At 45.3% G+C, this 970,298-nt stretch overlaps 42 protein-coding genes, 2 long non-coding RNA genes and 49 other non-coding genes across 178 annotated transcripts; 19 read left to right on the top strand and 74 right to left on the bottom strand.

The window, feature by feature from the left end:
• Positions 1–55,129: 55,129 nt before the first annotated feature.
• On the bottom strand, positions 55,130–57,625 carry LOC114843602 (potassium voltage-gated channel subfamily S member 2-like). The gene is made up of 2 exons (XM_029130297.3): positions 57,202–57,625; positions 55,130–56,960 (listed from the first exon to the last, which is right to left on the bottom strand). The coding sequence occupies exon 2, from the start codon at positions 56,956–56,958 to the stop codon at positions 55,519–55,521; it is 1,440 nt and encodes a 479-aa protein (XP_028986130.1). The 5' UTR covers positions 56,959–56,960; positions 57,202–57,625; the 3' UTR covers positions 55,130–55,518.
• A 6,730-nt stretch (positions 57,626–64,355) lies between these two features.
• On the top strand, positions 64,356–77,176 carry LOC114843477 (NIPA-like protein 2). Of its 2 annotated transcripts, XM_041067753.1 has the most exons (12): positions 64,356–64,583; positions 65,129–65,206; positions 68,816–68,884; positions 69,618–69,786; positions 73,610–73,669; positions 73,899–74,020; positions 75,416–75,512; positions 75,641–75,776; positions 75,997–76,085; positions 76,410–76,473; positions 76,555–76,652; positions 76,839–77,176. In XM_041067753.1, the coding sequence occupies exons 1-12, from the start codon at positions 64,509–64,511 to the stop codon at positions 76,943–76,945; spliced, it is 1,164 nt and encodes a 387-aa protein (XP_040923687.1). In that variant the 5' UTR covers positions 64,356–64,508; the 3' UTR covers positions 76,946–77,176. The 2 variants fall into 2 exon arrangements, with proteins under 2 accessions (XP_040923687.1, XP_028985888.1); XM_029130055.3 differs by lacking the exon at positions 65,129–65,206 and having other exon boundaries at positions 64,360–64,583.
• Positions 77,177–77,704: 528 nt separating this feature from the next.
• Positions 77,705–84,370, bottom strand: pop1 (POP1 homolog, ribonuclease P/MRP subunit). Its single transcript, XM_029129634.2, is given in 17 exon segments — positions 77,705–78,451; positions 78,453–78,894; positions 79,535–79,768; positions 80,187–80,341; positions 80,423–80,614; positions 80,753–80,874; positions 81,447–81,566; positions 81,655–81,763; positions 81,862–81,955; positions 82,080–82,357; positions 82,465–82,643; positions 82,842–82,929; positions 83,034–83,291; positions 83,400–83,575; positions 83,663–83,758; positions 83,931–84,060; positions 84,241–84,370. Coding segments are annotated over 16 exon segments (2,910 nt in total). The 5' UTR covers positions 84,058–84,060; positions 84,241–84,370; the 3' UTR covers positions 77,705–78,211.
• LOC114843259 (2-iminobutanoate/2-iminopropanoate deaminase-like) lies at positions 84,271–86,242 on the top strand. 4 transcript variants are annotated; one of them, XM_029129641.3, is made up of 7 exons: positions 84,271–84,396; positions 84,818–84,937; positions 85,155–85,260; positions 85,486–85,540; positions 85,618–85,686; positions 85,935–85,990; positions 86,092–86,242. In XM_029129641.3, exons 2-7 carry the CDS (start codon positions 84,873–84,875, stop codon positions 86,146–86,148), a joined length of 408 nt encoding a protein of 135 aa, XP_028985474.1. In that variant the 5' UTR covers positions 84,271–84,396; positions 84,818–84,872; the 3' UTR covers positions 86,149–86,242. The 4 variants fall into 4 exon arrangements, with proteins under 4 accessions (XP_028985474.1, XP_028985473.1, XP_028985476.1 ...); XM_029129640.3 differs by having other exon boundaries at positions 85,155–85,320; XM_029129643.3 differs by lacking the exon at positions 84,271–84,396 and having other exon boundaries at positions 84,812–84,937; positions 85,088–85,320.
• A 239-nt stretch (positions 86,243–86,481) lies between these two features.
• On the bottom strand, positions 86,482–91,722 carry LOC114843258 (neurofilament heavy polypeptide-like). 2 transcript variants are annotated; one of them, XM_029129637.3, is made up of 5 exons: positions 91,385–91,722; positions 89,045–89,959; positions 88,637–88,975; positions 87,512–87,574; positions 86,482–87,371 (listed from the first exon to the last, which is right to left on the bottom strand). In XM_029129637.3, the coding sequence occupies exons 1-4, from the start codon at positions 91,470–91,472 to the stop codon at positions 87,516–87,518; spliced, it is 1,401 nt and encodes a 466-aa protein (XP_028985470.1). In that variant the 5' UTR covers positions 91,473–91,722; the 3' UTR covers positions 86,482–87,371; positions 87,512–87,515. The 2 variants fall into 2 exon arrangements, with proteins under 2 accessions (XP_028985470.1, XP_028985469.1); XM_029129636.3 differs by having other exon boundaries at positions 88,637–89,959.
• Positions 91,723–91,865: 143 nt separating this feature from the next.
• Positions 91,866–96,910, bottom strand: LOC114843257 (matrilin-2-like). The gene is made up of 13 exons (XM_029129635.3): positions 96,448–96,910; positions 95,631–95,777; positions 94,968–95,540; positions 94,766–94,882; positions 94,570–94,692; positions 94,359–94,481; positions 93,759–93,881; positions 93,540–93,662; positions 93,104–93,226; positions 92,608–93,018; positions 92,386–92,538; positions 92,184–92,276; positions 91,866–92,100 (listed from the first exon to the last, which is right to left on the bottom strand). Exons 1-13 carry the CDS (start codon positions 96,578–96,580, stop codon positions 92,045–92,047), a joined length of 2,298 nt encoding a protein of 765 aa, XP_028985468.2. The 5' UTR covers positions 96,581–96,910; the 3' UTR covers positions 91,866–92,044.
• Positions 96,911–97,058: 148 nt separating this feature from the next.
• Positions 97,059–101,844, bottom strand: LOC114842591 (lysosomal-associated transmembrane protein 4B-like). Of its 2 annotated transcripts, XM_029128237.3 has the most exons (8): positions 101,578–101,844; positions 100,681–100,792; positions 100,257–100,330; positions 99,929–100,051; positions 99,719–99,817; positions 98,932–99,027; positions 98,714–98,737; positions 97,059–98,134 (listed from the first exon to the last, which is right to left on the bottom strand). In XM_029128237.3, exons 1-8 carry the CDS (start codon positions 101,674–101,676, stop codon positions 98,054–98,056), a joined length of 708 nt encoding a protein of 235 aa, XP_028984070.1. In that variant the 5' UTR covers positions 101,677–101,844; the 3' UTR covers positions 97,059–98,053. The 2 variants fall into 2 exon arrangements, with proteins under 2 accessions (XP_028984070.1, XP_028984071.1); XM_029128238.3 differs by lacking the exon at positions 98,714–98,737.
• A 740-nt stretch (positions 101,845–102,584) lies between these two features.
• Positions 102,585–108,048, bottom strand: LOC114842590 (protein LYRIC-like). Of its 4 annotated transcripts, none has more exons than XM_029128233.3 (13): positions 107,350–108,047; positions 107,016–107,135; positions 106,543–106,624; positions 106,000–106,194; positions 105,829–105,879; positions 105,567–105,707; positions 104,899–104,964; positions 104,750–104,818; positions 104,416–104,561; positions 104,149–104,268; positions 103,924–104,040; positions 103,690–103,816; positions 102,585–103,521 (listed from the first exon to the last, which is right to left on the bottom strand). In XM_029128233.3, exons 1-13 carry the CDS (start codon positions 107,677–107,679, stop codon positions 103,457–103,459), a joined length of 1,629 nt encoding a protein of 542 aa, XP_028984066.1. In that variant the 5' UTR covers positions 107,680–108,047; the 3' UTR covers positions 102,585–103,456. The 4 variants fall into 4 exon arrangements, with proteins under 4 accessions (XP_028984066.1, XP_028984065.1, XP_028984068.1 ...); XM_029128232.3 differs by having other exon boundaries at positions 103,924–104,064; positions 104,158–104,268; XM_029128235.3 differs by having other exon boundaries at positions 104,158–104,268; positions 107,350–108,045.
• Positions 108,049–108,504: 456 nt separating this feature from the next.
• ubr5 (ubiquitin protein ligase E3 component n-recognin 5) lies at positions 108,505–135,673 on the bottom strand. 11 transcript variants are annotated; one of them, XM_055502850.1, is made up of 59 exons: positions 135,436–135,673; positions 133,129–133,173; positions 132,941–133,022; positions 132,756–132,832; positions 131,221–131,340; positions 130,207–130,480; positions 129,884–130,043; positions 129,560–129,709; positions 128,732–128,943; positions 128,427–128,543; positions 128,184–128,294; positions 127,939–128,093; positions 127,628–127,745; positions 127,318–127,502; positions 127,078–127,187; positions 126,539–126,651; positions 126,254–126,400; positions 126,048–126,159; positions 125,629–125,783; positions 125,342–125,539; positions 124,912–125,122; positions 124,709–124,835; positions 123,991–124,142; positions 123,528–123,623; positions 123,295–123,418; positions 123,076–123,173; positions 122,558–122,715; positions 122,132–122,223; positions 121,891–122,037; positions 121,642–121,760; positions 121,359–121,485; positions 121,091–121,220; positions 120,765–120,925; positions 120,429–120,668; positions 120,121–120,244; positions 119,503–119,614; positions 119,267–119,398; positions 118,883–118,915; positions 118,035–118,292; positions 117,646–117,908; positions 117,252–117,463; positions 116,878–117,111; positions 115,904–115,977; positions 115,640–115,812; positions 114,942–115,091; positions 114,392–114,612; positions 114,000–114,120; positions 113,234–113,606; positions 113,009–113,096; positions 112,782–112,926; positions 112,498–112,628; positions 112,329–112,389; positions 111,953–112,134; positions 111,722–111,806; positions 111,471–111,626; positions 111,087–111,200; positions 109,536–109,680; positions 109,368–109,453; positions 108,505–109,252 (listed from the first exon to the last, which is right to left on the bottom strand). In XM_055502850.1, exons 1-59 carry the CDS (start codon positions 135,495–135,497, stop codon positions 109,040–109,042), a joined length of 8,571 nt encoding a protein of 2,856 aa, XP_055358825.1. In that variant the 5' UTR covers positions 135,498–135,673; the 3' UTR covers positions 108,505–109,039. The 11 variants fall into 11 exon arrangements, with proteins under 11 accessions (XP_055358825.1, XP_055358827.1, XP_055358829.1 ...); XM_055502852.1 differs by having other exon boundaries at positions 111,953–112,131; XM_055502854.1 differs by having other exon boundaries at positions 113,261–113,606.
• Positions 135,674–139,720: 4,047 nt separating this feature from the next.
• Positions 139,721–142,675, top strand: LOC114843651 (Krueppel-like factor 10). 2 transcript variants are annotated; one of them, XM_029130442.3, is made up of 4 exons: positions 139,721–139,833; positions 140,288–140,517; positions 140,779–141,682; positions 141,766–142,675. In XM_029130442.3, the coding sequence occupies exons 2-4, from the start codon at positions 140,392–140,394 to the stop codon at positions 142,056–142,058; spliced, it is 1,323 nt and encodes a 440-aa protein (XP_028986275.1). In that variant the 5' UTR covers positions 139,721–139,833; positions 140,288–140,391; the 3' UTR covers positions 142,059–142,675. The 2 variants fall into 2 exon arrangements, with proteins under 2 accessions (XP_028986275.1, XP_028986276.1); XM_029130443.3 differs by having other exon boundaries at positions 139,731–139,837.
• A 431-nt stretch (positions 142,676–143,106) lies between these two features.
• Positions 143,107–149,532, bottom strand: LOC114843454 (antizyme inhibitor 1-like). Of its 2 annotated transcripts, none has more exons than XM_029130017.2 (12): positions 149,302–149,532; positions 148,104–148,225; positions 147,252–147,453; positions 146,921–147,094; positions 146,477–146,649; positions 146,176–146,310; positions 145,938–146,019; positions 145,239–145,313; positions 144,990–145,149; positions 144,722–144,837; positions 144,311–144,528; positions 143,107–144,197 (listed from the first exon to the last, which is right to left on the bottom strand). In XM_029130017.2, the coding sequence occupies exons 3-12, from the start codon at positions 147,351–147,353 to the stop codon at positions 144,083–144,085; spliced, it is 1,350 nt and encodes a 449-aa protein (XP_028985850.1). In that variant the 5' UTR covers positions 147,354–147,453; positions 148,104–148,225; positions 149,302–149,532; the 3' UTR covers positions 143,107–144,082. The 2 variants fall into 2 exon arrangements, with proteins under 2 accessions (XP_028985850.1, XP_028985849.1); XM_029130016.2 differs by lacking the exon at positions 149,302–149,532 and adding an exon at positions 148,790–149,031.
• Positions 149,533–155,862: 6,330 nt separating this feature from the next.
• Positions 155,863–155,956, bottom strand: trnai-uau (transfer RNA isoleucine (anticodon UAU)). The gene is made up of 2 exons: positions 155,919–155,956; positions 155,863–155,898 (listed from the first exon to the last, which is right to left on the bottom strand). It is a non-coding gene; the product is annotated as a tRNA-Ile (tRNA).
• Positions 155,957–157,536: 1,580 nt separating this feature from the next.
• On the bottom strand, positions 157,537–157,630 carry trnai-uau (transfer RNA isoleucine (anticodon UAU)). The gene is made up of 2 exons: positions 157,593–157,630; positions 157,537–157,572 (listed from the first exon to the last, which is right to left on the bottom strand). It is a non-coding gene; the product is annotated as a tRNA-Ile (tRNA).
• A 1,072-nt stretch (positions 157,631–158,702) lies between these two features.
• trnai-uau (transfer RNA isoleucine (anticodon UAU)) lies at positions 158,703–158,796 on the bottom strand. Its single transcript has 2 exons — positions 158,759–158,796; positions 158,703–158,738 (listed from the first exon to the last, which is right to left on the bottom strand). It is a non-coding gene; the product is annotated as a tRNA-Ile (tRNA).
• Positions 158,797–158,993: 197 nt separating this feature from the next.
• Positions 158,994–159,087, bottom strand: trnai-uau (transfer RNA isoleucine (anticodon UAU)). The gene is made up of 2 exons: positions 159,050–159,087; positions 158,994–159,029 (listed from the first exon to the last, which is right to left on the bottom strand). It is a non-coding gene; the product is annotated as a tRNA-Ile (tRNA).
• A 2,267-nt stretch (positions 159,088–161,354) lies between these two features.
• trnai-uau (transfer RNA isoleucine (anticodon UAU)) lies at positions 161,355–161,448 on the bottom strand. Its single transcript has 2 exons — positions 161,411–161,448; positions 161,355–161,390 (listed from the first exon to the last, which is right to left on the bottom strand). It is a non-coding gene; the product is annotated as a tRNA-Ile (tRNA).
• Positions 161,449–164,501: 3,053 nt separating this feature from the next.
• trnai-uau (transfer RNA isoleucine (anticodon UAU)) lies at positions 164,502–164,595 on the bottom strand. The gene is made up of 2 exons: positions 164,558–164,595; positions 164,502–164,537 (listed from the first exon to the last, which is right to left on the bottom strand). It is a non-coding gene; the product is annotated as a tRNA-Ile (tRNA).
• Positions 164,596–166,862: 2,267 nt separating this feature from the next.
• Positions 166,863–166,956, bottom strand: trnai-uau (transfer RNA isoleucine (anticodon UAU)). The gene is made up of 2 exons: positions 166,919–166,956; positions 166,863–166,898 (listed from the first exon to the last, which is right to left on the bottom strand). It is a non-coding gene; the product is annotated as a tRNA-Ile (tRNA).
• Positions 166,957–169,092: 2,136 nt separating this feature from the next.
• On the bottom strand, positions 169,093–169,186 carry trnai-uau (transfer RNA isoleucine (anticodon UAU)). The gene is made up of 2 exons: positions 169,149–169,186; positions 169,093–169,128 (listed from the first exon to the last, which is right to left on the bottom strand). It is a non-coding gene; the product is annotated as a tRNA-Ile (tRNA).
• A 1,214-nt stretch (positions 169,187–170,400) lies between these two features.
• trnai-uau (transfer RNA isoleucine (anticodon UAU)) lies at positions 170,401–170,494 on the bottom strand. Its single transcript has 2 exons — positions 170,457–170,494; positions 170,401–170,436 (listed from the first exon to the last, which is right to left on the bottom strand). It is a non-coding gene; the product is annotated as a tRNA-Ile (tRNA).
• A 3,249-nt stretch (positions 170,495–173,743) lies between these two features.
• trnai-uau (transfer RNA isoleucine (anticodon UAU)) lies at positions 173,744–173,837 on the bottom strand. The gene is made up of 2 exons: positions 173,800–173,837; positions 173,744–173,779 (listed from the first exon to the last, which is right to left on the bottom strand). It is a non-coding gene; the product is annotated as a tRNA-Ile (tRNA).
• A 1,526-nt stretch (positions 173,838–175,363) lies between these two features.
• trnai-uau (transfer RNA isoleucine (anticodon UAU)) lies at positions 175,364–175,457 on the bottom strand. Its single transcript has 2 exons — positions 175,420–175,457; positions 175,364–175,399 (listed from the first exon to the last, which is right to left on the bottom strand). It is a non-coding gene; the product is annotated as a tRNA-Ile (tRNA).
• A 492-nt stretch (positions 175,458–175,949) lies between these two features.
• Positions 175,950–176,043, bottom strand: trnai-uau (transfer RNA isoleucine (anticodon UAU)). The gene is made up of 2 exons: positions 176,006–176,043; positions 175,950–175,985 (listed from the first exon to the last, which is right to left on the bottom strand). It is a non-coding gene; the product is annotated as a tRNA-Ile (tRNA).
• A 3,955-nt stretch (positions 176,044–179,998) lies between these two features.
• On the bottom strand, positions 179,999–180,092 carry trnai-uau (transfer RNA isoleucine (anticodon UAU)). Its single transcript has 2 exons — positions 180,055–180,092; positions 179,999–180,034 (listed from the first exon to the last, which is right to left on the bottom strand). It is a non-coding gene; the product is annotated as a tRNA-Ile (tRNA).
• Positions 180,093–183,437: 3,345 nt separating this feature from the next.
• Positions 183,438–183,531, bottom strand: trnai-uau (transfer RNA isoleucine (anticodon UAU)). Its single transcript has 2 exons — positions 183,494–183,531; positions 183,438–183,473 (listed from the first exon to the last, which is right to left on the bottom strand). It is a non-coding gene; the product is annotated as a tRNA-Ile (tRNA).
• A 583-nt stretch (positions 183,532–184,114) lies between these two features.
• trnai-uau (transfer RNA isoleucine (anticodon UAU)) lies at positions 184,115–184,208 on the bottom strand. Its single transcript has 2 exons — positions 184,171–184,208; positions 184,115–184,150 (listed from the first exon to the last, which is right to left on the bottom strand). It is a non-coding gene; the product is annotated as a tRNA-Ile (tRNA).
• A 492-nt stretch (positions 184,209–184,700) lies between these two features.
• trnai-uau (transfer RNA isoleucine (anticodon UAU)) lies at positions 184,701–184,794 on the bottom strand. The gene is made up of 2 exons: positions 184,757–184,794; positions 184,701–184,736 (listed from the first exon to the last, which is right to left on the bottom strand). It is a non-coding gene; the product is annotated as a tRNA-Ile (tRNA).
• Positions 184,795–187,593: 2,799 nt separating this feature from the next.
• Positions 187,594–187,687, bottom strand: trnai-uau (transfer RNA isoleucine (anticodon UAU)). Its single transcript has 2 exons — positions 187,650–187,687; positions 187,594–187,629 (listed from the first exon to the last, which is right to left on the bottom strand). It is a non-coding gene; the product is annotated as a tRNA-Ile (tRNA).
• A 492-nt stretch (positions 187,688–188,179) lies between these two features.
• On the bottom strand, positions 188,180–188,273 carry trnai-uau (transfer RNA isoleucine (anticodon UAU)). Its single transcript has 2 exons — positions 188,236–188,273; positions 188,180–188,215 (listed from the first exon to the last, which is right to left on the bottom strand). It is a non-coding gene; the product is annotated as a tRNA-Ile (tRNA).
• Positions 188,274–188,468: 195 nt separating this feature from the next.
• trnai-uau (transfer RNA isoleucine (anticodon UAU)) lies at positions 188,469–188,562 on the bottom strand. Its single transcript has 2 exons — positions 188,525–188,562; positions 188,469–188,504 (listed from the first exon to the last, which is right to left on the bottom strand). It is a non-coding gene; the product is annotated as a tRNA-Ile (tRNA).
• A 1,717-nt stretch (positions 188,563–190,279) lies between these two features.
• trnai-uau (transfer RNA isoleucine (anticodon UAU)) lies at positions 190,280–190,373 on the bottom strand. Its single transcript has 2 exons — positions 190,336–190,373; positions 190,280–190,315 (listed from the first exon to the last, which is right to left on the bottom strand). It is a non-coding gene; the product is annotated as a tRNA-Ile (tRNA).
• An 848-nt stretch (positions 190,374–191,221) lies between these two features.
• Positions 191,222–191,315, bottom strand: trnai-uau (transfer RNA isoleucine (anticodon UAU)). Its single transcript has 2 exons — positions 191,278–191,315; positions 191,222–191,257 (listed from the first exon to the last, which is right to left on the bottom strand). It is a non-coding gene; the product is annotated as a tRNA-Ile (tRNA).
• A 3,670-nt stretch (positions 191,316–194,985) lies between these two features.
• On the bottom strand, positions 194,986–195,079 carry trnai-uau (transfer RNA isoleucine (anticodon UAU)). The gene is made up of 2 exons: positions 195,042–195,079; positions 194,986–195,021 (listed from the first exon to the last, which is right to left on the bottom strand). It is a non-coding gene; the product is annotated as a tRNA-Ile (tRNA).
• Positions 195,080–195,926: 847 nt separating this feature from the next.
• Positions 195,927–196,020, bottom strand: trnai-uau (transfer RNA isoleucine (anticodon UAU)). Its single transcript has 2 exons — positions 195,983–196,020; positions 195,927–195,962 (listed from the first exon to the last, which is right to left on the bottom strand). It is a non-coding gene; the product is annotated as a tRNA-Ile (tRNA).
• Positions 196,021–200,150: 4,130 nt separating this feature from the next.
• trnai-uau (transfer RNA isoleucine (anticodon UAU)) lies at positions 200,151–200,301 on the bottom strand. The gene is made up of 2 exons: positions 200,264–200,301; positions 200,151–200,186 (listed from the first exon to the last, which is right to left on the bottom strand). It is a non-coding gene; the product is annotated as a tRNA-Ile (tRNA).
• A 3,367-nt stretch (positions 200,302–203,668) lies between these two features.
• Positions 203,669–203,762, bottom strand: trnai-uau (transfer RNA isoleucine (anticodon UAU)). Its single transcript has 2 exons — positions 203,725–203,762; positions 203,669–203,704 (listed from the first exon to the last, which is right to left on the bottom strand). It is a non-coding gene; the product is annotated as a tRNA-Ile (tRNA).
• Positions 203,763–204,053: 291 nt separating this feature from the next.
• On the bottom strand, positions 204,054–204,147 carry trnai-uau (transfer RNA isoleucine (anticodon UAU)). Its single transcript has 2 exons — positions 204,110–204,147; positions 204,054–204,089 (listed from the first exon to the last, which is right to left on the bottom strand). It is a non-coding gene; the product is annotated as a tRNA-Ile (tRNA).
• Positions 204,148–204,248: 101 nt separating this feature from the next.
• trnai-uau (transfer RNA isoleucine (anticodon UAU)) lies at positions 204,249–204,342 on the bottom strand. Its single transcript has 2 exons — positions 204,305–204,342; positions 204,249–204,284 (listed from the first exon to the last, which is right to left on the bottom strand). It is a non-coding gene; the product is annotated as a tRNA-Ile (tRNA).
• Positions 204,343–205,408: 1,066 nt separating this feature from the next.
• Positions 205,409–205,502, bottom strand: trnai-uau (transfer RNA isoleucine (anticodon UAU)). The gene is made up of 2 exons: positions 205,465–205,502; positions 205,409–205,444 (listed from the first exon to the last, which is right to left on the bottom strand). It is a non-coding gene; the product is annotated as a tRNA-Ile (tRNA).
• A 492-nt stretch (positions 205,503–205,994) lies between these two features.
• trnai-uau (transfer RNA isoleucine (anticodon UAU)) lies at positions 205,995–206,088 on the bottom strand. The gene is made up of 2 exons: positions 206,051–206,088; positions 205,995–206,030 (listed from the first exon to the last, which is right to left on the bottom strand). It is a non-coding gene; the product is annotated as a tRNA-Ile (tRNA).
• A 196-nt stretch (positions 206,089–206,284) lies between these two features.
• trnai-uau (transfer RNA isoleucine (anticodon UAU)) lies at positions 206,285–206,378 on the bottom strand. Its single transcript has 2 exons — positions 206,341–206,378; positions 206,285–206,320 (listed from the first exon to the last, which is right to left on the bottom strand). It is a non-coding gene; the product is annotated as a tRNA-Ile (tRNA).
• Positions 206,379–206,863: 485 nt separating this feature from the next.
• On the bottom strand, positions 206,864–206,957 carry trnai-uau (transfer RNA isoleucine (anticodon UAU)). Its single transcript has 2 exons — positions 206,920–206,957; positions 206,864–206,899 (listed from the first exon to the last, which is right to left on the bottom strand). It is a non-coding gene; the product is annotated as a tRNA-Ile (tRNA).
• A 101-nt stretch (positions 206,958–207,058) lies between these two features.
• Positions 207,059–207,152, bottom strand: trnai-uau (transfer RNA isoleucine (anticodon UAU)). Its single transcript has 2 exons — positions 207,115–207,152; positions 207,059–207,094 (listed from the first exon to the last, which is right to left on the bottom strand). It is a non-coding gene; the product is annotated as a tRNA-Ile (tRNA).
• A 220-nt stretch (positions 207,153–207,372) lies between these two features.
• trnai-uau (transfer RNA isoleucine (anticodon UAU)) lies at positions 207,373–207,466 on the bottom strand. The gene is made up of 2 exons: positions 207,429–207,466; positions 207,373–207,408 (listed from the first exon to the last, which is right to left on the bottom strand). It is a non-coding gene; the product is annotated as a tRNA-Ile (tRNA).
• A 753-nt stretch (positions 207,467–208,219) lies between these two features.
• Positions 208,220–208,313, bottom strand: trnai-uau (transfer RNA isoleucine (anticodon UAU)). The gene is made up of 2 exons: positions 208,276–208,313; positions 208,220–208,255 (listed from the first exon to the last, which is right to left on the bottom strand). It is a non-coding gene; the product is annotated as a tRNA-Ile (tRNA).
• Positions 208,314–208,805: 492 nt separating this feature from the next.
• trnai-uau (transfer RNA isoleucine (anticodon UAU)) lies at positions 208,806–208,899 on the bottom strand. Its single transcript has 2 exons — positions 208,862–208,899; positions 208,806–208,841 (listed from the first exon to the last, which is right to left on the bottom strand). It is a non-coding gene; the product is annotated as a tRNA-Ile (tRNA).
• Positions 208,900–209,384: 485 nt separating this feature from the next.
• trnai-uau (transfer RNA isoleucine (anticodon UAU)) lies at positions 209,385–209,478 on the bottom strand. Its single transcript has 2 exons — positions 209,441–209,478; positions 209,385–209,420 (listed from the first exon to the last, which is right to left on the bottom strand). It is a non-coding gene; the product is annotated as a tRNA-Ile (tRNA).
• Positions 209,479–209,963: 485 nt separating this feature from the next.
• Positions 209,964–210,057, bottom strand: trnai-uau (transfer RNA isoleucine (anticodon UAU)). The gene is made up of 2 exons: positions 210,020–210,057; positions 209,964–209,999 (listed from the first exon to the last, which is right to left on the bottom strand). It is a non-coding gene; the product is annotated as a tRNA-Ile (tRNA).
• Positions 210,058–210,158: 101 nt separating this feature from the next.
• Positions 210,159–210,252, bottom strand: trnai-uau (transfer RNA isoleucine (anticodon UAU)). The gene is made up of 2 exons: positions 210,215–210,252; positions 210,159–210,194 (listed from the first exon to the last, which is right to left on the bottom strand). It is a non-coding gene; the product is annotated as a tRNA-Ile (tRNA).
• Positions 210,253–210,472: 220 nt separating this feature from the next.
• trnai-uau (transfer RNA isoleucine (anticodon UAU)) lies at positions 210,473–210,566 on the bottom strand. Its single transcript has 2 exons — positions 210,529–210,566; positions 210,473–210,508 (listed from the first exon to the last, which is right to left on the bottom strand). It is a non-coding gene; the product is annotated as a tRNA-Ile (tRNA).
• Positions 210,567–211,319: 753 nt separating this feature from the next.
• Positions 211,320–211,413, bottom strand: trnai-uau (transfer RNA isoleucine (anticodon UAU)). The gene is made up of 2 exons: positions 211,376–211,413; positions 211,320–211,355 (listed from the first exon to the last, which is right to left on the bottom strand). It is a non-coding gene; the product is annotated as a tRNA-Ile (tRNA).
• Positions 211,414–211,905: 492 nt separating this feature from the next.
• On the bottom strand, positions 211,906–211,999 carry trnai-uau (transfer RNA isoleucine (anticodon UAU)). The gene is made up of 2 exons: positions 211,962–211,999; positions 211,906–211,941 (listed from the first exon to the last, which is right to left on the bottom strand). It is a non-coding gene; the product is annotated as a tRNA-Ile (tRNA).
• Positions 212,000–212,100: 101 nt separating this feature from the next.
• On the bottom strand, positions 212,101–212,194 carry trnai-uau (transfer RNA isoleucine (anticodon UAU)). Its single transcript has 2 exons — positions 212,157–212,194; positions 212,101–212,136 (listed from the first exon to the last, which is right to left on the bottom strand). It is a non-coding gene; the product is annotated as a tRNA-Ile (tRNA).
• A 220-nt stretch (positions 212,195–212,414) lies between these two features.
• trnai-uau (transfer RNA isoleucine (anticodon UAU)) lies at positions 212,415–212,508 on the bottom strand. Its single transcript has 2 exons — positions 212,471–212,508; positions 212,415–212,450 (listed from the first exon to the last, which is right to left on the bottom strand). It is a non-coding gene; the product is annotated as a tRNA-Ile (tRNA).
• Positions 212,509–213,261: 753 nt separating this feature from the next.
• On the bottom strand, positions 213,262–213,355 carry trnai-uau (transfer RNA isoleucine (anticodon UAU)). Its single transcript has 2 exons — positions 213,318–213,355; positions 213,262–213,297 (listed from the first exon to the last, which is right to left on the bottom strand). It is a non-coding gene; the product is annotated as a tRNA-Ile (tRNA).
• A 492-nt stretch (positions 213,356–213,847) lies between these two features.
• On the bottom strand, positions 213,848–213,941 carry trnai-uau (transfer RNA isoleucine (anticodon UAU)). The gene is made up of 2 exons: positions 213,904–213,941; positions 213,848–213,883 (listed from the first exon to the last, which is right to left on the bottom strand). It is a non-coding gene; the product is annotated as a tRNA-Ile (tRNA).
• Positions 213,942–214,426: 485 nt separating this feature from the next.
• Positions 214,427–214,520, bottom strand: trnai-uau (transfer RNA isoleucine (anticodon UAU)). The gene is made up of 2 exons: positions 214,483–214,520; positions 214,427–214,462 (listed from the first exon to the last, which is right to left on the bottom strand). It is a non-coding gene; the product is annotated as a tRNA-Ile (tRNA).
• Positions 214,521–215,005: 485 nt separating this feature from the next.
• trnai-uau (transfer RNA isoleucine (anticodon UAU)) lies at positions 215,006–215,099 on the bottom strand. Its single transcript has 2 exons — positions 215,062–215,099; positions 215,006–215,041 (listed from the first exon to the last, which is right to left on the bottom strand). It is a non-coding gene; the product is annotated as a tRNA-Ile (tRNA).
• Positions 215,100–215,863: 764 nt separating this feature from the next.
• On the bottom strand, positions 215,864–215,957 carry trnai-uau (transfer RNA isoleucine (anticodon UAU)). Its single transcript has 2 exons — positions 215,920–215,957; positions 215,864–215,899 (listed from the first exon to the last, which is right to left on the bottom strand). It is a non-coding gene; the product is annotated as a tRNA-Ile (tRNA).
• A 196-nt stretch (positions 215,958–216,153) lies between these two features.
• trnai-uau (transfer RNA isoleucine (anticodon UAU)) lies at positions 216,154–216,247 on the bottom strand. The gene is made up of 2 exons: positions 216,210–216,247; positions 216,154–216,189 (listed from the first exon to the last, which is right to left on the bottom strand). It is a non-coding gene; the product is annotated as a tRNA-Ile (tRNA).
• Positions 216,248–218,633: 2,386 nt separating this feature from the next.
• LOC114843456 (V-type proton ATPase subunit C 1-A-like) lies at positions 218,634–224,015 on the top strand. The gene is made up of 13 exons (XM_029130019.3): positions 218,634–218,794; positions 219,278–219,440; positions 219,946–220,013; positions 220,974–221,059; positions 221,275–221,369; positions 221,461–221,552; positions 221,703–221,801; positions 221,907–221,975; positions 222,109–222,201; positions 222,345–222,438; positions 222,691–222,788; positions 223,066–223,192; positions 223,348–224,015. Exons 2-13 carry the CDS (start codon positions 219,309–219,311, stop codon positions 223,444–223,446), a joined length of 1,152 nt encoding a protein of 383 aa, XP_028985852.1. The 5' UTR covers positions 218,634–218,794; positions 219,278–219,308; the 3' UTR covers positions 223,447–224,015.
• A 3,945-nt stretch (positions 224,016–227,960) lies between these two features.
• On the bottom strand, positions 227,961–236,220 carry LOC114843457 (rRNA 2'-O-methyltransferase fibrillarin). Its single transcript, XM_029130020.3, has 9 exons — positions 236,018–236,220; positions 233,299–233,382; positions 232,938–233,072; positions 232,685–232,779; positions 232,410–232,580; positions 232,143–232,275; positions 231,920–232,032; positions 231,549–231,694; positions 227,961–228,044 (listed from the first exon to the last, which is right to left on the bottom strand). Exons 1-9 carry the CDS (start codon positions 236,025–236,027, stop codon positions 228,020–228,022), a joined length of 912 nt encoding a protein of 303 aa, XP_028985853.1. The 5' UTR covers positions 236,028–236,220; the 3' UTR covers positions 227,961–228,019.
• Positions 236,221–240,471: 4,251 nt separating this feature from the next.
• spire1b (spire-type actin nucleation factor 1b) lies at positions 240,472–258,881 on the top strand. 4 transcript variants are annotated; one of them, XM_029129365.3, is made up of 18 exons: positions 240,472–241,076; positions 242,903–242,931; positions 247,352–247,588; positions 248,492–248,617; positions 250,550–250,624; positions 250,862–251,026; positions 251,212–251,298; positions 251,587–251,716; positions 253,489–253,539; positions 254,272–254,435; positions 254,515–254,608; positions 254,764–254,906; positions 255,018–255,197; positions 255,769–255,906; positions 256,000–256,070; positions 256,173–256,200; positions 256,313–256,605; positions 256,798–258,881. In XM_029129365.3, the coding sequence occupies exons 1-18, from the start codon at positions 240,731–240,733 to the stop codon at positions 257,051–257,053; spliced, it is 2,613 nt and encodes an 870-aa protein (XP_028985198.1). In that variant the 5' UTR covers positions 240,472–240,730; the 3' UTR covers positions 257,054–258,881. The 4 variants fall into 4 exon arrangements, with proteins under 4 accessions (XP_028985198.1, XP_028985195.1, XP_028985196.1 ...); XM_029129362.3 differs by lacking the exon at positions 255,018–255,197 and having other exon boundaries at positions 240,475–241,076; XM_029129363.3 differs by lacking the exons at positions 253,489–253,539; positions 255,018–255,197 and adding an exon at positions 252,124–252,165 and having other exon boundaries at positions 240,476–241,076.
• A 280-nt stretch (positions 258,882–259,161) lies between these two features.
• iqcg (IQ motif containing G) lies at positions 259,162–261,454 on the top strand. Of its 3 annotated transcripts, none has more exons than XM_029129369.2 (10): positions 259,162–259,320; positions 259,613–259,742; positions 259,828–259,862; positions 259,932–260,054; positions 260,194–260,278; positions 260,399–260,560; positions 260,697–260,771; positions 260,889–261,020; positions 261,106–261,190; positions 261,281–261,454. In XM_029129369.2, the coding sequence occupies exons 2-10, from the start codon at positions 259,614–259,616 to the stop codon at positions 261,325–261,327; spliced, it is 873 nt and encodes a 290-aa protein (XP_028985202.1). In that variant the 5' UTR covers positions 259,162–259,320; position 259,613; the 3' UTR covers positions 261,328–261,454. The 3 variants fall into 3 exon arrangements, with proteins under 3 accessions (XP_028985202.1, XP_028985199.1, XP_028985201.1); XM_029129366.3 differs by having other exon boundaries at positions 261,101–261,190; XM_029129368.3 differs by lacking the exon at positions 259,162–259,320 and adding an exon at positions 259,350–259,473 and having other exon boundaries at positions 261,101–261,190.
• On the bottom strand, positions 261,397–263,899 carry si:dkey-29h14.10 (uncharacterized). Its single transcript, XM_041067768.2, has 5 exons — positions 263,685–263,899; positions 263,159–263,288; positions 262,938–262,976; positions 262,606–262,752; positions 261,397–262,523 (listed from the first exon to the last, which is right to left on the bottom strand). The coding sequence occupies exons 1-5, from the start codon at positions 263,766–263,768 to the stop codon at positions 262,327–262,329; spliced, it is 597 nt and encodes a 198-aa protein (XP_040923702.1). The 5' UTR covers positions 263,769–263,899; the 3' UTR covers positions 261,397–262,326.
• Positions 263,900–264,646: 747 nt separating this feature from the next.
• Positions 264,647–272,132, top strand: rnf144b (ring finger protein 144B). Its single transcript, XM_029130171.3, has 8 exons — positions 264,647–265,118; positions 266,929–267,177; positions 267,992–268,096; positions 268,494–268,554; positions 269,047–269,260; positions 269,593–269,737; positions 269,873–269,962; positions 271,241–272,132. Exons 2-8 carry the CDS (start codon positions 267,004–267,006, stop codon positions 271,403–271,405), a joined length of 954 nt encoding a protein of 317 aa, XP_028986004.1. The 5' UTR covers positions 264,647–265,118; positions 266,929–267,003; the 3' UTR covers positions 271,406–272,132.
• A 724-nt stretch (positions 272,133–272,856) lies between these two features.
• LOC114843702 (uncharacterized) lies at positions 272,857–276,246 on the top strand. Of its 2 annotated transcripts, none has more exons than XR_008692917.1 (14): positions 272,857–272,978; positions 273,210–273,286; positions 273,390–273,462; positions 273,561–273,673; positions 273,789–273,814; positions 273,951–274,088; positions 274,251–274,360; positions 274,436–274,531; positions 274,633–274,716; positions 274,800–274,926; positions 275,040–275,145; positions 275,389–275,600; positions 275,681–275,755; positions 275,994–276,058. XR_008692917.1 is itself a non-coding variant. In XM_029130516.3 (14 exons), exons 1-14 carry the CDS (start codon positions 272,951–272,953, stop codon positions 276,075–276,077), a joined length of 1,320 nt encoding a protein of 439 aa, XP_028986349.1. In that variant the 5' UTR covers positions 272,860–272,950; the 3' UTR covers positions 276,078–276,246. The 2 variants fall into 2 exon arrangements, 1 of the variants encoding a protein (XP_028986349.1); XM_029130516.3 differs by having other exon boundaries at positions 272,860–272,978; positions 275,389–275,571; positions 275,994–276,246.
• Positions 276,247–277,971: 1,725 nt separating this feature from the next.
• On the top strand, positions 277,972–283,586 carry sqlea (squalene epoxidase a). The gene is made up of 11 exons (XM_029130517.2): positions 277,972–278,437; positions 278,710–278,968; positions 279,703–279,880; positions 280,020–280,116; positions 280,207–280,320; positions 280,623–280,794; positions 281,238–281,333; positions 281,539–281,681; positions 281,876–281,972; positions 282,085–282,172; positions 282,256–283,586. Exons 1-11 carry the CDS (start codon positions 278,159–278,161, stop codon positions 282,446–282,448), a joined length of 1,716 nt encoding a protein of 571 aa, XP_028986350.1. The 5' UTR covers positions 277,972–278,158; the 3' UTR covers positions 282,449–283,586.
• Positions 283,587–284,533: 947 nt separating this feature from the next.
• Positions 284,534–374,402, bottom strand: oxr1a (oxidation resistance 1a). 9 transcript variants are annotated; one of them, XM_029127958.3, is made up of 17 exons: positions 374,264–374,402; positions 365,938–366,024; positions 338,982–339,178; positions 315,555–315,637; positions 307,387–307,494; positions 306,358–306,471; positions 298,401–298,553; positions 297,838–298,022; positions 296,387–297,045; positions 294,441–294,606; positions 292,786–292,951; positions 289,849–289,929; positions 288,483–288,608; positions 287,051–287,203; positions 286,868–286,963; positions 286,712–286,785; positions 284,534–286,611 (listed from the first exon to the last, which is right to left on the bottom strand). In XM_029127958.3, the coding sequence occupies exons 2-17, from the start codon at positions 365,952–365,954 to the stop codon at positions 286,476–286,478; spliced, it is 2,514 nt and encodes an 837-aa protein (XP_028983791.1). In that variant the 5' UTR covers positions 365,955–366,024; positions 374,264–374,402; the 3' UTR covers positions 284,534–286,475. The 9 variants fall into 9 exon arrangements, 7 of the variants coding, with proteins under 7 accessions (XP_028983791.1, XP_028983790.1, XP_028983792.1 ...); XM_029127957.1 differs by lacking the exons at positions 365,938–366,024; positions 374,264–374,402 and adding an exon at positions 348,892–348,932; XM_029127959.1 differs by lacking the exons at positions 365,938–366,024; positions 374,264–374,402 and adding an exon at positions 340,518–340,540.
• Positions 374,403–378,556: 4,154 nt separating this feature from the next.
• On the top strand, positions 378,557–393,440 carry si:dkey-122a22.2 (uncharacterized). 2 transcript variants are annotated; one of them, XM_029130255.3, is made up of 11 exons: positions 378,557–378,666; positions 379,351–379,507; positions 379,663–379,734; positions 379,825–379,901; positions 380,455–380,555; positions 381,850–381,966; positions 382,539–382,613; positions 390,526–390,664; positions 392,110–392,192; positions 392,266–392,362; positions 392,457–393,440. In XM_029130255.3, the coding sequence occupies exons 2-11, from the start codon at positions 379,492–379,494 to the stop codon at positions 392,622–392,624; spliced, it is 945 nt and encodes a 314-aa protein (XP_028986088.1). In that variant the 5' UTR covers positions 378,557–378,666; positions 379,351–379,491; the 3' UTR covers positions 392,625–393,440. The 2 variants fall into 2 exon arrangements, with proteins under 2 accessions (XP_028986088.1, XP_028986087.1); XM_029130254.3 differs by having other exon boundaries at positions 378,620–378,795.
• zfpm2a (zinc finger protein, FOG family member 2a) lies at positions 393,227–520,005 on the bottom strand. 2 transcript variants are annotated; one of them, XM_041067944.2, is made up of 9 exons: positions 519,864–520,005; positions 519,622–519,794; positions 466,901–467,059; positions 460,593–460,694; positions 447,566–447,690; positions 432,527–432,638; positions 398,074–398,280; positions 397,192–397,419; positions 393,227–396,856 (listed from the first exon to the last, which is right to left on the bottom strand). In XM_041067944.2, the coding sequence occupies exons 3-9, from the start codon at positions 466,995–466,997 to the stop codon at positions 394,302–394,304; spliced, it is 3,426 nt and encodes a 1,141-aa protein (XP_040923878.1). In that variant the 5' UTR covers positions 466,998–467,059; positions 519,622–519,794; positions 519,864–520,005; the 3' UTR covers positions 393,227–394,301. The 2 variants fall into 2 exon arrangements, with proteins under 2 accessions (XP_040923878.1, XP_028986086.1); XM_029130253.3 differs by lacking the exons at positions 519,622–519,794; positions 519,864–520,005 and adding an exon at positions 495,881–496,663.
• On the top strand, positions 401,722–404,939 carry LOC114843581 (uncharacterized). Its single transcript, XR_003783605.3, has 2 exons — positions 401,722–402,162; positions 403,185–404,939. It is a non-coding gene; the product is annotated as an uncharacterized LOC114843581 (long non-coding RNA).
• Positions 519,966–549,164, top strand: dpys (dihydropyrimidinase). Of its 3 annotated transcripts, none has more exons than XM_055502996.1 (9): positions 519,966–520,028; positions 543,660–543,818; positions 543,958–544,137; positions 544,654–544,843; positions 545,249–545,405; positions 545,525–545,666; positions 546,078–546,220; positions 547,759–547,966; positions 548,283–549,164. In XM_055502996.1, the coding sequence occupies exons 3-9, from the start codon at positions 543,970–543,972 to the stop codon at positions 548,340–548,342; spliced, it is 1,068 nt and encodes a 355-aa protein (XP_055358971.1). In that variant the 5' UTR covers positions 519,966–520,028; positions 543,660–543,818; positions 543,958–543,969; the 3' UTR covers positions 548,343–549,164. The 3 variants fall into 3 exon arrangements, 2 of the variants coding, with proteins under 2 accessions (XP_055358971.1, XP_028986203.1); XR_008692751.1 differs by lacking the exon at positions 519,966–520,028 and adding an exon at positions 543,104–543,449 and having other exon boundaries at positions 547,718–547,966; XM_029130370.3 differs by lacking the exon at positions 519,966–520,028 and adding an exon at positions 543,106–543,449.
• Positions 540,420–546,957, bottom strand: LOC129603116 (uncharacterized). Its single transcript, XR_008692752.1, has 3 exons — positions 546,886–546,957; positions 542,647–542,733; positions 540,420–541,743 (listed from the first exon to the last, which is right to left on the bottom strand). It is a non-coding gene; the product is annotated as an uncharacterized LOC129603116 (long non-coding RNA).
• A 41-nt stretch (positions 549,165–549,205) lies between the features above and the next one.
• LOC114843154 (dendritic cell-specific transmembrane protein) lies at positions 549,206–551,859 on the bottom strand. Its single transcript, XM_029129410.3, has 3 exons — positions 550,692–551,859; positions 550,276–550,608; positions 549,206–550,165 (listed from the first exon to the last, which is right to left on the bottom strand). The coding sequence occupies exons 1-3, from the start codon at positions 551,718–551,720 to the stop codon at positions 550,094–550,096; spliced, it is 1,434 nt and encodes a 477-aa protein (XP_028985243.1). The 5' UTR covers positions 551,721–551,859; the 3' UTR covers positions 549,206–550,093.
• Positions 551,860–552,470: 611 nt separating this feature from the next.
• Positions 552,471–641,270, bottom strand: rims2a (regulating synaptic membrane exocytosis 2a). Of its 24 annotated transcripts, XM_055502992.1 has the most exons (36): positions 640,923–641,270; positions 640,248–640,445; positions 629,199–629,231; positions 628,342–628,434; positions 624,738–624,948; positions 623,265–623,276; positions 615,931–616,223; positions 598,699–599,642; positions 593,233–593,444; positions 591,816–591,935; positions 590,717–590,816; positions 590,475–590,598; positions 589,981–590,027; positions 589,676–589,788; positions 588,210–588,257; positions 586,307–586,437; positions 585,872–586,064; positions 585,575–585,728; positions 584,177–584,245; positions 582,018–582,156; positions 580,891–580,956; positions 580,192–580,308; positions 578,211–578,396; positions 577,178–577,284; positions 576,797–576,829; positions 575,666–575,716; positions 575,184–575,234; positions 571,996–572,028; positions 570,075–570,175; positions 568,659–568,810; positions 563,065–563,309; positions 555,794–555,935; positions 555,581–555,693; positions 555,385–555,486; positions 555,164–555,303; positions 552,471–555,078 (listed from the first exon to the last, which is right to left on the bottom strand). In XM_055502992.1, the coding sequence occupies exons 2-36, from the start codon at positions 640,427–640,429 to the stop codon at positions 554,875–554,877; spliced, it is 5,061 nt and encodes a 1,686-aa protein (XP_055358967.1). In that variant the 5' UTR covers positions 640,430–640,445; positions 640,923–641,270; the 3' UTR covers positions 552,471–554,874. The 24 variants fall into 24 exon arrangements, with proteins under 24 accessions (XP_055358967.1, XP_055358950.1, XP_055358951.1 ...); XM_055502975.1 differs by lacking the exons at positions 571,996–572,028; positions 575,184–575,234; positions 575,666–575,716; positions 580,891–580,956 and adding an exon at positions 567,913–568,149 and having other exon boundaries at positions 563,065–563,282; positions 568,659–568,813; positions 640,923–641,269; XM_055502976.1 differs by lacking the exons at positions 571,996–572,028; positions 575,184–575,234; positions 575,666–575,716; positions 580,891–580,956 and adding an exon at positions 567,913–568,149 and having other exon boundaries at positions 563,065–563,282; positions 568,659–568,813; positions 576,797–576,826; positions 640,923–641,269.
• A 1,034-nt stretch (positions 641,271–642,304) lies between these two features.
• On the bottom strand, positions 642,305–647,883 carry dcaf13 (ddb1 and cul4 associated factor 13). The gene is made up of 11 exons (XM_029129930.3): positions 647,667–647,883; positions 647,154–647,353; positions 646,964–647,071; positions 646,783–646,872; positions 646,558–646,713; positions 646,364–646,441; positions 646,202–646,284; positions 645,808–645,972; positions 645,088–645,223; positions 643,247–643,410; positions 642,305–642,729 (listed from the first exon to the last, which is right to left on the bottom strand). Exons 1-11 carry the CDS (start codon positions 647,758–647,760, stop codon positions 642,642–642,644), a joined length of 1,362 nt encoding a protein of 453 aa, XP_028985763.1. The 5' UTR covers positions 647,761–647,883; the 3' UTR covers positions 642,305–642,641.
• Positions 647,884–648,039: 156 nt separating this feature from the next.
• On the top strand, positions 648,040–651,136 carry LOC114843409 (mitochondrial folate transporter/carrier-like). The gene is made up of 7 exons (XM_029129932.3): positions 648,040–648,654; positions 648,757–648,907; positions 648,986–649,071; positions 649,290–649,444; positions 650,011–650,124; positions 650,322–650,467; positions 650,542–651,136. Exons 1-7 carry the CDS (start codon positions 648,450–648,452, stop codon positions 650,666–650,668), a joined length of 984 nt encoding a protein of 327 aa, XP_028985765.1. The 5' UTR covers positions 648,040–648,449; the 3' UTR covers positions 650,669–651,136.
• A 58-nt stretch (positions 651,137–651,194) lies between these two features.
• Positions 651,195–655,132, bottom strand: LOC114843410 (collagen triple helix repeat-containing protein 1-like). Of its 2 annotated transcripts, XM_029129933.3 has the most exons (5): positions 654,894–655,132; positions 653,923–653,991; positions 652,429–652,647; positions 652,127–652,343; positions 651,195–651,647 (listed from the first exon to the last, which is right to left on the bottom strand). In XM_029129933.3, the coding sequence occupies exons 1-5, from the start codon at positions 655,002–655,004 to the stop codon at positions 651,505–651,507; spliced, it is 759 nt and encodes a 252-aa protein (XP_028985766.1). In that variant the 5' UTR covers positions 655,005–655,132; the 3' UTR covers positions 651,195–651,504. The 2 variants fall into 2 exon arrangements, with proteins under 2 accessions (XP_028985766.1, XP_028985767.1); XM_029129934.3 differs by lacking the exon at positions 653,923–653,991 and having other exon boundaries at positions 654,894–655,121.
• Positions 655,133–655,273: 141 nt separating this feature from the next.
• Positions 655,274–662,562, bottom strand: LOC114843406 (frizzled-6-like). 2 transcript variants are annotated; one of them, XM_029129924.3, is made up of 8 exons: positions 662,403–662,562; positions 660,991–661,425; positions 658,980–659,176; positions 658,327–658,909; positions 657,824–658,243; positions 657,071–657,219; positions 656,586–656,999; positions 655,274–656,509 (listed from the first exon to the last, which is right to left on the bottom strand). In XM_029129924.3, exons 2-8 carry the CDS (start codon positions 661,186–661,188, stop codon positions 656,341–656,343), a joined length of 2,130 nt encoding a protein of 709 aa, XP_028985757.1. In that variant the 5' UTR covers positions 661,189–661,425; positions 662,403–662,562; the 3' UTR covers positions 655,274–656,340. The 2 variants fall into 2 exon arrangements, with proteins under 2 accessions (XP_028985757.1, XP_028985758.1); XM_029129925.3 differs by having other exon boundaries at positions 660,991–661,404; positions 662,403–662,561.
• Positions 662,563–663,281: 719 nt separating this feature from the next.
• On the top strand, positions 663,282–675,973 carry klhl32 (kelch-like family member 32). 5 transcript variants are annotated; one of them, XM_029129928.3, is made up of 11 exons: positions 663,289–663,492; positions 664,253–664,417; positions 665,179–665,359; positions 667,073–667,180; positions 668,809–668,907; positions 670,057–670,272; positions 672,026–672,752; positions 672,855–672,913; positions 673,951–674,143; positions 674,359–674,453; positions 675,006–675,973. In XM_029129928.3, the coding sequence occupies exons 2-11, from the start codon at positions 664,395–664,397 to the stop codon at positions 675,165–675,167; spliced, it is 1,863 nt and encodes a 620-aa protein (XP_028985761.1). In that variant the 5' UTR covers positions 663,289–663,492; positions 664,253–664,394; the 3' UTR covers positions 675,168–675,973. The 5 variants fall into 5 exon arrangements, 4 of the variants coding, with proteins under 4 accessions (XP_028985761.1, XP_028985762.1, XP_055358968.1 ...); XM_055502993.1 differs by lacking the exon at positions 663,289–663,492 and adding an exon at positions 663,693–664,071; XM_029129929.3 differs by lacking the exon at positions 667,073–667,180.
• Positions 675,974–676,497: 524 nt separating this feature from the next.
• mms22l (MMS22-like, DNA repair protein) lies at positions 676,498–690,243 on the bottom strand. Of its 2 annotated transcripts, none has more exons than XM_029129919.3 (26): positions 690,101–690,243; positions 689,575–689,772; positions 689,215–689,340; positions 689,017–689,069; positions 688,716–688,803; positions 688,412–688,610; positions 688,072–688,165; positions 687,818–687,948; positions 687,503–687,616; positions 687,234–687,410; positions 686,811–686,873; positions 686,578–686,697; positions 686,186–686,421; positions 683,941–684,157; positions 683,504–683,793; positions 680,203–680,384; positions 679,909–680,059; positions 679,204–679,322; positions 678,836–678,978; positions 678,604–678,760; positions 678,319–678,464; positions 677,974–678,185; positions 677,737–677,903; positions 677,407–677,503; positions 677,110–677,277; positions 676,498–676,928 (listed from the first exon to the last, which is right to left on the bottom strand). In XM_029129919.3, exons 2-26 carry the CDS (start codon positions 689,745–689,747, stop codon positions 676,853–676,855), a joined length of 3,699 nt encoding a protein of 1,232 aa, XP_028985752.1. In that variant the 5' UTR covers positions 689,748–689,772; positions 690,101–690,243; the 3' UTR covers positions 676,498–676,852. The 2 variants fall into 2 exon arrangements, with proteins under 2 accessions (XP_028985752.1, XP_028985753.1); XM_029129920.3 differs by having other exon boundaries at positions 688,412–688,589.
• Positions 690,244–690,309: 66 nt separating this feature from the next.
• Positions 690,310–801,945, top strand: LOC114843405 (neuroendocrine convertase 2-like). 2 transcript variants are annotated; one of them, XM_041067646.2, is made up of 20 exons: positions 690,310–690,350; positions 690,983–691,105; positions 694,698–694,873; positions 706,802–706,894; positions 713,622–713,703; positions 716,377–716,480; positions 720,326–720,431; positions 753,094–753,131; positions 753,878–753,957; positions 754,344–754,432; positions 755,847–756,019; positions 756,187–756,402; positions 756,875–756,978; positions 763,697–763,810; positions 781,659–781,769; positions 781,959–782,052; positions 783,869–784,054; positions 790,861–790,929; positions 795,035–795,204; positions 798,688–801,945. In XM_041067646.2, the coding sequence occupies exons 2-20, from the start codon at positions 691,081–691,083 to the stop codon at positions 798,962–798,964; spliced, it is 2,307 nt and encodes a 768-aa protein (XP_040923580.1). In that variant the 5' UTR covers positions 690,310–690,350; positions 690,983–691,080; the 3' UTR covers positions 798,965–801,945. The 2 variants fall into 2 exon arrangements, with proteins under 2 accessions (XP_040923580.1, XP_028985756.1); XM_029129923.3 differs by lacking the exon at positions 690,310–690,350 and having other exon boundaries at positions 690,407–691,105; positions 790,861–790,984.
• Positions 801,946–805,420: 3,475 nt separating this feature from the next.
• pou3f2b (POU class 3 homeobox 2b) lies at positions 805,421–809,093 on the top strand. Its single transcript, XM_029128832.2, has one exon. The coding sequence runs from the start codon at positions 805,421–805,423 to the stop codon at positions 806,705–806,707; it is 1,287 nt and encodes a 428-aa protein (XP_028984665.1). The 3' UTR covers positions 806,708–809,093.
• On the bottom strand, positions 807,625–824,711 carry fbxl4 (F-box and leucine-rich repeat protein 4). Of its 5 annotated transcripts, XR_008692750.1 has the most exons (10): positions 824,462–824,711; positions 822,630–823,265; positions 822,113–822,443; positions 820,736–820,980; positions 820,320–820,533; positions 819,102–819,173; positions 818,511–818,635; positions 818,020–818,207; positions 817,577–817,829; positions 807,625–808,974 (listed from the first exon to the last, which is right to left on the bottom strand). XR_008692750.1 is itself a non-coding variant. In XM_029128830.3 (9 exons), the coding sequence occupies exons 2-9, from the start codon at positions 823,124–823,126 to the stop codon at positions 817,666–817,668; spliced, it is 1,836 nt and encodes a 611-aa protein (XP_028984663.1). In that variant the 5' UTR covers positions 823,127–823,265; positions 824,427–824,711; the 3' UTR covers positions 811,131–817,665. The 5 variants fall into 5 exon arrangements, 4 of the variants coding, with proteins under 4 accessions (XP_028984663.1, XP_028984662.1, XP_028984660.1 ...); XM_029128830.3 differs by lacking the exon at positions 807,625–808,974 and having other exon boundaries at positions 811,131–817,829; positions 824,427–824,711; XM_029128829.3 differs by lacking the exon at positions 807,625–808,974 and having other exon boundaries at positions 811,131–817,829.
• A 12,749-nt stretch (positions 824,712–837,460) lies between these two features.
• faxcb (failed axon connections homolog, metaxin like GST domain containing b) lies at positions 837,461–846,305 on the bottom strand. 5 transcript variants are annotated; one of them, XR_008692720.1, is made up of 8 exons: positions 844,863–845,314; positions 843,067–843,202; positions 842,779–842,975; positions 841,250–841,467; positions 840,310–840,426; positions 838,865–839,888; positions 838,701–838,785; positions 837,461–838,559 (listed from the first exon to the last, which is right to left on the bottom strand). XR_008692720.1 is itself a non-coding variant. In XM_029130174.3 (7 exons), exons 1-7 carry the CDS (start codon positions 846,173–846,175, stop codon positions 839,569–839,571), a joined length of 1,215 nt encoding a protein of 404 aa, XP_028986007.1. In that variant the 5' UTR covers positions 846,176–846,305; the 3' UTR covers positions 837,461–839,568. The 5 variants fall into 5 exon arrangements, 2 of the variants coding, with proteins under 2 accessions (XP_028986007.1, XP_028986005.1); XR_008692718.1 differs by having other exon boundaries at positions 838,701–839,888; XR_008692719.1 differs by having other exon boundaries at positions 837,461–838,785.
• Positions 846,306–846,875: 570 nt separating this feature from the next.
• Positions 846,876–852,357, bottom strand: coq3 (coenzyme Q3 methyltransferase). Of its 2 annotated transcripts, XM_029128216.3 has the most exons (6): positions 851,907–852,357; positions 851,298–851,435; positions 849,772–849,871; positions 848,648–848,905; positions 847,805–847,964; positions 846,876–847,363 (listed from the first exon to the last, which is right to left on the bottom strand). In XM_029128216.3, the coding sequence occupies exons 1-6, from the start codon at positions 852,092–852,094 to the stop codon at positions 847,209–847,211; spliced, it is 999 nt and encodes a 332-aa protein (XP_028984049.1). In that variant the 5' UTR covers positions 852,095–852,357; the 3' UTR covers positions 846,876–847,208. The 2 variants fall into 2 exon arrangements, with proteins under 2 accessions (XP_028984049.1, XP_055358843.1); XM_055502868.1 differs by lacking the exon at positions 847,805–847,964.
• A 138-nt stretch (positions 852,358–852,495) lies between these two features.
• On the bottom strand, positions 852,496–859,227 carry pnisr (PNN-interacting serine/arginine-rich protein). 4 transcript variants are annotated; one of them, XM_029128212.3, is made up of 12 exons: positions 859,081–859,225; positions 858,482–858,580; positions 858,189–858,365; positions 857,849–858,087; positions 857,298–857,463; positions 856,271–856,461; positions 856,018–856,158; positions 855,831–855,930; positions 855,205–855,258; positions 854,604–854,798; positions 853,388–854,489; positions 852,496–852,841 (listed from the first exon to the last, which is right to left on the bottom strand). In XM_029128212.3, the coding sequence occupies exons 2-12, from the start codon at positions 858,570–858,572 to the stop codon at positions 852,808–852,810; spliced, it is 2,490 nt and encodes an 829-aa protein (XP_028984045.1). In that variant the 5' UTR covers positions 858,573–858,580; positions 859,081–859,225; the 3' UTR covers positions 852,496–852,807. The 4 variants fall into 4 exon arrangements, with proteins under 4 accessions (XP_028984045.1, XP_028984042.1, XP_028984043.1 ...); XM_029128209.3 differs by having other exon boundaries at positions 853,388–854,492; positions 859,081–859,224; XM_029128210.3 differs by having other exon boundaries at positions 853,388–854,492; positions 859,065–859,087.
• A 735-nt stretch (positions 859,228–859,962) lies between these two features.
• On the bottom strand, positions 859,963–882,790 carry usp45 (ubiquitin specific peptidase 45). Of its 3 annotated transcripts, none has more exons than XM_029128215.3 (19): positions 882,468–882,789; positions 881,716–881,826; positions 881,408–881,577; positions 880,789–880,889; positions 880,340–880,440; positions 875,213–875,361; positions 873,952–874,047; positions 873,464–873,594; positions 869,083–869,170; positions 866,988–867,069; positions 866,618–866,709; positions 865,925–865,981; positions 865,609–865,737; positions 864,775–865,438; positions 864,535–864,632; positions 864,354–864,440; positions 864,016–864,160; positions 863,252–863,370; positions 859,963–861,459 (listed from the first exon to the last, which is right to left on the bottom strand). In XM_029128215.3, the coding sequence occupies exons 2-19, from the start codon at positions 881,816–881,818 to the stop codon at positions 861,433–861,435; spliced, it is 2,439 nt and encodes an 812-aa protein (XP_028984048.1). In that variant the 5' UTR covers positions 881,819–881,826; positions 882,468–882,789; the 3' UTR covers positions 859,963–861,432. The 3 variants fall into 3 exon arrangements, 2 of the variants coding, with proteins under 2 accessions (XP_028984048.1, XP_028984047.1); XM_029128214.3 differs by having other exon boundaries at positions 864,775–865,441; positions 882,468–882,788; XR_008692717.1 differs by lacking the exons at positions 859,963–861,459; positions 863,252–863,370; positions 864,016–864,160; ... (3 more) ...; positions 865,609–865,737; positions 865,925–865,981 and having other exon boundaries at positions 866,828–867,069; positions 882,468–882,790.
• A 385-nt stretch (positions 882,791–883,175) lies between these two features.
• tstd3 (thiosulfate sulfurtransferase like domain containing 3) lies at positions 883,176–885,288 on the top strand. The gene is made up of 4 exons (XM_029130302.3): positions 883,176–883,423; positions 883,686–883,853; positions 884,178–884,337; positions 884,732–885,288. The coding sequence occupies exons 1-4, from the start codon at positions 883,309–883,311 to the stop codon at positions 884,793–884,795; spliced, it is 507 nt and encodes a 168-aa protein (XP_028986135.1). The 5' UTR covers positions 883,176–883,308; the 3' UTR covers positions 884,796–885,288.
• Positions 885,289–885,428: 140 nt separating this feature from the next.
• Positions 885,429–890,903, top strand: zgc:172323 (uncharacterized protein LOC564165 homolog). 2 transcript variants are annotated; one of them, XM_029130301.3, is made up of 12 exons: positions 885,429–886,792; positions 886,889–887,123; positions 887,200–887,359; positions 887,441–887,590; positions 887,928–888,047; positions 888,132–888,227; positions 888,302–888,436; positions 888,526–888,636; positions 888,727–888,837; positions 888,949–889,073; positions 889,158–890,408; positions 890,546–890,903. In XM_029130301.3, exons 2-12 carry the CDS (start codon positions 886,900–886,902, stop codon positions 890,637–890,639), a joined length of 2,577 nt encoding a protein of 858 aa, XP_028986134.1. In that variant the 5' UTR covers positions 885,429–886,792; positions 886,889–886,899; the 3' UTR covers positions 890,640–890,903. The 2 variants fall into 2 exon arrangements, with proteins under 2 accessions (XP_028986134.1, XP_055358842.1); XM_055502867.1 differs by lacking the exon at positions 885,429–886,792 and having other exon boundaries at positions 886,813–887,123.
• Positions 890,904–896,377: 5,474 nt separating this feature from the next.
• On the top strand, positions 896,378–902,479 carry prdm13 (PR domain containing 13). Its single transcript, XM_029130526.3, has 4 exons — positions 896,378–896,674; positions 897,889–898,020; positions 898,136–898,256; positions 899,725–902,479. Exons 1-4 carry the CDS (start codon positions 896,507–896,509, stop codon positions 901,197–901,199), a joined length of 1,896 nt encoding a protein of 631 aa, XP_028986359.1. The 5' UTR covers positions 896,378–896,506; the 3' UTR covers positions 901,200–902,479.
• Positions 902,480–929,729: 27,250 nt separating this feature from the next.
• me1 (malic enzyme 1, NADP(+)-dependent, cytosolic) lies at positions 929,730–965,553 on the bottom strand. The gene is made up of 14 exons (XM_029130117.3): positions 965,301–965,553; positions 952,033–952,166; positions 950,194–950,343; positions 939,334–939,409; positions 937,919–938,080; positions 934,926–935,029; positions 931,635–931,744; positions 931,471–931,568; positions 931,276–931,389; positions 931,062–931,167; positions 930,795–930,937; positions 930,509–930,682; positions 930,289–930,387; positions 929,730–930,208 (listed from the first exon to the last, which is right to left on the bottom strand). The coding sequence occupies exons 1-14, from the start codon at positions 965,427–965,429 to the stop codon at positions 930,044–930,046; spliced, it is 1,764 nt and encodes a 587-aa protein (XP_028985950.1). The 5' UTR covers positions 965,430–965,553; the 3' UTR covers positions 929,730–930,043.
• Positions 965,554–970,298: the final 4,745 nt, after the last annotated feature.

Below are 970,298 nucleotides of genomic sequence, written 5' to 3'. Positions count from 1 at the left end.
GGTAAATACAACGCAAACACCTACACATGTCTTTGTTTTGCTTTTATTTTTTATTGTATAAATCATGTGAATAAAAAGCTGATGGATGGGTTGCTAGGGGAGGTTCCTTGTTTTTTTAACTATACAGATTGATCTCCACAAAATGATCTTATTTAATTTTATATTTGTTTTCGGAAATAAATTTGCCTGTAAATCTTTACTGTGCGTGTAAAAATCATAACTATTAATTAAAAAAGGACCAAAGCAGCGTCAGGCCCCTTCTTCTACTTGAGCTTTAGACGTCACGAATATTGACAGGTGACTGGAAATTAATCACGCTTGCATACATAATTAAAGTAGTGAAAATGACAATCACAAGTTAAAGTGCGTCCCCGCAGTCACTGACATGAGGCTTTAGGCGGCGGTATCACCTGTTTATTTTGCGCATTTTATCACCCAAACGGACGTTACTAAAATATGTCGAATATTAACGTAAATACATGATGGGGCCGTTTATGAATTATTAGCAGAGACTTCAAATATTCAAATACTGCACTTCTCTTTGGATGGTTGGTTATGATTAGTCGTTTGATCATATTTAACCAACCACCAACTCTGAGCCATAGCAACCGAAGGAAAAGTTTAGTTCTTAACATTAATATGCGTCTAATAAATGTTCGGTGCAGCTGGACTGACAGCAGTGTGTGAACGCTGCAGTAGCTCTCTGCTGCTGGGAGACGGGCCACAGAATGCAAGTCTGCAGCGCCGCCTATTGGGCGTCGAACGAAACGACAAGCGCCTCATCTTGCACCCATGTGTTTGTGGCTTTGACGGGACACGGCTTAACGTCGGCTGAAAAACAGCATCCATTGCGAAAAGATAACGGTATCACAGTGGGCATGCGCGCTTTTAACATTTTGAATACTTGTAAATTGTAAAAAAAAAACTCCGTTTGGACTCCCGCATAACACACTGCGGCGGACAAGACACTGGAGGTTCCGGCCCATTCATGCGGGTTAATAATCAAATGAGAGCAAAGGGCCAAACGTATCTCGTTCGTCACGTGAGCGATAACACCCGCGGCACTAAGACGTTCACGTCTATCCAAGAGCTCGTGGAGCCTAATTTTCGCTTTCTCAGAGCTGCGGAACATTCTCTGCGCACGACATGCTTGTGGTTTTCGTTGGGTTTCGTATCACCCAGGCCTCTAGCTTTACTGTCAAAACACAGAACAATTGCAGAGAGATTAGAAGACACGCAGTCTTCGCGTCTTCAAATGATGGCGACGTTTCATATCATTTTCTCGGGGGAATTTTATATCAAAGTAAATTCTATTTATTTCAACTCCTTGGAAAAAGGCCATCGAGCAGCGTCTTTTAAATTAAATATCTCTGGGGCTTGTGCACAATACAATCACCGACCACAGTTCAATTTACCCGTATTGTCTAAAATCATTACTCTGAAAGCAAAATATTTTCTGCAGAGAAAAAAATCTACTTCCTGTGGAAAACGAGTAAAAATCCACAGCGATGCGTTCAAGTCCTATAAGAAGCCAAAAGTAATTTTTTGAGTCATGATAATGATGTTTTTAATTATTTACTGACGTGGTATTTCTAACAACCATGTGCCCACACATAGTAAGAATATAGTAGAGATAAATCTATAAATGTATAGATATTTTCGTGTGACAGCTCAGTTATTCCGCCAGTTCTCGTGAGGACTCTTTTTTTAATGCCTTTAGAGGTTTTTATCTTTCAGTCACTGTCGTATTACCGTGTTCTCTCTCGCCAGAGTGATGTCAGAGCCGGAGAGTTAGTGCCTTGCCCTTTGGCCTTGCCCTGAGTCCACTGAAGCCGCCATCATTCTCTATGATAATCTGACTCCCACAGAGTATCAGTGTTGTGGCTCAGTGCAGCTGCCAAGCCTGTAATGGCCGACACTCCTCTTCCAATAACACACAGTGACAGCAGAGAAGACTGGCGGATATTATTACTAAAGAACCACAGAGCTCTCACACGTTTGCACCAGAGATTAAAACGCAGAAATAAACCATGGACACGTCAAAGCCTGAATGCATCATGAGTAATATTTCCTGGTAATGATTTTGTGTAATATTACATGTCTTTCGTTTCCCTCTGATGTTGGTTATAAAATACACGCCCTTGATTATGAGTCTTTTTCAGGTTAGAAAAGTCATTTATTTAATTTATCACACACCAATGTGTTTCTCATGATCTGCTTAAACGAAATGAAAATACACCCACAGAGGTTTCTTTCCTTTCCGTTTTAACTGATAAATCCGTTCACATTGTGTCATTTTATTGTGAAAAGCTGCCCCTTACCTCTGCTATACTCACAAACTGCCTGCGTTCGGGTCTGCCTGGGTCTGTGTGTCTGTCTCTGCTGCTGTCTCTCTGTGAATGTTGGCAGACAGGATGTCAGGTCCATACTGTAAGAGAGAGTGTGTGTGTGTGTGGGGGGGGGGAGTTAAACCTGTCACTCTTACCTACCTGTTGTGGTTTCCGAGCCCCCACATCCCCACCTACAGCGTCACTCATCCTGTCCCAGCAGCAGCAGCTCTCAGGATGGCTGGTTTATATTCAAAGACCCTCTAGTCAGAATTTCCCCCACATCACTTCGCTTTTACCTGAAGTTGTGCGTTTCTAGAAAAAGCGACGTCTGCCTTGACTCATGGGCTGTTGACAGAGACATGTCACGTTCCTTTTTTCATGTGAAAACAACTGTACAACTGATTTAAACTAAAAGTTAAAAATTAATTTACAGTTAAGAAAAACAAGGGAAAACATTAAATGTAAATGTAATTGGCTCTGATGTAACTTATTTCTACTATGATTGTGATATGTTTAGATGCATTAGCTGTTCCCTGGTGACTATAATAAGTTTTCCATGCCGGCTTAAGAAGGAATATTCAAGTAATACGCTAAGGAAGCTGAGCAACAAAAAATGAAAACTAAAATAAGGTAGACCTGGGTCACACGTCAGAGAAAAGGTGTGGAAAATGTGAGAGCACTCAAGCTCGTTCATGTTTTTAATCCTGCTTAATGTTTACCAGTGTCATTTGATTGAAAACATCTAATTCCACCAAGTAATGAAATTAATTAGATTATGACGTCAGTGTCACACGGTGACACATCAGGACCCCTCTTTCCTGGACTGGAGCTCACTCATGGCAGCACGTCAACCGTCTGCTCACTTTATTGTGCAACAGCGCCCCCTGTTGGTTAGCATCAGAAAGGCGGCAGCTTTACATGTTGAACTATCATGGGCTTTATCCAGCCACTTATGTGTAACGGTAAAGTGACTGTCTGTGATTATTTTATTATTTATTTATAAGGACCTGCCCTATAATAAACTTTGTGTGCCTACCACTACATCTGCCAGATCATCACTTGTAATTCAAACCGTCTCTTACCCTCATCCAGGTCAGCAGACGTCCCAGCATGAGGTAATGAGGTTAGTGTTTCTCCAGCACCTCAAACAAGGTGTCATGTGCTTGACTTTGGAAGGCAGATGCTACAAGCGGCCTCTTAAACATAGCACCATAACTATAACAGCCTGACTGCTCCACTTGCCGATAGCTTTGAGTCAGTGTACAAACAGACATTGACAACAGACAAACAGGATTCCACGCTGCTTTCTAGTAAAGTCGGCGTAATGTCTGCACATTCCCATGAAATCTTTTATGGAAATGAAAAAACGTGTTGTGAGCCGTAACAGCGAGCAGCGCCGCATTCCTCCGGTCTCCTGCACGATCTCTCCTCCATCTGCTGCCCATTGCCACTCGTTTCACTGCTCTGCTGCCATCTGTTTAACAATGCTCGGCACTTTTGCGTGACCAAACGCTTTCGCTCCCTGCAACGTCTTCCACTTTGCCAGAGAAGAAGAAAACCGCCATCATATTGTGCTCCCTCAACCAATAAAGCCAAACAGTTAATGGTGCTCAAGCCCAGCACTGAATCCCATTTGTCAGCAAATAGCTTCCTGTCAGCTTGTCTGTGCTGGTCACGCGCTTCTGTAGAGCTCCCTGTCATTAACATGACATATTTAGTTACTTCTCGTCTGATCTGATGGAAAGCACAATGAAGAAGCAACGAAGAGAAGGAGCAAACAGAGGGATCTGTGCATGATCATAAATGAGCTTAGAAAAATGTCAGAGACATCTGATCTTTGTTAAATCATCAGCTGCTTCGACTGATGGGATACAAATCAGCATCCTGACAGTTTTTATGTCAACTCAGTTCACTAGAGTTAATCTAACCCTGGGAAAGTGGCAGAACCAACATGAGGACTTAAAAGCTGGCAACAAAAGTCCTTCTCCATCAAAGAAGTAGGAAGGAGCAGTCTGAAAAGAAGTGGAGATAATAAACTCGCTGGAAAGGTTAATGGAAAATGAGCAGCTGGAAAACGAGAAGATAAAGATGAGTATATATATGGAGGGTCATGTGTGTGTGTGTGTGTGTGTGTGTGTGTGTCCACGCACCTGTGTGAGTGTATGTGCGTGCATGTGTGTGTGTGTGTGTGTGTGTATGCACGTGTGTGTGTGTGTGTGTGTTAATGGGGTATCAGTGTGTGTGTGCGTGTGTGTGTGCGTGCGTGCGTGCGTGCGTGTGTGTGTGCATGCTTGTGTGTGTGTGTGTGCGTGTGTGTTTTAATGGGGTATCAGTGTGTGCGTGTGTGTGTTAATGGGGTATCAGTGTGTGTGTGTGCGTGTGTGTGTTAACGGGGTATCAGTGTGTGTGAGGAGGCAGCAGAGCCGGGTGAGCGGCGTCCTGCAGGCTCCAGGCTCCACTTCCTCCTCAGCTCCGCTAAACGGGCAGAGAGGGTCGTCTCAAACTGTCTGGAGCGCGTCCTCTCTCCTATAAGGTCATTTGTGTGCTGTAATCTGATTGTTATTTCCCCTGAACTCCGCGGCAGGCTCAGCTGTGACAGGCGTGAACTTCTCGCTGTGGGCCGGGCGGGGTTGGCCAGTGGGTGGGGGGTCCCTGAAGTCAGCTGTTTTGATGGTGTGAGGGTTGTGGTGCTTCTTAAAAGTGACCTCCACACACGGCTTCACTCCTTGCTCTGACTGGCGTTCACTTCAGCGGCCCAGTTTGAGTCCAAGTGTTTCTACATGTTGGATAATGTGTGAGTCACCGCACAGACTCCAGCAGAGGTCTGAATGATGTGCGGTCCAGCCCGGTCAGGATTCCGAGCTCCGAGTCCTCAGACTGATGTTCACATGCTGCTGCTCCGCGTCCCTGCAGCCTCCTGCAGCTCGTTAGTGTGCGGCCCCCACTCGGCACCAGTCAGCTCCCGCTGCCGAGGTGACGGACAGTCAGACTCTCTCAGCACCTGTTTCCCGGCTGCGCTCGAGTGTTGTTAATAGGCTGATGAGAGACATTAACAGAGTGACTGCGGCGCACGGCGAGGATAAATCATCGGCGTCTCATCCAGTCCGTCTGAAGTCACGTCTTTAAAAGGTCCCACCGCCTGCTGCATCCAGTCGTCCCGTGTGTGTGTGTGTGTGTGTGTGTGTGTGTGTGTGTGTTGGGTGGGTTAACAGCAGACTGGAGGGGGTTTGTTGATCCAGTCCACCGGCCCTGATGTGGGGCAATCCTTGAACATTGCTGCTGGATGAGGGATGAATAATGCAATGGCCCCAGTCATTTTCCCACATCAACAGCAACAACAATAACATTCATCCTGTGTGATTTCATATAATTTCTTTATTCCCCTGCCTTCCCTCTCCCTTTGTGACGTGCCAGACATATGCGCATTACAAAGAGAGAGCCAGGAAATGGCTTTCCACGTTCCAAAAAACCCAGAGCAGATCTTGACACTGTTACAAGAGAGACTTCTGGCTGTGAAGGGCCTTTGGGAGCGCTACTCAGCAGGCAGACGCCTCGCTTCGTACGAGCGCAGAACAATGCAATTACACGCAGCCGCAAAGAGCAATATTATCATTGCTCTGCAAATGAGTCACCGTCATAAACGACGGAGCTGAAGCTGTTTTCTCCACCGCTAAATATATCCGCCCGCTGGCCGGAGTGCAGCCTGTCGCTCTTTGAACCGAAAAACAACATGCTTTCAGCGGATCCTCGCGTTATCGATGGACTTCTTCTCCGTCTGATTTAATGCCTCGGATGCGTTCGGCGTCTGAGAGAGCGCGCGCGCGTGCACGCGGAGTCAATGCGCGCAGGTGCGGCCCTAGGGGACGCCGCCGTCGCGCTCCCATCAGTCACTCGTAATCACTTTCTTTCCAGTCCCCGTAAATCACCGTTTTTTTACTGACGCATTTATAGGATGCGTGTTCACAACTAGTAAAAAAACCCCGCCGTGAACGCGTTACAAGCTCCTGCATCTATACGGTTACACAACCAGCGCAGTCACGCAGCGCAGCCGCAGGCAGGAAATATACGTTTATAAACGTCTACTTAGTTTGTGCAACGTATTTGTACTTTTAATAGGGTTTTAAGCTGTTTACGACGCATGGGTGAGAGTGGAGTTATTGGTGAGGAGCGCGCTCCCGTGGGCGGCTGTGGATGTTGGCAGGTCCGGCTCCACCGGGCCGGTCCCGGGGAGGTCCCAATGACCTGTTTTACACCAACACTGGCGCTTTGTCGTAAAACCTCGGAGAGGAAGTCGACTCACAACTGGAGTATTTGTTTGAAGCGCGTGGAAAAAAAGTCCACGTCGGACGGCTGTGGAGAATAAGAGGCCACTTTGAGACGGTGCATAAAGCCCAGATTGGGTCCCAGGTTCTGGTAAAATGCTCCTGTAAGTGCAAACCCCGGGTCCTGGAAGGACCCGTCTCCTGTCACTGGTGCCTGAACGCTGTAATTGGACATTGAGGGGCTGCGCAGAAAGGTGTGATGCAGTCACTGTGGTTCTGTTGGTTCTGGTTCCCCCGGCCCATGCTGCACCGCCGCTACCTGCTGCTATAGGTTCTGTAACATATGCCATTAAAATGACTTTCTCACTCTGAATGAGACAGGTGGAGGTCAAGCATCAGCGGGGACCCACCTTTCACTGGTTTCCTATAAACCCAGAATATTAGCTGTCATTGTGACAGAGAAGTGACTGCATGTGCAGCGTATGCCGGAGTGATGGATGGTGTAAGTGTGTTCCAGGATTATGGTTTATGAACGTTAAAGGGCCCTTGGGCTGGTCTGCGAAGCACATAATCTCAGTCAAATTGCTAGGCTGGATGAAGCGAGGCGTTATTATTAAACACCTACGAAAGGCCGCGGAGGAGGAGGCCGTCGCACGTCCAACTTCACGCTCTCCGGCGGCTCTCATCACACGTCCTTAGCGTTTGGCCATGAAATTAAAACGCTTCTCAGGAATCCATTTGCCCTGAGCATGAAAGCGACGCTGCATTATTATTCGCAGATCCACTTGGAGACGGTGATCTTTGACACCCTCTAAGCGTGTTGTAATGTCATTCCCTTGTGCTATCTTTACAGTTTTCAGATTCTTTCCATACAGTAACGTTTTATCTTTGAGTGGAGAGCATTAAAAAACTGGAATACTTTTGGCAACGTGCTTCGAATGTGATGGCACAAGTGAGAATTGGCCATAAATTATGCGCTATTGATTTCACATGTGCAGGACTACCATGGCTCAATAAGGAGAAGGGGGGGGGCAGCTTTCAGGATGTTCACGTAGCACTTGTTGGAGCCACTCAGGGCCCAGGAGCTGGTTCTGCGGCTCCAGAAGCTGGTAAAAATAGTATAAAAGGTTCATACCCATAATTATTCCCATGTTTTAGATGTATAAATATCAACTAAAGCTCATGGTGATTGTATCTTATATCACTGCTCTGGGTAAATATAACTCTTAAAGGCCTTTTTAAATAGACGCTGGCTTGTTACATAGTCACCTGTAAAAACCTAAAATGAGCAGGGTTCTAATGAAAACGTTTATAAAAAATACATGAAAAACCTTTGAAGCCCCTGTACACCAGCAAGTCGGCCTAGTGGAACTAGCATGTACATGTTTAAAGGTGGAGGAGCCCAAACCGGAGCTAAAAGGAGACCAGCTCCTTTGGGGCTGATTCCTAATGAATCCTTATGTTGCTCTATAGTTGCTCCACCAACAAACACAGTAATTCTGTGCTCTAGTCATTCACCACCTGCATATGCTGCACATACAGTAGGTGGGCTGACAGCGTGGGGGACTGCTGAGGGTCTCTGCTCAGAGGAGCATGCCGTGGAGCCCCGCTCCCGTACAGTGCAGCTGCAGCTGTCCATGGAGCTGGAAGTGTTTAGCGTGGATGCTCCACATGGCCAATTTGTGTGATTTTATTTAGCTGTTGTGTGCCGGGGTCTGGGGGGACGGGCGAAGGTGCGTGGGGGTCCGGGGGGGGGGGGGGGGGGGGGGGTGGGCAGCAACAGTCAACAGATGCCGTTAAAGCGGCCGCAGGGAGGAAGCAGAGACAAATGCTCCTCATTACGGCGCTGAGTGCAGCCCGGTGGCCCGGTTAGCAGCCGAGGCCGCTCCACGTCCACGGCCGTGCAGCTGGAGCTCAGCTGAGCGGGACCCGCTCACTTGTGCACAGCCTCAGATGAACGAGATGAGCTGTGGCAGCCACGAGTACGGAACACGGACCGGGCTTCCAGCGTGGCAGCTGGTGACCAACACATGAGCAACATGATGGATTCACATGTAAAGTCATGCCTGGACGCAGCGACCGCTGGTTCCAGACACCCCCAGAATGCAAAGCAGAGAGCGAGACCACATCCAAGGTGGAGAGCTTTGTCCGTGCTCTCTGGACAATGTCCAGTCACATTGTTCGACTGAGGAGATATAGAGACGCAGGAAAACACGAGCTAATTCAATTAAGTGCAACCACATGGGGTCCATAACTGACATTTTCAGGGCAAGTGTGGGTAAGCAGCAATTTCCTTGATATCTGAGCTTCTCGATCAAATATCAAAAACATATTAAAATGACAAGTGTAACTGCTGGCTTTGACTGAAATGTCTTCGCCATGAATATGTTTTTCAGTTGTCAGTGGAACGATCCTCTGATCATGAAGATCTGCTCATTATGTACTTTGGAACTTTATACTCCCCCAAAAAACACATCACATTATTAAACACAGCTCAAGCACTGAAGTTCTCATACACTTCGGGTTTTACATTGTATTTTATATAAAGTGGTTGATGATGATGCTGTTATTGATTATTTTGTCATTTGTATGTTCATATCAAAACAAATCAGATTTTGTCATAGTTATCACATGTACCATTATATTATCCTCTCTATCTCTTATGTTGCTCAACAATGACTATGATGAGTTTTAATCATATTTTATAATGAACCCTTACACGTAGTATCATATTTATCATATTTAACATTTGCAATGATTTGTTTTGCTTTTTTTTGGTTTGTTTGCTTAATTTAAAAAAAAGTTAAATATGAAATTTTAATAATTTTAACATGCTGCATGTTTTTTCTTATCAACCAGCTATGAGTTAGTTTAAAGTTTGCATAAAACCTAAATGTAATTGTAACTAGCTGCAGTTTATGATCTAACGCACATTCTAATACTCATGTACTCTGATCTAAAGCACTGGCAGAAAACGCTGCCTGACTGGATTACCAGTACGGAGCAAGCCTGTCCACTGGGGTGGTTTCACTGGGCTTTGAAACCAATGCAAGCCGTGCTCCTGACCCAGGCAGGTGTCAGGCAGCGGTTCCGGGGTCACCAGGGGTCGCGCTGGGCCCCTTTGGATGGACAGGCGGAGAACTGTAAAACTGAAAGACCAGGAGCTCCAGCGCCCTGTGTTTACCTCGCGGCTTTTACGAGTGATGTCACCACGTTGTAAAAGGATACAGTTCTCAGCGGCCTCTCCTTTTGTTACTCTGAGAGGATAAACATGGCCTAAGTACACGGAGGGAACGCTGGGAGCATGGAAAGAAGCGGAGCGCTTCGCGGCTGCAGGCTAGGGGGAAAATGGGCTCCTGTGGTTCATGGCGAGTCCAAGCAGCTGAAGTGGGCTGTGGGGATCCGTAACTGTCCAGGTGCTGTGAACTCGGGCCCAGGCTCCGCCGGCCAAGGCCTGCTCTCTGTTGAAGGGGGAGATCCTGCCTGTAAATGTGCGGCCATGCTGGGTTTTTGTCTCCATTCGTCTCCTAACTCTAACGACGGTGTGGGCTTGGACCGAGTGAATCACGACCGCCGCTTCAGCTTCCTCCGAAAACAATTTCGGATTGTGTGGAATTCCATAAATACTGGGCTTCCGCTTCCATGGCTCACCTTCTACCGCTCCGGTTCTGCCTCTCCACTGGGGCGAACCCTCTCTTTGCATCCTGTAAATGAAAGCTGAAGCGTAGCAGGGAAACGGCTTGTGTTTTAAGCTAGCTCTCCTGGCGCTAGGCTAGCTAGCTCCCAGACGTTTGAAGGCTGCAGCCTCTCAGGGCCTTGTGGAAGATTTACTGTTGGGCCTCGGTTTTAAAGCAGCTGCTCGTGTTGCATTTCTCCGTGATCTTGTCACATACAATGCTCCCTCAGAACAAGCAGCTCGGCCCGTTCCTGACGGGACCGTCGCTGTTCTGCTGCCTCTCTACTCGTACGACTCTTTGGCTCGGACTTTTATTAGCTTTTCCTGAGCCTCAAAGAACTTGGCCCGGCCCGGTTCTCCCCAGCACTTTCCCACTAATGAAGTGCATATTCTGCGGGCGCTTGGCCGGGTCCGGTGCTGGGCCATCCCTTAATGGGAACTTCCCTGCTTCCACGCATCCCTGCCGGCCTCGCTCTCCGCCGCTGCCACTCTGGTGTGAGTGACTCACGTCCTGAGAAGCCAGCCTCCAGCCACGGCTTCTTTGATTCACAGGGCGCAGTTACACGTGTTTGCCACTCTTGGACCGTCGGGCCCACTCTGCGGGCAACTGCCTGACTTGTTAAAGGGCTGACTTATTGCAGGAGTAGGTGGCTTAAAATGGGATAAAGTTTTAGAGGCTGAGACACTGACTGACATTGAGCAGCAGGCTGCGAGTGGGGGGGGGGGGGGGGGGGGGGGGGGCGCAGTCAACTTACTGTGAGGCTTAAATCAAGGAGACATGTTCAAGGCAGTCAGGTACTGACGTTGGAGCCACTGCTTTTTCCAAGCTCCATCTCTGAATCCTGAAAATAAAACAGCCTCGGCGGATGAAATGATTCCAAACATGACGGCTTGCTTCCACATGTTTTACAGCTTCTAAACTGAAGGCAGACCACCAGTGACAGCACCTGTTCCTCCATAACAGCAAAGCAAACACTGCACCAGCCCTGCAATCTCATTTACCCTCGGCGCTGAGATTTCGGAGCGTCTTACTCACTGGAAATGTAATCCCTGCATGTTTTCATTGCAAAGCGCGATGAGGATAAGATGCTCTGCCTCCTCAAGTCAACCTTGAAGGGCCCGCGCTATCTGCACTTTATGAGGAAAACCCATCGGGAGATGAAAGCTGGGAATACACTCATTCGGAGGGGAGGTCGTGCGAAGCGGGCCGGTTCTGGCCGGGCTGGACATCGACGGTAAGCTCTCACTCCACTGGGCCTTCTGCGTTCAAGTCAACATAATAAAACCAGGTCTCCCTGGGAGAATATGGCATACAATAACCATTCCGCTCTGCAGCGGTTGCACCGCTATTAATTCACCCTTCTGATGTTTTGAAGTGTTTATTTCCACACTGACTATACGTTTTGCATCCAAAGAACGTTGCTGGCGTTGTTACAGCGTCGTGTGAGATTTAATCTCCTCGCCATCGAGGGACGTGTGTAGAAAGTGCTCCAGAGCTGCCAGACAGACTTTGTGCAGGGGATGGAAGACAAAAAGCTTGAATCACGTTGTGCAACTCATTCCCATCACGGGCCGCTGCTATGTTTATAGTTTCTAGCTTGTTGCTAACGCTCGACTGTTCCCACACTGCTATGTCTGCGCTGCGCTCGTCCGATTCCTCTCCAAACGCCGTAGTAAACAGTCAGTGCTCCTCTGAGGGGGGTCAGGGGGCAACGCTCGGCTCCCCGTGGGTGGTTTGCTGGTGGAGAACCCTTTGAAGGCCATAAATTGCGCCGAGGGCTGGACATACACAGCCTGTTGGCCCGGCGAGTTCAACAAGGACACACGTGAAGCACAAGCTGCAAAGCGGCAGAATCCAGGCACGCGGAGCCGTGCGTAGCCGGCCATCAGCAGCCGCCCCGGCCCCCGGCTGGCAAGCGTCCACGCTGACCGCGTCCTTGAGCTCCGCTCTGTGGTGCAGCCAGAATTCTGACCTCCCTGTGGAGCAACCTAGAGATAAGGGAATCGGCCCCTAGGGAGCCGTAAAAATAGCAAATTATTAGTTTTAGAATAATAATGAGAGCGAAAATAACAGAGAGAGAGAGAGAGAGAGCACAAAGTAATGATTCCTTATGATAAATACATTCTATCACGTGGGATGTGACCACTGGGGTCTCATCCTCTGACCTACGGCTCAACAACTGTAACTGTCCAGGCCCGACCTTACGTACCTGGCTGCACTTTCACCTTTGTGGCCACGCATTCATTTCTGCTAAGCACTTGATGATTTAAAGAGATCCATAAAAACTGCAGGACCGTGACCCTCAGGAACTCGCGTTGGCTGAGACTGAGCTGGACCGGAGACGTGGGGAACAGGGTGGAGCTAAATGGAGGGTGGTTCCATTTAGAAAGTACAATAAAGCATTTAAATCCCAGGTTTAGCACATAGAACAGAAATAATTTAAAAAAGCAAGTGGGACCTTGATTCTTTTTTTTCTTCTTTGCTCCGTTTCAGCCAGCAAATCTGCAGAATACATCAAGGGCTGACTAATGGGGTAATAGTGATGTGTTTAACAGGGTCATCTGTGCTCTGAGGCCTTGGTGTCTTTCTGAAACACTGAAAGTCCTGTTTTACCTTCTACTATGTCATGTTCCTGCTCCCCTTCCTTAGAGATGCCCCAGAACTCGCTGGCATAGGAAGTGAAAGCTCAAGATCAAGTGGAGGAGGCTGGAGCAGCACCACTGCCTCAGTAGCAGAACCCACAATGTGCTTTCACTACAGAAAGCTGTTTGTGCGTTATGACATCTTCATCCTGAAAGTAATAGTGAGACGTGTGTAAATCCGGGCACGTTAAGTGGTCAGCGAGGATGTGACCTACGCTTTTTACAAGCCGTTATCCTGGAGGAATGCGGCCATGAGCGTGAGCAACCCCAGCGCCGTTGGGCAAGGCACCATGGGAAAGACTCACCGAGGTAGCACGAATGAGCCGACGCGATAAACAAATGATGGCGATGAGTTTAAACGTGGCCCCTCTTCATGTCAGCGAGCCCCCGGCAGTCAGACCGGGGGCTCGCTGTTCCCTCATATTCATATGCAATCACTGAAACACTCTCAGCATGAGATTTTTTTTATTAGATCACGTAAAGTAAACAGTCCCAGTGAGTGTTTTTGATAAATACAATTTGCTGCTATGCTTCTTTCCAGGCTGCATCTTGTGTTCGGCCTGTTGTAAGTTAATTTACCAGATCAAGTGAAAAAAAGGGCTAATGAAAAACACCGCGCTGGCATCGGCGCTGCATACCAGTGGTCGTCTAAAGAATGGGAGCCCTTTAATGTGGTGATTGCATGGTTTCAGTTTAACGTTGAGTTTCCGTAAAAAGAACACACTTTTCCGTTGTGTTTTTTGTTTCGCATTTCGTCCCTATCTCCTTTCATTTGCTGCTCGCGCTATTAGCTTGGCCATTTATCACAACATCATCACTGATGTGATATGAAATCTTCCTCAATTTGCCGTTCAATAGTTCCCTTGGACGACAGTAACTCATAACTCTAGTGGGTGCAGCTGCTTTCATTACACAGTCCGATGATTTGAAGTGCGTGTGTGTGTGTGTGTGTGTGTGTGTGTGTGTGTGTGTGTGTGTGTGTGTGTGTGTGTGTGTGTGTGTGTGTGTGTGTGTGCTGCTAAGGTACCAGCGCTTCCATAAACCCCCCTCCTGAACAGAGGGGGTCGTTTTCGCTGGGCACATGTAAGTAAATCTGGTAAAATCAAAGTCATGTGGCACCTGAGGGAGGTTGAGCCCCAGCTGTCGGTGAGCTGCGGTCGGCTAGCTGTGCTTCAGTGTGTGGCTACTACTTCTGACATGTTTGAAACCTTTTCGTTCCTTCTTTAGGGTTCAGGTGGTTTCACTGCTGTTTTCTCAAACAATGAATATTTAGAATCCTCCTTTACATTGAGGATTCAGTTCAAAGTTAAAGACCTGTCTAATCTCTTACTTGCTCATGGACAATGCTGTCATTTTGCTTGTGTGCTGTTCTTTCTTGTTTCCATGGTAAAGTTGCTGAAACGCTACACAGGGTAAATGTTGATGTGTAAATGTTTTTACCATTTGTATTGTTTAAAACACAGCACAGGCTGTAGGAATGAAACTGACATCCTCTCACCTACACTAACACACGCACGCACGCACGCACACTGGTGAGTCTGAGTTACCTGTCATCACCAGCAGGTGGCCAAGATGCATTACAAAGCCTCAGCAAAGCATCTCCAAAACGTCTCCAAGTAACTTAAAAGCTACTGAACATTAGCCTACGCGTCCCATTGACTATGAAAAATACAGCTATTACCTAATGAGTTGTTTTACATTTGTTTGTTTTGTCACAGTTTCATGTGTCTATAATCAGCCAAAATGGCTTCTGTGTCATGTGGCTCTGATTAGAGACGGGTGTCCTGCTCACAATCATGGGGTGGAAAGCACATTTCCACAATGTCATACTAGCTTATATGTCCACATTTTCACCCTTATAATTACAGTTTAGTTGTATTTACAGCGAGCGTTACTGCAAAGATCACAGCGCAAGGAAGCTATTATTCTAATTATGTCTGTAACCTTGTGCTCAGTTTTACTGTTCTCAAATGATTCTGCCCATTTATGTAAAAGTCAAACCACATCCTCGTATTGTAGTCTTAAAAAAATAACACTCCTGTTGCCAGCCAGTATGATTCCCAGTGGCTGCAGCACTAAAGATACTACAAATGAATGAGTGAGTCTCCCAATAAAATAAAAACTAATTTAACATTCAAAGTGTAATGAAGCCGTTTCACTGTTGCAGATAATATAAAAGTGCTGCTCAACAGATGATTGGAGTCTAAACAGGCAGGACGTTTCACACAGGATCGTAAAAAATATGCAACCAGTAAAATTTTATCCTCTATAAAATTATGAGCATGAGTCATTTTCCAGCCAAAGCCATTAGTCTGCTGCTGCATCCGCTGTCACAGCTTCCCAAAGTGGAGCGCTAGCAGCAACAAGGCAACGCGTGGGGTATTTAATTGAGCAGCAGTCGCAGTATGAGACGTCCTAGTGCTATCATGTTAGCATTCAGTCCCAGCTTTGCAGGGCTCAGAGCCCCCAGCAACATCTGGATCTGAGCTGAGTCTGCATCCTGAGCTAACGGGCTCTCAGTGCGCCTATATTGACACAAAGGCGATTTAATGGAGTTTAATCCTCAACCGGATGCACTATAGGATGAATGTAGCTGTCATTTATGTATCTATAATTATTAATTTAATATTTAATACGTATACATTGAAATATTATATATATATATATAATGAGACATTATTCTGAGTTGAGTCAACTCATATTTAAATCACAAGTTGTCACCGTATTACCAGCTTCTCCCTCTTTCCTGTTCGCGCTGTGAAAGGTGACATGACTGCGGTATTACGCTTTCCTCACCTAATATTAAAGCAGACACGCTGATATTCACAGGCACGCGCGTATAAACAAATGTTCCGTTTCACGGCTCCAATCGACACGGACACACGAAGCAGGCTCCCGTATTTTCTCTGGAGCCGCTCGAGGAGCTGCGGTGCAGGTCCAAGTGCGGGTTATTGTTATTCGAGAGCGCGCGCCGTTGCGCCGTCGCGTATCGATTGCATTCTCCGCCGCAGGTCTTCTTGGCCGCGCCGCAAAAGGCCTCTCTGCGCCAGCGGCTGCTGCGCGCATTTAATGCGACCATTACACCAGGCGGCTCTCTCAAGGTTCCAGAGGGGGAGGAAATAGCGGATTGAATGTAAACAAGACTGGCTTCTCTCTCGCGCGCGTGAGCGCGCGGCCAGCTGCTGATCGGCCGTAAATCTGCTTTTCCGCGCGCTGGAAAAGTGAGACGTTGACGCGGATTCCGTCGCCGCCTGGACGCAGGTCGGGACGAGCCGCGAGCCCTGCGGCGGATCCGCATCAGCGCTCCAGAGGTTGCGTGTTGAAACCTTCATTTGTGCAGCGTTCTAATTTATTGGTGCGATAAGCGTTGGCCGTTATCTCCGCTGGCGTGGACGCAAACACATGGCTTGGATCTCATGCTTTACTTCGTCCTTCCCTCCTCACTGCAGGTCCTGGAGTTTATGACACGGGCCCCGCTTCCGTCTGTTCCATCAGCCATCAAAAACTAAATATAGCAGATTTGTTGCTCTTCCAGAACACAGTCCACCTGCCAAAATACACAGGCCCTGCTTTCTTAACCTTGCCAGTGATCTGTGTATTTGGAGTGGAAACTCTGTGAAAGGAGCAGCCGCCGACTCGTACGCAGCGCAATGACTCCGTCCGCTCGTGTGTAAAAGCCGTGAATCCAACGCGGGGATCTTCCCGGAGCCGCTCCGCGCACGCTCACGTCGCGGCCTTATTGATATTGATTGCCGCTGGAATGCCCGTCCCGCGCCGCGCGCCGTGTTTGCACAAGCCGCCTTTACGCACGGCTCGTGTTCAATCTGCGCTCTCTCATCTGTGATGGAAGCTTCTGGCTCCGCTCAATTGAAGGGGAATTACAGTCAAAATATTTTCTCCCAGAAAGTTAACATCAATAATATAGAAGTGGTATAGTTCACTGAGCTCATAGCCATTTACCCTCATTTGTCTTCACAACACCACCCTATATAATCCATTTATTATAGCATGAGCAATTAAGTCATGTGCACATCAAGGGTAATGGTTTAGTTCATATTTTTTTTTAAATGTGAAGATTTGGGTGAAAAATCCAAACAACATTTTACTGTGGTTAAACATTTTAATTAGTGAAGCGTTGCTCATTTTTCTGCTGCGCAGCGTGTTTCTAGATATTCCAGCACTGGGCTGCGTGACCGCAGACAGAAATCAAGCAGCATCTCCTGCTTGGAGCACAATCAGACGGGAACGTCCGAGGGAATCGTCTTGATATTCTTAAGAAATGACTGCATTGTTTCTCTCCAGATGCAGCAACTTGTTCTGAGAGCTGTAATCAGCCGGCGCTGCGCGTCCTCAGCGAACGAGCACAGGCCTTGCTCGCACTCATCAATGCAGGAATGCGACTGACTTCATGCGGCTTCACCAGAAACCCATCCTCGCTTTTATACTTCAACACTTTAATAACACACAACAGTACTGTCATGGCGACATCTGTTGTTTGTTCTCTGCCCATCGGCCTTCATTTGCTCATCATCAGGACTGGAATGATCCCATTTATGTAACGTTACATTAAAGCTGCACCTGTGGCTTCAGGAGCCGACCCAACGGTACCTGACTCACTGACGTTAGCGTTAGCGCTTTTCAGCTCGGCGTCTGGAATGACTCGTCCTGAAACCTGCAACATCCAAGGCCCCTCAGGAGAAATCAGCACAGTTCTCTAGCATTATCATCATTACAGCCTCAGTCGTACTTCATTAAAGACACTTTATTGAATTCAGCTCTCTTCAGTTTAATGTGACATGTGGCCAAAGTGTCAGATTAACTGATGTCTTTAAACTCCACATGTTGATGAAATCTCTGTATTTACAACCGCTCCGACATTAGATTCGGTCATTTATAAAGCAGAGATCTTTGTGACTTGTGATTGGTTGACAGCAGTGGTACCATCGTATCTAATGAGCACTGGTCCTTGGTTCTAACTCCTGAGCTGGGTTTTAGCATCTGTCATTGGAGCGCGTGAACGGCGTCAGACAAGCAACGCGCCACCATTCGCTACGACATGAAAAGCATCTTCACGAGGACGATGCTTTTCGGGCCAAGGATGCAAGCGCTGCTCCTCATCGCCACCAGCTGATCTCAATAATTTGCTTCTCGTCTTGGGTTCGCTCTAATCAGTGAAATCAGCTGATAATGCCTTTGGTTAGAATGAAATCTTGCATGACAGCTTCGCTGGCACACGTTTGCCTTCCTTGCGCTGCGGTTGCTTAAACACATGTCCTGTGTAACTAAGATGTTCTCTTTCGTGGGAACATTGATTGCAGCGGTTATTGATCGTTGGGCCAGTTTAGGCCGAATCCATCACAACACTGGACTGACGTGGAATGGGGGGGGGGGCTTTAATGCGTCCCTACTGTTTAATGGGATTGAACTGATATGAAAACGAACACCACAATTAACATGGACACAAGTGCAGCATGGTAAGTGTCCCATATTGGTTCAAGATGTAGAGGAAGGCCTGATTATAATTCTTGTAGTAATTAGTCGCACTGGAAATGGAGACACAGGCCAGTGATACCCTGCACAGCCCCCCCCCCCCCCACCCCCTTCCAGTCACCCTCTCTCATTCCCAGGCCCTATGTGGGTGTCCCACCGGGAATTCAAGTAGCACATCGAGTCGGCCACTCAATACCCCCTGTTTAAAGAGATTCATTGCAGACTAATTGGGATAACATGGCTGAAAATGTTGACCTTGGTATTTCTAAACAAGGTTTCAATTAACTTGTAATATGGCCAAGCAGCCAGGGCCTAGACGGATCCTCCACCAGCGGGAGGAAATGTGAAACATGCCCCACTTGATGGTTGGCTTTTCTTAACTTTGATTAATCACTCGGAGAGTAAGCAAGTGGGGCCGGTAAAATAATTAGAAGGGAAAACACACTGTACTCTCCGCGGTAGCGTTTAACAAAGGTTGATTACTGGAAGATGGGACCAAATGTCTTGTGTTCTGCCCTTAAGTCCAAATAAAGGGCTTTCTTTTGTGCTTCCATCCAAACAGATCAAACAACACGCACGCACGCACGCACGCACGCACACACACCAACAGCATCTCGCGCTGCCTCCTTACATCCCTGTTTACTCGGACCCCTGAGGACCACGTCCAACCTCCAGTCCCGCTGACGCTCGTCTACGTGCAGCACAATCAGAGCAAACACAGCTGGTGCCCTCTGTTGTGCAAGGTGCGACTGTAATCGAGCACAATCCAAACAGAGCCGCAGATACGTTTGATCTGCTTTTAATAATGACGTGTCCCTAACAATCTGCCATTAATTTCTCAAACAAAAGCCTCCTTAAACCACATGCTAAACTGGCTCCGACTTACAGAACTGATACTTTAGAGGAAGTTTATTATTTCAAATTATATTGTGTACAGGCTCTTAGATCTCGGTGCCAGTAGCCCTGATCCAGCAGGCCTAGAAACGGGCTGCCAGAGTTCTCGATTTAATGCAGGAACTGAATTGATCCACCTGATTGGAGACAGAGTGGACTTCTGGCTGCGGCGAGGCCCGGTCCCGCTGCTGAGTCAGCACTTCTGCAGCGCGCATCGGGTCATTCGGAGCCGCGAGACACCAGATGACCTGCGTTGAATTAACAGACTCGAGCAGACGCGTATCGCGCGCGCGCGGGGGGGTTGGGGGGTTGGGTGGTCGAGGACGAGGGGACGGAGGAGATGAACCTGGCACGCTGGAATGAAAGCGCACGGCGGCTCCTCCGTCTCTTTCATGTTGCTGCGGTATCTCCGAGTTGACAGTTTTGTGTGTTGCGCTTCCTGTGCGTCTTCGCCGCCTGTCTCCTCCTCAACTTCCTCCCTAATTCTTCTTTCCCGCTATGTCGAATGATCATGAGTCCAAAGAATGCCTTTCTGCAAGTGTTTAACACGCTGGCCTTTGAAGCCCGGTCCAAGTGGCTGCTTTGTCTGTGCTTTGTTGTTCTGAATGTTAGCTGTATTAAATCACCTCCTGGTCCCCGGCCTGTATGTTTCATGTACGTTTCTCCAGGAGGAAGTCCTGTCCTGCTCTGCTGAGGTAGTCGGCGGAGACTTGGCGTATTTACACAGGTTCCCACTGCTGTTCTAACAGCGCCGGGACACTTTTAATGCTCATGTTCTGTTGCTTTTGGAGCCGCTTGTCTAAGGTCGTCACACTGGAGACAGGGGCTGACTGAAAGAATGACTTGCTTCTTTGTCACTTCTAATAACCGCCAACATCCTTTCTTCTTCTATTCTCCTGCTGATTCGAAGGCTCTCCTCCCGTTGCCAAGTTGGAGACGATGCGGATGTGGATGAGCTGCTTGTGTGTAAGAGTAAAACGTTTTGGACCTGACTGGCGTTCGACCCACAAGGGAAACCTGCGATTTGCAGGAGTTTGCAATAGCTCATAGGATGCTACCTCCGTTTAACAGCGCAATTAAATTTGCATTTGTGGAGAGCACGGTGGCTGGTGTTTGCTTTTAATTCCCAAACATTTGCATTCGATCGGTTTTACAGACAGCGTTTTATAAGACGATGGAAGGACTACAGAGGACGGGCAGTAAAGTGGGCAGAGGAAACACACCTTTGTTTTACAGCGGGGGCATAAACAGTAGTTTATGGTTGGAATTTTACTGTCATATTGCATAAGCAGGGCCCCTAGGAAGGAGGTTAGGCTTGGGCCGAGCTGGATGCTCTTGTGAAATGTTTGATTCTTCTCCTCCTACGCATGAATAAATTAAAGTGGGTTACAGGTGTTTGGAAGCGAGGCAACGGCCATTACTTTGTTCCACACGCCCTCATTCGTTTGATTTTTCTCTTCCGCACATATTTTCCAATAGATAACGAAGACAAACGAGTCCAGATCTGGATTCACCAGCCGCCCTGCACACGTTATTTACTCTGCACAGAAAACACCTACACATGACTGTGAGCCTCTAACTGCCAGTGGATCTGGGCAGATGAGCCCCTCCGCCCCCCGCTGTGCAGCCTTCACCTCTGCCTTGTGTGAACCGCTATCGTCCCTTTGCCAAATAGCTCCCCTTCGTTTATGGCTTTACCGCCCTTTGTGTAGGTCTCTTCACCTACGATAGCGTTCAAAGGTGCATCCACCCAAAGATAACAGTTTACAGTAGTTAATTGGTAATTAAACGACTAGATGTCCTTGTAAAAGTCGCTACCTGTTACAAAAGGTTTTTAAAGGTGGAAAGAATTTCATTGGCCTTTATCAAGAACATTAGTTTGTTGTATGTTGTAATCCCCACAGTGATAATGCAAAAACCTGTGAACCTTTTGCTTGACGACGTTGCCTGTTGGAGCCGGGATCACGCTAGGCTGCATCTAACAGCTGTTAGTTGTAGACTTAATATTTATGGGAGCGTAGGAAGACAACGTGTCTGTTGTTCAGGGAGCCTGGACTTTCTTTTCGCCGGCTCTAACGGTGAGCGGTGACACCAGGGTACGTGCTGCTGTCATGTCAGCGGCAGCCGGAGTTTACACCATGAACGCGTCTGCCAGTGTGAGCTTTGCAGCCACCGCGGCCCCGGCCAGATCCCTAAACCCGTGTAATTACATTTTAAGCGGCGTTGGCTGGTTGAAATACCTCCAGTAATTAGTTTTGTTTTTTTTCCACTCTTCCTGTAATCTTCCCTCTTTTTTGTGTGACGGTCCCTGAGGAGGACGGAGAGAACACGTCAGTAGGTGACAGAGAGAGACTAAAAAAGAAGGTCCCGTCGCTGGATGAAAGACCGCACTGACCCCCTTCCGACCCCCCACCACCCACACACACATTCACGGACCACCTGAAATGTGTTTTGGAGGATGTTTCCTTTGATTAGGAGTGTTATGAGAGCGCCATACAAATATAAAAGCCGTCCAGATGGTTTCATAGTGTTTATTTGTGGTACCACTTGTGTTTCCACACAGAAGAATGAGCTCGTGATGAGGAACATAGGGTGTATAGGAAGTGCACTCCGTGCCATGCTGCAAGCTCCACTGGACAGTCCAGAGTGTCTGTAAAGCGCTATTTAATCAGTTCCTGTCTCGTCGAGACCAGCAAATCCTCCGCTCGGACTTTTAATTTGCTGGAAATCTGGAGGGCGCAGTTGTCACCGGGCCTTCAGAGGGTCCCGCCGCCCCTGCCTGTCCTCCTCTCCTGCCTCTTCCTCCTCTTCATCCCGCGCTCCCTCCCTGTTCTGTCAAATATTTATAGCTGGTGGTAGATAAAATTATTTAACATCTCAGCGCCAGCTGCCGCGGACCTTTGCTCACAATAAAGCCCAAGATGAGTTTCAGGCAGCGTTGGGGCCTCCGTGCGGGGGGAAAAGCTGGACGCCTTGGCCCTGCACATTATACACGGACCCTTATCTTAAAATGTTGTGACTTCTCTTCCTCTCGTACTCAAGGTTTTTGTTTGAAGCGCACACACGAGGGCAGGGACCGCGTGTTCCAGCGCTGAGCTGATGATGTTGTCGGGGCGAGAGCATATTTGGGACGTTGCATCATTCCTAAGTGCTGCCAGGCCTCACCTGTTTGCCAGTTCGGGAGACTTGTGCACATTTGACCAAATATTTAGTGAGACATATGTGGGATAATTTGCAGTGTATGTTCAAGCCAACCACAGTACATTTAAAGAGCAATTCAGCTCGGATGCTTTGCATTTTTAGCTGGTTATAGATATTTACAGTGACAGTAAACATCATTAAACCGGACGTCTGTGCTGTAGTCTTAAGTCTTATGAGGCAGAATATTTTATTATGGCCTCAGAGCTGGACACAGTCTGAATATTTTCATTTCATATGTGCACATTTGTCAGAGTGCATCCATGTCAGTGTCTCTTCACGTCAGACATAAGTCTGCATGATGAAATGCCAGGACTAATCCTGCTGAACATACAGCAACCTGTCACGGCCCGGACTGGGAACGGCCTCCGAGCCCGTTAGCTCACGAGTGGAAAATTAATTTGGTTTAATAATAAACTGCAGCACCATCTGGGCTCCGCAGTCAAAATCACTACAATATGTGACCCCCCCCCCCCCCCCCCCCCCCCCCCCCCCACCACACACACACACAAAAAACGTTATATTAACCTCAGGCAACCCCAGAAATTCTGCGGCTACACAAACAGTTTGGAGGCACCAGAAGGAAAACAACAGAGGCATTTTATCACCATCAGCTGTGAACGAATACTGTAAAGAAAAAAAAAAGCACCTTCAGTGTGTCAGCATCATTTTATCACACGTTGGCTCCACTTCTCCACAAGCACAGTTCATCCAGATAACAAGCGTGTGGCCGTCTGCAGGTTCAGGAGCAGCGAGGCGACGCATGTTGTCAGTCTTATCAGCTGTGCGATGGCAACCGCGTGTGCAACGCCTTCATTGTGTTTTGGCAACACGGTTGAAGCAGGACAGACTTTGTCCTCTGGCCTCAGTATTTACTGCTGCATATCTCTCTTTATTGTTGACACCTACTGTAGGTTGCACACAATGCCAGTGGTGCCCTCTAATGGCCAGTACGTAGAGCAAACAAACACCTTATCAGAGCTACTGTCTGTTTACTCCTAGCAATGACTTCCAACCTCCCTTTCCAGCTTCCTGATTAAGAGCCTCTCGCATTAGTCTGTATCTAATGAAGTAGAGTCTTTATCTGCTCCCTCAGTTTATTGCTTTATTAGTGCTGAGTCCTAATTAAGAGGTTTGAAATACTCCCAGATACTGTACGCATGCAGCTCTGCCCTGATACAAGCATTTATCATCATATTTCTTTGATTGTCATTTGATAGTTTGATGAAGCATCCTCTTGATAAAGAATCAAAACGAATCTATTTTTAATTTCATTTGATGAAATTTTCCATGCAAGTTATGACGGTGCTGATGCAGCGTCATCGGAGACATAACATTTAAGCAAGGCTTTGTGTAAACCTTTATGCTGCTGCCGTTTATCACATCCAGTAGCTTCTCCTCAGACTCGCTGTCTGTTGACTCTCCTCCACTCGCCATCGTATACAGACCCTCCGCTCGTCTGCTTATAGAGCGCATGTATACATGTAGATCGGCGGTTCATGTATCATGATTTTCACTGTATATGTGTGAGGAGAATGTGCGCTTCCGCTTCGGGACGAGGGTGCAATGACCTCGTTGGGGCATGGTGGGGCGATGCTTTCAAAGAGCACCGGTCGGAGGTATAAAGATGGACTGATTGTTGGCAGATCAGTGCAGATGCGTGCGATAAGGCAATGATAAGGCCGCTATCTGGCCTGCACATCAGCGTGTGACCATGGCCTCTCCCCCGCCACCTCGCATGCAGCCTCTGCAGCCATATGGCCCCCTGCTGATGACGGAGCCCCAACGGCTCCATTACACATCCATTATGTCTGAGCGAACGGAGTGGTGGGCAAACACGGCCCCGAACGCACAACGCACCTGCTGAACCACGCTGCGATGCTGCTGAAGCTGTATTATGGTGATTGTGGTGCGATAAGAACGGGCTGTCGCGTCACTAAACAGCCGCTCGCTAATCCCTTGAATGTCATTGACTCTTACAACGAGGGTTTTTGCTGCGCTCATCATCATCATCCGTCCTGCGTTTATTAATCTGGAGCCGATCACGAATAAAAACCTGTGCACTTTGAAAATGCTGCTTTCCTGCAGAGTGTGTAAACAGTGCCGTCGGTCATGCGTTCCCCCTCTCATCTCTGTGTCATCAGGGACACTACCACGACTGCCCAGTACAAAGGTGAGGTTTATTGGTGCCATTCTTGGCCTTCTGGAAGCCACAGTCTGCTTCATAATGAGGGCATTAGTTAGGATTTGTTTTTATCGGTCCCAGGGTCGCGATAGCCGGCTTCCAACCTTGTTTGGAAAGCTCTTATTATCTATTTGAGATAAGGGGAAGAGTGCTGTGGGGCTCAAAGGGTACGAGCGGAGCTGTCACTGCCATCCTAAACTAAATGAGTCTGATTGTGTGACTGCGCTCGTGTTGTGACATACGAAGCATGAACCTCAGAAACAGCTTAGTGGCGACTTCTTGTGTTTAGCTCAGCGTTAAAACATTTAAAGACATCACCAAAGTGACGCATGACGGACATCTTTGAGGATGACATCAGTGATGATCAGTTGTTCCACTGGCTGACCTCCAGCATGAACCTCGTGGTGACAGACAGAGAGTCACAGACACAGGGTGAGTCCTAGCGTGGACTCAGTCTCCTGCGGCACAGGGTCGGGTCACCCTGAGTCTTCACTGAGCCTCTGTTTGTGTTCTGGCTAGACATCGTCTATAATGAGCTCTGATTAGTTAACTTGTTTAAACGGCTCTGCTATTTTGGTCTCAAGCATGCAGCCATCTATCCATCCAAGATCCAACATTACCCCCGCCACCCCCCACCCCCACACCCACACCCCCACACACACACGCACACACACACACACACACACACACACACACACACACACACACACACTGATGACTTTCTTTGGAGAAGTTCGAGGCAGAGTTAAAGGCTGCTATTGGGTCAAAGGCAGCCGTCGAGAGATCAAGTTCAATGTGATACATATACTGTATATTGTATTTCATAGATGCTGTCATATATTTTTTTCTTAAATGCCCGGTGCTAGAAGCTTGAGCTAAAACATACAATTCACCCTTGGTGTATTTTTTAAGTGCTCACTTCGTCTCGTCCCCTGCCTTGTCTCCACTTTCTCCCAATTTCCTCTCTGTTCTAACGGTCTGCAGATGTGAGGAGGTGGTGCTGGTGCTCTACAGTTACCGTGCTGCGGAGCCCTCCTGAAGCCTCCACACGGACTGGACCTCACCCTCAGCCTGTTTTTCTTTCCACTAGGCTGGTGTACAAACATTAGAGAGTGCGTGCCTGTGTGTGCGTGCGTGTGTTTGTGTGTGTGTGTGTGTGTGTGTGTGTGTGTGTGTGTGTGTGTGTGTGTGTGTGTGTGTGTGTGTGTGTGTGTGGGCGTGTCTGTGCGTGCGTGTGTGTGTGTGTGTGTGTGTGTGTGTGTGTTTGTGTTTATTTGCCAGTCTTCCTCTCATCGTTCCCCTTCTTACCTTTCTATCCAGCGGAACCAGACATGTTTGTGATGGAGTGGGGCAACTTGGTCTCAGAGCCTCGAGGTGAGAATCTGTTCCTGAAATGAGTGAACTGCTTTTCACCCAGAACCTGAGAAATGGGTCACAGAGAGGCCTGTCTAGACTAAAGTCAAGGTCATGCCCCGTCGACTGACTTCTCTCGCACAGTCCGTGTTCACATGTGCTTCTCTAGCGCTTGTAAGGTGTGTAGTAACACATGCTTGAGGTGTCCATTATCCACAGTATCAGTTTATCTTTTGCTTACTTCCAGCCCCAAACACTGTACACTCTACTGTACATACTTGGTCTATGATATACAGGACACTTCTGTGCCACAGCCCAGTGTTTGTACAGAGGAGCAATCGGCTTTCATCAGACTGCTGTAGGTACATGCTGACTCGAGCGGTGTGTATGTGTGTGTGTGTGGGGGGGCACTTTAAGCAGGCCAAAGATAAAGACTCAGAAGTGATGGGTTTTCTGTGATGCCCCTTTGTGGGAGGAAATTTAATGGAAGTGGCTACATTGGTAGCAGATGGAGCAGTTTCCTGGATCTGAATAGTGGAAATCCAAGACTGCCCCCCCCCCCCACTTAAACACAAACCCCCCGTTAAATTCACTCACCAGATTTACAGTGCGATACAGACAGAGAGATCGAACCGAGAGGTGTTTATTTGCCTGGAACCTCAGACACAGAGGTTTCATTGGTTTCCACAGTCCTCTCTCCTCTCCTCTGTTTCCTGTCTCACCTTTCTTTTCATTTGGCTTTTGGTCCTTTAGCGTATCATCTGTGCACCCTGGCTGCAGGTTGACAAATTTGATAACTTGGAGAGAGAGAGCTTCTGGAATGTGAGCCCTGAGGGGGTGCGAGAGCGTTAGGGATGTGTTTGTGTGTGTGTGTGTGTGTGTGTGTGTGTGTGTGTGTGTGTGTGTGTGTGTGTGTGTGTGTGTGTGTGTGTGTGTGTGTGTGTGTGTGCGTGTGTAGGAGCTGTATGTGGGTGGTGCACATGTGATGACAGTAACAAATACAGTGATGGCATCATCACTCACCTTTATTGATGATGTGCTTGGGCGACACATGGCTAAGTCCTTATTGTTCTTCTGCCTGACACCAGATCACAGAGCAGTGGTCGTCTGTCAAGGAGTGATGCATGTGGGCAGCAAAGCAGCCGGTCACAAGGAGACAGTACCTGAGGCCGAGTCTGAGGATTCAGGGTTACCAGGGATACCAGGAGCTGAAAACCAATGCTCTCATTGGAAAACAGCTGCCTTTTAATAAACCCATGCAAATGAGCGTGCTGATGGGGGCTGCTGTAAGTCAACTACTGTAAAGCCTTTGTTTATACTGTGGGAACGGCTCCGGCAGCACAATCCAGCTCTGAGCGTTTGCTGATGAGGATGATTAAACCGAAAGGAATTAATTGTGGTGTTTTTGATGAATACGAAATAAGGGAACGGATCCAAACAAAAGAGCGAGCGCCGGCGCTGATTGGCTCCGACGGCTCGTGTGATGTTTTGTTGACGTTTGAGTTTCTGCGCCTGACGAGGAATGCGCATTCCGCCGCGCGCGGCGCAGAAACGCAGTTCAGCCCCTGTTGATGTTGGCTAATTAAGCCAGAGCCCTGAATGTTTTGATGTGAGTCTGTGATTAGGGCTTGGAAATGAAAGGCAAACACTTGCCCCCCGACCCCCAAACAGTAGATGCGTGTTGACTTCGAGTCAAGCTCCAGATAAGGTGCAGGTCACCGACCGGCAGAGAAGAATGCCGTTAAAGCAGCACCGCATCCAGAATGTTACAAATGGATCTAATGCTGTTTGTGTTCGTTCTTTGCGGCCTTTTGTTACAGCACCAGAACATTAGCCGCATTTTTTCAGGGGATGAAACAAACTGCACTTGCTGGAGCAGCAAACACCTGCCATGAGCGACTGGAGCGTGCCTCAGCGGTCGGGACGCCGTCGTGACCAGCGTTTTGACGTATGGCCCACACTTAGTGCGGTTTCTTATCACGTTTCTAAGGTGGGCCTCCATTTTATGGACTCCCACTTTCAGGCATTTGACCTCCAGCCATCAGCACTTCTCTCCCACTTCTTATCGCTCCCTCTTCTTTGCGTTGCTTTCTTCTTCCCCACTCCCCCGACCTACAATTCAATGCTTTCCCCTGCCTCCGACCCCCCCCCCCCCATTCCTACCACTTCATCACTGCAGGGAATGCCAAGCGTTTAACCCCGCGGCGACCTCGCGGGGAGGTTATAAATTTAGTGATGCGCAGATGGAGGAAAGAGAAGCGATGAAAGCGTGGTCATATATCAAACCTGAGCTCGCGCTGACACGTCAGAAAAGGTGAGGTATTTGTGGAAGCGCTGGCGGCTTCTGGATGAGTGGGTCTGATTCCTTCCTTCTGTGCGGCAATAAACGTCGTTGCATCTGAGTGAACAGACCGAGAAACTGGTCCGTGTGCATTCTAAAGTGAAGTAAAGTCACCTTGTCCACCGGGCTCGTGCAGACGGAGCCGACGCAGTTAGCCGGGCATTATGGGCGATCAGGCAGCCTCCGCCGTGTTATTTCTATCTTTAGACGGTGCAACAGTCTGGAAATGCAGCCGGGCCCCGTACGTAACACGGTGGTCGGCCCCGCTCCCCATAACCCTCCAACCTTTGCAGCACCTATGCATCACAAGCCGGCGTGTTCCTGGCTACCTCCCCAGATAGCAGTATCAGAGCTGATAACTCCCTGCTGCTCACTTCACCTGCACCCCCCCCCACACACACACGTGATGCTGTCCGCCCTTCATCTGATCCCTGTGTATCCCAGCCTCTAACCCCCCTGTCTGGCCAGACTGAAACGGACAGACCACGCGGCTAAAGCTCATCGCCACCGCACCCTGAATTAATCAGCCACTGTTGGCTGCAGAGAATCCCCCAGGACCCCTAACCCACCCCCCCCCCCCCCCCCCCCCCCCGCGCTCCCGCTCTTGTTTGGATAGCTGCTGATGTCATTCCTCACATTTTTTCACAAATTAGGAGCCTGAAATTATGGGGCCGCCCTGCCTCACCATGTTGTGCCAGCCCGACAGGAGCTTAATCTCTAATATCAAAGTTTGGCTGTTGGCTTGAGCACTATGGGATATAGTGACCTCTGTGTGAACCCACCGCCCAACCCCTCTGCCCTCATCCCCAGCTGGAATTTGATGTGACAGAAAGTTGAGACTGTGTTCCAGCAGCAATGCAAGGCTGTGGGGTCATTACACATCAAATGATAAAAACGGGGTCTGGGGAGGGCGGGTTAAGGACAGCGGAGTCTCAGGGATGTCGGTTCTGCTCAGCTGCTCGGTTTTAGGGGGAAATGGACGGTGATGGGAGATGATATGATTACCAGGGGTTAGTGGTAGCTGCAGTGATGGTGGGGGCCAATAGGAGCAGGAAAGAACGGCGGCGGGGCACTGATGGAAGCCTGGCTGTCGTCACGAGGGAAAGCCCTCAGTTGCCTGGACACCGGTGGGAAACATTTGTAAATATAGCCGCCCTGCATTCTAGATCCTGCTGCTGATAGCACCCTATCTGCGTGAATGGAGCACAGACTACGCACACTACAGAGAGCCGCATGATCAGGGGATGATGACACAGGGTTAAAAAAAAGAGGACATTTTATTTTGATGGGTCCTGATTAAAAAGACTTTCTCAAACGTTGACTTCAAACACACCGATAAACAGCCCGATAAAGAGATACTCGCAGGACAACGCGGGGAAAATGCCGCGACCCTTCGAGGCTCCCAAGGCCGGTAATTGCGGCCATCTTTGATATTGACTTTGTCATTTTTACAGCTCCTCTACATGGTTCTCATGAGCGCCCTGCCAAGATCGCCTCATTGGAAGCAATGCGCCTAATGGTTTCAGACATGTAGTCTCTGTGCCCTGCTGCAAGCCAACGCCAGGGCTGTCTGTGTGTGTTGGAAATGGCCGCCTCGCTTATTATCAGGGTAATCCTGAAATTGGAGACAGTATTAGAGTTGGGCATGTCATTTGAGGGTGGGATTCCGACTGTATTGACTACTGTCGCTTCCAATTAGACAAAACATTTCCTCAAAGCCTCGCGGATCGGGGGGGGCGGGGGGGGGTCGGGGACTAGCGCACTCCTTTTTGCATGTGCACTGCAGACAAACAGGCAGTTAGCGGCTAAATGAGCTCTCGGGGTGATTCCAGGAACACGGCTTCGTCCTCTCTAACCTCCCCGCGCTCCTCGTTCTCCTCCTCCCTCCATTGTCACCTTTGGCCCCGGCTGTTGTTTTCCCATGAATCCTGGCGTAATAGGTGCGGGTATTAGAGCGCTGGGCCGGGTTTCGGGTGACAGCGCGCCGGGCTCTGGGCTGTGCAGGACTGCAGGCCTGTCACCGTGGCCCCTCTAGACGTGGCTGATGGTGTAATTTGTTTTTGCACATTAATTCAATTCTGTCCCCAGACCAGGGTCGGACACCTGCTTTCCATTGCGCCGGAGCCGTGGGAGGAAGAGAGAAGGAACGGGGCGGGTGGAGGCCACCTGCCGATGTTATTACAGTGGAGCAGCACCCAGAAGGAGCACAGCACACAGCTATTCATTGGCACAAGGCTACCAGAGATGACCTTGTTACTGTACGCGCTGGTGTCGGGCCCTCACTGCAGAGCTAATGGGAGATATTCATTAGGTCCTGCGCGACTTCTCCTCCACACTCACGCGTGTTTGCGTAACCTTTCCATTCTTCCCGCAGAGCGTCGCCCCTGTGTAGCGGATGGACTTTTAGTGTCGCGGCCGCTCCACTCAGCACTTTGCCAGTTGCAGAAATTCCGTCGGCGATTTCCGCTGGTGGAGGTGAGAGCCGCGGCGCTGAGGCTGCAACAGTCAGCCTATTGTTGGGTCTCGCTCGCCCGTGTGGAGCGTGACGGAGCGCGTGGGCCGCTCCAGCCCTGCGGCACACTGCCCCCCAGTGCTCAGCGAGACCCTGCGCCAGAACCGGAACCGCATTCACCTGTTGCTCATGAATTCACTGGGTTTTACCAGAAATCTATGCAGCCTCACATTATACCCCCTCACACACACACACACACAAACACACACACACACACACACACACACACACACACACACACACACACACACACACACACACACACACACACACACACACACGCTGTGGGTCACACAGGAGTTACACATTAAGGCCTATTAAACGTGCTCATCACCAGTGGCCTGCAGCTAGAAATCCAATAGCCAGTTATATGATTGAAATCTGGCAGAGTTTATCAGGCTGATCCAAGACTTGTACGTGTGTATTTTTACGTAAAACGCTACCAAGAGCCCCACGCGCATACAGTAAAGTCCGCAGGCAAAGCCGAGCGAGAGGCTGCGATTTGAATCAGGCCTCCAGAAACGCACAGGTCGATTTCAGAGTTAAGATTCACACTGGTGGTGAGGATAAAGCGCTTCCAGGTTCCACCACTCCACTGGTATGCACGGCTCTGTGTACACTACCTGTTGTATATATATCTGTAATCAACAGACACTTAGACAGGGTCGTAAACTGTGGCCAGCCAACTGTTACACATAGTTTTCCCCATTACAAAATATTCCACTGTGTGGAGCTCCTCGGAGGAGACTTTACATTAAGGGGCCCTGGCTCTATAATCAGTAGCATCAGTGCATCGTATAGTTTCACAGTCAAGGACGCTGTAATTGAAATGTATTCAGGCTGTCTGTCTCTTCGTTTATGTCCAAGCTCCTGCTACATATACCTTTCTCTTCCAACATAAGGTAAATAGGAAACTGAAAAAAAAGCTGATGTAACCCGCCCTGCAATCAGACCAACCACTGCTGGGACAAACCCAATCAAAGCCTGCCGACTTCCTCGCCTGCCTCCCAGATGTAGCCTCCGTCTTAAGCCCCTGCTTGTTTAAGTAAGCCTTGTCCTGGAAGTCGGTGTTTTAAAGCGAGGCTTACCCCTGGAAATGACCAATTAGGGGTCAATATGGAGCTGGTTTCCTCCGTGCCAGCTCGAATCGGCACGCTGGCGCTGCAGCGCGATACAATCTGAGAGATACGTGGATGGAAGTGGTTTGGAGTAGCATGAAATGACTCTGTGCCTCTCTACCCACCCCCCAACCACTCACCTCCACCCTGCAGGGGTAAATTGGAGTACATAATTACTACAATACCATGTGAGCCTAATTGATTACTGCTCCCCTTTGGCCATTGGCAGCAGATTGTCTGTCTGAACAAATCTTTAGTGACCACACATCCAGTTTGGGCCGATCTGCGTTGGATGTAATTTCAGTACCTTTGTTTCTACGTCTAGTTTAGGTACCAAGCAGCAGATGCTGCGACCCGGCGTCCAAGTAATGTTCAATCACAATTTGTGCAAACAGTTAAAACCAACAAAGAAAAGACAGATTGAGTTGCACGTTGCACAAGCGAGTCAAAAAGGTACTCTGTTGATTTCTGTGACGAATGGTGTCATAAAAACGTTTTGTTCCTTTCGCAGGTGCGCTGCAGCAGCTCTGCCTTCGCTCTGCCTTCGCTCAACTGTGATGTGTGTGTCTGTGCATGTGAGGGGAAAGGGAAATATGGATTTGTCATCTGCCACCAGTCCTCATGAATGTGTCAGGCATGTGTTCAGACAGCTGTCCAGCCAGGACCTCGACCCCCCCCGGACCCCCAGCACCTGGCCTCCAGCCCAGCTCTGGGGGAATCCGGCTGGTGGCAAAGGTAATGAGCCGAATCTCCTACCTCCACCTCTGTTACACTCACACGCAGTCGTGACACGCACGCTGATGCACGCATGACTTCGCACAGGCACCGGAGTGTTCACGCTGCACACACACACACACACCACAGACGGCTGTGGAGTAGCTCTACCTGCTTTAAAAGTGGGGGTAAATGGGAGGTGTGGGACTTTATCATCCCCCGAGGTGTTTTTAAAAAAGAATTTAGACTTTTGATGGATTGCTGCAGCTTCCTGTAACCAGCACAGGGTTTGATTCTCTAACCTCAAACAGCGCGGTTGCCACGGCGATGACATCATCCAGGCCTGCGCGCTCTCATCCCTGCAGAGGAGGTGAAAAGAGCTGCACTTTGTGAATCCCATCAGCCCCGCCGCACGCGGGCCAGCCGGCATTAGCGACGCCGCTCCATCGGGCCAGAGAGGCTTTGGCTCATCCAGTGCCGCCTTAACTCAGCTCAGCCATTTTGAGTCCCGCTCTGTTCTTCCCTCCTCAGCGCAGGCTCAGCCAGATTATCTCAGCTCGACGCGGCGCAGTCCAAAACAAACACCGGCAGCTTAACTCATCCAATCAAGAAATACCTGTTCGTTAACTAAAGACTGTTTTATCTGAACTTATTCATAATATTTATCATATCTCAGACGATGGTTTACAATCTTAAACTCGAGACTCAGCAGAGCCAGCCAACAGCAGACGTCTCTCACCGACCGCCTCGACCATAAATTATATTTACAAGTGTGATTCTCACAGCTCGCCTGGCTGTCTTTTTCTGCTGCACGGCATTTTCACACCCTGATTGAGTTTCCACTTGAAGTCGGGTCCAAGCCGCCTAATGTCCTTTAAATGTTTTTTCCTAAACACAGCAGCAGTAGTCCTCGTCTCGGAGCAACTTCAAACAGCTGTCGGCAGAACCTTGTTGTCAGCAGTCAGGAGAGAAAAATCCCCCTGCCGAGATGAGACATTGTGATGGAGGCTTCTGGCTGTTTTGACTGCTGAGCGATGTGCAATGCAATGCAAGCGGCTTGAAGTGGAACAGAAGGAGGAGACACGCTGTTAGTTGTTAGAAATAACGGTCAAGACCCACTGTATCTACGCAGGAGACGCAAACTGGATCGATCACATGGCAGCGCTGTTAGTCAGAGCTGGTGTTTGGCCACTGTGGTTAAAAAGGACGAGTCGGGGGGAAAATCGGGCCTTGAGGAATGTTACGAGTCAGCACAGACACATGGAGGAGACATGAGCAGAGCCCAGTCAGAGTCCTCACCGGTGCCGTTCTGCAGCCGCGGGCCTGGAGATGATGTGACTCCAAACAGCAGCTTGCTCCTGATCTAAACAGATGGTTGCTCCTAGCAGCTCAGACAGTGCAGGCACCACAGAGACCGCACAACGGCCGCACGGGTTTTCAGCTGCATTTTGCCTCTTTGCCACTAGATGTAAGTGTTGCATCAGCTGGATCCCTCCTGGCTCTCGTATTTTGGCTGGAGCGGAGGCCTGATGCCAGGGCTGCTAACTTTTCAACAGCTTAGTATGAGATCTTGGAAATAAAGGTTTATTATATGTCTGCGTTGCCCATGCATCTGTTTTATCAAAGTAAAGACCTGTGACAGATGGCTGAGCTTCTGCACATTTTCTTGAGTAAAGCATCTTTATTCCTGTCTGGGCTGCTGACATATGCGTTTGAAATATTTACCTAAACAAACACATTTTATATTCAACCCACCAAACTAACACCACCAGTAACAGTCCTTCACTTAGTTCAGAATGCCACAGCCAAGGTTCTGACTTGAATTCTCAGCACAGATCATATTTCTTCTACATTAACTGGCTCCTCATAAAATATAGGAGTGGCTTCAAACCATCGGTACTGTTTGTGATCCCTGCCTGTTGTTCGATGCTCGCTGGCACTGCAGGTGTTTCCTGTCAGCTGTGTGTTTAGCAGCCTTTATAATACACAATATAATAAGTGAGCCTATCAGGCAATCAGTGTATTCTCTTGAGAATTGGATAACTGAGAAAATGTGATTACTTCTCTCACCACCTCTCATTTCAGAAAACAAAAGTTCCCGCATGTTTCTAAACTGCCACCCACATCTCCACTGTCAAGCACACTGGCCTACGTAACTGTTTGGTTTGGAGGACAATGCTTTAATTGTCCTCAGTTGAGAAAAGAATTAATGTTGGATGATGAGCGGCAGCATGACAAGCTACAGAAGATTTGAAAGGCTCGTGCGAGAGCCTGGGGTGGGTTTAGCCTTGTTGGAGAGAGGAACGGTGGCTTCCCAAAGGTTTGGGCTCTGATGAGAAGGTGCCCTCTGCAGATGCTCTATCAATTTGTGAGAACCGGACAGTGACAAACTGCTGGGGGTTGACAGTATAATTGGGTTTTGCCCAGAACTGCTCTGTCTTTATAGCAAACAAGTGTTTTTTATTCTCCCCAAGCGCTATGTTGTGGCTTTTAAAAGTATAATCAGTACTTTTCAGCTGCACAATAGCTATTCACCTGGGCTGATCAAGGTCAAGAGACACAGATCACGCTACAGAGGGATCATCTGTGTGGGGCTCCGCTGCTGGTATCTTGGCAACCATGCAAAAATTAATCATGTGCTTAGAGCTTTAGGAAAAGAAATGTCAGGGAATCTGATGGAGGAGCCGTTCTACATGTAAGAAGGGATCTGTGGCGACCAGCGAGTGGGGGAGGATGATGCTGATGAAGCGGGACAGGTTCATCGTTGCCGGCCTTCTTCCATCTAAGCCACCGTCAAGCACAGACAATGCCTTGTCTGGTGGGAATAAGCTTTGGGCTAAAGCTTATTCCTTTAGCTCCTCAAGCTAATGGTTCGAGTTCATCTTGAGTGATAAATTAGCTGTTTTACCAAATGTTTCACTGAAAATCAACAGTGTCAACCTTTTTGGCCTTTTGGATATAGAATCTGGAAATTATAAAGTGTAGGCATAAAAGTTTACACCTTAAAGTAGATCAAACATGTAACCTGTTGTTAATGCTATGAAAAGGTTCAAGAAATCACTTTGTAAATTGTCTGCTTTTCACCCATCCATCAGTCCATAAGGTCAAAGTAATGCAATGAGGAAGAGATAGACACCACCTGTAGAACCATCAGGCCCGTTCAGATCAAATAACACAAAGGGCCAAAACTGCTGTTTCACTAAAAGATCTGTGCTGCATTTGACTTTCACTAGAACTACCCTTTGAAAGAGAAGAGGAATCATTCATGAGAAACATCACAGGAGACCGATGTACCTGCAGAGTTCCTCAGTCACTTAAATCAGCCACATCTGCCCAACACATGTCAGCTTGAATCCATCCAGTGTGTCTTTGTGCCTGAGTCCCTCCGTGGGGCCTGGGGGTGTAGTCTCCTGGTTCTGAGGCAATGACGGACTCCCAGGCATCACGGGCCCCGTTAAAGTCACTCGGCTGCACGCTGTGCTGAGTCAAACTAAAGCTGCACCGCTTCTGAGCGGATAAGCAGTTGGACTGTTTATGGTGATGGAGCTGTTTATGGTGAAGGCGCCTAGAAGCAGGAAGATCCAGTTTTACAGCAGATGCTTTGCCTTGTGGCAGAGCTTCAGCATCTGAACCCTATTCCCTATGTTTTATTTGAGGTCTCAGTGCTTATGTTCCAAGAATGTAAAGTGCATTTTTACAGTTTCTTACTTACTGGAAGAGGTTTATTTATAGAGGGTGGAATTAGATCACACCCGACTGAGGGGGAAATGCCTGTCAGGCGTCATGTTGCTGAATACATTCCAAATATGAGCAGCGTTCCTCTGTTACACTGTTACCTGCATCAGTTTGGTATAAATCCAGGAACATGACTCACAGGTACAGAGGGCAATGGAAGTATAAAAAGAAGATCACGGAAGCAGAGGAAGGATCTGAGACAGAGTTTATTTTTACAATTTACACATGGTAGTTTGTGTTTTGTAAAGATGCTCCATTCATTTATGTCTGATTCCTCGTCTCTATAGATTCAGCACAAGCTAGAACGGAAGGTCAGAATTAAAAATAGGGAGAAGTGACTTTTACTCTATTGCTATCGTCCGTTCCACCAAAGAGCATCAGGTCAGCAAACGTGCCAGATGGGCTGAGGGACAAGCACTTTCTGTGCCTGTCCAGCCAACTAAGTGCTATGATCCTTTTAGACAATGGCAAGCGAACAACATAAAAGCACTGAAACGCTCCAATGACCTCTGACCTGGAACAGCATTGTAGAACCCACACAGCATTAACAGGCCGGATCGGTGCTCCCTGCTCATATACATCCTGACTGACCGCGGCCGTGTGTGAAGTCAGCTGTTTGCACCACACGCTGGTGCCACATGGCTGTTCTCCCTCAGCACGCAGCATCAGGTGCAACGCTTCGCTCCAAAGACGCAGCGTTGGCCGAGGAGCGCAGCACGAAGCGCAGCTTGATGGAGTTTCATCAAGTCGCACGCTGAAGGTTACAGCGTAGATGGGAATTCACAGCTCAGACAGCTAGTAGCAGTAACTGCAAGTAGGAAATAAGAAGGTTCGCTTTACTTTTGAGATTCCTGCAGCTTCATGCACACAAACCTCTCCTGTGCATCTCCTTAGAGGCTGAATTTGCCCTTTTATGACCTCAGTGTGAGAAGAAGGCAAGAAGCGCTCCATGCCAACTGTGCAATCGATTATAACACTTTGAAACAATGGCTGTCATGGTTGGGAGGAGTCTGAAAAGGGTGACATTCAGCTCCATTTTACTTCTCAGTCACACAGGAAAATGCTGCATGTATTACCAGAATGTCAGCGTTCCAGAAAGAGACGCTGCTGTGTTTTAAGCCCCACAATCATTCTATGTGTGGCCTCGTCTGCAGGCCACAGCATCATGACATGCTTTACTGTCCACAAAATGGGAAATACAGGGTTTTTTAACCCATCACGTGTCTCTATACACACACACACACACACACACACGCACGCACACACACGCACGCACGCACGCACGCACGCACGCACGCACACACACAAACACACACAAACACACACACAAACACACACAAGCTTCAATCAACATTTCGCCTTGCGTTCCCCCAGGAGCCCGTGTGGCGAGTGAGGCTAAATGTTTCTGACTGGAAGAAAACAGGACTCCAGACAAATCAAGTCCAATAAAGAGAATGCAGCGGAGACGGAGGAGGATGGCGCGAGATTCAGGGCGAGAGGATGCGCAACAAAAGGGAACAATGAGTGAGCGAAGGAGCAGAGGAGCAGGAGAATAGGTGAGGCATAGGAAGCAAAGTGAGGCAGAGTGGTGCAGGGACTGAGGTGTAACCAGGTGAGTCACTGCAGCCTCCTCTGCTCAAAAGTGCACGGTGATGCAGCACAGCTCCGTGCAGAGCAAATTACTGCACGCAAACAAAAACAAATACTCTTTAGAATCAGGTCAAACAGTAGGCAGTTCGTGGGAGGAGGTACTGTAGGAGACTAATATATACTGGATATTTCCTTGAACAGATCTGAACTGCTCCTCGAACGGCTGAGGCACAGTGAGGACATGGTAATGGTCCAGTTAGCACCAAAAGGAAGTGCAGTCTCATGTCTAAGAGCCACTGTTCTCTGCTCATTTTTATTGTAGTAATATACTTTGCTATTAATACAAAAATAATATAATAAAGTTGTTTTTATTTTTTTTCCCAAGAGTTGTTCTATTGTCAAAACAGCTGCGAGCCGTGTGTCATAAGCAGTAGTGCAGATGTGATGTGATTTGAGTCGTGACACCACGCACCCGGTCACACATTCATTCAATAAGTAACACCATGATGTTGCTACATGTGAGAAACCCATAACGTGTTATTTCCAAAGCAGGTGCATCCTTCATCTGCCTTTGTGCTGCAATCAGTCACATGCTGATCATTCCCTGGGTAATAAATGAATAGTTGTTTTAATGATGCTGAACTTGCATGCAGGCACTACAGTCTGGTAGCTTTGTGGAGCAGCCAGCCGTTGTCTCGTCTTGAACGCTCCTCCCCCATCCTCACGCAGTGAGTGGGTGGTGTGCAGCAGGGGGAGTGTGAGTGGGTTGTGCTGATGCTGCCGTTCACCTCCAGCTCTGCTAATGTTGCATCTCATCATGGATGCTTTCATGACAATATGTCCACGCACAGTCTTAATTTCTTCATTTGTGGTGACACACCTTGTCTTGTGTTACAGTATGTTGACATATTTGGGGCAGCTGGAGCTGGAGCAGAGTGGCTTATCTTTAAATATAACAACTTATACCTCTGTTTCAGTTAGTCTGCACCAAACCACATGAACCAACACTTTAGATTTCCAGGAAATGGAACAAACAGTGAAACTTTGTCCTGGTGGGTCTGTTCAGGGGGCAGTGACAGCCAGTGTTACATGACCCTGTCGTTCTGTTGTCATAAGACGGACTCAACAGATGTTTCTGTAGAAAGAGAGAGTTGAAACATGACACGCCGTCAACAGCGCAGCAGCGCTCCACGATGTCTAAGCTCTCGTCTTTCTCCCATTAGCCTCTAACAGAACTAGAACAGAACAGAGCTGATTTGAGATTTATGAACATCGCAGCAGGCGAACTGGAAAAAAGAAGTAGGCTTTAAGTCCCGTTTGTTCAAACAGCTACTGCCAAAACATTTGAGCCTGGGCAGAAACATCACTGCAGCTCTGAATCACGACCGTCCAACTGCTACTGAAAGGATTCTTTGGTCTTTGGTTCTATCAGAATTCCCTTTTAACAAAGATAAGAAAGATTCAAGCGTTCCATTGATTTGACAACATCTGCCTTGTTTTACATCAGGGAAAAGTCAGTGACCAGCATTAGAAACACTGACTAAAACAATTCATTCCACCATGACCTCCATCGCCACCATAGACATACAATAGATTGCTATACATAGTAGAGGTGTGCCTAATAAATTGTCTGCATAGACTCCGAGTCAGGCAGTAATGTGGTTTCTCTCACCATATTCTCCCTGCGTTTCACAGAACAGAATATAATTGGATGGTCACAGGCTTTGACAGCCAAATAAACAAAACAAGCCGATGTGTGACTTTTGTGCTCTGGATGAAAGCTGCTCCATTACTCAGCGAATGAGGAGGAGCAGCAGTGAGACCTCAGAGTGTGAACCGCCGCGTGGCGTCGGTGGAGTGTGTGTCTCCTTATTACAGCGTGCACTCGCTCGCGGCGGCAGCGGAGCGGCCGCCTCATCTCCACCCAGGGGTTCTCCCCCCACTCTTCATTATCCTCGGCCTCGTGGAGCGCACTCGCTCCTTCCTTCGGCCTCGGCCCTCGCACCTCTCACACGCTAATTACAGAGACCATCAGCTCGTCTGAGAGAGAAACCAAGAGGATGAGAAGAGAGTGGCAACAGGGAGAAGAGGAGTCCTGGCTCAGTGAACCCAGGCAATTTTTTCCGCCTCACCTGAGACCTCCCATTAAGCCAGGCATGTAAAATAAGCTAATAGCCCAGGTATAAATAACTCACTACGAGGCCTGAGTCAAAAGCAAGTTCCTCCCACTGATCATTTTGACGGCGGTGTGAAGAAGACTGCAAAGTAAAGAAGAAAACAGCATTTTTATTGAATCGTAAACTTTAGTGAACTCCTGTTTGTGTATCATTATTAATAAATGCATCATCTAATGCATTTTGCCAATTAAACACACAACACTCATTTTAGATTTTATGAGAACTGGACAGTGGACAGAAATACGATTGTTGCTAAAGAGCTAACAGCTACGTCTGCACTCTGACAAGAACAGTTGGAAATGGGTAGTTCTGTAGTTTGTTCAGTTTAAGTCACAAAGACAACATCCGCATGTTATGATCGTCCGCTGATTTTGACGCGTGTGTTAATCTTCCTGACATTGTTCCTTATCTGCATCTTGCTCCTCATGTTCCAGGCCAGACCACTGTTAGCCCCAGGCAGATGTGCTGGCTGCTGTTCTGAGCTCTTCTTTGCTTTGGGACGTTTGTTTGTGCTTTTACATTCACGTACGCTGGTCTGAACCCTCTGGTCAGGCTCTCCTGCCTAACTCCTTCCTGCCTCCAGCATTCCAATCTTCTCTGACCTATAACACTTTCTTCTGAATTTCAGTCTGTAAGTTGTGATGACAGCTCTGTACTTTAAGAGTATGAGAAGCCAGCGGTGCAGTGAACATCACACTTTAAAACGTTCCAGAAACAGTGACTTTTGTCTCTCTCTCTCTCTCAGATGTTTTTTTCTGCTGTGCCCTTTGTGAGTTGGAACTGGAAGCACCTACAGTAAGTAAGAAGTCAAAAGGTGGTTGAGGAATGAGGGGGTTACGGGGAAAAGTGGTACATACTGTACATAAAGGGAAGGAAAAGACTTTACAAAACCCCAAAATACAGTATTATAGAATTATACAGAAACAGTGAGGTTGAAAAAGCCCCTTGAACAGAAGAACCCCGAGCAGAACCAGGCTCAGCGGGTAAATATCTGCCTCCAACAGTTGGGTCCGAGTATAAAGAAGTCATTAGTAAAGTAAAAAAAGTAAAAGAACATTTATCCTGCTTTTGTCACAACGCCAGCGTTGAGCTTCAGGGTTAATTAAGATGTGCTGCCTGTCACTGTTCCTGTCATCGTGGAATCTTTCTTTCTTTCTTTCTTTCTTTCTTTCTTTCTTTCTTTCTTTCTTTCTTTCTTTCTTTCTTTCTTTCTTTCTTTCTTTCTTTCTTTCTTTCTTTCTTTCTTTCTTTCTTTCTTTCTTTCTATCTTTCTTTCTTTCTTTCTTTCTTTCTTTCTTTCTATGCAGCTCAACGCACACAGGGCACTGTCGCTGCGTTCATGGGTCGGCCTGGTGCGAGGGACCCACGGTTCACTGTCAAACAGAGCAGGCAGCACATGCTTCTCATACTGAACCACGCTTAATGTGAGAACATGTTCAACGCTTCAGTTACAGGAAACTAACTGGTGTTTAAGAAATCTGTTGCGTTTCACTGTAGGAAAACAGTAGTTTTTTTAACTGGTCCGTTAGCAGCACAGTGACCAAGCTGTAAGGTTTTACATATTCACATTTGGAACATGAGCCTGATTGGCTCTCCTGCCCTTTTTCTGGATCCAGACCCGCACTCGTCATGCTTCATTTCAGTGTTGAATCATACTAAATTGGAAGTAAATCAACCAAGAGTTCATTGAATGGCGACAAATACTGGAGAGGAATGTGATTTAAATCGTTTTGGATACGGTCCGTGTGCGCGTGAAGCATGAAAAGGCTCGTGTGTGTGTGTGTGTGTGTGTGTGTGTGTGTGTGTGTGTGTGTGTGTGTGTGTGTGTGTGTGAGAGAGAGAGAGAGAGCTGTACGTCAACAGTACTTACTTTATTACAGCGCATACTGGTCATTTACATGGTTGTTTACAGTTTAGCAGGAGGATGAGGAATCTTGTGTTATTGTTATATGTGTGAGTGCAGCGTTGGTCATGTTCTGAAGTCTGACCAGCAACATTTACTAAACTTACTTCATAAGTGATTCATCCATTTTGGATTGGTAAAAGATTCATTGTTTTGCTTTGGTGCTTGTACATCATTGATTAATTTAAATTAAAATTAGTAATAATCACTATTTTAGTGATTATTCTTTGTCCCGCTCTAAACGTTGCCATGAGGACTTCCATGTGTGAGTAAGAGAAGAAGACGTGATCCCTGCTAGCGGTGAAATGGATCCTGAAGGCGTTTCCTAGGGAACACGTCAGGCTGTAACGCCTTGCTGATTGTGGAATCGTGGCATGTGAGTGATATTGTATATGCAGCTGCACCCATGCACTCACTGTGCCTTCTAGATTTGAGCTTTTTCCTCTCACAGTGAAATTGAATTTTTCTGGGGGGTGCAGAGATTGGACATGTCACCGCGTACTGATGGCTAATCCCTGACACAGCTGGATGTCATTGCAGGAGCTGATTTGATTGTCATGAGGTCATGGAGGAGACAGGTGGAACTTCTTAAACCTGGACCGTCCAAAGTATAAGTTTACCATATGTGTGAAAGTCGTGGTGTGTTCACTGGTCATGGTTTCCCAGTCTGAGCCACAGAATCATGAAGGTTCATGTAAATCAACCATCTTTACGATGGTCTAGATGTTTCATCATCATGTGACTGGACGGTGGATCTTTATGCAGTATTCACAAAGACCTGAACAACCTGGGCATGAACGTAATAACATAACAAATAAATGTAAATACACATTTATTTATAGTCATAAATTAACATCAGCAACTTGAACATGTGCCATAATAATTAGTTGTTTGTCTTGCAGTTGCCTTTAGTACCTGACTGCTGGGTATGAGGACAACGCTGGGTTTCTTACTTTATATTATTCTTATTATATCACCTGTCCCTTCAGAGGAAGCATGTTATGACATATCGGCTGCTCAGCTTCGCTTCACCACAGATTTTTCAGCCAGTTTCATCTCGTGTGTTGTCCGTTATTGAACCCATCTCCTCACTGACCCCACCGCCCCGCCGCTCTCCTCTGCTGCTCTGAGTTTACTTTCTGCTTTTATGGTTTCTGGATTTTCTTTGGACTGAAGTGCAAACTCTGGGACTGGCTCTCTACCTTTGGCCTTTTCCATCATTTGGAAATCTTTGGTTGTTCTTCTGCTACTTCTGGACCTGGGTGTGATTATGCTGTTGCTCTCACTCACCTGGCTTGGTGTTAGACTGAAGATCATTTGTGTATTAAATCACCTGCTGTGATTACATTATGAGATATTCCTCCCACAACATCCTCCAGCATCAGTCCAGCCAAGATACTCCATAAGCAACTAGTACTTGGTGGGACTTTCCTTTGGATGCCAAACTCTATTCTTCGCCCACCGGTCGTGTTCAATCCTGACTTCATCTCTCTTTAAAGTCACAACACAGAAGGATTCAGTCCTACCGTTAAATGCATTGAAGTTATGAAGGTTTTATGACAATATATCTCATTATCAGGAGTTTGTCAGTGGGTGGAAATAAAGTTATGAATCTTAATCACCAGGATAGAAGCATGAAGAGCTAATGGATCTGTGTGGAAACAGTAATAATAATGTATAATAAAATAAAAATAATAATGTAATCTGAATAGAAGCCACTTTCACAAATGACGTTTTAGTTTTTACAAGCAATATCAGCACATAAATATTATATGCTTATATATATATATAATTACGCAATATTTATTACATATCTCTAATTCTGATTTCCAGTAGCTCATCATTATCTGCTAATAGTGTTTGATTGCAATCGATTGCTTGAAGATATTTTGTCAGTCAGCTTCCAGCATCTAGTGTAACAACACTGATGGGAATCGCAGGCAGACACGTGTGTCTCAGGGTAAACCATGAATCACAGTGTTATCTGAGCAATCAGTCCAGGACCTACCGTAGGTTGTACCATTCAAAGAGCCAGTCGCCAGGGACATATTATGAAATAATCCTATTTAGTTTGTGCCATGACAGGACTTGAGGAGCAGCAGAGACAGTTCGGCCTTGGGCCCAGGTGTAAGCGGGTCCTACCGGGCGGCGCAGGGTCCAGCAGGGGGCAGTGGACGGAGGGAGACGGGCATAGGCTTTTAATGGCGTATTGATTCCACAGACCTGGTCACGCTGCTCTCCTCTGCTTGTCTTCACACTCATTCGTTTGGAAATGAGGGATCAGAGAGTGACTCATCCAGACACTGGCCTCCATCCTGACGCGCCCTCGTTTCTCTGAAGAATGAAGCTCTGGATGTTCCTGTTAAGATCAATGCTCGTTACTTTGCGCTACACTACTTTCATTTTTCTAGACGTTGATCCAGTATTTGTCATTTCACTCACGCTGGTTCATGAAGCGATCGCTTTGACAAAACAGGTCAATTAACAAGTCCTTTCTGCTGCAGAAGTGACCTTGCATGCTTCACTTCCCATTATCTGCACGCTCCTGTGAAAGCAGAAAGAGGTTTCTCTACCTGGCAATATTAAATCTTCTCAATTATATGGTTGGGCTGCTGCCGGCTGCTCCTCTTGGATGGAGCCTATTGTTCTGGTGAAAAATGTAATCAAGATGCTGTCTCTCACGCTCAGCGGTTGCCTTTTGGCGCATCCCTTTGGAGTAACGGTGAGAGGAGCGAGGTGGCTGATTAACTGCTGCTCTGCCCCTGAGCGACTCCTCCAGCTCAGCACACGTCAACACACACGTCAACACACACACACACACACACACACACACACACACACACACACACACACACACAAACACACACACACACACACACACACGTACGCTGCTACACGACGCAGAATCAAATATATCTATGGCTCCGGAGGCAGTACACCCTATTGCACTCAATTAGACCTATAAATGTGCTGTTTGGACCGGAGCGAGTAGTAAACAGAGAGCAGCCTGGGACTGATTCCATCGATGAGGTAGAAGGATTTCACCTAAATATTATTAAAGCCAAGTAATGATGAATCCAGTTTAGGTTTATTGCATTACTACCACAGCACTTTGTGTTGAGGGGCCCTTTCCTCCGCCCTCCAGCGTTGGCGTGAACACGAAAGGCCTCACTCAGCGCTTTCACCAGGGGCCATTCCAGCGGTGGTAAGGGTGTAAACAGTGAAAGTCCCATTTGCGCGTAGCCAGCGTAGCCTCCAGTCAGAGAGCAGGCTGTCAGTCGTTATTTGTGATGTGTGGTTCTTGAATGTCCTGCCTTTGTGGAGTCTGACAGGTACTTCAACAGGTAGCGGGTTTCAACCCAAAGAAGTGATGCTGATCAAAACACAGCGCATAGATATTCACATTTCACCCACACCTACACTACATGACTGACTCAGACCACCTGATTTGAGTCCTTTCAAAATAATGTTCAAAGTATTTGTGCTAATTTCTTCTTTCACATTATTAATACTTGTTATATTAATAGTTTCACTTTTTCTATTTAAACAAAGGCCTGTTGTAAAAGGCGGTGTCCTTTATGAAGCAGTTTTTAACCCCCTTATTCTTTTTTTATTACTAATCTTGTTTGCATTGTTCCCTTTAGGACTGATTTAAGAACATCTGAGCAGCGCCGTCTCCACCCAGCATTTCCTCCCTTCATACAAATGAGTCACTTCACATTATACTGTAGACCTCAGTGTGTTTTGGCAGCTTGTAAAAGCCTCCGTCACCTGAGGCTTGGTTTTTCTGACTGAAGTCACAACAAATAGATGTTTTTTCATGTTTACTGCCTTTTTCAGTGTTTTTGATTCCAAAGCTCAAAGAAGAAAAAGAAGTATGACACGATGTGAATAGTAATGGGAAAAGACACTGTCTCAACAGGATACAGGCATGACTTTAATGTTTGTCTGTATAAAACATCTTCTTCTATTAAGCACATCATCATTTATGAAATTACAATCCAGGCCTGGTTGTACAACTTGACTACTCATGGTTGCTGATGTTACATATACAGTAGGTTTTCGATCCCACAGCTGCATTTGACACAGTTGACCACAAAGTTCTCCATCTACAATATACCGCTGGTCCTTGTGAGTATGTGAGTATGTGACCGTGGGGGAACTAAATCGTATCACCTGTGGGGTCCCACAGGGGTCTGTTCTTGGGCTGACTCTTTTCAACGTCTATATGCTTTCACTGGGTCACATCATTAGCAAGCACGGAGTATCGTTCCACTTTTATGCTGATGATACACAGCTTAATGTTGGACTGAACCAGACCTCCCTGACACTTTCACCAGCTCTTACCTGCTGCCTGGAGGAGATTAAGGTGTGGATGTCAGGGAACTTTCTCCAACTGAACGAGACTAAAACCGAAGCCCTCCTAATTGGGACTCCCCACCAGCTTCATTCCCTCCACATAGACTGTATCTCCTTTTCTACCAACACCATCACCCTCTCCCACTCTGTTAACAAGCTGGGGGTCAAGCTTGACTTTCACCTGTCATTTTAAACACATGTTCACCTCTTTAAAACTGCATTCTTCCATCTCAGAAATATTGCCAAACTCCGCCCCTCTGTGATGCTGAGAGGCCGGTCCATGGCCTTGTCTCCTCCAGGCTGGACTACTGTAATGCACTCCTCACTGGGATCCCTGGCAACAGCCTTCAACACATTCAAAACAGCACTACCAGGATCCTTATGAGGCTGCGGAAATGTGAGGACATCACTCCCATCCTCCGGACACTTCACTGGCTTCCCATTCACCTTTGCATTGAATACAAACGCTCAAACTGTTTATTTACCCACCAGTGCATCCATGCATTGCTTCACAATAAAAAGAACTCCTCATGCCACATTCTACAGCAACTCGCCTTCTCTATACAAATACTTTCTAATTCCAGCCCCTCCTGGACCAAACTGCATACGATCGAGCTTTTTCAGAAGCCGCTCCATGAATCTAGAATACCTGTGTGACAACCTGAGAGCAGCACAGACCGTGGACTGTTTTAAAAGACAGCTAATTAGGAAAGAATAGGAGTTTAATTTGGTTATAGGTGTCATGTTCATATGGAGTGTGGAAGCCAAAACATTAGAACCACCTCCTAATAACTTGGACTACAATAAACATTCTGTCGAACGCTGTACCAGATTGAATTGTGTATGTGTAGTGGTGCACAATCATAAATGTAAGGAGTATTAAACTATTTCAAAGTCTTTTCTGGTTCTTGTCAAATGTATCTTGCAACGCAGATGGAGTATGTTCACTAATACACACAGACTGGGTTTAATAATCGCTGACTATCATGTAAGACGTATATAAACAAGAGTACTGCTGTTAAAATGATCCCTCTCCTCATTGTTATTTGCACAACAAACAAAAGTTTTTTCCACCAAAAACTAAAACAGTTGGGCCTTAATCCGTCAGCGAAGCCTCGGGGGTGGAGCTCTGCTCAGCGAGGCTTAGCGTGATCGCAGTTTGCAGAGAACAGGTTGGACAACAGGCAGGACTGATCCCACGGCTTCCTCTGATTCCTCCGAGCTGACCAGACGGCAGCTGAAACCGCATATCAATCTCCCCAAAGCCTCGTCTGTGGACGTTAGCGCAGCCAATTAAAGCCGGGGAGCAGACATCCATCCAGCTGCAGACAGTGTGTCGATACCCGTGACAGAGCGGTGACATGCTGGGCCATTTTTAGCTCGATAACTCTTTGGATCTGCGCGGGCTGCCTGTGATCAGCTGCTCCACATTCCTCCCTTAATGAGCCTCGGTGTGTTGTTTGAGGTTGTGTGGCTGCTCCTCTGTCTTTGTGCGAGGGTGTGTGATGTCTACCTCCACACGATCAGCCGTGCGTGTCTAACAGCCCTGCTTATACAAATTCTTGATGATGTAGCCTTCAGGGACCGCCGTAGTTGATAAACCTCTCTGACACGCGACCCCCCACGACCACGTTCACAATCATGTCTAGGCCCCAACAATTAATGAGTTGTCAAGTTGTCTGGCAGATGAGTGGGGGGGGGGGGGGGGGGGGGGGGGGGGGGGGGGGGGGGGGGGGACTGGGTCTTACCCAGTGGTTACCCAGGAAAACGTTCTGTACTTCTGTATTCGTCATAAACATGTATCCATCAAGACGTTACCTCCGTGATCATTCAACAAGAGCTTCTACAGTATAAATCAGGTTGAGGTTTGAAGGAGCACATCCTCCTTCAAACCTCAACGGTGAGAGCTCCCGTTCCGTCTGTCTGACAGACAGTGGCATCGTTATCATTCATGCCGCGCTTTGGCGCTCCGACCCGTTCGACCCTGGCCGACCTGCTGTAGATGTACCATGTTCTTGGCTCTTTCTTCACACGCGCAGAGGGCAGGTGGAGCAACTGACTGCACTGATTACAGAGTGCGGATATTGTTTCCGGCCCGTGTGATAGGAATCCAATTATTCTCAGTGCCCTTCAGCTGATAATAAGCTCTGCCAGTGCTAATGACTCCATTGTCAGGGGAGTCTGTGCAGGTTGTTTATTTATTCAGCTGATAAAAGACTCATTTCTAACAGTGTCCTACACTCATTCACTAACTTAATACGCTGATATCCAAAGAAAACAAGGCACCTCCCCAAATCTGCGTTTGGACTCCATGGAGCAGACCTTCTAGTTGTCTGTGAATCCAGGCTGGCTTTGTGTTCCGTTATTACAAATAGTTAATTTCCTGTTTGATCAGTGTTTGTGGAGACGTCACGCGGCCAGCTTTGACAGGTTTTATGGCCCAAAGCGTTCTTTATCAGTGCAGTCAGAGTTCTAGCGAGCTAGTGTAGTTAAGAACAGCAGTCGGTGAACACTAATCAGCCAGAGTTTTGTGGCAAGAAGCACAGTTTCTCGTGGGATTTTAACAAACTGGGGGATTTCCAGAGACAGTAGTGAACGTTTTCTGTGTTTGAATCTGCCATTATGAGTGTATTTACTGGAAATATTCTACAGCATATTATTTTGAGCATACAGTTTAGTTTGTTGAGCTATCATTAGGAAGTGAGGTTAGGACCAGGGTGTTTCTTATCGTGGCTGCAAGATTTACAGCCTATTTGTGTTTTCCAATTTTAAATGTATCTAAATTTATTACATAAAGTAAAATCATGAAAAATTTGAATGTCCTTAAGATTAAAACTTTCTTCATTTTAGAAAAGTTGGTGAAATCATTTGAAAAAAAGACTTGTAGAGTCTTGTTACTACTATGAATATGATAAGACTAGAATTTGAAGGAGATTGTTTGTTTTGCCTGAAGTGAACGTAACACAGATCACTGCATGTCTACAGGGATTCCCACTCTGCCTGAAATGTGTTTGACTTATTGCTGCCACAACCAGCTCATCAATTTAAAAAAAAAGAAAAAGTGGATGATTAGTTGCTTGGCAGTGTGATTTCCTGAAACAATACATCAATGTTATCCTGAACTGACATGAACTGGTTCTAATAGATTTTTTGGAAATCGTGTCTTTATAGAAGAAGCCTGAAGAAAAACATTTACCAGTGTATTTTACTAAACTTTAGGTTCAGGAGCTTTCACTGAAAGTTTTTTAATACATTCTCACTTATTATTAGACTAAACATCATAAAATGAAACATATTAACAATAATTCATTCTGTCAATTTTAGGATCTGCAAGTACAGTGAAAAGGCAGATTATTCCTCTCTTTCTTTCCCAGGATGTCGTCAACGGCCCTCCTGCTCACGCACCACCTCCTTTGTTGTCTTGAGAACATGCGGCAGATTTGTGCGTCTAGATTAAAAAAATCCGATTCCCAACTGAGCGATGTAGTAAAGCCTTGTCCTGGCATCCACCAGAAATATCAACCATCCATCACCATCTGCACAACTGAGAGAAGCTTAATTAATGATGACCTTTGTGTGTGTGTGTGTGTGTGTGTGTGTGTGTGTGTGTGTGTGTGTGTGTGTGTGTGTGTGTGTGTGTGTGTGTGTGTGTGTGTGTGTGTGTTCAAATGAGGCTCCAGTGCCCGGTGGCTCCAGGAAATACAGGGGAACCCGGCCTGTTACAGAGGACCGTGGGTGTGACATTTCAGCAGAACTCAGTCAGCGTCACCTGCTTCTCAGGCGCCGCTGCATCCTCCTCTGGTCCCGGAGCGAAGGCGACATCGTGGGGGTCCCCCCTGAAGGTCCACAAAGGTCCTGTCGCTCCGCTGCAGCCTGCACAGGCCTCAGCGCAGCGTGTGTGGAATCCGGATGGGTTGTTATGGGAGACACCTCATCGAGAAGCAGAACACGCACGCTCAGATGCGTGCGCGGCAGCGCTGGGATCTCGACGGGACACAATGCCGTCTGGCTTAGGTGTGTTTATGAGATGGGAGCTGACGCGCAGCCCAGACTAATAGATTAGAAGCGTGTGGCGCCTGCTACTTTCTCTTCATCGTGTCAGTTTTCCATATTCTATTTGATGTGACACAGCTTGGAAATTTGGGATTTCAAACTCAGACGTGTTCGTCTCTTGTCTGTCAGGCACCAAATCCAAACACTGATTGTTACTTGAGATTCAGCCGCACACTCTCAGGTTGAGAATGATTTTTGTTATGGCCGACATGATGCTTATGAGCAGCTACAAAGAAACACTTAAGCAACTGTTAGAACCTCGTAAAAATACATGAAGCTCTGTAAAAACACTCGGCACCGTTACACACTGGGAGATATTTGGCCCACAGGAAGCTGTAATGATCCATAATGGGAAACGATCCATCTGTATACTTCAGTTGTCTTCACACCCCTGTTGCCTCGAGTGGGATAATGATGAACAAGAGGCAGCGTCTCCCAGCTGGTCTCGCTTTCATCTCGGGCTGCTGAAATCACCCACCTCTTCAGCAAAACTCCCAGTCAGTGAATCTCAGTGCTTATCCAGAAAAAAGGTGATTTTACCTTCAGTAACTATCAGCAGAATTGGTATTTTACACCTTATCTGCTGTCACCTTGACTTTATGTCCATCCTCTCTATCTTACTGTAATCAAGCATGCTCTATTTACAGTGAATACAGTAAATAGTGCAGCGTGAAAAGTGCTCTCTGTATGTAGACAATGCAGGTTACAGCCCTGAAGAGTTTTACACAACGTGCTGAAGGATTAAGCTGGAGCTGGAGGTGACGTGGACCTGTACTGTGCGCGTTCGTCCCAGTGACATAGCTGAGATTTTAGCTGAGGCACCAAAACTCATTACTCGCACACAGAATACAACACTAACACCTGTCGACAATGGCTGAAGGCTGTAATTTAGTTTTTAAATATTTATTTAATAATAAAACTTTAGCTGAGTAGCACAGTCCTGACTGCTTTAACATCCATGTGTCATGCTGATCTCCAAGCAGTGACGTAGCTGTTCTGTCCTCTTCTCTCTGCTCTCGTCTCACCTGCTCAGTTCTGCCCCACCAACACAATGCTTCCAGTCAGCATTCAGCTCATCTCCTCCCAATAACTACCCGCTGACCCACAAGTGTGTGTCTGTTTCCCACTTGAACCCTCCCTGGTTCTTTGATTGACAGCTTGTCTGCCTCCTCTCAGAGCTGACTGCGTCCTTGTCTTCTCTGGTAAAGAACCTAAACCTAAGTTAACAGTGAGCTCCAGCTTGTGTGCACTAATGAACAAACATGTCCGTGTGACTGTCAAACTGCTCAACTACATAATTCTCTGTCAGTTTGACTGAGCAGCACATACATATGTATGTGTATGTATATGTATATTTTTGCCTATTATGTTTTCCAAATAATGCTTTTCGACTCTCCGCCGTGAGATATCAGGAGTTTGACGTCACCTCTTTGGGCTCAGGTGTGCTGCCACCAAGGCTCTGACACACGTTAAAGCTTTACGCATCAAACCGTCTGCTCTGCTGTCCTTGGCTCATTCTAGAGAAAATTGATTCTGGAGGGAGGCAATGACACACGCGTGCACACGCAAACACATACTGCATATAAATGAAATGCCTATTAAGTGAGCCAAGTGTCTCCCATCTATTTCTCATCTCACTTCAAAGTTAAGGAAAGTCTGACTGCTCCCATTCTCCCGTCTCATCCCCCAGATACTTATCCAGGTGCATTAACGGCACCAGTCAGTGTCTGTCCGACTCCCACCATCTCCAGGTGTTCACATACAGTATATACCCTCACACTCTACTGACACGGGCAACCTGACATCTTGCTTGAGAAAAGCCAGTATCTTTTTTGTCAGCAGCCAGCTCATGAGGGGAACCATTATATTTGCACCACAACCGCACGGCACTGCAGAGCTGCTGAGATTTTGCCAAAGAGAAGGATGACACATAAGTTATAGGGACAAATGATCTCGGAGATGAGAGGTAATTCTTCATGTCTCTCTCTTCACACGTTTATTTAGAAAGGAGGATTTCATGCAGGACAAAGTAGAGGCTGATCTTGCTATGTGCCTCCTTGAAGCCTCTATGAAACACTAAACACCTGACTTTAAACATTCACATTACAAAAACAGGTCGGAGGTGTTTTTTATCTCATGAACATTAGCGTTTTCAACATGCTGATGTTGTCATGTAACCAAACCCCCACTATGTCAGGTTTACTAGCATCATTTAGACTATTAGGATCACTTAAATTTGATGTGATTTAAAGCAATTTCAGTTATGACAGTTCTGCTCAAAAATCAACTTGAATCCAATAATTACCGAAATAAAAGTAAAAACTGGTCAGAATGTTGGATCATTTAAAGGAAAAAACGCAATTGTTGGTTTTCCTAATGACGGCGTACAGTGATGTGATCAGCCGCCCCGTGTTCACCACTACCTGCATCCTGCATTTGCGTCAGATCCGTAGGTGATAATTAGCGGAGCCGTGGTCCGTGTAATGAGAGATTATTTCGGGAGACGTTCGCGGATCAGACGTCGTGGGCAGAGGCAGAAAAGTGGGGGTGAGAGAGAGAAACAAACACGTCAAATCTTCCCACACTGTTTAAAGCAGAGGGATAGTAGCAGATGGTAATGTGCCACAACACGGACTGCCTGCTTGGTAACAGAGATTTCTATCGCCAGCACAAAGCAGACTGCACACGCCGCCGCCGCTGCCAGCTTCAATAAGTTCCTCATTAGACGCGCTGTCTGGTGTGTTTGTGTACGTTTTGACACACACACGCTGTTCGGTTCCCACTCCCCGTTAGCTCCGCATTAACAGACTTGTTAATTTTCACTTTTTTCAATCACAGGAAACGTGAAAGCAGCCAAACGGACCCTGTCCCCTTTTACCGGAGAAGAAGCCAATTAGACGCCGGGGGAACATCTGATCTAAAGGCCGTCTTTTGATTTACAAATTAATTATTCCAAAAAAATAACTGCGTCACCGTTGATTATGTAGCACACCTCTAAAAGCTTTGATGAGCACATGAGGCAAATTAGAGACTAACATCTGAATATGCCTTTTTTTTCTTTCCACGGGATGAGTCACAAATTGATGATGATCAAAGGAAAATGGCTGGACTGGGTCCGTGCTCTGCTGATTACTGGTGAGGAGAGAGCACGCGTTTCTTTATGACCTGAGCCGTGCACCGACCCTGAGCTTTCCTCACATCCACCTCTGCAGTGGTGGTGATGGTAGGAGCCAACCAGCAGAGGGGCGGCATCTGGCTGTTCCTCCTAAACAGTGGCTCTAATCTACAAATGAACCTGACATTTGGGCTTTTTCTTTGCCCACAGTGCTGAGGTACATTTTGATCACATGATCATGTCCTCAATTTTAACCTGTCCAATAAGGAAACTCACTAACGCTGACATTATGCTAAAATGTCACGCGCTGTTGCTTTAAAGTCCTGGACCCATTTTTCCATCCTAGTCTCTCTCTAGTGTGGGATTTTGGATAAGCTGCAGGAAGAAAAGCCTGGAAAGGTTAAGAAGTAAATAAAGGACAGAGACACATTTGGCTCAGAGCGTGGTAAATTTCAAAAGCACTTCATAGATCTAAACCAAAAACAAACAAGCAAATACTGTACATAGAGGCTTCATTTTTCAGCAGCGTGATCCTGATCTTGTTGCTGAAATGACTCAGGTTTTCTCCTTCCATCTCTGAACTGAATCAAAACTCAGTATTCTAGCGCGTCGATTTGGTATTCACAGAGGCATTCAGGTATGTGCATAACAGCTTTAGTTTTGGGGTGAGAGTCTTCAGAGATGCTGTGCCGCAGGTCGCAGCCACACGTGGGTTCACTGCGTGCAGACTAATTAGTTACTGTATGAGTAAACGAGTAGAAGGCTTCTGCTTGTCCTTGACTATTAATTTGCAGACAATCAATTCCAAATTATCCCCTGACTACTGAAGCAGATTGATCGCTGATGTCATTTAAATGTGCACATTCCAGTGAAAGGTGAGATGGCAAAATAATTGCCTTTTTTCGAGGTGGGGCCTGTTTCGACAGCTCTTGGTCCTTTAAACTGAAATCGATGCCACTAAGTGAACGCTCTCCGTTGAGTTCTTGCCTTCACTCAGAGAGAGCTGTTTATTGCCACGCCGGCCGAAAGTAGGGAGACGATGGGGAAAACAAGGGACCTGACGTTCCTCCTGCCACAGACAGACCTCAGTTAAAAAACTAAATGAATACATCACACATAGAGTATATCTGTTTAGACAGCAATAGTTGAGAAACTAAGTGTAAGTATAGCTATGAGTTCTGTGGATTGAATAGCTCTGCATCTCTTTAAGCTACAGCCACGTCTGAGCCTGTCAATTAAATTTGAAACGCCTCTGTTTATTAGACGAGTGTATTTAGGAATAACACGCAACTGTTTTTGTCAAAAACAGAACAACTGCATCCTCTGAGCGTTAATACATTCAACATGTCAGCTGTGAACAGTCGTTGCTAAGTCTGTCAGAGTGTTTTAGATATTGTGTCTGTCACAGATGAAACCTCCTCTCTCCCCCCGCGGGCGTGGACGTCGGCCGAACATCTGTGCATTAAAAACGAGGCCCTGTGTTATGCATTTTGTCCTTTAATGCAGTTTGCTTTAACCACATTGCTGCAACACCACAACTTATACATCAAGAGTCTTTCAAACAGAGCTACTTTCAGATATGTTTGGTCACAACACGGAGCTGGGGAGGTAGACGACACTGTGACACCGACTGGAAACAGCAAGAGCGTATTCTGTCTTTTTTCACGTGACGAGGTCAAATTTAGTTTGGGCGTGTTTGGCGACAAAAACCAATATGAACGCATAGAGATATTATATTCAGGCTGCCCTGTACATTTGCTTACGTTCTCACTGTGACTGACACACATATTAACACGTTATTGCACTGAGCTACGGAGAGGCAGTGGGACGTCAGAGGCTTCAGCACGCTGGACAGCTCCTTGAAGCCGCTTCAGTGTATGGACTCGTTCAGACTGTGCTCACTGGGCGAACTGCGGCTCATGTTGGACAAGCTCGCCATGAGGGATTTGACTTTGTGCGCGTAATAGTTCCTAAGGTTCACCGAGGGCACCTCTTTGATTCCCTCGTCGAAGTCACAGCTTCGCATCGCGATCTCCAGCTGCTTTTGTCTCTTGTAGAACAGGGAAAACTTATTAAAAATGAGCGTGATCGGAAGCACCACCACGAGGATCCCGGCCAGGATGCACGCGGACGCCGTCAGCTTGCCCGCTATGGACCCCGGCACCACGTCTCCGTACCCGACCGTGGTCATGCTGACGGTGGCCCACCACCAGCACGCCGGGATGGTGGAGAGGTCCTCGCTGTCTTCCTTCTCCACCGTATAGGCCATGACGGAGAAAAAGGACACGCCCACGGCCAGGTAGAGAAGAAGGAGCCCCACCTCTTTGTAGCTGTTTCTGAGCGTGGCCCCCAGCGAGCGCAGCCCGGTGGAGTGACGCGCCAGCTTCAGGATGCGGAAAATCCTCATCAGCCGCAGCACTTGCGCAACGCGTCCCAGGTTGGCCAGCGCCGGGCTGCTCTCCACCACCAGGTTTATGAGGAGAGTCAGGTAAAACGGAAGTATGGACACCAGGTCTATGACGTTCAACGGGTGCTCGAAGAAGTGCAGGAGATCGGGCGCCACTGCAAACCTGGCAACCAGCTCCAGAGTGAACCAACCGATGCCAAAGTGCTCCACGGTCTCAAAGCGGGGGTCCTCCATGGGGCGGCCCTCGCTGTCCGTCAGGCTGAACTCACTCATGCTGTTCATGCACATAGTCGCTATGGAGCCCAGCACCACCAGGATAGACAGGATGCTGATGATGCGGCTGGCCACGGAGTAGCCGGGGTTGTCGAGCATCAGCCAAATGCGCCTCCGCGTGCTGCCGAACAGCTGCTTGTCGAACTTGGAGGCGTCGTTATAAAACTCCAGCAGCTCGTCGAACGAGGAGGTGGTGCTCCCTTCGTCGCTGCGCTCGTCCCAGTCCTCCCGCCCCTGGTCCATTTTCCTACAGTGGTAGGCGCTGCTGCAGCAGGAGTCAATGAAGAACTCGTTGATGCCCCAGTACTCGATCTCCTGGCTGAAGGAGAAGATGCACAGTTCGGCCATGACGTGCAGTCGCCCCGTGTTGTAGAAATTCAGCACGTACGGGAAGAGCGTGGGGTTCCTGTCGAAGTAAAACTCTTTCTCCGTGTCGTCGTAGTCGTCGCACAGCTCCAGGATGGACTCTTTGGACCGGCACTGGAGCAGGCGCGCGAGCCTGGTTTCGGGGAACCGGGACAATGTGTCGGACTGGAGACGCTTCTTGAAGCCACCCACGTTGATGCGGATGGCGGCGGCATCGTCCACGCGCGTCCCGCCGCCCGGTTCCCGAAGGACGTGACCCGTCATGTCTGCGGAGAGGGACACAGACGCAGGAGACGAGTGACACAGCGGATCGCGCTGACGCACATGGGGGAGAGATGAGAGCCAGAAAGGGACACGACACTTGTATTATGTGGAAATTTAAAAGTGAAAGACGAAACCTTTCATGTGTTTAAAAAACAACATCTGTCAACCTTCTATAAAACCCCAAGCAGTTAAAATCAGCGCGTTTCCGCCTCCATTGAAACAAAGACGCAACTACGAACTTACTTCAAAGCGCTGCGGGTTCACCGAGTCCTCCAGCAAGAACGCGGGGATGACATGCCGCCGTTCACGCGCAAGTTGCGGCGCCGCCTCGCGGGAGCGACCCCGGGGTCCGGAGGTGCGTCTTCGTGCGGTGGCGTTCGCGGCTCACGGCGGAGAGAAGCCGCGTCTGCCGAAGGGAAGCGGCGCCTCGTCCGCGGCGGTGGGAGACAATGAAACAGGCGTAGCGTCCTCAGATACAGGCGGAGGCTGGCGGGCGGTGTCGGTCCTCACATGATGCGCCCACCGTGCTGGACACTTCCTTCAGCTACAGGTATCGGCTACAGTAACAAAACCAAGCCATGTATACGCCCTGGCTGCCGCTTTGTTTGTGCGAGGGAATTCCTGTCCCTCCTGCGTGCGCTGTCTCTCTCTCTCTCTCTCTCTCTCTCTCTCTCTCTCTCTCTCTCTCTCTCTCTCCCTCTCTCTCCTCTCTATCTGTTGCTGCGCAGCAACACGTAGCTTATCCTCTGCAACGCCCTCCCAAAGTGATCTCAGCATCACGGTGCTCAGAGGGGCGAGGAGGGAGTCACCAACCAGCCAACACACACCGGAGACCTCGCCAAGGGGAGACGAACTGGGATATGTTTCCATTGTGAGTGGTAAAAGTGATAGGAGCCAGCGACCTCACCAGTATACCCACAAACATAAATAAAAACACAATTTAGGAAGGCAGACTCACTACTGTATAACGGATTAAAGCAGTAAAGTCAGTTATTGTGTGTCCATTGAACTAAAGGAGAGACACTTAACACCTATAGGCTTTCAATCCCTATGAGTCGGACTCTATTATACCATGGAACTTCAGAACTTCAGAAGCCCAGGTTGAATAAACCTATTAACAGGGTTGATTTTGTGAAATGTCCCAAATGGCCACCGGAGCAGAACAATGAACTAAACTTGAGGTGTCCTTTGATATCAGCATTTTAAAAACCATGGCTCCTCTGGTAGCAGACGTCTTCATGCGGATGCATAGGTGTGTAAAGCTCAGTCACACTTTCATGTAAATGTCACCATTGATTTTTCGGCCCATGTTTATTGATCACGCAGATGCTCCGTGAAACAGTCTGGATCAATATCAGCGTGACATTCAACCCACCCTGTCTCCTCCGTCCAAATGTTAAATTCACCAAACCTGACTGTGGGATGGAGCGCGTGAGCCAGCGTTCACCGTAGACAACCAGCGCCTGAGCCTCTCTTATCAGTCCATTATCCACCATGTCTGGCTCACACATAAAGATGCAGCCTCGCTCATATTGATTAAGCACTGAAAGCTTTGTTTCAGTAAAACCCCGGAGAGTCTGTTAAAGGCGAGATGCTGAACTGTTAATTCTACCCTGGATCAGTTCACTCTACTCTTGTTTGTGCTGTCTGAGCATTAGTCAGTGGCACTAAACACTTTTAAGCAGCTCCCACCTGTTGAATGCGATGACCCAGAGTCAAGGCTTTAATGGCAGCTATTGCTCCCAGGGGCTGCTCTGATGACTCACTGACAGCGTTTACTGCACCATCCACTGTCACCAAGCTTCATTTCAAACAATGCAACTGGTTTGGCAGCAAATAATTTGACACTAGTTAGCCTGTACAATACCATTTGTTTGGAAACTGACTCACCATTTACTCCTAAATAGGACATGAAGAGCTGGGAAGCAGGCTTTCTCTGCAATACTTTACTCCTTCACATTAATATTTCATCACGTTCCTTTCTCCCAATCAAGCATTTAAGGTCACTGCGCAGCTGCAACGTCTGACTCCTTCCAGCCTCCCGGGCTCAGACTCGTGGCCTTCAGGTAGTCCCACCATGACAGGACTGCAGTTCACCTCCCGAATCTGTGGCTTATGGTCAATGTTGATTTCCAGCTCATTTACCAGACAGCCTGTCTGATTTAGGTGAATTTAATGAGCGTCTCCTGGCTGCGCAGGCTCCATCAGCCCTGAATGGCTTAAGACAGGATCTCATTAGCGTAGATGAAGGAGCTTGATGCTTATGATGGACAGTGTCATCATGACACTGTTGGGGATCACTGAGGCGACGCTTCTCAAATCGTCTGTGCCGACTGGGCTGTCACCTGCAGATTACTCACTGCCCTGATTTAAGACGAACTTGGTTGAGATGCTATTGATTTGTTCGTCTCCCACATGGTTGCGTTTAACGTGGAGGAGGAACTACTCTTCATATATGCTCCCTTATTTTAGGAGCTGCTGTACAGCACCCTACTCTTTCTACACCACTAGCTTAATCTATATGCACTAGTTTGACTCTATGTTACAATCCTCTAACAAGGTTTTCATTGACATAAAATGCTATTACTCACAGCTTGTATACTGAAAAGAACAATTTGTGTTCAGAATGTAGGTCAGTATAACTCTGCATTAAAGAAGCAACCGAGAGTTAAACCAATATTAACATAACATGGTCTGTAAACTCTTTAAGAAGTTTCTTCTGTTTGGCACTGAAAGCTCACACAGTGGGAGAAAGAGAGAGTCTCTGGCCAAGACGCAAATTTAAAAATCTAATTTATGTAAATGAATAGCCAAAGAAACTGCATTAGGCTTAAAGGTCACATACACCTTGGTGGAAACGTGTATACATGTACTTTATTACTTTATTGAACAAAAAGTTTTTGAAAAAGCAAGGAAATTGCTGCATTTAAATTCATGGCTTGGTCAAAATACCTACATTTGCTATTACGTAAATCTATTACCGATGCTGTAATTTGTTACAGTGCAGGAATATGTGACGTCATTAAATAGTTCCTGTCTGAGAAGCATTTTAATGTATTAGTTAATTACGGTAACGTCAGTTTTGACTCATTTAAATATATTTATATAAATAATAAATCTGATGGTTATTGGAATGATTATTAAGACAGTAACAATGAGAAACACTACAGAATTAGTATTCTGTATTTATTCCCTATTACGCAAGATTCAAGATGCAAAACACTTATTAATCCTTAAGGGGATATTGCTTTGCCCACTTGATTGTTTTCACAGATAGGAGGAAAACAAAAAGAGTATGTATCATTGTAGTATGTGTATGGCATGTAATATGCATCTATGCACCATATACCATATACATACATATGTATACACATATAAATGCATATGACACATACACACACATTCTTACTCACATAAATTACTTTCTATGTACATATGTACATATACACATGTACTATACTACACAGATACAGGTGGACTCCTACAGACAGAGGAGGAGTTGTACAGACTGATGGCACCAGTAGGAAGGATCTCCGGTGGCGTTCTGTGAAGCACCTAATACTGATCAACCTATGGCTGAAGGTGCTCCTCTGTCCAGCCACACACTCTGTAGGGGGTGGGACGTGTCTAGGATAGAGAGGAGTTGGAACAGCATCCTCCTCTCAGCTACAGCATGTAGGAGGTCCAGCTCCTGATCGCTTTGTCTATAACCACAGAATTGTATATTTATTTTATTTAAATGTAAAATCTCAGAATGTCCTAATCATTTTTAAACCATCTTGTGCTGGGCTACACTTCATTGTTATGTAGTTCCTGACGTCTCGTATCCTTAGATGTTGACAGAACCTGCCGCAGTATAAGCATAATCATAAAATAACAGACAACTTTTTTATAGCGTCTCAGCCCTGACAGCTGAAGAGTGGATAATAAATGCTGGTATCAGCACTGAAATGTTCTGTGGCATCAATTTTAAGCTCTGACCTCAGAGGAAACAAGCTATCGTGTTTGCCCAGGGAATATAATAAATCATTTCATATCAAATACTGCGACTCGTACACTGACTGCATAGTTCAGAGCTCAGCTGGAAACTAAATCCATATGACCTGTACAGCACATTCCAGTGAAATGGTTTTTAATGAACTTGAGAACAGTTTTTTCGTGTGTTGGGCCGAAAATGTACTGAAATGTATTGTATGGCTTCCAGAAAAACAAACCCATCAGTTTTGAAAAATATTTCATTTCAGTCTGAAATATCTCGTCTATAATCATATCCACACAGACGAGGAGAGACATTCACTTGACTCCTTTATCTCTGTTAAAGAGTCCGGATGACTTTCTGTGGGTGAGAGATAGGGGAAGGCGTAGATAAAGACTGGATGAGAGTAAACGGAGGATGCAAATATCTCTCCTCTCTCCTTCAAACCCTGCGGTGCTCGAGTTGCGTGTGTAGGAGCATTTTGTGCCGACTAAATCTGTTGGTCCTCATTCTCTTCCTGACTCAGTTTATCTCTTAGTCTTCTCATTTTTCTTACTTTCGCACTTTCTCACATCTCTGGATAGACTGGATTTGCATATATTTTTTGTGTATGTTCCACTTTTTTGTATTTCTTTACTATATTTGCTGTGTAAGAATAATTAGCATTAGTTAAAATGCACACATTCACATTGTGTTTAGTTTGAGAATAGCTGGGAGGGACGTCTCATAGACTCTGGTTGTTACAGAGGCAACCTGACGTCTGCCTAAAGCTGTTTCTCAATAAGTGACCGTCCTTCATTTCAGCGGATCAGCTGTTTCGTGTTGGGGACATAGGCCAGTGAGAAATCTGACATCTGTGCATAGCGTCCATGAAAGGAGCGCGGCTTGGTAAGCGGTTCGCCGCTCTGTGCCAAATCTGTGGGAGAATTGTCACTTAGTTGAAAAAGAGCATTCCTCAAATCCAAAGCTCTATTACTGCGTCTCTTAATATTTTATACGCTGCTGTACTGTCTTCTGCACATCTGCTGCCTCTTTTATGCTGCCTCAGTCATCTTCAATCGCCCAGGATCTCTCCCCCCTAGGGGTGAGGGGTCAACGTCTTTCTCCTTGACTGGGAACACGTGTGTGGCACGTGGAGCATCCCTGGTGAGAAAATGCCACAACCCTGAGTCCATGAGCAAAGCTGTCACTCAAAGCGCTCTCCTCAAATGGCTCCCAGCACTGTAGCATAAACCAGCAGCCTTTGAAGAGAGGAAATAAAGCCAATATATTTGTTCGCCATATTCTGACATATGAAATGAAATGGCGTTTCGTTCATCTTCTTTTCCCCCTTAATCACATCAAATGAGCTCTGATTATAAGGGAAGAGGCAGCAGCCGCAGGAACGCGGGCGCAGAGCGGAGACGCCGACTCCCCGAATCCCAGCTGTCACGGCTAAAGCCGGCCGCGGTGCAGTAATAATGCATGCGGCACATTAACACATCCTTCCTCCACTGTCCGTGTGACTGGAATCCGTGCTCGTGGTGATGAGCACTAATTGGCTTTGATGTCAGGCAGCGATGTGTAACAGCAGCAACAGGGTGACCTAAATACAGACGGCTCTGTGACAATAATTAGAACAATCCCGTTCAGTAAAGGTAGAGTCTACCCACACAAAGAAGCTACTGTGGCACTGCATCTGCGAGGCTACAGGTTATTTCTGGGTTTCGTCTTAAAGCTTTGACAGCCAGTAGATAGCTGGACCACTGTTTCCTTCAGCTTCACTAGTTAGTGTGAGTTAGTCTGACTGATTCTGACAGAGGATGCTGTTAATGGATGGATGGATGGATGGATGGATGGATGGATGGATGGATGGATGGATGGATGGATGGATGGATGGATGGATGGATGGATGGATGGATGGATGGGAAACGAGCTAGGGAGTAGAAGCTGACTGCCTTTAGGATTTGTGAACCAGAAGTAATGAATTTTCTCACTTCAGGACTTAAAGCTGCTGCACTTTATTGTCACCACCATGCCTGTGGGCTATCTGGAGCATTAGATCAATAATAGCTAATGGTCCATCGTCCTGAAGGCTGATTGTGTCAGGGGGAGCAATGTTGGAGCTTGTGCCAGCTCATGGACAGGTTAGAGTTACCAGAAGCTTGTCTTTGTCCTGTGGCAGGAAGCCAGTGCTCGTGTCCTTTCAGCCACTAACAGCTGATCAATTATATTTGAAAAATGTATTTCCCATCAGTATTGACGTATCAGTAGATATATGCAGTCAGTCTGACATAGCCGTTCTATAGCTCTGCTGTCATACCAGTGTGTGTGTGTGTGTGTGTGTGTGTGTGTGTGTGTGTGTGTGTGTGTGTGTGTGTGTGTGTGTGTGTGTGTGTGTGTGTGTGTGTGTGTGTGTGTGTGTGTGTGTGTGTGTGTGTGAAAAGGGCTGTTTATATTTGAATGAGAGCAGCGGTCCCATCTGCAGAAGATAATTGAATTCATGTCGAGAACACTAGAACAAATAAGCATTCATGCATTCATCAAAAGAAAAGCTGGATCATGGAGATCCCATAAAAGACAACACACTCATCTATTTTACTTCATGTCTTTGATAAGGGAACAGCTGAGCCCATCCTGAATGGAGATCAGACGCCGTCTTCTGTTCGTGGTCATCTGAGTTTGGCATTGCTTATTAATGACGATCCATCTTTCCTGTGATGAGGTTTCCAGAGGCTAAAACATTGGAGGGGGTGAGAGACATTTACACATTCATTCACATTTAACACCTGTTGCCTGGTGGGAAGCAGCCTAATAAGCGGTCAGCAAGATGTGTGTCATTACCAGCCAGTAGGTGGAATCTGGTTCAACATCTGCAGCAATGGCACCTGAACTTCACTGCGAGTGCACGCACACACACCTCCTCTGTGTTTAGTTATTAAGGTGTCTCACAGCATAGCTTATAGCATGTAGCACGTGAACTAAAGGGCCAAGAGCCTTCATAGTGACGTGGGAAGGGGGTTGGATGTGGTTCTTCAGGAGATTTTTGCCCATTGCTCATCATAGTAATATATGAGCGGCTACATCACCCAGAACCCTTACAAATGTTGGGTCAATGTTATTGGAGTTGTTGGACACACACCGCTACTGGGCGGACTCATGACTGGTTCAATTACTTTTTCTGAGTCATTGCTAAGAGCACAGCTACACCTGTGGCTACCTGTCCCCACGTGCTGTCTTGAAGTGCATCTTGTAATGTCGTGTGTCATAGTAGCTGATGGAGAGAAATTTTATTTCTAGCAATCTCACCAGTGATAGTTTAAACAATTAAATGTAACCCATTCATTAAAATAAACCCACAAACCTCACGCCCCCATGTCTTTATTCGGGAAACTCCGTTTTCCCAGTTTTCCCGGATGCACTTGAAATCCTCACAAACTCCGGTTCCGCTTGACAACAATGAGGAACTTTTCTTCCGAGACGACGGGAGCGTGGGATGCACGGGCTGGGATGAGGTTACGGCGTCGGACGAAGATGTGAACAGAGTTGGAGTTCTGCTCCAGAGGGACTTTTAAATTTCTTGTTGCATAAAAACATGGCGAATTCAAGCTCCCCACAGACGAGCACGGCTCAGGCTCTTCGGGCTGAGATCCTGGAAAACCCATTTCAGGTTAGTTTGTTTAACTTTCACATCAAATGCCCAGTCTGTTTAGAGACAATAGACACGTGTTGAACTGCCTTTATTAAAGTATTTATGTTTTTATGTAAAATGGAGGCAGCATATTCATTTCATGCAGTGTGGAATAGGAATCAAGCTGCGCGTGACAGCTGTCAGCTTTACTACAACTCAGAAGCTTTACTTCCCAAACACCCCAGGAGGAGAGTTAGACTTTAAAAAAAAGCTCAGATAAGACTTGAGTCCGTAAAGCTCTCTGCGTAATGAGCACTCAGTGCAGATGAGGAAGCTCAGGCAGCTCAGAGATCTATCGCTGTTGGCACCTGTCAGAACTGGGATCGTTGTGCTGAACGCGACGTCTTTCGTTGGAGCGTTTGACTCTGTGACGCGGACTCTCTGCGTGGAGCGTGCGTGCGTCCGTTGGACTCATGCAAAGTGTGCCTTAGATGTGCGGTCACTGATGTGCAGCTGTTTGCGTGCCCGTCGCCTGCACTCTTACTCTGCACATTTCCCTCGTGCCCCTCTCCCCATGTCTGCAGTCCTCTCATCATGCCGTGTTTCATCACCAGGAGGATGGAGAGAGAGAGAGAGAGAGTAACAGAAGAGGAATCAGAGGCGTGAGTAATGGCTCACGGGTGGGTTGCGAGAGAATAGTTCTACTGTAAGAGTCCCGAACAACTGGCTGATGGTCCCAGCTCCTCCTCTGTCCTGTTACTCACTGTCCTAGGGAACATCCGTGCTTCCAGGGGACAATATGGGCCTGTCTCACAGTGTGCTGCCTCTCAGAGCGTCTTTGCATTGGTGTGACTGCAAACATGGCTGCTGCAGGAAGTAAGCTGGTCCAATGCGCTCGGGCCAATTTCAATTTGAAGGATTGTTCTTTTAGGGTCAGAATTTATACCCGGAGTCAAACCTGGCAACTAGTTCAATCTAAGACTGTGGCCCTATGATGGTTTAAGAGACACGCCTGGTGCTCATGCCTCATACCAGCCACCACCTACGAGCAGAAACTGAAGGGCTTCTCCCAGAGGTCAGCCCATCAGAGAGGGACAGATCTCCATTGTCCAGGGACACAATGGGCCGTGCTGTGTGTCCGTCCGTCTGTGGGTTAGCGTCCTGGCAGGGAGGATGAGGAGGGTTGGAGCCGTCATCTCCATGGCCCTAAAGTAGTGACTGATCCAACAGGTGCCTTGGAGCAATGAGATCACCAGAAACTCAAATGAACTTGATGAGGCAAATCACTGATGCTACTTTTTTGTGCGCTAGAACCTTTTTGTACTTTTCTCTGTCATATTAGTGTTGCTGCATGTGAATAAGCATTGTGTCTCGTACACAAGCTGACAAACTGCACACGCTCAGAACCCGGGCTGGGTTTGCTAATTAGCTGCCAGTGAAGCCAGCATCTCGTTGCCACAGGCGACCTTAAACGCACCAGGACAGTGCAGCACGGGGAGCATTGTGTTGTGTCCTGCTTTTCCTTCACACAATATTTGTAGTGCGTGATGTTTGCTAAGTAAGCCAACAAACCAAAGGCACTCCCAGCGTAGTGGCCTCTGTTTGCTCTCTCTCTCTCTCTCTCTCTCTCTCTCTCTCTCTCTCTCTCTCCCCCCTCTCTCTCTCTCTCTCTCTCTCTCTCTCTCTCTCTCTCTCTCTCTCTCTCTCTCTCCCCCTCTCCCTCTCTCTCTCTCTCTCTCTCATTTCCTGTCTCAGCCTCCGTGGATTCGTCTCCCTCTGTGAGCATTAGGCTCCTGCCGTCTGAGTGAGCTACTTGACTCCTGCTGCGACAAACGCTCGCGCTCTCCCTCTCTTTTCGCCCGCAATGTCGCAACAAACAAACAAACCAACCAAAAGAACAATTTCCTGTAATTGTGCCGAATTCACTTCCTGGCGTGCTTGGCCTGATGCAAAGCCCCCCAGCGGCAGGTGAGACGAAGCCCCGCCTGTTTCTCTGTCTCTCAGGCGACTGAGGAGCAGCTCGGTGTTAATCAGCAGCCTCTTTGTGGGCTCCGTCGCACCAAAGCAGCACTCTGTCCTGCAAAGCTCCACGAGCTTATTGATCCGGCTTTAGTGAGCAGAGCCCAGCCGGACCGGAGCAAGAAGCAGTCCGTCTGATCATTACTAGCACCAGAGCAGCGGTCCTCTAATACACAGTCAGCCCCACTCAGCCTTTTCTGAGGATGAGCCTATCGCCACGCGCCCACACACATTTACCTCCACATAATATCAGTCCCCTTGGAATCCTGTCAGCGCGCCGCCCATCGGGGCCTAAATGCCCCTTGCCTTTGACAGACCGCCGTCATCGCTCCGAATCCTGTTTACCTCCGGTGCAGCGTCGGGGCGGGTAGGAGAGAGGGGCGATGGTCAGACGCGAGCAGGAGAACGAGGAGCAGAGGGTGAAGGCGAGGTAGAGGCTTAAAGTGTTCACAGGGTAGAGCTGCTCCATCGTCTCGTCTCTGACTGCAGGACGGTGCATCAAACCGCTTGTTTTCAGGGAAACACCAGAAGCAGCTCAGATGTGGGACTGAACTGTAGGACACAGGTTCTATCAGCTCTTCCATTTTCAGGATGCTGAGGTTCTGATGTAACTCAAGGCCCCTCGCTGGAAACGTCACAGTAATTGTTGTCGGTGATGTTCGGCCGTCTTTGCTTTTCGAGGGCTTCTGTTTGCGCTTACACTGATTATCTGGAAGGGAACTGATCTTTTATTGCTGCAGTTTTATCGGGTATTGAGTAACATCCCGGGAGCGAACGTTAATGTGGTTCCATGGAGTGTGGTCATGCTTGGCAGGCGCCAATGAAAGCAGAGGGTTGTTAAACATCATCAAATGACTGTTTGTGTGTGAAGTACAAACAATGCTTATTGTTACCTGATAAAGTCACTAATACGTCAGATGTTTCATGCTCCGTTATCCGTTCACTGATGTTTTCCTCCTCCACACAATGGGCTTCGGGCCCTAACGACTTCAGGAATCACACCTCTACCTTTTTCTCAGAGCAGAGATGCTCTTTGATATTTTCCCTGATGATGTGTAATAATCGCACAGAGCCTCTGCTCTGTGTGATTATTAGCAGAGCAGAGGAATTCATTTACACACGATCGATTTTGGTATCGCGTGTCCACAACGCTGTGAGCTCACTGTTATTGACCCTAATCCAGTGCCTTCCCATCATCCCCCATCTCCCCCCCTCCCCCTTTCCTTACCTCTCATCCCTTTGTTTTGCCTCTCATCAGTCTCACTCTCATAACGTTCTTTCAAGGGATAAGCACTCGCCTTGTGCTCAGCCCTCACTTGTTTTAGTGATTGAGTTTCTTTCTTGAGGGTTTCATCATTCATGTTCCTCCCCCGCTGTGAGCTTTCATTTCTTTGTAAACTTTGTCCGCCCACAGCCACCGGTATGTTTATGGCCTAAAATTAAATTTCTCCTTGGTAATAATTTTCCAGGCTTGTGGGGGATGGGCACATCACAGAAACACATCAGTGAGCGCACTAGATCACATCTCCTTTATCCTTGCGTTGCTTGAACACCCGTGTTTTCTCCTGTGACCTTGTGAAAGCTGTTTCCGAAATTCAAAGGACACAAATCTTATGATATCGGGCGCTACAGTTTGGCCCAGATGAATGTTTTAACAGCTAGCAAGTAGTTTGCCAGTGTTTTATCTGCCACTTGCGTCACTGAACGCTCAAGAACAACTAGAAATAAGCAAGAGCAGTAGAAAAAAAGAAGCCATCTGCAGCACCGTGATGAAACCACACACACACACAAGCTAAACTTATTCTGACTGGGACCTTCATTCCTCCACACAGCTACATACAGACATGCACCAGAGCCACACTCACGTGGATCAAGTGTGTGTTTTGTCCTTAGCACGTGTGTGTGAGTCTTCAAACGTTAATATATTTAGAAACCCCTGTTTCTAAAAACCACACACACACACACACACACACACACACACACACACACACACACACACACACACACACACACACACATACATTGCAACTAAGTCTTAACTACCATTACTTTTAAACTGTCAACAAAACATAAAGATAAAGATAGTCACACACGGAACAATGAACGGAACAATGCCCTCCGTGGTTGTCATGGCAACGGCAGATGTGGCAGCTGTGCGGAATGCATCCAGAGTGCATCATGGGTTGTTTGGAACGGTTGTGTGACAAGTAGAGCGTCGCCTAATCCTCTCGCGTGTCGGCTTGTTTCCACAGACCTATCTCCTGGGAATCGTCATCTCCATATGCGGGAACGTCCTCATCAGCATTTCGCTCAACATCCAGGTGGGGAACGCTGGAATCCAGCTGACGCTCAGCAGCCTCCCGCCCGCCTCGCCGCCTGCACCGCCTCCCCCTGCCTCCTGACAGTCGCCTCTCGTTTTAGCAAACGCTTCCGAGTTCCTGGTGCAAGTGTAGCTGATGAGTGAACGTGTGATGTGCTGACGTGCTCGCGTTGTGCTACACGTTGCAGAACACGCTCTGTTTGGTGACTTGAATAATATTTATTTGATTTATATCTAATTTAAAGTGCTCCAAAGTGTTCACTATGCGCTTCCTGTTGCCCTGAAAGGCAGTTTCAGGTGGAAGCAGTGGTTTGAGCTGCTAGTGCCTGACATTTGGAAGCTACACCACATCATCTGAGTCTGAGAGGCCTCATAGTCACACTGGGGCCACTGGGAGGCGGAGGCTTCCCAGTGTGAGCTCTCATTCCATAGACCTGGTGACTATGAACTACACATTTGCATATCCTTGTACAGCTTCCCACCTCATTGATTTGCCTTAATTGGTGTCATGTTTCTTCTGCGACGTAATGCGAAGCAGCAGCGCGTTATTTTTGGAGTTGCAACAACAGCCAGTGTGATGCTCCATTAGCTCCTATTATAGCGTCTACGCATTGTGAATTTGGCTATGAGTTATTAAAATCTGTGTGAGCGTGCGTGAGTCCAGCAGCTCTTTGGTAATTGGAGCCACTTAATCCGAATGATGCCTCAGGCTCCTGTTTCACTGTGTGTGACAGAAATATGCCCACGTCCGTCAGTCCCAGCGTGGCTCCAGGCCCTACTACACGTCCCTGATGTGGTGGTGCGGTGTGCTGCTCATGGGCATTGGGGAACTGGGGAATTTCGCCGCCTACGGCTTCGCCCCGGCATCCCTCATAGCACCACTGGGCTGCGTGTCTGTCATGGGTAAGTGCACCCCCCCCCCCTTGTACATTAACCATGCATGAAGGCTGGGGGAGAGGTCGGATCCTCAGGGAACGACAGGCAGCGCTGTCATGTGAAGTTTTTTTTTTTTTTTTCATCTGTGCAGTATTTACTTAATACTAAATCATTTTGAGTGTGTGAGAAAGTTAGGAAAATCCATGGGAGCTACAACATTTTAGGTAGGGTTGCATAAAGAGACTGGCGTGTTTGACCACTCCAGTAAATACACAGAGTCATGTTTAAGGCCAGCAGTCTGTTTTCATTTCATTCATAATAATAATCATCATCTCTCTATTTTGGCTGCTTGCATGCGTGAAGCCAGAACCTTCTTCCAACCTTCAGCCAAGACTTCTAACCACTACAACTACAATAGCATCAATAATAGCTGTTAAATGTTATGAAAAAACAATAATTTACCTTAAGAATTAAGTAATTAATTAAAAAAGGAACCAGCGGTAGCCCGCGGCAACCAGCAGCCATCTGTGATGGTATTGTTGATCATTTCTGACCACGCGTCCCGCTCCCCGATTTTCACAGTGCAGAGCGTGAACTAAAGCTGTGAACTGGACTGGATTCATTGTCCAATCAAAGCAGCCCCTGCTCCGGCTGCTCCGCCTGACAGCTGCTGCGCTCTAAACACAGGTTAAATACCGAAGCGGTTCACTTCTTACCTCCCGCTGTGCTGGAGGTGGCGGCCAGTCATGGATGTAATGACAGTTATTGGCCCGACTCCCAGTGTTTTCCTATGGTCACGTCTCGCAGGGGGAGGAATAGTTTGAATAGGCTGTACCCCCTGTTCATGGCAGTTTTACATGTAATCAGCAATTACATTATGAAGTGCTACCACTAAAGCAGATGTGTGTAACTCTATTAACAGTCACTGCTGTCACTGATTGCTGCATCTGCGCTCGGGTTCAGTAAAGGTGAGGTGAAGGAGAGGAAGCCGCTTCCAGCTGTGGACCAGTCTGGCCTTTGCAGAGTGAGTAAGCGGAGCAGAGGGTGCATTGCTGCCTGTTGTCGTGACTCCTCACGCTGACTCGCACGCACGGCCGACACACAGCCGTCCTGCTGGGCCCGTTTTCCAGGCTCGCGGCGGGAGGCGGTGGGTGAGGCAGGCGCCCGGGCAGCCAGAACAGGAGACATGGATGGAATACGACGACAGGCGGCTGCAGTGTAAGAGAAGAGGGGAAGGACAGGAGAGGAGAGGAGAGCTGATGATGCCGCTGTCATCCACTTGTCACTCTGAGGGCCCGTGGAGAGCAATTACCACTGTCCCCATACACGGAGCTCACTGGTCTCCATTAGAAATGACAGTATCATCTCAAATGCTGCTGTATGGAGGAGGGGGGGTCTGAAATCTGATCCTTACGCTGCATCAGCATCTATGTTCCCACAGCTCTTTGGTTGTGATAGAGGAGTGTACGTCAGGTGTCACATCATGGTTGTCGGGGTTCCATTAAGTTTAGTTTGTCTCACGCGTCACCTTCCACAGCCTGAAACCATTCCTCAAATGCTTTCTGATGCTTCTCCGGCAGTGCTCCATTTAAGCGCCGCTGCCGGACTCCCTCTGCTTTCATCCGTCAGAGGCGAGTGATGGAGTGGCGTTTGACGCGACGCGCTTCCCCCCGGGGAGGTCCTCATTACTGCGCTATGTCTGAGAAGCGGCGCGCGGAGGGCGCGGGCCAATCCGACGCCCTCGCGGCCCTCCGTGAGCAGGAGGACCCGCCACGGCCACGGACCCCCGGGGTCTTCGTCACCGCGGACCCCTGGGGTCTCTGTCACCGCGGACCCCCGCGTGTTTCGTTTTTATCCAGCCACCAGAATCTGGCTTTTGTATGGAGTTGCTATGGTTACCCATCGGATCCAGACGGTCCCAGAGGCAACGGCGGAGTCCTAAATGTGTGTGAGAACATGCTCGCAGTATGAAATATTTAACAACTGTCTGTTTCATCAGAACACCAACGAGAGTCTTTAAAAACTTCCCATTTGGAAGCAGTGTCCCCGCGGCACCGTGCACATCCATCCTCCGCTGCCTGAAAGGATCCCACATCCCGGGGTGTAAGTGGCAGAGAAGCTAACTTTGAATGGCTCTGCCCTCTTCCAGGCTGCAGGGCTCTGTCCCCTGTCCCTATGTGTCCCTATTGGGCTGTTCATGCTCTGGAGCTAATCTGTTCCTGACGCTGGCACAGCGTTTTTTCAGTCACCGTGTCTCTGCTTCAGTGCCGTGACCTGTTCTTTCGTCTGACTCCAGAAATACTGTACGTCTATGAGCTCAGAGCATCGCTCCAGAACCGGAAGCAACACTGAACTCCTGAACACTGAACACCCAACAGCCACCGTGTGTCCCGCGTGTTTCTATAAACTTCCCGTCGGACGTTCTACTCCCTGTGTGTGTATGTGTGACACTAAGGACACTAATCTGAGGCCCGGCTCATGTGAAACTGATTTTTCCTCGTCGTCAGAGCTTTTGACAGTGATGCTGATTAATGTGTTCATGAAAAATGTGGCATGGGATACGGTCATGCTGTAATTTCATGCTGGTGTTATGAAGTTCTAATGAGTCCCATTCATCTTGGCATGCAGACAGATTTAATCGCACTGATCAGTAAGGTGTGTGTGTGTGTGTGTGTGTGTGTGTGTGTGTGTGTGTGTGTGTGTGTGTGTGTGTGTGTGTGTGTGTGTGTGTGTGTGTGTGTGTGTGTGTGTGTGTGCAGGTTGCAACTAAACTTTATATGTGTATTGCATCACTGATATTGGACACAGCCTGTGTGTTGTACTATAATACTTACTTATTAGATGTACTCGCATTTCACGCCACCTGGTAAAATCTGATTACCCCTCATCCAACTGCAGTAAACATGTTTATAGCCAGCGGTTCAATGTGTTGGCAACATTGCTGATGTAATTATCTCTTATAAAGTCAATATCTAGTCAAGTATCAGATCCTGCTCTTGATTAAACCAACATGTGCATAAAAAGTAATCGATGCCTAATATGAGGTTGGAGTTAAAGTCACTGTTCATGTTTTTTAATCGTCATGATATCAGACTGGTGACGGACACAGAACAAGTCAGTTCATTCCACAGTTAAACCGTGTCCAACCCATGTTTATCTAACCACATATTAATCCAAGTGCTCACATCAGTAAAATATTCTGTAACCTGTAAAGATGGAGGTGGCTGAAGGTTTGAGCTCTCGCGTTGTTTGATCTAAACACACTTCCTGGCATCAGGCTCACGGCTCTTAAATCAGTGGCCACGAAAGTTATTTCATCTTGTCAAAAAGTGAAGAAATCAGTCAGAAAACGGAAAGTACAGATGTCAACAGGGCTCCTCAGATCTCTGTCTGTCGCTGAACTGGCTTCTTCTGCTGCTGTGGGCGCTCGTCATCGTGGTGGCCTTCATCATCAAAGAAAGGCTCCTGCTCACACAGCGGCACATCAAAGGCCGCACGCCATCGCCAAGAAACAGGACTCTATTGGATAAAGAGATGTAAAGAGGTGTGGCGCCAGGCTGAGTTTGAGCTGCTGCTGGGTTTACTGGACCTTCACCATAGTCGAGTCCTTGTCTGGGGTGCGGGTGGAGTTGGAATGATGGGCTGGAATTCCTATCCTAGTTATAAAGTGCTAGAGGAGGTTTCTGTCAGCATTGAGCCATAATGAAGATGAATAAGTCCTCATCATTTCTGTTTCAGAGCATTTTAGTCAAACTTGGAGGTTTTGTCTGTGTAGCTTTTAGGTGGGTGATGTTTTGGACCATGAACGTGTACAACCTGGAACAAACAGGGCTCTGTCTTGTGTTCCCAGCCAGCGCCATCATATCCGTGCTCTTCCTCAAGGAGACGGTGCGGGCGTCTGACATCGTTGGTAAGTACCGGCTCCGCTGGGACCACAGCATCTAATACGTCCTCTCAGGTTGCTGCTGGGACTTCAGAATCATCAAACCGACTTCACAGCGTCGGCGTGAAGACAAATGGCTGAAATCAGTGTTTCTCCCAAAGCGCAGCCTCAACGACACGACTCTGAACGTTGTCATAAGCAGCTCCATGCTGGAAACCTTCACTGCTCGTGGGCTTGTTGTGTCTTTGTGCAACAGGTGGCAGCCTGGCAATAACAGGAACCTATCTGCTGGTGACCTTCGCCCCGCACACAACCACACACATCACGGCCCATCTGGTGCAGTATTACGCCATGAGCTGGCACTTCCTGCTTTACCTCGTACGTAACTCTTACAAACGCTCCTGTTCGAGCGCCATTCTAATAATAATACTGCACGGTTTACCACTAAAAATACCCAGAGCTGTACATGTAACCATGGAGCCGCTCGGAGGCTTTCAGCAGCGTGCCAGTGAAACGCCAGTCAGCGTGTGCTGGTGGTTAAGTGAGCGCCTTCGTTCCACAGCTCGTCTAGAACGGCGACCTGTGATCTGTGTGTTTTTGCACTCGGCACAATGAAATAAACAAATACTGCCCCCACCTATTGGTCTGCGGGTGCATTAACACTTACCCATGTGCTCTCCTACTCCTTTTTAGCCTCAGGCAGGGACGGCATAAACATCACTGTTGCCATAGCGATGGATTCAGAGCAAAGTGCAGAGCGGCAACAAAGTGATTTTCACGAAAGCTACTTATCGCGAAAAATGTAAATGTTAGTGCGGAGTGTGAAAACACGTCCCAGTGGGGAAAGAACCTACCGTCTACAGTAGACGGACGACAAAGGGGGGAGCGTCGCCTGTGAAAACGCAGTCACGACCCTCAGATGCGCGTCGGCAGCGAACCTCCGTTACAGCTGGTTTGTGCACATCCCAGCAAACGGAGCGGGGCTGAAGGAGCTTGCTGGGCTGCTGGCGAGCGGCGTGATAGAGAACGGGGCCATCATTATTCAGGGCACAGCAACACTCTCATCCACGTCTCCCAGCGCTCTCCTCAGCCTGAGCTCATGCAAATGTGGAAAAAATAAAAGGGCTGTGGCCTCACAGACACTCCGTGGCGATGTTTGCCCAGATGCTAAATACAGTTGAGTCAATAAACAGACAGATCTTGAAGCTGAGGTAGTTTGTGGAGGAACAATGAGCGACTGCTTGTAGGTTGTGATTAATCAGAGGAAAATGAAATATCCATCACTGTCTAGTCATCATTTGCAGAGGTCACGCTGTCATCAAGCGGTTTCATCTGAACACACTCTGCTTCATTCAGCGCGTACTGTTGTGCATCACGGATGACTCAGGTCCTTCTAAATCCACTTGTGAAAAGATTAATGAAACCTTGAAATAAGCGCTCTGCTCGGCGCGTTTAAATAGACGCGGGGGTGATTTAGAGACATTTGGAGGTCACCCCCCTTCTGATGGTCATGCGTTAGAACTCTGCTTTTATATCAGCGATCCCTGAACTCCCAAGGACAGCCCCGGGCCCCTCTCATTAAAGCCCAGAAATTCATTTCATTCTTCTGCCACGGTCATTTGTTTCTATTAAAGTCTGCCGTCTGCGTGCGCCACTGTGTTGTGTGGATAAAACGGCCCAGCGAATCCTGTCAGGACCTTTGGTGCAAAGTTTCAGGACGTGGAGCCTGCGTTAACGACTGGCCTAACTCCACTCCTCCTCCTCCTCCTCCAGTTTGTAGAGGTGGTCGCCTTCTGCATCCTGCTCTATCTGTACAAGAGGAGGAATGTGAAGCACATCGTCGTGGTGATGCTGCTGGTGGCCCTACTCGGTATGAATAAACCTGAGGCCGCCTCGCTGAGGCTGGAGGTTAAGGATTAAGCTGTTTTAGGTGGTCCGAGGTTGCTTGTTGCCTGGTTACCTCTAAAACCAGGGCGTTTCCTTTCTGTGCCGCTGCAGCCTCTTTGACGGTGATCTCAGTCAAAGCTGTGTCAGGGATGATCACAGAAACCATAAAGGGTCAGCTCCAGCTCATCTACCCCATCTTCTACGTCATGGTTGTTGTCATGGTCACCTCCTGCGCCTTCCAGATCAAGTTAGTCAAGGATTTCTCTTTATACACTGCATCTGTTTTCTCCCATTCTGACTCTTATTGGTAGAATTCCTCTCACCACAGGCTACATTTAATTTAGTCCCTCCAGCTCCAGTAACTGTGTGCGTGGTGGGGGCATTGCATCTGTAGCCCCCTGTAGTATCATGATGGAAAAATAGGTATCTCTGTGTGTGTCTCTACACGTTTTTGTGTCTCTTTACAGATTTCTCAATCAGGCAATGAAAATGTTTGATGCAACAGAGGTGGTGCCTATAAACTTTGTGTTTTTCACTGCAAGCGCCATTGTCGCAGGTATGTCAACAGAAAAGCCAGGTCTCGCATTGTAAACGTGTTCTGTGCGTTTAGACCCACACTGACTGGTGAGAACCTAAAATTCTGGTTTCCAGAAAGAACTGTGTATGAAAAGACAGATGATTGTCAACAAACTAATGCAGCATCGTTTGACATGACTATTAGCAGCTCATCGTCAAGCTTATGTATTACATTTGTTACATTAGAATTCGTACTGGTTTAGTTTTTCGGCATTGATTATGTTGATCCAATAAATTGGATCATTTTAATTCTGCATGTGTTAATTTGTGTAACTTTAATCTTTTGTCATTTTCTCATTTGCAGGGATCGTGTTTTACCAGGAATTTGAAGGCTTGGCTCTACTTAACATTTTTATGTTCCTGTTCGGGTCAGTGGTCAAGAACATACATTGACTGCATGTTATTGAAAAGTGACATAAGCTGTAACAGGGTGTTTTATTTCTTCCTAGTTGTCTTCTGTCTTTCCTTGGAGTTTTCCTGATAGCACGAAACAGGCCAAAAATAAAGCAGCAGGACCGCAATTTCATTGCAATGGACAGGATCCCTGGTAAGTTCTCCAACTTTTAATTAGCCTCCCAACAAAGTGGGCTGGTGATGACCCATTTATACTGGGCACAGAGCAGCGACGGCAGGAATCGGCGGCCGATGACCCTGGATGTGTCTGACCGCTAACGTCTGCAGCTCCAGCAGCGGGGTTCTAACGTCTAATGAGCCGTGTTGTCTGTGTTCACAGGGAGAAGGCACACAGACAAAGTGCAGCCTGAGGAAAAGACTCAGACATATGGATCGCTGGCAGCCAAACTCATGTGCAACAGAGCCGGCCAAGCAGACGATTCATAGGACAAGCTCCATCTGTTGGAACTGTGCTTCCAGTGGGTTTGTGTGTGTCTGTGTCTTCCAGGTCCTTCAGTAGTATCTATGTATAGAGCGGAGTGGCAGGCAGCAGTCCAAGCCGGATTTAAAGTTGTTACAAGGATTCTTTAGCACAGGAGGAGAAAGCGTGACTTACTAGCAGTGTTTTGTATAGAAGGCTGTTGTGACGAAGGTCTAATAAAAGATCAATAATGTTAATGTGTTGTCTACATGTGATCACTTGTCAATAAACAAGGGCGAACCCTAGTTGATCTCAGGCTTGTCCCAAACACAAGCGCACTACTGCCATCTACTGTGAAGCTTAAAGATGACATTGTTACGTGTCACGTTAATTAGCGTGATGTGAATTTACCGTGTAAGCCTTTGCGTGTGGCGTCTCAGTTCCAGGCGCTTCCTTTGCTCGTACGTTTGTGTTTCAGGAGGTTTTGGGTGTGTGAAACAACTTGACGCATCACAAACGCTCGGCCTGCCCACCCATCTTTACCTCAAATAAACCTCCGATTAGATGCTGAACTGCTACCAAACTTTAGTGTTGCCAGGCAACGGAACTCTTTATCTGCCACCTACACATTATGGGATGTGTGGGAAACCACTGCTCAATCCAGTGCGACTATAAAAACACTGAATGTTATCGGTTCAGTGCAATTTTACTTTTAAGGGCCAAGACGTGTTTTGAAGCCAGAGATTAAACCATGTGATTGTCATTGACCACACAGGGAGTGTCTGTCGAGTGCAATTAGCATTTTATTAGCTGATGTTCAAACCATTTACTGCTGTGGAATTTAACAGAAGCTCAACTTTCTAAAGTGAAGACCCAGTTATGATCATAACAACATAAATATAAAATGACCTCGGTTACTTCTTTTAGGAAACTGCAACATTCCCAATAATTCTAACTGAAAACAAGGCTTTTATTGATGCCCATCATTTACCTGATCTGTTTTGGGAAAGAAATACAACCAACCCTATTCAACTGAATTAGTGAGCATGTCCCTTCCCAAGATAATTTATACACAACTAAAAGTTTAAAATTCCACACTAATGTCCAGCTCGATTGTATTTAGCATTAAATGACACAATAAAGGCACAGGATCGCCGTCAGTCCATTAATTGAAGAATAATGTGCAATAATTGCATATGGCGTCTCTATCTATGCAGGATTAAAGTTGTATTGCTCTTTCTCCATTACCGCAGAACTTAATCCAAGTCCTTCTGCAGTTCATCTTAGATTTCTCAGACCTCTATGTTGATTTTAACAAAGCGGTAATGAAGGGAGGTGGGGTTGCGCAATAGCAGCACTCCTCTGTGTTCCTTCGGCTGGCTGAGAAGCGTGTGGAGGAGGCCGGCAACACTGACGAACCCCAGAGCCTCCCCGCAGCCTGCAGACAGGGAGAAGTCGCCCTGTGTGACCCAGCCTAGTGTCACACGGGAGCAGTGAGAGGTGATGCTAGGCAGAGGATCCGGCCACAGCCCAAAGGGTGGCATCTGTGGAGGACTCAGGGGATGTTTTCAGGCCTTCAGCTGCAGCAGCGGGGTCTGGTTCAGTAGCGTTGTCTGATCCTTTACCCTCAGTCTTAGAGGATGGAGCTGCTTTCTTGGAGCCCGTCTTCTTGCGCTTTATTAGGCTTTTAACATGGTTTTTGTGTGGCGGCTCCTGGGGGCCCTGGATGTCCACCTTTTTGCCCAGCAGCTTCAGGTCTTCTACAACCGGTGCACAGATCATGCCATGTAGCTCCGGTTTGCCCTTCGACAGCAGTGACAGACGGACCCACACGAGGCTCATGGTGTGCGCCGAGAGAAACGCTGTCACAGCTGAGGAGTCGAGCGGCGCAACATCTCTGACGCGGCACAGTCTCTGTCCTTTAGATGTGGAGGGCCTGCACCAAAGGGAGAGGATCCTCAGAGACTTTTGGTTCCTAGGAACAAAAGAGCCAACAAACATTTATAACTAGGAAATTCTGTATTTTCACTGACCCTATTAGGCGCCCTGTGAGACATTTCGTTTTGTTGAATGTTTCTCTAAACTCTAGAACTGAAAACAAAAGGCAGCCAATGTGCAGTGAAAATTAATCCTTTTTTTTTCTTCTCATAAACTCAGTCATTACTCAAAGCGTGTGTGATGCTTTTATGGAGGACAGATCTAACCCGTCCCAACTGCTAATCTCTGTGATGTATTGCAGCAATTTAAAGCTCACTGTACTTTGGGTATTCTCAGCAGAGACATTATGGCAAAGGGGAGGCTGATGGAGAAAGCCCCATGCATTAAGACTGTCAAAAGCTGTACTGGAGTGTCTTATTAGAAAAATGAGAAAAGACGCAAGTGATGATTGCAGCCCAATTCCTCAAAAAAATTTTTGCTCAGGGGACCTTTAAAAGTCAACAGCATTTAATATTGTTAGGTGTGACTCAGATTTGCAGCGTCTGGCTGGTTGTGCAATTTAAATGTGTTTGTTTTCACAAAACATAGTGGAACAGAATAGAACAGAACAAAAAAACAATAAATCTTCAGTGCAAATCATAAACAAGATTAGAGGAGACGTAAAACAAACCACTTACCTCAGCACAGTGAAGTGGCTCGGAGGTTTTGTTACGCCGATATCTGGAGGTGAAGTCATCTCCTCAGTAATTGTGTCACTGCCCGTTACATTTGGGGTCTGGCTGTCTCCTTTCCTCTCCTCTCTTCCTTCCTTTGTGATAAGCTCCCACTCTTCAACCAGCTGTTGCCATGGGCAACGGAACGGGGCCAGACAGCCATGTTTGATATAATTGGTCCTTTTGGCGGGCGGGCGCCTGCAGAAGGGGTCACAAGGTCAATTCTTTGTCAAACTGCTGGGGCACCTCTGCCAATTTGTGCAACAAATCATGAGCACAGAGCAGCAGATAGAATAGGATGAGTTTTATTACCATCTCATCTGCATAATGAAAATCATCAGGGTCAGAGCTTTGAATTGCTTCCCTGAAACAGAACCTAATTCACAGACAAACTCTCCACTTACTCGGACTATGGGTATAGTACATATTGTCTTTTCATAGATGACTGCACAAAGAACAAGTATCACCTGATGGTGAAGTTTTGACAGATGATATTAATTATGGAAGCTATGTTTCAGTAGACTGACATAAGATAATATACACAAGATACTGTGCCTACATTGTAACGATGCTGGCTTGACTTTTTAAACATTATTGGGGTTTTTTTGCAGCTGACCTTTTGAACTTGTTGAGAAGCTCAGCCTCCTGCTCCTCCTGGAAACGAACGCCTGCTTGGCAGTCTGGGTAATCATGAGGGAAGTGGGGTGCTCCTTTATTCTGAGAGTGTTTCAGACTCATGTTTAGACCACCAATGCGAACGCCTCTGTATACCTGCCAGAGGGAGAAATGAGTCCCCTAAACAGCTACATCCTGTTGAATTTAATCAAGTTCTTAACAGACCATGCTACGTACCAATGGGACCCAGAAGGCCATGCCCCAGCCTTTAGGTAGCAGCAGGTCCCAGCCAGCCCCCCAGGAGCTCATCTCATGTCCCACTTGTTTGCCAGGCTGGTGAACCAGTAGGACGGGGACTCGGCCCTGCAGGGGAGTGGGGCGCAGCCGGGTGCCCGGCACCAGCACCTCGCTCCTCATGCGGTTCAGCTCCTGTAGGCATACATGAAAAATGGGAAGTAAATAAAAGCTGTTGGTATAAGATGAGGAGGTAAGGGAGGACTTCAAAAGCAATAAAAACACTCGTGGAACACATAATTCAACAACTCTGGTAGAACAGAAATATGCTACCTGCTCTGATATCTTGTTTTCAGTGACGTTGTCCCGCACAGACTGTTCCCACAGGAAACTCTGACAGCAGTCCTCTGGTGCGCCACGCAACATCAGCTCCCTCCTCTTTTCTTCATCTACCTCTGGAGAAAGCGCAAAAAAAACACATGGCATGCTATACTACAGTACAAATCCATACCAAGGGAGAGACACTTGCACCAAATAATAACAACATAAAAAAAAAAATTCTTAACTTATTACAACTAAATAAGTGAAATAATTAGCAGTGATAGATCTGACTTCACATTATAATGAAGAACTAAGAGACTATATTTGAAAGTAACCCAGAAGATCTTTGAAACAAAACCTTACAGCCAGTGAATCAGCCAATGCCAGAGACAGAGGGTGTGTATGGAATACAGGGTCCTGCCAGGATTCGAACCTGGAACATCTGCATGGCCAGGCAGAGGCCCCCCCGGAGCACAGAACCAGATGTGTACTCACTCACACAACCCAAGGTCCAGGCAAAACAAAAACAGACTGGTTCCACGTTTATTACTATACAAGTCTATATTACAAAATAAATGATAGTAGCACAACCATTACTTATTGGTTCAAGTCTAGGGTTTAATGACTCATCATTGTTATTGCCTTCAAACAATCTGTACCTGTGGACAAACTACCCCCTCCATCTGTGTGGTAGGTCAGATTTTACCTTGTGCCTTCTTCACACAGGGCAAAGCTTTAACCTTCTTTGTGGGTAAAGTCAGCCTGGGGTCATCTACAGTCAGGCCCAGTACAGTGCCTGAGGGGAGCTCTGCAGATGAATAGATGCCTGGATGAATTCAAAACGTGTGGTTAGAGAAAGTGGTATGTGGCAAAAATGAGTAATGGAAGACACTGAGGAGAAATAAACAACAGACCTTTCAGTGTGTGAAAGATGTCTGTTTGCTGTTGGTGCAGAGTCATCTTGCTCTCGTCTTTGCAGTGCTCAGGCCACCAGAGGGAGGAGGGATGGGATTTGGTGATTTCCTTAAAAGTGATGAGAAAAAAAAACATCTTTGGAATGAAAGGAAAACATATCTGCATGTTTGTTTTTTTACTTTGTGTTGACAACAGTGCAGCCTTACATTGCAGTCTGTAGCAGCATCCAAGGTTTCAGTCAGCACAGAATGGGAATGTGGTCCAATCAGGCGATAGCGCACAATCTCCATGGTGAGATCACTGCAATAGGTCCATGAGTCAAATACACAAATACACACACTGGAAATAAAACAATCACCACCATCCGCACAGAAAATCATCACTTTGGCCCAATGTGTGTCTGAATCACTTGAACTACACTAACTTTATGACTATTCCTGTTGAGCTGGACTTCCAGCTGATGGGGGTAGAGGGGGACCTGGTTCCATCCCCCAGGATCTTCTTAGCGGGAGGTTCAGCAACATCCTTACAGCTGCGCTTTCTTTTAGCCCTGGGTACCTGTGTGGCCTCGGGGGTCTCATCAGCTTTAAGTTCCAGTTCCAGGGTGGAAACAACCTTTGTGGGCGGCAATACCACTGGCACAACTGGTGTGACCACAGCCTCGAAGCACTGGCATACAGTTTGTAATTCAGAGAGAAGTTCCTAAAAGGAGCATAAAAAAACATCACTGACTTGTGTAACTAAAATGGAACTCTACACACACTCACTTTTCCATTATTCAACAACAACCACATTAAACATCTTCATACCTGTTTCATAGTGGGATGAGCCCAGATCCACAGCTGTCTGTGTGTAGAGCCTTGCTTACGGGGTCTCCAGAGAAAGCTGACAGGGCCCAGGGCCTGTGAGGGATAACGTTCGGCTCTGTACATCACCACGCTGCCCTGTCTACGCCCCGATACGCACAGCGCTGCCGAAAATGTGGGACCTGAAACCATAGAAAAACACACAGACCGAGATCAGATTTCAAAATCTAGGAGGTATATTTAACATTTAAGTATGCCAACTGATAGTTTTGCCACTATGAAATATGACATATGATTCAATTAGACTCAACACGCTCAAGTAGATCTACTCTGGAACTTTATGGTATTTTACTTGCTAATAAAAAGACAAACTTCCATACCAGTCTCCTTGCTTGTTAGTTGGGATAGAGATGCCAGTAACCTGTCCTCCTCTCCTTGCAGCTCGATGCAGCAGTAGTACGAGAGATCCTAAGAAAAGCAAAGGAAGGTATGAGCTGCTTTTATTGCTTCAGTACAACCCAAAACTTGTTATGGACATAATAGTATTGTAGACACTTCCATTCTGCAGTTACCTGCAACAAACAGTGGCTGCTCATGGCTCTGTAGCAGGGGCGGTAACATTTACACGTGGGTCTATCCCCAAGGCAGTAACCCCACTTTTTCACCATGTGGAAGCGCTTGGCATGCCAAATGTGCGTCTCCAGCCACTTGTTCTTCCTCTGACGCCGGTTAAACTCCAGCAGCAGGTTGCCGTGCCGACGCCGTGCTTTGCGGCTCTTGCTCTTCGTCTGTTCCTTCTTCTTCGCTCCAGCCTGGAGGCTCTTTTCTCGCTACAAGTGGCAGGAAAAAGAAAGTATTAGTTGCCTGTGAAGGAGAGTTGGTGCCTGAAACAAGACACATACACTGTTGACAGACATGTCACATATGCTGAATTTTACCATTCTACTGGCCACTTCTCTCAGTCTGTGAGGAAGCCGCTTGATGTTGTGGCTCATGGAGCGTCGCCTCATGTGTTTGGGCAGCGCTCCGAACACGTGGCAGCTGCCTGTTGTCTTCTTAACAGCTTTCAACATAGCGCTCACCTCTGCAGCCCTGGCCTTGGCAAAATAACCACCTTGGTAAAAACGGAGGATGAACTTAACTGTTGTTTTTTTGTAATAGTGTGATGCACCACATCAGGAATTTTGCTTGTTGTTGTTACCGGTCAGGTGTCTGGGCATTTCCTTAGCGTAGCCCCCTCTGTCTCTCTGGTGTCCACGCAACCATCCACCCCTGTGATGGGCAGGCCCCTGTCTATCTGTAAATAGACAGCTGTCAGTCAGAACATCATCATCATGGTCATCATAGATATAACGTGTAAAACTGAACAACATAGATGCAAGGTGAAAAACAGCAGTGGCATACAGGATGCAGGCTGACACGCAGTGGAGTCAGCGTCAAAAACAAGAGAGAGGAGAGAAAGTAATTACCAGTGGTCGAGGTGCCCCGTCCATTCTGGGTGCTGCTCCCTGCATCCATAGCAGCAGACGGGTACTGCACACTGAGAGGCTGGTTCCTCATCTTCTTCTCCCGCATCTTCACTTTGGCGCCAGACATTTTCTACAAAACAAACAAAACTAGACTTATAGCGCCGCCAGGGCAGCTGACTGAGGTGCCTACCTGTTAGCTAACGTTAGCTGGCCGACTACGTCACAGAGTTCACGTGTTCACCTTGCGGTAACGAGCAACAATAAAAATCAATCATTAATATAAAGTACAAATCCATATGCATGTATTCACCAGTGTATGTCAGACGATCGTTTTAGCGTCCTCTCCTCTCGCAGTTAGCCAGCATGTGAGTTTACCTCATGTAGGCACAGTCGAAGCATGGCCTAAGTCACGTGGTTTTACGAAGACAGCCGAGTTAACCCGAAGGCTGGTACGGCGACATTCTAGGTTTGTTTCGGTTTAGTGTTCATCTATAATAAATAAGTCACTGGCGATGTGCTGTAAGTTATAGAACGAAAAACATTTTAATAGTGTACAAAACCAAAGATTAAGCCGGGATTTTAGAGATAATACCTGGATATTTATTCTGTGTCGCTGTTATTCTATGTTGTGGTTACTTATTTATCCATGACCCAACGTAACCCAGACTTAACTAAACGAAAGCACATTAAGCTAAATTTAGTGATTATGGAGATTTATCTTTCAAGTTAGCCCGGTCTAGAGCAGTAATTCTCGCTACAAAAACTCAAAAACATCTATAAAAACCGAAAGCAGGAGGGGCCCCGTTTGCGTGTCTACACAGTCATTTACGGCAGGGCAGCTGTGACGTTGTTTGTAATCCTTTGCCCTCTTTCCCTTCTGTCTGCAGCTCGCAGTTATACTATAACAACACCTGTCTTGATTTGCCTGCGTTGTCCTGTGAAATGGCTGCACTGATCAGGAGGATCATCAGCACCGCGAATGCTCCAGCTGCTATTGGCCCGTACAGGTGAGGAGTTCTGGAGTGGGTCCAGATGCAGCTCGGTCCAAATAACGTTCTAACAGCAGATCGTGGCCGAGAGAGTTGGGACAGAGTCCATTGCAAAGTTTACCCGATTATGTCGCAAACTCTTAGTTTGTACCGTGGTGCTGACCCAAGTGTAGAACATTAGCAACGAGCAGAGGACGTGAACCACGCTGTAGTAAACCAGGACCTCGTCTTCCAGCCAGGCAGTGGTGGTGGACCGCACGGTGTACGTCTCAGGACAGCTGGGGATGGACCCCTCCAGTGGACAGCTGGTGCAGGGAGGCGTGCAGGCGCAGACCAGACAGGTGACCCTTCAAAGAACCAACCATGAGCAAGCATCCAAAATGAGGGTTTTACGGCTTATGGTATATTAAGCCTAGATTGTTTTTTATTTTAAAAGTTGGTTTGAGGACTGACAATCAATACATGCTTTAAACATGTCTTTCTTTGTGATGGGTAGAGAAATTGCAATTATTAACAATCCAATTAAAGTAAATGTGACATCTAGTGTATGAACACACTTTTTCCAGGCTCTTGTGAACATGGGTGAAATCCTTAAAGCTGCTGGATGCAGTTATGAAAACGGTGAGCAAACATTAGAACTGATTCTTATTCTTATTGTGTTATTGTGCACGCACTGACCCTGTCGCTGCGTCTTGCAGTTGTGAAAACCACAGTGCTCCTTGCTGACATGAATGACTTCACTAATGTCAACGACGTTTACAAAAAGTGTAAGTGTGATGGAGTTCATTTATTTTCAATGATGTCCTGCTCTGATCAAGATGCACCACCTGTGCAGTCCAGGTTCTGCCACTAGGTGTCAGCAGATTCCTGACAACCTGCAGCATCCAGGATTAGTTTGTGAAACACAAACAATGCCCAATCATTGTCTCTTTATGTATTGCTTTATTTTAACCTTATTTTAACTCAGAGCAACCTGCTTGAAAGCTAAATTTAAAACTCTTCATTCATTCTCCAGTCTTCAGGACCAACTATCCAGCCAGAGCTGCCTATCAAGTCGCTGCTCTTCCCAGAGTGAGTGTGTTTTGAAGAACTGTGCTGCTTTGCTTAGATTCTTGTGGCAAAGCAAAGCAATTTTTTCTATCTCTGACTTTCTGTGACTCTACTTTTTTCAGGGAGGACTTGTGGAGATCGAAGCAGTTGCTGTTTTGGGGCCTTTGAGCAATGCATGACATGTGTTTTAGAGACAATACAGGAATTGGAACCTCCTCTGCTCGTATTTAATATATTTTTATATATATTAAATAAAATAAATAATATATTAAATATATTTTTTAATATATATGATTTAAAATTTCTCTGGAAAATACTTAACTAAGCACAAAAACACACATTTTAATTAAGACGTGTGGTTGTACTTTACCTCATTAAACCTCCTAAAGGCCAGTCCTAAACCACTGTGTGCTGTACACCAAGTGTTTGCCTTACTGTAAGTACACATGTTCTTTGAATTATAGACAAAATATTCAGGTAATGAAAAGGGTGGTTGCCAAAAAAAGCACGCGTTAGTGAGTAAAACTTTATTCTGTACACTAGAAGGTTAGCAGGACCATGAACAAGGCTCAGAGTGAACACAAAGAAGGAAACAAAAGATATCCTAGATCAACACATTTCCTTTGCTCCCACGAAGTTAATCACATCCTAATCTATTAAAAATAAAGACAACGAAGAACAGAGGCCCCAGGTTCAGTGAGTCACACTTCAAAGAAGCAGATGATGAACTAGAGTTAATGTTCTCAGATAAAGAGGGTGAAGCAAAGACATCATCAACGCACTCTTATCTTTGAAGAAGGTATCAGTATAAAACCCACCTATAAGGATCATTCTGAGAGTTTTTGAAGCCCTCATGCTACACACTCTATCGTGATGCCTTCAAATGCAACTGGAAACAGGAAATGTTCAGGAACACGGTTCAGAGCAGCTGCACAACATGGTTCAGAGCAGCCAGGTGGCCTGTCAGCACGTGTTCAGCTGGCAGTGATTCATGACGTCATTACTACTGACTTCTCTGCACGTGAAGCTTTTGTAGATGTTGTTCAGCCACTCGATGTGCAGCTTCTGCCCCTTGACTCTCCTGGCATGATTTTATTCAAAGTTGTGTCACTTTGAATTAGTCACCGATGCTCCCGACACCATGGGGTTAAAAAATATGCGACTGAGGAGTTCCCGGGTTTCAGAGTATTACACCGTCTAATCTCACGTTAGACGAGCACCTCAAGTCATCATAAAGGTTTTATGTACAAAACCCTGACCCTTCCTGTAAGACACACTATTAAGGCACACTGGGTATTAATCATTTGCTTTGGTAAATACTATAAATGCAATGGTTTATTGCTGCGTCGATCTCGTGTTTGTAGTTTAGGAAGTTTATATTATCTTGGTAAATTTCTTTCACCTGAAAGTGGAGGAGAACACACAAGTATTAAACATCTGATATACAGAATATGCAAAGTTCCATATGGTGTTATAGAGTATATAGAGTTAAATGAATCTCCATTAAACCTTAGTAATAACAGGAGACCGGCGTGTTTTTACCGATTCAGTCGTCCTTTTTGGTTTTCTCACGCTCTGGGTCCTGGGAGGCGTCTGCTGTAGACTCTGCACACACACACATGCATAGTTTAGTGACATCCATGTCCTGGACTGTTGTGGTCGGGATGCTTTGAAATCATTTGCCGTATGATTTTACCATCATCGAAAGCGAAGACACAACCGCTGCCACGTGAGCAGCGAGGAGACCAGAGCTACATCACATGTGGCTCAGCGGTGAGTTACCTGCGCCCTAAACCCTTCGCACTGTGTGGTGATTAGGCTGACCGGCGCTCGGCCTCCAGAGGGGAAGACTCGTAAAAAGTTACGCAACCTGGCCAGTAATGTACATGTGCTGCCTGGAGGGAAGTGAAGTCTGCTCTGAGAGTACAGCATGTTCTCTGGGAGTGAGGAGTGGGGTGCAGGCGCTCACGACAGCTCACGCACACATTTAAACAGTTTAGTTAGAAAAATAAGTCCAATTGTAAATAGTAGAGCTAAATACATGTTTGTGTATCTGTAATAAATGAGTACGAGTACAGTGTTAGATCAATTGGATGGTGTGGTATAAATGAATGACGCCCTGAAGGTTTTACAAGCTGACAGGAATCAAGTTGGTCCTGTTGTCTTGTGTGATTCCAAGCCTCAGGCCACGATTGTTCTGCACGCAGCTGACATCAGGGCTCAGAGGGCGACAAGTGCCCTGACTGGAGCCGCTGCGATGACACGTTCCCGCTAGAACCCACACACTGGAGACCAGCTGCTGGGTGAGGATGCACAGGACAGTGAGCGTATCTGAGTTAGGCTGCTGTCCTCCTCTGCTTCATGGCCACTAATGATGAGCGCGTATACGTCCTATCATCCCTGCATCAGGTTCACCTCTTTCTGCTTGCTGGCACATGTTTAGTTCATAATGCGTGCCTGCTTTTGAACAGACCGGCTGCACTGACTGACCTCCGCCCTAAAAGCTGTCAGAGTTTGTCTTTCGTGCCATAATGAGCGTGAAACAAGCTCTGACACCTTATGGAAGCAAGTCTGTGCTCAGCCACATGGGTGAGCGGTGAACTCTTCAACTATCACGTCCGTCGGCACGTGAGGAGCATGTTCCTCATGCAGGGTCACGTTTCGTACCTTTCAGTGATGCTTCCGGCGCTGGGTCAGCTGCTGAGGGCGCTTCACAGGCTCCTGAGGGCGCTTCACAGGCTGCTGAGGGAGCTTCACAGGCTGCTGGGGACGCGGCGTCCACCGCTGGCTCTCTGCTCTGGTGCTCATTTGCTGGTGACGTCTGTGGGCCTTCGTCTGCAGAGGCCTGTGGTGTGGCCGGAGGAGCGTCCACTCGCTGGGTCAGCTCAGGGGCTGGTGCTGGTGGGGCAGGCTCAGCCGGGGCACCGGGGTCCACTGAGGGCTCTTCAGCAGCTGGTTGAGGCTCAGTTTGAAGCTCAGCTGTGACTGGAGTTAATGGTGGCATCTCTGGGATGGTCGACATAGCAATGTCAGGATCTATTACAGGCTCTGCAGACTCTACAGAGGATGCGTCACCTGATGCTGCAGCTTCACTTGATGCAGGGGCTTCACCTGGTCCTAATGCTTCAACTGGTCCTGAAGCTTCACCTGGTCCTGATGCTTCACCTGGTCCTGATGCTTCACCTGGTTCTGGTGCTTCACCTTGTCCAGAAGCTTCTTCTGATCCTGAAGCTTCACCTGGTACCTGGGTTTCACCTGGTACTTGAGCTTCACCAGGTCCTGATGCTTCACCTGGTCCTGAAGTTTCATCTGATCCCGAAGCTTCACCTGGTACTTGAGCTTCACCTGGTCCTGAAGCTTCACCTGGTACCCGTGTTGCACCTGGTATTTGAGATTCACCTGATGCTTTAAAGTCACCAGTTGCTTGTGCTTCCCCTCCTGGAGCTTCACCCCCTGGAGCTTCACCCTGTGCTGCTGTTTCACCTGGTTGAATAGGTTCAGGTGGTGTTGCTAAAGCAGCCCCTGGTGCCACGTTATCAGTTGGCGCCTCCATAGAAGCCGTTACTACTTCAGGCGCCTCTGTGTTCTCTGCTGCCTCTTCCACGACCACTGCAGCCTCTTCTGCTTCCGACACGACGGGTTCAAACGCAGGGGGGAGCTCAACAACAGCGGGGAGCAGCTCATTTTTAACAGGGGCATCATCCTCTGCAGAGCCTGCTGCCTCGTTCTCTTTTAGAGTAGCTTCAGCAGCGTCCTCTGCTGGAGCCTCTGGAGCCACTTCTTTGGAGACAACAGCCTCCAGCTGTGGTTCAGGCTCAGCCAGGAGATCTTCTCCAGAGCCCAGGTCCTCCTGGGCCTCCAGGGCCACTAAAACAGCTTCTGCCTCATCCTCAGGCCCTGGATGAAGGTCCTCTGGTAAGGCCGTCTGCACCGGGAGCTGCAGCTGGTCCTCAATGGTGTGGGAATCTTCTGCAATGATGCCATTTTTGACTATTGTCAATAGAGGGATGAAAAAGTGATACGTGGTTAGGATTAGGAAGACAGGAAGCATGTGGGAATAAGACAGGAAATAATATGAAGGGGCCACGTGGAATTTCATTTCCGTAGTTGGAAATATGACCTTTTGAAGCCTGTGTTTGTCTAAATCCCAGTGGAGATGACAATCACTCAGAGGAAATAGAATACATGTGCCTCCCTTCTTTTTTCCTCAACAGTGTTCTGAATATGGATGTGAACAAGCCTGGTGAGAAACTGTAGTAGATGAGGAACAATAGAGAGGTTGGTTACTTGAACTCAAATGTCAGGATCTCACAGTCACGCCCACAGGAATCACGACAATCTATGAACGTGAATGGATTTTCATTTATTGGCTAAGTGGGTGCAGTGGGATGACTTAGATGCTGAATGCGTGGAAAAACTGGACGCTGCCACGTCCTGGTTTCACTGGTCTGTCAGACGAGGTGAAAGAAGCGAGAGCAATGGGTGGAAGGGAATGCGACGAGCAGAACCAGCAGAACCAGCGGATGGAAAACGTGTTGGATCATAAAAGTTTCGTTTTAGACACTGCTTTTTGCATGACGTCCGTCATGTCTCCCATGCGGCCCCCGCTCCTTTTCCCCACGCTGTGGCAGCTCCCGCACCACAACTGTGCTCTGACAACCGCCTGTGTTTGGGTTCGAGACAGAGACGGCCTTTTCGAGCATGGATGACCTGTGTGTCAACACGCTTTCGCAGCCAAAGATGACAGAGATCCCAGTCAAAACAGTGGCACAAGAGGAGGAGGGGGGGGCGAGAGGCCTGAACAGGGGACGGGACCGGCCGTGGCCTGAATGCGTGGATGCACAGACTGTACACTGTACGACTTCGACCCCCACCCGCTCAGACACATTTAGAGAAGCCTGCTTGACTGAGAAGGACAATCACCACCTCTCTTGTTGGGCTGACGTAAAGGTCTGGAGACGTCTGGCTGGAGAGACAATAATGCATAATAGGGGGACACGTTAAGCTACATCCTGTCCTCAGCGTATAATGAATCAATGAAGTACGGGCAGGAATCATCACAGCAAAATATAAGCAACAACAAAACAAACACGTCACAACGTCAGCTGAGATTTACAGGAAAAGAGGATCGCTCTCATGCAACAAGCAAACAGGTTGGGTCACAACTCAGGCCTGAGGCGGCAGGTCTCTGTGTGGAAGGATCACACGAGGAAGCTCCTTTTAAGAACTAAGAACTAAGAACTAATGCAGAGGACTCCTAGGAGTGCATGGAAAAGGAATCTCCATCTACAGTGTTGTGCGTAGGTGTAAAGCAGGAGAGTAATGCAGGAGAGCACCAGACCGGCCGGTGAACTCCACCCGACTCCTTCACTGCTGTGTGTGAGGCGATGGTAGTGAACCATGGAGGTGACTTACCCAGTGAGGCTCCGCTGCTCTCCTCTGGCTTCGTCCCTGGTCTTTTCTCTTGATCAACCGTCTGAGCGCTGGACGACGAGCAGCCCATGTTTGACAGAAGAGCTGCGATCGACACTATTAACGCAGTGAACACGGGTCCCACGCGTGTGTGTTAGCAGACTGTGATGCTGGCCATTCTCTGTGCTCGTCTGCGTGCGTGCGTGCGTGCGTGCGTGTGTGTCTGTGTGTGTGTGTGTGTGTGTGTGTGTCTGTGTGTGCATGGCCTGCTGCCCTCTCGCCACGGACAACCGTGTGTTGTGAGGCTGCAGGATCTACAGCTTCATGCTCCGCGTCTGCTCTCAGTCACACTATTCATGGAGGAGGAGGAGGCAGTGACGCGTCCTCCCCTTTCGCTCCGCGGGAGGAGGTCCACCACCTTGTGGTGATGTGGAGGCTCGCTCGTGCTCGGCATTTTTCCCCCCAGACAAGGATCAGCCATAGCTCATGAAGGATTTCTGTAGAAACAGACATTTATTTGATGTGGAATTACATAACAAGAGTGTTACACTAGAAAATACGCTGTTTGTATACAAAAGTCCATAAATATTGTCAGTAGAGAGTCGAGCGTTGGACTGTGCTTCAGTGCAGCTTCTTCTCTGAGCGTCGAAGAGTCGCTGCTTTTCATTTGTTCACAATCTGATTCTCCAGCGTCTCCAGCTTCTTTGACATCGCTTCGAGTGGACGCGTTAAGGAAACCCAGTTAAGCATTGGGAAGCTCTAGTACGTGTGCTTTTAATGAATGACTCAGGTGGAAGGATATTTGTCTGCATCAGGATCTTCAGCTTCTCTGTGACCTGAGTTTGAAACATGATCAGGTTCTCACATTTGCACACGTTTCCATCAGCCGGTTCGTCTGTGAGGGAGGAACAAACAAAAACGGGTGGAACCTCCTTGTGTTTGGATGTGTTGCTCTTTTCTCATCTTCTCTCTCTCCCGTCCCGTCTGCAGAGACGTGTGTTTACCTTTACACATCCTGGATTTGAGCTTCTTCGTGATTTCCCCCATCTTTTCGAAGCTCTCGGCGTAGTAGAAGTGCTGCTCTACAGGCTCGGAGGCGATTTCCTTCAGCTCCTGTTCGATGGCTTTGCCCACGCCTAAGGCAAACAGCGTGATGCCTGGAAGCGAGGAGGAGATTAGCAAACCGTCAAGCTGCCGCCGCAGCCCCAGCTTGGGGGGGAAACTACCTGACGTCTTGGCTTTAGTCGCCCACTCTGACACGTCGTCCTGTGATCTCCCGTCCGTGAAGACCACGCCCACGCGCCGGACGTCCGGCCGCGCGCCCTCTCTGGCCGAGAAGCTGGACTCGAACATGTGGCGCAGGGCCGAGCCGGTCATGGAGCCTCGGCCCATGTACTGCACGCGGGCCACGGCCCGCCGGACATCCGGCGCCGCCGTGTGCTGGCCCAGGGGGAACTCCGTGCGGACCTTGGTGGAGAACTGGAGGAGGCCCACGTGCGTGCCCGGCCCGGAGACGTCCAGCGAGTCCACCACGCCGCCGACCAGCTGCTTGACCAGCTCGAAGTTGGCCGGGCCGAGGCTTTTAGAGCCGTCGATGACAAACACCAGGTCCATCACCCCGTGGACGCACTCGGGTTCTGTGGGAAACGCGGTTAATGCGCCTCAGGTCCATGTCTCACCCAGTTACGTGTCACTGGTCTGAAATCTGACGTCTCACTGTACTTTTGCAGCTCTTCAGGTCGTCAGCCAACATAAACCCTTCAAAGCATCTGCAGGCGTAGGAGTCATTGGCGCTGACACACTGGTGCTCGCAGCCGTGGACCGCTGCCTGACACGGGTCCAGACCTGAGGGTCGTCACAGGGAGACAATGATGACGGGTGGAAAATCACATGTTTGAACGTTTTGAACTTTTTAACAACGAGCTGTTGTAAGTCTTCAATAACATCAAGAAACACTGATGCTCTGTGACGGGACGGACAGGATGTTCCCTTAATCCACAGGGAGGCAAAAATAGACAGTTATTGTGTGTTATCGCTGGGATTAACTGTGACCTTCCAGAGAATTTGGCTCCAAATGATGTAACGTGCAAACGCAGGAACAGACTAATCGCTGGCGCGACGAGTGAGATCTGAGTGAATCGCCTGCACCTCTACTCACGCTGACACGTCCTGCCGTCCGGGCGGAGCTCGAATCCGTGTCTGCACTCACACACGCACGAGTCGCCCGCGCTCACGAAGCGCTGCTCACAGCCGTGCGTCCCGTCGGCGCAGGGGTCGACCTCTGCAGGGAACAGTCAGCTCCAGGTCTGATACTGAGATCATCGCCTTTGCTTGAAATGCTCTTAACGAGGCAATGCGAGCAGAGCTCCACACTTACGCTGACACGTTTTCCCGTCAGGTCTGAGTGTGTAGCCTGTCCTGCATTTACACACACAGGCCTCGTCCGTGTTCAGGAACTCCTGCTCGCAGCCGTGGGCGCCGTCAGCGCAGTGATCGGTCTCTGGGTGTAAAAGTAACTGTGATGTCATTTTCATATTCATCCTATTAAGCATTCATCTCTTCTAGCTCCGTCACTGAAGCTTCTATCACCAGCTCTCGTCTTGATTAATTAAACACCAGCAGGTTTTACTCCAAATCCGAAACCGGAGCCTGTGAAGCCACGGCAGGAAAACTCTCCGCAAACTCCTGTGGTGATTGCAAAAGCACACTTCCACCAGGAAGTCTCCCCCGCCTGGTTTGAGGAGAAGCAGAGCCACGGCTTCCAGCTGTGGGTGGAGGTGCATCACCCGAGTGGGAGCTCATCAAGCTGCCACAAGTTGCATAACGCTGCTTCTCTTAAAGGCAGACAGCATCACACAGCTGGTAAACACGTCAAGCCACAGAGCTAAAACAGACGAGACCTGAAGTCCTACATGTGTAATTGATTCAGATGTAGAGGAAGTGGGTCGGTTTTGGAGGAGAAAGAGAGAGGCTTTACTTCTGCAGGTCTTGAGGTCCGGGTTGAGCTGAAACCCCGGACGGCAGCGACACCGGAAGCCGTCGGGCAGGTTGACACAGATGTGTTCACAGCCATGATGGACCGTAGCACAGGCATCCTCAGCTGGAGAGAGACCCCCCCCCCCCTCCTCCAGTCATGTGTCAGGTCCACAGCATCAAGGCTGACAGCGTGTGTTTGGGTCCACACTTACCCTGACACGTTTTCCCGTCAGGTCTGAGTGTGTAGCCTGTCCTGCATTTACACACACAGGCCTCGTCCGTGTTCAGGAACTCCTGCTCGCAGCCGTGGGTGCCGTCAGCGCAGTGATCGGTCTCTGGGTGGAAACAGAAGCTCATGACAGAATTAAAGATGCTTTCCACGCGCTCTGACTGTGTCTGTTCCTCCACCTGTACACGTCTTGCCATCCGGGTTAAGGGTGAAGCCCTTCCTGCACTGGCACCTGTACGAGGCAGGGCTGCTCACGCAGATGTGCTGGCACTGATGCTCCACCGCCTCACACACGTCTGTAACGGTTCCATGCAAACACATTAACGGAGACAGAGGCAGTGAAAAGGAGACTCACTGTGGAACAAACCAGGGATTCGTCACCTCCGCACAGTTTGGACTGGAACCCGAGGAGGAGGCTCTCCATCTGGCTGAAGTCGGCCACCAGGTGCACGTGCTCCGAGTGCGGCTCGCTCCCTATGGCCTTCAGCGTGTTCATGTCCACCCGGCCCACGCCGATGGCGAAGATCTGGATGCCGGCCCCCCGCGCTCGAGCTGCCACCTCCTCCACCGGGTCCTGTGGCCTCCCGTCGGTCACGATCATGGCGACGCGCGGCACGTGCAGGCCAGCCGGCCGGGCGCCCTGCTCCTCGGTGAGGGCAGTGTCCATGGTGTACTGGATGGCCAGGCCCGTCATGGTGCCCGTGGCCAGGTGCTCCATGCTCCGCACCGCCTGCTCCACCTCAGCTTTGTGGCTGTAGGTGTTGAGGGAGAACTCAGGCTGGACCACGCTTCCATACTGGAGGAGACCGACCCGCGTGTTATTGGGTCCAATCGTGAGGAACTGAAGGAGGTTTACGATGAAGGTCTTGACCTTCTCGTAGTCATTGGGGCGGATGCTTCGTGAGCTGTCGATGACAAAGACAAAGTCCAGTGGGATGTCTCTGCAGTGGGTCTCTGCGATCAGCGACATGGATACAGTTTGGAATCAGGCAAAGTTGTGTCCAGCGTCAATGAGCCTTTTCTTGTCACCTCACAATTACGTACCTGCTGTTCTGTTTTGGACAGCGCTCTCCTTTTGCCTCTGGGCTTCGATGGGTCCCGGACGGCGTCGGTCCACTTCAGCTGCACCACAACACAGCAACAGGCAGAGGAGGCCGAGGGCCAAAAACCTCATGGTGACACAAGGCGAACCTCGGCAAAGGGAGGAATACAGCAGAAACAAACCATGTCATTCTCTGTGAAATTTTTTGGAATCTGTGTTAAAACGAACACAAAATGTGTGATGTGCTGCTAGAATTTCTGTTTTTCTAAATGAAGTTCTGAACAGCTTAACTTTGCTCCAGGTGATGACACCAACGCAGACCTCTCTCTGTCTGCAGCTCTACAGGAACCAGCCTGTAGAGCTGCAAACTGACCTGAGACCTGCCAGGATCCCACACTAAGCTGTCCCTATTTCTCTTTGATGTGTCTCCCACAGAACTTAGTGTTTTCACTCCTCAAACGCATGTGCAAGTACCAGCTGCATCACAGCACAACTGACTGCAGGAAGTTCATTCAAAGTCCAAACTTTTGCTTTAGTGAAACATTTTCCATCCTGATAACAAGTCATTCTGTCGGAATTATTTAATTGTTTACTATGAAATGCAGAAACAGTGTGTAGTGGTTTGCAGGAGCTGATCTGCTTTGTGCATTAACGTGATGACTTTTCAGGATGCAGGAGACTGAGCAGCTGCCAAACCCAGAGCTTAGGTAAACACTGAACTGTTCTACGAGACATATGAACATACAGCTACTTTCTAATTAAAGGGAGCCACCAAACAAACAGACTTGTACTGGCACTGAAACAAATCCAGCTACTTACCTGGTGGTTCTAATGGATCTCTGGTGGACGTGGTCAGGTTTGTGAGGAGATCCCAGCGCTGAGTAAAGAACGCTCCAGACTGTAACACGCTCACGTCCCAGCCCCGTCTTTTTGTGTGAGGAGGCGCTGTCATCGCTCGGCCCCTCACTCCATCCTCTCTGTTCCTGTTTACTCCACCTCCTGCTCAGCCCAGTCTGATACTTCTACTCACCAACACTGGGACTGCTTCAACATGGGCTTACTTAAGCAAACAAATGTTTTATTAATTATATTATTCATTTAAGTTACTTAGATAATAAATACAGGACCTTCAGACATAATGTGGTGCAAACAGATCAACCCGTCAGAACTATGAACACACAGAGCAGTAGTTTATGGAAAGACTTGAGCAGACATCACAATCCCACCCACTGCTGACCGCACCGTGAAGGCCTTTAGAAACCTGCTACATAGTTTCCAGGGCAACATCTTACATTTAGTCCAACAATATAGGACAAAGTCTGTGTCAGTAGTAGAAATAATGTGTAATATAAACGAGTAACGGGAGATAAAACTGAAGAACGTGGTACAAACCAGCTCAAGCTTTACCTTCAAAGAACAACACAAACATCTGTCAGTAAAATTAGATTTTATTTTGACAAACGCATATCCCATCTTTATTTTTTATGCAGCAGCAGCCTCGGTTTGACGTCCTTGCAGGGAGCAGCTCCGTGGGGCAGACCCCAGTGTTTACACAGACCCCGGCCCAACGACCACAGCCCGGGTCCGTATTCAGCGAGCTCCTGAAGGTCCCGTCTGGAGTCGCTGCAGCATCTTCCCTCTAGCAAATCATTCAGAGCGACTTCAAAGAGCGAAATGATTCCAGATCAGCGCTGCTTTTGTGCTGTCAAAATGGGTGAATAGCAGCCAAAGACACGTCTCATTGAAACGTTACCCGCGTCGATCATCATGAAACAAGCTGATATGTTCACTATACATTAGGTTGCTGTGTTTATCGTGTCCTTCCTGTCCAGCTGACACTTCACACATGGCTCCATAAGGTAAGCTCCATTAGAAAACATCTGGATTAAAGGCGATCCAACATGTGGTGACTTCACTCACTGCAGTGGGCAACTCCACGGCCGCTCTCGCAGTTGTGCACAGGTTGAATAGATTTATCAGAGCAAGGACTCACAAAACACAGTTACACAAAACACTAGACTTAACACAAATACACCTATATCTATAGGACTCAGACTGTCTAGTGCTTTCAAATTTTACTTCACCCAGATTCAAATAAAATCAATGAATAAAAACTTTCAGGAAATTAAACTAACAGGTGTTAAGAGTTACAGTAAGAATTAACGTGAGAAATACATAACAGGAAGCAATGAGAGGTCACGGCGGTGGTGTGTGTGTGTGTGTTTTGTGTGCGTGCGTGTGTATGTGTTTTGTGTGTGTGCTTGCGGGCGCGTGCGTGTGTGCTATATATGTGTGTGTGTGTGTGTGTGTGTGTGTGTGTGTGTGTGTGTGTGTGTGTGTGTGTGTGTGTGTGTGTGTGTGTGCGTGCGTGTGTGTTAGGCTGTAAACTGGAGAGGCAGGGCGGTGCATTGGCTCTGGGCTGGTTTCAGGCCGTAGCGGTGGTGTAGGGGGGGGGGCCCTGCTTGGGAGGAACACTGACACTGTCATCGTATGGAGGCAGCAGCACCTGCAGGAGAGGAGGAAGGAAGAAGCTTCAGTGTGAGGTGTTCAGATGTAAGTGAAAAGAAAAACATTATTACAGCTTTGCATGATTATGGATGAAGTGATATGGCACAGAAAGCCTTTTCCTTTCAAATGGGCTAAAGCGCAAGCTGTGAGTCAAACACCTTAATGTAACGTAGGACTGCTGAAAGCTGAGCAGACAGATGAGCTCACATTCGTCATGTTTGAAGGGACGAGGACACTGACACTGAATCGATAAGCTGGTCTCTACTGGTAACTAGCTCCTCATACATCGACAAGGATCAATGTTTCCTTGCTCTGTAATGGGCCTAATGTTAACATGCACCAATAAAATCACTGTTAAAGCCAATGACCCAACAAAAATGTCTAGTGAAGCTCATTGGAAATCAATTCAAACGGCAGGTCATCAGATGATTATTACTCCCTGTATGTGGAAATACTGAAAGGTCAGAAAATCAACCCCATGAACAGAGTATTTCTTGGTAGATGAAGATGTGAGTGACTCGCCTGCATGTCACTATGTACAGTATGGTTAAATGATAAATAGTGTTAAACAACCAACCTGACACGAATATTCTGGTTCCAACTGACATAACAAATGACCAGAGGAGGAAACAAAGACGGCTGTTATACGCTCGGCTCTGCTGATGACTCGTGCTTTACACGTGGGTCACAGTACAGATGTTATGGATATTCCATATTTCTCTTTAAATAATATATGACAATTGGCCTAAAGTCTGTGGGAGTGACATGTTATAATAATCCTCAGAGGAGACTTACTGTGGTGTCGTTGGTCGTTACATAGAGCAGGATTTCTGAAGCTCCCTGGCCACTCACGTATCTGTAGCAGTTCCACACGCATGCTATGAGGTAGGCCTGGAGTCAGGGAGGAAGGGGGAGAGCAACAACGCAGTGGGTAAACGGTGAAATCACAGGCTGCACGGCCTTAACCGGACAAACGCTCAGCACCAGGTTATGAGGGTCTGTCTGAGTGGTACGAATCACACACACACACACACACACACACACACACACACACACACACACACACACACACACACACACACACACACACACACACACACCGCCATCTGCTACACTCATCCGCCGGCACACACTAAAGCCGGACTGAGCTCTCTAACCTTCATAGTAACCCAATTAACGAGCTGCTGTAAAGCTCTTATTTTCACTGTCTCCAGGAATGTGCAGTGACATGACGCTGATGCTCTGTAATATTACCTATCCCAATGAGGTCCCAACTGATGTTGCCTGCTGCAGTTTCAAGGGCTAAAGTAAAGAAAACCATCCTTTTAAACACGCCTCAACTAGGACAGGATAAATAGGTGCTAAGTGTTGTCTGTGTCTCTCAGCAAAGAAAAGGCTGAGACGTGACCATCCTCATCCTCAGTTGTTATAGAAACAGTTGTCAAGGTATTTATTTAAGTGGAGGCTCCTCAAGAATCATGTGCAGGAATACAAATGGGAATAATTTTCTAGAGATTTCACAGAAGCTAGACATGACAACCTTCCTCTCATCCTTCCAAGCACTTGACCCTATTCTGCTCACCTTAAAGCCGAGAATACAGCTGATGAAGAGCAGCACGATCAGGACCAAGCACACGTTGCTGAGAGCGGAAATCTCCTCCTTATAGGGGAAGTTATCGGGCTGCACCGTCACAAGAAGCAAAACATTAATTACAATTATTAACACAAGATCAACACAAAATCCCCATACGAGTTGACATCTTGTCAGAGAGTGAGGAACCCAGGTTCCCACCAGCTGCTGCAGGTAGTCCTGGATGGTGTTGGGGTAAACCACGATGCTGACGGCCACCAGGGTGTTGAGAGCAAAGTCAAATATTTGGTAGCTGAAAAACGGGACGATCCAGGCTGCACGCAGCTGAAAAGGAGGAGAGGCTGTTCAATGGACCTCAAACGCATCTCGTTTACACTGTGGAACTGGGTCGCGAGAAGATTAAGACGCATCTTAAATAATAAAGGAGGAGGCGTTACTCTGATTTAGGCTTTCACAGATGCCAGAAATAAATGAAGGGTAGTAGCCTGGCGGGAAATCCTCTAATATATGGAACAGAGAGATCCGTTACCTTGTATGCACCGTATGTCGCCATCCCACAGATGAGAATCATCAGCAGAGAGATGGCTGAGGCGATGCACATGTCTGCAAAGGACAGTCAGATATTAATGGTACTTTGGGTTCTTAATGACATTCGTGCCGACGTTCATGACCTCACGTTCGTCCAAAGCGAACTGTGCCGAGCTGATAAAGCGCACGCTTTAACTCTGTGACGCTGCGATTCGCTCGGCGTCGGGCCTGACCTCCCGTCAACTCCACATAACACAACCGATCATTCTGTTACATACTGTAAGAGCAGCACCGGGCAAATCTAAACACACAGGGAGGACTCCATGTGGTTCTGCGGTCAACACTCAGAAACAAGGACCTCCCCGAAGCCAGAGCTACCGCGCATCTCGAAGCTAATGCTGACAGACAACATGCGGACTACTTACTGGCATCATCCATGACATCCAGGTCATTAGCCAACTCAGCGCTGGTCAGGTGGTACTGCTCAGGATCGCTGAGTGCCGTGAGCAGGATGAGCAACACCACAGCATTGATGAGCTTAGGGACAGAGGACATATGGGCAGATAAAGGAAACAATATGGACACAGACAGTGGAGGAACAGATGTTAAAAGGATTCTGACAAAGAAATCGCTTAAAACTGTCATGGGATGAACAGCGACTGAAGAATTATCCAGAATCCTAACATGTTGAAGACTTATAAATGAACACCGAACTGTGGCCCTGACTGTAGGAAGTTAAAACGAGCCATTTCATCTGAGCTCAGGAGCGTTAAATGACATATCTAAGCATGGCTCTTTGTTGTGATGTGGCTGGCGCAGCTCATTATGCAGGTGACTCATCCACGGCCACTGATCAGGTGAAGGTAATGGAAAATTCTCTGCACTCGACAGGCCCTCGTCCCTGTCGGACACAAAGCTGCTACCTGAAGAGGCCTCATGCTGATTTATTCATATGGATCAGAGGGAGGATTTTTCCACATGGGTGTTTGGTTTAGTTAACCCCCTCCTGTACTGCTGCAATGATGCACAGGTGGTGGTTGAGTCAAAATGCAAAAAAAAGGAAAAGGAAGTTTAAATAACCCTGGAATAAAGTACATATTGAGTGTATTCACAATTCTAATAATGTATAGCTCATAATTTAAATTAGCTCTTCCTTTTCAAGCCAAAGTAGAGCTGCACTAAAAGTAAAATTGCTGAAGTGCATTTAGGGAAATAAATTCGTTTAGTTTCAAACCTGGACTCGATCAAACATTCCTACATACAGGAATCCTCAGTGATGCCTACGCGGATGCGGTGAGTGACAGGCGACAGGCGGTGCTCACCATGTACCAGACCCCCAGGATGATGGTTCCGGTGCGGACATGGCAGCACAGACAGCAGCTGGTGGAGAACCAGCGGTCCCACGCAGAGATCATCATCATGCCGCTCCGTCACGTCCGCAGCATCGGCGTCAGCGAAGAACGACAGGCCGCTCTGCTCCGGTAACGTCCACTGAGCAGGATCCGACTGCCTCTGACTTGTCCGCTACTTATCACCGTGAGCGGCTTAACGGCACGGAGCGACCAGCGTCAGGTCCGCGTACGGTAAAAGAAATCAACTTCCGGTTTCTTAAAGTAAAACCCCGATAATGGTTGAATTTGTGCTTTCAGTGTTCATTTTTAACATACTGTAAGGTTTGCTAATGTTATATAGGAATCAAGTTCAAATACTACCAGCCACTACTGTGTCAAGTACATTGTTTAGCCCTCAATACATGACATAGCGACATAAAACATTAATTCCCAAATGTGTAGGCTGCTTGGTTGCTTCTTAATAAAATAATATTTGGCTGAAACAACTCTTGAAACAGGCAATGCTAAATTTATTCCGCATATGAATGTAAGAATAGTTTAAACAATCAAATGATTTAAAAAAAGTAGAAGATAAAGCTCATAACAGAACCTGACGTAGGGCTTATTTTGCCAGCTAACACATACTTCCGGTGTTGTTGTCATTGACGGGGAACTTGACGACTGGATGAAGACGCATTTAGTCGCTGTGCTGATGATAAACACAGAGTGTGTGTCACACTAGATTGGATCAAATCCGATGATGTAAGCCAACGTTTCCAGAAAGTTAGAGAGGCATCTTAAATTACATACATAACAAATTACAGGTGACATGTTCGTTTACTGCCATTTCAGAAAGCCTGAACTAGATTTGTTGCCTTAAGCAGCTCCTGAGTGTATTTCATAAAGGCTGACTTGCAGGATGGGGCTTTAATGCCATCCTGTTTCACTAATCATTATACTGTAGTAGGATGTTGATCCAGAAACTGTAACAAGCCAAATATAGAAAAACTGGCCTTTATTTAGTCTTTTTACATATGGCTTAAGCTTTTCTTTCATTACAAACAGATTTTACAAAAAGGGTCTGAAGACTTAATGGTTGGAAAATAATAGGTCGATGACACTGCAATGGTACATCTACAATCAGAGGGTCCCACACAGCTCCGGCCACAAAGCAGTCACAGATAGTAAAAACACCCACAGTTGTCTCAACACTCTGCAGTACATTAGACAAGACAAACCAGATGGAGCGAGTCAATCAAGTGGTGTAACCACACACACAAAAACACGGAGCAGACAAGACTCCCTTTTCTTCCACTTACTTATGTTCATGTTACATTTAGTTCACAACATGTTTACGTCTTCTTGAGAAAAAAAAACATTAATTTGATCTCTGCTCTTTTCGTCCAACAGTGCTCGCAAACATCAGAAATAAAAGCGCAACAGCGAAGGCAGGATCAGCATTATGGCTCAGTGTTGTTCGACCTGCGAGTTGACCGTTTCCTTTCTGAACACAGTAGACGCCCGTCATCAACCATTACAACATCAATTTCCTAAACATGATCAGAATTTCTACAGGTCTAATGTCTACAACACAGTTCCTTCAATGGGTTATTCGATTCAGTGGAATTTGAAATAATCATAGTAGCAAATGCATACTTAAAAAAAAAAAAATCATTAACACCGCATTATTTTAAGATTGCACTGTATGAGCCACCATTTGACACCATTTGTATAAAACTTGATTTTGTTTTTCAGACAGGACTTAAGGTAAGTCCTTCATGATGACCTTCAAAGTTCTCGTTACAAAAGGTGTTGCATAAACAAGATATCAAGTCTTTTGCATACAGTGGTTCGTAGCATGGACGCAGTCTCATGTCTCTCTTCTTGCCTTCTTTTTCTTTGCTGGTTTGGGTGCTTGGCTATCCTCGGGTGTTTCTGACGGGGGGGAGAAGAACATAACGTGCCTTGCTGTTTAACAAGCCATTTTATATTAGGAACATCACATCATGAGTACAGTTATTTGTGAATCTGTGAAATGAAACAAGCAGGTTGATAAAAACAAAAGGCAGATGCATCATGGTAATCAAATGCTAATGTGCTTACTTTGTTGTGTTGGAGCAGGGAGGTTGTTCTGCTTGGCAGTGGACTCTGTGTCTGCTGGCTTCTGTGGCACTTGTGTGACAGGGGGTTTCTGGGATGCGTTGTCCTTCACTGGTCGGTCGACTCTCACCTACAGGAAAACCAAATAATAAAAGGAAAACAATGGCATGAAATTAATAGAGCGGAAATAGAAAAGGTGTGTGGGCTGTGTTTGAGTCAGACAGCAGCTCTGCTGACCTCAGCAGCAGCTGCTTTGACAGGCTGGACGGCAGCAGTTTTCTCAGGAGCAGCGGGCTGCTTCTTCACCGGAGCTGCATGAGCTGCAGGCGCCGCCTCTTTCTCCAGGTCCTCGCCCTTCACAGGGTGCAAAGAAACAAGCTGAGGTCCATGTACATGTAAAAGTCACAAATTCAAGGTAAGACTGAAATACATTTCAATAATAGCTAATAGATGTGCACATACAGTACATACCTGACCCGCTCCTCCATCCTCTGCAGCTTTCTTCTTCTTCTTTTTCTTCTTTTTCGCTTTAGTCGCCCCATCAGCACCTGACTCTGCCTTGTCCTTTTCATCCTCCTCCTCCTGAAGACCAAACAAAACGAGGCACAACTGAGTGTGTTTGTACAGGGCCATAATCAAGTAAGCAACTGGAACACACGCTGGGTTCTGAGCCCAGAGAAATTCTCAGTCTCTTGTGATGCTCAGTTTCGACTGTTCGTCTGGGCTTACAGTGGCTGCGATCAGCAGATTAACCTTGGCAGGCTCAGGGAGGGGGCGCTCCTGAGTGGGAATGGGAGCAGGAGTGGGTTCTTCATAGTTGCCCCAGGCTTCGGCAGGGGCGTTCCAATCGGAGCTGGGGTCAGCTGAACCACCGTCTGAAAAACAGTCAGGGAGTAGCAGCATTGAGAAGACCTGTGACATCATCAGTCTGAGACAAAGTAAACAGCGGATACATTAATATATTAACTGCTGTTTCTTTTTCACTTGTGCTTTAATAATAAACCCTGTCAGTTACAATTCTAAGGGGAGCGATTTCCGACTTTTAACCAATATTTTTTCTTACTGGGTCCAGACCACTCATCGTCCACTCTGGGCTGATTGAGCCAAGTCAGCTCACTCACAGGCTGGGGCTCTACAAGAGACGAGTGACAGTCACTAAACCCGACTGCCATCTAGTGGCCCGAGTCGCTTCTCAAGTTTTCACACACTTACCAGTAGCACCGACTCCAGCAAAAGACAGATTTAACTCTGTTCCCTTCTCAATTACAGTCCACGAATCTGAAACATACACACACATTTCTGTCATGCAGCTGTTCCACACTATAAATTATTAATTGACATTAATTTAAAAATATTTCATAAATTAATCTATTCATAATAACCTACAATTAAAGTATCTTCTTAAATATAACTTTACTTTGCTAAAGCGGTAACAAATGTATAACGCATCTACAATATGCAGTTAACCCCATGGCCTGAATTAATCTGCAACTTCGATCATTCCCCAGAAGCAAGACCCAGAGTAAACTCGTCCCTCCAGATATTGATGTGTGTATTTTTGAAGACAGGTTTTCCAGGAAGTCAAATCAACCCCACAGCTGTACTTCCACATGGGAAACAGCAACATCCCAGGTCTCAAGGGGGGGGGGGCATTTATTATGTAGACAATAAATGCCAAATACAGAAATCTACATATCCCCATAGTAACACACTGATACAAGTGTTTGAGAACAAGGTTCAGCTGGTTACTGATCTATTTACTAAATAATCTTGCCATCAATACCATCAAGCACACTTTTTAGGCGGGGACCTCTCTTCCGATTCTTATAAAGCTTTAAATTATAATCTTAGAGTGTTAGAAGTGGAGATAAAACACTGACCATCGAGCTCTGGCCTCCACACTGTGGCTGGTTCTCTACTGGCGGCCCAGGAGCCTGCCTTCTTCACAGCACCATGAGCAGGAACCTTAACGGGCACATTAGTCACAGCTGCAGGCACTGTCGGCATCTCGCGGCTGTTCACTAGAACCAAAAGGGACGACTCAGCCAGAGTAAACACTGATCAGGTGGGCAACATGTCAGGTACTGGAGTTTCTAGCAGAGCATGCAACTACTATATTATTGTTAGGGGTGTGACTGTTACCTTGCGAAACCACAGCTTCCACCTTCTCAGTCTTCACTTTTGTAGATTCTCCTGAAACATAAATTACAAAAAGGTTTGATAGATGACAAGGAAACCACTAGTCAAAGTTAGTTTTTAGAGCATATACAAAGATTTCAGTAAGAAGATTACACCAAACTATAAATTATTCACCTTTTTTCTTCTTCTGGGCTGTGGGTACAGATGCTGGAGGGGCACTAGGTGCCACAGAGGCAGTGGGCTGCTGCTCTGGGGGCGAGCTCACAGGTGTCTCCCCTCCACCCGGACTGGATGAGCCATCACTGGAACCTTTGTCCTTCTTGCGCTGCTCGCGTTTCTCTTTGTTGCTGACCTTGGTCTCCCAAGTGCCTGAAAAGAAAGCAAGTGTATTATGTGGAATTACTTGCATAATGCTGTAAGGGTTCACTGTGGGATTAGAGCGAGAATAGGTTATGGATTAGTCAGGATGAAGGTATCAATGAGGAGACTTGTTCTACAAACCAGTGGAATGTTATACAACAATGAAAGAGGTATAAATCATGTTTACCTCAATATATTTCAAATTAGTATGTTTGTTCCTGCTTTTTGAATGCTTTTACCAGAACAGTGGCTATTAATATATAATATAAAAACAGGCCTATTCAAGTGGCATGGGTCAAACAAAGATATCACTTTGACCAAAACAACTTCATTATAATGCAATTAAAAATATCTCACCTTCTTCTGGCTCTTTGCCATCTGTAGTCACGGACTTGGTCTCCTTTGAAGCTCCTTTGGTCTTCTTCTTGGACTTCTTTGGCTAAAAGAAGAGCAAAGAGTAAAAAAACATATTCAGGGTTTATAGAGAAAACTTGGGCGCAGTTAAACAGGAGAAAATCGACACTAGGGGTCCGACAGCAACTGGGCATGTGTCTGGTGAGTGAACTATGGACAGTCAATCAAAAGGTGCATGCTCCAGCTATTTATAAGTGAAACTCATCCACAGGCCTACACTCCCTAAATCTGTTAAACCTTATTGGAAGTACTATTCCTGTCTTCAGGCATCTGCTCAATGACATAATTCTGACTCCAGCGCCTTCTGGCAGATTGTGCCGTTTTGCACTTTCAGTTACTGTAGCCAAATACTGGTTTTCAGTGGGCTTCAATAAAAAGGTGAATTCCAAGCAGCCAAACTAATATCGCCACAATACCTCTTCAACCTTGTCAGCCTTGACTTCTAGTGGAGGCGGATGATGATGTGGCACCATCTCCTCGGACACCATGGTTTCATCCTGGGGTTCAGCCACTGCTCTTCCATTTGGCTGCGCTTTCTGAAAGGAACGCGTGAAGTTAAAGTGTAGGATGCTGAATATTTTTCCATGGTACCAAGTCTTTATCGATAAATGACACCCGAGTCGGTCAGGTCGGCCACTAGCTTGAGAAATGCCAGTGAGGTGTTAGCATGACAGCCACCGTTAGCCGGGCTAATGGTACGGCGATCAAGCTAGGAATGGGTGGAACGTCCGAATGGTTTCGTTTACGTACCTTTTCTGGTTTCTTCTTTTTTTTCTTCGGCTCCTCTGATTTGGTAGTTTTAACGACTCCTCTCTTTATATCGGCGTCGTCGTCGACTTGACGTACGGCGGGTCGCTTCTTGAAAAGAGCCCGGAACACTGAGGCCCACAGGGCGACCATCAGCACCAACCCGGTACATGCCGCGAAGAGGATCATCCATGGCGGAATGAGCTCGGGCTTCAGTCCCAAATCCACGCCGAGCTCGGAGCGCACCAGCTCCAGGCCTTTGGACAAGAGCTCGTTGAGACGAGTTGTAATAAGCCTGAGCTGCTGAGAGGCCGCGTCCTGCCACTGCTCCATTTGAACCGTTTCAAAGAGACCGATTAGTCACGCTTTGCTTGCCGCTATTAGCTGCGCTAGCCTGCAGTGCTAGCTACAAATACAACGATTTCGGCATGATAGGGAAAAAAATATTTCATAAGCACTTCCTCCAGCAGCATCGACCTATCCGATAGCTAGCTAGTGAATCCCCTAGACCTGCTATTTTAAACTGTTGTAACTAACTAGCCACCGACATCCTGCGATAACGTGCTACCGTTAGCTGTTCATTACAATGAACGTACTGTCTATGACCGCGAGTGAAGCAGGTTCACCTCATATGGCTCAGCCTTCACTGACTGGAGGAGAAATGCTGCCTTCACCGACACTTGTAAACTGGAGATTCCTGGTTGTAAATCTCAACCGCGTGTTTAGCACGTGATGGCAAACGACAAATGATTCGTAGTTGCCCTAAACAATTTATAATCTTTTATTTGTAGTGGGAATTATGCGTATTATTGGAGCGCATGTTATAATATTTATCCTAGAAAAGTTGCTTTTAATCATGTAACAACAAAGTAGAGTGTCTTATTTCTAAAAACTAATCCTTCCAAAAAAATTCAGATTCAGATTATGTAATGAACATAGCACTAAAAGGTTGCAGAGGCGTCTTAATGGGCGGGGCTACAATGTCACTCACACCTATTGGGCAACGTAGATTGAATTGATTGGTTCAAAGAAGCTGGTTAAGGAAATCCAGTATTTTACTATGAAAACTACTCTATATTTTGATAAATGCTTTAATCAATAATTTAGTTTAACCTTCTTTAAACGAACACAAAGCAGTGAAAATAATCACAGAACAACTCTTTTGCATCCAAGTTTATTTTGAAATTCCCTACTCCCCCTGTACAAGAAAAAAGGACTTTCCACAAAGGCAGCAGTGAACTGTCAGTGACTAGTACTTTTCTAGGGAAAGAAAACAAACATAATCACAGTGTGTTTTTTCGTTTAAATACTTCTACTGCTGTCATCTTTGGCTGGGTTACGGCAGACAGCTTTCTGTCAAACCAAAATCCTGGAAAGCAAAATTGAAGCCAATAGAGCAGGGCTGTGGGCTGCAGACATTTTACAGTGCCAATGCAGGAATGTTCCGGACTGTTTATCTCTTCTTCATTAACACAAAAGGAAAAAAAAACACTAAATACTGAAATAAAAATAAGCTGTTTGTGTTTATAACACAAACAAATATTACCGCCTGGGGAGATAGTGACAGTATGTTGAATTTCATAAAATTGTATAGACAAAAAATAAATCTACAAAAATGAAGCTAAGTAAATATTACACAACAGTAAACATGTCTTTTCTTTCTTTTTCTTTTTTTTTTTAAACTCTCGAACCTCTACACAAAACCAAAATTCTTGGTCTTGATGGCTAGCAGGAGTTTTTGTTTGAGTATTTGTTTTGAAGAGTAAAGTGGCACGTAGAGACGTGAAATGCAAGTATTGGCTGTGGGGAGGTGCTGGTCATCTGGAGGTCGGATGGTGATGGAGGGCATCGGCTGAAAACCCTCCTCGCTGGCTGGAAGGGATGGGCTGGAAGTCCAGAAATACACCTGAGGAAGAGAAAAGTGAAAAATGTAAATGAAAGCACTAAGCATGTAACATGATCTATAATAATTATCTATAATTTCTATCATTTTTAAAAAAAAAAAAAAAAAAAAGACTTACCAGATCTTGCCTCTCAGTCATGCTCATCTTCTCCACGATGGACCAGAACCAGCGTTTAAACTGCAGTAGTTTGTCTGCATTCTCCCCTGTTAGATTAAAATCAAGTGTTTACTCATAATTTAAAAACTTAAATCTTCAGTAAGTAAATACAGAAAACAGGAGCCATACCAGATTCATCATTAAAGGAGGTGAAGCTGATGAGCATCTGGACATTAACTTCTCCACAGCCATTGACCAGCAGCCTGAAGTCCTCAGCAGTTAAGTCCTCAAGGGCATTCTTAGGAAGAACATCTAGCAAACCCTTCCTCATTGCCTAACACACACAGAACTCATAATTAGACTGAAGAAGCATTGTGTTTACAAAAAAGCAGACATGTTTTGTATGCCAGTGATTTTCTGTCTTTTTGTTACAGCCAACAAATCCCATTCAATGACAAAAACCATCTGACTGATATTTAGAAGTCATGGGATAAGTTGGGATTGTTGAATGTGATGAAGGGCATCATAACTGAACCATACTTGCAGAGCCCAAGAGTAAATGCATATATAAAGAGTTGCAATATATGGTGAAGATCTAGAGCAAAGCGTTTTTTTAATGTTTCTTTCCACCCTATTTTTGTTTATGTAAATCTACATGGAGTCGTTCGACTAACGGCACAAACTTCATTACTCTTGCACGGTTTTCTTTCAACTTTTTGAGCCGGCCTCTGAGACCCTCAGATCCATTGTTTACATTCGGGACCAGCTGTTGACTCTTAAACGAGTCGAGTTTCTCCATGCTGGGATTCCAGCAGAGAGCTGGAGTTGAGTGCTGGGAGAGGTGTTTGTAAATGACACATGGTGTAACCAAGACCACATAACGGTTAAACAACAGTTTTATAGCAGGGACATTGAGCTGGTGGCAGTCACTGTTCGGCTGCACTACCCCCCACGGGAGTTCTCCCAGGTGCTGGTAGTCAGCGCTTACATCCCTCCGTCGGCCGCTCCATCGGCCGCTTAAGGCCAAAGAATGTTGGCTAAACCAACATCCATCATGGAGAACCCCTCCCATCCCCTGCACCACGCTGTAGCGGATCTGAACAGCTTCTTCAGTGCTAGACTATTACACCCACAGTGCAGGAAGCAGCGCTACTGCAGGTCATTCCTCCCCGCAGACATCAGACTCTACAATATATCTCTGCAGTGACACATAATTGTTACGATCTATTGTTGTGCAGTGTTATAGGTCTTCACCATCAACATGACAATGTTTGCCACTGTAAATATATAGGTTACACAGAGACAACATTGATACCTTTTTCCTGCATAACTTACTGATGTATTTTCAAGTATTCTTGACACAAGTATTTACTAGTATTACTGTCGTTTTTCATATACTATTATTACTGTTTTCCTTTTGCACAATTTTTTACTGCTGTTTTACTTTTCTTTTTGTTCATCATGCTGCTGCTGTAAAAACAAAAATTGGATTAATAAAGTTGTATCCTATCCTATTATGTACCAATGGATTTCACATCTGAAGAATGTGAAAGTGATAGGCACTATTGTCTGTGGAGCTTTTCATGGATAAATGGATAGATCAAACAATTAATTCTAAACATTGACATATTCTTGACATTTCAGGATAAGAATGAGGCTCCATAGCAACGCCAAATAATGTATGACAATACAGAAAATCAACAGTCTTACACAATTTACAGTCCATAGTATTTTACTCACATGGAGAGGCTGCTCAGCCACCACCAACATTCTGTACTCGGCATACTTCCTCACGTATTCATATACATTAAGGGGAGTCACTGGCATGTTGACCCCGCCAGACAGAAGCTCCACCTGAAACAACAAATCACTGCTCAGTATGTTTGTTTAGAGGTGTGCTCAGACAGTCTGAATTCATGGTTTTATCACAATTCTATGAATTTATCAACACATGTATCATGTAAAAGCTCATTGTTCTGTGGAATGACCAGAATCTTTTAATATAACACAACAAGGCAGTCACCGTGATATATTCACATTCTTTTAAATCACAGCGTCTCACCGGTGCCTAACAACATTTGTCACACATTTTGGGTGTGGCACTACTAATGACAGTTCTGTTACCTGTCCGGCGCCCTCCTCTTTGCAGAGGTCAATGGCAAAGGCCAGGTCCATGGCAGCAAAAACTGCATCTGCTTCACCAGCCTGCGAATGGCGGATTAGCTGGCGCAGGCTTTCATACATGACTGGGTCAAAAAATGCAAAGTCGTGCCAGTTCACCTGCGGCAACAAAAATACATTTTACAGTTCCCTTTTTAAAAAAACCCACATCATGAGCAGAGTCTACAAAGATGACATGAGACATGGGTTCATACCTTCCTTCCAAGCAGCACTTTGATGACATGTCTGTTTAACGTAATTGGACAGAGCTCATTCTGCAGAAGACATAACCCCAGTATTCTGCAAAAAAAAACACATTGGTTTTGTTTTCTAGGGAACCTGAGCTTTAGATTTACTACTCTGATACTGCTTAACCTAACATTTTAAAAATTTATTTCAAGAGAATATCACGTGTATTTAACACAACCAACAAAATGACCCATTACCTGCCGATGTTACGGAAACAGTTGAGTCTGGCCTCTGTGTTCTTGCCAGGCCGTGGAGAGTAGAACCCTCGTTTGCCTGGTTGGTAGAAGAGCGGAGCGTTGTCATCGCCATCATCGGGATCGTCCAGCTCCATGTCCACTACGCTGCGGGTTGTACCATGACGCTTGCGGTTCTCCTGCTGCTACAACCACACACAAAGGAAGGAGAGTGATGTTAAATAAGGCAAAGGGCAAACGTGCAGATCCATTTAGTTGTGTTTAAGGTTAAAAAAAAAAAAACTATTACATAATCTTGTCCCTCGCTCAGTCTACCCATTAATGAAAATTAGCCATTATATAGTGGGACAGTAAAAAGGGGAAACAGAAACATGTCTACTTGTGCTTTCTCCGGAGCTTCCAGGAGACCAAGGTCCAGTATGCTGTCAGCACCATTTTCTCTGGCAAGACAAAACAAACACAGTTAATATCTCATTTAAGTTAATTTCAGTTAAACATTGTCTTTTACAGTTCACACCTATGGCCATTTGACTATCTGTATATTTTACCTTCCATGTGCAATAAGGAGCTCCATAGCCTCTTCTACTCTGGCTCTGAGAGAATCTTCACTGGCCAGCAGCAGCAGCAGTTGTGCAGGGGACAACTCCAGCAACATGCCTGTGATTTTACTGGCAAATGCCTGAGGAGACGCAAGGAGAAAAACCAGGGTCAAGAAAAACGAGGTCTGAACAAATCAAGGAAATATGAGAAGTTAATTTTCAAAATATTGGATTTTTCAACAAGCATAGAACTGCATAAAATTGCACTGAAGGAGCTTTTTTTTAAAAATTACCGGTTGCATTGCATGTACACGTGGGTAGAGCCTTTCTCCTAGGGCTTGTCTGTGCGCAGGCAAAGGGTCTGGCTCATCACTAGGGTTACCTTCTGATGAAGGCCTGAAGGGCCTGGTGTCTATCGAGAGCTGCCTCCTCGAGTCCCTGCAGATAATAAACATTTGTTTAAGCCCCCACACAAATAAAACCCCTGTTTATAATGACGAAATATTAAAATGGATTTTACCTGTCTCGATCTCTCCGAGATCCCGCTCGAAGCCCACCACTTCTCCTCTCTCTTTCCCTGTCTCTGTTTCTCAATCGCTGCATTAAATCTACAAAAACAAACACAACATGTTTTTTTAAGTGGTAATCAAACCATGTTTTTTTTAATCTGAAAAAAATTCTTTTGGCATCAGAAACGTACTTTAGAACATAAAATCAACAGTATAGTTTCTATGTATTGTCATACTTGAATTGTAATCGTGATGACACGTACTGCTGGCCTGCATGCCCTTGCTAACACTCTGAACACAGTCCAGGTTGGGCAGCTTGTCGTTGGAGAGGAGGGCCAGGGCGATCGCTGTATAGAAGCTCCGAGCCACACCACTGCCCTCGCCTGGCTCATCCTTAAACGTAACCTTCACTCTGTGCACAGCCATGGGCGTGGTTGTGCAGCGCCTGCCGAAGTGCGTATTGAGCTGGCGCATAGTCTGCTGTATTAGCTGGTCCCGGTCTCTGTCTACTTCAAGGGCTAGGTCACGGGACTGAAGGTTCCTTAGCTTTTCCATCTCTCGCCGGAACTTGGATTCCTTAACCTCAAAGCCACCCAACTCTGTGAGAATCTGCGATGAAAAGCGAAAAAGCAAACAAAGTGAACCTCGTTCCAAAGCCTAGTGTCTACCTAAACTGCCACCAACTACTAAAACATGTTGAAATTTTGTGATAGAATGCTAACATGTTGGTTTTAGCGCGTCATGTTGGCCAATGAAAGAAGCTCACCTAAAATTAAATATTGGTTCAAGTCAATTGCTAGCACTTTGATATAGATGGAACTACCATCACAAAGACTTTTTCTTTTTTGTGAAAAGACTAACATATTAAAAAAAGCATTTAAAAAAGTTTAAAATGGGCCCTACATTACCAATATACTTTTATAAAGGGTGCAAAAGGAACAGTGATATTCAGTGACTTTTTATTTTAATAAAAGACCATTGACTGTTGAGCTGGAAACGCACCGATCCAGGCTCAGCTCCCACATCTTCCATAAAGACACGACCGAAGAGTTCCAATGACAGACGCCAACGGCCGAGTAGCATATCATGTGAGATCATCATGCCCATGAAACTACAGTGAGGTCTGCACAGGGGGAAGACACACAGGATAGATGTTTGAACCCTTTAAATATGACAGTAGTTCATTAAAACATAAGGGATTTTAGGCTTTCAAGGTGATTAAATTAGGATTGTAAATCACTTGTCTATACTGTCAGCAGCCTCTAGGAACACATCCAAAACAAGATTATAAAGTATTCAATGCCTCTACATTTACTCATGTCCAAGAGTAATTTTAACTTAACCAGCTCAAAAAAATCCAGGCATGCTAGTGTTAAAATAGAGTAGGCGCTTACCTAAATGATGGGAGAGGAGGACCATCACTTTCGGTAAGGCCAATCTCAGCAAGAAGGCTACTCTTCAGCTGGGCAGCAAGGTCGTGGGGTGAAGGCCCTGGCTTTGAACCCTCCAGCTCCTGCTCTGATAGCAACTGGTTCTCAGTGCTTCGCTGGCCAGTTTCCATACTCATGACATTTTTTAAATTGGCCGAGTAAGACATCTTAGTGGGCAAGATCTGCTTAAGTAGGGTTCAAAAAGGAGTTGGTCTTTAGTAATATGATCAGTTGTGAATTTTAAAATCATGGCAGTGTGATGATAAAAGGGCATAAATACAGGCTATGGTCTCATATCTAAAACTAAATGAAAGGTGGCAAAAAAAACATTTTGTATATCTACAGTCTATTATTACCAGAGCTTTTAAAATGTGGTGAAAATAATGAATTGTGTATTACGGATAGTATTTACGGGTACTGAGGTAGTCACTTGACATTTTCACTGGTGTTTGTTATATGTAGACAGTAAAACACAGCTGCCAGCACATTAGTCTATTGAAGAGGGGTGGTATACCTGAGAGGAAGAGGGTAGAGAGGAGCCCATGTTTACCTCCAGGCAGTTCCTGTCCATGCTTGCCTCAGCCAGGCCCTTGGTTGCCATGTATGAGGAGGAATACAAGCCCTGGGAGGGACGACCAAACAGATCCTCCTTCCTGGCATTGGGCTGTGATACATAAAGAGTTAATTGAAGTCCAAAGTTTGGCTGTTATTTATCAAAAAGAAAGAGTTTATTTGCTTTGCTCATCCTCCTCAGATCACTTCCACTTATTCTACACAAAGGTAGCTTTATCAGACTAATAACATTGTTGTGTTTTTAATAAGATAACCAACCAACATGAGCAACAATGTGATCTCTCTCTGACATCCATATTACTAATCTTAATCACCAGAGTGCTTTAAACCTTTGATTTGCTTTTCCTCCAACACCAGCAGTAATAATTCACCATTTACTTGCCACTGTCAGGAGTCGAAACGGGTAAAAATTGTGTGTGAAACAATGCAACCAGACCAGTGCTACAGATGAACAGGAGCAATGTGGCTACAGGCTACACTGTCAACTTTCAATGATATCAGTAGTACAACACTAGAGGATATTGCTAAAAATCTAAATTCATTCTCCTGCTGTTTTAGCACTCTTAACAACCATTTTCTCCCCAAAAACAGTTTATAGTTGCTTGGAAACGAATGTGCCCAAATTGTTAAAACTCTGACCTGCAAAAGGTGGGGCTGGTCTGCCAGTGGAATTGCTTCAGCCAAGGGAACATCAAAGGGGTTAGGTGGGATGCAACCCAGAAAGGTCATTGAGTCAGAGCGACGGAAGAAGGGGTGGTTTTGACCCGTTTCTGCTGGAACTGGGTCCTCATCCTTGTCCTGCAGGGTTGAGCCTAAGGTGTAGCAGAAAAAACAGCTGTTGGTGCTCAAACAAACATTATCAGAATATGATAGACTGCTTATGAAAAGACAGTTTAGACTTACTTTGATTGGTATCTTCATCATTCTCATGTTCAGAATCTTCATTGTCCAAACCAAGTTCCAAGATCTCCCGATTCCTACAAATGTGGGGAAAAGTAGTGACTCATTGTATATTTTAAGCAAATTAAAGTGAGAACAATGACTTTTTACTCCCAATCTAAAGGCAGCATTTCCAGCATTGCTGGGCACGTTAACGCCGACAATGCACGTTAATGCAGTTTGTTTTTTTATTATTAATATTTGGAAGGTCTGTTGCTCATTGGCTCTTAATACTGTTACAGACAAATGGAGGGTCACAGGAGGAGCTGGCTGTTGATCAGCAATGGCCTGAGATACGCATCTCAATCAATCAGAGCCTAAGACCACCGCAGCAAAGCTGGTGGGGACAGATAAATTAAGGCAAAGGTGTCTTATATGGACATCATCAATTTAAAGCTCTTCAGAATAGGGGGGTTTGTGGAAACAAGTAATTTGTAGCCAAGGTAAAGCTGATCCTGAATCAGCCAAATCACACCGTAGTACTTTGAGTCTGAGGTTTCACTTAAATGCAATACACACTGTTGATGCCAGCAATTCCCGACCTAAAACAGTGGAGGGAGACTTTGGATGTACATTGGATGTAGCGTGTGGGAGAAGTATAAACAAAAGCAAGGCAAGCTAACAAATGCCATAGCTAAGTGGTTAGCTACAAACTGCAGGCCAAGTCATTGGAATTGCAACAAACGAACGACAGCACTCGTGAGCCTCCCTCGATGCACCATCACAGAAAGAATACACGAGTTGTATGAAAGGAGAGGAGTTACAAGGTGCACCAATTGTTGCTCTCACCGGAGAGTAGTAGTTTTAAAATAAAAATGTGCAATATACTAATTTTGAATTTGTTGATGAATGCTTCTCATATTAATGCGTTAATCGTGATTAATCGCAGAAAATTCATGGTTAGGGTTTTTAATTGTTGCCCAGCAACTTTATGTTACCTTTTTCTATCCATCTGTGGCGTATCCAGTGTGGTCTGCTGGTTCATGGCCTTGATCCAGTAAATCAGAGCCTGAAAGACATAGGCTACGTGCTTCAGTGAGCACACATCCAGCACAGGAAGCACGTCGGAATGCTCATCGTTGTGGGAACGCATCAGCGATAGGGCGTAGTTCAAGAAATCGCCACGTGCAGACATCATGCCCTGGCGAGCTGTCAGCAGGGTGGCTGCCCTCCTGACACAAAGACAAAACAAAAAAAAACATTTTTTTTCCAATGCACACCTCAGTTTTAAACTGGATACGGAATAAAAGTTCTATTTTAAAGTAGTTCCTTCAAATTTACTTGAATCTCAATGTTTAGGTTGTTCCCCTACCTGCGTCCTTCGAGAGTGCGGAGACTAGCTTCCTCCCGGGCAGTCATACGTTCCCTGCGTGCTGAATGCTGAGAGGCGTGGAGGGGATGACTGGGGTGACCAGGGTCTCCTGCAGAGGACAGGGCTGAGCCATATCGCAGCTGGGCTTCAGTGGAATCCATGATGGACACCATCCAGTTCCAGGTGGGAATAAGCTTTTCTTCAACATAGTTCTGGTTCGACAAACAAATATCATCAGTTTTGTCTAAATAAAAATAATGTGATTCTTTTTGTCTAGTACTAAGCAGATGGTCTGTCATTTCATTCAGTCTCTTGACAGAACGCTATTACAATATTAGTAATGAAGGAACTAATGTAGTATAATATCATAACCCATGATGGCACTGCTGCTTACCTGGAGGTTGACAGCATCTTGATAAGTGAGTTTTACGGCAGCAGGGTACTGCGAATACACTAGATGGTTGTACTTGGGAATCAAACTCATGAGGTCTGAAATCTGCCTGATGACAATGCTATAGGCCCGGGCCAGACTGCTGGCAGACGTCAGGTAGCTACTGGAGTTGCTCGCCTCCAGTGCTGCAGCTGCAGCACTTGAACTGATTGCACTGGAACGACGCAGGTTGGTAGGGTCGATGTATATAAGGCCTGTGGAGCTTGCTGTGAAAAAGATCAGGTAATATTACTTTAGGGCTGCAGCTATCAGCTAATATAGTGTTCGATACCTCAATTAATTTAATTATTTCAGCCCTAATATTGTTGTACACATTTTCAAATGTCACTGACCAGCTGGTGTTGAAGAGCTAGAGGCGGCGGTTCCAGTGGCCCGTTGGCTCGGGGTGTTTCTTACAGCCCACTGCATGGAGCGAGGAGCCTGAGCTGCACTGTTGGCCTGGGAAGTGCTAGTTGTCCTTTCCAGGGGCTCATCCAAAAGGAATGTTTCCTGGTCGACGTCATCGCTCTGACTGCTGCTGCTCTCAGAGTCACTGGAGTCATTAGACTGCGAGTCATCCTCTGAAAAGAAGGCGGGGACACTGCTCGCACCTTTAAAAAGAGAAAGAAAACGACAAGTGATAAGGACAAAGACAAAGCAGATGTGCTTAATGGCTTCAGTATCCATCATCTCCTTCTCTTTTGAATTTCACATCAGATTTATCCAAGCAGGAGTGCAGGTTAGTGAATCAAACCACTACAAGGCCAAACAACACTGATATGACGGTGAGAACACTTAAGCGTCAAGTCAAAACAACAGCTGCGCTCTCTGTTGATCAACTTGTGCTAAAATATTTTTATTTTCAGTTTTTGAAATTTAAGTTTAATGGAAACTTTAGAGATCAAACTCAGATCTCAATTGTACTAATTATTCTAAAAAAAAAAATAAAAGCTCAATAATAGTTAAACAAAAAAAAAACAACGAAAAAGCTACAAGTTGATTAGTTTGTTATTTGGGTGAAACAACAACAAGGTTACACTTGTGATGAGGAACTGTATTAGTGGTAAACAAGACAATAATAGTGAAAGGTGAGGAAGGGGACGAACTGAAGGAACTCTCAGCAGTAAACTGTGTATGCACTTTGCAAATTCACTCTTGCCCTAACATCTGTATATGCATTAAAGTAAGGAGGAACTCATACCAAAAATAGGAAATGCCAAGGACACCCTACTGCCTGCAAATGAAATACATTGGGTATTCAGCCAGGGTCAATTTTGTCTGCTCTATTACTTGCTCTCCAAAATAAAATAAAAAAATACCCAAAATGCTGGCTGGTAAAGCACCAGTGATGCTGAAAGGGTTAAATTAGTTGTAACCCAAAAAAAAAAACACCACAGTGCAGCAAGACAATAAAAAAGACAATTTCTATTTAGTAAGAAGTTGGAGCCTTAAGATATTTTGGGAGGAGGTCAACAAGACACAAAAACCAAAAAGAATACTTTGAAGTCCTCATGAAACATTTTCATCCCTTTCAAATGAAAATCTAAAAGTAAACTAAAAGATTACAAACATCTGTTCGACAAACCTGCTTCAGAGCCAGCAGTAGCTGCTGTGACGACGCTCCTTCGGCCGCTAGCATTATCCTGATTGCTGTGGTTACTTTCACTGTCGCTTTCTGTCTCCGCTGCTGCCAGCAGATCAAGTTCCATGTCACTTCCTAGAAGCAAAAACAAAATCAGCAGATGCAACACTCTGTTTAGATGTTTAGATGGGTCACAAACTGACATTTCGTAGACTACATGGACAAATTCTGAGGCTCACCATCCTCATCGTGTTCATCATGTTGCCCTTCTGCTTCAGCATTTTCTTCTCCCTGTTCCTCTTGGTCATCATGATGGTCTTCCTCTCCTGCTACTCCCTCTACAACCTCAACCTGAGTCACAAGAGCAATCAGATCCTAAGAAAGAATTGTTGACAGTAGAATGCAGCACATTCTGTCCAACACTATGATGGAACAACTAAATGTAACCCATTGACTTTACAGTAAATATGCAACGATAAAGGATTTTACTCAGAGAAACCAGGGCTGCACAATTTCATGTAAAGGGTATTTAACACATACACTACAGAATAAATCCAAACACTGAATTTAGGTAGCAGCGTTAAATTGTGTGTTGTCTGTTCCAACATGACGTTTACATTCACTGTGACATGAGTTAATCTGGCAACACTAATTGAACTGTGACTGATTTGCCATGTTTCAGTTAGGGACAGAAAGAAGTTTAAAATTGCACACAAAAACAAAATAGGTAAAGCTGACACGTGCATTTTTTTACAAGCTGACATGGTGATTGTGCAATTAGTTCATCAGTCCCAGTCACCATTCATGCGCTGAAACATTAGTTATGTCCTTCATGGTTTTATAATGAGGTTCCCCACCTCCTCTACATCTGCTGATACAATGTCATCTTGCTCCTCGTCTCTTCCTCTGACAGGCTGAGATTGGCTGCTGCGTCGAGGCTGGGGGTTCCTGATAATATAGGAGGCTGCTGTTTGGCTGGAGCTGGAAGAAAATAATGGCAGTAGTCTTTATATGTAGAGAATGAAAAAGCTCAGGCAGATTATTTACATTTAGGGTGTTGCTATTAATCCTAGTGATTGACAATGATTCAAAAATGGTTAGATCGTTTGCTTTAGCATTTATATTTGCGTATAATTTCTTTCTCCAAAAGGCAAAACGAACCAACCTGTTGGACTGGTCAGGTGAAGGTCTTGGTGGAAGAGGTTCAACAGAGAACAGCTCCTCACTGCCCTGAACGGCATCAATGCTGGTACTGGCCAAAGTGAAAGGAGCTGTTGGTCTTGCAATACCCATACGCACGGGAACAATCAGTGACTCTGCTACATTACAGAGCTCCTCCACAGCGTAGGGCAACAGGGCCTGGAAAACTCGACGACACTTTCCTATAGGCTGAGGGATGAAGTTACTATGGGTAGAAAACCAAAGAGAAGACAGAATGAGATATTGTAACAATTCTAAATTATATTATTTCATACGAATTATCAAAACTTTATGTTCTTACTTTTTCTTTTTGGAGGAAGCCATCTCTACGCTGAGGATAACAAACACTCGGGCAACAGAGCGCAGGAACCTCCTGGTGACATTGACTGCCTCTTCTCTTCGACCAGGAGTGTACTTGTTCTGCAGCTCCTTTACTAGTGTGCCCAGTAAAGTGTCTATGAACTATCAGAGCACAATAATAGAGAATTAATTAATATACTAAGGTGGGTGCATTCATGGTTGTTAAATCACATTTTAATTAAAGCACTGGGCATGCTACTGTCTATTAAGCATGTGTAATTCTGAAAAACTGAAGCACCAAGAAACAGAAAGACCAATCGGACTTACAGTGATGTCAGGAGCACATTTGACAATGAGACAATGAGTAAAACAGTCAAGGCGAATGGTGCCACTCTGCTGATTCAAGTAGACCTGCTCTTCAGGCAGGAGGTGGGCAATTCTACTGCTGGCACTGAGTCTAGGAAATACACCAAAAACACAAAACTCAGCATCTAACCCTGAAGAGTAAATCTGTTTAGCACTTGTGTGGATATTGTTGGGGTTTTCACATTTGAGTTATCATTTCATAGTCATAGTTTCATAGAGTGATACTCACGGGTCTTTATTCTCCTGAGAACCAAACATTATCATAGACTTCAAGGCATTCCAATCCTGCAGTACCCTCTCAAGAGCTAGCTGAGCAAAGCGTGGAGGTTCTAAGTCGTGGTCTGGCATGTCAGAATCTGAGTAAGAGAATATCACTATTATATTAGGTGCATTTCTCAAAAGGTGTTAACCACAGTGCTGAAGATGACAGCAGAACATGTCAAAATTTAAAATGTGTAAATCGTTAGTCTGCGCAGATGGTACAAGTGGATGAAACAAGAAAATAAAGCTACCTTCTGCATTAGCAGCCTTGCGGTTCCTGTCTTCTCTGATGCGCGGTGGTCTGTACTGACAATGCTCAACACTCTGTCTTGCAACAGTCTGCACCAAAAACAGTAATATATGCTCCCCCCTGCAGAAAGAGATAACAGTAAGGAAAGCTCACTTTTAGTAAAATGTGAAATAAGCTCTGTAAACAGCAGCATGCCAATACTAAATAATATACATTGTGTGAAGATATATAGATCGATACAAACATTTACCTGCTGTTAGGTGTAGTGACCAGGTTAGTTGTCGTGAGTAACCTGTACAGCAGGTCGAGACGAGCTGCCTTTTGGCCAGCAATCAGTGTCTTACATTTACATTTTTCCCAACAGTCACAGTATGCTGTGGGAGAGGTCCTCTTCAGCCTGAGATTAAACATGAGGCAAAATGATGATCAGACAACTGGAGATGAAGTGTAGAGGAAAAATAAATAAGGGAGTGACCATATGTAGGACTTACTTGCAGTCGTGTCCTTTGTGACACACCCTTGCACACTCAGTACAGCAGCAGAGTGACTCCAGCAAACCACAAGTGCGGCACTCAAAGATATCCTACATACAAAGTTAAAGTGAAAACAAAGAATAAAAAGGTGTGTAAGTGGTTCAGAAATATTTTAATGAATTGCATCATAAAAGCAAATCTTTAAAATTTTTGGTAGATGGTGGCTAATTACTGCTGTGGTACGCTGGTGTAATTTTTATTTTCTTAACCTGCTATGATACAGCTAATTAAAAGTAACAAAAAAATCTTTGTGTAGTGTGTTTCAGTGTATTGTAAATATCGCGTGTTACAATGTACAGTTGTGCGGCTTATAAATCGGTGCGGACAACAACTTCAAAGCCACTTGTTATAAATTATTAAGTAACCATAACCTTTAGGCCTAACCTGGTTAATGTGCTCTGCTCCAGTCCAAGTAAAGCTGCAGGTGTCATTGCAGCAGAGAACATACAGAGGGGAGTCATCTGGATTGGTCCCCGATGGGCAAATCATTTCCATGAACACAGAATCTGCATCCTCCTTCTCGGCAATGCCTGGGTCTCCCACTGTGTTTAAAACATTTGAGGAAGAAAGGAAAACAAAAGAACAAGGAGGAGAGCATGTTACAAAATAATAGTTTGCTTTTGTAAGCAGAGCAGCAAACTAGGTCATGATTCACATAACTCCTGGATGACCTCAATTGTCCCAACTGTTACCAAAGCAATGAAAATAAAGTCATAATAAACAGGTCACGATAGACACTTTTTATGCAGTGACCACTGTACATATGCAATTTATTTGATTGTAATTAAGCATTTTTTATGACCTATATTGCTTAAACTTATTGTAATTCTTCTTTCGCTATTACCTGTACAGTAACCTGGGGTGACATGAAAGGCACCTATAAATTAAATAACTTGACTGACCCTTGGCCATTTTTTGAGCAGCCTCTAAAACAGTGATGGCTGCTGGGTAGGCTCTCCCGCTGACAGCTAGCATGAATGGGGTCATCCCACGTGCATCCCTGTGAAAAAGCAACAATTTGCATTTGCACTTTAGAAGGAACCTAAGTGAAATAACCACTGAGCAATATGTGCACAGTATGTGTGAATATAGTAATAGTTAAGGAAAAAAACAACTGGTACTTTGCAGAGAGCAGTTCCCGTAAGTGTGGCCTCAGAACAACGCTATCACACATCAGCTTTAGAATCAGATGGGCGTTGGCCTTCCTGTCTTTAGATTCAACCACAGATGGCTCAGTTGATGGCCCTGTGAACAATAACAATCACAGACAACTGTTAATTCCAAAACAAATGTGAGCAGGAAATGTAAAACAATTCCACTAAACAAAAACCATAAAAATTAATAGAGTTTATACCTGGTATAGTGGAGGTGCTGGGTCCTTGACTGGTCCCTGTGGAGGCAGTTGTGAGTGAGCCCACAGCTGGTGCTAGAATAAAGTCAATGTCACCATCTGTGGATATTAAAAAAACAAAACAAAAAAACAATGTATGCTGATGCTGGAAAATTGACCAACTCTGCCAGAACATCACTACAAAAGTCAAATTTTAGGATTCAGGAAGTGGCAAATTTAGGATAAACTCTCTGCGTTGTATTAATTAGTCCGATTTGCCATCCAATCATTACAATCGATACTGTATTTAGGCAGGACTTGCATGGTTTCTGTTCTGTATTTACCTGCCACCCTGTACTCTTGTGTCTATGCACCCATTGAATTTGTACGTTTAAATTACAGACTGATGCTGTTAGTTAACACTGTAAGGCTAAACAGAATGCAGACTTTGCTTATGCATTCTACAGCCTTATGACAATGCACTCACCAGGGTCCATTGGTGGAGGGTCAGGGACCCAGCTTGGTGGGGCAATAGGTGGTGACACTGGATCCTGGTGGTCACTGGATGATGGGCCAGACTCATGACGACCAAGGCCTGCTGCTCGTAGAGACCTTCGCATCATCTCTCTCAGACGAAGACTATGGATGACAAAAGATAAACATGATTTTTGCCATTACAAAATATTGTGGCATACAAGTCTTTTGGTCTTCAGTCTTTTCACTTTTTCAAAAATAGATGTTTTAGAAATGTATAACTATAAAGTTTGAACATAAGTAAAATCAACACACCCTCTTCTAGTCTTCCTCTATGTGCCTGCCTAAACCCAAGTGCTACAGTGCTCCCGCTTATCCTCACTTGCTCCCTTTCTGTATCCTACTGTAGGCTGGCCCTTAGTTCATTTCTGGCCAACCATGCAGCTGAGAGTCCTATTTTTGCCCAGATCCCCTGCTACCACAAGTTCTCTCACACAGAGACCAAAAATTCATTTTCATGCTGATTGCGGGCTGTACCACAGAGTAGAAAATTCAAAGGTTTTGTAGCATGATTAACACAGAATTAAATTGGGTACCATCTATCAGAAAGTAATGCACGTACAAACACATTTTCCTACAGGATGTTACTCAGAATAAAATGCCAAGTAACTCGCCTCTCTCCTAAAGCAAAGCATGTATAGTGAAATATGTAAAATGAGCTGGTCATATACCCTCTACTGCTGGAGGAGCCGGTCCTATTCCCAGAACTATTGCTTGAAACCACAGAGATGGCATTGGCAATTGCCTCCACAGCAGACAGACGCTCCGCAAATGTATTTCTCTCCGACCTCTCTGCTTCTGAAATTCAACGGCATGGTGACTTAGCATGGATCAGACAAAAACAGACAAACCAGGCACCTTAACACCAGCTTACCTTCCTCCTCTTTGGTCTCCTTGTTACTAACAGGAAAGCACACAGAGACAGCAGCATGAAGAATATTGCGGTTTCCATCACAACGGTGGCCCAGAAGTGCTCCAAGAGCCTGACTGCCTTGATCCAACAGAAATGGCTGCTCAAGGTTGACCAAGTACTGGCGACAGGCCTCATAGTCACAACGAAGGACATGCTGCATCAGTGTCTGTTTCTGAAATAAAGAGAGAGAATGATTACTGATGATGACCTCTCAAAGGTTTCAGTTTGAGAAAGACCCAAACCTGGCACAGAGTTTTTTTCTTTGCCTAACAGTAGGAGAAGACTGTTATAGAACCAACTTACATAATACTGCCATTAGTCAAAGAGTAAATTGGAAAAACAAGTGGGTAATGGTCATTTTACACCCCAAGGCATGATATTAGTATTTTACCTCAACAGCCATTATAATAATAGCAGCTTTCTTTTTAATGGTGGAGTTGGAGGGAAGATTAGCCAGAGAGTGCACCCCCATTCCCAGGCTGTTTATTGGTGGCAGGTCCAACCAATCAGGATCCCGGATTCCACCCATGCAGTCTTTAGCCATAGGGTAGATTGTGCCATTTCCATCTCTAAGGATGATAGGAGATTCCTAGAAAACAAAACATGTTTCAAAAATGGTACAAAATCCTGTGCATACCTACGTGCGTTACATGTTGCATTTTATCATATTCATCTTACCTGTCCGGCAGTAAAGATAGCCACATTGCGCTCACTTTGTCCCAAAAAGGCCAGATTACTAGTAGGAAAGTTATTCTCCTGCTCTGCCTTGCCTGTGGCCAGGTCAAAGATACAGTATCTTACCCAGCTACCAGTTTTCAGCACTGCGTGGACTCCTGGAAGATACAGAGATGATTGAGAAAAGAAAAAAAAAAAGTAATAAAATATTATTTATATATTCTCACACTCACACACACACACACACACACACACACACACACACACACACACACACACACACACACACACACACACACACACACACACACACACACACACACACACACACACACACACACACACACACACACACACACACACACACACACACACACACACACACACACACACACACACACACACACACACACACGACTCACCTTTGGAGTCAACATTCACAGCCAGAATCTCTGCCTTTTCTGGGATCCAAAGCTTTTTGGGTGTTCGCTGAAAACAGTCTGGGACTTTAGGAGTCCCACCAGTTTTGACCACCTGTCAGGAACAGATATAAAACAGATTTATTTTGAAAATATTAAGAATTTAAACAATAGTGGATCATCTTAATTATTTCAGCTAATGTCTTTACCTGCAGCTCATCTATTCTAAGAAGTCTACAGTCCTGCAACAGTGATGACGGATCTGAGTCAGTGGGAGCAGCTGTGCTCTGGTTGCTCATGCTGCTTGACGCTCCTGGAAACTTCACAGCAACATATGCACCATCCACTTTAAGCACCTAGGATGGAATATGAAGGACATTTTGAAACAGAACACAACAGTCAGTACACAAAAACAAAGACAACAGGCATTATTTTTTAAAGTTATGCACAACCGCAATTCTTGTGTGTGCTACAGTTATTCAAAAAGAACCCACCTTTCCCACTGGAACATTTTTAACATCTTCCACAAACACCACCTCCCTGAGAGGCCACTGCTCCTCATTCACCTTTTCTTCCTCTTTGGGAGCTGGAGTAGAACGCCTTCGCTCTGCAAGTAATAGAGCATACCTCACAAGTTAGTCCTTTGATAAAGTACTAGTAATAATAATAATAATATTAATAATAGGTTGTCTGATTTGAATATGCCATTACCAGTGTTTAGAGGCATAAAATAAATTGAGCAGGAGTAAAGTGTGTGTATTAGTGAAAAATACTGGCAGCTAACTGCATGCTTCAGATGGAGTCAACCTGAATCACCACACTAACACTGTGTGCTAGCTACATTTCCTTTACAGGAGAGCAGGAGTGGAAATAGTGATAAAAGCCTATGCACCATCTGTTTCAAAGTCAGAGGCCTAATGAGAGCACATAATGAGAAAAAAATTGGTTCTGTGCCTGGAAGATAGAGAAAAGGGGGCTGCTGAGAGAGCCAGATATTGAAGAGGGAGAGACAACAAGAGAAAAGCTGACATACTGTACGGTAGGGAGGCACTGCTAGCAATTGAAGAGGTATCACTGCAGGTAGATGCTGGGGAGGGTGGAGGACCCATCTCTGTCTTCACCAGCTCTGGTTTGCTTTCAGTCCTAGGGGGCAAAACAAAGTAGTAAAATGAATTTTGGGGGTTTTGAGTTTTAGCACAGCTACATCTGTTAAGTGTAAATCTAGCAAAAAAACAGCAGTAGACAGGTTAGTGCTAAATAAAATGATACCGACTTGATTTCCTGGGTTTTAGTTGTCTTCTCCATGTTCTTAAGACTCTCCGGAGAGCGTAGCTGGAACCTGCAGCTATCATTCATGTTCCAGACAGACTCCAGCAGGACACCCACTTTGGGAATCCCAGCACTGACAGAAAAGGCCACAGCACCAGCATGGTAGAGGGGGTTATTTCTTAAGCATACCTGGTGAAATGAAAACGGAACAAGAAAATAAATATTTAAAACAACCATTTTCAGTAACTACAGGAGTTACAAGTCCCCAACATGACAAATCTAACTAGAAAAAAATACAATAGTGCACATCTTACCTGTGTTCCCACAGTGATGTTGGGTATAGAGGAGATGCCAGCACTAGACTTTGGCTTTTTGTTCTTGGCTCTGGCCTTTTCAAGCATCTTTTTTCGTTGACTAAAAGGCACAACACCCCTGCAGACAAAGAAAAAATAAAGTTTTAATGCATGGAGTTCATATTTTCCCCAACAAAGACAGAAAAAACAAACAGCTGATTTAATTTGAAATGTAATTTTCTTAGTAAAATAATGATGTTCTATGATGACATTCATGAGAAAATGTTTTTGTTCTATTTGAAAAAGGTTGATAAAGAAGAAAAAAACCTTACCACCAGTAGAGGCTACTCTCCAGCTGTGCACATGTGTACAGTGCACAACAATGCAGTGACACCATACGTTCACCTTGCAGCTCAGGAAAAGCCTGAGCACTGTGCTCTAGTTTGGATGCCACTGAGCTCAGTGTGTCATCCACCCAGGTTGCCACCTATATCAAACATACATGATCAATACAATGAAAAATGGCAAAGAAGCTATACTGTACATTCATAAGTCAAGGTGAGCAGTCATAATTTACCTTATTGGTCTCTGTAGCTACAGTAGCTCTGATGCTATTGGCAGACAATAAGGTGATTTTCTCATTTGCCAAGCCCAAGAAGGATACACGAGGGTGATGAATGGAAGGATTCTGAGGCAGAAGGAAAATATCATTACCTGTACTAACTATAATAAACCACTAGTGTCTAACCACCATTAAGTAAAACAATATGGCATCCAATACGACAATCCATTTGGTAACTTAATTGATTGAAATCTGCACCTGTGCATTCCTGTAGGGTTCAGGTTCATTCCACTTCCACTGATAAAGCTCTCCTTTGGAGCTGACAGCCACAAGCTCTGAGAACATGGCTCCAATACTCACAAATTTCACTCCATCCTGAAAAGGGATATTTATATTTTGGTTAAAAGATATTTAAATCTAGATGCTGAATTAAATTTTCTTCTAGTGGACCAGTCAGAATTTGATTAAGAGTCATAGAATTCAAGATCATAAACTGCAATGTCACACTAGAGGGTTCAAGTATTTCTATACTTTAGAAGTCAACAAACTGCCTATGCTCCTACCTTTTCAGGCCACCACTGGAGCTCCTCACCCAGGGAGACAGGGCTTTGGACAGGAATGCTCTTCTTGTCCAGGCTAGGCTCACCTTCGCGACTGGTAGAGCCTCGCTCTGTATCAAAAGAGGCTCCATCCAGCCACCGGCGCTCGCGCAACCGCAACACAGACTCACGTTCACGCAACAACTCTGAGTCGCGCTCTAAGGGAAGAAGGAGAACTGGTATGCAATAAGGTCACACCAGTGGGATAGAAGTAAGCCACTCTCTGGGAAAGACCCGTCAACATAATTTTAAGAATAGACAGAGAGATAGTCTTTAGAATTGTTGTTATGCAAATCAAAATTGCAGTTTAAGTTTAAGTGGGAGTAAATTATACTGATGCGTAAGTCAGTTTGCACGCTCATAAATTAAAAACGTAGAAGAGGAAGTGGATAGACAGAAAGAAAGCATGCATATGATCTACAAGAGGACTAGATAGAGTTTCAGAATAGACTGCCTTAAAGGGTCCCTATTAAGAGTCATGAGCCTACCGGGCCTTTCTCAGAGAGCTCACAATATGCACTACACCCATGCACCATATAACATCAAACATGTATAGCCTGTGACACCAAAAATTCCCATTACATAACTGGCTAAGCAGACTAAAGTGAAAATGTCCCAAGGAAACAAGCCATTTAGCATTTAGTGTCCATTTAACTAAAGTCACCTTTTAGAATTATTAACACCAATTAAAGCTTGAGCCCTACAAAAAGGAAAACTTTTACCGGTGATGCCATCAAAGCGTCTTAACAACCTGCCTTCCCTTCACTAGTCAGAGGTGTGTTGTCGAGTTACCTCTGGAGGATCCCAGGCGAGACAGTGATGAGCGTCTAAAAGATGGGTAGCCGAAGTAACTTATGTCCTCAGAGAACATGGCATCAGCATCAATGATCACACTGGGATGGGCTGAGTGAATGTCTGCATCCAACAGGGACATTAAGTCTTCTGCATTAAAGAAATGCACAAAAGGACTCAAAATTTTGGAAGAAAAATCTGTGTTCACAAATCATTTCAATGTTGTACAACTCTTTAAGGCCTATTTGTAATTCAAGCGTTGCATTGCAGGTGAACCTAAATTTTAAATTGTATCTATATCTATAGTTTTATTTTTCCACACACCTCCAGGGAGGTAGGACTCGCTAGCTGTATCATCTCCATCATCTCCATCCTCATCATCTCGGCTCAGCAGATTGTTTACTGCAAGGTTGACGTCGAGGTTGGTCCTCTGGAGCTCCCTAATGATCACACTTCTGGACTTCCCTTGCAGGACTACCTGGGCCTGGGATTAGGTGTCAAGAGCAACATAGATAAATAAGAATATATAGAAAAGGAAAGCAACATAGAACATGAATACATATTCAATATTTTATTGTACCAACTTATTACTACTGTTACTAGTTTAACTGTGCACACAATATGCAAATATGTTCTAAATTTTTTACCTGAGTAATAAGTTCTTCAGGGATGACTGAAGCTGGTATGACTGGCTGTGGCTGGCTACCAAGAAGGCCTGAGCCTCGGTCTCTTCCTGTACGAATCACCCTGGTCTGTCGGCGAGAATCACGAGCTGCTGTTGACGACCTGCCCGATGTTCCTCCACTTCCACCACCTCCCCCTCCGCCTCCACTGCTGCCACCTCCTGCTCCACCTCCGCCTGCTCCTCCTCCACTTCCACCTCCTCCACTGCCTCCATTTACACCAGAACTCCAGCGACTCCTGTTATGTACAGTGCAATGCCATGGTAAGACACAACTGTCAAAACACCAATTCACTAAAAGAGCAGACTCAACACACGTCTGGGGGATTTAGTTTTCGTGATCACACAGTGAGAAGGTTTTGAATCTGCTACATTTAGAGAGATTATTAATATTGCCTAATAATCTTTGTCAAATGTAGGCAGTATGCACAGAAATAATTTAACATGAGTATACCTCTAAATTTACAAATGGTATTAATAAATATGATTGGTGGTGGTTTAAAGTGTCTTTTCATTACAATATCAATGTGAAACTGCACAGGGATATTGTAAGGGAGTTGTGGATATCTCTTGGTTCTGAACAACTTTAATATCAGGACCCATGACAACACACTAACCAACCATAACACTAATACAACCTGGTGGTTTTAGCAGCCAAATGAGGCTGCACAGTCAGACTAGTCACATTATCCACGCTGCTCCCTGTCCACTTCAAACATTATTTTAGAGCCGAGTTGTGTATTTTGGAAAAAAAAAAAAAACGCAGCGGTCACAATGCCTAAAACAATATGAAAGTACTGAAAGGCAAAGAAACAATTGTGTGTGCCATTAACATACACTAATTTTACATTGCACTACAGTTCTATCATCTCACAAGGTAGGACACTGAACCCTGCGGGGAACTGAAACGTCTGTGGTATCAGTACAATGCTGAGAACACTGACTTTCATTGGACTTTGTCAACCCTGCCAGAACTTACCCAAGGGTGTTGCCTGCCAGTCTGCCCAGTGTGTCAGAACCAGACAGGAACCAGGGCGGATCACTAGTCCTGCCTGGCCTGGAGCTCCTTCCTGTCCCTGAACCACTGCTCAACTTTGAACTGGAAACAAAAGATGGGAGATCAGTTACAAAGCTACACAAGTCCAAGAAGGACCAAAATACTTTATTACCTGGGATAACAGACACTAAATTTATTCCAGGTATGTTAGTTCAGATTTTTTTAATAGTACACTGTGAAACAGGACAAGTATTTTGGAGACTAGCATGGCAACACCCTTGGGAATCAGAATTGGCTGCAACTCTTTCCTCCTTCAAGACTTTCCTTTTAAAAGGTTCTTGGGATTTTAGGGCTGCAACTGCTTTCTCCTATTTCAAGATGTATTTTCTTGTAAAGCCTTTTTAACATATAGTACTTTACTACAATGTTGTCAAACTTGACAAAAACAAAATGATTCAGCCACTTGTGTGGATGGTGTTTAGTTGTGGTAACTAACGAATTTTACTAATAATTTGATGCTGACAAAAAATTTAGGTAGTTTCACAATTAGAATTGTGTTAACAGAGCACACAAAGACAACATACAGAAGCAAGCATGCACATTATTACTGCACAGAAAAGGCAAATACATTAGCTTAAAAAATGCCATTCAACTTATCTTATCTAACTTATCTATCTAAAATATAAAGCCGATGACAAACACAAAGTAAAGCTGCCAAACTCAGAAATCCACAAAAGGTGCTGACTGAAAAGCTATGCATTGGAAACATTTCATCATCTTCTGCAATTCTGTGGCACAGAAAAATACTTGTGTTCTGCAGTAAACTTTGGAGCAGGAAACTCTGCAATTTAAAAGCCATTTCACATGCATATTTAACAGCTAGAGGGGCCTTAAACTCTTAAACCACTGTTGGATGTTGTTCTGCTGGCAAAGACATCAACAACCAATCAATGAGCCATTCACAAAAAAAAGGTCTTCCCACTGAGAAAAAAAAAGTAACCACAGAGAAGCACTGAGGATACAGGCTTTCAACTGGCCATGCAATCAATTGGGGGACTGCGTTTGTATTTTGGTTTAAAGATTAATTTCCCCAAAATAAAATGTAATGTTTAAATTGAGAAAAACAGTGACAATGTAGAGCAACTATGAAAATTTCCTTTGAAAGCAATCACTGGAAAAAATACAAAAAAAAGCACAAGGACGCATCTGTCACACATTGAAGGCGCCTAACAAAAGATATTTAGTGCAGTGCATTCAGATGCGTTTCACTCTTGAACGACGGAAATCTTGAGTACAAACTAAAAATATGTAAATGAGTAAATAATAAGTAAAACCATGATTAAATCCCCTTTTTCACAAATACAAAGATGCAATTCAAATCACAACAAATGCCATCAATAAGCCTAAGCATGTTTGAGCATCTTGAACTGGACATCTCCAAAAGCTCTCTGTTTTCCAAGTCTGAGCCAAAGCTAAAGCAGTTTCCGGGACAGATCACGCCAGAGAGTCTCTCTCACCCATCACTGCCATCCGGTTTGCTGAGCTCCAGGCGATCAGGCTGTACAGCAAAGCTGATTCTACACACACGTCCATCCTAGGAAAGAAGAATAGAAGATTTGCATGTCATACAATTCACAAAATGATTAACAGTTAATCTTAATGTATATACGCTCTATAGACAATACTAGTATTACAGCTTTACCTCAAGAAGAAATCCAGCATGATTTGGACCTACAACACACTGTTTCAAGGTTGCCTGCTCAAGCAAACTAAGGTTTGGATGACTGTGGAACAAAAACAAGCAAAAACGCAGGTAAGATAATAACCTGAATGAACAACTGATGTGTTGTTGTGCATAGCAGCCTGAAACAACAATTTTAATGGACTCACCTGTTATAACTGTATTTGTTGAGTTTTTCAGAGACCTCCCGGAGCCTAACGAGAAGACAAACACCACATTAATGCAAATAAAAACAAATAATCAAGTTAACTTGTGTTATTTAAAAATCTCAAGTTCACAGAAAGACTGTAAAACATGAGTCATATCACATTACAGAAATAATCAGCCTAACAAAAAATAAAGTCATGTTAAATAATTTAAAGCATTTTTAGTAAAAACCTTATGTTTGATCTTATCAACATAAACTGTAACCCTTAGAGCATAAAAAATGTGACTATAAATAAGAGTGCATGTCATAGAGTAAGAGAATATTCAGTTCCTGCACAAACCTTAAAATATTCAAAACCCAACAATAATGTGTATTACCACGGTTTGACATTATTCCATGCCCAATTATTTCCAAATTTACATGTTTCAGATGGTGCGCCTAGCACTGAACAGCTTCATAAAACATATGGTCACACCAAAAAAGATAGAATAGTAAACTACTCAAACTGAGCAAATTCAAGTTTTAAATTTCATCTCCAGCTCATCACTAGTGGACCAATAGTTCATCAGTACAACTAGAGTAGACGAGAAAATAACCTACAAAGCATCCAGGTCATTCATGCGGTAACCTAACATAGCACCATCACGTACAGAAAGAAACCTAAATTTATCAGTCAGTCCCTCTAAGGCACAGCAAAAACATAACATTTACATTTCACTGCAGGAAGAGCCATTTACTACTCTGCTGTGCTAACTTAATGTGCCTATGCAGATAGCAGTTAGGTCAAACAACCCACTGGCATTTTGGTTGAGGAAATCTGACTGGATGTTCATGCAAGGCAACCACTTTTAACAAGCCAAGCTGGACAACGCTAAACAGAAACACTTATCTGCTCTGACAACTGCAAGTTCCTACATGGGTAACAGAGGTTTGGGGCCTCTCGACAGCACATGGTGACTACAGCTTGCAATGGTATGCTTGCACAAGGAGGGACAAAACATGCCTCTTATTTGTCCTTAATACAAACAAAATGTTTCAAAAAAAAAAAGCCGGCAGAATTATCTGAGCTACACTTCAATTTAAAGCCACATGGCTGTCCCCATGTTTAGACATTACATCGGCGTCCAGAAAAGTACTATAAGCCTATATGCAGCTCTCGCCCACAAGGTCATTCTAAAAACACACTGACTTCTCAAGCTCTTGTCTTTAAGTAGAACAACTCATTAATCAGTTCGATCTCTATGGGTGATATAAATAGGTTTAGCATAAATCACGTGCTCTGCTAAAATACAGGTCGCACACACATCTACGTGGACATTTCTTAAAAGCACTGACTACGAAACCCCATTAAATGCAATGTGATACATGCAGCACGTCAGGCGACACAAGCAAGTGTGATGTGAAATTTAATTTACTGTGCGCGTATGTAGTATACATGTAAGTGAGAATTCGGGTAAGGCTTGATATTATTTAGATGTTGTGGCGATCATTTTAATCCTGAAAATTCCATATGCATCGTACTTTAAAAGCCCCGGCGAAGCTCGTAATGAAAGTCGATAACAGGATTAATGTGAATGCTACGTAGCTAACTGTGCCTCGCTGCATATTTTAGATATTTATCTCCGCACACAATGTTTAAAGAGAAAAATTGGGCCAAATCTTTACACTTTCAGGTAGATTTTTGCTCAAATAAACATACAACAACACCCTGGCACAAAAACGAATGCAAATATTTGGCTTTGCAAAGAGAGTGGTGGCGACTTAGCATGCTAGCGTTAGCAACTAGCAGCCAGTTAGCTGACGTTAGCTTGGTTACTTCATTGATCGTAATAATCAGCGAGACGCACACAAAACAAACACCGACACACGCCAAGAGACCGTTTAGGAGAAGGTATGCAAAATAACGTTTACATTCACAGCCACGTTACGTTTTATGACCTTTATTTCCCTCTCTTTTACCCATCCCCCAACCCGCATTGTCTATCTCAACTTTGACTGTGAGCCAATCCTTCCAGACAACCGAGGAAACAGCCTGCTAACGATAACGTTAGCTAGACGCGCGATAGCCAGTTAACGGGCTAGCATTTAGAACTGGAGCGAATGTTTAGGTAGCAGAATGCTAACGAGAATTGTTAGAGATGCCGGGCCTCGTTTCAACCCTGGGGGGTCATTTAAATAGTTAAAACTCGACTGTACACAGATGACAATGTCAACATCGTTCACACACAAAACCTTAAATACCGAATACAACGCCCTGTACGTTGGTATTGATTTTAATACTTCTTTTCCACGGCCCGCAACAAAATACCTGTCATTGAGCTGATCCTCGGTCCCGGGCAACGGGTGAACAACGAAGTGTATAGACGTCATGGGGTCAATCCAAAATCACACACAAATGTGCGAAAGACGTGGGAGTTAGTATTCGTTCGACTAGAGAATGTATGGACTCATAGGAATCGTTTAATGGCGAAAAACCTCGAGTTCCGATCCCAGCCTCCTCACCCACATGCCGCCATCTTAACTCTACCAAGCTTCTTCTCCGTGTGTTGATTAGTGCACATGCAACCGATCCGCTGGTTGGACCCGGACTGCAAACAGGAAATGTGTTAAACGGGACGTGATTGGCTGCCAGAAGAAAGACAGGACGAATGTCATCGGAATTACTACACGTTACGCTCCCGAGTCTTTGTTTTCACTACCATATTCTCATTTGCCTTTTCAAGTAAATGCAGTAATTAACCGCTCAGCTACTGTAGTATTTCATAAAAAGGTTAAACATACGCACTGTGGGTTGTTACTAGGACAAAAAAGGATCAAAATACAAGCGCGATTCGTCACCAGTAAACAACCCACGTTATTTTAACAAAATACGCCATTGTCTCATGTTTCTTTATTTATTCCATTTCAGTTATGAATAAGAGTGTATGGCAGCCGCAACCACCAATGTTTGATATAGATAAATTATACTACATGGCAATGCATGATATAAAAGTATGAATCATCAATTTCATACTGCCACAGGAAGTGAGTATAAATCACAGGGACTGAACAAGACTCACTATACCGTAAAATCTGGCATTTGCCATTCAGCACCACTGAGGGAATGAAGAAAAATAATAATATTTAACACTAACCCAACTCAAAGTTGAGCTCTTGTAAGGGAATAGAAGTAGAAGTGTGTTTGTGTTGGGCTTTTTGTCATCAAATAAAACTATGTCCGGGTGTAATGTTTAGGAAGTGATTAAAGAGCAGTGGTGCAAGTTAATGTCGACAAAACATGTGTAGAGTAGCCAAAAGAATGATTTTTAGCTTGTGCGCTCGGGATTATTTGTTTTAGAAGATGAAAAAATACAATAGTAATCTATTAATATTCCAGAATGAATTATGGATAGTTTTTTAAGGAAATCTTGACCTTTATACTTACTACTCACTTACTATAAAAACAAAATGACCAGAGTCTTAGAGGTACAGCGACCATATTTTAGTTGAGATTTTTAATCTACAGACTAATAATAGCTTTTTCATTTTATACCAGCAGATGGCAGGATCAACCTTTCACAATTAAATCAAAATGAGTCCAAGAAGACTCCCATACTAAAATAGAAAGTACGTGTCCTTAATAGCACTGCTCTGCTTATTTACTTAGTAGTTTTATAAACCAATCTGCAGAGTCAATAGAGGTATATACACTAAAACATGTAGCTGCAGCCACAGGCTACTGACCAGGGCCTGTAGACCCAGTGATTTAAAATACATCAAAACCAAATTATTAGAATAATATTTTAATTAATAATTAAAAGACACTTTTTTTCTTTTATCTGCAGATTCATGAAAGCAAAGAACCAAAGTTATTTGAACCTAAAGGATCTTGTTACAAAACAAATCAGCTACAGTTGATGTACATGTAAATTCAGACATTTTACTTGCAAACAGTTTTGCATAGTGCAGATACAGAATATATAGCAAATATTATTTTTCTTAAACTTTTTGATTTTATTGTGTATCATTTGACTGGTTTAATAATGTCGTTTTACACAAAACATTGGTAATCATACGGTGTGTTTAACAATTTTCATATTAAGTTAATATAACAATGTTGCTAATTTTAGTTAAATCCCAGTCTATTTTACATTATACAGTCATGGTTTTTAGTTTTTAACAGATCAACTGATCTTGCTTTCACTCACATATGTCTTTTAATGAGCATTTATAAAAGTTTATCTCTGTTCACAAAGTTCAAAAGAGGAAGCAAGATCCACTTCGTTTTTATGAGTGAAGTCAAACAGAACCCCAGAAATCTCATGAGCTATTTTTAGATAGTTGGGCACAAGTTATCCAGTGACCTCTGGTGATGTTAAATAAGGGTACAAAGTTTCAGTGCCAGGAATCTGCACCATCATCAGAGCAAGGTTAGTAGTGGGTTTAGAATTTAGAATATGAACACTGCTCAGGGTGAAAATAAAAAAGATATTAAAAACAGGTAAAAGACGCAATATAAACCCAAATGACTGACACCAACTCCAAATTCACTGACTCTTCTTTTCAAATATATTCATTGAAAACTTAACCTGCATCAGCTTCTGTAAGTAATACCCTAATTAAAAGTATAAATGTCTTCCCAGTGAGGGAACACGATCACTGACTTGAGAATAAAATCTGCTTAGTACCGGCTGTTCAGATCTTTGGGCAGGGGATTGAGGTAGCATACACAAACCCTTTGTTTCTAACACCCTTCCAACGGCAGTCAATATCAGCTCATTACTTCTCTTTATACTCCAGTGCCTACAGGCCAAAATGATGCCCCTTGATCCCCTTTCCGAACCTGTGTCAGCCCAGTCTGTGTAACTTGTTATTCAACAAAAAAATGCTGTAGCCTTATGGGCAATGCGATGCAATGCAATGCAATCCACATCATAATGACCAGGGTGATATGAAGTCTGGCTCTAAAGGGCACAGAGTGTGGCACTGACCTAAAATCTGGATCTGTTACAAACCCAGGGTTAGCTGCTTTGTGCATTTGGGCCGTGCATGCTCACTTTGCAATGTTTGCTTGATCATCAAATCAATACAGATAAAGGGACTGTGCTGTGCTACATAACAACTATCACTGCAGAGCTCTGCTTTGCATAACATCTGCATCTGCAGGATTGAGAGTGACGTTAGGCTCTAAAATTAGTAAGTCCACATTTTTATAACAGATCACATAACATTGTGTAATATGAAATACATTGGTAGTGAACAGAATGGCTGCTTTGAAGAATTGCTTTGGCATTGCTTCACTAGAAACATAACTAAATAAATATTCTTGTTGCCCTCTGTTTTTAAGAGTTATACACATTTTCCACAGTGCTGCAGTTACACAGATACAGACCTTGATCAAAACCTTGATTGCTAGATCCTTGACAGTGACGAGATCTGCTGGCAATAAAAAGTTTAATACTTACTCTAGCTATAAAAATATTAGACCTACCATGTCTCCCCGGAAATTAGTCTGACTGATTATGATGATGGCTTTAAATAATTAATATGCATAAAAATGAGTGTTTCGCTGTTAGACAACTATTTATATGGTCAAATTTGATTTAAGTTTTGATTTATTATAGGAATGTAAGCAACAATTTTATAAACTATGTGATTTGTACACAGGCTGTCGACCAGTGACAACTGGGACTGGGTGGGAGAGCCTTCAGACCTTAAGCATGATAAAATCAACAGTAATTAGATAAATGGGTGTAAAACATTATAGTGCATAATTTGCCTATACTGAAATAAAATATATCCTTATGAAATTAAAGTAGTTGCAGAGTTGTAGAACTGTGGTGTAGCTGTATGTAAGGTGAAGTGTTTAAAGCTAAATTGAGAAATTAATGTATACTGTACATATATATTATATTATAAATTATAAGAAAACAGCCATAAAAGTAAACCATACAATCATTCAATTCTTCCAGTGTCACGGCATCTGGATTTTATTTTTTACTGTCTCACACTGCATGTGTGTGTTTGTGTGTGTGTGTGTGTGTGTGTGTGTGTGTGTGTGTGTGTGTGTGTGTGTTTTCATTGTGTCTTTCCAACCAGCTCTTTGTTCTCTGCGACGTGCAAAAACGCCTAGACAGCTGAAATGTTCCTAATCCACACGACCACCTGAGGCCACAGACTTGACCTTTTTCCTTAAAAAAGAGGTTCACATGCAACAGACAAGAAAATGCATTTATTAAACAGCGTTGGGTGACTCTGACTGGGAAACTATCGGTAATATAATTTAACAAGGCCAAATTATTTTTTCATTACTGGATCAGAACAAAGGCCTGGTACGACACCTGGTGAGTCTGCAACTTCCTCCTGAGAGAAGATACCAGAATTGCCTCGAGGCACCGTTATTGTCTCACCGGACTCGAAGCGGGCGGTGCTGCCGCGGGTGACTGTGCCATGGACGGACACTCCCCACACGCCCTTGCTGTTGTGTACCACACCGCCACCACGGTACCGTCAGCCCCCGATCACGCACCGAGCTCCGCTCCCATTGGTTTGCGTCCCAGCACACCTTTGCGTCCTATTGGGCGACTGGTTAAGCCACGCCCACCGTCTCCATACCGCGTGGAAAGGATGAATGGGGGGCCGAGGCTCGGGAAACTCATAATTGTTGTTCACACCAGGCGCACGGACGAGTAATCAGCGGTTGAACACTTCTAGACTCACATAGAATGTAGGTAAATGATATATACACATATTCCACCTCACATGACATTTTTTAGATGACTTAATTTTTCTTTATCTAAAACGTGGTGTTGTATGATCATTACACTCCAGTTGCTTTTGATTCATAGCTGGTTGGTGATTGCCAGGACTTTTTGTGTAGCCATTGCAATAATTGACCACCAGCGTAGCCGAACCAAGTTCGGCTACTGTGTGATTGCGGTGCCCCGGGCAGGGAGGGTGTGTTGTGTTGTGGGACTGTTTGTACGAGCAAATAGCCTCCAGGGGAAGACTGTCCTGTGTCTCCTGGAGAAGTAGGTGAAAGGGCCCTGGCGCTGAAGAGCAGCAGCTGATCATGCTCACCTCACATGCTCCCTCTGTAGACAGCAATGGATGTAGTGGGCTTCAATACGTTTTTTACTTCAGAGTGAATTAATAGAACCCGTCTTCACTCCTTTTACCAGATTGACATCATGAACTCAGGAGTTCCACGCAGACGTCTAGAGCCAGTTCCAGCCTGCTCCCTCTGAGCACGGGTGACATTGAGGCATTGAAGGCTCTGGTGTCCATGACTAAGCAGGTGAAAACCATGAGCTTCAGGTCCAAACACCTGAGACCTCTGACCCCGTCCCCGGAATGCTCAGAGGAAGACTCCGGCCCTCGTAGGTTCACCGTGCTGCAGGAGACTCTCTGTGTAAGTCACATGGAATACAAACTGTCATGTTCAGGACTCACCTAAAAAAACACTGCAATCACAGCTTTGGGGATGAGAGTGCTGTCCATCATAAGATTAAACCACCTGCTGCTGTTCATGCTATTTTCTATGTGTTTTTTATTAGTTCTGATGTCCTCTGTATGATTCCAACACTGTAATGGAAACAAAGCCTAACTGAATGAGGTGTGGCCAAGTAAATAGTTTCCTCATTTAAAAAACGCTTACTTTTCTTTATTCCAGCGCTTGACACCTCCGTACAGCCCACCTGTCTGTAAGGCCACGCATCCAACTGCAGCAGAGACCTTGCAGGAACCTGCAGCAGCAGAAAGTCCGAGCTGCCACCGGAACAAAGCGACGCACGCTGCTTCTCAGCGAAGGTTCCAGTGCACCAGCGTGATCCGCCACACTGCCGACAGGCAGCACAGCAACTGTAGCATCTGCCCAGTGTCCAGGCAAGGCACGGTCACCCAAGACCACGAACACGATTCCAAAACAGACCTGAACTTTGATAATGGCCTCCACACTAAAAGCCTGGAGAAGAACATTATTATGCAGTCTGACTCAAAGGCTGCTACATCACAGAAGCCTTTCGCTGTGCCGACCGTGGGTACACATAACCAGACCCTGAAAGGCGGTTCTGGCCTGGGATTCAAACCGGCCACACTACAGGCTGCCTCCAGTGTCCCTGCAGGTGTGTCTGGGGTCTCTATTGTGCCTGTCCTCTGCCAGGTCCTCCCTGTCGTCGACCGGTCTGTCACAGCCTTTGCGAGTCAACAGCAACACCTCATACCCACTCCAAAAAGACATAAAGAGCACCACAAGCAGCAGCATGTACCACCGCCAGCACAAACCCGACCTTTTTCATCCTCCGTCATCCTCCTCGGCGGTCAGATCGCAAAGGGCCCCGTTGCTTTCCTTGTACCTCCGCTGGCTGTTCCTGCTGCTGGTGTTCCGCCACCTCCTATGCCCTCTGCTGGCTCCAGGTTACCAGCCATCGCTCCTGCACCCGGTTGTAGTGTCCTGGGGCAAAGCCAGCTGCAGCCAGCAGTTACCCGTGCACGCAGTCACGTCTGCCCCCACCAGGATTGCGGAAGGACCTACTTCAAGAGCTCCCACCTCAAAGCCCACCTCCGGATGCATACAGGTAACTATGTGAACGCAAATGCGTCAGAAAGGTACGTGGATATGATTTACGCAACTCTCTCAAAAACGTCTGTGTCCCACAAGGTGAGAAGCCCTTCAAGTGTAAGTGGGATGGATGCGAGAGGCGATTTACTCGCTCCGATGAACTGTCGCGCCACAAGCGAACGCACACGGGAGAAAAAAGGTTTGTTTGTCCGATGTGCCTCACACGCTTCATGCGCAGCGACCACCTGGCCAAGCACGCCCGTAGACACCTGACGGCGAGAAAGATGCCCTGCTGGACGTTTTCCGTCACCAAGTCTACGGACCGCCCCCCTTGCATAAAATTCAGTGTCCTGTCAACAAGCTCTATGAAGGTCACCAATAAGCCTAATTAAGAAAATTGGGGTCTATCACTTACCATGGTATTTGCTTCTCTACACAACACGGTGTTTTCAGTTACCTAAATACACTGTACAATGTCTATAGTTTACAGTATACTATATATCTTCTAAGATGCCCTAGGTGAGACTGAGTCTAACAAAGTCTCATTCTCATTATGTGACAAACTCAATCATTCACCTTTGTGGAAGGTTTTATCATTTCATGCAGCTTTGAGTTAGACACTTGCTCAGTCCAAAGACAAGAAGGCTGCAGGTGTGAATCTAAACTAGCTACAGCCAGTGGCTGTTGAGGTTTTATGGTTGTTATGAATAAATGTAATGGTTTCTCGGCATCTGTGATTTGTTCTCCTTGATCTCAGAGATTTGGGATCATAGGTCACATTAGTTAAGCTTCCAAACAGTGATAGTTAAATGAGAACATGGTAACAAGGCTATTTACATTTGCGTTTAAACTATTGTTACCTTAAATCAAGCAATCACACTATTAACTCCTGTAGTAATTTTTTATCAATTACACAAATGTATTTACTGTTATATTTTGACCAAGAATGTTAATGTTACTTTGTGCATATGTGATTCATTTATGTCTTTAAATAAACATGTCAACAGTGTGTCCATTTTCCAACCGATGAGTTAGACTAGAAAGCTGCAATGGAAAGGATTAAACTCTACAGGAGATGGAAAATGATGATCCATGCTGGGCTGAATTGTGTGAGCTACAAGCTGTATAAACACGCTCCAGCTTAATTCTCAGTCTGGGAGCAGGGCAGAATTCTGTTCTAAAAGGAGAAACATTCTGTTGCTGTTTAAATAAAAAGAATGTGTATATTTTGACACATGATATGATCAGCTGTGCACATCATTAACAAGCTGATGAGCTTAGCAGACATTGTACGTTTCAGAAACCCTACATGGGTTTGCCACTGGTAGATTCAGTTTTTCAAACTACATGCTCCACAGCCTGTGAACACATTACTCATTGATACTTCAGGTCATTCAGAAGTGGAATTTTTTTATAAAAAAATAGACAGGTTGGTTTGCAGACAGTTCAATGAGGTCTTTATTACTGTTCAAGTTGCCAAGCGCAGCTACAAGTTAATAAAAGACAGATTCCCAATTATTAATCACAGACTCAGATGTTATAGATATGATAAACACTTTGCACATATGTTTATATGGGACATACCATAACATTTAAACAACTTACAAATGTTGAATACAAGATACATATTAATGGATGGTTGTAGTATTACATATCCCCCAAGCAAAGACCCCCTTTCCATCTTAGCTGAATCATTACCTATTAACACTTTCTCTGCTCCAACTGCAGCACATGCTGTTTTCATAAACCTGATTTGTTATGTTACCTGCTTTTTTTCACTAGTCTGGGGGCAAGTTATTCCAGGAGTGAGATTCATGGTGACCTGCACTTTGATCACACAGGCTTCATTCACTGCATCAAACAGAGAAGCAAACTTTCGTTCAGATGTGCAGCAGTACTGTGCTACAAGCCTCCAGTTTAACATGCAGAGAAGGACTACAGATTTTACAATGTAATACTGGAATTAAACCTTATCACACAAAACTATAAGCATTTAAAATCATAAACACACATCTAGGAGCAAAATACCCTCAAAGATGTCACAACTGTGTTAATGTTGTAATGTTAAATGCACAGCTTCACTTTACAATACTGGCAACAACAATTGGAGTCAGAGATAATGTTACTGTGCAATATCATCACATTTACTGCACAAGCGCAAACCGTAGCGAAATAGGTGGTCTAAAGCAAAGGCAACAATGCAACTCTTTTTGCAGTCATCCATTTTGTTGCATACCAATTAACATCTACTTGGGATCACACATATATTGTACACTGGGGTTTGTGAGATGAATTCATTTTCAGCTATTACTGTTGGTTCAGTTTATCCCAGTGGAATGTACACCAGAGCAAGCAAGCAGCATAAACCAGTGAAGAAGTTAAAAGCCTTCAAAGCCTAATTCAAAGCCTGATCCCACTAAGCTGGGACAGAGAGTGCAGCCTCCGTTTGGCAGGAATTGAGAAAGTAAGGGACCAAGGAAAAGTTCTTCAATTTAGCATCACGGGTGACACCAGTATCCTGCATCTCAAGCCTGATGGGGGAAAATACACCTGGGTTATTTTCACTTGTATGCAAAAAAAGAATGCTTTCCTCAACTACAAACTTTATAATGCACTGCAAACATAAAAATATGTAGCTCCTTACCAGTCCCTAGAGGAGATGACACAGTATACAGGGGGTGGGGATGTATCAGCCAGGGTGCAAAGTGGCTGACCCAGACCGTAGGCCCCAGGTTGTGTGAACACAAGCCAGTCTCCGATGTTGAGCTCAGGTAATAGACAGTGATTCACTACTTGGTCTAGGTCATCTCCAGAGGGACCCCACAGGCTGCTGCTGTACACTGGAGCATCCAGGTATGTGTTCTTAAGAGATTAAGCAGAGACCAACTTAAATATATAGTATTTGCCACGTTGATCATATTTATTTTTGAGGTTTGTCCAATGAGGAAAAAGTGACGAGCATAGGAAGAATACAGGTTGAACAGAAGTTGATGAATAAAAGGTTAATACAGGGATGAGGTACGAGCTACAGTTTCATGTAGTATTTTAGTTTTACCTTGTGAACTGATGGAGCAGCAATTAGTGTTTCACAGAGTTTGCTGGCAAATGATCCATACACCCCCTCATTCATGTAGTACTGGAACTCTGGCTCATCATTAAGAGATGCTTCATCTGGGCATCAATAAAGTGAACAAGATCTTTTAGAGTGACACAATTATTTCTACATTAGAGTTTAAGACACAAACATTAAGGCAGGTAACATGACATCACGACATTTCAGTTTTCAATAAGATAGGGATTTAAAAAAGAATAGTGTCATTTACCATGGTCTGGAGAATCTCGTGCCACCACCTCCTTGGAGATTATATTTACAGCCAGGGTGAAAGCAGAAGATATAAAGTAGCTGCCTGGCTCAGCAATGATGGAGACTCCACTACAAAGAGGGAAGTATAGCTCCACAACAGACATGACTGCCCTGTTGATCTACAAAGGTTAGAGTGGTAAGGAGCAGGGCTCAAAAATAAAAATGCAAGTCAAGTGGTGTGGGATGGTGATGCATGCAGAGCAACAACCTGTTTGAGCTGGGTCTCAGAACCACTGAAGCCACCTCCAATGTCCAGAATATTCATATTAAACCCAGCTTCCTCCTGAAACAGACAAAGGTTTGTTTGAATAAAATACAAGTGACTGAAACTGCTGAGTCTGCTGAATCAGTGGTGTACGATAACATCATGCAGGCTTGCTGTGATAATATAACTTGCTATAAACAAACAAACAAACAAACCTTGAAGTGTGCATATTAGCGGTACAGTTCCTTTTTTGTTTAACAGGTACATGATAGTTATACTGTGACGGTCTTCCAAGAGAGGGCGCTAGTGCCATTCTGAGTCATGTAGATGCTCTCAGCCCCAGTACTCCTTATGTAGCGTTGCAGAAACTGCATTTTGAAAATATGGATGGGGATAAGAATATGTTTTTTTTGTCAGAGTAGTGGCATGTTCCACTACTACTAGAGTGTCAGGGTTTCCAAACTGCAATGTAAGCCCGGAAGTGGCTGTCATTACATTGTGTGTACACTCAGAATTACCTTGCATCGTGTTTAGTACTGTGATTATTGTGCACTGCAATATCACGAGAACAATGAATACGATCTGTTGGTCAGCCCAATTGCTGATACCCAATCACAAATGTCCATCATGTGTGTAACAGAAATGGTAGTCACTGAACTGAATGCAGTACCATGCTAAATACCAATAATTAAAATGACTTACTCCCATATCAAAAACACATCGTGCATCAGAGATGGCATGAACATACACTTGGTCATCCTTACAAGAGCTGGAAATGTGACATCTGTAGAGAGTAGGTATGGCAAAAATGCACTTATTGGTTAATTTGTCCCCTTACTTTCAGGGATCTTTGACAGGTACACAACAATTGCACACATGCACACACTGATTTAGCATTTTGTCAAACTGCTAACAATACACAGATTTCTGCCGACCTCACCTGACCCCCACCACCTGCATGCCCAGTTTCTTAGCAGTCTCTAGCAGATGCCTGCAGTCCTTAAGGGAGCAACCCATTGTCATGCTCATCTCATCTTCAAGTCTGGATGCCTCTGTTGATATCTGCACTAGTAACCTGAATAAATAAACAGGGAATTATGAGCTTTGGTAATCATCTGGCTGAGAAAAAAAGAATTATAGTTATATTAATAAGTGACTGACAAAATATTTGCAGAATTAGGTGCTATGACAATGCATTATTAATTACTCATTACTGATAAATAATAAAACAGTTACTGTACTTTGCATTGGGGTGGCAGCGAGAAATCTTGCGTAGCTCTGCTTCATTATCAAACACCAGGAGGTCAATCCCATTCTTAGCAGCGTATTTAATCTGGGAAACCTGTTTGCAAACACCACTGTAGATGATGTCTTCAGAAGGGATTCCATGACTCTGTACCAGCTCAAGTTCAGACTAAAATACAAGACACAAGATATTTATTAGATAATGCAGCTATTCTTTACTTGGTAGACTTATAATTTGTTTAGAATAGTATTATACAGCTTTTATGGAGAAAGGGATGGTATGCAATGATCAAAATTTAGTATTATGTATAATATGCACTTGGTAACCGATAAATCTGCTGTGCTACTGTAATTTTTATTTGTTATTGTGTTGTTGTGAAAGCTATATCATAAACAACAAACAAAACAACAAACATGATTAAAATGTTTTGAGAGCATACCTTGTTGGTGCAAATGAATCCTGTGCCAAGAGCAGCAAGAAGCTCAATTACAGCTGGACTGTTGTTGCATCTCACAAGATAGTAAGGTCGAATTTGAGCCATATGTGTGCGCCAGCGAATATGCTGCCTCATTACAACCCCTAGGTCTGCTACAAAGAAAGCATTCTTCTCAGACTAAAAAAGAAGAAAATGTGAAGGATGAGTGAGGAAAACCTTCATCAAACCTGTCAATACTTTACATATTATCATGACTAAAATACAATACAGTGTATAAAAGAGTTACAGGACATTAAAGTCCTGATTTAAAAGCAATTACAGTAAGTTTCCTTACCAAGGATTGTTCATAGATGTGACTGTCAATCACATCACAGAGGGCTGTGTCTCCATCCAGCAGCCCAACAGAATACTGTGGTTCGTCAGCGACACCTTTCATCCTTTCATCCGTTTTCTTCTAATCCGACAGGCATAAAGAATGTGGCTAGTCTGATGTGGTCTTGTTGGTTCACTATCGAGCCCCTGGGGTCCTAGACAAACTACACAAAGGGACAAGTCCATACAAGATTACACACTACGCATTTTTGTTGTTTAACTATACGATACTTAAAACATGGATCTTAAATCAAACTACATAATGGAATAGTTTTTTTCAAGAAGTCTATTCTTCTAAAAACTGCAATAAAAACAAAGCGTCTGGGCAAAGGGTTCATTCAATTTACTGTCAATTACTCCCAACAATAACCATTAATCTCCAAGATTGCGATCCGTAAACTCTTTTAGAAAGCAATAACTAAGGTACAATACTGGCAAAGTTGGTACTTTTAGTTAATGTTGTAAGTAATCCAAGTAGATACTGTGAATATGTTGGCTGAAATCATCAAGTTGTCTGCTGACAATGTTAAATTAATAGTAAATCTGCTTTACCCTCTCATCGCTTCAATTATAACCACACAAGAAAATGAACAACCACGTCTTTATGCAAATAAAGCAGCCCAGAACTCAGACTCCAGTTACTAAAATAGATGAACTGAAAATAGCCCTGAAATGACAGATCTAAAAAAAATACAGGCTTGTTTGTAAACTATCTGGGATATGCTGCTGTTATTTATTACTTACAATGCAATGTCAACATTCTTTATCAAGAAATGACCTTAATAAATGAATAAATAGAAATTATGTAACTTACATGGATGAGTCCTGGAATGAACTCCTCCACTATCAGCTAGGATCCCAAGGTGGCTCGGCGTTGAAGTCAAATGGCTCTCGGTAAAGTGCTGCTCCTAAATCCTCTGGGTAGTTATTGTACACCTACAAAATGACACATAAGGACAGGTCACATAGAAACCAGTCACTGGTGGAGAGAAGACCGCCAGGAGGTAGGGAACTCTCATAAACCTAAATAGAACAAAGCATTTATCATTTACATGATGATAAAACCACAATGACATGACAAGGTTTTCTTTATTTTAAGTAAAAGGTCACGTAAAACGTTATGAATGTTACTATTTGGTTTATCCAAAATAAATTCGCATTTTATAAATGACATTTATAAATGATCTACAGTTACTCGTGCTGCAATGGTTTACCAAACTCTCCATTATTAATTCAAAGCCACATGCATACTGCATCATTTAGACCTCTTGGGTGTAGCATACACTAGCTGTGTTGCTACTGTAACACGTCGTCATTGCTAACGTAGAACATGAGCAACCACCTACCAACATAATGTAAATAATCTTTTGCAAAAAAATTTTAAAGCAAAAACACAAAGAACTAATTCTACATATTTAATTTATTACCGTATTGTAATGTACTGTAGGAAAGTGCTAGTTACATTTCAGGCTATTATAGCGGTAAGCTAAGGTTACTTACGTCTGCTGAAAACCCAAAAGAGGGCACAGAACGCTTTTTCTTTTTAGGCGGAATTTTTAAAGAGTGGTGAAGATGCAAAAAGAGAAAAAGACAATTGCCATGAACGTAGCGGATTACGTCGAGGTACTGGTGTCTGGAAATTCGTAGTTATAGGCTAATGCGGACTATTCGTTAAAACTGAGACGAGCAGGGAGCTAACCACGTAGGTCGACGGCGCCGCTAGACGAACTGACAGCGTCACCAAAACAATAGTAAATATTTCCGGTTGACGTGTCAAAATAAAAGAATGGGGCTGTTCATCACTGTAAAATAAACACGAAAATATATTATGTATTTTTTTCTATTATAAGATTTGTCTCGTTTTAGAATGGGTGGCATAAAAAAATAATAACGTATTATAGAAATACAGTATTATCAACCTGCTCAATAAAAAACTATATTTACCATATTACGTGCCCCCAGCAATGAAACTGTTGTCCGACTACAGTTATTCTGATTAATAAGTTTATTACCTGTGTTATGTCTTCACTGAATTTTCCATGGCTCAGTAGTAGGGACAAAATGCTGTCCACTAAGGTTTGCAGAATCTTCTTCTGTTCTGAGGCCAAATCAACATCTGCTGAGCATCAGTTCGTTGAGTAATGCATAAATGGATGCATGTGTTATGCCTTTAGGTTTATGGTCAAATGTCTTTATCCTTCTCCCTTTTCCCCTTTTATTGTTGTGACTTTGCGAAGTTGCACCTCTCTCTGGAAATGCAGGGTCTGGTTCAGTGTTTATTCAAGACAAGAAATTTGCATGTCTCCCTCCTTAATAGCGAAGGAGGAGTGTGCCAAGGAGGGCTTTGCTACTGTTTGTTAAACAGAAGGAAAATGTTTTCCTCTAGACTAATTTAGACTCCATACTATAATCACACTGTGGTAAAGAGGATGCACAGTCACAAACATACAGTAAAGTAATCTAAAAATACAGAGACACTTTTGTAGAGGTATAGATACATGTTAAAACAATTGTTTTGTTGTGTCACGTTACCAATGAGATTTCCCTGCTGTGTGATCCACATCCCATCAAAATCAAAGTGTTGTTTTTTTACTGCAGTATTGAGAAATAGGAGATGATTCAAATAATTTATAATTTTACAGAGTGCTAGATAAGCTTTAAGTAGAAAAACACACTATAGTTGTGTTTGTTTTACCAATGCTCAGAGTCTTTTGTAAAATGCCGGAGAGGCTGCTTCTTTTTTCTTGAACACAAAAGCTGTTCCGTGTTTTGTGCCTGTTTGCTCCAACACTAAATGAGTCCATGTATATATAAGTTTAATCACACATAGCATCTAAAGTGGCTTCCAGTAAAGCACAATGTTTGATTTCCATTGTTTGGCTTATAATAGCCACTGCAGCCACTGGGTATGCAACAGCGAGGCATGTGTACCACCCATTGCAAGGGCAAATACTTCAGTAGCAGCATTGTGCAGCAGGAATTTCTTATTTCCAAACATTGCAAACAGATGACATCAGTGCACAGAAAGATCCAGCATACGCTGACTGACCAAAGGTCTCCAGCCATTGAGAAATGCAATACACAGATACACAAGTTCTACATTACAATAATATTAATAAAACAAATTAATTACACTTTTTTGTTTTTTAACAAGAAAATTATTATGAACAAACCTAGATATAGTTGCTCATAATGTTGACTACTGTATTTGCCTCACTGAAACCACCATGAATAGCAATGCAACATTGAGGTAAGTGCTGTTAAGTTACTTCAGCTGTTTAAGCCAAAGAATGTTGCTAAGTGAAAGGAACTTTGCTGGAAGCAGAGCTGCCTTCACACTGATCTGAATGTTAAGCAGGACAATAAAAAGCAACTGGCTGCAGGATTCAAACCTGAACTGACAATTTGTGTGAAATGATATTCCTTGAATGCAAGACAAAATTAAACACACCCATTAAACCGACTCCAGATATCGCTGGGCTTTCCCACAACATGCCATTTTCAACAATAGTATCAAAACGGAGGAGAGATCCAGTAGGATACCTAATGATGGATACACAATAACGTTGTCTGACAAATGAGGCACATTTCACCCTCACTTCCTTCCTGTAAGGACAGGCTGCAGAATAATTAACGTTAACCACATCATAACAAAAAGCTATGTTAGTTGCTGAAATTGTTACCTGTTGTATGGCTAAATACCGTATAACAGATATGAATGAAGAATGCAGAGTTGGAAATCAATTCAAAGATTTCTGAGCTACTTGTACTTTGTTTATTAGTTACATTTGACAGATTTCATGGAAAATATATGGGACAAAAAATAATGAGATTTGAAAAGCTGTATTTCATTGTAAAACAAATCATTTGTTAATATCAAAGATGCTCAAAGCAAGCCCTGAACTTCCTGAATGGCATTCCTCAGATTGCCAATTATTTTAGTATTATGTGCCAAACATAGTAGATGTGGCTACCAGAGACACTCCTTGGGGCGAGGAGTGTCCAACTATAACTCCTCGAGTTATAATTGGACTTGTTAAAGGTCTCTGCACATGCAAAAATCATGTTAACTTAACTTCTGGAGTGTTCTGGAGCACACTCCCTACTTATTTCACATTTTGCTACTTTGTCCATTTTGGTCTAAGAAGATTCGGTTTCAAATTTACCTAATAGTCTACGTCTACAGTCTTTAGACCACTCACAGAACCAGCTCTGGCCCCGCCCGAACAAACCTGGACACCGAAATTTACCTGTAACATTGAGTTTCAGTCACTCACGGTGACACAAACTGACATGGCGTCATTAGGGTTCCGAAAGTGCTCCGTTGTTGGTTGTTTCAACCAGCATTGCAGCTTTTTCACTTTACCATCTGAGCAAGAATTATATGGATTAATTTTATAGTAAATGCCTAAAAACATTTTTGTCTGTGGACACCACTTCATCTGCGACTGCGTCGAAAATGGGGGTGCATTTAATGCTGGGTTTGAGGTTGAAGAAGGGCTCTGTTCCTACAAGACGTGATCCACTTACTGCTTCCCCAAACGTAAGTACATGCTTGATACTTATTTGATGTATGTACGCCAGAAGTTTCTTTGTTTATAACCTCCTTGCATTTCGGGGCTGTGGACACACAGCTACCTTGTAGAAGAGTTGTTGCTCATCTCAGGAATAAAGGTATGTACATTTAACAGCAGTATGATCATTTGTTGGCCAATAGGCAATTTTATATGACAGAGATTTCGGATTTCACATTTGAGTAAGTGTAGTAGAAGTAATCATAATCTGTTTTATTTCATTGTCTATATTTACTGTGTATGCAGTTCATCAACTTTGATATTTTAGTTCGGTTTATGGCTAATTCTTGTGCTACGGTGCAGATTATGCGGAAAACCTGATGGAGACCATCTTCAATAAAGTCCTGCTGGACCCAGGTCATTTTTTTGGAAGAACTTGTGAACATCCCTGCATCCCTACATAGGAAATACTGGACATACCATTAATCTACTATTCCATTTTCTACACCTTCTAGGGTGGTGTCAAGGAAAACAGCAGCTGCACTGCTTCCGATCAAAATGTCTTCCAAAACGCGGTGAGAACACATCTCACATCTCACCAGCCAACTGCCCATGACTGTACCTGTTCCGCTCCAGAAACTATGCCTTCAACATAACTATGAATCCTACCCATTCATCCCGTGGTCTGTTTACCCTACTTCCTTTCATTAAGCCATCAGGCCACTCCACCTGCACTTTGGACTGTGAAGTTAACTTATGCAGCATTATAGTGCTGATGCATTGGTTGAAAGTAAAGTTGGCTTTGACTATTGCTGTTTCACTGAACTTTTTTGAGGGGAAAAAAAAGACAAATGTTTTATAATATATTAACTTTTATTCAGGTATTTCAACAAAAACAGTAATTTAGTTATTTCACAGGTTGTCTAAGTCCAACATACTGTAGGTGCCTTGTCACTCATGAAACATTGCCCTGATCCACAGGACCAGGAAAGATGGGATGACAACTTGGACTCTTCGCCCCAGAAGTCCCAGCAGCAGCTGACAATACTTCTCTAGGCTAGATACCTGAAACGACTTGAGATAAACAGACATAGTACTGTCAAATATATGAAGACAAAACAATATAACTAAAGTTCTATTACTTATATATTAGAACTTGATATATCATACACATTACTAAAAGCAATTAAAAATATGTTACGTCAATGTATTGCAACCAAAGCTATGTTTGTAAACCAGAGTTCCCAGGTACGTAAATAGTAAAATGTTCTAAAATTATGAAATTCTGAGATACTGATTTACTCCATGCATGTGTAATTGTCCATAATTTGTCTGATATACTGTATATTGAATGCGTTCTGTAATGAATACACATTCAAACATACTGGCTCCAGTCCTGGATCATCAACCATAAATGACAGTAGGTTTGGAAACTGGTTCAGGCGTCTTGAAGTTAGGTTTATCTAAATTTTAATATCAAATACCATGTCACAATAATAAAAGTATTAAACACGTGTAAGACCTTGACAGCAACAGTTGCTGTCACTACATGCCTCTGTAGGCATTCACTGTTCCCACATTGGCACTTAATTACAGACAAATACGGCAAAATATAAGCTGCTGCTCAAGATCCCATGATCCCATTATGGAGAAATTATTTTGACACAGCAGCAGCATGAATGAGCGAAAAATGTGTAGAAATTAGTTTATATTAGTTTATCGAGTTATGCTCCCAAACAAGCTTAAGTCATGTTATGAATATTTTGTTGTATCCATTCAGGCTGCATTGTTAGTTGGCAATCGTTACTGTTAGTGTTAATCCCTAACAGTTAATAAAGTTGCACACTATATAAATTAATATATTGAGAGAAATGTGAAATTGCCATTGAGACATACCTTAACCAAGTCAAAGTGTAACCACTTCAACAGCCTCCCATTTGCCTTCAGAGTCAGATTGTGGATCAAACATATGGTAGAACTCCACTAACAGAAGAGGTAGCCATTTTGCCTTTTACAGTGGATACAGTGAACGTGACTTTTGATCCCCACAGCATATCACGACTATGCGCTTCCTCAAAAGGGTGTGGCAATGAACTTGCGAAATGAGTATGAGAACTTAAAACACACGTTTTCAGACAGGCCGTGTGGGCGATCTACAGAGCTTTTTGGCATGAAAAGTTAAAGACACCTTATTAAGAAGTCAAGGTCCAACTCCTTGCGTTATTTAGCGTGGAAAAAAGCGCGTGCATGGACCTTTAAAGTAGCATCATCTGCAGAGATTTTGTTAAGATGTGTTTTTCGTAAACACGTGCCTTATAAGTGCAGCGTGCTGAACAATTATGCTAGCTATGTCTTACCAATGATTTTACACAAAAAACAACAGATCAAACAGACACAAAGGTCCAGATTGCCAGTCATGGCCACCAAGGAAATTTTTTAGGGCCCCTGGGTTGTATTACAGCAGTGCCATTAGCAGAGATTGTAGCAAATTGTGTTTTCTTGTAGAGCAAATGAAATATTAACAACAAAAATGCTCTAGGTGAGGCTTAAACTCACAACCTCAGCATTGCTCTGCAGTGTACTGCCTCATAAGTACCACGTGCTGACCAATTATACTAGCAGTGTTTTACCGATGGTTTTACACAAATGACAATAGAAAAATCACACACAAATGTCAGATTGGCAGTCATGGCAAACACTGGGATTTTTGGTGGGCCCTGGGTTCTGACTGGATGTATTACAGCAGTAGACAAATAACAATAAAAAAAAACACATAAAAAGGTCAGATTGCCAGTCAAGACTACCAAGGAGATTCTTTGGGGCCCCTGGGTTCTCCCTGGATGTATTAAAGCAGTGCCATCGGCAGAGATTGTGGGAAATTAGGTTTTCTGGTAAAGCAAATGAGATATTAACAAGAAAGATGCTCCAGTTGAGGCTTGAACTCAGAACCTCGGCATTGCTCTGCAGTGTACTGCCTTATAAGTACTGCGCGCTGACCAATTACGCCACGGGAGCCTGTAAACAATGATTTACTCATGCTTTTTAGACAAATATCAATAGATAAAACACATACAAAAAGGTCAGATTGCGAGTCATGACTACCAAGGGGATTCTTTGGGGGCCCCTGGGTTCTCACTGGATGTATTACAGCAGTGCCATCTGCAGAAATTGTGTCGAGTATCTCTGTAAAGCAAATTAGATAATAACAACAAACATACTTCAGGTGAGACTTGAACTCAAACCTCGGGAGTGTACTGCTTTATAAGTACCACATGCTGACCAATTATGCTAGCTGTGTTTTACCGATGGTTTTACAGAAATGACGACAGAAAAATCACACACAAATGTCAGATTGCCAGCCATGGCCACCACTGGGATTTTTGCTGGGCCCTGGGTTCTAACTGGATGTATTACAGCAGTGCCAGAAATTGTGGGAAATTATGCTTTCCGGTAAAGCAAATGAGATATTAACAACAAAGATGCTCCAGGTGAGCCTTGGACTCAACCTCGGCATTGCTCTGCAGTGTACTGCCTTGTAAGTACCGCACGCTGACCAATTACGCTACTGGAGCCAATAACCTGCGCTCTACTCATGCTTTTTACAAATAACAATAGATAAAACACATACAAAGGTGAGATTGCGAGTCATGACTACCAAGGGGATTCTTTGGGGGCCCCTGGGTTCTCACTGGATGTATTACAGCAGTGCCATCGGCAGAAATTGTGACGAGTATCTCTGTAAATCAAACGAGATATTAACAACAAAGATGCTGCAGGTGAGGCTTGAACTCGCAACCTTGGCAATGCTCTGCAGTGTACTGCCTTAAAAGTATCGCATGGTGACCAATTACGCCACTGGAGCCTGTAAACAGTGTTTTACTCGTGCTTTTTAGACAAATATCAATAGATAAAACACATACGAAGGTCGGATTGGCAGTCACGACTACCAAAGAGTTTCTTTGGGGCCCCTGGGATCTAACTGGATTTCTTAAAGCAGTGCCATCGGCAGAAATTGTGTCGAGTATCTCTGTAAAGCAAATGAGATATTAACAAGAAAGATGCTCCAGGTGAGGCTTGAACGCACAACCTCGGCATTGCTCTGCAGTGTACTGCCTTATAAGTACCGCGCACTGACCAATTACGCTACTGGAGCCAATGACCTGCACTCTACTCATGCTTTTTACAAATAACAATAGATAAAACACATACAAAGGTGAGATTGCGAGTCATGACTACCAAGGGGATTCTTTGGGGGCCCCTGGGTTCTCAATGGATGTATTAAAGCAGTGCCATCGGCAGAAATTGTGTCGAGTATCTCTGTAAAGCAAATGAGATATTAACAAGAAAGATGCTCCAGGTGAGGCTTGAACGCACAACCTCGGCATTGCTCTGCAGTGTACTGCCTTATAAGTACCGCGCACTGACCACTACTACTCATGCTTTTTACACAATTAAACAATAGATAAAACACATACAAAGCTGAGATTGCCAGTCACGACTACGAAGGAGACTCTTTGGGGCCCCTGGGTTCTAACTGGATGTATTAAAGCAGTGCCATCGGCAGAAATTGTGTCAAGTATCTCTGTAAAGCAAATCAGATAATAACAACAAACATGCTTCAGGTGAGGCTTGAACTCAACCCTCGGCAGTGTACTGCTTTATAAGTACCACATGCTGACCATATTATGCTAGCTGTGTTTTACCGATGGTTTTACAGAAATGACGACAGAATAATCACACACAAATGTCAGATTGCCAGCCATGGCCACCACTGGGATTTTTGCTGGGCCCTGGGTTCTAACTGGATGTATTACAGCAGTGCCATCGGCAGAGATTGTGGGAAATTATTTTTTCTGGTAAAGCAAATGAGATATTAACAACAAAGATGCTCCAGGTGAGGCTTGAACTCGCAACCTCGGCAATGCTCTGCAGTGTACTGCCTTAAAAGTATCGTGCTGTGTCCAATTACACCACTGGAGCCTGTAAACAATGTTTTACTCATGCTTTTTAGACAAATAACAATAGATAAAACACATACAAAGGTCAGATTGGCAGTGACAACTACCAAGGAGTTTCTTTGGGGCCCCTGGGTTCGGCAGAAATTGTGTCGAGTATCTCTGTTAGGCAAACGAGATATTAACAACAAAGGTGCTAGAGGGTGAGGCTTGAACTCACAACCTCAGCATTGCTCCACAGTGTACTGCCTTAAAAGTATCGCCGGCTGTCCAATCACGCCACTGTAGCCTGTAAATGATGTTTTACTCATGCTTTTTAGACAAATAACAATAGATAAAACACATACAAAGGTAGGATAACCAGTCATCATTACCAAAGGGATTCCTTGAGGCCCCTGGGTTCTCACTGGATTTATTAAAGCAGCGCCATCGGCAGAAATTGTATCGAGTATCTCTCTAAAGCAAATGAGATATTAACAACAAAGACGCTAGAGGGTAAGGCTTGAACTCACAACCTCAGCATTGCTCTGCAGTGTACTGCCTTTTACATATCGCACGCTGTCCAATTACGTCACTGGAGCCTGTAAATGATGTTTTACTCATGCCTTTTAGACAAATAAAAATAGATAAAACACATAGAAAGGTCAGATTGACAGTGACGGCTACCAAGGAGATTCTTTGGGGCCCCTGGGTTCTAACTGGATGTAATAAAGCAGTGCCATCGACAGAAATTGTGTCGAGAATCTCTGTAAAGCAAATGAGATATTAACAAGAAAGATGCTCCAGGTGAGGCTTGAACTCACAACCTCGGCATTGCTCTGCAGTGTACTGCCTTATAAGTACAGCGCGCTGACCAAATACGCTACTGGAGCCAATAACCTGTGATGTACTCATGCTTTTTACACAATTAAACAATAGATAAAACACATACAAAGCTGAGATTGCCAGTCACGACTACGAAGGAGACTCTTTGGGGCCCCTGGGTTCTAACTGGATGTAATAAAGCAGTGCCATCGACAGAAATTGTGTCGAGTATCTCTGTAAAGCAAATGAGATATTAACAACAAAGACGCTAGAGGGTGAGGCTAGAACTCACAACCTCAGCATTGCTCTGCAGTGTACTGCCTTTTAGGTATCGCACGCTGTCCAATTACGTCACTGGAGCCTGTAAATGATGTTTTACTCATGCTTTTTAGACAAATAAAAATAGATAAAACACATAGAAAGGTCAGATTGACAGTGACGACTACCAAGGAGATTCTTTGGGGCCCCTGGGTTCTAACTGGATGTAATAAAGCAGTGCCATCGACAGAAATTGTGTCGAGAATCTCTGTAAAGCAAATGAGATATTAACAAGAAAGATGCTCCAGGTGAGGCTTGAACTCACAACCTCAGCGTTGCTCTGCAGTGTACTGCCTTTTACGTATCGCACGCTGTCCAATTACGTCACTGGAGCCTGTAAATGATGTTTTACTCATGCTTTTTAGACAAATAAAAATAGATAAAACACATAGAAAGGTCAGATTGACAGTGACGACTACCAAGGAGATTCTTTGGGGCCCCTGGGTTCTAACTGGATGTAATAAAGCAGCGCCATCGCCAGAAATTGTGTCGAGTATTTCTCTAAAGCAAATGAGATATTAACAACAAAGATGCTCCAGGTGAGGCTTGAACTCACAACCTCGGCATTGCTCTGAAGTGTACTGCCTTTTACGTATCGTACGCTGTGCAATTACATCACTGGAGCCTGTAAATGATGTTTTACTCATGCTTTTTAGACAAATAAAAATAGATAAAACACATAGAAAGGTCAGATTGACAGTGACGACTACCAAGGAGATTCTTCGGGTCCCCTGGGTTCTAACTGGATGTAATAAAGCAGTGCCATCGACAGAAATTGTGTCGAGTATCTCTGTAAAGCAAATGAGATATTAACAAGAAAGATGCTCCAGGTGAGGCTTGAACTCACAACCTCGGCATCTATCTGCAGTGTACTGCCTTATAAGTACCGCTCGCTGACCAATTACACTACTGGAGCCGATAACCTGCACTGTACTCATGCTTTTTACACAATTAACAATAGATAAAACACATACAAAGGTGGGATAAGCAGTCATGATTACCAAAGGGATTCCTTGAGGCCCCTGGGTTCTCACTGGATTTATTAAAGCAGTGCCATCGCCAGAAATTGTGTCGAGTATCTCTGTAAAGCAAATGAGATATTAACGAGAAAGATGCTCCAGGTGAGGCTTGAACTCACAACCTCGGCATTGCTCTGCAGTGTACTGCCTTATAAGTACCGCGCGCTGACCAATTACGCTACTGGAGCCAATAACCTGTGATGTACTCATGCATTTTACACAATTAAACAATAGATAAAAAAACATGCTTCAGGTGAGGCTTGAACTCAACCCTCGGCAGTGTACTGCTTTATAAGTACCACATGCTGACCATATTATGCTAGCTGTGTTTTACCGATGGTTTTACAGAAATGACGACAGAATAATCACACACAAATGTCAGATTGCCAGCCATGGCCACCACTGGGATTTTTGCTGGGCCCTGGGTTCTAACTGGATGTATTACAGCAGTGCCATCGGCAGAGATTGTGGGAAATTATGCTTTCTGGTAAAGCAAATGAGATATTAACAACAAAGATGCTCCAGGTGAGCCATGGACTCAACCTCGGCATTGCTCTGCAGTGTACTGCCTTGTAAGTACCGCACACTGACCAATAACGCTACTGGAGCCAAAAACCAGCAATGTACTCATGGTTTTTACAAAATTAACAATAGATAAAACACATACAAAGGTCAGATTGACAGTGACGACTACCAAGGAGATTCTTTGGGGCCCCTGGATTCTCACTGGATGTATTACAGCAGTGCCATCGGCAGAAATTGTGACGAGTATCTCTGTAAATCAAATGAGATGTTAACGACAAAGATGCTCCAGGTGAGGCTTGAACTCGCAACCTCGGCAATGCTCTGCAGTGTACTGCCTTAAAAGTATCGTGCTGTGTCCAATTACACCACTGGAGCCTGTAAACAATGTTTTACTCATGCTTTTTAAACAAATAACAATAGATAAAACACATACAAAGGTCAGATTGGCAGTGACAACTACCAAGGAGTTTCTTTGGGGCCCCTGGGTTCGGCAGAAATTGTGTCGAGTATCTCTGTTAAGCAAACGAGATATTAACAACAAAGGTGCTAGAGGGTGAGGCTTTCTATGTGTTTTATCTATTTAAGGCCACTGGAGCCTGTAAACAATGTTTTACTCATGCTTTTTAGACAAATAACAATAGATAAAACACATACAAAGGTAGGATAACCAGTCATAATTACCAAAGGGATTCCTTGAGGCCCCTGGGTTCTCACTGGATTTATTAAAGCAGCGCCATCGGCAGAAATTGTATCGAGTATCTCTCTAAAGCAAATGAGATATTAACAACAAAGACGCTAGAGGGTAAGGCTTGAACTCACAACCTCAGCATTGCTCTGCAGTGTACTGCCTTTTACGTATCGCACGCTGTCCAATTACATCACTGGAGCCTGTAAATGATGTTTTACTCATGCTTTTTAGACAAATAAAAATAGATAAAACACATAGAAAGGTCAGATTGACAGTGACGACTACCAAGGAGATTCTTTGGGGCCCCTGGGTTCTAACTGGATGTAATAAAGCAGTGCCATCGACAGAAATTGTGTCAAGTATCTCTGTAAAGCAAATCAGATAATAACAACAAACATGCTTCAGGTGAGGCTTGAACTCAACCCTCGGCAGTGTACTGCTTTATAAGTACCACATGCTGACCATATTATGCTAGCTGTGATTTACCGATGGTTTTACAGAAATGACGACAGAAAAATCACACACAAATGTCAGATTGCCAGCCATGGCCACCACTGGGATTTTTGCTGGGCCCTGGGTTCTAACTGGATGTATTACAGCAGTGCCAGAAATTGTGGGAAATTATGCTTTCCGGTAAAGCAAATGAGATATTAACAACAAAGATGCTGCAGGTGAGCCTTGGACTCAACCTCGGCATTGCTCTGCAGTGTACTGCCTTGTAAGTACCGCACGCTGACCAATTACGCTACTGGAGCCAATAACCTGCGCTCTACTCATGCTTTTTACAAATAACAATAGATAAAACACATACAAAGGTGAGATTGCGAGTCATGACTACCAAGGGGATTCTTTGGGGGCCCCTGGGTTCTCACTGGATGTATTACAGCAGTGCCATCGGCAGAAATTGTGACGAGTATCTCTGTAAATCAAACGAGATATTAACAACAAAGATGCTGCAGGTGAGGCTTGAACTCGCAACCTTGGCAATGCTCTGCAGTGTACTGCCTTAAAAGTATCGCATGGTGTCCAATTACGCCACTGGAGCCTGTAAACAATGTTTTACTCGTGCTTTTTAGACAAATATCAATAGATAAAACACATACAAAGGTCAGATTGGCAGTCACGACTACCAAAGAGTTTCTTTGGGGCCCCTGGGATCTAACTGGATTTCTTAAAGCAGTGCCATCGGCAGAAATTGTGTCGAGTATCTCTGTAAAGCAAATGAGATATTAACAAGAAAGATGCTCCAGGTGAGGCTTGAACGCACAACCTCGGCATTGCTCTGCAGTGTACTGCCTTATAAGTACCGCGCACTGACCAATTACGCTACTGGAGCCAATAACCTGCACTCTACTCATGCTTTTTACAAATAACAATAGATAAAACACATACAAAGGTGAGATTGCGAGTCATGACTACCAAGGGGATTCTTTGGGGGCCCCTGGGTTCTCAATGGATGTATTACAGCAGTGCCATCGGCAGAAATTGTGTCAAGTATCTCAGTAAAGCAAATCAGATAATATCAACAAACATGCTTCAGGTGAGGCTTGAACTCAACCCTCGGCAGTGTACTGCTTTATAAGTACCGCGCGCTGACCAATTACGCTACTGGAGCCAATAATCTGTGATGTACTCATGCTTTTTACACAATTAAACAATAGATAAAACACATACAAAGCTGAGATTGCCAGTCACGACTACGAAGGAGACTCTTTGGGGCCCCTGGGTTCTAACTGGATGTATTAAAGCAGTGCCATCGGCAGAAATTGTGTCAAGTATCTCTGTAAAGCAAATCAGATAATAACAACAAACATGCTTCAGGTGAGGCTTGAACTCAACCCTCGGCAGTGTACTGCTTTATAAGTACCACATGCTGACCATATTATGCTAGCTGTGTTTTACCGATGGTTTTACAGAAATGACGACAGAATAATCACACACAAATGTCAGATTGCCAGCCATGGCCACCACTGGGATTTTTGCTGGGCCCTGGGTTCTAACTGGATGTATTACAGCAGTGCCATCGGCAGAGATTGTGGGAAATTATGCTTTCTGGTAAAGCAAATGAGATATTAACAACAAAGATGCTCCAGGTGAGGCTTGAACTCGCAACCTCGGCAATGCTTTGCAGTGTACTGCCTTAAAAGTATCGTGCTGTGTCCAATTACACCACTGGAGCCTGTAAACAATGTTTTACTCATGCTTTTTAGACAAATAACAATAGATAAAACACATACAAAGGTCAGATTGGCAGTGACAACTACCAAGGAGTTTCTTTGGGGCCCCTGGGTTCGGCAGAAATTGTGTCGAGTATCTCTGTTAGGCAAACGAGATATTAACAACAAAGGTGCTAGAGGGTGAGGCTTGAACTCACAACCTCAGCATTGCTCCACAGTGTACTGCCTTAAAAGTATCGCCGGCTGTCCAATCACGCCACTGTAGCCTGTAAATGATGTTTTACTCATGCTTTTTAGACAAATAACAATAGATAAAACACATACAAAGGTAGGATAACCAGTCATCATTACCAAAGGGATTCCTTGAGGCCCCTGGGTTCTCACTGGATTTATTAAAGCAGCGCCATCGGCAGAAATTGTATCGAGTATCTCTCTAAAGCAAATGAGATATTAACAACAAAGACGCTAGAGGGTAAGGCTTGAACTCACAACCTCAGCATTGCTCTGCAGTGTACTGCCTTTTACGTATCGCACGCTGTCCAATTACGTCACTGGAGCCTGTAAATGATGTTTTACTCATGCCTTTTAGACAAATAAAAATAGATAAAACACATAGAAAGGTCAGATTGACAGTGACGACTACCAAGGAGATTCTTTGGGGCCCCTGGGTTCTAACTGGATGTAATAAAGCAGTGCCATCGACAGAAATTGTGTCGAAAATCTCTGTAAAGCTAATGAGATATTAACAAGAAAGATGCTCCAGGTGAGGCTTGAACTCACAACCTCGGCATTGCTCTGCAGTGTACTGTCTCATAAGGACTGCGCGCTGACCAAATACGCTACTGGAGCCAATAACCTGTGATGTACTCATGCTTTTTACACAATTAAACAATAGATAAAACACATACAAAGCTGAGATTGCCAGTCACGACTACGAAGGAGACTCTTTGGGGCCCCTGGGTTCTAACTGGATGTAATAAAGCAGTGCCATCGACAGAAATTGTGTCGAGTATCTCTGTAAAGCAAATGAGATATTAACAACAAAGACGCTAGAGGGTGAGGCTAGAACTCACAACCTCAGCATTGCTCTGCAGTGTACTGCCTTTTACGTATCGCACGCTGTCCAATTACGTCACTGGAGCCTGTAAATGATGTTTTACTCATGCTTTTTAGACAAATAAAAATAGATAAAACACATAGAAAGGTCAGATTGACAGTGACGACTACCAAGGAGATTCTTTGGGGCCCCTGGGTTCTAACTGGATGTAATAAAGCAGTGCCATCGACAGAAATTGTGTCGAGAATCTCTGTAAAGCAAATGAGATATTAACAAGAAAGATGCTCCAGGTGAGGCTTGAACTCACAACCTCAGCATTGCTCTGCAGTGTACTGCCTTTTACGTATCGCTCGCTGTCCAATTACGTCACTGGAGCCTGTAAATGATGTTTTACTCATGCTTTTTAGACAAATAAAAATAGATAAAACACATAGAAAGGTCAGATTGACAGTGACGACTACCAAGGAGATTCTTTGGGGCCCCTGGGTTCTAACTGGATGTAATAAAGCAGCGCCATCGCCAGAAATTGTGTCGAGTATTTCTCTAAAGCAAATGAGATATCAACAACAAAGATGCTCCAGGTGAGGCTTGAACTCACAACCTCGGCATTGCTCTGAAGTGTACTGCCTTTTACGTATCGCACGCTGTCCAATTACATCACTGGAGCCTGTAAATGATGTTTTACTCATGCTTTTTAGACAAATAAAAATAGATAAAACACATAGAAAGGTCAGATTGACAGTGACGACTACCAAGGAGATTCTTCGGGGCCCCTGGGTTCTAACTGGATGTAATAAAGCAGTGCCATCGACAGAAATTGTGTCGAGTATCTCTGTAAAGCAAATGAGATATTAACAAGAAAGATGCTCCAGGTGAGGCTTGAACTCACAACCTCGGCATCTCTCTGCAGTGTACTGCCTTATAAGTACCGCTCGCTGACCAATTACACTACTAGAGCCAATAACCTGCACTGTACTCATGCTTTTTACACAATTAACAATAGATAAAACACATACAAAGGTGGGATAAGCAGTCATGATTACCAAAGGGATTCCTTGAGGCCCCTGGGTTCTCACTGGATTTATTAAAGCAGTGCCATCGCCAGAAATTGTGTCGAGTATCTCTGTAAAGCAAATGAGATATTAACGAGAAAGATGCTCCAGGTGAGGCTTGAACTCACAACCTCGGCATTGCTCTGCAGTGTACTGCCTTATAAGTACCGCGCGCTGACCAATTACGCTACTGGAGCCAATAACCTGTGATGTACTCATGCATTTTACACAATTAAACAATAGATTAAAAAACATGCTTCAGGTGAGGCTTGAACTCAACCCTCGGCAGTGTACTGCTTTATAAGTACCACATGCTGACCATATTATGCTAGCTGTGTTTTACCGATGGTTTTACAGAAATGACGACAGAATAATCACACACAAATGTCAGATTGCCAGCCATGGCCACCACTGGGATTTTTGCTGGGCCCTGGGTTCTAACTGGATGTATTACAGCAGTGCCATCGGCAGAGATTGTGGGAAATTATGCTTTCTGGTAAAGCAAATGAGATATTAACAACAAAGATGCTCCAGGTGAGCCATGGACTCAACCTCGGCATTGCTCTGCAGTGTACTGCCTTGTAAGTACCGCACACTGACCAATTACGCTACTGGAGCCAAAAACCAGCAATGTACTCATGGTTTTTACAAAATTAACAATAGATAAAACACATACAAAGGTCAGATTGACAGTGACGACTACCAAGGAGATTCTTTGGGGCCCCTGGATTCTCACTGGATGTATTACAGCAGTGCCATCGGCAGAAATTGTGACGAGTATCTCTGTAAATCAAATGAGATGTTAACGACAAAGATGCTCCAGGTGAGGCTTGAACTCGCAACCTCGGCAATGCTCTGCAGTGTACTGCCTTAAAAGTATCGTGCTGTGTCCAATTACACCACTGGAGCCTGTAAACAATGTTTTACTCATGCTTTTTAAACAAATAACAATAGATAAAACACATACAAAGGTCAGATTGGCAGTGACAACTACCAAGGAGTTTCTTTGGGGCCCCTGGGTTCGGCAGAAATTGTGTCGAGTATCTCTGTTAAGCAAACGAGATATTAACAACAAAGGTGCTAGAGGGTGAGGCTTTCTATGTGTTTTATCTATTTAAGGCCACTGGAGCCTGTAAACAATGTTTTACTCATGCTTTTTAGACAAATAACAATAGATAAAACACATACAAAGGTAGGATAACCAGTCATCATTACCAAAGGGATTCCTTGAGGCCCCTGGGTTCTCACTGGATTTATTAAAGCAGCGCCATCGGCAGAAATTGTATCGAGTATCTCTCTAAAGCAAATGAGATATTAACAACAAAGACGCTAGAGGGTAAGGCTTGAACTCACAACCTCAGCATTGCTCTGCAGTGTACTGCCTTTTACGTATCGCACGCTGTCCAATTACATCACTGGAGCCTGTAAATGATGTTTTACTCATGCTTTTTAGACAAATAAAAATAGATAAAACACATAGAAAGGTCAGATTGACAGTGACGACTACCAAGGAGATTCTTTGGGGCCCCTGGGTTCTAACTGGATGTAATAAAGCAGTGCCATCGACAGAAATTGTGTCAAGTATCTCTGTAAAGCAAATCAGATAATAACAACAAACATGCTTCAGGTGAGGCTTGAACTCAACCCTCGGCAGTGTACTGCTTTATAAGTACCACATGCTGACCATATTATGCTAGCTGTGATTTACCGATGGTTTTACAGAAATGACGACAGAAAAATCACACACAAATGTCAGATTGCCAGCCATGGCCACCACTGGGATTTTTGCTGGGCCCTGGGTTCTAACTGGATGTATTACAGCAGTGCCAGAAATTGTGGGAAATTATGCTTTCCGGTAAAGCAAATGAGATATTAACAACAAAGATGCTGCAGGTGAGCCTTGGACTCAACCTCGGCATTGCTCTGCAGTGTACTGCCTTGTAAGTACCGCACGCTGACCAATTACGCTACTGGAGCCAATAACCTGCGCTCTACTCATGCTTTTTACAAATAACAATAGATAAAACACATACAAAGGTGAGATTGCGAGTCATGACTACCAAGGGGATTCTTTGGGGGCCCCTGGGTTCTCACTGGATGTATTACAGCAGTGCCATCGGCAGAAATTGTGACGAGTATCTCTGTAAATCAAACGAGATATTAACAACAAAGATGCTGCAGGTGAGGCTTGAACTCGCAACCTTGGCAATGCTCTGCAGTGTACTGCCTTAAAAGTATCGCATGGTGTCCAATTACGCCACTGGAGCCTGTAAACAATGTTTTACTCGTGCTTTTTAGACAAATATCAATAGATAAAACACATACAAAGGTCAGATTGGCAGTCACGACTACCAAAGAGTTTCTTTGGGGCCCCTGGGATCTAACTGGATTTCTTAAAGCAGTGCCATCGGCAGAAATTGTGTCGAGTATCTCTGTAAAGCAAATGAGATATTAACAAGAAAGATGCTCCAGGTGAGGCTTGAACGCACAACCTCGGCATTGCTCTGCAGTGTACTGCCTTATAAGTACCGCGCACTGACCAATTACGCTACTGGAGCCAATAACCTGCACTCTACTCATGCTTTTTACAAATAACAATAGATAAAACACATACAAAGGTGAGATTGCGAGTCATGACTACCAAGGGGATTCTTTGGGGGCCCCTGGGTTCTCAATGGATGTATTACAGCAGTGCCATCGGCAGAAATTGTGTCAAGTATCTCAGTAAAGCAAATCAGATAATATCAACAAACATGCTTCAGGTGAGGCTTGAACTCAACCCTCGGCAGTGTACTGCTTTATAAGTACCGCGCACTGACCAATTACGCTACTGGAGCCAATAATCTGTGATGTACTCATGCTTTTTACACAATTAAACAATAGATAAAACACATACAAAGCTGAGATTGCCAGTCACGACTACGAAGGAGACTCTTTGGGGCCCCTGGGTTCTAACTGGATGTATTAAAGCAGTGCCATCGGCAGAAATTGTGTCAAGTATCTCTGTAAAGCAAATCAGATAATAACAACAAACATGCTTCAGGTGAGAATTGAACTCAACCCTCGGCAGTGTACAGCTTTATAAGTACCACATGCTGACCATATTATGCTAGCTGTGTTTTACCGATGGTTTTACAGAAATGACGACAGAATAATCACACACAAATGTCAGATTGCCAGCCATGGCCACCACTGGGATTTTTGCTGGGCCCTGGGTTCTAACTGGATGTATTACAGCAGTGCCATCGGCAGAGATTGTGGGAAATTATGCTTTCTGGTAAAGCAAATGAGATATTAACAACAAAGATGCTCCAGGTGAGGCTTGAACTCGCAACCTCGGCAATGCTTTGCAGTGTACTGCCTTAAAAGTATCGTGCTGTGTCCAATTACACCACTGGAGCCTGTAAACAATGTTTTACTCATGCTTTTTAGACAAATAACAATAGATAAAACACATACAAAGGTCAGATTGGCAGTGACAACTACCAAGGAGTTTCTTTGGGGCCCCTGGGTTCGGCAGAAATTGTGTCGAGTATCTCTGTTAGGCAAACGAGATATTAACAACAAAGGTGCTAGAGGGTGAGGCTTTCTATGTGTTTTATCTATTTAAGGCCACTGGAGCCTGTAAACAATGTTTTACTCATGCTTTTTAGACAAATAACAATAGATAAAACACATAGAAAGGTAGGATAACCAGTCATCATTACCAAAGGGATTCCTTGAGGCCCCTGGGTTCTCACTGGATTTATTAAAGCAGCGCCATCGGCAGAAATTGTATCGAGTATCTCTCTAAAGCAAATGAGATATTAACAACAAAGACGCTAGAGGGTAAGGCTTGAACTCACAACCTCAGCATTGCTCTGCAGTGTACTGCCTTTTACGTATCGCACGCTGTCCAATTACATCACTGGAGCCTGTAAATGATGTTTTACTCATGCTTTTTAGACAAATAAAAATAGATAAAACACATAGAAAGGTCAGATTGACAGTGACGACTACCAAGGAGATTCTTTGGGGCCCCTGGGTTCTAACTGGATGTAATAAAGCAGTGCCATCGACAGAAATTGTGTCGAGTATCTCTGTAAAGCAAATGAGATATTAACAAGAAAGATGCTCCAGGTGAGGCTTGAACTCACAACCTCGGCATTGCTCTGCAGTGTACTGCCTTATAAGTACCGTTCGCTGACCAATTATGCTACTGGAGCCAATAACCTGTGATGTACTCATGCTTTTTACACAATTAAACAATAGATAAAACACATACAAAGCTGAGATTGCCAGTCACGACTACGAAGGAGACTCTTTGGGGCCCCTGGGTTCTAACTGGATATATTAAAGCAGTGCCATCGGCAGAAATTGTGTCGAGTATCTCTGTAAAGCAAATGAGATATTAACAACAAAGACGCTCTAGGTGAGGCTTGAACTCAGAACCTCGGCATTGCTCTGCAACGTACTGCCTTATAAGTACCGCGCACTGACCAATTACGCTACTGGAGCCAATAACCTGCACTGTACTCATGCTTTTTACACAATTAACAATAGATAAAACACATACAAAGGTGGGATAAGCAGTCATGATTACCAAAGGGATTCCTTGAGGCCCCTGGGTTCTCACTGGATTTATTAAAGCAGTGCCATCGCCAGAAATTGTGTCGAGTATCTCTGTAAAGCAAATGAGATATTAACAAGAAAGATGCTCCAGGTGAGGCTTGAACTCACAACCTCGGCATTGCTCTGCAGTGTACTGCCTTATAAGTACCGCACGCTGACCAATTACGCTACTGAAGCCAATAACCTGTGATGTACTCATGCTTTTTACACAATTAAACAATAGATAAAACACATACAAAGCTGAGATTGCCAGTCACGACTACGAAGGAGACTCTTTGTGGCCCCTGGGTTCTAACTGGATGTATTAAAGCAGTGCCATCGGCAGAAATTGTGTCAAGTATCTCTGTAAAGCAAATCAGATAATAACAACAAACATGCTTCAGGTGAGGCTTGAACTCAACCCTCGGCAGTGTACTGCTTTATAAGTACCACATGCTGACCATATTATGTTAGCTGTGTTTTACAGAAATGACGACAGAATAATCACACACAAATGTCAGATTGCCAGCCATGGCCACCACTGGGATTTTTGCTGGGCCCTGGGTTCTAACTGGATGTATTACAGCAGTGCCATCGGCAGAGATTGTGGGAAATTATGCTTTCTGGTAAAGCAAATGAGATATTAACAACAAAGATGCTCCAGGTGAGCCATGGACTCAACCTCGGCATTGCTCTGCAGTGTACTGCCTTGTAAGTACCGCACGCTGACCAATTACGCTACTGGAGCCAATAACCTGTGATGTACTCATGCTTTTTACACAATTAAACAATAGATAAAACACATACAAAGCTGAGATTGCCAGTCACGACTACGAAGGAGACTTTTTGGGGCCCCTGGGTTCTAACTGGATGTATTAAATGACACACACAAATGTCAGATTGCCAGCCATGGCCACCACTGGGATTTTTGCTGAGCCCTGGGTTCTAACTGGATGTATTACAGCAGTGCCATCGGCAGAGATTGTGGGAAATTATGCTTTCTGGTAAAGCAAATGAGATATTAACAACAAAGATGCTCCAGGTGAGCCATGGACTCAACCTCGGCATTGCTCTGCAGTGTACTGCCTTGTAAGTACCGCACGCTGACCAATTACGCTACTGGAGCCAATAACCTGTGATGTACTCATGCTTTTTACACAATTAAACAATAGATAAAACACATACAAAGCTGAGATTGCCAGTCACGACTACGAAGGAGACTTTTTGGGGCCCCTGGGTTCTAACTGGATGTATTAAATGACACACACAAATGTCAGATTGCCAGCCATGGCCACCACTGGGATTTTTGCTGAGCCCTGGGTTCTAACTGGATGTATTACAGCAGTGCCATCGGCAGAGATTGTGGGAAATTATGCTTTCTGGTAAAGCAAATGAGATATTAACAAGAAAGATGCTCCAGGGGAGGCTTGAACTCACAACCTCGGCATTGCTCTGCAGTGTACTGCTTTATAAGTACCGCGCGCTGACCAATTACGCTACTGGAGCCAATAACCTGTGATGTACTCATGCTTTTTACACAATTAAACAATAGATTAAACACATACAAAGCTGAGATTGCCAGTCACGACTACGAAGGTGACTCTTTGGGGCCCCTGGGTTCTAACTGGATGTATTAAAGCAGTGCCATCGGCAGAAATTGTGTCAAGCATCTCTGTAAAGCAAATCAGATAATAACAACAAACATGCTTCAGGTGAGGCTTGAACTCAACCCTCGGCAGTGTACTGCTTTATAAGTACCACATGCTGACCATATTATGCTAGCTGTGTTTTACCGATGGTTTTACAGAAATGACGACAGAATAATCACACACAAATGTCAGATTGCCAGCCATGGCCACCACTGGGATTTTTGCTGGGCCCTGGGTTCTAACTGGATGTATTACAGCAGTGCCATCGGCAGAGATTGTGGGAAATTATGCTTAAGCCAATAACCTGCGCTCTACTCATGCTTTTTACAAATAACAATAGATAAAACACATACAAAGGTCAGATTGACAGTGACGACTACCAAGGAGATTCTTTGGGGCCCCTGGATTCTCACTGGATGTATTACAGCAGTGCCATCGGCAGAAATTGTGACGAGTATGTCTGTAAATCAAATGAGATGTTAACGACAAAGATGCTCCAGGTGAGGCTTGAACTCGCAACCTCGGCAATGCTCTGCAGTGTACTGCCTTAAAAGTATCGTGCTGTGTCCAATTACACCACTGGAGCGTGTAAACAATGTTTTACTCATGCTTTTTAGACAAATAACAATAGATAAAACACATACAAAGGTAGGAACAAATAACAATAGATAAAACTCATACAAAGGTCAGATTGGCAGTGACAACTACCAAGGAGTTTCTTTGGGTCCCTGGGTTCGGCAGAAATTGTGTCGAGTATCTCTGTTAAGCAAACGAGATATTAACAACAAAGGTGCTAGAGGGTGAGGCTTGAACTCACAACCTCCGCATTTCTCTGCAGTGTACTGCCTTATAAGTACTGCGCGCTGACCAATTACGCTACTGGAGCCAATAACCTACAATGTACTCATTTTTTTTACACAATTAAACAATAGATAAAACACATATAAAGGTCAGATTGCCAGTCACGACTACCAAGGAGTTTCTTTGGGGCCCCTGGGTTCTAACTGGATGTAATAAAGCAGCGCCATCGACAGAAATTGTGTCGAGTATCTCTGTAAAGCAAATGAGATATTAACAACAAAGACGCTAGAGGGTGAGGCTAGAACTCACAACCTCAGCATTGCTCTGCAGTGTACTGCCTTTTACGTATCGCACGCTGTCCAATTACATCACTGGAGAATATAAATGATGTTTTACTCATGCTTTTTAGACAAATAACAATAGATAAAACACATACAAAGGTAGGATAACCAGTCATGATTACCAAAGGGATTCCTTGAGGCCCCTGGATTCTCACTGGATTTATTAAAGCAGCGCCATCGGCAGAAATTGTATCGAGTATCTCTCTAAAGCAAATGAGATATTAACAACAAAGATGCTCCAGGTGAGGCTTGAACTCACAACCTCGGCATTGCTCTGCAGTGTACTGCCTTATAAGTACCGCGTGGTGACCAATTACGCTACTGTAGCCAATAACCTGCCATGTACTCATTTTTTTTTACACAATTAAACAATAGATAAAACACATATAAAGGTCAGATTGCCAGTCACGACAACCCAGGAGTTTCCTTGGGGCCCCTGGGTTCTAACTGGATGTAATAAAGCAGTGCCATCGGCAGAAATTGTGTCGAGTATCTCTGTTAAGCAAATGAGATATTAACAACAAAGGTGCTAGAGGGTGAGGCTTGAACTCACAACCTCAGCATTGCTCTGCAGTGTACTGCCTTATAAGTACTGCGCGCTGACCAATTACGCTACTGGAGCCAATAACCTGCAATGTACTCATTTTTTTTTACACAATTAAACAATAGATAAAACACATATAAAGGTCAGATTGCCAGTCACGACTACCAAGGAGTTTCTTTGGGGCCCCTGGGTTCTAACTGGATGTAATAAAGCAGTGCCATCGACAGAAATTGTGTCGAGTATCTCTGTAAAGCAAATGAGATATTAACAACAAAGACGCTAGAGGGTGAGGCTTGAACTCACAACCTCACCATTGCTCTGCAGTGTACTGCCTTATAAGTACCGCTCGCTGACCAATTACGCTACTGGAGCCAATAACCTGCAATGTACTCATGCTTTTTACACATATAACAATAGATAAAACACATACAAAGGTGGGATAACCAGTCATGATTACCAAAATGATTCATTGAGGCCCGTGGGTTCTCACTGGATTTATTACAGCAGTGCCATCGGCAGAAATTGTGTCGAGTATCTTTGTAAAGCAAATGAGATATTAACAACAAAGACGCTAGAGGGTAAGGCTTGAACTCACAACCTCAGCATTGCTCTGCAGTGTACTTACTGCCTTTTACGTATCGCACGCTGTCCAATTACGTCACTGGAGCCTGTAAATGATGTTTTACTCATGCTTTTTAGACAAATAAAAATAGATAAAACACATAGAAAGGTCAGATTGACAGTGACGACTACCAAGGAGATTCTTTGGGGCCCCTGGATTCTCACTGGATGTATTACAGCAGTGCCATCGGCAGAAATTGTGACGAGTATCTCTGTAAATCAAATAAGATGTTAACGACAAAGATGCTCCAGGTGAGGCTTGAACTCGCAACCTCGGCATTGCTCTGCAGTGTACTGCCTTAAAAGTATCGTGCTGTGTCCAATTACACCACTGGAGCCTGAAAACAATGTTTTACTCATGCTTTTTAGACAAATAACAATAGATAAAACACATACAAAGGTCAGATTGGCAGTCACAACTACCAAGGAGTTTCTTTGGGGCCCCTGGGTTCGGCAGAAATTGTGTCGAGTATCTCTGTAAAGCAAATGAGATATTAACAACAAAGACGCTAGAGGGTGAGGCTAGAACTCACAACCTCGGCATTGCTCTGCAGTGTACTGCCTTTTACGTATGGCACGCTGTCCAATTACATCACTGGAGCCTATAAATGATGTTTTACTCATGCTTTTTAGACAAATAACAATAGATAAAACACATACAAAGGTAGGATAACCAGTCATGAGTACCAAAGGGATTCCTTGAGGCCCCTGGGTTCTCACTGGATTTATTATAGCAGCGCCATCGGCAGAAATTGTATCGAGTATCTCTCTAAAGCAAATGAGATATTAACAACAAAGATGCTCCAGGTGAGGCTTGAACTCACAACCTCGGCATTGCTCTGCAGTGTACTGTCTTATAAGTACCGCGCGCTGACCAATTACGCTACTGGAGCCAGTAACCTGTGATGTACTCATGCTTTTTACACAATTAAACAATAGATAAAACACATACAAAGCTGAGATTGCCAGTCACGACTACGAAGGAGACTCTTTGGGGCCCCTGGGTTCTAACTGGATATATTAAAGCAGTGCCATCGGCAGAAAGTGTGGCGAGTATCTTTGTAAAGCAAATGAGATATTACCAACAAAGATGCCAGAGGGTGAAGCTTGAACTCACAACCACGGCATTGCTCTACAGTGTACTGCCTTATAAGTACCGCGCACTGACCAATTACGCTACTGGAACCAATAACCTGCAATGTACTCATTCTTTTTACACATTTAAACAATAGATAAAACAGATACAAAGGTCAGATTGCGAGTCATGACTACCAAGGGGATTCTTTGGGGGCCCCTGGGTTCTCACTGGATCACCATTGCTCTGCAGTGTACTGCCTTATAAGTACCGCTCGCTGACCAATTACGCTACTGGAGCCAATAACCTGCAATGTACTCATGCTTTTTACACATATAACAATAGATAAAACACATACAAAGGTGGGATAACCAGTCATGATTACCAAAATGATTCATTGAGGCCCGTGGGTTCTCACTGGATTTATTACAGCAGTGCCATCGACAGAAATTGTGTCGAGTATCTTTGTAAAGCAAATGAGATATTAACAACAAAGACGCTAGAGGGTAAGGCTTGAACTCACAACCTCAGCATTGCTCTGCAGTGTACTGCCTTTTACGTATCGCACGCTGTCCAATTACGTCACTGGAGCCTGTAAATGATGTTTTACTCATGCTTTTTAGACAAATAAAAATAGATAAAACACATAGAAAGGTCAGATTGACAGTGACGACTACCAAGGAGATTCTTTGGGGCCCCTGGATTCTCACTGGATGTATTACAGCAGTGCCATCGGCAGAAATTGTGACGAGTATCTCTGTAAATCAAATAAGATGTTAACGACAAAGATGCTCCAGGTGAGGCTTGAACTCGCAACCTCGGCATTGCTCTGCAGTGTACTGCCTTAAAAGTATCGTGCTGTGTCCAATTACACCACTGGAGCCTGAAAACAATGTTTTACTCATGCTTTTTAGACAAATAACAATAGATAAAACACATACAAAGGTCAGATTGGCAGTCACAACTACCAAGGAGTTTCTTTGGGGCCCCTGGGTTCGGCAGAAATTGTGTCGAGTATCTCTGTAAAGCAAATGAGATATTAACAACAAAGACGCTAGAGGGTGAGGCTAGAACTCACAACCTCAGCATTGCTCTGCAGTGTACTGCCTTTTACGTATGGCACGCTGTCCAATTACATCACTGGAGCCTATAAATGATGTTTTACTCATGCTTTTTAGACAAATAACAATAGATAAAACACATACAAAGGTAGGATAACCAGTCATGAGTACCAAAGGGATTCCTTGAGGCCCCTGGGTTCTCACTGGATTTATTATAGCAGCGCCATCGGCAGAAATTGTATCGAGTATCTCTCTAAAGCAAATGAGATATTAACAACAAAGATGCTCCAGGTGAGGCTTGAACTCACAACCTCGGCATTGCTCTGCAGTGTACTGCCTTATAAGTACCGCGCGCTGACCAATTACGCTACTGGAGCCAGTAACCTGTGATGTACTCATGCTTTTTACACAATTAAACAATAGATAAAACACATACAAAGCTGAGATTGCCAGTCACGACTACGAAGGAGACTCTTTGGGGCCCCTGGGTTCTAACTGGATATATTAAAGCAGTGCCATCGGCAGAAAGTGTGGCGAGTATCTTTGTAAAGCAAATGAGATATTACCAACAAAGATGCCAGAGGGTGAAGCTTGAACTCACAACCACGGCATTGCTCTACAGTGTACTGCCTTATAAGTACCGCGCACTGACCAATTACGCTACTGGAACCAATAACCTGCAATGTACTCATTCTTTTTACACATTTAAACAATAGATAAAACAGATACAAAGGTCAGATTGCGAGTCATGACTACCAAGGGGATTCTTTGGGGGCCCCTGGGTTCTCACTGGATGTATTACAGCAGTGCCATCGGCAGAATTTGTGACGAGTATCTCTGTAAATCAAATGAGATATTAACAACAAAGACGCTCCAGGTGAGGCTTGAACTCACAACCTCGGCATTGCTCTGCAGTGTACTGCCTTATAAGTACCGCGCGCTGACCAATTACGCTACTGGAGCCAATAACCTGTGATGTACTCATGCTTTTTACATATAACAATATATAAAACACATACAAAGGTGAGATTGCGAGTCATGACTACCAAGGGGATTCTCTGGAGCCCCTGGGTTCTAACTGGATGTATTAAAGCAGTGCCATCGACAGAAATTGTGTCGAGTATCTCTGTAAAGCAAATGAAATATTAACAACAAAGATGCTCCAGGTAACGCTTGAACTCACAACCTCGGCATTGCTCTGCAGTGTACTGCCTTATAAGTACCGCACGCTGACCAATTACGCTACTTGAGCCAAAAACAGCAATGTACTCATGCGTTTTACACAATTAACAATAGATAAAACACACAAAGGTGGGATAAGCAGTTATGATTACCAAAGCGATTCCTTGAGGCCCCTGGGTTCTCACTTGATTTATTAAAGCAGTGCCATCGACAGAAATTGTGTCGAGTATCTTTGTAAAGCAAATGAGATATTAACAACAAAGACGCTAGAGGGTGAGGCTAGGACTCACAACGTCAGCATTGCTCTGCAGTGTACTGCCTTTTACATATCGCACGCTGTCCAATTACATTACTGGAGCCTATAAATGATGTTTTACTCATGCTTTTTAGACAAATAACAATAGATAAAACACATACAAAGGTAGGATAACCAGTCATGATTACCAAAGGGATTCCTTGAGGCCCCTGGGTTCTCACTGGATTTATTAAAGCAGTGCCATCAGCAGAAATTGTGTCGAGTGTCTCTGTAAAGCAAATGAAATATTAACAACAAAAACGCTAGAGGGTGAGGCTAGAACTCACAACCTCAGCATTGCTCTGCAGTGTACTGTCTCATAAGTACCGCGCGCTGACCAAATATGCTACTGGAGCCAATAACCTGTGATGTACTCATGCTTTTTACATATAACAATATATAAAACACATACAAAGGTGAGATTGCGAGTCATGACTACCAAGGGGATTCTCTGGAGCCCCTGGGTTCTAACTGGATGTATTAAAGCAGTGCCATCGACAGAAATTGTGTCGAGTATCTCTGTAAAGCAAATGAAATATTAACAACAAAGATGCTCCAGGTAAGGCTTGAACTCACAACCTCGGCATTGCTCTGCAGTGCACTGCCTTATAAGTACCGCACGCTGACCAATTACGCTACTTGAGCCAAAAACAGCAATGTACTCATGCGTTTTACACAATTAACAATAGATAAAACACACAAAGGTGGGATAAGCAGTTATGATTACCAAAGCGATTCCTTGAGGCCCCTGGGTTCTCACTTGATTTATTAAAGCAGTGCCATCGACAGAAATTGTATCGAGTATCTTTGTAAAGCAAATGAGATATTAACAACAAAGACGCTAGAGGGTGAGGCTAGAACTCACAACCTCAGCATTGCTCTGCAGTGTACTGCCTTTTACATATCGCACGCTGTCCAATTACATTACTGGAGCCTATAAATGATGTTTTACTCATGCTTTTTAGACAAATAACAATAGATAAAACACATACAAAGGTAGGATAACCAGTCATGATTACCAAAGGGATTCCTTGAGGCCCCTGGGTTCTCACTGGATTTATTAAAGCAGTGCCATCAGCAGAAATTGTGTCGAGTGTCTCTGTAAAGCAAATTAAATATTAACAACAAAGACGCTAGAGGGTGAGGCTAGAACTCACAACCTCAGCATTGCTCTGCAGTGTACTGTCTCATAAGGACCGCGCGCTGACCAAATATGCTACTGGAGCCAATAACCTGCAATGTACTCATTTTTTTTACACAATTAAACAATAGATAAAACACATATAAAGGTCAGATTGCCAGTCACGACTACCAAGGAGTTTCTTTGGGGCCCCTGGGTTCTAACTGGATGTAATAAAGCAGTGCCATCGGCAGAAATTGTGTCAAGTATCTCTGTAAAGCAAATGAAATATTAACAACAAAGACGCTAGAGGGTGAGGCCAGAAGTCACAACCTCAGCATTGCTCTGCAGTGTACTGCCTTTTACGTATCGCACGCTGTCCAATTACATCACTGGAGCCTATAAATGATGTTTTACTCATGCTTTTTAGACAAATAACAATAGATAAAACACATACAAAGGTAGGATAACCAGTCATGATTACCAAAGGGATTCCTTGAGGCCCCTGGGTTCTCACTGGATTTATTAAAGCAGCGCCATCGGCAGAAATTGTGTCAAGTATCTCTGTAAAGCAAATGAAATATTAACAACAAATATGCTCCAGGTAAGGCTTGAACTCACAACCTCAGCATTGCTCTGCAGTGTACTGCGCGCTGACCAATTACGCTACTGGAGCCAATAACCTACAATGCACTCATTTTTTTTACACAATTAAACAATAGATAAAACACATATAAAGGTCAGATTGCCAGTCACGACTACCAAGGAGTTTCTTCGGGGCCCCTGGGTTCTAACTGGATGTAATAAAGCAGTGCCATCGACAGAAATTGTGTCGAGTATCTTTGTAAAGCAAATGAGATATTAACAACAAAGACGCTAGAGGGTGAGGCTAGAACTCACAACCTCAGCATTGCTCTGCAGTGTACTGCCTTTTACATATCGCACGCTGTCCAATTACATTACTGGAGCCTATAAATGATGTTTTACTCATGCTTTTTAGACAAATAACAATAGATAAAACACATACAAAGGTAGGATAACCAGTCATGATTACCAAAGGGATTCCTTGAGGCCCCTGGGTTCTCACTGGATTTATTAAAGCAGTGCCATCAGCAGAAATTGTGTCGAGTGTCTCTGTAAAGCAAATTAAATATTAACAACAAAGACGCTAGAGGGTGAGGCTAGAACTCACAACCTCAGCATTGCTCTGCAGTGTACTGTCTCATAAGGACCGCGCGCTGACCAAATATGCTACTGGAGCCAATAACCTGCAATGTACTCATTTTTTTTACACAATTAAACAATAGATAAAACACATATAAAGGTCAGATTGCCAGTCACGACTACCAAGGAGTTTCTTTGGGGCCCCTGGGTTCTAACTGGATGTAATAAAGCAGTGCCATCGGCAGAAATTGTGTCAAGTATCTCTGTAAAGCAAATGAAATATTAACAACAAAGACGCTAGAGGGTGAGGCCAGAAGTCACAACCTCAGCATTGCTCTGCAGTGTACTGCCTTTTACGTATCGCACGCTGTCCAATTACATCACTGGAGCCTATAAATGATGTTTTACTCATGCTTTTTAGACAAATAACAATAGATAAAACACATACAAAGGTAGGATAACCAGTCATGATTACCAAAGGGATTCCTTGAGGCCCCTGGGTTCTCACTGGATTTATTAAAGCAGCGCCATCGGCAGAAATTGTGTCAAGTATCTCTGTAAAGCAAATGAAATATTAACAACAAATATGCTCCAGGTAAGGCTTGAACTCACAACCTCAGCATTGCTCTGCAGTGTACTGCGCGCTGACCAATTACGCTACTGGAGCCAATAACCTACAATGCACTCATTTTTTTTACACAATTAAACAATAGATAAAACACATATAAAGGTCAGATTGCCAGTCACGACTACCAAGGAGTTTCTTCGGGGCCCCTGGGTTCTAACTGGATGTAATAAAGCAGTGCCATCGACAGAAATTGTGTCGAGTATCTCTGTAAAGCAAATGAGATATTAACAACAAAGACGATAGAGGGTGAGGCTAGAACTCACAACCTCAGCATTGCTCTGCAGTGTACTGCCTTTTACGTATCGCACGCTGTCCAATTACATCACTGGAGCCTATAAATGATGTTTTACTCATGCTTTTTAGACAAATAACAATAGATAAAACACATACAAAGGTAGGATAACCAGTCATGATTACCAAAGGGATTCCTTGAGGCCCCTGGATTCTCACTGGATTTATTAAAGCAGCGCCATCGGCAGAAATTGTGTCGAGTATCTCTCTAAAGCAAATGAGATATTAACAACAAAGATGCTCCAGGTGAGGCTTGAACTCACAACCTCGGCATAGGTCTGCAGTGTACTGCCTTATAAGTACCGCGCGCTGACCAATTACGCTACTGGAGCCAATAACCTGTGATGTACTCATGCTTTTTACACAATTAAACAATAGATAAAACACATACAAAGCTGAGATTGCCAGTCACGACTACGAAGGAGACTCTTTGGGGCCCCTGGGTTCTAACTGGATGTATTAAAGCAGTGCCATCGGCAGAAATTCTGTCAAGTATCTCTGTAAAGCAAATCAGATAATAACAACAAACATGCTTCAGGTGAGGCTTGAACTCAACCCTCGGCAGTGTACTGCTTTATAAGTACCACATGCTGACCATATTATGCTAGCTGTGTTTTACCGATGGTTTTACAGAAATGACGACAGAATAATCACACACAAATGTCAGATTGCCAGCCATGGCCACCACTGGGATTTTTGCTGGGCCCTGGGTTCTAACTGGATGTATTACAGCAGTGCCATCGGCAGAGATTGTGGGAAATTATGCTTTCTGGTAAAGCAAATGAGATATTAACAACAAAGATGCTCCAGGTGAGCCATGGACTCAACCTCGGCATTGCTCTGCAGTGTACTGCCTTGTAAGTACCGCACGCTGACCAATTACGCTACTGGAGCCAATAACCTGCGCTCTACTCATGCTTTTTACAAATAACAATAGATAAAACACATACAAAGGTCAGATTGACAGTGACGACTACCAAGGAGATTCTTTGGGGCCCCTGGATTCTCACTGGATGTATTACAGCAGTGCCATCGGCAGAAATTGTGACGAGTATGTCTGTAAATCAAATGAGATGTTAACGACAAAGATGCTCCAGGTGAGGCTTGAACTCGCAACCTCGGCAATGCTCTGCAGTGTACTGCCTTAAAAGTATCGTGCTGTGTCCAATTACACCACTGGAGCGTGTAAACAATGTTTTACTCATGCTTTTTAGACAAATAACAATAGATAAAACACATACAAAGGTAGGAACAAATAACAATAGATAAAACTCATACAAAGGTCAGATTGGCAGTGACAACTACCAAGGAGTTTCTTTGGGTCCCTGGGTTCGGCAGAAATTGTGTCGAGTATCTCTGTTAAGCAAACGAGATATTAACAACAAAGGTGCTAGAGGGTGAGGCTTGAACTCACAACCTCAGCATTGCTCTGCAGTGTACTGCCTTGTAAGTACTGCGCGCTGACCAATTACGCTACTGGAGCCAATAACCTACAATGTACTCATTTTTTTTACACAATTAAACAATAGATAAAACACATATAAAGGTCAGATTGCCAGTCACGACTACCAAGGAGTTTCTTTGGGGCCCCTGGGTTCTAACTGGATGTAATAAAGCAGCGCCATCGACAGAAATTGTGTCGAGTATCTCTGTAAAGCAAATGAGATATTAACAACAAAGACGCTAGAGGGTGAGGCTAGAACTCACAACCTCAGCATTGCTCTGCAGTGTACTGCCTTTTACGTATCGCACGCTGTCCAATTACATCACTGGAGAATATAAATGATGTTTTACTCATGCTTTTTAGACAAATAACAATAGATAAAACACATACAAAGGTAGGATAACCAGTCATGATTGCCAAAAGGAATTCCTTGAGGCCCCTGGATTCTCACTGGATTTATTAAAGCAGCGCCATCGGCAGAAATTGTATCGAGTATCTCTCTAAAGCAAATGAGATATTAACAACAAAGATGCTCCAGGTGAGGCTTGAACTCACAACCTCGGCATTGCTCTGCAGTGTACTGCCTTATAAGTACCGCGCGGTGACCAATTACGCTACTGTAGCCAATAACCTGCCATGTACTCATTTTTTTTACACAATTAAACAATAGATAAAACACATATAAAGGTCAGATTGCCAGTCACGACAACCCAGGAGTTTCCTTGGGGCCCCTGGGTTCTAACTGGATGTAATAAAGCAGTGCCATCGGCAGAAATTGTGTCGAGTATCTCTGTTAAGCAAACGAGATATTAACAACAAAGGTGCTAGAGGGTGAGGCTTGAACTCACAACCTCAGCATTGCTCTGCAGTGTACTGCCTTATAAGTACTGCGCGCTGACCAATTACGCTACTGGAGCTAATAACCTACAATGTACTCATTTTTTTTAATCAATTAAACAATAGATAAAACACATATAAAGGTCAGATTGCCAGTCACGACTACCAAGGAGTTTCTTTGGGGCCCCTGGGTTCTAACTGGATGTAATAAAGCAGTGCCATCAACAGAAATTGTGTCGAGTATCTCTGTAAGGCAAATGAGATACTAACAACAAGTAAATGAAATATTAACAACAAAGATGCTCCAGGTGAGGCTTGAACTCACAACCTCGCCATTGCTCTGCAGTGTACTGTCTTATAAGTACTGCGCGCTGACCAAATACGCTACTGGAGCCAATAACCTGCAATGTACTCATGCTTTTTACACAAATAACAATAGATAAAACACATACAAAGGTGGGATAACCAGTCATGATTACCAAAATGATTCATTGAGGCCCGTGGGTTCTCACTGGATTTATTACAGCAGTGCCATCGGCAGAAACTGTGTCGAGTATCTTTGTAAAGCAAATGAGATATTAACAAAAAAGACGCTAGAGGGTAAGGCTTGAACTCACAACCTCAGCATTGCTCTGCAGTGTACTGCCTTTTACGTATCGCACGCTGTCCAATTACGTCACTGGAGCCTGTAAATGATGTTTTACTCATGCTTTTTAGACAAATAAAAATAGATAAAACACATAGAAAGGTCAGATTGGCAGTCACAACTACCAAGGAGTTTCTTTGGGGCCCCTGGGTTCTCACTGGATGTATTACAGCAGTGCCATCGGCAGAAATTGTGACGAGTATCTCTGTAAATCAAATGAGATGTTAACGACAAAGATGCTCCAGGTGAGGTTTGAACTCGCAACCTCGGCAATGCTCTGCAGTGTACTGCCTTAAAAGTATCGTGCTGTGTCCAATTACACCACTGGAGCCTGTAAACAATGTTTTACTCATGCTTTTTAGACAAATAACAATAGATAAAACACATACAAAGGTCAGATTGGCAGTGACAACTACCAAGGAGTTTCTTTGGGGCCCCTGGGTTCGGCAGAAATTGTGTCGAGTATCTCTGTTAAGCAAACGAGATATTAACAACAAAGGTGCTAGAGGGTGAGGCTTTCTATGTGTTTTATCTATTTAAGGCCACTGGAGCCTGTAAACAATGTTTTACTCATGCTTTTTAGACAAATAACAATAGATAAAACACATAGAAAGGTAGGATAACCAGTCATCATTACCAAAGGGATTCCTTGAGGCCCCTGGGTTCTCACTGGATTTATTAAAGCAGTGCCATCGCCAGAAATTGTGTTCGAGTATCTCTGTAAAGCAAATGAGATATTAACAAGAAAGATGCTCCAGGTGAGGCTTGAACTCACAACCTCGGCATTGCTCTGCAGTGTACTGCCTTATAAGTACCGCGCGCTGACCAATTACGCTACTGAAGCCAATAACCTGTGATGTACTCATGCTTTTTACACAATTAAACAATAGATAAAACACATACAAAGCTGAGATTGCCAGTCACGACTACGAAGGAGTCTCTTTGGGGCCCCTGGGTTCTAACTGGATGTATTAAAGCAGTGCCATCGGCAGAAATTGTGTCAAGTATCTCTGTAAAGCAAATCAGATAATAACAACAAACATGCTTCAGGTAAGGCTTGAACTCAACCCTCGGCAGTGTACTGCTTTATAAGTACGAGTATCTCTGTAAAGCAAATGAGATATTAACAAGAAAGATGCTCCAGGTGAGGCTTGAACTCACAACCTCAGCATTGCTCTGCAGTGTACTGCCTTTTACGTATGGCACGCTGTCCAATTACATCACTGGAGCCTATAAATGATGTTTTACTCATGCTTTTTAGACAAATAACAATAGATAAAACACATACAAAGGTAGGATAACCAGTCATGAGTACCAAAGGGATTCCTTGAGGCTCCTGGGTTCTCACTGGATTTATTATAGCAGCGCCATTGGCAGAAATTGTATCGAGTATCTCTCTAAAGCAAATGACATATTAACAACAAAGATGCTCCAGGTGAGGCTTGAACTCACAACCTCGGCATTGCTCTGCAGTGTACTGCCTTATAAGTACCGCGCGCTGACCAATTACGCTACTGGAGCCAGTAACCTGTGATGTACTCATGCTTTTTACACAATTAAACAATAGATAAAACACATACAAAGCTGAGATTGCCAGTCACGACTACGAAGGAGACTCTTTGGGGCCCCTGGGTTCTAACTGGATATATTAAAGCAGTGCCATCGGCAGAAAGTGTGGCGAGTATCTTTGTAAAGCAAATGAGATATTACCAACAAAGATGCCAGAGGGTGAAGCTTGAACTCACAACCACGGCATTGCTCTACAGTGTACTGCCTTATAAGTACCGCGCACTGACCAATTACGCTACTGGAACCAATAACCTGCAATGTACTCATTCTTTTTACACATTTAAACAATAGATAAAACAGATACAAAGGTCAGATTGCGAGTCATGACTACCAAGGGGATTCTTTGGGGGCCCCTGGGTTCTCACTGGATGTATTACAGCAGTGCCATCGGCAGAATTTGTGACGAGTATCTCTGTAAATCAAATGAGATATTAACAACAAAGATGCTCCAGGTGAGGCTTGAACTCACAACCTCGGCATTGCTCTGCAGTGTACTGCCTTATAAGTACCGCGCGCTGACCAATTACGCTACTGGAGCCAATAACCTGTGATGGACTCATGCTTTTTACATATAACAATATATAAAACACATACAAAGGTGAGATTGCGAGTCATGACTACCAAGGGGATTCTCTGGAGCCCCTGGGTTCTTACTGGATGTATTAAAGCAGTGCCATCGACAGAGATTGTGTCGAGTATCTCTGTAAAGCAAATGAAATATTAACAACAAAAATGCTCCAGGTAAGGCTCGAACTCACAACCTCGGCATTGCTCTGCAGTGTACTGCCTTATAAGTACCGCACGCTGACCAATTACGCTACTTGAGCCAAAAACAGCAATGTACTCATGCGTTTTACACAATTAACAATAGATAAAACACACAAAGGTGGGATAAGCAGTTATGATTACCAAAGCGATTCCTTGAGGCCCCTGGGTTCTCACTTGATTTATTAAAGCAGTGCCATCGACAGAAATTGTGTCGAGTATCTTTGTAAAGCAAATGAGATATTAACAACAAAGACGCTAGAGGGTGAGGCTAGGACTCACAACCTCAGCATTGCTCTGCAGTGTACTGCCTTTTACATATCGCACGCTGTCCAATTACATTACTGGAGCCTATAAATGATGTTTTACTCATGCTTTTTAGACAAATAACAATAGATAAAACACATACAAAGGTAGGATAACCAGTCATGATTACCAAAGGGATTCCTTGAGGCCCCTGGGTTCTCACTGGATTTATTAAAGCAGTGCCATCAGCAGAAATTGTGTCGAGTGTCTCTGTAAAGCAAATGAAATATTAACAACAAAAACGCTAGAGGGTGAGGCTAGAACTCACAACCTCAGCATTGCTCTGCAGTGTACTGTCTCATAAGTACCGCGCGCTGACCAAATATGCTACTGGAGCCAATAACCTGTGATGTACTCATGCTTTTTACATATAACAATATATAAAACACATACAAAGGTGAGATTGCGAGTCATGACTACCAAGGGGATTCTCTGGAGCCCCTGGGTTCTAACTGGATGTATTAAAGCAGTGCCATCGACAGAAATTGTGTCGAGTATCTCTGTAAAGCAAATGAAATATTAACAACAAAGATGCTCCAGGTAAGGCTTGAACTCACAACCTCGGCATTGCTCTGCAGTGCACTGCCTTATAAGTACCGCACGCTGACCAATTACGCTACTTGAGCCAAAAACAGCAATGTACTCATGCGTTTTACACAATTAACAATAGATAAAACACACAAAGGTGGGATAAGCAGTTATGATTACCAAAGCGATTCCTTGAGGCCCCTGGGTTCTCACTTGATTTATTAAAGCAGTGCCATCGGCAGAAATTGTGTCGAGTATCTTTGTAAAGCAAATGAGATATTAACAACAAAGACGCTAGAGGGTGAGGCTAGAACTCACAACCTCAGCATTGCTCTGCAGTGTACTGCCTTTTACATATCGCACGCTGTCCAATTACATTACTGGAGCCTATAAATGATGTTTTACTCATGCTTTTTAGACAAATAACAATAGATAAAACACATACAAAGGTAGGATAACCAGTCATGATTACCAAAGGGATTCCTTGAGGCCCCTGGGTTCTCACTGGATTTATTAAAGCAGTGCCATCAGCAGAAATTGTGTCGAGTGTCTCTGTAAAGCAAATTAAATATTAACAACAAAGACGCTAGAGGGTGAGGCTAGAACTCACAACCTCAGCATTGCTCTGCAGTGTACTGTCTCATAAGGACCGCGCGCTGACCAAATATGCTACTGGAGCCAATAACCTGCAATGTACTCATTTTTTTTACACAATTAAACAATAGATAAAACACATATAAAGGTCAGATTGCCAGTCACGACTACCAAGGAGTTTCTTTGGGCCCCTGGGTTCTAACTGGATGTAATAAAGCAGTGCCATCGGCAGAAATTGTGTCAAGTATCTCTGTAAAGCAAATGAAATATTAACAACAAAGACGCTAGAGGGTGAGGCCAGAAGTCACAACCTCAGCATTGCTCTGCAGTGTACTGCCTTTTACGTATCGCACGCTGTCCAATTACATCACTGGAGCCTATAAATGATGTTTTACTCATGCTTTTTAGACAAATAACAATAGATAAAACACATACAAAGGTAGGATAACCAGTCATGATTACCAAAGGGATTCCTTGAGGCCCCTGGGTTCTCACTGGATTTATTAAAGCAGCGCCATCGGCAGAAATTGTGTCAAGTATCTCTGTAAAGCAAATGAAATATTAACAACAAATATGCTCCAGGTAAGGCTTGAACTCACAACCTCAGCATTGCTCTGCAGTGTACTGCGCGCTGACCAATTACGCTACTGGAGCCAATAACCTACAATGTACTCATTTTTTTTACACAATTAAACAATAGATAAAACACATATAAAGGTCAGATTGCCAGTCACGACTACCAAGGAGTTTCTTCGGGGCCCCTGGGTTCTAACTGGATGTAATAAAGCAGTGCCATCGACAGAAATTGTGTCGAGTATCTCTGTAAAGCAAATGAGATATTAACAACAAAGACGATAGAGGGTGAGGCTAGAACTCACAACCTCAGCATTGCTCTGCAGTGTACTGCCTTTTACGTATCGCACGCTGTCCAATTACATCACTGGAGCCTATAAATGATGTTTTACTCATGCTTTTTAGACAAATAACAATAGATAAAACACATACAAAGGTAGGATAACCAGTCATGATTACCAAAGGGATTCCTTGAGGCCCCTGGATTCTCACTGGATTTATTAAAGCAGCGCCATCGGCAGAAATTGTGTCGAGTATCTCTCTAAAGCAAATGAGATATTAACAACAAAGATGCTCCAGGTAAGGCTTGAACTCACAACCTCGGCATAGGTCTGCAGTGTACTGCCTTATAAGTACCGCGCGCTGACCAATTACGCTACTGGAGCCAGTAACCTGTGATGTACTCATGCTTTTTACACAATTAAACAATAGATAAAACACATACAAAGCTGAGATTGCCAGTCACGACTACGAAGGAGACTCTTTGGGGCCCCTGGGTTCTAACTGGATATATTAAAGCAGTGCCATCGGCAGAAAGTGTGGCGAGTATCTTTGTAAAGCAAATGAGATATTACCAACAAAGATGCCAGAGGGTGAAGCTTGAACTCACAACCACGGCATTGCTCTGCAGTGTACTGCCTTATAAGTACCGCGCACTGACCAATTACGCTACTGGAACCAATAACCTGCAATGTACTCATTCTTTTTACACAATTAAACAATAGATAAAACAGATACAAAGGTCAGATTGCGAGTCATGACTACCAAGGGGATTCTTTGGGGGCCCCTGGGTTCTCACTGGATGTATTACAGCAGTGCCATCGGCAGAATTTGTGACGAGTATCTCTGTAAATCAAATGACATATTAACAACAAAGATGCTCCAGGTGAGGCTTGAACTCACAACCTCGGCATTGCTCTGCAGTGTACTGCCTTATAAGTACCGCGCGCTGACCAATTACGCTACTGGAGCCAATAACCTGTGATGTACTCATGCTTTTTACATATAACAATATATAAAACACATACAAAGGTGAGATTGCGAGTCATGACTACCAAGGGGATTCTCTGGGGCCCCTGGGTTCTAACTGGATGTATTACAGCAGTGCCATCGGCAGAATTTGTGACGAGTATCTCTGTAAATCAAATGAGATATTAACAACAAAGATGCTCCAGGTGAGGCTTGAACTCACAACCTCGGCATTGCTCTGCAGTGTACTGCCTTATAAGTACCGCGCGCTGACCAATTACGCTACTGGAGCCAATAACCTGTGATGTACTCATGCTTTTTACATATAACAATATATAAAACACATACAAAGGTGAGATTGCGAGTCATGACTACCAAGGGGATTCTCTGGGGCCCCTGGGTTCTAACTGGATGTATTAAAGCAGTGCCATCGACAGAAATTGTGTCGAGTATCTCTGTAAAGCAAATGAAATATTAACAACAAAGATGCTCCAGGTAAGGCTTGAACTCACAACCTCGGCATTGCTCTGCAGTGTACTGCCTTATAAGTACCGCACGCTGACCAATTACGCTACTTGAGCCAAAAACAGCAATGTACTCATGCGTTTTACACAATTAACAATAGATAAAACACACAAAGGTGGGATAAGCAGTTATGATTACCAAAGCGATTCCTTGAGGCCCCTGGGTTCTCACTTGATTTATTAAAGCAGTGCCATCGACAGAAATTGTGTCGAGTATCTTTGTAAAGCAAATGAGATATTAACAACAAAGACGCTAGAGGGTGAGGCTAGAACTCACAACCTCAGCATTGCTCTGCAGTGTACTGCCTTTTACATATCGCACGCTGTCCAATTACATTACTGGAGCCTATAAATGATGTTTTACTCATGCTTTTTAGACAAATAACAATAGATAAAACACATACAAAGGTAGGATAACCAGTCATGATTACCAAAGGGATTCCTTGAGGCCCCTGCGTTCTCACTGGATTTATTAAAGCAGTGCCATCAGCAGAAATTGTGTCGAGTGTCTCTGTAAAGCAAATGAAATATTTAAAACAAAGACGCTAGAAGGTGAGGCTTGAACTCACAACCTCGGCATTGCTCTGCAGTGTACTGCCTTATAAGTACCGCGCGCTGACCAATTACGCTACTGAAGCCAATAACCTGTGATGTACTCATGCTTTTTACACAATTAAACAATAGATAAAACACATACAAAGCTGAGATTGCCAGTCACGACTACGAAGGAGACTCTTTGGGGCCCCTGGGTTCTAACTGGATGTATTAAAGCAGTGCCATCGGCAGAAAATGTGTCAAGTATCTCTGTAAAGCAAATCAGATAATAACAACAAACATGCTTCAGGTGAGGCTTGAACTCAACCCTCGGCAGTGTACTGCTTTATAAGTACCACATGCTAACCATATTATGTTAGCTGTGTTTTACCGATGGTTTTACAGAAATGACGACAGAATAATCACACACAAATGTCAGATTGCCAGCCATGGCCACCACTGGGATTTTTGCTGGGCCCTGGGTTCTAACTGGATGTATTACAGCAGTGCCATCGGCAGAGATTGTGGGAAATTATGCTTTCTGGTAAAGCAAATGAGATATTAACAAAAAGATGCTCCAGGTGAGCCATGGACTCAACCTCGGCATTGCTCTGCAGTGTACTGCCTTGTAAGTACCGCACGCTGACCAATTACGCTACTGGAGCCAATAACCTGTGATGTACTCATGCTTTTTACACAATTAAACAATAGATAAAACACATACAAAGCTGAGATTGCCAGTCACGACTACGAAGGAGACTTTTTGGGGCCCCTGGGTTCTAACTGGATGTATTAAATGACACACACAAATGTCAGATTGCCAGCCATGGCCACCACTGGGATTTTTGCTGGGCCCTGGGTTCTAACTGGATGTATTACAGCAGTGCCATCGGCAGAGATTGTGGGAAATTATGCTTTCTGGTAAAGCAAATGAGATATTAACAAGAAAGATGCTCCAGGGGAGGCTTGAACTCACAACCTCGGCATTGCTCTGCAGTGTACTGCCTTATAAGTACCGCGCGCTGACCAATTACGCTACTGGAGCCAATAACCTGTGATGTACTCATGCTTTTTACACAATTAAACAATAGATAAAACACATACAAAGCTGAGATTGCCAGTCACGACTACGAAGGAGACTCTTTGGGGCCCCTGGGTTCTAACTGGATGTATTAAAGCAGTGCCATCGGCAGAAATTGTGTCAAGTATCTCTGTAAAGCAAATCAGATAATAACAACAAACATGCTTCAGTTGAGGCTTGAACTCAACCCTCGGCAGTGTACTGCTTTATAAGTACCACATGCTGACCATATTATGTTAGCTGTGTTTTACCGATGGTTTTACAGAAATGACGACAGAATAATCACACACAAATGTCAGATTGCCAGCCATGGCCACCACTGGGATTTTTGCTGGGCCCTGGGTTCTAACTGGATGTATTACAGTAGTGCCATCGGCAGAGATTGTGGGAAATTATGCTTTCTGGTAAAGCAAATGAGATATTAACAACAAAGATGCTCCAGGTGAGCCATGGACTCAACCTCGGCATTGCTCTGCAGTGTACTGCCTTGTAAGTACCGCACGCTGACCAATTACGCTACTGGAGCCAATAACCTGTGATGTACTCATGCTTTTTACACAATTAAACAATAGATAAAACACATACAAAGCTGAGATTGCCAGTCACGACTACGAAGGAGACTTTTTGGGGCCCCTGGGTTCTAACTGGATGTATTAAATGACACACACAAATGTCAGATTGCCAGCCATGGCCACCACTGGGATTTTTGCTGGGCCCTGGGTTCTAACTGGATGTATTACAGCAGTGCCATCGGCAGAGATTGTGGGAAATTATGCTTTCTGGTAAAGCAAATGAGATATTAACAAGAAAGATGCTCCAGGTGAGGCTTGAACTCACAACCTCGGCATTGCTCTGCAGTGTACTGCCTTATAAGTACCGCGCGCTGACCAATTACGCTACTGGAGCCAATAACCTGTGATGTACTCATGCTTTTTACACAATTAAACAATAGATAAAACACATACAAAGCTGAGATTGCCAGTCACGACTACGAAGGAGACTCTTTGGGGCCCCTGGGTTCTAACTGGATGTATTAAAGCAGTGCCATCGGCAGAAATTCTGTCAAGTATCTCTGTAAAGCAAATCAGATAATAACAACAAACATGCTTCAGGTGAGGCTTGAACTCAACCCTCGGCAGTGTACTGCTTTATAAGTACCACATGCTGACCATATTATGCTAGCTGTGTTTTACCGATGGTTTTACAGAAATGACGACAGAATAATCACACACAAATGTCAGATTGCCAGCCATGGCCACCACTGGGATTTTTGCTGGGCCCTGGGTTCTAACTGGATGTATTACAGCAGTGCCATCGGCAGAGATTGTGGGAAATTATGCTTTCTGGTAAAGCAAATGAGATATTAACAACAAAGATGCTCCAGGTGAGCCATGGACTCAACCTCGGCATTGCTCTGCAGTGTACTGCCTTGTAAGTACCGCACGCTGACCAATTACGCTACTGGAGCCAATAACCTGCGCTCTACTCATGCTTTTTACAAATAACAATAGATAAAACACATACAAAGGTCAGATTGACAGTGACGACTACCAAGGAGATTCTTTGGGGCCCCTGGATTCTCACTGGATGTATTACAGCAGTGCCATCGGCAGAAATTGTGACGAGTATGTCTGTAAATCAAATGAGATGTTAACGACAAAGATGCTCCAGGTGAGGCTTGAACTCGCAACCTCGGCAATGCTCTGCAGTGTACTGCCTTAAAAGTATCGTGCTGTGTCCAATTACACCACTGGAGCGTGTAAACAATGTTTTACTCATGCTTTTTAGACAAATAACAATAGATAAAACACATACAAAGGTAGGAACAAATAACAATAGATAAAACTCATACAAAGGTCAGATTGGCAGTGACAACTACCAAGGAGTTTCTTTGGGTCCCTGGGTTCGGCAGAAATTGTGTCGAGTATCTCTGTTAAGCAAACGAGATATTAACAACAAAGGTGCTAGAGGGTGAGGCTTGAACTCACAACCTCAGCATTGCTCTGCAGTGTACTGCCTTGTAAGTACTGCGCGCTGACCAATTACGCTACTGGAGCCAATAACCTACAATGTACTCATTTTTTTTACACAATTAAACAATAGATAAAACACATATAAAGGTCAGATTGCCAGTCACGACTACCAAGGAGTTTCTTTGGGGCCCCTGGGTTCTAACTGGATGTAATAAAGCAGCGCCATCGACAGAAATTGTGTCGAGTATCTCTGTAAAGCAAATGAGATATTAACAACAAAGACGCTAGAGGGTGAGGCTAGAACTCACAACCTCAGCATTGCTCTGCAGTGTACTGCCTTTTACGTATCGCACGCTGTCCAATTACATCACTGGAGAATATAAATGATGTTTTACTCATGCTTTTTAGACAAATAACAATAGATAAAACACATACAAAGGTAGGATAACCAGTCATGATTGCCAAAGGGATTCCTTGAGGCCCCTGGATTCTCACTGGATTTATTAAAGCAGCGCCATCGGCAGAAATTGTATCGAGTATCTCTCTAAAGCAAATGAGATATTAACAACAAAGATGCTCCAGGTGAGGCTTGAACTCACAACCTCGGCATTGCTCTGCAGTGTACTGCCTTATAAGTACCGCGCGGTGACCAATTACGCTACTGTAGCCAATAACCTGCCATGTACTCATTTTTTTTACACAATTAAACAATAGATAAAACACATATAAAGGTCAGATTGCCAGTCACGACAACCCAGGAGTTTCCTTGGGGCCCCTGGGTTCTAACTGGATGTAATAAAGCAGTGCCATCGGCAGAAATTGTGTCGAGTATCTCTGTTAAGCAAACGAGATATTAACAACAAAGGTGCTAGAGGGTGAGGCTTGAACTCACAACCTCAGCATTGTTCTGCAGTGTACTGCCTTATAAGTACTGCGCGCTGACCAATTACGCTACTGGAGCCAATAACCTACAATGTACTCATTTTTTTTAATCAATTAAACAATAGATAAAACACATATAAAGGTCAGATTGCCAGTCACGACTACCAAGGAGTTTCTTTGGGGCCCCTGGGTTCTAACTGGATGTAATAAAGCAGTGCCATCGACAGAAATTGTGTCGAGTATCTCTGTAAAGCAAATGAGATAATAACAACAAACATGCTTCAGGTGAGGCTTGAACTCAACCCTCGGCAGTGTACTGCTTTATAAGTACCACATGCTGACCATATTATGCTAGCTGTGTTTTACCGATGGTTTTACAGAAATGACGACAGAATAATCACACACAAATGTCAGATTGCCAGCCATGGCCACCACTGGGATTTTTGCTGGGCCCTGGGTTCTAACTGGATGTATTACAGCAGTGCCATCGGCAGAGATTGTGGGAAATTATGCTTTCTGGTAAAGCAAATGAGATATTAACAACAAAGATGCTCCAGGTGAGCCATGGACTCAACCTCGGCATTGCTCTGCAGTGTACTGCCTTGTAAGTACCGCACGCTGACCAATTACGCTACTGGAGCCAATAACCTGCGCTCTACTCATGCTTTTTACAAATAACAATAGATAAAACACATACAAAGGTCAGATTGACAGTGACGACTACCAAGGAGATTCTTTGGGGCCCCTGGATTCTCACTGGATGTATTACAGCAGTGCCATCGGCAGAAATTGTGACGAGTATGTCTGTAAATCAAATGAGATGTTAACGACAAAGATGCTCCAGGTGAGGCTTGAACTCGCAACCTCGGCAATGCTCTGCAGTGTACTGCCTTAAAAGTATCGTGCTGTGTCCAATTACACCACTGGAGCGTGTAAACAATGTTTTACTCATGCTTTTTAGACAAATAACAATAGATAAAACACATACAAAGGTAGGAACAAATAACAATAGATAAAACTCATACAAAGGTCAGATTGGCAGTGACAACTACCAAGGAGTTTCTTTGGGTCCCTGGGTTCGGCAGAAATTGTGTTGAGTATCTCTGTTAAGCAAACGAGATATTAACAACAAAGGTGCTAGAGGGTGAGGCTTGAACTCACAACCTCAGCATTGCTCTGCAGTGTACTGCCTTGTAAGTACTGCGCGCTGACCAATTACGCTACTGGAGCCAATAACCTACAATGTACTCATTTTTTTTACACAATTAAACAATAGATAAAACACATATAAAGGTCAGATTGCCAGTCACGACTACCAAGGAGTTTCTTTGGGGCCCCTGGGTTCTAACTGGATGTAATAAAGCAGCGCCATCGACAGAAATTGTGTCGAGTATCTCTGTAAAGCAAATGAGATATTAACAACAAAGACGCTAGAGGGTGAGGCTAGAACTCACAACCTCAGCATTGCTCTGCAGTGTACTGCCTTTTACGTATCGCACGCTGTCCAATTACATCACTGGAGAATATAAATGATGTTTTACTCATGCTTTTTAGACAAATAACAATAGATAAAACACATACAAAGGTAGGATAACCAGTCATGATTGCCAAAAGGAATTCCTTGAGGCCCCTGGATTCTCACTGGATTTATTAAAGCAGCGCCATCGGCAGAAATTGTGACGAGTATGTCTGTAAATCAAATGAAATATTAACAACAAAGATGCTCCAGGTGAGGCTTGAACTCACAACCTCGGCATTGCTCTGCAGTGTACTGCCTTATAAGTACCGCGCGCTGACCAATTACGCTACTGAAGCCAATAACCTGTGATGTACTCATGCTTTTTACACAATTAAACAATAGATAAAACACATACAAAGCTGAGATTGCCAGTCACGACTACGAAGGAGACTCTTTGGGGCCCCTGGGTTCTAACTGGATGTATTAAAGCAGTGCCATCGGCAGAAATTGTGTCAAGTATCTCTGTAAAGCAAATCAGATAATAACAACAAACATGCTTCAGGTGAGGCTTGAACTCAACCCTCGGCAGTGTACTGCTTTATAAGTACCACATGCTAACCATATTATGTTAGCTGTGTTTTACCGATGGTTTTACAGAAATGACGACAGAATAATCACACACAAATGTCAGATTGCCAGCCATGGCCACCACTGGGATTTTTGCTGGGCCCTGGGTTCTAACTGGATGTATTACAGCAGTGCCATCGGCAGAGATTGTGGGAAATTATGCTTTCTGGTAAAGCAAATGAGATATTAACAAAAAGATGCTCCAGGTGAGCCATGGACTCAACCTCGGCATTGCTCTGCAGTGTACTGCCTTGTAAGTACCGCACGCTGACCAATTACGCTACTGGAGCCAATAACCTGTGATGTACTCATACTTTTTACACAATTAAACAATAGATAAAACACATACAAAGCTGAGATTGCCAGTCACGACTACGAAGGAGACTTTTTGGGGCCCCTGGGTTCTAACTGGATGTATTAAATGACACACACAAATGTCAGATTGCCAGCCATGGCCACCACTGGGATTTTTGCTGGGCCCTGGGTTCTAACTGGATGTATTACAGCAGTGCCATCGGCAGAGATTGTGGGAAATTATGCTTTCTGGTAAAGCAAATGAGATATTAACAAGAAAGATGCTCCAGGGGAGGCTTGAACTCACAACCTCGGCATTGCTCTGCAGTGTACTGCCTTATAAGTACCGCGCGCTGACCAATTACGCTACTGGAGCCAATAACCTGCAATGTACTCATGCTTTTTACACAAATAACAATAGATAAAACACATACAAAGGTGGGATAACCAGTCATGATTACCAAAATGATTCATTGAGGCCCGTGGGTTCTCACTGGATTTATTACAGCAGTGCCATCGGCAGAAATTGTATCGAGTATCTCTGTAAAGCAAATCAGATAATAACAACAAACATGCTTCAGTTGAGGCTTGAACTCAACCCTCGGCAGTGTACTGCTTTATAAGTACCACATGCTGACCATATTATGTTAGCTGTGTTTTACCGATGGTTTTACAGAAATGACGACAGAATAATCACACACAAATGTCAGATTGCCAGCCATGGCCACCACTGGGATTTTTGCTGGGCCCTGGGTTCTAACTGGATGTATTACAGTAGTGCCATCGGCAGAGATTGTGGGAATTTATGCTTTCTGGTAAAGCAAATGAGATATTAACAACAAAGATGCTCCAGGTGAGCCATGGACTCAACCTCGGCATTGCTCTGCAGTGTACTGCCTTGTAAGTACCGCACGCTGACCAATTACGCTACTGGAGCCAATAACCTGTGATGTACTCATGCTTTTTACACAATTAAACAATAGATAAAACACATACAAAGCTGAGATTGCCAGTCACGACTACGAAGGAGACTTTTTGGGGCCCCTGGGTTCTAACTGGATGTATTAAATGACACACACAAATGTCAGATTGCCAGCCATGGCCACCACTGGGATTTTTGCTGGGCCCTGGGTTCTAACTGGATGTATTACAGTAGTGCCATCGGCAGAGATTGTGGGAAATTATGCTTTCTGGTAAAGCAAATGAGATATTAACAACAAAGATGCTCCAGGTGAGCCATGGACTCAACCTCGGCATTGCTCTGCAGTGTACTGCCTTGTAAGTACTGCACGCTGACCAATTACGCTACTGGAGCCAATAACCTGTGATGTACTCATGCTTTTTACACAATTAAACAATAGATAAAACACATACAAAGCTGAGATTGCCAGTCACGACTACGAAGGAGACTTTTTGGGGCCCCTGGGTTCTAACTGGATGTATTAAATGACACACACAAATGTCAGATTGCCAGCCATGGCCACCACTGGGATTTTTGCTGGGCCCTGGGTTCTAACTGGATGTATTACAGCAGTGCCATCGGCAGAGATTGTGGGAAATTATGCTTTCTGGTAAAGCAAATGAGATATTAACAAGAAAGATGCTCCAGGGGAGGCTTGAAGTCACAACCTCGGCATTGCTCTGCAGTGTACTGCCTTATAAGTACCGCGCGCTGACCAATTACGCTACTGGAGCCAATAACCTGTGATGTACTCATGCTTTTTACACAATTAAACAATAGATAAAACACATACAAAGCTGAGATTGCCTGTCACGACTACGAAGGAGACTCTCTGGGGCCCCTGGGTTCTAACTGGATGTATTAAAGCAGTGCCATCGGCAGAAATTCTGTCAAGTATCTCTGTAAAGCAAATCAGATAATAACAACAAACATGCTTCAGGTGAGGCTTGAACTCAACCCTCGGCAGTGTACTGCTTTATAAGTACCACATGCTGACCATATTATGCTAGCTGTGTTTTACCGATGGTTTTACAGAAATGACGACAGAATAATCACACACAAATGTCAGATTGCCAGCCATGGCCACCACTGGGATTTTTGCTGGGCCCTGGGTTCTAACTGGATGTATTACAGCAGTGCCATCGGCAGAGATTGTGGGAAATTATGCTTTCTGGTAAAGCAAATGAGATATTAACAACAAAGATGCTCCAGGTGAGCCATGGACTCAACCTCGGCATTGCTCTGCAGTGTACTGCCTTGTAAGTACCGCACGCTGACCAATTACGCTATTGGAGCCAATAACCTGCGCTCTACTCATGCTTTTTACAAATAACAATAGATAAAACACATACAAAGGTCAGATTGACAGTGACGACTACCAAGGAGATTCTTTGGGGCCCCTGGATTCTCACTGGATGTATTACAGCAGTGCCATCGGCAGAAATTGTGACGAGTATGTCTGTAAATCAAATGAGATGTTAACGACAAAGATGCTCCAGGTGAGGCTTGAACTCGCAACCTCGGCAATGCTCTGCAGTGTACTGCCTTAAAAGTATCGTGCTGTGTCCAATTACACCACTGGAGCGTGTAAACAATGTTTTACTCATGCTTTTTAGACAAATAACAATAGATAAAACACATACAAAGGTAGGAACAAATAACAATAGATAAAACACATACAAAGGTCAGATAGGCAGTGACAACTACCAAGGAGTTTCTTTGGGTCCCTGGGTTCGGCAGAAATTGTGTCGAGTATCTCTGTTAAGCAAACGAGATATTAACAACAAAGGTGCTAGAGGGTGAGGCTTGAACTCACAACCTCAGCATTGCTCTGCAGTGTACTGCCTTATAAGTACTGCGCGCTGACCAATTACGCTACTGGAGCCAATAACCTACAATGTACTCATTTTTTTTACACAATTAAACAATAGATAAAACACATATAAAGGTCAGATTGCCAGTCACGACTACCAAGGAGTTTCTTTGGGGCCCCTGGGTTCTAACTGGATGTAATAAAGCAGCGCCATCGACAGAAATTGTGTCGAGTATCTCTGTAAAGCAAATGAGATATTAACAACAAAGACGCTAGAGGGTGAGGCTAGAACTCACAACCTCAGCATTGCTCTGCAGTGTACTGCCTTTTACGTATCGCACGCTGTCCAATTACATCACTGGAGAAAATAAATGATGTTTTACTCATGCTTTTTAGACAAATAACAATAGATAAAACACATACAAAGGTAGGATAACCAGTCATGATTACCAAAGGGATTCCTTGAGGCCCCTGGATTCTCACTGGATTTATTAAAGCAGCGCCATCGGCAGAAATTGTATCGAGTATCTCTCTAAAGCAAATGAGATATTAACAACAAAGACGCTAGAGTGTGAGGCTAGAACTCACAACCTCAGCATTGCTCTGCAGTGTACTGCCTTATAAGTACTGCGCGCTGACCAATTACGCTACTGGAGCCAATAACCTACAATGTACTCATTTTTTTTAATCAATTAAACAATAGATAAAACACATATAAAGGTCAGATTGCCAGTCACGACTACCAAGGAGTTTCTTTGGGGCCCCTGGGTTCTAACTGGATGTAATAAAGCAGTGCCATCGGCAGAAATTGTGTCAAGTATCTCTGTAAAGCAAATGAAATATTAACAACAAAGACGCTAGAGGGTGAGGCTAGAACTCACAACCTCAGCATTGCTCTGCAGTGTACTGCCTTTTACGTATGGCACGCTGTCCAATTACATCACTGGAGCCTATAAATGATGTTTTACTCATGCTTTTTAGACAAATAACAATAGATAAAACACATACAAAGGTAGGATAACCAGTCATGATTACCAAAGGGATTCCTTGAGGCCCCTGGATTCTCACTGGATTTATTAAAGCAGCGCCATCGGCAAAAATTGTATCGAGTATCTCTCTAAAGCAAATTAGATATTAACAACAAAGATGCTCCAGGTGAGGCTTGAACTCAAAACCTCGGCATTGCTCTGCAGTGTACTGCCTTATAAGTACCGCACGGTGACCAATTACGCTACTGTAGTCAATAACCTGCCATGTACTCATTTTTTTTTACACAATTAAACAATAGATAAAACACATATAAAGGTCAGATTGCCAGTCACGACAACCAAGGAGTTTTCTTGGGGCCCCTGGGTTCTAACTGGATGTAATAAAGCAGTGCCATCGGCAGAAATTGTGTCGAGTATCTCTGTAAAGCAAATGAGATATTAACAACAAAGACGCTAGAGTGTGAGGCTAGAACTCACAACCTCAGCATTGCTCTGCAGTGTACTGCCTTATAAGTACTGCGCACTGACCAATTACGTCACTGGAGCCTGTAAATGATGTTTTACTCATGCTTTTTAGACAAATAAAAATAGATAAAACACATAGAAAGGTCAGATTGGCAGTCACAAGTACCAAGGAGTTTCTTTGGGGCCCCTGGGTTCTCACTGGATGTATTACAGCAGTGCCATCGGCAGAAATTGTGACGAGTATCTCTGTAAATCAAATGAGATGTTAACGACAAAGATGCTCCAGGTGAGGCTTGAACTCGCAACCTCGGCAATGCTCTGCAGTGTACTGCCTTAAAAGTATCGTGCTGTGTCCAATTACACCAGTAGTACACTCTGCAGTGTACTGCCTTATAAGTACCGCGCGCTGACCAATTACGCTACTGGAGCCAATAACCTGTGATGTACTCATGCTTTTTACACATATAATCAATAGATAAAACACATACAAAGCTGAGATTGCCTGTCACGACTACGAAGGAGACTCTTTGGGGCCCCTGGGTTCTAACTGGATGTATTAAAGCAGTGCCATCGGCAGAAATTCTGTCAAGTATCTCTGTAAAGCAAATCAGATAATAACAACAAACATGCTTCAGGTGAGGCTTGAACTCAACCCTCGGCAGTGTACTGCTTTATAAGTACCACATGCTGACCATATTATGCTAGCTGTGTTTTACCGATGGTTTTACAGAAATGACGACAGAATAATCACACACAAATGTCAGATTGCCAGCCATGGCCACCACTGGGATTTTTGCTGGGCCCTGGGTTCTAACTGGATGTATTACAGCAGTGCCATCGGCAGAGATTGTGGGAAATTATGCTTTCTGGTAAAGCAAATGAGATATTAACAACAAAGATGCTCCAGGTGAGCCATGGACTCAACCTCGGCATTGCTCTGCAGTGTACTGCCTTGTAAGTACCGCACGCTGACCAATTACGCTATTGGAGCCAATAACCTGCGCTCTACTCATGCTTTTTACAAATAACAATAGATAAAACACATACAAAGGTCAGATTGACAGTGACGACTACCAAGGAGATTCTTTGGGGCCCCTGGATTCTCACTGGATGTATTACAGCAGTGCCATCGGCAGAAATTGTGACGAGTATGTCTGTAAATCAAATGAGATGTTAACGACAAAGATGCTCCAGGTGAGGCTTGAACTCGCAACCTCGGCAATGCTCTGCAGTGTACTGCCTTAAAAGTATCGTGCTGTGTCCAATTACACCACTGGAGCGTGTAAACAATGTTTTACTCATGCTTTTTAGACAAATAACAATAGATAAAACACATACAAAGGTAGGAACAAATAACAATAGATAAAACACATACAAAGGTCAGATAGGCAGTGACAACTACCAAGGAGTTTCTTTGGGTCCCTGGGTTCGGCAGAAATTGTGTCGAGTATCTCTGTTAAGCAAACGAGATATTAACAACAAAGGTGCTAGAGGGTGAGGCTTGAACTCACAACCTCAGCATTGCTCTGCAGTGTACTGCCTTATAAGTACTGCGCGCTGACCAATTACGCTACTGGAGCCAATAACCTACAATGTACTCATTTTTTTTACACAATTAAACAATAGATAAAACACATATAAAGGTCAGATTGCCAGTCACGACTACCAAGGAGTTTCTTTGGGGCCCCTGGGTTCTAACTGGATGTAATAAAGCAGCGCCATCGACAGAAATTGTGTCGAGTATCTCTGTAAAGCAAATGAGATATTAACAACAAAGACGCTAGAGGGTGAGGCTAGAACTCACAACCTCAGCATTGCTCTGCAGTGTACTGCCTTTTACGTATCGCACGCTGTCCAATTACATCACTGGAGAAAATAAATGATGTTTTACTCATGCTTTTTAGACAAATAACAATAGATAAAACACATACAAAGGTAGGATAACCAGTCATGATTACCAAAGGGATTCCTTGAGGCCCCTGGATTCTCACTGGATTTATTAAAGCAGCGCCATCGGCAGAAATTGTATCGAGTATCTCTCTAAAGCAAATGAGATATTAACAACAAAGACGCTAGAGTGTGAGGCTAGAACTCACAACCTCAGCATTGCTCTGCAGTGTACTGCCTTATAAGTACTGCGCGCTGACCAATTACGCTACTGGAGCCAATAACCTACAATGTACTCATTTTTTTTAATCAATTAAACAATAGATAAAACACATATAAAGGTCAGATTGCCAGTCACGACTACCAAGGAGTTTCTTTGGGGCCCCTGGGTTCTAACTGGATGTAATAAAGCAGTGCCATCGGCAGAAATTGTGTCAAGTATCTCTGTAAAGCAAATGAAATATTAACAACAAAGACGCTAGAGGGTGAGGCTAGAACTCACAACCTCAGCATTGCTCTGCAGTGTACTGCCTTTTACGTATCGCACGCTGTCCAATTACATCACTGGAGCCTATAAATGATGTTTTACTCATGCTTTTTAGACAAATAACAATAGATAAAACACATACAAAGGTAGGATAACCAGTCATGATTACCAAAGGGATTCCTTGAGGCCCCTGGATTCTCACTGGATTTATTAAAGCAGCGCCATCGGCAAAAATTGTATCGAGTATCTCTCTAAAGCAAATGAGATATTAACAACAAAGATGCTCCAGGTGAGGCTTGAACTCAAAACCTCGGCATTGCTCTGCAGTGTACTGCCTTATAAGTACCGCACGGTGACCAATTACGCTACTGTAGTCAATAACCTGCCATGTACTCATTTTTTTTTACACAATTAAACAATAGATAAAACACATATAAAGGTCAGATTGCCAGTCACGACAACCAAGGAGTTTTCTTGGGGCCCCTGGGTTCTAACTGGATGTAATAAAGCAGTGCCATCGGCAGAAATTGTGTCGAGTATCTCTGTAAAGCAAATGAGATATTAACAACAAAGACGCTAGAGTGTGAGGCTAGAACTCACAACCTCAGCATTGCTCTGCAGTGTACTGCCTTATAAGTACTGCGCGCTGACCAATTACGTCACTGGAGCCTGTAAATGATGTTTTACTCATGCTTTTTAGACAAATAAAAATAGATAAAACACATAGAAAGGTCAGATTGGCAGTCACAAGTACCAAGGAGTTTCTTTGGGGCCCCTGGGTTCTCACTGGATGTATTACAGCAGTGCCATCGGCAGAAATTGTGACGAGTATCTCTGTAAATCAAATGAGATGTTAAAGACAAAGATGCTCCAGGTGAGGCTTGAACTCGCAACCTCGGCAATGCTCTGCAGTGTACTGCCTTAAAAGTATCGTGCTGTGTCCAATTACACCACTGGAGCCTGTAAACAATGTTTTACTCATGCTTTTTAGACAAATAACAATAGATAAAACACATACAAAGGTCAGATTGGCAGTCACAACTACCAAGGAGTTTCTTTGGGGCCCCTGGGTTCGGCAGAAATTGTGTCGAGTATCTCTGTGAAGCAAATGAGATATTAACAACAAAGACGCTAGAGGGTGAGGCTAGAACTCACAACCTCAGCATTGCTCTGCAGTGTATTGCCTTTTACGTATGGCACGCTGTCCAATTACATCACTGGAGCCTATAAATGATGTTTTACTCATGCTTTTTAGACAAATAACAATAGATAAAACACATACAAAGGTAAGATAACCAGTCATGATTACCAAAGGGATTCCTTGAGGCCCCTGGGTTCTCACTGGATTTATTAAAGCAGTGCCATCGCCAGAAATTGTGTTCGAGTATCTCTGTAAAGCAAATGAGATATTAACAAGAAAGATGCTCCAGGTGAGGCTTGAACTCACAACCTCGGCATTGCTCTGCAGTGTACTGCCTTATAAGTACCGCGCGCTGACCAATTACGCTACTGAAGCCAATAACCTGTGATGTACTCATGCTTTTTACACAATTAAACAATAGATAAAACACATACAAAGCTGAGATTGCCAGTCACGACTACGAAGGAGACTCTTTGGGGCCCCTGGGTTCTAACTGGATGTATTAAAGCAGTGCCATCGGCAGAAATTGTGTCAAGTATCTCTGTAAAGCAAATCAGATAATAACAACAAACATGCTTCAGGTAAGGCTTGAACTCAACCCTCGGCAGTGTACTGCTTAAGAGTACGAGTATCTCTGTAAAGCAAATGAGATATTAACAAGAAAGATGCTCCAGGTGAGGCTTGAACTCACAACCTCGGCATTGCTCTGCAGTGTACTGCCTTATAAGTACCGCGCGCTGACCAATTACGCTACTGGAGCCAATAACCTGTGATGTACTCATGCTTTTTACACAATTAAACAATAGATAAAACACATACAAAGCTGAGATTGCCAGTCACGACTACGAAGGACAAGAAAGATGCTCCAGGTGAGGCTTGAACTCACAACCTCGGCATTGCTCTGCAGTGTACTGCCTTATAAGTACTGCGCGCTGACCAATTACGCTACTGGAGCCAATAACCTACAATGTACTCATTTTTTTAATCAATTAAACAATAGATAAAACACATATAAAGGTCAGAATGTCAGTCACAACTACCAAGGAGTTTCTTTGTGGCCCCTGGGTTCTAACTGGATGTAATAAAGCAGTGCCATCGACAGAAATTGTGTCGAGTATCTCTGTAAGGCAAATGAGATACTAACAACAAGCAAATGAAATATTAACAACAAAGATGCTCCAGGTGAGGCTTGAAATCACAACCTCGCCATTGCTCTGCAGTGTACTGCCTTATAAGTACCGCGCGGTGACCAATTACGCTACTGGAGCCAATAACCTGCAATGTACTCATGCTTTTTACACAAATAACAATAGATAAAACACATACAAAGGTGGGATAACCAGTCATGATTACCAAAATGATTCATTGAGGCCCGTGGGTTCTCACTGGATTTATTACAGCAGTGCCATCGGCAGAAATTGTGTCGAGTATCTTTGTAAAGCAAATGAGATATTAACAACAAAGACGCTAGAGGGTAAGGGTTGAACTCACAACCTCAGCATTGCTCTGCAGTGTACTGCCTTTTACGTATCGCACGCTGTCCAATTACGTCACTGGAGCCTGTAAATGATGTTTTACTCATGCTTTTTAGACAAATAACAATAGATAAAACACATACAAAGGTCAGATTGGCAGTCACAACTACCAAGGAGTTTCTTTGGGGCCCCTGGGTTCGGCAGAAATTGTGTCGAGTATCTCTGTAAAGCAAATGAGATATTAACAACAAAGACGCTAGAGGGTGAGGCTAGAACTCACAACCTCAGCATTGCTCTGCAGTGTACTGCCTTTTACGTATGGCACGCTGTCCAATTACATCACTGGAGCCTATAAATGATGTTTTACTCATGCTTTTTAGACAAATAACAATAGATAAAACACATACAAAGGTAGGATAACCAGTCATGATTACCAAAGGGATTCCTTGAGGCCCCTCGGTTCTCACTGGATTTATTAAACCAGCGCCATCGGCAGAAATTGTATCGAGTATCTCTCTAAAGCAAATGAGATATTAACAACAAAGATGCTCCAGGTGAGGCTTGAACTCACAACCTCGGCATTGCTCTGCAGTGTACTGCCTTATAAGTACCGCGCGCTGACCAATTACGCTACTGGAGCCAGTAACCTGTGATGTACTCATGCTTTTTACACAATTAAACAATAGATAAAACACATACAAAGCTGAGATTGCCAGTCACGACTACGAAGGAGACTCTTTGGGGCCCCTGGGTTCTAACTGGATATATTAAAGCAGTGCCATCGGCAGAAAGTGTGGCGAGTATCTTTGTAAAGCAAATGAGATATTACCAACAAAGATGCCAGAGGGTGAAGCTTGAACTCACAACCACGGCATTGCTCTGCAGTGTACTGCCTTATAAGTACCGCGCACTGACCAATTACGCTACTGGAACCAATAACCTGCAATGTACTCATTCTTTTTACACAATTAAACAATAGATAAAACAGATACAAAGGTCAGATTGCGAGTCATGACTACCAAGGGGATTCTTTGGGGGCCCCTGGGTTCTCACTGGATGTATTACAGCAGTGCCATCGGCAGAATTTGTGACGAGTATCTCTGTAAATCAAATGAGATATTAACAACAAAGATGCTCCAGGTGAGGCTTGAACTCACAACCTCGGCATTGCTCTGCAGTGTACTGCCTTATAAGTACCGCACGCTGACCAATTACGCTACTTGAGCCAAAAACAGCAATGTACTCATGCGTTTTATACAATTAACAATAGATAAAACACATACAAAGGTGGGATAACCAGTCATGATTACCAAAGGGATTCCTTGAGGCCCCTGGGTTCTCACTGGATTTATTAAAGCAGTGCCATCGCCAGAAATTGTGTCGAGTATCTCTGTAAAGCAAATGAGATATTAACAAGAAAGATGCTCCAGGTGAGGCTTGAACTCACAACCTCGGCATTGCTCTGCAGTGTACTGCCTTATAAGTACCGCGCGCTGACCAATTACGCTACTGGAGCCAATAACCTGCCATGTACTCATGCTTTTTACATATAACAATAGATAAAACACATACAAAGGTGAGATTGCGAGTCATGACTACCAAGGGGATTCTCTGGGGCCCCTGGGTTCTAACTGGATGTATTAAAGCAGTGCCATCGACAGACATTGTGTCGAGTATCTCTGTAAAGCAAATGAAATATTAACAACAAAGATGCTCCAGGTAAGGCTTGAAGTCACAACCTCGGCATTGCTCTGCAGTGTACTGCCTTATAAGTACCGCACGCTGACCAATTACGCTACTTGAGCCAAAAACAGCAATGTACTCATGCGTTTTACACAATTAACAATAGATAAAACACATACAAAGGTGGGATAACCAGTCATGATTACCAAAGGGATTCCTTGAGGCCCCTGGGTTCTCACTGGATTTATTAAAGCAGTGCCATCGCCAGAAATTGTGTCGAGTATCTCTGTAAAGCAAATGAGATATTAACAAGAAAGATGCTCCAGGTGAGGCTTGAACTCACAACCTCGGCATTGCTCTGCATTGTACTGCCTTATAAGTACCGCGCGCTGACCAATTACGCTACTGGAGCCAATAACCTGTGATGTACTCATGCTTTTTACACAATTAAACAATAGATAAAACACATACAAAGCTGAGATTGCCAGTCACGACTACGAAGGACAAGAAAGATGCTCCAGGTGAGGCTTGAACTCACAACCTCGGCATTGCTCTGCAGTGTACTGCCTTATAAGTACTGCGCGCTGACCAATTACGCTACTGGAGCCAATAACCTACAATGTAATCATTTTTTTTAATCAATTAAACAATAGATAAAACACATATAAAGGTCAGAATGTCAGTCACAACTACCAAGGAGTTTCTTTGTGGCCCCTGGGTTCTAACTGGATGTAATAAAGCAGTGCCATCGACAGAAATTGTGTCGAGTATCTCTGTAAGGCAAATGAGATACTAACTACAAGCAAATGAAATATTAACAACAAAGATGCTCCAGGTGAGGCTTGAAATCACAACCTCGCCATTGCTCTGCAGTGTACTGCCTTATAAGTACCGCGCGCTGACCAATTACGCTACTGGAGCCAATAACCTGCAATGTACTCATGCTTTTTACACAAATAACACTAGATAAAACACATACAAAGGTGGGATAACCAGTCATGATTACCAAAATGATTCATTGAGGCCCGTGGGTTCTCACTGGATTTATTACAGCAGTGCCATCGGCAGAAATTGTGTCGAGTATCTTTGTAAAGCAAATGAGATATTAACAACAAAGACGCTAGAGGGTAAGGGTTGAACTCACAACCTCAGCATTGCTCTGCAGTGTACTGCCTTTTACGTATCGCACGCTGTCCAATTACGTCACTGGAGCCTGTAAATGATGTTTTACTCATGCTTTTTAGACAAATAACAATAGATAAAACACATACAAAGGTCAGATTGGCAGTCACAACTACCAAGGAGTTTCTTTGGGGCCCCTGGGTTCGGCAGAAATTGTGTCGAGTATCTCTGTAAAGCAAATGAGATATTAACAACAAAGACGCTAGAGGGTGAGGCTAGAACTCACAACCTCAGCATTGCTCTGCAGTGTACTGCCTTTTACGTATGGCACGCTGTCCAATTACATCACTGGAGCCTATAAATGATGTTTTACTCATGCTTTTTAGACAAATAACAATAGATAAAACACATACAAAGGTAGGATAACCAGTCATGAGTACCAAAGGGATTCCTTGAGGCCCCTGGGTTCTCACTGGATTTATTATAGCAGCGCCATCGGCAGAAATTGTATCGAGTATCTCTCTAAAGCAAATGAGATATTAACAACAAAGATGCTCCAGGTGAGGCTTGAACTCACAACCTCGGCATTGCTCTGCAGTGTACTGCCTTATAAGTACTGCGCGCTGACCAATTACGCTACTGGAGCCAGTAACCTGTGATGTACTCATGCTTTTTACACAATTAATCAATAGATAAAACACATACAAAGCTGAGATTGCCAGTCACGACTACGAAGGAGACTCTTTGGGGCCCCTGGGTTCTAACTGGATATATTAAAGCAGTGCCATCGGCAGAAAGTGTGGCGAGTATCTTTGTAAAGCAAATGAGATATTACCAACAAAGATGCCAGAGGGTGAAGCTTGAACTCACAACCACGGCATTGCTCTGCAGTGTACTGCCTTATAAGTACCGCGCACTGACCAATTACGCTACTGGAACCAATAACCTGCAATGTACTCATTCTTTTTACACAATTAAACAATAGATAAAACAGATACAAAGGTCAGATTGCGAGTCATGACTACCAAGGGGATTCTTTGGGGGCCCCTGGGTTCTCACTGGATGTATTACAGCAGTGCCATCGGCAGAATTTGTGACGAGTATCTCTGTAAATCAAATGAGATATTAACAACAAAGATGCTCCAGGTGAGGCTTGAACTCACAACCTCGGCATTGCTCTGCAGTGTACTGCCTTATAAGTACCGCGCGCTGACCAATTACGCTACTGGAGCCAATAACCTGTGATGTACTCATGCTTTTTACATATAACAATATATAAAACACATACAAAGGTGAGATTGCGAGTCATGACTACCAAGGGGATTCTCTGGGGCCCCTGGGTTCTAACTGGATGTATTAAAGCAGTGCCATCGACAGAAATTGTGTCGAGTATCTCTGTAAAGCAAATGAAATATTAACAACAAAGATGCTCCAGGTAAGGCTTGAACTCACAACCTCGGCATTGCTCTGCAGTGTACTGCCTTATAAGTACCGCACGCTGACCAATTACGCTACTTGAGCCAAAAACAGCAATGTACTCATGCGTTTTACACAATTAACAATAGATAAAACACATACAAAGGTGGGATAACCAGTCATGATTACCAAAGGGATTCCTTGAGGCCCCTGGGTTCTCACTGGATTTATTAAAGCAGTGCCATCGCCAGAAATTGTGTCGAGTATCTCTGTAAAGCAAATGAGATATTAACAAGAAAGATGCTCCAGGTGAGGCTTGAACTCACAACCTCGGCATTGCTCTGCAGTGTACTGCCTTATAAGTACCGCGCGCTGACCAATTACGCTACTGGAGCCAATAACCTGCCATGTACTCATGCTTTTTACATATAACAATAGATAAAACACATACAAAGGTGAGATTGCGAGTCATGACTACCAAGGGGATTCTCTGGGGCCCCTGGGTTCTAACTGGATGTATTAAAGCAGTGCCATCGACAGACATTGTGTCGAGTATCTCTGTAAAGCAAATGAAATATTAACAACAAAGATGCTCCAGGTAAGGCTTGAAGTCACAACCTCGGCATTGCTCTGCAGTGTACTGCCTTATAAGTACCGCACGCTGACCAATTACGCTACTTGAGCCAAAAACAGCAATGTACTCATGCGTTTTACACAATTAACAATAGATAAAACACATACAAAGGTGGGATAACCAGTCATGATTACCAAAGGGATTCCTTGAGGCCCCTGGGTTCTCACTGGATTTATTAAAGCAGTGCCATCGCCAGAAATTGTGTCGAGTATCTCTGTAAAGCAAATGAGATATTAACAAGAAAGATGCTCCAGGTGAGGCTTGAACTCACAACCTCGGCATTGCTCTGCATTGTACTGCCTTATAAGTACCGCGCGCTGACCAATTACGCTACTGGAGCCAATAACCTGTGATGTACTCATGCTTTTTACACAATTAAACAATAGATAAAACACATACAAAGCTGAGATTGCCAGTCACGACTACGAAGGACAAGAAAGATGCTCCAGGTGAGGCTTGAACTCACAACCTCGGCATTGCTCTGCAGTGTACTGCCTTATAAGTACTGCGCGCTGACCAATTACGCTACTGGAGCCAATAACCTACAATGTACTCATTTTTTTTAATCAATTAAACAATAGATAAAACACATATAAAGGTCAGAATGTCAGTCACAACTACCAAGGAGTTTCTTTGTGGCCCCTGGGTTCTAACTGGATGTAATAAAGCAGTGCCATCGACAGAAATTGTGTCGAGTATCTCTGTAAGGCAAATGAGATACTAACAACAAGCAAATGAAATATTAACAACAAAGATGCTCCAGGTGAGGCTTGAAATCACAACCTCGCCATTGCTCTGCAGTGTACTGCCTTATAAGTACCGCGCGCTGACCAATTACGCTACTGGAGCCAATAACCTGCAATGTACTCATGCTTTTTACACAAATAACACTAGATAAAACACATACAAAGGTGGGATAACCAGTCATGATTACCAAAATGATTCATTGAGGCCCGTGGGTTCTCACTGGATTTATTACAGCAGTGCCATCGGCAGAAATTGTGTCGAGTATCTTTGTAAAGCAAATGAGATATTAACAACAAAGACGCTAGAGGGTAAGGGTTGAACTCACAACCTCAGCATTGCTCTGCAGTGTACTGCCTTTTACGTATCGCACGCTGTCCAATTACGTCACTGGAGCCTGTAAATGATGTTTTACTCATGCTTTTTAGACAAATAACAATAGATAAAACACATACAAAGGTCAGATTGGCAGTCACAACTACCAAGGAGTTTCTTTGGGGCCCCTGGGTTCGGCAGAAATTGTGTCGAGTATCTCTGTAAAGCAAATGAGATATTAACAACAAAGACGCTAGAGGGTGAGGCTAGAACTCACAACCTCAGCATTGCTCTGCAGTGTACTGCCTTTTACGTATGGCACGCTGTCCAATTACATCACTGGAGCCTATAAATGATGTTTTACTCATGCTTTTTAGACAAATAACAATAGATAAAACACATACAAAGGTAGGATAACCAGTCATGAGTACCAAAGGGATTCCTTGAGGCCCCTGGGTTCTCACTGGATTTATTATAGCAGCGCCATCGGCAGAAATTGTATCGAGTATCTCTCTAAAGCAAATGAGATATTAACAACAAAGATGCTCCAGGTGAGGCTTGAACTCACAACCTCGGCATTGCTCTGCAGTGTACTGCCTTATAAGTACTGCGCGCTGACCAATTACGCTACTGGAGCCAGTAACCTGTGATGTACTCATGCTTTTTACACAATTAATCAATAGATAAAACACATACAAAGCTGAGATTGCCAGTCACGACTACGAAGGAGACTCTTTGGGGCCCCTGGGTTCTAACTGGATATATTAAAGCAGTGCCATCGGCAGAAAGTGTGGCGAGTATCTTTGTAAAGCAAATGAGATATTACCAACAAAGATGCCAGAGGGTGAAGCTTGAACTCACAACCACGGCATTGCTCTGCAGTGTACTGCCTTATAAGTACCGCGCACTGACCAATTACGCTACTGGAACCAATAACCTGCAATGTACTCATTCTTTTTACACAATTAAACAATAGATAAAACAGATACAAAGGTCAGATTGCGAGTCATGACTACCAAGGGGATTCTTTGGGGGCCCCTGGGTTCTCACTGGATTTATTATAGCAGCGCCATCGGCAGAAATTGTATCGAGTATCTCTCTAAAGCAAATGAGATATTAACAACAAAGATGCTCCAGGTGAGGCTTGAACTCACAACCTCGGCATTGCTCTGCAGTGTACTGCCTTATAAGTACCGCGCGCTGACCAATTACGCTACTGGAGCCAATAACCTGTGATGTACTCATGCTTTTTACACAATTAAACAATAGATAAAACACATACAAAGCTGAGATTGCCAGTCACGACTACGAAGGACAAGAAAGATGCTCCAGGTGAGGCTTGAACTCACAACCTCGGCATTGCTCTGCAGTGTACTGCCTTATAAGTACTGCGCGCTGACCAATTACGCTACTGGAGCCAATAACCTACAATGTACTCATTTTTTTTAATCAATTAAACAATAGATAAAACACATATAAAGGTCAGAATGTCAGTCACAACTACCAAGGAGTTTCTTTGTGGCCCCTGGGTTCTAACTGGATGTAATAAAGCAGTGCCATCGACAGAAATTGTGTCGAGTATCTCTGTAAGGCAAATGAGATACTAACAACAAGCAAATGAAATATTAACAACAAAGATGCTCCAGGTGAGGCTTGAAATCACAACCTCGGCATTGCTCTGCAGTGTACTGCCTTATAAGTACCGCGCGCTGACCAATTACGCTACTGGAGCCAATAACCTGCACTGTACTCATGCTTTTTACACAATTAACAATAGATAAAACACATACAAAGGTGGGATAAGCAGTCATGATTACCAAAATGATTCATTGAGGCCCCTGGGTTCTAACTGGATGTAATAAAGCAGTGCCATCGACAGAAATTGTGTCGAGTATCTCTGTAAAGCAAATGAGATATTAACAACAAAGACGCTAGAGGGTAAGGGTTGAACTCACAACCTCAGCATTGCTCTGCAGTGTACTGCCTTTTACGTATCGCACGCTGTCCAATTACGTCACTGGAGCCTGTAAATGATGTTTTACTCATGCTTTTTAGACAAATAACAATAGATAAAACACATACAAAGGTCAGATTGGCAGTCACAACTACCAAGGAGTTTCTTTGGGGCCCCTGGGTTCGGCAGAAATTGTGTCGAGTATCTCTGTAAAGCAAATGAGATATTAACAACAAAGACGCTAGAGGGTGAGGCTAGAACTCACAACCTCAGCATTGCTCTGCAGTGTACTGCCTTTTACGTATGGCACGCTGTCCAATTACATCACTGGAGCCTATAAATGATGTTTTACTCATGCTTTTTAGACAAATAACAATAGATAAAACACATACAAAGGTAGGATAACCAGTCATGAGTACCAAAGGGATTCCTTGAGGCCCCTGGGTTCTCACTGGATTTATTATAGCAGCGCCATCGGCAGAAATTGTATCGAGTATCTCTCTAAAGCAAATGAGATATTAACAACAAAGATGCTCCAGGTGAGGCTTGAACTCACAACCTCGGCATTGCTCTGCAGTGTACTGCCTTATAAGTACTGCGCGCTGACCAATTACGCTACTGGAGCCAGTAACCTGTGATGTACTCATGCTTTTTACACAATTAATCAATAGATAAAACACATACAAAGCTGAGATTGCCAGTCACGACTACGAAGGAGACTCTTTGGGGCCCCTGGGTTCTAACTGGATATATTAAAGCAGTGCCATCGGCAGAAAGTGTGGCGAGTATCTTTGTAAAGCAAATGAGATATTACCAACAAAGATGCCAGAGGGTGAAGCTTGAACTCACAACCACGGCATTGCTCTGCAGTGTACTGCCTTATAAGTACCGCGCACTGACCAATTACGCTACTGGAACCAATAACCTGCAATGTACTCATTCTTTTTACACAATTAAACAATAGATAAAACAGATACAAAGGTCAGATTGCGAGTCATGACTACCAAGGGGATTCTTTGGGGGCCCCTGGGTTCTCACTGGATGTATTACAGCAGTGCCATCGGCAGAATTTGTGACGAGTATCTCTGTAAATCAAATGAGATATTAACAACAAAGATGCTCCAGGTGAGGCTTGAACTCACAACCTCGGCATTGCTCTGCAGTGTACTGCCTTATAAGTACCGCGCGCTGACCAATTACGCTACTGGAGCCAATAACCTGTGATGTACTCATGCTTTTTACATATAACAATATATAAAACACATACAAAGGTGAGATTGCGAGTCATGACTACCAAGGGGATTCTCTGGGGCCCCTGGGTTCTAACTGGATGTATTAAAGCAGTGCCATCGACAGAAATTGTGTCGAGTATCTCTGTAAAGCAAATGAAATATTAACAACAAAGATGCTCCAGGTAAGGCTTGAACTCACAACCTCGGCATTGCTCTGCAGTGTACTGCCTTATAAGTACCGCACGCTGACCAATTACGCTACTTGAGCCAAAAACAGCAATGTACTCATGCGTTTTACACAATTAACAATAGATAAAACACATACAAAGGTGGGATAACCAGTCATGATTACCAAAGGGATTCCTTGAGGCCCCTGGGTTCTCACTGGATTTATTAAAGCAGTGCCATCGCCAGAAATTGTGTCGAGTATCTCTGTAAAGCAAATGAGATATTAACAAGAAAGATGCTCCAGGTGAGGCTTGAACTCACAACCTCGGCATTGCTCTGCAGTGTACTGCCTTATAAGTACCGCGCGCTGACCAATTACGCTACTGGAGCCAATAACCTGCCATGTACTCATGCTTTTTACATATAACAATAGATAAAACACATACAAAGGTGAGATTGCGAGTCATGACTACCAAGGGGATTCTCTGGGGCCCCTGGGTTCTAACTGGATGTATTAAAGCAGTGCCATCGACAGACATTGTGTCGAGTATCTCTGTAAAGCAAATGAAATATTAACAACAAAGATGCTCCAGGTAAGGCTTGAAGTCACAACCTCGGCATTGCTCTGCAGTGTACTGCCTTATAAGTACCGCACGCTGACCAATTACGCTACTTGAGCCAAAAACAGCAATGTACTCATGCGTTTTACACAATTAACAATAGATAAAACACATACAAAGGTGGGATAACCAGTCATGATTACCAAAGGGATTCCTTGAGGCCCCTGGGTTCTCACTGGATTTATTAAAGCAGTGCCATCGCCAGAAATTGTGTCGAGTATCTCTGTAAAGCAAATGAGATATTAACAAGAAAGATGCTCCAGGTGAGGCTTGAACTCACAACCTCGGCATTGCTCTGCAGTGTACTGCCTTATAAGTACCGCGCGCTGACCAATTACGCTACTGGAGCCAACAACCTGCCATGTACTCATGCTTTTTACATATAACAATAGATAAAACACATACAAAGGTGAGATTGCGAGTCATGACTACCAAGGCGATTCTCTGGGGCCCCTGGGTTCTAACTGGATGTATTAAAGCAGTGCCATCGACAGACATTGTGTCGAGTATCTCTGTAAAGCAAATGAAATATTAACAACAAAGATGCTCCAGGTAAGGCTTGAACTCACAACCTCGGCATTGCTCTGCAGTGTACTGCCTTATAAGTACAGCGCGCTGACCAATTATGCTAGCTGTGTTTTACTGATGGTTTAACAGAAATGACGATAGAAAAATCACACACAAATATCAGTTTGCCAGTCATGGCCACCACTGAGAGTTTTGCTGGGACCTGGGTTCTAACTGGATGTAATAAAGCAGTGCCATCGGCAGAAATTGTGTCGAGTATCTCTGTAAAGCAAATGAGATATTAACAACAAAGACGCTAGAGGGTGAGGCTAGAACTCACAACCTCAGCATTGCTCTGCAGTGTACTGCCTTTTACGTATCGCACGCTGTCCAATTACATCACTGGAGCCTATAAATGATGTTTTACTCATGCTTTTTAGACAAATAACAATAGATAAAACACATACAAAGGTAGGATAACCAGTCATGATTACCAAAGGGATTCCTTGAGGCCCCTGGGTTCTCACTGGATTTATTAAAGCAGCGCCATCGGCAGAAATTGTGTCGAGTATCTCTGTAAAGCAAATGAGATATTAACAACAAAGATGCTCCAGGTGAGGCTTGAACTCACAACCTCGGCATTGCTCTGCAGTGTACTGCCTTATAAGTACCGCGCTCTGACCAATTATGCTACTGGAGCCAATAACCTGCCATGTACTCATGCTTTTTACATATAACAATAGATAAAACACATACAAAGGTGAGATTGCGAGTCATGACTACCAAGGGGATTCTCTGGGGCCCCTGGGTTCTAACTGGATTTATTAAAGCAGTGCCAATCGACAGACATTGTGTCGAGTATCTCTGCAAAGCAAATGAAATATTAACAACAAAGATGCTCCAGGTAAGGCTTGAACTCACAACCTCGGCATTGCTCTGCAGTTTACTGCCTTATAAGTACCGCGCGCTGACCAATTACGCTACTGGAGCCAAAAACCAGCAATGTACTCATGCTTTTTACACAATTAACAATAGATAAAACACACACAAAGGTGGGATAAGCAGTCATGATTACCAAAGGGATTCCTTGAGGCCCCTGGGTTCTCACTCGATGTTTTACAGCAGTGCCATCGGCAGAAATTGTGTCAAGTATCTCTGTAAAGCAAATCAGATAATAACAACAAACATGCTTCAGGTGAGGCTTGAACTCAACCCTCGGCAGTGTACTGCTTTATAAATACCACATGCTGACCAATTATGCTAGCTGTGTTTTACCGATGGTTTTACAGAAATGATGACAGAAAAATCACACACAAATGTCAGATTGCCAGCCATGGCCACCACTGGGATTTTTGCTGGGCCCTGGGTTCTAACTGGATGTATTACAGCAGTGCCATCGGCAGAGATTGTGGAAAATTGTGTTTTCTTGTAAAGCAAATGAAATATTAACAACAATGATTACCAATGATTTTACACAAATAACAACAGCTGTTTTCTTTGTAAAGCAAGTGTGATAATAACAACAATGGTGATGATAATGCTCCTCTAGATGAGGCTTGAACTATCATCTCCAGGGTTGCTCCGGAGCAAAGTGTTATATTTAGCCTGTTATTGGTGTGTTTTTCATATTATATTTGGTGTTATTTAGTTTGCTGCAGTCCCACCCTTTGGAGTTTCCAGTGCTTTTAAAGCCTTTGTTATATGCAATTGTTCTGTAATGACGTTTGGATAAAGATCAAGCACAAATTTTAAATTAAAACGCACTATTCAGGTCCTTTAATTTGAGGAAAATGTATGTTTTTTTTTTTATTTAAGGATGTCTTTAGATAAGTATTTGTATTTCTCTCACTTGTTTTACTTTTGGAAAAATATTGCAAGTCATGTATCTGGATGTCTGTGCGTACAGATATAATTTATAACATCTTTTTTATATTGCATTGCCTCAAAGCCTATGCACTATATTCTGTATAGGCACACATACACACTCTGAGCCCATATTTACTGTAGCTTGTGTGTGTGGATTCGGGTGTATCTAGACTCACTGGCGTCACAGTAAACTGGGTGATATACAGAGAGAAACTGTGTACAAAACATTTGTAGATGTTCATTCCTGTTTGTGGACCCTCACTGCATTAGAACTGAAAGAAAAACAAGGAGTATTCAGAGAACATTAAATACAGTTTGGGAAAAATCAATCTGCTTACACAGACTTATGGGAAATCAGGTACACTGTGTTAAATTATATGCCTTGAAGGAAATAGCACTATTTCCCTAAATAATAGTAAGATATTCACTCCCATATATTGCTAAAACATTTTGACTGATTACGATGTGTGTGTGTGTGTTTGTGCGTGTGTCCTGATAACATCAGCGGCAGACTGGCTTCTAGCCAGCCATGGGCAAGCTCACTCTCCCATTTGATGTCGAGGGTTGGCTCCAGGCAGACCAAGCATTGTGTCCCAAACAATGAACCCCAGACCCACTGAACCATAAACATGTCCCTTTGGAGGCGTTTTCCTCATATTCTGTACAGGAGACACCCAAAGTCAGGAAACCTGTCAGAGTGTATCTAAATTTAGTAACCCTAAGCCTCAAATGCTGCTGACTTGGCATCCAAGACGGTCTGTCTCCTTCTTAAGGGAGGTGATAATGCCTGTGGAATGGTGACCGAGGCTCAGTTCTTTAGCTGAGGTCTTTCATTTCAGGAAATCTGTCGATATTCCGCCTCAACAATTGAAAATCAGCTATTGTTAAACTTGGTTAATATTTCAGTCACTTCAGTTACTGCCCTGTTACATAACAGAAGTTTAATAGTTCCAACAGACTGTGGGCTCAGAGTTGCGTCTTTCATTTGTTGCCCCACTATACATGTCTTTAAATGTGAGCATCATAATCATATCACATAATAATTAGTTAATTAATTCCTATTATCACCTGGTTTTACTGCCCTGTATGTATTATGGCCAGATGTCTTGTCTGGGACATACTTATGCCCCTAAATGTACTAAGGATACCGTTTAGACTGTCATGCCCATTAGTGCACAGTCATCTTTCTTGTACTTTCTTAGTAGAGATCCTATCTACTTGGAAATGTTTGCACATGTACCCAGTATTTATACTTTAGCAAATAATGCACGTTTTTTAAGAAACTATTTACTTTTCGCCTGTGTTTTTATGCATGCCAATCAGGGTGACGCCTGTGTGACCATTGTTGTCGTTGTTATAAAAGCGCTGTCCTAAGTCAGTCTAGGTATTTCCTTAAGCCTTCTCTGGCCGGTGTCGTTTCAATCTGCTACGCTTGACTGTCTATCCTGTAGTACCACCTGTCTACCGGCGGTGGTCGCTGCTGAGTTTCCTCACGGCGAGGACTGTGACAAAGGCCTTCCGGTTCCTCCAATAGATCAGCTGACTCTGATGCCGCTGTCAGGAGACTTCACGTACTGTAGGCGTATTGAATGGCAACTGTGAAAATGATCAAGCTTTAGATACGCACAAATAGATATATTTAAACTATAACCAGATACATTTAATATAGAGGTGAGTAATTAACTTCAGTAACCAGCCTTGGTGTTGTTTTTGTTGTTGTTGTGATTAAAGCTAAGTGGCTAACGTTGGCTAATCCCTGCTGGATGTTGCTTGACCTTAACCATCTTTCTGGCTAGCTTGGTGGGATTCACAGAGTCTCGACCTGTTTTACACTGTAGCATATAGACTTTAGTTAATAATAGCAAATACATGTTACTGCTACAACAAACTTATTATAGGATTATAATGGCCGAATAAGGTCCTGCTGTTGTAGCGTTACTCTCTTAGCTAATTCAGCTTTAACAGCAAGGCTATACTTTGTTATAACGACAGTTTTAGCTAAAAATAGCATCTCCTAACAATGTTGATTCCCAGCAATATAGGTAAAACTTTACAGGGGCTGGAGTAACACCTGTTATTGTCTAAATAATTAAAAAGTAACGTATTTGTATATATATCATATCATATAAAATTAATAATGTACTTTTTTAACAGTCTGTTTGCTGGCTGCACCACTGCTGTAACCATGACAGAGTTTTGGTTGATCTCTGCACCTGGAGAGAAGACCTGTCAGCAAACATGGGACAAAATGACGGCAGCCACTACACGTCCCAACAACCTGTCTGCCAACCATAAGTTCAGCATCCCAGACCTCAAGGTTCGCAAACACATACCGACTAGCTGATTTTTTATGTCGCAAACTTTATTGAGTTCTTTTTTGAAATATATAGTTGTTGATGTAAAAACTGATATCAAAATCACTCACCTTTTATATATGAGCTGTCAAGAACAGGTTGCTGGCGAGTGTGGGGAAACAGCCTCCACACAGATCCATTATATGCGTGTTAAAAACGCTGGTCAGGTGAAGCTTTCATGCACAGAGCGATTTAGTCCAACTTGTTTCCCTCTGCACTCACACTAGAGTAACCTCACTGACCTTGCTGCCACAGGGGCTGCAATGCTCTCTTGGAACTGTTAGAAGTGCATGAGTGATTCTGGACAAAGAGGCGCCATTCTAAGCACATAGGGCCTCTGGATGTCACTTTTAGCTGAATGAACCATAAATGTCACTTTTGAAAAACAAACATTCTCATTGAGATATTAGAATTGAGCAGCCTTTTTGCCTCGTTTATGCTGGACTTGTTATTTGTGTCTAAAAACAGGTCGGGACGCTAGATGTCTTGGTCGGACTTTCTGATGAACTGGCCAAATTAGACTCCTTTGTTGAAAGGTATGCTGCCCCCACTTTTCCTACCAGCCATAACTTTGCTCATAGTCGTTGTCCTGCAGTATTATTGTTTTAGTGCTAACACTGTTATTAAAAAGAGCCTTCCACATTAAACGCTCAATGACAGAAAAGAACCTCTGCAGTGCTTTGATGTTGCCTCTTTACCGCTGCATAATCCCTTGCCTTACCTTGTAACACTGAGGAATTTCACAAGAGAACAGCTAGCGAGCGGTGCAGTCCAAACTTGGCAATTTACAATTTGGTGACACACCAGCAGCCCTTTCTTTAGTCACAGTTATACCAGATGACTTATGTGTCCCAGTATGTTTGACTGTAAATTATAGTCTTTTGGAAATGCTGACGTCTAAAATTCACACGCAGCCATTACTGCCTGAGCCCCGCTCTCTTTGTGGATATTTCCAGGAGTGTGAGAAAGATCAACTTTGCAACATGGTCACACTTGTTTGACTCTAGCATCATTTCAGACCAGCTCTTCTCATTCCAACACACTGTATGTGATAAAAAGAGAACCCCTAAAAAAAAAACTCTGAGTAATTTAATTTGTTTGAATTAGGTTGGTTTGTATTGCCATAATTTGAACAAAGAGAATGTATTACACTATACAGTCAAATTAAAGTGATAGATGTGAGGATTTTCTTGTGAAGCTTTTAGGCATGCTATGTGACTTGGCTCTCTGTCTTTACTTGGCTTCTCTACTGTAGACATGGTTCTGCTTTGAACAGTTTGGTGAAAAACCCTGAACCCTGACAGTCTGCTATATTATAAATTGCCTTGTCAGGAAATCGCCCTAACAGAAACATGTGAAACTTTTTGAAGTGTGCGTCTGTCTGTGTTACTACACGGTGCATGAGGTGACGGTGTGGTTGTGTGATGGTGGAATGTGTGTTTCCCTCTAACTTTGTTGATGCAGTTTGTTTTTTGATGTCTCCCGGCCGTTCACAGTGTGGTGAAGAAGGTGGCTCAGTACATGGCCGATGTGCTGGAGGACAGCCGAGACAAAGTGCAAGAGAACCTGCTGGCAAATGGAGGTTTGCTGATGGTTACAACATAGCATGTGTTGAATGCATTACTGTTGACAGATGCTAAATAGTATAGCTTTTAAATGTAAATGGTTCTGATAGGCAATATTAAAAATGAAATGAATTTTTGGACATCACTTGTACTACATGATCTTTATGTAACATTTGGTTTATTGGAATGACATAAAACTTTGCACTTAATAGAAATATACTTTCTGTTTCAGTTGATCTCGTCACCTATATTACAAGATTTCAGTGGGACATGGCTAAATATCCCATCAAACAGTCTCTTAAAAACATCTCTGAGATAATCTCAAAGGTAGGTCCTTCCCTTTGATTATAGGCTGCACAGAAAATGGGCAAATTCTCACGTTGACCTGAAAAAAATTAGACATTTTGCTCTTTTACAGCAAATAACGCAGATTGACAATGACCTGAAGACCCGAGCATCGGCTTACAACAACCTGAAAGGAAACCTGCAGAACTTGGAGAGGAAAAACGTGTAAGTATCCCGTAAAACATGGCACACGGCTTTGACTATGACCATGTCAGCATGGAAAACTTATGTGACCCTGAAAGGCTTTGTCAACACCAGTGATGTTTATTATGTCGCACTCATGTTATGGAGACACTGTTGTTTTTCTGCCACTAGGGGGAGCCTGCTCACTAGAAGCCTGGGTGACATAGTCAAGAAGGAACACTTTGTGCTGGACTCTGAGTACCTTATCACTCTGCTGGTAGTTGTACCAAAGTGAGTATTATGTTCCTCGTGATGCTAATAACTGTAAAATCACTGAAAAATCTGATAAATGATATGCCAGGTGTTTTTACTCTGTTTTCGATCTTATTTTTCTAGGGCGTCATACAATGACTGGGAGAAGACTTATGAAACACTTGCAGAGATGGTTGTGCCTAGATCATCCAAGTGAGTTAATTAGTAAACACATTACATGCATAACTGAGATGTCAAGTGCATTTTTGTTTATATTTGTGTATGGCAACAACATCATTACAGTAGTACAGTATAGTAATTGCCCATCTGTGCTCTTTTCATCCAGTCTGCTATGTGAAGACCAAGACAGTGGACTGTTTAGTGTCACTCTATTTAGAAAAGCCATTGATGACTTCAAGCACAAAGCCAGAGAAAACAAGTAAGAATGAGTGGACGCATGAACAGAACAGCTGTCTTCACAGGGTTGATGTTCTTCACACACGGTGAAGGGGTTCACACCTAGCTTGTATTATTATGCAAACATTTTGATGAAGCTGATTTCTGTCTTGCTTTTATTTTCAGATTCACAGTGAGAGAGTTTCAGTACAATGAGGAAGAGATGAGGGCAGACAAAGAGGAAATGACACGGCTCTCCACAGATAAGAAGAAACAGTTTGTGAGTGAAATTTATAAGCTTCAAACTTATGTTGACTATTACTTTTTGTATAAAGGGGTCAATTTGTTCATTTATATGGTCTGTATCCACCATGTTTGTTTGTGATTTTGAGTTTATACTTTTAATACTGATAGAAGATCTTTCATTGTCTGAAGCTGTTTCACAATACCTTACTGTAACACTAGCAACTCTATGAAACCATCTGACACAGCTCAACGGACTCTCACTGGCCGGAAATGTTTTTTTTTTCAGGGGCCACTTGTCCGATGGTTAAAAGTGAACTTCAGCGAAGCCTTCATCGCGTGGATCCACATTAAAGCACTGAGGGTTTTTGTGGAATCTGTTTTAAGGTGCAGCAGTTATACATTACAGCACGTCTAACACCCAGATCCTAGCAAATATATTTTATTGAGGCTCTTCACGTCTAAAGCAACACACCATCTATTTTGCATCTCTCCACAATCGCAAAAGTCTGAGCTCCTGTTTATTGTTTGTTTGCTGTGATGCCTGTATTTACTTTTTTCACTTTCTTTTCATGGGACGTGAAATTGGCTGATGGTGCAGAAACTGAAGCATAAACACAACAGTGTATATTTGGTGTAAATGTGTATCATGGTGTTCCTCCAGGTACGGGCTGCCAGTCAATTTTCAGGCCATGCTGCTGCAACCAAACAAGAAGACCATGAAGAAGCTGAGGGAGGTTCTCAATGATCTCTACAAACACCTGGACAGCAGTGCAGCAGCAATCATTGACGTGAGTAGTTAACAGAACATGAAATGAATATGTAGCATCAATGAAACAGTGCCCCTACTTTACCTTAGCTGCCCTGCTTGTACGCAATGACTAATCGTTTGGAGCTGTTCAGTTCACACACACGTTGCATTGTCTCGCCTCGTTTTCTCCCTCAGTCTGCGATGGACATCCCAGGATTGAACCTGAGCCAGCAAGAGTATTATCCCTACGTCTACTACAAGATCGACTGCAACCTGTTGGACTTCAAAGTTTAACCCCTCCCCTGATTTTATGGTTTTGCTGAGTGTTGATTAAGTTGTGTTTTTTTGCCACTCCCCATTCCCCACTTTTTCCTCTCACTGTCTTCGCCCCATGAGCTGCTTAAATCGTAATTTTGCATGTTCATTCCTTGTGGTGAAAAGGCTCAACAACAAGCTTTGTCCCACTTTGACAAACAAGGGACAAAAACAAAAAAGGAGACTTTTAAATATGATATTTGTTTACAGTTTATTGTTCACAACTGTTGCTTTTTTTGATGTAAAACAATGAAAGTGAATGAAAACATGCTGGATAGTTGTACATTCCACGTGAGTTGATTTGTATTGCTGGCTACTGGACATCATCTGTGTCTGCGTTCAGAGATTTCTATTTACATGAAATTAATATTATCCTGGTAACCATGGGAACCAGAGGTGTTTCTCAGATGGCCCCTGCAGAAACATATAAGAGCATATATTGTGGTCCTATGTTGTGTTGTGTGTATATGTGCTGTCAACAGGATATCTATATCAGAGTACTGTGTAAGCCACTGATTGAATAAATATGAGCAGTGTGTGTCAATGTGTATGTTCCGTATGCCTCCTTCTTCTTCTTCCTCTTCTCATTAAATGAAATAGAAAACAAGTTTGAAGAGACATGTATTTAGTACCAGAAGAGGGCAGCAAACAGACACTATGCAAAAGCTCAATAATTTGTGCTGTTGAGTTTTTAATGCAGGTTTCTAGCAGATTCACAGATGTGAGCATTAAACCTGCGTCTTTGACAGTCTGTGTATGTGGCCCTGTGACTGTCCCACCTTTCACCTGATCAACAGCTGACTGGTGTCAGCAGAACATCCTGGTCAACGCAGGGAAAACCAAAGAGATGGTAGAGGATTTCTGTCATCCCCCCGATGCACATCCAGTGGAATGAACATTGAGAGAGTGGACTCTTACAAGTACCTGGGTGTGCATCTGAACAATAAACTGGACTAGACTCATAACACGAATGCACTGTACAGGAGGGGTCAGAGCAGACTCTACCTGCTTAGACTGAGTCTTTTGGAGTGTGGGGCCACTCCTGAAGACCTTCTATGACTGTGGTGGCATCAGTGTGGTCTGCTGGAGCAGCAGCATCACAGTAAGGGTCAGGGTCATCAGAAAGTCCAGCTCTGTCCTGGGCTGCACTCTGGTGCAGGAGGTGGGTGAGAGAAGGGTCCTGGCTAAACTCACATCCATCCTGGACCAGGACTCTCACCCACTGGAGGACTCACTGTCTGCTCTGGAGCAGCTTCAGTGACAGACTGAGCCACCCTGTCTGTGTGAAGGAGAAATATCACAGATCGTTCCTACCTGCTGCTGTCACACTCTACAATCAGAACTCTTAACTGCATTTGCTCTGTCTATGGATGTGTGTTTATATGGTTTCATTGTGTTTTCTGTCCTGTTGCTGTTTTGAAGTGCAATTTCCCCACCGTGGGACTAATAAAGGCATTCTTACTCTTTTTTTTATTCCTCTGTTGTTGAAATACATCCCATCATGAGCATAGCATATAAGGAGTGTTTCTTTCTTAATTACTTAAGTTACTGTGGAGATAATTTACAGCGAGAAAAAGAGAACACCGCTAAGAACACAAGCATGTGGATTATATAATAACTGCTTCTCAGGTCCCTAATACTCTGCTCTGTGGCCCCCTTGAGAATCAGACGCCTCACTATTAGTTTTGACAGATGCCAATTTACATGGTTTGGTCAATGTTTTGCTTTGCGTGACCACTTTCTGCTGTTCGTACATGAGCTTAACAGACACTATCAGTAATCTAAATAATGAGATAAAGACATTTAAATAATGAAACAATCATCTGCTAAAATAGCTTAAACCTCTTCAGAGGCTACGTTTAGATTCTGTTTATCTGGATTCTAGTTTTATGACTCTTCACAGCAGGACACTTTTAAATTTATCCCATAATTAAGTATCATTGAGAAAGCAGTGGTATAAGTCCACTGATGCAAGTTCTGGTCATGAGACGGTCAGTGTCTGACGCACAGTGGCGTTGTGTTGCTGCTTGTGACAGTGTTTGTTGAGAGGCTCATGTGTTAGCGCTGATTCTAACAGGAGCTGGGCTGATGCAGCCTGGAGAAACGTTAAAGTGGGTCATCTGTTTGAAGGGAGCATATTCATGCATCATGACATCCTGGAAGCAGCGTCGTCACAGACAGTCACATGACGTAACCGACAAGGAAACGGAGCTTTCAGTGGAACGCTTCTGGTTTGTGTAACGTGTTTCCTCCTGCATCATTAGTACATTCTGTCTCCATGTTTGCCTTTTTTACTTTTTGTCATTGCTACACTGTGGGACCCATTGGTTGTTTGGGTCACAACAGCACTTCTTGACTTTTGACCTTTCTGAAAGGCCTAGAGAGCATCACCTCTGTACAGTATGTGTGTATGTGTGTACAGGCTCACACCATTGATGTGATTTCCTCTTATTATTTACACTGCTCTCTGTGGTTGGTTACATTAGGAAGCTACAGAAAGATAAGTCACAGCACCCTAGTCAGGATTCAGATGACACAGTATTTGCAGGATTATTCCATGAGCAGCCTCTGCTGCAAGTTTAAACCCGTCATGAGCCAAACGTGTGTGATGTCTTCATCCTTCTTCATTCATTCTTGTTTGGCTAATCCCCTTAACAAATGAAGGTAGTCCGAGCTCACAGAAAGATGAAGTCAGGGGCTTCTTTATATAACGAATAACGAATAATGAAACCACAATTTGCTTAGTGAAAACTATATTTAAGGATATCTATAATTGAATTATGACTAGTAAGAAGTTAGTCTGATATATCCAAAATTGTATTTGAGATACCTGTAAAATGCGGCGAATTATAGATATCTATAATGTAATTGTGACTAGGCAAAAAGGAATCACGGAAGAATGTAGTTGTGGATATCTGACTAGACAGAATGTAATTTTGACTAGGTAGAATGGTATTTTAGATATCTAACACGTAAAAGGGTTTGCCATATGCTCTAGTGTTACATTCCGGTTATAGTTAACTTTGTACACTTGTGTTTATTGGTATTTAAGCCAATATTATTTCTGGCTTGAGTCTTGCATGTTTAGGATTTTGCCCATAGAGTACAGGACCGATTTTTAGTCCATCCATTTGTTTAGAACTTGGACCCTGCGGTGCACGGAATTTGTTTTGTTTCTTACCTGCCTGTGTCTGTTATTTATCCTGTCTTGGCAGCGAGTTTGTTTGTTGTATTCAATCGATTATTTGTTCATTTCAGTTTTTTTGTTCGGGTCGTGTGACTGAGGTCTTTCCCTTTTCACTGAGACCTGGTTTGCGGATGTGACCGGGGAAACCTGTCGGGTTTAGATTTAAAGCATGTTTAGCAGTCGTGTGCACTTGGGCCGTAGCGCCATTGTTGCGTTCAGTAGTGAGCATAGTGTTAAGCTCTGAGAGCGGTTCTCCGCACTCATTCCACTGTATCTCATCTCCGGTCCCTGTGCCGTCAAGCCTCACCGGTGCAGAACTGACCAGGGGAGTTTGTCACAGAACCCACCAGCCACACCAGAACCCAGCCTACCTATAGTTTTAGTTTAGTTTTGTTAGATTAGTTTGCACAAAGTGTTTAGTTTATGTTAGCTCGTCTGTGTCTTTGTGTTCGTGCTTTCTTTTCTGCTCTGCCTTCGTTTTATTTTTGCACCAGAGTTTCACCACAGCTCTGCATGCACCAAAGCAGATCAACCCTCATTTCTGGGGCTTGTTTTTTGATGATGTCTGGGCTGCGCTCACTGCGCATGCACCCTTATGATATTTAACAAGATAAATTTTCTTCAGGACATCTGACTTTCCTTCTACATAAGTGCAGTATGGTCATCAAAGCAGCAGCCTGTTTGAATTGGTTTGCAATACCTCCATGCAATGTTTTATGACTTTTTCAATAATTCAATATTTACTGTGGCTTTAATGGCTCTCAATATCAGGTCAACAAAATTTGTTTTTCATTTTACACATGTCCCCACAGTTTAAGAACAAGGTAAAAGATTACAAATTATAGGTGGTGGATGATGTAACAGAAAAATTGTTCCTTTCTTTTTTGAGTCTTTATTAATACACTTGATGTTTATTTTAATTTTAATGTTAATTTATTATCACTCTGCGCCTTTTATTTTAGCCGAATTTAGCAATTATAAATGGATTGTGTGTTTTTAAGCATTTGTTTATTCCGTGTTTTCATAAAAGCCTCATTTTAATGCAGTTTTCTGTTTAAAAAAAAAAAAAACACAATCATTTCTGTTTAACATTTAAATCACACTTTAGGTCGGCCCTTCTCGTTCACTACAAAGCATTGGCTCTTAGAGCCGGTGCGAATGACACATCACTAGTTTGTGTGCAATTTGATTGGACGAGAGAGACATTCCACCCTGCCCACAGAAAGGGACAAAAGGCAGAAGCAGCTTGAGGATTTTGGGATCTTCTTCCTGTATTATGTACAATAAATTACACAAAAGACAAATGTCCCATCAGTCTCTTTAATTACAAATTTTATACAAAAGTCCCCCATATCATCTTCCACATTATTTCTTCTGTTTGGGTGGAGGTCTGAGGAGATAGAAAAAAGCAGATGATTTTTAGTATTCTTGTTACAAATCACCAGGGGCCTCATGTACAAAGGGTAGTTACACATGAAAACCTGGCGTAAGCACAAATCTACGCCTATGGTCAGATGTATCAATAATGACAAAGTAGAAATTTGTGTAACTCTATGGTAGCTTGCTGGTTTGCGTACGTACTTTTCTATAGCTATTGGTCCATTTGTGACGCTAAGAGGTGAAACTGCGAAACTGTTAATCACGTGAAAACGATCATTACTTACACCAGAGAAAAATGATAAACAATGCAAACATATTGTATAGCTCTGTTAGATGATCTAATAGAGGATCTATTAGAATCTCTTAGAGGTGCCCGTACTTGGAGCGAGATGCGACGAAAAGCCGCACAGCCAGCGCACATCCTGCGGCTGATCAAACATTTTTACTTCATCAACATGCAAATAATGTGTAACGTCCAAATGCAGCTACAGTTAGCAACAGAAGCGAGGTGCCTGGTTTAACAGTGATTAATTCATTTTAACGAACAACATGGTTGGGATCAGATTTGAAGCTGGTACCAGATCGGCCTTAATATTAATTCTTGTTGAGCAAAGAACCTGTGCTCCGTAATATCATCCTTTCTTCAGCGTCAACACTAGTCGCTGGTTTAATGTAGAGACTTCTTATTAGTTGTGAACAGTGTCAGGGGCACAGATCATGTTCTTCACTTCTGCCTGGTATAGTGACGCTTTGGTGGTAAACTTCCTTTCACATCCACCTTCATGTCAGACTACTTTTATTTAATTTCCGCTCCTGTGCGGAACCTGCAGCAATAACACCTGCACACATGGTCTGACTCACTGTACTGTGCAGATGCAGGATGTATTTAAATTAATTAACATATTTATATGTTAATTTATATTTATATGTTGTACATGGTGTGTCATGGGAGGAGTCTGCTACTCAATCACCTGCGCTCAATTCTACGATGATTGGTGAGTACGAAGGAGACATGCATAGATTTGTACTTAGTAACAATGATACATCTGTACTTGCAGTTTTCTGGATTTGAATTTACACCAAGTCTAGTAAAAAAATCTATGCAAGTCTTTGTACATGAGGCCCCAGGTCTTTTAAATATCAACAATAAGAGCGAGAGACATTAAACTTAAGCAGACATTCTAGTGTTCAGTGTTTTAATTGTGAAGAAACTTGGTTTCTAGCTCATATTTCACCTGTTACACAAATTGTATGTGATATGTAATAAATTACAGGGCTATTTTAGGTTTATAATTTTTTTCCAGCATATTTGAAAAATAACAGTCTGATATGCATGAATGTTCATTTGACTTTAAAAGCCAACTCTTGACTGTGTAAGGTCACCAGATAAAGTAGTTTGACAGTTAATGCAGGTGCATGTAGCCACCATGTTTTACTCCAACTGTGCTGTACATCTAACCAATAAAACCACTTAGCTGAAGTGATGTACAAACCTTAAATCTATTAACACAAAAAAGGACATTTAGATCTTCTGGTCTCCTGTTAAAATCTGTCCCCAGAATGGGTCTAGATGTCTAAGTACACTCGGCCCATCGGAAACAACTGGTTTGGAGCTGCTGCGTGATCCATGTGGGCAGAACCAGCCTGCTCACATTACCCCAACATCGCACCACAACTCTTTGGTTATTAGTCATCATCAAACTAAGGTTGCATGGCATACCCGTATTGATTTGGTATTGCGGTACCGAGACACTAAAATCAGTACTATATAGCATTTGTATGGAACCAGTACTTGCAGCCCCGCCGGCAGTGCCCGCAATAGTGCGGCGACTTCGGTGGTGCCCCGTACAATAAAGCGGTGGACAGCTGAGAGTGAGGAGGCTCTCAGGAAGTGTTTCAACACCACTGTGTGGACGGAGCTCTGCGACCCACATGGGGAGGACATTAACGCAACCACAGGCTGTGTAACGGATTATACAACTTCTGCTGTGAAAACACCATTCCCTCCAGCTAGTACGGTGTTTCACCAACAACATGCTGTGGGTCACCCCTGATATCAAAGCTCTGCTAAAGGAGAAAAAGACAGCATTTAGATCAGGGACCATGGAGAAGCTAAGAAGGGTCCAGAAGGAGCTGAGGAGGAAAATCTGTGAGGGGAAGTCCAGTTACAGGAAGAAGATTGAGGAGCAGCTGCAGCAGTACAACGTCAGCGAGGTGTGGAGGAGCCTGAAAACCATCTCTGGCTTCAAAGCACCACACTCAAAAGCTGAGGGGGGCCTGAGCTGGGTCAATGACCTGAACCTACACTTCAATCGTTTCACCACTGACTGAAGTGTAAGTTCACCAGCATCCAGGTGAGAAAAGAGCTCAGGAAGATCAATGCCAGGAAAGCAGCCGGAACCAGATGACATCAAATCAAAAGTCCCGCGCAGGTGAACTGTGTGGAGTCATGAAATATGTCTTCAACCTGAGCCTCAAGTTAAGGGTGGTACCACGGCTCTGGAAGACCTCCTGCGTGGTGCCAGTGCATAAGACACCGCACGCCAAAGACCTCAGTAGCTTCAGACCAGTGTCTCTCACGTCCCATCAGATGAAGACACTGGAGAGGCTGGTCCTGTGTCACCTCAGATCTGCTTATTTATTTTGCATCGATAGTTTGCCTAACTGACTTGCTTGGTTTCAGCAGGTGGTTGCACGTGTGTTAAATGTATATGTTAAATGTGCAAAAGTCTGAATGTAAATGTTAAATTTAAATGTAAATATTAAATATAAATGTTAAATGTTCCCCGAGTGCAAGACTGAATATTCATGAATGTGCAAGTAGACTCCACCTCTATTCAAACCTACTTAACTCCCCATTAATGGTGTTTACGACAGAACAGCAGTTTAAAGCAGAGCCTCAGCCCGCACACCTGCCGTTACAGCCCGTTCAATCTCCGCTAACGGGAGGGAGTCGGAGCTGGCGGCCATGATGGCTTCGACTTCAGGCTTTTCTCCAGTATTTTCGTGTACCGATCCAGATTCAGATGTTGGCGGAGCTATGCGTACTGTTTGAGGTGTTTGAGTCTGCGTCACTGATCTGAGATCAGCATTACAATGTTTGAGGGTAGAGGTGGAGTCTACTTGCAAATTCAGTTTTAAACTCAGCAAACATTTAACATTTAGATTTGACATTTACATTTAGATTTAACATTTACATTTAACATTTACATTTAGACTTTTGCACATTTAATTAAATGTGAGAAAACTAGTTATAGGTGCTCCCTTTACATTCGTCCCCCTCATATCTAAAGACAATTGTAAGTTAGTGTCTTTCATTTAAAATAATTGGTGTTTGGTATCCATGTAGCCAGTGGGTATTAAACTTTACAGTATGTTCTCTGTAAATACTGGAGCCTGCACTATACACAGAGGCCCAAAAAAAACAGTTTCTTCACTGCTATTCCATATGTTGCATGGCCACAGATTAACCATTAGTTAGAAGACAGGATCATATGAACTCATCAGGCTGTACCTGTAGATGCCCACCACCACAGCATGGTCTCTCTCGTAGGGTTCAAGGGTGAGCTGCTCCTGTGGTTTCATGTTCTCAGCACTCATCTTCTTTACTTCAGAGGCAAAAACTGCCTCTGGAGCTGCTGTTGAGTCTATACAGTTAGCCTAAAGAAGAAAAAAAAAGGTCAGTCCACAACTGATAACATTTAGTATTCACACTAGATATCTTTACTACCAGGATGGTGCCTTTTCTTTTCACTAGCTCTACTTTCTTGTTGATTGTATTTCTGTAATGTGTGAGCTTCCATTCCATCTTATTGTGTTTGTCACTACAATACACTGCCAGAATAGACAGAAGAAATGAACTGTGTACGTGTGAGACTGCTATACCTTAATAGAAATAACAAAATGTCCCCCATTCTTCAAAAAGTTGTGAGCATTCAAAGCCACAATTCGTGTCTGATCAGGTTGGGCAACGTCAGCAAAAATGATGTCCACCATGCCTGGAGAGAGACAAAGCATTAACCGTTAGCAAAGCCGTCAACACAGCATCCACAACATTCGGTCCACAGTTCAGAAATGGATTTAGGAGAAATAAATGAGGACAACCTACCAACCAGCATGCGATATTTGTGGGGGTGTCGAGCATCTTCAATGATAGGAATGATGTTTGTGCGTTTCTTGGCCACATTTAGGAGGTCACGACCTGAGCGATGAGAGAACTCCACAGCGTAGACCAAGCCCTCCTGTTATAGTTAATATAAAGCAAACCTATAATTGCCCACCAAGACACAACTAAATGAACACAAAATGTAGCTTATTACATGGGCTTAAACTGTGCTTATGACCGCATAGACCCACAGAATGCATTTATACTCACCGGCCCTACAATGTCAGAAACATGTGACACCGTGGTGCCAGAGGCAGCTCCCAGGTACATAACCTTTGCGCCAGGCTTGATGTGAATCTGGTCAACACCCCCCAAGATGGCTGCTGCCAGCTTAGAACGAAATGGGTTCCAGGCTCTGTATTCAATCTTAGTCTCTCCTTCCTAACAAAGCATTAAGTGTCACAGCATGATTTTAGAGCTCAGGCTGCCTGACATGCATGCATACATGCAACATGAGTAATGTATGTTGTGGATCTAGGTCTCACCTCGACACTGATTCGCTTTTCTCCATACACAGACTCTCCCACTACCATGTTCTTGGTTACCAGGGCGTCCTCCTTTCCTCTGCAAATGAACACACCTGCAAAGAATCCAGTTGTTAGTAGCTTTAAACTCAAACGATGCCTCATGATAACTTATTCCCATGCTTCCCAAAGCCACATTAGAACAAAAAGAAACCCGAGAGAGAAAAGCACACAAAAACCCTTACCCAACTAATAAAAGAGGAGTGATACAAACCTTCATGTCTGTGTGGTTCAACCAAGACTTTTCTCCCTCCTGCAAAGCCTCCCCTCCCCCCTCTGCCTCTTGGGGTACCTCTGCCACCCCCTCTGCCTCGAAATCCAATACCGCCAGATGACTTGAAGCCTCCGCCTGCACAGACACATTGGTTTAATTTAAAATCTCACTTAAATTAAACTTCTGAAAAACACCACCTAAATCAAACGCCTTAATGTTATTATTTCTAGGCTTTAATATACAGTTCAATTAGGATTTAAGTTAATGCGCCCCTCACAGAAAAACAGGAAAGTCTCAATGTTGTTTAAGAAACTCACAATCAACTTGTTTTAAGGCTGCATACAATAACATCTCATCTCACCTCTGCCTCCTCTGAAGCCTCCGCGTCCACCAAACCCACCTCTGCCTCCACCTCGTCCGCCCCGGTCCCCGCGTGGACTAAAGCCTGAAAGGCAGAGGTTTTTTTATCTGGAATGACTCACAAAGACGTTATGTAGAAAAAACTAAAACTCATTTAAAAAAAACAAAGAAACAAAAACACGCATATGTCTTTAAGGACAACAATGGTGGACTGAGCAGTTGCGCTCCAGCCGTCTGGCTCGGCCCCCTCCCATTTTGACCATTGCTGGGGCAGGTACAGAGGAAACCAGGAAGCACTAGTTGTAGTTCTTGAGCCTATGGCAAACCATCTGAGTCAAGTTGTGTTTCTAATTACTACCATGCTTGTCATGTGTATGTCGTAGCCCGAGTAGACCTGTAAATTTGGGTTATGGAAAGTTCTGTCAAAGTCTAACATGTATGATGTTGCTGTCTAGTCAAGTGTTGCTTATCTAGTCAGCTAGATGTAAATGTGACATTATTCTCACCTCAGTAGCAAAGGTATGTAAATTTAACAGTGGTATGATCAATTGTTGGCCAATAGGCAGTTTTATATGACACAGATTTGGGATTTCACATTTGAGTAGTTGTAGTATTCATAATCTGATCCATATTATTGTCTATATTTACTCTGTATGCACTTGGTCAACTTATTTTGATATTTTACTCAATTTATGAAGGCTGTGACCTACATAGGAAATACTGGACATTTCATTAGTCTACTATTCTATTCTTTATACTTTCTAGAGTTGTGTCAAGAAAAACAGCCGCATCCTCCATCTGTACAGCTGCACTGCTTCTGATCAAAATTTCTTCCAAAACGTGGTGAACATAAGATCCTAATATCTCCCCAGGCAACTGCCCATGACTGTACCTGTTCCACTCTAGAAACTATGCCTTCAACATAACTATATGAATCCTACCAATTCATTCCATGGTCTGCCCATTGAACTGTGAGGTAACTTATCCAGCATTAAAGTGCTGGTGCATTGGTTGACTATTGCGGTTTCACTGAATTTTTTTTTATGAGGGAAAAAAAGACAAATGTTTTATATTAACTTTTATTCAGGTATTGCAACAAAACCGTAATTTAGTTATTTTACAGGTGGTCTAAGTCCAACATAGGTGCCTTGCCCCTCAGAAAACACTGCCCTGATCCACAAGACCAGGGAAGGTGGGATGACAACTTGGACTCCTCACCCTAGATGTCCCAGCAGCAGCTGACAAAACCTCGCTAGGCTAGAAACCTGCAACGACTTGAGATACAGACATAGTACTGTCAAATATATGAAGAAAAAACAACTACAGTTCTATTACTTGTATATTAGCACTGACTTATCTTACACATTAGTAAAAGCAATTAAAAATATGTTAGGTCAATGTATTTAGAACCAAAGCTATGTTTGTAAACCAGAGTTCCCAAGGTTTATCAAAATCTTAATATCAAATACCATGTCACATTAATAAAAGTATTAAACACAAGCAAGATCTTGACAGCAACAGTTGCTGTCACACCATGCCTCTGTAGGCATTCACTGTTCCCACACTGGCACTTAAAGACAAATACGGCAAAATATAAGCTGCAGCTGAAGATCCCATTACAGCTATGCTATGCTCCCAAACAAGCTTTAGTCGAGTTATGAATATTCTGTTGTATTGATTCATGCTGCATAGTCAATTGGCAACCGTTATTTTTAGCAGCCGCTAATCAAGTTGCATATTATATAAATCAATATATTGAATGAAATGTGAAATTGCCATTGAGACGTACCTTGCGCTAGTCCAAGTGTAACCACTTTAACAGACTCCCATTCGACTTCAGAGTCAGATTTTGGATCAAACATATGGATGAACTCCACTAACGGACGAGGTAGCCTGTTTCGCTGTTACAGTGGATTCAGTGACCGTGAGTTTTGATTCCCGCTGCGGATCACGGCTATGCGCTTCTTCAAAAGAGGTGTGGCGATCAACTTCCCTTCACTCCGAAAACAGAGCGTTGTGGACGAGAGCTTAAAACACACGTTTTCAGGCGGGCCGTGTGGGCGATCTACAGCGCTTTTTGGCATGAAACGTTATATAGACACCTTACTGAGACATCAAGGTCCAATTCTTTAGCATTATTTAGAGTAGAAAAAGCGTAGGCGATGACCTTTAATATTACTCTAGGTCAATTTGGTCCTATCCAAATATCCTGATTTAAGTGGTGGGGGCGCGGGCCGACCCTGTGCCAGAGACGAGGCTCCACTAACTTCAGACGGAGTTAGTTTACGCATAGTCAAACAGTTACTAGCATTAGCAGAAGCTAACGTTCAATTACTTATCGAAGCTCATCTATTAACCCAGATCGTCCAGGATTTACCTCAAAAGATAAAGACTCACATTCCTTGATGTAACACACTTTAAACTTCGCATCGTAGAAATCGTGCCTGATGTGAGTCTATGCGTAGAAACACGTGTTCAGCGACGTGTTTGATGCGTTTACCATGTCTGAGACGAGGTAACCAAACGGCAAGGCTGGGCTATAGGGTTATAGCTAATGAGAAATACATTCACATGCCTAAGCAGCACATTATCTCGCTGTGAACAGTTTTTCGACCATTTAACTGTTGGCACAGCGACTTAGGTCGAGCAACTGTGACCGGTTTTGTTGTAAATGAAACAATTCTTTCAAAAGTATGAAATAAACATAACATATACCGTACCTGGTCTCATGTTAACTGTTGTACGGTGATCGTTTCTCTCGTCTGCTGCCGCCGCTCGCCGAGACCACGTGTGTAACGGCTGCTGCTGCTTCTTTGTTTTTGTTGGCGGAGGGCGAACACATATCGGCGCATTACCGCCACCACCTGGTAAAGAGTGGACCAGGACAAGGTACAACCCCAACCCCGCAGTCAGTCTACGGTGGTGTCAAAGGTCTTCGAGGGCTGCTGTCCTACTGGTTTTTAAACTCTCCCTGCCCCCCCCCCCCCCCCCCCCCCCGAACCACTGATTACAGTCAGTGAACAGCTGCAAGAGCCAAATTACACCTAATCCAGGTGATCAGCACAGAGAGTTGGAAAATCAGCAGGGACAGTGGCCCTCAAAGACTGGAGCTTGACACCTGTGCATTAGTGATAGGAAAATGATACCAAGCCTTTGGAGCTTGTTTCACTCTTCCTGAAGTGGAGTAATTTTAAACACTATGTTGGAGCTTATATGAAAACACCCCTGTCATGAGACACATTCAAAAGCCCTCTCTGTTTTACTTTGTGCTTTCTTGTTTTAAAATGTTTCAACATTTCGACATTGTTGATTTGCTTCATTTTCTCAATTTCCCTGTTTAAGAGATGCACACCACATCAAATCCATGCCATTTCAGGACAACAACACAATTTTGTGTGAAATAAAACAGAAACCGGCTGACAGATTGACTTGACAACTTCAGTTTAGTTTGTTACTATGCACACTATATAGGACGCATAGAAGTTGCAGTTGTTGTATTGTCAGAAGATTTGGAAAGAAATTTGAAGAGTGATATATTGACAATATCATGACAACTGTAAGCAACAGATGGGCTTTAAATGTTCAGGATCACTTTTTTGCCCTACAATTTCTGTTTTAATTGTTGAATTATTTTTAAGAACAGCAATCATCAGCAACACATCATCAATGCTGAGACCATTCATACTTTTTATTAACTGATTTTAATTCAGACATACATACACATTTCTCCCATACATTGTCCAGAAACCAAAAGCTGGATGAGGCCTTGGTGGACATGACAAGGCAATGATGGAGGCAAGGTACACAGTATTTAAATAGTCTTGGCACTTATTTAAGACGTTTCTGTTGTAAGTGTGACTGCTGACATGTGGACACCAGCCAACATTTTTTTAGCCTGAGAGCACAACTTTGACAAGCAGTATTGGCTTGAACAACCCAGTTTTTTTCCTTGCTGGTTTTGACTTTCCTGCATCCGTTCAAAAATGTTAACTTTTATTAATGTATTAACTTTATTAAAGGAAAACTTCACCTTCCTGTGGTAATATTTAAGAATAAAGAGACACTAAAATTGCTCCATAATTTCTTTACTTAGAAATTGTCGTTTATTTCTCCGGTAAAACGCCTCTTTACCTGCTCCAGCATTGGTCAAACCTAGAGGAGGCGGGGGCAGGGTGAGAGGGGGCGGAGCCAGCCGACTGGAGCCCAACTGCTCAGTCCGCCATTGTTTTTCATGTATACACCTACAGCACTAATATTCAATGGCCGGACGACCTATTCTGGATTATTAAGAAGACAACAAGTTCTAGAGTGTTAGAACAGTCTGATATTCAGGATTTCTTGTATAATCCAGAGCGCAGCCCAGATGAGTTACAGTTTATTTGTTTATTGTTTTATCTTGCGCAGTGAAGTTTGAGTAAAGTTCTGCTTGTGTGCTTTAGACTGTCAGGAGTCACGTTAGTCTATGTTGCTAACGCTAGCTTGTGTGTTAGCTCTGAGTGGCTGGCATGTTTCTACTTCATTGTGTAGGCAATATATTCGACCGTTTATTGTTTTAGCTTGCGCTGTGAAGTTTGAGCACAGTTACGGGCTGGTGCTTCTCGCGTTGTGGACTGTCTGTGATAGCGGTAGCTTACGTTGCTAACGTTAGCCTGTGTGTGTTAGCTTGGCTGGCAGAACCCCTAATACTAATAAAATAATTAATTTCATCCTTTTGTAGGTAATATCAGACGGTCGTCATGATGTGGCAGTTCCTCAAATTGAACTTGCCTACTGTTCTTAGTTATGTTGGGTCTCAAAGCATGAAAAAACGCAGATTGAGATGGCAAAGGTAGTGATAAGTTTATACACTTTGCACTTAGTGTCATGGCTAAGATAGAAACCTGGAACGCCTGAAGCCAGTTAACAAGAATAAATGAAGCACCTTCTGAAAGTCTGCTGGAAGATGTCTATACAGTACTACAAACAATACCAACTATGACCATCACTGACCCCAATCAGCTGGTATATAGCACATCAACCGTGATGCTTGAGGTACTTGGCTATAAGATAAACACAAGCCATAAGATGCAGTATTTCACATGGAAACGGAGGTTGGAGGTTGGAGAAGAGGTCCAACTATCAGAACTACAGAAAGGCATGACAAAGAAGACCACCTACCTAAGAGGTACAGCAACATGACCATCACTGTCAGATAGAAATAGATGCCAGCAGGCATTTGTTGGAAATGTTTTACTTTACAGCTCCTCTGGTTCCCAATCGGCTCCTAATTTATTATCACTCTACGCCTTATATTGCAGCCGAATTTAGCAATTGTAAATGGTTTGTGTCTTTCTAAGCATTTGTTTATTCCGTGTTTTCATGAAAGCCTCATTTTAATGCAGTTTTCTATTTTCAAAAATACCCAGTCATTATTCTTTGACATTTTAATCAAACCTTTAAATTGCCAATTGAACACAACCACACCAGACTAATCAATTAAAGACCAAAGGCTTAACATTATAACACTTTAGATAACAGTGTTTAGTGGAAGTTGAGAGATAGTTTAATTTTACAAAGTCAAAGTCTCCAATACAATTTAAAATACATCCAGATGCTGCTGCTTTTGAAGTTGTCGGTAATTTTTTTACTTTTTTCCTGACACACTTGCTTTTAAATCTGGCTCCCCATCTGTGTACCTAGTTAACAGAACAGGAAATGAATATGTAGCATCAATGAAACAGTGCCCCTACTTTACCTTAGCTGCCCTGCTTGTACGCAATGACTAATTGTTTGGAGCTGTTTGTGTCGGACTGTTTAGTTCACACACACATTGCATCATCAACGCCTAGTTTTCTCCTTCAGTCTGCGATGGACATCCCAGGATTGAACCTGAGCCAGCAAGAGTATTATCCCTACGTCTACTACAAGATCGACTGCAACCTTGGATTTTAACCCCTCATGAGCAGTGTTTGTCAGTGTGTGTGTTCCTTTTGCCTCCCTCTTCTTCTTCTTGCTCTTCTCATTAACTGAAATAGAAAACCAGATTGAAGAGATATGTATTTAGCACCAGTAGAAGGCAGCAAACAGACACTATGCAAAAGCTCAATAATTTTAAAATATTCATAATATTTAAATGTGTTGTTGGGTTTTTAATGCAGGTTTCCAGCAGATGAAAGGCAAAAACACAGATTCACAGCTGTGAGCATTAAACCTGCTTCTAAAGTACTATGTGCTGTAAAGTAATTGGAGATTCTGAATTTGATATACATGGTTATTTGCCTGTGTATGTGGCCCTGTCACTGTCCCGCCTTTCACCTGATTAACAGTTCCTGATTAAAGTTCCTTTTTGCATTAAAAGTGTTCAAGTAGGCCTTTTTGTGTGGTGACCTACCGTACACAACAGATTACAAACAAATGAAATGGTTTTACTTTAGACAGGATTAGGTTTCAGGGAGCTGGAGCTTTCCAGTAATCTGTATTATCAGCTGACCTGTAAAGAATATTTTGGTTTCTTTTATTGAACATTACCTATTGTACATACTGGTTAGTCCCTTGTCTTACACTTGTACAGAGAAATTGTCTTTGTTATCTTCCCAAGAATAATCCTGCTGGGTGCAGTACTCCAACTGAATTTATGTGTCTGTGTTGTAAATTGATGGATAATAATTATGAAATTGTGGAAAATGCTTGAACTGTCCCATGTAACAGTGAGAGTGATTTATGAAAATTTAGGTATTTCTGATAAAAGCAAATGCAGTTGAATTGCATTTTACTGACATGTGGTGTATACTTTTTATTACAGTTATTGGAAGAACTGCAGCAAATTTATTACACTGGAATAAAGGGTTAATTCCAGAGAAGATATACAACAGTAGCATAAAAAATGATATGTTGTACAGTAATACTAATTATGGACTAAAATATAATACTCAGTTCAAGTGTTAAAAACTAAACGTTTCATTGCTGTAAAATATATAGATACTTTTGTAAGGTGTTGTCCAATACATATATGAACCCAGCCATTTAATCTACTCTGAGCCGAGTTAGGAAAAAGAAGCAGAAACAGCCACAACAGTCATTTCTGAAACACTGGTTCTGTTTATTGTGTAATATTCAGGATACTGTGGCGCATGTGTTAGTGCGTCTGCTACCGACCCGGCTTCAATCTAAGGGGGAGAGAGAGGGAGAGATCATGTGATGAAGGAGTGAGTCTGACTGGCTACGTTTGGATGTGAGACGAACACACACACACACACACACACACTAGAGGCCGCACGAACGCACAGTCTTATGATCTCTGGCACGGACCCTGTAAGCGGCGTCAGGCGGCCCGACAAACAAGCACCGGGACCCGTGTGAGGGGAAGCAAAGCATCAATGCCTCCAGCTCCGTCTTCGCCTACCGGTCTGGAGCTGTTCTCGTCGTCGGGCCTCCTGCGCTGAGATAATGAAAGGATGGCGGAGCGGCGACGCGGGGACCACCTAGCGCCGACGGATGCTGCTGCAGCGCTTCGCCGCGACGAGCGGCCGGGTGGCGAACACGTCGCGATGAATTCGGCGGAGGAGCTGCCGCTGGAGGAGATCCTGAGGCTTTACAACCAGCCCATCAACGAGGAGCAGGCGTGGGCCGTGTGCTACCAGTGCTGCAGGAGGCTGGCGAGGGATCACAGGAGCTGGAGGAGCGGCTCCTCGGCCGCTGCCGGAGCGTCAGCCGCGGCGGCTCCGACGACGATCACTGGAGCCGCGGATGTTCGGATACAGAAGGATGGATCGGTGAGGGTGGAGTACCAGGGCTGTGAAGGTAAATATGAAGCTGCTCAAGTGTAGAGTGTGTGAGCCTGAAATCTAAATACATTTAGTCATTTAGAAATATTATATAGGCCCCAGCAAGCGGAACATTGATTTATTATAGTGCATTATACGTAAAATGTGCACGTGAAGGTGTGTTTTTCCTGAATTAAATCTCAGGACTCTGCGTTGTGCAGCATGTTAAACAACACACAGTAGTTGGGGCTCCATTCCTCCCGGAAACAACGCCTGCCTTCCTTTTTCACCATCATGGCTCCTCACGCTGTTGTGTTTTTCGGATCAATTTCACCATTTCCCAACCTCTGCAGCCTCAGCCGTTCAGTTTGGTTCCCTGTCAGAGCAAGTGAGACGGACAGGGGGAGAATGTTCAGGTGGTCCTGAAGCAGCTTTGCTCTATGTATGTTCAGCTGTGTACCTGTGGCATGTCGACTACAGCTGAGCCCAGAATGAATGACGGGCCATAAAAGCTGTTGGGTCATTTCAGTCTCATATAAGATAAATGATAACATCTCAGAACCCATCCTGTATTTGAGTGAGTTAGTGTGGGATGTCTTGACATGTGCTCAAACCAAACACACAGTGTCCTGTCAGACTAGAGCAGCAGGTTTATTGGCTATAATAACACTTGCAGAGCAGACTAACTAAATACCTACCCCTCTGGGTTTAATGAACACACACACACACACACACACACACACACACACACACACACACACACACACACACACACACACACACACACACACACACACACACACACACACACACTGTTGAGTCAGTGCTACAGCTTGATGCCTCGTTTAACCAGGTTTTCTGAGCCAAACCGGAGGGGCCCAGCTGTGATGGTGACGATGCTTGGTTCGTCTTGGTTTGTATAGTCAGAATGAATGGGCTATTTTTAGGATCATGGAGCCAACCATTAGACAGAGATAATCAACAGCGAGAAAGAGGGAACACAGCTAAGAACACAAGCATGTGGATTATACAAAACTGCTTCTCAGGTCCCTAATACTCTGCTCTGCGGCCACTTTGAGAATCAGACGCCTCACTATTAGTTTTGACAGATGCCAATTTACATGGTTTGGTCAATATTTTGCTTTGCGTGACCACTTTCTGCTGTTCGTACATGAGCTTAACAGACACTATCAGTGATCTAAATAATGAGATAAAGACATTTAAATAATGAAACAATCATCTGCTAAAATATCTTAGACCTCTTCAGATTCTAACTTTAGTTTCTGTTCATCTAGATTCTAGTTTTATGACTTGCATAAAAAAGCAGGACACTTTTTAAATTCATCCCATAATTAAGTATCATGAGAAAGCAGTGGTATTCAAGTCCACTGATGCAAGTTCTGGTCATGAGACGGTCAGTGTCTGACGCACAGTGGCGTTGTGTTGCTGCTTGTGACATTGTTTGTTGAGAGGCTCATGTGTTAGCGTTGATTCTAACAGGAGCTGGGCTGATGCAGCCTGGAGAAACATTAAAGTGGGTCATCTGTTTGAGGGGAGCACATTCATGCATCATGACATCCTGGAAGCAGCGTCATCACAGACAGTCACATGACGTAACCGACAAGGAAACGGAGCTTTCAGTGGAACGCTTCTGGTTTGTGTAACGTGTTTCCTCCTGCATCTTTAGTACATTCTGTCTCCATGTTTGCCTTTTGTACTTTTTATGTCATTGCTACCGACACAGCTGTTTGGGTCACAACAGCACTTCTTGACCTTTGACCTTCCTGAACCCTCTGTACAGTATGTGTGTATGTGTGTATGTGTGTACCGGCTCACATCTGCTGTTCTCTCGTTCCCTTACAGGTAAATACAGACCATGCACGACAACACAGGTGAGTCAAGTCAACTGGGACTGTATTTTATTCTACTCATTGTTACATGCAGATGTGTGATCCATATTATGTGGCTTATAATATCAAAATACCTGTAGGTGGAGGAAACAGAGAGATGCATGTATAAAAAGTGAAAAGTTGGACACAACATTTATGGAATGATTCGTTGTGATGCCGTTGCTACCAATCATACAGATACAAAAATTCAGTCCTGCAATAAAATAATGGTCAAGCAAACAGCATAAATGGTGTGATTTCCTCTTATTATTTACAGTGCTCTCCGTGGTTGGTTACATTAGGTAGCTACAGGAAGAGGAAGTCACATCTCAGAATTCCGATGACACAGTATCTGCAGGATTATTCCATGAGCAGCCTGTGTTGCATGTTTAAACCTGTCATGAGCCAAACGTGTGTGATGTCTTCATCCGGTTCCATTCTTTGACTAATCCCCTTAACAAATGAAGGGTGAGTCTGAGGTCACAGAAAGATGCTTCCAAGCAACTAAACAAATTCCAGGAAGTCTCTGCATGGTTAGTTGAACACAGCTTCGTCATCGTTAACACCCGTGGACAAAATATTGATAAATACAAATATAGATAATATAGATATGTGACTTTCAAACACCCCTCTGACATTTTGAAGGACTAGCAGACAGTAGGGAAGTTTTCCATTGTCTTCCAGGGTCATACAACTCATTAAGGCTTCCTTTGGTTGAGAAGCAGCACTACAGCCCCACAGCATTACGTCCCTACTGTTTAACTGTGGGACGGGGTTGGCTCTTTCACCAAACAGCAGATCAGGCCTTGGGACAGACCTCCACAACGCTTCAATATAGCTCATGTTTACTGGTTGACATCCCTGACTTGGCTTTCTAGGACTCCTTGAGCTTCACAATGATGTAATGTACACTGTGAAACTAGCAGCGCCACACTTCAACTCATGATGAAGCACTCATGATAATTTTTTTAAAACAATTTTGTGTTACTGACAGACCATTACTATAGTTATGTGTTGATGAATACAGCAGTACTTCAGCTGAACAAACTCCCAGCTACAGTAGATTTCCTGAGTGACTGGTGGGAGACAGCACGTGGTGAGGCCTTCCTTTGGTTGAGAGCTCTGGGAGAAATGTCAGAATAAATTAAAGACAACGGAAAACTGTCTGTTAGAAAACAAAAGGCTGTGAAACCAAGGGATTAGCTTTTCTGTCTTACTGTGTGTGTGTGTGACGTTGGACAGTGACTGAACTTTTTACTAGTTCCTAGTTCAGTGACTTCTGGAGCTGGATGGCAGATAGCAAATGGGCAGATTGTGAATACCTCAGACACACAAAAAAAGACAAACCCATTTGAGCAGCTTTGCACTAGAAGTGAGTCCTCACTGTCTGACTGGCAGCGTTTTCCTTCTGAGCTGCTCGCTGCTTGACACTGGTAAATCCTGCGATGGAGGCATTCTGCTAACACACTGTGTGGAATTAGCCCAGAGCTGAATGAACTGGAACACGTGTGTGGATGTTGTGCGCACAAGGCTTTAAGCAGCATGCGTTCCTGCTGATGATGAGGCAGTGAATGTCAGATGATGCGAACCGAGCTCTTGGCACGGCCTCCTTCAGCATAAGGCTCTTTGTCTGGACTCAAGATGGATGAAGATCACTGCAGTTTGCTTCTATTTGGTGGTTGTATATGCAGTCATTCAGATATGACATGACGTGCATTGCTTATGTGTTTCTCTTTTGTGAGAAATGTGTTGGTTGACGACTCCTAACCTGATCCCATGATGTGGCCTAACCTCAGCACTTGCCCCCCTCTTCTAACCTCAACTTTTCTCTCTTAATCTCGGGCCTTTGAAGTCTAGGAAGAGATTATATTCAGTGTTTCATATAAATACAGAACTCCCTCACTGGGTGTCTCTACTCAGCTGATATAATGTTCACTTGGTATGTGCACAACACAAGGGTTTAGCTCTTCTCCCAATGTTTTCCATGAAATAGAGGGTCGTAAGTCAGCAAAGCAAAGCGCCAACGCTCAGTCATATGACAATCAGAGGTCACGGCAGCAGAGTCACAAGAGTCTGAGAAAGGAATCTCCTGCCTGGAAAGAAAACGCGAACACACCCTTTCTTTGCTGGCATGAATGCACTTACCCAAGTTTCTTAAGCAGTGTCTGTGTGAGATCTAGATTCTCGCTCCTGCTCATCCTCACAGCTTTTTCCTTGTTGGGGTTGTGCATGCTGGACACTATCCCAGCTGTCAGTCAGAGGCGGCCACACCGGTCCTAGTCCATACAGACACACAGTGCAACCTATGGGCAGCATTCACAATTTATTCATGACTTTTATCTCCAGAGTATTTAAGTGATTGAGCTGCATTTAATGTGGGTTGTGCATAACTGTATGAGGATCACACTGTAGAGACTCATTAGTGTTAAATTCAGAAGTGAGAACCAGGAACCAGATGGTCTGGTATCATTGATATCAGCTCCAAACAATCCTTATTAAAACACACAAACATCCTTACCATTAATTCTTTAATTCCATTATCTACAGAGAACTCCAGGGGATCATTCTAACAGCTAGAGTCCTGTTTGCTTTCACCACTCTGACCTGGTTCCTGTTCCACTAATGAGGAAATATTATTGTTTTAAATCCCCTCATTTTTACGGTAATCCGCTAATCTTAGCCAGTTTGTGCTGATTCTCCATGCTCGGCTCACTGATAGATGGACAACTTGGGCTTTGGTTGGCGCCGACGTCTCGGGGAACTGGGTCTGCATGTTCTCCTCGTGTCTGCACGGGTTCCTTAGCGAGGGAACTGACCTCCTGATGCTGCACCCGCCTCCTTCTGCAGGTGGAAGTTCCACTAGAGGACAGGCCCACACACCTGAGGTGACGGTGTCAGCCTCTGCGAGCGGACGTTTGAGCCCCGACCCCATGTTTTATAACATCCAAGAGGGAACACAGCAGTCTGACGTCTGACCATTGACCCACATAGCCTTATTACATCATTTATGATGTTTCTGCCATGTTGAACGTACCTTCACAGCAATGCTCGTGATAGTATTGTAATGATTATACGCCGTTGTTATCCAGTAAAATAAGTTTTTAGGGTGATTGTGATTTAGTCCTTTTCTCTGGAAATCAAGCCGTTTGATGTTGCTCTCTCCTGTTAGGATCCTAGGTCACCTCGTCTTATGCCCCCCCACCACCACCATCCATTTTTCTCTTTTTCATCCCATCATTGTGCTCAGTCACTCGGAAACCTGGGAACCAGTAAAGCTGCTCTTTAAAGTGGACACGAGGCATGTTAGCCTCTGCTACTTTGATGTTGGGATACCGTAGCTCACAGCCACAGTTCTTATTTCCTGCACACCGTGCAGTGTGTCCAACCTTACACCTAAGTTGGATTATGGATTATGGCTACAATTTAACAGGAAAGCAACAACAAAATGAAAGTACTGTACACATAAACGCACCATGGACTGATCTGTGGACAGAGAGCAATGTGTAGAATGAGGAACAGAAAAACATTGTTATAAATTTTTTTATCATTTTGTATAAAACCAGAGAGAAAATAGGTCAAATAACCCGCATGCATGGCTTGATGTCCAGTACGTATTCCAATTATTCACCTTCTCGGGTAAACAAAAGGCGTAGGTTTACAGAAGTGCAGGGCCAAGTAATATTATTTACCTGTGATCCAAAAAATACTTTTCCAAGGCACGATATCTGAGGTGTGTGTGTGCATCATATAACACATCAGTGTCCCACACATGCACAATGCTGCATAGGATTTACTTTCTTGTCACATGACCAGTCTTTACTTTGACCACTGTGATCCATTCAGTCAGTCTCATTGTCTCACTCAGCTTCCATTTCCATCCATCGCTCTGTTTGTCACAGTGTCCTCCCTCTGTTTTATGGCCCCTCTCTCTCCTTTATAGTCTTTTCTCAGTGCACATGGCTGTGGAACAATGCCCTGTGATTTGTGCTTGCTGAGTGTATAACTAAACAAAACATCTCTTGAATTAGGCACCAGCCTAAAAGTGTAATCAAATAATTTTTCAGTGCTGCAGTCATTGTGAAAGTGTTTGTTTAGGTCCTTGTCTTAGCTGTCAATGATAAAAGGTACAGTATGTATGAAGCAGAAGATCTGGGCATCTGTCAGATGCTAATGAAAGCGTGAGCTTGCGTGTGTGAATAGTGGAGGGAGCTCTCTAGTCAAAGGTCGAGTCATGAGGTCACTGGATTACAGCTGTTAAGCTTAGGATGCCACAGAAAAAAGATGATATAACAAACAAATCTATTTTTACGCCAGGCTGAATAACAACAGAAGGAATGAAAAGGGATGCAATAATCACAATGTAGGTACAAATATAATAACACAGTATGTGATCATGTTTTTGTGGTTTCGTGTTCCCTCTCAGGTGATTGAGTCTCTGGGCATCATGATCTACAAGGCTCTGGACTACGGGCTGAAGGAGAACGAGGAGCGAGAGCTCAGTCCTCCTCTGGAGCAGCTCATCGACCTCATGACCAACATGGTGGAGGTTGAGAAGAACGCCTGCCCAGACGAGGGCTACGAGGCCACAGAGGAGGAGGACGAGGCCGAGGATGAACCCGACAGCATTGCCAGCGTCCACGGCTACAGAGACATCCTTAAAGTGGGTGCACGTTATATCGACGACCACTCGTTTGACCGCTAAAACGCTGAAAAGAGGCGAACGCTTGAGGTTGCAGGAGCCTTGAACTTTGACCTTCGACCACCAAAATTTAAATAAATTTCTCCTTGAGCCAAACTGAACCAGGTCTCAACTCACTGGGCAATGAACTGCTGATATTTTTATGCGGCCTCAGCTGCACATTATCCCGCTTACTCAAAGATGCTGTGAACCATGAGAGCCGCGTAATCGTAACCCTGAGCTGAAGGACGTGGCTCATAAAGAAATGACAAACTGTGGCTTTACTGATGCATGCACATGTCTGTTTAGTAACAGATATTAACATTAAACACAATATGGCCAGCATCAAACTATTCACTTTATATAAAGTTCCACAAAGGTTTATACTGTAAGTTCAGATCCTTGAGACTTGCTGTGGACAGGACAGGGTTAGTGAAACCCCCTCTAACTGGAGTGCAGCCTCAGCAGGCGCTCCTTCTGTCCTTCTGCTCCTCTGAGTCCTTCTGTTCCTGTCGGAGCGACAAGGACGGAGTCTGTCGTGGTTTCGGGGACGACAGCGTGTCTGACCTCAGGCAGCGCTGCTTCGTGTCTCGTGTGCAGCCGGTTGTTTACAACTGTCTGTTGTTTTGTTATACATCTTCAGTGATCCCTGATCATAATCATAATAATAAGATCAATTTATTTATAACTGTCCTGAACTAACATCATGTCCCAAACAACAGCGAGGCATTCAGGGGCTTCTTTACATAACGTGACATGATTGAACATGAGATTATTTGATCAAACAAACACATAGAATGAGTGTTGTTGCACTGAAGTCATATTTACTCTGCGGCTGTGAACCATGCACTGACTGTGCCTTGTCCCCCTCTGTCCTCCCCGTAGCTGTGCACAGCTCATCTACCCAGTGTGTCGGACGCTCCGAGCCACTACCAGGCGGTGTGTCGGGCTCTCTACACAGAAACCAGGGAGCTGCACACCTTCCTGGAGAAGATCAAGAGCGCCAAAGAGGTGGGTCCCTAGAGCCCATCACTTCATCAGGACCGAGGGCCGCTCTTTAACTGACACATGAACTGATGCTTAGGTATATTGAACAGCTGGATGCTTTAGTGCTTTAGTGGCGGTGCAGGGTTTAAAGTGCTGCTACGACCCACGTGTGTGTATATCATATTTAATGAAAGGTTACAAGGTGGCCTTTACACAGCGAGACTTCACATCAGGTGGTTTAGCTTCCTGACCTTACTGTACAGTCACACAGCTAATATACGTGCTCTCACTCTGCACTGGTGAGCACTGATGGGGCAGAGCCCTGTGGGAATAATGGCTCTTAACACTTCACACAGTTTGTGTCTCCTCGTGAATATAATGTAGCATCATTCTTACCTTGTACAGTACACCTTTTAGAGTGCATTGTCACATCATGGAGTATACAGTGTCTCTGCCTTCATCTCTACAGGAATCTAGTAAATATCTTAGATTTATGGTCTGAGGCAGTCGTGCTCTGACACCTCGCTGTCTGACAGGCTGAACACAGGCTGAACTGGGCCACTGGGAAGAAGCAGTGAGTGGTTTGTTGTGCATGTCAGACACAGACGAGCAGATCCAAAGACTTGCTGACTACTGTCTGTGCTGTTTACTGGAGCTTTTAGTGGGTTATTGGGAGTTTGTCACATTATTGCCTCCTTACTTTATTTGCATTTTGTTGTTATGTCATTAGAAAGGTGTCATTAGTAAGTCGCTGAAATATCAAAGCCGCGCTTCAATATGGATAATGAAGGATAAAGTCTGGTCCTGTTTGACCTTTTGAACCATCAGCATCAAAGTAATTAGTCTCTGCCTGATGAAAAGCCTTGAAGATGAACTGGAGAAGATGAGTCTGGAGTGACAAAGTGACTCTTTCATCTCGGATGCATTATCAACACATCTTTACCCTCCCTCAGGTCAATTTGATGAAAAGCCTTTTCATCAAGGAGACGTAGACGTCCAGGCTGCACAAAGCCACCGTCTGTCCTATAAACCCACTACCTGACCAGAGTAGGATCAAGTGCACAACTCAATTCTTTTTGGACTGTGTGTTATCCCAGGAATATTTTTGGGCTCAGATGTGGGTTGAAACATTTCCTGCGAGAAGTGTGTGCCAGTGTGTGTGTGTGTGTGTGTGTGTGTGTGTGTGTGTGTGTGTGTGTGTGTGTGTGTGTGTGTGTGTGTGTGTGTGTGTGTGTGTGTGTGTGTGTGTGCGTGTGCACGCCACCTCAGGGCTCCTTCCTGCTGTGCACTAGTGCTGCTGCCCTTTTACTGTGCACAGTGCATCTGAATGAACAGAGGGATTTTGGATTTGGGTGGTTGCGTAACGCTCCGCTGGGGGAGAGGAGACACTGATTGCAGGGTGAGGAAGGCTGAGAAAGCAGCTGCACACAGATCTTGGAGCTGCAATTAGAGAGCAAAGAACTGATCACGTTTTGTAATACTAAACAATTAGGTCAAATTTGAGTTGACCAGCTACAGTGGATCACTACAGCTTCCACTGGACGGGCTGGATGTGTACTTCTGTAACATGTAAGCGAGCACCGCCGTGATGTGTTATGTAATGCTACAGCCAGAGCACAGTGTAGTCACGGCCATCGCTCCCTGGCAGCACGATGTTGAGTGGTGATTTCCCCCGAGAGGAGGACTTATCTCTCCTGCGACGGCCTTATCACGCTCCCCAGCGCTGCACACATTCTCACACACTCTGCCTTCGATTTTGCTTCTTTCAGCATCTCACCCTCACCCTGAAAACCCTGACACCAGGGCAGTGAAAGCAAGGACAGATGCACATTAGCACCTCACACAGAGACACTCCAATGGTCTCCTGGTTCACGCAGGTGTCAGAGCCACTAGACACTGGATTCTTTATGATTTCTTTCATACAGTATTCTAAAACTATTTTTCATTCATCACCAGAACCTGCGTAAAATGGAGGAAGAGTCGTCAGAGGAGCCTGGCCGAGATCTGAATGAGCTGCAGAACGCTGACTGGGTATGAGTCTAAACTCTAAACCGGACCAGAAGCTCAGGAGAAAGAACATTAAAACAAATCAAATATATTAACATAAAGAAGTATATGTTTAAAATATATAGAAACTACATTCTCACAAACCTCCTCACTCTGTGGACACAGAAGCATTTGAGCAAAGTCGATTGCTACTGTCTGAATCAATTCGTCTTCAAAGGCTGGTGGTATTTTCCTCTCATCTTGGCCTTTGCTTCCCGTCAGGCTCGGTTCTGGGTTCAGGTGATGAGGGACCTGCGTGAGGGAGTCAAGCTGAAGAAGGTGCAGGAGCGTCAGTACAACCCTCTGCCCATCGAGTACCAGCTCACACCTTATGAGATGCTCATGGACGACATCAGGTCCAAACGCTACAAACTGCGCAAAGTCATGGTGAGAAACCAAAGGCCGAAGCAGCTGGAAGGACACTCTGCTTTGTTGAACTCTCTCTCTCTCTTAATGAATTATATGGAACCAAGTCTTTACAATTCATTAAGAGAGGTTTTTCCCATGGGTTGTTTAGTAAATAGTGCAAGTTAGAGTATAAAGCAGTTTCACATTCTGTTGTGTGGTGTCAGGTGAACGGGGACATCCCTCCCAGGTTAAAGAAGAGCGCTCATGAAGTCATCCTGGAGTTCATCAGGTCGCGGCCACCTCTCAACCCTGTGAGTCCAGCTCAAAACGAACCCCTCTACTGAGAATGATAAATTTACTCTATTAAATATAATTTGTCTGTTCTTCCTTTACGTGAATGGTTTACACACAATTACAGGGAGGCAATTTAAAGATATAATGACTTCACTGACGTCTTTTGACCTTTTGTGTCTTTTGCTTTGTGTTAAAGTCCCAGAAGCTGAGTTGGTGTTAAACAGGCCTGCTGTCTGTGCACTTGACTGTGTGTGGCCCATTTTTCTTCATCCTCACATGTTTTCTTGCTCATCATCACCTTCTAGGTGTCGGCTCGCAAGCTGAAGCCACAGACTCAGCCTCCGCCCACGCTGCACGAACGGATCCTGGAGGAGATCAAAGCAGAGAGGAAGCTGCGACCAGTGTCACCTGACGTGGTCCGCAGGGGACGGCTGGGTGAGAGGAAGCTACACAAACACACACACACACACACACACACACACACACACACACACACACACACACACACACACACACATGCAGTAACAAGCTGTGCTATTAGCGCTGGCTTATTTTACATTTATGTTGCAATTGCAATGAATGTGGATAGTGTACATACTGCAGATAACTAATAAGTGTCTGCTATTCTGCTTCTTAAACGCTTATTAATGGCTGTGTCTTATTTCAAATGCTTTTGCCTCCCATCATGAGGACTTTTACCTCAATGATGTAAAGCTAGAAAATAAGCATGTCAGAGCCGTGTATTCATTACTAGACACAAACTGTGACCTCCTCTTCATGTATTATGGCTCTGTTTACCTCTCATCAGGAACAATAACCGCCACGACTGTTTCTCATTGCAGTAATTCGCCCACTTAGCATGTCTTTCAGTTTTGACGCGTCAGGTAAAGTCTCCTTTGCTTCTTACCTGGCTTTTTTTCTGTTTTCCTGCTTGTCGTGGCTGCTCATCTGCTTTCCAAGCTCACAACACACACACACACACACACACACACACACACACACACACACACACACACAGCAGTACACTGTGTACACATTTCATGTCATGCTTCAGTGGTTGCTGATGGTTGGCCGTGTTCAGTGTGGTGACTGAGACACAGGTCAGTGGGAGGACACTGAGGCAGCTCAGAGATCATGGTATCATATGGTCTGTTGTGTTAAAATGGTCATTCTAGCATATATTTCTCTACTATTGTACTGAAATTTCCTGTTTAGGAACTGATTCGAATTCATGATTTAACTGAATAAAGGACATGCCATTAAAAGAGTTTTCCATACAACATTACTATTTCTGCACTGTAGTAAAGTGTAGAACTGAAGCATCACTGAGTGAAGCACCCATAAAATCGGTCTAACAAACTATCTGTCCAACTCAGGGTCACAGAGTTGTGTAACCGAAAAACCGAAAAATGTGCCTGCCTGCTGCACATATAGGAAAAGACATCAGCAAGAAGAGTGTCACTTTTGTTGAGTACATAATCCCTCACATACACAGCTGTGAAGTGAATCTTAAATTGGAGTGTGCAGCCAGCCATCTAATCAAGGCATGAAACGGAGCTGCACAAAGAGCGGGAGCCAGCTCTGTGTCTTCAAGAACCACCAGCTTTGGACTAAGGCCTTTTCAAAAGCCTCCATGACTTTGCAGAACTCACTTAGAGATGCAGATGGAGCAGCGTTCGGCCCAGACACTGACGCTAGAAGATGCACGGACCCTCTCAGCAGCAGCACGTTGCAATAAAAGCTGCACAACAAAGTAATGTGACAGTTTTGAGTGAGGAGACGAGGAGACACTGCTGAGGCGGACAAATCAGAATAATGCTGCGCTCCACTGTTCCTCCTACTACCGGTGTCTCATCACACATCACTCTCATTCATTCATGCTGGCAGGTAACGTGTGTGGGGGTTGGGAGGGTGGTGGAGGGCAGCTGAGGTCAATGGTTGGGACGCACACAGGGTTTAATATAGGAGACTGTTCTATTATACTCAGGTTATTTATGCAGCAGCAAATGCATATAAAAGTCATCGCAAGGCACCTTTAAATGTGGTTTAGACAGTAATAACGAAGCATCTCTGACAGGACACAACAAATAACACTGTCTAGTTAAACAGTTTAGTTCCTAGCACTAAGCATTAAGTTCACCACAGATTCCTGGTCCAGGTGAGTGGTGCCATGCTCTCGTTCTAATGATGCAGGTGTCCCCTTTTAGGTTTTGGCAAAACTCGCAGTATGCCACAGGATTTGTTCCGTACAGGATTAGGTAAAGTATGAGTACTCTTCACCCAGCGGTCCTGTCTTCCTGCCTCCCTGGCTGTGAACTAATATCTGCTCTGTCCAAATAATTCAATATTAAGGCCAAGCCAAATGACATAATGTGTGTGATTAATTCATATCACAGTAGAGAGACTGAGCCAATGAGCTCATTGCTTTTCCTACAATATAAGAAGAGACCTAAAGGATTTCTGTGTCTTTTACAGCACGTGCCTGTCTGAATCGCCCACTTTGCCTCTGGATAATTAGCAGTTTGATTCAGGTAGTTTGGAAAAAGTAGCTGGTTGGTCATGGTGGAGCGTTTTCTATCTTTTGTTAAGTAGGGCCTTTGGTTTCAAGGATTAGCCTCCCTATCTCCCTGGGGGGCTGTCAGGGATGACATTAATTGTAGGAGCTCAGAGTCTAAATGTTTCATGCAGGAGCGACCATGCTCTGTGTATAACACCAGCTTGCTTCTTTGGCTTCCTCAGACCTTAACTACCTGACCTTTCCTGATCCCTTGTCCCTTGTGATGGATCTCAAACCTTACTTTCACTTCATATTTTTAATCTAATTGCTCTTTCATGTAGCGTAATGATGAAGACAACTATTGTTTAATGGACACAACAATCCAAATACAGTATATATCCGAACAGATTGAGGATATGAGGTTTGAAATCCATCCCAAGCGTGTTTCTTCTCCTTTTCTGAATAATAATGACTCCTGTGTGGGTCTGTGCAGATGAGTTCAGTCCACGCATGGGCAGGAGGACGTCCAGCACCCTGTCTCTGAGCAACGGCTCAGCCGCTCCCAGGGCCGAACCCTCCGGGTCTCAGTCTGTGCCCCAGAGGAAGCGGCTCCTGAAGGCTCCCTGCCTGGCGGAGCTGGACAGCTCGGACTCCGACGTCAGTAGGGGCTGGTTGACTCACTCGCGACTTGTGATCTATTCCTCGAATAAGCTTTTTAAATGTTCCATATGTTCAGGATGAGGTTGTTGGGCACAGATCAGCCAGCAGCTCCAGCGTGGCTACGTCTCTGATGGATGACACGTCCCCAGAATCTGCCGTGGGGAAGAAAAGTGAGTGAGGAATCTGTTGGACGTCACAGCATCATTGGTCCAAACGTTTCAGCGCAGCCTCTAATGACTCCTGGGACTTAACCCATCATCAGATGCTCCTGGTTAACCTGCCTTTCTTTCATTCATGTTTTCTGTCCTGTGGCTATGAATACTAGCTCCCCCCATGTTCCTGCCAATCTCCTCTACACCTCAGCCAGAGAGGCGCAAGACCCCCCAGCGGAGACACTCTATCGAGAAGGAGACCCCGACGAACGTCCGACAGTTTCAGCCGCCCTCCAAAAAGAGTTCAAAGTCTCTGGTGAGTCGTGTTCTCCACTTGCTTCTTCCTGGACTATGTTTCCTTCTATGTTCTGTCACCGGCTCCGCTGTGCAAATCCACACATGCACACATTAACCCTTTTCTGTTCAGGTTGACGTCTTAGCTTTAATTTACTCCTGGATCCCCTTCCACCCACCCCTCCACCCCTCTCCCACCCTTCTACACCCATTGCTGACTTCCCACCCTGTCGAGGTGCTGGTTTTGGGGTTGATGGAGTCAGTTTGTGTTCTGTGCAGAGGAATGTACACCAGTGGGAGGCAGTCGGTCCAGGTCTGCTGGTCTCCCTCAGCCTTCACTGATGAAATAACCATAGAGGTTCATTCTATCCTGAGCTTCCTCTACTAGTCACCATGTCTCCAACAGTAGAGCAACTATAGAGACCAGTAACAGTGACTTCAGTGCTTCTGATCCTTAACACTGCATCATATGTAGCTGCAGCTAAACAACAGTAACACAATGTAATAGAATAAAGTAATATAAAGGAAGGAAGGAAAGAAGAAAGGAAAGGAATGGACGCGCTTTGTGTAATTGATATTTTCTAACCAATCATTATTCTAAACTACTTGAACAAAGCAGAACAAGTGCATGAGACGTTCACATGCCTTGCTTACTGCTGTAAATATCGACCCACCCGTTGTTTACACATCGTGACTGAGCTTTCTACATCTCAAATGCTGGCTGGCCCCACACACGCTGCTCTGATAGGTGCAGCACAGAGGGACCAGTGTTTGTGCACTGAATGATGAACACTGAGTCCTGTGTGTGTGTGTGTGTGTGTGTGTGTGTGTGTGTGTGTGTGTGTGTGTGTGTGTGTGTGTGTGTGTGTGTTTGTGTGTTCCAGGAGGAGTTCTGTTTCCCCGTGGAGTGTCTGTCTCTCACGGTGGAGGAGGTGATGCACATCAGACAGGTGCTTGTTAAGGCCGAGCTGGAGAAGTTCCAGCAGTACAAAGACATCTACAATGCCATGAAGAAGGGAAAGGTAACATTGGTATTACAATGAACTACTTATTCCAGCAGTCTGGGTTACACCCTTTATTTTCTAATCTAATGTTTTGTTCATCATTTCTTGCAGCTTTGTTTCTGTTGCCGAACCAAGAGGTTTTCTTTTTTCACGTGGTCCTACATCTGCCAGTTCTGCAAAAAGTAAACAATTTTAAATTATAATCTTTGTCTGTATCTTGTGTGAATTTATAAATATATACGTATAAATTCTTTCATTTACCACTTCCTCTTTGCTACTTACAGACAAGTGTGTTCTCAGTGCTGCAAAAAGGTAAGTCTAGGATGGCCTTTGCAACCACTGTCACAGTGTCATCAGCAGCAGTTAGCTTAATATGGTTTCATTATTCCCCTCATTTAAACTTAAACCCGTCTGTCTCTACCAGATGCGGCTGCCGTCCAAACCTTATTCCAGTTTGCCCATTTACTCAATTGGTTCGACCAAGACTCTGCCCAGGGAGAGGGTAAGTGCCATGCTTGCTGTAGGACAAGGGCTGTCTGTGGATGGCGAGCCAGGGCCTTCAGTGGTGGGAGGGGCCGCGGCGCCCCCCGCGGTGAAAGCGGCAACAACAGAAGCATCTAAAGGAACTGGAAAAGCTTCAGCAGGGGCAACTGGTGCTAAATCGGATAAATCGTCCAGCAGCCCACAGCGCCACGGCGTCCACAAGACCATGTCCAAGTGAGAGCTACTGTTTTATTCCATTATTCAGACACACAATCATCAGCACACCAACACTGACATCTAGTGGATTCAATGCACATTGCATCACTGTAAGTATACTGTACAATACACTATTACAGATCATGACATTTGATTGATTTAGGTCCTGCTGCTTAAAGGCACGGGTTGTGACATTTCTTTTGTTCTTAGGTTTTCAAAGCACGGCTCCTTGAAGTCTCACGAGGAGCTGGAGCTTCCCCCGGAGCTGACGGAGGATTGGGCCAGCATGGAGGTGTGCGTGGACTGCAAGAAGTTCATCTCCGACATTATCGCCTCCAGCAAGCACAGTCTGTCGCTGGCCAACAAGCGAGCTCGCTTAAAACGCAAGACCCAGTCCTTCTACCTGTCCTCCCCCAAAGGGAGGGAGGAGTACCGGCCCTCGGAACGAACAATCAACGAGATCTGACACCGCCTCCGGCTGCTTCCAGCTTCAGTGGCACAAGTCTGAATTGTCTGGATGTCATGGTGCCGTACGTGTGTACCGTCAGAACGCGGGGCTGAGCCGGACCGCGATGCTCGGCTGTTTGTTCTTTCGTGTGCAGATAAAAATCCTCCAGATAACAGCATATTGTGTTTTTTTTAATCATACCATTGAGCATCCCTTAAACTCTGGCCTCAGACTTTTGACCAAGAAGACGAGGACAGGGCCTCAAAGTGGACAGAGCTTCCTCCTCTCTGATGGCACAACAATAGGGTCCACGTTCCACTCAATAAGCACAAAATAGAAGAAGGACAGGTTGTTTTCCTGCAGGAGACGCTTGGAGGCAGAGAAACCATGTTGTAATTCATAAAGCAGGAGCGACACTCAATGAAACAGGAACTTTTTGTATGGGCTAAATTTACTTTTTTACATATATGTATACAGTAAATGATTGTTTGATAATAAGTTGTCCATGGTTTTCATGTGTTGTTTTGCCAAGCTTCAACTACAAACAGCAACAAACTGTTGTTTCCTCATATGTGTTTCATATCACATAGAGAATACATCATTTATGCAGATTTAGTGCCAAATAGGAACTTCTTCCTCATGTTAGTGTCACCCAAAGGAAGAACCCATCAGTGTCTGAACTCAATTCACAACAATTGAAAATGAAACATTTAAATGGGAATATGTGATATGTGATATCAAATCTGTCCTATCTCCAGCGCTCAGGGGCATTAATTAGGTGAATAATTAAAGCTCAGCGCATCTTCTTCACCAGTATAGTTTGGTCGTTTGATTGTCCAGTGATTAAATATTTTTGAGTCCAACAAATACTAATAAATCGGGTTCAGGCCGTCTATAGTACACCCACTCCCATTCTGTGATATCTTATGCGCTATACAGGGTTATGTTATACTGTAACAATGTCTGTCTCAAGTGCAGTTTGAGTTTGAAAATCTCCCTTAAAAGGTGACTTCACTGAGTTTTAGCTTGAAATATATTTTTAGCTTCTTGTTGAAGAGCTCCCCTGGGAAAATCCAACTACCTGCATGTGGAGGTTGAAGTCTTGGTCAACACGTTCCTCCAGGACTTGTTCCCACTCTTTGAAAAGATATCATCAGTTTGCTCCTTTAGCAAAAAACAAGGAAGACAGAGTTTATTTTATTACTGGTCATATGCATGTACTCCTTTAAGTAAAAAGAAGAAGCTGTACATCAGGGAAGTTTCACTTTAAGGACAGAAGACATTACACGTATACTCAACAGCTTCTCACAAATCACACTTAAAGCAGACTGTATACTGTATATGTGGAACGAGCAAAATCTCTTTTCTTGTCATTGGTTTATTTTGGATTCGTTCTTGTTCAGATGTGGATAAAACAGGAATAGAAACATCACCCACAGTAGCATGTGGAATGTTTTTAATCATTTACATAAAACATATTCTTATAGACAAGCAGAAATACGGGTGGTCTGGACAGCTGTTTAATTCTTTGTCACAATCCCCATCATTCCTTTCTGCCTTAAAAATGCCTTTTTATTGTCACAATCATATATTGGACAGTCAACTACTGCTACTGTACATACTTTGTTTGTAATGGTGTGTGTAGATAGCATGTGTGCTGCACTGACGACACCCTGCACAGTGACAGAGCTGCAGGGCCGTGGGAGAGAAGCTCACAGTGGGACTGACGGCATCGTGCATGCAGTACAGTGTAGCTTGTACTTTCAGTCTGTTTTACCTTTGTGCTGTAACTCCCTGCAGAGAGTGCAACAAGTGTTGACTGCAACAATAAACTAATGCAATATCAGATCTGCGTCGTTGTAGATTTTATCGTTAAACAGTTAATGGGTTTAAAACCCACAACAAAGTATTCATCTGCAGAACCCACACATTCTTCTGACCTGGAACATCTAGAAAACCATGCATTTCACACAATGTCAGGAACTGTTAATTTGCAGAAATTAGGTATTAGCAGCTCAAATGGTTGGTTATAAAACCAACCATTCATCAGTGTGAAATGTTATATGTCGAATAATGTGATCAAAAGCGGGTAAAACTGTTAACAAACAGTTTTTTGTCATGTCGCGCTCGTTCAATAAAGCTTGAAAGAAAACCACTGGCTTCAGTCGTTACCATAGTAACAACGCAAACCGTCAACTCGCTGGCTAACAGTACCAAAGATAACTGCAAAGTAAAATCATTATTTTTGAAGGATAAAGTATAATTGACCACCTGGTGTTACATAGGTAAGTCATTGCTTTTATCTGTTGCACCTCATGTCGTCTTTTCCCTAATTAGCTAACAACGTTAGCTTGCTAAGCTAAAAACATCGGCTAGCTCAGTTTACTAGCTTCCCCGCCGCCAGGGGAAAGTTTTTATTATTACAGGGAGCGCTTCAGGTAGCATGTATACTAAACTTTACAGTTAATTCATACAGCTTCATTTATGTAAAGTCGGTTTTAATGAAGGCTTATTAAATAATACATTCACGGAGAAGCTGGTGTCTCGCCTTGCTTTGTAATTTTTCCCTTTCCACAGGATGACTTTATGCCGGATGCAGAGTCTCAGACTCGCAGCTGTACTGGAGGACTGCTCGAACCAGTTGGACATACTGGGGCACACTCTGAGAGTGCAGATCAGCAGCGAGCGAGGCGCAGAGGCAGGACAGGTGGATGTCTTCTCACCACAATCTAAAGTGCCTTCATGAGAAAACTAAACTCGCATTTCACTGCTAACTGTGTGTGTCCGTTTAGGAGAGAGCGAGGCTTGCTAAGCTGAGAAGGGACTGGTGAGTAGTACAGTACAGAAAGAAAATGTTGCACAGAACTTTTCTCTGACCAGGTTTCTCTCTGAGCAGCCAGTACATCTCACAGCAGGTGTATAAGCTGCATTTACAGCTAGAGGAGAGGCACAGTTTCAGCTCTATGTTGGATGTTGTGGAGGAAGAAGAGCAGAAGAAGATGGCTGAGGACATGAAAAGGTTCCCCACAGCATCCTTTGGAAACAGTAACACTAATGTTATTTGTAATAAGATGTGATTTCTGACTCAGCAATACATGTTGTAAGAAGAGCAGAAAAGATGGATGTTGGAGTTGCATTATTAATGTGTCTCCACCTAGAGAGAAAGAAAAAGAGCTGAAACAGAGGAATGACGCTCTGCGCAGACAGCAAGAGGAACTCAGGCAGAAAACTCAGCAAATAAATGTGAGAGCAGACCAAAGTGCACAACTGTCTATATGAATGCTTGGTTAGGGATGAAAGGCAATCTGATTAAACATGTGAGCCCATAACATGCTGTGAATGTCCAATACTGGTCCTCCTCAGGTGTTGAAACAGCAGAGCAGATACTTAAAGGAACAGGTTTGTGCGCAGTCATTAGAAATTGCCAGCAGGCGGAGGACTGCAGAGAATTACATGGAGATGCAACTCCAGCTGGCACAAAAAGAGACCATCAAGGCCGAGAAGGTGCTGGAAGAGCAGCTAGAGGTAGGTCTGACCGTCTGATATCTGTTCCTGTTCTCGCTTAGTCCTGTACTCTACTGATCTACATCATCCTACATCAGAATTTAGAGAGTGACTGACTTCTATGCAGTAAGAGCAGAGTCATTTCCTTTCCTTTCAGCTGCTGCAGAAACAGCTGAAGGAAGAGGTGAGAATTCACGAGGAGTCAGTAAAATTCCTGCAAAATCAGCAAGAGGTAATTTTATGTCAACACAAACAATATTTTCCTCAGATTTCCTCTGTTGTTGTTCAAAAATGTGGCCATTTTTTGCCAGTTAAATATTTCACTGCTACTAATTTCCATCTTAATCAGGTGTTGCAGCAGCAACTGCAGCAATGGCAGCAGCTCACCATCCAAATGCTAGAGGAGAAGGAGCAGCAGCTCAACAGTGTGTCCTGCAAACAAACAGTGAACTGGGACAAACTGTCAGAGATGAGGAGAAAGGTGAGCAGCTCCCAGGGCTGGTCAACAGCTGCTCCCCTCAGATAACCTTTGATTATAGTAGATGCATGATTCATATTAAGTTCAGGGAGATGGAGCAGATCGTGATGGAGGACAGGGAGGAGCAGGAGAAAATGCGCCAACAGCAGGAAGAGGCCGAAGCTGCTACAAAGGTGACAATCACAGCTTATATTCTTAAACCTGCTCCACTCTTGTCTAGTAAACCCAAACCTAATTGCAAGCCCTGTCATTGGACTGTGCAGCTCCAGGCCTGGTGGAGAGGCTGCATGGTCCGCAGAGGCCTCGGTAGTTTTAAAAAAACAGATGATGGCAAAAAAGGCAAGAAGAAGAAAGAAGGAAAGAAGAAAAAGAAATGAAATGCTTCTCATTTCTCTTTATTAAATTATATATTTAATAAACAGCAAGTTCCAGAACAATTTCTTCAATCAATCAGTCTTCATTTTTAAATAAAAATATGTTATAAAGTCATAAAAATATAAGTTAAACATGTTTTGTTATTTCATTTTATGTACACTTCAACCTGAACAGTAGAAATTAAACACTTCTTTAACAAGATGTCAAATATACAAATATAAAAAAATTAACTACTACATAGTTAGTTACTACTGTTAGTGACCATGGGCCAAACATTTTAACATACAGTACGCCAACACCTTGATGTACTGTATGACATGATCAGGATGTAAATATAGGCACAGTCTCTTCACACTTTGTCTTTGCAGTCAGACAATATACAGTTCACAAACTGTACAACAGAATAAGAATAATGTGTCAGACCATGGGACATGCTGCAAAGCACAGTAACTGGGTGTGAGTCATAAGAAAGTCACGCTCATGGGAGGAACAAAGTCCAGCAAACTTTCCCCCTGCTTCCAGCTTTTACATCCACATTTCTGACGTAGGACAGAAGACCCAGCATTGCAAAACAGGAAAATCCTGGGCATATTTCTGGATAAGATGCTGAAACTTTTACATCAATATAAATCATGACTCAAATGTGGGCCTGAGACCAAGTTACATCTAAATTTGTCTCACTGAATTCATTAGATATGAATCATTGTATCTAATTGTTGGCAACCAATAAGATTGAATATTTAGAATACAATGTATTAAAAATAGATCTTGCAATGTCATTGCCACCTTGTTTTATTACTAAATTGATGGATGACTATAAGGTAATAAATGTCATAACTTGAAGTTCCACTCAAAATAAGCGGTCTGGAAAGTAAAATGTATGTTTCAGCTGAACGTAACCTACGTAGTGTCTGTCAGCTCTCAAGTTGAAGCCTCACAGCAGTGGTGCTTCTGCTTCAGCCACGTGTTCGGCGTGCATGTAGTTGTTGTCACCGATGATGACGTAGTTGAGGTGAGAGCCGTGGATGTTGATGCTCGGAGGCTCTTGTGAAGAAACACACGATGAGGCGGAAGTAGGAGACGTCGGTGCTGAACCTTGGTGTCCGTTGCTGCAGCTGCACCTCAACTTATCTGTAATACACAAACGAATTAGATGCCTGTTCTTGCACAGCCAATGACATAATACAGGGAAGGCTAATCTGCAGTTACCCACCGTGCACATGAAGAGCAGGTTCCTGCATCAGAGAATGACTTTCCGCCGCTGCAGATGCGTAAGTGTCAGGCCCAATGACGCAGTCGATCAGAGTGGAGTTGCTGATGTTCAGTATCAAAATGGTGGACGGCGGACTGGTGAGTGCTACTGTGGTGGCAAAGGGGAAAGGGAAGAAAATGTAAGAACGGGAAGTAGGTCCAGAGAAACGTAACAGAAATACGTCACTGCCACCAAGTTCCTGGAAATCTGTTTTTTTCACTGTTTGCCCACAGAAAATGAGCTTCTGATAGAGCACCAAACTAAAATCTGTGACCAGTGAAAGTGAAAGTTACCTTGTGCAGTCTTTGGCGCTGTGGGTTGAGAATCTGAACCTTCAAAGACAAAATCATAGGTGGCATTTTTATTATCTATGTATTTTTTATTAATTAAGGTTATTTGCTGCTGTTTTTCAGTATGATACTAAAATGTCAGCTAGGAATAAATAAGCTGACAGCATAATAAAAGCAGTAGTACTGGGTGTAATAATGAAAATAACGTCATAAAGGCCAATTACCGGGGCAGCACGCCGGCTTCTCACACAGCAGGGCGTCCAGTGGACAGCAGAAGAGCTGGCAGGCTCTTCTGCTGCTCTTCTGCACCAGCTGGACGAGCCTCTGCATGCTGAAGGCTTTTAATGACATCACCTAGAGGAGAGGAACGAACACGCTGTTAGACAGTGACAGCGTCCTTCGACAGGTGTGAGTGGGTCGGTCTGCTTTTCTAGGTCGCTCACAGAACACCGCTCTTGCTGGGGAGGGGAATTTTTTTTCTAGTAGTGGACGGCAAAAACACCGCAGCAAAGAAAACACGGAAATGGGCAAATACTCCAATGTTGCGCTTTATCGCAAAACTAAATTGTAGAGCATGTAGAGCAGATTGTTGAATTTTATCTTTCAAGAATGACTACCATAAAAAAGACATCTGAAGAGATAAATTAGAAAGACGCCACCTTTCCGCGTTTTGTCACGATTATAGATAAATAGAAACATTACACAAAAATGCGATATTACAGAAAATATTAATATAAAGACAAGTCGCACCTGATTCGTCGACGTACTTTCCCTCGTTTTCGTTAAACAGCTGTTATTGACCGGGCTCGGGTTAAAAGGGTCGAAGTTGGCCATTACTAGTGCTGCACAATTGTTACTGTACTGCCACAACCTAACAACTCTGACTAATAAAGGCTACCTTTTAGGACTTCCCCTCCACGCTCTCAAAGGCGCATGTGCGCTTCCGCCTAGCGTTTCCAATCTGCGGGTTACTTTCCTTTTAGCTGATTCTAGGAGTTTAAGACATCCAATGATATAGTAAGTAGTTTGTCAGCTGACGACTCCCAATGTGCTGTCGACATAATAATTTCCTTTTAATACAAGACAAATATGGAGCATATAAACTGGCTGTTGTTTAAAACTATATAATGGCATAATACATACATATTCTGTATTTGTACACTTAATATGGAGAAACAGCCAAAAATAGTAAAGCTGCAAAGAGTTATGATGATATCATAACTCAAAGGCGCATGTGCGCTTCCGCCTAGCGTTTCCAATCTGCGGGTTACTTTCCTTTTAGCTGATTCTAGGAGTTTAAGACACCCAATGATATAGTAAGTAGTTTGTCAGCTGACGACTCCCAATGTGCTGTCGACATAATAATTTCCTTTTAATACAAGACAAATATGGAGCATATAAACTGGCTGTTGTTTAAAACTATATAATGGCATAATACATACATATTCTGTATTTGTACACTTAATATGGAGAAACAGCCAAAAATAGTAAAGCTGCAGAGAGTTATGATGAAATCTTGCTAGGAGGGTCCGTTACGTAGAGTTGTTGTGGTATAGACGTTGGCAATAGCTGGGAGGGGTTAACGAATGGGAGGTCCTTTAGCTGCTATAAAACGAGTAAAGATTAAAAATAAAGACCAAATGTCTGACATTACACACGTCTCAATGCGGCACGCTCGCGTATCACTATACGTAAAGGTAGTGGCAGTTATACTGACATTTTAGATGTTTTTCTCACCACTTGAATGTGATACGCTTGAACAACGTGGAGTATGTTTGGAGCGGAATCGTACAATATTATCTTTAAAATGTCTGAGTGTGTGCGCATGGTAAAACTGAAATACGAATATATCACATGTTGAACGCAGAGGGAACCAACGCAACCCAACGCTCGCACCCGCCGGACACTGTTTTGTCCGACAGGCCGTGAGAGCAGCACGCGCTTAGAGGAATAACCAGCCGTGGGACTTCCTGGTTCGAAACAAAACGCAGTAGCAGGAGCGACACACATTCACGCGCGCGCACACACACACACACACACACACACACACATACATATACACACTGGAGGCAGTCGCGAGCGGTCGTGTAGCATGGTTTTAGTTTCTCTTTAAGGTTTATCGCGTCTGCGTGTGAGCCACTGCGGCTGTGGACGGTCGGGACCCAGCGCTCCACGGGCAACAAGGTAGGAGCCCTTCACTCTCTCTCATCCGTCCGCAGCCCTTCGTGTCTGTGGGAGTTTCCAGCCCCGGGGCGAGAATTCAGCTCGTTGGGTTCTGCATTAAACTGGACGTTGCTCTGTTTGTGTAGAATACACTTCTCACGTCAAACTGTCAGGCTGATCGCCCCTTGGTCGCATTTGTCCCATTATTCTATTGTCCACCGGGCTGTTGCCACCTTGATCCGCTCCTTCCCAGAACACACAGGTTGCTGGGCCCCCGCATCCATAGAGACGGACGGAGGGTGGCTGCAGCTGTGTAAATGATGGCATACAGTATAAACGGAGATCCAGCTGCCTCCTCCCCGTCACAGTGGCTGCCTGTGTGAGAGCAGCAGCTTTCCACCAGGCAGAACTGGTTTTCCGTCTCTGCCTGTTTGGTCAACAGTGAGGCTGTGATCGCCGAGCTCTCTGTGGCTGGATCTGGACGGCTAATCAGTGACCGGTCAGCAAAGGGCGGTGTGATTAATGAATAGCCCTAACAGAGATTCAAGTTCAAACGTGGACTCTTATTCTGGGGCAGCTCAATAATACAGATGGGTTTTTTTAGAGGCCAAGGTTAAAAGTGGTTTCTTTCACGCTGAGCATCCTGTCGTTGGCTTTTCATGAATCCAAACTCTCATTTGAAGGCATCCATTTGCCTTCGCACAGAGCGGATGAAATCCCCAGCGTCTCCAAGCCTCCCGGCTGTCATTAAACTGTGAAGCCGGTGATTTCCCCGCGTGGCACCAGGCGGCGGTGCCGGGGGCGGGCCGGGCGCTCAGAGCTGCTGTGAGACGATGACTGCGGCCTAAAGCGAAGCGTTTTTGGGATCCTACGTGACGGTGCACAAATAGATCCGCTGGCACGCCACCTCCCACCAGCGGCACGTAAACAGGTCACACACTCAAACATGTAGGACACTGGTGCTGGTGCTGGTCACGGCATCGATTGGGCCGCTCCAACGTTTACAGGCCGCTGAAATGGAGACCAGTGCGGTATGGAAGGTGTGATCAGGCTGCACAGTGTGTGACCCTGTTCTGTGTCTACAGGATTAACTTCAAAACCCAGCATTATAGCATCATTATTTCTCATGCTTCGTGAGATTGGACACGATAAATCAATCACGTTACAATAGCAGCTTGTCTCAAATAAGAGAGTGAAACCAGAAAGGATTCCTGTAACAGGTTTGGTGAGACGCTTGTCTTTATCGTTAGTAATTCTGGGGCTGAGACGGTGAACGTGCTGCTCCACATCGCTCCACCTGAGCCCGTGGTCAGCTGTTGGCAAAGGCTGTTTACTGCTGATTGTCCAGTCTCACGTTCACTTGTCAACTCTCTGCATTGACTGGAATCGTCGCCTCCGAAGCCAAACGCCGTCCTCCTTCCTTGACGTGAAACGGGGAAGTATGCGCTGCAGCAGCTCAGCCAGCTAATATTGACCGTGTTCCTAAAATGATTTACAGCCCGTTGGTCCTGTCAGAACGAAGGAGGCACTGGTCAATAAAGTCATGGGTGTTGGACTTTGACAGCCGTTTCTGGAGAGGCAGACGTGATAAGTAAGCAGAATAACTGCAGTAATTATTCCGGATTACGTGTTCCTTCATGCCTCTCAACTTTAAACGGTGACTAATCATCTCAGGTGGGGAAACAATGAGCGTGAGTTGCATCCCGGAGCGGTGAAGTCACCCCACCTGCTTCACCATTTACTAGGAACGGGCCTGTCATGGGAAAACAATGAGGGAAGCGCTGCACCTTTGTTGACAGAACACACAGACGAGCATTATTTGTGCTTTCAGGAGGATGGAGGATCCCCAGCAGAAAGGATAGGAGCAGCCTGACGTGGTCCTACATCCCTCCTACCTGGCTCCACCATGGCCAGCGGCCCCTCTTTGCACCAGGAAGCCGGGTATTTGGCTCCAGGGACCCCCACGGCGCCCACCGACGTCCAGTCGGGGCCCAAGGTCTTCTGCAAGCTGTGTCTTAGCGAGCTGCCGCCCGAGGAAACCAGGGAGCTGCTGAGCTGCAGCTGTCACTTCTGCACAGCAGTGAGTATAGTGGACGCACTCGGCTCACTTCACAATATTTAGATGGTACTTTGAAAAGCCACGGGGAAAAACACACCGCAACACTTTCTGTTGGGAAATTTGGCGAAATCTCCAGCGTTAGGATGATCAGGGATGGGATGCTCCTCTCCTTGTATTCAGTGATGTAAAGCAATGAAGGAATGAATTTCCTTTGTTTTTGTGAACTCTCCCTAGAATTTGGATTGATTAATAAAACGTGTTTTGCCTAATTCTAAAAACTCAACTATTACCATGCTGTTGATGAGCTTATTCATATTCATACAGAATCCCGGGGCTGTGCCGCGCCTAATGAATGCATGCGCAGTGACAGAGGTGTCCACCCATAGCTTGTGAAGCTGGCTGTGCTGTTTAAGCAGCGTTCGCTGGTGGGAAGCGGCTGAGCCGAGCGAACGCTGCTTAGCGGCTGCGTTCTGTGTGGCTGCTCCAGCACAGGCCGCTCTTTGTGCCACTGTGCTTAATTCCAGTTCGGCCCTTTTTCACGCTTAATGTCAAAGCACATGATTAGCACAAGGGCTTGTTTAAGACACCTGTGATCCTGAGGAGCTGACGTTCATGTGTTTTGATTTTCGTTTCCTCAAAACTGTCTCCCTTTGCACAATGTTTGCATAGTTCCTCCTGCTCTTCCACAGTCAATGGCCGAGACACCATGCGACCTCTGACGCGTTTCCAAATCCGCGTGTTTATTTGACATTTACTGTAGTTTGCCCTATTTGCACAACAGCCTGTTTTCTTTTTATTCATTAAATGCTCATCTTTTGTTTCGTTCCGTCCCCAGTGTTTGCAGCAGTACGTCCTGCTGGCCATCATGGAGGGGGGGGGGGCTCCCATCACCTGTCCTGACATGGCCTGCCACCACACGGGAGTGCTGCAGGACTCTGAGGTATGTTTGCAGGTGTTTGTAGGTCACAAGCAAAACCAAAGCAGTGAAGAATTTCAGAGGCTGTGACTGGACAAATCACGTCGATGCACAAACACAATACTTTCAGTGAAAACACTGAAGGACTATCACTTGAAATTCCAGCGTGCCGCAAGGAAACTTCTAAAGAAAGGTGAAGCTGGATTTTCAGTCTGCTGCTTTTAACGCTGCGTGGGCTGGTTTCAGATTGAGGTTGTGAAACGCCAGGGTTCACGAGCTGGTGAGGAAACGTCCAGTCTGTGAATGTGTAGAAAACGTTGGCGGAGAAATGCAGCCTGCCGCCGTGATCTTTGACAATCTCATGTAGTCGCGTGCCTCTGTGAAGTCAGAGTCAGACCCTGGCTGTGCTCTGTGTTTGCAGATTGCCAGCCTGGCTCCAGTGGAGCAAGCAAAGCTGTATCAGCGGCTGAAGTTTGAAAGAGGTAGGTGATGTCACCTTAATGCAAAACGCCTGCAAGTCACTGAAACGCCAGCTGCAGTAGAGCCAAAATTGAGTGCGGGTAGCTTCTGGAGATGTGTGTAGAGTCTGATGAAATACTGTGGATTTCTGATGACATTTACAAATTAATGGAAGAGATGATACCGCTAGAGCTGCATTGGTCTTTTTTTAACTTTTGCTTTTGTTCTGAAGCAAATAACACAGTAGTTATTGTTTTCTCTTACCATAAATCACAAGAGTCATATTTCTGGGAACTTAGGTTATTTGGCAACATTGCTCACATGAGTCACAGAAACGGGATCTGAGTCAGCACGTGAAGGACCCACAGTTGCTGCGAAAAAGAATATACAGTAGGATTAAGAAATTAGCATGTTAGCATCGTCGTCTCCCTGCTGGTGCTGCTCTGCATAAACTCCTATTTGTGAAACTACGTGACAGGTGCAGCATTTAACATCCTTCCTCCTGCTTCCTGCAGACGTGAAGCTGGACCCGGCTAAAGCCTGGTGCCCGGTGCTGGAGTGCCAGGCGGTGTGCAGCGTGCGGCCCAGCAGCGAGGGCCGGCCCGGCGCCGTGCCCTGTCTGGCCTGTCACGTGGTCTTCTGCTCCGGGTGCAGAGGGCCCTGGGAGGAGGGCCACACCTGCGCCCAACACCAGCCCATGATGCCGCACTTAGCCTCGCATGACAGCAGGTCGGTCGGGCTGACTAATTAAAGCGAGAGGATACTTTCCATGATGAATAGAATAAGGAACCTCGGACGTTTTCAGGATTAATGGCCTCGCGCTCTGCTCCCTGTGGTCCAGCTTCATTACTGCACTGCTTGGTGCTGTGGCTTTGTCAGACTCACTGATGTCATTGGGGACTCATTGGGAGTTCTATTGAAATTGTGCCTGTGCCAGAGGGAGCAGCAGGACGGGGTTGATAGAATGCACGTATAACAGCGATTGGCCCCCCTTTATGCTCAACATGTACGCCACGCTTCTCTCACACGCCCCCACCCGGCGTCTTTCTGTTCATCCACAGGGTTCGCTCCCACAGCATCTCCGACACGCCCATCAAGCAGTGCCCGATGTGTGGGATCTACATCGAGAGGAACCAGGGCTGTGCACAGATGCTGTGTAAGAGCTGCAAACACACCTTCTGCTGGTACTGTCTGCAGAGTCTGGATGTGAGTTTCCCCCCGCAGCCAAGTCCAATTCAGCCTGTAGCTATAGAGACACACAGGCTTATAATAGGCCTTTGTTGTACTTTCTCCACTTTGTCTTTGAAGGATTGTCTTTAATATTTGTTCTTTATCATGCAGGGTGACATCTTCCTGAGGCATTACGATAAGGGACCGTGCAGGAACAAGCTGGGACACTCCAGGGCCTCTGTGATGTGGAACAGAACGCAGGTGAGGCCACCTCACAGCAGACGGCAGCAAACTAGACAGGAATCATCTCAGTGTTGAGGTGATGCTGTCGCCCTGTGAATGTGGGCCTGGTGGGTTATTCCACCCACGGGTTTGATTTGTTTAAAGTGTGTCACACACGCCACCAGGGCTGGAAGGTAAATATTTTGGACTCTATCCCATCTGTCAGGTCAATTAGTTACTGCTGGACAGACAAGCCCAAGCAGGACGTACAGTAAGACAGACGGTTGAGCATGTTTCACTTAATGTAAAATCTAAAAACAGTCTGAACTTAAGCCCTCAATTGTTGTATAAGATTTTTTTACAGAGTTTTTATGAGACCTAGAAAGACCTAGAGACCTAGAAAGTTTTTGTAACTTTGTTTTCCGCTAGTTTGGCAAATGTTAAGCTGGGCTAATCCCCAGATTCCAGCCCAGTAATGACATTGTCCATTCAACAAAATGAACTAGCTGCCACCAACCTATTTCTGTCTTAAGTTTCCCCGTTCCAGTTCTGCGGTCACATGATTAGTGTTCCCTGTGTGTGTGATGTGTGGCTGGCTGAAGCTTAACAGAGCGAATGTGTCTTGAAAAACAACACAGCTGCACCCTGGTCTAACAGGCCCAACGAGCTTTACACATACCTGCTGCCACTCATTAGCTGCCTCCATGGAAAGGTGACTCCAACCAAACTCCCCTTCACGCAGTGATTTGATAGTGTGGCTGTTTTCAGAATCAGAAGAGCTTTATTTGCCAGGTCCTGTAGAGTACACTTTACAGAACTGGTCTTGGTGTTGGCGCACCCAGGCAGCCGTCTATGGAGCCCCGTCCCATCTGACAGTGGAAGCAAGTTGCAGAACAAAACAATACAATACAAAAACACACACACAGTGGCACACAGTACAAGTGGAAACCTTGTTGGAGTTTTTTCTTGGATACATTAGGACAGTTAGATAAGGTCGGAGAGCAGACGGTGAGACTGTAAGGTGTGTGTGTGGGTGGGGTATCTGCATCTGTATAGTGAGGTGTTTATAGATGTATGACCGAGGCCAACCTAGATCGTTACAAGCAGAGTGGTTCTCCCGGACATTTCTTTCTATGTGAGAAAATTTTGTCCGATGTGCTGAGTGACCAGTTGATTAGCTCCATGTTAAAATATGATTATTCCAGAAGCAGATCAGCCTGCTCAGAAAAGACAAGAGAAAACCCGTCTGCACGCCTCGAGAGGCGGACGTAGAATTGCAGGGTGCAGCTTTAAAGGTGATGCTCTGATGTCCTCTAGGTGGTGGGCATTCTGGTGGGGGTCAGCATCATCGTGCTGGTGACCTCTCCCCTCCTCCTGCTGGCCTCCCCCTGCATCCTGTGCTGCGTCTGCAAGCCGTGTAGAGGGAAGAAGAAGAAAAGGAGGAAGAAGGACCTCAGCCTGTCGGACGCCTCCACATCATAGCAGCTCCTCCTCCCACCAGCCTACATGAGGATGGCGCCCAAGTAAACCGAGTGATAGTTCTTTGTGGCGGACAAGACTAATCTTGTAGGACTTTTTTTATTATTCGACGGACTAAAGTCTTGTCATAAAAATGGTGGAAGTGTAAATGTAAGGAGGATGAATGTAACTAACTCCCACACTACTAAGAGGGAGACGTGACAAGAACGTTATATTCCTGGATGGGGGGGCTGACGCTTTCACACACACACACGTGCATCTCAAAGGTGCAACGCCGCCTTCATGTGCCAAACGTCACAATGCCAAACCAGAAGTGTTAGGTGCTCAAGTGCCTCGCTCTACAGTGCCTGGTGCTCGGTGGTATTTCATTTGCCTTTCATACCTTTTATCTTATGCAAAAAACGTTAGCGCTAGGAAAATGAACACACAGGGTTGTAAGTCCGTAAAAATGATGCAAAACATCGTGTGAGAACTATGCTCTGCCGATAAGAATCATTACAGGGCTTCAGTGATACACGGGCAACTTATCCTGCAGATGTTTGGTGTTTCCACCTGGTGTATGTTCCCCGACCAAAGGCTCTAAAGGACAATGCGTACTTTTAAAAAAATAATATGTATTTATGGGTTATGTGTGTGCTCTTTTATCATTTCTACTCTTCTGTTGATGTTTCTGCATCAGACACTTTATAAAAGAAACACTGTAACAGAAATAAACAATGTGCTGAACCTGCATCAGATCCTTTATTTGAAATATAAATAAAATATAATTAGTGAGAAAAGGTAATAGCATTGGGTCAATAATTTATCTAATCAATAATAATACTTTTACGCGTAATTGCTATGAAAACATATCTAATGTTGTCAGCAAACAGGTTGGCGATTTAACGCATTTTAGTGCCACCTTGCTTCCAAAGTGGGCATTGCTGGTGTAGTTTTAGCAGAAGGACGTAGACAAACTTCCACAGTATACCAATTAGGAAGCCAGGAAAGGATGCAAGTGATCAGAAAACTATAGGCCAATAGCATTGACTTCAAGTGTGTGTAAACTGATAAGATATTTATAAATGAAATGTTGGTATATAAGCTGGAAAAAGATAATCTGATAACTGAGTTATTAGGTTATTTATTTATTAGTTATTAGGAAAGGAGAAAGTTCCATAGCTCCAGTTGCCCACCTGGAGAATGATATAGGAAACCGCAGGTAGATAGGGAAGCTGTGGTACTGTAGCAGTGTTTTTTGATGTAGAAAAAGCGTATGACATGTTGGGGAGGTGGAGGGAGTGGAGCACGTTATTATTATTATTGTAAGTACAGGAGGGAAAGTGAAGGAATGATGAGGAGTGTGAGGGAGTCAGGATTGAAGATGTGTGTCTGAGGAGTGTGTTGGAAATTGGAGGATCAGGGAGCGGGTGGAAGTCTTGTTTAAGTTTGTAAGTGTCACTGGGTTGGGGAGGGTCAGAGAAACCGACAGGTGGCGGTAGAGCAAGGAAGCAAACCGCCCATTAAACACAGAAGAAGAACAAACTTGCACAGCTGAAGTTGTTGGACATGGCTGCAGCGGAGGAGTTCTTTCCAGGTAAACATGAACATGTCCGTGCTCGGGTGTGATGCGTTCACTTGCCGTCGTCGGCGCGGGGCTGTTACGTGCGCGATGAGCACCTGTGAACATTAAAGTAGCGGTGCATTGATTCTGGTCGTGCTGTCATGTGACATCAGTTATTGTTCTCGCCGCATACTGTATGTGTCACATGTCACCGTTTCCGAAGGTGAGCGTGTTTGATGTAATACTTCATAACATGTGGCGCAGGAATTGCCAGGATCCAGTATGAGCCCAGCGCAGGTCCAGGGGACGTGTTGTGCTTTAAGCACTACAACGCAGACGAAGTACGTGACGCAGACATTCGCGCACATGAGATAATGTGCATGCATCTGTGCAGAGTTGCGCAAAGGCAGACTGGTCAGAGATCAGCGTTGCTGCTCTGTGCAGGTGCTCATGGGGAGGACAATGGAGGACTGGCTGAGGTTCTCCGTCTGCTACTGGCACTCCTTCTGTGGAACAGGTCTGTTCCCTGAGCTTCAGGCTGGGTGTAATTATTATACTGTCGGTTCTTTTTACTATTTGTTTACATTGTAAATGAGGACCATTATTTTTCCATAGGTGCTGATCCTTTTGGCTTTCAGACGCTCCATCGGCCTTGGAATGAAGGAACTCCTATGGAGTCGGCCAAGAAGAGGCTCCATGCTGCTTTTGAGTTTTTCACTAAGCTTGGTGTGAGAGAACTGAGATGATTTTATTAGGAGAAATTACACTTTTACAGTTAAACAGAATGCATATGCGCTTCTTAATATTGTTTAATATCTTTATAATTCTTACTTGTCTCCCCAGGTTAAATATTACACGTTTCATGACAGGTAATTGACCGGAACGTTTGTTTAGGACACATTCTATGTAAAGCATCAGACAACCTGTATGTCAGAGTTGGAAGGCAGCAACGAAGACGCGTGTGCTTTTAGTGGAAAGCCCATAGCTCCTCTCTGTTTTCTGCAGAGACATGGCTCCTGAGGGCTCCACGCTGGAGGAGTCCAACAAGAACCTGGATGAAATAACAGACCTGGCTCTGCAGTTGCAGAATCAGACTGGAGTCAAGGTGCTCTGGGTCACCTGCAACCTCTTTGCCCACCCGAGGTCAATGTTTTATATTTTTATTATTATTATTATTATTATTATTATTATTATTATTATTATTATTATTATTATTATTATTATTATTATTATTATTGTTAGCAATGCATGCATGCTAAAAAAATGCCCCGATGCGTCGGTTCACATGGAAACTTCGTGTAACAGGTACATGAACGGTGCAGCCACTAACCCTGACTGTCACGTCCTGGCCTACGCTGGTGCTCAGGTCAAAAAGGGACTGGATGTCGCCAAGAAGCTGGGTGCAGAAAACTTTGGTACGAGGAACTGCATTTTTTCATTAGATGTAAAATCTTATGTTTTTTGTTTTAAATTACTATTCGTCTCCTTAGTGTTTTGGGGAGGAAGAGAAGGTTTTCTGTCCATTCATAATACTGATGTTGCCGCTGAGCTGAATCACATGGCCGCCTTCTTCAAAATGGCTGTCAGTAAGTGTCATGATGAGTGAATAATGAATTCTGAATCTGGGTTATATTTAGTGTCATGCATTCATAATGTCATAGTTTCATGTCTGTGTATTTGTCACCAGAGTACAAAGAGAAGATTGGGGCAAAGTTTCAGTTTCTCATTGAACCGAAGCCAAAGGAGCCCTGCAGACACCAGTATGATTATGGTAACGATGCTAAAAGCACACACACCAGCAATAAAATGTATTATAACAGCATGAGGGCCTTATGGTGCCGTTTCCTTCAACAGATGCTATGAGTGTTATAGGTTTTCTCAAGCATTATGGTCTGGACAGTCACTTCAAGCTTAACATTGAGCCCAACCACACCACGCTGGCAGGACACTCCTACGAACATGATATTGTCATGGCCTCCGCGTAAGACACAATAATAACCATACAAAATGCTGCATATCCACAGTTTATGTAGTCTGAGGACCGCTTTACCTCCACAAATGCTAAATGCTCCCTGTTGCCCTGCTTCCCTTCAGGTTTGGGATGCTGGGTTCGGTTGACTCAAACACTGGTTCTCCGGACTTGGGCTGGGACACAGATCAATTCCCCATGGACATCAGGAATGTCACCATGGTGATGAAGGTGAGATGATTTAATGTTTAGTTGAATCTTATTGGCCGTGGTGTTTTATAAAACATTTGTAATATGTAATATACATATATAATCTATGTATTATGTAATAATACATTTTTTTGTGCGATACATGGCTAATTGGCAAAAAAAACAAGCCTCAACATTCATTTTGAAAAAACAATTTGAAATTTGTCAAATCATTTCTGTGTTACATATGTTTATGTACATTTTTCGATGTCAAATCTTCTCCAGACCATCATTGAACAAGGTGGTCTGCAGCCAGGAGGCCTAAACTTTGATGCCAAGGTGCGCAGAGAGTCCACTGATCTGGAGGACCTGTTCATCGCCCACGTCGGAGCCATGGACGCCTTTGCAAGAGGACTCAGGAACGCTGTACGAATCATTGAGGATGGGATAGTCAGTGAGATGATGAAGGTGAGCTTTTCAGCTGCGTAATATTCACAGTTAAGTACGCTATTAAATAATAAATCTATAATTAAGAACCATTCTATATTGTTAAGTATCTATAACTGGTTCTTTCCAGAAGCGATACTCAAGCTTCAGTCATGGTTTTGGACTGAAGGTGGTGGAGGGTTCTTCCTCGTTAGAAGACATGGAGGTACAGTGGACGCCACCTCTGTGTGATCAGTTATGAATTAATAAAATATTACATGCTAGTTTATTGTGCTGCAGAGCTTTATGTAAACTATTGTTAGTGTCTCTCAACACAAACACATTATCCAGTGTATAGATAGCTAAATGTTAAAACAATATCTTTAAAGTATCTTTAAATCGTTAATAATAATAATTTAATAGAATTATTTCCAAATGAAAAGGTTGTGTTCTTCTTGTTTCAGGCCTTCATCAAGCAGAATGGGGAACCCAAGATCACTTCAGGAAAGCAAGAAAAATATGAGCTGATCTTTAATCACTACATATAATAAATAATGGTACAAACATTGTGCTTCATTCAAATGAGATGAAAAGTTACCAGGGCACCACAGATTTTGAAATTGTTTCACTAAGAAATAAAGTGTAAAATAATAACAAAAGATACATTCAGTCACTGTAGAAATGTAATTTGGTAATAAAACTAATTTTCACAATAAAGCATTTGAGTTTTATTCTGGTTTCACAGTATACAAATTTGCAGTGTATAATTACAAAATTACATTATTGTTATAGAGTTAATGTGTCCACACTCTTCTGCTTACCAGCTTGATAGCTAGGATGCAAATTATGTTTGATTTCTATTTACCGCTCAGATCATTCCTTCACTTCACTGCTAACATTATCCAGCTAACGCTAAATGTAACTTGAGCAACATCTTATAAAAAGCTACATAGTTTTAACTGGCAACGTTGATTATGTTCATCAAACCACTTTAAAATTCTGTTAGCTAACCTTAAGTACAATACAGTACAGTAATCTTAGCCCACTACATTGTGTATTCATGGAATCAGGAGTCCATGTCACAAATTCTACAAAAAGTACAAGAAATAGAATATTGGTATTGGGTTCTTTGTATACACTGTGAAATCTATAAGTAAAACTGCATAATTTGTGAAGCTCCTCAGTGGCAGAGGAGAGGACTGCAGCATCATGTGTTATAGAGGGTGCACATGGCTGTCTGCTGTCCTACTCCTGCTCCACACCACAGGGAGCAGTGGCTGATGTACTGACCATTATGTCTGTCTGGGGAGGTGAGTACGAGACTGTCATTGGTTGACAATAGTATGTAATTGAAAAACTGAGGAAGCAGATTAGTTTATACAAGGTGCATTATTTACAGTACAACTACATAATGCTCTTAGGATAAATTAATTAAGAGGAGGTTGGAGGCCAAAACAAGCAAGAATGAACTTCTCCTGAATGTAAAGGCTGAGGCTCAGGTTGAATATGGAGAGTTTCACCTCACTGAGCTGGTTTGCACACTCTCTGGGGAGCCTGGAGCTGATGTTTTCAGGGCCTGTTTCCTTCCTGGCCTTGGTCCTCCTTGACTCCTTGAGTTAACTCCCTCCGAACCTGGTTCAGAGCGAGGCAGAGTGGGTTGTGGCTGGTGTTTTGCACACTTTGATCGCTGCCACAGTTAGAGGTTCATACAAGAAGATCGGGAGATTAAAAATAAGAATGCTAACAGGTTCAAACCCCCATCAGAGCACCAAGTGTACAACCTTGAGTAAGAAACTTCACACTAGCTCCCAGGGTGCCTTGCATTACATTGTATGTAAAAGGCTCTTCTTCTCTTCAACAGATCACAACATAATGGTCACATAAGGCAACAATTCATTGAAAATATTTTTAATTTTCATTTATTCGGTTATTTTAAACTGTATCCATGTCCAACTGTAAATAAGGACTGATCTTAGAATCAGCCATGGATATTTCTACGTGTTCTGCATCAGGCAGACTCATATAGTAACTGTGATATATGTCTGATCCGCAGTTGTCAGTGCAGTTGTGTGCAGCATTTCTTGTTATGGCAACATCTTCTCACCAATAATCCAGGCTATAATATGCAGTTCATCAATTTGTCTTGTGACACATAATCGGTCCACGTCGCATGTGTCCCACGCTATGTACAATAAATGAAACACGCTTCTTTCCACTTACATCACATCATACTACCGTCCTGCCGGCACGCTGACCAATCAGAGGCCGACGGGACGCTCCCTGCCGAGAAGGTTGTCCAACCAGCGTATAGCGTGAGCTCTGCTCACCATCACGTCATCTTTGATTGGATGGCTTAACGTTGGAAAAGGCGGGATGCAACTCCAACCAATCGGTAGTAGTTCGCGTTTTTTATTAGCATAAATTATTCAACATCATTTCGCCGACAGTTGTGTTACATTACAAAAGTAACAGCTTGTTTTACGGTTGGCTGACGTTTTTTTGTAGCACTTCTAGATATACAATAATACATGTTACTGCTATTTTTTATATCAACCAAAATAAAATCGTTGTTAGGTGCTCTTGTATCATTGCTGTCAGTTCAACTTTATTTTTTTTTATAAAAAAAAACATGTGGACTTTTTTGGGAATAGCGAGCTTTACGTATCTTTACAAAAAATCGAACACAATTTTGACTGTGGCGTACAAAGAGGTAATCATAGCCTTAACTTTATTTTTGACAGTCGGGCTGCTGCTCGCACATATCAGGTATTTTGATGGCGAGAAGCTCAGACTGTCTCGGGCGTGTAAGTCACTTCTGAGCCTTTTGTCTTTTTTACCTGTCGTCAACAACTTCATTCCTCAAACGTCAACACAGGGAAACAGGGAAGCAGAGAAGAGCAGGAAAAAGGTAAGAGGATCGACATGGATTCATGTTTATTTCCCTATTCGAACGAAGGACGACAAAGAAATGCAGAAAAATAAAATTATGAATGTGTTCCACTCAGCTCTCTTTACCCTGTAAAAAAATAATGTAATCACATTCACAAACTGGCTACATGCAGTTAAGAAGTCTATCACATGTAGCTTTTATAGTGAGGGTGAAGTGAGTTATTATTAAATTAATAAATGAGGTGTTAAATATGCATTTGTCTATTGTTTGGCCTTGTGTATTGTTTTTAGAGTTGGAGACAAAGGAAACAAGTACAGACACAGAACTCTGCTACAGAAGGTGCCACAGCCAGTTCTGCCGTTGTGGCCCCGGAGCCAGATGTGGTCATAGTTGGGGCTGGAGTCCTGGGCTCAGCAATGGCCGTTGTTCTGGCCCGGGACGGAAGGAGGGTCACGCTGGTGGAGAGGGACATGAAGGAGCCGGACAGAATCGTCGGGGAGCTGCTGCAGCCTGGAGGATACAAGGCTCTCAAAGAGCTCGGACTGGAAGGTGAGTGGCAGAAGCTGCCGTGGTCCATCACCTGTGTGCTGCATATGCCTCGGGTTAAAGGTCAAATGTATCCACAGCTTACCGCACTCTGGTGTTTAATTTATACAACCTGTAATTTAGATTTTTTATTCATAATGTCTTCTTAAAGTAATTTCTGGACAAATAAGTGCTGCTTAACAATCTTAACGACAGTCATCACAATCTTTACACGTTTTGTGCATACTGACTAACATTTCAAGTTAGTAGTGATAAGTGATGTTGTCTCGCTCAGTGTGTGTGTGCGTGTGTGTGTGTTGTTGAGTAGACAGTCTCTGCTGCCCCCCTCAGGTCATAACGCTGTAGTTCATGTCATATTTTCTCACCCCTCAAAAAACAAAACCGTTACATTCACAAACACATCTTGAGTTCTTGTTGAGAGTAAGTAAGTAAAACCAGATATTACAGCCTCAAATAAATGTCTAGAGGTTTATCTTTAATGGAAAGGTGCAGCCATTAATCATCAAGCACATGTATGTTTAAATATTCCTTTGAGATAGAATGAAACAGCTGATACTGTTAATTTACTGTGTGACTGTAACAGCAATGTGGTGTATTGCACTCGTTCATCATTTTAGATCATCGCCTTCATCGCCTTCAAGTCAAACATACTGTCCAGTGACCCGTGACTAACTGAGTGGATAGCGACCATGTGCTGTGACACTGAACTGCAACCTGTTGTGTGTGTTTGGCCTCAGGTACAGTGGAGGGCCTGGATGCCCATCTGGTGAAGGGCTATGTGATCCATGACATGGAGAACAGAGCGGAGGTGGAGATCCCCTACCCTCAGGAGGACGGCAGCGTCCAGTGCGGACAGGCTTTCCATCATGGTCGATTCATCATGGGCCTGCGACGAGCCGCGCTGGCTGAGCCAAAGTGAGCATCAGAGCTTCACGTGCCAAATGGCTGATGGGGCGACACCGTAGTTGGTTGGACGCCTTCTGCTTTGTGCTCAGACCTTCGTCAAAGCCAAAGTTCATGTTCATTTCATGTGCTGTCTTATTGTGGCCACCAGTATCACTCTGCTGGAAGGCAGTGTCACCAGTTTGCTGGAGGAGGACGGCTGTGTGACCGGAGTGCAGTACAAGGATAAAGAGACTGGAGACGTCAGGGTAAGAGCGGTGTGAGTGCGGTGAGGAAGATGCTCAATTTACTAGTCTGCAGGACATTTTTAGTTGACATGCGTGAACCGTGTCCTGTAGGAAATCCACGCGGCCTTGACTGTGGTGGCTGACGGCTGTTTCTCCAAGTTCAGGAAGAGCCTGGTCTCCGGGAAAGCTCGCGTCTCCTCACACTTTGTGGGATGCCTCATGAAGGTAGCAGGAACAAAACCACAAGTATAGCAGTAAAACACCACAAACCTGAGAGACAGAGACACAACTGGTGATTTTCACAGTTTGCTGACCCTTCAGAAATAGAACAAGTGTTTACGTCAGACAATGGATTGGATCAACTGTGCAGCACTACAGTTTTCAATCCATAGAAAATGTCACGAGTGATTGATTTGGGAAACAAATATGCCTGTAAACTACAAATGAACCATAATGCTGCCGCCAGTGAAGTGAAAAGCCTCCATATACTCAAGCTACTGTGTGACTTCTCCTCTGCTTCTTCCCAGAACTGTCCCCAGTTTAAAGCCAATCATGCTGAGCTGGTGCTGGCCAACCCAAGCCCGGTGCTCATTTACCAGATCTCGTCCTCGCAGACCCGAGTGCTGGTGGACATCAGAGGAGCGATGCCGCGTGACCTCTCACAGTACATGGCTGAGATCATCCACCCGCAGCTGCCAGGCAAGAGAGAGCGTTTCATTACTCGCAGCTAATAATGACTCGGGCCGGACGGTCGGCGACTTCCTGTAACAGCAGGGTCCTTAGAAGGTGGGCTTTTATAAGAAGCCCTCACTGAGCAGCAGAGACTGGAGCCTGTGCCGGTGTGTGTGTGTGTGTGTGTGTGTGTGTGTGTGTGTGTGTGTGTGTGCGTGCGCAGCGGTTGAGGGGTTTGACATTCATAGTCCGCTCTGCTATTCAGCTGAAATATCAATTCCACGTTATCAAAGCGTCTGGCCTCTGGTCCGGCTGAAATGGCAGGAGTCAAGTCACACTGATAAATTGATAAACGCACATTCAGACGGCAGAAGAAAAGGCCTTTTCTTGTGCGTGTGCCCAGGGAACACCTTTGGATTCTCGCCTGGTGATCGACCTGCCTGTGCTTTCTCTTTCTCTCGTTCCTTCAGAGCATTTAAAGGAGCCTTTCATGGTGGCGCTGCAGAATGATCGACTCAGGTCCATGCCCGCCAGCTTCCTGCCTCCCTCCCCTGTCAACAGGCCAGGTACTGACGGCTTATTGACTGAGGTGCTGCTTCAAATGCACCAAGGGAATGTTTTGAGCTGCTTCCACTGTGTGCATGAGTCAGGCCTGCGATGCAGCACCTAGTCCAATTTGTTGCAAATTGCACATTCTCCAAATGAATCTTTTCTTATAATCACAAATGAATGTGAATAGTCTCGGCACCAACGTGGCTCTGTCGTGTGCAGGTGTGCTCCTCCTGGGCGATGCCTACAACATGAGGCATCCTCTGACGGGAGGAGGGATGAGCGTCGCCCTCAACGACGTCCGCATCTGGAGGAGTCTGCTCGGCAACATCCCGGATCTGTACGACGACCGGGCCGTGCTGCAGGTGAGCACAGGGGCAGCGGGACCCGACTTCTGCCAAACAGACACATATACAAGGAGAATCTGAATCACAGCACGCACGAGTTATATTTGGGCTCTGCACCACGTGAGCATCACCCCGTTCTGCGACTCTGCAGGTGAGAGACTGCAGACCCACGTGTGATATCACGCTCAGCTTGTTTTCCTTCTTCTCGACAGGCAAAGAAAAAATTCCACTGGGAACGCAAGTCATCACATTCTTTTGTGGTGAACGTGTTGGCCCAGGCCCTGTATGAGCTGTTTGCAGCCACAGACTGTGAGTGTGCGCCTGCTGCTGCGCCCAATAACACACACGTACTGTCAGGTTCAAACATTATATAGAGGATGATGATGATGTTCATCTTGAGTCTCATCGTGTCTGTGTCCAGGTTATCTACATGAGCTGAGAAAGGCCTGCTTCCAGTACTTCAAGCTCGGTGGAGAGTGTATTTCCGGACCTGTTGGGCTCCTCTCAGTGTACGTACTAACTAGCACCATTCATTTCTGCACGAGTGGTTAACTCGAAGCGTTTGAATGAATGGAGTTGTGGCTTCCACCAGGCTGACGCCCAAACCCATGACGCTGATCGGACACTTCTTCGCCGTGGCGCTGTACGCTGTCTACTTCAACTTCAAGTCTGAGTCGTGGCTCACCAAACCTCGAGCCTTGTTGAAGAGCGCAGCCATCCTGTACCGAGCCTGCACCGTCATGTTTCCACTCATCTACTCCGAAATGAAGCATCTGTTGTACTGAGGCCTCACACGGGCCGAACCGTGGCAGCACGCTTACACACTAAGGCTTAGTTGAGAGCAAATCCAAACCAGAGCCACTGATAAAGGATTTTAAGGACTGATGAAGATTTTCATGTTGGAGAGTTTTTAAAAAAAACACACTTCTAGTACAAAAGTACTAGAACTTTGGTTTGGTCAAAGACGTGTTCAGAGCTGCAGATATACTGAACTGTCACATGTTTCTGACGTGATGCTCTGCTCAGCAGGTTTTAGTTGAACTTGCAGGATTATTAAATTTGACAAACAGTTGATCTGCAGACGTTGTCTAGTTCACGGTTCTTGGCGTTTCTTGCGATGGAGAGAAACAAGGATGATAGTTTTCATGTTTCCCTCCTAAAAAGGTGACACCAGCCTTGGTCTGACCATGCAGAGGGTTCTAAGGTTTCAAAAAATTCTCATTAGTGCCTTGTTTCAGTTTGGACAGACTATACATCGATGCTCGCATTGCATTTACTGCACAGTTGCCCTCTGTAGTAGAAGTGCCTACAAAACACTGTACAGTAGTTTATAGCATGAATAGTTTCAAAAAGCAACTTGGCATCTGGATTGTTGTTTTGCAATGAGGTCGGTTCCTGCTGTTGTACTGTGGAGGTTGTTGTGTGGCTGTTTTTAATTTGGTGATCAACCTTTGACGGCACAGTGTTTTAATAGAAGAACGTCCTGATGTCCTGACATGACTCAATGTCTAAACTACTGCCTTCACAATGAGTTTTATATAAAATATATAGCTTCTTTTTGTCGAGCTAAAAATCTGCAGAACTTTATTTTTATAACTTCCAGTAATAATTGTCTGCTGCGTTACTGCTGTTTCCCTGTACATGCTGCCATAAGAGACATTTTGTGTCACATTTTGATTTGAAACATGGCGACAGTGCAGTTGAATGTGACAAAACTCTAATCTCAGAACCCCAAGAATAACTCCTGCACCATTATTGCTGCTGGATGTCAGTAAAGAGCTGACACAGCATGTCGCCTGAGGGGAGTTTGACTGGAGCCTGACAAAGAGGCAGCAACGTTCCATGACCAGATGATGAGACCAGGAAGGTCTCTTCATGAATGTTGCTTCATGAAGTGCTGTTAAATAAATTGCATTGTTTGTTCACAGCTTTCATATGAATTTAATTTGTATATTTTAAATAATTATTAAGCACTGATTGGACTATAGGGAAACATAGGCCACCAGATGGCGCTCACTCACAGAAGAAGGACCACTGCTTAAATCTAAACCCTGTTTTTAATCCAGCCCATAATAGTTCAACTCTCAGTCAACTGCATTGAATTGCTGCTGGGCTTTAATGTTCTAATGCTTCAGTAGAATTTATCAACATGCAACATGAAAATGAAACACGAGGATTAGTTGAGTTTGATATTGTTCTTTTACTGCAGCTGCTTTTAATAAATCTTGCTGACGCTGCAGATGCGTTTTCAGCCTTGGTGAGTGAATGACTGTTGCAGACTGGGTTCATTTACCGCACTGATACAAGTCAGGGCTCATCCAGCAAACGCATCTTTTTAACCCCCAAATATTCTCATTCTCATGAAATGATTTTACCCACAATGCAACTGGTACATGCTATCATATGCTATCCTAATGGATTAGTTAAAAGCTCAAATATTCACAGTATGCAATTAATGATTGCTCCTTAAACCTTGAGCAACCTCCTCAGATCGCAGCCTTCTGCCTACAAGTTGTCAAATATCCAGATCAGTTCTGCCTGACAGCATTTGTTTAAGATTCACTCAACCATCAAACTCACAGGGTTTTTTTATTTTAAATGTGTCTCATAATCCTTAACATCCAAATGCGACCCAAGTATGATGAGTAACAGCCTCAATGATTGTATCTAACCCTCTGATCACTGGTGATTGATTGGCTGACTTTGAACAGCATCTTACTTGGCAAAGGGTATAAATATATTATTGGCAAGTTATTATTCCAGACACACAAATCAAGAACATGCCGTGCATGTTAGGCTGCTGTCCATCTCTAGCTGTCATATTTAACAAACCTAAAAGTTAAATGAGACAAGAAGCATCAGAAGCGCTGTCATTTCCCAGGTTAGAACAATTAATTCAGCTTTATTATTATTTTTTTATACATCACTGATACACTGTATTGTGTTGAAATAATTGGAAGAATTATCCATGTTATTCTTTGTGATTCTCCACAAGGACACAAATACTGGAGTGGAAGACAGCTCCTGGACGGGGGAAGGTCGCGTGCTGTACGCGCTTCCCTTGGCCCTCCGTCGCCTGCCTGTCAGCGTCAGTCTGTCTGTCAGCATACCTACCTGGACCTACTGACACTCACCTGAAAGCCACACGAGGGGAGAAACCTGACCCTGCTGCCGTGCTTAACCACGCTCAGCTCCCCCCTTCCACTGCTGAATACTCCTCCTTTTTACACACACACACACACACACACACACAGCATTTGGGCAAACCCTTATTGATAGTGGTAGCAGCAAGCTTTCTACGAACAGCTAACATCTTAATGAGCTAAACCAAAAGGTACTGTACAGCTACTGCTAAGAGAACCTAAGAACCTGGCCTTGACACGTTTAACCAACGACCAGATTAAAGTGCTAGATGCAACCCACCAATCCACACTTTATTTTATATATATATATATATATATATATATTTATATCGCATTATGTATTTGCATTATGTATTCATATTATATGTCTATATATATGAATACATATACATATTATATATATATATGAACAAATCTACTAATTTAACATTAATTTACAGGGTAATATACATTATATTGTAACAGCTGAAATATCAGCACAAAAAGATCACTGTCACACTTAACAGCAAAATATATATGATTATATAAGTCCATATATAATCATATATACCACTATATAATTGTCATATATGCATGTAAAACAGTTAACCACGTCTCAGGCTTTTCAAACAATACCCAGAAAAGCAATAGTGTATCAAGACGTAAAAGCTTTACAAGTTTCTCTCGACAGAGTGGCAGGTGGCGGCGGAGGCGCCGCGACCTGCGGGTATCTGAGGTCACAGGACAGTTATTTGCATATTCCACGAATCTATTGCAACACGTTACTGTCTACGAACCGTACAGCCAGCGTCCTGCGAGAGGAGCCAGTGTCAGCTGGACTCACACGTACACCCACTGAACAGAACATTACAACGATGGGTTATCGCTATGTGCTTTCAGATGGTGTGCTATGACAGTGAACGACAGGAGGACTACATTACACAATACTCTACAAGTTTAGCCTCGGAAAACAACCCCAGACTGTACTGTAGAAAGACCCCCCTCCCTCCCCCAGGGAATTTTCTTTGCTCTGAGTTAGGTGTCATCGTATCCTGCTACGGACGCGTTTTGTATACAGGTGATTTACCACAAATCTGAACTGTAATCTCCACCGTCACCAGGAGGAGTGGAATGTTTTCGCCGTGTCTCCCTTCTTTCCCTCTACCTGGGTCTTTCTCTTCTCCATTGGCTGACAGCACAGTGAGTAACATCCTACCAAACAGAGTTCTTGGGCGGTTGAGGGACTTCTTGAGGTTCAGCGGGGCAGGTTTCTCTCATCGCGGCCGTCCCAAACCTCCGCTGCCATCATCTTCACCACCTCTGATGACAGAGGTGCTTCAATGGTCCTCTCCCTTAAAGGTCCTTATGGTTCCGCCCCCACTTCCCCATCCTCATTCCTCTGATATAATCTCATGGCCACATTTACTGCTTTACACACTCACCCTAATCTGCAAGGACTCTGCACAAGGCTGTAACAAGATACACACAAAGGTAACTTTTCACAAAGAAAAAAAGCTCCGTAATAACTGCAGTAGTAATGCACAATAAGCATCCAATAGCTGGCTTCCAGCGTGGGGAGCCCTGGTGATGTGCAGTAAGGTTTGGGACGTTGCCAGTGTTCTAAAGGAGGCGCGCTCCTCGTCGCCCACCGTGGGACCTCTTGTATTTATCTCCCGTGGGGCAGTTCTTATTATTCAAAAGCCCAGATCTCTATGTCCTGCACGTAGAAGTCCTCTTTTTTTGAGAGCATGGGGTTCCCAAATGTTTTACAGGAGTGACTCCGGCCATGGTAGAGGTCTCCGTCCAGCCACAGTCCGAACTCACCGCTACGGAAATAGAAAATGTGAAGCAGTTAGAATACTGTCTGAAGTTAACAGCACAAGAGCAGAATAAAAACAGCAATAAAAAACAGAAGCCAACGCTCACCTTCCTCCACCGAAAGCTAAGGAATCCATGTCTCCCTTGATGAAGAACATGTTGTCACCTGTCCATTTGTACACCTGTTGCAGACACAACCAGTATCAAAACACTGATGACATAACATTATGTTACAACACTATCAACCCTGTGGCAGACACTCACCTCAAACTCTGGGTTGAAGGTGAAGAGGAAGGTCTCTCCTGTGCCATAAAAGCCATCACTTATTTTAAAGGGCTCAGATGCTAATGCACCAAACACCTAAAGAAACAAGAGCAGCTCATCACACTGGACTGGGGCGTTACCAGCACCTGTCACAATATAAACTGTCTTAAGCCTGGACGTTACCTGGCCGTCGCTGTCCTTAATGACCATGAGCACCGGTGTGTCCTGGCCCTGCATGGCTCTGTACAGTGTCTTAATGCTCATGCCGTGCTTAGCCGTGCCAAAGGCCAGCGTCCATGGGTATCCAATGGTCCGTGGTGGTAGATTCCTGGCAAGCTGCAGCCAGATATATTAATGAAGGAAGAAAAAAAGGACATGAAACGTAGAAAAGGCCACGGCAACCAATGCTCAATTACATCTGTGGTGACCTTTTAACATCATCTGGTGCTTAAAGAAGAGTAACGGGGCTCCAGATGCAGAGAGCGGGCTCTAGGGAAACAAAGGTCCAGTGTTCCCTGAGAGCGCCAGCTGCCCTGCTGCTGACGGACTGAAAGATTAACAGTGGCTGCGGTTCACAAGGGATGTGAAGACGGCAAAGGCGCAATAGGAGCAGTACAGCGTACGCTTCATTTCAGAACAGATGGAATAAAAGACACTGACTAAAACATTTGCTGCTGCTGCACAAAGCCCTTTAAAAAGTGTGTTCACTTGCCAAGCACTAGTCAGTCCCGTTGCCCTTTTATTGTTGATTCCGCACAGCTGAGTAATGAGCAGGCTGGAGATGAAGCCAGGAGCAGATGAGCCCGACCGGGCTCACCTCTGCTCTGCTATGAGCCAGGCCTGAACAGCATCCTGGAGACGACGGAGGAACCTTCTGGTCAATATGCCAACTGAAACTCATTTGGAGTGTGTGTGTGTGTGTGTGTGTGTGCGTGTGTGTGTGTGTGTGTGTGCGCACGCGCGCGCGACACAAGGCAAACCAACTAATGGCTCTGAAGTTTATTCTTCATGTGCTGGTCACAGGTGATGCCTTCCCTTCACTTTAATGCTGTCTTTAAATAAATGACCTAAAGTTCATTTCCATTTTAGTATTTGAGAATAAATCAAATGTTTATGGACTGAACATGTTCTCTGCTGTAATTATCAACTCAATTTCAGCAAAAATTTAAAAAACTATAATAATATAAAAATACATATAATTATTAAAAAAAAGTTGCCTATAACTCAGAGCAGACTGCCTTCGATTCACCAGAGCCATCAGACGTCCCCTAAATGCAGGCATCTATGTAAATACTGTAGAGTATAGAGAATATAGAGTTTGTTGAACCAGCTGAATTGACTATTGATCAGATGTGAGTTTCTTACAGCACTTATTTGAATCCTAAATATTATCAAATGTTCCTGAAGGAGAACTCCAGGAACAAAAGGCTTATTTGTTTTACATGCATGAATCAAAGAGTGAGATGACATCCTTAGTTTAGCCATGGCAAACTCTAACACTGTACAACAACAAATATACTGTAATAAAAACACATATGTGTATAATTTTAATTTAATTGTGCCAATGTAGCTCATCCCTCTGTGCTACACAGTCTTAGATAAACACACTATTTACCTTTTCTATCTGGTCGGCCTCCAGGAGGTCACTGGGTTCTCTGAGATTGGGTTTGAACGTGTCTGGTTCCAGCTCAGTCTTGATGGACATTCCATGTTTGGAGTTCACCTCCTCCTTGGTGGTAATCTGCAAGTAAAAATACAGTCAGTGGCCTTGCACACTCAAAACAAGTGTTTCCTTCCTTCCTTCCTTCCTTCCTTCCTTCCTTCCTTCCTTCCTTCCTTCCTTCCTTCCTTCCTTCCTTCCTTCCTTCCAATGAGCCCTGATAGCTTAAGATAGCTTGTATTTTCAGGTAAGGCTATTGATAAAACTGGCAAAACTGGTCAGGTTGTCTAAACCAACAAGATGAAACCTGTGTCTGACTGAGACGTTTTTTACACTATGTCAGACTAGAAAAGCTTAAAGCCATATATATGGGAATAGTAACTAAGGCAAGTAGAAAGAGTCCAACTGTACACATATGGGATCAGCACTGACAGGGTGAAATAACATTCGACTTCATTCTAATCTAATCAGCTAAATTAGTGTTCTCTAGCAACACAGCTGAATATGGTCCTGACACTCTCCAATGGTTTGGCCGAAGTGGGGGAGCAGGCACACACATTGTCTGGGAGAACTCAAAGTGAACAGAAAATTAGGCCAATGAATAATTTGCACTTTGGCGTTTTCTCTGACCAACGACTGGGTTGTTTATCTTTCTCGATAACAGGAGCCGATTGTGCCACTGCTTCACCACTGGCGACTGGGATGTTCTCGTGTTTCACTTCTCATTCAAATAGGGCCTCCCTGCATTGTCCTCAGCAAACATCATTCGCCCTATCAGGGGAGTCTTACTTCCACCCTCTCACATCACAAGCCGTGCCTTTGTCCTGCAGCACTAAACAATCTCCTGCTGTGTGCTCACACAGATCACCTTCTGTACACTCATCTCATGTGGATAAAAGTTTCTTTTCGAAAAAAGTACTCATTTCTACTGTATCTGTCTATAGTCAGCAAACCTCTGGCTTTAAATGCTAGCTGAATACTAGCACACACGCCACTGGGTTGAAGCCCTAGAAACATCAAGCCATCGTCTAAAAGCCTGCCACGGTGAGATAAGGACGGTTTCAAGTGAGAACCTCATCATCCCAAATGAGGCAACTGCTCTGTAATGAAGTGATAAAAATGTTTTCATTAAAGCTTGTGTACTCATCAAACCTACTAAACTTTTCATTTGAAGTGAAAATGTGTTATTCTATGTTAGTGTGCTACTGCAGGTAAAGCCTCCAGTGTGGCGCCTAAAGGGAGACCGTGCTGATGCAAAAAAGCGGCAGAGAGCGGCTGGGCCGAGCAGAGAGAGGGGGCTCAGGCAGGGCAGGCAGGGCACCTGGAGTCGTTTGCAGAGCGAGCGCAGATCTTCACTGTTTAGCGCGTCAATCCGACGGTGGTACTCTGTCAGAGACACTACCTGGTTGTACAAAGACAGGAACAGGTGGAACATAAAAGTGTTGCTGGCCATATAGAGGACAGGTTACTTTGGAATGAGTTTTGTGATCTAAGTAAACTTAACATTTTCACAAGAAGGGCTAATAACCAAGAATGGACTTGGATAAGAGAGAGGCATGGGGTCTCTCAGAGCACACGGTCGTTTTGCATGTTTGTGTAATTTGTTTAACTCAGTGGAATTAGTGAAGATACTACAGTAACCTGCGTCCGCAGAAAGCAGCTCATCCTGCTTTGGGCAAAAGCAACAGTGCAAAAGACAAACACGTACACAAAACCTCTGTCAAGCCCATGAACATTATAGCACTGTCTGTCCGTAACCATCCACAGAACCAGACCCAGACAGGCCAACGCGATGACCTGCTAACCACGGCTACATTCCAGCAGCGCTGAACCCCACGCTGCTGCAAACAGTCCACCTCTGTCTCTGTCCTGCCACTGAACAACGGCTGGAGTTCAGCTGTCTGACCACAGCCACGATGTTTAAAGCGCAAAAACAAGACAAACATACACGCACACATGCTGTCACATTCTACCTCAACCACTAAAGCACTGGATTTTTATTTTAATATGTTGGCTTACAACCGCCCTGGACTTTTACGCTAGTTTCTGGTTTAAATACCTTTTTCGGCAACAAGCTGCCTCTTTGCAGTTTTTAATAATGAAGCAGAGGCAACTACAGCTCTTATAAAAAATGCATCTGTGTCTCATTTCACCTGCAGCTATGAGGTACTTTGGTCCTGACAGCAGGTAAGCTAGCAGGCACTGTAAGCTAGCCAGCTCCAGGTTCACTTTTAAATGTGATTAAAAGTAGATCACCGTCAAAACAAGATCAACCTCTGGATGCAAACAATGTAATACAGCAGAAGGGCTCCGCACTCTGTATGCCTCAGTTATTAATATATTTACCAAGCCATATTATTTAAAGTGGCAGGTGATAAAACGTTGCGAACTGATATTACTATTTAACTACCATGTCACAATCTAACAACTTTCAGACAGCTTGCACAGCCACAAACCTCGTAGAACACGGCGCTACGAGCAGCGACCGCAGAGCCGAGCACCGTCCTGACTGTTAAACACTGGGCGGACAGTGGCCACTTTGTTGTACAGCAGTCACTGGACCGGACCGGACCGGCTCAGTGGGCTAGCCGGGGAGTTAGCCTTCACGGCGAGCTAGCATGGCTGGCTAACAACAACAACGAGGGAGCGCACTGTACACCAGGGGATGTAAATCTCCGGGAAGTGAAAACCAAAACACAAACAACGTACACATGTGTACTTGGGAGTCAGCCGCTTCTCCTGGTCATTCAGCCTCCTGGTGAACATGATTCGCTTTCTGGGTGAGGTTGAAGCTGGAAAGTCACATCACAGGGCGTTTAAGTTGTCCCCGAAACCAGCAGCCGGAGTTGGTGTAAAGCCCGTCGAGCCTGCGCGACCAGAATAGAAACATATTCCACCGAAGGGGTCTCGACACGGTAGCACTTGTGTGACGTCGGTAAGGTCCAATAACAATGGGGGACGGGAGGAAACGCGGGTCCCTATTGGCTGAAAACTATGACCCCGTCCCTCAAGCGACACAATTTAAAGGTACAGTAACATCAGCGCGGTGGAGGTATACGGGCCACCTCCTATAGCACAGACAGGTTGTACAGTACAGTACAGACTACCAGCACACACACACACACACACACACACACACACACACACACACACACACACACACACACACACACACACACACACACACACCAATTTCGACAAGATAAAAATATAAACAAACAAGAAACCGCATATTTGCTTTCTTACTCTATCCACAGTTTTGTCAGTTTTGACAGTTTCAATTCTGAAATCTCACAAAACCCAGCTTGTGTCCTCAAAGCTTCACTGAGGAGTTGATTACAGTTTACAACAGGTAAAAGCGAAGCAGCAGGTTCCTATTTACTTATTCAAATGTAACAGAGCCTCTGTTTGACACGTGGCCTGGGACAAACAAATCAGTCCACTTTGTTTACTGCAGCATTCATTTACATTAACATTTCAAACCACAGACTCTGTTGTAGAGTGACCTGCAGTTTTATTAACCAGTGACTAAATCTCATCTGACCAAATCTGACCAAAATGATGTACATCATTACAACCTGCGCAAACGGGAAAAGCTACATGGAAACACTCATCTACACTTCCTTGTCTTACTTCCACATTCTGTCAACAGAGGAGGAAAAACGGAACCCACATTAGAGCAGTGGGTCAACCGGCACAAACAATTCGGTTGTTCAGTGGTTACAGTCCTTGCACACGTTGACCAACACATAATGTGCACCATTCAGCAAAAGAAGTTGCCAAATGCACGACTAGTGACAAATCACGCAGCATGTGATGAAAGTAGAATACGATGACTAAGAAAAGTTAACAATTACACAAACATGCAAAACACTTTGGTTGGAAGTTCAGTGTAGCGCATTTCCAAGCCAAGCAAGTGTTAACACAACTAAAGTAAGTTGAATGTGAGAGAAAGTTCACAGAAACAACATGTACCATCAAATTAGGATATATACTGCAGAGACAAAAGTGCAAAATACCAAAGCAAATACAAAACTAAAGGCTGACAGCTAGACAGTAAACATCAACATCAGCACTATACATTTACAATACATATAAATATACACTTGACAATACACCACATAGAAGTCTGGTTCCATAGGGTATGGATTAATCCATGGCGGAGAACGCTGTTAATCCATATCCAAGAGGCTGGAGACAACACAACGGGATCACTGTAAGCACACACAGTGAGCAGGTTGGGCTCTGGAGATCTTACCTCCCACTCCTTGTTGTTGAGGTCGGTGACGGGCTCGTCCTGTGCCGCCTCCGACAACTCGTTCTTTTTGACAACCATAAACCCCGGCTCCTGTCCCATTCCCCTGACCCCCTCACCGTACATGTCGGGGCTCCACTGCTTGAAGAACACGTACAGATGGTCTGACCTGCGGGCAGAAGCATCGAGAAAAGAGGCTCAGTTCCTAAATTTAGACATGTTCTAGCAAATCATTTAAAAAATACCACTGATTGTCTTTGAAGTACTGCAGCGACATGTATTTGCGGGCCGTGGTTTAAGCAGCATTAACTGAAAGTGCTGACTATTTGAGAGCAGTGCAAGCAGTAAACACAGCATTCATTTATTATTATCCTATTAGGCTGCCACGGGGAATGTTTCAGCAAGTGGCCAGACGCTTACATATACATAAAGAGGACATGTCAGTGTTTGCCTTAACACTCTTTAAACCCGCTATTTTTGTATTTAGTTAAGTGAGATGTTGTGTGATATCTTCATCTATTGTTTATTTGATATTGTATTTAAGCATCTTCCTTAAAGACCTTGTAAAGTCAATAAATACGGTGTGATATCTCCTGAAACTAGCTAAAACTATTGGTGTATTGCACTGCTGTGGCTGCTAGACATAGACTAGATAGACTAGACTAGCTGTGGCCAATGCAGTAGGCTGAGCTGCCTTTAGTGTCATCCACAGCTCATTTACCAACCACCTTTTCCTCCCACCCACCAGCCACACAGTAAAATTGTGCATGTGGCCTTTTATACAGCTCAAACTACAGAGACTCTATCATTGTCTGAAGAAAGGGCCAATAAACCACTGCGTTGTCAGTCCAAAAAGCTTATGATCACTCTTCCCACGCACCCCGGCCTTCCCACAAGGCCAAGAAGGAAAGTTAAAAATAACAAGTTGTAACAAGCACAAGCACTGTCTTGTGTTAGTACTTCTAATTCTGCATCCCTGGGCTCTCATCATTGAGAGCATGCATCATGGCAAAGTTGTTTCCTAGGTGAGAAACGCTGCAGCTAAGCGCTAAGCAACATGGGGACGAGAACAACAACAAGACTCCAGAAGTTAATGGCAGGAATGAGGTAAGGAGGATTTCAGCGTCACTGCAGCATTCAGCACATACTCAACGCGATGCATGAACCGAAAGCTATAATGGTACCACACGAAAACAACACTAGACTTGGTTCACGCCTTCTGTTCAGGTCAAATATAGTTCATCCGCGTATTTGTGGGTAATACGTGTTCACAAGTACACAATATGTAGACAACCACAAGCTTTGCAGTGTGTGCGCCCCCCTGTAGAAATAAAATGCATGCCTGCTTCCCCACAGAGTGACTGAATAATAAATCATTTCGCTGTCAGAGACGCGGCACAGAGAGATGGGCACAGGCCGCGGAGGGAGTTGGAGCTGACAAAGAATGCATATTTGATTAGTTTGAAGTATTAAAAGGGCTGGAGGTAAGGCACCTTAGCAACTCAGCTGACTATTGTGGTGTGTCAGGGATTTATTAAGCTCACAGGGGTCACTTTGGGTTTCAGTGGAAGCCCTTTATCTTGGCTCCCCCAGAAAGATCTGCTTGTATGCAAATGCACTGCCCCTGGGTTAAAGGGAGGCAGAGCTGAGTTACTGACCTCTCCTGCGGAACAGCAAACCAGTACTCATGCTTCTTGCCCTGCTGGGCGTACTGCTGCATGGACGCGCTGGCGTTGGAGACAAACGTCTTCTTCATGGGCTTCCCCACCCGCAGACACAAGAACTTGTGAGAGCGGTGCTTTCGCCTCTGACCAGACGCAGTACCTGGCAAAAGAAAAAATTCACATGGTCACTGACTAAAGGCAACGGCACCGGGACAGTTACCAACTAGCTTGGCATTCAGGGAAATATTGTTTTATGGCCCAGATGTAGATGAAAAGATCCGTCCAGCCTCATGACTTGACATGACTCATGACTAAAACTGCAGCTTCATCAGCCAGTCGGCTTAGCTCCGTGTGAAGAGGCGAAACAAATATAAACACGTCTCCAAACTGTCAAGTCATTCCCTTGAAAACAAGCATTTCGTTCTGTATCTGATGTCTGCAACTTCAAAAGATAAAAACACATCCTCTGAACTGATTAACTGTGCTTTCCCTTGTTTTGTCATCTGGCCTACTTTTCCATCATCCATTTATTGACTTCAGCTGGGGTTAGTCATTCAGTTGCAGAACAACCACAGACAAAATAAATGGAGAAGCGCACGATAATTGATTGTGACACCGAGCCCATGGTACATCATCAGTGACTTATTATAAGCACAGCTCCAGGAAGCTGAATGAAATCAGTGTGTGTACGAGGTTACAGCAGCACAGAGTGCTCTGTCAGCTCTTGGTACCCAAACAGGCTTTAATAAATTAATCTGCTTAGACAACACACCTTCATGAAACACATTTTATTTTTGATATGCATTCAATTGGTACTGTATGAGTGCGGTTTGTTTTGGAAGAGGCCATGAGATTTAGAAGAAAGTGAGTGACTCAGTGTAAGTGAGGCCACTGTCAGATAATATATTGTTACATTTATTTTAATTACAATTACAGTAGATGCATCGGCTCGGGTTTTATTTCAGTACATCGACTATCGTCTTGCTAAAGGGATGTAGAAAGTCTTAGCTTCATTATGTTATCATTAAGGGATAATTAATTTGCAAGACTTCTGGCTGGTGCGTCTAAATTGGTACTGATTTAAGTGATTAGAACGTCTACGTCTGCTGTCAGATTCAAAGAATTGCGCTCAAAATTAATGAATTAACAAAATCAAATCTTACAGATAAATCAATATGGATGTGGCTTAACGAACCGATTGGTGTCGTATCACAATTCACTATGACGGATACTAACAACTATAAATAAACACGTGTTTATGCTGGGTCACACAAACTGAGGTGTGCTTTGATGTCTGACACCGTCAGAAGATATTTTATACATGCAATGATGCCAGCTTGCCCACTGCATGTGTAGATGTAAACCTAAGAAGGACAATTAAACCTGTGGGTGAAAGGTTGAAATCATTCAGTGAACACAATCAAAGTTTATTCCAGACAAACTGTTTAAATGCACCTGAAATAAGAACCAGAGGACACTGAATATGATTAACCTCCCACTGAACGCTGCTTCAGAAAGTGTTTTGATGTAGGATTTAATAGTCACTGTTTCTCCCCTTTGCTTGTTAGAGCAGGTGTGTTGTGGCATTGTGGTGTTTGATAGGCTTTAGCTTATCGCCTGGAGGAGGGGCCCAGACCACCAGAGCCCCACATGAAAGAGCCTAAAATCAAGCTCGCTCCACTGAGGTGATAAAAGCAGAGACGCTGCCTTTACATCCCAATTACTAGCACCAAGGCAGAGTGGAAACGAAAAGGTCATCAAGAGTCAACATGAGAGACACGATCCACTGAAGCCACTGAGGAAAAAACACTTTGATACTTTGCAGGTAACTCACTGATAAGATTCATTATCTCAAATAATGATTTGTGCACCTCCAGAGGTTCCGTTTGACATAAGACATATACTGATTGATTTTAACACCATTAAAGACGTGTATTTACCGTCTCCAGAGTTCTGCGTGTCCTCCTTTTGCATCTCTTCAACATTCTCCTTGCCTTGTTGCATAGTGTCCGCTGTGGGGATGTCTGTCCCCTCCTTAGTGTCCCCCTGTGGACCGGCTGATGCGCAGGTGATGTCCGTGGCCCCAGGGTTATTGGCGCTTTGGGACGCTGGTCGGGAGGTGCTGTTGCTGGGACCCTGGGCCTGGCTAGTGCTGCTGCTGCTGGTAGTGGGTGTGCTTGGTGGCTTCTCTACACTGTACTGCTTGGGTACCGTGGGGGACTGGCTGTCATTCTCTGTGGCAGTGTCGGGTGGACTGTCCTTGGCTCCCTCCACCGCGGGCTCGTCTGGCCGGCCCACCGAGCTGTGGGTACCGCCCGGGGTCCGGGAGCTGGTGCCGGCGGCCTCCGCTTGAGTGACAGTTTGCACGGACTCCGTGGAAGCGCCCGAGGACTTGTCCAGGTGGAGGTCCTCGTTAGACGCCTGCTCCTCCTCCCGGATGGGGGACAGCTCGGACTCAGTGAAGACGTCCTCGGAGATGGAGCCCTCGGAGCTCCGTGGGGCCGTGCTGCCACTGTCATTGGCCACTGGCTCCCGTAGCCGGTGCTCTGGGTCCTTCTGCTGGGAGGGATGTCTCTCAGCTGGCAGAGGGTCCAGGTTACTGCAAAGATGAAAAAGACAGGAATAGGTGCATTATTCTACATTTTCCTTACTATGAAGGTTCAAATATAGATGTAAATAGAATCACGTATGGAGGCTTGGACTGGTAAACCTGACTGGTTACACTGGAAATGCAGGATACAGCAATTTGGCGATACTACATGCAGACATATTACTTTTTTGTATAAAACTATTACACTTCACAGGATCAAATCCCGCCCGCATGTTACTTAGCTGTGTGAATAGACAGAAAGAGAAAGCGGGGTCAGCAGGGTGCGAGGGAGAGACAGAGTGGACCAGAACAATGGACCACAGATGAGAAACAGCTGGGCTTGGCATTGAAAACACTTCCATGGGCAACACTGGATCCAGCTCTGACCAGACTCTACAAGCAGCTGAGGAAACAGAAAAGCCACTTTGCAGGGTTCCTACCGGTGCAGCTTGTTTGTTCATGCGTTGGCTTAAACAACAACAACAGCAGTAAAGCAATCAGAGCAAAAAAAAAGAGAGGAAAGCAGAAAGGAAGGAGACGTGAAGCCTCCGATGAAGCTGCCTCCCACTGCATAAAGAGGTGAGCAATCACAACGTAGGAGGGTGAAGGCACACTTCATTAACCTCGCTGTAATTGCCGTTTCCTGTGTGTTTTAGTGCGTGTGTGTTTGTGTGCGGGCTGGAGAAGAGGGATTTCAACCGGCGATCGACTGCTGATGCGATCAGACCACGGGGTGCAGTGGAGAATGACACTGATTACTGGTGGAGTGGGAGTGGGACTAGACGTGTGTCAGGGTCTTACTCAGGTACAGCCTCCCTGATCTTGGGGTCAGTGATCTCCTTGTAAATGGCGGCAGACTGCACCTCCTCCAGCGGACACATGATGCCGTACTCCTCGCACCCGTGGGCCTGAACCAGAGGGTCCATCCGGTGAGGGTCGAACATGATGTTGTTGGGCGTCACCAGCAACACGCCGCTTACCGCCCCCTAGGAGACACAGCATGAGCTCTGTCATCGCTTTAACGCACAGGATACAAATAATAAGTCATCGTCACATAAACAACTGGAGGCTGAATGCACCAGGGGCCACAAACGTCCTAAATCAAGTAAATTTACTGGCAGTGCGGACCACTTGAGCGCCTGGTGCTCATTTGGTACCTCACACACACACACACACACACACACACACACACACACACACACACACACACACACTGATGGACGAACTGGATGGAGATTGTGTTTATTTCAATCCAAGACTCTCTGCTGTCTTCCATCATACCCAATCAACTACCCACAGGCTGACTCTGCCCAGTACCAACTTTTGCTGTTTGTGTTATTTATGTTGTGTTTAGTTCCTCTTACCTTTTCATCTGTGATATACTTGCAGTTGATCTTGAGGAACTTCTCCGTGAGGGCCTCTTCCTCCTCGGAGGTGGATGACACCACCCTGGATGGGCGCAGGGCGGGGAACACTGGGGGGGGGGTACCTTCTGGTCTGGGGGGGCCATCGGAGTCCTGGAGGTGAAGTGGGTGAGCGCTGTAGATTATCATTACTCATAACACAAAATGAAGGCTACACGTTAGCAATGGATTCTAAAGCGTCAGGGCGCCTAAAAATAAACATCCGCGGATGCGTCATGACTGAATGTGCACGCTGCACTCACCCAAACAGACTGAATAATAAGCTCTGTCAAACAGTTTTAGCTCGATTCACTTGGTCACACACGCCGTCGCTAATTTGGACGCTTATTTCATCAAACTAATGCGTCCGTCTCTCCGAACGCATGATCTAAATAGATACAGAAGGTACAGAAGGACGGTTAAAAGACAACCAATGAGAAAAGCCAAATAAATAAATGTGTGTGTCATTCACAAAGGTAATTAGGTAAAAAACATGTCGGCCCATGTTTTTGTGCATCTGAATACCTTGTTAGTTTTTTATTAGAGGCAGGAGCAGTTTTAGAAAACAGGTTGAGGGTCACATCTCTTCAGATGACAACTGAACTGGCTTGAGGATTCATTTGTCAGTGAAAAGGCCCAAGAACATCACAGAGCACAGCAATGAAGGAAGGATATTTATTAAGTATGGGAAAACCCAGAAGAAAGAGAATGAAGTGCTTTTTGATATTTGGAGATGATTACGATTATACCTTCATGGGGTAAAGAAATGAAGTAAATTCCTAACTCAACTCTAACTCAATTTGACACTAAAGGTTGTTGCTTGTTCTGAGAACAGGAGGAAGACTGACTCAAGTCAGTCCTGATGCGTCTGCAGGCGGACGCCTTGCAGTACCGACCTCCTGTGACAGCGAGTAGCTGCTGGAGGAAACGGGTCGGACTGAGACAATCAGGATAACTGATGGACAATATGAAAAAGGGAAGAGACGGAGTGAGGATGAACTGCCACAGTGACCGAGCAGTGGAGAAACAAGGAGACAGATAATGATGATCAAGGGCAAGAGTTGAGAGGGACTGGGGTGAGGACGGGGGAGCAAGGGTGAGTGCGTGGGAGTCGAAATGAGGGGAGGTGTTGACCAGGAGGGCTGATGGAGAGGTGAACGCTGACGGAGATCCAGCGAAGAGGTGAGAGAGGAGAGTCTGGGCCCGCATCAACTGTCTGCCGTCTCCCTGCACCCTCCCCCACACCTCCCCCTCTCCGTCTCCCAGCGCCGTCCACAAACAGCCTGCAGCCACCGACCCACACCGACACAAACAGCTCAGACACCATCCAGCCAGGAAATGCTGAGAGGAGGGGGGCGGTTTGTTGCAGCCAAAAGAAGCCTCGCTAATAAAAAGATAGAGGCCTAAAAATGTGGAACGAAGAGGGATCTGAGCTGAATTTAAAGTTTGGAGAACACCCTTAGAGTGAGGGCGAGCGCTGCCACCGCTCGCGTGTGTGGGAATCCACTCTAACCGAGCGCCGCGGCGTCCACGCTGCTGCACTTCGGCGCCGCTCCCCGGCGACTCACTTCCCGGTGACTCACCGGAGCCGGCCCTCCTGTTTCCAGGGTTAAACACGAGCAGCCAAGCGGCCCCGAAAAATAGAAATTAACTCTGACTGGAGCGCACCTGGGGACGGGGTGCGAGCAGCAAGCGAGCGGCCACGTCGACACACGCAGCCTTTAACCGACAAGGCACAACAAACGCCTTCCTTCCTCTCCACCCAAACAGGAAACCGTCCAAACATCCCTTACTGTTCCACCTGAGCTGTCTGCTGCTCCTCTTCCTCCCTAACTACCCATGCTCGTCCTCGTTTCCGGCCGCACAATCCTATTGGCTGCTGTGCTCCAGACCCCGCCCCCTCCACCTGCTGCATGTCATCTACTACATGACACACTCCAGCCACACTTGACCGTCACTGGTTAGCGAGTGGATTAGGTCTGGAGCTGGTGGTTCAGCTGCTTAGATGCAGGTCTAACTAGCTTTACTTGCTGCCTCCAGTAGAATGGGGAGGCAGAACACACCTGTCGCCTGGGACTGTTCAGCAGGACGCTTAGCCTCGCTGCCAAACTCAGCTTCGCTGTTTGTGTCAGCTGCTGCGCTGCCGAGCAGACGAAGACTCCTTGTAAATTAGCAGAATCCACTGTGTTACTGTCAATATTGGTGTTTATTTTGCATTTGTCGGCGTTCGCCAGCGGTGCTGCCTTTACAGCCACGTTTGGCTTCGTTTGCATTTAGTCCAGTTCTAGCAAACCTCCACTGATCTGAGACCTTTTAATCCTGCATCTTCGAGCACATGCGCTTCTGACCCATTTCGGTTGATGCTGCAAAAACACTTAACAGACACCGTGGCTCATTCTGTTGTTATTGCACTCTGAGCCTTGAAAACACTATTCCTGCTGATGCCTGATGTATTTTTGCTTCTATTGGAGAGTGGGCAAAATGCCACACGGAATCTAAAACTCTAGACTGTGATGAATATCTCATTGTTAAATTGCCTAAATAGGCAACACTTAAAACACATTTAAGCTGCTGTTTAAGTGTTTCTGTTATTACCAGTAACAAAATGCAAACCATCCAAATGATGATAAAGAGAATAATATCACTGGTAGAAAAAGACCACTTACACTGATGTCTGTGTAGCATAAGGCTGTAAAGGTTAAAGCAGCACCGTGCTAACAGGGCCACGTGAATCTTCTTTTACCCCCCACCCCCCGGTTCAGACATGGCCTATGTCCTGAAGTGACCGGATTCCAGCCAAAGTCTTGGAAACGGGATTTTTTTCAGTGTGTGACATCAAACGGAGCGAAGGAGCAGAGCGCGGCGAAGTGGAATGGCCACTGCACTAAAATCCGAAGATGAAAGAGCTGCTGCGCTGGCTTCACATGTGAGTAACTGCCGAGGGAGGGTGGGGGCGAAAGGGGGGGGGGGGTGCTGGTAAAGCCACAATGGAAGAGCGCTGGAAACGGGCATCTGGGATGAGAACGGCCGAAAAAGAAAAAAGACGTGGCCACCAAGGCTTGTCTCTGAGGGGCTTGTGAGGAGCCGGGTGGACAGCATCACAATAACCCACTGTGGGAAAGCTGACACTGATGCTGGGGACAGGAGATGGGTGTAACAGTGTTAGATGATAGCTGTGGTGGGGCTGCAGAAAATCAATATCCGTTTCCAACCAATATTCCTCTCTTCACTTACACTCACTAACAGTAAAAGGGAAATACCATCTACAAAGGTGTGGAGCCTGTTTAATCTGAGTCACTATGAATAAATGTTTAAAGAAAAGCAAAGCAGGATATAAATATGTGAATGCAGAAGCTAAATATTGTATATATTCATTAACAATATACAAAAATGATAGCTTGTACTTTAATAATAATTTAAAATGTGCTGAAATTAGTTGCACTGTTACTCAGTAATAGAGAGTCTACAGCCTGCTCTGACCTTGACAGTGACACACAGTGCAATGAAACATCAATGCACAGCTCCACCTTGTGGGCACGGTCCCGTTCTGCAAGAATGAGCACACAGTGATTGGCATTCATCACGTCTGACGGCAGACATCCTCAAGCACAATATGTAGTGTTTGTATCCCAGGAGCACGATGAGGCAGCGACATGATCCTCACCAAACCGTAGCATGTTGTAAATAGAAAGGAGGCCGCAGATACATGAATACACATCTGAAAAGGGTTCACTTCCTCCACTGCCTTTTTAAAATCATGCTCTGGCAGATGTCAGCAAAAGCGGAAGAGACAGACAAGGTCATAGCCGCTGTTCATGATGCTGAGTAAGTGTGTGTGTGTGTGTGTGTGTGTGTGTGTGTGTGTGTGTGTGTGTGTGTGTGTGTGTGTGTGTGTGTGGGTGGTAAGTGAGGAAGGACACACAGATGACCAGAGACCAGCCATGCCAGGAAGCCAGCGGCTGCCAAACAATCCACTGACCTCTAGCCACAAAGTCAGCCACTCATTCATGTGGACGTAGTGTAGTGAACACACACACACACACACACACACACACACACACACACACACACACACACACACACACACACACACACACACACACACACACACACAGCCAGACAGCGATCCATGCCTGCATGTTGCTCTTTGCTGCCAACACCAGCAGGCCGGCAGGCAGACTGAGAGCATGAAGACGCTTTGGTGCTCCCTCATCCAGCCTTAAGCTTCGGCACAGAAACAAGGAGCAACACAAACCTCACTGAAGCATTGATGGCGTTGTATAACAGGTGCACCACCCCCATTACTGTAAGTCAGATCGTTTCGTTACACAGCACGTTTCATGTTTAATGTTCATCTTTAACCTTCCTCCAAACAATATGAATCATATACAATCAAAAAATACAATGTTACTAAGCTGTACAAAAAAACTGTTACATATATGTTCCAAAAATGGTCCAACCTCGTGGGCACGATCTCGTTGTGCAGGAGTGAGCGCCGTGCAGCTGTGATTCATGGTCAAGTGTACAAACACCTGAGGCCACAGGTTCTGCCGCCTGTGTGCTGCTGATCATATCAGCACAGCGGCGATGACCCTGATGAGCTGGCCTCAAGGTTAAATAGCACAGGCTGCCTGAAAACAGTGATCAGGAATTTGTGTTGTGTTTACCCATGACTCAACTCAGTAATTACTGCAAGAGGGGTTTCTACAAAGTAAGAAAGTCTGAAATTAGGTCCGTACACTTCTGAAAATAATACGTTTTTTTAGCACATTTAGCAAAAATGTTCCTTTGACATTATGGTTATTATTGTAGATTGATGGAAATTGTTTACTATGTGCAAAAAGTCTTATTCTTAAAAATTCACTCCAGATTAAATTATAGGGAAGGACGGTAGTAAAAGACAAAGGAGCAAATGAACTAAAAAACCTAATTAGCAGTTTCAATATGTTTAACATACGAGTAATTTAAGACATAAATAATCCAACCCGGTACTTGGTGATCTTATATTTCGGCAGTTCCCAACAACCAATACACCTAAAAACTTCTTCTAGAATGAAACTAGAGAATATGGGAGCAGACTCATTTGAGAGCATTTCAGCCTAAAGCACAGACCCCCTGGATGCAGCTTCAGTATGTCTTATTGCGTGATTCAAATGTACTGTGTAAAAAAAAATCCACTTGTGAACATCTCCCAGAATTGTCAGGCATCTGCTACTGAAGCAGATCTGCCTCTTCTCTACTCAGAACCAAGAGAAGCTAAAGTAGTGTCTCTTCAGAGCAATAATCTCCACCAGGGTTTTAATAGCTATTTGATGCTTGCATTGCTATTTCCACTACACCTCCCAGAGCCGTTTATTTAGATCGTACTCTCATTGAGACGAGCGTTCCGAGCACCAAAATAGGCTTGTAATTAAAAGATGCTGGGGATTCTGGAGATGTAGAAAAGAAGCAGAGCGAGTTATTAAGGTACTTCCTGTGGTTTTAAAAAAAAACACCACCTGGATGATACTTCCTTCTATATAACATGAGCAAACACACACACACTGGTAGAGAGGGAGAGGCTCGCTAACATGCAGCGTGGATGGACACAGACACACAACGCCTCCACAAACGCATACACTTGGCACATTGGGTGAGGTAATGTTCCCTTCCGTCTGCCTTCAAAGCACACTTCCTTTTGCCTGCAATAATTGCTGCCCGGCTGCTTGTCTGGGAGCGCGAGCGGCGCAGTTCATTAGCTAATCTAAATATCAGACATGGCATCACTTTTAAAGGCTTAATTTCCCGGCAGTGGCAGCCCCCTCTCTCTGATCCTCCCCCGTCAAGAGCCGCAAAATATGCTTCTGTTCTCTCAGGCGTGACCCAAATAGATAAGTCGTGAATGAACGGGGCCTTTTCTGTTGGCATCCGCGGAGAAATTGGCGGACGGAGACGAGAACGCACCAAATGCTTGTGGTGGGAAGGCGCCTGAATTCAAGTGGTGCAGCAGTTGACAGTAAAAGCGATGGGGACAGCGGTATCCATTTTCTTACGAAGGCAGCAAAACGAGACCCCCGTTTCCGTGGAGACCAGCAAACACCCATCCTCCGTAAGGGACCGGTGGGCTTCCTGTCATGCTTAATGATTGGCTCGTCCGGATGCGGCGGATGCAGCACCTGGGACTGACGGCTCAGGCTGTGGGTCTGAAGCCAGAACATGTAGCGCTGAGTGGACCAAGCTACAGCTCGTCTCAGTTTGTCATACTACGCTAATGAACTGTGGGAGCAGTGGATGCTGTCAGTGTGTTGGTGAAGGGTGTAATTCACGCTGTAATAGTCTGAGTTAGTTAAACAGGTACCTTTGTAGGATCATTCATTTAACTAAGGGATACAGTGTATAGTCTAGTTGAGTCAGACCCTTTTTATAATATGACCTGGATGACCTTTGCACTTTTGTTTTTGGCAGATTTCAGTACAGTTAAAGATTATTACTAGTAATATACAGTTTTTTATATTACAAAGGCCATAGGCTGACTGTGCTTTGGAAATGTCAGCACTATTTCCCCAATATTTTCTCATGTGTATAATTTCATCAGGTTCTGCACAAATCTGAATAAATTCTCAAGCAAACGACAGAAGAAACTGCATTTAGCGCCTTTAAAATGAATCTGGGTTTGTACCCAACTGTAAACACGCATGCCTCCTGTTCTGTGCTGGTAAAATAAATGACAGAGTGCCTCCTGTCTCTGCTGCCCTTGACAGCACGGCCCATGACCCTGTTCACCCCATGTTCACCAAACAGGCTGACAGCCAATCTAAGCTCTAAAACGTGGCAGCAGGGGTTGAAGTGGTGTGTGTGTGTGTGCGTGTGTGTGTGTGTGTGTATGTGTGTGTGCGTGCGTGCGTGTGTGTGTGTGTAGACAGCAGTGACTGCAGGTTAGCTTGTGTGTTGCTGCTGTATATGCCGAGCAGGATGTACAGGATTACTCAATGATGACCTTATGTCCCACGGGGCCTTATGCACAGGACCACAAAGTGGCAGATGTGGGCTAAGTTGGTGTTTGATGGTGGTTGATAAATAGAAAGCAGTTAGCAAGCAATTTCATTGTTATCGACATGTCAGCAAATATCCTGATCGATAATCACTGGCCTAGTACAAACAATTGCCTTGGATGGTTAAATTGCATAAAATGATTAAAATCATAGCGTAGTGTAGCACCTAGAGAAACGGCCCCCAACCTATCTTGTGCCATAAACCGGTTTAATGTGACACAGTATTTTCACAGACCGGTCTTCATTGTGTGGTGGAAATATACAACAGAATAAAATGATACGACCAGCATAAGAACTGGTATTTTGGAAATAATAAAGGTGAATCCACTTTATCAGCAGCATCGTTGTAACATTGCGTACTGTAACATGCAGAATGCTTGATCTCCAAGAGGTGAAGCAGTTTGAAGGCTTCATTAGAGCTGGTCGCTGCATATTATACAGAGAGGGTTTGGGGCTGATAACAACCTGTCGTAATAAGTCCATGTTTCAAGTAGGACTCTCAGTATTGTCTGTTAAAAGCAGCTTTCTTTTTCTTTGTAGTCGTAGACCCGTCTTCTGTCTGCACAAAGAAACCTTCCAAAGATGTTTGCTTGCCAGTTCGAAGGTTTCGGTTTAGCAGTAATGTGTTATGTGTTAGCGGCCTGAGCAGCCTGTTTATGAGGGCAGGTGAGACACGTGGCCCAGGCAATGAGTCATAGACGGTAATTTTCCAAAATAAAACATCATTTAGGATCACACAATAGACAAAATAGAAACAAATGAATAAAGTATTCTTTCATGGCCCGGTGAGGATACTGACCCAGAGGAGATTTCCTGTCCATCCACAGAGAATAATACACCCTAACATGTGTGTGAGACATCATGCATCAGCGTAGTGGTCAACATACCGTCACTTTCTCTAAATCAGCTTCTGAGGAGGTGGGAGACAGGGGGCTGATGGGACTGAGGGAGGGGGAGCTTCCAACACTGGAGACGTACTCAGGATCAGGAACGTACAAAACCTGCGAACACAATCACACACAAAGTGTATTTACACAGGAGCTGCCTTTGTGCAAACACATGAACAGCAAACCACAAATGCACACACACACACACACACACACACACACACACACACACACACACACACACACACACACACACACACACACACACACACACACACACACACACACACACACAAACCAAAGGTTTACAAGGCAAATAACATACACTGTACATCATGTGAACAGTCCCATGTTATGGGGGAAAAGTGTCACATTGCTCACATTGTGTCACATGCCGCCTTCTACGTCTACTGTTGTTGTTTTGCTCAACTCCACACTGTTTGGACACTGCTCAACTCAGCTTTGTTTGCTGAGACCTGAGGCGGGGGGGATGCCACTGGGCGCACAGTCTGTCGTTTGTCTAGATTTTCGCTGGATTTCAAAATAAAAAAATATTGTTTTGGATATTTGTCAATTTGTCCAATAAACAGGTCTAAGGCTGAAAAATGAAACTACTGTAGAGATATGAAAGCCAGGGAGGCAGGCAGATAACAATTGACACGCTACAAACGGGTAGCTGGTGCCATGCCGTCGGAACTGAACCGTCTTTAGGGCACTTTAAGGACCCCACATATTAAACCTTTTTATAGGCAAACAGGTCTTTTGCAGTCAAGTGCATCCTGATGGGACAAATGATACAGTAATTAGCAGGCAAATAAACGGGGATACAGACTGTAGAAATGTGGTTAGTGAGTCAGTGAGTCTCGGAAGAAGAATAAACACATGTAGCATGTGATGCTTCCTCAGAAACCTCCATTAGCAGATTTTGTAGGAAATGTTTAGTGAGTTACTGTGGAGACTGATGCCTTGTGCGCTCAGCGTGGGATAGTGATGGAGCAATGTAGCTAGATCAGTAAGGGCGGTTCACACCTGGCCAGGCACCACTGCTCTGGAGAACAGCTTGTTCAGCTGAACCAGCTCGTTGGGCGTGGTGTCAAACTTGAGCGCAATGCTGTTCAACGTGTCCCGCGATTCCACCTGGACCACAAAAACAGAGAGAGAAAGAGAGAGGACACAGAGTCACGAACATGCTTCAGGGGAACTTTGGTGAAGCTGGGCAACAGAAGAACAGAAGATGAGAGAAAGGGGTTGAGGGGGATGCGATGAACAAGGCCGTACAATTATGACCTGATGAGGCTTTTAACGTAGCATGCTGCATTTTGGGTTGCCCTGCAAATGAAAGCTGTTAGCTGGTTGACCAGGGGGAGATTCCCACGGGAAGCAACACTGCCGGCACAAATGTGAACTGACGTGAATGTCAGTCGCTGTCTCGCGTTATGTTTTGAACCGCTCAAACAGCGAGTCGGGCGTTATTTAACATGCTGGGTCCAACCTGAGCGTAGCAACCGCAGCTGAGCACCTCCGGCCACGTCTGAAGAAACACTTGGAAGCAAACAGTTCGTGTTAAGTACAAAAGCTACTGTCCGAGTCCTTTGATGAGTCTGGTGGATGCTACACGGTGGACGTTTGGTGACAGTTAACAAGCGTTAGCAGCGATAACAAGATTAACAGGTATCAACAGCATCGGCTCTAACGACAAACGCAGACAGATGAAGACGGAGAAACCAAAGGATCCTGGAACCAGTGCTCTGCCTAATAACAAGGGATCAGTTCTGACAATTGCAGCTGATACAGATTAATCGAATCATTTATTTCATTGACTTCACCAGTTGTTCCATTTGGCATGCTAACAAACAAGCCGGCTTGTGCCAGTGGCGCTTTCATGCAGGCTGCTGCCGCTGCTGCTGTTGTGGCCGCACCATGTGCTCAGCTGCAGCAGCGTGCAGTGACACAGGTGCGTTTGCTTGTCTCCACCAGTTACAGTCCACACAGCGGAGATGTGCTCCGCGTGTCTGAACTAGTTAAGCGTCTAACATGCCCGCTGGGAGTTTCCACACACCAAATAAGCATGGCGCCCCGTCAGAAAGCGCCTACGTGTGTGAGCAGCGCTGTATGAGTGAAAAAAGTGAGCCCAGGGGAGAGAGCCCCCGAGAACCAGACAGGCAGAGATGACTACGAGCTGCGTATAATTAGCACAGGATAATGGCACTGTGTGTTTTAGTGCAGCAGTCGTGGGACACTCTGATTGTGATTACTCTCCTTATATATATATATGTGTGTGTGTGTGTGTGTGTGTGTGTGTGTGTGTGTGTGTTCCTGCAAAGACAGTCCAAAGACATGAAGGATTGACAGCTTTGCCAAACTCTTGACAGACTGTCTTGGGGAGGATATTCTTGGACAGACACACACGGCAGAGTCGGAGACAGGTTGCTGAAGAAAGGGAACCATGACAGACAAGCTGCAACATTGGTAACACAGAAAAATGAGGCAGTCACACATGACATGATCAAGATCATGTCTGAGGCTGCCTGGTGTGAAACATGGAACGACTCAAAGGGGAAAGACACACACTGACTAACTGGGTAAACAAGAAAACAGGTGGAAACCCATCATGTATTAAATCTTGTCTTGATACAGGTATAACCAGTGAAATAATCCCCACAGAGATGACGTGTGGATGGGCTGAGGTTTCTGGGACATGTTGACTGTGTGTGAGTAGCTATTCAAAAGGAACTGGACCCCAGAAAGAGAAAAGCAAAGAGGGGGATGGATCCACTTTCAGCAAGTGACAAAGTGATTGTTAAGCCATCAACAGTCTTGTCATGGGGGCTTATTTCTTACCCAGTGCTTATTAGCCTGCCAAAGGTTAGACTGAGCGGCGTTGGGAGCCAGTTCCAGATGGAGGCCAACAGCGGGCGTGGAGAGCCTAGTCTCTAATGGAACAAACTAATGAGAGCTGAGGCCAGTCACACTACTGGGACACAGTCTCCCTGACACAGCAATGCGTGCAGCTCCGAGCAGAGCAGTGCAGGGATGCAGCGTGCAGTGTGGATGGGGTGGGGCGCCTGCACTATGCTGAACTGTACTGGATGGGTTACAGTAAATCACCCGCAGCCGGTTCATGATCTTCACATCTACATAGAGGGTAAATGAGAAAGTCAACGAGAGCAAGGGAAGGTTTGGAAGCAGAATGAGACATCTGTGGACAGAAAGGAATACAAAGTGACAGGGAAGTCAGGGTCACCCATGGTTTATGATGAGAGGATATCTGGCTTCATCCTGGCTTCAATCACTGCTGTGACACGAGTGAGTAACTGAGATAATGAGGATCCAAAGAAAACAACTGCATTGATGCAGATGTTGGTAAATCTGGATCCTGCCAGGTGCACAACTAGCTGATTAGCCCCTGTTACACCTGCGTCTGATTTTGTGATTAGTGAGGATTTTAGCTATAAGGTAATCTGCCTTGAGGCCATTTGATGAATTAATATGATAAATGTTGGTGCCTTAAAAGCATAAAGCAATAAACAGAGGAGAGGATGCCAGGTACATTTCCTTCAGTGTCATTAATGGCACGTTATGACACTATCAGGTATCTACATGATCTGTCATCTGTCAACTGTGTGAAGGGAACCTCAGCGTTCATCCAGACAACGGAAGCACGTCAACTTGATAAATATCCCATCGCAAAGGGACTTGGAGGCTCTGCTGCCATCAGAGCCACAGTGACACAGTCTCTGGGAAACAACAGTGACACGCGATCTCACCATGTATTTACAACACATCCATAAAAAAAGCCGGACAATAAAATCTCATTTTACCCGAGACCCTAGTAACGATTACTGCGGTGCGTCATAACCCATCATCAGTCATCGGGCACTTCCAGCTTCCTGTGTTGTCCTTAGTAGACGGCCGACATTCAGCGGATAAACTGAGGATATTTTAGTTGAGGAAATAAAGGGTTAAGGATCAGCCGGGCTCCGATGGCGTCTGAGCCTTTTATCCAGGTGGCTTCAGTACAGAGCACTTATTCTCCCAAGGTGCTGTTTGCTCCATGAACTATTTATTTTTAGTTTTATCGCTGCTTGGTACAAACTGCCCATTAAGACTTTCAGATCCACATACATTCCACTGCTAAAACACTAACAAGGTATGTTTTCATAGGACATAACCCTTTATATCTGCAATAAAAAGACTTGTCTTTGTTTTGTATTGGAGAAATGCCTTCTGTTTGTTTTTGATATTTTAAAGCTGGTCTCAGTCGTCAACTCCCATATCAAGTGGCTGCTCTTGTATCAGGAGCTAAGTCGATCAATATGGGCAAAAATACCTGGTGTTCAATAGAGTAAACATTGGCAGAGCACGGCTGTGGGCTGATTTTGGCACCAAACGTGCTGCACTAAATATATGAATAAAGTTTGCTATGGAAGCATAATTATTCCCTTGATCTAAGTCGATTTTATCATACGTCACAGAAGCAGCAGCGCACCGTTAAAATCCAACATCTGACTCAAACTGCAGTCGCATTGATCATAGCGTAAAAGGAGCTATCTCTAAGTCAATTAAGGGGCAAAGGACAAGAAACATGCAAATGTGAACCACTGATAAAGACCTGGTATTGACACATTGACAGCAGAACGAGCGAGCGAGGGAAAAAGAAAAGAGTAATCACAATCAGGCTCATAACCACTAATGGCAGGTGGGCCCTATCTTCTTATCCTCCAGATCAATAACACCCATTATTCCTGCAGAATTTGGAATGAATAATTAAGCTTCTTCCCGTTAGGGTGACACCCCAAGCTCTAGAGGAGGGGAATAAAAGAAGGCGGTGGCAGCCATCTTTAAAATGACTGATATTCAGCTAATGGTCACCTTGTTGAACAGCAGAGGACGAGCAGATTCAACAAGGACGGCCGGCTGCTCAGTTAAAGACTAATAGCTCCATTAAATGTTGCGCTGACGTCTCGGTGTGCACATTAAGCACAGAACACGGGAGCGCATGTATAAGTGCTACGGCGAAAGGTCAAACACGGAAGTAGGATGCAATATCAGTTAATACCTTCAGGACCCGCGTGTTTAATGGGAATCCTTGACGTCACTGGCTTTTCAATATAAGGTAGCGTTTTGGCACTGACACCACTTTAAGTTATGAAAAATAAAAAAGTAAAAAAAAAACACAGTAACTGGAAGAGATTAAAAGAAACCATTGACAACACAGTAAACTGACATCTGCAGAGTGGAAATAAAGCCCCCAGTGTACAGTTTAATCACCCATAATTCCATATCAGAGAAGCTATCGCTCCTCGTTTCATAGGAGGCGATGAAGCCCAGCCTCAGCGTGACAGTTGCCATGGTGACGCTGTGGCTACTACCCTAATGGCATGTGTATTATGTTCAGCTGCACCCTTGCCGATCGTTTGCAGACCTAAATTTAGGTTCGCTATAAGTGACAGGAGGGAGAGTCACATGACTGGGTCCTGTTGAGGGCGAGGGACTGAGTTCACTGCCTCACTTTTAGGTGGTCATGGCTCCTTCTTGCCTCAGGGTCTGACTTCCTGCTTCAGGCTCTAACAGACAGATCAACCGAGACCAAGACAGCAACCGAACGATTTACCATAAACTGAAAGATCGAAAAGTAAAAGATCTCTTTCTGTTGTTTAATATCTGTAAATATATTCAAATAGGAATGCTGTAGCTCAGAGTAAACAAGTATTATTTTGATTTCTTATTAGTTTGGCCCTTTATCTAGAATATAAGACCAAACATCCCTCCGTCTAACTCATTCTGCATCATTTCCCCTCATCACCTACTGCCTTGTTCTCCTGCTCTCAGACAGAGAGCTGGAAATGAGCTAAAACAATGGGATCCCCTCTCCTCCCCAATGGTGAATAACGCAATCAGAGTGACTGATTGTCAGGAGGAGGGTGTGGAGTTAACAATGTGTGTGTTCTCCACACACACACTGGCTTATAACTCATCTTACGTCTGCAAGTCATTGGGTGATGCTGACTGACCGTGGCTGTCACTATCTTCCTTCACCCTCCTCACATCTGTTGGAAACGAAACGCGTCTCGCGCAGCATGAGTTCAGATGCAAACATTCAGATGCAGCAGGTCATTAGGATGCGTGGCGACATCACATTGGCCACATTCTTTCTCTCATAAGCCACATAAACAAAACAAGACACATATTCTGTTTAATTGTTTCCATGCCCAGTGTTTTTACTAGAACACATAGAACACATGACAGTTCATGCTGTGGGCAAGTATGAAAACATCATGAATGCTGACAGCTTCATTCTTTCAACTGGAATGCAGGCGGCTCTTCCCCTCCAAACCACTCCACAGCGTCACTATAGCAAATGTAAGGGGGTTTGCGGCGCCAGATCCACTCAGAGGAATGAAAGGAACTCAAAGATAATGTGAGGCTGACAAACATGGACTAAACATGACATCTCAGTTTGGCACAAGACGTAGCAGGGGGTGGGGACCAGGACCTCCAGAGCCCCAGCCCCGCTTGCTCCTTGTTTCAGCTTCTGACAGAGCAGACCTAATCCTGGTAACAAGCAGTGGGCAACGCAGGCACAGCTGGCAAACAGGCACGGCTGGGCTTTCTCCAGGACCATGGGGCATTTGTTACTGTATCTGTGTGACAACATTTGCTGAGATCTTGACTGTTGCAGTATGACAGGCCCTCTCTGTGCAGGGCAATGCGCCCTCTTATTAGAATATAAAACCCTCAGCTCTCACGTCTACAGCCGCGCGTCCTTATCAAGACAAAACAGGCTTTCTGCATCACTTCCTGCTGTTTTTCCTGCCCATTGATTGTATGCGATAGGGGTTAAAGGCTCTCTCTCGTGCAAGTTGCACTCTAAACATGTAGGACACGAACATGCATGAAACTCCCAGCGTTTCTCATTCACCACTGCAGAGTAGCAGGAAGGAGGAGGCGGTTTTGAGTTTAGACTTTTGTGCAATACCTTCCAATACATTTTAATCTGTGCCTGTGAATTTTGTCCTCTGTGACATCCCTTGTGAATTCAAAACATTATATGATTGATAACTATGTCTTTAAGTTTCATTTTGACTTTTGCATGCTTTGCCATGGCCAACATTCATTATATTTCAGCGGGACAATGATGTTATATGTTATAAAAAGTGTAAAAGCTGTAACTGTAGAGTAATAGGAGCAGCCAAGGTGTCCTGCCTAGCCCGAAATAGCAGCCCAACTAGAGCATCTATGTCCGTGGTGTGATAAAGCTGCTGCGTGAAGATAAATGTGTAACTGTGTGGCCTGCATTTTGTTTGACTTTGACTATCTGCCCTCTGCCGGGGTTGATGGAAGCCCTGCCCACATGTGGCTCACCTTTGCAGCCACCTTTGACTAAACCCGTCTGCATCTCTCTTTCTATCTCCCCTGTTGTTCCCAGAGACTTCCAACACTTTTTTAATTGGATCCAGGTCAGCCAATAACTGGACCAGGCTGAATGGACCGGCGTTATCAGTGTCTAGGCAGATGGGCTGCAGCTGCTCAGGGTATTTTTCAATTCGGGTGGAAGAAAAAAGCGGCGTGCGAGGTGAAGACGTGAGAGGGGGAGGGACAGGAAGGAGGGGGGAGATCGTATTGATAAGGCCGCAAAAGAGGAAACGCTGCGTTTTCCTGTCGGCGCTTGCCGATCGATTACGAACTTATCAGCTGGAGAGCAAAATGAGGAAACATCTCCATCCACCCCTCCGCTCCCCGAGATGAGTTTAAGATACAGTAAAGGCGCTTCTCAATCACAGAGAGACGCAGGCAGCCATGTGTGACATCCAGCCAGTGAAGCTCCATTATTCCAGCCTATGCACTTATCGCCCCCATGCCTCCCTTCCACATACTGCTGCAGCACGTCCATCATGTTAATAATAAGAGGAAAAGAGTGATGTCTGGCAAGCCTAGCCTATGCTTGCATTTTTTATTACCGCTGGCATTGCGGGTCCATCGGTGACTTTCTGTGACCCTCATCCACATGTCAGCGGCGCGACACAAGGTTCAGCTCTGACAAATATCCTGCTGTAACGCTTTGGCTTGTTGCAGCCCCGGCAAGGTAAACAAGAGCCTTGTCAATCAGCAGGTCGAGGATGACTGGCAGGTGGGAGGGGGGGGGGGGTGATGTCAGCGTTCTTGAGGTGTTAGAAATGGGGGAAGGGAGCCAATCACTGTGAACCCTGCAGGAGCACCTGAAGCCGGGAGCGGCTGCCGAAGAGGATCACAGGCCGGTCGTCAGAGAAGGAGAAATGAAGAGAGAGGAGCTGTGGGAACGACCACATGCCCTTCCCTCCTTGCCTCCTACCTTACCTTCTCTCCTCCCTCCCTTCATCTGCTCTCCCCAACAGACCGTCGGAGCTGATCGGCCACTATCCCGCTCCTCACTGTTGCCACGGCGAAGGAGGCGAGGGGCGGCAGCCTGATTGCAGCTGGATTTGAGGGTCATTTCAAGAACACAATCATGCAAAGCAGACGCGGGCTCCATTTTCACTTCATGCCACGGAGCGAGAGCCTTCTCCTCGCTTTCTTCCCCACTTTCCTTCCTCCTGCTCGTACCCTCCCTGCCTCTCTCGCTCTCCCTCCTCGCCCCCCCCCGGCCCACCCCACTTCTCCTCCACAACAGCTAAATCAATAGGAATGACAAGGCAGTTGGAAGGTCACCTGCGAGCACGGCGGACTCTGTGGTGGAATGTGTGCCGCGGAACAACAGATCCGAGCTCCGGCAGCTCGTGTGCCGCGCTCCGCTCCCGTCGGTGCCGCTACAATGTCCGTCTACCTTCCTATACGTCAACGTGCCAAATATAGCTGAGTGAGGACACGTTGTTGTTATAAGCTGCCTATAAAGCTGCGTATATACACGCCCCCCACCACACGCACACACACACACACACACACACACACACGCTTTATGTAAACAGTTGAGCTACACGTGTTACACTGGCAAAATCCACAAAATGCATCTCCCCTCATTAATAAGCTACGGAGCGCGGTCAGACACCGCGGCTCCGGCGACAGCATCGCTCGAGCTGCTGGGAGCGAACAGACACCAGCAGCATCACACACACATGCATGCACGGCAGCAGCAGCCGCGGCACGGAAGCAGTAAAGCGTCACAACATTTGACATGATCACAGGGCGAGCGGAGTTGCGTGCGTGCGTGCGTTACTCACAGAATATTCAATGGTCCCTTTGGGTCTCTGGAACGACATGCGTCTCCCATCCTTCTTCTCCGGAGTCTTCTTCTGGCCGGTATCTGTAAGCAAGCGAGGCAAGGTACGCATTACATTCATGTTCCTCTCTCCCCAGCTTGTCACAAGCTGCTGTTTCCCAGCCCCGTGGGTAGACGGCTCATTCGTCAACAGTGAGCGAGCCAGCCAGCCAGCCAGCGATGTAAGCTGCGAGCGCCGGACCGCTTTCTCTCTCTCGCTCCCTCTCTCTCCTCCTTCCTTTTCTCCGCGCGTTGCTCGGCTTGTACCCTCCTGCTCTCGCTCTCCCCCGAACGCACTGTCCTCCGCTCTCTCTCTCTCCCTCTCGCTCTCCCTCTTCTTCGTCCTATCTCACTGTACGGCGCAATGACAGCTGTTAAGAGCTGTTCACCTTGCCTTCCTCCCCTGTTGCCTCTCACGGCAGACAAAGACCGAACTGACCTCCATCGGGGCACCGCCGCTCTGGCTGAAAGCCTGAGAGTAGACAAGGAGGATGGATTCAGCATGGAAACGGGGCGCGCTAAAGCGTAAGAGGGGAAAGTGGGGGTTGCACTGAAGGGTGCATGCAGGGGAGGGGAGGGTTTAGTGCTACGTGTTGGTTGGCTGGGTAATGAGGGGATGTTGCATTGGGAAGTAACCGGTGAAGAAGAGAATGGAGCCGATGGAGGACGAGGTAGAGCTACTGATGGGGAATATGGAGGTATATCAAGGCATCATAGGGGCAAGTTTACAAATTATGAGGTAAAGACTGATGCGTTAAAGGCTACAAGGGAACAAAATGAAGAGTGTGAGGAGGCAGAAGGTTGTGTCAAACAATGAAGACTGGGAACAGAGGAGCTCTAGAAAATACATACAGGTCTGTGTCTCCTTATGTTGAAAAGAAAGCTCTTAATTAAATGAGGTCATCCTCAGTTTGCTCACTGACGCTGTGCCAGGATGAGTTATGACTTTGAATTTGGATCTGGTTCCACGTTATTAAAATATTCTGATTTAGAATACCCCACAGGCAACAGCTGTCTATCTGAGGTTTCTCCAAAACATGTCCGGCACCAGGCGGGTTTTCGGCAGATCGACCTTTAAATCCAGCAGGCGACGCAGGAAGTGCTGCCTGTGCTGTTAGCAAAAGTCAGAAAGTGGACAAAGATTCATTCACTCCATGTCCCCTACTACATAAAAACACATTTATGCATTTATGTTTTAAGCCTCCTTTTCACCGAAAATGTCCACCAAATACCTGCTCCAGTCCATTCGTCCACATCTCTTGCTGAGCCAGTACAGTAAGTGGTCGTATTTTGGACATATATACGTTTGTACATGTACAATGTAAATTTGCAGACACAATCTTTATATTAAAATGACCTCATCTCCAATAATGACCTGTTTCAGATGCAGTCGCTCAGGCCTAAGCCGTGACCCTGAACTAGGCTTTATGTGGTTTGAATCATGAGCAGATCCATTTTTCCACACAGTCTTATCCTTAAACAGCTATTAAAATCGTCTTATTATCGTCAGCAGATGCGGCGAGAAAAACAAAATCACAGGGTTTTGTTCATCTAACAAACATATTTTATAGGATTCAAAAAGATGCTCTCAGGCCCATACCACTGCCTTCAGATGGCTCCCGTACACATCGTTCCTTTGTAGGTGTTATATGTATGTGACTAATCAGTCCCTTTATTTGTGTCTTTTTCATCAGGCATCTCACATAGCTTAAAGCATGACTCACACACCGGTGTTGCTATTTCTGGCGCTCAGGACTGTGGAGAAAGTCAGAGGGGAAGGGAAATCAGCGCTTTTTAGCCATAAAGATGTGACTTTGTGTTTGCTACAGTGACTGGAAAACACATGGATGCGATATAATATTGTGGAGCGGTTCGGTTCTATTTGGCTCATGACCATGTGTTTATATTAAAGGGAGATGTCATCCTGCAAGTCAATAATTTAAGGCACTTATGATGTATTTAAATTAATGATCAGCTGTCTCTGTGGTGTTTCATTATTTGCGCTAAGTAGCAAATATTAGCATAATTCCTGTTAGTGAACACGCTTCCATTAATCCTACCTAGCTCCAGCATGCTAGGATTATGGATGTGCACGGCCATGTGACGACTGCACTGGGCTCCAAGCACCGCTGTGTCTCAGGTCAGCTTCACAAAGCTGCGATATTAGTTGCACATGTATTTGGAACAGCTACAGCCCCTTTTGCTTTCAGAGGTGAAAGGCAACACTGTGCGACGCTGCCATTGGTCACGGAACTTATCCTGCATTTACACCATGAGATGATTTCTCATCCTTAATATGTGTTATGACCAACTCCCTCCAGAAAACTGGTACCTAAATTGGAAGTGCTGTATTTGGTCTGGTCCACTCTGCCTCGCTTTATACAAACTTTAGATAAGACACATATTGTGGGTGTGTGCCAAATCAATTACTGGGAATCCAAATGAAAACCTGCGAAGGGTGATTACTTTCAGCTGGAGAATACCAATTGAAGCTGTGGATTTTATGCGAGTCGCTATTTAAAGGCAGAACATCGTCACAGTGACTCCACGTCTTCGTGCTATGAAATATAATCCACTGTGTCTCCGGGGTTGTGCGACTGTCTTGCAGCATGTAAACAGTGGTTTACTGCATGCAGTTAGTAAACAGCGGAGGTGTTGACGTGCTCCGTGAGCTTCACCACGACCAAAACAATAAAGATTTAGCCGTTAATGGCTTCACATGCCTACACACTGTAAACAACAAACGGATGCGAGGTTCAATACAAGGCCGCGCTAAAATGCCTCAGACTGTATCTCTGTGCACACGGGGAGCAGGGATTGGTCTAAAATTAAACCCACCATGGAGAAAGGCGCATTTTATTCACACTCCAGACACACAAAGGAGAACATCAACGGGACTTTCTCCATGACAAAGCCTGCGGTTTCATCCCACTCCACAGGAATCCAGGAGCATCTGTTGTGTCTGAGCGAGCCCTGCCTCTAACGAAGGAAACCAGTTCCTACAGTATGCTCACAGTGACAGCTTGTTTCTCTCACACCATCTACCAGCATCTACTCCTGCACTGTATTTTTAATAATAAGAATATAAAATACTGTATCTATAAGTATAACACACTTAAAATAACAGGATTTAGAGCTGTGGGAGACGCAATGGCTGAATTGGAGAAGACGTGAAGACAGGAGCCTGTGGCCGGCGCCGGTCCAGAGTAAGCAAACACAATTATCTCTGCTTAGCAGCACAACGGCGGAAACCTCAGAGTTAAGACCAGTGTGCTAGAATGACAGTCACCACAGCGTGAGCTACTGTATCGCAGTGTTGGTGTGTCCCATGAAGAAACCGTTCACGTGGCTCCTTAATGAGCTGAACAACACTCGTCGGACTGTGCGAGGGCCGATCCGCGACGCGTTCAGATGTTGAAAGGCGCCGCTGTTGGTGGAGAAAAACAAAGGCAGCCTCTCACCAATCAGGGATGTAAACAGTTGCACATAACGAGTCACAACCAGCTGAGCGACTCCACAAAGAGGCGCGTGCATCGGCGTCACGGCCCACCACTCCGCTCGTGGCGACAGAGCTCCACAGGAAGGAGGACAGCGGGTGAGCGGGGGGAGGTGGGGAGCACAAAACATACTTGCTCCGTTCCCACTGCAGTGTAAAAATGTTTGACTGACTTTTACTTTCACGTATCCAGGGTTATTAACTTAACTATCTCTGACACGAATGCTGATCAACACTCCACATATTTCTATTTGCATCATATCAAAGAAACTATTAGTGGAACTAATTTGAAAATAATTTTCTCTCTTTCATAAAGTGAAAACATAAAATGTTATTTAAAGCTTTTGCATTGTATACATGTCCACAACCATGTCGTCCTTGCTCACATTCAATCCAGCACCTATGAATTACTTCTTAATCAAAAATAGTTGTAACATTACTTTAATAACACGATGAGAAGAAAAAAAAAACAATGAGTTACTGAAAAAACACATACTGCTGAAACACAACAAAGCAAAACAGTGACGCGATCTGAATTATGATCAAGTGCAAAAAGTCGAATGCCAAAGTATTGGGTTCTGAAGCGTGTTGTGCTACAGCACGGAGCGGTGCAATCTGCTGAGCATGAATCACGGCTGCTAAATATACAGTTCACTTTGTACACAGCCATGACAAACTGCAGCAGGCAGAGGATGGGAGAGTCAACAATTATCGGACTAACATTCCCTCACGGTCCCATAGAATACACAAGCAGCCAATTTCCCCCTGCTCCCTTGTTTCCCCTGCCTGCTGGCTATACACATCCATCCCCAGATGTTATTTTTAGAAAGCCCCAAACAGTGAGCGAGGACGGAGCTCTGCACCACAGCCACACTAAACAGGTGTTGTGAACAGCTCAGAGAGCTGGAGACCGGCCTCCAAAGCTACAGGGGAAGCAGGACACGGTAGTGGAAGGCATCGGGCCCACAACACACAACCTGTGTGCGTTTGAAGCTCACAATGGGTTGGTAAAGATAAAACTGCTGAAGGGACTTCACGCACACACTGGAATTCTGTGATAAATATTGACCTATTCAAGGTATAAGGAAGTATCAATTACGCTTCTATGAAAGGCTATGAACAATACTGAAAAGTATGTCAAAAAAAAGTTCTGTTCATTCAACTGGAGTGTTAAAAAAATGGGATCGCATTAAGCAAAAAAATTACACTACATTGTTTCTGTTGATAAACAACAATAACACGCATTTATGAGTTTTGCCGAAAAAGACATATACTTATACGGTCGGTGTGGGTTAGTGCTGTGCAAACCTGTTAAACAAGCCTGTGTTCCTACAACACTCACAGCACTGATGAAACAACAAACATTTTATGTTACAGTATAATGTAATGAGTGTCCAGTCATGTTTTTAGTTTTGGCTAAATGCTAATGACTGAAGTAACATCGCTAATGCTAATGCTAACATGGCTAGTGCTGACAATCCCATCTTCCTACACCAGCTCTATTGTACATCCACCTGCATGTACTGCAGGCGCATGCAGACAAACTAGATGCACTAGCTTAACGACACAAACCTGCTCCTTCTTTTGTTAAGACTGATTGTTGTCTTTAGAATCCAGGCTCAGAACAGAGGATTCAGGATTTCTGTCCCCTGTAATCTCATAAAGGGAGTTGTAACAGAGCGCTTCACAGTTTGGGCCCTTCTTGACATTAACAGGCATAAAATGAGCACATCAGGCAATTAAAAAGCAACAACAACAACAACAACAACATCCTGGCTGTGGCGGCGTTTATGATACCTGCAAGGGACAGAAATGCAAAACAAAATTAGCTGGCTAACTAGCTTGATGACAAATCCAATAGCAATGACAAGTGATTAGATAATTGGCTTGTTTCACAATACAGAACAATATGGCTTTGCCGTTAGCTTCTTTTTGGCCTGTGAGCAAACAGAGGTGCAACACACAACTCTTTCGCTACAACATCCTTCCACTTGAGGTGATAAAGCTTGTTTTAATGTGAGCCTGTGCCCCTTGACTTACAGTATAATGGGTGGTTGGATACAGGCATTCATGTAAATCATTGAGTGACACTAACTGTACATAAATGCCATATAATACAGATGCTTTAACTACATTATTTTTCTAAATGAACATGACGGATATATGACTTACACATACATACAAAGGGATAGATGAAGTTGTGATGTGAATGTGTGAAAAGCTGTGCTGACAATCACACAGTGACAAACCCGGGCACTAATGCTGTTATCTTAATGCCACCTTGCTCAGTGCACATGACAGGTCTACTATGGGAAAAGCATCTATTATGATCTATTATGATACAGTACACCATGTTCTCACATGCAGCATAGAAGGTGTTAATATAGTTGACTTTAAGAAGTGCGGCATAGTTCACTGATGGTGTGAGGAGAGGCCTGCCGGTGCCACGGCCTGTCTGTGTATGCAGACGTCCTACACTTTGTGTTAAATGACGTCCTACACTTTGTGTTAAATGACTACATTATATTCAATAGAGCTGTTCTGGGTGTCTGCTCTTTAATATCTGCTATCAGCAGAAAAAGAATAGCACCGAGTAGAAGAAAAGTGCCAGTACTGCGTGAGGAACAGGCCCAGTGCTACTATAAGCTGCAGTCATTCCATTGTAATGAATATACAGCAGTGGTTCTGGCGCAACTGTCACCTTAAACACAGTGAACACGCTGTGACAGGCTACATCCCTTCGCCAACACTCAGCACCACTCAGCTCCATGTTACACTGCCAGCCTCCATAGATCAGCATATACAGGGTACGGAACCACCGTAGTTCTACTGGAAACCTATCTGAGGAGCATTTTGGATGTGTGTGTGTGTGTGTGTGTGTGTGTGTGTGTGTGTGTGTGTGTGTGTGTGTGTGTGTGTGTGTGTGTCCATGCTATAACAGGAGGCACTGGATCTGCCCTGTCATCTCATTAACACTCTCCCCATGTTGGCTAATCACACTCCCGTCGTGCTGTTGATAATGTGGCTTAAATTCTCTCACCCTACGATGCGACTCTCTTTCCGTGTTAAAACATGGCCTCTGGCCTGCGATGCTACATGACTGTTTCCATAGTGATTAAATACAGAGGGGGAAACAGTGGTTCTCCAGTTCCAGCTTTGGACCATGTTGGAAATGAAGAAGTAGCCGTGTTTCAAATATAGTATAGGAATGCGGAACTGTACTTGAATAACACCTTTCCATTTGGGAAGTTTGATTTATTTCGGTGAACCTCAACAACATCATCAGTCACCAGTCAACAGTGACACTAAAAATACAAAATCATCACGCTGCTTATGCTTCATCCGAAGGGGACAAAGAATATCTGTGTATTTCGTAGCTATTCATGCAATAGTTATCAGGACCCTTATACGATATCAAACAGCCATGACAGGGTCAGTCTGTACCTAAAACAAAGTGAAAGACTTTGACCCAGTAGATTTAAACAGAGGGAAGTTTCTCATGTTCACTGATCACACTGTCCGTCCTCTGAACCTTGATGGTAAATCCAGCTCACTCAACCTTATTTCCAAGTTGAAACTGTGCAGGTAAGTTAGGGGAACCTGATAGATACTACGGCTTAGGTCTAACTCTGCACTGGCTGAATCGATAGGAGCGATAGAGCACATGTGCAGTAGATAATGTTCGTTTGCTGCAGCTTCTACGGAGATGATGTGATTAATCTTTTCTCTGACAGTAATGCAGCGCTGAGACTCCAGTGATGTGGGACAGCGTGCAAAGGAGCACTAATGACCAGCGTCCATTCATTATCATTATATAATCACCCCTAATAAATGAAATTACTTTTAGATTGGCTCCAGACACAATGCACAACCCAACGCAGGGGGCTAAAAGTCGGCCTCGAGCACATGAGCGTCCTCCACCTTTGTGGTCCAAAATCACATCTTTATTGGCTTACGTCGCCCTTCGAGGGCCCAGCACTGTGCATCTCGGCAGCAACGCTAACCTCTCGGGTTACAGCTCCAATCAATAGCAAGAGAAGTGATGAGCTCAGCTATGAGAAACACAAACTCTGCATTATCAGATGTTGTTACCGAGCCAAAGGCCATTTACTCAGTTTTTTAACAGGCCTCTACATTGTCCATATAAGAAGAATGCTACAGAACAGTGTGCTTGTCCTGGATGATGCTGGAGTAACATTTAGAAGAACTCTCCATTTTTATGTAATAAGTCGATTAAAATACAAATTTAATGACAGCACATAGAAATCAAACAAACATTTTAGACGTTTTCATACAATATCAAACTACAATGATAGTGGTTGTTTTTAACTAGAACTCAGTCAAAACAAACTCCTTGGAAGCCAAACAGCCTCAGTGCAGTAAAAGGCTCTTCGGTACCAAAGGCACGCGACGTCATGTTGACACTACTCATTATATAGTGTGCTGCCAGTTTGCTTAGCTTGCAAAAAGCTGCAAACAGCCAGAGTGACTGTCAGCCGTAGTAAAACTCACAAATTGATGCGCTATAATGTACGGTTGGTACATAACTATCTATGTCAAGGTGGAAGAGACTTTGGCCCATAGTCAAACCTACTCAAATATCTCTATATATATGAAATACATTTTATAATACAGCAATTTAAGAAAAAGATCAGTGAGTGGTGGCCAACAGCTCACTGAGAATGTATCATCAGCAAAGACAGCTGACGCTTCACTTAGTCAGACAGACGTGATCTAAAGGAAAAACTGAAGTCACTGTCTCCTGCACAAATCCAAACGCATGAGCAACTTTGACAAAGTGGGAGATTAACCATCAAATATTTAGAGTTGCCGAGCCTGTTTGCCTTTATTCAGTACAGGAGGTGTAGTGAACCCATGCATTACAAGTATCCTCGGATGCCTCACACAATGGCAAACAAAACGTGTACAAATGCAAACGTGTATGTAAACATGCATTTGCCTCAAATCACGCAGGCCACAACTTTAAAATACCAATTTGTATATAAAATCAACACCACCAGGTGTTCCCTCTGTAGAGTAGAAAGTCATAGAGTCAATTGCAGACTTGATTCACATTCATTGACTCCAACCCGGAGTCAATGAATGGAGGAGCAGAAGCTCAGCAAAGTCTAACAAACTATCACTCTTTAGAAAAACTAGGCGCAGGAAGTTGTCATCCCAAACCCTGGCGCTTTAAAGGGTCTCTTCAAAAAACTGTAGCCGAAGCCACATCCGCGCTTTCTATGGTTTCACTTTGATGAATTTTTTACAAGTAGGGAAATTACCACAAACTGTGTGGAATCACTGGGAATAAGAGGTGCCCATTTTCCAAAGACCTTTTCAGATGGAGATGCAAAAGTTGAGTCTCCTGAAGTAGGCCCTGATTACAGTACTGCAACTCAACGCAGATGAAATATCTCACCAGTGACTGTCATGATCTAATCCTTTATAGGTTTCGTCTGCTTAGCAGGAAAGCCTGTCATCATACTGGTGACAAAGTGTCAGCATGGTTATCAATACTGCTGCCAATGAAGGTCGGACCTAGGCCAGGTCCAGTTTCCTGGTCCTTGTTGTCCCACTGGGATGTCTGGCACTTAGGAGACATACAGTAACTGATCCTGAAGGAGTCTCCTAAGTGACACAATGCTCAACCCTTCAAGGACTTTGGGGATATTAAAGTGATTAAGATCCCCTATTACAGTAGTAAGGACATCAGCAGATTGTACTTGTGGTGATTGCCACAGAGTTGGTGTCAGCCTCGGGTGAATGTGAGCAATGACAAATACGCGAAGACCCTGGGGACAGACGGTGCTTAAGAGATGCAGAGGAGAGTTCAATGTCAGGCAGGCTGATTCAGCAGCAGCCTGATATTATGAAGGTGTTATTAAAGTTGTAGTAATACGTTCATACCAAGTCAAGAGCCTACAGTGACTGAATGACTTTCTCAGTAGCTGCTGTGTGTGCTTGATGAACACTTGAAACAATAAACTTCCCAATAAAATGTGAAGCGTGATCATTTCTCAGCGCTTTCCCTGTTGAACAGTGCAGTGGCTTGTTAACTACCTCTGTGCTCACTCTCATCTGTAACACCATCACTTCCACTACCTGATCCCGAGTCTAGTTACTCTCGCTCTGCGCTCCCGTGTGTGGGGCAGTAGCCTGCACACACACACACACACACACACACACACACACACACACACACACACACACACACACACACACACACACACACACACACCCCGGGGTCCACTCTGCTGCTGGACTAGAGAGCTGGAAGGACTGGTAATGAACCCCACACCAGCATCGGTGGTGCGGCAGAACATGCATCTGATTAATCTTCATCCTAATTAGATCCAACAATTAACCTGGCTGCCACCGAGCTCTGGAGCCTGATGACACACTGCAGGAGCCTCCAACACATACATTACAACCAGAGCAGGGTGTGACTGTGCCCCTGCTCTGCCACTTGTGCTGCATTTACTGACAGCTACACATGACAATGTGAGATTAGGTGCAATACGTGAGTGGACTGTGAAGCAGATAATGCAATAATGGCACATTTATTAATTCAAAGTCGAAGAAGGCAGATTGAGCTCATAATGCATTTCGTGTCAGAGGCAAAGAAGTTTAAAAAAAACCCTCCAATCTTTATTAAAACAGAGATGGTCCCTGATGTGAAAAGGCCTTGAGGACATACTTGTTCACTCGTTGCGCTGCCTACTGATCTGAAATATTCTGAATGCCTCAGTTGTTGCAGGCAGCGTGTCCTCTGAGCAAAGTGGACAGGCAGCGAGCAGCCGATTCTCTTTGAGTCAGAGTCCGTTTGAAATCAGGAAATCAGGCAGTGAAGCAACCGTGGAGCCGTCGGTCCTGTGACCGCACTGTGCAGGAAGTCTCCCGCAACATTTGTGCAACAGCTAGTGTTACATAATGCCTCTGCCTCCCATGTTTGCTGGAAGTGGCAAATATGAGGCTAAAGTTGCATGCACCGTACAAACTACGGGTTTGGTGGTTCACGAACAGGCCGCGCGTAATCTGAGCTACTCTCTGCAGAAGAATCCATAATTACGCACTTTTTCAAACAGCCCCTAAACGCAGCGTGAAAACTTCACGCGTTGCATTTTTACAGAGAACCATCGCTCCTCGACACCAGCTGATAACGGCGTCCGCTGGCTGTTTGCAACAGTGTGTTGAAAGTGTCAACAGTCGTTAAACGCCACACGTCCCGGTAGTTGTAATGGCAGCGGGCTGTTGCGGAAACAAAACGAAAACTTCAACGCGCCCTAAAAGTTGCGATTATATTGATGTAAACAAGAGTTAATACAGAGAACCCCGCCGATATTAAAAGAGATCGTGACTCGTTATTTGCAGACTTTAACTTATTTCTGGCACTAGAGTAAAGTCTACAAGCAACGGGGAAACCGTATAGCCGGGTTTACGTGAAGGGGGCTCGGCTCTGGGCGCAGGCGCTGCCTACGTGTCCAGGCAGACACTGACCTGGCTTCGCAGGGGCGCTGTGGTGGTCGTGTCCCGTCCCGTCGTGGTGCCGTTCGCTTAGGACAGTCTGCTGTCCGGCTCCGGGCCACAGTTTCTGAGTTATTGCGTCCTTGACAACTCTGGCGCCCGTGACGGACAGAATGTAATCCATGCCGCCGCTAAAGCCGAGCGGGTCGCAAACGGCGAGGCTTTCAAGAGTTACACGAAGCGCTGCGTCCGTGGAGCCCCGTGGGTTCGTGTAAGCTCCGTCACTCCGCACATTCCGTAACAGGAACTGTCTCACACGCGTCAACAAGTGCGGACTTTTCCTGCTCGTAAGTGCGCAGCGCAGCGCGTCTGAGCCGCAAACACGCAAACGCGCATCAGCTTCAAAAACAGGCCCCGCGTTTCCTACAGTTTCTCACAAACATGCTCTAATTATTAAACCGATTAGACCTGAAAGAAAAGGTTGATCAGTGCCTTTTATTACCGCACGGCATGAACGTTCATATGTTCTGATACTTCTGATCTAAATTACTGACTTACATTGTTACTACTGTGTTACTATGGCTTTTACATTTATTTATACAAGCTTGTTAGATCTTATCTGAAATGAGCTGCAGAATCAGAGGAAGACTTAAAGGGTACAGGAAGACTGTAAAGTAAAGTTCACAAAATGTTAATTGTCATATGCATAAAAGCACACTGGATCAGCTCACATCAGCTTCTGGTGTAGAATGTGCAGTACTTTAGTACTTTACAGTCATGAAGTGCAGGGATTTATGTCCCTCGGGGGAATGACCATGTGAATTCATGAATTAACACTTTCAAGCCCAAATTCTAATTAATGCCTAATAATCCACGTAGGTTCATGAGACTGAACTGAATGTGTAAAAGCAGACTAGGACAGGGGCTAATCATTGGGTAGTGCCCTCAGATATTGAACTAGAAATGCGATGCATTATTCATTTTAGGGGCAGAGCTATGGTGAGACAGGAGTCATTGGTGTGAAGGAGTCCTGCAACGTTCCAGGCAAATTAGAGCAGTGATCAGAACGAGTGAGCCAGCTGTGTTTGTTGACACTGCAACATTCAAGCATCCAAATCACCAAGGTAAATGTTCAAATAGAAACAGCTGTTACATTCCAGCACACTGAACGCTGGGATTAGAACCAGGGCCACGTTCGTAACTGAATGTACGCCATCTGCTGGTGAGACGGGAGAGTGCCGGCTGCCCTTTGCTTCGGTGAGACAGGTTAGAGGTGAACGTCACAGGTGTTTTGATGCACACATTCAGAGGCTGCACGATCATATAATAAGACTAGATTGATTTTTATGGCATGCAAATAAACATGTGTGCAGTTTTTGACACGTGTCACACTTGAATTTATGCTAGTTTACAGGCCCAATTTGTCACACAACTCTGTGGGGGGTCTCCTCAGGTAATCCTTCTGATTACTGATGTAAAATGGTGATGTCCTCTTGTAGTATCTATATTTAAAAAAAAAAAACCCGCAGCGCCAGCAGCCAAAGCCCAGAGAGGCTTTATCACCCACTGGGCGCTGGGGAGCGAGTGTTAATCTCAGCACTTTCCCCATTGAGAGTCAGGTAGGCTGCGGTCTAATCTGACTCCAACAGGAACACTTTCATTACAGAACAACAAAACACAAAGGCCGCCGGGAGCTGCACTTTTTCACCGGCGACGGACAGACGGAAATACAAGCGAGGTTATGTAACGTAAGCGATTCTGTAGCAAAGCACTGGTGTGAGCCCCGAGCACGCACGTGCACGTGCAGCGGAACGGCTGTATGAGCGTGCACACACACACACACACACACACACACACACACACACACACACACACACACACACACACACACGCACGCAGCATCACACAATCCCCAATCTGCTCCATTCTTCCAGACGGCGATCATGAACCAGCCTCTGAGGGCTCACAACTAAAAGACGTGGTTTGAGATGTGTGTGAGGGAGCGCACGTGGCATTTGTGGGAGCATCTCTGGAGCTGCAGCGCTAACACACAATATACACGACGACAGTAAGGACGGTGAGCCTTCACAGGGATGGGCCCGAGGCATCCAGACAATCACAGGTGCTCCACAGCTCGTCAGACAGGTCCACTCGCACGCCGTCAGCGCTGCAGTGGACGAACGGGTTTCCACTGTAACAGCAGAAGCGAAATATTGACAGGAAGGAAACCGTGGGTCAAATGTTGTGTGGTGCCCGTTAACGCAGCGACAAAGCCCAGGCTGAATCACCGGATCATCTGCAGGAATGGGGCTGGTTAATTACTCAGCACTGCGCTTATGTAAGTCTGGCTGCTGTCACTCACACATTGTTTGGTTATTTTGCATGAACGCTGTACATTTCTGCTCTCACTCTCCTCCACTGACGCTTACTGTATGTGGGCTGCAGTTAAATCACTATTATGGAGTTCTTTTACTTTCTGGTCAATCTGCAGCGTTTGTGGTGATAGTAACATTAGTTAGTCTCATAAGATTACTTAGATTATTAAAAATATTATAACTTAAAAGGCTTGGACGACATGTCGCCATGATTTCACCAGATTTAAATCAATATGTATGAAATCTTGTAATAGGAAGCTAAAGCAAGATGTTACTAACCTGTTTCTAGCCGTATAAAGAAAACAGAGGCTGTGTGTGATTCTATTTGCCATATGTTCAGTACTGTATGCATTGGCCATATGGTAGGACGCTCCCTCTCAGTAGGTACAGTATAGTGCTTATGGCTAGTTTCAGGAGAAATGTGCCAGAGGCAGGTTGTATATGTTACCTTTACATTATTAGTGGGAATGTGCCCAGGTAACAATAATTTAATAAAGCAATTAGGAACAATCTACCTATCTGCAATATTGGTAAATCTGCAAATATGGAGCACTCACTCATCCTTCACCAGCACATACGAGGTGAAAGGTCAAATCAAACCTTGGGTCCTAACGAATTAGTGACACCTTTGAGCTGAGCAGAGTCTGCACGAATGAAACCAACAGGAGCAGGTTGACAGCGCATGCATGCAGCTTGGCAAGAATGTAGCTGACACCTCCAGACCTTAATGTGCAGACAATGGGAGCCAATGGCAGCCCAATTAAAAAGGTGCTTCCTTCGTTAGTGGACCGGCCTTTAGGGTCCAGACAGCACTGAAGCATTCACCACAGCAGGATTCTGCCATGACGAGGCAAAAGAAGAAGATAAACCATCCTCATTTTAGAAGATAAGCCGCCTGCCACAGGCACTTCGCTCTCATGCATCTGTGTCTTTTTTCCTTAAACACAGTGAACAGTGGACCAGCTTATGCAGACGCCTCCAAACCGGCTGAGGCCGCGGCTGACATCGACCTAGCGCTGCAACATTTCAACCCGCCGTTATTGCCCGGGCTCCTCTCCCCGGACGGACGCCGGCGGTGATGGACGAGCGGCGGCGGCGGAGCGAGGCATCTTTTACTGCCACTTCCACCGCTCCGGCTCGCGGCCATCCATCCTCCGGGGGCGTCGGCGCTGTCCGAGGCCGCCGTGTGGTCTCAGACAGATGACCGGCGGCCCGGTGGGAGGAACGCATCCGTCTGCCGAGCTCGCTCTGTTTACCTCCCACGTCCATTTCATTATGTTTCCCCGGCAAACGTGTGCTGTTTACGATGACAAGCAGGAGATGCTTCATTTCAGGTAGAGAGGAAGGGAGAGAGAGGAGATGGGGACCGAAAAGGTGCTGGATAATGGAGAATGAAGATGGGGGGGGGGGGGGGGGGGGGGGGGGGCGCATCAGACATGCACCGCTGCTTTCTTTATACAGGGCAATTTATTAAAATAATAGAGGCCAGCCATGCGCTGAAGGTTGAGTCCATAATAAACCCGACAGGGAGACAGGGAGACAGGGAGACGCTTCAGCCAAACAAATGCTGTTAGCGTACGCCGGCGTCCTCTCTATTGTCTACCTGGACTCTTTGGAAGGCGTTAATTGCTTCACTTTGAACGCAGACACGGTCGTATATTTCATCATTACCCTAGAAGCCTCCCACGAGTCACTGAGCTATGGCCGAGGAGCACAAAGGTGCGAACCCCGTTGCCTCAAATGCCGGACTCGGAACGCTAACGGACCCGGCGGCACGCGGACGTCTTCCACTGCATCTGACAAAAAGAGGTTTCGCCCTCTCTTAATTGGATAATGAATCTTTCCCTCCAGGAGATGCGGTGGATGGATAATTTGTTGGATGGATTACAAGTCAGGGGACATATTGCATCATTTAATGCGAGATGTTAATGTGGTTAAATAGACGCAACCTTCCACAGTTCATATGAGTAACATAAATGCAGCAGGAGCCAGTTAGGATCTAATTAACTGGGCAAGAAAAGAGCCATGAGTCAGCCACAGTAGCTGTTTAAGGTGTGATGTGGCCTAAAATCAGCTAATTTAGACACAAACACCCATCAGTCATAACAGTTAGAACGAGTGAGAGGAACCAGCCATCAGGCTTTTGGATCGGACCAAACCGGGCCACTGCTGACCCTGTCACAGCTCCTTTATTGGGCCAGCGTGGCAGAGAATAAGCTGGAGCACAAACAACCACGGCTGACTTTTACTAAATAACCAACTGGAATCTAAGTGAACCACATGAAATCTCCCGGTGACGTGCCATTTGTAAAGCCTGTTTCATAACCAGTTTGTCCTTTCGGGCCCGTGTTCTCCCCCGATGCACCTCCAGCCATATTCAGTGCAGCCGGTGTGGAAGTAAAGCAGGGGGGCATTCAGAGGTGACGCGCCGACCCGCCGTCTGCGCCGCCGCGCTGCTTTGTGACAGTCGGCCGGAGCCTCGCCAGGCGGCCGATGTCCAGAGCAATGACCCGTACGCAAGACAGCGAGCGGCGCCGGCCGAGTAGATCCTGACCCCCGGCTATTCCTCTGCTCCTATGTAATGTGCTGCATAACAAACACCGGTCCCTGAGCATGCATAATACAAAATCCTCCACATTCTCTGACCACGAGGTGGAGATTGATGAGAAGGAAGCACCCGGAGCTTCAGTCACGGCTTATTTGAGGCTCAGCTCTGCAACAGAACGCCACTTAAAATACAACACACAACGTGTGAGCGATGAAGCCAGACATTTTCCTTTTATCAGTACGATTCAAACGATTTTATTAACCCTACCTGGAATATTTCAAGCTTATAACGTGCTTATAACGTTTTGTATTTAAGATATACTGTACACAAAAGCCCCACAAACGTCTCACTATTCATAAACGTTACCATGATACATACTGAGCTCCTTCCCTCTACTTTAACAGATGGACCTAAGCCACTGAGCTACTGTAAATTTGCATTGGCTTCTCACATGCGTCACACGGTCTCCTTCAAAATGACCAAACACTCAAGAGGGAGACAGTGAAATGCGGGTGAAAGATGGCGAAAAGCAAGTTGCAGGTTTTCATGTTTATTGTTTGCATAGCTTCTGTGTAGCGAATCAGGGATAAAGATCTGATAATAATACTGACAATAAATATGAATATAAATATGAATCCTTGTTAACAGGACACTTGTGATGCCGCTATTTCAAATCTACACCACAGCAACTCATCAGCTTCTGACAAGCTTTTGCAAATGTAATTAACCGTTATGTAAATACTGTTCGTAAGTGTGTAATGGTTTATTTATTCCTTAGAGGCGCCGAGTAATTTACTCTGGTTCGAGGAGAAACGCTGCTTTGACGTTACATAAATGGGGTTTAAGTGGGTTTTAGATCAGCACCAGCCCTCGAAGTTAGACACAGGCCAAACAGAGCAGCCTCTGTGATAGCGCAGCATAAATTCATGAGAATAGGGGAGAAATATCAAGGTATATGTAGTGTCAGGTCTTATTTTGGCTACTGTAAAACGAGTCAATAGCAGAGGCTGGAGAAAACTGCTTACTCTTCATTTGAGCGGGCTGTAATCAATCGTAGCCAGAGGAAGGCTGCACTCCGTCCCAAAACTAAGTGGGGAAACAGAGGCATTACCAGCTCTGTGGCATTTATAAATGGAGCCGAATGAGGAGAGGGCCACCAGGAGGCTCCCGGTCAACGTAATTACACCGGCCGCCCAATAAATCTGACCTGCAGATCTATTACAATAGCGCCACAGTAAATCCAGGAGCCGGCCTCGTTCCTGACGCGGCTTCCAAGCGCTGAAGAGGAAAAAGGGAACGCTTGCATCCACGTCAACCGCACAAGAAATGGAAGGAAAAAAAGGCAAAGTGCACTCGAAGTGTGTTTAATATCACACATGAAGGACACCGAGCTGCTTTAAAGCATGTAACTGATTTAAGGTCCACGCGCGTCTGCTCTGGGGACGTCCAGTAATAACAGAGGGACGGTCACGAACGCATGCGTTCATCTCCAGGTTTAGAGGCTGCGTCGGTTCCGTGAGGAACGTTCCTCCAGATACAGCGTGCGACTAATGCAAGCAGAGAGTTTGGTTCTGTCTGAGGGAACAAATAAAGACATGACCTGCATGAATGGACTGAGCCCCGTCTATGACTATCTGAGGTCAAACAAACTGGAGTCGTGCTGTTTTTAATCATCTTCTGCCTCTTATTGTTATTGGTGGTGATATATAAAAATGAAGCAACACAGAGCAATTAGTGACTCAGTAGAGCAGCAACTAGTCAGGTCTAGATAACAACATGCTTAGAGAATAATAAGATGAGAGTAAAAAGTCAAAGCCTGGATAAACAGAGGTGACATTCTGTGCCTGTAACTATGCTGGAGTTGACTAAAGCATATATTAACCTTTGTGTGTGTGTGTGTGTGTGTGTGTGTGTGTGTGTGTGTGTGTGTGTGTGTGTGTGTGTGTGTGTGTGTGTGTGTGTGTGTGTGTGTGTGTGTGTGTGTGTGTGTGTCTGCAGGCTACTGCCCCGCACACGGGAGCGCAGAGCGAGAGTAACTAGACTCGGGATCAGGTAGTGGAAGTGATGGTGTTACAGATGAGAGTGAGCACAGAGGTAGTGTGTGTGTGTCTGGCCATCTTCTGAGGGGGACGCATGTAAGCGCACACAACGGGGATGCTGCTACTGTATCTGTCAGGTACGCGACGCTGCAAACTCCATCACAACCACAACCACAAACATCGTGTGCACATCGGGAGCGCACGGCGCCTGAACAAAACAAATTACTGCTTTGGGTTTACACACAGAGAAACTCTAGATGTATCAATTAGGGCCTGCTAGGAGTGTGCCTCGGCCGCCTCTGGTGCAGTTTAGTGTCAAAGCAGCCCCAGAGGCACATTTGCTGTCAGGTTTTTCTCATCAACGCTCAGTGTGTCGACTGCGGGCTGTAACACTGTGTGTGTGTGTGTGTGTGTGTGTGTGTGTGTGTGTGTGTGTGTGTGTGTGTGTGTGTGCGCGCGCGCGCGTGCGTGCGTGTTTAAATTTTTTAAAATGAAATTGAATGAAATTAAATCAAGTAGAATGAACTGAAACTGCAGAAGTAATTCCTTTTCTCAGTTCTTTGATGTGTTGCACATGGATGAACCTGAACAAAGTTGAGCTAATGCAGCTGGACGCATCATCATGTGATTCAGAAAACGACTACATTAACATTTTAAGATGATCGATAACATACAGCGTTGAAACGAGTTTAGTTAAAGACTTGATAAGATGCGCTTTTTTTAATCCCAACCATCCTCAGTGCAGCAGTGGACCGATGCAGAGCTGCTACTGTAGCTGCTACCTCCTCCTCCAAGCCTCCACCTCCTGCATGTTGTTCACTGGAAGCAGAGGCTACAACTGAGACGGATGCGATGGAGACACAGAAGAAGAGATCAAGAGAGAGACACAGACGGGGGTGAGGAGCAGAGGAAGGCAGGAGCGGTGGGTGAGGGACTCTTTGATGGCCTCTCGTTGCTCGCCTGCCTCCTGGTGCTACGTGAGCTACGCCGCCGATGCAGGAGGCCGGGCTTATCACCGCCGCACAAGCAGCTGGGGGGGGGGCATAAAGGTCTAAACGCAGCGCACAAAAAGGGGGTGATTCATAGTGGACGCAGCATTTGAAACACGGGAGCGGCTCCGCTGTTCTTCACAGGCGCATCCCCACTTTGCAGTAACAGCGGGGAACCGGGTGAACAGGACATTTCCATTAGCCCCCCATCAAAGTCAAGCGTACGCCCAAAAGGTTAAAAGCAGTGGTGGTGTTTTCTAAAATGCTGCTGTTCAACTTTCCCCCAGACCAAAAACAACAAACTTTCAAATTGCTTCTTTCTGAGCTGACATAAAACTCACAACTGCAATGTCTCGTCTCTTTTAATGCCACTAAACTGCAACTGTGTTTGTATCAAATGTAAACATATAGTATGAAAATATAATGGAAAATCGGAGTAGACAGCAAAAAGTAAACACACATTTTGCATTTGCATTTAAACACGCATTTAGTTTGTTTAAAATGAATCAGACTCAATGTTAACCAGCAGATGAGTTGATCCAAAAAATATGTTTTTTTACTCTATCTTATGACAACAGTCACTGATACTGTATGTCCTCTTTCTACAGGAGAACATCAGGCACACGCCTCACGCTGGCTTCTGCATGTTTAAACAAAGCGGACGATCCTCCTGAGACGGAGCGACTGGAGCGACACCGCCCGCAGCACCGTCTGTAACCGCCAACACCCGCGGGAACCAGCTCCTCACTGGAAACACTGCCTACAAGGACGAGCAAGTGATCTAATGAAGAATCAGTCACAAGGAGGCGCCGGCCTCAGGACACGTCCCTGGTGGAGTCGGACCGGAGCAGCAGGGCCTGATTGTGTGTTCTGATGACACTTAGGTGGAATCTGCAGCAGGAGTAAGCGTCCTCGTAAATGTGGAGCCTAATGTGATAAAACGTCTCTCCTCAAGACCGCAGACAAGGTTGCAGCAATCGCTGGTGTCGTCCGTCTGTCCTTGAGACGCATTACCCTTCAGCCCGTATCCCCCGGTCACGGCGCACACTGGGGGATAACACGGAGATAAGGGGGCGAGAGAGAGAGAGAGAGAGAGAGAAAGAGAGAGAGAGAGAGAGGGGAAGAAGGCATCCGAATGGAGATGGAATAGAAGAAAAGGCAGCACATGCAGTGGGAGCTCTTCAGTTCTAGAGTCATGGAAGCTCTGTGTCCCACGTAATGAATGTCTCCTACTTTGTGTTGTGTTACCACGTGGAGGCTGCAGGTTGATAATGGTGAGGGGTCAGACTTGGTGGGAGCCTGGAGGGTGAGATGCCACAGGTCTTTCTCCATCTTCCTCTTCGTTTTCATTAGCGTTCTGTCTTTTCTTTGGATTTCTGTTTGTTTCCTCCCCTCCTGGCCTTTTGGTCTTTTTATATTCTGTCCTTAACCTGGTCCTGGCTTTTCTTCCATTCTCTTCTCCTTTTATCTCCTTTCGTACGTTTTCCTTCGTGTCCACATTTCCACGTTTGTCATATTTACACATCACAACGGCTCTGAGCTGCTCAGATGACTTAAACGCTGGCTCTTCTCCCTCTCGTCGTCCCTGGATTCATCTCGCCCGATGACTAACCCCTCGCTGTAAAGGACACGTACAATAAAAAGAGCATCATCATATCGATGCGTTCCCTCAGAAGTGCGACTGCTGTTGTCCTGGTTGGAGGCTCATTGGGCGCGTTATTAAAATGTCAGCGGTGAATGCGCCGCGCGGCTCTAATGACAGGTCTGTCTGAGGCTGGCAGACAGCGCATCAGGCCGCCCGCTACACTATTACCAGCCCATTAGAATAAATTAGCCTGATCAGCCTGTGCAAGCAGCTCGACCTGGGTTGTATGATGAAGAAAAGAGCGGATGCTATTCAAAGGCAGGAAGTGGAGGGACATGGCGGCCTCTCATCCAACCGCTTCGGATGTTATCAGCCATTACGAATGGGCTGATCAGAACTTATCAGCGCATTCGAATGGGCCAGTAGGTGCCTGCTCTGCCTCCTCGCGAACAGCTAACAGCTAGCTAAGTTGCTATGTTAAGCAGCTTTAGAGGTTATTGTGGTTAGGGTTAGGGCTGGATAACGGGTGGGGGGTTCAGGTTACAGTTAGCTAACACAATACCGCTAGCTACTTGCTAAGTTATGCTCGCTAATAAATCAAAATCAAAAACTTCGGTCCTCCCGTCGGAACAACAACCGCTCAACAGCGCCCCTACTGACTCTGCTGGTTAAATCATCCGAGCCGTGATCAACCTTACGGATCATTGACAACGATCTACCGCACCTATTCACCGCTGCCAGCAGGTAGATGGGCACCTACCGGCTCATACGTATGGGCTGATAACCACTGATAATGACCATTGAATGGCGTGATAACGTCCGAAGCCGCTCTCTCATCACGGTCTCATTAGGAGCTGCAGCCCAAATGACTGACATATGCCGTGTTTCTGCGCTCGGATGGTGAAAAGGCCAGCGTCTGATCCAGACTGTGCTACCGTAGCTGGAGAGCCAATGATTAACTGCTATGACTCACGCTTTAGAGCCTCATGCTGTAGTTAAAAGCCGTAAAGGCACCAGTGACCGTCGCGTTTCATTTAACAGCTGAATAACTGCGACTTCTGACCCCGCGCTGTTAAAAACGGGCCGGCGCCGCCAATAATGGATAATGGATGATAAGAGCGGGCTGGAATATCAACAATCGGTCCACCTGCCTCGCAGAGCTTTTATCCTTTATCGATTATCGCTGGTTGACCCGCGTTGGGCGGCCACGGAGCGTTCTGGGCCCGAGGAGCCCAGTCGATGCGCCGTGACTCCGCGGGACCCTTATCAGTGTGACTCCGGCGCTGCTCTCCACTCTCCTCCTGCGCCTGAGTGACACCGGCCGGCCCTGCGCTGCCCCGCTTCAAAGCGGGCAGTCACTTACATGACTAATAACACATGATGCCCGAGGCCACAAGCAGAGAGAGGGTCAAATCAGAAAAGAGCTGACGGAGCAGCTTACGAAAGATGGAACAATCGAGATTGCATGAGAATCTCTAAGACCCTTCTGGCAATTAGAGGCAATTTCACACTGAGATTAGGTTCATTTTGGTGTCACAGTATGTTGAGTTACAGATGGACAATAACTTCTACTGGACTATTGCAGTGAGGAATATTACCTTTTTCCGGTGGGATCCATATCTTTCATTGTTCTCAAGGACTTGTTAGGTCCAGATTTATTTAACTAGGTTCAGCAAAGTGTGGAATGAGTCGTGGGCAGTCAAAGCGCCAACAGAACCCCCTTCTCCCTCACGCCCCCGCCCCTGAACCCTCTGTCTACGCAACCTGATAGAGCCAGTTCACGACTAACGAGGCTTCGCTGCCATACTGTTGCTCTCAATTGCTACAGACCATTCCCCCTTCGCTGCTCTGCAGAGGGACCGGTATCGACCCATTTAGGAGCGCAGGGAAAAGGCCTTTGACCCACTACAGCAGTGGTTCCTCTGTGGAACGTCACTGTGGAGAGGACGCTGCTGCATCAGCTGCTTGACATCATGGAGAACAGCTTTTCATTCCTACGATCACTCTCCTCCATAATATTAACTATCTTGTAGCCGTTAAGCCTTGCTGTTAAATATTTATTCTTTATTTATACAATTACTCATCGTGTGCTGCATAATAGTTTTAGATTAAATAGTCCTCTGGATGATACGGGGCCCAGATGGTTCTGGTCGGTGCAGATGACTTGCTCTTATATTATCTATCTAAAACAATAGCGATCTTTCTTTTTTCATCCGCATTTACTTGTTCTTGTTTTTCACACGCGTCCGTTTTTGCAGAGTGAATCACATCAGCAAAGCGAACAGACATGCATTACGCTTACGGGTTGGAATTAGTTTAGCTCAAACTCATTTCATCATGTCTGAGAAGTCGGCTCCCCGAAGTGTACTTACACTGGCAGCAGCAGCAGCCCACAATCCCCGACGCTAATGCAGACCCACCGCAGACAGCTGCACCCCCCAACCCCACCCAAAAATAGGACTCATCACAGGAATAAATCTTATCAGAGCCAGGTAATTATAATTTTTTAGGCAGGACGCGAATTGGAAGATGAGAAATTGGGTGGAGGCGCTGGGCGGATGCGACACAGAGGGCTTTGCCAGAGTAAGTTCAACAGTTCAGACAGTGTGTGAACTTCAAATATTTGCCCACTGGAATACACGCGCAGAATAATAAGCAGCGCTTTGTCAGTAGCCCGGAGCAATTGATAATGCAATAACTGGGCATTAAAAGGCACCACAGTAGTTCAGTAAGTACACTTTAAATGCACTAAAAGGCCAGTGTTATGATGGTAAATGTGAAACAGGAAGGCTGCTGATTCGCCCGCCTGCCTTTAACCGCAGTAATGGCGGCCTGGTACCAGTACCAGCACCGCACCAGCAGCTACGCTGCAGAGGTCGGCGCCGCTTACCGATGGTGTAGCCTCGCTTCAGCTCGCCGCACCGAGGGCTGCGGCGCTGGGAGTTGGCGGTGTTGTTCTCCTGCACTGCGAGGACGCTGGTTGTCTTGGCAACAGGCGGTGCAGCCTTGCTGCGGGGCGAGGCTGGCACCAGGGTCGGGGAGAAGCCTTGGCTGGCAATATCCACTGACTGAGACTTCTTCTTCAGTCTGCAGGAGGACAAGCAGAGCGCGTTACGCCGTTAGTTTGTGCGACTGACGGGATCAAACTGGACAGTTGCAGTCATGATGTGGGTGAGTGGGTGCAGAACTGGGCCTGAGCAGCAGACGGCTTATGTAAAGGCATCAGAAGGTACCGCTGGGTCAATTCTGCCCATAACAACAGCAGCTCAAAGCCTATTAGCATTAGCAGGGTCTGGGTCGTGGCTATGCTAATCTACAGGTAATCCCACAGCATCAGCGGTAAAGAACTGTAGGTTTATGAATATTGTAAAACAAGTTAAAACGAATGTCTTCAAAGGTCTGTAGGCCTGAAAAAAGCCCTGAAAAAGCAACGGAAGCCTGCTGACGCTGTGCCCCCTCCTCCAGTCAGTCCAGACCTGCTGAAGAGGAGGCAACAAACACCAGGAGAAAGTCTATTCCGTCAAAGCTGACCTCCACAAACAGACCCACCAAAGCCGGGAAAAGCCCATAATGGACTGCATTCCCTTTTTGTTTCACTTTTATTGATTTTTCTTCTCCTGTTACTCACAGAGTTGCGTGTGGGGAAGCGCTCCACCAATTTTCAACCAAGGCGGACAAAGTTGGCCTTGATAAACCCCCTGAATGTGCTAATGACTGTTGTGAGGATGCCGTTCGTTCGGATGGCACATAATGAGGTTGAAGAGTGAGTGAAAAGCGGAGACCTGCTGCTGCTGCTTAATGGTTGTGGAGCCCGAGCGAGAGCGAGCGAGCGGGCGGGCGAGCGGGAGAGAGAGCGAACATGTCTAAAGCCCTGTGAGGTCTATCTCCACTCCCTGAGGAGTTAGTACTAATTACCGTCTCATAAAGCCCCTCTCATAGCTCTGTTTCATTGCACTACAAGGCCAAGTGCTATTAGAGCACAATGAGTGTGTGTCTGAGTCGGGAGGAGGTGAAATCAATGTTTTTACTTTGAAAAGACAGACAGGATACAAGTAAACAGTATATACATGTCATTGTGTGCGTATTTACCGCAGTTTATAAGTGCTTTTGAATGGAGGACTTCTGCATGTGCACGTTTCAAAAGCACTTACATAGAACAAGGTTCTACTCCCTAACAGACAAACAACGTGAAAGATTCACTATTATAACACATGAACTAGGGATAAATAGTGGCTACGTGGAAACGACAGTGAGAAAACAAACATCCCACTACATCACAGATACAGCATCTCTCCACCCGAGCAGGAAGGCAAACAGTGAAAAGTCAACACGAGGCCCGGTTCACGCCCTCAGTACAGACAGCGTCAGTTTGCTTTCCTTTGCATAGTCATAGAGTAAAATTGATTAAAATTATAACCAAAGTTACCGTTTCATCTGATTTAGGACAAATTATAATCCATTACTGTGACAGGACCCAGTTTTCTTCTGAAAAGTGAAGCACGGTCTGACAGCCTTGCTTCACCAGCAGCTTCTCGTCTGCTTCCTTTACGTCACAAACGTGTCCTCCTCCAACCTCCTCCTCGGAGTCTGAAAAGGCCTGTGGCTGGAAACTGCAGAGAGATTAAAAGGCTTTTTCCCTCTCACCACAGAGGATCTGGGTCCTTGTGACTCCACCGCTTTAAATTTGGGCTGTTTTTTATTTTTCTGGGTAAATAGGCTTCGTCCTGAGCCGTGATCGCACCGATCTCCATTTCCCCTGCAACTGAAGAGCTTATAAGCACCGGAGAGGAATGAGCGGCTCGTGTCAACAAAGCCGCCGGCTCTGACAGATTTCTATCTATGAGCAAACGGACCAAACCCAACGGGGGGGGTGAAGGCAAACCAACGCGGGCCGTTCTGATCTGACCCGGGCCATAGGCGGCTACAGAGCAGCGGTCCTGCCAAACCGGCATCGCCGAGATTATCCCACTCCGCAGGGACCCACGTGGTCTGGCACCGGGCGCGTAAACAACAGGAAAATTGGGGCTAAGTCAAAACATGCTTATCGCTCCCCTGCTAAGGAGGATTAGACGTATAAAAAAAGGAGCTGCTCCACCCCCCACCCCCCCCCTCGCTTTGCTTCCTCTCAGCAACGACGGGAGCGGCAGGAAGTGGTGTTTCCACGCAGCAGCAGCAGCAGCAGCGCGGTGCCATTTAAAGCCGAGGGAGGAGGCCCGGGTCCGACTCTGGTGACCCGTCTGACAGCGGCGCCACTACCAGTGTGGTAATATGACTATTTGCCATGAATGATCAAGTGACAACCACCTGTACTGTACGTATGAAGCTGGACCAGCGGCTTCAACAAATCAAATATGTGTTATTATACTGTAAGAACGAAATAGAGTTTGACGTCCTCATCATGTGAAACCTGGACAAACACATTATGCTGCACACAAGGACACTGCTTGTCTGCTAATAACCTCTGCAGTGTGTGCTGATCATCTCTCCATCCACCGTCCATTGGATGATAATTAGGGGCCGCGGACGAGTGGACTCTCGCGGCCGGCGCCGGACTCGAGCGGAGCTCGTGACACACAGAAGGAGCGCGCGACGGCGGCCTGTGGCCACGCATGCTGATGAGGCCTGTGGACGCGCCCCGCCGCTGTCACACATCTCGGCGTAATGACGCACGACGCCCCGCGCCGCCTCGCGCTCGCTAAATGCCAGGGCGACCGTTCTGTGTCAGAGGGCTGTGACCAACGACGCTCTAAAGTGGGGCCGTTCTCCTGCGGAAGTCGCAGCTAAAGGGCAGCGGCACATCATCCACGGGCGGCCGAGAACCGATTCACTGTTCACTGTTACGAGTTCTGCTGAAATGGAACAGAGCGTTGGAAATGGGATCCTGCCTCACCGTGGGTTGACCCCCCACCTCCACCCGCTCTGACCCTCGGACCAAAGCAGCGCCTGACTGGTCACACGCGCATTCATTCCTCACCAGACAAACAGCCTTCCAGCCGCGTCGGATCATTTCCCACTTAGCGGCGTCCGTCAACAACGCACAACAGCTCTGTTTTATCACGAAATCTCCCAGTTAACGGCAGATATTCATTTTGTAAAATGCATGAAAAGCCGCTGGCTGTTGGTTGAACAGCAGAAGGATGATCACGGCTGACACGAGGAGAAGCAGATAAAACTCCACTGTTGATCGCCCGCCTGTGCCGCTGGGGCTTCTCCTCCCTCACTTTCCGCCGCTCCGTCATTCAAGCAACTAATACAGACACGGAGGGAAGGAAAGCACGTGCCCGCTCCGCTCCGCTCGCTCTGTCCCCGTCACGGTGACAAAACAAACGCACCCCGTCAGACTCGGCTGTTCGATCACACGCAGCCGTCGGCGTTTGATTCAGCGAGTCTCCGCCGGGCCCCGGGACTGCGGTTCCCCGCTGCCCCCCCCCCTCCCCGTTGCTAGCCCCGGTCCTGCTCTTATTTGCCGAGCGCCCGGCGACAGGCGGCGCCGCCATTGGTCGGAGGAGATGCAGCGTCACACCGCCGTGGCTCCGCGGAGCCGCAGAAATCACGAACGGAGCCTCGGCGGCGGCAGAACGTTACAGAAACGCGAGAGATGAAAAGGAATATCATGAATACCATCTGTCAAAGCACCTGAAGTGTTTAGTTTCCCACAGCCACTAACCACTGCAGGTAATGGTAGATCATTTAATTACTGTACATACAGAAATAATAATTAGTGATTTTTCTGGAAAAAATGTCTCTTTCTTTGTAGAAAGGTGACTTTAGTCATCTGAGTGGCTCTGGTTGCTTTGTTTGGCCTATAAGAGATTAGGAGACAAAGAAGACAGTTCATTTCAAGACATTTTTTTTACTATAAATAGCATTTTGTAGCTAATAACCTATTCTTGAAAAGAACATGCTGAAACTGTGTTTATTCTGGTTATGATTTCTGCGTACGCCCCGTGTTCTGTGAAGATCTTTGTTTCCATGTTCACGTTCAACTAATGAGCCTGGTTGTAGTTAGAGCAGCTCTGGGATCAGCGTGTGGGCAGCAGGCTCACTGGTTCACAAGCGATGCCCGGCGTTGGGAGCCAGAAAATCAATTTACGGAGCGGGCCTGAGATGTTGCTGCCGCCGCCTTCTCCTTCGCAGACGGCACGTCTGAAGGGCAGATCGGCACCAGCCTCCCGTCGGACTCGGAGCTCGGACGGATGGTTTGCTCACGTGTTGTGTGTTGGCTCATCAGCACGTAAAAAGAGAACAAATAGGTCCTTTCTACCCGTCCTTGAACCAGCAAAGAGCCTGTGTGTGTCATCACTAGCATTGTGGCCTGAGGCCCTCTGGGATCGACTTCTACTGGCACAGCAGAGGCTTTGGGGCATGTTCGTTGAACCCATCAGTGCACCGCAGGACACAGTCGCCTGAGCCTGAGCGCTGGACGCTCCACAGTCGCACTTTCACGCACTGGCTGCTCGCTTGCACATCTGTCTGTTGCACCGCAGACACAGTGACTGGCCCGAGGCAGCCACATCTGTCACCACTGGTGTCACTGGCAGCAGCCGGTCAGAACACCAGATGCAGGAAAGGGATCAGAATGTGTGTTTGGAGGAGTGATGTGTTAATGTTGTTTTGTTAAAGCAACTGGGTTCAGGTCGTACAATGATGATGAGTGAGTTTTGCGTGGGACTGACCCAATAACAGCTTCAGGACGACCTTTGCTCCTTCGAATGCAGAGGAAACAGAACTGACCTCAACTCGAGCTTCATATCGTCTTTTCTCATGCCCACAGACGTTCTAAGAAAAAAGAACTAAAAATCTGACCGAGCAATGAAGGCGAACATAACACTGATACACACAGGATGTTACATGTGTCATGGACAGAGTCTAGATTTCACAACACAAATCTAAGCGCGTTTGAAGGGCTGGCGAGAGACAGAATAGTTTGCAAATGGGAAGTGACAGTCGAGGCAGTCATGGCAAATGAGGACAGAGCCCCCAGGAGGACTCTGGGCAGCTGTCAATCACAGCCAACGGCCTCTCACACTGGATCACTGCCGAAGAGCAGAAACGCAGGATCTAAACTGCATGTGATGCTTTCCAGTCAAATTAAACAGTGGTAATGAAAAAAGTTGACAAGCTTTTAAAAACTGAAATAAAAAAAGACAGGACAAAGTTCAAATGTGTTTCCTATTTATTATCTGAAGAATCTGTCAGTGTCTGAAAACTAAAGCAGAGGTGAGCCTGAGCCTTTTATCTGATTTCATGCATAACCACTAATAAAGCTCCATAATCAATTCTCTCATCATTCATGTTCATTTAAATATGCATAAATGACGGTGATGGATGGTGCTGCTCTGTGCTCCTCATGGCTAAGAATGCCCAGTATGGGTGAACTGGCTGTAACATGGCTGAGACACCGTTAATGAGTCCACTCGAATCCACAGTAAACACGTTCACGCAAAATGGAGCAAATTTACACAGCAAACGTACCAACGTGTCCAGTAACCCCCCGAGCAGCAGACGTCATCAAACCCGATGCTTAGGTTTGAACCACACTGATGCAGCCGGACCCGGTGTGGATTTTCAGTGAGTGGATTCATTTGCTTTTCTTAAGGTAAAACACTGGAAACAGAGGAAAAAGGGGCCAAAACCTGAGCTGCTAAAGCCAGAATCTATGTGACTGCCTGGTTTCTTATTTATTTATCTACTTTATTTTATATATTTATTTATAATGTATTTCTATAAAAACTACATTATCTAAAGAATATATCCATCCATCCATCCATTTTCTTAACCGCTTACTCCCTAGTGCGGGGTCACGGGGGTGCTGGAGCCTATCCCAGCTGGCTACGGGCTGGACAGGTCGCCAGTCCATCGCAGGGCAACACATAGACAGACAACCATTCACTCACACACTCACACCTACGGGCAATGGAGAGAAGCCAATCAACCTAATGCACGCCTTTGGACTGTGGGAGGAAGCCGGAGAACCCGGAGAGAACCCACGCAAACACGGGGACAACGTGCAACCCACCGCACCACCGTGCCGCCTAAAGAATATATCAGTATCTAAAAACTAAAACGGAGGAGAGTCTGACACTTTTATCTGATTTCATATATAACCACTAATAAAGCTCCATCATCAATTCAACCATCATTCATGTTTAAGTGGCTATAACATGGCTGAACGGTTTATTACATAAACTACTTTATATCACAACTTGGTTTTATAACTTGTACCAGCCCCAGTGCAACATCTGATTGACTTATTGCGTCCGTGGTTGCGGCCCCCACCAGCCCGTCTTCCTGCCACAGCGGCCAGCGCTACGCAGGCAGCTACGCTTGACATTCCCACCGCAGCGTCGCTCAAATGGGACATGTGTTATCTTCCTGCAGCTCGGCCTTGAGGAGCCCACCTCCCTCACAATGAGCGACCGTCATTAGGATTATGAACGAACGGCCCAGCTGCTCCGTATTAATGAGCCTCACAGACTGAGAGACAATATCCTGGTGCAGACGGTGAGAGCGGGCTACGCGGCACATCTGGAGCTTCAGGTGCACGGATGATGGGCTCATTCAGTGCTCTCCATTCCTTCTCCTTCTTCTTTTTCTGCTCTGTGCCTGTTGTCATCACTGATGTCAGGCCACCAGAAGAACACCTGTGCCCACGGAGAGGTCTTAATAAAAGGAATATAAAGCGCTCACATCCAAACAAGACTGTGACTGCTCCGATCAAAGCCCTTCACTCTCGCTGCTCCACTAACTACTCTGCACATCATTTAAACTGCTCAGACAATCTGAACAACTAACCTTATTAACCCTACGTGTGACGTCCAGGCTGTGCTGTACAGTACACAGAGGCTTAAGCTGTTCCACCTCCACCACAGTAAACACTGACAGTCGGGGGGTGACCTTTCAGACTGATTACTCCAGCTCCCAGACGTGGCCCTTTCCTGCATGTCATGGATGAACATACTGTATGCGAGCGTTACATTTGCACATGATCTGCACCGTCTGAACAAGCAGCAAACATCCATGTTACAGCGCAGCATCCCAGCGAGCTGTGTCCAACACGCCGGTGGCCTGTCATTGTGCCGTCCTTGTTGCCACCACGCTGAGCCAGCGCCAGTCTGGCCCAGCACGGCTCTGGCAGGCGGGGAGTCCAGTCCTCTCCGGTCTCTCACGTTCTCCCCCGCCTTCCTCCCCTCAGAGCACCTTCTGCACCGCTGCCCTGCCACCACCAATACATCAGCGCAAACTTCCCACACAAACAAGTGTGTGAAGTGTGGTCCCATACACACACGCGCGCGCGCACACACGCATGCACGCACACACGCATGCACGCGCGGCCCCCGAGTCGCTGTCTGACACGTTCTCTAATTCTGCGCCGTCCAAAAATGGAAGCGCAGATGTGAGTCTGTTTAATGATAAGTTGCTAATAAGTTTATCCACTTCATGATTCTGCTTTGTTTACCTCGCCCCGTTACGGTGAAGGGGCCTCGGGAGGGGGGGGGGTTGTCTAATGCAGCTCCGTCAACGTGAAGCGAGTAAACAAATGCGGTGCTCTCTTACATCAGCAGGACAGACCGCAGTCTGGGAAGCTCCCACTGTTTGCTTGGTGCATTCAAATCCTTCTACAAACATAAGATGAAAGAGAAACCAGAATCCTCTTACGCTAAACTTGAAAAACGTGGGGAAACTTATTACATTAACTGATTAAAGAAGCCTGAGTCAGCAGTTTACTGTAACTCAGAACCTGCCGGCAGGAAAGATATGAGGACCTAATCCTTAAACTTCATCTCTGCAGCTTTCATGACAGTGATGGAGGTGAGTGTCTACAGACTGTGATGGGCTGACAACACACACATGCAGCACGTCGGGCCTCGTGGTGTGATGTTGATCACGAGCGACGAGGCACGTCGCAGCTGCCACACGCGTGACTTTCAGGTGCGGCCTACAGCGCAAACAAGGCGCGATCAACACTTTATTGAGCCGTGCCTGATAATCGACACGACACCACGACGCACGTTGGACCGACAGTCGAGGCCCCGCCCACAGCTGATCCATTACCTCCTCTGGGAGCAGATGGTACCGTTCAGTCAAATGGTGCAGAAGTGAGGGGTGGAAACATTACAGCTAATGCAGCTCTGTGTGTGTGTGTGTGTGTGTGTGTGTGTGTGTGTGTGTGTGTGTGTGTGTGTGTGTGTGTGTATGTGTGTACATATGTTCCTTATTGGACACGTTCATTTAGACAGATTTATTGCAGCAAAGTCAGGCTCTGCTTGGCATTTATCACCTGCAGACTCCACACACGCAGGTGGTGGCATCACAGACCACATTAATGGCAGTAAACTGATCCAGATCCAGCTTGAGTAAGTGATTGCCGATTATACACATATGCTATTATCATCATCGTAGCTTTAGTGGATCTTGCTGTGTTCCTTAAATCAGACACATGACACTGATAGAAGCCTGATAAAGTTATATACATGTTTTTCATGCTTGTGTCAGTTTTACTGTGAAACACGTTGCAGCTGCATGATGTGTGGAGGCAAACGCATGCCCTCGCCCTGTGATCCCACAGCAGCGTGTTTACCGGCCACCAGGTTCCTGCGCACACATAAACACCAAATCCACTTTCTCCGCTCAAAGTGGATTAGCGAGGAGTGGTGAAGATTAGAAATGTGTCCTGCAGTGCTCATTTCCCCTGCTGCGCCTCTTGTTGCCGTGTTCGACACAAGACCAGCTCAGCGGGTCCTGATCAAATCATTAGGACCAGAAACTGTGCCCCGGCTGGTTCCTGGTTAAAAGCGGGGACACAGGATCCAGGGTAAAGATGTTTTATTAGCGCTGCTCAGGTTCACTGCAGCACAGTCCAATGTCTCGCGTGTCTTTGTTCTCCGCTCATAAAAAAAAGAAACAATCTAAAACAATCAGCCATTTCCCCTCTTTTATAGCCATTACGGCTTTAATTGGGCCATATTTCTAACATGCACGTTGCTCCGTACTGGTTGCTGATGGGGCTGCACTCAAGCTTTACGATTACTCGTCCAGACGCTGCCGATTCTGTGTGATCATACAATAGCCGAGAGATGATGGCGCCAATGGACGACGTGTCTGTGAAAAGCTGGTGTGGAAAGTGACACGCGGCCGCTCCGGCGAGCCTGTCACAGCGGCCTAATGGCGGCTCGACCATCTGGTGTCCAAAACCAGGAGCGGTGGTCTAAAGTAGCCTCTTAAGACGCTACAGCCACTGCTGACAACAGGAGGAAAAACAAATGCCTTGGTAAATGCTTTAAAGCCATCTCTGACAAACCCATTGTTTCCTCCACAATCCCACTAAGCCATTCAAATCTCTCCATTCTGCTCCCAGGGGAGGAAACGCCAGTGTTGTTGACTCGGTCTTTTCATTTAGAAATAAACCTAGTTTTTTTTCCCCCTTTCGATGCTCCAGCAGAATCAATAAGTGATGCCTAAACCGCTATCAGACAGCATCTGTTTGAAGACAAGCTAATGCACCCCGGTGCTTAACGCGGGGGCGCTGCCGTCCCACAGTTCAAAAGCTCTGACGCGAAAAGCAAAAACCTCGCCATTAGTTCTCCTTTGGTTCACTTAATAAACAGCCCGAACAGCTCGGCCCGGCGTTTCCCTCTAAGACGCCTCCATTTGCACGGTCCAGTTTGCGATTATGCTCCGGTGTTCTCTCATTACGCCGCCTCTTCCCTCAAAACAAACATCAATTTGAAGCAGAGCCACTTCTCAGGCCCCGTTAGTTGCTTTAGAGCAAATAAAAAAGGGAAAAGCCCGGTACGTACCCAGCAGCTTTCTGAGCAGGTTCCATTGACTCCTGTGCAGAAGAGATAATGGAATCAATCTCTCAAACTGCTTAAGTTAAGCGCAGGAGGAGGCCAGTCATGTGACCGCGTCCTCCTTAGGACAGGTGCTAATTTATTTACTCAATATAAACCAGACGAGCAGAGACGCTCGAACCGTCCCAGCCGTTCTGATCCTGTTACCGGTGCCTGAGCCAAGACCTGGAGCGTGGGAGGAGTGGTGGATGTGTGGGGAAGTACAGTAGATGGGATGGAGAGGAGGAAGGAGGGAGAGGAGGAAGGATGGAGAGGAGGAAGGCAGCGACGGAGGCATCGGGCTGTGTTTACCAGGTGGCCGGGCTCCACGGGCGTGTCACTTGGGTCGGAGCCAGGTGGTAAAGGCATAAGGGCTCCTGGTGGTGGAGACGTGCCACTCGTAGCCATCTGCTGATGAGTCACCGTCTCTGCTTTTGTTCGGCTCCGGCTGGGCACAGGCTCGCACGGCGTCATGGCCCGCGAGCGCGGCCCTTTCGATGCATTAGCACCCAATTTTCGGGGATGGCAAATCGGCCGACGCCAAAAGTCTCTGGGTTCCATCTGTGAGGAGGCGACGAGAGGGGCCCAGACGGCTCATCGCATTCAGCGAGGTTCTGACCCGCCAAAACAAAAGTCCCACGTCCTACGCGGCATTACTTATTCTGCTAATAAGAGGCTGAAAATATGGTAACTGAGATGCTAATTTGGTAATAAATGGGAAGGTCATGGGTGAAAGTGAAAGGCCAGAAATGCATGTATTACACAAATCAGCGTGTATTACACAAATCAGCGTGTATATATAAAAAGCAACACATAGCGACGAGCCGCGGGCCGAGCGCTCAGTAATTACCCTCACAGCCCCACACACGTGCCGCCTCCTGCATGGACGCAGCCGACGACCGGCCTGCATCTGTGTGACAGCTCCCCCCCCGCGGGCCACGGCTGACCCACATCCCAGGCCTCGCTTTGTTTTGCTCCTCCGCTTTACCCACAATGCCACATGCGGGGCTGGGACAGCAGCCGCTCTACATGGAAACCCCGCCGCTCACAGCCATCGTGTTGCTGAGATTCAGCAGCTATACTTTTACTGCCCCCTATCCACCAACATGTAGCTCTACTTCTCTGCACAGACACTTACAGCATCGTTACAGCAGTGCTCTTTGTTGAGGTGCAACCGAATCCCAACAATGTCAGAATGAAAGACATGGGGCAAATGTTAGCAGAATCAGCACACATGAAAGTCACAAACGTAACGTTCACTATAGCTCCACATGCATCTGCTGTTGTCATGGAAACCTAATAGTACCTCTGGCAAGATAGAGATGAGGAGTTTATGCCTGAGGAATCAAAGTCACATTGTAGTTATCAATAATAATACATTTTTGTTGGTATTTGCTCTCTGCACACGCACGCACACACGCACACACACACACACACACACACACACACACACACACACACACACACACACACACACACACACACACACACACACACACACACACACACACAAATTCAAGACTTTCAGCTTTAATTCATTAATTCAAAGGGTCTAAATAAACCGTCTCATTCTCATTCATAGACAGACGAAGCTTCTCAGGGCGGAATAAAATATTCTTTACAGGACACGTCTGTCACCTAAGATCAAAACCCAGCAGACCAGCCTCACTTACTGTAGCCAAAAGTGAAGGAACTGGAAAGCACAGCAGCTCTAGACAGAGACAGCAAAGGTCTAGAAAAGCATTCTGAAGGGAGCAAACTCAACATGTCTTGATGCCCATAGGTTCCAGTTCTCAGGCTGCCATTGTCACATTAAAGACAATTACCTTTTTTCCAATATTAATTGGTTTTACCTAAATGTCAGCAGACCTGAAAGACAGCAAGAGTGACATCTTGTTTTATTATTGCACATAGTTTGCCAGCTGAGACTAATAACTGAGCTTTAGAGGTCAGAGAGGTAGACCACATCAGCCCAACAGCAGCAGATGGCCATCATCACCGATCATCTCCTGATGATGTGATCTGGAAGAGATTGACAACTACAGAACCAGAAATAAGAACTGGTTGAGTTCATTCACAAACTAATAGTTTTACTGTGCATCATGTGTAACGTTGACTTTATCATTATTAGTTACAAACATGCTCATTACTGATTACCACCTGTGAAGGTGAAGGTAAGACAGCTGTTTTTAATACAGAATGTTCACCCAGACTGAGTTTATTGCTGTTCACTTGTGTATCTGGAGGTTACAGTCCATAATAACACAACACCTTCCTGCTGCAGACGCACGCGGGGCAATCAGCGAACGCCAGTCTGCGTAAGATAGTAAACAGCACGCTTCCTCACCCGTCAGCTCTGCTGTCTTCACGGAGGCCGTCTAGCTGGCTGAGGAGTCATCCAGCTCAGCAGTTTTTCTGCCTGACTAAGCCACGGGGCTCTGCAGAGAGCGGGACCAAGAGGCTGGGACCGTCTCAGCTCCCCTCAGTCAGACAGCGCTCTGCAGCCAACAGCGGCCCAGTTGTGTCCTGGGCTCTTCATAGTTGGTCTGTGCATACTGACGGTGTGTTTCTGAGACATGGCAGAGCACTGGAACGCCTTCCTGACAGACGAGCGCCTCGAAATACAGATCCACTAAATGTCTTGGAGGAGTGAGTCTTAAAGGAAGATGCAGAAAAATAGAAAAATGAATGGATAATGTATAAACAGACAATTGGCCCATTTTATTTATTTATTTTATAGAGATGTGCATATTGTTGTTGTATTTGTTTCTTGTTAAAGGCTAATAAACACACATGGGCAATGTTTTGGGAAAAGAAAAATCCAATGTAAAGACTAATCTAAATCCCCTGTTAACGAATGAGACGGCAAAGAGCTTTTCCTCCATCTCCGTGCGTCTCTGTGGTTCTGTGATGTATTGAGTGAAGCTGGTGACAGGGGAGCAGCAGAGAATGGGTTTTTAATCAGAAAAGGCCAAGGCCCGGAGACAGGCAGAGGGGTGGGGCCGATGGTAGCATTACATAAATAGTGTTATGCCGCATCAAAATGCATGATGTGACCGGAGATTATTCCTGTCAGATTTATATTTAGAGAGAGATTACGTCACGATGCATGAACCGCGTTAATACCACGCGGCGGCAGAGACAATGGTCTGTGAAGGGCCACAGCGGCCCCAGTCTCAACCCTGACCCCAGCCCCTCACCCCGCAGCCGCCCAGCTGATTGCATCCTGCTGAAAGCAGCTATAGGAGGAGGCACCTGTCCCAAAGCCGCACCAGAAGGAGACGCGCGGCACGATTGCATCACCGATGATGTAATGTCTCCACAGCTGGTTGACAGCCTCCAGTCAAGATGCCCAGTGACGGTGCAGTCCTGCTCACCGTACACACATACACGTATGAGATTATGCCGCACGTGTCCGCGGGAAACGCAGGGTTGTTCAGACGTTTCTAGCAGAAAGTCAATAGCGAGTTGTCATAAACGTGTCAGGGCTGAAAAGAAGTGCTTTTCTAAAGAGCGTTTTCCTCATTTGTGGAGTAAAGCGCGCCTCTCTCTCTCCCACACACACACACACACACACACACACACACACACCCTCACAGGTACACCGAGATGAATCCTTATTAGCAGGAGAAATCACTGAATAATTTATGGCTAATCAATTTGAAACACACAAATTAGCATCTGTAATGTTTCCTGTTGAGCGTCGGAGCCTGGAGACGAGTTCAGCACGCTATTGATTCTGAAGTCACACAATGAAGCATGAAATTCTGCCATTTGTTTGGATCCAATTAGGTTTATTAATTTCTCAGAGGGCCCCCTGGGGAGACGGTTTGATAAAGGTTTGCCGTCGCTCTCCTACGGCTTCGGTGGCTGCGCTGCAGTCCAACGTATATTTTCCTGGCGTCTGCAGGCAGAGGTCAGTGGTTTAAGTGCTGTGAGAGTCGAGGGATAGAAACCCCTTCACTCCGTGACTCAGACTCTGACTCCGACTGTGCTCCTCGCCTTTGATTCGGGCGATTCCAGCCAACGCCACAGACACAGTTTGCATCGAGCACCGCCGCACATCTTCTCTCCATTACTTAACCAGGAGTTAATTCAATTTATGCCAATAAAGCAGGAAAAACAGGCTTGAACGAGTTGCACTACGTCTGGCTGGCAACGGCGTCTGCTGGAATATATATTCCTCCCCTGAGCTCCGTCTCCTGAATTATGCATGCAACCAAGTGGATGCGCCGTATTCTGCTACACTAAATGACCTTTCACGATAATTGTGCCCCGCTATCCTTGGGCCTTTGTGCCTCAGAGTGGATATTATGCAACTGGGATGACTACACTGGAGTATATGTTACTTTCAAATGTCAGACGTGTCAAGGCCAGATGAAGAGTGTCCCTTCGGCTGCGTGTTCTCGGAAGCGGCCTCGGCGCTCAGAAACCTCGGGCCTTGCGGGACCTCTAAACAAAAACACGCTGATTGCAATTATAGACAAGACGTAGACATTCAAATGAAAGATCAGGAGCTGAAAGCGACGAAGGTTCATCGGCAGGTGATGAAAGTTTCCCCTCCTATAGTTGAGAAACTTAACTTGTGAGAACGCACACGCGCCGCATTTAAATTTGCCAACTTTTGATGTCGTCCCGATGCTTTGAGAAGGCGCTGATGCGGGAGTAATGCTGCAGCATTAGCTTTGATAGCATCTCCTCCCGTCAGGCTGACACGACGGGGTCTGGCTGGCGTTGACTCTGAACTCGACCCTGGGATGAACTGAGGGACGGCTGTCGGTGGCTGAAGCTCCGCTAGCAGCTCCCTCCTCCTGCAGTTCCTCCTTAAGTTCATTATATTCTGATTTTTGTGCCTTCTAAAAGTAACATCGATTTCCAGACAAACTGCAGACCAGGACCTGAAGGAGTGCAGAGAAGGAGTCATGGCGAAAAATAAAGCCTCAGGCAGAGCCAGCTGTGTGTCACGTTTTGTACCTTCTATTCATCCACACCGTAGCTCGAGGTGGATCCTGACCAGCAGGAAACTGGTCATACTGGGAGCAGCAAAGCAACAACTGTTCACCACGAAGTGTTCAAAAACTTTCTTAGGCTGTGGTTGTTCCTTATTTTGCAAACTCTCTTTATCTGTTTGTTGATGTTCTGTTTTTTAATGACGTCAGAGGGATTTAAAAGCACAGGCTGGGCCCGTTGTCCTCTGGATGCGCCCGCTGTCCTGCAGCTGTTACATAACCAGCCACGCTTTGAGGGAAATTGCTCCTTTAACAGCAGGAGTCATAAAAGCCTTGTTGGTCTCGCTGCGCTGCCTTTAGCGCCTGCTTCCTCAGCCTCAGCGGAGGTTAGACAACACGTCATCTATCACGGCTTGTTGTGGGGACTGTCAGCAACAGTGTGTTTGGTGTCTAATCCTATGTGACACTGGTAACATTCACCTTTGGACCCTCACTGCAGCGAGAGGCGACCCTGAACTGCTGCTTTAATCAGCGCATGGGCATCAAACGCACCAGCACCTGCGTACGAGCCAGGTTCCAGCCTTTCTGGAAATCCTTCAGGGGACTGATTCGATAACTTGTAATGAAATGATAGTTGCATTTTCTGTTCATGAGACAACTCCTAAGCACTAGGGAACCAAATGACAAATGATTGCGTGAATGTGATGCGTCATCCGCTGCTGCCGGAGACGAGCCTTCGCTCCGGGCGGCTGACGACCGGTGGAACCAGCCGACGGCCCGCTCTGACCTCTCCGTCCTCCTGGCAACGGTTACAGTTTAGACCATTTCTTCAAAGCTGAGTGAAGCTCATTACATCTGGCCGTCTGTGGATAAATAAAGCCAGAGGAGGCACTTTGCCGCTGTCTGTATCTGAACATTCATTTCCACACCGCACCGAATCCCGCTTGTCGTTCGTTACCTCCTCAGATGTCAAACCTTATTAAGTGACGCTCCATTTAATCCCCGTACAGTTTAATTCTTTACTTTGCAGCTGCTGCTTTACACTACATGCACTTTTAATAGGATTCATAGGTACTTTTGCTACTTGCTAAGCTATGGCTGCACTGTCACTGACACACCGACTTCTCGTTAGAGCTCCATCTAAATCATCATTAGGAGAAGTTCATCATCACCTGTTGAATGTGAAGAAGCTGTGTTATAGTGTTAAAGCTTAATCAGCACTGAAGGACAGACACGTATTAATTTACTGTACATGCAGCTCATGGTTTGTGTAAACTATATGCGGTTCACTCCCAGCAAACACAGCAGTAAAGCAGCACAACCACTAGGGGCAGCAGCAACATCCTTAATCAAAAGCATTATTCTTCATGAGCATATCATGCATATTGATTGCATTAAATAATCTGAATCAACACCAAAAGGAATTTATCTGTTACTTTATCATTTACTGTTAGTAAATCACTGTACAGTTACTGCACAGCGATGTTTCCTCTAAATCAACAAATCATTTTGCTTATGCGCAAATCACATTTTAATGTATTTCATAGAAGCCCTGCCAGTTATAACTAAATCCATTCATATTATACGTTATGATTAACAAATGACAGTGTCAGTACTAACTGACACGTGTATAATTAACCTTTGTGTTACACAGATAGGAAATAAGTGAGAACTATTCTCTGACTTTAACCCTAATTTAAAAGCCATCAGAACGATTAAAGCCTCAATCATTAGCCACGTGGACATCATTTGTCCGTTGTCTCTTTTATGACGGAGCTGATCTCATTTGCAGTCGCACCTTGTCCGGAGCTGTGCGTTATTGTGACTTTGCTTTAATATCACATGTTCCTCAGCGTTCACTGCACCACCACAATATTCAACTCTTGCCTTCATCCACAATGAGTCACAGGCCAAACCTTATGCAGCAGAGCTCAGGAAGGAGGACATCTGAATTCAGTGGAGGGAAAAGGGCAGTTTTAATTGAAGACGCCTTCGATTTGTCAAATACATATTGATATTTTGTGTATGAAATCAAAACAAGCTGTGTTTAACAAGCTGTGAATGCAAAATCTCTCCAATTTAGAACTTTGACGTCTCGTACTTTACCACCTCTTAAGCCTCTGCTATTTTTTCTGTCTTTCTCTGCTAAGAGGAGCGGATGTACCCAAACTGGAGTGCGTCCGTCCGTCTCCACAGCCTCCAAGGCCACTCTCGCTGCACTACTTTAGGACTGAGGCAGCAGGAGAAAAACAGTCTGCACAATAAAGCAAATGGAGTGGGCACGCGGCTCAAAGCGTGGCGCGGGAGGCTGATGGGCCGTGGCGCGTGTCACTGCCACCGCATCCTTCCTGTGAACCCCGTGTAAGATGAGCAGAAGTCACACCTTCGTCCCGCTGTCCCATTGTCTCAGTTCACCAGGAAAATATCTCAACTCTTCTGCCTCCTGTCCTTCTACGTTTTCTACGGACACAATGATGTTAGTAGCGAACGGCTGAGAGTCTGTAATCGATTGTATGTATAATAATAACCTTGTATTGAATGTTGACCTATTTGCTGTACCAAATAGAAACAGCAATCACTACGATTGCTGTTTCTAGTCAGTTGGTCGGTCAGGGACAAACGAATGCTAGTAATGTATTATGTATTATGATTCGTGTTTCAATGCTTTCTGATAGATAAGGATGAGGTCAGAGTTCATGTATTAAAAAAGGCAGTTTTCTTTGTCCAGATTTCTCCCCACAGAATCCGTGTATAACAAACACATCAAGCACCTGGAAGTGCTGCTCTACGTCCCCTCAGAGATAAATAGGAAGGGGTGTAACACAGGCATTACACATAATTGTTAGTCTAAAACACATGGAAGTAATGATTATAAATAATTACTACTTCCAGTAGTGCAGATGCACATTATTATGGTGTGTTATGCCGCTGACGCGCTGGCTGTGGAGCAGTGTTTACCCTCTGGATGACATTGAGAACTGCAGCCGCTGCGGGTGTTTCAGCGCGAGTAATGCAATGAAATGTTAATTTGACTCCTCTCTGGCGTTCACCCCAGGTCATCCGTTGGCTGGGGCGCAGGCCGCCGCATCCAGCAGGGAAACGAGGAGGAGCAGGACATAAAAGAGAGAGCAAACCAGCCTGTGTGGCCATAATGTCAAAGAGGTCATTATGTAGAAGGCATAAGGCCAAAGGCCAAAGGCCCTGAATGCAGCGTGGACATGTGCTACATGCTCCAGTGTGAGTTCATGCACTGCAGACGTGAGGTTTATGATTTAATGTGTTTTGGTCCTTTTACTACATTTATTGTATTTAAAGAGGGAACCTGTGGCTTTCAGGCAGTTTAACTGGCATTCAGCCTTTTATTATGCCTCAAATCAAATTTAACGATTTAAATTGGCTAACCGAGTAAATTTTGTGTGTAAATTGAACTTAAGGGGTTAAAATAATAAAAATGCATGTTTTCAAGCAAACATGATCATTACTGGTAATGGCCAAGATACAGTACTTAATACAATAATACAAGTAAAGGCAACAGTAGGAGCTTTTTAGCGATACTGGTTCCACCGTAGCTGCTACTAAACGCAGGAGACGCCACTGAAGCGGAAAATTGTGTGGTGGTTTGTCCGGACCTGGATGTTTTTGTTGAGAAATGTTTTAGAACAGAAGCAAAGAACAATCTAATCTAAAGTCTCAGGTGGGGGTGACTTTGAATGTCATGGTGGTGTGGATCATCGCTGCCTTTAATTTGGCTGCGGAACGTTTGATGATACACGGTTTCAGTTTTTGTGCAAACTGGGGGTGGATATTTGCTGGAGTTTACTGACTCGCGGCACATCTCGCTCCTAATGAGATCGTCCTCTCGCTGCATTTCAGCCTCGTCTGTCACTCGCTTCAGATTTCTGTACATCGATGCCTGCCACACTCTGCCAATGCATTTAGTCAGAAACCTGTCAAAGTCAGACTGATACAGCGGACATGTGCTGCTGCAACAATGTGATCTCATACTGAGATTATGATCTTAATACTATCAATATAAACTAATGGGAATATGCAACCACTGTGATACATTGTCATCAGCTCATGGATATGAATGCATGAGCAGCAAATATGAAACTAATCAAACATGCAGCATATCAAATGTGTTTTCTGGGCTAAGGCTGTCACCACTCCAACACAATTTACCCAAGTCCCCTGTTACTTTATCGCTCATCCGGCCACAAGTGATGAAAGCGCTGATTTAATCTAATCCAAAGAGCCCCACACAAACGGGCTGCACGGCTCGCTTTGCGGATCGAAAAACCCGGGTCAGAAAAGGATGTGGGGCGATAAGTGATCACTTGAAGGCTGCCTGAGTGATAGGCGACAGAGGTGGAGCGGGCCCAGAGCGCTCGGCAGCGGACCCGCCACCAAGAGCAGTGGTGAAAGCTGGCCTTCAAAGCTGAAACAGAGCCGGGAACGTAATCCTGTAAAATATAGTTCTAAATAAAGCAGCATCAAAGTTTCATTAGCTGGTGCCCAATGCCTGCAAGCTCACTTCCCTCAGTTTTACTAGGTGACACTCAACCACTGTATCGCTGATGTGATAACTAGAGCAATCTAATATGATTAAAGAGAACCTGAGCATCGAGACGGGACAGTGAATGTGTCATTCTCTAAATTCTACATTAAAGACCATACAAACAGAAGTAATGATGATGAGGCCAGATTATATAACTTTTTATGTTTCACCTTGGTAGTTAAAGAGCATTGAATGTCCTTGCTTGAGTGAAGAGGCACTAGTGGCACTTGAAACCCTGAATGTGAGCATCTATTACAAACATTTGGTAAAATAAATAATTTCATTTTGCCAACAAGGCATCAGTTATTACATTAATATTATTATAAATAATGTTAATAATTTTACTTGCTGTTGGGACTTTTGATGACAATGATGACCCAAAGTATACAGTAAATCTAAATGAATCCAAATATTTAGAACAAGACCGAAATTAAGTCTAAAAGCAAAGATCTCAGACTTTAAAGTTTAAAGTTGCAGCAATTATTTGGAAGAATGATCAGTCTAGTTAGAAACTAAAATAGCAGGTTGTCGTCTGTTACAGTAGTGGTGGTTATTAATAAAACATGGATGGTTTTATTCAGTTCAGACACTTGAACAAAACTTTTTTTTTATTTTAGAAACATGTCCATGTCCCTATTCTTTACCTGGGGCGTTGCAGCAGACCAGGATGTACAGCGCTTGCTGTCATTCAGCTGTCAAGCACAGAAAGGTCACAGCCACAACAGGAGGACGCGGAAAAAGAGTGGACAAACTATTCTAAAAAAAAAAAACACTGAACATTTCTGTTAGTTCCTGCAGATTTATACCCTTGAGATACAACTGGACAGCAGACAGCTCATCAAACTGATTGACAAGCGCTGGGGGCGGGAAAGGATGCATGAGGATGAGGGTGGGACAAATAACACATCTGCCTCAAAGAGAAAGCACACGTGTCACATCCGAAAATAAAATGCCGAGTTTTTTAATGCTGTGTTTTATGAGACAAGATGGATCCTGATATTCCTCATCCTCAGCCACTCACTTTGACCCCTGGCTGCTCATGAACTCTGTTATGAAGTAAGACCAACATGACGCATGCACCTAAAGCCAGAGCAGTAATGTGTACTGTATATGATGAGGTGCAGGACTGCAGGCAGCCTTCCTGGAAAGTCGATGTCACAGTGAAGAGATACTGAATACGATGTAAACCACCGGCCCAGAACAACTTCCAACACTGTTAGAGGTGAAGAGGAGAGCAGGAAAGACCGGGGATCCTGTGGTAAAACATGCAATGTGCTGCCCAGTGTCCCACATCCTGGTCCCAGAGGCGTAAGGGAGGGACATAATAGCCGATGATGTAGAAATAATTTATTTATATTTCATATTTTAATTTAGTCAGACTTTGTTTAAAATGTCTGTCATTTAACACTAAATGCTGTACGTGGCTCAATTGGATAAAAAGTCCTCAATAGAAACTGCTGTAATTACGACTGCATCCACATAGAATGTGATTTTATTCATTCCTGATTTCATCTCTGGCCACCGATTACCCACCGACGCGCTGCTCAGCCTCAAACCAATATCACAACGCCTCTATGAATAGCGTTTAAAATCGATGGCGTGGTTGAGTGGAAGAAATCGAGGGCCTTCTATCAATAAGAGAGTTTAATAGGACTTCTCCTCCCGTCGTACACGGACGAGGGGGGTGCAGTTTGAACAGACAGAGCCAGGTGGACGATGAATCAGATAAAACCTAGTGACAATACAATATCACCAAGCGTTCAAGACATAATGGAAATAAAAGCCTGAAACCCACTCAGCATACAGTACACGAGAGCAGGCGCGCTTACTGTACGCAGCCCATCTTATTTTGCTTAGGACCAAGAAAAAACAATAAAAGTAATGTGGCCCTTGACATTCGATACCTCTCTCCTCCTTGAGTCAGCAAAAAGAAAAAGAAAAAAAAAGCTCTCACCTCATCACTTTCCTGCAGAGTTTAGCCGTCCTGAGGCTTTCTTACTGACGCTGTCACTTCCTACATCCAGGACCTCCCGTGCTGAAGGCTGGCTGATGAAAATGCGACAGCCGCTGGCATCGTTACACTGAACTTGGACATCTTATTACATCCCAGTTGTTCCTCCCCATCATGACTCATTGCGTTGTAAACATTTACAGAAGGATGTGTAATTTTATGGTTTCCCCATCGAGCTCTCTGCCATTTCTGAGCATGTATTACATGCATTTCCACTTAAGGTGAATTTGCTGCGACTTAGTAAAAGGACCCCTGAGGCTGGCGTCCGGCTGAAGACCCATTGACTGATCGCTCTCTGTTCGACTGTTAAACATCAGAGTCCACAGAAACACTTTCTGCATCCGCAGTTAGTGATCCCACAAACAGAACATCTACATCTGAGTATAATGGACATCTGGCAGCCACTCAGAAAGCAAACCTTTTCCATTGCCATGCTATGATTAAATGCAAAAGCTCCCTTATTCTCCAACTAGAATCAATTATGCGCAGCCTAACCTGATGGACATCACATTACTGCTCAAAGAGCAGGTCAGATAATGCTTTTGAATGCGCTCTCTCTCACTCTGCTGCCAAGCCTCAAGGTCAGCGCAAAGAGGGAGTGGGTGCGTGGCGTCGGCACGGCAGACTGTTCATCACGATGGGATCAGCTGGCCTTTGCAGGGGGGGCAACGCATCCCAGCATGCACTGCACTCCCCAGACACCGTTCTCCTCCCACCGCATACATAAGTAATCGAGTGCGAGGCCCCTCGATGTCGATCAGACCTGGAGACAGTCACATATCCAGTTACTCCTTATAGGTCATGTGTGTGTGTGTGTGTGTGTGTGTGTGTGTGTTTGTGTGGGGTCAATGACACATCCGATGCTTTAAGGCTGTGATTGCCAGCGTGTCATGATGAGCTTAACTAACATGACGAGGATGTGACCTGCTGATGGCCGTGCGGATGAGGGCCCTGGTCTGTGTCAGCGTGGGACGAGCGCGTGCCAAGGACAAGCTGTGCAGATAATGGGAGCATATGACAGATAATAATAAAGCTGTTTACCTTCTCATTGTTTGCGATGAGTCACCCGGCGAAGCCAACACAGGAAGGCATCACATTAATGTGACATCCCAAACTGGCCCTTATATAGCACTACTTGGCTGCGCTGTCTGGAAAAGGCGTGGGCCGATTTGGAGGAGAACCCTCCTGGATCCGCCGTTTTGCCGCTAATGAGCCCGACTCATATCCGGGTAATTTCATTAGGGCTCCCACTGAAAGCAATTACTGGTCCGGTGGTGACACCTTCATGCTGCTTCTTCAAGATCCCGGTGCGTGAGACAGTGATTTCCCGGAGCTGCTTCCAAAAACAGCTGGGTGGAGCTGGCTTTGAGACACGGCTGACAACAAGGAGGAAACCAGAATTAGCGCTGGTGACAGCGAGGATAATGTGGAGTGACTCTGACTGGAAATCCGAGGTCAGCCTGACACTGGCGTGTCTATTAGTGCTGGAGCTGTGGGAGACCTGCATTGTCTTGGTTTAAAGGAAGAACTCTCTCCATATACTGTATATATGCAGATGGGAGTTATATTAAAATAAAGGAAGGGGCCGGGTTGCACTGAGAGGACAGAGGCAGACAGTCAACAAAATGGAAACAACATTCCACTAGGTGTTGAACCTGACGGCCCACGCTGGTTCCGATCCAAAGCCCGGAGCCTCCAATGGAAGCTTTTGCTTTGAGAGATGAAAAAATGGACCTGTGCAAAAGTTGCAAAAACTGTGTGTGTGTGTGTGTGTGTGTGTGTGTGTGTGTGTGTGTGTGTGTGTGTGTGTGTGTGTGTGTGTGTGTGTGTGTGTGTGTGTGTGTGTGTGTGTGCGTGTGTGCCAGGGCAGTAACTATTGATTGACTGTGTGTCCCTTTGGCTTCTCGGTCGTAAACAACAACAACAACAACAACAACAACACTTTTAGAAATCTCAATGAAAACTAAGCTTTAAAAGGCACAAGCCACAAATCTCTATTCAATTCAAGTTTACAGTGAGGATAAAGTGTCATAGGTGTGTGTCTGGGGGGGGTTCATTCGAGCACAGACAGTTCAGGAATCCCACTTTAACTCAACAAGCACTTTCGTTGGCAAATACTGAAAAACCTCTGCAATAAGAAAGAATTAAGGTCCCATAAAGTCCCCGGACCCGTTCAGCGGGGGCCGGTTTGGGAGTGAGAAAGCAGCCAAATGTAGTCTGCAACGCAAGCAATGGATGAGACAAACGAGGCTGAACAGCTGAGAGCAAATAGCCCTTAAAGTCCATTACGTTTCATCCATGCAAACCAAACATGAAGTGAAGCAGCATGTAGTCAAAACTCGCCCGTTATCTCCCAATTATCAGCGCTCCAGTTACACAGTAATAAGCAGTCGAGCTGTGGTCGCTTATCTATAATCGCAAGTTCATTTCATGAGCAGGAGGCGAACATATAAATGCTTTAGATTTATTATCTGCTCCTCTGGTGCACAGTTAATTCTATTGCACTCAAAGGTTCATTCCTACATTAAAGACGTTTGACTGATTACATCTCAGTGAAAGACAAATTCATGCTCTTGCATTGTGTGAAGTGATGACGTGAGGGACCCCAAGTGTCAGCATCGGCACGCTTACTTCCTGTTTGGACCTTTTATTCTGAAGGGCTCACTTCCTGGTTCCTTTTCGTACTTTTTGTTCAGGGGACTTTCCCACTGTTTTGGAATTTAGGAGGTGTGTTTCCTTTTTTGAGCATGTAATTGAATTGGATCGAATACGATTTGCTTTTCATGGACTTTTGGATCCTGATGCGTGTTTTTGTGAGACTTTATTATGGTTAATATGGTTTTCTGGTTTGGTTGGTTAGCACAGCTGACCCAGGTACTGTCCCACCCACTGTTTAATCTGGTTGCTTATCATACGTTCCATTCTCACCCTGCGCTTTTGTGTTCTCAGAGTCCAGCTTTAGTGGAGACTGATTGATCCTCCGGGTTATCGCTCACCTCCATTTCATTATCAATAAACCTGATTATGTTTCATTTTCAGTTCCATTTGTCCATTCTCTGGAGGTCTTCACTCACCCTGTAGTGTGAGGTTTCTGCGTTCCTTACACCAAAAAACCACACGAAACACCCAGATAAAGACACAACACACACACACTGACACACACCTCCAGCCACTTTGTGATCCCTCAGCAGTTTATAGGGAGGAAAACGCTTTGTTTCACATTCAGCAAAAATTCCAATGAGCTTCAGGACTATTTGAATTTCAAGACGGCGGCCTATTACAGCGATTCCGAGCGTATCGGTGTCATCGGAGGTGCTGACGCAGCTCCCTGAAGATGGAGAGCTGGCTCGGTTTAATCATCTTCTAACCCACAGTATGATGATCGCACGCAATGAGAGCAGACAGCCGGACGGATGCGCCCCCCCCCTCACGTTACAGTCTGCCTTATTCTGAGCGGCACGTCGCGCTGATGCTAGACAAACACCCAATGACTGCATCAGCCTGACGTAAAGCACTGTATCATACATATATGCACAGAGATCAGGCAGCTCCTCTTTGTCAGTACGTGATTCTGCTGCCAAGGACTGTTACAATCCTGAGCTTAGCTGCACATAAACACTGTGTGACACGTCATTTGTTTTGATTCATGCTTTCATATGTGTGCATGAGAAATAGACACGCATACAGTATATAAAAAAGGGGGTTCAATGTTTTAACCCATCATTCATTTGAAATATTTTGCCTAAAGCTTCCACATCTGCCAATACAATAAACAAGTATACTGTAGGTATGAATAAGCAGCTTCCTGACAGCTTCAGAATAACAGCTGAGCTTTTAAGAGTTTGCAAAATTACACAATGTAATGACAGAGCACCTGTAGTTGTACCTAAGAAAGTGGCCACTTTAGTGAGTGTTTGTTTCACCTTTTATGTTGTTAGCGTGATCTAGCAGATTAGTGGCAGACAGCACCTCTCTCAGGTAATGGTCAGATTATTGTTGCCTACTGTACATAGCTTTTTTTTTCGTACACTGTGGAAATTCAACATAAAAGCAAAAAAAAGTCAATATTGTTAAGATAGATGAACTTTAATTAGCACCATGTTAAAGGCCAACTTGCCTCAGTGGACAAGACTTTACAGTCTACTCAACATGAATTAGAAAATAGGAGATTAAAGGAAATCAGCATTACACACACCATCAACTATAAACCATCTTGAGGACTTTGAGTGGAATCAGCAACTAAAAACTCAGTGGGCAGGATTGTGACATACTTTAACAGCAAGCCACATCATGAAGTGTTTTATAAAGCAGCAGTACTGTCTGGGAACTGGGTGCCAGAGCTAAGCGGCTAAACTATGCTCATAGTTTCATATTTTTGCAAAGAAAATGATAAGATCAAAAGTAAACAACAATCAGAAACAGCATCATCTGTGTGCACAGGGGAGAGAAAACATGCCTGTGCTCCAATGCATGACGCATGCGTGACAGCATCCAGACCAGGTTATTATGACCAACAGCACTGCAGCAAATCACCTGCATGAAGGAAGAAGCTCGCTGATAGACTTGTACTTCCGACTTGGAAAATCTCCAAGCACGAGAAAACATCCAGAGCTCCGGCCCGGCTGGTTGTGGCTGCTACCCACAGCACAATGAGACAATGGCTGCATGCGGGCGATTCATTATGTTTGTCACATATGTGGACTCTATGCATAAATCATAACATAAATGTGATTGTTTTTCCTATTATGGCCCGTACACACATAACAAATGACAGAATAGTGATTTGCCGTTGAGAATTTCAGGAAAGCTGCACGAAACCTCCCCATTGGTTACACAGCTCAAGGCTGTGGAAACAGAATTAGATGAAGTCTACACATTATAATTATATTGATTCAGTGTGCTATTAGAATTCACTGAATGAATTATTTAAGAACACCTAATTTGTGGTTCCGCGGGAGAACGAGTGGGCTGCTTGACTCCACCTGGGACCAAAACAACACGGAAGCAACGACCAGCAGCGCCTGGTTGTGATGAAGCTGACCCCACCTCACGCGTCCAGCGCCGGCTAAACAATGTGAGCGCTTCCACATTCAGAAACCAATTAATGATTTATGCACGGCGTACGCTACCACAGGCCGCATTAAAAATAGAGAATGTACACACAAGCGAGGCGCAGAGCAAACCGGGCTTCCTCGGGTTCCTGCGACGTCTCAGTGAGAGTATTTACACCTGCGTTTAAAGGGGTTCCTGTGGCCGAGCTGCAGAGAAATCATCTACATGCAAATCTAGACATTCAACCGTGTGCTGGTGAGCCAATAAGGATGGCCTAGAAATCAACCATCAACTTATTTTCACATCAATGTCTGTTATGTTACGCAGCCGGCCAGAAATGTCAGACGCTATCAGCGGAATGCGTTTTAAACGGCCCTGACTCCTTTGCTTTATTTTTTTTCTGTGAGTGAATGTGAACAGATCACATGCGACACGGTGCTGACCTTTTGGTGCTGAACATCTTGGCGGAGTCCTCGTCCTCCTGCTCTGTGGCTCCGGGAGGGTCGGGGGTTTGACGCTTAGTCTTCAACCTGCATGGCACACACACAAAGAATATTTTCATTATTATTATTATTATAGTTTTTATAGGAGGGACCTCTACATCTGTGTGCAGGTAAACATGTCACATTTACAACCAGCAGGTAGCGTGTACTGTACGACTGTTAGACTCCGCTCCCTTTCATAAAGGTTATCAGAGACCGTGAGGGAGGAGACGCAGAAAAAGAAGATCGGGTTCAATAATTGATGCAGAGGTCTACGAGGGCCTCGCTTCTCTCCCTCCCTGTCTGTAATGAGATGAGTGGAGGGCGGGACGGCCGGGGAGAACGGGTGGTTAAAGCTCTACTTCTGCTTCCACTCCTTCACCTGGACGCGCACACACACACACACACACACACACACACACACACACACACACACACACACACACACACACACACACACACACACACACACACACACACACACACACACACACACACACACACACACACCTCGTCTACACTCCGGCTGAGATCAGAGGGGCAGATGATCAGGTGCAGCCTAAAGGGCAACGTTGGAAACTGTAACGTTACATGAACATGAATGGAAACTAAAGGCATTTAAATCATGTTAACAATGGAACTAAACTCTTTGTTTTGGCAGTGCTTTCATTTCCAGGTATGACGTGTGAGGGATCATCCAGTTATCTGGATTAGGGATTAGCACAGTCTCACCTTCAGCAGCCACACAGATGTGTTTTTGTCCATCTACTAACGTTGGCACACATGCTGTAATGTTTGAACCATACTGTAGTTGACATGCACAGATTTAGCTGAAATAGGCAACATTGCAGTTACATGTAATGCAACACAAAAAGCAGTGATAAAAGTCATGAAATTTTCTAATTTGCAAACATGAAGAGGTTTCTGTCCCGCGCTTTAGCAGGAACAGGGCCCTCTTTTTTGAGGCTGAACATCTGGTCCTTAGCTGCTCCGCAGCAACACATGGATGTAAAACATACGTGCAGCAGCAAACCATCAATTCAGGAGCTGGTGCGTTGATACCGCTCAGTAGCACTAACACCACACCGTCTGTCACATGCAGCTATAGAGGCATGTTCACTTATGCTTCAGGGCTGCAATCAGTCAAACAGCGACACTTGCATAACATGTACAATATAATGACATACAGTCTGCTATTGACAGTTAAAGGTCAGGGTTTAGTTGGACTTCATGCAAATTTAATCTCAGGGCAAAGGTTAAGTCAACACCAACATCATTCAGACTTTGTGTCCTGGAATCTGTACAACTCATGAAAAACTAAAGCTGCTCATCTCAGCTCACTAAGCTCTGTTTCTGCACCTTTCACAGCATCAGAGCATCGAGGACGCAATGAGATGAGAAACGCCTCTGTATTAAAGGATTCATGGACGCGCTCAGTGAAAGCCAATTACTTTTTGAAATATTTCATTTTATTGAGGCAAACTGTTTATCTCCAAAACTCAGAACCCATGAGGTGCAGAGAGATCATTTTCATTTTTCCCTGTTGTTAAAATGTGACTCGTCCTCCTCCGTCAGAGCGAAACAGGAAACGATACACAGAGTGTTTTACCAAAACCACAGCACAGAAAAGAAGAACAGTCCTGGAAAGTTTTCAAGGGTCGTGAAAGAACACTGACATTTTTTGGCAATTTTGGAGATCGACTGAAACTAAAAACAAACTTCCACCCACCCAATACAAAGAAACAAAGAGAATTGTAAAGAGCTGTTGGTTGTTTAATCAGATCTGTGTGAGTGAGCGTCTTGCATCCGACAGAGCTGAGCCGCTGAGCAGCCACATGCTCAGACTGGACTGCGTCACTCATTAGCGGATTTACGCAACTCTGTAAATTCTGTAACTGCGTTCATGTGGTAAAGCTTGAAGAGGGGAAGCCAAGAAAACAAATGAGACAAAAATCACAGACATCACTCTGACACAATGGAACGTGAATGGGGCCTGAGGAGAGGCAGAGGACTTCATCCATGGCGCCTCGACTACAGGAAATGTCCAAAAGGTCAAACCTGACGTTAGTATCTGTCTTCTGACGTCCTTCTGCACCCGCTCGATGTATAAATCTATATCACAGCAGTGCACCATGGGAGCGCTGGAGGCCCAGCTGACACCACCGGACCACTACTAAGGTAGTAGTGGAGTCTGAGGGTGTTTTTGGTGCCGGGCTCCATTAAATCAGCCCCGTGTCTCAGCTCGATTGTCTCCGAGCATGTAGCGCGTCCTGACAAACACCGTCAACGTCCGAGCGTGTGATGGACGGAGGCGGAGTCGTCAGACGGTCGCCGTGGCAGCAGGTGCCGTCGGCGCTGCCCCTCTGCTGGCGTTCAGCAGCGACGCGGGGGGTGACGCCTCGCTCACGGGCGGCTTCAAGCTCAGGGCGGGGGCGGAGACAAGCCGCGGGCGGCGCCGGCTGCAGGTAAATAAATCCAAACGCAATCTCAGTCCGGACAAACACAGCGAACTCCAGAGACCACTTCCAGTTGCCACGGCCTCCGGGGTTCGAGGATGACTGACGAGGAGGAGAAGGTAAATAAAGATACGGGCCGCGCTGGGTTGGTGGATGGAATCCACAGCGCCGGCAGATGAAGTGGCGCATCGATCGGGGGCAGGATTAGCTGCCCAGCGTGGGGCTAAATCAGCAACGCCCACGGAGACGCACAGGGGAGAGAAGCCACAGGACACAGCAGAAAAACCATTCACAGTCACACGCAACGCAGGTCCATGCGGTGTGATACACTGTAAAGAAACATCCAGCGGTCTGGACAAATACGTGTGTGCATCCAGCAGCCGCCGTGTGACTCATCTCCCGTCTGTCCCCGGGTCGTCCCATTGTCTGCCTCTCTCCATTGTTTACGCCTGCCGTCAGACCACCTCCTCGCTTCCGCTCACGTCCTCGCTGCGTCCGCCCGCCCGCCGGCACAAAGCCTGATTGCGGCGCGCTTCCAGAACTAATAGGGGTCACATTAGCCCGGCGGGAAACACAATGGCCTCGTGGAAAAGCTCAGTCAATTACTTGGCAACAAAGACGCACCTTCTCAGTCATTCTGATCCTCCAGTCGAGGCTAATGGTTGAGACGCGTGGGTTTTATCTGGTCTCCGTCTCCCGGAGGAATCGCTTCGGGGTCGGCATCGTCGCTGCCGTAGCAGGAAAACCTTACACCTTCACCTGTAGGTTTGACTAGATTTTTTTTTTCCCCACTAACTGGGTTAATTTAGACAGACAATTTGAAAGTATTAAAGCAAAATAATAACTTTAACGCGTTCAGGGATTCAGCTGAACTAATATATCCAAGGTCTACGGCTCACTCCAGCGTCTAATAGAGCGCCAGGAGGCTCATTCTAATCGGAACCACAGCAGTATAATTTATAGTAAGCGTTCTTTGGGCGGTATTAGAGCTGCAATCTATGCTTATGGGAAATCCACTACTTAGGTTGAAATATGGTAGATTGCAAATGCATCTTAAATGACCGTTTCCTCTAAACACAATGCGAGCTCAAGTTGCCTGGGTTATTTTCATGTGTTCTATGAAACAGAACACAGTCTAATAAGGCATTTAAAACACAAGATAACTAGGTTAAAGACAAATGGATGCCTCTAAAAGCAGCTCTCTGGTCTGAGAACTGACTTTTAAAAAGAAAGATACGAACAGAACAGACGTGGCCACAAATGCCCGATTACCTCAGTGCTCTGTTTGAGAAAAACAGACCTTCAGAGTAATAAATACCATTTACAAATAGAGCTTAAATACGGGTAGGACACATACTGTAAGTGCATGCTGTAGCTTTCCTTAATTGACTAGTTGCTACATGTAATTAATAGCCAGCGTTATTGGTTCAAAATATACTGGAACTGAAGTAGAATTTGAGTTTTAGTTCACAGACTCTCCAACTACTACTAATTCCTTCAATGCATCTTATTAAATAAAATATAAATATCTATTTCCATTCTTGCGCTACGCAAATTAAAATACTGAAAAGTGTCTGAACCAGAACTAAATAGGATGTAGTTTTTTCCATCTAGGTGCAATCAGGACAAGTGACGATGGTTCTAGGAGAAGTCAAGAAAGGAAAGGAAACTTAACCGTCCCACATGCTAATAATGAGCATCACATATGCACCAAAGCCATACAAGAACAAGTAAGTGGACCTTGACCTAAACACAATATTCAATTTGTGGCAGTCCCTTCGTTTCTCAGGCCCACATGCGTCTCACCGCCGCCTGCAACGGCATTAAATTATGACTGCAACTCTATTAAAAGACGACACAGTCAAAGGGAGGGTCGATGGAGAAAAAAGATGAAGCACCTGAAGAAATATTGACTTGGCAACAACAGAGGATGAGTCCAACGTAACATCACAGCCCCGGGAAATCCAGAGTGAATAACCCTGCACAGTTTTCTCAAAATAAGCCGCTGCCTTGTTGAGTTGATCTATTTCTGCCTGTAAGTGTTCCTGAGGTTTCTACGCACGCAGAGGCCGAGCGCGATGAGGATGATGACAACAACACCGGCGTTAAAAAAAAAAAAAAAAAAAAAGAAAAAACCTCAGCTTTCCAGCCGAGCAGCTCACAGCGAGTTATGTACAGGAGCTGGAACACTGTCAGTTCAAGTTAAAGGCTTGTAGGGCGACTGCTGAGTCACTTCCCAGCGTGATATTGGGCTGACGGAAACAAATGCCCACAGAGTGTCAGTCAAAAATGACCACATCCCCCCCCTTGCTTTGATTCAATTGGCCTCCGAGCGTCGTCCCACAGCCGAACCGAAGGGACGGCTCCAAATCAGATTTCAGTTCGCTGACAGAGTTGCCTTCACATTTGCACATACAGTACACACAGGTGAGGACTGGAGAAATCCCTTCAACTGGACCTGGGTCCGCAGTAATCGTCAGTAATCCTCCACCCAGACCCGTCCCCGTGACTGAGTGTGGGTGAAGCGACCACAGGCCCAACGTGACGTCACGTCAGAAACACGCCTGTCCTCTAGCGCTGTTCACCCGTTGTGCTACGGAGGATGCAGAACAAGAGAGTCTCCGGAGATTATCGTCACTAGACGGTGGGAAACGGAGAAGGAGCCACAGTAAGGAGATGAAGAATCACAGAGAGAGGCTGAGAAAACAAATCCTTCCTCGAGGTGTTTGTGCCACAGCGAGGACGGGGGGGGGGGCAGCCGGCTTTACGGCCACCAGGTCTGGCTACAACATCACAGCTTCCCCTTAGGTCCACAGTAAGATCACCACTGCTTTGGAACCTTCAACAACAGCAACGTGGAATAACACAGCACAGATCACGTATAGCTCATATGTAAAATAGATCACGAAAGCTTGGAAGCTAAAATTAATTTTCAGCCGTGTTCCTGGAAGCACATTACAAGCGATGGAAACAAATCACCGTGTCACTGCCACTGTCATTATCTAATTGCTTTCTTGCACATTCCCCATGTTCCTCCCTCAACGCTCTGTCGTCTCCTCCCTTGCCTTAAACCTTTGCTATAATATTCAGCAGAAAAGGCAGCATTACCAATAAATGCACGTGAAAAACTAATAAGTGCCGTAGATTAAAATGAAAGAGGAAAAAAAACAGCAAATCATCGAGCAGGTTTATTCCTGGCACAAGGTCAGGATTTGTGTGCACGCAGCTGGCTGCCAGTATTGGAGGGTAATTAGTTTACTACATAGATTTCAGGAACTTTTCCAAGCAAAGCTTTCTAAATGTTACCGTCTTAAAAACGGAACTGGGTTCGTCATTGAAAGACGACTTCACTAAAGAGTCCAGGAAATATGAAATATGCATTTGTTAGTAATAAATGGGTCTAATACTGCATCATAAGGTCTTAAATGCAGTATTTCTGTACTGTATACACACAAATGTACAGTATTCCATCATACTACATGCTTTACTTGGTTTGTAGCTTCTGGACCAAGTTCTCCACTGATGGCTTTGACTTTGGCCGCAGATCAGAGAGGAGCTGGTTTTGGCTGCAGACAGATTTACTCTTTAAGATTACCATTCCGCCGCTTTATTCCTCTTTTACGGCAGCGCGTTCAGCAGCTTCGGCTGGAGCTGAAGTGAGGGTTTGAGCGTGGATTAGCAGGAGCCAGTTATGAAAGCAGATTTACAGCGGGGCTCTACGTTTCGCCACCAGTGGCTCCCTCGGCCCCTTGATTTACAGTTAGAGCGCTGGAGAACCACGCCTAGAACAAATTACCTTTGCCGTACAGAGTGGAGAAGAACAAATGAGAGCAATTAATGAGTAAAAGGAACATTATTCCACGATTAGTCATTTTTACAATGAACCTCAGCCCGTAGAAAATACAAAGACCCCCAGTTCTACCTGCATTGAGCCGCTCAGAGGGCAACAAACAGCTTAAGTGTTAAATTCATTTCCTACAAAGTATGTTTGTAGGAATCACTGCCTGGCAACAAGTCCGACGTGATGTTCAGTGTTGGTCTGTATTCCTCAGGGAGACGCACAGGTTCCTGCCTCCACCGAGGAGCTGTGTGTCTACTAATGAGGCTGCAGAGACAGTAGCAGCTGCTAAAACCCCACGACTTTCACTGAGACACTGAAATGTGTTCTGGTCATCTTGATAAATATCAACAGGGGAAAAAAAAGACAAAAACACAGTGTTGGATTGAATTAAAATGAAGATAAAGAGACTTGTTTAGAACCAAACTAATTGAATTTCTTCACTTCATTCGTTCCATCTCGACTAAGTGAGTAAAGTTCAGTTTCATCACCATGAATCTCAAAGCACTAATCAATTGGGGATATCACGCATACGCTGATGAGGCCAGAGTGAATGATCGGCAGAGCCTGCAGGACCACGGATAATCTGATCATAAGAGTCATCACTCAAGGTGTGTGTGTGTGTGTGTGTGTGTGTGTGAGTGTGTGTGTGTGTGTGTGTGTGTGTGTGTGTGTGTGTGTGTGTGTGTGTGTGTGTGTGTGTGTGTGTGTGTGTGTGTTGGTGTCAGAGAGAGAGCGCGAGAGCTTCAGCTTCAGTGATCAAATCTGTCAAACATGAGTCAAACATATAGACACTGATTGATAAGCAGCTGATATTTAGACTATAAAACTATAAACTATAAACAGAAGCAAAAAAATTGTATAAAAATGTTGCAAGAAAAATAATAAAACAGCTTAAAAGAAAAATACCCCAGATCATTGGACCAAAAACAATAAATGAGAGGAATTTAATTATTTGCAGTGTTCTAATAAACATAATTACGGCTCCTTCCGAGACAATATTTCTGTAAGAATTATTTTCAACAATGAGGACTACCATCATTCACCAAAATGTAAAATTTAAGGAAAAGTGAAACAACCAAACTTTGTCATAAACCAGACGTATAATGACACATATTCATCAGCACGACTCACATCACCTCCGCCGTGCACTGACCTATGACAGCCTGCACTGACTGCCTCACACATCTGCAGGAAAGCGCTGCGTCTCTGGACAGAACGGCTGCCGTCCCAGAACCCCAACGATCAACGCTCAATAAGAGATTAGAGTCCAGACATGCAGCAGCCTTCCCTCTGTTTTCCATGGAGGCGGCTCATTCTCCACCTTATGGGGCTATACCTTATTCCATTATACAACAGTGTAATAGGCTTAGCGGAATATTCCTCTGCAGGGGGAGTTTTGGGCGCCGTCGGATGATTCACTTCATTAAGTCTCCTTCCTCAGAGTCTTGTAGGTGCTGAGGAGTGAACTTTCCACACCCACACATAAACAATAGCCTCAGATAACATTTGGAGGAGGCTGCAGGACGCAAACTCAATTACAAACTCATAACAAGGCTCCTTTTAGATGTTTATGCTTCTTTTTTCTATTCTGTATTACTCTGCCTTCACATGCTCCTGAAATATTTCACAGCTACTTCTGCCTGAGTTTATTTCTAGACTATTATTGTTTTCTATTTTCAGGGGACTTGACTTAAATAAGTACAAAGGAAAATAACCGTTTGGCGGATATATAGTTGCACGCCATCCAAACACTTGAATTCCAGCGCCCCTTCACCTGCATTTCACCCTTCACCCGTGCGGCAGCATCGTAAGTCAGCATCCTCTCAGCTGTTCCTGGAGCATCCGGGCTCCGGAGCGGCCCAGGCTGCGCGGAAACACAACACTTTGCAAACATCAGCCCCTCGCAAGGAGGACGACCTGTCCGAATATAAGCCGGGTGCATCGTTTCAGGGAAAAGCACACGCACGCTTCGCTGGACGCCCGCACTTACTTTCAGAGGGACGGGACGCGTCGAGCCGCTCCAGACGCTCGCAAACACAGTCAGACGCGCGGCCGGAGCGCTAGAAGTGCTTGTTGGTGAGGCGTGCGCCACAGCGGGAATGTACACACCAGCAGACATGCGGAGTCATTTGACCTTCTCCCAAATAGAAAGTACCATCGGCGCAGCCGAGGACGGGGGAGGAACGGACCGTACCAAGCGGGCGTCCCGGCAACGAGAGGGGCGGAGCGGCGGGAGAGCCGTGATCCTGGGATAACGGAGGGATGAGAGCCACACAGCAGCAGCAGGAAGGGAAGGAGGGAGGGAGGAAGGAGGGAAGGAAGTAGGGAAGGAGGGAGGTAAAGGGAAGGAGGGAGGGAGGAAGGAAGGAAGGAAGGAAGGAAGGAAAGAAGGAAGGAAGGAAGGAAGGAAGGAAGGAAGGAAGGAAGGAAGGAAGGAGGGAAGGAAATAAGGATGGAGGATGTATGGGAGGCTAAGGAAGGAAGGAAGGAAGGAAGGAAGGAAGGAAGGAAGGAAGGAAAGTGGGAAGGAAGGAGGGAAGGAAGGAAGGAAAGTGGGACGGAAGGAAGGAAGGAAGGAAGGAAGGAAGGAAGGAAGGAAGGAAGGAATAGAAGAAACGTTGACACTGTAGCGGTTTGGTTTCTTTAAGGAAGTCATGGTAAATGGTAATGGGCAAAAGCAGTATGTTGCATTTTATATAGTATGAGAAAGTAGATAATTAAATTATTTTTTCAATTTGTTGTGTGTGTGTGTGTTTAACTATCCCCCTTTTGTTTCTGATATATATTATTCATTTTTAGCACGTGTTAGAAGGATACTTTCTACTGCACAGTCACCAGATGTATAAATGATACACAGTATCTAAACAGTGAGCTTTGCATAGAGCTGACTAGTAGCAGCATATTATCCCATTCTAATTAGCTAACAGTGTCACAAAAGAGAACGTGCTGATGAAGTAACTCCCTGTAGCAGCAGGCTGCTATACTGTACACCTGCTGCAGTTCAGCCCATACGCTGCAGGTCGCCCAATGACATCCCGTGTAGGCTTTATGTGCGTTTCTATTTAACATGCTCAGACGCATGTAGTGCCATCAGCTAACAGCTTTTCTTATTACAGGTCTACAGTAACTGCAAGGTCCTGGCAGTGATGAATTGAAAACACCTTGAGCTTTTTGTTTAGCATGAAATGTGTCCTTGTAGGAGCGCGGGCTCTTATGAAGCGCTGCAGCTCTTCAAGTGCACATGCACAATAAACTTGTCAGTGTGGGTAGAAAGAGGAACATGTAATAGAGACATCACGACGACTCCTGCTGGGCTCAGAGGAGCGGCCTCTCTCTCTCCGCGCGCGTGGCTATGCTGCGTATCACAGTAGATGCTGTACGGGCGTAGGAGCAGGTGTCGGGCCGACGGCTCCCGGGCCACACTGGACTGGCAGCACCAGGACTTCGTGTCCACTGGGCTGGAAACTGCATTTCTCAAGCGTAAATGAAGACTTGTTACTGTATTGATCAATGGTGCACTTCAACAGCGAGGGGCTGAAATCGATGCACACCGCATGGAGTCTGAAGAGCGATGCCTGCGTTGCCTGCACTCCTGAACACCCCTGAGCTCGCTCATAAATAAATGAAAGAGACAGACAAGCATTTCCTGAGATATTGCTTGTTTCTGTCAGGGATAGAGCTGCTGTTTACCTTTTCACCTTCCCGTTGACTTCTTACCTTTGAATCCAAAACAAAGCAAAGGCCATTTAGACCTGACAGATTACAAAGTGTACATTATGGTCATAGATTTCTGCCATGAGCTGGTCTGATCCAAGGATCTGCCGCTGATATTTTTGGTATCATGCTGGTTGCAGCTTAAGTTGCTGAGCTCTAGCTGCTGCTGATATTTCAGTATAGAATAAGAATAGCTTCCCAGCAGACAGGCTTTCGTTGCTACATGACCTAAAATCACAGCGAATGTTTAACGCAGCGGTTCGCCTTTGAGCAGGGGCTTTGGAACAGCCCACCAGCATTCAATGCAGTGGATTTAATAAAGAAAAAAACAACATGCTGCGCGATATGAATGCCCCAGCAGTATTTGGCGATGCCCTTTGGCGATAAAGCTAGCCTGGTGCGGAAATGTCACCCAGTTAACCTGTTATACGCGACAAAGCCGATAAGACAAACAGGAAATGGCTTTTTATCCACCTGCCATTGTATCTCAATTGCAATTTGATGTCAGGTAACATCTCCTGTGTGAGTGTGCGCGCATCAGTGTGCATGTTTCCTAAGAAATCCATTTTTTAGCTTTGGAGTCCAAGAGGACAGCAGAAGGGAAAAGCTTTGCTCAAGGAAGAGCTGCACCTGGACGCGGAGGTGTGTAAAAAAATGTCAAAAGAGGCAGGTTGTTATTTGCACCAGGACTCGGCCCTCCTCTTCGTCTCCAGCGGCTGGCCCGGCCGGCACACAGTCCATCTGTTGTTGGGGAAAGGTGCCCTCAAGCAATGCGTTGTTCCATTACCTGCTGAATTTCAAATATTGTATCACAAGGTGACCCGGCGCTGAGAGGATGGCGCTGCGTCTCCCTGCACCAAAAATGTGGAGCTGCTTCGCGTGGATTCAGGGCAGATTTTGTTTGAGCAATATCTAATTAGAACTGCAAAGTGTAAAACGCAATCAACTGTAAAGACCATTGTTTTTCTTTTAGCTGAAGGACAAAAAATACCAACAGTATAAATAATGTCAGTTCCACATTTTAATTCCTAAAGAAATAGAGCTATTGAATGTGAGGAAATATGTGTTTTAAATTACAGCTACTGTATCATATGAAAGACCTCCATATCAGGTCTAATAGTTACAGGGTTCAAACACTGCTGGAATGTGTTTGATTTGTTGTGCGTCAGGCATCAGAGTGTAAAGCCTTGAACCCTGGTTCAGGAATCTAACAGGCTCACTACAAGTAACAGCCTTTAGTCAGGCAGCCAAGGACATCATGCATCATCAGAGTTTTTCTGTGATACTGTGGCAGATCTCTCTCCTGGAATTAGTTGTCTTTCATTTCCCAGAGGGGCCAGACGGCGGAGGACCTGTGTGTTCTGCACACCGCTGTTCAGACTGACAGGCCACATAAAGGTTAAGGACTGAGGGACTTGTTTGAGTGGCATCCGCAAACCGCAGGAGGAAGCTACGGTGGTCGGATCCTTCTCTCAGTCCTAATTATGTGGAGCTGGAACAGAAGCATAAGACTGAGAAGGCCCAGCGTCATTAGCTTTAATCAACCCCCCCGAAACAAAAACAGCACACACGCAGCCTGACAGTGAGTCAGTACCTGACATTCATCACTTTGGTCCAGCCAGCCTTTTTAATTGCTGCAGCAAATTCACTACATGGCTGCAGCCACCAGTCACATCCCAAACAGGGGTTATTGTACAGGTGCTGCTCTGTCTAGACAGTGTTTAATAAATAAATGGTGGAGGAAGTCACTGGCATCACTCTCTCTTTTGAGAGGGAGACATAAAACTCAGAAATATGAATGAAAACGCAATGAAGGCCTTGCGGTCCCTTAATGATGCAGCACAGCACCTCTGATGTCACTGATTGTCTGAAACTTGGATCGGTTCCTAAAATCACTAAGCTGCGTTATCTGATGTCTCTCTGGCGTCTGAAATATGCAGGAAGATTACAGACGTGCAGCACAGCCAAACAGCGAGTCCAATTCATAACAAGTATGTGTGGACGTCTGGGAGGGTGATGTTGAATAACATCAGTATGGGTGTCACATACTCTGAATGACGCAAGCCAGCCCACTTTGGCGTGCGACACAAGTATGACTGCACAAAAACACCAATTTGCATGTATTAGTAGTTCTACAAGCAGCTGTCCCCCCATAAATGTGCTATAATGGGCACAGGCAATCAGGTCCAGTTATATATAAATGTGTGTGTGTGTGTGTGTGTTTGTGTGTGTGTGTGTGTGTGTGAGTGTGTGTGTGTGTGTGTGTGTGTGTGTGTGTGTGTGTGTGTGTGTGTGTGTGTGTGTGCGTGTACAGTACATGTGTGTGATATATTTGCTTTATCATCTCATATCGAATACACATATACATTACTTGTATATACATTTTTATTGAGGAAAGTGAGACCAGAGCCTTGGTTTCAGACTATCATTGTCTATTTGTTTTTATAAATATACTATATTATATTATTTTGTTGATCTTTTTGCTACATTCCTTGGTGAGTGCAATGCATAATGATGTTGAAGACAGGGTGGGTTTGCGGAATACAGTGACTCCTGCAGGCCAGTAGTGGTACTGCTTCATGTCAGAAGGAAACTGCTGCTTTTACATAACACGATAGGATTAATTATGTCCTTGTCGGCTCCTGTATCACCCGGAAGTTGCTCTCACCATTCATTCGGGTGCGTATTTGCATACAGTAAACAACCAAGAAGCTTTATAACTAACGTCTATTAGCCAAGATATTTAAAATGCGTAGAAAACCCGAAGCTCGTACATCAAGTGAGGAGCGCGTCAGTCCTGACAAGCAGGTAAAGAAAGCGTAGCGGTAGCACTTGGTTTTAAGGACACCTGTGTTCGCTGCCACTAATTATTAGTATGAGAGTAACACGTGTTAAGACATTTTATGTAAATATATGTGCTACCTATGTTTTATTGTTGTCATTGTTGGTATTAACGTTAAGGGGTATGATACGTCCCTTTATTTATTAGAACTAACACATACCTGTCTCCAATATGAGACCAAAGATATTTTTATTATTTTAGCGTATTGTTTTGCACAAATCTTCAACCACATCAGTCGTCATCTTCAGTGCGCCACGGTTAATGCAGATGTTTTTATAATAATGCTTTAATACAGCTTTTAGTTGTAATTACGTGTGTTATTGTTATGGTCAAACCTGTTGCTGTTCTTCTCCTTGTCACTGTAACACAAATGCTGTAGGTACAGTATAGGAATCATAAGAGTCATAAGATTAGGAGAGCAGCATCTATTACACACAAATATGTATATGCGTTTTGTGAAACACCTGAGATTAGTTTAATATTTGATATAACATCGTACTTTTTTTTTTTGCATTCACTAGGATCCGAAACTTCTGCGGCGGACTGAAGCTAAAGGCAAAGTAACGTATTGGTCGGTGCTCATAAACATTGGGAAATGTTTGCTTTTAATCGTCATCATCCCTCCGTTTCTCAACTATGCATCGCTCCAGAGAGAAGGACAGATGCTCGTGCCCAAAGGTTCTGTTCTCCAAGTCATTATTCTCTTCATATTGGTGTCATATGTATCTGAGGTTTCAAAAGAGTTTTAAGTGTCTTTAAAACTCCAAGCCAAATGGGAAATATTCTGTGAAGGCTATTTTTTGTTCATTTTTTTCTGTCCTTATTATTTCTAGATGGCCAGATTGTTGATGTTGGCTTGGGTCAGAAGATGCATTTACTGTGTAAAGGAAAAGGGATACCAGTTGGTGATTAAATATTGTCTTTGAATGTGTCATCAACATTTTTGATTGGTCTGTCTCTCGACTGAGCTCTGCCTAAACATGCTTTTCTTTTAGTTGTACTGGATGGACCAGCTGGAATGTCCTCAGACATCTGGTTTTATATCCAAGAAAGTCTGGCCACAATGACAAAGGTGGGAGAATTACTGCGTTAAACAATTTTATGCGTGAAATTATTATTGTTTTTACAAATCAGAACTGAACACTTTAGATAAATAATTTTTCTAATAATACATACTCTAGACGGTGGCTTGCACATCCATTGCTCTGACCAAGCTTCACTCTGTGGTACATATATCACCATGGAGTCTGCTGCTGCTAAAGCAACAGTGTTGTTTGTTGCCAGGGTCACGCAGGGACAGTTCTGTCACATCGTGTCTGATCAACAAGGACTAAGCAAAGCAGAAAGTTGGGTCTGACAGCATGCCCCATGTTGTTTGTCTGAAATGTGGCCCATATGAGATCACAGGACAGAATCCCCAACTAACCTCAGCACAATGAAAGTTCCGGAAACAAAGTGACCTTGTTCTGTTTACATTGGTCATCACTGGATTACATCATTCATATAGCGTTATTTTCTTTAACCATCATACTATTACATATGCAGAAAGAAAAAAACTTGTATACAGAGGCATTTCATATGCATGCAGGAATAAAAACACTGCCATTGTCTGTCCCGCTGCTCAGGTCTGTACCTACGACAGAATGGGACTGGGTTTCAGCAAGCGATCGATGCAGAATGAAACCACAGGAACCGAAAAAGTTTGGGGCATGTCAACAACTGGACGGTAAGTCCAGTCAGGTTGAGAGCTCGTAACATAAACAGCAGCAGAACACTTGTATTAGTCAGTGAGAGTGTCCTGCTGCAGAGACATGTGATCTGTTCAGTCTGTGTCGTTTATGTGATGTAATGTAATGTACAGTATCGGTAAAATACAGGTAAATCTGGCTCCAATAACTGCTAAAAGCCACGATGTGAGGCTGATCATCTTTAATGACACCTTTTTCACCGTCTATTACTGGTTCCTGCAGCAGAAGCCTATAGGAGGGCAAGAGCTTGGAATGATGCCACAGCCTTGTGTGGGATTCACAGTCATAGGTTACATAATGTCTGCCCAAGTTTATACCTACCACTACTGCTCATTTGTGCATCCTTGTTCTTAAATACATAATACAGATACAAAGAGGTGAGAAGCAAATCCTTTTTTTTTTTTTATAAAGCTGTCAGATGTAGTGTTTGAAGGTAAAGGAGGTGATATTTGTCAAACAACCTGCTGTAGTTACATACTTTAGTAGCTATTCTGCTGCAATATGCTACAGTAACATGCAGCTGTTCCACTGTTATTCTAAAGTGGAACAAATAATCATGTAGAATCCATATTTACATGATGAACTGGCTGCCTTCCTCCCCTAAACGCCGTCATGCCTCACACTGGGGAGGAACTGGGCTGCAATCTCTCCGCCTTTGACACCGTGATGTGTTTCGTGGAGCCTTAAATCTGCCTGTGGGACGAGCAGGCAGAGTTCGCTGATGGTCAGCCGTGTAGTTTACCTTGGCATCTGGCCCAGAAAACAGGCGGACGCCCATTTGAGATGCATGCAATCAATTCAGAAGCTCAAGAATTTTTTTTAATAGCTAACCTTGTGTGATGTCTTCATTTCAGTTTGATTTATTAGAACAACAAACACTGAAGAGCAGCTGACTCTCTATATCCATGCGATATAAAGATGAGGCTCAGTGTGTTGATGGTTGTTTTTTTCCTGTGGACAGGAGCCAGCAGTTCCCCCTATTCAGCTTCAGTGGTGCTGTTTGTATGTGGAGGGTCATTTTATATATAGAATGGAAAATACACCAGGTGTTTAATAAAGTTATTTAAATTATTGTTGTGATTTGTAACTGTTCTGTTTTCCACCTCTTCTGTGGGATCATTAGAGACTGATGAGAGTAATGATGTCATATTTATCTTTTAGGTTTAGTCCTGCGTCAACCTGCAGTAGCTGAGCATGTACACCTTCTGACCCAGTTTTCTATGAAGCATCCCTTGGTTTGGGGCAGAAATAAATGACTGTGTTGTCTCCCAGGATGGTGGATGATCTGCACCGTCTCCTGCAGGCAGCGGGCGTAGCCAAGCCCTTCATCCTGGTGGGCTCTGCACTGGGTGCACTCAACGCCAGGTTCTACAGCCACATTCATGATATGTGAGTATAAAGTACTGGAACCAAATAAAGAAGAATTCCTCTTGCAAATGACTGTATATACAGTAAGTCAGAGTAATCAGATTTATAGAATAGAATAGTAACAACACTTGTGTTTAAAAATTGAGACACGTTGAAGATGTTATTAGTGTTTTAACTGGGGAAAACCAAAATAAACTTTAACAGTTTAACAGAAGCATTTTCTAGTGTGCACATCATGGCCTGTAACTCAGCCATTTTAGAGACAACAGTGTGATTAACTCCACCCTCGCCTGTACCGGGAATGAAAGATTTAGTAGTTAATCAGGCACGAGGTTGCTGACGTTAAGGAAGAAGATGAGGCGGTGATGAGTGGATGACACCTATCCAAATGGAAATATTGCCCCTGGGCCTGGCGAACGTGTGGTCGTCTGCCTGCAGGGACACAGGACAGACAGATTTCCAGCAAGACGGACCAGGATGACACCATCCATCTCACAGCCATTATAGCCCAGTCAGGGAGGGGAACACGGGCAACGGTGGTCCATGTGCCTTACCTCATCCCAGTGTGTGGGTTTTTCTCTCTTTGTCTCCAGGCAGGTGTCAGACCTGGTGCTGATTGATCCCATCCCAGAGGACATTTTCGAGGAGGACCAGTGGAAAGAGTACTGGTGAGTGTTAAGGAGGCTTCAGGGTCACGGAGAGGACAGAGGAGGAGATGAGAAAGGAAGAAAGGAGCACAGGAGGAAAAGAGGACATGTAGATAGTAGCATATGAGCAGAATCTAGAGAGTATAACAGCAGAGGTAAAGGAGTTGCAGAAAAGAGAAGCGTGGAAGAAGCCAATAGGAGGAAAAAGGAGTCGTGAAGGGCAGAGAGGAGCAGATAAAGAGCAAAGAGGCAGAAAGGACAAGGCAAAGCATTCAACACGCTGATTGGGTAAGGAGACAGACAAACTACTGCTCCAAACTCCTCAGTTATTGGCTTTGTTGTGAAAGGAGTTGATTATCTTTTCTGGGTGGATCATTAGCATGATTAATTAGCGGTCAAAGAAACTCATTAGCCGATTGCACTCTTTTAGCATGAGAAGTAACCGATAAGGGCTTTTGGTGGTGATCAGCACTAAGTGACAGCATAATAGCTTCGCTTTAATCCTCCAGGTGAGATACGTGTCAGGCTGTAGTCGTTGTCGTGGTTTACATCTCATTAGCCAATAGCTCTCATACAGGGTCATTATTAATGATGAACCAGGGTTGGAAGGTAGTGAGGTTACACACTACATACAGTATTTGACACAAGTGTCAAATACTGTATGCAACTCTCAGAAGATCCCTGATTGTTTACAAGACACTCATTAAAAGGCCCACAATAATTAACGCTGTTCTGAACTCACCACTGAACAGCTACAGAATAAACAAATCACAGAAATATGTTTTTGTCAGTTGCAGCAACGATCAAAATGTCTCCTCTGCCTCAGAACACAGTAGATGTAGACGCAGGAGCAGGAGACCTGTCATTTGAAATGTAGTGTTTTCTGTATTACACAAGCAAGTTCTGATGAAAGTCAAGAAACTCAGCCAGACAATAAAAGAATAACAATTACCAGAGCAAAGAAACTGCCCACGTAGCGCTTCCAAACAACGCAGCGCACTGGAGACCACGAACAAGCACATTCCTCCAAGATCATAAGACTTTTCCTTAATTTAAACAGAATTTAAATTCAGAATTCAGTTTTTGGACCTTTTTGTGCAAATTGTGATGTTCAGAGCTGACTGTTAAGTTCAGAGAGTCGGTTGAGTTTGTGTTGAGTAGTTTTTAATCCACTAAGGGCAGGTTTAATAATTAAACTGAGGTTCTCTTGCATTTAGTGAGCAGCACCTCTCCTCCTGCTGGTTCACAGGCTAAGTTAAGCACCAGTGAAGCACTTGTACCTCCATCACAGCAACGTTTAATTGCTCGCTATGACCTAGTCGACTTGCTGTGATATGACAGAAGCATACTATTAAATCAAGTGATCTTGCGTTCCGACGTGGCTCATCCCCAGCCCTGCCCACCAGGATGAACCTGCAGCTCTCATAAGCACCAGTCTAACCAGATAAGAAATGGATCCTTGAAAATGGCCTAATTTGTACATGACTCAAAGTGGAGCAGCACCATTTGTCAGGGGTATGTGTCCAATTATCCTCTGATTAATAGGCATTCATTTCACTGAGTACATGACAGGGTAGCCACAATCCAATTACTCTGTGGAGAAATGAAATGAACCTAAGACTTAGGTTTACTCTGTGGAAACAGTTTGATCATTGGCGTGCGATTAGAAAATAGAAACAAGATCGGGGCGTATGAGCCACCGTTGGGATCTGAACAACGGAGAAGAGCAGCGTCCGTTCGGCGGTGCTGCATGCAGGCGTGCGTTTTTCTCCCTTTTGATATGGGTTTAGCAGCCACGTGAGGTCTTACAGTATTTGCTACACAAGATAAGCAATGCAGGCGGGAGCGCGGCTGCACCTGAGCAGGATTGTGGGGCGACCGTATCAGCGCCGCGCTGGGACCGGAGGATTTACACATCAAAGGCTTCCTCATTAACGGAGGCTCACTCCCAAAATTAGTTGTGTCACATTCTACAAAACGACCCGCAGCCGTCCTCCCGGAGCGCCTGGTTCGCTCGTGCGCGCGTGGATCTGCTGCATGCGGGTCAAGCGCGCTCCCCTCTGCAGACGCCGCAGCATGTGCCTCGTATCCTCGCTGGCATCGACGGCGCTGCCTGACGAACAATCAAGCGACGAGTCAAGCGCCAGAGATTAGGAGAAGCCCCAGCGTACGTCTGGACAAACTGCACTCAGGACAGGAGCCAGTGAGGCGCTTTATTCCCCAGCAGAGGCAGAGGCAGCTCTGTGGACAGCAGCCTCCACCGTGCGGCTGAATGTGAATCCAAGCACACGGTGGAAACCATTGCATTTTGCAGCTCAGCCTTGTGTTGAATGCTGTGAGATGAAGGTTCCCTTTAGTGGCAGCTGAAGCTGTGTTTGCATCAGCCTTTCTTACTCTGCGTCCGTGGTGCTGAGCTGCACCGGGCCTCCAACACCTTTATTGCAGGAGACGGTGAAACAAGCTGCGCCGTGCTCTAAACGCGTGACAGGGAGGAGGCTTTGATCTCTCTGAGGTTCTTAATTGTCAGCTCTCAGTATGTTTGGAGCTTCTGCTCGTGTGTTCGCAGCCTGTTTTCGCTGCTCGTGTTGCTGCTGCTGCTTCTTTCTCACTGCATTGGTGGTCTGGATGTGGCGCTGTCAATCAAGGTTGTGAACCATGAATTCACTAGCTCCCATCTGGCTGTGAGCCAAGTTTATGGTATTAGTATTATCTAGTATTCATTCATATTCTGAATTTTTTTATTGTGTTAATTTCTATAGATAGACAGTCCTCAGTCTGTAGATACGTCGCTACTCCTGGTCTGACCTACAATGGACATTACCTGTTTACCTTAATGTCTGATGTCAATTAACCAAAAAAGACAGACGAGCAAATGAAGTCACAGATATTAGAATACACTTCAAGAAATGTCTCAACTTTTCTGAAAACAAGGATTGTTCACATGCCATTAAATTCAAATAGTACAAATCTAAAAGGCTACAGATACTGGAGCTTGAGCGTCGTCTTTCTTGTGTGTTCCTCGCTCTTAAAGTAATTTACCCCATGGGGGACGTCTCTGCTCTCGTCTAATGGGAAGGTCCTTATACTTTAATGAATGCTGATTGAACGACAAACCCTGTGTTTTAATGTAGCATCGCTGTGTCTGGTGCAACTCGGCCCTCGCTGGAGAACCACTTCAAAGTCTCGTCATTGCTTCCCTCTGCTTCTCGCTTGTTTTAAGTAATAGTGTTTCTGCCTTTGGTGATTATTTGATCCTTTGGTTTCTCTGTGTAGTTACGAGAACCGTGGCTGATGCTTTAGCGGCTTCTCAGGTTTGTAACGGAGTTTTTGCGCACTTATGTGCCCATGTACTGCATCCGTGCCCTGGTGTGAGAGCCTCTGTGGGCCCAACACTTACTGTATCAGTGCCACAGTGAAAATGACTGTCTGATAGTCCCAGATGAGCCTCGCAGATGGACCTGATTCCGTAGCATCCACACCCGGCATATGCATGTCACACAAACCCACTTACTCGCACAGCTCGCGCTCACCTGGCGCCCGCTCTGTATGACAGACAACATATGCTTGTCACTTTGACTGATGGCCGCTCTGTTACACAACCACTGGATCAGGTTTGATTTATTACCCAGGCCGTGTTTAATATATACAGTAGACGGGGACAGTGGCTCTCTCCCTCATCACAGCACTTTGTTACAGACGCCTCTTCATCCTGTGTCTAGTTGATTGCACTTGCTCTTGGATGCTGCGATACTTAATGGAATGCTTTAAGTGGCATTATGCAATCTGTAAATATTAGATTTTTCCCCGTCTCTTCTGCCCTAATTGGTAAACGGCAGCAGCCAGCGATGACTTGTACAATCTGTACCTTAGTCCATTTGCTGTCACCGTGAACTGTGTTCAATAAACCGCTGGAGCACAGCCCAGCTAAACCCCCCCCCCCCCCCCTCAGGGATCCTCCGCTCAGATTGGCAGGAATCACCCGAGCAACGGGTGGAGGAATGGACAAAGAACAGTGGGAGAAACAAAAGATGGAAAAAAGAGGCTGCAGCGTGATCTGAGGACTGTTGCCTCACTTTAACTAACTTACACAGCTCTTCTATTTTTATCAGTTAATGTCACAGCTCTCTGCTTAGTTTCACTAACTACTGACAATGACCTTATTACTTTGGTCCTTAAAATGTTCTTGAATCCTACTCTGACCCAGTGGTGGTGCAGATGCTGCATGTGCGTTGACTGCTGCTCCAGAGCCAGACCAGCTGAGCTGTAAAACCACAGCCGTATTCCCAGTTGCCAGTGATGTGAATTAAATTTCAATGACCTTCTTACTAAGTCAAGTAACATGCAAATGTGAGCGTGAGATCGTCTTGGCCTCCTGAATAACTGGTCCTGTTGTGCTCAGAACACAAACCTATATCTGGGCTTTTACATCTAGGCTTTGATATACACGAGCCATGTGGTGCTGCAAAGGCCTCTTTCATCAGTTCTTCCCAGACTCAGCTGCCTGCTCCTGATCCTCCCACCTCATCCAGAGACAGGCAGAGTTAAGATGGCGTAATTAGAACCACTGAAAGCTGAACTTTGCTGTGACACTCCATTAACGAAGCAGGGCTGCTGCGACCTCTGTTTGTAATCTGATGTGCTGATGGAGACAGAATGGTGGACTGTGGTGCAAGAGTGACACCTTGTGTTCAAGTTTGGTATCACACATTACAGTTTTTGGACTACAACTTTATATTGGGTGAAATCCAACATTGACCGTCTACTTGTATAATTGGTTTGGCATTTTGAAATTTATTGTCCACACACTGTCCATCATCAAATCAATAAAGTGAATCAAAATAACTAACAAACTATTGGCAATGCTGATATGTTCCTAAATCCAGCTATTGCATGCTTTATTTGCCTTTCTTGGCCGCCATTAGCAGATTCTGGGGAATTTACTGTACTTAAGGTAATAATCAAATAATATATTCATCATTCTAAGGGAAGTAAGCACAAAGCAACTGCATCAGTAAATACATGATAATGACTTATTCCCTTTTAGTGACATATGGCCACATTCTACTGATGCAACATAAAACCTAGACTCCTCTGAGTTCTCAGACGTTTAAGGGGTTCCTCTGTGCTCTGTTTATGTTATTGTAGTTATCACTGTATTGTAGTTATTGTAGTGGTCCAACCATTTGTGTCTATGTCTTCATGCTACGTTAACAGAGTCCGGGTCTGACGGACATCATTTAGCACCTGTGGTGGTCCAGGCATTGCGCTCTGTTCCACTTTAGTTTCATCCTGTTTTAATGTCAGACTCATAGTTGGGAAGATTTTTCACTTTAACTATCAAGCAAAGATTAGACTTGCTCCGCCTGTGATGGAGTGGCCTGCCTGCATGCGAGTCACCAGCTTCAGGGTCTGCAGTCTGCAGAAAGCTACAGAAGCCCTTAAAAAAGGTTGCTTTGGCATAATAGTTGAGCCCCGTGTAATAGTCTGTGTTTAAATGTTCCCTGCTCATTGTAATAGTTGGCAGAAGCTCATGTAATAGTTGGTGTTTTGTGTGTGAGCAGGCTCTCAGGTAACAGAGGCCCCGCATATGAAATGAGATGGTAATGAGGAGGAGGAGGGGAGCCTTATCACTGCAGGGCCAAATTCCGACAGTGAATTGCGCAGTTGTAACAAAAGTAACAGAGCGTCCATTCAGCCTGCACTAATCCAGATGGGAAAGTCAAACAGCAGAAAGTCCACGGCACAAACTCATTTCATCACTTTATTAATTTAGATATTGCCTCCGTGCTCCTGTGGGGAGAAAAAAAAGAGCCCCTCTGAAATGACCAACATCGGTGAGGCGTTTTGCTCTACATGGTTCCCCCACTTCGGCTCCTCCTGTTATCTGTTTAATTCATCCCGCCAATCTTGGCTGTCTTTACCCACTAAATTTCCCTTTGACACGCATGCCTTGCTTCACATAATCCTCACTCCGGGGCAGAATTAAAAATGGAAAAAAAGGAGTGAGAGGAGGGAACAGGACAGGTGGCTGGAGAATCCTTGAAATGGCGTTCAATGGCAGACCTGGGGACGATTTGACCAGATTGGAAGGAGTGGGAGAGCTCCTCTTTATTTATGGAACCGTGGGGTAAGAAAGGGGCGACGAGTGGAAAATGACGTCCCCCGAGAGCCAGGTCAAAGAGTGAACAGCTGCAGGAAAGGGACGATGAAAACGTCCAAATGCCACGATGTGTAGGTCCAGTTTGAAAAGTTCCCCCCGACTTAAAACGCCGCCGATCCGAGGCGACGCCCTGTGTTTTGCCTCCGCCGTTGACCCGTGGGGACTGTTTGCTGCTCCGTGAGTGTGGCACACGCTTTATCTCAGCTATTTGTAGCAGTTGAAAACCCGCGTCCCAGCGTTTCCGTGGCTTTTATCTGGCCAATCAGCGCCGTGCTGCTGTCATGCTTTAGCAGAGCTGAGCTGAGTCGCAGCGCGTCCTATCAACGAGAGGGGGAACGGCTCATTTTACACAGTGCACGTTGGCGATGCGGCCGCGATACCGGCGGAAGAGTGGCAGCGAAGCGGAGCTGAGGCCCTTTGTTAAATGTTTACTGTGGCAGGTTCAACTTGTCGCAGTGCTTTTCAGACGGCGCCGCGTTTGTAGCGGTGACAAGATTAGTTCATTAGGCGGCGAGTCCGAAATTCTGGAGCAGCGAGCAAAATATCCTGAGCAATGGTTGAATTGAATTCATAGCTTCAAAGTTGGGAAAGTATTTGTGCATTTACTGCGTGGAAATGTCAGGACTGTAGGTTTCATCAGCTGTGGTCTGTCCATGGAGAGGCTTCTGCTCACACTCACTCATTTGTCCAAAGAAATAAATCCCTCACTTCCTGATTCTAACATTGTGATTGTGAATTGACTTTTTTCAGTTTGTTTTAGCTTATTGGACACGAGCTGACCTGCTGTAAGCATTTATCAGGATTTAAGGTAAAATAATGATTCCGTTCATTAGAACATGTGTCCACGTTGACGGGCTAAACAGGGACGCGTCTCCGGGCCGAGGTGTCGGCTGCGTGTGGGCGCAGGATCCACGGCGCGGCGGCAGCGGCGGCGGGGCCACTATTGATTGGGCTCCACAGGCTGAGACCAGCCAATTCAGAGCACCAGTGAGCCGAGACCGATTGGGCCTCCTGAGTTACAAAATCCCACCGCTCTTCTTTTCTCATCTGCCAGAAAAAGAGTATTTCTCATTCCCCAGGCAAATGTTTTCGAAGAGAAAGTTTGAGATTTCGGTTGAAAAACACTGGTGGAAGGCAAATATCATGTTTGACTGTGTTACCGTCGTGATCATGAAATTGTCCTTGTTCTAATAGTGATGTTCAGACTTTGTTAAGTACCGTGAACCGAGGGGCGAACACTTACTGACGCTCTGTTGTCATAGAAATATTTGCAAACATTGTTTTAGCAGAACCTGGAAATGAATGTGGATTTGCAGATGATTTTGAATTTCTTGACTCAGAGTGGACCCGTCTTTTATTCCAGTCTCCATATTTACTACAGTAGATGAAATTTTGAGGGCAGATTATTTCACAGTCAAAAAAAGACCATTTCCATGGCAAAAAAAGGAAATTGTCGGGAGGCGCTTTGTCAAAAATGAAGCATCGAGCTTCCAGAACCGGTAAAGACTCTATGGATCCATATGATGAAGGTTACACTGGATGGACCTAACTGATCAGCATCTGTAGGTGGGTCCAGAAAGGTAGAGAGGGGGTGATGATGTTAGCTGATGCTGGAACTTTGTTTCTTTATTCACCAGTTGGTAAATGCAGTTAAAAATGTGTGGGCTCACTTTAAACAAGAGGAAGTCCAAAAATACAGACAGGGTAAAGAAAAAAAGTGTTTGTCCGGTGCTTAACGTTAGTGTGTGCGTGTGTGCGCGCGTGTGTTCTCAGGCTGGGTAAACTGGTGCCTTCCCTCCAGGCCAGGCAGTTCTCCGCAGCGACAGGACTCAGCCGCATGCTCATTATCCTGGGGGCGATTGAGCCAAGTATCAAAGGCGAAGATGTCCCTGAGGAGGTCATCCAGCGCCAGGTCAGACACACACACACACACACGCGCACACACACACTGTAATGAAGCTTTGAAGAAGGCATGAACTGTCACCGTAGAAACTATGACAGTGGATTTAGGCATGAATAAAACAAAGCATAAAAATTGAAATAAAGTAAAACTGTGACATTAATGGGGAAGTTCAAAAGTCACCATTTTACTATTTGGCCCCATTACTCACTGTGTGTGTATTTAGGGATTGTAAATGCACTGCTCCCATCTCTGAGGTGCAGCCACAGGATGGTGCTAGTGTAAGAATAATCTGGTGTCTCCGTGAGCAGGGACCAGCGGGTGATGATTGCAGGAGCTTTTGTCTTCCTACTGTCAGAGAGCATGAATTTGCTATGATATGACACCTCACGTCATTTTTAAATAAATGAAGACCGAACCCGTTGCTGGAGGTGACGTGACGCCGCGGCTGCTGACGGGTCATGCAGGAAGGAGCCTGTTCATATAAGCTACAAGCTTTTCCCTCTGCGTTGCAGATGAGGTTTTGAATTTTGCACCACTCAGATTGGCGTGAATCACACAGAACACACTCCTGCCTGTCGTATGGGCCCATAGTTATTTCGAGACTCGCTGTGGAAAACATCTGAGGCAGAGGATGAGTAATGGATTCTGAGACAAACACCCAATACAGTGCTGACACCTTATTTTAATAGGGACACGCTAACACTTGTGCAGGGGCAGCGAAAGGCTCAATTTGTAGCCGTTCTTCAGAAACAACATAATCCGGCTTCACATTGGACGCTGTTTGTTTAGATGAACAACTTGCACTTTAGCGTCCCTCCCTGAAAGCTCAGTGACATTTTGTACAGCAGCATTAAATAGTTTCCTGCAGCTGCCTGCGCGACGCAATGACGCCCGCTTCGCGATGAATGCGGACGCTTCGTTAAGGCGCCTCGTCCTCCGCTGCCAGCCACCCACGATTTGATGGCAGTTGTGATGAGGGACCCATTTCAGCTTTTCAAGTATTACAGTTGTTGCCAAGGAGATAAGGACATCATTGTGCATGAATTCTCCAAGGACAGAGGAGGGTTTTGTAGAGCGGCGAGTGAAGGTTATAACACGCAGGCACACGTAGCGAGCTCAGCCGAGCGTGCCGTCCGTTTCTCAAGGGCATGTTCTGTAACCACTGCTTAATTGAACTGGAGCACAATTGTTTGCGGCTACTGTACGCTAACGGCGCCGCGGCTCGGTTTGGCGACTCACGTCTGTCCTGTGAGTGTGGGCCAACTTTCCCCACTGAGAGCAGAGGCACATGAGGTCCACTGGGTCAAAACAGACAGCTGAGACCTGAGAGTCTGCTAATATGGAGTCAAGTCAGAGGAGAGATTTAAGTATGAGCGTGTATGCGCTCAGAATAATGTTTAAAGGAAACAGATTCTGTGACTCGTGTATATTTCTCTTCTTTGTGTGTCTCACAGAAGTACCTGCTCAGTAACCCCGCCCATCAGAGCAGTGCTGTGGATGAGCATTATTTTTTGAATGAAAGTGCAGCTCAAGTGAGGTACGGCAACAAATGACATGTACTTGTTGTTTTCTCATTACATACAGTATAAACCCTGTTTTCTGCCTTTAAGGGACATCACCAAGTTCAAACCGCTGTCCAGCAGGATGACGGTGAGCGCGATCACCGCTGACTCCTTTGACGGGCAAATGCCGGAGCACCTGAACCAGGTGAGAACGGCCGAGTCTCTTCTCGCTGCGCGCGAACAATGCGGCGGCAGCCGTCGTCCGGGAGGCTCACCGAGTCGTCTCTTCCTCGCACCAGATGGTAGCTAAGCTTCAAAAGAAGTTTCTGGAGGAGTCCTACCCGTCAGCCAATCACGTCCACATAAAAGGAGCCGACTGGCGAATGATCTACGAGAAGCCATCTGCCATCAGCCAGCACCTGAAGAGGCTCGTCAACCAGCGACAGGCCGAGCAGCAGAGCCAGTGACCTCTGCCGCGGACGAGAATCTCCCAATATGTTTTAAATATTGAAGTTCTCTTTCTACCTTCCCCTGCAGCAATCACCAGAGATGGTCTACACGCCTGCTAAGGTTCATCAGCGATTCCACTCTAGAGCCCGTTTTTGCACCGCTCTGCTCCTTTTGGAGGCTTTTTAATTGAAGATAACTGAAGGGTATTCAGTGGGATGAAATATTTGCAGTCTCAGATTCATAAAATCTTATCTTTCAAGTTGTTCTTCATTCTCTTTACCTGATTGGCCAGTGCAAAAAAAAATTAATGTAGCTCCTTATCAATGGAACAGCCACACACATCACTGCTCAACCTGCTGCTCTGTATCTCATTTAGTTCTGTCCTAATATTCTGCTATGTTACAGTATATACCCACAGGCAGAGGTGAAACGCCGCCGCTGCACCTGCTTCAGTCGCTGCTTCCATGTAATTGAGTTAGATCACAACCAGACACAGACGTCTGCGTCTGGACTCCTGACATCATTTATTTTAGAAACAACAAAGATGTATCTGGTCATTAATTCTGAACATGTGTGTTTATGGACCCAGCGTACTGAAAGAAATCTCACACAGCAACGATTTATCCTGAGGATTTAAGTTTAATTATGACACCACATCAAAATAAAAATTTCCAACAGATCTGGAATTTAATTCCATCCATATACATGCATAGCAACAACGTTTTAAGAAACATTTTCTCCCATAATCAGGACATTGGAATGATCATTTTACATCATTTTCCCCACTGACCTCCCACCCATCGTGTTCACCAGCAATAAACTTGATTCTTGTGTCTTGAACTTTTTTTTTCCCGACGGGGTAACAAATAATTATATGCACAGTCCCCATTTCATAATACTGCTTTCAGTCGTCTCCCCTCATTTACAAAGTATTGCATTGAGAGCAAAATTCAAAAAGGGAGACCAAAGTGTATCATCAAACAGAAATACGAGTACTATACAAGAATGCTGCCATCCTCATGAAAACATCCACATCTGAGTTGAAGAAAAGAGACAGGGACAAACAGCCACATATGTATGCGAAGCCATGTGTATATGCCAAAATGCGAGCTGCAGGCTTGTGCCTGGCTGCCGCCTCCCAACATTGCTCTTTAAGGCCAGCGGGTCATTAGTAGCAATCTGCAAGTGACATTTTGCGCATATACAGAAACTGGTACAGCAAATAAGAATACACAAGTGCCTCAGTAGCTATTTTTGTGTCTAAAATGCATCTCATTTTTGAATTGTCTATTGTTTCATTGAGCCTACATTACAGTGTAAACAATATGTGTGCTACACAAGAATGACTATACAATAACATTACAAACAACTCTGATATAAATTTCATTTTGAATTTAAATTAAAATCACTACTCCTATTAATACTGATTGTAAAATAAATTAATGTGAAAGTGGCACCAATATTATTCTTGATTCCTTTTTCTCTTCTTTTTCTTTTTTAACCAATGGTCTTTGCATGTTTAAGTCTTAAAACGATGAAAGAAGAAGCTTCTCTTGATTGTCCACAAGCAGCGTTTAGCACTGCGTGATGCACTATTCCAGACACAACAGTGTACCAAAACAAAGGAGGAAAAAAGGGCTCAAAGTTTGGGGGGGACGGGAGAGGGGAGAAAAATGTGTCTCATTCTTCTCCATTTATTTTACATGCTCTGCAGCATGTGATGAACAGTAAAACTTCTTATGGGTAATAAAGTTTGATAGGTTGTTGAACTGGATGTCACACAGGCGACAGTACTTGCCGCTTCCAGAGCCGTTGACGCCTTTGTTGGCCGTGGGCGCCGCCTCCTCGCCGGGGGACTTGGAGGCGGGCGACATGTTCTCGTTGGAATCTGCCGGGTTCTCGGTGGCCCACGGGGGCGAGGCGTTGGCGCCCGGGCCGTCGGGCTGCGGCTGGTTCTCCTGCTGGGGCGGAGCCGTGCCCGAGCGCTCGTCGGGCTTGTGTCCCCCGTTGACGATGACCATGCCCCGGTTTTTGGGCAGCAGGGGAAGGGCCTCCTTGCCGGGGTGGGGGCAGCCGTTGGCAGCGGGCTGCTGGGCCGCCTCCCGGGTCGTTCCTGCGTCTCCCGCTCCCCCATTAACGCTCTGCTCCTGTTCGCTAGCCTCTCCCTGCATCGCTGGTCCCCCGGTCACGTAATCGGTGGGCTTTATCCCGAAGTACGGCGATATTTGCTCGGGACCTTTCACCTTCTTTATTGCTCCGGGATAAAGGCAGTGGGGCAGAAACATATTCTTGTTCTCGTCCTTTGATGGGATGAGCTGGGGCTCAGCAAAAGGCTTGAGTCCCGGCACAGGCCCCAGGTGAGGGGGAAACATGCCTCCATTCTGCACCATCACCTTCCCGTTGCCATTCTTCTCACATTTGCTTGGGCTCTTATCGTAGGCGTCATCGAGGTTGTTATTGCCTTCGCTCTTGACGTCTGGGAACATGCTCGACTCCAGGCTCCCAGTCTCATTGTGTTGCTGCTGCTGCGGCTGTTGCTGCTGTTGTTGCTGAGCGGCAGCGGCAGCGGCGGCGGCGGCCGTCGCTGGGCAAAAGTTCTGTTTGTGTGCCAGGTAGTTCTCCACTTTGTTAAAACTTATCTTGCACACTGCACATTCGTGATAGTCCAACAGTCTTTTGGGGGAGCTACATGTCTTGTCGGGGACTGGCGAACACTTTTTGCTGAGATCAATGGGAGCGTCCAGCTCCTGCGGCTCCACAGTATTGCATTTGGGAGCCAGAATAGGTTTAGTGACAGTCAGAGAGGCCTCCAGGTGTTTGGGAACCATACCTGGAAAGATATCACAGCGGGGGTGGAAGCGGTCCGCTAGGCTCTCTACAGCTTCCTGGGATGTGCAAGCGTTCATAGGGGGGACTCCGAGGAACCCGGGCTGCCCCATGGGGGGCCTCTGGTGGTCCTGGTCGGGGAGACACATTTCGTACATCTTCCTGCGTTTGCGGGTCCTCATGGTTCTCTGCATGGAGGGCACCTTGTTGGTGGACATGCGCTTCATGGGGGGGTCGTGGCGCGTGGCGCAGTAGTACTGCTTGTGGACCATGTAGGTCTCGTGGCGGCTGAAGGTGATGTTGCAGGCGTCGCACGTCGTCTTGGTGGGGTCGTTGTCGCTCTCCACCAAACCCGTGCTGGGGCTCTTGCCCTCCACCTGCTTGCCGTTGAGCCGCTCCTCGGCCCCGGTCGGGGTGGACACCTTCTTCGCCTGCGCTGCCAGATCCTTGTCGGGCCCTTTGGCCCCGGCGCTGATCATGTCCAACACGTTGGAGCTCAGACAGGTGGACTGCATGAGGTGGCTGTCGGCCTCCACGGGGTGGCAGCCGGCCAGCATGCTGACCGAACTGTGGCCACTGTTGGGGCTCACCGCCTCCGGGACTTTATCGGAGAGGGCGGAGAAGTCTGGCGATTTGGTCATGTGTTGCCAGCGACTGTTACAGTAGTGCTTTTTGTGGACCAAATAGTTGTCCAGGTTGCTGAAGGTGATGTTGCATTCGAAGCAGGTGGCCCCTTTGGGCATGAGGGGACTGTAGATGACAGGGGGGTAGCTGTTCCCTCCGTGGCGCAGCCTCCGGTGAACTAGCTCTGACATTTTAGCCAGAATCTCGGATGCCTGTGGGACTACGGAAATGTCTTGGGAGAAAGCAAACTGAGACAAGAAGGGGCCCATGGGAAATGTAGGCATGTTATGCTGCACAGGGGAGGAGGCCAGTCGGGGGCTGGAGGGCTCAGACTTGATCCTAGTGTAAGAGAAACTGGCTTTGCTGCCTGGGTGGGCCTCTCCCTTCTGAACTGACAGCATGGGCTTTTTCTCAGCCTTGTCAGCCTCCCCGTCTGTGCTGCTTTCCTTGTTGAGGGCCCCTTTGGGACTTCCCAGCAGAGCGTCCTTCCTGTTGGCCAGCTCAGCGCGGGCCTGCTGCTGCTGCTGCTGCTGCTGGAGGCTTTCCTCGGGCCCCCTGGGGGAATGCTCGGTGCCGTCGCCTTCCCTGTGAAGTTTGCTGCCGTGCCCGTGTAAGTCCTGATGCTGTAAGAGTTCCCTGTGGCTCTGGAAGCTGATATGGCAGTGATTGCATCTGAAGGCCGCCTGTGACAGGTGAGACATGATGTGATGCTGGAATGTAATAAGAGAATCTGCCGTGTAGTTACAGATTGTGCATTTCAAGCTGGTGCCAGGAGGGAGGCTCTCTTCCATTTTGACACCTGTGAAGGAGATAAAAGGGAGAAACGCTCAGAATCTCGCCTCCCACTTCTCCTTTAGAGGTAACTGTAGAAATCATCAAATGCTCCTGCATTATGCCAATCCACAAGATATATATTTTTCTGCTCATGGATAAACTGTCAACTGTGCCGGCTGACAGCAGGATATGTATATTTCAGAAAAAAAAGTCTTATCTGAGACCCCGGTAAAACTCACTTTCTGTCACCCCTTTCTAAAATTAAGCTGTAACAGCCCGTCTGCTTTAAAGATGGATTAAAAGTGGCCATCTCTAGGAAAAATCTACGGCTGCAGTAGCTGCTTAATGCTTGTGGCTCACCGCTGTGCGAGGTGCTCAGGTGCATCTCTAGGGCCCTGGCCCCGGAGAAGCTCTTGCTGCACTGTGGGAAGGGGCAGGTGCTGGGCGTCTGGTGGGCACCGGCGTCGCTGTCCTCCACCACCGTCTCCGGCTCCCTCTGCCGCCCGCTGCAGTAGTACATCAGATGCGCCTGCAGGTTCCTCTCGCTGCGGAACCAGATTCCACACGCCTTGCAAGGGAAGATGTCCTCTGCAGGGACGCGGACAAAGGAGACATGATATCAGGTCACTTATTGTTCTTCTACATTTGCAGCAAGTAGAAAGCGCTCGCACACATACTACGTGTAGGCACAATCTCTTCTTCTGTACTTTTATAGCTCGGACTCTCAAAGCGTGTGTTAAAAAGGCTTTTCCACCAAATCCTCAGCTGCTGCATATCGCTATGTTGCTACCACTGGGTTGGTGCCCTTTCTCAAGGGCAAACAAGAACACTGGACCATCTGCTTACAGAAGCCTCCCTGTTGAGCTGAACCCAGATAGCCCTCGCTAAGTAAACAAACACGCTATTTGCATGAGGCGTGTATTTTGCAATTAACACGTTAGCTCCAGCCTCAGTGTGTTTATGTGAACCCAAAACTTGAAGGTCGATGGCTCTTATCTCCAGCGTGGAGACTCATCTGGGTTAATCTACGCCCGGCGGAGACGACGTTTCTTGTTAAGCAGGTGACTGAGTGCAGGCTGTGTGTGTGTGTGTGTGTGTGTGTGTGTGTGTGTGTGTGTGTGTGTGTGTGTGTGTGTGTGTGAGACAGAATAACAGAGATAGGACACAGGCGGGCGTTTGTGATTGTGCGCGTCTGAACAAAAACGCATCTCATTCCAGGTGCTGTACGTGTGCCTCACTCACTGTTGACGATGGCGGTGGGGAGGATGGAGGCCATGGCGGCCTGCTGCGGCAGCAGCTGGATGCTGTCCAGCAGCCGGGCCGGGTACATGCCCTCGCTCAGAGACATGTGGTTGACCGCCTGCAGACGCGAGTCGAAGTCCACGGCGAACGCCACCAGCTCCTCGCCCTCCATCATGTTCTTGGTGGTGGTGCACCACAACTGGCCACCTGGATGAAACACACACACACGGCAGACCGTCAAGAGACGTGGGAGGTGCTGAGGCCGTCCACACCCAACACGGAGCCCAGGTGGGGTTCACTGAAGCCTACGGTGCTGTTGTCAGCTCCAACACCGAGATTGGTCCTCCATATTATTAGATTGTTGTGTTTTGGGATTAAGGATTCCTCTGAAATCTTCTGAACATATTCATTAAGTCAGAGAAAGGAGGGGGCTGGAGCAGGGGAGGGGGTGGAGGGAGAGAGTGAAGGTTTTAGCTTAGATAATATTTATCTCAGCACATGACAGGCTTTTCAGCTGCACTTCATTTTCCATTGAAGAGATTAAAGTTTTTAATATGACTATTTACAGAAATCTGGCGGAGGAGATAACAACAAACTATGATACGCGCCCGCTAAATGGCAGAATTAGGACATCGTTTCTGAGGAAAGCTGGACAATTAATTAAAGCACGCTGTTAGCTTTCAAAGATGTGCAAACATGCCGACGGAGCGTCAGGCTGAGAGGGGACGTGTGATTGGAGCCCGGGCTGATGTGGAATGAAGAGAGTCCCGAGGAGAGGTGTGAAGGCAGGAGGGTGCGGGAAGACCCCCCCCTCCACACACACACACACACACACACACACACACACACACACACACACACACACACACACACACACACACACACACACACACACACACACACACACGTGTGGAACACTTATTACTCATGTTTCCACCCTGAAAACCAGTGTTCATTAGAAACGAGATGGAAACCGTTTGTCTTTCCACTAAAATGCCAAAACGGTCGTTAAGCTTTTAGGACGAACTGCCTCATTATTTCGACTCAAAATTGAATATTCTCGATTTCGCCCTCCTGTTTTGATGAGCACCTTCCTGTTCGCTGGTGGAGCACTGAAAATGAGACCAGCACAAACGTGTCAAAGGAGCGAAACGGCATTAAAATATGCCACCGCTCGGTCCCATTTGTGCGCCGGCCCCCTCCCCACCGCCGGGTGCGTGCGTGTGTGTGCATGGCGGCGCCACTTTAAAGAGCAGCGCCTATCTGTCGGCCAATCTGCTGTGACGAGACACACACTTCAGGCCGCTCCACTCCATCGTTTTGATTCTGTCATACCACACACTGCCTGGAGAGGCCCTTTGAATTTTTATCTCCTAATTAAAATAACAAAACTCCTCTCCACTGTCTGCCCAACTTACCATCAAGGTAGATACAAACTGCCAGTGACAATGGCGGAGAATATATCGCAGTCACAGCCGCAAAAGTTTTCTCCTCTCTACGCGCGGACGCACTCTGCTACAAAGGGACTTATGAAATAAAAGCAGCCGCTCAGATACAATCAGTGTTTTTTGGATCATTCTAAATCAGGGGGTACTGAATGCTCCCCTCAGTCGAAATGAAGCCGATTATGTGAGTCTGATGAAAACGTTTTAGTGCTTTTTGACAGCGGAATATGAACCCAGCCTCCATCCGCTCAGCCAAGAATGCTACAGATCCATCTGTTGTGTGCGAGAATGCTGGGAGTGAGTTTTAGGACTGCATGTCCCAGTTTTACTGAGATACACAAAACACCAAGGCAGCACTGCTGCTTGTTACAGTCACTCAACCAAGACAAGGCAGCGAGATACACGCGCTCTGGCTGCAGGATTATGCTTCAGACTTCACTTGCATTGTCACCAGAATTAGAAATCACAGCTGCCTCTAGTAGACGGCCACCAGGTTTTAATGCGCGGTGCATCTAGATTTTGAGGTTATTTTAACACGTCACATAAATCGGCCAAGTAACGAACACGGACAGTACAAAGACACGCTGCACACGTTTAAAGACAAATGCATGAAAACGGCTCACGTGTGCGTGCGTGGGGTCAAGAGTTAGAGGCAAAGAGCAAACGTGCAAGTCGGGAAAGTGGGGAAAAGGCTGAGAAAAGTGCAGCTCGTGATTTGCACTTGTTTGCCTGCTAACTGTCTGCAGTGAGCTGCCTTTGTGCAGTGGCCAATGCAGTTAGAATGAAGGCTATTGTCTAAATCCTCCTGCAGAGCACCTGATAAAAGAATAAAGAACTATGACATATTCTAAAAACAATGGAGGAATTAAGGGGAGACAATAGGCCAGCTGCCTCATTAAAACAATCAAAAACGGCATCCTGTACGTAGTCCAGATAATTAAAAACCACTGCGTCCTACAGTCTCTCAATACCACATCCACCGGCTCATTGAGGCCCTAAGACTATGGCTGCGCTGGCTAAATGCCCCCTCTCTTCTCTTTGATTAATGGTTCATTTGAACGTGCAGTTGAAGATGAACATATGAAGGAATTCATGAAACAAACTTATAATGCAAACCCTTTCCCCCTATAAGTACTTAAACTAATCAAACGTCTCAGGATGAATCGCGGGGACTCGGGGCGCGGGTCCCCTCCCCTTTGCCTAAAGCCCCGAGAGATTTCAAAGTGCAGGCATCACAGGGCATTTTTTAATTTTCTCATTTTAAATGACTTTATAGGAAAACTGGTGTGTACAGTATCTGTGTATGTATTGGGGAGGCTGGGAGAATAGAGTATGAGATACTTGAGCAGGAATGGCTACCCCCCCCCCCCCCCCCCCGCTCCCTGCAAACCACTACCAGCACCATATCTTAATGAAGCTGCAAACAAATCTCTCATGCCTCGTGCAAAAGCTGAGAGACAACAAAGCAGCAGAAATAACAGAAGGGCCCGGATAATTAAACTGGCCTGAAGACAGGTATTCAAATGTTGGTGTGTAAACAGCACAACTCTTTAATAGTTTAGCTGTAAAATGCGTAGTTAAGCACATCAGCACTCGCCTCTCCCATCTGTCCAAACACATTACCGTTGCAGAGGCCATTACAGCACTGGAGTACAGTCCCACTGCACCATAGCCCCGTGTTATGGGAGGCGCTGAACGGGGCTTCTGGGAAAACGAGCAGCGGGCGTTTGGTCGGATCCAAATGCAGCGTGGGTTGTGGATTGTAAGGCAAGAAACAAATGGGCAAATATTCAATAGACTGCAGCAACGGAGCTTTTGCTTTGAAGCATCATGTTCACTGTCAACTCCGCACTAACTGCTGGTCTTAATGGTGAAGGGAGGCCAGTGATGCCTGAAGCCACGGAGGAGGTTGTAATTAAAGACCTCTAGTCTTCTTGTCTCCAAATCAGCTCCAGCTCCTGCTGGTCAAACGAGAACAAGCCTCCTCGCACCTACGAATATCAAACAGCTGCACGTTGATTCACCACCGCTTCTTTTAGCGAAGCTTAATCACAGGAGGAACGAATGCACGAACGCAAGCACGCACGCACACACACACGCACACACACCAGACAACCTCTCCAATCAACTTCTCGGCATCGCTGAGAGCATAATTATAAACTGAGGATGAACAATATCTGTATCTGCACCTGACAACAGACGCTGCAGCGACAAACACTAAACAAATCCTCCTCATGAATGGCGACAAATATTTGGACTGTTTCTGGATCGTCAGAGTTGAACACATTAGGATGACTCATGGCTGTCACACCTGCCGTCACCATCCCAAAGCAGCAGCGAGAGCAGCAGCCGAGGGGGAAAACGCTGAGTTAGACTTCATCATCTGCAGGGTCAAACAAGCTCACCATTATTGACGCTACACTAAACTAGAATTAGCTGACTATACTATTATTTCACCGAGCCACTCACTCGCACAGACTGACTGGCTCTCTCTCTGCCTCCCCCGGCCTTGTCGGGCCTCTGCCACTAGGAGGCACTCTTCTCATTCTCAAGCCGACCGGCAGAGGTTTCGCATCCACGACGCAGAGACGTCTCAGACATGGCAGAGCAGCAGAGATGCCAGTCTGCCTATACGTCCTTGCAGGTAGGTGCTAAAGATCTTACTCTCATGAAATATGTATTTAGATCAGCAGACTTTTTTTTCTGACCTCATTTTGACTGGATATTTACCTGGAAATTGTGTTGTCTCCACTCAAATCCACAGGACTAAACCTCTGTCATTTTTGCCTGTTGTTGCTGCATGTGTTTAACGGCAGTAATCATGCATGTCACAATGCTTTTGTCACTTTTTCACATCTTTTTATATTTCATTTGTAAAAAAAAAAATCGGAGCAGGCAAAGAAATCTTCCATTTTTTGAGGAAATAAACAGATTTCAGTAAATATGTTTTTAAGGAGCCCTGACTCGTCTTATCGCGTCTGACACCCCAAACGCCCCAGATTTCCCTCCCGTTGCACTACAGCGTCCAGACTAATTTTAGCATCAAGTGTTTTTGCAGATGTAGCTAGTTCCGAGAGCTCATGGATGGCCTTGAGCGAATGGCACGCAGGTCAAAATCCACAAATTAAAAAGTCCTCCCAGGGGAGCCTCGTGCATGCCGCCGCGCCACAGTATACATTCACAGGCAACAAAGACATAAAAAGCACCACGGCACATGGAACAATGACACGCAGCACACGTTTGTGAACCGTTTGAAGACAAAAAGGAAAAAAAAAAACATGCAGCAATAATGTGATTCAGCAAATGTGTTACAGAGTAAGAATTAAATGTCTCACTTTGAAATGAAAATACTTTTTGTGTGTGGTCTCTGGAGGTTTGTTTAGCTGTTTTAATACAGTGAGGATGATACTGGCAGGGGGATGCTCGCCGGCTAATGGTGCTGTAATAATTTCCAGGAAGAGAAAATAGAAATATTCTGAAATATTTCTGCTCAGTTAGCGTATTTTTTTTTTATTTTCTAAGCATTGAATTTAGCCAAACTGAGCAATAATTAATTCCAAACTTGTAAACAAAAAAATGTTCATCTTTTCTGCTTATCGCAGATAAACAAACTAAATGCACTCTCGTAAACAGTAAGTGGAATTGCTGACATTTTTCACGTTGCAGGTGCCGTTGGAGCTGTGTGCCGTCAGCCTGAGACAATGCCGGCCTCAGATTCCGACAGTGCGGAGCTACTCTCGCTCATTAGCTGCCGCGCACAGTGGGCTCCTCCCTGTCCACTAGAAAGAGGAGTCGACTATTAACGCTGTGACTGGCTGCTCTCCTCTCTGCTTTATTCCTGATTTGGACAGGTTTGTCCCGTTGAGCTCTCTATTAGCTCTCCTTCTCTGTGGGGAGGTGCTGCCTGTGTGCTGCTCGTGGCCAGTGGACATGTGTTTACTGCGGCCCCCGCTGCGGCGGCAGGCTGGTCGGGGGCCCGTCCTGACCGAGCCCCGCTAATGGGCCCGCCGGACCCCTCGTGACAGGACGCCGCTGCGTTGAGCACCGTTGCGGACCCGGCCCCTCCCTCCGCTCCAGCTGTGGCCCCGTGGCAGGCGCTCCCTTACCCATCATGCCTCGGCGGGAGCAGGTGAACGGCGGAGGGCCAACGGCGGCGAGCTCGCTGTTCCTGGGAGAGCGGCGTGCCATCGCCGCGCGCCTCAGTGGCTCCTCCAACATGGCTCCGGCCCTACGCCACATGGGCTGGCCGGCCAGTCTGTGTGTGCGTTTAAGTGTGCGACTGTGTGTGTGTGTGTGTGTGTGTGTGTGTGTGTGCGTGGTGGATGCCAGCCCTAATGCAAATGCTCGCCGTTTAAAAAATGGGAGCCTCTCTGCTACTCTGTCTCTCCTCTTTGGAAAAGTCTATTTTGGCCTTCTGGTGCTGGCACTTATTTTGTCCCTCTCCAGAAGGACGCCAAGCCAGAGAGATGCACCTGTCATCCATTTTGGAATTCCACATTATTGATCTGGTCGGGAGGATTGAAATTTAAGTAGTTATGTGGTTTTCATCAGGAATACTTATTGAATGGTGCTTCAAACCTACATTCGAGCTGCTGTGTCTTATTTATGAGCATGATGCTAACTCCTGGCTAATTCCTGCAACAGCAACACGCAAACCCACGCCGTCTCTGATACACTCCAGCCACTGGAGAGACATCCCAGCATGCCCTCTCTCTCTGCACCCCTGTAATTCTACATATTGCGTAGAGTATGCGCTAATTAAATTTTCTGTCGGTTTGCAAGAGAAATAAATAATCTGCAGCTAAAAGGCCTAATTGCGTTTGTCACATTGTGTCTCGGTGGCTGGTGCAACGGGAGCGCAGCCGCTGCCCTTGCTCATTGCCATTCTGTCGTCCTGGCAAGCCCCCGCGCTGCCCCAGGTATCACCACGCGGCCATCTGGAGCCGACATCTGTCTCTCTATTGATCACAAGGGTTTAGCACTTGATCAAACAGACTGCGACAGGAAATTGCTCTTTTCCCCACAGAAAAGGCCAATCGCCTGCGTGAGGGTAATAGAGTGGAACTGAGATGCAGCAGCAGCGCGGCGGGCAGGCTGCGGCGCCGGCGTCGGGCTCGCAACCTCGCTGCTGACGCCGTACGGCACCAGCCTGCGATTGTGGAGTGCTCCAGTCTGAGCACACGACGACAACAAGATCAGGCTGCTGTCACCTCTAATTAAAAAAAAAAACCTGTCGTCTGTCAAGTCACTCAGGTAACTGTCTGAACCAACAGCTGTCTGAAAGTGCTGTAAATGCTGAATGCAAGGGAAATATGCTGCATGATATGTGCAGCAGATGGTGCGAAAATCTACGTTCGTACTGGAAAAACAAAAAAAAAAACAACACAACATGAAAAAGAGAAAAATGCTGCAGAGCTGCATTCTCACTTATCGGAATAATTAAACTACACGGACGGAGAGAAATTCAAGCAGGGTGCACAAAAAAAAGAAAAAAAAAAGAAAAAAAAAGAAAAAACCTGTGTGTGTTTAATATGGAAGCGAGCAGCCGGGTGTAATGTTTCAAAAGTGGGAAATCCCTGACAAGCCTGCAGTTGTCTCTAGCTCGCTGCTATCCCCAGTGGAGTTCAACACACCATTAGTGCCTGAGGTTAACAGCTCCTGAATGTGTGTTACAGTATGTTAGCTGAGGCTGCGGTCCACATCTAAAGCAGCGGCTCCTCTCTGCTCGGGCATGCTTTCCAGGCACTCACTGTAACATCGTGTTTAGCAAGTATGGACAATTTGATACTGAAGGTGACATTTATTCAGCATTGTGGCAAATATTTAATTGTTCCTGCAGAGAGCGAGATATGTTTCCCCTTGCCTACAGTGCTGGGATTGTCCTTTGGAATATGATGCAAATTTGGGATGAAGCAACTAATTCCTTCCTTGCACCCCCCCCCCCCCCCCTCCCCCCAATCCTCTGCCAGCTTCCATCCTCCCCAGACACGAGGATTCTGATTAATCGTGTGACCGCCCCTCGCTTTGCATTTTACACAATCTCACGGCGCCACGGTGAGATGTGTGAGGTGTTTCGCCACTTTTGGCAAGCAGAAAAGACGTAGCCCAAGGAAGAACAAGTCGAAAGTATGAGGGGGGAAAAATATGACCAGGGGACGTGATAAAAAATTATCAGCCAGTGTGTTTTCCTGTTTGGTTTTAATCTACATTTAATTAAATTCTTATCTGCTGTGTGCTTATGGCTGCATTTGAATGGGGAGGCTGCATTCATTATGAATGGTAAAATTGAACTCAGTACATTGTGTGTGGCCCAATAAAGAAACAAGACTCTTATTGCTGTGCATGCACAAGCTCCGACAGACATGCGGAAAAAATAAGTCAATTAAGATCGGTCTTTAAATTACCGCTGTATCAAAACAAGGGGCGGGAACATGCTCCATAATAGAATCCTGACAGGGGAGAGAGCACAGTTGACTGTTGTTAATATACTTCCCATGTGATACAGCCAATAGTATTAGCCTGTTTATGGAAAGCACTCGGTTGATACCCCTAGATTTACTAGTCTGCCATGATAGTTCTAATCGACAGCACTGGGGGGAAAGTTGACTTCTATTAATATAAATGTAGAGGTCAAATGTAAAACGTCTGCAGAGCTGCAACAAGGGTTCCTCAAAGGTTCTTCCTGTTTGTCTGAATGTTAGAGGTCAAAGGCAAAGGTCACTGACAGACAAGACGCCGATCAGCAGATGCTTAGGAGTTTAATCCAAGTAGGAAAAGTCAGGGATGAAAAGAAGATTGAGCTCCAAAATTCTAATACGACCGACAAAAGACACGCATCTTCTGAAGCGCGGGCGGCGCTTCATAAGCTAAGAACAATATCCCATAGGCAGCATCCCGGAAAATGTTGAGAAAGACCCTGAGCCGATGCTACAAAGTTGGGCCCCGGCAAAATCCCTAAATCTTTCCATTTGCTTATTCGGGGGGAGCGAGGGGGGGGGGGTCTCCCTGCTGCACGTCCGTGTTTACAGAGACGCTCTCATCTCTAGGCCCCGCTCATCCACAGCACTGACACACGGTGTCGACATGATTAGGGGTCGGCCTTTTGCATAGGGCTGCGTGTCCGGGGGGGGGGGCGGCAGATGAATGACTCGGGTGCATCGGAGAGGGATCAGAGCAGATAATCGCTCCGGCCGCTGCTTCTCAGCGTCTCAGATCTGGTCTTTAAAATAATGTTTGGAGTCAAGTTTTTTTTTTTTTCTCAGGTTATCGTCAGCATTTTGTGTTTGCTGTTTAAATCGTGACGGGACACAAGCAGCGAGGGGAGAGCAAATGTGTGTGGAGTTGAAGGAAGCAGAGTGGAAACGTTATTGCGAAGGGTTAAGATTAGCCGGAGCAGGGGCCGAGCAGATGAAACGCCTCTCTGTTCCAACGGCTTTCGTTCCCGGAGAGAAGTCGGAATGCCGCGAATTTAACCTTGGGAGGCCGGATTCCTGCGAGACGCGCGCGGGGGATAATGAATCTGACCCCTTGCGAAAGCTGACATCATTTGAAGGCATCGACTCAAACGCTGGACAAACACCAAATCTACTCAAGTGCATTTAAATACAGACCACCAGCGGCACGCAGACAGCGCAAATCCACCACAACATAAATTCCAATATCATAAATACTTGCTATCACAAAAACAGAAGAGCCATAAAGCACGACTGCCTGTGTCTGGGACTATAAACCTCTGGCGTTACTCATAGGGAACAAACAGGCATGCACAATTTACAGCATTAGATCCCCGCTCTGTTTATCTTTTAAATAAGCCCACTTTATCACGCGTCTGCATAAGCAAATTGCATGCACCGCGCGTTGTTTTAACATTTGATACGCTGTCCAGGAGATTCACTCCTCTCGATGAATTCAATTGTCTTCGCGGTAGCCTGCTGCTGCCACAGGCATCAGGGCCCATCACCTGTTCGTTATCGCTGGCCGTCCTGTTTGGGAGCTCTTGAAATGGTGCCATGGCATTGACTCCCAGTTAACAGCAGGTCTCTGAACTTCTCACGGTCGATGGCGGCGGCTGGGAAATTACGCTAACAACTAATTAACATCATAAAGAGCGCTTAAATGGACGGACGACACCGGCAACCTTCATTTGCACACGCTAACGCGGAATTACCTGTGTTTTTATTTTTGCAGATAACGCGTGCATTTTTTAACACCTTTTAGAATATTCATTTCTCTGCGGCTGACTTTAGAATTGGCATCACTGTCCGTCCTTCTATTTAAACTATGTACTGTAAAAAAAAAAAAAAGAAAAAGCCACAAGGCCAAAATAATAATTGTCAAAACAGAGCGCTGGCAGAATTTCTACAGCTCCTTTTTTATTTATTTCCGCTTGAGTTTCGACGCACCTGCACCGCTATTTCCTGGGACTGAAATAACACATTCCATTTCTAATTTCTATTTGAATATAAAATATTTCCAGGCTGCCGCGGACCTCCGGTTACTGGTCCGAATAACAAAGTGCTGCCTGTCAGTCTGAGACACTTTGCTGGCTGGCTGAGCTAAGCTGGTTTAGACTGACAAGGCTGCGGCGTGCGGCGGCAGCCTCCGCTCCCGCTGGCAGCTCTCCTCCCCTCGATCCCTCTCCAACTCCGGCTCCCGGACCCGGCGTCCGTCGGCGGCGCGGCCGCTTTCCTCGCGGCGGTAGTGAAGCGGGGCCCGACTTCCACAGGACGGCGGTGCACTCCCACCTCATTACAGCGCCACATTACGGACTACAGCAGTAATATGGCTTTAATCTCCCCAAAATCATTAGAAATGTCAAGCTGGGGCCAGGGACTTCCCAGTCTACTGCTCCAGTGGCTTAGCCGCCTATCCCCTCCTTTCTGTATTAGCTATAACCAGAATTACAGTCGGTGCCAGATCCCCTGGAACTTTCAACCCTTTTGTTCCAACACTGAATGCACCATTAACATACCCTTTGAAATTATCTCTCTCGCCCTCCCTCCCCCTCCAAAAAAAGCCCCAAACAGCTAAATATGAAAACAGTTGATACCCCTACCCGCCACATACACCGCCCGTACCTCCCCCTTCTTTTCCTTAGCCTCTCCTAATGAGACGCAACATCCCTGTCTCTCCACTGAAGGATCCAGACTTTCTGTGTGATAGAGAGACTGCGGCTGTTTATTAATAATGAATTTGGATGTTTGCGTGCGGAATGTTATCAGCGCGCACACAATCCCACCAATAGTTTGCCCTGATGGGGTAGCTGGGTTCCTCATTAGCAGAACATATTTAATCCAGAAGTTTCTTATCAAATGTCACACCTGCATCTCTAAATGGCATTTTCACATTCATTCGCCTGTATTTGGGAGATGAGGCTCCAAGGTGCTTTGCAGAGATTAAGAAGGAGAGAGAGTGCGAGCTTATTTTATCATTTAGCGGGTCTGGAAGGAATCCAAGGAGTTTTTGTCTTGTTGTTGTAATTAGAAAGCCTTTTAAGTGATAACGCCTGCATAGGAATATGAATATGTAGCGATCAGGCCAGTTCCCCCATCTCCCTCTCCCTCTCTCAGTCTCTCGCTCGCTCGCTCTGCTTTTTTAAATTGTTGAATGCTGAGTTTTTGTTCTATGTACAGCAAGGATTAACTCAAACGCTTCAGAAGTTTAATGAAAGACTTGAAAGTGCACACTTTCTTGTTTTTCACTGTGACAATGTTTCTCTTCCTTGTGCAGGAGCAGACATGACATGAGTGCATTTTATTTTTTTTATGTCTTATACCTTAAAGCATAAAGGACATTTCCGCAGCAGCAGTTAACAGAATCTCACTTCATGTAACAAAACAATAAATACATTTTTGGCACAGTGTGATGAAGAGAAATAATATTACACAGCGTCAGCGTCAAGAGCAGGAATCCTATTTAAAAACCGGCAAAGACATGAGCCTCTCCTGTAAAACTGTGCAAATATTCAACACAATCCTGTCACAATGCTCTTCAGCAGCGGGCGGAAAATAGAGCAGGCGCGCGGTCTCCCTCTCAGTAGTGGCATTTACTTCCTGTGTATATCCACAGAAGCTGCTGCTAACCATCGGGCTCGAGATAAGTGCAAAACTGAGAAGTATTGATCCGGTAATAGTGGTTCACACTTTGACTCTGACACCTTAACCCTGCAGACATAATGTCATAGCCTCTTATCCTTTCCTCTTAACACAACCTGCCTATCTCCCACAAGCTGTCACCTCTAGTAATACGCTTCTCAAAAGCTCCCCTAAATCACTGAAATCATTGCACTTTCAGACATTATTTATTTTACCAGCTCCTAAAAGTGAAGCGTGATTTACAGTTCGGTAAAAGGTTGCGCCCCCCCCCCCCCCCCCCCCCTTTCTTTCCTCGTCTTCCTCCACTACCTGCTACACCTACTGGCGCTTTCTGTCAAGGTATTTCTACCATTGTAGCAGCTGCTACGTAGCAATTACGATGTAGGGTCTGTGTAATTGTGTTGGCTCACGGCGCATGACAAATACAGTGCAGCTACAGCCTGCACAGCGATCCCAGATGTGTGCTGGTTTAGACGTTTTCATTAATCGAAGGCGTCACTGTGTAACAGCGAAGTATTACACTCTGGCAGGTATGAATGAAGCGTAATGCAGCTTAATTACTCCACAGCTAAATATGTATTGTGAGGGTCCCTTATGTGGGACTTTTATCTGTCTCGAATCATGAGTTTAAGCCACCGGAGGGTAGGAGTTGTATTAATGAGGATTTAAGCGAAACGTGCTTGAATAATAACAAACTCACTCATTCAAAGGTTCTCGGTTCAGAGAGTCGAAAGATCAGGCTTTCTGCCCGAACGTTTCCGATCGACGCGTTTGACGACGGCTGATGTGTGAGCGAGCCGGGCCGTCCTCGAAGGATGCCGAACCTCAGCATTATATGCAAATGGTGTTTATTATCTCGCAGGCGGCACAGATCCCGCCTTGGTTGGGACTGGTGCAGCCCACAGCAACTTCCAAGCAAGGTTTTATGCACGAGGGTTCTAATTAGCTCTCTGAGGGCCGCAGTTAGCGCCGCACTTCTCACAACAGCCGTCGGGAAGTTGAACGCTAACTTGGAGGGCTCCATATGTTGCCCAGGAGGCCTGGGAGAAAGACTGATCCTGTGTGTTTCACCACGCTGCCTTATCATTCTTCTGTGGATTCATGAAAAAGCGGACAAACAAACAAAGTAGCTGGAAATACAGCGACATCTGAATTGCACTTCTAACATTATTCCTACTTATTTCTCTTCACATATACAGCACGTAAATAGAATGCCCTGTGCTGTAAACGATGTCCAGTGGTGCTGTTTCACAAATGTCACTGCAAAAACAAATGGCACTAAAATGATCACATCTCCAAGAAATTAAAAGCAGCCCAATTTGAAATAGCCTGTCATGAAATGCCATCGGCCGGCTCCATGTGACAGAGCAGCTACCTGCGCTGAGGCATCAGCCATATCCATGGCGAGTCCGTCCCCCTCATAGACCTCAGCTCACCCCTATCTCCAGGTACTCAATCAGCTTCCATTACAAAGCTGTGATGATCATCTGTCTTCTTCAAAAGCTGATTTTCACTGAAGAATGCTCCGGTTTACCCTGCCTCTCTGTTCTCTCTGTTCTGAATTGCCGCCTCAGTTTTCCTCCCCTTCGCTCTCAATCAGTGGGTGTTCTGCTTTTGACCCCGGCGGCGTTAAAAAGACGATGTGCCTCATTAACTGAGGCATCACACTGGCTTTTTCAACTTATTGTCTCTCGCACCTTATCCGGCCCTTCATCTTAAACTTGGAATAAATTAGAACGATAACGATCGTGCGTGTGCTATTAGTCACAAATGAAGTGGTTAGCGCAAAAAAAAAGGGGGGGGGGTGTAGATAAGCAGGAGATCTGATGCCGATTCATAAAGGGAAGGCAGATTGTTGTAAAATGGCAGATAGACCGTGCAAATTGGGTGCCGACATTATGAGGCAATGTTATTACCAAATTAGCTGCTGCTTTTTCCCACCCATCGTGATCCCAACCCTGAGAGGAAAAGGCAGAGGAAGGACACTATTGACATTGTTCTTTGAGCAAATAGCTCAGATTATACAGGAGGCACTGATACTGCTTTACCTCTAAGATATATTTGCTTTTAATTTATATGTTCGAATGTGACATTTTAAACTATTTCTCTATTGAGACTCCGGGCATTACGACGCAAATGACATTCCTGAGTAAACAGAGAATGGGATGGAATTTGCTATGAATGATAAGATAATGCAGCATTTGTTCAAGCTGAGTCTGTGGCTGCTGTTGGCTGACGAGGTCTTTTGTTCTAAGGTGAAGATATCTTCGTATATATTGTCTGGTCATGGCTTTACAGGTTAATACTTTAAATATTTGGTGAAATAACTTGGCCTGAAAAGTGATTTTTAGAGGAGAATCTCTCAGCTGAACTCGGAAAAACAGAACGAAGACACTAACCCAGTTCAGTGCAGAGGGGAATTATCACGTGACACACTGCAGGCCGAGGTAGCATCGCTCCGTTCTGAAGAATACAAACTGGTGGATTGAAGGTCTCTTGAATTCGGGCTGTCGCTGGGGGTAGGGGAGCTCTTGTAATTTGCAGAACTGAATCCATGGAGCGGGCATAAGGGAATAAGTTGGAAGGGGAAGAAGACAGAGAACAAACCTGGCAGGCACGTTGAGGCCATGCCAGTCCTGCCTGCGCCACGCGGTGTGGCAGGGGGGCAGTGCCAGGAAATGTGGCAAGAGGAGGAAAGATCAAACAACAAGGGCTGCAGATCTCCACCAATCTGCTCTGTATTAATGTCAGAGCCAAGGAGCAGCTGAACCAGACGTGATCCACAATGTGTGACAGCAAAGAGTGTGTGTGCGTGTGTGCCTGTGCGTGTGTGTCTCTATATGACCACTCGCCGCAAACTGGAACAATTTCATAATGGCCTGGTGGTACAGTATGAGAGACAGCTCAAAACTGTCACAGTGTGCGCAACGTTTTTTTCCAAGTTGTCTTGAGAAACTTGAGCTGAGCTCATAGTCAAGAGTCTGTTCTTAGATTCAACTTTTTCACTGTTGCATTTCTAATACGAGCGGCATCCGAGCTTCCGTTCGGAGGTGTTTCGCCCGCTCTCTGCACGTCGGACCGCCGTCCATGATGGAGTGCTGGGAACCTGGTGCCTGCATCGACACGCCTCTCAGCTCCAGTGGGCCGCAAACCCGGGCCTGCTCCAAAAACTTGTTCTGTATCGCCGCAATAAAGCAAGCAGACGGCAAATGAGCTCCACGCTGCCATCGCTCCCTCCCAGACAGATGGCAAAATTAGACAATATGCTTTCCAAAATTACACTGAAATCACATGGCCGTGCGTCTGCCCGCCTGCCTGCCTGTCTGTCCGTCCGTCCAGCCCGTGTTTGCCGGGGTGTGGCGCCTGGACTGTTGTTTGGGATGATGAGGAAGCCGGAGCCAGCCTCATTGCTGTTGATTGATATCGCAGCGCTGTGCTGGGATGTAAGGCCAGCAGGAGCATCAGTGGAAGATGGGGGAGAGACAGGGGGGTACATGGGTAGGCGGATTTAAAAAGAGGGGGGGGGGCTGCTCTATGACAATGCGTGATGAACAGCCTGCTTCTTGGAGTGCATCTGCAGGGGCCAGTTTGTAGTGCCGGGTCCTCAGAGAGATGTGGGAGGAGAGCAAATGTTTGAGGAGCGGACGCCGCAACTGCTGAGCGTCCCAGTGCTCCGTGTATTTTGGGAGTGACACAGAGGATGTTATGACAATATTAGCCTCTCTCCTTCCGTGTCTTTTTGAATAAAATCGCAAAGTGGAGAGTGGTAGCAGTGTCTCTGGCAGACATGGGAGTCTCTGCTGCAAACTGGGAAAGCTCCACTGTTTTGGTGGAATCACTGTTGAAGATCTTGTCTGAAGGAAATGACGATACTCCTTTGCTACAGGCAACTTACAAGTCCTGACTATCTCGTCATGTAAATGCTTCAGCAGCGGGGCCCCTGCCCTCCAAAGAAAAAACTGTTCACTGTTCAAATCCAGCATCTATGTTATAGCCCCATTTACAAACACAAATGCAATAAAGACTTAATTTGACCCAAACATTGAGATAGAATGACACAAATTATCTTTAAGCTTTTATCCAATACACTTCACATACATCCAAACTCAGCTGCAATGATGAAAGTATCAATTTGAAAGTGAGAAATAGCCTCTAATTAACTAAGTAAACATAAACATGGACATTTCTGGGATGAAAGTGGAGCTGCAGATGGCAGGATAGTCTGCTTCTGGACTCAGTCATGGCTGTAGTAGCCAGACAAAGTGAGTAGAAATTAGGAAGTTACACAGAGTTGGGACTTTTTGAAAAGACTAATGGTATATATTCAGTAGAATGATCACAACCGACAGACTGCTCATTGCCGGCTTTGATTGGCCTCCCAGTTTGTCGCTTGGGAGGAACCGCAGTCCCCTTGGTGATGGCTCTGTCTCCGTCTTTGTGCCCTGTTCAAGCAATTACGCTGAGCTACATGTTTTCATGTGGGAATGGACGAGAAAGGGGAGGGTGGCGGCGGCGGAAAAGGGAGGGAGGGCGTTATGAAAAGTCATTTTGGCGCTGCACTCTTCAGTTCCGGTCATGCTCTGTACCGACGCAAATTAAAACCTCCCCAGTAGCCTATGTAAATATGCTGCCTACTGCGCTGCGCTTTAATGAGCCATGATATGAAAGACATCTAAAACCAATGGAAAAGCACCGGCCACTTAGAGGTGGGGTGCGTCTGACAGGTGACAGGTAGCGCCGGGTTTAAGACGGGGTTGGATGATAGGGAGCTAGGTGTTGGGGTTCACCGGATGATGGGGCAAACCAGCCCTGGCATTCAGGACTCATCTGGAGCTGGAGCTGCAAGCCAGGGGAGAGTAACCAGCTTTTTAGCCTCAGGCTTTTCAACAAATTCTGGGTGGCAGCGGAGAGAGAGAGAGGGAAGGGGGTGCAGATGGAATGGTGTGTGTGTGTGTGTGTGTGTGTGTGTGTGTGTGTGTGTGTGTGTGTGTGTTCATGCATGTGTGTTTGTGTACCTGGTGTCTGCTCATTTTAAAGAAGGTGGTATGTTGTTAGGTGAGAAGTGCAAGGAGACAGTTACTATGTCTCCTGCCTTGAGACACAGCTCATTGTCACCCACTTAAAAAATGTACATAATTTTCCTCCATGCACACACACACACACACACACACACACACACACACACACACACACACACACACACACACACACACACACACACACACACACACACACACAGCCCCCCAATCCTCTAATAACCTGTCTTCTAAAAACCTTACAAGGATTACCTATCGGGAAATCTGCTTTGTATGCAGAATGTGCTGGGGGAATGGAAATGAGCAACTGTTCAAGATGGCGCTTACCAAAAAAAAAAAAAAAAAAAAAGGGGAGCCACATCTGCACAAACCGATTAATCCGAAACATTCAGAAGAATCTCAAGTCATTTACAATATCACAGAATCCATAATCAAGATTCGCTGCCAGAGCCCGAGTCTGCGGCGCAGAGTCAATGCCCAGTTCAAGGAGGGCTGATGGAATGTATAATTTCATGACAGATGCACGCATTCACGAGGGAACGCGGGGTCATTTTAAAATTCACAGGAAACAACTTACCCAAGAAAGGAAATACACACCCAATTATCAACGGGTAAAAGGAGGCGCGAGCAAACGAAATGTGTAAAATGTTTGTTCACTGATAGCACAGCATTCATAAAATGCTAATTTATTATTATTTAGCAAGACGTGCTCTCACTAAGAACATACCGCTCGAATGTCGCTGCTGCAAATCACAGGACTATAGATACAAGTATATCTCTAATTGGACAAATCCCTGTGTATGCATAACAATCATTAGGATGATGATGTTTATTATAAAGATTATGGGGCTTATTTGTTCTAACAGGTGACTCACCGAGAAGACACATTAGAATCGAATCACTGTGGTCTTGGACTCCCAGTGCTCAGAGAAAATTGAATATGTGGCAAGTTGAACGCAGCGCATTTCAAATATGAAAATGGGACAAGCAGATATGTAGATTTTTTTTCAATCTGTGGCATAGTTTGTGGGTTTGAACTGTGCCAAGCCATGCTAAATCCAGTCTTTAAAGCCTCGCAGTGAGCTATAAAGGTGGGAGCTGGCGGATGGGCTGGTGCGATCTATTGTTGTTGGGCCATCTGACAGTGGAACTCCGAGGAAGGGGGAAACAGAGGAACGAGTCAGTGGGGTGCCTTATGAATTTAGACTAAGTTGAGATTCAACATTTGGACAAAACACACTCTCTCCTGTGAACTGTCAGCAAATGCAAACCGAGCCCACTAAGAACTGTATTGGTGCGAAAGCATTTCTCAAAGCCACTTTGTAATCCGTCTGTGTTTTTACAGGGGCTCCACTTCGACAACACACACCACAATTGCCTGTTAATGAGAACAACAATCTACCTGAAAACGAGAAACTGCCACCACGGTGGTACCAATTCATTTATTTTAATAACCAGAACCTCCCATTTAAAGCCACTCCAATCAAACCCAGTTTCACTCCGGTGGCCCAGATTCACAAATCGCAAATTTTCCTCAAGGAACTTAGTTAAAAAACAGAGCAAATATTTGAACCACGGGGCAAAATGAACGCTAATGCTGCTCCGTGTCGGCCGGCTGTGGTAACTGGCTGCTGACAGGTGAGCGTCCACGATTTTCAAGGTGATAATTTAGCTGGTTTGGGGCTCCGCCGCTCCCAGAGTCACCCAGAACCATTCTCATTAACGGATGCGCTGAAAGAGGCCTTTTCTCTCGTCCCAGTCTTGAATTGGCGGCACTGGAGTGAAGAAGTTCACGGTAGGCGTCTATGTGACTAGTTTGGTTCCCTGTGTCCTGCTTCCAGCAGCGCTGATTGCAGAGCGGCTTTACAAGGAGCCATCTCTCGCCCCGGCAACTTTCTGTGACCTTGTGGGGCTGAATAAGACTGTAAAATTGATTCAGCTTGTGTAATAAAAGAGCACCCACATTATCAGCATTCTAATTTTAATTAATACAGGCAGCAGCGGCGGAGACATTATTTACGAGGGTGGCCCATGGTAAGCAAACACAATAATAATCTGCTCCATATTTTTATTGATATGTTGATGAATGGCTCTTTCGCACAAAACACCAATGGAATGTCTCAGTGGCCGATCACACAAGAAAGATTATTTCACTGCCAGTTTCCTTCACACGCCCCCCTCCTCCCGCCTCATCTCTCCCTAGCCTAGCCCTTTGTTTGTATCACCTTAAGTTCCTGACTCCAAACCCTATTACTGAGAGCTGGGTCAGGCGATAGAGTCAACTAACCTCCAGAAGGTGAATTACGGCCACAAATAAATAGTCCTGCAGCGGCAGCATCGCACAAACATCTGGCTGTCTTGCAAACAGTGACTGCGGCCGGCGCGTTGTCTGGAGGCCACAGACATCACAGAGCACGTCACACATTCAGCTCTGAATCGGACTTTAACACCAGCGAGACACCGGCCACTTCCCGGCACAGCGAATGCGGCCCTTCAGTGTCCTTTAGACACAGCTTCTTTACAAATCAGTGTTGTTACACCTTCCTGAAATATAAAAGAGAAAAATAATTCTAATTATATGTGTGTTCTTTTCAAATTATTATGTTTTTAGCTTTATCTCAGACACCAATAATCATCTGGTCCGGCGTTAAAATATGGTTCCAGTGGTGGGGGGAAAGAAAGGCTTTTATGTGAAGTTAAAATCATCCCTTTTCTCAGTGGATTATAGGCTCGTTACAGAATGCCGACTGCTGGCAAAGAATGAGAGAATGCTACTTTATTAAACACTCTCTGAATATTCTCTATCCAATGAATATCTGGTTTAGTGAGCACAAAGACCCCAGCCTCACAGTCAAAGTGTGTAAAATAAAAAGACAGCAACCTTCATATCTAGGTTATCCTTTATAATTAGGTGTCTATGTAGCTCATGCCATTTCCCCTGTTTGATAATTGTAGTCCATCCCTCCTAATTTTGCAGAGAGTCAGAAAAAAATGCTTATTTGTGCCTATCTTCCTTATTAATTCTCCTCACAAATCCTTGATTATTTTCCAATCCTTTCCTCTGATATCTCTGGCTCTGTTTGTCTGTTTCACTCACTCCTCCACTGAGCAGTCTGCCTTCCTTCTCAATCGCCTGTTTTGTTTCCCGTTTTAATGAACAGTTGGATTCTTTTATTTCTCTACAAGTGCTGGATTTGCCTTATCACCCCCCGTCCCTTTGAGGGTTGCCAATTGGTTTTATCCATGGATGTATCATTTCTTAGGCTTCCTCTTTTTTTCTCCACAAAGAGAAAGAACCACTCCGTCAACAAGCCTCTCCGGAGCCAGAGATTAAAAACCTCAACATCACCTACCTTCCAGCGCTACTCCCAACTGGTTTGTGTAAAACTCAATTAAACTTGTCCCCACTGAATTTCACATTACAGTACATTAAAAGGAAATTCTTCAAGCGTGATGACAAAGCTCAAACCTAGCTTCAGAGCCGCTATTTAGGAGCTTTCCTAAACGTTGTAGTCTTCGGGGCTTTAGCCTCATGTTGATGCAAAAGGAGCTAAGCACAAAGACAAAGAAAAGGTTTTCCTTTGACTCGGGAGAAAAACAAACTTTCTGATTTATTTATTTACAGAGACAGGGGAGAATCACAGTGTCTGCCTGATGGGCTGCACACAAACGGCGAGGTCTCAGTCCGTCACCTGGCTTCAGACTAAAGGTAAAACGCAGCCGCTTGATCAACAGAAGTAACCAGGACACAACGATAGTTGTCAACCATGTGACATTAGCCATCTTTGCCAAATACAGATGTTAATCTTCGGGGAGTTTGCTGATTTTTGATCTCAATTTCAGAGCCTCGGTGAGTCGATAAATTATTCCACCGCCTTCGTACAATCTGTCTGGGTGAAAAGGGAGTGTTCAGTCAAGCGTTGCACCGACGCAAGGAAACATAGCAGGTCGATGCGTGTTAACTTCATTCACATGCGATAATGTGCTTTCAACTACACGATCGTAAACCCGAGATCCGAGCGGGGGAGGGGGATCCTTAAGATGTCGTCCCTTTATGAGCGGCGTCTTCTCTTTTGTAGTTTGTGCTCTCCTCCCGAGTGGGAGAGAACAAGCGCCGACTGCAAACGTGGAGGGTTTCCTCCACGAAAGCTGAGCAGGAAGGAGAAAGGGAGGCTTGGCTTGGCTTCAGCCAGGTCAGTTTTACAAGAGGAGAATCAGGAGATCCACTCCTCTCCTCGCCCCCCTTCCTCTTCACTCTCTCTTGTTCTCCCACGTGAAGCCATCCCTCCCCACTGCCCAAGAATTTAAGGGCAGCTTTGAACCTTCTCTCTCAGCGTTCTCTGACACTGTCAAATGTGTGTGTGTGCGTGTGTGTGTGTGTGTGTGTGTGTGTGTGTGTGTGTGCTCATTTTCCCGTCAGCCACCTAAAGGTGTTTTCGTGCTGAGATTAGTGGATGAGGTGCAGTCTGTGTTTTGGGCCAAACATGCCCATCCTTTGACATGAGGGCGGACTCCGACTCCGACTGGGCTACGGACCAAAATCACTCCCTCTCGTCTCCTCTGCTTCCTCCTCAATCCTCTCCAACACATGACATGTGTCACTGCTACAGATCTGCACTGGAAGATACGAGCGGTTCAAGGTCAGGGCAACCCCGCAAAGCAGAGCAACGAGAGGGGGAATCTTTCAGACCCCCTCTTTTTTTTCCCACACTGATGGACTATTTAAAAAGTTCATTTTTCTTAAATGCTTAGCATATTTCATGGGGCTATAATGTGAGCTCCATAATGTGAAATCTCCATTAGCCGAAGATGGGAGTTGCAGTAATGCAATGGATATGTCAATTCTCTTGTTCTGGAAAAGAGAATTTTTGTAGGGATTTAAAACCCATGTAATATTCATATTTTCTATTTCACAGCACAATAGCCAGTGAGGAACTAAAGTGATTATATATAGCCAGAGTCAAACTCTCGGGCTGTTATCTATTATAGTTTAATAAATCAACAGAGAGAGAGCAGGGCGTGCAAATATTCAGGAACCACATTGGGACCCGTCTTGAGCCAAATATGTTTGATGAGATTAAAAAAAAAATATGGTTTAAGAACTATTTAAATAGTAGCTACATGGAATTCGATGAGAGATGAATCAGTCTTGTATTTTCATGCATCAGCTTCTTGCATCTGGACTTGCAGGTCCCCGGCGACAAAAGTTTAATTAACTCCCAAGTTTCACCAGTGACAAAATATTATTGAGCCCAAATGCGTTTCTGTGGCCAGGTTAACTCAGACAGGAGGGGAGCGGGGCCACCATGTAATTATTTGGCACTTACAATGTCCTACACTTCAGATTTGCGAGGATGGCGAGCAGAAAATCTGTTTACTATGGAGCCGAGCTCCTCACTCTCTCTTCTGTGTGTGGATGAAGCCTTTGAATAATTCATAGTGAGAGCCACAGGCATATGCAATGGAAAAGTGTTGGAGAATATCACACCAAAGATGGCATCCTCTATTATGTGCACTGTGCCCAGCGTACCCACAGACCTCATGTAATGTAATTGGATAAAAGTCAGATGCTGCATATTGAGGAGCTGCATAAGGCAGTGATATTCTTCAGTCTCTGGAATGTGCTAATTGACTCAAAAGCAGCTACAGGAACAAAACAGCGCAGCTCATTGTCTTCATATATTTATCTCCAACACCTCATTACTTGTTCGTGCCGTTACACGAAATAAGTGGCATAAATTTACTTACTACAACTTGTGTTCAAAAAGCATGACCTCTGCCAGATAGAACAGAGGTGGAGGGGTGCGAGGCAACGAGAGGGGGGGTTGGGGGTCTAACGAGGCCTAAATTAGAATGTAGTTATTCTGATTTGGGTCCAACAAAGATGTTTTTGTTGTCATTTTACTTTTGTTGACAACTTGTCTCATCGGGATGCCGCTGACTGAAACAATGTGACGTGTTTTACATATCAAAACTGCCAAGCCTTTCATTCGGAGACACTTCATTGTCACTGACAACATCTTTATTGACAGGTAAAGCCACAGAGATTAGACGGCGAGTTCTAATTAGTATCTCCCTCCTTACAGTATCGGCACACGCCAAGCACCGAGAAAGTAGGATGATCAAGACGAAGCCATCTAGCTGTGGAAGAAGTTTTCTGATCATTTATGTGATGAAACTATTACTAGTAAAGTATAGTACAGCAATATGCTGCTGAAATAATGATTTTAATAGCAAACGTCATACAGAACCATTGAACAGCACTGGCAGCAGTGCAGATATTCTAAAGGTTTTGAAGTGAGGCTCGCTGTTCCGGCCAATCAGAGGATTTCAATCCTTTTTGATGTTTAAGTTTTTGGTAATTTCATAAAGAAGCACAGCAGAGCAGGGAAAGAGAAAAGACTGCATGCATATAAAACATCTGTGTTAGCTTGTGTTGTACTATAGAGCAGAGCTACTGTAGTGCCATTAATATATATTTTTATTATTAGTTTATTTCCTGGTCATTTCTTATTTTACAAATTAACTCTAAACTCTCTTAAATTCGTACAAAGCATTGTGTTGTTAAACATTTTACATATGTGCTATCCTATTCCGTAAAGTGCAGCTGACAAAAAAATCCTATTTTCCGTCCGTATGAATATGGCAAGTCATGGAAAGCACCTGAAGGCTGCATTCCAGTGCAGCACTTGTAAGCACACAGCGTAGCAGCGGTGTTGCAATCCACCACTGAAGGAAACACTCCGCAGAGGAAGAGAAGGCGATGATGGATGCGATGGCCGTCTAACTGTAGAAGGCAGTCAGTGGGTAGGCTTGCTTAATTCCTGACATGAAATATTACCTGCGGCTTTCGACAGAGCAGACCTGCTTGGATGGTGGGAGAGATAGCATCCATCCTTTCAGTATAAGAAACAAACAAACAAACAAAAGCTCCAAGACCCCTGACCCGACAAAGGAAGTACAACTGATAAGTTAGTACCAATTTCTCCCCGTTCCTCTCTCTTTTCTTTGAATAGCATTTCTCTGCCTTTGGCCCCAGTTTCACCTTGCTATGCCGGTGCCCTTCTATTAAAGGTGGTAATGGCTGCCAACTTCCCCCAGGCCGTCTTTTTAATATTTGTCACTCATGAAAGAAAGGGAGGGGGGGGGGGGGGGGGTGATAAATCTTACTTTTGCCAGCTAAGGGCTTCTATCTCCCAAACAGAATAAAATCCAGTCCAAAACACTGCTGTGCGCATTAGAAAGCTGTGGGTTTAAGCCTTGTCCGCCATGATCAAACTAGGATTTATGAAGCATCATAACTCCCGACAACATCCAGCGGCTTATTAATTTTATATATTTCTGTCCATTCCCTGATATTCCCAGCCTTGACAGTCACTCAAGATAAGCCAAAAGCGTTCTGACAGGATGGAGTGTGTATATATTTTTCACTGTTCTGCCGCTCCCCCTCCAGTTGAATAGGTTTAGTGGAAACCTTGAGGCTGCTGTGGTGTGATTTATCTCTGGTTTTTGTCTTCACTTGCAACCTTCTCATTTGTAAGGACCCTTAAATCAGCCTTGCACTCTGCTGAGCCATGAGAACGAGGCAGAGAGAGACAGGGAGGCAGTGTGTGTGTGTGTGTGTGTGTGTGTGTGTGTGTGTGTGTGTGTGTGTGTGTGTGTACTGTACGTGTGCTGTATGGCAGCATGTATGTTTACGTGCAGAGGGAGGGAGAAGGAGAAGGAGAGGAGGCGGCTCCAACAAAGTATCACACATGTGGTTGAATTTTAATCAAAACACTCACTAATCACCATTTACAGGCCGACTATATAAAGGCTTGTTCTCTGATATGAGAGGGCAACATGCTGATAGGGTTTAATTTAACTAGAGTCCAGGTCGGAGGCTTGATTTAATGTGGCCCACAGGAAAAGAGAGCGGGCAGGAGAGCGAGAGAGAAATACTTCTTTATGCAGTGATCACATAAGTTCACATCAATAAAGCCCTAACCCATTACCAGAAACACTACATGAGAGGAGGGGCCTTGTGTGAGCACAGGCTGCTTCTCAGCATCAGGACAGAACCGGTGCCACGGTAACGCTCCCGCTGGCTGCTCCACTTCTCCAACACACCAAGCAGAACAGGTTCCTGACATGCGTTCTCCACGGTAACCCCCCCCCTAACCCGCTGAACCCTGAGTTTAGAAGTTAATGCTTATAATAAATAACTATCACTAATGCAAACTAATTCTGTAGATACTTTTCATTCTTGAAGTTCAACAACAGTACGATCTTAGCCTAAAGGCATCCAGTTTCCAGCCTAAACACAATCGAGGCCATGCTTTTTCCACAAACCTTCTTATGGGGTCAGAGCTCCTCCAGTCTGCCCTACTGCAGGTCTCCTGAGAGCACATATGCCGTTTTCACTCTGCACCTACATCTTCTCCCACCTTCACTTCTCTTTCAGCCGCCCGCTCTCTGGCTCTGACCCCGACCACACTAACTAACCATAGTGGCTATCACACCCAGCAGTGGCTGACTAAGACCCTGGCATGCACGAGGCAGACACAGCAGCAAATGACTGAAGCACGCGGCAGCGAGGAGGCAGGCAGGATGTAATCTGCAGGAGCTGTTGATACAGGGAAACACACAGGGTTTGGGTCAAAGGGATTAAAATGGTGGAGGTGCTGGTTGTAAGAAGGAGAAGGGCTGTGAAATAGTGGCGGGAGCAGCGGGCGAGCCACCCCATAACAGAGAGGAGTGGGGAGATTACAGGGGGAATGGTGCAAGGGGGATTCCTGTGAGGAGAGGGGAAGAAGTGACTCCACATGGCATTGGAACATAGCATTAGCAGCCACTATTCAACGGTATACAGGCTTAGCCAGCTCAGGGCATCGGGAGAGGTGGTCAGCAGAAATCCTCTGGCCACGTGATGCCGGCTTCCTATAGGCGGCGGAAGCAGACGGCCTCACCTGAAGCCACTCAGCCTGCATCTTCGCGTCCACGTATCTAATCTTAAACAAATAGGGCCACGTCTGCGGGGTCACATTCAGCCAGGCGGCTTTAACCGAGCTCGTCATGCCTATGCTAACCTCACACGCTTTGGGTATAGAGTCCTATCAACAGAACATGTCAATCACTTCTGCGTGAAAAAAGGGGGCGATACGGCACTAAAACCTATCTCATATGGACCCAAATACAGTACTCACTGGCTTCCATTTCACAGTCTGTGGGAGAGCAGGGTTCAAAAATCTTACATCAATTTTTTTTTTCATTCCAGCTATCCAGGGGCTCAGATTCCAGTTACATTTCACATTGAATAGACTTGTGTCTCCAGCAGCCTAGCCCCCTTCTAGTATGCTGGCTAGTGGAGCGATGACAGATTGGTTTCCACTCACTGCACGGGGGAGCACAATGGAGTGGCTTTGACAGAGTTAAGAGAAACAGTGCATCAATGCCCCCCCCCCTTCTGTACGCACACTTCCCTAGTCCACCTTCTCTCCTTTTCTTTTTTCTCTCCCTCTCTCTCTCTCTTCCCTGGGGCTTAAAGAATGGATGGCCCTGTCTGACCTGGACGACACTGATGTCTAGTCCTCTACACTACTGTACCTACAGCACAGGCTGCCTGCTAGCACACCCCCCTGTTCACTCTTTCTCTCTCTCTCTCAAACGCACGCACGCACGCACACACAAACGCGCGCGCACGTGCATGCGCGCGCACACGCACACGCACACGCACACACACACACACACACACACACACACACACACACACACACACACACACACACACAGAAGCCGGGGCACCCATCTCTGTCACCCACCGCCGACAGGCAGAGGTCAGCAGAGCTCAGGCACTAAGGCAACCTGAGGTACTGTGGGGTTTAGCTCATAAGCAGCCAGTAACAGTGTAATAGTGTGGACAGACAAAAGGCTCGAGCCTTAGCAACCTGAACAATCTAATGCTGAGAGCAACTGCTGCTGGAAATGAATAACTTATGTAATACATTATTGCCGCCCGAAAAAAAATCCTCATTCTCTTAATTTAAACACAAGCCCTAAATTACTGTCATCTTTTTTTATGAGATGATTGATTATGATCGGCTAAGAACTGAATTGGCAGCGTTGGCCAGTAATCAATGCAAGTGATCAAGTGATCATTGATCCAGTCAACTGAATTTCATTTGTACAGTCAGGTTAATGTCTCATTTGTTCAACTAATGTCTCATTACATTAGATTCCCAGCACAGAACGTAAGTATAGGCACCAGGAAGTCAGATACATATTGTAATGTGACTTATAGATATTTTGTATACAGAAATCGTTTTTTTGTTTAACTTCAGGCATAAAAACCTTCATAGATAGGGCTATGGAGGGATCATAGATCAGAGTGATGGCTAGTCAAAGTCAGGACGCAGACCCTGTATGACCATCGGAGCGGGTGGAGCAGATCATACGATAAAGCAACCTCAGAAAAACAAACAAACAAAAAAACATGATCACACCAACACTCTACACACTGTAGCGCTAGAAGTGTGTGATTGTGCGTGTGGTTTTTTCCGCGCAGGTGGATGTACAATCAATAAAATGGATTAGCTGCAAAGGTATGTATAAAGGTTATCACCGAGCTCCCCTGCATGAACACAGCGGCGACCGCATAGAACAAGTTTGTAATGCGTTGAGCTATTTCTACTTGAAAATCTGATTATGTTTCACCTGAGCCACCAATTGATTTGGTGGGGTGTACATTATCAAAAGAAAAATAAACGCCGCTCCGCTGGGAAGCGCCACGGCTTCAATTCAATCGTCCAGACACTATAACGCCAACACGCCAACATGGAGACGAGTGCTCCGCATTTGCAACGCCGCGGCTACCTCTCTCCTTCCGTCTCAGCAGAGTTTCACCCAGCGCCGCTTTGACGCGCTGCGGTCCCTCAACCCTCAGAGACACTTTAACCGTGTGGTTTTCCATCACGCTGACTGACGATCTGAACACCCCTCCACCCCACTGATTCCTCTATCGCCCTCCCTCCATCTCCCTTGCTCCTTTTCTCTCTCAGACCGATCCTCCGCCCCCAGATGCCCCCCGCCCACCCAAGCCAAGCCTGCTAAAAAGCCACCAACCTTTCCCCCCCTTCCAAAAAAAGCTGTGTGGATGTGCAGAAAGGCCCCTCTCTCTCCAGCCCACAGCTTTTGTCTCTGATTATCCCTGCACACACACAGGCACCATCATCTCCCTCTTCTTCTCAACCTGCTCCTAGATCTTGTGTGCATTTGTGTGTGTGTGTGTGTGTGTGTGTGTGTGTGTGTGTGTGTGTGTGTGTGTGTGTGTGTGTGTGTGTGTGTGTGTGTGTGTGTGTGTGTGTGTGAGTCTGTGGAGGGGGTGACTCTGACCAATGGCATCCAGAAGCAGGGCTTTATCCTGAAGAACACTGACAATGCTTTTCACACCTACTTACCACAGCAGAGATGGGGGCGGTGGGCTGGATCATACCCAGGCCTAAAAGCAGGCTAAGGGCTTTGAGAAGACACACAAAGTGGACGCTTTAATTACCGACTCAAGATCCTGCAGTAGATTAAAAAAAAAAACTCAGAGACTTATTTTCATATCTGCAGAATTTTTGAATGAACATAAAACCGGCCATTGATTGTGCCATTAAGGGAGGGGAGCTAGGACAGGGAATATAAAGCACATATAATCACATTAACTTGCAGTGATTACTGTAATAAAATGTGATCTTCTGCGCACATCCAATGCCGAGCGGAAGAATCGCCTTGAATGGGACTGAATCATTTTGTTGTGAGGGGGTTGTACAGCGTGCTTTCGCTGGTCGATGCCTGTATTTTGAGCCAATCGGCGCTACTGCAAGATCAATGCCGGAGCATCTCTCATCATTGATTGTACAATTATGGAGGAGTTAAAGCTGCGGCCCGCTCCCATGTAGCCGTACTAATGTAAAAGCATTAGCAGGCGCAGGAGACGGAGAGGAGTAAAGACGCTTCCTCTTACTCACTGTCCCCCCCCCACCCCCACTTTTTTTTTTTTTTTTTTTTTTTTTTTACAGTGGCGGTGCTTAAAGCGAAAGCTCGGTGTAGTCCAGGTACTTCACTCAGATGATTATAATGCCACAAGGGTGCAATACATCACTCTTATTAGCCACACTGGAGCACAATGGTATCATAATTAATGGTCGCAGCAGGATTGAACGCTGCCCTGACATGGAAAAGTGGGCCTACTTAAGCTCTACAAGGCATTTAAATATGCAGAGTGAATGGCACAACCCAAACCCTCCCGCTCTAAGGACAGCCCACACTCATTAGCCTGACACCCTCCGTGGCATTGATACAAGGACGAATGGCTATCGTCACACATACACACACAACACACAGGAGTCACAAGCGCACACTCAAAGACGTTCACGCAGACCACAGCATTAAAAACATCAAAATCTCCTCCCTCATCAGTGCCCATCACCTCTTTGAAACCTTCTCCCTGTTTTGTGTTTTTTGTGTGTGAAGGCTTAGTCCACGCTGAATGCAGATGGACGCATATGTGTCAGCAGCCATTATGTGAATTTTCGGTCGGCGTGCTAGCAAGTGCGTGTGCGCTTGCTGTGGCGGGGTGTGATGTCTGGTGCCTGCGCTATATTGTCTAGCGCAAGGAAGCTGTGGCGGCGCAGCGGGAGAACAATGCGCATAAAAGGTTGTTGGAGGAAGCGTCTGGAGCCGACGTCTTTCACGCGGCGCTGAATGGAGCGGCAGCAAAATGGCGTGTGTGTGTGTTTGTGTGTGTGTGTGTGTGTGTGTGCGTGTGCATGTAGTTTGCATGTTTACGACACAGAAATTAAAAAACGCCCTCCCGAACATGTTTGTGGAAAATAATAACCCTGGATTCCCGTTCCATAGCATCGCGTGCTCGTGTGCGTGTGTGTGGGTTGGTTAAGTCCTCTCAGATTGCTGTATGATTTGGATTTTGCTTCCCTTAACCCAGTCTCCTCCTCCTCCTCTCCCCGCAAAGCCAGCTTTACAACTTCTCAGTCGCTAATGTGGAAGCCTCAGCCACAAGACAAGCTACTCAACAGCTGCCAAATGCCTAAACCAGCCGATCGTCTCCAGCCCGGCTCACTCCAGCCTGACCGCGTGGATTTATTGCGTGGCTCAGTGCAATCAATTATTGTTGCAGTGCAATCATTAATAATTTCCTAATGAAAACGATTCCGTTGATCTCTGTTGTCTTTTAATTAAACATAATTAGTCAGCGGCTCGGAGCTGTGGTGGGGACTCCTTTAGGGTACAATTCTGTTTTAATACACTGATAATGAAATTTCTACATTGTGTCAGTTGTTTAGTTATTATTCAGTCACACTCTTTCGCTATGTTCCCAGATAACAGATAATAACCCTCGCACCTCCCGTTCACCACAGTCATTTTTAAAGAGGAGGGTTGAAATGAACAATTAAACGGTGAACTGTACCTCTGTGTTTAACGCTGCCTGCTGCCAAAAAAAAAAAAAAAAACCACAGTAACAGTAAAATGAAATAAACAAGTGAAATGCCACCGCATTTGTCCAGCCAGGTCACGCTGCTTCATCTCATGCCTCTGACAGCTCAGCAGCAGTGGAAGGAGCAAATGAAGGCATGAAGAAGGATCTGATCGCGAGGACTTACTGAATATGAAATAACACAAAGACACAGGGAGTTGGTTAATTCTGCACTTCCCGGGCTTATGTAAAACGGCCTAGTTACATTGGTCAATTCCTGCGTGAACAATGGGCTAAGTTGCTCTGGAGACTTATTGGACATGCTGTATCTGAATGTGGTCTGGCTTAAGAGGCTTACAGTTGAAAAGTTTAGGTGACCTCGGAATAAAGCCACATAATGTGCTCACAGCGAGCGCGCATAGTTTCAATGGGCTCCGATATCAGGTAACAATGGGACGAGCACAATGGAAGCTCACGCCGAGGATGTCTTAAGTCACACGGCACTTTTCACCGCACCCGTCATTTCTGCCGCCGCGCACGCAGACAGTCTGCGACTCCTGACTGCAGAGAACACGAGCTCGCCGTCTTGCTGCTAGCACCGTTAGCGCTACAGGGCCGTCAACTCCGTTTATTGGACCCTCTTTCATAGATCTGGGTCATATGAATAAACGGGCTGTGCAGAAATGAACGTGCAAAAACGACTAAAGACTGAAATAACACGTTAGTCGTGCATTCGCTCACACACAAATATAGAACAACACCTGCGGTATGCTTTAACGAACCCCTTTTTCAGCGACGTGTTTGCATGCTCCGTTTCGGCTGAACAGCTAAGATCCTTCCAGTCAGATGGGCCTGCAGTATTTGAACAGAGTCTCAGTTGGTTCCAAATTCAGCTGGGATATGCTAAAAGACGTAAGTCAGAATAAAGCAGATTTTTTGGTAATACTCTCCTACTTTCCAGCTGTTTTGTTTATCAATCTGTTGTTTATCTGTACAGAAAATTCTCCCCTCTCTGTCTCTGGGTGCCTGTCTGTCATCCCCCGCCCTCCCTCCCTCCCTCTCTCTCTCCTGCATTACTGTAACATATAATTACTCTGCAGACTTACTGCCTGTTTCTATAACTTCCGCGCTTCAAAGAAGCTGTCGGAGTGTGGAGAAGAGCATTGTGGGAGTTCCAGGTGGATTTCTCGATAATGAGTTAGCGCTGCAGTAGAGTTGAGAGTTTTAGTAATGGCTGGCTGCTGAGGCTCTTCCTGAGAGTTTAATGTAAAACAAACAGGGCCATGCTGACAGCCTGGGAAAAACAGATATTGCACTTTCCCTGGTTTCACTTTAGGGCCCTTGCTGCCTCTCGTTTTAAGAAAGCAAATTCAAAGAATTTATATTCATGAAATTGCTCTACAAATCCTAATTTGAGACATTTAAACGCCTCAGACATTAAACATGCTCTTTGACTTAAATTTTTTTTTTGTTCCTGTCTGTCACCTCATCTGGATGAAACTATACAGGCACGAAGACAGAATACAACTTGTCAAGAAAGACATAGTTTTGCTGGCAACAGGAAATGCAGAATCCTAAAAATAGACATAAAAATTAAATTAGACTCTAGATGGTTGGCTTGTCTTGGTAGTGATGACCAGAGGCGCCCTGTGGGGGACCTGGCTGCACCACCCTGCTGCTTGTTACACACTCCAGTGCATGTATTATACATAACTCGCTGCAAGAATACAAGTCTCAGAGGAATCATTTTGCTGAATCCGGTCCTCTTTCCATTTCCGCGCACTTTCCCTCGACTTACTGAATGACAAGTTTGTAGGACGGAGGATGAGGAGTAGTACAAAATGTAATGCAGAAATCATAGGCCCAGCAGAAAGCCACAGCCACTCAAACCAATCACCAGTCCTTACTTAGAGATACTCCCCCATAGATTCACGCTGGCACGCGTCCAAAGTGAACTGCTACTATCTTCGCAGGCAGCCATAAAGAAAGCCGAGACTACTGAAACGTGAGCCAAAACATATTCTGCAAGCATACTGTGCATTGAGATATTCACTGTTTTCCATAAGTAACGCATCTCAGGGAGCAATGAAGCAGCCGACAGAGGGGCAGCGGCGCAGGGGTGAAGACATAAACAATCTGGGCCTCGGCTTCCCGAGGTGGGAGGAAAGTTCCCGCGTGGACTCTGAAGTGCGGTTTCCCCTCAGTCGATCCACGCAAGCGTAGACACGATAAACACAACTCAGGAACTACCTCAAAAAAGCAGTCAAATAACTAAATTCAATATTGAATTTAACAAAGATTTAATATTTTCAGCACGCGGACATTTCAATTTCAATGTCACCTCCAGAGGGTGCGCACACACACGCGCACGCGCGCAGATTGGAATATTTAACAGAAGGCGATGGAGAAGAATGAGCACTACAAATCGTGTCCGGACGCAAGAGTCAAACAGCTGAACGGCATCAAACACTTCACCACTTTCTGAACTTAGTCCAAGTCCACCTTGGAAAAAAAAAACGCCAGGAGCAAAGTGTGGAACTATTTTGGTTTGAGAGCAGAGAAAAATGGACACCCAACCAATTTATCCAAAGCTCTGTGGCAAAGTTGCTACAAAGCAGTTCAAGTCAAGTATGGAATTACACAGCCTGGATGGGTTTTTTTGTAACTCGTAGTATCACAGTAGTATCAAAGTTTCCATATTTAATGAAACGTTCATTTCAAAGGCAAAAAGTTTTCGTGATGGAAAAACTCCGGCTGTGGATTTTTTTTTCTCTTTTTTTTTGTGACTTTACAATTTAATGAGTTCAATGGAGTTTTTAAATTGAGTGATTGTCTCTCAGCTACCACCAAGTGACGAGAGATCGCTCCCTCTCAGATTTCAATTAATTCTTTGCGTTCGCCATTCTCTCCGTTATCGGCACTTATCAGTTGGCAAGCGCGCGCCGATCCTCGCCGAGGATTTAGAGTAATGAACTTATACAGTACAACGCAGAACAACTCTCGCAAGGGCACGTCTGGAGATGTTATTGTGTTTAATTTAATAAGGTCAAACCAGAAGAGACAAACAAAGGAACTTGCCGGTGATACACAGCTGAGGTTGCGATGTTGCGCGCGCACGTGATGCTATCTGGAGGATGCATGGATGAAGAGTGGCAGAAGAAATTCTCAGACTTAACAAATAGTGAAAAAAAATCCCGTTATTGCTCCCCTTTTTTGTTTCATATAGTCGGTCTCTGAGCTGAAAGATTAGAAGATTTTTAAAGAAGTGCATAATCTTCTTTAACAGCTTATCAAAACTTTAATGATTTGGTGATAAAGAGCACAAAGTTAAGTAGCCGGTTAAGAGGATAACTCCCCAGTGCAGTCTAGTGATTAGTAGATGAGAATTGGGAGACCGAAAATCCGGGTTGCAAATCCCACTCCTGCCACTTATTCACTTTGAGGGAGAAGAAGCTCCATTTCAGCTTTGGGGGTATTGTCACGGGGTAATCATTTTTTGAAAAGTGATAAATGGAGCCCCTTTCCTTCACCCTTTAGAATCCAAAACACATCCTTATTTACGTATTTATTTTGCTCTGTCTCTGTGGTTAACACCCGTCAAGACCCAATTATAGCTGCGGCAGCCTCGTGCTTTCAGAAGAGGCAAAGCCACAGACTGTGGTGTCAGGGTTGTGTACAGTTTGAGCGTCTTCCCTCGCAGCGAACCGCGTCTCTGCGCATCCATGTTGGGATGCTTTAATGAGGAGCTTTTGTCTGGACACAATGCGGCAGATTGAGGAGTCGTTCGGTGCATTCAGGGTCCAATTTTGAACCAACAACATGGATGTGATGACAGATTAGCCACACGTTTGCCTCACGTATGAACATGAATCTATTTCCAAGCAGCTTTGTATCTCTGATTTAGATGATACGCAGCTAAAGCGCCGCTGACTTAGTGAGAGAACAAATGAAGCAAAATGGCAAACCTATCCCCACTTGCTCTGTATCTACTCTGAGATAGGGATTCACTTAGTATAAAAGAGAAAAAAGGGGCATTAATTACCTTGTGAGATCTAAAGACCATTAACTTTGTGTGTCAAGTGATGTTTCTCAGTTCCTAATCAGAGTTTTAGTGATATAAATTACTCGTCGGATGAGAAAAACAGATACAGCGGGGGAGCGTGCGCGCGCGTGCGTGCACGTCGCCCCGCGTGCCCTTGTAGCGACTCGCACGCAGTCATTTGAGTGCGTTTGTGACTTTGAGGAGCGAGGAGAGGAAACAGACGGGGGGGGGGGGGGGGGACAGTAAAAGAAAGGCGGAGGGCGAGAGACGGGCAGCAGTGGAGTGGATGGAGAATTGTCAGTGCCTTTGCGGCGGCGCCTGGTGTGGTGTGGTGTGCTGCGCCGCGCGGAGATAACGGCATGCCTGCGCTGCTTGCTTACCTTTGCTGTACACCACACAGTTGTTTTTGTTGTCTTCCGCTCCCTGCCAAGTCACATCCAACAGCCACCTGGGGCCAGCGCTCAGCACCACCGGGACCGTGCTCTTCGTCTTCTGGACGGGGACAGATAACAAACACTAATCATTTGCTTATTTTGGTGATTAAAGCAACATTAATAACCACTGAGTTACGCTCCTCTGCTGCACTGAATGGCCCTAAAAAGACAATTTTAGAAACTATACAGCATGCAACTCAAGTCCACCCAGTGCTTTTTTCCCCCTGCTTGAAAATCAGGGCAGGCTTTTGTGTGTTTGTGTGTGTGTGTGGGGGGGGTGTCTGCAGGCTCCAGTAGATGCTTGGAGTGGTGACAAATAGGTGCAAGAGCCCGTATTATGTCATAAAAAGGAACTCAAAACCCAATACTGAACCCAGTGATTCAGAATCAGATCGCTTAGATTAACATGGGCATTTCAGGTGTCCTGCAATTCACAAGGCAAAATGCAAAAAAAAAAAAAAAGTGGGGGGGTGGACGGAAGGCGGTGACTTTGAGAAAGAAGGAAGCAAGTGTTCGTGGGTGAACTTTGGGCACATTGTGCTTCGCTATCGCCGAGATCTCACTATTTCCTGAAACAAGCGGGGAAGAATTTAAAGAATCAGGATCCATTTCAAAAGGCGATTGAGGTTACAGTTTTTATAATATGCTGGAAAATTATTCGGAATGTGTAAGGTCATTTTTCTTCCTGGTCAAAGGTCAAATGTGTGGTTTTATTTCCCAGAAAGAAAAAATAAAAGAAGGTGACAGAGTACAGCATCCAATGTAATAGATTCACACAGTGCAGTGTCACCACATTTGCCTGCTCTGCTTATTCTCATGCGATATTCCATCCTGCGTTACTCCGTTTATATTTCTGCTCCACTCAGATTGCTGTGTTGGTGGTGTTGTGTTTGAAGGGGGGGGGGGGGGGGGGTGGTAGCACCATCTCAGGCACTCGGGAACTCTAGCCTATTCCTCAAAGGCAAAATGTCAGTATTTCAAGGCCATTACTTTTGAACCCCAGGGCCTTCCTTCATTAGGATGTAACAGAAATAGTTTAGCTAAGAGAAAATGGGTTGAGGTGCAATCGCAACGCTTTCTGCGAGGCAGACGGAGGCAGGACACTGTCCGTCCTCCTAATGCAATAGAAAAATCCCGGTCGCCTCCTGTGCTTTTCACTTATGTCTCCCACGCACAAGGCAGCAACCTTCAAGGATAAATGCAAATGTCACTTGAGCATGTTAAAGGTCTGAATTGGCACAGATATGCACAAGAGATGAGCACGGAGCTCGGGCGGTGCACCTGCGTGCCCCCTCCTCCTCCTCCTCCTCCACCTCCACCCGCCTATTTCTCGTTCCATGAACTCTATCTAGTCGGAGGATGGAGGACACAGAACACTTTTTTTTTACAGACACATGATGAAAAAGGCAGATTTCTAAATAGTCTGTCTATATATATGTATATACATATACACATAAATAGTACCACTGCATGCTGGCAAACTAAACTGCCAAACTGATCAAACACAGACAGCAAATTGTGTCTGTTGATGTTCTTATTCCTTCTCCTGGCATCTTCTTATCCCATCCTGGCAGCAGATGAGAGAGGGGGGGACCTCTGTAATTTAAGTCATCCGCGATTTCACATTTCAAATTAGCCTCACAATAAAGTCTTCTATCTGGCTAACCTGAAAATCTCACACCCCTGTCAAAGGAGCAGAGCAGACCGGCCAATTGTTGCTAGGACAACTATCTGAAATGGGAATCAGATTAACCCTTTCTTAGATCTCCAGACTGGAGCCATCTCTTATTCAGCAGCGAGAGGCCTATCTGCCTCCCCTCGGAGCCTCTGGGAATTCATGATATTCCAGCTGCTCTTAATATGGCCTACAGGGACAAAATACCACCTTAACTACAGTAGATGTGTTCCTATTGTTATAAATCTGAATATTAGTAATAATTAACCGCAGTGATCAATACCTATTGCGTCAGAAACTTAACATAAAATTATATGATGCTTTCTCCTTTGCCTCCTCTTTGTGGAGCCGATCGCATGGCACCCTGTCAGCGCACATTTACATAAGAAACCTACGGCGACAATAGTGGCCTATGTGCTTTGTAAGCATGCGGCATGTAGCAGCCGCCACAAAGACAAAGAAACGCCGAAGAGCAAGTGTCTGCACAACATATCTGGGATTAAGGCGCGATGGCGTCACTGCAGGGAGGAGCGTCTGCAAGTGAAAACCCTCCGTAGCACCGGATCAGTTGGCCTAAGTGGCTGAGGCCAGAAGAAATGCAGATTGACAAGCAGAAAATTACAATTTCCCTGGAGCGCGGGAGCATATGATGAACTAGTTTTTTAGAAACAAATTCTCGCCTGGCGTCTACCTAACAATCATTCAGCCGGGGGATGTGACGTATGGAAGCTCTTTCCTGTAAGCAGCAGCCTGAGCGGAGTTGGCAAAATATGCTGACCCCTAATCCATAGATAAATATGTCGGCAGCAAAAGAAATATTGGAATTTGCATGAATGCGAGTGACTAATCAGAACTTTCAATGTCATCTGTGCGATGGGAAAAAAGCTTCGCACTATTCCCAGATTGACTCACTATATTTTCATAGCAGGTATTTGTGTGTATTGTAGAAGGTGACATTTAAAAAAGGAGATGTTTGTTTCCTTTATAGAGACACAGTGTTTAATATCAGTTTACAGTCTATCATCCCTGTCAGAGCCTGTAAAAACCCTCCTGGCCTTCCTGTCTATGTACTGTGTTATGGTTTATCCACCCTCTGCCTTCACTCCAGTGGTTTCAATACTCTCCGGGTATTTATATTTTTATTTTTTTCCCCTCTCTGAGCTCTGTTACCGCTCCTCGTGTAAGAGATACAGTGACCAAAACAGTGTAGTCAGCGAGGAAGTGATTACAAACTGATGCTCCAAATTCGCTGTAAAATGAAAATCAATATTTCCACAAGTTGCTGCAACATAAAAGATAACCTTCATTGATTTTTCTAGACTTAGGCCTCTGTGATAAAATCTAATATAAATTTTCAGCCACACGGATTTGGATCAGAGCAGAGCAGGGGCTGAACGATAAGTTCCGTGCACATCTCTCAGACTTGGATTTTTTCCCCCCTTCCCTTTTCCAAGGAAGAGCTGTACTATTTATAATTGGCCCTGTGTGAGCAAAAGCTTCTATCAGGAATCTGTTCTAATTTTTATTACTGAGAAGCTAAAGCCTGTTCCAGATAATTTGGAAATTTCAGGGGAATTGTGATAGAGCTGATGGCACAGCCGGACTGACTCCAGAAAAGAGCTAACCTGTAATAGCCTCTGTGGCTGCGCTGATTAAATGTTGCCATAGATGAAAGACCTGCCATCACCGCAATAAATTAACCAATCACACAAATCCCAAGTCGCTACTAATCCCTCCTTGATACCATGATCCTCTGATCAGCTGAAGGAGGTGAAGAAGAAAGTGGCTTGTGACACTCAGCCTTCCTCTAACTCTGTGCTTCCCCGTGTAAACAACAAGCTAATGATATCACCGCTGACCATTTCACCACCACTGGCTACTCTTAACCCACTTCATGGTCAGGGCAGGTGAAATCGATACAAACCTTGGTGGGAAAGATTATTTCCCTCATTTTTCCCCCCTTTCCTCCCTCCACCAAGGTCACTGACAGGCACTGTATCTGTCTTGATCCCACAGCTGCAGGATTTAGACAACTGAGAGATCAAAACCACTGAATATCTCAAGACATTCGCCGGCTTCATGCGCTCCGCTTTCAACACCCACTCACTATGAAGTAGTGCCATTTTAAAACAAAGACACCAGTTGAAATATTCCAGCAAATAATGGCACAAAACACGGTTCACGTGTTAACATTTCCCAAATCACTTGCACAGCGCCTTGTCCTTCCCAGACCACTCCAGCCGCAGGAGGAGTATAACAAAAAGTGAGCTTATGTATGGGTTATGTCAAGTTTATATGTTCTCTGTTTCTAACATGGGAGTGAGGATAAAGGATTTGTACCTGTTCTACCAGTCAGTTTACAGCAGACAGCACCACTCACACCTTGATAACGTCCGTTGCAATTAGTTGTTCACCGCGATGAAACAAATTGCATGTGGTCAACTGGAAATTTCATTAAGGGAGATTTTCCTCTAGCCCTCGTTATCGCTCTGCGTATTAATATTTTCTTAGCCTCAAGGATGGATGGGTTGCAAGGCTCGTTTTTTTTTTTCTTTTTGTGGTTGAATAAAATGGCCAAAGCGAACCTCACAGTCTGTGCTCACCCACAACCCTCCACACCGCGAGAAACGTGTACATGCTTAGTTAAATGCTGTATATTTTTCATTATGTTCTGAAATAAGATTCTCCGTCAACATCCCGACAAAGTAGGAAGCGCCTCCATGTCTCAAGTCTGCCTTTGTGTCACTTTCCCCTCCTCTAAATGGCCACGGTTGCATCTGCTGAAATGAAAAGATACCTACAGTACATAGCGCTTTCATTCCGCTCTCTCCCTCACCCTCTGTAAGGCTACAGCATCTGCTATGGGGAGACTAAATAACAGAAATATGCAGGAATTGCACACTAATTCCCTTTAGAGATAGATCTTGGCTGGTGCCCTGTCATAAATCAGAGAATTTCGATATGAAATGAGGCAAGCTGCTCTAATCATTTCTGCATTTCAAATTGGATCACTGGCTCAATCGCTTGGCTTTTAAACTGCTTGCCTAAGAGCAAATGTGAGGTGGGAGATAATTCAGCTGAAATCTCTTGCCTGCTCTGTGCGGCAGTTAGTTTACTGCTTGAGTGCAAGAGAATGCTTTTTTCTTCCCTTAGCCCCATCTTTCTCTTTTCAACTTTGTTAAATTGACTTTTCATTTTAAAATCGATTAAATTGAGAGAGTCACTGCTGTTCCCGGAATCTTTAAAGGGACACCCATCACTGTGCGCATGTGCCTTTATTTGGCTGCCGCTATCATGGCGGCGCTATGGGGAATAAATATTTTCTCATTTAAATCACCTTTTATCCTGCTGACTGGACTGTAAGCATCAAAGCTCATGCGCTGCATTAGCTATTACTTATTTCACCCCATTGAAATGTTCACACCGTTGTATTTATATTGACTATGGGCGGCACTGCAACTGTACGCGGTGCTGCTTTAACACACAACAGGTAAGATGTTACGAAGGGAAACTAATCACTGGATACTCTGGATTTCGAAAATTAGAACCAATGCTGAACGTTTAATTCAAATGAAACTGTAAAATATGTCGCTTCCTCCAATGGGGAAGAGACAAACGAAGAATAGGCACTCTGGGTGTGGGGGGATGGGGCTCTCTCCGTACTCCATTCTTCAGCACCTCCAGGCACATTGGGGTGCTCCAACTCTGAAGCCAAACAGTTTAGTCTAAGCTGCACCTGCCCTGAAGACAAGCAGCCCTCCTTCTCCTCCCCAGCCACCGTTCTTTTTTCTCATGCCTCCTGTCCTTTTCCTTAAATTCCCACTTTCATCTCCTCCATGTCACCTCTCCCTCCCTTTAATATTTACACATCACCTGGCAACACTCTGCACAGATTCAGTCAGAACTTCTACAATAACAACCTCTGCCTGCCTCCCGCCACGTCGAGCCCTTCAGCATTGGACTACAATCCCTACAACTTTCTTTGTACTTCACATGTAATTGCGTGTGTACTGCAGTAACTATGTGTAATGAGTATGTCCTGAGGACCATTTGAAGTTGTAAACAAGAGAAGGTGGAATGTGTAATGCATGTGCTCCGGGACGTAATCGCGTCTTGCAGGTAGAGCACACGTGAACATCTTGTGTCAGGCTTTGGTCAGGGGACAGAACCGCTCTGTCATTTCACTGCTCACACTTTGAATTACTTGAAATTTCCCATTTGAATTCAATTGGGAAGGACTTGTTTGATCTTTTGCATGTAAGTTAGGGCTGACTCCCCGAGCAGAGAGAAGCTGTGTGAGGGAACATAATAGAGAACCTGGAGCCAGTAATGCTCACCTGTATGGATATTACCATGGCCCCTGGGGGTCAAGGTGGCAGGTGGCGTATTCTCCGGACTGATCCATGCTTTCTCTGTTGGGAATAAACATGTGGATGGGGGATTTCTTCAAAGAGGAGGCAAAAGGAACTGAAGTAGTCAATCAGTCAATGGGGGTCATAACAAATCCCTGCTCTCATAACCACACGTGGAAGACTAGGATCAGTCAGAGGCAGTAAATAAAGACAAACAATAAAATACTAGGCATGATGCTTGAATAAAGCCCCTGACTTTAGATAAACCTCTGTGCCCCCCTTTAGGTATTGAATTTTAATATTCTTTTGAACTCCCGTCTCTTTTCTGGTGGAGTTATAAATTTCACGATGCATTAGAGTGGCATCTACTGTACGCGATTTTACATCCCAGGAGACTCTGAATCTGAAAAAGTGAGCAGCATCCCTGTTGCAACAAACACAGTTAAAAGTGCAAGAAATAAAACGGCGCGAAACGAGAACCCAATGAAACCCACCACAAGTGTACCTGTTTTAATGACGACGACCTCACTGACCAAGGGAATCTGCGATTTGCAAAGCGGCTGATCGGCTACGTATTACCTCAGTGTTCCACAGTGTGATCTTTGCATGCACTTCAGAGAAATGGGGTCTCGCTAAAGCCACGGTAAAAGACCAACAATATTTACACCAAGTTAAGTAAATAAGATAAAGATGGTGAACTTGCCCCTTACTAAATGCATTAGCTGTGAACTCTCTTATCAGAGTCTCAGCACACGCACTGTTAAAAGATGGGTTTCCCGAGCTGGAAATGGTCTTTGTTACCCAATTAGTCTGCTGACGACCCTGTGGTATAATATTCCCGCTTTGACAGCCTCATATGCAAGCACCTAATGAGGAACTGCCGGACCACCACGAAGCAAATGGACACTGTCCAGACCATTACGTCCAGCAGCACCTATCATCTTCCTTATCGTCACTGCTAGCGTTTCAAGTCTCCTAATTTGTTGTTTATCCGGCTGAGGATCAGAGGGCTAAGGCCAGGATAAGGGACAGTGAGGACTTATCAAGGTCTACCAGCAGGGGCCTGTCTCCCTGCTGTCCTCCTTTCATTGAAGGAGGTGAAGCAAGCACAGCTTCTGTGCTCCCCTGTCTCCCTCACCCAGAGAGAAAGAGGAGAGAAACACTGGCGTGACAGTGTTCACGAAACAAGGCTGTAAACAATTCATGATTTTACAGATGTCTTTCAATTGAATTTCCCTTTTCTTTCCAGCGAGAGGCTCATCCTCTAAAATGTAGAGGCAACCCATTATTTTTTTGACAATCTGAGGTTTATCAGTCAAATATGACTTCCACCAAACCTGCCTCTGAACTGACTCTGCGCTGAAATACCAAAAAGTTTCATCAGGGTCTCGCAAATGGAAACAATCAGGAATTATCTTCACCCCTCCTTAAAGGAAGCTGTTTTAACATATCATGAGTTACAGCCATGACAGTGACAGATGGCAAAGCAGCCGGCACCACTCAACTTTGTTTTACTTTGCTTTTCGTCTTGCTTCTTCTTCTGCTTGTGTCTTTGCAGCAATAGAGGTCTGCTGAGTATTGAAGTGTTGGAGAAGCGCTCATTTGGGAAGACATATTGCTCACTGTAAAACAAGGCGATATGTGTAGAGCCAGGGACTTCTGAGCTCCAATACTGCCTGCAACTACCATCCAATACAGACAGAACCCAAGCGCTGCCTACAGTATTTATCTATTAAAATAAGGTGAATCACATGTCCCCAAATCTGCTACAAGCACATTTAAATTCATAAAACTCTGAGATAAGTGTGTACGTGATGGTGTGATAGCGACTTGTTTCAGTGTTATGCTTTTCCAAACGGAACAGTTGGTCATGAATGTTAATGGTAATATCAAGCTGCTTGTGTGTATGTGACGTAAAGAAGCCATGAGCGTGCAGTTACTACATCTCTACACGGTGTCACTCCCTGATTGAGCCACTGGCAGACAGCACTCACCCAGAGAGCTGTGAGAGGGACGGACACCCTGCTCACCCTCAGGCCCTGCGGGTGTGAAGTGTGGCCCCGCAGGGCCTTGAACCTCACTGAAACCCACAGGGCTTTAGGCCGTCACCCGTCACCGAACAGACTCGGAGTGAGAAGAGGAAGAAAGGCTGAGGATGTTATGAATATTATTTATTATAGGCCAATTCAGTCATTTTACTAACATTTTTAAAGCAAAATGAATTATTACGCAAACGCGTCCCTCCTTTGCATTGCTTGTTTGATTATATCACTTCATCCTTGGCCTGTTTGAGGAAGCCATGCAGCCATTACAGCAAAGCACAAAGCAAATCAGTGAGTCCTGCTCTGCTTATCAGGAGACCTGCCATATCAGTTTGGGTAGTTGCGTTGTGATGTAAGGACAGAAAATGTCAAATTCACTTGTAGATCAAGTCAACCATGCATTATCTCTCAAAGAGTGGGGCTGGGCTGTGGCTGTGCCGCCGTGGCTCCGGTGCAGCCCAGTGACTGAGGGCTGCGCTGGCTAATGCGTGCAGCTGTGGGCGGCAGCGATTTCCAGCCAAGCACTTTTAAATGCGGGCTTGGAAAACACAAATAACAATAAAAAAAACAATGTCTGTGTGTTTCCTTTGTCACAGCCTAACACTCTCTCTCTCTCTCCATGTGACTCACAAACATACATCAATGTCACACTGATCTGTGTTAAAAAGCCCAGACTTAAAGGCCCACTTCAAGCGACTGAGCTTGGATGTTCCCCCGCTTCTAATGTAGCGACATGAAAACCATCGATAGCGCCATCGATAAATATATGGATGACTCTGGGCAGGGGGAGAAGCAGGCCAGATAATTACCATTCCACCCATCTGAAGAGACCCCGGCCCTGATATTGGTTTAAACCCAAGAAATAATTGATGCATGCAATCACAAATTGGTTCTCCGCCTGAAATTTGGGCCCATTATTTCATTAGATGAAGCCACATTCTTTGTGCCAAAATTATTTGTGTGTCCAACACAGAAATTCAAATCCTGTTAGCGCTGATAATGTCTGGTGTATTTTTTTTTCCGAATCACATCCAAGACAGTGTGACTTTGAGCTAGAAAGCACAGACCACCTTCAGATGCAAGCGTTCGGTTAACGGCGGGCATGGCGTTGTTGCTGCTGTGCTTTTAGGGAGACGGTTTGTTTGTTTGTGTGTATACATATTTGACGCTGTGCGTATGGGTGTGTGTGTCATTTAGCAGCCATGCTACAGAGTCCTATCCTGGGGTGTCTTCTTGCATATGTAATTGGATGTTACTGTAAATAATTGCCTGGGCATATGCCAGTGTGATGATGGCGATGATTCGTGTGTGTGTGTGTGTGTGTGTGTGTGTGTGTGTGTGTGTGTGTGTGTGTGTGTGTGTGTGTGTGTGTCAGCTCATGTGCTGCATGTGTGTAGGACGATTCTGTATGTTTGTGCGGAGCCATACACATGTGTGTGCCTGTGTGTGTGTGCGCGAGCGCATCTGCCCCATCCGTACTCCACTCTCAAGTCCCACTGATTCTCCTTTCCAGCCATGTTGAATCCTCTTTTCCTTATCAGGCGAGCCCAGGCCTGCATCAGGCTCTCCTTGCTATGACAGAGGCTACAACAATAGGCCTGCGATACCGCTGCTTAGCGCTGCGTTTCGGAGGGGAAACCTGCCACGGGCGCAGATTAACTACAACACACACACACACAAAATAGATTGCAGCCTCCAAAACAAAACATTTTTCAGAATGCCTCCTCTTGATTAATGAAGCAATGACAAGAAGAAAAATATAATTTCTGAAACGGAAAAATCCGCCACCACTTGTTAAAGTTTAGGGGTACCTAACAATAAACATATTGGAGGGAGAGGGTGGGCAAAAGGTGGGAGATAAATGGCCTGAGTGATGGGCTGAATAATTTCTGGAGCGTTTTTTGGTTGCACAGGCCCATATTCCTACTGTTGTACTAAATTACACAATAATCACACTCCATCAGTTGACAGTCTCTGCCTCTGTCCCAGGTGGAAAAAAATTAGGACAGTATCTTGACATTTCTGCTCTTCTGTAGTCTACATGGTGAAGCTCTCTGTTCCCAGCTTAAAGGCGTGGACACACACACACACACACACACACACACACACACACACACACACACACACACACACACACACACACACACACACACACACACACACACACAGAGTCTAGCTGTACATGCGTATTATAGCTTTACAGTACCAGCATCAGAATGTTAAACATCAAGACATCATAGAGAAATTCCAACATTTGGAATATTACAGTAGATTGTCTTTACAATAATCTATTTATTTAAGGTAACTTTATGAATAATTCAAGGTTACATTGTCATACTGGTTATTATATTTAATTAGCCTACACACCCATTGTCATGCACTGTATCGTTTCAGAAGTCAAGCCTTTTCATTCTTGTGTGCTGCAGATCACGTTCATAGAGTAGCTTTATCATCAGCTAATACTCCAGAATCAGATAAAAAGATAAAACAGCTTGATAGATCTTAATCCTAATAGGCAAGGCGTGTGCATATTAATTACCATATAATAAGCCCTGAAATGCCCCCAAAACACATAAAGGCCAGAATTCTATTGAATGTGGTCTCATTACAGTGCACCTTGACTAAACCCCAGTAATTAGCATTGGTGAGGCATTGTACAAGAGGCGGCAACACCCTCATCAACACACATTTACAACAGAGCTCTAAATCTGCTGCTCATTAATAGATTGCCTCCCAATCAATTATTAACACCTACAATTGGGGCCAGACTCACCGGGCCAGGCCTCTTTCTCCAGGCAAACCGCGGGCCGCCCTCTCCTCTCGGTTCTGTCCAGCATAGGTAATTACTGCCTTTAAAGACACCTGCTACTCAATAGCTTCGACCCAGACTGTTAATTTAGCCCCCTGATTGCAGACATTTATGTCTGAGTGTCACTATTAATTCGCGTTAATTTGGCGAGCGCGCCGAGGCCGGGGCGGAGGCATTGTCGGCAGCCGCTCGAATCTGCTCGTCGCTCACCTGCGTCAGGGCTGCGGCTGTAATTGGAGTCTAATGGTCTGATTGATCAGCGAGAGAAGTGAGGGATGAGATGGCGCTCTGGCAGCTCCATCAGTCAGACAGAGAGGAGAGGAGAGGAGACGAAACGAGACCAGACGAGGAGGCAAAGGGACAGAGCAGCAACGGTCTGGGTCCAGACGCTTTTCTTCAGTCCACGTTTTTGTTTCTCCCGCTTGTGTGTCGTCTTTGTTACCTCCGCCTCCCTCACCTCTGCCTGACCCAGGCCAGTTGCTTCGACTTCAGTTCAGACTCTGGTCTCTATCTTTTATTATAGCTCAGACCCCAATAAAACCGTAACAACATATGTGGAAATTTGTTCTATATGTGATCTAAGAATGATAAACAACACAGTAGCGCGGCAAAAGCGCGCATATGAGCCGTCCGACCGAGTTCAGCACTATTGTGTTAACAGGTCTGCAACAGCAATAACTATAACTCCAGTCTCTCATGCCAAGCTGAGCCCCTGGGGTCTACAGACCTGCCACAGCCGACCCATCAGCTGTGAAATCTGCTTTCCTCTTTGATAAACGGTGGAGATGTGACCCTATCTCTGTCCAGCAGATGCCCAGATTTCCTGTCATGCTTGTTGTCCTCCGTCTCTCTTCCCTCTCTCGCTCTCTCTTTTTATTCTTTCGTTTTCAAGCTTCACACCTCTCTTTCCAGGCCTGCCCGGACAACCGCGCGGAACGCTCCACTCGCCGCTCTTTCTCAGCGCCATCAATCACTCCGCTGAGCTACTGAGGCCTGTCGCCTGCCGGCAGCCAAACACGCGCCCGGCTACGGCGCACGCACTTAGGCAAACACCAGCTACAGCACAGCGCCCGTTTGCTCCCACCCCTCCACCAGTCCCACCATGACCTCCACACAACCACACAACGACTCCCTGGGCACCTGCCGGACCCTGCATACTTCTCTCTACGCACCTGTGCATGTGCCAAAGTGCTGCTCCTGCCCAGTTCCATGCAAACGCTTTTAAAATTCACCAACTTTTCATTATTACATTTACAGTAAGCCACTTGAAGGAGTCATTACACTTAGTCCCGCTCTGGGCTTAATGCCAAGAATTGAGAAATGAACCTGTGCACCTTATGTAGCAGCCCGACAAAAATAGCTTGACCTCTAAAAAGTCGTATCTTAAATGACGTGTCTGGATGAAGGGATAAAATATGTGTGATTTCAAAGAGGGCATATCAATATCTCACCAGCGGGTCATGTGTTTCGAGCATGAGAGAGGTGTCACTCCTGCCATATACCTGGCTGCCTTCGGGTAATTCATTCCCCTCTATGGTTTCAAAAAATCTGAGAGAGTAAAAGGAGATTTAATAGTCTGTGGAGGTCACACTTCATAAGAATGACTGAGAGTGCCTTCTAGCCGAGGTAGACCCCATGAAGCAATGAGCCTTTATTTCTACCTCAAACGCTTTCTACCGCCTCCCGACCCTGGTCTGCAGCAGCGGCCGCCCTGACATGCATCAAAACTAGACATATTCCCCCCCACCACCCCCCTTCCTCACACACACGTGTTATTTCAACTCCTCCCTCTCCAGGTGAGACATCAGGGTTTGTTCCCCGTCTTGATGTGTCAGGGCAAAAACTCCCTCAACTCCCACTGAAATAACTCAGATAAGTGTAGTAGCGGCGCGTTGGGGGTGTTGCAAACGGCTGCGTGCACGGAACAAGGCAACAGCCTGATGACTGGAGGTTTGATTAGCGGGAAAGAAATAAAGAAATGAAACAATGCTACCGTGAATCGGATGGTCCTCTAACGATGTGCAAAGACGGATAGCTTTGGCTTTATTCCAAGAAACAATGGGAAAAAGTTACGATGAACCCTGAAAGAAGGCTCGATAAAACAAAACATGGCAGCTGGGTTGGCCTAGCCTTTAATGAGAGATAGTGAGAACCTGCTAACAGCCAGTACCCCATTTGAGAGATGAAACTTAGTAGAGAAGGAGGGCAAGCAGCAAAGCATTGAAAGGGCCCCATGAGAGTAGACACACATGAGATCCTTAAAGGCAATATGCCAGAGCTCCTTCCGCCTGCTTTTAATTGCGAGGGAGGTTTGGCATATTCTGTAACCCTTCCACAGTCTATTACAGGTGATGACCAGCACCTGCTCACTTAAACACACAGACACACACACACAGACACACACAGACACACACACGCACAAACACACACACACACACACACACACACACACACACACACACACACACACACACACACACACACACACACACACACACACATACACACACACACACACACACACACAAATGTGGGGAGGGGCTGAAAAAAAAGAAAAACTCAGAAGAGACCTGGATAAAAACCCAAAAAGCAGTTTACAGTCAGTTTACGCATATAGTTCAGCCACTAGTGCTGTGGATGTGTGAAGATTGTACCTTCACTCAGCACTTCAACAACCAGCACAGAAAAATCTTGTATATGACATCATCTTGTGAGGTCTGAGGGTCATTTGAAGGGCAGATGAAGGTTGGTTTTGGATCCCTTTCAGGGAAATTCATGTGGAGATTGCTGGGGAAATATACGGAGTGTGTTACTTTGGAAGGCAACTTGAGGTGTTGCTCTGTCAAATCACTTTTCCGCCCAAGGATAACTGGCTTTACCCTGAGAGAAGCCATATTTCATGGCTATAATATGGCCTGAGTTATTTAAAGCCACTGATGACTTCAAAACCACGAGGGGAGCTTAGAAAACAGTCCAAACGCCTCTGAAATGATTTAATAAAGTTATATGTTTAAAGAATCTAGGAAATGAAGGACCTCTGAGTGCGCACTCCTTACGGACGCTGCCTTGTGTTTCTTAACAGGATGAATGAGGCGGAGTTAGGCATTAAATAGGAATTTCTTAATTAATGGAGACGCAGAATGGAATATCAAATCCATGGAGGACTTTCACCAGAGCACCAGCGTACAACACACATGGAGCTGCTGCGTGCAGAGCAACAGAAGCCATCACACATTGTGACTTCACTCAGTTAAAAGCTGGACTCGGCTCACAATCCACCCATTAAAGTGTTTGGTCATGAAATATGCAGATAAAATACTTTAAATGGACACACTTCAAAGGCTTTTATCGGGGGAGGGTTGGATCTCGGAAGAGTCACCTCCGTAGCTTGCAATGTCACCACAATTACAAATTCTATAGTAACCATGTTGCCATGGCTGCCAAACAATGTGACGTCATAACACAACCAGTTTCAACACCAAATAACAAATGACAACAAACAGTCACTTTGTAGTGTGGCAAGTTTTGAATGATTAGATGATGATGATTAAAATATGTTTCTGGAGCAAAATTCATTTATTAAAAGCTTAACTAGGAACACTTTTATATTAGTATTCAACATTCGGTCACTGACTATCCTGCACTAAATAAAAGCTCATTAGCTTAAATGACTATTGGCTATATTTTTTGGCTAATATCAATCAAACATTCTTCTCATTTCTGTTCAGGTATGATCAAATCCAGGATTCCCCTTAATTAGTACTAGTAAGTAACATGATCTGACTGGATGTTTTATAATGTGAAATATATATTCCTCCGTTTGCACACTGTAAAGAGCAGATCAGTACTAATGTACAACTTATCATTAATTCTGCAATAACGTTCTAAACAAGCTCTGCTGTGCTGAACCTGGATCCTTATTACATGTAAATCACTTCTCGTATCAGTTAGTTTAATTTCCTCTCTTGATTCATTTCCCCATGTGCATAACCGTGTTTTAAATCTGTCCCTTTTCATTTTTTCTGCAATTAAGCTCATATTTGATAATTATTGCAGGCTAACACAAAATGTTCAAAAACGACACAGCCGACCGAAGCGAGGACGTACCAGTGCGCTGCTGTCAGTGCTCATCTCGATCTTCCCCTCGAAAGGTCCCCACGTTGTCCCCACGGGCAGCTGCTGTCGGCTGTGGATCCGACGCTCGCCATCTTTGAGGAAGGCATCCAGCTCTCCTGGAAAACACACACCGGGACCCAAAGCAGTCAGCTAAAGAGCATCAATATAGCAACACGGGCTCCACATCAAATCACAGTGACATTCTATCATTGTCCTACCCTCCTCAGCCGACATGTGCAATCACGTTAATGCCGCAAACCCCGCGGTGAACACAGAAGGTTAAAGCCGAGCAGTATCAAAATGGATAAGCAAATCAAGTGGGCATCCATCTGATGATGCACCTCAGACACATGGCGTGCTAACCTTACTTGAAAGGTGTCTTGTGCGGAGATAATCTCTGTGAGACAGTGCAGGCTCCGCGGCTGCTGAGAGCAGCTAGCAGCAGGCCTCTTTCTGTTGTTCCAGGAAGGCCGGGCCCTTGTTAGTGCTGTGCAATGCTCCAGTTAATTAACAGTGAAACTGGATAGCACTGTTATTACTACTGATGCTCACCTCCCCAACACCCTCCGCTATCTAATCTCCCGCATTCAGTGTACTTTTTCAGGACGGTGATTAATCAAATAGTTATGATAAACCCCAAGGTAGTCTGTGACACAGTTTACTGTGGAGGATGTTTCCCTGTGTACGCGGCTCTCGACTGTACATTGCACATTTCCGACCAGTTGCCTTGACAACCCCAAGTAGTCTTGCTGCAGGAAGTGTGGTGATTCAGACACCCTCAAGTTCAAGTTCTATCTAGTTTCATAAACTCTCTGGACACAGGAATTTCAACAAACTTGGAGAGGAGGGATGTTTTTTTTCATCAAACCTGAACCATGCATTTGATCTTAAATGTTAATGTTAATAGATAGTCAAAGCAGTCTGAATTGAGTAAAGAGGCCAGTGAGTGCTTATGTCTGTCTGGTATCTGCAGAGAGCCATTGTGCTGGATTTGCATAATCATGGTCTAAACATTGGCCTGGTGTTGTCACCTGGTACCAAATGATGATGATCACAAGCTAAATGTCACCCACAATAAAATAAAACACTCATTCAAGCTGCCTGGGTTACCCAGTACTTAGGTGTTAAATTTTTGAAACACCTAGTTAGTTGTATTTTAGACTTTTTTTAGAATTGAGAATGTGTATGACATTATCTCCCTGTTTCTTTTGCTCTGCACCCCCCCCCTTCCATGCTCCTGCTGTTGCATGCTGTCTTCCCAGTGCTGCAGTGGAAGGTGGGTAAGCTCATTACAGGGAAATAATTAAACATTGGTGCACAGCTGGTCGTCATCACTGAGAGCAACAGCCACCGCTTGATGCATTCTGTTTGTCCTCAGATAAGACCCACGGCCTTTAACCGCCTGGATGCGAGTTCCTGTTAAACCCCGCTTGACACACAGCTACAGCCCCTTCCCCAGCCAACCGTTCTGACTCGCTTCCACGTTTCTTCTGCTTGTTTTTCAGGTGGGATGCTTGGGGTAAAACAAAGGTGGGGGGGACAGGTAAGCGTAGGTGCGACAAAGGCAAAGCGGGGGGTGGGTTGGGGTGGGTGCATGATTCAATTTGCGCAGTTTGTGGTCGAGCATGTTTAGATGCCAGTTGTGTGCATCTCGCACCAAATGTTGCCCGAGGACCTTGGCTCACAGATGGCTTGTCACATCTGTTGCAGACACTAGTGGAAGATCTCCACAAAAGCACCGGCGGATGAATAATGAGTTTCCCTTTGTGGACGGTTCTTTGGGAGCATTTACAAGTTGACTAACAGCGTTAAAATACTCATACGGACCTGTTCTATTCTGAACCGTGCGATTAATTATAGCAGCAATCAGTCTAGTACCTTCGGCGTCACAAGGACATTCAGAACAAACACAGGAGCCAACCCGTCAGGCCAAACGTGACAGACAGAGGACAGTTCCACGATGAGCTGTTTGGAGTTTGCTCGTCTTCTGTCTTCAGCGTTCCTCATTATTCAACACCTGACCATGATGTGGCTCAGGACCTGCGCCCCATCCCTCTAATCCCAACCAGCCCCTCTCTCCCTCACATTCACCCTCTGCACCCCCCCACCAACCACCACCCAGCCCTCCCACGATAAGATCGTCATCTGTCGCTAGACTCTAGGGTCTGTTCCTGCACTCCACAGATACTTGGCAGACCAATGAATGCCCCTTTGTGTGGAGAGATCCTCCTCAGATAGCACCCGAGATGCTCCACGCTGGCATCTGTTTGTGTTTTTATGTGTGTGTCCTGTCTTTCTTTTCTGTTATGGTACGGATGAACAGGGAACCTCATCCCTCCCTTCAGTGGCATACGACCGAATGCTAATGAGGTTCTCGGTGGCAGGGTGCCAGCCTAGTGCGATTTAAGGAATAAATGGGTGAGGACCGCTCATGGGAAGACACCCTAAGATGAACCACCATTCTTGAACTGTATGTGTATAATGACGGGCTTCTCAACAAAGCCCTGTAACATGCAATTTTCCTCTGACTGCTGAGGAAAGTTGCAAAAATCATCTCCTTCCATGCTCTCTGACCGCATCACGTATGTACTCGTATGTGGTATATAATATATTCAAATGCGGTACTGCATGTTTTATATAATAAGGAATGCATGTTCAGACAAATATTTTACAAAGCTTAACCTTCACCTTCCATCCTTTTCAATTTGAATTTAAGATGGATACATTACAAATAAAATAGCTAACTCTACATAACTTATGACTGCAGCTAAAGCTCCATTTATTCTTCAAAACATTTAATTCACAGCTCACTCTACATGTTTCTATTATTAAGTGTAAGCCTGAATATTCTTACTAGAATTTCTGGCCTGGAGTCAGATCTGTGCTAGTGCTCAGATATGACAAATGACATCATCAACTCTCTGCCGCACATTAACATTTGTTCAAGACCTGGATCTGCTTGAGCTACATTCAGCATGAATTTAACTTCTGTAACTAGTTCAAAGAAGCAACTTCAATGCACAGAACTAGCCCACGGCACTAAGAGAAATAGTCTGATTACTGAACCGGCTTATGGCCCGGTTCACCTTTTATCAGACATATCTTAAGAGTAAGAGCAAACGTTAAAGGGAAATAAAGACAGACAGAATTGAGAAAAGTCAAAAAATATCCTTGAGCTTCGCACAGCAGACGATCCCCTCTTGATATCAAGCACTACCTTTGGATCCAAGTAAATAAATGAGAGCTGTTCAAAGTTCAATATTCCGTGCACTGCAATTCACAGATGTCCTGCTGAATCCTAGTCATCTTCACTGATAGGTCTTGTTACAGAGCCAGCAAATGGGCTATAAATTAATATACCATGAGAGAGGCATATGGGGTGAAATGAAATTCGCTGTATCGGTTCAACAAAAGGTGCCACATCTTTAAAGCTGATATGTGATATAGAATTTTACAGCTGAAGGAGAAATGTCAGTGCTTTGATAAGAGAGCGATGAACTTTCTGCCCCTCTACCCCAACAGCTATTATCAGGTCCTAGTGAACAAAATGCATCATTTATAACCCAAAGACCACACTATTATCTCAGAGAAGACAGTCGTTTTAAAATAGCGGAGCAACCCCACCTCCAGCAGTAGTGTCTCATCTCCTCCTCAGCCGCCTCCAGCCCCCCTACCGCTACAATACCTCAACCCACCTACGGCGGCTGGATCTAGAGCTGGACAACCAGGAGAAAGTTGACTGTTTGCTAGAGAGCAAGTTTGCAGGGAACCACGTGGGGTCAGCTTCATTGCAGGGTGGGGGGCAGAGGGGCAGTTCAGGTCAGGTTTGTAAAGGAGGGTGATGAGACAGTAGGCAAGACAAATGGATTAGGGTATTCTGAGTGTACTAATTCGACTCCCCCCAAATTCTAAATATACCTGATGATGATCTGCCATGATGTCACTAAATGCTGGTTCTAACTGTGTCCCAGGGTGTGGAAATGTCCATTACATGAACAAGTTCAAGCTACTGCTGCCCTGGCTGTTCACATGTGGATCTAAATGTATCGTTGGATCATTCTGTGCCAATAAATAATAACATTTAATCTGAACTTTGTTATTAGAAAAAAGACTAATGAAAAAGTTTAAAATCATACACTCTTACACACGCACACTTAGTCTAAGCTACATTATCAACACAAACACCGTTGTTTGGTGTCATTGAACAATTGAAATATACCAGCTGTCAAGCCGTCCTTTTCATCAAAAGTCTGGTGAAGTTGCAGACAACAATCTCAGAGACATCCATCTTTGGAGAAGCACTGCAATTTCTATTGATAGCATGTAAAGGGAGACAGCAAAACTTAAAGAATGACTGTCCTCGCGCCGAGATATCGCAGTATCGCCGGCAACATCTAGAGGACACACACCACAACTGCCGGAATCTGATTACTTTAAATGCTTTTCTTTAAAATTTCACAACCATCAAAAGGACATTACTCCTCGGGAGAGTGTCAGGATGAATGAGTAACCGGTGTTGTGTTCAATGGCGATGCACGTGTATGAGAAAGATGGATAAAAAAAACAACTTAAGGTGCAAAAAGAAGCTGATATTAAATATAAAGATTAGTTTTAAATGCATGACTGCACTATGAAATATCTAAACAGGTTATTAGCAAGACACACAAATAAACATCTCTACCTCAGAATCCTGAAAGTCAAGTTAATTCAGCAAGACTATATTTAAAGTACTGCTGAATATCTTCCCAAGTCAATTACCAGGCAGCAACTTCCCCTGGGTAAAGGGGAATTCTGTTTTTTTTTCCTGGGTGACCTAGTTGTCTTTTGTCAGTAGGTTTTAGCTGGAGCAGTTTGACAGTCAACAGATAAGATGGATTAAGCTTTTTTTTATCCAGTTTTGATGTGAACAGCGTAAAAGCGGGTTAAATCATTGAGTTTCAGGAGTATTTTTAAATGCCTGGAGATAGTGCGATAAAGGAGTTAAACCTAAGTCTCGGGTTGAGAAGGTCAAGGTCGTGGCTTCGGAGAGCAGCTACCTGGCGACGGGGGCCAGCTCTCGTCTCTGTCGGAGCGAGCGGAGCGCCGCTGCCGAGCCCACCTCTCATCGCTCCCAGAAAAGATACACGGAGGGAGTGAAACAAAATCCAGCGAGAGCTCGTCGGGCGGCATCAAAGAGCAGTGCACTCCTGCCTTGTGTGGGTGTGTGTAGTGTGTGTGTGTGTGTGTGTTTGTGCGAAAGCTTGTGTGCGAGAGTGAAGGAGGGTTGTTTGGATTGCAGTTGAGCGCACGTGTGAACGAGATGGGAGCGCGCGTGTGCGTGTGTGTGTGTGTGTGTGTGTGCGCACTGTAAAATATCATTCCTCCATGAGCAACTAGCTCCATAATTATGTTTTGATTATTTGCAAGTACTAAAATAAAACAGCAATTAATCTGTTGATGTAAAACAGAAAATAGAAAGGACGTACGTATTAAACGATGCCGTGTACGGAACGGCGCAGCATTAAAAACAAAATCACAATTTGAGAATATAATTTGCGCAACAACCCCCATCACCACCTCCTCAACCAGCCTCCCCCAAACATGATCTGAGGCGTGCCTAACACGGGGGCTGAGAGCCGTGCCGTCACATGACGCCACTCGGCCAATCCCGAATTCATTAGGATCTCTGAGCCGCGATGAAGCCACTTGAGCAAAAGAAAAGGTGAAGAGGCAAGTGAAATAACAAACAAATCAGCGCCATCCCGTGGGTCAGACGCGGCGTGTAACGCGCCTGTTTATCGCGTGTCAGATCTGGAGGTTTTCTTGCTTGGAAAACATTTCGGAGGGGACGTATTTAGACACGTTTTGCGGACGTCTATTCCCCCACTGCTCCTCATGTCGGTGACAGGGGAGAGTAATCCTATACACAGGCTGCTATTGTGAAATGAGAAACTAGCCTCCTTCACTGCCAGAGACCAGATGCACCTCTCTCCCTCTCTCTCTCTCTCTGTCTGTCCTAATCTGTAAACGACTTAAAGGAGCCTTATCTCCGGGCTCTTCTGCTTCATTTCATGCTTGATTTACTTTAATTTGTCTGATAGGGCACAAGGATTTGGAAATGGCCCATCTTTCGGTGGAAAATGTTCTGATTTTTCTCCGGCATTGTTATGTGGAGGTTTTTGACTTTTCTCTCCCCCTCTCACTCTCCTCCTCCTCTTTTTCCATCTCCATCTCTCTCCCACTCTCCCTCGTCCTCTCTCTGTCTGTCTCTCTCTTTCTTTCTCCATCATCTCTGTCTTTTTTTCGCCTCTTGGGGGCCGGTGGTGGTGGTGGTGGTTGCTCCAGTGCAACAGTCTGTTTGAGCGCATTTAGATTCGAGCTAACACAGCAGAAACAACTTTTCCATGAGGTGTGATTTTGTGATGGACGACAGCAACACTGGAGTTGTGTTCGCCTTTCAGATCCACACTGGGCGCAGAGCAGCCGAGTGCTTCAAACCACAAAGATCTTATGTTTAAGTTAAGAGGCGACTGGCCCCTCCAGTTAAGCAAGTGGGTGAGCGGCTGCTGCTGATAAAGTTGCTCCACAATAAGGGACAGGGACAAGCGACATGTCTACAGATGCCTCGAGTTCTTTTTCTGCTGGCGGAACTCAAGTGCTTGCATGGCTGTCTGGCTGCTCCTGTCACCAAGACATTTTCCCCACTTCCATTTAGTGACTGAATGACAGTAGAGGCAGTGAGCTATGATTAGAGAGGAGCCCATATCTTACCAAATCCTGAATAATCTCCATTCCCACCCACCAATGAGCAAGTCACAGGGGCGGCACAAAAAGCCAGAGGAAAAAGAAAAAAAAAACAGGGGAAAGCTGTTCTGTGTGTACAGAGATGTTATAGAATTCCACCAGTCCACCTTCAGTGTGACCACTGGGAGCAAAGGGAAAAATCTAAATTCATTCAACCTCAGTCACTCTGACTAATCGGTACGTTTTTAACATTCACATCTGTGCAGAAGGGGCGGCAACAAAGAGGAAAAACCTGACACATGAATCAGACGTCTGTATTAAACAATTAAGCTCATTCTCAGCTGCCAGTGACACGATGGCCTCCATGAAAAAAGCTTTTCAATTTACCCACACACAACAAGATGAAACGTCACTAACCCCACCTCCACGAAGACTGTGTATAAATAACACACACACACACACACACACACACACACACACACACACACACACACACACACACACACACACACACACACACACACACACACACACACACACACAGGAAGGAACAGGGAGACCATTGAAATTCATCTCACAGCCTGAATTTACTTAACTGCGGGTCTGTGTGCGGTGATAAACGGAGTGATGATCCGGCAACACGTCTTTATCCATGCTTTGCTTTAATTAACGGTGGCTTGTTTGTTGAAAAGATGATTAATATGCCAATGAAAATTGCATAATTGAATACCACAACATGTGCACAATCAGGGAGGAACATGCCATTTTTTATAAACTTTTTATTATCACTATTATTACTACTATTTGGTATTTTAATTCATTTGACAAGCGGGGTCCACCCCCCACCACCCCTGAACAGAAAACACAGAGGAAGGGGGTAGAATTGGCATGACCAGTAAAGCCAAGCTGGTCCGGGCCATTCATCACCATTGAGAGGCCTTCACAGGTGGGGGACACTGTTTTGATATCAATACCTGTCAATGTGAAAAATGTAAATAAATGTAAAAGAGAGTGTCTATTAAAGGAGAAAGGGCGGAGAGAGAGAGAGAGAGAGAGAGAGAGAGAGAGAGAGAGAGAGAGAGAGAGAGAGAGAGAGAGAGAGAGAGAGAGAGAGAGAGAGAGAGAGAGAGAGGGCTGGGGTTAGGGGTTATGTATTCTAATACCCAAGGATTTTTTTTTATTAAATTTAAGCTGAATGTAAAATATAAAGGTGTGCAGAAAAAGCAAACAAAACAAAAGTTACTTAAAAGTCTTATTTTAAAAAAGGCCCAAAAGTAATAAAAAATTCCACACGTGACTAAGTTTCAATAGAGCCATCCAGAGTTTACCTAGTGCTACATCCCCCAGCGCAGTGTCTCCATGTTAACGCTAAACACACACATGAAATATTCAACCAATTACCAGGACTCCTCGTAGAACAAAACACTGCAGCTTCTGTTCTGGGGAGGGTGAAGCGCCGCACGGCAGACGCATCCAGACGCCGAAGCCCCGGGGGCACAGCCAGGTACATTCCCCAGCTTCGCATTTAGCAACAGCTCCGACTTCAAATGAATTTTTTTGGACCGTGCGCGGAAATAATACAGTGAGAAGATGGCATTGTACTGTAAGTGGACGTGGAATCAGCCGAAATGCTGACAAAATGGTTGGAAGTGAATTATCTTATTAGGGGCATTCTCAGTGTGCCACATCCCACATACCCACACCAAACTGGAGCTGAATATAGTGACATCTTCCTTTTATGATAAGAGCAGTGATTGCATTTTGCCCTATTTTAGATTATATAACTAACAACCATGAAGTTCCCTCATAAAGCCTCTTAGTATAGCGGATCAGTGACTAAATTTGCATCACGCCGATGCAGCACAGGAGTACAGTGATTTGTCTAATCTCTTGTTGCATATTTCATCATTATAATCACACATTGTGAATTGGCGAGTGCGTTTGTGGCGTACTGTGGGGGGGGGTTCTCGCTGCACACAGGTGAAGCATACAATGAAAAATCCTTCATCAACGGTAAACGTGCTTTTGAAAAAGGTTGACAATGTTTACACATGGCACTTTGATTGCAATTTAATTTTTTACAGCACGCAGGGCCCGGAAACTCGCCGAGAAGCTGATGATGGACTTTCATCATCAGTATCAGCAATCTCGGTGTCATTCATGTTTTGTGAGACTTGTCAGAGGACTTTGAATAAACCCCTGGAGGAGCAAGATAAAACCTTGCCGTTCGAAAGCAGAATTGCCATGATGCACATCCAAATTTCTTGATTACAAGACGAAGTGGGGTGGGGAGGGAAGGGGGGGGGGATAAAACCTTGAATGAAAGCTTGCGCTGAAAGTTTTTCAGTTTGCTGATATAACAGTCAAGTGTGTCTATAAGTCTACTTAAAACGCTTAGGTATCAGTGGAGACAGCTGCGACACTCCCGTCTTACGATTCTGTCGAGACAGTACACTATCAAACCTTTCATACCGCTCCCAAGCTACATTTCCGGTGACAAAAGCTTTGCGAAAGCCTCCTGAAGGATTCATCTATATCCTAATATTTCCAATCCAATTTAACTGGAGCAGCGGAGTGGCCTGAGCACTAGTTTACCAATCTTTGCTTTCCAAGACTCTGTGTGCTGAAGGCTTGAGGGGTTCAATCAATGGCGCTTTGATCTCGGCTGGAACCATAATTATTTAACATTGTTACAAGGATTTCTCTAATCCATCCTACCATTAAATCCCTTTTACACCCTCATCTTCTGCAGCCTAATCTGCATCTGGGTGCTTCGTTTGTCTCTCTCCCTCATTTCGACTCGCCCCTCCTTCCTTGACGACACCCTGACTTTATAATGGACTTGGGTGCGGAGTTAGAAAATGCCTTGTTTACGCAGATCAACCTGAATAAACGAATCGCATGGACTGTTGGTTTTAAAGTTTGTTCGCACTCGAGTTTTGTCAGATTTGGTCATTGAGGATATGAGGACTTTACAGTTTAAACAACATCTTAATGACATTTTACAACATTTATGTTGCCATCTTCACTGAGGTTCAGGTGAATGATGCCCAAAAAGTTTAATCCCATCTGTCTATGTTTGTGATCGCTGTGACTCCCAACAGAAAGGGTCCACTGTCCTTTTGCAAATATTTGCATGTCTGTGTTCGCTACGATATAAATAGCAGCACAGGCAACCGCAAACATTTGTTGAGGCACCTGCCACGGTATCGTGGCCATCTGGTCCCACAATTCTCCTAGCGTGACATATGTGCATTAAACCTGAGATGTTATTGTGTGGTTTTTTTGGAGACTATAAGAAGACAGATCGGCCGCAGACCCTTCTGGGTTGGCTGGAGTCAAAAACGAGACTCCAGACTTTTTACATCCGAGTGAAGCTGCGTTTGCAGCTCGCACACATCTGATGTCTTGAAAGGGAAAAACGGGGGTGGTTGAACGGGTCAGACGAACCTGTGTGTGTGTGTGTGTGTGTGTGTGTGTGTGTGTGTGCATATTTGTCTGATCTTCAGGTAGATTCTCACATGGCCACTCCTTCAGCTGACCCCTGCTCTGCCCTGGCCAGCGCCCAGCTGGCACCGGGAGCTGAGCAAGCTGGGCCACGCTGGCCGTCAGGGACGGCCAAGGGAAGAGATTTGTGGACAAGGTGATCACATTGCTTCTGTCACACTCATCTCCTCCTCCTCCTCCTGCATCTCTTCGTTTGCCATGTACCTCCTTTAAAGTGTATTTGTAGCAGCATCCTTTTAATGCCACTGTGTGATACAAAGGCAGAAATGCACAATTATTTGGCAGTAGAAGTTAGAGAGTGGAGTTTAACCGCTTACAATGTGGGACTGTTAACACCTAACCAACTGGAAAAAGCATATGTCACTCTCCAGAGTACAGTTGGATTCAAATATGCAAAAGTGTTTTATTGCAGACGCTACTTGCTTAACAATCGCACTTGTTTTCTGCACACGTGACATCAGCTCAGATGATGTCATCCGGAGGCGTTTTGGATGAAACTGAATACTGTACCAACGTTACAGCCTCTGCATCTGACAGCTGATCTTTTGTTCAGCCAAAGGCCTTGGGTGCGTTTTAATATACTGTAGGAAAGGCACACGACGTTCTTCTTGGAGGGGGTGCGGTTTACACGAGCAGCCATTCAGATAATGCAGAGAGAAGGTTCATTAGCAGAGTCAGCTAGCTAACTAACACCGTTCCCAATTAGCCCCCGAGGAGAGCAAGTGGGAGAGAATGAGCGAGTCAGATTCCTATCATCACTAGTTCATAAAAATGAACAGAATAGCATGACACTCTATCTCCAGAATCAGGGGGCTGATTGCGAAACATCCGTGACGAGAAGCGAACACGAGACAAGGAATCGGCGTGCAGATTCGCTTAGGGACATAGTCGTAGAGACGAGGGGAAAGAAAGGGAACTCGCTGGGTGTTCCACATCACAGAACCATCGCTCTGAACAACGAAAAAGAGCCAGCCTTTAGATTAATAGCGAGTCATTTGGTGCAGTCCTCCGCCGTTCCACAGAGAAAGACAATCAGAGAACGGGGGGGGGGGGCAATCGCGGACAGCACTTGACATGAGTTACTAAAGTGGAGATGAAATGCAGGGACCAAAAAAAAAAGTTCAATTACACGATGTAGATTGTAAAGGCTTTTGTTGTTACTCAGCAAAAGGGAAGCGGGTGTGGAGGTGCTTCAATCGAATCACCAAAGCAGGTGGGCATGTTCCGAGTTAGCCCACCTCATTAAAAGGCTTCACTCGCTTTTTATGTAACGGCCATTACACATCCTATTCAGATGCACACGCGCCGTGATTAAAAATTATCTGTTGGTGATCATAATCACACCTGCTTAAACTTAAGCCAAAGAATAACAAAGAACTTTTGAATGCCGAACATTTACAAAGAGATTAAAAGAGAGACAGACTCAAACTAAATAAATTTGCTTTTAATCGCTTTGAACAGGAAGTCATGTCATTTCAAATGTTCATATCTGATTGTCTGATTCCCCTCTTTAGTCAAATTACAACATGCCCATCTGACTTTTCCAGCACAATGGGAAAAATTAAAAAGGGAAATGACCTTTCATGGCAGCCATGATGGGAGACTGAATGGCATTATTATGCTCAAAGATTAATTTCTGCCCACTCTGTGCTGCCCATTGAGAAAACCAAGGCGGGGCACGGACACCTCGGTTTAAGTCGCCCACTAATTGGTTGCTATATCATAGAGATGTTGAGAAACTGGTCACATGATGATTACAAAGATGCTGTTGTTTTAATAATCCTGGCTGCCAACATCAAGATGGAGTGCGCAGATCGAAGCTCGCTTGTGGAAGTTAGATGATAATATCAACATCACTCAGGCTGTGGTTTAGTATAACAAACAGTAATGGGTGAAAAAACTCCAGGACTCTTCCTCTCTCTCCCTCTGCTACCTGTTCAGCCAACTATTTCTGCGCCCCTAATTCTCATTCTGATGGCTTAAGGGGGGGCACAATTACAGTCAGCCGTACATCTAGTCATGCAACATTCATCGCTCCTTTTCAAAGCAGTATTTTGAAGCTCAGCATTTTCTCAGCCCAAAAAGGGCCTTTTTCCTCATGTGACGCCTTCTTTTTTGTCACGGCCCCCATAGTTCTGAGCTGACCCCCTCAGCCCCCGTCTCCTGACTGATCACAGTGATGGTTTATTACTGTCGTCCCAGCGCTCTTATCTTTAGCCAGCAATGCTCATTTCCTTCCCCAGATTTAAATGCAAATGTGAAATTTAATGATAAATGCATTATCTGATAGGTGCGATAACACTGATTCACTGTCAGTATAAAATACACACCCCGGGGGGCTTCGAGCTAGCGAGCGCAACTTGCCCAAATCCACCAGCACCCCCATCACACTTTCTCTCTCGTTCTCTCTTTCTTTTCCTTTTTTTAAATGCAAACTCACATACCTGCAGTAAATTCTTAAGGTCGTTTCACGCATTAAAAGGAATCACATTCTGTGTGTTCAGCACTGTGGATGCAGGCTGCTGAGCTGTAATTGCTGTGCAACTATCTTGTTCAAGGTTTTATCCATTACTTTGATGAAGTAACTTTTACTTAAAGGGCAAAACATTATAAAAAAAAAGAGTAATTGTTGTTATATGAATAGACGCTGATGTCTATATAGTGAGAGTAGCTCATTGTAAGGCATGCACATTCCCACCTCACACCCACTGTACCTGCTGTTACTAGTTCCAGTGACTCTGTCTGATGTTTGCTCTAGGCTACCTAGGACAGGGATAGGATTTCTTACTTGGACCATCCCATTCGTCCGGCACTGCTGATGAATGCCTGGTCTTCTCGCCCTGTCCTTCCATCTCCACGTCTCCTGGTTCTCGGTTGCCATCCTCCTCTCCTGCAAGACAGGAAAAGTTAATCTCTACTGTATAAAGACACGGGACACAAAGCAGTACTCATTGTTCATTTATCCTGAAAGGTAAGTGATGCATTATGAACACACAAACATGTCAGTGAAAATGTTTAAATATAAATATACACACACACACACACACACACACACACACACACATATTCACACACACATATATAGCAAGTCCAGCTGCACAGTTTATGTACAAAGGCCTCCCTTGAGTGCTTGGAGGAACAGGAAGAAGCCCCATGGAACAGGAAGGAAAGCAATGTGTGGGAGAGAGGTGGCTATTTATTACTGTTTGATCTATTGTGGACTGAGCTAGGATGTGTGTTATAGGATGTGGAGCTGATTTACAGTCTCTGGGCTCACACAGAACACGCTAAGGGATATTTGGGTATCTCTCTCCAGGATGTCGGGGCTTTAAGGCCTTGTTAGAGAGACTACACCTCTGAGCAAGCGAACCGACGTGAGCGTTCCTGGATGCACTTGCTGTAAAAAATGAACGCATCTATTTCTGCATGTTAACAGTAAGCACATTTTGTACTCCGACTGTACAGGCACATAAATCTGTGCTTAGTAGGTGCCCCTAGTGTGGTGCTCTAAATAACTCCAACGCGCCTCCACAGAGCGTCTCTCTCTAAAGTCGGGCAAACCAGCTCGGGGCATGTCGTGGCAGCTGAACATTTCTTTTACTTTTTGTCACCGTATCGCTTCCATCCCTTTGATGTTTTGAAGCCCACAGTGAATGGTCAGGGACAGACCTGGATTACTTCACTAGATTACTACACTGCATGCAGAAGGAAAAAAGGATAGATATGGAAATGTATCTAAAAATACTTGGAGATGACAGATGATAAATTTGTACAGGTTATGTCCAGCAGCAGATGATGAGGTGAGCCTACTGTACACTACATGATGCTTCAAAAAAAGCAGCTTCCACATGTCAACCGCCACAGGACACACACACCACTACACTCCATCAACGTCCATCCTCACGTAAGTTAATCTGCAGATCGAGTTCGCACAACACACATGTTTAGTGTCTCACTTCAAAGAAGGCAGCAAACATTGCCAAGAGGATGTCAGCTCTCTACCTCACACTAATAGAGGAGACGTATAGAAAGAGAAAAGTGATGCTGAAGGGAAGTCTGTAGAAATGTCCTACTTACAGTACGTGAGGTCATTATGACCCAGTTTTGCTTATGCAAGTGTCTGCTTAGGCTGGCGATTTCTCCCCCTGCTCCTCCTCTCTCCCAGTACATTATCAGGGAGCCCACTCCACTAAATTCTCCCACTATTTATTGTTGGGGCTGGAGAACCTCTTTAGCATACTAGGCTCGTATTATGACGAGGATAACAAAGGCGTATATCAACAGTTCCTTCCAATAGAGCGGAGTTAAAAAAAAGCTGGCGAGATAACATTAAAGGCACTACCTTGATCTCAGGCGAACATGTTAAGCCCTGTAACGAAACGTATTGGAAGTGTTTAATTACAGCCCGGGAAATGAAGCTACAAGATGATTCCTTAATTAAGCAGTGATTAAGGATTTTCTGCCTTCTATCTAACACAGTTTGCAATGCATTTTAAACACAATCGCCCAGGCAACCTCACAGGGAACAATGTCACAGGGCTTTGATGAAGTTTCCTGCACAAATGTCACGAGGAAGAAGCCGAGTGGAGAAAGAAGTGCTGGAGCAGCACTCCTTTAATTACAGTACAGGCTGATAGAAGACAAGGAATATGTTTTTTTTTATTAAACAAATGTACTGTAGGACTAGATAAATTGAGATGCCCCATTTCATTCATCCCCTCGTAGAGTAACAGAGACCCCTTGTTTCATCATTCTGAATTGAAATCCTCCGCACTGCTATCAAGAGAGACATATTGTCAATGACCATCGTCTACATTATCGCCTGGATCGCAATTTACATCTTTCCTTCTCTCCGCACAATCGACTGGAGATAAGGCTGAGTGAGAGGAGGCAGAAGAGAACAGAAGGGACAGGGAGGGCTGGGGAGGCGCGGCGGCCTGCTGGGCGCAGGGTTGGCGGGCATGCGAGAAGAGCCAGTGAGCTGTTAAAATCAGCCCTATCGCTGCTCTATCAAAGGACAGCTCTCTAGCCAAATCGCAGTCACACGCAGCGCGCCTCACATTCAGGTCAATAAGCTTATAGGCGATTTACACAAACAATTCCTCGAGCAAGGTAGCAACAAAGTCATATTGGCTTTTTCCCCCTCTCCCTTTTAGCATTGTCTCTGCCGAGGAAGCCCTTGAAAATGTCAATCTTTGTGTGTGACTTTAAGAAGCTCACAGCTCTAATCCTGACCAGCGAGCCTAGAGACAGGTCGCAATTTCTGCAAAATGGAGTATAAGTATTTTTAAGTCTTCGTATGGGATTGTACAGTTCTATATTGTACTGACCTCTTGGCCTGATGACTTGAACCCGGTGCCACTCTCTCTCCTAACCCTAAATCATAATCTTGCTGGTGTGGGTTGGTAGCTTTTAGCTTTCCAAGTGTAAGAAGTGTAAGTTAGTGTGGATTAGGGTGGGGGGGTTCCTGCCGCCCCCCCAGCAGTGCTAGCGCTACACAGTCGATATTGCGTATTTGGTTGTTGATGCAAATTATGCTGCGACAGATAAAGTCAATTCCAGGAAGAAACCTTTTTCACCAAAGTCAAGCATAGCTGTGAGACTTCTGTGCTATCTGAAAAATATGTTCGAATTGCATGAAATTTGTGGCAGGCAGAGCACTCCAATGGAGGGAGGCTATTAGTGAAATGCCTTGCCACTGTCTCTTTAAATGCCAATAAATTCCCATCATTACAGAATCTGGCAGTTTTCCTCCCTGTCTGCAGCCTGGGTCTTTATCTCACTCTGCCTCAGTCTCTGAGCATGTAGATCTGGCCCAGTTAGATTGTCATACTTAACAAACATTAATGATTAATTTCCTCCACTGAGTCAAATGGGGCTAAAGGGATGACTCGATTCATCTTATCGCACCGCAAATTAGCATTTCCCCATATTCCTCAGCATCAACTGTGCATTACAATTCAACATTTACAATTCTGGGCACTGGCAGCTGTGGCGAAAGAGCCAAGGAGATCTTCTTCCTCCGTTGCTGGAGAGTCTGATTACTTCTGTGTTACACAAAGAGTGTCATAATTAATTCGGGCACTTTCTGTTTGTTACTGTATGTCTCTGATTGCTGCGAGTCAAATTAAGCACCAAGAGGTTATTTGAAGGGTCAAGGTGTGAATAGAGTCCTGGGCTTTCACTTCCACTGTGATAAAAATGTTTCTCCTTCCGTTTCTATTCCAGTATGAAAACGGCGCAGAAGAGTCGTAAAAAGACTCCCCTGAAAGGAAAGTGCATGAAACGCCATGTAAATTTACTGTCAGAGCAAATTAAGGAAGTCGCTTGTCATCAGACAACACTTGGAACGTAAAAAGGGAACAGCTTGTGGCAACACCCTGCGCTGAACTTCACACATAGCCAACAATAAAAGAGGAGGGGGTGAAACAGCAAGGTGAAATTTCACCATTTCAGTAAAAAGATGCCACTCAGTGTATATAAAAAGATATCTTTCTTACCATTATGGAGCCAGGTGTGTCAGTACAGCATAAATCCTTGCTGTGAAGTCACTGTGTTCATCTGTGAGCTCTTCAGATGAGCTCTATAAACATAGAAACTAACCCGGGCGGCACAAGTCGTCCGAGGCCAGATTCTGTTATAATCACGAGTGAAGGCCAAGGGTATTTCTTCTACAGGTATGTGTGGCTATGCTCTGCTCCATGGGACCAACCAACCCTTTTTTTCACACCCAGTGTTCTGTTTGTGATGGAGCCCTGCATAATGTCTCTTCAATGGCAGAGTAGCTGAGGTCGGCACAACCCAAATCTGAAGGGTAGTGGTGAAGTGGTGAATTTTAATTTGGTGATGCAGATCTACTGTTGAACAAATTCCTTAACAAATATATTCATATCAATCAACATAACTGTGCTTATAATGTAATTACATTTATGGCTAGTGTATGTGAGGCAACCAGAATTGTACAAGCCACATCAGTGGGGAGGCCGGAAAAAATCCCGAGCCCTGACAGCATTAACTAAACAGGTTATGGAGTCAACCATCACGCAATTTAGAGGTTCCTTAGCCTCAGACCAAGATGGGACATCAAGGTGCTCCATGCACTTATCTGGGGACTCCCTTTTCTGCAAGGCTAAGGCAAATGGCTGAGTCTTTGGTGGCATTCAACTTCTTGACCTTTGCGCCTTTAAGCGGCTTTGCTACTTCACCGCACTCTGATCAAAGTTAATAAGTGCTTCATATGTTAATGAAAATTGGTACTCCTCTTTGTGTTCCTACAGCTTTTTAATACCTATTATAGACTGAAACTTTTAATGGAGGTTTTAGGTCCCCCTGACAAGCCCATTTCAGAGAGTGACTACACAGATACAAGGCTAAGCTAAGACCAGAGAGTCACTGCTCAGTGGAGGAACCTTACACGGGAGACCTTATTCTCCGGGAAGCAGCGGCAGATAAAGGCCATGGGATGAGTGGCTTCTTTAAAACCCACGTTCAAGTCCGCACAGGGCTAATTACAGCGCGCCATCACATTTGAGAGGGTTTAGTTAATCAAGGGGGCTCTCTTTTTCCTCCTATAGTCGAGGAATAACACACTTAAACCATTTAATGCCGCTAGGATTGCGTCGTGTTTAATTCATGGCAGTTCCACATAAGTGAGGTAAATTTAAGCCACTCTGACATTAGTTTTAAATAGATCTAATTGAGGAGGGGATCATGGAGAAAAGGCTACACCTGATGATTGCACACAACTTGCCACCAGGAAAAAAGAAATACGGATAGTACATCATGTGGGTCTTAGACTGCAAGGGGAGACTTAACTACTGTAAGCTTTGATAGCAAAGTAATACGGACCCGATTAAAAAAAGGACTATTTGACATTTTGGATTACTATTTAGTGTTGACTTCATTCACAAACATGGGGAAAGAAGATTTAAGTCGCAGTTCCTCCAGTGGTTTTAATCAAGACAATAGAAATATCTAAGACCTGGAACAAGGTTCGAGCAAAGATTTTACAAGAAGTTGTACTTTTTCGCCTCGCTATTACCACAAATGTGTGCAACATCTGCCTCATAGCTACTGGGTTATTGCGAGACCATACATTGTGCTTTGAAGTTGGAGTGAGGACACGCTAAGAGGGAGACAAAGGGTGCAACAAACGAGGCGTCGCTGGTAATTGCAATTTCCGAACAATTGCGCCGTTCAACTTTTTCTGGAGAACAAAAGGAAAGCGTTATTGATACGATTAGCGGGGCATAGCCTACCTGAAACATGAAAGATTTATTTTTCCCCTCAATAATGTAATCCCACGAGGCACATCAGTTTAGAAGTGTGAAGAAATAATTCTAAACAATTTTCTCTTTGAAAGGCAAACGGAGAGGCAGACATTCAAAGCGCCAGTTCTTCATTAAAAAGTCAAATTTATGGCACCCGCGCGCTAGTCGGAGTAGGGACACCTGGGGTAGTGAAAGACACGCGACCGGGGGGTAAGAAGGGTGGGGAGGGACGTGGGGGAGGGGAGGCGGGGCAAGTCTGTCATCTTCACACCGTAACCTGGAGCAGACCACAAATTAGCTCCTGTGATGGCAAGGTGTGACCGAAATGAAACAAACATACAAAGAAGCAATCTAATTGAATTGGAGTTCAAAGAGGACTCGGGCGCATTTGGCGACGCCGGGCCGCTTTATAGTGCTGGACCTCCAAACTGTAGCAGGTGCTGCCGAGCGTCCACAGATCTCTAGCGTGGGCTCAAAGGGAAGTGCTACGTTCTCCAGTGCATTGGTGCACCGGAGCACACCTATCACACAGGGAGAGCCGGTGCTGCTGGTGCCACCCCTCAGATCAAACCACCGCCAGCATCGCCGCGGACGCCGAGGATCAAATATCGGAACGGACAGTTTCAAGTCGAAGCAGTGATGTGGGGGAGATCGTCACGGGAGTACAAGTTCTGCCAGGTTTGATTCGAACACGTCGGGCAATTTTATTAGACGCCATTGGCAGGGGTTTAACTTATTTGCGATGCTTGGCACGCGGCTTGATTATTAACATATTGTCTTTTTAATATCAGGTATTCAAAAGAGCGCTGGGGGAAAGGATGCCTGCCTTTGTTGCAGAAGTACTCCATGTCTTCGCAGCTCATGTTCTCGGCCTCAAACTCGGCGGTGAAGTTCTCCTCCACCGAGAACTCGTCTTTGGCCATGAGCTCGTTCTCCTCGGAGACACACTCCTCCTCCTCTTCCTCCAGGCCATCCTCCAGAGGACCTAAGGGAGCAAACGCACATACGTGTACACACACACAGGAGGGAGATGTTCAGCTGTTTCATCACATCCTTCAGGCTTACATGAAAAAAAATAAAAATTATCTGTATCTCCTTGTGTCTATTATTGCAATCCTAAATGTAGACGCGCAGCTTGGCACCACACTGTCCATACGCCCCACGTTCAGGCAAACATAAAACCGCGCCAACAAAGACGATTGTTTTATCTTAATATTTCAGGTCGTTCCATTATAGCTACTGAAAAAGCCCTTTGAGGCTGTGCGCTTTCTGGAAAACAAGCTGACACGCAGCCAAGGTGAGCGTTGATGTTAATCCCGCTACCTGCAAAACAAAACCTCACACAGATGGAAGGAGAGGGGGGGGAAAGTTCCTTTCCAGACTTTTCATACAGGCATCAGCATGGGAGGGGGAAATAAAATACTTTTATTAATTTGTTAGCCCTTATCACAGGGTACAATGTTGATTTTCCATTTACATTCTGTGCCTCCGGGTAATACACCAGTGCAATCTTAAAGGAGACACTTTTCCGTGTGATTAATTTTTCCCCCCTCTGTGCAATATTATTTCTTTAAATCTAAATGATTTCGGAGTTTTGCTTGTAGCTGTACATCTCTTTTGGTATTTGCATATTACTATTTTGCTTCAATCAAGGGCATTGATGGAATTACTGCACTACTACCTGAATTGTATTAGCTGTGGAAAACATCTCACCCGGCGTTTCAGTGTTATTAAGATAATAAACCGCTCCTTTCCCCCAAAATCTGTACCCGTAGAATTACCAGCAAACCAGTATAGGGGCACTCCAAGTTTATGGTTAGCCTATATGTGAATTATTAAAAGTTAAGTTGTGTTTAAAGTGAACGCACGTATCAAAATTGCTGTCCGTGTTTGCTCCTGTCACACATGAGCTACTGTAGCATGTTGCAGCCTTTCGTGCATCATCCTGAGGCTCAAACAGAGTACACCGATATCCTCCTGACACCTTTCGGCGTGTTTGTTCTATTGTAGTGGGGAGTGAGCCCCTCAGCTTTAATAAAGCAATAATTTCAGTTCAGAAAAGTGGGGCTGGTGGGCCTCTCCTGTTTCTCTTTCTTCCCGCACTGAGCCTCATAAAAGACCCCCCTGATGTCCACAAACTGCTTGCTTCTTTTCATTAGTCTTATAAATGACTCCTTTGTAGAAGTCTACATCTGCAGGAGCCCTGAACATGAAAAGAATTAGCACACCGATCTCTAATAGACACTGTGGCGGCAGAGTGCAGCTTTTAAATTAGGATACAGTTTTATGATCTTATCTGATGCCTTCTGCTGATTCGCCGAGGAGTGAAGTGAGGCGTGAAGTGACTCGATGAGTCTACCGTTGCTTAAGATGATACGGAGAGATAAATATCGCAGTATCAAGGGGAGATTGTATGACTGGCGAGCTCTTGCCAAGGCAATTGAAGACAGTGTGAAAGAAAGTGGGGGGAACTACATTTCTATGTACACACTCTGTGCACCTTCCATTACACAGCTGAATAAGAACTATGCGTGCGAGCGGCAAATACAGCAGCACCGTTGCACCACAGAAAATAGACCTACAGTGTGTGCGATAATAAGGGTGAAGGGAGATTAAAGATAAACTTCATGGTCAATAAGACACAAAGATTAGGCAGATAAGATGAGATAGAATTGAGGTTTAATAGACTCAGAAAAAGGGCATCTCACTTCCCCACTCCAGCAGATAGTAACTAAATGGAGCATTTTCAAACTGATAGAGATCCTGGAAGCTTTCCTGAATATGGAAAAATGAAATCTCCCACCCATTCGGAGATATTTCAGGGGGTCTGATGGCTACTTCTTAGGGACTGCGTAGATGACCAAAGTTTGTTCACATTCTTACATGTTTAGTTTATTATACAGTATTCATTGCATAGAGAGACCTGAAATTATTTCAGAGACAGCAATGATAAGAATAATGACTTTCTAAACGACCAGCACCACACTCCTAACTCATTTTCTGATAGTGGCGTCCCTGCTATATTTAGTTGTGTACTGTTTAAAATCCTGTCACATTCACTGTGTGACCCGCGCTTGTTGGTGCATTTCTATAGGGTCTGCTGACGAATTGGGCCAGAGCAATGTCTGCTGCTTCAACCTCTTATCAGGCCTTCGCTGGGGTTCAGATGGCCAAACAACACTACAGAGAGAGCGTCCGCATTCAACTTCATACGACACGGCGCTGCGTTTCTCACACACAAATCTATAAGTTCTCCACGCTTGTCTTCCCGTGACATCATATCAGATCAAAGCATATACACAGTTTTGGAAATCTTTCAGGAATTGATGTCATGTCTTTGTGTTTGCAGAAGAAACACTGGAACTTTGAAAGTAAACGCTCTGCTCGTAGATCCCACTCCAACAAATATGAACTGCCCATATTTTAAAATTACTAAATTAGGTTGTCCATGAGTAATTCCTTTCCCTATACAAACATTTATACCCAGACTCACCATTCCATGTCTTTAGCCATTTAAAAATAATAATAAATAGTAAACAATAAAACAAATAAATAAATACACAATTTATGCAGAAGGTTTTTTTTTTTATTATGAATAATTATTTTACATACTCAAAAAAAAAAATTTTAGAAATAGTCTGCCCAAAGGTTAAAAAGTGTGATAAGTGATGCTCCATTTCTCCAAGTGTGTCACAAGCCAAAAGGGTTGGAAACCACTTGACTAAAGCATTAATCAGTTCATCAGGAAGCATAATTGTTTCATTAAATAACTCTAGTGTAGTATTAATTCCTGAACTTTACTCTCCAGGGGACGCGTTGGTTTGGTGAAATCTAATGCTTGTTTTTTTCAGGATGTTGTAGGAAGCTGTACCCCGTCTGAGCCTGCTGCGTGCAGGAATCCCTGCGCACCCACAGCCCTGTCACATGCAGCCTTCACCCTGAACTGTATCATCCACATTCATCGCACTCTTCCTCTGACTTGAGAGAGAAATCTCAGCCCTGTTCAAACAGTTGTGCAGCAGGAGCGGCCAATACTAATAGAGACGCTGGTAGCCGAATGCAGGCTTGATCACAGTCACTCTTTTGTTCATGGCACGGCCTCTGTCTGATAGGGATCGGCCATGCGGAGTGAGGGATATGGTAATGCCCCCGCCGAGTCTATAAAATGGGGTGATACTCCGAGGCCATATGATGGACAGAGGATTAATGAGTCACAGCGGAAGGGGAGCGGGGAAAAGAAGAGAGACAGAGGTTGTCGAATAAGCATATCTTTCAGGAAAACACCAGTCTCCCTCCCTGGACTAAGACAGAAATAAAAAATAAAAAAAAACAACAACTCAGAGGCGACTTCTCCCGAGATACTAAACAAATATGTGTAATATGTGTATGTGTATGAGTGGCTGCTAATTTCATGGCGTGCTTTTTTTTTAGGCGTCCGCAATGTGTGGAGCTCATGGCCGCGCTGTGATAGTGATACCTCACATTATCAGCAGGCTCCACAGTGTGATGTGTGGATCACAAACCCAGCCTCCTCTATAGCTCCCTAATTAGAGGTGAGGTAATTGAATCTGACAGAACAAAGAGGCAGATCTCTATAAGCATGGAAATCATTTTTGCTCCCACCTATACAGGTTTTCATCCAAAAGGTCCATTGAAAATGTGTCCAAGCTGGCCTGGGGATAAAACGCAGCACCTGAGACTAAACATGAATGCATAATGCGCCTCTAAAATCCAACAGGGCCACACTGCTCAACCTCTGCCAACTCCGCTTTCTGTGTCTGGCCCTTTATGCCAACAGTGATACTGGGCCTTTCTCACTCGCAGGTGAACGCGCTGCTACTCCGCAGGACTCTTCAAACTTCTGCGGGGGAGTAAGCGTAGAAATGTGGACTTGTCTCAAGTTGCGTATAGCTGCACAATCTGAGGCAGAGATACGCGTTCGTATGTTTACCCCCACAGCTGGAGAAAAGAAATGGGCTAAATACTCGCTCTCAGACAGAAAAATAGAAAGGAAAAAAAATAATTTGTCTCTCATTGCAGGATGAGCTGGTACTGTAAGTGTAGGACAGAATAGAGGGAGGAGAAGGTAGAGGGAGGCGAGAGGAGGGCGGGGGCTACACTCTCCTCAGCTCTAATGACCTTTGGGAAGCAGAGGGCTCCCTCAGTCTTGGAGGAGACTTAGCGTATATGTTACAGGGCTCAAGCCTCTAATTTAATCCTTGATCACTGTAATGAAATAGATACTATTTAACTCTTAATAGCTTAATATGCCAGAGAAACTCTCAAAGGATTTCTTCTATTTCAAACAATACATTTTTTCATAGTGCATAAATGTTACTAAAAAAAAAGAGGCTTTTTCCAAGTTGTACACTGTGATCAAACTAAATGTGTAGCTAATGCGGTAACGAAAGTCGAAAGTAAATTTCCATTTGTGTATTGTCTGCGAGTGGCAGCTTGTGTGTAAGTGCGCGTGTGCTGGGAGGAGGGTGGAACAGCTTCAGTGGAGACTGATGTGTTCTCAGAGCCACAGTCTGTGACCACGAATAAGCAATGGTATTGTTTAACTTGATTTTCCGGTTGCTAAGCAATGTAATTCTCATGATTAGAAATGGCTGCCTTCCTAAATTTGGGCACTTACAATCAACAGTCAACAAACTGCTTGAAAAGTCAGCACCAACGCTCGACTGGAAACTGTGGTTTAAAAAAAGGGGGGGGCGGATAGGGAGGAGAGGGGCGAGTTTGACGTCGGATGAATAAATGAATTCACAGCCTTGGAAAACACACACACACACACACACACACACACACACACACACACACACACACACACACACACACACACACACACACACACACACACACACACACACACACACACGATCTTCTGTGAGGCTGCAGCACCAGACATGACAAGGCATCTAAATCTGATTGGATGACATCATGCATTTAGAGAAGTTTTCAGTACTGTACTGTATGTTTACACTTCATGCAGTAAGATGGAGACACACCCGTTGGCAGGAGGGGGGGTATCGCTGTCGCTATCAGTGTCTGCAGAGCTGTGCTACCCACATGCAGAACAATGATATTATTTGCTTTTGTTCACGATTTTCAACACTGTTTACACAATTTTATAGAGTATCTTACTCCAATCAGACACAGCATGTTTGCAGAGTTGCTAAGTTGTGTGTTGTCGCGCCCAGTGTTTCTGTCTGGACCGTTGAAGGGGAATAACACGCTCTTACTTCTTTATCCAGTGAATTTGAATTGGAATGGCATGAAAACATGCTGGCATTTGACTATGCCATTAAAATGCTGGAGGCACCTCTGAGCGTGCCCGAGGGCTTCAGCAGATGCCAGCCAGTTCCTCTGCGGAGTTAGTGGGGTCCTGCCTCACTCTCCCGCCTTTACTTGTCTCTCTGGAGTTTACAGACACACACACAGTGTCCAAGTGGACAATGGTGCGATGCTTGGTCCATAAAAGTCACAAAGCTTCTCCTCCGACTAATATGGCTTGTGCTCATGCCTGTCCTGCAGGGTAACATTTGCATTGCGGGGGGGGCAGTGAGTACATTAAAATGCTGTTGCATTGGCCTGCGTGCTGCCTAAGTCCTTCCTGTTACACGCTCACTTGTCCCCTCGCTGAATGATTTATTAGCGCCATTCGGTTACTTATAAGGAAATAAAAGTCAACCATGTGCCTGTACACCGGATGTGACAGCTGAAACAAAGCAGGCAAAATATGTGTGGTCTTAATTACTGGTTTATAAGCGAGCTTTTCACTAGAACGTTCACTTTTAATGAAGCCATTGAGTGAGGTTCCTCCAGGGAGCTATCATTGTTAAGTGGGGGCATCCATCTTCAGCCATTGGCTCATCGGCAGACAAGTGGAGGCTCTGTCTACAGCACGCTCACCTCATATTGGCTCACTTTATCTCCACTAAGTAAAGTCTGCTGGAAGGTTGCTAACAGTAGGCAAGAAAAGAGTTTTTCCCCACCAGCTTTGACGAAGTCGTGGGAGTTTTCATCAGCAGGCACTTTACTGTGTCTTTAGTGCTTCATGAGGTGCTGCTGTTTAACCCGAAACGCGTCATACTGTATCCATTTACTTTTTAATGCCTGCAAAAGCATAGGGGAATAGGAAACAGCAGAACTGTGAGTGCTGAAACTGTTAGTCTACAATCAAGAATTAATAGGAAAGCTTCAGAAAAGGAAAATGATTACTGTATCAAATAATGTAGATAAAACAACATTTCCCCATCAAGGAATTTCTATGAAATGGATATATCTAAGATGCCAATTTCATTCCAGTATTATAAAGGATGGGGGGGTTCCTTTTTGCAATGAACTCTTCATTAATTCAATTCTAATTTGCCTCTGGTTCCTATTTCTACTATTGATAGTTCCACTTCTTAATACCTCGGATAAGGGGGGAGAAAAATCATCGCAATAACTCAGTGGAGACTGTGAACATCAGATAGGATCTAAATATTACCAATGCCAAAGAAGTGTGAAGTCTGATGAACATTTCAAAAGAACAATTCTTTATGGATCAGCTAAATCTTTTCCACTTTTTAATTAAAAGTAAAGAAAATAGAAGTTAATTATCCTGTAAAGATTAGCTGGTGGGCATCTTTCTGTAAATTAGTTCTAATTAAAAGGAAATTGTCAAATGACATTCAAAGCACTGTCCTTTAAAACATAGACCAAGATGGGTTTTTTTCCTCCTCCCCCACCCAAGCCTCCCTCCTAATTCCTGATCTGGCCATGTGAAGCTTCTTGCTGGAAGATTACGCTTCTGCCAGTGCTTTAGACACACACACACACACACACACACACACACACACACACACACACACACACACACACACACACACACACGCTCCCTGGAAAGGGAGGCCTCTACATAGCACACTGAAATACTGCTGCATCAATGGGGAACTAGTGGCTGCTGGAGATAAATACTCCTCATTGATAAATGATTTCACTGATTAGCTGCTTAGATTTGGGCTTAACTTTGGCCTAACTTTTTCTATCAGCCTTGATATTTTTATGAATAATATACAAAACTAAGCTGCAATTGACCTCAAATTATGTAATTCTAAAATTATAAAAAATTAAGATGTTTGTCTAAAATGTGTAAATCTGGGTCAAAAATAAAAATGGTGTCATTCAGTGACGCACAGGTTAATAAAAACAATATTTTAGAAGAGGTCTCCATTAAAATCCATTAAATACAGCGTTAAATCTGCAGCTTATAATGACTTCATCATTGAGTAATGAGTTACTTTCTTGCTTAACCATTTAATCACTAGAAAATAGTAAAGAATGGCTTCATTAACCGACCAGTGCAGCAATTCCATACATTTTGTGTTCATTAACTACCTACTTAATCAAGGCATTATCACCAGGCTTTCATTCCGCCAAACAAAAGAACACAAACATACTGTAACCGCACGCAGCGCTGAGCCAGAACTCCACTATTATCGCTCCACAAATAAATGATGAATCAGACGGTCGTCTTGAGCGTGCACTGTAGCTTTCATCTGATTTCACGAGGATTTCATCATTCATTGTCTGGGACTCGGCTGCTGCTCTACAACCACTCGCGTCGTATCAAACTAGATTCCGGCAGCGCGGTCCGACGCGCGCGAGAGAAGGAAGCCGCGCCGAAGCCTCTCCATCTGCTCCGGCTAATGATGATGCTCTCCGTGGCCCGGAGCAGAACTGTGTGAGGGAGATTTGCACCCATAATACCCCTGGGGGGACCGAGAGCTGCACCACACTCCAAAACACCGTCACTCCATCACTTCCTATATGATAGCTGGCAGAGCAGGTAACAATGGAGCAGCAACAATGTCTTTTTGTATTACTGACAAGTGCCTTATTTGGTTGACATAACCTGCCTCGGTGTCTGAGGAGTGGCACAGAGCACATGGGAAAATGGATGACAGCTACACCATTGAGACATTGTGCAGTAGCAACAATCACACCAGACGATGTTTTTAAAAAAATACCCAGTGGTGTGTGATATGAGGCAGGCAACGCACAGCGGTGACTGAGGGAAGGGGAGCTGTCTTCGCGATGCACTAATTGGAATGATGGCAGGAGGGGAAATCGGGCATCACAGTGAGCTAAACTGGAAAAAAGCTGCCTTTTTCCATTTCCTCCATTGTTAAGGTTTATACGACGTAATTGCCCTTCATTTAGGGACCCTCTACGGCGCCGTGCGCGAGACGCGCCCTGACACCCATCTCCTAAAACACACGAGTTAAATAGCGAGAGGCAGACGGGAAAGGTGCGCACGCGAAGGAGGGAGAGCCTCGCGCAGAGAGCTCCACTCCTCAGGGATTGAGTGTTCACACACAGTAAATGGAAGTGGCACAGCTCTGACCTTTGAGCTGCAGCGTACGAGCAAAGTGAAGGCGCTGTCAAAATATTGCTTCAGAAATGACAATCCACCTCGCCAGTCCCAAGTCTTGACATGGCAGGCAAGTGGAGTGCCGTAACCTGCTGATCCCGACATTACAAATGAGGGGATTATCATGACAACAAACTGCAGCTCGACACGCTGCATACCCTAAAGATATTCTGGCACTGCCCCTTATTATCGGCGGCGTCCCACACAGATAGCCGGCGATGACACTCGAGGCGCGCGCCCAAAATCCAAAGAGGAATAGGTGCCGTCGTGTATCAGAATGCCGAGCCGAAATTTCAAATCAGGCCTCACGAAATAACTTCCTGCTATCCACTTTACGGAATTTGGGATTTGGCAGCTCCGCGCGTTCTTCATTTACACCCATGTAATACTCGAGTCCGCAGAGAATAAGTCAATCGTAAAGAATACCAAAATATCACAAGCAAATTACAAGTGCTCTGAGAGGAAGCTTGGGAGGAACAAAGACAGGCAGTCATAATTATATCTTGGCGTGTATAGCATGTCAGTGGGCCACCTTCGTGCTGGAGGGCATTCCCCTGGGCCCCTCAGGCATCAAAATGATGTCCAAATTATTTTGTGCTCTATTGCAGCATGGCGCGATTATCATATTTACCGGTGGTGCATTATGACAACATTGATGTTTACACCTGTCTCTCTGAGAAGGCAAGGTTTACACTCTGTAATTTAGCAAATGTACAGTATGCATATGAGCTCGTTGGCAGGGATTTAAATTAGGTCAGAAATGGAATACATCAATAGCAGCCCATATGTGCATCTTTCTTTTCCTTTTCTCCCCCCCTCCCTCCCCTCCCTACCCTCCCCAGCCTTCTTTGCTCAGAAGCTTGGCGATGAAGCAGCTTGACGACTGCAGAAGTGTGATATGTGCAAATCACATTTGCAGATGAGCTTGAAACTCCCTTTTAATATTCAGATATCAGACATCCCGCGCTGAGAAGCCTCGCTAAGACGCGATTCGGGGGAGAAAAGCAAGATCCGCGTCATTAAGGGAATCGTTAGAGGCTCGGTTTACATTTTACATATTTCACAAAAATGTACAACCAAGTAAAAACATCGCCACTTATCGGCGATAACAATGCAAATTTTTGTCAGAGAGCGCGCAAAGATTCTGTCAAAATCCAAAGTCGCTCAGGTCTTTCTTTTCTCTCTCTCTTTTTTCCTCCCTGGCTTAACACCCTCAGCTTATTGGTGCTTTGATTTCTTTCATATTTTTCCCTGAGAAGTCACACGGGCTTGTGGAGTCAAAGACCGTGGAAGGTATACAGTATTTGCCACGAGGCGCGGGAGACACGTGTCCCTGCAGCCTGCCAACAGCGCATCAAACACACAGGCCCTGTGGATGGATGGATGGATGGATGGACGGACGGACGGACGGACGGACGGACGGACGGACGGACGGACGGACGGGTGGATGGATGGATGGACGGATGGATGTTCGGATGGACGGATGGATGGATGGATGGATGGATGGATGGAGGAATGAAAGGATGGATGCGAGCCCAGGTTTGCATTCGGGACGTCCACCCCAGCCACCCGTCACCCCCTTTCGCTAGGTTGAGTCAGCGCCGGACGGACGCTATTTCCAGAGCATTTTCCACACACAAACGCTTTGCGACGACAACACCGCCCCCACAAGGAGGATGTTCTTTTTGTACAGTAGCGCGCCAACGATAATTTCGCCACTTTACGGCCTCAACTTTTTCACTGGATGACAGAACATAGCCCCTGCAATTTCCCCCTGCCTCTGTTAGCCCTGCACCAAATTTGTCTCTGTGCCATTTTAATTACAGTCAAGGCAATCTTTATGGTGGTATTCTGCGAGAACACCAATCTGCAAAAAAGGTGATAAGTAGGACCGCCACCCAGCTTTGGTATCAGTAATAAACAGACACTTAATTGAATAATTTGACCTAAGAGGCTGATCCTAGGAAATAGCGTGTTGGAAAATTATTTTAAATATTGAAGACAGTTCAGTATATTGCGTGGCGCCTGCAGAAGGGGACACACAGTGGATTTGGCAGGTTGCCCGCCAACTTGCCAATGTGGGCCATGCTGAGTCGTTATGGAGTCGTGTGTGTGAGAGGGGGGAGGGTCGAGTGTGAAGAGTGCCCATTGAATGTCCATCTCCAGTAGCCGCGTGGACACAAGCCCCTACACGACGCTCTAACCTCCACCCACACACGGCGGCTTCAGAGACAATGACTTGCAGCCGCTTCCTGTTTAAGGATAGCTGTCCTAAGATGATGGCTCTGATTCAACACTGCAGCAGGTTTGCACAGAGCCGCCTGATAAAACCGAGAGAAGCTGGAGTCTACCCTCTCGCTCGCTCGCTCGCTCGCCCGCCCGCCCGCCCGCCCGCTAGCTCTCTCCCTCCACAGTTCAACGCTGATTTGACTGCTAGCATAATTTTGCAGAGGAGACTATTTGCAGATGCAGCAGAGTTATCAATCCGAACAGACACACAATCCGGGTCCAATGTCACTTCTCCTCATTATGTTAATGGTTAATACATGCAAATGAAAACATTCCGGCAATTTGATTTCTTTGAAGATAGTTTGCATATTGTCTTAGCCATAATGATGGTACACTTTCTCCCCAGCTTCGATTTATGCAAGGCTAGTTAGTTCATTTTTATCAGCTCCGAGTTCATTTCTAGGGCTACTGGAATGTGTTTTCCCCTTCCCCTCACTATTTAACTAATTAGGATTCAGGTACCATAAGCAGATTTTTCACGCTATTGGTGTTTTTCTTAATTAAGAAACAAATGAATTCTCCCCAGCAAAATAGATGGAACAACGGGATAGGGTGCCAGGGGCCAGATGCGGCGCTTCTTAATTAGAAGTCACTCCATTGTCTGAGGTTTTTTAATGAAGCTCCAATCTAAATGGATATCAAAAAAGCTTCTAGTGAAGAAAAAAATGCACACACACACACCGGCCATTTAAAATAATAAGGAAATAAAGATAATGAAAGACAAAAGATATGTACTGGCAGCCCCAGCTCACACCTCCAGTTCAGTGCACGCATTGCTCCCGTCACCTCTGGCTGAGCCCTATTAAAACGGCTCGATCCCTCGCCTGCCCCCGCCTGCCTGCGAGACATGTCTAATGTTCTGCCAAGCCAACAGTGGAACTCTCTCTTTTCAACTTACCATCGGAAGGTGGAAGTTTATCAACTAGCCATTTCTAAAAAACTGTTGCGGCTGTCATCTTCCTGTCTCTCATCAGACTGGTGTCAGTCATCAGAGGCTGCTGTTTGGTGGGGGAACGGCCAATTAGAAATTACATTCAGTGGTTTCCAGTTGGACCCGAATACCTGGGACGCATACGCTGTGTAGTAAGTGCAGGACAAAAAAAAAAGTTTTAGTGCTAAAGTTAATTTGTAGGGTTTTTTTCATCCTGGTCTGTGATGTCGCTGTGCTGCTGACGGAAAAGCGATAACATCAGGGCTGTTTTTGACTGAAATAAAAAACCCGTCGCATGCCCATATGTGCTGCCAACCCCATCAGTTCTTCTTCAGACGGCATGGCTTAGGAGCTCCCCGAGGACGGGCCAGTGCCCACTGATACGGGCCCAGCAACCATCTTGTCCAGGCCAAGTATCCCTGCGCCCAGGGGCTGTGCCATCAATGCCACGACTTGTGCCAGGCTGGATCCCACCCAGCAATCCATTTCAAAGGCTTTTTTTTATGGATCAGGTATGCAGTGTGATTTTCCTTTCCCTTTGTAATGCGCCGTGTCAAAGGCGAACTAGGCTGACTTTAAAGTCATATACGAGTTTTTTCCACCTTTCATTCGCGAAGGAGACGCAATTGATTTCTGACTTTCCAAATGTCAAGTTGAAAGAGATCATGAAAAAGGAGCAATGTCCTAAAACTCAGTCAGCAACATGGTTGTGTGGATTTGGATGGTATTTACTGCGCACTGCTTTAATTTTGTAACCGTTATTAATCAACAGTAAGCAAACACTGGAGTATTTGCAGTATATACTGTATGATTCCCAGGGGAGTTGAATTTTATATCGCAACACCTTGCTGAGCAACCGACTCAGAAACTGCCAAACACAATATTTGTACTAAATAGGCATCAAAACATTAAAAGATCATCGCTGCATCACGTACTCTGGAGTGAAGCACAGCTTCATGATTAATTTCTCTGAGTTCACCGAGTGAAAAGCAGATAAAAAAAATAGTAACTTTCCTAATAAAAAGTCACATTTCTTAAACACCTCTATTTATCCACAAATTACCATAATCCTCTGGATGTTCACTCATGTGCTCTCTCTCATTTACAGCATTACTTGTTTATTTATATCGGTGAATGAGATTAGAGGGGAAGATTACTTAGCGCAGACACATGAATAGCGATCAAAGACCGGTGGATAATGTAAGTCTTTCAGTGATTGCTCAGCTCTTTTCAAATCTACCAGTGGCGTATTAGAACAATACAAGTGGCTGCGCTCCATATAGTGTGACAACAATAATGCAAAATCCTCAGGGAGTGAACCGCATGTAAACACTCCAGATCGACGCACAGCAAAGTGCCCCCTAATGCAGCAGAAATGAGCATTGATCCTGCCGGGGCCACGGCGCGGCAGCCACGCGCTAAGTGGGAAGGCGTCGACTGCTGGCGCGATGGCGTCTTACCGGTAGCACAGAGTGGACTCGGGCGACGTCAACAAGGGTTAACAAGCAACATTATGTCCTAGGAATATTCTGAACCAAAATGTGGCCACGGGATATGACACCCTCTCATCCAGAGGATTTACGAAGAACGCTACGACAGCTAAATTGGCATTTTCGTCTCTCTCTGTCTGTCTGTGCTGAACACATTTGGATGAAGCACCGATCCGGCCAATTATCAGCGGCAGGACAGAGAAACCTGTCACTCAAATGCACGCGCTTGACAAATTAAGCAAGGAAGGCACAGGAAAAACAGCAACGTACCAATCTCAGAGAAAAAACACACACTCGCACACGAGAGTGCGTCGACAACGGCGACAACAGCGCCAACGGCATCGGCTTGCAGTTTTGACAAACAAACTTCGCAGGGAGAATTTATTTGCAACTGCAAATGAAGGGACGGCTCTTTGGACCAGTTGGCTAATTATTTATCCTGCTGCCTTTATGACTCTCATTAATTTCCCCCTCTCTCTCTTTACCTTCCATTCAAAGTCTGAAGTCAACCTGCATCTGGTGCTGATAACGCCGGGGTCTCAGCAGCCTCCCAGCCTCCCCTCTAACCCACCCACACACACCTCCACCACAGAGAAGGAGCAGCTTTCACACACACCCACTGGATAATGCTATGAGGAACAGAATGCTTTGCTGCAAATGCACACAGATGTGCTCACTCAAGTGGGGGAAACATAAAGGACGTTATATTGGGAAAAGCTTGAGCGGCATCTCTCGGTACAATTTGATAATGTTAACGTTTGATGGCACAAGACAAAAGACCCACAAAGAATCACTGAAGGCTCGGTCTGATTGTTAAGTGCACACCCCCTCCTTGATCTGATGCCTGTTCAAATAAAGCATTTATGTAAGATGTAAAATTTATTCGGTTCACATTCCACAAAATTGGTCCGGGGGACCTTGCAACAGTGTCGTTACCCATCCCTATTGTTTTTAAAGGAAATGAGTTAGGGAAGTGTGGTTTTAAGAATGTCGCATGGCACAGTTTGCACCGTCCCCTTCGTCCTTCCCTCAGCCCCGCTTTCTGATGGCCTCTCTCTCCTCCACCCGCTGTCTGTTTTTTGCTTTGGGGCGCTGACTGAGATTGGCCCACTCTTGATGCTCTGGTGAGATCGCACCACAGCAGGCCTAAGCAGTGGCTATCTGCCACTCCCTAATGGCCCAATCTGGCTGCTCATACACCCTCTTTCTCTCCCCGCGTGCCCTCCTCCTCCGTCCCCTGCTGCCATGTGTCCATCACGCTCACCTCCAGACAAACAATGGACACCAAACGCTCACATGCAAAGAACTCGTCGTCAAACCCCCGACGGTCAATTTGAGCCGCACGCCCCCCCCCCTCGATAGAGACGGCACACTGGTCACACTTTCAAATGCAACAGAGAGACGCAGTGGGTGAGAATTGCTGAAAAGCAAATATTGTCGACTTTTGCCGACTTCAAACAGCAGTCAGATGGCAGAGACTACCTAGGCAGTAAAGAAGCTGCATTACACACAGCACAAGAGAAAGGGCCTAAAGAACTCTTGGTGATTCCTTTCATGTTTGTCTTTACAGAGAACCCAGAGCAGTTATTTTTCTTCTTCAATGCAAAGAAAAATAAACATGACACACTCTGCAGGCTCATGGAATTGGACAGTTCTAACCATAATGGCCAGTCCTTTTTATTTCTTGTGTTTCAGAATTAGATGTGTTTGCTCTACGGCAGCTTTGGCATATTCTCTATATGTTTTTTTTTAAAGTTTCAAACCTGAATTTGCATTTAACTCATGATACATATTTCACACCAAATCTGTCAGCATTCATGTGTCAGTCCAGTGAGCTCTTATTGAAGTGTTTAGACTGAACTTCTGCTCAAATAGTTCAGCGCGGTGACATGAGCACACACACATGCAAAACAAGCATGCAAACCTTATGGGAAAGTGAATTTAAGCCCGGTTCTAGTTTCGCTGCGATCTCCCACAACGCGCCGGTGATGCTCTCTTGCAGCTTTATTGGACTATCAGTGCTCAGGGGTCATGGGCCTGGCCAGTCAAGATAAAAGGAACCCTGATGAAATGAACCATGAGGGAGCAGAGAGGGCTGCTCTCGACTGATGGGACAAACCCAGTCACTTTGAGAGGTGAAACTGGAACACTGTCATATTGACCCGATTGACCCGACGCACAGCTTGAGTTCAGTCTAGAAGGAAGGGGCAGCGGGGTTACAGTCATTCAACCATACAGCCATCACGTGAGTTAATATAGTGTAATCTGTGGATTTCCTACATTTTAAGATCATCTCTTTGAAAATGTACATGTTTATACGTTACCTATTCTGGTTAGACTAGTTTCACTGGTCCCTCTTCGTGTTAATATAGGTTTATAGAGGACTAAAGATAATTCAATTAAAAGGTAAATTGTGTAGTTGTAAAAATAAAGTTTGTAATGTTTATAATGTGTGATGTTTCCAACGCTACTGGTGGTTTTAATATATATGTATCTTAATATTCTGGCCGCCCTTCATTTTATTTTCTTCTCACAGCGAGTAGATTCTGTGATGCAGTCTTTGTTATTTGTAGATGGGTGTCGTTACTGGTTTGAATTAGGCAGCTGGAAAAAAGGCTGACGTCGCACAGTTGTGAATTTGTTTGGTTTCTTGGTCACTCTCACTCAAATGTAATCAAGCCGCACCCAGACAGTGCAGGAGACCGCGTGAGTATTAGGACTCTCGCTAAACATGAGGGTGTCTTGGTCCTGAATCTTAACTCCTGTTGACAGATCATATCGGCTGCACACCACGTGACGCGTCTGCCTGATAGCCGCTCTACAGCTTATATTACCGTAGGTTTGGCTGAAAGGGGTAAACAAACTAAACGATTAGCAGAATAATTCCGTCCTAGCATTCGGCTGCTACTGTACTTGGCATGAAACGAACAACCATCTGCATCTTCACTGTCCCTGGCACCGAGAGAAGTTGGAGACTGACAACAGTAAGAGCACTTTTCAATATTCCAAGGCATTTGATTGAGCCGATGACACAAATCATTATTTACCAGTTTCAGATCAGAGACATGCACAGTGCTACTATCGCCGAGTTGGTCAATATACATCACTTCGCCCCAAAGGATTACACCTCTTATCTGAAATGATATTCAATAAAGTATGACGGCAAAAATACAAAGTGGAGTGCTTGTGCTTGGATCTGGCTTATGCTTTGAGAAAAAAAAAACACTTTATTGGAATTAAGATCCAAGTCAAGATTACCCGAGGAAACAACAGTTAGATTTCTGTTCCAGTGCCACGTCCTACACTTTATTCTCTGCTGCCTGGGGACTAGACCACAGTGTGCTGCTCCACACAAGCCACAGGAGTGTAATAGAATGCCTTTATGAAATATATAGCAACGCCCCAGCACCTTCCACAGATCATAGCATGGGCTAGACATTTGGCGGGCCTAGCATGAGTTTCTGTGTGAGTGGAGAGGGGGAAACTGCAGGTGTGTGTGTGTGTGTGTGTCCTGCCCCAGAAGCCAATAAGTCAGTGAGGCAGCAGCAAAACTTTCCCCACGTCCCTCTGTGATGCTCCACAGCTGTAAGATCATCAAGGTGCGCGGGACGATACCACTCGCTCATTTATGCAGCCTAATTAGCCGCTGCGACTTCCCTCCCGTCGCTGCGCCGTTCATTCAAGTTCCCAGCAAAGCAAAGGGACCGTCATTAGCCGCAGCAGGATGACGTTAACTCCACTGCTGCCACTGCGCTCCGCTTAAGAACCGGGCCCGAGTGGTGTCTTCAAAAACAAAGTCACCGTTTTGTGGTTTGAAAGGCTAAAATACTAAGAAAGTGTTTGGTTTTATTCATTGCTCTTATTGCTCTCATTACCTTACTCCCCCACCCCCTAACACACCCCCTAAATAAACTGCCAACCACCCACCCGAGCCCCAACTCTGCTCTGTAAAGCTTTTCTTTTCTGGTCAGGAATTTGATAAAGCCTTTAGTGAGTGTGGTTAGAGCACTTGGGCTGAGGATCTGATGAGAAGTGTGGGGTCTGTCTCACACACACACACACACACACACACACACACACACACACACACACACACACAAAAACACACGCACGCACTGTAAGTGCATTCTAATTAGCTGATGTATGCAGGACCTCATCCACGTTGGAGGGGTATCAAAAAGCAATCAACGCCCCATCCCTGATGAGCTCAGAGAGACACAGAGATCCACATTGTCTATGGAAAGATGATGCGTGGCTGGACCTCGTCTCGGCTTTCCAAACCGCCATAATGCCGCGCAATCACAAGACATTATGCGCAGATCTGAACCCCAAAGCCACAGGATAGGGGGGAGAAAAAAAGGGAATATTGAGTTCATAATTCAAATCCTGATTATGATGGCTGCTCTTGTAAAAAGCTGCTGTGAAGAGCCAGGAGTGGGAGAATTGGCCCGCAAGTGCCGCAAAGTACGGCTATAAACGCAGGGGGAAACGTGTTTAAAAAACTTGTGATCAAGAGCAATACGGCGCAGATAGCACAGAAATCAGCCGAGTTAAGATGACACCCGTTGCCATGGAAATGTGAAGAAATTAAGTCAGTAGTGAGTCTATGGGGAGAATTTATGGAAGTGATTCTTCTCAGTGGAAGGAAATCAAATAGAAATACAATATCAACCACAGCACAGCTCTGCGTTATCAGCATGAAATGGTGAAAAAAAATATCCTAAACATATGATCTAGGATTTTGTCACCCATTCATAATCTAATTTGACTTCAGGCCATACACCCGATTCGTTTCAGTAAAGACCATAGGTGTTTTAGCCGCAGGCTCCAACGGAGAGAGGCATGTGTGTCACACAAAGACCATCGGTTAGCGACGTACCGAAAGGGACTCTGTATCACCATCTTATCTTCAAAGGACTGGGCAGGGGCTCAGGGGAGCTGTGCCACCGCCTCGCCTCCACACAGACACACACTGAGGGGGGATTTGGACCTGCAAGCAGGAACCAGAGATCTCTCGGCCGGCACCCAGGCCTGGACCCTCCTCCAACTCGCCCGCAGAGAACAGGCAGGGTTCCTGCACACGCGGCACGACATCAGTGAGCTGATTCCCCACCACCACCACCACCCTCCGCCCCATCTCCCTCTCCTCCCCTGCAACCCCCCCCCCCCTTCGCCGACTGCCTGCCCATTTGCTTCCTGGCCTCAGCTTGACGGAGGGGATGGGATCTGAACTCAACTTAGACACAGAGTTTCCACATTTCACAGATGGCTGGGAGAGGCTTTGCATGGAGGTGAGGAAACAGATAGAGAGAAAAAAGAGAGAAAGGGAGCCTCGGCGGTGGCGCAGAAGCGGGGCCGATTTCACACCGCGGTAGAGTGCGCTAAAGCAGGCCGCCGTTAATCCACTCACTGAGGGGAAGGCCTGGAGCTATTCCGCCGCCCGACCGCCATCTCCCTCCACAAAGCCATAAATGGTGCATTATACAACTGGGCTTCAGAGACACTGCTGATATGCTGATAGGTGGCAGACAAAGACCAAAGCAACCACAGGAGCGGAGCCACATGCAGGACTGAGGGCCTTAGCCCAAGAGCAGAACGGCACACATGCACGGAGGCATGATCTGAAATGCTGCAGCCGCCGAGGTGTTGACTGTTAGAGGATTGTATCTGCTCTTCGGATTCAGTGTCGAGACAGAGATGGACACGCGCTGACAGTCGTTCTTCTGCTCTCCAACAAAAAAGAGCTTTTCGCTCCTTCTCCCCACTGTGAATTCCTATCTGTAAAGTTACCAAAAGTCTTGAAGATGAGTCTTTGAACTTATGAAAAGCAATCATTGTGAATGAAAGGAGACAGGAAATGTATAAACATGGGGGAATTTAAATAAATTGCCACAAAGAAAATCATGAAGAGGGCAGTGAATTATGTAATGATAAGACAGCCACCAGCCTAAGCCACAAAATGAGATGTTTTACACGAAGCGAACAGCGGTCTAGATTAGAGAGCCATCCTGTTTAGACATGAAGCCAATTGGGTTGCTATCACATGTAGAGAAAATTTGAAAGATAAGTGGAAACTATGAGAATTGTTATAATCCAACTGTAACAAAAAGCTGAAGTATATTGGCTTTTCCCTACAGAAGCGCAGCGTGATAAACATCTCTGATGAAAGAAGTTCATTACTTGCGCGCTGTGTAATGTAACACGCTGTATTATGGGTCTATGCCAACCTACAGTGAGGCAGCCTCTAAATGAAGCCTCAGGCATTTAATGGACATCATTAGGTGAAAACATATAAGAGATAATTATGGTAATTACAAATCCCTTTTATTCGCCCTGAGTCTTTGACAAGAAGGTTGTCATATCAACCACTTCAAACAAACAAAGAGTTGTTGTCTCTTTGTATAAATGATGTCCAGTTCTATTTGGATGGGAATTGTCTTCGGATTATCCTCTTTTTTAATTGTTTGGTTAGTGGCTTTGAGTGGAGGCTACGTTTCTCTTTTCTCTCGGTGAAAACTTGATTAAAAAGTGACTCACAATAGTAGAATTTGACTTGCATTTGCATAGGCACTTCATCACGAGAGAGACCTTGATCTTGAAAGCAGCCCCATACAAAGCAAACGGACACGTCTGCTATGTCTATTAAAGATCTGGACCCTCAGAAAAGCACAAGGATTTTCTATTTAACATCATCACTATGGGCACATAAGGCCTGACTTATTAAATTTCAGCTCCAAGAAGTCAGAGGAACAAAACGGCAAACACTGGCAATATTAAACAAAAAAAATCCAACAGTTGTTTTGGTTAAATGTAATGTGAGTGTTACTGTTATTTTGCCACTCGGGGTCAAATCCAGAGCAAGTCTCGTCCTTTCCACTCGGTGATCCACGATCTGTGCAGGGGAAACAGATGAAGCACTGTATGGAACGTCTTTATAAAGACTGAGCGGCCAATGGTGAAAGACTTGGGTGTTTATTTACAGTATGCATCCAATCATCCTTTGTCACTGTTCCACATTATTTTCCCCCCCAAACCACAGAGACACTCGCTGGAGATTCCATTTTTGGCTTAAAAATAAGAGAACTTGTCTTATCAGATCCTTTTATAATAACAGATTCACTTAGAGTCAATGCTGCTGTTTTACTTATTCCACCACATGGGAGAATTCAGTTCAAACAAGTCAGGAGACATCTGCCAGTCCGGAGCAACTTGATGATGTCAGTGGGTCCCTGCTGGTACCACATTCCTCCAGGACTCTCAATCATTCCTTGTGAGATTACTGCAATGGGATATTACTGTACAAACTATGACCATGTGTCCTGCTGCCACAAAGCTTAGCAACATATTACAGTTTGTCAAAGCAAGCTATTGCGAAGAAGAGATAGATACAGAGAGGAGGAGAGAAGCCATTGACCTTTGTGTCCTTCATATTTGCCTAGCGTCCCCCTCAACCCCAATCTTAAGAGTGAAATCATCTGATCCCGAACTGACTGTCAACCGGCTTGTGATGGTGGCAAAGCCAGCAGACATCAATCAATCAGATTTTCTCCTCGTCTATCAGAGGGGGCTTTTTTTCCCCCTCCTTTGCCCGGTCTTATCATCTGACCCAGTTGTTATCCTGTTTCTGAAGCTTAAAAAACTTGATTATGGTCAAATGTACGTCTTGGAGATTCACAGACACATCCTAGGCTGCACCAGAATGAATAGGAATAAAAAAACATGATATCAGTATTTGGGCACAGAGATGCGCATGCAGGATGTAATGATTGTAGTTTTCTTCAAAATGAGCCTCTTAATTCTACGCTCACGCTGGAGAGAAGGAGTTCGAGGCAGTTATCTTTGGTTTTCAGGAATGCGTCATTGCGTGAACCTAAGATAAAAATCCAATCTGATATCATAAGACAAAAAGGCATTTTAGTAGGAAACAGCACTTGCTCAATGTCAACAGTTTTTAGTAATTACCAGATAAGCATTCTCTGAAATACACAGAGAGAGAAAATTGGCTGATTCTGAAATAATAGTGGCTGCATCTCTCTCTGGGTGTTTGCTCTGTCACTTCCGGACGCTCCCTTTGAGATAATCGGAAGCAGGAGCCGCTCAACGTCACTCGTTCCCCTCGTCGCGTCGACCCCGCTCTCATTTGAATAACTCGAAGTGCAATCGATCAACACCATCGTCGGACGGTGGCTCCATTACGGCTATTTCTGTGGCGGGGCCGGCTGCTAATCGCGCGCAGGCAGATACGGCCTCTGATCACATGATGTGTAAGCTGCGCTGTCAACAGCTTTACCGGCTTTGCAGTGGTGCAAATCAAAACACAGCCTCTTTAAAGTATTAACGTGTTTTGAAGTTTGCTTTATATTTTCAGCATATTTGACATAAATTGTTTATCTGTTTACAAAGCTTTGTCATTAGCGATTTTCCAGTGAACCCTTAAGATGCTATATGCTTTGTGCAGTTCGTCTGGGGGAAAATGCTGATGTACAAATTGAACTGAAAAGCTTGTTACTTAATCCGCTGTTGCCACCTATCCCTTAACTATACAGCTTGGTATATTTCATCTCAGTGTTAAGTTGTGCATTGCCCCCCCCAAACACATCCTCGGTAATTCCTGCCAAGCCAAAGATTTAGACCGAACAGCTATTAGGGTGTCACTATGTGGCGTGCCAGCTACTATCCTGCTCTGGAAACGGCTCTCACCATCACATTAGTTCCTTTTTTTAAACTCACCATTGCATTTAATTTATGATTACTGAAGCGTTCTTACACTATGTGGGTGAAGTCAAACTCAAAGCGTAGCCAATAATGCTACTGTATAGCACTGACAACATTTTTGTGACAATGCCTGTTGCTAAATATGAGTCATGCTTCCAAGGAGCCTCTTTCCCTTTGTGCCATCCAAGATTCAGTCAAAACCCTAATAGCAATTCTGACATATTCCATGAAAATGTTTTGATTAAGTGTAGCTAATGAAACTGAAATAGACAAAACAAATCTTAACACGGACGTAAAAGTTATTTATGTGCCTGCAGTGAAAAACTGACAGATTTCCACCTCTGGATTTATATTTCTTCAATATGGCAAAAACAAATTCCTGTTGCAGGCACAGTGCTTTCTCTTCTGGGCTGTGAAGATGTCAAAGCATCACACGGATGTGATGAACCCAATATCCATATCCATGATACATCAAAACCTCGGCGTGGCACAAAAATAACTGCAATACCTCAGGAGCAACCTCAGAAATCCCCTTAATTGAGCAATATCTTCATTCCTGATCCATGTGCATCACCAAGGTGAAAAGGGACTGTGCAAGTTAAATGAAAGAAGAATTCATGATGTGTTGTGGCCTCTCTTACTCACCCTGGCTATTTCCCCTCTTGGCAGGGGCCAAATAGAGAATGTTAAATGAGGCAATTGTGTCCCGGAGGCAAAAAGAGGAAGAAAAAAAAATCAGGCAGTGCCCCTGCTCTCCGCTCCAACCCCGAGGAGCATTCTGCAGCACGGTGAGGTACATCCATGCACCCAGCCTTGCCACTACCCAATTGCTCAGCTCCCATCAGAGCACACTACTCCACTCTGCCACACAACACAGAATAACTAGACAGTTCCCAGTTCCTAATCGAGCTAGTTTTGCACAAATAGGACTAATAAGACTTGTCTGTACAAAGCATGTCTGTAGAAATATTAATATAAAGTGAACATTACATTTCATTAGGGGGAGTAATCAAGCAGCATTAAGTAGCGGTTCAAATTTCAGAGAAAACATTTAACTTAACACCAGAACATTTATTTGCCAGTGGTTTTGCACATTTTTATGAATACCTTGAAACCAGCATGTAAAAGCAGAGCCTCAATGTGCTAAACAATTCTTTTACAGCTGGCATTGTTACCAAAATCCAAAACGAACAGTTCATTTCATCATTATAAAAGCTAAGCAAAATCCATTTGAGACAACTCAACAACTGTAATAAATAAATAAGTAGCAGCTAATTAACTTTCAATCACCTTCTCCGCTAATCAGCTCTGCAGAACTTTGCATAATCGCAACATGAACGCGCGAGGACGTGGCGTCGGCAGAGGCCCGGAGAAATACCAGGATGTGGAGAGTGTGCTCTGTTAACATTCTGTGCTGCTGGCTGCAGGAAACTGATCTCCCCTGCAGTCTCACACTGTCAGCTATACAGACATACTCCACGGTGACACCTCTGATAATCAAAGCTTTGTCTGGGTCTTAAAAGGACGTACTTGAACAACAGCGAGACCAGAGGCCCTCTTTGCTGTAATGGCCTTTGGACATCAATATTTAAATCTCACATCTCCGCTGTGATTAGAATGCTGCCTTTTCTCTGTTTTTTTTTCTGCTCTCGTCTCTCCTGAAACAACAAGGTGGGGGTGAGAAAAGGCTTAAATCAATGATCTTTGAGTCTAAACTAGATTCCTAAGCAGTTTGCCACTCTCAGCAGCAAGATTAGATAAACTCTCTTTGACCTAAGAGATGAAGTTGCCATGACGATCAGGGAGTCCACTTTCTCTATTGATATTTTGCTGATGTAACAACAAATGGAACTAGATCCTGCTCTTGATAAGGGTGATTAATTAATACAAATATTGATCCCTACAAGCAAGAGACAAGGCTATTAACTTAAAGCAGGCTGAAAGTCAATTGTTACCTGGGGGCTCAGTCGGCATCACTGATATAAAATCTAAACAAACAGAGAGGAGTACGAGGAGGGAGTGAAATGTAAAATTAGCAAGGAAACACATGTAAATACAGTCAGCAACAGCAGACAGGCTTTGTTTTTGATCCGGGCTCTGTTTCTAAAATTAACCTATCGCTCGCATAGGTGACGCTTCCAGTGCCTAGATCAACACACAATGGTGACAGCTTGAACCAGCGGTTTTTGGAATAATAGCAGTGGAATTCAGGAAAGAGGAAGATAAAGAGGAAACTGCGTGAGGAAGTGACCTCCACCTCTGCAGCAACCCTGCCCACATTTCACACTGCTGTCCAGGCGCTGCAGGCTACAACGAGAGAGAGAGAGAGAGAGAAAGAGAGAGAGAGAGAGAGAGAGAGAGAGGGCTGGATCGGGCACCGTCAGTCCGTCGGCTGCCAACCTCACCACTACCAACACATCACACAACACAGTGTTTAACAAAGGAAACAGCAGCTGCTATAAGTTCCTCTCCCTATAGCAGCAGCGCACGTGACGTAAGCAGCCACAGCAGCACAGTGAGTACAAAGGATTTCTCCACACCAAAACATTTCACTTTAGACTCAATGAGAAACGAAATACAAGACGATGACATTCATCTGCATTGTTGTTTTGTGTCAAAAGTGAGGAGGCAATTGGGGATCCTTCAGCTAAGACGAGGCAACGGCACAAGCTGTTATTGGCAGGGAACAGATGTTTGAGGGAAAGTTGGCATTCAACAACCATTCTTCTTCTGACAGAAATCAACAAGAGAAACACAAGAGACACTGTGTGATTGTCACCGAATGAAAGAGAGACCCTTAAACATACACGCGGGCTGGCATGCAAACATTTTTTTTTTGATTTTACACCCCCAAAACATCTGACTGCCAGAGTCGCCAGCGCTGGCGGGCCAAGGGTGAAACACAGCGTATACGACTTCACGGCATCAGTCCGCTTCCCATATACTGTACGGGGGGGCGAAGCTGGGCTAAGTTGTAGGAAATATGGCAAGAGGGAAAAAAATACATGAAGCTAAGAGCTCCAATCCGTCTGCTGAAACACATAACCACATGCTCGTCGCACATACTGTACATGCACTCGTGTACTGTATACACAAGCAAACACACACAAATTCAGATACAGCATGTTGGCAGTCAATTCAGTAAACACTCCCCTTATCCCTTACTACTCTAATCTGCCTCTGATAAATGCCCCTCAAAGATAGAAATGTCACCTGATATGATAAACAGTATGCTGACGTTACATAAAGTGGCCTTATGCTAAGGAGTTGGAGAGATTAACTGTAGAGCAGAGATGGAAAAAATGGTGGCTGTGATAAAAAGCAGACTTTTAGCTTGAGAGAGAAGCCGCACTGAGCTTTTTATAATAATCGGAGGGTTGTATGCACAATACACTGGCTTTGAGGTAACGTAAGGGTCAGTACATGCTGTAGCAGTAAACAATTACAAGCACATAACAGCCAGACAGTTGCATGAAGTGTTTCTCCCTCAAACGCCCTTATAGTATATGAAATGTATCAGAAAGGCAAAGAAGAAGAAAATAGGATTGGAATAACAATATTTACTTGTAAACTTTAGCTAATGTGGGTTAACTGAAAATAAGATAAAAGCATGACTGTGCACCGCAGCTGGATCGGCTCTTACAGATGTAAGATCTCTATCACCTGAGTAGATTAGGCATTTTGACAGTGGGATGCAGCGGTAATCTCCGAGGACCTGTGCACGTGCCGCTCGGGTGTTAAACTCCCAGTAAGAGAGCCGTGTAATAAGGACAGCGTGGCGCTGGCGTCTGGTTGGACGGTGGCGAGCGAAACGGTCCCACAAAGCAACATGAATTCTCAGACGGTACATATGGCGACAAGCGCGGTAAAAAAAAAAGGAGAACACTAAGTCAGTTTAATAAGCACATTTGACATTAGATGTCCGCGCGTGGCCTCCGAGGGCCGCTTCAATATGTTCCCATAAGCAGTGGTGGAGGCACGCTCCCTACATCATCCAGATTCCCCTTTACACCGTGGAACTTTGGGGGGCAATTTTACAGAAAAATTACTCTGAGGGCCCTGGTTTCAATTCAGCCTGTTCATATCTTTCTTTCCTATTAAGCATCAAAATGTTCTCCTCTCAGTACGAATAGAGGTATGGACACCAGCAGCAGTCGGGGGGGCAAAAAGGAGGGAGGGAGAAGAGAGGATAGAGGGAGCTTGGTGGAATTCACACATCATATTACAGCAGCTAATCGCAATCCGCAGAGCATCAGCGATATTTTCATCACTCCTGTCAAAATCTACTGACCCTCCTTGGAACGGCTAACAATCTGGGCAATTTATTGGCATATTGGCACGGGGGTGATAAGGCTAAAAACAACAGCAGCCAGCAGCTGGCCCTGGGAGATGAGCTGATAACATTGATATGTGCTCCCACACAAAACACCTCCACCACTATCTCCTCTTTCTATCAAACTCTTATTACAATAAAAGTGTGTGCTTTTTTCCACCGTCTTGGGAAAGCAACAAGGGGAGTAGGAGAGATGGGGGGGGGGGGGGTATTTATAAATATATATAAAAATCAGATGTAACATTTCACAGAAAAAAACAAGGGGGGAAAATACATAATTTATCACTGTATTATCGGGATATCCAGGCAGCCTAATCAAGGAGCACTGAGTGACTATTTTTTGCCTTATCATCCAAAGTGGTGGAAACGGAGAAGGAATTATCAGCCAGCTGCAGATTGCTGGGCTGGAATTTTAATGGTAATAATCGGGTTTCTGATGGTATATCTTCTCTGCTTATCTTTCCCATTATCTGGCCTTATCTCCCCAGTCATCGGAGCAAATTAATGGTGCTCTTTCAGCATCGCCTTTTTATCACCGCTGAGAGAGCACCCAAGGGGAAAGAATAAGCAAAATATTAAAATACTGCATAAATCACAATTTTAGATAACGGTCCAATGTATGCAGGGGAAGGGGGGGGTGCTGCGCCCAACAACCTTTTTGTCCTTTAGAATGACTGTCTATGCTGACTTTCTGTGCAGCGCCTTTTTTTCCCAGAGTTCCCAGGGTAGGCGAGAGGATCCAGGCTCCCCATGACCTTTCTGTTTCTAACTAGGGCTCGATTATACAGTGCGGCTGCACACACGCTTCATATTAACAAGATCTTACACATGACACACTAATTCAAACAAGGCCAGGTCACAATGACGAAAGCGCAACACAAAAGCTCTTGGCTTCCTTTTTCCTCGACAACAAAATTTGGATGCTCCATTTTGGATTGGTCCAGAATATGAGTGGGCCTCTCACGTCACATGCTGTCGTGCCTCGTTGGTTGATCAGAAAAGGTTGCAGATTGGCAGCAGACGCAAGCAACAAAACACACATATGAACTAGATACTTTAAATAGAAGAAAGTTGTTTTTTCTACGGTTATGTCCTTTTAAAATGTAAAGCTCCTACAACAAACTTGTTTAAATAAAGAAGGTTAGGTTAAAAAAATACATGTCAAAAAGCCCGCTGTCATCAAAAGTACAATAATAGTAATAATAATAAACTGAGAAAACTAAATAATTTTCAAGAAATGTCAGTATTGTCAAATGTTCACTCCCAAAACAGTATCCAAAACCAAACATAATCGTTTTTATTGTAAAACTAGAAAATGTTTGAAAGAGATCAATTCCGTGTAGAATAAAACCAGGCAGAACGAAACCTCACACTGTTGTCCACAAATATGGCCTCATGAATCCATGCATGTGAGCTGACACACACTCAAACAATGTCGCCTTATTTCTGAGTTTCCTACGCTGACAGGAAATAAACACGGGACCGAGACACCAACAGCTGCCTGGATATTTGTTATTTGAACCCAAACTCAGTGCAGTGAGCTTTTAGCACCTTACAGCACAGTGGACTAACTGAACACACACACACACACACACACACACACACACACACACACACACACACACACACACACACACACAGATGTCAGCTGTATCTGAGAAGTGTGTTTATGTCCATGTGCTTGTGTAAGTGGGTGTGCACGTGACATATTTATGGACATTACACAATCAGTAATATTATGACGTGTTCTATAAATCCTTCTCTTAGAAATAATATTTACTAAGACTAAAATTCAAGAATGTGAAAATGACATTTTTAAATCCATGCAGGCCATTAGACTACACAGCTTTATTGCATTTAAACAAATAATAATTCACTATATTTAAGCACAAGGTCGTTATAGTTTGCATCTATATTTGAAAAGCAAACGTGTGTAAATTGCCAGAGCTTTCCTAAAACGATGACACTGGTCCAAACACAATTTATCCAATATAAAGCAGTTCCCTCTTCATGTAGGATACCACGTGGACTATTTTGTATTTATCAGTATTTATGCTATTATTTTGCTGGACGAAGTTATAAAAAAAGTGTGTGTGTGAGTCTATTTATGTACCTGCAAGTGCGAGTGTATGTGGAGGATGCAAGTTTAAGTGTGTGTGACACACGTGTGCGCCTTCGGAGCGAAAACATCGTTCAGCGGCGACAAAATTTCAAACTAAAACTAATGTTTCTGCCTCGTTATTTATCCACGACCCATAATTTCCCGGGGACTAAACCACATTGGCGGGTGTTAGGAGAAGCCAGCGCGCGTCCAGGCGAACCGACGCGACACCGTTTGGGATGAAAACTAGAAACGCACACCCCAGTTCATTCCAAACTTGGCGGCAGCGGCGAAACTTTTCCGCCAGCAGCACGGTGAGATTTGACGGTAAGGTCCACCTCCGTTGTACGAACGCGCTCGCTCGCGCACGCGTGCGGAGCGTGCGGACCGTGACAGGCGACACGAGTGGCGATAGTTGAGCGCTGCCGAATCGGCTTCAGCGCGGTCACCATCGCTACGACTGTTCTCTAACTCTAATAAGGCTCGACGCGATGTAGCGGATACGGGAGATGGAAGAAAAAAAACTTACGTTTGATCTGCCTGGGGTTGCTCTGCTTCCTTCGGGACATGCCTGCTGTGCGGCTGGTCAGTGAATCCAGGTGTAGTACTGACAGATCGATAGGTTTTGGTTCATCCAAGCAGCCGGTTTTGGGGTTTTTGTCTGATGGAAATTGAGAAAGAAAAAGAAGAAGGGGGCACCGGTACTTTTTACGCACAAGTCTATCGTTCCGTCTGTCTTTCCTTTATCTTTCTGGTCTCTCTGGCTCTGGCTTTCTCTCTCTCTCTCCCTCTCTCTCTCACACACACACACAAACACACCCTCTCTGTCGCTCTCTCTCTCTCTTCCTCAGCACCGTTCTCCGTGACGAGGCTGCGCTTCGCCGCGATCCGCACGGACTGACTGGGGAGGTGAACGCTTTCCGCGCTTTTGTTTGAAGATAAGGTTTGTTCCTCCCCGGGTACCGTAGCCGTGGCTTGGTGAACTTCACTTGATCCACAATTACTTGAACTTCCAGTTATTAATTAGCATCGCCCTTAATTAGCGCCTCTGTGTTTGTGGGCAAATGCGAACGTAGATTGGGGACAAACCGGCTCCGCACACGGTCACAGAGTATTCTTGGTAATAAAGAGTCCTGCTTGAAAATTATCTGTAAGCTAATTTAAACCGTTTTATTATTTTTCCATTGTTGAGAAAAAGGGGCAGGTTAAAGTCTGAGCCCACCACTGAAGTCCAGGTTCATTTAATAGAGCATGCGCTTCCCCTCATATCAGCAACAAATCTGCACTCGCATTGGTTAAACACAGCCGGATTATCCCAGCTGCTGCCTGGCCAGTCGTTCCCTCATGAAGCAGCCTGGAAGATGATCTGGATTGAAATACCATGACCTCAAATAACTTTTGGCCAGAAGCACAAAAGAAGTTGGTGTGGGCTTTGGGGCGCCGTTGTAAAACAAATGCAAAATTCCCAATTAATATTCAAAATGAATATAATAGCAAGCAAATTTATCATTTTTATTAGAATATCTACATTACAACTGACAAACACGGTGCGGCGACTTTTGACGTGAACGACTATTTTCACTCTGTGGTTTGTCTTGCCTACAATTACGCTGCCTGTGTGAGAGACACATATTCCTTAAATTTACTGTAGGGAGTGAGAGAGTAACTGGGCGAGAGAGGGAAGCTTCAAATCATTCAGATTTTGACTGCCATGTTCTGAATAGTTGCCCAAACTGGAAATCACTCTCTTCAATTAGCCAGTTGGACTGCCAAGGAAGACAAGCAAGTGGCCTGTGAAATTATCTCGTAACCCAATTCCACAACTTTGGAATGGAGTCTGAAACTACAGAATAATTTATGTGGCAGACGGGTCAGCGGTGGTTCACCTTGAGGAGAGCATCTGTCTCGCGAGCCATGCTCGGTTAGCGTCGGCCTGCACTCCGTCTCCTTCTCCAGCGGTTCAAGTTTTGTTTTCCTTCCTCCTCGCGTATGGCTTTTGGTCACCGTCCAAGCTCAGTAATGTCATGGGACAGTTGTGCGCATGAACAATGAGTCATTTCAGTATCTCCGCTTCGTCACATTGTGCACACCCCGAGAGTTCCTGCTGAGGAATGAGAGGAGGATGATCTAACGAAGAGAAACTCCTAAATAATTAAACAAATCATGATGAAAAGATCACTGATAAATAAAGCGTACTCGTAAAATGTTCATGTTTTTTCTGCCTTACAAGTTCAACACGCAGATAAACTTTGTTGAAAAATTACAAATCGCACCGAAGCACGTTAGAAGGTTAAAAATGGAGCAGATCTCTAAAATTACCATGCTAAACATCCATAAATAGCGTTTACTGGCCTTATTAGGAACCCAACACCAAAATCAATAATGATTTGTGGTAAGAGCAACAACACAGTGAGAGAGGAGAGTCAAATTGCCAGCTGAAGATTAATTTAACGCCACTCCTAAATCCTCAGAGACTGGAGCGCGGTTCTTCTCTGCTGTTTCTGAGCCCCAGTGGCTTGTTTGAAGCCGACTTTGACTGACAGGTACAAATCTGCGTGAGGAAGAGAAAGCCTTTTTTTCCCCCCACTGCTCAGACCAGATGGTTGTGATAATTAACATGATACTGTTTCCATCGCAAGGGAAATCACTGACACAAGGTTGGTCATATTAATAGGTTAAGGTACACTGTATGCTGCAGAGATGGTGCACAGTACACTGCCATAATCTGATTACAGGGGGAAAAGGTGATTTAATGTGCTAAATCATTTGATTAGAACTGCCAAGTCAGATTTGGGGAGCGCCACTCTGTGTCGGGGTAGCGGAGGTGGGCCGTCTGCTAACAATAGGCGTTTATGCCGCTCTCGTCTTCTGGCTGTGGCCATAACTGATTTTACCTTAAAACAAGACCTCCACACATCAAATAATACCACGTCAGGCTGGTGCTGCACCCTGTTAAATTGGCACAGGGCCCTAGGTGCACGAGCACACACTAGCTTGGATAACTCTTATTAGGGCCTGTATAATATTTGTGTTGAGATAAGCGAGCAGACGTTTATGGATACTGTACAAAAAAAAAAAAGACACTGCAACATTATTGACATTCAGTTTATTAAACTTTTGGCTTGATTTGAAAATGTGATACCTTCTTCTTTTCAGTAGCTAAAAAGGTGACAGGACATTATTAAAGACACACAGTCATCAGTATTAACTTTACAATTTTTTTGTGTTAAATATTTGTTTCTGCAAAATAACGAACAAAATGATGCATCGTGTTTAGCAGATATTTTGTCCACTTCTGCATTGCTTTACTTGATACTGTATATGTTTTAGCATGTTTACCATTGTCGTGTGGTAGTGAAAATAAATAACATACAATAACATTTACAAATTTAGTAAAGTGTACACTGTGACCTGTTGAACACATTTCTGATGAGAATCATAATTTATTCTAATTTTTTATTTCCACAAATCCCACAAAAGATTAAATTGTTTAGGGTTTACATTCAAGTCATAGATACTGTAAAACTATTATTGTTTTAAATAAATAGCACTGTGTTAATTTCATGACCATACTTGACTCAATTATTCCCATAATATCAGTTGTCACCTTCCTCCTGCACTGTTTAAGCGAGCTGCTGTGCCAACTGAGGACTATCACAGGGTGTCTGGCATGACAAATTACTGGCTTGATTTCTTTAAGGGACCACACATGTCCAGTGGCTGTGAGAGTGACAGCCGTCATCTGGACAAGAACTCCATCGTTAAACAGCAGCCTCAGCAACTCGACTTGCTAGGTGTTTGCCTGCTGTGGTGTCCCCCCTCTGGCTGTTGGGGATTGGTTTGTCTCCAGAGGATGTGAGGTCTGTGTGTGTGGTGTAAAATGTTGTGGGGTGCTGGGCAATGGTAGCAAACTGGGGCTCTTTAATATAGAGATATAGCGTTTATAGAGTGTAGAAGACAGAGCAATGGGTCAAAGGGAAAAATTCTGGGCAATAGGTTCAGAAAGAAATTATAGCTAAATAGCTTTTTTTATTGTTTTAGTATAACATCCCATAATTCCTTGCAATTTCTTATTCAAGGATGTTTCTTTGAATGACCTGTATGTGCCATAAAAATTAAAAACATTTCGTTCACCTCGAATGACATGACACACTGTTAACATAACTTTTACAGCTCCAATGTAATGAGCTGTTTTTGTCTTTCCTGGGTAAGATGCTCGTGCTGGATGTGGCTGAACGCTCCAGCTCTACAGCTCCATATACCAGCCCCCACCCCCCCACGGCCCATCCAGCCAGCAGCTCCAGCAGCAGTGAGCAAACAGATGTCTGAGAGAGTGCCCACTCCGCTGTCCGAGTTGCCAAAACCACCCGCGGCCCTGGAGGCCTTGGTGCCAGCTCTTTCCAGGAAGGCTTCACTCTCTGCACCACCACCATCCACTAGCCCCGACTCCCATCTCCTTCCCCAACACAACCTCTCTGTTTTACCAGGGAGATACAGTACAGAGCTACATCCATTCAGCAGCAGCAGACAGTAGAAAGGGAAAAAAAAGAGATCTTCAGAAATAGGAATCAAAATTCACATAACCCCAGAGCATCTTAAAATTACAACACAACATTAAAGTCTGGGAAAAGTGATGAAAACATTACAAGAAGGCGGGATGAACAAACTATGCTCCTCCCAATGGGAGTGTGTAAATCTGTACATACAGGCTTTTTGTAGAGGAGGCAGAGGGAACCATGGGCCAGTACATTCTCACTGCTAATCTCAGTGTCTTTTTATGTGGTCACAAGCTGCGATTGCGACACCTCCAGGGTTTAACCAAAGAGCCTTTTATGGATTAAATATATATATCCCTTTCTGTTCCTAGGAGTTCATTTCTCAAAATAACAGTATTTTGCATTATTAAGAAAGGTGAAAAATGATCTGACAGTGAGAGGTGACACCATGCAGCTTGAACAATGAAGGCTATTCACTTAAAATGACCTTTTATGGTTGGTTTTGCTATCTGGATTTTCCAGTATGAAATTATAATTAATAATGTTGTTACAAATTTATGACGAAGAATCAAATAATCACCATAACACTACTTTTTAGTGTTAAGATTTCCATAAATATCAGTTCTCAAATAATAATACAGATTTAATAATTATTACGATTTTGCAATATTTTTGCATGCCTTGTGACATGCATTCGCTCTGCATGACCATATTCTACTGTATAGCATATTACAGTATACATATTAATTGGAGCAAAAATATATTATACAAATGCATACCAGCATGAAAATCACAAATTAAACCCAACCTAACCTGAACATGTTGAAATTATGAAATCATCAGATCTTCATATAAAAAAATCTTAACAACAGAATCATATAAACCGCTTACTACAAGCATGTAGTAAAAAGAGTAGCAGGTGAGATCTTTGAATTCAAAGCTTGTTGTGCGGTTTTAATGGTTAAGATGTAATCATTTATTAACTTTAACATTTCTCAAAGGGTTTCATACCGTAAAGTAAAAAAATAAAAAATATGAACAAGTCCTTATAAAAGTTTACTAGCTTATTTAAAGGACTGGCAATTCCTCTCATTAATATCAGTACAAATTATGAAAAAGCACATGTTATAAATGCTCTCCTTTTCTGGTTTCTGATGAGTGCACTGTTCTCACTGTAATGGTCACATACATATTCCCATGTCTGCATTTAAGGCAGAGGTTTGTGTCAAACACCCAAATAACATCTTTTCAGCTCTGTAAATATTCCATGTGTTTGGGCATTCTGTGATTTAATAATATTCTTTTTTAAGAGGTCAAGTAAATTATATTTGATATGCGTAACTGACTTCCCCCCTTTTCCAATATGAGCATTATAATACAGTCTGTTGATGTATTTTATAAGTGTGTCTACTGGTTTATTACATATGCAGAGGCATCAGTGCACAGCAAAATGAGAAAAATGCATCAATATATTCACAGAAAGGCAGGCTGTAGACAGCTCACAAAATAAATCTACATCTGCCAGGCTCCATGCAAACAGCAGAGCCATCCTTAATGGTGAAACCATCGATGAAAACAGATAAAAATATTAAATATTCAGACATTCCTTTCACCCAGTATCAAAAGCGTCCAGATGTGGGAAGCTGAAGTTGTTATCATGAATCCAACGACAGGCATTCAAAGAAACTCCTCTGAATTTTCAACCATATAAAAGTATTTTATGGCATGCAAATAAATGGTAATTTTTTACTATGGAGAAAAAAAATATGCCAATAAACCCTATCATTTGGGACTAAAACTCCACAAACAGGAGACACTTTCAATTTGCTTTGCCTGTCTCCCAGCGTTAGATGCTTGCGATTGCCGCGGAATTAATCCATTTAACAATCTGTGGCTTAAATTTGAGGATTTCCAGTTTTTTTTTTAAATATCAATAAGTTCCAATTGAAGAGAGGATTCTTTTGCAATTCAGGCATGTGCAGGCGATAACAGCAGAGTTGGCATGAAGAGAGGCAAAGATGGATTAATTATGCAGAGAACATGGAAATTCTGCTTATCATCGCTTAGCAAAGGAGCCCAGCTCACATAATCAGAAAACGAGGATGAAAAAAAATAACAATGCAATGGCACCTTCCAGCCCATCATCTTACAAGTTAGATTCTTCCTGTAATTAAAAAGTAACATACAATTATATTCATATCTCCTATGCAGACTATGAGTGGGTGTATATTAAATAATTGCATTGGGATATAAGGGTTGAAGTTAAAAAAAAGGACAGAAAAAGAAGTTAAGGGAGTATAGCTCCCTTGGGTTGGATTGAACTACTTAGAAACTGAAAAGTTAAATTATCACTGGAAAGCAAACAAAGACAAAGGCTACAGACGCTACTGTATATTTAGCTACTTGTGTTTTTGAATCATGCTCTCGGTGCACTTTGCAAACAAATATAATAATGTCTAAAGGCAGTTAACAGCGAATCCCCTCTGAGGACGTACGATATGGAAAAATATACAGTATGCTGCATTTTGTTTCTCATTTCATGTCTTTAGATTTTCACCATCACGGTTGTCGAGTTTAGAGCGCTGCAAGTCTTGCCTACATTCCTACATAACTTTTAATGCCCACAACTCTTAATGATGTACTTGGTTAATGGAGAAGATGTTTAAAACCTTTGCTGATGCATGAAGGAAGTTCAGCTGGATTTACAGATTTAGCATATTACTGACTAAAATATAAACATGTTGGTCTGCACATGCTATCATCCTTTAGTCTCGCTAACTACTGCAGTGTTTATTCTTTTATGTTGAATCTATCATCATAGGACACAAGAACTAAAACGTTATATTACATCCCTTAGAAAGCATGTCAATGTTTGCTTCATTTTGCAACTGATTTGCAAATCAGAGCAGCATCAAAAGTTACACGTCAACTCATGACATGACGACAATTTTCCTGTAATGTCCCCATCTAGCATTTTGAACTGACCCTAAAAAGCAAATCCCTAAAAACTTTTCAACCCGCCTCTTTTTTTTTTTGTTAAATCTCAGATAGCTTTCCAGTTCACTTGCAGATCGCGGCAGCCTTTCAGACAGCACACCTGTTGCTTGAGCCTTGATTTCGCTTTTTGATCAGACGGCCTTCCGACAAAGGAGGGGAAAGAAGAGGCTGAAGAAGAGGGAGAGGCAAGAGAAAAGATCCTTATCGAATGCTCTCCACTGGACAATGAATTTTTCCCCACCATTCAAATGTATCTGCAGAATGCTTGAGTGATTCATTACAGCAGATTCTCAAGTGTGACAATGGACCTCAGAAATGAGTGATGGTATCTTTTTGCTGATTTCATTTCCCTGATCCTCCTTATCCCCTGGCCTGTGTACCTCTATTAATTAGAAAGTAGAGATTTCCACTCATCAGCTGATGGGTTTCATGCTCTGCTCCGTCACAAATCTCCTGTCCACGCTATCTCTTCCTCCCAAACCACGGCTGCCTTGAAACGTACAGACTCCAGCTTCAATCTCGGCTGCAAGTCAGGGTGGCTTTAGAGATTCATAAATATTTATAAACCGATTAAGAAAGAATAATAAAGTTATAAGACAGTGGTTGGTTACCCTTGAACAGTGATGTGGATGACTTCCTCAGGAGAGGAAATGTGATCAAATGTGCCAGAATCACTCGGCTGCTTCTTTATAGCTGTTTTATCAGGAAATAATTGTTCTTCCGTAATGCTGTGAGCATAGAAACCATACGTTCAAGTATTCCATTACTCACTTGAGCAACCTCATAAAACAATTAGTATACATCGATAAAATGTATAATGGTTTGCTGCCATATGGTCAGAGGATCCACAAATGTGCAGCCAGAGTACAGCTTATAACAGTAGAATAATACAAGGTAGAATTAAAATAACCTCAGCGCTGTGTTAGTATTGAGCTAATTGCTGCGTCCACAAACCCAGCGGTAAAAATGTTATTTTTTCTGTTTCAGGCCCTACGTGGATGTTGAAAGGTTTTAACCCTTCCCTTGCTAAAGTGAAGAAATAAAAGCATCCATATGTTCTACGAGACATGAATTTCTACACTGTACTTCCAGACAAACAAACTGCCAGCCAGCATTTCTGTACACTACTTCCTGCATATTCTTGCAGCTAACTTTTTTAGACCTCGCATGAGTAACAGAATTCCAAATAGACCTATTCAGGATTTGTAGTGTTGGTACTGCAGTACAAATAGCATTGTTTGTAGCCCCGTGTGAGCCTGAATGGACGTAATGTAAATGCCTGCTGTCTCAGATGCATCATCAGTTTTAAATCAATTCTCTTCAACTGCTTTAATGCAGAGAGCAATAATAAATTAATCCCAATTAATTGGGATTTTCGGGGCAGCAGTTATTCTTACTACGAACCTTAAATCAAATAAAAGATGTTTAGAAGGTAAGTTGAAGCAAAAAGGCTATATTTGCTATCAGAGCCAGTGACACACGGCGTAGCTCCCAGAGCACCTCTTTTTAGGGACAGTCTGACTCTTCAAAGTGCCATTAATTATTAATGATACCCAGCACCGCTGAAATGGCCAATTTCCCTGTTGTCTCTATGACTAGAAGGGTGCTTGAGGGCGAAGACCTGCAATTAGCTGTTATATGTGGGTGGCCATTCTAGACAGCATCAAGTCTTGTTAGTAGCATGACTGCAGAGGAAAGGAGTCTGAACCCCAAGACTAATTATCCTTCCCCACTCCCTTAAATATGAACACATTAAAGTTGATTAGTCTTTCTAATTAAGTTATGCTTTTTGATACCACTTATGTTTTTGCTTCTGGCTTTTATGTATGATAATCTCTTTTTTGCATACTTGCCTACAAAGTTGTTCCATTGTATTCATGCACACTGGCATCATGAAAGTAGTGACAAGCGCATCTGGGAAAGGTCTGTATTTCTACACCATGTGCATGTAATAAATATTGTGTTTGCAGCTTTTTTTTATCTCGCATGTTTGGGATGGCTTCAGCATGTGAAGTCATGTGATGTTTCCCTGGAACACAAAGAACAGCAACTGGCGACTTGTACATGGATTGAGTTTACAGAGAAATGAAACCACAAGAGCCACTTAACCCAAGATGCCGCCTTCAAATAACAGCTAAATCTGATATGCCAACCCTTCTCCCCATTCGCAGCACGGTAACACACAAGGACATGACTGGGCAGAAAAAGGAGAGTCCTCATCTGTAAGATTAGGTTTGGCAACTCTACTCCTGTCCTCTGGATGTCAGATCAGCACAGTAAATTATATTGAGATCCTCTTAGAGATGACAGATGAAATCTGTCTCTTCAGGCCTGACGCGGAGCTGCAGGTGATACATGATATGTGATAAGGCGGTGATGTCATGGCCGCAGGTGGCTCCCCCCTTGTCCTTCCCCTCCCGTTTTCCCCACGCCCCCTCTACTTGTCTGGAAAATGGCAGCTCTGTGAGCAGCTCACAGAGAACTTTTATCTCTCCCCATCTGTGTGGTCTCAGGCGCGATGATATTGGATTGGAGTCATCTCAACCTTCATGCCATTTAAGAAAAAAAACAGGGTGTGGGGTGGGGAGAGGCAAGATGGCAAGAGGATGGGAAGGGAGGGGGTGAAGACTCTGGTACATTTGAAGTAGTTTGACATATTTCTATCACACCTATAGAAGGGTATGAGATGTGACATCACAGGGTAGTCCTGTCACTTATGCCTTCTTTTGTAATTATTATGAATCCAGGCGGCTATCTCAGCTGCCATTGGGCAGGGTTCACCCTGGACAAGTTACCAGTACATTGCAGGGCCACACAAGACTTGACTGTTGGAAGACACCAGAGTACCAGAAGAAACCCCACACAGACACGAGGACAACATGCCAAGGGTTATTACAGGTTACTGCACCACTGAGTCCTGGTCTATATTAGCACCTTAACCAATGGTACAGAACAGTACTAATCCAGACAATGTACTGGCAGAAAAGAAAAACCTTAAATGTCAAAATGTAAGGTTTCATCCGTTTATAGCTTAATAGACTCTAATTAAATATTTAAGTACTGTTGAAGAATCTAATATGTAAACTCGGTCCAAAAGATAAAAGTTTGGGTTATAAAGTACATGAAGTAACTTTTTTTTGCATTAGATGTTTATGTAGAAATGTCTGTGTAAAAGGCTTACTTAATTTTTCTAGTAAATTGCAGTCAATTTTCCAGTAGGTTCAACTTAAATCAAGCATTTCTCTATTGATAGTTTTGTCTGTGCTCTACTTAACTTTGAGAGTTTTGAGAGTTGAGAGTCTTTTTAGTTGAAACCTACTTGAGTTTTAAGTTTACATACTGTATTACTTGGAGTATTACTTGGAGTGGGATCTACTTTATCATTGTAGATGTGCTACTTACATATACATACAAAAACATATACATTTACTTTCATTTACTGAGTAGCGGCTGCAAATTTCTTAATTACACTATTGTACTTAAAATATCTGTAAATATATGTAATTGTGAATGTTGAAATGCAATTTCAGCCAATACACAACCTAAAGTGAGGATGGGGTTTCCCAAGCATAGTCAAAGGGCCCAGTTTACACTACTGGACAATTAGACCAGAATTTACTAGAACAAATAATTAAACTTTATAAGCAAATACTACTTTTAGTATAGCAACATTTATTAAGATAAATCTAAAAATGATGACGTAAAATGATTTCTTGTTTGCGTGTACTTTGGAAGCTTGTCAATGATTACAAAAAATAAAATATGTTTTATATGTAAGGAAATGTCTCGTTTTTCTTGAGTTTTGTCCTGAGTTGTGAACAAGCTCCCATACACTAGTAATTTTAATATTTTTAAGTAGATGTGCAAACTAAATAGGTTGCTAATAGTACAGTTAAAATTATATTACATTTTTATCATCTAAGTTAAATTTTTTTCAGTGTAGTTTCATAGCTTAGCAGTTGTGAAGGAACTTCATTGAGCTGCTTAATATAAATGTTATGAATTTCAAATGCAAGAAATATAGAATTGTAAAAATTAAGAAAATGTATAGAAAGACTGCATTCATATGATATTACCAAGGTGGGTCTTAAATGTGCCAAAGATCTATAGATTTTACATCAATGCAGATGTGGTTAAAATAAATACAATGGTGGTGTAAAAGGGCTCTATCTTCCTAATAATTATAGCAAAAGTAACTGTAATAGCAAATGTAACATAAAGATACTTCACTTAAGTACAGTACATAGAGTGAGCACCTGTACCATAGCTTTATAGTATCTCTGACATTTGGTTCAAACAGTTGATTCCATCTAAGACCTAAAAGATGTCTATTCATTACTACTCCAAACTAATAAAATTTTCAGGTCAGTAAGATATACATGTAAAGAACAAAAAGGAGCAATCAAAAGAGTAGTGTGTTTAAAAACCTCAAGTTAAGTTGCCTAATGGCTTCACCCAGCCCTGGAACAGAAGGTAGGGTGTTTTCTTGCCAAGTCTTCCTGAACAAACAGGTACGTCTGTAGTTTTTGATAGGGACATCTTCACACTGCAGACACTGAGTGCAGTTTGAAGGACTCATCATTTGGAAATGAGAAAAAGTAAATATATGTTGCTTGTCAATAATTAGGAATGCCTTGCCTTTTGTTTCTATGCAGCAACTATGTATGTTGTTGTCAATGTGCCACTTTGGACTCAGCTGCACTTCAGAGATATAGAGGCTGGGCATGTTGTCTTCCCCTTATTGTGATATTACAGCTTGGCACAGGTCTTTCATGTTAATGGATAAACACTGGCTAACAGTATATCAACTCACAGGTTGTGTGTGTTTATACAAAGAATAGCTTTTAATAAGGGCTATAACATCAAACACTGTTTTAAGGTTAGTCCATATAGTAATGCTAAAACTTAATTAATTCCTATGAGACAGAGGGGCGGCACCCTGCTAAATAGTTTTGAAATACAGATAGTTTCCATTAATTAAACTGGATTGCAAGTTGTTTAATCAATTTCAGAGCCCCAACAGTGACAATCAACCTGCAGTGTGTGTGTGTGTGTGGGAGAGAGAGAGTGGTCTCAAAAAAGGGAAGAAAACGAAAGCATTTGTCTGTTTGCAATGTTACGAATGGCGCTGGCGTGTAGGGTCTTACTAATTAACCTCCACTTTGATAATGTGCTTAATTACTTTATATTGTGATTTAGTTTCTTCCTAGAGGTTATTCCCTCTTTCAGATTGCAGAAATAATCTTACATGCCTCGAAGGTGTTGAGCGGAGAATGCGATGCCCCAGTGAAACTGCGGTGCAAGCAGGCATCTGTGGATAGACTTTGTGATTACCACCGCGTTGACATCAATGGAAACCGTTTGACACTTGGCCCGGAGAGAGGGCAGCATCGGAGCGCAACAACTTTGATTAAATGGGAAAAAAAGACAAGCATAGTCGAGGGGAGAAACTTGATGTAATTTTGTCTGATCACCACACTGGCCCTGTGTCCTATCAGGCAGAGGACCTCTCATCACCTTTAAATTTCACTGAGCTCATGAAAAGACCAGACACAGGTTTGATAAAAAAAAAAAATGAAAGAAAGAAAATATGGCAGCACAAAATGGGGTGGAATGAGACTCTGATCTGCTATCTTTTGATATTTGGTGGTGTCAGTTTGCAACAATTTACTTGTAGTACAATTTAAAGTTCTTGGAATTGGAATTAATGCAGTTTTGCAGAGAAGCGGATAAAATAGTCAGGGTGTTGTACTAAAAGGTCTAAACTTGTAAAATACTAAACAAATGACACAACACATTCGTAAAACATAGCATCACCCTAGCACCGAATGTAAAGGACATATTAGTAAATTAGTATGTGGTTTATGTGTGGAACCAGGCATTTTTATACATTACAACAGTCCTGAAAGGGAAGAAAATCACCACCACCTTCACTTAGTACTGACACAGGATTGTTCATAGATAACACACACACACCTGCATCTCCTCTTTCGCCTCACAATGCACACGCACACACATACACACACACTAACCCTCCCTCTCTGCTTGTTTTGTTTTGGGTAGTGAGGATAACACCTGCCTCTTCCCAGTTAATGGTCTTTTTAATTCATGGCTCAAACCCATTTAAAGGCAGACCCTTTCACAATTTGCTTAATTTCTGATGTCATTTCCACCCTATAATTACTGTTCTCCCGCTTGCATTTATCAGTCAATGTACCTGCAATGAAAATATAAAACGGTGACACCACTTTTGCAGAATCAAAATACTATTTAATTTGATGTCTTTGGCCGTCAAACAACATTGTTCGACGGACGTAATTAGGACAAATGTATCTTTTTTTTCATATTTTGGGGATATTGCCAAGACATGTGGGACCTTTATGATAAGAAGGGGGAAGAAAACGTTTGAACGCCGCTGCCCAGTATCTCGTGGTTATTGTGAATGGCTTTCAGTAAAATTAATGGTGTGGGGGAGATTGCAGTGGGGCCTGTAAAACAGGATGCAGATGTGGTTACAGGGCATCCAGGTAAGGAAACAGTCATTTCCTAAACACAGTGCGGATACACGCACTTAAAATGAACACACACGCATGTGATAAATGTGAGATGCAAAATAGGAATAAGGATCATTGTCACTGTGTTCCACAAACTCCCACCATTTCTTTTTTGTGATTCTTCCCCTTTGACCCAACTTTCTTCCCCCCTCAACATGTAGATGTTTTTGTAGTTTTTAAGCCTTGTTTGTTTATCTAATGCTTGAATCTTTTCTCCCTATGAATAAAAGTGAAATGCCCCTGAATACAGAAAAGAATGTGCATATGAACAAAAACATGTAGCAAATAGTCAATGTTACTGTGGAAACTGTGCACCTCTTTACTTCTGCCACTTTATTGCACCGCGCCGATCTATATGCACATGAGAAGGAATATGTGCTAGACAACTGCTCCCAGCAGAGTGAAAAATTACTCTTGGGGGACAAACAGATTTTTGTGAGGTTGTTCTGCTCCTGTGTACAGCCAGATTTTCTGTACACAACCTGCTATATGTTATGTTGTCAAGACTGATTTTTTTTTACGCAGCAAAGGAAAATTAATTGCAAAGAGGGCCGAGAATTTGTTTTCATATTGGCTTTGCGGAGCTGAGTGCCAGGATGGAGGAGGACAGCTGTGGGGGAAGGCTGGCCGACCCGCTGCCTTCTGCCTCTCCCATGCCTAGCTGCACAGAGTCTGTGACAAAACAAGCCTCCAGGAATACTGGGCAAACACTGAGAGCCTCTCAGTGGGAGCCGCACTATTTCCTGAGAGCACCACAGCCAAAAAGCTTCACACTTCCAATACTGTCTCCACTCCGTTCTCTAAATTGAATTGTTGCCTCCATATCACACTGCTATCAAAGATATGGAATAATCATGATCAAAAGGAGGCCTGTTCAGTCAGCGGCCTGTAAATATAAAGCAAGGCATCCCTCGGCGGGGTGTTGAAATTGCAAACAAACATGTTCTTTTCACACGCTTTAACAACTCGCAACAAGAAATAAGGTCAAGGATGTTGTAAGTGATTCCACCTCTTCTCAATCTACATGTGCTTTCACTGTACGAGGCTGTTGAGCCCAAGCAAAAGGAGATGAGCAAGATAGTGGAGGCTGAGGTAGGAACCATTTTCACACTGCCACAATTACAGGAGCCATCATTACATTGCTCACTCTTACTCAAATACAGATAGAAGGCCCCCAAAATTATGCGCAGGCTAGGAGGAGAAAGTGGCTCACTTCTGTTTGCTAAATTAATCGCTTCCTAAATGGCTCCAGGCCAGGCAAAGTTAACATTTGCAGTTTCAAAGGTTTTCAGCGCTTGCAATGAGCCATGAAATTACTGCATGCCGTCGAAAATGGCAGCTGATGAAAAGCCTAAGGAGCAGGTCCCACAGGCAGAGAGAGCTTGGAAGTGAAATCTTAAACACAAAGTCTCATTTCTGATTCGGATCATGGTGAAATTCAGAACCAAACCTCCAGAATGTGCGAGTCCATGTCTGAAAGACAGGGCAGGTTGTGACAAGACAGATGAGGAGAAGCCGTCTGCGGCCTGGCGGATTCGTCCAGGACGCAGAGGAGACGAGCGCAGACTTTGGGCTGAGGGATAATGATGATGTTGAGGTGCTCAGCTGCAGCCAAAATGGACTGACCCAAATTAGGTTTGATTAAATCGCAGGGGTGAAGCTGCAGTTCTGCAGACATCATTAACATCAAAATGATTATGGCCGAGCAGTTTGGCACAGCTGAACCCGGCCAATTCACACCAGTAGTCTGATTCTAAAACGTACCCATATTTGCATATTGACAAGATTAAGCGGCAACTATGTTCATATATACACATCTGCTTTGTAAAAGAATTTACCTTGTATGTACAGTAATGCAGCTTCCTTTGTAAAACGGTTAAGGAGCAACACTGCATGATACATTCTCCTAGCAGAGTTTAAGGATATGTTTTCCCTTTAAAATAATTTGCAAATTTGCAATGTCATCATTAGGACAAATTAAAAGACTAACACTTCCTAAAATCTCCAAGTGCACTTGGGATCTCCAGCTCCTGCCAAGCAAAGAAAAAAAATAGAAATCCCTCCCCAACATATCAATCTGCAATCATAGAGCCTAGCGGACACTTTGGATTGCAGAAACTTTGACCTATTTTCCAACATAGGAGTGACCAACCAATTTAGGAGCCAATTTGATTTTTTTAAAGTGTGCATAACATAAAATGAGATCCTCAGTTAGTTGATATCTGGAAGAGTTGGAAGATAATCATTTGATGTTAAGTGTTTATCTACTAAAGAAGCAAGTCTAGCTTCTCTGAGGCTAAAAATACTCACCGGGAATATTTTTTGAGTCCGGTTAAATTGGTGGCATGCGCTTTGTAAACTGAAGGAAGCTCTTTACGAGAACACCAGCCCTTAATAAAATATTAATGTATGTTTATCTTGCCGTTTGAGGTATTTATGATGTTTAAATATGCTATAGCTCCAATGTAAAACATGAAAAACTGAGGTCAAATACTGTATGTGTGAGAGTGTGGTGGCAGTTTAGAAGGGAGAGCTTAATTAATTAAAGACTGGGTTACGTTTTAACAGCAAATTGTTACCTCCTGCTGTAGCCTCATTAATATATGCCTTATGGGGACTTTAGTGCCACCGTTTCACCAGTAACCTGCTGGCTGTAGGTCCTGTGGCTTTTTTATGGTGCTGGAGATTGATAGTTGACAAAGCAATTAATCACTGGAAGGAACAATCATCTCCACAGAGTGAATAAAACGAGACAGAACGAATGTTGAAGTGTTTAACAGCAAGCCAATAATGTATTTTGAGACAGTTACTGGTGTTTTGTAAAGGCTCAATTAATCCAAATTAAATGAAATATCTTTTTACTTTCAATTTAGTACAATTTAATACGCATTACATATAATACTAGTAGCTTGTGATTACTTGTGCAGTTGACAGCGAAATTAAAAAGAGTTTTAGTTCACTATGAATACTTTGGTGTTGCAGTACTGATACTGAAGGGAGAACCTCACAGCATGTGCAAACATGTTAACACGAACATAACAATGCCATGTTAACTGGCCAAAGGGCATACAAGTCCCTGCGCCACTTGAATAGTGTTGTTTAAAGCTTCTCCCTGAACCCAGTTGCTCTGAAGCTGCCATTTTCTCTCCTTTCACTCCTAATTACCATAGTCTCTCCAGAAAGTCCTCTGTTGCTCCATCTGTCCCCTCAGCCACTGACAGAGATGCTCTAATCACCTCGCGTAGCAGGGCTCGCATGGGAAAAGACTACACAACCACCATACTGTCTCAGATATAGAGCCGCTACTGGATGCCAACACCTCACAGGGGGTAAGCTATAAACACTGGCCGAAGCCTTGTATGGGATATGTTCAGTGGAGTGAGCTGAAATGGAGCCATTTCATGTTACAGATCTCCCACACAGCCTGACAACTCCAATGCCAAATGGGGTTTTGTATGAAGTATATGTGACATATGCCGAGTGCACCGACAGTCCATCAGTGGCTCACATCAAAACGATGCTCAGGCGGATGACGCTCTGTTTTTGGAAAGAAATGGCAGGTTTACATTAAGGTACATACTGTTTATAGACTAAAAGTATCACAGTGGGGAAGCTTGAAAGGTAATATGCATTTTAATGTTCAAGAATATCAGTGAAATAGATCTAATTGAGAGACAGGGAGCGAGAAGAGCAGCTTGTAATTGAATTGAATTGAATTTTAAAAGGCAGCGTGTTCTAAAGCAATGCCTCTGCAGATCTGTGCATTTTTTAATCTTTCTCTGTATGCCCTCTAGCGTGATCTCACCCTCCTTGTACTTGATTCTGTTATTCTCACCCAGGTTGACACCTCCTGACTTCTCATTTTTGCTTTACCCCTTCTCGATGACTTTCATGTGTTCCTTTGTGGGTGCTGCAAGTTTCCTCTAAAACTTTTCCTGATGCAGACAAGGGAAACTTTCCGGTTCTGCCAGAAAGCCTTCTCATCTTGGCGGAGGAGCAGCCGAGGGAACTCTCGAATGATGACAGCCATCGTGAAAGGGCAGATAAGCCCGTGTGGCTTTGCCTCTGATTGTATGTTCATCTCATTCTGATCCGGCCGTGATTCTAAGCCCCTGTCTCACAGTCCTCACTCTCCCAACAGTTGATCTTCTGCATGTCATTGAAATCGTCTTATAGCTGATCCAGGAGACAGTGAGAAAGTGGCTGTTTGTCACCCAACTTCAGTCTTGGCAGGGAGGATGAGTTCTGCTATGTTACTTTTTACAGTGTGACAGAATGACCAGTTAGTTTTTGATGGGTATGGCTTGTTCTATTGAACAAGAGAGTAGGTTATCTGAACACGCAAGCTATAGATTCATTCTGTTATTATACAGATACTAAACAAGATGTCATGTTAGCAGATTTCCAATTTTTAGCATGTGGATACATTAGTTGCCAGTTATATATTTATAGAAAAGTAAGTAAGTAATGTAAAAGGAAACCCTAATTACAGCAGACAATCTAAATAATAATGTGGTTACAAAACACTAAACATGTCCGGGTCCTGACCACAAACTGAAACCATTTTAGGTGATCCAGCCAGAATATTAATACTGTGTATAACTGTTTAACAAACCATTTAGTACACAGTCATCCACCGCACATTTTCTATAAATACTGTACAGTACCTTCATGCATAAACAGAAATCTGCTCGTTAAAATGTGAACCCAGTTTATTGACTCCTAAGTTCACTTCAAATAGACAAATAATAATAAAAACTAAATAATAAGACTTAAAATTGCAGCTGGGGAGGTTTTTATTTATCTTTAATATTTTCATACATTTTGTATAATAAGCTAAATTCCTCAGAAGCCTTGGACATCTCAGTTTCCTATTTCACATGTCCAATAACTTGCAGCTAATTAAACATCTTTGGTTTTCATGTGACTTGTGCCTTTAATTAAATCCTGAATTCACCTGTCGGGCTGACATGGACGAGACCAGGCATTGGTTGACCTCATAAGATTCACTACTGTATGTGCACCGAGGGCATCACATTTGTCTTTCATATGGTATACTTTAATGACGTTCCATGATGTCAATCCCACTCCATAAAAAACAGACACGACCTCTCCAAAGGATCTCTACATACTCAGGTAAACCTTTTATACGTTTGGAGGTTTCAAACCATGAAGGCCTTGATTATAGAGCAAGCATTTTACAGTCCTTGACTTCATAAAGTCCTCCTGCAAGTCTTTGACCATTAATGTAGGCAGCAGAGCTGCACAGTTTATAAAGATCCATATAGGTGTAATTAATTTATAATCTTCATGAAGAATTTCTGTTTTGTAAAAATGCTTATTTCTTAGCTGAGACATTCAAACATCTGGTCCGTCTTGTCCAGGGTGTGGATTCTTTTCTGAAATCCCTCTTTGCTAGGATGTGTCTGCACCACGTCTCTTGGCAGCTAGCACATTACGGATTCTGTGATTTCCTTCCATCTCCGTGAGGACTTGTCATATGGTGTGACACTCACAAACACATCTGTGTTTTGTTTTGTTCAACTTATAGGCTGGCTGTCAGCTGCTTCTTTTCTCTTCGGGACTTTCAACGTTGTACATTCATCACACTTTTCTCTGAGCTGTTGAAAACGCTGATATAAATGTGTAATTTTTCTGTTCCTCTCTGTCTTGCATGGATTGGATCCTATGGAGCATCATTTGACAGAGGTTATGTTTTTTTTTTATTGTGGGTACAAAAACAAGTGTTGGTCCGCTGTATTAAAGTCTCTCTTCACCTGGTCTACCCTCTACACAAAAATTACACAAATGTTGATTAAAAAGAAAATTAATCAGAGAATGAGTGGTCTTTATTGTATGGAAGGAACTTTTTAGCCTAATTTAGGAAACTTGTATTGTTGCTAATTTCATAAATCTACAATATAAACTACATATATTCAGTAGCAGAAAATAATAATTGATTGTCTGCAATCAAAGAGACTAGTGTGACAACCCAAGAGTAAGGTGGATCATTCTGATTCTGCAATTATTGTTTACTTAAAGAAACCACTGAACATCACACACTAATCAGATCAAACAGTGTAAGAGTTACATTTATCTTTAGGGCAAGTGGAGCAAAGAGTCTGGAAGCAACTTGGAGCTCCGGAGTTGGTGTAAAGCGATACAGAATAGAGAAAGCTGAAAGGTTGTTTCCACTCCAGAAGGCACTGCTCTTCCACCATGGTTATCAAAGCTTAATATTTGATTTTAGTTGACCGTTTTCCATTAAAAACATGATAGCGCCTATGAGAGTGACAGACCCAAGCAGAAGGAGCACCACACTCACATGTATCCCCCACCCAGCCCACAGGGAGGTACACACCCTGCTTACTAGAGTGTGCAGGCCGAACAGTTCCCTTCACTTAACTTGACATTTCCAGCTACACTGTCTGCGGCAGGTCCTGTGTGGTGTCACATCTATAGCCCTGGCAGTATGCACTGCTGAACGCTGTGGGTCTTAAATGAGATCCCAAAGGGAAAGCAGAGCTGAAGGTGGGGATACGAGGGGGGCATTATCTTAGCCACTAATGAACAAATGTATAATTTCTATCAAAAGCAGTCATAAGGCCTGCTCAGTCTTACGCTATCTCCTCTAAATACTGTCATGATAAAGGGACTGTTAAAAGAGAAGGGGTGGTGGAGGAGGTGGGGAGGAGGGGCTTCAAGCTGTCAAGAGGGGCCACTGTGGTCAGGAGGAGTGCTAGAAAGGAAAGTCTCTCTGCCTTTATCTGCCATTTCCTGCTCCCTTCCTGGATACATTAATAATCTGTAAGAGCAGACAATCACACACTGCGGTGAGAGATAAAACACGGATGACAAAATATCAACTTCCTGCTACAAAACTCAAAGCCGTTATTAGAATATCAGGCACAGACGGTAATTAATTTCAACTTTAATTACTTCCACTGTTCCTGTAGATTAGATCACAGGTTTGAGATGGGTTATTAAAACAACTGGGGAAATCTGTAATATAAAAAAAGTGCTAATTTCTCCAACCCTGTCTCTTAACCTGCGTGTTGAGTGATGCAATTACATCTTTGTGGTGCAGACAAGGGTTGATACGACGTAGATGAAAAAAAAACACTTTGGGTGAAGGCAGCTTTGACACATTCAAAAACCATGAAGGTATCATGGTGCACAACTGGCTTTTTCACATATTTCCATGTATATCAGAGGCAAACATTAAAACTTACAAATAACAATTTACAAAATAACTGGCACCAACAAATGTTAATTACATGTACTGTACTTTGATAATTACTTCCCTGTGCTGAAGTCCTTCCTCACATCTGACACAAGTGCTTTTAGTTTATCCTTACACAGTTCTTTCTAAGGATAAATATTTCATCAATCCTCATATGTCCTTTATACAGGTTAGAGAGTTTCTGAGGTTTGAGGGAAAGATGCCACTGACTGCATATTTTACCAAGAGAAAGACATGTAACATTATAGGGTTGCAAATAAATCATGGGAGACCATTTCTCACCCATCTGTCTAGTTTATAATTAAATATGTATGTTTATTTTGCCCAACATACTTTAAAGAAAATAATGACACTCTTGTTTTGTACAGTTCAAAAGGGAAATTTTGTGATGGATGGGAAGGGTGCAGAAAATATAATTCTACTTGGTGTTGCTGAATGATTATAACGAGACATTAAATGCAGTTTAGTTATAATAATAGAAAAGAGAAAAGTTGTATTTAAAAGACTTTCTTTAAAGTCTTAAAACAATAGCCACATGTTAATATAAACATTTAAATATAGGCGTTACTTGATGTAATCATTGCCTCTGCTGATACAGGCTTTCTGGAGATTTCTAATGCCTTATTCATGCTTTTTACAAAGGCACAAAACTATGCAATGAAGCTGGAGTGAAAGTGAAACAAGACTTTCACTGTTTTCTTTATTCCCCAAATCTATAGCGAAACATCTTTTATCTTGTACAGTAGTTTCCTGAATGCTACTGTAAATTGGTCCACAGCACCTGCGCTGTGCTACTGTACAGCATCATAGTGCCAGTGGCGGGAAGCTTTTTCTATAAATGTGACGTCATCTTTCTAATGACCTATTATGATCTAAGCTGTATTATGACCAACAAAAGCAAAAATAAACTGCTCCATCTGTATTTACATGTAAATACATGTTTGCACTGAAGAAAAGCGATTTACCTTATTGCTTACGTTGAAAAAGGCTTCAGGAATAAAGGTGTGGCCAGTAGAACCGGGATATATGAACAGCAAAATTAGACAAAATAGTAAAAATAAACAGATTATAAAATGTTGTAGGTGCATGTAAATGAACATTTCTATTTACATCTATCAAAAGTACTTTTTGTTTTGATAAAACTAATCAATGTGTACCTACTGTAGGGTGGAGTATATTGTTGCAATAGAATATGGCAATTCCATTTCTTCATGCATTTCAAGAAGAGGAATAGAGAGACAATAAACAGTGTGCATGCAGCCAAGCAGCCATGGTGCAACAGCTCTACGCTTCCTCACTCTTACTGAATCACAGTCAAAGCAGAATATTAGAGCAACACATTTGGCTTGTTTGTCTTCCTGCCTCGATACTCATGGATGCACTCAGTGATACTTTTAAATGTCCCTCTAATAGAGCATTCGGGCCTTTATAAATGGGCCATTCAGGAGCAATCCTCATCAATCGATGCAAGTGTATGACTTATGTGTATAGCAGATATGAGCATGATGAGGCCTTGATTTCTTTGCAGTAAATAGGCAGCCGCATTCAGTCATGCGCCTTAAATGCCAAGCAGACAGGCAAGGCTTGTTCTAATAGGACGATTCCATATCAGATGATTCAATGCACACTCTTCTTCATCAATCAAAATAACATCAGACATCCCTTTCATACTTTGCAACCTATATGCAAATAATCTGCTGTGAATAGTAATATCATATGAAGCAGGCCGCACATTTGCTGTGGGATTATAAAACGAAAAAATGCATTGCAGATATGCCATTTCAAATTAAACGCACAGCCTTTCACTGCTATCTTTCTTTAGATAGTCTAATTAATTTACTTCAACTAAAAATAAATATTTAGTTCCTTCCTAGCACAGCACACATGCCAGAACTGGTTTTGTGCATCAAGTCTTCATTATACTGTAGTGTTAAGGGGGTATGTGGGAACAGCTAATCTTAAAATCCCTGCCACACAATAAACAGAGTGACAGAAAGGAAGGATGTATGAGATAAGTCGCCAGTAATGAAACTAGATGCCAAAAGAAGAGGACAGTATGTAATGAAGAGAGAGCAGAGGGGAATGTTTAAAATAAGTTCAAGAACAAAGATAAAGCCCAAGGATGATCTTATCAGCAGTATTGAAGAAAGCATTTCAGTAACAGAATGGTCACAATCACTTAATCAGACTCCACCCAGCACTGTCCCTGTCTTCCATCATATCCGATTTCCCCTGCTCCCAACAGTCACTTTTCCCTGTGTGTTTGTGTGTGGGCAAGTATAGGGGTTACAGAAAGCGCTGATGGCTTTCGCAGCGGAGGGTGGCCCTGGCATAACCGAACCACACTGCATCACTTGATTAGGTACAGCTAGTAAGACCTCCTGAAAGAACAATCAACAAAAAACAATCTCAAACTAAGTAGACTTAGCAGGGTCGTAGGGTGGCGAATAAACTATGAATGTTTGTCTGTGGACAACAGTTAATGGCTTTAAAAAGGGAACTTAAACCAAAGCCAGGCCAAACCCAAGCCTGAATCACTCCCGTAGTCCTAGAGTCCTGCTATACTTTGTTCTTGAGCGCAATCGCACGGTGGGGGGCGGGCACGCACGCACGCACGCACGCGCACAAACACGGCGAGTCCAGAGAAATGCAAAGAAGGCCATTGCTTTTACTTTTATTAGCACCTGGACAAAAGAGGAAGCAGCAACTCACACCACCACAGCACCACTATTAAACATCTAAAATTGTTTAGTGGAGCTAATCCGACGAATCCACACAAAGGTAAGACACACTACTGTATGTCAACAGCTTAAAATGAGAAACCAACCAAAAAAACTACAAGCACAAGTCGTTATCTGACACATGACAAGGCGGAAGACGGCACCTGATCAAAACGATCACTTATTGTTTATTCCTAGTGGAGCCACGTGTTATAACCGATACAGATAAGATACAGTAAGGACTGTTTTTGTGTACTCACTCTGTGATCAGCTGAGACATTAGCGACGCTGCTCGGATCCAAGTCGCTGGTTCCGCTCTTCTCTGTTGACGGCAACGTTCCATCCCGTCCACTCATACAGTACTACTCTTTAAGTGCGACTTCATTAACTGCCACTGTAGCTTCGGGCCATGGAGAGCGCACACGGCTTCCTGCTACAGGTCAAGAGCACTAACGTTAGCATTGGCTAGCAAATGGCTATAAATGCTTATCACTACATCTACCTCTTCTGTGTTGTTCCCCTCCTTGTTTCAGCTCTGATTATTGAATATTTTGCTTTAGACTGGTTCTGTGCCTAACAATTGAATGCAAAATTGCGTCTCCTCTTAAGGCTGAACACAGAAAACAACAGGACGTCGAGGCCAAATATCACACACTTCAGGGAGCGCGTGAGTATTTCCCAGCATGCAGCCTAATGGTCTAACGTCTAAGGAGTTAGCTAACAAAGTGCGACATGCTAAATTAAACCAATCTTTACATAAACATTTTATAAAGACAAAACTAACCAAATAGGACAGAACAACCATGTAACTAAAGTAATATACAATATTAGTTATATTTCAAATTGGTTATTATGGCTCTATATTATTTTTCGAAGTTGTTTTCTACTAAAAAGCTCCCAAATAATTCATATATTTGAATTTGAAGAAACCTAACTAAATATATTTCGTTTTAAGAATTAGTTTCTATAGTTATTTATCTAAGGGCTACATTTGTAATAAGTCACTACATTTTCCTCAGTTTCTCCAAATTTATTTGATAGCTTTTAGTAATAATTATATGCATGCAATAATAGTAGACTTTTTCCTCCTATGAACTATTTTTTTTTTGTTGTAGCATCTGTACAGTATCTTCACTTATTAAACTCATTTATCAGCACTTTTACATTTCATTATGTTTCTTTCTGCTAATGTACTTTTATGTGAGAAAAGAGTCTAAATCTTCACATACAAACGAAGCCTGAGGTCAGTTTGACCCAGCTGTCACAGATATATATGATTGAATGTTCTCATATTTTACATGACCAAAGCGAGCTAGGTAAAATATATGGTGCTGGCCTTATCAAAGTGTCATACATGCAGTAACTAAAGCAGATAAAACAGCTACATAGCGGATTCTGTGTCCGGGGCTCCTGCTAACCTTCCCTTCAATTCACTGTGATCCACCGCTGTACTGTGCAGCGTTGTCTCCCCAACAAGCTTATTTGTAAAAGCTGCTGAAGCTCTGCTTAAATCCTCTAGATCCTCGTCCCTGCTGGGGCTGAACCACTGGCCAAACCGAGATCCTCAGACAAAGACTGGCCCAAAACTCTTCTTCACTTGGACGCTGCTGCCGCTGCTGCGCTTTGCAAACACCACAACACCATTTCTGCGCTCATTTGCGAGGCCTTTAGCTGTTCATGAGTTGGCGATTAGCAGCTCTTTGGCTGGATGGCTGCTAACCAGTTGTAAAAGTCGGCCCGGACAGCGGCCCCCCTCTGAGAGCGACTGCTAACTTGGCCTCTAATGCGTCGACCCCACATGCACCAGGCAGGGCCCGACCGTGGCTCCAGTACCCAGCTCAAGTAATGCTTCTCAACAAGCTTTCTGAAAGATAATGACACCACAGGCTGCACAAATGTTGAAAACCCATGTAAATACCGTGCCAGAATGCAAGATAAGGCGACATCTGCGGTCAGCCATCGTTGATACCTGCAATGTTTAATGAAATCAGAATCGAAATCACTTTCAGATGTCGACCACAAACTGTTTTTACAGCTTTTTAAACTATTTCCTTTTGTAGAAACGTTTCTTGTACGAAGTTCACCTTTACTTTGATCCTCCAGCACTGATCAGTGTTTGCTAAATTGCTCTAGAATAGTCATGTAACCGCACCTTTAAGGCTGTGTAGTCTGCAAAAACATCTTTTTTTTTAAGTTGTGTTTCATTTCTTTAAATCCAGTTTTAATTCCAGCATTTTTACACTCGACAGCCTTCTGGCACTAAACTCTCATGAATAATCAAACTACACACCTGTGGTCTGGTACATAAGACATGAATGTGAACAATCATGTAGCGCAGTACAACACAGTTTGTAGTACAGTGATGTTAAAACGTGTGATAACATAAATGTAGAAGCAAAAACAGACAGAGTCACACTATGACTATTAATAGAAAAGAATTTCAACAACTGCAAGTGTATTTGTATCAGTAGCAAAGTTGGCTCGGTTGTCTAGCTTAAACTACATGATAAAAATAATATTAAAAGAACAAACAGTAGAAAGAACAAACAGTGCACAGTTGAAATTGAGTACATGATAATACAATAATGTGGGATACATCTGCCAAAAGTAACTAGCAACTCCAAAAGTATAAATTATATTACCTTCAAAGTTGTAATGGATTCAAATAACGTCACATAAAATATTATTTTTTAGTAACTATAACTTAACAAGCTATACAATTAAAGAGTCAGTGTACCGTATTTATTGTGTCTGTAACTTCTGCACACACACACACAACTGTTTTACATCCTTACATATAATTATCAAAAATTGATCATAGCAGAGAAGAACCGTGGAAGTTCACAGACTGGACAAGCAGCTAAGCAGTGTGGGTCTGAGTGGAGCAGACACAGAAGTCAGTAGATCATGCTGTTTACAGCTAGTTAACGGTCCTGGAACGGAGCTGTCAAGCTCGGTGGAGGGATTGGAGGCCATGGCCGGCCAGCCTGTCTGCCTGAGGCTGGACCAAACGCGAGCACGGCAGAAATACTGTTTGCAATCATGACACTGCTAACTAAGAAAGCATTTCGCTCACTGGGGATGTTTCAAACACCACATATTTGATTGTTCATCAGACATGTTAATGATGTGCTAATACTGTAGCAGCAGAGTTTGACACGTGCTGTTGTTAATGAAGGAAAATTGAGAAATATGTTTTTCCAAATGTACAGTCTCATTTGTTCAGAACCATGTACTGGTGCAGATTTCCCATCTCTTGCCTTCCCATAGTGCTATTAACAATCCAAATGTACTAATTTTTGTACTGCTTGGGAAAAAAGAGGCTGCTGTGTGCACGAGTGCCGCATGACAGATCTTCAGAGCTGGGCCTAGTGGAATGTCTCCACTCTTCTGTTTAAACAAAGCCTGAGATAAGATTTAAGGAGAATCCTTAAGGTGATCCAGCTGCCCTCCTCCGAGCTGAAGCAGGCACAGAGCCATGATGAAGACCCACCTCCAGAAGGCAGGGCTGCAGATGAACACGCTCCCCCTCGCACTTCCTTACAGCTTATTTCCCCTCCAAAGGAAGCGACGGCCAAAATAAGACTATGAGAGGAGGAAAAGCGACTTACTGTGGCTTTCCCGTTTGTTTGAGAGCAGCCATCACTGTTGTCCACTGTTAATCACGGATCCCTGTCAGTTCTCTGGCATGTGAATTACTTGGCGTCCGAATCATTTACATGTCACATCCATTCCTTACAGCACATTTTAATGATTACACTATGTTTGAATTTTCACAATTATTCCATGTCCCCCTCGCGTCACCCCCCAACCCCCAAGGGAACGCAAATGCTTTTTATTTTTTGCCTTTTAATTGCATACAAACATACACTGCTCAATTGCATAAAACGAGCAGAGCCGGCACATAAAGGCTTTTTGTCATATGCATAATGCTGGTACATCAAACGAACGGTTAACATTTTGTCAAATCAAGCTGCAGTTAATGCGAAATATATTTGCGAGAACAACATATTTTAATAAAAAACATGTATTAAATTATCATTCATTCTAATGCTGCGTGTTGCTCAGGATAATCCAGGGAGACGAGGAGAGAGAGAGCGAAAGAGACAGAGAGAGTGAGAGAGAGAGGAAATAATTAGCAGAGAGAAGCGATTGCACTAATGAGAGGAGAATTTGACTAGGATACTTTACTTGACCCCCAGTGTTCCTTGGCTGTCCAAGAAAAAAAGGCTGATTTATAATTATACTCTGCAATGCACCATGAAATTGTTATTGTGGAATACCTTTTTGAAAATGTTATCAAACAATTACTTTAATTTTTCCCCCTGGAAACTGTTGCACATGTCTACTAAAATGAGATGGTGGTGCAGAGTCTCCTGCCTGTCATCCACTGCTGTTCATGCAGATGAGCTTGCCTCTTCTGTTTTTTTTTCCTTCTTCTTCCTTTCCCCCAGAGTCTCTGTTCTGAGGGATGCTGTGGCAAATAAAATAATACTCTGATAAAACTGAAATATTTTATGACAGAATGATAATCATTGCAAGCATACGTGCCACTGATATGGGGCTGCTGCAGTTGGGGGGAGGAGAGGAAATAATCCTTTTTGTGGGCTTTAAAAAATGAATCTCAGTTGAATCACATCAGAGAGGAAAAAAACTCAAAGACAGTTCCAAGATGAGCCAACTCCAGGAGAAAATGACCTCCTCGTTTTGGTGATAAAGTTCTAGCCAAAATATGATATCAGCCTGCGACGTGACTCATTAGAAATGTGTGTATGGCGTGGAGGCAGTTCTCCCTATCTGCCAGTGCCTGGCTTGCCGACTGATAAGAGGCAAATGCAAATGTCCTGATAAGAACTGAATGCAAATATTTATGATATGATATTCCCTGGGAATTATGTGTGGATAAAACAAAGTGTATTATTTCCCTGTAATTCTTTCAGGTTTGCCAAAATGTCCCTTTTTTGCTTTTGGAATTTGCATTTCTTCAAAATTGATTGGGCCTGCGTATTATGTTAAGCTATTTGTTTGCTGAGGATGGTAATTAGTTACTGTAATTACAGCGATGACAGTTGCTAAATTGTTTTTAAAGCATTACTGTGTGTCTGTGCCAGAAGATTGCAGTACTTATTTCAGGATTTAAGCATTTGCTGGAAACACTCCCACTCTAAGGCCAAAGTGGGAATTTTTTGAACTACAAAGCAGCCATTTTCTAAGCAAAGACATTTTTGAAAATGTCTGTTAATTTGCACTAATTGCTGGTTTGACTGTGTTGTGCAGCTCCTTCTCCGATCGGGGACTTGTTACTGATAGGATGTCTTGGGGGATCAAAATGGGCTTGAAATAGTTTAAATGCATGTGTTTGTTAGCTTTGTACGCTCATTTGACTCAGACTTTTAATGTTCTCCGTCACCCAAGAAACGAAATTGTTGTTGAAGGCACATTTGTAATTATGGTTCCCAGTGTAGCCTATACAGGCTTTCAAGTTTAGTAAACATTAATTAGCGTGGACACAGACAGTTGGGTGTTTTAGAGGGCGTTTCATGTACGGTATAAACAGCAAATGTCTGAATCACATGGATCAGGTCTGTCAGAGCTGCTTGTGCATATTTCCAGTGCAGAAATGTACAAAACACATAGCCAACATACTGTACAGCATGGTGATACGTGACAGCTCACGATCTGTTTAGGGTAACCCACAACCTGCTTTAGGATTAAAGCTTTATAAATAGCCATCAGTTGCAATGACAGTGGAACAATTAAGCAGTTGGTCTTCAAAATGATGGAAAAACCATATGACCGTTCATAATATTAAAGCTGACATCGATGCAACAAACACTGACACAGGCGTTGAGCTAATTACTGTGTTTACATGAGGAAGTAGGTCCCACTATTTTGCAACACACTGTAACTGGTCCCATTTCTGCAGGACCCCATGGGCAACAAGCCTAGTTTACTTTTTAAGCATTATGCTATAAGTGCATAATTGGATTTATTATTAACATAATCGGACAGCGTGCATGTTGACTTGAATATTCCCCTGTGAGATTCATTGCTTCTCTAAATCTTACTGGAGAAGATGGTGAACGCACATCCGGGTCCCCTGAGCTGCTCTTTGAGTCTTTAACTTCGGCCCGACTACTGGAAGAGGTTGTATCCTCACAAGGACTTAAAGCGAGGAAGAAGAAAAAGAGATTTTCTAATCAAAAGGAGAATATTTGTTTAAAAAAATCAGCTGCTTTGTAATTTGCAGCCTTGGATGTTTGAAAGCAAAGCCATAACTTTATTGCTTTATTGCACAGGTACACACACACACACACACACACACACACACACACACACACACACACACACACACACACACACACACACACACACACAAAGCATTCAGCCATGAACAAGGGGATTCAGTAACAGCACAAGGAGTCTGTTTCTTGCCGCCTGGAGCAAAATGGAAACTCTACCTCAAAGATCCAGATTTAAGAGGGGCACACAGAATAAAGCTAGATAGAAACATACAACACAAGCAGCATCATAAGTGGACATAGCTCTATCAGTCAGTCAAATGGCTCACTATTGGAGCAGAAATATGGCCTTGCTGTGGGTGAAATGGCCATATTGTGTTTCTGTTGGGTAAATATCCAGCAGCACACCCACCCAGCCTGAATGCAGACACACACACACACACACACACACACACACACACACACACACACACACACACACACACACACACACACATGCATCCACATTAGATGAACTGCTAGTTACTTCTTAATTAACACCTACGGTTGCCATAATAATAGAATCACTTTCCCCCTTTCAGAAATCCCTTTGAAATTACGCAGGATTAAGGAAAGTTGGTTGCTAAATTGGTGTGTGCATCTGTAATTTAATTGCATCTGAGGCCATTAATTAATAAGGTGCCTGCGTTAATAGTTGATGTATAATTGCTATTAATTAACAGCCAGTCTCGATAAAGTGTCACCAAAATCAAACAAAAACAATTAGCTTTTTGAGGTAAGTGTCTTTTAAAAGGCTCATTATTAGTACTTGAGGTAATATAGAGTAGTTAGAATGATAAAGAAGCCAGTGTAGATTTTAATTTGGATGGCGCAAAAGGGAGGGGAAAAAAACCACAGTTGACATCCATAAGGGAATTACCAGGCGGTAATTATGGGATAAGCTCATTGTAACATGATAAATAATGCTGTGAATCTGTCCCCTCCAGTTAGGTTGTCTTCTCTTTTTATTAGGGTGGACTTTAATTCCCCCGTCTTGTGTCGTTCCAGCGCGTTTGGTTGCGTTTAACTTCTGGCTAAATGCAGTCATTTCACAGAGGCTGCTCTGGCTTTTAAGGCAGGTGTGAATGCCTTTAACTTTGGCGTTGGAAGACATGTGTTTCCTCTAAATCACGATGAAAGCGCTCGTGTGAGGCCTCTGTATGTGGCAGCGTCACATGCAGTAAACATAACAAGCAATAACTTAGACAACAGCTATGAGTTTCATGTTCCAACCATATTTGGGGAGAAAACGCCCCAAAACATTATGTTGGCTTTGTTCTAAATCAATAGGTTGTGGTTTTAGTTGAGATTTACTGCTGGCACAAAAGGAATTGTGAGCCAGGCTGAGAATCATATATATACAGTATATGTGGCGCATGGAACTTTATTTGCAGTGTCACATTACAATGAATACAAATGTAGAGTGACCTCAATTTTCTGTAGCAGGAAACTGCTGGTTTAGGTGTTAAAGTGTTTGTTTGGTCTCAGTTTTGCTCCTATCACAGAGTCAACAATCACGCTGTTTAGTATTGAGTCGGTGGTAATATTATTCAGGGTCCGTGTCCACAGGCTGCTATTAAAACAGACCATTTCGCCTCTGTAGCATGGTCTGGCGGTAGAAATCCATCGCCTGCGTTCACACAGTAGTGTGAGCCTGCGCTGGCCTTTATTTAATGAGGCATCAGCCACAGAAATGAACCTGCAGTGTAACAAACACTTAGCCTAAGAAGTCATTTTCACCTCAGTTCACTGTGCAGAGAAGCGCCAATCTACTCGCTAAACAATTACAGCATATTAACTACTTGTCAGTCAGACCTTTTGGAGACGATACATCTCCATTTATTTCCTCCCCGCGCTCGCTCGCCCGCCTCCCCTGCTCTCCTCTCCCCAGACGGGCAGGGGATGTGCGGCGGGTCCACAGGGAGCTGTGGAATATTTCACTCCGCCAGCGAGGCACCCAGTGGGAATAGGGGTTGAAGCTGTGTGAGTATGTATCTCATTAGTTCAGTTATGTAATTTGGAGCGCTGATAATCCTCCAGCACTGCCAAGTTGCGCACCTCCGAAACAAGAGTGTGGATTGTCAACATGTAGCCGAGTACAGACTAAGCTGCTAATTGCTGGGTGTGGTAATGTGACTGGTAATGGGAGCTATAGTCCTCTATGGTATTAAGGGTAAACACGTGGTGCAGCTGGTCAATCACTGTAAATGTGTTGAAGTCACAGGTAATGGGATCTGAGGGTTATAGCAGAGGATGTCCCACATGTGTGGCACAGTTTGCCTGCACTGCTTTATGTGAGGGATTTCTTTTTTTCCCATACTTAAAACTAGACTAATGAATATTTTGGGAGCCCATTAACCAGTGACTTTACCGTGTGAATGGTGTTGCTAACAGCGCTTTTAGTGCTTTTCAGTTGAATCGTCTTGGTTTTACTGCAAGCTGACATCTCTGGATGAGCAGACGCATCAGTCTTTGCTGTAGGCTGAACAGCTGGCAGACACATGAAGTGAATGGCCTATTAACATCTGGATATTTTAGTAGATTCAGGATGTGGATGAGACCAAAAACTGAGCGAAAAGTGAATTTTGAAGTTGCAAACGCTAACCTTCCTTGTCTTTTTTAAACTTTTTTTGTTTTGACCTTATGTGTTTCATTTCTCAGTTTTAAACGTACTGTGGTATCTTACTTTTAAAGCAATTGGTAAATCTCCTTCCAGGTTCCTGGTGCTTAATGTTGTTTCCATCTGCATTTGTGTAACGTCTGTTACTAGCACAAAGGACTTGGTTCAGAAGTAAAGGGGATTAATTGTGATATAATAGATGATTATTTATTAGAGAACCCTTACAATCCTTGCTTCAACCCATGGGCCTCTTCTTGGCATTACAGCAGCACCTCTACCCCACCTGGAGAGGGGAAAGGGGAAGGTGTCAGTATCATGTAGTGTGACGCGCCATGTCCAATAACAACGGAGAACATAACATCATTTAACCTTTACAACACGTGTATTGATCCATCTGGCTGTTATCACGCTGCAATCACAGCTCAGGGCTCAGCTCAGCTCAGCTTCAGGGACTGTTTGAATCCACTCGGCAATATTAGCCAGAGACAAAGAGATCCAGGCCTTCTGTTTTTGTTTTTTTTGACTCCGTCCTTTCCCTAGATCATTCTGGCTGGTGAATGCTGGGAAGATGTGTCACTGGCTGTTTCCTTACACTGGCTAAAATTACAATGGAAGGTATGAGATAGGATCTTTGCACAGTGGAGAATGATTAGGAAAAAAAACGCCCACACAATCCCTTTGATGATATTTCAGCGGTGCAGTGAGAGTCTCCATGCTCATTCTAACATGTAAAGCGTCGGCTTTTTATATCATGAGATATGATTCACACAGACTAATAACTTAATCAAGTGTTTTTGTGTTTATTAAAACATCCCCATAATAGATGCAGCTTCAAAGTGCATATTAATGGACATGCTTGTTGAAATTTATGCTCTTTGAATCAAAAACGGCCTTTTTCTATTTGAAACATTGGATGCTTTGAAGAAGTACGACATCATAAGATAAGCTACTGCTGAGAGAAGTTGACTCCCTCCCTCTGGAGACATGCACCCAGATGGATTCACATACACCCAGATGGCCCGAGTTGTCGGTCTGTTCCATCTAAATCTGCTGTTCAACGCTTCACCTTATTGGATACATCTTTCAGTGCAAAGTCTGTGGTTTGCAACATGAATGGACGCTTTGTTCCTGAAAGAGAAACGATACAACAAATAAAAAAAAATCTCCTGTAATAAAGCTGAGTATAAATTATGACAACAAAAATAATATTATGAGAAGTGACGCTGCCTAAGCCCCTCCTGCTTAAAGGGAAGTGTCCTATCATAGGTTAGTAACCGTAGCTAAGCACCACACGCCTGTCAAGCTGAGAATTTGTACACAACACACTGTATGAGCACAGGCTTCGATAACTTGACCTTAAGACTGACCTTAACCCCTTGTGGATTATATAGGGTGCTGTCCCTTCACTAATCCTCTTTATAAAGCCATGAGAAGGCAAACGTATAAAACATGTGTAACCAGGTAACCAGACAAACCAAACCTATATATATATATATATATATATATATATATATATACACACACACATGGAATACAGAAGCATTGCTTTCATATTTTCTTACATATGCTGCTAAATAGCACAATACATGCAATAGTGATATTACTGTAGATGTTTTGTTATAAATTATAACACAGAAACTAAGAACCACCAACGTTCAACTAAGAATGTCTGAGAATTCTTTTGGGTCATACAGGCTTTAATTAAACATATTATAAAGCTCCAGAATTTTTGTCTGATTGTGTCTGAAAGATGCTTTGAGAGATAAGAACATTTGTACCAGAAACAGGGTGTGGGGATCATGATACAGTAGCTCTGGAGCGATTATTAATGTACACAATGAATAATTTATGCAAAGGTAACTGGTTACAGCTAAAACAGAAATATGTCCAAGCAGCGTTTTGTGGACTATAGTGAAACCTCTTCCAATTAATAAGAGACAAACGCGCATTAAACAAGCACAATGACAGAGCCTGAGCCACAGTTATCAAATTTGCCGTGAACGCTGATAATAGACATGTATGCTAAGGAAAATGCTGCTTTAATAGAGTTTTTAACTGTAGATCTAGAATGGAAAATTGGACGTACATTCTAATTGAATACCTGGTTGAAAATGCGCCCGGCACACCGTTATAAATCATCTGGAATCAGTTTTCCCGAACTCCTCTCTCCCTCTCGCCCACTTTACAAACACGGAGCAAGGCTTTTTCAGCCTCTGATAAGTGTTAATAAATTACCTGAATTTGAAAATTAATGGCCAGCCGCCTGCTTCTGGGAGATATCATTGTGTTTCATGAATATTTTGATTTTGTGATTAGATCAAAATGCTGTGAATTCCTAAACAGCCCCCATGCCCAGGCTCCACTGATCATAAACTCTTCCCTTCTTTAAAAAATCCATTCCATGCAAATGTGCTGATATGGAATAATTAGAATGAGTTTTTGCCTGTATTTTCCCCCGCTGTAACATTTGCATGACTTTAGATCTCGCCCGACTGATCTGCGCCAAGCTGAGGGAAAATGTATGTTTTGTGCAGCTCCCCCCCAAAAAATTTACCTTGCCAGGCGGCGATAATGGCTTATATTGTGATGTTAAAGAGGCTTGTATTTACAAAAAGAAACAAAGGCAGGCGGCTGCCAGTCCTGGACGACATTGATTAGGCTCCTCCTGTCATTGCCCCATTCACGCCGTGTATCAGTGGCATTCCAGCTCTGCGTCTTTTGTGCATGATAGGGATCAAATAGATTTCTAAACACCGTCTGGAGATTTACAAGTGCAGGAATGTGAGGAGGAGGAGGCTGCAAAAGTTTGACTAGTGTTTTCACTCTAGAAGTCCCGTTTCTATACGCATATGATTACTGCTCAGAAGCGGGTAAACAACCGCCTCCCATCAGGCTGAGAAGCGCGCAAACAGAAGGTGTTGGATTCAATTATTTATCTCACATCTCAGCAAAAGTTGAAAAAGGACCTCCACGGTTGTATTATAGTCCTGCGGCAACCAAACCATAATGTGCAGCTTCCGCGTCCTTTTTGTTTTTTTACTGTGGCACTGGAACTTTCACGCTCCCCGGCTGGCACAAGGAGATCTGTGTAGTGCAAGGAAATAAAATACTCCATGTGAAGTCGCATGACTTCAGATCCTAGTTAGCCAAAGTGTGTTTTCAAGCAGAGGGATGCTGGTGGCTGCGTGTGTGTGTGTGTGTGTGTGTGTGTGTGTGTGTGTGTGTGTGTGTGTGTGTGTGTGTGTGTGTGTGTGTGTGTGTGTGTGCCCGGCAGCTGCACGGGGCCCCAGGGACAGGCCTGTGTAGATTGGGTCTCCTCAACCCACAGCTCATTAGCGGAGAGTGAAAGGAATCCACACAGATGGCTGTCAACGTTCAAAAAAGTCGGCTGCGTGAGACATGTCAATTGAGGTTTAAGTTCCTTCTGCTCATTTATGTGACACTGCAGTATTCAAGCGATATTTGTTTATTCTACCCGAAAAAGTACAAAAACACAGAAGCCTGGTGACATCTGAAAATGTGTTTTCTAATGAGCGCTCAGACTACTGAACAGGAGCCTGCACTTGTCATTCATCACCACAAATTACTCGCTCTAACTTGACATGTTTTCAGCACTACAGATGACGGGCTTGTCTGTTCTGCAAACACAGAGGACGCTCGGCGTTTAAACTGGAAATGTGGCACCTAACAGTCCGGCGAGACGCAGCGGAAAATCAATTAGATTGTTTACCTGTCAAAGTTGGAACGGAGGCCGCGCCGCTGCAGCGGTCCGCTCATCATTTTCACTCCGCCGCCGTCACCCGCTCTCCTCCCGCTATTCAATTAATGCAGCCGAACCCCCGGTGGTGATATAGTGTCTCTGACCGCGTTCACTTCCATAATATGCTATACAGACACCTCATAGAAGCCTCACCGCTGCAGAATGGTTTGAAGTGGCAGGATAAAAGCCCGGGAAAACGTGCGCTCTCCTCCTCCTGTACGACCAATAACCCCCAAACGCGCGGGCCTTTAAGAGGAAACCCTGCACCCGCAATTCACAAATCACTTGTGATTCAAATTAACCCCGCGCGTGATTGTCATCCGGTAATTCCGACATGCGACGCGCTGCAAATAAATAGGGTTGAACACATGTTGGGACAGATTGGCGCTCTAATGCACGCGCTGCAGCGGCGCGAGCGGCGTTGTGGGGTTGTGTTGGGAGGAAACACGCAGGAGCTGCAGGAAACTATTCAAATCGCTTCAATAAAATGTGTCTGTCTGACGGGTAGAGCTGCGACGACTCCGCGAATTGAGCAGCTGTTCCCTGACACCAAACTGGTGTCAGGTATACGCCAACAAAACCAACTTGTAGAACAAACGGCGTGTGGATTACGGAAGATTTAAAGGAAGAAGAAAAGTTGGTGAGGAAGAAGTTTACTTCATTCACTGGAGTGTGGATTAAAAGTTGCTGTGGACCAGAGATGCTACTTTTCAGTAATTGTACATAACAGCAATCTGAACACCACTTGAGCTGACCTACTTATGGGGCTCAGAAACTTTTTATCCTGCAGCCAAGTCTAAAAATAACCCCGTGGCCAGTTTTAGATTCATCTCAATGGTGACCCTGGCAGTTTTGCAGAGTGCCAGTGACAGACTCCTGTTAAGCAGCAGCAGCAGTCAGCGAGTCAGCAACAGCTTAAGACGCCGTCCGCCGCATCGCCGGACTCGCCCGACGCCGCTCAGGGAAATCTCTGGGAAATTAGAGCACAATTAAGACGTGGGAACTGCACCCAACATGCATTTTTCGGCGTTAAATCCATTGAGGGCCGACGTTAGAGCGGTCGAGCTCAACAGAAATCACAGGGACGCAGCCGAGGCGTGAGTGTGAAATCTTCGCAGTCCTTGTTTGGCTGCAGATGCTTGTTGAGCTTTGTGCGAGAGATCAATGCGGAGGAGCTCCCCCTTTAATCATTTACAGTGAATGGCAGCAAGACGATTCCGCGAACAAATTGGTTTCATGTCCAGGAGAAAAATCACATGGACTTTTTTTTTGTGTGTGTATTCGCCTTTCTTTTTTTTTCTGCGTGTGTCATTGTGCAGACGCTCTGTCTTGCTATAACGCGCCGCTCCTGTAAGATGATTTGGAATTAGAGGCTTTTCACACAGAACATATTATGTAGCTTGGTGGGGACTCCATTAGCCTGAATCAAAGCGGACAGCAGCCCGCGCAGAGCCACACAATACCGCGGCAGCTTGTGTTTCGGCACATAAATAACAAATCCGCTGCTTACTGTCGCAGCCAATGCAAAGTAACTCATTAAAAGATGAAGAGGGGACGTGGTTTGTGCCGAACGCTAACAGCACCGTGCAGTCCTGCACCCCGGCCGCTAATAATCTACAGCAGGTGCTGCGGCTGCGGCGGCGATTCGGGTGCAGCACCAGGTAGCGCTGGCCCCGATCTGACTCCGGCCGGTGGGAAGCCGTCGCTGGCCTTGTTTCATATTGATCCGCGGGCCTTCTCCCGCCTCCGCTCTTCCAGCGTTTCCTCCCCGCTCCCGGAGCATCTTGGGAGCGTTGAGCTCAGACAGCGGGATTAGTCAAGGATCCATCTTGAGACGCAGATAATGTTTTTGAACGCAGACTCCCCTTGCTCTCCGCCGGCTTCTGCTTCACTGATTAGAACTCCAAACTCCACCAGAAAGGGCTATTTTGTTCTTAAGCTGCCCCCCCCCCTACCCTCCCCTCCCTCCCCCCTTTGTTGAGCTGTTTTTGTCAGCCATCCCTCTAATTCAGCGCAATAACGAAGTCACAAGTAGGTCAAGACAATGCGGCAGCCGGCGGTGTCTCGGCCGCACGGAGGACTGACAGCGACATGGAGGAGCCACAGGGCTGCTTAAATATGCCCTCTGGTCCTCCGCTCCCGCTCTGCTAAATGGCTGGAAGTGGGTGGCGCTGCTACAAGTCCTCTACCTCCACAATGCAGACCAATTTCAGGGTTTGTTTGAGCGGCAGAGCCTGATTTTTTTTTTCTTAGCCATAACACTTAGAGTGGCATAAGTTCAGCGCACTGTTCCCTCATGGCGTTTCAGTGACACACGCCTTAACAGTTGCGCGCTTGTAGCGGATGCGAGGGAGTGTGTGCGTGCTCAGTGCCTCACCTGTCCGTCATCGTGAGTGACAGGGGAAGTGTGCTGGGGGGGAGTGTGTGTGTGTGTGTGTGTGTGGGGTGGGCAGGAGCACAGCAGCTGGCTTCACACCTGCACACGCATGCACGCACCGCACGCACGCACGCACACACACACACACACACACACACACACACACACACACACAGGGGACCACTGCATTCCTTCCCTCCTTTGTTAACATGCTGTGACACTTTGCAAATAATTTATTTGTTTTGCTATTTTCTCCTGGTGGTTTGTCGTATCCAAAACTGCACAAATGTATTTGTAAATGCTACAGTATATATATAAAAAACCCCACACCTACAGCATCGCTAAAGTGGCACACATACATTTAAAGAGCCAGGTTTGGCCCGCGCTGACGCTCCGGTTTAACAATTATTTAAATGGGGCGAGTTGACATTTAAATATTAATAGTTTCCACTTATGCACATGAAACAATTACATGTTTTGTGTGATTGTCAAGAGGGGTGAAAAAGAGCTTCATTTCCTACACACACACACACACACACACACACACACACACACACACACACACACACACACACACACACACACACACACACACACACTCTGCTGAGGCAGGGCCCAAGCAAATTTAATTTAGAGACATTCTCTCCTTCCCTCCACATCCTGGGCTTTTAAGACACTGAAGTGACTGTTCTTCGCCCGTGTAAAAGAACCCCATTATCAAAGCATTAAGATATGATTAAACTGACATTTTCTTAAGAAAACGAAAAGAGTTGGGAATAAAGGGAAGGAGAGAACTACATACTCCAGATCTTATCGGGAGGGAGGTGGGAGGTGGGGGGAGGGGGGGTTACATACTGATCTTTGAAGGAGCTTATTACAGAGCAAGCTAAGAAGACAAGCACAGTGGTGCACTGATCAGAGGTATGCAGCCAAACGCACCTGCTAGATCTCACTATCATCCACGGTGTCAGTCAGTGCGGAGGCCCCACGCTGGCGGGCGCGCTGCTCAGAGGCACGCGCTCCAGCGAGGCTGAAAAATGTTCTGATCTGAGATCTGACAGACGGCAAACAGGAGCGACCCGGGTCAAAGCGAGGGACGCCGCGTTCAGGAGCCAGCTTAACACATCAAACCTCTATCCGGGCTCCGCTGGGCCCGTCTGGTTAAGAGACGGGTCTGATGCTGAGACGTCACTGGGAGTCAAACAGCCAGCGCTCCTACAACGTCCTCCAGTGCATTGTTATTGAGATGTCGCACTCATGGGACGTTTCTGGTGCTGTGACACACAGGCTGCAGCGCACGCACACTGAGTTGCTGATGCGATGCATGTGTCCCCCTCTGTTTTCTTACTGTCTGTGAATGAAGAGTCATGACGCACAGATCTGCAGCGGAACACGACTCACTCTCTCACTTAAACTCTTGTTTCTGATCGATTGTTCACTTTTTTTAAACCAGCTCTCCAAACTCCTCCCGTCTTCACCACCATAAAACCAAGGAAGAACAGACAACCAAACTCATAGAACCTGCATAATGTGTGAGCTATTGCAGGGTTAGTGTCACAGAACAGGGCCGTCCTGTATCGTTGCAGTGGGTTCCTTCTGCTGTGGAAGTGGCGCCCGCTCCGTTTGTCCTCTGCTGTCCCCACAGACAGGGCTGAGCCTGCAGTGGACGCAGCGGCTCGGAGGCGCGAGCACCAGTGGAGGGCTTTTTCTTGCGAGGCTCCCGTCTAATGCCCAGCATGTGATGTGGAATCTGTGTATTTTTTTGAAAGGCATCATATAATCAGGAGGAGTCAAACGCTTTCTGGCAGTAATTGCCTTTTGGCCGCAGACAGAACACAACACTCTGCCGTCTCTCCCCGAGGAGAGATCTAACAAATAAAGCCCAGTAGCAGCTCCTCAACGTGCGCTTGTTTTCCCGCATTTAAACATTAACTCAGCTCAAATGTAAACTAATACATGATCTAGGAAGCGTCCTCGTCCTAACTTGGCTTTGGAGTCCAGTGCAGCTTTAAGTGAAGCTCACCATCTGACGTGAGTTTGAATCTGTATTTACAGTACATCTATCTGCTCATTGTAAAGTGAGATATGACGGAGGCATTTTGATTTAGGGCCCGATCGAATGCAACCGCGTGCGCTGCATGATGCTCCACCCGCCTTCAATTGCCCCGTCTTCCCTGGGTCATTTAATCGTCGCACAACACTTACAGTAGTCAACTTTTGCTTCTGTCGCACACTCTCCACCTCCTCCCGACCCCAGCGGACGCTCCCACCGGGGGTCCACTTTGAGTCCGACCGCCATCTAACCGCGGTGAAGAGCGGGAGGAGGAGCTAAAGGCGACGTCCCATCAAAAAGGAATCAGTGCGCGACATAAAATGAAAGGAGCCCCCCCCCCTCGCCCGGACGGAGGGAGGGGAGATAAAATATGCACCAGCGTGTTGCGTGGCGCCGTGTGAGGCATTGTTACTGATTTCCACAGTTCCCCTCCACACACTCCTGCTGAGTTAATAAATCTGACCTCTGCTTAATTAAAATAACAGACCGTGCTCCGCTGAGGCAAAAAAAGAGAAGCAGTTTGAGAATAATTCCAACTAATCGCTAATTAAGATTTGGCAAAAACAACAAGAAACCTGTTAAGGATGATGTGCTGTATCTATTTTTAGGACGGTGCAGCTGTGTTTGGACCCGGCTCTGATAGGGCCGCGCCGCCAAACCATCAGAAACGTGGTCAAACTAATGCGCATGTTGTTTTAGCCCAATTAGCAGAAGTGAAGTGCAGACGGAAATCTCCCGCAACCACCAAGCCAACAAGGAAATAATCACATTTACAAGAGCCTATTTGGGATCTGAGTGCAGCGCTCTCTGTCTGAGGGAAGAGTCAGCACTGCTCCATTAATTGCTAATTTTGTAGTGTTGCTCTTTTGACCGAGGAAGGTGAGCGAGGCCAGGAACACAGTCACAACATAATGATTGTGCTGTAATAACTGCGTCTTCTGGAGCCCGGCGCGTTGGCCCCCGCTGCTGTGAAGCCTGTAATTCTACAGCAAGGAGCGTTAAGAGGATATCATTATCGTGTGTTTTCCGAGTAAGCTGCAGATTTGGTTAAATATAGTAGCGTTTTTTTTTTTTTTTTTTGTCTCCCCTCCTTTTCAGTTGTGCATTAAAGCTGGGTCAAGCCGACCCCTCCCATGGCGATCCTTTTCAAACGGAGCTGCCAAAGCGCCTCCTCTGCCACGAACGTCGCCAGTATCGATGCCATGTTCCAAAACTGATTGAAAAGAGACTTACATGTTTCAAAGCATGCTGGGAGCTGGGGGCCAGGCGGGAGCCCAAAGTATTACAGCCGAGATACTCACCAGTATGCTATAAAAAGGCAACATATGGCCACGAGTCCGGCAGCGCAGCAGTGTGTGTGTGTGTGTGTGTGTGTGTGTGTGTGTGTGTGTGTGCGCGCGGCGATGAGGACGTTTCTGACGACACTTCTGCTACATCTGCTTAGTTCCAACGCGTTATTATGAAACGTTGGACACGTTCTTGAATAATCTTAAGGTCGACTGCAATGACATGTGTAAAAGTACACGATTCATTTTTTTGTCTTCTTCATATTTTACTCATGAGATAATTTAATAGCCATCATCATCTCCTTTAGCCCCCCCTCACTAAGACTCACAGGTCACAACCCTGACAGCATGTGTGATCACATCCAATGAAACACGGTTTGAAGGAGACGGCGACGCCTGTAGGAGTAAAAGACGCGACACTGTTGAGTTAATGAATGCAATTGAATGCATTTCCTTCCGTGTCATTGTCACAGATCCCTTTCAACGGGGGATCTGTGAAAAGACACTTTTAATTATTGTAACTGCTTCGATTTGCGGATGTATGGAGTTTATCAGTAGATGACGATGAAGAAAGAAACATCAGCTAAAGCCCCAAAGAGCCTCGTTGTTATCGCGATGTACAGTTCGCCTCTAAATCTGAGAGCATAATAGAGATTCTGTGGGAAAAAGAAAAGTGGAGCTGCGCGCCACGTTTGCATATTTATTCAGCTGTCATATCTATCTGAGCAGATCATCAGAGGAGATAAACTAAAGAGATGAGGGAATAATGGCTCTTGCTGAGAAGCTGCCGAATGATACGAGCACATTCCTTGAAAAACACCAGGAGCTGTGTAAACAAAAAAATGTGCTCTACAAAGCCACGCAACTCCAAAACGAACCGCAGTTAATGATGGGGAGGATAATGATGATGAAGATGCTGTGAATAAAAATTCGAATGATGGAAAGTTGTTGGGTTTTTTTTCATTTTCAACTTTTCCACGTTATTGAACGAGGTCCTTCACTGGGGGGATCTTGCACCTGTTTTTTTGGCAGAATCCTCCTCATTATTTCCCGAGTTATTGCGCGGCGACACGACGCAAAACAAGCGCGCGCGCCCGCCCGCGTGCGCACGCGCGGACGGCGCCGCTGGAGTCGATCCCACGCGCGAACGGCTGGATGACGCTCCAAACAGAAGGGGGCCAACCTTTTGCGCGAGACGCTCCCGAAACGAACACAGAGCCTGACATTTAGCGGGGAGAAGCCTCGAAGGTCACGCTGCCGATCCCTCTTGTGAAAAACACAAATGAAACATTTCCTGGTGAGTAAAGGAGACGCGCGGAGGAAAATGTCCTGTGTTGATTCACACTAGATACACGCAAATATCACTTTTTGGACAGGATGCTCCGGTCGTTGCACTTGTTGGAGACGCTGACCTTTTATTTCACTCCTGCAACGCCTCATAGACGTCCAAGGCAGGAGAAGACATCACGGGGACCCTCGTGTCACCTGCTCCTCAATGCACACGCACACCCTCTCAGCGAGGACAGTATAGGACAATTAATTGAACAATATCCAGGCAGAAGAGGACGAGGAGCGGAAACTCTGCTCAATGGTGCCATCTAGTGGCCGGTGTGCGCCATCCACCGAGCTGCAGCACGAGCTCTCCCCTGCTGCTGTTTCTGAGGAAGTTTGGATAACAATTATCTGTTGTGTTTGCATTAATGTGATTGCTTTGTCTGCAGACTCATCTGACTGCAATTATAAAGAGTAGCATTAAAACACTAATTAATTAACTCAATTGTGGATAGATTGATTAATTCTAAACAAACATGAGATCGCAGCAAGCAAATGAGCTCTGGAGTGCAGATGCATCTGGGAGAGCTGCTGCTGCAGAAGACATTTTGATTATCTGCAGACACATGTAGTTGCAAATCTTTTAATTAGCACCAACAGATAGTGGGAGTAAGTCACTTGTGCAACTATCCTACTCGTTACTCGTAATCATAATTTGGTCAGTTTTAAGGAGGAATGAGTGCGGCGTGCAGCGCCGACAGTGATGGAGGCGAAGCTGAATTGTTCCTAAAGTTGCGCCGCAGATCTGTGCGGCCTGTGTGTGTGTGTGTGTGTGTGTGTGTGTGTGTGTGTGTGTGTGTGTGTGTGTGTGTGTGTGTCTGTGTGTGAAAGCTCACAGTGTGTGTCCACGTGTGTGACAGAGACGGGTCCTGACATGGAAAGTCATCACACAGGAAGAGATAATCAAATTATGATCAAAAGGAAACAGATGGTCACATAAATCATCCATTCACACGTTGGACTGGTGCCTCTGTTACAGAACAATGAATCACTGCCTATCAATGCTAGAATCACAACATGAGAGCTGTTATGAATACAGAACGCTCCTAGCTTCAAACCATAGCAACACATACACCCATATATTTATTTCATTTCAAAAATTAAAGGAGACAGTTTTGGCTCTTGGCTGTTTTGGCCTGTTTTAAATGATTCAAAGTCATTATTAATTTCTCGCTGGTTGATGGGGGGAAGATTTTGAGGAGGAACCGTCATTTGTTCCTGCACAACGCAGACATGCGCCACTGTATCCGCCAAAATGCTGAACTCCTGAACTAAATTTGAATAGGAGGAAGTCAGTCAGCGCTGCCTTTCTCAGTGTGCTGTCAGCATCTGCACATGCAGAAAAGCCTAATCAGAGAGATACCAGTAAAGTGCATGTAATACTTTAGAGATTTAATGCAGTTTTTAATTGGATAGAGGCCCATTATTTTTCAATACAGAAGGGGCACTGAGGCACATAAAGCTCTTGAATATTTTTGCAAATCGTGTTCAACAGCATAATGATTAACCATGGCACTAAATTTGCCTCACAAAATGAAAAGCAAACTTCATGCAAGGCGTAATTTAATTGTTTCCCTTCACATTTTCTGCCTCCCATTGTTGGAAGCTTAACATTTTTAGAGTCTGCTTAACAGCTGCCTTGTGATGCTTGAGCTGCAACAATGTGACTGACAAATGTTTTGAAGTAGCTGCAGACTTCCTGGTGTCTTCATCGGCAAAATGTCAGGGAATCTCACACAACGTTTAGACTTTATTACATAAATATTTGATTCATATAAGGCTGAAAAATACCTTGACATACAGTACTTGATTTTGACCCAATATTACATTTAATAATTACAAATATAAGGAATGTAATAGTTTTAATTTTTTAGCTCATAAACATAAACAACTTTAAGTGCAGTTACACAATAACTTTAATGCTTTAAGTACCAGGAATCTTTGTAAAGTGACACATCCTCATGAATGGTTGAATGCTCCAACTGCACGTTACTGAAAGGAAAGAAATATGCAACACATACGTCAAAGAAAAAAAATTCTTATTAAGCCTTACATTATTCTAAAATTAATTTCCACGCTGGCATATCACAGAATATTGTGTGAGCGTTTCCGCTCTCGTGTGAGCAGTCAGAAGGGCTGTTCAGGTTCCCATTTCAACCTGAGGAGAACACTGCCATCTGGCGGCAGCCCCTGGTAATGCAGAACCACCGGTTTGATGAATCTTTATTATTATTATTAGGAATCATTAAATATGCGTGCTGTGCACCTGACATGCAGAGGTCGTACGGGTTTGTCGCCTTCCAGATTGTTGTAGAAACATGAAATGTATGAATCTGTGCTAATGACTTACTGTGCAGCGTTTGTAGGGTGATGACATTCAGTGACCTGCTCGTCAGCGCACGGTGCTGTCTCGCGTCGCGTGCACAGGACCCTGCAGCGCCCGGGGTCACGGGTGTGAGCCACGTTACAGCACCTGGTGTGCAGGGAGACGGACTCTGCTGTGATCCGGTGGCGGTGAGCACGCTAAGGGCACAGCTGCCCCAAAGTTTGGATGTGCTGCCGTTTCAGAATGGGTCCGGCCCCGGTAAAGGAGCAGAGTGATGGATGTCAGTCTGTGGAGGAGATGGTGATGGTGGACAGGTGCACCTCAGGGGTGGTGTCTGTCTGTGAAGGCTAATAGAGAGATCATAAAGAGACTATAGAGACATTCAGCCATAGTCAATCAACTAGAATCTAGAAACACAATCTACAGATGAAACAGGGAACAAGGAGAAACAGGACATTTTAACCTGATGACACAGTAAGAGGAGCGTAATCTGGCTCTCCCACATCTGTGCTGCAGCGCCTCTGAACCCGTTTGCCGGCGCTCCGTAAACAAGTCTCTCCTTGCTGGAGCGGAGAGCGCTGATAATCTGCCTGAGCTCCATCTTATGTCACGTTTCCCTGCCCTTCTAATGCCAGCGCCGGGCGCCGCGCTGGCGCGGCCCCACAGACATCTGCGTTGGTTTGCGTGAGGAAATAAGCAACGATAACAACAGCCTTTCTCTAAATCCAGCAGAATGGCAACTTTCCTCATTCAACAACGCGGGGACTTCTGAGGAGATGCCATTGCTGCTTCATTGGTTTTTTCACTCCCTCTGATTACTCCTCTCATCTTATGTAAATCCTCTTAAGTCACATGTTATTGTTTATTGCAACTGTGAAGGTTAGGTGTTCCTAAGCCCTGTGCGCACGCTTATCTCGCCGCCGCATGCATCTTTGTCTCTCCAATGTGTCTTGTTTTGCTAATACACTAATGGATGGGGAAAGTTGTCTGGACTGATGCGGCACAGACAAACCAATCCACTGCAGTCAAATGCTAATCTCTCCCAGTGGCTAACAACTCTTCATGAAAGAGAGGCAGCTGCATGCTCCAGGGATATCACCGCGTTATCACAGGCCTGCTGCATTTTGGGGGATTTTTTTTTTATTAAAATAGTCAATATCAACAAAGCACTTTCTGGGCTCCAGTTCTGTGGAGTGAGTTTGTGTTTCCAGTGGACGAGGTCACGCTGGAGCGCGTGAGAAGGTACTAACCTGTGTGGAGCAGACGTAGCCCGGTTGCAGTGACCCCGGGTCAGCTGGGAGGGCGGGGGGAGCTAAAGGGGTGAGGCTGACGAGGACCTGAGGAGGAAAATGATGCATGAACGAGATGAGCTGACAGTAATGACGGGGGGCGTGGGAAAGTGATTCCTTACCCATACGCTCCATCCTCCATTTTTGTAGTCCATAAATTTGACAAGACTACAGCCAAAAAGTCAAACTTACCTCAAGTGTTCACACTAGTCTGGCCTGTAAACATGATCGGACATTGGCTTCTTTAGAATCACTGTTTAATTTTTGAATGGTAATAACTCAATCTAGTTTCACCAGGTTTTGGCCCATTTAATGTATGTATGTACAGGTTGTTGAATAATCATGAATGCTCGGCTGCTTTTTTTGTTGACGTTCTTGTGTCACATGAACTTTGGAGCTGACCTGCATTAACAGTGGAGGTTAGTCACAGTTTAGCCACTGCACAGTCAGAGCAGCGCGGGAGCTGCTGCGTTTTGCTAGTGAGAGTAGCTGAGGGTTTGACTCTGAAGTCACAAATGGCCACGGGTGGAATCCTGATCAAAGGAGGTAAAGTGGTCAACGAGGACTGCTCCACGTTCAGCGACGTCTACATAGAAAACGGGAAAATCGCCGAGGTGGGGCCGGACCTGCAGGTCCCGGCGGGGGCGCGGGTCATCGATGCCACCGGCAAACTGGTGATTCCCGGCGGCATCGACACGCACACGCACATGGAGCTGGCGTTCATGGGCACAAAGGCTGTGGACGACTTCCACATCGGCACCAAGGTGAAGCTCCTCCACTCCCACTCCAGAGCTACAGCAAAGTAGGATTTAGTCCAAGCTGCGCGTGTGTGTATACGAGCAAAACGAGTGATTGAAGCCATTTGCCAGGTTTGACCTCTGACCCCTGATCTGCAGCTTTAGAAGCAGAAGCTGTGAGTGCGTCCGTGCTCACGTGTTAATCTTTGACTCACTGGTTAATGTGTGTTTCCCCAGGCCGCTCTGGCTGGAGGCACCACCACCATCCTGGACTTTGTCATCCCCCAGAAAGGCAAGTCCCTCCTGGAGGCCTACGAGCGCTGGCGGAACACGGCCGACCCCAAGGTCTGCTGCGACTACTCGCTGCACGTCGCCGTCACGTGGTGGAGCGAGCAGGTGATCGAGCGCGGCGGCGCCGAGCGCGGCGGCGCCGAACGCGGCGGCGCCGATCCATCGCCATCAGGCCACGCCCGCTTTAGGCGGCGGCTACGTCGGATTCCTGTGTTCATACAGATACAGCTGTTTGCATCTGCAGGTCGGGAGGGAGATGGAGACGCTGGCAAAGGAGAAAGGGGTCAACTCCTTCAAGATGTTCATGGCCTACAAGGACGTGTTCATGCTGGCTGACGCAGAGCTCCTCGCCGCCTTCTCCCGCTGCAGGGAGATCGGAGCCATAGCTCAGGTGCACGCTGAGAACGGGGACCTGATCGCAGAGGTCAGTGCAGCCAATGCCGGGAGGCACCTCCTGCCCTCAGCTGTGGGGCTGATGCTCATGCAAACACACACCCCAGCACGGACTGGATCACGCTGTGTCAGGCCCACGCTGGGTAAATACTGCCTGCGTGGTTATTGTTTAACCCGGAGGGATCAACTGAGGCAGGAAGGTGAAGAGTTTGAATTTCAGAATGGAAAGATCTAAGTGTGCTGATGCTGCTGCTTCTAAGGCTCCAAAAACAGCTGCTTCATTAAACTTTAAAACTGCAGATTTACATGTATTCACCCTACCGGCTTTTATTTAGACGTCATGGCGATAGTTCGCCACTAGGGGGAAGCAAATACTAGAACGGAAGGTCTAAATATGGAAACGTGAGTCTTGCTTTTAGTAGAAAGCGTGTCTCCACTCATCCAGGTCTCGCTATAGATGCAGGGTTCATCCTATTCATATTATTACAGCCCTTTAGCTGCAATCGCTGCGAACGTGCTCCATCCTGCCCTTTGTGCCGCCCACCAGGGGGCCAAGAAGATGCTGTCCATGGGCATCACGGGGCCCGAGGGCCACGAGCTGTGCCGGCCCGAGGAGGTGGAGGCCGAGGCCACGCAGAGGGCCGTCACCATCGCCCACTCGGTCAACTGCCCGCTGTACGTGGTGCACGTGATGAGCAAGTCTGCGGCCAAGGTTGTGGCCGCGGCGCGCAGAGGCGGTGAGTGAGGCCTCTGCTGCCACCTGCTGGCTGAACGCACACATGCACGCAGATGTGGGGCTGGGTTGCATGGCCACAGTGTTTATGCTAGTCATTTTCATTTCCTGTTGATTTACAGGAATTATTGTTAGATTAGATTAGAGCCAAATGTCTCTCTCTCTCTCTCTCTCCCTCTCTCTCTCTCTCTTTCCCTCTATATCTCTCTCTCTCTCTCTCTCCCTCGCTCTCTCTCTCTTCCTCTCTCTCTCTCTCTTGCTCTCTCTCTCTTTCTCTCTCTCTCTCTTTTCCTCTCTCTCTCTCTTTCTTCCTCTCTCTCTCTCTCTTGCTCTCGCTCACTTTCCCTCTCTCTCTCTCTCTCTCTCTCTCTCTCTCTCTCTCTCTCTCTCTCTCCCTCTCCCTCTCCAGGCCGTGTGGTGTTCGGGGAGCCCATTGCAGCTGGGCTGGGCACAGATGGAACCCACTACTGGCACAAGGACTGGGCCCATGCCGCTGGCTTCGTCATGGGCCCCCCCCTGCGGCCCGACCCCAGCACCCCTGGGTATCTTATGGATCTGCTGGCCAAGTAAGAACCTCGGAGCAGGAGGCATTACACAACAGATGTGTACACGCAGACTAGAGTTTACACAAACGCCACTGGAGCTGTGATTCATTCCGGTGTCTCTGTCGCCGTCCGTCCACTAGCGACGACCTCAGCGTGACGGGAACGGACAACTGCACCTTCTCCGTGTGCCAGAAGGCTCTGGGTAAAGACGACTTCACCAAGATCCCCAACGGCGTGAACGGCGTGGAGGACAGGATGTCTGTGATCTGGGAGAAGGGAGTGGTACGACGCTGAAGCAGCCGACTGCCCTCAAAGGCATCACATGAGCACAAGCAGCACTGTTTGCAGAGGCCGGAGGTGGACGCGTCCACTGTGATGCATGAGCCTGACTACTAGTGATTACTCATCTTGCAATGAGGGCATTTTTCCATGAATCATGTGCAAATAGGAGTAAAACTAAAATCCTAGCTTACAGGGCGCCATGTTAAATCAGGAGGGCCCTGCTGGGCCTCTGCACAGTACAGAGAGTGGATGTATGGAAAAAAAACACGCTCTCAGGTTTCCTGACACAGTCGGCGTTGCTTGATGCAACAGCGAGCATCAGCCCCACAGTTACAGTTTGAGCCCAGACCTCACGTCTGCTGATTCTCCACATAACGCTGCTGCGTGCGTTTCGCCCCCCTTTCTCCTTAGCACAGCGGCAAAATGGACGAGAATCGATTTGTGGCCGTCACCAGCAGCAACGCGGCCAAAATCTTCAACTTCTACCCGCAGAAGGGCCGCATCGCCAAGGGCTCGGATGCTGATGTGGTTGTGTGGGACCCCAGATCGACAAGGTGAGGACCCGGCTGGAGCCACTCAGCAAACTGGGGGGGCACACGCGCTTCTAAACGCTGCATTATCTGTGCGCCTTTTTTAGCAGAGCCATCAGCAGTTTGGACTGCAGATGGTGCTGCTGAAACAGCCGAGCCCTCGGTTTAACGCGGTAAACGGACTTTAAGTCTAAAAGGAGAAGCGACGCGTCTTTTATCTCGTGCCACCTCGACGCACGCGCTAATCCCGTTATTTCCCGTTATGAGCGTCGTCGCCCGTCAGCGGCTGCGAATTAAAGCCTGGGAAATAAAAACGGATTCTCTTTAGGAGGGGTGATGATTTCTAGTTCACGTGTGGTGATGTTTTTGACTCACTTATATAAGATGGATGCAAACGGCACCGTAAAGATGACAAACAACTCACGCGGGAGCTGAGCCAGTTTTCGTGGCACAGAGTGTGGAGTCTATTTTCAGGAGCGGGCTCAGGATTGCATCCTCTCCTTATTATCACAGATAAAGGGGGGGGGGGGGGGGGGCGCACGCACAGACACAGAGGACAGTCTGCATTCCAGCAGCGTGTACTGTAGCTTACGTAAGAACCTGGGCCCTTAGGGGAAGTCACTGAGCGCTGATGTGAATTGGAGAAGAACAAATTCCGGCCCAGTGTAATTTGCTGTAAATAAACTCACTGGTGAAACAGGAAGTGCTTCACGCGGAGCAGCGCAACGTTTCCTTCCCTTCCTCCTCGGACGCGACCCGATTGCTTCCTCGTTAGAGCGCGCGCCCGTCTCCCGCGTGCGCGCGCGCGTCTGCAGATGCTACAGCGCCTTTCAAGCGCGAGAGGAGTCTTCACGTCTGACTGCCGCCGCCGCAAAGTCATGTGTGAAACGGCGTGATTAGCCGCCTCCGGCGCAAGTATCGCTCCAAGGCGTCCGGGACCAAGGGGCCACAAACGGTTGCGTAACCGCGGACGCTGCGTTGTGTCCCATTAAAACGAGGACGCGTCTTGGAAGCGCGGAGCTCCACGCGGAAGCAGCTGCTGCGAGAGGCCAGATGTGGAAAAGAGAGTGAGAGAGAGTGAGAGAGAGAGAGAGAGAGAGAGAGAGAAAGAAGCTGGACTGTTTGATTTGGCGTCTTTCAGCTCAACCTTCTGCTTTTCCTGACAGCATTTTTCTCTTTGCCAGATGATTTCCAGCTAATTGAACCCTGAAACATGTTTACTACAAACATACACACAACATTACCACGAGTCAGCGCTGAACACACTCAGAGGTGCAGCATCCTAGAAATGAACGAGTTGCAAGTGTAGTTTCTTGCCTGTATATTCAGACTGTGCGGATCAAGGGCGTAGTTAAAGTTCCAGAGAAGAGAACAGCGTTACATAAATAATACATAGCATCGCTTGTTGCTGCAGTGTGTGAGAACACGCTGGCCTGATTCAATCAGATCCAGATGAGGAGGAGGCACATTAGGCCTCGCTGTGTCTCCAGCTTCAGCGCTGATTAGCTCATCCTCTCACAGCGTGGCTCTAACGCCCACCCCCCCCCCCAAACTCCCGGCAGGACGATTTCAGCCAGAACCCACCACCAGGCCGTGGACTACAACATCTTCGAGGGCATGCAGTGCCACGGCGTGCCCGTGCTCACCGTGTCCAGGGGCGCGGTGGCGTACGAGCGCGGGCTGCTGAGCGCGACGCCAGGCCATGGCCGCTTCATCCACAGGAAGCCGTTCTCCCAGTTCGTTTACAAGAGAATCGAGCAGAGGGAGCAGGTCGGTCCAGTCCCACAGAAAACATGCCACTTTAATACAGTAGCGGTGTCTGTAAGAAATAGATCAGGTGGATGTTTCACTTGACTGCTCAGTTCTTTGATGCATTTAAGCATTTTCCAGCTCGTTGTTTGGAGATACAGAAGCTTTACATTCACCACAGTCTAATTCTAGGGGGTAAAACATTTTTTTAGGTTGACATCAGCTTTTGTTAAATGATCAATCAAACACAAGTGACTGCTTTACAACTAAGCATCTTGAATAAGCAGCCAGATGCTGACGTGCTGCTGTAAACTCACCTCAACCTTTGCGCCTGTAGGTGGGAAAACCTTCAGCTGTGGTCAGAGAGCCGTACACGGGCCAAGTCGTATCCGTGTGAGCGACCAGCACCTCATCAGAGTCCAAAGTCACAACAACGGCCTTCAACACAGTTCACAGCTGGTGACAGTTTAACATACAGTAGTGTGTGTGTGTGTGTGTGTGTGTGTGTGTGTGTGTGTGTGTGTGTGTGTGTGTGTGTGTGTGTGTGTGTGCGTGTGTATGTCAGGCTTCCAGGTCAGCTCTGCTTCTTGCACAGGTCACTGGAACCTCTGCTCGTTGTGACATACATTACGTAATCGCAGCAAGAAAAAAAGGGCTCATGCATGATTTCATGCCGAGAACGACCCATGGGATGATTAGAAAGCCGGATGTTTCATCAGGACATTTAAATGTTGACGACTGTGTAATTAAAGGCACTCGCGACCACATGAAGTGTGAATGCGCCTGATTCTGCGTTCGCTAAATCACAGCCTCTTCTTCTGAGGCGCTTGTTGCCGTGGGTAACAGGGCCGACGTTCTTCACCCAGAGCGTCGGTTCCTTTGATTCAATATTCAGTAAATTGCAGTGACACGCGTGAAGCATTACAGTTTATTTTGCCGACCCAGATTAACTCCGCATTTGCATATTCATTATCACACGGGCTCCAGCCGTGCCCATGTACGGGCGCCAGTCAGCGCTTTCCCGCCGGAGCAGCCGGCATCGCGGGGCTGCTTCCCATTGGGCCGGTGCGCTGGCGTAGTGAAGAGCCGCAGGGTCAGATGAGACACGATGTGAGCTCATTGGGTCGCCACACGGGTCAGCAGCAGTGTGTGCGTCACAGGAGGTCCACTCATCCTGCAACGCCACCACTTCCTCCTCTTCTCATGCCTGGTTTACGGTTGGCAGCTTGGGAGGATTTGTGATGAAATGTGAGTGTAGTATATGTGGATAGATAGACATTTATTAAATACAGGGATCCATGGGATTTAAAACAAACAAACAAACAAACAAACAAACAAGCAAACAAGCAAACAAACAAACAAACAAACAAACAAACAAACAAACAAACAAACAAGCAAACAAACAAACAAACAAACAAACAAACAAACAAACAAACAAACAAACAAACAACACAGTGATGTTTGTACGTGGAATAAATGTCCCGGGCTTCACTCATGTTACTGGAGCGGCTCACTTTAATGTAACCAGCCGTGCACACGTCTGTCATGCTCTGATCATCTTCCCACATGTGTAGCTACACGCTGACACTCAGCAGCAACAAAACACAAACATAACTGAATCTTTGTCCACGAGCTGCCGGTCATCATTTGCAAAGTCATCATTTTACTTTGACTTGGCTGGAAATGAATAATACACTAAGAAAGAACTAGATGAAATGATGCTTTTGATTCCTTTAGAAATAAATTTATAATTTCCTGTTTTCATGTGGGTTGTGCTCAGGCTCATCACGCAATATGTCATCTGCCTTGTTACTGCCTTGTTACGTGATTAAGGTGATGTAATATGTGAGATTCCCAAGCAGTAAAAGGAAACTTGCTGAGTGCTCAGCCACAGTTAAGTAACTATTGTCACACTGACCTGTTATGTCACACGATGTGATTTACTTTAATGAACCACAGCGTACAAAGTGAGGCCAGAGCAGGAGTGAGACATAATATTTTAGCAGCACATTTATTATTAATAAATATTATCTTACAAAAACATTAGACAACATTAAAATAAAAACTTAATAAATAAATAAATATAAAAAACAAAATGACATGTTAATTTCTGAACCCTTCTAATGTCTCTAGTGAGATGTGAACTCTTCAAACGGTACAGGAAATGTTGGATACTGGACTTTCCTTAGGTTGAAAGAGCAGCGGACACCAAAACTCAGGCTGGAAAGAGGAGACAATGAAAATTATTATTATTGTTGTTATTATTGTTATTATTATCAATTATCATCATCATCATCTGTCTGCACCACCAAACAGCTGGGAGCACACACCTTCCTGAGGAGGGCCTTCACGCTGCAGGGCCGTCTCTGCCTCCGCCTGTCTGACCTCCTCTGCAGGATTTCTTCGTGCAGGTGCTCCGCCCTCTTTTCCGCCGCGCCGGGGAAGAAGCGCTCGCACACCCGCAGCCTGAGCTGCGACATCCTGCCGGCGGCGACGGCCATGAGGAGCAGGGCGAGGAGGATGGCGGCCAGCGGGCAGATGGAGCTGTGCAGCAGGAGCTTGGCTTCAGGGAGGCACTGCTTCTCGAACAAGGTCACGGAGTAGGAGAAGTCCTTCTCGCGCCGCTCGCCAGCCAACGGGACTCCGGCGAGAGTGAAAATCTCCTGGAGACAGAGAGGAAGGAAGCGGGGAGTCAGCGGGCGCCTGGAAGAACACACCCCAAGGCCGCGTGGGTGCCGGCACCTACCGTGATGCCCGTGAGCAGCGGGACGTGGAACGGCTCCAGCTCTGACAGCTTCACGGTTACGACGTTCACAAAGTAGTACATCAGGGCGTCCACCATGATGATCACCGCCCAGTGCACGAGATAGGAGGCGACCGGGCGCATGAACCTCAGTACGGCCCGGGCGTCTGTGGCCGTGGCACGGGCGCTGTACAGCCTCTCCTCCTCGGCCGTGAGCGGGAACACGGAGGGCCTTCCTTCAACCCTCTGCCTCTCGTCCAAACGCAGCAGCCGCGTGGTGACGCACCTGTTCTTGTACTTCACGTCGTTGCGGTATCTCTTCATGTGCAGGACTATGAGCACCAGGAGCACCAGGAGGCTGACGGCAGGGAACAGCCGGCTGGTTACCGAGGAGACGGTGGCGGTCAGGGACTGCACGTATTTGACGGTGTCGTTCAGCTTCTGCTCCGCCTCCGCCAGCTTCTCCCTGAACCTCTCCGACTCCAGTCTGGGTGAGACTCTGAGCCGGGAGTCAAGTTTCCCTAGGACCAGGTCTGTCTTCAGCATGTCTCCGATCCACCTCAGCATCTCGACGTAGTTCCTAAAAGGCGCAGCGATGGAGGCTTTCTTTGCCTTCAGGTTGCACACCATGCTCCCGGCCAGGGCCGCGAGGTTCTCCAGAGCGTTGCGGATGTTCTTAAGGATCACCAAGCTGGTCCCAGCGGCGAGCAGCAGGCTGCGGCTCTTCTTTATGAAGACGGAGATCACGAACAGCGTCCCCAAGCACCTCACCCGCTTTGAGAGGAACAGAGCCACGATCAGAAGAGTCCCGAAGCAGCCGGCGACGCCTCCGGCCACGGCCGAGTCGTAGCCCAGCGTGAAGAGCAGGTAGAGGAGGAGCAGGGCGCTGAGCAGGAGGCTGAAGAGGCTGCAGGCCAGCAGGAGGACGGCCGTCGGGCCAGCGCCGTGCCTCCTATCACCGGTAAAGACCTCCACCGTCAGATGAGCAAAGTCCCCAAGGGTCCTCTGGGCTGCAGCCCACGGACGTATCATCCTGGATGTGAGGACTCAACGCTAGAAAGGTCCAAACTGAGAGAAAGGAGGAATGCTAGGACGCCAATATAGGAGAACGTCTGGGTCCAAACTCACGCTAGCTAGAAGCTCTCTGAGCTCTGTTCATTTGGCGAAGGCAAATGTCTAATTCTGTGCATTTAGCTTTGCGCCTCCTTAAATACTGACAAAAACAGGAACCCACAGAACCCAGTGACTTGTCACTTCCCAGTCCCTATTTTTTGAACCAAAAGCAGAAGCAAACGCCGAGTAGAAGGACTGACTGTGACTGATGGCGTGACCCAGTTCTATACATTACATCAGCAAGGCACGCTACACAAAGCTACAGCTGAAGCTGCGTGCGTCTGCTTTTCACAGATGGAGGGAACGACTGCTGTATGACTTCCATTCATAACTATGATGGCCTCAGAAATGTCACAAGTGTTTACCAACGCGTTGTGTGCGTCTCTCCAAAGCTGGTGGAGCAGCCAATACTCCAGCACTTAAATAGCTGAGAAGCTTTCAGAGCGTTTCTCTGGTTCTATTATTTTTTATAATATATAGATATATATTATATATGTATATATACATATATAATAAATATATTATATTTGGTCCACTGTGTTGTTATTTACTGTATGTGGTTTTGAAGGTGATCACGTTTCATTATAGTGTCACCATTACGTCATTGTAAGTCACTGTATTGCACCATGTCTGTGTGCGTGTGCTTGCATTATCACTCGACACCCAGCATCAGTGTAATATCAATTTTTTTATTTTTAATTTGAAAAATAACTTACATAAATCTCTGTACTCAACCATACTTAACCAAGACATGGCCTTGGCATTAACACATTGCACCAAAAAGAGAAAATGAAAAGGCATTCAAAAGGATAAATAACAATGTCTTTGTCATGGTGAGGCATTTTTCCTGCTCCAGAAGAGGCCGTCAGTCTATTCATGGTGTCTTGTTTATTCAAAGTTTGACATCTAAAGGTATGTACAATGAAAATTCAAATGAAAATATATAATGTAGCCTGTTACAGCCACCGTTTTCTCGGACACTGACACATTGTCGTCACCTGGAAGAGAAATAATGCCTCACTTCAATTTCATTCAGACATACTGCAACTATGTGCTTCCCAGAAGTGAGAAGCATTTATAATTACTAAAAATAGAAAATAAAAAATAAACTGGTATTGGCTTTTAAATAAAACTAACAAAAATATAGTAAATTAATTTCATTTTCATTAAAACAAGAAAAAAAACATTTTCTGTGGCAATGTCCCTTACTTGTGATTAGCTCATCTTCACAAACCGTGCCTGTAAGATTGAATCACGGCGACGCACATCCGGTGCGTCTGCTGCCGCTGAATTCGGTGTAGAGCTCTTGCTGTACTAGTACAGATTATTTTTGCATGTTTGTAGACAATACTGAAAGAAAAAAAAATACACTTGCAATCACAACTGTTTCCTCGACCTCCATTAAATATAAAATAGTTTCCTTGTCACTTTTTTTTTTAATTCTCAAAAACCTGAAAGAAAACATGAGCTCGGGAGGGTGTGGAATGTTTTCGTCAAAACGTCAATAAGTGGCCGCGGAACGGCCCAGAACTAATTTGCTGCAGAGTTCAATTAAGGTGAGGGAGAAAAGTAATGGAGTTGACATGCACTGTACAAGAAACTGCAAAAATTCCAAATATCATCTTTATCAAAACATGCTGAGTTACTGTAAGGTGTGCCCAAGCCATGTTGCAGAAAACCCTTTTCAACATGCTTGTTAAACAAATCAAATCCAAAGTAAAAGACCTATTGAAACCATACAGAAGTGTAAAAGAACCGACGGTCCGAAAACCTGGACGACGTCAGGGGACTGAACAAGGAGCGGTGAGTCGTACAATGAGAAGAACCCTGGGACAAGGAAGAGAAAGAGAAACGTACAATTTGCACATAATGTTGATCTTCATAAGGCCTGAGCCTTTTTAAGAGGAAATAAATCTTTACATTTATTTTCATTATCACTTCTTGTCACATAAACATTTTCTGTAGGTTACTCCAAAGGTTTCCTTTAGCTTTTCCTTCTCTGCGAGTCTGCAAAATACCGACTCATGAATCGGTCGAAGGAATGAGAAACAATGCATTTTTTTTTATCGCCGTGTTGCATTCACTCCCCTTGAAAACCATGCACTAGTTTAAAAAAAATACAAATTATTGAAATGGCTGATCTGTTTTGTTTATTTTTAATCTTTTTTTGCATGTTGCAGCCTCAAGAAAATAATTGTCTTTTTTTATTTAGCTAAATTTGTGTCCATGCAAATGAACTGATAAAGGAAAAAAAAGAAACTTTTTTTTCTAATTTAATTTTCATACAATATATCAACAGAGAAAGAATGATGGTAGATTGTACATCTTTTCACGGGGTTTAGATCGTTACTGTATATTCTGCAGTGTTGATGGGAGCCACTTCAGTATTGCCTAAGATTTAGTCTGGCGGGTCACCAGTGTGGTTCAACTGAATGCATAAACATAGAGTATGGGCCGGGTGTGTCAGGGTGGGGGGTGGGGGGTTGGAACGAGCTGGGACACACCTCACCCAAAGTGATGGTCTGCAAAACTCCATCTATTTAGCTAGGTCGGTTGGCGTGGCATGACCAAGCGTCTGGTTAGAAACAAGTTGCCCCCTTTGGAAACAAGTACACTGACATAGAAATAAAAGAAAAAAGAAAAGAAAAAGAAAAAAAATGAAAGCGAAACATTTATTTTTCATTCGAAAAGGGCTTTTGTAGAACGCGAAGTGGTTCCCAGTACTGACCCCCATGGCTTCGAATTGGATGAAAACCTGGAACTGACTGATTCCTCGTGCTAAGAAGTTCAATCCAGGTTCCTCCAAAAAAAAAACAAAAAAACAAAAAAAAAAAAAACAGGAAAAAAAACGCCCGGCATTCCCGGCATTCTCCGGCCACCGGGCGCTCGCGCGCGACAACGTTTTCGCCGTGTGCACACTGTGCGCAACGTTTTTGCTCAAAAGACAGGATCACGTTTGCGCCCCTAGAAACAGGCTCAGAAGACACAACATCAAGCATGCAGTGTAACCGGGGGAGCGTGACCTGCGATCGCAACACTGGCTGCTACAACAAGGCTATCAGTCCGCACGCTGCTATGACCGAGAGAAGCTGTCCAGGGACGATTGGGAAGCTCTTCTTGTCAGCGGGGCCAGCGTAGGGTCCACCAGCGAGGAGGGAGGAAAGAGCTTGAACCAGCCAATCACCATGTTGGACAGGTCCAACTCGTCTAACAGTATCTGAACTGCTCCCATGAACGATTTATGGTCCATGCGTCCATAGTCACCCCACACTATGACCTGCAGGGATGAAATGGAAACAAATCCTTACTTTAGGCACAGGCACTATAGAAACAGATGGCTCTGCACCTCTGTCTCTTCTTACCTGTAAGACCTTCCCTCCTGGACTCTCCTCAAACGGCAGTTGCTGCTGGTAAAGAGGGTCCAAGGTTTTTCTTGCTACTTTTGTTTTCTTTTTGGCTATGCAGGCGCCATTTTCCAAAAGGTAGACCTTTACATATGGTGCTGAGGGGAGAGGCCACGACGCGTTACACAAAGCGTTATGACATTTGACAGTGCGACATGAGAGCTGAGAGCTGACGGTACCTGGCAGTGCCTTGGAACCTGGTTTTCCCACAAGGCCACGGGCTCTGATGACCTCCACCTCCAGTGCTCCCTTCTTCTCCACCATACCGATCTGGATGTCACCTGAAGAACAAATGCCAGATATGAATACGTCCCCTAAGCAAAACTATGGTCATGTGATGATTGATGTCCGACTGTAAGCGCCATTCACACTCACCCATAGATGGTGTAGCCAACGTCTGCCTTCCGACCAGCTGAGCGGGACCCAGACCATCCAGGAAGTCGCTGAACTGAGCGTCTGAGGAGAGCCTCACACCCGGGAAGATAAGACTGAAACACAGAAACACAGGGGTTACGGTGATGACGAAGGGGAGCAGGAGCATCCAATGTATCGCCTGCCGTGGGTCCGTCCTCAGTGTCTGCTGCTTACTTTCCCTCGGAGCTGTAGCTGTTCATGCTGCCGTCCGTGGACTCCCGGCTGGCCTGCCGAGTCATCCGGCTCCTCATCTCCACCGCCAGGCCCGTCTCCGTGCTCCTCTGGATCGTGCTGCGCAACTTCTTACCTCCCGCTTCTGCACACAGCGACGCATGCCAAGGAAAGAGGCACAGGGAGAAAGAGACATAGGCTGTCAGGCCCCGGTGTTGCATCGTCCGCTGACTGAATGAGCGAGGGGGAATTGACTGATCCATTATTACTGACACAGCTGTGCTGTCAGCGGCACACGGAAAGGACAACAGACCCATCACCTGAACGCCACGGCCGCCGCGTGCTGCCGTACAGTTCTCACGCAACCCTCCAAACCGCCGCGGGCCTTATGGGAGTCGTAGCGAGTCCACGCTCCACCTACAAGCATCCGGCGCCTGATCCAAGGTGACAGCTGACTCCCCCATTAGCCCCACCGCTGCTCACCCGCACCCGGCCTCCCTGACAGGCCGTGTGCGGGGCCCACGTGGCTGCGCCTCTGGCCGTCACACGCGTGCCTCCGCACAGACCGTCCGGGCGCCGGCGCCGCGTTCCAGCGCGGACGACATCAGCTCCAGCTCGCAGGTCACGTCTAGGCGACGCCATCAGTGGCGCTTTGTGCTGCTTCCCTGCCTTGAAATCTCTGCTTTTCAGCTGGCGTCCGCCTCCACTTCCTGCTCTTTAGGAGGCGACAATAGGAGCTGCAGCTCAGAGGTCGTCTCTGACGTCAGCAGCACAACACACATCGTGAAGCGATCACTGATCGGCAGCGACGCAGACGCACCGTTCTCAACCTGACAAACATTCACAGTGCTGGTTTTTCCCTGATTGCCCTGCACAAACCTGTACAGCATCTCAGCCCAAAGGCCGTGGCTTCTTTGAACAAACATCAATGCTCCATTTTGCAGGTGAGGTTCATCCGTCAGCGATGACGCCAGAGGGAGAACATCGCAGCCGAGCACTTTCGCAAAGTCCAGTGTCTGGCGGGTCTGAAGCAGCAGAAGCTGAGCCCGAGCCAAGAAGGGTCACGGCCCCGCCAGACGGTAAAAGACGGCGGCGGAGCCAGTGGAGCTGCTCAATCGGCCCCCGTGGACGCGGCGTCAACATAAACATACGCAGCAGGCGTCATCGCTACTGCTTCATTTCACTCTCTGATAAAATATGAATAAAAACCCAACAAACTCATCCACACTACGTGTATATATAATATAATATATTAGCAAACACATCCACATTAACTGGTGGCAGCAGCAGTAAATGAGGCATCGAGTCTAATTCAACTAATCCATCATTTGTGACACGCATGCGAAGAGAATCATTTTCAATTCATAATATTTCAGGAAAACATGCAAAACCCCAATAATATCCTATTCAAACTACGCCGAGATTCTAATGAAACGGATGACATCACAAACGCATCCTCTCCGTCCCTCGCTTCAACCAGCGGCTGCAGGCGTGACATTTCCTCCATCGCCACCTTACCTCCGTCCTCCTCATCGAAGGAGTTCATGCAGGGGAAGTAGACGGCCAGCGCCTCGAAGGATGCCGACAGGCTCATCTTGCTCTGGGAGCGCTGGATGCGCATCCCGGGAGCCGGAGCGGCGCTGTCGTGGCCCTGCCTGCCCATGGCGCAACCAGCGCAGTGCTCCTCGAACCGACCGCTCCTGGAGAGGGCTTCAAACAGCAGCTGGATGCTAGGGCTGTGTGTTCGGGTCTTTGTTGCCACCTAGTCTGTCTCTAGATGCTGCGCAGGCTGCATCCTAAGCGGAGCTTTGGAGAAACGCTGCTTCCGCCGCGGAGCCTTGTGCTGTCTGGCTCTGACGCTCCTGCTGCACCTCTTTCTTGGGTGGGGAGGGGGGGGAGAGAGCTGCATCGCGCTCGGCCAATCACAGCGCAGGGCTGCTCAGGCGCACCTCGCCTGGCTCTGCGGGTGAGCGAGCTCTACCCAGAGATACTGATCCCCCCCTCCCCCCGAGTCTGTTTCTCAGCAATTTTTTACCCTCTTATCTTTTGACTTCGCTCTTTCCTCTCGCTGCTTGCTCTTTTGTTTCTATTACGCTAGTCATCACTGTTATTTCCCTTCCCCTCTTCCTCCCGTGTCCCACAATTATTCACGCTCTTCTTATCCTTATCCACAGGAGCCAATGAAAACAAGCTGTCGTTAGGTCTGCCAGCAGCCCCGCTTCAGCCACATGGCAGCCACCCAGAGCTCACGTGCCAACAGTCTGCTGCTTCACTCTGCTTTCTCCCACTGCTATAATATCCCAGCTGTGTTGCGCTGGGGAATCTTCACTTCTTCATTTCTCATTGGTGCGTGATGGAGAAATCAAATAGAGCATCGCCGTCACGCGCTCATTCTGACGACTTCAGCTCTCATCCATCTATAGCCTCAGATGCTCCACTATACAGTCTTTATGCATTCACACAAGCAGGAATAATAAATATAGCCTGCTCCCCGTGGTGTCGACTCTGAGGCAAAAGTTCCTCTAAGAGACACTGCAACCTACTTCAGGGAGAGAACTGCTTAATGCGCGGCGCCCATTTGCCGCTTTCATCTAGGTCAGCAACACTTCGCATTTACAGCCGGGGGGAAAAGCTCTGATGTTTGTTTTCCACTAGAGCAGGTGAAGCTCGCGAGTCATAACGGCAGCGTGGGTCGTAATGTCCTCTGATGTTCACTGTACATTGCAGCATAATGACTTTGGCCATGCTCTAAATCTGTTGAGATGAACTTTAACATGTAGTTCCTGTAATAGAACCTCACGGCGACATTTAGTCGGTCATATGTGTAGATTTAACCCAGATCCTCTGATTTCGCAGCACCTCCTATGACAGTGAGCACTTCTGGAAATCGCAGCTACCTCACAGGGAAGGAATGAGAGCCCTGCTACAATGCAACCACGTAACATCCCCGAAGTCAGACAGAGGTGCGAGCTGCCGCGTTCTCCGTCTGGCAGGTGGCGGACATCACAGGCGGGAGTTTCCAGAGCCGGGCTCCTTGGGGCCGGGGCACCGACACTGGACCCGGGCTCTGTAAACACAGCTTAATGGAGGCCCATGACCCTCGCACTCGCACACACACTGACACGGAGCAGCATAAGCATAAAGGCACAGGCAGTTTACATTCCACGCTGACTACCTTGATGCAGGCCAGTCCTCCAGGCTGGAAATGCAGCTTCCCTCTTAGTGTGTAGCTATGTTACTGTAGGAAGTATTGGAAACTTAAAGCATGATGAAAGAAAGTGTAAAATGATACTGACGGTCAAATTTTCAAATTCAGCCTGGATTTGGCATTTCCACACATTCTGCTGCTTTCTTCCACTCACACTATAACAGATAGAGAGGTAACTGGAGAGAGAAAGGGGATCCGATCCTGAGCCTTCTATGTGCAGCATGCATGTAATCAGCTGACGTCACTCCAGCTGATCGGTGTCTGTTCTACAGTCACAACAAACCAGCGTGACACGTACAAACTCTTCTCTGGTGTCAAAACTGCAATTCAGACATTTTGTCACAGAATTATTGTTACTCCGGCCTCAAAGAGGAAATAAAGTCTAAAAGGATCACGCTCATGCTTCATGACTAACGTGAACGCAGATGTTTGGGGTTTTTTTGTGCATGTCTCATCATCAGCGTTCGTCTTCGACTGACAGCTACGGCGCTAAGTTTGACAGGTCGAGGAGGAAGTACATAAATATTTTAACAGGAGCAGGGAATCTAAAAATGCACAGTGGAAGTTCAGTTTTAGTCCAGTTCAGATGAAGCACAACAATGTCCAATGCTGAAAAGTAGGAAGCAGCTCTACACACGTCTCCTAGACAAAGTGTAATAAGAATATTATGCAGTTTGCTCCTTAAGATCCTTAATTGGAAGTCAGATAAAAAAAAGGAAAGAGAGTGTAAATGTGTAAAGGGACATAAGCCATGAGCCTCAAACACTGAGGGCAGCATCCAGAGACTTGAGGCTACTCACATACAGAACTGACTGGGTCAGGCTCCGCAGCTTGCTGGGTCTTTGCTGGGACGGTGCCCCTGCATAATGAGTGCAGCACAGGCACAACAAGAACAACGGCTAATTTCTTGGATAATGCAAAGAACACCGTCTGCTGGGAGAGAAGCGCTGTGCTGCTCCCAGTGTGAAAACAATTTATTCAGTCCGCCAACACAGAAAGTCACATCGGAAGGTGTGAATAAACATAAGTCACCAGTGACTAACGCCACACGAACTATTCTGGGTTCTGACTGAGCAAATGTGTGTTTGTGATTTAAATGCCATTTAAGACATAAAATAACAAACACAGTATATAGTTAAAGGGTTTTAAAGAGGTTTTAAACCATTTATCTGTCTCCTAGTCTTAATGTCAGTGTTGCTGCAAGCTTTAGGCTCTTTAAAAACTAAATGAGTGAATGAAACAGTGCTGAGTCACTACAGGAAGGAACTAGTGTTAGATAAGCCCAGTGCACGTAGGCTACTGGTCTCACTGCCGACCATCGTGACCCAGTCGGGCTGTTAATGCAGCGGAGGCAGAAAGAGGGATGAGGCAGTGGTGGGATAGTGTCCATCAGCCCGCCTGGTACCTGTGCAACTGTGTTCCTTTCATGCATCATCCTGAGAGCGGCACGTCTGCTTTGGCCCCCTGAGAGATTAATTAGCGGCCTCAGCGAGTGGAGGAGCTGCTGAGATAGGCACCCAACTCAGCGCAGAAGATAAATGACTCCGGCCCAAAGCTCGGAGTTCAGCTCTTTTACCGCATGCAGAATAGTGCGTCTGAGGACTTTGGGGGTCCGGAGCTGCGGCGCTACCTGCTGTAGGTGGGAGCGGTGAGACACAAGGGGCCACACATTAGCACATCGGCACACGGCAAGTGAGCGGGCAAATATTAGGTCTCTTTTATTGAAACATGTGACGCCTAGCACTTCGTAGAAAACAGAACCAGCGTTAGAGGGCAGCGGCTCAGGCACCAAAAGTCAGTCTAGGAAAAGAGGAGGGACTGAACTACTGCATTTAAACCACCTCTCATGAGTTTCTCTGAGGGTCAGGAGAAGAAAAGTGGGACATACTGTATTAAAAGTCTTACTCAAGGGTGCAATAATGGGAGCAGGAGCCTACATGTTACTGGCCTCCTATTATACCACATACTCAGCTGGTCCCCTTTAATTCCATGCTGTCTTATTTTTGTATAATTGTTTTATGCCCATGCCTGACGATGAGGTCTGTGGATTCTTTGCCAATATGGAGTAAAACTGAAGGAATGGACTGGACTGTTGAAACAAAGAGGTCTTCTCTGCACATCATGGTTGAAGGAGAATCAGTCCTGCTCATCAAACGGCCCTGAATAATTGACATAAAGGAAATGAACACACTCCCACTCTGCGCAGCGCTGGAAAATCTAGCAGTTCAACCCAGGGCTCCCCTTCAGCATCACAACTTCTGTACTTAAACATCAATTTTGTATAAAGTGAAAAATCATCAATCACCAGGACTGCGCCGCGGTTAATACTGCTTCGCAGAAAAACTCAAATCAAAATGTGAAGCGCGGGTCAATACAGAAAAGTGCTGACAAGGTTTCCATCAGCCTCCCTGCTGAGAAACACGCAGCCGATGACGAACACGTGTCAGCGGCGAACGGAGAAATGAGCAGACGAAGGTGGAGAAACAATTCACCCCAAACCCCCACTTCTATTCATTTGTTGTATTTTCTAAAGGGCTTCCGGTCGGCGATGAGACTGCAGCCGGTCAAACAGCGAGCGCAGAGCTGTGTACACGGCGGCGAGGGGGACATCTGGGAACACATCCATTCCATCTGACTAACCTGTGTTTGTCAAAGCCAAAGTCGTGCTGCTCGGCCGATCTGGCCTCCCTCCACCAGCACTTGGCAGCGCACACAAGCTGTCCAGCAGCCTCTTAACACCGGCCGTCCCTTGAAAGCACCCTCGCAGCCGGAGCCGAGCCTCTAAAGTGCACAGCAAAGTAGGGCAGAGGGCGGCTCGCCAGCGCCGACCCAACGCAGAGCCCAGATACCAAAAGGCAGATGTGTGCACGTGCCGGCAAATGATGCACTTAGAGCCGCTGAGTGAAATATTGATAGTTTAAGGCTGCTCAGTTAGTGCTGTGTCTGCAAGGGGAGAGGGTGTGTGCATGTGTGCTGTGACTAACAGATCCCAAAATAAACAGCAAGGCCACAGTACTGGTTAATACTTCAACAAGTCCATTAAAGTCATCCTCACTGATGCACGGTTATGAACAAGGATGATGCTTCATCTTGAATTGAGTTACTGTACTGATGTTCGGAAGCAGTAGAAGTGATTAAGCCGCAGAAACAAGGTAGCGTCCCATGTGCCAGGCACATCACAAGCCGGGGGCCAGTCCAGTGCCACATGAGTCCACAGCCTCGCTCTCGTCTCAGCACACGTCCCGTTCTACGTGTGCCTCCTTCCTCCTCGGACAGTAGGGGCTGATGCATATAAGCCGTTATTACTAGTTTAAGGCTAAAACAGGTGAAAATGGCAGACGCTAAATACGTGGTTGCAGATGAGTGTGTGGAGGGAGTGAGTGACCTTCAACAGCCCAATCTGTCAGCGTGGGACCCCCTGCTGGGCGGACTTCCACATTATCTGGCCTCAGATGAAGCAGCTCAACTGCTCGAAGATGGTTAGTGAAAACAGCATACGGCAGAAAGAAACGCACTGTAGAGAGGAGGGAAGCCAATAGGAAGCTGTTCCTCCTCGAAACCATAAATATTTAACTGACTGGAAACACACTGGAGGAGGCAAACAACACGCCCCTCCCATCGACGTCTCGCACGTGCACACGCTCTCACGTGCACCCAGGAGCAGAGCGAACCGGATGACCACTGCACTGACGCAGCGTCGCACGCTCACAGTGAGACGGAGACAAAGGCGCCACGGCTCCTTTTGCAAAAGGGAAATGATGAATTATTACTGCAGAGGCGCAAGCAATCGTCAGCGTCATGCGGGAAAACACGGCTGCGTAGTAGAAGGAAAAGAGAGAGGGGGGGGGGGTGTGTGGGGTGAAGCAGGCGTCTCCATAAAGGCTGTTACCTAGAAGAAAGAGGACAAGAGAGGAAAAAGTCAAGCTGGTGTCGTCACCTGCAGGAAATCACAGGAAGGAGGATGAGGAAGGAGACAGGAGACAGGAGACAGGAGACAGGACGCAGGACACAGGACACAGGACGCAGGCCCAGGTGAAGCTGCGGGCGCGTGGCGTGGAGGTCCTACCTGTCTGGCTGAGCTGGGAGGTGCTCCGGCTCTTGCGCGACATGCCGACCATGGCCTGCATTTTGGCACCGATGCTGGAGCGCCTCTTCTTGTCGTCGGTGCCTACCGTGCCCACGGCCGTGTCCGACTGGCTGCCGTCCGTCTTCTCCAGGTTGCACATGTCGCCGCTGACGCTCGTGCTCTTGGTCATGTTGACGCCGGCCGACGGGCCCATCTGCCTGTTTTTCATTTTGGATGCAAAGTCACTGTCAGCCATCACCATTGGCGGGGGGTGGGGGGTTTACAGAGACAGGGGGACGGGGCAGAGGATGTGAGAGTAAGGGAGGACAGAGGAGGAGAGGCGGGGGGAGGTGGAGGAGGTGTGGGGCAGAAGGGAAAAAAGGACAGAGTTCAGGAACAGGAGGTCAGCACACAGAAGAGCTGAGTTTAGGATTTAAGGTGGACGGACGTCACGCCAAAAGGTGCTGGAACACAGTTAGTCTAGTGTTTGACTTGTGACACGCCTGTTTTCCACCTAATTTTCAATTTATGGACATACGGACACAATAGCAGCTTTAACCTTGAGTGACCTAATATAAAACGTATTCAAGATCTATTTAGTTTTTGTTTTCAAGTTGACTAGCCTCATTTACTCATGTACAGGCAGGAGGAACACAGTCTGATGATGTGAAGTAATGTGATGTGTTTTTCACAGCCACAGACCCTGACTGATCTGAGGACACTACTAACGCTGAACTCATGCCAGTCAAGTCAGAGGTGAGTCAGACAGGTCACTGAACAGAACTAACGAGCTGAGCCGTCGGCGTCGGGAGCAGGAAGCGCGGATGCCGCTTCCTGTCTCCTCGCGGTCAGTGGGAGGACGCATGTGAGGGGAACGTGGATGCGGTGGAGTCAAATCGCCACATATCCGTTCTACCGCCGATGCTGCTCACCGGCTCCGCTGGCGCCTCCACGCATCATCTGCCTCATCTATAACGACCATATTCATGTTTAAAACGTCACGTACACCTGAGCAGCATCAGCCACCGCACATTCATTACACGTCCACACACACAGAGACAGTTGTCTGTCCGCATCGACATTAATCTCCAGCTCTTCCTCTTTGAAGGGAAATAGGCCAGTGACCAAATGAGGAGCTTTTTATGGATCTGCCAGTAGAATTAGAGACAAATTACACCCTGCACCATGGGCCCTGCATTCTTAATGAGCTGAGTTACATGTGAAGCCCTCAGGCGACGTTTCATTAATGGAAGTGTCTGGCCGTCATTATCTAAGTACCTTGTAGAGATTGCTTATGAGGAGAGACGAGTCTATGCATTTTGACAATTAACTCCATCAATTACTTAACTTGAACACTGGCTTCCGCTCTGTGATGCTATGCTTAATAATCAGGACACCGTATAGAATAGCGGTGCGGCTGATGCTACGCAGACGCTAAAGGTGAGCAATGCTCTTATAATTAGAACATTAACCCTTGAAGGGCCCCAGCTGTGGCCCTGGCAGCCACCGCTTTGTCTGCGTGGGGACGAGACGTGGCTCATTTTCGGCGACTCCTCACGCGCTGACACGAGCGTCATGCGCTGCCGCGTCTGGACGGAACCCGCGTCACATGTTCGTTAGAAGAGGGCGCGCGTCTCGAACCGGAGCCTTATGTTTACGCCAGTGGCCCAGCCCGTGCTGCCAGACATTAATACTGCTTATTTGAAGATTAGCGCCTTTGATCAGTTAATGCAGCCCAGACGCTTTGATGCAGACTTCAAGCGTCTGGACCCCAGCACCACAGGTTGATGTGCTGCAGGTGACCTTCCAAAGCATGCTCTTTGAGCGTCACCACGCTGAGGCTGCACTTCCTCTACTTGACACCGGTTGATGTGTCGATGCCTTCATTAGGCTGAGTAATGTATTAGCACCATCCTGTATGAGACCAGAGACACCTGAGCATCAATGTCTCCACATATTATTACCAGGGATTTCTGTGTTAGCTATTTATTTATGTAATACTTGATTATTGGCTATAGAGTAGATCAATCACGGGTCTAAATGAAGGCTTCAAATGTAAAACTCATGTATCAAACAAATAGACATCAGCTCTCTGGTCCTGTACCACCTCCTGTCACTACACACCATCTACAGTATCCTCTCTAAACAGGTCTTAGCATTCAGGCCACACTCACTGTGTAATTATGCCGGCTTAGAAGAATTGGGACTCTCTGGGGATTTCTGATTTTAAACCACAGCCCAAAGTACATAGTGTCCCTCATCATGCAAACTGCACACCATGCATTTTCATCTAGTCCAAGATGTTCCCAAGGCAAAACAATAGCGAGTGGCCTTGGCCCCGTCAACGCTGTTGTTAACTAATTGAATTACACCACAGATGGGGTCTGTGTGGCTTCATCTACATGCTCTGCTGTAATAAACACACCAGATAAAAGGTAAATAATGAATTTACATGAAATGTGAGGAAGGTCAGGGCTTTTAGCTCCAATTCAAAGGTGTGGCATCAGGAATTATAGCTTCATAAACACACACTGTAAACAATAAAATAAAACTAGTTGCATTGGTCACTCTCAGTGCTTTACTCCGCTGCTCTCAGGTTCATGCAGTCTTGTTAGTTCTAACAATGGTCTCTCTGACTTGCCAGCAAACCTCATGTTGGGAGTTTCAATGAACAGCCACTAAATGCAAATGTAATGCTCGGAAGCACCTCAAGCTCTTTGATCTGCTTGATTAGTCACAGAGTAACTGGGGCCTGAGCCACACCTGTGGTTTAATGCGCAGGTGAACTTCTGCGGCCTACGAATGCCACCTTATCGGTTCTGGCTAAACTCTCAGACGTCCATTTCACTAACTCGGCCGGGAAGAAACAATCATCAATGTTGCATGAAGCTATAAGTCATGCGAGATGCATCTCGTGCTCCCATATTTAACCACTCACTGCCTTCCTCTGAAAGGATCACTGCTTCTCTGTCAGGTGAAGCAGAAAAAGCAGTTTCCATGGCAACTGTGCCCCTAGCTACAGCATTAGCATGCACACGCGCCTGTCGACAGAGCTACAAAGTTTTTCTGCCAGGGACCGAAGTGAGCAAATCTGGAGAAAGTCTGCAAATGTTGGTCTCTGTACCTGGAACGTCTGAAGCTTAAAAGACGTGTTTTTATTAGTGATTAGTCACTTTCCTGCAAAATACTATTACTTTGTATCACACAAATAAGCCTTTAGGTGAGAACAGTGGATATATGAGAGGCATGTGGAGACAAAGAGATGCTGTTGTGTGGAATTTACTGTGACAGTGGTGATGAACAGCTCCCATTTAACACAGAACCCTATACATGAATGTGTACAAATCACACATTCACACTCTGACTTGAGTCAGAATGCATCATAAGGAACGTTTATGTGATATCACGCTGTCTTACTGCTCTCACACGCTAATAATGGCAATAAATCATTTATCACTTGCGGCAGGTTGCATTTTAATTGCCGGCCATCAACCTGAATGACACCTAAACTCATCACTGATTCATTTGAGCCATTACATTTTCATTCTCCAAAGTTTTTCTTTAGTTTAGCTTCATTGTATCGCCTGATCAGTGTGTTGCACACTGTGTAGCTCACATATCAGCCAACTTTTTTCAATACTATTAATGAAGACATAACTTATAAACATTTGAACACTTTTTTATAGTAAATCAATTTTTTATGTATTTCCTGTGTATTGTGGGCAACATGCTTTTTGTCTTCTTTGGGCTGTTTTTAACTCCAGTAAAGCAGAATGTAAACTTATTACTTATAACTGATAAAGGCGTGAGAGTTGAGCTAAGAAGAGCAATGAGCACGTTAAGAGAAAACTTAACCCAGCCCACTTTCAGCAAAGACACTACACTCTAGATTTAATACACTGTTTTAGAATATATCGCTGTAGCTGCTTTAATGACATGACAGGCTGTGGCAGTTACTTCTCTGAAAGCTGAGTTCAGAGCGTTCGGGGGCTGTGGAGTTGGGCAGAAGTCTCTGGTGTCATGAGGATTATCCGGCGGATGCAGGGATTTTGAGTGGAGAGGCTTCAGGTGCAAAGCAAACACAACTGGGCTCATGCAGCATGTCAGGAACACAGAAAACATGCAGATGCATTGCAGCAGTGGCGGCCACACTAATGATCACACTAAGACAGCGTGCAAGTGAGGCAGGGTGTGATTTCCTAATTACCAAAGGCTGTGCATCACATGTAAGATAGTGTGGCTTTTATCTTAATGAATTTCTTCCAGACCAAGCAGCGCTAACATGAATGACAAGCACTAACTTGGTTCCTGCTGTGAATGTGATTAGATAGCAGGGACGTCTTATTAGGAGTGTGCGCTGAGCCCTTATCCTGCTGTGCGACTCCAAACCCATTTGCTCTTGAATTTGCTCTTGACATACTTTCTGTATCTGCTAATTCTACACTCTTCGGCGTCTCCTGTGGCCTCAATGAAGCAGTGTCACGTGAAGTGCAGTTTTAACAACTTACAGTACGAGCATCACGCACACATTTGAGATTAACTTAGCTACATTTACTGTAGCTTTGGTGAAATGATGGCAAATGTCTCACCTGCAGAATGATGTAGACTAAAGTATGTTCAAAATACAAACTGGTTTCTGATTTCTCCCTACACAGACCTCGTATCTACTGTACCCTCTGAGACATGGTGCGTCACTATAGTTAGTTGTTAGAAGTACAGATAATGCTACTTTAGTTCAGTATGGGAGGACGTGATCAAGGATAAAGGACAGAGGACAGTCACCACACTCGCAGATCACTGGATGAGTCTACAGGCAGAGTTGACAGGCTGCCACACACTGGCTGTTACCTGAGGTCAGTGTCTGAGATACTCCTCTGGTACAAGTCCTCTTCTTTCTCCACCACATCCTGCTGATGCTCCTTGTCTGTGTCTACCTTCCCACCCGATCCCTGACCTCCCGTGTGCGATCCCCCCACTTTTGCGGCCCTCCTCCCTCCCTCTCTTTCCCTTTCCACTTCCTCCTCCTCGTGCACCTCTTCTAACTGCTCATCCCCCTCCAGAGACTGGCTTCTCGAACGCAACGGGCTGAAGACGAGCACGAAAGCAAAGACAGCAGCACATGCAAAGCAGAAAAAAAAGCGAGCAAAGCATGAAAACGACAAGAAGAAAGTAAAGCAGAGACAAGTCTGAAATATGGATGTGCAGTGTGGTTCCATGCAAATGGTTCTGTTTTACTTTGACAATAATCTAAAAAGATGCAAAGTGATTCATGTTTCTGTGTGTATAGTATTACCAGATACGGACAAGTTCATCCCACAGCCTCATAGAGCAGAGTTCACCAATTTGGTTCCAGATTTTTCTAAAATGGAGCCAAACCTGAACTCATCACAGTGAGAAAATGACACCAGACTAGAGGCGCATTTTCCACTTCAGGTTCAACCAGGTCCAAACAGTTTCAAAGATGAAAGCGTCTGAACATGGCCACATTTGCAGGACGCAAACACTGTCTGTGGCTGAGTGAGATGCGTCCGTTTCTGATAAGCTGCATTCAAGAACGAGACCAAATGCGGTGCCCGTGGGGGGCCTCGGCCTACCGGATCTTGCGGTTCCCCTGCGGCCGTTCCGACTGGACAGACATGTAGCTCGTGCTGCTGAACCGAGAGGCGCTACTGGTTCTCGACACAGCGGACACGTCGCTCACATCGCTGTCCGAAGACTTGGCTGACAGGTTGTCCCTGCCTGAACGCTGCTGAGAGAGGAACAAACAAGGCACCAAAAGGTCAGTGGTTCCACCGTATGAGGCCTGAACACAGCACACGGCTTCTGAACTCATTTGGTGGCTGCTCATTCTGTACTTGGCAAAAAAATAGGGAAAAGTAGAAGGGACAGATTGAAAACAGATTAAAGATTGTGACCTTTAGCTTAAAATGGTACATTTACTGATACTCAGCTTCATATCATGTTGGGCTTTTATTTTTTCACACTGTGGTATGACTGCTTTCCTTGAATAGAGGTTCTGTGTTCTTCCATCAGTTTAGCACCATAAAGGATAATGACACATATTTGGCTCGTACACAGACTTCTCGCTACACCAACGCTTCCTCAGAACTTGGCACAGATGTACATGTGAGGAAGTAGCCATGGGCATATTGTGTGTGGTTCCCAGTGGCATGTTTACTGTAAAAGAACCTGAACTGAGAGGAGAGTAGCAGTAAACGCAGGCCCTCAGACGTCTTGTATAATAACAGTGAGAGCATTGCTCGGGCCAAGGGCAGTTCCAAGAAGCCTAATGTTCACCAGACAAGGACAAGTCACTATTTAATCTTCTTTTTATAGACTCCTAACAAACACCGTGGTTTCGTAGCACTGACTAAAAAGGAAAGTTGGACAGAAAGTCTTCTCACATCTTGGCGAGACACGAGACTCACAGGGAGCGCGGGGTAGTAAACACATGACTCTGCAGACACTCACTGTCACATACCATGGAGTTATGAGAGAGGATTAAAGGCTCAGCTTACACAAATGACAGTGAGACAACACATTGTATCCCCTCAGTGGCATCCAGTCATGCAGACTCAGGCGGCTTTGTTGATGCGCTACGATTTTAAGATAATCTGCCTCTAAAACCTTTCACAGTGAAGGTAAATAGAATTGTCTCAGTGGCTTTTCAAGATAAACCACTATTTTTTACTACCAAGCTTCCTGTGATTTAGCTTTTTGCAATGTGGCTGAAAGGGCCATTTTGTAAACAACTGAATCTAACTTGTGTAACTCGAAAAGCGAGAGGAAGGAAAACAAGTTACACAAGCTTTTGTTGGGAATGTTGGGCCGTAGCCGCATATGTACACGTACAGTATACGCTGTGCAAACAAGACGCTGATATGTGCACACGCTTGACTGCTCTGAAAAATCTGCCATATGGCCTTTGTACAGTGCAACCATGGAAACAGAGAAGTGTAGGTCCAGTGTGTCTCTATAACAGGCTACATGCAGCATTTGGGGGTCTTTACTTTATGGTAGTCCTGCTCCAGTCTGGAGTCAGAGCCGGCGCCCTGCTTGTATTTGTTCAGCTTCATTTTCATCTGCCTGGTCCTCTCCTCCATGTCCATACCTGAGCACAGAAACAGAGGGCGATTAGACGGCGGCCAGTGCAGAGCCACAGTCCTGATGGGAAAACACACTGTTACGGTGAGAGACGGGCTTCTGCTGAGCTATGAGCCATGAGCTATGACACAGACAGATCTAATGGGGAAAAAAGCTGAATGGTCTGTGTAACCAACGAACAAAAGCACAAACAAAAACATGAAAAATGTTACATTGCTTTTTTTAATTAACCACTGCTTCAGTCCCACGTTTAGATAACTCTATTTGATCGCTATATCGCTTTATTAACACATATACCTGTATTCTGATTTCACCGTTTTAATTAATTTGAATGATAAGCCAAATTGCAGAATTGTCCACCTTAAAGACTGCTGATGTCCCACATTTACATACATCTTAACACATGCAAATGATCTGACTAATGGGTCGACACATCCCTTCCAGCTCGACAGGACTGATCTCTGTTCTATACGGATGAACCAACCATCATCAATAGATTAGCCTGCACACGTGCACATTTTATTGTAACTACAGAGAAAATACAGTACAATAAAATACAAAACTGAGCTAACACCTCGAAACAAATAGTATGCTGAAGTTTCAGGAAACACGTTTTAATCACCACCAAGTGACTTTGCTGATGTACCTGCATCTCGATTCCTCCCACTTGCTCTCTGTCTCTACTTTTGTGTCATGTGATGGCAGTGATGGACTGAAGGTGAGAGCCTTTCGCACATACAGTACAGTACAGTATGCCTGTAGCCACACACAGACGAGGTGCAACGGTGGGAGCTGAGAGTCGATGAATGACTGCATGGGTGAGGCACAGTTTTCTCATTACAATGAGAGTTTATTGGTCTTCTTGGCTTAATGATTGGAAACAACCTACGCGGCAACGTCATGCGTGTGTTGTTGCTGAGGGTCTTTACAGCTAAGGAAACACAGAGGCCTGTTGTTGGGTCAAAATATGGCCCAGACTCACTGAATGGTCCAGTCATGCAGAATTATTTACCTTTTACATTAGGTATTTTTAAGAGGATCATCCTTGGTACCATTCAGAGAACCTAAGTTCATTTAATTAATGTGTTGCTTGACAGGATGGTCAATATGAATGTGGAGTGAGCGGCTTATTATCTTAGCAGAAAGGCAACTGTGAGCCAAGTAAAAACTCTCAAATACCATAACTTGTAACATATATATTATTTTATTTCTTGAAAGTCTTTTCCTGTTGCCTAGCAACCTTCAAGCAATAACTTCACTTAATAATAGTATGACATTATTGTCAATGTTTAATTTAAATGTGAACTGAAGTGTGCTGAAGTGTAACAGACAACCAACAAAACAGTCATCACAATATACAGTACTGTACAGTATATATTTTTGATTGCACTTGATCATAACCTTTTTTTTTACATATTTCAATCAATAATTAATAAAATGTCTCAAAAAGCGAACAAGTAGATGTTATTAATGTGCATTAATGGGTGTTTATACATTAATAGTAAAAGTGGAAAATAACAGTGCCTCACGTCAAGTGTTGCTACAAGGATGTGGCCCTGACATGAGCATGAGCATGCTGCTATGAACTGCAAGCCCACACTGTCTGCAGCAAAGAAACAAGAAGTAGGAAATGACAAATCTGAAAGCGCCGTACACAGAACAATTAGTGTAAAGAACACAAGAGAACTGCAGCAAGCAAAGCAGAAAGGCAGAGACAACTGAGAGAAGGGGAGGTGGGCGAGGGGGCAAGCTTGGAAAGCATTCAGAGTGAATACAAGTAGGAGATGATAAGCTGAGTCAGAAGGGGGAGAAGAAGAAGGGACACACCTGAGTTCGTCCAACTTGGTGCATCCGTGTCTTCTGAGATCACATCACAGAATGGATAGACACAGAGGAGAGGAAGATGGATGTGAGAGGATGCACAAAGGGCAAGGGGAGACGGAGGAAGAGAGGGAGGAAGGAAGGAAGGAAGGAAGGAAGGAAGGAAGGAAGGAAGGAAGGAAGGAAGGAAGGAAGGAAGGAAGGAAGGAAGGAAGGAGGAAGGAGGAAGAAGGAGGGCGACACCATCGCCATAATCACCAAAAGTGCCAGGTGTCGAGGGTCAGAGTGAGGCGGAGTAAGATGGAGGAGGATGGAGGAGGACACAACACAATAACACCACGATACGACAATGACGAAACAACAAGCACAAAACACACAAACAAAATCATAGAGTACACTAAGAACACACAAACACCACCATGGGTACAGGAAGAAGTCAAAACAGAGCAAGAAGGTGCGAGGCCGGGAAAGGCTGACGTAGAGGCTAAGAGTTAAGTTATTAAGAATTAGAAAGTGGGAGTTTGGAAAGGTGAGGTTCTGGTCTTTAAAGGAAAAAAGCTGAAAGAGTAAAGAGATGTTAATGTATCAGGCCAGAAACTGGAGACCTCTGAGACTAGGAAGGGAGACGGGGAAGGAGAGAAGGGAAGGAGAAGTGATGTCACTTGAGTCTGCATAGAGCAACTGTGGGGAGATTGCCTGAAAAAAACAACGTAAAGAAAAGGAAAAAGGAAACAACCAAAACCCAACACAAACTGAAAGCACAGAGCAGCAAGCGCACAAAAGAGAGCCGACTACCTGACTAAGTCTCAGCGAGAAATACCGCAGAGTCGAGTGTGCAGGAGTGTGAATTCATAGGTGCACATAGGAACACATCAGAAATCAGCTACATTCCTTGCACCGCTGTGAGGAAAATCTGAAGTCTTCTCTTCTCTTCATTATTTTTTTACATTCCTATAGACTTTGATCTACTACTGGGCTCACATCGTGAGTTCAATATTAATGAGTGTGTAATCAGTGGCATCCGTGACCTCTTTCACAGTCATGCTGCTTGTCAGAGCTCAAACACTGACTGTACCTGCAGTCTAAAGCCCACATTGACACCTCAGGGCAAAAAAGCCCCTTAGATCAGATTTCATTCCACTGCCCCCAACACAGAATTTGCATTTAACTCAATTAGCCCTCCATTAGGATGAGGACGTGTCACATGAATAAAGAGACAATACGAAAGATCTGCCTCAGCAGCTTCCGTCTGAGCGTGGTGGTTACGCTAACATTACCCTGCCTCATTAAGGAGTCAAGTGATAATCAAGAGAGCAAGCACTTGTCTCTTCTTACATCATGTAGGTCATCACAGGCGACAAGAGAGTAGAGAGAGGGAGGAAGTCTAATGCCAGAATTTAGTCAACATGAATATCATTCAAGTGTATGATGTCATCACTACTTAGGGTTACAGGTTCATATTAGATGTAGAATATTTGGTATTTGGGACGTTGTCATAAATGCAACAGGAAATAGAGCACATTCATCACTAACAAACTATGCGAGTTGAGTCAAAGCTGCTAATGTCAATGAGTCACAGCATGGAAATCAACATGTTTCAGAGTTTGTGAGCAAGCCAACACAGTGAATATGCCCATTACATCAACACTTGCAGGAACTATTTATCCAGTTTCCATCCTTTACAGTATATTTGACAATGCCACTGGCAAGAAGCCCCGCCCCCAACAAATCAGAACCCATGGTTACAACAGATCAGAAAAGAGATCAGATCAGGCAAGAATAAACGAGGACTCGTTTGAGGAGAGGTGATGTGTCCGTGGAAAGACACGCGCAACACATCGGGGCATTGTTACCGGTGCCTTTGTGTATCAGGTGTTCAAAAACACCACACAAAAAAGATGAGCAGACAGGGAAACAGAAGGATGCTGTCCATCAGGCATGTTAATCACAGCTTTAAATACCACTGCTACAACATCTGCTGTAAAGTTTCCAGGTCTCCTATTGGTCAAGTTCTAATCAAAATTAAAATCAATACCCACAAAGAAAACGCCACACATCATGCAGATTATTAGCTGTAACCTTTTATATTGGCTACATGGGTACTATGTTTTCCGACTGCCTGTCAGTAGTGCAGTATTTACAGTAGTAAATGGGTTGTTGATTGTTCATAAACTCCTATTATTGATCACAAATGGTCTCACACTCCATCCTTAACACATCAAAGTGAAATATAGCTTTAAAGGTACAGAAGCAGAAGTCCACGCTCACACCAACCAACCTGGGTCAGTGAGGGAGGGATGTGGCTCTCCATCAGACAACGAGCCATTCAGCCCTCGCTGCTGGTCCTCCCAAGTCACCTCTAAGGCAAAACGCACACACACCCAGACACACACACACACACACACACGTGTTCATACACGTACACACAACCACTCGATCAATCAAGTTGTTTGTAACATAACTTAGGACGTAGCACATGCCTTTATAATTTCTATGTTTCTATGAAAAAATCCTTTTGATTTAGACAGACAGACAGACAGACAGACAGACAGACAGACAGACAGACAGACAGACAGACAGATAGATAGATAGATAGATAGATAGATAGATAGATATTGAGCTGTGATGGTAGTATGATTCGATTCACTTCAGCACTGAAATCAGGGACAGCTCCTCAAAGATAATGAACTTTGCACCATCTACTGGTCAACAGAGGTAACAGTCGAAGATTTCAGTCTAAGATCAAGCAAGGCGATGCAGCATTTCTATAATTCACTCAAATTCATATTAAAAATAAAATTATACTATATTACTATAGTTTCAATAGTTGTTATTCCGAAACATGATCCATGTATGATTGTACCTGTATACTGGACTTATGTCTTTGTTCATTAAAATGAAATGTTACTTAAATTCACAATAAAGACACAGAACTACAAAGACAGCGCATCAAAGTTCCAAGAACAAAGGACATGAATCATTATCAGATGTAGCATAATAGAGTCAAACTTCATCACTCAGAGTTGATTTGTGAACAAATGAAAGTTAGAGGGACTATTTATGTGCTGTGACAAACTAGAAACCAGAAGCATGGAGAGTCAAAGCTACTGGAGAATAACAACAATCAGGAATAAGTGTTGGCCAAGAAAACCCACACAGCAAAGAGATGCTATCACACCATTCAGAGGACTTGCCTTTCCTCCCATTTACTGGTGGGCCTTGGGGTTTGTCCTCACAGTCTGCTGCTAGAGAGACAGATGGAGGCTCATGAAGTGATGGCACTCAGAAATCCACAGTACTGTAAGTGGCATTAATACTGCAGCTCATCCTGTTCATACTAAAGGTTCTGCATACATGTACAAGCACACACCTAGTGTGAGTTGGCATAAAAGAGCAGCTACTGTTCTGTGTTGGGACCTGTTCTATCGATAAATTTTGCAGAACAATGTGCGATTAACCGAACCATGTACTGTACAGCAGCCATGTATTTAGCAGCACAACATGCCACCTTCCCACAGTAACACTTGACCTGTGGAATATAATTCACAGCACACTGACAGTGGGAGATATGGGAAATGTTCTTCCATCAGTCTGGCTGTGGGTGAATGCACAGTACATCACAGTGTACTGTAAATGACAAACTGCTGAAAGGCTGCTCCTGCTGTAATTAACACACCTGGATGATCATTTTGGACTTCAGTCGCCCCCGGCTCCTTTCCTGCTCCCTCTTGAGGAGTTGCCACATACACAGATAACACACAGGACAGTTAGGTATTTGCAAAGGTAGGCCACAGCGTGACTAAGCCTGGAATAGAGAGTCAAAGAGGGAGCGAGGTTTATCAACAGTCCAGCTTTTTTCTATAAGCAGCGTGGGGTCATATGATGGATCCAATCCATAAAGGTTGCATACACACACACTCATGCATTGCATAAACCCGGTGCCATATGGCTCTGTGGAAGATACAGCACAAGGTCAGATCAATACCTCCCCTCACTGCCCACACACTGCCACTATCCTGAGAAGATCAGAAGCTAGAGACAATAAATGGTACAAAAGAAGGAGAGCAACAAACGGAAGAAAGAATCGTCATAAGAAAATAAAAACCTAAGAAGTTACGTAAGGAATGGTGGTAAAAACGAAAAAGAAGAGACTGTGATAAGAAAGAAGAAGAGAGTTGGCTGGAGGTGCTACAGAAGACAGGAACAACCTCACCACAATGATGAAACACTTCTTTGAGAGCTTTGATAAGTTCAGTAAACCTGCCTGAACTTCTCCCCCACCTCTTACTTGTTCCACTCCTTTCCTCCATTCATTGCAAAGGTACAAAAGCCCCGGATCTTGTTCAACCACATTTGAAGAAGCAGCAAAAAAGAGCTTTAAAAGTCCCCCCTGTACTTCTGAAGACGTGCAGGTCCAAATGTGTGCACTTTATTTATTGCTTGAATCCAGATGTTTACCTTCTCATCAAACACATTACAGCAGTCAAAAGAGCGAAGGATCTCCATAAATCCAACACAAATAACAACAGCAAGGACACAAGGAAGCTACTGCACGTTTAACCACATCACTGGTACTGTCAATATCAGACGGAGCTACAGAGCAGCATAGCACGAGGGCACAGGACGTCTCGACTGCATGTCAAACACAACTGCAACAGAAGATGGGTCCAAAGAGTCCTGAATAAGCTCAGCCTTCAATAAACCCAGCAACCCACTGTTGCAGACCGGGTTTTGGCCTTCAGAGCAAGGTGTGTCTGCACCAGCACTCCCAGTCTGAAAGACTAAAACCACACATTGAGGTACAGACCTTCACAAGGCTCTGTTCCTTCGTCCTCAACTTCTGGGAAGGAAATGGAAAAGGAACCGAGCAGAGATGTTATGAGCAGAAAGCAAAGGTACAGAGCAAAGAACAATCCTTATACTCTACTCTATATGTATTCTTTGTCATTTGTAATGAAATATTTTATAAACTTCCTAATTTCACAAATCCCTTTGTGACTCAAATGTGATGCGCAAGGAAAGAGGAAGTGATGTAAAACGCAGTAAAAACTTCAGGACCGAAACGTTTTCCCTCCAAACAACAGAAACTCACTATCAGCTAATAAACAGCGGCCCTCCCTTAAAACATTACTCTGCCTCTGTCAACAGCAACGCTGTCACAAGGAAAAGGATCACCCGGGCGACTTACTTCTGTCCTTCCCAGTAGGTGGAAGCTGCGGTAGCTGCCGTCCTCGTCTACTCGACATAGGAGTACCGGTAGGGCTGGTCTGGACGGATCCGCTCCGAGGGTGTGCCCTACACAACAGGAAGGAGTGGACACATGTGTGAGTCGTTAAACAGGACCCAGAAGCCGCATCACAGGACAAAAAGGGACAATATACTGCATGTTCCCTGCATACATGTACACAACATGAAGGCACACAACAGAAATGGGTCATGAATCTGATTGTGTCAATCTCAAACCACAGGGAAATCAGTGGTAGTATTTGTATTAGTGGATTAAACTAAAATAGGACTGTTGTATTCCTAAAGCAATGCACAGAGCAGTGATGTTTGGCACGTGGCATGGGAGTGGAGGGATACGTCATCTGTAGGGAACAGAGCTGCAATAAAAGATGCCGGGGTGAACTGCATGTACAGTCGACTCAAAGCTGAAAGGAGAGAAAAGGTCAATGTAAAAAAAAAACAAAACAAAACAAAACAAAACGCAAAAAACAAACCAAAACAGCAGACCAGCGCAACCATGCATTCAGACTGTCCCCAGAATGCTTCAAAATAAAAGCCAAACAATGCCGTCGCGGGACCAGACGGCATCGGTGGATGTTAGCGATGAGAGTAAGATGCGGGCCCATCACTGCTATACGCACGCGGTCGTATCAGCAGTGTGTTCCAGATGGAAACCAGTCGGCGCTGCCTGGGACATGTGGAAAGGAAGCCCGGTACCAGTTCTTTTGGAGACGTTAAAAGAACAGGTACAAGTGGGTGGGTGACTGTGGGTGGGGTGGGGGGGGGTGAGGTGGGGTGAGGTGAGGCAGCAGAGCAGGGTGCTGGCAATGACGTGGGGTCTCTGGTTAGTTCTGTTAGTTAAGCTTGGGCTGTGTGCCAGCTCATGATACTCAATACTGATATTATATTTAAACTGAACTTCAGAGCAGCTGCTAAACTAAAACTCCAGTCTGTTCCTGCTCTAGGCGGGTCAGCGTGTCCAATCTGGGTCACACCTCGTCAAGGCAGGTGAGGGGGGGGCAGACCTCCCAGACGGCAGAGACGGCATGGACCTCATGAGCGAAGAGTCGTGGGGACGTTCAGTGGAGCGCGAGCGAGACGTGGGCCGCTCTATAGTGGGCCGCTGATCTGCAGAGCGGGACCTGCTGTGATACTCGTGCCTATCCATGGCTCCGTGGTTCCTACAGAGGTTATTGAGACATGATCAGGTGGGGCCCCAGCAGGGCGGCGGTAGAGGGGCTGCAGGGAGGCTCATATGCAGGGCCTATATACAGTACGGTTCAACAGCTGAATGTCACATTTAAAGGTTAGACTGTGAGAAACCGTTAGTCCAATTCTAATTAAACATATGAAAGTTTTTTTTTAAATTACAACTTTATTGGTCTCAAGGATTAGGTAAATTAAGAGATGGGCGGCTCCTTTTTTTAGCAGAGGAGACGTGCATCTTGAGTGTCGAAGGTAAAAGTGAATGTGAGGTAAAGGTGAAATGTATTTGTCACTGAACACTGAAATATTCCCCCATATTTTTTTTTCTTATGAAGAATATGCCCAACCATTATTTTTGGCACATTGAAGCCGGAGACAGAGGAGCTGGTGAAAGAAAAGGTGAGGCTGATCATAACTTCAGTAAGATTATTGATATCACACAAAGAAATTGTTCAACATTGAAAGGATAAAAGTGAGCAACTTACAAAAGTGAAGGGGGCTATTTAGCTACAGAGCATGCACATTATAGTAGGAAACTGTAGGAGTTCTGTAAAGCCAATATCAAGTCCCACACTTCATGTGATCCTAAGGCACAGGTGATGTGTGTGCACAGCACTAATACAGTATGTGGGCATCACTTCTACCACAGCTCATAGACACCAAAAGACTTGTTTGTGTTGTGGAAAGTGGAGGAAAAACTGTTTTACTGCAGTAATTATCACCAGTTGAATTTGAATGACTTCATCAACGCAGTCTTGTAGCATCTGTAGCCCTTATGCTGAAAAATTGTCCAGTAGAGGAAAAGTCATTTATATTTGAAATACTGTAGCACAAAAAGCAAAAACATAAAACAATGTTAAATCACCCGACTAAAAAAAAGTTTTATGTTGAACAAATATTCTTCTTTTCTGCATCAGCAAAACTAAAGGCTACTCAGTCAGTGACCTGTAGATTATTCAGCCTTTATACAACTTCACACATACTGTACTGTCATATTTATAATGTACCCAACTACAGACAGAAGAGCTTTAATCTGTTCACGTTGTTGTCTTTAGGGACACTTACTGTTCTCTGGATAACAGATGAGAACTTTATTTAATCAAAATAGGATTCAAAAAATCTTAGAACCCATGACATTCTTTTCCTTGTGGCGAGGAATGAAATGGCGCAAAAGACATGTTACTGTACGTCTGCACCAAAACACCTGCGTGAGACCTGGGGGGGGATTAGTGTCAACAGGCCTTTATGTTGATGCTGAGGAGAGTCCAGTAACCAATTCACTCCAAAAGAATCCAAACAGCAAACACACTGTTCATAAAGCTACTGTACAGCTCAGACAAATGCAGAGACGTCACTGCATACAGTACTTTAGCAGTAAGCAACTGCCAATAGCATATAAAATAGGACAAGACCAGTAATCACAGTGTTGCTGTTGGTACAGTATAATGTTCATGGGTACATAAACAAAGACATCAACAACGAAACATAAGGTGCTGGCCAGCACTTCACTCAACGGCCACTTTACACACAGGCAACACACAAAGCTCTGTACCTCCACATACCATACAGTACGAAGGCAGTTGTGTAAATTCACGGTGCATCTACACAACTTTAGAGCCGTGATGACCCCTCAGCAAAAACCGATATCGCCCACGATATCATTTTCTGTCATCACAAACAGTATACGGCCACGGATAAATTAAAGACGGACGAGGGACAGCTTGAGGAGACCACAGGATGCACAGATGCAGCGGCAGTGCATGTCAGTACCTCTCGTACTCATAGCTGGAGGAGTAGGCGCCCTCAGAATAGGCGCGGGCCATCCTAGTGGACCGCAGTAACCTGACTGCCTCCTCTCTGCAGATCGGGTACAAACGGTGGTTGCGGCTGGCAAAGACATACCACAGCTAGTCAGCGCTGCAACGCAAGCTGCACAGGACACTGTTCAAATCCAACTTGACACATCCAGTCATCCAAAAATGATCAAACTCAGGCTGGCATGATAGTAGTATGATATAATGAATAAATCCACATTTTAATGGGAATGAACTCTGCTGGACAAAACTTCAGAGCCACGGAGCACATCCACTTTCAGTATTGCATTAGTCCCGCTTTAGGTAGAAATCTGCTCATCAGGAGTCACACTCGCTCCCGCGGTGAAGCGAAGAATGCTTACTTGATAATGAGATGGTAGAAAGAGAGGGTGAGCAATGCTGATACTGGACAGATGCTGTGTACGTATTTAATTTTTTTCTGCAGAAAAATAAATACAATGATAGCACTGACACTGGCCAATGCATGTCAGCTGACGTTCAAGCTAAGCAAGCTAACCTCGCTAAAGTGAGCTAAACAAGCCATAGTGTCAGTGCTATGTGTTCAGCAGTCAAATCAAAGGCCGGTGAGGGGGCGGTGGGTGGGAGGGAGGAGATGCAGAGACGGGGCTTCATGCAAGCTCAGGTAAAAGTCTACCTGGGGTCCGTCTGAGGCTCGTCGATGGGCTGAGTATATCTGGTTCGAGGTAGAGTGAGAAAATGGCTGCAACCACATGGAGGAAAGAGAGAAGACAGAGATGGGTCTGAACAGGCATTGAGGAAGAAGCAGAGGAATGAAAGGAGATAGAGATAGAGGACTGGAGAGTCATGGAGGGGTGAGGAGACTGAGAAAGACAGAGAGAAAGCTCATCCAAAGTACAGAGGAGGAGCTTTACCACACAGATGGATGAGAGCGGAGCTGGAGACTGACATGGCAGCAGCATTCACGCAGTGAACAATAGAACCTGGGTGTCACGTCCTGACGCGCCTATAACACGTCCACACGACATTTTGAATGTTTACTGTAACATCCTAGCGGCTCTGGGACGAATCCAGCTTCTCCATGACTCATTTCCTGTGTCATTTCCTCCGGTTTTCAATAAATAACTGGACACTTTTAATTAAAGCAAACTGAAATACATTCAAATGAGCGCTGTCCCAGACAATTTAGGTAAGTGCCTTTTCTGCGTCTGACACTAATTTACAGTAGGCCAAGCTTCGGAAATATCAAATAAAGTTAATTGAAGAGGGGAAAGTAGCTGCAGCCTGGCAGTGCCAAGGCTGTGACTGGACTCTTGGAACAACATTAACCAACCCTCACAGAAAATAAGTGCTGATGGAGGATAACTGACCGCATTCCCTTGACCATCTCATATACAAAGACGCAAAGATACTGCCCATGCAAATACTGTCTATTGTAGGCAGTCATTTTGAGCAGCGACTCAGAATCATTGCTGCATTAACTAAAGTCCCCCTGATGTTCAGGACTGCACAAACGAACAATCGTCTGTTGTAAATTGTGAAGAAACACAGTGTCACTGTAAAGGGAACCGACAACACACTGCAGAACAAAAATATTTAGTCACACACTCAGATATAAGTTACTACAGGAAAACATGAACATTGAGAAAGGGAAAGCAGTCACACATCATTTTCTGAACTGTTAAAGTAGACTGGACCAGCTCTTACACATCTGCCCACCACATTCAGCTACAATAATAGCCTAAAAGTCTAGAAGCATCCCTGTGTGAGGGGTCGGTCCAGGCGTGTGCTCAGCTGAGTTACCTGGAGGGTGGGGGGACGCTGGGGGAGCGGGAGCGCGCCCGGTTGATGTCAGCTGACCGAGAGCAGTGGTTAGAAGACATCACCTGCTCGGGGACAGACAGCGTGGAGCTCTGGAAGTCTCTGCCGTTCGGCCGGTAGTCTGTGGAGACGAGAGTGCTGTCCTTTATTAGTATAGTGAGGTCACAGTGTCACATGTGCGTTTCTGAGGCCAAATCTGGTGCTGTTGATGCACGTTTAGGTAAACTAAGATCTATAATAAATAAATGAGCGGAGGAACAGTTATTCCACAGACTGTAGTTTCACGATGCTTGAGTATCTACATTTCAAAAGTGAGACCTAAGTGTAATTCATGTGCCCTGTTAACATTGTGCATTAAACATTAAAATAGCCTTTAAAATCAGAAACATTATAATGAATTTTCTCTGCACAGCTGATTAGTCCAATGAACTTGAAAGAGTTCATTAACCGATAATCAGACATGGCCAGTAGCCACGGTTAAGGCCAGTGCTTAGTGGTATTAAAGCTGATTGATATTTAATAGAGTGTATAGCATATTAAAATTAGTTTTAGCAAAGACACTGAATCAAACGCTGAAAAAGATGGAAAGGTACAACGAGACATGTTGACCTTCACTTGAGGAAGTTGCAATGAGATTTTTTGTTTTAAGTATGTATCTTAGTCTGGTAACTGAATTAAATCCATTGCATTCTGTAATTTATATATAAATTTCTGATCACAAGGAGACGCAGGTCAAATCTTGACCCACATTTGGCACCATTACCATACAGTTTAATAAACTATGATAAATACTAGCTTCATCACGGCAGGTTGGTACTGTAGGTTTAACAGGGAAAATGAAATGTGCTATTTCTAAAAAGTAGATCCAGTGGAGCAGAGCGCTTTGATGCAGGGCCAAATTAAAACTATTCTTCCACCTGACATGTTGCTTCATGCATGAGTACACCCTGCCCGTAAAGCACATATAACAAGGAAAATCCTTTCTCACAGTCACTAGGCTGTAACAAGAAGATTGGTGCAGCACCAGTGTAGAAGGAGGGAACAGAAATGTGGGTCAACGTTAGACTGAACGTTATAAGTATTTCAGTTTGATGCAAAATTTGTGCAGAATGAATCTGACAACAGTATCTATACTTTGAATGACAGTAACACGAGCACAACCTGTGCATTAATAACTAATGCACACTTGACTAATAAACTGCATGGTGCTGCATGTACCAGTCAATTAGAAACCCAGAGGTTAGTGTAGCGTAAAATTAAATGGCTTGAAAACACTGTTTTTCCTCCCTATTCCAAAATAACAGCGTCAGCAGTTTGAAGCAAAAGCTGCAGAATAAACTGAGATATGGTGGAGCCTGGACAAAGAGTGAAGTGGTATTCCCTGCATTGTGAATGAAGCTGAAGACACTGACAGGAGGCGAGGAGGGAAGGGGCTGATGAGAATGTTAAAGAGGCTGGAGGAGGAGTGTCATCAGAAAGCTTAGCCTCAGCCTCCTCCTCTCTGTCTGTGGCCCACTGACCCAATCCATTCTTCTCTTCTCTGATGCAGTTTCTGATATTCCTGCTCCCTCTACCTTGTGGCTTCAATTTGCTAATAGACACGCAGAACATCTTAACACTCAAACAACAGCTGTTTCCAATTGGCTAAATTCACTAAAAGCTTTTGCAGTTGACACAGCTCTTGCGATCTACATATAAAAGAAAATAGAATGGATCATATTTATTAGGAAAGCATTTCTTTTTTGAAGGCTGGTACTTGTTTCTTTTCTGTGGCTGCTAACAGCTCTGCCTCTCACTGATGTGCAGCGTGGGCGTGCAGCCGGAGCCTCAGTGACTACTGCACAACAGCAACTAGCAGTGCAGAGAAAACAGCTCCCTGCTCCCTCACTGCTGCTGCTGCTGCTGGGCTGCAGCACTCTACTGTGCTAATGTGATAGGATGGTATTTGTACACAACTCAGGTCTAGCAAGCATTTGATTGACAGCAAAATGCGCAAGGTTAAATAAAAATGGATGGATTGTGTCTGTGTATTGATCCGTGTCAGTAGGTTTTAAAGAAAAATCTAATTCTAGAAGATTAGGAAATGTCCGTTTTGTTCTTCACAGCATCATTGATGGCATTGGAGACTTTTTATACTGTACCTGTTATTACCCCAACACCATCTTCACAATCGTAGTCTGAGACCTCGCTGTCGCTTATCCTCTGGGATCCTTGGGGATAAAGAAAAAGACAAAGATGGGAAGTCAGAAGAGATAAAAAGAGGGTCCAGAAAGAGGGAAGACACAGACATATTCCCAGTCTCCATCTTAAGTCCCTGCACTTCAGAAACATAGATACTACACAGACCTACAGAAGAGCATTCTGGCTTCTCTATCTGAAAATATGCAGCAGCTACGATAAAGAGTTAAGCTACAGTGGAGCAAAGATAACTGACACGTTTACTCGTTCAGTTTACGAAACGTGATACAGCTTCACAGCTGCCCAGTAGCCTGACCCCTTTCCTGCAGTCTGTCCACCGCCAGTCAACTTAAATCAAGTGGACGTGCATGCTTTTTCACAAATCACAAGTGCTGCACTCTGGCAGCACTGCTCCCAACATTCATCTCAGTTCGCTGGAAACTTTCTACAGCTGTCAGCTCTTTTACCTCGCATTAACACAAACACCCAAAAGATTTTCCTGGTGCGAGAGCAAGTAATCCTTTACTGTTTTGTAAAAGTAGGAGCGTGAAGCAGAAGTACAGTCCTCTACAATATGGTAACTAGTATGTGTTCACAGAAGCAGTAGTGGAATGAGCCAATGTGGGTTTTATTGTATTTCAACTAGTGGTCACCTGATTCTTCTATGACAATTTCAAGAACATGTCAGAATCCAGGAAACACAAAATATGAAACAATGCATTATAAAGAAAAATCAAATTGGGTCATATTGTATTGTATCTGCCAGGACTATTTATCAGCCTCACTTCTTTATTAAACCAATTGAGGATGAGGACTGAGAGCAGGTTTTCAGGATATGGATAGTGTGAATTGCTGGGTGGGATTATTAGATATTTAACAGGTGAACACACAAAGAAGGAAAGACCAACGTGTGCAAAATCTGATTCCTGGAGCGTGCACGTCTGCCGCCGAGCGAATTTCAAGCGTGAGGCACAAAAATGAACACCAGCTCAGCACAATGAAATCCACGCTAGGCAGCAGAATCATGCAAGCTTCATGGAAACGGAGGGGTGGACAGTCAAGGTACAGGGACATATGTATCTTTCACAGGAGAGGAGAACACTCAGCTCCATAGAGCAGCACTGCCTGTGAATGCAGGGGGCGTTACCTGAGTTGTATGAGCCTTTGTCTGTTGATGTGGCACAGATGACAAAGACAAGATGTTTATTAGCTGCAAAGCCTGTTATATGTATTACTAGAATAAATTCCCCAAAATGATATATTCTATTAAGAGGGAGTTTTCTCATTTACTGTTAATAGGCTTCACAATCACTGAGACATTTTGATTTTGATTGTGTCACAATAAGACTGATCTGACGTACTCTGCAGCCGCCTGGTTGGACTCTCGCCGTGAAGCTGCCTGCGCTGTGAGTTTGGGGAGGCACGTGGGAGTGGGATGGAGGACACATCATGTGTTTGTAGCTTGTACCAATGTGGTTCATCATCCAGAAGCGCTGTCTCCAGCTCAATCAGGATCTGTCAGAGGAGAGTCAGTTCTGTTACCTTAAAAAAAACGACAGTAAAAGACCGGGCACACTCCACATGCACCACACACAAGGAGAAGTCTTAGGGGCTGGTGTCAGGCAATGTCTGTGATGGGTGGGACTTGGTTTTCTTACCTCGCCCAGGAATTCGCTCTCCTCCTCCCGCACCCTGGCTTGGTCCCACAATGTGATCTCCAGCATACGCTCCCGAAACTCCCGCCGGTGCACCGGCGAATACATAAAGGTTTGGTTCCATTTGGGTTCTAAGGATTTCTTTACCGTTTTTGTTCTCCTCTTGCTTTTGTCACTGGAGGAACAATAATTCAAACTGTTTTTATTTAGAACCATGATAGAGAGGAGCCACGAATACAACAGAGCAACAGCACGGCACAGCACAGGGCACAGCACTATCACACGCCGATGAAAATGACCTTTTTGCACCACAACAACCAACACTTCTGAACACATCCACAGATGTCAAATCACTTCAGTGGCTACAAAACACTTAGTCAATGCTGCTCACTAATCTATATATATATATATGTATATAGAAACTCTTTCTGCTCTTACCTTCTGTCAGGGAGGAAGTAGATCTTGACGTAAGGGTTCCTGGGCCGGCCGTCTTCCCTGGGTGGAAGGTCTTTGGCGCCCAGGATGGTGACGATTAGCTGATGGCCCACTTTGTCATACCACAGTTTGATCTGTACGGGCAGATAAGAGACCACCTGCTGAGAGACGCCTCAGGACCAACAGAAGGTACAAACAGAGGGAATAATCCAGGAGAAGACAACATACAGTAAGTAGCCTGGTCTTCTCCTGTATGTACCCTTCAGGGGTTGGGGGGTGGGGGAGGCTACTCCATAAGATGGCATAAAGTCACATGCTCAGCAGAGAAATACTCATAGTGTTCATTATAACGTGGAGTTACTGTGGCAGTGTCAACATGGCATGATAATACTAAACATGTCAACGTAAGATCGTAAAATGGGAGTGAGCTTTTGGCCATCATGGTTATTTTACTGTATAAGTTGCTATAAATAGTGCATTGGCATTATTTTGTAGATACTACTTTGTGGCTTGAATGTCAATTCCACTAGTGTATGACTATCACTGGTGCCTCTAATAATGCTCTTTCAGATATTCAATGAACATTGACATGAAGAAATCAATCATGCCGTTGGAAGAGGAACCAAAGTCACTTCACACTATCAGGGAAGTATGGACTCCAACAGAGGACTTAGAAGCAAATGTCCAACTGGAGCCTTTTAAAACGTTGATGAAATGAGATATAGGACTTCTAAGCTCTCGTCCATACTTCTTTCAAAATTATAATCATGGAGAGGGTCTGTGTTGTTATCTGTCAGCTATACATGCAGCAATGCAAGAGAAGGCATTCAAGACAAGTCAGTAGCTCTGATATTAGCAAATGTGGTCAGCAGGGGACTTGTGCAGAAACAAATTGTACCAAATAATCTCTAAGCCTTTGGCCCACAAAGATAAAGCATGTGTCTGTCTGTCTGTGAATTAGCAAGATATAAAAGAAAAGACTTGATTTGATAATACACAGGGTCCAACTTAAACAATGTAAATACATTTCCAGTATTTAACTACTTATACTGTACGCACACACACACACGCACGCACGGACGCACGCACGCACACACACTCACATTCTATCATCAGATTTATCTAAAGTTTGCTGATGTTACTTTTCAAACAACCTAACAGTGTCAGCAATGTAAATGCTCATAGATCTGAGTATGAACCTTGAGGGTAACTGAATCAATGCATGTTATGAAACAAAAACTACAACAAAGATTAAGCAGATTAAAGGAGATCCTGGCAGTGAAGGAAAGCATTTCCTCAGTTTGCAGTTTGCTATAATGAAGGTACAATTTGCTTATTCGTCAACCCATCATCTAGAAGGGAAAATGCAATTCGCGTTCAGAACAGAATGGGGGAACTTGGCATCCTTTCACTGCAACATGACATTCCAGACCCGTTATCCGTTTACTGTTAATTAACATGAGCCCTTCTGTTGGAGTGTGTATAGTTAGAGTTTTCAAGGCCTGAGTTCATGTCACACTGAAGCAGAAAACAAAGTTCAACGTCCAAGAAGGTTTCATAGAGACACTCTTCTGCATTGTCGCCAGTGAGATCCCCAAGCATTGACTGATTCAGTAGAAGATCAACAATCAAACAATGGAAGAGTGTCTCTTAAAATATATTATATGTATTAGCTGAGCATGCACCAACTGTGAACGGGTTAAAATGACCATTAATAACTGTCATCATAACAGTGGTAAAGGAAATCAAACAGAAAAAATGACAATGCACTGCACTGAGAGGGAAACTTGAAGCTGCCATTTTCCCCAGAAATGCATTTTCCAAAGTATGGGAACAGAAAAAGGCCAGTCAACAGTCAATGAGCAAGGACCAAACAGAGATTATGCCCTTCAGTCGGGCCCATTACCTGGACCCTAGGGGCAAAAGGCGTTGTTCTTCTACTAAGGCTTTGGCTCTGCATAAGCAAAATTAAACAGCAAAAAAAGGAAATAAAAATGCAATAAAACCAGAACCCCACAAAGGACAAAAAGCTCACAATAAGCTCTTAATACAACAACAGATGGTACAGTAGCTGTAGATGGAAGATAGATTCCGTGTTGGGCTTTATCAAAGATTACTAGGCCCTTAAGAAACTCCAATATGTTCAACATTAAATAAACAGAATGTTTAGAGAAAAAAGTTTACAGAAAAATAACTGTATAAATCAGTGGGAGTTTTAGAATTATAGAATAATTTTAATTCTGATGGAAAACATTTGTCTATTATTGTCAAATATTGTTTCATGGTAATTATTTTCCTAATACCAGCATCTAGAGAAAGGAGAGGCATAGACATACTGTAGTATTTTTTCTAAATAATCTGACATTTCAGTAAAATGGCTTTCCCTGTCAATCACGGAGGACTGGGCGGAGCCAGTAATGTGACAGGCTGGAATGGGATCGTAACTTACTAGCTGGTACATGACTCAACTTTCAGACATCCCTTCAGCTGAGATTTTAGAAAAACATTTCATAATAATGGCCTTTTATATTTTTAAAAATATTTCAATTCCAAAGTCTGTCTTATTAAGTTGTGCAATTATTATTTTCACAATGTCCTATTTATGAATTTAATTTTGAACATAGTGGAGTCTGATAGTCCCTAAGCTTCTCTGTTCTGTTGCAAAAACCCTTTGAGCAAATTTTCAATGGCTCCCATTTATCTCCGCTCTTTCTTCCCTGGACCCTTTCTCCTCTTCTTTGAGGGCTTGCGTCATTGTGACGTTAACCCAGTTGTTATCCCCAACCAAAAATATCAGACGGACAGTTCTTTACTCTGTAGAATTACTCACCAGTCATTAGCTCTAAAAGAAATGCTGAATAAATATACAAGCTATCTGAGCATGGACAGTGTTTGCAGACTGCAGACCTTGTTCTGACTTATTGTCTTATACATGTTAATACTGTCTAATATTATATTTATGATTTCAACAAAAACAACAACTTTCTTCTGCTTAATACCAATGCTGTGAAAAAAGGATTTCATGGAGCTGCTGCTCAGAAAACCACATCTATTTCCCTTGATACTAAATTTGAGAGTTGATTTATCTTTTCCTCTAATGCAGCCCTCTACCCATTTACCCCAGGAGGGTTTTTCTACTAGATAATGGACAACACACACACAGTAACATGATCTACAATCCTGTTCTACGTTGGTAAAGGGCCAGCTCAATGGGCAGCGTGATAGACCGCAGTTTGTAGCTTATAGCTACATATTAGTCACATAAACACTTCATATACTCATTGATCATTTTTATTCATTTGACCTCAACAGTGCAACCCTCCTCCAAAAGGTTTTAACACGTTGACCTCATGTCTGGCAAAGGTTACTTACTGAGAGCTGTCCTGATAGGTACTGGGGGGCATCCCTCAGCATGCTGGGACTCATGGGGGATGTGACCGAGATGGATGGGCGATCCATTTTCTGAGACTCAAAAGAACTTGAACCTGACATGGCACAAATAAGACCGTCAGATTTATGTAGATGCAAATGAACACACTGGATAAAAGAGAGGAGGAAAGGAAGGAGAAACAAAGAGGATAATACACAGTGACACCATCAACTCTCCAAAACACTTCCAAGACTTGATGTTTGTAGGCTAAATAATACGATTGGTTAAAGATCCCAAAACGACTCACTTGATTCCAGTTGTGCATGTGTGCTGTCTGGTATCCTTGGAATATCTCTGAAATGAGAAGAAAATGAGCGTGAGTGTGTTAAACGGAACAGAAGGTAGGCATAGCAAGGATCAATATGAGCTAATGCTGAGTGCACTGTGCTTTAATGACCGCAAGCAACACATTAGTCTTCATTGGCCTGGCACCTCCTACCGTGGCGCAAATACCACTAAGGTCAGGTATAAGAACTGACAGAGCGAGGCTGGCGTCCCCTTAACCAGTTTCCCCTTTTAAAAACAAATGGGAGCGGGAGTGAAAGGCAGGTGACGGGCTTTGGCTTAGCTGGGTTCGGTCCCATATAAGGCCCGAGCCGACGGAGCCAGACGGAACCAGATGCAGAGGGAGGACTGGATGTTTAATAAACAGACTATCACCAGACAGAACATAAGCTATGTGTCTCTATACAATGACAAAAGCCACGACTTGTGACGTCACTGTGAACGGTGAACTCTCACCCTATAGGCCGTGAGACCACCAGCTCCACCTGTGGCTCAGGCTTGGATTCTAGTATGATATTGTAAACTTCTTTAAATGTGGCTCCTTGTAAAAGCTTCCCGTTCCACTCCAGTACCTGGTCACCTGCAAAAAACACCAGAGACACTGAATGTCACATTTTAATACATAACACTAAAGATGACAGTTAACAAAATCAACTTATTTACTCTCTGTTATTTCATATTTTCAGGTAATTTAATACCTGGTCTGAGGTGTCCGACAGTGTCTGCCAGACTTCCTTTCCTCACTTTAGTGATGAAAGCACAAAGTCTGCCAGATTCTGTCATTTTGCCTCCCACAACCTGTAGAAACAGACAGTGACTGGATTAGGAATGAAATGAATGTAGAAACTACAGTAGTTCATTTGTAGTAAAGGCTGCATGGTTTGGCTCAACTGTATGATATGAATCCGTAAGAAAAACATTACAGGATGCGGGTCAATGGTAAAAGTCCGTCTCCAGCTGCCCACTGTGGTGCTGCTGTGTGGAGGTGTACTGTACAGGCCTGAGCTGCTGTGTTCCACTCTGTGAGGCTTACATTGGCATCATACAAATAAAAATCCCCCTTAATGGCTGCTGAATGCCAACATACAAAGGAGCTTAGGGAAGTCTGCTAAATGTAATGGCTTTATGTAACGGGCAGGATCCAGAGAGGAGGGCCTTGTAAGGGAAAAGGGGTGGAGAGAGATGGACAGCGTGGGTGAGGCTGGCAGCCTGAGTGATGGACTGACTGGCTGGATTGCAGAGCTGGCTGGCTGCTGCTGAGCGGACAGAAACGCACACAGGCACCAGCAGACGCAAGCATGCCAGTTCAGGGGCTTCATCCAGTCAGTAATGATTTTCTCTATCTGGCTGCTGCGCCACTTATCTTCCTCGTGGCTCCTCCGACTTCCTGCGCTTAGCTTTGTGTTTCTGTTTATCGGTGTAAACCGCCCACAAATTTATGCAACAGTGATGAGGAAACAAAAGCGAAATAGAAAATATCATATAAGCAGTGAGGTGACCGCGGTGGAACAACAAAGCGGCTGAAAGGCCGTAATCACACGAGCCGTAAGCTGTAATCAGGGAAACGACCAAAGCAATCAAATATGCTGGTTCCACTGCTCCTGCAGTACAACTGTGCACTGTGAACTGTATATGGGTCATTCAAGAGGGTCCTCACAAACAGAGTTAGGTAACTAATAATGAATCTGTCAGTCATAGCTTGTGAGAGATTATTAGAAAGAGTCATATGTGTAAAATGCTCATAGTTTATGATGTTGATAGAAGTAGAATGATGGTGACTCCAAACAAGAACCTCACCTTCAGACCAAGCAGAGCTCCTGAGTCTCGAGGCACGCTTCCGTCCTTCATGCGCTTGTTGAGAAAAATGCGACCTATTAAACGATCTCCATCTTTGGACGGCTGCCACGTCACCGGGTGCTACAAGGTTCAGAGCAACAACACATCGTTTGTTCAACAACTCGTCCATTTGAAGTTGATCACTTCAGACCAAAGCAGACATAATGGAACGGGGCAATAGGGGGGATATTAATTCACTCAGAAAGAAAGTTCACACAAACTCTGTTGACTTTACACAACAAAATGCTAAAATACTGTAGTTACATAATTGGTGCACTATACTGTTCCTGGAGGAAATCATAGACAAAGCATTGATGGAAATCTTTATGGATTTATAACACAAAATAACTAAATACACAACTTGACAACATTCCCAGAGCTTGTGTGAACCTGCTGGTGTGACGGTGGAGTGAGCTTCATGCAGTGCCCCATGCAGAGAAAAGCCCCAACACTCCTCAAACCAGCTCTTTAAACAGGAGGAAGGAAGACCGGAGGAAGCTTTAGTCCGGTGCTTCACTACACACGTACAACCACCATCAAGTAGAGTGAGGGGAAAGCTGACAATGAAAAAAAGGGGGAGGGGGGTAATCTATGGTTTAAGAACAAACAAAGTAGACCATGAGGTGTAAGAGTAAAGATCAAAAGGATGGAACGACAGCACAGAATAAAGCTATGGGACACACAGTGAAATCACAGATGTGGCAGTGGAAGGGAAAAAAGAAAAACAAATGCTTTTTAAGTTGTTTTGTGCAAAAGTCTTCCCTGTCTGTGTGCTTACAATCGTTTGAGTTTGGTTACAGAAGTGAATGGAAGGTTGGGCGGGGTGGGGGGTTCTGTCTGGACTGGGTGCTGAGGGGTGGGCTGTAGAGTGAGAGGGACGGGCCTCTAGAAAAGGTGTTCCTACCGCTGCAGAGCAAGGACACAACATCAAGATCAAAGGTTCAAGAGAGAGTCAACATACGGAGGAGAACGAGCATGCAACTAGGAGAAACCCACATTCCTACAGGATGTGCCATGACAAACAGAAAGTTTGTGTGTCAGTGTTCTTCTGTTGCAACTACTTTTAAATGTGTAGTTTCTTTTTTTGGGGGGGTGGGTGGGTGGGTTGGGGGTCAGGGGAGCAAAAACAGCAAGTACAGGTAGCAAGCAAAGAGGGTGCCCCCAAAAGACTTTCAGCAACACCGAGCAAGGTGGAGACAAAAGTAATCGATTAAATAAAATTCAAAAGGAACGGAATCGTAGGAGAAAATTTATACGTCAAATGAAAGTCAAAAATAAACATCTAACCTATTTACACTTATTGACAGAGAGCAAACAAAGACTGGATGGGTAGGTCATAAATAATAATAACAAAATGCAGGCTAGATTGTCTCAGTACCTTCTCACTATGGCTATGCTCCTCGTTTAGGGTAGTGCTACTGCACGTATCAACTCCCGAGTCTTTAACCTGTGGTTCACACCATGCCAAGTCCTCTTCAAATGAGTGGCCCCCAAAGCGCACCATTTTCTTTTGCCTCTCAGATAAGGTGTGTGTCGGCTCGGACATAAAAGCCTGCTCAATAGTTTTTCTTTTTCCCCTTTGACTTTCCCCTACAGGTGTGGGATAAAAACAGAAAGAAAAACAGAAAAACAACATGCAAAGGTGTAAATAAAACGAAGGAAACATGAAATGACAAAAGACTCTGGGAGAAGGGGGGATACGAGGGGGGGGAGGAAAGAGACAGACAGAGGGAGAGAGAGAGAGAGATGGGGGTTTGAGGGCAGGAGGGGGGAGGGAGGGGGTCAAGGCAGGGCTCCACATGTCTCACCAAAGACATTGGGGAGGCCTCGCTGCTATGCCAAGACGCATGGTCCCACCAATGGCCATCCAAATCTCCTGTAAGGTGGGAGGGGGGGGGGGGTGAGGGCGTACATACGAGAGAGGACAGCGAGAGGGAACAGTGAGGACACCACAAGCCACGACACACACACACACACGCACACTCGCACCCTGCCTCACACGCAAACACACAACTAAGCAAGGCAGCGAAGCACGTATCCACACGTTCTGATCTGAGCTTCCCTTGACAGGAAGTAGAGCTTGCGCGCTACATGAACTTACACGTGACCGCCATCACACAGTCCAGTAAGCCACGACCCTACAAACGACACTGTCGGCCACAGCCCTCACTTTGCACATGTGCACACTTCCGTTCCAGTGTTGTTCTTTTCCTCCCTGCGTCCGTCCCTCAAACTCTGAACGTCTGCATGTACTGTATGCTGGAGTGGGAAACAACAGCCAGCGAGGTGCTTTGCAACTAACAGGAGGCTGCAGCCATGCTTCTAATGGAAAAACACTTAAATGTACATACAACATCCATGCTCATCCTGGTGTTGTACTGGCTACTTGTACAGTAGTAGGGAATTGCAATGTCATGGTGAGGTTGTTATGGTAACACTCCCAATCTTGAATGTGTTCTGGTATATTCCACAATACGATTACATACAGTAGGTCCTCTAGCTTACAGGTAACACATTAAAATTGATCAGTAAAGTACTTAAGTCCCACAAAATCAAATGGGAACTTGGAAGTTCTTAAAAACAGCAAAACCGAATCACAATCCACGTCACTTAAGGTTCACTTCTGTATCTAGTCAAAGACTTCCCAGACCAGTGCACACAACGTTAAGGCTGCGTCTGTAGGAGGCAGCAGAGCAGATCTCTGATGTGTTTAGCCGGGCATTTGGATTACAGCGCCACACAGCCTTAACTGACCTTAATCTAAAGTACACCAGGGAGAGCTTTTAAAGATGTGGCTCTGATTACAACCTCCCTACTAGCATCAGTGCAGAAACGGCCTGAGCAAACGCAGGTCGGGCAAGTCACCAGAGCGATATCACAGAATGGAGATTTGTACGATTTGATTTGCTGCCATAATTTCATATTTCTGCCTCAGAAAAAGCCAAAAGTTCAACTGGGTCCACTGGGAGCGTCCTGTGTGATGAAAAGTCATTCCTTCAGCGCTAACCTCGCCCTCGTTCAGGACTGCTTCCCCGTGTGGCCTCGCAGAGCAAAGAGAGCGGGCGGATTTTCAATTTGATTAAGAGGCTTAAAAATTCAAGCTAATTAAAAGAGTGAAAAATATTCAATCACAACGTACAGTGGTGGTAGGATTCCCAGCAGGGAGAACTGGGGAGGTAAAGAGGGCTGAAGGGTGGAGCGTGACCTACAAAATGAGAAACACTTGTCGGTGCTGCTGTGTAGGACACTATGCAGAACCAGCGGGCATTAAATGTTATGGACTATTATGAGCAAATCATTTCATAATTCAAAGATGAACAGAATTCATCAGAGGTTCTAATGAATCAGCTCTTGATAAGGACGAGACAGAGTATAACAGGGGAGGCTTACTGTATGCTGACAGGTCCTGCTGCTATTCTTGGAGCCCATGTGAATGTATATACAGTAGCTGTAGACGCCTTAGGGCCAAGGACAGAGGTGAAGTAATCTGAAACTTCTGCACTCGTGCAGCCCCCGGGCCAAACACATCGCATTTCACTTCACTTCCCCTGCACAGAGCTGTGGAACCTAATGGACACAGCCCGGGCCAGGACGGGCTTCCTTCAAGCTTTATCTGTCCGAACATTCAATTTCTAGGGAGGGTTAGGGGAAGAGCATAAAAATAGACTGCAGCGGGCGGCATCTGGCCGCAGAGCGCCAGGTGATATGGACGGAAGCACACGAGGGTAAAGAAACGAGATGCATTAAAAAGAGCGAGAGAGTGGCCGACTGTAAATACACAACAGCCACATAGTGAAAGTCATTCAGGTCCTGCTTCCTTAGACACTTTGTCATCTGCTAATGATTCTCATTATCATCATGTAAAACTGGAAAATCTGTAGAAAAGAAACACAGGAACTATCCTTTACCACAGGCATCTTTAGTAAGAAGATTTAATGTTCTGATATTTTGCTCATGTTTTGTCACAATGACATATAATGTGCTCTCTCCATTAGTTGAGACTAACTCGCAAGGTCAACCTCAGCCAAACAGAGCTCCCTCCTTCTCCATTATCACTGTCATCCACCAGTCCGGACACATGCTCCAACTACTTCCTGTACACAGTTATACACTGCTGAAACATTCTGGATGCCACCCGCCACTGCCCCATTCAGCTCTCTGACTCTCTTTGCCTCCCAGCTGCTTTTCTGTCGGCCGTAGAAACACCAGAGCACAGACCAGTTAAACGGTGCCACAAAGAAAACAAACCTAAAAGACAATTCACCGAAAGGAGCCAAAACCTCTGAATGAACAGCAAGCAGTTAAAACTGTACCAAATGATTTACCTCAAAGTTACATCAGTCACAGCTCTTTGTCCAACTGTGACTCTTCTTCACATCCACCTCCAGCATCCTCCTCAACTGCTCACCATCAAAGTCTGACAAAGAACTTGTAACTAGGCGCCAGCGCGCATCTCTTTTCACTTCTTTCCCCAAAGCTTTATTAACAGTGGCAGATCACAATTGGGCACTGATCCCCAGGAAGGCGCTGGGTGTGTGTTTTTTTTTTCTCAGGAAGCAGGAAACTCATCATGGCCATAAATTTGGAGCATCAGCAGTCTGCGCCCAGCCCCTGCTGTTTCGCCCCACAAAGTGCTGATTCAGGGCAAAAGGAGGAGTGCAGGCGGCAGCGGAGTTCACCACCAGCAGCCTCTCCATCACTTTGACAGCTTAATAAAAACCAGTGTAAACTATTAATTGGATCATTAATTATTGATGCTGTTTTTACTACATTTCAAGGGGTGAGAACAGGAAAAAGGCAGGGGGTGAATCCGCGCGTGTGTTTAAACATGGCCGCCGTGCGAGGAAGGTGATGTACTGTAGTGTCACGGCTGAACATGGGATCCAGAAGCAGCGACGCCGCTTAAAAGATATAAAAAGGTATAAAAGATGAAATTACATTTTTCTGAGAGCAGAGCACAAATGCAGCTGAATGAATCATCCGTCCTAAAAGGCGTTAATGAGGATGTGAGAAAGGCCGTCAGGACACAATGTGCACCTTTCTGCTGTAGTTAGCCCGCCTTTCCTTTTCTGTCTGTTCGGCACTATTGTGGGACTGCATATCAGAAGAATCAATAAAGAGGAAAACATAGGGAGAGACCATTGTGATAAATCAGTCTCCAATGTGCACCGGCACGAGACAGGCCCATTACAGCTGGCAGAGCCTCTTCTCCTCAGTCTCCGTCCTCCCTGGGCTCACCGTCCCTCTTGTGCCATCAAGCCCCTCTCCTTCCTCGGCAGCAACTGCAGGCTGCGGGCCATTCAAAAGCATCACGTGCACTGTGCTGGGCATGCTGTTACACACCAATCTCCCGGCCCGGTCAGGCCCAGTGCACAGACGGCAGGATGGACCGCGTGCGGCCAAAAGGTGCTTTCTGCCCTCGTTTCTGCCTCTCAGCCTCACGTGCAACTACAACTCTGGTTCCTTGCGTAGCTTCTCCTGCTTTTCTCACTGAGCGTTAACATTTCCTGCAGTAGCCGATCGAAACCTTTCGATATACAATACGTTACGGAGGAATAGAACCGATACGGAGCTCATCACAGCAGCTTAATTGTGCCACGAATTTATAGAGCTTTCAAATACGCCAACAGTAAACAAAGCCCAAAAATAGCTGGACGTGACCAGCTGTCCAAGGGTGTTCTGTAGCTCGGGTGCGAAACTAGCACGTTCACTTATTTAGCTGAAATTCTGATTTCCCTTTTTCTCTTTCATGGCCACCTGGAAACCTGGAAACTCCCACATCAATAATGCAGCTCCAGTGCCGGGCAGTTTCCCTCACTGAGCGGAGCCGTTACATAACAGTCGACTAAATGAATTCCTCTGTTCTCCTCTAGATTGAACATTTGAAGCATGTGGCGGGGAAGAGGCCTTGTGCTACTGACACAAGCAAATGAGGAAACTTAAATACCACCATAATAAACTAGAGGTGTGACTCCCACTACACAGTCAGGAAACTCATTTTTATTTGAAAAAATAAATGTCACACAGAACCAACACCTTGTACATACAGTACGTAAATAAGCATCACTTGAGTTATCCAAATTGCAGTAAGCTGGAAGCTGTGTCACACCCCTAGCATCTCCCTGCATCCCCATCCGCCCATTATGTAACAGGACGCATCAGAACTGACAGATCACGTGAACCAGCTGAGTGGGTTACAATAAGACAGCAAACAGCAAAACGACAGGACCTGGAGAACTGTAACATTCCATTCATTTCCATTTACAGCCACACAGCACGGCCACGCATCCACACTGAAACATACAGTATCTGGCACAATTCTCCTCCCGAGAGGCACCGGAGCTGCAAACCCACAGATCATAAACATAGAACACAACAGCAGTTTGCATGTATATAAGGACCATTGTTTTCAGATTTCTACGCTTTTTTTTAACGTTTCCATAAGTGAAGCAAAACAACTTAAGGCAAAATTACTGTACGCTTCTGTTTTCCCGTCTTTCAATGTCTTTTAAAACTGAACAATGAACTGTGTTGTATTTTGTCGAAAATAATGAGCCCTATATACAAAAACACAAATACAGACATACAAAACACTGATAGACTTTGGACTGAGGAATATAAAGGGATCTGAGTCAACAGCTTCATTGAAAATCAATATCAACATGACACAGCAACAACAATTAAATCTGAATTAAAACAAACAGTCATCCTAACACTACTGTGCCAGAAATATGAATAATGTAAATAAGCATAATAAGTTGCAATACTATAAAGATAATGTTTTAACGCTGTCCATACAGTGCACATAGCAGGAAGACAGTCTGGAGGTGCGTGTGGCTCCTACCTTTCTCACTGACTGACTCACTCTCTATCTCCACATCCTCACAGCTGGTGTACTCCGGCGTGGTTGCCAGCTCCTCCTCCGAGCTGCTCAGAGACACCTGCCGCATCTTCCCACCCTTTTTGGTTTTGTGGGGCTTCGGTGGCGGCGGGCGCACCGACTCCGACTGGTCTGAGCTGAGAGAGTCGTTCCTCAGCATGCTCTCCATCTTCTCCCTCTTGGTCTTACGAACGGCCGAACTTGGGTCCAGGTGGTGTTGCTGCCTCCTCATGGGATCCCCTCCCACTCCCAGGTCCCCCCGCCGCAGGTCCCCAGACCGGTCACCCAGCACTGGGCTGCGGTGGGGCGTCGGGGGGCTATGATTTGAGGTTCTGTGGCCTCCAAGGCCAGGACCCATAGGTCCAGGGGAAGAGCGATCAACAGAGTAGGAGCGCTGTCCCACCATGGGCGGCCGGCGCTCGGTGAGATGCTGTCGGGACAAGCGGATGGGACCAGGGTCGTCCTGCTCCGTGTAGGCCAGCGAGACATCGCTGTGGCGGCGCTCGTGCCTCAGGCGGCCCACCTCGGCATGCATCCTCATCTGCTCCTCATAGGGCTGAGGCTTGACCGGATAGCGTGCCAGGTTAGGGTCGCTGCGATACCGCGCCTGGAACTCCTCCTGGCGCTGCCGCTGGAGGTCATAGTCACTGGGTGGTCCGTCTAGCTCTTGGTCCAGTGGGTATTCCTGGGAGTGCCAGCGTCCAGGGCCCCGCCGGTAGCCCATTCGTGCTGAATCCACATCTGGGTACATGTGTGAGCCCCGTGGAGCCCGTCGAGGGTCCCCATCCCCATGGTCGGACGGCGATCTGGGCATGCCGCCGTCTGTCGGGGCATACTGCGAGTGGTCACCCCCCTCCCTTTGGTCGTATTTTTGGTTTGGATCCCTGGATGCTGATGGGCTTCGTTTCCTGTCGGTCAGAGGAACTTGGTTAGTTCACGTTTAACAAACCAACAAATTAGTCATTACTGTGCTTAGGCTAGTGCTTCGCTGTAGCTTCAGCTTGCTTTGCCCTGCTGCATAAGCATCATACCCTGTCTCAACCTGATCAAAGCCTGAAGCCTGAGAAATGAGGCTAAACAGGAGATGCAGCACTTCTGATGCCTTTCTCCCACCTTAAAAGACTATGCTGCTTATAACATGGGTGACTGATGCTTCTCTTTCAGCACATTTTGCATGCACTTAAACTCTGGATTTTAAAGAAAGCATATGTAAATAGCACCATAGTTCAAGAATAATAACTGCAAATCATCAATATGACACAAGACACATTTGTATTCCTACTCCTATTTTTTCTGTTTAAAACACGCACCCAGATTTTGCATCAAATCAGAATTTATAACTTGTGTCGGAGCCTTTGTTTCATTGTCTAAAATCATGAATTCCGGTCACAATAAAGCAGATAAAACTGAAGAGAAGTCAAATATCGCACCGTTAGATTGGGAATTATGTTAAAAGGCTGAGCTGCTGTCAATCTTTATCACTGTCTGACTGTCAGAACAGAAACAGCCAGGAAGTGGATGAAAAGCCTTGTGGAGGCTAACTGTGCGTTAACACGCTTTTTCCTTTGTCCAAATTCAATTATTCATGAACTACTTTTCTCCTACATTTCTCCCACTTTTCACAGAAATTAATTATGACATTTTGAGGAAAAAGCTCTGTGAAGCATCTCCTTCATTTCGTACGTGACGACGACACAATCAATGCATTTCAAAGAGATTTATAAATCACTGCTGCCCACGAAGGGGCAAAGGTAGAGGTCCAATCCTTGCCTACTGATTCACAGGGCATTTGGGTTAGTCTAGGGCATAATGGATAACATTATCAGCACTGAAACATGATGCTTGTGTGGAATTTTAGTCACTGAACTGAGTACGGTACGTACAGTAACAACAACAGTTGAAAGAAGCAGAAGCAGAAACATTCTTGCAAATACAGAATTTATAATGGTTTATTTAATTATTCAGCATTTAGTTATTTCTGCTTCACTGTTTGAATCATGGTCACTGGCTTTACTAGGGTGAACTCCAGCATCAGCATGAGTTTGAAGAGGATGGAAGATGGCTTAAAGAAGAATAATTGCTCTAACTCAATGTTTGTAACAAGTGTGAAGAAGCGTATCCATCACGTCGATGACCCTAAACAGCAGATAATGGATTAAACTACACAGTTTGCATCACGCTATAGATTTTATTTCATATTAAAGCTATTAGTGGGAATTCATCATCATTACTCTAACATCCCAACTGCTGGGAAATGCTTCATTTCAGTCTTGCTGTCTTGTCTGGGCTTCAGGCTGAATCCCCTCTGGGACGTAGTCTTGAAAACCTACACCCCAGACGCACTCACATAACATGCATATAGCAACTACAACAAGCATTAACAAACTGTGCTTTGATGGGGCCTAGCACGTCTTCACACAAGTATCGCATTTCACTCCTCTCCCTCCCGTTTAGCCGAGCGCGTCCTTCCTGTCTAAACAGAGCAATGTTTGTTGCAGCTTAGCATTCGGGCTAACAGCGCACTGCATCAGCATCTGCACGGCGACGCTAACGCTGTCAGCGCTTAACCAGCCTTCTGTAAGTACAACGGAGCGGTGGCGCAGCACTAAATTTACACCGTGCATCATTCCCCCCATTGCTCCAGTTGCAACTGCTACTGTAATGGCCTCTCTGCGGATGCCTCTGAGCTCCCCACAGCACTGTCAAGACACTACTGTTGGTCTTGGATGTGCATTAAATCCTCAGTGACACAAATGGAGGAAGAGGATGGTGGAAAATATAACACGCACACACACAAAGGGGAGGAACGCTGACCACGTACGCGTGTGTGGATGAGAGCAAGCGTAAAGAAGCGAAGCAGGAAAGACGCCAGTTCTCTGTGTCCTGCAGCCAAACTTACAGCTGGTGTGCATGGTGCATTGTGCGATGCCTGTCAGGCCTGACCAGCAGCTAGTTAACCTAAGCAGAGGGACATGTTCACTGTCTGCATGCTGCAGTGTGGGGACACAAGCCTTCAGAACTGCTGCTGTCACTTTCTGAACCGACTATGGAAAACCTCCGCTCTGACAGAGCACGACCCACAAGACCGTATTCAGTTACAAAACAAGGACGGCAACGACAATACAGACTTATTCTGGAAGGATGACATTTTAGCACTACATTATTATATAGTATTATATCCTTGAAACAAATGCTTTTCCCCAAACTTTAAACCATATATTTATAGAACAATAATAAAGAATGGAGTTGACCCGCAGCAGCCAAGACACAAGGGGTGTGTCAGGCATAGCAAACGTATTAAGCAACAATGGGGCATTTTAGGAGAAAAATAAAAAACAATGTACTAACTAATATAATTTTCTGTCCTCAAATGATATTGCATCAGAATGCCTGATTGACATAATTAATGATTAATGATTATTACTAAAATATTAAATAGCTGTGGTCCAAATGTTCTTCCTTTAGGTCGAATGGCTTTCTGATACTTGACCAAAGAAAATTAATTAAATCATCCAAATCCAAAGAAAAGAAATGTTCTAACAATGCGTATCTACTGTGTATTTGCTGCCGGCATAGCCTAACACAGTGCAACTGTGTTAGACTCCAGAGGTATTTCCAATATTATAATCATCATTTTAAAGTAGACTCTATGCCGCAAGCTGTATCAAATCCACGGCTCACAAAAATCAAGGGATTACACTATGGCCCGAAAGATTAAAAAGTGTGACCCCAAAAGATTAGAAATGACCCGACATGCTTGCCACGATAAAACCTTTATGTGCTGTTATTTTTACCAACGCGACACAAAACCAATTGGTGAAAGTCTCCGATACACCGTGTTGTAATGAGAAGCGGGCCTGTCTGTGGTGAGACTGTCCCTCTCTGCCTCATCAGATGGGCTCTGACCTACAGTACCGACGGGATCTGATGAGCTACAGCCCGGTTCCCCGGCTGCAAATGAACTAGGTTGTCTAACTGTGCCATTCTCTCCATCCATGTGTGTGTGTGTGTGTGTGTGTGTGTGTGTGTGTGTGTGTGTGTGTGTGTGTGTGTGTGTGTGTATATACTCGGCTGGATGATGAAAGGCCTGAGATCAACCAGGAAGCCTCTGTGGTCACAAATTATTAACATTAGACGTGGGTTTATGATAATAAAAAAAAGGAAACGTCCAAACCCCCTTGCACAGAACATCTGAAGACCAGGCTGGTGATCGTGGGGCTGTGTAGTGTGAGCACCAAGAGCTGCTCTCAAGTACTGTTAATCCACTTAAACAGTACATTACAGCTGCAGTTTGCTTATGCAACGAGTTGCTGTAAATTCTCTGTAGCTTTGAGCAGCTAATTAAAGTGCAGCTTTGGCACTTGGCATGTTCATGCACATGCACCGATGCATGTATCGACTTTTTAGTGGACAGTGTTGCTGTCTTGATAATGTGGTGGTGCTGCATGCTACATTATCTCTCTGTCCTCCCTTTTCTTCATGTTCCCTCTTCTGAACCTTTCTAATCCTGAGGCAGACGTTACAGGTACAGTATTTATAATGGAGCACATTAAATAATAAATAAACACTGGCCATCAATAAAGATCAATGTATTACACCTCACATACATATTCTAAGTCAAACTGTCAATAAGGCAGTGATCCTAGTTCGTGCTGCATCCTAAGCTGCTGGACAGGACAAAAAAAGGAGCACACAGCAAAAGTCTCTAATTCAGCCTCACTCATTCAGGCTGCACCTCTTCTGAGTTTCAGTGACGACCAAAATATTACGTGGTTTATTAGCAGAACAAAGAAAAATGTAGTTTCTGCAAGAACTCAACAGTTCGAGGGTTAAACCAAGTGGACGTTTGGTTCCACGGGCACCCTGGGGGTTACACCGATGCTCCATTTAAAATCAAACAAATGCCACAAGCACAAAGATCAATAATTGAAAGTCGATGAGGAAGCTTTCAGTGAGTGATGAACCCTTCACGGAGGCTGCCTGTTTCGTGTGCTTAGCTGCACGTGTAGGCACCTTGATGTGTGTGTGTGCATCGACACACATTCACTCTCGATCTGGCTTTAACTTATTTGTGATGCATTAAAAAGCAAATGTCCCATGATGAATCTGTCGCTGTCTAATTCGGCCACAACAATAATCCTGAAGTATAAAGCGCAGCACAGTATTGGAATTAACTACGCACAAATACCCAATCTACTGTATATGCAGGTGTACGACTACAGGAAATACAACACACATGTATTTCAAATAAAATAAATAATTCAAAGACCAGTCTTACTGTTTGTAATGAGCCTGAGATGCAGCGCGATTCAAATCTCTGCCAACATACTCCACGTGAACACATGAGCCTCTGTACATGGAACGACCACAAACGCTGTCCAGCCCAATACAAAACTATCGCGTAGGATCGCAGCCTGCAGCCGGGCCCGTGTTTAGTTCAGGTGCTCTCGCCTCCGGTATAAAAAACGTCCTTGTAGTATTTCCCGAGGGCTGTGGGTGATCTACACACAGCTGAAGCGCGGCTCGGACTAAGCGTGTGACTCCAGCTCTGCCTCTGCTGCTGCCACTGTTAAAGAAACAGGTTAAATAAAAAAGCCAAAAGCAATCAAGGTGAAAATGCAGCGATGCCCCATGGGGATTGTGCCACCTCTACATTACGGATAATGGAGAGAAGTCAGATGAGAACAAATGAGTAGCGGCGTGTTGCGGAGGCTCTCTTACGGAGAATCTGGCCCGCTAATGGCCACAGAACATCCTGGAACGGTCCCTATTGAAATGAGGCAACGAGGAGAGAAGCGGGAACAGTAGGGAAACAAGCTGAATGCGCACGTCTCAACTGAGAGCAATCGGAGGGGGAGAGATGAGGCTGAGCCCGTAACAGTCCATTTACAGAGGCAGCGTCACTCACACGACTGAATCAGCCGGCTGCAATCCAGCACAAACAGTTTGGCTTCTAAGAGGGAAGAAAATAGCATAGCAACTTCACGAAGTTGAGCAAAAAATAACACGCATATACACAGTCTAATATATGACAATACCGCACCAAATGGCAGCCATAGCTTAGACCTGTTGGCTAATTGGCTCCTGTCTGCAGACCCACCAGCCTCCACCAGCGCTGATGCTATGTTTGTACGCTGCACGGTTAACACATCTCCTGTTAGGTCTAAAGAACAGGCACCACTGGTGCTCTATGTAGGCCACATCCCAACAGAATGTGCCATTAAGATTAGCTACGACGACGCTTATACTGCCGGCTTCATCCCTGCCCACAGGAAGACGCTGGAGGAGCAGGGGATGAGTATTTATTTTATATGGTGAAGACCTAAAATGTACAAAAAACCCATAGCTGGTATTTAATGAGCACAGAAACAGCTCCAACCCAGTTTAACCCAGTTCGCTGTCTGTAATTACGCCTCACACCTTCAAGTTGAGTTGAAAAGACCAGAAGCGTCTGGTAGTGTTGGCATGTGCTGTGCTGTACGCTGCCTTCTGGTCACAATCCCACAATGCACTGCTCCCCATCTACAGTACCACTGCACGATCCAAGCAGTTATTAGCAGTATAACATTCATTACAAAGACTCAATTGATGGCTGACCACTGAGTGGAACGAGTGGACACGATAAGGAAGCAGCGGCCTTTAATATACAGGAGCGGGTGATGGCATGCTGTAAAGGGCCTGCAAGCAATCAACACCGTCACAGCGCCGGCGGCTAATTAAGGGTTTTATGATGTGTTTGAACCTATATGACATTACACATGAACGGCACTCAACTGTGACCAGACCTTGCTACATCACCACATGAAAGACACAGTCATCTGAGCCGCCCCCCCCTTCTGAAGAAACCACATGAGATCCTCTGTGATGACAGCTGGCAGAGGAAAGTCAGCCCCACGTTGGTTTCTCTCCACAGCAGACATTTTAAACAGGTTGGAAAAGCACAAGTCAGTCAAGCATCTTTAGAAATGCTTGGTTATGCTGGAGCCTATACCAGAGAGGTGGGGTCCACCCCAGCCCAACATAGACATCCACTCATTTTCATACTACTACCTACAGGGACATAACATAGAACATGTTAATAATAACAATATTTCTGTGAACATAACCAGAGATGTGGTTGGGACCTCTAGTCTGTGCTGTCACAGTCAACCCTCACCCATGCCCTAAAGTCTCCACTACAGTCAAGAACAGCAGCTCTTTGTTTACCTTTGCAACAGTCAGCAAAATGAAACAAGAGCACGCAATTTTCGACAGTCTGCAATCTTCACAGCTCAACATGAGAGAATATCCTTGAAGTCTGAACTGAGCTTGTCAGTCACTGTTCAGTTTCATAAAAGTCTCTGTGTGGGGGGGAAAAGTCAAACTATTCACAGCCCAGCAAATTCCACTGCACGCGCTCAAATTCTCGCGTACATCTCTTCACTAAAGGCCTCACAGGAGGCTGAGGAGCCCAGAGAACGGCCCGGCTGCCTCTGACACAAAAGCAATTGCACACGTACACGCATGCATTTTGTTTTCTGCCAAGTCTGCATTTTCCATTCACATGAGCAAGTAACATTTGAAATTAAAAGCAGCGGCTGTTTGCCTTCACGGGAAGCGTGGACGTAATGAAAACCGCTGAAGGGTGAGTCAGAGGATGCTTTAATAATCCTCGCTGCCAAAAATACCATCTCCAGGGGCAGGGCAGACCGACAACCTTCTTGGGAAACTAACAGACAGACATTTAAGGACACACATCCCAAATTCCAAACTATTATCATCAAGAGGCTGCTGCAGCATGACATGACGCTGCAGAGAGACAGGCCTCTCTCTGGTAAATGTGCGATAAGAGTAAGGAGGGCTGGGGGCATGTGCACACAGGGGCAGGCAAGCCGTGGGAACAAGGAGATCCATTCAACAGGATGGAGAGGAATACGGTCACTTTGCAGGTGAGCAATGTTTCTGTGGTTGTTGTCCAGTCGTGGCTGACAAATGGTGCTGTAGTCCAGTTTAAATAGAGCTTCATGATGGGTTCAAGGGTGACACTCGCTTTCCATGCTTCTCCCTGTCCACGTCTGCGCAGTCCAGTTGTACTGAGCTAAGGAATGCTTTGAGGTCAAGCCCTTCACATACAGTAGCTTAGGGAGCTGGTCTGGAGGAACCGTGTTCATTCATTCATACATTCATTAAACATTTGCTGGGTTTTGGACACACAGTAGGTTTATTTAGGACACGACCTGAAGGAGAAATCACATAATCCATTTAGGATCCCCAGCTCGTATCCTTGCTGGGCTTCTACATAGACTAAGCAAAGCCCCCGCTGTCAATCATAAAGCCACAGTGGATATACTTTAGTTACGTTGCTACGTTGTGACATATAAAAATAAATATATGTTTATTATGTATATTAATATATGAACAGATTATTATGGTAAAATCTAAACTCGCCGCATCTTTAGTGAGGTGGCTGTGACCATTTGCCAAATTGCACTCTTTAGTAAAGTACTGTAGTTCAGGAACTGGAGTCACTGCAGCCTTTGCCTATCATGCTAAATGAATTTGTGATCAACTAGCATCACCTTTCTTGAGTTATGTCTGAAGTTTCAAAGTTTCAAAGTGTAAACTAAAAAACCTGAATAGATTAGCAGATTACACTTGGTAAAAATAAAACATGTTGATATATTTTCCAGTTAGTTACTTCCTGAAAATGTTCTTTGTTTTAAGGCATTTTTCTCATTTCTCAGCTCCCGCATCTTCTCAGTCTCCCTTAAGTTGAACTCCGACAGATCGGCTGCTGGAAGGCTGGCTTCCAGGCAGACGGGAAGCGGCGCATAATGTGGAGACGGTGCCTTCAAAGCTCTCTCATAAAACACTTCTCTTGTCACCGCACGCATTTAAACTCACATTTCAAGATCAAAATAGAAGTATTTTGCAACTAAATAAAACAAGGGCTGAAAAGTTTGGGGAAGCCACCACGGAAACAGATACAAATATGACATTTAATACTGACGCCTTTAGGTTAACAGTGTTTTAATGTATTGAATATTAAACTTACTGTTCATACATATATGTTAAAAATACAGTAAACTATATTAAAACTATAATTAAAAAAACAATTTTAGTTTTTCCACTTCCTGTCATGGGCTCATCCTTATTCCTGGATTAACAAACTAGTGTCTCAATTAATGAACCAATGGTCACGCCTAAACTGCTTTAACAACCAGTATTGTGTACTATCAACTTGTATGTGCAAATAGGGTGTTTTTTTTGTCAGTGAAGTAAGGAGAGATCCACATATAACCTTCTATCAGGATCACGAAAGACATACGAATAAATGCAAGAAGGCCAAATAGGTGAAGAGAAAAAGAAAAAAAGTCAGCTTCTTTCCTCTCGAACCACCCCTGGAGATCAGATCAGCTACTATCTCAAACCTAATAACTGGTAAACACTAGGAATTAAATGAATATTACATGGGGCTTCATTAATGCCAGCCAGAAGACTCCAAAAATAATGGAGGCAAGAAGCAGACGCAGGAGGAGGCAGGTATTGGAGTTCTTCCTCCTCTGTTTACTCAGCATCTGCCAGCTGCAGAAGGAGGCTTTTGATCACTCCTCGGCTGGGTTCTTCTCCTCGCTGCGTGGCGCGAGGAGTCCGGCGAGGCCGCCGAGCACCGCCGGGGCCGGCTCATTTGCAACACAAATGAACTGAGTTAATTGTGCACAAGTGGGGATAAGGGGGGAGGTGGGGGGGCTGCACACACGGTGCAATGTTTGCAAAATATGAAAATAATTAATCTCATTGAGCTTGTGAAATGCCATCAGTGGTGCAAAAGAGGATTTGATCGCGGGCTGGGGATGAGACGGGAGATGATAGCAATGGACTGGATAGACACAGATGTTACGATTAGGCTTTTTCATTATTGCTTTATCACACGGCTTCTTCAAGGGTATTTTTGGTAATTGAATAAATTGGAGCATGAAATAGATTTGGATTTGGGGCACAGCAACAGGATTATGTGTAAAGCAGTCTCTCTTCCATTCATGAAACAATGCACACAGATATTATGTTATTAGGTCAACTGTGTTTAAATAGCAACAAAAGAATGCCTAAACAAGGAACACAGTGAGACACTGGAGTCAGACGCATCTGAATTTATGACATTGCTCCGTTCCATCTCACTGAGTGACAGTATGAAAGGTGTGTCCAGCTCGGTTAAGTGCACTGAATAATACTGTAGGTACTTATCCAAAATAATCCACCTCTGGAGCTTCTAAAGATTTGACTTTAAGCCTCTTCAAATCAATAAATCAAATGTGAAACACGAATGATTATGCTGTGAAGCACCTTTAGGACACTCACCGATGGGATCACACTTCAAGGCATAAAGTAAAACGCAATCCATGCTCAGTATGCAGTTAGCTTTCTCTCACTTGGCTATTTAAAAAAAAAAGATGACATCAGACATATGTTGAGGAGCAAAGAGACAAGGCTTTTAAAGATGAAGTCCTAGTATGTTCATCAAACACATGAACATACTGTACAAGTGCAGCCATATGTACAGTATTGCAGGGACACCAGTGCAAAAGAGCTGAATCTTACATTTACACTAATCGGCAGACATCCGTGAATGGAATGCCAAGAAGTAGAGTTTTAAGTGGTCTCTAGAGCCAAAGTGAACCGTGGTTTTATTGGGAGGACACTAAACCTGCTGCAACTCGGCCATTACTGACATGTTAAGGTTGAGGGTCAGACGTGTGCACGTCCAAATGCGCACGCACACATGCTTATTCAGCCTCTGAGGAAATCAGTCTCGCTCCGTGAGCATGAAAAGAGCCCAGATGTCAGTGCTCTGCATGAAAAGTATAGGCGCTGCCCAGCGACCCTTTATCTGCCTTCCACCTCATGTTTCACTGCAAAGAACAGCCTGGGTGGTCCGACCTATGGACATGTACTGTACATTTTATTGGATGACATCATGGGTGCCACCGGCAGTAACCAAACATGGACAAAGGCGCTCGTACCTTCCTCTCTGGACGGCAGCGGCAGCAGCGGTGCAGCAGGCCTGGGGCCGGGGACATTAGCCTGATGCTTATCTGTCCACGCTGCACAGCCCTGGCAACCGGCTCCGTCTCTGTGTTCTCCTTTTTCCCTCTCTGACTCCACCTGATGCTAAGATATGGTGAGAGCAGAGGGGACCAGAAAAACGTCGAGCGTATCGATTCGGCGTCCACCGCTGTCTCTCACACACTTTTTCCTCCGCACCGCTATCACTCCGACTCTCCCCGCTTTATCTCCTCCTCGATATCCACCACTTTTCTTCCTCTCTCTCCAGTGTGCAATCATAATAACCCTTCTCCTAGACACCCAGGCAATAAACCAGGGCCTCTCTTCTTCCTGTGCACGTCTCCCTTGGCGAGGACAAAACCAATAAAGGGCTGGCTTAATTACAGCTGCTGATTGCCGCAAACACCCATGCACATCACCATGGGCTGGCGGTGGGCTACGCGTGGGCGAGGTGTGACGGGATGTTGGAAAAACTACTGCAGAGAGACGCAAACCTCGTTTTAACTCCTATAACTAAACCATATAACTAAGAGATGAGAACAGAAAGCGTGCAATGATCTGCTGCTGCTCAGAAGACGCCCTAAAGCAAGGCCTTGACCCCTTGTAGCTCAAACGCAGCAGTCTGGTTGACTGTGCATCCTTGAGGTGTTTGTAAAGGGAGAGAAGAAACTCAGTCAGTCAACATAGGGACATTAAATCAGGGAATGAGTACATGCCATGTGCACTACAGGGTGGTCAATGACACATCAAGGGTGGACACATCCTCAATTCAACACAAGAGCCAAGGATTTTGGAGAACCAAGGGAGGTCTGACTGTGAATCCATCCTCCGTCCTTGTCTCTGCTTGTTTTTAGGTTTGCAGTCTCCTCCTCCGACTCCTTCCCTTCATCTTCGTTCCCCCAGTTCTGTCAGATCAACAAGAACATGGGACCCAAGGGGTTCAGAGTCCCACAAGCTGCAGTCTGCTAGGTCTGCCTCAGCTACAGCTCTGTCACCATGGTGACTGATACCTGGGTGTTCTTGGCTCCTGCTGACACTTTTTGTCTTCATTTTCTTGGTTTTATATCTCTTCTGAGTCCATCTTACATCCACCGTTCAATATAGGCTGATACAAGATACTACAATAGTTGAATTCATCAAGAAAATGCTATAATGAATTCATATGGTATGTTAAATGCATGCACAAACAACTGTATTTGTGTTTTTTTTATTTACAGCTGTTTACAGCAAAATGACTTCACTCAAAACAGCACTTGCACTTGTTATTTATGGATGAACAATGAATGCATATACTATTAAAACAAACCTAAATGTTTGTGCATGGCCTAACAAGACAAACTGGGAGTTTTCTGTCACCAGGTTGAAATGAGCAGGGTTTGATGTGAGAACCTACACACTCCATTCTCTTCATCACACCCTATAGCATGTTGTTAGAAAGAATATTGTTCCACGGCCCAAGACGTATGCAGTACATCATCCTCTCAATCGATTAAACGTTCCATCTTATCACCAGGGAAACCCTATCACTGAAGAGGAGAATTAGAAGGGGGCAGGACTTCATATTTAAGCTACAACATGCAGACGTATAGACAAATATGTATATTCTGTGACTGCAAAAGAACAATGAAAGAGACTTTGTGCTGAAACACAGTAAATGGTTGTATGTAAATGGCTCAGATTGCATGTATGCAAAACAAAGGTAGGCGTTATCTTTAAGACATACCACAAACCCAATAACAAGCCTCCTGTGGTGCGACAACAGACGCACTTTGCACTCAATGATTTCAGGAAAAAGGACACAAATAGCTACTGAGAGGGAGGCTGAGGGGTGTGTGTGAGTGTGTGTGTGTGTGTGGTGGGGGGGGGGGGGGGGGGGGGTATAGTATGGTGGCAGTTTAAATGTAGTGACCACTCTATTCGACTATTCAAGACCAATTCAAAATTCAGATCTTCTAAGAACAGATCTCCACACCCCATTAGGACCTCTGCTGACGCACACATGCATAATAGATGGCAGCTGGATCTAAAAGCATACAGGCCCATTAGCAGGACCGGTCTGAGCAAGAAGGGAACAGAGAGAAAGAGGGGGGGTGCTGATCTACTGGATGACCAAGATGGGTGGCTGGGAATCATGGCACAAACCTGTAAGATACATTGTTCTATTTACAGAGAGTAACACAAGCTGCAGCAGAAACAAACTACTTAAATGAAGAATCTACAAAGCAACTGCAAACGTGCTACAGTCATTTTGCATATAGATCATGACCATGCAGTGATGTCATAAGCTCCCACCCAAAGTCAGCTTTCAACGGCTGCTGAGAAAGGAGCAGCGATGGAAAATAAGATCAATTTAATCAGCCAGATGTGATGATTGCTGGATCACAGTTTCCAGGCACTCCTTCCAGTGGCTGAACGTTCTGGCCATGTAATGTGAGGTGGCATAGAGCCTAGGAACGCTGTAAATTATTTCTGACAGTATGGGTGGGGGACAAGAGGGAAAGACTCACAGTCCCCGGAGAGCGGCAGCGCCTGGTGTGGAGATGCCTGTTCCTAAACCAGGAGGCAGGTTCTGTCCAACCTGCCTCCACAGAACCACGGTGTGTTTGTTTACAAGCCTGGGTCTGATGGACACAGGCCTCTTTGTGGGGGAGTGAGGAAGTTAGCAGACTAAGCATGATGTGCTTCACCAATATTTAATTTCTAAATGTAGAGAAGAATAGAGGGCTTTAATATGGTCCATACAGATAGAATGATCAACATCAGCATCCTTTTTAAATCACGTAGCGTGTTAAAGCCTGTGGGCGAGAGTGGACACGACTGTGTTTTCAAACGTGTCCACCCCTGGATCGCGACATTTCCTCCCCCCTCTCCCCCACCGCCCATGTTCTCTCAGGCGCCACACACCAGCGGCGGCACGCAGCGCACGCGCTGCAGCAGCGGTGCGCCGGGGCGTACGCGCGCACGATCGCACGCGAACCCCGGCTACGCGCGCCGCACATTCCGTCCGCCCGGGCCGCTCGCGGACGTTCGAACCGAGCACACGTGCGCGCGCGCGCACACGCCGAACACACCGTTCGACCCCCATCATCCAGCCAGGAAATATCTGCAGTAGCAACAGTACTAGTCTGCTGTTGGCCGTTATTACGCAGGCCGGCCGATCGATAAACGCAATAACCCCACCCCCCACCCCCCCAATAGTCGTTTGACATACCAGCGGGGAAGTCCTTCAGGGCATTTCTTTACAAAGGAATCACTCACCCGATGTTGCTTAGCGCCTGCTCGAACAGCTCCGTCTGTAAGATGTTCTGAGGCGCCGTGAAAGCCCCGTTGAAATGTGATAAAACCGAGCTACAGAACTGACGCAATGTCTCAAACTGCATTTTCCCCCTCTGCTTTCTCTTATGCTCAGTAAAACACCCCTTTCCCTTTCACCAACAATACATCCCGAAGCCTGCGCTCTGTCCGGACGCCCCCCTCCGCACATACAGTATAGCTCCTCAGTATTGTGTTATTATTATCTCCAGGGGCGCATTAAACGCAAAAAGGCGCCGATCAAGTTCCATATTTCTCCTGCCGCTCCTCGTAAAAAGTGTCCTCAAATGAGACGCATTTCGGGAGGGATCCTTCAGTCATAATGTTTGAGACCTGAAGCGAGAAAAGGGAGGTAGTTCTGGTGCCGGTAACGAGCCGTTCTTCGTTTCGGTGTAGCAAAAATCTCCTCTCGGTGTACGGCAGGAGGCAAAGGAGCGCCCGGAGGACAGGAGAAGCGGAGAATCATCCTACGCGGCGCTCGGCGGCGGCGGCGGCAGCGGCGGCAGCATCCCGGATACCGGCGCATCAGCTGCTCCCTCGCATTCAACTCATATTTCCCGTCGCCTATGAGGAGCATCGACTCGCGCGGACGCACGCACGGACGCACACATTCGGAGGGGTAATATGCAATCGTGCGCACTCTTTGCCATATCTCTCTTTCATGCACTCTTTGGGACGTGCGCGGCAGCAGAAAGACCACAGTTCAATACAGCGGAGAGAGCTGATGCTGTCGTCAGGCGTTTTTTTATATATCCCACAATTGGCTCCACAGCATCGGCTCCTCATCAGTAATATAGGAAGACAGTCCTAATACATCTAAAAGAGAGAGTGTCTGTGCTGTGGAGAAAAAAAGCAGGGTTTCCCGAGGATTACTCTCTCTCTATCTCTCTCTCTCTCTCTCTCCCTCTCTCTCTTCCTCTCTCTCTCTTACACACACACATATACTGCATTAAAGCATATGCAAAGGCACCATCAACCTTTACATGACTTGCAGCATCACGTGGACCTTTACCACACTGTGCTTGCAGCTTTTTCCATCCTTGTCAGTTACCATAACATGCTGGTCACACACTAAACAGCCCCGTATACTGTAGCAACGCACATTTTTTTCAAATGTCATATTAGGAAAAACACAGAAAATCTGATTCCACAATGTAGGATTGAGCCAGATCGGTACAGCTATAGGCCAAGCAATGATGGTTATGCTGTTGTACTACATTATGTTGAGCTGTATATTAAAGGGCTGGTGCGATCTGAATGTATCCTTGTCAGGCTGAATGTGTTAAAAAGTGCGAAATATTGAGACATAACACCACCTTATTTTAATCCCAGCATAATCACCCATGTTTTATCAGCCTTACCCAACACTGCAGCTGTCCCAACGTGTTTGTGCATTCAGTCAAATGACACTTTTGAGACCAAGATAAATTAGGAGGCTTCCCGAGTTATTTCTCTTTATAAATAGACTGTCAGCGTTTCCTATCCCTTCTCCAGCAGGACACATCCAGGAGTTAATTTAAACGTTCTTTAAGATTAATGAAAGCAAGTTCGTTTGCTTATGCAGTGGGAGTTCTATTTATGGACTCGCTGCTATCCATCATCAGCATTATCACATAAATATTCACGCATGCAGTTTCCTATGGTTTCCCCGTAGATACAGGCAACGCTGGAGTGAAAATCACGCCCTGCTACAGTCCCATCTCAACCTCTGTGGCCGCGCAGCCAATTAACATCCAGTGTCAGGGCCATCAAGAGGAAGCGACTGACTGGCTGACTCTTTCAGATAATGTCTGAGAACTCAAAGACACAACGATGGAAGATTTATAAGATAGGAAAATCTGACCTGGGGAGAAAAATATGTCTGTTTTGGAATTAAAATGGCTTCTGATTTGTTATAATTTGTCACAGTGGCTTCATTACACTGTTAAAGTACATCCACTTAAAACAACCACTCATTTCTGGTTAGTGGGAAAGTACTGTACGCTGGATATATCCACTGAAACATCAGGCAGTTTGTGTTTGTTGTTTTTTTAAGGTTGCAGTGGGAGCAGCGAGACAGAACAAATGAGCTAGGTCAACAAAAAATAGTATGTGTATATATACAGAATAAATAGCAAAGAGGAGGTAAACTACGTTTGTTGCGACTTGATCTCTCTGTTTACTGTTTAAGGCTGCAGCCATTTCACTTCACAGACCAAAACAAAAGAAACGGTTAACATGTTAACAATAGGATTTTTACTAAAATTGGCTTCCATAGATTCAGATTTTCATAGAGTGCAGATCCTGACTCAACACCCCCCCTTTAGAAGAAAATAGTGGAAGGTGCCCCCATGTGGACACTGAACTTAATGGCTTACTTGATAGCTGTATCTAGAAACAAGCAACCGGATATACAGGACTCGCAGTGCTGTCAGCAGCTGAGAGCTTTCGACTCAGGGGAGGTATTTAGTGCATATGAGAATGGAACAAAGGCTCTGCATCATAATTAAGCCTGCTGTTGCCTTTCTAGCTAAAGAAACCTTTTTTGAGAAGAAATAAAGAGAACAGTTCCTTAAGTTTCTCCCGAAAGCAAGAGCCTTCATACATGTATATATATATATATATATATATATATATATATATATATATATATATATATATATATATATATATATATATATATATATATACAAGACAAGATATGTGGGTGGATGACTCTTGTAGATTTGCTGTGCTGTGTTGTGTCTCCCTCCCCTTCATAGGCCTCAAGAGCACCAGGTTCAGACAGACTGCTGGGAAACACTGCTTTTAATTCTAGGCGTGATTTTACATGACAGCGGAAGCACTTAAATGGTGACTGACCTGTCTATGGGTGAGTCACTGAGCCCAGAGTATCTCAGCCCCGAGCCGTTGTCGAGGGACGCCTGCCTGGGCAGGAGCCCACCGTGAGCTCTGCCTCTGTCCGATGCTGGTGTCAAGGCCCCTGAGGCTCCCTGGTAGGGGTAAAGGGATGGGTCCTGGAGTTTGGCCTTCTTCCCCTGCGGCCCACCCTCGAACACACCCCGCACCTGATCAGGCCCTGAGCCGTAGAACCACGCCCCCGATTTGGTGAGGATTTCTTGTTGTTTTCGGCACAAGTTGCATACCCACATAACCTGCAGGGGAAAGAAGAGCAGACGTTAATGGGCTGGAATGGTGATTGACGAGCAGAGGTGGGCTTATCTGACCGGCGATGGGCCGCAATGGAGTGATTTGTGTGTTTGTATTACACAAAGCTGGAAGGAACCTTCATCGCTGTTACAAGGTGAAAATGTTTTTGTCCAAAAGGTCTGAATTTTTGGTAGTAAATTAGTTTTGCTTCAAATAAAAACCAACAAGATAGAAGCTTAGAATCGCTTTCACCTCACAGCGACAACACTGGCAATAATGTAGATGAGGCGAATGGTGAAATGTTTTACACATGCAGCAGCATTGATATCATTGAAGGCCAAGTATTACTAGAGTCTGTGAGACCACATTTTAGCCACAATAAAGAATCATAGTTTGTCATGATGTGGAACCTTTGTTTCCGGCCAGCCATGACTATTGAATGCAGAAGCTAATCTACTGAGTAAGGCTCAGCATTCTGTCTCAAACCGAGCCCTGGGAGGAAAAAAGCGGGCCCTGTATTTCAATCGCGACTGTTCCAGGTGGCCACGCCTGCCTTGTTAGCAGTAAGCAACTTAAAGTGATATCTAAGTGTTTCTGAAAGGACTGAGGGCTTGCCAAGTGATTGACAGACCAGACTGCAAGTACCCCCCCCACACACACACACACACACACACACTTACTGCCTTTATAGTTTCAGTGCTGAGTCAGTGCATTATCGTTATTAGTGTGAGCATGCCCTGAATGCTGCCTCACCCGCCGTCAGCTGCTCTGTTACTCAGCTTTTATTTCTTCAGTAAACCTCAAATCTAATTAAAACTGGATGACATTTTAAGGCCGGGTTTGAAGCTACTGTAAAGAACAACTGCTTATCTCAGATGCTGGTCGAACTTTAAGCAGCGGCGGCCGCAGCGGAAAAACCGAGAGGGCATCACATACCAGCAAGAATGGCTGTGGAGTGTGAATATCAGTGGGAAAAAGGGGGGAAGCAGTCGCGTCCACACACAACACGAGACTGAGCCTGAACATGTCAGAGAAAATCAGTGAGACATCACGTGCTTGTCACTGAAACGCTGTCTTTGTGGTTCACACAGTACACGGCCACACCATTGGAAACACCAGTTCACAGGCTTCCCATGACGGCAACAAAACTCTAACAGCTGCTGGCGCTCCTGGACCTCCTGCCCTCTCTTCCACGAGTAATATGTGCTGGATATCCTCTCTGTCATGCGAGTTCCACTTTCACATTTCGAACTGTGAACACGTCGCTTCGCTTCGAAGCCACCAGCTCGAAGCCACCAGCTCGAAGCAACGGGTTTTTCGCAACTACATTTCAAACGTGGTGCAAAAAAACTTACCATTCTCACCACGGGCGGCGTGTACTAGATTATGTGATATTGACACGAGACATTTATGACCAGCTATTAACGTTACAGATGGGCTATAACTGTGCTGACACACAATGGGAAAAGCGAAGGCTACAAACTGTTCTTTATGTGTCCCAGAGGAGGGCGGCCAGCGAGGGCCATGACTGCCTCTTTAACAGGGGTCACGCTGGGAGCCCTGCAGTGAACCATGAGCCTTCGCCTAAGACCCAGAAGCCACCAAGGCCAGTTTTTCTGCTGATCAACCACTCATCACTTCCAGCACTGGTAAGTTACGGTTTTCAAAACTCCAAGTGCGGATTCAGACTCCAATTTGATGGACACTGAACCCTAAAACAAAATGTGGCAGGTTTGATGATGGTCATGACATCAAAGTCATTCTAATATATTCTTATAGTTTTTGAGAAAAAATACCCTGTGTATCCTAATAACTTCCTTATGCACCTTAGTATCTGAATTTCTATGCAGTGAAAGCTTCACGTGCAGTGAACTGGTAAAATCCTTCCTTCTCTCACAAACACCCCAGTTTCTTCAGAGGAAATAGCAGCTTCTGACCTACATATTTACCCCTCCACACTGCAATTACCATGAAGTCAGTTGCTGTGCACCTCTCCAGTGTGCCAATAATAATTAACAGCGTTCCCAGCCCTTGTACTGCACGTGTCAAGCTCCTGCATTGCATCACAGAATATTTAATACAAAACAAGAACACATGCATGGGTCTAATAAATGCTCAGCATATTGAACGTTAAACATCAAGACAATGATTTGCACTTCGGAAGAGATTCAGTGTAAAAGTGGATGTTTACCCAATGTAATTGGATAGAATCCTAAAAATAAGGAACTTGTCACAGCCAGGCTGAATTCTTTTCTATACCAATTTATCACATAAAAATAAAACTAAAAGCATAAGTGGCCCTGTATGAAATTTTGCTTCGTACAACAAAAGATTGCGCTATCATCCTGTGACGTGTGAAGAGTAAAGGAAAGGAGATTCACTCTTTCACCGCGTGTTCCCACATGTGTACTGGCAGGGGCATCACACACACCACGAGGCTGTTAACGGTCCGATTTGCCTCATGACTGAGGGGGGTTGGGGCTGGTGGCCCTCCAGAACCGCCATTTCTCTCTCTTGGCACATTTTATACTGACTGAACCCGTAGCTAAATATAGAAAGCTAAAATCCCAGCTCAATCTCCATGAAGATATATACCCTATTAAATATATAGGCTCTTTACTGAGGCACTGAATTAAGGGAAACAAACAACCAGTGCCGTGGGATCAATAAATAATTCCCCTTCTAATACTTTCTCTTCACTTTCTAAGGCTGTTCCCAAATATATTAGAAAATACAATTTTCCAAAGATGTGTTTGTGCTTAAACGGAGTATAGAAATGCATAGCTCACAGATGTCCAAGAATGACGGACTAACAAAAAACCTGTAAATACTCAGGTTCTGAATGGCGAAACAGCAAAGTACACATATATAAAATCATATGTACCCTTAAGCTATGTACTTTTTTAGTAGCTTTGTAGCTGCTCCATTATAAAATCTCCTGAAGGGATCCAAGCACACTTACCACACATAGAATAAGTATAATAACTGTGCTCTCTCTTGTGGCCAGTGAGGTGCACTACATCATTACTTAACGGGCTACGGAGTGAATCAGCACTATCCTTCCAGGCATTTCACAATGTGCTCAAACAGAAAGCACTCATTTCAAATTAAATCAATGGCACATTTGCCTTCATTCATATTTACAATTATATGTAAAGGTATTGGAGAAGCCATTAGAGGAGACTGCCATTGCTTGTGCATCCATTTTAGTTAAAAGTTAGAAGAATCACGGTGAAGATAGGGGGCTTCTGTTCTGAATACTCACTGCTTTGCTCATGGGGAAAATTGATACAACAAATATCTTCAGAAATCCTCTAAAAAAACCTACAGATTTTGCAATATTCATGTGGCGGTAGGTGTAGTGTCATGGGTGTCCTATTGCTCTGGCGTTTCACCCCTTCACCTGAACTAACCACTCATTAAAAACCCATTGTCTGGGGAGTGGAGTGCTCCTCAGAGCATCCTGGTCTGGAGTCCATATTAAGTACACAGGCTTCAGTAAGGATACAGTACCATCTGCTAAAATCCAGAGCAAATTGCTGTGACACTGTAATGAGCTTTAATGACAGAAATTACTATGTACATGACACCGAATAATGTATATGACGACAGGTGACACTCACTGCGTTTTCAATATTTCACATTTCCTAACCATTGGTTTGAGGTGGAGGATAAGTTGGTATTGTATGAAGCTACTGAGGCACAATGTAAAACTCCTAAATGTAATAGATACATTTCTATGCTTTTCTCAGTTAAGTCTTATGGGGATTTGGAGTAATCTTCCCAAAATGAATAGTTTGCAGGGAAATTTGATGTAATTCGTTTAGGCGCCAATAAAAAGAAAGGGGGAGGCTTACATTCACATGCTGCAACGCCAGCTGCATGTTGCGAATTACATTTTAATGAGGTTCTAATTTTAGTGTGCGGGCCAGCAATAATAATAGACTTGATGAATATTTATGTTCCTTGTTTGAAGTTCAGAGGCATGAGGACAAGGAGGGAAATACAGTAGACGGAGAAATGGCTGGTGTGTCAGTCCCACATCAGCCTCAGCCTCACTTACATCACACAGTAAAAACTGTCGCTAAATGTCGGCAAATCACAAGTTAACGAAAAGAAGAATTTTTACGTCCCAATGTGAGGATTAATTTGTTTTTTAATCTGAGTTGCAGAAATTAAATGGTCATATTTTGACCAACAACACGAGCAGTAACAGTCCGCGGCTTGGCCAGCTTACCCATGGTGCCAGTGAGGGGAATCAGCGTCCGTGTGCTGATAGATCGCCGCCTATACGTCCGTTTAATGTGGCGACGACTGTCCGCAGCTATACCGCTCCTGCAAACGGGGAAAGCGCTCCGACCTTCAGCACCGCGGACAGCTCCGACTACAGGCTGCCTGCCGGACAGCGGCTGCTGGGAGGACCGTGAAGGTTATAGCACGGACTCAAGCCATCAAATCCAAGCCCACGTAACCAACGCACTCTCTGTCATCAAAGCCGCTGCAAAATCCAAAATTCTCTCCTTATTCGTTAAAAAATACGATTTCCCGTGCGCCAGAACGCGCAAAAAGCCCGGACTCAATGTCAGTAGGTCTGCGGGGAGAGAAAAAAATGTGAGCCGAGCAATAGCGCGACAAATCACGTTATGTTTGCCACCACCGCTGTATCAGTTCATCTGTGATAGAGTCTGAGCGGCGCGGAGCGGAGTTGACTGGAGCTCATTACATATGCGGCGCGTCTCCGCTCCGCTCGCACAGTCCGATAGACACACATGAGGAGGCGCTTACGCAGAAAAGCAACTGGCACTGCCTGTCTGGCAGCGTCAACTGACACACTTTGAAGGCGCACTGGCTGAATGGGAGAACACGCACAACGCACCCGTGTTAGAAAATGTAGTCATGTTCACGCTGGAAGATTTTTGTCACCAACGGGGAAACAAGGGACGTTTCGTAAGCCGTTTTTATCGCACAGGCACATGGTGAGTCATAGTGACTTGAATGATCAGATCATTTAAAGGACTTCATGAAAATGGTTGCAGCAAACCAAGCTCCTAAATAATCAGTGAGCAACTACCTATTAAGCCTGAGCTCGCCATCTGTCCCACATGACGGATTTGCAGAATTGTGTCTAGCAGCAGAGAAAATACAGCCACCGTGGAGCAATAATGCTCCGCTAAAGCCCTTGTGCAGCCAATTTAAAAATGCAGACCTTTGCATCATTGCAGCTCTGCATACATGCAAATAATGTCCACTAGTGACTACTGCCCCAAAATGTATTTGGTCTCTTCCACTAACGCACTAAACCTTTTTGATGCAATCCAAAATGCATTTTAAAATTAAATTATTACCTTACAAAATGTATTACTAATTTATCCTAATCCTAATCATATAGGATTTATATTGAGGGGCCATGTTGTACATGTAGCACCTTCACAAGCTGCTTTAATCACAAATAACTTCCCCCCTGGAGACAGTTGATTTCTCAGGCCCCTTTGAAGCCACATCAGAGGAAATGGTGGGGAAGCTCCACGGCTACAAGCTGAGATTCACAGGACTCCACAGAACAGAAGCAAAGTTTATCCTCTGTATATCAAAGATATTTTATATTCGAAGTCTGGGCACACCACTCTGTCCATTGTACTTCAAGAATCTTCTGGAGAGGTTAAGCTATGATTAAGCTGTGAGCAGCGATTATTGTTAAGAGATGTATTATCTGTTTTTTATCTTGTATTTATCTTGTTATGCTACAACAAAAGGTTAAATAGAGCCATAGAGTGAGTGATACTCAGGGTTACTGAGCAGAGCTGTGATTCTATCAAAGCTTATGCATTCGTTTATTTTCTACTCTCACGGCTTCTGTATATTCCAGTGAACCTTTGCCCCCCATACAAACATCAACTATACCCAAGATATGCATAAATCCTGAATTTAAAGAAAATGCCTTGCATGAATAAGTATATGATGACCTGTGCTGACATTAGAACAGCTGTGAATTACTTGAAGCTGTTAACTTGATAACCTGCCTCCTCCTCTACATCTACTCAACCTGCCCTCACTGACCCCTGTTGTCATCTCTGAGAACCTGGAATTCGTTACCACGTAAACAGAGGAGACACCGTGTCTATGACAATACACTGTCAACAACACAGCTGTGACCAGTAAGCTAACACATACTGGATTTAAGTGCCAAGAGGGCAGGCCATCATCAGGTACAGCAAGTAGGTGGCACTGCACCAGGGGCACATCCCATGGCCGCCCTGACAATGCGCTGCCACCACACAGTGCCAGACCGCTCACTGTTATTACTCAACGCCATCTGCACAACACGGTAACCGATCTCCTACCTATTCTCTACCAGGGAACAATAACAGCCTGTACAACTGGGCTCCTGGCACTGGACAGAGCAACAGACCAGAGGTCTCCCCCAGGCCTGCTGCCCTGTTGTTTTGGTGGAATATAATGGTATGCTACCCCTACACACTGTTTAGCTAGCATTTGAAAATGCACACACAAATTATACCCAAGATAAATATAATACTTATAAAAATATAAGTTAGAGTTCCACCACATTTGTTTCAGTGCTTATGACACTATTTGAGTTTACCTTTGTGATTTCTATTAATCTACTCATTACATCAAAGCACTGCCTGTTTGCCGAATATGTGAATTCATAGGAGTTTAAGCTTAGTAAAGTCTGATCATCAGCTATTTTAAAATATTACAAAAACACTGATCTGAATCAGCCTACAGCCTGATCAGCCACAGCATTAACACAGACTTTTTAAAGAGCTTGGCATCGACCCTACATGGAGGTTCAGGATACTGTGTGTTTGAAAAGTACCATATTAAAAAATATTTTGCAAACTTCACAGACTCACATTTAGTGCTGTTTCATATCATTATTTGCTGCTGTATATGTAATATATATATATATATATATATATATATATATATATATATATATATATATATATACATAGAAGAGAATTTCATGTGCAATGCTTGTGTTAGGACATAGGTCCAAGAAATGCAGAAAAGGATTTGCTAACCACTTTATCCTCCTGTTGCAATTCCATGAGAGCAGGATTGCAGCAGAGAGAGAGAGAGAGGAAGGAGACAGAGGGGGAAGAGCAGGAAAGAGAGATTGATAGTGGCATTAGTAGGTCCTGGTTGCACTGTCACGTACTCCAGCAGCACAGGATTGGATGGCATCACATCAAAACTCAACTCATGATTCAAATTTAAGCGGCCTAATACTAAAAGCTCTGGCTTAGTCTGTGGGGAGGATTTAACAAAGGTTAGTTAGGCCCTGGAGTGCCACATTGTACAAAAGCACACTCAAAAAAATTATTCTGGCCCCTAATAAAACATATTTATGATTTTTAAGTATTATATACATGAAAAACAGGATTTCAAATGCTTACGTATGTTTTTACATAAACATAATGCTAATATGCTCAAACATATACTGTACACAAAAACATCAAATAACCTTTACTTGAAATCTGAAATTAATGAATGAAACAAGTTGGTCAGTAGACACTGTGCAGAAGAATCATAAGTAAAACCTAAACTTTATATAATTCAATTTGCATATGAACTGTTTTATCGCTTAAGGATTATGTGAAATATCTACTAAAAGATAAGCTAATATCTACTAAGATAAGACATACATCAGAAGGATCAATTGGGCTGGAACTGCAAACCTCTTGCATCACAGGTAACACTACTGTATACTAACTGAGCCACCAGAACAGTCTTAATAGAAATGCTGAAAGAGAGAACAAGTTTGTACTTTAACAATCCCAAAAGTACAAATTGTATAATTTTATAAAAATTCTATTGCAATGGCAGTGGTCATCTGGTGGTGCAGTGGGTGTAGCATTGAACTGGAAAGCAGAAGGTTTCTGGTTCAAGCCCAGTTGATGTCACCAGGTCCTTGAGTAAGTCACTTCACAGTATGCTCTGAGTTTGTCCTCCAAGGTTAAGGTCAGATGTAGAGAATTAATGAAGTATATTTATTATACTTACATCCTAAGTTATGTGATTTAATGGCATAACCCTAACCTGACTGAAACACTTCACATTAAATATCACTTCTTACCTGATATTTATGTGATAAAATTACATGGAAAATTTACATGTAATTAAATTACACGAAATCCAAGTTTTGGGCCTGATGCAGAATGATGCTGAATGCAGCCATCAGGGTCATTTTTTATTGAAAAGAAGAGGGTGAACGGTTCCCCCCGGTGGTCAAATGGAAAAACTGTATGTTACAGTAAATATGAATAGGTGTTTTGAATCAGCACATCACAGTGAACAGAAATAAAACTAAAGGAGACTTAAAGACAGCATTAGTTGCCGTTAGAGATGCTGTTGACTGGATTTCCAGTCTGATAATGATCTCACTGTGATGTTTTGTAATAATAGTGTGGGGAGAAATTGCTGGGAGGGACATCTGTATGTGTGCCTGTCCTTAAAAATAGTAGAAAAGTAGCAAGCATGTGGGCCCGAATTACCTTATTTGACCGCAGAGACACTCGTCCTCCGCACCGAGCACAAAATTTCGTTTGGCAATATGAACAGAGGTGGCCACAGCCATCGGCAAACTTGGTTTTGTGGCATATCCCGCATGTCGGGGCTTCATTCTTCTGGTCCTGAACCTGTTTAGACTCTTCCCCCATCTTCTTAACCTGTTCCTTATAGGACTCAAACTGCTGGTGCAACTTCCTGTGAAGATAAGAAAAGGATAGAGATTAGAAAAAATAGCTTTGATTCGGTGTCTGGTCTATTAAATCACGACTTGTTGCAGCGTGTAGTTCTCACCAAAACACAAACTAAAGGCCCAGCCTGTTTGTGTTACAATGTTTGCCTCCTATTTTGAAATTGCACATAAACTTGTAGGAAGTTGTTGATGTTTAATTTTGCACAATAGCCTTAACATTGATAAGATATATTCATATCAGGATTATGCTGATCATTGTCAAATTTGTGTTTATTCCCTTCATCCAAATACACAAAAAGCTCACTATTAAAATGTCAGACGTTTGCAGGGAGTGAAATTTTGAAAAGGAAAAGCGGACAACATGACCTTAGGACGCTTCAAAGCTAAGCTCCCTTTGATATCGCTTCTAAAACACGGGAGGCAGGTATCAAATTTGCTTTGCAAGTTTAACATCATTTAATTCCACTTTCTCAGGTTCCTGTGCGTTTAATGAATCATCACCTGTGTTTCTATATCAGGACAGTCGTAAGGTGAGACATATAACACCCCGGAGCTAGACCGATAGGAATAGAAAGCCAATGAGAGTGGCTTTCTATTATTTCATAATACAGTAGGAGACGATCGGTGGCCACACACAGCAGAAAGCACCACCTTTTTTGCCCTTCCCAGTGTAGCATCTAGTGACTTTGCCTCGTTCTGATGATCTTATACAGTAGATGGGAGGGGGCTACCCCTGGCTGATAGGACAATACCCCAAGGGACGGTTGGAAAACAAGCAGGACAAGGTTTAGCCACCTCCGCAGTTGATCCTTTACTCCTAACAAGTACTGGGAGAGTACAGAAAAAAACCCTGCATGCACTCTTCACATGCATTTTGTATGACACATGTCAATTGAGCGTCTCCTTGGAAACTAAACACTGGGCTGACTTCATAATATGGCGATTAGAATTGGTTTCGCCCCACATATCCCCTGCAACATTCATTAGCACTTGTGAATTATTGAGCAGCACTATCCTTTTACCACATACAGCTCTGCATTTGAGATAAACCCGTCCTTTGCCCACAACCAGACCTTTAGAGCCCAAATGCGACAGCCACACATCCCCTGAAGGCCGGGTGCACGCAGCGGCAGGTGAGTCTCAGTCTCCAAAACATTAGAGCACCGATGGCATGCACCTCCTCGTGATTGTTAGGGGATTGAAGGGCTAAATGAGTCCCAGCCTGTGTGTGTTGACCAAGCAGAGATTAGTTTGTAGCCTTGTTTAACTGATCCCACCAAATCTCATTTACTGTCAAAAAGCCAGATAACACGACGATGAAGGTTGTAATGGAAAATGCCATATTCGCCAAGGATCAACTACATATATTCATTAAAATCTATGTTTTATTTTCATTTAATTTCCCTTAAAGCATTTCCAAAGAAATGTGCTTAATCCAAAGTCACAACATAAGCTCTGGGCAACTCACTATCGTAATGTTGGAAAGAGCAACTGAAGATACCCAATGATTCTATCTGTCTCTACTATATCAGGTCAGCTATTGTAAGACTTTGTTCCTCCTCTAACACAACCAAGCAGAAAAGCTTCACAAATCTAGGAATACAGCTTCCTAGCGAGATGAAGGAGAAAGAAAAAGAAATAAACATTAGGGTCTAAGAGAAAAGATAAGCATAACGCAGAGTTGTCAATTAAGTCATGATTAATTACAGTGTGAAGAAGAACAAAGAACAAAGAGTGAATAAAGCGTAAAGTGAGAGTAGATTCAAGTTGCACGGTGATCATTCCAAGGGTTCACTTATTCGGTCAAACACGGTCAAATGTAGGCGACACAGCTGACGAGTAATCATACTCTGCCCATTGTCCCGTCTCATGCAAGCGCATCGGAGCCCTCTGGACCACAGCAGCTACACACAGGCTGTAACACGAGCCTCTCGCTTGGATATGAAGGCTCCGCATATCAACACCACGGCTGAACTACAAGCTCTCTACAGGCGTCTGGAGCCACAAACCCAGCTGAACGTTAATAGATCAGGTGTGAAACCAAATCGCAAGTGCAGAGAGAGTATCAAAGTGGTTTATGCATTTATCACATAGGCTTAAATGTGTTAATCCAGACCAGGGGTGTCCAAACAGTGTGGCCCACGGGCCAACTGTGGCCCGTGATCCACTTTTAACTGTCCCGCAGCAAATTCTAAGTAGTAGTTAGTAGTAGTTTCTCTATAAAACAGAATTAAGAAAAGAAAAATTTTCAGCACACTGAAAATGACAACATAGTTGGAGCGCCAGCTATGGCAGGCGCAAAGAAAAGGCCTCTCTGAGATCAGAGGTCGACCAGGTTTTGAAGGAAAAGGATCGACTTCTTCACAAACTTAGTGGCAAACTACCATTTTTAGTTGTAATAATTTAAAAGTGAAGCTGTCATTTCATTATCTAGCACTCGACTTTAAGAACAAGCACAAAACTGATCAACACACAGCCAGACATATGTCTAACGTCTATCTATTTACACACATAACAGACAAAAGCTACATTAGCTCAGGCTGTCCTGGCTAGCTTGGCTAGCTAGTGTCTTAAACGCTCTGCTAGCGCCCAACGCTAGCTAGCTGCCAGCTTTTTTAGTGTCAGTGTATTAGCGGTGATTTATTACTAAAAATGGCAATGTTGCTGTGAACAAGATTGAAAAATGTTATAATAGTGAAACATTAATTAAAATAACAATTACTTTGTTAAGAACTTGTCTTTTGAGTAAATTAAATTTTAACCTACTTTTTTGCTAAATGCCGCTGTAGCCTCAACCTTCCTTTGTGAGCAGGATGTAATAATAACGGCTGCCTTCCAGGTAAAAGTCACACACAAGCAGCAAAAAGCGACACCGGACACCGCGCAAGACAGAAAACTTACTGGAAAACTCCTCAGCTGATCATCGTTTTCAAAGCGTAACTGATCGCCCAGTGATTGATCAGTAGACTGCCTTCAACCTCTATCACTGTCCTACACCTCTCCTTGCTTGTATTGACCTGGTGAATGTGTTATTTTAACAGGCAGTTCCGACATTACATGGTGAATCTGCATTCAGTCCCACGGCGTCTTTCTCACGCGCTTTAAAGATCCCCTTCAGGTCCCTCCATTGAAAGAACAATGAAAGGACTTGAAGTACGCAGATCAATTCTCAGACAGAGGTGAAAGCATCTTGATTGTTAATATTGGCCTGCGAGTAATACTAGAACCTTTTAAATCACACCACTTCTAATCTCCTGGTGCACTAGGATGTGCAAAATAATTTTGCTGTTAATTCCCTCTGGAATTAACAGAGTTTTTGAATCTTGAATCTTGAATCCAGCTGATGTGTATACCTGCTGAGAAGGAAGTAGATCAGAAAAGTCTGCACTATTACTTACGTGTCTGGCTCTGGCTCCTTGTCATTTTGGGACTTTTGCTGGGGCTGAAGAACATTATTTACCAGCTCAGTGATCCCACTAAAGGGAAACCACCTGTTCAAATAAGCAAAGTGTGACTGGATGAGTCATCATGGGAAAAAAACAATCTATCCTGAAACCAGGTTTTAGGAAGCAGGTCGGTTTCTTTAAAGCGGAACAGTAGCAGAGACATACAGTACAACCAGCGGAGAGAGGAGGAGGCCAGGACACAGGCTGAGCGATCGGTGGAACATCCAAACAACCAAACAACTGAGACTGACAGACTGACAGTAGAGTTGGGAGAGAAGAAGCAGAAAAGCTCTACAGCCAATGGGAATGAGATATGCACCAAATGTGACGTAAGTGTCATTTATTCCTGCTTGGTGCTGCAGTAGGGGTTTTCAGACTAGCTACAGGTACATTCAGTCATAATGCAGCTAAAGCACAGTGGTGCAGCACAGTTGCATCCAGTTCACATTGGTGGTTGAAATACGAAGCTGCACAAGCATATCACAGTGCAGATGACAGACTGCATGAGAATGGGGAGCCAGTCAGAGACCAGGAATAAGGAGAAAAGGTTCGGGGCCCGGTTCTAACAAAGCTGATAGAAGGGAAACGCCATTGTCACTGATATCATGGAAGTCAGATGTTTAGTGCCGTCATAGTCTGGTCAATCATTCAAAGTTATAGGAATGAAGTGCAGCGTTCCATGACATTAGTGACATTTCTTCTCGTCGTCCGCCCAGACAAAGAGGAGGAATCCACATGAAGCATACAGCACCGACTGACAGGAAGAAGTGTCAAAGCCTAGAGCACTCTGGGTAATGAAGTTTACTTACTGTGCCGGCTGAGGCTTTGGTTCTTCTTTGATCCTAAAACATTAAAGAAAAAGTGTGCACAGCTCAGTGCATACAGAACACAAAGAGATGAAGGAAACAAAAGACACAAAGTACTGACACAACTGATATTACATGGTAAGATGTGTGTGGCATAACTTGTACTTAAACTACAATTATATCTTATAGATGATTTGATGAAGATGAGAAGAATAATGAAAAAATGAACAGTGAGATGACAAATCTTGACTTGGGCCAACTTAAACTTGGACATGACTGCTTCATGTGAGTAGCCCTCTTTCACACGCTTTACTACGGCAGCATGGGCCATCACCTAAATCCACCTGAGCCCACCGTCCAACCGCAAGTTTCTATTTGGACCCGAGTGACATCAGTAACTGATAGGGGGCCCCGCCACAAACCCACCGGTTCCCAGAAGCGCAGACAAGCAACTAGACGGGTTCAGAGTAACCGGCAGGCAGATCAGCTTAGCCTGAGTGACATCTGAGCGCTGCCTTGAATTGCACACCGAGGTGAAGAGATGGAATCACTAGCTCATTCTGTGTAAACCCCCACAAAGCTGAGTCAGCAACACATGCCTGAAAAGATTACATAATGACTGACATCACAGCCATTTATGCGCTATGGAAGCAAAACAGAAGCAACATTTTTATTTATTTTAAATCCAGGTATTGACTATTTGGACTAAACTATAATATAATATTAATATAAAATAATAACCAATCTTATTACACCATCACCACAGTCACCATCACTAGACAAGTTAGTTAATATTGTGGTCATTTCTGTATTGCTGTACAATGAGCATCAGCTTTACTCTGATAATCTCAGAAGATATTGTCTGAAAATGATATCTCAGTTAATTCTGCGCATTATTAGCAGGCTTGTACAGTCTGCTTCCACACACTGTTGAAATGCACATTAACCTCCACATTACTGTCTGTAAACAGTGCATCTGCTAGTTCATCTGCTCTACTCCTGTTTTAGCAGCAAACGTCACTTTAAGCACAACTCACCCCGTTGTGCTAGAGCTGAGCATCACATTTCAGAACTTCACACACACACGCACAAACACACGGGCGGCCCTTTATAGCTACATGTGAAATGGAACGTGTTAAGTGGATTTTGTGTGATTCTGACTGAGAAGCAGCAAGACTTGCTTAACTCTAAGTGAATTTATGCTATATATTGTGTTTATGTGTCTATTTGTTAGGTTTTGGATTGGTGCTTTTCCCCAGTTCCCCCAAAGAAATTGTAGTATAGCAAACGAATACAAACGCAGCCACTCACACATAATTTGAATGTGAAGCCAATTAACTCTACAACATTAACAACAAAACCCGCTAACTTTAACTAATTTGCAACTCCTCTACAATGACACACAATAAACACCTGCAACAAAGAATTCAGTGGAAAAAAACTTTAGATAGTGAATAAAACAAATCCAGTAAGTCAAAGCCAATGGAGCCTCAAACTACAAACAGTTGACATGCAGAGTATCAGAATACAGCAAGAAAGCCTGACACAGTCTAGAGCACAGCAGAGCAAGAAATCTGCCTGTCCGATCTGTGTCAGACAGGTGAGAGGACACACGAGGGAAGATGCGGTCCTGTGTACCCATCAGTCTCACTGCTCTGTTTCCCGATGAGCCAGTCCATATTTATCCCCTCGCTGTGTTCTCCCGATGACCTGCAGCGCCGTTCTTTATTGATCCCATCAGACTCGTCTCTGTGGTCGCATTATAAGCCTCATATTTATCTGATGGAGCCTGTGCCGCCTGCTGCCGGACACAGCGTTTGTGCATCTGAGCGCGCACACACACACATACACCAATAACCATGCGTGTACTGTACTCATACGTGTGCATATTTGAGTGAGTGCATGTGACAGAGCGGGAGGGAGAGAGAGAGAGAGAGAGAGAGAGAGAGAGAGAGCACAGTGTATTATTTGACATGGGGCTGTAAAATGAGCGAGGGTAAAATGTCACAAGTGACGTATTGTGCGTCGGTGCTGCTGTAGGACAGCTCGCTTTTTCCATCACTATGAGCTGCTTCTGCTTCCCATCATCCATCACTACACACATAATAAAAACACAGACTCCAGCAGTGACACAGCTTGTTTAATTATTTGTAATTCTCTGTTTTTCATGTGACAATGCCAGAATCTTGTTAGGCCACGTGCTGCTTATACAGTAGGTCTGACTGGGATTAATGCTGCACTGCTCTCTAGTGGACATGAGAGCTACAGTTCTGCAATCAGCTCAAGACCTCTTAACCTGACACAGCTGATGAAAGCTGCAGTATTTAAGTCCTACATCTACTGATGGGGTCAGAAATCATCAAGTAGAGCTACACGTTGTTAGCTCACAGAAAATCAGTTGATTTTGATATTCAGCTAAATATATAAAACATATGTAAAAGTTATATTTTCAGAAGTTTACCTTTTTAATGACTTTACTGAGTGTAAATGTTGCCAGGTCTGGTCTTTTACAACTTCCCCCATGTACACCTTTATCTACAGCAGCTCTACCTACATGCAAAGAATCTGTCATATTTTATTTTGAGGCTCATAGTGTAGTACTAAAAAAATGTTTCCACTCCGTCTTATTAAAGACACAGGCCAGTCTGACCAGTAGCAAGGCTCACTGCACACGCTCCACCTCAAGTGATTTTGGAGACACTGCCTGACAACATTGGAATTACAAAAAAAGGATCTCACAGCCACACAGCGTCCCTGCAGGTCCTCTGGGTCCACGACAGACTGACTAATAATTGGATCATAAGCGAGTAATCTGGCAGCAGTGATATACAAAATACATACATCATTAAGAGCGTCCCAGCCGGTCTGCACGGCCCGGAGATGAGGTTAATGTCTGTCTGAAATCACTTAGAGGCAAAGTACCAGCAGGGACAGGAGTGAGATCCAAATGAAGCCTGAGCCACACTTCAGTAAGGAAGATCTCCTTCCTCACATGCTGCCCTGCTCCTTAAAGTGGGCTGCAGATTCCTGTTCAAATCTGATGTCCCACGCTGTCAGATGCCTCCATCATATCTGACCAGTTCGTTCCTCCTCTTCCATACCAGGCCGAAGACGTCTTTAACCCTTCTTCCCCCGCTCAGGGTGGATTGGGGCGGGCGATAGAGTGCTGAGAACCTTCTCTGGCAACAACAGGCAGGTGCGTGTGGGGCGGCGAGGGGCAAGTGCAGGTGGAAGGGTCGTCCAGCTATCACAGCTGGGCCTTAGAGAGCACCGACAGGATGGAACCGGGCCGCGCTCATCAGAACGGGCAATCTAACAGCACACAAGCCAGATCTCCTGACCGAGGACTAATATTCAGATTGTCCAACAGGACTTGGCACTGGCGGATTTCCCCGAGCAACGGGGAAGTGCCTAATCTGCTGCCAAATATAACTAAAATCCATCTGTTTCTTCAGATTACCTGCCAGGATTCAATTGAGCCGCTCCGTATCTCCCTCCCTGAGAGACCTCCAAATGGCAACGTGTCAGCTAATTACCCAGCAGCCCACACGCTCGCGCGGGCGTTTTCTCGCAGCAAACATATGCAGAGTGCGGACGCGGAGGGCGCGGGTTCACGGCCCGGACGGGGCCTGTGCCTCGTCAGTGCTGCACGGGCGGGTTGAAGCGTTTCCTCTAAGATGAGTGAAAGAAGCATCCACATCCACACTAGTGCAATGAATCACACTCGGTGCCACCCTCAAACACACGGAAAGAGCATGAGGTGGAATGTACCGAAACTGCAGTCAGCTGTCTGCGTCTCACCCAGAGGTATAATAATAGCCCGGCCGCGCGCTAACAATGGAGAGGTAATAGATACGCTGCCTATTATTGGCCGGACTTGCTCTACTCCTTCCTGTGTCAACTCATCGCCGCGCCACGTCACTGCTCGCCCGCTTCGCTAAATTGCATCCAGTGTACACAGCCAGACAAGAGCGGGGCCACCTGACCACACACACAGGCTGCGCCCAGCATTGAGCGACAATAGCGCCGCGCACGGCGTCACACGCCCTGGAGCCACGTGCTCCACACGACCAGCATCAGCTGAGATGAACTTCAACTTGCTTGAAAGGGCTCCTAGGCTCCGGCAGCTGGAGGATCCCCAGTGGAAGGATTCCCTGGCTGTGCTGCGATTTGAAGGCAACCAGACCCCCCCCTCCCAATACAACACATCCAGGCCTTCCTAGCATCACCGTGGCGATAGCAGCCGAATCTCAGCCGGATGAGTGATACGGAGGGATTAGTGGGAGATTCTCCATCGGACTGTGGTCGAGGGGCACGATCCCAGGATCACAACAGTCTGTCTCTCCTCTCATTAGTGTGGAATGATGGGGATGAAGCACAGGCCTCGTCAGTGCTGCTCTCATGGTACAGTAGTTACCGTAAAAAACTCAGAGCACTAAACAGAAGCCAGCAGCAACAAACGCAAGCGCTCACACAAAGAAAGTCATGGCATGGTGCATTCAAATGTCGCACACTATGCCGCAGTGTATGTTACAATATAGTGGCTGGTTGTGTGGCGTTCAAGGGCCTTATGTAAGCTCCACCGCTGCTTTAATGACGTCATGATAACAGCGGCTCTTTATCCTCCTCTGTTTATGTCAGCTGACTGATCCACTTCTGCCACACTGCAGCATTTACTGTACAAGTAATGCAATACTACTACAGTATTAACCTTTGATCCCCCGCTGGAGCAGAAGGCATCTGAAAGCGAGACGGTGGCCACAAATCCCAGTGTGTGCATCGCAAACAGGAAGTAAGCTGGAAAACGTGCGTCTCGGTAAACAATCCTCAGGATATTAGCAGGGATTGCGTAAGAAAATGTAAAGTTCCCCCAAAGAGTCACTCCACTAATGATTACATAATATCCCACTGTCTGGTTGGAGGCCTCTGCGGAGCGAATGTGTGAGTGTGCGCGCGCTAAACAATACATGGCCGACACGTGTGTCTGCAGAGCGCCACAACCGGAGCCGCACAGCGACCGTACAGTATTAGAAGGAGCCTTTGGGCCACGCGCATGTGTGTTGAGTCACCAGCCTGCACCTGCTCTGACCAGCTGAATCTTGAATGAGCGGATCACAGTGGTAAACACACACACACACACACACACACACACACACACACACACACACACACACACACACACACACACACACACACACACACACACACACACACACACACACAAAGCCTCTATTAATAAGCCACTTTATTGCTGGTGTTAATTTTATCTTCTCACTTCGCTTAGCAGCGATCTATCATTTAAATGAGCCGAGCTGCTGTAGGCTCACGGTGCATCCAGTGCACAGGCTTTACACACAACAGGAGCAGCTGAGGATTATTACAGCTGGGATCAGGCGACAGAGACATTTCCCTTTTGAACTCTGCACACAAGCTTTTTGGTGAGCTCTGACTTCCTGTTGGTTGGAGTTCCTTTATTTTCCTGGACGACTCAATGACCGCAGGCCTCGCTGCCTGTTCCGAAGCCTGGCTTAAAGCTGGATGTCTCTGCTATTAAGGGTCCAGCTAACAGCATGGGGTGTCATCAGATTGAAGCTGTTTGGTGCCAGGCTCCACCTTTGGTAACTGACCGCTAAGCAGCTTGTTTCCCACTTTCTCTGTCCAGGAATATGTGATGTTAGTCTGTGCTTGTTCACCACAAACATCCAGGGCATGTGAATTGAAACCCAGACGCCACAGAGCGGAGAGATGTCTTTCGTCTGACCTTTTAGGGCACAACAATCATAAAACACGCCCTGGGGGAATGTCAGAGAGGAGGACAAAGGCACCACACCTCGCTAGCTGTAATTATCTGCCGTGACACAGTCCCACAGCCTGCTCTTCACATAGACAGTAGCAGGTACGGTTGCTGTTTTGCTTAATCAGTGTGTGTGTAGTGCTGAGTTTGCTTTAGCGAATCTGACAAAGACACAGCGCATCCTCGCAGCCGGCTTTGCAGTAGCTTGTTTCCCAAAACGTCTGGGGTCAGATGCTGTGTATCTTCCTTTACACTGAACGGTGGTCAGTGAGTGTACATTACATTACAACCTTCCTTGTGCTGAGGCCTCCATGTAATACATGTCCCCAATGCCATGTTCCACCAAGGAAATTTCACATTTCACATTCACAGGGAGGAAAGTCCCTTTGCACCAGTATTTTCAGTATAAAAGCCCAGAGGAGAAGAAAACCTATGCTGACAAATGCAGATGTTGCTTAGAACAAAGTCCTGGGAGACGGAGAACAGCAGGCGACGGGAGATGGGAGGCTGTCATATCAGCAGCCGGACCCGATAGCATCTCAGACGTCAGTGTCTCTCCTCTCATTTTCTCCCTGATGCTCTCTTCTCTTCTCCTTTCCTGTCCTCCCGCCTCCCCCGGTGCCTTCTCATTTCCTCTCCTCCCGCCTAGCCTGCCAACCTTTCCTCTCACCTCGCCCTCTCGTCTCCTCGTCTATCCCTCCTCGGCTCGTTCTCACATAGCCGCCCTTTTCCTGTCTAGTCCACCCTTTGCCTTGTAAGTGACCCAACCGAACATGAAACTAAAGGCAGCATCAAGTCACTCGGCTGAACTGGTTGACATGGGTGAAATGACACGCGTGCTCCCAATGCTAAGCATTAATGTGCACAAATGGCTGAAAACCATCCCAGATTCCTATTCTGACCATCCCATTCTGAATGGTCAGGAACCAGCACGAGACCATAGAGACGACAGGCTAATAGCAGAAGGCCAAGCTAAACCTAACACAGCTTCGCTTTCGCACCAACGCAGCTCACGAGCAACTTCTACGTGGACACGTGAGTTCTCACCAGCCGAGCCAAACTACCTGGCGCCGTGGCAACCCACCCCTAGCCAAAACTCATCGCTATGGTGATTACTACCGTAGCTACGTGGACGGACGACGCACTCGCGGAGTATAGAATCGAGCGTCCACTCTTTCACTTTCTCTCTCTCTCTCTCCCTTGGGGAAAGTGATGGGGGATGGGAGGCCGTGGAACGCGCATAGCAGGATGTGCTCTTTGCACGGGGAGGCGAGTGAGCACGGGTGAGTGAACCAAGGCAACCAGAGAAAAGGCAGAGAGGAAGAAGATTTGTTTATATATGCTGTGTATTATCCAGTGGGAGAACTCAGCGAAAAGATCCTGCTCTGCTTTCATTCATTGGTCTTCAACAGCTGGTTGAGACACTTCAGACTGAGAGGAAGCTGCATCACGTGCTGCCACATTTGCATTTAAAGGTGCTCAAGCGTCGTTTCATTCATTCTCGTCTTATTGGTCACATTGCAGTGTCTCATTCTCTGTAAGGTGCTGTTTTTCTCCTCTACCCTGCTCAGATAACCTGTAAAATGCCCGCTGCTGGTTTCGCCGCTAACTGTGAATACGGGAGTCGCCGCGGCGTCTGTGCGTGTAGCACTCCGCTGCAGCGCTCCATCACTGTGGCTCTCAGAGGGCCAGGGTTCCTGTAGCCTCCAGGGACGCGTGGCCTCTCTGCAGCTCTGACCCCAGCTGGTACACTGAGCTCTCGAGCACAATCAGATAAATGACCAGGACGGAGCGGGGAGGTGTGTGGACGTACGCGCATGTTGGACGATCGGTTGTGGGGGGCGGTGGGTGATTTCAAAACCAGCGGTTTAGAAATGATACGCGCTAGATTTTATACATTATTACCATATTTATGAAATGTCCAGATTATGATCTATTACTTCCTGGTGCTTAGAGCTGTGTAATTAATGCCACAATAATGGGGCAGTGGAGTGTACAGTGTACATAGAAACAACAGGATATTGAAAACAGGGCTGAGCAACATAAGGCTGACATTAAAGGGGCAGTCATTAAAGCTGACATATGAAGATTTACTCAGGGAGCAAATAAACGTTGATCCGTGAGTGATCAGCTCTGTTTCATCTTCCTCAGCTCTGGAGCTCTTATTTCTAGCGGTTGATGCTGATGACAAACTGAGCAAGTTAAGGTGAGGTGTGAACCGCTGACTTACATTATATCTAGAGCTGCAGGTTGGAGACACATTGATCTCAGGGCATCGATGAATCTGATCATTATTTTTTATCTATCTGTACAAAATGGCACAAAGTGAAAGGAAATAATATAATAAATTTTTAATTCATTTCATCTTTGAATTTCAGGGGGAAAAGTCAATATATGGGGCCCTGCAGCCAAACGTTTTTTCTCAACATTCTGATGCTGCCAGAGAGACCAAGTGAAAGCACCGCGTCACGCTTCGCCTTTTACAATTAAAATGGGGGAGCCCAAATAAACGGCAGAGCAGCAGACACCTCAGAATAGCTGCGTCTCAGCGGGAGTCCCTCCTACAAGGCAGCCAGCATAATTAGCACTGTCAGAGGGCGTCCCTGAGCGGATGACACAGTCCCCCCGATCCACGGCTGGAACACTGTCAGAGGCACGAGAAGAAGTGGGCGATTTACTGGTGCGCTGCTTAAAGTAGAAGAACGTAAAGCGATATGACTATCAGCTGGATGCCAGTACTGGGTTCTGTCACAACTACATCTGGTGTGTGCCAAAATAATGGAAACACCTGAGTATAAGAGGAGACATTAGTCCATGCTAGCCAGCATAAAGTGGCCCTGAAGGAGCAGAGGAGTACAGAAAGAGGAGAAGTGAAGCCCCAGGCGTCGTGTGGGTCACCTCATCACAGGCAGCTGATGGCTGCCTATAGGACATGCACTGTCAGGGCCAATGGGGGTGGGTGACCCATAATCATTATTACTGTACCGCTAAGGGCCTCACTGATGCATGGAAAGCCACGCTAGCTGATAGCTGTGGTGTCACTGCAGCGGGAGAACGTAGTGCACGGGACTCTGAACTGTAGGCTGGCCGGACGCGGCTTTGATGGGCTTTCTAGCAAAGAGCCCACGTTTCGGACTCGGGTGCAGCGCATCTTCATCATCCGCACGCGGGCCCGGTGAGAACGAGCGGACTCCGAGAAAGTAGCTAATTACATGCGAGTCAGCGCTCCCGGTAGCACCTCCAGTGAGATGACAGCGAGTTGGCGAGCAGGATCTCTCTCTCTCTCTCTCCCTCTCTCTCTCTCTCTCTCTCCCTCCTCTCCATCCCTCCATCCTCCCAGGATTCCCTCTGCTAGATTACACACTCGAATGTTCAAAACTGCCACTTTCTCAAAAAGCCGAGCTGCTGTGGGCCTGCGACATCCCAGATGCACGGGCTGCATGAGCTGAATTCCTGCTATGAGGCATCCAGTGACGAGTTAATCCGTTGCCGCTGTACCTACGCCAGGACTGAGCATGCTAACAATGCTTCAGGATAGGTTATGCGTGTGTGATTCATGGGTAAAGAAAGTGAGGATTTACTCTTCTGATGACTCACGATGCGTCACGCTGCACGTATAGAGGCCGCATGTTCTAATTAAACCGACACAGCTGTGCTGTAAACCGCTGCGCTAATAATGTCCAAACAAACAACAAAATGGTGGCAGTCTGCCTTTTATGTTTTCACCACATCTTTTGTCAGACATAACGCTGTGGGGCCTTGCTGGTGAGATAAAACCCCAGGTAACCGGCCACGGTGGAAACACGATTCTCATTCAAATGAGGGCACATAACAGGTTGCACGACCGAACGGCGGCCGCTGTGCTTTCAGTTCCTACGGCCCACAATCAGTTACCTAACGTTACGTTGAGACAACCAGTCAGCCGTGTCCTCAGCCTATGGTCAGTCAAAGTAGGAGTGACTAAAAGTGACAATCCCCTTTACCTCAGAGTCAAACAAAGAGCAAAAACCACAAAGCTACTGGGGAGGCGAGGGGAGATGGGGGACGCGAAGGCAGCGGCGGCCGGGGTGAATCACGCCGCACGCATGGCCGCCGCCGAGGTAGCTGTGTCTTGGAGTGCATGAGTCATGTTCCTCATGCAGCACCACTAGGTAGGGATTGCACAACTTCTCTCTCCATTAGGAACGCCGCCTTGGCGCAAACATGCAGCTGATAATGGAAAACAAGTGCCCTAATGCCTCTAAAAGGCTCCCAGCGATCCGAGCCCACAGCTCCTCCACCAGCCACTGGCACCTGCTGTGAGGCCGCAGCGCCACGAGGTCCGGCACTAAATATGCTGGAAACGCAGGAAAACGTCTAACTACAAAAGCCCTGGTTAGTGGGCTTGAAAGCATGTGCATCCTTTTCATTGAAGGAGGAAAAGTGGAGGAAAATCAACAGGATGGGAAGATTTAAGGAGACCAGTCGAAATCCCTCACTCTTTCCCAGCCAGGCTTCCCAGGGAAGGTCAGGCTAAACTGCGTAATAGACACTAGTCCTACAGGGACCAATTGTGTGTTTTTATAACCACAACAAGGCAATAAAGTGAAGTATGTCTCTATAAAGCACAGCTACTACTACTGTGTCGGCGGCGGGAACTCTCCGGTCCACCTTAAAAGCTAAAACCCTACAGTGGACAGCGCCACGGTGCTGAAACAGCTCCGAGCGACATCTGTACGTAAGCGGGAGGGTGAGGAGGGGCTGGTGGTGGAGGAGGAGATGGGTGTAGTGGGGAGGAGGGGGGGGGGCAGGATGTACCGAGACTTTAATGATGGAATCACACACGCGCGCCACAAAGGACACCTTAAATGATCTTTCCAGTGTCACATTGTGTAATCTCGGTGACGCGCGTGGGGAAAGGTTAAGCATTTTAGCGTGCCTTTTACGTAAAAAATGGCGGCCGCTGCCACTAACCCAGCCCATTATAGTACGGCTCGAGCTGCACAAAAGTCAGAGGGAAGAGGTCGCACCGTGTGCCGCATTCTAGAAGACGATCCACTCAGCCAATTCACTGGAGTGTTTTCTAAGTAGGGGGGAGTCACGGGGTGACGGCAGGTGAGGGGAGCGCTCGTCTCACCTTGGTCCATCCTCTAGTAGCCGACTACCGGGGCTTTAGCTTGGATGTCAAGAGGCAACATGACCCCCCAGACATGCTCACTGTAACAACAAACCACCCCCCCCCCCTAACGACGGCAGCCGCCACAGCCTCTGCCCCTTACTTCAACATGGACTGCTCCTGCGCTTCCTCCTTCTTCTGTCGGTCCATGACGCCGAGGATGATCTTCCTCTCCTCCTCGGTGAGGTGGCTGAGGTCCGGCATCTCCGGCATGGCGCCGGCCGCTGAGGAAGCGGAAGCGGCGGCAGGGCCGGGGCCGCCCCGGGGTCCGTGTGGAGCAGACATCTTTTACGCACAGCGGCTAAAAAACGAGAAGAGCACCGTCAACCACCAGCATTCGGGGCCACATTTCTTTCTTACAATTCATGCCGTCAAAACTCAAAAGCGGCGGCCGGATCTGCCGGGGTCACGGCGGCTTACACACGGCATGGCACCTCGCTTAGGGGTATCATGCACACATCGCGCCGTGCGGCAGGAGGAAGCGTCAAAATGTTAATTACAGGCTCCATCCTCCGCTACTAAACGCTCTTGATGGGCGGTTTATCGAACGCGCCGCCCGCGACCGGGCGACTCGCCTGGCGAAGCTGTTGCTGGTCGCAGGGCGAAATTTACGCATGAAAATATACGGGAAAACGGTGGTCACTAGAAATGTCCTTAAACGGAAGCAGCGGCGCAGCGACGGGAAGCTACAACCTTCAAGTATTCCCAACAAAAGCCTCCATCCATCCAGGAATGAAAAGTAGAAAAGAATAGTGGTGACTTAAAGCCCAACTCTTGCCTTTTATTTTGCAGTCATGTTAAATCCTGTCTACCCCATCGCTCGCATCCTTTAGGAATGTTCGGCTCGCATGTTGGGATAAAAGATGCCCCGTCCGTCCTGGCGTGTTTTCCTTCGGAGCGCCTCCTCTGTCACTTGGGTTTAGCTCGCTTTCCTCCAGGTTGGTAAATCTTGGTGATTTCTTAAATGCACAAAAATGGATGCAATGAGAGCGAGCGAGCGAGTGAGAAAGAGAGAGAGAGAGGATGAGAGAGTGAGGAGGAGGATAAAAAAATCCAGATCGGGAGAAGAGGCGGAGCGACGAATACACGTAGAAGAATAAAGCCGAGACTCGCTGGATGTTCATTGACAGCAGGCAGACAGCAGCCGCAAAAACACGGACTGGAGGCGCTGCGCGCAGCTGGAGCGGCACCATGCATATTTCATAACCAGATCATGAGCAGCGTGAGAGAGAGAGAGAGGGGGGGGGGGGCGTGAGGAGGGAAGATAAATACACGTAGGAACGGCAACTGTTGCAGCAGGTGTGGCGGTGGTTCCGGTCAGTGGTGCTTTTACGCACTTTACCGTAGACACAGGCCTTATTGTTAGATGACGGAGGGAGGGGAGGACAGGATTCACTGTGTAAACACATAAAACATGATGAAATGTTTGTGCTCTGAAGCGGTTTTTGCATTAAAGGGCAAAAATCTGCTGGATTCATCTTTGTCTTTATTTGTCAACCCAAAGTTGCATGTTTGAAAATCCATAAAGATATAAAATAAAGCCTTCCACAGTTGCAGTTTTGATAGGATTCAAAGGACAACATTATCTATAACCTACCTCATTAGAGCTGTGAGTAAATGAGCACAAATGTGGTGACGATAAAATGGGTGATAGGATTTAATTCTTCATGTTTCATTATGTGCAATTTTTTACAGAGCAAATCTGTCATTATAATCAAAGTGAACGTTAGTTCAACACTTACAGGCCTATTGGGAAGACAGTGGTGTGGTGGTCAGCATTGTTTACCAGTTTAAATCTACTGGAGAACCACGTGCCTCTGTGTGGAGCACAGCCCATACTCCTGTCAGCCTTAAAAGTGGTTGAGATGATGGACATGTGAAGGTAAAGTATGATTTGTATTTGTTTACCTCCAAGTGCAGCACCGCAAGAAACTGAGTCATGGAGAGGATATTTCAAAAGCAGAAATTGTGTGGCCTCTGCCATCTGTGCCATCACCTTAGAGCTGAATGAGAGCAGCAAAGTGTGCATTCAGGTCTGGCTATTCAGAGCATGAAAGAAACTCCACAGAACATCGTGTACAGAAACCTTACGTCTTGTCTGGTAGTTCGATCTTCAAGAATGTTAACAGTTGTTATAAATATGGACATAGACAGGTGAGATTCTTTGAACAGTTTTTAATTATTTTCTTGAATTGCTTTGGTCGTTAATTCTGTGATGACAAGATCCAGGCTCACATACACAACCAAGAATGAAGGTTATACTACCACCTGTGTAAAAGAACTAAGATCAATATAATAAATTCTGGCGGAGGAGCAGAACATGTCTGTTAAAAGATCTGTGTTACACTTATAACAATGGAACAACTTGCTGTTTGAAAGTCTTTGCCATAATTCACAAGTCACCTTTAATAATAAATGAATTAACTGAAGTCAGTCTGAAAATCCTCCTCCACATCTCTTAAAGGAAGTCCCTGGCCCTTGTATTCTCCAGCTGTGCTTACTGCACCACAGCAACAACAGGTTTGTCCTTCTCAGAAACCGGAGGGACGCTTCCAGGTTTGCTGTGTTTACGGACGTTCCTCTCCCTGGAAAAGAGAGGAGAGAAATCAGCACATAACTCAGCCTGCTACTCACAATATTCAGGAAGGGACGGAGGGAGGAACAGACTGAATATGAGACTGTTGACCTAACGCCTATGTCACTGATGTACCCTGAATAAAATGAATAAAGCATGGCTTCACAGTCCAAACACGCAGCTGACATCACAATGGTGTCAGTAATTAGAAAAAGGAGACACACACACACACACACACACACACACACACACACACACTGGACAACAGGGAAAAGCGGGCAATCATACATGTGGTACATGCGTATGTAAGGCCTATTCAGTGCATGTCACAGGGACAGGCCCATCTGTGAAATTTTCCATTAGGCTGGTGGGAAAGCATAGGTCAGACCAACCCTGGCAGTGGCCCAAGTTACCATCACCTCTATGCAGAAAGGACTTCATGCCAGTCCTACAGATTAATGCAGAGGCTACTTCAAGTGTTAAAATAACATCGAGCAAGGGAAGTAAATGAATGAACAAATACATACTTCCTACGGCGAGCCTCCTTCATTATGTTCAGCTCCTTGGTCTGCCGGTAGATGAGCTTGGGTAGATGGCGATGACGAGCAATGCGTCGGATTTGTGGGAAATGCTGGAACTTCTCCTTCAGCTTCTGATTGTAGTTGACAGCCTGCCTCTCTCTAGGCACCAGCTACAAGAGGAAGACACAAGATCGTACAATTAAATTAAAAAGGAGTTTCAAGCGATTTTGTAATAAAGTGTATGCTACACAAGACCATGCACATTTAGCTTGTAATGACCTCAAATCGCTTTTTTTTTTTTAAGTGATGAAACGTATGAGGCACAGACTTTTGGTTCCATAACCTCTTTATTCAGAACTGAACCAGAGCGTTAAAACATCAAGACAGCAGCTGAGCAACATCCCTCTCTACAATCGCTCATAAAACCCATCAGCAACATCATCGACTTTGGCTGAGTCTTCTCGCTTCTGAGGCTTTCATTCTAATTAAAAGCAATGATTTGTCTCAGATTCAGTTTGTTGCAAAAGAGCTGTAAGTTGCAGATCCTGATGGGTTAAACAGATTCCTCTGGATATACACCCCCTCCATCCCTCACTTTGTTTCTTCTAAACTATTAGACATGAACTTGGACCTTATTCTGCGTAAACACGGTCTCAACTCATAGGCTGAAGAGCCGGCTTTCTCAGTTCCCACGGTTTAAGCAAGTTGTTGATTGCCAAACCACCACCATGCTTAGACAGCAATCTTGCTGCCATGTCATATTAAAAAAAAAAGGCAGTGATGAGTCAATTGTTCCAGAATAATGGAATTACTAAAAATCGAAATAAACTGAGGTTGCTGGATTTAACACATTTAGCATGATGGATTGACACTGAAGTCAGAACTGAGCTATGTGCAGCAGTTGATAGAGGAAGTCCCCCATCATTCCAGTCTGATGCCTTCACACAGACAAAGCCTTGATTCAGCGTTTCAGCATTTCTTGATAATTAAAAGACCCTCCGAGTACAACTTGACTCTTAATACTTCATTATGTTCAGAGCGGCCCACTTTAAGTGATTGGCCGATTTAAACTGCTGATAGGAGCAGCCCTTGTCTGATCTGTTTAAGTGCAAAGCTTGTGAATAAATCTCCTCGTACGCGGTGACAGTAAAACAAGTGCCAAAAGTGGGGCAATTTTCTACTGTGAAGCTGCATCACGAGAATAAGCAAGAGTGAATCCGATTAGGAATGAAAGATGGCAGTTAGAGATGGCACAGAAACGCCATTGATCTTTATTATTCAGCCATAACTGGGATGTGGGGCATTGGCACACTTCCCAGCGTTTTACAGGGTCTTTATTTGACAGTTGAGCAAAACATAACATTAAGGCCATCGTTTCTGCCATCACAGTTGATGTAACCCAATTATAATGCACGCTGCACTCACTAACAGAGACTTTAAGAGTCAGTGGAGTTGTCCGAAAAGAAGTACGGCAATTAAGCATGTGTACTGAAATTCAGAGTTTTTGGGACCTCCCCCTGCCACAAAGGCTACTGTGCTAGTACACTGTACTTATGGAGAGTGATTCCACCCTAAGTCAGCATCCATAAGGGCATTTGGTAACAGCAGCGCTCTAGCTGGCATAGTTGTCAACTCGCTCGCAGTTGAGGTGGGCAGGGAGCCACAGCTGTGTCGAAGAATGCAGCTAACTCAAAACTGAATTTCATAATATATGGGGGAGGGGAGTTTAATGCATGTTTGACAGCAAAGGAAGAGCCAATGACTCACTGCAGAAATTGTTATGAGAAATTCTTAAGAATTAGCAGAGCAAGCGACTTTTAAAAGAGACACGATAGAGCTAGACTCACCACTCCAAGTTTCTCAGAGGCGCTGGCTTTCCACAGTCGAATGTTCATTTCGTCAGACCCACTCAAGATGTACTTGCTGTCTGATGACCACTTTACACAGATGACATGTTGCATGCGTTTGGTGTGATACACCTCCCTGAAATTCAGATAAAGAAATAAAAAACAAAATACACACACGCGCTTTAGCACAAACATTTGCTTTAATTAGTGGTAAAAATCTGATGCCACAGTATATAATGCCCAGGTTATGCAAATGAGGTGTGAGCCTTCTCTCTTTGTGGACTAACATATGACGTAGGGGAGGTCAGTTTACAGTGTCCTTTTTGATGTCTTGGTAATGGCAATTGCCAACATTCGCCAGAGCAATGACAATGATGGGTACAGCCACATGGCACAGCTCATAAAAAAAAATCAAAAGGATGTGGCCACACTCCACAATGCAATGTGGTCAAGTGAGCCTCCATAGTACATTTCAATGGTCTAACCAGCTGTCACTGTAGTTCATGACCTATGCAACGGTTTTCGGTAACAGTAAATGTAAGGCAATGGTGAAAGTCCAGTTCTGGGCCCAGTTTGCTGTGGGCAATGTTTGGTCCAAGCTTAAGATGAGGCTCTTTGACAAAACCTAGTCCACTTCGACTAAGTGAAGAATTCTGAATGGAGTGATCTGGGAAATGACTGGACTAATTAGCAAAACGTGAAATTTGAAATGTTACTGACCTGCTGTTGCTTCCATCCTTGCGGAAGATACGAATTGTCTTGTCAAAACTGGCAGATACAAACTCCTGTCCAGTGGGAGAGTAATCAACATCCAGCACTGCAGACACATGGTCCGTATGCACTACAATTGGCCGATCCAGGAACCTCATGTCATATGTGTAGAGACTGGTGAGAGAAGCATAAAATTTCAATAATTTAAACATCTATTAAACATAACAACACAGTTTGCTTCACCTACAGTGAAAATACATAGTTTAAAAAAAAAAAAAGAATCACTTGAAGGTGCTCAATTAATGTCAGTTTTGCCTAACAACTTGCAGTTATTTTAAATAAATTCCTTTCAAATGTCCCAAATTGGATCATGAAATTACAAATATAGTAACTTCAAACTTACTTGTAGTCTTCATTAGCACAAGTGAAATAATAGGCTTCCATGGGGTTCCAGGATAATGTGTTGGTTCTCATTGTCATTATAACCTAAAGATCATATGAATAAAAATATTTAGACACCTTTTAGAAAACAGTGAGTTTGAGAAAAAGGTGGAACTCCTCCTACCTTTTTAAGTGGTGCTGCTTCCCTCATGTCATACAGCACTATACTTCTATCTGATGCACAGCTCCCAAGAAGTTCGGTCTGTGGAAAGACAAACCAATAACTTATGAAAAAAAAGGTATCAGCAAGGATTTCAATGTGAGGAAATTTGATCAAGGCTAACTGCTCTTCACTGTGGTGAACATAGGATTTTTTACCTGTACAGGGTTAAACCGCACAGAGCTGAAGCTGTCTACACCCCATGTGAAAGAACGAATTGGGCTACTTCTCTGCTCATCCCAGATGTCCACCTGCTGGCCACATGTTGCAAACACACCATCCTTCCAGTGATGGTCTACTCCTGTGAACACAGTCTACAAGAGAAAAACAGGTTTAGCAAAATCTTACATTATTATAGTAAAGAAGAGTCACACTGATCATACCTTGCCCAGGATTGTCTTAAGTGGCTCCTCTTCCTCTCCATAACCTGGCGCCTCCATTTTCCATTGTTTGATTGTTTTATCCTCACCAACCTGCATACCAGCAAAATGACATTAACCAGAAGTTGCATTACAGCTTGCCAATTAGGAGGCTGTTCTGTTGATGTTATGTGGCAGCACTCACTGTGAAAAAAGAAGTTCCACAATAGCGGACAACCATCCCCCGGACAAAACTCTCATGTGCTTGGAGTGTGCGCACACATTCATGCTTGGTCAGATTCCACACTTTCACCTAAGGTTCAAATAAAACATCTTGTCAGTGCTGAATTTACTACTTAACACGAGGCACCTACAGTAAAGATATAGATAGATACCTGTCCATCACAGGAGCCAGAGAGCAGGGTGGAGAGGCTCTTGGTGTGTTTGGCCATGCAGTTTACCCCATCTCTGTGTCCATCAAGGGAGGCCACGAAGGGTTTAGCAAACACCCTTTCCAGCTTAGTGGCATTCAGAGCCCGAGTGTACTCTCTGCTCAGCTCAAATGGATGCAGTGTTGGGTCGTAGTTTCTGGGAACTAAAAACAAAAAGATGTCAGAATACTTTACTTGCATTCAGAATAATAATAATTTATTGTGCACGCCAATATACAGATGTTAGAGCATTAAACATTCACGGTATCGACACATACACCGTAGTTTATTTTTTAGTTTAAGTTGAAATTAGGTTTACACATTAAATGGTACCATAAAACATAAAATATCTCAAACACTGAGTGACAGTAAATTATTTATCATACTGTGTGCTATAGTTAATATCTGTGAAGCAGCGTGGCTAACATAACACTGTACTAGCAAACCGCTGAGGCGAATCTTAAGATTAGCACTTACCGCGCTGAATATCTAGCTTGGTCTCCCGAACGAAATCGTCAGGATTCCTTGACAACACTTTAACTTTCATTGTATCAATGAAGTGAAAAAACATACACGCACTTAAACATGTAGGCACGTTACAAATGCAAGAAAACGTTAGCAGACAATTGCCCAAGCACCCATGTGTTTATAAAGAACTGCGTTTGCGCCGCGTTGCATTGTGGGATTCCCGGTCCTCCTGGTTGCGTATGCGGTTGCGTCAGTAACAACCAGAAAGAAAAATAAAGCTGTAAAATTGAACGTTCAGCTGGAAATACAGTAATGTATTCCTCGAATAGATTGACTAGTACGAAAGAACAAAAATACAACAAATAGCTGAGCTTTCAGTGGCATTATAATAAGATGCTTTTGGGGAGATGCTTTAACATTTAGTTGAGGAAATAAAATAATATAATGACTTACCTAATGACATAATGACCTATCTGATAAAGGCTTTATTTTGAAGGGCAAGACCGGACGGTGCTTAATCACGACGGTGTGACGTTGGTGGCAGCAAGGTCGAGCCGTGGCTGAGCTGCTGAACGGGTTGCATGTCGTTCACAGGAGCAGTGACAGCGCATGTTCGTAACGTGGTTCAGTACCTAACAGGCACTGAACATGATTCTGTCTAAAGAGTTAGGGGCGTCTGTACTTTATAGTCCCACTTTATAACAGTGGCAGCGAGTTAGCATACATAGTACGCGTTTAGCATTAGCAGATAAATACAGCTAGCTACGATAAGCTAGCTAGCTACCTGTAAACATGAACTCCGCTCCGGATCACGGACCTGTTCCCGTCACAGACACTGCACTGTCCAGCAAACCCGTCTCTGCTGTGTCGTTAGCTGGACACGTCCGGCAGGTCTTCAGTCACGTGAGGATAGAAAACCTGGTCGCTGGGCTCAGTGGAGGAGCGGTGTCAACGCTGGTGCTTCACCCCCTGGACCTGGTCAAGATCAGGTTTGCAGGTACCGAGTAAATGTATAGTAATCTGGCATTTACAGTCGATTTTTATTCAATTATATAGTCTGTTGCTGCTTTTAGAACTCACGTGTGTCCTTTCAATGTAGTAAGTGATGGTCTGGAGATAAGACCTAAGTACAACAGCATCATGCACTGCATGAAGAGCGTTTGGCAGCAGGAGGGACTGAGAGGACTCTACCAAGGAGTGACACCCAATGTTTGGGGAGCCGGAGCGTCATGGGGTCTTTACTTCTTTTTGTACGTATGCAACTAAACGTGGTGGAGGGTTGGCAGCGCTTTGCACCTGCCTTATTTCACACACTGTCTTTCCCACAGTTACAATGCCATCAAAGGGTACACGAAGGAAGGCCGTCAGACGGACCTGAGTGCCGCTGAGCACCTGGTGTCTGCAGCTGAAGCAGGTTAGTCCCACGTCTCACGCCACACAACGCTGGTCTGAGCTGCGGTTCATGTTAAAATAAAGGCTGCATGCACTGTCATCATGTTACGTTTACGGTTTGTTTACACGTAAATATTTATTTTCGAACTGAATCTGGTTATGCTTGTCTGATAAAGTTGCCACTATAGTTTCAATAAGTTGTTACAAGCACCGACCCATTTCTCACTCACCCTCATCTAGGCATCCTAACACTGACCCTCACCAACCCAATCTGGGTGACCAAGACCCGCCTGGTGCTGCAGTACAAGTCAGACTCAAACAGCAAACAGTACAAGGGAATGGTGGATGCTCTGGTCAAGATCTACCGTCACGAGGGAGTGCCTGGCCTATACAAGGTAGACATGTGCGTTACACTTCCATATAATGCACAGTAGAAGCAATTTCAATTATTTTTTCACCGAATGGATAGAAGGAGTTGTAGTGTCTCAGACCTCCCTTTGCTTGTTTGGACCAGAGGGACCAACACTGGTTCTTGAACGCCACATTTATGCTTGTTTCCATCTATCCCTGTCCAACCCACTGCTGACTACCTCGATCAAATGTGTTCAGTCAATTCAAAGCTCTAAGGGCCAGGCTAGTTGGGAAAACAGACCAGCCACAAGGGGGCGTTGCAACCTTGGATTGGCTCTAGAAAAACACAGAACTGCTGATTAGGAAATACATTTTACATTTTAAACGTTTAATTCTTTTACCAATAAGCTATAACTTTTTAGAATTTTTAAATTGTTTTACACCTTAACAATTGTTAAGTAAATCATTAATGACAACTTGACTGACTGAATTGGGCAGGTGTCTTTTTGTTAAAAGTAAATTAATTATACATTAACTTATACTGAAGTCATACTGTGTGACTTTGAGGCTGTCAGAACAGATTATTATACGTAATCTATACTTTATTTAGGGCTATGTTCCCGGCCTGTTTGGTACATCCCATGGAGCTCTGCAGTTTATGGCCTATGAAGAGTTCAAGAAAGAATACAACAAATACAAGAAAGTGCCTTCAGATGCAAAGCTGGTGAGTCATTAACTCTGTGAACCACAGGCAGACTGGAAACATGCTCAGTGTTTAATAAAACTCAAGTATGAGTCTCATAAAGGCAAAGCCACAGTTGATGCGTTAATTGAACAAGTGACTCAACAGTTTTCCTACTTTGGTGTGTTTTTTTTGTCACTCCCTTACTCTCCCCTATATTTTTCTGACTCTGTGAACAGAATGCACTGGAATACATCACAATGGCGGCGTTATCCAAAATATTTGCTGTGGCCACAACATACCCGTATCAGGTGGTGCGAGCTCGCTTGCAAGACCAGCACAATAGATATGATGGAGTTATTGATGTCATGAGACGGACATGGAGGTATGGTACCGATGCTCTGGCTTTCTCTAGCCAGCAATGTGGTGTATGGTTCTAATCTATCACCTTCTCTTCAGGAATGAAGGTGTCACTGGTTTCTACAAAGGGATCATCCCCAATGTGATCCGCGTCACTCCAGCTTGCTGCATCACCTTTGTAGTTTATGAAAACGTGTCTAGCTTCCTGCTGCAGCAAAATGAGTGAAGCTGAGGAGACTCTGAGGTCACACGGAGACTGTGGCTCCACATCAAGATACAGGAAATACAGAGAGCAAAGACTGGAACTGAACTCCCTCCTCCCTGTGAACGTCCTGATGTGAGAAGTCTTCAGTCGAACAGAAAACTGAGCCAAGAATCATTTTGTGGACTTTCTGTGAGATGTAATGGATAGACTCGCTATGGGGATGAAGCTTGTAAGTCTGTTTAAGGCTTGTATGATGGGAGATGAATCATGAAAATGTTTCATCCTACTGGAATTATGTTTACGTTTTATGTTTCCTTGGCAGCAGAAAGCTAAAATGGGACAATACATATACAATATGTAACATCAGTTTCTTTCTCTTAAGTTATTTTTGTGAAGATCTTTTAGTCTGAAATCACTTCTTAATAATTTTTTACAACAAATTGTAACCGCTCTGTAAAATTTTGTTATTAAAGTCGATATTTGGTGAGAGTCATTGTAAAGCCACATAAATGCTGCATTGGTTGAAAACAGTAACAACAACTTTAGCTCTTTTACAAACAATTTATTAACAGTAATATTGAATATAAAAAGTTCATGTGGGTACATTTTTACACAATATCTGTTGAAAGCTGCTGTTGTCTAAAAGCAGCTGAAGCTACAGTACGTTCATCTGTGGGACGCAGTAATCCTGTTTATTGGCCTGTCAACTAGTGTAGAATTAAACACGACAAAACAACATTCAAGTTACCATCAGTGATGGTGCTGCGTCCCAGCAGAAACCACACCTGATCATTTTGGACGGCCAGATAACAGACTACTGTGCGACCGGCGCTGGGCCCTCCCTCGCCTCCTTCTTTTCACTTAGACAGTTCCTCGATGATAATCCTGGAGACTGAATTCCACCCTGTGGATGCGTCACCTCTGGGATAGTCTGCGCAGGTCCCCACCCACACGGCCACATCCACCAGGCCAGCTTTGACGCCTTCACACAGCCCTTCAACTGCGGAGAGATGAGAGGCTGCTTGAGGGAATTTCAGGGAACACCCAAAGTGATTCCACAGATGGAAATTGTTAATTGTTTTGTTTTTGAGACAGTGGTGAACTTTTCACGAGCTAATTTGAGATTGTAACGTTGCTTTGAAGATTCTGCGCTGGGCTTTCCCGACTCCGCATTAAGTAAATACTCACTGACCTGTGGTCGACCGAGGCTGGGAGCACAGACCGTGAGGTCAACCAGTGAGGACGAAGTGCATGTAAACCTCTCCCTCCTCACATTCTGTCATTAGATGATGTGCAACTCTCAAACCATTTCCCTCTACAAAACCAAAAACCCAGCGTGCAAACCCAGTTTACACTGTGGTTTGTCAGTTGTGTGCAGGTGAAGCAGCGGTGGGAACCCTTGCGTCAGCTACACACACTGTGTGTGTTCATCTTTGTCTGACTGAAGCCCGTGAACGGGGTCACGCCTTGTGTCCCTACCTGAGGACGTTCTGTGGATGTTGATGGTGGAGTTGAGCTCAGGACTCCCCTGGTCTAAGTAGATGATGGACTCTATGGGCAGCGGTCCGGTGCACTCGGCTCCGTTGAAGGTGAAGTACCACCTCTGGCAGCAGGCGCTCTTGCACTTGAGCCTGAGGGAGCCGCTGAAGAGCACTCGCAGCGCGCTGTCTGAGCGCAGCTTGGTGAAGGTGCAGTCCTGCAACACAGCGGGGGCGCCGAGCCCTTGGTGGGTTCGGTGCTGGCTCTGTGACACTCAGAACGGCGCGCTACCAGTGACTTACCGCTACTTTCCCCAGGTCGATCCCGTAATTCAGAGAGTTCCACGCGCACTGCTTGTAGTTGGGCCTCCAGGGCTCCTCGAAGATCTCGTTCACGCACTCGCCCTTCTCACCTTTGGACCCGTCGCGGCCGGGGATGCCTGGGGTCCCTGGAATGCCGTTGGTCCCTGGATTCCCTTCTCTACCGGGGGCGCCTGCTGGGCCCTGAAGGCAGCTGCCGTACTAAAAACACAGCACAGGGAGGAAGCTGAGAGCCAGAAGCCACACATAGCATCAGCACGGTCCATTGTTATCAGGCTTCCGGTCTCTTCTTGTGGGGGTTTGGGCCGCGTGCTCCACAGACACCTACTGTGAACGCTGCCATTCATCCAACCATCACACAAAAGGCCAGAGTGTAACACGCTTCCCATTTAAAAAAAACACAAACATGCCGCGAAGCCAAACCAAGGAACAGCAGAAGAAGCAGCAGCCGTGAAGCCGGGGAGGAACGAATACAAAGCGGTGCGTTAAGGAGGAAGGGAAGGTTTGCTGACGGCTTAAATTAGCAGCTGTTGTGATTCATTGTTCTTCTGAGTCTTGCGCTGACACAAACGCACAAAGAAAAGACACATTCTGACCCACTGATTGCAGCGTTCCAGGTTCAACCTTTTTTTAGCCCGAGTTGGGTTTTGACTTTGATCTGAATCATATAATCAGAACTGGCCTAAACTGAGACGGAGGAGCGTGTCCTCACCTTTAAGCAAACGGCTGGTGCCGGAGGCCCTTGTGTCTGGGTTTGTGTGGGTCAGTGCAGCCCCTCTTTGCTCAGCATGCAGCTGTGGAGTAGTTACAGGGGGCACAGAGCCAAAAGACCAAACAAAGAGCTTTTACTCCCTTCACTCTCAGGGCAGAGAGAGCGGCAGCCTTTAGTGGTCCTCCAGAACAGATGGTCCAGAGTCTGTTTTAGCCATTAAGGGGCTTTGCTGCTGCGACCTGACATCATCTCTTTAGGAAACTGGGAAGTCTGCAGAAACCAGTGAATTTTGCACTGATATGCGCGTGAGCTAATGTACCTGGAATGTGTCCTGAGAATAAAACGAAGCGGGACTATATCCAAGCACCTCCACAGAAGGTTGGTGCAAAATGGAACTGGGATGAATATTAAACAAACCTGGTTGTTATTCAGTCACTTAGGGTGAATGGGATTTTGTTGGAGGCCTTTCAGACCCGACTGATGAATGGAACCTGTGTTTGCCTACGGCTGACTTTTACATTAGCTTCCAGTGTGCTGCCTCTATAGTGGTGCCCGCTGCCTGCATGAATCCCCCTCCGGCCTCAGCCAATATTATTGCACATATTCCGTTGCTGTAACTGAAGCACAAAGGCTGCATTCGCCCCTGAAAAAGATGAGGAATCAGCAGTTTTTCATGCACTGAAGTCAGAGGTGAAGCTCTCCAGGAGCGTGCAGATCAGACATGGGCTTAGGCAGCGGGATGCAAAATAGTGCTCAGTGATTACCACATAAGTCGATCGTTCTTCCCCAGAGCGACTAGTGCAGTTGAGCTTTTCGGCATCATTTCCTGTGCACTGGATACAGACGGCAACATAGGATGCTGTTCATTATATCCGTCTGCTGTGGTCTCAGCTGTGGTCCTTGCGTTTGGAGGATAATAGAGATCAACTATACTGGTGGTTGTCTAAGTGGGGTATGGAGGCTTTGAGGAGTCTCGGAGCACCCAGGGAAATAAGCACTAGGCTCACTTTCATTTGACTCCCAGGAGATTAAAAGCACACCGTGGCTGTTCCTCCAAACCTACAGCAAAGAGCCTGACGTCATTCGGAACAAACACATGAATTGGATTGGACTGGATTCATGGAAATATCAATTAAAACACTTAGAATAGTCAATGTCAGTCACCACTTTCTCCACAAATGTGCATCAGCCCTTTTTTAAAGCGGTCCCACCGACAGATAACAAAGAAAGGCAGACGCACAGTATGAGCCAGACCCCGGCTTCCTGTTTGCCTGTGTTTTTTCTGTCTATTCAGTCTGCTGGAGAGCGGCCAAGCTTGGAATAATACAGAACCAGCTGACCATACAGAAGATACGGAGCTGCAGCCGCTGCTGGATCCAGGTCGGTCTGGAGACCGTTTGGACCAAGTGTCGACCACACTCAGTCTCACTGCGAGCCCGCATGCGGATGATTCAGCGTGAAGAAAATGAAATGAAGGAATCGTATTTTTTGGGGGGGGGGAATTTCCGTCGTTTTAAAGAACATATGAGAACAACAAGTATGACAGAGCGAAAAGTCAAATTAGAACGAGGTTAAAGATCAAAACATGCGTTAATGTTCTTAAAAATGCGTTAAAGCGGCTAAATGAGGATATTAATTTATTGACAACGTTTTTATATCTAAAACTAATTACTTTCCTCTGTATCAGAAGTGAGATGCTTGTTAGGATGGGATCTTATCGCTTATTGTCGCTTACCTTATCAGCATCGGGATCTTTGCGGTATCCTCTACTTTTCACCTTTTCCACGCAATAAAGCGGCAAAACCAAGCAGGCGAGAAGCAGCAGACGCGCAACGAGGGGAGACATCGTTGGCGAGACAAAGGGCAGCTGTGTGCGCTCCGAGAGCTGAGGCGACAGTCCAGACTCCAGACTCCAGTAGGCTTCAGTCCAGAGGAGGGCAGGACGAGCGAGAGGAGCCAGTCAACTCACAGAAACGTCCTCTGGAGAAAAAAACCCCGAGATCCGTGTGGGCGCAGTGAGCGCCTCCGTGCGCAAAAGCCGCATTTTGTACTCACAATTTACGCACTTAATTAAGCGTCAACACATTCTGTCTTTCATCGTTTCATCAAATGTAATTGTTCATTTCACACAATTTTATTGAAAAGACACGTAAAAGTAGTGAACAGCTCTCAGAACTGTATAAAGCATTTCACGGATTACACTGTATCTGAACACATCATCAGCAACAGGCCTGTTTACATGGCAGCGTGAGAACACAGTGGAAATGGACTGACACGATTCCCTTTCATTAGTGTTACGGACACTTTGCCCTCAAATACAAAAGGTAACAAAACTTAAAGAAAGACGCATAACAGACAGTTCAGTAGGACAGAGGCTCAAACAAATCAAAGAGTTCTGGAAATGCTTGAAGACGATATGTGGTCTGAGAGCCATACAGTATAAATACACCCTGAAGAAATCCCCAAATTATAAAACTAGTTGTGCTTAATAATTAGTGGTTTGTGCTTGTAACAACAAATAGTGCAAAGACTGTTTGATCCGTTTCCTCAATTAGATTCAGAACGTTTTACACTAGTGATGAATGCACCAACACAAATAGACGTACATCTGCAGGTGCTTTGAAGAGGAGGGAAAAGTCAAATGATGGTACGACTTTATCCAAGTCCAACCTCTGCAGCAAAAACAAAAGCACGGGTTTTATGAAAAAACTAAAAAACTATTATAAAAAACAACAAGTATGCATTTTATCAAAAGCATTTCAAAGTAGCAATGTAAGTAATGAAAGCTAGAAAATAAACCACCCCATCCAGGAAGGATATTCACTGTGCTTAGGTTGCACACTTGGCCAAGCCATGATCTTTGTAACATACCCAGTGCAGTGACTGCTACAGTGTAAGAGCATTAACATAAATACATGTTCACTAGTGTCTGTGCACAGTAGCTCAGTACAACTAAAAGACACAATCAACCCCCCAAAACAATCTGTAGTCTGCACAGATTCTGGTCCAGCATCACTTTGGAATAACTAAGGTACAGTTCCTTTAGCTGGTGATTTACATTCACTGACTATAATGTGGAACGTACAATCATAAGCTCATGTATGGAGCTTATACTAATGAATGGGTGCACCAATCAGCACATGACCGCTGTCTCAGTGATGTCCAAGACAGGTTCAAATGTCTCAGCAGCCCATGTCCTTTGTGTCCTTGCTCTCCGTAGGCGCCTCGCGCTCCAGTTGGAAGGTGGAGCCTTGGATGCTGCTGCTGCTGCCTAGTGGAAGGTTTGAAGCCGGAGGTTGCTGTCCACTGGGATTCTGCCTGGCGTCTGACACTTCACTCCTTGGAGTCACCCTAAAGCACAGACACACGTGAGACTGCAGGTGGTTACGACAGACCCTGCTGCAGCTGCTGAGCTACAATTTCTCACCTTCCGTCTGGGACCCTGTGCATGCTTTCTGAGCGGCTGCTGACCTTGCTGGAGCTCCCGCCCTTGCTACGTCTCTCTCCCCCTTCCCTCTCCCTCTCGCGTTCCCTCTCCACCCTCCTGGAGCTTCGGCTGGAGCTGCCCCTCTCCAGATGCTCCCTGGCTGACGCCTCAGACAGGGAGCCCTGCACGTGGGGCTCGTGGTTGTCCAAGGCGGAGGCTCCTTTACTGGTCGAGGCGGCAGCAGGGGAGGCGCCGGGCTGTGCAGCTCCTGTGCTTGTGCCCATGGACTTAGAGATGACCTTGAGCTTACGGGATCTTGGGCTGTAGTGCTTCTTCTTGTGCTGGACCCGGCTGTTGTGCTTGAGGAAGAACTCGCAGGACTCCTGGAGCACACGGCGGCTCTCGCTGATAGGACTGTGGGTTCACGGACACCAAATGTTTAGTGCGTGACAATTTATTGCAAACCATTTCTGAAGGCGACTTACTCTCTCTTGCGGGTCCTGTTGAAGAAATAGGCCCATTCCGAGCACGTCTTTTTGCTGCCAACCCAGAAGACTGCAGATATGCCAACTACTAGAGTCATCAAGTATTTCACCAGGAACAGGGAGAGGTCAGGACGGTCGTGCTCAGTTGTCTGAAACGAAGAAGCACGCAACATCTTAGTAAATCGGAAAATGTGTGTAAATGAATTAACCAGATTCTTACTATAGACAAACCCGAGCTTTATAAACTGCTGCAACAAACAACTGAGTCGAGTTTACTTTATAACTTTTCCTCCCTCTCTGGGTCGATAGATGGAGCACAAGGACACACTTTCGAATTTTAAATCTAATTAGGAAGTCTCTTTTGGGTTGTTACTGCCTTTTTGGACAGTCGTAAGCCTCTTGTGATACATCTGCTTAATTATTTATATGCAGTTGCTTCTAACTGACCTTTGTACAGTGCATTTCATGCACAACGGAGCTGTTTATAGTTAGACGGAGAAGCCTGGTCATTTTTTAAGTCTTTGCTTCACTGAAAACTATCTGAGCTGACACAGAAAAGAAACTTTATTATTATAAACTTTATTATAACTTTAAACTGCAACTATTTAATTTTATAGTATCGTCTTGTGTTTGCTATTGCAAGTTTGGCTTTGTGCTTTCTTCTGTACCCCGCCACACCCACGCTTTGTGTGTCTCATTCAGCTGTGACCAAACCTACATATTCAATCACATGAGCCAACGAAGCACAGCTACCTTGTAGGAGCAGGGGATGCTGTACTCCTGACATCGGTCATTGATCCAGGTGTTTTCCCAGCTGACGCGGTGACTCTGCTCGTAGGTGTAGCAGGCCAACAGCGTGACCAGCGGCACTAGGTAGAGGCAGCTGAACACGCCGATGCGGATCATGAACTTCTTCAGCTTCTCCTGGTTGCGCTCGTCGTGCTGAATCACCTGCCGGACGTGGTTGAGCGAAACGATGCCGGCCAGGATGAGGAAGAGGCCCACCACCACGCCGACGCACAGCGGCGCCAGGACGAAATAGCGCAGGGCGTCCAGGTCGTAGAGTCCCACGAAGCAGACCCCGCTGATGTTGTCCCCTTCGACTTTGTTCAGGGCGAGAAGCATAACCGTCAGAGCCCCGGGGATCCCCCAGGCGGTGGTGTGGAACCATACCTGCAGACGAATCACACAGCAGCCACCATTACCCACAAGACCAGCCGCTACCAGCCATCAGTAATAATGGGAGGAAACCTCACCGCTTTCTTCTCAATAGCCTCACAGCTCCACTTGGGCCCAGCTGCCAGGAACCAGGTGATGGTGAGTATGACCCACCAGACAATACCGGCCATGGAGAAGAAGTAGAGCAGCATGAAGAGCAGGGTGCAGCCTTTGCTCTGCGAGCCCAACACCACCGTGTCCACGCCCGCGGGGTGGGCCGGCGCCGCGCAGGCCGCGGTGTTGCCCAGCAGGAAGCCCACGAAGTACATGAGCGAGACCAGGCTGTAGCACACGGCGTAGAAGATGATGGGGCGCTCGGGGTAGCGGAAGCGCTTGACGTCGATCAGGAAGGTGAGGAAGGTGAAGAGAGTGGCGCCCAGGCAGATGATGGAGCACACGCCGATGAAGCGCTTGGCGAATTCAACGTCGTGGCGTTTGAAGTACATGTTGGAGCAGGGCGGGGCGCAGTCCTGGGCGCCCAGGAAGGACGAGCCCTGACCCGGTTTGGTCTTTAGCTGCAGCGGGCACCAGAAACCCAGCTCCCTCTTAGCAGATGAAGAGATCATGGGGGTCGTAGCTGCTGCTTCCACTGAAGCAGCAGTGGAGCTACACAGGTCCAGTCTAGAAGAGAGAAACAATGTGGTTTATCAGCAATCATCAAGTGTGCTGTGTGTTTTGGTGCTTTTCTTACTTGTCGCACTGGAGCTCAGGAGGCCAGCTGACGCCGAAGACTCGGATGTGCTCCTCGCAGTCGGACAGCACGGCCTCGCACTGCTCCCGGCACGGGCGGATCACGTTGCTCTCCTCGGTGCATTCTGGGACGAAGGCCTGGCACAGGAAGTGGTGGACGGCGGGGGAGCAGCGCAGGTTCACCAGGGGCATGAAAGGCTGCGACGCAGAGAGCAGGGCCGAGTCAGAGTGTTATAAACGGAGCCATTCACTCCTTCAGCAGCCGGGCGACCGGCGCTGGTCAGGCCTGAAGGGGAGGGGGCAGGAAGTGAGCGCGCACAAGGACAGGCCAAGGATGCAGGAATGCAGCGAGCCGCTGACAGACGAGGCTGCCGAGGAGCCGCGGCGGGGCTTGATCAGTGGCCGAGCTCATTCTCCCACAGGGAGAACCACATGGGGCCCGTGTCTTTGGGGCCTGGGCTTCGGCCCCTGACAGTAAGCGCCCTTGTTTCTCTGCTGTGGAGGTCCCGACCTCCTTAGCAATGAGCTCCCCGTTACTCACCACCCCTGACCTTTATTTGCTTTAGAGCAGAGTTATGGTGAAAAGGACACGGCGTTCAGGAAGCTGCCGCCAGCAGACAGTCTGATTTGAAAAAGTCATTACTGCTTCAGTACTTCAAGGATTTATTGATTTGAAAACAAAACTGCTAGCTGCTTACTTTTCCAACTTTGCTCGAGACTGTCGACTGTTTCCTGCTTGTTACTGTACATCAGTGCGTCCTTCCGCTCTCTTTGTACTCTGACACTTCAAAAAAAAATCGTCTGTTCCAAATGCTGGCAAACGCTGGTGGAATATGAGGCCAAGGGCGGAAAAAGGTCAGCCCTCCTGCGGGAAATCCTACCGATACCTTGGCCTGAGCTCAGCACAAAGCAGCGCTCTGCTTGATTACAGCATCTGGGCTTAGTGATAAATGGCTGCGCGCCTTCAAAGACGGCTATGAATAGTAATGTCGAACGTAGGCCGGGAGAGCGAGCCCGTCGCCCGGGAGACGGGGCCGTGGAGGTAGGACCGCGCGCTCGAGGGAAGGAGCGAGCGAGTAACTGGGAGAGAACGCACTGTGGCACGCGGGGTGGGGTCGAACCGGGTGTGTCCGTCCCCTTCCTCCACAAATCAAAGGCCTCGCACAACAAAGTCGAAGTTTGCCCGTGGCCAAAAGCCGCTGTGAAATAAGACGCTCATGCCATCGCTGGGTGCCTCACAAAAGGCTCCTTCAGCGGATCTCTGCTCCTGTTCAACACTCCGACACCGAGCGTGTGTAACCCAAACCCGGAGCTTCAGGAATGTCAGGACAGAGGACACAGGAGCAACAACAGGCCAGTTCGCTGCTGAGCAGAGACTCAGTGTAACGGTGGAGTCGGGGCCATACTATTATTTCAATTATTTGGAGCTAAGATCAGACTGTCGGGTTAAAGCTACATCAACCTCAGCAGCGCGTGTCGTTAAGGTGATGACACTGGTGCAAGGTTTTAAATCACGGATGGACTAAAAGCTCATCACCGGCCGCCAACGACACTCAGGTGTACCTAATAAAGTGACCACTGAGTGCGTCCCCTCCTTTAATCATCACAATCACAATCCAAACAACACAATGTACGTTACCTCGACATAACAGTATAACGACCACTTCTTACTAACAGAGCTTTAACGTGTGGCTCCAGCAGACAGACGTCCCTCATTCCAAACCAATTCTCTGCTGAAATGTGTTCACAAACGTCCCTTAGTCACAAGTTCTGACCGTTCGAAGCGACTGTACAGATACATGAGCAAAACAGCTTCAGTGTCTTATTGAGTTAGAGCTCTGTAGAACGGCCAGGCAGGACGTGACTGGTGTTCTGTGTGCAGATGCGATTACGATACGACCAGTACGGACTGAAAGTTTACCATCAGCGTATTCACATCCAGGTTTACAGTTCAATTAAGAACTAATTGGAATAACGAGCAACAGTCTGACGACTGCTTCACGACAACTCACCTCCATGAGGCCGGCTGCGGCATCCTGGTCATAGTGTTCCATCATGTTGGGGAAGAAGGTCATGTTGTAGGACATCCCCAGGCACCGGTGCACTCTGATTGGCTCACAGGTGAACAGGCTGTGGGCGCCGCAGCCTCCCAGCCACACCAGCGGCAGCAACAGCCACAGCCACAGCCACAGCGGTCGTGGCATCGGCATGGCGACGGCCCAGCGGCGGCGAGCGTCTGCTGCTCTCTACAACCAGAACGGGTTGGTCTCTGCAGCGCGGCGAGGCTTCCTTGGCCCGAGTGTGGAATTCCTCTGGCTCAGGCCGTCATCCACGTCTCACTCCCCCTGAGGACATCACGGGGGGAACGGGTGGGCGCCGCCGCTGCTGGAACCTTCCCATCAGCCCCGCGCCGGCCCAGGATGCGACTGAGGGTCACAAATGACTATCTGTGAAACACACACAGACTGAGGAGGGTTGTTTTACACCACACACCACACGCCACATCTCGCGCTGATTTACTTTCCGGGAAAATTTCAGAAGCCCTTTCTTCAAACCAGTCATTCCTGTAGCCTCTAATTAACCCATCACCTGAAGTAAATAAGGACTTAACTACTTGGCTTTCTTTTCTATATGCACGCCTAGGTCCCTCGAGGTCCTGGCTCCAGCTGAGGGGAAATCACTGCTCACAAATCCACGGGGGGACTGTGAATTAAAGGGCCCAAATCCTTGTGCAGACATTTGAGCGCATGCATTCACAAAAGAGGGGAATGCGAGGGATCCGGGCTGATTCGTTTAGATGAGTCTCAGCTTGTCCATCCACATTAAACCTTCGCATATAAGATGTCAGCGTCTCACACAGACGCTCGTTGCCACAGAATGGGAAGCTAAACGACCAGTACGTGTCCCAGTCTGGGACTGGCTTTACTTCTGGTTACGCTTTGTAAACTCGCGCATACAGGTGTTATAAACAAGTGGCGTTTGAAGTAGTTTACATAAAGATCGGCTCTTTGAAGAATAAAGAGATAAGCTGTTTATAGTGGCTGTGCTGTGATTATGATATCACTGTGGTTTAGCGTTTACCTGCCGCCACAGCACTGTTTATTAAAATAATAAGCACCTCCAGCGCAGCGTGCTGCTTTTTAACTTCACGGGACCCATTGTGTTGGACAACTGCATTAACGTAACACACTACTATAATAAAAGTTAGCAAAGCGACGACTTCTCCCCACCTACAGGTTGGTAAAAAGCCCTATAGCCTTAAAATGACCGTGTTCCTTTACCGACGGCAGGAAGTCGCTTTTCCCGTGAATTAAACAGCAGCTGCGGGGGAGAGGACAGTAAACGTCCCCGGCTGCGACGGGGCCCGACGCGGCGTCGGGAAGGAAAGTTAGAAAGAGGCGAAATATGACAAAGAAACACTCACCGTCATCTGGTCAAGACGTAACGTAACAGCTGAGTACACACACGGACGTGGTAGTAGTTCTGTGGGAAACTTGGAAGCGTGTTTCCTGCAAAGGCTCCGCCAACGACCAGTCCCTGCGTCTTCTGGCGTCCGACCTGAAGCTGCGTTCACTGGAAATTGGAAATAGGACAATTAAACGTTTTAAATAAAGGAAAACGCTTATATACATTTGTTATTGTTAGCTATAGTAGTGGTTTCAGTGGGTTCTACTTGCTGTAAAAAGGGCAGCGAGGAAAACGGAAATTAGGTTAGTAAAGACTCACACAGTCTGAAGAGCTGTTTGGGAAGAGCATTTGAACGCAGCATGCATGCACATAAAAAAACAAGGATGCGATAAATTAAAACTTAATGTGAGGAGTAGATGTATGGACGTAGCAGGCAAGTTTAAACGTGTAGCATCAATCTGCTTAATGTTTTTCTTGTTGAGTGAGACAACGAAAGTGAGTTTCTGCTACCACAGCTACCACACTGTGTTCAGTGAGGACTGAATTCTAGTTAGTCTAGTTAGACTGATTCTAACTACAAATGCTACTCACACTTATGACACATGTCAGTTATGTAAAATTATTATTTAAGTATTTGGGAGTATGTGAAAATCTCAGTGTGTATAACATTGACACATGTATTACAGGGTGTTTTCTTATAAACTATTAATCAACAATTCGTCAGTAATTAAATAGTTCTTGTTTTTGTTGTTGTTGTGCGGTCCCTGTTAATCCCATAAGGACCTCTAGTGTCTCTACAGACGCCTTTCATTCTGTGTACAGGATTCCCACATCACTCAGTTCCCCAATAATCCACCAGGGGGCGCGGTTTCCCATCTACACCCGTGTTCATGTGACCGCCGTAGAGAGGCGGGGTTTTACCGTGATCATTTAGGTGCTGCACTGTAACCAATAAAAGCGACGGTGACTCCGCCGTGCGCATCTCCCCGACGCCGCGCGCTCCCTTCCTCTCCCCGCGGACGTAAGCCGAGACCGTGCCTCGGACATCGGATGTCATCCGTGGCGGACGACTGACGGGACGGACTGGAACAACGCTGCCGTGTGAGGTGCGTAAGCTCGCGCTGCGCTACGATGAAAGGCGCGGATTCCTGCGAAGCCCGAAAGGTGCTTCTGGATGCGGCTCGTTCGGGCGATGCAACAGGATTACTCGTGCGCGAGCGCTGGGAGGATGCTCTCTCCTCCGCGCCCGCGGCGTGTGGACCGAGGCGCTGGCCTGTTGCTAGGAGACCCTTTGACAGCCGCGAGCCGGAAAGTAATAGTTCTAATACGCTAATGGTGCTTCTGTGGCAACAGGCATCCTCCTCCCGTGTTGGGCATGTGTAAAAGACATGTTACCGCTGTGTGTGGGGAGATTAGAGCGTTTCACAGAGAACAATGGCTCGGCTGTTGCGATTAGAGCCTAAATCGAGCCATATTGCGGGTATGTGTGTTAGAAATGACGGGCAGTCATCGCCAGGAGGTCACCTCAGCCACTCTGGAGGCGTCTTCTGCGGCCAGACAGACCGTGAGTGAGTCATGTTTCACTGAGAGCAGCTTGGATTCCGCCGAGCATCTGTCCTGACCTCCGTTTCCCTCGTGAGCTCGTTGGTATTATCTCACAGGACACTGTGGGATATCACGTTCAGGTGTGTAGCACATGATGTCAAGGTTGTAGCTACAGCAGGAGGACCTGGTGTCATGTGGACTCGGCTTGTTTCAAGTGTCGAGCGTGTGGTGTAGCTGCCCGTAGCTGTCACGACAGATCGGCTCTAACATCTGTCAGAGGCAGTAAATGTGTGTGTGTGATCCCCCCCCCACGCTGCACAGGACGATGCCACAGCGCGCCGGGGCTCGACCGGAGCGACTGAGCGACGCCGATGCGCTGCCGCGTCCCGTCGAGGCCGACGCCTGAGACGACGGCGCCGCCCCCCGGCCTCCGCCCGCGTGCCCTCGGTTGTTGTCCAGGGGAATGCCTTGTGAACCCAGCCTCAGGTAGGTGTCCGGCCCGGCCCGCACGCTGTACACGGCCCAGAGCCCCAGTCTGTATTGTGGCCTGAGTCGGATCAATAGCGTCTCCGGTGCCTGCACTCACTGGCTCTAACAGCAGGCACTGCTCTGTAGCGTTGATGTAACAGAGGTTGGACAAGGGTAAAGAAGCTCTATCTGTTATTGTCAACATGCATTAGTCCCTTTTCTCAGCTCTCCTCCAGCCCGTTCATTACCTCAGAGCAGCTGCTTGTGTTACTGAGGCTCCATGAGGACGTGTGCGTGGCTCCTGTATGTGATGCTCCAAGTCACGGAGCCTTTCTATCATTAATTCATCCCCTTATGTTTCCATCCTCCTCATCATGAAAAGGCTCGCTCTGGGCGGTAGTTCCCGTCATTTCCCTTCTCTCTAGCTCTTCCTCCAGCGACGTCCACTTCCAGGCGCCCGGCCTGACTCATCAGTCATCCTACCTCCCGTCGCCGGCACGCACAGGCGCCCACGCGCGCCCATTATTGCCCTCATGTCGCCGTGAAGGTGACAGAGCGGTGCCTCCCGGCGCACGGCGGCCTTTAGACTGACGGCCGGCTCTAAGTGGACGGAGATGGATTTGGTCGTACGGGGCAGCGCCGCTGACGGATGGGCACAGGCGCTGGGGAGGGGAGGGGCTGCACAACGGGGGCCGTTTGCCGCTACACAGGTCCACAGCACGGAGCCCGTCAGCCAGATATGTGTGAACCCGTGCCCACTGACCGATCACTGTGTGCAGCTGCAGGGAGATGCTGACGGGACAGAGGCTCTGCCAGTCCAAGTCCCACCAGGACTCGGTCCTGGCGGCGCTCAACCAGCAGCGGAAGGACGGCCTGCTGTGCGACGTGACCCTGGTGGCCGGCGAGCAGAAGTTCCACGCCCACAAAGCCGTCCTGGCGGCGTGCAGCGACTACTTCAGGGTGAGTAGGCTGAATGGACGCTCACCTCACACCCCACCCGGGTCCGGCCCCAGGCTGGAGGACGCCGTCAAACAGCCGGACGGAGGGTCGCTAGGACAGCGCGCGGGGAAAAGTGAGGAGGGGTCTGATGCGGGGGCGGACGCCGAGCAGAAGTAGAAATTAATTATGATTAATAATTAGTTATTGCTCCGGTGTGAGCGTGTGCACATATGTGGAGGGTATTTTTTCTTCCGTGCGCTGCGACCCCCGTCCCTCCTTTTGTGCGTCCTCCTCGCTCTGCATTCGTCAAGTCCCGGCTGAGACACTGCGCACCATTAGAGAGAGGGACGACAACTCAGTCTGTTCCGCTGTGGAGCCTTAATGACATTATCTTCACTTTGTCATCTGACTCCACCACCGCGAGGATGACGGAGGAGGAGGAGGAGGAGGAGGGGGAGCTCGTGTTGTGAACAGCCACCGCGTTCTCCGTCTCCTTCGCACTCAGCCGTACAGACACACGCACGGCGCGGTGATTACAGCACGTTAGCGGCCCAGCGGGCGCGGCGGCTGCGACGGGGCACCTGGACCAGCGCCTCCGGTGCCGTCACGTCGAACTCGGGGACGCGAGGCCGGATCGCCGGCGTCACGCAGCACCCACTGACACAAACATGTATAATGAGCATCAGATTTAAATTTCAACACAGCGGAACCGTGGTCGATGTCAGCACTGAGACGTTCTCACAGGCCAGACTTGAAAAAGAAAACCACTTCGCTGCATTCGTAATATTTCAGCGGGTGCTGGAGGAGAGCAGGACTCCTCTGGCGCGATCACCCCGAGCAGACAGGCATAAATCAGGCTGAGGTGAGGCTAGCTGCATCATGGCCTCATCGGGGGCACGCGGGCTGGAGCTCTGGGGGCGTCCTCGACCTTCCCTGCAGAGCATCAGCCTCTCCGTCACACACTCCGTCTGCCTGCGTCTCCGTCCTCCCTCCTGCGTCTGACGCTGATGCACACAGGCTCCAGGTTCAGCCCCAGGTTCAGCCACGAGCCCCCTCCCGTGCTCAGTGGACCGGTGGGCTTTTAATTAGCGCGGCGGTGACTCGAGCAGGCGGAGCCCCGGGGAGGCCAAGGAGGCGGCGGAGAGCCGAGTGAGATCTGGGAGGCCAAGGAGGCGGCGGAGAGCCGGGTGAGGTCTGGGAGCTGCCCTCGCCCTCCGCCGTGCTGCTCTCTGCCGGTCGACCTTGATCAGCGGCTGCAGCATCCCTGTCGATAGCTTAGATTCGCAGGCAGCGAGCTGGACCCACGCACAGACTGCAGACGCTGCCTTCGCTGCTTTGATTTCACATGGAACGTGGTGTGCACACGCTCGTGTGGGTGTGTGTGTGTGAGAGAGACAGAGAGAGAGGCTATTTATTTCTAGTGACCTCTAGAGAGGGTGGGTAAGTCAATCCAATCAATAGTGAGGGGCCCTAGAATGTTGTGTCTGGCAGGTTTTCCTTAAATAAAAAGCACAAACAGAACTGATTGATACTGTTAAAATAGAACATGTTCCACAAGTCTGAGGAGGAAGGTTTCGCCTCGTGCTGCAAAACACAAAGCCTTAGACTTGACCCCATTTTGGCCTCGTAATTCACCAGAGCGGGAGGAAATGACATCAGCGCGTGGTGCTTCACGGTGACGTGTGTGCTGCACCGGTGTCTGTGTGATGTGACGGCTGTGTCTCCGCCCATCAGGCCATGTTCAGCCTGTGCATGGTGGAGAGCGAGGCGGATGAAGTGACCCTGCAGGGGGTGACCAGCGTCGGGTTGAAGCACGCTCTGGACTTCGCCTACACGGGACAGGTGAGCACTGGCCACCGCCTGAGCAGACAGTGATAAGCCGAGCGACTGCAGCAGGGAGACTTGCTCCAGTTACACGCAAAGCAACGTTATTCCTCTTTAAAGACGTGTTTGGATCATATTAAATGAGGGCCTATTGCGTCACAGTCTCTAATCTAGTGTCACTTTAAAATACAAGAGCCTTTTTCGGGCAGCGGTGCTGGATTTCATGCTACAGCCGTGATGCGAGGCCAGCGGGCTTGTATTTCGCCACCTCCCGTTCGCCCACCTGGACGTTTCCAGCGCCGCCGACCCTCGGCCCAGAGGACGGCCTGCGAGGGCGGCTGCCGCGAGGTCAGGAACCCTGTAACGACTTGTAATTTTGTTTGCACCGTGGAAGCGAGCAGCGGGTGCACCGCGTCACTTAGACGGTGTAAGTGGGTCAGCAGCAGGCCTGCAAGCTGCCCTGCTTTGGCTCAGCTCCTGTCTGCCCAGAGGAGATGATGGCGGATGAGGTCGGGGCCAATATGCTTATCCCCACACTGTAAATAATGAGCCGGTGAAATCCTTTGGCCACATGTCATAGGCCAGCAGGGTGAGCGAGAGGACACGGGCCCACAGGATGCTCTCACTCAGTCTCTAAGCGAGTTATGATATTAAGCTGCAGCCCGTAACGCAATTAGCAGAGGCACTTGGAAAATCCTGCAGTATCTCAGCTTTATCAGACAATCTCATTTCTCAGAAGTCTTGTGTCTACATTATCAGAGCTCAAGGTGGGAGCAGAGGGCGGCAGCTTTGCAAGCATCTTTGATTTGTCCTCCTCCAAGTAAAAGCTCTGAAGTGGCGTTTTCAATAAAAGCCCACCACACACACACACACACACACACACACACACACACACACACACACACACACACACACACACACACACACACACACACACACACACACACACACACACACACACACACACACAGCCAAGCAGCTGTGCCGCTCTAAGAGGCCTCATATTAGCTGCTCGTGGTCGATGGCTGATCACACCCAGCCCCCGGCCCAGCGGTGAGAAGGAGACAAACCACCACCAGGTCACATGAGGCGTGTTTAGCCTGATCTGGTAATCATTGGGACTCCTGAACCCTGGGTAAAAAGGAGCAAACAGAAGGAGGCTTTGAGCAGATCGTTTCCCTCGTCTGGCTGCTGCTCACGCAAACGCTTTTTGATACAATCGACGCTCTAATAAATCCGAAATATGTTGCCACTGGCAGGAGCATGAATCAAGCATATTGGTGGAACAGTCTGATGCTGCCTTGCTATTTATATACATGTGGATTCAGAGAGATGCTGCTGCAAGGAACTACAGGCCCAAGTGAAGCATGAATTAAAACAGATACATGATGTTAAGTGACAGACTCTCAACAAAATGAGATTCTGTGACAAACACAAAATGTAATTTACATTCCTGCGGTGACGCAATGTCCACTGAGCAGCTTTGTTCCTCAATCACCTACATACATATTCACTTGATAATAAATCAATATATTGGTATAAATAGACACAAGTCTATTGTGTAGAAGGGAAATCGGTGTGTCTGGAACGTACCCACAGTGAAAGTGACACCTGCAGGACAAACCTCGGTGACCTTGCTTTCCCAGATTCTGCTGGAGCCGGCGGTGATCCAGGATGTCCTGTCTGCAGGCAGCCACCTTCAGCTGCTGGAGCTCCTCAACCTCTGCTCCCACTACCTCATCCAGGTACGCACACACAAACACACAAAAATGCACAAAAAACAAACAAACAAACAAACAAACAAACACACACACACACACACACACACACACACACACACACACACACACACACACACAGCATTACCGTCAGCGTGAAGGTCTGCAACACACTGACTGTTTCATTATGTCTACAAGATACATACAATACAGGAGGTGGGTTTTAGGTTTATTAAGGTATTCTGGACATTTGTAATATTTACATTAGGTTAAAATATTCAAATACATGTTATAGACCCTCCTTATATAACAGCTTTCAGACATGGATAACAACGAAGAACTAATTTAATCTAATGTTGAGTGGTTTGAACCTTTGTCTTCACAACTTGACAAGTAAAGTGCAACAGGTTGTGAAAACACAAACATATTTCTCTGTCTGTTGCTGCCTTGTCACTGGATGTGTTGTGGTTTTATGGTTTTATCTTGTACAGCCAAAAAAAAAAACTTGTAGTGAGTCGTGCAGGCTGGTTGGGCTCGAGATGGTACTTGGTGGGTGTAACAGCAGAACAGACAGCCAGTCATCCACTGGTGTAAAGGCCTACGTGTTGCACTGAGCGAGTGAGTGAGCGAGCGAGTTACAAACTCAAATGCTCCACTTTGCACTGGTTTTATAGGAACTGTCAAAATCTGCATGCAGCTACTTAGACAACAGTAATTCAACGCTGGCAGAGTGATCGATCACCTCAGATCACTGCCACCACATCCTTTTATCACACCAGCAACAAAATGCAGTGATTCTGAACCTATTTTAATTGAATCCCGAGAGGCTGTTTTGTGGAAGTTCTTCATTGTCACAGGTCTAACAGAAGAGCAAATGGACTCTGTGCTGTTTCGTGTGTCCCGAGCTTTGACCACTCGGTGGCAGTATTACTCCAGCAGTCGCCTCATTCCGTGTCCTCTGCACTTGGTCACCGTTTCTCTCTGCAACATTGTTTAACTGTCAGAGTAAATAAAAAAAAAATAAACAACAACATAGTTATGACTAAGACTTAAATTGATTTCAAGCAAATGTTGCTCATTTTCCCACTCAAAGGAAAGTTTTTTTAATTCAGTAGTTACCTCAACACGTGGTTGACAGCTGTCGCTGAACGTGCGTCCGCGCATTTGTTCTTCCAGGAGCTGAGCAGCGTCAACTACTTGGAGCTGTACCGCGTCGCCGACCTGTTCCACCTCCCGTCGCTAGAGGACGCTGTGGTGGCCTTCCTGGTGGAGCATCTGTCGGAGCTGAGCCAGAGCCGCCAGGAGGAAGCCCTGCAGCTGCCCTACCGCCTCCTCAGGGAGGTTCTGAAGAGCGACCGCCTCACGTCCCTGAGCGAGGACGAAATATGGAAGGTACTGGCGAAGGGCGCGCGCGCGCGAGCGAGCGGGCGGGCGCAGTCGCGGGTACGCGCTGCCGCCGGAGGCACGAGGAGACGCGCAACAGAGCTGTCAGGGCTTAGTGTTAAGGTAATGTTTGGGATAAAAATAAAGCGAGAAACAATTATCCCCGCTTGCAAATTGGATCTTGGCGCTAAACACTCAACGCGCACACACAAGCGCAGCGAACGACACATAAACAGCTAATGAAACCCCCGTCCTCGTCTCACAGTTGCGCTGGTATCACTGACGACGTGTAATAGCCGCCGCTGTTCCTGATTGTGTGTGACGGGAGCCGAACCCGCGCGTCCACGTGCGCGCGCGCATAGGCGCGCGATGAAGTGCCGGCTACAAAGCGGCCGCGCGGGATGGCGACTGCGCGTTTTGACTGTTCATTTGCGCCAATCAACTGCCCCCCACCCTCCACCTCCGCCCCCCCTGTCTCTCCCCTCTCCTCTCCTCTGATTAGGCCCACCGCGGCTCCATCAGGGCCCCAATCCCCCAGCTGTCACTCGGCCGCCCGTCTGATTGAAAACAATCAGGCCTCTGATGGCACAATTACCCTGACCCTTTAGCCGGCCGCCGCCGCCATAATCAGCCTCTGATTAGGCTGCTTTGGGCCTCCTTCACTTCGCCTAGAAGGTTAATTTGGGCATCAGACGGAAGCGAGCGGCAAGCGGGGGCCGTCTGCCAAAAAATGGGGGGGGGGGGCGCCAATACCAGACCGATATAGCTTGGCCGTCAATCATCGTCACTCAAAGTTTCTCACGCTCTGGAAATCACATTTTCTCCAGCTTTGTTTTTTTTCCTTTCCTCTTTCTTTTTCGTGCTATTCCTTTTGCTCTACCCCCTCCCTCGCTATCCCTTTCTTTTGCTGTCTTCTCCACACACACACACACACACACACACACACACACACACACACACACACACACACACTTTCTCTTCCAGTGCAGAGGGAGAAGGAGTTGATTTATTCTGTGCCCTGAGGAAGTTGTGTGATGCCGTGTGACCTTCACAGTCAGCTGCCAGAGTGCGCACGTGCATGCACGCACGCACGCGCACACACACACACAGACACACACACACACGCAGTCACTTCAGAGCTATGAGAAGGCGAGAGGCGGAGTTGAGCTGTGGAGAACGGGAGGCAGAGACAGGAGAGTGGCACAGACACAGTACGAGGCTCCTGCCTCGCGTGTCCGTCGCACATTAGCGAGCAGCTGTGCACGCGTCACACGTCTTCCAGATGTGGCGCTCTGACTTGTCACCCCCCCCATCCCAGTAAACCTCTGTTCCACTGTACAGAGCTCTCCGTCTCGGCACTGATTGCGGCAGGAGCCACTTCATTTTCCCGATAACGGTATCAGTGATCTCCAGTCATCTCGCCCACACAATAACACCTCGCTGCAGCTAAATAACCTTCCTCTGCTCTCAAGTTCAATTAAATCCCTTCTCTGCAACCCAGCTTGGCGGCATTAAAAAAAGGAGGGCGCCTGTGGATATTTACAGTCTGTATATTGAATGCTGCTGATTAATAAGTGCCTGTTTGTGCGTCGGCATGTGTGGATGCAGCAGCCGCCTGCCTCGGCCTTGATAAAATAGCCTATAGGTGTCTGGGAAAATAATTATGATTAGCCGTCCTTTACTCGTGGCTTCTCGGATATTCCGCTTCACGCAGATTTCAAGCCGCTGCTCTCTTTCCCCTCCTCCCTCTCTCCGCCTGCAGCTGGTGGTTCTGTGGCTGGAGCACGACTGTCGGTACCAGTACACCGAGGACCTCCTGCAGCACGTCCGCTACGGCCTCATGGACGTCCCCGCCCTGCACCACCTGGCCCGCAGCCACCCCCTGGTCCGCTCCAGCGCCACGGCGGCGGCGCTGGTGGAGGAGGCCCTGGACTACCACCGCGCCGCCTTCGCCCAGCCGCTCCGCCAGTCGGCCCGCACCCGGCCCCGCTTCCAGTCCCTCACCCTCTACATCGTGGGCGGGCGCAAGCGGGAGGTGAGCCGGGTCCGGGAGCTGCGCTTCTTCAACCCGGCGGCGCAGGACCACGTGCGCGTGGCGGGCGGCTCCAACTGGAGCGAACTGGCGCCCATGTGCACGGGCCGCAGCCACCACTGCGTGGCCGTGATGGGGGACTTCCTGTTTGTGGTGGGCGGCGAGGCGGAGCACGCCACCGGGAGGACGTGCGCGGTGAGGTCCGCCTGCAGGTACGACCCCAGAGGCGACCGCTGGGCCGACATCGCGCCCATGAAGGCCTGCAGGGAGCACTTCGTGCTGGGGGCGCTGGGCCAGTTCCTGTACGCGGTGGGGGGCAGGAACGAGCTGCGGCAGGTGCTGCCCTCCGTGGAGCGCTACTGTCCCAAAAGGAACAAGTGGATTTTCGTCCAGCCCTTCGACCGCTCGCTGTCCTGCCACGCCGGCTGCGTGGCCGACGACCTGCTCTGGGTCTCAGGTACACGCACGGGTCGCCGCGACCCGACCCGACCCGACCAGCACCCGCTCATAGAAACGCATGCGTGTTTAAACGCCCGCAGGGTGTTCTGTTGTGTTGCAGGTGGGGTGACCAACACGGCGCAGTACCAGAACCGGCTGATGGTGTACGACCCAGAACAGGTGATTATGAAACGAGAGCCATCAATGAGACGGTCCAGTGGAACAACTGGCATAGACGTCAGCAGCCTGACATTCCTCTGTGCAGAACTAGAGACCAAATCACAGCCCAAAGAGTAAACGTGTTTGATTTATATTCTCAGGACGACTCATTTTCCCTGAAACTGTAGGATTTCGCAAAGAATTGCAACACACAATTCTAGTGATCCACACGGTCCAACAATGTGGAGCTGATGCTGCTGTTCACAGTGACGGATGACACAACAAGTGTCAAGTGTCTGCTAACCGATTTTCACGCCAGGCAGAAAATTAAGGAAAAGCTAGAAAACTACAGGATGTATACATTATGAAACATTATGCTTTAGAACATGGAACCGATGAGCTACTGAGCTGAACCCTAGAGAATCACGCGCCCTGTGATGTAAATCCAGCAACAAGGTCACGTTCAGTGACATATATTTCCCGAAGTGTCGTGCAGGAACTAGAACCTGGGTGCGTTTGCAGCCGCTGTTCGTTCTCGCAGCTGTCGGCGAGGCCGTATAGAACGCGTATACGTGTCGGGAGCGCGTCCATATGGGTCCGCAGCGCCGCACGTCAGCGCGGCGGCGAGCGAGCGAGCGAGGCACCGTCTCATTTGTATTCGCCGCGGATCCGCGTTCACCTGCCAGAGAAACAGCAACCCCCACCCACGCTCCCCTCAGCAGATGGCCACCCGTCAGCTCCCGGCAGACGCACGCGCTCGCTCGCTCATTCTCTCTCTCTCTCCGCCTCAATCAAGCGCTCAGACGCACGCGTGTGCGCCGACACGAAATAAGCTCCGACGCACTTAGTGAAATGAGCAGGGATCCTTGGTGTAAATGGAGTGGCTGAAACATATGATTAGAAATAGGGAGGGAAGTCATTAGTAGCAAGCAGAGCGCCGGTGTCACGTTATTTATCCAGCACTGAGCATACATCAATTACCCATGCATGGCTATGCTTAAATATTAATCTTATTCATCCTTCCCTTCCCACCTCCTCCTCATCCGCCTCCTCTTCAGGACCAGTGGCTGGCCCGCAGCCCCATGCTGCAGAGGCGGGTCTACCACGTGATGGCCGCCGTCCGGAGGCAGCTCTACGTCTTGGGCGGGAACGACCTGGACTACAACAACGACCGCATCCTCGTCCGCCACATCGACTCCTACAACATGGACCTGGACCAGTGGACGCGCTGCTCCTTCAGCCTCCTCACAGGTGGGCCACATGTAGGAGGCGCGCCCCAACATACAGGATGTAGATATAGACTTTACGCCTGTTTGTTTGCTGATTAACAGCAGCAGCAGCAGGTGAATCATCGTTTCTCCTCAGATCCACACAGCTCCGTCTTCTCAAACTTGCCTCCCTCTCTCTGGAAGTCAAGGCCTCTGCTTGGCACAGTGAAGCAGCGGCGTTGGTTTTGTCTCCCCCAGGTCAAAACGAGTCGGGCGTGGCCGTGCACGACGACAGGATCTACGTGGTCGGAGGGTATTCCATCTGGACCAACGAGCCCCTCGCGTGCATTCAGGTGGGAGCTGCTGCTTCTGAACTTTGGCCATGTGTCAGAACCAGGAGGGTAAGGGGGCGTAACCTGATGATTTTATGGAAGCGACAGCTCTAACGCTGTCCGAAGTAGGTGTCAAACAATGGTGAATGTATCACAAGTATTAACTTCAGATATCACGAACAAATATTTTAGCATAGTCCAATTTTAAAACGGTCATGAAACCTTTTATTTGTATGGTTAAACAAACAGAATAATATTTAAATACCTGTCTATTTGGAACTGGACCACCATAGGTGCGAGTGGTAGTAACATTTGTTTTCATTTCTTTGATATATTATACATATGCTCTAGGGGAATCTCATCTCAGGATATGATGCACTAAATGTTAAACATTTTAATCTAGTGTTTGATCAATAGTTCAAGGAAAACCTCTGAAATTTGAGTCGTAAACAATGTAGAACCCAGCTTCATCATCAGTGCAGATGACCCGATCAGTGAGCCTCAGTGCTAACGTGCCTAAAACCACCCGTTAATCAACTCAGAGGTGGTTTACTGTGTTATTGTTCTCTCTAGGTGCTGGACCTGAGCGCCGAGGGGAAGGAGGAGGTGTTCTATGGGCCAACGCTGCCTTTTGCCTCCAATGGGATCGCCACCTGTTTCCTCCCTGCTCCCTACTTCACTTGCCCAAACCTACAGACTCTACAAGTCCCCCATCACAGGATAGGTGCTGTTTAAACCGCTGCGCGACAAACATGTACGCGGAAGCAGAGGGCGGGAGAGTCCCAACCCACAACCCTGTCAGCATTGGCACATTTGGCTGACAATTAAAGGCCTGGTGGTAGTTAAGATCTGGAACCTGCTGCCGCTGTTACGAGTACGTACAGGGATTTCTGTGAATATAACAAGTACGCTCCTGATACCAGGGCCATGCTACTCTGCAAGCTTTTAGGCAACTCAGATGCAAGCGGCTTTCACAATAAATGACATTTGTTATATTTCCAGAGGAGTGAAGCACCATTAATGATATGAAGAGCAGGATGAAACGCAAATAAAAATGCCAGAACACAATGCTGGTCATGTGACTTGTGGTTAGCAGGTACAGCTGAACAGCGAGTTTAAAGGAACTCTTTTCTAATGAAGCATCAAACCACTGTTTCAGCTTGGTGGCCTGGAAAACATGCAGATCAAGTAAAGTGAAACTAGTCTGGGCGGAACCTTTAGGCTGAATAAGGTGAATATGAGCAAATATGGCCACAGCAGCTGTTTGTGAAAAACCTACCTGTGCATGTGGGTGAGACATTTCTATTATGCTCAGGACCTAAGACTGTTTGATGAATGTCTGGTCATTCCCTTTACTCACAGTATCTGCTCAGTAGTCTGTATATGATAGAATAACATTATGCATTATGCCGATTTGAAGGAAAAAAAAGAAAATGTTAGAGCTGCAGTTTCCTCATCTGTCCACACCATCTTAAAGAATGCATGGAGCTCCAGAATCAATGTGTGACATAATTAAAGACTGTTAATAATGGGCAAAAGGAGGCGACCAGTGTATGTGACAATGAGTGGCGATGGATACTGAATTGAAATCTTTATATAAGTACATTATCACCTCTCCTGGCATCCTTCAAGCTGGCATTCTCTGAACACCTCTGACAGTGTTGGAGGAAAGGAATGCAGCACGGCAGAAAACTGCTCAGATGAAGGGAGGCATTGCAGTTTGATGAGGCTGGAAAATGACTAGCAATGACAGAAAATGGTACTTGATGATTGTGGGAGACAGGAGTGAGACTTCATGTGATTAGGTGCAAACTAAAACCGGATTGCGGAGAGATTGCTGCGACTTGGAAAAAGCGAGAGAGAGAATTGGAACAAACAGTCCTCCTCTCCTTTACTCACTTTTTTTTTTTGCTACTGAACTCTTTGGGCTCGCCCACGACTGTCATCAAATCTGTAATTCACAGTGCCAAGTGAGTAGAGACAGATCCAGCACCTGATGGTTTAAGCACAAATAGCCTGTACTGACTTCAATAGTCACATCCCTCACTTCTCTTTACTATAGAAATGAAGATGATGCATTAACATGTCCATATTTATTTACAAATTTTATCTCATTAGTTATTAATGAGCCAAATTACAAAGCTGTGCCTTCTTTACAAAACATTCTTTATATACAAGCTAGCGGCATTAGGCTAATAGACCATGATTGCGTGACCCAACATTTTCCCAGCATGTTAATATTTAGCATTATCACATAATAATTCTCAACAACAGCATGTTTTGTACAATCCCTTGTGTCCCTATCAAATCCTCTTTCTGATGACCAAATTGAGAATGGCCAAAAAAAGATGGATGACTAATAAGAGATTCTTGGAGCTGATGCCAGGTCTTGGACATGGATCCTTCTTTTAAAAGACTTTTCAGTCAGCTTCCAGACTAGTTATTTCAGCCTGCCCACTCTCCCCAAGGAGGCACAGCAACCTCCTGTAAGCACTCCTGTTACACAGAGATGGAGCAGTTACATCAGTGGCCACATACAACAAGGTACTACAGCTAAAGAACAATACTAGTTTAGAACAGAACAGCTGTTTATTGTCCAGACAACTGTAGAAAAAAAGTTGTAAGCGGTGAAAATCATCTATGTGGGATCCAGGATGTGATTCATGGGCTTTCTTACCTCAAGGCAATGTTCTTGCCTAGTCCTCTCTTGTGTTCGGTGTTTCTCAGACTGAGAGTCAGGTTGGGAATAAGAGCTTGAACCACAGAGGGATCTAAAACAGCTACCGTCTCCAGAATGCAGAATACTTGTCTGTCATAGACTCCTTCATTCTCCTCCACAAAGGACCTAGGATCACAGTAATGATGCCCATGAAGGCCACAGTGAAGGCATGAAAACAGTGGCACTTTGCCCACAGTGTTTATGCCAGCTCCAGTCCAGGTGCAGATATTTAGTACTAGACATGACTGAAATTACCGTAAGACAGTGATCATCTGGTCACATGGTCCTTCTGTAGATACTGCAGCACATCTCTCCACTACAAGCTGTAAAGCATCTGTGCTTGTCTTCTTCACTGTGCAGAATGAAAACACAGCAGCCATGGTGTAATTATAAGACACAACTTTGTTAAGCATAAAGAGATGCTATTATAAGCAGCACCTCTGTGATTAGCAATGTTACAGCACATTCTTACAGAACTCAATGAGTCGAGCAATTACTGATATTCCCATTGGTAAACAGAAAAAAACAGGACCTATATATATATATTTATATATAATAAATTAAAGAAAACTACCAATCACTTACCCTGCGGCTCGTTGACCAGCATCAAGCAACGTAGCAGAGGCGTGAGGGCAAAAGTGAGAAGGGCTGGGTCTGAGTCACTGCTTCGTCTCAGAAGCTCCAGCAGGAACAGCAGGACTGAAGCTAAGCGAGGTGGCGGGGCATGACCCTTGAACTGCAGGAAGCTGTCACTGTAAACAAATACTCTCATGAGACTGGAAGTGAAAAGTTGGACGGTGGAAGGACACGACAGTCACTTACCAAAGTACCTCCAGAACGGTCCTTCTCAGCGCTCGGCCCCGGGTGGACGGGTGAGCCTCACAGGCACCGAGAAGTACCGGGTGGTTGGCAATTATGGCTGCGGAAGGTGAGGCAGGAAGGAAATGGTCTAGATACCTACGGGTGACAGAGCGGAGCTGCTGCTTCAGATAGGCTCCCTGAGACTGCGACACATTGGAAGCCACAGACAGTCCCTGCAAGAGAACCCATTAAAGTGTTACAGTGAAACCATCTGAACAACATATAGACAGATGAGTGAGAGAGGCTCACCTGTCTTTAACTAGTGCTCTTGCTAGTACTCACTGTCCAGGACATGTCTGTGCTTACCTGTAGGTAGAGTGGCAGACTGTCCCTGAGAGCTTTGTCCTGCTGGGTGAGGTTGTGAGGAAGCAGCAGCACATCAACGATGCGGAACAGAAGCTGCTGGGCTTTGGATGTGGCCAGCAGGGGGCTCCAGTGTTTCACTATGCAGCCTAGATGGCATAGAGGCAAAGAGTCAGACACACTGCTGCAACAATTACATGCTTTAGACTGTGATCTGCAACATATTGTGAAATTATATTATTTTTTTAATGACAAAGTGTCTTTAAAGGTTTAAGATTATAAACTCACCAACAGCCCAGTACACCAGCTGCAGTCCCTCTTTGTTCTTGCTGACCAGACATGGTTTAATGTGCTTCAGAATGTCTTCAATGTAATCAAGGGCTTTGGTCACCATAGCAGAGCGCTCAGACACAACTTGAAGTCCGCTGTATACGACACCAACAGCCTGACCACCAACACGAAGCAGATAAGTTAAAAATGGATTGGATCCATTTGCTAAGACCACGTGAGCATGAGTTACCTTGACAAACATCTCCAGAGCTGAAGTGGTCTCAAGTCTGGTGGTCGGAGGCGGGAGACTGGCTCTCTGCAAAAGACTGTCCACTTCAGGAAGCCTTAGCACGAGACGCGTCAGTTCACACAACTGCTCCTGCACAGCACGTGCTGGGAAACGCAGCCACAAACACTTAGTATTGAATTGATGATGTACTAATTTATTATACAATAAATATGTATAAAATATAACACTCTGATTGTTCTTCCCTAGTCTAACCTTTCGAGATGCACCAGATTTGATTTACAACAGATCCTCCTGCTTTTTGTACATTGGCTACTTATTTATTTATCACACTGTAGGGTGCAGATTCATAATATATTCATTGGTATTACCTGTTCGGCTGTCAGAGCCATCAGCGTTCTTGTGAAGGTGCTGCTGTAGAACACATCTGAACCATGCCCTCACAGACAGACTCTGTGCCGAACCTGTGCTTAGTGAGGACACAAGTTCACTGTGGAAAGAAAAAAAGAGAGATGAAGTCAATGTATACAAAAAAACACGAGTATAAAATGTCTTTATAGAGTGTGGTAATTTAAATTTTCCTTAGAATTAAACCGCCTTCATTTTATAAATCACATTAGTGACGGATCAAGCTGTTGAGGAGTAGGGTTGGTACTTGTACACAATAAATAAATGCATCGTCCTTGTTCTGCCCTTACACTCAGGAGTAGTGCCTTAATATCATTTGGCACTGTCTGAAGAGGACCTTTGAGGTTGAAACAGTCACGTTGTTTTGTACCCTTGAGTGTAATTTTGAAGATGCACTACATTTGGTATTCTCTTTAGAGGCAAGGTACAATTTCTTCATTAAATGCTTTTTCACAATACCAAGGACACTTGCAGGCTAATTTATTAATTATTTAGTTCCCAGTGTACAGTGGCGTGCTGTACAATAACGCTTGACGAGTGACAGAGAGTAAAGGAGTAAATCATGCCAATCTGGCTGATTCCCTGTTGTCTCAACAGGACTCATGAGATAAAAACACTTTGTGATTCACATAAAGCCATAGAAGGTGAACCCTTCAACGTAAGTGCACCTGTTTTGAAGAAGATGAGGAAGGTAGCGAGTCACCAGGATTGGATGCAGCATGTCATCCCAGCCAAAGCACTGCATTATGGACTGGACTGGGTTAGGCTGAAGGTCCTGCGGGGCAGAGCCAGGCAGATCAAAAGCCAGCAGGGTGAATCCTGAGGAAGAACAACATTTGTTCAATATTGTTGCTGATTACAGAAATACTCGGGAAATTATGAATTTGTGATTCAAGTGTATGTGTCTGGATACTTTCCGCCACACCGTTTTCTTTCCTGTTTTCGCAGCGGGCAACACTGACCTGCAGCAGCATCTGCCACCTGTGGCAGAGGGGTCTGTGAGAGGCGTAGGCTGCGCAGGAAGGGTAAGAAGTGGACCCACAGCGCCGTCGCTACCGCCAGGTGGCGCTCTTTCACCGCACTGGTAGCAGCAGGAGCACAGGTCAGCGTGGGTGCTGACTGGCCGCTGCGCTGATGAACCCGTCTAGAAGGACACAGACACACCACACAAAGAAAGCAGGTAAACAAATCCGAACAATGTTGATCCAAAACATAGCATTGCCCCCTGTGTACAACAGCCCCCCCCCCATTACTCCCTCAAATCCTTTTGCTTCCCCGTTTCCCCTCTTTCACTCCTTCTTCACGTGTTTTCTCTCCTGGGAGATTACTGGGTGCGGTGGTGCGCTTCAGTGTGGAGCAGGGGTAGAGGTGGGGAAGGATAGGAGGATATTATAGCTATAGAGTGAAGCCTAATGCTGATCCCCTATACACAGACTACACTTTGGCTCTTCTGGCTCATCCCTGGCCCTAGCCCCAGCCGCTACAGCAGCCCCACAGTGGCTGGCATTAGCCCAGATAAGCAGCTGAAGAAGCTGTAATCTCATTTAGACTGGAGATGATCCTCCTGTCCCCATCGCTCGCCCGGATGGGGGTGTGGGGCTGCATGGGTTGAGGTGTGCTGGGAAAGGAGGAAAGAGGAACTAGTAAATGCCCTCTTCAATCCCATCCTCCAAGATGCACTCTGCTCTGCTACTATGGTACACACACACACACACACACACACACACACACACACACACACACACACACACACACACACACATACACACACATACACACACATACACACACACACACACACACACACACACACACACACACACACACACACACACACACACACACACACACACACACACACACACACACACACACACACACACACACACACACACACACACACACACACCGATGGTACCTTCCCTTCCAGCAAGGCTGCATCTAATCCAGAGAGAGCTGAAACAATCGATTAGAGTCTGAATTCATTAGCCTTGTTACTACTGCGGAATGGGCCTTTCACACCCATCAGCCCTCATTGTACAAGACATCATCAGAGACCCCACTTAATCCTCCTCACTGAGGCTTCTTACAATCTGTACACACACACGCACACACACCATTAGGAACCCCATTTAACCCCTAACCCATATGACACCCTATTGTGAAACGATAACACACGTAGGTGTGGTTGTTAATACATCTCTCTCTTAAACGTACAGTAAGTAAACAGCATGTCCTTGACTTTAAAAACAAATGGTCAATATGAGTGCTTTTCATGCTCAAATGAAAACTCTTCACAGGGAGGCTTGTTTTATTAGCCAAAGAGATGGGGATTAATTGTTTGTACCGAAAACAGTTCCAACAGGGTGTGCCAAAGCCAGCTCACCTCATCAACCACTGCCACCCCCACCCCTCCACAGCTGAGGGTCATGGGAAGGAATCAAACTGAGGAATTATGCCTGGGATTGGCTTCTTGCCTCAGCACCATGGCAATAGCTATCAAGAGTGAATGTCCGGACCCTCCGCTGCCTCAGCCATTGGCAGAATAATTCTCTTAATGTGTGCAGATTCCACACGGCTCTTAATAGACATAATGATGCACAGGCTAAATTTGCCAGGCTACATAATTACCCATTAATTGTGTCACAGAAAAAGCATTAATCACAAAGAGATACCAAGAATTGCCAGGCTGAAGAATTATGTTTAATTTGGCGGGACGGAATGGAAGGAGAGAGCATGGTATTTTTATTATTTGGTTAAACGGGTCAGTGTAGTCTGGGCCATAACACGGTGGGCCTCTGAGAGTTCTTCTCTACTTCTCTCTCTCTCTCTTCTTGGCCATTAATGTGCAAATGTGTCCCCTCCAACCTCTGAGATGATCCGAGATGAGAAGTTTGGGAATTAGCAGAGCTAACGACATGTTGTACAAGCCACTTGGGTTAGCACTGCACTTTTGGTGTGTGGGCAGGTGTGTGGGTTTGCGTGTGTGCAGGACGGAGAATGAACATATACGGAGGAAAATTAAAACAATTACGCACCTACATTAACAGAGAGAGGACTGAGGATCATTTGACATTGTCCTTGTCCCCATGTTTCAGATAATGCAGCATAGAATAGTAGTAAAAATGTTTACTAAAATGACACAAACACTATTTATGCAAAGTACAATTTAGGAAATCACGCACCCTAAAAAAGTCAAAACAGGACCACGTCAACTTTTCTTGATGTGCAGCAGTCATTAAACGCTTGCTCCAATTTGTACATAATCTTGAGCGTCCTACATTTTTAAAGCTGCTCTAATCAATATTTTCATAGCAGCAATGACTGAAATCACTGTGCAGTGATTAACCACCGTTTTAGTTCACTCTCATCAGTGTTGATTCCAGCGGCAGCTTTCAGCTGATTTCAGCAAATAAGCTTTGATAGAACAAGTGTATTCTACCCTCCAACAACTCAGATGATTGATAGTCAGAGAATAATAGCAGCTAGGTATTGACCCCAGTAGCAGCTTCCAAGAAGGATAACGTTTAAAAAGTTTAACCCAGATCATGTTCTTGCTTGAATACAATTTACAGAAGACAATCTAAACAATTGTATCATTTATAATTGAATTGCAATTATAACTGAGGTATACCACTTTGCACTAAAACATCACCTATAATTCTCTCCTGTCATCTAGTTACTATTGCTTCCATTTCTGTCCCAACTGCCGCTCACATAAACACAAGCAGTGGCTCTCTGACCTGCTACTGGGTTGTCCATGTAACAAACACCTGTGTCCTACAGCTGAACCCATCCTGACGCATAGTCTCTCAATACACCCGCAGCACTACTGCCATCCCATGACCACAGAAGGATCCGTTGAGGGTCCCTTGAGCCTGTAATTCTACTCAGGGCTTCAACAGCACCTGGTGAGGGTGACCTGGGGGCCATTAGTCCTCCCGAGACTAACGGGCCTCAACACAACACAAGGACTTTACAGATGCTCCCTACTGCAGACTGCACAATCCGTCTATTGTCAGTATGAGAGGTGAGTGGTATCTGGGTTGGGTTGAGATGAGCAGAAGAGGTCACTCACCTCTGCTGTGACCACATATCAGATTTTAACAAAAGCTTAGCTTGACTGTGGGCAGAAAACATTTGTCTGAAATTGTCTACTGTGGTATATGTGATGGTGTAGATATCAGTAAAAAACACTAAAGAATTTGAGGAAATGTAAAATTATAATTAAGAGCTGGTGGATTTTCACACTAGCTGTCTCACCTGAGCTGGGCGAGGACTGTCTGCAGAAAGCCCAGAGCAGAACTCAGCTCTGACTGCCGGCAGGCAGGCAGCAGCCAATCGAAGCCGTCGTTTAGCAGCTTTTCCTCTGACAAGCTGAGATTGGAGCTGGTCTCAAACACCTCGGCGACACCCTCTAGATAGGAGCCAAGCGGCCCCCAGAGGGCGAGTCTGCGAGAGACTTCTGTGTTCTTATTGTAGAATTCTTTGGCCATCTGATTAAAGGAGGAAGCCAGCCAGCTAGCCTGGGCACCGACATCCAGACCCCTCTCCTGGAGCAAAGATGGAAAAATGGTAAAATTTGTACATTAAAAAAGCTTTTGTTGAAATAATACATATTCCCAGACAGATTTCAGTGAATTACTGTACACACATATATATATATATTTTATAAGATGTGTTCTAGTTAACAAATGTACCTGAAACAGCAACAGTAGGGACAACTGTCCCCTCCAGACTAGGGTGCGGTGCCCTATAGGACAGTTGTTGGGAAGAAAGCCTAGGAGCTCACAGGCTCTGCTGGCGACATCCTCCAGGTCTACCTGCTGAGCTACCACCAGAAACAGCAGCAGAAAGTTCATGAGGCCTGCTTCCGACAACTCCTGCATCTTCTTTGATGAGAACTTAGAGTAAATCCTGGAAACATAGAGAATAATGACAGGAAGTCAAAGGTTTTAAACACAGAACAAAGCATGGTCAGCTAGAGCAGTGGTGGTGAGAAATTACAGTTCCTGCTTTTTAAACTATCACATTACTTGTTTACATGTCAGAGGTGATTTTGTTTTCTGCTGAAAACCTAGACTTTTATTGCAGGCTCACTGAACTTTCTACCCCCACCATGCACCTCACCACCTGCCTCTATCACCCTCTCAGCTCCAGGGGAGAGGCTGCCCAGCCAAATGCGTGTCCAGTGTGTGTGGGGTGGTTAGAGGAAGAAAAAAAAAGCGAGAGAAAGAGAGGAAGAATACAGAACCACCCAGCACGTTTTTAGATCCTGCGGGCACTGTGGAGAAATGCCTTTAAAGATCATGTTAAATGTCAGAGACACTCAGATACACAGCAGTAGGCGCTTGGTCCCTCTCTCTACAGCCAAACCAATTTACTGCAACACCAGAGAGAGATCAATAAAACTACACACACACACACACGTATCGCTACACATTCGGCTTGCTGTTTGCTCGCCTGGCAGGAAAACATGGAAGGCTACAGGCCCCTCCTTCTCCACCCCACCACCCAAACACACATGCAGCCCACACAGGTGAGCAGAGCTGCTGTTTGGGTCGAAACACAAACAGCGAGCATCCCAAGACAAACTAAGTGTAACAAGTATGACTGATATAAAGGAGTGAAGAAAACAGAGAGGAGCATAGAAAGACCAGGTTAACACTGAATTCAGCTTAGTTCCACCCACAGAGGACTATAAAAGGAGAAGGTGGCCAAGCATGCAGTCAGAGTATGGGGGTAGGGAGATTTAAATAGATGAATGAGTAATATGTAACAGGGATATAAGCAGCGCACTGGGAGGTAGCAGTGGGGATTTTCTGTATTCTCTCAACCTGTCTGTCTGTTTGTTTATTCTGGACAGCTTTTTTTTTGTGGAGGCAAGCAGATGCTCCTAACTCCCAGCGTTGGAGATCAACATGCTCACAGTCGATCCCATTAATGCGGCCGTCGCGGGTGTCCTGCAGAGCCTGTCCAGGAGTGGGAACAATGCCGAAACGTCGTAGCGATACAGTCGGCATGCCTCGCGTATCCTGAGGGGGAGGAGGTGGTGGCGGCGGTGATAGTTTTGGTGGAGGGAAGTGGAGGGTAGTGTGCGTGGGGGAGGGGGGATCTGGACCTGTCCCAGCCCAGTCTGGCTGTTGCCAGACTGCCTACCACCCACATCCCCCTTCTCCCCACCACCCGAGCTCCCTTCTCTATTCGTGTTGGAAACCGACACAGCTTCGTTAAGGCGAATTAACCGCCATGCTCGTTAGCTAATTAGCCTCCATGTCTGCAGTGCTGCTGAGCACATTCCAGACAGAGGGAAGTCATTAGGCGGATTTATCTATGGCTGCCTCTCTCTGGCGCCCAGCCGGCCTAGGATACAAGATGGTCCAGTACACACCAGCGGAGAATCTTTTCCCACTTCTTTCTTACTTTCTCTCACAAAGACACACTCTACCCTCAATGCAACAGCCTCACACACACTCTGAAACCGTGTCGCTGCTCCAGGGAGCAGGTGCACAGCGTGTGTGTATGTGCGCACTGGTAGGAGGCCCCTTGGCTCTGGCCTGTGCTGAAGAGCAGGTGGTTGACTCCTGAGACACCTGCTTCACTGGGGGGCCTGAGTAAATATCAAAGACATACTGGGAGACTGCAGAGCACCTGGCACACACACAAACAAGACTGAAATACATGATGATGTGCAAACACACATGGTCTGTGTATTCACACAACCATGCAGCTACACACACACATATCTAAACACGACTCGCTAAACACTTCAAACACTAGTATACCCAGCACACACTCTACGCTCCAGACAGTTCCTCCTAAATGCTGTATGTAATATACATGATGATGAGTTGACTGTATGGCTGTGAGACCTACTTCTCTTGGGGGAGAAAAATGAGAAGTAACGAGAACTACAAAGTCTGTCAGACTTTTCTCCAGTCTTACCTTCCTTTGATCTGTCTCTGTGGGACTCCGCCAGCTCTGTCCTGGGCGAGGCACAGGGCCAGCAAACGAAGGAAGATGTGGAAGGAGTTGGATGAGCGGTAGAGCTGTGTGTGTCCTGGAGAGTGGAGGGGAAAGGGAGAGCAGCAGCTGCGGGCTTGTCCCAACAGACCAAGGGGTGTCTTGGACAAAGTGCCCAGGCCAGACATCCCAAGCCAGGGCACGGTAAATGATGCATTCTGGCAGAAAGGGAGTTCTATGATCATTTTTAACAAATTTATTCAATTTAAAAGACAGCAAATATGATTATCTATCTGTCTATAAGACGGAAAGGGTTATTATTAGGACATTACACCAGAAAGTTCCCACAGCATTTCATGTTGTCGTTTCCTCACCAGATTCCTGCTGTAGTAGTCCCAAAGTGTGGATACTGCACTGGTGCTCGGCTCCCAGAGCAGGCAGAGACTGAGACAGCAGTGAATGTGCATCCTAATAGGCTCCTCTGCTAGACCCCCCTGTTATTATATGTACAAACACAAGCACACACACACATAGGATTGAATATGACTGAAGCCCACTAAACACAGAGAATTAGATAGCTTACATCAGTATCAGAAGCAGTGCTGACCTTGGGGTTACACGTTAACTTGAGCAACTCTTCCACAAAAGTCCAGTTATCACTCAAATGTTTCTGTGGATAAATTTAGGAGTAATATAGTAACAATACATACAATACAAAACAAACTAGATGTATCGATAATTAATAATAAGGATGATTAATTAAGGATCAAATTGGGATCACACATGAAAAGTCATCTCCCTAAATCAGTTCTAATACCAGAGTACCTGTACTGTAATACAGAGGTGTTGTGACCCAATGTCCTGTTTTCTGTCTGCTAAGTTTTTTTGTCATGTTTCATCATGTGTGAAGACACAATTTATTCACCACAATGATGTCTTCTGTTAGATTAATAGAAAAATGTCTTCAAAACTACTATTTTATTTTTACAGCTTGTATGAAGATAACATTACTTTTATGAGTCTCTCTTACCCCATTCTGGGCTGTACCGTTACGGCTGTACTGGCCAAACATTGCTAGATGTGTGACCAACCACCACGTGAACCCCAGAGGGTCTTTGCAGTGAGTGGGGAGGCCGCTGAATTGTTCTAGTGTAGGCTTTCCTGAAACCAGAGGCCTTAGCAATGTGTTCATATAGCTCCAAAAAGACTAGAAGAGATAGTGAGAAATACACACTGATTAATTTAGTAGATGATTTAAAGCAATAATTTATTGTCTGTCTATGGGTGTATTTTTGTTACCGGCGTGTGCAGTGTTTTATTCCTGTATTCCAGAAGGTGAATGAGGAGCACCCACAGCTCTTTAGTGCAGGAGCAAAGGTAATGATGGCTGCTCAGAGCCTCTGTAGGCCTCACCTAAAAATCAATAGGACCCATTAAACACAGAAGACCTTCTTGTTTTACATAGTATTTGCTATTGCAGCCCTTTTCTATTTTCTGTTATGAGAAAAATAAACTCTGTTATTGCGTCAGAAGCACACATATTTTTAGCTGAAACAGAACGCAGAAGCACCACTGGAGCAGCTCAACAGTTAAATGTAATGAGTAGCTGCATACCTTGCTGTATTTGCCCATGGCCAAACCAGTAAGGTCACAAAGCAGACTGCACAGGTGTTCTTCAAACAAACTGGTATCAGTCAGGTTCTCTCCTGTCAGGTTCACAAACTGGTGGGCGTACACCACCTGGCCTGGAGAGAAGAAATGGTAAAATTACAGAAAGCCTGTTTCCATGATAACAACTAAAGTCCCATCTCGTTTTACAATAAATTGTCTAAATCTTCTGCAAGGACTTGGCACATACTATACAGTACCTTGCAGCTTGTGACCAAGAAGGTAGAGAATCTCCAAAACTGACCAATGGATGTCAAGATGAAGGTGTAACAAGTGCCAAGAGGGAGGTAATATCTGTAGGAGAAAGCAGAACTCAACATTAAATGTCAACGGTGAAGGAAACTCAATTTATAAATATCACCACACTGGTCATTTCTCTTCTTTAGCTATACGTTTTTCCGATGTAAAGTTTAATATAAATATGTTACCAGATACACTCTTACTACACCTACAGTATTGTACACCTTACACTCATACTACAATAAAAGGTTTTTTAGATTCTAAACTACTGTAAGCAAGCTCACTGATATTAAGAGTCACCTTTCCCTGGTTCTGTATAGTGAAGGCACTTTGAACGCTGGCAGACAGGTCTTTAAGTCTTCCTATGAGGAGAGTGATGCCAAACAACTCCTCCAGAAGACAAGAGGGAAGCTGAGCTTCCACTTCCTCATAGGGGTGGGACAGACCTGCATTTAGGTTGCTGGAAGGTTCCACATATCTGAACATATATAAAAAGACACTCGACAATAAAAAAACAGCAAATGTAAAAGCAAGACATTATAACACGCACGAAAACATCCTTAAATAATTCATAACTGTGTCGACATTAAACATGTAGATCTACCTGTGCAAGAAGACTTTGACATACTGCAGAAAGGAAACACACTGATTTCTGAGGTCTTCTGCTTCATAGTGGAGGTTGCCTGCTTGACCTAAATAATAAAGCAAGTGATATAAATAATGCCTGTACTTAATCTACTTAAACACCAATGTCCCACTCAACAACCTGATCAACTACTGGAACAGTTTTGCTGCTTGTGAATAGCTACTGGCTACTGAGATGTCTTGTGTGGTTATTTATTGCTTAAATAAACATTTCCTTTGAAGTTCTGCTAAAGTGCTAAAGTTGAACTTTAAATGCTTACCAAAGTCATGTGAACTGGACTGCACCAATGTCTCCAACCTGTAAATCTTTTGTCTGAAACATAACAAAGACCAAATTGTGTCACATGTCACACATAAATTACGTACATGTGGATATTGCTTGTTGTTTGTATGTGAAGTAAAAAAGGCCCCCTCAACAAAAAAACACTACCTTAACTCTATCTTCTATCTTGCTTTACCTGAAAAGACGAAAGAGAAGTTTTGGGGATTCCACCAGGGCTGTTTCTGTAACCCAAGGAAAGCCAAAAATCTCCACTGTGTCTGTGTCATAGTCTGTGGGGGCTGGGTCAAGGTGCAACAGGAGCCTAAAGAACAGGTACCGTTATATTAGTAAAGGCTTTCTTCTCTAATGTTGTCCTGCTTCTGCTGCCATCTCATTTCAGTGCAAGGAATTAGAAGCGGAAGTTACCTTTAAAACAAACAGCAGTTTGTGTTCCCAGAAAAAATACAGTTCTAATTGGGACAATTTGTTTTACACACAACAGACAGTGAAAGCTGCTAACCTCCTATGGCAGAGACAGGACAGAGATTAGCTATACCGTTTTAAAGAGCCTCTAGTAACGTAGCCGTCTGGAGAGAGCGCTCCATTGGGCTCGTCCTTAGTTTCAGAGCAGCAGAAGCATGGTGGTCGGGCTGGAGTCAGTTCACAGAGGCTGTCTGTTGCGAACGGGGAAACCGGTGGCGTGAGAGACTGGCTAAAGTCATCAGCCATGCTGTCAGCAACGCTTGAGTCTCACCTTAAACGAGAAACACATTAGGCTCATTCAATAAACGATGGTAACATAGTATTAGATCAGATCTCGTGTTAAATGAAACAAGATGTCTGTTTAGCAGACATGAGTCTGTGTTAGACCCTTTAAAATAGAAATGATGCGTCAAAACGACAGCCAGCGTTAACTGAGTGTAAGAAAAACGACGGTCATTTGAGATGACATGTTTATCTGGCAATGTTTCTTTAGCTTGAGTACAGTTGGTGTTAGTAAACCGAAACTGGGTTGTTTCGTTGAGTGAGAACACACAGTCGCGCGTGCGACACAACATATGTTACTGAAAAAAATGACAAACCTTATATTTCGACTTCTTGTAAGGTTTTTTAATTCCGTAAATTAGAATAGAACTACGAGGACCACTCGGCTGCCGTCATTGTTTGGGTGTTTGCGCTATCCCGCGCGTTCACATTGCGCAGACGCGCAAATGTCTCGCGCGCAGTGATTGGCCCGAAGTTTCTCGGTGGGCGTGAATGTGCCGCGTCATCAGTTAAAGCAAACGACGGGCGACCGTGTACGGAGCTTTGTTGGTGGCGTCTTTGCGTCAGGTGCGGTATTGTGGTATTCTTCATTAAAAACACGAAGAAGAAGAAGAAGAAAAAAAATAATGAATGCGGGTTTTCTGCTAAATTAATTTAATTATCGCTGCATTCAGCTCCATATAAGAATGGGTAAAACTCAGGAGCATTTTGTGGCATTATTATTTTTGTTTTGTGGCAGAGTTATTGTCGACTTTAAATTGACAAAAGCCAGGTAGAAAAGCACTGTTCGTTACGTCTACGTCCCGTATTACTACAGTCCAAACGTGGTTTAGCATGCTTGTTGCCGCTAATTGCGCAGGGAGCACCTGCTTCTTCCAAAGTCATGTGTCGTCCCCTAAGTCTCACTGCAAGGGCACCACGCAAATGAATGCAGCGAGTACTGCAGCGGTGAAAGTGGAATTTTATCCACGCTAACCCTAATTTCCATATGCAGATCTGTCTCTCCCAACAGTCCCTCTCGCCATCACACCATTTCTCGCATTCTAATGCATTCTCACATCTTTACAAAATCCTCTCCTCCGCCGCACGCCGTTGATGTGCTCGTTTAGTCCACTTCTGCGCGTTTTTGCTCGCCCAGTGCGGAGATACGCGATAAAAGCGGCGTTTTGCATGCTCTAATTTGCACGTTTTATTACTAGGAGTCAGTGGAGACAATAAAAATGGACGCGTCGGGAGCTTTTCCTTTACGATGCATCGACCTGCTCGGCTTTCAACAGGAGGCAGTCCGTCTGTGTGAATGCTCTGTCGGCTGGACGATAGAGGTAAATGCTTTTTCCACCCTGAACCCACGTTACAAACCCGTTGAGTCCTTTTTTAGGCACCGAAGTACATGGAGGGAGCGAGATTTGAACCGGTTTTACTCCCCCTCCCTTCTCCCTTCCTCACATGTAGCTTCTGAGACACGGGACTTGGTCGGATCATCATGTCTGTGTAGAGTCTTAGTAACAGGCTTGATATCCGTCAACCTAATTCAGATGCATGTCCAATTGTCCTTATTCAGTATCGGCAATGTTTAGAGCATAATGTATGTAATGGATATTGTGTATTAAGCAGTGAAATTACTTGCAGCATGTAAAGCAGATCCCTGCTATTGCATATACAGATTCCTATGTATAACTCTAAAAAAGAAGGTGCCAATAATGTAATTAAACCCGGGCCTGGCATGTCCAGCCATTTTGATTTCCTCACTTTCTTACTAATCAGAGTTAAGGTTAGAATTATGTCTAGGTTGATTTTGAGATGGTTCCAGCTTCAGTAAGGAACTTGCCCATGTGTAATGTGCCTTGGGGTCTTTACAGCTGTAGGAATACAGAGCAGTGTGTCTACAGGCCTGTGAAACATCTGTGCAGCCAAAGGACTAAGCTATAGCTTAGTTGAAAATGCTGCTGGCAAACTAAGCAGTGATGGTGTGGGAAGCAGATTTGGCAGCGCAGTCAAAACTGCCTTACTGCAACTGAGTCGTAGTCATTGGGAAACAAGCGGAGCTACATTGTTCTCATCACCTCAAACCCAAGTTTACGTAATTGTTGCAATAAGTCTCATCTACTTTGCTTTTCTTTAAATGCGAGCCCGTTTTACTTTGACACATCAACGTTTCTCAAAGCCAGCGTTTCTAAAATAACAAAGAGTGTGACAAAGCTGAGAGAAGTGACAGAGTTGTCACTGAACCACACAACCGATGTAGGGACATCTCCACTTCGTAGTGGAATCTGACTGTTAGAACAACAGCAAAAATGATGATTCCCAGTAAAAATAATTAAATGCACCATTTTTGTAGATAAATGTCAATTTCATTAATGACAGCCACAGAACTTTAGACTTTACACCAGACTGCTATTCTAGTAATTTAGAAGAATGAGAATTCCACACAAGATACAACACTTCCTTTTGTAAAGGTATACACTCCTACAGTACTGTATATCTTCTGCACAACGTGCTGTAGGACCTTGGGCCCTTTCAGAGCCCGTCCCATGAGCCAGTTCAGAAATATATTCTCCTAGTGTTTATGCTTGACCTTAAAACAGCCTTCTATAACTTTGGTTGGTGAAATAATCTGGACATAGTAAAATAATGTTATCATATGACTGATAGTTTGACCTCTGGAAATCCTGTATGATACAATTGCACCATTAACACAACCATCTTTAAGAAGTAGAGTCGGGGGCCTGTAATGACTTTGCATAATGAGTTACATTCTCTTTTTTCATTGGGTCTGCTTTCTAAAAGATCTCCGTATTGTGTGGGCAAGAGTGCTAGTCCCTTTTATCTATAGAAAAAACCCTTGTGGCTACAGTTTGATCAATTAAACTCCTGAAAGCCCCCCATCCCCCCTTTCATTCCTCTGCCTGAGAGGAATATAAAGTTATCAGTCTTCCCAAGCGATATGAGGACGGAAATAAGTAGTTTGTCTATAAAAATGTCCAGGTACTTTATCAGCGTCCCAGTAGGCCCCGAGGCCCTGACACTGTTCAATGTGGCTCTGCTGTACTCCAGTTGTGTGTGCCGCTTTCTCGCTCCCCCCCTCCCTGTCTACTTTGCCTCAGCTCGAGGCCCGCTCCTCTCTGGGTGGGGTGTGCACTGCCTGGCCCTGCATCTCAGTGGGATTGACTGGGGCTCAAGCCCCGAGTGAGGTTATTGATTTCAATCAGCGGCTTGGGAGACTGGAGCTGAATGATGTGGACTTTAAACAGTGGTCAGCTGCACTGTTGTTGTTGCTTTCGCCGTTGTTTGAGGGGAAATGCTGCAGGAGGACTCGGATAAACACAGAAAGAGCCAAAGAGAGGTCTTTATCATCTAGTTTGGAGTTTAGCTCTTGTTGGTAGTTGTGTTAAAATAATACCAAAATACAATGACAGGTATTGTAATGTTTCCTTTGCATGTTTTACTCCCACAAACTGGAGATGAAAAAACGGCTCAATGTGGAAAATGTTCTCACTGATTAAAAGTTAATTATTTCTAATCTTTATAATTTCAGATTAATGTTAGTGCCTGATCATTGAATTTTTTTGCCAGCCTACCATATAATTGCTTAGTTTATCTATAAAAATCTACATAGTCAGCTAATACGCAATAGGTTTTTCATGTACTTTAATGATTGTTTGTTCCTTTTAATGGAACCTTTTCTAGTAATACAAGTAAAGACCACATCATGCATAGAACATAAAATACAGTATAAGAAACCTATTCAAGCAATTTATTTATCAAATAGCTAAAATTAAAAGATAAAGCGGTGAGATGTCAGAACACACAGCCCATCACAGCTCCATCTTCATAACCATCGCCAGTCTTATAAATACAGGTAACCATTCACAGTCAAATCCAAAGGCAATTTAATCGGCATCTGTCTGGTGGGAGGATGCTGGAGTATGTGGGGGCAACCCACACAGTCGCAGTACCTGAACCCAGTGAAGCGACAGAGCTAACCACTACACCACCGCGCCGCCCTCACTGAATGTAACACATAAGGTAATTGCTTTGGTAATTGAAATTAATCAAATGTAGTAAACAAATTGATCCGCTTCACGGATCAGCAGGAAGTGTTGGTTGCGTAACCCGGGGAAGGTGGTGGGAGGTGAAGCGCTTGATGTGCTTCAAGGCTGTTTTGTTCCAGAAACGCGCAGGGTGAATTTCTTGTCGAGTAAAGACTGAGACGGGTGAGGTAGCAAACTTTTCTGTTCAATCATCGTTCACAGGAAGGCGCAGGCACAAAAAGACTGATAAAGTTCCTGTTTTGCTTAAAGAGAGAGAAGTTACCAGCGCGCTGCTGTTTTTCTGCTCTTAGAAGCATTTGCATCAAGGCCAAGAGATTAAACGTGTGGGTTGGGAACTGGAGAGAGAGCGGTGCCTCGCTTGGGGCCTCCGGTGCCAGAGTTCTAGCTTTCATTGCACTGGGTGAAAGATTTCTCCTGGACGTTTCACTCTCCATGACTACAGGTGGGTGGTTCACATGCTGTAGGTGGCGGCCAGTGTGGATTTCAGGGGAAAGTACAGAGGAGGTGGCTGTGGGCAAAGGATTTCACAATTGCTAATGTTCAATAATCAGCACTCTGCTGCCGAATCTCCCACTATAAAAGTTAATAGTTTTGTCAGATGTTTTTTCTTAGGTGTGTGTGTGTGTGTGTGTGTTTGCTTTTTAGTGCATTCAGTGGTTGATAACATTAAGTTTTTAAACTTCAGTGGAAGGAACCAGGGGATATACAGTGTAATGCAGTTCTATTTATATTAAAAATAGTACGGCTAAAGCGGTACTTGATTGAAAAAGTCTCTTCAAGCACAATAGACACATGTAGTTTTATTAGCTTGGACCTGATGATGTGATGCTTTGCTTGAGACTTCTCTTCTTAATCCTTCAAGGCCCCATGTTCGGCGCAGGGCTCCTGGTGCTCGGTTGCCTGCTGCAGAGGAGCGTGGTGACCACAGAGGGGCATCGTGGGACCGACCGCCATGTTTTCTATGCAGTTCGTATGGACGGAGGCATCAGAGCTGCCAGGACTGTAGCCGTGCGGCATGGACTGGATTTCATGCAGCGGGTCAGTAGATCACTCAACCTACTGGCACACAATTAGATTTTCTAAACCGGGGGTTTCTCCCATTTCTGACGACATGCTTTTATTTCCCATCTGAGGAATATCTAATGCTTATAATGTAATTGTAATTAGCTCCTAACCAGACAGTCTGACCAGAGCGTGAAAAGACACACGCACACACGCACACGCGCACACGCACACATGCACAGAAGAGTGCACGTACTGTACTGTATGCAAGCGCACGTCTGTTGAGCTAGGCCTTTGCTAGACTCGCATGTGTGATGACTGGGTCTTTACCTATATGCCTGAGTTCTGTCATGCTGAAATCTTTACGTTTGTCAGAAGACTAGATGTGATTTTTCCACATCAATACTTTAAAGGTTACTTTGGTTGTCGAGTCGGAAAGTGTGTCAGTTGTTAAAAAAAAAAAAAGGGCTCGGAGCAGGTCTTGGTTAGGTGGAATACAGTACTGTAGTTCTGCCTCTTTGTTAGTGAGTTCAAAGAGGGGGTTTGGGGGTATAAGAGATTTTGAAATGAACTTCTGATTTTCTTTTTTATGAAAAATTCACATTGGGAAAGATTTAAAATGTAAGTGCCGTGTGATTTGACAGCCCTCCCTGTTGTGTGACGTTAAATCCAGGGTTCTAAAGCAGGTCTTTTGAATTCTTTTCAATTTAGGCGAATGTGTAATTAACACAGATACTGCACTTTAGGTAAAATGTGCTTTTGTTTAAAGAACATTTTGAACAAGTCATGATGGAAACGTGTCATTTTAAGTGCGCTGTGGAGGTCTATGAACACAAATAGCATACATGGGCAGTTTTATTCTAATAATTATTATATTTGAAAATATAGCAAAACTGTTGGGTATCTGTAAATACAGAATTACAGATAGAGGCCTAAAGAGAAATACAACATTACCCTCATGCCACTCCTACATTCTATTCTTATACTTCCTATAAATGATTTTTAGTTAAACTTCATACATGTAGAATGTGCATCCTTGGCTTTTGTTGTCAGACGTACATTCCTCTCTTGTCTTCGCTCACGGCAGACAGTCTGAGAACTGTGGTTTGAAGCTATCGATGACTAACACTGGAGGTGTTTGCGTTTTAAAATTATTGATAAGACTTGGTGGGAGGGTCTTGGTGTGAGGCTGTGTGCAGCTTTGGCTTGGGGGAATGGGGACGCTAGCTCATTTCAACCTTGGCCCTGGTGCCTCAGCTATGGCTGCAGCCTGGATCATGAATAAAACATCTCTTTGACCTTTATCAAGAGTGTATTGGACAGTCCACCCCCGTCTCTGTCTTCCTCTCTGCCTGTCTCCATCTCTCTGTCCCTCATGTATGAACACAACCACCTCTGCCTCTTCCCGCATTGTTTTCTGCTCTTATTTATGCAACGCTGATCATCCCTCGATGCAGTGGAGACCTTAAAACAAGTGTAAATATACATTTCCCCTTGTAGAGAATCACATTGCATCATCCACACTTTGCCGTAGGGTTTCATTTCCTGCTTTAACATGTGAAGAGCAGACCCGCACCATTGCAGTCGGTCCGCACATGCAAAAAGCGCACCTATGTGGTAATAAGTTGTCCAACCCGCAAACATCGTATCCCGAGAAGAGCCCCAGACAACCCCCACTTTCACAATCCCCCTAGGTCCAATCTGCTGACTTGGCTGCTGCTGGCTGCTTCTACCTGTCTGTCGCCAGAGGCTGATGCTAAATGTCACTGACACTAAATCGCCTTTGTTAAGTCAAACCTCCTTTTAATTATGTCACCTGTGATTTGCGCCTTACGTGTGGCAAATATTGTATATCAAGTAGACGACAGCGCTCTGCAATTTGCTATGATTTCTCTTTTTTTTTCCCCCCTCAAATGCTGAAATAAAATGAAAAGTCTGACAAGCCCAACACCAGCTTGGGAGGATTGTGATATCTGCTGGCATTCCACTGGTAATGCTGCATGAGTGGAATGGGAATCAAATGTCTACATGCTGGCACTCAACATAATGTTGGTCTCTTTGATTTAGTGTACAGCATCCAGGAAAATGTCATCACGTCTCTCCATTGTGCATACTTGACATATCCATTTTGCAACTGTAAAATACAAAGGCAAAACAAAGCAAAATACCCAAGCTGATGTCTTTATACCACATGGAGCGATTTACCGCACTAGTATTTTGTCTCTTTGGTAGCAGATGCACATGAAAATTACCGTGTTAGTCTTTATGATTTTTGAATATATCAAGTTGATCTGTTCATATTCTTTCACTTGCTTTGCTCTTTGCTCGTGTACAAACGCCTAAACGCCTTCATAAATTGGCGGACTACTTTTCGAGGGTTCATCAGCTCTTTCGGATTCAGATGAGGTGCAGCAAAACGTAGCAAAATATAAACAAACAACCCCGGCGAACGCATTGTGCCCAGGACGTGGATCGGAGGAGCGCTGTCGCACAATGCTGTGTCGCGTCTCCAACCGAGGCCGCGGCCGCGTGATGCAATCGCTGCGAGAGAGACAGAAAGAGTTGTTCTGACTAGACGGGTAATGGCAGCCATTACAGGTGCAGGGATCCACGCGCACCCAGCGACGAAGCAAAAGCAACATAATCGCGATTTAGAATAAATGGTTTTCTGTCTCGCTTTACAGCAGCGGAAAACAAAAGGGCAGCGATTTGAAATTACACGCTGATTAACAAAAGTTTGAGCGTGCGGGCTCACGTGTAATAATTCTGACCTAGTTTATCCACAAACAACTTGGGGTTTTTATATTAGCTGAGATCACTGCTTCGAGGATTGACTACCTGTATGTCTAATGGGGTGTTTTAGGGTTAGGGGGTAAGTATGGGTAGACCCGTTTGAGTAGAGCTTTACTGTAAACTACAGTGCAAGTCAGTGCATCAGCGAGTGCGTGTGCTGTTCTTCTTCTCTTTTTTTTTTTTTTTTTTTTTTGTCGTACGTTGACCTCAGGAAGTCCCTGGTCTCCACCAATGGTGAGAGGCCTCCTAGATTCTCCTTCTCTCCAGTGAGGTGGAATACTGCTGGCAGATTACCATATCATTACCATGTCATTAGCATAACATTACCCGTGCACAGCTTGGCTCGCTGTCTGCGGATGTGATATCAGCTCATCGAGCGATTCAATCCCCAGCGCGCGCCGCACTTCCACCCGCCCTCCCCTCCCCTGCCTGCGTGCACTCAAGGTGTGTTTTTCACGGGAGCAAAGCAGATGTAATTGAGGTAGAGCACTGGATTTACCGGCTAAATGAAATCACACAAACGCTTTGCTATCAGACGGGGGCCACTGACGCACGCGTTCGCCGAGCGGCTTGTGTGAAACCGACGCAGAGCTTCACCCCACCATTCAGATTTTTTTTTAATATCCTTTCAGAAATAGCCTCAGTCAGATGCTAAGCTATGTCAAGCCTTGCTCTCGCTGGATTACTGCAGGCTGTTATGTTATAAGCAGGTGCGTGTGTGTTTCTGGCGTGAGGAGGAGAGGCAGCATGCCGCCGTACGCTTCCCTTCCCTTCCCTTTCCTTCTCCGTCCCACAGGGCATCCAGGGGCATGAAAAGGGACACCACTCCTCTAATGCTTGGAAGCAGGGCCCATTCCATTAGTCAAGGGGCTCAGGGTTCAGCGCTGCTCCTCGGCGCGACGAGGGTGCAGGGAGGGAAATGGAGGCAGGTGTTAGCCGGGGGCAACACGGAGGGCAATGCTGCACACGCTGCATGCTGGGAAATGCAGCATGTTTCTCTCGCGCCGCATCGCCACTATTTCTCTCTCCATTTCTATTTCCTCACGCAGGTACAGACGCGCACGCCTCGCCCCGTAGCATGCAACCGCACACACACACACACACACACACACACACACACACACACACACACACACACACACACACACACAAACACCGACTTCCTATCGGCCACTTTTGTCCACAATTTCATTCATTCCAGGAAGCTTTTCTCCATTTTCCTTATCTCTTTCTTTCTCTCTCTCAGCCTCACACACCGATTCACTCACTCATTCACTATCTCCATCTCTTTCATTTTCACTCTCTTTGCTTACCCCCACCCCCCTCCACCCTTCACTCCATCCCCGCTCATACCTCCCTCTCATTTGTAAATAGAGAGAGACTTGAATGTGTGGAGAAGATGTGCTTTCCCTCCCAGGTGGGGAACTCTGGCGGGAGATGAAGGTAGAGAAAGGGAAGGAGAAGAAGAAGAGCAGGCAGGAAGGGGAAGAGAAGGGGGAGGAGGAGAAAAGAAATTATACTACCACTCCCTCTCTTTCTCGTGCTCTCGCTCTCTCTCTGGGCTGAGATGATGTATGGCTGCAAAGGCCACATGTTGGCTGTGTGATGGATTAAAGCACTTTGTAGGAAAATTACTGAGAGCGCCTCAGCACACCCGAGTCTAGCCCTTAATAAAACTCTCTTCAATATTGAAATGGAGAGAGAGAGAGAGAGAGAGAGAGAGAGAGAGGGGATGATAAAGAAGATAAAGGAAGATGGTGGACCAAAGAGGGCAGTGGTAGTAGAGGCACACAAACATGTTCATGTGATGTTGCATATTTTTACTGCTGAATACAAGGTTTTGTTTGGAATAGATTAATAAAGTAAACAAAGTCAAACAAATGGAGCCAACGTGAATAGGATTTTATTACATTGGATACATTGAATTGTTTTGACACGTTTGCCACATCTTTTATAGTTTCACTCATTAAATTGTTTTTATTATGAAAAATAATAAGCTGTGGGAAAGAAATGGAGTCCAAACAGACGGTGCCCTTCATTTATGCTCATCTGAACGACTCTTTTTCTTTCAGCGAGAGGATTTTTATTGTGGGACCAGGTTCTTAACTGAGTGGGACACATGAAGGACGGAAGTAAGTGTAGCATGTCGCTAGTTTGTTACATCCAGCTTCCTCCCACTTCATGAGAGGACACAACCTGACTGTATAGTTAGTTAGTTAATTAATTAATGAGCATAGTCAAATCAACTCATTAGAGTGATTACGGGACAGCAGCGTTTCCTGTGGCCGTGCCGTCGCTTCTTGAGCTGCAACAATATTTTTGATTAATTGTTTAGTCGTGAAAATTAATGGGCAAGTATTTGAATAATTAGTGTCAGCATTGTGTGATCATTGGATTTGTCATCTCAGCTTGGTGGGTTGCATTTCACACATGCGCATCCACAAATATCAGCGAATAGTAAATCCTTTAACTTGTTTCTGATGGAAACGTTTGCTCCATACTGTAACAATCAAGTGGCTGTAAACTACTAGTGTATGTGTGACTTTGGACTTCAGACCCCGTCACGAATTTCCTGCCAAAGCTGGAACCAACAAGGCTGAACGACTCACCCCCATTTAGCCTCCAGCAGCCCCCTCCATCACGCCGCCCTCCTCCCATCTCTTTCTCTTCCACCTTCGCACCAGCGCCGCCGAGCCCCAGCTCGTGCTGGGCTGTTGGTTCACCCGCCGACCGCTGTTCCCTGCGTCGGGTTTGCCAGCTCACACGGCCCCCGCCCGGCGCCGCGGTGACGTTTGATGTCTGTGTTTGTTTTTGTTTATCCTTGGTGGTTTTCCCTTCCTCGCCATAAAACCCAGTCCCCCCCCGCCTTGATTTCTGTTCTTTTTGCTCTAGCAGTAGCAGTGGGGCATACAGCTCCTGTGGATGGTTCAATTCTTAAGATGATTCAAAGACCTGCTGAGCCGCTGTCATCAGCTTTATGGTGGTATCTGCTGTTGAAAGCTTCTGTATGTTTGGATTTTGGTTTGTGATATATTATAAATTTGTGTCATCATCAAGGTTGTATCTTAACCCATAAATATATGTTGGTAGGTAGATTATAAAGATACAGATGAGTTGACTGACCTTTTTGTACCTGGTGACTAGTGATCAGAACATACTGTCGGGACACGCAACTATTCACATCCATTTTAAACTCTCCAGTTACTTAACTGTGTGTCTAATGGGAGCAGACTGGTTTTACCCAGGTTGTTCTAGAATCCAACAGCACTTACCCCAACCACAATCTGAATACTGGAAATTTAAAAGAATGACACCGAACCATTAGTTGACTTTTTAAAAAACTACTCTGAGTCACCATATCAGTTTGTGGTAGTGTCTATACCAGGACTCATTTGCCAGACAAAGAGCGGGCATTAGCATTCACTGGGAGTTGTGTTTTTGGCCACCAGTTGAGTGTTCATGTCTTTCTTGTTCTGCTGTGTTTTAGTCTCCGCCAACTCTTCAGGGAAATATTTGTGTCATTAATTCTAAATGCTCCGCTGTGCTCACCAGCTGGGAGTGGAGTCTTTTGTTTGGCGCTAGGCGAGTAGCGTGCAACCGTGGCACACCACGCTTGGCTGAGCCTGTGCCAGACAACGTGGGCCCTCAGTGCTGAGCGCCACGCTTCAGGCCTGTGAGCGCTTGGAGGTCAGAGGTCAACCCTGCTGAGCTTTGCCCTCTGTGCTTTGTGATGATTTACTTCAACAGGTAACCTCATCTTTGTGTACTGTATGATCCTGATGCTGGTTGTTAACATAAGGTGAACCTTTTTGTCCCAAATGTCACACCGGACCATATTACAGTAAAAGTACTGTAAACACAGGTCACCAATCGAGAAGCAAACACTTCACCTTAATTTTATTCTGGATAAAAACACATACTTCACTTGAAAAAGCACACTGTCCAGCACAACAAAGCATCCAGCCCAGTTCGCCACGTTACATGAAATTAACCTCATACTTAGCAGTAGCTACAGTAGAATAGTTTTCTTTGAATAGTTTCGTCATTAAAGTTTGCCTAGGTTAAAAATAAAGAAAACATTGAATCTTACACAAAGATTATAGTGTAAGATCAGCACAAACCTGCACTGGAGCCTTTGCTTATACCAACTTGATACTTGGCGGATTTATCAACATTTCAACAAAGCGAGCTTTGCGTTCTTTTCTCTGTGTGTGTGTGTGTGTGTGTGTGTGTGTGTGTGTGTGTGTGTGTGTGTGTGTGTGTGTGTGTGTGTGTGTGTGTGTGTGTGTGTGTGTGTGTGTGTGTGTGTGTGTGCGTGCGTGCGCGCGTGCGTGCGTAGTATTTGGAGAAGGGGATTCATAATGTGTGGTTATCACTGCAAAAAAGTGTTTTTTTTTAAACAGCTTGAAAAACATCAAAACCATTATTAAATGTAGAAACTGGGGATAATTTGGTCAGTTTGTTCTGAATACTTTTAAAATATGTCTCCACCAACTTTTATATAATGGCAGCATTGAATTGCTGTTTTTCGTTCAGTGGCTAAAACTCTGTTCAGGTTTGAATAAGAAGCAGTTGCTTGCGTTCAAACATTTTATTTGATTATTATTTAAATCTCAACAACAACAATAAACAACAGCGACCTGTTTTGTACTTTCAAATGACTAATATGCTCTTGTTAATATACATAATGAACAACAGTTTGATTAGTCAATTGCGGTCTTGATTAGAAAGACACGATTAGTTGCCAGTTGTGTTTTATCAATACTTGTGAAAAATACATAAATTAAAGTTTTCTTTTTCTTAAACTCAGTATTTGCATACAGGTACACATCTGATGGTACACATTTGTCAGTATCTAGGATTTGTCTTCCTACAGCAACATATGATCCTGTTTAGCGTCCCTGTGCAGCTGCAGCACTGTCATGCTAATCTGCTCTTCATTAGCACGTTGGGCTAAGGTTATGCGTTGGAGACATTCAGTTAAGCAATCAAAGATCCGAGAAGAGCAGGTTGAATAGCCCTGTCTGTCAGCTTATTTTCTCTTATATCCTGTCTGGAGTCTGAAGGTCTGGTTGCATTGTGGCATCATCCTCAGTCCAAGAAGAGGGTGATAGGTCAGGGTACTGTGCCTCCACACTGTGTCAGTGGCACATATTCAACCATCATTTCATACTTTATTGAAACCTCAACAAGAGTTTGAAATGCTGTAATTTAAGTTTCTGCTGTTGGATCGCTACAGTTTAACCCACATGTAAAAAAGATGGAGATGTTGTTAAAACACTGATATCGCTGAAAAACTAAATGCATAATCTGTGAAGGATTTGTGGACTTCTTTGATCATGGTGGGGGTGTATTTACGTAAGTTTGTGGTCTCAAGTTGTTATTTTAAAGGTATCGCTGTCAGTGCCGTTGATGCTATACTTTTTTAGGTTTTATTTCCTGCTTAATTCTTTGTGCGTGTTGGGACACACTCACTGTGACCCCAGATAAAAATACCCAGAGGAAAACCGTCTTTGCTTTGTCTCCTGAGAATTTAATCACATTCTCACACGGAGTGTACTGAAGTGTAAACTTGTTGTACTAAACCGCCTTCAGGAGAAATACAGAAAAGCAAAAGGGAAGAGAGATCGCGCTATGCGTGCAGTGGTAAACGGTGCTTTACAATTTGCGACCTGCCAGCTGTGATCAGCACACATCTTCTTCTTCCACAGCCGATATTCAATTAATAATTTTATATGAAATTGTAGTTTAGTCCAAATTGTTCATGCGTCGTGTTTGATCTTTCAGGTTGGTGTTTGTGTCTTTATGTAGGATTCTGAATCTGCTTTGCCTCAGTAAGATAAAATTATAAGACCTTCGTTACCAATATGCTTTAAATAAGGCAACTATGACCTTTAGAATTCCAAGGTCTAATGTTCCCTGACCTGTGCCTCCACACTGCATGAGTGGCACATATTCAATCATCATCCCGAACTGGCTTCTGTCACCAGGCATTGCCATTTATTTCTCCTTGAACTGACAAATTAATTAATCAGTTATTTATTTCAATAGGGCTTTTCTGTCCATTACAGTATAGTCCAAAGCAGCATACTCACCATATTACGGAGTTTGTAACAATAATCGCTGTTTGATAAATAAACTTTAACATTAGTCAAGCCTCCTACATTTCGGTTAGTATTTACAGTTTCAGTTACTTCAGTACAGTGTTTCGTGTGGGTGTGGGTTTGTGTGTGTGTGTGTCTGAACACTCTCATGATTAGTGCTCTCAGTGACTGGCTGGCTGATGGGGTTGATTTGTCCGACAGCGCTGCATGTCAGCCAGGCTCAGAGTCTGCACTGGAGAACATGAGTGAAGGAGCAAATAATTGATAGTGACAAGGCGCTCCCAGCCTTAATTGCTGCTGGTGAATTAGATTACCTTTTCAAAGTGCCTTCATTAGCGGAGGGAGAGCCATACCAATGGTCCCCTGATTGGCCTCATATTGTTTTGCTGTGAACCTGCTCTGGCAGGGCACTGGTGTTTGTGTGCGTGTGTATGTGATTGTTGTCGCTGGTTTGAAATTGCTCACTAATTTTCACGCACAGCTATTCTGTAGTTTGTATGTACACGTGTTGATGTTCCACCCACCACCATCCAACTGTAAAAGGGACCAATAAATAAACAATAAATGGACACAAATAATTGACAATAATGGAAGAAATTTGACCCAATAAAGTCCATGAGAAAGGGCCTAGTCTGTCTCCTGATCCAAAGAATCAGCACCATGGAGAGTGTCAGTAGTATTATCTCATATTGTGTGTTACATTGTGTGCATGTCTTTTAATTTAGTTAATGTTAATCTAAAAGTTAATCTTTTAAAATCTTAAGCTGCTGTGGACATTTCAAAGCAGATCATATGGTTTGGTTACAGATTTTACAGTGTACAAAATGTTCAATCCCTATTCCAAATAATGTGTCTTGGCATAACTTACAAACTTTTACAAATCTACTTTTAATGACTACTGTGATATTACAATTATGAGCAGAGTCCCTCGTGAGAGCACGCATTTGTAAATCTAAGGTATTATCTCAAGCACAAATTATGCAACTAATCAAGGGTGTGATTAGTTTCACCAGGTGTGCTAAATAAAGAACACATGAACCTGAACTTGATAAGGTTTTTTTTTTTTCATCCAAATTCTGAAGATTTGGCAAAGAAGGTAAGCAAGGTCTTTTCTTTTCTCAAACGAGGAAACAATACAAAGAAGACGTCAAAAGCAGTGAATGGCTTAGTGTGCAAAGATGAGGAAACAGTAGTTACTCTACCTGGATGTGTCAGGAATGGAAGCTATGAAAGACTTCAAACACACAAGTAATGGCAACCCATCTGTAGCAGGCGCTGGGGTTTCAGCTGGCACCTAAACATACATACAAAACGGATAAGACAAAACAAAAGTAATCCCTATCATCAGAAAAGTCATTGAAGTCATGGTCAAGACGTGACACACACTCGCTAGTGAGCCCAGTAGAATTAAACAGTCTAGCTGTGAAGGGGTCGTGTCAGGCTTTGAGGCCGTTTGGTCATTTGGAGGCTTTAGGTTGCTGTCAGCCCGTTTAGCAGCTGCAGCAGCCATTCCCAGTGAATGTTGGATTCAAGAGTGAGCGCTTGACTGCAGGTGTGCAACACTTGTCATGGATAGGCTGAATAGGTTTGATACTGCAGTCATTAGAGTTTGGTGGCACCACTTATAACACTAGCTGTTGAGTTATATGACCTGGTATTGAGTTGAGTCACTCTGAGTGTCGAAAGTTCGTGAATGCATTTTTTTTGCCAGAACCCAACGTCCAATCCAGAGCCCTCCTCGTGCCCTGCAGCATTTTTAGCTAACAAGCCCTCCTCGTTTTGGTCCGTGCTCCATCTGTACGTCCTTTCCCCCAGAACCTGCGTCCATCCCGTGCCTGTCTCACGCTTCACACTCACCTCAGCCAGTCCGCACCCCGTGCTGAGATAAATGGAGTGTGCCTGCATCAGGGGAGTCGTGTGTGCTCAGCTCAGCTCAGCTGCCAGCATTCTAAACTTACTGTGATTATTGCCAGAGCGAGACTCCTCTACCCAGGAGGTCTATACTGATGGGTACTATGTCACTGGGTACAGTCAACCATGGAGAGTGGGATGAGAGAGCAAAGGGGGGGTGGGGGTGAGGAAATGATGCACCGTGAGGGAGGGGAAACACGGCCAGTAGGGGAGACGGAGAGGGGGGAGACTAAGCACATGGGTGAGACTCATCAAAGGGAAGAAAAAGCCAAGCTGAGCAAGGGTAGCCTCATGTAGACCTGCCGTAGCAGACAGAGATGTGGGAAGACGCACAGGGAGCGACATGGAGAGAAAAGAATGAAGGGCAGCTGGGAAATCTGCAAAGGAGAGGAAAAAGACAGAGAGGGGGAGCGTGAGCAGAAACGAGAAAGAGAAGCAAAGGGAGAAATTAGAGCGAAAATCTCGACGCGAGCGGTGTGCGCTGTGATTGTTTTTCTCTCTCTCTCTCTCTGTCCCTCGCTCCCTCTCTGCGTCTCCCCCTGTCTGCCTCTAAACGGTCGGGATGTGGCCTGTATCTGCCGGCAAGAAGGAACTCAATTTGGGACAATTTACTCGGCAGTCTCAGCCCTGATGCACCTCAGGGACAGAGAATAGAGAGAATGAAAGTGAAGGAAGATAGAATCAGCAAGCGCCACACACACACGCACACACACAGACACACACACGTGCATTGCACACAATTGCCGCTGAGTAGATTTCACTTAGTTAGTTCTAACTCTCCCAGGCGGTCAATACGATTGAGTTTATAAGGCTTGGAAATGAAAAGCCCAGGATAAGGTTAGATAAACTGTGCTATTTGATTTCGGCCCACCTCTTGCAGAAAACCCACATAAGACAGATGGCCCGAGGGGAGGCACTCAAATCATGTCGCGCAAAGGGTCATATGGGTGATTATGTCTGAATGTGTTGTATGTTTGACCCTCACACTCCTGAATTTGCGCCCCTGTAACACACAGTCACCTCCCTAACGTGGGGCCTGGGATTTTTATGCTATGACTATTTAAAAACGTCAGTAAATCCCTCCTACAACTGTTTTGTGTTGCTGTTGCTCTAAAACTTTGGAATTTTAGAACCTGTTGTGTTGCTCTGCTGACAGGTTGGAGGCCTGAAGGGCATATACAACCTGAGAGACAGCAGGGGGCGCTCTGACCGAGCCACTTTTGAGCAGAGGCTCTCGACTCTACCAGGGGTAAGTATTCTCAACTGTGCCACTAAATAATCTCTCCGCTGAATAAAAGATCTGCCCAGACAGTGAGGTCTGTAGAGTTAGTCATGTTCCCCAAAAATGATTTCTATCTCTCGCCTCCTTTTTTGTGGCCCTGCTCACACTCTGTGTAACGCAGCAGGAAATGGATTTGTAACTACAGCAAATCAGAGTGTTCAGCTCCTTAGACGTGTCTGTTTGATACATTTAACATGGCCGCGTCAAGGTGAATTCACGCTCTGGCACTGGTTCTGATTTTACACAGCATGTATATGCAAATGGCAGTTCATTTGGCTGGCGTTGCTGTTTTAATCAGGGTCTAGTGTTGATTAGCGAGAAGTGAAAAAAGCAGAGCCGTGTGGTGAGTAATGGCTGAAACTTGTTTACCTTGCTTATGTAGTTCGTGAGCCCGTTCCACCCGATATCACTTCGTAACCCCCCCCCCCCAGCCGCTTCCAGCACGCCGTTCTGCATCACCCTCAGAGTGCACAATGCAGCCTCCTCAATGGGCTTCTGTTGCCAGGGCAACTGTCACCCTCAGAGACATCCCATGACAGCGCAGGGTGAGAGAGGAGGACGGGGAGGAAGGGTCAGAGATGCAGCTTTGGCCCTGTCCTATCTCCAGAGTGCATCAGACCTCTGGCAGATCCTCAACTCAAACAAAACAACAACAACTGCACACACACACACACACACACATGCAGAAACAACACACACACACACATGCAGAAACAACACACACACACGCAGAAACAACACACACACACACACACACACACACATGCAGAAACAACACACACACACATGCAGAAACAACACACACACACACGCAACAACCCCCCCCCACGCACGCACACACGCAACAACCCCCCCCCCCCACGCACGCACACACACACACACACACACACACAGAGCAGCGCATTTCTACAGACACGCACCAAAGCACAACAAGCGGGAGAAAGTGTGAACACAAAGAGGAGAGGAAAATTCCAAACTTTCCGATTCAGAGTTATCATCTGAATCAGTGTGCGTGTGATTAATTGAAGTAATTTATGCACAGTCTCCAGTGACTCCATGTATGGTTCATGATTTCATTAAACTGTAACTTTAATTACATTTCTACCATCGTAACTTTGGGTGAAAATGAATTTGCACCCTTTACATTTCCCACATTTTGTAATGAGTCCTAAATCTAATGGATTGCACAAATAATGATTTGGGATAATGAACAATTGGACATTTAGACACTGCATCTCCTTAAAGAGCTGCTTTCACAAGCGCAGTTTGGTGGCTGTTGTTACAGAAATTCATTTTACTTATTATACTTTCTCACATTCTACTGTGTGAATGTCACCTGTTGTGTGGAGAAAGCTGACAGCACAGCACGTCTGTGTTGCCTGCGTCGCACGCTCAACAGGCTGAACCTGATAAAGAAACAGATCGTCCGCTGTTCATTTGGCTGAACCCTCTCATGAGAGTAGTTGTGTTACAGTACATTGTGCCTTATGTTCCTATAGTTGTGTATTTTGTCAAAAATTCAGTTCATTTCCACAACAGGTTTTATTATACACTGCAAGAAAGGTGAGTTACATCCATACAATATTGTTTTTTAGTGTCGGGTCAATGAGACTGATCAGCATTTGTACAGTTTAAAAATAACAGAACCAAATGGACGTATCGGTGTAGATAAGGTTTTAAAAGGCTGAGGTATGAGGTGTGCCCTTTTATATGAACTAGTGACACGCAGCTTGCTCTGGAGCAATGTGCTGCTTCATTGGTCATCAGCAGGAGAGCATTTTAAGCCAACTGTTTTTTATAGTTCTGTTTAGTTAATGAGACTCTGCAACACATTCACTACACTGCACATTACTATGAATAATCGCCCCAATAAAAATGCATTTATTCCTCTTTGCAAATGGCAAATTACATAAATAAAGAATATAAAATACAAGTTTGTGTAACGATGGATGTGTACTGTGCAGAACGTGCTGCGGTGACGAGTGTAACTGAAACAAAATATATTTTAGTCACACGTGATGTTTACATGCTAGTGTTTGTTGCGTTTCCACATAACCATCAAAATAATCTGTACATCACAACTCATTGTTTTTTTCTTCGTCATTTTATGATCCTACTGTAAGTATGATAACAGTAATAGGCCAGTGCAGGAATAATAAACACCTTCCATCAATGGCTGGGATCTCAGCACCTGTTAAGCACTCGTATCAAATACTCCACGTGAATGGAGCACCGAGGCACATGCACCGTGCTTCGCCGGCTCGTCGTTCACAACCGGCGCCCAGAGTAAAAGTCTGCTGTGGCTCCTCGGAGGAGGTGATTCTCTGGCCCTCCCTCAGCAAAGCAACAATCAGCCGCTGCACCGCTAATGGCGTAATTAGCACGAGTATGAAAAATCAGCTCAGCACGAACATACGAGGGCTCAGGACACAGTGGAAGTGGAGTGCAATACCAACACACACACACACACACACACACACACACACACACACACACACACACACACACACACACACACACACACACACACACACACACGGCACCCTACAGAGATTTAAAAACAAACATTCAACTTTACACATAAACCAAACGTCTTCTGCCTCCTTGTTTACTTTAGAGCCCTCATCTCCCTCCCATCATACTGTTCAGGGTCATACGTCTCCTACTTAATCCAATGATGACCTTTATCAAAATGTCTGCGAAATTACTTCCTTGTCAGCTTCTTTACATAGACGCAGCTCTACACACTTAGTACACGACTGTAAATAAACACTTGATGGGAGCAGCTCTGTCTTGTTGCTGCATATCGTTGCCCAGTGAATCAACACAAAAACAAAATAATGCACACACACATGTACAATAAACAATGCATGTGCACAATAAGTGTTGCCCACCTCTTACCTGCTATTAATAGATCAGATGGCTCGCTTCGTCAACACACTAGTGGAGTAGAGTTATTTATGACCTCTGGCACCTATAGCTGAGATGGGAGGTTCCTGCACCTGCCTCCAGGTCTTTTTCAGGAGAAGCACAGACGTTACTAATAAGATGGCGACGAGTCTGCGTGAACGAAGTGGCGTCTGCGGTGTTGCGGTGTCGTGTCCCAGGTGTCTGGGCTAAACGAACAAGCTGAAGCCTGTCTTGTGTTTGCCACGGGTCCTAAGTGCAGCGTTTGCTTTGCTAGATGTCACTATTTTATTTCCTACTGCACCACTAGACACCTTTAAGAAACCATGTCCAGACTTTTCCGCAGCTTCCTTTGAGTGTGGAATGTTTTTAGCGAACAAGGCCACCCTGATAATACAAAAGTAGAGAATCCCATTTAATTGTACCCGTTTTCATAATTACAGTAGATTGTGCTTGTTATATAACATTGGTACGTTGCTCATCTTCAGTCTAAACAGGTCAAAGGCTACAGTAAAGCACTTTTCTGTTGCTTAGTTTCATCTTGATGCTACAGATGTCTCTCTCTCTCTCTCTCTCTCTCGCCACAGAGAAAACAGTTGAATTTTCCCTCAATGCTTCCTGAGTGCCGAGGCATTTGTGTGCTTTTTTTCCTGCACTTTGTTTTTTTTTTTTTTTTCTTGCTATTTTTTTAAGACTCTAGTCACATCCACAATCCTGCGGCCCTATAAGGAGCTTTCACGCTTTTTGGTTTGCTTTAGATGTTTAATACCCCCTCTCTTTTGTGTCAGGGAGCTGGAGAGGCGTTAAGAAGCGCTGATAAACCCCACTTAGATCCCTTCCTGGCCCGTCACCCCGGCCTGCCGGGCCGCTTTAGCAGGGAACTGATCTGTGACGGCCTGCCACTCAAACTGAGCACTTCTGAAGGCTGACACAATGGAGTGAGCAACACATCAGAGAGCCCAGGGGTGGGTGAGGAGGCAGAGGAGAGGGAGGGTGAGGCGAGGGAGGAAGAGGAGGCCAAAAGGTGCCCTAAACTGAATTGAAAACTAAAAGAAGGCTAGAGGAGGGGCAGAGTGTATCTCTCTCATCTTTCTCCTTCTCTTTCAGTTTATGCAATTTCCCCCTCCCTCTTTCCTCCGCTGTAGTGCTTTTTCTTTTGCTCGTCCGTGTGGGTTTCACCGTTCGTCTCCCGGACGCAACCAGGAGCATTTTCTCTCGGCGTCTGGGGGTTATCGGCCCCGCTGGAGATGAGAGGGCTGAACCGGAGGCGCGGTTGGCCGTTGGATGGATGGGGGCTGAGAATCAGATATGCAGAAGCGGTGCATCATCAGGGTCCGGGTGCTGGTGGCAGTGCAGCCGGCACGTGGGACCATCGCTGGTGTAGCGGGCCTGGACAGGGTGGGGCCGACCAAGCTGTGACTGACAGGTAGTCGGGGGGGGGAGGAGGGCGCTCGGCCACTGCCACGGCCATCGCTTTCCCAGGAGACCACGGGTGGGTAGCGAAGCCCAAAATGTCAGCACTGATATTTGTGCAGCCCAGCTCATATCACACGGCTGCAGCTGCCTGCCGTCCACCGCAAACACTCATTCATTTGGAGCCGTGAGACGCTGCACATGCAAACACTCTCCCACACACCCAGACCTTTCGTTCTGTGGTTCCTCACCTTCCTTAACAATTCTATAGAGGCACACATACACACACATGCAACCTTTATTTCCTTCATATTATTTTATGTCGCCATATGTTCACATTGCGCCTCTGTCAGATTCTCAGCTATTCTTCTTACGCGCTGACTTTGTCTTCCCTATTGATCCTAACCTTGTCCTCTCTCTTTACATTTAGCTAGGCTTTTATTTTGAAGGGAGAACTGTCAGTTTTTTATTTGATGCTGAAAACGCACCGACTTACTTTGTATTGCAATATGTTGGGTTTCCATTATAAGACGTGGTGTATTTTTATGGAGTGCGCTTCTTTGTGGTGATTTCATGTAATTGTTTTATGTGGACGTGGGTGTGTGCGCGGGTGTGCGCGCGCGCGCGTGTGTGTGTGTGTGTGTGTGTGTGTGTGTGTGTGTGTGTGCTGGATGATGAATGCGCTGACAGTAGAAAGGTCAGTGTCACAGACAGTGTGGTCAATTGCCCCGTGTCCCTTGAGTCTAACCTTGAGCATCACTCCCTAAAGAGTCTCAATCTGCCATTAAGACACACACACACACACACACACACACACACACACACACACACACACACACACACACACACACACACATGTTCCCTGGTGAGTGTGTGCCATTAGTAGCTGGCAGGGCCTGAGCTGACAGAGAGCGATTAGCTCCCTATCATGTGTATTGATCACAGTGTCCTGGCTGCTCCTCCAGAGGAAGGGCTGGAGGGGTTTTAACAACTTAGTCCCACAACACGCACAGTTTGCTCCTTGTTATCTACGTGTATGTGCATTAGATTGAGATTTATTAATTCCAAACATGTGATCTCTGAAGCTCTCCCACTGCGCTGCTTGTTTTGTGTCAGCTTCAAGGCCTTCACGTCTGTTGTGTCCCCAGACATCTGCTTCCATATCCAATCTAAATTATCACTTCCACTTTAAACAGTACAGGAACAAATGCTTATTAAAATAGTTTAAACTATGAGCTTTGCATAGTTCTATATGTGCACAAATGTCAGTTAGGAGCAATTCTGTCAATGCTCCTCCTAAGCGGATGCAACATGATGATCTTGAATCATAACTCCGTCACATTTGTAGAGCTGTGCACATGTCACTTCAGTTTGTGTCCAAGGTTTTTTGTGTTCAGTATCTTGTGTGGTGTTCTTAGTTCCAGCAGTCCACGTCACCCTAAACCCTTCTTGGGTGCTTTAGTCCAGCTCCCAGCTCTTGTTAATTGAGTCTAATTGAAGAACATGAAGGGGAAATAAAGCAAGCAGGCTTTTACCACATAAAAGACCACAGCCGTCTCTCAATAGTATTTATTTCCAACCTCTTCCACTCTGATTTAAGTGTAAGAGCACAATAGTGGCCTGACACTGATCTCGTGTGTGTGTGTGTGTGTGTGTGTGTGTGTGTGTGTGTGTGTGTGTGTGTGTGTGTGTGTGTGTGTGTGTGTGTGTGTGTGTGTGTGTGTGTGTGTGTGTAAGCGTGTGTGTAAGCGTGTGTGTAAGCGTGTGTGTAAGCGTGTGCGTGTGTGATCTGTTGTTTGATTTAGTGCGTCCACCTTCACAAGGACCAGCCTCTTATCAGATCAAAGCTGCAGCCGTAGCCCATGAACGTGTCTGTGTGTGTGTGTGTTCATGGTGGAGCACAGAGGTGTAGGTGAGGTGGGGGTGTTTTCGTTGCTTTTAACCCAGGACAATGGGACAGCAAAGGAGAGCGCCAGCGAGTACTCTTTGAACTAATGAAGAGGAAACCTTTTACTCTCCTCCATAAAGATGCCCAGTGCTCCCTGTGCTACGGATTTTACCTCTTTCAAAGTGGAATAAAATAGAAGCGAAGAAACTATTTCATTTGCTTCACGCTTCTCACTGTCCTGTTTTTATCCTCCTAAACCCACAGTTGTAGACAAAACGCCACACAAGGCAAAAGCAAGGCTTCAGAAAGATTATTAGAGCTGTAATACATGAGCATCTATTGTGAGTCAAGGTGTGAACACCAAACTTACAAAGGTGAAGAGAATATAAATTAGATTTTCTGTGTTTTATCTTTTGTACTTTTTGGCTAAACCGACCAAGATTTAACATGTTCCATGATTTAATCCATGACTGTTGTGTTTTGAAGGTTCGCTGGCTTCAGAGGCAGCACAGTCTTTACAGAGAGAAGCGGCTTCCTGTGTCAAGACCCGGCCCCGTTTTCACCGATGGTGAGTCTGACGGACGCCTCTCGACCACTGAGCTGCAAAATGCTCTGTACTGAACCTTTTTAAAACAAACCCAGGACAATGCAGCGAAACGACAAAATGTAAACTATACACAGTACACTTCTATAAGGTAGAGCAGCGTGGAGTACTTTTGTAAACCATAAAAGTTGTGTCTCCTGCGTAGGACCTGTGAGGCAGCAGCGCAAATGAATACGACACATGAAAACATGCCGCAGAGGACGTTTAGCTGCATTCACAGAGATAAAATAAAGACAAAACAAGAAAGAACATGACGAGAATGAAGCTCTGGTGAATAAATTTCCATGCATTCACAGCTTTTATGATAAATATGTGTATGGTACGTTGTGATTTTCACAGGTTTTAAAAGTTACAGGTTTAACACAACAGATCAGTTCGTTGTGTTAGAAACACTCCCACAAACGGGCGACGCCAGAGGAGCTTTTCAGCTTCTCAGCCGCATTATCTGCTTTGGCAAATTGGCATTTTTTTTGTTTTTCTATTCCTGTCATGCATTTACTCAGAGCTTTTATATTTTCATCAAGTTATTCCTGCAGAGGCGAATATGTGTGATTGTCATGAGAACAGTTGCTTTAGTTTCTTTGGTAGCTGCTCTACAAGTTAAATCATGTCAAGACTATTTTACTTTCAGTTCATTTTTTATTTATTGTTTATCTGGTGTTTGAGGTTTTTTTCTGTTGCGTTCAATTTCATAATGTTTGTTGTGTTCAGAGCTGTTTATAGTTTCCTAATTAGTATGACACTTTCCACTGTCAAGCCACGGAATAGAAAAGGACAATTTGCTAAGAAACTAATTATCTATTTAAAGGATCATAAAACATACCAGTGGCAGACTTCTAATCTTCTGTACGTTTGAAACCTTTCATAATCAGGGATGATTTCTGGAAAGTGCTCGGGTCACTCTTGCTTTACTGACTTTGAAGCCACCTCTGCCCACATTAAGACACACGATGCAGTGCTAATCTCTGCCACTGAGAATTTCTTGACCATGTTACTGTCACTACTGTCCATGTAAACCAGGTTTTACAGGACGAGATAGAGAGTTGGTGGGCGGGGGGTCAAGGACAATAACAACGGGTTAAAATCCTACTGTGTGTGTGTGTGTGTTATTTTTTTCCCAAACTGAGCTCCTTTAGTCTCTTAATTAATGGACTAGGCCTATTTTTACTGTGCATGTTGAAGTGTGTTGTCTAGGAGCACACAGGCTCACGTGGTACCGCTCGCTAACACTGCCATGATGCTCAACTTTTACATTTTGGCCAATATGAACTTTTTAAGTGTAATACAGCTTAGTGGTATGTTTGGCTGGATACTCCCACTGTTCAGTATCTTCTGCCAGATTTATAAATCTCTGATATGACCATTTCTTTGCCAAATACTGCTTCTTGGCAGAGAGAAAAAAGCCTCATTATAGGAGACTAAAGAGTATTATAACCCAGGATACAAATAGTACTCGCACTGTACATTGTACCACTCCTGTTGGACGGCAGTGATGGGTTTGGGTCTCCAGGATAATTTATTTAACTTAAACACTGTAGGTGGCAAGCAATAAAATAGTACCTCATGGTCAATAATAATAAATAGACAGTCCCACATTTACCCTTATCAATCATGGCAGTGTATTCTGTGTGTGTTTGTAGTGAGCTTGTAGTGTGTGTGTCTGTGTGTGTGTGTGTGTGGGGGGGCATATTTTTAGCTTTCTAACTAACAGCGCTGAAGCTAAACCAACATGCCCTACAGATGTGAACAGGAATAGATGTTCTCAGCTCAAATTCCCCAAATGACAAACTATATTTAAAGTTGCAATATGCAACTTTTTTTTAAGTAGAAATATGTTCACAGATGTGTCTTAGTGTGGAGAGCAACAGACCCATTTCTCTCGTACTCGAGCTCGATACTACTGGAGCTTGAACCTGTGTTGTTAAGGTCATCATGGTGTTTGGACTCTTTTCTGTTGTTGCTTTGTACTGGTTGCAGATGATTTTTGTTTTAGTTTTCACATGGGCCTCATGTTTTGGACATCACTATGATACAGTTAATCAAGTTTTACCGCTTTAACACAGTTTTCATCTGATCTTTATTGCTCCCTAATTGGCTTATTTCTAACTTTATCATTGTCACAAACTCTAACATCTGAAACCTCTCCAGCAATGGAACAGATCAGGGACAGTGTACTGGCTGACCCCAATAAATACTATAGCTTGAACCACTGAGTAACCATGCATGCTTCCTGCTAACCTTTTAAAACACATCATACTGTATATTATACTTTCTAAATCAAAGCAGTCGCATCAGTCGCACGCATGATGCTACGACGGAGAGCTGTGCGAGGATGGGCATGCTGGGAACGAGGCCAAGGCCGTGAGGCTAACATGTAGAGCATTAAGAGAAATGTGCAGGCCTTGATGAGCCGATAGCACGTCCAGAGCCAGCCAGCCAAGCTGTGCCGCCGTAATGAGATGCTAATGATATGATGATCATATGCTAATCTCCCAGCAGTATTCCACATCATTGGAGAGAGAGGGAATCCGAGAGGCCTTTTACCATTGGTTCAAAACACACACTTCCTGAAATCACAGTTTAAGGAAGGAAAGGAAACATTTAAAACAGACACTCGATGGCTGCGTGTGTTTGCAGGTTCCCAGAGGAGGGAGTCCGCCTCTGGCAGGAAGCCGGCGAAGAAGAACCGCGACCAGTTTCTCACCTTCAACGACCCACTCTGGCACATGCAGTGGGAACTGGTGGGTGTAATTGTCTGTGTGTGTTGTGTTTTCAGCTTATCTGGCATCTCTCTTTCCCTTTCTCCTCTCAACTCTTGTCCCCTCTGTGAAGGATGTTCCTGTGACAGGCATAAGTCAGGCAGGCTTTCATGTGTGACTGCAGAGAGAGAGAGAGAGAGAGAGAGAGAGAAGGTAGAGGGATGCAGGGAGATTATGGGGGGAGCGGGAGGGGAGGTGAGGGGGGGGTGTCCGTGTTGAACTGAGACAGATGTCGGGAATTGATGAGGCTCGAAGCAACACTCACACACTTGGGCCGCTTCAAGACAAGCTCATCCCTGTAGTGGAGTCCTGTTCGCAATGTTTGACCGTTACGTGTTGGTGAGTATCAACACAAATGAAGACCCAGTGTGTTTGGTTACGAAAGTATTATATTTAATCAAAGCACAAAAATACCGGCTTCAGTTCAGACTATTCAGTCACTTTTCCAGCGTATTATTCCTATAAAAAACAGAATCACATTTCAGCCAGGATAAAAAAGCCTCTCATCATCTCAATGAGAAGGAGCCGTCTCATTTTGAAAACAATTTGATTCCATTTGAGCAGGAAGTGCTTGTATAATACCAAAGATATCTTTTTGTGTAAATCTGTCTCAAGATCATCTCTTGTGCTCGCTCTTTGCAAGTGCACTTGAATTATGTGAAAGACGTTCAGATGTACAGATGTATTCCTCTGCCCTTCACTCCTTCTCTTCTCTATAACCTCTACACATTTTGTTCAGTTAGACCTTTTTCTGAGTTGAAGACATTTGCTCTTTTTCAACTGTAATATTTAAAACAGATTTGTAAAAAACATAAATCACAAGCTAATACATTAGGAATAATAGTAATAATGTTGTTTGTACCAACTAGTACTCTTGTACCCAAGTTATATTAAATAGACTACATATATACCATAGTTTTGCTTTAAGTTGATTTCCGTATTAAATTTTATTACACAAAAATAATGTGAACATATAATAATAAAGCATTAAAAAGTTCATCAACACTTCAAAATATTCCTTCTGAAATAAAGGTTGAGTTGAATCAACACCTCCATAACGCCAATGAATAAAACTGAGGTCGCTGAAGGAGGAGGCTCTTTGTATCGTATTATTTAGTTCTGCTGTGGGGATCGTGTGCAGGCGATGTCCGTCAGGACTCAGGCGACATCTTGTAAATATGTCCTTTCAGGTGGTGCCAGCTTAAAGTAGTAGCAGATTAAGCAACAAGTTGCTAAAAAATACAGAATTGTGTGATCCCGTGGAATTGTAATGAATATTTTAAGAATTTGATTGAATTCACAGCTTGAATCATCGGATCACAGCAGATCACCAGATCAACAACACCATGTTGTATATTGTGTATGTAATCCTTACCTGGTTTATCAACTCTGTGCCAACCTGCAGAGATACAGACTCACTGAAAAGCAGGGCCCGAGCCAGTTCCTGACTGACTGCCAAGGGTGTAATATGTCAGAGGTGAGGTGGTGGGGGGGCGTTGGGCCAGAGATTCACCAAAGCAAATAGCAACACAATGATTGACACCTCAGTTTGAGGGGTGGGATGGAGTCCGATTGAGGATGGTATGGAGGGTGATAAGGACACGGAGCGATGAGGGCGAATGGGGAGCACATATAGGGACAGACTGCTCTATTTAGAAAGGCTGACGTCACTATGATGTCATTAAGATTGAAGGGAAGAAAGATAATATGAAATGATTGAATGAAAAGAACCAGACTTTTGAAAGTAGCTATAATTAAGCAGTTTAGTTATATGAACTAAAAACTAGTACTTACAGCAGTTGTTAGTTCTCAGTAGTTGAACCAGTGCCGTGTTTTTGTTGTTGAGGACATACAGTATTTGTCTCTCTCTCTCTCTCTCTCTCTCTCTCACTCGCTTGCTCGCTCGCTCTCCTCCCCTCCTCATACTGTGTTATGTTTAATCAGCCTCTGGTGGACACGGTTATTGATTGAGGGTCAGTAATCTGCTCAGGTTTGGTAGCCTGCCAGGACCAGACGTGTATATACTGTACTGTACTGTGTGTGTGTGCTGTACATCATGGATGCACATTATATACAAACACACGTGTGACATGCACACAGAATGCACATGTCATTGTGTCCTTGCTGCTCTGGAGAAGCTGCTAAAATCCATACAGCAGCCTGGACTCTATGTGTGCGTGTGCGCTGGAGCTGATGGGCAGTCTAGATAAAGGTAGACGAGCAGGTGAAATCACATTGTTATGCTTCCATGTGCGATTTTCCCTGCGCTTGTTTGTTTTGTGATGTAATGCTCCATGAACCTTTTCTTGTACACTTTAAACACACGTGTCTGTGAACCGTGTGTGTCCGTACAGAGGATCCGTGTTTTTTCTTTGCTTTGGAGAAAGATTAGAATTCTACGTGTGTTTGACTTTCACTTCATGACCGTGTGTGTGTGTGTGTATGTGTGTGCGTGCGTGCGCATGCATGTGTGTGTGCGTGTGTCCCCAGAGCCAGTCCTCACGCTCTGGACGTTAGCTTGCTAGCTGCCCCCATTCATCTGCTTTATTCTCGCACACTACAAAGCAGCATTTCTCCCAAGATGCAACCCCCTCGAACACACAACAAACACATGCACATGCACAGACGCACACAAACCCCGACACACTGCCCCCCTGCAGAGCTGTTTTTCCCCATTGTACTCTCTCTTCCTCTCTTCCTCTCTCCCTCTCTCTCACTTCATCATGATAACAACAACAGAGTTGAAACACTCACTTTGAATATCAAATTGATTGTGTGTTTGTGTGTATGTGTGTGTGTGTGTGTGTGGGCAGGGGAGTTTGGGGCAACTGCTGACATTTTGTTTGTTCGCTACCTTCCTGCGCGTTGTGTGGTTTAAGGATCTTGTTGTGTGTGTGCGTGTGTGTTTGTGTGAGCGCAGCACTGAAATTGCATTTGTAAAGTGTTTGTTTGTATGTTTTTGAATGTATGTATTCTGAAGGGCCACTGCGGCTCATGGGAGCTCATGGGAGCTCCGGCGATGCTTCGGCGTGACGCAGACATGTGCGGCTGCATTTGTATGTGGGTGGTTTTGTAGTTCGAGGTGCAGGGATGAAAGATCCGTCTCTCTGACACGCACAGGAACTCGCTGGGCTCCTTATCGGCTCCGTGAACAAACCTAGCGTGCGAGGGCTCTCAAATCGAGGGATCAGCGCACATTGCCTCCACAGCAACACAGCAGCTCACCTTAAATAAGCAAATACTGGTCTCCTAATGCTGAATACTGAATGCATTAACTTGCTACTGTATGCGTTTTGTTGTCTTTTTATATTAATTGCTTTGGGAGAGACTGAAAATGACAATAAGGTCTCACTTTCATAAGACTGAGTAGTGCACATGATTATTAATCTTAAATAGATTTTATCAATATTCTCTCGGGTGCAGTTGAGATTGTATTCATGCAGAAGGAGCTCAGTGTGAGATAAAAGCCAATCGAATGGTTGGACGGGATAAAGCAGGTGCAGGATGACTTTCAGGGTGACAGTACATGAATGCAGGGGCAGGAAAGCAGCTGTAGCATGTACAAGAGGGCAGGTGGGGAGCAGGGGACGCGTTAGAGAGACGAAGGATAAACGGAGGACGAGGATGATGCAATGTTATCACCGCTTCACCAAACCAGGACACGTACAAGCAGGTCGATTTAAACCACGGTAAACGGCAATAGCTTAGTTCACAAACACGCCTGGGTGGACGTTAGCGAGCGGTGCGTTTGGGCCGATGTGGGACAATTAGCCACTTGACCTTTTGAAGTTGTGGTGGTAATGTGGTGTGTGGGTGTGTGTGTTTAGTTCGCCCAGGACGAGTACGGCGCCAGCGGGGCCGACCTGAACGTGATGCCAGTGTGGAACAACAACATCACCGGCGATGGAGTGGTGGTCAGCATCATCGACGATGGTGAGTTAGGCCTTCAGCCGCTGCACGTGGGGTCACACTGGATGAACACTGGTAGGTCTGCTGGCTGCATGTGGTACATTGGTGATTATCAGACTAGTCAGAATGTTGTGTAGCTCTAGATTGTAACAGGATTCAGTCTGCTTGATTAAAAGACGGAGACAAACGCTCAAGGTCGCCGTGGCGACGCTGAACTTTGGCTCTCGGTGGAGAGGCTAAATGATTTATCCTGGTTCCGACGCCGCCACCTCCGCTGTCATCTACATCTGAGTCACGCCACAATGAGAATTCATTTCTCTCTGATTGCTGGAATATCTGGCAACAAGGGAAATGAGAGCGCGGCATCTTATGGGCTCATTCATCAAGAACTAATTGAAGCCTCACTAGTCTCAAGTGCTGATAGAGCTGGAGTAGCGTTAGAGTGCCGGTGCTGGTTTTGTGTCCTGAAATGTTCGTGCCACATCGTTTTTGCACCCGTCTCTCCTGTGTGTGTGTGTGTGTGTGTGTGTGTGTGTGTGTGTGTGTGTGTGTGTGTGTGTGTGTGTGTGTGTGTGTGTGTGTGTGTGTGTGTGTGTGTGTGTGTGTGTGTGTGTGTGTGTGTGTGTGTGTGTGTGTGTGTGCACGCATTTCTTTTCTGGTACCATTCCTGTGGATCCGCTCGCCTTGTCTCAGTTCTTACTTCTGTCTGTTTCTACTTACTGTGGACAGAAGGTCTCTGCTCTGCCCTGCATCCCTCTGCATACAGACAGAGGCCAGGTATGTGTGTGTGTGTGTGTGTGTGGGGGGGGGGGGTTATAGTGAATGGTGGAGGACGGATAAAGAATGAGAGAAGCATGAGAGAAAGAAATTAAATAGAGGAAGGGTATAGAGGGAAATGTCAGGAGAAAGCAAAAGGAATTCAGATTGGGGTGGGTGTGTGTGTGTGTGTGTGTGTGTGTGTGTGTGTGTGTGTGTGTGTGTGTGTGTGTGTGTGTGTGTGTGTGTGTGTGTGTGTGTGTGTGTGTGTGTGTGTGTGTGTGTGTGTGTGTGTGTGTGTGTGAGAGACAGAGTATTAGACTTGCACCACTGAATCCCCTCTCCTCTGAGGCTATTGTACTCTGCTCCACCTCTCTGTATTGATTCCACTGGGCTCGAGCTCCCTCACTTTCTCTCCTCCTCGCCGTCTTTTCCTTTCTATCATTCTCTTCGTCCTCTCCTCTATTTTTTTCTGTTCTTTCTTTGTTAACTAGGAGTTGACTTCTTCCTCTCGCTGTTTGCGTGTGTTTTTTTTTTCCTTCCTCCAAATCCCTCCACTTTTCCCTCTTCCCCCTCTCTCGACCTCGGACAGCTTGGCTCTCACAGCTGAAGGATCATGTACACGCTCACCTTTAGCCACCTCTCAATCGATGCCTATTGATTTTAATATCACAATGAAATAAATAATATTTCTTGGAGTGATAGTGGCCCCACCTCACCCTCCTCCTCCACCTGCACCCCTCCCATCTCTTTCAGTTCAGTTCCCATGTTTTACAGCTAATGTAATTGGCATCTGCGGTTGGTCCTCCACAAGCACTGAATCACTTTCGTTGTGCCACCTTCAATTTGTATTTGTGCGTCTGACTCTGCTCCCTCAGACTAGTTTATATAGTTTTTAATGCTGTGCTGTTGCATGACTCATTTATCAACCGTGTCCCTAGTCATATTTATAGTCTTTTTGTATTAGTGCACGTTTAATACATTCAGGATTCAGTCAGTCTTACAGTAACAGTGTTTACTATATTTTTACTGCTATAGTCTTTCAGCAGGGAGCAGCTCCATCATTTTTTTGGTGTGCAGCATTTAGTATATGTACAGTTTTTCTGTCATTTCTGTGCAGACTCACCAGGGAAACTGAGAGCACGTCACCTGCTCAGCTGTAGCATCATGGCGCCTGATTAACCGTGCACGCTGGGAAGCTTTATGCATGTTTGTACTAACGCTGCAAGCATCAAGATGCTTTACGTAGTTTGATCTGCCTTGTGTGTAGATTGATCGCTGCTGTGCTAATCAGCATAGTGTAAAGGTTGAGTCCACTGATTATGGGCCAGGATCGGTTTAAGGACATAGCTCCATTCGTCCCCAGCCACTTTGCCCCCACAACTGCCCCACAGTGTGGCCCTGTTATCAACGCCATCCATTTACACAGAACTAAGCAGTAATGATGATAATGCAGTGAGCTCAGATCTTCAATGATGTCTGCAGAAAACAGTTGTTCCTTGTGATATTCTGTTTCAGAACAATGTGTAGGATATACATGTGCAGAATATAACTACACATCAATCAGAGGCTATTCAATTCTCTTGCAATTTATTGCAGATGAATTCTGAAGTCTACTAGTCCTCCCTTCTACTTTTTGTGGAAAGACCACACTGTCAATGGAAATACAGTAGTTGGGATTTTATGGTTGCGCCTCAAAAAGCACGTCACTCACATGGTGATATAAGCCCAGTGCGAATGCAGAGCTGTGCTTTTGTTGACATATTTTATTTGTCTGTTGATGTAGGAGGTGCGATAAAAGATTTTATAGCTGGCTTTAAAGGCTTATGTAGCAGCTGTAAGAGGGGAAAAACACGTTTTTTTTTTTTTTTCTTTGAAAAGCTGATTGACCCGATGAGACGTGAACACAGAAAAGCGTTTACTCTCCTGCCCACTCATGGTGCGTCACCGTCGTACAGAGGGTCATGGGAAACGCAGTAAATGCTCATAGGTCGGTTGAGATAATGAACCTTTGAGATGTTCACGGTGCAATTTGAGCCGCTGGTTAGGTTTCACTGAATCATTGTCTGCACCTGCAAAGTTGATGACACGTGAGCAGATATTTTTTATTTTCTTTTTTTCAATTTTGTAAAAATGAGTTGAAGATGTAATACTGTAGCTGGATGTTTTTTTTTACAGCACAGGTAGCAAAGCTGAGTAACTGTGTAATAGGACAAACTTAATTTTTCCAGTCTCTGTGTCTTCATAGACACCTATGTAAAAGGCGGCTTCTGGCCCAGGTCCAGGTCCAGTCCATAGTGGGTGTATGGGCATAGTTGGTAAAAATGACACTGGCCGGCAATGGAAAAATGTGTCTGACAGGGGGAGCGACGGAGTCAGCGCTTTTCCTCCCTCCCTCCTTCCCTGACCCCCCCCCCCCCTGCTGTTCAATCCATCCAGCTGCTGTCACCACAGGGGAGCAGACAATCTATCAAGGCATCGAGATGCATTCTCCTCACCTGCGCCGCGCCTTTAATGAACAGCCAACATGATCCCGGCTGACAAGCAGGAAATGGATGTAATAAAGATTGTTTCTGCATGCTCTTTGCATCCCTGATAAATCACCTCGCTGTGCAACAGATACAGGAGCCACATGGAAATTTGATTTCACACGGCAAGGGGGAGGAAGAAGGGAGCGGCGGGGGGTTGGCGGGGGGCTAGAGGCAGGGTCACTGTTTTATGCTCTCCTTCGCTGTAGTGGAGCGAAGTGTGTGTGGGGGTTGACTGTCTTGCATTTTTGGCTTTGTTAGACCTGGAACATGGCCGCGAGTCGGTGAGCCCATAAACAACAACGGAGCACGTGTGCAGACGCTCACACACAGGAGGTGTTTAGGATCCTCTGGGGGGAAGTGGCACACGTACAAATTCAAGATACACCGAAGAAACACAGGAACCTCGAAATGAAAGCTCAGCTTGATTTCATGGGAGAATAAATGAGGAGACTACATTTGGGCACGCAGCAAACAAGGCTGTTGATCCTGTTTTACAGTAATTGTTCCTTGATTTCAGACAGGTGGACAAAGCTCCTTTTTATTTCTGCATCTCACTGCGTCCCATTTCATCAGATACGTTTGAGCAATTAGGCTAATGTTACCGCACATTAATGACTTGGTTAACTTTCTAATGCTTCCAGGTGGCGGCAAGTCGCCTTCCACCCACCACAGCAACAGTTCAGCCACATGCTCCGCTGTCCTAGGCTAGTGAAATAGAAATACATTCATATTGGGGGGTGAAGGGTGGGGGAAGGGGGGGGCTAAAGAAAAGAGAATAATGATTAGAGCTGGAGAGAAATAATAGAGAGAGAGCGGGAGAAATACACGGAGAATGGAATATAGGAGAATAAAAGGGAGAGCGAGATCGAGATAGGGACAGAGTGGGAGAGGGACGAGTAAGATGGGGGGGGGGTGGCTAATTTATGATTTAATCTAATGCAGTCTGGACCTGCTGTAAGTCACACAGACCTCAGCTGGGAAAGCGAGGGAGGGAAAGATGGGGAAATTGAGAGAGAGAGAGACATTAACCTTTCCTTGAAGCAAGTGTGGAGCGCTTTAATCTGACCACCGTCGACCCCCGTAAACCTTTCCTCCGCGTCCCGCTCCATCCAGCTCCACCCGCTTCTCCACCAACACTCACTCTGCAGCAAACTAATTGATTTCAGTTTCCTTTTTTTATTCGCCGTTCTCTTATCGGACGCCGGGTGTGTTCGGTTCCGAGCGGCTCCTTCATGTCTGCCTACTCTCGCGGTGCGACTGCGCTTCAGAACAAGGCTGGTGCAAAACTTTACTCGGAATAAGCGAGCTCAAACTTCATCAACAAAATAAAGCCCAAGGAAAAAGCTGTCAGAAAGTCGCCCACGCTGCTTGACTGACAAGTAATCGCTGGGAAGTGCAGAGGCAACAGAGATGAAGGCGAACTCTGTGGAAAAATGAGATATTCAAGGACTACGCATGCACCACATCAGCGGGTCATGCAGGTTTTTTTTTTTTTTTGCTCACCTCCATGTGATGTAATAGCCGACCAGCAGCACAAGCTGCTCCGGGAACCAAATTGCTGCCACTGGCGTTGCTGCTGGCGCTTTAGGTTGTTGTGGTGCATCTCGAAGAACAGACTTGAAACTGAGACCACGTGTTCTTCACATGTTATGGAGAAACACCGTGATGCCAGTTGCACTTGATTACACAAGCACGACGTGCTCAGTTAAAGTTATGTGGTGCTGCATAGACTTTGATTAGAACGAGACCATGTCTGAATCACAGTGAACCCAGCGACAGCGGGCAGAACCAGCACCAGCGCCTGCTACCGGAGCCCTGCTCTGGTGTCGGCGCCTCCTGCATCCCTCTAGAGAACCATTTGCTTGAATAAACATTGGTTCTGCGTCGGGCCCGTGCCGTCGGCGGCGCCGGGCCGGCGTGGGAGTCGCTGGCACATGGCGGCGTCTCTCCAGCGCTTGTTTGAATGCGATCGCGCCACTGCACTCGGCGGCTGCACACTTTCCACACTCCACTCACTCGCTACTCCCACTACCTGTTTGGGCGCCGGCGCGCTCATTTGCATGAAATAAGATGGAAATGGAGCCCTTATTTATGCCAACAGAAATGAAGTGTGTTATTAAGGGCACTATTGTGCAAAAGAGACGGTGGCGGTAAGAATACATTACATAGGCTATTTCTGGAGTGGCTGGAGTCACACGGAGGGTAATGCTTTGCAGGTCCCTGATGACTTGTGCAGTCTGGCCGCCACCACTCTGGATGAGCTGTGTGGATGCTCGCGTGCCTTTTGTTTGTTTATCCAGTAGCTTTGTGTGTGCGCTCGTGTGTTGTGACCGCTTGTGTGGTATTGGGACACGGCTGCTGTTTTAGAGCGTTCAGTGGGTCGGTTTGTTTGAATAAGGCCGAATTAGGCTTATTATTGGTTTGTTCATTTCTACACTGTAGACAGGTGTTTAAAATGCCATGAAGGTTTGAGGAAAGAAATACTGTAACCCCCCCAAAAAAGAGAGATTTAATAGTATTCACAAAAATAGTTTGTTTTTGTTGTACTTTTGGTCTTTGTGGTCACATTTTTCTAACGTTTCAGTCATGTGTCTTGCTCTGACGGATGAATTTCTAATTGTCTTTTATACTAATCTATCCTTCACAGTTTATATTTCCACACCAGCAGTCAGACACTGGTGCTGGTGAGGTTGCTACACACTAGAAAATCTCACCTCTTGGTTGATCGATTGGCACAAAATCTTGTGTAAACTTTTATGGGATTTTTATGAAATGATGAATGTTGTTGATGCTGGTGATTCGCTGACTTTTCTGCCGGCACCTGCATTAAATTGATACAGGTGAGTTCATACAGATTGTACAGGTATGAGTGACATCCCAGCTGATAAATAGCTTCTACATACAGTAAGCCTCGTTCTTATGGTCACTGCAGCTTTAAACTACCAGCTTTTCACAAAATTGATCCAAATTTTCAATAGTTCACCTCCTGCCAACTTCAGCGAGCAGCCGTCTGTCTCTCTGACCTGACCTCACTGACCTCTTACGTTCAACCTAAACCTGAACCTGTTTCACTAATCCTTTCTTGGCCTCGGGGTAACCCACGACCTTTAACCTTTTATTGAGCCTTGTGTTGCCAGGTTGCTCCAATCAAGCGAGACCATGCAAGGTAAATATTATGAGCTGCTGAACAAGGTGGATCTCACAGCTACATCTTTACGAAGAACTAATATAATTGTGAACCAGTGAATGGTTCAGTCATGTCTGTTACAGAAGGATTTTGCAGCTTTTTTTTACAGTAATAGAGTTTAGCAAAACGTGGGTAGCGGTTCAGGCGCGCGTCGCATCTGTCCTCTTGAAGGGTGGCCATTTTGAAAACTGCCCGTTAAAACAAGAGAAAAAAAACACAGCCATTAACTGGAAATCCCCCCTCCGAGGGCTAAATTGGTGTAAATAATATTGTTCCCTTCTCTGTCAAAGATATATGGAATGTCGTTTAGCTGATGGCTTCAGTAAATGCGGCAGCCAGGCAGGCGCACAGATATAACAGATCTGCTCAAACATTACATCTAACCACTGGGCTGTGTAACTGGGCCTATACAGCATTTGTCATGTGCTCTGTGTGTGTGTGTGTGTGTGTGTGTGTGTGTGTGTGTGTGTGTGTGTGTGTGTGTGTGTGTGTGTGTGTGTGTGTGTGTGTGTGTGTGTGCTCAAGCCTGTTACAGATGGAAATAAAGCGATTGGAGCAAAGAGAGAGAAAATAAAAAAAAAATAAAAAAATGATGGAGGGATAGAGACCAGAGAGTTGTTGTTGGGAAAATACACATCAAATAAACTAATGTCAAGGCCAGTGTGGTGCCATAACTTCTCCATTGAACAAGGGGTCAAACTGGGGTCAAGCTTTATTGATTTCTTACCAGGCTTTGTAGCTGTATTTCTTTCTACTAATAGCAAGTGCGGGGCTTCACCAGCACTGGATGCGATTTCTCTTTAATGCACAGCACAGAAGTATTTCTGGGTTGATATTGAAACTGTCTCCGTCACGTCGCCACATAAAGTGCAGCAGGAAACCGCCTCGTGTACAGTACTTACATCAGATTTTAGCTCCCTGCTCATCTCCGTCTGCGTGGTTCCGACTTGACGCTCGTGTGGGTCCGAGCTTCTCGCTTGGCAGGGACGCTGCGTCGGGAGGCGTGTGTGTGTGTGTGCGCGAGTGCTCGGGCGTGCGCCGTGATGGATCGCGGCGGTTCCCTGTTTACCTAGCCTCATGATTTCCTGTGCGTGCATGTAACAAGTGGAGTTTGGCAGGATTAATGAGCACACAGCTTGCTGAATGGGTGTTTGGCTCCGCGAAGCACTCCATCACAGGCCTGATGCTGCTACCACAGCCCCCACACACACACACACACACACACACACACACACACACACACACACACACACACACACTTGCTCTCTTTCTCTCTCTCACACACACACCACACACACCAACGCACACACACACACACACACACACACACACACACACACACACACACACACACACACACACACACACACACACACACACACACACACACACACACATGCACTCTGCAACTCACCACTTACCCCTGCTCTTAATTACACATGCTTAGCCAAGTCCCATTAAGCAAGCCCCCCATGCTAAACAATGTTAAAGCATCCACATTTCTCATAGAGTGCATTGTTTAAATATAGTCTCCGCACGGCAGCGTGTAGGAGGGAAATTGTTCTAATACGTTTGCTCCAGAGAGGTACAGATGAACAGACAGTGATCGCTCCATGGAACATTTTAATTCAACATTTCACCATTTTAAGTATTTATTTGTCACATAAATTTACACAATTTAAGCTGAAATAATGTGAGTGATTAGTGTGAAGATTGAGGGATTATGAAGCATTAATTAATAGTTTTCAGTTAACTCTGTTGAATAAAATGGTCATGAAATGCGATTAGATATTCACCGTATCACAAACGATGCTGATAAGACTAAACGGATAAAACAACAGTCTATATAATTTTTGTCGTCATTGGTGGAAAAGTTAACGACAGCGGTGTTTCACCGTCTCCTTAAACCAAGTTTGGCTTTAATGAGTCTGTCCTTTGGCTGTGGACCCACGTGACGTCCAGCTTCTCTCGCTGGTTCCCAGTACTTCCTTCGCTTGGTACCCAGTGTGTGTGTTCTTTTAAAGACTCCGCAGCAGACCTGGTGTTTGCCACAAGGCGCATTAACGCTCCACAGCACTACTGGGAGAATGATTTGTACATCAATGAAAATAAGGCTTCATTGTTCTTGAAGACAGTCACTGCTACTGCGTAGATGTATTTGCAGTGTCTGTCCTGAGGGAAGTCATGTTAAAAGATGAATAACTTTTCTGTTTTTAAATACGCACAACAAATGGTCTCAGTGGAGTTTAAAAGAGGTTTGTACTGAAATATTCAATGATCCTGGATCTTTAGAATTCCTCTCTCTTGACATTGTGGCACATTTAGACTGTTTCACCATCCGATTTTCCTTTTAACTCCAGCTGGTGCTAATATTTGCACAGCGTTGGCATCAACTATAAACTAACCTTCTTGCTAATGAGGAAGCTAACCACACCGTCGCTGTTTGTTTTAGTGGGATGAGCGGAGAAGCTGCAGCTTGTGGTGCTTCAGCAGTGACCACTCTAGTGATAATGAGGTAGCGCTTTAATACATCACCACCAGCTACATGGGCGCAGGTTCACAGGAGGTAGTTCATCGCTGCTTCCTGCTAATGCAGAGACATCATTATTATTAAGACCCGCCTGTGTAGCTTTATTGTAGCAGTGTATTAGTCAGTGATGATGTCATATTCCCTGTTTTCCACCACCACGGACTCGTAGCGTCCTAAGGAAGTGTTTCTGCATAAAATGTGTTTTCGTGTCGGCGCTTGTTCGCTCGTGTCGTACTCTGTGTGTTGCTGCGTGTTTTTTCATCTTGGTGTGCGGTACGGGAAGGAGCCGGTGGAGAGGAGGACAGAAGGGTAGAGCAGAAATCAAATCACTTAATTGCCGCATTTTTCATCTCCATCTTTTGTTTTATGGTGGCTCAGGGGCCGGCGAGCAACTCTGGCTGTGATTCATGAACGCCGGGGAGACCTGTGAGCAGCGTTATCCCTCATCGGCAGTCGGCCGCTTATACACGCGAAGCACCCACACAATTACTGTGATGAATACGACTTATTTCTGTTTTTGTTGTTTGTTTTTTTTTTTATTCTTTTCCTTTGCTGCCTTTGTCTGGTTTTAGTGGCTACTGGGCAATGCTCGATGCAACTACAGAGCTGTCACAAATAAATATTTTACCGTCTCATGTTCCTCCCTCTGTGAGAGCTGAGCCCAGTGAGACTAGGACATAGCAGATACGCGGCGATAGCCATGCATGGAGGAACAGAGGGGGATCCAGATAAGGAAGAGATAAATATAGGGAGGGGAGACAAGAGGCGTTTTCATAGATGCTGCGAGATGTAGGGAGTGGAGAATATCGAAATGGAGAGAGCGAGTAGAGATGATGCAAAGGCAGAAGGGAAAGAAAAGGAACAGGAGGTAAGTAGGAGATACTCAGATATTACATGTCTGAGGATCTCCTACTTATCAGAGGAAAGAGGGAGTCAGGCAGATGGTGAGAAGGAGAGATAGGGCAGAAATAGAGCAGGGAGAGAAGAAGAAGAAGTAGTAACAGAACCATGCTGGGTGTGTGACGCGTCAGTGCTCAACCTCCACTTTGACTTGTTGACTGAATACAGCGTTCAGTGCGAACTGTAACTGAGCCCGTGTTTTCAAGGCTCCGTTGATTGTATGAGCATTTAGAAGAACTGGTGTAACTGTTGCATCTGCACAAGTTGGAAGCACAGTATGAACACTTCTTCAAGGAGTTTTACGTGAAGTAATAAAAAAGGGTGAGCTGCGTTTGTCCTTAAAGTATAAAACCTTACAAAAAAAACTCAGAGAGAGGGAACTTCAAACCTACAGTAAACGGGGAAACAGAAATACAATACTACAAAAATTAGATATGTACTGTATACATTTAAACTAAACATAAATACATAAACATTACTACTTAGACCTTTCCTGTCATATATTTTTATAGATGTGGTGCTGTACTATACAGGACATAACAGGGCATATACAGTCTGTTGCCACAAAACACAAAATGATATTTAGTTTGACTCTTGACTCTGTTTTGGTTCCTGTTCTGCAGAGACCGGCTTTAAAACCCTGCTGCCTCGTCCTCTGAAGCTTCCCACTACCTGTCAGTCACTTTTCTTTACCTTCTAACAACAGCTGACTGTGGCCAGGTGTTGAAAATGTGACTTTCTTGGTGGGGGACAAGCAGCTAAATATATAATGACAAGCTGAAAGTGAGGGTTTGTTGCTCACCCACTGCTGCCGGGACCTGCGTGTGTCTACTGCATTTACCGAACGCACACCTCCAGCTCTCACGGACCAGTGAACACGCAGACACACGGACGCGCACGGCTTTTTATCACGCGCTCCGCAAACTGAACCTGCTCCGACGGCGAGGTTGCCTCCCCGCTGTCTCTCCATAAAGGGCCGTGCTGCACCAGGGGCTCTCACACTGCGATAAACGCCGACAACAGACGAGGGAACGCGGCAGAAACAAAGGCGGCGGCGCGGACGTCACCTTGTTTGTTTGTGCGTTTGCATCCGTCGCCGCGGTGGACAGGAGTGAGCACACTGGGTGGAGGGAAGAGCAGCGGGCACGGACATGTGCCGGTGCGTGCTTTGTGTATGCTGCCTGACGCTTCCACACCCACCTGAGACTGCGCGAGGAACGTGGGAGGTAGAAGTCAATATCAAAGAAAATGCTCTCCCAACTTTACGGCAGTTCGTTAGCTGCTGTTGTCTCAAAGTAAAAGAAAAGCAGCAATCCATGTTCTCCACACCAGAAGATGCTCACCTCTCACTTATTATTACAATTTTAAAAATAATAAATATTTTTAAATGCATTAGTCTGGAAGCACAAACAGCTACACTGATGTGATTGAAATGGATCTGGTTTCAAATGTAATCTGCTTAGTATGTTTGTGGTTTAGCGCTACACACAGCGGAAGACACAATATGCATTTATCTCCTGGAGAAACACAGAGAAATTGAACAAAAGGACACCAGGGCACAATCAAACAAAGCAGCAAATGACTACACTCTGTAGGAGAAGGTTGCATTGTGTGCCATTTAAAATAAAACTATATTTCATTGGCTCGTTCTGTTTTTCGTGCCGCTGATTTTTAGATGAACCTCACGTCTTTAAAAACGCTGTCAAAAACATGCCGAATTAGCAAAGCGCACGTTTGGTATTTAAATAATAAAGCTGAAGCCAAAGGTTGAGTAGGTTACAAGAACAAATACATGTTTTTGCCTGGTTTTGTGGGTTTTAATGGTTGGTAAGAGTCTCTAAAGCATTTAGATTTTTATTTGTTTCTCTGCCTTCAACAGCAATTAGGTTTTATTTAATGATGTATAAAATAATTGCTCAAAAATCTCACCAGGCAATGTCATAGCGTCACATGTATTTTTGTGCATTGAAAATATGTTTGTGAGGCATCAGCCTGATGTTGTACCTGTACAGTAGGAATTAGTAATCACAGGGTCCTTTATACAGTATTTATAGATAATAGTATCAGAAGCGAAGACCTAGTTAAAAAGGGAGACTTCAGTGGCTGCGGGGCAAACATGAACTGTGTGTGTGTTTTCAGACTGTAGCCGGCTTTTAAATATTAATCTCAAGGTCAAAGGGAGGGAGCTTTTTGATATTCACGCCGGGTCCTCTACCCTGTGACTGGTGCCGGAGCTCTACCCACGCTGCTGCTGCTCTCGCTGGCTCGCTGGGTCGTTATGTCTGCTATTGTTTCTCCTTTCCTCTCTCTGATGTGTTGGACCTGCGGATGCACCGTGTCTATGCAGCTGTTTAGAGGCTCTACATGTATGGAAACAGTTTAACACTGAGATTAGCGGCTCTGCATAAATGAAAAAGCAGTGCCAGTGTTTTTTTTTTTGGTAATATTTCTAAAATGGTTGCACCAAAATGCAACGTTATAATAGCTAGATGAAACCTTAAAATAGAACCCAGTGATCATTTATTCATCACTTCTATGTTGGTTCAGACCGTTTCTCCTGTTTGGGTGTACTGTGAGTGAGAGAGGGCTAAACCCACAGCAAACAGAACGGTAACAGAAAGGAGGGGAAATGATTCGGAGCGCTGTGGTGCTGGCCCACGTCTCCGCCTGCTCAGCGTTGAGCTGCTGTACAGGCATGTTATGCCATGTAGAGGTTGATAAGGTTCAGTGTGAACATGACAGACTGTGGACTTAATGAGCTCCACGCCTATTTCTTCTGGGGAGAAACTGCTGATACAGGCAGTACATAACGCTGCTGCTTCTTTATGCATGATAATATGGTTAGAGGTGCCATCATATACAATTCATAGCATGGTCCGTCACTCTGAGGACTTATAAACACATGAGCATGGGAAAACGCTGTGTCTCTCTCAAATGCTGCTTACGAGTCTTTTTAAATTTAATTTGGTGTCAATCATTCATTTTTATTGAGAAATATGAAAAAATGAATATCAAAATGGCTTTGAAGATGAAATTAAAGATGAATGGAGATGTTTATTAGACTAAACGCAGAGGGACGTCTATCCACGTGTGACATCCGACGGCTAACGTCTGACCTGCCTCCATTCAGTGGTTGTAGGAAGCCTCGATCCAGTGCACCAGCAGCTGTTGCTACAACCTCCAGTCATTTACAGACGGATCCTCTGTTTGGGATGGTCTCAGGTCACAGGGTGATCCTCCAAAGCCGCCGCAGAGGACAGTCAGTGGGGCTGGCAGGAAATGAAAAGACATGCGCTGGGGTCCAAAACAGCCAAATCTAGTTCATCAATACTATTGGACTTTTATCTGGTGTGATGTCATGTCTACAGGAACATGAGTGGTTGTCACATCAGCTCCCGGTACTTGTTTTTCATTAATTCTGCTCTCTGTCAGAAACATGCTAAAGGTTAAGGGTAGTGGTCCTTGAAAAGCCCATCGCCAAGCACCTGGAAGAACCCCCTACAGTGCGTTTAATTACAAGAAACATGGCTGCACAAAAACAAACCCCATCCATGCTAACCTCCACTTCCTGTGTCCTGGTGGCTCAGTGGGTAGAGCACTGGCCTGGGAAGCAGGAGGTCTAAGCTTCAAACCCACCAGGGCCCCAGGTGGGGGGACACACCTGGGGGGGACACCTGGGGGACACCTGGAGCCCACTGCTCCCTCACGGAATGCGGAAGACCAATTTCGTTACATTGTAAGATGTGATAATGACCAATGAAGGCTTTCTTCTTTTAGTCTTACAGTAAGCTAATGCTAATCAAAGGAATTGTTGAACTGATCCTTAAACACTGAAAAGGTTTTTTGAAGGGCACATTAAGCTTGTGGTCATGGATCGTGGATTTTATTGATGACTGTGTGAGCTTTAGAGCAAGTTTAAGGTGTTTCTTTGAGCTTGTCTACGTTCCCCGTGAGACTTATTATAAGCTTGTTTAATCTTTCCTGTCGGACATGTTATTACATTTGTACAATATATCTGCGCTTTGCAATGCATGAAAGGCTGCGAAGTGTCACCTCGCGTTCCACAGTGGAGCGCGTCTCCTCCGTCTTCTCCAAGTCCAAATATTTGGCCTGTCGGCGTGGACGCGTCCGCGGCCGTCGCTGTCTGTCACCGCGTTTTAACGGACTAACTCCTGGCTTTCCCCGTCAGCGTCACAGTAAACGCGGCTCTGATCCACGCCGTTCTCAGGTGTGTAACTGACTGCTCTGTTTCTCTATAATTACATTGTAAGCTCGACGCCGTCTCCAGAAGAGTGTGTGTGTGTGTGTGTGTGTGTGTGTGTGTGTGTGTGTGTGTGTGTGTGTGTGTGTGTGTGTGTGTGTGTGTGTGTGTGTGTGTGTGTGTGTGTGTGTGTGTGTCACGTCACCCCAGGAGGGAACATGTCATTTCCCATGCTCCTGTCCTTCTGGCAGACAGATACAATATTAAGAGCCACAAATCTGAGTGTGAGTTGAGAGGAGACATGGGTGGCGGGGGTGGGCAGGGGAAGAGGAGCGCAGAGATGACAGTAATAACAGCATATAGACAATAGTCAGGGAGGGAGACGGGGATTGAGTGCAGTCGTACAAGTCGCGTCAGAAGACAGGATGTGCAGACGAAAAGGATATCAGACGGGAATCTAGGTATGAGGAGAGAGGAGTTGAATGCAGCGTTGTCACAACGTCTTATCTCCACCACAGCATGAATTCTCCTCTCTGTGGTTTTTACTGAACACTCAATTATCTTTCACACCAACAGCCCGTTACTATATATATTTTTATCCCTTCCCAATTTCCCACGGATATCCCATTATTTTTCTTCACACTATTTAATGCTTAATGTTTTCTGTTAAACTTACTAATCTCTAGACGGCGATATTTTTTCCTATTTCTTTTTATATCATTACCGAGTCAGCAGGAGCAACCTTAGGACTTTTAATGGATGGAGTACGTTTAGAAATTTGAAATGATAAAACATAATGCAGGATATGTTACTGTCACTACGTGTGTTAAAAGTATCTGCTGTATTACACCAGATGTTTCACATGGCCATCCCATATGTGTCACAGTGACATTGACTCTTTTGTGTGTCCTGTTTTTACCACAGCTTCTTCTCCCACTTTTTAAATCACTGGACGAAAGAAAACGTGAACATAAAGTCACGGAGTCACGCCATGACCAATTTCACACCAGTGTTTTAATGTTAAACATCTGCGTTCATCTGTTTTGAGGAGGATATTTCTGATCAGGCCAAACATTTGCGCTCTGTCTGTCAGTGAAAATGCGTTTTGTTAGATTCTGCTGGCGAGAGAGCACAGCACATGAATCATCTGAGGATTGGGCAACACAAACAGTGCACACAGAGCTGCAGTACATGCAGACATAATTCTTTTGATAAATTTGATCAAAGCAGTGCCATCGCTGTCATAATCAGCACCTTGGACAGCGACATCCAGAAACAGACTGGCCTCCAGTCAACTTACTCTACGCTGTTCAATCCAACATGTATGTTAAAATACCATGATTACAGTCTTTTCTATTGAGTAGTTCTTCAAAGTGGTCTATCAATTGACTGCACGCTCCAAGAATCACCACCTCTTTCCTTGGTACCAACAAAAGGTTTCATGCAACTTTGAAAAGTGACTTTGATTTGAAAATGATTGTACTGTAAGTCATTTTATAAATCAAACAGCAGCTCCGCAAAGGATGCTGTCTTTATTATCAACAATGGGCGTTGTCACAAATTGCCTGAGGAACTTTTAATAAACACTAACAATCTGATTCTGAAAAAAGTCATTCTACAGTAGTAAATGGTAACTCTGGATGGAAGTGTTGAAAGGGAGAAAACAAATCGCTTTGTGGGCCAGGTTTTACACCGTGCACCTGTTTTTCAGGTGAGGCAATAACAGCTACTCACTTCCATCTCCACGACAGCGGCCGGGGCTCTTTACTGTGTCACACCTGCACAGTACGTGGCCATCCCACAAGCTCTGACGCCTGAGATGAATGAGTCTATTGCAAATGTTAACACAGTGTAATGATTTTGCTGGAACCTACGTTTACTACATCCATGGAGTCAAAGACTTGCTCCACCTTCTTGCTTTCATACACTAATCCACAATCACCCTGCACTGATGTGGGACCCGCCGACCACCCCCCTGCTGAGCCCTGAGCCCCACGACACAGCCGTATTTCTGTTCCATAGGTCACATCAGATGGCTGGCACACTTGAGCCCTGTTGACAGCTTGTTGTTTACAGTATGTGCAGCCAGCGTGGGGCAGCCCCTACTGATCGGGGGCCTAGTGGGAGGTGGATACGGTGGTTCTGTGTGTGTGTGTGTGTGTGTGTGTGTGTGTGTGTGTTTTACATGGGGTGGGGGTGGGGAAGTGCGTGAGGTGTAGTGGTGTTACGAGGGTTGATGTTGGCAGGGGGTCTAGAGTAGGTTGCTTAGCAGGGAGCCCCTGGCGTGAGGCCCAGGAGTCTTTGATGCGCTCCGGTTCCAAGAGCGGGAGGCACCAGAGGAAGAGAGAGGGGGCGAGGAGCAAAGTTGGAGCGGGAGAAAGAAAGGATCAGATGAGGAGTGAAAGAGAAGAAAGGTTACCTGTGGATCAGCGTAGAGCGGATGGGGCGAGGGGGGAGGGGGCTGGTGGTGGAAGGTGAGGGGACTTTGATGTACGTTCAGATTGGAGGAGCGCATTGATCGCTAGGGGGTAAAGGTGAGGCTGGTGCAGGAGCAGGGAGTGCGTGAGCCGAGGACGGCCCAAGCTCAACACTTCCCGCTCCCTCCAAGGAGAAGCAGCTGAGCATGTTGTAGCCAGATAACGTGCTAACCGCGCATGTATCGACAGTGAAACTAGAAGTCAGTGGATGAAGTTAAAGGGATTCATCTTTTCCTGTTTCTCGCTCTGGACGTGAAAGTCTTTCATCTGCACCCCATGCGTTTGCAGCGCGAGCGCTGGGGAGTTTACTCCCCGCGCGAGCGTGAGTGTGCGGGATCCCTGTGTACTGCGTGCATCGGGATGTGTGTTTGTGAGTGCACACGCCCGCGGATTGTTCAGAGTGAACTCGCTCTGTGTATTCTAAACCAACAAAGGCAGCATCCTGCTGGGCTGTTGTGTATCCATAGATCAGATGCTTTGTGTTGTTCCCGGCGTGTATAAATGCGTGTGTGTGTGTGTGCGTGCGCTTCGCCGCCTCCTTCATCAGGACAACACACAAGCGCCCGCTGGGTCTACCACTCCCCGCAACACACCCTAGCTCCCACAATGCATCAGTATTTCAAAGCATCACGTCCCAGGAGACTTATCTCTAACAGTGAGTTCTCTCCTACCAGGAAGTGACACGCCCCCCCGCTGAGGCACAACTCCCACAATGCACCAAGGTATCTCCCATAGAGATGCTCGCTCTGTGTTTGCTCGCGTTGGAGGCGGCTGCCGTGCATCTGTCAGCCTGCTGCTGGCATCCTTCATCTCCCCCCTCTTGTTTTTTTTTTCTTTCTCTCTCAGTTGCTCCATTCTTTCCCTCTTCTAGTTTAACAGTTCGGGGTCAGCAGATTGTGGTCAAGAGTTGACAGGAACATAAGTAAATGCAGCGGCCGGTGTGCAACAGAAGATGTGCTTCGGCTTTGAACACAGACGTGTGATCAGCAGACAGTACGGGCTTAAACTGCGCAGACAGCTTGTCACATTTTATCTTCTAAAGGAAGAGGAGCTAGTGTCATTAATAGGACGGACATGCTACTGGAAACACATTCTCACCTTGGTTCCTACGTCTCTGACTTAGCTTGCTTTGCAGCACTCTCCACTACAGGTCACCAGCTGTGTTTGTGAATAATAAGCAGACGAGCAGAATTACTTCCTCTCAAGATTTAATACACTGGAATGAAGTCGAGAGCTGTGGAGGTAAAATTTAGTGTAGCAGTCTAAAAGCTAAATATGAATGTACCTGGACTATTAAACCAAGTCCAAATCCTAATTATCGTGCTCACTACTAAAAACAAGTTTTTGTATGTTTTGTAGGTGCTTAAATATCATCATCAGTCGGAGACATCAGAGGTGCTGTACACTGAATCTGGTTTCATTTATCGTTCTTTGCGCGAAGGTTCGTAATTAATGTGCAACACAGTTTAGGCGCAAAATGTCAAAACTTGCTCTCGCGATATGAAAGAGCGTGTGTTTTAATGCAGGCTTGGTTTTAATGTTAAAGCGTTGGGGCCGTTGCTACAGTAGCTGGGGTACGACCCATCAGCCCAGCTTCTGTGTGGGAGCTCTCTGAGACATGAGCATTTGGGACAATGGATGTATGGACAGACTTATGCATTTAGTGTCGTGAGTAGTTCTGACCAGCTGTAAAAAAAAATAAAGAACAAGACCGATTATTCAGTTGAAACCAAATCCTACCTTTTTTTTTACAACGGTGGTATCTGGGCTTTAGTGGCAGCAGAACCAAGAGAAACTGCCAACTGTCAGCTGACGGCGATAACAAGCGCTTTCCAGTACAAGTAGTACAGACATTCCTCCATCACATGTAGTGTGGGACTCCTCTGTAATGCTGCTGACACACCGAGATAAAGTCTGCTACTAAAGTCTGCTACTTCACTCATTCCCTATTCACTCTTGTGAATAGGGAATGAGTGAGAATGAGATTTTTTTTCTTCTTCTTCTTTTTTTTTTTTTTTGGCTGAGACTCGACGGATATAAAGTGGGGGGGAGAAAAGCATGGTGGCGACAGATCCGCTGCCGCTCCGCAAACGAGATGCGATGGGATGCGGGGAAAGGGGGCAGCGGTGGGGTGAGAATCAAAAGAAGCCTAAACAAGCGGCGGACGCGAACGCTGGGGGTCCACGCAAATGAGAGACCGAGCGCAGGCCTTTAAAGAGAACCCACCTTCGCATTGTAGAACGTCCCGCGTGCGCGTTTGAATTCGCCGCCTATTTAGCTGGTAAAACATGCGAGAGGTCAGTTATGAGCATTGATGCTATATGAGGACGTTCATCATTGTCCTCATGTTCCTGCGTTATATTCATTCTCTCTGTCTGTCTAGTAATTCTATCGCCACTCTATAAGCAAAGGGAAAAAAATGACTAGTAAATAAAGGCTTCGCCGACATTTAATCAGGATCCAATCACTGGTCCTGAAACACAGCTCATGACAAAACCTCTCGTCCTCCTGTTCTCTGGCTGCAGACAGGGCTGCTTCTGGCCGGGCCTCCCGGCTCCACGGGACTCCCGCTCGTATTTCTCCAAGCCTAATTGATTTGTTATTGAGGAGCTGTCAAGCAAATCAGAAAATTGCGCCGGGTTGTTGAGGTATTAGCTGTTGCCGAGCGTTTAAGATGTTTGCAGCGATCGCGCCTTGGCAGAGCTATCTGCCCTGGAGTGGCTTGTATATTATGGACTGCCATGAAATTATAATTGCGTGTTTATGAACAAACCAGCTGGTTGAGGCAGAGGGTAATTATTTTCTCGGCGTTCCCCCTTTCCGCTCACCGCACACTCGCATCTGATAACGGGCGCTAGCGGAAAATAAGCGGCGAGGAGACGGAGCCCGAAAGGGAGTGGGGAAAGGCTGAGTGCTCCACCGTGTTTGTTGTTGCTCGTCTACAAATCAATTTATTCGCTGCCCTCCTTCCTGTTTTCTCCGCCGCCGCGCGCTACGTCGTTCCGTCAGAAACGCGGGAGCTCGACTGGGGCCGCGTCGGGGCGGATGCTGTAATAAGGATCTTGTCTAGAAAGCACAGTTAGCGGCGTTGCTTCGCTCGAGAATCCGGAGATCGCTTGCGGAAGATGTGCAGCCTCGGTGCAGCGCAGCCGAGCTCAACTGCATGTCGTGCTGTTGTCGTTTATCATTTGTGAGCTGAGCGTGTGGGGAAAGGTTGGCCTCCTCGTCATGACCTCGTCATGACCTCATCATGACCTCCGCTGGGTGACTGGACCGACTGGACCGATTTAGGTGCACTCGTCACGATCAGCCGCCGTTACGGCAGCTGACGTGGACCGAAGCTCCGCCGTGTTATTTCCAGAGTTAGCGGATCTCTAATTGCATTCATTCCCCGCAGTGGTCGGCGACTGACCCAGGATCTGCCACAGCTGCTTCTGTGTGAAAGCCTTTCCGAAACGCTTACATTATCTGTTAATGCGAGACAGGTGCAGCCGAGAGTGGAAGTCTGGAAATTGAGACGCAGCTCTAGCTTCTGGTTGCGCCCGCGGCCCCATTATGGTGTCCGTGTTCACTGGAAGAAACCCCGGAAGTGCTCATGTATTCACAGATAACACATGACAACCACTGCACATCATTGTGAAGCATCTAAAGCACAGAGAAGCATCGATCCCGTCTCTCCGACCTCTAGGCTCCTCCCGTTTCTCCTGTGGTTTGGTCCATTGCTCCAGTGACAGACAGCCGCGTGTGTTCCAGAAACTAAGCCGGGTCACTCCGAGCAGAGCAGGTCTAATGCGAGTCTGGAAGTAGGATATTATCCTCGGGGCCGGTGAGAGCTGACCCGCTCGGGCTGGAACGCAGCGCAGTTATTCTGTCTCATTACCGTGGCCGCTGCTCCCGCATTTAGCCTCGTTAGCCGCCACGAATGAACATCCAGCGGCCCGCTGAGGATTCAAGGGTTAATTGTGGCTGGTGTCAGAACTTGGACCTGGCCCGCTCAATAATAGGCTGCAGTTATTGGCTTGTCGGCTGTGGGCATGTGTGCGAGGGTGGTGCGTTTGTGTCCGCTGCCTGTCTTCAGGTATTGGCTGCGGCGTCGGCCCAGGGCCTCTTCATGCTGTCTGTATTGACAGACTCTCTGTACACTGGAGACCACCCCCCCTCCATCTTCGAACAGGATGACCGCACCTCAACACACAGGCATCCCTCAACCTAGACAAACATGCTTGACCTCCCCTCCCCCCTCCAGCTCGACTCGTCACCATCAGCCCTTCATCAGCAGACCTCTGGGGGGATCGACCCACCTATTCATCTTCCCTTCAGATTGACCTCAGGCCCCCAGACCTCTGGAGACGCCCCACGACAGCCGTGCCACTTTGCAGGCCCCCCAATCCCCTGACCTGCCACAGTCCTACCCTTCACTGCCATCAAGCACCCCCCCCCCATCCATCCAAGGGTATTGGGTATGCTTCACAGGACTACTGGTGCAGGACATGTGTTCAATATCCGCAAGGCAACAGCTGACACCAAGTGGTCTGGTTGTTTTATCTGAGGTGGGGTTGGAAGTATTTCCTGCCTGATCACAGAAGGTGGGTGATACGTCCATCGGCTGCCACTGCCCAGCTCACCACCACCACCACCACCACCACGTTCAAAGCATTTTTAAAGTATCTCTAAACTAAACTAAATCGTCTTCACTCTCATTCCTAATGTGACTGTTCTCTGTGTGAAGCCTTCAGGGAGCGTAGGTCGTTTGGGTTTGGGGGTGTTCCATTCTGAATAGTCTTTATTAGTCAATCATGTTGATACCAGAAGCCAGCTCTTGTGAAATGCGAACTTCCACATGTATTTCACTTTTGAAAACTTTGATTGAGACGCGTTTGTGTGTCTGCCCGGCGCAGTGCTGCGTGTTGTCGCTGGGGCTCTTGAGCGGCGCGTTTTGAACAATAGGCCAGAGAGTCGTGCTGAAGAGCCGAGAGGAGAGCCGCCTGTATTTATGACTCTGCTGTTGCCTTAATGCTGCTTAAAACACTCAGCAGGCTTTTTACTTTAATGAGGGCCGGGTCGCGCTACAGCACCCCGCTGCAGCGCACTGTGGTGTGTGTGTCTGTGTGTGTAAAAGATATGGTTATATATGCAAATGCATGTGTGTTGGAATGATGAGCGATTGTGTGTGCGTGTGTGTGAGGCGTTTATGGCTCCGTTGGAGTGTCTGAAATGCCTGGCTGTAGTTTGGAGACGTCTTGGTGTATTTGTGAGACTGTGCGTCTGACTGGGCGTGCGTAGGTGTGAAACCATTGTGCATTTCTCTCTCTTGCGCTTTCCTACAATATGTTTTCTCAGAATTATCTCTTTTTCTTATCCCACATCCCACCCACCTACACACACACACACACACACACACACACACACACACACACACACACACACACACACACACACACACACACACACACACACACACACACACACACACACACACACACACACCGTCTCTGTTGACAGGGTAAATTGTATGAAAAGCTTTTAAGGCAATTAGTGGATTGAGCTGGAGCCTTTCTTCCCATTCGCACTGTTCATTAGCAGCTCCTCCAGTCTCTGATATTACCATCACTCCAAGTTGCCATCAACACCACACATCTTTCGTGTGTGTGTGTGTGTGTGTGTGCGCGCGCACGTGTGTCTGCACACATTTGCACTCTTGTCTATGTGTGTTTTACACATCTCCGAGCTGAAGCACAATTTCAAAGCACACAATTGTCAGAAAATAGATCTTTGCCACCCTGTCGTTCTGACTATTTTAATCCATTTCAATAAAAGCGCAAGAGGGTGAAAATCCAATGAGACACACAAAAAAAATCATTACCATCATGGCCATCATTTCTTACTTGATTATTTCTTTATTAGCCATTTATTTTTCCTGAGAAATGATCGTGATGAGTAACTTTTCTATCTGTCAGCGCCTGTCTTTGGCAACTGGTCCATAATTGTCCCCATTAAAGATGGAGTGAGGGAATAGGACCCTGTGGCACAGCATCCACAGCTCGTGTGCGCTCTCCTTGTGCACGTCATGTCGTCACACCTCGTTGCTGTGTGTGCTGTAAACTGCAAATGAGTCAACAACGCACCAGTCAGACTCTCGGCACTGGTTGTGGATTCCAGTGCAAAATGAGTTAACACTGCGCGCGGCCATGTTCTCCCGCCGCCTGTCACCCGCTGACCTAATGATTAACCACTACTGTGAACGAACAAAGCGCCTGAACAGCGCTCGACTCTCACTTGAGCTCCAAGCGGTTGGACGGCGGGCCTCGCTGACACGTGCGCCCTCTGGGCCTGGCTGTAGCTGTGCAGTGTGCGGCTCCGCTCGGCTCGGCTCGGCTCCGCTCGCCCACCTCCCATCCGCACACGCTCTGCAGCATGAGGAGCGGACAGACCTCGCCGCAGCTTCAGGCCTGCTCAGATGTGTCCACGTGCAGGAGATGCTTCCCTGTTAGCCGGTGCATTCACACCTGCACGGTCGCCGCTGCCCGGGGGCACTTCACGGACACTCACCTGCCACAGTTTGGCGGAGTTACATAACTTGAGTTACTTACACTAGTGTGCAAATACAAACGCAGGCTGAAGCTGATCTGCTCGTTGTGGCCTCAAAAGCAGCAATTTGACAATTTCTGCGTTCACGCCCTATCAAAATAATAGAGAGTTGGCAGACACATGGCAACGGGATTCGCATAATCTCTGCTCTGTGACCGAGCGCATAAGTCAGCTCCTCCTCATCCAGTAGAGAACGCTGGAGAACCCAGGTGCGCTGGCCCTTTATTAGTTCATAGCCATACATGCACTTGGGTTGTTACACTGCTCATGAGCAAACGCTTTATCAAAAGACTACTACTGTCACTGGCAGGTATTGATCTGCTTGACACCATGAGGCTCCATGAGTGCTTTAAGGAATACGATTTTCCTCTGAAATCTAAACTTTGCTAGAAAGAAAAACCCAAGTGTTATCAGGTCAGCTTGCCCTTGGGTCTTAGGTAATTCAATTACCTTTTGTTGATTGTGATATGGAGTAATGGTAATATCATATATTATACAATACAAATGTACAAAACAGTTTGATATATGTTTTTGGTTTTCATTTCTCTGGAGGCTTGAGCTCATTTATATTTGTATATTTGCTGTTGCCTCAACGGTTTAGCTTTGTGCATGCGTGCGTGCGTGTTTGTACGTGTCTGCGTGTATATGTTTGTGTGCATGCGTGTGTGTGTGAGTTTGAGAGAGTGAGAGTTAATTATGTGGAACACTAGAGCGTCACTAGCTTTGAAGAGGGGAGAACCAAGGGCTGTACATTATTGATGAGTGACACACATTGCCGTCGCAGCCACAAACACAAACGCACACGTGCACTTTTTTGCATGCACTCACACACACATGCATATTGTATTTACTTGGCAGTGATTCTTCCTTCAGCCTCACAGTGTTTAGCATCAGTTGCTGACACACTTCCAGTACCTGCTATACGTCGGCCTTCCACACGCTCTCTCTCTGCTCCATACGGGACTGTCCTTGGCCCTATATGCTACATTATTTAGCAGACGCAGTATTTGATCCCGCTGCTAGAACTGATCTCAGTCCATCATTAATGCTGTATCTGGCTGGTGCCAAAGCGCATTTTCCTCACCCTCACACACAACCGCGCCTGTACACGCTCAAGTTAAGTCCTTTTTATGATCCTCTATGTAAGAGTCTCTCAATTAATCATAGCGTTTTATATCCTCAATCAAACTGTGCTGGTTTAGATATTGTAACAATGGGGATTTTCTACTCCAGTGCAATTCGCACAAATTCAGACCTGTGCTTAAGTTGCACTGCTCTTATTGTGTCATGCCTGTGTTTTCTCCCTGCAGAGTGAAACCAGCATCATTTCAGTTTTCAAATCCAGTTGATCTTAATATACAGTGCAGCTGCACGGGTTTAGCTGCACACCATTGTTATGTATATCTACTGCATATCTAGCTAAAATAATACAATTATGCATTTTGTGTATTTTAAAGACCATGATCAGAAAATGACGTTTTTCATACACTAGGCACATCAGACATAGACTTTGGCTGTGACACCTGATGAGTGCTGTGTCGGCCATAAAAGTACATTAAAGCATGAATTTGGTTAGTTTGCTAATAACCTTAAGATACATACATAAATATATATACACTAAATTTTTATGTGTATAAATATTTTTCTGCTTTTTGTTCCTTTAGATAACATTATAGTGTTACAAGAAAGCTCGAACAATCAGATGAGTATTTGAAAGCGGTTGCGGTCCTTTCATGATGGAAAACATGATGGTTCATGTTTTATTTTGTCCTGAGTTTGATTGAGATCACAGTCTGTTCACACGTGTTGTTTCATCTGCAAATTTCATCTTCATCTTTAGTCATGTAAGTGCTTTGTCTCTTTCCATTGTACTGTAACATTTTGATAATATATTTACTTTTATTATTTATTATTACTATTTATTTACTATTTACTAAAAAAGTAAACGCATATTTTAGAAGTACTGAGCAAAAATGACTAAATGCAACTGGTCAACTGGCTAAATAATAACAGATGCAAAGTAAAAGCAACTTATAAATGCATAGTGAAGGGATTAAAGTCTTTTGAAATATAAAACAAATCTTTACTCCAATATGTTTGCAAGGTAAAACTAAACACTTGATGCTGCAGAAAATGCCTAAAATGGGCCGACACAGATAACAGCAAGAGTGAAAAAACCCTGACAAAGGCTGATATGATCCTTTAATCCGTCCCCCTGTAGCTGAAGCCTTTGGCCCATACAGTAGCAAGGACAAAATGGCTCTCCTCCTCTTTACCTTTTCTTTCCAAATAGGTGCATGTGCGCATTTGTGCGTGTGTCACACACATGCATCTCTACAGCTCCTCTTGACTTATTGAAAAAGGGGACTGACTTCTGAGGGCCCTGTGGTGCGTCTGAAGTCCTCTAAGCTGCTGACCCCTAACATTCAGAGCTGCTTGTGGATGAGACGCCTTTAAATTCTCTCTCTCTCTTTCTGTCTTGCTCTCTTCTTCTGGCTCTACCCTTCTGAGGAGGGTATTTAATGCCCCTCGCTTTCTGTCTTTGTCCTTTGCTCTTTTTTGCCTGCCTGTCTCTCACTTTCTCTCCCACTGTCACCCATCTTACTAAACCAGGGTGACATGACCAGTCCGCGGTTGCTATGGTAATCGTCCCACTGGTACGGTGGCGGCAGCGATGGCACTGCTCGACGGGTCTGTGGTGGTGCTTGAAAATGTGTGTGCGTGTGCTGTCAGGGTTGTGAGTTTCAGCGGATGGTGTGTGTGTGTGTGTGTGTGTGTGTGTGTGTGTGTGTGTGTGTGTGTGTGTGTGCGTGTGCGTGTGCGTGTGCGCTGGCCTCCTGCAGATGTTCTCTGGCCCTGGTGCCTACTGCCAGCTGCTCCGCCTCCGAAACATAGACATACACAAACACACACACACACATACAGTACACACTTCTCTTAATTAAGAGACCTGTGCCATGGTGGGTGACTCAGTGGGGGCGTGATGGCACATACCACGCACAAGCACACTCAAGTCACACACACACAAGTGTCCACACAGTGTGTCTGTTAGCTCCTTCACGTGTGTGAGGAGGCGATTCGCTGGTGTTGCCCTTGATGCCCTGTGGTCCTGATAGCGGTGGTGCTGGTAGGTAAACAAGCAGCTAATCAGGCCTGTGTGTCCACACACTCCACCAGTCACCGCAGGCAGGGCTACTGACACGAACAGACTCTCCTCTGTCTGTTCAGCGGGTGTGGGGAGGGGAGAGGAGGAGGAGGAGGGCGGTGGGGCAGTGGGACGAAGAGAAGGAGGTCTGGATGGAGATGGTGGAAGCAGTGAGCTGGAGGTGGAGCGGCTTAAATAGCTGTGGAAGAATTCAAAAATGTATTTTGAGTGACACTAATGTCTCATCTGGAGGTTCCAGTTAAACAGCACTGGGTCAATTTAAGAAATAAATCTTTAGGGCATCTGATTTTGTTGTGTACAGTACCTCAGCACACATGGCTATGAATAAATATGTCAGTATATCAATTGTGAAAACTCAGAGTCCTGCATATCTTGTCTAGTAGCATTTGAAGCTCCAGGCTGAGGATGTGCCGTTTGCTATTGGTAAGCTGAGTGGCCCAGAGGTGTGTTTGTATGTGTGTCTCTGCGATGGACCGGTGACCTGTCCACACTCCTTTCCCCACATGACAGCTACAGTCCGTGTAGGATCAGGTCCAGCGCCACTGGACCAGTGGTCGGGGTAATGGATGGGCCCCATGGCGGCTGTTGAAGGCAAACATGTCGGCCTTGCGCCTTGTTTTAGACACGCCACACACAAATCCATCATGACGTGAGTAAGTAGAGACAGGTGCTGCACATACATGAATGTGTGAGATATTTACTGTTTCCTTTCTCTGCTGTAGTTACTTCCACTTAATATCTACATTCAGTTAAAACCCGATTAGCGTTACCTTCAGCAGCATCCTACGTCCTACTTCCCTGCTGCAGCTGTGATCTCTGTGGCATCATGTTGTTTTGGTAATTATGTAACAGAATATTCAGAATATGAGTTTTAGAGGAAGCCCCTATTGTAACACTGCTAACACAGAACTGAATTACTTTTTGTTCTGTTCTCTGTTTTCTGTTCTGTTGAGCCTTTAGCATCTATTTGAAAGGTTGTGTAATATGTGGCAAGTTAAAACAGAACATTAACTGCGGATCTCTTACTCACATTCCACCTGTGTCCTCTATATTACATGTATGCCCTCAGTCCTTTTGCTTTAATGTTTGTCTTAGTCTCACGCAGATTTTTCACTTATTCCTGCTGCTCGTGCTTCGTGTTCCTTCTTATCTCTTTCTGTTTTCCCCCTGGTCTCTTTTTAACATCACCTATGCCTTTAATTTCTCTGCTCTCGCTCCATCACCCCCCCCCCCCCCCCTCTCTCTCTCTATCTATGCCTCTCTCTCTCTCTCTCCCCCCCCCCCCCCCCCCCCCCCCTGTCATCTTCTCCACTTGTCTTTTCACTGCACACGGACACGACTGAGCACTGCGGATAGTTAATAATTCTCCAATTTCCGCTTTTCGCGGCGCGTGGAAGGTGTCGTAGATAACCTGATTTATCAGACGGCTATTACAATGGGAATCGGGGGCATTAAAGCAATGCCCATTAATGTTCATATTGTTTAAACAACGGCATGGGACTAATAGATTTCATAATGAATTTGTCAACACCGTTGTCTCAGAATATAATTAGTCAAATAAAAGCAAAGCGGTGAGGAGCAGAGGAGGGAGGAAGGTGGTTAGTAGTCAGACAAACTGAGAGGCTGCTGGCTGGAGCAGGCTATGAAGGAATTTGTAGCTTGACTAATGTACACTGGGTCCTGTATATATCACATACTAAGTGACAATCACCTGCTCCTTTGCCCTGAGGACCCTCCGCTTTATGGAACGTGCATTTATTAGGCGCGCTGAGCAATGACAGCGGCGTATCACTGCATCAGCGACTGGCACCGAGGTCCTCAGGACTCACACTGCCTTGTTACTAATCGGCATCAGGATGAATGAGAAAGTCCACACATTTTTCACTTTGACATGTAGCAAATGTAACGTCGTGGAAAGTAAAGAGGCCACTGATTAGTGAGTTAAAGCTAAAGTTTGCAGGAAAGGCGACCAGCTCCTGTTGTCCTTCTGACCTGAGGGCTCCCTGTCCTCTCTGGACCCCTGCCACCGTTAAGAGGACAAACAATTCAGTTCATGGATGAATGAACCTTTGGGTGAAATGCCACAAACGGCATATGGAGATCAGACAGTCCTGTATTAGAAGGAGGGTGTAGTAGTTGTGTTTGGAATGTCACAGCTTAAACCTCCAGTTGCTATTTGTGCTGCTATTTTTGTCTTTACTTTTGAAATTCTGACCGATTCACAGGTTAAAAGCTCTCCAGTCACTGTGTGAAGCTGTAAAAGTGCCAGATCGCTGCTGCGGATTTCTGCTGGCTCTGCCCCACACAGCCCAGGCCCGTGCGTGGGCGAGTGGCTTGGCGCAGGATCGCACTTGTTTTTTTTTTTGGGATAAGACGGCGTCTGCACGCGCGTCCAGCCTCAGCGTGTCCGTCGTGCAGGTGAAACGCCGCCGATGTCACGCAGCAGCTGGGGGCAGGATATGTCTCCGGTGCGGCGATTTCAATTGAGGGAGGCGCTGGAGACCCGCGGTGAACTCACACACACTTCCTGTGCAGCCCCCGAGCTGCAGGTCTGGGGCCACGGCAGGAGGAGGGCTGGGCAGGCGGGGCGCGGGTGCGATGGGGGGGGGCAACGGGCGCCACTTGAATACTAATGTCCCACTTTAGAAGCCGAGCTCTCCTCCGTCCCCACATCCCCTCTGCTCTGCCCCCATGTCTCTTCCCTCACTGTCTCCTCCTCTTCGCTCCATTCTCGCCTTTTCTACTTTTCCTGCCTCTCTCTGTTTTCTCACCTCCCCCTCTCCTCCTTACTGTCCTTTCCCTCCTTCTTCTCCTCTCCTCTTCCAGCTTCTCCTCCTCCTCAATCCTTGCCTCCCATGCCAAGCTTTCCATCACCCACGCACCCTCTCCATGCTTTCCACCCTCTATCACTCATCTGTCTTTACCCTGTCTTTGCCATTCACTTTTAAAACCCCCACACACACACATCCATCCTTGACAAAGCCAGCTAATTACAGACAAGTGTCCACACCGGCCCTTCTTAAATACCGAGCTGATTAATGAGACGGGGGTGCGGGGCCAGGAAGTCTCACCCTCGGTGGCTGATGGTACACACCCTGCGTCTTTGCAGCTCTAACACACACACACACACACACACACACACACACACACACACACACGCGCGCACACACACACACACCTCCACTTTGCAGCTGCAAATGATCAGCCTTGTGCAGCTTCATTACACAGATATTGGTATCAGTGTGACACGGCTCCACCTTCTCCGCCATGTGTCCTGGCCTCTGTCTTATTGCACCCTGCCTTTTTTTTATACAGTACCTCCTGCAGAGCAGAGCCGAGCTGGGAGGATCGGTCAGGGGGGGCCCAGGTGTAGCAGGGGTCTCGTCTGAAGTGATGTGGACTCATTTTCTCAGAGGCGGCTCAGGCACGACTCGCCGTCGACTCAAAATGGCCTCCAACATGTCTCTGTGTCTGATTTGTGTGCGTGTGTGTGTGTGTGCGCGCGGGTGTGTGTGTGAGCGTGTGTGTGTGTGTGTGTGTGTGTGTGTGTGTGTGTGTGTGTGCGTGTGTGTGTGTGTGTGTGTGTGTGTGTGTGTGTGTGTGTGTGTGTGTGTGTGTGTGCGTGCGTGCGTGTGTGTGTGACCCTGAGGGCCGTTGTGAATGCTCCAGGAGCAAGGAGATAGAGTGCAGCTGCTGCTTTCTGCCGGATGCTGACACACACGCGGAGCAGAAAGTGCGCGTGCACACACGCACACACACACACGTACAATCACAATCTAGGCTGGGTCAGCCAGGTTCAAAGCATTTGTATTCATGGAAGGTTTTGCATTGGCTCCACCACCTACAGTATTCCGTCTAACTGTTGGACGTAGCTTTCTGTTCTCACACTCAGAAGACCTTGGTCTGTGCTGGAGTGTGTTTATGGCTGCGTTTATGGCATAGCGGCGCTACCTGAGCCAGTGCACCTGGCTCAATGTGTTTTCCCACTCTGATCATCCTCATAAATACTTTAGGGTGCAGTGTTTGGATGCTCAAATTGACCCTCGTAACACCAGCTACGAGCCTGCATGTGCTCATCCTGGGCACGTGTCAGCGTGTATTGAGTTACACAACTGTCTTCTGCACCCACAGTACATACTGTATGCACATTTACACGAGTTGAACCTTTTAATTTTAAAATGGATTTACCAACCTTCCTTCCTTACTATTACCCTGCCTTGTCTCCTTCTCTCCTCTTCCCTCTGTCCTTTGCTCGCTTCCTACGTTCTTCCCTCCTGAGCAGCCATAGCCTTGCAGTGAGGAGTGTTACCTTTAACACATTCACGTGATAGTCTTTGTGTGAGGTATAATGTAGCAGCAAAAGAGCACGTGTGAAAGTTAAGGCATTTTTCTTCCAAGTGTAGCACAAATGAAAGTGAATATAGCGGGTACCGGCACAGCAGCTCTGCTCACTTTGCACCGAGCTACTGCTGGAGCTGCACTTACACCGTGAGCTGAGGGGAAATGTTGGAACAATTAGACTTGCTGACCCTTAAATGAGCCAAGTGTTTTTAATAACAAGCCTTTAAAGGTACGATGGTAGTGGTGTATGGAGCCTGAGTTGCCAGTGGGAGAAGGTGGAGGCGGCTGAGTCACTGCATGAGGCTCAGTGGTAACCTGACTAGTTGCTTTTTGACAGTTGTTTCATCCATAATGACACAACATAATGTATTAGCTGGTTTTGATGATTTGAAGCTTGTTGTTTTTGTGACATTATGGTTCTGGAAACCATAATGTCACCAGCACACGTACATTGTACTTCTGCATAATTTAGCTTAACCCAAAAAGACAAATATTAACATATTATTTCCTGATTTCATTGATAATGACATTCAGGAAGCCAGCGTGAGCTGGTACTTGGAACCTACATACACATATGACATTTCAAAACTGCAGTGACTCATGGAATGCTGTCTGAAGACATCGCATCCACACGTGGCGTAGTATCACTCAGCACATCTCTTTATATGTAAATGCGAGTCCACAGAACCTGCGCGGCTCGCGTCCTCACTCGGCCTTGTGTTCAGCGTGGAAATCCAACTTGGCTCGAGCAGGCAGGAAAACTGGCTCCAGTGCTTCTCCTCTTGTTTGATTAGGAGGAAGACGCTCCAAAAGATGAGGAAGCGCCACTGAACAAGTCGTCTGCATTCTTCTACCAGACATGCTCTATTGATAATTCAGCTTTAACATTAACTACATAGAATAAACTAAAAAAAAACTGGCACAGGAAATGCATGTGAAGAAACCCCTAAGTGGTGGCGGGTAGAGAATAAAAGGTCGGTGGTTATGTAGAGGACGTAGCGGGTTGACCTGGTGGGCACGGCGCGGCGTGGCGCGCTCCAATGAGGTTTCACCCACCCAGGGCTCCATCCCGCCTGAGCTCCACACAATCAGGCGTCGACGGGCAAACTGACTGCCCGTTGCCGCGGCAACCGCGAGGCGCCGCCTGCGTGGGACAAAGGCTGGCAGGTCCCGCTCGCGCGTGTGATTGGGAGAGTGAGTGATGTGTGGCAGAGCCGGCTCGGCCCTCCTGGGGCCTTCATTCGTTTGTCTCTCGCTGGGACCACAGGAGCCCTGATGCAGTAGAGATGGGGGGGGGGTTGGAGGAAGGTGGAGGAAAAGAAAGGCGAGTGATGAAACCCTGGATCTTAAAAAAAATAAAACCCACCACAACACTGCAATCACAACTTACCTGTTATAGGGACCTAAAGTTCCAATAACCGGCCTTTCACATTAAAAGTTCAAATTATTAGAAACATGACGTCAAACAATGAATGCTCATAGTCATAGATAAATGCATGAGACATTACTTTATCCGCTGCTTTTATAGCGATTCAAATGACAAATCTCTGCACATTTTATTTTGAATTTAACGTTTTGCTGATCTTCCTCTTACACCTGCTACATACTGTAAGGTTACTATGCTGTAATCAGTAATGTAACTGTGTATAATATACACTGCTACTGTGCTTTTTATGTATTAAGTTACTCATTTAACACATTAAGATTTAGACTAGATTATGTAGAAATCTGAAAGTGTATCAGCCTCAGAAGGCAGTGAATTATTAGCAGCCTTTTAATTTGATGGTACATTTTGAATTTGTTGCTCTTATTTGTGTTTTACACAATCTACAACTTCCTTTGTCCCTGAACGCGTCACTGTCGTCTTTACAAACCAATCATAGAGGTTGTTTAGTGGATTATTGTAAACAAGTAAACCAGGAATCATTGTTTAACAACAAGTCATTGATGAGATGGTCAAAATCTGAACCAAACCACTGAGTCTCGTCTCTCTTTTCTTTCATTTTCAGGTTTAGATTACACCAACAAAGACCTGAAGAAAAACTTTGTAAGTAAACCGACAATTAAGTTCCTGAACAATAACTGGTCTCGACCAAATCCCGTTAAAGCTCGGCTGTAAAATATCACCACTTTGGTTATTTTGTGACGATCTTTGAGATGGTTATGCAATTTAATTTCTGATCCTGCTGTCCTTTCACGAGATTATATCCAGCCACTGTGCTGTTTGGGTTTTCATTAGACTGAAATCTTCGTATCGACTTTTTCCTCAACTGCCCGACTTCTGTGTTACTTAGAACCCGAGACAGTAAAAGTTTCATGCAGTGATGAAGCTGCTCTGCTCAGGGAGGCTGCTGCGGCGCTGGCCGCCCATAAAGCATATGTGGAGTGGCAGCGCCTCTTGCTCCTGCCTCGTCGTTTATAATCCTATAGGCAGTTTGAAGCGCAGAGGCCAACTTGTACTTTGTCAGAGCAGATTGTCTGGCATGGCTAAGCCTCGGTGCCGGCAGAGTCACACAGAGCGATACATAATTGCTCTTGTACACTTCGCTGCCAAGAAATCCTCCTGCCGTCATGCCTAGACCAATATACACTGGCAGGCGGTTCATTCAAACATGTTCCCTTTTATGAGCAGCACACATAAACATAAAACACGCACATGCTGGACAGACGCAGGGATCTCCTTAGTCACGTTGACTGCTGTCACGCAGCGAAGCGACAGAGGCCTCCTATTTCCTGTCGGATCATCTGCGAGCGCTGCGTCGTCTCACAATTGGTTTCCCGTCCGTCCTGCAGGAGGCGCGAGCCAGCGTGGACCTGTGGGCTCCATACGGCGTGTCCCGCGACCCCATGCCGGGCGCAGGCGAGGAGAACAGGTACCAACCCGCTGTTTAGTGTCTTGTCAGTGTAGTAATAGCAAATCTGCCCCAAAATCTGTAATAAGGACGGCTCAATTATCGTCTCACGCTCATTATTACGATGATGATCAGATCTGAAAGCAGCCAGTGCTCGTTGACTCAGTAGCATCAACAACAAGCCTCTATTATAAACTTAATTCTCTATATTGTTGGTATGTAAATATATCAGGGATCATGGAGAGAAACAACAGTTCTACTGGTGTTTATAAAGAAGAACCAGTAGCAGCCAGCGTTTTTCTCTGGTCTGGGTCAGTTTCCAGTCCGATTTTCAATTGTCCGTCCGGGCTCAGTTTGGGGAAACGCGCTCGCTGTGCGCCTTACGTCTTGTTCCCCCTCTGTCTCAGCCATGGCACCCGTTGTGCAGGGGAAGTTGCCATGGAGGCCAACAACTCCTACTGCGGCGTGGGCGTCGCCTTCAACGCCAGGATCGGAGGTGAGGCAAACAGAGCGGCCGCCGCAGACAGACAGCGCGTGATGCAGGACGACGCCGCGACGCATGAGTCGTTCGTATTCGCCTCTGAAGTGACGTGAAGGTGAAGTAGCCAGTGGACTAGAATGAACTGGAGGAGCTGTGAGGGTTCCTCACACGCAGGAACGTGGGACATGAGACATCAGAGTTACTGTGACTGCTGCTCCTGAGCTGTGCTGACGCTGTTTAACAGCTCATTTTGCAGTGGCAGCGTCACTAATGGCTTTTTTTAGTGTTGGTTGTAACACAGGTGAAGGATAAATGAAACAAACGGCCAAAACGGCCCATTGTCTGTTGTGAAACCAAAGATTTTAATAGGATACAATAGGAGTTCTATTAAGCACAAGTTAATGAGGAGAACAAGACGCACATGAGTGAGAAAATGACAACCTCGCTCAATCTGAACACGTCTGGAACAGTTTTAAAAAAAATCTGCTGTGTCCTCGTAACTTCTTCAGGCGAAGATTTTCACAGTTACCTTTAGTTTCTCACAGCTCTATTTTATCCCGACTCATAAATGGAGACACAGTAGATGAACATGACGATGCCAAAACGCCGGGTGCTGTTAAAGAATGAGGCCTGAGGTGACTTTTCATTTCAGCGTGAACTTGACTGAGAAACCCTGTTTGTTGGTATTCTGTTTGTCTGGAAACGCAAACGTAAATGTGATGAATCCGCGCCGAGAGGGCAAATTGAACCTCATGAATCAGCTCCGAGTGCAGCTTGATGAATCGCACGCAGATTATGTAGGAAAGAGATGAACATTTTTTACAATTAGCAATGAGAAAAATGTGCTTCGGTGCAAACTTATAATTAAAATTGAATTCTGTGTAAAAAGATATTTTCAGAAAGTGTAAACAAACAGCGGTTTGCTCAGCTATCATGCCTCCTTATACGCGTTAAGGCACTTTTGTAATATTTGATATTACTGTTAATGGATCATATGTCTACAACCTTTTAGTGTTGCACATAATCCCTAATTCCAGCCGAGCATAATGTGCACGCTACGTATTGGAACGCTATTCCGACTGCCTTTCTACCTTTGAAAGTGTTCCAGGGTGGAGTGATGCCCTCTGGGCTCCCTGGAGGTAAATGGAAGAAAATCCCAGCTCTCTCCTCTGGTTACATCATCATCCACTGAGGTTAAAATTGCATGGCGATTGTATTGCACATACAGTATTGCAAGCAGTATTGCCACTCAGTGTTCAGGTCTACCCGAAAATAAAGCAGTGATGGGTGTTTTTGTTCTTTCAGTTACAGGATTTCACAGTCTTTTACGGGGAAGAGCAGTTAGTGTAAATAGATTTGAGTCCATTTCGTTTCCTAAGCCTCCTCCTGAACTCTGCTCTGTTCCCTCCTGACCTTTTCAATCCGTCAGGTATCCGCCTGTTGGATGGCAACGTCACCGATGCCATGGAGGCCACAGCGCTGACCTTCAACCACCGCCTCATCGACATCTACGTGTGCAGCTGGGGCCCACGGGACGACGGCGCCGAAATGGATGGGCCGCACGGCCTGACGGAGCAGGCCCTCCGGCTGGGAACCCGCCAGGCACTGCTTCCATATTCAAGCCCACAGGGCTGTCAGTCAGATGCAGAGCCACCGAACCTGCCAGGGCTCTGATAGCACATTGTTTCGACATGTTCGTGATAATGCTAAGCGCTCTGACCACTACATGTAAAGCCCACTTATTGCTTTGCCTCTGTTTGTGTTTCCAGGGCCGAGGTGGGAAGGGCAGCATCTTCGTGTGGGCGGCAGGTAATGGAGGCCTTCTTCAGGACCACTGTGGCGCAGATGGCTACGTTAACTCCATCTACAGCATCGCCATCAGCGCCGCCACTCAAACGGGGAAGCCCGCCTTCTTCGGTGAGCCCTGCCCCGGGGTGATGGCCGTCACCCTGACGGGGGCCGGCGTGGGCGGCCCGCTGCCTCTGGTGAGTGTTTGTGTACCTCACATCAGCGTTTACCTTTAATGAGCGTGCGCGTGCGTGGGCCGCCTGTTAAAGAGCAGCCACCGGTGCGATATTTATAGACGCCCGGCTAAATGACCCGGGTGAGTGCGGATCGCGCACACACACAGGAGCAAACCCGTGTTAATTGGAGGTAAAACGTGGCTGCAGCGCGGCTGAGAAAGGGAGAGGAAGGAGCCGAGGTGTTGATGGCGGAGGTAACAGTGAAGACACGCGGCGCCGACTGCAGGGCTACAGAAACAAAGGCCATTTTTATCAGTGTGATGCCACCTCTGTGTGCTGGGAAACCTGCCCGCTCCCACCACGTCAGGAGGTGGTCAGACCCGACACGTTTAATGATCCCAGCTGTAAACTGGCTGATGAGGCGTGAGGCAGCGTTTCTAGAGCTCCGCGGCACGCGCACCCGTCGTGTAACGCTGACGTGTGGCTCCTGCAGATCACCGTGACCAGTGTCGGCGGCGGATGCGTCACGCACTTTCCAGGAACATCTAGTGCCGCTCCGATCGCCGCGGGGATTCTGGCTCTCGTCTTGGAAGTGAAGTGAGTGTCCAAATGCCCCTGTGCGCTACACATAACTGTTGTGTTTATCCTTGTTTATCTCCGTAGGGATCCATTGTATTGTTCAAGGACACAGGCTTCTGTAACAACCTTGTTGTGGTCATTTGGTTTTTGGATGTGATGATGGCGATTTTGGATGACGTCTGCATTATTGCTTATTGTGATGCCTTCACTGCTCTTCGGGGTTGTCACCATCACCTACAGTACTGCTCCCTCCTCCCAGCCATGATCAAGTCATAATAAAATCATTATCTTAGTTTTTCAATTGCTGATTATTTTTGCACTTATCAAGCAATCGATTTTTAGGCAAGAGGTCAAAAATATGTCTATTACAGTTTCAGAAAGCTCAAGCTTTTAATTCTCACACATTGCTTGTTAGCGCCAAATAATATTCCCAAAAAGAAAAAGATAACCAGTGTTTCACATATCGGCTTTATAGATTGTTATTGTTTGAATGATTATACATGGATTGATAAATCCACCAGACAAGTAACAAGTAACTGTTTATTTTAAGCATTAAACAGACAGTTTCATTACTCTTCGCGCCCTTTGTGTTTCAGCTTCTTATGTGATGTACGTTTTTCTTCTCCTACCATTTGTTTCCTCTTATTCCTCGTATTAATCTGAAGAAATATCTCCCCATTGTTTTTTTCCAGTCCCTTCTTTTGTCTCCGCTGCCACTTCCTACCAATTCCCAGTTCCCTTCTTTCTTGGTGGCTCCTAACCTGCCAGCTGTCTGTGTGGCCTCGGGCCTGGTGTTTTGTGGTGGTATCAGTGGTGTCTGCGCCTCCTTTATGTTATGGATGGTGCAAGAAGCCGGCTTTACTGCCGCAGCTGTCATGGCCCAGCGTCTCAGTCTCAGTCGCTTGGCTGTAAAATGGAGCGCGCGTCCCTTGGGCGCGGCGGCTCCCTGGACATTACTGTTAAAGGCTTTGTCGTGACCCGCTGCTACTGACTGAACTATATATCACCCCCTCGCTCGGGTCGGCAGCATTCTGCTCACGTCTTTATGGACCCGGTTCCTCCGTTTCTCACACGCTAGCACATTGTGTGTTTTACTCTTTCTTCCCACATCCCACAGAAACACACACACATAAATTCTGCCGTGCTCAGTTTTCAGACATGTAAACCGCAATATTTTCCCTCTCATCCCCATTTATCAGAAACAGTCTCTCTCTGTATTTCAATATATATATTTTAATTACATGTTGATTTGGTTTAAAAGTTAACATTTATCAGTGATCTTTTCAGGCCTAACTCTTCTTAACAGTAATCAGTCTTTTCTAAAACCTTAACTTGTGGAGATCTGTTGTCCTTTCTATTCATATTGAAAAGTCATAACCTCATCCACCAATGCTGACCTCAAAAAGACCTCAAGATGGCTGCTAATACACATCACTGTTAAACTTGTGACGTGTGCACACATATGTAGAGTGTTGATTTGTATTTGCTTGTAGTATGTTAGGAAGTCCCAGTCCCCTCGTGTAATATAAAGATGTCCGTTCATAACACACCACGCTGTTGGTGACGTGCAGCGTGTTGTCAGATCAGCCGTCTGTGTTGCTGCTCTGACGGTGTCTGGGTGCCGGTCGGCGTCTGCCTGTCTCGCTGACACGCCGTCGGCCTGTCTGTCTGCGCCCCATCTGTCTCCATCCATCCGTCTCGACAACTGTCCGACGAGCCATCGGGACGAATCAATCCCTCACTCATCCGGTTTGCCAGTCGTTCTGTCTCTGACTATTTGTTGCTCACTTTGTCACTGGGTCGGTCCGTTTGTCACCTGATCTGTGGCTGTCGGAGCCATTCATCAGGATGTCTGTCCATTTTCTTGAATGGGCCTGAACATTTGGTTTTACTTTGCCCTGAGCTTCTTGGATGTCACCTAATGTCACGCAAATAGAAATAACTGTACAGTAGAGTTTGTGCATTGATGCGCTCCTAAAGCTCATGTACTGTATTCATATGTAAACAAACTGTTTGTCAATTGATGCTAAATCATAAACGGGGATGCAAACACACAGTCGAGCACTTACACGGTGGACACTGTCTGACAGCCGTCCCCTCTGTGTGTACGCGTGAGCAGCATGTGCTCATTAGCTCCAGAAATCAGGGCCGCGCTGGTGGAGTGTATTTAAAGGAGATCGCAGGCATGCAGTTATTGGACTTGGCCTAATTGATAAACCCATTAGTAACACTTGTTCAGATAACATGCGAGGAATCTCAGTCTGCTCACAGAAACTCCAAATGGGTTCACTTATGCTTAGAGGAGGGCACATTAGGAGCAGATTACAGAGCGATGTAATGAAGATGAACGGAGATGGACGGAGGATCGGAGTCTGACACATCAGCGTATGGACTCTGTAGTAGTAGTAGTAGTAGTAGTAGTAGTAGTAGTAGTAGTGGTAGTGGTAGTAGTGGTAGTGGTAGTAGTGGTAGTAATGTACACCTGTGTGTTCTGAGTGATTGATCTGCTCGTCTCATGTTCCTCTCTGCCTCTTAACGCTGCCTCCAAGCTGCGCTGTGGCTCGGCAGAAGATCCTAATGCGAGGTGTCCATGCAGAAGACGCACTGACAGGGATGAGACTGTGGGGTTTAAACTGCTGCTCGCCTTGTTCCAACACATTATACCCCTCTGACTAACAAGCTTCTCTGTGAGCGCGATTTCCTTCAGCTGCGGTTGAGATGAAAAAAAAAAGAAAAGAGGCTGAACGCTGAGTGTGTTGAGCTTCAGCAAAGCACAAATCAGAGGAGATGTAGATGTAGATTAGGTCTGGATATTATAGTGAGTGTGGACAGTGAAACAGCATTAAACGCTGCTTTTTCTGTCTTTAGTGGTAGATGTTAGCTCGTCTACCTGTTGGTTACAAGGTCAACCAAATGATCAGTGGTTTGACCTTTAATTTACAAACCATATTTTAAGCTTCATGTTTACAAATGTCCTTTATGGCAATTGAAGAGGTATCATTCACTTCTTCTATCCAGTCAGACTCATACCATACAAATGGAGACATGACAGTTATAAATACACAGTCGGTTTTGGTAGCAGGATTTAATTGCTTCTTACAGGATTCAGTTTTCAGTAGTATAGAGTGTGCTGCTTCTACTGTAAATGATCTGGAGCGGACACTTTCCCAGAGTCCTGATCTCTCTAAATTCTCCCTCTTTCTGTCCTCTCGATTGCCCATCTGCTGCGCTCTCTCCCCTGGGCTGGACACTTTGTCCTTGCGCTCCCTGTCTTCTTCCCCTCCTCCTCCTCCTCCTCCTCTTCCTCCTCTACCCCCATCTTCCTCCTCCTCCTCCTCTCTGCCTAGGCCCAGTGTGAGTGATAAATTATTCGTGGGCATGCTCTGAGGGCCCAGGGCTGCTCATTCCTACACACAGAGGACTAGCATTGATCCAGCCTGTGGTTCAACTTAATTGGAAACCCAGTTACACCAGCCACAGACACACTCTGACACACAAACACGGAGTACACACACACACACACACACACACACACACACACACACACACACACACACACACACACACGGAATGCACCTCTGTGTAGGTGCATGGATATTACTAATGTAAACATAATTACACATCACATCACAGTACAACACAACAGTTCCCATATGCCCACATACATGCCGCTATACTGTGCACACATTTGTTCCCAATGCCCCAACACAGAAACTCTCCAACAAGCTCTTGGCTGACACACAAAGGCGAGTAGACAGACCCTCTGCAGACACGCACGCAGACTACGGCTGCATTCTAAACAGCACTAAAGAGGAGTAACAGTCCACAGTGGAGCAATATGGAGGCCCAGGGTTATCGATTGGATTGAGACACTGACTATCATACAGCTAATAGATTACATCAGACACATTGGAGCGGGCCAGTCAATGAGGCCTGATCCTATTAACTGGGGATTTGTAAACAGTTGTGTGCTCACTGTGACGGCTGCTCTGCTGCTTTGTGAGCCTTGGCGAGGGGATGAAGGCCATAAGGGGATGGAGGGGGCTTATATATTGCAGCACTTTTCTCCAGTCTGCCTCGTACAGGACAGCGTGCTGTCATTTAACGTCTGATTGTTGGGGGTCAGAGCTACATGATTACGGCTTGTGCTTTTTTTTTTTACTTTAAAACTGGCACATTCACCATTTGCTGACATGTTTTGCTGACTCTACTGTATAGAGTTGATATTGTGAATATCTGCATTTTGGCAGCGTCGGAATATGACGCCTAAGTAAATAATTATTAGATTCACGTTGCCAGGTTGACTCATGAATTTTGTATCACATGGCACAGAATCAGAGACATCGCCACGCGCTCCGTGCAACTTGTTGCAACATTAATGTTCAGCGTCCCCGTTCAGTGAAGACAGATCATATCAAACGCGCTGCGGTGCCCTGGAGTTTGTGTTTGTAGAGTCGTATACTATAGCATTATAAGGGGAAATACTAAATAAATATCGGTTGCAATGAGTAACAGCCGGTCCTGGAAATGTTTCAAGAGGTCTGCAAAAGCCTTTCCTCATATGCTCGAGCTGCTAATGAAATTCTAAGGACAGTGTGTTGCCTGTTTAAAGTGGTTTTGTGCTTTCTTACAGCCAAACAGAAACCAACAGGAGGAGAAAACACATGGTCTGATACAAAGAGCTTTTGCAGAGAGGGAAAAGAAGGAAGTGCCACCTCGCAAGTTAACAGCTCAGTTCATCTTAAGTCCATTACAGCAAAGGCAATATTTCTGTTCAAGCAGCTCTCTGGTAGATGCCGGTCGTGGGGTTGTCAGATTAATTTCGTGGCCTAAACCTATTCATATGTCCCTTCAGGGGCTATGTGGCAAAGAGGAGTGAAAACATGGAGCCAGCGAGAGAGAAAGAGAGAGAGAGATAGCAGGAAACTGGGTTCTCAGCCAACAGTGTGTTTTTAGGAGCAAAACGACTTTTCCAAAATAAATAGATCTGTGTCGCAGACTGCTAGGAGGGAGAAAAGCCCTCGGTTCAATAATTAATTCCCGAGTCGAGAGTTTTAGAGAGCCGCTGATTGGGCTGATTTTTTTTTATTCTGTTATGATACAAAGGAGGCCGTTTGAAGTAATTTGTCCCAGAGAGAGCAGCTTGGAATACCATACATGCTTTGATTTAGCAAAGCAAATTTAATTTTGTTTGCTTTATGCAAACCAGCCGGGGCCGCGGGGCTTTCTCTGATTTCACCAGAGGGGTGATGGTGGTGGTGGTGGTGGTGGTGGTGATGCTGAGGATGGAGGTGGGGGAGAGCACACTACACAATCACACTGCCGCCGCTAATATGTAACACTAGGGCGCTCACTCGTACACCGAGATGCATGCAGCAAGCAGCAGTAGTTCAAAAGTACCCCCCCCCCAACACACGTTTCAACACACACACACACACACACACACACACACACACACACACACACACACACACACACACACACACACACACACACGCGTGCTCGCTCCAATCCCTTTGAAATCAAAACTTAAAATAATTGTTTGCGCATTGTGTTTTGTTTCCTTCTATCCGTCTATTATTAGTGTTACTGGTATTATTCCTATCATGTTGTTTTAGCTGCCTGCTCTCTCCGGTTGCCGGGGTTTTGTTTTATGCGGCTAATGAAAGCGTCTCCCTTCGCTTTTGTTCTGCTTCATTCTCCTTTTCTTTCCAGGACGTGAATGGAATACATCTGTTTGCATCTGTGCCTGATATTTCCTGAGGTTCCTAACACCTCATAGCACAATAATGAAGTGGCTACTTGCGATGCTTTTTCCTTTTTTCCCTTCCAAGGTCATCTCTTCACATATTAGTTCAGCCGTTTGCCTTTAAGTAAAATGAAAGATAAACTGTGCTATAACAGGTAGTCGGATGCATGATGCATGGCGCCTGTGTTCCTGTGTTGCACACCTTTAATTACCTTCACTCCACCGAAACGACGGAGGCAGACAGTGAAGGCATTTCTTCTCTTCCCAGAATCAGAAAAAAGCTGTTCAGAATGGGTGGCCAAGCGGTTTTCTTATACTCCATTCAAGTCATTTTCTTAGGGAACAATAATGAGTGGATAAAGCAGAAAAACCCAATTTCCTTTATGCTTTTTATATGCTGAAAAAGCCCTCGTTGACGACCCTTTGGTCTTTTGTTATAGAAAACTGAGCTAATATCCTCCAGCTCTCTGTGCAGTTTAAAGGTCTTAATTGGATTCCATTAGTATATTGCTTGACATGACACTTGAGTCCGCTCTATTAGAATTCCCCTGCCTGGGATTAAAAAGAAGACTTTTTCTACATTCAACTCTCTAGGCTCTTTTGTTAAAGTCTCAAATATTCTTTGTGGGCTTCACAGTTTTTCAGTGACACCATTATTAAAACCTTAAGCTTGACTTAAACAGGTGCTTTTATGTCCAAAGGATCTGGTGCGAAAGGTATGGGAACGTCTCACCACTGCGGTTTACGCAGTAGTAAACCTCAAGCATTAATACGGCGGAAGCCTTAAAAGCTCGGCTGATAGAATTTGCTGTAAGTCTCATAAACAGCGCTCCAGCCTGCTTCTGCTGGGGCTTTAGCCCGCGTTGAGCTCCCCGCAGGTTTCCCTCCAGAGCACCACGCAGCGCCGAAAGGCTTGAAGTTGGTGTAGAAAACGCGGCGGAGGAAGGATGCGTTTGATGACGGTCTGTTTCATGTCTCTCGGCCCAGTCCCGCGCTGACGTGGAGGGATATTCAGCATCTGATCGCCAGCACCGCCAAGATTCCCGACCCCAAAGAGCGCGGCTGGAGCGTCAACGCGGCAGGTTACCATGTCCACCACAGGTACTGTGATGCAAGCGTGCGCACCAGAACACAAACGCGGAGCATCGCTCCCAGCGGGCCGCTGACACTCACCCACACAGAATCCGAGCTTACATAAAAAACTGGTGTTTGTGTTAATCGATCGATATAAATGTCAGTCATTTTTTTAAGAAAGCAAAGTGAGTCACTGTGCTTGGCAGAAACCACTGATTTCTTGTTGCTATGCAAATCTTAGCAACATGGGACAATTAAGTTTTGTTCAATTTATAATAAATTAACAGGTTTGATTTCAAAATAGTGCGAAGGGGCTAATTTAGGGTTAGGGTCAAAGGTCATGGCCAGTCACTGCTCCCAGTCCAAACAGGCAAACACATTATATCTGTATGGGAAATTTGCCCAACCAGCCGCTTGGTGTAGCCAAGTCCAGCAGAGTCAGTGACGCTCATCCTCACACTGGGACTCGTCATTCCAATTTTCAGAAAATAGAAAACTGCACTCAATCATTAAATATTATAACCGTGCTACAATCTGTGAAAAAATATGATATTTTACAATTGTTGTGGAATGTACAATGTGACATTTAAGTATTTTCTCTCCACCTACACTGAATTTGTATTTTATTATTATAATTTTTGCAGCTTATCTGAACATGACTCTGTCCTGGTTATGTTAATCATGAACCGGCTGCAGCTCCCATTCTTCCCAGTTTAGCTGCAGAGAAATGGGACACGCAGTCACAGTTTTACCGCATGGTCTAATGACGAGGTAGAACAAACACCGTGACTGTGAAAATGCTGGAAAGGCTCTTGTTTTGTAGGTCACACTGTTTGGTTGATGCCGTCAATAACAAGAGTTACGCCTTCAGAGTTCAGTCACGGCACATGCTGTACAATGGAATTCTTCACAGTGCTGTAGCTTCTGATCAACTGCAGTATTCTGCTGCTTTATAGGTGGCGATGCATGTGACATAATCATCCTCCTAATTCTTTGTTCACACACAAGTACAGTGTTTGTTGTTATGAAATGTAAAGCTGTAATTACCAGTGAGTAAACATAACCACCTGTATAATCCTACCGTTAAGGCTTTTGAGCCACCGGAATGGAAACAGGTCATTTGCTTCCTCAAATCAGTGTCTAACGGTAAAATCGACTGGCTTTGATTCAGAAAACAAAGTTGGCCTGAGTGAGGGGACGTTGCACTGATCAGGCCTCTTCCCTCTATTCTCTTACGTGCTCGCACGCCCCCGCGCTCGCCTCATATAAAGTGCTTTAACCACAAAAAGCAGCAATCTGTTTTATGACAGACGAGACAGGTGATCTTGTCCAAGGGAGGAGTGTCATTGTAATCCTCTAATGTTATTATCACACCCACAACATGTCTGAGTGTCGCTACCTGCTCTGATTTATACAGACAGAAGCTGGAGGAAATCGAGCTTCTCCTCTCTCCTCTCGCTGTATGAGACATGAGTCTGAGAGAGAGAGAGAGAGAGAGAGAGAGAGAGAGAGAGAGAGAGAGAGAGAGAGAGAGTCCTGTGCTCCTCTAGACATTGTATAAACCCTTTAACAATGCTTTTACAATGTCAGCCAGACAATGACATATTGTTAATCAGTCATAGCATTTGTGATATTTTACCTCTGCTCCCTGTCTCACTCGCCACCTCCTCCTGGCTGTAACTCTCTGTCCTCACCTTCATCTCTAGTTCCCTTCCCTTCCTCCCTCCGTCTTTCCTCCCTTTTTTCCTCTCAATTATTCCCTCTCACTTCTTTCCCATTTCTCTTCCTTCCCCCTTTTTCGCAGCGTGCAGTGTCATAAAATAGATTGTAATTAGTGTGTTGCTGTGAGAAGAAGGGATTAATTAAAATATAATGATGCCGATCACACCAGCGGGCGTCTGTTGAAATCTGTCCATTTAGGGGCTGTGGAAGAGGACTTGTAATGCCCTGATCATACTGCAGCGGCCATGCTAATTATGAAGAATGCTTTATTGCATGGGTGAGGATGGATGAACTAGACAGTGCAATGAGCACAGGGTCACTTACCATCAATAAAGTTGTTACAGTACATTAAAGATTAGATATGATACCTGAAATGAGAGGATCGGTGCTTGAGAAATTTGAAGATAACACTACAGAAGATGTGTAGATTAAGATTTTCTTTTTATTTGAGGTATAGTACAAAGAACATAACACCATCTCTGTTTGCAAACCAAGGATATTACAATAGCATGCGTACAGTAGTTGATGGTTTGATTTGTTGGGCGATTGGCTAAAGTAATGCATAGGTCTTTGCACCCTGCAAGAAGACAAAGATGATTTATAGACTTTAAGGGCTTGTTGTGTAGCGGGTGGTTTTCTACAAAAGGGCCGTTGGGACACAGCTTCTGGCAAAAATAAGAAGGAAGCATAAAAGAAATACATATTTAATAAAGCTAAGATTATTACTGCTTTTAGGGAGGCTGAAACCACTTTGACCACGTTTCATTTACAGTAGTAATGCCAGTACTGTAGCGCAGCGTTGTGTAGTACAGTACAGTACAAATGTGACTTCTTTCATATATATTAGAGTCATTTATAAAAGCAGGGAGGTACTGTGACCTACACATGCTGTTATTTATTTTATTTAATGCAACAGTCTTTCTACTTCATAACAGAATCAACAAAGTTGTTGAGTATGATTCCTTTCAAAGTTACACAGGCAGTATATGCGACGTGAGGACAGATGGTTGCAGTGAAAGCAGCGACTTCATGGCTTTGTAAAAGCTGATGGAGAAATAGCTTCCCTATAGATATATGGTGTGTGTGTGTCATTGATGTGTGTGTGTGTGTGTGTGTGTGTGTGTGTGTGTGTGTGTGTGTGTGTGTGTGTGTGTGTTTGGGGACTTGGGGGGTAGATGGGGCTGCTTGCATCCCAGTGTTCCCATCTGTTTGACCTCCATATAGACTTGGATCTTTAGAAGAGCCTGACGTCGGGGAGCGACTCACTCCCTGCCCTCCACCTCTCCACCCTCAGCTCCCACCGCTGTGACGACAATAAACATGTCAGCCACCACACGCCACGGCAATCTGCAATCAGATTTACTGTGCATGAAATATGGTGGTGCTTTTATTGGTCCAAAGGCTTGTCAGTCATAATTTATAGGCTGTTGCCAGGCCGGCTGTGATGCCAGCAAGCTCCCAGCACCCTCAGGAGAATCAGGAGGGAAGTGAACGAGATAGGGGTGAAGAGAGGTGGTTGTGTGGGGGATAGAGATATAGGAAGACGGAAAGTGCATGTGAGTTTGTGGGAGGGAGAGAGGGAGAACGGAGGAAGGGAGTGGGGGAGAAAGGGTGATGGGTGGGTGAAAAGAGGAGAAAAATAACACGCATCCATCCTGTTCCGTTCTGCGCAAAGTTTATCAGGTTGAGGGAGCGAAAAAGTGTCAGGTTTTTTTCCAGGGCCTGTACAAATGACTCCTCCTCTCCTCCCCCCTCTCCTCCGGCACTGCTCTGCATCCTTTGAACACTGACACCTATGGATCACATGGCAGACGGAGGAAGGGGAAATTAATCTGCAGTCCACATCTCCACTCCTCTTCGACCCAGAAGCAGAGAGCAGAGCGGAGTCCGGCGTGAGCACCGGAGGAATGACACACGGACAAGAGGCAGAATGTCCAAACAGGCTTAATTTGGTTTAATCTCCTCTGATAGCATAGGTGAAACTACAGTAATTATCCAGTAGGAGATTTAGATGGAAAATAACAGCGGAGGAATAGATCAAAGCAACGCTGCCCTCGCTCGCAAAGACAAAGTGAATATCAAGGAGAATTCATGAGTGGTGGAACGGTATCTAGAAAGAAAAAAAAAACAACTGCTACGGCATTAAAAAATGAGATAAGATTCAATCCCTCTTTTGAAAAATGATCCCCCGTTCACAGAGAACTATTAGAATGTTTACATTTGTGGCATTTTGTTCCATATCAAAATAATTAATGGCACCCATTTTCAAATTAAAAGTACATTACAGCACAATTAAAGATGCAAATGAGTCCGGGCCTGTCGCGAGGAGCCAGGAAAAGTGAAAGAGTGACTGCGCTGATGTATGAGGGTTTGTGTGCTTTTTTGTGTACTAGGTGTGTCGCCATGAATCACTGCGCGCGCTTGTGCGTGTGTGTTTGTTGGAGCGCCGTTATTGAAGAGGAAGAGTCTGTGTTGAAATTACACGAGCGCAGGAAGATAAATCAGAGCTCTGCAGTAATAAACAACAGAGTAATTAGGTCATCTTCCCCCAGTAACTGATCGACCAGAGGAGCAGATAGTGCGTCGTTGCCGCTGTGTTAAAGGCATCTGTCACGGCTTGGAAAATCAGCCCACATAAATACGGTGCTCACGCATCTGTGCCTCCCTTCTAGGTGCTCTGACCTCCACTGGGCCTGTTCCACAAACGACGTCGACATCAGGCGAGAAAACCAGGGACACTAAAACATAATTTTGCCATAACATTCCCTCTTTGGAGGGAAAACAGATATAAAGTATATAGTGTGTGGTTTACTGCGAGCCCCACCCCCATCAGCCGTGCCTGGCAGCCGCACGCCGGCCAAGTATTTGCATCAACGTAATGAATGTTTATTAATTAATATGTCTGAGATACATTGAGGAGCAAATTATTAAATGACAACAATCTTATTCAGATACTGAAAGAACATCTGCCAAGTTGTCACACAGGTTAATGTGTTTTAAGAGTGGAGACAAATACAAAACGGTACGATACATCGAACGAAAGAAATGAAAACAAGCTCAGCCCATCACTGCAACCACTGCTTTGAGATACAGAAGGACAGTGGTGATAATACTTCACCACCTTTGTTCTACTAAAGTTTGAAAGATCTTAAAAGCAGACTCAGCTGATCATATTTCGTCTTCTCCCTGTGATGTACGGCTCTGGCCAGTAGGGATATAACATGATTAGCTCTGAGCTCATCTCTAATCCTTGTTAGTGGAGCCAAACTAGTCTAGTCCAGTATCAACTGTGAAGAAACCATAGTGAATTGAATCGCTATTTAGTGTAGCGATACTGTAAAACAAATGGACAAGAAATAATGTTGTAGAAGTTTTTCAGATTCTCGTTTAAGGATGTGTCAACAGACAAAAACTATTACTCGAATTATTGAAATTGTTAAAGGTAAATTTGTGCTGTGCATGTCAGAGTTTAAAGTTAAAGGAAGTAGTGAGTGTGGCTGTAGGTCTGTGAAAACCTCTGTGTAACAGGATAAAGTACTGAGGTGGATTAACCTGCTTTTGCATATCTTCCCCCTCTTTTCTAGTGGAGCAGTCCTCTAAGTGCCTGTACAGTGTTGACAGTAATGGAGACGGGTTTGAAAAATGAGGATTAAAAAGCGTCTCTGCAGACTTGTGACTGTTGCCAAGCCCAACAGATGCTCATCTGATCAATTTCTATCCCTGTTTGTCCTCTTCCTGAGATGAAAGTAAGAGAAGATAAATATAGGTTTATATCATCATTTGCTTGTTCGTTGCAATGAGGTCCAACATCCTGCTGGGGATTCAGATATTTTCCTCCTTGTGTGTGTCAGAGCGAGACTCAGTCTAGCCTCAGACCTCCACCACTGTTTTCTGCCCTTTTTCCTCTTTCCTTTTAGTCTTCGCTCCTTCCCCTCCTTCCCCTGCTGTTTGTGTTGTTCCAGTCTCATTTGGTGGTTTTCCAATCACCGCGTTGGGTCTGGTCTGCTGTGAACTCTTTCATCCACACATCGATTCCAGCCCAGTGAGGCCAAATCAAGACACACGCCGATCATTCACCGGCCGCGCGCGAGCCCAGATGTCGGGGGTCAAAGGGAGCTGTCCGGGGTCCTGATCCCCTCTGAGCGCGCGCGGGTGTTTACGTGCGTCGGACATCTTGTTCCTACTTCAGGCACAATGAAGCAGCGCAGAGCCAGAGCTCACTTCCACTGGGCACAAAGGGAGAGAGATGGGTGAGCCTGGTCAGCACCAGCAGTGTCAACCTAATTACTCATTCTCTTAAAGGGCTATTAAAACATAATTGCCCAGCGATTTACATCCAAGTTAAGGTGGCCCCGAGATAATTTATTATTTTCCATAAGCCCTTTCTTTTGTGTGCTGACTGAAAGAGTGTGGTGGTGGGGGAGACTGTAATTTCCTGAGTCATGAAGAAAGGCATGTTGGCAGCCCGGTGTAATTGTTTAAACCCCACTCTTAGACACCTTGCAGTCACCCCCTTTTAATCCTCGTTATCGCTCTCATTAGCCCAGGGTCAGGGGTCAGCCTGTTCCCCCTAGAAACACAAACACAGTGCTGGGAAGACGAAGGGATAGCTGGTGCTCTGGATGGGGGACCGGAGGCTTGGGCTGAGATGGAGACAGAGATTTCCATTTCAGCTCTGCTCTGTATTTGCTTTTTTTCGTCTTTTTATATCGGAGTCAGAATCGCTTGTTATACGCTGTCATGTGCCTGCCATCCGCTGATGTCTTACATTTCGTGAAGTAGTTTTAAACCAATGTAACAGGAGCACTGCTTTCTGATTTCCCATACCCTGAAGTACGCTACTGTAGGTTTGCATGACTATTGTACACTGATCAGATAAAACCTTATGATCACTGACAGCTCAAGCGAATAACTGATATAATGTTAGTGGGTGAGATATATTTGGCCCAGTCTGCAGTGTTTCACGGTCTGGTCCAAGTGACACGGCTGTCAGTGGCCCAGCTTCACTGATGATGCTACCAGTGCTCAACCTTGGGTTAGGACTTGTGCTGGACGACTCCAATCCAGACCCCAGCTTGGAACTGGTCACAGACACCACAGCAAACCCTTGAGTGTCCAGTGGAGTCAACGCCTCGATGGGTCAGGGTGATGTAAGGCACGCGTCACACTGTTATTCCTGATCGGTGTATTTTACCAAAGAGTTGCAGAGTCCTCAGGCTTGTGAGTAAATAAACTGCTTAGGCTTCTCTTGGAGGAGACAGTGTGACTCTAGGCACTGGGTAACCAGGTAACCCTGCCTGTCATTGTTTTTACATATATTTATTCTGTACATCTCTACTCTAATGTCTGCAGACATCACAACCTTATTTCTCCCCGTGTCTCTCTCTAATTGCAGCTAATAAAGATCAATTTAAAGTCATTAAAGGCTTTTCTTAAATGAGCCATGGCTACTAAATGCATTAGCAAGCAGTCACACTCCATATAGACTCTATATATCTCTCCCTTCCCTTATTTTGCATGCACGGGCGCCTGCTGGGGTCTGTGGGGGCCAGGGTATTTACAGGGTCACATCAATGAACAACACTGCCGGCTGTCCTTGGAGGTGACATTTAACCAGTGCAGCTAAGGCCAATACAGAGATGCTCACATAAAACCTGGAATTAGGTTTGTTTCGTAATAAAAATATTTGTATCGATGCAGATGAAGTACTGTGATTGTATTGTATATACTCTTACATTTGTCGAAAGGAAAAGCACATGTAAAACCAGGTATTTCTATAAGGTTTTAGGATAAATGCTTAAGCTTCAGTTGACTCCTCAAATGCACAATGAGCTGATCACGTGTTAAACTAAGATGGTACTTTGTCATTGTTGGTACAGTATGTTGTGGTACAGTTGCTCACTATTTGGCGTAGCCAGACTAGCTACACTACACAGCTACCGCTACACAGTCTGGTAGTTTAGCAACCTTTTAGTGCGGATGACAACAAACCTCACTCTGTTGTAGTAAAATTCCGATACGTCAGCGATCAGCATCAGAGGAAAAGCCTCTGAGGATCCACCAGCTCAAAAAGCGGGGTCAGAGCGTTTCTGCACTAAGCAGCCATTGTAGCAGTGGAGCGTTATTCCTGCTCCAGACTCCACTGAAAACAGGCAATGTGACAGAGTGATAAGAGAGATGAAGGAGAAGGAGAAGTGACCCATTCGCAGGACAGCAGGGAGCCGCTGGTGCTAGCATGAGCTGACAGGGCTGTCAACACACTCCATGGAGCTGACTCTGTGACTGTGGGTGCGTGAGCTTGGGATCTATGCATTTGGCAGGGTGCAGAGCTACAGTGTGAATATATAGGAGTACAGTATGTGTTAGACGAGGCCATTCTGTGTGTGTGTGTGTGTGTGTGTGTGTGTGTGTGTGTGTGTGTGTGTGTGCGTGCGTGCGTGCGTGCGTGCGTGCGTGCGTGCGTGCGTGCGTGCGAGGTGGAGGAGGCCAGTTGTAAACCAAGTGTTTTATGTTTACGTGACCGAAGCTAAATTGTGTGTGTGTGTGTGTGTGTGTGTGTGTGTGTGTGTGTGTGTGTGTGTGCGTGCGTGCGTGCGTGCGTGCGTGCGTGCGTGCGTGCGTGCGTGCGTGCGTGCGTGCGTGCGTGCGAGGTGGAGGAGGCCAGTTGTAAACCAAGTGTTTTATGTTTACGTGACCGAAGCTAAATTGTGTGTGTGTGTGTGTGTGTGTGTGTGTGTGTGTGTGTGTGTGTGTGTGTGTGTGTGTGTGTGTGTGTGTGTGTGTGTGTGTGTGTGTGTTTGTGTGTGTGTGTGAACCTTGTGACATTAGTCATCAGTCTACAGCTTCAGAACAGCGGCCAGTCTGGTGCAGGGACTACGCAGGGATGGCTCCGCCTCCCTCTCCATATGGCCACAGAATCCTCCGCCGCCTCTCCGGGTCTCCACCAGTGTGAGAAGCAATTGTGTGGAATGTGTAGGAATTAAGTGTCCCATCATTCAGCGCAGGAACGAAATTAAAAGAGCCGCAGCTGTCATTTGCAGCCGACATCATGTGAGTCATGTCACCATAACTCAACACTGCAGACGCCGCGCGCCTAAGTGTCCGACGCGCTTCCTCCCTTACGTTTGCTGTGCATCCTACAAGCATTCACACTATTCAATTTAGATGCGTTTTGAACTCTGAAACACTGATTACTGTAAATATTCCTCCTCCTGTTCCTAAAGCAAAGTCTGAATGTATATACAGTACATGAAGATGGTAATAGGTCACATCATGCCCTCTCCTGTGTTTCTGTCTGGTCTTGCTCATTTTTCAAATAGACTGATCTATGGTCAGAACATAAACAAATAAAATAAAGAGACCTGAGTCATGCTCATTTCATAACAGCCTTTACCCCCTGTTAAAATATGGAATTATGTTCTCCTATGACCCTTGTTTGTCTTCTGATGTATGAGCTAAATTTAATCACCAGCATATAAAGTATTACAATGTTACATGATCACAGATTACATAACTACTGTAAGTTAGGAGATTTCCTTCCTTAAACCTAAACACACAAGTCTTGAGTCAAACCCAGGTCTACGGTCCAACACATCCAGGTTCCACTTCACCCACGTCCTCCATGCTTCTATTTCCAATATTAAATCCAGCGTTTCCACCTGCACATGTTCAGCCGCATGCGACTTAATATGTGCTAATGTACGAGCTGTACGTTAAGAGACCAGAAAAGGCGACGGCGAAAGTATTGGCATTCAAACAGAAAGAAGGTCACGCAGAGCGCATAAAGCTGATAGATGTTTATAAGCACAAGTGGTTGAATGTCTGGCGCTGAACTTATTCCACTGAGTACATAATAAAACGAACTGAATGTATGCGGCGCGTCGAAACACATTCTAATACTTTATCTGAACTTTTATAGTTGAACCAAGTTGCTCCACTGAGATTACGAGTCATTTTTGCCAAGTGGCCCAAAGAGAAACATTACTGGAAAGCAAAAAAGTGTATGATGATTGCATCCAAATTAAATTATACTACATGAATACTTATCGGGATCTCAAATTACCTTATACTGTACATAAAATAAATGTAATAATGAAAATAAAGTCCTGAGACTTCTAAGTGCTCAGTTCACATGTGGCCTTATGGAAGCCATGTTGAAATGAAGTATGTTGCTCGTCTCCGGTTTGTTTCTATTCCCTCTGATGTCTCATATCAGTCTGTTCACAGAGCAAAGCATGAGTGGGCTACAGAGTAAATATCTCAGACCTATTATTACCCTAACAAAATGTTCCAGCCGTTGTCAAGCCGCTAAGTACAAAATGGTGAATTGCAGACACGAAGAGAGATAATTGCCACTCGCACTGGAAAATTTGGCAAGCGCCTTCCCCGCGAGACCCGGATGAAACGGTGCCTCAACCCCCGAAACTGTCATTCTTAATGAAATGGTAATTACAAACCCAGCGGAACAGCTGAGGGGCCTGCTCGGGCCCACGGAACCCGGCTTCCAGAATAAACCTGCTACAACATCCTGCAGAGAGGAGGGGGAGGAGAGGGTGGAGGGGGGCAAAAGGGGGGGAGGGAGACGATATAGGAGGAGAAGGGTTCAGGTAGGCATTAACACCATGAATCTGAGATTTATTTCAATTGTGAAATGTAATACACACTCCAAGTTGGATTGTGTTGGACACTGGGACCCTCATCAATAACGCTGGCTGTGTGGAAGGCAGGAGGGGAGGTTGGTTAAAAGCGCCCGCACAGCCTGGGTAATTGATTGCTTTGTAAGTGAACGTGTCTTTAACCTTTGGGAGGTCAGGCCCAGTCGGACACCATCAGTCCTGCCTGGGGTTGAACCACTTCCAGCCGTTTGTCTTCCGCCGCTCCCTCGTCTCAGGGCCGATTTGTCAAGCATGAGATGTTTTGGGTGTTTAGATTACAGGCGAGATGGGAAAACAAAGGCAAAATGCCACACCAAACAAAAGGCCTGAGCCTGGATCTCCCACTGATCTGCAAGCTGGGCAGGGGACCAGCTACCTGGGGTGCCCAAACTGAAGCAGGGGAGGGAGACGGGGGGGACTCTGCTGAAACGGAGCCACAAAGAAGTCCCCGAAAAAACACAGACACTGCGGAGCTTGGACCGGAGCCAGAATGGAGGCTGAACGGGAGCCAACGTGAGAATTGAACCGCAGCCAGGACGGTGACATGAGATAGAGCCGGAATAGTGCCTTGAGACGCAGCCAAAATGGCAGCCAGGGACTCGAGGGGATAGGAGGGAGCTCGGGGCGGCTAACTGTTTTCTTCACGGCAATGCTCCTCATCACCGGAGGTTTTAAAGTGTCCCTTTGCCACCCTCCCAGGTACTTAAGCCTATCGGTCCGTCAGCCTGTTATGGAGTGACTAAAGATGATTTATCTCCCAGATTATCGGAGCCGGCAGCTCCGCCGTCGCTCACGCGGCGCCCTGCAGAGACAGGTCACAAACACGCACCCAGCCCACCTCTGGGGCCCTTCACTCCCACGGACGGAGCCGTTTGCAACTGACCCACACCTGACGGGGGAGAGGCAGGCTCCCCTCCCGTCAGGTGCGTGTGCGGGTTATTTATACGCAGGCGTGACATTTCGTCACCTTAAGGTAAAAGCAGCTTGTTCTTGCACGTCGGCGCCGTGTGTTTTTGCGATGCACGAACAAGTGGGTGTGTGCCCATGTGAGGGGATCCGCGTGTGTTTGTATCAAAGCACAAGGTGCCGCGTGTGCCTGCCAGTTCCATCTGCTGCTCTATTACCATAGACGTGATGTACCTGCCACTTCCCTCCTCAACCGAGCTGTGTGTGTGTGTGTGTGTGTGTTTGTGTGTTTGTGTGTGTGTGTGTGTGTGTGTGTGTGTGTGTGTGTGTGTGTGTGTGTGTGTGTTGTGTTCTCCCATCCTGTTGTTAGATCTGACAGCCATTAACACAGGCCTGTGGTGGTGGTGGTGGTGGTGGGAGGGGGGGGGTGCTCTCAAGTTGTGGATCCCACCCTGAGTCTGTCAGATGAACTGTCTAGGACTATGGAAACCTAGACTCCTCACCCTCACTCACCTCTGGCTTCACTAAGCTGGAGCGCGTCCTCATCACCTGCATCTACAGACACTTGCTTTGATCCCCTGTGTTTATGTCTTTGTGCTCGCCGTGTTGCGTTACATTGTTGGATGCGGATCTGATCGCTAGGTTCCAGTAGCGGAGCCAAATCCATGCATGTTTCACAGTTGACTCACTGGAAGCAGCAATGACTCACATCTGTAATAACTAATATATGGTTTCAAACAACACGCAATTCATAATTTTAACTGTTTTTGAACACTGACACATATTTTTCTCCTGTTTTAATCCGTCCTCCAACGTAATGGATTTGAAATGAAGCAATCAAGATGTCGTTAAAGCGGAGATGTTCCGCTTTAATTTGACGGTTTAACAACAGTGTTTCATTCATCTTATCTTATCGGCGTTATCGCGACACTTCTCAGTCCTGAGTGTGATCAACCACCTTCTCCGCTGCGTCAGCTGTATGAAACCGGCGTATGCTTCCGTTAGGTGTGTGAAGGGCAATGCATTCTGACCAACCCTGTGCCTCTCATACAAGGCCATAGGTTTACTGAGAGTAACTGGCCTCTCTCTCTCTCTCTCTCTCTCTCTCTCTCTCTCTCTCTCTCTCTCTCTCTCTCTCTCTCTCTCTCTCTCTCTCTCTCTCTCTCTCTCTCTCTCTCTCTCTCTCTCTCTCTCTCTCTCTCTCTGTCCCTGGTGGGATTGTAAAACTGGCCTCGTGTCTCTGCCCCAGCCAGATAGATTAATTAATTATCCGGACCTCCTCATTTTTTTCCTCGCTGAGCCAATTACTGTGTCTGAGCCTGTGGTCTTTATACGTGTGCTTTAATGCAGAAAGGAGAGAAAATGTATTTGTGAGTGTGTTTGTGCAAGATTATTGAATATACTGCTTATCAATAGACTTTCCTTACAGTCTCTCTGTCACTTAAGTGACTGCTTTTATGCGTGTGTGCATAGACGGGAAGGAGGGTGTGACCCTTGACCTCAGGGACAACTAGGTGTGTTGTCGTGCCACCATAGCTCAAACTATTTGACTTCATTCTCTTATTGTTTTTCTCTCTTTTAACTTTTTAACCACTTTGATTTAAAATGCTGTTTATGGTAATAGTGTTGCTGGTGATCCTGCGTTTGTGTGTGTCTGTGTGCATTTGATTGATGGGCCAACAGATAAACTGGGCTGAATGTGCCAAGCGTGTGTTTGTGTGTGACACACACTGACTCGCCCTGAGGGACAGGGGAAGCGGAGCGCTGCACCTCCTGCAGGGGGTGCCGTGTCTCCCGGCAGGGGGGTGCAGCAGGCAAGCAGAGGGGTGCCTGCACATCCCTCCACCCCCCGCACCTAAGTCCTCCATACTGCGATGCAAGACGGGTGGGGGAGTTGTATGGACCCTGCGCTCTACTAAACCTCTTCTAATGCATAATTCATGTACAAGTAGCAATTTTGATTTTTTTGCTAGAGGGTTAGAAAAACTGAGGAAATTTCAAAATAAAGTTCCACAGCAGCCAGTATACTCATCCTATGCGTGCGTGTGATGCTGCCTCTGTTGCTGCTAAACCGTGGCCCATCTTCACCTCCACCACATTACAAACAGGCATCTCTGTAACTGTTTGGTTAACTATACAGTTCTATTTGGTGCCAGCCTGATGAAACAAACCAACAGGATGAGCAGAGTGATGTCATGTGAGATAAAAACACAAGTGCATTGACTTCATATACATACATCACGCTGTGTAATGCTCAGAAAAAGAACCAGGCACTCTAAAAACTTTCTCTTATGCTAATTTCTGTGATATGATACTTTTATCAAACGAGCCGTTTCTGTTGGAGGGACGTATTTCCATATTAGGCTTTAATAAGGTCAGAGGAAGAGAAAGAACATTTGAGCAAACCCTTGTTAGATCCTGCTGTTGTTATTGCTCTTTGATGGTGAGGGTCAGTGGGACCTCAGACATCAAGGCAGCGAAGTCAGCGTCATTAACGCACGGGGATCACTTTGATAATAATAAACAGACAATGTTCAGTTTAACGCTGTAAACATACCTGGGTGTACTAGTTTTCAACTATATGATTGAAATGTAATAAAAAGTTATTTAACTTGATATAGGCCCCGTGATAGAATGATGCAGCAGCATTAACACTCTTTGTCTTTGATAGTTCTACATCTATCACTTGTAGCGATGGCGTCAAGCGCTCGTCCGTCACAGGATGCAAACAAAGGCTCGCGGCTCACGGTTTGCTTTGTCTGCAGCGAGAGCGACGCACTCGGAGCCTGGGAGGGAACCTTTTGCCAGGCTCGTTGGGCAGCTCTTACTCAGACCTCTCCCCCTCGTTCCCCACGAGGGCAGAGACGCCCTGGAGGACCGTGCCTTGGTGGGCGTCCAACAAAAGCTCTCCGCTGAATTTGGTCCTCCGCTGAATTTGTGTTTGAATAACGTCGGGGGCCACAAATCAAAATCTGTTGGCCGCTGGGAGTGAGGTCACGGGGCATAGATCACGGCGGCTTCCAGAGACGTCTCCTTGCGTTGAGCAGGGGACGGAGCGCTGCTGCTTTGACTGATGGCTGTGGGGAGCTAGCGAGCCGCTTGCCGCGCGTTCCACCGCGCCGGTGCCAAACACCTCATTTCCCTCCGCGCAATGTATTTCATTAAACTTTTAACTCTTTGCGAGGTGAGTCACTTGACATTTGAAGACTGTGTTGCTGGAGGCTGCTGAGTGTTTCTCTGTCTATAATTTCACATCAGACGAGATATTTGCCTAATACGTCCCTAAAATTATATTTCTAAACCTTCTCTCCACAAAAGCACATTCGGAACAATGAAATGCACGCAGTAGTGTGCTATTAAAACCAGTGAGGCTGAGCAGTGCAGCGCAGCGTTTTTACGGTTGCAGCCGTGCAAGTCCCAGTGGCACCGATATAATTAAGACCTCTTCTTAATTACTTAATAAGCCTAATTAGGAGCATTTCTGAGCCGCAGATTTGGCTGTAAGAGCGATGGAAATCAGACGAATGTTAAGTCTATTTGTTATTTCATTTAAATCCTAATGTTAATGAAATTAGTGCATCATGATATAACATAAACAAACGACGCTGGGATTGACCATAGGGCTATAAACATTTAATTAAGCAACCCAAAGGGAAAGGAGGAATCATAGAGGACAAAGGTAAATATAGATTTTGTTGGCTGCTCTCGTTTTCAGGCGCGCAATGCATCTTTATTCATTATCTACGGCCAAATAAAATGGAGGCGCGTTTGCAGTGGCGGTGTTGTCATCACCATAACTGAGGCGAGTCCACCAATCGCACTCTGAGGCTGCCGCTGCATTCCTGGCCACTTAATTAGAAGTTGTTGGTACCACAGAAGGTGTCACCAACCTTTTCAGGCACCGAACAGATGGTGTCCCCCTCTTTTTGAGGTCCTGCCAATGCCCACTCTGTGGCTCCTGGGAAAATGACCTAACTCACAGGCAGCTGCTTAGTGCGGCTTGAGTGATTCTTTACAGCCACTTCTATTGGGGGGGGGGGGCTTAGCAGGACGTACCACTGCAAACAAGGGGTGAAGGCGACGTCGCTGGGCCCTGGATGGCCGCAGAAATCTGTTTTGGTAGCATCATAGCAGTCAGAGCTGCGTTTTAATGCTGTGTACAGATAGAAAGTAAAGCCCTTGACCCTGGAGATCCCGATGTTGCGGCGCCGGTCGGGCCTGTGTGCACCTTCCTCCGCTGCTGGCAGATGGTGTGAATATCAACAGAGAAAGGACCCGGGAAGGCCCGCATAACAAAAAGTGAAAAGGGTTCGTCGACAGTCACAAAGAGGCCCCGTGGAGAGGTGCGGGGCGGGGGGCGGCCTCGGTCCTGATGGATAAAAAGGAGGCGGGAGCGAGCGCTTGCGAGGGCACTCGCCGGCAAGGAGCGCGAGTGGACGGAGAAAATCCGAGGGCCGCAGATTGGATTTGCGTGGAGGCGGGGGGGGGGTCAGGGGTTTAACACGCTCCGTGCTGCGTGGACAGGAGATCGGCTGTCACTCGGCAGCAGCTTGGCTCAACCTCTCTCCGACCACGCAGGAGGTGGAGAAGGAACAAGTTGAAAATTGGATGACAGCGTCTGACTAATTATTTGATATGCATTGCATTATGTGGGTTTCATCTTAAAGGCATTTTTTTGTGGCGTGTCCAAATGTCACAATTGCATCTAAAGAAAATGCACAAGTCGTGCGATCCAACTTCAAACCGCTACAGCTCCGAGATCTCCTTTCAGCGTGAACAAACCTCACCGCTCGCTCCATTCCCCGCTGCTGATGATGAGATAACCGGAAAGGCCGGGGAGCCTTCCTGAAAAGCGCCTCAGCTCAGCGGTAGTGTTTCATTAAAATGGCAGGAGAGACGGAATCTGTCATTTTCATCATGTTCTGGCGCGGGTAAACCCGTTTCCTGCAGCTCCCTCCACGTACGCGTCGGTGTGAGTTTACGGAGGAGCCGATCGATCAGCGGCGGCTAAAGGATTTAATGGGTGCACGGCTCTGGCGAAGGGTCGCGGGGTGGGGAGGGTCTGTTTAATCAGTGGAAGGGAGCGGTGTGGCCTGGCCTGGTCACAGACATTTGCTGTTTTATGGGATGTCAGGATACAAGGTTTCCCCGACCCTGTGAAATTCGTTGTTCATTTGTTGCTCTATAAACATACTGTAAAGCATACACTGGTTATGTAAGTCAACATTGATGCTAAAACCTCACAGTTACAGACAATATAATAAAAACTACATCAAATCTCTCATCTTTCTCTGCATATTTGGTGTTTTTAGATTAACACAAACCTCAGGCGGTGCTTTAGGTGAATGGCAGCTTGTTGTTGAACCAGTGTATAAAACCTCAGAGGACCTGCACATATTTGTCTGTACTGTAGGACACGAGCACCTCTTACCTCTTCACTGCGTGTAGTCTTCTCCGCCATTCATCGTCCGCTGGCTCTAACTTTTCACAACTCTCCAAGCGCCTCGTCTGACCTTGAACTTTAGCGGCGTGTCTCCGCCCCGCGCGCCCGTCTGCCTAATGCTATTACGCCGGGCCCTACGTAGTAAAAGTCATTGGTGGTGATAGTGGCTGATTAAATTGTGTCCATTGATCGCACGGCGCGCTGTTAGGAGGAGGACGGCGCAGGCTGCAGCTCCCGCCTCTCCTCCTCAGTCACACTGACAGTTTGAGACGGAGGAGATGGAGCCCCATGCAGGGCGGCAGATTGAGTTATTGATCAGCTCTCTTCTCTCCCCTGTCTCCGTCCCTGCTGCTCAGAGAGACCTCGTCATCAGGATAATGAATTTCACTTATTGCAGATTAACGGCATAAGGTCTGTATGGTAATAATGGCAGAAATTAGCTCTTTGTCACCCCCTCTGGATTTCCAGGAAGGAGGAGGGATGAAGGCTGTTATGGCCCTGTTACTCAGCCTGGGGCCTGTGATTTTAACAAGAAGGAACGGAACCAAGGAAAAGACATTAAAGTGAAAGATTTCAGGGGGGATTAAGGTGAGACTTGGGAAGACTATGATTTTAGCAGCACTGAAGCGGCAGAGGGGATTTCTGATGCAAGAAATTCCGGCTGATGGAAGAGATTGAAGGGGAATGTAAAGAGGGGAGGCGAGCTGAATAGCCGGCTGCTCTGTGGAGAAGTGGGGCCAAAGAGGAAGGATGAGAGCGGCCGATGCTGAGGAGACGCCGAGCGGCGGAGTCGCAGCGCCACGGCGCTCGAGGGCGGGCCATTGTGCCGCTCGCCGGCGCTAAAGAATGAATAATGAGGCTTGATTACGGTGTGTGAGGTGGCGCATTGTTCAGAATCAATCCCCCGGGCGATTACAGGCGTCGCAAACAGCAGCGCCTCTGCCGCGGCGCGGACCGAGCGGAGGGCGATTGTGTCAGAGGACAACATCATCTTCCTCAATGACTTGTTGCCTCCTCGTGTCGGAGCCATTAGCACTTACTGTGCTCCCGCTCAGCCACTCACATAAAACCCCTCTGATACGCGTAAGCTGGCGTACAGCGGATGCTAATATGAAGCTTGAAATGTAGCACGTCACGTTGCATTTTTCAGGTATGGATTTGGAGTTCTGGACGCAGGACTGATGGTGAAAAAGGCTGCACACTTCAGCACCGTGGCTCCACAGAGGCTGTGCATCCAGGATGTGACCCTGGATCCTCCCAGGTAGATGTTTGCACCAGATTTCACCCCTATGTTCCGCTTTTACTGATTTCTATGATGTCTTCTGGTGCATATGTTCCGTTCCTTGCAGCGATCACTAATCCTTCACCTGCACTGTCACTGCCTTACGTTTCTATGTAATGAGAAAGATGCTGTTGACAGACAGCTGTGGTGATTTCTGTGATTGGTTAGGATCCTGTCTCCAGGAAGCAGAGTCAGCGTCAGCATCCCATCGGAGGGCTGCTGTGGGAGGGCGAATGAGATCAACACTCTGGAGCATGTTCAGGTGAGGCACACGCTGACAGATGAACAGAAATCACGCACCATGAACATAGATTAAAAGTTTGGACTTCAAAGTGCACATCTGATATTTCGTAGCACCTCTCCCTAATTATGTTCCTAAAGAGTGGAGCTTTTAGAAATAAAACATGCTCAGACCGCTTGTATCTACAGCCAATGGCCACGTGGAAGCTAGAAACCAGTCACAATTAAAGATGAAAATGACTTAGTGAGATTTACACACATCTTCTGTTTTAATGCTATGTTGAAATGCTAAACTCTGCTGTCAGCAATGTTGAGTCTAGTAAAAAATGGTTAAAAGTCTTCAATGCTTTTGTTGTCGTTCTGTAGTTAATTTGTTCTTACAGCCTTTTTTCTCACCCGTGTTTGTCTGTATAAAGACACAAATACAGACTAAATGTATTGGGAACTTCACAATCAGGATAGCGTGGAGATTCAGTACAAATGTACAAATTGTTTTCGGGGGAGGTGGTGGTGGTGGTGGTGGGGGGTGGGGGGGGGGGGGGGGGGGGGGGGGGGGGGGGGGTTTTGGGGGGGGGGGGGGGGGGGGGGGGGGGGGGGGGGGGGGGGGGTTCTGTGTCAGTCTGTGCTTCATCTGACACCAGAGGAGATAAAAGAAGGAGCTCGCTGCGATGTGTAACGCGTCGTCTGTGTCGTTTGCAGCAAACGGCACATGGATGCCGACGTGTTTACGTTTGACTGTGTCAGCAAGGCATATGCGCCGCGCGTGCACGCCCGGGTTGATGCGAGCCGCCGTCTACGCTCGCAAGCGCGTGTGTACTTGTGAAAAAGCGAGGGGCGAGAGAGAGAGAGAGAGAGAGAGAGAGAGAGAGAGAGGGAGAGTGTGTCAGCATGTAAATTATAAAGGCTTCATCTTTGCGGCTCTGCTCCCTGGCAGAAAGCGTGGGTCAGGCCATCGCTGCGAGGTGTGATTGATGGACGTGTTGCCGTGGTAACGCGCCGTAAACAGGAGCGGGCTGTCAGTCTTTTTGCAGCTTAGCGGCTCTCTCTGCGATGTGCCATTGTCACACCAGATGTGCTGCTTGTGATGAACAGGGACAAGGAGAGTGTTTACTGGGTGGGAACTGGGGGCTACGTGCACTTATTGCAATCGTTTAGCTAATATTCCCCCCAGTCATCTGTGTGCGTCTCTCTCTGCTTCCTGCGTTTTATTGTCTTTGTCTTCGGACGGCTATGAACAGATCAAGGTTTGTCTGCGTGTACGACACGAGGGTTTGCATTCAGCTCTGCATGGTTACCATCCAAAGGGAACTCATGTACTTTTTTGTTTATCCGTGTGTCAAATAGCCAAATCCTGTATTTTCAAAAGAATATTTTGACATTTTGGGAAATACAGTTATTATAGACAAAGAGCAATTTTGTGCGGTTAGATCAGCCAGATAGTGTATTTTAGTTTTGGAAGACACAGTTAGGGAATTTATCGCGTTCATGTCAAGCCAATAGTATTTTCCAAAATGTAAAAATGATCTGTTTCCTGAAACAAAACACAACCACATTTTCCTAAATATTGATCTGCTCCCTGTATTGATATGCTGAGATAAATATTGATGTGCAGCCGTTGATTCTAATATTTACTGTGGTATATTTCATTCAAAAAGCCGAAAAAAGCAAATGCATGTAAACAGCGTCAGGTGATGATAGCTAGCTGTGACAAGTCCTCTGTCATCAGTGCAAGACGGCTTGACCCCCTTCTGATCCACGTCCTCCTTGTTTTTCCGTCTGTTTGTCCCATTGTTCACACCTCCATCTATTTCCACTTCCCGCCACCTGTCTCTCACCAGGTGAAGGTGAGCCTCAGCGCCATGTGCCGTGGCGACCTGTCCATAAGCCTGGCGTCTCCTGGCGGCACGGTGTCGCTGCTGCTGGACACGCGGCCCTACGACGCCTCCGCTGACGGCCTGAGGAACTGGACGCTGATGACGGTCCACAGCTGGGGGGAGCAGCCACGAGGCCTGTGGACCCTCCAGGTGAGAGGCCACACCTGCGCATGGTGGTTTATTTGGATTCGGATGATCACATTAAACCAGGGAAATTATCAGCATGTCAGAACGCTGTGGATGCATTTAGCTCTAAAGGGAACCTCTTCAACTTTCCAGTAGCTGTAATGGGTCGATGCAGTGTAACTGGGCAGCAGTTGAAGGTGGAGGCCTCTGACCTGATCTCTAAAACACTTTGCTCCAAGACAAAAGTGTACCAAAGCTGTGATGTACCAACATTAAATTTCCTGGAACACCCCCCCCCCCTCCTCGCTCATGATATAGAAATGATTTGCTCAGCTTCACTTTTCCAGTAGCTGCCACGTATAGAAGTTTAAAAATAGCCCAGCCCAGCCCGGCACGGCTCAGCTCAGCTTGGTTCAGTTCATTTTGGCATAGCAATGTGAATCATCCTGTACTTTCATCTCCGAGCTTCAGCCAAGCATGGCAATCTTCATTTTCCTCCCCGCGCTCCTCTCCTCCTTTTTTTCCCTTCCCTCCCTCTTTCATAGATGTGGTGATGTTTGATATGGAGGAAGGAGCTAAAATGGAAGGGAAATTAAGATTTGAAGGTTAAGTAACCTTGGTTGGGTTTGACAGACACAATACTGCCAGCGTCTGATTAGAATCCATACTCACAGACAGTAACGTGCTGAGGTCATTTACTGTATATACACGTGGGTGGTAGCAGCGAGCGGAGGTGGGGGGGTCGCCGTGTATATGCATGTGTGTGTGTATGTGTGCAAATAGGCATCAGTCCTTGTAAACAGTTGGAGGTTTATAGAGAAAAAGCTGTGAAGATGAAAGACACCCACCCCCTGTCCTCTATCACCTGCCTCTTCCTGCATCACACACACACACACACACACACACACACACACACACACACACACACACACACACTCCATCTCGCCGTCTCTCCCACGTCCTCGTGCAGATTTACTGTCCCCTCTGTGACCAATTACCAGGGCCCAGTGTGTCACAGAGACGGGGAGGAAGCACAGCGGAGCCGAGCAACATCACGGCGCCGCTGCTCATTACCGGAGGGCCGAGGCGAGTCACCGCGACACTCGCAATGTGAATTAACGCGCGCATCTGACGCGCCGCATTCCTTAGCACGCTGCTAATCAGCATAAACACACAGATCGGAGAGCGACGCGCACACACACACACACACACACACACACACACACAAACACACACACACACACACAAAGACGCTGATAAAATGATGGATTGTTACAGCGCTTGAAGTCTACACAAAGAGTCAGTGAGGAAGACAAAGGACACACACCCCAACACAGTTATTACAGAGTGATTCGCCTAATGTTTAGCAACTAAGACAGGAGAGACGACTCACCATAAAAATGTTGCCCTGGGAAGATGCTTTAAGTGGACTATGTGTAGAATATGTGTTTGAAAGGACAAGGGCAGCAAATGAGCAGGGGGCGGCCCTGCAGAGAGCGTGTATTGATTCGGCATGATGACAATTGTCAGACAGCACCGTGATGCCGCTGGAATAAAAGCGGGACTCGAGAGGAAAGGGAGCGAGTGTTATGGCTGGAGGCTCAGCTGACCTTCCAGAGCTATGAAGGAGATGATACCAAAGAGAAACACTGGAAACACTCTCTCTCTCTCTCTCTCTCTCTCTCTCTCTCTCTCTCTCTCTCTCTCTCTCTCAGCCACGGCTCAGCCCAGCTCCCACCACTTTACGCAGTATACAGTAGAAACCTAACCAACCTATGGGTCGATTAGTTACATGTTTTGAAATCGATGTGACCGACTGTGGCATGAATGCTACTCACTAAGCACAAAGAAGCAGCCACATCAGACATGAATTTGACCTGTTTGTCCTTGATTACATTTTGTCCAGAGCTGTTACTTCACCACCCTTACTTACTTACTGTAGTTTGGTTGTGTGAGGTTTTATGATGTGCACCAAAATATACTGAAGTTCAATGATACTGACTGAAAACTGCAGCTTTCCACTCCATCTCTATTCCTCTAGATGTAAATCTTGTCCACATCAAAACAAACAAAACATGACGCCACACACTTGATGCCAATCTTCACATTGTCATTGTGAAGTATTGACTGGAAAGTAACCTTTTGTCTTTTAATCTGAGTAAAACTCACCCTTTAAGCAAATTATTTTTTTTATAACGCAGCAAATAGTCGTAACCTTCCTTCTTCCTGTTATTGTGTATTTATAAACCCTCTCTGCCATTTTACCCACCTGGCTCCATGCTGCCATGAATACGCAAAGCTGTGTGTGTGTGTGTGTGTGTGTGTGTGTGTGTGTGTGTGTGTGTGTGTGTGTGTGTGTGTGTGTGTGTGTGTGTGTGTGTGTGTGTGTGAGTGTGTGTGTGAGTGTGCGTGTGTGCGTGTGTGACCAGAGACATCCCTGCATCCCAGAGGACTCAGACACTCAAGCTGACTGTGACTAGTGCTGCTGTAGGAATATAATGACAGTATTTAGCCTGCAGCACTGCGTCTACACACACACACACACACACACACACACACACACTAGCTCTGACTGACAGATGATATATTTGCTATCATCATCCCTGGTGCTTCGTCTGGAGTCACTCATGTTCCTCTCTTTTTAACTTCCCAACAGATTACACAAACCAAAGACACACAGCAACAAACCGATAATAGAGCCACCAGATAAGTAACAAGGATGGAGTGCTGAGCTAGTACAAGTGATCTATAGAAGGGTGATAACTCGCACTGAACCATTCAGATCATGTGAATGTGTCCTAACATAGTTTCCTAAGTTATTCTGATCTAAACGCTGTCTGTAAGTTGCATCCATAATAGAAATTTCCATTGAATAGATGAAAAATCAAAGTAATCAATATTGCTTTTGTTCTATTTTAATATTGACTAATTATTTGCAGAGGTTAAATTAAATCTCAGTCTCAGCCTTTGGCAGCTGCTGTGTGACCATTAATAATAAAAATTAAAATAGGTTTGTGATCATTTATCCTATTAAGTATAAATTTCATTGTTCTTCACTCGTAGCACAAGAAGCTGTACTACTACTACACTACAATATGATACTATTATCATAGTATCATATGGGGTGATTGCATAAGACCGATGTTGTGTGGTGTGAGTGTAAAAGTTTAAAACACTAGACTTCACTGTAGTTGCAGGATGTGGGCTCACAGCATCTAGTTTTGCCGACGCTGTCAAAGACTCACTCACATACATGCAGATGCACGCAGACGCACACAGACGCACACAAACACACTCTCACATGCTCTGGCCCAAGGTGGATTTCTAGAGGTGTATATATTTACATATATCTGCATGTTTAATGAGTTTGGGGAGATCAAGCGATCTGCACAGCCTTTTGTGGGTATTTTCTCTCTTTTGTTTTTTTTGTGTGTGTGTAAGTGTGTGTACTGTATGTGTGTGTGTGTTTTGGGGGGGGGGGTGAATCTCCATGCAAATATCACCCACTGTGTGTTGGCACCCATCACAGATGGTCGGGGGCCAGGGCACCCTGTGGGCGCAGGATACGTATTTCTGGTTGTCTGCGTGCTTTGTCTGCTTGTGCGTGTGTGTGCGTGCGCGCGCGTGCGTGCGTCTCTATGCTTTATGAAGCATGTTTAGTGTCATTTCACCTCTGCTTTCTGTCATACTCCATATTTGCATGTTGTGCGTCTACATGCATGTTTGTACAGTGTTGGTGTGTGTGCGCTTTGTTCCCTTGCTCCTTTTCTAGCATGCTGCAGCGTGAGCGTGCCTGCGCGTGTCTCCCAGCATGCGTGTGTCTGTGATGGCCCTGTTTCGGATGATTGATGTGTTGGAGGGAGCAGCAAGGAGCTCAGGTTGGGCCAGAGCCTCAGTCTGACACACTGCTGCCTCCCTGCTGCTTTACATATGTAGACACAGCAAGGCTCCTCCTCCCCTCCCATCTGACACTGGCTCCCGCTCCAGCACCGCCGACACTCACAGGTTCCTGTTAGGATTTTATTTTGAAGCTGCTTTTTCTAAAAACATATTTTGTTGTTTTCTAGCTACTTCCTTTTTACCTTGATATTGTCTTAGCATTGACAGACTGGCAAAATAACATGTTCATTTAGATGAATTAGTCACAGAATTATATCACATTTAAAATAATACCATTGTTTAATTGCATTCCAAGATTGACTGTCTGTAGCATCACTATGTCAGACGACTGACTCCAGCTAACGTCAGAGGTGAGGTTCATGAAATGCTGCTACAATAGTAAGAATGAACAGCTACAGCTTGAGATCTTCAGACCAACTGCACATCACAACCTAGAAAGGTCTTCACACCATCTGACGAACAAAGGCTCACAGCATGGACAAGTATTCTGCGGAGACGCTGAGGCCAAACAGAGCGAGTTCTCCGGAGAACCGAGCAAACTACCGCAGTAGTGGGAGAACAAATGGGAGGACGCAAAGGCGGAGGAACATGAGTGTCCGGCGGCTGCAGGATATGAGAGCAGGGAACGTGGAGATGTAGGCGCTGCCCGCGAGGCATGACCCGCATCTATTGGCTGGAGGACCTGACGCAGATGAAGGAGCAGCAGGCTCCCACCTAGACAGGCCGACGCAGGGAGGCAGCGCACTGGTCATGGACCCCCACAGGGGAGCAAACACAGGCATCAACGCCGCCACGCAGGAGGCAGCGGCGCAAACGAAGCAGGGCCTCCAAGCCGCGGCTGCTAGTGGAGCTTCAATCTGCTTTTTTGCATTTTTACATTTGTTCATAGCAGCAGAAAATGTAAAACCGCGTCGCCTTCTTTACACACAAATCGCAACTCGGGTCATGTGACACGTGTTGAAAAGGCCCGGAGCTTTATCTCAGTCTAACGCGGTGGCATTCGTTCACATGTCGTGGGACGCTCCGTGTCGCTGCCTCGTGAGTCCCAGTCGAGTTAAGTGATCTCTCCTGCCGCTTCCTGCGTGTTTCTGCCTCTAATCGGCCTCTTTTGGACGGTCTCGTCCTCCTTTTGTCTCAGTTTGCATCTTTCTTTCTCAGGCTCGTCCTCCTACACTGCTTCTCATTTCCCTCTCTCTGACACGCACCCGTTTTTATATCGTACCATCTCTCTCCGCTATCACTAATCCCACCACTGCTCCTGCTTTTTCCCCTCTGCTTCTTCTCTCTCTGGCTTTGAAATCCTCCCTCTGTCCCTGTGCTTGTGCTTGTGCTAATCCTTACATTTTCTAGTGTGTCTTTTGTCTAAAAGCCATTTTAATGTCTTCGTTTCTGTCCTGATTTCGTCCTTGCTTGTAGTTCTCACAGTTACGTTTTTATGAAGTACATGCAGTAGTACTGTGTACAGTGGCATCATCATAATAAAAACATGTATCAAAAGTCCCATTTCATTTCAGTTTAAAACCAAATATTTGACTCATGAGGTTCACTCAGCGACAGCGGGGTCGCAGCTCCTCAGAGCCCTGTCGACCCAGCAGAAAGGCATGCTGGGAGGCTGAGAGGCATGAGAAGCGTATCGATCCACCTGTAGCATTCAGCTGTTTGTTTACCAACAACAAATCAATGCAGCACTCGGCTGGGGGCCGCCATGCTCGGCCTCTGGCCTGAACCCCCCACACACACAGGTATACACACACACGCACACACATGAACACACACGCACACACACGCACACACATGCTCACACAAACAGATGAACACACACACACTGACTGGCTGGACATGGTTTTTGAATGGCTCCGGCCCAAAGGAGCATTTTTGAAATGGGACAACATTTTGGGGAATGACAAAGGGAAGTTTGATATTTGCGTTTGCATTCACAAAAGCACAAGCCGTTCACGCTCCCAGGTATCAGATACTGACTCTTTGACGTGCCTTCACAGCGCGGTGCTGCAGAGTGGTTGGATTCCAGTGTTGGGCGTCTTGCTGCAGATCCATTCAGAGCACCGGCTCTAGCTGTCAACTGACTGTTCATCTGCTGGCAGCACTTTGACTGTAACAAAGACAAGCTGGCACCAAAGTCTACTCAAAATGTGATTGTACAGCTGTTTAAGTTATGTCATCAAACCATCCAGATAAGACACAGTCATCACATAAAGTTATTGCTTTAAATGATCAACATACATTCTGATGGGAACAACTGCATAACTAGAAACTATTTAATTTAAATTGGAGAAAAAACATTGACAGCTGCTCCCAATAGTGCTAAGGGTCAGCAAACATAGAATAGAATAGAATAGAATAGAATAGAATAGAATAGAATAGAATAGAATAGAATAGAATAGAATAGAATAGAAAACATTTTGTCCATGTGACAATGAGTTAAAGTGACTGTGTGTGAACTGTGTTAGAAGTCTTGAAGGAAAGACCTGTGGGATCTCTCCTTCCCACAGTGAAAGTGGATAGGTCCACACTGAATCTGCTCTCCGGGGCAGACAGTGTGTCCTGCAGTGGGTGGGACCCATGGTCAGATGTAAGTTCTGCCAGAACCCTTCTGTCTCCCACCTCCCTCACTGAGTCCAGAGCACAGCCCAGAACAGAGCTGGACTTCTCGATGACCTTGTCCAGCTTCTCCCTCTCTGCGACACTGCTGCTCCACCATTTAAACATTTAAATATGAGTTTACACTGTCACCTGCTCTTTTAGGTAAAACCCGTGAAGCAACTTGAACATTTCAAACATTTTTTTCAACATTTAACTAGAGGTGGAATAGCTTTATGCATAGTTCTGAACAGTGTTTTTTGTAGCTGACTATGAAATGCTGCTGTTTCTATCCATTACAGCGATGTGCATGTGGATTTGTGTGATTCCAGGTGACGGACCACAGTGGCACAGTGGGCAGCTGTACGAGGCCTGCTGAGGAGGAGGCGGCCGGAGCCCTGGTCAGTGTCACCCTCCTTCTTTACGGCACCTACCGCCCCCACAGGACCACGCACGGTATGTGAAACCAGCAGCCACTCACTGAGGTGAGCACAGAGGCTGCCAAACTGCACGGACCCCTGAGCAAGGCAGGGCGCGAAGGGAGAGAATTAACAACGTCCTTATGAGATTTTGAACTACGAGCCCCAGCACGTTTTCAAAGTTTCCCACAAGTGCAGCACAAAAAACGTGCTCTCCCACCGCCACCTGCCTTTTCTGCAGGGCAGTCGGCCCACTGACCACTGGGACTGTGATGTGTAATTACAGCCTGACCCCTGGCTGTGCCTCCCCAGTCCCACAGTGTGTGTCAGCTGCCCCAGCGCCCATGACCTCCCCACACACGCACACACACACACACACACACACACACACACACACACACACACACACACACACGCCTTGTTAGCCACACCAGCGCGAGGAAACAGCACACGTCCTCCATGTCCCCGTTGCTGGTTTTCAGGTTGTTAGAATCAGCGAGGCATGCTGGGAGAGAGACAGTGAGCCTGACTTTCCCGGTGATCTCTGTCAGCAGGGGCTCCCACTGGTCATGGAGGTCCTGGAATATCATGGATTTTTTAAATATAATAGGTCAGGGACATTCAAGAATGTGCTGAAAAAAAGCATTAATTGTTTTAAGAGGCACACTACAAGAAAGTAAGGAAGATGATTATAGGGCATGAAAATATTCATCGTGTTCTGGAAACAAGTCAAAATGGATCAGGAATCCACCTGTGGGCGGAGGGGGAACTGTCTATTTCTGTGTATGCGTGCGTGTGTGTGTGTGTGTGTGTGTGTGTGTGTGTGTGTGTGTGTGTGTGTGTGTGTGTGTGTGTGTGTGTGTGTTCGCGTGGGTCTTGCTCTGTTGCTCTCTCGTCTCTTTCTGTCAAGATGCTGATCTCTCTGTTGAGAAATCAATGGCCCTCCCCCCTCCTCCTCTCCGTCTTGCTCCATCCATCCATGTATCCCTCTCCATGCGCCTGGATCCAACCCAGGTTCAAGCTGTTAGTCAATCTGCCCTCTACGCACACAAACACACGCACGCAGCCCCTCATTCACAAGCTTTCACAGCGTTGCAGCTTCTCTGTCTTTTCCTCCAGTGGCGTCATTCTGTAGTAGTTTACCACACTGGACCTCAGCTGCAGCTGGGCTTCTTTGACTGTTTGAAAAAGAGCTTGGTACCAGAGCCTTTTAACTTATCTTTGCTTTATTCTGCGTCTCATATTGGAAATCTGGTCTCAGTATCCCTTCATCAGCTAGTATTAGCTCATGAGTATAAAGTATCGAAAACCGAGCTGAAACATATTTGTTTATTACACAAAGTTGGAATAAATGTCTTTTTGTGCTGCTGAATTACTGTAAGAGTTCCTCTAATTGGAACTGAGGGCTTGAGGGGTGGAAGTTGGAAAAGCATGAGACCTGCCTCAAAGCAACAGCCAGCAATCACATGTGAGAGTTTGTCAGCCTACATTTGTGTACAGTGATGCTGAAGAGGCCGGCAGTGGGCTGTACGTTAGCACCCAGCGTGAACTTTGGTGAGGCCGAGCATTTAATTGGAAAAGATCAGAGTAGCCTTTTAGAGAGCTGCCGTATCGCGAGAGAATCTCCAGTGACTGGAGTGAGTTTAATGATTTCTGACTAGTTCCAGGTCAACTCTGTGGTTATTACGCGCCATCACAGGGATAGGAACCACCTCACTTCAGTAGGTGAGTAGAATAAATGAGCTTCCAGTTTATTAGACATGCTAATATGCACAACACCTATGCTGTGAATTATTGAACTAATTTCTCGGCAGGGATTAAAATATTCATGGTCTTGACAAAAAAAAGACGAGGATGTACTGATTTTTGGTTTATATATTTATATCATGTCCTTAAATATGTACCCTGAGTTTTCCAACTGAGAGTAATGAATCCCGATGATTCAGTGGTAGCGGAAATGTAATTATTTTCAGAAAACCACAAAATCAGCAGTCCACTTAAATGACTCTGTGCCAACTCCTCCGTGTCTGTTTCGTGCCAGTTACCCTGCAGATACCACACAGAGAGCTTTACACAATGATGTGTAGGATGAAGCTGCAGCTACAGCCTGTTCCTCTGCCTCCCTGCGTGTGCTTCGCCCCACGTGTGTGTGTGTGTGTGTGTGTGTGTGTGTGTGTGTGTGTGTGTGTGTGTGTGTGTGTGTGTGTGTGTGTGTGTGTGTGTGTGTTTGTGTGTGTGTGTGTGTGTGTGTGTGTTCGGCGGCTGCGCGGCAAGTGAATGTAAATTGCTGTGATTATGTGGCAGTAATTGAACAGGGATGGTGTGTTTAATTGAGTTGTTGTTTCCTGATGTTTCTCTGTAGTAGCAGGAGCCGCTGCACTGACAGGTGCCTCATCTCGCCTCACTGATATGAGGGCTTGTTTCCATATACCGTCACGCAGGCTTTGTTGTGTCTTTCTTAGCCGTGTGCCTGCGTGTTTTTTGCCTTAATGGCGGGTTGTTTGGTTGAGGTGTGTGTGTGTGTGTGTGTGTGTGTGTGTGTGTGTGTGTGTGTGTGTGTGTGTGTGTGTGTGTGTGTGTGTGTTTACGTGTGCATTTGTACGTGTGTGTTGGCAGTACAGTATGTGCTGCATGTCAAAATGTAACATACATTCACACACACAGGCACATTATATGTTATTATGTGTGTGTGTATGTGTGTGTGTGTGTGTGTGTTTGTGTGTGTGTGTGTGTGTGTGTGTGTGAGCATTTGGCTTTATCTGATCTGCCTCCTGGGCTCTATGGCCCAAATCAAATGGTAGGAAACATCAATTTCACCATCCCCTCTCCTCGCCTCTCCTCCTCCCCTCTCCTCCTCCCCTTGAATAATTTCTCCCCTCTCTTTCCTCTCCTCCCCTCCAGCTCCTCTCCTTCTCCTTTCTCTCCTCCCCTCCTCGGTGTCTTGTTCTTTGTGGAGGTGTGATTACGCTCCCTCTCTGAGCACCAGTGATCTGAGGGTTCTGTGTGTGTGTGTGTGTGTGTGTGTGTGTGTGTGTGTGTGTGTGTGTGTGTGTGTGTGTGTGTGTGTGTGTGTGTGTGTGTGTGTGTGCATCTGCATGTGTGTGTTTGGTGACTGGTCGGTGATCTGAGCAGCCCGGCGCTGGGTATTGTGCGGCGCAATTCACGGACGACGTCTCCAGATGAATGCCTCCATTCACAATTACAGCCTTTCCATTTGCTGCAGCCCTCGCTGCCTTGTTGTTGTCTCTTACTTCTTCTTCTCTGCAAAGAAAAAAAAGGAATAGCAAAAGCAATTAAAGCAGGACAAAAACAAGCTAGGCACAAGCAGTGTACCTGGAAAAGAAAAAATGCAGCAAGTGGAGGTGGGTGGGAGTGTTTGTGGGGCGGTGATTCGTCAGTCGGGTTCACACTGTCTCAGGTTTATTCCCAAGAAGAGCTTCCTGGACTCACTCCTGGCTCCTCTCAGACTCTCACAAAGACTCTGTGTCTGATATATACGTTTGATTCTTGCCTTGTTCTCCATGTGTGCTTGTCTTATAATTTCACCCATTTAGAAAGGATCAGATTTTCTTTGCAAGCATAAAAAGTTGAGGAAACCCGCTTAAAGCGATTGCAGCTGTTCCTACAGAGACACATTTAGGAATAAACCTGTGATTCCCGATTGAGGTAAACATTGACTTTGAGCCCTTTTTGCTAGTACAGCTCAACCTTGTGTGTAAAGCCAAACTCAATCCTGTGTGAGGACAGTGGGTCCACGCTGGCAAAACAAATTCCCTGAATCATTATGAAATGCTAAAGTGAAATCAACCTATTCATTGTAGAACATAAATACTGTGTGTATTTATTTTAAATAGCTCCAAATGTCATTCATGAATAAAGTGATTCTACCTGGAAAAGAAACACTGAAACATTAAATAACTATTTCATTTCAATAAAGCAAGGTTCATTTAGTTTATATTTATTTTACATGCAGTACTGTAATTTAATTATAATTTACTTCATCGCTCATTTCAGATATTGACCTGACATTTGAGAACGTAGCCATATAACCAGACTGAGGCAAACAGTGCTTTCTCTTTCACTACAGAGGGACCCCTGCAGAGCATTGTGTCCATGGGGTCGCTTCACCCCATCCCCTACAAAGGCGTCAACCAGAGGGACCGGTACCCCCCTCTGGACCTCATTCAATGGGTCTACGAAATGGAGAGAGACAGGAAGGTGCAGACTGCTGACATCACCGTCCCACCCAGACCCAAGGTACCGTACTGTACACAGATGTGGAAAACACACATTCCCCCGTCGCACACACACTGTGATTTACTGTTCCAATAAATCACTGGTGCTGCCTAATTTCCTATGGATTTCAATTTCCCCCTGGACAAATCTGCATTGATCAACTTCAGGTGTGAGGATGTGCCAGGCGTCGCTCACCGTGACACTGAAGAATGGCTCGCAGGTCTCAGCCGTTTGTGTGTGCGCGGGGATACGAAAGTGGGATTTGTGCGGATGCAGCGTTTTTCTGTTGAACACTGTTGTCACCGTTGAGGCTTTGTGATACAAATCCTCGATAAGATCCGAAAATGTCAGAATCATACCGACAGAAATTGGTGTCAGACATCTGAATCAAGAGCAGAGATGTTGTTATTCTGATCGTATCTGCTCCTCCGCTCAGTCTAGACCTGTTTGTGGGGAGCAATTACGTATCACTGTGGCTCCTCCAACAGTTTGGAGAAGCGTCTTGGGGTGTATTTAATCATCTTTCAGCTATTCGACTATTATCATCTAATTTTTTGCCGCGTCCTCTATAACAGATAGGGTGTCCGTGTGCGTGTTGCTGCCCGACGTGTCCTTGCAGAGGTACCCGGTCCCCTGGCCTGTAGATGAGCTTTGAGTCGGTGTTAGGAGGCAGCAACGAGGCTTGACAACGTCTTTACCCCCATTCCTTCCCTAGAGGCACATCTGAATGGATCGTAGAGGCAAGGAGGAGAAATAAATTGGAGAAAAGGATAAATCGATGCTTGGCAGAGAGGCAAACAGACCTTCCAACCCCCGGCCCAGACACACACACACACACACAAACACACACACACACACACACACACACACACACACACACACACACACACACACACACACACACACACACACACACACACACACACACACACACATAAAGCATGGAGTGGCTTTTTTTTCCTTGGGCTGTATTGGATTGGTATGCAGAGCTGAGGAGAGAGGCGCTCAGAAAAAGACTTGGCCTACAAATGATGTCCTTTGTTTGATCCATTAGGTTGGGGGGGAGAGGGTGAATGGATGGGGAGAGTCGTCCCACGGAAACAGTGTTAGGGTTGGGAAACAAACATCTCTGTCTGTGAGTCTCTCTCTCTCTCTCTCTCTCTCTCTCTCTCTCTCTTCTTTTTTCTCCTTCACCAACAGTTTCTCATTTAAGGGAGGAGACAGATCAGCTCCAGGAAAAGCTGGTTGTCATCTGTTTCTGTTGGAGAGTTAGAGGGCAGGAAAGGATGTTGTGTAGGTGTTTGTGCAGTGCGCTGCTTAAATGTATGTACGAACTTTACCAATGTGAAGCTTTCCATCTGAAGTCTGAACCGAGACAGTTGAGATATGTTACAATAAGTAGAATCCATCATTATCCTTAAAGACCCCGATTGGACTGTTCAAAGGCTTCGCTCTCTTTTTTGCATTTGCTACGACTTTAGTAAAAGTACCTGCTGCTTCAGAGCTATTAGCTCCACCGCTAACGTGACCCACTGGTTATAGTCACTGTTGTTTACAGAAGAAGCTCAACACAGCTCCCCAGAAGCTACACCGACAGCTAGCGTCTGGGAGTGGACTTGCCAAGGCAACATAGTAGCATGAATCAAGCTTAAGTCATTGTGGAAAACATACGGATGCTGTTGGATTAGGCAAATATAAAGAGAGATTACAAAACAAGATATAAAATAAAAAATATTTATTGTTGAAAAGCCACACTGATGAACAGTAACTCATGTATATTACCATGTGCAGTCACATGCTTCCAGGTGGGGCAATACCTTCATTGATTGGCAGGTAGTGTAGCTTCAGAAAAACTATTAAGAGGATTCATGGTCCCCAGAGAATTAACCTTGCTGATTCAATCAAATGCTTACTTCCTCTTCCTTTAATAGTTTTTAGTATTTATTTTTGTATTATTTAGATTTACTTGTTGTAAATTCACTCTTCATCATTCACATTATCACATTACCCTTCATGTTAGCATGCTAAAATGATGCTAAATTAGTATTTAACCCACAGTGAGCGCTACGAGCGCAGTGATTATTTGTGGTTGCCTTTACATTAGCCGCAGTATTATCAGTCTCCCACAGATTTAAAAACGTATGCTCAGTCTAAACCTTAACCTCTAAACCTTCCTCCACTACCTGCTCGTCACACCTCACCCTGTCACCATCACAGGAGACGCTCACTGTTCTCAGCTCGCTACCAGCCAGCGTATACGATGCCAGTTTTTGTAGCTTGGGAGTTCTCTTTTCGCTCCATGTCTTTTTATAGTTTTGTCGTTCATGTTGTACTCCCCGCTGTGCTTCTATTTTCATAAATGCTGTGAGAAATAATTGAAAGCGCAGCGTATGGCGCCGTCTGTTGCAGCGCTCTCACTTCCTCCTGCCTTGTAAATACTGTATCACTGAAAACTCCCGCTGTAAGCTGCCGGCTTGGGATTCCTCACAACTCGGAGACGTCAACACTAACTGAAAACTTGAGCCAAGATCAAATCCTAAGCGCTCTGAGCAGCGCTCCCATGGACAGAGCGGCTTATTGATTGATTTCAAATTCAGCTCTTTGTCCCAGTCTTTTTCTTTGGAAAACACAGTTTTTCTGTGTGAGTGTTTAAATCGTTTCACTCATGACACCAAGAAATGTCAAAGGAGTCACCTCATGAAGAGCAACAGATGGAGCCCCTCAAGGAGTCTTAACAAGAACAACTAACAAAGAGGAGAAAACTATAAATACAACTGTGATTGTCCCATGTTTCACATTTCACTCATTAAGTTCATCTTTTGTCTTTTTTGACTCTGGATGAGCTGTTGGAGAAAAATGAAAGTTTGAGTTTTTCTATTGAAAAAAAAAGCGTTTCCCAGACAGGAGGGCTGACCACAACTCTCACTGATTGGACTGTAGAGAAATGCAGTATGTACTGTAGCATTTTTAAAGAAGTAAATATTAGCAAATATTTGCCCCCAATGCTTTAGTTTAAAACATTCTTTGACTCACAGAATTAAATTAAATATGCTAATACTACATCACTTCAATGTTGCTATGAAAGAATTAGAGGGGCCACGATAAATGATTTTATTATGCATATTAATAGAAGGGCAAAATTTATAATAACTGCTTAATTGCTTTGTGCAAAAATGTTACATCAATATTTGCATGTATCTGTTAGACTTAGAAACAAAAGTAGCAGTTTAACGGTTTTACCGTCAAAAGGTAAATGGCACCTGTGTTCTCTGCAGTCAGACTGTTGGTCCAATGTACATTATGTGCTTTATCATGTGAAAGATTGCTTTAGGCCATTCTCAATAGTGAGAATTTGCTTCTTTGTAGTGAACAAGTTGGATTATGTCAATATTTGTTTTTTCAATTATTTTTTTATGAATAATTTATGGAAATGTATTTTAAACATATTATTGTTGTTATTTTGTTGTTATATTGTTATTCACAAGCCCCTGTCATGTCCAACAGAGGTCCTCTGGCAGATCGACCCGTGCTGCTATCAGGAATCTCGACATCGTCAGTGACCGCGAGGATGGAGGGTTCCAGCCCGTACGATTACAGAGCGTCCAGGACCGTCATCCTTCCTCTCCAGATCCACGGGGTGGAAGAACTGAGAGCAGAGAGGCAGAGGAGAGGACTGGACAGCCGGCACGAAACTAAAGACACGCGTATAACAGTGTTTGAATCAGCTCCATGCACTTTACTGCGGTACTTAATGTTGATTTTTGAATTGGCTTTAAAATGAAATCACTCGAAAAACACAAACCAACATATAAATGCTTCCTTGAAACCTAATAGTCCCAGTAGCAGGTCTCAGCTCTCATCTGTGCTCCTGCTTTGATTTGGGAAGTTGCAAAGGTTACTGAAAGATATGTTTGTCTTTTTCCACTTCACTGAAGGGTGAATTCAGCTCAGCGCAATAAGAAATGGATTTACCCATTCATTAAAGGGGCTGTGTCACTCCTCATCGGGTTGGACAAATAACAAATTAATTTCTAGCCGCCTAATTTCTCTCTGTTCTTCGCTGAATTTCCGATAGCGTCGACTTGCTGATCGCAGCCACGCGAACTCCCTCAACTTTTTATCAATTCATTAAAAATGCGCCACGGCGGAGATGCTACAAAGGAAAATCTCAGCCTTTTTTCTGCATGACTCCTTTACCACCAAACTGTACACAAACAGGAACCAAGCGAGGTGTTTCATTCAAATGAGGTTATTAACAAACCAGAAACCATTAAAAAAAGAAAGTTTTCAGAAAAAACACTTTGTTGCCATTTTCGATACAGCCAAAACTTTTTTTTTTTTTATGAAACAAATATCAGTCAGAATAGTGTCAACGATTTGTCAGTCAAGTGCAGGTGTGCGGGTTGTTGTGTTTTGTAGCCGTGCTATATTGACAGAGCAGTATTGATGTTTCAATTAGTGCAGCGTTACATAGTGCCGCAGCATGGTAACATGGTGCGTCTCCCACCATCTGCTCTGCCTGCGCGTCTGACGAACGAGGCACGTGGGGCTAATCGAGCCGCACATGAGCGATGGGAGCGTGCGATCTGACACACACACGCGCGCGCGCGCACACACATCCTATACACACGTCTCCATGCAGACAAAGTGGGGAGGGAGAGCGCTTCAGCCCTGCTGTTTAAACAGCCTTTAGATGGCTCCTGATTCCTCCCCTTCCCCTTTCACATGTGCCGCTGGAGCAGCCAGCAGGTTATTTCTCTGACAAGGAAACAGGCAAACGCACCAGATGCACGAGTAAAAAAAAAAAAAAACAAAAAAACCTTCAAAAGCTCATCTGACGCAAAGACAAAAAAAAAGAGAACGGCTTCTGCCAGGATTTCACGTGCTGGGACGTTCTGAAATAACAGCATTATGCCCGGCGTTATTGGCTGCCAAACCGCACGAATCAAAGACCTCATTGTGTGGATTACCTCGTTAATCTGTTGATGCCATTGAGTAGTATTGCAGGTGTTAATGTGCCAGTTCCCCCCACCCCCCTCTCTTCTCTTATTGGGAGGGTGTAGCGTTAGGTTGGTAATCTGCTTTAAATGCTTTCTGGGGAATGAGACACGCTGAAACTCAGCCAAGAGAACTCTACTATCAAGAAGAGCTTTCTTTTAATACAGCACTGAAGGGGAGCGACTGACTGAGGCTGCTAATGCCAACGGGGACCATCTAGCGCGCTACACGCCCCACACCACTTGTTGGAATATGTGGCTGTATGAATAATGAAAGAGGAAGTCATATTGCTAAAGCGGTCCCACACAGACATCCGTAACAGAAGCGTCTCATTGCTCTTCTTCTTCTGTTTCCTTCCTGCAAATAAAGAAAACTGCAGGTTGTGCCTCTTTGGAGGCGAAACCAAAGTTGCTCTCTGCGTCTGAGCTCAGACACTCTGGAGGTGAACTCCTTCACCAGGAAGAGAGAAAGATAAAGTGAAAGACAGAGGGGTTTGGGGGGTGCGGAGAGAGAGAGAGGGAGAGAGAGAGAGGTAATCCTCCCTTTTTTCTGCTTCCTGGGGTGGTCTCTTCATCCAGGGCCTCAAAGAGGGGCAGAATACACCTCCCTGCTACAATGAGGGGGATCCACGGGGGCTGCTGCTGTCTGAGTGTGTGTGTGTGATGGGGGTGCAGCTTTAAGCAGGCCTTTGAGTGGCCTAATTGCGTTGGAATACAGCAGTCTGAGAGCTGGCTCAGATCACGGGCTGCTGGAGGGGTTAGCGCCCGCACCTCGACAGCCACACTCAGCAAAAGAGCCCCGGCACAATGCGCACAATTAATGCTCTCCCTCTCGTTAACTTTCTCCCCACTTTTTGTCCTCTCCCACTTCTCTCTCATCCTTCTCCTTTTCACCCCGTGTCTTACTCTCTCTCCTCTCGCTCTACCCTCCCTCCCTCCCCTCGGCATGTCGTCACTCACCCACTGTATTAATCCTCCCTTACAGCCTGTCAATCACGCTCCCTTTGATGCACACAATTACAGTAAGGATGAAAGGCGTGGGCCGCTTCCCGTTATGTAAGACTTAAAACAGGCCCGAGCAGGAATTATTGATATGTGAACAGCGATTCTGAAATAAAACCTCAGCACCACATGACATCCCTGGTATTAGTTTGCAAGAAAATGTCTGTGCTTGATTTCAAAGAGCTGAATGTTTTGTCCTTCTCTATATATTCCTCTATTTAGTGCCAGTCCAGGGTAGAGCTTTTGTGAAGATACATCCTCGTATAATAAAGGGGATTGATTAGAATCTACTGATTTTTCTTTCAATATGAGCCCAACAAAGTAAAACGGTAGCAAGTGGATGAGACAAAGCAATAGAATTAATTCAATTTCTCTCAATTGGCCCCCAAGGATAAATAAACAAATAAATATATATAAATAAATACAACTTTCCTATTATATACTATTATCACTGTTACTACTTGGTTTATGTCCTACAGGGAGAGTCTACAGACTCTGACAGCATATTCCTGTTCCTACTGTACTAGTGTATGACACCATGAAACGTTATTATGTTTTAACTATGTCTTATGTTTTAACTTTTGTTTTCATTACATTTCCGTGATCACAGGTTGGATATGGTGCATAAATACCCAAATGTGTATTTCTCGGTTGACACCATGCTGTTTACCGTCCATTCTTGTGTATTTTCATTGTATGGTTTAGGTTTTGACACAAAGTCTCCTCATCATGAAATACAGAAATAAAAGATTGATTCTCTACATTTTTCTGTATCTTTGCTCTCCTTCAGACACGGCGGACAGTTCATTGAATGTGTTACTGCAGGTCGTAGCCCAGCCTCCGGTCCTGGTCTATAAATGGGACTTAGTGGACTGTACGCATCGATTAGTCAGTGATTTTTAAAACACATCATATTTAACCAAGCGCTCCTTTGATTTTCTTTATTACACGAGCCGTGTCTTAATAAAACCTAATTATTTCCGCTCACAGGATGCTTTCTGGTGAGAAATTGGCAGAGGGATGTGAGCTGATGTATGGGGAGACAGTCGCCTAATTAGAGCGGTAGAAATTGAATCTTTACAGCACACGGGTCATATAATTATCCTACTGTTAATTTAACGCTTACTTTCTCTGCTGTTCATTTTTATTCCCTTAAATGTAGTTTGGCAGCAGCTCTCCGGTGCTTAGCGCTGGGTTTTTACAGTAGGAGGACGCCAGCGTGGCCCCTAACACTGGGCCCTCGGAGTGATTGAATAACTGAGGACCCTGCAGTCCAAATAACGAGCCTTGCATCATTTATGCATTGTTAAGCCATGTAATTGAAACGAGCCATAGTTTGCATATTACACCATTAAAATAATGTGCTTTGCGTTTCTCCAAACACGACTATTTAAGCCTGTGTGGCGATGTGGTAATTCCTTGAATTACAGCCTAATTACCACAATGTTCTTTTGATTTGGCCGATTTCAATGTTACGCCACAATAATGTTCAGTATTACCACAATGAATTACTGAACCGTGCCTGGAAACTTTTCCTTGTGCGACTTGAATCCTGGCAGCGTCGTGTGCTGTAAGTGCAGCCGGATTCACATCGATAAAGGATTATTAGCCTATGAAACTGGGCCATTAAAGACCCAATCAGTGGTAGTTCACTGAAGATGGACTTATACATGCTATTTGAGCGTTTTGTGTGGTTTTAACTCATTCTCACAGGCCCAGTTTATAACAGATATGAATGTAAACACACCAACAACCTCATTAAACTGACTTATAATTATTGTTGTCGTTGCAATAAAAGGCCACAAATCACAACAATTACCCCTCTCACAATTAAATCTAATGTTGAAATTTGAGTTTGAGATTCAAAATGTGACTGCAAAACATAAAGTTCCTTAGATGGTTACAGCTTATTCTGATGAGGATATGAACTCCATGCGCAGTGCAGGCCTTCTGTGACAGCAGCGTTTACAATTAGCCCTTCCACGTTGTTACGTGGCCCTGCATTGTTCACACGCCCTGTGTCCCTGCGTGAACTTTCTGGAATAAATTAGAAGCGAGTGTATGTGGACTTTGCTGTTTTCGCTGCACAGTTTGAATATTTTTGATGAAAATATTTCTTTAATAATTGCTTTTTTATTGCATTTTAATTTTACTGCTTTGGGTCCAGGTTATTAAGTACAATGTTTAATTACAGTTTCAACCATTTGCATAGTTTGGGCATTTTAAAATGTGGATATTGAAGAAGTGTCTGCATTGATTTATAGGTTTAATTTGTGGCCAGTATGTATTACTTTATTTCTAGTGGGCTGAATTGCTATAAACTGTAGACTAACCACAAGTGCCTTTTAATTGCATATATAGGAATTATTAATGCCACCTAATACTCCATATTAAGAAGTTAGAAAGTTGAAATATACTAACTTCCTTACATTTGTACACAGTGCTGTGCAAAATATCTGTTGTCTTGTCATTTTTCACACAGTTTAATCTCATGGAGTGTGAGGAGCAGCTTGAGGACAGAAGTAATCTTTTTTAGGTTTTCAAGCTCTTTCTCCCTCTCAGGGCCTCGTGCTCTCTACTCCTCCCTCCTTTATCCCTGTGAAGGCTTTGTCCCCACAGCAGAGAGCCTCTCTAAATAGAGGCCTTTAGATAGTCCAGGAACAGGGGAGAGAGAGGGGGGGGGGGGTGTTGGAGGGCGGCAGCGACGCGACTGCTGTTGTTTCATTTACCGCTCCCTATGGCAACCAGCAGCGATCGACCAGGAATGTCCCCTCTCTGGACAAAGTCCTGGTCCCTGAAGCTGACACCGGGGGGACGACAGCTGGGACAGGATGGAAACCTGGCCTCCCTGCTCCGGACCGGCAGCCTGGGTCTGCTCTTAATCCTTCTCTTTGGGTGAATCCTTTACTTATAGCAGATGAGCAGCCTTTTCTCACACTCGTATATGAACTCGGAAAATAATTTCCGAATCTCCTGTTGGCGAAGCAAAGGATCCTGCGTGGCCCTCGGTGCAGTGGCACCACGCTCTAACGATCCCATATTGATTCTTTGCACCGCTGTAAACACCCATTTAGGAGCACACAAAATGCCCCACTTTATTGAAGGGACATTTTGCTGAATTAAATAGCTTATTTTATGTTTTAAAAAGTCAGTAAATCTTTGAAGTCATTCACCCGTTGTCTAGAGCTCCAGCTTCTGGGAGCCGCCTTTCTCTGTGCGCAGCCACTCCTCCTCAAACTTGCATTCAGCAGCACAGCTGGGCACAAAGTTGATTTGTTTACTTTATGGGCTGTTAAAGTGATTCACCTCAAGACATGATGGTGTTTACATTTGCACTAAGGCTGGAAGAACTTAAAGAATACACAGTGCAGGGGGATTTTTAAAAGGTTTGCACAAACCACAAGGAAAATCCACAATGATGTATAATAAACCTATAGAACTTTACCTGTTATGCATTAAAGGCTTAGTCACATTCTGTGTAAAGAGGCCAATAAATCAGCTTCATTTCACTCGATTTCAACACATTTTATAATTATTATTTCTGACAAGGACAGTTAAGGTTTGCTTCAAACACTCTCCTTCCTTCCATATAAACTAATTTAAACAAATAGTAATATTTCATCACTTCAACAGGTCACATACGTCCTACAGACGTCTCTGCAGACGTCTGTTACGGTGTCTCTTTGCCAACCAATAAGTTAGATTCTCCTGAACTGCGCTTTCAAAAAAAGCTCCTGAATATTTTTTTATCCACACGCCCGAAAACGCTCCTCTGTGATGTTAAGAAAATGCATGTGGTGCAGTGAAAAAGTTGACATTGTCAGATCCAATCAGGATGTTGCACATACATTTAATATCACAAACATACACAGTACACTTAACAAGTGACAGTAAAAATGTAAAGCGTATTCAGTCTAAATACATCATTGCATATGCGCTACAGTAGATCTTTTTTTTACTAATCTTCCCAATAAAGCAAATCCTGGTCTCCTGGAACCAGCCTACCTACAGCCCGAGTCTTCATAGAACATAATTATCAAAGTAAATCAACTGTATCTTACAGTTGCACTGCTGTTCCCGGTGCTCCGTCTCCCCATGCTGCACTCCGGCTCTCCGCTTCCACGGGAGCCTTCAACTCACACTCTCTAACAAAGGGAGTAGTGTTTGGTGAGATTTCCCCGTAGCCAATCGTGGCGTCGTTGCTCTTGGTAACCACGTCCATCATCTTTTGACACCCAATGAGCGGCGGAGGCGGGGCGGAGTCCAGGTGCGCCTCTGCGTCCACTTGGCAGAGCGCCTGGGAGCCGCCTGTGGGCAGGAGTGGATCTGTCAAATGCGAGGTTCCTTTAATAAGAACGACCAGACCGGCTCCGAGAGTCATGGCGACCGCAGCGTCTAACCACTACAACATCCTCACCTCCAGCGCATCCATCGTGCACTCGGAGCCCGGCAGCATGCAGCAAGCCACGGCGTACCGGGACGCGCAAAGCCTGTTGCAGAGCGAGTACCCGCTGCAGAACAACAGCCACACGCTCAGCCACGCACACCAGTGGATCACGGCGCTGTCCCACGGAGAGGGAGCCCCGTGGTCCTCCAGCCCGCTCGGCGCGGAGCAGGACATCAAGCCGGCGGTGCAGAGCGCGCGGGATGAGATGCACAACTCCAGCAGCAACCTACAGCACCAGTCGCGGCCGCCGCACCTGGTGCACCAGACGCACGGGAACCACCACGACGCCCGGGCGTGGAGAACCACCACCGCGGCGCACATACCGAGCATGACGACGACGAACGGCCAAAGCCTTATTTACTCGCAGCCGGGCTTCAGCGTGAACGGGCTGATACCGGGCAGCGGGCAGGGGATGCACCACCACAACCTAAGAGACAGCCACGACGACCACCACAGCCCGCATCTCAGCGACCACGGCCACCCTCCGTCCCAGCATCAGCACCAGCACCGGCCGCAGAGCCACCACGACCACTCGGACGAGGATACGCCGACCTCGGACGACTTGGAGCAGTTCGCCAAGCAGTTCAAACAGCGGAGGATCAAGCTGGGCTTTACGCAGGCGGACGTGGGACTCGCCCTGGGGACCCTGTACGGAAATGTGTTTTCCCAAACCACAATATGCAGGTTTGAGGCCCTGCAGCTCAGCTTCAAAAACATGTGCAAGCTGAAGCCTCTGTTGAACAAGTGGCTGGAGGAGGCGGACTCCACCTCGGGCAGCCCGACCAGTCTGGACAAAATCGCGGCGCAGGGGAGAAAAAGGAAAAAACGGACTTCTATTGAGGTAAGCGTGAAGGGAGCTTTGGAGAGCCATTTTTTGAAGTGCCCTAAACCGGCAGCGTCGGAAATAATTACCTTGGCGGACAGTCTGCACCTGGAGAAAGAAGTGGTGAGGGTTTGGTTTTGTAACAGGAGACAGAAGGAGAAACGCATGACCCCTCCCGGAGGAGCGCTGCCGGGGAGCGAGGATGTGTACGGGGACACGCCGCCGCACCACGGGGTCCAGACCCCGGTCCAATGAACTCTACAGGATCTCTCCGCCAGGACTTGTTTATCCTTTTTATTTATCCCCAAGGTTATATATAAATCACTGGACTATGAAACAATATAGTGGGTGTTTTATGTATAATAGATTGGAGTGAGTACTTACACAATATCTGCAGCGAAAATCTGAAAAATGGAACATGTGTGAGGGGAGAACGGGACATTTTTTTTCCTCTCCCAGAGCTAAAGGAACATACGCTTCTCCGAGGATACATGCCCAGCACTGTGACTCCAGTCGACGCAGTTTCAAGGTGTAGCCCCTATTGTGTATTGAAATCATACTTGACGAAAAAAAAGAGGGAGGGGAAGGAGGGTACCCAACGCATAGCTGAATGGTTTCCATTCGCTACTTTTATATCAAACCCAGCGCATTTTTCCTGTGCGTAAAATGGAAAGCAAACAGACAGAAGGCGTTTAGTTTTGTAGCTCCGAATTGTGCGTCCGGCAGTGATAGGTGGGTGGTGCGGAGGGGTCAAAGGAGCTGCGTTAACAGAGTAAACTGGAGGCCAGTAAAGGCTGCAGGACCCCAGTCCAGTGGAGTCCAGCTGGGGGTGAGCATCGCCTGAGTCCCATCTGTCAGCCAGAGCCGCTTTGCATTACAAACAGTGCTGGGAAGTGCAGGCAATTATTTATTCTAAAGACTGAGGTCAGGATTTAGTAATGAATACAGGTTATTATTATTATTATTATTATTATTATTATTATTATTATTATTATTATTATTATTATTATTATTATTATTATTTTAAGACCTGTTTGCAGCTCGCTGGCTGAACTTTTCTGTAATTGTCCTGAGTGCAGCGATGTGATGCGACCTCCGCCATGACTCAAACAGAGGTATAGACAGAAAGGCCATTATAGTTTTCACAGTGTGAGCGTTAAATAACGTTATTCCCCCCCTCAGAGCGTCTCCCCAGCTCTACGTAGGGCTCCGTGGCGATTGATTGGATTATCTGGCACTTTTCCACAACAAGATGGGCTCTAGATAAATATATATCTACAAAAAAATATATGTCACCAATTGTCACAGAATATTTGGATCCACTTTTGTAAATATTGTATAACTTTAAAAGTCATGGCTTAATCCCTTTTCCTTTCCTCACTTGGGCACTTTTTGGATTGATGATTTAAAAAAAACAAGCAGGCTGAGTTTCTAATAATCCATGGATGTTTAGAAATGAAGTCTGGGCAAACTTTATTCACAACCTACCTACTGCCTTGTATTTGTCTGCTATTTACTGTTCATTTTACTCCCGAAATTAAGCATTTAATTTCTGTGGCGCGTTTCTGCTTTTAAGTCTTTTTCCCTTTCATCCACCTGACGTGAAATCAATTGAATTAGTTTAAATTGTCAGTTAGGTTCTGTTGGCTTTTAATTTTCCGAGTAAATTAACATTAGATTATGATCCAAATAAAATATAGTCATTCACAAAACTCAATTCAGATTGACAGTTAATCCATAAATTAATCAGGGCGGAATAAAGACGGAGAATTCTGTTAAAAAAGTAAAAGTAAAATTCTCAACAATAAAAAGGCCTTTATATTTTTTTCCCAAAAGTAGTGACATTCCAAAAAACACAGCATATTATCCAAACGATTATTATTATTGTTATTATTATTATTATTATTATTATTGTTATGCGAGGACGATGTCATTGATTTCATTTCAGCCATTTTGTTTTCCTTCGCTCGTGTTGCTTTATTATGGGGTGCATTACAGCTAGACATTTAATTTTATTTTTTTACTTTAATTAATGAGATTGTAATTTATTCTACAATGGCTTTCATAGGTGAGATCAAGCGCGAGATAGCCTATATACGAGATAACACCGAGGAGGCTTTTGTTTTGTAGGTGACAAGAGAGTACTTTTATTTTGCAGCGGGATTGCCACAGCCTGGACCGTCACAGCTAAATGTATATACAGCTTCTCTCCGAACTGTAGCTTGCTTTTTGTTTTATGCAAATACAGATATCCAGGGATTTTGTGTATTTTTTCTCTCCTCTCCCATGTGGAAAGAGCTTTTTCCCCCGTTCCTTCCTGTTTTGTCCTCACTGGAACCGTCACGGCATTGATATCTTTTTCTCAGTAGCTTTAATAAATCGATCCAAGTCATAATTCACTGGAAATCCAAGACGTGGGATGTAGACCTGTAGCAATCCAACGCTGTTTTCTTGATGTTTTTGTTTCCTTGCTTGTTGGTTTTGTTGGGGGGTATAGGCTTTGTCATATTCACTGGAGGAACCTGGGGTAGATATAAAACAGAGGTAAGAAATGCCTGTAGGCGTTTTATCACTTGACACATGAACAACGGACTTGCACATTTTTAAATAATGGGGTTGATATTAAACAGCTTTTTTCCAACGTCCAGACTAACTGTATTTTTTTCTTCAGTTCAGTAAAGGATGCTGCTGCAGCCTGACAGCTGTGCTCGTAAAAATATGCTTCTTACCTCGAGCTCATTGGTTTGTGTGGAATTAGTGGCTGAGAGAAAATCAGGGTTGATGAATGGAAGATTGGGAGCCGGTGATGTGTTGTTGTTGCTCCAGGCTGCTTTGAAACGTACTGGCTTTGGCTGGAAACCCACAGCTTCCATCTAAGGTTAAATTGGGGGTTCCCAAAACGGGGCCCGAGGACCGATATTTGTCCGTAGGAGGGCTGAAAGGGGTCCTAAATGGTAATATTTTGGCTCCACTGCTCTTATTTGGAGCTTAAGGGGAATCTTTCTCTCTTGCATGCTCAGTGTTGTGAGCTAAAATAAAACCGATTAGCATTCAGAATGGGTTGCAACCCACCCCACAAAGCACAAAGTAACAGGGTTGGCTTTGCTTTTGTTTTTCGCCACAGATTCTGCGTTCTGTCCTGAAGAGTAAAATTCCAGTAAAATTCCGCAGCTACCAAACATTCCGGACAGGAAACGCACCATAGGGAGTACGACTTAAATAACAGCCTCTTGCTTCTCCTCAGTTTTAATTCAGTCCATTAGATGTTCTCACTACTACAGAAGGATCTGGACTCTAAACGGTGATACTCACTTTGGTGACCTTGTTGGTATTTTCACATTTTTTTTCTTACGTGTTTCTTTTTAATATCGTGCTATGAATCACTGCTTCAAATTTTTTTTAACAAACACTTTGCAAAATCGATTCTAAACAATTCTCTTAAAGAGACACAACTGGTATTTTCCAGTCACCTGTTCAAAACTGCGCTGCACCATTTGGTTTCCAATAATAATTTTAATTACAAGTGGAATTCTTCCCTTTGGCCCCCTGGCTGAGGGTGAATAGGTGAACCCGTGGATAAACGGGAAATTAGATTAACATGCTTCAGCATTAATGGGTAAACGAGGAGATCAATGAGGAATCAATAGCTGATCGCTCATTTATGGCCAATTAACCTGATCATAAACAAAACAGTGGGTGTTTATTTATTGATTGGTTGATTTAAAAATCCATAGGCTAATTTCAGTGACGCAAACATAAGGTAATTACACATTTATTCATATATTTGGTTTATTTTTATCTATTATTTATTGACCTTTTTGGAGCCGGTGTTATTTTAACCAACCGCAATAGTCCTAATAATAAAATCTGCTCATCCACACACACAGTGCACAGTCGCTGCACAGTGAATCATTTCCCTGTGACGCTGTTGTTGTTGGAGCAGGGGAATAAAAGGTGTTCTTCTCCGCATCGTCATCACCGTTTGACCTGCCATTTGGATGCCCGGCATGAAATGACACCCGGAAATAAAGCCCCGTCTCTGATCTCTGGAGTTGACTTTTGTGGAGCTCCGTAATCAAAAGTGTGCGCCCTCCTGCCCTTCATCCGCTCCCTAGCAGATGCAATTAATAGCGCGTCGCGTTAATTACACCTTCCTTTTTATTTAGGTGACTTGAAATTTCCCATTAGGCTCCCTCATATGAGCAGAGCTGCTCTGCTCTGGCGCCGAGTGCTGGGGAAAAAGCGTGGAGAGGAAGGCTCAGTGCTCTATCGCCATCTAGCGACGCCACAGTGACCCGAGGGTGAAGCTGGAGTCATTCCACTACAGAAAACAAGAATGCTTTAAAGCTATATTGAATTATTAACCTCTGTGGTCCGACTGGGTTTGACTTGGGAGGAAATAGACCCAGAAACTAATAATTTCATAATACAAATGGAAAAAGACTGGTCATCATCAGTAACTGTATTTTAAGTAAGACAACAAACAATCAGTAAACAAAAGTAATAACCTGATATATCTTGGAACTAAATCACCTCCGCTCAGTATAGCAGACACACACCATTGTCACATTCCCCTACAACTTGCCAGTGAAATATTTAAACCCATTTTATTTTGAAAGACTTTCATGTTTCCTAAAGGTCCTTGTTTCATTCGTCACAGATAGTACGAAGACAAGGAGATAATTAAGTGTTTATTATAATGTTTACTGTAGTTATTTAAAGGTCCTTTCACAGGAAACAGTTAAGCAGCTTGTGACAGACACGCGTCTACCCATCCCACGCTCTCAGAGACATACTGTTAGAGGTGGGTAGATTTTGCTGTGGGATGGAGCAAAGGATAGAAAAAAGGACTAATTAAACATGTTACACACAGCCATGAAATCACATCCGAATGTGAGAGACTACACAACGTGCATTCTGTGGAACAGACCTGTTGCCGTGTGCGACGGCGTCATACATGGTTTTGTGTTTTGTTCTTCCCTCTGAACCTCTGCTGACTTTATTCTCATACAAGGAGCCTGAGAATATCTGACGCGGTTCAATATGGAAACGGACGCCGAGTGTGACTGTGATCAGGGCGATATGGCCAGAGTCACGGCAGCTGTGCTTAAACTCAGCTCGCTCTTTATTACCAGTATTAGCAGAACAGCCCTGGATTTACTGAACATTACACAAGAGACGAACACTGGATTTATCAAATCCACAGTGTCCCAGGATCAGTAAACGCCACATTCCTTGGAAATGTTCTGCTTTTTAAAATGTTTTGAGCATCTCTACTTCTGTGGCAAATGGATCCCACAACTGATCGACGGACGGAGAGGTCACTTAAAATAAATTTAAAAACTGGATTTTGTCACTTAACAACACTTAACAACTCCTCTACAAACACAGAGCTCAACATACAGTGTATGAGCGATAGACACGGTCCGTTCAGGTTTTGTTCTGGCTTCTGGTCGGTTTTTTGCTTTTCTCTATTTGTCCTCATTAAACGAAAACTGTAAACTCCCCTTTGGCTGCTTCTGTTTTGAGGTGGTGTTATTGTGCAGGCTGGTGACTGCCGTGCCGTAACGTGATAGAAGAGTTGTCTAATTTTTGTTATAAAAGGTCCAACTGAACTATTGAACTGATAAACAAACTATGTCCTAGATTAAACAAGAGTAAACAAACTAGAGCTCAATTTGAGGTAATCACTGGATCTGTATGTAACATTACAAGGTGTCCCTCTGCAAATAAAGACCTTGCTCACATCGGAAGTCTTTAATGCACGTTTTTATCAGATTATGTGGATTATTACACTCTTTTCCTCATGTCTTCCTGTCTAGCTTATATTAAAATCTCTGCATGAGTAAACCCGTGATCAGAAATTCTACTGTTTTTATACTGAGGAGGAGGTCTGAGCTTCCAGCAACAGGGTAATGAAGTGGGCGGGTTATATGATGTACTCACTGCTGTATGAGGCACAAACAAGTTTTATTAGCAATGATCCGATTCTCCAACTTTTAGACATGATGTTACTCAGAGCACATCATGTAATTTAACACTGTGTGGATTCCTGGGGTCTAATCGTGATGGACAAATATTTTTTTTGCTAACTTTATTTATCCCTCGAGATCTTAATCTAATGTCCTTTGTACGAAGTCCCCCTGTCAAACATCATGTCCATCTCTGAATCATGTGAAGATGAATCATCCTTCTGGAGCAATCGCTCGTCCAATTGCTCTTCCTCTCGGCTCCCCCCTCCTCCTCCCCCAGCACACAGACAACACTGGTGCCGGCTCACGGGCTGAACATAATTTCACCATTTGACATTGTTGTTCTTCAATTTCACCGCGATGCATCGCAGCTAATTATACTCTGCACACTTAAGCACACAAACACGCGTGAGCGTTCATTTGTAAACGAGTTATTGTTTAATTATAACTTCACGTGAACTTTGCTGATCAGCGGGGTGAATCGTGTCTCCCCTTCAGTGCGTAATTATTCAGCCTGTAATTGCTCGGCCTGTTTGTGAGACACGCTCGTCTCGCGGCGAGGCCGTTTTGCCACGGAGCTTCACATGGACACCGCCCAGGAAGGTTTAGGCACTAAAACGTGGCTAGCAAAGCGTTACTCCAAGACCCGATAACACTCTTATTAGGGTCCCCAACTTTAAAAGCTTTCAATTGTGCCTAAAGGTTCTCACCAAATGATAAATACAGACAAAACTAAACTTTATTTAAAAGCGCATTGTTAGGCAATCTTTACAAACCTCTCACTACTTCACATTTAACTCACACATGCTTTAATTTCCCCCCATTTTTGTTCTATTCCAAGGAAACAACGCTGTGATCAAGATCAGTATCTACCGGCAACACTTGTCTTGTCTTGTCTGGGCCCCTAAGTCTGTGTTATTGGAAAATGCGCTGAATGTCTTTATGGCAGAACACAAGATTGTCGATGTGGCAGTGACAATAAAACATGACAAAAAATTATTTTAGACTTTTTTACCCCATTATTTTTTATCTCGTGATATCCAACAAACGTTCACCGTTTCAAATGAAACATTCTGAGACGGACACCTCCTATCACTCACATACACATAGGTACAGCAATAACCTGCTCCACTATGATGCTGCTACATTTTAAGAGGTCTCGTGTGGAAGAGGCTGAAAAGCTCTGACCTGGAATGAAGACAAGGGAACGAGCAAAGACCTGCTGCAATAAGAAACAATGGGATTTAGAAAATACCTAGTCCTAATTTTGAGGGTTTTAGGGTAACAAAATTGCTTCATCTGTGGTGTGACTCATTTACAGTAATTATGGGAAGATATCACAATTCTACAACTGGTGGGAGTGAAACAACTACCCGTATGGATTTGGCCAAAGAATCACTATATTTGTACTGTGGAAAACCAACCTTTGGATTATAGTATTTAGATGGATTTAAGAAACTGTGTGCTGACATTCTCTGAATCCCTGTAACAAATAATGACAAAAATAATACGCCCCAGACACAGCCGAGCGAGGGCTGACGGGGATATCTTCATTATTAGAGTCTAAGCTGGGAAACTAGAGAAGGAACAGCAAGCCACATAATGAAGGGTATCACAGTGAGGCCTCCCTCAGGCAGGTCTGAGGCCTGAGGAGGGCTCAGAGCAGGCAGACCACAGCGCCACGCAGACAGGTCTCACTGAAGACACCACTATTACCACACCGCAGGGTGCCGCCATGTTTGTCAAGGTATGAGAAAGCAAAGGCGGGGGGAAAGGAGGTATGGATCATCCGTGTGCCAACCCTGCTCTTGTTTACATTCCAACGCTGGATTTATTATTCACGAACAATATTCCCATCCATATATTCCCCCCGCAGATTCATCAGGCAGCGTCTGTAAGCTATTGAAAGACAAATAAAAAGCCGAACTAATTGCTGCGGATCCCCCCTGGATATATCAGCCTCGCGAAGGAGCGCGACAGCGAGAAATCAAGCTGTAGCGCCGAGCGGAAAGCCTCCATGAATCACGTTTGCATCCGAACGCACGGCAACGGCGGCGGCAAAGGCAGCGGTGATGGCGTTAGCGGCTGAGGAATAATCATTGGGGAGGCAGCTCAAATTAATACTTCAGCTGAGGCCGCCTCGTTCTCCGTCATTAGGGCACATTACAGGGCCACAATATACATCATTAAACCAGGCATAAACAATTCATTAAAAGGCCGTTAAGAAGACAAGCTAATGTCACTTCTCCCTGTGGTATTAATAGACTGTAAAATGGCAGAGGGTTAAGGAAAAAAGGATCATTCCGCCGCTACTATCCAGTCAGTCATACTGACTAATGGCTTAGCTAGTTGTTGTGGATTCTGTTGATGACCCTACTTTTCTTGCCATCACACTTACACACATCTACTTACGAAGCCTCGGCAGGAGTCATTTACATGTGTTAACGTTGTGATACTGTTCACTGAAGCTGAAGAATAAGAGAAAATTGAATATTAGCGGGCGTATTAGCGGCGGCGCGGGCACTATGCAGGATGGTAGGAGCGGGACTAAGAAGGAGAGGAGGCGTGCAGGCACGGGGCCTGCAGCATCAGTCTGCAGCCGTTACTTTTATTTCAAGTCTGGTGAAAGTGAGGCACCCAGTTTCTTTGTGACAGAGGCACAGTCCCCCCCCCCCCCACACACACACACTGTAGCGCAGCGTTCCACCAGTGGCACAAAGGATGATCACACATTCAGACTGGGAGGATGCATATTCATTACAGAAAAGCAGAGTCATCTCAGAAAGGAGTACGAGTAAGTGGGGAATTAGTTAAACAGTGACCTCTGAGTGGTGTTTAATTTTACATACATTGGTTCCTTGTGTTGCAATAGTCAACTGAGCCAACCAGTTATAATAACGATGCACTAAGCCTCACCTGTCCATTTCTGTTCGAAGTACCATAATTTGCATCATATGAAGGTCCTGTACTATGTTTCAGTGTCATCTGCGTTTTAATATGCCACACACTGTAAACAAACCTGCTCAGTCAGCTGTGAAGCCCACATTAGCATAGAGGAGCAGCATCCACAGCAAAGTGACACATGTCTAAATGTAAAACAGTGCTGGACTTTACTGTTACTGTCTGGCTTTCAGTCTCTGCACAGAGGAGGGTTTTCCTGATTTATATATTGCTGTTTATATATGCATAACGATTACATTTTGAATCACTCACTAAAGTAAACAGATTGTTGTGCATAATAATAACATGGCTGATTTATAGTGTATGGCGTTTAAATTGGTCAGGAGTGGTAGGGGACTAACGACCAGGGTTATGTGCCTTACTTTGGTTGAAGAGCATAAAAGCAAAGGACTTCACCACAGTCTATACCACATGGACTCCACACCACATTCAAACTGGAGTATAAGGCACAAATATTGACTAATAGCATGTGCTTAAAAGAAAAGGTCAAGTTGATTTGTTTTGTTTTTGTTTTTTTCAAAAAAAAAAGAAATGCTTTTTAAGCGCTAATATATATTACAAAAATTAAATAAGAAATTGCAACAAATCTTTTACAAATATACAAATACTGCAACATTCAACACTCAATATGTGAGAATTCTGCCTTCATTCAGTGCTAATAATTATCAGTCTTATGCCATTTAATCACAGCACTGGCTGGTAGCTTCAAAGACGACCCAGTCTGGTGTTACTCTCAATTAATGTGTCTGTTGTGCTGGTCTTTATATTAAAATATAAATAAAGAATTAAAGAAGAATAAATACATAACCCCTGAGTTTCAGGACAAATACAGAAGTCAAACACAGTATTTCCACCTTCTGTCATTTTAACACAACGCACGACTTGTTTCACATTACTCCTTCCCATTACGTACCGATAGTGACTTCGATCAAACAGCAGTGATTTAGTGCACGGCTTAGTGTGAACAACAACAGGAAAAGCCTGCAGCAGCAGCATGAAGGCCCGGTGGAACTGCTGACTCTTAATCACATCTCAACTTTGGACACAAAACTCCTGCGTCCACATTTTAAAAGCAAAAAAATAAAAAAAAAACACTAACATAATCAGTGATGTGTGTGTGACCAAAGCAAGTGCAATTAGTATGGAGACATATTTCAAATGACCTAAAGGTTTGCTTCACCAACAAAACTTCAGTCGAACATAGGGTTTGCATTGTGTGTTTATGCTTCAATCAAAGCTATTTTCTAACTCAAATATCAATCTCTGTAGTGTTAACAGCAGCACATTGACTATAACTAAAAACAATCAATGTGCTTTTAAACATTTCACTCCATCCTCCTCCAATATCTGATTTTATATTTCTCATTTTATACAATCACAAATCATTCTCTTTTGGTATTCGCCATTAAAGTGTTAATCCTCAAAGCTTTATTCTCTATGAGTCAGTGTCTGTTGTTGATTTGATGCCTTGGGTGTTTTTCCATTGCTGAATTTATAGCGTATGTGTAAATGAAAATATATGTCGTTCAGGTTTGCTGACAAGATCTCACATACAGTATGTTGTGATGAGAGCACGTCGTCAGTGGATCTAGCGACTTTGCACTCTATGCGCAGCAACGCAAATAAACTTGTGATACATGCACAGGCACCGTCCATAGTGCACTGTGTGAAATAAGGCTGTGTCCACTAGTCATGCTTACAAAAACAACACCAAGTATGATTTTGTATGATTAAATCTGAAACTGGCTTGAAGTTGAGTGATGCTGTCATTAGCTGCATATTGTGACAAGGCACTGACCAAGGCCCTGATGTATGTTACCAGCTAACATGACGATGGGACAATTGAGTCCTACTACAACTGTCGGACTGTCGTTGTCCCGAACAAGATGTTCAAAAGGAGCATTGTTCATAAATGTTGCTCTGTGTGTCTTGCTTCCTTGTGTTGTGTAAATGCTGATTCATATTCCAGGTGTAGCCGTGTCACTGCAGCAACCCTGATTTCAGGTCTCCCAAAATAAAACAACAAAACAATGTCAGCTTCTAAAACCTGGAGACTTCAGTCGTGGTGTGTGTCGATCCAGTTAATCCAAAGAACCTCTTCACCCAGCCCCTCTGCTTTATTTACTGACTGCTAAAAGCAGATCTTGTCTGAAATACAGGGGCAGACAGGCAATCTTCTCCAACAACTAACCTGACTGTCCTCCACCCTGGGGCAGTGTTTGCTGATGCACCTCCCAGCTCGGCTTCTTCTGGACAATGAGGAATGAGACGGCGCTCCGCTCACTGAGTGAAGCTCTTCTTGATGGCCACATTAGGAAAAAGGCCAGAGAGCTCCTGGACGACCCGTGTGTCCACTTGGGAGCAAAAAGAGACGTCCAGGAGGCGTATTTGAGGGCACGACTGGAGGAGTTTTTTCAGCGAGGCAGCACTCACCAAACGGGTACCTGCCCAAAAGAGAGGTCCCAAAATGGAGAGTGAGATACAGACGAAGAAGACCTTAAGGTGAAATAAAATGTATTTGAACATAGATAAACCCAGCGATGTAAAACAAAAAACCTATACACTCATGTTAGTAATAACAGTTCTATGATGAATATGAAGGTAAGTCTGCATCTGTGCCAGACGAGCGCTTACCCAGTATGTCAAGATGTTGCAGCGAAGGGCAGTTGGCAGCCAGCTCCTCTATGTCTGAGTCACAGACGGTGCGGTTGGCAGTGAGGAAAAGTTTCTGTAGGCGCGGCAGGCTGCGGGCGAGGTGCTGGAAACATCCGGTGCTGCTCTGCAGTGTGGGACACCAGCCCAGGTCCAGCTCCTCCAGCATCCTCAACAACCGCACATCAAACAGGGGAAGTGAGGTGACACGGTCCACAAACTCACACCTTAACTGGATGCAAATAAGCTCTGCTTCGACTCTGTGGCCTGCAGTTATGACTATAGGGGTTAGACAAAGTAAAGACTAATAATAACTTTGTGTACATGCCATTTATATTACAGACAGCTTTACAGCACACAGTGGCGGCAAGGCAAAGAGAGACGAAAGCTAATTAAAAGGACTTCAATCATGTTTATTTACCCCAGGAAGAACAAATGCTCTTCAAAGTACTCAATCTCTTGCTTCTGTTTACCTGCAGCCGGAGACGAGCTCTGCCAGGCCTCGGTCTGTCAGGTTTCTGCAGCGCCATAGGTCAAGTGAGCAGAGTAAGCGACAGCGAGCGGCCAGCATACTGGCCACAACGTCATAGTCCTCAATCTGCGGGAGAGTCACCCAGCGGTTAGCATCTATCCAGCCTGTGTTCACTGTGGACTAACTGCCCCGTCTGAATGTCAGGAGACTCATCTATAAACCAGCCTTCTCAAATGGAGGGGTCGATATAGAAGGACATTTGTAAATGATTACAATGTCCGGGTGCAGTTAGAGTCATTATAAAGAAACAGGGGAGATCTGTACTCTCTCAACTGAGAGTCATAGTCATTGTGTTTCTATAGCAGATTTATAACTAATGATAACAATTAAATAAGAATTTTAGTAAAGTATCTGTTGTTATCATTGTTATAGCCAGTGCCCACAAGTGCAAGTACTATGCTGATTCCAGTCTGAACTATTTTTACTAGTGTTTCTACACCAGCATTCTTTAGACAAGGTCGTGCAGCTAACAGGCTTTGCTCTATTTGAACTGCTTCCTTTATATGTGCGCGTGTGTCTGTGCATTTCTCACCCTCACACAGCTCCCTAGGTTGAGGTGCCTCAGCTCCACACAGAAAGTCAGGATGCTCAGGATCGCTGTTTGCTGAGGCAACGACGAGAAAGAGAAGACAAATACGTTTTATTTTATTACCCTTATCGTGGTTTTATAGTTTGTCAGTGTTGTCAGCTTATGTTTAAGAACCTATGGCGTCATAAAACTGCTGTATTGAAGTCAACAATACAATAAACCCTGATAACGGAGTGTAAATCTAAAAGCCGTGCCCTGTACACTGACAGTACATGTGTATTTAAAGGAATTTAATATTGTAGACAGGATTTTTTTCCCAACATCTACTCAGAGTAAGCACAGGAAGGATGGGGCCCTCTAGAGCACCCCGGCCGCTATAATGGAGATATGGGAATTCAATGCCGCATCTGCCAACACATGCACCTCAGTGGCAGGTAAATGTGACAGAAAGGGAAGTGTGAGCCTCTGCTGTGTATGTGTGTTTAGTGTGTGTACTCAAGTCTGTCGCTGGCATCTTCATAAACACCTCTCTCCAGCAAGCTAGCCGTTTAATTAGAGCACTGACAGGGTAATGACAGCTGAGTTGTCGGGACCTCAAAAAGACACACAGCTCGCTCTGTCTTCCTGGGTATAAACAACATGCAGCCTGCTGCCTGGCTCCACCACAGAAACTCTACGCTGCTACGAGGCCACAGCGCTGCTCTGAAGATACGCTGAGGTGTTACACCTAAAAACTAGTCATTTTTCAGACAAGCTCAGGCCTGAAGACACGCAGTAGGTAGGTGTTTTTTTTCTGAGTGCTGATGTCAAAGTTGAGTCAGTTCATCTCAAAAGACAACAACAGAGGATTATTTTCACCCAGAGTACTGGAAGCTATTTAAGGTGACATCCATGTTACAACAGGGCTTCTCTAAGTTTACAAACTGGATCTAGAATTTAAACACAGATGTATTCTTTAACAACTATTGGAAAGATATGGTCATTACTGTAATTACTTTCTGACGCTGACTAATGATTATGTAGCTGATTCTGCTTTGAGCTTTTATAATTATTGTCACAAGTTACAAATTAACAAAGAGGTGCTACCTTGTAAAAATATATTTAAGTTAAATCTTATTAAATATCCAAATTCAATTTGATTAGCTATTTAAGACAACATTGGCCCGTTGTATTTCAAAAGGAGCGATAATAATCCACAGTTACACCGCTGGCTGTGCCTACCTCTATCTTTGTCCGGTAAAGCACCAGTCTGCGGAGGCGGGATAGTTTGGAGATGTGAATGAAGGCCTGTGGGTGGAGGCGGTCACACGAGGACAAATTCAGCTCCTGCAGCACTGGACAAGTCTGGGAGATGACCTCAAGACAGGCCTCATTCAGGAAGTGGCAGCAGGACAGTTCCAAACAGACCAGACTGAGACCACAAGCCTTCATGAAACTGTTAAGAGATATGGAGAGAAATGAGTTAAAGGCATAAGAAACTCAATCTAATATTAAATGAGCCTAGCTCTGCTGTCCTAAAGTGATTTCAGGATCTCTTATTTTATATCTGGTAGAATCAACACTGTATTTTTAAGCAAGTGTTTATGCCTGTATGTTCTAGTCTCTCAAGGTCATTAGTAGTTTGCCGACTGTCTGACCCACTGAAGCCGCTCAGGGTGAGAGCGCCACGGCTGCCAGTCCAAGACAGGTTGAGCCTCTGGAGAAGAGTGCAGCGGCTCTGCAGGTGTCCCAAAGAGGCGTCACTCAACCGGGCCCAGTACGGCTGCAGACTCAGCTGAGTGTACTGCAGCGGGTCGCAGCAGTGCTGGTGCAGCAGCTTACAGGTCTGGGCCAGATGGCAGAGGTCTGGCAAGGTCAGGTGGCTTAGTATCAGCTGGATGAGCTGTGGATGGAAGGTGAGATGGGGTTATGAGAGGAGGAGGAGAAAGGGAATGGGTAAGATATGATGGGGGGGGGGGGGGGGGGGGGGGGGGGGGGGGGTGTACCAAAGAGACAGAGCAACAACAAAACTGTTAGATCTAGTAGAATAACATACAGGAAGCCAAAGCAAACATGGAACATTAAAGAGTGGAGGACCCGAGAACAGACAATCAGGGAGTAGAGAATGTTAATTGCATCCCCTCTGTCAGGCAGATCTAAATAGCAGTTATCTGGGACACAAAGCACTGATAGCAGGATCAGTGGCGAGGTGAGTCAGCTTGTTCTGCTCCATGTTTGTGTGGCTCTTGAAGAGAGACAATGACTTCTCGTTGCGAGTGCGTGTGCTGCAGTGAATTAACAATGCGCAGTGTTCAGGCGCCTATCAGCTGACAGATAATAGCTATATTGTGTTTCTGAAACAAACACGCGGCGCTTGTGAAGACCGCTGTCAATGGCTGCGGTTTGGAGGGGAGATAAAGAGAACGAATGTGAAGAACACGATACATCGGTATGGCATGAAAATGACTTTGGGTTCACTAAGCGCATACAAGATCACATGTCAGAATGGGTCCAAGCACAATGAATACTGTTACGAGTTTACATATAATGTTGTTAATAAGCTTAGAGTTCATTTTAATTTAAATGTATGATCTATATCTCTAATATTAGAGTATTAGATATATAGAGCAATATTTATATTTTGATAGAGTATTACTTTATACATGACACAGTACTTCTGTGCTTAGTAGCGTTTTGAGGTAACAAATTTTCCCTCATCTGACCTGAAATACTACAGTGTAAAGTTTTACTCTCATTATATGTTCACTGGTCACTGTTCATAGCATTCTGCTCATCCACAGGTGGCAGTGATGCACCAACAAGTGGCGTGGAAGAAGAAGACGACTATAATCTAGTAAACGTGTAAATACTACAGCACTTTAAATGATGAGCTTTGGATGTTTTATGATGCAAACTCAAGAATACATATATTCCCATCGTTTACTGTATCTGTTTCAGGAATCTTAGAAACTCTTCTATTCCTGTTGTTTCCACCACCTCTGAATGTCACCAATATAGGTGAAGACTCTAATCACCTCATATGGCAGTTTGTCAAAGTAGCCGTTTCCAGTTCTGTGGTGTTTGCCATCAGCACGCAAATGGCCTCCAACATCAGACAGCTCCTCTTCACTGTCACTCAGGTCACTAATGTCGATGATGGGCATCTTATAGAGCGCCAGCATGGGCCGCTCTTTCACGCCGCGCAGGATAACGGCGTCCAGCTCAGTGTAGTAGTCCAGCAGAGAGCTGTTCACCTCCAGTCGCAGCAGGTTGGTGGGGAAGCTGATGTGCTTGATGTTAGGGGAAAACTGCCGGGCCTGGGGCGTGAGCACCTTGGTGGGGTCCCCTGCCCACAGAACCTCCCACCTGGACAAAGTGAACCAGGAAGCAATATCAGGATCAGGCTCGATATCTGAGACAGATTTTTTTCATCGGTTGCTGTAAGAGTACAAACTACAAAAACATATGATTCTAATCGTTGTTCAACAGAGACTAGTATAACAATAACGATTGTATAACAATTCAAATGACAAATGACTGCTGTTACTGTACCTGACATCTGTAGGAGGGTTCTGGGAGAAAGGGTTGTGAGAGCAGGCCAATATCTGGACTATGGCCCCAGGGTAATATGTCTCAAGCACCTCCACTGCTGTAGGGTAAACTGGTTCCTCAAAGCCCAGCTCAATATAGTCCTGGCTGTAGAAGCCTTTAGGTGTGCGACGGAAAGCTTGTGGTGCGCTGGCACACTGTTCCCACCACCTCCCGTATGATCTGAATACAGCTGTCTGTGTAAAGTCCCCTGAGCTAGGGTACACGTTGGGTACCCCGGCCAGGTTCCACATGGTATAGGACATGCTATTCTCACTCCCATAGTGGGAGCTGAAGTCCAGAACCTCCTTTGCATACTGCTCCACCTCCACACTAACCGGCAACACCGCCCGCTGGCCCGACTCCACAGCCCGCCGACTGGTCAGGGCCTCACCTCGAGTCCCACTCCTGGAGCGTCGCCGCAGACAGATATAATAAAACATGCTCAAGATGGTTAACATAGGGACCTGTGGGGCTGACAGGGACAGTGGGGAGAAACAGAGGCAACAGGGTGGAAGAGCCTCCACCTACTGGAAGCACACTGGTTCAGGAGCAGGGGGTGTGCAAGACGTAGGGTCGAGGCCCAGCTGCATGCATGACCTGTAGGTTGGGCAGAGACAAACATACACAGTAGTGAGCAGCAAGACAGCATGTCCAAGACGCCACAACATTCTGGTATCAGAGAAAACCTGTAACACTCGTTGACTAGAATATGGACTTGAGTTCCCTTCAGTACGCTTAAATTATTACAATTATTTCCGCTTCATTAAATTGTGTAAAATGCAAAATGTAAACACACGAGCAATCCAATCAGTGATAACAAATACAATTGGCCCGATTGTCTATAATTAACGAGAACGACAACTAAAGTGCGATTAAATTCAAGCTAGTGTCTTTAACATCAGGGTTCACGGAAGCACGATAGTATGATCATCGTCCACATCACAGCACACGAGCTAAGCAGCAGTAATTTGGCGTTGTGTCAAACCTCTGCTTCGAAACAGCGATTACCAAACTTTCTACTGTGAAACATCACCGCTTGTCCGCCTGCTGTCGTGACACACATACAGTTCAAATACCCATAGCATTCTGGCTAACTGGCATTGGCGTAAACTACACGTTAATTTAAAACGTTAGTTGTCACGAAAGAACTAACGTTATTGCTTTCTGATATAAATCTCACGGTTACTATAGTAAATAACAGCTGTCTCCACGAGCTTATCTTATGTTGTTGCTGACGTTGTAATAGTAAGTAGCTGGTGTTGGCTAACGTTAGCTAGCTAGCCTAACGACAAGCTGAGCCGTCTAAACACCGCTGTTAGCGTCCCTAGCTTGCATTGTCACACTACAAAGGGTGGAACATAAATGAAATGTACGGTAAATGTAGGGCGACGAATCCATTCATGGGGAGCAATGTTCCTCTTCCTTCTGTCAAAACGTTCCATCAACCAAACTACACTCCTGCCATTTAGCTCATGATGCCTTCAGGGAACGTAGGAAATCCCCTAACTTGTTCAACCGCATTACAAAAACATCCATATTAGTATTTAATGCACGAATATCTCAATGATACCATGTATGTGAGATATTGAATTTTAAAAAATGTATATTAGTGGGTGTCGTGTCAATATGTAGCATAAACATGTTACCAAATGTAGAACTGCCTTTTTTTCCTAACCGTCCCTCTGTCTTGTAAACTGCAGGCTATTTTTTATTTTTATTCCAAATTATTTCAAATTTCAACCATAAACAGCAGCCTACCATGTTTTATAATGTCTCTGAAACAGGATATGTACCTCTCCACAACATCTTGACGGGGTTCATAACAAAAGCTTTCAGTGGATCATTAAAAGTCCCATCAGTTCCGTGCAGTAAGACATCAACATCCGGTCAGCTCAACTTCAAAGTAAAGGGTTATGATGACGGCTGGATGAATTGACAAAAATATCCTAATCTCAATGTTTCTCGTTTCCTCAGTCAGATTGGAGTCACCTACATTTAAATCTGCATGTGTCACTCAATAAATGAACCAGTACTTTCATCCTCCATCTGCAGTCACCTCAGATGCAAGCTGATGAAGCTTTAGAAGCTCAGTCACCAGGGCAACTTTCTTTTTTCTTTTTTTTTTTTTTTTCTCCGGCGCCGGTCGAGCTGGCTGCTGGTCACAACAGCTCCTGTCCTCTTACTTCTATTTATTACTTTCTTCACTTATTTAAGTTTACCTTTCTAGTGTGTTGTTAGTAACATTAGTGTACACAACCTGTACACAGCTTTTTTATAGTTTTTCTAAGTTTGGCGCAGTACAAACGCTGTTTTTAAAGCTACGATGTGCGTCGGGGTCAGAGCGCGCATTGTTTACTGTACTGCTTTGTACTGTGCCAACACAAACTGTTCTGTACCTGTATTCTTGCTCATCTGTACTGCTGTTGTGAGAGGTAATTTCCCCACTGCGGGACTATTAAAGGTTTTCTTATTCTTATTCTTATTCTTATTCTTAACTTAACAACATCCAAAATATCACATCAACATGTTAAGGATACTTTACTTGATTTTTTATTCAATATTTACAGTTTATGTAAACTCTCTTTTCTCATCTTGTTCAGACATGTCATTAAAGAGAAGCTGTCCAGAACTAAATAATAAGTGAGGCTGCCACTGCTGGAAATGCAATGCATTTACCTTCTTCTAAATCAGTGATGTTTTTTTTACATATTTTCTGCTGCTGCGTGATAAATATACATTTGTTTAAGCATGTTTGCAAAAAACAGAGTTTCTACAGCTGGCTTTAACAGATAATCCGTTACATACTGGAGGTCTCAGAATTGCATTTGGGGCTGATGTGTCAGCCTAAAGAGTAGCAGCCTTTGTTTTGGCGCTAGAAAATTGGGGAAGCAGTAAAAGTTGCCTGAGGAAAATTGTTGATTTTGCGTTTGCCTGTGCAGATACATGAATGACATGGGCAAGAAAATAGAGAGAACTTGAATGTTTGGGACAGCAGCTTTTTTACACATTTTAAAAAAATGTTTAGATGTTTGCTTTATTTTAGTGTTAACCCAATTTTATTTAAAACTGTGCTTCTGAATTGTAGTAACAAAGTTTACTGGTCTATTACATTTAGTACAGACCAGTAGTACATTTAGTATACTCCGTAATTTTCAGTAACACTTTAAGTTTTAAGTTTTAAACTATGGTCATAGACTTGATAAACCTCATCCATAAGTTCTTTGTATGCCATTTTAAATGTCCCAGTCTCAAAATAGAGCATAGTCCCCAGGTTTCTTCAGGTGCCAGTGATTTACTCGTGATTAATGATTCCATACACATTGAACTGATGGCACCAAGGAATCCCCCAAATTAGAGTTATTTTAACCTTGAATCTTCTGATTGCTAACTAACTTCAAATTAAAGTGAGAGCAAGCATTTAATTGGGTTTCATTTCAGGCCTCAAGGCAGAAACAAATAGACAAAATCTGAGTGAGCGTATGGGACTGAAACAGAGAAAGTGTGGATATTAACACCGATACTGCAAGTTCATTCTGGTGATACAGCTGCCAGATTGATTATGTATCGCTTCTAAATGCAAAACGCTTGCACTTAAGCTCATGTTTGCATGCCCACATGACACACACACATGCCCACATGACACACACACACACACACACACACACACACACGTACACACACACACACACACACACACACACACACACACACACACACACACACACACACACACACACACACACACACACACACAAACACATCCCATGGTAATTAAGAGCCTAATGGACCTTGGGTGGTCACATTTTGGCTGGCATTTGCACAGATGAACGACGGGTCACTCTGTCTGTGCCCTCTCTATTGTCAAAACCAGAAGAACCAAGTGTCTCCACAGAGCCCCAGGCAACCAATCACGAGTTCAGTTCTCATTAGCAGACATCCATTGTGGGTGACAAGAAGAGATAATTACCTTTGACTTCAAGAGCTTGTTTTTTATGGCAACCAGTGTTTGGCCTATCAGACCGTGGAGCACTTACAGATAAAAATACACCCAGTGTGGCTAAATCTGTGTCCTTTTTGATAGTGGATATTGATGTAGTGCTTTGATTGTAATATTTAATACTTCCTGAATATGTTGAATCATCTGTAAATCAACATCATCTGTACAAAAATAAGTAAGCCTCCCAGCATGGCGTGGTACTTCACCATCACCGCTCCAGTTCTTCTTCATTTTGTCCTGATTGATCTCTGTCTGGAATGACCCGCACAGATAAGACTGTAACACATCAGAAAAGAGGAAACGCACACACACACACGCACACGCACACACACACACACACACGCAACGCACTTCATAAACAGCGCCCATCCAGATTTAGCGTTAACAAGATAGAATGATGCGCGCGGGGGCCTGGTGGGCGCGCTCTGTGATTGACAGGTGGGGCCGCTGTCAGCTCCTCCAGGCAGGCATCAGCGAGCAGCAGCCCTGCTACTGTCAGAGCTCTGTTCTGGTCCACTGTGCCACACATACATATGCACATGGCTGAGCACACACAAATGCAAATGCGGTCGGACTCGCATAAAAGTGTGCGCGCGGATACATGTGTACGCACACGCGAGGACACAGGGACTCCTCCTTTTCTCTCCGTCACTCACACACTCTTTGTCCCTCTGCTTTGCCCCAGCTGTCAAAAAGCCGGTTAAATAACGAGTGTGTGTGTTGTTTTCCATAGAGGCAGAGAAGCTGGTTATTGCTGGGCTAGAGCAGCATACATGTGCTTCCCTTCCAGCTGCAGCACGATTAGCCCACATGGGAGATGTCTCACGAGGATGTGAGGATACCCAGACATGCCTGCCCATCCTGGTTTAGATCCAGTCAGTGATAAAAAGCCTCGCACTCCAGCTAACCTCCCGTTCCAGTGCACTTCCCAGGAATAAAAAACAAGCTATGCAGCAGAGCATCGCTGTGATTGTCCTAGTTTATGCCCTGTAGGACTGAAACTGCTGTAGAACCTTTATAAATGGTTCCTATTCGTTTTGCGGTAATTTGGAGTCGCCAGTCGTAAACAAGGTGGGAACACATGTATTATTCATACAAATTCTGAGTTATATCATGGCGCAACCTTTTCTATGCATTCAGGCATATGTAATAAATACACTGAAACCTCTGACAGCACATTTCCACTGAATTGTAAAGCACATATTTGCTAAAATATATTTTTATATTTTTAAACTTGTGCAGATTTTGATTGGAGTGAACTATCAGCAGCTCAGTTATACAACTCATTCAATCAAGAAGTTTAAATAGCCTGAAATGTATAATAATATATTATTACAATATATATAAACTATGGAAGTTTAAGTATTTAGATTTGTTCATGAAATTACAATGACATTGGAATTGAATCCTGTGTGTGTATGGATCTGTCTGAGATACGACTCCTCCTCTCCAGCTCCTGTGTGGAGTTGTTGAATATATATCAGCCCTGCATATACAGTACTCAAAAACACTCTTCCATGTCAGCACAATAGTAAAAGTCGGACGTCTGTGAAGATATGATGAAGTGTTACTTTAACAGCTTCCCTTGAAAGCAATAAGCTTATTGACACTGCGTCGCTCCATTGTTCAAGTTTCCACACAGGTCTGACCTCCAATCACAGTCTTTGACATCTACTATTCTGTCTCCAGAAGCTGATAGCGCTGCTTAACAGAAATGCTCTGAACGTTTCCAAGTGATGCAAAACTTCTCCAGCATTTTAGTGTTAATGACAGAATCGGCAAATATAATTACTGCTCCAAGAAAACCCAGGCGGAGATAGCTGAGAGGAGCTGTCATCTATTGTTTTCCAGTCTGTGTCCTCCAACTGAACTTCACCGACCGACAGTTTAATTGGTTTCAGAGAATCGGGTGTGAAGAGGAGTCATGACCTTGATCTTTCTCTCTGATAAATGATTTTTTTACCAGCTATACATGCAAATATGCAGAGTGTGTGTATGTGTGTGAGGGAGTTGAGAGGGAGGTAAACAGATACAGATTGTCTAATTTTATTGTGTGTTTAGTGGCTGATTAGAGGCCTAATTAAATACAGTGTTAGTGAGTTCAGAGGCAAACAGAGGAGACACTGACCCCACGACTTCTAATGCGCCCCGGGGAGCATCTGAACAAAGAGAGGAGATGCACACAGGCTGATAGAGAACATGCATTCAGAGACTTTAAACAAACAAGCATCATCAGGCCTTTATCACCAGAACCTGTCCTTAATTCACTCTTCACCTTGCGTGATAAATATTAATGGGAGGCCAACGGGGAATTAAGCAAACACACACATAACTAGTGAAGATGTCACAACCTTGCCGGAGTGAAAAAGTCACTGGATGTCCGTTAATGTATTCAAACACTGTGCAGATGTTTGCGGCTGGCTGATATGACTGGTGTCTGGTTTGTTAATGTGGCAGCTGCTCATCTGAGCACAGTTGCAACAAAAAAGTTCACGTTTTGACTATATTAGACTGATTTTCAGAATAAAAGCCTTATTGTGTGGAGTCTCGTCATTTTGCGCTTGTAAGTTACTCAAATTGAAGAAACAAATACTATAAATGCTCTCTCTGTCACACACAGATTCACAGAGTGGACAGTGGAAGAGCAGAGAGCTGTGGACAGGCCACACTCCAATAACAGCAGTAAAATCTAAAGCAACATGGAGCCTTTCAGCAGTTTGAGGTGGTAGAACCTTCGGATCCTTCTGATGAACTGCACCACTTCTTGGTTCTGACTCTTCCTGATCAAGTGATCAGAAATCAGATGGTGTTTTCGATGGTGGATCAATTTATTTCAAATCTACTGTGGTGCATATAGGCAAAATCTCTGCCATCGTACTTCGACTTGTAAAAACGCATCGTATCGGTGAGTTGACTTGGCTACAGCCGTGGTAAACGCTGTGTGCGGAAGCAAAGTGTGTCTGCGCCGTTGTGTTTGTCAGTAATAAAAGCCAAGGGAGGAAATGTTTAAAATGAGCCCAACCATCGCTGCACTGGCCAAACCTTTGATTTCCATTTAGCTCCTGCTCCTCCTGAGATCTGTGAAACTTATTTCAGAGGCACCACCCCCACACACACACACACACACACAGCCCCCCCCCCCCCCCCCCCCCCCCCCCCTATATTCCCCACCCCGCTCATCCCCTCTCCACCCCATTGGCACCAACAATGCCCCTCTCGCCGCACCGCCCCGCTCTCAACAGGCTTCTGTGGAATTTATTCAAATATTTTGACATTTCGCCTCCCCTCACTTCCCGAGCAGAAATGATTTGTGACAGCTGGAGATGGGCTCGGTCGGAGGAGCTTCCTCCAACACCCTCCTTCTTTGTAGAAAGGCCGAGTTCTGTCTTTCGACTCCCGTGTTCTCTCTCCTCCTCCTTTATCCGCCGCTGCTCCTCCTGTCAGCTGGCACAGGCCTTGAAAGCGTCTCCGCTTCCCTTTTTTCGCGGGACTCCACAGCGTGATAGACAAACCGGGTGATATTCCTCTATTTGTTGACATTTTGTGTTTTTTTTTTTTCGGGCCTTTTGCTCAGTGCCCACCCGCTGTCTGATCCTGCGCTGACACCATGTATGTGAAGCACAGAGGGTAATCCTCCTTCTGGAACCACTTTCATCAGAATCCTCTGAGGATCCAGTGCAACGCATGCCTTCCTGTTATTGTTAATATTACTATATAAGCCAAATGCTGACCTCCAGCAGGACAACACGCGTGCACTGAAGCGAACTGAAGCCGAGCCACCGACAGCCTCAAGGTGCCTTATTTTCCCGCACGCACTTCAATAGGCGACAGACTGATGTGTGCATCAGAATGAGGAAGCGGTGCATCGGGCGATGCTGCCTGTGACAGCAGTGTGTGGACCGCAGCGCAGTGCACTGACAACAAAGCCTCCATTTGAATAATGCTGCTCATTAGCCGGGGGACAGGGCCCTTTTCTGTTGGCGCCTGTCCCTGGTCACTTTGCACCGCCGAGATAGACAAACACACACACACTCAACACCAAGGTTGTCATCCATCACTGCGCTGAGAGAAAGGTACGAGCCGCCCAAGACAAATGCATCTCTCTGCCTTTTATTTTTATTTCCTGCTCAATGATTAGACATTTGCTTTCATGGAGCATCACAGCGTCCTTACACGGAGAATAAAGTGGTGCCAGCGCTCTCGTACTGTACATGGTGCCATCTGAAAAGAGCTACTGAAGAAAGATACGAAAATCCAGCGGAGACTTGAGCGGCTGGAAGTCCTTTATCAATTCCCTGAGAGTGGAGCTCACTAAACAATAATGAACACTCACCAGACACACATGCGCATGAAAAAAAAAATGCTTGTCAGTAGAATTTGGCATCAATGCAGGAGGTTTCTTGAGAGTTTCAGCCAAATACCACGCTTTGAATTTGTCTGTTAGGCTTTCATTATTCCATGAAAGGAATACATCAGGATTTGGGGAAAGATGCTTATTTGTGTTTTTAATATGAAGCATCATAAAACACTGAGGGTGGCCTATACTAAGGATGGAGCACTAGAGCACTGTTGACTTGCTAACAGCAGTTCCCCTAATAATAATGCTATGCTTCATATTAGATATCATATTTAAAAACCAGTAACTACATGTTTCTGTAGGTTCTGCCATTGCCTTAAAGTTGCTAGGCAACCAGGATACAGGTACTGTACCAGTGTCTGGCTGTAAAATCCTTTTTGTACGAAGACTGATCCTAACATCCACTAATGTGTTTGTGCTACGCTAAGCAAACTGCAGTTTCACATAACACAGGCATGAAAGTCGCGCCTCTAGTTTGATCGTCATGAACAGTAATGTCCACCGGAGATAGATATCAATTAGCTAGAGGCTAAATGAAAATAGTGCAAAAATAAATAATGTGATTCAAAGAGAATACAGGAACATTGTGATTGTTTGAAGAGTCCTGGGGAAACGCCAACTGTGGCTCTATAAAAGGAGAGAATCAATCATCTGCCAAGGACAGCCGGAGCTAATAAGTGTGTAACATGATAGAAAAGAAAATTAGTTCATAGCTGTCATCTTCTTGATGAAGAGGCAATCAAAATCAAAGTGAATCATTCCGTAAGGAGGATTGTGTTTTGGAATTCAAACGGGCAATGCTTCAATATGACAAATCAGCCAGTGTGGTGCATGTTGATTGATTCCATCCATGAAAACCTAATAGATTTAGCCCTCTGTGAATTTGGCTCTCATTAACCTCGCAGCGTTTTCATATGAGAATGTATCGGAGCCATTTTATCCACCACTCAAAGGCAATTCACTGGGTGATAAATCCTTTGGCTTATCTGGCTGCAGGTGACAGCGCAGCAGAGCGCCGAGGCTGACTGGGGCACAAACACACAGCGAGATGGTCACAATACAAACGCACACACACACACACACACATGCATGCACACACACACATACACACACGCGCACATAAAAAAAGTATACACACACACACACACACATGCACGCACACACTGTTAAACACGACACAAACACACACACACACGCAGGCACGCACACACACACACACACACACACACACACACACACACACACACACACACACACACACACACACACACTTAAACACGACACACAGACATTTTCCTTGAAGGGGTCACCATGGTGACCCGCGCGAGGAAAAACCCCCGTGATCCGACCGGAACCGAAGACATGCTTCCTGACCTGAGCGGCCAGCCAAGACAGGAAAATCTTCCTCTCAGCTCCCTGACAAGAAGAGGAAGAAGAAGAAGAAGCAGTAGGAAAAAAAACAGAATTCAATTACACAGTTGAAACCCACTCCTTACCCTCTGGGAGTGATATCAGCACCATTTAAAAGTCTGATTACTCACAAAACCAATAACATTTTGACTCCGTGGTAATGGACCAGTAGATTAGAAAATTTAGATTACATTTAACTGCCTGTAGATTCTCATTAAAACGCCACCAACTAGTTAGAAACAATAGGTAATTAAGAGTGTAATGAAGCGCAGTAGCGTTAGCGCACGTCAGCTGCACGCGCTCTGGTGGGACCCAGCCTTACTTTGCACTTATCCCGCAGCGAAGCCGCTCCGGCGTCTCTTTTGGGCAATAGCACATATTTAATTAGATTAATGACTTTCGGCGGCGTCTCTGCGGGGTTGGCTGCGCTCCTCGCGGTGACAATATAACAACATGTTATATATTAGGCGAGGCCCACGAGCTGCGGGCGGACCGGCGCAGTCCGGTCCCTCGGTGGAGGCGCCGCGCGTGACAGTCTGGGTGGAACCCGCTCAGTTTACTCCCGCTTAATTGTCAGGTGTAAAAAGAGTAAGTAAAGGTGCCGCAAGAAGCGCAAAACGCGATATTTGGTTTAGTGAGGGGGCAATTAAGTATGTTTGCAATGTGGGGAGATAAACAGGTTAGCGCTAGCATCTGGTTTTCAGCTAATATCTGCAACTGTGGACCAATTAGCGTGAATGAAATAAGACATTGTTTAATCTAAACATGGCTAATTACAGACAGTTCAGAATGATTTGAGAGAGGCCTTTACTCTCAGACTAGCGCTTCTCAGTGTGACTCGTCCTCACACTTGTGCCTTACACAGCATTTCAGCGTCATGCAAATCCTCCTCCTCTCAGAATTTCTGGTGATTTCTCCTTTTCCTTTTCTTCTTTGACTTTTTTGGGGGGGGGGGGGTTGTTTCAGGTATTGATTTTTTGGTTCAGTCCTAACATTAGGTGTAGTTTTAGGTGAAAAGAAAAATATTTTACCTTCAACTTCAAGTTTTGTGTTAAGTATAACTTAAACTCGGTGAAAGTTTGGAGAATGTAGTGTAAAATGTGATGATGTCATCTGAAGTCAGCCAACTGGCCATGATGACGTCATCTCACAGCAAAGACGCGTTTTAAAAATGATTATGTGGTGAAATAGCTTCTTATTCACTGTTAACCCCACTAGCGGTGATTCGTTCTCATCGGCGCCAGGTAGCAGCTCGGACCCCTCTGTGTGGTGGGTGGTTGTCTGCAGTATCACACTGCCCTCTGTGGGGCTGGAATCCAACTGCACCCGTGTCCCTGTGAACCCGGCAGCCTGCGCTTCAGTCACACGCCCTCCCCAGCTGTTTTCACAGCGGCCCCTACGCTTCAACGCGGGCAGAGTCACATCTCGAGAAGCTTTTTAGCAACATTTTCCTCAGTTGAGTTTCAGCCTGTGTAACTTTTACACTGATTTCGGTGGCAGATGTTGCACTCGCTGTGTGTTTATACACAGACTGTCTGTGAATCACAAGGGGGATACGTCTAGAAAATCCACGCGCACACGCACGCACACACGCGCGCACGCACGCACGCACACACACACACACACACACACACACACACACACACACACACACACACACACACACACACACACACACACACACACACACACACACACACCTTCAACCTGGCAGAGTGTTTGTGCTTGTAAACACTTAAATAATTGAGCCAGATTCAAAAACACCGTCGCTCCAAAAGGAGTTATGGAGGAGGAGGAAGAGGGGAGAGGGTGAGCAGATGGCCCAGTGCAGATACACTCAGAGGCTGGGAGTGGGGAGAGCTCTCTGAAGGACGAGGTCTCGCATTGTTGTGGCTGCGAGGGCAGCGCGGTCGCATGGCGTAGCAAGGGTCCCCAAAGAGCCAGGGTCTTATGGTGTCAGTGTCCCCCCAGTCCTCATCCCAAGCTCTGGCCTATTGTCATTCCTGTTTTTTAATTTCTCAAGCGCAATCAAGTGTGACACGAACTGTTTACCTAGCGTGTCTGCCACAACCAGGAAGAGAAAAGGATGGGAGGGGGACCGGCTCACAAGCCAGGATCTCGGCACAAAATAATCCTCCGTAATACCAGAGAGTTTAAAGAGGCTTTGCCAACGCCCCCCCCCCCCCCCTCCACCACCACCTCCCTTTGCTTTGAGAAAAGGAGGGGGAGATAAAGAGAAAAAAAGAGGGGGGGGGGGGTGCAACCACATCAGAAGAAAGCTGTTAAATTCGCCCCTCGGTCTCGTTTGGGATTGCTAATTATTGTTTTTAGAGCACAACAATTGGGGTATTAGGGCATAAGCAGCTGGAGATAACATCCAGAGGAAAGCGAGAGGAGGGAAAAGGGAGAAAGCAGGAGAGGAACGCGGGGGAGGAAGACAATGGGTTGACAGAAGGGGAGCTATGATAGGGTCTGGTCCGTGGCGGCCTCGGAAGACTTAAAAAGTGAACACTGACAAGAAAAAGTTTCCAACGCTACGACATCTACGATAGGATTCACACACACACACACACACACACACACACACACACACACACACACACACACACACACACACACACACAGACACACACACACACACACACACACACACACACACACACACACACACACACACATACCAAGCAGCTTTTATCCCGTGAATGAGCAGGCGAGCCAAAGTCATCTGGACGCTTCCACATGCCAGTGAATAAATAAAGCTGTAATTAGTAAAGAAAACAGCGCCACCTGTTGGTGTCCCACCTCTGTGAACTCGGACCATTATACAGTAGGGAGCTTAGAGAAACACCTGAGCCTGCAGAGGGTGGTGTTAAAAGCGCTGTAGGGGCTGATGCTTACGTGTGTGTGTGTGTGTGTTTGTGTGTGTGTGTGTGTGTGTGTGTGTGTGTGTGTGTGTGTGTGTGTGTGTGTGTGTGTGTGTGTGTGTGTGTGTGTGTGTGTGTTTGTGTGTGTGCGTGCGTGTGTGTGTGATGGTCGGTATGTTCATGTGGGCCACCCCGTGTAACCATGTGTGTTTCTTCACTTCCATATGTAAAGAGGCTTACTGTGCATGTGTGTGTGTGTGTGTGTGTGTGTGTGTGTGTGTGTGTGTGTGTGTGTGTGTGTGTGTGTGTGTGCGTGCGTGCGTACGTGCGTACGTGCGTGCGTGCGTGCGTGCGTGCATGCGTGCGTGCGTGTGAAGGGCTCCAACTGCGTGTCCTGGGGCCCACCTGGCAGCGCTGTGCAGATTCTGGGGCCGGAGCAGCTGGCCGGGGGGCTGGTGAGAGTGTGCGGTGGGAGGAGGTTTGAGAGGGGTGCGGGGGGTCTTCCATGGACCCTGTCCCCCCAGACCCAGATAGTAGGAGGCAGATGGACAGGCCACTGCCACTGCCAGAGGGCCACAGGGCCACAGGGGCCACAGGGCAGAGACAGAGAGGTCCGGCCAAAGCCAACTCAGTTCACTCCGAAAAACAAGCCCATTAAACACAGAAAGAGAAGAAATATGTGTGGGATGCTCAACTGATACTAGATTTATGTTTAACCTGGTTTTCCCCATATAGTCTCCAGAAGGCTTGTACAGAGAAAGACATTTACAATAATCCAAAGGTCATTTTAAAGCAAAGTTAAAGCAAAACATAAGGCAAACAAATGTTTAGTAAGTAAAGCTTAATAGCAGGAACTCCAACCTGCAAACCTCACAGTTAACATACAGTCTGACCTTATTATCACTATAATTAAATAAATCTCTGATTGCTCAAATGTGTTTGCAGCCTGTTAACCTGCACTGTGTGCTCATGTTTGTGCTGTGGTCCACGATCATTTACTCTTTGGAGATTCAGTTTGAACATAAATGACGGGAATGCTGAAAAGCTGGATGTTCAGAGAAGAGATTAAAGCTGAGCAGCGCTTCCGCTTCTTATGAACATACCTGGTGCAAAGCGAATCCATCAATGTTGAATTACAGCAAACGGCCGAGCTCAGTTCTTCTCTTAGGTTCGTTCTGATATTTGTGGGAACAGAGCACAGATCCACATCATTAAGCTTTTTTCCAGCTTTTCAAACAAGGCAGAGTTTATTATGAGCGTATAGGTGGTGGTGGTGGTGGTGGTGTGGGAGGTAGCCACCGGCTCCACTAGTCCAGAGAGCCACAGATGCTCCACTGTTTGTGTGTTGACTCGCTGTAATTTGTTTGCTCTAATTTGTTTTGCCGAGCCGGGGGAGTTCCGATTTTAATTTTGCTCTGTGTGTGTTTACCCCTCTTTGTGGATCGCTGATCTGTTAAGCGTAGAGAAAGAGCGAGGGAGAGGGGAGAGAGAGAGAGAGAGAGAGAGAGCCAGTGTGGAGGGGTGGGCTGTTCACAGAGCCAAATTAAAAAAGGAGCAGTGCAGATTGTTTTAAGCTCTGGCAGCCCCTTCAGGCCCAAAGGCCTCGCTCGCAGCCTGCACCTGCTCCATCCCCCGGGAGCCTGGTTCCTGATCCGTGGCCCCTGCTTCTTCTCCCCCGGCCCCCGGCCCAGCCGCCGTCTCTCCTGTGCTCTCCTCTCGCTCTCCTTTCAGCATCCTCCTCCTCCCTCTCTCCTCCTTTTAACCTCCATCCCTCCATCTCTCCCCGCCAAAAGCTCCCGATGCTCTTTTCCTCCCTCCTCCTCCCCAGTGCTTTCCCTCCGTCTCCTCACTCCTCAGCTCTGGCCTCTTCACCCCCTTTCTCCTCCTCACCACCTGCTCCTCCTCCTCCTGCTCGTCCCGCTCCTGGTTACTACCCTCGTTGCTCTGGCTCAACTTCATCCTCTCCCCCCAGACCTTTTTTTTGTTTCCTCTTCCAGTTCCTGCTTTCCCACCGTCTCGCCTCCAGTGGCTGGTTGACAGCCTTAATCAGCTCTCCTCCGCAGCTGAATGATTGCTTGACTTGCTAGCGCTCATAAAATACAGTCAAACATGAGTCTTAACGTCGGCTCAGCTTTTATGAACCCAACAAACACGACAAGGACGATTTGTAAAATTGTCACAGCTAGTCTTTATTGAAACCATCCAGTCGCTGCAGTTTGGTTGGACTGCGCCGGTAGAACAGCCGGTCCAGTACACACGGTAGGGTACACTTCACACGTTCAGTATTTACAGGGCGTCTCGTTTTAGTATGGCTTGATTAAAGCAGTCCCACTCTATACAACAGCCAGGCAGAAAAGCACACAACCCAGGCCAAGACGGGCTGGGATGCAAAACCATGGGGTCACAGAACAGAGTCCGGTTCTGGAGTCCCGACCGGTTCCAGCTCTGGCATCTGTCACTAACTCAGCTACTCAGGCTTCTTCATTGTAAAGCATCTGCTCACCCACATTACAAAAAGATACTTTTCTATCACCCCCAAGTTGTAAAAATTGTACGAAGCCATAAAACCAAAAGAATGCGATGACGGACACGAAGGTGGACTCAGATGAGTCTGTCTGTAAAAATGATCCCTTTTACATAGTTGTTCAAGTCCCTGTTAATGTAGCATTTACTACAGCAGGTTCAATAGACACACCTCTATCCAGTAGCAGGACGTAGTTCATACACACCTAGTATTCAACAATAAAAATTTTGTGTTATATTGTCAATATTTGTAGACATTCTATGAAAACGCCATCAATTTGTTCTGCAGAGAAACTGTAACCGGAGATGTTTCATGTTGAAATTTGAAAAGTTATTATACATTGCTGTCAACTCTACAGTTGAGACTCCATTCATATAACTCAGTGATTGAGGCCAGGGACCAAAAATAGATATATGAGAACAGGGGGTGAGCGGCTCAACACCACCGTATGTAAGTGAATAAATACAGTTTGTCATTTGAGTGACAAGATCCTTTAATCACATCTATTCTACTTTATATGCACCACATTCTTTTTATGGCTTTCCTACTGTACCCCCCCCCCCCCAGGTTTAGCATGCCAGACAGAAACAAAACACTTCCTGATACATTTTGGTCCATGTTTGCTCAGAATCTATTGATTTGGTTTCATGACTTCGCAGCTCAGTGATTATCCGGACGTCCTGTCAATCGGAGGCATCCCATTCTCGTGGCCCATCCTCTTCCTCCACAGCAGACTGAACTAAGGTGAAAATAAATTTCCACTAGTGCAAAATAGCCTCTCTCTTTGAGAGAAATAAGACAACAAAATATATAGATATATATATTTGACATGACTTAGAAACAATGTTATTAAAGTGGCACTGATAATCATTTCTATCACCTTTTCTTAGTCTGAGCACTAAGGCTGATTTGTTGCTGCACTCAGACATGCATGCGCTCCCACGTCACACACACCGACAGGTTCCCTACGAAGGGAAGCCACTTTATTAACACTTGGGACTAAAGATGAAACCGTTTGCTGTGCTGAAACTACGTTGGAAAGACCTTGGTGTTACGGAGTAATGGAGGCATCAGGTTGACGTCTGTCGCCACCTAGTGGTCCAATATGGAAACAACAGCTCCTTAAACCTGCTGAAACTGAAGGGCAAAATTCCAAACCACCAATAACAAAGTAGGCAAATAATGAGTGAGCAGAGGTAAATTAGGATGACAAGATCACAGCAGGCACCTTCCTGCTGACCTCTACTCTACTGAGACATTTTTGATACAGACTCTTCACATACAGTTCAGTCGCACGGAGGACCTGCACGTGGATGGTTACCCGCCCAGACGCAGCATCTGGTCCTTTTAGCCACACAATCAATCTCCACCTGTTCGAGTGGGTTCGTGAGACGCGCGGCAGAGCGGTGATTAGTTGCATCGTTTCGTGGCGAGTGAAACGCCACCTGTCTCGTCTGCGCCACCCGGCGACGTCCCACCGCCGCGTCGCCCTCCGCGTCTTCAGGATGAGACAAATAAGGCAAAGAGAAGCCGTCACTGTGACAGCTCCGACGTTACGGGAGGAGACCAACGGTACTGTAACATAGTGATGCTCAGTGTGTGTGTTGTGCATATAAAGACCCAGTCTGCCCATCAGGTAGTGGTCACATGCTGGGTGTGTGGAGGGGGGGACCCTGGAACAGTTTCAGGCCTCTCAGCCAGGTCTGCTGTGAAACTGTGGCGCTGATCGTTCCATCCTGGCTCCCAGGTCAAACCTCCAGGTCTGGCATTAGCTCCTCCTTAAGCTGGATGTCATTGTCAGACCCCGTCCCGACGTCCGAGTCGAAGAGCGAGTGGTCCGAGTCCGGGGAGTGCGTGTGCGTGTGTCCGGCCGACTGGCTGCTGGCGTCGCTGTCGTCCAGAGTGTTAGTCCTGGAGAAGAGGCCGAAGTCCAGCAGACCCGTCGGGGAGCCGTCGCTGCTGCTCTCGCTGTCGCCGTCATAGTAAAAATCGTCCACCTCCACAAACCACTCGGGCCAGAACCGCCTCCGCATGCGCTCGCAGAACATGGCCAGGTTGATCAGCTCCCCTGTACAGACAGCGGAGACAGCAGGTTACATGGACATGAAGCTGCAGGCGCTCACTGACACGACGCGGAGTTTGATCCCAGCAAAGAGGAGACACAAGGGATCGATTAGGAGGCAGATTTGCTTGTCTACAAGCTCTTTCATCATAATCACACACGCATTGTAACGATGACAGAGAATCTTCGTTTGTGACATTACAAGTTCTGGTTGTTTCATCTGAAAAGATAAGACGCACTTTCCCGTGTTTCCTCCTCTAAGCAAGATGTGAAAGCAACAACCAAAGCTTCATTCTACCTCGAAGTGAAACAATACTGCCACCTAGTGGCCAGAATACACATAGAAGCACCATAGGACATTATTCTCACATTTAGCAAAAACAGGGACATAACAATGAATGAGTGTTGAAGCAACAGATTCACCGACCTTTAATGAGTTGCTCTGGTCGTGTCCCAGGCAGAGTCCACATAGCCTGGGCTAGATGCCCAAACACTGTTGCATCCAATGTTGACATCTTGGAACCCATGAAGTATTTCTTGTCTCCTACAGGACAAAGACACACAAAGGGGTTTTAGAGGCGAGAACAAGATTGAGAGGAAGCCACATCACAGCAATGCAGCTCTGGGAAGCTTTAGCAGTTTATAAAAGATGTTTAGCTGACACAATGTTTATCCTGTTTGCCCTCGGTTTAGCATGTTAGCACCAATAAACACAGCTGACAGTGTTTGTGGGCTAATAATAATTAGAAGAAGCAAGTGGTTCACGGTTATAGAATAGACATTTGTTACATAAACATGAAAAAGAACATTTTCCTGCAGATTTGATTATGTAAAACAGAAAATGAGCAACGCCACCACAAATTGGTGACTTTCAGAATTTCTTATACCACATCATTATTCATACTCTAATCCTTCCTTGCACATCCAGAAAACGCACATTACTACAGACTCATTTCATCCTGAAGCTGGAGGAGCTCAGAACGACTTTCCATTTCGTAGCAAGCTGTTTGTATGTTGAAATGGCACAAACAGATCAATGATAAGCACTTTTCCTTCCAGCCTATGACTGTTCGTCTCCACCTGAACACTCTGTACCGCCGATGTTCAGCAAAGGAGGCAGCGATGATACGAGCATTTGGTGAAATTAACAAAAGAAATGAATCTTCCGGGATAAATCAGAAATTGGACGATAAAGGTTTAGGAGGTTGGAGTCACTAATGGACAACATGTTGACTATAAGTCTTTTTTTATCTTCACCATGTTATATAAAGGGGCTTTGTAATGTAGGCCACAGTTCTTAGTTTTTACACTATTTCCAGTGGACGGCACTTTCACACGCACGCATCCAGACAGCGGCTGCCTCCTACCCAGCAGCGTGGCCAGCGTCCTCATGTCCTTCTCCATCAGCGAGTACACCTCCTCCTTGGAGAAGCGCCCGATGCCGTGGCCGTACATCTCCCGGCGCACCATGCTGCCGTTCAGGTGGCTCAGCAGCCACTTCAGCGTGTCGCTGAGGGGGCCGCTCATCGCCAGCAGCTTCTGGGTTTCCTCCAGGTTGTCCACCCACTGGCAGTAGGCTATTGTCCTGCGGAGAACACACAGCGTCCCGTTACCGTCCGCACTCCGCTGACGAGCAATCTGGTCGGAATCGATAAAAGGCGCACGGCCGCATCCGCCCCCCTGCTTCTCCGTCTGCTGTCAGCAGACACCGCCATAAAGATTCCCATTAAACTGCCAGAGTGTTGTTAATGTGCATCAGAGAAGCTCAGTCAGTCAGAGTCTCCAGCAGAAACGGGCTACGGGAGGAAAGGTGAAGGTTTAGATTTAAAAAATGTGTCAACAACAACATTCTGTTGTTTTCATGTGCGTTCTTTCTACATAACCTGCAGTAAATGTGAATCTTCCTTATGTACAGCTACAGTAGCTCTGTTTTTCCCAGTCTCATTATAAAGGAATAAAAAGATTAACCGCGTCAGATACTGGTACAGTCCGTGCTCCGATGGCTTTCCACTTAAGCTGCTTTTGCATGTGCACACTAACAAGATTAAGCTGCTATTTCCTTACACACACGAGCTTTCTCACACCACCCTCGCTGCAAATGCAGAGCTGAGCTCGTCCCGCTGAGCCCCTGCGAAAAGCCCGGAGGCTCACGGAGCTGCGGGTGGCGACCAGCGCATCAGATGTGCCTGGACGGAATGACATGCACTGAATTAAGACATCTGGTCTACGTTACGTCTGGGAGTGGTGGCTGTCCAGCAGCAACACACAACTTCCTGTCTATTGTTTACAGAATACAAAGGCTCGACAGCAGGGACTGTAGCCACAAAGCGATGATAAATAAAGTATACTTGGGTTTATACCCAGTATCAGTTTCATATCATATCATCATCATCATCATCATCATAATCATCATCATCATCAGTTTCAGCCAAGTGTGTGTTTGTGTGGCGAACACCGGATGTAACAAAAGGGCTGAAAGCAACACGAGTGTAAGAGCCAATCTGATCCCAGTGCTGCTTCCACACAAAGAGCAACAACACGGCTCCTCCCTGACATAAATTATTCAATCAATAAGTCTACGTGTGGGTCTAAACATGACACAGGGTGGAGGAGCAGACGAAAGGGAGCAGGGAGGTGACACAAGGAGAAGAGGGGGAGATGGGTTACATCAATGACCTTTGGACGAACGTTTTGGGACTCAACACACTAAAGGTTGTGTCTCACAATGTTCAAACATGCTTTGACGCATTTTCCCTTTGCTACGGCTGAGCTTTTAGGCAATGGAAACCTCTCCCTGCCTCTCTGGGCATCGGGGAGGTGGTGAATGATTTCCCAGCAGCTCCGTGTTTTCCCCCACACACACGGTGAGTCACCAGCTGATCCATGAGCCTCCTACCAGTAGAGGTGTTCCTCCACCATCTTGGTGACAGCGCGGGACACGGCTCTCTCCTGCGCAGTGAGGTTCTTGTTGAGGTTGACGCCCAGCTTCTCCTCTAGGAAGTCCACGATGAACTCTGAGCCGGAGGCCTGCTCGTGGTTGTACTCGATCCAGGGCATCTTCCCCTGCGGCGACAGCTTCCCGTCAAAGTAGTTCTGGAGAGGGAACCGGGTCATTACCAGGACATTTAGGATGTTGTACGTGCTGTGTGAACATGAAGAACAGGTCGGTATGGAGACTTCTCACCTGATAGGGCAGATCCAGCATGCGCAGGTAGGTCTCTATTTTGAGGCAGAAGGGCGAGAGGCTGGGCACGCCGTTCTTCGGCCTGGAGAACTGGTGCAGGATGATGGCATCTTTAGAGTCCAGCTCCTGCTCCTTCCTACACAAACAACACACAAATCAATTATTTGATATATTGAAACAGACAGACACACAGTGACCCAGACGCAGCTTTGCTATCCTTATGTATACGTATAGAGTGACCACTGCGCTGTGGCAGAAAGCACAACCAGACCCCCCGCTGGGAACAAGCAGATATGGGCAGTGACACAGCCCGCATGGCCCTGCTCCCCTCAGGCTTCAAGCTTGATTTCATTTTGTACAGTAGGATTGTGCAGAGCTGCATTTTACTGACCTGGTTCATGTACATGTTGTTTGTTCATAACAAAACATTTACCTTTTTTGCTTGTCAAGTTTAATTAAGGATTGATTGATAAATGATTCTATCAAAAAAGTGTATCCCATCAACAGCATGAGCTTGTGATGAATTGACTGATTAAATAAATCCTGCTGCTACAGTTTCACATTAGGGACATTTCCTCCTGATAACAAACACACTTTTCAGTTGCCATTCTGAGAATTTGTTCTGACTTTCCGTCTTGCATTGCAGTAGAAAACATTAACGTCATTTACAACTGGAATATTGGGATTTTATTGCCTGTTTATCTAATTTACTGTTGATTGAATGTTATGAATAAACAATAAAACAGCCAAAACAAAAATCCTCAGCATCACATTTTTTTTCCAACAGCATCAATAAAACAAAAGAAAACAGGTAAAAGGAAACATTACATACTAGCAAATATCTACACACAGTGTTAAATACTGCACATTTGTCGTGTTCCTCTAGTTGCTGTAATGTCAATGGTTTGTGGCCAAATGAAGGATTTTCGTTTGAATATTACTCAGTGTGCTGAGACACTTTTGGATCGCATGTGAGGCGCTGTCCACTGTGACGTGGTGCTGAAACCAGGCACACCTCATGCACGTGCCTCAAACCCTCGCATCCGGTTCCTTCATGTCTCCTTCATGTCTGCACACTTCAATGTGCAGCCGCCCCCCCTCCCCATTAGCCCCGCAGCCACATTAGGAGCGCACTAAACATTCAGGACTCGCTCGTAGTAGAATAACAGCTGACTACTGTTGCTGAGCTGCCGCCGGTCCCAACACCGCATCACATGGCTGGAGCGGATGACGCCGACGGGCTGCGGGTCCGGCCTCCGTGGGCTGCACGTGATTCAGCAGCAATAACAGCGGCGAAACACTGGGTTACACGGAGGGGGAGGGGAGGGGGCGCCTGAAGCGCAAAATGCCAGGCTGTTGTTACAGGATGCGGTGCTCGCTAGACACGACCTCAACCCAGGCGCCTTTTGGCAAAGCTCCGCTGCAGCTACAACGCTGGTGTAGCGGCACAGTTCATTGAGGGTCAATCGCTGCAGCGCAGGGGGGAGCGCTCGATGTCCACACGCTCAGGTGCCGATGAGGCTGGCACGGGAGCAGACGCGTGACTCGTTTTTTCTCAGCCTAATGTCGCGTCCTTGGGAAGAGGCAACGCGCAGCGAAACCTCAGCAACCACCGCGAGATCTGCAGCTGAACTAGGCTCCGTCCAATGGAGGATGCGAGCGCATCCACACAGCAGCTTGACCACAGCCCAATGCAATGACACCGATCTGTCTCCGTCAAAGCGGGTGTCATAACCCATTAGACCCGCAAATTCCTAATGGTAACAAACAGTGCAGAGCGCACAGTGCGTCCGTACCTGATGGCGAGCAGTTCGTGCAGCAGATAGGCTGCAGCAGCCAGAAGGGCCCCCCCGGTGATGTACAGGGTCTTCTTCCACCAGGAGTCCGAGCCCAGCACCGACATGATGCCTCCGCAGTCCTGTAGAGGGAAGGCGATGATATAGCCATACAAAGACTGCTGCTGCTCCGAGGCGCACAGCCCGAGGGGCAGGCTGTGATTCCGCCCGATTTCAACCACACACGGCCGGGAAGAGGCGAAGCCAGCAGCCCAGTGCATCCTCCCACCCTCGGTTACAGCCGCCCCGCTTCCTCCCCGCTGCGACCCCCCGCTTGTCTACGGCATCGCGGCTGTGCAGCTAATAACGCTCCCCGAGAAACCCAGGAGTAAACATCGCGACTCCCACTCCCCGGGATGATGCTCGTCAACATTTCCTTTGCAGGCTCTAGAAAATCAATCGAGTTAGCCAGAAATATTTCAGTCCAACTTCCGGTTACGTGTTTCAAAATAAATCCTCCTTAGGAGTCTGACTTGTTACCAGTGAAGCTATTGTAAAGTGCGGAATCTCTGAAGCTCGCCAATCATTTACTGGACATCGACATCATAGAGGGACGATGTAAACAATATCCAACAATATTTCAGAACCACAATCATCATCACAATGGAAGGGATCGTGCTTAGACAATAGGTGAGTAAATCATCACTTTATTTATCATAATTAAATTAGAAAATCAACCTCTACAATGAGAGATATGTGTTGCACTATGGTCTTAGAGACACTTTTAGATAAAACTATTGGAGTAGCTGTAGGCTTTTATTGTTAAAGGCAAACGTCAGCAGTTTCCGGCATTGGTGTGTTAAACTCCGGAAGCTTAACAAAGCAGGCCTATTGTCTTGCTCCCGTGGACTCACCCCGCCCTCACCAGCACCCGCATCCCAGTAAAACCAGTACTGTAGCTTTCCACGGTGAACACAGAGCCCAGTGGAAAACTCTCGTAACTTCCCCTTCTCCCAATATTAAATTGTGTGTGGCAGACGAACAGTTTACTACTACTGTTACTACTACCGTCTACTTTATTTTTTTTGTATTTGTCCTTTATTTAAAGTTAAAAAGTAAAAGCGTGTTGATGAAGTGTAAATTGTGTTGTGTTATTGACCATTACAGGTTCAGACAATAATTATGTCACAGACATTAAGCGAAGGTGTGTGTTCTAAGCAAATACTCACTTTGAAACAACCTCGAAAGTGAACGAGGATGTTCATGTTGACGCAGGAATGCAGCAGGTGATTTTGGGATGTGTTCGTCCAACATGCCGAGCGCTGGAGTCGCATCCGAGCAAAGTGGTGCAGGAATCTGTGCAGGTCGACCTGGATTTAAGCATCACGAGCTACGTTGCGGATCAGCTTTTAACTTTACGCGCGGCGGTGTGCGTCGAAGTCTTCAGCGCAACCATGGCTACTGCGAGCGCGCGCTCCCGCGAGTTTGGGGGGCGCGCTTTACAAGCAGGAGCATTGTACAACAGTTGAAATAATACTGCCTGTAAACATCAGTACGAATATGAAAGCTTGTAATATACACATAAAAACCTGGTTATTATCTCTGCTCTATAGACTAACAGTATAATCTTTCACACGTGACCTTTAATGTTCTTTATTTAGGGATCCCTGACATTCACAAAGAGCCAGACACCATATTTGTCAGAGACCGTTTTATGAAGTGCAAATCTTTTTTCTGCACAGCATCACAGTCACTTAAGGAACATCATGCAACCGTGACTTATTCTCTGCCAGCGGCTTGGTTTAGGTTATGTAATACTTCCACATGAAGTCCATTATAATCCAGAGTATGTGACTGTGTGTGTGTGTGTGTGTGTGTGTGTGTGTGTGTGTGTGTGTGTGTGTGTGTGTGTGTGTGTGTGTGTGTGTGTGTGTGTGTGTGTGTGTGTGTGCGCATCAACCTATATTGTAAACTACACTAATGGCCATGTAAAATGTTAGTGAACAGGGTCAAAAAAGTATTTTTAGCCAGTGCTATTTTATCCATTCGCTTTTAATAAAGGATGTTTCATAGCACAACAGTTTCTGAATCAGTTCAGCATCTACTTAAAATAATGAATGTGAACAGGAACTCTGAAGCTGTCTGTTCATACAGCTCTGCTGTGGTGTTTAAAAGGGAGGCGTCAACAATCAAACCTCATCATTTGACCTCCTGGTGACATCGGCTCAAGGGCTGTGTGACAGCAGTTGAAGTCAACCTGTCTTCAGTGCAACGACCACTGGCGGTTGTAACTCTACACTAAATCCCATTAGCTGCACCGCAGCTGTGAACTCAGTGGAGCTGTGGCTCAGCTGCGCGCTCCTCTGGTCAGGGGCCGCTGTGCTCAGCCCGGTCCTGCTGCGGACGGACCCTCTGTTTGACGGCGTGCAGGGCGTAGTTGATGGCAGTGCTGTTGGTCCAGCTCCAGGCTCCGGACACTGGGTTGTAGAGCATTCCTTTGACAGACTGCACAGAGACACCATCTGAGGAACAACAATTGAGGAATTAGTAATCTGAAGACGACAACGTACGAACACAGAAAACAAGCTGTAATGGCTGAGCACATAAACAGATGATTGACGCAGTGTAAAAACAGCAGTGTTAATTAGTTTTGTGTGGCTCAATCCATTACTTATTAAACCGCATCTGTTAAACAAGATTTCCCTGTTTTTACTAAAATTAAAGGGTCATTTTCTAATGTGTTTTATCTCAGAGATCATTTGCTCTGATTATTGTCTGTTCTGTATCTGGAAGAGAAAATGTACCAAGTTGCAGATTGTTTTGCTCATATATATATATATATATATATATATATATATATATATATATATATATATATATATATATATATATATATATATATATATATATATATATATATATATATATATATATATATATATAAAAGAAATCAGGGAACGTACTGGACTCTAGGAGGCGCTCCAGCTCTACTGGGCTGATGAACTTCTCCCAGTCGTGAGTCCCCCTCGGAACAATCCGCAGCAGCTGCTCGGCCACGACAACCCCCAGCGCGTATGACAGGTTGGTTTTATTGATGGTAGTGATGAAGAGCGAGCCGCCTTCCTGCACACACGCAACGCAGACAGTCTTCTTGCATAAAGTGTGCAAAAAGCTCATTTTACCTCTCTGCGGACAAAGACGGTGGCTCACGAGGGCGTGTTTAGAGTGGATTCTGAGCTTTCAGCGGTTACAGTCTAACGCACCAGAGCAGAATAACAGTGACAAAAAGAAAATAAAAGCTACGCCTCTATAAGTGCAGTCATACAAATCTATTTTTACTAATGCATCTCTGCACTGGTGTCCTGGAGCCAGATATCGCGACAGCATCAGTTTAGTACAAGGCGGAAGTGAGAGATTTGGGACAGTCAGAGAATCCAGTTGTGTCCGAACTGAAAACAGAGGAATTAAGTGAAGATTACCCCCCCCCCACCAACTCCTGTGGCCCACTGACCTAGGAGATTACCATCATGTGGTCTACTACTGATGCACAGCTCGTTCCATACTAACCGCACCCATGGAGACTCATTCGGGCCTATTCCCAGAGAGGCAGATGCACATAACAAAAACACGACAAAATCTCCATATTGCTCTTTAGTATTCGCTCAGATGAACACAGACACAACTGTACTGATGCATAGATGTAAAAACACACAAACACACACACACACACACACACACACACACACACACACACACACACACACACACACACACACACACACACACACACACACACACACACACACCTTAAGCATGTGGCTGCAGCAGAAGGCGAACGTTTCCAGGTCAGCCAGATGCTCCACCACCTCTGACGCCACTATAGCATCGAACCGACACTCCTCCTCTCCTCCCTCCACTTCAGCGGAGAGCTCCTCCACGGTGCAAGCCTGGTAGGAGATCCGGTCACAAAGGTCCGGGTCGTGTGACGCATGCAGCTGGGCGGTGCCGATGCTGTCTTCTACTGGATCTATACCCAGCACGTTAGCTCCTAGGCGACCTAGAGGCTGGGAGAGGATGAGGAGGAATAATAGGTGGCAATCAATTATTCATCATAAATGTCTTGGAAGTTTAAGAATAAGATCCAACTTGCTAATTTACGAACATTTTAAACACACATACTCCCCCAACAGTGGTGCAGAGCAGTTACAGTCATATTATTATTAGAAGTAACAGAATTTGAACCACAGCGCCCTCTTCTGGACAAAAGCTAAATAGCCCCGTGTGTGGGGTGGCTATTTGTCCGCCCAGGGGCTGAGCTCTATCCTCCCACAGATGATCCCATGTGATGGGAAGACTTACAGTGACAAGACACCCAGGGACACGGCCGCAGATAACATCACAACACTCTGGCCAATTTTTTTTTTGGGTTCGCGTTGCGCTCCAATATGTCTGAATGAGGTGTCTGAACATGACAGCGTGCGTGACAGAGTCGTAAGAACACAGAGCCCGATTTTGTCTTCTTGAATCACACAATGCAGCTGGTATGTCCTCAGTTCAAATGTAAGACAGGGAGACAGGGGCTCTAGTCCCGAGCGCCTGGCTATCAGCCCTAACAAACAGACAAACAAGTGCAAACAGCCATCTGTCGGATCCACCACACGGCAACCAGTGAAATCAAAAGACAACCGAAATTGGCCTGACATTTAAATGTTTTATTAGGTGCTGGTATATATGTGAAAGCAGAATTTTATGCTGCACCAGACATATCTGAAAAGAACAGACTCATGTGACATGAAAGGTAACAATCGAAACAATTGGGACCGGACAGAAGATTTAGGGGAAAGGCAGTTTTGCCTACGTCCTTTTTAACACTGTGTCTGTACTTTTCTTTCTCTCTTGCCCCCCCCCACACACACAAACACCATTTTACCTCGGTGAGCAGGCCCCCTCCACAGCCAACATCCAGGATTCGGAGTCCTAGCAGTGGTTTCCCTGGATGACGGGCTCTGTGCACATTCAGCAAATTATCCCTGTACACGTAAAGGAGCGGTCAAACATTCTAATTAAACACATCTTCAAACCTTATGTCAAACGACACACATCGCGTTACAATGACAGCAGAGCTTGAAGTACAAGCAACTGTGAAGATGAATCTTCTCAAACATCCGTGCCGCTTAGCATAGAGAGGCATACGGGCGGATGGGGAAACCCAGACAATGTGGAGCTCCAATGTCAGCCAGCTAACAACCACCAATTATCCCCTGGCTACAAACTCATCCGCGCCTCGCTGCTGGGTTCCTCCCGTCCTCTACCTTCCTTCCTCTCCTCACACGCTGTCTGACGGCTGTCCGCCTCAGGCGTGATGCATGCAGAGCAGGATCAGCTCTGGGTTTGCATCATCCTCATTAAAGCGCTGCTGAGGTACGAGCGCATTCATGCAAAGAGTGGCCAAAGGAATATTACGTGGTGTTTCCTGATACTACCTAACAAGATTCCTCATGTCACAGCAGAGAGTCACTTTGCAGGAAATTGTCTGCATGTCCAAGACTCACAATGGCATAAAACAGATACTTAAAAATATAATAATATAACAATATAACTAAATAGCAAATACAAAATTGTCATTTTTTCTTGTCATTATTGCTCATGAGAACTGAAACTTCACAAAATGTGGCAAAACCTCCAAAGTAAAATGGTAAGTATTTTACACAATTTACACAATTATTATATTATATTATGTACTGTAGATTGCTGTTTAATCCTATATTTATTCATGCATTATTATATGGCAATTTTTTCTGTTTAAATAAACTATGCACTTATGTTTTAATTTTGTGTTTATAATCAGAACTACAGTGTTAAGCATTCCAGACCTTTAGACAAAGCTTACTGACCCTTTAAAACAAAGAACAAACTAAGACTATAGCAGAATTAACTGTATGATTGTAGTACACAGCAGCAACAGTGGTGCTGCTGCATCTTATTTAGATGCAGCCTGAGGCCAGAACCATATCAGGCAAATCAGCTACGCTCAAACATACACTAGTGCTGGATCTGTCATGCTGTCACAATAAACTCCGATCATCATCATCATCACCACCAAAAGAACTACAGAGGGGGTAGGGCCATAGCAGCAGCGGGTTCTTGGCTGGATGGGTCGTGTAATGATTATCATACAGAGCCCCAGCAGCACATCTTATCAATCAAAGGAGACCTGGGCAGTGCACAAAACATGCACATATGTAGTGTAGGGGTGGCCAGAATGCTATTGGCCTAAAACGTGCTGATGTGTGAAGGAATCCTGTCACTTTGGATTTCCGTTGCTTCTGCTGTCTCTCAAATACCACAAGGCCTGTGCCAATAATCCACGTGTGCGGACACTGACTGAGCCATCACTGTTTGTATCAAATGTAAACACAGCAATGACTGTAATATTTATAGAATGTATGGACACACCGTATGAAAGACACTCTCAGATCATTCAGCGCATGAAGAGCTGAAAATTCTCCATGTTCATCCCACCACTTGCTGGCCAGTGACCAGAACTTCTTCAGCTCGTCATGGTCCACTGTGGTCCGGGAGGCTGAGCGAGAACTGCACACAGAGAACAGGCTTACACTCACTGGCCACTTTATTAGGTACACCTGCACTAATGCTCCATTACACGTCTGCCGCAAATTCTACTTTTACAGTCGACATTTCTCAACCTCAGGAAGGAATGCTACAATGATCATTCTAATGTGTTTAGTAATGAATGGGGTTATGAAAAACTGCAAACTACACTGCAACGCTGTGAAAGGGTTAGTGTTAGGTTAAAACACTTCCAAAAACATGAAAATAGTACAGACACCTAAAAACGTATGAGTCAACATACTGTATGTAGCTTTAATAAAATGGTGATGCAAATTGATACTTATTTTTGTATGATCCAACCCCAAAGACCTGACAGTCAGTGAAACCGGTAACGTTAGCGAAGACTAGCTGCTTTCACCACCTGAACCACTCTCAGCGTATGCTTCCAGGCTAAGGTGCGTGTGTTCTGACCTCCCTCTGAGGTTGCTGTACCTGATCTGACAGGGCACGACACGCTGCTTCATTTCCAGACAGGCGTTTCTCTGCAACTGCGACCGCCGTTTACACAGCGCACCGCAGCTGAACCAGCTTCGACCCGCGGCTTCGCGGAACATCCCGCAAGACACGCTCCGTTTGTAGTGGTATCGCCCTGATACAAGGCGTCCCAACTGTGACAACATGTCATAACCCGATTCCCAGCCTGGCGCTGAGGGAGCGCAGGAGTCCGTTTTTCGGTTTGACCTACGGTGTTGCAATCTTTTCTGCTCGGCCAAACGCAAATACAAACTTTTAGTTCCTACCAGTCGGACCAACGAAAAAGGTTCATGAAGCGGACAGCTGTTACATTACAAAAAAAAGTTTTTGTAATGTAACTTAAGCGTAATCACCACACACTGCTTTTAATCACACAACTGTGCCATACTGTAGCAAAATGATGTCACTAGAAGAACAGTAGCACATAATGATGCAGTAACACTTTTTAAAACAGCATGAACCTTTTGAAAACCCCAGTAGGTTTAGGAGTAATATTATAACAACTTAAGTGCTAAAAAATAGATAATAACGACGCCATGAGACAATACAAGGAACAAACAGTTTTATTAGACATTTAACAATAGTGTTCAGGAAAACGTTAATCCTGTTATGGTTTAAAATAATACAACTTGACTTTTTTAGTGTCCACAAAGTCTTAAGCTTTGCATAATTGTACTACTGAAGACTCCTACCACTGAAAATGTCTTGTGCTTCAGCCACACAATAAAAATGACGTATTTACAAAAGTGAAAGAAATGAATGAGACGGGTTCACCTACACAACTGCCTCTATAATGAGACAAGCCTGCTCAACTCATGGAATTTAAAAAGTGCACAGATCAGGAGGTTAACTGTGCTCCTCAGCGTCTGCTACGACGGGAGGGGGACGCTGACCTGAAAGAGAGGCACGGACAAGCCATTAATACTGCACAACCTACGCTATGACTAAAAATATAAACATGCACATATAGCTCATCAGCAGACGCACTGCCTCGGTGTGACACACTACATACAGTAGGAGCCAATCTGATCTGTACAACAGTGTGGGACATTCCAATCTATACATTAGTACACTTCACATCAACACCAAGTTCTCCCTCTCTACCCTGGACAGGTGACAGTTTCCCATTTTACCAATGTGCTAAAAACAAAGATCTGTGTTTGACTAAAGGCAACAGAGGCAAAGTGGACGCACCGCATTATCTGGAAATTTAATATTTGATTTGATTAAACCATTGTGAAGCTGTAAAACCCTTTATTGCATCAGACTTAACTAATGTAAGTGCAGTTCACAATTTTTCAACACATTGAGGTAGAGTTGTTTATAACTTCAGTTATTGGACATATAAAGATCAAAGGGAGAGCAGAGAAATCACAGTACAGTATGCATTACATACAATAAGAACACAGTAAGAAATAGAGAAAAAAAATGAATACTACCTTGATCGCGACTTAGACTTGTGTTTGCGGCTTGCCTTCTTACCAGACTTGTGAGATTTTTCCGTCGACCTTGAGCGACTACGTTTGGATTTTTTGGATTTCTTTTCCTTGCTAATTTCGGGGGATGGGGATCTACTTGAGTCCGAGTCTGAGCGTCTCTTGCTAGCTTTGACGGAGCCCTTCTTGCTGCCTTTACTGTCCTGCCGGGAGTACTTGTCACTCTGTGACAGGTCTGTGTGGGAGTCGCTCTCTTTTCGTTTTTTCGATTTTCCATTCTCCTCTGCAACTACAGAACTTCCTTTATCTTTCTCCTTTTCTTTGGGCTTTGGTTTTTCTTTCTTCTTGTCAGAGTCTCTCTCTCTGTCCTTATCTTTCTTTTTCTTGTCTTTTTCATGGCTATGACTCCTTTCTCTTCTCCTCTCCCTGTCCTTGCTTGAGGCCTTCTGCTTGTGTTTACTGCTACGACTATGACTGCTATCCCTGCGCTCCCGGCTCCTCTTCCTCTCCTGCTTCTTGTCTTTTTCTCTGTCTCTGCTGCGACTATGGCTGTCTCTGGCCCTTGCCCTGCCTCGGTCCCTGGATCTGGACCTACTCCTGCGGCTCCTGCGTTCCCTGGAGTCGCTACGGTCTTTCTTGTGACGGCTTGATCTGTCAGCACTGCTCCTCCTTCTGTCCCTAACCTTCTCACTGCGATGCCTATGGGAGCTGTGACTGCGGCTACGGGTCCGAGTGCGCCGGCGAGCTTTGTGAGATGAAGAGCGGCTACGCCTCCTTTTCCGTTGTGGAGAGGAGGATCTAGAGGAACTGCGGGAAGATGCTGAAGAAGAAGAGGAGGAGGATGAAGAACGACTGCTGCTGTGACTGGAAGAGGAGTGGGAGCTGCTGCTCCGACCATTGGCCGGTGAATCACTGACACCTCGGCCTGACCGCTCCTTCTCCCTACCCGAGGGCTTACCCTCACTACTGTCCTTTTCACTACGGGACCTACGTCTTTCTACTAAGGGCTCCGCCTCCCTTTCTTTTACTTCCTGTTTACGTGGATTGTCTGCTTGTGCCTCATCATATTCCCCCTTTTCTTTATTCAATTTCTCCTTTGCGATTTCTTCTGGAGAAACACACAAAGTCAAAGTGAAATGTCAAAGTTGTGACTAATAACAGACTATTCAAATTCAATGTTATTATTGTAGATTTGAGAGACCAGAAGTTCATGTCTCACCACGTGCAAGCAGAGCCTCTTGTGCCTGTTTCTCCAGCTGCTGCTGCATCTCCCGCTCTTTGCGACGAAAGGCATCCTGTTTTTCCCGGATGCGGTGGTGCAACTCCTCCTCATCGGTGTCAGAAGACTCTGAGCCTCGAACACTGTGATCGTCCTCATCCTCACTCTCATCTGAACCATAGTCACCAATCCCGCCTGACAATAACAGAGCCCCCAGGTTGTTGAGTGTTCGAAAGGACCAAGGATCCATTCTCATAATCAGGCTCGAACTTCTGAAACCCCTCAATCCTAACCCAGGGTCCAAGTGAAAGGCACTTTTTGTAAAACTTATATCGGACAATAATTACCCCCTTAAGAAACTAATATAGACACACAACACTGAAGAAGGAACAAATATAAGATGGAATTAAGAGCATGCTTCTCACATAAGTTTAAAATGAAACCTTAAGCAATCTCTAAAAGATGAATTCTTCTCCTTTGTGGAGTGTATTTGGGTCTTGTGTTAATAGGCTGAACCGCATTCCTACTAATGACCTACCATAACATCACTTTTTTAAAAATCCCTCCCTCCCCCCAGGGTTACAGAGAAAGGGATACTCACTGAGACCAGTCAGAGAAGCCAGTGCACTTGACTGTGCCAGCTGTTTTGCAGGAGCTTTGATTCACATCAACAACAGGAACAACATGTTAAAACACATACTGCCATTCTCTCAAGGCAAGAGTCGCTAGAGGGGTCACAGATAAAGCACTATTCACAAGAGCTGCCATTGGTAACAAGAAAAGAAATAAAACAAAAAAATGGAGAAAAGAGAGAGGGTTAAAAAACAACTGTCACACAATCCAAGTCTTACAGTCGGTCAAGAGGGAAGAACCAGTCTGTACTAATGCACAGTCACTTCAGTAGTGGAAGTCACTTGTATCTTTAGAAGGGTGCTGGTCAGTCAATGATGACCTTAGTCAGAAAGTGTTTCTGTGGGACCTTTGATACCATGATGAACAGATTTTACTGTCAGAAACATTGCTCTGCTCTCCTGCTTCCTGATGCATTAGCAGAGAATGGTTAAAAATGCATATGAGACATACTTCCAAGTTTAAAACTCAATTGCCCTGGTGTACAGGGCTTAGCTGGGTCTAAATATTATGCACATAGGTTTGTCTTCAATTGTAAAGATAGTGTCTGGATGACAAGCAAAGATGATGCATTAACTGGAAAAGACAATAGCAGACCTCGAGTGGCTTTCCGGTGAGTCTCTTTAGCCACATGCAGAATCTCCTCATTGGTAACCTCCAGAAGAATCTCAGTCAGAAGGGTTTTTGTAATAAGCATCTTGAAAACAGTAGGAAAAAAATGAATCATTTTCAGTAACTCTTTTCAAAGACAAACAGTTCAACCATAAAAGCAATTCAAACTAACCAGCTGGAACTCCTTTTCCTCCTCAGTCATCTCAGGCTCGCTGTCCTCTGCAGGAGGGGATGGACTTCGGACAGAAAACTCCTTCTTAATGGGGGGCTTTTCTTCCTCAGCAGCATCATCATTCCCCTCATCATCACTATCCTGGTGTAGGAGAGTGACAATTTGTTTTACCCTCAGCCTTATACCACACATGATGAAATTAGTTTGACAAAGGAACAATTTTATACTTTAGAACAGGAAATGGTTTACTTACAAATTTACTCTTGCGGGGAAGGCGTGGCCCATCACCCTCCATATCTGCCTCGTGCACTTTGCCATCATCTTTAGCTAATTCTGCCCGCTCCCTCTCCATTCTTTCTTGCTCCAGCTTCTTTTGCTTCTCTCTGTCCATCTTTTCAAGGCCCTCTCGGATCCATGCAGGAAGCGTACGTCTTTTTACAGCATCTAAAGGCAAAGCACAAGGCCAAAGTGAGCTATCCATATATTGCTACATTTCTGACTACTACACATCCCCTTTCAGTTTTTAGTAATTCCTTTTTCATAATAAAAAACTGACTTGTGTTATTTTTATGTTAAATTCTTTATTAACTGTGTTATACTTTTATTGCAAAACTGTAATACAAGTCTAATTTACACGAAGCACAGTTTTGCTGTTTCTTTTTGCTGCTGTTCTCAAAGCAAGAAGAACTTGAATTGAGCCCTTGGGTCCGACAGGCGCCTCTCACTGTAGACGTGCACTTGCACGTTCTCCCTGTGAGTTTTCTCAGAGATGACCATATTAAAAGATATGCAGTCAGGTATATTGGTGACTCCAAACTTCCAATATTTGAGTGTATGAATGGGTGTTTGTCCCTGTGTGCGCTGCTGTGAACAGCTGGGATAGGCTCCAATATCCCCCACAACATTCACAAAAATAATGCCATAATGGAAGGCTTAACCCTTCCCTTTTCTCCTGTTTTTTAGAGCCACGATGGACTACAATGATAACAATATTTAATAAATACAATTTTACAAAAAGCTCCTGCTTTCAGTTCATTCTATATAAAAAGGTTGCATTCAACACAGTTGTGCAAATTAAACTTAACTCAGACAAGCAGATATAACTTCTAACTTATTAGTCTGATACATTTAGGCTAAGTCAAGCGTCTTTATTATTATATCCCTAAATTCTGTTGACACAAAGGGCCAACAGTCTTACACCGACCTGCGCTACAAGACACTACCTGTCCTAATGACAGATGAGAAAAAGGCTAGAGTTCAAGTCATCATCAAGTATTTACCTAATGGTGCTGGGGCCTCCTGTTCGACGACAGGGACCTGGATGGGGGATCTGGGTCGTTCTCTAAATCCAGGTGGTCGTGCATCTCGTCTGTTCTGAGGAGGACCCTGCCAGTACGGAGTGGGGAAGCCACTGGGTGTGGGGGTGAAGGATGAAGCAGCTCCATGCTGAAAGAACAAAATGGAAATGAATACATTTGTTCAAAAACCAGGAAAAAATATTTTTATCTACCAACGATTTGTAAGTGTGGGGTTTTTGTCATCTTTGCTCAGATTATGTGATATCTTTCATCAACTTTCATCTATCACTTCTGGCTGCACTAGGTGATCACTTAATAAGTAGTAAAATAATAAAATCCACTGGTAAAATAATACCGAACCATGCTGGATCCTCAACAAGCCAAGACTTTCCTCTGCACCGCATCAAGAAAGCAATGACTTATAACTGGAAGACGCTGGACGCCGGCACAGTTTCAACGGATTGCTCCTTCATATGTGGTTGTCACACTAAAACCCAAATGCTTCAACATTTCCTACTGCAGCATCTGCATACCTGATAATCAAACTGGTTCATGGCCATGGGGGCCATGGCGTAGCTGTCGGGCTGTGCCCCATACCCATGGCTGTTCTGGGGGAAAACCCCGTGGTGGGCTTCAGAGTTGAACTCCACGCTGTCCTGACTGTTGCTGTCCTCACTAGCGTTCACCACGTCCATCGGTCCTGACCCTGGAGGTATCCAGGCCTGATCAGGGGGTGGAGGAGGAGGAGGGGGCTGGCCATGTATTCCCCATTCTGTTAATGAAAACGTAATTCGTACACAACAGTCACACTTTGAAAAGCATCAAACAAACATGGCAAAAGAACATTTACAAATTAAAGTGTTAGACACGTGCCTGGCTGCCACATTCTTCCAAATGTTGGCTCACTCTGGAAGGCAGTGTGATTGTTCTGTCCAACAGTTTCAAGGCCTGGAATATCCTGGCCATTCGGCTGAATGCTCTGCGGTTCTGCTCCTGTAGACTCCTTCTGAGCTATCCATGCCTGTGCTAGAGCAGCCCAGTCCACTTGGCCTGCCAGAAAATGCAATCAGGGGTTTTGAAACACACTCTCAGATAAAAGGAAACGCCAGAAATCAACAAATAAAGGGGGGAAATGCGTTCGTGATGCAAGTGCATCGGCCACTGACCTGGATCGTGCTGGTGCTGAAAAGACTGCATCCACTGCTGCTGGCTCAGGGGCCACTGCGGCCAGGGCTGTCCTCCCTGGTCCCACATCATTTACGAACCTAAAAAACGTACGCAAACAACATTAAGGTTGGTTTGCTCCGCCTGCATCTCATCTGCTGCTGTGGGTGCAGCTCATGCGCGCCCTCACTATGCTGTGGATTCGTTTAATGGCGAAAACAAAATGTATCGTTAGCTTCTATTGCAGTGCTATATGCTAGCGAACCCCGGTTAGCAAGGCTCCACCTCCTTAGCTAAATGTTACTTATGAATTATGGGGTTCCGTGGCGTTATCTTCAAAGCGCGTTATACGGAGTTATATTTAATTCTCGTTAACGGGCCGAAATCCAAACCTTCGTTTTGAATTCATGAGCTAAGGAAGCTCATCCATGCTAAAGTCAGCTAACCGTAGCTATGCTAAAAATTAAGGCTAATCGAAACCAGACGTATTGTTTTACCAGGTGAATAAGTGTGCCTATAAAATCAAATAACTTTCTGTACTAATGGAGACGTGTGAATGGAATCTCGTCAGCGCTGTGCTTTTACCAACACAATCCCCCACCTTCTCCAGACAGTTTCTCCCTGACGGTGCAGCTCCAAATCAAAATGGCTCCACCAGTAGTGAGCTGCTCAGAGGACGTGTTGGCCAAGTCTCTACTGTTGCCTTCGAGGTTGTCGGAAATATTGCGATCGATGCTTCGTGTATAGTTCTCTTGATTTTAAAAACTGAGATTACAAAGGCGTGCTGTTCTTCCCCTTCATAGCCTATGATTAATGTATATATGAGCTTTTAAAGAGAGATGGCTAAGGTGTGGGTTATTCCAAATTTAAGTTTGTACATTTATCCATATGTTAGTTATTGATGTGTTTGTATTTCGTCAACAATCAGTTCTTGTTTGTTCTTTTGACTGACTTTTACATAACGAATAAAATGCTATAAATACTCAAATGATACAGTAAAATTGTAATTTCTGTGCTTGTTTATGTTTGACACAAAATTACGAAAAACAGACATAGACAAAGACCATAAATGCATCATAGAAACGCTAAAGTTATACAGCTGCTGCCATAACTAACACTAAAATGAACGCTAACTAGAATCATTGTTAGTATGCCACATGTTGTCTACAATAAAATGTTTAATAATGATGAATTCTATTTACTTTGCATTCATTTATTTATTTATTACTGACACCATTGCACTGGATCTTCAACCTAAAGTACTGGGTTTCTTTAGCTGTGGACTGTGGGGTTCTAAAATTCAAAGGCCTGCAAGTTTAAATGTGAGTAGTTGTGTGCAGTGCAGGTTTGCTGTTGTAACTAAAGGGTCCTCACGACTGGGTCTCCTGTGCAAACTGAATTCCTTCATGCACAGAAAAGGTTAGACAGGGTTACAATTTGTGTTTCCTAGTAGACTCTGGATATTGTGCCAACTCTTTTGTCATCTTACTGGTGCAGGATGAGTAAAACATATCAGGACAAATTATTTAATTTGTTTCTGATTCACAATGTCCTTTAATTGTGACGGTGGGGAGTTGTTGCATCTTTGGTTTATCAGAGATGCTGATGTCAGCTGCTCTTAAATACCTATAGGCATAAATTAGTTGAAAATTAATCTTGTATCGAGCACAAATACAACTGCACCATTAAATGCAGGCAGTGCTCTAGTAATTCAGGAAGCCCTTGGGCAGCTACAACATGTACAGTATTACATTAACAGTACAATAATATACAGTAACATATGCTGCCATATTTTGCCACCTGATGACCAACTTGCTAAGGTTTTTCCACATTCATGCTAAGCAAAATTATGAATGACTGAAGCTACTTTTATTAACATAGAAAATCTCATCGTCACAGCACATCAACAAAAAACTACAAGATTATTCACTTTAAGCTTAATTTCAAAGGGAGGTTAGGAAAGAAACCTGTGGTTCCTGAGGTCGTTCTACTTTGGCGACCTGGTAATGGACCTGTTAATTTTACTGGTGTGGGTATCAATCAAATCTTTGCATTTTAACATATAAAACAAAGTTATCATGCAAAATCAGATATTGAGGACAACAGGAAGCTGTTTCCACATATTTACAATGTTATGGGAAAATGCCTGGTGTTGTTTTAGTAATTCGTTCACCACCATTTACCCAATAGATGTCTGAAATACATTTAACACCTACATTGCAGGAAGAAGGGCTTAGGGTGCAGGTGTTGCTCAGTGCTCTATTGGTGCCATGCTGGCGTTAATAACTAGTGGTGATGCGTATGTGCTGTGATGAGAGAAGTCTGAGGCATGTGTCCAAAAGACTAGACGTTCGTATGAGAAAACGCATGCGCCGTGTTGCGTATCGATGCTTGTTTGCCACGTGTGAGGTGGTGTCAAGCTAGTGTAGGTGAGGCTGATGGTGGCAGGGGCGTGCGTGAGAGCAGTAAAAGATTTAACCTCCGCTGCTGGTAGATGAGCAGCCCAGCCTCACTTTATTAGTTTCTTACAAGTCGTCTCCATCAGGAAGAGGGTGCCTTTCATTAACCAAGATTAAATCACATGCAATGCTTCAGCAGCGTGTCCCCGAGCCAAAAGCCACCCCCTACCCTGCTCACTTTAAAAATAGACAAATACATTTCAGAGAAGATTTGCTCCCTCCCAGCGGTGACAGTTTGACAACCTGTTTTAATGTATGAGCAGCATGACTCGGATGTCACAGCATGTGGGGAAAGGAGGACGTGCGAGGCGATCGTTTTGGACGTTGCCCTTTTCCTGTTTCCAGACCCACCTCCTCTTCACCAGCTTGCGACATGTTCTGAAGCAGCCCTGCTTTGCACCCGTCAGGGTGGATCACTGGCAGAGATGGGCCGAATATGGCACCACGGGATGCACAGTGACAGCAGCAGAGCGCGATGGTGGACACAATCTCACTTAATAGTAAAACCGGGATGACATCAGCTGCGAAGCACAAAAACACAGTTGGTTGTTATCTCTGTTCTTGTGGTTGTGTTGTTGGCATGAGAAAAGAAAGCAACATCAACCCCGTCACGATTACTCATTTCATAAATTAGATTTATTATGATACAGTATGTAGTTATACTCTTTTCAAATATCTTTTTATATCTGAAAACTAAATTTGCCTTGAAAAACCCTGCACACCAGAAGCACCATGATTTTGTTTCTTTTTTAACATATACAACTTTATAATTCCTGTAAGTTATACTGTACATAAAAATACACAAATCTGTCTTTGCACCATGCAAAGGTTTCTTAAACCTGAAGCACAGGCGTTGAAATGAAAACAACAAACGCTGGATTGTGATGCATACGTTTGACCTCTTTTCTGTTGATTTGGCAAAGGACCAACAGGCAAAATGTTTTCTTCAAAAAAAAAAAAAAAAATCAACGAAAACGACAAACAGCTCATTTGACAAACATTTTCATTTCCAGATTAGGCAATACATTCATTGGAACATTAACCCATGCACATAACAGCAAAAGTGTTTTTCTAAGGCTTAAAGCCTTTGGATCTTTCAAATTAGCTTTGTAACCTCATGGATGATATTCACAGGTAAAAAATAACTGTTGTTACGCTGACTCTGTTGGATATGTTGGGTGGGTTTGTGTATGCATGCCTACACAGTTACAGTACAGCTAAAACACAATGAAGGCAGACAAGGTGCTTTGTTGGTCTGATGAACTGTAAGCGTGTTTGTGTACTCGAGAACCCCTTTGTTGCCCTTGAAGCAACAAATGCTGAAGAAAGTCTGTACAACATCAACTCCTAGTCTTCGTTTTTTAAATATATTTTCTGCTCTGACTTGCGGCAGCAAATCTTATCTTTGGCAAATGTCATTCACTGACAGTTTTTCATTGATACATTCTGATGTAGGAAATAGAAGAATCCTCTTCATGGAGGCTGTTGTGCCGTTCCATAAAAGGTGCTATGTGTAGCCATTTTAATCAATATGCCGATGTAAGATGTGACAACAAATGCTGCGTTTCTCAAACCTACCAGCATGTTTTCCATAAACAGGGACACAACAGTGACTTTTACTTGTCTCTGTCTCCTCCCATGGTTGATTTTCGTAACAAGGACAAATGTGTCTGATTGAATTATGCTGTGTGTGTTTACCATCTATCATCAGACATTACCATAAACTGTTAAGCACACTTTCTCACCACACAGCCTAAAAGAGGACAATCATCTTAGTTTTTACATGAACTATCTGTGCCACTTTCATACGGCAACTGCATACTGATAAAAATCGTTCCCATAGCACTTTAAAACTACATTCTTCTGTCTTTCATTCATTCACTTGTACATGTGTGCATAGACACACATTTGACATCAAATAGTAAGTGCTGAGCGTAGCCGAGCATGCAATTGCTGCTTATTTCCTGGTAAATACTGTAACATACTCCATGCAGTTTATCTCAGACGCTTGTTTTTGACAGTGAACAATAAAACATTTAGCTCTGCTTTAAATTAATAACACTCTTCTGTCCTCACCTCTGTAATGAAAATTGAGGCTATACAAAGTAAAAATTACTACTATTTATCATGTATGCTTTAAAGATATTCAGAGGACCAGGGTTATTGATGAATTGTAAGCATTGTTCCTGTAGAGTGAAGTCGTTCTCCTCTTCTTTCTTCCACCCACTCACTCTCAGAGTAGAGGGAGTTGTACTAAAAAATGCTTAGCAAAAAGCTGGGGAAACCCTTTAGTTGGTCACACTAGAGCAATACCTCATAGAAGAGCAGATATGCCTGAGAGTTGAGTACCCTTGATTCTGGTACCGTCTGAACGGTGGTATCACTCACGTACACCCACTGACCCTGGGAGCTGCTGCTGGCCTCCCTCGTACCTGTACATACACACAGCATTAATATTATTGAACACACAGATAACCTAAAAACTGGGTATGTGCTATAATTGCAATTGTGCTGTCTACCGAATGAGGATGTCATGGAAAACTACACAACAGACTAAGATTCCCATAACCTCATTTGTGTAAGCTTCTAAATGGCAGCAGCCTCACAACAGGCGCTCTGCTCCAGCAGTGATTCAAGCAGGAAGCATCCTAGTTATGTGGAAAGCAAGTGCAGCGGCTGCTAATGTGTGTTCAATCAAACAGGAAGCTATCATAAACCTTCAACGGGCAATTGTCAAAGTCAAACCATCGTCACTTACAATTTCTTTAACATCTTATAGACGCCAATCCTTGATAGAACCTCATTCAGTTCCACTGTGTGTACTGTCTAGTTTGAGGTGGATTAGGTGACTTGGCTGAGAGAGGATAAATGGCTAGAAAAGAATTTGCTGCCGAGTGAGCAGTAAAAACTAAGTACATTTACTAAGATTATGTACAGAAGTACAATTCTGAGATATTTTCACATGTTTAAAATTTGCTACAATACATTGGCCATTTTGAACAAGGAGTAGTTTTGCTTTTAGTACATCTTATAAATTGTTGAATAAAGTGGCAAAATCTAAAACTTAACCTCTTTACCTGACAGGTTCTTGTGGTGTTGGTCAGATTTCTTCTGGGGAGGGCGCACTTTTATATATGCAGCATAGTGCCCCCCCCTCATTGAGCCACTATGTTCAACAATCCCATACAGGCTGTAGAGGACACGTTCCTCCACTGCTAAATTCTAGTGGAAAAGAAAAACAACATTAGTAAAAGGGAGGAGTCGAGGAGTAGACATGAGTAGTACGAACAGCTGAAGCGAGAAACTTCAGGAAAAAGCAAAAGTTTACTAAAGGTATAAAATGGAAAATGTAGAGGGCTCAAAAACCTCTTCATCACAAATCTGAGCACAATTATTCAACTTGTTTGCTCACTACCTTGCAGGAAGCTGAGCAAAATGGAGCCAGATCCAGAACCAGTGGAAAATCAACATGGCGGTTCACCTTGCGTAAGTTCATCCCTGCCTTTAGATATAAAACCAAAAAAAAACAAGCCTTATTAACAACATCTTTGCTTATGGCATACAGAGTGATGAAGACGCTGTGCAGGACTGCCTACCTGGTGGAAACGTTTCAGATGTAAAGTGATGACTGGAGGCAGCGATGATATCAGCATTTGCTTTATGGCACTGGTGTAAACCTTCTCCACCTTTTTATCTATGCAACCAATGAAAGAAAAATCAATATCAGTCTTATCAATAATAAGACTGATATAAGACTAATAATATCAATATCAATAGACTGAATTCATACACTCGGGATCAATCATCACGCTGTGACTCTATATGTTGGGTCTCACCCGCTGAGCTGCTCTTGCGCAGGTGCTTCTGTCTGCGTTCGGTGCAGCTCTCACACAGCAGCTTGTTATTGCCCATCAGCAGTTCCACAGAGGTGAACTGGTGGAGGCAGGACTGGATGGAGCACTCCTTGGAGCTGGGGGTGTAGCTATGAGACAGCACCTGAAAGGCTCCCTGGTGGTGCTGATGGAAGAGGTTGTCCCGAGACTGCGCTTCTCCCGTCTCCTCTGGGGAACAGTGTGTGGAGGGAGAGCCGTCGCCTGAGGTAAACCCGAGACTCACTTTAGACACTGCAGTTACTAGCTGCTCCACAGCGCCCCCTTGTTTCGCGGAGGACGACGACGAGGGCGAGGAGGCAGAGAGGGGGACGGGGGACGGCGTAAGGGTGGAAGCGGACGACGGAGTGGACGCGTGACTGTGGACATGGAGCGAGGAGGAGCTGCGCGGGGTCCATTCGCTCTCCGAGGCCTCGCTGTCAGCGTCATTACTGCTGTCCTGAGCACCCGAGTCCCTCTCGCTGCCATCCGACAGGCTGCTGGCAGCGGCCGGCTTACAAGCAGCCACGCTGCGGGCTGATCCACCAGAGACCCCCTCCTCCACTGCTCGCTCTGCTCCGCAGCTCGCTCCCTTCTCCTCCAGAGAGCTGGAAGACTTCCTGCTTTGCTGCTTCTGGGGAAAAACAACAGCCATGAACCCCTTACAGAGATGCAGACTCTGCCATCAACATTATGGATTTAATTGATCATTTGAAAGATAAAACAGACAAATGTATATCAACATTGATACATAAGAGCTTTACAGGAAGCTTGAACAAGACCTAGTAAACAAATTGTTACCTTTCCGCTCAGCTTTCTTGTGTTTCGGTTGACAGCGTGTGCTGCAGAGAAAACCTGGTCGTGCGCTGTGTGCGCATCCTGCTCCCGTGTGCCCTTCCCCATCCTACCAGGGTTGGATGGTTTAGATATCTGAGCAGAAGCACACAAAGCCTGCTTAGTGAAGCGAACATAGTGCGGAGAAAAAGTTGAATCCTTTTTTTACCTGACATGAAATATTGTCAGTCAAAAAAACAAAACAAAATATGTATTACAGTGTTAGGCATCATCCTCTGCATTTGTCACACTGGCTTTCTTATAAATAGGTGTAGCAGCTCACCCTCTCCTCTATGATGGGTAAAGAGATATCTATGAAGGCTTCCTTCACTGTGGAAATCTGAAACAGAAATGTCAGAAATACACATTTATGATCTTCTTCCCCTCAGTTGTTAACAACAAGCTTTAGCTGCAGATATGAGACAAGTAAACACACATGGGAAGTGGCTGTTTCTCTGCTTCTCCCTCTCCAGCTCCACACCTGGTGCGCTCTATCTTCAAGGATATTCATTGGTTTACATAGCAACATTCACTTTGTTAACAACCGAGAGCTCCCACATTTTTATTGTACATGCCTGCTGCAAATAGTTGGTGTCTGAGCTGGTCCTTGAAGTGTTTTACTTTGTCTTTTTTTCCCTTGTTCATGCTTGTTCGGTTTGCTTTAACTTGTGTTTATCCTCTCATTGTGGGTATCAAAGTGAGAAATGTTACTCATGTATAACAACAAAGACAAAAATTGTAAGTTAATGCCAGTTATGTTCACTTCAGCTCTGTGACAACTGATCATAACAGAGAATGTTTCTGGAAACAGAAACGCAAAATACTGACTGCTTAAAGCAGCAACAAAATAAAGATTGCATGTTTGTAAAAAAACAAAAACTTGGCATTATTGTTTTAATTTTTTCTTATAATAAACTCTCTATTTCTTATAGTAAACTATATTTCTTATTGTAAACTCTCACACATACACACTTACATGCCCACATTCTTCACACATAATTGTGTTTGTCAGCTCGCCTACAAAGATGCGATCAACGAAGTTCATCTTCACACCTTCTTTCCCATATGCTGGAAAAGAGAGAATTATAACCAATCAATTCTTGAGTATTTGCCAACTAGACTAAACAAAGCCTCGTGCAAATTAAAATATCAAAAAAGCCCCGAGTTACCAGGCAGATAAGCCAACCTGAAAATATTATTATTTGAAATTTGCACAGGTAGGAAGGTGGTTAACCAAACATGGGTCTCCTCTCCTATGTCTGGTCATCCTCCAGATGTATTTCCATTAACTGCCACAAGATGGGACTATTGCTCTTGGACATGTGTGTAGTGCAGCACATACGGACCTTTGACTTGCCGTTTGGTCTCCTCATCTGCTGTCTTCTCTGTAGGATTATTAAATGCTTTCAGAATGCCCGCTTTCACCCTCTAAAACACAAAAGTAAAATTAACAGAGTTTAAATGGTCCTAATTTGTCTAACAAATCCATAAATCAACCTTGACTTGTCATTTGTGTTATATTTTCCTAAATTCACTATATTAACACCAATTACTGACATATCACAGTCTAGCCTATATCCGACTTTGACAGGTATACATATTATAGCATCATTAGTGTAAAAATAATTATTGTGCTTGTCTAAAAACATTAACATATATAACTCATCATTAATTGTGCATATTTGTGTGAGGAAGTTCTTTGAGGGGCCATCTTATTGGAGATGACATGGTCAGTGAGTGTGTTGGTGAAAGAGCTGTGAAGAGGCACAGCCACAGTAAAGCACCAATCAATAGATAATTGGCCATGGTCTGAGTCTGCAGTCGGGACCAGTCAACCCCCATTGTCCCGGGACCCACGCACTGGACTGGCTATTTAGGTCAAAAAGACGCTTTAATCCCAGTCCGGCTAGTCTGCACCCCACTCAGTCCGCACAGTCAAACCAGGCCGATGCTCTCCTACTAATTAATTACCAGTAACCCCCACCCACACCTCTATCCATCCCGTAAGTAACAGCATGTACTGTCCCACACAGAATGGGCTGTGGGAGGGGACGCTGGGGGTTGGGGGGGGGCAAGGTTGCTGGTACAAGGGTGAAGGGGTGGAAACTAAAATGAAGAAGGCGAAGAAAGACAGTCCATGCCCTCAGAGAGTAATCCCTACCATCTCAGCTAATTGGTGATAATTGAATGGGTCCAAATTTGCATATTTAGATCTCTGATACTAATGGTCAATCAACACAACCACTTAAGGCCTTTAAAAGGTTTGTACCACCCACTGTTAAAACAGCAGGCTCCCCTCCGAAACATATACAGACACGCACAGAGCAACAGATGTACAGAAAGCTTACTGTATTTATTTTCTTCTTGTAATGTAGCTATGAAATATGTTTGTAGGTAGATGAACTATTGCCATCTTGGAAAAGTGAGTGTGATGTAGATGCTTCATTAGTGACAATTAAAAGCTTGGTAAACAAGTGTAATTTTTATATAAGTTTTATAAACATTGAATGGACAGTTGGCTGCTTGGATGTATACATGAGTTTGAGTAAATGAATAATACCCTTTTTCCCATTTGCCTCCTTGATAGGACTGGGAGATGGGATGATGGGGAAGAGTGTGTGTGTGTGTGTGTGTGTGTGTGTGTGTGTGTGTGTGTGTTTGTGTGTGTAGGTGGGGGCTGTGTGACCCTCAAGCACACAATGGACTGCCCTGGAGCTCATTCAGCAGCTGTAGGTTTCCCAAGATCACACAATGACGCCGGTCGTGCCACTTGCAAGTCCCCTAAGTGGCACAACTGTCAGTGTTCACAAGTTTAAATGGGAGCCATGGAGCCCAGCCTGTGGTCCCCTCCTGGGCCTGAGGCTGACCACTAAACACACCCGCTAACTTCTCCTCCTTGGTTCACACAGTCACTGGTGGGGCCACGGGGGCCAGCTCAGGGCTGCTGTGAGGTATCCTAATTGCCCTGTGAAGACTGGCTGGTGGTGCGTCTCTGAGCTTGCCAAAAACACGGCAACATAGGGTTAAATTCAAAAACTGGCTTATGTGAGCGCACACAACCACCCACAAAGGCACAGGCATCTTACATCATAATCAGGATGAGTTTAATAAATCAAAGCATTATCGTGCATTACCAGGACCAAAATTAAGACTAAAATGAATAGCTGCAGATGTGTGTGTACGTTTTAAATGTTTCAGAACTGTAATCACTGCTACATGAATACACACAACAACACACCTTTGGGTGATATGACTGCATCCAAATATTAATACTCTGGACAGAACGTAGGTTTGTTAACTAGAGGCAGGTAGAGTTTTTGCAAAATTCAAAATTGTTTCTATTGGATAAGGAAAACCTTTACTTTGAAGTCTAACAACTGTTACATCAAACATTATTTGAAATATATTATGGTTAAGTGTAAACTGTTTACGTAGGCTTACTTTAGTTTCTTCTACTCGTATGGAGTCCAGTAAGTAGTGCAGAAGCTCCTGGCTGTCTTGTTGTTGGTAGCCCTTGAAGCGTGGAGCTCTGTGAAAGAGAGACAGAGAGGATTCAGAAAATATTACAATTAACAAGACTAACACTCTGAAATATTTTGGGCAATCATTAATATGACCAGTCTTTGTTTCAGAGGGTAACTCATAGAGAATATGCTGGTTTAAGGCTGTTAACCGTACAAAAAACATGATAGTAGTGAAACCACACACACAGCACCATCATACTGCCTTTAGTATTTTATTAGCAAAGTAGGGTCAAGCTCCCTCCTGGACATTATCTGCCATTGAAGCTAAAGCAGTTAGAGGGGAGGCTCTCCTTGGGTCCTGGCCATCTATGGTAAAACAGATGTGAGGACAGATGTCAGGACCAGATGGGCAGTGAAGGCTAGAGCCACCACAACCTGTTGGGCCAAGCCCACCACACAACCACAGGACAGGTTGGTCCAACAGGCACAACACACGGTGAGACGCCATATTTCTGCACAGAGAAAGTCCAAAGCAAAAGGTTTTCATAAGGTGGGTGACCCTTTAATAGTACCTTTACTCAATACTCAATCAGTCCTTCATTGGCCAATAATAAAACTGTGTGTTGCGTTTAAGAAACATTGTATAATCACTGATCTTTAAGTAAATCCCAACCACCACTTACACGACCAAATTACTGTAGATACCAGTCACTTGATATTTATTTGTGACAAGCTGTATGTGACCAGAGTATTAAGCAATATGTTTAAGGATGAATTCATATGCTCACTATTGGAAAACCCTAATTAAAATCAATCATCTGTCTGAAACACACAGCCACTGTCCACAACAGGGATCATTCCAGGAGGTCTGAAGGAGCCCAAGGTCACCCTTGACCCTGAAAAACTGACACGATCTGCATTTCTTATGCTCCTCTTTGCACAGACACATGGAGAGAACAGGGGTAGGGATGGTCAGGAGCACATATGTCACTACTTGTCAGCTCTCAAAATGAACAGCATGTGAAGGAATGTCCCTGTTGTTGCACTTACTAGTTTGTCAGTCTCCCATGAGAGAGAAACACAGAGCTCGAAATACGAAGCACAACACAGAAAAAGAGAGATGAAATGGGTTGGGCAAAAAGAGCGTGAGGGACAAACGCAAAAAGGTAATGAAGATAAAAAAAAATGAGCTTGGTGGAGATCAGTGGGAATGAGGAGGTCTGGAAGCTCATCCCAGTGGAGAGAAGCAGAAGGGCCCTGTAGCACTGCTCTCAATCTGGCCAATGCAAACAGCTGCGGTGCTAACACAATTAATAGCCGGATGAGTTAGTACCAGACACAAGGCCACACAGGCCCCCCCCCCACCATACACACACACACACACACACACACACACACACACACACACACACACACACACACACACACACACACACACACACACACACACACACACACACACACACACACACACACACACACACACACACACACACTTCAGAGAATACATTTATCCAGCATTTAGTCACATAAAAGCATAGAAAACAGAACAGTGATTGATTGATATTAACATGAAATAGAGGACATGTAATCAAAGTACATAAAATTTTAATAAAATAGTTAAAATAGAATACTATTTATTATGTATTTCTTTTACCAGAACCAAAAAAAGATACGATTTGATGTAATGGAATAGTTAATTGATGAGTGATAACACGGTGAAACACTTTGGTTGTCACACATTATACAAAACTTTAAAGCTGGTTTCTCAACCACAGGCAACAAGTTCTGGACAACACAGTGTTACCAGCAATAAACCATGTGATACCAGCCTTAACGGAGAATTCTTCTTGCTTTCAGGTTTCGTAGGTAGACCAAAGTGAACAGACTCAATCTGTAACGTTAGAATGCTAAGACTGCAGCTCTCAGCATCCGTACACAAGCTAAGATTCATATTATTTTTCTAACCAACTATGCAATATTTGATTCTTTTCTTGAACCTGAAAAAGGTCTTCCTCCCGAGCAGACCAGCAGGCTGGCCCTGCCTCTTTGTGTACGTGTGTACGTGTCCTGGATGCCATAGCACAAGATGGAATTTATTGTTGCCTCTGAAAATTTCTATCAGAGATGTAAGGCTTCTCATAAAGGCTTTTGAACAATATTGAAAGATGTGGGTATGTAGACATTTATAAACATCAGTCGGATAGAGGAGCACGCCGGTGTATTTTTAATTTTTAAAATACAAAAAATTATGCAGCGGCTGTCCTGTGAATTGAATCCTGCCAGGCTGGAAGCAGGTGTAGCTGAATACCTTTGTGTGGCCTTTTTGTCCAGCTTATGTATTAGATATGCATAGAGAGTGCACCAATAATAAAAGTAACAACGAATAGCAGCACATGTATCTACAGGAGTATGCTATGATCAACAAAAAACAGCAGTAGGCAGTGTTTCCAAGACTGGAGGAAAACTATTTAGCTTTGATTAAATGTTATTTTTCCCACACAGGCTTTGTAGGAAAACAAGGCCTGGGTACAAGCTGAGACCCTCCCTGGCACCAGACGCAGTTTGTGGTGCTGACCATTTCACCCACATGGCTTGGCACATGTCCGAGCACGGACCAGACCCCTTCCACTGGCAGGAGGAGGAAGAGGCAGGCTGTGGGGTACTCAGCTGGTTGAGGTCACGCGCATGTAAATACATATACACACACGGACGAATCTGGAGGCATTACAGCTCCAGTTGTGCACAAATCCCCCAACTGGCACCGATCTAAGCTAGGACGCTGTAATAACCTGCCTGTCAAAACACACCGGTTTAGAAATAGAAAAAAGCATTCTCAGTCCCCACAGGTCAAGGACAGACACAACCCTCTTAAAGAGACAAGAGCTTGCAATGACAAGTGAGGTTGGCCGGCTACATTAACGGAGTGCAGCCATAATAAAGGCCACTACAATAGAGAAAAATGTCCCAGTAAACAGGGACCATTCTTGACCTCGTCCTTTAAGCTCAAAGCTTTAGACCTGACTGAATGCGAGAGAGCTACTGTATGGAGGAGTCAGAGAGAGAAGCATGTGCAAGATCAGGCTATTTGGGAACATGACAATTATGTACAGAAAAGCATATACCGTACTGTAGGTGGATGAGGCCTTGAAAGTGCAATAGATCTTAGGTCAATCTGGTTCCTGGACCTAGTGTCTCTAGTTACTGCTTCAATGAGCACTTTTCAACATATTAGCAACATGTTAACAATATCACACTGAAGCAAAGCCATCACTTTTGAGTTCTTGGCAATAGAGAATAATGACTTGGAGGCTGTGAAGATTCTGTGTAGGTGTTATAACTTAGTGAGTACAAGTACTTTGTGGTTCTTCTCCCTATTTATTATATAGATAGTTTGCAAATTTGTTACCACAAAACTTTTTCCCAGACTTGGCCGGACTTGCCTTTTAACTATGCCTGTTTTTTTGGAACATAGGGATTGAGATACTGCATAGTGGAGTCCATATATACCATATGGGCAATGGAGCTGAGGCTTAATGTAATATCTCTCAATTCAAAGTCTTGTAGAGTGGAAGAGATTAGACCTACTTATAATGTGAATGCATGGAGGTATGCACTCGCTATTTGGATGCACAATCACTTGCATGTGTGATGCAGGCGGAGGTGGTATCAGGTGAGGTGGCAGCCCACACACACAGACACACAGACAGACACACGCCTGTGTAATGAATGTTAGGCACCAGAACAACAGTCAAGGTCGCACCAGAAATTTACCCAGTCATCCAACATCAAATGCCCTGGTCACCCACCTGCACTACTAAACAAGACCCCCCCAGCTGAACGGCATGGCATCACACGGGCTAGACCCAACCAGCAGCGTATGGTGCTCAGACAAGGACGCAGCCAACCACACATTCACGCAAGCAAATGTTCACAAATGTGCAGTTGTGCTCCCGTTTGTCACACAGCCTGTTGGACCTTGCTCTTATTCAAATATGACACAGGTGGCACGGCAGTGTGGCAAGCAGCAAAAACAGCCATGAATAGCTAGCTGCTGCTAGGCATTTACTAAGCTACAGTGCTTTTAGTGTATGATGAGCTTAGCATGCATGAAGAGCCATTCAGTTGGGACCAGGTGCTACCTGGGCCTGGCTGGTTCAAGCGGTCACCGCCACAGTGAGGGAGTGAAGCAGGTGAATGTGGAGGCTGCACTATAAACCATTGGTTTAAAAATGGGGGAACTAGTGTTTAGTGTTTCAAGATGGCCAAGATAGTCTTTATGTTTCAATACCAACACATTTTACATGTATGAGCATATGGAAGAAGTTGAGCATTTGGTATAAAGAGAAGAATCTTACTTCTGGCAGAGCTGGTTGAAAAGGATCTTGGGATTGACCGGCCCTTTCCCCGGCTCTTTCATGCTATGGAGGAAGGAAAACATGGCTGCAGTCAAGGGTTCTGGACTGAGCAGTGATACCGTCAGGGGACTCTGGAAGACGTGGAGACAAAATAAAATCAATTGACATGTGTTTATTAAAATTATTGAGATTATACTGTAACTATATTATAGAGAGCAGGGGCTAGCTGATATATTAAAAATTCACTTAAAGTCGTTTTCTTAAAATGTTTTGATATTATCACTCCCTAAAACATGTTTTGGCAATAATTTGTACAGGAGATTACAATAATGTCTAATAGATTATTACAACAAAATGTATTTACTGAACATACAACAATAATTGTACAGTTTTATATCTTCGTACAGCACTGTAATTGTATTAAAATGTAAATAAACATTTAATCAACTGAAATGATCAGTTTAAGTTGAAACTTGAGCAGGTCTCACCAGTTTAGTCTCAACAGGTGGGCAGATCCTCAGTTTGTACCCTTTCTCCTTCACTTCCTGGATGAGATCAATGAGCATGTGGGTCTGGGACAAGTTCTTGAGAACAGAAAAGACAAGTCAGCCATCCAATTAAGTGCATTAGATCACGCTTTGTCCAGGTATAACCTAAAAATTCATAAAATATTACACAGTGGAACAGTTGCCAATGATAATTGATGGCAGACAGTGCTGTGGACAGCAATAAATTATAAAACACTGAAAGAAACAACAATAATTTCACACACTAATAAAAACATAATCAGCAAGTTCTAACAGCTGGATCCATGCTTATCTGTAGTCAGTTAAATCGCACTTGTAAAATATTCTTTCTATTTTGGTAGAATTTAATAAACATGCACTGAGTCGGTTAGACTGAAATGGGGTTTCAACTCTATCCATGATCTTTGAGATTTAAAAGTAGAGGAGAGAGAAGGGATCGCCTAAAGAAGTCATTGTCCCTCCATGTTAGAGAAGCATCTTTTTCTTCTCTTTCAAGAGATATTTGTTTTGTCACATCCTGGCAATGAAGACAGTTTCTATGGATAACACACAATGGAGCCGCCATTGTGAACACAGACACAGCTCATCCTCTGATAATTATGTGTTTTCACCAGAAAGATTGCAATTTCCAACGAGACAATACAAACAGACTATGAGAGGGAGGGGAAAAGCATATAAAACGCGCTCACTCGAATTTCAATCAATGAAGAAGGCCCTGAGGGTGATTAACAAAATGGCGGAAAAAACAGCTTCATTGTTGGGGAGGCATGTCAATTTGCAGTCACCATGACACGACCAGAGAAAGACTCCAGAGGCTCTATAGCCATGCTGTGTGGTGAACATGCTTTGTACCAACCAAGTGTCACTTGTGTGAGAGCAGGTGAACGTGTCCAAGTTGCACTACATGTGCTTCAACATGACCTCAACATACACAGTCATTGTAGGACAGGCCGGGCTTCTAACAAACAGAACCTCAGGAGTGTTCCTACATTGTAGAGCTACACATTTTTATTCTGTAGCATTAGAATGAGAATCCCAGTTACTCATTAGCTTATCGCTGAGTCTTTAGAAACACAGCAATGACTGGCAAGCAGGTTGTTTGTTAGAGACAATCGCGCTGTCATCAAGCTTTGCATCTTAAAGATCTGACTAGAAGTATACACAGCGTGCAGTGGTGTTTACAGGCAGGCAGGGTCACAGGAGCTGTTACGGTTCAACCAACCTGCATGACAGCATTGAAGAAGCAGGTGTTGCCCAGGTTATTAATGCCTTTCACGGGGACCAAGGTGCTGTTGATGACAGGACTTTTACCTCTGGGCGGGTCAGTATAATCTGATGGCTCCTCTCGTAGCTTAATGATCTTCGGTGATGCTGTTGAGACAGAAGGTGAATGCACAAATTTTAAAACTCGCGCATGAAATTCAAAAGGGTGATTTGGCTTCTACTTTAAAGTTTTAGGCTGATTGCTATAAAGATTTCAGCTAAGCTACTGGAAACCTGAGGTCGGGGCAACTTAAATCAGAAAGCAGAAGTTGGCCTTGCCGCTGAAAAAAAGACAGACTTCCCAGTTTTGGCAAGAAACCCCCATATTGCCTCTAGTTTAAGTTAGACTGGGCTTGGGAGCAGGGTGCTGGATGGCAGCTGGAAGGAAAGCTGGGTCATTTGGGAAAGCAGATGACAGCTGTAGAAGTTTTCACTGGTTAGTGAGGGAGGGGTGTGGGCTGAGGTTGGAGCCAGCTGTTACTCCGTATCACCGATGGAAGCTAACCTTAAATGGAAGCGAAAACACAGATGGTCAAAATCGAACAGTGTCATACAGACAGTCTTCTGGGTATAGACCAGAGTAGGTGCAGAACACATGCAAACTGATGGCATGCCAGCAGCTAACACTGCAATGAGTCAATATTGATAATGTGTTGCTGATATGTATTAGTACATACTAAGCCACTAAACCGTGAGGAATACTGGAATGCGAGATCAGAGTAAAACATGGCACATGACACAAAAGCAGAAGAACGCTCAATACAAGCGGACGGCTGAAAACCAAACAGTACAAGATGGCAAACTCATATGGGGACCTTAAATGAAAAAGCTGCAAAGAATTTAACTAAATGTTGGTAAACACAAAGAGCGTTGGTCCATGAGCACTTCACCTAAGTGAGCCAGTCAAGAAAGCAGGCTGGCAGTGAGGTCACTGACCTGAACCTGCTTATGTCCAAGCAAAGAAAATTCAATTGACCCATAACCCATCATCGCTCACTCTCACTGTTCCTCACAACACACAAATGGCCTTGCCTTAGCACACATTCAATACAGGGAACCTCTCCTTGTACACAACACATTTACTGAAAAACCCATTTCATCTACATTGATGGCAAGCCCACCGCTAACTGCTACCCAGCAAGTCTTTTCTCTTCAAGGGCAAGGACGTCAACAGGAGTGCCCTGGTCATAGCCGCTGGAATGTGAACCTTGGCCTTTTTACTCGTGCCTTTGGCAATTTTTATTTTATACTCAAACAAATTCCACTCAAAAGGGGTCTCTATGTAAAGTGGCAACTTTTCAGTTAAACAGATTTGATTAGAACACACACACCCACTCCCCCCAGGTGTGCAGCAATGTTATTTTCCAACTGTGTCGCTTCACATCGGAGCTTAACACGTAGGAGAAATCAAGAGAGCGCCTCAGTCTCGTTCTGTAGGGACTGAGAAGACAGGGACGAGGTTCAGCTTGTCGGGGCGACATGCTGTTTTGGCGCTCCACCCAGTGGTGCTAAATGCATCTGGCCCTCTGTGCTGGCAACATCTGGAGGCCTATTTCCATCTTTAATGTCAAGCCATAAGGGTGCTCCCATATGTCAACACACAATGCAATAAAAACAAGGGGAGATGGGGGAAAAAAATCAAAACCCAAAGTGTATTTTTGAATTTGTGAGACTAGGAAGGTGTGGAAAAAACACGTTCTAACAAGTGTGAACAACTGAACAGAAGAGAAAGTAACTGAGAGAAAGTGTGTAAATGAGCGCGACCACTTGTTGTGAGGTTTGCGAGCGAACGCACAAAAATCAGCCGACTTAACGCGACTTGAGTGCGCGAGCTGCAACCGGCACTCAGGCTACTGTACGAGCCATCGGAGGAATGAAGAAGCTAACTGGGCGCGCTGTCAGTGCCAGCGAATGCGCACGCTGCATCTGGGACCGTCACCCAAGGTAAACAATGTTCAGGGAGCCATCTGGTCGAGACTGGCAAGAGGGGGGCAGAAGAGGGCAGCGAGAGGAGCGGTGGGTGGAGGGAAGGGTTGCGACGAGCGCAAGCATATGGAAAGGCAGATTTTTCCTCTCCCTGCAGCAGTCAGCGAAGGCAAATGTCAGCATGCGCCGCGTCCACGCTTGACTGTGCCGCACTCGGCACCACCACCTGGCCCTCCTTGTTCAACCACCGAGTATGGGCAGCGGAGGCAGTGTGCGCGCTCTCCCTGGGGCGGAGGAAAGCATCGAGGGGCTCCGGCTCGTCCACATGCACGCATGTTAACCAACACCTCCCACACTCCCTGCTGTTTCACACAAGGGATATATAAAGAGCCATGGAACTAGTTTGCCTTCACAGAGAACAGTAGCTGAATATTTCCACAAGACTGGAAAATATTGAGTGGTTTTGCAGTAATGTGGTACACAGTTGGCCTGGGACACCTTTGGCTTGTATGGCCAGTGGGCTTCATACCCCTACATGTATGTTCACTTACAGTGCAGCGGAGTGGAGGGCCAAGGCCAGCTCCCTTCATGCAGAGCAGGCAGTCAAGAGGAAGGCCAGGCAACACCAAATGTCTTATTAATTCGTTAATTTGTTGTGACTGCAGGGCATGAAAAAGCCTGTTTCCTTGCCATCTGAGGCCAAGAGAACCCAGTGCCATGTTGCTTACAGCCACACAAATACAGAACATACACATGGCTTATTCTACCCACTATATGGCCTACTTTCATGTGCGGTGGTGGTAATAAAGACAGAATAACCCTTGATTACCTTCATGAAAAAAAACGAGGAAAAGCGTCTGACTTTGACTTGACAGGAAAGTGTGGTTATCACCCAATAACACAATAGCACAATATATCCTCTTTGCATTAATCTCTCAGAAGTATATAGTAAATGTAAATACATTTCTAACAAACAAATATGAAGGTTTCACAGGTGAGAAGCAAAACTTGAGGTCTATTCTACTAACAGCACTTCAATGGTACACTGGTTAAGTGTTATGACTGTGGGAATAAGGGTATGTAAGAAAAACACATAGATAGCATGTCATATCATAAACCTGGACATTCTGTAAAATACTGAAAATGTGACAAAATTATGAACAGCAGTAAATACAGTACACGTTATAGTAAAACAATGACAGTAATATGATAAAACTAAGCTTTCTTTTGAACCAGAACAAAGAGAGATTTCAATGAGAAACAAGCCATGACATCTATTCATAACCAACATTTTAATTTGCTCCACAAAGACTCTGCAGCTGTGTTACAGGAAGTCTAGCTCCCTGAGGTCAGTTTGCTTTTTACCGGGACTCTGGTACTTGAGCTGAAGGCCTTGATGGTGAGAGAGCACAGTTAATCGACTTTCTTTCTTCCCTGAGCCGTTGTTATACAAAATTATTATAGATTCTGGGGGGGAAAAAAGCCTTGCTGGGGATCATTTGTGCTTAGGATCCATAGGAAAAAACAGTACAACAGCAGCTTCTTCTGAAAACCTGGCCTTCACGCTGAAATGCAATTTCACAAGCTTCTCAACACACAACAACCACCTATTTTGTTGCAACAATAGCCGCGAGCCTCTATACCCATTTGTCCGACCGGTGTGGAGCGATTGGGTGGCAAGAAAAGTGGCAGGTAATTTAAAAGAGGCAAAAGGGAAAGCTGCAGGCAACGAGTGTCCAGCTCAGCGCATTGTTCAGCACAAGAAGCAGAGCCCTGCTTATCAGCAACGTCCACTAAATGGCTGTTCCACAAACATAATGACATACAGGAAAAGACAGATAAGCTTATCTCCAATCTCACTTGTGCGACTTGCTCAGAGAATTGGAGACAGCAATCTATCTACAAACACTGTATATTACTGGTTTAATTAAACTTGAAAAATGGCAGCGCTCATTTCAAACCGTGTTCTACATTTTTGCATTTTTCATACTCAAATAAAACTGTAGCTGAGTAACAAACTATTTCAGCCTCGTCAAAACACACATTACTAAAAGAAATTGCAGATTCTTCAGGTATCTAATGCATTTGGCAACAATAGTCATTCAGATTCAGATTTATTTTTCCAACAAGGTCCTGTGCTCACAGCTGCAAGAATGCACGGTGCCGTGCGCAGTTTAAAACTAAAACGGCCAGCACACACATAAAACTAAGATTTTCAAATTTCTGCGTGAAAGTGTATCTGTGAGTCTGAGTCCACTGAGAGTTAGTGTGCTCCAGCTGTTAGGATCTAGTTGCTCTGACTTGTTGAGGACCCTGGATCCCACTAGTGCAGCACAGGGGCCCAGAGGTGGTGAGACATACAGCAGCCCAACGAGGGAGCGAGGGACAGAAACAGATAGTGATAAAAAGACAAAGAATGACAGAGCAGAAGCTGAAGCCCACGCAGCTGCTCGTGTTCTTAAGGGAACCCAGCCGGGAAGCTTCGCTCAAGCGCCTAATTCCTATAATATGTGCAGTCATGCAGTGTGCAGGGTGGGGGCGAAGGTGGGGGATAGCTGTGGCATCAATCTCACAACAATGCATCCGTGGCTGAGAGGCTGAGGGTGGACCAGCCTGACTGGGCCAGGGTGGTTGGCCCATGGCCACTGGAAAGTGGGCACTGAGCAGGGGGCTACAATGACACAGCCAATGACACCGAACAGTGGAACACCCACCGGTGGCATGACTGACGTAAAGGGACACAAGCCGAAAAGTAATCAAGCTGTCAAATATCAATTAATCAAATATACATTCAGGTTTATTTGTTAAATTGTATTTGACATTTACATTGCTCTTGAGAAGCATTGTAATTTTATGATTGAGCTCAACATATTGAATTATACCAAGATTAACACATTATTTAATAATGCGTTGTATCATGCCTCAGACTATGGCGTCTTAAATAGGTTGAGATAACCACTGCCACCAGGGGGAGCAGGTGTACTGTACTGACCTAGTGCGTAGGTGAAACACTGATGATACATGATTACTCAAAATTTGTGGTTTTCAACAGATAGTACAATATATCTGTGCCTTGTTAACGTAGTAAGCTATGTGCAAGTCTAATAAAAGCCTATTTGACATTAGTAGGTGGCCAAATCGTCAGGATGTTGCACTTTACCTGATGTTGCCTTGACAGAGTGCTTCTGTAAAAAGTCCACAGTCTGAGCCAACGCCTTCTTGTTGCAGTGAGTCGAGAGCTCCTCGTTACATTCAAAACACCTGTTGTACATATATACAATAAGATATTAAGAAACAATAAAATAAATAAATATTTAATATTAATTATTGAAAGTCTAATGAACAAAAAATGTTTTTTTTTTAAAAACGATTCTGAAATATGCATCTGAAATAAGTGAAAACAATGTGTGTTTGTGATTAGACACAAACATAGATCTCAATTAATACTGCTCTGGGGGGCATAATGTATCCCTATACACGTCCTAATACAGTAATTGTCCACATACATACTCTATCCTGCTTGTCATCAAGTCAATATAAGCAGCAAGTGCTTGTACTTGTTTTTCTATCTTTTTCCTCTTCAGTGAATGAGGTTGTGAGGTTTCTCACCAGGCCTTCCATGTGCTCAAACTGATGGTGATGCAGTGAGACTCAGGATGAAAAGCTTGGTGGTGCTTGACTGCGTGCACAATCCCAGACTGGTTGCAGCCCTGTAAGTGAATTAATTACAAGTATGTGTTATTAATCAGCACAAAACTCACTCAATTCAACCATATGCATTATTAAAGATAAAGGATTATTTCTACCTCAGTGAAGGTTGATGTGGCTATGTGGCTTTTTGGTTTTTACATTTACTGGAGTACCCTGCTCCAGGTGTGAGAAGGCTATATATTCTTACCTTATTTTAAATCGTCATTTGCACAATTCAGAAATATTATTGAATGTTATTTGGTGACAATGCTTTTTAATAAACTGCGTAAATGTGCAAAGCGACGTGGTGTATCATTTCATTTTAACTATATTCCAGAGGAACAATAAATCATTCATTACTTTACCTGTATTATTAAGTGTAGTATATTATATTTATTTTGAATAATATCAATGTAATTAATTTTGTAAATGTATTATTATTATTGATATTGTCTGTTTTTTATTCTGACACTTGGAACAAGCTGCATTAATAAACTTGAATTTTTCAAAGAAATGTTGCTTGGAAAACAAAACTTACTTGGAAACCACACTTTAAGCAAATCAAGATGTCATGTGAAGCTACTGGCTCTCCGTCTTTCATTGTCCTCTCTCTTAGGCAATCTGAGCACATAAACCACACGCTGGAAGTCACAGATTTCTTCACGGAGCTCAGGTCCACTGCCTTACTCACATGCTGGCACGGCAAGCCTAATTTAAAAAAACAAAATGATTTAGCTTTTGAATGTCACTCTGTCACTCACTATTCATTGTGATGGACACCATTCTGCCAATTCAGAAGTTACAGCCTTATTAGCCTGGTGCCCCGTGGTACATGCTGTAACTTACCACTGACTTCATCAGAGGACTCCTCATCTCGAGGTTTCCTAGGTTTATTAGTCCGCTTAGTCATGTCGGCGGTTTTCAAGGAGAAAGGGTCCTTTAGCCGCATCTGGAGCTCTGGTTTGGGAGAGAAAGTACAGTTTTATGACTCAGTACAACTAGAAGGACGTAATACTGGGAAAAATGCACAAGTAGCAAAAATACAGTGTGTCTGCATGAAAACAAACCCCAGCACATTGGATTTAAAATCAGTTTAATGCGTTTGTGCGTTTACATTTGTAACAGATGAACAGTTTAGAAATTGTAGCTGTTTTCACAATATTGTTCAGTTTTGATATAATTTTGACATATTAACCAAAATTTGAATTGATTCATATTTTGTTCTAGCGGGTCCTTGCCTGCCTGGTGATGCTTAAACAAGCTTCTACTCAAACCAGGCTCTGTTTCTGCTTTGAGGAGGTTTCTGTTTTATTATTTTCAGTCTGGACTACACTGTGGATATTGAAATGTACTAAACAGTCCACTGTTCGGCTACAAACAGCACAGTCTATTGTAGGTCTAACATTGTAATCCTCAGGATGGGGGCAATTCATATGTTTTCACTCAGACACAGACTGGTCACCCTCTAATACCAATAGGCCTCAACAAGACCCTTATGTGCACATGATGTGATCTGTAAATCATTTACGTCAAATACACTTACACTATGAATGAAGATCCTTTCCGTTTTAATTTTGCGGACTGCAGAATGAACTCACCTCTTTATTTTAGCTCCTATGTTGACTGTGTTAGCCTGAAGCCAACAGTGAGAAACAGATGTCAACTCTTCCTGGCTAGCAAACACGCTAGGTACCTTAGGAAAAACTAAAGCATTAACAAGCGTGTTTCATCCAATGCCACGTTGAAATGTTAAGTCATGTTAAAGAGAAGTACAGAGCGCCGAAACAAAAGAAACACGCGTTATGTTAATATCTACTGATTTTTGAAGTCGACTTTTTAAATGTTGGCAACCTTTCGGTAATTTAGCATCAGCTAGCAGCATTAGTCAACATGTGACGCACTACGGGATCTCAGTTCGGCCAAAAGCCGCGTTCACATTCTAATTATTATCTCGAACATATACAGTGTTTTGTGACATTTCTTCAATGTTCTGTTTATTACCACAAACTAATTCAGGTTATACGCATTTCATATGCAAACCCTCAGTAAACTGTTGTCACCTGGGACAGACGTGTTTCTTACTTCTTTCTATGATTGTGAATGTAACATGCGCTTTAGCGCTTTATACATAAGAGGTACATTTATATAATACATATAGTATATTATATATTATACATATATATATATATATATGATACATTTGTAAACAGACAAACTGTAACCTTAAAGTATGGGTTTAGAAGCTTAATTTTGAGTTTATGAAAAGTAAAGGTTTAAAGTATTTTGTCCTTGAAGTCATCCGTACTTGTGCGCACGCGCAGATGAGTGTTGGCAGGACGAACTGGAGCAGTGTGACTTTTAATACCCCAGCTGTAGCACGAGGTTAAGAGCACTAATACGTGGTTATATCCGGCTAATTGTTGATACAGAGTGTAGCTTATGGCTCTCAGAAGGTGTTTGAGGTTTTCAGTTGTTGTCCCGCGGCTGTTATTGAGTCGCAGCGTCCCGTCCGGGACTTTGTGCAGCCCTGTCAACACCCATCCTGGCTGCAGAAGTGAGTTTTATATCTAGTCGTCTTAGTTGTCGTCTTTTGTTTATTCGCCTATTTGTCTGTTTTATAGGTTTTCCTTGCTTAAATTTATTGGAAGTGGTATTGTGAAGCTTTTGTCACTTTTACACTTACGTTTGACTAAAAGCAGTTATGAACAACGAATTTGTTTTATTTCATATTGCGTTTCAAGAACTCCACACTATGTCTTAAGTGAGCCAACTTACTGCATATTGCACTTCACGTGTGTTGTTTACTTTGCTTTCAGGTACACACTTGCTGCTCCGCGCGTGCAGTTCATCGTCTCCAAGGACAGATGTGAGTTATGAGCAGCTGAAGCAGCTCCTTGCCACTCGGAAGGCCGTAGTCATAGATGTCAGAGAGCCCTGGGAGCTCAGAGAGTACGGCTTCATACCCGGTTCCATTAATGTTCCCTGTGAGTGTTGTTCTAAGTAAAACTCACACAACATTGTAGAGGTGGTGGCTGTACGGATGGATAAAAAGATAAGGAGTGGTGTCACACAAATTACTTTGTATATACATCACTTTAACCTCTTGAGCTTTTATTTGCTTAGTCAGATTGCACTTCATTCCCTGTAAGTTAATTATTTGCAGAATTCATTGTAAAACGATCAGACAAATTGGTAAATTGGCTGTGGGAATAACATGATGCTGTCTGTCTGTTCTGTTAGTTAAAGCTTTAGCTTTATCTAATAGCTCCTATTTCTAACTAGATGACTGTGCTTCTTTGTCTCTGAAGTGGGACAGGTGGACACAGCCTTACAACTCTGTCCAGATGAGTTCAAGGAAAAGTATGGTGGAGAGATGCCCCTGCAGACAGATAACATTGTGTTCACCTGTCTGGCTGGGGTCAGGAGCAAGAATGCACGGGACTTGGCCTTCTCGCTAGGATACAGAGGGTGAGATGAGTTTCTTTCGCATACATCTGTGATAATAAGTTGTTCTTGACCCTGAGACGATCAATTATTGCAATGGGCTGCTGTAAATGTGAACTTTGTTGTTGTCTTAGGAAAGCTTAGTTTAGGATTAAGGTCTTTATGGTTATTATTTGCAGTCTGACAGTTGTTACAGTTAAGCTTACTGACCTGCTGCTGTAGATGTCCAAACCATTGCAGTGCTTTTTGGACAGAGGCAAAATGTTATGTGACCTTTCTAACATCTGACAGTAAATGACAGTAAGAGGCTAAGAATTAGTTAATAAAATGCAGCATGGTAATTTGTCATGATATGAGTTAAAGTACATCACAAATGCAGTTTTGTTTGACGCATTCATTTTCCTTTTTCTCATTTTAGTGTTCAGAGTTATGCAGGTGGGTGGCAAGACTGGGCGAAGAATGAAGAAATGACTCAGGGATAATGGAACAACTATTATTTAAGCTTGTTCTCTAACTGGAACCTAAGAGTGAGTCAAAGTTAGTCTCGTAAAGAGTTTTTTTGGACATTGTTGCACTTTCTGTTATTTCTGTTGGAGGGACTGGTTTAATTTGTTTTACATCTGTAAATCCCAAAGATTAAAACCAGGGAGCTCTATAGTCATCAGCAATCTGATGCTAAAGTTTTCAAAACTCTTTATAGTTTTCAGATTTAGTTGTATACTAGTAAACCCTGCAACTTCTTAATAAAAAATCATGTAAAATATGTATATAAAATTTAGTTTAAGTATATAATAATGAATGTTCAAATAGTGGATTTAATCACTTCCTGTGTACAGAAAGTGCTAAAGTTGTTGTTTCCAGACTAACTATGCAAATTTACAGTAAATGCAAATTAAGTGTCTTTTTATTGCATAATATCAATTGTCTCTAAATTGATAAAAATGTTTGTATTGATATATTAAAATATTAAAGAGTGTTTTGCTTATAAATACAACAGCCAGTGCAACATAATGTGATAAGAAATAATGCTGGCGGGTGACAGCCACCGAGGCCAAGATGATCTACTCTATTCAAGGACTGTGTCTAATAGCCACCGTGTGTTCATAATAATTTGCCACCAACCCTCCAGGAAATATTTTGAGGTTTCTTCGTCACCCATGAAGAAAGTATTTGTTTTCATCTGAGAATAATATCTCAGTGGTTCTGACTGCAGCCACAGACCTTTACGGCTTGACCTGAAAATCAAAACAAGAGAGACAAAATATTACCATAATCATTTTAGCTTATATATGTAAGTGTCCAAGTGTCTCAAAATGTAGAATCAACTTGTTAATGTTGAATCATTGTCACTGAATTGAAGACTGACCTCTAAGCGACTCTTGATGCATGAATCTGACTGATAGGTGTTAATACAATTTATGCTTATATTAGGATTTCCAAGCAAGTGAGAAAATCCATCACAATTGTTCATAACGTTTGACATCAGATGGGAGTGAGGACCATTATTTGTCTTGGTACATTAAAAAAACAACAAAGTACTGGAGGAGCTTCCATGATGTAATTTAGAAATATTGTTTTAGCAAATATGTTAAAGAAAACATTGGTGGTGTCTATAAACAATTATTAATAGTAATTCATAAATATGATTATTTTACAAATATGAAAGAAATTTCTTTTCTAAACTGATGTCAGTAGATAAAATACAGATTAGTTTCAGTCATCAAAACAAAGATTCAGAAGCAAACAAAATTAAAGGCTTTTAGGATGTTAAAATAGATATTTATTCATTTATTGGTTCTTCTGGATATAAGTGGTCTTTACTAACCCTTAATCAAGGCCTGTAGGTGTCTATGGAGCATTGCCCTGCACAGGCCTGTGAAGCTTTCATCATCTGACAGTTTCCTCCCCTCACGTCATTGTGCTTCATCAACTGGAAACTTCAGACTGCGCCCCCCTCTCCACCTCATTTTCTTTTGCCTCTTTATTTTCTCTAGGGAGCAGTTAATTCCATTTTCTCTTTTTTTGCGTACTCCAGTTTTAATACATTGAAAACTGACCAGGCTAATAAGTACTAATTTATGTCAAATCTTGCCAGAGCTCTTAATTCCTCTGCAGCCATAGCTTCATCAGGTCACCCTCCAGCTTCTGGGCTCAACGTTCAATTAAAGTCCCTCGTCCCATCAGAGCAGATCACATCAGCCTTGCTCTGTGGTGGACGCTGAGGTGGTAGATGTACCATAATCCTGACAAATTAGCATTATTGTTTCTGAAAAATTGGGCTGCTGATAGATGACCACAAATTGTCTTTGCAAAAACTAATGGCTGATGCTGTCAGCCCGGATCTGCCCCTCACAAGCTGCTCACAGATACCTGAGTCAAAGATCCAGCCAGCGTTGGTGAGGAGACTCAAGATTCCACACCTATTGGCTCATGAACTGGATTGTGTTGGCCAGAGCAGGCGTGTGACCGACAACTGGAGGTATAAAACCTCAGCCTGGGGTGGAGGATCAGTGCCTAAGTGTGGTGAACAACAGGCAGACCTACTTATATATTTGCTCTATTTGCTCCTTCACAGCTGTCGCCACCATGAGTCGCAGTCCTGAGAGGATCTCGTCCTACCGTCGCCACTTTGAGGACGACAGCAGTTCGTCCTACCAGGTCCGGATGTCCAGCGTGTCCCCCAGCAGGAGGGAGGCCCGTCATGCCTCCGCAGACTACTCCTGCAGAGCCGGGGCGGGCAGCATGCGCGTGGCCTCCGTAGGAAGGAGGACGCTCTCCACTGCCCGCAGGTCTCGTGTGGTTGGGACCGGGTGAGTTGGGTCTAAATATTGGGCAGGTTTGGATGAATGAAGACGGATGCCGTTAACTTAGAATGTTCTTGTTCAGTGTGGGTGCAGGAGCCATGGTTTGCATCGGGCCTGGCGGGAAACCCGCCATGGATTTGGACACGGCCGCAGCTGAGAACCAGGTGTTCCGTAGCACTCGAACGAGTGAAAGGCAGGAGATGATCGTCCTTAATGACAGACTGGCCGTATACATAGACAAGGTGTGTCCACAGACCGTCGGAGCAGCCTGACACAGAACACATGTTGTGCCCAGCTGAAGCGATGCTGCCATTTGCCTACAGGTCCGGTCACTGGAGCAGCAGAACAAACTGCTGGAAGCAGAGATTGAGGCCTACCAGAACCGCTTTGAGAAGCCGTCGGGTCTGCGCCTGCTGTACGAGGAACAGCTGAGGGAGCTGAAGAAGGTCGCTGATCAGATGAGAGCTCAGCGGGTGAGACACAATGGAAACGTCTCTATTTTATGTTTCAGCACCTCTGTAGCTCAGTCAGCGCTCACACCTCACTGGGCTGTACAAGATCCCTCCAAGCAACAATACAAGACGTCAACTTGGTGTTTTCATGGTTCTTTACCTGGTAACAGACTTATCTCTGCCAGGCACGAGGAGAGGGGTCTCAGCGTGTTAGGGTGTCATGGAGTACAGCTGTCTTCAGCTGTTTTATACACAGATGAGATGACTTGATTAAGCATTTGGCAACACATGATCTCCCGTGCGCACACCTTTAAACCCAGAAGACGACCCGCATTACTTCTGGTTTCTTGGCTTTCAGGATGTTTCTGTGGCGGCTAAGGAGTCCACAGCTGCTCAACTAGAGGCTATCAAAATCAAATATGAGGAGTCACTGGAGCTGAAGAAGAAAGCAGAGTTAGAAATTGAAGCCTTCCGTCCAGTAGGTTACATTTTATTTTCCAGTGTCTCCTGTGGGATCAAATTGAATTTGTCATCCCAAATGGAACTTGGCTCTTCTTTGTAGGATGTTGACAAAGCCACCTCCTCACGCATTGCTCTGGAGAAGAGGCTGGAGCAGCTGGAACTTGAAATTGAATTCCTGAAACGTGTCCATCAACAGGTGGATAAAATCTAGATTATTGAATTATTCCAGCTTTTATTTGGTCATAGCTAAAAATTGCTTTGTATCTCCAGGAAATTGAAGAACTTATGAAACGGATCTATGCGGCCCATGTCTCCGCTCAGAGTGCATTCACCCTGCCCGATCTGGCAGCCGCACTGAAGCAAATCCAAACCCAGTATGACGACATTGCAGCCAAGAATCTCCAGGTAAAAATGCCCACACATCAGCACAGGAGCATGTTGTAAAATCATCCGTGTTTCAAGTTCACTCCTGAGAAAACTTTCTTTAATTGTAGGAGATGGATTCATGGTACAAAAACAAGTTTGAAGATCTAACTCAAAAATCGTCAAAGCATGTGGATAAAGTCCGAAGCTTTAGGGAAGAAATAACAGGAGCCAAAAAGGATGTGAGTATCAGACATGATGGCACATTTAGATGCACTGAGAATTAAAACAGAATGTGTTTAATGGCTATAATTGTGTTAAAATGTCTCCAGATACAAAGCAAAGAACGCGACTTGAATTCCCTGAGAACCAGGAATGAGGCGCTGGAGGCCCAGATTCGTGAGGCACAAGAAAAGTACCGGAGGGAACTGGAGGAGCTGCAGGTAAAAGCGGAGCTTTTGAGTCGGGGGATGCACACCTGGCCAGAACCAGAGTCGGCAACGTTCATACATACACACCGCTTCATTAACTCCATGCTCACGTCTTCCTCGTAGGCTCGGATTGAGTCCCTGCAGCTGGAGCTGAGGTCTACCAAAGAGAAAATTGCACTACACCTGAGCGAGTACCAGGAACTCCTGAATGTCAAGATGGCTCTGGAGATTGAGATCACAACTTACAGGTAACAGCAAACTGTCCCATGCACCACAAAATTATTTCAAACGTGGAAAAAACAAATCTACTAATTATCGGGTTTGTATTGCAGGAAACTTATCGAGGGAGAAGACCTGCGGCTGTCTGGCATGATACAAACCGTGTCCCTTACCAGCTGCAGCGTGAGCGCCATCGGTGTGGGCATCAGCAGCTCGATTGTCGGGATGATGGGAAGTGCTGGCGCCGGTGTTGGAGGCGTGGGGAGTGGGTTAGGACTGGGTGCAGGAGGTGTGGGGAGTGGGTTAGGACTGGATGCAGGAGGCGTGGGGAGTGGGTTAGGACTGGGTGCAGGAGGCGTGGGCAGTGGGTTAGGACTGGATGCAGGAGGCGTGGGGAGTGGGTTAGGACTGGGTGCAGGAGGCGTGGGGAGTGGGTTAGGACTGGGTGCAGGAGGCGTGGGCAGTGGGTTAGGACTGGATGCAGGAGGCGTGGGGAGTGGGTTAGGACTGGGTGCAGGAGGCGTGGGGAGTGGGTTAGGACTGGGTGCAGGAGGCGTGGGCAGTGGGTTAGGACTGGATGCAGGAGGCGTGGGGAGTGGGTTAGGACTGGGTGCAGGAGGCGTGGGGAGTGGGTTAGGACTGGGTGCAGGAGGCGTGGGTGCAGGTTCAGGCAGTGCTTCTGGAGGAGTGGGTGGTAGAATGGGTGCCGGAGTCACAGGTGACCGAACGGCCCCTGCTGAAAGGGCAGATGTTGTTGGTGGACATGTAGTGAGTGGTGGAGGAGTAGATGGAGGCCTGGGACTTGGTGCTGGGGGTGTGGGTAATGGAGGCAGTGTAGGGGTGAGCGGTGGAGGAATAGATGGAGGTCTGGGACTTGGTGCAGGGGGTGTGGGTGTGGGTGCAGGAAGCAGTGTAGGAGTGAGCAGCATAAGCTCCAGTAGTGGTAGACTGGGCAGTGGAACCACCGATGCTGGTACTGGGGTCAGAGGGCTCGGTACTACTGCTGGAGGTGTTTTCACGGATGCTTCTGGAGATGTAGCTTCTGGGATCGGAGGCGATGTTGCAGGTACTGGCTCCAGACCTTCAGATGGCACAGGAACCACTGGCATAGGGTTCATTGGAGGAGACACCGGTATAAGAAGGGGAGCGGGTGACAGAGGAAAAGACTGTGGGCCAGGGACTGCTGGGATCATGGGGAGCAGTGGAGGAACGGAGGGTGTAGGTGGAGATGATGCAGGCGTTGCGCTATCAAGCGTTGGTGGAAAGGGGAAAGTTGTTGGAGGAGGACTGGGACGCAACAGTGGCAACTTTGAGACCTATGAGCAGGCCGTGGAGCTGACGGAGAGAAGGACAGTGGTCATTAGGTAAAGAAAGCATCATGAGCTTTGTAACGAAGGTTGCTCTCTGAATACATATCAAAAATACAAATAAAACCTTTATGATTTTAATACAGATCTGTCGTTTATTCCAACCTTCCCTTTGTTTCCTGTTTCCACTACAGAACTGTTAAAAATGAGGACGACGTCCTGGAAATGGACCACCAAGAAAAAACCTACACCATCACCGGTGCGGCCGATGACTCTGATGATGACTGAGTATGAATTCCCAAGTGACCCCTTCTCGCCCTTCAATCTCCACGCCCCCTCTAAGCTTTGCACTGACCAAACCCCATGTCTGGGCTCTGACCTTTGCCCTCTGGCCTGGATGAGCAGACCCCCAGTGACCCCCTGCTACACAGTGAAGCCCTCACATCACAGTGTTTAAATATGCCTAAGAACCCTCAACATGGACTCTGAACCTTTGTGTGCCTTTCACTCCCCCTTTTTCCTCTCGCTGCAAATAAAGCCACCAGCATTCGACTTGCCTTTCATTTGATGTCTTTTTCAAGGTTTTTGTACAAGGGCACAGAACGTTAACCAATGTGTTTTTAATAAATGCAGACAGGAGCAGGATGCTGTGATGCACATAGGTTGGGCTTGGACTCCCGTTGAGAGTGGGGAAAAAGAGGAAAGGAAGCAGAGAGGGAAACAGCGAAACACAAAGAGAGCCAGAGTCACCTGAGGGTCGCAGCAGTTGTGCTGACACTTTCTGCAGGGCCGAGGAATCCGTCAGTCACATTCTGTCCTGCAGCAGAGTGACGGTACACAGCCGTTTCCTGTCCTCATTCCATCCACATCCACACCTTATCCTCCTGCTGCTGATTGAGAGCGATTGGATCCGGCCAGCAGATGCCAAACACGCTTAATGTCGTGGTCAGGGGCTCGGCGCCAACACACCAATCCTCTGACAAAACGGGCAACAAAGGATGAACCTGCGTTTTCATGGCAGCAATAACATTACCGTGCCATTATTATAATAATGGGTCAGATGTGACTAAAGTCAAGTGAAGATCAGAAACCGTCAGTCGAATTCTACAGTCAAATACCTCCAAATAACACATGCGGGACCCTCATATGTTTTGGGTTTTTTTGCACTACTGAACTGTCAACTGGATCAAAACCTATATTTCTAATGCAGGAATTTCTAAACAACTAATTTAAAATATATATTTTACTTAAATAGGGATTTACATGAGAAAACAATGAAAAATAAAATAATGAATATAAAGAACTTCTAATGACCTTTAAGAACCGTATTTAATAAAATCCATTTCTAAATTCCACTATTGCATAGCTACAAAAAATTATGTCTTTATGAGTAATACGCAGTTGACTCACGGTAAAACAATCAATATTTCTCCAGGACATCATTTCCACAAGCTCATCCCACCCGAACATGGAGCAGACAATTAGTTTAAACCTAGAACTGTCAATCGGGGAAATAATGAGCAGCCGCAAGACGCTCCTATCATTAGGTTACATTTAGTTACAGGGAATTATGTGCATCCTTCAGGTTGGATGCACACAGCTCTATATAAAGCCCTATACACTTAGGGTTAGGTTTAAGGAACTGAATACACTTCATCTTCAGCACATAACAGAATGGAATTAATTATAATTATTGTGAAAAGGGAGCGCGCCTCTGTAGGCTTCGCCGCGGTGCTTGTGTTGAGGCTGTATGGAGCGCGGAGCTCTCCATGGTGCTTTGTCGAGTGGGAAAAAAAGTGACGCATTAGAAATGATGAGTGTCTATTAAAGTGTTCATTATAATAAATTGATCCATCGAGCGAAAAATAAATAAATAGCGTGTCACACAAAACCTTACACACTGAGTATATTTCGTCTGAGGCATTACTTTTGGTTTAATTTTAATATACAAATAAAAATACAAATGCGAAGTGTTTAAAAAAATATACAAACAACAAAATACAGGAACGCTGATGATTGTGATTATTAGAATAAATAATTATATTTGTTGTTTATGCTTTTTAACCAAAAACGTTTAGAACAACTTGCAAAACTCTTTATATAAAATCTACATTTTTTTATCCAGTTATTTTGTTCTCATAATAACCATGACATGGCTCAAATACCTGGTCTAATTCAAACACGCAGGCCAGTCAAGGTTCCGTGTCTCTAAACATGCTCTTTGGCTTTATAGCTGTTTTGCTCATACTTTGGGTTTGCAGAAACACACCGCGGAGCCAGTTGGGTCACTAACCTTAATCCTATGAGAAAATGCTGTTTGGCTCCAAGCTGAGGCAAAGAGGTCCTCATATTCACGACGGAGGGCAAAAGTTGTGACTTTCTTTGAAACCTGCGATTTTCTGTCACTTTGTGCGTATGCTTTGGGTGGCTAAATCCCAATTAGGGTCGGGTGACACGCTGCTCTATTCACGCAGAGCCCTGCCTGCATACATTTGCCTAGGAATGAACTTCTCAAATAGATCCGCCGCTAAATGCGTCGGACAGCAGAGAGAATCGGCCTGAGTGACACTTTCATTCTGAGGCGCTCGAGTGAGAAAAGGTATGAATTTATAAGGTACACCGAAACATATCAATTCACGCAACTTCACACGCTTTTTATCCGCGTCTCCTCATGCGAGACAAAGTGAGTTTAAGTCAGAAAAATGTGGACTGAAAAAGGGGGCTCGGTGCAAGAAAAAAAAAAACTTTGTAGAGACTTTGAATACCGAAATGGGTGCAGCCCACTTCTGGACGGGAAAAGAGAGAAGGCATTTTGAATGGAGTCACGCATGAACAGCGATGAATCAGGTGCCGTTTATTCAGCTCGTCTCTAATGCGATTTTGAATATTAGTCTGGGTTAAAATCCCAATCATGTCATCTGGTGGGAGTCCCATACAAGCATAATTACTATTCAAACGCGTCGCTAATGTCCCACCCGCATCAAGGCAGCTGGTTGCCCCTTGGTGCATCTCACATCATCTTATCCACAGGTTTCCCAGAAAGTAAAACACAGTTATCAGATACAACGAAGGAAACGGAGCAAGGAGTTTATAAACAGACTACGTGGGTCTTTGTGTGAGTGGGACTCGGGACTTAATGGACTAATGACTCCTGGTTCCTTTTCAGGACAGAGCTGAGAGGGTCCAGAAAACCTGAAACTCTCTTTGTTTTATTTATTTAATAAAAACAAGAGCGACCCAATGAATGCGAGAGGTGCAGCCGTTGTAGTCTCACGCGTTGGGAAATAAATTGATTTAGACAAAGTCATTTCTGAGACGTGGGAATCTGTGAGAAATAGGCCACACTGCTAAGTGGGACAATGATTGGGGACTACTGAATGGAACCAAACAAAGTTTATGGGTCGACATAAAAAATGTGTTTTCTTCTGAGCTCGGAGGGGTCTTTAATGGCGGCCCATTGAAACCAGTCCAGGAGAGGTGGTGGTGAACCCTTGGCACCCTGAAGTATAGTCAGGGAGCATGAATGGAGATCCCTGGTGGGGCATTGCTCTCTGTATTTACCGCGTTGCTTTGCAGGCAGGTTGTTCCTCTATATTCATGGCCCATTAATGGCCAACCAGCTAAATCAGAGCCCCAACGTTTAGACAGTTAAAACCCCCCAAAAAGAGAAAAAGGGGTGGTCAAAGCTGAGCAGAGCCGTCCATTAAAACGTCCCCCCACCTCCTTTTAAAGTGCGATTCTTCTCAGGTCGTTATTTAAGTTCATTACAGACGTGCGGGGTTCATTTCAGAGAAGAGCACTAGCGGAATGCTGTTGATTGACTCCGCAATCTTGTCCCAGAACAAAGATCCGAGCTTGTAATTAATGCGTCTTTTTATTTTTTTTTAAAGGAGGCGGGATAATACCGCCGGTCAGGCCATTTAATTTCATTTAATTTTCCATCCCATTTGCTCCCAACGCTTCTTTCACTCTGACACCGAGCCTTTTGAGGGCTCTTCAGGGTTTCATTGCGAACAGCCGAGCGGGGATTCACCCCAGCGACTCCTCCGCGAGCAGAAAGGGAAACGTCTTCGCTCCTTCCTCCCCGTCCCTCCGGAGAATAATTAATTGTCACTGTGGCGAAGTGCGGGGCTTTAAAAGCATCGCAGGGGTGGATGGGAACCAGTCGCAAATGCCGAGGCGTTAATAAATAACCCCTCCGCACAGCCGGGCGCAAACATTGCGCCCATTGACGAGATTGTTCGCGTGTCGTCCGGGCTCTTTGACCAGCGGAGGCGCGCAGGGAAGAGAGCGACGGAGGAGCAACACGAGATGCCTGCAGAGAGAAAGAGAGAGAGAAATTACTGTGCCTTAGTTAGTGTCACCTGAACTGTTTACATCTCAAAAGAGAAATGAAAAAAAAAAACAAAGTGTAAGTGTTTGTCCATTTATTATTTATTGGGTTTATACGTTTATTATTTAAATTCCTGGTCAACACATTTCTAATGTTTAGTTCCGTCTGTTCTAACCAGCGGATTTTAGAAATGCCAAGTTTGTTATGATTCAGTCCGAGAGCCCAGTGTCCAGGTCAGAGGTTAACACGTTCACGGTCTGAATTAATCGCCCACAGGTTCTTGATCCTCTCCTCTGTTCAGACTCATCGGCACAGCTTTTAAACCAAACAACCTGCTGCACAGAGCCACATGCTTTGACCCAGCCCGAGCAGGCGGATCAATTATTGAAGCATTCTGGAAAAAGAATAAAGTTTACTACTAAATAAATGGAAACTTGTATAAAAAACGCGTTGCGTTTAACTGAAATAGTTTTGATACACGGTTTTCAAATTTTTCACAAAATTGTTTAATTAATAGATTGAGACGTTCATTAAGGCAACGGTTTGTTGAAAAACCTATCTATTTTTTTAATACATAAAGTTTCTACTTTAAATTTATTCCCCTGACTTATTGTTTTATTGGAATACACATTTAAAACATAATTTTATCTATATAGAAACTAGAGCCAAAAAATGATCTAATAAATTAAGAAAAGTAGTGGAATTATTTTTTTAAAGTGTTTCGTGAAACTGTGATTTTTTTCATTGTCCTTGTACACGTTCACAGAAGAAGAGTGTTGAATGAAGAACACGAGACAAGTGTGTGTGTGTGACTGCGCTGTGAAGATAGTGATGGTTATGTTTTTTTCCTCTTCCTGCTGGTGGTTCTCCCTTTTCAGTACCTGCCTGATCGCAACCCGGCACACGCCGGGTCAATAGAAGTTAACAAGTCCTCTAAACTTTTCTGCTCCTTTTGTCAAACTAAGGACACAAAGGAGGAGGGAGAATAAAGAAGCTTTGAAGTATATAAACCCCTAAGAATTACAGCCAAGTAGATTTAAAGTAGCCACTGATTTCCAAAACCTGGCTTGAAAGAAGAGCATAGAAAGGGGTGAGGATTTATGGAGAAATTATACAGTGGATTTGTCAGTTAAAATATCGGAACTGTCTCGAGGACAAAGCCACATGCTGAGGATTAATGGTCGCACTGGACCTTTGATTCTGCACCCTCTTTTCTCTGCCCTTGACAAATTGGATTTTGGGGATGGGAAGGTCGCCTGGGCCTTTGTGCGTGTTGACCGTTTTGGAGCAATTCATTATGCGGCGGGGTGAGGGAAAGTCTCCATGTGACCAGGTCGGCCCGTTTTCCTTCTCCTCACAGCTGCTGGGAGAGCCCAACTCTCTCACACTCGCGCGCACACACTGCCGCAAAGCAGGGACCCCCCCCCCTTTCCCCACTTTAAACTACCTTAAAGCACATCATCACCTCTCTGCACCCCTCCCCTCGACCCCCCACCCCCGCCCCCCGATGTACACTTGCATCCTGAGCTGAGGAGTTCAGGGGTGTGTGTGTGTGTGTGTGTGTGTGTGTGTGTGTGTGTGTGTGTGTGTGTGTGTGTGTGTGTGTGTCTGTGTGTGTGTGTGTGTGTGTGTGTGGATGGGTATGGCGTGGCGGGGGTGGTGGGGTGAGGGGGGGTGCTACCTTGCCTGCACCATCACTAGAAAAGCCGGAGAGCAGAACGCCACCGCGTCACTTTGAGGGCGGATATCGGTCAGTCCACATCCTCTCCTCCTCCTCTTTCTCCTTCCCTGCATCTCTTCCACTCGGTCTCCATCAGTCTTCATGGTTTTGATCCCACCCCACGCCATGCAACCCACCCGGGCGTTCACCACCGTGAGTGTGTTTGCGGACTGCAGCATCCCGGCCGGGCTCCGGATAGGACCGGTACCGGGAATCTTCAAACTAGGAAAGTACGTGTCAGACCGCAAAGAAGTTGGACCCAAGAAGAAGGTAAGCGTAACATAATGAAACCAGGGTGTCATTTTATGTGACTCAAAGATGCTTCTAATTTTAAAAATATTTTAATGTTTTGTGCTAACCATAAGATCCTTAGCTTATTCTACTAATTTGATTTAATTTTATGTTTAAAAATCAAAACCAAAATAAGCACCAACATGTCCAAACTCAACTCAATGTTTTGGAATTTTCGCTTTTAAAAAACATAGAAACAAACCTGGTTCGATTTGGATTTTAAACTGAACTGTCAACCTCCATCGGGCCTTGTGTTATTAATTGGTTTGGCCTGTCACGTTAGAAATAATTGAACTCCATTAGCGGCCGACTTGTCAGTCTGTGCTCCTGCTTATCCGGGCTAATGGGCGACCCGGGTCCGCTGTGTGGGAGTCCACGCCTCACATTTCACTGCCACTCTCGATGAGCCGTTTAATTTTAATGTAATCCGGCCACATAAAGATGCCACTGAGGCTGCTGCCCGGGGCTACGAAAAGATCATTAATAATAATAACACTGATAAAAGATCAAACCAAACAAAATGCATTAACGTTACTGGACCGAGATTATTCCGATTAAAAGAAGCGAGGTGTGAAGTCAAAAGTTCAAGCTCAAGAAAGCGTGGATTTACAAAAAAAATGTTTCCGAACGTAAAATAATAGCCTAATAAATAAACTAACTAAAATAAATTAAAATAAAAAAATAATTCATACACAAAGAGGAGTAAACAATTTGCTGCCATAACCGCGCCCTGTTGTTGTTGAGGCTGTCAGCAGCTGTGATTGATGCGTCTAAATGCGTGGCCCCGGGCTGCGGGCGATCATCAGGTGCAATCTCTGTGTCAAATGTCAAGCTTCGTTGTTAATGTCCTTGAACAGTTTAGAAACGCTCCGACACTCCTCAAATTCGTTTCCCATATCAACTCAATTAGGCCCGTGTGTCATTCTCTTTAAATTATCAGCAGAGCGGATAAAGAGGCATTAGGCGCGTTTTGGCCGCAGCACCTCCAGGTACCAGATTAAAAGCACATACTGGGAAAATGCACTGGAAGCAAAAGTTGTCCAGTAAAACAACAGTACAATGTCAGTAAATCGTGAAGTGTGACAATAATTAATAGGTATTAGGAATAAAATAGGCCACGCTATGTCTTAGCTGTGTTTTATTGTACTTCGTTACACCAATAAACGTGTCTGTGATGTGTCTTCGTTTTTTAGATCCGCTTGGTGCGCGGGGAGTTTGTGGACGAGGCGGCCTGTCCCGTCCCAGACTGGATCGGATTCATCCGCGCTGCTAGAAATACTCAGGAGCAAAACTTGGAAGCTGTGTCGGATTTACCTGGCGGACAGGTGATTTCTTTTTTCGTTTGTTTGTTTATTTTTGCGTGTGTGGACGTTAATTTGTTCCTCTGCCACGACCTCTCAGGAAGCTTCATCCTCTCTCTTCTGATCTTTTCTGTTTAAGATTTTCTACCGCGTGCTGAGAGAAATCCCTGCCGGAGAGGAGCTCAGCGTTTGGTACTCCAACGCTCTGGCCCAGTGGTACGACATTCCCACCACGGCCACTCCCACGCACGACGAAAAAGGTAAATGAGAGCGGTAATAATGGTGTAGAGGAGAGAGGGGGGCAATCGAAGGACCTTTGGGTCCATAAAGCGAAAAGTACCAAGATTTATTATGTGTTAATAATAATAATAATAATAATAATAATAATAATAATAATAATAATAATAATAATAATAATAATAATAATAATAATAATAATAATAATAATAATAATCGTGTTATTATAATTAATTATTAAAATCCAATATAAATAAACCTAAAAAAATACTTTTGATGATTGAAATACTGAATAATAATTGAATACTGAATAACACTTAAACTTTTCGGCCTCTCTAATGATTTTCTCTTTATCTAGCCTGTGTTTTTTAATCTGTGTGTTTGGACTAGTCATAGTAAATTAGCGTTTGCGCTTGGGGATTTACGTCTAATCCCCTCAAATACCAGTTTATCGGGAACTAATCCGTTAAAAAAAGACACGATAATCAACAGCAGGATTTTCCTTCAAGGGTCGACGGTTTTGGATTAGGTTTTGTGTCGTGTTGAATTGGAACGACTTTTAGAACAGTCTGAACAAACGCGGAGGCAATACGGCTTAAAACGAAGCTTGACTAGAAAAAATGAGATTAATAATAACTGTGATTATGGCACTACACTGGATTTTTAAAACGCAATTAAAAGCAGAAACCGGCGCGTCTCGGCGACCGTGGAAGAAGAAGAGGCTGGTGATTCATGTGCGAGACGGAGGTTAACAAATGTCATTGCGTCATTAATATTCATGTATTCAAAAGCAAATAAATTCAAAAACAAGTGCTTCACGGTCAATTAGGTGGGTGCGTTAAGGTATTGTGACCTAATGAATGCTAACTTTTATGTGGGGTGTATATTGCCCTGATTCTCCGGCCCAACACACCGTGTGCGCTCCTGGACATACGCTCGCTCCCATTATTAGGCGTTAACAGATGGGCCGCCGTCATTGTTTCTGGGGACTCGCGATTTCAAGCAACAGCTGCTGTCACTTCCACGGGAAAGAACACAGAAAGGGAAAGTACCGCATTCAATGCATCGGTTTCTGAGCGCCAGATTGGGCTGGGTGTTTGCTCTTTTGATGGCCGTCATAAACAATGGCCCGCGTGAGGATTACAAAATCATTACATCTATATTAACCTCCGAGTGGCCGACTGGGGGTCATTAGAACGTGTCCCTGGATCTGTTTCATTTCTCACACCGGGATCTATGCATCTATTATTTTCCATTCCAAGTCCACGAGGTGATAAATTTGAGAATTTTAACTCCTTGCCACTTTTGGTTTACAGGCGTTATTTAGGTGTGGAAAATGGGGAGCTTTATTTCAGTTTCTGGGCAAAACTGGTTAGGATTTTTACGCACCGACTTCACTTTTCAATCCTCGTAATAATAACTTAACATAAAATTGTGGTTCAGCGCTCCGCGTCCGTCTCATCGCTAATTGTCATGCCTCTGTCTCTACAGGTGAGGAGCGTTACATCTGCTGGTACTGCTGGAGAATATTCAAATATCCGAACACACTCAAGGCCCACGTCCACTTCCACTGCGCCCTGAGCAACGGGAGGGGATTCGTGAACAGAGAACAGGCCAGAGGCACCGAGAGCTTTAGCAGGTCACCCAAGTCCGGGGACATCCCCAACACCTCCACCTCCCCGAGGAGCGGCCACAGCACTTCAGACTCCGGCCGGCGGACAGTGTCTTCTTCCCCATTCGCAAACAAAGCAGGGCTGTCAAAGAAAAGCAGCTCCGAGGAGCAGGACAGGGCCCTGGACATGAGCGTCACCTCAGCCAGAAACCAGGGACATCTCCTCGGCCTCGGTGCCACGTCGTCCGTGCTGAGCAGCATGGGCTTCCACCCGGGCGTGCGCTCCGCCTTCAAGCCCACCGGCGTCTCCAAAGTCCCCGGCGCAGAGTCCAGAGAGGACACCAACGGGAAGCTGAGCGGTCTGGGATTCAACAAACTTATTGGGAACATGAAACCAATTCGCATGGGCGAGACTCTCAATGGGGGAAGCACCCAGCCTCCAAAGTGCGTACCTGCAATAATGGACTCCGCTTCCCCGGTCTTGCCGTGCGCAAACGCAATCCGGGGCTTCCCGATGCTTCCCCACGTGGAGGAGACGTCAGCTTTCAAGCACGTAGAGAGTCGGATGCACTCCGGGCTGTCCCCGTCACGCTACCCCCAAATGCCCCCTGGACTCCACTTTGAGAGATTCCCCCTTCCTCACTTTGACGGCGTTAAATCCTACGGGGGAGACTGTAACATCCCACTAATGCCTTTCACCGTCTACAACGGGGAGCTCCTGTACAGTTCACCCTACTACCCCCTGAAATTCCACTTCAGCAACCTCCTCAAGTATCCAGAGTCCATGTCGTACTTTGGTTCGCCGCCACTGAGCCAAGACCTGGGCTCAATCACCAACATCGACCGCGAGATCGCCATGCACACGCAGCAGCTGTCTGAAATCGCCGCGGAGAAGAACCGGACGAGGCTGGACTCGATGCCGACCGGAAGCGCCAGCAGCGCCGGCTCCGGAAAACCTAAAAAGGGACACCTGTGTCTTTATTGCGGCAAGCTGTACTCCCGGAAATACGGTCTGAAAATCCACATGAGGACTCACACGGGTTACAAGCCGCTCAAGTGCAAGGTGTGCTTCAGGCCCTTCGGGGACCCGAGCAACCTGAACAAGCACATCCGCCTGCACGCGGAGGGCAACACGCCGTACAGGTGCGACTTCTGCGGGAAGGTGCTGGTGCGGAGGCGGGACCTGGAGAGGCACGTCAAGTCCAGACACCCCGGACAGACGGTCAAGAAGCTGGACGACAAACCCGGCGGCCTGTTCGAGGACGCGGAGCAGAAAAGCGACAATGACAGTGACGTGGACGTGTGTTTCACCGACGACCAGAGCGACCAGGAGTCGAGCAAAAATAATGACTGAGATGAAAAATGAGCCGTTCGATGTCTTTCGGTTGTGCGCGCGACAAAACATGCACCGAGTCCTGCGAAGATCTGGCGCGTTTGAGTTTTAAGGGCGTCTCAACAGACCACCGCAAAAACAAATCCCACAAGTCCTTCAAACGTGATAAAAATTCGTTCTTGAAGTTTTCGATCGATTTTTCATGACCTACACATAAAAGTTTATCCATAGATGTTATCTGTGAGGTGCAGTAAAATGTTCAGTGTCTCGCTCAAGGACACTTCGACAATATCCCGCTGCTTTAGTAAAAAACAAAAAACCTGGCCTGTCATTGTCGTTGCAGACAGTTTCGTTTGTTTTTTTGTTGTTATATTTATTGATGCCGTTGCAGAAATCTGTCTCCTTCTGCTGAGAACGAGAAAACGAGAACAAAGGACCAACATCAGTCAGAGACATTTTCAGTCGCTTTGAGAAAAGTGAAACTGATGATGAAACTAAATGTCTTCGTTAGTTAGATGGTTTGTACCGTTGCAATGTGAAAATCAAACTAACAAAAGCAACCCCAAACAAACAAAAAACAAATTACACAAAATTACATTTTATCCCCTGATGGTGGTTTGGAGACGCAGCAACACGTCCCGTCAAAAATGAGCACATGCCATCAGACCGGATGTGGAAAAGAATATGATTCTTTTCAATAGTTCTGTATTGTGGCTAAATATGCGCATCGTATTTCCCTCGATTCGAGATTCTACACTGTCAGTTGCACTTTAAAAAAAACAGCAGTGACCACTTCAAAATGCGCAAAATCATTAAATGTATTATTTTTTACTGCAGCGCTGTCTTCCTCTTCGCATCCCGCATTCATACTCTGTACTGAGATTTGCACTTTGCGCTGTTGTCAAAGGAGAAACAGCGGCAGCAGCAGCAGCAGCAGCAGCAGCAGCGCCCGTTTTATTTAAGGAATTATTTCTAAAGAAAGAAAATGTATTGACTGCATTTAGAGCCTATGTAAAGAAGTGTTGCGTATGATATTTCACATGTCAGTCGAGAAGTGTTGTATATGTTTGTTTATAAGTGATATTGTCTACGAGGACAATATTTTACCCTTGTCTCTTAAGTTGTTGGTTTTTGAATAAATCTAATTTAAAATATAAAGAAAATGTTGTTTAGTGTGTTGTGAGGTTCTATTGGGAGACATGATGAAGCTGATTACTGTCAAAGGCCATTATATCATTTTAGAGTTAATTAATGCACCTGCAGCCTGGAGTGTAGCCTCAAACAGCGTAGCAGTCGAATGATGTGCACGGTGGGTGAGTACATTTAGTCGTAGAAATGAATAGAAAACGAACAAAAACAAAAACTACTACTACTATAGCAATAATATTTTTCTTCTCTACCATATCGATGTAATGTAATTGTAATAAACACGGAAGCACCTGCACTCCACCATCCTCAATAGAGCATACATTACAATTATCACCTCTGTCAAAATAAAAAATCAAAACTAAGATTAATGAAGGCTGCTGATGTTTTAGACCAGTAAGGAAATGAAAGTCTTGCATCAACAAAGTGAGTACAAGTGAGTCCAACACATCCTTTGAAAATGTCGAGTCAGGGGTCAAATAAAACAAGATTTATTCTCACAAATAAAAATATGTGTCCAAAGGGACATTCCAGAGAAGGTATTTAAACTAATTTAAAATATGAATATGGAAATTCCTGCTATACTTTAAGGAATTCTTGGCTTTTCTTTTCCATTACCATTCCCACAAGCCTACACGGTTTTTGTTTAATTATCAGCGTGCACACTTTGAATTGGAAGACGAGACGCTGCCACCTTTTCAGCAGCTGCTTCCGCACACTTCTGCTGCACTGACCAGCCGAACCGTCGCCTCTTCACGCACCGAGCCGCAAATAAAGCAACTGCAGTCATTCTGAGACATTCCTGCAATGTGGCATGAATGTAGACAAATCATGGCCGCGACTTTGAAAAGGCCACTTGACGTGTTCCGTCCTTTTCTGGAAGGGTCCGCTAATATTGCAATCATAAGAGATACTGTTGTTGAAGTTGGGTTTGTGTGTTCAAATGGATTAAAATCAAAAGCCAAACTACAGGCTTTTTCAATCACAGGCATCGGAAACAAAGAGACATTCATCACACACACACACACACACACACACACACACACACACACACACACACACACACACACACACACACACACACACACACACACACACACACACACACACACACACACACACACACACAGTTCGGATGTTGGTCTAAGATCAAACAGGCTTCCAAATGAATCCAATGAATGATCACACTGGTCCTGATGCTGCAACACTTCCATGTAAAGTAAAGAAACACGTGTCTTTGAATCTAATTTGAATGTGATGGGATTTACTGCCTTGATGGCTCCGATGAATCGATTCTCTGACATGGAATCATTCACCAAAAAAACAAACGCTCCCCACGATTAAACCTACAAAATCATTGATTTAAAACAATGTATCTTCTCCCTCAGCAGGGGGGCGACTTCAGAGGCCGGGAGCTAACTGTCCCTTCATGAGTCTGTATTGTATTGACTCCTTTACGTACAACACAAGGGGCTCTCCACCATGGGCCCCTGCATCAGTCTGGACCGCATCCAGATGCTGTTTATGTTCAGCCCCCACTCTTTCTCTCTCTCTTACACCCAAGCTCTGCTCACTCGTCCCCCTCCCACCAGCATTTTCAGTCAATTAGTGCCGTTCATTAGTGGGAACATTGGAAAAAAGGGGTTTGATTGAGAGAGTTTGACTCCCTGCCTAGTTTGTTTTTTTTTAATCCAAAACCAGACTTCACCAGCCGACCAAACACCACACCGAGGCCAACTTGTTTCCAGGCTACAATTGAACTGCTTCTAAAGCCTGCTGGGGGTATCCTTGATCACAAGAATCCTTTTCAGACGCTCACCTCGACTGGCCGAGCAAGGTAGCGGATATTTTAGATTCATGTTGGGTTTTTAAACAACTAAATGCCATATTCAGCACGTTGATGCTGAAGTCACCAAAGGCTCTGGTTGAACGTGATTTTATTTTAGTTTGAAACTGTTTGACGGTTGTTTATTCACTTTAAAAGGAAATGTTCTTTTGTAGCAGCTTTTAATATGTCCTTTTAATGCAGAAGGCTGAATACAAAGCTACAGTATGTTAACCTGAGCGCCAATCATCATACACAGCCCAATCAATAGTTCTTGGCATGTGCTCGGAAGAAAAGAGTGATTACAGCAAGGTCACCAAAACTAAAATGACAAGAGAAAGATAATTGATATGTTGTACTGGGAGGAACATGGACGAATAGTTGAGGGTCACGTATTTAGTGCCATTTATTCCACCCTTTTTTCTGGTGAAAACATACAGGACTGTATACGCGGCTGTAAAGCACGGACGTCGTAAAACTCAAAAGGAAACGTGAATTATAGAAGAATTTCTTCATCTGGAAGTCTTCATAGGGGACTTGTGGATATTAAGCTCTGAATTAAAATTTCTTGCATTATTTAATGAAGGTCCTTTGAAACGTGGAGCCTCGGCAGAACGTATTCAGTCATTTTAATACTGAAAAAGATGTTTTATAACCAGCTTCACAATATTAGAGAGCACAATGCACAGCAAATTACTATAACTGGGTCCTGCTATAGTGACTTGCTGTCACCCAGCACACCGCTATACTGTATGCAACACTGTATGTGCTAATGGCTAATCAAATTCACAAATACAAGAGAAAACAACATGTATGATAAACAAAAGTAAATCAACATTGTTCACAACACTTGGTTCAAGTCAGATGCCCAGACTGGAACCGGCTTTACTTACTGTAACTGCCCCAACAGCCTCAGTCACTTGCGCTGAAATATTTGTATATTGTATATATTTATATCTCCATCTTTATTGGAGTGTTACTGATGGAGGAAACAAATTCCATCAACTTTAGCTGAAGCTGCCACTATATGGATTTATAGAGCCACAAATTGCAGTAATACTGAAAACGTCCCCATAAGCAAACCAACAAATCATGGACCTACAGTATAGCATGTGTGGTGATATGTTCACTACAGAGCAGGATATTCCTTTAATGTAGTAGCTTCAACCAATCAAGAGTGTCCCCCCTAAAGTATATTGTTTCATGTGATAATATGCCCAGAATTTAAAACAGAAAACATGCTATTTTGTGCTTGGCTCATGTGTACAGTAGCACTGTGCACTTCACTGGTTCAAATCACTTGTGGGATGTTGAAGAGTCCTTAGTCCATGTCTGCTACCCACAACAAAAATGTAGTTTCAAATCTCAAGGCTCTTTACTACTTTTGGAATTCTCTCCTTCAAGTCACAGGCATCTCATGGTTTGACAGGTTAAATAACTTTCTTGCACGTCCTCTCTTTCCACCGGAGATGCACAGGTTGACCCAGCGATGCCGAGACCTTTAAATGTGATGTTAAACAGGCTTCAGGTCTCATTGCTACTGAATGTGCAGGGTTTGACTCTGTTCCAGCCGATTTCATGTTTGTTGGTTACATGGCAGCCTCCTTTTGTTATTCCGACCAGACAAGGCCCCAACCGTGAACCTAATGTTTTGAAATTGTTATCTTATGAAAATATTCAACAAACAATCTTCATTTAAACAGATGAATGTTTACTAAAATAACCACAAAGTGAATAAAAGTCAAGTGTATTAAAATACATTTTTAGTGTTTTTTGGTGACAATTATAAACCTACAATTACTTCACTTTGATGTTTCAGTGGCAGAATGTGGAAAGATGTATTTGAAAAGACGTGTGTTTTCGTTTCAATCCATCGCGTTTGAATAGACGGCAGAAATATAAGAATGCAATGTTTCATAGCATTGTTGCACATTGCTGAGGGCTCACGTGAAGAGGGACTTATTTGTTTGATAAGTGTCTTCATTTTGACTCCCAGCTGCCGCTTGTGTGCACAAAAAATAGGCCTCTCCCAGTTGAGCAGCCGAGAGAAACTGCAGCCCAGGCTGACATGGCAATGACACGGAAAGTGACAGACACAAAACGCTGAAAACAGACACTTGAAAGAAAATTAAAAGTTAATTCAGCGTGTTTGAAAAGAAAAAAAGCCTTGGCGCTCCTCAGTTGAAGCAGACCATGAGTGTAAACCCATCCTTCTTCTGTAGTAATTAACCTATTCATAATCACAGAGCCTGGAATCTATCCCAGCATGCATTTGTCTGGGGTTGTACAATAACAATGACAAACACACATTCACTGTGTTTTCCACCTACAGGTAACAGGTACGGCTTTGCCTGAACCAATAGAATGCACCAGCTATTGGTAAATTACTAGCTAAATGTGTTCAAGTTCAAGTTTGTTTCAAAGTACTGAAGCAGAATAGCAGTAAAACTGTAAAAATATTAGCCAGATGTCTAAAAACACTATATGCATTTGAATAATGAGGCCTTGTTGAGCTCAAGGGTAATGACTAGTGCATTAGTAGTTGCCTGGTTGTTTAGTGGACTGAGGCTAAAGAGGAAATCAATGGACACAATCGGCATGAATGGTGAGGAATTGAGAGGCTTTGCAGCATCAGAGCCTGTTTCTCCGCAGCGCGTCCTCAGACGCACAGCGAGAACACGACGCAGGCGAAGTGACCGTCGAGGCGCGCTGCGCTGGCGTCGCAGAGGACGACGCCTTTAGCCCGTTAACCGTCCGCCGCCGCTGGTTTATGGACTGGCATGAGCCGCCTGTCGATAGTCACTTGTAGCGGCCCGCGGCCTTCGTTTAAGTCCGAGCCGTCAGTCAGCGTGAGCTCCCGATGCCTCGTTCAGCCACTCTGCCTCCCGTCCATCAATCCATATGGGCCTTTTCTTTAAATGCAGCATTAAAGCGAGTGCTGGAACACAACAACGTACAGTATAACTGGGTGCTTATTTTATCCCTGCGACTTTCTAGAAATGTATTGGTGGTCGGTCTGAACGCGGTCTATTACAGGTTTCTTGAAGGTTTCTTCTTTCAATATTACAGTAATAATGCTGTCACTCTGTGTATTCATTTATTTGCGGTATATTAATATTAATTTTCCCACCACTTAAGAGGATTTTTGGCCCTAAGATTGTTGAACATTCTATAAGCACCCTCCACTGCCATGTTGTGCAGCAATGCTCCAGTCAACCTTTACTGGACTAAGTATCTGCCAACCATTTGTGTTGGTTAGGACCGGAAACCTTGTTACCAGACACCAGGTTTGCAGCTCTGTATTATCACAGAATCACAGACCCATGCAGCCAGAGCGTGGGCTTGAATTGCTTCTGCCCATAACTTGGGCATGAATAGACTCCTGAGCTCATGGACCTGACTGCTTGATGTGCGAGAACCCAAACAATAGTCGATATAGTTTTTAGAAACCTGCGCAAATGAAAATTCATCCTCATTATTCATGACATCAAACGGGGCCGGGGCCCAGAATGGGCTCATTTGCAGCTGAATGTGGGAGGCAGTGGAGACAGTTGCCTGTTTAGCATGTGTTTGTGCTGCAGAAGTAGCGGAGGGACGAGGAGGAGGAGAGGGTACCAGTGGGCCACAGCTGGTGTGCCACAGTCTCAGCCTCCTACCTGCTGCTATCAGAACTGACAGGCCGAGCTACGACCAGGGACTAATCGCGTCTTCTCTGAGTGGAGCGGAGGCTGTGGACCTTGTTATCTTCATGTTTGTTCTCATCTGCCTGCTTGGAAAAAGTCAGCTTGTTTATTCATCAGCTGTCATTTGTGTGCTTTCCCCATTTCCAGTAGATCGTGCTTCGGGTTATTGTCCTTTTTAATATTTCTGGTAAATCAAACCGGGTGCATGGGTCCCTGCAGTTACAGTATGTGCACCCACGCCAACCTGCATTCATTGCTCCTGTGTGTGTGTGCTTCCTCTCCCTCTGCAGCTCCGTGGGACCAGCCGCATGTGCTTACTCTACCTGGTTTACCTGCTCCAGGAGAGCAGGCCGTCGGCGGCCGTCCAGTCGCGTCCCATCCGTCACATCCAGACCGGCGCCGCCGCCGGGTTCCAAGCCGGGTCACTGTGAGTTACGCGTGGAGGACGTGCGTGCTCCCGGCGCATGCAGCCATTTGCTCCATCTCCTTCAGCCCGATCTGACCAGCCGTGCACGCTGACTCTACCTGTGTTCATCTCCTGGTCTACCTGCTCCAGGAGAGCGGGCTGTCAGCAGCGGAGCGGCCACTCCACATCACTTCTGTCAGGACCGAAAAACTGGATACTCTCATGGGATCACAGAAGCGTGTCTAATTCAACAACTAGCAAGCGCTTCATCAGATTCAACTGAAATACAGACATAGTCACTAAATACAAACCTTGTGCTGCATGAAGTCCAGCATTTTTTTATACAAGTGACGCAACACATAACTTGGACTGTGGCCTTGAAACAAACAATATACAGTAATAACATCAAATGATGTTTACTAGTTCGTCCTTTTCCACCGACTGTGCTCCTTTGTGCAAGATGCTGGTCCTGCAGTACAGTGAAATGCATTAATGGCATCAAAGAAGAACTATTCCGCTGCTCAGTCCTTAATCTAAGACCAGCCACCAGACTTCTACCTTACTGATCCCTCATTCATGTTTAAGGACTAATTCTAAGCCAAAGCTCCAAGTTAAAGCAAAAAACAGAGCAACTATTTGACAAAAACTATGTGAGGTCTATCACTCTGCTCGTATATTCTCCCCTCCTGCCCGTCTTTCACATGCTAAGGGGGACAATCATTACCAGACGCTACAAAGGCCACCTATTTAAGGCTAGCTTTTATTAAAGGCTAATTCATAGCACACGGAAAGGGGAGACTCAAAAATGAAAGAAAACTGAGGTAGACGAAAACAAAAGCCAAGACAGATTCTGAGAAAACATAGAGCAGAGAAAGGCAGAGACGGAAAGAGTGAGACAAATATGAAGAAAGGGCCGGGGAAGAGGTGCCTCCTTTGGGGTGCACTGGGCTGTGAGACAGGTCCATTCACTCCCATCTAAACACTGTGTCCCACTGTGTGTCACCCAGGCAGCCAACACTGCGGCCGCAGAGCTGGAGTTAACCAGTCAACTCCATTACAGTGCAGGGGGCGTGTACGGACCTGCCACACCAAAGGGATCACGCCGGCCAGCCAAGAATATTAATTGCTTTTAAATGAAGTGGAAGTCTCTTTATTGGGTGTCTGGTGTCGGTTTGTTATCTACGGGCTTGAAAAGGCCCCGCTGCTCTTTGGTCTCGCTGCCTTTGAAAGAGAAAGTGACTCTGGATGAGGTCATTGATCAGCGGGGGCTGTATACTCCCAGCGGGTTTTTGTGCGTCCTGCCCCTTTAACTACCCCCATTGTACTCTGCCCATTCAATCCTTGATGCACTGCCGTCAATAAACATATTTGTTAATGGCGCTTCCTCCCAAGAGCTGGTTGAGTCCAAAGCATGTTTACATACTACTATGTGCCATGAATTATACGTAAGACAATTAAATACATAAGGAACAGAGGCGGTAATGCTTTACTTCATAACGACTGTGATGCAACCGGTGCAGGATCACAGTGTGTGGTAGGAGTTGCACTTTAGATGAAGAGGAAACTTAACTTAAAGAAGACAGGGTGGATGTTGAGAGCTGATGGTCACAGCTGGTCATAGTCGTCTGCTTAGGGTGTTGAGAAAGTCACACAGGGCACTGTTGCAGCCTCTCAACCAATGTCTCGATTGGCCACTGAGAGTACTGCATGAAAGAAAACTATTCTTGACCAAATACTCCAAACTGCACATGGAGGTTTTATATTTGATAATCTCAGAATCTAGAAAAGTGTTCAGCGGCTGCAGATTCGGTTGACCTCAGGTCCATTAATATCCATGTTGGAGAGAGTCACAGTGAAACGCAGCCCCCTACTAACATCCAATGTAGTATACGTGTTATATGTGATCAAACATTCTAACATAGAGCTTTGCCCTGAGAACAGCTGAAACACCTGATCTAATGTTAGTTAAACCCTGGTAAATTATAATGGGTAACATGTATGTTACATGTTACATACAAATATTCTAAAGTGTGGTTGTGTGGTTTTGTGGCTAATAACTTAGTGTCCGAGACGTATTGAATTATTATTTACACTTTGGTGCTGCACGTACTGTACTCACAACAGCCGGAGCCTCCGTAACCACTGTGAGCACCGTGTACTGCGCCCCGGGCTCTATTACTTTTCCTCGTAGGTGATTCTCACCGCCTGGCTGTGACTGAATGCATTTCCACCTGTGAGTCCTGTCAGGACTACAATGCCTGCTGTAGCTCGAAATCATGTGCGGTGCATCCACCCCTCCGGTCCCCACAGAGCTCTGCGTGCGAGGCCAGCGGACTGGCAGTGGGAACGGAGAGAGGACATTATGTATAATTCTCTCCCTCGAAAAAGGGGCCCACGCACCAAACAAAGCCCCCGCTGCTAGACAGCTCTGGAAAATGAAGACGAAGCTGAGGTTTCACATCCCCATGAATAAGGTTAGATATTAATCCAGCTAAGAGAAGAAAAAACATGCTACAGGTTGCTTTCTAAGCTTCCTTTGTGGGAGTATTTCTTTGTGTTGCTGTCTGCCGGGCCTGTGAATAGGACCCCTTCCCCTCCCCTCCTGACTATATCCATTGAAAAAATTGGCTTCTAAATACAAGCTATTAGAATATTTGTGTAGATGAGTAATAAGTTATTAGTTGCAATTACTGGTCATCTATTAGTCTGGTATAATAGACTGATTAGGCAGTGGGCCTTTTAACTTCTGAAGAAGTAATTTGGAAGACAGCCTACCTTTGACAAGGCAAAGAAAGACCTCTTTTATTCAGGCCATATCTCGCTATTGTACTAACAGACATGTTATAATGGGATTACTAGCGACTATGGTGGACTGATGAAATCATCGGCGAATGCATCATTTTGTATAATTCACAGGTACTGGACATGAGAACAGATCTTGGCTTGTGAGAGGGCACTTCAAACAGAATGAATAGGGAGTGGTATATGCATTGCACAGCCTATATTTAATGTCATCTGCTGCCTATGGGAAGTAACAGAGGGGGGGGGCATTTAACTCCATCAGTGTTTATCGGAGATGACTTGGGCCCATTTGCAGATGTTGGAGCCGTGCTTGCATCAAATGCGTCTGTCTGAGGGCGACCTGTGTTTGACCTCAGCAAAATTGGAAGCGTGGCCCTCTGTGTGCAGGTAGTACTGGTCCTTTGTCAAAGAAGATGACAAAACCTCCATTTATAATTTGTCAGAGTTTCCCAAGGACAGACCGGCATTGTTATTAAACATATCCCTGGCTGAAATCTTTCATTATCGCGAACAATCGCAGCTCTTGTGGCCATGGTGCTCGGACTACTTCTGTTCCTGTCCTCATTTCTCTTGCCTTCTCCATTATCTTCCATCCAAGGAGATTTTAGTAGATGTGTCTGTTTTGCTCACATTTACGAGCTTGAAAAAAAAATGCATCCGTATGAGGGAAGATCTGCGCAAATAGACAATGTTATTGGCTTCAACCCTTGTCCCTGAACATAGCATGCCCAGATTTTTAAAGGCTGGTGCAGATGGATGGGAGAGGTCTTTCATGCAGCCAGACCCTTCAGCTACTGGCTCTAACGGCCCCAGATGGAGCACGGCTTTGACACGGGGCCAGACAACCCACAACAATATAATCTTTCCATTGACGGTAGACAACACAAGTGTACTGCCGCCGTTTCTACCCACTCTTCTCATGTCCTCGTGCCTCTTTTTCCTCCTCGCTGTTGTTTATTCTAATGCGGTTCGCCTGGAGCAGCTGGTGGTGACATGGGGTTGATTATGCTGTTCCCACAGTGACATATTCAAAGGCGACCAGGGAAGGCGCTTTTGTTGGCTTCGATCTGCCGATGACAGCGCTGCCTGTTGCACCAGCTCCACACGGGCGGCCTCGTGGGGAGAGGGGAGCAGGGCGTGAGCCTGAGGAGGCATGTACAGTAAGTGGGTTGTCCATCTGTCCGTCCGTCCGTTTGTCCATTCATCACTCCATCCATCCATCCATCCATCCATCCATCCATCCATCCACCCATCCATCCATCCATCCATCCATCCATCCATCCATCCATCCATCCATCCATCCATCCATCCATCCATCCATCCATCCATCCATCCATCCATCCATCCATCCATCCAACCTATTGTGTTTCTTCAGAATAAAGCTGCTGTTTTTTCCAGACTTCCTAACATTCCCAATTAAGACACTTTTATTAAATAAACACATGAGTTAGGTACCATTATGTATTTATTTCATTTCTTATGTTACATTCATGAAGCAGCTCTACTGTCGTTAAATGGACATGGGACTGTAACGTGTGCAGAAGAAGAATAGTGTGGCAAGTCATAGTCAGACCAGGTACTTCATCACAAGGCCCAGTTTGGACCCATGGCCCATTTGGTCGGTAATTGCTGCCCACAAGTGAACCACTCCACATGAATGGAAGTGCAGTAAAGCATCAGCGGCCATGATCAGTGTCTGCTCCCAGGTAATAGCCCCCTACATCCAATCCACCACCCCCCCACCCCCAGCCGATCCATCCCTGCTCCTCTCTCCTGGGCTGCTTCTCCTGTTGAATGAGAGGATTAAAGTAGCGAGGGCGAGGTAGAAGGTGGGGGTGGGGCTGTGATATAGGCAGTCCATAATTACCTGTAATGAGACTTTTGTCTTGCAGCATTATAGGGATGTTCTTGAAGTCACCCTGGAGGTGGTTTTCAGATGGAGGAAGAGCCACGCACGCCTCGAGTCCTCTCATCGCCCATCTCATCCATATGTGCAGTAATAAGTAATTACTGAAGTCTCATTGAAGTCCTTGTAGAGTATTCTCCCTCTCTGTCTCTCAAGGCAGATGAATACCCGCCACTCACCTATTACACAAAGTGACACTCCTGGAGATCCGACGCGTCATCTCAATCTTCCTCTTCAGCGCTACTTGTTCCTCTCCTCCACACCCCCCTCAGTTTGAGAAAACAGCTGGCACCCTTTGATGTCTGACTGGGCTCGCACTGGGTCACCTTCACGGCTGTGTCTGACGAGGAACCTATTCAGGCTATTCCCACTATAGAGGAACCACTTTCTGTACGGCACCATGCTACAAATACCACATCGTGGCTCCCTGTGCCGCTGTTTAACACCTTAGAATTGATTGTCAATCAATCAACCAAACGTGAGTCATTGGTCCACTAAACCTTTGTTTTATGAGTCTGTCTAGTTTGAGAAGCAACAAAGTGTGGTGGATCAGCAATGTCCAGTAAGTTTTACATTTGTTCTGCATTTGCTATGATGTTACCACAGCTGACATGACGGCCTGGCTGCAGAAGATGGTTCCGCTGCTACAGTAGTTCAATGAGCCTGACTTTTAGCTCCTGATTATGAGTTAGTCAGCACGATCTGTGGTCACACAGCTGCATGGTAGGACACTGTCATTAGTTGAAAGGTAAGAGCTGATAAAGGTTGTTTTGGGGAATGGTGGAAGGACACAACTCATACAACAACAGGTGTATTATGCTCAATAGCTGTTTGTAAAAGCAGCCTGACATGTTAGAATCAAGATGGAGAGCGTGAACTGCTGAAAACTGCCTTCAATGAAAGAAAACACACGGTTTCATTTAATTAAATATTCACACACTGGGCACATGTATGAAATGATAAGACAAATTAAACACACACACACACACACACACACACACACACACACACACACACACACACACACACACACACACACACACACACACTCAGCAGATAAACATGAAGTTTAGTTTTCAGGACCTCACTTACTGCAAGAGGTTTAAGAAAAGGCACAAGAGCTGCAACGAGGTCACCGGTGGGTGCTCTGTGCTCAGCTCTCAGGTGGGGTTTCAGAATGAAGTGCTCTGATTGTGCGTCAGAGGTTTTGTCTGAACCTGTGTGTGAATTGTGGTCTCAAGACTTCTGGTAGACTTTTTTTTGTTGTAATAGCAGAAAACGACCCTCATGGGGCGCACACACACACGCACACACATACGCACACACACTCTCACACAAACAAACAAAACAGCTGTGCGGGTGGGCCTTGTCATTAGTCCTGCTTGTTTTGCTTTTGATTGAGGCAAGTTGCATCGCGGTGCAACACTCAATGCGCGCTGGAGAGCGGGCGTGTGTGCCATGTGGATCCGTTCTCAGTGTCCACTCGGCGCTGGGACTAATTTGCATTCCTTTGTGCACGCATAAAGGACACCTATTCTGAGGACAGAGTTTACCAGCTGCCATCCAGGACTAGTCCTTATTAGAGCCCTGCTGTTCCTCTGAGAACGCCAGCACATGTTACACACGCGCTGGCGCTCACACGCGGCTCACACGCGGCTCACACACACACACACACACACACACACACACACACACACACACACACACACACACACACACACACACACACACACACACACACACACACACAAACACACGCACACACACTCAAGGAGGAACGCATGTACCCCCACAGTCATAATCCATTCATACACAAATAAAAACACACTGAGGCAGATGCACAAAAAGAAGCACACACACACTTGGCACACACCGCAAGGGTTCAAGTAGTGATTACCAACACCAGTGTGGTGATCAATGAAATGGCAAAGGTTACCGTCTCACACGTGAGTGTTCTTTCAGGCCTGTCCTATGTAATCGGGCAATGAACCACAGTGGCTACTCATATTTTCACCTTGCTGTAGGAGGCCTGCTTCACAAAACAAGTGTGCATCGCCACTCTTTAAATGGAACTTGACTTCACTGATTTCTGTAAATACTCACAATAACAACTGTGTCTCTGAGCCAAAATGAAAACAAGCAGGAAACAAGTCCACATCTCTCTTAATCTCCGCCTATTTTGGCTGACACTATTGAAACTATGACAAATGACTCAATTGGTTTATGTTTACAGTACAGGGAACCCATGAGACTGCAGCAGCAGTGGTTTAGTGGTGTTTCTCAGTCAAAGTCAAGTTTGCATGATGTTTACCTTCACTTAATCACCCCTTTGTGGCCTATGAATGACCATATACAGTATGTTATCGACAGTATTATATAGTGTAAAGTGTTCAACTGAGTGACGTTTTATCATATGGCCAGCGCTGTAGAGCGTCTGTGTACATCATTATAAATAAGGAAATGAAAGTAAAGAAGCAGGAATTTCTATGTGTAAAGTAGAGTTTTGTGTATGAGAGCTGTTGCTCTGAATGTGGTCAGGGTTAGGATGCTATGCTGAGGCAGTGCTAGTCTTATCTAGCATGAATACTCCGATACTACTATCATACTACTACATGTAAGTCACTACGCTGACTTTAAAAAGTGTAATATTGATTTAAAAAGTTTGCTTTCAGGAAGTGAAAAATTATAATGGTCATCAATGTGCATTCTAATATTACTGTATTTATTAGAGAAAAACAAGTCCTACAGTCTTTCTGTCCCCTAACACGTACGGCACATTTGCACTGGACAAATGAGGACAAATTATCATTAAAAAAACACACTAATAACATTTTTGGTTCTGAAGGTAAATCAGTTTCACTTGCTGTCCCTCATCTGGATATTAATGCCTGTTAGATTAGGGGCTGATTTGAGGTTCAAAAGGAGAAACTAATTGTTCAATTTGGGTTAATTAGGAGTGAAGAAGTAGGTAGTGACCTGCGTGGCCTTGGCTTGAATACATAATTACGGAGGAAAGAATGATCCAGCTCTCACGACAAAATTAGAGTCACGTTTAACAAACAGAATCTCACCCTGACCTGATCACTTTGTGCGTTCCACGCCGCTGATGTAAAGCGCACACTTCAGGCCTGTACCTCCGCTCGTGCGCGCGTGAAGTGCTCGCACACATTCAAGTCCATAGAATGTGTTTGTAGCCAGTATGATTCCGCCATTGTTTGGCTTTTCTTTACGCCTTTTCTTTTCACCAGTTCTTCTTTATCTATTTTGCATTAATTGCATGTCTCCCCCATTCGCCCATCCGACACGCGGAGAGTTGCTGCAACGCGCGACGAGCGAGCGGGCGACAATGGCACTTTAGAAATATTGCACACAAGCTAGGCCTCGAGGACACTTCAGCGTGGTGACAGAGTGCAGTTTTTAGTGCTTAATCAAAAATCATTTATAAAATAACTAATTGTGTTTTTTCCCGTGCTAAACAACTGGTCACAGACTCAAATAAGCGAGTAAGAGCTCATTCTAATTACAATAATAAAAAAGCTAATTATACTTTGGATCTTCGAGCTTGTAAGAAAAGTGAGACTGTATTTTGTTCCAGACATTTAAAAAAACTAGCCTGTGTTACCTGTTTCCAGTTTGCTGCTAAAAGGGAGACACATGTCTAGATACAGGCTTCATACTTGATGGGATGAACTGAGCTGAGTTTATTATTGCCTTTTGCCACCTTGGCATCACCAAGGTGGCAAATCCTTCAAACCAGACTCTTTTAATTGCTTCTGATCTTTGAACCACCGGGATGAATGTACATGAAAAACATTGGTCGGACTAAACCTATTCTTCTATTCACAAGCTAAAGGTGGTATGGAACTGTGCACTAAATAGGCTGTTTCCTCTGCTCTGATTTCTTTTTCCACCATTACTGCGATTGTGGGATACTCATAGCTGAGAGAGGGGCTATGTGATGGAGTATGACCGCTGTCACAATACAGACAACAGAGAGGCTTGGTGAAAAATGTAATTTCCCCTCGTCTCCAAAGCAGGAAAGGGGGGAGGAACAAAAATGAAGCCGGCAGAATTATTCGCCTGCAACTACTAGAGCTTGTGGTAATTACTATAATGATGTCTCCAAGTCAAGGCAGAGCCAGTGCCACGATCACACTGAAGCTGATCAGAAAATAAAAAAATTTCAGGGGGCACACAAGGCAGCCACAGTCACCTCATTAATGCTAAATAAGAAGCAGTGACGGACAGGTCTGTCGAGGCCCTTTAATAACACCACAGACAGCTGACTTCTGATTGTATTCTACAAAATGATACGAGACTTGTGTGTTGCATTTTTATGGGTCATTTATTTCATCTTAATATTTACTGCTGTGTTAAATCTAATTAATAACCCTAATAAATAAAACAATAAAGATTTAAAACTTATTTACACTAACTCTACCTTAATTGAATGTTTCTCTTTCATAAATGATGTCTTGAGAAGCTCAAAATGGATGAAGTAGTTTTATCTTTGCTGCATATAACATTTTATTGATTACTTTTAATTGATTATATATTTCATGTGTAACTCTAAACACACTACCTGGCCTTGCAGCTCAGTCAGAGGCCGGCTGGAGGTCAACGGTCGCAGCTGCGTCCCTGCGTTGCAGCGTCTGGGCTTGCGTCGCCGCCGCCCGCTACCTTCTACTCGGGCGCAGCGTCTGCGGGCGAGCGGAGACGCTCGGCGTAACGCGCAGAGTGACTCTGCGACTGGCCCGGGCGGACGTGGTGGACACGCGGGGTCCGCTGATGTGCACAGATGTTTCCCCTCACATCCACAAGCGTGTGAGCGCGGCCGCTGGTACGCCCTCGCCCGGCGCCCGCTTACGCAGCTTGCCTCTTGGTCCCTCTGCATTACACGTTGCCCTGTTTGATTCTGATAGGCCCTGAAAGCCAAGAGACATCCACGGCTTTAACAACATCAATGCGCTTCACCAGGTTTTCAAGTCCGGGACACGTCTTATTATAATTACTACTTCTATATTATTTATTTTGGTGCTCCCTGGATGGTTTTGTGTTTACCTCGCCTCCCTCCCTCCTTCCTGTCCTCCTTCCTAGTCCTGGAAGGGCAGAGAGGCCCACAGTTTGGGCACAGGGACAGGGTGAGGACAGGGAGGGGATGGTGGGGGCAGCAGCGATCTGCAAATCATTTATTTACATTTGGCATCTGCATAATGAGGCAGGGAGCCAATGGCAGCCCTGGCCGGCTGGAGACAGGGTGGCATGCCTTCAGTTTTAATGGCCACACTGAAGAAACTTCCAATTCTTCTTGACATTTCTCATAGCGAAATAAACGTGCTCTGGGTCAGAGTGTCTATTAGGAAGATAAGAGACGAACAAGTCAATTATACTTCAATGAGCGCGTAGCCAGGGGACCTCATTAACATGATCAGGGAGCACCATGCTGCAGCAGCCCTCTCCTGTGCGTAGCTCCTGATTAAGTTATGGAAGAATGACATGAGCGCTTGTTCCCAGCTTCATGTGGAAGAGGGAAAAGCACCACGACACAAATATATTCAAACATACGTATGAGCAAGTACAAACACACACACACACACGCACTGTGGCACACATACAGCAGACATCGCCAGGATGCAATGTCTGGCCAGCCAGCCAGAAATTGTTGACACGTTCAAAAAAAGTGAGAGGCACACTCCATCAGGGGTTGTGGGGAGCTTTTATCTGCTCATGGGGTCACGGAAGTGGATGCTTTGGGAAAACATTTGTGGCAGGAGATGTTGCGAGCTGTCATGCACAGCCCGGACACATGGCCTTGGGTTGTGTGCAGAGGGTGGGTGGTGGTGGTGGTGGGGGGTTGAGTAGCAGGCGAGCGGGCGGGGCGCGCGCCGAGGCGCGGGTTAAAAAAAGCAGAGCCCGGGGTTTGGTGGGCGGAGTGGTGCACGTATTTCCTCTTGCGATCGCTTGACGTTGACGCGATGAGTGCAGACAGGGCGCAGGGAGCGCGGCTTGTCTTTTCTAGTGCTTGCATAGTGTGCATCACATGCAGCCGCTGCTCGGCTAAGGCTCTAATAAATTAATTTAAAGCGCTTAATCTGGACCAGTGAGAATTGATCAGCACTCATCTTATCAGCGGCACAAGTGTCGGCACACCCGCTTTGACAGAGAGGGAAGGAGCACGCATTCATCCACACTTGTAGGCCTCCGTGTTTCCAGCTATTACCGTCCAGCCTGTGACTCAGTGCATGGGCTTGATTTCTGTGGGAGCATCATAACATATGAGCATGTAGCTGTTTTATCTCGGCTAAATGAATTACGAATAAAACAAGAACCCAGACTGATGAGAACAGCAGCTACACAAGTTGCAGGTCGTGACAACAGAAGTCTGAAAAATCTAAATTTAAAGATAAAATTTGTATATATAGGTACATAAAAGTGTAAATAAAAGGGAGCGATTTCAGTAACTGTGATTAACATCCACGTCTTCCTGCTTCAGCGTGTGAGCGTAAGCAGGAGAGGCTGCAGCAGGCCCTTTGTCCACAGACACACCACACACACAAAGAAGCAGCGCTCCCGCTCACATACCTCAATTATTGCTCCCTGAAACATGAATGATTTGATTATTTGATGACAGCTTATTTCTTAAATCTGTTTCGGCACCATATGTGTCTAATATGCGGCTCGCCCGCCATGTGAATGCCTTGCCCTGAGGTCTGAGGGAGGCCAGTGCATTTTTTTAAACCTGGAGGGAGCGTTGGCTTGTGAAGTCAGACGGGGCACACGACGCTGGGCAAAAAGCGCATCGGACTGGATTCAGCGTTCAGGAAAACACGTCCCCGTCCTGCTATGTATCCTGTGCTTCCTTTATTATGCATTAATATTGCTGCTTAGGGCTAGAAGGGCTGTTTTTGAATATCTTGACCTGAGCAAAGCAACCAGATCAAGCATAAAAAGCCTCTGTCATTATTTTCTTCGCCCTCCTGAGGAAGCACTCTTGTTATTAGAACTACAATTGTAAAAAAAAACAACGTTTCACAATTCTAGCTACTTTGAACCAGCTTTGCAACCTGTGTCTTGTCACCATAATTGGCAATTTAATTGATCTGACTGGACGACGGTGATGAGCCACTGTCGACTGGCCACAGTGTCCGAAATATTAAATAATAAATACTTCCCTCAGAATGTAATAATTATCCCAAGTCTGAGTCTGACATTTTTCTTTTTGTCATGATGCACAGGCATCAGACTCTGCTGATTGAAAATATTTTATGTAATTATTTAGTTTTCCTCCTCAGAAGAAAAACATTATATTACTATTTTATTTGTGTTCTTTATTCGTGTTGTAACAGTGTATTTTTTAAATTATGCGATATGTCAGTGCTTCATTTAAAAATTTTAAAAATATATAATAATAATAATAATAATAATAATGATGAATATTCTGTAATTGCTAGAACTGGCTTCACAGTTTTTTTTTACAATTTTATACATTTTATGAAATAAAAAATCGAAGAAGGAGAAATGTGTTTTATAGCATTTTTAATGATGACCATAATCGTACTATTCATACATTCATGCAGGTCAAGTAACATTTGAACAGCTCGTCTACCGGAGAATGAAAAGCGTGTTTGAACGCGGCGTCAGCACTCAAGTGTTTGTGGACCTGTCTGTGTCTGCGCGCTGTCAGGAGCCTCAGCGGTGCAGCAGGAGGTCACAGAGGTCAGCGCATCAAGGCCGCACAGTGTTGCTCCCTCTAATGAGGAGCCTGCTCGTGTCCGTCACCGCGTTCCCACTCACATTCACACCTCGCACAAAGGCCGACGTGACGGCGAACCACTAACAATCGCCTCACCGCAGCGATGTCGAACGACGCGTCGGAGGAAATACAGGCGCCCGCCGAACCGGAAGCTGAAAGATTTGACTCCAAGTAACGCTAAACGACCTCCAGAGCAGACGCACTCGTGTAAACACATTCACTCCGATTGAAGCCTGCCGTACAGCGCAAGGAGCTGCATAATGTGGACGAACTGAAACAGAGACACTGGCCTTGCTAATTCTTGGCTTCTAAATAAAGTCAGCTCATGACTTATGAAGGAGGTCACCCTGTGGACTTGGGAGACGAGTCGCACCAAACGAAGCGCGACGCCGCTTCAAGGCCCCTGCGACAGAACCACAACCCTACAACAAGAGCACATCCAGAAGCCTTTGATCGGGGCCAAAGAAACCTGCAGGTCCGAGGAGCGCGAGCGGAGCCGGGCACCGCTGTGTGGCTCTGATCTGACATGAACCGGATGGACCCGATACTCTGCTCCGCACGCTTGCTGCACCTCGGAATAGCCGCCGACAATCGATTCAAAAGGGATTAGTGATTTAAACGCACGTCGAGTGACGGCTATTATTGTGCTTTTTGAAATGATCTGTATGATTGCAAATATGAATGACTGTGCTCTCGCAGGGTGAAGTGTGGCACCTACCATATAGTCAGTCAACCCTCTACAGCTTAATAATAGTCACTTCAGAATGAACTATTTACCCAAGGTTATTCTATGCCTTTTATGATTCTCAATGTCATTGCACCCACATTATGTGGCTCTGAAGCATCTGCTTGCTGCTTCACATCCACAAAGAGACATCAACCCTCCGTTTTCTCGCTCTCAAGAGTGACACGACCAGACCCCATGATTCTGCATGTTCATGTTAATGAGGCTGAATCAGGCAAAGGCCGCCTGTGGATCATGTGGTGCAGCAGTTGTCTGTCGACCATAAGGGCAGTCATCAAGCCCAGGTTCCTCCTGGCTTTAAGTGGAGGCGTCAGTGGACAAAACAATGAAACTAATGAAGCGTTAGTCAAGACCTAATTCAGTACAAACACAATATACTGTATGTTCAGCTGATATTAAACAATGAGTTGTGTTGAATTGTTGTATTACAAGTGACCGTTCCCATCTTCATCATGGTCATGAGGTGTTGTGTACTATTTACATGCTCGTGGTGACAAAAACAAACCGAATGCTTGCTTCAGATGTTTGACTGTGGACCAAGGTTACGGCCTGACAGACTCCTGGCGCCGCTGCACCAGCACCAGATGTTGTTGTCGCGGCTGCTGAGAATCCACGCGAAGGACTTTCAAACTTATACCTGAACAACTTTGCAGAATGCACCGGCGCCGACGCTGCCGACAGCCTTTCTGGCTCCAGCCGAAGATTTCGTCCATTGTTCGAGGCTACCTGCACTGTGGAGACTGGGCTGCATCTGGGACGTAACCTTGGCGCGTGCTAGACGTTCGAATGTGAAATGAAAATAATGCTGCACGTGTGTGTGTTTGCGTTGTGGGGCATCGCGCGGCGTGTAACTACGCCCCCGAAGGCTAAAACAGGTCACAGTGTCAAAATGTTCATTTGAGGATCAGGCCTGATGTAATTCTCACACTTCCCCACGCGCCGGCTAATTGACCATAATTGCCAGATTAACTGGTCAGTAACCTCAACCCCAAATTTAATTATTCAGCGTTCACCCCACCCCCTCACTCCTTCCATCCTCCTCTGGCTAATCTTACATACAATGACATGGCCTGTTTGAAGTGTCATGTTCACAGAAGTGGGACGGAACGGGACCCAATTAATATCATGAGTTGAACCCTGAAACATAAAGGAAGAAATCGAGGACCCAACAAGGACATAACCTCAGGACATAATTTAATCTGATTACATCAACTGTAATTTGAGCAATGATGGCCACAGGGTATAAATTTGGAGGTTTGCAAAGAAAATGTCTAAATTACTACGCTTTCTCCGACCATGAAGTACTCACCTTCACATCATCGACAAACGATGAATGATTAGCTTTAAAGTGGTGTCTTAAAAGGTGTGAAAAATACTTTTTTTTCATTTTTGTTAAAGAGAAACATCCAAAACAAACCAGATAGTTTGTAGATGTATTAGCTGAAATTGACTCAACTTTAGTTCTAGCGTGTCTGAATGTAACTAAAAAATTATAAAACAGATGGTTTGTCCTGAAAGGCCTTTAACTAAGCCACATCCTTCCACCTTTCTCTGAAATATCTCCTCTTTCCATGATCAGCCCCACAAAGGCCTCCACACTGTGGACCTTCACGCTGCATTACCCAGGGCTGGTCCAGACTTTTGAAATTCTAACCTTATGATCCTCCCGGCCAACGTTAATGGGACACCAGAGTCCCAACCCGCCTCAACCAGCCCAGAGAATTAGTGCTACTCGGATCCGATCACGTCCAGGCCCGTCGCTGGGACGCTTCAGAGCCACTAACTGCAAATGTGAGGCGGCACCTCTGGGCCCAAGACCTGCCCGAGTTTAACCATAGCCTGGGGTCGCGTGGCCTCTCTGACCAGCCTCCGTGGCCGCGGGGAGCTGGAGCAGCAGCGGAGAGGGTCTGACTGACCCACAAAGACCATCACTGTCAGACGCGGTGGCATCACCTTAAACAGGTGAACCAGGAGGTGGAGAAGAATGCGGCTGAAACCATCCTGAACTATCCTCAATGTTGGATCTGGTTCAGAAACTTGGCAAAGTCATAGTAACTACAGGATACGCTACAGATAAACATAGTATATAGAAGCGCATTAGCAAACATGAAGGCACGAAGACAGAATCGTTTGGATCCGGCCTTCTTGAGTTTTGTCTGTTGAACCCAGCAGCGTCCAGGAGACGTGTGACGCCAAAGTCACCGGACTTATGGCTTCGGAAACGCCCTCAGTGCACAAACAAGGACGAAGCAGCGCAAGCGTACGAGCGGAGCTGGTGAGCGCAGCGCCGGCGCCCGAGCGCGGCTGAGCCGGAGCAGAGTTATCTGAGCGTAATCGCGAAAACCCACACAAAGCACAGTGTCAGAAGAATTAGGTCCTCGCGCGCCGAGCGGGGCCTAATGGAAGCCAACACGTTGACAGGGAACTAGTGAAGTCGCAGTGGGCGTGCAGCGGCTGAGAGAGAGATCCCGCGCAAACTTGTATGTTGACTAGTCTTTTATCCCGCCGGATCACGGCTACGTAGCTCACGCGCGGCGGAGCGTCAGTAACGCAGCGCTCTTCATTTGGTTGAGTTTGAGGCCCCCGGTGGGTGGTGACGGATGAGTATAGACTCCATGACCTATATGAACGGCGCCGGGTCCATCATGTACAGCTCGTATGGGCTCATGAGGAACATACAGGCCTATAACGTGTCAGAACCCGGTGTGACTGTAAACGCACTAATGAGCTGCTAGCGTGTCGATGCTACTGTACGCATCGGCTCCTTTCATTCCGGTGGAATAAGTTAGCGGTGCTTCTACTTATTCCATCATTTGCTCGGGCTTTAAAAAGCACCTGTGCTTTGGCAGCAAACAAACAAACCAACCGCTGAAAGCTCTCGTTTGAAAGGCACTACCCACCTTTCGGGGGACAACAGCCCACCTCCCTATTCATGGGCGCTGCCATTGTGGGGCAGCGTGCTGATGCTGCGCTGCCTTGCTCACTGTTCACAGGTATTGTGCTCGGGGCCGCGGGCCGGCGGACCTCGGCCTCCGGGCCATTGTGCCCGCGCACAATAGATAATGAGCCACGGCTCCCACCCATACGCAGCCAGACGAAGGTGGACACAATTATAGACGCACACCCTGTCATATTAACAAGACCGGGGCGCAAACACTCAGCCAGTGTTGTCCTCATTCATTCATTGCACTGTTTTGCTTGGAGTTTGTGTATTTCGTGAAATAATCCGACCTCACCCACTGTTCTCTGAGCCAAAACAGAGGGAGTGTTGAAACACAGGGTCAAGAGCCTGATCGGGCGCTCTTTAAGACGAGAGGCGCTGGAGCAACAGCTGACTGTTTGAAACAGTCCCTATGGCGCAGTATATGGAAATAAAATGGGCATTTAAAGCTACAATCTGTTCAGCTATTGTCATGTTTTCACAACTTTGACTGCATGACTACAATGTCTGCATGAAGAGATGATAAGAGGTGCGTATATTGTTAAGGATACAGTCAAAGACTCCACTTTCTATTTTCCATCCACTGGATCAAAAGCGCCTTTTAATTCAGTTTATTTAAAGACGATCTCACCTTAGAGGCAAAACCTGGTCTCAGTGTTTCGCTGTTTTTACCACTTAGAGGTATCGTCAAAGCCATTCGATGGGTTTTCAGATGATGACCTGTTGCTAATTACACATCCAGCAGATGTTTTTACTCATATTCAGTCTACCTTTAGTTCCTTTTTTTGTTGGGGATTTGTTGAGTTGACTGATCACTTGATGAAACAAACTCACTTCACTTCTCAGCAGTCTCTCTACTTGGTTGAACTATGATAAAAGGTTTATACCATACAGTTTTCATTTGAATCATTTGCCTCAACGTTCATCTACATCACCTTCACAGACGTACACAGCTAAATTCCTCACATACTGTAACATACTGTACAGCAGTCATCCTTCAAACAACAGGAAACAGCCACAGCCTTCATTAAAATGCAGCGTCCCGCGCGGTACAGAGCCCTGTGGAACACTGATCAAAAAGGGAAAATGAAGCTCTGTAGCCTCATTCATTTGGCCGTCAGGTGGAAAAACTCAGGTGGACACTTGAGCCGTTAAGGGGATAACACAGCAGGCACATTTACATGCCGCAACTGATGAAGGAAAGCAGAAAGGCCACCTTCCTCACCGCGGCCACATCAAAGGGAACCTGGTTATTAATGGGCACTGGGGGCTGTATTACCATCACATATACCTTCGCGTCCTCATTCGCAATCAACGATACGCTGGACGCACACGCAGTCGCGTGGACCTGAGAAACTACTTTCTATACCCATAACAACCAGAAGCCGTCGTTGCCTCTCACAATTAATTAGGCAACTTATTGAGCTCGAGACGCAATATGCATGTTAATTTAATGGGTTACGTGTGGTTCCCGAAAGAAGGCGAAACGCTTTGATGTTCACAAAACTTGGCAGTAAATCGCTGGCAGCGAGCAATTACAGAATTAATGAAGATTCAGCGCACAAAGGCCGCGGCTATTGTCGCAAATACATGCATGTTAATATCTTAAAGCGCATGCATGTTAAATGTTCCGCTGGCCAATAGCTGCCTGCCTCCGAGTGCGTCCATGCTTCTCAGCAGAGCTCTCCTGCTGGTCTTGAGTGCATCGAGTGTGATGCTGGGGCTCCTTTCTATCAGTCAGTCAATTCAATTTTTGTTGGACCATGATCCGTATACTCATTAAACAATATAGACATAATGGGATACAATACAAATGACATAATACACAAACACAATACCAGTTTATAGTTACAGGCCTATTATTATTATTGAAATAATGAAACTAAATCCGCTGCTTTACTTCTAAAGTGGGAAGACGCAGACGTCCAATTCAGAGTCATTAAATAATGTCTTTAGACCGACTTGTTTGCATGGTGGAGCAGAAATGAGGGATTTGGGTCACATGCAAATGTCTCACTTGTAATGTGTTCAGCATGTGTTGATCCATCTGGAGTTTGCAGCAGAATAAAGGGCACAGGCCCTTTATTCGCATGTGCCGAATTCGGCTGAAGTGAGCACGGTGCGGCAAAATACATTAAAGCCTTATCAATTTCCTTTGGGCGGCTCATCACTTGTTGAATTTTACCTCAAATGCAAGTTTAACTCATAAACAGCAGAATTTGCGCTGAAAAGTGACACATTTTTGTGTTGTTTTTTTTTCGGAGCAGAGCTGCAGGGAATGTCTGTGCACCAGGAGTTGCGGCAAAAAATTAATGAAACGCGACTTTTGGTCGTGATCACACATGTCATGTTAGATTTGAGCGCCAGAATCCCCGCACCGAGCACGAGGCCTTATCTAATTAAGGAAAAGTTGTCAAGGCGTCGGCGCTCCTGCTTGGTATCGGCGCGTGGTACCCGCCTGGGAAACAACAGGCTGTCGGAAACCTGTGCCCACCACTGCCTCTCAGGCTAAAACCTGCGCGACGTGCGGGCCCTCTGTGAAACAGAGACGTCTCTCTAAATTACTCAGAGGATCAGTCACAGGAACCGCAGAATAATAGGAAGCTGCAGAGCCACACTGCTTTTGTGGTAATAACGCCCAGGCAGTTCATCACCAGGCAGACACAGTCCTGAATATGATGAGAAAACTAAGAGCGCTTGGTGAAGTTACGCTGCTTAGGATGTCATTGTTATGGATCCTTCAAGGTTCACTGCTCGTTAGTTACTGACTGGTCCCTGGAGAAAGGTCAAAGGTCAGGGCCTAAGCTGATAATGTGCTGCTCAGGCACCACTCGGCAAGGTCAAACGGCGTTTGCGCTGATGCTCCAAAACACCGCCACCATCTTGAATCCCGGCAAAGAAGAAGAAAGAAGCAAATATTAAAAGAGTAGCCGCCATGTTTCAAAGCTGATGCACGGACATACAGGCCTGTACAGTGTCATTACAGCACCAGCAAGATGCAGAGCCGTCGCGGAATCTCACAGACACCTATTAGTCCAGCTGAGACTCCTTTGTCTACAAAGTTATGCCTTGTCTCTACTCTGCAGAAAGGTTAAGAGTAAATAATACACACATTCATTCATTCATTATTATATTATTACACACACACACACGCACACACGCGCACACACACACACACACACACACACACACACACACACACACACACACACACACACACACACACACACACACACACACACACACACACACACACACACAGTCCCCATGTATACGTTTAGTCAGGGAGCATAGAAAAGTTACATGTTGGTTGCATTCCGTTAATACTTACTGGTTGCGCTGTGCCAATCAATACATTTCAGCCCTTCAGCACAGGTACATGTTGCTTTTAATAAGGAAGAACAAAGAGGCGTACTGTATATCGGTGTGCATAAAAACCTTGAAGTGTAAACTATTATCCAGCCGACTGCCATGCTGCGATTCATGGATCTTTACCTTTTACAGTACTATATTTGTGCCAAGGCTTGTGACTTTGTGTGAGAACACATAAGGAACATTTTCATAGCTAAACAGACATAATGGAGAAGCAAGAAAAGTAAGAAATATGTTAAGATATAACAAATTAGTCAGTAGGGTTTGGTGCAATTTTCCCATCATATATTAAGGGTATAGATCAGTAGGTCGAGCTGGTGATTATCTGGTGTCTTTAAATAGACTAGTGTTTAAAGGTTAGAGGAAAATGTGCGACCAAGGCAGAGAGATTGCGGATCCGTGTTGAACCTTATGCAGAGTTTATGCGAGAGCGCCCTCTGCTGGTCTGTGAGAGGAGGCTCCTTCTCACAGAGTTGCACATTTCTGCATGTGAGATTAGCAGAAAGGTACGCACACAAATCAGAGTACAACAAATTAATAATAATAAAAAAAAACTCAGAATAATAGAAGCAAACATGAGGCAATATGTGTGCGGAGGGGAAGCGTAAGGTTAAAGTCTTACTCAGTGACACTGAGGAGCTGTGTGTGCAGATGGGCCAAAGCTGCTGGACCCCATGTGAGACGGCCAACAGGGAGGATGGGCAGACACACTCACACAGACTCACAGGTCCCCGGGGGCTTTAGTGATTGGCACCGATCACAAGGACTTAGCAAGGTGCCATTCAGTGAGACTGTAAACAAGGTCAAAAGCTGTCATGAGAAGCATCCACAACATTATGCTGGTATTATATGTCCTTATTTTATTCTTTTATCCATCCTTATCTCATAGCTAAAAAAATATTATTAAAATATTTCATTTTTCATTTATTTTTCTGTCTAAATGATATTATCTCTTATCAGTATTCATCTTTGAAACTTCAATAGGTTTCCAATAGATTTTATGAGGATCTACAGTAGCAAAGAGTCAGCTTATATTCCAGAATTAAAGAACAGCAGCTGGATGATTTTTACATATCTGCTGCTCCCAGATGCCCTTCAGTTTTTACTTTGTCATCTTCTTTTCGTTCTCCTGCCCACGTTGAAACACACTGACACCAAAGCAGCAGCACAATGAGAGCCATTCTCTCTCTAAACAAGCTGAGTGACAGTGATGCAGAATAAAAACACAGGCCTTTTTATAGTGTGACGACATTGATCGCTACGCTAAAGATTGCTAAAGCCAACTGTGATGCAACAGATGGACACGGTCAGATTTACATACAGCATTAAAAAAACTAAAATTGTTATTCAACTTGTGCTTTTAATGTGTTCAAATATTAACCCTCTGCGGCCCAGACAGCTGATTGACAGCAGGATGGTACTGACACCGAGACATATCGATCTACACGTCAGGTCAGCGCTCGCCCTCGGCACATTTACAGCAGGATGAGGCAAAGAAAGTGAGGAAAGCTGCCGTTTGGGGCCATAATTCCTGCCTGGGGCCAAACAGTCAGCACTGGACACTGACTGGACGGGTCTGGTTGTCGCTCTATTGAATGGGCAGGGGGCCGTCTGTCTGGTCTGTTATCGACGACTGGACGTGAAATCATCCTCAGTGTCACTGAGACAGCACCAGTCACACTTGCACTGGGCCATAAAGTGGATGATCATCAGCTTTTGTTATCACAAATACATGCTGCATGTGTGTGTATGTGTATGCATTGGTGCATGTTTTGTAGAATAATATTAAAAACATCTGCATTTTCATTTGCAGGATTGATAAGGAAGCAATGAAACGTGCCGTTTCCATTGTAGTAATGCATGGTGAGCACTAGAGGGAGCACACGGAAACATCTTTGAGTGGGGAGCGGTTGGTGTCATACAAGAAAACAAAAGTTACCTTTAGACTCACGCACATACATCACACAGTGAAAACGGTAATCATTTCGGTTTAATTTGACAAAGGGTTTTCTGATTGTAGCTGATTAATTGACTCTAAAGTACAGTACAATTAAATGTAAACGTGTGAAAACCTTTCTTTAAATATATCGCTGCAGAATCCAACAAAGCAACAACCATTGGAAAAATATTTAATACAAACAGCCTGAAATATCACTGGTAACAATAATGGCTTTGGTTTATAGCTGTCTTATCAAATTTAGAGTAATATATTTAAAGGAAAATCTACTTTCATTCTTAAAAATGCCGTGTTGTGATGAAGCTGCAGGTCAGCAGTTGACCAGTGTGTTAAAGTTTGCACGACTGCACAGTCATGCTGTCCTCTGGCCACGCGTACGAGTCCACGACAAACTCATCATAGTCCGTGGCGTACGTGAGGGAGCGAACGTGCGCTTCCTTGTCCGAAGGCTCAGGGAGAGTGGCCAGGTTGTGTCTGTAGGCGAACTCTGCAATCTGTGAAGCACAGGTTTCAGAATGGACTCTGACACGGACGGAACGACGTCACCTCGACGTACGGTACAGGACGTTCTCACCTTGACGGCCAGTTTGAGTGAGACGTCTCTGATGGAGGTCAGAGGAGGATACAGCCGGCCCTCTGACAGGTCCTTCTCTGTCACCAGGTGAGCAAGAGCCTGTTAAAAACCCAACAGTGAAGGAAATAAGTCAGTGATGAAGAGTGATGAAGGCAAGTTACACTCAGTGGAGCCGAGACCCAGGCCTTTTGATGCCATTTTATGCACGTCAGTGTTTTACCTCGGCTGCCGTGAGGAAGATTTCATCAGTAATGTTCTGAACGGCACAAGCAGTGACACCGAGCCCCACTCCAGGGAAGATGTAGGCGTTGTTGCCCTGACCAGGGTACAACGTCCTCCCGTCCGGCAGGGTCACGGGGTCAAAGGGGCTGCCGCTGGCAAAGATGCCCCGTCCCTGCAGCACAGAGCAGAACGGCATCAGCAGCGGAGCGGAGCTACAGTAATGGCCACCGGCGGCCATGTTCCATCAGCGTGTGCAGGAATCAGTGCAACAGCGGCGCCAGCACCTCTGTGAGCGCGTAGCACTGCTCCGCCGTGCATTCGGCCTTGCTGGTCGGGTTGCTGAGGGCGAAGATGATGGGGCGCTCGTTGAACGAGGCCATGTCTCTGATGATCCGCTCCGTGAAGGCTCCGGCCACGGCTGCCACTCCTGAACAAGAAGTGTGACAGGGAAGCGTCAGGCCGCACGCAGCAGCCGAGGCGCAGAGCGTCTGAGCTAATCTGACAGCGGCGGTGTGAGTGACACATGGCAAAGCGGACGCTGGCTGCTTTACCAATGATAGCTGTGGGTCTCAGCTCCCGGACTACGTCCTCCAGTTTCCTCATCTCTGGGTGTTTCTGAGCAAACCTCTTCTTCTCGTGAGTCAGGTGATCACGGCCCTGAGGATTTAAGGTTTAAAAGGTGAGGTGTGTGTGTGTGTGTGTGTGTGTGTGTGTGTGTGTGTGTGTGTGTGTGTGTGTGTGTGTGTGTGTGTGTAAATAAGCCACCTGGACAATTAGGCCCTTGGAATCAACCATCCAGATCTTTTTCAAACACTCCTCCTCAGCGAGTCCCTCTTTCTTCATGGCCATGACGATCAGATCGGCGATGCCCATCGCTGCCTGGGAGCAAGATAAAAAGCACAGAGATAAAAGAGGCGCTGCTCAGTGATGGGGATGTCAGCATGATGCGGGTCCACCTACCTCCCCTGCGCCTTGGAACACAATGGAGTGGTCGCACATTCTGCTTTTGGTGATGCGGAGGGCGGCCAGGAGGCCGGCCACTGCCACCGCAGCGGTGCCTGCGGAACACCAGCGTGTGACGCAGGATTTGCACTGAATGAATGGAGTCGATGGAGTTCACTTACCTTGAATGTCATCGTTGAACGTGCAGTACTTGTTGCGGTACTTGCTCAGCAGGCGGAAGGCATTTATATTGGCAAAGTCCTCAAACTGAATCAGACAGTTCATCCCGTACCTGTGAACAGTGCGGTTGGAGGGGTTACGCACAGTATCTGTTGAGTTAAAGGTCAAGGGTCATCTCCTAAACACATAAACCGCATACATTACAGTAAGAATCAGCCGGCTCTGCTAGAATCAGTCCAGATGGGGGCGCTCTCTCGCTACACTACACAGCAAAAGGCGCCGCAAAGGAAAACGTTCAAGTAGAAGAAATACTCAAGTCAGAGCGTAGCCTACAACCTTGTACAGTGTGCTGTTTAATGGACACGTGACACGCAGGCACCTGCGCCCTGCGTTTATGACAGCACCTCACAGTGAGAGAGGTCAGCACCAACACCGCTTTTATAGGAAACGCAGCCAGAGGCCACGCAGAGCCCCCGTAAAGCAGCAGAGCTCCATCCTAATGAGACGCACTCACACCTAGTCACCACAGTGAGATGGGAACAGGAAGCTCCAGCAAAAAGAGTCTCTGAACCCGACATCAACGATGAGCGAAACCACGAATGAATTATACTGACGTCTTTGCAGTTTAACGCAGATACTATAGGGACACTTACTATAGGGCCGAGGTTGTTTGAGTGTTAAAGCTTGTGTTAAGTAAGTAAACAAAGAACGTGGTGACGGGTGAGCGGCTCTGATTCCCCACAACAGCTGAGGCCTTGTCAGTTATTGAACAAAGATGATAAGTTTGTAAATCTCACCAGATCATCTGCTTTTTCAGTCTCGTGTCAGTCTTTTTCTTGCCTTGATTTTCATTATTGTCAATTAGTTTTTCAGTCCCCATTCCCATAAATTAAAAGAAACCCTGTTTGTGATATCGTACAATTCACCAAATCTATTCCCCACTTGTTGCAGCACCTGCTGAAGCACTTAAGCTTCGAGGAGGAGATAAAACTACAGAACAAACAAACACAAGAAGATACTGAGAGGCTGACGTTCCACTCACTGCCAATACAGGAGTGGCGTTAGAGAGAGAAATGTGTTTTCTATCAGGCTGAAGCAGCAGCGAGGCGCTGAGCGACTGTGTGAGGAGGAGGAGGAATAATGAGGCCGAGACGGGAGCTATAAACTTTTCATTGTGTTCGGGCTGTAGGAGACACAGAGAGGCGACGGGCGAGGATAGATGTGGCCTCGCGCTGCTGCCAGCGCAGCGCCCTCCACACGGAGAGGTCACGTGGGTTCACACAGCACCAGGACGCTCGCGTGGCCGGTCCGGCGGCGTGTTCAGAGTTTTTAGACCTGTGACAGTCAAGAAAGATCAGACGCTCCTCTGGAAACGTCTGTGCAAAGCATGACGCTGTACGATTTTTAACCCATTAACATGCATGTAGATAAACAGGATTAATGAGAGCAGGTGTCTGCAGCGGTTTGGACGGTGGAGACCATCGCAGCATTCTACCATGGACGCTACCATGGGACACAGTGATTTATGGGGGGCCACATGGCCAATGAAACAGATGACTTCTTCGTATCCAAGTAGCACATTGGGGGGTTCCTCGGTGATCACCGCCACAGACCAACATGTTAAGAAAAAAGGCCCGTGACCTTATTGATAATGTTGTAGAGGACAGAGGCTGAGATCAAACCCAACACTCCAGCTAACAGGGCGCAGGAGGATGTCAGTTGCTACCAGCGCTGAGGGGCGGCGGAGGTACAGTATGAAGTGGTCGGTCGAGGCATGGAAGGACTAAAGGGACGTCTGCAAAGGTCACAGACAAGGCTGCTCTGTCCAAACACAGCTGTTCAGCCTGTGTGCATATGTGCAGTTGTGCACACAGACTGAGGCTGTGTGTTAACCTCCGTCCCTACGGGGCTCAGGCCTTAATAAATCCCCATCTCTCTCTCTCTCTCTCTCTCTCTCTCTGTCTCTCTCTCTCTCTCTCTTTTCCTCTCTGTCTCTCTCTCTTTTTTGAGCCCGAATCTCTCAGCACTCATTATTTCACAAATCCTCAATCCACCGTTAGACCAGGATGCATTGTGCATTCTTTCTCTTCTCCCATCTATCCATCGGCCTTTTTGTTCATGCTAGGAGCCTGGAAGTTGGAGCTTGATGGCATTCCTGTAGTCAGATTTACATGGAATACACCATAGACCTCATTCTGTCAAACACTGGACAACCACTGGCGACGCAAACAGTTCTGGCATCTTCCACTTTCAATCAAATTGTCCAACGGACTATTTCAGCCATATGTAACACAGAAGCCTACACTAGTACATGCATACATTATTATTGCATTGTTGTGTATGGCCTATGTTGTTTTGAACTTTGACCCCTCCCCTTTAACGCTATTATAATCATCAACACTTTTGTGCAGAGAAATTTCCCCATGCCAACACAAACGCCCCTAGGGATGAATTAGGGCACCACAGCCTCGGTGTGTACTTTTTAAAAGGTGGGCGTGAACAGCTCCAATGACAATCTGAGATGATTCACTTCTGCCTGAGGACACGAGCCGTAGACAGCACAGGCTCGTTTCTGAAATGGAAACCTGGCATGAACCCAAACAATGAGTTGTGTCAACGCATGTAACTGTTTTACATCATTAGCGAAGGTAAAAAAAACAAAAAAAAAACAAAAACATCAATATAACTCCAGAGTTGTAATCATTCGTTCTGTCTCTGAGCCCATAATTATTCATGTTCCACCAGTCTGGTTTCTCTGCAGAAAAAAAGAAAGCATCTTTCCCCTTAGTCAAGAAGCAACCCAGTCATTAGAGACATGGTTTCCTGTTGCCAGCTGGAGAGGACCCAGACCCAGGCTGCTCCTTCAGGAGTCCAGTTTCTGGGGGTAGAGGTTTAACCAGGCCCATGCACTGGGTCATGGTGCCAAAGAGATCCATAGAGTCTGCACGGTGTCCAAATGAAGGTATTGGAGGTACTGGAGAGCAGACTTACTGTGAAAAAGCCTGCCTGCTTGATCTCAATCAGCAAGCGTTCAGGAAAATCAATTATTACTGAATGATCTAAATATCCTGAGCATGACTGACAGACACACTGGTTCCATTACAGACAAACAGGCAATTAGTGGTGCTTCTGTGAACTAATTCAGCCACCAGCGACTTGGCTGCGTGTGCTGAAGATGGTGAACTGCTTAAAAGCCTCTATTTTACGAGCCCCATGCGCTGCCTGCACCAAAATGACAAAGCAGACCGGACAGAGGAAGCGTGCGAGCGATGAATGGAAGGCCGCTCGCGTACCTGTCCGTCACAGCCGTCATGAACTCGTCCAGGAGGTCGTCGTAGGCCTGGCCCCGCACTCGTTTATGCCTCAGGCCGATGTACAGAGGGTCCTTCAGCAGCACCTGCAAAAACACACGGAGGCCGGTTAGATGCTGAATAACGCTCAGAAATAAACCCAAGGTTTGCTCACGATGTTCCATCTCAGAACTTGTATTTTAAGATTTAATGTGGTGCAAATAATCCACATAACATGTATCCAACTTCCAAACCAGCACCACTCATAATGCATCCTATCTTCTTCTTGTACAGCAATAAATGTCAGCGTTGATGTGGAAAATGCGTCTTGATTAATTTGCGACGTGCATCAAAGCAGGACGCAGGACGGCTCCCGGGGACTGTGCCCCGAGCTCGACCTCCAGGGATTTTCAGGCCCAGAGGTTAGAGAACCGGTCCGGAGCGCTGTAATGCCTCGTTGCCACACACAACCTTTACTTCTAGAAAAGGATAATGAGAGGGCGCTGCTGAGATGAGAAGGGAAAGTCTGCAGCCACCTTCTCAACGCAGGGTCGAGAGCCTTATTTAAGGCAATATGTATTTGAAGTTGACAAGTCTTTTACTCGCAAGCTTTGAATGGAAGAGGCAGGAGGAGGCGGGCAGGTTCCGCTGTAACCAAAGCAAGTATGTTTTTAATGTGCTCCCACAGAGAAATGGAGATTTTACAACATGATGCAACGGCATGCGAGAAAAAACTGCTAGAAAAAGTTGATGAATTGTTAAAGCTCTGCGGTGGAGTCTCATGTGATGGGAGCTTGCGTTACTCCATGGGAAGACTTAAGGAAATCAGAGTGGGTTTCAACTGGGCTGACCTTGTTGATACTGTGCTGAACTGTTGACATGAGTCGTCTTTCTGTCCCAGATTATCCGCCGTTGATTGGCTAAGCTGCCCTTTGTGTCGCACGGCCCCCTTTCTCTCATGAGGGATTAGCCGTGTGTATGGCTTTACAGTCTGTGGCTGCTGGGGACTCACCGGCTCCGGTTGCATTGTCTCTGAACCGGTGGCTGTTGGAGCGGCGAGGCGGAACCTTCACGGGGGAGTCCGGGCCCCGCAGCTCGCCACCAAGAATCAATTCACGGGGTCCATTCAAGGATGACACCAGCGAGTCTGGGTCCGGGACAGGTAAGTGTGTGAGGGGTGACATTTGGCCCCAGGACAAACAGCGAAGGCTGATAAGAAGCGGGACGATAACCGTGTGACGCAGAAAAGGTGGAACCATCTGAACACAAACAGCTGTGTTGTTATTCACGCTTGTGACCTGATTTTATTCTGTTGTGTGTGACGTTTCATGTGTTTTAGATCACACAGCTACCACGGCTAACACAAAGCAATAAATAAATAAAGTAAATAAGCCTGTTGCAAAACTCAAGAACTATTCTTTAGAAAACGTCTGGGTTCTGGGTTTGAATGCTTGGACGTCTGCCTGCGTGCCTCCCTCTGTAGCCCCACATCCACTCAAGGACAAATATAATCCCATAATAACAGTCATTTTCATAATTAGACGGAGCTACCACTACCTCATTGCCTCCTTCACCTCCATCTGCTTCCATCAGGCCGTCAGAGTCAGGAAACAAGGGGAGGCACATTAACAAGGGGGCAGCGAGCTGGTTCCTCTAATACGAACCCAGACCAACTGCACACACTCGATCCCATTAGGTCTCATTGAGCCTGTCATCTCTTTAGGATGCTGGAAAATGGAACAGTCCTCTACGGCCAAGCACGGCACAGGAAAGCGCCTCTTTAGGGTCGACCAAGGGTCAAGTTCTTCGGTAAAGTGGCTCCCTGTGCACTTATTGGCTTCAGAGAGAGAGGAATATAGATATAAATCATATCACTGCTAGCCCTTGTTCACCTCATCACCTCATATGCCAAGGAATATGTTACATGTTGCATATATACAAATATTATATATATTGTATTTTTATGTACAAGGCCTTGGTTAATATGGCTTTCAAAGAGTTACAGTCCAGGAGGACAAAGGGTTCACAAAGCTTTATACCATGCCCCCCCCCACCACCACTTCCCCATATTTGCCATTCCAAGCATGTTCATGTCTTTCTGTCAGGACTAATACGAGGACTGATACAAGGAATCCATGAAGGAAGCCAAGGCCACAGCCGTAGGCAGATATGTGGACCTCCATCATCGCTGATGCCCGCCGAGCCATGACAAGCTGTTTTGTGGATTCTGCTAATAAATCCAGACACGGCAACATCTCTCACCCTAAATCCACCCAAGACATTTGCTTATAATGAAACTATTGTAAACTGAAGACTGTCCTGGAATATGAAGGAAGGAGATTTGGGCAGCGCTGTTGCCTCACTGCAAGCAGGGTGTGGGTTCGGTTCCCGGTGCGGCCAGGGTCCCCTCTTTGTGTGGAGTTTGCATGTTCTCCCCGTGTTCTCCCCAGAGAACCTCGTCCCAGGGTCCAAAGACATGCGCTTAGGTTGGTTGGCTACGTTCCAATGCCCAAAGGTGTGAGCGTGTCCGTGCGTGGTTGTTTGTCTCTGTGTGGCCCTGCAATAAGCTGCCTCCCGCCCTGCTGGGATAGGCTCCAGACCCCCCACCCCCCACCTCAGCCCCAGACAGAGACTGAAAGGGTGGAACGGCTGCTGCTACAGTACGTTCACCGACAGGCAGAATGGAAAGGTGCTTTCCCAGTTGGCATCTTTTGATGGAGTTGCTAACGTCACCCAAAGCCTACCTGACTTTAAACTGAGGGCACTTCCCCACTGGCAAAACACATAAAACCCTTGAGTAATCATGATGTAATAGAACGGAAATATATATTATAATAATTATTGTTATTGTATGAGATGAACAGAACAGGCCAGGGACTTGTTTTTGCCTCCAGCCGTGTGAAACTATGTGAAACTAACTTACATGTACAGTAAATTAAATTGCAGATGTGACATGTTGCCCTGTGCAAACACTGGACAAGCACCGCAGCTCTCACCTCATTCTCTGTGCCCACATCCAGCATGACAGGCAGACACTGCTGCGGCGGCATCCCCCCACACGCCGTGTACAGCGCCAGCTTGCCCACTGGGATGCCCATGCCGTAGCAGCCCAGGTCCCCGAGGCCCAGGATCCTCTCTCCATCCGTCACACAGACGGCCTGTCAATCAGTGCACACAGGCGTCAGCTTCAATTTTATCCTTCAAAGCCAAGTGGTTAAATAATAAGCAGATAGAAAGTATAGTATGGAAAAACTCATTTTCTACCAGGGTTCAGACCTGTTGCTCAGGTCCCTCAGCGTAAACCAGACGTTGCTACACCCTCCTGCTTTTCCACTCAATGCTCACTTTACTTTCACAATAAGGTTTTGGGGTTGATTCCACAGCGTGAAACTAATCAATTGTGTAACACATCGTTTCACCGACAGCAGAGTTTTATTTGAATCGTGCTTTTTCCACCACTTCCACGCTCAGTGTGAAGCACTAATACTTTACGGCCTCATTCATCCCACAGTCTGACAGCTTTAAAGACTGTCATTACAATTCTCATATGAATGTTCAGAATCCATAATGACCACGTTTAATGTCATCGGCAGCTTATTTTCTTATTACGTGACGGGGCTGTCGGTCGCTCGCTACCTTGGCTCCCGTTTCTCCCTCCGCTCTCATGAGTGGCACGTTAAAAGCAGGGCATGGTTGCTGCAGGCGAATTAATAATAAGACCACCCCGACAATAAGAGGTGGCATGTGAGCGCTGAGGTAAATACCCTGCTGTTGACAGCTGGGAACAGGTGGCTGAGGCTGCAGGAATATTTGGAATGCCAGAAATGCCGGCTTTTCCTGCTGGTTCCGTCATTTTAGGTACGACTAGTCGCCCCGCACCTGAGAATCTGTTGGGATGTTTGCCAACAGCAAAGAGGTCTACATGTCTGGGATCTGAGGGAAGAATAGTGCTGGAGTTTGGGAAGGAATGCGGTCTCGTTCTTGTCTGAATCCAGATTCCACAGGCCTCTTGTCCAGTTCAGCGTCTTGACTCTTCTACCTCAGAGGATGTTGCATGGACAGTAGCTGAACTGTCTTTCTGAGTTATGCACCACCTTCCCCACCCTCCCTCATTTGGACGGGAGCATCTGCTGGTCTACATGCTACATGTTCTTTCTGCTGATGGCACCTTTCCAGATGTGTAAGCTGCTTATTTACTTCTCTGCAATGCAGTGGACAAGGTGTCTTCCAATAGGATTTATCCAACCACAGATCATCAAATCAGATTTTTCTTTCCTGTGTACCAACATATTTGAGATGTGTTGCCTTAAACTCGTACATTTTCTCACTAAGAGCACGTTTCATTTAAATTCATATTTCAGCACACATTTCTTTTGAACACTGATAACACAGTTTAAATGCTGCATATTACCCTGATGTCCTTCTCTGGCCAGTTCTGGAGCAGGGAGGCGATATGGCCGCAGTCATGAATAGTGATGAACAGCCCCCTGCAACACAGAAAAACAAACCGTGAAACTGAGAGGTAGTGTATTATGCAACGGGAAACACAGGGGAGGCTGATCGGAAACTGACTTACTATTATGTCTCATGCGATACCTCAAAAGCAAAATAACTGTGTGAAAGACATCTATAAACTGCAATTTAAAATCTGTTTGACATTTAACTTGTGGGTGTTTTTCTGTCTCTCTCTGTTTTTACTCAGATTTTATTGAGTGATCGCGGCACTTGGGATTTACCATTGAGTCTAGAGTTCGGGGCTTGCCCAGAGTTTGCTTTGGATCAATCCAGGTTCCCAGATATTCATTCACTGATGTACCAACCTACAGTATAGTATCCAACACTTTCTCCTTGCTTTCCTCCTGTGTCCTTCGCTCTCAGACAATCCCCACATAAAGACACTTTATCAGTGGGACCCAGCTGCAGAAGCCTTCCTACCCACCAAACCCATCTGGTTATTGTGTTGGGACTACACCTCCTTCACGTGCCAGTGACAGTAAAAACATCACTATTCGTAAGAATCTGCTCATAAAGTTACAATGCATGCCATTAAAGCCGGTGGCCGAGCCATGGTGGGAAAATGTCAAAGGCAAACAGTTTGAAACACAGTTAAACGTAAAATATAGTGACCTCAAGAGAAAGATATATAAGTGTCACATAAAAATACTTCCACAACTCAGGGATGAGGCAGGATGCACCATCAGCACCATCAGCAACTGCACACAAGTGAACATGAATTCACTTTTAAACACACATGAAAAGCTAATACAGGCACAATCAAACTGTTGATAAATGAAAATGATGATTTAAATGTGGTGCTTTCCCAGTGGGAGCACAGATGATGGGCAGTCGGTCATAGTGTTGACCTAATGACTCTGCAGGGGAGGAGGGTAGCTCCCACATGGCCACAAGGTCAGTGGTTCCAGGTTTCAGCGTGCTTGCTGCACGTTGTGTCCAATCTGAAAGGCAATAGCTTTTCTTTTCTTTTTAGAGTTTTTGAGAAGACAAAAACCTGAAAGTAAAATAGAAATACATGGACTGAAGGATAAAAAGCAGGATTGGATGTTGCAGTGCACCAAGCCCTGCGGCTCACATGAAGGACACAACACCACAGACATCTGGCATCTGTACTTTAAACAGCTTTTAACTTTTCCAGCAATATAGTATAATGGAATGCATCAGCATACATTTACACATCCGTCCACTTTAATGTATGCGTGCTGCGTGAAATGCACCATGGGTAGTTGATTTCAAATGATCTGGGTCATGTATATACAGCTGTAAGGGAGTGTGGGAAGCATTTGCATTAACACAATGTAAAGTGTGTTAATCCAAAACTGTGTGTGTGTGTGTGTGTGTGTGTGTGTGTGTGTGTGTGTGTGTGTGTGTGTGTGTGTGTGTGTGTGTGTGTGTGTGTGTGTGTGTGTGTGTGTGTGTGTGTGTGTGTGTAGTTCTCACTTTCTCCCACTCTGTACTTTCAGATGAACTGTTGACTTTGTTGAACTTTGACCCTGACAATAACAGTTGACCCTAACTAATAGGCACAGTGATTTAGGGCAGCCATGCCCCCAGTAAAACCCAGACATACCCACCAAGCCCTGAGGACATATATCTGCTATTGCAGTGCCTTATTGCAAGTCCATCATCATTGCCTGTTTGCTTTCAAAATGTCTATGCATTTCATTCTGACACATGAACATAATATTTCAGCATATCAATACTTAACTAGACACTAATAATGTGTGTGCATGAGTCAGACTGCTGCTGCTCTTCCTTAGTCTGCTACATAACGAGGGCCGCGAGGCGCTGAGCTGCTGTGTCTCGTTTCCCTGAGAATAAACGAAAGAACCTGAAGCCGGACACAGCTCCTTCGCTGACCTGCAGCCTCACACTAAACACACCCCTGGGACTGTGGTGAGAAGGAGAAGCAGCTTTACACAAAACATCCCCACACACACTTATATGTACCACAGTGACCTTCAATTGTTGACCCATGCAAACACTGAACCCCATCGGTCAGAACTCTTCACCTACGCCACATCTTCACAAAACAATTACTGAGAAACTAGTGTCAAAGCAGGTCAAAGTCACACTCTGAGATTTCTCCAACTAATCAGGATCCAAATAAGCCGTCATGGTCGGTGAGTGTCCCCTGTCAAAATAATACAGATGACTGTGTGTTTGGAAATGAGTTTCAAAGGGTCTGTTTGGAGTTTAATGACAACAACTAATCAGATAGAAAATATCAACACGCTGACAGTGACAACCCCTACAATGTTACAATGTACAACCTTTATTTTGAAAGGTTACATTGGGAGAAAGCAAAAATCTGATGGTGAGCTATAAATCACCTGATCTAATGAGCAGTATGCGTGAAGTATTTGAAATAAAATCCATATTTTCCATGTTCTGTGGCCCCTAACATTTGTCTTAGCACAGGGCATCACAGCTCTGTGCAGACTATACTATAGGTGCAAGATTTTTGACAGGGTGCCAAGACCAACAGTTCTAAGGTGTGCAGTCAAATGTGTGCCTCTCTGGCCTGCAGCCAACTGGACTCGTCATCGGACCCAGAAGAGATTTAATGAATCCCTTTCCCGCGCAGGCCGAGCTGCCTGACGCTGTTGACATATGCAGGTCAGGTGAAAGCATGCGTCCATCAGCTGACACCAACAGTGTCTCACTCAGGGGCATATTTAGACCTGCCAGTGATGTAATTCCATCTTAACTTCACAGACTGCTGTGGTGCTAAACACACACTCAATCACCAGTGGCATGAGTTACACTGTGATCCTCTGTGGAGCAAACAGCACGCGGCCAAAGCACAGCCCGCCTTCGACAGAAGAAGAAACACATTTATTAAATTGGAAGAGTCTGGAGCGGAAATGAGTGGCTTTTGAAAACAAGCTCAAACATGAGCATCGCTCCAAAATTAACACGTCACAGGCCTCCACCAAAATAGCTGCAGGGGTCCAGTTCTACTAGAGGTGAGCAGTTCAGCTGGTCTTACACAAATCCAGTATAAACATGTGGGAAGAGTTCCACCTGAAGAATCTCATTAGGACAGATTCAATAGAAATGTACTGTAATACTCATCCCAGCTCCAGTACAAGGAGACAAGTATTTCTCTGACTGGATGTGGGACATACTCGACCACAAGCGGCAGAAAAGGACTGACAGCCCAATATTTAAGCAGTGAGACAACCGGTTTCAACTTCTGTGCTTCCTTTCCGTCACAGTTAACATATTTCCAAGGGAGCGGATTATTATCAGGATCATTTTTTATCATTACGTGACTGTGTGATTGTGGTTTGGGTAGTAATAGGTTAAGTACTGTAGAAGTATTACTGTAAGTCAGCGGGCCAGTCTTACGGCCTGCATGCTGCAGTGTTTTCTCTCTCTGGCCTTTAGATGAATGGAGCCAAAGCAGCCAAACTGTTGCCGTTACAGATGCAGTCGTGCCGCAGCGTGCGAAGCCGCCAAGTAACTGACTGAAGCAATAAAAGAGAAGATGAAAACACGGTGAGAGTAGGGTCCCCTGGCAGTGCCAGGGAATTACCATGTTCATGCCCCGCTCAAGAATAACTAATCGCAATGGAAAAGCTATTAAAAGAACCCAAATTAGCAAAAGAGCTGTGGGAAGAGGAAAAATGCCCCATACACACCACAAGAACCCGACTAGAAACAACCGGGTAGTGGCTAAACCATCCAGGCATCCAACCATCCGACCCTCTGCTTTAAGGTCACTGACCTTTCACTCAAATGAGCTTTGCGGGTTGAAAAAAAAGAAGCCTTTCTACTGTAAGTTCATTCCTTCTAGGATTTCTGTTCAGCAGAACTCTCACCATTTGGAAATCAGTGGTGACAAATCTTTTTTTCCATTCTCGTCTCTTCCTTTTCCATCTCGCCCTCCTCGTCCTCCTCCTCCTTTCCGAACTGTTTGACTCTCTACAAACAATGCACTCTTCTTCATCCGCCGCCCACTTTCCTTGGCATAGCGTTACATTACAAATATTCAGCACGTCGTCTAAATCACCCGCTCTTTTCACACAACCGAGCTCCAGTCTCCTATTGGAAAACCACGTCAACCCCCCGCCTCATTCCTCCATGCGACCAGTCGTTTCCCGTGATGCTTTTCCAGAGCAGCTCTAGAAAACTTAAAGCCAGCGCTGACAGCAGTTTAGCTAATCTGAAGAGCTTTTTTCACCGCTCTGGTAACGTGCTGAGGCAATACATAAACTCCTAGGCCAGTCTGCAGCAGCCACACAGACACAGGTTATGGGTCGTCGGCTGTAGCTGAGCACATGAAGACAAAGCAGTTGAGTGTCAATGCGGCTGCTCCTGATGTCCAGTTTGTTTCACAGCCAGCCTTACGTAACTCACAGGGCAGGAAACAGCAGGAAAAAGTCCATTCCAGCCCTAAGGCCCTGCTAAAGGCATCAGACGCGGGCTTGATGAACCCATCTGGCCATTGGAGCAGTTTCAGCCCACTGCCACCAGGTTTTCTAATCACTTGCCATCCCGACACATGGAGCACATCAGTGACGTTTGGTGTAGGGTGCAGACACACCTCGATCAGCAACCGTGCAAAAACCCAATAGTAGTGAAAATGCTGCTTTGCAACTGTGGTCAACACCATGTTGTGCATATTAGAAATTTGACATCATCTAGAATTTTACATCATTCACATAGTTCATCATTTCACAGGAAACACACAGTTACACACAGCTCAGTGGCCGGAGACACATTAAGGTGATAGTTTACAATCATTGAAGTTAAACACACCACATTTTAATGTAGAGGCTGTTAAAGGTCAAGAATGTATAATGTACTGTACATGACTTGTGAGGACGGCTGCAGGCCCTACTCAGGGATATGAAAACTACCACTTACCGTATGCTTTAAAGAAACACTGTGTGTATTTTAAGCAGGGTTACTGTAAGTGGGCGTTGTCCCTCTGACAAACACCATTCAGGCTTTAATGGATGATTTGGAGCCGTCCTACTGAAGCCACTAGAGGAATGTGTTAGTGACCCCATGTGACCTTTACTAACTCTGTTGACGCGCCTAAATCAAAGTGAATGTTTAGAGAAAGGTCAGGTCTCACATAATGAAAACAGATCAAAGAGACACAAACCATAGTGTTTACCAAATTTTATGATGCACTGTGATATTATTGACACTGTGATACCTATTTTTATTGATACATGTTTAATAATATGCATTTGAAATTGTAAGATAAACTCTCTTTTATTTGAAAAGCTTATCGGGAAAAGCTCTCATTTAGTCTTTTAACTGTTCCAGAGCACGTGAGATGAACTCACACACACGCCGGTTTGATTTTTTCTTAGTTTAATTGTTGTGTTGATATTAAGAATATACAATTGTTTCTAATCTAAGCATCGTCTGCAGCAAACAGGGGTCAGAGGGGTCGGCCCGTGTGCGTGCGTTCTTATGGCCCTTTCCCATTAGGCAACATGCCAGGATAACAACATCTGGACAAACAAATACACTTTACCGGCTCATGAACTACTCCAATAAACAATGACTCACTGCTTTTGCTTAAATTCTAATTCAATCACATTTGTTAAATCCTAATCCTCCATTTTATACCCTGTACCTGAGAGATAAAAATGTAAAAATTTAGCAACTTTTTGAATGATTCCACTACTGCCTGTGCTGCAAGTGCAGATGGATATCTGTTTTCCGGCTCCAACTTTGACATGACAAGATTACTACTTACACTAGTCTGCGCCAAAGCCAAGTCGATAGATGACAAAGCTGTCAAACAAACAATCAGTTTTAGTGCTTTCCCCCTACAGCCATTAAGCAGATTGAGAAATAAGATGCAGATATAGACATTATATTATTTCTTCTTATCTTCATTACAGTTGTATGATCATAATAAAAGCACTGTACACTACATACAGTACAAGGTAAGACTCTTAGTTTAGATGGTGAACAACTGTCATGTGTTTATCAGTGGGGTGTGTCCCATGTCAAGCTGAGTAAGGCTGATCCAGTGGAAGTCTCTTAGTCATAATAAACTTCAAACTATCAACACTTTCACAAATGACACCACAAGATGTGCACTGTTGCCGTGGGTGGCTTAATGTTTCATTAGGCACCACTGGGGTAATGAGTAATGGACTCTGGGCTCCGGGTTTTGAGAGGAAAGCAAATCAATTTAAAAAATATTTTTAGAAACTTTTTTGGGCTATGACCATTTTAGTAACTAAAGTCATTCTCTGTCTGCCTCCCAGGGTAATTCAGCAAATCTAAATTACACTTAAAACTGAAGCTCAAAGTGCCATCTGGAAAAAACAGCAGTATGCTGAGTGAGGCAGACAGTTGGACTCAGTGGCTACGCTCAAACTGTCCAACTCCATCATCAACAGCTCTGCTCGAGGTTTACTGAAGGCAGCCAACGCGGTTAAAATATTCTGCATCTAATTACTGCCGGCTGACGTTTCACTCGGTCTGTTCAGAGCAACTTTGAACGGAATCAAAATGCCAGAGGTTGTTCATAACAACATGCCAATAATGCTAGAAGGTGTCGATTCCACTGAATCCCGGGAGAACAAGAGCTGGAGTCAAGACAGAGGCGCTTTCCCAGGCACCGTGCGGTTTGTGTGCATGCACCTCATCAGATGTGGGATTCAACAAAGATGGAGCCAGATTTAACACCTGGAGGGTTAGATCTTTTTTACCCATGTACAGTGTTCTCACGATGAAATCCATCCATCCATCCATCCATCCATCCATCCATCCATCCATCCATCCATCCATCCATCCATCCATCCATCCATCCATCCATCCATCCATCCATCCATCCATCCATCCATCCATCCATCCATCCATCCATCCATTTTCCAAGCCACTGAATCCCATATGCTGGGTCACGGGGGTGCTGGAGCCTGCTGGCTATGGGCGAGAGGCAGGGTACACCCTGGACGGGTCGCCAGTCCATCGCAGGGCAACACAGAGACAAACAACCATTCACACACACACTCACACCTACGGGCAATGGAGAGAGTCCAATCAACCTACTGCACATCTTTGGACTGTGGGAGGAAGCCGGAGAACCTGGAGAGAACCCACGCAAACACGGGGAGAACGTGCAAACTCCACACAAAAAGGCACCAGGGCCGCCTCCGGCAATCGAACCCAGAACCTTGCTGTGACGGTGCTACCCACCACACCACCGTGCCGCCCACGATAAAATGCTTATTGTGCTTTTCCACATGTGTATGGAGAGGTCGGGATTTTAGAAGAGGGAAGAGTCGAGACAGGAAAGCGGTTCATCCAAAGTTACTTCTTCTTTGCGAACCTGAATGAAGCTACTGGGAAGGAAATGACAGTGTCATGTTACAGAAATCCCACAGGACGAGCCGGTGCAGGGTGAGCAGGTGTGTAGCTGATGGGGAGACACATACACGGGCTTTTTAAGGGGGAATTCTCAAGCATCTGTTTTGGCTACGTCCCCATTAGCTCCGGTAAATTCTTAGGTGCTTGTTGGGTTAAGTACTGTTTAGGCTGGATGTTATAATAAACCCACCTCACCCATCCACCTTAGAACTCGAGTGGATAAAACCTTCTGTGAAGACGCCACAGACTCTTCAACAAACCGGGCCGAGTGTGACTCACTCAGAGCAACAGATAAACTCCGTGGGATGACCAGCAAGTCACAGTTTCCAGCGCGGCTCGTAAAATGTTGGCCAAAACTATGAGCCGTGGAGATGGTGAGAGGACAGCAGCCAAACAGCTCTGTCCCCTGTAATTTTGGCTGCTTGTGATGAAGAAATATATTGATGCACCGAAACCACATTAATAAAAGAAAACAAATCTTGAATAATTGAACAAAGTTTCCTTCTTGCGTCATACTGAAGCACACACTTCCCAGGCCTGACCTGCTAACTTGATCTAAAGACGAGGCTCATAACACTACATGTAGATTCCTTGGAAAATCGCCTGCTGTCGATTGCTTTAGTGGTGGATGTTCGCTTGATAACAACAACATAAACCATTTGCGTCCGGTATCTAAAACGTGTGAGTGATTTGTGGTCTCTCCCATCATGATACAAAGAGTCAAGTCCTGCTCTTCTGTCAGTCACGAGGGCAAACGCTCTCTCATCGTGGTTGAGAACTAGGAAAGGCTTTATTTTCGTCCTGGACACTCATCAGTCCAAATTAAGTGTTTTCTTTTCCACACAAACTGAGTGCTAGACTGTGTGTGGGCCCAAACGAGGACATGTCACAAATCCTTAAGGTCGGAACCATTCATCAGCCAGTACGAGACACCCTGAGCTGATGCCTCTCATTACGCCTGCAATTCAGCCTCACAAACACACAGCAGCCCCTGCAAACTTAAATTAGCTACACCCAAATTACACAACCAAGCTGATACTGAATTGGACATAAGGTATGATTTAATTCCTATGAACCTCACAAATACAGTACATTACAGCCTGGTACAGGCTGTGCTGCTAGTTGATATTAACAATGCACCATACGGGGCACGGTGACACTGGAGATGACTAAATACAACCTGTTATTGCAGAAGTTTCAATACAAAAGCATTTATCACAGCTGTCAACGTACTTTAAGCTGTCGGACAAAGCACACAACCTACATTTATGGCGAGAACAGAAACAAACTTTGTGATGAAGACAGACCAACTCTCTCTGCTTAAACACAGTGTCTGCTCATGAGCTCACAGACCAATAAAAGCCAGCATGTCGCTAATCCTCTGATGATGTGAATGTGTTCCTGTCTCTGCCCCTGCCCCGTCTGAAGATCAATGCAACAGCCATGTTTTGACACCTAATGGTGCTTGGCCTTTGGCCCAGTGTCAGCTTGTTTACCCTCCTTGAGGCAGATTAGTTGGTGAATTCCGGCAAGACAAGGAGAGGCTGCTGATTTCACACAGAAGCGTCTGTACCTGCGAGCCGGTGATTAGAGGCCTAATCTGCTGCTACGGTGGTCTCGTCAGAAGACACGCATGCACAACTCACACAGCCACACACACGCATGCAAAGTGGCACCAGCAATCCAGTACAGGCAGTTCTAGATAGAAGTGGTTAGTAAAATGCCATGAGTGCTCCACTGCATGGTTGTACTTACAGTAGAGATTAGCAGCTTTAAGCTCTAGTGTCAAAATGACAGCACGAAACAATACTAGTCAAATCCCAATCCCAAAATCATTTCACAGGGTTCCTTTGTGACCCATAATTATCTGTATTGCACTAAATATCTATTATTAAAACAAGCTCATGGTAGAGGCAAATGTAAAGGGATCAAGAAACCCAGTGGTTTTCCTCTTCAGGGGTCCATGAATCCTTATCCTTATATAAAGTATTTTGCCAAGGTTACTGGGACGCTGTCAGTTGGTTCGGACCAAAAAGGCCGACTGGTGCCTCAGAATGGATGAAGAAGTTGCAACCGGCGGGTTCTGTGAACTGACCCTCAGCGTGCTCTTCATAGAGACCCAATTCTTGGGGGCCTTTGGCAAAAGGTCTTGGCAAAACTGCGCTGCGAAACTAAGGGTGTGTCTAAAACGATTCCACCAACAGGCTCAACGCGAGGAGCAGGAAAACGTGCTAGGAATAGTTTCCACAGTTCTTCAGGGGAACGAGGAGCTGTGGGATAACAAAGTTGTGTGCATGGGAGAACTAGTGTTTCCAAGTATTTTGAACGTACCCAAGGTGAGCGTTAAAAATAAAACTACAGTAGTTGGACAGAACTGGAGTTTCACAGCTAATTAAACACATTTATGGTGGTAATACAAATAAATGATCAGAATGTTTCTCAGAATCTCTCTTCTCAGAAGCAGCTGAATTTCCACTTATTCTTGGGAGCCAGTAAGTACTTTCCAATAAGAGGACGGACAGGTTACATGTATCCCTGTGGTTCCTTACAGAACTTGGTGATGATTGAGCTTCTATTATTATTATTATTATTATTATTATTATTATTACCACCACCATGTACTGTACGGATGCAGGCTTCCCAGTATAGATAGGAACGAGTGGAGGCAGGTGCAGATCTACAAATGGTTGTGCATTACTAGGAACTGGTAATAGAACCAATAGAGGGTTGGCATGTGCTCAGTTTTATTTTAAAATGAACTAAATAAAGCCTCGGCTCAAATAAAGCTCTGTTCTTGAAAATGAGCGATATTTGGGCACAGGTGAATTTTGGTCAGCAATCCGTCCTCTTCTTCTGACAAATAATGTTCCAGTAGCTAATTTTGATCCAAAACACTACTCTTGTTTTATAGCTCTGAGAAAAATAACATCTAGGTATTGTTAAGTGATTTGTTCCGAGTCTGAGAGTAATTAAGTTGTTCTTCAAAAAGATGTGTTGGAGTAAACTGTAAACATTTCTATGTCTCGCAATGAAGATGGACAAAAAATCATGTTTAATTTAGCAAACGTGTTGAAATCGCTGCTTTAGTTCCTCCCCCGACTCACAATTGTCCGTGTTTACTTCAGCTGACAAATATTTACGTATAAAGTGACTGGGTGGGTTTTATGTGAACAGAGAGTTCCTTCAGTCTAGAGCAGAGGAAATATTGATACCAGAAGATGATACAATCAACGTAGTCGAAACCAAGTGCAGCGAGAGGAACAGGGACACAACTGATCACATGCTTCCATTATGTTTAACATCAGTGGGAAGCTGAAGTAAACCTTAATGCAATCCAGGCTTATTTGCCTGGAAATAAATAGTTTGCAGGACAACAGGCTGGAGACATCCTGTGAGCGTGACTCACCTCGGCCTCCTGAATATTAGGCCGTACTGCTGGCAGGCCAGGCCCACGGTCGGCGTGTAAATTATGGGCATGAACCGCTCGATGTCTGACGTCAGCACCCGGTAGAAGAGCTTCTCGCTGCGGTCCTGGAGCCCCATCAGGAACACGTATCTGGGACAATCAGAAAACAGCACAACACTGGTATCAACACACAGCTTCTCAAGAGGACAGAGACAAAATCATTCTACCTGTATCATAATTAGAGATGTTTTTTCTGTTTTTGTTAACAATGAATGGATACATTCAGACATATACAAAGAAATGATCAACACACGGTACTTGTTCTGACTGTTTGCTTTGCATACAGTATAACTCAAGTGAAGCAACACATGCCAGAAAAGGGCTCTATCTCTAATCAGATGGAGCCAAACACACAAGGTGCCACTTGTTGAGGGGATAAAAAGCGTACACGCCATAGGTTGGGTCACAGCGGCTGCACAAAGCACAGATGTGACGCCTGCAGTTAAGGAGAACGGCTCTAATATTGTTCAAGCCAATTAGCTTCAGTCACATGTAATTTAAAGGCTTTGCTTATGCCTCACGGTTGAAATCGCCGTCATCCATCCTGTCTGGTTTTTATATATAATACAGTACAAATCGGGAATAAAGGAAATACCCCGCTGTCTGGAAAAGCTGGGACTCATTCCATCAACAGTGACAGTAAAATAACATTTTCATTTTGTAGTGAGGCTATGTTGATGAACACGTCACTTTATATTTTTCTAAATGTCTGCTGTTTGCAAAGGAAATGCAACAGGTCCGTTTAAACTGAGGAGCTTTGTTCTAAGTTGTTCTAGTTGTTTACTGTAATCACATCCCCACATTAAACCCTTACACATCGCTGCAATGTGCTGTTGTTTGAGTTCATGCCGACACACATCGAGGAAGTTTCCTTTCCTCCGTTCGCGGCTGTAGAAGGCGTGAGTGGCGCCCACGCCCAGGAAACGGGCATATTTACAGTACACACTGCTTTGTGAAGCTGTTTCCATGCTGACTTACTGAGAGCAGCAGCTCCTTTAAAGTCAACCTGCTGCAGCAGCACAACCGTCCCTCTCATCTTAACCTGTTTCAGCTTGACTTATGTTACTGCTGTTAAGTGGATGCGAGGCTTCCTCTAAGCCTAAGTATTTTATATACTTCAGTATTTTTGCTGGCAAACATTCACGTCCCATGGTACCACACAGTCACAGCAGGCACTTCACTCACTCCATCATCTGACACCATAGAAACAACGTTTTTCTGCATTTTGCCAGTAACAACACAGGCTTTAGATAGCTGATTAAAATGGAATAGGACGTAATAAACATGTGAAGTTATGGTCGTATAAAACAAATGACAGGCTCTGGCGGTGAGCACCAAAGAAGGATGGAGAGTCGGGAACAGACTGTCTGTAAACAGAGAAGGTTTGAGCGATGGCAATGGCTTAATCCATGGGACCGAGGCCTGGAGCCAAAACATACAGACCCATCGTCAGTGACGCTGACGGCGCATGGGAATAGAACCGACAGCCTCATAATGACAGTTTACAGCTGATGCTGTCATGTTGATATGATGGGAAATAAGGCAAGAAGCTGATCCCGATGACCCTTTATTCTGCTTCAAGTGGAATAAGTGCCATCCAGCACTACAATTCAAAACTGGCTGTGACGTTCAAGACTAAATTAGGAATAGGAAATAGTGGGAAGATTTTAATCAGCATTCATCTCATCAGCTGGAGTTGGAAGAATTGTCTAGGTTTCTAAAGCTGATAAAGAGTAGGAGGTCGATATTGCACAAAGAGGTTTTGTGTGGCGGCCTCACCTGTCCAGGTCGTCCTTCTTCATGTCGTAGTTCTTGAGGACCCGGAGCAGCTGGACGTCCTGGCTGACGAAGCAGGGGGGCAGCAGGCCGTGAATCCCCAGCTGGAGCCGCTCCTCCAGGGAGAAGGCCATGCCCTACACACACACACACACACACACACACACACACACACACACACACACACACACACACACACACACACACACACACACACACACACACACACACAAATCTTTAGATACTGTATGTAAGATATTAGCATACTGTAGTGTGGACATTCAAGCCTGAGATGATTCATGCCCCTGGCAAATTCTTGTTGCTAAGTTGCTAAGTTAGTTTTATTCTGCCAGTTTTTTTACAGGAAATGGCACAGCTAAAATATATTAAGTTTCTGTTTCTGAGGCATCATTGGGGAAAAATGATTAATCATCTTTTATTTAGGAGACTGAAAGGTTTGGAGCCCAGCGCTAAAGATAAATGAGCAAAAATACCAGAGACATGCAATGAAGGCTTTCCTTTATTTACTGGGAAGCGATGGATAATGTGGAAAATGTGTAGAGATGAGTAGATGAGTAATCATTTTTCCTTGTACAGTAGATCATTTTATTATCTTTTGGGAGAAACCTGTGTCATTTTCAGACAACCCCCCTCCCATGAAAAACCTTGCTGGTTAATTGAAAGTAACTTCAAGTCAGGTGAGGTGACTCAGGTCAAAGCACACAAACACAATCTGCTTGTTGTCAGAGGAGCAGCTCGTTCTGCATCCTGGTGCAGCGGCCGCTTCAGCTCACGGACCACTGCATCGCTGGAGAATCACTGTCTCCGTTTCTGGATCGCATCCATGGATGCTTGGCCCAATCGCCACACTTTACAGCCTTTTCCAGGCCACCAGCACTTTCTGAGTATGTGCTTGTGTAAAACGCTTCTGAGGTTGCAGGAAATGTGCTCGATCACACTGTTTAAGGGTTGTTGAAACACATACAGCAGCAGAGATCAATGTCGGATGAATCATTAGTGCATCCACAGACATACTTCTGTTTATTACTACACTGCTCTTAATAAAATCTGTTGACTTACTATTTATTCTCCAAAAAAAACATTCAAAGAAATACACAAGTTAACACAAAACATCAGACGTCAAAATCTCATACAAATGTAAAAATAAAAATTGTCAAGTGGGCATGGGTTATTTCAGTCGCTGGAGTCTGTACTTAGCAGACCTCAAACACACAGAAGCAGCTCTCTATTACAACCCTCACAATTATCAAAAAGATATTTTTATAGTTTTTTTTTCTGAGTGCCAGATGCTCGCCTAAGACTGTGCGTTTGGAACGCCAGCTGTGCTCTACTGTCTGCCACAGCTGGCCATGAGGGACGCGCGGAGAAAAGATGAGTGTCTTAAAATACACGACGCCAAACCCAAGCTGCGAAAGCGAGATCCATGCCTCACGTTGCTCTTTTTTTTTGGAGATTCGCTACAGAGGTGCTGTGTTGCATTCTTACACAATCACAAGCTGTTATTTAGCATTATCAATGTCAAGGTAAAGAGCCCTTCAGGACCACAGGCACAGATTACCAGGTAAACGTGCTGAGCTCCACGTTGAGGGAAGTTTTGCAGGTATTGGGTCCAGCACCTATGCTACAGTAGTTTGTTTATAATGGATGCATATGCAGTTGTGTAGCATTAGAAAGAACTTACACCACAAAATATATTGTTGATCATAATTCTGACTATGTTCTACATGGTGGTTTTGATGCTCTCCTGAGTGTGTTTCACAATAGCAGTCAGATCAGTAAACCCAGATAGCTCATTCCTCAAAAATGAGAAGAGGGAACATCAGGGATGTTTTCCCTTTAGGTTCTCTTGCAATAATTCCAGAATTTCTGCTTCTTTCAAACCCATATCTTGCGACTCTGTCCTGTGGTCTTTACACCTGTTCATCATTGTACAGTATGACCTTCAATGAGCCAGACAAGCTGTGTTTGCACTGCTTGAATAGTTCATTCTCTTGAACAGTATCTCCATCATAAAGGTCATATTTACCCTTTATTGTGTATTTGTTTTTTTACGTTTTTCAAAACTTAAGTATAGTAATAAAAAGACAGGCCGACAGATCACACACATTCAGCACACTCACGTGCACACAAACCAAACCTATGTTTACTTGTGTGAATACAGGCTCTCAACTGTTGGACTGCTGTAAAGCCTGCTGTCGCTCCGCCTGCGAAGCCTAAACTGGGCTGGGCAGAATAAACCCTAGAAAGCTTCCACATGTCCCCGACCACATCTGAGGTGCCCGCACCCTGTGCCAACACATGTGACGCCCGCAACTGCATGTTCCAGAAGCCGTGGTGACTACCCAGACCTGTAATCTGCCCCGCTGGGCAGTGCCACCCCGTAACCTCGGGCCGGGGCCACGTCCAGCGCCGAGCGCCGTGCAGCGAGGAAACAGCTAATTAGTTCACCAGAAAGCCAAACGAGAGAGATGAAAGTGCAAGTTCATTCTGGAGCTGATAAAGGCTTTTCTGTGCTTCCCAGGGAGATCAAAGGGTGGGTCCGGTCCAACTTCACACCGTAAAGATTTACAGTAAGAAGCTAAACAGGCTGCGTGGGTGTGGGAGAGGGAAAACAGGGTTAAACAGCAGCATTTGGAAGAAGAACCACAGCAGGAATTTCCTTCATCAAATGTTTATCTAAAATGAGATCAAGTGTTAACAATGTTAGTGTTAAGAGGAATTACACACAGTATTTCCCTGTGACTGTGCACTGAACCTCCTATTTCATGTTTTACATTTTTAAAATGGTATCAAATTCGATTTTGCAAAAGGAAAAACAGGTTCTTGACCAGCCACGACTCAAACACCTTTGAAAGATGAGCATTCAGGGAACAGAGAACAGGATGAGGACAATAAAAGATCCTGTCTGTTTTCTGCAAAACAATACGTGTGGTGTGCTTCAGGCAGGTGAGGAGACCAGTTAGTGTCGGTGTGATGAGAGCAGCTCAGTAATCAGAAATAAATTAAAATGAATGCCCTACACCTTCTTATTTTTGACATAACACACCAATGTATTATACCCCAGTCTAACATAGCGATTGCAGTAATTCAAGGGTAAAATGTTAAGATTGTGGTTTTGATGTGTATAAAATGACAGAAGTCATTCTTTTTACTATTAAGAGCGCCCAAGTGATGCTGCTTGATGCAGAAATAAAACATACTGTCTGGTACCATTTGTATTTGCAGAGTAGTTGCATAGAAAGTGGCAGTAAAGCAAGCGGAAAGAATGAAGTTGTGCCTGCTCCGGCTTCGTGAGTCACTACAAGCCCCAAGAAGCGGTTTAGACGAGCTCCTTTGTGCTGACAAAGACCATTTGAACCAAAAACCCTGACAGGCCTTTCAACTTTCTGGGAAAACTTGAAAATGATGTAATTCCCCACAAAGACACGACTGATCCGGCGTCTCAGATACCCAGATAACACCCAACATGGGGGGGGGGGGGGGTCCTGCTCACAGCCAACCTACGCAGAGCCCGCTTCCAAATAAGAATCTGCGTCTGAGCCGCAGCTCCGGTGGAGGTGCCCTCTGCTCCAGGAGAAACAAGCCCCATTCAGAGAGGACTTAGCCTAACACGACAGGGAGGCTTTTCCCCATTGAGCCCCGACTCGGCCACAGTCACAGATCAGACAGTGGGACAAAAGGCCCGCAGGCCTTCGGCATAGAGAGGGCTCGGATGTTTGGCACCAAGACGCGGGCCTGGCAGAGACGTGTGTGGCCTCAAACACTCCTCTATTCAACGCTCTGTGGGGGAGGGAGCACTTTCTTTTCATTGGAGGCGGCCCTCCTGTGTCATGTGTTCGAATCAGCATTGTGTGTGTAAATACAGGAGGCATTTAAGATCATGTTCCAGAGGTTGGAACATGCCAGGTCCTTCACTATGAGAGGAACTAGAGGAGTCTGTACTGTAAACTACAAACATCTGACTCCTGGACGCTCTGTCTGAGTTCTAGGAACACACCTTTATTTTTAGGCACTGCGTGTTAAGTTCACACTGGTTTTAACAGCTGGCGATGTCGCAGCTCCCCAGACCAGCAACCTCTCCACAGCTGGCCAAACAGGGAGCGCAGCCGTGCCGGGTCCGGTTCCATCTGGCTCACGCCAGCATCCCTGCCACGTCTTCTCCCACGGCGTGAAAGAAGCTTCTAGAAACTCAGCAAACAGGAGCGTCCGCCTGAATGACGTGACCCGGTGTAATCAACAAGAGGAATAAAAAGCAGAGCCAGGAAAAGAAACCAGTAATAATATGAGGATTTGAACTTGGCATGACAATAGGGAGGTTTCTGGCCTCGGGGGGTTCAGACACACAGGCATGTTTTCCTTGACTGCGATACAGACATGCAAAGTAAACAGAAGCCCAAGGATGAGGGTCAACACATGCTGAACGAGGACCCGCTGTCATGAGAAGCCTCCTGATGCTGCAGGGAAGAGTCACAACACACCAACACAATGTGTACAGGAGACACAATGCCAAACTAATAATGGTAATGCACATCTAAATGAAGCCTTCCTGTCCCTATAATAGTGAGCACTGGTATAAACACACAGCATCAGGGCGCAGGAGACGGCCCACGCTCCACGACGTCCAGGCCGTCCAGCAGCTCGGCCTAGCGGCCTCTTGTTTGATCAGCACAGGCATGCGTGTCTAGACACTGTGAAAACAGCCAGTGAGGGTAAGAGGGTGGATCGCCCAGTGGAATGACAGGTTCATCCCCCAGTTATCACAGCGAGGATTACAGGATGGAGTCCAAAGACGGAGGGAGTGAGAGGTGACAAAGACAAAGGGAAGAGCGGTAAGAAAGAAGGGGAGGCGAACTGGTCCGGCCAGCGTCTGTCTGGTGGGGCGGCTGGATCCACTGGTTTGAAACGTGCCAGAGCCGGCTGACCAGTTTTGTTACATAACAGCGAAACCACCGTCAGTTCGAGCTCAGCCTTTCTCCGGCTCTGCCACGTAGCGAGAGACGCAGAACTCTGGTCTGAGCCGGGAGCAGGGGAACCACATGAAGCTGCACTGGATCATTTGGCAAATGATACCTGTTCACCACTAGTGATCATGGAAGAGGGAGAGTGGTGATTCTACAGTAAAAATACATATGAATGATAATATTTCATAGTATTTGTTGAGTGACATTTGGGACTGTAAAGTGTTTCACAAACTGATGGGCTAAAAACAAAGTCTCTGCCCTGAAGGTGGGACTAAAGTAGCTGCTGGACCTCTGCAGTTCACCTTGTAGGGTTTCTTCCACAGCTGATGAACCTCCCTTAGCGACGCCTCTTCTCATGTGTCCTTTTACATCCTACATTAGCAGCGGGGTGTGTGTTGGAGGGCTGATAAAGAGGGAAGACTGGGAGAGCGGGGGAGCAGAGGGGAAAATGAATGCGTTCATTCAAGCTCTGCATCTCAGCTGCAAAACATACAGCAGCTATGAATGGAGGCACTGGACTGGTTCGTGTCCAACACAAATAGAGACCCTCATACTCCAACTACTGACCCATGGATTCAACTCTCTCCAGTTTCCCGAGAAATATTTGTCCTCCTCACCTATAAATTATCTCTAGCATCGTAGCATTTTTTGGGTGGTTCATTTGGAACCACTTAAAAGACTCAAGAGTGCAGCTCGGTGCACGGCTGCCATCAGTCAACTCATGCACTGAATGATGGGCTATCTCTCGTGCGTCTGGAGGCAGCGGTGGGTTGTGCTGTGCATCCATATCTTTTTAAAAAGCAACATATGAGGACTGTTTGCACCAGCAATCAGGTGGAATGTGAACATGAAACCAAGTAACAGAATAAGTTACCTAGTTTTGTCAGAGTAAGTTTCACTCACCATCATCCTTTATTATCAATTTTCAACCTGACCTCAACCTCAACCTTATCGTTTGACAAAGTGGTTGTGTCATTTTTACAGAGGCAGCCTTGAGGACCACTAGGTGTTTCCTCTCACTGAAACACAGTGAAGGCTTCCTTAAATGGCCTCGACTGTATGCTGTGAAGGAGGAAGGCCTCTATTAATGGGCTTTTTCATTTAGGTGTAGTACTGGCAAATGGAAAACCATGCACAGTCCATGTAAATCCATTTCTACGTAGTGGTAATTCTTCAAGACTAGACGTACGGTACAGTCCGCATTTAGTTTACAGTATACTGATGTAATGTTATTACATGTGGCAATCATTATACTAAAGGGATTTATTATGAATATTTGGCTCCTACATTTTTCAAGTTGCAATATTGCTATTTCTGGATAAGTGACCCTTTGAGTTTAGAAATATGAGAAAACATAACAAGAAATCTCTGGTTGTATTTAACTCCTAAAGAGTCCGATAACAAGAGACAAGCGATGAGAGCTGCTGTGTAGTTCTGTTGAAGCCGGGACTGGAGAGGCTGGCATTTTGTGGTTTGTGTTTCACACTGAAGTGAAGCAACCGCTGGAAAGGAGTGTAAAAAACGAAAGCTGTGTTGTGTTGTGTTGTGTTGTATTGTGTTGTGTGTGGATCATGGTCTGATGGTATCAGTCTGACTCAGAGTAGAAAAACATCCCAGCTGAGGCAGGAGCATGAACTGGCTCCATGTGTCAGCTTTGAAACTGAAAAAATGTTCCTCAGGAAGTAAAACACTGGAGGATGGGAGTTTTACCCTACAGTACGTATTTGTACATACTGTACACATGTACTGCGTTTAACCTTCATGACAACGTCTTTACTGTGCAGTCCTTGAGCTAAATCCAGTGCTGGGTTTAACCCACACGTTCATACAGTACAGTAAACCAGCTGTGTCACAGTAGTTCAGCTTGGTGTCCATGTGCAGCACAGAGCCTGAACATCAACTCAAACACACAAACATACTACACAAACTGTACAAACGCTCCAGGAACTGGATCTAGTTTAACAAATATTTGTCTCCAGGATGAATATCAGCTAAATGACTTCCTGTGCTCATGTCGGTTCTCGCCCTTTTTAATGTCTAGCGCAGAAAACCAAATCCTACGTTTCCCCCGAACGCCTCCCGTCTGGTTCCTGCTGTGTAGCCTTCCTCTTCCCCAGAAAAGCTACACATCGGATCCCATCTCTCTCCTCTCAGGATCCTCCGGTGTGACTGAGCCGCTCCCAACGAATGCCTCTCTACAAATGTGCCGTGGAGGACCTGCATGTGCACCTCATTCCTAAGTTTGCTCATTAGCAGGCCGAGCTCTATCAAACTTAGTTCAAACAGTGTTTTCTCTGTCAACATTAGCTGAAAAAAACATGTGGACAACAAAACGAGGACTAAAATGAGGCTGTGAGTGGATCTATTTCAAGCTTTACTTTATATTTTTATTTTAATTTGTTTGGTTAAAATGATTAAGAGATATTTTAGTTGTCTAGATTAGCATTTTTAATCTAAATCTGCCATTAGTGAGACGACTTTGCCTTTAATCTGATTATATTAGAGACCGAAAGATCCAGCGCTGACCAGAAAGGGCTAATTCAGTTCCTCCTCCAGACCTAATCTCCTGCTCAGGGATCTTTTAAATCAAGGTGTCAGCCTGTGAATGTTGAGACACGCTTGTTGCTCAAGCAGCCTTGAAAACAGAGCCTCTGTTGACTCAGGGAGGGCAGCCTTGAGCGGGTGGAGGCAGTGGACATGTAGGGCTCTTCAAACGCACCTAATACCCTTGAGGCAGCCTTTTCATGTTGTCCAGTCCAGGTCCCCCAGGAGCCAGAGTGTTGCTGGAAAAAGCCTCCAAAGACGCTGGCAACCCTGAGAAGCGCTGAGTCCGAGTATTTACTCTTGGCTCAGTGCGTTGAGTTCAAGTGACTGACTGCACAGGTGTTTGTGGCTCTCTGCTGATGAAGACCTGTTTGTAACTCTGGAGCAACAGCTAAGAAAGCTGAGTCATGCTGACAGAGTCCATTGACAAGGAACTTAAATGGAAAACCCAATATATAACTGACACAGTGATGCGTTTATCGTCTGAACTCACTTAATACCACAGGAAACCCACTGTAAATGTCTTTGTGGTGGAGCCACTGCGTAGTCAGTCAACAAGAGTATTTCACCATCAGCGAGTAAATGAATGTTGTACCAACATGTTACAGTGCGGTAACGTCCTCTCTTACCACCATGGCTGCAGTTATCAATCGTCATCAATAATTACCAAAAAGTCAATGTGTGGAGCCCCACTGTGACATGTCGTCCTCTGGCCACTGCCATGTCCACAGACAACAGAGCAACTCTGACGCGGCAGCTTAGTTTCCTTAGAATGCAAGGAGACTACATCATCTCAGCTCCTCTGGACGCACTGCACTCATGCAGTTCCCCTTTCAGTGTAGAATGCCGAAACAAGATACTACCATTAAGTTCTTCCTGCATGTTGCGTGCACTCTAATATAACAGACAAAAGCTGCATTGAGGACAAGAGGAGGCCAAAAAAGATGCTCGAGATGAGCCTCATAGCAAGGTGATGAGGCTCCCACTGTCTCCCTCCCTCCCTCCGTCTGGGGCGAGCTAATGGCTCCTCCGTTGTCCTCACATGAATGAGGACGAAAACAAAAAGGTGAGCTGTGGAGGTAGAGCTACTCAAATGGACCTGAATAAACAGAGCGTCAGAAGTGTGTGTGTGTGTGTGTGTGTGTGTGTGTGTGTGTGTGTGTGTGTGTGTGTGTGTGTGTGTGTGTGTGTGTGTGTGTGTGTGTGTGTGTGTGTGTGTGTGTGTGTGTGTGTGACAGCCTGATCGTCTTACACTGTTTATTTGAGCCAACCCTGAAGACAACACGCCAGTGTGTGTAAATCAGCAATGAGGCCGCGCACTGGAGGGGAACGAGGCAGAGGAGCACTTTCTGTCTGGCTGCTCCACTCCAGTCCATCAGAGGAATGTCTGGACACCCGCAACGCGTGCGGTCAGGCTGACACACCTGGCCACACCTGGGCCCTGCCGCCACACACACAGCCAGCACACACGGCGCGTCGCCGTCCATCTAATGAGGGAAGCCAAGAGCGCAGCTGCTCTGTGCGAGGCCTGGACAGAGTCTTCACTGCTCACTTAAACAAAGGCTTGAAATCTGACTGGCAGCGTCTTGAGAGTTCAGCCCCCACGCAATCAGCATCCACCTCTGAACAGCCGCATGAAACAGCCCCACAGGCCGCAGCTTCCGCTTGGTTTCGTACCACACGTTGTACTGTACATGCTGTGATGCACTGCCAGCAAGCGTTTAGCTTAGCACAGTGCAGAGAACAACTCTTTGTCTCTACTTCCTTCTTCTGTCAACAGTCATTATCTGTCATTAACTGAGCTAAATGCTTATATTATTATTCTAAAGTGCCGAAAGAGGCAAAACTAACATGCTGATGTTTAGCATCTGGGAGTCATTTTGTGCCTCACATAATGACTTATTGTCCTCATTAGTGCCAACGGTTCCAGTCTATGAGGATTTAATTTGTCTTAGGCTTAACGTGGTTGAATGCCCGATCACCGTCGTAAGGATTTCCCCTTCAGTTGTGAAATGTTGACTGTGTGAAGGATACGGGCCAAATATCTAAGACACTGATAAATATAGAAAGATTAGCGAGGTCCATGGGAACCTGGGTTAGGAGAACAAACACAGCGCTGCTGAAATGCTTCGCGGGGGGACAGTGTTGGCACAGAGCTGAGTTCTGAGAAAAAAAACACTGAACACTCGTCAGACTGGCCTTGGAATCGAACCTCTGGACTGGTCAGTGCCAGGCATCGATTTCCTCACGTCATGTGAGACAGAAACAAAAAGGTTACCGAATGTTAGCGTCTCCATGGTAACCACACAGACAGACTTCCACAGGCCTATTTGTTGCCGTTTGTTTATTTGGTCTCGGTTAAATAAAAAAATGCAGCGTCTAAAGCCAAACCAGAGTAACGCTAACTCGCGACTCTAATGTCTTCCAGTTGCTACGGAGGGTTATCAGAAGAGACGGCGTTCAGCATACCGGCACGTCCTCAGCGGCCAATCAGCCGCAGTGTTCCCCAGCGCTCCCCAACAACAGACTCAGTGAGACGGCCCATCAGACGAAACACTAAAATTAAGTAAGTCACATGTGCAGCCTGTGGTTATTAATGAGGCGTTCACTTGCAGCGCTGTCTGAACACAAGCTCACAATTTATTCAGACTCCATTAATGCATAATATTAAAATGCATATATTATAAATGGCAGTAAACAACAAACAGGAACGAGTTAGTGTCTATTAGAAAATCACCTCCACACACTGCCAGCACAGTCCACAGCTCCCTGACCGGGTGCTTTTAGGAGGGCTGTTGTTGTTGTTGTTGTTGTTTTTCAAGGCTGCAGCAGACGAAACCACCGAGCGCCGGGATTCACACAGATCCCTCATTAACGTATGATCAAGCAGCCGGGACAGAGGCGGCCTGTGGAGCCCGGCCACAGAGACCCCTTTTACGCCCCTCTTCTCTTTATCGCACCGCGGGCTCACACGCAGCACCTACAATATCCGCTTGCACCTCTGGGGGGCGAGGGGGCAGCGCGAGCCGAGGGCTGAGGCCAAGCCGTGCGAGGAAAACCGAGGCCCGTGGACGTGAGGACAGGCGGCCCTCAGCGCCGCGGCCCTCAGCATCAATTAGCAGGTTGTGCTGTGAGCGGCTCCTGTTCGGAGGCGAAGTGGGCCAGCCGACGGAGGTAAACACACCTGATCCCCAGGGCCGGCAGAAATCAAGAGCAGGGCGACAATATGCCACTGCCTGAGCCACAGAAGCAGGCCTGTGCCAGGCCACTAACACGCTTGAACAGTCATTTCCTACCTTCGCCTGCAATTTCCTCGCGGCGGTTCATGCTGACAGTGCACGCTTCACCTGGCTACATAAGAAACCTTTTTACTGAGCGGACCCAGCTGATGCGACGATCGTCAATGTACGTTTTCATGATCACATAAAAGCATTTTATACATTTGTTGTAAAGAAGGTACTTTCTTTATATAGTTCTTGTTTTTGGGTAATTAATCTTATTAAACCCTGGTTTTCATAACCGTGAAAAAATATAACAGCACTGTAACTGTGAGCTCATTTAGAACGACCGACTTTAAAGCCTCCTCGTGAAGACAAGATCAAAGAGCTGTGGCTCTGAAACAGCTCAGCACATCTCCAGCCAACCCATATAAGAGACCTGGTGTTAAAACGTGGAATAAAAATAATCCTGATTTACTGTGTCACATATGGCACAGACACAAAACACAATGAAACATCCCAAACTGTGGACGACTGCCGCATGAATTTAGGTCAACTGCAGGCCTCTTTAAAAGCCCCCTTGTAAACTCTGCTAATTCAGGGCCCCAAGGTGTAAACTGAGATGTAAACAGTTAACTGTTCCAGGTCCAAATGCTGAAGCTTCGGGTCTCAAGAAGTCAAGCAACAGAGGTTAAACTGTTTCAAATTAGTGAGGGGCTACAAGCCCTGCCCCCCCCCCCAGCATTCACTCCACCTGGTGTTAAGGCTCTCATAGACAGAGGTCAATATTTGGACTGAATCATTTGACTGACAGGTGTCAGAGAACATAAGTCATGCTTGGCTAGACCTTAATTTGCTATTTTTACTGAGGTTCCAAATCACTTTCTGTCAACCATGACGCAGCATAAGAAGGTGCTTTCATGAATGTTGCGACAGTCAGGTGACTGACCCGAGATCATCCACACCTTGACATGACATCCAGACTGTAATAACACAAAGGCTGCCACCATTTGTTGCTATAAGACCTCACTCACCTCCACCACTCCTCACCTCAGCCTACCACACATGCTGATGTGCAATAGCGTCTGAAGCGGAGTCATTAACTTGCTCAACAAACATGTCTTTGTGAAGCCATGGCCACGCCAGCCCTCACCCCACACAGTGGCCTGGTTGAACTCCACTGTCCCACTTATCAGCTCAGACCACCCAGGCTGGAAGCTCCGCATGCTGCAGTGAACTGGCTGTGAGTGCTATCAGACTGGAACAGCTTTCACCTTCAAACGCGCAGTGGTCAGATGCCGAGCGTCCTGGAACATCTTATTTTGGATACAGCGCCTTGGAATTTGTAGCAAAACAAACCAGACTCGCTTCAGGATTAGATAAAGAGGCCAATGGGGAAATGAAACGGGCATAAATCAGCCCAGAGGTTTAAACAAAGTGAGTACACATGTTCAACGATTAGTGCGACTGTGAAAAGGAGCCGTCAGGTTACACTCTCATTTCTAACAGGAGTGACCCTGAATGCAGCCATGGTTTTGTTGGTCAGTCAGCACCATGGACAGAGATCCATCCCGTCACCGCTGACTGACCTCTGGGGCCCCGTCCCACCACACAAACCAGGAGAAAACACTGGAAAAGCTCAAAGGCTGCCAGCAGCTGTTTTGTGAAGGATGCGTTTAAAGCATAGGAGGGAAAATGCATGAGAACGCCCCACAATTACAACATGCAAAGTCCTAATCGTACCTCATGATGTGGGGGAACCTACTCAGCACTATTTTTTGTATGATTACGCAACGTCCGGCACTGTTCCTCATTTTCACATAAGTCATGAAGGACAAGAAAAAATTTACTGCTAAGTTTTACTATTTCACCCAATATCAGCTGGGAACTCGCAGTAACCTCACAGCAGTTTACCACAATATGCTGACTCATGCTGTGAAGAGAAGACGGGCTTCAGTCGTCATTCAACCTTGTTAATGCACAGCTACATCCCAAAATAAACAAAACGTGACGGAGCAGTAACGACAACAGCCCCCCGCTGTGTGACAGCAGCATTTGGGCACTTTAACTCTAAATATAACCTCATCTAAAGCTGACACCTAAACAGCCCAGATAGTGCTGCGTTCACTTACTCCTCGGAATGTCCGAAAATGCGCACAGCGATAGGAAAAACTTAAAAAAAATTTAACTTCTAGTATTTCATTCATTTATATCTTATTTGCATTTAATATATGTGTGATAACAGCGGTTATTGTGTTCAGTAATCGAAATAAATCCGTGAATGTGTCGCTTTTTTGTTTGTTAATAAAATGAATAGTAATCACTGTTCCCACCAAAAACCCAGCGTGTCATTAGGGACAACATTAAACACAATTCCAATCTTGACTTTACAGCCTACTTAGGTTGGCTTGATTTGCGTTTGTAATTTCCCACGGCGCCTGAAGGCAGCGGCTAGCTTGTAAACCTCGTCCTTACAAACAAACTGTCTCGCGCCGAGGTGTCGTCCACCGCGCGTCTCTACGCTCACCTTGTTCAGGTGGGGGTTTCGGGTCACATCGTAGCCCCGCTTCTTTGTGTAAACGAAGGTTCGTCTCTTGTCTTCGGACTTGTGCATCTCTGTTCCCACCGACTCCCGTCTGACCAGGCCGTTTGCCATGTTGTTGCTTCTTTAAATAGAGCGACGCCGGTGAACTGTTGTGAAAGCAACAAGTGGACGCGCAGGTCAAAGCGCAGAGCTCGGCTCGCACTGTGTCCGCGGCTTAAGAACGGCGCGTGTCGCTTTGAGATGACACCCACTCATTTGCTCCCAATACTGAAGGTGAGAGCAAAGTCCCTCTGGGCGATGACACCTGACAGCAGGTGCACGACACACGCGAAATAAGCCCCGTCACTCAGTCTACTTTTATTCTGAAATATTCTAGAGGTTGTTCATTTGAAATGATGTAATTTCAAATAAATACGTCTGAGCTTTTATTTCGTGGATTCAGAATTTTACAGGAACTATAAAAAGAGAAATGTAGTAAATAATAATGTAAACTGATTTGTATAGAGCTCATGTGCACCCATATCTACAAGCCACTAAATTTAAAGCACAGGAGTCATAACAGTAGCCATAACAGTAACAATTGGCGTCACAGTGAGATAGAGAAAATCCTTATATTCTCTATAAATGTGTTAATGAACATATTTGTGTTAATGAACATTTTTCTACACTTGCATCTGTCTTGGAGGCATAACTTGTGTGTGTGAGCAGTGTGACAGGAGTGAGGATATTTGAAGCCAAGGTCAGCCTTCAAGATACACGGTTATATCAGGAGAGTTATGCAACATCAGTCAGGCAGCGAGTTGGACAATCAGGAAAAGTGAGTCTCTCTGAGAGTGGGAGAAAGGTCATCCCAACCTCAGACCATACACCTCGCGGCGATGGGGTGACTGCTGCGGAGTCACAGCATTCCTGCCAGGAAAACGTCCGACCGGTCCCTTTGCAGTCTTAGCTTTTCATGCCTCTGCTCACTAGCGAGGGATGCTGTCCACATGCGTGAACCCTGAGCAGGACTGAAGTCTGACTTTAATCTCAGATTGTGCTCATGAACAGGAGCAGAGCGGCTGAGAGAGCGGCTGAGAGACCAGTGGCCTCTGACGATTATTCCAGAACCAAGGTCACACATACCTGAGGAAATGTTGACAGACTTGGGCCAGAGATGGTGAGGTCACGTTTGAGCCAACAGGCCTGTCCTGATGTGCTTGTTTACATGCTTCCAGTGTGTGTTTGAAAGGCTAATCTGAATGTCAACATCTGAGTCTGTATCAGAGGCTGGAAGTCGTTTTTAAGGTTTAGGCATGATGCCAGCTGGCAAAGAGTATGAGGAATGTCTGATATTTGGGATTCTCCAAAACCCATTAACAGTGAACACAGACGCTGTCTAAGAACGCGTTCTTAGACTGACTCATTATATTAACCAATGCTGGAGAATATATTAGAAGAAATTATCAATATGCATTTGAATTCTGGTTTCTGAGCGCTCACGGAGCAGGAACCTGGAAGGTTTAAGGTTTTAGGTTTTATCTCTGTTCCTGGTTAGACAGACAAGGCTGTGATCCTGGATTTAGCAGGCAGCGAGTTGTCGGTAAAGTCAACCTTGAACAGGGAAGATATCCTGATGGCCAACAGCTTCACCATAGAGCTGAGAGGCTCGGCAGATGATGAAAGGGGAAATAAAACAGCTGTTAGCAGCGACGTAGGAGCCTCCAGGCGCATGAACAGAGTAATTAGTGATTAGAAATGTGCTTACATACAGGTTTCCTTTGATCTATTTTCCATTGTCGCCTCTCTTCAGGTCACACACACACACACTGATGATCTGCATCATACATTGTGGTGCGTTTTTCTCGTCTGTGTTTTGACTGTTGTTTATCCCTGTGGGGCTTTTCTGGTCAGGAAGAGGTGGAGGCGGCAGACAAATACAATTACTGACAATCAAATCAGTCTCAAACACATGGTTTTGTCTCTTAGCTGCGTCTATTCTGCTGCATACTGACAGAAACACCTGGCCGCGTTTCCTGCACTGCGGCTGATGCTATAGGACTCACAAACCTGGTTATTACAGGTAATTATAGCCAGACTGTGAAACCATATGTTCTTGGCAGCTGCCGGGGTGAAATGAGGGCACAGATTTCATATCACGGTTTCAACAATAAGGGCTATCGGAGGCTGATACGGTGACTTATCTGCTGAGACTGTCAGTGACTGGAGAGAACGCCGCAGATAAAACAAACGTAATCTCATTTACTTGAACTTAGGCCGAACTTTGTACGTGAACACTGGAGTCGGGCATTTAATGTAGTACTGTACAAGGTTCTTTAAACTTCAAGCTTCAAATAAGTTGTTATAGAGTCCTTCAACTCTGAGATTCCTTTTGCTCAACTCTCAGATCCGAAGACACTGATAATGACAAAGGACAAGTCACTTGCCAAAAATTCATATACACACACTAGAACTAACAATAAACTGACTCTTCCCATGGCTGATATTCACTTAAACCGACTAGTTGGCCTGGTAGTTTATAAAATTTGTTATTGGAGCTTTAAACTAATGCCTTTAGAGGCGCGTTGACTCTTATCATGGATTTGAGTTAATGATACAGTGGTTTAGGAGCTTCCTCTGGGGATTGCTCACACATCAGTCAGACTTCCTGCTCATCAACATCATTTCACAGCCAGTCAAGTGGAGCCACAGCTTCAGAACATCCTCCCAATGAAGTGGGAGCTAATCTGCTGCTAAAGAGAGACAACCCAGTCAGTGGAATAAGGGTGTGAAGTATTGTAATTAAGAAGAGCACTGTCATTTTCTATAGTATTTTATAGCTTCCAGAGTTTCAGCTTAAAACGTTCCAAGTCCAACAATTTACCACAGAGTTTCCTTCACGACGGTCCAGCTGTGCAGCACTCTCCTCTGTGGCACTCGTACATCGGTGAGCTCACCTGTCACGGCCTCCTGGAAATTTGACCTCTCAGCCTCCTTAATGATCGCAACCTTTGACCCCCGAAATCCAGCATAAGCAAATGGACTGAATGTGCGTTTTGTTTCTGCAGCTCGTTCCCTGACTTAAAGAAACACCTTCCCACAGCTCACCATTCCATAATTCCCTGAGGTTTCCCAAAAGTATTCCACTTTTAAAACACTGGCGGAACAAATGTTTGATCCCCGACAGAGGAAAATCTGAACAAGAACCACGTTTCCTCCCTTTAGGCACATTTACAGGGTAATAACTGTTGTTGTTCACCCTGACAGAAGACAGCTGAGACGTGTTGGGCCTGAGGAGCACCTCCAGTGCTAGCGGAGGAAATGGGTGGGTGACTTGGAGGGGTGCCTGAGAAGGAGGCCGTACGTATGTTATACAGTGCATGGCTGCCCATGTTCCTATGCTTTCTCCCTCTCTTTCCTATGTCCATACATGACCTTCCCCCCAGGCCCCTAAAATCAATGGGCCCTTTCACTGATCACTCGTCATAATGACCCACTGTTTGAGTCTTCAGACATTCGGGGAGTTGGAAAAAGAGAGAGCTTTAAGCTGCAGCTTTTCTGTTTTGCATTATTAGAGAAAGCTGAGTTAACATGAGAGCGCCGCAGGACGGAGCTCGATCAGAATAGCCCAGGCTGGATCATGGAAAGCTACGAACATATCCAGAGGAAGTTCAGCTGAACCTTTTCTCAACTGTATGAATGTGTGAACTGTGCTGAGGTCAGTCTTGTGGAACTGCTTCAGTTTTTTTATTCTGATGGAAGAAATTACCTAAAGTGAAAAAAATCTCCAGATAAGCTCATGTGGTGGAGTGTAGGTTTTTGTGTAGATGTGTGTCCTTAGATGAAAATCTTTGACTCTTTCTACTATAGGGAAATTGGTTTGTGTATAAAACATGCACATGTCTGTAATAACACCTTTGTTAACTTTAAGATAAGTAATAAAATAAAAAGCAAATTACTCTGGCCTCTTGTGGCACAAACATTACAGTATAATGTTGGTGTGTGTTCATGCACGAGTGTCTGGGTGTGTTTTCAAGAAAACAAGGTGTGCCCCTGACCTCAGTGTACCACTATGCAGAATCTAAAAAAAATCTCTTCACGTCTGCAAACGGAGTCGAATGAGGAATGAACACCCAGGAGCAGAGAGCGGCTCAGAGAGACAGTGGAGCTTCTCCAGTCAACTGCTAAATGGCATTTGGCAGAATGAGCCAAAGAGGCGTCATCATCAATGCACTTCAACAAAACCTCCTTTCTTCAGGAAATAGAACAGAGATTAGTGTGTTAACCTAGTCGTACAGTATGTTTATGTAACCTTTACAACCTCCCAGAATATGTGAGTCCCTCTGTCGTTTAGTCGGCACACGGTTCCTGCTGTTGGAGTTTAATAAATTATTATTTGGAGTATTTGTTTGTTCTAATAATACATGAAATGTTCAAAACACAATGTATTATGGGAACATAAATAAAACATAAATTTGCATTGTAGATTCTTGAAAAAGTGTGGAACCATAAGCAGTTTTATACACACAAGAGTAAAAGATTAAATAATATAATAAAACAATAAATACTAAAAACATTTGTTTAATGTCTGCAATTTCAAACAATCAATCAATAAAACAAAATCTAAAACATGGTAGCTGACTGCATGTCCTCACATGGGCTTAGAACATCTAAAAACAAATTTTATTTATGTCAGGTAAAGCAATGACTTTCTAAGGGATGTACACTGTATTCTCCAGATGCACATCTGTCCAAGAAGACAGGCATTCGCCAGTGTCCTCCTCGAGGGCCAGATTACACTAACAATAAATATATAATAAAACCAGATGTTGACAGAGGTTGAATGGGTGCACACGCTGGACTTTAGAGTAAATGAAATGTTATTTGAACGTGTGGATTGGAGCAAAGAGCACGGAGGTGGAAATGTGATGATCTGAGAATGCTCTGGCAGCGAGACGGCGGCTGATCCGATGAACGTGCGTGCCGTTAACTCTGGCCAGT

The sequence above is a fragment of the Betta splendens genome, chromosome 16 (assembly GCF_900634795.4).
Source record: "Betta splendens chromosome 16, fBetSpl5.4, whole genome shotgun sequence".
NCBI lineage: Eukaryota > Metazoa > Chordata > Actinopteri > Anabantiformes > Osphronemidae > Betta > Betta splendens.
This window is presented reverse-complemented; position numbering and strand designations above follow the sequence as displayed.

Bases quoted from the DNA above. Each gene is read 5' to 3' on its own strand.
- LOC114843602 (XM_029130297.3), bottom strand. From the start codon at position 56,958: ATGACGGGTCACGTCCTTCGGGAACCGGGCGGCGGGACGCGCGTGGAC.
- LOC114843477 (XM_041067753.1), top strand. From the start codon at position 64,509: ATGGCGAATTCAAGCTCCCCACAGACGAGCACGGCTCAGGCTCTTCGG. The intron at 74,021-75,415 runs GTACGTAACTCT...CTCCTCCTCCAG, and splicing joins GGCACTTCCTGCTTTACCTC to TTTGTAGAGGTGGTCGCCTT. The intron at 75,777-75,996 runs GTTAGTCAAGGA...GTCTCTTTACAG, and splicing joins TCCTGCGCCTTCCAGATCAA to ATTTCTCAATCAGGCAATGA.
- LOC114843259 (XM_029129640.3), top strand. From the start codon at position 84,873: ATGGCTGCACTGATCAGGAGGATCATCAGCACCGCGAATGCTCCAGCT. The intron at 84,938-85,154 runs GTGAGGAGTTCT...CTCGTCTTCCAG, and splicing joins GCTGCTATTGGCCCGTACAG to CCAGGCAGTGGTGGTGGACC. The intron at 85,541-85,617 runs GTGAGCAAACAT...TGCGTCTTGCAG, and splicing joins TGGATGCAGTTATGAAAACG to TTGTGAAAACCACAGTGCTC.
- LOC114843258 (XM_029129636.3), bottom strand. From the start codon at position 91,472: ATGGGCTGCTCGTCGTCCAGCGCTCAGACGGTTGATCAAGAGAAAAGA. The intron at 89,960-91,384 runs GTAAGTCACCTC...TATTGACAATAG, and splicing joins GAGCAGCGGAGCCTCACTGG to TCAAAAATGGCATCATTGCA. The intron at 87,575-88,636 runs GTACGAAACGTG...GTGTGTGTGCAG, and splicing joins GCCGGAAGCATCACTGAAAG to AGTCTACAGCAGACGCCTCC.
- LOC114843257 (XM_029129635.3), bottom strand. From the start codon at position 96,580: ATGACAGCGCCTCCTCACACAAAAAGACGGGGCTGGGACGTGAGCGTG. The intron at 95,778-96,447 runs GTAAGTAGCTGG...CCCTTTGCCGAG, and splicing joins AGATCCATTAGAACCACCAG to GTTCGCCTTGTGTCACCATG. The intron at 94,883-94,967 runs GTGACGAATCCC...GAACCGTTACAG, and splicing joins CCAGTCCAAACTGTGCGGAG to ACGTGTGTGAGGCGGTGGAG.
- LOC114842591 (XM_029128237.3), bottom strand. From the start codon at position 101,676: ATGATGATGATCTCTGCGTGGGACCGCTGGTTCTCCACCAGCTGCTGT. The intron at 100,331-100,680 runs GTAAGTAGTCCG...TGTCCTTTGCAG, and splicing joins GGATGTCATGGATGATGCCA to ACATGTGCATCGCCTCAGCC. The intron at 98,738-98,931 runs GTAAGTCTCCTC...TTGTTATGTCAG, and splicing joins TAACGACCAACGACACCACA to TTGGAACCAGAATATTCGTG.
- LOC114842590 (XM_029128232.3), bottom strand. From the start codon at position 107,679: ATGGAGCAGTGGCAGGACGCGGCCTCTCAGCAGCTCAGGCTTATTACA. The intron at 105,708-105,828 runs GTAACAGTCACA...TTTTGGTTCTAG, and splicing joins GGAAGCTGTGGTTTCGCAAG to TGAACAGCCGCGAGATGCCG. The intron at 104,269-104,415 runs GTAAGCCCAGAC...TTTGGTCTTCAG, and splicing joins ATCTGCTGATCGCAGCCACT to GAGGAGGAGGATGAAAAGGA.
- ubr5 (XM_055502850.1), bottom strand. From the start codon at position 135,497: ATGACGTCTATACACTTCGTTGTTCACCCGTTGCCCGGGACCGAGGAT. The intron at 123,419-123,527 runs GTATAAACTCTA...TATTGTTCACAG, and splicing joins CAGCACCTCCACTATACCAG to GGCCATCAACTGAGCCATCT. The intron at 118,293-118,882 runs GTATGAGTTCCT...CTCTTTTTAAAG, and splicing joins CTTGGCATTTCCTATTTTTG to GTGCGAGCAGTGTCCCCGCC.
- LOC114843651 (XM_029130442.3), top strand. From the start codon at position 140,392: ATGACTAAGCAGGTGAAAACCATGAGCTTCAGGTCCAAACACCTGAGA. The intron at 140,518-140,778 runs GTAAGTCACATG...TCTTTATTCCAG, and splicing joins TGCTGCAGGAGACTCTCTGT to CGCTTGACACCTCCGTACAG. The intron at 141,683-141,765 runs GTAACTATGTGA...GTGTCCCACAAG, and splicing joins CCACCTCCGGATGCATACAG to GTGAGAAGCCCTTCAAGTGT.
- LOC114843454 (XM_029130017.2), bottom strand. From the start codon at position 147,353: ATGAAAGGTGTCGCTGACGAACCACAGTATTCTGTTGGGCTGCTGGAT. The intron at 146,650-146,920 runs GTATGCTCTCAA...CTTGTATTTTAG, and splicing joins GATTCATTTGCACCAACAAG to TCTGAACTTGAGCTGGTACA. The intron at 145,150-145,238 runs GTTGTTGCTCTG...TAACCTTTGTAG, and splicing joins CTGAGACCCAGCTCAAACAG to ATCAACAGGGCAGTCATGTC.
- LOC114843456 (XM_029130019.3), top strand. From the start codon at position 219,309: ATGACAGAGTTTTGGTTGATCTCTGCACCTGGAGAGAAGACCTGTCAG. The intron at 219,441-219,945 runs GTTCGCAAACAC...GTCTAAAAACAG, and splicing joins TCAGCATCCCAGACCTCAAG to GTCGGGACGCTAGATGTCTT. The intron at 222,202-222,344 runs GTAAGAATGAGT...TTTTATTTTCAG, and splicing joins CACAAAGCCAGAGAAAACAA to ATTCACAGTGAGAGAGTTTC.
- LOC114843457 (XM_029130020.3), bottom strand. The intron at 232,276-232,409 runs GTGAGTATAAAT...TAACTATAACAG, and splicing joins TTTCTGACATTGTAGGGCCG to GAGGGCTTGGTCTACGCTGT. The intron at 232,033-232,142 runs GTAGGTTGTCCT...GTCTCTCTCCAG, and splicing joins CAAATATCGCATGCTGGTTG to GCATGGTGGACATCATTTTT.
- spire1b (XM_029129365.3), top strand. From the start codon at position 240,731: ATGGCGGAGCGGCGACGCGGGGACCACCTAGCGCCGACGGATGCTGCT. The intron at 251,717-253,488 runs GTGAGAGGAAGC...GTCCCCTTTTAG, and splicing joins GGTCCGCAGGGGACGGCTGG to GTTTTGGCAAAACTCGCAGT. The intron at 254,436-254,514 runs GTCAGTAGGGGC...CCATATGTTCAG, and splicing joins TGGACAGCTCGGACTCCGAC to GATGAGGTTGTTGGGCACAG.
- iqcg (XM_029129366.3), top strand. From the start codon at position 259,614: ATGACTTTATGCCGGATGCAGAGTCTCAGACTCGCAGCTGTACTGGAG. The intron at 259,863-259,931 runs GTGAGTAGTACA...CTCTCTGAGCAG, and splicing joins GCTAAGCTGAGAAGGGACTG to CCAGTACATCTCACAGCAGG. The intron at 260,279-260,398 runs GTGAGAGCAGAC...GGTCCTCCTCAG, and splicing joins AGAAAACTCAGCAAATAAAT to GTGTTGAAACAGCAGAGCAG.
- si:dkey-29h14.10 (XM_041067768.2), bottom strand. From the start codon at position 263,768: ATGGCCAACTTCGACCCTTTTAACCCGAGCCCGGTCAATAACAGCTGT. The intron at 262,753-262,937 runs GTAACTTTCACT...TTGCCACCACAG, and splicing joins AGCGCCAAAGACTGCACAAG to TAGCACTCACCAGTCCGCCG. The intron at 262,524-262,605 runs GTGGGTAACTGC...TGTGTATTACAG, and splicing joins ACCTGCTCTTCATGTGCACG to ATAAGTTGAGGTGCAGCTGC.
- rnf144b (XM_029130171.3), top strand. From the start codon at position 267,004: ATGGCCAGCGGCCCCTCTTTGCACCAGGAAGCCGGGTATTTGGCTCCA. The intron at 267,178-267,991 runs GTGAGTATAGTG...TTCCGTCCCCAG, and splicing joins GCTGTCACTTCTGCACAGCA to TGTTTGCAGCAGTACGTCCT. The intron at 269,963-271,240 runs GTGAGGCCACCT...GATGTCCTCTAG, and splicing joins TGATGTGGAACAGAACGCAG to GTGGTGGGCATTCTGGTGGG.
- LOC114843702 (XM_029130516.3), top strand. From the start codon at position 272,951: ATGGCTGCAGCGGAGGAGTTCTTTCCAG. The intron at 272,979-273,209 runs GTAAACATGAAC...CATGTGGCGCAG, and splicing joins AGCGGAGGAGTTCTTTCCAG to GAATTGCCAGGATCCAGTAT. The intron at 275,756-275,993 runs GTACAGTGGACG...TTCTTGTTTCAG, and splicing joins CCTCGTTAGAAGACATGGAG to GCCTTCATCAAGCAGAATGG.
- sqlea (XM_029130517.2), top strand. From the start codon at position 278,159: ATGTGGACTTTTTTGGGAATAGCGAGCTTTACGTATCTTTACAAAAAA. The intron at 280,795-281,237 runs GCAAGAGAGAGC...TCGTTCCTTCAG, and splicing joins CATCCACCCGCAGCTGCCAG to AGCATTTAAAGGAGCCTTTC. The intron at 281,973-282,084 runs GTGAGTGTGCGC...GTCTGTGTCCAG, and splicing joins GCTGTTTGCAGCCACAGACT to GTTATCTACATGAGCTGAGA.
- oxr1a (XM_029127957.1), bottom strand. From the start codon at position 348,917: ATGGAACCTGCTCAGAAAGCTGCTGG. The intron at 292,952-294,440 runs GTCAGTAACTCA...TTCTGCCCGCAG, and splicing joins TTTGCTGTTCCGCAGGAGAG to GTCAGACCATCTGTACGTGT. The intron at 287,204-288,482 runs GTAAATAGTGTG...ATCTGGCTGCAG, and splicing joins AGGCCGACCAGATAGAAAAG to CTTGCCAGGAATCTACCACC.
- si:dkey-122a22.2 (XM_029130254.3), top strand. From the start codon at position 378,736: ATGCGTAGAAAACCCGAAGCTCGTACATCAAGTGAGGAGCGCGTCAGT. The intron at 380,556-381,849 runs GTAAGTCCAGTC...GTTGTCTCCCAG, and splicing joins GGCATGTCAACAACTGGACG to GATGGTGGATGATCTGCACC. The intron at 382,614-390,525 runs GTGAGTGTTAAG...GTGTGTTCTCAG, and splicing joins GACCAGTGGAAAGAGTACTG to GCTGGGTAAACTGGTGCCTT.
- zfpm2a (XM_029130253.3), bottom strand. From the start codon at position 495,920: ATGTCCCGAAGGAAGCAGAGCAACCCCAGGCAGATCAAAC. The intron at 447,691-460,592 runs GTAAGAAATCCT...TGTGTTTTCCAG, and splicing joins GGACGAATGGGATGGTCCAA to GAGAGCTGGATGCCTTCCTC. The intron at 396,857-397,191 runs GTGAGCCACAAG...TCTCCTTCACAG, and splicing joins CCTGAGCACCTCGCACAGCG to GTGTCAAAATGGAAGAGAGC.
- dpys (XM_029130370.3), top strand. From the start codon at position 543,201: ATGGCCACGGGTGGAATCCTGATCAAAGGAGGTAAAGTGGTCAACGAG. The intron at 544,138-544,653 runs GTCAGTGCAGCC...GCCGCCCACCAG, and splicing joins ACGGGGACCTGATCGCAGAG to GGGGCCAAGAAGATGCTGTC. The intron at 544,844-545,248 runs GTGAGTGAGGCC...CTCCCTCTCCAG, and splicing joins GGCCGCGGCGCGCAGAGGCG to GCCGTGTGGTGTTCGGGGAG.
- LOC114843154 (XM_029129410.3), bottom strand. From the start codon at position 551,720: ATGATACGTCCGTGGGCTGCAGCCCAGAGGACCCTTGGGGACTTTGCT. The intron at 550,609-550,691 runs GTAGGTGCCGGC...CTCTGTCTCCAG, and splicing joins CGCTGCTCACGGGCATCACG to GAGATTTTCACTCTCGCCGG. The intron at 550,166-550,275 runs GTGTGTGCTCCC...TCCTCTTTCCAG, and splicing joins TGAAGGCCCTCCTCAGGAAG to CCTGAGTTTTGGTGTCCGCT.
- rims2a (XM_055502975.1), bottom strand. From the start codon at position 640,429: ATGTCTGCTCCACACGGACCCCGGGGCGGCCCCGGCCCTGCCGCCGCT. The intron at 589,789-589,980 runs GTGAGTCGTTTT...GTGCCATGTCAG, and splicing joins ACATGCACAACTGGAATCAA to GTTCAAGTTCTTTTGAGTCT. The intron at 580,309-582,017 runs GTAACTCAGCTG...TGTCTTTGCCAG, and splicing joins AGCGTCCCCCCACCCTCCAG to CCGCAACCACCGTTTGTACC.
- dcaf13 (XM_029129930.3), bottom strand. From the start codon at position 647,760: ATGTTTTTTCACTTCATTGATACAATGAAAGTTAAAGTGTTGTCAAGG. The intron at 646,873-646,963 runs GTGAGTGCTGCC...GCTGGTATGCAG, and splicing joins GTGGAACTTCTTTTTTCACA to GTTGGTGAGGATAAAACAAT. The intron at 646,714-646,782 runs GTATGATCAGTG...TTTCTCTTGTAG, and splicing joins TTAAGACAATCCTGGGCAAG to ACTGTGTTCACAGGAGTAGA.
- LOC114843409 (XM_029129932.3), top strand. From the start codon at position 648,450: ATGAACTCCGCTCCGGATCACGGACCTGTTCCCGTCACAGACACTGCA. The intron at 648,655-648,756 runs GTACCGAGTAAA...CTTTCAATGTAG, and splicing joins GGTCAAGATCAGGTTTGCAG to TAAGTGATGGTCTGGAGATA. The intron at 649,445-650,010 runs GTAGACATGTGC...TACTTTATTTAG, and splicing joins GAGTGCCTGGCCTATACAAG to GGCTATGTTCCCGGCCTGTT.
- LOC114843410 (XM_029129933.3), bottom strand. From the start codon at position 655,004: ATGTCTCCCCTCGTTGCGCGTCTGCTGCTTCTCGCCTGCTTGGTTTTG. The intron at 653,992-654,893 runs GTAAGCGACAAT...GTCTGTATCCAG, and splicing joins AAGATCCCGATGCTGATAAG to TGCACAGGAAATGATGCCGA. The intron at 651,648-652,126 runs GTAGGGACACAA...ATCTCTCCGCAG, and splicing joins CATCCACAGAACGTCCTCAG to TTGAAGGGCTGTGTGAAGGC.
- LOC114843406 (XM_029129924.3), bottom strand. From the start codon at position 661,188: ATGCCGATGCCACGACCGCTGTGGCTGTGGCTGTGGCTGTTGCTGCCG. The intron at 658,910-658,979 runs GTAAGAAAAGCA...TCTCTCTTCTAG, and splicing joins CCTGAGCTCCAGTGCGACAA to ACTGGACCTGTGTAGCTCCA. The intron at 656,510-656,585 runs GTGAGAAATTGT...TCTGTGCTTTAG, and splicing joins CACAGGGTCCCAGACGGAAG to GGTGACTCCAAGGAGTGAAG.
- klhl32 (XM_029129928.3), top strand. From the start codon at position 664,395: ATGCCTTGTGAACCCAGCCTCAG. The intron at 664,418-665,178 runs GTAGGTGTCCGG...CACTGTGTGCAG, and splicing joins CCTTGTGAACCCAGCCTCAG to CTGCAGGGAGATGCTGACGG. The intron at 667,181-668,808 runs GTGAGCACTGGC...TTGCTTTCCCAG, and splicing joins ACTTCGCCTACACGGGACAG to ATTCTGCTGGAGCCGGCGGT.
- mms22l (XM_029129919.3), bottom strand. From the start codon at position 689,747: ATGGCTGATGACTTTAGCCAGTCTCTCACGCCACCGGTTTCCCCGTTC. The intron at 689,341-689,574 runs GTATAGCTAATC...CCTGTTCTTTAG, and splicing joins ACTAGAGGCTCTTTAAAACG to GCTCCTGTTGCACCTTGACC. The intron at 686,698-686,810 runs GTCAGCACTGCT...ATATAATAACAG, and splicing joins AGTTAACGTGTAACCCCAAG to GGGGGTCTAGCAGAGGAGCC.
- LOC114843405 (XM_041067646.2), top strand. From the start codon at position 691,081: ATGCTCTGTCGGCTGGACGATAGAG. The intron at 691,106-694,697 runs GTAAATGCTTTT...TAATCCTTCAAG, and splicing joins CTGTCGGCTGGACGATAGAG to GCCCCATGTTCGGCGCAGGG. The intron at 754,433-755,846 runs GTGAGGCAAACA...TCAATCCGTCAG, and splicing joins CTTCAACGCCAGGATCGGAG to GTATCCGCCTGTTGGATGGC.
- pou3f2b (XM_029128832.2), top strand. From the start codon at position 805,421: ATGAGCGGCGGAGGCGGGGCGGAGTCCAGGTGCGCCTCTGCGTCCACT.
- fbxl4 (XM_029128830.3), bottom strand. From the start codon at position 823,126: ATGTTAACCATCTTGAGCATGTTTTATTATATCTGTCTGCGGCGACGC. The intron at 820,534-820,735 runs GTCAGACAGTCG...ATCTCTTAACAG, and splicing joins ACCCTGAGCGGCTTCAGTGG to TTTCATGAAGGCTTGTGGTC. The intron at 819,174-820,319 runs GTAGGCACAGCC...TCGTTGCCTCAG, and splicing joins TTTACCGGACAAAGATAGAG to CAAACAGCGATCCTGAGCAT.
- faxcb (XM_029130172.3), bottom strand. From the start codon at position 845,122: ATGCACTGGGCTGCTGGCTTCGCCTCTTCCCGGCCGTGTGTGGTTGAA. The intron at 843,203-844,862 runs GTACGGACGCAC...TTGTTTGTGTAG, and splicing joins CACGAACTGCTCGCCATCAG to GAAGGAGCAGGAGCTGGACT. The intron at 840,427-841,249 runs GTAGGAGGCAGC...TTTGTCCTGTAG, and splicing joins GACGCTGGCCACGCTGCTGG to GAGACAAGAAATACTTCATG.
- coq3 (XM_029128216.3), bottom strand. From the start codon at position 852,094: ATGTTGTCACAGTTGGGACGCCTTGTATCAGGGCGATACCACTACAAA. The intron at 848,906-849,771 runs GTAAAATGGTGT...ATCCTCTCCCAG, and splicing joins GAGGGGGCCTGCTCACCGAG to CCTCTAGGTCGCCTAGGAGC. The intron at 847,965-848,647 runs GTGTGTGTGTGT...GCGTGTGTGCAG, and splicing joins GCTGCAGCCACATGCTTAAG to GAAGGCGGCTCGCTCTTCAT.
- pnisr (XM_029128209.3), bottom strand. From the start codon at position 858,572: ATGATGTGGGACCAGGGAGGACAGCCCTGGCCGCAGTGGCCCCTGAGC. The intron at 858,088-858,188 runs GCACGTGTCTAA...TTTCATTAACAG, and splicing joins TGGAAGAATGTGGCAGCCAG to AATGGGGAATACATGGCCAG. The intron at 857,464-857,848 runs GTATGCAGATGC...TTGTTCTTTCAG, and splicing joins TGAACCAGTTTGATTATCAG to CATGGAGCTGCTTCATCCTT.
- usp45 (XM_029128214.3), bottom strand. From the start codon at position 881,818: ATGCGGCTAAAGGACCCTTTCTCCTTGAAAACCGCCGACATGACTAAG. The intron at 880,890-881,407 runs GTAAGTTTTGTT...ATTCACTTACAG, and splicing joins GCTTAAAGTGTGGTTTCCAA to GGCTGCAACCAGTCTGGGAT. The intron at 869,171-873,463 runs GTAAGATTCTTC...TCTCTTTCACAG, and splicing joins TTCAACCAGCTCTGCCAGAA to AGCTCCACGCTTCAAGGGCT.
- tstd3 (XM_029130302.3), top strand. From the start codon at position 883,309: ATGGCTCTCAGAAGGTGTTTGAGGTTTTCAGTTGTTGTCCCGCGGCTG. The intron at 883,424-883,685 runs GTGAGTTTTATA...CTTTGCTTTCAG, and splicing joins CACCCATCCTGGCTGCAGAA to GTACACACTTGCTGCTCCGC. The intron at 883,854-884,177 runs GTGAGTGTTGTT...TTGTCTCTGAAG, and splicing joins CGGTTCCATTAATGTTCCCT to TGGGACAGGTGGACACAGCC.
- zgc:172323 (XM_029130301.3), top strand. From the start codon at position 886,900: ATGAGTCGCAGTCCTGAGAGGATCTCGTCCTACCGTCGCCACTTTGAG. The intron at 887,360-887,440 runs GTGTGTCCACAG...ATTTGCCTACAG, and splicing joins TGGCCGTATACATAGACAAG to GTCCGGTCACTGGAGCAGCA. The intron at 888,437-888,525 runs GTAAAAATGCCC...CTTTAATTGTAG, and splicing joins TTGCAGCCAAGAATCTCCAG to GAGATGGATTCATGGTACAA.
- prdm13 (XM_029130526.3), top strand. From the start codon at position 896,507: ATGGTTTTGATCCCACCCCACGCCATGCAACCCACCCGGGCGTTCACC. The intron at 896,675-897,888 runs GTAAGCGTAACA...TTCGTTTTTTAG, and splicing joins AAGTTGGACCCAAGAAGAAG to ATCCGCTTGGTGCGCGGGGA. The intron at 898,021-898,135 runs GTGATTTCTTTT...TTTCTGTTTAAG, and splicing joins CGGATTTACCTGGCGGACAG to ATTTTCTACCGCGTGCTGAG.
- me1 (XM_029130117.3), bottom strand. From the start codon at position 965,429: ATGGCAAACGGCCTGGTCAGACGGGAGTCGGTGGGAACAGAGATGCAC. The intron at 938,081-939,333 runs GTAATATGCAGC...ACTGATTGACAG, and splicing joins GGCCAGAGAAGGACATCAGG to GCCGTCTGTGTGACGGATGG. The intron at 931,168-931,275 runs GTGGCTTATTTA...TTAAATCCTCAG, and splicing joins CCAAGGGCCTAATTGTCCAG to GGCCGTGATCACCTGACTCA.